The 898,466-nt window shown below is 47.3% G+C and overlaps 1 protein-coding gene across 1 annotated transcript; it reads right to left on the bottom strand.

Moving 5' to 3' along the window:
- Positions 1 to 67,277: 67,277 nt before the first annotated feature.
- Positions 67,278 to 619,005, bottom strand: SDAD1 (SDA1 domain containing 1). Its single transcript, XM_069626295.1, has 22 exons — positions 618,803 to 619,005; positions 581,528 to 581,632; positions 567,731 to 567,829; positions 502,725 to 502,835; positions 477,131 to 477,202; positions 476,937 to 477,037; positions 443,351 to 443,408; positions 426,452 to 426,526; positions 407,876 to 407,977; positions 406,019 to 406,088; positions 353,180 to 353,283; positions 339,182 to 339,239; positions 292,521 to 292,579; positions 261,718 to 261,794; positions 248,810 to 248,907; positions 184,697 to 184,773; positions 151,298 to 151,424; positions 135,142 to 135,242; positions 106,496 to 106,686; positions 106,305 to 106,389; positions 105,377 to 105,538; positions 67,278 to 67,454 (listed from the first exon to the last, which is right to left on the bottom strand). Exons 1-22 carry the CDS (start codon positions 618,890 to 618,892, stop codon positions 67,404 to 67,406), a joined length of 2,073 nt encoding a protein of 690 aa, XP_069482396.1. The 5' UTR covers positions 618,893 to 619,005; the 3' UTR covers positions 67,278 to 67,403.
- Positions 619,006 to 898,466: the final 279,461 nt, after the last annotated feature.

Raw genomic sequence — 898,466 nt, 5'->3', positions numbered from 1 at the left:
GCTTCCTGCACGCCCATTCATTTCAATGGGCCTCTCACCCGCCAAAAATAAAAATCGGGTGTTTTCACCCGCCTTTGCGAAACAAATGGTTGAGAGCTATGGAACCTCCATCCCCCAGTCTTATAAAGAAGCTGGCGTTACGAGTGACAGATGCCGTGCCATCCGAGGCCGTCACCATGGACCCCTTCACCGCCACTACGTCCATCGGCTCCGGCTCCTATGTCAGTGACATCTTCCCGGGTGGGTGCCGGTTCTTTATGAGCACCTCATCCCTGGGAAAAAACTGCTGAGGCTTAAGTGCCCTCCAAAGGTTCTCCTGTTCCATCCTAAGCCTCCGGTCCCATTCCACTTGTTGGTCATCGATCACAGCCGGCTCCTCCTTCCCCATCTCGGGCACCAGCCCTCTCAGGCACCATCTGAATGGAGTTTCCGCAGGTGCCACCCCTGTAGATGTGTGCGGGGTGGCCCTGTACACACGCAGAAACTGGTATAAGCCCTCTGCAAACACTGGCCTTGTCCCTGTGCGATGTGGAACACCTTATTGAGAGTCCTCATCATTCTCTCAGCCTCGCCATTCGCCCTGGGCCATAGCGGAGTGACCTTCCTGTGGTCGATTCCATAGCCCTCCATCATCTTGGCAAAACTCTCCTTTTGGAAGGGCGTCCATTGTCAGAGCACAGTACCCTGGGGAGCCCATGAGCGGCAAAGGTCTTCTCTATCGCCACCACCACATTTTCAAAACCACAGACTCAATGAACTCTACCTCAGGGTACCTGGACCACTCGTCCACCACAACCAGGAAATACGTGCCTCAAGTTGTGGAGCCAAAGTCTGCATGAACCACCTCCCATGATTTTGTGCTGCGAGGCATGGTTTCAATGACAGGCTCCCTCTGGGCTGGTGATGGCGCCTGACACCATACACATGTCGTGACAAACTCTTCCACCCGCCTCTCCAACTCCGGAAACCAGACCTTCTAGCGCAACCAGTCTTGTTTTGGCCGCGCCTTGATGTCCCTGGTGGGCCAACTCAATGACCAGTTGTATTTTCACCTGCGGGACCACGATCCGGTCACCCCTGAGCAGAAGACCAGCTTCAGAGAACGTCAGCTCATCTCTCACTTTCCACAGTTGCTCGAGGGTAACTCTGGCCTCCTGCGTCCGCAGTGCAAGAGTGTCCAGCACAGCCTTCCACGATCCTTGCTGAATTACTGAATTCAGGATGAGGAAGCTTTCGTCCTGGGCCACTGCCAGCTCTAGGTCATCCACCGGTACCGAGTTGGGAGTCGCTGCCTCCACCACCAGTTGAATGTGCGCATCCCCCTCCTCTGCACAGGTGTCCGGCCGATCTTCCGGGATCCCTCTTGGGTGGCAAGACAGATAATCAGCCGCATTGTTGCTCCCAGGCCGGTAGTCAAGCGAGACCCCATACTCCAGTAACGCCAACATCCACTGCTCAATCCTTGCAGAGGGCTTTGAGGACGAGCCTGCCAAGATGGGCAGCAGGGGCTTGTGGTCGGTGACTACTGTTACTGCCGCCCCAGGATGTATAGCCTGAAGTCCCGACAGCCCCACAGGACCGCCATGGCCTCCTGCTCAATCTGGGAGTACCGTTGCTCAGTCTCCGAGAGGGCCTTGTTGGCGTATGCCACCAGTTGGACATCCAGATTGGTGTCCACTTGGGTTAAGACCGCCCCCATGCCAAACGGACTGGCGTCCACCACAATCTCGGTCTGCAGGGCTGGGTCAAAAAATACCATGGTGTCTTCCGCTGTGAGGGCACTTTTGATGTCTTCACTGCCACGTGACGTCCTTTGTGAGGGCTCGCAATGGCTCCGACCGCGTGGCCAAGTTCTTAATAAAGTGGCCACAGTACGTCACCATGCTGAGAAAGCTCTGCACCTCCGACACATTTTCTGGTGGTCGTGCCTCTAAAATGTCTTAGACCTTGTGGGGGTCAGGTGACACGCCCCACTCCTTAAACACAAACCCAAAGAATTTGATGGTTGTTTAGAGGAACTCGCAATTGTCGTGGTGCAGGGTCAGGCCAAGCGCCTGGAGCCGCTGAAACTTCTTGGCCACCTTATGTAGGTGTTCCATTTCTGACTTGGCAAAGACTAGAATATGATCACTTATGTTGAGGACACCATCCAGGTCCGCAAGGGCGCCGCATATGATGTTTTGAAACACTTCTGCTGCCGAGGACACCCCAAAACTCAGTCTTTTATAACGGTACAGCCCCAGATGGGTGGTGAATGTGGTGATGTACCGTGAGTCAGAGTGCAACACCACCTGGTGGTACCCGGCTCTTGGGTCCAGTTTGGTAAAGAAACGGGCACCCTGCAGCTCTGTGATGATGTCATTGATAGTGGGCATCAGATGCCGCTCTCGTGCAGAAGGGATGTGACCTAGCAGTTCGGGCTGGACTACCCCTTTTGGCGTGGGGCCAAGCGTGATTTGCATATGGTCTTTTCCCTTCTGTAATGGCTTGGCACGTGAAGAACGATGGTCTGGAGGGTTGCCCAGAGCAATGCCAGTGGTTAAGATGCATTCTAAACCTTCCAGCCATCACCTCTTTGTTTTTGCTCTCTCCTGCTGGCCTTATTGGGGAGCCGCATGTCGACACAAATCCTCACTGAGTCCGGCTGCTTTGGCTTCCTGGCAATGACGATGGGGGACACCCACAGGGTTAGCCCCCCCATCCTTCTCAATGATATCAAGGCTGACCAAATTGTCCAGCTCTCGATCGACTAAGTCCCGCAAATGGAAAGGCACACATCAATATTTCAGAGCAATGGGTTGGATCGACTGGTCAGGTCAATGTGTAGTCTTACAGGGTCCCCTGCCATCCGCCCAATCCCCCCAAACAGCTGGGAGTACTTGTCCAGTAACATTTGAATGTCCTCTACTTACACAGAGTATGCCAAACGGACAATCCCCAGGGCCTCCTTCAACACGCAGGTTAGCAGGGTGTTGCAGCTCACAGTTTTAACGTAGAAGCGAGTTCTTATCCAAGAGTCCCCATGTCCCACATCAGCCACAAAGGCATTGTCTAGTGGAATCGGTTGCAACCCCCCAAATGTGAATATTCGCACCTTGGAGGTGGTCAACTGCAGGGGACACTCCCTGGCGTCAATGTTCTCTCGCCATGATGTTTACGGAGGCCCCACTGTCTACCAGCACCGGGACAGACGACTCATTCACCGTGACCAGACACCTCGGCTGCTGCTTGTTCGTAGAGCGCAGGAGGCCCACACTGGACACAAAGAAAATGTTCTCCTCCTCTTCCTCTTTGTCCTCTTTGAGCAGAGCACCCTCTTCTCCCTGGTCCACCTGAGCGACATTGGGTGGGCGTGATTGACTAAAATAGCCAGACCGGATGGACCTTCCGGCACTACCACTGGTAGAGGGGCTCTACACATGCAGGCATTGTGATCGGCAAGACCACAGCGGCCGCGTGCTTTCCCCACACCCGGGCACTCCGCAGGGTGGGGCAAATCATAGCCACATTTTAGACACAAATCCCCTGACCTACCACCACGGTCACAGAAGTTGCCCCATGGCTTCCTGGCACCTCTGCCACCTGTGCCACGGCCACGGCACACACCTCTACTGCTTTGTCAGGACGCACCACATCCTGGACATCCTCACCTCAAACTTCCTGACACCGACCCAGCTCAAGAATACAGGGCAAGGTTATGCCAGGCTCCCGCAGCACCTGTCTGCGCAGCTTGCCAGATGCACACCCCTGGATCAGCTGGTCTCTTACCATCGTGTCAGAGTTGTCCCAGGCGCATGACACAGACAGCCTGCGCAGACGGCCATAGAAGTTGTCCAGTGTTTCATCGCCCTTCTGACGGGTAGATCTCACCACAAAGCGCTCATAGTCACATTTTGCCAGGGCCAAGAAGTGATTGTGAATAGCAGTCTTCGCCGCGTCGTATGAGTTGTACGCAGGTTGAAGGGATTCAAAAACTTCCAGTACCGCAGGCTCAGCAGAATACAAAAGAGTTGCCAGCTTACTGTTATCATTTGTTTCCATGGTAGCTCGAAAAAAGTACATATCCAGCCGATCTATCCACCTTTTACAACCGGGCCCCAGGCTGGATGGGGCACTGAGATGTTAAACTCAGGGATTGGTTGTAGCACCCCTGGTGGTCTCATCGGGGACATCATTTGGGGCACAGGGGGCGGAGGAACAAGTACAGGTGCCACTTGCTCAGCCTGATCGTTCATGGCTGTGAGCGCACAGGCACCCCACCTAAATTACAGAGGGGGCTGCAACTCACCCAGCCAGTCTTCTCCAAGATAAAATGGATGAAATGGCAGGCTCCTTTGTTCTTCACCCCCACCAAAACCAGAAAAAACAAGCCCCGGGGGCATGTACAGCATGTCAGTCCAAAAGCACAGGCAGGGTATGGCAGGAGAACCACAGGAGATAATTGAGATACACCAGTGGCTCCAAGAATTGAGCTGGGTGGGCCTAGGGGACCAACAAAGAAACAGCAGGCCTCCCCCAGCACCTCACCTCACCTCACCTCACCGAAATCTTGCACTCCAAAATTCAAAAATGTAACTCTCGATGTGCAGTGCGAGCAGAGACAGCTGCCCGCTGCTGAAATATCCAAAAATTCAGTCTGGATGGCGCACAGGCACCCTTTTACAGGGCCGCGACCATCCCAGGCCTGATCATCAAAATGGCAGTCAAGCTGCTTGTTCCTTCCCCTCTCCGCGGCATGGAAATAGTGAAAAATGACCTCGGATGAGGGAAAACCTTCACTTTTCCATCACCGCCGTGCCCGGGTATGGATGCGACTTCGTCGCCACTGTTGCAGGTTAGTCAATGCCCTGCGTGTTGCCGTGAGGCCCCTCCCAGTACAGACTCACCCGGAGGATGCTGTATGCAGTTCAGGCTCCCCGGTCGCTCTGACGCAGCTGGGAACGCCCCATTTATTTATAGGCACGCAGCGGAGTGCAACGTCACTCCGCCGCATGCTGCACCCTTAAAGGGGCAACACCACACCACGTTCAGTATTTCAGCATCAGCGACATCTGGGGACAGACAACAAACTTCGCACCCGATAAAGTGCAATTTTGCATGGGATTTGTACCAGGGCACAGTTTTGCCATTGGGCAACAACCTATTCTTTCAATGTATTTTTGCACCAGGGCAAAGTTTACCCTAGTTCTAATACTGGTTGGCAATAGCACTAGGACAAGTATTTTGTTTTTGTAATATTGTAATAGGGCAATTTTCGCCGCAAAACATCTGTTTCACCAAATGCAGGTCAAATGGCTATAACGCTTTCTTGAACAAGGATGAGTCGTGAGAAACCTGTTACGCTCACCTGTTTCCCACAGGGGCGTCGATCGGACCCGGACAGCTGCGACCTCCTCCAACATGAAGCGTAGTGCAGAGATGACAGACTAGACTGGACCGCCTAATCTCGTCTGCTTGACCCATAGAAATATTCTCCTGCAAGTGGAGAAAGGGATTCAGCCACCCGTGGATTTTAGTAATGGCACCCCACTGTTCTCCCCACTAATCACCACCGATATTCACTTTCTGTAAGCTCACCTTATGTTTGTAAATGATGAGCTCTCCATCCTGTGTGGAATGCAGGGGCGCATGGATACCAGTTACTTCACTGGTTTGAGGGCGTTGGAAGAGTTCCGGATGAATATTGACTCCGAGGTTGCAGGCGAGAACCCGTAAGTATAAAGCTCAAAGAGTTCAATATGTCCGATGTTTACTCTTGTACATTCCTTTCTTGTGTTGCAGCTGGGTCCAAGGGAAGATGGTCTTGTGGCAGCTGATGGTGTTGAGGTAAGAGTCTGTATTCCCAACACTGTCCGGCAAAAGATGCGTGTGTTTAAATTGCTGGTTTCTCTCTCCTTACAGGTGCGGCGTAAGAAGTTGCGGTTTGTTACAGAATAATGCCTCTGGTTGTTAATCAGGTAAGTCTATGGTGGAGAGGTTGTATTTGTTGGCTCTCTCGGCTCACCTTATGTTTCTTTTGTCCCCTAGATGGTGGAATTCGGCGGAGAAAATGATGGAGGCCGCGCCGGATCGAAAAATGCTGTGAGGACTGGTGAGTATGGCGGAGCGCAGCAGCTGGTGATGCGACGCGTGTAGAATAATGTCCTTTTCAAGTTCGAAGACGTGATGGATCCGGAATTCAGGTAAGGATTGAAATAATATCTGTTTTCTAACCTTTCCTTCTTCTTTCTTCTATTGCTAGGTGCTCTGGATTTGAGACGGGCGTGAACCACACCCGAGTAAAAAATAGTCCCTGTAGAAAAATAGTCCCATCCAGGCCTCACATTGGCTTGGATTCATTTGCAGCATGGTCTGCATGAGGTAAGTAAAGTCTATGAGCCTGGCGCCTATGGCGCCAGGACTGATTTCTATTATGAGCCTGGCGCCTAAGGCGCCAGGACTGAACCCAGACAGCCCCCAGCCGGGGCTGCTGGGGTTTTATTAAATACCTGGATGCCTGCTCCCAGGGCTGATGGGCTTGATCCGGATGCCCGGGGGCAGGCATCATGACAAAACCTATAAAAACATTTCAACAGACGATATGTGAATGCAAAATAACCTGAGATGGTTTGATTTTTGAAAATAAAATGATGCGGATAGCTCTGTCTCTGAAAGTGAGGTCTGCTAATCAGACCCAGTTTCATAATTCTCCATGCTAGATATGTATAGTGCACATGTGACTGACAAGCTGTCTACCGACACTTGTCACAAGCTGCCTTGTGCTTTTGCAACATGGCAGTCATAAAGTGACATGTGCAACTGTTGGAACCAAATGTCGAGCAGTCACAAGATGCCTTTAACTATGGGGAATCCTGAGCCTGAATTAAAGTATGTAATTGTGGGCCCCAGAATCTGTTGGCAGAGGACAAATCTAAATATAAGCAAAGTATGTGCTATGGGGTGGGACCAAGCATGATTTGAATATTGTCTTTCCCCTTTCTGTACTGGCTTCGAGCTGAAGAAAGTTGGTTTGGAGGGTTGCCCAGAGCTATGCAAGAAGTTAAAGTTAAATCTAAACCTACCAGCCATCTCACTCTTTTGTTTTGCTTTAGTCCCCCGACACATGGGTACTGAGCCTGCTTGGCTTAGAGGCCCAAGCTAAATCTAACTAATGACACCCAATGAGGACGAAACATGCCTGGGGTTGCTTGTAGTTTCGTGCAGAAGGGATGTGACCAAGCAGTTTGTGTTGTGAAGTCGGATCAAGCCTGATTTGCAGTGTATTTCCCCCATGTGAGAAACCTGAAGGTGTCTCGCCCGCTAGTCCCCGGGGATCTATCAACCAGGTGGCCAGGACACGGCCATCGCTTTTGGATCCAGTTCCTGGGGGTGGCCCAGTGCGGTAGGATCACCTGAGTGAGGGGTTTTCGGGGGTAAGACACTGGATGACGAGAGGCGGTTTCACCTTCCCTGGAACACCTTTACCCCATCCTACCAGGTTGGATACTTAGGAACTCAACCCCTTACCCCTATCACAACATAAATTTGTTTTCACGGACAGCTCATTATGAGAGAAAACTAACACCCGAGCCGTATACCTGACATGTCCCAATACAATGGTCAGGCAGGGTCAGGCAATTACTGACCATCACGCACACCTGACTCCCATTACAGTTCCCTACGGGATAAAAGGCGGAGCACGAGAGCACATTCTGAGCGAGGCAAAACACACAAAAAAGCAGAAGTTCCAAGATGGCAGTTTAACATGTGGAGAAATAAGGCGAAACAGAAGAGGATCACATGGAGGGTTGCCCTTGACCTTTTTGACATGGAACCGTTACTTTCAAGAAACCTCGAGAATAGAAAGCGCAAGACCAGGAAACCAGGCTGAAGATGTCATGCCTGCGCCATGGGCACATACATTGGCGATCATTATGGACCTTATTTCCCATTTTCGAGACTTTGGTACTTTTCTATTTTTTCCAACAAACTTCACTTACCACAATGCACTTGGCTATAACCATCTATTCCTGGCTATTCCTATTGGTCATCATTGGACCTACAATCCCCAGAAGCCCTAGGGATTTGCTCTGCTTCCACCAGCTCAGGAACAGAGAGGGAGGTGGCCGATTGTCTGCAGGTGTGCTTAGCCAGGTGCAACCAATTAGCCTGCCTCTGTGCTGGGCTGGGTAGTATAAAAGCTGCTGCCTGCAGGGGCTCAGTCTCTTGCATTAAGAGTCCTTCCAGCACATTTTTGCTTCGAGCTACGTATCTTATGCGGTTCCTCTGCATAGCAGCCGATCACGCTCTGCTGCTACCTTCCGTCCTTGCCTTCCAGGATCCAGCCTTGCAACCGATCACGCTCCGCTGCTACCTTCTGTCCTTGCCTTCCAGGCTCCAGCCAAGCAGCCGATCACACTCCGCTGCTACCTTCCGCCATTGCCTTCCAGGCTCCTGCCTTGCAGCCGATCACGCTCCGCTGCTACCTTCCGCCATTGCCTCCCAGGCTCCTCCCTTTCAGCAGATCACGCTCCACTGCCTTCAACCTACTGTCTTCGTCCGCTGGGCTTCCAGTCTAGCAGCCTTCTAAAGTCCTCCTTCACCCTTCTACAGTCAGCGGCCCTACTCCTCTGGGCTCACTCCTTGCTGCCCGGCCCTTCTGGGCTCCTTGCCGTGCAGCCTGCTTCACTCCGCTGCCCTAAGCCCTATTCCCTCGGGGCTTCCTTCATTACAGCCCTGCTCCTTTGGCCTTGCCCATTGCTTCCCTGCTTTTCTGAGCCTTCTACCTTGTACCCTACCGTCCTCTGCAATCCTCATCAGTTTACCTTCATTTTTACTTTCAGTTATTACAGTTCCCCTGTTTCCTGACTGCTGCTCCCTTGCTTTCTTCCTTGTTTTCAACCCTCAGTTCTTTCTTCCTATCCAATCCTGTAATACGGCTTTCCCTTCTTTTCCTTCTGCTAGTTTGCTATTCGACTTCCTTTTCCCTTGATATATTCCGTTAGTGTCTTCTCTTGTACTGTTTGTAGACCCCTTGTACAGAGCTTGTCTGTAGGTTTCCGTCAGGCAACCTCTGCCCCGTCCCTTGTCTAGTTTCTACGTTACAGACACCCATAGCTGTTGTTCCAAACTATGAGCAAACAGCGTGGGCCTCTGTTCTAGCAAACTGTGCAGAAGGTTAGAGTTTTTCTAAGGTTCGTGGAATACTCTTTTCCTACATCTGCATACACCCCAAGAGGGAATTCATCCTGTACTTTTTTTCTTACTACACTTGCCTACTCTTCGTTCTCCTTTCTCTCAGCTGTGTGTACTTATCTGTCTACTTTACTTTGGCACAACCACCCAAACCCTTCCTGGGTGTCCTGTGCCACTCTTAATAGAGTGCCATCCTTGAAAGAAGAATCCTGCATTGTGTGTCGGAGCAACCCGGGGCCCTCCCACTTCGATAATCAAGGTGGGGAGAATCCCCTGCTGCCATGGTACTTTCCTTGGTTCCTACAACAAAGCAGCGCCAGTGAAATCAACACAGCCAGTGAGTTGGGGAGAGCAATACCAGAATGGTCTGTGTTGAAGCCAAGGTTGCAAGCGGCAACATTGTATGATGAGCGCTGAAGCGAACAGTGTATAAAACGCCTGTGATAACCAACGTGAGTAAAGTTGAACAGATGAGTGAACTTTGAAACCAAGATACGATACCTTTGATAGAGGGGACCGGCACCACATGCATGCTCATCCGAAGGTCTCTGTAAGGTATTCAACTGAGAGGTGGCAAAAGCGAAAGAGTGGCAAAGGATTATGAATCGAAGTGGTCCTGCAATGAGTCAAGCAAAATCCTGTGCACAATCAAAAGTCTTCGCTGTTGATACTGCCAAGAAAGTTAATGACAAAGTAGATAAAAGTTGGTAGGAGCCCGAACGTGGGGGATCAATTGAAAGCTTTGGGTTAAAGCAAGTTTGTGTTAAGTGAATTAGCACTGGTTCGAGCGCTGTGGAGGGAGACTGATTGAATATTGTGTTGAAACTGATCCAGCACAGCTGAGGGAGTCCAGGGTGAACCATGAATCACCAGTGACATTGAATACATGGAAATCCTACTAGCATTGTGTTAGGGAGAATTCTCAAGAATGTGCTAATTTCCCTTACCTTTAGAGACCCCCAGCCACTTTGCTGTATTTCTAGGATTTTAATTTTTAACTGGAAATAGTGTTAGCCTTTTTCCCCACTCTTTCATGTATTTTGTTGTGTGTTTTACTTTTGTGTTCTTTGGATATGGAGTTTTTAAACAACTCCATAGGAATCATCTTTTTCTTATGTGTCACACAGCACATTCAGTGCAGTGGCACAGGGGTGTCCTTCAGACTCCCCAAGGTTTAAATACCTTCTCTGGGACTGACTACCGTCTCCCAGAGCATGTGAAGTTAAATTGACTTTGCTAGTCCTTTTAAATTCATCGACCCAGCACACACTATTTTCCTATAGAGTGCTGAATGGGTTGCATAGCATCCCCTGTGTCTAAACACTCATGTAACAGTCAAATGTTAACCCATCCTCTTGAAATGGATGGTGGCAGTGATTTTAGAACAAACTACCATGATTTATCCCGATCGCGAACACCGGTAGCTAAAAATCGGGTCAGCCATGTTTTTCAATATGACGCCCATGACCCCTCTAAAAATAGACTCCGGTCATCTTTTTTCGCTGTTTCTTTTAGGAAAGGTCCTTCTTGTGTTTAACTCTGTGTGCCAAACCAGGTTTGGTCCCTTTGTTTAATGCCCTTTGGCAGGCTTCAGTGCTGAAGCCCTCCTCTGGCGCCTGAGTGTCTGGGGTGGACAGGATGTGAGGGAGGTGCCCGAAACTACCTGTGCTTAGTCTCCTAGGAGATCTGAATGCACTCTGGTGTGATTGGCTGGCTGACTGTCCGGCAAGGACAGCCACCCTACTGGGTGAGTGACAGCTAGGCTGCAATGAATGGGAGAAAACTGTTTAAAAGCAGGTCTCTGGGACTGAAAGGCAGAGTCGACCACTGGAACGAAAGAACCGAAGACAAGCTGAAGGAAGACAACTGCTGCAACTTCTGGACCGTTGGTTTGCCCGGTGAAGCCCTGCTGCAGGTCCGAATTGCCTGAAACTCCATCGACAGAGAAGCTCCTTCAAGGACGACTTCTTCCCTTGCTGTTGAAAACGGATAGCCAGTGAGAAGGATACCAGTTTGTGGAGTTTAAGAAACTCACACCTTAAAACCGACGCTTAGCCAAGCTTATGGCCTCTTCCATGGGCAGTGCAGGAACCTCCCGACGTCCTCCTTCGTGTCCCCACGATTGAAGCTCAGGAAAAACTACCTCAGCTACAGCTTTTCTTCATCATTATGGTACTGTGCAAACGCGGTGTGGAAATCCTTTCTGCCGGGGTCAAAGTTTGTGAAACTTTCCCAACTTTGGGGCCTTGTTCGCTCCTAAACTGACACAACTTTTTCTGGCAAACTACTTCCTCAAACATTGGCAAAGACTTAGCCGTTTACTACCAGAACTGTATTATCCTATCCAAGACTCTGAACCATAGACTTTGGCCCAGGCCTATTGAATTGAATTGCTGGTTGTAGTGAGCTAAAACTAATTTGTCCTGCCTATGAAAGTAATTGTGCTTTAAATTCTATTAACGTTGTCTTTCTACCCCTTTTGAAAGTAACTGAAGTGCCATTTTGCTCCCACTTCAGGGGAGCTTAACTTGTTCAGAAACCTATTGGTTGTATACTATAGTGTATTAGAGTGTGATATTGAGCTGCTTTCTCACTAGTGGAATGTTTTCCAAATGACTGTGTAAATAAATGTATATTCTTTTACCAAGAAACCTTGAATAGTGTGTGTCTCAACTACTGTGATTGCAATTCCTTTGTGTAACATCTTTTACTGCTCACATCCATCCTGAGATAAGTCTGGCTGCTCAGCCACTGCTACTCATAACTGTGTAGTACGGGCTTGTACCAAAGGTGAGATTGTGCTTACACCTGTAGTCTTAATTGTGTGTATTTTTCCCAAAGGGTACAGCATGTAATTCTGCCCAACACATTGTGTTAAAGGGGATCTGAGCCCGGCTGAGGGGGATCCGAGCCCGGCTGAGGGGGATCCGAGGTCAACAGTGAATCACCTGAGAAAATTAAGTACGTGTGAAATCCTAAGAGGAAAATAACTTATTGTTTGTCATATCAGGCCTTCTGAAAGAAGAGGCTTTGAAAGGCAAAGCGACTTGGGCACGGAAGGCCCTCATGCTAATGTTTGAACTGCACCCTCGTGCTAGAGAAGCCAGAGACTGTGCTAAGCTCGAGTGTGCTGTCTTGTCCCGTGCTGAAAACGTGGGGAAGGGAGGCCAACAGCCTTAATATCATGACATATCATTTCTTGAACACTTCTTTCTTTTATATAGCATTGTTTCCCACACTATTTGTATTTAGAGGTAACGAATGGCAATAGGTTTAGTATAGGCCCTTTTGTTTTGACAAGACACCACTAGGACTGCGTTATTTTTTTATGGTCGTAGCTTGCTTCCATCTTTAGATTTATGATTAGATAAGCATTTTTCAAACACCTTTTGAAGTTCAATAAACACCCTTGAACTGTGGTCACTTGTGTTTGTCTTCCTGTTGATACCATGCCTTCCTTACACCCTTCACCTTCCAACCATCACCTTTTTGTTTTGATCTCTGGTACTCCACTTTTATATTGGCGACAACCCATTGATGTCAGGGACTCCTCTGTATGAATTTTTTCTGAAAACAAACCACTTGGATCTGGTCCCAGGAAAAGCCTTTTTTTACCCTGTGAAAGGGTTTTTAGTTCCCAGAAAGGCAGGAACTGCCTCCAGTTGTCTGGGAGAGGTCCAGTGCAAAGAAGAGACTCTGCCAGGCCAAAGGAAGTCACACAAGGGTGTTCATTAATAATTACCCTGTGATGTAGGCAGACAGAGGAATGGGTGGAGCAGAGTAGCCCTTGAGACAACTTTCAAATTAGAGAGGTTCCATGACATTGGCTTTTCTTAAGGCTTCCAAACCTCCTGCTTCCTCCTCATTTCCTGCAAAGAAAGCACTTTGGGTACGACGTCACAGGCAATAAGATTATGAAACAGCGGTTAGTATTGGGCCCCTTAAGGAAATCTAGACTGGATCCAATCTGCTTTGGCCTTTTGTCTAAAAGAGATTTGGGGGTGACCCTCCCTTAGTCGATTAATCGGGCACCTGGTTGGGACTACATCCTGCTACAAAGTCCTGTGCCATAGGGGTGAAAACCAAGATTTACAAGGAAGAGGAACACGTTTCCTGCTAACCAACCCACAGGAACATTTGGGGTGACCAGCTGTTGGACAAGGCCGACTTACAGCCAGAACACTGGTACCCAGAATCCTGCTCATTGGAGGTAGCAAGCCCAGCACATGCTCTCTGGAGCCTTCCTGTTTGGAAATGGCAGCACAAGGACTACACTTAGATCATTGAAGACCCTAAACATAGTCCCTCAGCAACCAAGGAAGTGACCGATGATTCTCCCTGCATATCCGAACAGCTTCATCACCAGCTTGGTCACCTTCGACACCACCCATGCTGCTGCAAGGGTACCACCTCAGTAGTCTTAGACTTCGACACACAACACATTTCTTGCATCAGAGCTCAGCTCTGCTGTCTCCACATCAGAGACCCGTCAAATCTTCTAGACATCCGAGACGCTGACTGCCTGTTACCAGCTTCTTTAAGCCAAAGCCATTGCTATAGTATGTGGCAAAGTCAGTAACCTGACCTTGTCACAAAGGTATAGGGCACCCACACAGCTCAAGGTGGGACGCTTGCCAGTTTGTAAGCCAGAGCCTGTCCTAACCTAGAGGGGGATGGAGGTAGTTGAGAGGGCCCCAATTCCTGTCCCCTCCCCAAGTTCCTGCGTGTATATGTGCAGTACCAACTTGCAACACACTATACCGGCCAAGTTTTCCCTTTCTTTTCTAGAGCCGCAGTTGAGGCAGTAACAGTATCCAGAGGCCACCCATAACGCTGCAACCCAGCAGCACCAAATGTGACCTACCTGCAGCGAGCAGAGCCACACGGAGAGAGAGCAAAAGCAAGAGAACAAGAGATCCTATGCTGTGATCTCCAGCGTTGTACACCGCTTTGACACGCCGGCGCAGCAGCAAAACTGCTGCAGCCAACCTCCACCACTAATGACTTACAACAAAGCGCTGCCTTTTGTGCGCCACGTGAGCCCATGTGGAGACTAGGGGCGGGCTTAGCTGGTTATTTGTAACTTCCAGTGTTTATAACAGGGAGAGTGGGTCGGGGGACAACAGCAGGTTGGTCAGGGCCAGTAATCCAATAGAAGGAGGGAGGATGACAGGCACCAGGAAACAGGATGTTGTGGGTTGTTCGGGTGAGGTCAGAGTAAGAGGATGTGGAAGACAAAGACCGGCAGGAGGAAAGACAGCGGACTGGGGAATGGAGGCAAATTGAAGAAAAGGTGAGGTACTGGTTGGTGAGAGCAAGTGGTATTGTGTGGTGAATGTGTGTGCAAGGTGGGTGACAGTGTAGAGAGGGAGTGTAAAGTGCTTATGAGAGTGAAAGGAGGGTGACTGGGTAGAAGGTGGAGTAGTAGACGTAGTAACGTGGAGGACAAAGTAGTAGTGTAGAGGAGGGAGTTGTAACATCGAAGGGTGGAGGTGGATAGTAGAAAGAGTGAGCGACATCGGACGGACAGAGGAAGATGTAGGGAGAAGGTGGGTAGAGTTGGACGCAGGAGAGTAGAGAGAGGAGAATAGCATTCAGCGAAAAGGGCGAGGACCATCAGAGCCTGAGAGGAAGCCAACCAGCCATGCAGTGTGTCTGGAAAGCATGCTCCAAAAACTACTTCTAGTTAACCAACATAAATAGGATGGGGCTAATTTAGAAAGCCCTGGAGGGAGTCTACATAGAGAAGACATTTGCCTTTAGGTTCTCACTACTATCAATACAGCGAATAGACAGGGGGATCGATATTCTCTATATCCTAACCGGTGCATTAGGGTTGCCTGGGTAGGGGTGGGTAATGCCAACAATAGACAAGATTAAGGGATGGCTCTAGCAAACTGCCAAAGAAATCAATAAAAACCCTTTAACCTTCTCTAGGAGTCGCTGTGTTCTTTAAATCATCTGTGACATGCACCACAATGCCGTTTCGAGCCACTTGAGCCCAAGCTGTGCGAAAATCAACTATTTGCTACTCTGCATCAGAAGATAAGGCTTTCAGAGCCGCCGTCCCGACACTGCCTACTGTTTCTCAAGGTCTTGGACCTGCAGGCTGTCACCGTTGCCAAACTGTACTACATTGTTGGATCCAGTCAGCGCTGCTCCCTGAATCATTCCCAGTTCGGCTCCGAGAATATCCAGACTCACGGTTTGATGCTGAAAAGCCCCCAAAGCAAGTATAAAAAGGTACCGATAGTGGATTCTGTCCCTCTGGACGGCTTTAAAAGACTTTAGTGGCATTTAAGACCCACCCTGTACTATTTTAAAGACCTCTTCAGTGAACTGGCATTGCTGCTGAAAGAACTGCCTGTGCACTACAGACTTTAAACTAAGAGTCTCTTTTATTCGTAAGTCTGCATTTCCTGTGTTTTCCCCTTTTAGGGTTGGTTATGTTGTTTTTAATCAATTTGTTTGTACTGTTAGTTTAATTAAATTAAAAAATGTTTATGGAACTTTGGTTGGACATTTTATTTTGGCAACCCAGTACTATTATCTTTTGATGTTCTGTAAAAGCACACATGCCTCCAGAAGCATATAGCCTGCCCCAACCCCATACCACCTAAAGAGAGAAAAGATGTATATCCATTTCGCCTTTATGATTGGGATCACTGCTGTTTTAGTAGTAGTGTCAGGCTGAACGGGTGGTTTCTACTACTCACCCATGCATTCCTACAGAACAGTAGCCATTTCTTCACAACATTATATTACCTATTTGACAGCAATATGGTTTACCTAAAACCTTTGTTATTCTTTGACACAATTTTACATACTGTGGTAAGTCAGAATCAGGAGAGGCACAAGGTGGCTATTTTGGTTAAGTATTTCATTATTGCAACACCCAAAAACGAAGCTGTCCCTAAGTTTCTCTGTCCTACTTTAAAAAGGAAAAAAAAAAAATCACAGTGCTCGTCCAACCAAATAAGCTATGACCACTGCCCAGAATCATGTTCAAAATGATTTCAGCCGTAACCACTATACACGAAAGGCCTAACCCTAAAAAGGTACAATAAGGAATTTCGCCCAAACAAAACACACTTGGGCCTGGGTTCTGACCCCACCCTTGTATCTCTATCAAGAGTGTCCTCCAAGACCAGTGGCAGAGTTCAGGTAGCATCAGCAAATGTCTCTTCAACATTCCCCTCCTCGGGGTGGTTGTCCCTCTTTGATTAGTCTCGTTCTCCCTGGGCTACCAGGGGTTTGTCTCAGTCTCTGGCCTTCTTCCACACTTGGGAACCCCTCGGTCTGGTTCTCCCTACCTCCTGCGATGCAGTACTCGCCCAGGAAGCCTAGGGGCATGGCAGGACTTCGGTTTCCTGATGAACCCTGCACAGACGTCAACACACACGACACCACATCTGTCAGCTGACGCGTTGGGACCACGGGCAAACAAAGACTCGTCTTCATGCAGAACGACACCACCACACAGTATAAGGGCTCTCGCGTTATCTGTGCCTTGCCTGTATTTTCCATTGCCTCAGTTCATGTGCTTTCTGTCCCTCTTGTCTTTCCTTGTACTGTTCCTCCCTTGTTCTGTCTTATCTTATCCTGCTCCAGTTACTCTTCTGACTTTCTGCTTTGACTTATGATACGATATGGCATTTATAATGCCCCTATACACAAGTGTTTCAAGGCACGACGAGGCAATGGAGGGGGAACAGAGGGAAGACAGACAGCGATCCTACTAGGCCAGGTGTCATTCAGATCGCCCAAGTGCATGGGAAGGGGGATAGTGCGAGGGGGGCAGGGGCAGAGGGGAACTGCAGTACATGGGATAAAGAATAATTATTACATAATTCTGCCTGCTTCATGGAATCCCTTGGGTAACATTTGTCTGCAATCGTTTGCTTCTGTCTCCATGTTATGAAATTGGTCTGCTGTTTGGATTTTGCATTTGGATTATGCCTTGCTTAGGACCTTCCATGAACTTCCTCCTAGTCTTATGTTATGTACTTAGACTTGGCACGGTCTAGATTGGGGAAGATGCCCCCTCTCGGGTAAGAAGCAGACAGGCAGGGAGCGTCTGATGCCCAAAAAAACAGAAGAGTCCAATAATGTGTCAAAGGTACTGTTTTTATTAACAATACTCAAATAAAACAGGGACAGTGATGGACACCAGGGGATCTCCAGTTCTCTCTCGTCCTGGTTCAGGCTTTCCACAGAGTTTTACTTCAAAATGACATCACAAACAATGATACATTGCGCAAACCTAGGTGGGATATGATTGGGTGAGTAGTATGGTAGAGTATTGATCCTATTTGGGATTAATAACCTTATTGGTCAAGCGATATTAGGTAGCTCCGCTTGGGACCACCTACAAAAAGATACATGGGTAACATGACATCAGGGTGTGTTATGAGTGGTGGCTGCAATGCTGTTAAGGTGAGCATGAAAGGTGGACCGTGATTGGTCAGGGAAAGTTTTCTCAGCCTTGGCAGTTTGGACTGGTACCAGCACATGAGCAACAATTGAAGGTGATGAGAATGGCCCTAAGGAGCTGCACGTCCCACTAAAGTTACCATTCCCTGATTCCCTAGGACATGAGCCAGGATATTTGTCTTTCAACATTATACTGGATTATATCTTTCGTCCCAAAGTGATGGATGGAAACGAAGGTCCCCGTCTCCCCATGTCTGGCTCTAATGATTAGGCATTCTCTGCCAGCTGCAAGTCACGTGTGTGAGGGACGTATTTCCGATTATCCTGCTCAGTAATTTGTCAGGAATTTAGCTGTTTTTACCATGGATATCATTGCCCGCTTGGCCTCTGGAGACTTGTTCCAACTACTTTCACCTTGGTGCCAGGTGTGGGTGTGAGCTGATGAGAACCTGACTTTCCTGCAACATTTGTTTCTCTGCTTCTTCAGATAGAGTTATGTCAGTCTTCTGGGATCTTCTTATTGTCTGTACTTTTCCAATGTTGGTTCAAACCCGTCTTTCCCTGCTAACCTTGGCACGCTGTGCATTCGCTATCTGCGCTGTTCAGGCTTGGCTCTTTAGCTGGCTCAGCAAGACAGGGTCGCTCTGCTGTTTTAGGGCTTCTCCATGTTTCCTATTCACCTAATGTGACTGCATCCTCCATCTTGGTTTACATCGCCACTAATTTTAGTTGCGTTCTGCATTAAGCAATCGTTTATATGTATTCTCGTGCAACTTGCATTTCAGCATAGGAAAGAGAGTATGTTTTCTACCCTAGTGATTACAAGCGTGTTTTTCATGTCTAAGTGCAATTTGACCTAGTGTTCATGTTTCTTGGTGCTTGGATGTATTTGTGCTTCATGTCCAATGCACCTCAGCCGTGACTACATTTGTCTCTTTAATGGTTATCACTCATCAAGGGGTTCCATTGCCTGTAGATTTATTGCTTTGGTGATGTCATCCGAGTAGGGTCTGTAAGGTTGTCTCAGGGAGTAACGTCTCTCGCATCAGCGATACAATGGTGGCGAGGGGTTGGATGCTATGAGCGAGGTACACCGTGCATGTCTATACCGTCGGAACAGGGGGAGGGCCGAAGCAATGATGGACGCATTCATTTGTCGCTCTTCAGGACTATCCCCATCGTTCCCAGCAGTACCTCCTCGTGCCATCAGAATTGGTCCTTTCTTTGTTTTTTCTTCTTTTGTTGCTCCTCGTTCCACTCGTGTGTTATTCCTGAACTATGGGCTCAGTGTAATAGTGGGGAAGGAGTCAGTCACACATTAGGTTTCCAGTGGGTCATATTTCAACCCTAGGTAGGTGTCCACCATAGGAGTTTCTTTAAAGTCTTAATCGAAAGACTTTACAAGACCACTCCAATTACAAACTAATTTTGGAATCTAAACATGGGCCAAGCTTTTGAAATGAATGCGAATATTTAACCATTAGGCATGTTTATATCTAATCAATGAATTTGAATTGAATTTTCTGTTATACATAACTCCTGATGAGCCAATAGATTTGGTGGAACATGTGTAGAGGGCACTACTATTTAAGAATAATTTTTGGAGAATCATTTTTGGAATAGAAAAGCCTCATGATACAACAAACATGATTTTTGGAACATCATTTAACCTATAGTTAGCGTTAACTTCAGGTGCGCTAGAAGGTGACGTGCAAATTCTGTTCTTCATAAATTGTGACACACTCGGCAGTCTGAGTGTTACTTGTCACCACCAAGCAGCACCCAAATTACCTTTACCAAAATAAAAACACTGTCAACCAAAGACCAATTCGCTATCAATTGTATTTGAGACTGCAAATGTAAAACAATAGGTGTGCACCATAGGGACATTCAGCTATTTTGTTGGTTCCCTATAAGTACTGATATCTTGCATCTCTTTTTACAGCCTGGGGGTTGGAGGCATCAGAACTGCACTTCCATCCCACCTTTAATCTACCACTCAGGAAAATCTCTTCACATGGAGATTCTGGGGAGATAGGTGTCAAGGTGGGTTGGGTTACCTCCCAGATTTCCTTTGAAGATTCACCGGTAGTGATCAGGTGAAGCATTCCTGACACGCTTGGTTTGTACACCAATCCCACACCAGGCACTCTCCTTGGGTTTCCCACCAAGGAAACTCATGGTGCTCTTTCCAGTTAGCCATCTCCTGGCTTTTATCCCATTTTTGGGTCTCAGTGTTCACACCCCGCTTTGGGGTCAGGTTTCTCTCACCCACCTTGCAATCGGGTGTAGCTCACACCGCCTAGGGTTGGGGTCGCTTTTGGCCTTTCCAACTTCCTCTCGGTTCCTTGTTGAGATCACGTACCTTTTGTTTGTTTGTGGTGCTCCTCCGGCTAGGCATTCAGGTAGGCCGGCATGGCTTCTCCCTTCTGGCCTTTCTCCTGTGTTCCTCGTCTGATGGAGTTTGCACTCCTTTCCTGGCTTCGGTGTCATTTTCTCAACACGCTGCTCATCCGGCCCTCAAGCGATTCCCACTGCTTGGAAGTCTCTTGGCATGGTCTTCTCGGGGTTGGGTGTCTTCAGGAACGCTGAATTCATGATGCTGGGTGTGTGCCCACTTCTTCCTGCCACACCTCCCATGGAGAGGTCTGTCCTCCTCTGCAGCTCTATACTCTTTTAGAGTCCAATACTGATTGGCTCTTATCGTCCACTCAGCTAGAGGGTGGGCCTCTCTTCTGAGGTGAGGATAGTGTCTTAAAAGGGTGAAGAAAAACCTACCAGCCATTAGTATAGAAGGTTGAAATTTATCATACAATTTAACACCCATATACCCAACAAAACTAGTCGTATCTTGAGACAAGGGAGGATAAATTGTATCCCTTTTAAGGGATTGCCTGTCCTCTAAGGGGGTGGGCACACCCCAGTGGGATCTCGCTTGCCCTGTCCTCTAAAGGGGTGCTATGCTAAGCAGGCTTAACTCTGTAGTCCGAAACGGGGTGGCTCCCCCTTGGGGAGAGGGGACAAAAACCCTGGATTAGTCACAATACATAGGAATAAAAATGTTGATCACGTGAAATTCGATAGGCCATGCACCAAGGTCATAATTTTAAAATAAGAACTGTACAAAATCGTTACATCAAGCACATTGGGCCTCATTACAAGTCAGACGGTCCGGAAACAACGGTGGCGGTAAATCCGCTGCCACCGTTGTTTCCGGACCGGCTGATTCAGAGTCCTGCAGGCTGGAGGTGTCACTCCCGCCAGGTCTGACCTGGCAGAAGTAACACCACCCGCCTGCAGGCGGACATGGAAACAACGGCTCTGGCATAGATGGGACCGGTGTTTCCATGGTCCCTATTCCCATGATGGGAATGGGGATTTACTGAATTCCGCCTCCAGAATTACCGGGTCACCGGGGTTGTAATCCTCTAGTGATTCCGGCCATCACAGAGGTGGAATGGTATTACCGCCGGACTCGTAATGAGGCCCATTATCTTTTCCTACAACAATTTCTCTTCCAGTGCTATATTCTCTAGTTCGTAAAATACCAAGTCACCAAATCTATTGATAATGAGATTTATATTCCTATCATCAATCTCCTTCAAAACCCGTCCCCCTCTTAGTGAATCCGGATCATAAATAAAACGTCAAGAACAAAACATTCTTAAATTATGTAAAAACATTATGCTCAATAAACAAGTGTCGAAGAGATTGCAAATGGCGAGAATCTTTACATAATCAGTACAAATGTTTATATTGCAGGATCATTGCTTAGGCCTCCGACACCTTGTTTGTTGACAGTAAATTAAAACAGAATGTCAAAGACTCTCCGATATATTTTTTAGGAAATGTAAGACAATACAATTCAATTTCCTTACTTCTATGGTAATGTGAGACAGGTATGGTATCAACAGAGAAACAGACTCAAAAGTAACAGTTTGAAAACCTTTATCATCAAACTTTGTGGGGTTGGTGTAATGCGTGCATGGTCTTAACTCTAAGGGGATTATTCCCTGAACTGATGCTTCAAAGGAGCGTTGATGTCCGTAAGTCCAAAACCAAAGTTTGTCTGTGTCCTAACCTATGCTTGCCCTCACTCTTAAACAAAAGGTTAGGGGATTTTCCTAAATGAAAAATGGTGACTCAAAAAAAGAAAAGGCATTGTAAACCACAGCTGGTTTCAGGTAGTCTTACCAATAGGTGCAGTTCTGCCAGTTCAAAATATTTAAACTCAAAAGGGTTGCCCTTGGAACTTCCACGCAGGGCTCTTGCTGTAAGTCAGTAGAGTTCACAATAGTCCTCATTGCAAGTTAGCCAGTCCGGATTTAACGGTGCCAGTAAAACCATACCAGCACCATTTTTCAGACCGGCTAACTCAGAGTTATGTGGCCGTGTGGTGTTACACCCACCAGGTCTGACCTGGCGGGCGTAACGCCACTGGCCGCACATGGACGTGGAAACACTGGCACCATTAACACATAGTGCCGGTGTTTCCACTGCCCCCATTCCCATGGAGTCCTATGGAGCTCCACGTGAATGGGGAGTAACGGACTGCCAGCTCTGGAATTACCAGACCAGCGGGGCTGTAATGCCCTGATGATTCTGGCAAGTCCGGAGCTGGTAAATCCCCACGAGTCCGGCGTTAGCCTGCCGGTTTTACTGGCACAGCTACCGCCGGACTCGTAATGAGGCCCAATGTCTCTGGGTTTCCTGGGGTTTCGTTCCCCAAGCTTTGATCCCTCCAGTTCCAAACATAAAAAAGACAGTTCCCGTAGGCCTCTTAGGGTTCCCTTCCCCAAGCCTCTGCCCCTCTTTACAAAGATCAACAAACAACTTAAAAAGTTCCTCTTGTGAGGATACAATGTTCAATTTACAGTTCTTTAGCAGAGGGTTTGGGGGGGCGGGAGTATCAGAGACTTGATTTGCTCATTCCAGGCACAGCCACTCTGACCTCTAACCCCTCTCCTTAGTCTCTGACACCTTTTCCTCTTCTGTGCCATTTTCACTCTGTCATTTTCCACTTTACTGTGCTTCCTGCGCACCTTCTTCGTCTGTCCTGCACACTTGCACCTTCTTTCCACCTTTCTGTGGCCCTTGCGCACTTCTCCTTTCTTTTCACTGTGCTCCTTCATTTGCCCTTTAATGTGACACTTGCACTATCTATTTCCTTACGGTCACTTGCACCCTCATTCTCACTTTCAGTTGCTTGCACCCTCTCTTAGTCCGTTTTCCTTCTGTCTCTTTGCTGTCTCTCTCGGTTTCAGGTCACTTGTACCCCTCTCCTTACTTTTAGGTCTCTCTTGCACCCACTCTTGGCTGTTTCCACGCCACAAGGGCACTTCTCTGTCTTTCATTACTTCTGCCCCTCTAACGTACCTTTTCTGTCATTCAGCTTTGCTTTCGTTCACCGCTTTCCAACTTTCGCTTGCTTTGCTTTTACCTTTCTCGTGCTTTGCTTTTTTAAATTGCTTTCCAGCTTTCACTTGCTTTTGCTCACCGGGCTCTTCTCTCAACAACGCCCCTGCCCCTGCTCCAGCCACCCGCACACTACCGAGTTTCTCTCTGTCTCAAGAGACTCACCAACAGTAGCGTGGCGATGGCGAGGAGGTCAAATGGGTTTGGATCGAGTTTAGGGTCTCATCACCTGCCCCTCAGGCACCCTTGGGACTGGCAAACGTCCCAAGGGGAACAAGCATTTCACAGAACACTGCTAGAGGATACAGGCTGCCCCTCCCCAGCTCCCTGGAGACACGGCTCCCTAGCCACGCTACTGCCCCTCACGAACACACGGGCAAGTGTCTCGGCATGCCCTTCCCCTCCGGATCCTCCAGGCTTCTCTTCCTGTCGCCCTCTGCACCTTGGCTCCTCTGGTCCAGTCAACAACCCCAACTCACTCTCTGATTCTGGCAGAACCACCCTTTTTATACTGCAGGTGAGTCAATTGGAGTCAGATGTGCACAGTTGGTGAAATGTCCATGACCTTGCCTGACTATTAGTGGGACGATTCAAAGGTGGTAGATGGTAAGCCTCACTTTGTATCCCTATGTTGTTTCTATGGGTAATCCTCATTGCTCCCAATTGCCTCTTCCTCCTCCCAGTACTTATTGGAAATGGGGACGGGGAGATGGGACAAGACCAATGTGGGTTCTGGCAGGGTGAAGGGTAATAAGGTGGTTGAAATTGGGAAGAAGGGGAACACCCAGCTGGATTTTTATACAACCGGGACAATTCCCTTTTCCCCATTTCATCTTTCTTTATTGGCGATTTAGAATGATTGAACGGATATGGAGAAGAGGTCCTTTGACATAAGTTAGGGAAGGACGTGTTGATGTTATAGCCAAACAGATTCTGTTCCCTCTGGTTCCCATACTTCCACACCATTGTTATTCTACTATGATTGGACTTCTCTTCCTTAATCAAGAGAGATAGACGTGAATATCCTATGAAGGCTTCGAAGATGTCTTCCTTACCCCCTGTTATCCTAATCATATACCATGTCTCGCCTGAGTGTCTCCCAGATTTATTACCCTGGACTTCCATACCCAAGTCAACTTCTCTCGCTTGTCGACTCCCTGGGTTGGGATCCAAATGCGATGGCCCTCCCCTGGCCACCTGAATAGAGGAATCTCAGGGCCTACCTCGAAGAATACCCTCAGGTTTCTCACAATAAGCTCTCCTGTATTCTTCCAGTCTCGGTTTAACACAAATATAATCATAGTTGCTCATTTGATCTCAGAGATCAATTCTAAAACACAAAGCATTCCTAAACTGTGCAATGCAATCATACTATATAATTCATCAAAATCAATAGATATAAACATTTTTTGACATTCCTTAATAAGAAGTGATAACCTTACACTGGGAGTCAACTGATGCAATTTTTAAAATACTAAAAATAGCACTTTATTCTGCTTATTTGATTTTTGCAAACAATATCTATCTTAGTTTCATTACACAAGAAAACAGAGTGTGAGCCCAGCTCTGTCTTTATTACATGAACCGGGATGGCTGATGGTAGACCCAACAAAAATCTCAACATTCTAATTTATAGCCCCTCCAAATTCGAAAATTGCTAAATTTCAGCTCCATGGGCCACAATCAGAGACGTCTATATGGGAGGGCAAATGAGGCACTTGCCCTGGGCCCCCACCTTGGAGGGGGGCCCCACAAGGCTGGCTGATCTAAAGAAGTCAGTTTCGAATGTTCTCCAAACATAAATCGCACAGGTCAGGATATTTGATTGCATGCTGCTGAGGATAAACCGGATCTATGTGATCACAGCGCCGCCCGTAACTGCGATGGCCGAAAATGCTGACGCCAGTTGCGGCGCAGCGCAGTTATCATATTGATCACTGTGCCCGCTTCCCCCGGCCTGCATTACCTCTCCCAAAAACCCCACTCCACTCACCTTTAGGGCAGAACACTTCTGCGCCCACTCTGCGCCAACACAAGTGTGCCGCTCGCACTCTGCTATCCCAGCGGGGTCAGCTCCTCCCACTAACGTGGGTTGGAACTGACGCTGCAGGGTGCTTTTCATTTTTTTCCTTCTTGCGTGTCCCCCCGCTTTCCAAAATGGTAAGCTGGGGACACCGCCGCAACCCCGACCCCCGTTACTGCGCCCAAGTAGAGCGGGGGCACCCCCGTCACCCTCATTTTGTGCGCATCCAAAGTCGCAGTGACTACAGGGCGCACAAATGAGGGCGACATCTTGGTACAATACCGGATAAACCTATTTACCTGTCTGTTTGACAAGTACATTCTGCTCAAATTAATCCTTTAAGCTTTGTGTTCACTGTGGTATGCATAGTTCGTACATTCACTATGGCACAACTCCTGTAGCATTCTCACCTTTCTGCGTGGCTCATATTTATCTTGTGCAATAGCCAAAGTTGAAATGCATATTGATACATTTGAGTGTTGCGATTGTTCAGAAGATAGTTTAATGTCTTAAGAGTCATGCAGAGATCTGTGTTCATATGCAAGATTACAAATCAAATTCCAGTAAGGCTTACTCAGCATTTCCAATGTCTGAAATTGATAAACCTGCATGTATATGTACTTTTTATTTATTATTATTTACAGTAAACCATACACACGTTAAGAAACTATAAAATACATCTAATGCAGATTTGACAAGAACAAAACAATATAAAAGATTTAAACATACATTCAATCCAAACAATCTAAAACAGCATTTAAAAAATGACATTAAGAAATCGCCAAAGACACATTTTCCCCTCACAGTAATTCCCTGGAACGATCTGTATCAAAACATTCAGAATATTTGTAGAATCTAATTCTCCTCCGACAAACACCTGGACATTCCAATACCCAATGGGCCTCATTATGAGCATGGCGGTAGCCAAGCCTGTATGGTAGGCACGGCTACCGCCATGCTCGCTATCGGCACCCGCGATTGGGCAATAACCGGCCCATTACGAGTTGAATGGCCTGGTAATTGCCCATTCGCGGGTGCCTGTAATGCCGGGTTCCCGATCCCCATTCTTCCCCATTAGGCAGAATGGGGCTGGGGAGCATGGTTGCACCAGCACCGTTGATAACGGTGCCGGTGTAATCACGATTTCTGCTTGCGGGTGCCGCACAGTCCGCCAGGTAAGACCTGGCGGGCGGTCAGGAACCCGCGAGCAGAACTCGTAATGCAGCGGTCCGGTATGAACGGTGCCAGTATCTTACTGGCACCGTTCATACCGTGACCGCCACATTTATGATGAGGCCCAATGTCTCAAGGTTTCAACACAACCTGGGAAATTACAGAAGCTGTGATTGAAGGTAAGACCTGATGTTTCAGTTGTACCCCAATATTTGGTCTGTTCTCTTGTAGGCAGCTGATTCTGAAACACATATAAAGAGAGAATTTTAATACAAGGAATGCAAATCAAATACAGAGGGATGGTCTCTTTTACTCCTCAGAAGTTTAGCATACTCTGTGTAGGAGCAATATGTTTTAATGACATTCAATGTCATGAGCCAATCATACCTGAAGAGTTTTAATTTAACCCCTACAGGTCGATTTAGAAGTTCCTCCTCAGAGGAACTAATGGAGGAAATTAAATCCTACATATATCCATATTTACAGGTTGTGAAGTTCGATTTTCTGCTATTTTCCTTAAATCACAGTAAAGTGAATTTTCAGCTGGCTTAAGAAACTTACAATAATTTAGCAGTAGTCTCCACAAGTAGTGAGCTTGTAGGGATGCAAGAGCCAGCTCATGGTGAATAACTGCATTAGGAATGGACAAGGCAAGGTTCAAAACCACCTTCCACATATGCCCCTGCAGGATATTCAAATAGCTACCTAAATCCAGAAGGGCCAAGTAAAGCCCATAGAGTATAGCAGGCTCTATCTTCATATGGTGGTAACCTAGAGCAGGAATATTAGAGAATGTACATACTCTAGACAGGAGACGTTTCATATGTGAGGTGAGAGGACTGAGCTTGGCCCGAGGGACTCTTTCCACATAACTATGGAGGAGGAATTTGACAAGTTGTCCCCCAAATATCTTAGAGGGAATATGCTCTATCCTCTCGCCTCCCAAAACCCACCTCATTACTTTGGGTTTAGTATTGCTGGAAAAGATAAAACAATTTTTGATTTGGCACCCTTAGCCTGTTGGGTATGTGCTGCATATTGAAGAAATATGTCTAACCTACGCTGCAGGCCAATGTACATACGGTCGAAAAAGATCAAATCATCTGCCAATGGAAGCCAGTGCAGCCTCATCAGACCTATCCTAGCAGGAAAAATGTCATCCATCTGCCACAATTCTTCAATGTCACTCAGGTATAAATTGAAGAGAGTGGGAGCTAGAAAACATTCCTTCTTCAGACCTACTTGGGAAGGGATTGATCTAGAAAGAGCACCTTCTAAAGTCAAACATACCTTGATTGAAGTACCTCTATGAAGAAGGGCAATGAACCGTACCAGTTTTAAAGGACCTCCATAAATTAACAATTTGGACCAGAGATTAGCTCATATAACAGTTTAAAGCAGAGGACATGTCCAATGATGCCATATAGATAGGCCCAGTGCCACAGTGTCTCACAGTAAAGAGTAAATGAGCCAACACAGTCACGTTAAGGACTGTTACCATATTTTGTCTGAACCCCACTTGAAATCTGGACAGAACAGACGATTGCTAAATAACCAAAATTAAGTCTCTCAATAGAAGAATAGAGAAAACCTTGCTGATTGAATTGGTTAGGGCAATAGGTCTGTAATTTTTTTGGTGAACTCTGGTCTCCCTTTTTGAATACCGAAATGACAATAGATTGTGTCCAAGAGGATGCAATATTATAGGTTTCAAAGATGTAGATAAAATGGATCTTCAAATAAGGGACCCAGAGAAATCGATCATTCTTCAAGACAAAGGGTGGTATACCATCTGGGCCGGGGGGTCACAATGTACTTTGTTTTGTAGCACATCCTGTGCTATTATCAGCAATGTACCTGTACCAGGTAGTGATTGCTCTAAAAACAAACATACCATCAGTATGGTGAACATCTCGAAATCGGTTTCTGTAGACTGGTGCATGTAAAATCTAGGCAGGCACGTCTAATGATGAGAATAAAATGTTAGTCTTGAAAGGTGAGAAGGTAACCTAATTCAAGACTGTGGAACCAAAGCATTAATTCTCGTATCCTGAATGATCCTGGGCAAATCATCTTATATCACTGACATTACTGTGCTGCCTTCTGTGAAGAGGTTTGCCTTCTCGCATGCGGATGGCATCGTTTAGCCCATTACCTGATTTGTCTTTTTATAAAGGCCATTTAATGTAGGGGGTTCTAGACAGAAGAAAGAGGCCCAGATATCGCAGCCCTCCGACAAGCATATTGTAAGGTCTGCTCATTTGACACACAAAACGGTTTGCTTTTTTGTACAATTCAAATGTGTATCTGCAAGTTTATAAACAACAATTTCACAAGCCTGCGTTTGAGCATATTTAAAGCTTTAAAACACAAAAGAGAAACCAAGATACACATCTTTTAAGATCATATCGGGTAGAATGTTGGTACTTTCCTTGGTGATGGAGACAATGAAGCTCGGCTCATTGCCATTTTGCATAATATGCTTCCATAACATTTTGTTAATAAAAATTATCATGTTGGGTTATGTGATTAGTGTACTTTCCAAGTCGGTTCTATAAAATTGTATTATTTTAGTTCATTGTTCAAACTGGAAAAAAAAGGGGTAAAGTCCAGAAATTGGAGAGTGGGAGCAAATCCCAGCGTCACCTCTTTACGAATGTGTGATCCTCACTCATTTAATCCCGTATTGCCTAACCTGTCAAAATGACCAGTGCCGGAACATTTCAAAATTGCTCCCCTTTGGAGTGGTTTCGTTCTCAGGGCTTGATCTTAAAAAAAAAAAGCCTCACTCATGGTCTCAATGACTGTAGTGTTGCTTCCTCTATAATAATAGTGAAAATCGATATATTGCACACCACAGCCACTTGTTATCTTTGTTCTCTAATGGGAACACAGCTTGAAAACCACATCCCTCTTCTAATCTCAGTCTGTCTGGATATGGAAACCTTCCTGGTAATGTCTAATCATCATCCGCTACGTATGCTATGGTATGTGTAGTTTTTTCCTAGTTTCCAATTGCTCTCCTGCATCAATGCTTGAGCACTTTTGCATTATATGCATCCTGCATTAATACTATGACCAGTATACCTTGTTTGTGGCTGCTATTGATGGAAAGTGTCATGCACCCATGCTAGAGCACCAGTACCTGGAATGCTAAAGTTGCCCTTGAAATGCTACTTGTTTATCATTTTAATTACAATAAGAATGAAGAGGGTAATGGGACTGAAAGGGAGTACCCATGCTTATTTTGATTGCTGTGGGTGGTGATCGTGATGAGGGGGGCATAACCAGTATACAGATTCTTTAATTTCTTTGGTTGAGAGGAGGGGGCCCCCAAAGGTGTCTGTGCCCCAGGTCCCAGCCCCCAAAAGTGCTTAGGATGGCCCTGGCCACAATTGGCAATGTTTTCTTAATTTGAATGCCAAAAATAAAGATGGCCACGAAAACTCCCCATAATCGGTATCTATTTTTTTCTTTTCCAAGACCAGGCATGTTTTATTCTTCAAGCAAACATAAGGAGCATTATCTAACTGTCTACTAAACATATTAAAACCCAAGTAAATATATTTGTGTACTATTTCAATAGTTGTTCCTCCTACAAACCAAGTAAAATTGTTTACTCCCTTTTCAAATGAAACTGCATGATTTTGGTCTTTTCCAAATGTAATTCAAGAGAACATTCAACAGAGTAGAGGCTCACCACATCTAAAGTTTGTTGAAAGTTGATAGGCGTTCTGTCTTAAAAGATATCAGGATAGGTGATCCGGGAAGGACACTGATCCAAAGTTGGATGATAATTTACAACCTCTTCAAATACACTCCAATACACTCCAAAGGGCGGACATGTACAGATTAAATAGACAAAGAGCCAAAATGTATCATTCAGGGCAACAGACTGGAACCCTATGCGCTTGTCAAGGCAAAAGCCACTTTGTAAACCTGATACAAATTAAGAAAGAGCCAAATGTGTAGCTGCTGTGGATGGTTGTGTACAGGAGGAACTTATGCCCAAGGTGTCCAAGAGATAATGTAGTATAAGAATGGACACAGCCACACTGCGCAATTACAATAATGATTTGTATTCAATTACCTAAGATGAATAAAGCCGACACGTGTTTCGACCATTGGGTCTTCTTCCAGGCTGAAATTGTTCTGATTGTACCCACTCAATTGGGTTATAAGCGTAGTGTGTTTACGTGGCCAGCTGAAAGGCATTCAGACGAGAGACCGCCATTCCGCACTCGCAGGTTTATAATCAGTGCACATTAAGATTTCCTTTACGCTTTGGCGGATATAACATTTTTGACCAGTTTATACCACAATTGAGTGGCTACAATCAAAACATGTTCAGCCTGGAAGAAGACCCAATGGTCGAAACACGTGTCAGTTGTATTCATCTTAGTTAATTGAATACAAATCATTATTGTATTTGCTCAGTGTGGTTATAAAATGTTTCATTGCTTCAAACCTTTTTGTGTCGAAATAAATGCAGAGAATTCCGCCTGCTTATGTACACACACTTGTATTTATGTATCTGCATGTAATAACACAAGGAGCTTTAAGAAACTATGTGGTATATTCCTATTCTTTAATTTCCACCCCAACCAATTAGTCATTCTCCATAAGATCCTCTGCCCAACCCGTGTACCACTGTAGAAGGTATTAAAAAGTTTGGGAGAATCCCCTTGGCAGCCCGCATGACTAGTCGTATCACAACATACCACACAATTCGCACAGATAGTGAGGAGCCAGCAGTTATAATGCTACTATCAACCCAGATGCTGAAGGATACTAGTAGCCAAAAGGTTAGGCAGACCAGAAGCAGTCCACCTCTGATTAGTCATTATCCATAAGATCCTCAGCCGGATTGTTTAACGGTACCTGTGCCTCTATAAACTTCACCGCTTCGTCGGGAACAGTAAAAAAGTATAGTTTCTACCTGAAGGTGAACTTGAGGTGTGCCGGAAACAGAATTGCGTAGGAGATGTTCCATTCCCTTAACATCTTTTTCAGAAGTCAGGGAAGATCCTGATTATTTGGGAGCTAAGGTGCAGTTCCCCCCTTCTCACGTGACAGACGGAGGACGAGATCCCTGTCCCTATAACTCAGAATTTTAGCGATGATGGGCCTGGGAAAGTCTCTGAGCTTGGGTCGTGGAGATAGGGCGCGGTGGGCTGACTCCACAGTAAAGAATCAAGAGAGATAGACCTGAATATCCAAGGCTTCAAAGATGTCTTCCTTACCCCCTGTTATCCTAATCAGATACCACGTCTCGCCTGAGTGTCTCCCAGATTTATTACCCTGGACTTCCATACCCAAGTCAACTTCCCTCGCTTGTCGACCCCCTGGGTTGGGATCCAAAAGCGATGGCCTCCCCTGGCCACCTGAATAGAGGAATCTCGGGGCCTACCTGGGAGAATACCCTCAGGTTTCTCACAATAAGCTCTTCTGTATTCTTCCAGTCTCGGTTTAACACAAATATAATCATAGTTGCTCATTTGATCTCAGAGATCAATTATAAAATACAAAGCATTCCTAAACTGTGCAATGCAATCATACTATAATTCATCAAAATCAATAGATGTAAACATTTTTTGACATTCCTTAATAAGAGAAGTGATAACCTTACACTGGGAGTCAACTGAGTTTTGATTCTCATGTAACAGTTTGGGTTGCTGTTCGTTTTGCTTCTCACAGTGGTTGAAGAGGGGGTTTAGATCCTCATTGCCTTTTCTTGTGATGTCATGGTCTACTTCTGTTTTTTTTTTTTTTTTTAACTGTTGAGACATGCTGCTGTCTCCAGGTTGAGAGTTTCAGAGTCACTGTGCCTGTGGTTAATGTGTGCTGCTACAGAGACACGGTTTGTGACTAACGGTTCAGGTGTGTTGTCACATGGCCGCAGCATCCAACTCAGTTTCCAATGCATTTTGTCTATTGAGTGCTTTCTGTGTCATTTATGGTCGCAGCTGACAGGGCTGTCTTCTGTTTTTTTTCCATGCTTTGGCTTGCCTATGCTACTCAATCAGAGGATCGCCATGGTACGCAACTACCACACATATCCTTGGCCTACGACATCTTTAAATTGCTGCCTGCAGTGCTGTTGTGTTTTGGGGCTTTCCATATCCTGGGGTTACTTGTCATTGTGATTTGTTGATGAACTGACTTTGTGTTTTATTTTTTTGATTTATTGTGGGCTTGGTCAAGATTTTGGCTACTACTCACCAATGCCCTATCCATGCAACTAAAAACTTAGTGCTACAGAAATACCTACATGCTTTACTTCCATGCACGGGGCGGCCTTGATTGGCATGAAAAACTTTCTGCATAACTACATTTTCATGATTGCCCCCTTCATTGCTTTACCTACTACAATAGTCTATATCCGTGTTTTAGTTTCTGCTAAAGAGGTGATGCTGATGGACCTTGTTTTTTTTGGAATTAAGTGTCAAATGTTATTGCTGAGGCAACCCTGAGGCTGCTCCGCTTGTCCATCTTGTGTCCTACTTTACCTCAGGGCCCATATCCTGGGTTCCCGCCACCTAATCTATCTTTTCCTCCAACCGATCTAGGGCCTCCGTCCATAGAAAATGTATTCCAAACCAGGACGAAGGCTTATCGGCGGTGAACACCTCAAATACTGATTTTTTAGCCATCTATAACATTTCCAAACAAATACTTTCTACACAGGAAACGGATATCTTAGAAAAGGGTTTTTCAATTATTCCCATGAAAAATCCCAGCCAGATGGACCTAGAAAAAGAGCTCTGGAACTTTTGCCTGGGAAAGTCCGTCTAAAAGGCTATTTCGGTTCAAGCAATTCTGAGATAGTACAAGAGAACAATACTCTATTCCATTTGAAGTCCACATTTACACCGACTTCCCAAATGGTTTCTCCCGAAACTGTCATTTTTGAACGGTCAGTACTCTCAGATTTCCATTCCATCTTTTCTATTCCTATTGGGCTTTTGAGAAGGTTTCCATCTTTGATTAATCTAATCCTTACCTTCAATCTATTATCTTCTACCGTAGATTTATAGATGACATAATAATAATCTGGGACAGGACTTTGTGGGTAACCATGAAACTTTCCTTACATGGGTGAACTCGCTGAACGACCACCTTCGCTTCACCATGACTGTTGACAATATGTCACTACCCTTTCTGGACCTCCTGTTGAAGGCTGAAGATGGGGTTATTGCAGTGGATTTATATCGCAAGCCTATGGAAATAAATGCCATCCTCCACTTTGAAAGTTTACACCCCCAATCTCTAAGAGTCAGTATTCCGTATGGTCAATTTTTAAGGGCAAGGTGTAATTGTATTGACAAAAAAGACTTTGTCAAACACGCTGACATCATTGAAAGCAGACTTGTGGATCGAGGATATCCACATCATGTATTGCATCAATCTCGCAAGAGGGCATGCCATCAGCATTGCAAGATTCTTTTAGCTAAGAATACTTGTGATAAATCTAACCAGTCTAGAATGGTTTGCACAATGACTTATAACACCCATCATTCGGCTATTAAGAAAGCAATAAGCAAGCATTGGCATCTTTTAAAGTTGAACCATTCAGATCTGGCCCCTCCCATGTTTGCTTTTAGAAAAGGTAAAAACCTTAAGAGCTGGCTTTCTAAGGCCGACAGGTCCTTGCTTCCAACCGGACCCAAAACCATCACAGAGATGTGGGGCATGAACAAAGTTCATGGACATTTTCCATGTGGGTATTGTTGCCATTGCGGGTCAACCAGAGCTACCACCACTGTCAATATTAATAACATGGTATGGAACCTTAGGGACCATACTACATGTAATTCCAAGAATGTCATATATGCGATTACATGCCCCTGCGATAAGAACTACATTGGGAAGACATCTAGACCTGTGAAACACAGAATTTCTGAACACAAGTCTAGGATCCGCAGAGGCAACCTGACATCTCCCCTCGCACTCCACTTTGTAGAACATCATCACGACTGATGATTTATGCTGGTGGGCTGTAGAACAAGTAAGAGGCTTTGATCCTCACACTTCTGCTAACAGACTGTCCACTCGAGAAAACTGGTGGATCTACAACACCCACAGTCATATAGTAGGCCTTAATTCACAGGAAGAGTGGGCTGCCATCAGAAGAATTGCTTCAGCAGTCCAGACCACTCTGACTTCTATCTCCTTTACTATTTTCTTGGCCCAGATACATTCCAATTTGAAATGGTTTCACCTCTTCAGCAGCCTGTAAATGCAATATTTTATATATTGCATTTCATGCAATTTCAGTTTTTCTTTTTCCGAAAGTTTTGAATTACCAGCATTCACAGACATTCTGTGATTTGGCAGGTTTGGGCGCTCATTATTTATTACCTTTGATCACCCCCTTTCCACGCGTCGGGTTCATTCTCTTATTGTTTGTGGTCCCGTGCATGTGTTTTGAGTGGACAGCGCAATTATGGCGTGTCTTGCTTTGGCAAACACGTAATCTTACGAAAACACATGACGTAGCACGCTAAGATCTGCCTATTTCGTTATTAAACTCGTCCATCTGATGTCCTGTGGGAGATCCATACAGGCCCTAATGCAGAGTCTGCGTGCAGGACTACGCACAAACTAACTAACGGTGAGTCGGGATGCTGGGGGTGTTCCTCAAGCATTTGGCAGGCACGTAGCTTATTGCCGTGAATCAGGGCACTGGAGACGCTGGCTCGAGCGCTGACTGGGCATTGTAGCGCCGACACCCTCAGTGGGGCGGCACGGTGGCAGCCATTGTTGCTCCCAATGCCCCCCCCCCGTTTTCATACCGCATTCGTCTCTCACTCCTGCCAAACTACCCCCCTCCTCCAGTAACCCACCCCCATCCACCCAAAGGATAGGCAAAGACCAGTAGGATGAGTGGGAGGAAAAATTGCCACAGCAAGCTTTATTACACATAAAGTCAGGAGTTATCTTACAGGTGTTCCGTTCACGCTCAGGATTTTCTGCGCTGAGAGCAAGCAACTATCCCCCCCCCCCGCCCCTTCGGGTCCCTGGGGGACCTGACGCGGGCGCCCAGTCCCTTCCTCAGCAGTCCCTCTCTACCCTTTGGCCATTTCATTTCTTTATTTTGCAATTTCTTTTCATTTTCTTTCCCCAATGCTATTTCAGTGCAATTGCTATTCCGTGCCTTACTTTCATTACATTTCCCATTTCCGCTTAGGCTCCTTCAAAAGGATGCGTTCCGGTCTCATTTTACTTTTGCTCCCTTTCCCCTGGATTCCCTCTTCCCGTTTCCCCAGGTTGGCTTATTGATCCCAGTTAACTTTCTCTCCCCAAACAGGTCTTCCTCCTTTTTTCTGACATCCTACCAGGGAGCCCCTCTCCCCCCCTCAAACGAGACCCCGATCCGCCCTATCTCTCCCTGCCGCCTTAGTCCCATCCCCCCCGGCCCCCATCGCGCCCTCCTGTTCTAGAGAACCCCCTCCATCAAGCGCTACCTATCCCCCAGAGCCCAGCATCCTTCTTATCCCCATCCTCTTCCCCTGCCTATCGCTAAGGAGGGGTCCACCCCAACTAACCCCCCTGCTCCTCCTGGCCCCTACCCCCGCACTCCAAGGCCCCCCCTCCCCCAAGTTTCTTTTAGATCTCCTTAAGCTGCCAATCACAAAGGGCCCCCTTCTCTGGAGCCCCCCCTATCCTCCCCCAATCTCCCTGGGGCCCCCCTTCCCCTCAGTTACCAACGTACTTGCCGGAGCCCCGTTCACAGTGCCAAGTTTTCAATTCACCCCCCCCCCCCGTTGCTGACTTCGTTGTTCCTTTCCAATTTTCAGTTTCCAACGATGCACTTCACTTTCCAATTTTCAGTTTCCAACGATGCATTTCCCATTTCCCCCACCCACTTTTGGAGTTGGAAAGGTCTTCCAAGCCCCCTAACCCTCCCCATTCACGTGGGCCTCCCCTGAGTCTAATACTCCTGGGCGCCGTTCTTAATAAACTGATGGCTGTGCAGTTCCCCTTGTGGTATCCGCCAGTACTTTCTAACAGGAACACCAGGTAACATCCGCTGGGCTTGTCTGCAAGAGAAAACATCACACATCAGTACAACCTTGTAAAGAGGGAGGGCGGGAGGGCAACGTAGGCGAGAGCCGGCAAAGAGAGACCCTGCGACCTTTCCCAGGGTATTTAAGCCCAATGGGCGCGCGAGGTGATGACGTCACCTGCCCCTCCACCCCCCTCCAGGGGGTACGATGCGTGGCTCACCACCCCCTCCCCCATGACTCCTCGAGCCACCATGCCTCGTGAGGCAGTCGGCACTAAGGGGGGCCCCCGCCGAGGGGCCCTCCTTCGTAGGGCGCGGGAGCCCGTCGTTACATGCGGGTCTCAGACGCGGCTGCGGCGGCAACTGCCATCTGCATTTACCAGCAGCCGCGCCCGCCCTGTATTAGTTTGGGTTGCATTGATCTCGGCCATACGCTGAGACGGCGTTTTCTAACCAACAACCTGCACATGGGTTGCTACTCATTTAAATTATGTTTTTAACATGTCGCAATTCCCGAGGGTGTTGCAGCGACTTTATTGCTTGTTACCACCTTGCAACTTGCACATTGGCTGCTGCTCGTTTAAATTATGTCTTTCACATGTTGTAATTCCCGAGGGTGTTGCAGTGATTTTATTGCTTCAACTAATTCTTGCAAGATCGGGGAATATAACAATTTAATTACTATCTGGCGGGTTGATCTAAGTATTACACGCCTTGCAACTCTTAACATCAGCTATGTACATGGTCTGTTTGTGCTTTTCCAGCTTTTGGCATGTGCATTACATCGCTTTGAATATTATCACACTCTGGTAGGATACATCTTTCCAGACGCCCAATTGCTTTTTGTTGATTGCGAAACATCGTGATTGAACTCTATTGCTCTTTGTTAATCTCTACTCAGGTGAGCATTATTTCTTGATTTTATTGTTACATTGGGAAGGATTGCCGTTCAGTTGTGTACCCCTGCTTTTTGGAGTGGTTATTAGTTACTTGCTATCCATCCTCCATTATAACACGTTCCTGTTTGCGTTTTTCTGCCGTTCTACTTGTTAGAGAACTTGCTCTACTGGTCCACACACATCTCCAAGGATCTATATTCTGGAAGCAGTGACCAGCTTTAAGGTTGAGCTAATGCTAAATGCGATCATTTAATTGTCAAATTCCCTTTTTTTCTCCCTTTTCTAAGTATGGAGGGTGTGTTCAGGACAATTCTAGAGGGCGGCGGGCGTCCTGTTCGTTATTCACAGATCATTTTTAGCACATTTTATTCTTTGTTTATTTGATTCAGTTTTGTAGTTTGATATATAATGCATTCTTAGTTTTGCTTGACTCTTTTTTTCATTGTTTCAGGCAAAATTATGGACTTAGTTTGCATAATTCTCTATACCTGTACGTATCATGGCCCTATATGTATATTATATATACCAAAATCCTCAGTGGCAAATATCCTAATGGGAGTGCGCCGTCCTGAAGATGGCCATCAACCGTGAAACAGCTTAGATGCTCCGCACCATCGAAACTACTTCCATTTATATGTCAGACCTAGTGTATATAGTAGGCCATGACAGCACAGTAGTCGATGTACGGCACCCCTTTTTAGCCTTTGCGTTAGAAGGAACAATTATTGCATTGTTTATATATTTGTGGTTTTTCTTATATTGTTAAATGTGGCCGTATCCCCTTCGACTGGTCTGATGTTCAGATGGCTCGGCAGCATGAAGCTAGTGTTCACTGAATTTGCAGTTGTGTTTTTTTATATAAGCACTTTGTTTGACTATGCACTTTATTTACTAACAAAATGCTGCTATTTAAATATGAGCTCGAAATAAGATTTAATATGTATGTTTTAAACAAATGAAATTTAAATAAAATGTTCATGTTTTCTAATTATTTTCTTTTTTGTATGGTTGGATCTGTGATTCCGAAATTGGGGGCCGCTCTCCCTGACTTTTTGCCATTCACCTCCTTAACTTGAGTTTTGATTCCACTGACACACTCTGCGTTCACTACTACTTTACCTTTATATTCAGCAAACTATCAATTCTTGCTTGCTCCCATCTCTCTTGTGTACCACCTCTCCAGATTGCCTTTACGCTGTCACCACCGGTAAATACCAATTGCTGCAAGGTTGTTTGCACCACCCTCCTTGATCTGCAGTACCTGCGGGCCTACCTTCCTTTGAGTTCCCTGCTCTTGATTTCTAGACTTAGCAATGGGCTCTGAGATTTCCAGAACACCACATACACCTGCAGTAGGGAGCAATGCCTTCATGTTTTCAACATATGGAGCATTCACCTGTAAATATTTCAAAGAGTGGAATTTTGGACGCGAGTACAAAAGGAGTTTCAGTGGCCACTGGAGGGATTGTTTCGTGTGGATCACCTTGTTATCTTGCACGAGGCTTTGGAACAAAGAAAGTCTAGGGTCTCTGATGTTCAATGGTCAGCTCATTTAGCCTGGTACAAAGTGCAGACAGATTGCCTGACAGTCCGACAAGATCGCTTAAGAACTCTCAGGCTAAGCTAGAGAAGGAATTAGAGCAGTATAAGCAACCCTCCAAGGCCGGCCAAACAGTAAGCACACTCGCAAAACAGACCTCTACCCAAGTGTTTCTACAGATACAATCAAAGATTCCCATTCAGAAGCACCTACAGTGCCACCAGTAGACTTTTTAGTGAACCAGACCTCTTCCACCGCGCCACACACACGCGACACACACACGCGACACACACACGCGACACACACACACCCTGCCACCACCATCCCCTGCCTCTCACACCGCAGCCTGCATCCCAAACTCTGTCCACTCTTCGAAGAGACTTAACACCCCCCCCCCCGCCCTGCCTCCACTTCCACCACCAGCGGCCTCTACCTACACACCACCCTGGACTCACTCCCAGCCAAGTCGGTTCCCACCTCAATCTACATCCACTCCCCTGCCTACCCCCCCCCAGTGTTATAGGCGCATGTCTGACTCAATCTGCCAAAAATACATGGATGCCTTACAGACACTGTCCAACTGTTACATTTTTAACTCCAGCCCAGGACAACTTACCAGGCAACATATTCAATTGTCACATTCATCCATATCTGAGCCACCCTCGCTACACACTATGGACGCCTCAACATCCTCCACTGCTTCCACCACCCTTATATGCCTATGCGCACCTTCCCGCAGGCAGATACCGAGGCTGAACCTATGAGAATTCACACTCCCTGGAGCTCCACTGACTTATACCATATGTCACAACAATGCCCCACCTTGCCTCATAACCCCACTGCTTTCATGGAACATTTTAACACAGTGATTGCCTGTCATGATCCCACCATTGGGGACCTTAAACTGCTACGAGCTGTGCTCAGACACATTCTATACCAAAAAATTATGGACAAACTGCAAAGGCCTGGCACACTGACAGAAAGTGAGGCTATTACTGCTAATATTACCACACTTACCGCCCTCATCAAAGAGAAATACCCTGTCAAAGCTGACTGGTCAAAGTTCGCCACTTGCGAACAGAACCAGTCGAAATCTCCCTCTGTCTTCCGGTCTAGATTAACTGAGTGTTTCACTAAATACTCTGGTTTTGCAACTGCTAGTGGAACAAGTTAAACCTGCATTAGTTGCTCATTTTGTGAATGGTCTCCTTCCTGAAATCTCAAACAATATTCAAAATGTTCAGATTGGGTGGCAAGCTGAATCTACTGAAAAAGCACTACAATCAGCTCAACATTTCTTTAACAAGCTCAAACGCAGGAGCAAGATGGTGCTCATGGCGTTGCACATTCAGCATGCTCAACAAAAGGCTGCCTCTGGGGGACAGGGATGCCCGGGTGCTTCACGTCAGCCCTATGACTAACAGAATCCACCTCCACCTTTTCACCAGGGCCACCGTCCACAGCAGACATTTGCACACCCATTTTTGCCTGCCCAGCAAACCCTGCCAGGGCAACCTTTCTGCAGATATTGTAAGCAGACTTGCCATCTCATCCAGCAATGTTCTACCAAACCTGCCAGACCACAGCAATATGGTCCCAATACTCCAAGCATATTCATCCAAAAGATTCTAATTGCTACCTTACAGCCCCACCACCACACCCACCCCTCAGTCTCCTCCTCCTAACTGGGGCTACCCGGCCCTGCCGATCTAATATGGCCCACAATGGCATTGCCAGAGGGGCCATGCCATGCGGTCTGCTGCTTGGCCCCCACTAGACCTGAATGGTCCCCATCTCAAATGTGACATCCAAGGGAGGAGGGTGAATTTTGATTGACACTGGTGCCAGGCTGGCCACACTGCGAGCGGCTGAATTTCCAAATGTGGAGGTCTCAAAGGAAATTGTCAATGCTGTCGGGATATCTGCCACAACTATTCCACACACTGTGTCAAATGTTGGTCCCATCACTAAACACCATGCCTTTGGTAAGCCCCTGCCCACCTACAAATCTGTTGGGTATTGATCTGTTATGCAAAATGTATTTGTTCTCCTGATGGTATTTATCTAGAGCCTCCACAATCTAGGCAAGCTGAAGGTTTGTTTCTCCTCCAACACCCCACTCAGCCGGAGCCTCCTACAGAGCCTCCTGCACTCCTCACGCCCATACAAGCTACACAGGAACAACACCGTATTGACTAGGTGCCAGTGGACCTCTGGGCAGCATGTGCCAATGAGGTAGGCCACATTCTCTCTGCTGAACCTGTTTGCATCACTCTCAATCCGGAGGTCCCTCTCCCACGTGTGCCGCAGCACTGAATATCCCCTTATGCAGAGTAGGGTATCACGCCTGTCATCTGTTCCTTCATTTATCAGGTCATCCTCTACTACACCATTAGCCCTTGCAATACTCCGGTGCTCCCAATTGAGAAAAAGGGCACAGGCAAATTCCTTTTTGCTCATGATATGCGCACCCCTCGCATCTGGTGGTCCCAGACCCCCTTGACCATTCTCTCCTGTATTCAGCCCCAGTTTTTTCACTTGCATTGATCTTGTCTCTGCCTTCTTCTCGGACCCCATCCATCATGATTTTCATGCATCTCAGCTCACCTACAGGTCCCATCCAATGGGCTTTATTGACTCCCCATCTCTCTTCTCCCATATTCTGCAGGAAGACCTCAAGGATTTCCCCCTTGCCTCTACTGTAGCACCTATGCAGAAGATGCTACCCGACTCCCAGCCCGACAAGTTCACATGGTCTCGGGACGCTTCCACAGCCTTTGCCAAGATGAAGACTGCCCTCTCCAATGCTCCGCCCGCACCCTTCACAACCACTCTAAATCATTCACCCTGTTCTGTGATGTGAGAGAGGGGTATGCCTTAGGCGTACACACAGAAGCACAGTGACATACAACGCCCAGTAGCCTATTTGAGCTCACACCTAGACCCTGTTGCTTCCACGTTTCCCAAATATCTCAGCAGTAGCTGCTGCTGCCCTTCTCCTTAGAAAAGCTGACAACATCGCCCTAGCACACCACAAACGTAGCAGTGCCACACTCTGTATTAGCACTCCTTCTAAGGGGTAAAGCACACCACCTCTCTGCTGCATGTCTCACCAAATATGAGAAACTGCTCCTCTCTGCCAGGAACATCATTCATCAGATGCACCCCACTCAACCCTGCCTCCCTCCTGCCTACATCTGATGACGGTCACCCGCATGACTGCTTTGCAGCAGTTGTCGCTGTATCATCACCAAGAACAGACCTCAAGGATATCCCCCCCTCCCTAATGAAGACCTCATTCTCTTTGTTTAATAGTCTTGCCTTAGAGATTCAAAAAGGTAGTATACAGGCAGGTTTTGCCATTTGCACCTCCTTTGAAGTAGTAGAAGCTTTTTAGCTCCCATCAGTATGATCAGCACAAGTTGCATAACTCATTGCCCTCACACAGGGTTGTATAATCGCCACACAATGCACAGCCACTATATACACTGATTCACGTTACACTTTTATCTCACACAACTACGGGACCCCCTGGAAACAGCGAGGTTCCCTAACTGCACAAGGTACTCCCATTCTCAATGCACGATATGTTGAAGCCCTGCTTAATGCGACTCTGCTACCTACCGAGTTGGCCATTGTGAAGTGCAAGCCCACACTAACTTTGACAACACCTCGCAAGATAACATGCTGGCTGAGGGCCATGCGAAAAATGCGTCCCTTCATGGCCCTCAGGCTCCTGGTTATGTGCTGCTGTTTCTCCTATCATTTGAGGACCTCCCATCATCTCTTTCCATCATGGCAGACCTCCAGGATGCAGCCCCCCAGGCCGAGAAATAGGGCTGGGAAAATAACGAATGTGTTTGTTGCTCCAATCACCTATGGTGTGATAACATGGGCCGGTTAGTGGCCCCACTAGCTCTCTTAGCATGTCTTGCATGTGTTGCTCACTCTGTGTCTCATTTCAGCAAGGAAAAGATGACCTCAGAGGTCCAGAGATAATCGTTTGCTTCTAAGTTTCCCTCCATTATTCAGAAATACTGTGTTCACTGTCCAACTTGTTTCATGTTGCACCCTGGAAAGCTAGTGAAAACCACTCCAGGGGCACATGAAGTACCTTATGGCCCCTTCGTGAATCTCCAAACAGACTTCATTAACCTACTGAGGGGCGCCTCCTTTGGGTACTTCCTGGTCATCATTGCCAAATTTTCTGGACGGACTGAGACCTACCCCTTTAAATATGCTGATTCCATTACACTGGCCAAGAAACTGCTCAAAGGAGTTTATCCCACGTTTTGGCTTTCCAGTTTCCATAAACTCTGACAAAGGCCTCTTCCCCCATGAGATATTCATGGGGAGGCCCAGGAGAATGCCAGTTACTCTGCCACCTTCCCCTGAACTCTGTGACTTACAACTGAATGATGATCTGGTAGTGTTATATTGCAAAAGAGTAATGCTCGTCAGTTCTCACTTCCAGCAAATCCAAGAAACTCTGCCTCGACCGCCGGAAACGATGTACCTGGATGGTCCTGGAAGTGCATCAGCGAAAATCATCCCTGCATCATCGCTGGAAAGGTCCTTTCCAGATCCTGCTGACAACCCACACAGCAGTTCACACCAGCCAGTGTGTGAAAACAGCACCTCCTTTCGACAACAAAGTTCCCCTACATGTCCCAAGGTACAACTTGCGGAGTGTGGCCACCATCTTAACCGACATCAGCAGGTGAACCATCGCTCTCAGAGGTTTGCTACCCTTGTCTCCTGTGGGTGGCCCATCGCTCTCTAAAGTTTTTGTCACCAAGCAGCCACAATAACACTGTGCATCTGGAGATAGGAGTCGAAGTCCTCCAGCCAAAGGACTTTAAGGCCAGCTGAACATGCCAAGCGCCGCAGCATATTACTTCCAGCTCTGCGCTTCGGTCATCATCCTGGCAGGGATCCTGAACTTTTGCATCATCATCTTTGCGGTCGACTGGGTCCTGTAACAGCAGACATATGCAACCTTTGGGTATAAGCCCCCAATCTCTGCCGGGTTGGACTGCTACAGCTAGGAATAAGGCTGCAGTACTGAATTTGTATTGTGTACATGTCGCTGTTCCATACCATATTAGCTCTGCCACACCCTACATCCACCATCCTACACCCAGACACAAAAACCTTCCCCAACTTCTCTTGGGCCTACGCTGACCGAATGAATACCTCCGATTGCTATATAGGCTCCCACACTCCCTTGTACGTGGGGGGATTCCCTTCATCCCCATCCGTTGAATCTTGCTGAATGGTGTTATGACCGCCATAGCAATGACTGTTCTTATCCCAATATGACCCATCCCTTTCCCCGGGAATTCTCCTACTGCGGCTACTCCAATACGTTACCTCCCCAAGATACCGACTGCATTTGTTCCACATGCTGTGATCTCTTTCACCGCTTTCCGATCACTGGGCTCTTCCATTCTACATGGTATTTTTATCATAATTGCTGCCTTTGCAATGATAGTGTCTCTTATTCAAGGCCTGAGATGACCAGGAAATTCTAGATGTGTTAGGCCATATGTCCGCACTGAATTGTATTAATTTTTGGAATAGGACCTTTGAAGCGGACGATCTATGTCTCTGAAGCAGCATCCTTTCTGGGAAAATCCCTATGTCACCCTTGTACCTGGGTGTCTTAGATTGATGCTATACCCCAATCCTGCTCCCCGTGGTCTACACCCCGTTTCAGGGACGACCAAACGGGGGGTGGTTGATGTGGCAGGATTGTTATGCAATGCTATTGTATGCTAGGATTGTTAAGCTATGTTATGTGGGATTGTTATGTTATGGCATACTACATTAGGTTTTGTCTCATAAATGTTGGCCTCAGATCTTCCCTCTGCCTCCCCCTGCACGCAGCACCCTCAGACATGCCCAAACTCCTCCTGGGGCAGATGACATGTCAGACCTTCTCTTCCGCATATTCTCTACAATTATAGCATTAGAACTGTATATGGGAGATAACAGTAGGGTTTCTGCGAATGCCGCTTATCCAGAATACAACACGATGTTCCTGCAAGGCTGAGTCACAAGGTCACAAGTGAGATGTCGACAGTTCTTGCCAAATGTCTGCAATATCGTGCCAAACACCCGACATCGTTTAAGTACTATAATATATTAGTAAATATGTATTATATGCTATATAACCGGCGCTCTAGGGGTGGTCCCAAGAGAGCTGTGTGCTGACTGCCTGGACACTTGCCCTTCTGTGTTTTCCTGCTTCTCCGCTGATCATGTCTCTGTATGCTGTGTATTTGCTATCTAATACAGGAAACTTGGTTTACCACCAGTCTGTGTCTGATAGCCTTCTTTGCTGAAAACGGAGGCTGATGCTGAGGGGCCCTTGGGAATGGGCGCGATCTTGGCCAGCACATATTCAATGACTATCAGAACACCATACAGTCCTATAACTGCGGCCTGACATAATGGCAAGGGTCAGAAAAACAAAACAAGCATTGGAAAAGCTAGCAGTTTTGGCTTTTGAGGCGGCATGGGACAGGCCTTTTTCAGGCACTGCCATAATGGTACTCCCTGGCCACACAATGGTACCAGCCGGTAAGTGGTGTTACTATCTGGGCCTTTTATGCTTTCAACTGGTTATCTAATGCCCAGACAAGGGCCAAAACTGTTGTCTTTGCCAACAATTGATTTAAATAAGAATTCACTACAAGGAACCGATTCAAGAACAAATGTATTGCTGATAAATCAAGTGGCTAAAGACTTACTTGGTTAAGACAATTTGTATTACTCCAGGAGCTTATTTACAGTTGCATTAAAGCAATTAGCCTTCAGCAAACTACTACTAAATAACACTGGCATCCCCTTAAAAGCACAGAGCTAAAAATAAATCCGGGGATCAGCGGGAGGGGCAGGTTGTAGATAGGAATGGCAATAGGCTCTAGCATTGTCCTACAAACCATGGGTAAAAAGCCAAACAACTCTCACAGGCTCCATCCTCCTCACATTTCTGTCTGATTTTCCCTTACCATGCCAATAGTTTTGACTTCCAGGCAGCGCTTACAGCACCACCTAAGCTATCAAGGACTGGCTTAGCATATCTCAAGTGCAAAGGGCCATGTTAGCATCTATGTAAAAGAAGGGAAAGCACTACGCCTGACCTTTTGTGCACAATCACATTAAGAACATCTCTGCTGCCCTTGACTGAAAAATCTTCAGCCCCCATCACTTTGGGAGTTTGAGATTGGTCGACTGTGGGCACCTGTGAATATTTACCTCACAGCCTTCCATACCCTTTCCTTTAAAACTTCTCACAAACTTCCACTGACCCTATATCATCCTTCCCTCTCTACTGTTCTTTATGGCATAATGAAATATATCTGAATGTCTGGAACATTGTAAATTACCAATAAAAGAAAATATGCAGGCTTAAAGGCTTTGAAGAGGTCCTTTCATGAAATGGGGCATCATGTCCAAAGAGATCCAGCCCGCACGCCTTTGCCAAATGGCAGCATGCCAGCTATGCCACACCCTCAAACCAATACAAGGGATTTTCTGCATAATGCAACAAAGACCCAGAAAATGTCCCTCCCTATTCATCTTGGAAACCTGCCTGAACGTTTGCCAAAGCCATCCTTGACCCTCGGCCTTGATGAAGGAGATTGGACAGCTGCAGATAATTCCATAAAATACATTGAACTAAAGAACTGTTTTACGTTTTTGTGGCAAATTCCAATTAGTGGATTGACGCTTAATATATACATAATAGTAGATATTTTTGGAAACTATTTTATTCAGCTTTGAGGGATAAGCAGCAGAGTTGTCTTTCTGTGCTTCGAACTTTGACACTGTAGTCCGCAGTATGTGCCTGACGCACTGAGCTACCGTAACATGTCTTCATTGCAAATTGCATATAGACAGATCACAGCTATTCTACCAATTACAGTGAATCAACTTGATCCTTTTTTGTTTGACAATTAGCTACCAATTCATCTGGCATTTTTTCCCCATTTCGATCCTCTTTTGCTTTAAATTCTCCTTTTGTACCTGAATGGAACGGTTTTACGGCATGCAATAGTGAACATTCTCAACAATGCAAATTGGTCATTATGTCCTGCTAATGTACAATAGAATAACCACATGGCTGCATCCCTGACCGCTCCTCTGCTGAAAATGGAGGTGCATGCATGGTATGATATGTAATCTACCTAACAATGTAAATGTACCCAGAAGTGATTCTACCCAAGTGTGAGATTTTCTAAATGTCTGGATATACAAGCCCATTGTCTGGACTACATTTAGCAGAATACATTGTGATGCCAGCTTGAATACCCAGAGCTTTCTTGTTGCTCGGTCAAACGATTGAGTTACAGCTAGCCTAAATCCTTGCTATACCATAAAATGAGAACTGGCTGTTTTACCAATATCTGACATTAGCCTACACATTATCAGATAGGGTAGACTCCACGATAGACCAATGTGTTGAGGGCTAGCTGCAGATATTGTTGTGTCCTTTGCAGGTTTAACTCATCCGGTCATAATGCCAAGGTCGTTTAAATGAATACCAACTTTAACTGGGTAATGGCACTTGTAGAGTACATATACACAATGGGGGGTCATTACGACCCAGGCGGTAACCATAGCGCTATTAGCGGCATGTTTGCAGCTGGTATTTTACCGATTGCGCCATGGTGAATGGCGGAATTACCGCCCCATTCCAAGGTTGGCGGGGCAGTAATTCCCCATTCACCATTGGCCCTTCCCCATTCCCATTTTTGCCCCCATAGGGCTCAATGGAAATGGGGAAGGCGGTAGTTACGGTACCGTAAATACCTCCAAGGTCCCTTTGCGGGTCCAATCCTTAACGGATGGTAAAAACCAGCCGTTAAGGTCGGGACCCGCAAAGGGACCTCGTAATTAGGCGGTAAGGGGCTAACGGCGCCGCCACCTTTTACGGCGCCGTTAACCCATTACCGCCTGGGTCGTAATGAGGCCCAATATATTTGGAAGTCCATTTGCATAAATGAACATGCTTTATAAATGGCTTATTAGAAAAAGGATGAACATTTCTCCATCCCTAGTGTCCACTCTACCAGCTACTACTTTTTGGTATTTGGATCTGCTGTTATGGTACCGGCCAAATCAACTAGTCTCTGAGGGGCTGGATTCCTGGATCTGCCAAAAAGTGTGCATGCTTGAAAGTGGGCAAAGTCAAATAATTTGACGGTTATATTTTAATTGCTGACCAGTATGGTTCCTGAGCTGCCTCCAGGGTGGGGGCTCTGATCAGCCAATCATCTAGGTAAGGGAAGACATGAACCCCCCACCCCCCCTTCCTTAGATTGGCTCCAACAACTCAACAACTTGGTGAAGACCGTTGGGGGCAGAGGTGAGCCCGAAAGGCAGAACTGGAAATTGGTAGTGAATTGCTGATCACAAACCTCAGGTACTTTCTGTGCTGTGGATATATGGGCACATAAAAGGAAGCATCCTGGATGTCAAGTGACAACCAATCCTGAAGGTCTACGGCCTGGAGGGTCTGCAAGAGTGTGACCATCTTGAATGTGTCCTTCCAGAGGAACATTTTCAAGGACCTCAGGTTCAAAATGGGTCACAATCACCAGTCATTCCAGTACCAGGAAGTAAAGGGCACAATCCCTGGTTCCTTATCACTTGAGGCACCAATTCTGTTGCGCCTTTCGCCAGCACCAAAACAATCTTCTGCTGGAGTACTATATCTAAATCTCGAAAAGTATGAGTGGGTGGGGGACAATGTGGAAGCCACTGGAGAAAAGGTAGGCAATAACCTCAGGTGACAAGTTGTCACGCCCAGGCATCTGAAGTAATGTTTCATAATTTTCTGGAATGTTGAGCCAGATGGAGGAGGGTGGGAGAATTCTGCAAAGCGGCTTTAGTGGTATTGCTGCATCCGACAGGACCGAGGAAGGTGTAGGTTGGGAAGACCTTCCACCTCTAACTCTTGTTGGTTTCACACATTTTCTTTCTTCTTGTCTTCTATGAGTTTGACGTTTCCCCCTCGGGTCAACAAAGATGAAATCTGCTTATCCAGCAATGTTCTGCACCGTTGGTTGTTGATGCACTGTTGCCCTTAAGGACTTTGCTGCAGCTATTGATGTTTGCAGTTTTTCTAGGCTATCATTTGCCTTAAGCCGAAAAGATTTGAGCCATTAAAGGGCAAGTCTAGTAACCTTGCCTGGCCATATGGTGCAAAACCAGAGTTTCTTAGCCACTGTTAAGATTTTCTTTATGCTGTTTCCCCTCCATATACATCGATGGGACACCCACATTTCTGCTGGCGTTTTGAACCCATTCTGACTTTTGTAGGCCAGTGAATCCTTTTTACTTCACTCGCCTTGATAAGCTTATCTGTTGTGGGGCACTGACCCATCCATATGAATATCAGTGCAGGAGAAATACGTGTAAAAGTCTGTTTAGTTTTTCTGCACACTGCACCTTCCAGTGAAATACAATAGGGACACCTTGTGCCTCTGTATGTTTGTAACTTTGTTACTAACTCAACGTGTCCAAGATTGGCTGGTGGCAGCGTTTTTTTCTTATCGTTTTTGTTTTATTTCCTCCTGCACCTTTGCATTTTAACACTTAATGCTAAACAGAGTACCATAAACTCTAAAATGGGCGTGCCACAAGATGTTTGCCTGCCCTTTAGCCATTTCTTTGTTTGGACTTCTTCCTTCTGTTTTACTGCCAAAGAGGCAGCGTGTGCGTGTGTGCGTGCGTGCTGATGTGGCAGCTGGGTCTGTCTAGTCCACATCCATGACAACGTATGTTTGTTAGTGCACTTGTTTGTGTTACTTCTTATTGAATTCACGCGCCATAGAAAGAAAAATAAAGTCCACACAATTATTTGTGATAAGTGGTATTTTTGTACAGTTGCCCTCTGTGATAACACGTGTTTCAGCGGTGGTTTCAATAATACCACTTATTACAAATAATTGTGAAATATATGCATAGTTTAGCGAGCAGTGTTAGAAGGTGGTGGGTCGTTAGAAGGAGCAGCGGCAAATAGAGGTTTTAGAATCACTTGTCCCACCTGTGTTATCTGCTTTGGAATGTGTGTCAATGCAGTAGTGCTGAGTGAAAGTGTGTACTGAGCTCCATGTAGCTGCTTTGCAAATGCTGTCTAGGGGGACATTTGCGATAAAAGCCAGAATGGCTCCAGTGCTCCGTGTGGAGTGAGCTCTTGGTGTAAAAGGCAGTGTCTTGTTTGATAATGAATAGCATAATTGTATACATATGATTATACATCTGGAGATGGCATTCTTGGAAATGCAGTCTCCTTCTCTGCCTGGTGCTACGGAGACAAACAGTTTATCTGTTTTCCTAAGCGGCCTGATCTTGTTTACGTAGTAAAGGACCGCCCTCCTCACATCCAGTGTGTGGAGTTTTACTTCAGCTGAGCTAGTTGGATTCTGAAAGAAATCCGGAAGCTCAATAGATTGGTTCACGTGGAATTTGGAAATGATTTTAGGGGAGAACCTAGGATGAGTATGTAAAACCAATTTATCTTTATGGATAATAAAGAAACGGTCCTGCACTGACAATGCTTGCAATTCACTAACTCCTCTTATGGAAGTAATCACCACTAAGAAGGCTGTCTTGTATGTCAGGTGTTTAAGACTTGACTCATGCATAGGCTCGAATGGGGGCCCCATGAGTTTTGCTAGTTGAGATCCAATCCTGGCGGTGGGTTTGAAATTGGATGGTGTAGTCTTTTTACTCCCTCCATGAATGCCTTAATGGCTGGAATTTTATAGGCTAATAAAGCCGCCAGGTAGACCTTTATAGAGTTGAATACTAACCCCGATTCTAACAAGTGGAGCATATAATTTAGAATGTGTGAAGGAGTACATTCTATGGGGTTTATTTGTTTTGACTGGCACCGAATTACAAATCTCCTACACTTGTCGAAATAACAGTGTCTAGTGTTTGATTTTCGTGCCTCCTTGAGGATATGCATATACCGCTGTGGTAGATTAAGGTGTCCGAACTCTATGACTTTAGGAGCCATGCGGCCAAGTACATTGAGTGTGGTTGTGGGTGCACTGTTGCTACCCTGTGTTGGGTTAACAGGTTGGTTTGGCACAGGATTTTAATGGGATCGCACATCGCCTGTTTGCGCAGATGTGGATACCAGTTGTCTCGCCCAAATGGGAGCAACTAATATGAGCGTCACCTGTTCTCTGTGCATCTGCTTCACTATCCTGCTCATTAATGGAGCCGTGGGAAAAGCGTTAGCAAATTTCCCTGACCAGTTCATCCATAGGGCGTTCCCCTTGAGGTCTGGCTGGGGGATCCTGGACGCAAAGTCTGGGCATTGCTTGTTTTCTCATGTAGCAAACAAGTCTAGTGTGGGGCAACCCCACTGAGAGAAGATATGGTCTATGATGCTTGAGTCTAGTTGCCACTCGTGTTCCTCTGGTAGGGGATCTCTGCTCAGAGAGTCTGCTAGAGTGTCGAGTACCCCTGGAATGTGTTGGGAGGATAGGGATATCCCCCGTCTGAGTGCTGATTTCCATATTTTCTGCACCAACTTGGAGAGTGTGTGCCCCCGTTTGTTGATGTAGAACATCGCAGTTGTGCTGTTTTGAACAGACTGGTTCATCAGTTACGCTTCGAATACTTGAAGTGCTTTGAATACTGCTAGTAGTTCCAGCAGGTTGATATGGTTCTGTGCCGTGATGAGAGTCCACAGACCATGTGCTGTGTAGTGAAGGTAATGAGTCCTCCACCCGCAGAGTGATGTCTGTTGTGAGAATCGCTTGTGCTTATGGATCGTTGAAGGGTTTTCCCTTTAACAGATTTTCTCTCGACCACCAACGTAGGTTTTGAACTAGTGTTGGTGAAACGACCACTAGATCGTCCCACTGACCACTTGCCTGAGACCACTGTTTTGCCAACCACTCCTGCATTGGTTGCATGCACAGATGTGCGTGTGGGACTAGATATATGCACAATGCCATCATGCCTAGCAAACACAATGCTTTACATACGCTTATCTGGAGACTGTCTTGATACTGGGGTATTTGCCCAAGCATGTTCTGCACTCTTTACATGGATGGAAATGTGAAGCCTGTTCTTGTATCTAATATAGCTCCTACGGACTGTTCTGTTGTGTTTGGTACAAGACTTGACTTTTTCTCGTTTATTGAGAAGCCCAATTGAAAGAGAAGATTTATGGTACTTTGCATGTTTTGTCTGCAAAGATGGGGTGTTTCTCCTGTGATCAGCCAGTCGTCCAGGTAGGGGTACACTGGGATTGCCTCCCTGCGCAGGTGCAGCACCACCACCACCACCAGTACCAGTACCTTGGTGAATACCCTTGGAGCCAAAGCTATTCCAAAGGGTAGCACCTTGAATTGGTAGTGCTGGTTTGTTACCTTGAACCGCATGAGTTTGCTGTGCGCTGGGAGCATTGAAATATAAAAATCAGAAGCTTTCATATCCAATGGTGCCATGTAATCCCCCCATTTTAGCAGGGGAATTACCTCTTGTAGCGTTGTCATGAGGAACTTTTGTGGCTTTACATAAGTGTTTGCAGGGCGTAAGTCTAATACTGGGCGCATCGTTAGATTTTTTTTGTACAAGGAAGTATGTTGAATAAATACCCTTGTTTACCTCATTGGATGGCACAATCTCGATGGCGTCCTTGAGGAGCAGCACGTTGACTTCTTCTACCAGGATGAGTTACTCTTCCCTTGTCATCTTTCTTTGGCTCGGGGGGTGGTACAGCGGTCTTTCTAGGAGCTCCACACAATACCCTCCAGCTACTGTAGATAACACCCACTTGTCTGCGGTTATTCCCTCCCATGCATGGGTGAAGTGTGAAATCCGTCGCCCTACTGGGGAGGCATGGGAGGAGACCTCTAGCGGGCAGTCCTTGTTTGGGAGGTGTTCCTCCACCTCTAGATGTGGAAGCTCTCCCCCGGCCTCTGCGCTGACCTCTTGGATAACCCTGGTACGCTTGACCCTGGTTGTTCCATGATTTATTCTGATTTTGTCCATACCCGGACCCTCTCTGGGAACCTTGGCCGTAAAAACTGCGAAAATTCTTCCCGCCCCTTTGGCCAGGTTGTTGGTTAGTAAGTTGTCCAAGGGATTTGAGGGTATCATATTCCTCTTTGGCTGATTTGAGAGCGTCCTCTACTGCTTTACCGAATAGCATGGTTGGTTCCGCTGGCATGTTGAGTATGGTTGCCTGGGTCTCAAGCTTAAAGCTAGGGCTAAGCCAAGCGTGGCGCTCGAGAATGGTTCCTTCCGTGAAAATACGGCCTGCATTATGTGCAGCGTTGAGGTTGTTCTTCAGCAAGCTGCTGGCAGTGGCTTTGCCTTCTGCTGCTACTAAGGCAAGTCTAGACTTTAAAGGCTCTGCAGCAGAGTCGATGAGGGGCGTAATCTCATCCCATTTATGGCAGTCATAGCTCACCAACAGTGTAGAATTGTTGGCAATCCCAGTTTGAAACCCTGCCGAAGTTACAACTTTGCTCCCCATGGTATAGAGCTTCTTGCTCTCCTTGACTGAGGGAGCCTCTGAAGAGGCTAGCAGTGTACCTGCCCTCTTCAGAGTAATTGTGACAACTAGCGAATCCAGCTTAAACTGTCCTCTGATATATAGAGGATCCGATGGCACTGGGCGGAAAGGTTTTTCTATCTGCGGGTTTACTGCCCTAGTCTGATTTGGTGTTTCCCGCGACAGTTGGATTCTTCGCTGGACAGACTTTAAGATGGGTATGAACTGGGTGGCAGCTTTTTTGTCTCCCAGGATGTCTTCAACAAAATCTTTGTCTTGCTGAGTCTCCTGTGTTTGGATACCGAAGTGCTCAGCTGCTTTGATTAGTAAGTCATTAAATAAGGGCCAATTATTTATTGGAGAATCAGGCACTGGGGAATCCTGTTGAATTGGGGATGACATATTGTAAACTTCTGCCTCATCATCACCATCATAGTGTTGAGATTGGTCCTGAACCCCTTTAGTCTCAGTATGGATGTCATATAGGTCTGCAGAAATGGGAGACCTTTTGCTGGTGGCTGTGATGAAGACGTTGGTGGCTGATAAGTGAAAGACAGGAGCTGAGAGCCTGAACCTTGAGCAGTAGGAGGTGTATTTTTATTCTCTAGTGCATGAAGGTTTTTTTTCAAACGCCTCATCTGCATTGCAGATGAGGCATTCGAAAGAGGAGTAAGGCTGCGTAGGAATGACAGAGGCAGGAATCCATTCTGGGAACATCAGGGCTACACCCCCTCCCGAGCAGTTGGACCTGGGCACGGAAAGGATCTTGTAGCCGTCAGGGAGGAGAGTGTCAAAGCTTGCGACAGAGTTGGCCGTGAACCAAGTCTCGGTGAGACCGAGGACATCAAGGTAAAGTTCCTCCAGGAACCAGCAGATGTCAGGAGTGTTTGACAGCTGAGCTAGAGTTTAGAGTGCCGATAAGGAGAAAGTTGCCGTCCTTGAAAGACTTCCGGGAGGGGTACAATTCAGAGGTATGCCCTGCGGAGGTGTGATTGAGGAAGGAGGAGAGGGCAAGGTAGCTAACGAGGAGACAGCAGAAGGTCGACTGACACCATTTCCTCAGAATTTCCCTCGCTAATCCAGATCTGCATCATGTCCTGAGAGTCCTCCGAGGAAGTTGCCGGAGTGGCGGTCCATTCTTCAGAACTAAACCACTGGCACACAGAACTGCCAAATAGCCGGACCCAAATTCTGATACAGAAAGTGACCTCTGCCCCTGAGACCTCTGGACGTCCTTCAATTGGAACCAAGGCTCGGGAAAAGGGGGCCTATCTGTTTCAAGCACTTCTACAGTAATCTCTCAGTGAATCCAGCTACAGGCGGGTGGGTCAAGATAAGTGTTCCAAGCCCCCCCCACCTGCATAGCGTGTAACAGACATAAGCCCTTACCCTACAACACCTCTCCCTTACTTCACTAAGCAGTGGAGATCTGGTCAAGAATCTTCCAATAGGCTTACCCTGAGGTGGTTGCATTGGGAGAGGCTCTGCTATACAGACTCACTCATCAACTGATCCACTGGCGAAGCACCCTGCAGGCAGATCCAGACTCCAGAACATAGATCCAGACTGCAGGAAGAACCCATCTCTAGAACCAGACTCCAGAACCCTCAAGCAGAGGCCTGACCCAAAGAGCTGGACACTTCTCAGCTGGCTTTTAAAAATCTTGCAACCTGATATAACCCCTAAACTTCCACGGGGCCTAATCTAACTGATCCAACAGCCTGGCTGAGCTGTTTTGCTGCTTCTGGCCAAAAACCTGTGCTAGAACCCAAGATCCAGATCAGTCCAGCAGAGCTGTAACCAAGAACCCGTCAGATCCAGTCCAAGAGGCCGTGCAGACCAGAGTGCTTTGCTGAGAGCAGAACCCAGCGCCTGAGACCTGTCCGGTGGCGAGCGAAGTCCAAGCCAAACCTTTGACCAGATCTTTGACGGGTCCATTCCATTCCAAAGCCATAGTAGTGAGTATTTAGTATAGAACTGTCCATAGTCATCTCTTCATTTAAAGTAATCCATCCAACCCATTCCAACATATCCAGACTGCATTGTAGAATCTCTTTTGTCCATTCTGAACCCTTTCTCCTCCATTTAATCCTGTGAGAATTGTTAGTGTAAGCCAACCTGTTTGTAATTCAAAGCGCAATTTCATTTGAAATCTTGACTCCTTTTGAGAAAAATCGACCTCTACTAAAACCGTAACTTTGAACCGTACGTCCTAGAAACGAAGCTAACATCCTCAGCTTTCAAACGAACCCAAAACGATATTCCAATTCCTTATAGTTTTTCTGTAATTGCACGCAGAAAAGTTGCAGTGATTTGTATTTGGCTCAATTTCACTCCATATTAAAATAGCTATTTCTTGCTTTCAACTTCTGAATGTCGTTTTTCATCTGCTAATCATTCAACAATCATTGCTAGTGTTGACCTGAACCAATCCAAAGCCACTCTCACTAGTTCTGTATCCCATTTAGCGAATAAAAGTCCATTTTAGCATTTTTCCCCATTTAATCCAAACCACATTTAAAAGCAATTGACCGGTTTTAAAATCATAACTGTTCTCTCTAAGCTTGCTGGGAAGAATCCGGATTGAAATTGCAATTGTTGATAGTTATTCCAGATACCTGTGTTCCCTCATTCCATCTAATTCATATTCATAATATTGCATATTGGAGGGGGTGGGGGATAATAACAACAGGGGGAAAGAGTGATCACCTTGTCTTTGGTTAAATTCATATCAAGTTTATTTCTGTGTTGCATTCTTTCATATCACTGCATTTCATTCAACCCACACAAAGTTATTCTCTGCTACATTATTCTTCCTATTTCTACTCCTAATTGATTAGAAGAGATTGTTGATATTGTAATATTACCCATTGCTGATCATTGTTCATATTCATAAGTGTGATATTCAGATATTATTCATAAAAGTGTAATCGATATATTGTTCAATTCTTCAAATAAATATTTTAATTTGCAAAACAAACCTACTTCTTGGCTCAGTGAGGCCGGGGGGATTCAAAGAGAGGGGCGTTATATAAGGGTACATCATCCAGAATTAAAAGAACTTTTGACATAAAAAGATGTAAATAAGGGTTTTCCATTGGGCATCCCATACTAGGCATTGACTTAGTTGGAGTGCTGGATTCAAATCACTTACAGCTAAGAACTTTTCATCAATTGTTTGCCAACTTTGAGATTCTTACAAATTACCTATTGGCTTTGACAACTCTTGTTCAGACTCTTAAAAAAAAACTTAGGTCCTACTGTGACTATGGTACTAGCCCCCCTCTTTTCTAGTTAAGGAAGGAATTTTCAATTTCCACTAGCTTATACTATAACGTTTTGTCTTGCGTTTCTAACGCCTTTATTTTCAACATGTTCGATCTCTAATTGATGGTTAACTAAATGTATTATAAAACGTGGAAGGGTTGTGTGAGGAGTCCGGAATGATACTCTGACACAAGTTAGACGGTGGTCGGTCATTTTTTCGAAAAAATAATGTTGAATTCCGTTTTTTTAAATTATATATTTATTTTGGGGTTCGGGATAAAAAAATGGGTAAAACAAAAAAAAAATTTAAAAAGGGGGTTTGGGGGGGAACCCCCCATTTAGAAAAAAAATGCATTAAAAAAAATCGACATTATTGGTTTCGAAATTATTACTATAAACCAAGTTAGACATGTTTTTGGCTAAAGACGTTTATTCAAACAAAAGGGGTTGGGAAAAGGCTTTGCTGCCCCTACACTAGCAGAGTTTACCTACCTAAACTCAACACTAAGGATCCGTCAGTGTCAGAATGGCCAAAACAAATCCATGCTGTGTCCAAAGTACTATTGTGATTCTCACATTCTAAACAAAGGAATTCTAAAGTGAAAAGGATAATGTCTTTGGCCTTGTGTGTTTGGTAAATGTTCAAAAGAAACAAAAGATTTGTAATTTCCACAAAAAGAAGTTTCTCAAGGACAGATGTCCTTGCTCCAGAGGGTTCTTCCCTTCTGGATTCTTTGTCGCTCTCTTGTGTTATGAATAACAGCTCTTGATGTTCCTTTGGGTCAACAACAAAAGTTCTCTTTGACCTGATTTTCTTTCTTTTATGTGTGGTCGGAGTACCTGGTGTACTCTCCTGCCAGGATTTATGGTTCTCCAGTCTCCAAACTGTTCCCTCTGTTCCTTTGTGGACTCACCAGTTCTTGATGGTGTTTGCCGTTGTTTCTATGGTCCGTTGACGGTCTCCTGCAGCCCTCCGCGTCGTGACCATTCTTCCACCTATTTCCTGCTTCCGCTGCGCTTGTCTGCTTTGCATGGCATTTTGGTGAGCAAAGTGCTGTTCTCCAACGCCGGCTAATACCCAGGAGCTCTCTGCTTGCTTCTGGCATTCCAACGGCTCTCCAACGCCGGCTAATACCCAGGAGCTCTCTGCTTGTTCCTGGCATTCCAACGGCACACCACCCTCTTCAAGCAGCCGTCTACCCTCAGGATTTCGAGCCGGTTGGCTCCACAGACTACTTCTCGCACTGAGAGGAGCAAGATGCTCCTGCAAGCAGCTTCCCTGTAATTTTTGCTTCAGTGATTTAAAGGTCCCAGGCGCGCTGCCACTAGCGTGCTACCTGTGCTTGTGGATTCCTGTGCTCTACATTACTCCACTCCTATTCTTCGACCCAGTGTTCTAGGGATTGTGGGAATACTAGACCCCTTCTAGAAAAAGTGTATGATTATTTGCAATGGGTTTTAAAGGCAAACTAGGTTTGGAGGAAGAGTATGTAGGACTGGGAAAAGTATCTCACAATTTTACAAGGCCAGTTGGATTCTAAGAGTTTGCGTTTGGAATGTAACAACAAATTCACACTACCCTTCATGGGTGGAAGAGGGGTGGTATTACAAAAGGCTATTAGGGCATGGAAAGTTGGAGATGTATTTTCAAAAAAGGAAGGGGGACACTGTCAACAGATACTACCTCTCCCTCTCCCGGAGGTTCTCTTCCCCATGTGATTCTCCCTCATATAACCACCCCCAAGGTCAGGATCAGGGGATGGCTGCCGTCCCCTGGCCACATCGGAGGAGGTTACTGCCAGGAAAGGAGTTATGATACCAACAGATTTATCACAGTTGTTTATCTCAGCACACCAAATGTTTAAATAATTTTGAATGTTTCAGTTTGATACTAACTAAACCCTTCACCACTTTCACACTTCTAGGTTGAAGCCTTGCTGTTCAGTCAGACTACCCAGATAGAGTTTGGCTCGACATAGTTGTCTTTTCTTCCTGCTCACCATATGAGGGTGGCCTCTCAATCTGCCCACAGGGCTGCTTCTGAAAATCCATCTTAACTGTCACCGCGAAAATCTCTGACTCAGAGCCTGTGCCCCTGGCCCTACCCGCACAATCATCTGCATCTGCACCTGACATATTGCTTCATACAAATCAGTTACAATGTCTTTAAAACAATCCCTAATCTCACCTTCTGGGATGTCCTGCTGCATCTAAAACCATGGCCTATAAGGTGTGGGCATACTTTAAGGCGCATTAACCTTCAAGGACAGGCTCAAAGTCTCAAAGCCAAAGGATGTTGGATCTTCATCATCAAAGATGCTCCGGAAGGAGCTCATGAAGTCTTTTCTCGACAGTGGGGTATACCTTGACGCTGGGTCAGCGATCAACATTGACCAGCCTTTTGAACCCTGCTTCACCGCCTTCGCTTCCCCTCCTGAAACAGCATGCACACATTGGAACTTTCTCCTGGCGTCTGCAAGCAATGTCCTGCCGGGTGCTGATAACATACATAGATGCACTACGGGAAATGTTTCGATATTGATCAAATAGGCCCTTTGGATATGTTCCCGATCCAGGCCAACAAAGTACATCAACGTAAAACACTATGCCCATATCAGCTTTGCAGTGACAGCATGAGTGAACTAGACCACACGGGCTAACCAACAACGGGACGCCCAAATACACGCAGAGTAACCCTGTCGAACTGGACCCAGGGGTATACCTTTCGTTAGGCCAACCATGGCCTGAGCCGCAGCAGCTTTAGTGCCAGTTCAAGCCACGGGTATGCACCGACTCTGCATCATTGGCAATAGCAGCGCAGCGGGCTGTGCGGCCACCTAGCAACGTTACGCAACAGCATGCTAACGCATGCACAGTGTTCTCATAGGCACTGCCCTGCCAACGAAAGGACACGCAAGCGCACTGCAGCGGAACCCAGAACCTCTGTTTTCTGTCAGCTACTGCGAGGACGCATCCAATGAGGAACGCCAAGTATGATGTGATGAACTGCTTGGCTTTTCTTCATTGGAGTCAAGGCAGGTACCACGGTCACGGGAGCTTCCCTCGATCCTGCTTATCGGCGTAGGCTTGCCCCATGTACCGTTGACATCTGCTACAAGACAACGGTGCTATTGTTTGCAGTCTTAGACTCTACCCAATGAAGGTTCTGCAGGTCTGGGACGAAAAGGGCAAGGTCCCTTCTCTCCTCGCCACCTTCAATTCCTGCCGCCTTTCTCCTTCGCTTGAACTGCTGCATCTGCTTAGCTGTCTCGTCGTGCTGTCTGCCGTACTCGCCTTGCTCATTTTGTGCTCTCTGGCTCCACCTTTTATCCCTGTGGGGAAGGGAAAGGGCCGTCAGGTGTGTGATTCTGATCAATTGCCTGACTTTGCCGGCCCCTTGTATTGGGACACGTCAGGTAAACATCTCTGGTGTTAGTCCGTAGTCCTTTGTGTTGTGCGAAAGGGTTTGTGTTGGAAGGGGGGGGGGGGCAGTGGTTTGGAACGTCCTACAGAAAAGGATGGGGAAAAGGTCTTAAAGGAAGGGGCATACCATGTCTCATCCGGTGTCCCACTCCCAGAGGACCCCCCCCATCCAGGTAATCCTCACTGGTCCACTCCCAGGAACTGGATCCAATAGCGATGGGCGTGTCCTGGCCACCTGGATGACATATCCCCAGGGACTAGCTAAGGAGACACCTTCAGGTTTCTCACAGATGTATGCAAATTAGTAATTATTATTGCAGCCCTATTGGTTTCGAAAATAAGAAATACAAGGGGATGCATGGAGAAGGAGAAATTACATACCGTAATATTCTTCTTATGGATTCTTCTCCCGCAGATTCCTCATCTGATAGATCTCGTCATCCAGCTCTGCTGCTCTGAAACATTTCGACAGGGGGCGTAGTTGTCCTCAACTCGGCCGATCTTCGTTGATCAATGCTACTTACAAATAGGTTATTTGTTATTGGGTAACCTTGTACAGTGTATATAAGTCAGACACCCTGTCCAGTATATAGATTCATCTTGGACAGGAGGGCCTCCTTTTATAAGAATGAATACTTTTATAAAAACTTACCTTACTTGGCTTGGACATCCTTCACTTTAGTAATTAACTGTTTTGTACTGACATAGTTTGAACAAAATACTTATACTGATTAGAGATGGTTTTGTATCTATTTCAGATTTAAAGGAACTATTATAAATATGATTGCAGAAGGTTGTTAGACAAATTTAATTGTCATTTCTTTATAGAAATTTTGATACAATTGTTAGAATTCACATAACCTCCTGGTGAGCCAAAAACAAAGTGGTGAAACACATGTTGAGGTTATAAATCACATTAACATTGGATATTGAAAAGAAGTTACGAATTAGGATTACTTTTAAGGACGTCTACGACATTTTATGTATGGATTAAAGAGGTTATCAATGGTTATAGGTCAAAGATTCGAATGCAAAGGATCGAATGACAAAAGGGTTGAATCAAAAGGACCTAAAACAAAAGGGTCAATTTTTTTTTTTTACTTTATTTTTTGGGGGGGTTAATGGGAGAAAGATGTGTGAATAACTTTATAGTTCGAGCAAAAGGCAGACACTAACTGAACAGTGTGGATCAACAGAACTACAGCTTTTGCACAAATGTCATAATATATTGTACTGCACTGAACATATTTATGTACAGCCAAATTCAAGGGAAAAAGATGTTGAATCCCGTCAGGACAGCAACCCGGATCCAAATGGGAGACTGACTCCAAGATACAGTACAAGGGGGTTTATTATCTCAACACAAATGAATGCCCTTGTATTTGTTGGAAACGGGTAAATCACAATTTCTGTATGGGATAGTGCAAAGCTGTTTTGTGAAATGTGGGTTGGAGGGACAATGGGTATCATCTTTCTTTAAAAAAAAATATTTTTATTGATTTCCACAGCAAACACACAATGCACCCCAACATGGTGCAGAAAAACAAAACAGATACCTACTTACCCACCTGTCTCCTCCCTTCCCACCCCCCACAAGTCCCACAATTACAACTCCGTCCCACTAATCTGTGACTGTCACATCTTCTTCGGTATCTGGGGTGCTAGTAACACTTGACTCTTCCAGTACTGAAGCTGTTAATGATGCTACCAAATGTAGCCAAGCTGTCAGCGTCTCGGCTTCCTCCTCGCCACCTCTACATACTGCTTCTCTCCACACCACCGATTCTGCGTCTGCCCATTTCAGTAAATCTCGCCACCCGGCCTCTGCACTAGGTCTCCTGCCTGCCTGCCTTCCATCCCATAATTGCAAATATATAGGCCAGATCTTTAAGTTTACTCACGTTTAAGTTTGCGTGGTCTTGGGAATCCCCCACCATACACGCCCACAGAGAGTCCACCATCAACCCAATCCCCTGGTCTGCTAGTAAGTTCGCCACTTCTGCCCAATACCATGCTATTTCTGGCCATGCCCAGAACATATGTACCATCCCAGCTTCCTCTTCACCGCATTTTGGACAGTATTGTGCAGCCGCATTCGCAAACTTGTCAATTTTCTTGGGGGGTCATGTATGCTTTATTGGTGGTATACAATTGTATCTGTTGTAGTCTGACATTCCTCGATACCTTCTTATGGTATCTCTGCACCCTCGCCCACAATCCATCAATCATAGCCTCCCCGCCTTCCTCGTCCCAATCTTGTCTTAACTGAGCCACTTCTTTCCCCACTTTATACATTATTTCATATATCAGGGAAATCTCATGGCCATCCTCTGACATCTGGCTGCTGAGACATCTCCATCTCTGACCATGTCTTCTTCACCAATACCATTAGCCTCGCATATGTGATATATTGCCCACTGTGTAAACCCGTTTCATCTCTCAATGCATCAAACTCGATCCCTCCAACCCCCCCCCCCTGCCGTATATCCCTTATGGTCGTCACACCTACTGGTTCCCAGTGTTCCCTAATACTTCTCTCTAGTTGTTTGTCCACACCTTTCAGTGTCACTAGGGGGACTTGCGGGGAGCACGGCAACGGTCTCCCCATCATCCTACAGGCCCTTTGGCAAATCTTCCTTCCCAGGACCAACAGCGCCTATCTCCTCTGCCTCGAAGGCTCGGCCACCCACATCCACTTATTAAAAAAAAATAAGGTGCACATTCCGCTCTCAGCAATCTAGACTCCGATGTGGTATCTTCAGATGGCCATCTTGCTACATATTGAAGCTGGTTCGCTTGGTAATATACCTCAAAATTGGGCAGTCTGATCCCTGCTAGATCATGCAGGTTTCTGCAGTTTCCACAGGGCTACCCTGTTCTTGGAATTATGCCAGATGAACCCCCTACATATGCTGTGCACTCTGGTAAAGAACCTTTTTGGAATCATGTATGTGACATTAGCGAAGTTGTGCAATAACCTAGGTAACACTCATCTTCAGCAGTGCCACCCCATGGTTATCTTCAGAGTCTCTTTCCACTCAAAAGTCTAAGTGCCGACTTGCTTGGGGAGGTCCCGTTTCCCCTACTCCGTCCTTCCCCAGAGGTGTACACAAGGTCTAGAAAATACCCATTTCCAGGGAAGGATCAAATTCACCATATAAAATCATCTGTTGCTCGCAGCTGTGATTATTCCAGGATGTAGTCTTTCCTGAGGGTTACTGGGTTTACCCAGAGAGAGGCATTTGGGTCAGCAGTGTGTGGCTGGCGCTCCGGCCCCCCCTAGAGTCCCTTCTGATCCTCACATGAAGAGTGGCCTCTCAGAATCTGTCCAAGCTGATTCTTTGCAGATGGTAACCCCACTTCCAATCATTTTCTCCCTCCAACGTTGCACAACTCTTCTGTTATTCCTTTCTTCAATCCTTCTCTTCCTCCAACCACCAACTTTTCCACCTCCTTCTTCCCCTCTAAGATGTTACCAGCTCTCCCCCAACCTCCTCTGCTCTACTAAATACTGCTCCCTCCTTTCCTTCACAAACTCTACAAATGCAGCCTGTCCTCTTCAACACCAAACACTGACTGAAGCTGCATTTATAGTATCCCTGCCCCTCCCATATGCTGGTTCCCAAAACAATAGGTGGCAGCTGTGACTGTAGGGAAGGACCCTACTGTGATTGGTTGTGGCCATTTGCTTTCTGCAACATCCTATGGGTTGGGCTTAGTGAGGCTGAGGCTGTAAGATGTTGATACCGTAATTTCACCAAATCCAATTTCACCTACTCAGAAATCTTCAAATTTGTTTTTCTTTGAATTGGTTAGGTAAGTAGGTAAATTATAAAACATAGATGGGGTGGGGTAAGGGGTTGGGATAAGGTAGGGGGAAGTGGGAGGGGTGGCGGAATCAAAGAGGTCTCCTTTAGGTGACATGGATTCGGTGAAATCATGGACATTTATAAGATGTGAAACTGCCATCTTGGTTTGCACTGGTCTGCCGCTTTAGCACTCAATCCCGTTAGGATACAGTGAATTCATGTTTTGAAATGTAGTGTTTTGAAATGTAGCTTCTGGGCTTCTCTGACCATAATTCCTCCTCCTGCAGCGTGTGGGGGGCTTCTGGCTGTATTTGTTGGGTCGGCTCTAATATTTTTGGCATTTCATGGATCCGTGGAGCGGCAGTGGCGCTGTAGCTCCTGTAAAATGTAAAACCTTTTTCTTTTTCTCTGAGATCCGCTGACCCGGTAGAGGGTCTGCAGACCCCACAAAACTCAAAATAATGTACTGTACCTACTAGCAGGGTCTCAGTTTATTATTGTCAAGCTGATGACATGTTGTGGTCAATTTAACGTGGACTGTGCAGGATGTATCGTGGGAAGGGGGTTGCTTTCCTATTCACCCGTTTAATTTAGGCACGTCCCTAATTGTACCATCTTTAGCGGGCCATATTGCTAAGTCATTTGTGTAAAAGTTATTGTGTTCAAAGACCAGAGGGATTATAAGAGAAATAGCTGTAGCTGATAGTTATCACGTGGTTTGGTAACAATGCAGTGTGTCAGGGGATCACCATGTATGCTTTCTGAGGGCTTGCATCCTGAGGTGTAGAGGGGTCCATTGCCTCCAAAACCCTGTCAGCCATCAGCAACAAGCAGGTGACCTCACCACGCTGCCGGTTTATATGCTATAGAGGGGGCAGCGTTAAAGGGACTTGTGTCCGTATCATCTCAAAATCACAGACCTTTGGTTTTGTATCATCACTATCTAGATCTAACTGACCCCAAATGTAGCTGGGGACAGAAGCAAGGAAAGAAAGCAAAATGGATCTACTCTTGCTGTGGTAGAAAATACATCTTGGCACCAGTTACAAGCTGAGACAAAAATGTATTTGCACTGGATTGACAATGATTTGTAGTTGTATATAAGAAACCTCTGTTTTAATACCACAATACAAAAACGAACACTATGGATCTGGAACTCGTTTTTATGGTCAGAAAATCAGTACAACTGTTTAAAAGCTATAAATGTGGTTAAAGATTTCTGGCAATGACTGGTTTATGCTAATTAGACTGGTGCTGGGATTGGAAGGGAAGAGCAAGGAACATTGTTATACAGAGGATCCGGATGATAGTAACAAGACCAAGATTTCATTTCTAATGGACTATACAAAAAATTCTAAAAAATAAGCCTGGGGGTAGTTGAGGAAATTAGGGAAACGTGTAGGCATTTCAGCTCGGAGGTTGAACTCATGATGGTGGGCTGGCATTTTGTATCCAGCCTTTGAAATAAGAAGGCATTTAAATGTGGTTCCAGCTTCAGCAGAATGGCACTTTCAATCTGCATTTTAAGTGGAAGGCCTTAAATGTATATAGCTGAATTACTTTGGAAAAGTGTTTGCTAAAATGCTCTTGGACTTCCAGTAGAATGATGGGAAAAGACGGTATTACTGCCGATGACTTAATCAGTTAAAAAAAATGTGCCTGCTTTAGGAAAATGGGTCATTATTCAGTGATTGCTGCCAATGAGAAGATGTTGGCACATATTGATCAGAGGAACAATTTGTCTGGATTTCCTCTGGAGTATTGGGCTTTAGAATTGCCATAGTCAATGGTCTGAACCAACTCTGTGTCCTTGCCTAACCCCTTATTAACTTCATCATTTTATATTCTATTGATTCTGATGGGAGCCCAAACACCATCCAAAGCTGTGGAAAACTATGGTACTTCTGGGCCACACTCCAATAGGACTACAGTGATCTCTTTCGAGCACAGTAACAACTGCCAGGAATATGTATTCTCTGTTAATTATTCAAAATGGCAAATTATGATTTTTAGGGGCACACATTCATACATGGTTCAGCGAGTGATAGTTTATGGTTAGACATGGGGCAGAAGTTTACATATCTGGACCTCATTTTTGAAGACAAACGAATGGCTGTCTTGAGAGATAAGTAAGCGAAGCGCCAGATCACTAATGGCAACCTTAGGGCGTTTTAATAAACGCATAGCAGACTTGACTCCCTTAGATCAATGGTTAGAATAGGATATCTTTGTTTATTTGATTTACAAAACCCCTATATGAGTTTTGGGTAAAAAGAATTCTTAAGGAGAGAGCTGGAGGGGTTTATGGCAGAAGTTGCTCAATTTGAGGAATTCAAATTCAGAAACGTTCATAAGATTGGAGCTGGTGCTACCTTCTTACACTTCACTTGCAACTCAGTCCTTAGTGATAGATCTATCCCTGACAACGGCAAATCCAAGGTCTGCCTTTTAATGTTATGTTATTGTGACTTATACCATGCAACACACGCATTTTCCTCGTATCCTGGCCCTCTTGCGGATCTGAAAAGGAAGGGGTGTTCGGGAGGGGTGGCGGGCGGCTGCGGGCTTAGTGGAATTGAGAGGGAAATGCGCAAGAGAGCTTTAATGTGCTGTTGGTAACTTCAGTTCGGAAAAAAAAACGGTCACACTGTGCTTATTTGTTTTGTTCTTAAGTGGTGTTTAGTGCACAAGTGTGTATAGGGCGATTTGCGTGCAATTGGTTAAGTTTCCTGTGGGGTGTCTGTAGTTTGCAGTGGTTTTTGTTATTCTCTTTGACGGAGGCATGTGTGTATGAATTGTTCCATTGTTTGAGGAGGAGTATGCAGAGTATCAGAGTTTTTAGTAATGTTAGTGGGGAGTCGAGTCCTTTGTGCAATGTTATGTTGATCTGATGAGTTCTTAAGGCAGCAAAACCTACATTTGGGACACTCTGGGGGCAAAATGCAGGTAGTGGCAAAATACAAACAATGGCGGGATTACAAGGCAGCAAAACCTATATTCGGGACACTGGGGACAAAATACAGGTGTGGTGAAACAGCAGTGAGATACAAATTAGGCATCTCTTACCTGAATGCAGTTGTAGTGCATGGCTTCTGGTAGGGCCGGGACGAACATGTAAATAGGGAAATTGTCCTTTTCCACTGCTCTTCGCCAGTTGCCCGGGCACGGCTGCCTTGGGTAACTAGGTCAAAAGCGTTTTCCTCCAGGTCATGTGACCCTTCCTAAATCAATCCGAGGTGGGCCGGACAGGTGGAGGGTGGTGCAGGGAAGGATGGTGGGAGGGAGACTCGGAGAAAACACGGATTGTGCTTTTAAAGAAATGTTTACTTCTTCAAAAGCACAAAACAGAATGGGCCAAAATGGTGGCTCAAGTGCAGAGTGGCCAGGGGTTTGGCAGACGTAGTGCCTTACCTTCCCCTCTTCTTTGTTGCAGCACTTCTGCTGCATCAAAGAAGACATTGTAACCCACCATTGCTCCTAAAAGAAACTGGTACAATTGACTATGTTGCCGTTAGAGAGGCAATAAAGATCTTGTCTACTTTGACAGTATGTTCACAATAAACGTCTCCAAAACAATTTAAGAAATATACTTTTATTGTACAATTGTCTTTTGTTACAGATGTACAAATATGTCCAGGTGTTATCTTGCAAAGCATTTTTTTTTTAAAAACAGCACTTGTGTAATTATCATAACCCCATCAATTATTTCATAAGTCGCTTCTTTTTTTTCAAAAGGGCATCCCGTAATGAGATCTGCAAGACAAAAAAAATGACTACTAGTTAGATAAGCATCCAAACAACAAGCAGCTTCGCAGTTAAGACTAAGGCATCTGCAAATTCTGACCCTTTTAGTTATTTAATCCAATAGAGCAGCAAGTGCCTGGGACATCATTTCAGAAGTTTTAATGAGACTGATAAAGCAAGCGCCTCAAAAATAGAATGGTCCAGGAGTAGGTTACGTCCATATAACTCCCAACAGACATCCCTACTACTAACCTAATTGCACCAGAACCACAAAAGTGTCAACCAATCCGTTTGACATTAAAACCATGCAATGATACAAAATGCTGAGCAGAGATGAAGGGCGATGATCGGTGATAGACACCAGAAGTGTAGTGAGTTTATTAGAACCCCTGGGACCTTCTTTGACTTGCTTTCATCTGTAAACCTTTCCAAATTTCTAGGAAGTGTATACAGGGTGGCCCCAAGCACCAACTTGCCATTGGCCAAGCATTTGAAACCATTTCACCTCTTACCCAAGTAAACCCATTAAATGGCACCAGTGACAGGGTCATGTTGGGCAGGCCCCAAAATGTGTACTGAACACTAGGTATTGAGTCATAACTGACTCTTGGCAAGTAAGAAATAGTGTGCTGTGTGCATGTGGAGAACGGAGGAGACAAGCGAGTTTCTATGCCTGGCTTGTAGCTTTCAACTTGACATTTTTATTTTGCTAGTTTCAGCTAGCATTTTCACCAATGTTCCGAGGTCACTGTATCCAAAGCAGTGAAAGATGTGGCAATGGCCAGGCACATTTCATTAGGATGTAGTCCGACTAAAAATCTCTATTGTTACAGGTGGCCTCAAGAACACCAACTCTCCAAGAAAGTTCAAGGGTGTTTATTAACAGACTTGAGAAAGGGCTCACTAAGGGCCATACCTCTATCATGGGCTGTGTCCTCCCTAGTTCCGGCGTCCCTATATCCCAAGATGGTCACCAGTGATCATGAACCCCTACCTTCTACTAGCTGATCGTGACTGCCTAAAAAGGCAAATGCGTTGTCTATTGGTCTCCATCTGGGATTTTCTAGGTGGATCTTATCCAGGAGTTACCACAAAATAACAATGGCCTTTGCAACTGGAATAGGTGTCTTCCAATTGTTCATACTCCACTCTTCCTTCCCTCAACTGTTGAGCTTTAATCAAGTCTATGGAAAAAGGACGAGCATACTCGTCCTTGGAACTTAAGGGGTTAATGCCCTTGTATTTGTCACCCTGGTCTCCATCTCCCGTCTCTTCCTCGTGCTCTCCCAGTCTTCTGTTCTTACACCCACGACACCCTCCGCCCAGAACTCAGTTAATCTCTCGAATACCACTCCCACCCTCTACATCACACTCCACCCACACCTACGCCCACAGTCCCCCTCCGTTCACTGTTCGTCACCTTTCACAATCATCATCACTGACACCCCTACACTTTCCCTTAGTCTCACCTCATTCCCCTTGCATGCTGTTAAGATGGATTTTCAGAATCAGCCCCGAGGGCAAATTCTGAGATTTCACGCTATTCTGGCTAAAAGGGGAAGACACTAATGTCTAGCCAAACTATAAGGGTAGCGTGATTGTGCAGTAAGGCTTTGCCTTAGGAGAGCGAGTGGAGAAGGGTTCAGTTAAGCACACACAGAGCTCTCTTAACAACACAAGTTAGTCAAAGTATAATAGTTATATTTATTTAGGCGTTGGACAACTTTTAGTTAGAAATCACAGTTAAGCGAAACACTTAACATATACTATTTCTACACATTCACCTTTGGGGTGCTCTGGCTACAGGGCACTAGTATTTTAAACACAGTAAGATCAAAAACAGAACACTGCAGTATAGAAAAGTAAGCGAAGAAAAGACAAGGCAAGTAATAACTCAGCTTGAGAACTAATAGATACAAATAAAGAAGTTAAAACGGAATACACAGCCTTATAAATATAATTATAAGGCTCTACACTTTAAATGTCCTACCCGTTCTAGAAGAGAAGGGACCTAGTGCCCCCCTTAGAGTCACAATTCCCAAGGAAACACTTTGCAGGAGGCTAGGAGTCAGCAAAGCCAACAGTTTGTACCTGTTTTAAAAGAGAAGAACAAGTTACTTACCAACTGGTAACGTTCTTTCAACTGGATGTTCCTCCAACGTATTCCTCATCAATGACATGTAATGTCCACAGCTGCGCTGCTTTGGAATTTTTCAGCAGAGGGTGCCCTGTATTGATGGAGTCGGGTCGATGTCCTTCGAAGGCCTCCGGCGAGGTGACGTCATCGGATGTTACAAGTAGCACGCACGGCACCCGTAGCCTCAGTTCATGTTCCCTCCCCGCCCACCTCGCAACGTGTGGCACAAGTGCCCATTATACAGCCCTGACTGCCCTTGGCCTTGTTGGAACGAAGCTGTAATGGCATAGGACATTCTTGATGGGGGTAGGTTGGGAGGGCGATGAGGACTACGTTGGAGGAACATTCAGTCGAAAGAATGTTACCAGTTGGTAAGTAAACTGTTCTTCGAATGAATTGTGTCCTCCAACGTATTCCTCATCTATGACAGTCTCCCGAAGCAGTATCCATGAATGGAGGAGGGATAAGAATTTAGACATATGCAATGAAACGGTAGAGTAAAGCACTGCCTTACGAAAGGCAGCATCCTGCACATGGGAAGTATCCAGGCAATAATGCTTAACAAACATGTGCCTGGAAGACCACGTTGCAGCATCACAGATGTTCTTTACCGGTACGCCCCTCTGCAGGGCAGTTGATGTAGCGATTCCCCTGGTAGAATGAGCCTGCAAGCCCTCATAAGAGTCCTTGCCAGCCAACCTGTAGCATTCAGTAATAGTGAGGATGATCCACCTAGACAAGGTCTGCTTAGAAACAGCCCGGCCTGTGTCCGGTGTCCAGTATACCCCACAGAGCTTGTTGTCCACTCTGACCCTGGCCATTCGAGAAAGATAAAAGCTCAAAGCTCTCCTAGGATCTAACCTGTGGAGTCTCTCCTCTTCCTTACTAAGATGAGGCACAGGATAGAAGGCAGGGAGCACCACCTTCAGACTCAAATGAAATTCTGACACTACCTTAGGTAGGAAGGACGGACATACGCTCAATACAACCCTGTCCTTGTGGAACAAAATAAAGGGTGGCTTAGAAGACAGTGACTGCAACTCGCTCGCTCTTTGAGCAGGGGTAACTGCAACCAAGAAAACATTCTTAAATGGCAAGAATCTTAATGGACAAGTGTGCAAAGGTTCAAATGGAGCACCCATCAGAAACTTTAAGACCAAAGTAAGGTCCCAGACCAGTACCTGGAAAGGCGCCGCCGGGAACACATTTGTGAGCTCTTTCAGAAATTAAGAAATTAGTGGAATCTTAAAATAGGAACATTCCTCGGACGAGCGCTTAAAGCTAGAAAGTGCTGCCAGGTAACCTTTAATGGTTCCCACCTGAAGACCCCTGTGGGCCAAAGAAAGTAAGAAGGAGAGAACCTCCGGAATTGAGCACTGAAAAGGATCAACATTCTTTCCTCTGCACCAGCCGCATAACTTACACCAACGGCCACGGTACAGGGACTTTGTTGCTGGGCGCCTGGCTGAAAGCAACACCTCCATCACGTCATCCGGGAGGTGCCAATCCTTATATCTCAACCTTTCAGAAACCAAGCGTGAAGGTTGAGAGTTTTGACCTCTGGATGAAGAACTCGACCATCCTCTCGCACCAGAAGATCCTCTCTTTGGGGAAGACTTATTGGAGGACAAATGGACATTTCTAGAAGGTCCGGGTGCAATGCTCTCCTGGCCCAATCCGGAGCAATGAGGAGCATGCGGGTCCCGAACCACCTTAACCTCCTGAGAACTTGAGGAATGACGGGGATTGTAGGAAACGCGTAAAGAAGCGGGAATAACCAATCCACGATGAATGCATCTCCAGGAGCTCCTCTCGGAGGAAATTCCCTCGAGCAGTACCTTTTGCACTTCCGGTTGGAACCGGTCGCGAACAGGTCCACCTGCCAGGTTGCCCAAAGGGCGAAGATCTCCTGTAGGAATGTGCGAGCTAGTTCCCACTCGGAGACGGCACCCTGCCTGCTAAGAGCGTCCGCCGCCAGGTACTCCTGTGGCCAGATGAACAGCCGCTAGGGAGATCCCCCTCTTGAATCGCTCAGAACCAGAGCTGCGTTGTCTCCCTGCACAAAGGGAGTGACCTACACCCCCCTCTCTTGTTGAGGCAATGCATGTCCACCGTGTTATCCCTCATTATCAGGACATTTTTCCCCCATATAGATGGCAGAAAAGCCTTCAGTGCCAACCTGTTAGCCCTCAGCTCCAAAAGGTTGATGTGTAGCTTGGACTCTGATGGAGACCGACTGCTGATGGTCAGATGGTTGGCATGAGCCCCCCACCCTGTGAGGGAAGCGTCCATTACTACCATCATCTCCGGCCACTGTTGCCAAAAGGCTCTCCTTTCATAAGATTTTCCTTGCTGGCCCACCACAGAAGGTCCTGGGAGACCCTGACGGGAACATAAAGGAGATCCGACCATCTTGCCTGAGAACTGGGACCATTGAGTCCCGATGAGCCGACTGAAGTGATCGCATTCTCAGCCGGGGCTCTGACACCAGAAAAATGCAGGATGCCATGAGGCCTACCAACCTTAAGAATTTGAAAACCGGAAGGCACTGGGCTTGTTGAAATTTGGAGTCCATCTGGAGAATGTGTTGAGCCCTCACCTTGGGAGGTGAGCACATCCCCCAAGGACGTGTCCAACACAGCCCTGATGTACTGGAGCTGTTGGGAAGGTGTCATATATGACTTCTTGGAATTGAGGGAGAATCCCAGCTTGTGAAGGGAACGGCAGGTGATGCCGAGATGATCCAAGACTTGCTTGGGAGAACATGCTCTGATCAGCCAATCGCCCAGGTAGGGGTAGACGTGAACCCCCCCCCTCCTGAGATACGCTGCCACCGCCACCACCATGAGCTTAGTGAAGACCCTCAGGTCGGAGGTCAACCCGAATGGCAGGACCTGAAACGGATAGTGCGAGCCGCCAATTAAGAACCGCAGGTATTTCCTGGGCTTGAGATTGATCGGCACATGAAAATAAGCATCCTGCAGGTCCAATGACACCAACCAATCCTGAAGTTTGAGGGCCTGAAGGATCTGTGAAAGAGTGACCATCTTGAACTTGTCCTTCCTGAGGAACTTGTTCAAGCATCTCAAGTCCAAGATGGGTCGCAGTCCTCCGTCTCTACCTTGTCCACCTCAAGTAAACTTACGTTGGCCCCTTTGACTGGCTATCCATCTCCCCCTTCCAAATGATGAGTAGTAACTAAAGGAATACCTCCATTGCTGTCCCCTAGGACGGAAAAAGCAGAGGTTGTCGAACAGCTGCACCGAAAGATTTGGCAGCTGCTTTGGAGGTCAGCCTTGCTACCAAACAAATGCGACCCGTCAAAGGGCATGTTGAGAAGATGGGCCTGCACATTTGGTGCAAACCTGGACTTCTGCAACCACGCAAACCTGCGCATCACGGTGCTGGCAGCCATGGACCTGCTGATGCTATGCGCATTGTCCAACCCAGACTGAATGGATTCATACATGGCATCCTTGCCATCCTTCACAATGGCTAGAAAGCCCTCCCTTTCTTCCCCTTCGGGAATATGCTCAGCTGCTAAAGAGATGCAATTCCAAAGAGTGCGTAAACTTTCCTAAGGCACATGTGGAGTTGGCTGATTTTTAACGCCATACTCCCAGCAGAAAATAACTTGCGTGCCCATCCATCCATGCACTTATTGTCCCTATCAGGAGGAATGGTAGGGTACGCCGCCTGTTTCAAGGTGGCCGCAACCGCCTGGAACACCAAACTCTCCAGAGTGGGGTGTGTGGACAGGTAGCCGGGGGTCGCTTCTGGATGGCCGGTATTTCTTAGTTAACTACTTGTTCACTGCCGGAATAGTCTCTGGGGTGTTCCAAGTAGCAGCCACCCTTTTTTGCAACGCCACATGAAATGGCAACACCAGGTCAGTGGACGGACCCTGATCCAAAATGTCAGTAAGATCATCTTGGTCCAACTGCACCGGAGGCCTGGACCAGCCCAGGCACTCCACAACTCTCGACATCAGCCTCCGATAAGAGGAATCTGCATGCTCCACCGGATCCGGCTTGTCGAATGCCATCTCAGGGGAAGGGTCAAGGCCACTGGCATCATGCAAAGACTAACACACATCCTCAATCCGACTCTTCTGAAATGAGTTATTTCGGAACACCTGGAGTCCCATACAGAATACCAAAAGGCCCATCAACCTGATTAGACCTTTTGTCGTCCTCATAAATGTCATGGAGGGACTTAAAGAAGTCCTTCCTAGCGATAGGGGTAAACCTCTTTTCCAGTGGTCAAAGGGAGCGGGAGCGGTGCTACTCTACTTTTTACAGCTCCTATACTTTTATTTTAAAAAGACACTCTTTCGGAATGGTTTTGTTTTAAAATAAAAGTGTAGGAAGAAATTGAAACTTGAACTTTCAGTGCACTGCACTGAACGTTCCCTTAAACAGCAGGTGCAAGTGTTTGGGTGTGTATTGTGTGTGGGAGGGGACTTTGTGATGGGTTTTGTGGGGAGTGGTTGCAGGCCAGCAGGGAACATAGTTCCACTACTTTTTTCGTACACTTCGACCACTGCTCATTTCAGCTACAGGCTTCACAGACTTATAAGTAGCATTCCTCGGAGGGTCCACAGTCACAGGGAGCCCCCCCCCCCTGTAAATTCAATCCAGATGGCACCAAGGGAGTCGACGGTGTCGACAATGGTGCCGACGGCCTTGAGAGCTTGACCCGAGGCAAAGACCCAACAGCCGCACTCGACAGGCATGGCACTGATGGCGTCGACACCTTTGAGGGCGTTGAGGATTTCACAGTCATTGACGGTTTTGCCCGGAGACGAAGATTGCGACCTGGATGTGGCATGTCTCTGGTGATCACCCGATGCCTTGTCCGTACGGGGCCTTGAAGGCTCCCGACGTTTATCACGCCGTCTACTCGGGCCCGAATGGCGCGCAGGTCTCTGACTCAGAATTTTCCCTGCCGGGTTTCTCAGAATTAACGGACGGAAACAACTGCATCATCTGTACCCGGAAACCATCCCACTTCTCAAGGGTGGAGGATTTGGTGGGGCAGGTCGCCTTTCTCGAGGAGGTGTCGTCCGAAGAGGACGACTAAGGTGAAAGGTGATGCCACTTTCTGGACCGCCACGAAGAAGAGGCAGAGTGATGCTAACCACTGCAGGACCTGGAGTGCTTGGACCTCTTCCGGCGAGGAGAGTCATCCCTCGACTCGTCGGTCGAAAGACCAGTCGACTTGGAAGTACGGGGCTTGGACACCCCTGCCTACCTTCAATTTCCCCTTACGTTCCTGCAAGGCCTTGGCAGTCAACGACTGTCACTTTGAGCAGTCATCCGTGGTGTGGTCCTCACCCAGGCACCACAGCCAAATTTGATGCGGATCCGTTATCGACATCTTGGAGCTGCAGACTACATCATACGTATATTGAACAGTAACCACAAGGCGCACTGATTTTTCAAAGCAAACACGTTTGCAGAAAAATCAGAACCGAGCTACGGGTGCTGTGCATAGTACTTATAACATCCGATGAAGTCACGGGGACATCGACCCGACGCCATCAACGCAGTGTGCCCTCTGCCGAAAAAAAATTCGAAGCAGCTCAGCTGTGGACATTACATGTCAGATGAGGAATACGTTGGGACACAATTCATTCGAAGAACAATAGGGAAAAGGTCTTAAATGAACCTCTCCCAATCCCATTACCTTAGGGGAAGCCCAGGGAGAGGGGGGATCCTTGACCACAACTCCACTGATCACGGTCAGCCAAGGGAGAGATGGGGCAAGGAGTTTGCACTCCATCGAGGTTGTGGTGTAGAAACAGGTATGCTAACCCAATTTGCTCAGCGACCACATCAGAGGCTCCTGAATTCACCCAGCTTCTGTGTCTTGGTTTCATTGGAGGTGTTCTAGGGTACAATGGGGCAGAGGTCACTTTCGCCATCAGAATTGAGGTCCGACTAATCAGCAGTTTCCGTGCTCCTGTGATACGGTTCCCTGCACAGGACAGCTGGACAACGCCCAACACTGAATAAAGGACCACCACGTTGCGAACGACCTCCGAGGATCCAGAGAAGAGGATGCAGGAGGCAATCAGCAATGGCCACTGTGATCAAATGACCGAAGAACAGACTACTTCCATTTTCAGTAATGTTCTATCGGATAGACGTTCCTCCAACAGATTACCAATCTATGATATACATCTCCCAGCACCAGCTTCCCTCTGGAAGCTTTTCTGCCACCAGGGAGCAAAGTGTGGAGCCACCCAAACACTCTACGCCGCACATGGCGTTGCAACTAGTATGTATATATAAAGGCATTGCGCCGTGACCCCAGGTCCAGCCTTTTTCCCTAGCACTCTGACGCTAAGGGACCACAGAACTAAGGTGTACCGGCTATCTCTTTGCTACCTTTTAATATGAAGCTGCTCGAGACCCTGGTCTCCACTCTACTTTCCACTTTCCTTGAATCGTCTGGCTTCTTTGATCCCTTCCAGTCTGGCTTTCTCCCTGGAAGGGGAACAGAGTCTGTTCTTAACTCTGTTATGGATGATCTTTCCTGGTTAGTTGACCAGGGTGGGGTGGGAGCGCTACTATTGTTGGACCTGTCAGCCGCATTTGACACAGTGGACCACTCCATTCTTTTGGCTCGGATATCTGATGCTGGCATTTCAGGTCAGGTCCTTGACTGGTTTCAAGCTTTTCTGTCCAACCGGACCCAGTCAGTGTCCCTGCCCTCTTTTTGCCCCCGGGACTGCTTTTCTGTGGTGCCCCCCAGGGATCAGCGCTCTCTCCCATTCTTTTCAATATGTACATTGGACCCCTCCTACTTACATTGTTGCGGGTTCAGATACTACTCTTACGCCGATGATACGCAGATCCTGGTTCGGCATGACCTTACCAGGGCCGAGACAGCGTCTCGGCTACGGAGCTGCTTGGAAGATCTTGGCGCCTGGATGACGGTAAATTGGTTGAAACTCAATTAATCTAAAACTGAGGTGCTGGTGGTGGGCACCTCCAGCCCCCACTCTTTCTGGACCCTGTAGTTCTGGCCTATTTCATTAGGTACCTGCCCTACACCAGCGACCTCAGTTAAAAACCTGGGTGTCCTGCTTTCATCTTCCCTCTCCATGGCATCTCAAATAGCTTCTGTATGCACGTCTGGGCACTTTAAATTGCGGATCCTACGCAAGGTGCTCCCCTTCATTCCAACTAAATATCGTGCTCCCGTGGTTTCTGCTTTGGTTCTGAGCACCACCGACTATTGTAACTCTCTTTGCCTAGGTCAGCGGAGCTACCTCACTAAGCACCTTCAATTGCTTCAAAACTCTGCTGCCTTGGGCGGTGATTTGGCACGCCCCCCTCACCCCCCCCGTGCCCATATGACCCACTTCTCAGGCAACTAAATTAGCTGCCAATTGAGAAGCGTATTCTTTTCAAATCTTTGTGTTTGGTACACCGCGCCTTCTATAAACAGGGCGCCAAATACATACAGGAAAAATGTTCCCGTTATGTGCCATTCCGGCTTCTGCGCTCTCAGTCAGCTCTACTGATCTCTGTTCCTCGAGTTAGTCTTTCCCAGACTGGCGGCTGCACATTTTCTGCGATGGCCGCAAAAACCTGGAACAGTCTTCCTCTGTATCTCCGCGCTATTGATAATCATCTGGCATTCCGCCATGCTGTAAGGACTTATCTGTTCTAGGCCCTCCTGCTGCTGCACCTTCTGCTCTACTCAGCGCCAAGATACCTTCAGGTGAACGTGCGCTTTAGAAGAACAAGTTACTTACCAACTGCCAACGTTCTTTCGACTGGATGTTCCTCTAACGCATTTCACATCTTTGACATGTAATCTCCACAGCTGTGCACTTCGGAAACTTTGTCGGCAGAGGGCATCCTGCGTCGATGGCGTCAGGTCCATGTCTCTCCTGGACCTTCGCCGAGGACGACGTCACAGGACGTTATAAATAGGACGCATGGCGCCCGTAACCTCAGTTTAATTTGTTTGCCCCAGAACGTGCAACACCATTCTGATGCCTGCTGGACTGCACTTAGCCTTGAAACGGAAGCTGCAATCGCATAGGAAATTCTGCAGAGGGGCAGGCTGGCAGGGCGATGTGGAATGCGTTGGAAGAACATCCAGTCGAAACAATGTTACCAGTCGGTAAGTAACTGGTTCTTCGAATGGATTGTGTCCTCCAACGCATTCCACATCTTTGACAGACTCCCAAAGAAGTACCAGTAAATGGAGGCGCGAAAAGAATTTAGAATACCCAATTAGATTGTGAAATAAAGAACCGCCTTCCTAAAGGCCATATCCTGACCATTGATTGTATCCAGGGAATAATGTTTTACAAATGTATGGATTGAAGCCCAAGTAGCGGCATCACAAATATTCCTAATAGGAACACCCCGCTGGAAGGCGGTGGAACTAGCCACGGCCCTAGTGTAATGACCTTTCAACCCTTCAGGAGGGTCTTTGCCCACCAACCGGTAACACTCTGTAATGGTAAGGGTAATCCACCTGGACAAGTTCTGTTAACAGCCTGGCCCAATCGGTGTCCAGCATATCCTACAAAGAGTGTATTGTCCACTCTGACCCTGGACATCCTAGAAATGTAAAAGCTGAGCGCTCTCCTAGGATCTAACTGGTGGAGACGCTCCTCTTCCTTACCAGAATGAGGAGGAGGGTAGAAAGATGGAAGAACCATCTTTTGACTCAAATGATATTCAGAGACTACCTTAGGTAGAAAAGAAGGACGTACTCGCAATACAACCCTGTCCTTGTGAAACACAGTAAAGGGTGGCTTAGCTGAAAGTGCCTGCAATTCACTCACTCTATGAGCGGAAGTAACCGCAACCATGAACAGTCTTGAAGGACAGTAATCTCAAACGACATGAGTGCAAAGGTTCAAACGGAGCACCCGTGAGAAATCTCAAAACCAAATTCAAATCCCAAACCGGTACCAGGAAAGGGGACAGCGGGAATACATTAGTCAGTCCTTTAAGAAACTGAGAAATCAAAGGAATCTTAAAGTAAGAACAGTCTTCAGATGAGCGCTTAAAGATAGACAGCGCCTCCCGGTAACCTTTAATGGTACCCACTTGAAGGCCCATGTGGGCCAAAGAAAGCAAGAAAGAAAACCATAGGGATGGTGCACTGAAAAGGATCAACCTTGTGATCCCTGCACCAGTCGCAGAACAGGGATTTTGTTGCAGGCCGCCTGGCCGAAAGCAACACCTCCATCACATCATCCGAGAGGTCCCAATCCTTATACCTCAACCTTTCAGATACCAAGTGTGAAAGTTGAGAGTCTTGACCTCTGGATGGAGAACCTGACCACCCCCTCCCCCACAAACTCCCCGTGCACGAGAGCAGATCCTCTCGGTGGGGAAGACAGCTTGGAGGGCAGATGGACATTTCCAGACGGTCCAGGTACCACGCTCTTCTGGCCCAATCCAGAGCAATGAGGATCATGTGGGAACTGAACCTCTGTAACCTCCACAACTCTTGAGGAATGACGAGGACTGGAGGAAACGCGTACAGCAGCTGGAATGACCAATCCATGACGAACGCGTCTCCTAAGGCTCCTCTTAGAGGAAATTCCCTTGAGCAGAATCTCTCGCACTTCTGGTTGACACTGGTGGCGAAGAGATCCACTTGCGGGGTTCCCCAAATAGCAAAGATCTCCTGAAGGACTTCCTGAGCCAACTCCCACTCATGAGAGACTGTGTTCTGCCTCCTAAGAGTGTCCGCCACTGCATTTTCGTCACCGGCCAGATGAACTGCAGAGATCGAAATTTCATGCTGGATGGCCCAGAACCAGAGCTGCATTGCCTCTCTGCACAACAGGAGTGACCCTGCTCCCCCTTTGTTGTTGAGGTAATGCATGGCCACTGTGTTGTCCGTCATGACCGGGACACTCTTCCCCCGTAGCAAGGGCAGAAAAGCCTTCAGAGCAAGCCTGATGGCTCTCAGCTCTAACAGATTGATGTGAAGTCTTGACTCCGACGGAGACCAACGACTGCTGGTGGTCAAGTTGTTGGCATGAGCACCCCATCCTGTGAGGGAAGTGTCCGTCGCTACAGTCACCTTCGACCACGGTTGCCAAAACGGTTACCCCTTCATCAGGTTCCCTTCGTTCACCCACCACAGAAGGTCCTGGGGACAGAGCGTGGGATCTGAACAGGATCCGTCATCTTGCCAGAGAACTGCGACCACTGCATCTTGAGGACCCATTGCAGGGATCTCATCCGTAGCCTGGCCTCTGGCACCAGAAAAATGCAGGAAGCCATGAGGCCGAGCAACCTTAAGAATTCGAAAGCCGGCAGACTCTGGGCATGTTGAAACTTGTCCACCATCTGCACAATGTAATGAGCCCTTACCTTGGGAGGTGAACACTTCCCCAAGGACATATCCAGCACAGCCCCGATATACTGGAGCTGTTGGGAAGGTGTCAGGTGCGACTTCTTGAAATTCAGGGAGAAGGCCAGCCTGTGGATGGTGCAGCAGGTGACAAAGAGATGATCCAAAGCTAGCTCGGGAGAGCGTGCCCAGATCAGCCAGTCGTCCATGTAGGAGTAGACGTGAATCCCCCCTCGCCTGAGGTACGCTGCCACCACCACTATGAGCTTGGTGAAGACCCCCAGGGCGGAGGTGAATTCGAACGGCAGGACCCGAAACTGAAAGTGCGATTAGCCAGCCGCAAACCTCAGATACTTCCTGTGCGCGGGATGGATTGGCATATGGAAGGAAGCATCCTAGAGGCCCAGATACACCAACCAATGCTGAAGTTGAAGGGCCCGGAGGACTTGAGAAAGAGTGACCATCTTGAACTTGTCCATCCGGAGGAGTTCGTTCAACCAACGCAAGTCCATGATGGGTCTCAATTCCCTGTCTTTCTTTGGTATCAAAAAATAAGGGGAATACCATCCCTTGTTCCTCTCCGCTACCAACACCAGTTCTATAGCGCCTTTCTCCAGCAGGGACAAGATTTCCTGCGCAAGGAGCGGATCCGGAAGCTTCAAAGAGTTTCCCTGGTGGATTGTCGTGAGGTCGCTGAAGGGAGGGAAGACAGTAGCTATGGTATCCAACACCCACGCATCTGAAGTAATGGCCCGCCATTCTTCGAGATGCTGAGACAGTCTGCCCCAACCGGCGAACCATGGGACATGGCCTCATGACTGATGAGTCTAATGAAGTTAACACGTTTGTGGAAAAAAATGGAACTGAGGCTACGGGCGCTGTGCATCCTATTTATAGCATCCTGTGACGTCGTCCTCGACGGAGGCCCTCGAGGGACATGAACCCCGACGCCATCGACACAGGACGCCCTTTGCCGAAAAAGTTTCCAAAGTGCACAACTGTGGACATTACATGTCAAAGATGTGGAATGCGTTGGAGGACACAATCCATTCGAAATGTATCGAACATAACATAAAACCATGCAGGGCAGGTAGGGCGGGTGAAGAGAAATCTGTGGGAGAAGCGTCCATCAGAAAGAACATTATTGAAAGGTATGTCATTTGCTCTTCTAATTGACTCCTTCCTCATCTGTGATAGACTCCCAAAGCAGTAAAACAACCAGGAGGAGGGAGGGTAGCATGGACACCACCTAAATCAGAAAACCCAGACAGACAGCTCTGCCAAAAAAAGCATCCTGACCAGACATAGAATACAAGTAGCAATGGTTAGCAAACATGTGGAAGCAAGCCCATGCACCCGCTTGGTGAATATCCAGAACAGGCTCTCCATGTTGCAAAGCCGAGGTGGCAGCCAACTCTCTAGTGAAGTGAGCCCAGAGACGCCCAGGGACTTCCTTGCCAGCCACACAATAGCATTTTGAGAAGCAGAGAATAAGCGATTGAGGCAGGGTCTGTTTGGTAACCGATCGACCAACTCTGGCACACTCAAACCCAATGAAAAGTTGGTCCTCAGTCCTGTTCTCCCTTGTCTGAGAAATGTACAACTTCAGGGCCAGCATCAGATCCAGCCAATGGAAATGCTCCTCTGCCTTTGAAGGATGAGGTGGAGGAAAAGATGGGTATATCTTTTAAAAGAGAGATGAAAATCGGAGACCACCTTTTGAAGGAAGGAGGGTCTAATTCTGAATTTCCTTTTCCTTGGAGAAAACCAAGTAGGGAGATTAACAGGCAGAGCCTAGAATTCACTCACCATCTAGCGATGTGATGGCAACCAGGAAAATCACCTTATGGGTGTGCAGTCTTAAAGAACAAGAACAAAGGGGCTCAAACTGAGTGCCCCCATCAAAAATGTGAACACTAAATTTAAATCCCATGTTGGAACAACAAACTGGCAGGGGGGAACCATATTGGAAAGACCCCTCAGGAATTGAACGACCCTGGGGATAGTGAAAAAGGAGTCCTGCTCCAGGGTCCTCTTGAAGACCGAAATGGCTGCAAGATAACACTTCACTGTACCAATCTGTAGGCCTGTACGTGCCAAAGACAGTAGAAAATCCAACACGCAGGAAGTGGACCAACTAAAGGGTTGGGATCCCTCTCCCTGCACCAAGCTGGAAAGCTTTGTCACCTGCAGGAATAAATTGATTTGGTGGCAGGTGTTCTAGCAGAGAGAAACACGTCTAGAACATCCTTCAACAAATCCCACTCATTATAACTCTTGCTTTCTGCAGCCAGGCATGAAGGTTCAGACTGCGGAGGTTCAGGTATCTTCGCTCAGAGTAGGTTGTCAGTTCTCTGTGGTAGATGCTGAGGAGGGCAGATGGCCTTGTCCAGCAACCCCCGGTACCACGTTGTCCGTGCTGAGTCTGGAGCAATGAAGATCGTGTACCTGAACATAGACAGTCTCCTAAGAACCAGCGGAATGACAGGGAACACAGAGTAGGTTGAAGTTCTATTCGACCCTCAGGGCATCCCCCAGAGCTCCCTGACAAGTAAATTCCCTGGAGCTGAACCAACTGCACTTTCAGTTGAAACTAATGGCGTAAATGCCCACTTTGGGAGTGTTAAGTAAAGATTTGGGGTAGTACCGTTGGGGTGCACTACAACAACCTTAGCCTCCTGGCAATAAGGACCCAACCTTTGTTATAAGGTTGGAACTACACAGGTTGGTAGTGTGGCCTAGCAGCCAGGCTTATCTCAAGAGGTGTCGATGCGAGCAGTAATGCAGTTACAGAGAGATTTCACTGTGACAAGTATTCAAATAAACACTGATACTCAAGGTTTCTTGATAAAACAATTATTAATGTATTTACCAGTTAAGCCTTCTTCAGCAGGAACAATATAAAAGCAACACTCAAATACACTTCAGAAATCCACACAAAGGTTTCTTAAATTTAGTAACTTCCCATTGGGGATGACACACAATTCCTACACACTCAGGTGACATAAATAACTAGGATACTTGTGGTAATTAATATAGAACTGTTACATTTAGAGTAGGCAGAGTGTGTGTAAAAAGAAAGGTTTAGCAGAACAAGAGATCTCAAATATTTCTTTAAGCAGGCAAATACTTTTGTACCCCCCCAATGCACAGTAAATTAACCCCTTCCTGGGAGGACAGGCGCACCACAATGACAGAGGAGAGGAGTTTTTCAAGGAACCAGGCTAAGCCAATATCATTGGGCAAAAGTCTATGCAACTCAGGCACTTCTTGAAGGTAAGTAAAAGTCTTTGCACAATGTTTTTAGAAGTCTTTGATGAAGAATCAATGTAGGGCCACAAGCCGGGAGACTTGTGAAGTAGAAGAGCAAGCAAATCTACAGTGAGAGATAGGTTCTCTCAGACTTTACAGTACCTTTCATTTTGAAGAAAAGATGCAGCTGGTGACCTCTGTTCCTGTGCAGCTCTGCAGATCGTGTTGTTCCTGGGCCTCATTCGTGGGGACAAGAGGGAGGACTTCTGGGGACTCCTGCACCACAACAGGACATCACCGACCGCAACCGGCAAACTTTCAAACAAATGCCACTTCGGTGTTTCAGCTTCTCGCGACTACTGCAAACAGCAACACTGCGGTTCCTGGGAGTCGAAATGGGCCTTCCTTGCTTATGGGGTCCTGCACTCTGTTGAGGGGACTCCAGTACAGTCGGTCCTGCTTCCTGGGAGTCTGGAGGATCTTCCTGGAGCTCTTGGCCAGCTTAAAAGCAACGCACACAAACTGGTGTTCCTTTGCTGGCTATACGGTTTCCAGCACCACTCTGTGGAAATTTCAACCAGCTCCGAGATGGATGTTCAGGTGGCTTACTTTGGAGTTGATTCGTCCCACCAACTCAAGGGGAGAAGTCGCATTTGAAGAGCTTCCCTGTCGAGGTGAACTTGGAACTTCAGCACAGCAGCAGGGCTTCATCGGGCAAACCAACGGTCCAGGAGCTGCAGCAGGCGTCTTCTTCCAGTTCTTCTTCGGATTCCTTTGTCCAGTGGTCGACTGCCTTCCAGCCAAAAAGCCTTGCCTTTTATGCTGGTTTCTCCCATTCATTCCAGCCTAGCTGGCAATCACCCTGCAGTGTGGCTGTCCTTGCCGGACAGCCAGCTAGCTAATCATCACAGAGTGCATTCAGGGCTCACAGGAGGCTAAGCACAGGGAGTTTCGGGCACCTCCCTCATTTCTTGCCCCACCAGACACTCTGGACCAAGAGGTGGGCTTCACTTGTGAATCTAAACAAAGATAAAACGAAAAAAGGGCCAAACCTGGTTTGGCGCATAGAGCAAATCTCAAGAAGGACCAAAACAACGAGAAATGGCGAAAAAAGAAGACCGGGGCCATTTTGACAAAAATGGCACCCATGGATGCTTTACTGTAGCTGCGAACGCAGCCTGCAGTAAAGACACGACACGGTAGTAAAAGGTAAGCACTGCCACCAGCCATTAATTGTGTAAAGGGTAACATACATTTTTTTACATGACAAGCTAGACAAAGGGACTACTAGGTAACCCCTCCTCCAGCACCCTATGGTAAGATAGTGTGTGCTGGGTCTAGAAAGTTACAATGTACAGCAAAGTCAATTTCACTTTACTGCTCTTGGAAACAGTAGGTAATCCAAGAGTAAGGTATTTAAACCTTGGGAAATCTAAAAGGCTAAAGGTGTTGTGTGACAATGCAAAAAGATGCCTATGGAGTTGTCAGACTCCAGAAACCAAAAAGGAACACAGAAAACAAAAAGAATTAAAAGTACAAAGTCTCAAAGTGTAGCAAAAGAGCTGGAAGGCAGAGAGGAATTCGCACAATTCTGAGAATTCTCCCTAACAGGGAGTATCCCATTGGGAGAACATCTCCAGAACCTCCTGGCAGAGATCCAACTTGTGGGAGGCAGAAAACTGTCTGCTCAGTGCATTCACTAGAACGTTCTCCAGATGGGCCACAATCAGACATGCGGTTCTCCAGAGCCCAGAACCACAAATTGCACCGCTTCTCTACACAGAGGCAAAGAGCCCACGTCACCCCTCTTGTGAGGTAATGCATGGCTACAGTATTGTTCATCAGGAGGAGTAGTCTTGCCCTCCACAGCAGGGAGGAGAACAGGGCCAGCCTGATTTCCCCACCTGCCTCCCCCCTCAGCTCTAGCAGACTAATGTGCTCCTGGCACTCTGATGGGGACCACAGTCTTCTCACCGTAAGGTCTTGGAGGTGAGAGCCCCAGTCGTTTAGGCACACATCCGTGACTAGTCACTTTTTCACCAAGTTGATGAAAAAGCAACCCCTTCAGGAGGTTGTCCTTCACAGACCATCATTGCACACTATTCCAGACCAGTAGAAGGTCCAAAGTTCACCCCTGAAACTGTGACCATTGTCAGCTCAGAAGCCACTGTAGCAGCCTCATGCACAGACGGGCCTCTGGCACTACCAAGATGCATGATGCGAGGAGACCTACAAAGCCAGAAAAGCATGCAGGAACTGCCATCTAAGGTTAGAAAACCTGGACCATTTTGAAGAGGTTTGCCATTCGGTCATCGGGTGAGAAACCCCGAACCAGGCGAGTGTCCAAGACCATGACGATACATCAGAGAGAATGAGACAGCGAAACATCAAACCTCTTGAAGTTCAGGCAGAAGCCCAAGCTGTGCAATAGGCTTGATGTCCGGTACAGATGTGTCGACTCTAAATCTGGTGAGAGGGCTCACGTACAAGCCAGTCGTCCAGGTAGAGAAAGACATGAATGCCTTCCCTCCTAAGGTGAGCCGCACAACTGTTAGCAGCTTAGTGAAAACCCTGGGTACAGAAGAAAGACAGGACTTTGAACCTTAGGTGGGCAGATGGCCAAATCCAGGAGTTCCAAGTACCACATTCTCCTCGCCCAATCGGTGGCAATCAAGATCAGGGTTGCTCGGATGCTCCTCAACCTCCTGATAACCCACGGAATGACAGGAATCAGAGGGAATGCATAGTGGAGATCCAAGGTCCACTCCACCAGGAATGCATCCCAGAGTGCACCTCTCGCCAGGAATTCCCTCAAGCAAAACTGTCTGCACTTCCTGCTGGACTCTGTGGCAAACAGATCTACCTCTCGGGCACCTTCATGAGAGAAGACCTCCTCTAGAACCTCTTGGCACACTTCCCACTCACGTGAGACCGTGCTCTGCCTGCGCAGAGTGTCTGCCAATACGTTCTCCGACCCTGCCAGATGTACTGCTGAGACGGAGATCGGAGTCTCTAAAAGCCAGAGCCACAGCTGCATCGCCTCTTTGCAGAGGGGTGATGAGCGCACACCACCTTGCTTTTTCAAGTATTGCGAGGCCTCTGATTTTCTGTCATAATCAGGACGTTCTTTCCTTTCAGAGAGGGCGCAAGCACTTTCAGGGCCCTGTTGATGTGCCATTGAGCTTCCATTGCCGACCAAAGACCCATCACCTGCAATTCCTCGCAGTGAATGCCCCAACCCTCTAGTGACACATCCGTGATCAACCTGGCCTGGGGCAACAGAAGCCAGAAAGGTTCCCCCGCCAACATGTTCTTGCTGCTGGCCAACCAAGAGATTGTTGGCCAATGACTTGGACAATTTTAGAATGTCTTTTAAAGTGCCGAAATACTGGGACCATTGACCCCGCAGGAGCCATTGCAGAGACCACATACAGCACTAGAAAAATGCAGGAGGTCTTGAGACCCAAGAGGCAGAGGAAGGAAGCCGCTGGCAAGGTGTTGTGGCACTGGAACAGCTGAACCATCTGCCTGACGCTGGTGAGACTCCTCTGGGGTGGGAGGGGACGCCTTCCCCACCAGAGTGTCCAGGACCGCCCCAATGAACTGGACCCTCTGTGTTGGTGTCGTGTGGGACTTCTGAAAGTACAGGGAGAAGCCCAGCTTGTGGAGTAGCGAGCAGGTGTCCTCGAGATGGGACAAAAAGTACTCCATCGACTTAACTCGGATCAGCCAGTCGTCAAGGTATGGGAACACATGGACACCGGATCTCCCGAGTTGAGTCGCGACTACCGCGATGAGCTTGTTGAAGAGCCTCGGGCGGAGGTCAACCCAAAGGGGAGCACCTTCAACTGGTAGTGCTTGTCGCCTATGAGGAATCTCAGAATTCCCTTTGCTTTTGGTGGATCGGCACATGGAAATACGTGTCATGGAGATCTAGCGACACCAGCCAGTCCTGAAATCTGAGAATCTCTCTCAACGTCACCATAGTGAACTTATCCTTTCTCAGAAACTTGTTCAAGGCCCTGAGGTCCAAGATGGGACGGAGTCCTCTACCTTTCTTGGGTACCAGGAAATGCTGGGAATACCAGCGCGATCCTCTCTGCTCGGGAGGTACCTTTTCTACATCATCCTTCAAAGGAATGGCATGCAGTTCTTCCTGGAGCTCCTGTTCTGGTTGCTGAGGAGAAGGGGTTGCCTGTCCGGCAGCCTTTTTAAGAAAGGCAGACAATAACCCCACTGGATGAGCTGTAGCTCCTAGGCATCTGAGCCAATCTCCCACCATTGGGGCCAGTGCTGGCCTATCCATCCTACAACAGGGGAAAAGTGGGGGGAGAAATCCACTGGTGCCATCGTCTGCTGTCCTCTGGAGATCCCCCTGCCACTTTTGGAGTGCGGTAAACGCTACTGCCTCCGCCTGAGTTGCAGGATCTGAGCCTTCCTGTCAAAGGGGACTTAAACGCTTGTAACCTCTTCCCCTTGAGGTGAAGGTAAAGGCAGGTATTGCCGGCTGCTGGACAGCTAGGCCCAGAGACTTGGCTGTCCTTACATTTCTCCAAGGACTCGTCGGATTTTGGAACAAACATTTTCATCAAAGGCAATTTCCAGTAATTTGTTCTGAACATTGGGCGAGAAACCAGATGCATGAATGTTAGGGGAGTTTTCCTAAAGTCCTACTGGCAGTAAGAATTTAGTAAGCTATCCCAGTGGTTTGTAGCTCCAACTCTTATCAGTCAGTACTAGCTCAGGACCTTAGTAGAGTGGCAGAGCAGTCAGGCTTATTTTAAGAGGAAGAAGTGAGCTGTAGGTTAGTACACTGAATCTTAGCAAGACATGCACAACAAAGATGCACTTACACTTATAATTATATAGAAGTATATGTTTATATTTACCCAGAATCACTTTCAATACTTCAGACGTTTACGTTAGAACACTTAGGAATACTTGATAATGCACTTCAAAGAGCACTTTCACTTTTGTGTTTGTTTGCGGTTACATTTGTAGCAATGTTAGAAAGGGAAACAACAATGTTACCGTATTATCGGTTATTGAGCACTCATGCAGTTTTCAATGGTTTATACCGTAATACATAGTAAAGTCAAACTTAGTTCAAGGTTTTAGAGACTGTTTCTTCACCTAGTAAGTCTTAAGTCCAAAAACGCAATCCTAGTTAAAGCTATTTCGGAGAGAGCTGAAGTCTTCACAATCAGTGTATTACAAAGAGTTCCTGTTGATTTCCTCTAGTGTCTAGAGTTATTGAAGCTGCTAGTTAACAAAGGAGACCTTAAAACAGACTTGAGAAGGGGGTACAAGCAGCGGCTTGGGTCAGAGGTAGGAGTGGGTTGCCCTAGACACCTCTACATGCAATCCAACACTCTGGAACAAATTCTTGGAATCAGGTAAGCAATACCTTTTTCCCCACAGTACCCTAGGTTATAAGAAAATGTTTGTGCTGGATGCTCTGCGATGTTGCAGCTCTGAACCCGATCTCTGGATTCCTTGGTCTGGTGACTGAAGGTAGGACATCGGATGGGAACTCAGCAGCAGTCTCGAGGGGGGACAAATGGCAAGACTTTCAGCAACTTCTTGGTTCACTGTGCGGTTTTGGTGCATTTTCTGCAGCACCAACAAAGGACATGGATCGCCTGGTCAATCTTCTTCGCTTCCTGCAGTCCCACACTCTTGTGAGGGGTTCTGGGCGAGTTGGATCGGATCTCTGGAGTGTTTTTACAGGTTCAGCAAAGACTTCGACAGATTTGGCCTATACACGACAATGCACTCGAAATGGGCAGCAGGTCTTCTGGTATTGGGGTTCCGCAGTTCTGGAAACTTCTAGGACCTCGGGGGATGGCTCATTTCAAAGTTCGTCTTGGGACTGGTTGTTCCCACCAGCCAAAGGGAAGGCGTTGTCCTCTTCTGAGTTCCTCTGTGACACAGAAAACAGGGTCAGGACAGCAGTGATCGCTTTACGGTGTGGGATACATTTACCCACTCAGCAGTACTTCCCCCACATCACCAAGCTGCATTTCAGCAGAAACCACAAAATGGTTGCGCTGGCTCCTGTGAGCACCATTGCCTCTCAATAAAACTGCGTTTGGCAGCGACAAAAGGATGGCTGGACTGTTTTGCCAAGCGCCATTGGGCAAGATGGAACAGGGAGCACACAGACAAAGGCTAATAGGGTGTGTTCTTGTTTGTCTTAAAGAAATGGAGTGAAAAAGCAGCAATGTTTTGCTGCAAGCCCAAAATTCCCATTGAAAAAGGGAATATTTCACCTTTAAAATGATGCCGCTCTGATGCTATTAGTCCCCGTTCTTCATCACACTACCTTTATCAAAAAGACCCGGTCATACCCAGCCATATTCACATTGTGCTCCATCCAAAAAGAGCCTTATTCCTGAAAGACAGGCTGTGCCAGCCAAACCTGAGAAAATCAACAAAAGCGTACTGTGAAGCTACACGGGAAACGCTTAAATTTTGCTACAAAATGTCAAAACTCACTGCTTTAAAAGAAAATCATAGCTTTCTGTGCACATGGAAATTTCATGAAGACTTTTGCATTGTACAGACTGTTGTGTAAAACAAGCTGACTACAGCTACAAAACCATGTGGGAATCCAGATGGAAGAGCAAAACCGAATTTGAAAGGAATATGCCATCTTTCACCACGTGTCAAAATGGGCTTGTGCAAACAAGAAAAAAAAATGCCTGTTTTAAAAAGTACAATGTTGAATGAAAGCTTGTCCTATGTAAAGGGCTATGTTGCTGGGGAAACATAGATGGGCTTTTTTATTCAACAGGCACGTTTTGATTCAGGACAAAATAAAAGAAAAGAAAACTGAAACTGCATTGGCTGGATTTTCTAAGCTCCCAAAAAAAGGTTATTCCAGTTGGTCAGAGCTAAGGCTTCCCCCAAAAGGGAACCACCATAAACTTCCAGGATACCTGGCTGATAAATGCTAAGTTGGAAAACTGACTGACCAGGACAAAGAAACTTCACATACTTTTTTTTTAATAGAAAAACTACAGTTTAAAACACAAGGTTCAAACTTTTGTTTCAATTTTGTCACAATCAAAAATTCATTCATGTCTTCATTGTCACAAAAATTAAAGTTTCTCATTTCACTACACAACTAAATAGATCGATCGCATTCTCAGATCAACCCAAGTCAGCATAACATCAGTGCCATAAATTTCACTAAGGATCAATTTTCAGAAGCATGTCCATATAATCTATCGCACAAGTGAGCTTGATATTATTCCCAGAGATAATCACCGACCACCACGCAGCCATGTCGTCATCAAGAGGTGCATATTTCCCAAGATGAAAAGAACGTCGATTGCGAGTTTGTTCACAATCAATTATTAGATGTTTTGAAGATTCGATGGTCATACGACAAAAGTGGCAAAGATTATCTTTTATTGTTTTATCAGGTCTTTGCCCAAGAATTTTTGTTTTCAGTGCATTGGTTTGAAAGTCTAAGAAATAGTTCGATGACGACGAGATGGGCAGTGGAGCAAATATCGAGGCTGCACGTTGAATTTTTTCTGATCAACACCCAAAGAAATTGCTGAGTGCAGCATATCTCATTTTTATTGATTTACTATCCATGCCCAGGAATCAAATCTTTTCTTGGCGCATTGTGGCCGTTTTAGCAGTTCATGTTTGTTGATGTCAGCAAAAGTAAAAAATGCCAGTAGTTCGTGAATCCATAGATTTATGTCATGACCCTCGCCCAAAACCCCCTCTGGCAAACCCATTGGCCAGGTGGAGTCAGGACTCAGGCCTCTAGAGCCTGGCATCCTCTTCAAAAGCCCTCATGGGGCCAGTCCTGGCGCCTATGGCGCCAGGCTCATACACCATGAAAAACAATGTGCTTGGGAACTACTTTATTGTATTGTCAGCCAACATGGAGGCATCCACGTAGCTTGGTTCCTAAGAACCAAGCTATGCGGTCTAGTATTTTGGGTGTGGTAGCCTAGGGACTACTTACCTGGACTATTTTGTTGGGGCTATTTAAACCACACCCGAGCAAGACAACACGCTTTGCGTTACTTTGCAGCTTGCAACGTGACGCTCAGCGTGTCCAGCTATTCCCTCGAAACTCGGAGAAGCAGAACCTGCAAGGAGACAAAAGGAACATCATTAGCAGCAGCATCTTACCTGCAGTCTTCATCTTTAAACACTCACGGCTACTGAGAACAGCTTCCTCGAATCTGCACGCCTCCCGGACAGAACGACCTGAAAGAGGAAAATAGAGGCAACATTAAAGAAAGCAGTAGAGACATTTACAAATTACAAACTGCTCAAAAGGCTTACCTGGCTGGTCGCCTCTCGGCCGGCACCACTCCGGACATTCCACTTGTGCTGAAGGACACCGCGACCTACAAGGAAGGAAAACACAGGTTAGCAAAGGCAAGACTTTGCAGCGCTGCGCATAGCGCTTACTTACCGCATCATAGCGCTCTTAATGCGTCATCATTTACCAGCGGGGCTCAACCAAGCCAGTTTGCCGCGCTGAAGCTCTGCATACCTAAGGGAGGAAAAAAAAGACATTTTAAACAAAGGAAGGCATGCAGGATAGCAACAAAACTAAAGAACAGCAATAAGACCTACCTGAACAATATCAAACTGGCCAGCGTCAGTGAAGTAACTGGACCGCACTTGCCCATGAAAGACAACGCGCCCCTGCAAAGAAGGCAGGAGGGAGAGCACGCCTAATTCTACCACAAGGTGAAGAGAGGGCGCCAGAGGGACTGAAATCATACGGGGGTGGAGGGAGGATACTCCCCTCCCCCCCCCCCCAGTCGGTCAGTCTTGAACACAGTCCTCCTGTATTTTCAGGCAGAACCTTTCCTGCAGACCACATTAGGGGAAAGCTGAGAAGCATACCAACGAGTAACCCGGCTGGGTGGCGTGCCTGTGGATACCGGGTGAGCGTAACAATTTAGTAGATTTGGACGCATAGAGTCAAACTCATTAGTGAAGATTTGATAAGCAGGAGTTAGTAAATCAAGAGACATCTTTTGCATTACGGAGATGGATTTCCACAGAACTCTACTATGGAGGGAATTAAATGACAGTTCATGTCTCAAGATCGTCATAGATGTAGATTGAGTCATTTTTAAGACATGACGCCAGAATCGCCCCTCCGGCATGTGCCAAATTTGTTCTTTGTTGTTCCAACCTGCCTCTGCACCAAAGGCAATAACAGGAAACACTTTTTGTAGGTAAAAGGTCAAAACGGGTGCCATGGAAAATTTGCCATAATTTTTGTGGATCTTGGCTCCTTGAAGGGCAAGCTTTGTCATCTTAGATTTTAATTCAATCACCCAGTGATGTTCACAGATAGAATTATTGAATTGTATCCCTAGATACCTTATAGAGGGCACAGAGGTAAGGGTTTCGCCTGCAACTGACCACCTGAAGGATTTCTCCTTGTTACTCGAGCTGCCAATTGTCAGAATTTTAGTTTTCGATGTGTTTATCTTCAATTCGTTAATGGCCAAATACTCATGTAGATTCTTACGCAAACGCTGGAGTCAGATTTGTGTTCGATCCATCAGAACCAGGTTGTCCGCATTGATGATACATTTTACTGGAACGTGATTAATCTTAGGCGAAAAACACTGGACCCGATCCAGATTAGACAGGTCAGCCAAGAACAATTTAAACAAATCAGCGGCAACGGGGCACCCTTGTTTGACACCTTTAGCCATTGGTATAGGGACGGGTAATTTGCCAATATTGTTGAGTCTTACACAAATCGAGGTATTTGCATGAAGGGCCATGATGGGTTCAAGGATGTCGGCCGGGCATTAACAGTTTGACAGTTTTGCCCACAGCAATCCCTGGTTTAGACTGTCGAAGGCCTGCTTTATGTTATGAAGTTTGCCATTGGCTTTCAGTGCTTCGAGTTTTAAGATGGTAAGAATCAGCAGATTGACCTCAACACCGACACCTTTCGTAAAACAAGTTTGACGTACATCCGGAATCAAGGACGCTTGGGCCCAATAGGCGAGCTTCTGTCGCAGGTTTGAGCCAAAGATCTTACCAATAGTATCAAGAAGGGCCATTGGGCGATAGTTGGCAGGATCGTCCTAACTGCCCTTCTTGTAAATAGGAACAACGATTGCCGTGGACCATGACTCAGGAAGCTGTTTTAAAGCTCCAATATTCAAAAACAGCTTTCCAATAAAGAGAGCCCAGTCTCTCGAATGTTTTTTAAGCATCACATTCGTGATCAAGTCAGGCCCCACGGCACGTGAGCTTTTTAATGCCATAATGGCTCGTTCAATGTCATTGTGACACATTTCCACTGCCCAAGGAATATCAGCCAAATTGGTCTTGATCACTGGCTCTATAAGTGGCTTCATAAATCCCACAGAAAAGGGAGTTTCCCAATCAGCGCCAGAGATTGCATTTGCAGGAGCAGAGAAGCGTTTTGTGTGGTCCATATTCAAGATCTGCCAAATGGAATTCGCGAACCTGACACCAAGATTTTGAATCTGGTTTGCATTTATTCTGAGCCGATTGCCCCCAGTATTAATTTCAACAGGCAACTGATATGTTGAGGCAAAAGGAGCCAATCCATCAGGCAACAGAGTTTCAGGAGATTATGGTCGCTATACTTCATTGTTTGAATTTGAAGATTTACGACCTTAGATTCGACATTTCGAGAAACCCAGATATAGTCAAGAATACTATGGCTTGCATCACGATGCCACATAGATTGTGCTGGGACATCACCTTTAACGTTACAATTTAGCATTGTACAGTTTCGCATATTCATGGCACTGGCCCAGATCTGGCCTCTGGCAGCAACTGCATTGTCAGGCATTCACCTATATAACTGGGAATTATGGTCGAACTGGAACCAAGAGTAGTTTACATTTCTGCAACAGATGATTGATAAGTTGTTATAGGCTAGAGTTGCCTGATCAATTCATTGAGTGATGGCATTAACACATTTCTTAGTGCTAATTTTCACGGGATTCCAATACCCATTGCTGATCAAAAGATATTTCCAGCGTTTAATTATTTCATCCTTAGTATGGATGATTGTGCCTTGAACAAACAGGTTGGGATTTACCGAAACTGGAGACCACCATTGGGTAATTCTTACCATTGTTAATAGGCCTGGATGTGGTCAACCTTTGGTGTTTTTTTCCGATGGATTAAGCAAAGATGTAAAGCCATCACGCATTGGGGCATCACGTAGCCATGTTTCCTGGAAACAGATTACAAATATGTTATCCAGAGAGGCCTCAAAATCGTTAAATAAATGTTTGAAACCACGTGTATTCCAAGATAAGATAATGTGTTGGCAATCCTGCACCTCCAATCATGGCTAGTGCTGAGCCCATCGCCTGTTAGAGTTTGCTTTTTTTGATGATGAGATTCCTTGATTTCTCTGTTCTTGAAATGGCTTCTAAGAGCTGCTCAATGATTTCTGCAGAAGCGATGAATTAACCTGAACTGGTTGATTTTGTTTCTCCTCTGCTGAATTATTTAGTGAATGCAGACTCTCACGGTCTGGTTCAACCAAGATCTCAAAGCCAAAAAAAAGTAGATCAGCAGCCGCCCTAATAACGTACTCCGAACTCCAGCAGAGTCGATGTGTAGAAGCACTTGGTCGGATGACTTCTCAGTGGCATAATCGACAATCTTTATGTCATCAGAATTGATGGCACGAAGCGAGGGGACACACTTGAATAACTTCGACATTTGTTTGATTTAAATTAACAACATTGTTATCACCTTGGATGTTTTGCAGGCGTAGTTTACAAGTGTGAAGTAGATCTTTGCTACATTTGTTCTCATGAACCCTCGTTTTAAAGTGTACACGCTGATTGCGTTGATTTGAAGAATATTTCGGATTTAAGCTTGAGCCAACAGGCGGGGTTGAATCGTCGTCAGCTATCACAACTTTGTTTCCAATGGCCCGGTCGGACGACTGCTTCAAAGTTTCTTGTGTGGCATCGTTTGGCATCTGGATATTCAAAGTTGGCAGAGCTGGGTCATGAAAGTTAAGGTCTGCAGATGCATTATTGACACCAGATGGTTCATCATGGAGCGAATAAGGGGATAAAAATCACAAATTGATTGAAGAAGCAGATGTTGAGACAATTGAATCCTCAGAGATTATTAGTCTGCGTTTATGTGAGGGTTTTAGCTTGCCTTTGCAAGTGAGGGACGTTGAGGCGACCTTAGCAGCCTGGACTGAAAGTATAGATTTCGTGCTACTGTCGCGATTAAACAAACTGAGGCTGGGAGGCGTAGATAGGTTCCTAATGAATTTCTTGGCATTTACATGGCCAGCCATTGCACATTTCTTAGTTGATTTTCTTGCACAGTCATTGCCTGTGGTCGATTTGTACCGATACAACAGATTTTGCAGTCACTGTTGCGACAACTGGCTTTGCGGCGCCAGTGAAGATGCCAAATAATGAGAAATGCTTCTCAGGAGTATCAATTGGAACCAGTTTTTGAACTTGAATATCAGAGCAGATGACATCCACAACCAGTCCAGCATCGTTGTTTGATGAAAGCTGGAGAAGTTGTTACATCTCCACTTAACACCTGCGTAGAAGTGGTTGACTTCGGCAGTACACTGGGAGCCAAACTGGCATCGACAGAAAGAGGATGAAAGTTGGTCTGGCCCACGTTAGAAAGCACCTTAGGTACATGCAGATTTGTATTTGAGATTGGAGCAAAGGTGCACAAAGGCGAGACAAACGCCTGAATCCACATTTCTTACAGTCTTGTCTGAAATTGTGCTAGACGACGGTCTGGTGTTGTGGGGCATCCATTTGACTGTGTCTAACAAACCTTCCACTAAACTCTCATTTTGGCAATGATGGCGAGCAGCCAAGTCACACAGCCGTTGCTGCCATTGAAGTGTTAAGTCGGCTTCAGATAGAATTTTTTGTTTGAGAAAGATATCACATTTATCAATTTGATCCAATTTAATAGTCAAATTTGTCAACATGGCTCCTTGATCACGAATCGCTTCATTTAGCGATTCGTAAAGTTTCACAAAGGGGATCATGGCTAAAGAAGAAGTAGCCAAGACATTATTAGGAATTTGTGTGTAGGAAGCAGCAGATAGACTAGACCTTACAGTTGCGTTGTGTGGATTTTTCGCATCCACAGCAGAGAGATTAGAAGCATCTTCATTTGACGGTTGTATCACAGCCCTTTGCGGGCACTAATCATCGGCGTGCTTGTATTGGCCGTTGGAGGTTCAGAATATTTACAAAGCGATAGCAACCGGGACGGACTTATTTGTGTTAGCAAAGGCGTTTTATTGAAATTAGAACAAAAGGGATTTAATTCTGCGGACGAACACGGCGGGACCCAATCTGCTGCATGGTCCGAAAAATTCCTCAGAGGAGCCTTGGCATGCAAGGCATGACGCGTGTGATATTCATCCATGCTTAGCAAAGGGACGCCGATCTGTGTTGTCTGCTTGAGAGGATTTTGAGACAACAGAGGATGGAGGTAACGCGCAGGCAGGAGCACACGCGGACAATTGGTTGCATAGGTAAAAGGTCAGAAGCAGTAGCACCCTCTATAACCAATTAAGTAATTTTTATTAGAGGTACTTCATGTTCACCCCGGATTAAATCACCAGAAATCAAACAATACATGCGTCCTTTGTCGCTGGCCTCCTTCGTTGCTTGCGGTGAAATTCCATGTTGAATATCAGTTGAAACTGGACGAGATTACATTAGAGAAGTGTTACAGTCTAAAGTCGTCAGCCTCCGAGGCGTTTCCGTGGGCACTGTAGGTGGCATCGGCAAGGGGACGAAAACTCTGTCAAGCAGTGTGTGCGGCGAGCTGGTCAATATTGTATTACTCACCGGGAACACAACTTGAAAGAGCCCCTCAAGGACCGGGAGAGTGCATGTTAAAGTATTTATATTGATTAAGTTAAGCAAAGGGTCAATATTCGGGACAGTCATTAAATCCGCGTCAGTAATATCGAATGGAGAAAAGTAGAGCTCTGAAGTGTTGGCACTAGTAATGATCTTTCGTGCTTCATGCATTGGATTGGGAGCCGCTTCAAGATTAGTTAAAGAGAGAAGCGCAGTTGGAGGCTGTAATACAGGAACAGGCTTGTCAGGTTTCAGAGTATCGCTGTGTCGCGCAGACTCACCGACATGGGAATTTAATGCCAGCACACGAGGGGAAAGCAACGCAGCAGCAGCCAGTGAATCCAGGCTTACAGCAACAGCAGCAGAAATGTTCGACGGCAAGGTAACAGTTTACTTACCTTGCCGTGACTTGCTCCTGGCTGTTTAGCGGCCGTCCAAGGATTAATTATATGGCGCTGTTGAAGTGTTTAATGCCATGTTTGGGGGCCAGTCTTAGACGAGTCTGCCATGGCAGTTGCCGTGGTCCGATGCAGACTGGGACACAGTGCTGCGCTCCGCGCGGAAATGAGTTTATGTAGGATTTCAAAATGGAAACAGGACAGGTCCTCGTTGTGTAGCTGCAGCTCCTCAAGGAAAACAGAGTTCTGGGCAGACTGGGACTCTGTGCCGGACTTCACACACTAATCAGACTTGGGTCTGGGCTGAGCTATATGACAATGGAACTTCTAGGACAAGGATGTGCGCAGTGAAAATCACATCTCCCTGTGACTTCTACAAGAAGCTTCAAAGAAAAACTCCATGACAAACCCTGGACTTGGAGGATGGTCTGAAGCTGTGCCCATATATGAGGAACAATACTGAACATTTGTTTCCAAAGACTATTTTATAAATAAAACTTTTGAGACTTTTATCTTTTGCCACAGGACTTTGCAAAAACATGAAAAGTTTAGTTTAAATGGGATTTTATGGGCTTTCATTTAAGGCGTCAGACTTCACTGCCACATGAAGAATAGAAATGGCAGACAATTGGGTATTATAAGGAAAGTATCCATGATGCCATTGCGAATTTTAATACTTACATGCCTATTGATAATCCACACCCATGTATAATGCTATAGAATTTTAAGTAATATAAATCTCACTGAAAAGTGCGAAAAACTGGTAGAAGGGCGAAACAAGGTCCCACAACCGTGAGGATTGGACTGCTATGCTCTACATACAAAGATGTAATATGCCCATGTGATTTGTTAAAGTGCCACAAATGTATATGTGTAGATTAGGTTATCACTGATTTTTGGCAAAAAGGACTGTGGGATGGCTTTTTACCTCATAATATGCAACCTCATAAACTGGGACTCCTCCTCAAGGAGGCAACCAACATTGATTGTCCCATCTGCTTCTTAGAGGTAGGCCTAGCTCAGTTCTGCCCACCAATACTTCTGTGATGCCACCATGCCCTACAAATAATGCTCTAGACACTCTTTCTGAATTTCCTGCGCCGGCGTTCCTGATCTTCCACATTCATCTTGCCTGACTCCAGATCCCACTGAAAAGCCTATACTGTAAAGCGCTTTGGCTTAAAGCGCTATATAAACTCAAACATAAACATAGCTGATCCTATCCCAGCAAGGGCTCAATTCTGAAACCCCACTAAAAAATCCCAGTACCCAAAGGGAGAAGCTGTGTTTTTTTTCTGGGAAGCATCCTGAAACCAGCCTGGCTTTTGCCCACTAACTGCATGCCCGCTGCCACCCTGCCATCCAGTGACCCAAATTGCCCAGTTGTACTTGCCATCCGGTGACCAGAATTTCCCAGCCGTTTGCTGTAAGGCGCGCCCACTGTGTGGTGACCAGACCCAGTTGGCCGTTCCAAAAGGCCAAACCCAAGCGTGCAATGTGAGCATCTCCTCATCCCAGAGAAACACGTAGTCTCCCTTCACCTCTACATTGTCCCTGTGATATAGATCCATACATGCCAACATTCTGTGACCAAAAATCTGTAGGAATCTTAAAGTTTCAAAAATAGTCAGGCGAGGAGGTAATGATAGGAATTGGGCACGTCAGCAGCCCATTGTCATTGAATGAGCCCGCTGCCGCGGGTGCATTCAATGACAATGAGGCGCCTGCCACGCCTTCTGCCATCACGCCAACTCGGGGGAGCCCTTGAAAGACTTGCCGGAGTTGACGTGATGGGGAGCTAAAGGGGCATTTTGTGAAAGGCACTTGCGGCGGAGGGGCGCACTTAGCCCACCGCCGTGGGCGCCTTTTACATCAAAGGCCTGCATGCTGCGCCTTCTCCCGCTACGGCAGCTCGGGGAAGTCCTTGAAAGACTCCCCCGAGCTGGCGTGGCAAGTGGCTAATGGTGCCTTTTGCCAAAGGCACCCGCGGCGGAGGGGCGCTTTTAGCCCACCTCCGTGGGTGCCTTTGACATTAACAGCCTGCATGCCGCGCCTTCTCCCGCTACGCCAGCTCGGGGAAGTCCTTGAAAGACTCCCCCGAGCTGGCGTGGTGGGGGGCTAATGGCGCCTTTTGCCAAAGGCACCCGCGGGAGAGGGGCGCTTTAGCCCACCGCCGTGGGTGCCTTTGACATTAAAAGCCTGCATGCCGCGCATTCTCCCGGTACGCCAGCTCGGGGGAGCCCTTGAAAGACTCCCCCGAGCAGGCGTGGAAAAAAAAAATGTCATTTTTTTTTAACCAAAAAAAATCGGTATTTGGTGTCAAAAAATCGGTAGGCGGTAGGACTGCTTAAAAAGTGGTATCCTACCGCCTAAATCGGTAGGGTTGGCAAGTATGGATCTATCCCCCTGCCCAAAAACCGCATTCCAATTCAGTGTTTTTCACCTGTTTTTAAAAAAAACTTTTTGCATATAAAACTGCTTCTGGGTAAAAATGCAACTTTCCAACGTGTGATTTGACTGCACTGGGTTTTCAATTTTAACTTGCTTTGTGAACTGTATGCTTCGATGATACTTTGCCTGATGGTTGCTAGTGATATAACATCCCAGATACTGTGATAAAACATATCCATAGCATTATTTCAAAACATATAATTAATTATTTATCAAAATCCAAGTGTCATTTCAGGCCTTTGCAAAGGGTTTAAAATTCTAATTATCACACCATTAGTGATTGCTGCCCAATATTAACATTTGTGCGATTTTTGTGAGCTTTAAAAATAAATAAATAAATATTGTATTTCCACCAACCGGCTTGGTTCATGGTCGATTGTGACCTGGGGTATTTGTAAAAGGGGGTGTGAGACGGGTCGGGTATCGGCTCAATTTGAATTCATTGAAATGAAAGAAAAAGCATTCCTATTGAGCGCCACATCACAGGATAAGACCAAGTGTCCTAGTCCGGTGAGTGACGCCCGGATAGTGTTGCAAAGTGTCTGCATGCATCTCTGGTCATCGTCTTCTTCAGTTACTTCAGCTTCCAGTGGTCGATTTGCTTTTCACTTCAGAAGCCTCACCTTTGATACAGTTCCAGCACACACTCCTCTGCAATCTGTATCAGCATTTTACAGAAAGGGGGAAGGGGGGGTTGGCTGTCCAGAAGCCCTGTGAGAGCTGGACGTATTCAGGTACGCTGGCAGACAAAGCACAGGCAAGTGGAAAACTCTTCCCCCATTTCCTGACTGCCCAGACACACTGGAGCCTAGGCGGGGTACGTACAGGTTCCCACCAAAGGCAAAACACACACTGACCTCCCACACCCAGATGGTAGAAGAAGGTCTAACAAAGAACAATCATGCTAGTAATGACAAACAAAGAGAATGCACCAAGTTGGTAGTTGGGTTCCCCTATTGTGCACTACCGAGGCTATGGACATAGCCTGTGGTATAAAAAATACACAATAGTTTGTAGAACACATCCGCTGCCACCAGCCATATGTAGGTGATTGTCTAGGTGACTACAAAGTCACAGGCGCAGAGAGAAAGGGGGTTACTGGGTATCCCTTTGGCACTCCACTGAAGGTGGTGTGTGCCAATCTCTCAGACTACAGAGTTTTGGGAGAGATACTTAAGAACTGTAGTTACTTGAATATATAGAAAAAGAGTCTTAAAGGAGGACCCCAAGGGTCCCCAGCAACACTGCCCATAAGGAGCTGTAAAAACACAGATGCCTTTAAGAGCTATGGAGCAGACAGACTGCATAGTTCAGGTAGGATACAAAGAATAGAGTTCCAAAAGACAGCGCCCACAAGAACAAATGAGTGGTAAAAGGCTCCATTCACTCAGGGTTGAAAGAAAAAAGGTCCAGAAGTCCAGCAAAAAGTGCTGGGGTCTCAGTAGACGAGGGGATGAAGCACAAACATGATAAATATCCCCAACAATGACGATAAGCCTCCCTTCTCAAGACAGTCACTGACCCGATGGATCTTCCAAGGCAGTGTGCAACATCAGCCGGGCCGCCTTCTTACCATCATCCACCAGTCTCTGGAAGCCCTCCCGCATCTCCCCATCGGGAATGTACTGGGCGACTTGCCCGATGATAGACCACAAGCCAAATGTATATTTCGTGAACGCGCAAGACTCGTTAACTGCTTTAAGGGCCATGTTACCCGAAGAGAACACGGTCTTGGTAAGGCATCCACTTTCCTTCCTTATCTGTAGATATCTTATATAGACGTGGATGTAACTGGTCTCGTATTAACAATGGACACCTGTACCACCAACCCCTCTGGCGTTGGGTGAGTGGAGAGATAAGGGGAGTCTTCCCTTTCCGGACTATATTTCTTCGCAAAGTCAGAGTTCACCGGGGGAATGGTGCATGGCCTCTGCCACAAGGTGGTGATGGGGTCAGCAATAGCCACATTAAATGGCATGGCCCTCTCAGTAGAGGGTCCTTCGCCCAGAATGTCAGTGAGCTTGTAGCCGAACAGGACTTGGATGGGGCACTCCAGCCTAGGGTATCCACTACCCTATCGACCAAGGCACAATACTTGGGCATACTAATGCCCATAAGGGTGAGCCTGTTGCGTCTCCAAATCAGGAGAGGTGTCCATTCCTCTTGCCTCGTGAAGACCTTCAGCCAAGGCGGACTAAATCTGCCTGATTAGCAAAGTAATCTTTACCTACAGTACTTGCATAAGCAGGGTTAAGGTCATATGACATTATGTCATCATTGAAAATTGTGGTCATTGTGTCGAAGAACTCGACCCTCGACTTTGGTATATACGACCGCTTGGTGACGGTAACCGACACCAATGGTATCGTGCCAATTGGCGCCTAAGCGCACATCAAAGCCTGTGGCGCACTGGTTGTGATTGACGCAGGAAGTGCACCAGTAAATACCGGCGCCAGTGCCGTATCGACTTTACTCAGAACTGAGCCTTAAGGCTTTGACAGTGATGTAGTGGTCAGCTTGAGGTCGGGGTCACCGGGTGCCACTGGAGCCACAAAGGCCTGCTGCTTCGAGAGTTTACCTGTACCCACAGCTGCTTTTCGGAACATGTCAAACATAAAGGCCTCCCACTCCGCTCTGGATGTAGGCCCTGCCAATGACTTACAGGGCTCATGCAACGAGTCCGACTCACGCTTGCGCCAATGGCATAGTTTCTTCTCAAGGGTGGAAGAGGAGCGAATCCGATATTGCAACCTCTTTTGTTTTCTTTTGATGTCTGTACTCCTTTTTAGGAGTAGGCCCTTCCATCTTCGGTTCAGTCGACCACACAAGAAGCTTCGATGGGGCCGGCCTACCGCGAGTTTCACTACCCTCTGCCACAGTGATTTAGGATTCATTTTCCTAGAGGAACCACAGTCCTTAGGGACATGACCGACACCAAGGTACAGCACGCAGACGTCGTCTGGGTCTGTAATGGATATCTTAGAATTGCAGCGTTTGAAGCCCGACACCTTGGGAATTCGAAATCACGACAGTGATGAATTAGTCTGTTGGAAAGTGATTCTTCTCATGACAGAGTTGTTACTCTAGCAGCATGATGAGAGTGCAGAAAAAAAACTGAGGTAGAGGGGCGTGGTGATGTGGTACATGTACGTCGACCGATGTCGCGTCCGGAGCCGACGACCACCGCATTTAGGCAAGATGGATCGACGGCCAAGTTGAGGTGCACTACGCTACCTGTCGAAATGTTTTTCGAGCAGCTGAAGCTGGAATGGATATCTATCTGATGAGGAATCTGCGGGAGAAAGGCAATCCACTGAAATCTGTGCAGTATAGAGAGTAAATTCCTCACAAATCTATAATACAACATGTATAGCGTATGTTATGATTGATTTGTAGCTATTGTAAGGAAGACATGGTATCAAACAGTGAAGACAGACCCAACTGATCACAGTTCAAGGGTGTTTATTGAACCTTATATGGGTTGGTTGTGAACGCCTATCTAACCCTAAAGCTAAAGATGGGAGCAAGCTACAACCATCAAATAATAATAATGCAGTCCTAGTGGAGTCTGTCAAAATAAAAGAGCCTATACTAATAAACCTATTGCCAATCCTTTCTTCTAAATATGAATGTTGTGGGAAACAATGTTATGCAAAAAGAAAAGTGTTCAAGAAATAAAATGTCAGGATAGTTGAGCAGTTGGCTTCCCTTCCCCACATCAGTACGGGACAAGGCGGCACACTTGAGCTCCGCACACACTCTGGCGTCTCGCACATGAGGATGCAGTTCAAAACATTAGTATCGGGGCCTTCTGCGCCCAAGTCTCTTTACCATTCAAAGTCACTTTTTACAGAGGGCCGGATGCAACACACAAACATCAAAGTTCCTTTCTTCCTAGGATTTTCACATTCATAAATTCTCGGGTGATTCACTGTTCACAACGGGATCCCCTCCATCGGACTCAGACCCTTTTTAACACAAAGTTCACAACTGGTCTCCCTCATCCGGGCTCAGACCACAGATCTCCCTCGTTCAGCTCAGACCACTTTAATTGCAATGTTCATAATTATACACAGGTTTTCTATCAAAAATCTAAGACTTTTTTTGTACGATGGATTTTGCTTAAACTGTTGCAGAACCACTTCTATTTACAGTTCCTTTCTCATCCTTTTCTTTAACTTCTGCCACTTCTTGGATGTATACCACACAAAGACCTTCGACTGAGCACACTTGCGGTGCCGGACCGCTCCGTCAACGGTATCATAGGTTTCCTTCACTCTTCAAACATTCATCGCTTTAGTTGCATCTTTCATCGCACGCATTTAACAAAGTTTGTCCCTGAACTCGTTATATAATGTTGCCACTTGCAACCTTGACTTCAACACATACCATTCTTGCATGGGTCTCCCCAACTCAACTGCTGTGTTGATCTCTTGGGCGTTACTTTGTTCTTTAAGCCAAAGACGGTACCACATCGGCTGCTGCTCCTGCCCAACTGGATTAATTACATGGGTGGGCCCCGGGTATCTCCGACAAACAATGCAGGGTTCTTCAGTCTGATTTCCTGGCCTCATGCTTTCTAATGTGAAGGATTCTTTAGAGGAACTTTTTTTGCCGGAAAGGTCAAGGGTATTTCCCTCCTTGGTATGCCGTTTTGAAACTTCTGTTCCTTCGTGTGCTCTGCCTTTTATCCGTTTGGGGAGCTTAACGGAAGTCAGGTGTGAGTGATTACCAGTAATTGCCTGACCATTGTAGCAGGACATGTCCGCTACACTGCTCGGGTGCGAGTGTTTTCTCCCACAGCGGGCTGTCCGTGTAAAGTGTTTGTGAAGGGAAGAGGGGACGAGGAGGGTGAAGTTTGCACGTATCCGACCTGTTAGGATGGGGTAAATATGTTACAGGGGGGTGGAGAGATACCGCATCTGGTGTCCCACTCCCACAAGACCCCTCACTCAGGACCCCACCCAGGGTCTAGATATGATATAAATATATATATATATATATATATATCTGCGGGGACTAGCGGGTGAGACACCTTCTGGTTTCTCACACTATGCACCAACAGGTGTTATTACCCAAATTAATCTCACTCATTTTATCGTCTGAGCTGCCCAGAATTCGAACGTGTAATCTTGAAAAATACACAGATTCTTTGGTGGATGTATTTGGCAATTGCATGCACCTGTGGCGATCTGTGATGATATATTGCCACAGGTCTCCTCAGTACCTTCATAATCATAGTTGACCACAATTTGCCTCAAGGATACTGCTTTCATCAATTCAGAAAACAGAAAGGCAAAGGCAGAATAAAATGTAATGTCAATGTAACATTAAAATAAAATGTTAGGGAACAGCACATGTTGTTAATTTCATTAAGTTTTAATCGATTAGGTGAGGTCTTCTATTTCAAAGCTAACAGTCTGCACAGCCTCTTATGATGGGTTAATAAAATTGCTTGCCAACAGAACTTACCTGCTTGTCTCTAAAGGAACGTTTGTTTTTTGTCCGGACATTCTGACTGTGCCGCACCATCATAAAGCTTTTGTTCTTTTTCTTTTCCTTGTTAGTGGTGCTGGCATATGGATTTAATTTTGTTCTCTTTTTTACAAATTCTTTCCTGTCTGTCCTCCCAGACTGTTAAGAAAAGAAAAATGAAAAAGGACGAAGAGGGTGTTATTTTTTCATTATCATTCTTATTATTATCATTCGTATTACATCTACACTGAAAATCCAAACCATTCAAAGGCCAAGTATCTTTTTTTTCAAATGTGTACTGTATTGAAATCTTAAACCACATACAACTAGCAACACACACTCCGGTGACCCGGGAACGAACTTGTGCCCCACCAGGCAATCAGAGCATTATACAAGACAATTGAGCAGACTAAAAATCCAGACCATTCAAAGGCCAAACATCTTTAAGCCTTTTGTTTTAAGCAGACTTAGGGAAAATGGTTTGCATATTTTTGCCGCAACCATTTTTCACTGTGGCCATTTTAAACTTGGTGTTTTTTCCTGTTTTTTTTACATAAATGTGTTGTGTGTTTGTGATATGGCATTTGTGGTGGCAGGGTGAGGGTGGGTTGGTGGGAAACCCGCCCCCCTGCCCCCATTCAAAATAAATAATTAAAAACCCCAAAAATGCCCATGGTGAAAACAGTATATATAGCCGCAGTGAAAACAGCCATGGCAAAAACATGCGAAACCCTGGAAAGTAGGTAAAATGATTAACTTTAAAACATATGTATATGGTTTTAATCTTGTGTGCCTAGGCATGTGTATATATCATTTTTTTGTAGTCTTTACTAAAATAAACCTAGAGGTTTGTTTGCTCCTGAGCATTACCATCTTCATACAAAAAATAAAAACAAACCACTGATTGCAACAATACTCTCCTTACCATAGCTGTTGCCAGTCGGGTTTCTTTGTCAGATTTGGGTTTCTTATGAAGACGTTCAATGTCGCGGAGTGAAAGCAATTCCCCTCTGTCAAAAGGGAAACACAAATAAAGCAGAATGTTAGAAATAAGGTACATCAAATAGATTAACGAGAAGGCATCAATTTGTAGGCTTGCCTATTAAATTCTGGTACCTGCTTTCCTCGTCGCTTTCTATGTCAACATTTTTCCTCTTCTCTGCTCTGCCAGGTGCAGAGTTAACCTCCTTACTAATCTGTGCAAGACGTATTTTCTTGAAATCCTCTTGGGTTAAAATTCTGCTGCTGCTAACAGCTGCTGCTTTGGCTTTCCGTTCTTCCGCTGGCATGGCATTGATCTTCTCTGCCTAGAAATATAGACCAATTTGAAGAAATCATGCAAGTATACAGTGACAAATCAATTTGCATTGCTTTTTCAAATCAATATAGTATGCAGTCATTGGACAAAGCAGTTATTACTTTTTTCATAAAGCCCTTACAAACAATTGAGGACTATAAAATAAAACAGATGGAGAAAATACAGGGGAAAATCCAGGCCTTTAGTCTTGTAATCAACGAAGAGGAGACTTACAGGGGAAATAACTAGCAAGGAACTACTTCTTGCTCATAAAAGTGTCATCTTCCCAAAGAGCATTTCAAGGGAATTTCAGAAAAGGCATTAAATGCCAAAAACTAGCAGCTTGTTTTGCGACTAAAATAGTAAAAAGGCTGCACTTCTCCCAACATGTACACTGCACATTTGAGAGATATGGCAAATAAAAAGCTTTTCTTCAATTTTATAATACAACTAAAGGGAAGAACATGAATTAATGTTTAAGGCTCATCTCATAAGGCAAGAACAAACTACACTGATAATGGACTGCTTCAGAAACTTCAAAACTGTAGTCTATTAGGTTAGGGTGGATCGCAAAAAGTGGCAATAGTTCACTACTGTTCCCCTTACACTTTTCATCAAAATGAGTTTGATCCTGCTTAGGTGCAGCCATTCAATTAGGAGGATCTAGAAGAGCGAGATGCCTTGGCTACTAAGTCGAAAGTGTTATGATGCAACCTTCTGAATGTCCCAAGCCTTTTTCCTTGCCCAACTGGTTCAGTGGCCTCCATTCCCCCAAGTGAACAACCATCCCATGCCTGCCTAGTGATATAACTATATGCACACGTAGTACGGGTGAAGTGAGGTTCCTAGTTAGTTGTGCGCTCAGGTCCTTGAGCATAATCAAACTAAATAAGGAAGAAATTTGAAGAAGGGAGTTTGGCAGCAGTGCGGAAGAGAAGGTGGGTACCCCTGCCCACCTAGGGCTTAAAACCGGGGTTGTTCCCTAGACCACACTATGCTCCACTATGGAATAATTGGGTGACAAATATTGGCTCCTGAATAAGGTTTGTTGGTGAACTATGTCAGAATTTGTCAGTATTAATGTGCTGTACAGATGTGATATTGAATCAAAAGAGAATATCACTTTGTAGGTAGACAATTGGTTCCCTACTGACCCAGTGTATGGTGATATAGTCTCACATTTGAAAAATAAAGTAAATGTGTGTACCAATTCCACAAATGGTTCTTATTGAAATGAACAAGAAAATCAAAGCAAAAACAGAGAGATGCCTGTATGAATGAGTGCCTGTTTGATAAATGTGCCAGATGCCGTAACGTGTTTAGACACAGGAACGGGTCCTCTTCAGGGCATGCACTATTCAATTGTACTTTTAATTGTACTATTTGTACACCCACAAAACATATGTTTCATATGTATTTGGGCAGAGAAAGTTGGATGAAGCGGGGTGCCAGGCACCAGAAAGCCTTGTAGATGATGCAGAGGGTCTTGAATTCGATCCTTGGGAGCCAGTGGAAAGGTTTTAGGGCTAGAGAGATACAGTCCCTGGGCTTGAGGCCAAGGATAAGACTCACTTATGATTACTGTTACATACTATTTGATATCTGGAGCTTGTGAATCTACTTAGATTCACATGCTTTACATAGATTAACAAGCGGTATCTGAAGCAGGTGGTGGGCAACTAGGGACAGTTGAAAATAAGGTGTTCAGGTACTGCTTTGTCCACCCTGTGAATCTACTCTACCCTGAGTAGTGTTGTGTCTAAGTGTGGACTGAATTCCAATTTGCAGTTTTGCAAATTTAATGCAATGGAGTATCGGCTATGAATGCAAGAGTGGCTTCCTTGCTGCGTGTGCCCTAGGTTTGAAAGGCAATGTTCTATTTGCGAGTGAAACACAGATTTTAATACAATTGACAATCCATCTAGAGATAGTGGGTTTGGTTACTGGGTCAGTCTACATCACCTGTAGCAAAAGACACAAATAAGTGATTTGTAACTCTTTTGTCTTGTGTAAATAAAACATGACTGATCTTTGTACATCTAGTAAGTGTAAAGCCCTATGCCCTCTATTTTGTGAGTTAGGGACAAATGCTGGGAGTTCGATGAACTGGTGACATTTTTAGATGAATTTTGGAGAGAAACGTGGGTGTGTGTGAAGCACTTCCCCGTGATTGTGTATGGAGATGAAAGGTTCCGACACAGACAGTGGCTGTAGCCACCACTCATCTTATGGATGTAACTGCTACAACATAAGCCACTGTTTGACAGATCCTTTAATGTGGCTTTGTGCAGAAGCTCAAATGGTGATCCTGTGAGTTTTTGTAAGACTGTGTTTAGATCCCACCCTGGAGGCAATAGGATATACTCTCTCGACTCCTATGAAGTTTTCACCACTGGCACTTTCCAACAGGACACCTTCTGTTGGGATGTAGTACAGGCTGCTAGCACTGCTAGATGTACTTCGAGTGAGTTGTATGCCAGGCTGGAGACTAGTAGTTAAGTAACAATGCGTGTGGGTGCACATTTCAATGGGATTAGCATTTTCCCTTTTGCACCAGATCACAAAATGTTTCCATTTATTCTAATGATAAAGTCTTGTGTTTGGTTTTCGTGCCTCATGTATTCCCATAAATCTTTGAGGTAATTTCAGGTGCTCAAATTCTATGATTTCAGGAGCCATACTGCCAAGTTCAAGGTCTGTGCGGCAGGGTTGAGTTTGTTTTCCTTGTTGTTGTGTTAGCAGGTTGTGAAGTGGGCGAAACTTGATTAGCGGCTGACTCTGTACCAATTCTGCCTGGCCCACATTGGTGCAATTAGTATTATTGCTGTACTAATGTAAAGGAGCTTGTGCATCACCTTTCGTTATAGAGGGGTTGGGGGAGCGCAAGCAAATATCCCTGACTAATTCATCCATAGGGCATTACTCAGTAACTATTTCTGTGGGTACCTGGGTGCAAAGGTTTGGATTTTGTTGTTTTGTGCTGCTGCAAATAGGTCAACTGTTGGTAACACACACCTATTGAAAATCTGAGTGTGGATGCGTTTACACCTCACATTCGTGGTTTTCTTGAAAGATTCTGCTTAGACTGTGTACCAGGTGGTTGTTTTCCCCTGGGAAGTGTTGTGCTTGTATTAAAAATCGAGTGTTTGATGCACCACTGCCACATTTCTTCTGCTAGAGTAGACAGTGTTTAAGAGTGTGTTCATCCCCATGTGTTTATGTATGTCAAAGATGTGGTGTTGTCTGTGTTGATGAGCACATTCTTTCCGGCTAATCTTGTTTGCAAGGACAGGATTGCCATCTTTACTGCCGTTTATGTGATGTGCAGTCTGCCTTAGTGTTCAGATGCTTTTGAGCCGTGAGTTGTTGACAATGCCCCACCTACCACCCAAATTAAACATTGAAGCATCTGTTATAGTTTCCTGGATTGTTGGTCGTCTGAAGGGCCTTACATTTAAGATGTTTTCTTTTGTCTAACGCTGCAGAGCATTTACCACCTCCTTTTGAAACCACCACTAGATCGTCTCACTGGCCGGATACTTGGGACCATCATCTTCATAGACCAGTTCTATTTTTCTCATGTTTAGTCGTGTATTTGGCATGACACCATCAAACCTAGCACTTTCATAACCTTTTTTACTGTTACCTGGATGCTGGTTTTGGAACAAGGGATCAGGTGAAGGAAAGTTTGCACCCTTTTTGTTGATGGGTAGGCACTTGGTTGTCCTGAATCGATGATTGCTCTCAGGAACTGTTTTTTCCGTGATGGTACCATACTTGACTTTGCTTAGTTTATTGTGAAACCTAGCTTGAAGAGCAGGTTCACTGTTATTTTGCGTGTTCTTTAGACATTCTGCTCACGATTACCCTGTTATGAGCCAGTCGTTCAGATAAGGCTAGAGGGTTCATTTTCCGTGCAGAGATGAGCTGCTACCGCTGCAGGCATTTTTGTGAAGAATACACAAGGTGTCGATGCGATTCCCAAAGCTAGTGCCTTGAACTGGTAGTGTTCCTTTCCTACCTAAAACCTTAGGAACCTTCTGTGGGTGGGGAACATTGAAATAGAATGGCATGCAATATTTCATGTGTAATGTCATAAATATTCCCATTTCTAGAAGTGGAATGACCTGTAATGTTGTCATGTTGAACTTCTGGGGTTCATTTACTTCTGCCCTTAGGTCTAGTACTGGTCTCTGTTGGTGTCCATCAAAGGTTCGACTACAAAGGGTCGAATGGTCAAAGGATCGACACCAAAGGACTGAACACAAAAGGATCGAATTTTTTTAAATTACATTTTTTTGGGGTTTTCGTTTATGGAAAAAAGTGGTTTTTAACCACAAAAAACAGGGGTTGGGGGGACCCCCCCCATTTTTTTTCTATCCTTTTGTTTCGACCCTTTGACCATTCGACCCTTTGACCATTCGACCCTTTGATCTACAACCGTCTTTGTTTTGTCTTTCTTTCGTACCAATTAGTAAAAGGAGTAAATGCCCCCGTCTACCTGCTTTGGTATAACTTTCTCAATAGCTCCTTTTTATAGACGTGCTTATATTTCCTGCTGTAAAACCTCTTGTTGATCTCGCAGTAATGTTCTGTTGCATGGAGGAAGACTACGAAGAGACCTACAAGCTCTGTACAATACCCCTTGAAACCATGTCCAAACCCCACTGATCTGATGTTATCCCTTCCCATTTGTAGGCAAATTATGTAATGTGACCCTCACTGGGGTGACACGGGAGGGGACTGGGATGCTGGAGTCATTGTTTTGTTGCGGAGGAAGCCCCTCTGGTGGTTTATCCTCTACCCCTATCCCTTGTTAGGCAAGATTGTATGTAGTAACCCTGTCATACTACACCAGCCTTGTCGTCTTGGCAATAGGTAACCCAACCTTTGGTATAGGCCTGTACTACACAAGTTGGTAGAGTGACTGAGCAGCCAAGTTTATCGCAAGAGGGGTCAATGTGAGTTGTAGAGCTGTAACAGGGATTCCCAGTGACAGGTATTCAAATAACACTTATACTCAAGGTTTCTTGATAAAAATCATTTTTTTTATTTAACTGTTATTTTTAAAATAAGCCTTCTTCAGAAGGGGCAATTGGCAACAATAAAATATTTCAATAATACACTCCTTCAGTTCAAATCAGTAAGCAGATACCCTTTTGGGAATGTCACACACACACACACACACACACACACACGCACACACACACACACACACACACACACACACACACTTCCTACACCCTCAGGTGACTTCAATAACTAGGGTGCTGTGGACATTGATATATCACTTTAACACTTAAATGCAATACTCGAGTTATGGAAAAAGGTAAAGGTTAGGGAAGGAAACAAAGGTTAACAAGTTTCTCCATACAGGTAAGTACTTTACAACCCCCCCAATGAAATATAGGTTAACCCTTTCCCAGCTATACATGTAAGGTATGTATGACTTTTTGAGGGACAGATGAACACAAAGTTAGAGGGTAAGAAGAGTCTGCAGGCGCCAGCACAGCCAATGTCAATTGAGCAAAATTTAGGGGAGCGCAGGCTCTTCTTGAAGATGGAACAAAATTCTTGAACATTATAGAGAGTTTATGTAGTAAAAGACTCACTGTTGGGCCACAAGGTGGGAGGCTTGTGAGAAGCAAAGATACAAGCAACTCTGCAGAGGGCAGCAAATGCAAGTCTCCAGTGAGAGCAAGCAGGCTACACACAACAAGAGGTAAGTATGCCTAGTTACACAGTACGTTGAATCTGAAGAAAAGGTTCCAGTTGGCTTCTGTTCCTGTTGCAGCACTGCAGATCCTGTTCCTGGGCCTCAGTCGGGGGGACAAGAGGGAGGACATCTGGGGACTACTGCACTACGGTTTAAAGGTCGGTGGCAGCAATGGGCACACTCCAGATCAGCAGCACTACGCGGTTTAAGCTACTTGCAAATAGCACCACCGTGGTTCTTGGACACCTTGTGGACTTTCCTTGATTCTGGGGTCCAGCACTCTGTTGAGGTGGCTCAGGCTTTGTTAGTCCTGCTTCGAGGGAGTCCGGAGGATCTTCCTGGAGCTTTGAGTCTGGCTTAAACCGGTGCACTCAATTCTGGTGTTCCTGTCCCCTGGCACTCTGTTCCAGCAGCAGTGAAGACGTACAACCAGCAGGGAGAGGGGTTCCAGTCAGGTTTGTCTTGGGGTCGATTGGTCCCAACAACCCAAGGGGAGAAGTCATTCTTTCCGGGCTTCTCTAGTCGATTAGAAAATTGGAGCTTCAGCACTGCAGCAGAGCTTCACCGGGCAAACCAATGGTCCAGGAGGGTGCAGTAAGCTTCTCTTCCAGTTTCTTCTTGGTTTCCTTCGTCCAGTGATCGACTCTGCCTTCTTTGCAAAAGACCTCGCCTTTTATGCAATTCGCTCCCATTCATTTGCAGCCTAGCTGTCACTCACACGGCAGGGTGGCTGTCCTCCAAGGAGACGAAGCACAGGGCGTTTCGGGAACCTCCCTTGCTTACGGCCCTGCCAGACATGCTGGAGCCAGAGCGGGCTTCATCAGTGAATCCCGACAAAGACAAAATGAACAAAGGGGCAAAACTTGGTTTGGCCCGCAAAGCAAATCTCAAGCAGGATCTTTCCAACAAGAAATGGCGAAAAAAGAAGACTGGGCCATTTTGATAAAATAGGCACCCATGGGTTCAATACTGCAGCTGAGGATTCAGCATGCGGTAAAAATGCACAATGGTTGGAAAAATCAACCACTGCCACCAGCCATTTATTGTAGAAAGGGCAACATTAAAATGTTACATGAGAAGGTAGACAAAAGGGGATACTAAGTAACCCCTCCAGCACTCTATGTAAGATCGTGTATGCTGGGGCTACAAAGAGAAAAAGGTAAGTAAAGTCAATTTCACTTTACTACTCTTGGAAACAGTAGTTTATCCAAGAGAAGGTATTTAAACCATCGAGCAATCCAAAGGACTTCTCTGTGACATTGCACTGAGGGTGCTGTGTGTCACAATACAAAAGGATGATGCGTATGGGGTTTGTCAGACTCCAAAAGCAAATGAAACCGAGTCCAAATAAGATAAAAACACGAGAGGATGGGAACAAGGTCTTGGTCTCTCCAGGATCAAAATTAAAAGTCCTAAAGTCCAGCAAACGAGCTCGGGGTCTCTAAGGTAGAGGGGAATTAACACAGAAGTGAGAATTCTCCCCAACACCCCTACAATGTATTTTCAATGGGGATAAGAAGGGCGCCTTTTGCTGATTTGCAGTATGCATCTACTACTCTGTGACTGGGCTGTTAGTTGTGTGTATGTGTTGGTACAAAAAGGAGCACAGGATAGAGACTGTCCTGCTCCTCTAGTCTGGAAAGAACTCCCTGACATCTGGCCTAGTGTCTTTAGGGTTTCATGGTTTTCTAGGCCTTCTCCCACCTCGAAAGGTTTGTTCAGCAGGGTTGCATGAGTTTCTGAATTGAACCCTGTAGCTTTTAGCCATGCGTGACACTTTATGATGGTTGCTCCTGCAACCTGTCTCCCTGCTGTTTCTGCTGCATCAAGTACATTTTTAATAATGACATTGGCTACTATCTTTCCCATCTGCTACAATTCTCCTAAAGTGAGCATGGATTTTGTTAGGGATATGTTTTTCAATTCCCACTGTGCCCTGCTGTATCTGGGTGTCGGGGCTGTGGCATTGGCAATTCTAACATTGTATGCAGCCGAGGTAGCTATTTTTTCCCCTCAAAAGCATATACACGAATGTTCCCCATAGGGAGGGTACTCCATGGTAGACATCAATGCATTGGCACATTTTCTAGCCATACAGAAAACGAAGGAATCCGGTCAGATGCCCTGAGGTCATTGTTTGCAGATTTATATTTTTTCTCCACTCTGGGATTTACTGCCTTGGTGAAGACTGGCTTGGCTAGAGGACGTAATCCTCTTTGTAATTGCTGCTAGTAGGGGTATGCAGTGTTAAACCATTTTCTTTTCTTCTAGAATATCTTCTATGAAGCCTGCATCCTTATTTGGATGTGTAGTAAAAATGCCTAAATGCTCAGCTGGCTTCTGTAAAAGGTCAGAGCATGGGAAATTGTCTTCCGTTGGTGATGGGGTGACTGATGTGTCGACGGTGAAGACATTAGGTAGCCACCAGGATCGATGTACTGGTACTGCGGATGTTGATCCATGTCGCCAGTGTCATCTAAGAGTTCCTCGTCTGTTAATTGGTCCTCCTACATCTGCATATCTGAAGACCTGTACACAATACCTTTGCTGATGTCTTACTATGTGAATGGCTTTTCTTCCTCTTGAGGGACGTTTCATGTTTGTCCATAAAGAAACCATCTTTGTCATTGTTTCTCTGAACTCCTGCATCGACCACTCCTCTGGATGTCTAGGCATTTGTTCAGGAAACGTAGCTCCCTGTTTCATTGTCAATGTTTAAATGCCTGTGTCGACAGCTTGTTCGTTGGCCATGTTGTCTCTCTCCTCCCTCTTCTTATTCGGAGACCTCTGTTAATTTAAGTTTTAATGTGGAAGAAAGCATCTCCTCTTTTGGCATTGATTCGACTACCTGATGTGGAGGGCGAGGAGTTAAACTTAAGTTACGCATACAAAAAAGGTAGCAGGCGCCCCTCTCTCGAAAGAACAAGGCATGATAACCTGTTCAGTGGTTATTAACCACATTGAGAGTTTGCAGCCATTGCTTTTTGCTCACTGTGCCTTCACAGATGGGAAATATCCATTTGCATATCAGTCTTTGTCCCGCCCACAAGGGCAGTCCAGCACCGAAATGCTATGGCAATTCTCCTCTGAACAAGAGTACCATCAGTAACCCCATACACGTGTTTCAGCCTTGTTGGGCCTCATCAGTGGGGTGGAGCTTTGCCTCTCTGAGCACAGTGAGCAGGGATTCCACGTCGGCTTGCCCCCAGGTAACCTAGGGTGACCAACTCCAAGTTCCTTTCAAAAATACAAAAAAGGTAGCAGGCGCCCCAGCTTTTGAAATATCAGCGGGGGAGGGTGCCAAGACTTTTGCAGGAGGCCACAGACATTGGATCAGGACTATTATCCAACCTCACCCAAGGAGGGGTCCCTCAAGTGAGCATGGACCCCAGAGCTGCCAACCTGAACTTTAAAGGTTTTAAATTGCTAACAAAAAGCAGATATCGCAGGTCAGAAGTAAATTGCCTGCAAACGGGAAGGTTTTTAAGGCCCAAATGAAGATTGTTGAATAAATTCAGATAGTTCTCCATGCAACCATTGACTGAGTTTTATAAAGTTAATGTCATACCATCTCTATTGTATGGGTTAGAAATCATTGATACCCAGAATTGGAAATGCCGACTACTTTGGAGGGACGCAAATGGCAGGCAGTTTTGAAACTACCACCCTCCCTACCAATAGAATAAATTAATGTTCTTTCTGATGGACACTCCTCCCACATATTCCTCAACTATGAATTTATGCGCAGCCTCACCTCCGGCACCACAATGATGCAGGAGGCCATGAGGCCCAGAAGGTGCAGGAAAATCTAAAGCTGGGACTTGTTCTTGGGATCAAATGACACTGACCATCCGAAAGATGCTGACCACTCGATCCCCAGGTGGGAAAGCCTTGCCCTGGCGAGTGTCTAAACAATGCTACCATAAATTGTAGGGACTGGGACAGCAAAACCGGACACTTTTTGAAGTTCAGGGAAAAGCCCAGGCTGTGCAATAGCATGCATGTACGAAGTAGATGTTCAGACACTAGAGCCGGGGAGTGAGCTCAGAAAAGGTAGGGAAAGACATTAATGCCCTCCTCTCCTGAAGCAAGCTGCCACCACTGCCAGCAGCCTGGTGAAAATTCTGGGTGAAGAAAAACCTAACGGCAGGACTCCAAACTGGCAGTGATGTTGCCCCACAACAAACCTCTGGTACATCCTGTGCTTCAGGTGAACATGCACGTAAAATTATGCATCGTGAAAGTATGCATCCTGAAGATCCAGTGACACCAGCCAATCCCGCAGATCGGGGCATCGGGGTTCTGGCCTAGAAAAACCATCCTGAATTTATCCTTTCGTATCTACAAATTCAGCAGCCCTAGATCCAGTTTTGGCTCAAGTGTCAGTCCTTTTGCACCGGCAAATAAGTTGAGTACCGCCCCATGCCTTATTCAGAGTGCTGCATGCCTCGAGAGAAGCTGACAAACGTCCTGCAGGAGGAAGTGGTCCGTAGGGCAAGATGGATGTTTGGAATGACAGTAACCCTGTCAAACTAAGGCTCAAGCATCAGACGTAGTCAGAGACCATTCCACGCTGAACTGAGAGATGCCCCCTCCCCACCCCCCTCCCCGACCACTGGGGATTCATGGCAGAAGATCCTTTCACGGTGGTTTTGCAACCTGGATGGAGAAGGAGACAGTGGGTGCTGTGTAGGTCCAACTGTAGGGACACATCTGCCGCTATCACTCAGGAACAGTCTGCCTTGCAGTCTTCCTAGGGCAGTCTAACCTCTCGCTGGGAGCATCAGGACCAAAACCCCAGTCCCTGTGGACAGCATGGAGGGTTGAAGCACAGACAAGACCAGAGACTTAGCCCACAATGCGGAGTATTGAAGCCTCTGCAAGGCATTGTCAGCCTTTGCTTCAAAAAGGTTATGACTGTCAAAGGCCGTGTCCATGAGCTTTGCCTGCACGTCTTTCACAACATTGCACCAATTAGTTGAGAAGCCTCCCTGCCATCATGCAGAATGGCTAGGAATCTATCCTTCAAGTTATCAGGGAAGGTGGTCAGCCGCTTCAGCCACTGCAAATCAGAGGCCAAAAGGAGAACTTCCCTAGGGCACAGGACGCATTCAGAGCCCAGTGAGCAAGGCTGCCCGAGGCGATTTCCCCGACAACTCCCACCCTCTTTCCCCTACCCTTGCACTTAGTACAACTCCTTTTACAAACAAAACAATCAACAATCTTGACAACAAAATAGAAAAACGAAGACTTGTCATCCCACTCCCCATCATTCCCGCCACACTCTTCCCTACCGCCTCTAGCATGTCTTTCTAGAAAAGCTAGCCATTCAGCCCCCAGATCCCTTGGTGGTTCCTGTAACAGGGCTGTGAGATTTTCCATTTTATAGATCTCCTAAGCTTTTCCCACCCATTTCCTGTATGTGGGCAGTCCCATTCCCTTCCAATGTATAGACAGACACGCTATTGGTGCGAGCACGAGATTCCTAGGCACATGCGCTATATTGTGCAGCCGTTCCTCCTCCATCCCAAACAGCATCAATAACGGCTTCATGGGCATCTCTCTCCTATCTATTTCATTATCCAGTCCATCACCTCCTTCCAATATTTCTGTGCCATTAGGCAACTCCACCACATATGCCAGTAGGATCCCACTTCCCCACACCTTCTTCAACAGATCAGGCTCACCTCTGTATACATTCTTGCTAGCTTCGGAGGAGAGTATTGCCACATGTGAAGTGGTCTGTAATTATGCATCTTGTATTGCATCGACAGCAATGCTTTCCCGGCGCCATAGAGCATTTACTCCCATTCTTCCTCATTGAGCTCCCTTTCATGTCCCTTTACCATTGTTTCTTCGGGGTGTCCATCTTCGTGACTTGTGCCCCCATTAGTGCCCTGTATAAGGTGGACACTAGCCTTTTCGAGCCCCTGTTCATCTAAAACCTGTCAGTTAACTGCCTACTCAGGTTCCCCAGCCACCTTGGGTCTGTTACCCCCTTTACCCGCATAAACATGAAAGGGGAATAGAGTAGTCAATCTCCACAATTGGCTATGAATTTCCCCTCCTTCCAATGTTGGCCGGCTCTGACCAGACCACGGTCGCACCACGGTTAAACCCGCACTTTCTTTTCTTTCTTAAGTGTGATACAGTTTGTTTATTTATTTATTTGATAATGCGCACCAAACCTTCAGGTAGCCGGGCGCAGCAATTACAAGAATATTTATAGCTTAGTTACAACAGGTAATTATTACAATACATACATTACAGATATACATATACAGGAGGCAAAAGCAGGGTAAAATATAAGTAATTACATAAATAACAAGGTCATGAGAACAAGAAGTCAGGGGTAGGATGTCGTTCAGTGGTGGAGTTCAGTTAACTTTACGCATTAAAACAGATGTGCATGATTAAAATACACAAGTTACAAGTTTACAAGGTTAGTATAATCTTTCAATATGGTTCAGAGCAAAATTTCAGACCATACTTCGTGCATTAGCCAGAATAAGGGATTTGCTTGACACACAGTAACTTCAAAACTCGTCATGAGTTAAATCATGGATGTTATATGCAAAGCGATTTCATAGAATATACAGAAACTGAAGTACAGTGCATGAAGCGAGAAAATGTCTAGCGGTTTCCAGCTCTGGTAAATATCAGTGTACAATTTATTTCTTGTTTGGGAATAATCTTGCACCAAAAACCATAAGGCTGGGTAGCTGATTAAGTCTCAACAAAGTAATAAAACGGTGCAGTCTCGAATTAGACAGTTTCATCGGGTATGGTTGTGGACCTAAGAAAAGGAAACCTTGTCTAGTAAACTCATGGAGGCTGGGCTTACATGCTAAACGGTCGTAGCTAACTCCAATCAAAAGCTTTTAGTCATTTGTGCTTTTGAACTGTGTTGCAGTTCTCCTGCCTCAAATATAAAATCAATGTCAGTGTGACATCTCGGACATAGTTCAACAAATGGATTGTTTAAGGAATTGTCCAATCAGGCTTCGAAGAGTCTTTTCAGCAGAAAGTAGTAGATTATGGTAAAAAGGATTTTGAACACTGTGTGCAATGAGATCAAACTCAGTTAATTTCTAATAGCCTGAATAGGAGTGCTTTATGGAAGCCCCAGTGCCGTTTTCTACATCTTGCCCTCAAGAATATTCAGCCTATTAAAATTGAGATTTACATACTTATCTAGACCATACAAGATGTACCGGACAGCACCAATTTTATAGATCTTGATAAGACTCTTGATTGAAAACCCATCTTGGGCTTGAGCTTGGGCTTGCATTCTCCAGCTAATAATGACATCAAGATAGATGTAATTCTGTACCTTTTCAACTTGATGTCCTTAGACCAATGGTAAATTGATATGTCAAATTCTTTTTTTCCCAAACATGATCTTCGTCTTAGCCAAATGAATTTGTAATATGTTAATGTTGGTGTAGGGAGATGAGGTGTTTCATGGGTGTTGCAAACCCACTGCTGTCCGATCCATCAGGACAATGAAGTCTGCATATCCCTGTCACCCAATATGGGTATCTCCCAGTTTGGAGGCATAGGTATGCTCAGCAGTCATGCAATCTTGTAAGCCAGTGATGTAGAGATTGAAGAGTAACAGAGCCAAAACACAGTCCTGTTTTAGGTATTTACTTTTTATTGATGAGAGAATACTGTCACCATTCACTCTTATTCTGACATCAGTGTCTGAATATAATTGGTGAATAAGGCACAGTACCCGGTGTGAATATTCCACCTCAAGCGTCACCCACAACAATTCCCAGTCTCCGGAGTCAAAATAGAAGCCATTTGCAAGGTTGTGTTGATACTTATATTGGCCTGATGGATACGTAATTGAAGTACAAAAATGTTAGCTGGTGTACTAGGATTTTGACAGATTCACACATAGCTTGCTAGAAGCAGCTAGCATAGATAGTAAGCGATACTTAGTAGGGTGCGAATGTTCGTGTTTTTTGTGAATCGGAAAGATTATTGCATTTTTCCAAGACTCTACTTAAATCGCTTTTCTGAAAAAGCGTGTTTAGAATGGGGGCTGAACATTCTGGTTCACTTTTATATACAATATTAAGCTCTGGATCGATTACTTTGCTCTGCAAGCGTCTACGTCAGTGAACTCAAATTTGAATGGCTTTATAATGTTAATATCGGAGGAAGTTGCTGTTTTCTTTGTATAATTTTAGACTGTATATTCGCAGCCCTTGATAGATCTGAAATAGGGCGTCTCTCTTTTTTGGAAATGAGATCAAGTTTTTTCATAAAATGGCCGAATTTACTACAATCATTCAGCACAGTATATGTAATAATAATTGCTATTATATTGTACTGTATGTACAGACATTTGACTTTTAGCCAGTTTTTATACTGCATCTTCAGAGGTCTAATATGTTTGAATTTTTTAAGATTCGGTCATTGTTTTGTTTGTTTTAATGCTCCGTGTATTGTAGCACAGGGATCATTTCCATTCTGCGATGATGGTCTCATATTTTAGTATTGTTATTTTAATTGACCCAAACATGCTTGTTCAGAAAACGCCCATGCCTGTCAGCTATTACAGAAAGTAATCCAATACTATTGTCTGTATTTGGATGTGCTAATTCTGTGACTAAACATTTATAGTTATTTATGTGCCCATTGATTTTACAGTTCGTGCACACCATATAATAAGATTTTTATTTGTAGCGGTTCTGTATTTACCAGCTAATAATGGATTCCTCTGGAGAACCTTAAGGTCCAACTCTAGATTTATGATGGCATGATCGCGTCATTTGTTAAAAGTGTACGTGAACCCAATAATGGTGATTTTAGGTTAGGGCTAATGAATATGTAGTTTATTCTGCTTGCTTTAGTACTACTTCGCCATGTTATAACATTTGTTACACAATTGCATAGGATACAATAAAAATGTAACTGATGGTTATCTATAAAGATATTCCACTTGGATCCTTTGACATTTGTATTTGTTATGGCTGCTTCTGTCCAGGTGTCATTTTGTTTGTGTGTCAGCCAAGGGAGTGTGGGTGTTGCAAGATGCATTTAAATCCCATTAAATTATAGTTAATCCTTTTTGATCTTCCCATTTCCATCTTGTTATAAGCTCAGAAACGTGTTGGAGGATTGTATCTGTGCGAGAGCCCCCAGGATTGTTTACGTTAATTATCAGTAGGTTGAAGACTTCAGTTTAGCAGAGAGTATGTAGTCAATGCTTTCTATAGGAGTATGGGATGCATTACTCACCGTAATCGTATTTCTGATGCTTGTATCTGCTTAGATTCACATGCTGTGCATAGGCCGACATCTAGTGGAAGCTGCAGAGTATTACAGTTTGTTTTTCGAAACTCGAAAATGGGCGTCGACACAGGGCGTGCCAGTAATACTATCCCCAGTGTGACGTCCACTGTACCCAAGATCCCTCACGCGTCTAGGATCCTCAGATTGTATTTTTTCTGACATGAGGTAGCATGAGAAGTAGCGCGAGTACAGATAATCCAAGCAGATAGACAGAAAGGTAAGACTACAAGCAATCATGCGCCTTCTCTCGTAGGGGAGGAAGGGTGGGTCGCATGTGAATCTAAGCAGATACAAGCATCAGAAATACGATTACGGTGAGTAATGTATCCCTTCTGAGGCTTGTGGAATCTGCTTAGATCACATGCTGTGCATAGATTAGCGAGCAGTACCAGAAGAAGGAGGTGGGATGTAAGAAGGGTCATGAGCAAATAAGTGTCTTAGAACCGCTTGTCCCACTTGTGTATCTGCCTTCGAATGGGTGTCAATGCAGTAATGCTGAGTAAAAGTGTGAATAGAGCTCCAAGTAGCTGCTTTGCAAATGGTGTCGAGGGGAACATTTGCAATGAAAGCCAGAGTGGCCCCAATGCCTCTAGTAGAGTGGGCCCTTGGTGTAAAAGGCAGAGTCTTTTCAGAGAGTGAGTAACACAGCTGGATACAGTTAATAATCCACTTCGAGATGGCTCCTTTAGAGACGCGATCCCCCTCTCTGCCTGTAGCTACAGAGACAAACAGTTGATCTGTTTTCCTTAGCGGTCTTGTTTTATTTACATAGTAGAGTACCGCCCTACGCACATCTAGGGTGTGTAGTTTCACCTCAGCCGAGCTTTGCGGGTTCTGAAAGAAAGCCGGAAGCTCGATGGACTGGTTTACATGGAATTTTGATATAAATTTAGGTGAGAACCTAGGGTGTGTGCGTAAAACCAGTTTGTCTTTATGGATAGTAAAGAAGGGATCCTGCACTGACAGAGCCTGAATTTCACTGACGCTTCTTATAGAAGTAATAGCTACTAAGAAGGCCGTTTTATAAGTCAGGTGTTTGAGACTGCTTTTATGCATGGGTTCGAAAGGGGGGCCCATGAGCTTGGCTAGCACCACATTAAGGTCCCACCCTGGCGGTGGGTTTGAAATAGGAGGGTGAAGTCTCTTTACTCCTTCCATGAAGGCTTTAACTACTGGTACTTTCCACTACGACACTTTGCTATGGGAAGTGGTGTAAGCCGAGAGAGCTGCCAGGTGTACTTTCAGTGAGTTAAAAACCAATCCTGCATCTAGCAGGTGGAGCATGTATGTAACAATAGTGGAAGGAGTGCAATCAACTGGGTTGATTTGTCTACTCTGGCACCAGATAACGAACCTCTTCCACTTGTCAAAGTAACAGTGCCTTGTGTTTGGCTTCCTAGATTCCTTTAGGATGTCCATACACGTCTGTGGCAATTTGAGGTGTCCAAACTCTATGACCTCAGGAGCCATGCTGCCAGGTTCATTGAATTGGGTTGCTGGTGCACTGTTTGACCTTGGTGCTGGGACAGTAGGTTGTACCAGGCTGGAAGTTTGATGGGCTCGCACACCGCCATCCTGCGTAGGTGTGGGAACCACGGTTGTCTTGCCCACATGGGAGCAACTAGGACGAGCGTCATCGATTCTCTGTTCATCTTGTTCACCACTTTCCTGATGAGGAGTTGGTGGAAAAGCGTACGCAAACATCCCTGACAAGTTCATCCACAGGGCGTTCCCCTGGGAGTCTGGTTGGGGGAACCTGGATACAAATCCTGGGCATTGTTGGTTTTCGCTTGTGGCGAATAAGTCTATAGTGGGGAAACCCCACTGAGAGAAGATATCTTCTACGACCTCTCTGTGAAGAACCCATTCGTGTTCCTCTGGGAGGGAGTCTCTGCTCAGAGCATCCGCTAGGGAATTGAGCTCCCCTGGAACATGTTGTGATGACAGGAAGATGTTCCGTCTGAGTGCCCATATCCAGATTTTCTGGGCAAGCTTGGACAGATTTGGCGAGCGAGTCCCTCCTTGCTTGTTCAGGTAGAACATGGCTGAAGTGTCCGGATTTGCACTGACAGGTTTAGTAGATGGGGCTCGAACGCCTGAAGCGCTCGGAATACTGCCAGAAGCTCTAGCAGGTTGATGGGGTTCTTGGCCACTGAGTGAGACCAGAGACCCTGAGCTGTGTGGTGGAGATGGTGAGCTCCCCACCCTGTCAGACATGCATCTGTAGTGATGGCTACTGCCTGTACTTCGGGATCGTAAAAGGGTTTCCCCTTTGCGAGATTCTCTCTTGTCCACCAGTGAAGGCTTTGTACCAGTGTTAGCGAAACGACCACTATATCATCCCACTGACCACTTGCCTGAGACCACTGTTTCGCCAACCATTCCTGCATGGGACGCATGCGCAGGCGCGCGTGGGGGACCAAGTAAATGCATGACGCCATCATGCCCAGTAAACGCATTGCTTTGCGTACCGTTATTTGTTGACCGGACTGATAATGCGGAATTTGCAGAAGTATATTCCGAATTCTTTCTTCTGAAGGAAAGGTCAACCCCTCCTGGGTATCCAGGATTGCTCCTAGGAATTGTTTTGAGGTGCTTGGCACCAGGCTTGACTTCTTCTCGTTGATTGAGAAGCCTAATTTGTGGAGGAGGTCGATAGTCCTTTGAATGTTTGTCCTGCAAATTCCTGGGGTTTCCCCCGTTATGAGCCAGTCGTCCAGATAAGGGTACACTGGGATTACCTCCCTGCGTAGGTGTGCAGCCGGCAGTACCTTGGTGAATACCCTTGGTGCTGAAGCTATCCCGAAGGGCAGTACCTTGAATTGGTAGTGGCGACTGTCCACCTTGAAGCGCAAGTACTTTCTGTGCGCTGGGAACATGGAAATATGAAAATAAGCATCTTTCATATCCAAGGTTGCCATGTAATCCCCCTTTTTTAGGAGGGGGATTACCTCTTGTAGCGTGGTCATACGAAATTTTTGGGGCTTGACATACTTGTTGGCAGGCCGTAAGTCCACTACTGGGCGCATTGTCAAGTCTTTCTTTGGCACAAGGAAGTAAGTTGAATAAATACCCTTGTTTACCTGGTGTCCCGGGACAAGTTCTTTCGCGTCCTTTTGTAGAAGTATGGCGATCTCCTCGAGGAGAATCTTCTGATGTTCTAAGGAGTGTACTCTTTGTCGTGGAGGATGGTTCCGGGGACGCTGCAGTAGCTCTATACAATATCCCGTGGATACTGTTGACAGCACCCATCTGTCTGATGTGATCCCTTCCCAAGCCTGGGTGAAGTTTGAAATGCGTCCCCCTACTGGGGTTGCGTGAGAAGGGACCCTGAACTGAGCGTCACTGCTTTGGTGGAGGCGTGCGCCGCCTCCCTTGCTGGGGCTGCCTCTGCCTTTACCACAACCTCTCCTATTACCTCTGCCGTAACCCTGGGTAGACTGTTGGTTGTTGTTCCACTGTGTATCCTGCCCCTGGGAATAGTTAGATCCTCTGGGAATTTTGGCCGCGTGGGCGACGAAAATTACTATTCCCTCTCTGGTTAGGGGGTTTATTGGTTAACTGGCCAAGGGATTCGAGTGTCTCGTATTCGTCCTTGGCATTTTTCAGTGCGTCCTCGACCGCCTTACCAAACAACAGATCCGCTTCCTCCGGTTTGTCTAACAATGATGCCTGAGCTTCTGCCTTAAAACCAGACTGCCGTAACCACGCATGTCTCTTGATAACAGTACCTTCTGCTATCAATCTGCCTGCGTTATCCGTGGCGTCGAAGGTTGCTTTCAAAATGCAACCAGACACGGCTCTACCCTCTGCGGAAATCCGAGCTAATTGGCCCTTTAACGGTTCAGGAGCAGAGGCTATGAGAGCCGCGACTTCTTCCCACTGATGGCAGTTGTAGCTGGCCAACAGGGTGGTGGAGTTAGCAATCCTTGCTTGATAGGCGGACGTTGAGGCTACCTTCCTGCCGAAACCGTATAGTTTTTTCCTCTCCTTGTCGGGAGGAGCTTCTGACGAAGACAAGGATGTTCCAGCCCTCTTATGAGTGTTGGTAACTAGGGAGTCTGGCTTCAGATGCCCTCTTATATAGAGAGGGTCAGACTGAGCAGCCCTGAAAAGTTTTTCAACCCTGGGATTGACTGCTCTGGTGAGGTTTGGGTTCACCAGGGACGGATCTATTCTCCGCTGAATGGATTTAAGGATAGGGATGGTCTGGGCAACCGGCCTCCTTTCTCCCACTAACTCTTCCGCAAGTCCCTTTCCTCCTGTACACCGTGGGTGTCAATGTGGAAATGTTCTGCTGCGCGAGCGAGAACCTCATTTAGGAGGGGCTGATTATCGACTGGGGAGTCGGTAACCGGGGCTTCGTTCTCTACCGGGGAATCTACTCTGTATGTTTCCGGGTTATCCTCTTCTTCTTCCTGTTCCTCCTCATCCCCATAGTAGCCCGTCCCGGTTTGCTCTTTTGTCATACCAAATTCTAGGTCTCCACAAAAGGAAGCCTCTTCTTGATACCGGGAGTATGGTGTTGCGTAAGGTTGTACCTCGAAGGGTTCAGACCTCATCGGGGTTTCAAACCAGGCCTTCTTACTCGGGGGGATAGGATCAGTAGAGCCTGAGGGTGTGGCCCCTTGTGGATCATACGAGAGGAAATGTTCTGGATTTTTATCATAAAAATCAGCCAAAGAAGACATTCTTGACATGACCCTATCTATGTCTTCACTGGACCATTTTTTGGAACTGGGAATGACTCTCTCAGCAAGTCTATGGGATTTATCTTGAGTAGCCTTGCTGGTTGTGGACCTATCAGCAGACCTGGGCTTGTCTGTCTGTTTAGGGGGGGTGGAGAGTTTCACAGGTGTGGAAGAATGTACCGGTAGTTTCTTCTGCTGTTTTTCCCCCCTCCCCGTGCGTAGAAAAATGTTTTCCCTGTCCCTTAGTGGCTCTGGAGTTTTTCGACGCCTGGCGTCGAGGATCGGGAGAGGTGTCCCTGTCCTTCGAGCGTGGGGCCTCGCTAGCTTTAATTGCGGTGTCCCTGTCCTCCTGGAGCGCGGCCTGGGGGTGGAAGTCGTCTTCATCTTCCGACGATCGAACTTCTGTTAGCCTAGGGAGCGAGGCACTCTTGGCAAGAGTGGATGATTGCCTGGAGTCATGCAGCGATCTTGATCGAGAGCGCCCAGAGGATACCGAATCGGACCGTTCTGTCTGTGCCTCTTTCCGAGAACTCGACGTCGTCGAGTCTCGGTTGGACTTAGTGTGTTTAGTGTGTGTAGTATGTGAAGCGCTTGCGTCGCCGGGGGTCTTCCCCATAGCCGCCCTGCCGGACGACCTTCCGAGGTCTGGGACCTGCGCTCGGCTGTCTTTCGACGCCGTAATGCCCTCGCCGTCACAAAGTACGGCGTCGCTGCCATCGCTGAAGGCGCCCTCCGCTGCCATGGCCGCCTGCCTGGCGTGGTGGGCCCAACGCTTCGTCGAACGGTCCTTAAGTGTCTTAGGTTTAAACCTACTACACGCTCTGGAGTTCGCTTCGGGGTGGTCCCTCGGCAAGCAGAGATTGCACGTGGCGTGCCTGTCGACCCAAGGGTATTTGCGGTTGCACTTGGGGCAGAATTGAAAAGGGGTACCCTCCATACGCACCTTGAGGCAGCGGGCAGTTAAGTGTAGGAAATGTATAAGGTGTACCTATATACCAAGAGTGTAGAGTATGTACCACCCCCCACTCTCCCTACTTGCAGGGCCGAGGCCAGCGGCCTACCAGGCCCGGGCCGAGGCCAGCGGCCTTCCGAGGCCCAAATCCGTCGTGCAGCAGCCGACGGTCGATTTCTTCTCCAGCCGGCGTCGAGTGTCGAAGTTCGACGTTGGGGTGGGGAAGGATGTCAATAGAGTAATAATTTTAAATTTTAGCAAAAGTATGGCTAAGGCCAGGGGACTCCGCAAGATGCTTCCGACCAGTATGGCGGAAAAAAACAATCTGAGGATCCTAGACGCGTGAGGGATCTTGGGTACAGTGGACGTCACACTAGGGATAGTATTACTGGCACGCCCTGTGTCGACGCCCATTTTCGAGTTTCGAAAAACAAACTGTAATACTCCGCAGCTTCCACTAGATGTCGGCCTATGCACAGCATGTGATCTAAGCAGATTCCACAAGCCTCAGAAACTGTTATACTGTGGTCATTTTAAGTGCCAATTATAAGTCCACCAATAGGATGTCCCTGCTGTCCAAACCCATCAAAACTGGCTTCAGCCTGTAGCCAATTTCTTGTAGTAAGAATAATTCTGAGTGATTTAATAATTTTAATAATTTGGAACAATCTTTCCTAGGTGTAAAGTTTGAATGGCCCCTAGTATTCCAGGTTACAATGCTGAAGTTCGAATGCTCTCCCCATTGGTCCATGTGGATGTTTACACGAAACAGCAATGGTTCATGAATCAAATCACAAACAGGAGGTGCCCAAAAGCAGCTGAGGGGCAATGGCCAGTTCATATTCCCGCCATATCTTTTTACTTCCTTCATTTCATCCAGAGTACTTTCAGGCCCGGATGGTTCTGGATTCTCCCCAATATTCTATTATGAGGTACCTGTGATGCTGGAAATCCGTATCCTTGTCCTTTACTGTCTTTTATCGTGTGTTCTGTTGTGTTTTCCACACAGGAGTTCATGTGGGACTCCTGGCGGTGCGGCTCTCTTTTGGTTTGGTGTACAGAACCATGGGTTACCATTATGGCACCCATGGGTGGGGGTACAACCCTGTGCCCCTAGTGTATGTTTTTGGGCACCTGTGTGTGGCCCACAGAGCACGGTACGGGCTGGTGGCAGCTCTGTGCTAAATTGACAGGTGCCCGGAGCGTCCTCCATTTTGGGATGCCCAGGACCAGTCATTGGAATCAGTAGATTCCTGATGGAAACAAGATTGCCCCCGTGTCCTCTTGCCTTCCATCGACTGTTACCTTGGTTTTCCCGAAGTCCTGGTATGCCCTGATTCTGTCCCTTCCCCCTGACTGGCTGTTGGGCGGAAGTTCCATAAATGGTAGTGTGGAGAAGTGCCGACCAGACTGGCTGGAGCCTTCCCAATGACCATATGTCGTGGGCACGCCTATGGGTGGGACCTGGGTGAATGGAGTGTGTGACGAATACGCATTCTGTGTTGTGGATGTCTAGTAACTGGTGGTTGACACAAGGACTGAGACAGCCCTGCCTGAAACTGGTATGAATGTAGTGTGTAGTGTTGAATGGCGTGGTACTTGTCCGAATCCACATTCTGTGTTGTGAGTGTCTTGATGGAGAAGAATGGCTTGAATGCACTGTGCACCCGATTGGCTGGCTGGCTGACTGCCTGAATGCCCTTCTGAGTGATTGGTTGCCTAAGTCTGACCCAGCAGAATGAATTGGATCTGGGGGACTCTCGCTGCTCGATTTCGTTCAGAAGCTTGAGTTGAAACGGACATTGAAACTGAATCTTAACCTTGAAGCCCTGCTGGAAGAGAAGAATTGCTGCTGCTCTACTTCGTCGATCTGCGACCTGCCCGGTCTTCAAGAAATGATCCAGAGAGGACCTGGTAGGCAACCTCTTCCTGAGCTACAAGGGACCATCGTGCAGTGCTAACCTTCAGCAAAGCTCCCTGGAAGTCAGACTCTCGACAGGCTGCCAACCGGAGACGGGGACCACCGAGGAGAACGAAGAGAAGCAGCAGACATTCCGTCCATCGTCGTTGACCAGGGTTCAAGGTTTGCTATAACCGCTGGAGGCCTGTCGAAGTTAGTTGCCCAGAAGCGGGGACTGCTTGACGCTGTGCAGTCGACGACTTCAGCCACAACGCTCCATTAATTAAGACATTCGATTCCCGGACGCGCTTGTCCGCATCGCCGACCGCCTTATCCCGCCAGAGAAGGCCAGGCCGTCGATGTGTATCCGCCAGTGGGTTTTCTGCCACCCAAAGACCGTAGAGACAGCGGACGACTCAACGCCCTTGCTGGGCCACAGTTCTTTACAAACTCTTTGCAGTCCTGACCCATCGACATCGAGGTGCCCCGCACGGCTCTTGCTTGCAGGACGTCGTTGATGAGCTCCGCCAGGCCCGAAGCTGCTGCCTCGACACCACCAAACTTTTCATCGAGGATCAGATGCCAAGTTCACTTTCTTCTAGGCCCATCGATGATCCATGGCTCCTGCTTTAAAGGGAGTCACTCAAGAAGGATCCATCAACGCCTCCTCGAGGAACTCTGCTATTCCAGGTACATTGGGGTGGTAGAAACACTTTAGAAGGAAATAAGACTAATTGAACAATATATGGACTGGGCTTGTAGTAGATCTTTATTTTGCAGGTTGCCCAGGTGGGGGGAGGCGGGGATCTCCACACAGAACTGTGTCTAGGTGTAGGGGCCAGTATTCTGCCATTTGATCTAACCAACTGCTTTCCTCCTATGTCTATTGCTGGTTACCTTTAATTGATTGATTTGTATGACATTTGACCAGAGTACAGTTGATGCACTTTAATGAAATCTGATAATAATTGTGGTACCACTTAGAACTGTATATATTTGCCATTGTAGATTAACTGAGCACAAAGTGAGTTATTGTGTATATAACTTGAACTATATAACTGTTTTCACTAATACGGTGTGTGGACATTCCTTTGTGGGTACTTGGGGACTACAGTGTATGAAAGAACCAGCTTGCATCACCTGAGAAGCTAGGCCTTGATTGCTCAACTATGTTACCAATAATAGAGAATCTTGGCTGGGGTCCTCTGTGCCTCTCCTCTGCCATATAGAGAGCAGGAGTACAGACACCCCCCTCCAGTCTCTACAGTACCCAAAACCATTCCCCCATGGTGCTATGCCTTTCCATCACCAGTTTCTTGTTTCTGCAGAGTTTTTCTAATGCTGATTTTAGAATTACGGGTGTCCCCCCCAATCCCCTTCCTAGTTTTTTACAACCTATTCCAAACACACCTTACTCCTTATATCCCTTCAGCCACCCCACCCCCATATTTTTGCAATGGGTTTTTTCAGCCCAACAAATTCAGCAAAAAACGGAGTGAAAAAACCCTAGTGATGAAAGAACATCGTACCTCACCAGCAGTCACCGGTGAGTACTTTATTTTCCAGCACCATTCATTATTCATTTATTTGGATTATTTCTACGATGGGCTACCAGAACTCCAAGTTGTGACGCTCTGAAATAGGTTGCCATGTGTAGTAGGTACGGCCATCCCTCCTTCTTCCGTCTGATCAGATTGCCGTGGGCAATCCTCTCTCTCTTTCCCTGCCACCAAAATGTCACTAGTGTCCTCCCGACCTCCACAAAACCGGTTGCAGGACCCTTACCGGGAGCATCTGAAACAGGAACAACAGTCTAAGAAGCAGGTTCATCTTGATTGCAGTCAGCCTGCCTCCCGCCACCCCCCCCACCCCCCAAGGATACCTCTGCTTCCCCTACCGTCTCAAGTCCTCTTTGATCTTCGCCCACAAGGATGGATAATTAGCCTCGTATAGCCCATCCAAGTCTCTCGTAAAGTGGATGACCAGGTAACGAATGCGGTCTTTGGACGTTCGTGTGTGACCTAGCTAGGGTTTCGTAAGCCCCCCCCACCTCTCAGATGCTACCCAAAGGTAGGGCCACAGACTTATTTGGGTGGATTTTAAAACCACCTAGTGATCTGTATGCCCTAAGCAACCCACTTAATTTCAGTAACGACTTCTCTGGTCTACCCATGTATGCCAGTATGTCGTTTGCGGTTAAGGTCAGCTTATATATTGTTCATCTATAAAGCCACAGATTCCTTCACCTGCCCTAAATGCTATCGCCAACAGTTCCAACTTGGGGCAAATAGTAGTGGTGAACGCGAACATCACAGTCTCGTCCCCCTTCCCAGGTGGCACCTCTCCGATATCACCCCATTCACCACACAAATCTCTTTGTAATATCTCCCCATGTACATACGAAAATGAATTTTAAAGGGGGAACCTGTTTCAAGTTCAAGCCACAAGTAGACTAGGGTCGTGAACACAACCTCCACTATGCTTGATGTGTTCATTCAGCTCACTTCTTTTTCTTTAAGACCACAGGGAGGAGAGACACTTGCAACTATCTTTGCTGCAACAGACGTACGTCAGTATAGTACATGTTAGGTAAAGATTTGGAGTAGTACCCTTAGTGGTGCAATACAACAACCTTAGCCTCCTGGCAAGAGGGACCCAACCTTTGGTACAAGTCTGAACTACACTGATTGGTAGTGTGGCCTAGCAGCCATGCTCATCTCAAGAGGGGTCAATGTGAGCAGTAGTGGAGTTACACAGAGATTCACAGTGACAAGTAGTCAAATAAACACTGATACTCAAGGTTTCTTGATGAAACAATTATTAATTTATTTACCAGTCATTGAAACAAGCCTTCAGAAGGAACAATATAAAAGCAGCACTCAAATATACTTCAGAAATGCACACTCTTCGGTTTCTCAGAATTAGTAAAGACCCATTGAGGATGGAACACAGACAGTGCCGACACCTTCGGGTGACTTAAACAGCTAGGACAATGTGGACATTAATATATTACTGTACATTCAGAGTAGACTTTGAGAGTGTCAAAAGAAAAGGGTTATTAGAATAAACAAGAGCTCACAAATATTATTTAATCAGGCAAATACTTTTAGACCCCCCAATGCAGAGAAAGTTAACCCCTTCCTGGAAGGATAGGTGCAACACAATGACAGGAGAGAGGAGTCATTCAGGAAACCAGGCTAAGCCAATGTCAATGCGCAAAAGTCTACGTGGACTGAAGCACTTCTTGAAGGTGAGTATAAGTCTTTGCAAAATGTTTTTTGAAGTCTTTGGTGAAAAAGAAGAATCAAAATGTAAGGCCACAAGCCGGGAGACTTGTGAAGTAGAAGTGCAAGCAAATCTACAGTGAGAGGCAAGTTCTCTCAGACTTTACAGTACCTTTAGGTTGAAGAAAAGATGCAGCAGATTACCTCTGTTCCTGTGCAGCTCTGCAGATCCTGTTGTTCCTGGGCCTCAGTCGTGGGGACAAGAGGGAGGACTTCTGGGGACTCCTGCACCATAACGGGACGGTCATCGACGGCAACCGGCAAACTTCAAACAAGTGGCACTTCAGAGTTTCAGCTCCTCGCGGCTACCGTGAACACTGTGGTTCCTGGCTGTCAAGATGGGCTTTCCTTGTTTCTGGGGTCAAGCACCCTGTTCAGGTGGCTCAGTCTTGCTTCCTGGGAGTCCGGAGGATCTTACTGGAGCTCTTGGCCAACTTAAAAGCAATGCACACAAACTGGTGTTCCTCTCCCTGGCAATTCGGTTCCAGCAGCGACTGCAATGGAAATTCCACCAGCTCCGAGAGAATTTGCAGGTGGCTTACTTTGGAGTTGATTGGTCCCACCAACTCAAAAGGGAGAAGTCTTCTTCGCAGGCTTCTCTGTCAATACAAATTTTGAGTTTCAGCACAGCTTCCCCGGGCAAACCAATGGTCCAGGAGTTGCAGCAGGCGTCCTTTTCAAGTTCTTCGTCAGATTCCTTCATCCAGTGGTCGACTCTGCCTTCCAAGCCAAAAAGCCTTGCCTTTTATGCAGCCTGCTCCCATTCATTCCAGCCTAGCTGTCAGTCACCCAGCAGAGTGGCTGTCCTTGCCGGACAGCCAGCTGGCCAATCACCTAGGAGTGCATTCCTGCCTCCTAGGAGACTAAGCACAGGGAGTTTCGGGCACTTCCCTCACTTCCCGCCCCCACCAGACTCTCGGGAGCCAGAGGCGGGTTTCACTCGGGAAGCCTGCCATGGACAAAACAAACAAAGGGACCAAACCTGGTTTGGCGCGCAGAGTTGGTTTGTTTATTATTTGTAGGGCGCCCGAAACCCTTAGGTAGCTGGGCGCACACCATGTCAAGATTACTTAGAGCATAGTTACAGTTTACAAGTTACAGTTAGTTTAGTTACATACATTATGTACAGTCGTTTGCATGTAGTGTGTGGGCAGGTGCATGGGATCATCAGGGACAGAGACCGTAGCAGGAATTACTTGGTAGTGTGAGGCCATGGCATAGGGATGCAAGATGGGTCTAAAGGTCGTTGCGTTGTAGCCAGGTGCGGGTATTGTGTCTAAAACTGTTATGGCTGGTCCCTTCTTAGTTCAACTGATAGTGCGTTCCAATGCTGAGCTGCTTGTACAGGGAAGCTATTGCCTCCTGTTTTTTTAGGCGGAATCTGGGTATTTGGAGGCAAAAGGAGTTGGCTGTCCTGGTTGGTCGTGCAGAGTAAATCTCAAGGACCAAAACAAGAAATGGCGAAAAAAGAAGACCAGGGCCATTTTGACAAAATTGGCACCTATGGGTGCTTTACTATGGCTGCAAACGAAGCCCGCGATAAAAACTCAACAGGTAGTCAAAAGTAACCACTGCCACCAGCCATTTGTTGTGTAGAGGGTAACATACCATTTTTTACATGAGAAGCTAGACAAAGGGGCTACTAAGTAACTCCTCCAGCACCCCAGTGTAAGATAGTGTGTGTTGGGTCTAGAAAGTTACAATGTAAAGTAAAGTCAATTTCACTTTCCTGCTCTTGGAAACAGTAGTTAATCCAAGAGTAAGGTATTTAAACCTTGGGAAATCTAAAAGAGTTCCCTGTGTCACTGCACTGAAGGTGCAGTGTGACAATGCAAAAAGATGCCTATGGAGTTTGTCAGAATCCAAAAGTACAGTTCAAGTCACAGAAAAATACGAGTGGGGAAAAAGGTCTCTCTCTCCAGGTTCAAAATTAAAAAGTTCTAGAGTCCAGAAAAAGTGCTGGGGGTCTAAGGTACAGAGGAATTAGCACATTTCTGAGAATTCTCCCCACCAGTACGCATTTTGCTGCAGCGATATACAGACACATCCCTAACCCACCCCTTCACCCCTTACTCCCTGCAACATCATATGGTAGCATTGATTTTGAAATGTTACTGTAGAAAGGAGAAAATATTTCCACTTAAAAAAAAAAGATTTTGCCACAATTATGCTTACTGCAACTAGGGCTGTACAGCATTTAATTAAATAGATCCTTATGCGCTCATATTTAAATAAAGTTCTAACAGCAGAAGTTGCTTCACCTAAATCAAGGGTAGACATTTCAAGTAGCAAGTTATTAGCCAGGATTACAAAGTCACTCTCCCTCAATTCTCCACTTGCACACAGCAAACTATATCTTACTCATCAAGACTCAATTATCACTAGCCAAATTCTGTGGTGTTGTGGTGCTAACGTTTCTACAAGTGTGAGTTGACCAAAAATTGTGACTGCTTTACCCTTTAAGTGATTTAAAATGTTAACATTCCAAATCATGCTTTTTTGTTGAGAGTGCAACATTGCTATAAGTAGCATAGTATAAACATATATACGCTTTAAAAATCATCATGCATTCTCCGACACGGAACACAAAGATCAAAATGTTTAAAAACCTACTATTTCCTGCTGTTCTTCATCTGAAGAGTGATGAACATCAATCCATTCTTCATCGTCGTCTTCTTCATCATCCTCACTTAAACTGGCACTTTCCCAGTCCCCTTTAAATTAAATGACAAAAGTAACTCACAAAACCCATAATTTCAGCAAGTCTACCAGACGCTCTGGACAATACAAGTAATTGATGTTTATACACCTTGGCTTTGAGAAATATTATTTTGGTACATTTTTAGTTTCAATTGTGGCAATAGGATAACAAAAATGAAACCGGGATTGCCAATGACGCACATGTGTGGGCACCCTCCATAGTAGATGAACAAATTACTTACCTCTCTATACTGTTCTTTCCGATAGATGCTCTTCCTACAGAGTCCTGATCTTTGATATCGATCTCCCGAGTGCAGCTGCTCTTCAGAAAATGTTCTGGTGCAGTGCCGCTCCACCAGACACTTCTACATGCCTGTGCTGCACAGGACGCTGGGACCAGTATAAATGGAGGCACTGTGCCCCCTAACCTCAGTTCCAACTATTTTCCTGAGCACTCTGATGTTGAGGGAACCCAGAAACAAGGTGTGCTAGCTAGCCGCCAGGAAGGGCAGGTTGGATGGAGGGGTGTTTAGGCATCTGTGGGAGGAACGTCAATAAGAACATTACAGAGAGGCAAGTCAATTGTTCTTCTAATAGAGTCTTCCTCTGCCAGATTCCCCATCTTTGATTGACTCCCAGGCAGTACAGCGACTTGTAGGAGGGAGGATAGCAAGGACCTAATCCAGAACACACTGAAGGACTTCCCAGCCAAAACAAGTGTCCTGACCAGACAGAGAATGCAAGCAGTAATAATTTGCGAACATGTGCCAAGAAGCTCACGCCGCTTCCAGAAAAGGGACTTCATGTTGCAGAGCAAAGGTGGCAGCCAGCCCTCTGGTGGAATGAGCTCTGACCTCTTCAGGCACTTCATTACCAGCCAGATCATAACATTCTGAGATGCAGAGGATGATCCAACTTGACAGGGGCTGTTAGGTCACAGCACTGCGAAGACCATGCACCAGCATAACCAACAAAAAGCTGGTCATCGTTCCTGTCCTCCCTCGTTTGAGAGATAGTAGCCGAGGGCCTGCACCTGGCCCAGACGATGGAAGCCTTCCTCCGCCTTGGAAGGATGAGGCAGAGGAAGAAAAGACAGAAAGATTGATCTTTTGAAAGAAATTAAAAATCGTAGACCATCTTTCGGAAGGATGGCCCCTGATGAATCTGATGCTGTCATCACTCCTTTCTGAGGGGTGTCCTCCCCGATGTGGCCAGGGGACAGCAGCCGCTAGCTGATCCTGGAGTCAGCTATATGAGGGAGGATCACATGGGGGCTGGAGGGGGGTTGTGGACAACCTCTGGGGAAGTGTCATGGAATAATCGGAAGAGACATGGTATCCCCTTTTTCTTCAGATGATATCCCACCGACACCCAATGCCTTGTGTTCACCTCTCACCCACCTAGGTTGAGCGTTGCCCTTAAAAACCACTAACTTCATATGCAAGTCATTAAGAATGGACTTCCATTCCAATAAGCAGGAGAACACTGGGACTAGGAAGAGGGATCGAGTAATACAGATCACCCAAGGCCAAGAGCACAAGCCAAGCTCTAGTTGTTTTAAGCATTTGCCTACAGCGTGGAAATTTAAACAGCAGAGTCAGCTGAAGGAGTGCTGCTGGTGGGAGGAATCTGCATCTCTCGGAATCGACCTAGAGATCGAGGGGCTAGGAGGCATTCCGTGGAGCAAACCGGCTCATCAAGAAGGAGAAGGGAAGAGAATGCTGCAGGGATGCCAGAGCTGAGAAGACGTCTTGGCGTTTGCAGGTGGTAGGAGGCAGCCTCCACCTTACCGGAGCTGGGGAAGACGCTGAAGAGCCCAGCTGGAAACGCAGAGAAGCTGAAAAACAGAATCGGGGCGCAGGACGCAGAACACTTGTTACCGGTTTACAGCAGGAGAAACATACGCCAGCAAGAACCGGTAAATCCACGAAAGGGAAGCAGGGTGTTTGACAGACATGCCAAACACCATTTTTGAATAAGACAGCCCTTGAAAGAAAACATGCAAGTGAGCATTGCTGTAAAAGGGGAAAAGCAACTAGAATAATAGACTTCCAAGAGTGCAAGTGTATGCAATACACATGTGAAAGAAGTCCTGACAGAATAGTATACCAGGCAGATATGATACTAGAAGAACAAGTTACTTTCTTACCTGGTAACGTTCTTTCGATGGGATGGTCCGGCGACGTATTCCATATCTATGACAGGTAATGTCCACAGCTGTGCTGCTTCAGAAAATCTTTGGCGTCTGCGTCAATGACGTCTATGTGCCGTCCCCGAGGACCTCCTCCGACGGCCGACGTCACCAGATGTGATAAGTAGGACGCACGACGCCCATAGCCTCAGTTATAGTTTTTTCCCACAACGTGTGCCACCAGTTTTCTGCCAGTCAGACACACAAGGCCTTGTGGAACGCAAGCTGCAATCGCAAAAGAAATTCTGCAGCGGGGAAGGCAGGGAGGGAGCGATATGGAATACGTCGTCTGACCATCCCATCGGAAAAACGTTACCAGAACTTGTTCTTCGAGGGGATTGGGTCCTCCGACATATTCCATATCTATGACAGACTCCCAAAGCAGTACCAAGCAAGGAGGTGGGAAAGAATTTAGAATACAAATTTAGCATGCCCAATCATATTGCGAAATAGAGAACTGCCTTGCCAAAGGCCAGATCTTACCCTCTGATGGAATCGAGGGAGTAGTGACGTACAAAAGTATGTACTGAAGCCCAGGTGGTTGCATCACAGATGTGACGAATAGGAACTCCCCTTTGCAGAGCAGTAGACGCAGCCACTCCCCTGGTGGAAAGGGCCAGCAAGCCAGCCGGAGGATCCTTACTCGCCAAGCGGTAACACTCGGAGATAGCTAAAATAATCCAACGAGACAAAGTCTGTTTCGTCACAGCTTGTCCCAAACGCTTTCCAGCGTAACCAATGAAAAGTTGATCGTCCACTCTGACCCGGGACATGCGCAAAATATAAAAGTTCAACGCTCTCCTAGGATCAAGCCTAAGGAGCCTCTCTCCTCTTCCTTACCAGGATGTGGAGGAGGATAGAACGCCGGGAGAACAACCTTCTGGCTCAAATGAAATTCCGAAACCACCTCCGGAAGAAAAGAAGGACGAACTCTAAGGACAACCCTGTCCTTATAAAACACAGTGAAGGGTGGCTTAACTGAAGGTGCCTGTAACTCACTCACTCTGGGAGCGGAAGTAACCGCAACCAAAAACACAGTTTTCAGAGTTAACAGCCTCAAAGGGCAAGAATGTAAAGGCTCAAACGGAGCACCCATAAGAAACTTAAGAACAAGGTTCAAATCCCAACCTGGCACCAGAAAAGGTGACGGAGGGAACACATTAGTGAGCCCTTTCAAAAACTGCGAAATTAAAGGAATTTTAAAATAGGAACACTTCAGACGAGCGATTAAATATGGACAGCGCCGCCAGGTAACCTTTAATGGTCCCCACTTGCAAGCCCCTGTGGGCCAAAGAAAGAAAAAAAGACAACCATGGGAACGACACATTCAAAAGGATCCACATTCTGAACTCTGCACCAGTCACAGAACTTTCTCCAACGGCAACGGTACAGAGACTTAGGTGCCGGCCGCCTGGCCGAGAGCAACACCTCCATCACGTCTTCAGGGAGGTCCCAATCCTTATACCTCAACCTTTCAGAAGCCAAGCGTGAAGATTGAGGGATCTGACCTCTGGATGGAGAACCTGACCCCCCCTCCCTTGAGAGCAGATCGTCGTGGAGGGCAGATGGACAAGTCTAGAAGGTCCGGACGCAGGTACCACGTCCTCCGGGCCCACGCCGGAGCAATGAGGATCATCCGGGAACCGAACCTCCGTAACCTCCGCAGCACTTGCGGGATGACGGGGACTGGAGGAAACGCGTACAGCAGTGGGAATGACCACTCCACCACAAACGCGTCTCCTAAGGCTCCTTTTGGAGGAAATTCCCGCGAGCAAAACCTTACGCACTTCTGGTTGACACTGGAGGCGAAGAGATCCACTTGAGGGGTCCCCGAAAGGGCGAAGATCTCCAGGAGAATCTCCTGAGCCAGCTCCCACTCGTGAGAGATCGAGCTCTGCCTGCTCAGAGCGTCCGCCGTCTCGTTGTCGCCTCCGGCCAGATGAACACCGAGATCGAAACTTCCTGCTGGATGGCCCAGAATTCGAGCTGCATTACCTCCCTGCACAGCGGAAGTGACCCTGCCCCCCCTTTTTGTTGAGGTAGTGCATGGCCACCGTGTTGTCCGTTAGAATCAGGACATTCTTTCCGCGCACAGTCGGCAGAAAAGCCTTCAGGGCTAGCCTGACGGCCCTCAGCTCCAACAGATTGATATGGAGTCTGGACTCCGAATGAGACCAACGACCGCTACTGGCAACTCGTTGGCATGAGCTCCCCATCTCGTGAGGGATGCGTCCATCACGATCGTCACCTCCGGCCAGGGCAGCCAAAATGGGGCCCCCTTCATCAGATTGCCCTCGACGGCCCACCACAGAAGGTCCCGGGCCACGGAGGGCGGCACCTGAACAGGGTCCGACAGCCTGCCGGAGGACTGAGACCACTGGAGCTTGAGTGCCCACTGCAAAGATCTCATCCCCAGATGAGCCTCTGGCACCAGAAGAATGCAGGATGCCATGAGGCCGAGCAGTCTCAAGAACTTGGACGCTGGGAGATCCTGGGCAAAATTAAACTTGTGCACCATCTGCTGAATGTGAAGAGCCCTCACCTGAGGAGGAAAACACTGCCCCAGGGACGTGTCGAGCACTGCTCCGATGTACTGGAGCCGCTGCGTTGGTGTCAAATGGGACTTCTTTAAATTGAGGGAGAAGCCCAGCCTGTGAAGGGAGTGGCAGGTGACGGACAGATGATCCAGGACTTGCTCGGGAGAGCTCCCCTGATCAACCAATCGTCCAGGAAGGGGCAGACGTGAATCCCCCCTTTCCTGAGATGCGCTGCCACCACCACCATGAGCTTGGTGAAAACCCTCGGGGCGGAGGTCAATCCGAACAGCAGGACCCGAAACTGAAAGTGCGAGTCGCCAAACGCGAACCTCAGGTACTTCTTGTGCTTGGGATGGATTGGCACATGGAAGTAAGCATCCTTGAGGTCGAGAGACACCAACCAGTCCTGAAGTTGAAGGGCCTGGAGGACATGAGAAAGTCACCATCTTGAACTTGTCCTTCCTGAGGAGTTTGTTCAAACTGCGCAAGTCCATGATGGGTCTCAATCCCCAGTCTTTCTTCGATATCAAAAAATAAGGGGAATACCATCCCTTGTTCCTCTCCGCTACAGGCACCAGTTCTATGGCGCCTTTCTCCAGCAGGGCTTGAATTTCCTGCGCAAGGAGTGGATCCGGACTCTTCAAAGAGAGGCCCCCTGGTGGATTGTCGTGAGGCCTCTGCCGAAAGGGAAGACAGTAGCGTGGGTTATGATCTCCAGAACCCACACATCCGAAGTAATGGCTTACCACTCTACAAGATGCTGCACCAGCCTTCCCCCAACCGGCGAACCATGGGACATGGCCTCATGACTGAGTTGTAGCGGCTGCGCCGTTGCCCGAGGGCAAAGAGGCAACTGCCCGAGCGGCCTTGCCACCTCGAGTACCTTTATTTCCACCTCTGGCACTCTTACGATGGCCTCTGACTGCTAGCTCCCCTCGCTTTACTGAAGGACGAGTAATAGCGAAAGGAACCTCCCCTCCATTGCTGTCCCCTAGGACGAAAAGGCGGAGGTTGGCGAACTGCAGCGCCCAACGACTTCGCTGCAGCTTTGGAGGTCTGCAACCTCTCAAGGCACTCGTCAGCCTTGCTGCCAAAAAGGTGTTCACCGTCAAAGGGCATGTTGAGGAGCCGGGACTGCACATCAGGGGCGAACCCAGACTTCTGCAACCACGCAAACCTGCGCATTACGGTGCTCGCCGCCATGGACTGGCTGACACAATCCGCCAAGTCCAAACCCGACTGAACGGTCTCACACATGGCATCCTTGCCATCCTGAACCATAGCAAGGAAACCATCCCGTTCGTCCCCTTGGGGAATATGTTCAGCCGCTAATGCAACACAGTTCCACAGAGTGTGTGTGAAACGAGACAAGGCAAAAATGGAGTTGGCCGCCTGAAGCGCCATACTCCCCGAAGAAAACACTTCCTTCGCCCAGCCGTCAAAACGTTTGTCGTCCCTATCCGGAGGGATGGTAGGATACAACGCCTGCTTTGCCGGGGTCGTAGCCGCCTGCACCACCAAACTCTCCGGAGTGGGGTGCCTATACAAGTAGCAGGGGTCGCTACTGGCTGGACGGTATTTTCGCAACAAAGACTTGCCCACTGCCGGGAGACTCTCGGGAGCAGTCCAAGCCGCCGCCACACTTCTCTGCAGAGCCATATGAAAAGGCAAAACCGGGTCAGTGGAGGGACCGAGATCAAGGATGTCCGTGAGATCATCCTGAACGAACTCCCCTGGGGGAGCTGACCAACCCAAGTACTCAGTGACACGAGACATACGGCGCCGATATGAAGAATCGGCATGAGTGCCAGGCTACGGCCTACAAAACTCCACCTCCGGAGAGGTGTCCAGACCACTGGCATCATGCAGCGACTGCTGCAGGTCATCAAACTGGCTATGGCCTGAGATAAGTTCATCGGGAACCGGAACCGGAACCAAGCCGCCATCAGAGCCTTCATCACCCTCTGAAATGTACTCCAGGCGGGGAGAGGAAGACCTCTGGGGACCAAAGCAGTGCCGGACCTTAGCCAGAGCCTTTCTAGGGGCAAACCCTGTGCCACGGAGCCCCTCCGACACCACCGCCTCGAAAGGTGTCGAACGAGTCGGCACCGGCGTCGACAGAAAAGGCATCGAGCGAATCGGCGTCGACGTCAGCTGCAACACCGCCAGCATCGGCGGCGTCGACACATGCCTCGAAGCCAGAGCTCCGAGTGTGTCTCTCGACGACCTAGGCGACCCCCTCCGAGGCAGAGCCTCGAGAGAAATCGATGACCTCGGCGCCACAGGCGTCGACATCTTCTTCGAAGACAGCACAGGATCACGCGGTCTCGAGCGAGTCGAGGACTGGGACCTGGAACGGGCATGGCAAGAACGGCTACCCTTGTCTGAGCGGGAACTCTCCTGCGAGCCGCGCTGACCACCCGAGCCCGAAGGCATACGAGCGGTGTCTCTCGACCGACCCCAGGCGGAGGCGCGGACGGACCGGTGCCCTTCAATTCAAGAATTGCTAGCATCTGCTTCCCGAAGGAAGCCCATTCCTCCGGTGTGGCTTGCATGGAGGGATAAGCGACCCGCCGACGGGCGGAGTCCTTGGAAGAGGACGGGGAAGGCGACCTATGCCGGCGCTTCCGGGAATGCCTCGAAGAGGCGGAGGAGTGGCGAGACCGACTCCTGGAAGGAGACCCACTGGACTTCTGACGATGACGCGGAGAGTCGCCCCTCGAGTCATCCGTCGAAAGCCCCGCAGACCTCGACTTCCGGGGCTTAGACACCCGGCCTACCGACAGCTTCTTCTTGCGTTCGCGCAAGGCCTTTGCCGTGAGCGACTGGCAGTCGACACAGTCGTCCGTATCGTGGGCCTCCCCGAGGCACCAGAGGCAGGCGTCGTGCGAGTCCGTGACCGACATCTTGGACCCACAGTCCCCGCATTTCTTGAAGCCCGGATGCGGGGTTGAAGACGAAGAAGACATCGCCACGAACAGGTCTTCACAACAAACCGAACAGGTTCAACGAACCGAGAATTGAAAACAGCAAACTCCAACGAGTCGAGGCGTACCGAGATTCACAAAGTGAACACGTTCGCGGAAAAAACGGAACTGAGGCTATGGCCGTCGTGCGTCCTACTCATCACATTGGGTGACGTCGGAGGAGGTCCTTGGGGACGGCGCATCGTCATCGACGCAGACGCCAAAGATTTTCCGAAGCAGCACAGCTGTGGACATTACCTGTCATAGATATGGAATACGTCGGAGGACCCAATCCCCTCGAAAGAGCTCATGTAAGAGACAATCAATATTGGAATTGTGTGCAAAGCCCCAATAAGAACGCCCTGCAAGAGAGTACACCAGGCGATTTGAGGATGTGTTTGAAGATACAAGAAAGTGTATATGTAGCAAAAGCCCTGGCAAGCGAGTACACCAGGCAGATGCAAGTTGCAAGAGTGATCATAAAAGAAAGTCCCTGTCAGGAGAGTATACCAGGTGGATTCTAACTGTGAACATGTGTCTTTATAAGAAACCATGTTGTGCTGTTCCACCACCATCTATAGCCCATTTGTAGAAAGTGCTAATCATCGCGCTGTCTGTGCTGAACTGGTCTTGCATTTTTATTTTTGTTTTTTTATTTAGAAGAGAGCCAGTGTGTCTTTCTTTTCATCGATTTGTTTTGCAATACACTCAATACATGTTAATTTCACTAATTAATTGAACACCACATTTTTATTTACCGCCGATTTGAATTCTCACGCAAAGCGCAACTGTTGGTACGACTCTGATCTGGCTGCCCTTAAACGCAAGTGTAGGGCAGTTGAGCGGAAATGGAATTAGTCGGGCGGACCCTGTGACAAACTGGCATGCGCCTCCTTGCAAGGCAATATCGACTCTGCATCCACACCAAGAAAAGAGTCAAGCCCGCGTCTTCCCAGCATCAAACAACACAGGCAAACGGTTCAAAGTCTGTAAGGAACTAGCAATTCCTGCAGCAGCCTCCTCTTCTGTCACACCCACCCAGGACCTTTGCTCTGCTCTGGCTGCACATTTCACCGCAAAAACGCAAGACATCCTTGTTAAGACGGATTTCTGAACTCTGTCCTGGTGGCGCAGAAGTTCAGAAGGCCAACCTAATTACTTGGAACAGGGTAACCTCTGGACAAGCCAGACCAATCAAGGTAGCGATCGCGGCGGTCAAGACTAGGTCTCAAGAGGGGTGAGGATGACTGAAAGCCCGCAATGAGCACACAAAGCAAGAGCGCTTACAAACTACTCCAAACAGTTGTTATATCAAAAATAGATACACATTTATTTTAAGGCCTTTAAAATAATGACCGTAGCGAGAAAATCACAATATCACAATATTAAACCAACACATACCATATCAACACAATATATATATACAAATACACAGTCGCAAGCGTTTAAAGCACGAAATATGTAGTCCACCTGAAAGGAAAGGAAAACAGGCAGTGCGATAACGCTTTAGACTCAGTTCGCCTTCAGAGGCACCTAACTAGATGGAAGTCCGAGCCCTGCGAAGAGTGGAGCCTTGTGCTCAAAGTACCTGCCACGCCGGTGCCAACGGGCAAAAGGGGAAGCTCTTCGGAGGAAGTCAGGCAGTTCGGGTTAGTGCACAGCAGAAGGAGAACAGGTTCCGCAACTCAAGCGCAGCCTCCACAGCGGGCAGAAGCAGAGCGCGAGTACGGCCAAAAGGGTGCTGTTTTTACACAGCAGGGAAAAGCAATGGGATACTGCAGGAGGGCGACCAGATCCTAGCTAAACTACTCACCGGTCCCCGAAGCAAGCAGACCCAGGCTTCTCCACGTTAGTTTCAGCAGCTGGCAGGTTCAGAAGAGCAGGGAACGCCTCGTAGTCGTGTAGAGCAAAAAGACGTCCCAATCGACGAAACCAGCACAGTTTGTTGCCGCAGCAGGACAACGGAGCGGCCGTGTGTATTCAAGTCAAATGTACACTCCTCCCTTCAGACTTGGGAACGCCAAGTGTACGAAGCGTGGGAGAGTGACCAGGACTCGAAATACAACACAACCTGGCGGCAGTTACAGAGCAGGACTCCCTTGTAAGCTGGTCAGTCAACTGGATGGCCCAGAGACACTTCCGAAGGCTTACTTGGCAGGAGTTGATGAAGTCGCCGGGAATAGCTGTTCCTGCTATTCCAAAGGTCGAAGCACCAGTACAGGCCTTCTGGTTCGATCCAAGGAGGAAAGGGTTTCAAAGGACGACAGCAGTGCAAAGGAGGATTCCTTCAGCGGGTCACCAGCGATTCCTCGGTCCAGCCTTGTAGTTGCAGGATACTTGGCTCCTGTATTCCTTCGTTCGTGAGAACTCAGGAGATCGACATGGTAGTGGTGTTTCCAGCCCCCTCTTATCCACGGTTCCCTTCGCGCCAAAACGGAGGGGAGCCAATGGGAGATCCGCTCATCAACACACATACCATACATGGACCAATCACGGACCACGGTGGTCCCAGGCATTCACACCACCCTAGACTCTCTGGCACCCAGGATGTGTATTGGGACCAGACATCCCAGCCCACACCCTGGAGGCACACAAACGACATGTAGAAGCCCGCGAAAGCAACCACGTTTCGCGGGAAAGTACATGCCCAAATAAGGAAGGCCCCGGGTCGCTCGACCTGGGGAAGGTGAAGGGAGCAAGACGGTCAGTGGACAAGACAAAGGAGCCTCGTGGTCTGGCCATTTTGGGAGCCAGGCCACCATTTTGGGTTCAGTGCGAAAAACGTGCTCAGAACGCCAAAAGGAGCTCAAAATAAACAAAACGATCGCTGCCACCATTCGAGTCCCTGAATGACTTGCACCGATCAAATACCATCCTAAAAGAGTATCTAGGGTCTGTAGAAGGCTAGAGACCCAAGAGAGCTGTAACTTAGCTTACAGTGCCCTCTTGTGTCATGTTGCACTAAAGCCGCAACATGATAAAAGAAACTACGGGAAACAGCGTTCCCCGGTACTGACTGTCTTAAGGGCATGTCAGTTTCCCCGTAAGAAAAGAGCGAAAGCCCAGAGGAGTGCAGCAGAAGGCTGTACTTCTCTGGCAAAGTCAATAACAAGGTGAAAAACAACAGCAAAAAGTTTAGGGGTTGCCACATGGAAGGAAAATTCCCTACAATTACGAAATCTTTCCTAACAATCCTTTCCTCCCTCTCCTCCACACCACCTCAATTCACCAACACCTCTGGAGCCTCCCTCAGCCCCTCCACCACTTCTCCCCTCTTCTCTCACTTCAGTCACACCTGATGAGGTCACCAGACAAGTCTGGTCTATGAAGGCCTCCTCCAAACAGGTGGACCCCTGCCCCTCCAAAACCATTAAGGACAACATTGACTCTCTCGCTCCAGCCTTGGCTAATCTCTGCAAGCTCTCTTTTGGCACTGGAGTGTCCCCAACTTCTCTTAAGCACTTCCTTGTTTACCCTCTACTTCAGAAACCCTCTGCTGCCCCCTCCATTCCGGCAAACTACCACACCATCTCCATCACCCCTTTCCTGGGCAAACTCCTGGAGAAGCTGACTATCTCTCTGCTCACCCTCCACTCTGAAACTGCTGGTTGCTTCCACGACCATCAGTCTGGCTTTAGAGCAACTTGAGGCACGGAAACTGCTCTTCTGAACACCCGTGAAGACCTGCTCTCAAATCTCTTTACTAACACTCCCTCTGTCCGCATTCTTCTTGACCTCTCCTCTGCCTTTGACACAGTAAACCACAACATCCTGATTGCACGTCTACATGACACCCTGGGAATCACAGGCCAGGCTCTGGCGTGGTTAACCTCCTTCCTTTAAGGTGGAAGTTGGGTCCTTTCTCTTTATTATTTCTTTTTCAACCTGTGGCGTTCCCCAGGGTTCCAACCAATCCCCCTGGTTCTTAAATGTCTACATGGCTGCCCTTGCCACTTTCATCTCGAACTTCCAGTGTTAGGCGGATGACACGCAACTCTCCTTCAGGCTACCCTCAGCCACCTCCTCTACTTTGATCATATCTGACTGACTGTCCACAATTCAGTCATGGTGTGCAGCAAACTACCTCTGCCTCAACGCCAGTAAGACTGAGATCATTTGCATTGGCACTCCTGCTCGCGCTTTCCTATTCTCACTCTGGCTGGACTCGTTGGCCCTGCATCTGCACCCACCAGCGAAGCAAAAAACCTTGGGGTCATCTTCGACTCCAGTCTCTCCTTCTCCACTCATTTTGTACATCTCTAAAAAGTCCAACTATCAACCACACCTCCTCAAAAGGTACTCTTCCTTTTCTCACCTTCCTCTAGAGGCTCACTGTCTCCAGAGCCCTGGTTCTCTCAAGGCTAGACTACTGCAATAGCCTCTTTCTCAATCGCTCTGCTCTGTGCCCTCTGCAACTCATCCAGGACAGAACCGTGAGACTTATCCTTGGCCTCAAGCCCAGAGACTGCATCTCTCCAGCACTGAAAGTCATCCACTGGCTCCCTCTGTGGCTGCAAGGGTCAAGTTCAAGACCCTCTCCATTGTCCACAAGGCTGTCTGGGGCCTGGGACCTACCTACCTGCAACGTTGCCTACCTAAATACTGTCTTTCCCAAGCCCTCTGCTCATCTACCTCCAACCTATTGCGAGCGAGGCGATTTTCCAAGCAGAGATTTGGAGGGAGATCTTTATCCTCTGTATGGGCCTCCCTGCCGCACTCCGTCTTGAGCCTGATCTCCTTAAGTTCCAGAAACTCCTTATGACATTCCTCTTCCTTCTCTCTCCCTCCCTCTACCCTGCTAACCTTTCTCTCTGCTCTATCCCCCTATCTCTACTTTTCCATGCAGCCTGCTGACTGACCGCCTGGTGTACCTCAGTCTCACAGGTGCCTGGCACCCTCGCCTGTCCTCTCACACCTGCCTCCGTGCCTTGCACTTGCCTCCTCGTTACTGCACTTGGTCAATGACCCATGAGAGTGGCATCTCTCAGCACTTACCCCAGCTTCAGACTAACTCAGCGCACTTGGTCAGCCAGTCAATTGAGGAAAGGGTAACAAAAAATGTTACATAAGCATTTAGACAAAGGGGATACGAAGTAACTCCTCCAGCACTCTATTGTGAGATAGGGGGTGCTGGGTCTAGCTAGTACAATACTAAGTAAAGTCAATTTCACTTTAGTGCTCTGGGAAACAGTAGTTGATCCCAGAGAAGGTATTTAAACCTTGGGAAATCTAGAAGAATTCCCTGTGGCACTGCACTGAAGGTGCTTTGTGACAATTGTAAACAATGATGCTATGGAGTTGGTTAGACTTCATAACCAAAAACAAACCGTGTATAAAATCACATTTAAATATATGAGAGTGTGTGAAAGGGTCTCACTCTCCAGGTAAAAAAAAGTCCTCAAAATCCAGCAAAGTTGCTGGGGGTCTCTAAGGTGGAGGGAATTAGCATTTTTTTTGAGAATTCTCCCTAACACCAACACAAGGGGTTCCTAGTTTTGGTCAAAGGGTTTGGGAAATGCCCCTCTATCCCTGCCCTATAGAAGTGTCCCTACCTAAAACCAAAACGAAGGATCGGTCAGCAGTCAGAATGTCCAAAACAAAATGTCCTGTGTTCAAAGTTCTATTCTGACCCTCACATTCTAACAAAACGACTCTAAAGTGAAAAGGGAAAATGTTGTTTGCCTTGAGTGATAAATACATGTTCAAAAAGAAAAGGAGTAACTCCAACATGAAAAGTTCCAAAAGGATAAAGCTCCTTGCTCCGGAGGGTGGTTCCCTTCCTTCCCCAAGATTTCTCTTTACTCTGGTCCGTTCAGAATGATCAGTCTCCTGACCTTCAACATGTCTGGCGCACAAAACAGCTTGACTCTTGGACTTGGTGTGTTAGGGAGGATTCTCAAAATGTACCAATTCCTCCCATCTTAGAGCCCTCCAGCTCTTTTGCTAAACTTTGGACGTTGAACTTTTAAATTCCGTTTGTTTTCTGTATTTATTTGCTTTGGTTATGGAGTTTAAACAACCTTTAAACTTGGAAACCTTTTCAGGCTTTGCCAAGGTTTAAATACCTTCTCTGGGATAAACTACTGTTTCCCAGAGCAAGTAAAGTGAAATTGACTTTACAAGTCTATTCCAGTTCCTAGACCCAGCAAATCCTATCTCACTATAGAGTGCTGGAGGGGCTACCTAGTATCCCCTGTGTCTATCCACTCATGTAGCAGTCAAATGCTAGCCTTTCCTCTCAAAATGGCTGGTGGCAGTGGTTTTACTACAAACTACCATGATTTTTCCCAACCGCGAACACCAGTAGCATTATATCGCGGGAGCCATGTTTTTCAAATTTGGCATCTGAGCCCCCTTTGTTTAAACAGGTCCTGGTCTTTTTTTCGCCATTTCTTTTTGGAAATATTGTAGAGTTTGTCTCTGCGCGCCAAACCAGATTTGGTCCCTTTGTTCCTTTGCTTTTGGCAAGCTTCAGGATTGAAGACTGCCTGTGGCGCCCGGGTGTCTGAGGTGGGCAGGAAGTGAGGGAGGTGCCCGAAACTCCCTGTGCTTAGTCTGCTAGGAGACCCAAATGCACTCTGGCGTGATTGCTTGGCTGAATGTCCGGCAAGGACAGCCACCCTGCTGGGCGAGTGGCAGCTAGACTGGAATAAATGGGAGAGAACTGAATAAAAGGCGAGTCTCTTGGCTTGGAAGGCAGTCGACCACTGGAACGAAAGAACCGAAGACGAGCTTGAAGAGGACGGCTGCTTCAACTCCTGGACCGTTGGTTTGCCCGGTGAAGCCCTGCTGCAGATCCGAATCGCTAAGTTCACCTCGACAGTGAAGCCCTGCAAGGACGACTTTTCCCATTGAGTTGGTGGGACCAATCAACTCGAGACTAAGTCACCTGGATACCATTCTCAGAGCTGGTTGTATTTCCCTCAGAGTGCTGCAGGAAACCGAATAACCAGGGAGAGGGACACCAGTTTACGTGCTTTACTACAGCTACCGGAATCAACAATTTGCCAGTTGCCAGCTTTACTCCCAGTGCAGGAGTCCCCTGACGTCCTCCTTCTTGTCCCCACGACTGAGGCTCAAACAGCGAGATCTGCAGGAACTGCCTGTAACAGAAGTCTTCAGCTGCACCTTTTTCTGCATTTGTAAGGTACTGTGAAACGAGACTGAGTACTTACCTCTCGCGGTGAAAGTACTTGAAACTTTCCCAACTTGCAGCCCTAATCAGCTTGTAACCCAACATATGATTCTTTTACGAACTACTTCTGAGAACTTTGGCAAAGACTTTTCCGTTTAACTACCAGAACTGCTTTATCCTATACAAGACTTTAGCCCATTCACTTTGGCCTGACCGATTGCATTGAATTAACTCCTCTGGTAACTCATTTGCACTGTCTAAGAGTAACTGTAATCTTCTTTTTATTAACCTATGCCTTTTTGCTCCTACTTCAACATACCCTGAATGCCATTTTGCTCCTCCTTCAAAGTAGTTTAAATGCCTCCGAAACGTACACTGTAAAGTACTGAAGTATATTTGTGTGTAATATATATTTCCCCCTTCTAGTGAATGTTTTCTAACTGACTGAAATAAATTAATAAGTGTTTTACCAAGAAACCTTGAGTACAAGAGTTTATTTGAATACTTGCGATTGTAGACCTCTGTGTAACATTACAGCTCACATTCCCCTCTTGAGATAAGCCTGGCTGCTCAGCAAACCTTTAGTGCCCAGTGGCGACAGGGCAACAACATGGATTTGGGGTAAAGGTGGCTGATGCTCAATAGAAAAAATGTCAGCTTTCTTTCTCTGCCTAGAACGGTTTCTGAATTGGAGAACACTGTGGGAGGAAGATATCCAGGAGCACATTAATGCCCCAATTAAGGAAAGCAGTATACAAAAAAATGTCAGAATTCATAGAATTCTTAGGAAACTATGTATATCGATAAGTGGCAGGCTGTTTTGAACTATTATAATGAAAGTACACTGTAGTATTAAAGATTACTATGTACTTCTATGTACTGCCAATCTTGAAAGCTATTTCCATCCTGCCATTCTCAATATTGCTCATTGCATTATAGATTTCAAGTGTGTGATATGGTTTATGAACTGTAAATTGTTCCCATATTTATTTGCTTTTTCTTTATCCTTAAAATGTACTGCCTGCATTCTACACATATCAGAACGACCTCTATGTTGCAGCTGTATAGTGTTAAGTTTATCACATTTCATTGGCCCACAAAGAAGGTGAAGTTTCCGTCATTAGTGATGTATAACACCATTAAAAATAAAACCGCTATTAGTAAAAATGTGTGATAAATTCAGACACCTGTCACTTTCTCATAGAAGCCATAGCCCTTTAAACATTTCAAATGAACTAACCATCATCGTCTGTTTCTTTGTCCTCAGTCTCCACTTCCAACACTTCTGCTCCTGGAATGTAGCTTTTGGCATCCAATTCACCGTACTCATGAATCCTGGCTTCCGTCGAGGCCTCTGTAGGTTTGCCCTACAAGTAAAATACAAACATACAATGTAAGACTTTTATACTACAATTTTGTTGAATTCAAGCCAAGCAATCAATGTTGTTTGCACATCATATACACAATAGAGAATCATATGAAAATATACCTTGTACAAAACACTAAAAGCACTTTTGTACAGGGCCCGATATCCCACGCCTGTATGCATAGTATAAATAATCAACCGCTAATCAGAACATCACAGGACACATGTCTGGCTAGATGTGACCTTGCTACCGTGTCATGTTTGGCCCATTTCTAGTGTTTTAGCACCAAGCAGAACGTAATGCTAGGGTGAAGAAAAGGCCTGGGAGACAGTGGAACCGTACCAAAACACACTGGTGTTCTTTGTATGCTGGTCTGCCCCAGAGACAGTCTCCTTGAACACCGAATTATTGTTGGTTTCCACAAAATATTACCTTCCCAGAGTGGACAGAGTGACTGTCTGCCAAATATTCCACAGCCTGCATAGCACTGTCGATGTATGAGGCCAGTGTGAGTCAATGTATGTGAGAGTTATCATATACATGTCTCTTTAGGAGTGCTTGCCTACATTTTGTGTTGCAAGGGCTGTAAGCTTTGGAAGCAATCTCAACTCTGATAGGATACACGATAAATGTGCTCATCAACAAAATAAAATGGCTATCCGTTCATTTTCCTAGAGGTCTGTTTTCCCAATTCTTTTAAGTGTAAACGCAAGTTGTCATTCTTCAGGTAGCAGTAATGGGAGATGAGGCATCTCACAAAAGCGTAAAGCTGCTTTTCATATTTAAGGGTACTTACATTTTGGTGAACTTTGTTTAAAATGTCCTCTGCGCAATACATTTCTAAGGGTTACTTTTTAATATAGTTCAATCGGAACCCTGCCTCTTCTAAGCATTGTAAAAGTAAGTTACACTATTGATTACAGTAGTCAATTTGTCAACTCCTGAAAGCTAAAGGGCTGACATCTCGAGTTATCCATAAAGACTAGTCAAAGTAAAAAATTAACTTGGTTGCCATCAGTCAACAGAAGGAAAGCTGAACTCTGAATGCCCCTGGTCATGTTCAAGAACGTCATCTACCCTCAATTATCTGTATTCTGGTGTAATTGTGCTGCCCCCCTTTTATAAATGTGAGCCTGCAAGTCCCAGAATACAAAGCCAAAACTAGGTCAGGTTGATCAATTCCATCTGATATCGGACAGCTTTGCAAACTCTCATGGCTGTTAGTGAGTAATGCAATAATGAATGTCTTGGTTGCAATAAACCAAGTTAAGTCCATCTGTCAGTAGGCTTAGGAGAGCTAAGTCGAGGCTTTTTCATTTAGTACCCACTGATGTGCAGAAGGCGTATGCCCCTTCATGAACCCCATGGCATGCCAATGGGATTTGTAGGCAGATAAATGTGTGTACATGTATGCAATAGGAAGTGCTTGGAACCTCCACATTTCCCCTTAATTAAATCTAACGGGCTAAATAGCCCCTTCAGATGGAGTACTTCTACTCCACATGTGCCACTGGAACCAGGCAAGTGCAAAACTGCAACATTCAATTTCCAAAACACCATAAAATCCAACATCGGGAGACTATAAAATGGGGGATATGCTCTGTGCCCCCCTAATTGATGGCAACCAATGAAAAGCATTAATATAATTACTATGACTATCATTAAGAGAAGATATAAACTTAATGGTTATCAATATTATTTTTGCCATTATTTAAATCTGCCATCTACTGCACTGAGGACCATGGGCAGCCTACTGCCATAAAAGACAATATCTAACAAGGCCACTCCAATGTGGCAGCACCCCGGGGAGCTCTGCTGCACACATTGAAGGATCCCATGCAGCACCCAACCCATAAGCCTATCAAGCCCTCCCGATGGAGTCAAACGTTTAACCTATACGCCGCGTCTAAGCACAGATATGTACAATAGTGGCCTTAACCAGCTGAGCCATCATCACTATGCTTCTGGCTATGACCTGTTGCTCTGGCCAGGCATAACACGTGTGCACTAATTAGCTACAGCACTTATAATGTTCATAACATCTCCATCCCCTTTCCTCCATTTTACGGGAGTTCCCGTGGAGCGGGGACTGACCGGAGCAATAGCAAGCCCAAGTGCATTTCCCCTTTAAGAATTTAGAGGGTGGTAGCGGGCCACGTCGGTGCAATGCAACCATGCCCTATGCCACGCCTCCCAAGCTCCTTCTCCTCTGTCCCTTTCAACACTTCAGAAGGGTCCGACGTCAGACAAAGCCTTCATTTTTTGCTGCTTCTGTGGTCACCAATTCTTTTCTTCTCTTTTTTCCATGTTCTTCTCCCCATACTTTCTCCCATTTCTGCGAGGTAAAGTGGGATTCTCTGTGTGCACGAGGAGAGATGGGCCGTTCTCGGCAGAGGACCATCGCACTCTTACTTAGAGGGTTTGGACCTGCTTCACCGATGTGACGCCTGTGGATTCTGTGACACTTTCATACAAGTCCTTAAGGAGTTGGCTGATGCAGTGTCAGAAAGCAACGTTCAATCTTCTACGCCTCCTCAGAAGCTACATAAAGTCCAAGAGGGCAAGTACAGCTCTTTTTACTTTGGTATCCCGCCCAGGCGACACTGTCCCCAGGGTTAGCCGATAGGGCATGGCTCCCTTGGGGCATAATGTAGTTAACCACTACAGTAACAGAACTTCCCCTGAGGTCTCAGACTTGTACTGTCACTGGCCCCAAGGACCCGCAATGGTCTATTACCAGGCTATCGCAGAGGGGGCTTCAGATAGTCAGAAGGCCGATACCGGGGACTTGTCCCTGAGGGTGTTCCACCTTAAACCAAACCACGGTCCGAGGCAGACTCCACTCCACTTACCGGGCAAACACTTGAGGGCCCTTGAAGGCCTGTTGCAGCAGTAGGCCCAGCTCCTTAGATTATGTTGGGGAACACCATGGCATGGCACAGTGACCAGGGCCACACCTCCCCCACAGTAGGTCATGGCTCGCCATCCCAATCACCGGGTGAAATGTCCCAGGCTGCATCGGAGCATTCACAGAGTGACAGATTTATTCCACCTCTGCCCCCCTGTGCTTGCACCTTTTCACAGTGAGTGGAATGGTCACCCAGTATAAGTGCTATTCTATTCCTACTCCTTCTCACCCCCCTAGCAATTGGGCCCCCAAGAGCATCTTTTCCAGGCACTTCCAGCAATGAACTCTCACAAGAGGATGTAGGTGTTTTGAGAGATTCCAAGACTTGATGTACTCCGGTCCTATGAGGCAATATTTGAAGTCCCTCATACAAGAGGTGCTTGCCTCCACTCCTCAACCAGTGGTAACAGAGTCTACCTGTGATTCCTCCTATAGTGGAGACACCACCACCTCCCCCAACGGAAGACACTGGCTCTCAACCCATTGTGCTTTCTCCTCTTCCATTTTCGCAGGTTCCTCCACCACCTCTTCCGCCTCGCCATCCAAATGACAACTAAGTAGATGTCCATGATGACTTTTTAGAAGATGCAGAGGAAGTGCCCACATCCATTAAAGCATTCCACGACAGGGTGCAAGGGCTTATGGAGTATCTGTGGATTTCAGTACCAGAAAGCCCCCAGTCGGACCAGGGAGTCTGAGAAAAGCAACGGAAAGTTCAGGCATCCACCTCCAGCCTGATGTGGGGAGGCCATTAAGATCTAGCAAAAAACATTGACTGTACAACTAGTTACAAAAAGGGGTGGATAAGATGTACAGATCCCTTCTGGCAGAAAAGCTGTGTGTTATGAGCCACCCTCAAGCACACTACTATAGTAGTGGCTTATACCATCTTCAGAAAGAGCCATACATCATTTGCCTCCACTTCTTCCCAGAATCTTCTATGGTGGGAGGACTACTTCCTGGGTAATGCAGACAGAGGGTATGAGTGCATTACTTACCGTAAAAGCATTTCTGATGGTTGTATCTGCTTAGATTCACATGCTGTGCATAGGTCCGACATCCAGTGGTCACTGCGGAGTATTGCATTTTGTTTTTCGTAGTCGAAAAGGGGACGTCGACTAGGCGTGTCTGAAACACTATCCCTATAGTGACGTGCGTTGTACCCACAATCCCTCACGCGTCGAGGTCCCTCTGTTTGTATTTTTTCTGCCCTGAGGGAGCCTTCTAGACGTGAGTGAGTACAGAAAGAGAGAGAGATATATAAAGGAAGTCTATGTTCCTTCCATCCGAGCGGGGAGGAAGGGTGGGCGCATGTGAATCTAAGCAGATACAACCATCAGAAATGCTTTTACGGTAAGTAATGCATTCTCTTCTGATGTTTGTTAATCTGCTTAGAATCACATGCTGTGCATAGACTAGCGAGCAGTACCCGGAGTTGGCGGTGGGTTATGAGAAGGAACAGTAGAGAAAAGGTGTCGTAATACTGCCTGTCCCACCTGGGAGTCAGATCTAGAGTGTGTATCTCGACAGTAGTGTTTTGTAAAGGTGTGCACAGAACTCCAGGTAGCCGCTTTGCAGATGGACTCAAGGGGAACATTTGCAATGAATGCTATGGATGCCCCCGTGCCTCGAGTAGAGTGTGCTCTTGGCTTAAAGGGTAGTTCTCTCTTAGCAAGAGTATAGCAGAGAGTGATGCATTGAACAATCCATCTAGAAATAGTGGATTTTGAAACCGCATCTCCTTCTTTTCCTGCTGCCACCGAGACGAAGAACTGATTAGTCTTCCTCAATGGTCTGGTTCTTTCCATGTAGAACATGACCGCCCTGCGTACATCAAGTGTGTGCAGAGTCCTTTCTCCCAAATTGGAAGGATTTTGAAAGAACGTTGGTAGTTCTATAGACTGGTTTACGTGGAATTTAGAAATAAATTTCGGAGCAAACCTAGGGTGAGTGCGTAGAACCACTTTATCTTTGTGAACTGTAACAAAGGGGTCTAGAATAGAAAGAGCCTGAAGTTCACTTACTCTCCTGATGGAGGTGATAGCTATTAAAAAAGCAGTCTTAAGAGTAAGGTGTTTAAGGGATGCTTTGTGCATGGGTTCGAATGGAGAGCCCATGAGTCTGGTAAGTACCACATTAAGGTCCCATCCGGGAGCAGGGTCAGCTATCGGGGGGTGTATTCTCTTTACTCCCTCCATGAAAGTTTTTATAACTGGGATCCTCCACCACGACACTTTGAGTTGGGAGGTGGTGTATGCAGAAAGTGCCGCTAGGTGGACTTTAATGGAGTTAAACACTAGGCCTGAATCCAAGAGATGGGTCAGGTATAGTACCACATGTGTGGGAGAGCAGTCAATAGGGTTGATGCTTTTACTCCTGCACCAGATGACAAATCTCTTCCACTTGCTAGAATAGCAGTGGCGAGTGTTCGGTTTTCTGGCTTCCCTGAGGATGTCCATGCATCTTTGCGGGAGTTGTAGATGTCCGAACTCTATGATTTCAGGAGCCAAGCTGCTAAATTCATGTTCTGGGGGCATGGGTGCAGAGTCCTGCCCTTGTTCTGAGATAGCATGTTGTACGGGCAGGGGAGTTTTACTGGGGGAGATAGAGACATCTCCATCAAGTGAGCGAACCATGGCTGTCGGGCCCACATTGGGGCCACGAGTATCATGGTCACTTGTTCCTGGTGCATCTTGTGCACCACCTTGTTGAGAAGGGGAGTCGGGGGAAAAGCGTAAACAAATTTCCCTGACCATTGCATCGATAGACCGTTCCCCTTGGATTGGTTCTGGGGGTACCTGGAGGCGTAACTTAGGCATTGAGAGTTCTCCAGGGTTGCGAACAGGTCTATTTCTGGGAATCCCCATTGTGTGAAGACGTCGAAGACGATGTCTTCGTGTAGACGCCATTCGTACTCTTCGGGCAGAGGGAAATCTCTGCTGAGTCTGTCTGCCAGCAGATTGAGTTCCCCGGGTACATGTAGTGACAGTAGGAACATGTCCTGTTTGAGAGCCCACTTCCATATATTCTGGGACAGTTTGGACAAGCCTGGAGAGTGGGTGCCCCCCTGCTTGTTGATGTAGTACATGGCTGTAGTGCTGTCCGTAAGGACCATTACTGTCTTGCCTTGTAGGTGTTTTTGGAAGGCTTTTAGCGCCTTGAATACTGCTAGTAGCTCCAGTAGATTGATGTGTTTGGATGCTACGTTCGGAGTCCACACTCCGTGAGCAGTCTGATGGGATAGGTGAGCACCCCATCCTGTGAGGGATGCGTCTGTGGTTAGAGTGGCTTCCGCCGCGGGTGTGGCAAAGGGTTTTCCTTTTTCCATGTTCCCCTTTGTCCACCACTGTAGCGAGAGAACCAAGGCCTGCGAGACCACCACTAGATCGTCCCATTGTCCGCTGGCCTGACACCACTGGCTGTTGAGCCACTCTTGCATTGGGCGCATGCGCAGGCGCGCGTGAGGTACCAAATAAATACACGACGCCATCATTCCTAGCAAGCGCATTGCTTTGCGTACCGTCACCTCTCGGCCGGTCACATATTGGGGGATCTGAAACAGCATGTTTTGGACCCTCTCTTTGGAGGGGAAGACGAGGCCGTCCCTTGTTTGAATTAGAGCCCCTAGGAATTGTTTGATTTGACTGGGGTCTAGACTGGACTTCTTTTCGTTGATGGAGAAGCCCAGTTGGAACAAAAGGTCTACCGTCTTTTGGGTATTGGAGAAACATGTTTCGTAAGAGTCCCCTGTTATGAGCCAGTCGTCGAGGTAAGGGTAAACTGGGATGGACAACCTGCGCAGGTGGGCCGCAGCCACTGCCAGTACCTTTGTGAATACCCTTGGTGCTGAAGCTATACCGAAGGGTAGCACCTTGAACTGGTAGTGTTTGCCCTCTATCATGAACCTTAGGTATTTTCTGTGCGCTGGCAACATTGAAATATGAAAGTATGCATCTTTCATGTCCAATGTTGTCATGTAATCTCCCTGCGAAAGCAGCGGGATCACCTCCTGTAAGGTCACCATACGAAACTTTTGGGGTTTGATAAACTTGTTCGCTGGGCGCAGATCTAATACAGGGCGCATGGTTAGATCCTTTTTGGGTACAAGGAAGTACACTGAATAAATACCTTCCGTTACCTGAGATAGAGGCACGACCTCTATGGCTCCTTTTTCCAGCAGTTGTTGTACTTCTTGAAGAAGGATGGCAAGATGTTCCGGCGTCAACCGTCGTCCCCTCGGGGGTTTGTAGGATGGGGAACTGTTGAATTCGATACAGTATCCGTGGGCTACGGTGGAAAGTACCCAACGGTCTGACGTTATCTCCTCCCATGCAGGAAGAAAGGATGTTATCCGGCCCCCGACCGGTGTTGCATGGGAGGGGACGCGAATCTTCGCGTCACTTGGAGTTGTTGGGGGCTTGGGAGCCTCTGGGGGTGGATCCCCGACCTCTCCCTTTGCACCGGCGTTGGCCTCTTTGGCTGTACTGTCCACTATTGGCTTGGTAATTGGTGGCAGGGTACTGCTGATGCTGACCTTGTTGTTGTTGCCGTTGGCCACGAAAAAAGCGCTTGTTGCCATAGCCGCGTCTGGTAGTGGGCTTAGAGATCTGGTCAAGAGTCTTGATAGTGTCGAACTCTTTTTTTGGCCATCTCTAGGGCTTCATCTACCGCTTTTCCGAAGAGGTTAGCGTCCTCGACAGGTTTATTTATTAAAGACGCCTGTGTCTCCGGTTTAAAGCCTGAGTTGCGCAGCCATACATGGCGCTTTAGGAGTATTCCTTGTACCAGGGAACGTCCTGCTGTTTCTGCCGCGTCCAGAGAGTTTTTTACAATGCTCTGGTTCACTTGTGTTCCTTCGCCAATAGTCGACAGTAGGCGTGTACGTAAAGGCTCCGGTGCTTCCTCTGCGTCTTTGCGCAGTTTGGTCCACTGCGCGTCTGCGTAGCTCGCAAGCAAGGAATTGTTGTTGGCAATTCTTGCTGAGAAGGCAGCCGAGGAAGTAACTCTTTTTGCAAGGGCATATAGCCTCTTGCCCTCCTTGTCAGGGGGTGCCTCACTGGTGGAAAGTGGTACCCCTGCCCTCTTTCTAGTATTAGATACAACTAGGGAGTCCGGTATGGAATGTCCTCTAATGTAGAGCGGGTCTGAGGGTGAAGGAGCGAAAAGTTTCTCAATCCGTGGATTGACCCCTCTGATCAAAGCGGGAGTGGACAGCGACGGGGTGATCCTCCTTTTAACTGAAGCGAGGAGAGGAATGGTCTGGCTGACCGGGGGTTTTTCTTTAATGACTCTTTCTACAAAGTCTAATTCTGGAGAGAGTTCTCCCGTGTCCAGTTCGAAATGCGCTGCTGCTCTGCGCAACAGTGCATTGAAAGTAGGCTGATCGTCTATTGGAGACGTGTTCCTAACTGGAGAATTATCCGGAGGAGTTAGATTTAGGGCATCAGTGTCGGAACACACTGATGGTGATTGCCAGGGGTGCGAAGGTCCTTCTCCTGGGCTAATCCCGAAGCCTTCTTCTATAATGTCTGTTCTGTCTTCTAGACATTCCTCCTGGTTCTGTCCTTCGTTGTCCATGAAATCATCTTCTTCTTCGACGTATTGTTCCTCCCCAGTGAGGTCATATACGTCTTGGAAGTCTGAGGCTGTGTCCAGCAGGGGATCGACCAGCCTCGGTTTTTTGGCTCTGGGGTCGTCTTGAGGCCCTTCTCTAGTTCTTCTGAGAGTTAGAGGGGCTTGGGTACTCATAAACTTTTCCATCCTCTCCATACAGAGGTGGAGTCTCTCCATAGTTTCATGGGGTACCCCAGAGCGGTCTAGCGGGGGAAAACTCGAGTTGTCTACCTCGAAATGGCTCGACCTCTCCCAAAGCGTCGAGGAAAGTGTCCCGTCGCCCTCCTCAAAACCCTCAGGTGTGTAGGGAGACTCCCTGACTGAAGGGGGTAATCCCTGCTTTCCTTCGGGTGTTTTCGGCGTATCCTTTGATCTATGCGTAACGCTCGACGAAATTTTCGGCGTACGCTTTTGGGCGTCAGCTACAACGATCCTGGCTAAGCTATCGGCGACATTCTTGTCGGCGGAAGCTTGAGTTTTCGACGCTATGGGTATCGAGCGGTGTACGGCGGTATGCGCCTTCTGTTGATGCGCACCGGCCGGTGGTTTGGTGGTGGCGCCCTTGTTTGCCGAAAGCCCAGTCGCAGGTCGCGGCTGCGGTTGCGAGAGGGGCTTCGAACCCGAACGGTCCGAGGAGGCCGCCGGTGGAACCTGCGTCTCCTTGGGCGCCGAAGCTCTCTTCGACTTAGACGAAGAAGAGCCATGGGTTGTGTGCTTATCTTTATGTGAATCTTTGTGTGCGTCAGTGTCGCCGGGGTGTTCATCCCCATAAGCAGGGCGTGAGCCGAGCCCGTCGGGGCCGGGGACAGACGACGAAGCGCGTAAGCGCTCCTTAGAGGGGGTTTCGACTTCCGTGGCGGAGGTCGTGTCATCGCGTTCCTCGTCACTGTCGGTGGTAGCAGCGGCGGGTGAACCTTCGGCCTTCGACATCGCGTAGGCCGCCCACCTTTTAACCCTACGGTCTTTTAGAGTTTTAGGCTTCAAAAGCCGACAAGCCGCGCACCCTTCCTCTTTGTGATCGAGGGGCAAGCAGCGGTTACACCGTGAGTGCTTGTCCTTCCAAGTGAATTTGCCTTTACAAAGTGGGCAAAACCTAAATGGTGTCCTCTCCATAGCAGAGGCAATAAATCGCGATAAACACCCCCAGGGAAAGGAAGGGGAAAGTGAAAGGCATTCTCAGAAAGACCCAGAGATGTCCCACGACCCCACTCTCCCTACTGTAAGTGGCCAGCGAGGCCAGGCCACGTGTTCGGCAGCGCTGAAGATTTCCTCCGCTCGACCCTCCGTCGACGATTTTGCTCGGCGGAGAACAGCTACACTGCGTCGAGGGAGTGCTGTATTAATCTTCGTAGAAGAAACGACCAAAGGTCGAGGGTTGCAATGTCTCTCGAGGAGCTCCGCGTGAAGGCGACCAGAAGCTGGGCGGAAAAAAACAATCTGAGGGACCTCGACGCGTGAGGGATTGTGGGTACAACGCACGTCACTATAGGGATAGTGTTTCAGACACGCCTAGTCGACGTCCCCTTTTCGACTACGAAAAACAAAATGCAATACTCCGCAGTGACCACTGGATGTCGGACCTATGCACAGCATGTGATTCTAAGCAGATTAACAAACATCAGAAACCAAAATTCGGCCTGCAGCTACAAACAGGCCAATGTGGAAAGAGTCATGGCTGCGGACAATTTTTAAGTTGTGTAAAGAACTAGGAGACTACTCTTACATCCCTCTGGAATTTCAAGCAGGATTCCCATCAGGGTTGATGGAAGCCCACCAAGTAGCAGAGGATCTCATGGAGCCATCTTAACACCACCTGGACACAGCTGCTAGTGGTATAGCCAAATGTGTGACTCTTAAGCGGCATGCGCTAGCCACAGTCACTAATTATCAAAAAGAAAGGGCGAATTACAGCTTAAACGTTTTATGGCATGGAACTATGCAGCCCAGATACTGATTAGGAGCTGAACAAAAAGAAAAACAGTGCACAAACAGTGAAACCTTTAGCAGCTCTAACCAAGTCTCCTGAAAATTCAGGGAGTTCAGAGCACCCCATGAAAATAAATCAGGCACGGTCACACTGGGGGTTCTTCTCCCAGCCCTATCCCACTCCAGAAGTCAAGTAGTCCAAGTGACATGAGGGTACAGATCCAGAGCTTGCCGGTGGTGGGAAGAAGAGTTAGACACTGAAGGACCCCAGAACCAAAAAAGTACACCAGCTCTCTGGCAAGTGCAGCAGGGAGAAAGGGTGATGAGGAATCTGTGGGCAGAACATCCGTCAGAAAGAACATTATTGAGAGGTAAATGTGTTCTTCTAATGGAATCCTTCCTCCCACGGATTCCTCATCTATGATAGATTTCCATAGCAATATGTGGATCTGGAGGAGCGAGCGGGGTCGGGGACAGGGGTAGCAAGGGCACCTATACCAGAAAGCTCTGGAGGACTGCCCTACCAGAACGGGCATCCTACCCTGACTAGGAATCCAGGCAGTTATGTTTGGCAAACATGTGTAGAGCGGCCCACGTAGCAACCTGGTAAATGTCCAGAACAGGGACCCCTCTCTGTAGGGGAGAGGTGGCAGCCAGTCCTCTGCTAGAATGGGCTCTGAGACCTTCAGGTACATTCTTTCAAACCAGATGATAGAATTGCAAGTTGCAGAGAATGTTCCACCCATGACAGGGTCTGTTAGGTCACAGCCCTGACAACATGGACACCAGCATAACCTACAAAAATCGGGTCATTTTTCTTGACGTCCTTTGTCTGAGAGACGTAATAGCTGAAGGCCTGCACTGGGTCCAGCCGATGAAATTGCTCCTCGGACTTAGGGCAGGGGAAAAAACCAAAGACAGTGGATTTATTGAGATACTGAGACTACTGGAGAGGAAGGAAGCTCTCAACGTCACCTCTTTGGAGAAAACCAAATAAAGAGTTCGAACAGATAACCTGAGGCCCACTCATCCATCAAGCGGAAGTGATGGCCACCAGAAAGATCCCTTTGCGGGTGAACAGACTAACAGAACGAGAATGCAGTGGTGCAAAAGGAGCCCCCATTAGAAATGTTACCACCAAATTCTTATCCCTCACCAGAACCCCAAACTGGTATGGGGGAAACAGATGGCACAATCCCAGTAAAAACTGCATAACTGTGGGATTGTGAAGAAAGAACATTCAGGCTGCTGAGGTTTGGGTGGAGGACCCACCCCACTGACTGGGAGAGTTAAGTCCACTCACCTTGGGAGGAGCCAAGGAGGGCAGATGGCCATGTGCAGCAACCCCGGATATCATGTCCTTTATGCCCAGGCCAGAGCAATCAACATCAATGCGGTCCCAACAGGCACAGTCTCCAGAGAAGCAGCTTAATGACTGGGATTGGCAGGAACGCATAAAGGTCAAACATTTAATCGATAGTCTATGCGTCCCCCAGAGCTCCCCAATGAGGAAATTACCTGGAGCAGAATAACTAATTTCCTTTTCACATCGGAAGCAAAGAGACCTACTTGAGGAGTCCCCCTACAGACGAAAATCTTCGCTGCCACACAAGGGGGCCGAACTCTGTCTGCACAAGGCATCCCGCTGTGATATTCCCTCTCCCGGCAAGATGGAAAGAAGTTGTCCAGAGCCCAGAACCACAGTCGCATTGCTTTTCTGCAAAGTGGCAAGGACCCCATACCACCTAGTTTGTTGAGGTAGTGCATAGCCACTGTGTTGTCTGTAAGGATCAGCACACATTTCCCTCTGACATAGGGGAGGAAGGTGACCAGGACCAACCAGATCATCCTCAGTTCCAGCAAACTGATGTTCTCCTGAGACTCTGAGGGAGATCACAGTCTTCTCAAAGTCAGGTCCAGCAGGTGAGCACCCCAACCTGTCGGGGACACACCTGTGATTGTTTTTACCAGGGTTAGAGGAAAGACACGCCTTTCAGCAGGTTGTTCCTCAGGCACCACCATGCAAGGTCTCGAGCCACTCGACACATGCAGATGATTTAAAATGTGCCCCTCAGACTGACCACTGGCAATGGAGTAGCCATTGATGCAACCTCATAAGTAACAGAGGTTCTAGGACCACCAGAATGCATGAGGCCCGGCTGAGGCAGGAACTTGTCGCTGGGATTAGAAGACCTGTACCATCTAGGAGATCTTAGCCAATCTGTCCACGGGCGGAAATGCTCTGCCAAGGTGAGAGCCAAAGACCATCCCGATAAATCTGAGGGACTGGGACAGAGAAACATGGGACTTTTTTAAGTATAGGGAAAAGCACAAGCTGTGCAACAGGCGCCACGTGCAGAACAAATGTGCCTATGTCTGGTCTGGGGAGCAAGCACGGACAAGGCAGTCATCCAGGTAGGGAAAGCCATTAACACCTCCCCTCTCGAGGTGAGCTGCTACCACTACCAGCAGTTTGGTGAAAACCCTAGTTGGCGAATAAATTGCAAATGGCAGGACTCTGGACTGGTAGCGATGTTGGCCCACAATGAAACTCTGGTACTTCCTGTGCTTTTGATGAATGGTCACATGTTTAGAGGTTGCAAAGTGCCAGTGACACCAACCAGTCCTGCAGATTGAGGGCTTGGAGCATCTGGGCAAGAGTTATCTTGAATTTGTCCTTTTCGTAGGTACAAATTCAGAAGGCACAGCTCGAGTATTGGACGCAAGCCCCAGTCTTACTTCAGAACCAGAAAAGAAGTTGAGAACCACCCTATGCCTCGCTCCGAGTATCAAACCATTCTATTGTGCTCCGAGAGAAGCTAACAGACCTCCTCCTAGAGCATGGGGCCCGGAGGCAAGGTGGTGGTGTAAGAAAAGTGGTTCAGAGGATGCTGAATGAAAGGCAGACCGTAACCTTCCCGAACTACCTGTAAGGCCCAAGCATCAGATGCGGTTTGAGACCATTCCACACATAACTGGGACATTCTCCCTCCCACAGGGAACTTGTGGCAGAATTCCTCACAGCGGTTTTGCATCATGGGTGGCTATTCCAACTCTAGGGGTACCTCTGCCTCTTGGGAAGTGTCTGCCCTGCAGCTCCGATGGGCTGCTTGATCTCGGCCACAAGTGGTGTAGGTGACAGAGGGTTGAAAGCCCCGACCCATTGCAGATGGCCCAGAGGGTTGCTGTACAGCCAACCCCAAAGACTGTGCCATCACCTTGGAGGACTAGAACTATTGTAGGGATTTTTCAGTCTTGGCCCCAAACAGGATCTGCCCATCAAAGGGCATATCTAGTAGCTTTGCTCGAATATCCTGGCAAAGCACATGTCCTCATCCATGAGTGTCACTGTACCACCATACTAGTGGCCTTGCAGCTTCCGACAGTCAGTAGTGATGAGACCCAATTGCAAGTGCTGCTGGAAAGCCTCACTGCCATCCTGTATTATTGCCTGAAAACCTGCCATAGCCTTTTCAGGGATGTGGCTTGCTGCATTGGCCAAAGACTAAAAGAGAAATTTGCCAGGGCGCAGGAGGCATACACTGCTTGGCGAGCAAGGCTCCTCTAGGCAGACACCTTCTTTCCCCAGACGTCCAGTTTGTACTCTCTCTGGCAGGCGCTAGAGAAGGAAAGGTGGATGTCTACAAGTTTGCAGTCGCAGCCTTTACTACCAAGCTCTCAGTAGAGGCATGGGTCAACAAAAAGGCTGGATGTGATGGTGCTAGATTATGTTCTCATGCCAGATCTCTGTTGACTGCAGGTGTAGGGGTGGGTCTTTCCCACACCTCTACCACCGGAGCTTCCACAGCTATGTTAAATGGTAGCAAGGACTCCTTTTTGGGTCCTTCGTCCAGAATGTCTGTCAATTCAAACTGGACATTTTCGGTCTGGACAGGGTCCTTTACCCAAGGGTATTAGCAACCTTGGATGTCAACCTCTGGAAGGACACCTGAGGTCTACAAGCAGATGGAGCTGAAAGGATATTCAGCTCAGGGGAGGCATCAAGACTGCTGGCCTCCTGAAGCTTCAAGGCCAGTGCTTGGATGTTCTCACCCTGGCATAAAATTCCACTGGGAAGTCCCTCTCCTCCCTTGAGCCAATGGGCTTGATTAAAAAAAAATGGTATGGGTTTGTTTTCTTCGTTGTAGACCCAGCTCTTTTTTTAAAAAACTTTATTTTTGGTTTGCATATCACATCACAGCTGCAGAATCCCCTCTCCTACATCGGGGTACATATAATAATAAATTATCACCTCTCCACCCCCCTCAAACCATACAATGATCGTATATATTTGCACATTTACAACAGGGTTCCAGATTTACGGACTTCGTGGTGAGTTCAATCACTATCAGAGTTCTGTGTCCGGTGGGGTGCTACCCAGGTATGCTCTGAACAGAGTCCAAATGTCTTTCGGGTTACATGCTGTGGGCATCATTCCTATATAAGTTTCCTCGCATTCGTTGACATGTTAGACCTGTAAGGAACTGTTCTGTGCATGGGGCATGGCTGCTCTTCCAGTTTCGAAGAATACACTTCTTGGCTACTGCGCGGGCGACATTGAACAGTCTCCTAATTTTTTCTGAGGTTTTTCCTATGTCGCCGAACAGGTATTTTTGAGGACTGAGCTGCGCAGGGATCTGTGTCATGTCTTCAAAAATATTTGCTACTTCCTGCCGAACCCCGCTATCAGGGTGCATGCCCAGTACATGTGAAATGCATCCGCTTGAGGGCTGCCACGTTTCGGGCAATTTCCAGATATGGAATTAAGAAATTTCGCCATTTTGAATGGGGTGTAGTGGAGCTTGTTCAGTATTTTGAACTGTATCAGTCCTAGGCCCGCATTCAGGGAAACCTTTTCGGAAAGGAGGAAGCATCTGGACCATTTCCCCTCTTCTATTGTTGTATCCATGTCCCTTTCCCATGAAGCCTTAATATTATTCAATGATTTAGTGTGTGTTTGGACTATATTGTATAGCTTGCCCCCCCCCCCGGTACCAGTTTGTGAATAGTAATTGGTAGCATGCGTGTTCGGGCGGTTCTGCTGGGTATGTTGGCCATCGCTTCTTGAATGCTGCTTTCATACAGTGATATTGCAAAGTGACCAGTTGCGTTCTCCCTACTGTGTCCGCAAAATCCTCTCGGGTTACGAATCTACCGTTTGGAAACATGGTTTTCATTTTAAATTCGTATTCCAGGATCCAAGCCTTCTGTATGCCGATGTCGTATGTTGGCTTAAGGCCTGGGAAGTTCCATAGCGGGGCCTGTGAATCGTAGGGCGTGCCTATGTGGAGCCTCTTATTGATCGCGGCCCATGCTGCAATTGTACAGGATGGCGGGTCAAATTTACAATCGTCTTTGTGGGTTTTTGCAAATATTATGGATCGCAGGTCAGTTGGACGAACCGAATGTCGCTCGATGGGGACGTGTGGTGTTCTATCTGTGGGGTCCTGCCAGTATTTAGCGTATTGTGCCTGTGCTACCTGATAGTACAGCTTGAAATCGGGCGTGGCAAAGCCCCCCATTTCATAGGGTTCTGCTAGTTTGTCCCACTTCAGTCTGTTGGCTCCTCCGTTCCATATGAAGGTGGTCGCCATGGAACGTAGGTTGGCAAAGAAAGGTTTACCTGGCCATATTGGAACGTTACTGAAAACATAAAAGGAGCTTGGGAAGCACCACCATTTTGAGTACTGTGACTCGGCCACCGAGTGATATCGGAAGCCTAGCCCAAATTTGGAGTTTAGTATGGATTGTCTGCAATAGGGATTCATAGTTATCCACGTATAGGGACATTTTGTCTCTAGAGACCAGGATTCCCAAGTATCTAATACGATTGGGGGCCCAACCCAGGCCATGCGTGTGTGTAGGGCAAACAGTGGCCTGTGTCAGCGGGAAAATGTCAGACTTTGCGGTGTTTATTTTGTAGCCTGAGTGTGCAGTGAAGTCTCCTATCACTGTCAGTTTGGGGGCTAGGTTCTTCTCTGGTTCTTGTAGATAAAATAATGCATCATCTGCATATAATGAGATGGATTGGAAAACACTGGCCATTCTTATGCCCCTCAGTTCTTGCTCCAGTCTGATTGCAGCTGCCACTGGTTCTATCGTGAGGGTGAAAAGGATGGGAGAGAAGGGGCATCCCTGCCTGGTGCCTCTATGTAAAGTGACATGGTTGGATAGAGTATGGTTCGTTAGGATCCTAGCTTTGGGCGAGGTATAGAGCAATCTGACACATTGTGTAAAATACGTGCTGAACCCGAATTTGTTAAGAACTTCGAACAGGTAGGCCCATGAGGCCGAATCGAACGCTTTCTCAGCATCGAGTGATCTAGTCACCGCTTGTACCTCAGGGTTAATCTGTGCCATGATGCTGAATAGTCTAAGCAAGTTTAAGGCCGTGGACCTTGTTGGAATAAAGCCGCATTGGTCAGGGTGTATTAGGGTGGTCATTTTGGGTAACAATCTAGTGGCACATACTTTTGCGTAGATATTGGCGTCTGTGTTGATCAAGGAGAGGGGGCAATAGGAGGCGCGCTCATGGGCAGGGCGCCTAGGTTTTAACAAAACCGTTATGACTCCGTCAGTCATTGTGTCCGGGAGTGAGCCAGAGCTCTTGGCTTCTTCCCATACTAGAGTTAGTATTGGTGCAAGTATTGTGGAGTATGCTTTATATAGTTCTGAGCTCAGGCCGCCTGGGCCCGGAGTTTTACCAGCTGCCAGTGATTTGGTCGCTTCAGCAATCTCTTCGCTGGTTATTTGCTGCTCGAGGGCCCAGTTATCCTCTAGCGAGAGCCTAGGGAGGGGTATCCTGCTTAGGTATTCCTTTATGTCCTCCTGCGTGCGTGCACCATGATTTGCATATAAATTATTATAGTATTCAGTAAATTCAGCATTAATTTCTTCTTCCCCGTGTACAGCTATCCTAGCACCTGTCAAAATGCTTGTGATTGGGGTATGGTTGTATTCATTCCGTAATAAGCGCGCCAATTGATGTCCTGCCCTATTGCCCTCTCCTATCTGCGTGCCCTGATTGGTGTGGCAATGTTCTTTGGTACTGTTGTTCTTTGGTTGCTAAATTGTTAAATATTTGAAGGTGTGTATTGATATCGGCTAACGTATGCTTATGTGTTGCGCTTTATTCAGTTTCAAGTGGTTTCAGGTATGTTAGCAGTTTTGCTTAATTCAGTTCTGACGGTCTTAAAGAGTCCAGTGGTTTTAGACATTATGCTGCCTCTCACCCATACCTTAAATGTTTCCCATATGGTTGACCATTTGTCTACTGACACTTTATTCAGTTGGAAGAATTCCTCCATTTCAATATATAGTGACTCTACCACTTTGGGTCCCTTAGGATATTTGGGGGCATTCTCCACTGTTGAGTTGGTGATTTAATGTTGTGGAGCGATACCGCTAGCATGACCGGCGAGTGGTCAGAGCATGCGAGGGAGTATATCGCAGCGCTCTATCGAATTAATCAGGGGGGAGGAAATGAACCAGTAGTCGGTTCTGTATCATGTACTGATGAGTAAAATGTGTATTGTCTGTCTGTTGGGTGTATCCCTCTCCAGGCATCAGTCAGGGCCAGCTCCGCTAGGGCTTGGTGTATGGTGGTGGCCGATCTAGTGAAGTTCCTTTGTTTACCAGAAGACCTGCCTAGGGAGACATCAAGGATAGTGTTTAAGTCCCCTCCCCATAACACCCATGTGTCCACTGTCGGGCCAATTTCAGCAAGGAGATGAACATAAAACTTGGAGTCATCAATGTTCAGGCCGTAAGTGTTGATCAGTATCAATTTCTCGCCTGCCACATTGCCCCACACTATGACATACCTACCCTGTGGATCAATTTTACTTTTTTCAGTGGCAAACCCCATCGAGGGATGTATTAGCGTGAGGACATCTCTATTCTGGGATGAGTATTCAGTGTAGTACCTATTATTCCTCCCACTGTCGCAAAACACTTTCGTTGGCTCCTCGTAAAGCATGGTTTCTTGAAGCATGGCAATGTGTGGACGGTGCCTGTTTATATACGCCCCTACTGTACTGGCTTTCGCCCTATTGTTCAGAACACGAATATTCCAGGTAAGCATTTTAAGTTTTAACCCAGCAGGTGACTATTTTCTGCGCCATTTCGATGGACTCCAACAAAGTTTGAGGGGAGTGGTCATTTCTTTGTGGGGATCAGCGTGTGACACAGTGATTGCATTTTTTACGTCAAACAAACCAGTTAACCTCGTCTCCTGGTGCCCAACTGGGGCTTCCACAGGGAGTAACAGTGCTCCTAAACAACAAAACAGACCCATGTTACCTGTACCCGCCCCCACCCACACAATCGGTCCAAACATCATGATGATCCCTTGTTACAAACTTGTGGTTTCTCCCGAGGGGGGACGAGTGCTACAACATCGCTTCCGTAGTCGAGCGCCTCTCATCCGGCTCCATTCAGGGTGTGGAAGCTGTGATGCCCCCTTCTGCCACTTTTAACTGCATAAAGTCAAAAAAAGGATAACAGAGCTGCGATCAGTAATTAGATGTCTTTGGCCCTTATACTGGTTGTTGCAAGCTGTTCTGATCAAGTTCATGTCTCCCAGGAGGGAGGAGGGATTGAGGCTTCCACATAGGCCAGTGCTGCTGCAGGAGATTTGAAGAAGTGTGCCCGCCCGTCGTGTTGTATATGCAATTTTGCAGGGAACAGTAGAGCGTAGGGTACCTGTCTTAGCCGCAGTTGACACTTGATGGACACATAGGATCGCCTTTGAGTTTGGACTCCTGCTGAGAAGTCGGGGTATTTGTGGATGTTGTCATTGCTGTATTGCAGGTGCCCCTTTTCCCTTGCCAGCCTCAGAGCTGTGTCTGTCTCTATAGTTCAATAGTTTGGCGATGATAGTGCGGGGAGGGGCACCTGGCTTGGGTGTTGGAGCAAGAGTGCGGTGTGCCCATTCGACCAAAAATTGTGGGGAGAATGAGTCTTCACCCAGGAGGGATTTCAGCAGGGTTTCGATTTGGGCTTCCATTGGGCTTTTACAAAAGGATTCTGATAGTCCGACTATACGTATGTTGTTCCGTCTCAATCTCGACTCCAAGTCTTCACATTTTTCCCAGAGCTTGTTCATTTCCCCTTTCAGGAGTGTAATGTCACGGGTATTTCGGTGGGTTGAATCTTTGTTCGTACTGATTCTGTTTTCAGTGTCTGTGATCCTGGCATTTTGTGTCTTCTGTAGCCGATGACGTGGTGGCTGTCGATATTTGGGAGTTCGTGAAGGAATCCATCGGCCCAGTCTTCCTGCTTTTATCTACGTTTTTTCAATTTATTACACAGTCAGTTAGAAAACATTCACTAAAAGGAGGCAATCAGTATCACACGAAAATATACTACAGTACTTCACACCATCAGGTTCTGAGGCATTTAAACTACTTTGAAGGAGAAGCAACATGGCATTCAGAGCATATGAAATAGGAGCAAAAAGGCATAATAAAATTAATAATAACGTTACTCTTAAACAGTGCAAATAGTTTTAGTTCAACAGAGGAGTTGATTCAATGCAACAGGTAGGCCAAAGTCAATGGACTAGAGTCTTGTATAGGTAAAAACAGTTCTGGTAGTTAAACGGAAAGGTCTTTGGCACGGTTCTCAGAAGTAATTAATAGAAGAAAGATTCAGATATGTCGGGTCACAAGATAACTAGGCCTGCAGGTTGCCAAAGTTGTACGCACTTTCGCAGTGAGAGGCAAGCTCTCTCAGTCGGGTTTTCACAGTACCTTAGATTGAAGAAAAAGATGCATCTGAAGACTTCTGTTCCTGCAGATCTCGCTGTACCTGAGCCTCGGTCGTGGGGACAAGAGGGAGGACGTCGGGGGACTCCTGCACTGCATGGGGACTGTTCACAAAGCTGGCAAACTGGCAAATCTTCGATTCCGGTAGCTGTCTTCAAGCACACAAACTGGTGTCCTTCTCCCTGGCTATTCAGTTTCCTGCAGCACGCTGAGGAAAATACAACCAGCTCCAAGAATGGTGTCCAGGTGGCTTATGAGTTGATTGGTCCCACCAACTCAAAGGGAGAAGTCGTCCTTGAAGGGCTTCTGCGTCGAGATGAACTTGGCGATTCTGACCTGCAGCAGGGCTTCACCGGGCAAACCAATGTTCCAGGACTTGCAGCAGCTGTCCTCTTCCAGCTCGTCTTCGGTTCTTTCGTTCCAGTAGTCGACTTGGCCTTCCAAGCCAAGAGACTCGCCTTTTAAACAGTTTTCTCCCATTCATTCCAGCCTAGCTGCCACTCACCCAGAAGGGTGTCTGTCCTTGCTGGACAGTCAGCCAGCCAATCACACCAGAGTGCATTTGGGTCGCCTAGGAGACTAAACACAGAGTTTCGGGCACTTTCCTCACTTCCTGCCCACCCAAGACACTCTGGCACCAGAGGCGGTCTTCAGTCCTGAAGCCCGCCAAAGGCGTAGGAGCAAAGGGGCCAAACCTGGTTTGGCGCACAGAGAGACACTCTAGAAGGACCTTTCCAAAAATAAATGGCAAAAAAAAGAAGACAGGGACCGGTTTAAACAAAGGGGGCTCAGACGCCATCTTGAAAAACATGGCTCCTGTGATTATTAGCTAGTGGTGTTCGCAGTCGGGAAAAATCATGGTAGTTTGTTGTAAAACCACTGCCACCAGCAATTTCGATAGGAAAGGGTAGCATTTGACTGCTACATGAGTTTCTAGACATAGGGGATACTAGGTAAAATAGTGTGTGCTGGGTCTAGGACTAGTAAAGTCAATTTAGGTTACACAGCAGGCTCTCTGGTCGCTGAAAATCGCTTCCAACGCTTTTCCTTCCTCATCCTCTTCGGTTTAAGTTCCAGCGGTCTACATCTCTTCAGCTTCCAGGTTCGCAGTATTTATCAGGAATTACAGCACTACCTCTGCATTCGCTCGCACATTTTACAAGAAGGGGCGGTCTGGTTGTCAAATCAGGACAGCCAGTTCCTCACTGGGATTTGTCCCCATTCAAGCAAGGCGTAAGACAAAGGGCTGCGGAGCTTTGGACTCCTCCCTCACTTCCTGCTCTCACAGACAGACTGGATCCTGGGCGGGGAGTGCAGGGGACTCCCACTGAAGTCAAAAATCACACAAAGGAATTTCCCGCCCTGGATGTCAGGGGAAAGAACAAGAAAAAACAAAAAACACAAAAATGGTGAAAAAAGAAGACAAGGGCCATTTTGGTAAAAATTGACACCCTTCGGTCCCTTTACTGCAGCTGTGAACACAGCCCACGGTAAAGGTGCACCAAATTAATACAAGATATCACTGCCACCAGCCATTGAAGGTAATCTTGTCACTAACAGAATTGTTACAATTTGAGTGTGAAAGGGAATACATTGCATCTCCCCAGCACTCCACATAAGGTGGGGTGTGCTGGTTTCACTTTACAAAATGTAAAAGGGATCCAAAGATCCGTTGTACCCTTGGGAACTGCAGTTCACTCAAGGTTAGCACAATAAAGTTAAAACAGGCAACAACAGGCACTTATAGCCAATAAGTTGTTAAAGATGATAACTTTAAAAAGACACTATGTAGAGTCTATGACACACATAAAAAGAGTTGAAGATTATGTGAGTGTGGAAAAAGGTTCCCACTCACTGAGGTATTAAGGAAAAATATCCCACTAGTAAAGCAAAAAGTTCTGGGGTTGAACCAGGAAAGGAAGATTTACCAGTTCTGTGCAAATCTTACCTAACAGTTTTGGAGTCTGACAAACTCCATGGGCATCATCTTTTTACATTGTGGCACACAGCACCTTCAGTGCAGTGGCATAGGGAAGTCTTAGATTTCCCAAAGGTTTAAATACCATCTCTTGGATTAACTACTGTTTCCAAGAGCAGTGAAGTGACACTGACTACTTACATTTGTAAACTTTCTAGACCCAGCACACACCATCTTACAATAGGGTGCTGGAGGGGTGACTTAGTATCCCCTTTGTCTAGTTTCTCGTGTAACATGTTTATGTTAACCTTTCTACAATTAATGGCTGGTAGCAATGCTTTACTTTTAACTACCGTTCTGTGTTTTTACAGCGGGCTGCATTCGCAGCTGCATTAAGGCACCCATGGGTGCCCATTTTGTCGAAATGGCCCGGTGGTCTTTTTTCGCCATTCCTGGCTGCAAAGGTCCTTCTTGAGATTTACTCTGCGCGCCAAACCAGGTTTGGTCCCTTTGTTTGTTTGGTCTTTGGCGGGATTCACGAGTGAAGCCCGCCTCTGGCTCCAGAGTGTCTGGCAGGCGCAGGAAGTGAGGGAGGTGCCCGAAACTCCTGTGCTTAATCCCCTTGGTTACAGGAATGCACCCAAAGGTGATTGGGCAGCTGGCTGTCCAGCAAGGACAGCCACCCTGCTGGGTGATTGACAGCTAGGCTGGAATGAATGGGAGAAACCTGCATAAAAGGCATGGCTTTTTGGCTTGGAAGACAGAGTCGACCACTGGACAAAGGAATCCGAAGAAGAACTTTGAGTAGACGCCTGCTGCAACTACTGGACTGTTGGTTTGCCCGGTGAAGCCCTGCTGCTGTGCTGAAGCTCCGAATTCGCCTCGACTAGAGAAGCCCTGCAAGGACCACTTCCCCCCTTGAGTTGGTAGGACCAATTAACTCCAAAGTGAACTCGTCTGGACATCCTCTCGAAGCTGGCTGTACTTCCACTGCTGCTGGAACCGAAGTGCCAGGGAGAGGAACACCAAATTGAGTGCATCACTTTTTTTTTTTTTTATAACTTGTGTTTATTAGTTTGTACATAAATAAGACAGAAGAAAAAGCAATTGAACATTATAACATTCCCTTCCCTCTCCCCCCTCCCTCCCCTCAGGTCGGATGATATCAAATTGTCCCAGTTCCTCTTATGCGTTAAAAATGTCTGAAACTTTGATATTGTGGGGACACCACTGTTCCATGAAGTCCGACTGGAGATATTGCAGGGTCCTTTCCCATTCTTTTCCGAATTTGTCTCCTGTTCCTTGGATTTTGTGGGTGATTTTTTCCATTGTTACGTGGGTCCATACCTTCTGTAGCCAGGTATAGGTCAGTGGGGTATTCTTATTCTTCCAATGTTGTGCTATAGTGGTCCATGCCGCTATTAGAAGTCCCATGAAGCTTCTCCATTGTGATTTACTGTATAGCCTTGCTGTATCATCTCTGAGTCCGCAGAGCCACACTCCCTCCCCAAGCGACCCTACATCTGGGAAAACTTTTCCCATTTCACTTCTTACTTCTTCCCAAAAGGGTTTGATGCCTTTACAGTCCCACCATATGTGTCTCCATGTTCCCACTTCGTCACATCCTCTCCAGCATTGATTTGGGGTGTTTGGGTACATTGAATGGAGCCTCTCTGGGGTGTAGTGCCATTGTGTCATAATTTTGACCCACATCTCCCTGGTTTGTGCCGATCGGGTCATCTTGGGGATCTGCTTCCATAGGTCCTCCCACTGCCTATTCGTTGGTTCCTCCCCTAGTGTTCTGCCCCACTTTATTCTATACGACCATTTGATATCTTCCCCTTGTGTGTTTATGTATTTGTATAGAGTAGATACCCACTTTTTCTCCCCTGTGTTGGATGATGATGTATGTCTCAAATCCTGTAAGATCCCTAGTTGCTGCCTCTGTGATTGTCGGGGAGTTTAGCCAGTGTTTTAGCTGCTCATATCTGTATCTATCACCTTTGGGGATATTTGAGACTAAAGCAGGATTCTAGTGATCTAATTTCCTTGCCTGTAAACATCTCGCCAATTTTGGTTATGCCCGCCTCCTCCCAGCTGTCATAGGCCCCTTGTTCCATCCCCGGTGGGAATTGCAGATTTCTACAGATGGGTGTGAAGGGTCCCAGCGCTGTGGTCATTATACCTTTTCGTGTTTGGTTATCCCATGCTTTTAATGTGGTCCTCATTATTTCGCTAATGCCTAGGTTCTCATGTCTGTGCTGCCTCTGTTTCCAAAGAAGCTCCACCAGTGGGGTTCTCGCTACTGCTCTGTCATGTTTGACCCATATCTGCTGCGGATTCTCCCCCACCCATTCCCTCAGGACTTTAAGCTGTGCCGCCTGATAGAATTTTTTAAAATGGGGGAGTGCCATCCCCCCCTTCTCTGGTTGGGGCCGTGAGTACCATCGTAGCTATCCTGGGTGATTTCCCTTTCCATACAAAGGATGATACCAATTTTGTTAGGGTTTTAAAGAATGTGTTGGGGACCCCCACCGGGAGAGCCTGGAAGTAGTATAGCACCTTTGGGAGGATAGTCATCTTGACTGATTGTATTCTGCCCCACCAGGATATCTGTAGTAGATTCCATCTGCCTAATTCGCTTCGAATGTTTGTGATTAGCGGCGGGTAGTTTTCCCCATAGAATTGCTCAATTTTTAGGGGTACTCTTATTCCCAGATATTTTATACCTTTTTCTACTATCTTAAGGTCCTGTATCTTTGCTTCCCTTTCTATGTTTGCTCTGTCCCCTGCTAGGATTAGTATCTCTGATTTTTTCCTATTGATTTTTAGGCCTGAGATGGTCCCGTAGTTTTCTAATTCTCTCACCGCGGCAGATAGAGTGGATTCGGGGTCCTCTAGGGTTATTAGCATGTCATCCGCGTACGCTATTACTTTATGTTGCTGTCCGGCCATGTCTATCCCTTTAATGTGTACTGCCTCCCGTATTTTTATTAAGAGAGGCTGCAAAAATATGGCGTACAGCAGTGGTGAGAGGGGGCAACCCTGTTTCGTTCCTCTTGAGATTATTACCTTGTCTGTAACCTCGCCATTAATGGATTTTCTACTGGATGGAGAGTAATAGTTCGCTCTAATGCTCGCAATATACTGATCCCCGAACCCCATGCATTTCAGGACTTTGAATAACAGACCATTCCACCAGATCGAAAGCTTTTTCGGCGTCTACCGACAGTAGTACCGCTGGGGTGTGGGATATGCCTATTTTTTCTACTATATGGGCAAGCCTCCTTGTGTTGTCATGCGTTTGCCTGCCGGGAATGAAGCCCGATTGGTCCTCACTGATAAGTTTTGGGAGTAGCGGGGACAGCCTTGTTGACAGAATTTTCGTATAGGTTTTCGCGTCTAGATTAATCAGGGAAATTGGTCTGTATGATGCAGGGTTAGTTGGGTCTTTACCTGGTTTATGAAAAACCAGAACTTTCGCTTCGTCCATTGTGGGGGTCACATTGCCGCTATCTTTAAATGAGTTTAAGAGCCTGGTTAGGATCGGGGTCAGTATGTCTGAGTATTTTTTATAAAATGGAGCAGTAAACCCATCTGGGCCTGGAGCTTTGTTACTTGGGAGTCCCTTTATTGCTTCACTGACTTCCTCTTCCCTAATGGGGGTCTCCAATGACTGTTTGTCCTCTTCTGATATTTTCGGGATCTGCAGGGCCTCTAAATATGCATCTTGGGCGCTTGTATTAGGGTGTTCAGTGGAGTAGAGATTTTGGTAGTATTGCCTCAGTGCTTCCCCCATGTCGTGTGTGCGCGTTTGGATGTCCCCCTTCGAATCACATATGGCCTTGATCGTTGTTTCTTTCTGTTTTGTCCTGAGTTGTCTCGCCAGAAGTTTATCTGATTTGTTCGCTCTAATGTAATATCTCTGTTTCAGATACAGTAAATTCTTTTCTGCGCCCTTTGTGCGTAACATCTCTAGTTGGCCCTGTGTGTGTTTCAATGATTTTTTCAGAGCTTTAGTGGGGTGTGTCAGTATCTTCTCTTGGATGTCTTCAATAGTTTTTTCCAATTCCTTTTCCCACTGCAACTTTTGTTCATCTCTCGTGATTTTCGGCGCTATCATCCTCCCCGTAACACTGCTTTGAATGCGTCCCATACGGCGCTCATTGCTACCTCCCCAGTGTCATTTTGTATAAAGTATTCCTCTATCATTTCCCTTATGGATTCTCCGGTAGTTGGGTCCTGGAGTAGCTCCTGTGGTAGCTTCCACCTCCAGATCCCATTCTTTCTCCCTGTGAAGGTAATGTCTAACCATAGTGGGGCATGGTCCGAGAGGGCTATTGCACCTTTATCTAGCCCTTGTATCTTTCCCAATAATCCCACTGAAACCCAGAAATAGTCGATCCCAGGCATGGTATTGTGAACATGTGAGAAGTATGTGTATCCCCTCTGTTCGCCCTTCAGTTCCCTCCAAACATCATTCAGGACCATGTGGTCCATTTGTTGTCTCAGACGCTTTGATGGCGCCCCCTGGCCCTGTGCATTCCCGGTGCTCCTATCTAATTGTGGGTTCCACGCCAAATTAAAGTCCCCTCCCATGATCACTTCCCCCTTTGCAAAGACTTCCAGTTTTGACAGGACGTCTCTAAGAAAGCCATCCTGTCCCTGATTGGGTGCGTATATTGAGGCTAGTGTAATGCGAGATCCCTCCAAATCTACATTGGCGAAGGCGCATCGTCCTTCTTTATCCAAGGTGATATCCAGCAGTTTAAAGTCCTTCCCTTCCTTTGCTGCAATTAGCACCCCTGCTTTTTTTTCCGCTGTCGTTGCCTGTGCCCATATTTTGAATCCTCTTATCCTTGTTTTCTGCATATCCCTTGTTCTAATATGGGTTTCTAGGAGAAGCAGTAGATCTGCCTTCTCCCTTTTGAACTGTTTCTCCAGTTTCGCTCTTTTTGTTGGGTGATTCATGCCCCTAATATTGTAGGTCAATATGCGTATCATCCCCATTCTATTATGTTTCTGTGCCATTGCCTCAAGTCCCCTTCTGTGTCCGTTTCTATTCTTTGATTCCTCCGACCCTTTCCCCTCCCTTGATCCTCCCCTCTCCCCCAACATTTAACTTTAAACCAAACAAACTGTCCCCCGAGTAGGGCGAGGGTTCCTATTGATGCTAGGGCGTTGTGCCCTTCACTCCCTGCCCTCCATACCGTCGAGGGGTATGTTATGGGGATTCCTAAACCCCATTGAACCATTTGTTTTTACCGAGTTCCAACCCGTCGGGTCTCGACCCGGCCGCCTTCCGTGCTTTGTTCGTTCAGCTCCGTTCCCATACCCTCCCCCGACTGAGTCTCAGTATCTGCGTTCCCATGTCTGTCCCCCATGTGTATGTTTTTCCTGAGATCCTCACGGTGTTTGTCTCCGGGTCTCCCTCCCTGTATTAGCCTTCTTCTGTTTGCTGGTTTCCCAGCCCATTGGTTTTCTCGTTCTTTCTCTTCTGCTTGTGGCCTCTGCCCGTTCCATCTCTTCATCTTGTAGTCCCATAGTGCTGAGGCCTTCTTCCAGCGTGGTCACCCTTCTCTGCTTTCCTTCCCACGTGAATAGTAGCCCGAAGGGGAAGGTCCATTTGTAGCGGATTTGCTTTTCTATCAACCCTCTCACCACTGGGGCCATTGCTCTTCTTTTTTGGAGGGTTACCAGCGCCAAGTCCTGATACAGTTGGATGTCTTGCCCATTCATTTTTATATGTTCCATTTCCCTGGCCCTTCTTAGGATTTGTTCTTTCTGTGGGTAAGAAGAGAGCCACCAAGACATCGCGTGGCCTTTCCCCTGGGGCCCCTATCTTTTTGGACCCACCCTGTGGACTCTGTCGACTCCGATATCTTCAGTTCCTTGCTTCCCCAGAATGTCTCTAAACACCTCCTTCACCGCCTCTTTCAGATCTTTGCCTAGGACTGATTCCGCCATGTTCTTGATTCGAATGTTAGAGCGCCTGGAGCGGTTCTCCAGATCTCACATTGTATCTCCAAGTTGTGAGTGAGTGTCACTAAATGTTCTTGTGTTTCGCTTGTTTGTCTCGTGTCTTCTTCAAGGCTTTGCACCGTTTTTTCCACCATGTCAGTTCTCTCTTCTAGGTTGTTTATATCTATTCTCATGTCTTGTACCGTTTGTTTCATTTCGTTCTTCATGGTTGTAAATTGTTCTTGGACCATAGTCATGAACTTTTCTTGCAAGTCCAAAAACCAGGTTTGCATGTCTTCCCTAGTCAGTGGTTGTTGATTCTGGGAGAGTGTTTCCGCCTCGCTGGGTTCTCCCTCGCGTTTGCGCTGGGCCCTCAGCTGACCACATTTGTAGTATATCCGCACCTTGTTTCGTCGACTGAGGTGTCTGTTGGGATGGGTTACCCTTCCCTTTTGCTCTTGACATGGTGGGGTGTTCAGTTAGAATGTCTGTGGGGCTTCTGCGCCCTCGTGCAGCCCTCCGGTAGACCTTCGGTTCGGCCGTTATAGTTTTGTGAGTGGGGGTTTCTTGCCTTCGCTAAGCGTAAAGTCTATCCTTCCACTCCTTCCCCCGTCGTCTCGTCGTGTCAAAACGCTTACGGCCGCTCGGGTCTCCTTTTCTGGATTCCCTTCTGCGCTTTCCCCCTCTAGCTTATGGGGGATGAGGCCCCTTTATCGCTTTTCCTCGTTCCTGGGGCGGGTAGCGTGGTGTATACTTGGTGGTATGGGTGCACCCTTTGCCGCTCTGATGGGTGCGTGCTGCGTCTTAGGGCAAGTATCTGTCCTTGTATGCGCTGGTGGGCGCTCTTGTTTGCCTCCCCCCCCGGGTTGGCTCACCTTTTTCGCTTCTAGCCGTGTTTCAGGGCAGCCCCCGCTTCTCTTCTCCAGCGGTCCGCCCTGGTTCCCCGGCGCCTCTCCTCTCCCTGGTCGCGGCGTCTCCGTTCTACGCCTTGGGCCTCGCTCGTCGGAGCTTGCAGGGGAGAAACGGGCCGTCACTGCTTCAATTCGTGCTTTATTTTGGCGGCCCGGGCGGAGCGCTGTTTAGATGCGACTCCTCACCCCGGCGGCCATCTTGGATCCTCCGTGCATCACTTTTAAGTCGGACCCAAGCTCCAGGAAGATCCTCCGGACTCCCAGGAAGGAGGCCTGCCCAAGCCACCTCAACTGAGTGCTGGACCCCAGATGCAAGGAAAGTCTAAAGTGGTAGCCGAGAACCGCGGTGGTGCTATTTGCTGAGATGCAAGGAGCTGAAACTGCGAAGTACCGCTGAATTAAAGTTTGTCCATTGCTGCTGCTGACCGTCCCATTGCCATGCAGGAGTCCTCAGAAGTCCTCCCTCTTGTCCCCACGACTGAGGCTCAGGAACAACGGGATCTGCAGAGCTGCACAGGAACAGAAACCAGCTGGAACCATTTCTTCTAACCAAAGGTACTGTAAAACTAAGGGGACTTACTTCTTGTTGTGTAGCCTTACTTGTTCTCAGTTGAGACTGGTCTGAGTTGCTTCTGTAGAGTTGCTTGCAATTTATACTCCTCACAAGATTCCCAGCTTGTGGCCCTACATTGATTCTACTTTTCCACAAAGACTTCTAAAACATTTTTCAAGACTTTGACTTACCTGCAACAAGTGCTTCAGCTCACCTAGACCTTTGCCCAATTGACATTGGCTGGACTGGCTCCCTGAATGACTCTTCCCTCTGATTGTGTGTTTTACCTTCCTTCCAGGTAAGGGTTAACTAACTTTGCTTGGTGGGAGGGTTCAAAAGTACTTACCTGCTTCCGAATAATTGTGTGATCCTTGTTTTATTCTAGTAACCCTTTCCTTTGACACACATCTCAGTATTGCTCTAAATGTACTAGTGATATATTAATGTCCAGTGTCCTAGCTATTTCAGTCACCTGACGGTGCAGTATCTGTGTGCTATTCCAAATGGGTACTTGCTGATTTGGAGAAACCAAGTGTGTGTAATTGTGTGCAACTATTATGTTGCCCCTTCTGAAGAAGGCTTATTTAAACTGGCTGTTAAATTAATAATTGTTTAATCAAGAAACCTTGAGTGTAAGTGTTTATTTGGATACTTGTCACAGTGAATCTGTGTAACCACCCTACTGCTCACATTGACCCCTCCTGAGATAAGCCTGGCTGCTCAGCCACACTACCAAACTGTGTAGTACAGACTTATACCAAAGGATGGGTTCCAATTGCCAGGAGACCAAGGTTGTTGTAGAGCACCCAAAGGTTACTGCACCAAATCTTGCCTAACAGTGAGGCTAAAACGCAGCAAAGGGAACGTATTTCCAAACAGCCTGGTCTGCTTACCCAGCTATTCACTGCTTATGCAAAACCACCAGTCAACGGTATCCAGTGATCTAATCGCTGAAAATAACATTGAGGTTGACTCGATATATTTTTTTAAGGCACTAACCAACACTTTCCCCAAATATTCTAGGACTGGAGTTTGTTTATATAATTGCACCAGTCCTAAAATAGGTTGGGGAGGGTGTTTAGTGTCTTTAAGAAAAATATCGAGTCACCCTCAATGTTATTTCCAGCGACTATATCACATACAACCCCCATCAACTTACCAAGCTTGCTGAATTCACACCCCTTTCTGCTTACAAGTTTGCCCCCTGCCATTGTATATAGTAAGGTTTCTTTGTTCAAATACTTATTCAAAGCTTTCTTTCTCATACAGATTGTATGTATTGACTAATCTTTACCATTTTCACTCATCCTCAACAATACCTTTACTCTTGATTTTGCATGGTGTGCCACAGTGCACAAGGAACGTAAGTCTTCTTGTTATCTTAAGCAGCAAAACAAAAGCAGCATCTTGAAACACGCACATTTAATGAAATTAAATCTAATAAAAACAAAATCCATTGAAAAATAAAAGGTTCCCCCCATTTGTGGTTGAAACACGAATGCTATAATTTTAAGGGTTCTGCCCATTTTCGGTTGTACTAAAATGTCTTAGCTTAGTGACTGAGTGATAGGCATAATCAGTAGCCATTTTGGATACCACCTTCCATCCAATACCTGTAAAATGCTGTGTGCCTCAACTTGCCAGTGGTTGCTGGCATCACAGACCATGTGCTTGGACAGCTACAAACCAGTAAATGATCATAAGTACAAATACAGAACTGTTACATGGTACAAGATGTGATTTATTGCCTTAAAATTATAAATGAATCGCCAGCATTGTAGTTCTTCAATTTACAAAATCATACACTTAATGCACATTATTTCCTCAGGAAATCGGCTACAGATTGTTGCTGTTTCGATTGATCTTGGAATGCTGCCCGTCATACCATAGGCCCACCGGAGACAGGCCTGTGGGATCTATGTTAACACTTATCCAGTCCTTTCTTAAAGGGCTTGTACTCTCTATTTGACAATTCCCTGCCACCTTCCCCAAGGTATTCTCCCCTACGGCCCCATGTCGCAAATCACATAGCTAGTGGTGGAGCCGAGTCGACCCAACACTAGCACCTAGGGTTACATATTGGACAGTCATAGTTGATTATCCAGGAATGGATAAGCTCACAGTGTTTTAATGGTGCATACTCCCAGATAGGTGTAATGGGGCAATTACCAGCCCATCATTTTATATTGGTGGAGGTTTTGGTGCCATTCGATAGTGGACCACGGGAACGCTTATCCGAAGAAATGACCTTTAAAGGATGCTGGGTTGGCCAAGTCAACTCCTGTAAACCTCTCTCAACCAGGGAAAATCTATAGCAGGTGTCTCCCTTAAACCAGTGGACGCACCTGGTTCTTGGTACCACTCTTCTTTTGACACTCTTGTAGGAACATGCAGATCTGCTCAAATCCAGAAGCTTTGCACACCCTGGGAGCTGGCCCCTCCTGAAGCTGGAAATTAAGCTGCTGTACCTGCTGCTCACTGTGCTGTGTAACATCATTAACAGACATATTCTTTGTGGCTATACTACTACTACTCGTAGCCTCCAGGCTGAGTTAACCCCACTAGAGCTGAAGTCCTTGGTCTTCTCCTTGCTCCATCCAGAACCTTTCTGGATCATCCAGAGACTGCTCACCACAAGGTGCATTGTTAAGGCTCATTCACTGCCACAGAACCAAGTTCTTCCACCGCTAGGAATGCAGACGTTCTGCTTAAGTCATCTATCAGAACCATGATGCAAGAAGTGGACAAAGAAACCAACGCTGGCTGGACCCAACCCTGGCCTGAAAACTAACCTCTGCACGTGACCCCCCAGGGCCTCCTTCCCACCAAACTTTCTCCCTCAACTGGGTTCACTAGCCCTTCTCTTGGGTGGTACTTGGTGTTTTCTTGCATGCCCCTTCATCTTTTCCCTTATGACCATGGAAATGTCCATTGGGTGTAAGAGCTTCCCTCACTCACCCTGCGACTCATCTTAGGTGGTTATCCCTGGAAAGGGAAACTTGTGTAAAGTCCCTTTGACTCCACAGATAGGTGGCTATGCCTGGTTAAGCCCTGTAAGGGTCATTTTGTGTTACCCTAAAACACTCTTAAGAAACAGTGACAATGTAGCTACTTTGCATATTTTAAAAGTGTGTCACACGCTTGTAATGGTTGCACAGGTTCTAGCCACCGTTTTGCCTCACAAACTATCTGAGATTTGTTGGGTAGTACTACTGTGTTGTGTTTAAAGTGCTTTGTTGTTTAGGTATTCATTTGTGTGAAGATTTACCAGATAGTTGCTCTCAACTAAATGCACATTTTTCTTGTTAAATAACATTGTTCTCAGTTTAGAATGTGGGCAATCTTTTACTTGAAATTCCTTGTAAGAGATCTGTACCCTATTACCAGTTGCTACCCCTCCTACGAGCTGAGGCCTTAATGCTTAGTCACATTTTCCCATGAGAGTTTGGCCACATATAGTAGGAACCTTGGAAGTCCACTTACAGGATCGTCTCTCTAAAAAACACCATAGTGGTAGGGGAGACAAAAAGAAATCTCACAAAAGGAAGTTTAAAAGAAAATCCGGAAAGAGGTGCGACGATACAGTAATGAACTGTAGAACATGACAAACAGAAAAGACAAAATAGACAGACAGGGCAGTAGGAACCAGCAGGCATTTATGTGGCATCGGTGAACAATAGTGCCTGACTGACGAGGAACATAACTTCGTTCTTACCCTAAATTTCTTTTGCAACATCTGAGGATCCAATGAGCGAAAAAGATGTATTAAGGTTCTTGCAGACATCATTACATCTGTGAAACAAATAGTTCATAACAGGTATATAAGAAGCTGTGCAGGTACTGTTGTTGCACGAGCAAAAGTCAACAAGCAGACAAGAGAAGTTACCCGTTCATCACATGTGATGACCAAAGTGCTGAGTGTGCCACAGTAAAATGTTGCAGGTATATAAAATAAATACAATAATAAATATTGAAAACAAAACACGCAGACAGCATGAAGTATTCATGGACAACCTGCAGCACTTTAGATGTTCGATTGATTATGCCGATTAGAATTGTGCACCAAATCATCTGGAAATCCACAGGTTGCCTACGCTCATCAGCGAATCATGTAGAAATAGGAGGAATGGCTAAAAAAGACAAAATGACTCACTTCTCTGTAATGTTGTTTCTGATGGATGTTCCTCCAAAAGACTCCTCTCCTATGACATTGTATCATCTCTAGTGCAGCTGATCTTTTGAAACATTTCTGCCACCGGCGTGCACAGTGTGGGTCTGTGTTGGCTCTGCTCGATGTCCAATTTTCCCCATGCCGGAAAGGATGTTAGGGCCAGTATATAGAGGTGCTGTGCCCCATGACCTCTGTTCCGCCCTTTGCCCCTAGGAATCTCTTACTAAGGGACCATAGAACATATGAAGACAGGGATTGAAATTGAGATTTGTTGTCCAGGAGCAAAAAGCAGCTCCTGGTTATCCGGCATAACCAATGGGCAGGAGCTACTTCTGCAGAACCAGGAGCTAGTACACACTGTGCAGCAAATCTAACTTTGCGCAAGATGCAAACTAACTTTTGTCCATTTCATGTGCTCCAAAATGCTCTAAACATCCCATAAATGTGTTCTTTATATAACTCCCCAAACATACATAGTTAACATCACATAGCTTGGTTTGTATGGCACCACTTGCTCCAGGAGTTAAAAGTAGCTCCTGATAGCTGTTGACTTCAAGCTAACAAGGCTCCCTTTGGCTATAACAAGGAGCTAAATGGCTTCCATCTCCTGGCAATTTCGAACCCTGTGAAGGTGTACACTAGCTATTTGTGAAGAGTGGCAGGTTTGGAGACCGCTGAGTAATCTGTGGGACGAACATCCATCAGGAAGAACATTACAAAGAGGTAAGAAATATGCTCTTCTAACGGGAAGAGAGCAAGAGGACACCACATAAGGAACAAGTTACTTACCTGTAACTGTTGTTCTCCAGCATGGGTCTGGCATGGATTCACATGCTCATGAATATTCCCCGTCGTCAGGCTGGGAATCCTCGGTAAAGAAAAAACCAGTATCAGTTTCGTTTCTGATCTGTCTTTCGTAGTAGTAACCAATCACTGGTCTCTGCGTCATACTGACCACAGCCAATGACTGCCCTCTACCTAAGCACCGCCTCTGGCAGCCATCTTCAGATTTGGAAGCACGTGAAGTGGCAGTATGACCAAGTGAAGAGCCGCAGAGGGGTAGGCGGGAGGGTTCGCATGTGAATCCATGCCAGACCCATGCTGGAGAACAACAGTTACAGGTAAGTAACTTGTTCCTTCTCCAGCATGGGGTCTGGCATGGATTCACATGCTCATGAATAAAGAATACATAGCAGTACACACATGCACAACCACGGGAGGTGGCAAAGGCTCAACATTAAGCATCACATCAAACTCAACATTAAGCATCTTACCTCCTCACCAGGCTCACCTTAGGTGAACAGGTTGCGCAGCACTGCTTGGCCGACCCTGGACTCCTCCCTGGAATCCCGATCGACGCAGTAGAATTTCGTGAAGGTGTGCGTCGACCTCCACGTAGCAGCCCTACATATGTCCAGCAGGGGCACACCAGAAAGGAACGCCGTGGTAGCTGCGATCGCTCTGGTGGAATGGGCTCTCGGACGGCCAGGCAGCGGTCGGTTTGCCAACCGATGACAGTACATGATACAGCCGGAGAGCCATCTGGAAATGGAAGCCGTCGAGAGAGCCTTCCCCTGATTGACAGGTCCAAAGTTCACAAAAAGAGTTGTGACGTCTTCCGAAAACACTTCGTGCGGTCCACGTAGAACTTCAGCGCTCTAGCCACATCCAGCGAGTGCAAAGTACTCTCAGCCGGCGACGAAGGCGACGGGAAGAACACAGGCAACACCAAGGGTTCGTTGAGATGGAAGTCCGACGGCACCTTGGGCATGAAGGAGGGGTGCGTCCTGAGCACTACCCTCGTGTCGTGAAAAGTCAAGTACGGGGCCTTGCAGGAAAGGGCCTGGATCTCTCCCACCCGTCGTGCGGAGGTGATGGCCACAAGAAACGCTGTTTTCCACGACAGAAACTTCAACGGGGCCGAGTGCAGAGGCTCGAACGGAGGTCCCATGAGCTTGGTCAGCACCACGTTGAGCTCCCACGCCGGGGCCGGAGCCTTCACCGGCTGGAACGATCTGAACAGTCCCTTCATGAACTCTTTCACCAGACGATGAGACCACAAGGACGTCCGCCCCGTGGTTCTGGTGTATCGGGAGATCGCAGCAAGATGAATCTTGATGGACGCGTGTGCCAGACCAGCGTCAGCAGGTACGGCAGTACCTGAGGAGCCGTAATCCGTAGAGGGTTAATCTTCTGTGCGTGGCACCAGACAGAGAACCTCTTCCATTTGTGTCCGTAGCATTTAAGAGTCGAGGACGTCCTGGCCTTTGCAAGAACCTCTCTGCAGTCGGCCGGTATGTCGTACCCTCCAAACTCTAGCGCTGCAGGAGCCAGGCCTGCAAGTTCAGCGATTTCGGGTCGTGGTGGAGGATGGCGCCTCCTTCCCTGGAGAGTAGATCCGCGTCCACCGGCAGCTTGATTGGCGGGGACGCTGACAAGTCCAGAAGGTCCGGGAACCATATCTGCCTCGGCCACGCAGGTGCGACGAGGATCATCCTGCACCGTGACCTCTTGAGCTGGTTGACGAGCCGGATTAGCAGTGGCAAAGGAGGGAACGCGTAGAGGAACAGGCCCTCCCAGGGGAACGAGAAAGCATCGCCCATGCTCCTCGCCTGGGGAAACCTGCTGGCGAACCTCCGGCACTTGGAGTTCGTCGCCGTCGCGAACAGGTCGATCTGGGGTGTGCCCCACCGTCGGAAGAGGCGATCCACTAGATCCTGCCGTAGTTCCCCACTCGTGGCACGAGTGCAGCTCCCTGCTGAGTGAGTCGGCGATGGTGTTTTTTATCCCTGCCAGATGAAACGGCACCAGAAACATCCTTTGGGCGACGGCCCAATGCCACAGGTCCTGCGCCTCCTTGGACAGTGCTGGGGACCTGGTTCCGCCCTGTTTCCTGATGTAAAACATGGTGGTGGTGTTGTCGGTGAAGATCCTCACCACCTTGCCCTTGAGGGATGGAAGGAAGGACCTGAGGGCCCAGAACACTGCACGGAGCTCCAGGACGTTGATATGGAGGGACTTCTCCGTCGGGAGCCAAAGGCCTCTCGCGTGCAGATTTTCGGTGTGCGCTCCCCACCCTTCCAGGGAGGCATCCGTGGTCACTGTCTCCTGGTGGTCTGGGGTCTGGAAGTCCATGCCCGCCGTCAGATGCGCGCGGGTGCCCCACCACCGGACCGCTCGGCGGAAACTCTCGTAGAGTGTGATCCTCTCCTCGAAGCCGCCCGTCGTTTGGATCCAGCGCGCGTCCAGGAACTCCTGCAACGGGCGCATCCGGAGCCTGCACATGGGAATGAGGTAGATGCAAGAAGACATCATTCCGAGGAGGGACTTGATGGACCTCACCTTGGCCGCGTCGGAAGCCAACATCCGCTGTACCTTGCCCAGGATGGACCTGGTCCTTTCCTCCGACGGGGAGGCCAGAAGGGACACTGTGTCGAGCTTCGCTCCCAGAAACAGTGCGTTTTGCGCGGGTACAAGGTGGGACTTGGCGTAGTTCACGGAGAATCCCAGGTCCGTGAGAAGTTGGACGGTCCTTGCCGTGTGCTCCACGGCGAGCTCCCTCGTCTTGGCTCGGATGAGCCAGTCGTCCAGGTAGGGGTAGACGTGGATCCCCTCGCGGCGCAGCTGCGCCGCCACCGGTGCAAGGCACTTGGTGAATACCCTGGGTGCCGACCGTAGTCCGAAGGGGAGGGCTTTGAACTGGTAGTGACGCCCTTGGACCACAAACCTGAGGAATTTCCGGTGCCCCTTTAGGATGGGGATATGGAAGTAGGCATCCTCCAAATCCAACGACGACAGGAAGTCTCCTTCCTCCAGCTGACCCAGGACGTGCTGGAGGGTGACCATCCGGAACTTCTGCGCCTTGATGAATTTGTTCAGACGTCGCAGGTCTAGGATGGGGCGCCATCCTCCCGTCTTCTTCACGAGGAAGTATCTCGAGTAAACTCCGGAGCCCCGAAGCCTCTTTGGGACGAGTTCGATGGCGCCCTTCCTGAGCATCGCCCTTACCTCCAGGAGAAGCTGAGGGACGTGAAGCTCTTTCCTGGCCACGGGGGGGACGTGCGGGCACCTTCTTTGAAACTCGAGCACGTGGCCCCGGGCTAAGGCGCCAGCACCCAACGGTCGGTGGAGATGGACTCCCACACGCTGACGAAGCTCGCCAGCCGGCCTCCCACCGGGGTGCATCGGTGGGGGCCCGACCCCACGGTCGGTTCAATCCTGTTTTGACGAGGCTTTGCCGCCTTGACCTCCTTGGCGACGACGGCGGGGTCCGCCAGACTTGCCTCGTCCTCTGTAGGCCTCCTGAGACGACAAGCGGGCCGCTTGACGGTAGGTGGAGAAACCGCCGCCGGAACCTTTGGAGGCGCCCTTGCCTCCGCTGCTCCGAAAGGGTGTCCGTCGTTGCTGCAGAACCCCAAGGGCCCGGGCCGTCTCGGTGTCCGCTTTAATGGCCTGAAGGGAATCGTCCACTGTTTTCCCAAACAGGTTGTTCCCATCGAACGGCATGTCCAGGACTCTGGTCTGTAGGTCTTGACGGAAGTCCGTAGCCTTGAGCCATCCACGCCGCCTAAGGCACACGCCGTTGCCCAACTGGCGAAACCCAGTGTCGGCGATGTCCGTTGCAATAGTGATGGCGTGGTCCGACGCCACCTCACCTTCCTGTAGGATCTCCAGGGCATCCGCCCTCTTGTCGTCTGGTAGGAAGTCCAGCAGGGGAGCCAGTTTGTACCATAGCTCCCTGTCGTAGCGGGCCACGATAGCCAAGGCGTTGGCCGCTTTAATCGTCGTCGCTGCAGACGAGATGACCCTGCGTCCCATAGAGTCCAATTTCTTTCCCTCGCCGTCCGGTGGGGAAGTCGATGTGGAGGCCGCACCCCCCCTCCCGCTTTCTTCCTGGCTGCCGCGGAGACGACGGAGTCCGGGGTAGGCTGCGCCCGGAGGCACAGGGGGGCCGCGTCCGGGACCCGGTACTTCTTCTCGTACCGCTCTCTTCTAGCTGGCGTAGTGGAAGGGTTCTTGAAGAGGGCGAGGCCCTCATCCCAAATGTCGTCCAGTAGAGGCACCGCGAGGACCGTCTTCCTCTTGGCCTCACGCCGTTGATAAAGGAATCCTTCCTTTTTCTTCTCCTCAGGGCAGAGTTGGAAAAGCTCGGATGCCCTGGCGATCATGGAGTGGAACGAACCAATCTCGTCGGGCGGAGAAGCCCTGGTGGGAGGTGACGACGGTAGATCCTCGTCGTATACCTCGTCGTCCGTACCCGTCGCTGCCGTGTCAGTCCCCGTATCATCCCCTCGGGTGGACGGGGAGGAGGGCTGGACGGTGCGCGACGGCTGAAAAGGAAGTGGAGGGTGAATCCTTCTTTTCTTGGGCGGGGAACACCAGAAGGTCCCGGTTCAGGATCCCCCGACAGGAGAGGTTCCTCCGTCGGCAACGGTAGTCTCGTCCTTATCTCTGAGCATAAGGACTGTATAGCCAACAAAATGGCCGCCGAGTTGTCTTGCGGCGCTGGCAGAGGGGAATCCGACGGGCGATCAGGGGCCCCGTCGGCACCCTCGACGATGTCGTCATCACCTGCGTCGGGATCCATCCCGACGGGCCGGTCTTCTTCCACGCCAAGGCCGTGGCTTAAGACCTCGATCAGCTCTTCCTCCGAGGTTGAAGCCGAATCTACGACGACGCCCTGCCCCCCCTTTTTCTTCCCCCGCCGGGGATTTCACGGGGGTCCTATCGATGGGCACAAAAGAGGACTCCCTCCGAGGTGGCAGGGAGACTCTGAGCCCCGAGGTCGCCACCACTGGTGTAGCCTCCACAGGCTGAGCCAGGGCCGCCGCAACAGTATCGTTAGAGGGCTTGGCCGGATGGATTAAGGCCTTCACCACCTTAGGTGCGCTCACCGCCTTATCCTTGAGGGGGGGACACTGCCTCGCTCCCCCTCCGATGGGGCCTTCGAGCTCGACCGGGGCCTCTCCAGGAGCTCTGCCGGGTGCTCGCCCTTCCTCTTACCCGACCCAGAGCGTTGGCTCGTGGCTGAAGGTGCCGGGGAGGGTGCGCCCTGCCTGGCGCCCGTAGAGCCCGACCGTTCGGCGCTCCCGGTGCCAGAATACTCGCGGTGCTTGGCCTTGTGTTGGACCCCCGTCGCCGGGGCGTCCTCAAAGGTCTTAGAAGACCGCTCGGATTTCTTCCTCTTCTTCTCGCCTGACGGGCTCTTCCCTTCCAGCCAGTTGGCGAGACGTTGATGGCGGTCCTTCATGGTCCGCTCCGACATATTGCCGCAAAACGCACAGTCCTTCTCCACGTGCGTCTTGTCCTCATGTAAGCAGTAGAGACAAAAGGAGTGTTTGTCCTCCTTAAAGACGTTCTGCAGCTGGCATCCAGGGCAGACCCTGAACAGCTTTCCGGGCGTCGAGCTTCCCTTCTCCTGGGCCATGTCCGGGCCTGAGAAGCTTCTGGAGTCCTCCAAAAGCGTAGCTCGACGAAATCTTCACCCTTGAGGGGCGCAGACGAATCCGACACGGGTCCCCGTTGATCGGATGGAGAGTCGGTGGAGCTTGAGGCTCTTTTGACCGAAAAAACAAAGTTTTTGAGCAGAAAACGTGAAAAAATAGCACTAACGCTCGAGAGCAATAGCACGAGGATCCCAACACATGAACGTGCGGTAAAAATCTGAAGATGGCTGCCAGAGGCGGTGCTTAGGTAGAGGGCAGTCATTGGCTGTGGTCAGTATGACGCAGAGACCAGTGATTGGTTACTACTACGAAAGACAGATCAGAAACGAAACTGATACTGGTTTTTTCTTTACCGAGGATTCCCAGCCTGACGACGGGGAATATTCATGAGCATGTGAATCCATGCCAGACCCCATGCTGGAGAAACAAGAAAACTCTGGAAGACTGCTCTGTTGGAAGACTGCTCTGTTGATGCTAGGGCCTGCCCCTGAACTGGAATCCAAACAATAATATTTAGCAAACAAGTACAGAGCAGACCATTTAGCTGCTTAGCAAATGCCATAGACAGTGAAGCCCCTCTGTAGGGCAGTGGTGGCAGAGGTTCCATGTTCTTTCATCACCTACAATTGTAACGCCAGGCTTTAGAACGTGTACATTCTAATGAAAATGTTCATCAAATTTCTTTTGTTTTATGGGCAGTGGGGGGTTACCCCCAGCCCGCCCTCCCTATACTTACCTATTCCCTACCCCTTATCTGCCCCATCAACCCTAAAAAATTCAATGAACATTTTCAGTACAAGATGGACGTTGAAATGCCTGGCGTTGCAATTGCAGGGGATGAAAGGATGTCATACCGTGGCAGCGAGTCCTCTGGTAGAAGGAGCCAAGAGACCTTCAGGCGCGTCTTACCTAGCCATACCATAGCATTATGAGTTTTAGAGAATAATCCACCAAGACACAGTGTTTGGTCACAGCCCTGCCAGCACAGGCACCCACAAAAAGTAGATAAAATTTCCTGACATCCCTTGTCCGAGAGATAAAGTAACAGAACCCACCACCGGGGTTCAGCTGATGGAACTGCGCCTCTGCCTTTAATGAATGAGGTGCAGAAAAAAAACACTGGAAGATGGATCTTTTCAGAGAGATGGAAGTCTGAGACAACCTTCAGGAGGAATAACGCCTGGAGTTCACTCACTAGTCTCGTGGAACTGACACCAACCAGGATAATCATCTTAAAGGTTAGGAATCTAGGAGAACATGAATTCAAGGGCTCAAACGGCACCCATATGGAATATCAACACTAAATTCAAATCCCACGCTGGAACCACAAACTGGCACGGTCGATAATGCAATCCCCACAAAAGTTGCATAACGGGGAATTGTGAGCCATGCTCAGGGATCCATTTGAAAACCCTTTACATTGCTGATCAGCAGGCACATATGGGCCAATGAAAGCAAAACAATCCAAAACTGAGGCTATGGGACAGATGAAAGGCTCCATATCAATCTCCAGGCATCAAGCCGAGAATGTAAGCTATTTGCAGGCATAAATATGCTTATTAGGCCTCCAAGTTGAGAGAAGCACATCCAGGACACAATCCAAGAAGTCCCACTCTTTATCTCAGCAGACAATCCTGAAGGTTCAGGCTGGTCAGGTCCAGGTTGAGGACCCGCCCAACTGACTGGGAGAGCAGATGCACTCTTCAGCTGGCGGGGAGGGAGGGATGATGGGCATTTCCAGCAGCTCCAGGCAACACTTTCCCCAAGCCCAGACCGGAGCAATCAAAATCAACATGGACCCGAACAGGCATAGTCTCCTGAGAACTAGCGGAGTGGCAGTTATCGGAGGGAATGCATAGTGGAAGTTGAACTTTTAGTAGGCCATCAGTGCGTCACTAAGAACTCCCTACCAAGGACATTCTCTGGAACAGAACTCTCCCTTTCTGTTCACACTGGAAGCAAAGACTTAGTCCACTTGGGGGTGGGGGGAGGGAGAGACCTCCTCGAGAACTTCCTGGCAGAGCATCCCCCCTCGTGGAAGGCCCAAGTTTGTCTGCTCAAGACATCCACTATAGCATTCTCCAAGATGAGCTGCAGCCAGAGATACCTTCTTCTCTAAAACCCAGAACTACAGTCGCATTGCTTCTTTGCACAGAGGTAAGGACTCCACAACACCTGGCTTTTGAGATAGTGCATGTGTACGGTGGTGCCAGTCATAACAAGTACACACTCGCCCTTCGCAGAGGGGTGGAAGGCAACAAAGGCCAGCCTGTTCACCCTAAATTCCAGCAAGTTGATGCACTCCCAAGATTCCAAGAGAGACCACAGTCTGCTTACTGTCACATCAAACAGGTGAGTGCCTCAACCTTTTTAAGGATGCATTGACCACTGTTAGCTCAGACAAAGGTTGCAGAAGGAACACCCCATTCAACAGGTTGTCTCGCAGAGGCCACCATGCAAGGTCTCAAGAAACTCAGACCTGAAAAATGTCCCACATGTTCTCCTGAAACTGAGCCACTGGCAATGGATGAGTCACTGAAGAGCCTCCAGAACCACCAGAACGCAGGAGGCCAGGAGACCCAACAAGCACAGGAAGCTAGATGCAAGAACTTGGATTGGAGGACTTGCACCATCCAGAAAATGGTCACCACTCGATCCTCAGTGGGAAATGTTCTGCCCAGGCAAGTGTCCAAGGCCACACCTTAAAATCAAAAGAGACTGGGACCGAAATTCATGGAGATGCACAAGCAGTGCAGCAACAGGCTGTACATATGGAACAGATTTGCAGACTCCTCCTCTGTGGAGCAAGCTCAGACAAGACAGTCATCCAGGTAGGGAAAACACACGAATGCATGCGCTCCTATGATGAGCTGCAACTTCAGTCAGTAGCTTGGTGAAGACCGTCTGTGTCCAAGACAGAACGAACGGTAGGACTTTGAATCGGTGGTGGCAATGGCCCACAATGAATCTCAGGTACTTCCTGTGCTTGATTTGAATTGGCACATAGATGTAACCATCTGGAAAATTCAGTGAAACCAACTAGTCCTGTCGTTCGAGCTAAGAGGATCTGGTCCAGAGTCCCCCACCTTCAATTTTTCATTTTGTAGGTACAGATTCAAATCCAGGATGGAATGCAAGCCCCTGTCTTCCTTTGGAACCAGAAAGTAATCTGAATACTAGCCTCTGCCTCATTCTGAGCACAGTGCAGTTCGATGGCCCCCTTTGTCAGAAGCCAACAAACCTCCTCTAAAAGGAGATGATCTGGAAGCTAAAGAGTGCTGGAAGGAGGATGGTCTGGCGGGCGTTGAGTGAAGGATACCGTATGCCTGATGAATTAATGGAATTGCAAGGCACACTTTGGAACAAAGTGGACAAAAAAGAAACAGCTCAGAAAAAGAAATAGATTACGCAGAAAGCTGGGTGCAAGGGTACAGAAAGATGAGACTGACACACAGGTGGCATGGTGATTGCTATAGACGTTTGTTAGTCAAGAAAATAAAGACAACACCTACATTTCTCTACTTCTATGAGGGGTTTCCTTGCCTCAACTAAACGACTAAAGGGCTCTGTCAGAATGTCCTTGTAAACTAAAGAGTCCACCGTCCTGTGTCAAAATCTCCAATTCTCAGAGATCCAAGATGGCCGCCGGCGTACTGCGACGCGTTTGAACCGTGCTCCGCCCGGGCCGCCGGATAAATGTATTTAAATCAGCAATACGGACGTCTTGAGAAGACAAATCGCCTTCCAGACCCCCCTGGGGCCCCCGGAGAAATATTTGAGCCCTCGACTCACGGGGAAAGCGAAGTACATCGTTCCCCCACCATCCCCTACCGGAGCGTGACCGAGGCCCCCGCCAACAACGTAGCAGTGCATGCAGGGATCGCCGGACAGAGATCGCCGCCACCCCTGAAGAGGCTGGTAGCTCAGGACAGTAGGCTGGGGGGGATCTGTGCGGACTTTCATGCTTCTGCCTCCCCCTCGAGGAGATCGTACCGCACCGCAGGGGTACGGAGTGGCGCGGCGGCGGCATCAGAGGAGTGGAGACCCCGCCCTCCCCATCAGCGAGCAGCGCGAACGAGCCTGTGGACTCGGGGAGAGGCCCGCGGAGGACTCGGGAGGAAGAAGACCAGAACGGACAACGAGGTGAGGCGCCCCCAGCGCGACTGAGCCTGAGGACACGGGGAGAGGCCCGCAGAGGACCCGGGAGGAAGAGGACCCGAGCGGGCATTGAGGTGAGGCGCCCCCCCCGCCCACGAAAAGATAGAGGAGGGTACATAGCTACTGGAGTAACGGCGCCACCTAGCACCCAGCGTAGGCCTCTTGGGAGAACGCTGGGAGCGGAACAGAGAGAAGAGAGCCTCTAGCCTCCCTTTCTCCGCCCTCCCCCCCCCCCAGCACGCACCACAGCGGCGCTGCAGGACTCCATCAAGAGGGGGACGGGGGGGCAGAGACTGCACAGGAAGAGAGGGCAGAGGGACAACGACCCCTGGAGGGTGAAGAAATACTCAACTTAGCCCCCTCTAAAAAGGAGGAAGCCACCTAGAGGAATGAGGGGGAGCCAAAAGGAAAGGAAAGGCCCTGGGGGAACTTCCCCACATAAGGAGTAAGGAGCGTCTAAAAGGACCACGGGGAAAGACCCCAGCAAGAAATCTAGAAGTGGGACATATCCAGGAGAGACGGAATCCACTTTCCAAGCAGGAAGCCCACCCTCAGAACCGACGTAAGAAGGGCTCCTGCACATTCCCCAGGAAAATATAGAGAACATGTCTAGGGCCAAAGGGAAAGGCAATAGTAGCCAGCAGACCCCACAGACACAAAAACAAGACGCAAACATCTTACAGATGTGGTCAACGGACCCCAACTCGCAGGCTAAAGGGAACCCCCAGGAGGACTAACACGGAGTGGGAACGACATCGGCCCTCCAACAGCAACCCCCCTCTAGAGAGGACATGCACGCATGGTTCCTTGATCTGCAGGAAAAATGTATGTCTACAGTACAGGAGCAGTTTATGACAATGAAAGAGGACCTGAAACAGGTGGTACAAGATCTTAAAACCGATGTAGCTAAAATGGAGGCGAGAACAGATATCTTGGAGAGAACGGTACAAGGCATCGTAGAAGAAATGCAGCAAGTCAGCAAAACGCAGGAACGCCTGGAGAGACTCACCCATAACCTGGAAATACAATGCGAAGACCTGGAGAACCGTTCCAGAAGGTCCAACATACGCATCAAAAACATGGCGGAATCAGTCTTGGACAAAGACCTAAAGACAGCGGTGAAGGAAGTATTTAGGGACATTCTAGAGGCTGCTGAGACGGACATGATTGGGGTGGACCGGGTCCATAGGGTGGGTCCGAAAAGATCAGGAGCACCAGGAGAGAGACCAAGGGATGTCCTGGTTGCTCTCTCCTCATACCCTCAGAAAGAGCAGATCTTGAGAAGAGCCAGAGAAATGGAACAAATTAGAATGAATGGACAAGAAATACAGTTGTATCAAGATCTGGCACTGGTAACTTTGCAAAAAAGAAGAGCGATGGCACCACTGGTCTAGGCACTGGTGGGGAAACAGATTCGAAACAAGTGGACCTTCCCGTTTGGGCTGACCTTCACGTGGGAAGGGAAACAGAAGAGCGACCACATGGGAAAAAGACCTCAACATATTGGGCCTCCAGGAGGAGGAAGAGGAATTGGGTCAAGCAAAATCAAGGGGAGAACAATCAAGTAAACCCAAGGACTGGGAAACCATTAAGCAAAAAAGGCCAACATCGGGAGGGGAAGGCCACGGGAAGCTCCTGTGAGGCATGAATAGAAGAAGTTGCTCACACACAAGGGGAAGCGTTACGACATGGCCCCCCTTTGAGGGGGGGAGAAAGAGATGGAATTGCTACTGAGAAGACTGAGTAGGCGGCCCGGGCGGGACACGCCGGCTTGGATCCCTAAGAACTGTTGGCAATATGGGATTTAGGATCCCCTGCAAAGTTATTCCCCAAGAGTAAGGGGGGCAGGGAGCTTAGGGCGCAATGCTCAAGCAACAATAGGAACCCTCGCCCTACTCGGGGGCACAATGTTTGGTTTATGGTTGTTGGTTGGGGTGAGAGGGGGGAGTTCAAGGGTTGGGGCACGAGGGATGGGGGCAGGCAAATAGTCGCAGCAGCAAAGAAAGGGGAGCCAAGATACAGAGGCCTGATTGATACACAATGAGGACATTGCACATTGTAACTTTTAACATCAGGGGCATGAATCACCCCACAAAGGTCAACATTGGAGAAATACCTTAAAAGGGAAGGAGCAGAACTCTTACTGCTACAGGAAACCCATATCAGACTTAAGGACAGACACAAAGCAAACATAAGGGGATACAAAATATGGGCTCAAGCAAACGCCACAGAAAAAAGAGCGGGGGTACTAATGGCAATAAGAGAAGGATAGGATGCCAAACTGGAGGAAACAACCACAGATAAAGAAGGGAGGTTTGTGTATGCAAATGTAGTGATAGAAGGCCAACGCATAACTTTGGCGTCAGTATATGCGCCGAACTTGGGCCAAGATGGCTTCCTCCGTGATGCCCTGGGAAAACTGGAAGCTTTCGCAAAGGGGGAAGTGCTACTGGGGGGTGATCTTAATATGGCGTGGAACCCACAACTCCATAGAAGCACAGGGAGTGTACATGGCCAAGGGGCACCATCAAAACGCCTAAAACTACAGATGGACCAACCAACCCTACACGATGTGTGGAGGGAACGGAAAGGGGATCAAAGGGGGTATAGGTATTTCTCACATGTTCACAACTGCCTGTCCAGAATAGACTACTTTTTGGCATCAGAGGGGGTATTGGGCAAGATACATGGGCTGGAACTGGGAGCAATTGCCTTGTCCGATCATGCACCCCTGTGGCTCGAATTGAATTTGCCGGGGAAAAAAATGGGCTATGGAGGTGGAGGTTACCAGGGGACATAATACAAGACCTGGTCACGGGGGAATCCATAAGGGAAATGATAGTTGAATACTTTGCACTCAATGCAACGGGGGAAGTCTCCATGAGTACAGTATGGGAGGCTTTTAAGGCGGTAATTCGGGGGAAGATCATAGCGCTGAAGATTACGAAGGATAAACAAAGATATATGTGGGAAAAGGAACTGGAAAAGACGATAACAGATCTGCAAGAGAAAATTACGTCCCACCCCACCAGAGCACTAAAGAAGATGCTAAAACACACACAGGGCCAATTAGAGATGCTTCGCACAAAGGGAGCAGAAAGAAACCTACTATATCTAAGACAAAGGTATTACGTGAAAGCAAATAAAGCAGATAGGTTATTAGCAAGACAACTCCGGGCGAAACAAAATGAAACAATTAAGAGTATCAGACACGACAGGGGAGCAGCTGACGAGCTCAAAAGACATAGGGGAGGCCTTTAGGAAATATTACCAAAAACTCTATTCCACTGACCACCCAGATGAAGAAGCACAGGATAGATATCTTGAATCCCCCCACATCCCACAAATATCTGAAGAAGATAGGCAGGCTCTAGAAGATCCTAAAGTAGAAGAAGAAGTTAGAAAGGCAATAAAAGCTCTCCCGAAAAATAAAGCTCCAGGCCCCAATGGATTCACGGCCCAATTCTATAAAAAATATGAGGACATACTGACCCCAGTTTTAACAAAGCTCCTAAACTCATTTAAAGATAGCGGTAACGTCACACCCACGATGAACGAAGCAAAAGTTCTAGTTTTTCATAAATCAGGAAAAGACCCGACTCTCCCCACATCGAATAGAACAATTTCCCTAATTAATATAGATGCAAAAATTTACACCAAGTTCCTGGCAGCAAGACTTTCCCCACTTCTTCCAAAATTGATCAACCCAGACCAGTCAGGCTTCATCCCGGGAAGACAAACCCATGACAATATTAGAAGGATCATCCATCTAGTGGAGAAAAATCAGTATTACACACACCCCGGCAATTCTACTAGCGGTGGACGCCGAGAAAGCCTTCGACTGGGTAGAATGGTCCATGCTATTTAAAACCTTGGCATATATGGGATTTGGGGAGCAATTTATTGCTAGAATAAAAACGAACTACAACTCCCCGAGCAGTAGTGTGGCTATCAATGGGGAAGTGACAGAAAAGGTACTAATAACAAGAGGAACGAAACAAGGCTGCCCGCTATCCCCACTTCTATACGCAATATTTTTAGAACCCCTGATATTGAACATTAGAGAAGCCACACACATCAAAGGGATAGACATGGCAGGATCACAACATAAGACGATAGCATACGCAGATGACATGCTAATAGCACTGGAAGAACCAGGGAAAACTATGGCGGGTGTGGTGAGGGCGCTGGAGGACTTTGGGGCCATTTCCGGTCTAAAAATAAACAGGAGCAAATCAGAAATATTAATACTGGCGGGAGACCGGGAAGAAATAGGGAAGGAGGCTAAAGCATTGGACATTAGAATTGCAGAAGAAGGTATCAAATACCTGGGAATTACTGACGGGAAGGGTAGGGCTGCTTTATGGGAAGAACTATCCGCACCTACTCGCAAACATCCGCAAAGATATGGAAAGATGGAACCCCCTGAAGATATCGTGGTGGGGCAGAATCCAATCGGTCAAGATGACCACCCTCCCAAAGCTTTTATACTACTTTCAGGCTCTTCCAGTGGGGGTCCCCAAAACCTTTTTCAAGATATTATCGAAGGCAATCTTATCCTTTGTTTGGAAGGGGAAAACCCCAAGACTAGCCAGGACGACCCTTACAGCTCCAATTAAGGAGGGTGGACTGGCACTTCCCCACTTCCAGAGATACTTCCATGCAGCACAAGTTAAGGTACTCAGGGAATGGCTGGGAGAAGATCCGCAACAGATCTAGGCTAAACAAGATAGGGCGGTTGCAAGAACCCCGCTGGTGGAGCTACTCTGGCAGCAGAAACAACACAGACACCCCAATTTAGGGATTAGCGAAATAATGAGGACAACACTGGAAGCCTGGGACTGCCAAACACGGAAAGGTAATAGGACCACCACCCTGGGCCCGTTCACTCCCCTTTGGCGGAATCCGCAGTTCCCTCAGGGAATGGAACAGGGGGCCTACGAAAGATGGGAGGAGGCGGGAATAACTAAAATGGGAGAAATGTTCATAGATAATGAAATCAGACCCTATGCATCCTGCTTCCCACGCTCTGTACACTCCAAGATAAATACCGTTATGAGCAACTTAAACATTGGCTAAAAACCCCGGAAATAACAGGCAGCAACGAGGCCCCTTACTCAGTTTGAGAAATATGTGACCACCAACTCAGGGACAAATGGATGGGTCTCGACATTATACTCCTTCATAAACTTGCAAGAAGAAGTGAAATGGACATACATGATCAAATGGAGTAAAACATTGGGGGGGGAAGACCCAACAAGAGACCAATGGGTGGACCTATGGACACAGATCCCCAAGATGACCAGATCAGCCCAGACAAAAGAAATGTGGGTTAAAATTGTTACACAATGGCACTACACCCCTGAAAAACTCCATTCAATGTTTCCCAAAACGTCCAACAGATGCTGGAGAGACTGTGGGGAGGTGGGAACTTGGAGGCACATATGATTGTTCCGTTCTGGGAGGCAGTGAAGGGAGAAATGGGGAAAATCTTTCGAGATGTGGAACTCCTGGGGGATGGGGTGCGGCTGTGTGGGCTCAGAGATGAAAGGGCGAGGAAATACAATAAAGCACAATGGAGAAGCTTCATGGGACTACTCATAGCGGCCTGGACAACGATAGCCCAAGGTTGGAAAAAGAAAGACACCCCACTGACATTTACATTGCTACAAAAAGTATGGGCACAATTGGCGATGGAAAAAGTCACCCATACAATCCAAGGAACGAAGGACAGGTTTGCAAAGGAATGGGGAGGGGTCTTGGAATATCTCCAATCAGATTTTATGGAACAATGGTGCCCACATAACACACGCAATGAAGAGTTCTGCCCTTTCACCAGTGCTTGAAGCTGGAGTTGCATGTGCAGCTGCGGAGATACGCAGAAAGGGAACGCGAGGGCCGAGTACCTTACATTTGTTACCGCGCCTAGCCCGGGTGTGTGACGGAACACCTTTGTTTGGCTAAAATGCACCAAAGCCTGGATCACTGAGATGAAGCCCGAGCAACAGGACAGAGAAGCATGGAATATAAGGGATTCCACCATCCGCGTCTGCCCTTCGCCCTACAACGAATGCCTCTGGACTCATGAGTGGGTCACGGGGCAACAGCTAAGTGGCAAGCAAATAGGAGTGGTTTAACTGTGAGGTAACATGTGGAGAGGGAGAGACTGACCCTTGTGCTTTTGTTCCCTTTTTATAGATGACGGGTGGATGGTCATGAACGTGTGCATGAGGAGCAATGTGGGTTATTTTATGCAGGAGGGACAAGCTATTAACTGTTACTGTATTGTGTTGTATTCAGTTATTTATATAGTGCTCTTTCCCCATTTGTATGGCCACAAAAGCGTGTTATGCAGGATGTACAAGAGTAATTCATGTTGTGCAGGATGTACATCCTTCTATGTTGCAATGTCTGTGATGGAAGGCTTTGCTGAATGTAAGTAAAGCAAGGAAGTGTGTACGTGGTTTTTTCCCATAAATTCCTCATACCCATCTATTGTACCTTTCATAATCCTCTTTCCAGTGTTTCTACTTTCATGTGCCTATCCACAACCTCTTCCTAACCCTCTTCCCTCCCATTGGTTGCCACAAGGTGGCCTGTGTATCAAAGTAGGTATCTCGTGCCAACCAAGGTGAAGGTGGTGGTGGAGGAGGAGGGGGGGGGGGGGAAGGTGGGGTCGTATGCCTGCGGCTTCTGTGGTTGAGACTGTGGATTGCACCCAAGGCAATGACCTACAAGGTTGAAGCATCGGACATGGTGCAACACCATTCTGAGCTAAATTGGGAATTTCTCCCCCACACTGGGGACTGTTGAAAGAAGTGGCCTTCACATGGGCTTGCCACCTAGGGCCGCAGAGGTGGAGACCCCAACCTATGGGAGCTTCTCTGCCCCTACCTCTGGGGAAATCACTGTGGTTGTATTTCGTCAGATGGTGCTTGACCTCGTCCACTGTGGGCAAAGGAGGTGGAGGGCTGCTAGCGTAAGCCAAAGGTCATCTTACTGCCAGACCCAGACTATGCAATGGCCTGGAAACTTTGCAAGGAGTCATCGCCCTTCAAGCTGTTAGGGAGAATTCTCATGATATGGATAATTTCCCTCTCCTAGTGAGTCCCCCAGCAGCTTTGCTGGACTTCTAGAGTTTATTTTTTTCACTTGGTAAGAGTGTGATCTTTTCCCCCACTCTTACCCATGTTTTACCATGTGTCTTTTACCTGTTTTTGCGACTGTGGACTCTGGAGTACACCACTTCAGTAGTCCCCTTCTTTTGTGTGTTACACCGCACCTTCCATGCAGTGACACAGGGTTTTCCTTTTTAGACTTCCCACCGACTCCATTTCTGAGGCTGACTACAGTCCCCCCCAGAAAAGGGTAAAGTTGCCATTAACTTTACTTAGTTATTTAACCACGGATCCAGTACACCCCATCCTACATGGAGTACTGGAAAGGGTTACTTCGTATCCCTTTCTATCTGTACCTCCTAGAGCATTGTTTCGCCCTTTTAACATTTAGACTTGGCTGGTGGCAGTGGTATCTACCCTAACTCTTCTACTGCGATTATACTATATAAACGTCGTATTGTTTTAGGCTATTATATTAGCCTCAAACTTAAACTCGCTTGACCAAATACTTTTTCTTCTGGCTCCGGTTCGGTTTATTCGCCATTTGTTTTTGTTAAAGTCCTTCTTGTGTTTTTCTTTGTGTGGCAAACCAGATTTGCCTTCTTTGTTCACTGTCTTTTGGCGGGCTTCTGCTAAGAAGCCCTCCTCCAGGCGCATGGGTGTCTAGGTGGGCTGAATGTGAGGGAGGGGTGTAGTCACACCCCTGCACAGGGTATCCTAGGAAACCCAAGTCAGACAATGATGGCAAAGTGTGAGGAGGTTGTCCGGGCTGGACAACCCCCCTGCTGCGCGATTGACAGCCAGGCTTTGTGAATGGGGGATTTTCGCATAAAAGGCAGGTCTCTTGGGCTAGAAGTCAGAGTCGCCACTGGAACTACAAGGAACCGAAGAGAAGAAGACGGCTGCTGCAACTACCCCGTCCCGGTGAAGCCCTGCTGTAGTCCTGAACCATCTACCCTTTGACGACCAGAGAAGATCGAGTCCGGAGTCTTCTTCCCTTGAGCCTGGTGGGGATAATCAGCTCATCTTCCACAGCCAGAGGATCCTCTTCTTGGTCGAAATAGCTACACACTGCTGTAGTGGTCCAGATAGCCATCTGAAGAGCCTCTCCTGTTTTTAAGGAGCGCACATTTTATTCATCATCGTTGCTGCCGGCTTCATCTCTGTGTGGTTGTGTGGTGCAGACCCCTCCAGACGTCCTCCCCACCGAAGCGCCAGGAACCGTGGGTCTGCAGTAAACCAACAGGAACAACCGCCATGGCACCCGCTTCTTCTTTGAATAAGGTACTGTCTTCTGCTTGAGGAATCAGGGTGAACCCCATTTCTTCAACTCCAAGGCTCGCCCTCGTCTTCCCTCCTTCTTATTCTTTTGCTTCCTCTGTTGACAATATCTAAGTACTCCTGGCAACGTTGAATCTCGAACTGTCCGACTGTGTGATCCTCAACAACAGGAACCCGGTTCCAATTGACACTGGCTCCAGCCTATTGACTCTTGAATTTCCGTCAAATAGTGTTCTCTGATTCTGTCTGCCTTGACAAAAGTATTGCCTATGATTTTTGCTCCCAACTCTCTCTGGTTAACTCAGGTGCTAAGTGTGTTTTTGCCCCGGTAACATTTCTTGCCGCGGATACGCATTTCTTTAGTGAGATCGAACTGTCATTACTGTCAAAAAGTGATTGCAAGTGTATTCCCGGTAACGTCTTTTCTTTCATAACACTGGTTCGTTAAAACATAGGGTACTTCCCCTGAGTAAGAGTGTACCAAAGTGAATTGGTTGGTTGTAGTTTATTTTACGTGTGGTTTTGAATAGAAGTGTTGTGTTGATAACAGATGGTTTAAAAATAAATGTACTTATATTTTTTACCTGACACCTTGAGTTAGTGTTTGCTTGAGTCACAGTAATTGTGGTCCCTTTGTGTAATCTCTGCTACTGCTCATATACTCTTGAGATAAGCCTGGCTGCTCCGCTACTGCTACCACTTTAACATAGTAGTACAGGCTTGTACCAAAGGTAAAACTTGTATTGTCACCTGTAGTCTTAATTGTTTGTAGTGGTCCCTAAGGGCACTGCACGGGATTCTGCCTAACACAAGCCAAAAAGGTTTTGCTCATCAAAAGGCATATCCAGTAGCTTCACCTGTAAGTACTGCTCGAACCTTCAGGCCCTACTCAAAGAGTGTCTTTTCACCACTGTGCCATAGCCTGTCCTACACAGTCAGCTGTGTCCAGTCCTGATGACAATTTCCGACAAGATGCTCCTCTGCCATCCTAAACCAAGGCCTCATAGCCCTCACTCACCTCTGGGTGGTGTTTCTTGGTCAACTTCAGAGGCAGGCTTTTCCCTCAGGCATCCAGTAATATAGCCTCAATTTACGGGTTAAAGGGCAATAAGGTCTCCTTCAGAGGACCCATTCAGAAAGTCTTAAGTTCAAACTAAATGTTCGGCAATGAAGGGGCTGATAAGCCCAGGGTCTCTGCCACTTTGACTATCAGCCATTGGAATGAAAACTGTGGCTTCCCCAGAGTTGTGCTGGTAAACTGTCCAACTCTGGGGGTGTATCCAGACCACTGAACCTGCAAGTCAGAAGCCAACTCCAACAGTCCTTCCACTCACCACAGAACTCCTCTAGTAAGTCTCTCACTTCTCCAGGGCATGGGAGTTCATCGTAGGATCAACCACTTCAATCAGAATTGCATACCATTTTCGACATGCATGCCCCATAGGGAGCAGAACATACTCCAGAGCAGTGCTGGGGCAGTCGAACTGCGCCTAGACAGAGTGGGTCAGTGCCAACCTCTCTGTTAACATTTTCATAAATGTGAATAATCTTCCTGACTTATGTCAACCCAGAACCTTTTGCTTGACCTTGGTAATGTTTCCTTGTCCCTCGGTGAAGGGGAATCTTTTTCCTCTCTCACCTAGTCTTTTACTCTTTTAATGGGTGACCTTTTTATGTCTCTCCATAGTGTGCGATTTGAGTTTTAGTTTCCTATAACCTTTGGGCTTGGGCTGGGTATCCCCTTTGAGCTTCCCTTTTTAATGTCTCTTTAATGTACTTGTGAACTACTGTTCCGAAGGGGGTGAACTACTGTTCCCAAGGGGTAAAGTGGGATTTCCATCCCCTTTATAGTGAGCCAGCAGACCCCACCTTATGTGGAGTGCTGGGGAGTTGCACTGCGCTGGTGGCAGTGAAACCACTTTGACTTTTAGTCATTACTTGCAGGCTGTCAAATCAGCTGCTGTAATGCACAGGAGGGCCACCATTCTGCTAGAATGGCGGGCTCCTTTTTTCGCCATTTATCATTTGCTTGTTGTGTTTGGAGGTCTTCTCTTGCCGTTCTGGGTGGGGAAGATCTTAGTGAGAGTTTGTCTTTGGCAGAAATCCCTTGTATTCCCTAACAAGGCTCCAGGGTGTCTGAGAAGGCAGGAAGCAAGGGAGGAGTCCAAAACTCTGAAGCCCTTAGTCTTTCACCTTGACTGAAAGGAACCAGTTCCTACTGGGTGGCTGGCTGTCCTGATTGAACAGCTAGACCGCCCGTTTCTGTAAACTGCAGGAAGAGTTTGCAGAAGTTGTGCTGTAGTTCCTGATAAAGACTCAGATTCTGGAAGCTGCTGACAAGTTAACCACTGGAATCAAATCCAGAGAGGAATATGAAGAAGAAATTACAGAAGTAACCATTTCCAGCAAGCGGAGAGCCTGTGTAATCGGAGCCTAAAGTAACCCTTCCTTCCAAGCAACCTGGGGGTCCCGAACGCGACTCCTACCCAAATGCTTGTGAGCTCCACTAGTCTTGAGAAGACCTGCAAAACGAGCCATCCCTTGACGTGCTGTGACCTTGCTGGGCTGCAAAACACCAATCCCCAGGAATCTCGAGCCAGTGTGCAGTTCTGGCCCACTCCTGGACTTCTGGAAGGCCTCACTCTGCACATAGTCCTTCCCTGGGAATTGTGCCACGCTGTCACGCCCTCCCACTGCATAGATCTGTTGCTCACATTGGGTCTTATAGGGCTTTAGTAGTTTATATCTTCACAGAGCTTTGTGAATGCGTGGTCATCTTGGCTTGCCTCCAAGACACGTGCCCCGGCAGTCCCAATTCTGATGCTGCTACCCCTATGCTCCCCTGTAGCCCATCGGGGGTTCGTGACGTGCATATTTGCTGTTCCATTCAGTTTAAAGGGAAAATCCCAGTCCATTTCCATTTACCTAACCTCTGTTCCTCCTGCTCCATGCTTGGTCTTATCCATTGCACCTAGTGCATTGTGGTAGTTGCTTTGGTTTTCTTTACTTTGTACTGCTTCCGGGGATCCATAAGTCTTGCCAGGTTTCTGAGGAGTCTGGTGCATGCTGGTGGTCACCTTCACAGAAAGGAATAGAGCAACTTGGCCAGGGAGTCCGTGATCAGTATTGGCATAGAGAATGAGGCACCAATTAAATAGCAAACATCCCTGGCACCAGAGGGCGGTGAGGAGCCAGGAATGAGATTCAGACAGAAGGGAGTCAAGGTTTTGGTAAAATACTTTTATTAAAATAAAAGTAGGGGGGCATGGCTCTCTGTCCCCGCTCTATGTTAGGGAGAATTCTCATAAATGTGCTAATTCCCTTCACATTAGAGACCCCCAGCAACTTTGCTGGAATTTGAGGACTTGATTTCTTTACCTGGAGAGGGAGTGAGCCTTTTTTTCCCCCACTCTCTCATGTATTTTGATGTGTGTTTTACTCTTGTGTTCTTTGATTATGGAGTTTTAGACAACTCCATAGGCATCATCTTTTCATAGGTTTGGTCCCTTTGTTGCTATGCCTTTGGCTGACTTCAGCACTGAAGACCGCCTCTGGTACCAGTGTCTGGGGTGGGCAGGAAGGGAGGGAGGTGCCCGAAACTCCCTGTGCTTAGTCTCCTAGAAGACCTAAATACACTCTGGCGTGATTGGCTGCCTGACTGTCCGGCAAGGGCAACCACCCTGCTGGATGAGTGACAGCTAGGCTGGAATGAATGGAAGAAAACTGTTTAAAAGGTCGAGTCTCTTGGCTTGGAAGGCAGAGTCGACCACTGGAACAAATGAACCGAAGACGAGCTGGAAGAGGACGGCTGCTGCAACTCCTGGACCGTTGGTTTGCCCGGTGAAGCCCTGCTGCAGGTCCGAATCGCCATGTTCACCTCGATAGAGAAGCCCTTCAGGGACGACTTCTCCCTTTGGTTTGGTGGGACCAATCAACTCGTAAGCCACCTGGATACCATTCTCGGAGCTGGTTGTATTTTCCTCAGATTGCTGAAGGAAACGAATAGCCAGGAAGAAGGACACCAGTTTGTGTGCTAGACTACAGCTACCGGAATCGAAGTGCACCGATTAGTTCCCCTATTCTAAACTCCCCCTATGGTGTTGCAGTTATTCCCTTATTTACTATAGTTATGCCCTCTTGACTATTTGCTGGACAAATTTCCAATTGTTCTTTAAGCGGATTTACCAAGCAATTGGATTTTCACACGGTCCCTTGCTTCACTGCCTTAGATCGGGATTCATTTGCATATTCAGGTGATTCGATTTCGTAAAGGAGACTGGCTATTTCCTTAATCATAACATTAGCCTCATGAATTGGGCAGATCCCTTTACCAATTTTGCCTTTTGAGGACATTGGGTAGCTCTTCTTTTAGTCATGATTCCTGCCACTTCTCCTGCCCAGACAAGATACTGCCCTGTATGCAACCAACCTGTGATGGACCAATCTATCCCTCCTAGGTGCACAGATAAGAGCTAAATCTCACACAACCGCCAACTATGAGTAAGCTACAAACCTTCTAAAATTATGACAGCCTGCAATGCAACTGTTTGGTAAAGATTTAGGGTAGTACCCTTAGGATGCACAACAACCTTAGCCTCCTGGTTATAGGGTTGGTAGTGTGGCCTAGCAGCCAGGCCTATCTCAAGAGGGGTCAATGTGAGCAGAAATGCAGTTAGAGAGAGATTCACAGTGACAAGTATGAAAAAAAACAATGATACACAAGGTTTTTTGATAAAACAATTAATTTATTGCTTGATAAAACAATTATTAATTTATCAGTCATTTAAACAAGCCTTCTTCAGAAGGGAGCAATATAAAAGCAACACTCAAATACACTTCAAAGATCCACACTCTTGGTTTCTCAGAGTCAGTAACTTCCCATTGGGGTTGACCCACAGGCAATTCCTACACCCTCAGGTGACTTAAATAACTAGGACACGTATGGACATTAATATAGTACTGTTACATCTAGAGTAGGCAGAGAGTGTGTACAAAGAAAAGTTTAGCAGAACAAACAAGAGATGAACAAGTTACTCTCTTACCTGGTAACGTTCTTTCGATGGGATGGTCCGACGACGCATTTCATATCTATGACAGGTAATGTCCACAGCTGTGCTGCTTCGGAAAATTTTCGGCGTCTGCGTCCTGCGTCGATGATGTCGATGCGCCGTCCCAGAGGACCTCCTCCGACGGCGACGTCACCCGATGTGATAAGTAGGACGCACGATGCCCGTAGCCTCAGTTGTAGTTTTTTCCCCCAGAACGTGTGACACCAGTTTTCTGCCAGTCAGACACACAAGGCCTTGCGGAACGCAAGCTGCAATCGCATAAGAAATTCTGCAGCAGGGAAGGTAGGGAGGGAACGATTTGGAATAAGTCGTCGGACCATCCCATCGAAAGAACGTTACCAGGTAAGAGTAACTTGTTCTTCGAGGGGATTGGGTTCTCCGACGTATTCCATATCTATGACAGACTCCCAAAGCAGTACCAAGCAAGCAGGCGGGAAAAGAATTTAGAACACAATTTAGCATGCCCAATCAAAATGCGGAATAAAGGACTGCCTTGCCAAAGGCCAGATCCTGCCCTCGGATTGGAATCGAGGGAGTAGTGACGTACAGAAGTATGTACCGAAGCCCAGGTGGCTGCATCACAGATGTGAAGAATAGGAACACCCCTCTGCAGGGCAGTAGACACGGCCACTCCCTTGGTAGAATGTGCCTGCAAGCCTGCCGGAGGGTCCTTACCCACCAAGCGGTAATACTCGGAGATAGCTAAAATAATACAACGAGACAGTCTGTTTCGTCACAGCTTGTCCCAAACGCTTTCCAGCGTAACCAATGAAAAGTTGATCGTCCACTCTGACCCGGGACATGCGCGAAATATAAAAGCTCAACGCTCCCCTAGGATCAAGCCTATGGAGCCTCTCCTCTTCCTTACCAGGATGTGGAGGAGGATAGAACGCCGGAAGAACAACCTTCTGGCTCAAATGAAATTCCGAAACCACCTTCGGAAGAAAGGAAGGACGAACTCTAAGGACAACCCTGTCCTTATGAAACAGTGAAGGGTGGCTTAACTGAAAGTGCCTGTAACTCGCTCACTCTGGGAGCGGAAGTAACCGCAACCAAAAACACAGTTTTCAGAGTTAACAGTCTCAAAGGGCAAGAATACAAAGGCTTAAACTGAGCACCCATAAGAAACTTAAGAACAAGGTTCAAATCCCAACCGGGCACCAGAAAAGGGGACGGAGGGAACACATTAGTGAGCCCTTTCAAAAACCGAGAAATTAAAGGAATCTTAAAATAGGAACATTCTTCAGACGAGCGCTTAAATATGGAAAGCGCCGCCAGGTAACCTTTAATGGTCCCCACTTGCAAGCACCTGTGGGCCAAGGAAAGCAAAAAAGACAGAACCATGGGAATGTCACATTCAAAAGGATCCACATTCTGAACTCTGCACCAGTCGCAGAACTTTCTCCAACGGCACAGAGACTTTGTTGCCGGCCGCCTGGCTGAGAGCAACACCTCCATCACGTCTTCAGGGAGGTCCCAATCCTTATACCTCAACCTTTCAGAAGCCAAGCGTGAAGGTTGAGGGATCTGACCTCTGGATGGAGAACCTGACCCCCCCCCACCCCCCCCGTGAGAGCAGATCGTCTCGGTAGGGAAGACGACGTGGAGGGCAAATGGACAAGTCGAGAGGGTCCGGGTAACATCCTCCGGGCACATGCGGGAGCAATGAGGGTCATCTGGGAACAGAACCTCCGCAGTACTTGCGGGATGACGGGGACTGGAGGAAACGCGTACAGCAGTGGGAATGACCACTCCCCCACAAACGTGTCTCATAAGGCTCCTTTTGGAGGAAATTCCCACGAGCAGAACCTCTCGCACTTCCGGTTGACACTGGAGGCAAAGTGATCCACTTGAGGGGTCCCCCAAAAGGCGAAGATCTCCAGGAGAATCTCCTGAGGCAGCTCCCACTCGTGAGAGATTGTGCTCGGCCTGCTCAGAGCGTCCGCCGTCTCGTTGTCGTCTCCGGCCAGATGAACAGCCAAGATCGAAACTTCCTGCTGGATGGCCCAGAACTCGAGCTGCATCGCCTCCCTGCACAGAGGAAGTGACCCTGCCCCCCCCCTTTTTGTTGAAGTAGTGCATGGCCACCGCGTTGTACGTTAGAATCAGGACACTCTTTCCTCGCACAGTCGGCAGAAAAGCCTTCAGGGCAAGCCTGATGGCCCTCAGCTCCAACAGATTGATATGGAGTCTGGACTCCGACGGAGACCAACGACCGCTGACTGTCAACTCGTTGGCATGAGCTCCCCATCCCGTGAGGGCTGCGCCCGTCACGATCGTCACCTCCGGCCAGGGCAGCCAAAATGGAATCTGTTCATCAGATTGCCTTCGACGGCCCACCACAGAAGGTCCTGGGCGACCGAGGGCGGAACCTGAACAGGGTCCGACATCCTGCCGGAGGACAGACCACTGGAGCTTGAGTGCCCACTGCAAAGATCTCATCTGCAGACAAGCCTATAGCACCAGAAGAATGCAGGATGCCATGAGGCCGAGCAGTCTCAAGAACTCGGACGCTGGGAGATTCTGTGCAAGTTGATACTTGTGCACCATCTGCTGAGTGTGAAGAGCCCTCACCTGGGGAGGAAAACACTGCCCCAGGGATGTGTCGAACACTGCTCCGATGTACTGGAGCCGTTGTGTTGGCGTCAAATGGGACTTCTTTAAATTGACGGAGAAGCCCAGCTTGTGAAGGGAGTGGCAGGTGACGGACAGATGATCCAGAACTTGCTCGGGAGAGCTCCCCCTGATCAACCAATCGTCCAGGTAGGGGTAGACGGGAATCCCCCCTTTCCTGAGATGCGCTGCCACCACCACCATGAGCTTGGTGAAAACCCTCGGGGCGGAGGTCAATCCGAACGGCAGGACCCGAAACTGAAAGTGCGAGTCGCCAACCGCGAACCTCAGGTACTTCTTGTGCTTGGAATGGATCGGCACTTGGAAGTAAGCGTCCTTGAGGTCAAGAGACACAAACCAGTGCTGAAGTTGAAGGGTCTGGAGGACTCGAGAGAGAGTAACCATCTTGAACTTGTCCTTCCTGAGGCGTTTGTCCAAACCGCGCAAGTCCATGATGGGTCTCAATCCCCCATCTTTCTTCGAAATCAAAAAATAAGGGGAATACCATCCCTTGTTCCTCTCTGCTACAGGAACCAGTTCTATGGCGCCTTTCTCCAGCAGGGCTTGAATTTCCTGCGCAAGGAGCGGATCCGGACTCTTCAAAGAGAGGTTCCCAGGTGGATTGTCGCGAGGCCTCTGCCGAAAGGGAAGACAGTAGCCTTGGGTTATGATCTCCAGAACCCACACATCTGAAGTAATGGCACGCCACTCTACAAGATGCTACACCAGCCTTCCCCACAACCGGCGAACCATGGGACCTGGCCTCATGACTGAGTGGCAGCGGCTGCGGCGTTGCCTGAGGGCAAAGAGGCAACTGCCCAAGCGGCCTTGGCACCTCGAGTACCCTGTTTCCCACCTCTGGCACTCTTACGGTGGCCTCTTTGACTGATAGGTCCTCTCGCTTTACTGAAGGACGAGTAATAGCGAAAGGAACCTCCCCTCCATTGTTGTCCCCTAGGACGAAAAGGTGGAGGTTGTCGAACTGCAGCGCCCAACGACTTCACTGCAGCTTTTGAGGTCCGCAACCTCTCAAGGCTCTCGTCAGCCTTGCCGCCAAAAAGGTGTTCACCGTCAAAGGGCATGTCGAGGAGCCGGGACTGCACATCAGGAGCAAACTCAGACTTCCGCAACCATGCAAACCTGCGTATTACGGTGCTCGCCGCCCTGGACCGGCTGACACAATCTGCCATGGCCAAACCCGACTGAACTGCCTCACACATGGCATCCTTGCCATCCTGAACCATAGCAAGGAAACCATCCTGTTCGTCCCCTTCGGGAATATGTTCAGCCGCTACAGCAACACATTTCCACAGAGTGTGTGTGAAACGAGACAAGACACATACGGAGTTGGCCGCCTGAAGCGCCATACCCCCTGAAGAAAACACTTTCTTCTCCCGGCCGTCAAAACGTTTTTCGTCCCTATCCGGAGGGATGGTAGGGTACGATGCCTGCTTTGCTGGGGCCGTAGCCGCCTGCACCACCAAACTCTCCGGAGTGGGGTGCCTGGACAAGTAGCAGGGGTCGCTACTGGCTGGACGGTATTTTCGCGACAAAGACTTGCCCACTGCCAGGAGACTCTCCGGAGCAGTCCAAGGCCACCCTTCTCTGCAGAGTCATATGAAACGGCAGTACCGGGTCATTGGGGGGGGACCAAGATCAAGGATGTCCATGAGATCATCCTGAACAAACTCCCCTGGGGGAGCCGACCATCCCAAGTACTCGGTGACCCGAGACATAAGGCGCCAGTACGAAGAATCGGCATGAGTGCCAGGCTCCGGCCTACAAAACTCTGGAGAGGTGTCCAGTCCACTGGCATCATGCAGTGACTTCCTCAGGTCATCAAACTGGCTATGGCCCGAGAGAAGCTCATCTGGCACCGTAATCGGAACCAAGCCTTCATCAGAGCCTTCATCACCCTCTGAAATGTACTCCAGGCGGTGAAGGGTGAGGGAGGAGGAAAAAGCACAGAAGAGAGATGGAAATCGGAGACCACTTTCGGCAGAAAGGAGGGTCTCACTTTCAAAGTCACCTTTTATTTGGAGAAACAGGAAGGAACAACAGACAATGCCTGGAGGTTACTCACCCGTCTCGCCGAAATGTGATGGTAACTTGGAAAATCACCTTAAGGGTGAGTAACCGAATAGAATAGGAATGTAGGGGCTCATACGGAGCACCGATAAGAACGTCAAACCCGAATTCAAACCCCACACTAGAACAAACTGGCAGAAGGGAGAATGGTTACAGAAACAGTCGGGATTGTGAAGAGCAAGTCTTGTATCAGAAACTGCTTGAAAAATGAAATGGCAGCAAGATATTCCTCAACATTGCACATGGGCCAAAAAAGAAAAATCCAAAATGGGGGATAACGGACAGGATAAAAGGCCCAGATCCCTCTCCAAACAAGCCAAAAATGTTTGCCATCTTCAGGCGTAAAAATACTGGTTGTGGGCCTCTGCGCAGAGAGGAGCACATTAAGGACGTCATCCGACAAGTCCCACTTCTTGTACTCAAGTCTCTCAGTAGACAAGGTTGAAGGTTCAGTGAAGGATCCACCCCCCATATTTGGGAGAGTCGACTCTCCTCGAACCAGCAACTCTGGATACTATGTTCTCGGGCCCAGTTCCGAGTGATCAGAATCAACATGGTTCCAAACAGGTGCAATCTCCTTAGAACCAGCGGAATTACATAGATTGACAGGAAAGCAAAAAGCAGGTCAAAAGTCCACCTGACCATCAGTGCGTCCCCCCCAGAGCTCCCAGATGAGGACATACCCTGGAGCAGAACAGCTTGCACTTCCTGTTGACATTGAAAGTGAATAGGTCCACTTGAGGAGTTCTCCAAAAAGGAAGTTCTCCTCCACAACTTCCTGACGGAGCACTCACTCGTGGGAGGCCAAAGTGTCTGCACAAGGCATTGCTGTGACATTCTCTCTTCCGGCCGCTGTCAGAGAGACGCTGTTCTCCAGAGCCCAGCACCAGAGTCGTATTGCTTCTAGACACAGTGGCAAGGACTCCACACCAACTCATTTGTTGAGGTAGTACATGGCCACTGTGTTGTCTGTCAGGACCAGCACATTCTTGTGTTTCAGAGGGGAGTAAGGTGACCAGGGCCAGCATTATCGCCCTCAGCTCGAACAAGTTGTGTTCCCAGAGACAGCAGGAAACCACATTCAGATTGGACAGATGAGCACCAAACAGTCAGAGATGTGTCCGTGACCCCCGTCAACGAGGTTGACGAAGCATACCTCAGCAAGTTGTCTTGCACAGCCCACCGTGCCAGATCCTGAGCCATGGGAATCGAGGCCTATAAAAGGTCTGACATGCAGCCCTGAAACTGCAACCATCTCATGCACAGTCTCACCTCCAATCCCAGTAGGATACAGGAGGCTATGAAGCCCAGAAGGCGCAAAAAGGATGAGGCCGGGACTTGGTCCTGGGATCGGAGGACATTGACAATCAGAAAGATGTTCTCCACTCGGTGCTCGAAGGGGAATGCCCAGCCCAGGTGAATGTCAAGACTGCTCTGCTGAATCAGAGAAACTGGGATGGCAAATCTTGAGTTTTTGTGAAGTTCAGGGAAAGGCCCAAGCTGTGCAATAGAGTGCATGTACGTAGTTGGTCGTTCAGGTAGGGAAAGACATGAAAGCCTGCCCCCCGCCCTCCTGAGGTGAGCTACGACCACTACTAGCAGCTTGGTTAAAAACCCTGGGAACCGAAGAAAGACCCAACGTCAGGACTCTGAACTGTTAGTGATGTTGGCCTACTACGAACCTCAGTTAATTCCTGTGTTTCTGATGAATCAGTACGTGGAAGTAGGCCTCCTGAAAGCCCAATGATACCAACCAATCCTGTAGGTCGAGGGCTTGCGGTATCTGGGCTAGAGCAACCATCTTGAACTAGTCCTTGGGAAGGAACAAATTCAGGAGCCGCAGATCCAGAATGGAACGCAAGCCTCCGTCTTTCTTTGGCAGCAGAAAGTAAATGGATACCACACTTCTTCATTCCGAACGGGGTACCACCTCGATTGCGCCGTTTGAAAATATATGGCAGACCACCTCCTCCAAGAGCATGAGGTCCGGAGTCAGGGAAGCAGCCTGGGGGCTTGGAGGGTGCTGTATAAATGGGAGAGAATATCCCTCCTGAATGACCTGCAAGGTCCAAGCATCGTTGTGGTCCTTGGTCATTACATTCTGAACAGGGAAATCCTCCCTCCCCACCGGCTTTGAGTGGCATAGCACATCACTGAGAATTTGCGCTCCGAGGTTCTACGTGGACAGTATACATGGCGGTACCTTTACCTCTCGGGAAACACCTGCCTTACAGTCTTTCTGGTAAAACAAAAGAGGTGATGGCTGGAAGGTTTTGCATTGATCTTAACCTCTGGCATTGCTCTGGGCAACCCTCCAGACCATTGTTCTTCGCCTGCCAAGCCATTGCAAAAGGGGAAAGACCATATGCACATCAAGCTTGGTCCCACCCACAAAAGGGGTACTCCACCCCGAACTGCTTGGTCACATCCCTCAGCACGAAACCACAACCATTCCCAGACATGTTTCAGCCTTGTTGGGCCTCATCGGTGACGAGTAGCTTGGGTCTCCTACAGTCTTCCTGGGGCAGAACTGACCACAAGCCCTTACGACAAAGGCTGGGGAGGGCAGAAAACACCTACCCCCAGACGATGGTGTGGAGGGCTGTTGGATAGCTAGTCCCAGGGACTTCGCTGTCACCTTCAATGACTTGACCTTCTGGAGGGCATAATATGTCTTTGCTCCAAAATGATTCTGCCCATCAAAAGGCATGTCCAATGGTTTCAACAGCATGGGGTGTGTAGGGCTGTCATGCAGAGCAGATGTTGATCCACGCTACGCCCCATGGCAGTGGAAACATTTTCTGAAGAACACATGTGCTCAGGATAGGATATCATGGATGAGGAATCTGTGGGAGGAGTAATCCATTTGAAATGGAGTTGCAGCCAAGTCCTTCTCCAGCATTGTATCTTTCATAGATTCACATGCTTTTAAATGTTTTAAAAGCAGTACAAGCAGGTACACAGAATGTATTGTAAGGGACACAAGAGATACAGGTTTCAAAACCTTTATTCAATTCTTGGGGTTTGGAAACACTCTTACTTTGCCCTATAGCTATGATGGGCGTAGTCTCTACCATCAAATGATAAGGAAAACACAGTCCTAGTAAGTCTATGTCAAATCAAAATGGCCTATAGTAAGAAAGCGTAATGCCTGCTCCATCTCTTATACAAATAATGTGAAATGGGGCAATGAGTATGCAAAGGAAAGTCAGTGTTATAACATAAAAGATCAAGGTGGATGAGTAAGCTCTCCTCCTCACGCTGGACAGCACGGAGTAAGGCGTGGCACGTAAGCAGGATGAAACACTGGCTCAGGTTTTTTTAAAAATGGCAGTTCAAAAACGTGGGTTGAGGCCCGCTCGGCCTTCCACGTTAAATTCACTTATTCCAGTTTCTAATGGTTCTTACACAATTCAACAAAAGTTCACGTAGGTCTCCCTCAGTCGGGCACGGACCTTGCAATCGCAGCACTCGCAGGGGTTCCATTCCCCAAGGTTTATCCACATTCGTTAGGGGTTCCCTTCCCCAATCTTATTTCATATTCCAGGTCTCCCTCGGTTGGTCTCGGACCTTTCACAGATGTCAAAGACTTTCCAATGTGCAAGGCTTTTTTCAAAGACCTCTGCAGTACCACTTCGACTTTCACTTTAGCTTTCCCTTGTGGTCCTTGCCCCAGTGTCTCTTGGTCTTGGTAGTTCCATAACACAATCAACAAAATTCAAAGAGATTTTTTCTCTTAAAGTAATCACCCCTTTAAACTTCCCCTTTTGACAGGATTAATCTTGACCATTGCGCTTTTCAAAGTTCGTTCACTTTGTCGCTTGTTAACAAGCCATTACACTTATCAGTGAGACTTTCGAGTGTGCCGCTTATTTTTGCCAGACCACTGCGCCAATCTATCACTGGCTTCACAGTTATCAGGATCTTTAAAGTTCACAACTGAATGGTCTTCTTTCGCGTCTCATCAGCACGTGCGCAACCTTCAATTGCAGGATACACTGTTGCAACTTCAATATTTCCTTGACACAAACCACCTTTCATGTCTTTCACTAACTCACCAGTTGTGTGCATTCCTCTTTTCTCTGTGGCTTGGATTCACAAATCAAGGTTGATACCACAGGTTTGGCCTCACCTCCCCGGCTCTGCCGTTCACCCGGGAGGGTCGCTGACGTCCTTGAAACACAAAGGAGGTTTCTTCACGTCTGGGATTTGGCTTTCTCTGCGTATCCTTCACGGTTTCCCGGAGGTAACAACCTCCTGCAAGGATCTTCATGGTCTCTCTATGCCTCTCACTAATCTCTCGTTCGGTCATCCTGCTCCAGTGGGTTCGCATTCGCTCCAGAAGATCTGCTCCTTCTCGTGTCTCACCTTGCTCAGAGTGTGTCTCTATGTTCCACCTTTCATCTGTGTGGGGGGAGCTAATGGGTAGCAGATGTATGTGCTTAAGGTCAAGTGCCTGACCTGATTAACGGGACATGTCCAATAAGATATGTAATGGTTAGCCTCTTTACACTCAGTCGTCCTCTTCCTCGGCCCAGTGTTTGTGCGGAAAGGGGGGGTGGTGGGAGTCATGATGTTGGAGAATCCTAAAAAATAGGATGGGGTATGGGCACAGGAAAGTGGGGGGGGAATACCATGTCTCACCATGGGTCGTCTCAACCAGACTCCCTGAAGATCCCTCACGCAGATGATCCTCCCGCACTGGTCCACCCTCAGGGTATGGATTCAAAGACGATGGCCGTGCCCTGGCCACCTGAGAGAGATCTCCCCGGGGACTAACAAGTGAGGCACCCTCTGGTTTCTCACAATATTCTCCATCATACTATGAAAAGGGTACTAGGACAGAAGCTCAACGTTACTGAAAGATTCTGCAGCACTCGCATCTGCTTTGCGCCTTGCCTGCACATCCAAGCAAGAGTGCCTGTTGAGAGTATGCGGCAGCGCATGGACAGATATCATGGAGGGGCACTCTCTGCCACTGCTTTTGTGGAGTATGTATGGACATTTGAGGTAATAGGTCCATTAGTCTACCTGTGCCAGATCTTGATTGTAGTCAATCATGCAATACCCGGTTTACAGATAGGGCCACCGTGGAATGTCACAAATAGCTGTGTAGTCTTTTGTTCCGACAATGTAGAACTTAAAGCACGCTTGACGTCCAAGGAGTGAAGGGCGCCCTCTGCCCTTGAAGTGGCAGTACAATGGGGAGGTTGATGTGGAACTCTGAAGTTACTTTGGGTAGGAGTTGTGTGTTCAGGGAATAACTTTATCCTTGTAGAACTTTGGAAAAGGTTAATTAACAGCCAAATCCTGCATCTTCCCCACCTGGGCTGTTGCAGCAAGAGCCAAAAGGAATGCAACTTTCCAGGAGACTTGTCTGGCGTTGGCATTGTGCATGGGCTTGAAGGGTGGTTTTAGGAGCATTGCAAGGACCATATTTAGGCCCCAACTGGGTGTCATCTTCTGCACTTGGGGGGGGGGGAGGGGAAGCGTGAAGCAAGCCTTTAATAGACTGCTCAATTATCCTTTCTGAGAAGAGAGGACATTTTCCTTGTCTATGGTATAGCGTAATAATGCCAAGCACATCCAAATAGACACATGCGCCAACCCACTTTGAGCCAAGGTTAACAAGTACAGCAAGCGCTGATGTGCTTGCAGTAAGAAAGGTTGCGATCCTTGCCCCATATATAAAAAAGTGCTTCCATTCAAGAGTATGTTTTGGCATCAACTCTGGCTGCCTACAGTACTGTTTGGCACTCCTCAAAAATATTTAAGTGTTTGTATCAGAAGCTATGCTGTTGGGTTGATTGATTTGGGGTTCTGGTGGAATACTAGGCCTGGATCCCTGGAGAAGAGCTCCTCAATTGGTTCAAGGGATATTGGTTTGCACTGCAATGCATGGATGAGGTTTAAGAACCATGGTGGCCTGGCCAAGGCTGGGGCTATGTGAATGAGCCGGCAAGGATATTGTCTCCTGTGGGTCAAGACCCTTCTGACCAGAGGAAGAGCATACACAACGATTCATGTCCATGGTAATGGGAACACTTCCCCTTCCGACCCCTTCTGAGGAAATCTGCTTGCAAACCCATTTGCATTTCTTGTTGAATTATTTGGTGAACCGGTCCACCTGTGGCTCTCCCCATCTCTTGAATGTCTGAGCTAACAGATGATGCTGCAGCTCCCATTTATGGCATGCTTCTGTAACGCTCACCTGGTATCCACAGGGAGGCCACCCGACTTGGTTGGACTGCTCCCGCCCTGGATTTGCCTCCCCCGTTTTCTCGTTCTGCCGAGGATCTAGTCTGGAATACAGGGGTTCTGGTTAGGCCCACAATCTCTCTCTCTTTGGGCCCACCTCCCTTGTGAACCCCAACAACCCCCTTAGAGTTTTCCTCACCTTGGATTTCGATAAGATGAGCTCTCCGTCCTGCAGTTCTGTGCAGGGGTGCGTCGTGAAATGGGCGCTTCTCTGCCAAGTTGCTTCACTGGCTCAGGCCCGAGAGTCCAGACCTGCTGCGACTCAGGTAAGTCTATTGTTCTTCATAATTTGTCCGTAATGGTAGTTGCCCTTGCTTATGTCCTCCTTTTCTCTTATGTGCAGAAGGGATGAAGACGTCGAGCTGGTTGAGAGGGCGGTGCTCGAGACGGTAAGTGAATGCGCAGAGCGCGGCGCTATGTGCACTTTTGCTGTTTGCTAACCTGTGTTATTCTTCTCTTGCAGGCCGCCGATATTCTGGATGGTGAGCAGCCAGGAGGATGCTGAGCGATGAGTGGATGTTGTCTGGGCCGCCGTCGAGTAAGTATGAGAGCTACCCGCCTTGCCTTTCTCTTGCAGGTTGATGGAGGCCGGCGCGGAATAAACCAACAGCGAGTTCCGCTCAGGTAAGCGTGCTTCCGAATGATGCTTGAATGAGGGATGTGAACGCTTACTAATATGGTCTTTCTTTTTCCTCCTCCAGGTTGCTGCTTTCAAGCGAGGACAAGCTTCAGGGTGACACTGGAGCAGTCAACAGGAGCTGGATTGACAAGCAGGTACGGATGGCTAATGGTGGTGTTCTTCTCTTCCTTTGCAGGTGCAGGCCTGGAAAGCTGAGGACAGAGCGCGGTGAATGTCACGCTGCGAGTGCAGAGCAATGCAAAGCGCTTGCTGCAGCTAGGGCGTGGCTTAAATAGTCTGCCGGTATCCGAGGTGCCTCCAGGCCTGACCACACCCTAGATGCTAGACCGCATGGTTCAGTTCTGAAATGAACCATGTGGGGTCAGCCATGTTGGTCCATTCCCATTGAGAGCTCCAGCTCCTCCTTGTGCCATGTGAGCCTGGCGCGTCAAAGGCTCCCGCACTGACTCCAGGAGAGTCTTGGGGGGCATGATTGGGCCCTTGAGACCATGCAGGGACACTGTGATGCGGCCCAGAGGCCCCGAGTACCAGGGACTATGGCCATGACAGCTTCTGCACTCTTCCGAGGACGTTGGACAGAGTTTTGTATTCCTGGTAGGTAGAAATCCTGCAGAACGGCAGGTGTATTGTCTGTTAGAATCCAGACTATTCTCCCTTTTAGGAATAGGAGGAAAGAGCTAAGTAACCACCCGACTGCCCCGAGTTCCAGACCCTTGATATGGAGGCGTTGTTGATCCTTCAATCAGTGCCCTTTTGCATTTTAGTGAGTATGGTGAAACCACCATCCCTGCGTGGGAGAGTCTAATCACTGTTTCCCTTTGTGGCAGCTCCCGTAAGGGAGCGTCTTTTGTGAGGTTGCAATGCTGGCTCCACTATTGTAGATGTTTGCGAAGGTCGCTTTGGATTAAGATCTGATCTTCGCATCTTCTAGGGAGTTTTGACCATCTTCTGCTAAGAAGAACAAGTTACTTTCTTACCTGGTAACGTTCTTTCGATGGGATGGTCCGACGACGTATTCTATATCTATGACATGTAATCACCACAGCTGTGCTGCTTCGGAAACTTTTTTCGGCGTCTGCGTCCTGCGTCGATGAAGTCAATGCACCGTCGTCGAGGACCTCCTCCGACGTCCGACCTCATCCGATGTGATAAGTAGGACGCACGACGCCCGTAGCCTCAGTTGTAGTTTTTTCCCCCAGAACGTGACACATTAGTCAACTGCCAGTCAGACACAAAGCCTTGCGGAACGTAAGCTGCAATCGCAAAAGAAATTCTGCAGCGGGGAAGGCAGGGCGGAAGCGATATGGAATACGTCGTCAGACCATCCCATCGAAAGAACGTTACCAGGTAAGAAAGTAACTTGTTCTTCGAGGGGATTGGGTCCTCCGACGTATTCCATATCTATGACAGACTCCCAAAGCAGTACCAGAGCAAGGAGGAGGGAAAGAATTTAGAATCAAAATTTAGAATAGCCAATTAAATAGCAGAGCAAAGGACCGCCTTGCCAAAGGCCAGATCCTGTCCTCGGATGGAATCGAGGGAATAGTGACGTACAAATGTATGTACTGAAGCCCAGGTGGCTGCATCACAGATGTTGCGAATAGGAACACCCCTCTGCAGGGCAGTAGATGCAGCCATACCCCTGGTAGAATGGGCCCGCAAGCCAGCCAGTGGGTCCTTACCCGCCAAGCGGTAACACTCCGAGATGGCCAAAATAATCCAGTGAGACAAAGTCTGTTTCGTCACAGCTTGCCCCAAACGCTTTCCAGCGTAACCAATAAAGAGTTGATCGTCCACTCTGACCCGGGACATGCGTGAAACATAAAAGCTTAAAGCTCTCCTAGGATCAAGCCTATGGAGCCTCTCCTCTTCCTTACCAGGATGCGGAGGAGGATAGAATGCCGGAAGAACAACCTTCTGGGCCAAATGAAATTCCGTCACTACCTTCGGAAGAAAAGAAGGACGAACTCTAAGGACAACCCTGTCCTTGTGAAATACAGTGAAGGGTGGCTTAACTGAAAGTGCCTGTAACTCACTCTGCGAGCGGAAGTAACCGCAACTAAAAACACAGTTTTCAGAGTTAACAGCCTCAAAGGGCAAGAATGCAAAGGCTCAAACGGAGCACCCATAAGAAACTTAACAACAAGGTTTAAATCCCAACCGGGCACCAGGAAAGGTAACGGAGGGAACACATTAGTGAGCCCTTTCAGAAACTGTGAAATTAAAGGGATTTTAAAGTAAGAACACTCTTCAGACGAGCGCTTAAAGATGGACAGCGCCGCCAGGTAACCTTTAATGGTACTCACTTGCAAGCCCCTGTGGGCCAAAGAAAGTAAAAAGGACAGAACCATGGGGATGTCACATGCAAAAGGATCCACATTGTGAACTCTGCACCAGTCGCAGAACTTATGGCAACGGTACAGAGACTTTGTTGCTGGCCTTCGGGCCAAAAGCAACACCTCCATCACATCTTCAGGGAGGTCCCAATCCTTATACCTCAACCTTTCAGAAGCCAAGCGTGAAGGTTGAGGGATCTGACCTCTGGATGGAGAACCTGACCCCCCTCCCGTGAGAGCAGATCGTCTCGGTAGGGAAGACGACGTGGAGGGCAGATGGACAAGTCGAGAAGGTCCGGGTACCACGTCCTCCGTGCCCACGCCGGGGCAATGAGGATCATCCGGGAACCAAACTTCCGTAACCTCCGCAGCACTTGCGGGATGACGGGGACTGGAGGAAACGCGTACAGCAGCGGGAATGACCACTCCACCACGAACGCGTCTCCTAAGGCTCCTTTTGGAGGAAATTCCCGCAAGCAAAACCTTTCGCACTTCCGGTTGACAATGGAGGCGAAGAGATCCACTTGAGGGGTCCCCCAAAGGGCGAAGATCTCCAGGAGAATCGCCTGAGCCAACTCCCACTCGTGAGAGATCGCGCTCTGCCTGCTCAGAGCGTCCGCCGTCACGTTTTCGTCTCCGGCCAGATGAACTGCCGAGATCGAAACTTCCTGCTGGATGGCCCAGAACTCGAGCTGCATCGCCTCCCTGCACAGAGGAAGTGACCCTGCCCCCCCTTTTTCTTGAGGTAGTGCATGGCCACTGTGTTGTCCGTCAGGATCAGGACACTCTTTCCTCGCACAGTCGGCAGAAAAGCCTTCAGGGCAAGCCTGACGGCCCTCAGCTCCAACAGATTGATATGGAGTCTGGACTCCGACGGAGACCAACGACCGCTGACTGTCAGCCCGTTGGCATGAGCTCCCCATCCCGTGAGGGATGCATCCGTCATGATCGTCACCTCCGGCCAGGGAAGCCAAAATGGAGCCCCCTTCATGAAGTTGCCTTCGACGGCCCACCACAGAAGGTCCCGGGCGACCGAGGGCGGCACCTGAACCGGGTCCGACATCCTGCCGGAGGACTGCGACCATTGCGTCTTGAGTGCCCACTGCAAAGATCTCATCCGCAGGCGAGCCTCTGGCACCAGAAGAATGCAGGATGCCGTGAGGCCGAGCAACCTCAAGAACTCGAACGCTGGGAGCGTCTGGGCATGCTGAAACTTGTGCACCATCTGCTGAATGTGAAGAGCCCTCACCTGGGGAGGAAAACACTGCCCCAGGGAAGTGTCGAGCACTGCTCCGATGTACTGGAGCCGCTGTGTTGGCGTCAAATGGGACTTCTTTAAATCGAGGGAGAAGCCCAGCCTGTGAAGGGAGTGGCAGGTGACGGACAGATGATCCAGGACTTGCTCGGGAGAGCTCCCCCTGTTCAACCAATCGTCCAGGTAGGGGTAGACGTGAATCCACCCTTGCCTGAGATGCGCTGCCACCACCACCATGAGCTTGGTGAAAACCCTTGGGGCGGAGGTCAATCCGAACGGCAGGACCCGAAACTGAAAGTGCGAGTCGCCAACCGCGAACCTCAGGTACTTCTTGTGCTTGGGATGGATCGGCACATGGAAGTAAGCATCCTTGAGGTCGAGTGACACCAACCAGTCCTGAAGCTGAAGGGCCTGGAGGACTTGAGAGTAACCATCTTGAACTTGTCCTTCCTGAGGAGTTTGTTCAAACCGGGCAAGTCCATGATGGGTCTCAATCCCCCGTCTTTCTTCGAAATCAAAAAATAAGGGGAATACCATCCCTTGTTCCTCTCCGCTACAGGCACCAGTTCTATGGCGCCTTTCTCCAGCAGGGCTTGAATTTCCCGCGCAAGGAGCGGATCCGGACTCTGCAAAGAGGTTCCCCGGTGGATTGTCGCGAGGCCTGTGCCAAAAGGGAAGACAGAAGCCGTGGGTTATGATCTCCAGAACCCACACATCTGAAGTAATGGCTTGCCACTCTACAAGATGCTGCGCCAGCCTTCCCCCAACCGGCGAACCATGGGACATGGCCTCATGACTGAGTGGTAGCGGCTGCGGCGTTACCTGAGGGCAAAGAGGCAACTGCCCGAGCGGCCTTGGCACCACAGGTACCCTGTCGTCCACCTCTGGTACCCCTGCGTTGGCCTCTTTGACTGCCAGCTCCTCTCGCTTTACTGAAGGACGAGTAATAGCGAAAGGAACCACCCCTCCACTGCTGTCCCCTAGGACGAAAAGGCGGAGGTTGGCGAACTGCAGCGCCCAACGACTTTGCTGCAGCTTTTGAGGTCTGCAACCTCTCAAGGCTCTCGTCAGCCTTGCTGCCAAAAAGGTGTTCATCGTCAAAGGGCATGTTGAGGAGCCGGGACTGCACATCAGGAGCAAACCCCGACTTCCGCAACCACGCAAACCTGCGTATCACGGTGCTCGCCGCCATGGACCTACCGACGCATTCAGCTAAGTCCAAACCCGACTGAACGGACTCACACATGGCATCCTTACCATCCTGGACCATAGCAAGGAAACCATCCCGTTCGTCCCCTTCGGGAATATGTTCAGCCGCTAACGCAACACAGTTCCACAGAGTGTGTGTGAAATGAGACAAGGCACAAATGGAGTTGGCCGCCTGAAGCGCCATACCACCAGAAGAAAACCCTTTCTTCGCCCAGCCATCAAAACGTTTGTCGTCCCTATCGGGAGGGATGGTAGGGTACGACGCCTGCTTTGCCGGGGCCGTGGCCGTGGCCGCCTGCACCGCCAAACTCTCCGGAGTGGGGTGCCTGGTCAAGTAGCAGGGGTCGCTACTGGCTGGACGGTATTTTCGCGACAAGGATCTGCCCACCGCCGGGAGACTCTCCGGAGCAGTCCAAGCCGCCGCCACCCTTCTCTGTAAAGCCATATGGAACGGCAGTACCGGGTCAGTTGGGGGACCAACATCAAGGATGTCCGTTAGATCATCCTGCACAAACTCCCTTGGGGGAGCAGACCATCCCAAGTACTCAGAAACCCTAGCCATAAGGCGCCGGTACGAGGAATCGGCATGAGAGCCAGGCTCCGGCCTACAAAACTCCACCTCCGGAGAGGTGTCCAGTCCACTGGCATCATGCAGTGACTGCCTCAAATCGTCAAACTGACTAGGGCCCGAGAATTTCATCTGGAACCTGACTAGGAACCAGGCCATCAGAATCCTCATCCGCCTCTGAAATATATTCCAGGTGGCGAAAAGAAGGCACCCGAGAGTGCTTGCTCTTAACCAGAGCCTTCCTAGGGGGTTCCCCCGTGCCACGTGGTTCCTCCGACCGGAAAGGCGTCGATGGCGTCGAGCGAATCGGCGCCGAGAGAACAGGCATCGGCGCCGAGAGGATCGGCGTCTAGGAAATCGGCGTCGACATCAGATGCAGCGCCGCCAGCATCGGCGGCGTCGACACAGCCCTCGAAGCCGTAGCCCCGAGCGTGTCCTTAGACGACCTGAGCGTCGACGGCTTCGACGACTTCCTCGGAGCCGGAGCCTCGAGAAAGCCTGTCGACGCCCTTGACGCCTCAGACGTCGATGTCTTCCTCGAAGACCTCACAGGTGCACACGGTCTCGAAAGCGTCGAGGACCGGGACCTGGAACGGGTACGTCGAGAACGAGTCTCCTTCTCCGAACGGGACCTCTCCCGTCTCTCGACCTCTCACGACCGAGGAGTGGCGAGACCGACTCCTAGAAGGAGACCCACAAGACCTCCGACGATGACGCGGAGAGTCACCCCTCGAATCATCCGTCGAAAGCCCCGCAGATCTCGACTTCCGGGGCTTGGACACCCGACCTACCGACAACTTCTTACATTCGTGTAAGGCTTTGGACGTGAGCGACTGGCAGTCGATACAGTCATCCGTGTCGTGGGCTTCCCCGAGGCACCAGAGGCAGGCGTCTTGCGAATCCGTCATCAACATCTTGGACCGACACTCCCCGCACTTCTTGAAGCCCGGCCGCGGGGTTGAAGACGAAGTAGAAGACATCTTCACACAAAGGATTTTCACAAGAACGAACAGGTTCGAAGAACCGAGAAGAACAGAACTCCAAAGAGTCGAGGCGTTAACCGAGATTCACGAAGCAACACGTTCGCGGAAAAAACGGAACTGAGGCTGCGGGCGTCGTGCGTCCTACTTATCACATCGGATGATGTCGGAGGAGGTCCTCGACAACGGCGCATCAACGTCATCGACGCAGACGCCGAAAAAAGTTTCCGAAGCAGCACAGCTGTGGTGATTACATGTCATAGATATGGAATACGTCGGAGGACCCAATCCCCTCGAAACATAGATCTCATCCAAAATGTACAGTACCAGATTAGCATAATGCAGGATGACTGGGTCCCCAGGAGTGCCAGTAGGTCCTGTCTGACACTGGTGGTGTCTTGTAGAACTAACAGACTGTACACTTTCATAAGAAGGCTTCACTAGCAACTTTGATGTGCAAAAAAGTGCTCTGAGTAACACCCAATTTTGTGCTTGCTGTAGCTGTGACTTGCTAACTTAATGGAAACCCCCAGCTAGTGTAAGGTTTTTAGAGCCTTGGCTACTGGTGCTTTTGACTTATTCAGCATCGCCTTATACATCAGCCAATCGTCTAGATATGGATAGACAGTGATTGCTCCACCCGAGATGACTCGTCACTGCGGCCAGACATTTCATGAAGTTTCTGGCATACAAACTCAGCCCAAATGGCAGTACATTTGCCCGATAGGGTTTTTTGTTGACCTCAAACCAGAAGTTTCGCTGAGCTTTGGTACGTAAAAATATGCATCTTGCAGGTCGAGCTATGCCTAACATTTGTCATACTGTATGGGTGAGTTACCATCTTGAACTTTAGTTTTTTTATAAACCTATTCAGTTTCCTGAAGTCCAATATGGGCCTCCATCTGCAATTTGGTTTTCTTACCAGAAGTACCTGGAATATACTCCCTGCTTTTGTTCCAGCTTTAGTGTCCTCTCGATGACCCCCTTTTCAGCCAGAGCGACACTCGTTTCTGAAGCTTCTTAATGTGTTGTGGAGCGCTTTCGGCTGGCGGATGTTTTGGGGCATTTTTCTGAAGTCCAGCATATGACCGTGTTTTACGATCTAAACTAACTAAACGAACACTTACATGTCTGATGTTACCTGTGCTCACTGGGTGTAGAATAGGAGCATACAACCCTCCCATATCCCTTCTTCTGACCTGAAGCACTGTGGTGAGGAGAGGTAGGGTTTGGAGGACTGACCTTTGGATTGGGAGGATCCCTGGCACCTTGTTGTCTCGCTGTGATCCTTTCCGATGCTCTTGGTATTCACTGCGAAAACCATGGGTATGATAGTACTGGTAATGGTATGACGACATTCTCTTTTGTGCTGGAGTGGATCTTGCAGTTGCGCTTCAAAAGGGCAGATACAATTCTCTGTGCTACAAGGATTCCAAGAACCTAGCAGTGTCCTAGTGATAGGAACTCATTGTTATGCTTCATCCCCTCTCCTAGTTAGACCCCCAGCACTTTTATCTGGACTTCTGGACTTTTTCTTTAAATCCTGAATGAGTTGAGCCTTTTTCCACTCATTCATTCTTGTGGGCTCATTCTTTTAGAACCCTATTCTTTGTATTCTACCTGTACTATGGAGTCTGTCTGCTACATAGCTCTTAAAGGCATGTGTTTTTTGCTACCGCAGCACACAGATCCTTATGGACTGAGTCCACTATTACGATTATATTTCAATATCCTTGAGTAACTAGTGTTTTTCTTTAACTTTGGTTTTAATTGTTTTTTTCATTAGGCAATACAATCGGTTTCATACAACAATATTAACAACCTTATTTATCCCCCCCTCCCCTTGATCCACCCACCGCATGTGCCATCATGACCGCATGTGCCATCATGACCGCCCGTCCATTGGGGCGTTGAGGCAACTAGTTGAGTCCATATGATCAGCTTTTTCTGGCTATGCGGATTCTGTGCATCATGCCTGTGCGCATCGGCTGTCCCCTTCAACAGGAGAGGCCAGAGGAGTATCGAACCCATTCTTACAATCCGCCTTAAGGATTGAGGTTTTCACCACCCACTTTCAACAAGAAAGTTCCCCACTAGGTCAAAAAACGTTCCATCTTGTCGTTTACCATCACGGACCACACATATGCAAATATGTCCCACAATTTGATTGACAGTTCTTTCTTAGTTGGGGCGGTTTTGTCTCCATTTCTGAGCTAGCGCTTCCCTACCCTTCCAGCTCTTAGCATAGCTTCAATAACACCAACAAGATCTTTGATCCAGCTAAGGACTTTGGTCCAGTATACCGGAACAGTAAGACACTCCCACCACATATGGTACCACGTTCCCCGCTGCCCACACTCCCTTGGGCAGAATGGGGAGGATCCCACAAACATTTTGGACAGTCTCACAGGGGGCAGGCGCCAAAAGGTGAGAATTTTAAAATTGTGCTCCATGGCCGACGTGTACAGGTTGCCAGCAAACATTAACGTATAAATTCTCCCCCAGGTGTTGTCTTATCTCCACCCCCGCCCTTGCCTCCCAGCATTGCTTGAAATTCTGCTTTCCCTCACGCTATGCCGTGACCAATACCCTATCAATTCTAGACAGTGCTCCCTTCCTCGTGGTGGATTCGCAGAAGATTTCCTCAAAAGGTGTGAGGGCACAGGAGGTATTAATATCCAACTTGGGGTCAGTCAGTATACCCTTCCGGCAGAGGTATTCGAGGACATTCATATTTGTTCCCAGGGCCTCTGATATAGACTCATACCCGAAGGAGTTACCCCTGAATAATTGGGCTACTCTCTCCAGGCCCTTGTCTGACCACGGCTGCATGTTTTTCCGAAGCCTTTGTTTGCCATATCCAGCGGGGAGCCCCACAGCGAGCTCATGGGCGATGGACAGGAGAGGCGCAAGTTTGCTTTGTTGTTTTTCCACAGGCCCCATATTACTGAGAGGGTGGGATGGAGTCTAATATGTCCAGGTATCTTATTGGCATGGGCCCACAAAAGGTCCCTGACTTTTTTAGGATGAGTGTGTATGTACTCAATGTACATCCAGTAGGTGCCCATATCGTTCCATAAATGCTGTAACAACTTGCAGCTGCGCTGACGTAATTTCGCAAAGAAGGTCTCTGGGAGGGATGAGGGCAAGGACGTGAATCAACATAGGAGGCGGGGAAGAAGGTTCATTTTCACTGATACCATTCGCCCAAACCAGGAGAGGGTGAGCAGTGCCCAGCGCAGGAGGTCCAACCTCATTTATTTTAGCATGGGAGTGTAGTTAAGCTCTACTAGTCGTGTGAGATCTCTAGGGAGGCAAATGCCCAGGTACGGGGAGAACGAGTCCCGAACTCTCATTCCACCCGTCTTACCTCTGGTCGCCAAGTCGTCCGCTTCTATGGGCATCACGCTGGATTTGGGTAGGTTAATTTTCAGGCCCGAGAACCTGCCAAAACAATGTATCTGGCTTAAGAGCTTGGGGAGGGATTCTGATAGATTTGTCAAGGGGCAGAAGATATCGTCAGCAAACAAGGAGAGCGTGAAGTCTACTTCCCCACACTGAATTCCCGTAATCCCTTTGTTCTCCTTAATAGCGATTGCAAAGGGCTCCATGGCCAGGGCATACAGCAGGGGGGAGATGGGGCAGCTTTGAACTTTAGGCGGTGGATATCAGCTTTATATAATGGCCCCACTGCAAACGTTGCAGTGAATGGCACTATCTCTTCCCCCTTCATCTCTCTAGAGGAACAAGGCAGAGTTGCCACATCTCCCCCTGTTCCTCTAGAGAGATGAAGAGGGGAAGAGATAGTGCCTTTCACTGCAACTTTTGCAGTGGGGCCGTTATATAAAGCTGATATCCACCGCCTAAAGTTCATCACGAACCCCATCTTCGGCAAAACTTTACCCATATGCTGCCACTCAACTCGGTCAAAGGCCTTTTCTGAATCTATGGCTATCAGATGTGCTTGTAGGCCCTTAAGTCTTGCCTCGTGTATTAGGTTTATTGACTTTCTAATATTATCCGCTCCATGCAGACCCGGGATAAATTCCACTTGATCTCCATGAACCAGTGAGGACAGTCTGCTGGCCAAAAATTTCGCCATTATTTTGATGTCAGTGTACAGCAGGCAGATGGGTCTATAAGATTAGCACTGGGCAGGGTCTTTCCCTTCCTTTGGAATCACTATCAATGCCACCAGCACAGACTGTGAGGGAGCCCGTCTCCATTGCATTGTTGAACAGTTTGGCCATGAATGGAGTGAAATCTTTTATAGAAGGATACTGTAAAACCATCTTCCGCCGGGGTAGTACCCGCCTTCAAACCACTAATTGTGCCTATCCCTTCCTGGGCGGTAATGGAAGTTTACAGGGGTTCTTCATTTTCTGCTGCAAGACACAGGACCAGGAGCGAGTCTAGGAACTGGTCTACGTCTGACCCGTCCCCACTGTATTTAGGTGTAGAGTTTTTCATAATTTAAATCAAAACACCTCAGCTATCTGGGGGTCATCAAGGAGCTTTTCACCTCCTTTTGGTTGATCGCACCCATCCTTCTACTCTTTCTCTGTTCTCTCAACCTCCATGGCAGTATTTAGTCGGCTTTTCCCCCCTCTTTCCATCCATTTTTATTTTAGAAACAAGAGTTTTCCCTCTGTTTGGCTGACCATGAGGGCTTTCAACTTAGCCTTTTATTCTCACAGTTTGTCCCATTTCCCTGGGAACATTTGGGTTTTCAGTGCCCTATCCCCGGTTGAAGGGACTCAATTTTCCCACTGAGGTTCCCCTCCTCGAGCGCCCTTTCCCTTTCTCCCATCAGGACTCGCATAATCGTGACCTTAAATGCCTCCCGAACCCCTGTGGTCCCCACCTCCCAATTGTCGGTAATTTCAAGAAATTCTCTGATCGTTTTCTGTAATGCCTGGGCTACTTCTTTGTCCCATAGCAACTGGTCGTTGCATGACCACCTAGTGCTGTGCTTCATCCGGCGGAGCACACCAATTCTAACCTTCAGCAAGTCATGACCACGGTATTATCTCTACGGCTGATTCACTCGCACGTCCCAGTAGGCAGGCTTCTACAAGGATATGATCTATCCGTCATGTACCTTTCAGTAGCATGTAAATAGGGGGACCATATCCTGTTCCCTCATGTGGGAGTCTGTCACTCCCAACTCCACGTTGACTTTCTGGAAGTGGGAGAACATCCTGCGTTGTGATTGGGTTGTGGTGTGGGGACATGCTCTCTTTCTGTCACATTCGGGATGCAAGACCATGTTAAAGTCACCTCCTATTATCAGCGTGCCTTAAATAAAGGTTTGAATGTTGCTCCTACCGATTCCCAGTACTGGTCTGGAGCTTCATTTGGGCAGTAAATGGAAACCACTGTAAACATTTAGCTCTTCATCTCTCCCTTCACCATCACAAAGCGGCCCCCAGGGTCTTTTGGCTGTGTCTTCAGGATGAAATGCAGCTTGCTGGATACCAGGAGAACTACTCCTTTTTTTGGACAGGCAGGACGCATGAAATACCTCCCCTATTGACCTGTCTTTCAAGGACGGCTCCCTCCCCCTCTGCCAGTGGGTCTCCTGTAGAAACAAATTCCATCTTTAAATGGTTGAATTCCCGAACAGTTAAGGACCTCTTGTGCAGGGAGTTCAAACCTCTTACTTTTAGCGAACCCAACGCCAGTGTATTGTTTGTGTCAGCCAACAGAGGGGGGCAATATTTTTCTCTTGCATCTCCAAGAATTAGCATCTCCAAGAATTAGCACCACAGTTGATGACCCCCCCCCCCCCCCCCCGTCTGACCCCAGTATAATCCCACTATGGCCGTATCTAGTTATTGGTAGTTTGCAAACTTGAAATTCCCTTCGTTAAACAAAAAACAAACAAAAAAAAAACCCTTTCCCTCCAGCTCCCTCTCCACTTCCTGGGCGCCTGGACTACTTGCACCATTTAACACGTCGCTGGGCCAGCCCACCATTTTCTACCACCATTTGGGCCTGTATGAAGCGAGATAACATCTCTGAGCCTCACCCCCCTCCCAGTTAGCCCGGATTCAATGAACTTACTCCAATCACCCCTAGCCCCCAAGGAGCCCCCAAACCAACATTGCTTCCACAAAAGAGAGGTGGATGGCACACAGGGGTACTGACCCACCACCACGGTCAGTCAGTCATGGGCCCGGATAAACACCCTGGCATCTCGCGAGGCCAGCCTTGTCTGATCTGCCGTACTAGATCGAAAGCGATCTCCTCTACAGGGAGACTCTGGACCCTCCCAAAGTGTTAGGTTTTGTTACCTTCTCAATGAGACATCAAGTACTCAGCCTCGCCCAACAGGGAGTGGCGGGGATAACCGGTTTAGTTTCTTAAATCTTCTAAGGCCACGAACATGGCATCTGTCCACAAACCCATTAGTCTTCTGGGATTCACTCAGTTCTCCCCCTTGGGACTCTGATGCGGTCGTTAGTGCGGCATCGCCTGGCAGTTCCTGAGCCACTCTGTGTAGAGCATCTTCCGCTATGAGGTTGAATTTGTACCCCTCATATTTGAAGGCAAGGGAAAGGGGGAATTCCCACCTGTATCGAACCCATTTGACTTTGAGCCACTTTGATAGAGGCCCGCAGAGCCTACTCCTTGTCAGATTGAAGGCCGAGAGATCCCGATACCCAGTTTATTTATTTATTACATTTGTTAAAAGCCCAAACCCTGGGGTATCACAACGTTGTTACAGACATCATATAATTGGTTAAAATAGCATACAAAGGCACATACATATGGACAGCATTGGTACAGACAATTATCTGTTACAGGTAAACATTGAGAATACATTAGTTAATACATTGCATGATTAGATTGATAGTTTCATATTGTAGAAGTGGCCTGCTTAAGGTGGGTATCAATCTGGACCTAGAGGAACTAGGTCGAAGATGGCTATGCAGACAAGGGAAGAATTGGTTGAATAACCAAGTTTTTAGTAATTTTTTGAAACAGTGGAAGGAGTCCTCATTTTTAATGTTTAACGGGAGGGCATTCCATTGTTATGGGGTCATAACTGGAAAGCTACTGTCCCCTGCTCTGGAACTTTTGAAAGGCGGGACCATGAGGAGTCATTGTTGCATCTGAGCATTTTACTGAGTTCTTTTCTACTTTTTTTTGGTTTTACAACACAAAAAAAATGCATTCCCCAATTCCCCCCGCCCCCCATCTGCCTCCCCCCCTGAAGGCAGCTGCGTTATGTCCGTAGTCCATTAGCCCAAGTTGTCAAGTTTATAACAGAGAAACAAAGCTCCCCAACAAACCCCCCCCCCCCTCTTTCCCCTGGGAGTGGCTCCTCCTTGTCCATGATCCATTACCTCCATGGGTCACAATGCTCACTGCAAGTCCTGTAGTCGCAGGCGCTGAGGGCACCACCCGATCCGGAAGTCATCTTTAAGAAAGGCCAAAGTTTCCTCCCAGTCCCTTGCAAAGGACTGTAGATTGTTATCCTTTGCATATGTTGCCCATTCAAGTGCCACAATTTCCCAAAGTTTCCGCAACAAGTCCTGCAGGAGGGGAACCTCCATACTCTTCCACCTCTGTGCTATTACTGTCATAGCTGCAATCATAAGGATCGCCCCTGCTTTCCCCCAGGACGTAGGCTCCCCCGCCCTGATGTCTCGCCCAACTCCTAAAAGGACCTCGTCTAGGGGTCTGCTATTTCCTGGCCCGTATGCTTGCCCCTGAGCCCTCTGGACCTCCAGGCAATAGGGCCTAATATTTATGCATGTCCACCAGATGTGCTGCGTCGTGCCCTCCATCCCACATCCCAACTCCCAGAGGTAATGGGATATATCTCCAGAAGACAGACTGGTGTATAGTGCCACCCGAACAAGATCTTGTACCACATTTCCTGTAGCTGAGATGCTTTGACCAGTTTTGGAATTTTCCTCCATAACCTTTCCCACTCTTCTCGCTCGATTGCCATTCCCAAGATCTGTTCCCACCTTTGCATATACGACCATTGGCTTCTGACAGTTGCTTCGTCCAAGATCTTATGTAGATTAGATATTAGACCCTTGGATCCATCATTAGCCAGGAGGAACTTCTCAAACCGTGTCTGTTCTCTTGTTGCAGCCTGTTTGTTCACAGGATTCAAGACCCAGTGGCGTAGCTGCGCATATCTGAGCCTTTCCCCCTCCTTCACTCCATACTCCCCATTACACTCCTCGAATGACAGAATCCACTCCCTCCGAAACATATCGCCCAGCCATTTACAGCCCCCCTCTTGCCACTGCTTAAATGCTCCTCCCTCCCTCCCTGTGGTGAAGTCTCCATTGCGAAACAGGGGTGCAAAGGGGGAAGGAAAGGTTGTGATTTCCTTAGTTCTCACCAATTTGTCCCAGTTCTCCGGCATCAGTTTCGTAATGGTGCTTTCATATACATGCTTGGGGAGCCACAGGACCTCCCGCCAGGCTGCGATGTACCACCGATCTGTCCATTGCCACCCATTGTTTATGTTGTGTGGCCTCCCCTTCCCAGAGCCAGTCTCTAATTACTCGTAACTGCGTTGCCTCATAAGACTGTTGAAAATTCGGTAATGCCAATCCCCCCCTCCCGTCTAGGAGCCATCAACAGATGCCTACTAACCTGCGTTTTTTTTCCCTTCCCACAGGAAATCTCTAGTCAAAGATCCCAATTCCTTAAAGAAGCCCGTAGCAATTGCCTGGAAGAGATACAAGCGCGGGAGAGTTACCATTTTAACCGCCGCCTACCCTGCCCATCCACGAGATCCGAAGAGCCCTCCACCTGCGGTAGTCCCGTTTGATATCCTTCAGCAACGGTGGGTAATTAGCTCGGTCCAACCTGCTAAGGTCGGTGTGATTCTCACACCTAGATATCAGATTCCCCCAGGCTCCATATGAATGGGGTAGCCACCCTCAAGGACTCCCGATTCTCCGCCTTTAGAGTCAGATTCAGGAGTTCCGATTTGCCAAAATTAATCTTAAGGCCAGAAGCCTCTCCGAATTCTTCCAGTAATTTCCTGCTTAGTCGAATAGACTATCGGCGCCGTCAGGGTTAATAACATATCATCGGCAAAGGCTGCTACTTTTTGTTCTACTCCCCCAAATGGAATCCCCTCCGCCTCCCTAATATCCTGCAATAGGGGCTCGAGATAGATTGCATAAAGCATAGGAGACAGGGGGCAGCCCGTTGGGGCCGCCTTCTATTCCTTCTCGGTGCCAGCTCTCCCAGCCCTCACTGCTGCCGGTGCGGGGGACACACCGCTGGGCTCCTTCCCAGCTCCCCCAGAGAGGGCTCCCCCGCCTCCTCCGCTGCAGATGGGTCCGTCAACTCCTCATAGTGCACCCCCAGTCTGGATATCGCGGCCGGCTGGTATCCTTCTGAGACCTCTCCGGAAGCCGGCACAGCCGTGCACCGCCCCGTCTCCTCCTGGACCCAGATCAGGTCTCTTCCCCGCGGGCCCTGCAGTCCCACAGCTGGCCGTGACCCGCTCCTCCGCCACACAACCAGGCGCTCCATGGCCTCTGCTGCGACTCCTCCTCCACCACCGGAGCGCAGCAGGTTCACCGCCTGCCAGGACCGCGATAGTTTCCCTGATGCTCGGGCCAGGCTCAGCCGCTCCGACGTCACGACAGTCGCTGGAGACGGACTGCCGCACTGCTCCCCATTAACCTTGCACTGCCGGGTGCACAAAGACTGCGCCCGCTGTCACGATTCCTGTCCCAATCACTGGGTAGTGGGCATTCCCCAGCTTCGGGACACGGGAGCTCCGCCAGCACGTCTGTCCCCTGCAGGCGACCATCTTGAAGTTCCTTTTCTACTTATTGAGTTATTTAAGTAGATGAGTGCATTACTTGTGTGTTACACATAGTGCTTTAAAGATGATTCTTGCCTTTATAGGCAGCCAGTGAGTTTCCCTTCTGATGTTGGAAATGTGGTCAGATTTCCTAATACTCTAGGGCTGCTCGTAGCGCTTTATTTTGCATTAATTGTAGTTTTGCTAGGTTAATATTGGAAGTCTCTAGTAGGAGTATGTTGCAATAATCCAGCTTCAATAGTATTAGCGCTCTCGTTAAAGTAATACAGTTTGTGGGTGAGAGAAACTGGCGACTTAGGGCAATTAGTTTAGATGTATAAGAGGTGGAGGACGATAAGGCGCTTACATGTTTGTCATCGATAGATTTGTGTCTAAGTACACTCTGATGTTTTTTACCCGTTTCGATACTGGAATCAAGGTACCATCAATATTGATTGATGTGTTATCTGGGTGGAGGGTGCCGATTTTGGATTGGGAGCCCAGGATGAGAATCTCTGTTTTCTCATTGTTAAGGCAGAGGCTATTCATGGCCATCCAATTTTGGATTATTGCGTATATCTTATTGATGGTCATAGTATCCTGGTCATAGTTCCTTGTGATCAGTATGAGGATCTCAGTGTCATCAGCGAAGTTTGTGTAGATGACACCCATTGGATGCTGAGAAGAGAAGATTTGTGTATGCGTTATATAGCGTGGCCGAAAGACACGACCCTTGGGGAACCCCAATAGGGACTGGTATAGGATCGGCAGCCTCAATGGTTACTCTCTATGTACGTTCAGCTAGGAAGGATTTCATCCAGAGGGTCGCATTTTCTGAAAAGCTCAAACCATTGGCTAAGGTGGCACAAAGTTCATTATGATCCACTAGGTCAAATGCTGCAGATAAGTCTAACAGCAGCAATATACATAGTTTACACGAGTCCCCGAGTGTGTCCATCTGGATTTTTAAGTCCAGGAGAGCTGATTCTGTACTATGGTTGGGCCTAAATCAGATTGTCTAGCTCCTAGAAGTTGTTTTTGTTCAAGATAGGCTTGAATTTGGTTGTAAGCTATTTTATCAAGGATCTTAAGCAGAAACGGGACAGTGGTAATTGGTTGGTAATTGGTGGGTATAGTCGGATCAAGGGAACTTTTTTTTTTAGCAGACGCGTCACCCTGGTTTCTTTTATACTTGCTGGTATTGTATTAGTGTTGAATGAAGCATTCACAAAGTTGGTGATAATAGGGGTGAGGGTAGGGGCACAAAGTTTAACTAAGCGAGCTGGGAAGTTGTCACCTTTACAATTAGACACCAGCTTCTATCACTAGATCTTCGGTGACTGCTGTAAACTGGAATAGCAGGTTTACATTTTCCTTGGCTTTATTGAGAGTAGTATTGGAACTGTTTTTTTCAGCTAGAATGTTTTTTTGGGTGAATTTTCTTTTGAAGATAAATTTTAGAGGCTAAGGCATTTTGGATTGTGGTACACCAATCTTTACTACTGGGGGGTGGTGACTGGGGTTGGGTTTTCCAATTCTTTGAGGATGGAAAATAGCTTTTTTGAGTTTGAGGCAGCATTGCTAATACGCAAATTGAATGCCGTTGCTTTATGGGTTATGATGGCTGCTTTATATATTTTGTTTGCAGTTCTGAAAGCATTTGCCAAATCTATTGTTGGAGATTTTTTATAGATCTGTTCAAGCAATCTTTTGGTTTGCTTTAATGTCACCAATTCCTCGTTAAACCAGAAGCGTGTGCGTTTGTCGGCGAGCCGTGTTTTGGTTGTAATGCTATTGAATCAATGGTGGTCGTGAGGCAACTATGGTAAGTGTCAGCCAGGAGACAAGGGTTGTCACTTATAAGTATATTTGATGACAGCCCTTCACTTCGTTAATGATGGGGGCTAAGTTCTCAGCTGTTAGCTTGCGGGTATTGCCTGTTTCAAAGGTGTTTGTTACCTTGGTTTTTGAGGGGCATCTCTGATTATGAGAAAGGTTAAAAATAACGCTATGGTGGTCAGTCCAGTCAAGCTATGCGATCGATTCTATAGTTACTTTAGTATTGAGCATAAGTAGTCAGTTCAGGGTGCGACCCGTGATGTGAAAACCTAAATCAATGTTGCCAAGGATAATCCATTTATTATTAGGTTCAATGAATGGAGCTAATAGCAAAGGGATATCTAGGTCTGGGTGTGAATTACTGTTGGGTGACCTGTAGATAACCAAGACATTAATGGTGGTTTTCTGGTCGGGTGCAAATTTTGCTAGGAGTTCATATCCTATTTCAACAAGTGGGCAGGGTCTGATTTGAACATTCGTTTTAGCTATTATAGCCACGCCACCTCCTTGTCCATTAGGCCTATCCGTCCTAATAATGTTATAATCATGTGGGATGGCTAGGGTAAGTAGTGAAAGCAAAACGGAGGCCTGCCCCAGGACAGCCTTGACTCAACGGGTGGCAGCCAGAGCCCCCAGCCATCCACGGAAAGGAGAGCGGGCAAGATTGGTATGCCGCTCCAGACAGCATCCTTTATATTGTATTTGAGCCCTGCTCTCCCCAAATAAAGCACTGCAACAGCCTCTGGCCACCCAGCACGACTGCACCCACAGGCACCCACCCCTAATCCGGCACGGTGCCCCAAGGGCACTTGACAATTCAAGGAGCCCATTTCTCCCCAACATGAGCGCCTGCTAACGCTGCCCTAACACTGGAGGAGGCGGCCGTAGACCCCAGTGTGGCATGTGACCCAGTTTACCCCATCACCTAGCCGAAGGAACCCCCGTGGAGACCTCAGGGAGAAGCCCAGAGACCCATGGTGTAACCTCTCTGCTACACAGTACACATATCTAGCAAGCCCCTCTGGAAAGCGCCCACCTGGGGCTATGTCCCCACACGGCAGTAACAGAGGCCCTCTGCCCCAGCCCTCTGAAAAAGATGCCCCCCCCCCAAAGGAATTGTAAGGGGCTCAAAAGAAGATTCCACTAGCATAGCACAACAGTGACGGACACAGAAAGGGGTTTGAGGACCTCCACCCCCAGCCACCCCCCAGTGCTTGCTCGAGTGGATCCTCCATCCTGGAGCCCAGGAATCTAAACTCCTTGCAATCATCCATGAGCTGGGCAGCCTCGCTCCATAAATTCCGGCACAACCAGAGCCCTACCCAATGCAGGCAATCATGCCCACCACATCTGCGGCCGATGCAGAAGAGACCCAGTTAATGAGCAAAGGCATGGCAGCACTCCTTGAAGAAATAAGGGGCTTTAGGGCGGACATTGGCAAGAGGCTAGATGGTTTGGACAAAAAAGTAAACAGTATGAATGACCGCATGCAAGACTTAGAAGCCAACCGAACATCCGTGGACCTATTGGAAACCCAAATCAACATGAGACTCTTGAGTTGGAGAGGAGAAAGGGACGACTTTGAAAATCATGAACGCCGCAATAACTTAAGGTATTTTGGGTTCCCGGAGCAAGAAGAAGAAACCCAGAGCGACATCATTCAAGCTAGAAATGCAGTGGTCAGTAAGCTCTTTAATGAAGTAAACACCAATTAACCTACCATCGACAGACCCCATAGAGCGGGAGGAAACTGCAGAGGTCCAAGATCAATTTTGGCAAGATTTCTTAACTTTTCAGAGAAATCAAAGATTTTGGAATTGGCAAGGAAGATGGGCCTGATAGATTTGGGGATCTCGCAAATAACTGTTATCTGCTGTTATCACAGACGTCTTGATTTTCTGGCAGCTGACATAGCCTCATCCAAAATGTGCTTTGTTGCTTATAGGAGGTGCCCGATCCAAAATGGCCAGTGCGACGCGGTCCCAGAGTTGAGGCTGCATCGTGTTGCTAAGCAACCCTCCCGCATTTGGGCCAATGCGCAACAAGGGTAGGTGGAAGCCGGCGATGGAAAAAGGCCCTGCTTGTAGAGAGCCCTCATTCATCACCGTCCAGCGAGGTCGAGAGGGCAGGGGCCCTTCTCCCTCCCCCGCTATCCTAGAGGATCAGAGCTGCATTGAGAGCCTGACCCTGCACAACCCAACGCTACTTCGCCAAAGAGATCCCCAATCTAGTCACTTTTATTCCTTCACTTCTTAGTGTCCGTGGGTCACCCCGATATCTGATCTGCTGTTATCACATACCTCCTGATCTTCTGGAGGCCGACATAGCCTCATCCAAGGTGCGCTTTGTTGCTTATCGGCGGTGCCTGACCCAAAATGGCCGGCGCGACGCAGCCCCAGAGGTAGGCTGCATATGGTTGCTAAGCAACCATCCCGCATTTGGGCCAATCTGCAACACCGGTAGGTGGAAGCCAGCGGCGGAATAAGGCCAGGCAAAAGGCCCTGTTAGCACCCCGTTTTCTTTTATCTACGTGTACAATCCCATTAGCCGCCTCCCTACAATGTGCGTTTGTACGATCCCCCTGTTTATGCGAACCGCATCGTCAATCGTATTCAAATTGGCATGGCTGGAAATGGCTAATTACGGACCATTGGTAACTACTATGCTGCCCGTTGACTTCGGAGTCTCCCATGAGGTTGGCTCTGCCCATTCATGGCCGTTAATCTAAAATTGCTATGAGTTAATACAAAAATTGTGCCGGGCTCACAACCCGCTGTTTTCTTGTGGTCGAGGCCATAGCACTGTCTGCTGCTTATTCTGTACTCATTTGACTTTAGCGTTTAACATTACAATGCGGACTTTATGAACATCGAGCAATTTATCTGAAGACTGATTTAATATCAAACTACATCTACTTTCATTATAATTGCTAAATATTGAATGTAATTTGCCTGATGCTATTGGTAGCGTGCCAATTTAACCTATACCGCTATGGATATTACTGTGCCCATTTCGATGCTACAGACTTGTTTTGAATTATGTTAGTTTGTATAATTTAATTTGCATTGTCTCCCTCAGCTGATATGCAAATTATTTGAATAGCATTATGCTAATCTCTACACTGGATAGCTAAGTATTATGCCAATTATTATGTCTGCAACCTTAACTTGCACTATCTCCTTTGGTTAAATATGTAATGTATTGGATAAGGTGCTGTAATCCCACCATACCTCCCCTAGATTGGTATGCTAGGTCTTAGATCAAATGTAATCCTTGTCTTGTTTAAGTATACTTCGTCCCGGACATAGGCAGTTACTTTGACGTCTGTACTGTTGCACTGTTATAATGACCTAACATTGCTATGTATTCCATGTGAGTATAGCTATAAGTTATAGCTATACTCACATGGAATATATAGCAATGTTAGGTCTCTTATTACGCATTTTGTTCCCATTGCATATTGTTATAGACTGCCTACCCTGCATAGGTAGTTTCTTTCACACAGGTTAATGGCCTTTCTAGACATGGCTGATAGTGACATCAGCTATCGTGTCCCACTCCTTTCTTACCCTCCACCCCACCGTTCTCGACCATCCAGAACCACACTAATACTCTAAGCGCTATTTTATGCCCTAAGAATAATGAGTCCAAGACTATCACTTCTATGATGGCTCCAAAATACGTACCTTATAACATAGATGTCCTAACCTCCTACCCCATTCAGGGTACTACTAGACTCCATCGCTTAAGATCACGCACTAAAGCAACCCGAAGTAATGTCAATCCAATGCCACCTACACTTAATCAGATCAAAGCCATCTCGCGCGCCACTAATAAACAATTTAAGACACCTTTATTTATGAAAACATTTATGAAAATTCTCCCTAACATTAGCCCTTCTTGTATCATTCCGGGAGGGGGAGGTCAGTGTGGGGGTTTTACCTTTGGCGGGAACCCTTGGGTATCCCTGCCTAGGCTCCAGAGTGTCTGGGCACGCAGGACGTAGGTAGGAGTCTTCCACCCTGCTGTCCTTTGCCAGAATGCCTGACAAGGACCAGCTCTCAACAAGGGGTCTGTATGTCCTGACTGGACAGCCAAACGCCCCTCTCTGTAAAATGCTGAGAGATTGCAGAGAAGTGTGTGCTGGAACTGTATAAAAGGTGAGGCTTCTGGAGTGAAAAGCAAGTCGACCACTGGAAGCTGAAGTAACAGAAGAAGACGACCAGAGAAGCCTGTAGACCCTTTGCAACACTGAAGCGGTCACTGCTGTCCTGAACCCATATTCTGCACGACAGAGGCGCTGCGAAGAGTACGACTCCTTCTCTTTGGATGGTCAGAACAACCAGTCCCAAGAGGAATGTTAGGTAAGATTTGAACAGAACTGGTAAATCTTCCTGACCTGGGTCAACCCCAGAACCTTTTGCTTTACTAGTGGGGTATTTTTCCTTAATACCTCATTGAGTGGGAAACTTTTTCCACACTCACATAATCTTTTACTCTTTTTATGGGTGCCATTTTTAAGACTCTCCATAGTGTCTTTTTAAAGTTACCCTCTTTAACAACTTATTAGCAATAAGTGCCTTTTGTTGCTGGGTTGCCCTAGGGGCTCCCCTTTTAACTTTCTTTTGCTAACCTAGAGGTAGAAGGGATCTGTGTATCCCTTTTACATTTTGTTAAGTGAAACCAACACATCCCACCTTATGTGGAGTGCTGGGAAGATACAATGTGTTCCCTTTCACACTAAAACTATCAATTCTGTTACAGTGACATGCTTACATTCAATGGCTGGTGGCACAGATACCTTGTATTAATTTGGTGCACCTTTACCGCGGGCTGTGTTCCCAGCTGCAGCAAAGGCACCCAAGGGTGCTCATTTTACCAAAATGGCCCAGTCTTTTTTCACCATTTTTGTGTTTCTTGTTCCATCCCCTGACATGCAGGGTGGGAAATTCCTTTGTGTGATTTTTATCTCCAGAGGGAGTCCCCTGGACTCCCCGCCCAGGCTCCAGTCTGACTGTGTGGGCAGGAGGCGAGGTAGGAGTCCAACACTCCACAGCCCTTTGTCTTACGCCTTGCCTGAATGGAGACAAATCCCAGTGGGGGGCTGGCTGTCCTGATTGGACATCCAGACCGCCCCTTCTGGTAAAATGCAGGGAGAGAATGCAGACGTTGTGTTGTAATTCCTGATAAATACTGCAAACCTGGAAGCTGAAGAGTAGTCGACCAATGGAACTTAAACCGAAGAGGATGACAAAGGAAAAGCGACCGGAGAGCCTGCTGTGTAACCCGAGCCTGCTGCAGCCCTTAATTTCAATCGACCTGGGGACTCTGAAAACGACGACCCCGACCCAGAGCGTGGTGTGACCCACTAGACTGAAGACCTGCATTTTGAGCCATCCCACGCGTTCCTGCGACCTTCCGTTGCTGCAATACCCCAATACCCTGGGACCTCAAGACATTGTGCGGTGCACAGTCTTCTGAATTCAGAATCTCGCTGAAGCTTTGTGAGCATCCTGGTGGATCTCCAGAAACACGAATAGAGTCTAAAAGGTCCCCTCAACAGAGTGGTGAACCTTTGCAACGATGAGAATTCAACCGCAATTTTCTGTCTTCTTCTGTGCTCCTTGAAAAGGCACCAAATCCGCAGACCCGCATTCAGCCGCAAGGGAAACCTTGCCTAGAGCCTTCCACATCGATCCCTGCAGCAAAGTTCCTTCCGAGGTCTTGTTTTCAGTCACCACGGCAATGAATCCACTGACCGGGTATTTGGCTGCAGATCCTGAAGTTCTCATGCTGCAAAATCTTTTTAAATGCGGAGGTACTGTGTTGGCTTTGGTATGTACTTAGTATGTACTTACCTTAAGCCTCTTAGGATTTCTGTGTAGCTGTGGGTTGTTTTCTGTGATGGGGAGGCCTCTCATCCAGTGCACCCAGTCCCACTGCTAGAATCCTGCTAGGGTGTCTTCTGTGAAGCCCCTGGTTCCTCTTCTAACCCTAGAAGTAAAGTACTCACCTGTTTGCCCAGTTTTCCTAAGGAACTCTGGCTTTCGCTACTAAAAAACCTATTCTGACACAGTCTGTTGGTCACTAGTCCTAGAGACCCCCCTTCTGCCACAGAACACTATTGCTCCCAGTACCAGGGAAAGTCTTTTGAAGGGATTGGGACTTTTGCCTAAAATAAAAAAATAATGTTTAAAAGTACTTGTATAAAAAGTTGGTTGGTAACTAACTCTAAGAGTGAACAGTTACAAACATTCTTGCTTATCTTGTATGTGTAATGCACTATTCTCAAAAGTATGGTTAACATCATTCTTTCCTTAGAAACCGTTTGGCCATTTTATAGAAAGTAGATGTGATTTTACGCTCCTGTGATTAGGTTGTGCTTCTTCCCAAAAGTAAAGTGTTGGTTTCACCAGATTATTCCTGCAGGGTAATTGTAGGAGTGCTCTCCAACTGTGGGTATCACCAGATTAGTCCTTTGAGGATAATTGTGAGTGTCCCCCAACAGGGTCTTGCCTCCCCTGACTTGCTGATAGCCTGTCCTGAATAGGTCTGCATTAGGTTGTTAGTCATTCAGTAAAGTGTAACATTGGGTTTTACTGTCCCCTTCAATGTGAGGTTGAAAAAGTATGTGGGTTTTACTTACCTTGTGTTAGCTGTGTGCCATCCAAAAATAAGTTACAATAGTTACTGCTCATCTCGATCTGTGTTTCACTGATCTCAAAAGCACCTGTGATTGAATATTACATCCATACGTTTTACTCACCTAGTACAACCATGTGTGTTATCACAAAACTAGTTCTAGGTTTTTACTGCACCCGGAATAAGTGTTCCACTATTCACAAAAAGTATATTGTCCAGTTTACTGGTTATGTGATTTGTACTGAGAGTCATTGTACAACTGATGGGATCTACTGCCCTTTGCATTACTGAAGGCAATTGTGAAAAGTAACCACTGGTTTTTACTCCCCAAGAATAGGTGTGACCTATACTGAATGTGTATGAAAAGGTTTTGATTTTCCTAAAACTACTTTTAGGTATTTCAAATAAGGTCTATACTTGGGTCTGTGTACCTTCAAGTACAGTGTTGTGTTTATATATTGGGATTTCATATACTGTGTTAAGTACTTCTTTACCCCTAGATTTATCTGGGCCTACCTGCATTTAAATAAATCCTTCTTTGGACCATTTGTATTGCAATTTCATTTTTACTGATTCTACTGCCCTCTCTCCCTCCTAAAATAAGCCTGGCTGCTCTGTTTGCGCTACCATGTACTCAGGTGGTACAGCCTTATACTAAGAGTGGAGTCTTGTACTGCCTCAGTTGAATGGTTTTACTAAGCCCGTAGTTGGACTGCAGAAGAACTGTCCTAACAAGGAACCTTGAATTGAGCCATCTCCTGAGGTTTTAGGAGTTTCCAGAGCTGCGCAAGCATACCACCAGGAGACCTGCTGCCCATTTCGAGTGCATCGTCGTGGAAAGGCTGAATCAGTCCAAATCTTTGCTGAACCTGTAGGGACACTGCAGAGATCTGATCCAACTTGCATAGACCCCCTCATCAGAGTGCGGGACTGCAGGAAGCGAAGAAGATTGGCCAGGCAAATCGCGTCCTTTGTTGGTGCTACAGAAAAGGCGCAGAGTGAACCAAGAAGTTGTTGAAAGTCGTGCCACAGGTGCTCCCTTGAGACTTCTGCTGAGAGATCCTGTCCATTGTCCTGCCTTCAGTCATTAGACCAAGGAATCCAGAGGTCGGGCCTAGATCTTCAACATCGCGGAGCATCCAACACAAACAGTTTCTTCTAACCTAAGGTATTGTGGGGAAAAAGGTATTGCTTACCCAATTCCAGAAAGTTGCTCCAGCGCGTCGGAGTGCACAAAGAGGTGCCAAGGGCAACCCCCACTTACCTCCGACTCAAGCTGCTGCTTGTATCCGTTTAGAGAGTCCTTTCTCAGGGTCTCCAACATTGGTTAAGCCTCCTTGTATCTTTTTCCCTAGAGACTAGAAAGTATCCACATTGACTTTTGATTTCTTCTGCCTGCTTTGCAAGACTTTAAACCTGCTACAAACTAACCTTTAACTAGGGTTGCGTTTTTGACTTTAAAGGACTTACTGTGCTGCCTCTAGAACCTGAAGCTCTACTAGGATAACACAAAACAGGTGTTTCCCTCCCCAAAAATCACTATTTTAGATGTGTATGCAGACTAAATACAATTGCCATATGATTTTGAAAGTGTGCAGTATTATAGATATAACTGTCAAACACCTGTAACAATTGTATGCATTCAGCAACTATCAACTAAGAACTGCTTATTTGCAAGTATTGAAAGGTTTACCTGTGTGTGTTGATCTAAGGTGCTAAGTATTTAACAGTGACTATTGTGTAAATATAATAAATATATATATTATCATACATTTAAGTGCAAGTGTTTCTTTGATGCATTTTATTTAATGGGTTCAGTGTACTTACCTACAGCTCACATCTTCCCTTATGATACGCCCGACTGCTCTGCCACTCTACCAAGGTCCTGAGCCAGTACAGACTGATACTAAGAGTTGGGGGATCTACAGACCACTGCGATAGCTTACTAAAGTCTTACTATCAGTAGGACTTCAGGAAAACTCCACTAACACATATGTAGACTGCGGGCTTAGAGGGTGTTCTACCCCAAGAAGGGAAGGAACCAGTAATTTTCATAAACGTGAAGACTATCCATTCAGTGACAACCTGCCACCTCACAATCTGCACAGAAACAGGACATACCCTGGCTGAAGTATGTATTGGGTCCAGACAGTCCCGAGACCCAGCTTTAGCCAGTTCAAACACTTTGCTCGGAATCCTTCATAAGACTCTGACAAAAGTGCATGCCCTTAACATCACATTTCTCCCCCTGAAGAGGAAAGATGATGTCTGAAAAAGAAGAAGGCACAAAGAACAGGGGGTGTGCCAGGGGGAGAAGTCTTTTTGAGTATATTGTACTCAAAAAGGAATTATTGTAGTATTTAAAAAAAAAACAAGTGCTTGGCTTTGTACTGGGGAAAAGAAAGCAAAACAGCCAACAGCTTTATCAGTGTGGGGTGTAACCTATGGAAAAGAAAGAGGGGCACAAAGTGTCGCGTTAGCACTCCAATCATGCTTAAGTTCTGCATGGATGGCTACTTTTTAAAAATACAAGTAGATTCACACTCTTAAAAGGGCTCTAATCCAGCTCCACAGATGTCAAATGGGGGTCCAAGTGATCTAACTCGCTGTCAGATCTTCCATTGACCCCCAATTCTGCCCTTTTTTTGCCCTGCAGTCTCCCAATTCACTGTTCATGAACCATGCATAACCTATGCATGTGCAATGCCCGAATATTACTCATTTCACAAATGGTGCCCTTCCACCCCACTTCCTAGAAGTCACTCAATTCCTTGATATGCTTCCCTTCCCAGAACTGCTGTCCCAGTAACTTATCCCACAATATGAACAATATAATCACATTCTGATTGTTTATCAGGTTACTTCATGAAGAAAATATGGTTTATACTAGACAATCTTAGAAACCCAAGACAACAAAAATAAGGTTTCAAGAAGATGAAGGTCATGAGATTTTGGTCAGAGTCACGCTGTCAACATCAAACTGTCGATTATACCCCACGTCACAGGAGCTTCCAAGCTCTATCTAAAATAGCATTGGGGCAATTGCCTTGCAAGCATACAGGATCCTTGTAATGATTTCCATAGCATTTAGATATGAAGGAATTCCATTTTCATAGTCCGTACAAGTTGGGTTGTGAATGTTAGATTAATAGAAATACGTTTTTTCACACATTTGTTGACAAACAGGACCGCTGCTTCAAGAAGTAGAATTATTTGACGGAATGAATTATTCCATGTTTGTGTCCAGATGTGGTATTCCTGTTTTCCCCACTGATATTTGGAACATAGTAGGCTATCTAGTTTGACAAAAACTATAATACACACAAAACATGCAAAAATAAATGCCAAGTGTCACACTTACTCTTATCTTTGTGAGTTTTGTACAGTGCAAGGTCCTGTAGGAGATCTTCTGTCATGGCCAGAGGACATCTGGCGGTTATTTCTTTTATGGCATTAATCCTAAGAAATAAAAATATCACAAATTACATCCGATAGAATGTAATATTTCAAAAGTGCATCCAAGACTCTAGCTTGGTTGAGCCAAACTGAAAAATTCTTCATACTTTTATTAGCAAGATAACATGGATATTTTAAAATGGGATATAGGCTGACAAAAAAGCTTTTGCTCAGAAATTGGTATTTTACAACTTATGTATAACTTTTTATTGATAACATTCCTAACATCCATGGCCCATTTAAGTAAGATTTGCTGATCTGCCTTTACATATGAGGGGGAAAAAAAAGATGGTCCAAAAGAACAGGAGTGATTAAGACTTTTGTGAAGTATTTTTCAGTTTGGCACAACTTGTTAGTTACATTTGATGTTGTCTCTGGAGGATAAGGCATGCCACATCTTTTGGAATCACAAGCACAGATTTGTGGAGGAGGATTATTATTATTTTTTTTTTTTTAACAACCACTTTTCACTAACACTATCACGGTCATTGGTGCTTATACATAGGATCAAGGTAATTCCTTCCCTCCTTCAGAGTTCTCATCTTTTGAAACACTCCCATAAAAGTAAAGGAACAGCTAGGGAAGACTACAGGTAGCCAGCCCAACAAAAAAAGGTTTTGCATAACAGAACGCCAAAAGTGTGCATGCTACCGAGCCAATGGACCTACACAGTATAGCTTTGTAAACCTGTAAAAGGAAGTAAACGTTGCCCACTACAGCTGTTAGATCAGAAGTCTTAAATTGAGATTGTGATAAGGAGTTGTTTCCTTCCTGCTAAGATTGTGAAACTCCTTTCTACATGGAAAGAGCTGATGATCTCGCTGTGTCACAGATGGCCTCAAGGACACTAACTCTCAAATGAGGTTCAAGTGTTTTAATTTGTATTTCCAACTGGATAAGGAACTTTGCTCTCCAACCTAGGGATGGGCAATCCCACACTAAGCCAGAATTCCCACAGCCCCAGAATGGTTCTAGAATACAGTAATGCATACCATCTAAAAATCTATCCAGGCAAATGCCTCATCTGCCTAGCCTCCAGCTCGGGAATAATCTAGGGTTCCCATCCAACAATCTCCCCAAGATGTGGTTTAAGGGTTGTGCCTTCCAGACACCCCGCTCACCTCCCACTCTGTTCCTCATGTGCTCTGATGTTCCTCTCCCTATATCTCTCTGTCACTCTCCCTTTCTCTTCTTACTCTTCCCTCCTATTAATCCGGTGTTTCCTCTAACCCTGGTTCATCTCCCTCTAAGGTCTACCTCCACTCTTAGATCTTAAACTACTCTCTCAGTATTACTCTCCCCTCTCGAACATACATCTACCACCAACCCCTCACGCCACCCTACCCCCCACCATTTCTCCCCCAACCACCCCTCCCCCTCCTCTCCCTCCACAACCAGGGACGGCCTTGGGCTTTGGAAAAATCAAATAAAACCCTTGAACCATCTCTCAGACTGTTTCTTGAGAGCCATTTGATACACAGGGGATACTGTGGACCAAAAAGGAAACTAAAAGAAAAAAAAAACTTGACATTGGCTTGTTTTGCCCCTGCCCGATGTTCTGCTCAGAAAGAGTAGGACTGCATGGCCAAAAACCACCTCAAGACTCTGGGGTTGGTTTGCTTCATGGCCATCCACACCAAGGGACAAGATAAGTGATCTGTTTTAACTGGCAATTGGTGAGGTAATAGTTCAGACTCTGGATGGCACACTTGATTGCCAGGCACTATAATGGGGTACTTTCTTGGCTCAGGAAGGGTTTCGGCTGTTGCGCATGATGGGCTTCTCTTCCCTCTTATGCATCTGAGACTGTACTGCACCCAAGCCTATCAAAGAGACATCAGTCTGTAATATGAATCTTGAGAAGCCCGACATGATTAAGATTGGGATTTTGCAGTTAACATTCTTGAGTTTTTCGAAAGAATGTGGAGCTTGAGGGTCCCACTGGACCCAGTCACACTTATCACTTCTGATTCTACTGCATTGCTTAGGCAAAGCCCAGATAAAAGGTTTAGGCATTGGTTTTGCATTCTTTATGTCTAGCTCAATCACTCAAGTAGATGGGGGATGGGAACAACTCCTTTTCACTGCCTCATGTTACTAGGTCAGGGGTTGAAATTTAGATAGGATGAGAAGGAGCTAAAAGCAGCTCCTGGTTATTCAGCATTAACCAGCGAGTAGGCGCTACCACTGGGGAACGAAGAGCTAGTACATAGTGTTCTGAAAAAACTAACTTCCACGTAAGATTCAAACGCACGTGTCTACCCATTATGCATGAACCCCGCCCCTTATGCTTTATATGTCATGTAGATGGCTCCTCATTTTTATTTAAAGATTTTAAAAGCAAACAAAGTTAAGGTCACCTAGGCATGCTGGTTTGGCATCAGTTGGAAGCCAAAAGTAGTTCCTGGTAGCTGTTGGTGTCAAGTTAACCAAGCTCTTCAAGGCTACAAGCAGGAGCTAAATAGCTCCCAGTTCCCCTCAATGTTGAATCCTGTATGCATCTCCCCCACAACTTAGATTAACATTATGCAGTTTGAGAGTTGCACGGTTTCCTTAGATCACCTGTAAATTATTTTAATTTGCATTTTAGGACAAAAGTTTTAAAATAATTACTGGGGCCCAATTTCATTTAAACCCAGTTAGCACAGTGAGGTCTAGGGTCCACAAGGCACAATAATTACAAGTTGGTAATCATGGGTCTCAAACCGCTCAGTCCCCAGAGGCCTCATTTCACCACTCTCAGGATGCCTTGGTCTCATGCAGTGGGCAGCTGTTCATGCTGGGAGTGGAGTCCACCAGAGTCTTGGTTTCTGTGCTGGTTTCCGCTGAAACTCAGCTGCTGTCTGAGCCTTCTCAGCCCTTGGCCTTGAGGGGCAGAAGAAACATGCTTGCATTTCCAGAACATTGATGTGGAGATCCCTCTACTCCGGTAGCCACAGGCCTCTGGCATGGAAACGTCTGGTGTGGGCTCCCCTGCCTTCCAGGGAAGCGTCCATGGTGACCATCCCCTGGTATGTAGGGGCTCTGAAAATCTGTGCCCCCGAAGATGTTGGAGCGCACGCCCCACCACCTTATTGCTCAACGGAAATCCTCATTTAGAACAATCTTGTCTGCGAAGCTTCCGGATCCACCGAGCATCCAGGAATTCCTGAAGGGGTCACCTCCGCAACCTGCATAGTCTGATCAGGTAAATACACAACGACATCATGCTGAGCAGCGACTTGATGGTCCACACTGTGGCGGTCTTCAGTGCCAACAGCTATGGCACCTTGCCCAGTATGGCCGCAATTCTCTTCTCAGAGGGGGCCGCCAGATAGGAGACCGTGTTGAGCCCCCTGGACACCAGGAACAGCACATTCTGTGATGGAATCCAGCAGGACTTTGGAGAGTTCACGGAGAACCCCAAATCCGTCAGCAGCCGGACGATCCTCTCCGTGTGTTCGACTGCAACTTCCCTCGACTTGGCACGGATGAGCCAGTCGCTGAGGTACGGGTACACATGTATCCTTTTAGATGCAGATGGACCGCCACTGGTGCCAGGCACTTCGTAAAACACCCTGGGCGCGGACTTCAGTCTGAAGGGAAGGGCCCTGAAGTGGTAATGCTTTCCCTGTCCGACGAAGCACAGGAACCTCCGATGCTTCTCGTGAATGGGGACGTGGAAGTACGCATCCTCCAGATTCAGCGACATCAGGAAGTCTCCTTCCTCAAAATGGCTGAGCTTATGCTGCAACGTGACCATCCTGAATATATGGGACTTCAGCTACTTGTTGAGATGCTGCAGGTCGAGAATGGGCCTCTTTTTTTTACCAAGAAGTATCTGGAGTAGACTCCGGAACCCCGGAGTCGCTTTGGAACCAGCTCGATTGCCCCTTTCCTTAACATGGCCCGTACTTCCTGCAGCAGCTGAGGGATGTGCTGCTCCTGCTGGGGCACCAGTGGTATCTGCAGACACTTCTGCTGGAATTTCTAGTGTGTGCCCATCAGTCGGTGGAGATCTTGTCCCACTTGCTGATGAAACCAGCCAGCCAGCCTGCCTCCCACCGAGGTGCATGGGTGGGGGCCCGACGTCCTGGCCATTTCAATCCTGCTTCGGGGCCGGCGTGCCGCCTTGAGAGTGAAGACAGTGGGCGAAGACAGTGGCCACCTCCAAATGTCTTGGAACAACCCCTGTAGGCCTCCTGGGTCATGGAACAGGAGGGCTGGCATTAAGCAGATGATGCCCGCCGAAACCCTTAGATGACCTGCGGGATTTCCCTCCCGAGGCATGAAAGGAAGGACGATGTTGCTGAAGCGTGCTGAGGTCTCTTGCTGTCAGTGTTGATCTTGATGGCGTGCAGCGATTAGTCGACGGCCTTCCCAAAGAGATTGTCTCTGTTGAAGGGCATGTCCAAGACCCTTGTCTGAACTTCCTGCCGAAAGTTGGTGGCTTTCAACCAGCCACGATGACGGAGGCAGACACCGTTCACCATCTGTCGGAACCCCCGTTTCCACGATGTCCAGGGCCACTTGATGGCATAGTCCAATGCCACCTCACCCTCCTGGAGGATCTCCAGCGCCTCGACCCGTTCGTCGTCGGGGAGGAATTTCAGCAGTGGGGCCATCTTACACCACAGCTCCTCGCCAGCGCATTCGCAGCCTTGACCGTCGTCAAGTAGGTCACCTTTCTACCCACCGCGTCGAACAGAGGCTTAGGATGAGGGATTGGAAGATTTTTTCCTCGCAGCCGCCGAGACCACCAAGTCTGGCGAGGGCTGTGACCATAGGCATTTGGTGCAGACACCGGCAGCTGGTACTTCATCTCCATCCTGTCTCTTTTTGCCAGGGCTGAGGTGGGGTTCCTCATCAGCACCCGGCCCTCATCCCAAATGCTGTCCAGGAGGGGCATCACCAGAATGGTCTTCCTCTTGGCCTTCCGGCGTTTATAAAGGAAACCTTCCTTCTTGGTCTCTTCTGGCGTCAGCTGGAAGAGCTCAAGATGCACAGGGAACCATGGCGTAAACGATCCCACTTCGCCCAGGAGAGAAACCCTCAGTGGCGAGGAAACGCTGCCATCATCATCTGTGTCACTCGTCGCTGTGTCTGCCCCCGTATCCCTAGGGGGTGGAGGGCATGTGCGGTGTTTGAGGCGGCGTAGGCTGCCACTTCCTCTTCGCCGGTGGAGGACCTGGGGTGTCGGCATCCTCTTCTGAATCTCAGACACCAGCGTGTGGAGCGTAGAAAGAATGTCCAGCGATGTGTCCCTGGGAGGTGTTGGGGTGGGGGCAGGTTGGCTTGCTAGGCCCACGTCTTCGTTGGCATTTCCGCTGCCGTCACCCCCCCCGGCATTTCCACCATCGTTGTCATTCACCACGTCCTCCAGGACATTGTGAACAGACAACAGGTCCACTTCATCAGAAGAATATCTGTGCCCTGCAGGGCGGTACATGCCTCCACCTCCCACCCCCCTTTTTTTGTGTCCTGAGGGGTCAGGGTCGGGCTCAGGACTCGGGACTCAGGCCAGGATCCTCTTCTCCAGCATTTTCTCCACCGTTTGGCCGAAGCCTCCCACCTGGGAGGAAGGGTCACTCTGGGCCCCGTCAGGTCTCCTGGACCAGGTCAGCCCCTTTTGCCTTCGTGAGGGCGGCAGCCACCAGCTCAATCGTCAAGGATGACTACTTCACCTGGACCACCTGGGCCTTCAAGGGCAGGTCAGACACCTTACCATGCGCATTGGTCTTCTCCAGCTTTTTCTGCAGTTTCCCCGGTTAGCCGATTTCTTCTTTGAGGAGCTGGAGCGATGACTTGAGATGGAGGCAGAAGGTGAAGAGGAGCGCACCCTGCTCGTCGCGGGACCCACTTGCACAGCAACCCCCAACAGAAAGAGACTTGCTGTGCTTGGCCTTGTCTTTGGCCCCCACGAATGGAGCGCCCTCAAAGGACTTAAAAGCCTGCTCCATCGACCCGCCGGTCCTAGGTGAGGCATGCCCCTATTTGCCAGACTGGGTAGAGGCCTTGGCGTTGAGCCACGCCGCCAATCCACTGGGCCGATCCTTGATCGTGCGCTTAGTGAAACCAATGCAGATCTCACAATTCCCTTCCTTGTGATCCGGGTGGAGACAGAGGCACTGGGACTTTTTTCCTCCACAAACACATTCCTCAATCTGCAGCTGGAGCAGAGCTTGAAGAGGGAACCTCCGTCCATTTCCTCAACATGGTCTGTGCGCAGTGAAGGACCAATGGCCGTCTGGAATCTTCAATGAAACTCGACAGTTTTTGTCCTTGAGGGGCATTGAAAGATGCCGACAACAGATCCCTTTTTGCCGGTCAAAGAAACAAAAAGCCCACTGGATCCATTTACAAAAATGTAAATCTTTCAAACGTAAAAAACACAAAAACATAGAAAAGCGCTTGTAGCAAAACACAAAGACTCCCAACACTTCAACGTGCGAAAGACCAAGAGCTCAGCGATTGGTTTATAGGAGAAAGACAGTTTGTAAGTAAAAGTGAAACTGTTTTTTCTTTTCTTTTACTGAGGATTCCCAGCCTAACAGGGAATATTCAGGAGCATGTGAATCCATGCAAGACCCCATGTTGGAGAATGTGTATATGATAGTGAATGTTACCTACCTACCTGTGGGTTTTCACTGATAATAGTTTGTCTAAGGCATACATAAATACATGTATTTTTATACATACCGCCTAACTTGAATTATTAAAAGTACTCTGTGCTTAACTGAACCCTTCATCAATATCATGCCTTCCAAAGTTTAAGCCTTGATTTTCCGTCACACTACCCAGCAAGAGTTTGGCTACAAATTTGTGATTGTCCCCGTTCATCAGAATATGGTGATTTTAAGCTGGTTTTCCAAAATCTGGCCAACCTATGATGGTGAAATAGGTTACTCACATAGTGACTAACATACTCCTTATCCATAGTCCAAAGTCCCCTTTCCTCCATACTGTATGGGCGCCTCTCACTAGGGACGGGAGACAGAACCGTTTATCATCAGAAAAATCATCTTCCCCTTTAAATGTAGATGCAAGCGGGCTCACGACCCTGGGAGCATGTGCCCCCCTTGACTTTACCCACTGGCGCCACTCAAGTCTCCTTTGACCCGTCAACAATATTAACATTGCCTAATGACACCAGTCCCATTGGTGGGGGGGTGGGGAGGACGGTGGGACGTATGGAGGAAAGGGGACTATGGACTAGGAGTAAGTTAGTCACTACGGTAATTATTCCTACGTCCCGTCCCCTTTCCTCCATATTGTATGGGCGAGTACTGAATATAGCCCCAGGGTGGAGAGGTGCTTTCTTAAGAAAACAAGTTCCTTAACACAGCCTGACCGAATGCCGCGTCTGACCTGAAACCGGCATCCAAGCAGTAGTGGTTGCAGAAGGCCGAGGGTGTAGCCCATGTAGCCACATTGCTGATAACCTGCCATGGGATGTGCCTCTGGAAAGCAACCGCCATGGCTTTAGCTTGGATTGCGTGGGCATGCATATTTGCCAGAATAGGTTTGTGCTGCTCCTCGTAAGCCTCCTTGATGGCCCCAACTATCCACCTTGCTATGGAAGCCTTGGAGGCTTGACAGCCAGGCCTTGACCCACCAAAGGTGACAAAGAGGGCATCTGATTTGCAGAAGCTCTTGGTCCTGTCCAGGTAGTATCTCAGCGCACACCACACATCCAGACAGTGCAATACCCTCGGAGCATCATATTAGGGTCTGCAAAGAATGTTGGTAGCACCATCTCCTCATTTAGGTGAAAAGAGTAGACAACCTTAGGTAAGGCTGTAGGGTGCACTCTAAGAACCACCTTAGCCCCCTAATGTCTAGGTTAGCCTGATGCAGATGCCTCAGTGTGACCTGTTCAGGAACCATGCTGCAAGGGCTAACTTCTTGGGGGCCGGGTGGATGACTGTACCCGCCTGCTGAGAGTAGGTGTGCAGGGCTCATCGGAAGGTGTACTGGGGGCCGATTCCAAGAACCATGGCCTTGTTGTCCACCACAGAGCTATCAGAATGATACGGAGGTGCTGAGCCTCCCTGATCTTGCAGATTACCCTGTGTACCAGGGAGTGCGTTCATGTTGTTCCAATGGATCTGCATCGCCCAGAGAGCCCCTGCCCTGTCCCTGCCAGGACGCAAATTCTGGTGTTGAAGAGATCACCCTGAGGGTGACCCCACCTGTTTAAAATCCCCTGAAGGACCCGTTAAACTGCCATTTGTAGTGGTCTGCACCCAGCCTGCTGAGCCTGTCGGCCTATAGGTTGGATTCCCCAGGGAGGTGGATTGCTGTCAGGTGCATGTTTTACAGAGCCCACTCCCAAATGTGGACTGCTGGAGTGCAGAGGGGAGGGGACCTGGTGCCACCCTGCTTGTTGACGTAATAGATTCTGGTGGAGCTGTGCCACCTGCTCCAGACGGGACAAAACCCCATGCACAAGGTAGCTCCCCAGCCCTCTAGGGATGAATCCGTGGTGATGGTGACCTGAAGTACTGATTGACAACAGCAGGTTGTTGCCCGTGCTCCACTAGACTAGTTCCTGGCGGAGATGTGGAATACTGACCTGCTCCGCCTGGGAACCCCTCTCCCGACTCCAGGAGGCTGCAAAGTGCAGTTGTAGCTGCCTCATTTTGAGTCTTGTATGCAGCACTGCTACGTGACATGCAGCAGTGATGGCCAAAATGCCCTGTGGCCCTCTTGATGGCTGCGATCTTGTCCGGCGAGGGGAAAATCCTCTTGGAGCTTGTATTCCAGATCAGGCCCAGGAAGGTTAGATTCTGCATGGGCGCCAACTGGGACTTCTTGAGATAGAGGGAAAATCCCAGCTCGTGTAGTTTACCCATGAGGGCAGAGGCCGTGTGTTGTACTGCACACAGGGATCTTGCCCTGACTAGCCAGTCGTCTAGATGTGGTGACCCTGCACCCAGAGTAGGGAGTCACTGCGTTCATCAGTCTTGTAAAGATGCTGGGGGCCGAATTCAGGCCAAAGGGTAGAACCTTGCATTGATATAACCCCATGATCCTGAACCTCAGAAAGGACCGATGGGGGGTGCCTGATCGGGACGTGCAAGTAGAAGAACTTCTGCCAATACCCCCGCCTCTGGTTCAACTTGTGGCTGTGGGATCCCCAAAAACTCAGCCAGGCCAGCCAGCCGTTCGTGAAAGGCTTTGGCTGTTGGAGTGTCTGGGTCTTCCTCCTCATCCATGTCCACCAATATGTCTTGTTGGTCCTGTGCAGCCATAGGAGAGCTGGGTGCAGGAAGCTGGTAGCCCTTTCCCATGGAAAGCGTCAGCCTTCATGGCCAAAGTAGTGTTCTGTGCGTGGCCTGATGTGGGAGGTAGGTCTGCCCACGATTTCAGCCAGATTGTGCCTATTGCTGGGCACATACACTGGCCAGAGGCTGTACAGCAATAGACAGCCCATGCCAAATGTAATGGTGCAGACCATTGCCATTGGTGGGCCGGGGAAGGGGACTACAGCCCAGATTATGGATAGAATGGGGACTCCTGGTCCATTGTTTAGATCTTTGGAACCAAGACCACTACAGAAGGAGATCAGCATGTTAAAAGACCCAGACCCTGTCGTTCGAAGCTTACCAGCAGCACTTTCTTCACTTGCCCAGCAAAGACCTGTCTCTACAGATTTTCTGAAGACCTTTATTGGTGCTTCAACACCTGGACCACTGGGAACAACCAGTCTCGACCTCTGCTCAGAGATCCAGTCATTAGAAGCACTTGTAGAGTCACGAAATCTTTCTGTTGGCTACCCAGACTTCATCCTGGGCTTCTTCGCTGCACCAGTGGCTGGGCTGTTCTGGGTTAAGCCTTGGGACTTTCTAGATCCATCCTCCCCTTATGGAAGGAGCATTATTATCCTGAATTTGCAACTCTTCACTACAAAGAGGGACCTTGCTGGACCAGTTTTTGTTTCTGACCTTGAAGGGTTGGCATCCACCATTTTCCAGTCCATTGGAGCCTGGAACCCCAACCTAGCCGGTTCCATGTCATTTCATCGCAGGATGTTTTTTGCCGGGTTTTTTACTGCTGATCTTTTTAGCCGGAAAAACAAATCAAATTTTTTTTTATTTGGGGGGGGGGTAGAGGGGGGTTACCCCCCAACCCCTTTAATTTTTTTGTTATATTCCCATATACCCACACCCAAATTATATAACATTTTTTAACCCCCCCAAAAAATTCGATTCGTTTTTTCAAAAAGAAATCTGCGGTAAAAAAAACCCACGAAAAAACACCCCGCGATGAAAGGACGTCGTACCACCTAGCCATACCAAAAATCGTGCACCTCAAGTGACTGCTGAACCTGATGCCGCCGGTCTTCCTCCAATGGAACTAAGGTACAGAGGGCCCCGTGGTTATTCATTGATCAGTTTGTTTAAGGCCTAAATAAAGAACTGTATTTTTATACATTCTGCCTAACTTGAAGTATTAAAAGTGCTCCTTGTGTGCTTAACTGAACTCTTCACATCTCTCATTCCAAGCCTTGCTGTTCTGTCACACCACCCAGATAGAGTTTAGCTAGATATTAGTGTTTGTCCTGGTTCATCAGAATAAGTTGGCCTCTCAGAATCTGTCCACAGAGCAGATTCTGAAAATCCATCTCAAAAGTTGGCTTTCCAGAAACCTACGGCAGTAGTAGTTCTTAAAAACGATGTAACAGGGTGTCTGAGCTTGCACTTGGAATAAACATCCCAATCCAATAAAACAGAACTGATGCAAAATACCTCAATCCGCCAGAGCCCCTGATGTCTGGGAAAATGTTCGGGTTTGTGAATCCTTAAGAGTGGAAACACTTTACACCTTCAAATCTGAATATTCCACAAAAGCAAAGGGTCGACACCATAACTTTGTTCAATGCTTTAAAGGACAAGAGCATACTTGACCGAAGACAGGCTGTCAGATTTGCAGTCCATTCAAGGTCAACCCGCATATAAAGCTCTGCGAGGTTGTGCAAGTACTAGAGCCCTGAGTCAGACAAGGACCCTGTGATGGTACATTGGTACTTTTACTCAGAGGGACCAACCAATTCGCCTTCAAATGGCACTGGCACCTGGGAAAGTGACTAACACTTGCATGTTGCCATCGCTGGATCCTCAATGCAGCATCCTGCTACCTCGTTGGTGGGGCCACCACTTTGGGCAAAAGCTGCTCAAGCAGTTGCTCTTGGTAAAGCAGGGACTTTCAGACAGGCTGGAAACTGAAAAGATGTCTGAATATGACAGTTTTCTCACCGTGAGGTTTATATCTTTAGCACTGAACCACGGGCAAACAAAGGAACATCTAGAGCATCAAGACCATGGACCTGTTCCATAAAACAGCTGCAAGCTTTATTCACAGTAATCAATAATATTTATGACTGAAGGGGAAACAGGTCCTGAGACTTGCCCAGCAAACTAATAGAGCACTTTGGGCACTGACTGTTACACAAAACATCTAGGATCGCACATGCTGCTGACAATGTGAATAGCAGAGGCTGATCCTTTGATCTCAAACCACTTGCACAAAAACTACAGTTTACGACTTTCTGACCAACAGAGGGCCGCCCCCCCCCCACTGAACGAGGGGAGCATTACATTGATGAAGTCAGGGAGGATGCGGGTATACTTGAGGACCATTTTAGTGGTTGCAGGGGCAGCCACACTTCAGGTGGTATGCACCTGGTGCAGCATTACATTAAAGGAGCCAACCTATTCGGAAGGACGATTCTGCACATCTGGAAAGTGAAGCGTTGGGAAGGTGTCAAGTCAACTACCGGAATGCGACCCCAAGACCAAATTCTTCACGTCAGGTTTAGTATTGTAAATAAGTAGCACCTTAATGCTCTCTCAACCATCTTCCCATGGGTACTGACAGTTTCATATCATCCTCTGCAAAATTTTGTCCAAGGTGGACCTCAGCCTGCTGTCTACGAACCTTAACTAGGGGCAATGTACCCCCGCCAGCCAGTGTTGGGTGCAGTGCCTCTGAGTTGGCATGGGAGCATGGTTCGGCGTGAGCTGGTACACCAGTTTTGAAGACAGGACAACCTCAAGAGGGGAAAACTCCAGTTTCTGAAGTATCTGGGTTTGCTCTTCCTCTGGCCTGGGGTCCTTTGGACTCAGAAAAATGAATGTTTGGTAGAATAAGCCAGTTCCTATAAATCAAGCTTTATTCATATATTTCTTTGATACCTCAGCACTCAGGACAGGTTCCAGGCCAGAGAGGTGATGGGCTGCACCAAAAAAGTTGGTGCTAGAAAGACTTCCTCTACTCCTGCCCTTATGAGCGTAGTACACACATTTAAAGCCCATCAAATGCATTACTGACAAGGCTCTGCAGGCGTTAATGTTATCGCCCACCTCAAGGAATTAAACACACTGATGACCTGACACCAACATGTGCCTCTTGATTTTTAAACAGTTTCAACCCCAAAGCATTCAGGGTGATGGCAGCATTGTTACACTGTGCATTCGGGAAAAATCGCTTGCACAACCAAGTTCCTGGAACAGCGTCAGTAGTGCATGGAAAACATCAATTACAGTATGGGGGCACAATCAGGGCGGCACACACTCCCTGCAGCCCCTCCTCCTCACTCACACGCTACCCCACACCTCCCTCTAACCCCAATGTCAAAGTCGCCATGAGGGAGCGAGTTATGGGGTTGCACCTATGCCCCAGCGTTTTATTTTCCTGTTTAATGTTTTCTGGAGCTTAACTGCACTTGGAGTTATATCAAAGGTGAGGAATCTTTTAGACTAAAATATCAGTTGGAACGTTTCATTTCTGGAAGGCTTTCATTACATTTGTCAGATACCTCTTCATACTTACCCAACAGTCATAACTTCCCCCGAATTCCTATCTGTGACAAAGTTGTTGGCAATCGTCATCATTACTGACTGGACAACCTGAAGAGAAAAAAATGGAACAATTTGTATGCTTTAGAAACTTTATTCTATCACGCACATTTGTAACAATATGAACCACTTAACAGGGTACAATGTCAGGAGAAAATAACACATGCTCATCATAGTAGTATAGGCTTCAATTGTACGAATGACCCATACTGTTATGTGACAACTTTAAAAGGACAAGAAATGTCAGACTCATGAAGGTTTCAACAATTATCTCAGTGATGGATGAGTGGAGTCGTTGAAGTCCCTTCCTAAATAAAGTGTGAATACCGCCTCTACTGACATCAACATAACACGCCAACATTTAGCTAGGATTGGATTCCTATCCTAATTTTTGGTGGCAAATGTATTTCATTTCCCTTGCATATCTGTTTTGGGATTACGGGCCATTCTGTTAGGAAAAATTCTCATATGTGCCAATTCCTCCCACCTTAGAGCCCTCCAGCTCTTCTGCTAAATTTTGGGACTTTGAGCTTTTTAATTCTGTGCGTTTTACTCTTGTGTTTTCTTTAGTTATGGAGTTTTAGACAACTCCATAGGTATCTTTTCATTTGTGTCACACAGCACCCTCACTGCAGTGGCAGAGGGAAACCTTTACAGGCTTTCCCAAGGTTTATATACCTTCTCTGGGATAACCTACTGTTTCCCAGAGTAAGTAAAGTGAAATTGACTTTACTAGTCTTTTTAAATTCCTAGACCCAGCACCCACTATCTTCCAATAGAGTGCTGGAGGGGTTACCTAGTATCCTGTGTCTAGAAACTCATGTAGCAGTCAAATGCTACCCTTTCATCTCGAAATGGCTGGTGGCAGTGGTTTTACAACGAACTACCGTGATTTTTCTCGAACCGCAAACTCCAGTAGCGTTAAATCGCGGGAGCCATTTTTTTTTTGGAAAGGTCCTTCTAGAGTTTGTTTCTGGGTGCCAAACCAGCCTTTGGCTGGCTTCAGGCCTGAAGACCGCCTCTGGTGCCCGAGTGTCTGGGGTGGCCAGGAAGTGATGGAGGTGCCCGAAACTCCCTGTGCTTAGTCTGCAAGGGGACCCAAATGCACTCTGGCGTGATTGGCTGGCAGACTGTCCAGCAAGGACAGCCACCCAGCTGGGTGAGTGGCATCTAGGCTGGAATGAATGGGAGGAAACTGGATAAAAAGGTGAGTCTCTTGGCTTGGAAGGCAGAGTTGACCACTGGAACAAAAGAACCGAAGGCAAGATTGAAGAGGACGCCTGCTGCAACTCCTGGACTGTTGGTTTTGCCCGGTGAAGCCCTGCCGGAGTGCTGAAACGTCAAGTTCGCATCGACAGAGAAGTCCCTGCAAGGACGACTTCTTCCCTTGAGTTGGTGGGACTAATCAACTCCAAAGTAAGCCACCTGGACATCCATCTCAGAGCTGGTTGAATTTCCATAGAGTTGCTGCCGGAAACCGTATAGCCAGGGAGACGAACACCAGATTGTGTGCGTTGCTTTTAAGCTGTCCAAGAGCTCCAGGGAGATCCTCCAGACTCCCAGGAAGCAGGACCGACTGAACCGGAGTCCCCTCAACAGAGTGCAGGACCCCAGAAGCAAGGAAAGTCTCTCCAGCCAGGAACCGCTGTGTTGCTATTTGCGGTAGACGGGAGGAGCTGAAACACTGAACAGCCACTGAAAGTGAAGTTTGCCGGTTGCAAGTTTTGACTGTCCCAGTGCAGGAGTCCCCCGACGTCCTCCCTCTTGTCCTCACGACAAGAGGGAGGTACTGTACAAAGTGTCAGAACTTACCTCTTGCTGTAGAGTTGCTTGCATCTTCTACTCCTAACAAGTCTAATCAGCTTGTGGCCCTACATTTGATTCTTCTTTTCTTCAAAGACTTCTAAAACATTGTACAAAGACATTTCCATTTACCTACCAGAGGTGCTCCATCCTATATAAGACTTTTGCCCATTGACTTTGGCTTAGCCTTTTGTACTGAATGCCCCTTTCTGGAGGGATCCAACATATTTGCCTGCTTAAGAATATTTGTGGTCTCTTGTATGTTCTAGATAATCTTTTCCTTTTACTTATTACTATATGATCCTAAATGTAACAGTGATATATGAATGTCCCTAGCAATTGAAGTCACCTGAGGGTGTAGGTAGTGTCTGTGGGCCATCCCAAAAGGGTATTTACTGATTTAGAGATAGTAAGAATGTGTATTTCATTAAGTGTATTTGAGTGTTACTATTACATTGCTCCCTTCTGAAGAAGGCTTATTCCAACTGACCGATGGATACATAATTGTTTATTCAAGAAACATTGAGTGTAAGAGTGTATTTGAATACTTCTAACTGTAAATCTCTGTGTAACTCCACTAAAGCTCATTGACCCCAACACGCTACCAAAACTGTGTAGTACAAGCTTATACCAAAGGTTGGGTTTCCTATACATGTAGTCTGTTTGTAGTGTTTCCAGAGGGCACTGCATACAAACCTTGCCTAACACGGGCTTTCTGAAGCAATGTCCATGTGTGGCCCATAGGAGTCTGTCACCACCTGATTGATGTGCTCTTCACTGCTGCACACCTCAGTCGAGTCCCGATGGCCTCCTGTCCTAGTGAGGCCTGCAGTGGTATTTATCCAGAGATGTCTGGGTCATGCAACTACAGGAAATCTGGAACAGTCTTATCGGAGTGCAGAACCGCTGCCTGGCCTGACCCAATCCTGACTGCAAAACCACCACTGCACCTGCTGGCACTGAATTCCCCCCCCCCCCTGCAACAGAACCAAATATCTAAGTACCTGTGCCCGGTGACCCCTAATTGTGTTTTCTAGTGGTATCAGTAAGCGGGTGGGCTAGCTTGCATACCCAGTTTCCACCCACCTAGGTTTGAACTTGTATGGGTATAAAGTCATCACCCTACCGTTCCCTTGCCAAGTCTGGATCGGGGGTTCTGACCAAGTAAATCCCCCAAGCTTCTTGTAGAATGGTGGATTTGGAAGAGGGCCCCTAATCTTCTGAACTTACCTTTGTTTCTTAAACACTGGAAATGTTCTACCGGTACCCAGTGATAAAGTTGCCTGGGAAATGGTCGCCATGGGGTTCCATTGCCCCAAATTTGCACTTCCACGAAAACCAAGCACTTCCCCAAATATTCATTCGACTGGAGGTAGAATAATAATTAATACTCACCTTAGAATATGTGGGGAAAGGATTTTAGAGGTGCAGGAAAAATAAAGGAAAAAGAAAATCACTTAGCTGCCAACTTTTTCCCAGGTTATTTTTCACACAGAACCATTTTACCTACCCGTTGGCTTTGCCTATACTCGTTTACTCACTCTACATACTTCCAACTCCCTGGAACAGGTACTTGCCAGGGACTTGGGAATCTCGGTGGCACTGGGCCCACTTACCTTAGCAGGGTAGAACTTGAGTCAAGTGATAGGATCCTTATTTCATAAGATTTTTCACTTACTTTACTCATTACAGTTTATATGTTTTATCTCTGAATTACTTCCGTTTTAAAAGTAAAGTGTAGGTAACCTCTAGCAAGGCCACCAACTGTGAATGTATGAATGTGTTTGTACTGATTTAGAAAAAATATTTAACTGGGATTTAAATTGCTTAGTGTATGTTAATTTGAGAGTGTCCTGTGTATGTCTCAGTGTAACATTATACCTAAAATAGGTTGGACTCTCAGAACCCTTCACCATGGCTGCCACTAAAAATCCATTTTAAGAGAGCTGATCAGTTAAATACATAGCAGAATGAGGGAAATTTCAAGATTGTGGGAACAAAGCTAATCAGGAATAAACACCAATATTAATATAACAAGGGCATTTTACACAGCAAATTAACATTCCAGAGAAAGGACACTTGACAGTCAGAGGCCCTGAGGTTGTATTAAGTGGTAGGAGAGTGTTAAGATGTTGTGCATGATCAGAGAGTACCGGAAGCATGACACTTAATACACTCCAACCTTACAGCCTATCGTACCTTAGGAAGATCAGTGGTTAAGGTGCCGACTAAGTATCCCTGTGTCAGTAATGTGTCCCAGATGGTTGTACTGGTTCTGGTTGGTTGTTGTGGGTCTTCTAGCAGAGCGGAGCATTTCCAGAACGTCCTCGGACAAATCTCACTCCTTATTTTTAGCTTTTCAGTAGTTAGGCACAAAGGTCCAGGCTGCAAAGGTTTGTGTGTAAGACCGTATTGCATTGAAGTAGAACACCAATATACTTTTTAGACCGAGTTTCAGAAAGGAAGGGTTAAGGAAAAATCATTTTGAAGGACTAAATGACGATGGGATTTTAGCCAGTTCTTCCTCCTCTGTTTACATGTTTGAGCCCTCTGGCAATGTCTTCCTCCGACAGAGAGGAATATTTAAGCCTACGAATTTCCTTTCTTATCACTTGATAAGAAAGTATGCTCTAAACTTTCTATTTTTCATATTTTTAACTGTGATGTCAAATTTTTTCTCTTACATATTTTTTTGTACACTTAGAGAATGTACGCAGCACAGATTTTAAGTATGGGACAAAAGCAGAGGATGAATAGGTGTCCTTTTTTGTATCATAATTGCTGCTCACAAAATCCTTTAGGACAAGCATATTTAACTTGTGTGTCCCTCTTTGCTTTCAATCGAAACACTTAGATTCCCATGCATAAGAATTATTCAGAGTTGAAATCCCCAGCAAAGTTAATTTCCCCACCGGTACAATCATCAGCCCAAGCTTCCATTATAAAGTTTACATCCCTCAGAGTATTAATAAGATTATCTGACGGGCTCCAATATAGGTTGATCAAGAGTATGTGCATTCCTATTTTCCCCAACAGTGATACTGCTCCTACAAGTCTTTCGATACTCTCCAAGTTTCCACTCTTGTCATTCGTGAATCCCGGCAAAGGCAAAGTGAACAATGGGACCAAACCGGGTTTGCCGCACAGAGTAAATCTCAAGAAGGACCTTTCCACAAAGAAATGGTGAAAGAAGACTGGGGCCATTTTGACAAAAATGGCACCCTTGGGTGCTTTACTGCAGCTGCGAACGTAGCCCGCAGTAGATGTACGCCATGGTAGTAAAAACAAAACCACTGCCACCAGCCATTCAGGGAGTAAAGGGTAACAAACAATGTTACATGAGAAGCTAGACAAAGGGGATACTAGGTAACTCCTCCAGCACCCTATTGCAAGAGATGTGTGCTGGGTCTAGAAAGTTACAAATGCTAATAAAGTCAATTTTACTTTACTGCTCTTGGAAACAGTAGTTAATCCAAAAGTAAGGTATTTAAACCTTTGGAAATCTAAAAGACTTCCTGTGTCACTGCACTGACGGTGCTGTGTGACACAATGTAAAAGATGATGCTTATGGAGTTTGTCAGAAACCACAACCAAATGAAACGGTGAACAAAGTCACATTAAAATACTTGAGTGGGAAAAAGTGTCACACTCTCTCCAGGTAAATAAATCAAGTCCTCAAAATCCAGCAAAGTTGCTGGGGGTCTCTAAGGTGGAGGGAATTAGCACATTTCTGAGAATTCTCCCTAACAATCGGTGCCAATATGATATCATATAATGATATGATATTTTATTTATATCGCGCTCATACACAAGTGTTTCAGAGCCCGACCAAGCAAAGGGAGGAGAACAGGGGAGAACAAAAATATGATCTTACTTGGCCCAGTGACATTAAGAACGCGCAAGTGCATGGAAAAGGAAAAAAGGGGGAAGTGCGTGTAGGGTGAGAAACGGAAAGTGCGGACAGTTGAGAACAGAATAAATAAGTGGGGTAAATAAATAAATGCAGTCAAAAAGTAGTGCAGCCAGACACGTGGCAAGTGCACGATTAGTCAGATAGGGTATATCTGATAAGTGCAGAGGAAGAGTGGGGGACTGTATGGGTATAGATACAGATCCCAATGCCAGGGGTGGCCCCGGAGGCAGTGCAGGAAGGAGGCAGGGTGCGTAGTACCTGGGCCCGAAGGACAGAGGGTGGCCAGGTGCCCAGTGCCGAGAGAGAGAAACAGCTCAGCAGGGCATTAGGCAGAATTGCATTGACTACCCTCTGGGGCCACCACATACAATTAGGACTGCAGGTGTAAGGAAAACCAACCTTTGGTATAATTCTGTACTACACAGTTTTTGGTAGCGAGCTGAGCAGCTAGGCTTATCTCAAGAGGGAATGTGAGCAGTAAAATGATGTTACACAGAGGTCTTACAATCACAGTGGTTCAAGTAGACACTTATACTCAAGGTTTCTTGGTAAAATACTTATTTATTACACAGTCATTTAGAAAACATTCACTAGAAGGAGGCAACTTAATATCATACACAAATACACTTTAATACCAAACCAATACATTTCTGAGTAAATTAGGCTCCCCTGAAATAGCAACAAAATGGCATTTCAGTTACTTTAAATGGGAGTAAAAAGGCACAAGTTAATAAAATAGACCACAAATACTTTCTTAGACAGTGCAAATAGCTTCAGTTCACTAGAGGACTAGATTCAGTTCAATATGCCTAGGCCAAAGTCAATGGGCTAGTCTCTTGGATAGGAAAGAGCAGTTCTTGTAGCAAACGGTAAAGTCTTTGCCAAAGTTCTCAGAAGTAGTTTGTATGGGTTATAGGTTATAGTAGCGACTCAAAATGGTATGACAAAAGGGTCAAGTCAATTCGACCGAAAAAGGATCGAAATTTTATTTCATTTTTGGGGGGGGACCCAAAAAAAACCCACCTGTTTTTGGTGTAAAAACACCTATTTTAAGCTAAACGAGCAAAAAAAATATGCATTTAAAAAAAAAATTCGATCCTTTTGTTTTCGGTCGAATGCAATCTCACCTTTGGCATTCAATCCTTTTGTTTTCCAAACTAACTGGGCAACGTTTGTATGAAAAAGAATCATATGTTGGGTCACAAGCTGATTAGGCCTGCAAGTTGGGAAAGTTTCACAAACTTTCACCGCGAGAGGCAAGTTCTCTCAATCGGGTTTTCATAGTGCCTTTAATTAAAGAAAAAGATGCAGCTGAAGTTCCTGGCAGTTCCTGCAGATCTTGCTGTTCCTAGGCAGCCTCAGTCGTGGGGACAAGAGGGAGGACAACGGGGTACTCCTGCACTGCACGGGGACTGGTCAAACAAGCTGGGAAAATGGAAGATCTTCAGTTCGAGTAGCTGTCGTCAAGCACACAAGCTGGTGTCCTTCCCCCTAGTTAATCCTAACCAGCTCCGAGAATGGTATCCAGGTGGCTTACGAGTTGATTGGTCCCACCAACTCAAAAGGGAGAAGTCATCCTTGAAGGGGCTTCTCTGTCGAGATGAACTTGGCGATTTGGACCTGCAGCAGGGCTTCACCGAGCAAACCAACAGTCCAGGAACTGCAGCAGCCGTCCTCTTCCAGCTAGTCTTCGGTTCTTTCGTTCCAGTGGTCGACTCTGCCTTCCAAGCCAAGAGACTCACCTTTTATAGAGTTTCCTCCCATTAATTCCAGCCTAGCTGCCACGCACCTAGCAGGGTGGCTGTCCTTGCCGGACAGTCAGCCAGCCAATCGCATCAGAGTGCATTTGGATCTCCTAGGAGACCAAGCACAGGGAGATTCGGGCACCTCCCTCACTTCCTGCCCACACCGTAGACACACAGACACCAGAGGCCGTCTTCAGTCCTGAAGTCCGCCAAAGGCATAGAAGAAAACGGACCAAACCTGGTTTGGTGCGCAGAGACAAACGCTAGAAGGACCTTTCCAAAAAGAAATGTCGAAAAAAGAAGACCGGGACTTGTTTAAACAAAGGTGCTTAAAGGCGCCATCTTGGAAAACATGGCTCCGGCGATTTCTAGCTACTGGTGTTCGCGGTCGGGAAAAACCATGGTAGTTCGTTGAAAAACCACTGCCACCAGCCATTTCGATAGGAAAGGCTAGCATTTGACTGCTACATGAGTTTCTAGACACAGGGCATACTAGGTACCCCTCCAGCACTCTAAAGGAAGAGTGTGTGCTGGGGCTAGGAATTTAAAAAAACTAGTAAAGTCAATTTAACCTTACATTCTCTGGGAAACAGTAGTTCCTCCCAGAAAAGGTATTTAAACCTTTTGGAAGTCTAAAATACATCCCTGTGTCAATGCACTGAGGGTGCTGTGTAACACACATGAAAGGATGATGCCTATGGAGTTATCTAAAACTCCACAATAAAAGAACACAAGAGTAAAACACACATCAAAACACATGAGAGTAGGGAAAAAGGCTCACACTCTTTCCAGGTAAAAAAATCAAGTCCTCAAAATCCAGCAAAGGTACTGGGGGTCTCTAAGGTGAGGGAATTGGCACATTTATGAGAATTCTCCCCAACACAGGGGAGAAGAGGAGCAAACGCAGAAGGCAGAAGCAAAGAGGAAGGTCTTGAGGTGCTTCCGGAACCAGAGATGGTTCTCCTCAAGTTTCAGGGTGGCCAGGAGGCTGTTCCAAAGGGAGGCCCCAGCCGAAGACAGATCTGCCCCCAGCTCGTTACTTTGAAAAACGCCCACCCCTGAGGGAATCAGATGTAGAGGAGCGAAGGGCTCGAGAAGGGAGGTATTTACGGAGGGATAGTTGAAGGTATATAAATCGGTACCAGGGCACTAGAGAGGTCGGGTACACCGAGCGCCACTCTTGGCTCCGAGCCATGCTGCGACGGGGTGGTAGCCGCGCTGACTGCAGCATGCTGCTTGAACAATTCAAGCATAGAGGATTTTAAATCCTCCCCCTCCTGGTGGGCAGTAGGCCCAGTTGACTACTTACCTTCTTCCGTCGAATCGGAATCCCGATGATGGCAGTTGCGCCTTTTCTTTTTTCGGGATGAAGACGAGTGGCTCCTCAAGTGAGACCTTTTCCTCTTCCATCTGTGTTTTTAGGGGGTAAGCCCCTCGGTTTCGGCATCAGAAGACTGAACCATCATCCGTGTCGGACATTTTGAGGGTGGTCGACCCAGAACAAGTTTTGCAGCTCGGTCGAAAAGTGATTTTGGCTGCATCTTGGCACACGACGGCCACCAGTCAGTCCCATGACTGGTGCCGAGGCACCAGACACAACTCGTGTGGGTCGGTAAGGGACATCCTGTTGCCATAATCCTCCAAACTCCACTGTAACCTTATAAACGCAAGATCCATGCCAAAACACTCAGATCTTCGACCTACTCGTTGACAACGGCATCGACATCCTGTTCATCACAGAAACATGGCTGGACGACAACTAAAAAAAAAAAATCACACTCCAGAGCTGCCTTCCAAACGACTTCAAATGCCTCCAAATAAACATTAAAAAAAAGGAAGAGGAATCGCAATAGCATTCAAAGGACACCTGAAAATAAAAACAGACAAACCGCTCAACATCTTCAACTGTGAAACCATGGTAATACACCTAACAACAAGCCCAAAAACCAATGTCACATTCATCCTGGTGTACAGACCACCGACATATGATGCAACCTTCGTCGACAACTTCATAGAAGCCATCACCAACTTAGCCATGAACCACAAACACCTAATCATCCTGGGGGACTTCAACATCTGGTTTGAAGACAGCCATGCCAACTACCAAAACTCACTGATTGAACAACTCACTACCATGAAACTACGACAACTAGTCAAAGGGGCAACACACTCGGCAGGACACACCCTCGACGCAATTTTCGCCAAGGAAAAATTCATCACCACGGCACCGCCAATACAAATACTCTGGAGCGACCATCTCAACATCCCATTCGTGATCACTCTTCCCACTCAAGTCTACATCCAATCTCCTAAACTCTCAACCATCACAAAAAAACTGGAAACACGTCAAAGAAAGCAACCTATTTGGCGTTAACCAAACCCTCAACTACAGAACTAGAGCTAGCTGACCTAGACGGGAAAGCAGAGCTACTACACAAATGGATTGCAGAAACAATCGACAAGATCGCCCCAGTAAAACCTCCTTTCACCCCATAAAAAAAAGGGCAAGGGCAAAATGGTTCACCCCACTATTAAGCAGCATGAAAAAGGAAAACAAAAAGATGGAACTAGAATGGAGGAAAGAATACAACCCAGACAAAAAAAACATTGTTCCAGAGACAAATCCGTGCATACAAGAAGGAAATTTAAAAGGCAAAGAAAAGGCATTATGATGACAGAATCACCAATGCCACCAACACACAAAAAGAAATATTTAACATAATTAAAGAGATGAGAAACCTACCAGGCTGTGACAACACCCCAACCCCCTCAGAGAAACTATGCAACGACCTGGCAGACCACTTAAAAAAAAAAAAAAAGAAAATCAATGACATCCGCCAAACCATACAAAACATACCAATCGACCATAACTTACTACCAAGCCATCCTATCAGAACCTCAGCATAAACTCAAAAACGTTCCCGAAATATCAGCAGAGGCATTCGCAATGCTGGTAAAACACAGCAAGAAAGCTGGATAACCGATGGATCCCTGTCCCCTGGACATCTACAAATCTATCCTCGCACAAGGAACGCCAGCAGAATACTATAGAAACCTTTTAAATCGATCACTAGCAACAGGAACTGTAGCGAGGACCTTCAAATCAGCATACATCAAACCACTTCTAAAAAAACACAAGTGGCGATGTAGAAGACCTCTCCAACTTCAGGCCGATCGCAAACATTCCGTACCCGGCAAAACTCCTGGAAACCTACGTATATAAATTAACTCAAGAACACGTAGAAAAACACCACCTGCTAGACCAAGCTCAAGTCGGTTTCAGACCTGCAAGAGGAATGGAAAAAGCATTACTATCCATCTGGGACGACCTTAAAACGAACGCAGACTCAAACACAACCTCAGCCCTTATCCTACTCGACCTCTCCGCAGCCTTCGACACAGTTAGTCATGACACCCTAACCAAAAGACTAGAAGACGTAGGCATAACAGACACAGCACTGCTCTGGACTAAATCATTCCTAACAGACAGAACAGAAACCATGTGGATCAAGCCCTTCAAATCCACTCCAAGAGTTAACGACTGTGGAGTGCCACAAGGATCCTCACTATCACCACTTATCTACCAGACACTGGTCATCAGAATCTTCAAAAAGTACAACATTATATGCTACAACTACGCAGAGGATACTCAAATCATCTACAAAATCAAAGACACCCAAGCTGATGTCGCAACCCTAATTGAGTGTCTAAAAGAAGTCTTCAACTGGATAACTGCAAACAACCTGAAAATCAACCCAGGAAAGACAGAAATCATGATCATATCCAAAGACCAAGAGAAGGAAACCGCCATCACATGGCTAACAAATTTCCCTCTCTGGATACATTTCTCAAACATCAAACCAAACACAACCACAAACCTACAGCACAACAAACTGCACAAACTTCACTACATGGCAACAACAAAACAAAACCACACAGACTCACACAACAGTACACAACGACTACCGGCCGCAAACACCCCAGCCAACGGACCGACCGGGATGAGGCCGCCAACAGCACATCACTGCTCTCTTGCACTTTTCCAGCTCCCCCCCACTAACTCCCCCCTCCCTTCCTCTTTCAGAGCTGCCAGAGCGCCAGGGGACCACCCCGGTGGTGATAGTGCGCGGTACAAATGTCCTTTAACATTATCAGTACACCGCTTGAAATCAGACACTCGTGCAACTGACATCTTGCGTCGAGGATTTTGAAATAAGAACAATTTTCTGACGAAAACGTCAAAAAGTCAATGCTCTGCATTCTTAAAGCAGCATATTAGCATGCGGAATAAAGGAACTCAAGTCGGCGTAGTGACACGCTACTTATACAACACCTGACGTCATGTCCGGAGCTGATGACCAGACGCCGCGCAAGACTGATCGATGGTAGATGGCCTGGTCGATGTCCACTACACCACCTATCAAATTTGCAGGAGAAAAGCAATCCACTGAAGTAACCCTATGTTCTTCTTTGCTCATTTGTTTTGGATTATTTATATTTTTATCATTATGCCACCAGAAAGCTCTTTTGTCCATAAAAAACTTAAGAGGAAAATTCAGTAAATTGTTAGCGCATTATCTGGCGTCAACCCTTGGTGATTTTGAGCCCATCAGAATAAGAGTAAGGAATTTTTGTTATTTATAACAGGGCTTTTACCGCTTTACAATAGGATTAGGTGATTTCTGTAATACACAGCAGGGCTTTGTCAAATATGGGGGCTTGTATTGAATCTATGTTATTTTTGCTTTGGCTTGTTTCTCCCTTTGGACATTTATGGCTTTAGCTTTATTAAATAGTGATTGACAAATTATCTAAGACTGAGTGAGAATAAAAATGATTTGATCTCACTTGAATTTACATGTTTCTCCGTTTTGAGATAGGGCTGCTGCTAGTATAATCATATATGATACATTACTCACCGTAATCGTATTTCTGATGCTTGTATCTGCTTAGATTCACATGCTGTGCATAGGCCGACATCTAGTGGAAGCTGCGGAGTATTACAGTTTGTTTTTCGAAACTCGAAAATGGGCGTCGACACAGGCGTGCCAGTAATACTATCCCTAGTGTGACGTCCACTGTACCCAAGATCCCTCACGCGTCTAGGATCCTCAGATTGTATTTTTTCTGACATGAGGAAGCATGAGGAGTAGCGTGAGTACAGATAATCCAAGCAGATAGCCAGAAAGGTAAGACTACAAGCAATCATGCGCCTTCTCTCGGAGGGGAGGAAAGTTGTGGGTCGCATGTGAATCTAAGCAGATACAAGCATCAGAAATACGATTACGGTGAGTAATGTATCCCTTCTGAGGCTTGTGGAATCTGCTTAGATCACATGCTGTGCATAGATTAGCGAGCAGTACCAGAAGAAGGAGGTGGGATGTGAGAAGGGTCATGAGCAAACAGGTGTCTTAGAACCGCTTGTCCCACTTGTGTATCTGTCTTGGAATGAGTGTCAATGCAGTAATGCTGAGTAAAAGTGTGAATAGAGCTCCAAGTAGCTGCTTTGCAAATGGTGTCGAGGGGAACATTTGCAATGAAAGCCAGAGTGGCCCCAATGCCTCTAGTAGAATGGGCTCTTGGCGTAAAAGGCAGAGTTTTTTCAGAAAGAGAGTAACACAGCTGTATACAGTTAATAATCCACTTCGAGATCGCGCCTTTAGAGACTCGATCCCCCTCTCTGCCTGTAGCTACGGAGACAAACAGTTGATCTGTTTTCCTTAGCGGTCTGGTTTTATTTACATAGTAGAGGACCGCCCTACGCACATCAAGGGTGTGTAGTTTCACCTCAGCTGAGCTTTGCGGGTTCTGGAAGAAAGCTCGATGGACTGGTTTACATGGAACTTAGATATAAATTTAGGTGAGAACCTAGGGTGTGTGCGTAAAACCAGTTTATCTTTGTGGATAGTAAAGAAAGGATCCTGCACTGACAGAGCCTGAATTTCACTGACCCTTTTTATAGAGGTAATGGCTACTAAGAAGGCCGTTTTATAAGTCAGGTGTTTGAGACTACTTTTATGCATGGGTTCGAAAGGGGGGCCCATGAGCTTAGCTAGCACCACATTGAGGTCCCATCCTGGCGGTGGGTTCGAAATAGGAGGGAGAAGTCTCTTTACTCCTTCCATGAAGGCTTTAACTACTGGTACTTTCCACCACGATACTTTGTTATGGGATGTGGTGTAAGCCGAGAGGGCTGCCAGGTGTACTTTCAGAGAGTTAAAAACCAAACCTGCGTCCAGTAGGTGGAGCATGTATGTTACAACGTTGGAAGGAGTGCAATCAACTGGGTTGATTTGTTTATTCTGGCACCAAATAACGAATCTTTTCCACTTGTCAAAGTAACAGTGCCTTGTGTTTGGTTTCCTGGATTCTTTTAGGATGTCCATGCACCTCTGTGGTAAATTGAGATGGCCAAACTCTATGACTTCAGGAGCCATGCTGCCAGGTTCATTGAGTTGGGTTCCTGGTGCACTGTTTGACCTTGTTGCTGGGACAGTAGGTTGTACCAGGCTGGGAGTTTGATGGGTTCGCACACCGCCATCCTGCGTAGGTGTGGAAACCATGGTTGTCTCGCCCACATGGGAGCAACTAGGATGAGCGTCATCGATTCCTTGTTCATCTTGTACACCACCTTCCTGATGAGAGGAGTTGGTGGAAAAGCGTACGCAAACATCCCTGACCAGTTCATCCACAGGGCGTTCCCTTGGGAGTCTGGCTGGGGGAACCTGGATGCAAATCCTGGGCATTGTTTGTTTTCGCTTGTGGCGAATAGGTCTATAGTGGGGAAACCCCACTGAGAGAAGAGATCTTCTACGATATCTCTGTGAAGGACCCATTTGTGTTCTTCTGGGAGGGAGTCTCTGCTTAGGGCATCCGCTAGGGAATTGAGCTCCCCTGGAACATGTTGTGATGACAGGAAGATGTTCCGTCTGAGTGCCCATATCCAGATTTTCTGGGCAAGCTTGGACAGATTTGGCGAACGAGTCCCTCCTTGTTTGTTGAGATAGAACATGGCTGTCGTGCTGTCCGTCCGGATCTGCACCGACAAGTTTAGCAGATGGGGCTCGAACGCCCGAAGCGCTCGGAATACTGCCAGAAGCTCTAGCAGGTTGATGTGGTTCTTGGCTACTGAGTGAGACCAGAGACCCTGAGCTGTGTGGTGGAGAAGGTGAGCTCCCCACCCAGTCAGGCATGCATCTGTAGTCACCACTGCCTGTACTTCGGGATCGTAAAAGGGTTTTCCCCTTGCGAGATTCTCTCTTGTCCACCAGTGTAAGCTCTGTACGAGTGTTGGCGAAACGACCACTAGATCGTCCCACGGACCACTTGCCTGAGACCACTGTTTCGCCAACCATTCCTGCATGGGACGCATGCGCAGACGCGCGTGGGGGACCAGGTAAATGCATGACGCCATCATGCCCAGTAACCGCATCGCTTTGCGTACCGTTATTTGTTGACCTGACTGATAATGTGGAATTTGCAGTAGTATATTCCGAATTCTCTCTTCTGAAGGGAAGGTCAACCCTTTCTGAGTATCTAGGATTGCTCCTAGGAACTGTTTTGAGGTGCTTGGCACCAGACTTGACTTCTTCTCGTTGGTAGAGAAGCCTAATTCGTGGAGGAGGTCGATAGTCCTCTGAATGTTTGACCTGCAAATTCCTGGGGTTTCCCCCGTTATGAGCCAGTCGTCCAGATAAGGGTACACTGGGATTGCCTCCCTGCGTAGGTGTGCAGCTGCCACCGCCAGTACCTTGGTGAATACCCTTGGTGCTGAAGCTATCCCGAAGGGCAGTACCTTGAATTGGTAGTGGCGACTGTCCACCTTGAAGCGCAAGTATTTTCTGTGCGCTGGGAGCATGGAAATATGAAAATAAGCATCTTTCATATCCAAGGTTGCCATGTAATCCCCCTTTTTTAGGAGGGGGATTACCTCTTGTAGCGTGGTCATATGGAATTTTTGGGGCTTGACATACTTGTTGGCAGGCCGTAAGTCTAATACTGGGCGCATTGTCAAATCTTTCTTTGGCACAAGGAAGTAAGTTGAATAGATACCCTTGTTTACCTGGTGTCCTGGGACGAGTTCTATCGCGTCCTTTTCTAGCAGAACGGCGATCTCCTCGAGAAGGATCTTCTGATGTTCTAAGGAGTGTATTCTTTGTAGTGGAGGGTGGTTCCGGGGACGCTGCAGTAATTCTATACAATATCCTGTGGACACTGTTGACAGCACCCATCTGTCTGAGGTGATCCCTTCCCAAGCCTGGTTGCGTGAGAAGGGACCCTGAACTGAGCGTCACTGCTTTGGTGGAGGCGTGCCACCTCCCTTGTTGGGGCTGCCTCTGCCTCTTCCACGACCTCTCTTGTTACCCCTGCCGTAACTTTGGGTAGACTGCTGGTTGTTGTTCCATTGTGTACCCTGTCCTTGGGCATAGTTGCCTCTTTGTGAATTTTGGCCGCGTGGGCGACGAAAATTACTGTTCCCCCTCTGGTTAGGGGGTTTGTTGGTAAGCTGGCCAAGGGATTTGAGAGTCTCGTATTCGTCCTTGGCATTCTTAAGTGCGTCTTCGACCGCTTTCCCAAACAATAGCTCGGGTTCCACCGGCTTGTCTATTAATGAAGCCTGGGTTTCTGTTTTGAACCCCGACTGTCGTAACCACGCATGTCTCTTGATAACAGTACCTTCTGCTATCAATCTTCCTGCGTTGTCCGCGGCGTCGAAAGTTGCTTTTAATATGCAACCAGACACGGCTCTCCCTTCTGCCGAGATCCGAGCCAACTGGCCCTTTAACGGTTCAGGAGCAGAGGCTATGAGCGCCGCGACCTCTTCCCATTGATGGCAGTTGTAACTTGCCAACAGGGTGGTGGAGTTTGCAATCCTTGCTTGGTAGGCGGACGTTGAGGCTACCTTCCTGCCAAACCCGTACAGTTTCTTGCTCTCCTTGTCGGGAGGAGCTTCTGACGACGATAAGGGTGTCCCAGCCCTCTTCCGAGTGTTGGTAACCACTAGGGAGTCTGGTTTAAGATGTCCTCTTATATAAAGAGGGTCAGACTGGGCTGCCCGAAAAAGTTTTTCAACTCTGGGGTTGACGGCTCTGGTGAGGTTAGGATTCACCAGGGATGGATCTATTCTACGTTGGATGGATTTAAGGATAGGGATGGTCTGAGCGACCGGCCTCCTCTCTCCCACCAACTCTTCTGCGAAGTCCCTTTCCTCCTGTACACCGTGGGTGTCGATGTGAAAATGTTCTGCTGCGCGAGCGAGAACTTCATTAAGGAGGGGCTGGTTATCAACTGGCGAGTCGGTAACTGGGGCTTCGCTCTCTACCGGGGAATCTACTCTGTAAATTTCCTGCTCATCTTCTACCTCCTCCAGGTCCTCATCATCCGCATAGTATTCAGTCCCGGTTTGTTCCTCCATAATTTCAAACTCCTGGTCCCCTTCAGGGAAAGGCTGTCCTTGGTATCTGGGGTGTGGAGTAGAGTATGGAGTAGAGTAAGGCTGCACCTCTAAGGGTTCAGGTCTTTCGAACCGGGCCTTTTTACTTAGGGGGATAGGATCAGAGGAGCCTGAGGGTGTGGCCCCTTGAGGGTCATACGAAAGGAAATGTTCTGGGTTTTTGTCATAAAAATCAGCTAAGGAAGACATCCTTGACATGACCCTGTCTATGTCTTCACTGGACCATTCTTTGGAACAGGGTATGACTTTAGTAGGCAACTTAGAGGACTTATCAAGGGTACCCTTGCTGGATGTGGATGTCCCAGTAGATTTGTGTTTGTCTGTCTGCTTAGGGTGGAAGGATGGTCTTACAGGAGTGGAAGGCTGTGCTTTCCGCCGTTTCCCCCCCTCCCCGTGCGTGGAAAAATGTTTTCCCTGCCTCTTGGAGGCCCCAGAGACTTTCGACGCCTGGCGTCGAGGGTCGGGAGAGGTATCTGTGTGTTTCGCCTCGCTGGTGTTAACTGCGGCCTCGGTCTCCTGGAGCGCGGCCTGGGGGTGGAAGTCGTCTTCGTCTCCCGACGATCGAACTTCCGTTAATCTAGGGAGCGAGGCACTCTTGGCAAGAGTGGATGATTGCCTTGCGTCATGAGGCGATCTCGATCGAGAGCGCCCAGAGGACACCGAGTCGGACCGTTCTATCTGTGCCTCTTTCCGAGAAGTCGATGTCGTCGAGGTTCGGTTGGACTTAGTGTACTTAGTGTGTGTAGGGTGTGTAGCGCTTGCGTCGCCGGGGGTCTTCCCCATAGCCGCCCTGCCGGACAACCTTCCGAGGTCGGGGACCTGCGCTCGGCAGTCTTTCGACGCCGTAATGCCCTCGCCGTCCGAAAGTACGGCGTCGCTGCCATCGCTGAAGGCGCCCTCCGCTGCCATGGCCGCCTGCCTGGCGTGGTGGGCCCAACGCCTTGTCGAACGGTCCTTAAGTGTCTTAGGCTTAAACCTACTACACGCTCTGCAGTTCGCTTCGGGGTGGTCCCTCGGCAAGCAGAGATTGCACGTGGCGTGCCTGTCGACCCAAGGGTACTTGCGGTTGCACTTGGGGCAGAATTGGAAAGGGGTACCCTCCATACGCACCTTGAGGCAGCGGGCTGGTAAGTGTAGGAAATATATAAGGTGTACCTATATACCAAGAGTGAAGAGTATGTACCACCCCCCACTCTCCCTACTTGCAGGGCCGAGGCCAGCGGCCTTCCGAGGCCCAGATCCGTCGTGCAGCAGCCGACGGTCGATGTCTTCTCCAGCCGTCGTCGAGTGTCGACGTTGGGGTGGGGAAGGATGTCAATAACTAAAGTTAAACTTCAATAATTAGCAAAAGTATGGCTAAGGCCAGGGGACTCCGCAAGATGCTTCCGACCAGTATGGCGGAAAAAAACAATCTGAGGATCCTAGACGCGTGAGGGATCTTGGGTACAGTGGACGTCACACTAGGGATAGTATTACTGGCACGCCTGTGTCGACGCCCATTTTCGAGTTTCGAAAAACAAACTGTAATACTCCGCAGCTTCCACTAGATGTCGGCCTATGCACAGCATGTGATCTAAGCAGATTCCACAAGCCTCAGAAATATATATATATATATGGGATACATTACTCACCGTAATCGTATTTCTGATGCTTGTATCTGCTTAGATTCACATGCTGTGCATAGGCCGACATCTAGTGGAAGCTGCGGAGTATTACAGTTTGTTTTTCGAAAGTCGAAAATGGGCGTCGACACAGGCGTGCCAGTAATACTATCCCTAGTGTGACGTCCACTGTACCCAAGATCCCTCATACTGGTCGGAAGCATCTTGCGGAGTTCCCTGGCCTTAGCCATACTTTTGCTGTTATTATAATTATAATTCTTATTCTTTCCCTTCCCCACCCCAACGTCGACCCTCAACCTCGACGACGGCTGGAGAAGTCATCGACCGTCGACTGCTGCACGACGGATCTGGGCCTCGGAAGGCCGCTGGCCTCGGCCCGGGCCTAGTAGGCCGCTGGCCTCGGCCCTTACAAGCACCCTGAAGGGGACCACAGTTCTTAGTGGGGAGCACCCCAGGCATTCAGGCACACATCCGTCACTAGAGTCACTTGTGGCGCAGGTTGACAATCCAGTGGTCCATTCAGAAGCTTGTTCTTCACAAACCAACAATGCAGGTCTCTATACAATTTCTCTGAGAACAGTAGAAGGTCCGATGTGACCACTGAGCTCAGAAGGCACTGCAGTGACTTCATTCACAGGCGGGCCACCAGGCATCACCAAGATGCAGGAGACCATAAGACACAACAAATCGAAGAAAAGCCACAGCTGGACCCGTTGGCTGTGGTTGAAAAATCTGGACCATCTTTTAGTTATTCACCACTCTCCTCGAGTCGGAAACCCTGGCCTAGGCAAGTGCTTCAAGACCGCACTGATAAATTGGAGAGACTGGGACCGTGAAACCTGAAACTTCTTGAAGTTCAGGGAGAAGCCCAAGCTGTACAATAGGTTGCACGTCCGGTACAGGTGTGTCGACGCTAGATCTGGTGAGCGGGTTCGGACGAGTTAGTCGTCCGGATAGGGAAAGACATTGATGCCCTACCTTCTGAAGTGAGCTGCCACTACTGTTAGTGACAAAGAAAGACTGAAATAAGAGACTTTGGGGACTTTGAACTGGTAGTGACAGTTTTCTCACTGTGAATTTCAGGTACTTGCTGTGGTTCTTGTGGATAGCCACATGGAAGTAAGCACCCTGGAGATCCAGGGAGACTTGACAGCAGTTTACATCCCGGGCATCGAGGATCTGGGCTAGAGTGACTATTTTAAACTTGTCCTTGCACTAGTACAAGTTTAGAAGGCACCAATCTAGGATGGGTCTCAAACCTCAGTCTTTCTTCTGCACCAGAAAGTAGGTTGAGTAGCAATCCCTTCCTCGTTCTGTGCGGGGTACAAGCTCCATGGTCCCACCTTTGCCAGAAGCTGGCAAAGCTCTTCCAGCAGGAGAGGTTCCAGAGGTAAGGTTTGTGGCATGGAGGGGTGGCCAGGAAGGTGAAAGGCAAAAGGGAGGCAGTATCCCTGTTGTAGGACTTCTAAGGCCCAGGAATTTGAGGTGCTAACATTCCATTCTTTGCCAAACAGCGATATTCTGCCACCAATAGGGGACTGATGGCAGAGGTCTTCTTCAGAGAGGCTTCTCGCCGGGGGTTGTAGATAGCTAATTGAAGGTGGAAGCTCCTCCTCTAGGTACACTTCAGGCCGAACCCCTGTAGTGAGGACATTGTCCTTGCCTGTCTGATGGTGCTTGACCTCTACCTCTCTGGGCATAAGTGGCAAAGGGGGAAAAAAGCCTGCCTGCAGCACCCACGGTCGCGGTTGCTGCACTGCTCCAGTTATAAAAGGAGTTAAGACTGCATTGATATTACACCATATACGAAGCCAATGCAGCATCGCTGCAAGACTCCAAGCATCATCAAGGTAGCCAACCCCAAGTGCATTCTGAACTGCAATATTTGGAGCTGAACCTGGGAGGCCCAGAGCCTCTTAAAGAGCTTATTTTCAAGAATTTGCAATTCAGAAGGATCAGCAAATCCTAATGAGGCACCATAAGTTGTAGTGGCCTAACTCTGGGCCTTGTAAACCTTCATGATCATGCAGAGAGGCTGACCTTGGCAGAGGTTTCTAAGCGCAAACCCGGGGATCAAACCAGTGTTGCTCCTAGTCGTCTTGCTCCCAAGGCGAGCATGTTGCTCCAAAGCTATCCCCCCATTCCTCCCCGCCCCCCCGGAGACTGGCCATAAAATGCGACTGGTCCCCCAGGCATTGACTCCTCTTAAATCTTCAGTTTCTGTATGTGGTCTAGGCCTGAAGAAAAACAAACCCCCAAAAGAACTATTCCTGGGCCCTTGGAATTACGACCCCATTACATAACTGGTTCATCTAAACCTCCTTTCTGCCATTCACACATGCTATCACAGTGGATTTAGGAATGTTAATCTTAAGGTCCAGGTTGTTCATAAATTCTGTACAAACCTGGATCAGTTTCTTCAATGCTTTTGGGGTTTGGGTAATAAGCACTGCATCCTCAGTGTAGACCAAAATTGGAAGGCCCTTCCACCCACCCTAGGGTAGTCCGCCTGGGAGTACACCAAGACCTCATACAGTCCGTTAATATGTAGTGCGAATACTTGGGCCAAAACACAGCCCACGCGAACCCACAGGTTCACCTAAAAAAAAATCTGGTTTGGCCCGCAGCAAATACAGGCTCGATTCCCCCTGTGAATACTCTGGAGCATAAACAATAACTCACGTGGACAATTCATGGGCTGAAGCACACCCCCACAATTTCACCCTGTTCACTTTGTCAAAGGACATGCTCAGGTCAATGAAGATAGCTTCACCCTTAATAAAAACCGAACACACAACAATTAAATACAAATTAAATTAAAGGCCTGGTCAGCTGTACCCACCCCCGGTCTAAACCCAAACTGTATATCCAACAGAATGGAGTTGTCGGTGATCCAAGCCTCAAGATGACCCAAGATAACAAAATACAACAAAAAAAAGATCTCACTGACCTACAAAGCTTTAAATAACGCAGCCCCTGGTTACATTATGAATAAACTACAAAAAATAACGTCTATCAGACCAACCAGAGCTGATAACGCAAATTGTCTAGTATTACCTAGGTATAAGTTAACTACGATTGGTGGTAATAGTTTTCCAGTGAAGGCAACTAAACTTTGGAATTCACTAGCATGTAATTTGCGAGTAGCCCAACCTTACCTTCATTTTAGAAGTAACGCCATCCAACACATTATCGCCAAGAACCCCTAGTCTCTTTATCTCCTATGCCATTCTTGCCCTCTGGCCTACACCACCGTCATACCTCTAGTTGAATTATATCATACTACCAATATCATTTTGTCATTTTGTGCATTTTGACCCGATACTTAGTGTTCCATGTACTTTTATTGTAGCCTGTATATTTTGTGTCTTAGGTACCTTTACTGTAACCTGTATATTTTGTAACTTTGTAAGCATTGCATTATCTTATTGCTGCGCCCCGTTACCCATGGGTCTGGTGCGCATTAGAAATAAAAAAACAAGAAAACTCTGCCAAAGAAATTATCAGAGGTGTCCAGCAGTGAAATAGGCCTATAAGACCTTGGGCTACCATGGTCCCGCTTTTGAAAAATGGGGAAGAACTGCATGCTTCCAAGAAAGCAGAATATACCCAGACTCCAAAATCGCATTAAAGAAGATAGTCAACACCGGCGCCCAAAGACCTATGAGATCTTGATAAAGATCAGCTGCAATAGCGGCAGGTCCTGGCGCACGATTATGGGCTTGCTTAACTATAGCACCAACAACCTCTTTCAGACTACAAATCAAACCAGAAGCCAGATAAGTCCTGTCAGGCACCTCTAAGGGACCTCAATACAAGGAAGAAAATGGGTTAACCTAAGCCCTGGTGTCTACATAAGATTCCATGCCCTTCTCATTCTCCGATATGGAGGTCCCTCAGACAAGCTGCCCCCCATGCAACTTCTTTGAACTTTGCTTTCTACCCATCCAAAGCATCCCGATAATAAGCAATGGCCTGACTAATTTCCCATTCGGACCTCGAAGGAGGTGTCAGAGCTTCAAGTAGTCATCTCTAAACCTTTGAGCATGCTTCGCTAAACCAAGCCTTATTAGGGGATTTTCTATCCCTGAAATTGCACTGAAAACAGGCCGAATTAGCTCAGCAACGTTAGAGGCTACATCTGAAGCAGTTTAGCATCTTTCCAAGATGTTCATAACTAATGGTCGCTTCTCCACCAGCACAATGTGGTCCAATTGATCCTCGCCCTTTTTTAATCTGCTCATACAGGCCGATTTGACATGCGCTAAATCGAAATAATCATTGGTCAATCCTCCATGGACACTAAATGGCCCTCTGAGGCTCAAGCTAATTGGGTTATTATCACTGCAGGGATCTCCCAGCACTTCAAACCCCTGAATCCTATCCCAATGTTTAACTTTTAGCAATCAAGGTTCCTCTAACTATTGACAGAAATAGTCAATAAAGGAAGAACCTTTATTCCTAAAAGTGGGGAGGCCAAGAATGGCAGGCAGGACTCGTCCAGTCATAGTGTGCAATTTCCATTCAAGAAGCCAAGAGAAAAATTGCAAACCCTTTGTGCAAACCCAGGAGTACTCCATCTGGGGTTGTGCAATTTCTAGGATTGAATCTTCCTGTAAACCAAACAAATCTCCTGGAAGGCCATTTCCAATTTTCACATTGAAATCAGCTCCGAATATAGTTCGGATTCAACTCCAGTAAAACATGTTCCTCCATAAAAGTTTTAAATGTGGACAATATTTGTGTCAGATTTATGCAGACTTATGAAAATGTTCAATTACCATAGATTCACCATTTTTCATGAACAATTTGATAATTTGTAAGCAATCCAGGTTAGTATCAAACACCACCAATCTTCAATCAATGGAGGCCTTTATCAACACGACCAGCCCCTGCAAAGCATCGTCCCCTGTTCTTACAATCGTGGTCCGCATGAGACATCTGTCCAATAAGGGAGGCTCCACCAGCCATGTTCCTTGCTATAGAATCACCTCAGATCTTTGCAAAAAGAACCAAATAGGCTGATTAAACAATGTAGTCCTGGCAACCGCTATATTCCATGACAAGTTTGTTTGTTTGTTTATTTATTGTGCGCATCGGACCCTGGGGTAGCAGGGCGCAAAAGAACAAGGAAATTTACAGCTTAGTTACAGACGTTACAAGTTACAGGTTCCACGGCAGGCATGATAGACATTTCTTACATTTACAAGGTAGGACAAGTGCAAGTGCAGATAGAGCGCACAATCAACAGCTAAACAGTCAAATCTGTAGTGTCAGACAGTATAGCAAGTCAAAGCGGGCAATATGGCGTGTCATTACGTATCAAGTGAGGTGCAATTGGACAAGCGAGGGGTGGAGAGACATTTATGTCGCATTTTCAGTGAGCCATTTTATAGTGTTCTTTCTGAAATTGCTGAAAGTTTGGTCAGATCTAAGTGCATGAGGTAGGGCGTTCCATAATTGCGCTGCCTTGACTGGGAAGCTGGTACCTCCAATAGTGACTAATTTAAATCTAGGCACTTGGAGGCAGTTAGGGCTGACTGTCCTTGTGAGTCTGGTGGGATATTTCCTGTTGAGGCGTTCTGACAGGTATCGGGGGGCTTTATTATTTAGGCATTTATGGATAAGGGAAGCAGCTTTGAGGTTGATTTTTTCATGGGTGGAGAGCCATTTGTGAGTACGTCTTATTTCTGAAATGTGTGCACTTCTGGGGATACTTAGGGCCGCTCTGAGTGCGTTGTTTTGGAGCACTTGGATTCTATTGATGATTTATTTGGTAGTCCCTATGTAAAGGGCGTTACAATAATCTAATTTTGATAAAATGAGGGCTCTAGCTAGGATAAGACAACTGTCATCTGAAAGGAATTGTTTCCCAGCTCGTAGTAGCTTGCATGTATAGGCTGTGGATGAGGCCAGTGAGTTCACCTGTTTGGTGAACGATAGTGTCGCATCAAGGTAAAAACCTAAGGTTTTTACTTCTCTGGCAACCTTGATCATGTTGCCATCAATGACAAAGGCTGCGTATTTTTGGTTAAGTTTGGAGATGCGGGCTGCCGTGCCCAGGATGATGAGCTCTGTTTTGTCATCGTTCAGGCATAGACCGTGGTTGGCCATCCATGCCTGAACGATGCTGTAGACTCTGTTCACCAAAGCCAGATCCTCAGCATAATCCCCGGTAAGTGGTAAGAGAATCTGGGTATCATCTGCATAGTTGGTATAGGTGATACCCAGATTATCAAGATCGTCGAAGAGCGGCTTTGTGAAGATGTTATAGAGTGTCGGCGAGACACAGGATCCCTGGGGCACTCCACAAGTGATTGGAATAGGGTCTGCTGCGGGGGAGAACACCCTCATGGTCCCGTCACTGAGAAATGACTGGATCCAGGCTATAGCCTCCCCTGAGAAGTGGGCCGCCGAGTCCAAGTGATTACATAAGACTCTGTGGTCCACCAAATCAAAGGCGGCTGAGAGGTCCAGAAGGAGAAGGAGAGCTAATTTGCCCTCGTCTCTGAGTGAGTCTATTTGGGCCTTTAGGTCAGTAAGGGCAGTCTCTGTGCCGTGATGCGGCCGGAAACCGGATTGGCGGGTGCCAAGGAGATGGTTCATCTCAAGGAAGTTCTGGATTTGAGTGTGCGCTACCTTATCTAATATTTTTAGTAAGAAGGGAACTGTGGTGATGGGTCTGTAGTTTGTGGGAATATTGGGATCTAATGTTTGTTTTTTTAGAAGGGGGAGAACCCAAGATTCCTTTAGATTGCGAGGGATGGTGCCCGTAGTGAAGGAGGCATTAATAAGTTTTGTGATGAAGGGGGCTAGATCCCTAGCCGCGTCCTTGATCAGTTGTGCGGGGCATTGGTCACCTTTGCAGTTGGAAGGTTTAAGAGTCAGAATGGTCTTCTCTATCTGAATTACTGAAACCTTGGAGAAGCGGAATTGGGAAGATTCTGTGGGTTTAGGGGTGGAGGTTGCATTTAGCGGGGGCTGGGTAGGTAATGAGGCTTTCTTTAAGGCAATTTTGGTTTGGAGATTGGCCACTTTGTTGGTTAGTGCCAGTTGTATGTCTGTACACCAAGTTTTGTCTTTAATGGAATCATCTTGTACTGCGATGGGATTTTCCAATTCTTTTAGGATGGAGAATAGCTCCTTCATACTAGAGTTAGCTTGGGTGATCCTATTATTATAGGTTTCTTGTTTGGCTAGGATAATGTCTTTTTTGTATTGCGAAGAGATGTTTATTAGGTTTGTTTTATTTTCAGCGGTAGGATGCTGGTTCCAAGCTGTTTCGCATTTTCTCTTCTGTAGTCTTAAGTTTTTTAGGTGGGGTGTAAACCAGGAGTTCAGATGCTTTTTTGGTTTGCTGTTCCTGAGTTTAAGCGGAGCAATTCTGTCAAGAGCAACGGACATGGCCTTATTATATTCGTCCACTAGGGTGTCTGGGTCAGTGTGGTCCAGAAGGGAAATAAGTTTAGGTAGGATGTGGGGCAGAATATTATCTGCTGTAATATTTTTCTTGTTTCTGGTGAGGGTGGGTGTGGCTAGCGTAGGTGTTGAGACTATAGGTCTTTTAGTGTTAAGGGTAAAGGAGATAAGGTGATGGTCAGACCATATTTGGGGGGTAATGGCTGTTATAACAGGGTTACAGTTGTGACTGGCAATCCAGTCGATAATTCTTCCCTTAGAGTGTGTAGGAGTATTCACGATTTGCGTGAAACCTAGTACTGAGAGTATTGGCTACAGTAGTAGCATGGTGGTCGTTGATATCGTTGAAGCCTAAATTGAAGTCTCCCAGCACAAGTAAGATTGAGTTTGGGTATTGCATGATGCCTCCCTGCATCGCTCCAGAGAGGCCCACGATCCACCACCTCTATACCTACGGCGGTCAGGAAATGAGATGGGGGATCATCCCATTTAGTCATTCTCCTCGATTGTAGAGCGAATTTCAAAGCGGTTAGAGATGAGCACCGCCGGCTACCCCACCTGATGAATGACACTCCCTCAGTTGGATATCCCCCCTAGTCTTCAAGACAGGGCAGTTATATGGAAAGGTCAAGACAGAACTGTCTCTGCTGTTGATAATAGACTGGGAGCTACCTAATCTAATATTTCATCCCCACCCCTCCCACCCGCCCCACCCCAAGTGGCCGATAAAAGAAAGCATGGGGAATACATTTGCTGTGTAGGGGTTGGCCATTTGGTTTCAGGCCCCTAGAAAGATTAGAATTAGTCAAATAGTTATGTAAGAACTGATTGGAAAAGGTGACCACAGAACAGTCCATTTAGACCACCTCTTCAGTATGCCTGGCCCCTCTAGCCATAAGTATATCCTGTGGGTTAGTAGTGGGTCCCATCAAATTCGCGTTAACACAAGGGCTTGTTTTATTAATCAAGGAAACCGTACATTCTAACCTGCCTTTGGGCAACATAGGGACGTCTAGCACAAACCCAACAAGGGGTGCTGCAGCTGGTGTTAAATGAAGAACATCTGCATTGTACGCTCCATCTAAAGACTGACGAGGGGGCATGGGTATTTGACTTTGTTGTAGGATTCTTCTTCTGGAAGGCCTAAATCTGTCTCTAAATAGCCAACCTTTTTGCATCTAATGCCCCATTAACTTAATTGAAAACTAAAGCAGAAAGGGTCGGATCCTTCAGACAATACGATATCAACTCTGGCTTTGCAACCTTAATTCTGGAGGAGAGCTCATTAAGGCTTTTCCTAGAGTCATCCATAACCGTCAGTGTATTCATAATCCCTTGTTTAAAAGATTGTAGGAAGGCAAGTATGGGGCCAAACTTCTCATCCAGCACTTCGTTACTCAACCTGGCCAGGCCTTATGAAAGCAAAGTACCTTGCTGAGCCACATCATCAGGAACAGGACCCCAATTTCCCCTCTAGTGCTACTCCTAAAATGTTAGCATCATTATACAGTTGTTCTATAATGTTTGAGGAGAAAGAGGCAGGTAACAGGGCCTGATCAATCTCTTGAACATCTGTGGGATCCCCCTGACCAACCTGTGCATTAACCCTGCACTCTGGGATAGCTCTAACATTTTTAATGTTCTCTGGTGCAAGGGTCACCACAGAGTCCGGACAAGTATCACAAATGCTCTCCCTAACTATTAAACCTTCCTCCCCTGCTCCCGCCCCCTAAATCTCTCAGCCGAGCTCTTGAACCCCTGAGTGCCCTCTTCTACGGCTGTTTTCTGTGACCAAAATCTGTTGCTCAATTATTCCTGCCATATACTTAAGATATTAATCCAGGTGCGATTGGGAATGGTCTTTGGGCTTTCCTGTGCTGTTCTAAAAACATGTTTTAACTTTTGCCTGGGGGATCAACTCTTGCCTTTTGCTTTGTCATGGTGAGACAAGTTTAAAAAACAAAAATATTTGTAAGCCCAATAAAAATATTTCATACAAAACAATATAGAGCTAAGCCATAAGGTGCAATACAATAATACTCAGAATACGATAGAAAAAATATGCAAAACATCCTTAGAGCGCCAAAAGTACCAATAAAAGCAAATCTAAAACAGAAAAGTGCAATCATGTCATACAAAAACTCCACTCTTTAATAAGCTGTCCCTATGTGGTAGGCACAGGAGGAAAAAAGGGGGGACAAAATGTTGAAAATGTACAGGTCCAAGCACCTAAACGTCTTTCACCTCTATGTGCTCCACAGACACAGTAATCTATAGCCACCATCGGACAAAGATGAAATTCCCATGACCTAAGGCCAAGAGTTCAAATGCAGCCCAGGCGGCACTGTAGAAAGGTTCAACAGGGGTCTAGGTCACAGAGGTTAGGGCTAGGTCAAATATGGAAGACGCCCGACTGGCTGAGGGGGGCCTCCCAAGTCTGACTTTCCCACCCCAACGCCTCCCACCCCCACAGCGCTTTCCACCCTCTGCTGAAGAGCGTCAGCTTTAAGTTTCAGAACCACAGCAGACCAAGCACAAAAGGTGCACTAAAATAAGCAATCAACAGCGGTCAGTTAATGGAATCAGGAAGCAGTCCATTAATAGAATCAAGCCGAATCGGGAAGTATCACAGAGTCAAATGGAATCAAATAGTGTCAATGGTCAGTAATTCCAAATCATTCCAAGTAAAAGCAGCCACAGCGAGTAAAACATTTTAAGCAAACATTTTTGCAAAACTACTATGGGCAACTGCAGTTCCTATAACCCAGGTGGCGTAGCAGAGGCAGCCAACTAGATTATCTGGAAGTCTGATGACAACAGCTATAATGAGAACAAATAGTGGCGTTGTGGTGATAGGCTGATGCATCCGAAGCCTGCAAGCCCAGAACAAGGCTCACAGAGGCTCAGACTGAGCCCTCCAACCTGCGGCAGCCGTAAACAGCATAGAACGGCCTGCCCCAAGTCCACTCCCACCTTTAAACACTGTCACCTGCGAGACTGCACCAGCAGCATGGAAAAGCCTGCCCCCTGTCCGTGGGCTGATGAGATTAAATATATATATATATATATATATATATATATACATACATATGTGTGACTAAAAATATATCTTCAGGGGAATTTATTCGAAGAAGAAACTGTAGAAGAGAAGAATATTTATCTAGATAATGCACATTTTCAAAACATATTTATAGATAGAGATAGAGGTTACCATGTAATACAATCTAGATAAGGTATTAGATGAATGACTAAAAGTTCAAAACAAACATATGATACCAAGCAATAAAGCAGTCAGTAAAAGAAAGTGTTCATTACAACCATTTACAGTTGAAACAGCCATATAGTTTATAGAAATGTACAGAAAAACTGGAGTACCTTAATAATGGATAAGGACATAAAATCAGGGGTCGCAAAATCTATTAGCCCACTAGCACTGGTGAATACAATTTGCATGGTACTCGACCTTGAAGGCGAGTATGGGGATGTTTGAAACTTTTACTTGACATTTACTGGAAACCAACTTTGTTTGCAGTAACCTGCAAGTAAAATATTCACTGTGCATGTCTGGCCTTTTGGGTGGCAGCATTGCAACAAATATGAAGTGTGCTTATGGTGACATTTTCAGTTTTACAGAAAACACTGGCAAACATGTCACCAGTCACCATGGGGCAAGTGCATTTATCTTAGGTCAAGTATCTAAACTAAGGAACATGCCCTGCAGGTCTAGTGGGATTTTTACAAATTTGCAAGGACTGAAAATAATTATTTGAATAATAGCCCAAGTGTAGTCCAAGCTAGCTAGCCAAAAAAGAAACGGAGGATTCATGGTTGAATAAATCACTAAGGATTTTACAAATGTGGGCATTGTAAGATTTGGCAACATGCAATGAACAAGACAAAAAAAAAAAAAAACACAGATATCAGTGGGAAACACACTATAAAAAATGTCATGAACTGCTAAAATAATCTAGTCATATGAAATCAAATGCATCTAAGTTGCACGTAGTAAGCACCAAGAGACAACTATGCACCAGGCTATATGAACATATATGTGAGCAGTTAAGCTGGAGAATGAAGAGTCTATTGATACAAAGAACATGAAGATATTAAAGATTTGAAATTCGCTGGAATAGAGAAAATCATTTTCAGGAGAATGTGGTGGAAACATGGACAATTGTTTATCCACTTTATATCAAGCACATCCAGCTTGTCACTAGTGTGAGAGCCCTCTGAGGGTTCAACTTCACCATTAGAGAATTATATTGATTGTGGAGCATTCCATACCGTTCTGCTGAAATGCACTATGTTGGTCAAACCCATGAGGCTCTTGGTAGGTAATCCAGGATCCCCTCTAAGGACCATAGCCATCAGACCTCAGCAGTCTTCCCCTATTCCCTTCACTAGCATATATGAAAAAGGTATTCAAGCGGTCCTTTGACAGCAGAATTACCATTCACCTCTCCTGTAGAAAGATCACAAGCTGTTGTAGAAATCAGGGAAATCTAGATCCGAGATTGCTCCCAAGCTTGCCTTCATGAAATACAGCATACTGTTCATGCTGCCTCCTGCTGCTACTAGTAATGAGATTATCCCTATTCCACCGACATAAGGCACAGCAGTGATGTTGAATTAAAAACAGGTATTAAATGCACAATACTACTGAAGTTTCCAACATGGACTATTGCTAAATGCTTATAAGATACAATTTAAAAATGCACAGAGAATGGTGGCAGCAAAACTGCGGTCTGTAGTGAGCAATTTTTATTACATATTTTCTACAATGTTCTCACCCTTTGGAAGTGTGCATCAATAATATCATACCTCTGGTGGCACCAGCTGATGAGTAGCTTGTGCAGCATGAAGAAGAATCTTGGTCACTTCTGCAATCAAAGAAAATAAAACTTACTTTCAAGGGGAAAAAAAAAACAAGCACAGACATTTTCTAAACCAGTTTGGAACATACACACAGTAAAGAAAAGTATAAGTTTTCTTTTAAAAAGAAAAAAATATATTTAGTCACTCGATGGTTCAGTACAGAAAATACATTTCAACATGAATTTAATTGGAGCATATTATGCATGAATAATACATTGAGTGAAAAGCTACATCAATCAGTTTGTATCGAATGATTGTGCATCTGGTTCTGCTCCTTGCTGCAGTGTTTCTCAGGTACCTTCGTAAGTCGCATCATATGTCCTTGGGGTAGGTAGCAACTCTCTGGGAGGAGTGTATTGACCCAGGTCATTGGCCCAAAGTATACTCATAAACCATGCTCCGACTGTGGGAGGAAAGTAGTGTTTCGAGCTCAGTAGTATTCATCTTTTGGCCAGAAGCAGACCAAAATTTTGAAATCCATCTGTGACAAGACATTTTACCCACAACCCCAAAAGATACAGACACTGCAAGGCAGGCGGTCGGGGGAGCGGGGGAGGTTTGGGGAGGGAACGCCCAGTGATCTTTGATAATATTGTGCATACCTCCAATCAGTAGGTATTTAACTCACAGCATTTGCATCAGAGGAGTAAAATCTGGGGCAGTTGCCTTCATAATCTAGTTTGAACAATTTGATTCTAGCTGGGGTATAGTGCAGCCCGTTAAGGATTTTGAAGTAGATTAGTTGAAATTTGGAATTAAAGGATATCGTCTTAGTTGATATATTTGTAGCCATTGTGTATCTGATTTCCAACTTCCATCAGCAAATCCCTACCCCCACATAAATCTGGTTCTGGACACTGCAAGGGGTGTATTCTGTTGCACTAACCTATACAGAATGGATCTTCCCTTCTTGCTCCCTGCAGAGTTGATAATCTGCAGAAAGTGGTTTGGCGGGAAAGGAAGGCCAGTGTGCTTTAAATGATGCATGTGTTGATAATTCAGGATTTGCAGTAGACTATTCTCTACCTTGGTTTTAATATCATTCCAGTCAAATTCATATCCCCAGTGTGTTCAGCTGAGCAGACTGCCAAGACCGCCCGATTATGTAGTCCATGGTGGGGGGTTTCGTTTTGGAATGCACCTCAGGGGTAGACTTTCATAAAGGGCAATGACTCAAGATATGGAAGAAGAGCCCCCCCCCACCCCAGCTGGACCAAGAGGATTATCTGGCCTATAATAATGGCCTATCAGCAAGGACTTAATGGCAGCCGCAGCTGCCTCACCCCGCTCTAGCTTGACATGAGGAGTGGGGTGCTCGGTTTAATACCAATATGTTGCAAACTGAAACTGCACCACTAGGAAGTATAATAATTCCAATCCAAGTTTGGGGCTGCAAGCCCACCTGACTCGTATGGCAGGGCAACCTCTGCTGGTTTCATCCTAGTTTAGCCAGGCGTCCATACAAATTCAGTGCATAGGCCTACCAGTTATTTGAAAATGTAGCCACATCTGGTTATTTTGGAACGTGTATAACATTTTTGGAAGTATGGAACATCTTCAAGAGCGTGATTCTGCCCATTAACGACATTGGCAGCCTGCCCCAGCATGCCAATTTAGGCCACATTTGAAACATATATACCCTATAGTTCCATTCAAAGATGAGGTTGCCAGAGCAAGGGAATATTATGCCAAGATATTTATGCGAGGTGTCAGACTAACCCGAGACCTCCCAAGTTGCCCGACACAGGCGTCCTCTCAGTCAGCGAGAATCAGATTTCGATCTGTTTAGGCAAAGCCCCGAGAATTTACCAAAGTTAACCACTTCCTGAATGATTGGCTCGATTTCTCACTGGGTCTCTCACAAAATGCAGCACATCTGCATACAGCAATATTGTTTCTGGGATTCCTCCAAGCCTGATGCCCTTGGGCTCTGATGCTGTTATTAGGTCTGCCAGTGGCACCACGACCAGTGTAAAGAGCAGCTGGGAGAGAGGGAACCCCTGAATTTGTGCCCCCAGTTAGGTGGAGTTCTAGCGAAAATGTGTTGCTCGCATGAACGCTGGCAAGTTGCATATAAAGAAGTCTAATCCAAGCAATAACATTAGGGCCAAATCTGCTGTTTTCCAGTACTTTAAAAAGGAACAGTCATGATACTGTGCTGAAGGGTTTCTGCTTGTCCAAAGAGATACAGCCTGCATATCTGGATCTATGCGAGATATTATTTCAAACGCCCTGCGTAGGTTTAGAGAAGTAGAGCGGACTGGGATAAACCCAGACTGGTCCGGAAAAACTAGCTATGGCATAAGTACCGGAAGTTGCATTGCTATTACCTTAGTCATTTTACATCAACAGTTATGAGGCAAAGTGGAAGGAATGAGCTGCAATCCTGGACTGGTTTATCCGGTTTTAGAAGTAGGAGGATCACAGCTTCACATAGTGCATCTGGTAATGCCCCCCTTGCCAGAGGACTATTTCCACAGTTATAGTAAATACAGGTCTAGCCCCTGAAGCCCCTTATACAATTCCACTACCACACCATCGGAGCACTTTGCCTCCAGGTAGGTTGAGGATAGCAGCTTTAAACGTCATCAGGGTCTCAATCATAAGGCTAGCGTACCCAAAAGGATTAGAGATTGGAATGAAGTTTAGATGCTTCTCAATTTCCATCTAAGAAGTACCAGCACCAGACTTGTATAGGTCTGAATCAAACTGGTAAGTAGTATTATTTATGTCTGCATTTGTATGTACCTGTAGTATTGTATACTACAGCTGGCGCTGATCATGGGAGATCGAGTTCGGGAATGGGAACACAGGATGGAATGGAGAAGAGGAGAGGCCCGTTGAGAGCGCAAGATCTCACTGCATCCGCCCGTTCATATCCCCTTTATTTATATTACTGATGTATTTTTCTTGTTAATGTGATAAATACCCAAGTAAATTCTTTCCCTTGTGTCGTGCCATGCTTCAAGTGGCGACGAGGATCTGTTAGCTCTCCCTGCACTGCATGATACCAGGAAGAATCCGGAGAGTGAGAACGCTGTAACGTAGCAATCAATCGTGATATACAGAAGATTGCAGCAATGAAGATTGCGGTGTAGAAGGTGCCGTAAACATATGCACAGAAGTGTATTTGTTAGGGAGAATTCTCTTATAAGGCTAATTTCCCAAACCTAGTGAGTCCCCCAGCAGCTTTGCTGTATTTTTGGGGTTTGTTTTTTTCTCCTGCTAAGAGTGAGACTCTTTTCCTCCCACTCTTAGGCATGTATGTCTTTGACTTTTTGTGCGCTTATGGGCTATGGGGTCTTTTTACTCCATAGGGTATCATTTGTTTTAGTGTATGTTTTACACAGCACCCTCAGTGCAGTAACACAGGGGTGTCATAGTGACCTCCAAACAGACTCCATACCCTGGGACTGACTGTCTCCCAGGGCATGTAAAGTCACCATTGACTTTACTAGTCCAAAATTGTGAACAGAACCTGTACAAACCATCATATTGTGGAAGTACCGGAAGGGGTTAATTCGATTGCCCCTGGGTCTGTTTCCAAGGGGGCACTGTCCAGACCCCCCTTATTGAGTTTCTGGCTGGTGGCACTGGTTACCACGCAAAATATTCCACCAGAATATTTCCTGTGGGATTTTCCCATTGATTTTAAATGCATCACTTTTTGGTGCAATGTTAAAGATACCGGCGGTTTATTTAATATAAAATCACCGGTTGGGTCTTTTTGCCAGAACTCTCTTCTAAAATGGCATTTGTGTCCGTCTCTGTAACGCCAACCAAGGTTGGGCCCTTTGTTCCACTTTTTGGCGGGCTTCTCCACAGAAGCCCTCCAACTGGTGCCACTCTGTCTGGGTTCCACAGGATGTGTGGGTGGGGGAATTGGCACCCTGGACAGCGTTGCCTTAGCAACTCAAGTCGCACTCTGTTCTGATTGGCCCAGTGGTGAGCCGCCCGGCTCACCACTTAGCATGTATGAGTGACAGCTAGGCTGTTGAATGGGGTTTTTTTCTGCATAAAAGCAGGGCTTTTGGGACTGGAACTTCAGATGTCGCCACAGGACCTAAGAAATCCAAAGAGGGGAGAAGCTGAGCCATCTGCAACGACACTACTGGTGGAGCCCTGCTGCAACGACCTCACCACTTTCCCGACAACAAGAGAAGTTCTTCTGCTGAAAGAGTCTTCTTCCTCTGAGCTGGTGGGATCAACCAGTTTGCCATTTCGCCTTCCAGGACGTCCCTTGGTCGAATCACCCTTGCTAAGCACCCCGGCAGCCGGATAGCCAAGCTTCACCACTGTGACCGCGAATAACAGGAATGCACCTTTTTCACCGAACAAACTCCGCGGCTGGTCTCTTCCCTGGGCAGTGCAACAACTCCAAGTTTCCTCCTCGACAAGATCTTCTCTTCCCCTGGTCGAAACCACGCACTGCACCCACTGCCAGGAACAACTGGCACCGCTGGAGCTTCCTCAACTTTAAAAGGTACTGTGTTTCACCTGGCCTCCCTTTCTACGGTTTGCTAAAGGTGACCCTTAAATCCTTGGCTTTCCAACTGGGTTGGCCCCCAGACCTAACTTTACCTTCAGAATCAACCCAACCTCTTTTGAGCATTTTTACAAAGACTTGAATGCATTTCTAAACTGTGATCTTGGGCACATTTCACTTTGCTCCATTTAAAATGGCCCTGGCCTATGAACTTTGGCTCTACAGTAGACACTGCCTTCACTAACTTGTTTTGGTCTTGGAAAAGTATTGGGAACCGTTTTATTTTTATGACCTGCCTTTTTCTCTCCCTTTAACTGAATTATTGGAGTGCCATCTAAGTTACGTGCTCGCATCTGTTTTTACAAATAGTGGTGTTTTGACTTCGACTTGTCTAATAATTCTTAAGAGAGGTGTGTATACTTTTCTGATTGTGTTTGAACTTGCTTTGATTTATAGTGCTAGTGTATTTCCTTAAGTGTGTGTTAAATAATTATATACTTTTGATACCAAGCTCTGGTCAGTGTTTGCTTGCTCTAAATGTGTTTTTAGCTCTATTGTGTATCCTCTGTATACTGCCCTACTCTTCTTGAGAGAAGTCGGACTGCTCCGCCACAGCTACCAGGTAAATCTGGGTGGTGCAGACTGCTACCAATTGGGTTTACTGCTTACTCCTGTAGTCTTAATCTTCTTGCAGTGGTCCCCAAGGGAACAGCACAGGATTCTGCCTAGCAATATTCATACATTAGACACAGTGTATCCGTTTGGAAGACACTTGCATCTTATGAAAACATTACGCGAGCGAATGCGTGAGCAGTTTAAAGTAAAGGACCCTTTGATACGTCAATTATGTTCATTGCGTGCGGCCATTTTAGGCGTGCACAATGAAAAGTCCCCATAGCAACCACAGAGAGATCAACAGAGATTCACAACTCTCGCAGAAGAGAGCAATTGTGTGCGGATCGAGCACATTAGAGCCCACCTGTGGCTGATATAAATTCGTGCAACGTGTGAACAAGACACGTGTGATTTAGCCACCTTTAACTTGTAAATAATAAAAAATAAAAAAAGTGTATTTTCACAATATGAAGAACATCTTACGGTAGTATAACAAAAACAAGGCTATCTATATTCCAAGCAAAGGAAATAATGAGGGAAATAAAGAGGGAAATTGTGAATTACATATGGTGAAATAAAGAGAAAATTGGGAATTGCAGAATAACCATCAAAACAATTACAATAAAGACATCATTGAGTTAAGTGGGGCAGGAGACCACATTTACTTAGCAAACATGTCCATGCATGGTGTTCCACCACCAACCCCGTTCATACCAGAAGCAGGTGAACCAGCCTGACCTTGGAAAAGATGGCTGAAGTCGTTCGAAACATTATGCCACTGTAGTATGTGGCACGAACTACAGTGTAGAGAGAAAGAAAGCACTACCTCCTGCATTGCTTAGGCCCCGCAGGCCAAGACAAATACGAATATCTATAGGATCGGTCAGCAGAGGAAGGAGGGGATATGAATGAATTTGAGAAGTGTATTGCCAAAATGAACAAACATTTCAAAAAGAAATGGAGTACTGTACTAGAAAGATACAGATTCAGTAAAAGATCACAAGAAGCAGGAGAAAGTGTTGAACAGTACATAACCGTTCTGAGAAAACTAGCAAAGAATTGAAAATTCGGACATCAATTGGAGGAAAGATTGAGAGATAAAGTTATGTTGGAGTGTAGTAGTGCCTAGATCGGAGAGAAGTTATGGGCTGAAGATGATCCGCCTCTTGATGAAGTGTTACGCATCGTGAAAGAAGTAGAACATATGGAGAACTGTGTTAAAACATTGGAGGATCGGGTAAGAGACAGTTCGATAAAGGCAGAATCGGCTATCAATGTTCTCCACCCCACACAGTTTCATAATGGAAACAATTACAATAATTATACCACAAGGAAGAAGGAAGAAGGAAGAATTCAAAGCTCAAAACACATCCAGATACAATGGAGATATGACAAGTCGAAGTCATGGACGCGGTTACGGTGGATATAACTGGACGCTTTATGACAAGTCGTAGACCCCAATCTAATCAAAGAGGCAGAAACAGAACTTGTTTCAGATGTGACAGCCCATCACTCTGGGCCAGTAGTCCTGATTGCCCCGCCCTGCATATAATATGCAGAAACTGTAATGGAAAAGGTCATCTGGCCAAATGTTGCAGAATAACAGAGCAATATGAATTGGATTGGCAATGAAGGAAGTGATGAAGGAGAAGAATGTGTCTTTTCTATCAGTGACAATGAAGTTGAATTGCAAAGTCCTAAGACGATTATCATGGTGAATGACAATACGATGAAAATGAGGACAGATTCTGGAGCAAAATATACATTATTGCCAGAAGCAATATGGAGAAAAATAGGACCCAAGTGGCTTAATGAAGTTGATATCAATCCCAGTGCTTATGGAGGGGTGAAAATAGATATTTTAGGATGGTTCAAGGCGACCCTGGGCTTCAAAGACCGGACAGCAATGGGAAAAGTTTATGTATCAAAAAGAGGTGCATCACCATTACTTAGTTGGACACACCAACCTTGGTTGAAGGTACGGCTAGATAATGTTTATTTAAATAAGGAAAAATGCCTCATTCCTTTTCACTATAGGGTTTTCCCTACCTAAATAAATAATAACTTGGGTGCTCTTCTTCAGGGTGGTTGCCAAACTTAAAGCGTCCATCCTCTGTTCAAACTAGCCTACTCTAGCCCTAACACTAACAAAAGACATTAACCAATAGTTCCAGGAGAATGACTCTTCTGGTTCAATGGGATCAACTGTTCCCATAGTGTCCTTGGTTCCTTCTAATATTTTGACAAAGGAGACTGTTCTTGTTGCTCTCTAAAGCCTTAGTGTCCCTCTGGAGGATAGAGTGTTAAGGGAGACTACTCCCATTATGATGTTCTCTTTGATACAACAACTGAGACGAGGAAGAGTACTTGTCATGTAACACTAATCAAGACTTTGGCGACAAGGGAGATTATGCTGGAGGCTTTCTTTCCATTCGATACTCTTGACACAGCTACTGAGTCGGGGGAGATGTCTCCCGATGTCTTCTTCCCATTCAGTACTTCCGGCACAAATACTGAGACAATGGAGATTACTCCTGATGCCTTCTCTACATTCTGCACCCTTTCCCAAACCCCTACCAGGTCTCCTGTGACTCCTGTTAGCTCCTCTCTGGTGGGGGCACATCATTGGTTGTCCCCGGGGGTGTTGGGCTGCTTTGTTCTCGCTAACACTCGCCTTGCTCTTCTTTCCACTCCCCGCTGCCGTGCTTTGGCTATGCAGAGCACCGGGCCAGGCAGTGTTGGTGCAGTTAATGGACCACTCGGTCCACCTCCTCGAGGTCACACCACCGTCGATCGTTTCCCAGCTTCCAGTCAGTCTCGCTCGGCGAAGGCATCCTCCTGACTGGAGGTTTGCTCTTCCGGTAACACTTCTTGCTCCAGGTTTGAACTTCCCGGGTCTGCCAGGCTTCACGCCTGATTAGTTTCTCATCAAGTCCTTTCTCCAAGATTATGTCATACAGCTGGGTCCTACCCAGCGCAGTGTCAGTGCTTTGTGTATTCTTCATCGCTCCTCAGGCCACCTCTTCCCAGTACCTTCTGTACTTGGCAAAGGAGAAGTTTGTAAAACTGCATCAATCTTCTTCACAGTACTCTTGGAAGACGACTGGCGATCAGACTGTCTACTTTAGCCTTCCTTGTCATGGTGGTATCAATTCTTACAGGAAGAAAGGAAGGAGTATTGCAATAACATACAGTTGCTTAAGATTGTTTCTCAGCAGACTTTGCGTTTCATGGTCTCGATGTTTAGGGAGTTCCATCACAGAACAGGAGTCCTTGTCCCCATGAGGGGAGCCTCTGCATGTGAGGAGTCACTTTCCGCCATCCCTAGGGGGTAGCGGGCTCACCTCCCTAGCCTTATAGTGAAGGGCACCCCTCACATTTCTAACCCCTCACATTCCAACTGATAAACATGATGGCTCATGTGTTCTTAGGTGACTGGGCCAAGAAATACAGTTTCACCATGCGCCAACCAGTTATTCGAGTTTGTACCTCACATTAGTACCCGGCACGCGCTGCACACCGCAAATACAACGTGTGGATTGGCTCTTCCGCGAGTTATACCACACTGTATTCCCTTTTATGCCAGTGTGTGCCGCGCATGCCGGGTACTGTTCCCGGCGAGGGGCGTGGCAGCCCCTTAGCCAATGAGGAGGCTCGGAATGGGGCAATCCCCGATCTGAGCCTCCCCATGGGTGGAGGCTGCCTTCGTCCCCCGCTGGGGACTTGGGTAAGTTTTTTTTTCGTCCACCCTCCTGCGCCACAAACTATCCCCTCCCTGCCCTCCCAACCTCACTTACCTTCTTTTTTTCTTCTTTTCTTGGGAGCAAACGCACTGGAAACACTTCTGTTCCCAGCTCGTCCACTCCTGATGGCTACCATGTAAAGGGAAAATAGACTACGTTTTCCCTTTCCCGGCGGCCATTTTCTTTCACCTTTTTTTTTGTTTAGAAATGCGGCAGCGTTTCAAAACAGAAAAAAATGCCATTAGTACCCCGGTCTAACGGCCCGGGGTACTAATGGCTATATGCCCCCCGGCAGCAGGCCATTACTGCCCAAGGTAATGACCCTGGGGCTTCATTAAGGCACTCGCTATGCTCGGTCCTGTAACTACAGCCCCGGGGGCATTACCCGGGGCGGTATTGGCCCGCTGCCTGGGGTCTTATTGCCACAATATTATTTGAGTGCTATTTTCCCTCTGCCATTCCTCACCCTCACTGCGACCCAAATAAATAGCAGTGGGGCACCCACCCCCAAAGATACGATCCCCAAACCCAACAAATGCATTCACACAGGGGCTAATTGCTTGTGTGCTTGGCAACATCTAACCAGATAACCAGAAATAGGATAATCAGTGTGGTAACACTGCGGCCATATTCAATTAAATAAAATTAAGTAGACAAGACTAAATACATGAAGATCTGTACGCACGCCCCAGATGATAGTGGTATCATGGCTTCTATAAATGAGATTGCTGTATTAGGCACTGTGAAGTAGTACGTTTTAGTATCAAATTGGATCCAAGTAATGCAGGGAAAAGCATTGCATATTGTACCTTCCTCTCCCGAAGGAATGAACGTCTCTCCTACTGAACAGCGGTGGCGAAGTCTGGTTACGGATGGACGGAATGAGATTCAAACCAAATCTCTTTTTGATCCCTAGTATATTCGAGAAGCAGCTCCCAGTCTTTGTAATTCAGTATTCGTGCAATTATTGGGCGTGCATAGGCCACAGCTTTAGGTTTAAAGATCATTGAATAATTAATCCTTTCCACAGTAAAGTGCTATGGTAGAGTAGGGTCTCTGAGAATTTTCCAGGGGAAGATCTTCCACTGCCTGTTCTATATTGCCACCTAGTCTGTCTTTGAGGACACCAATAATGTGAAATGTTTCAGCAGGAGTGCGACTCAAGGTTATTGCAATTTCCCTTCACAGACTTCAAATGCTGGACGATGTATTTAAGGCGCTTTGCATGGTTTGTATGGTGGCTTCAGCAGTGACGATTTTCCCCACACCTCATTGATCCTCAAGGTTTCGAGTTTCAGCTGGGTAAAAATGGATGTAGCAATTTTTATTTAGTCCAGTTGATTATTTCTGGAGTCAAACCTCTTCTGCATTGAGGCGAGTACTTGCTATGTATCTGGCAGGCCCACAGTGGGTGGATTGTGTTGAGTGGGCTGATTGGACACTTCTTGTGATGGGGTGCCTCCACATTTAGGGACCAATTTGGTATAGGGGTCCATGCTTTTTCTGCCTGCACCCTTTTGTCATCCTCGGTCCCTGTACACCTGAGATGGTCCCCAAACAAGACAATGCAGGCTGTGTATGTCTCAGAGGATGCCAAACTTCATGTAAGCAGGGGGCTGGGTGAAAACTGCAGCAGAACATTAAAGTCTGCTGGTTCAGCCCATCTACAATAAGTCCGGCTGAAGGCGCATTGCGTTCCCCTTGGGCTGGAGACACCACTCAATCGCCCCAGATAACTTTCTGCTGTAATGGCAGCACAATGGGAGTCTATATACCACAATCATTCCCCAAGGGGTAATTATGGGTAGTCCTTGGCAGGTGGGGAATCTGGCACTTCCTTCAACAATGGCAGCCAGGAGGATCGAGTCAGCAACACCGCTCTGGCACCAGCAGTTGAAAGCTCTGCCATCTCCAACTCAGCCATGAAGCAGTCCGAAGCGGGTGGGCCCGCCCAGGTGCAACAGCCTGCTTCAGGCCACACGAGGGAGGGGGGCACAGCAACACACCCAGCTCCGCCAGATCCCAGCTGATACCCCATCAGTGGTGGTCAACTGGGGGATCCAACAAAGGGAGAGCCACCTGAGAATCTAATTGCATGCTAGACTCGGTTAGTCAGGTATCTACACTTCACAAGCAGATTAAACTGGCTTGTATCCTTCTCAATATGTGCCGATGACAACACAATCAGTCTATAGTTCGGGTCGGAGTTGTGGCACTCCACAAAGAAGGAATATTGCTGCCACAGCAAGGAGCTCAAAAAGAATCCCCCATTTTGCCCGGCTGCACCTCCGTCAGCATGTTCGCATTTGATTCAAATATGTACTACAATAGGCCAGACATGTACAGTTCTCCTCCCAAAGTGTCAGTTTATTGATTTGAATCCAATGACTGCCATTATCCTTTACTGAACTTGCGTCATTTTAAAAAGGGAGAGGAGGCACAGGAGTTTGTTCATCCAAATCACCTACCCACCCTCCCCAAATTTAGCATAATAGCATTTGCAAATACACTGATGATTCTAATGTCTTCTCCTCTGGACTCATCCAGTACCTCAGGCAATGGGAAACATCTCTTTATAGGACATGCGATAGTTACATTCATTAACACTTTCAAACACTTGTGAAGAATGGGGAGCCCAAGGGGCAGAAGAGGAATTTCACCATGATGGCCACGGATTGAATTAGGTCTTCTATGTCATCCAGAAACTGCTAGCATTACTCTGTTGCACTTGCTCTTGTACTAATCTAGTGCTGAATGCTGCTGAGTCCATGATGCCCATTCAGATTTGTGTGCCTCGCTGTGCTCCCCTGGTGCAGAACAAGGCTCTCTTGTCAGGCACTTGAGTCCCACGCGGCTCATCGCCCGATAGACCCAATGTGAAGCAGATTTACTGGAAACTCCCTCGCTCTGTCACGTGGGACCGGAGGTGAGCCTCCCACCTTCTGGTTGCGTGCTCGGACCTGTGCAGGGCTACTGCTGCTGGGCCACAGTGCATCTAGTGGCATCAATGCAATCAACCCTCACTCCACATCTTGGTGGGGTGACCCAGTTTGTAGTCCTACAGCTCACCCTTTCATGCGTTTCGGGCCAAAAGCAGATGTGCTTCAGTACACTTCACAGATCCCAGACAAGATTTATTCAGGGATCCGGCTGTTCGGGCTGGATGTGCTTTAAGAAGCAGTGTGGTAGGTTTTCTGTGGACCAGTTAAGGTGGGTCTCTGCCATTTTTTGGAGCTCGGCCCAGACAGTTGCATTTCCTCCTTCATGACTGCTTTGGATGAGTGCTGATCTCCCACAGCATTTACTTTCTATTAGGGCTGAATTTCAGCCATTATTTCCTGCTATTCTCTGACTTCGCTCTCGCTCTAGCCTTGCCTCCGAAAGCACTGTGTGGATCTATGCCACTCAGAGTGGAGCGGGAAGCTCAAGCCAAAGATGCATGTTTGAAACCCATTTCTCTTACTCTACACAGAGTATGTAAAATTGTCCTTAAAGTATCCGTTATATGGTGCTTAAAGTTAATTTGTAAACCAAAATGCATATAAATACATAAAAAACATTAGTTGACGGGTGAGAATCTCCATGGTCTTGGTTTGTTGCCATCTCCCCTCATCTGTGCCACCTTTCCTTCAACAATATTTTAACACTTGCATTAGCAACGCCTCGTCGAACTCGAAAGCGCTTTACTCCATTCTCAGAGAATTGTAAAATCCAACCCGAGTAGCCACTTCAGCCAACTCCAGTATAGAATGGTGCACCAAAATCGCATTACAAAAGAAAATAGACACAAAAAGAAAAATATTAGCTAAAAGGATGTCCCTAATACTTCTCACAAAATCCAACGACAATGCTACCTGCTATTCCACTTCACCCCAGTGACCCAAGAATTAGTGATAAACACCATATCCAAATTAAAAGCCTCTAATTGTAAAGGGGATAACTTCACAGCCCACTTAGTTAAACTATGTGCTAACACCCTCACCCCTATTGTTACAGATTTTGTTAATGCTTCCTTCAACACAAATATGGTTCTGGCCAGTATTAAAGAAGCTTGGGGGTCACCACTTCTGGAAAAAAAAAAAAACCTTGACCCAACAATGCCCACAAAGTACCGACCAAAAACTATAGTCCCATTCCTACTCAAGAGCATAGATAAAATAGCATACTCACAAATGCAAGCCCATCTCGGACAAAAAAAGCTCCTTGGAGCCAGACAATCTGGATTTAGGTCCAATCATAGCATGGAACGGCACTCCTCGATTTGAAAATACAGATGGACACCATTAGGGACTCAGAGAAACTCTGTATACTATTGCTGTTAGACCTAGCTGCAGCATTTGATCTTGTGGATCATTATAAACTAAGTACTACCCTAGCTAATGAGTTTAGCTTTTCGAAAATGCCACCCTCTGGATTAAATCCTTTCTAGCCGAAGTACTTTCAGAGTCTCCATCGGTAAAGAAGCTGCAGACACCATACCAGTCCCCATCGGGGTACCCCAAGGATCTGGTCTCTCACCGACTCTGTATAATGCATATACGAAGCTTCTCTTCTCAGCATTAGACTATATGGGTGTGATCTACACTCATTTCGCAGATGACACCCAGCCCCTCATACCAATCTGAGGAAACTACGACCAGGACACATTGACTATCAATACAATCTATGCTATAATCCAAAACTGGATGGCTTTTAATAGCCTCTGCCTAAACTATGAGAAAACGGAGATTCTCATTGTGGGCTCCCAAACAAGAATTGGCGCCCTCCACTCAGAATACTCATCAATCAATATTGATGGCACATTGATTGCAGTATCGAAACCGGTAACAACTCTAGGAGTATACCTAGATGCTACCCTTACCATGGCTAACAGACATAAGCACACTCACATCATCCACATCATATACATCCAAACTAATTGCCTTAAGCCATCAGTTCCTCACGCCCACAAATTGCATTACACTTGCCAGGGCCCCGAGTTGGATTATTGCAACGCTCTCTTACTAGAGACAACCAACACTAATCTATGCAAGCTACAACAAATGCAAAAGAAAGCATTACGAGCAGCCCCAGGAAAAAAAAAAGTCCCACCATATCTCTAACATTAGGAGGGAGACACCATGGCTACCCATCAAGGCCAGAATCATCTTTAAAGCACTATGTATCATCCTCAAATGCCTCGCCCAAAAAGACATCATCTACATTAATAATTCCATAAGCAAAAAAGAATCACACAGAATGTTAAGATCCAATAATAACTTGCTTCTGTGGTTCTGCGCTACAAAACCACCAGAGCAGGGGTTAGTAGCTTCCAGGTTATGGACCCCAAACACTGCAACTCGCTCTCTTTAAACATTGAAAATGAGGCATCCCTCCAACTGACACAACGACTATCATTAGTCTGCCCCTCAGGTCCAGAAAATGCCTCCAGAATATGTAAATTTGTATTGTATTGTTTCAACCTATGAATGCCGAAAGCTTATACAACAATGCATCACTGTCCGTTCATATGCTTTTATTTGAATATTCCAAACCAATGCCTAGATGTCTAACTACACTGTGATACCTCCGGATTTGGGCGTTTAACAAATGTAATAAATAAAATAAATAAGTGTCCTTGTTTCTCACTACACCCAACTTCTTTGTTCACATGCCTAATTGTGGGTTCTGATTATCTGACCAAAGGAAGTAAAAAGCAATTCAAGTGGACTTCACTAAAAAAAAAAAAAAAAGAGTAGGCTCCACACACCTACTAATGCACACAGACGGCCAGGTTATTCATGTACTCTCAGCCTTGCAATATCAAGACAGTTTTGTTAGGAAGAATTCTCATAAATGTGCCAATTCCTCTCTACATTACAGACCCCCCCCATCTCTTTTGAGGACCTTTGGGATTTAGAATGTTTTAATCCTGTGGGTTTTACTATTGTGTTCTTTGATTATGGAGTTTTAGATAACTCCATAGGCATCTTTCCGTGTTTGTTACACAGCACCCTCACTGCAGTGACACAGGGATGTCTTTTTACACTTTCAAACGGTTTAAATACCTTCTCTGGGATAAACTACTGTTTCCCAGAGAATGTAAAGTCAAATTGACTTTAGTCTTTTTAAATTCCTAGACCCAGCACACACCATCTTCCTAGAGTGCTGGAGGGGGTACCTAGTATCCCCCGTGTCTAGAAACTCATGTAGCAGTCAAATGCTACCCTTTCCTATCAAAATGGCTGGTGGCAGTGGTTTTACAACGAACTAGCATGATTTTTCCCAACCGTTTTTCAAGATGGCGCCTTAAGCCCCTTTGTTTAAACAGGCTCAGTCTTTTTTTTGCTATTTCTTTCAGGAAAGGTCCTTCTAGTGTTTGTCTCTGCATGTCAAACCAGGTTTGGTCCCTTTGTTTCTATGCCTTTGGCGGGTTTCAGGACTGAAGACTACCTCTGGCATCTGAGTGTCTGGGGTGGGGGCGGGAAGTGAGGGAGATGCCCAAAACTCCCTGTGCTTAGTCTCCTAGCAGACCCAAATGCACTCTGCCGCGATTGGCTGGCTGACTGTCCGGCAAGGACAGCCACCCTGCTGGGTGAGTGGCAGCTAGGCTGGAATGAAAGAAGGGAGAAAACCGTTTATAAGGCGAGTCTCTTGGACTGGAAACCAGAGTCGACCACTGGAGCAAAAGAACCGAAGATTAGCTGGAAGAGGACGGCTGCTGAAACTCCTGGACCGTTGGTTTGCTCGGTGAAGCCTTGCTGCAGGTCCGAATTGCCAAGTTCATCTCGACAGAGAAGCCCCTTCAAGGAGGACTTCTTCCTTTGAGTTGGTGGGACCAATGAACTTGTAAGCCACCTGATACCATTCTCGGAGCTGGTTAGGATTAACCAGGGGGGGGGTGCGGGGGGGGGGACACTTTCACCGATCCCTGCACGAAGCAGGAGCTCCTCTCCCCACTGCTGGAGCAGTGCGCCGCCCTTGTGAAGGTGAAGCAGGAGCTTCCCTTCATCAAGGTAAGCCCCGACCATATTTGCACATAAGATCGCCGTCGACATCTCCTGCAACGCTTTTTACCACCTACAAGCGTGGCTTTGCAGCACGACGTTGTGTGCACGCTCAGCTACCTTATTGTGCTCACGAAATCAGCATTTGAGCTATTTACCGTGCATGCAGTCGATTGCACATGGGCTCAAACCACTCCAAGATGGACACCCAGCCCCCGGTCTACACTTCCTGATGTCCACCCACAGCCTGGCTGCCCACGAACCCCTCTGATTGGCCCTGCTCTACCAGAAATAACCAATCCGGAGCCAGGAGGCGTGAGCCGGCATCAGAACGAAGGCTGAGGAACAAAGGCTACTTCCTGTCCTAGCCTGTCCTTGCCTGAACCCCTGCACAACTGGTCCTGAACTCAGATCAGAAACTTAAGGTACAGTCCATTTACACCCCGTATTTCTACCCCTTCACACAGCCACCTTCAAGTGACTATATTTCCTAGTACTATTCAAGCACATGAACGTTAAGTTACTGCTACATGATTACATTAACTGATTGTATGACAATGCATTACTTACCGTAAAAGCATTTCTGATGGTTGTATCTGCTTAGATTCACATGCTGTGCATAGGTCCGACATCCAGTGGTCACTGCGCAGTATTGCATTTTGTTTTTCGTAGTCGAAAAGGGGACGTCGACAAGGCGTGTCTGTAACACTATCCCTATAGTGACGTGTGTTGTACCCACAATCCCTCACGCGCCGAGGTCCCTCTGTTTGTATTTTACTGCCCTGAGGGAGCCTTCTAGACGTGAGTGAGTACAGAAAAGAGAGAATATAGAAAAAGGATGTCTATGTTCCTTCCATCCGAGCGGGGAGGAAGGGTAGGCGCATGTGAATCTAAGCAGATACAACCATCAGAAATGCTTTTACGGTAAGTAATGCATTGTCTTCTGATGTTTGTTAATCTGCTTAGAATCACATGCTGTGCATAGACTAGCGAGCAGTACCCGGAGTTGGCGGTGGGTTATGAGAAGGAATAGTAGAGAAAAGATGTCTTAATACTGCCTGTCCCACCTGGGAGTCAGATCTAGAGTGTGCATCTAGACAGTAGTGTTTTGTAAAGGTGTGCACAGAACTCCAGGTAGCCGCTTTTCAGATGGACTCAAGGGGAACATTTGCAATGAATGCTATGGACGCCCCCGTGCCTCGAGTAGAATGTGCTCTTGGCCTAAAGGGCAGTTCTCTCTTAGCAAGAGTATAGCAGAGAGTGATGTATTGAACAATCCATCTAGAAATAGTGGACTTTGAAACTGCATCCCCTTCTCTTCCTGCTGCCACCGAGACGAAGAACTGATTAGTCTTCCTCAGTGGTCTGGTTCTTTCCATGTAGAACATGACTGCTCTGCGGACATCTAGTGTGTGCAGAGTCCTTTCTCCCAAGTTGGAAGGATTTTGAAAGAACGCTGGTAGTTCTATAGACTGGTTTACGTGGAATTTTTAGATGAATTTCGGAGCAAACCTTGAGTGAGTGCGTAGAACCACTTTATCTTTGTGAACTGTAACAAAGGGGTCTAGAACAGAAAGAGCCTGTAGTTCACTTACTCTCCTGATGGAGGTGATAGCTATTAGAAAAGCAGTCTTAAGAGTGAGGTCTTTAAGAGATGCTTTGTGCATGGGTTCAAATGGTGAGCCCATGAGTCTGGTAAGTACCACGTTAAGGTCCCATCCGGGAGTTGGGTCAGCTATCGGGGGGTGTATTCTCTTTACTCCCTCCATGAAGGCCTTTATAACAGGGATCTTCCACCACGACACTTTGAGTTGGGCAGTGGTGTAAGCAGAAAGTGCCGCTAGGTGGACTTTAATGGAATTGAACACTAGACCTGAATCCAATAAATGGGTCAGGTATAGAATAATATGTGTGGGAGAGCAGTCAATTGGGTTGATGCTCTTTCCTCTGCACCAAATGACAAATCTCTTCCATTTGCTAGAATAGCAGTGGCGAGTGTTAGGTTTTCTGGCTTCCCTGAGGATGTCCATGCATCTCTGTGGGAGCTGTAGATGTCCAAATTCTATGATCTCAGGAGCCAGGCTGCTAAGTTCATGTTCTGGGGGCATGGATGCAGAGTCCTGCCCCTGTCTTGTGACAGCATGTTGTACGGGCAGGGGAGTTTCACTGGGGGAGATTGAGACATCTACATCAAGTGAGCGAACCATGGCTGTCGGGCCCACATTGGGGCCACCAGTATCATGGTTACTTGCTCCTGGTGCATCTTGTGCACCACCTTGTTGAGAAGGGGAGTCGGGGGGAAAAGTGTAAACAAATCTCCCTGACCATTGAATCGACAGACCGTTCCCCTTGGATTGGTTCTGGGGGTACCTGGTGGCGTAACTTTGGCATTGTGAGTTCTCCAGGGTTGCGAACAGGTCTATTTCTGGGAAACCCCATTGCGTGAAGACGTCGAAGACAATGTCTTCGTGCAGTCGCCATTCGTACTCTTCGGGCAGGGGGAAATCTCTGATGAGTTTGTCTGCCAGCAGATTGAGTTCCCCTGGTACATGTTGTGACAGAAGGAACATATTCTGTTTGAGAGCCCACTTCCATATGTTTTGGGCCAGTCCTGGAGAGTGGGTTCCCCCCTGCTTGTTGATGTAATACATGGCTGTGGTACTGTCTGTAAGGACCATCACTGTCCTGCCTTGTAGGTGTTCCTTGAAGGCTTTTAGCGCCTTGAACACGGCTAGTAGCTCCAGAAGATTGATGTGTTTGGATGCTACGTTCGGAGTCCACTCTCCGTGAGCAGTCTGATGGGATAGGTGAGCCCCCCATCCTGTGAGGGATGCGTCTGTGGTTAGAGTGGCTTCCGCCGCGGGTGTGGCAAAGGGTTTCCCTTTTTCCAGGTTTTCCTTTGTCCACCACCGTAGCGAGAGAACTAAGGCCTGCGAGACCACCACTAGGTCGTCCCATAGTCCGCTGGCCTGACACCACTGGCTGTTGAGCCACTCTTGCATTGGGCGCATGCGCAGGCGCGCGTGAGGTACCAAATAAATACACAACGCCATCATGCCTAGCAAGCGCATTGCTTTGCGTACCGTCACCTCTCGACCGGTCACATATTGAGGGATCTGAAACAACATGTTTTGGACCCTCTCTTTGGAGGGGAAGACGAGGCCGTCCTTTGTTTGAATTAGAGCCCCTAGGAATTGTTTGATTTGGCTGGGGTCTAGGCTGGACTTCTTTTCGTTGATGGAGAAGCCCAACTGGAACAAAAGGTCTACAGTCTTTTGGGTATTGGAGAAGCATGTTTCGTAAGAATCCCCTGTTATGAGCCAGTCGTCGAGGTAAGGGTAAACTGGGATGGACAACCTGCGCAGGTGGGCCGCTGCCACTGCCAGTACCTTCGTGAATACCCTCGGTGCTGATGCTATGCCGAAGGGTAGCACTCTGAACTGGTAGTGTTTGCCCTCTATCATGAACCGGAGGTATTTTCTGTGCGCTGGCAACATTAAAATATGAAAGTATGCATCTTTCATGTCCAATGTTGTCATGTAATCTCCCTGTGATAGCAGTGGGATCACTTCCTGTAAGGTCACCATACGAAACTTTTGGGGTTTGATGAACTTGTTCGCTGGGCGCAGATCTAATACAGGGCGCATTGTTAGATCCTTTTTGGGCACAAGGAAGTACACTGAATAAATACCTTCCGTTACCTGAGATAGAGGCACGACCTCTATGGCTCCTTTTTCCAGCAGTTGTTGTACTTCTTGTAGAAGGATGGCAAGATGTTCCGGTGACATGCGTCGTCCCCTCGGGGGTTTGTATGTTGGGGAACTGTTGAATTCGATGCAGTATCCGTGGGCTACGGTGGAAAGTACCCAGCGGTCTGACGTTATACCCTCCCATGCTGGAAGAAAGGATGTTATCCGGCCCCCGACCGGTGTTGCATGGGAGGGGACGCAAATCTTCGCGTCACTTGGTGTTGTTAGGGGCTTGGGAACCTCTGGGGGTGGACCCTCGCCCTCTTCCTTTGCCCCGGCGCTGTCCTCTTTGGCTGTACTGGCCACTATTGGTCTGGAAATTGGTGGCAGGGTACTGTTGCTGCTGGTTTTGTTGTTGGCGTTGGCCACGAAAAAAGCGTTTGTTGCCATAGCCGCGCCTGGTAGAGGGCTTAGAGATTTGGTCAAGAGTTTTGATAGTATCGAACTCTTTTTTAGCCATCTCCAGAGCCTCATCCAACGCTTTCCCGAAGAGGTTTGAGTCTTCAACAGGTTTATTTATTAAAGACGCCTGTGTCTCCGGTTTGAACCCTGAGTTGCGCAGCCATACGTGGCGTTTTAGGACTATTCCCTGAACTAGGGAACGTCCCGCAGTTTCTGCCGCATCCAGAGAGCTCTTTACAATACTCTGGTTGACCTGGGTTCCTTCGCCAATAGTTGTAAGCAGGCGTGTACGTAATGGTTCCGGCGCTTCTTCTGCGTCTTTTCGCAGTTTGGCCCACTGCGCGTCCGCATAGCTAGCGAGCAAAGAATTGTTGTTGGCAATTCTTGCCGAAAAGGCGGCCGAGGAAGTAACTCTTTTTGCAAGGGCATATAACCGCTTGCCCTCCTTGTCAGGTGGTGCCTCACTGGTAGAAAGTGGTACCCCTGCCCTCTTTCTTGTGTTGGTTACTACCAGGGAATCCGGAATGGAATGTCCCCTGATGTACAGCGGGTCTGAGGGTGAAGGAGTGAAAAGTTTTTCAATTCTAGGATTGACCCCTCTGATTAGTGCGGGTGTGGACAGCGAAGGGATGATTCTTCTCTTCACCGAAGCGAGGAGGGGAATTGTCTGACTGACCGGGGGTTTCTCCTTAATTACCCTTTCTACAAAGTCTAATTCAGGGGAGAGCTCCCCAGTGTCCAGTTCGAAGTGTGCTGCTGCTCTGCGCAACAGGGCATTAAATGTGGGCTGATCGTCAATGGGAGACGTGTTTCTAATAGGTGAATTGTCAGGAGGATTTAGGTTCAGGACATCAGTGTCGGAATATATTGATGGGGATTGCCAGGGGTGAGAAGGTCCTTCTTCTGGATTTTCTCCGAAGCCTTCTCCTACCAAGTCTGGGCTGTCTTCCAGACCTTCCTCCTGGTTCCGTCCCTCTTCCTCGTCCATAAAATCATCCTCTTCCTCAAAATAATGTTCTTCCCCAGTGAGGTCATACACACTATGGAAGTCTGAGGCTGTGTCCTGGTAGGGATTGAGTAGTCTTGGAATTTTGCCCCTGGGGTCCTCCTGGGGCCCTTCTCTTATTCTCTTGGGAGTGGGAGGGTTCTGTGTATTCATAAACCTCTCCATTCTTTCCATGCAGAGATGGAGCCTTTCCATGGTTTCATGGGGTACCCCTGAGCGGTCTAGCGGGGGAAAATTGGTGTCTTGTAGCTGAAAACGGCTCGAACTCTCCCACAACGTCGAGGAAAGTGTCCCGTCGCCCTCCGAAAAGCCTTCAGGTGTGCTGGGAATCCCTTCGACTGAAGGAGATCGTCCCTGTCTTTTCGGCGTGTCTTTCGACCTTTGCGTAGCGCTCGACGAGTCTTTCGGCGTACGCTTGTGGGCGTCGGCTACCACGATCCTCGCCAAGCTCTCAGCGACTCGTTTGTCAGCGGAGGGCTGTGGTTTCGACGTTATGGGAGTCGATCGCTCTACGGCGGCATGCGCTTTCTGCTGATGCGCGCCGGCCGATGATTTGGGGGCGGCGCCCTTATTTGCCGAAAGCCCAGTCGCTGGTCGCGGCTGCGAGAGGGGCTTCGAACCCGAACGGTCCGAGGAGGCCGCCGGTGGAACATGCGTCAACTTGGGCGCTGATGCTCTCTTCGCCTTCGACGAAGAGCCATGGGTTGTGTGCTTATGTGTGGTCTTGTGTGCGTCAATGTCGCCGGGGTGTTCATCCCCATAAGCAGGGCGTGAGCCGAGCCCGTCGGGGCCGGGGACAGACGACGAAGCGCGTGTGCGCTCTCTAGGGGGGTTTTCGACTTCCGTAGCGGAGGTCGTGGTATCACGTTCCTCGTCACTGTCGGAGGTAGCGACGGTGGGTGGAGCGTCGGCCTTCGACATAGCGTAGGCCGCCCACCTCTTGACCCTACGGTCTTTTAGAGTTTTCGGCTTAAGAAGCCGACAAGCCGTGCAACCTTCCTCTTTGTGATTGAGGGGCAAGCAGCGGTTACACCGTGAATGCTTGTCCTTCCAAGTAAACTTGCCCTTGCAAAGCGGGCAAAACCTAAAGGGTGTCCTCTCCATAGCCGAGGCAATAAAACGTGATAACCACCCCAAGGGAAAGGAAGGGGAAAAGGAAAGGCATTCTCAGAAAAGAACTAGAGATGTCCCACGACCCCCACTCTCCCTACTGTATTTGGCCTGCGAGGCCAGGCCACGTGTTCGGCAACGCCGAAGGATCTCCCCCGCTCGTCCCCTCCGTCGAAGATCTTGCTCGGCGGAGACAGCTTCACAACAGCGTCGAGGGGGGGATCGATATGTTCTATATTAATATAGGAAAACGACCAAAGGTCGAGGAGATGAAATCTGCAATGTCTCTCGAGGAGCTCCGCGTAAAGGCGACCAGTAGCTGGGCGGAAAAAAACAATCTGAGGGACCTCGACGCGTGAGGGATTGTGGGTACACCACACGTCACTATAGGGATAGTGTTGCAGACACGCCTTGTCGACGTCCCCTTTTCGACTACGAAAAACAAAATGCAATACTCCGCAGTGACCACTGGATGTCGGACCTATGCACAGCATGTGATTCTAAGCAGATTAACAAACATCAGAAATTGCTGATTATTAATGCAATGTCTGCCAATGTGAGCCTGCCAATCGAAATTGATGCCCATACTGTGACTGAAATCTCCTATAGCCAAACAGTACCAAGTTTTGCCACACTCTGCTAGATATCACCTAGCCTGATAGTTGCATCTAGCTTGCCTGTATTTGGTCATTTCAAACTGCTACTGAAACTGCACCTAGCCTGATAGTTGCATCTAGCCTGCCTGTTTTTGGCCATTTCAAATTGCTTCTGCACCTAGCCCTGTACCTAGCCTGATAGTTGCATCTAGCTTGCCTGTATTTGGTCATTTGAAACCGCTACTGAAACTGAACCTAGCATGATAGTTGCATCTAGCCTGCCTGTTTTTGGCCATTTCAAATTGCTACTGTACCTAGCCCTGTACCTAGCCTGATGGTTGCATCTAGCTTGCCTGTATTTGGTCTTTTCAAACCGCTACTGAAACTGTACCTAGCATGATAGTTGCATCTAGCCTACCTAGTCTTAGCCACTCAACTGCTACTGAAACCACGCCTAACTGACCTTTACTCAGCCACTTAGCATGTACACCCTGGGGCTTGCCTACAGGTCACCCTGGCTACTACTGTACATCGCCCTCCTCATCACACTAGGAACACAACCACCTAAACTGAGCACCAAAGCTAACATTCCAAGTCTTTGTACCATGTCCCATTCCACCCGTCACACCTGCTCTATCTTGCTCAACTCACAACACCCCAATACTGGACTCAAAATGACTCACTATCCAGATAGCACCACTCTACAAAGGCCATGTAATACCGTAGACAGAAACCTAAGACTATGCGCTCGCCTGTCCAAACCACATGAGCTACCAGCCAAGAAAGTTGAATTACTAAAATTCCAAAATAAAAATACAGCCATCCTTGAAGGGTACTGCAGAACCCACCTTGAAACAGGCCAAGCCCAACAGACCCAGAATAAACAACTCTAATCAGACAACCAAAAGTAGTCATAACACCACTTGCCCTAACCTAGCAGACCACAAACCATATCTCAAAGGGGCGCTCAAACGCCAGGTCGCTAGTCGCACATGCCACAGAGATCTCAGATATCATTGCTACAGACAACTTAGACTTTTTGGCCATTTCAGAATCTTGGCTACATGATGCGGCAGGCCCAGCCTTATCACTAGCAGTCCCAGACAACTATACAATTTTACGTGCGGACAGACTTACCTCCCGAGGTGGAGGTTTAGCCATCATAGCTAAAACTAGACTGGGCATGAGGATTATCACCACTACTACGATGCAATCCTGTGAATGCCTCACGGTCAAAATAGCCATCGCCAACTCCCAAACCCTAAACATCATCCTCATCTACAGACCACCAGGTCCTATCGGAACCTTCGCTGAGGACATCTCGACATCCCTGTCCAATAACCTAAAAAATACATTCCAAACAATAGTGCTAGGAGACTTCAATCTAGGTTATAATGACAATAAGGACAACCAATCGACAGCGATTGCTCTGACCTTGAAAGAGCTGGGATTCTCCCAAAAAGTTGAATTACCCACCCACAACAAAGGTTGTATCCTTGACTGGATAGCAGAACATAATTGCGAAGTAAATATTACAGACTCTGTAACGCAGATCTGCACTGACCACCACCTGCTACTATTCACAGTGGCAACCAACAGGGCCACTGCCCTGTCCGCACCCGCCCCTCCTCTGCCAACGAGAAACAAAAAACTAATGACAGCAGAAAATCTGATGCCGTTATAATACCTAAATTGAACTCACTATCTGACAGCATGGACCCTAATCCGTTAGTTGAACATTACAATCTAGCCATGACCTCAGCCCTTGATCACATAGCACCGCTCAAACTAAGAAATAGCTAACATAAAAAACACCTCAATTCATGGTTCACGCCCTACCTAAAAGAGCTCAGGCTGGCCAAAAGAAAACTTGAAACCATTTGGAGACTCTCCCCAACAGTCAAAAATAAACTCAACCTCTCCAAAGCCTCCTCCCAATACAAGAAAGAAATACTATTAGCCAAACAAGAAACCTACAATACTAGAATATCTAATTCCAAATCAAGTGTCAAAGAACTATTTAGCATTCTGAAAGAACTGGAAACACCCATTGTACCCCAAGAAAACTGCACCAAGGATAAAAAATGGTGCTCTAACATACAACTTGCTCTAACAAATAAAGTAGCAAATCTACAAACCAAAATTGCCATCAAGAAGGCATCGCTAACACCTCACATCCCGCAGAGTTCAGCGCCACCACCACAGCCTAAGATGGAAGCCCGATTCTGCTTCTCTAAGGTATCGATCATAAAGGTAGAAAAGGTCATCCTGGATCTTAAACCGTCTAACTGTAAAGGCGACCAATGCCCAGCACAACTCATCAAAGATGCTGCGAGAGAATTATCGCCATTTATAACCAAACTAATCAACTCTTCATTTACCTCAGGCTCAGTACCGAACAACCTAAGAGTCCTGGGTACTGCGACTACTAAAGAAACAAACCCTTGACCCTGCCATTCCGACGAACTTCAGGCCCATCACGACCGTGCCCTTTCTTCTAGAAATTCTAGATAAAGTGGCTTACTTGTAAATTCAAAACTTCCTAGAGTCTAACCACCTACTTGGGACTCGTCAATCAGGATTCCGCCCGCAACATGGGACCGAGACAGCATTAATAGATCTTAAAGGGATGGTCTAGTAAAAAAATTTAAAAAATAGATAGGCCACATAAAAAAAAAAATACTAGCATCCTCCGTTTTAAAACTTCCTATGTAAAATTTTGAGCTATTCAAGCTCAAAATTCGAAAAAGCAAGCACAGGGGCGCAGGAGCCTGAGAAACTTGGAAAGAAAAACCGCAGCGTTTTCCAACACAATAACGTTGTATTTATGTTTGCGGTCGCTTCAAAAGCGACCGCAAACATAAATACAATGTTTTTACAGCTGCGGTTTTATTTCTAAGTTTTCCGGGCTCCTCCAGCCCGGAAAACTTAGAAATAAAAACGCAGCTGGTGCTTATTTTTTGTAAAAAAAATAAATAGCACTTACCGAGATTCAGCTGCAGCTTTCCTGCTCTGGTCTCCGGTCCGCGTCCTCAGAGTCCCGGCACTAATGAAGGGAAAGCCACCCAGCGGTAGACTTTGTTTACTACAGCTGGCTGGCTTTTCCTTCATTAGTGCCGCAAAAGCAAAAGCCAGCACAGGAGGGCCTCCATTTCACAAAATGGCTGCGCCCCTGTGCTTGCTTTTTCGAATTTTGAGCTTGAATAGCTCAAATTTTTACATAGGAAGTTTTAAAACGGAGGATGCTAGTATTTTTTTTTATGTGGCCTATCTATTTTTTAAATAAAAATGTTTACTAGACCATCCCTTTAAGGCCCAAATAGACGAATGTAGAGACAATGGCCAAGCAGCCCTACTTCTCCTGGACCAATCAGCGGCATTCGACTTAGTGGACCACACAGTCCTCTGTAGTCACCTCGACTCGGCAGCCCACTTCTCAAAAAAGGCCATAATCTGGATCAAGTCATTCCTGAGCAATCAGACTATTAGAGTCTTTGCTCCATCAGCCTCAGCAGATCCAATTCCCATAACCTGCGCTGTACCACAAGGTTCGTGTGTGTCACCCACCCTCTACAATGTCTTCACAAAGCCACTCTTTGACGAAATGGACCATCTGGGTATCGCCTACACCAACTACGCAGACGATACCCAGATCCTCTTCCCGCTCTCAGGAGACTACGCCAAGGACCTGGCTTTAGTGAACAGGATATATAGCATCGTTCAGGCATGGATGGCCACACACGGCTTATGCCTGAACGATGATAAAACTGAGCTTATCATCCTAGGCACCACTACCTATATATCCAAACTCAGCCCCGATTATGACAACTTCATTATCGATGGGAACAACATAAAAGTAGCTCACAAACTAAAAACTCTAGGATTTTACCTAGACGCCACCATGAACTTTACCAAACAAGTTAACTCTCTAGCTTCTGCCACAGCATACACATGCAAACTTATCAGAGCGAGCAAACAATTCCTCTCTACAGACAGTTGCATTACACTTGCCAGAGCCCTTATACTATCCAAATTAGACTATTGCAATGGATTATACATTGGAGCAAATAAACAGACCATCCACAAAATTCAAGCTATCCAGAACAATGCCTTGAGAGCAGCACTCAAGATTAATAGAAACTAGCATATATCCTCAATAAGAAGAGAATACAAATGGCTCTCCACCATAGACAAAATTCATCTCAAAATCGCCTCCCTCACCCACAAATGTATTAATAACAAAGCTCCACCCAACCTCATGGACAGGTTACGTAAAAGAACTTCTTCCAGACCCACCAGAATAGCCAACGCTGACTGCCTCCAAGTTCCGCGATTCAAACTCGCTACTATAGGAGGAAATAGCTTCCCGGTTAAGGCTGCGCAGTTATGGAACTCCCTCCCTATGACGTCAGAGAACCTCAGCCCTTCGCTAAATTTAGACAAACCTCACTAGGTGGCTGAGAGCCAACGACAGCTAACCACTCCACATGCCACATTGTACATAACTGTATATAACTATATATTATGAGACTTTGATTATGCAGGAGCATGCTCCTCGCTCCCTTGTTCTTGATCGCTCCCTGTACATATCTGCTTACTGTAGTATTGCTGATATATATGCCCACACTTCTTGCCTTCTTTTTGTACTTGTAATTAGCTGAGCTTATCTGTAACCAAGCTCAGCGTATATCTGCACCTTCATCTGATTTGTTTTTTCTTATGTATCAGTAACTAAGTTGAGCATATCCTTGTCTGTTTGCACCCTGATGCCCCAGGGTATGGCGCGCCATACAAATAATAAACTAAACTAAACAGGACACCAGCTTGTGTGCTTGAATTACAGCTACTCGAACCGAAGTGACTCCATTTTGCCCACGTTTTCCGGCGATCCCGTGCAGTGCAGGTGTCCCCCGACTGAGGCTCAGAAACAGCAAGACCTGCAGGAACTGCCAGGAACCAATGACTTCAGCTTCATCTTTTGCTTCATACTAAGGTACTGTGCCAACCCGATTGAGAGAACGTCTCTCTCGTAGTGAAAGTTCATGAAACTTTCTCAACTTGCAGGCCTATTCAGCTTGTGACCCAACATATGAGTCTTTTTCATACAAACTACGTCTGAGAACTTTTGCAAAGACTTAACAGTTTACTTCAAGAACTGCTTTTTCCTATCCAAGACACTAGTCCATTGACTTTGGCCTAGGCTTATTGAACTAAATTATTTGCACTGCCTAAGAAAAGTATTTGTGATCTATTCTGCTAACTGGTGCCTTTTTTATTCCCATTAAAAGTAACTGAAATGCCATCTTGCTCCTATTTCAGGGGAGCCTAATTTGTTCAGAAACGTATTGGTTTAATATTGAAGTGCGTTTGTGTATAATATTAACTTGCCTCCTTCTAGTGAATGTTTTCTAAATGACTGTATAATAAAGTAATAAGTGTTTTACCAAGAAACCTTGAGTGTAAGTGTCTACTTGAACCACTGTGATTGTAAGACCTCTGTGTAACCTCTTGTACTGCTCACATTCCCTCGTGACATAAGCCTGGCTGCTCAGCTCGCTACCACGAGCTGTGTAGTACAGACTTATACCAAAGCGTGGTTTTTGCTTACACATGTAGTCCTAATTGTATGTGGTGGTCACAGAGGGTACTCCATGCAAAATTCTGCCTAACAATCATGACTAGATAAGAAAGCTAGTGTTAGGGCTTTGCACCTGTGGTCAGAGGTGGTAGAAACATATCTAAAAACTATTTACTCCAGATTCCATCAGAAACCACTGAAGAGGCTTCTGAATCAACTTGGCCCACTTCCTTTATGTACTGGTTCCAGTGAAGGTGGTCTAAGGGTCGCTGGTGCAGAGGTCACTTTCACGTCAGGATTGGGTCTGGCTAGTCAGGGGTTCTGCGCTGTGGCAAGATGATTCCTATGACTGGACAGCCGAGCAACGACAAGATGAAGACCACCATGCTTCGGAAGACCTCAGGAGAAACCCCTCAGGACACGATGCAGGTGAGAGACCGTGATGAACACCATGAGAGGGCGGTGGAAGGTGACACTCATGGCAATGACATAGGAGGTCCTGCAACAGCCCTCTTCATGCAGCATAGCTGCAACTGCAGGGGCAGGCCTCTTGTCTCACTAGCCCGAACTCCGGAAGGAGAGTGATGCAGGGAGGAAGACCAGGAGGAAGCTGGTCAGTCCATAGGGTGGTCCCGGGACACGAGACACTTTCAAAGGACAGCATCCTCAAGCAGGGGACTGTTAGGCAAAGTTTGTATGCAGTATCCACTGGGAACACTACACACAACTAGGATGACGGGTGTAAGCAAACCAACCTTTGGTGTAAGTCTGTACCACACAGTTTTGGTAGCTAGGGGGGCTGAGCAGCCAGGCTTATCTCAAAGAGGGGAATGTGAGCAGTAGAACAAGTTACTTTCTTAGCTGGTAACGTTTTTCGATGGGATGGTCCGACGACGTATTCCATATCTATGACAGGTAATGTCCACAGCTGTGCTGCTTCGGAAAATATTTGGCGTCTGCGTCCATGACGTCGATGCGCCGCCCCCGAGGACCTCCTCCGACGGCCGAAGTCACCCGATGTGATAAGTAGGACGCACAACGCCCATAGCCTCAGTTAAAGTTTTTACCCAGAACGTGTGCCACCAGTTTTCTGCCAGTCAGACACACAACGCCTTGCGGAACGCAAGCTGCAATCGCAAAAGAAATTCTGCAGGGGGGAAGGCAGGGAGGGAACGATATGGAATACGTCAGACCATCCCATCGAAAGAACGTTACCAGGTAAGAAAGTAACTTGCTCTTCGAGGGGATTGGGTCCTCCGACGTATTCCATATCTATGACAGACTTCCAAAGCAGTACCAAGCAAGGAGGTGGGAAAGAATTTAGAATACAAATTTAGCATACCCAATCAAATTGCGGAATAGAGAACTGCCTTGCCAAAGGCCAGATCTTGCCCTCTGATGAAATCGAGGGAGTAGTGACGTACAAAAGTATGTACTGAAGCCCAGGTGGCTGCATCACAGATGTTGCGAATAGGAACACCCCTCTGCAGGGCAGTAGACGCAGCCACTCCCCTGGTAGAATGTGCCCGCAAGCCAGCCGGAGGGTCCTTACCCGCCAAGCGGTAACACTCAGAGATAGCTAAAATAATCCAACGAGACAAAGTCTGTTTCGTCACAGCTTGTCCCAAACTCTTTCCAGCGTAACCAATGAAAAGTTGATCGTCCACTCTGACCCGGGACATGTGCGAAATATAAAAGCTCAGCGCTCTCCTAGGATCAAGCCTATGGAGCCTCTCCTCTTCCTTACCAGGATGTGGAGGAGGATAGAACGCCGGAAGAACAACCTTCTGGTTCAAATGAAACTCCGAAACCACCTTCGGAAGAAAAGGAGGACGAACTCTAAGAACAACCCTGTCCTTCTGAAACACAGTGAAGGGTGGCTTAACTGAAAGTGCCTGTAACTCACTCACTCTGCGAGCGGACGTAACCACAACCAAAAACACAGTTTTCAGAGTCAACAGCCTCAAAGGGCAAGAATGTAAAGGCTCAAACGGAGCACCCATAAGAAACTTAAGAACAAGGTTCAGATCCCAACCGGGCACCAGAAAAGGTGACGGAGGGAACACATTAGTGAGCCCTTTCAAAAACTGCGAAATCAAAGGAATCTTAAAATAGGAACACTTCAGACAAGCGCTTAGTGATGGACAGCGACGCCAGGTAACCTTTAATGGTCCCCACTTGCAAGCCCCTGTGGGCCAAAGAAAGCAAAAAAGACAGAACCATGGGAATGTCACATTCAAAAGGATCCACATTCTCAACTCTGCACCAGTCGCAGAACTTTCTCCAACGGCAACGGTACAGAGACTTTGTTGACGGCTGCCTGGCCGAGAGCAACACCTCCATCACGTCTTCAGGGAGGTCCCAATCCTTATACCACAACCTTTCAGAAGCCAAGCGTGAAGATTGAGGGATCTGACCTCTGGATGGAGAACCTGACCCCCCCACTCCTGTGAGAGCAAATCGTCTCGGTAGGGAAGACAACGTGGAGGGCAGATGGACAAGTCTAGAAGGTACCACGTCCTCCGGGCCGACGCCGGAGCAATGAGGATCATCCGGGAACCGAACCTCTGTAACCTCCGCAGCACTTGCGGGATGACTGGGACTGGAGGAAACGCGTACAGCAGTGGTAACGACCACTCCACCACGAACGCGTCTTCTAAGGCTCCTTTTGGAGGAAATTCCCACGAGCAAAACCTTTCGCACTGCCGGTTGACACTGGAGGCTAAGAGATCCACTTGAGGGGTCCCCCAAAGGGCGAAGATCTCCAGGAGAATCTCCTGAGCCAGCTCCCACTCGTGAGAGATCGAGCTCTGCCTGCCCGGAGCGTCCGCCGTCTTGTTGTCTCCGGCCAGATGAACAGCCGAGATCGAAACTTCCTGCTGGATGGCCCAGAATTCGAGCTGCAGCGCCTCCTTGCACAGCGGAAGTGACCCTGATCCCCCCCCCTTTTTGTTGAGGTAGTGCATGGCCACCGTGTTGTCCGTTAGAATCAGGACACTCTTTCCGCGCACAGTCGGCAGAAAAGCCTTCAGGGCTAGCCTGACGGCCCTCAGCTCCAACAGATTGATATGGAGTCTGGAGACCAACGACCGCTGACTGTCAACTCGTTGGCATGAGCTCCCCATCCCGTGAGAGATGCATCCGTCACGATCGTCACCTCCGGCCAGGGCAGCCAAAATGGGGCCCCCTTCAAAAGATTGCCCTCGACGGCCCACCACAGAAGGTCCCGGGCCACCGAGGGCGGCACCTGAACAGGGTCCGACAGCCTGCCGGAGGATTGAGACCACTGAAGCTTGAGCGCTCACTGCAAATATCTCATCCGCAGACGAGCCTCTGGCACCAGAAGAATGCAGGATGCCATGAGGCCGAGCAGTCTCAAGAACTCGGACGCTGGGAGATTCTGGGCAAACTGAAACTTGTCCACCATCTGCTGAATGTGAAGAGCCCTCACCTGAGGAGGAAAACACTGCCCCAGGGACGTGTCGAGCACTGCTCCGATGTACTGGAGCCGCTGCGTTGGTGTCAAATGGGACTTCTTTAAATTGAGGGAGAAGCCCAGCCTGTGAAGGGAGTGGCAGGTGACGGACAGATGATCCAGGACTTGCTCGGGAGAGCTCCCCCTGATCAACCAATCGTCCAGGTAGGGGTAGACGTGAATCCCCACTTTCCTGAGATGCGCTGCCACCACCACCATGAGCTTGGGAAAACCCTCGGGCGGAGGTCAATCCGAACGGCAGGACCCGAAACTGAAAGTGCGAGTCACCAACCGCGAACCTCAGGTACTTCTTGTGCTTGGGATGGATCGGCACATGGAAGTAAGCATCCTTGAGGTCGAGAGACACCAACCAGTCCTGAAGTTGAAGGGCCTGGAAGACTTGAGAAAGTCACCATCTTGAACTTGTCCTTCCTGAGGAGTTTGTTCAAACCGCGCAAGTCCATGATGGGTCTCAATCCCCAGTCTTTCTTCGATATCAAAAAATAAGGGGAATACCATCCCTTGTTCCTCTCCGCTACAGGCACCAGTTCTATGGTGCCTTTCTCCAGCAGGGCTTGAATTTCCTGCGCAAGGAGCGGATCCGGACTCTTCAAAGAGAGGCTCCCTGGTGGATTGTCGTGAGGCCTCTGCCGAAAAGGAAGACCGTAGCCGTGGGTTATGATCTCCAGAGCACACACATCCGAAGTAATGGCTTGCCACTCTACAAGATGCTGCGCCAGCCTTCCCCCAACCGGCGAACCATGGGACCTGGCCTCATGACTGAGTGGTAGCGGCTGCGGCGTTGCCTGAGGGCAAAGAGGCAACTGCCCGAGCGGCCTTGGCACCTCGAGCACCTTTGTTTCCACCTCTGGCACTCTTACGATGGCCTCTTTGACTGCTAGCTCCCCTCGCTTTACTGAAGGACGAGTAATAGCGAAAGGAACCTCCCCTCCATTGCTGTCCCCTAGGACGAAAAGGCAGAGGTTGGCGAACTGCAGCGCCCAACGACTTCGCTGCAGCTTTGGAGGTCTGCAACCTCAAGTCTTTCGTCAGCGTTGCTGCCAAAAAGGTGTTCACTGTCAAAAGGCATGTTGAGGAGCCCGGACTGCACATCAGGAGCGAACCCAGACTTTCGCAACCACGCAAACCTGCGCATTACAGTGCTCGCCGCCATGGACCGGCTGACACAATCCGCCAAGTCCAAACCCGACTGAACGGCCTCACACATGGCATCCTTGCCATCCTGAACCATAGCAAGGAAACCATCCCGTTCGTCCCCTTCGGGAATATGATCAGCCGCTAATGCAACACAGTTCCACAGAGTGTGTGAAACGAGACAAGGCACATATGGAGTTGGCCGCCTGAAGCGCCATACCCCCGAAGAAAACACTTTCTTTGCCCAGCCGTCAAAACGTTCGTCGTCCCTATCCGGAGGGATGGTAGGATACGACGCCTGCTTTGCCGGGGCCGTAGCCGCCTGCACCACCAAACTCTCTGGGGTGGGGTGCCTAGACAAGTAGCAGGGGTCGCTACTGGCTGGACGGTATTTTCGCGACAGACTTGCCCACTGCCGGGAGACTCTCCGGAGCAGTCCAAGCCGCCGCCACCCTTCTCTGCAGAGCCATATGAAAAGGCAAAACCGGTCAGTGGGTGGACTGAGATCAAGGATGTCCGTGATATCATCCTGAACGAACTCCCCTGGGGGAGCTGACCAACCCAAGTACTCGGTAACCCGAGACATAAGGCGCCGATATGAAGAATCGGCATGAGTGCCAGGCTCCGGCTGACAAAACTCCACCTCTGGAGAGGTGTCCAGTCCAATGGCATCATGCAGCGACTGCCTCAGGTCATCAAACTGGCTATGGCCTGAGATAAGGTCATCTGGAACCGTAACCGGAACCAGGCCGCCATCAGAGCCTTCATCACCCTCTGAAATGTTCTCCAGGCGGGGAGAGGAAGACCTCTGTGGACCAAAGCAGTGCCGGACCTTAGCCACAGCCTTTCTAGGGGCAAACCCCGTGCCACGGGGCCCCTCCGACACCGCCTCGAAAGGCGCCGGCGTCGACAGAAAAGGCGTCGACGTCAGCTGCAGCACCGCCAGCATCGGCGGCGTCGACACAGTCCTCGAAGCCGGAGCTCCGAGCGTGTCTCTCGACAACCTAGGCGCCGACGGCCCCCTCGGAGGCGGAGCCTCAAGAGAAATAGTCGACGACCTCGGCACCACAGGCGTCGACGTCTTCGAAGACGGCACAGGATCACACGGTCTCGAGCACGTCGAAGACCGGGACCTGGCACGGGCCTGGCGAGAACGGCTACCCTTATCCGAGCAGGACCTCGCCTGCGAGCCATGCCGACCACCCGAGTCCGAAGGCGTACGAGCGGTGTCTCTCGACTGGTGCCGACCGACCCCACGCGGAGGCGCGGACAGACCGGTGCCCTTCGATTCAAGAATCGCTAGCATCTACTTCCTGAAGGAAGCCCATTCCTCCGGTGTCGCTTGCATGGAGGGATAAGCGACCCGCCGACGGGCGCAGTCCTCAGAAGAGGACGGGGAAGGCGACCTATGCCAGCGCTTCCGGGAATGCCTCGAAGAGGCGGAGGAGTGGCGAGACAGACTCCTGGAAGGAGACCCACTGGACTTCCGACGATGATACGGAGAGTCGCCCCTCGAGTCATCCGTCGAAAGCCCCGCAGACCTCGACTTCCGGGGCTTAGACACCCGGCCTACCGACAGCTTCTTCTTGCGTTCCCGCAAGACCTTTGCCGTGAGCGACTGGCAGTCGACACAGTCGTCCGTATCGTGGGCCTCCCCGAGGCAGGCGTCGTGCGAGTCCGTGACCGACATCTTGGACCCACAGTCCCCGCAGTTCTTGAAGCCCGTATGCGGGGTTGAAGATGAGAAAGACATCGCCACGAGCAGGTCTTCACAACAAACCGAACAGGTTCAACGAACCGAGAATAGAAAACAGCAAACTCCAACGAGTCGAGGCGTACCGAGATTCACGAAGCAAACACGTTCGCGGGAAAAAACGGAACTGAGGCTATGGGCGTCGTGTGACGTCGGCCGTCGGAGGAGGTCCTCGGGGACGGCGCATCGACGTCATCAACGCAGGACGCAGACGCCAAAGATTTTCCGAAGCAGCACAGCTGTGGACATTACCTGTCATAGATATGGAATACGTCGAAGGACCAAATCCCCTCAAAATGATGTTACACAGAGGTCGACAATCACAGGTGTTCAAATAAACTCTTACACTCAAGGTTTCTTTAATAAATACTTATTAATTTATCTGTTAGTTATAAAACATTCATAAGAAGGAGGCAATTATGTAACACACAAATGTACTTCAATACTATTTCAGAATACTTTTCAAGGAGTAAAAGGCAAAGATTAATAGAACATGAAAGGTTACAATTATTCTTAGACAGTGTAAATACTTTGAGTTCTCCAGAAGAGTCAATTCAATTCAATAGGTAAGCCAAAGTCAATGGGCTAAAGTCTTGGATAGGATAAAGCGGTTCTGGTAAATAAATGCACAAGTTCTCAGAAGTAGTTTGTAAATAGAAGAATCATATTTTGGGTCACGAGCTGATTAGGCCTGCGAGTTGCAAAAGTTTCAAACACTTTCAATGCGAGAGGTAAGTACTCTCAGTCTTGTTTTACAGTACCTTACAATGAAGAAAAAGATGGAACTGATGACTTCTGTTGTGGCAGTTCCTGTAGATCTCGCTGTTCCTGTGCCTCAGTCGTGGGGACAAGAGGGAGGACGTCGGGGTACTCCTGCACTGCACTTGAACAGTCAAAAGCTTGCAGCTGGCAAACTTCAATTCCAGTGGCTGTAAGTAACGCACGCAATTGGTTGTCCCTCTCCCTGGTTATACGGTTTCCTGCAGCACTCTGAGGTAAATGCAAACAGCGCCGAGATAGGTGTCCAGGTGGCTTACTATTGAGTTGATTGGTCCCACCAACTCAAAAAGGGAGAAGTCGTCCTTTGCAGGGCTTCTTGGTCGAGGTGATTCGGACCTGCAGCAGGGCTTCACCAGGCAAACCAACAGACCAGGAGTTGCCGCAGCCGCCCTCTTCGGTTCTTTCGTTGCAGTGGTCGACTCTGCCTTCCAAGCCAAGAGACTCACCTTTTATTCAGTTCTCTCCCATTCATTCCAGCCTAGCTATCACTCGCCCAGCAGGGTGGCTGTCCTTTCCGGACAGTCAGTCAGCCAATCACCACAGATTGCATTTGGGTCTCCTAGGAGACTAAGCACAGGGGGGTTTCGGGCATCTCCCTTACTTCCTGTTCACCCCAGACACTCGGGCGCCAGAGGTGGTCTTCACTCCTGAAGCCCGCGAAAGGCGAATGAACAAAGACCAAACTAGGTTTGGCACGCAGAGACAAACTCTAGAAGGACTTTTCCACAAAGAAATGGCGAAAAAGAAGACCGGGACCTGCTTTTACAGAGGGGGCTCAGACGGCATCTTGAAAAACATGGCTCCTGCGATTTAACATTACCGGATCTACGAATAGTTCGCCGTCGGGAAAAATCATGGTAGTTCGTTGTAAAACCATTGCCACCAGCCATTCTGAGAGGAAAGGGTAGCATTTGATTGCTACAAGAGTATCCACACACACCTATTGTAAGATAGGGTGTGCTGGGTCTAGGAATTTAAAAGACTAGTAAAGTCAATTTCACTTTACTTACTCTGGGAAACCGTAGTTTATCCCAGAGAAGGTATTTAAACCTTGGGAAAGCCTGAAAAGCTTCCCTGTGCCACTGCACTGAGGGTGCTGTGTGACAACAATGAAAAGTTGATGCCTAGGGAGTTGTTTAAACTCCATAACCAAAGAAAACAGATGTAAAACACATATCAAAATACATGAGAGAGAGTGGGGAAACCGGCTCACACTCTCTCCAGGTAAAAAAATGCAAGTCCTCAAAGTTCAACAAAGTTGCTGAGGGTCTCTAAAGTGGAGTTGGGGAGAATTATAAAGAAAAAGCTAACGGGTAAGCCTGGGTGTTCCCACTGGCCAGGAGTTGAAGCACTGATGAAGGCCTTGAGAAGATCAGACAAAGGAGCAGGGCATTGCAGGGACCTGGCTGAAGGCAATGCTAATTGGCTGTAGAGATGATCGCTGGTACTACAGCAGGATGCTCCTCTTCAAATGGGTCTTGGCTCCAATGAATATCTGAAGAATGGCTGAGGAGGGGCAGGGGGGAGTCTTATGCTAAATTCGAATTGAAGAGGCACCTAAGCACACAAATAGAAAAGATCTGTATAATTTAAACTGGTGGGGGTTTTTCAATCACAGACAACCTGCAGCCACTATTTGTGCCCAGCAACAGACACTTTGGACAGGATGTGGACTGAGACTAGACTGTCCCAGCCCCCACATACAGCCACAAACAGAACACTGCTTTGCCTTGGAACAGACTTACCATATATGGCATATCTGGCCAAGAGACAGCTGAAAGAAGGCCAAAAGACCAGACGAAATCTTGCGGAACAGACATTTTAGAGTGTAGGGTAGTCAAATGGCATATGGTCAAATGCAAAGGTGAATGAGAGAAAAGGAACAAGTTACTTACCTGTAACTGTTGTTCTCCAGCATGGGTCTGGCATGGATTCACATGCTCATGAATATTCCCGTCAGGCTGGGAATCCTCGGTAAAGAAGAAAATCAGTATCCGTTTCGTTTCTGATCTGTCTTTCTTAGTAGTAACCAATCACTGATCTCTGGGTTATACTGCCCCAGCCAATGACTGCCCTCTCCCTAAGCCCCGCCCCTGGCAGCCATCCTCAGATTTGGTAGCATGCCAAGAGGCAGTATGACCAAGTGAAGAGCCGCAGAGGGGTAGGTGGGAGGGTAACTTGTTCCTTCTCCAGCATGGGGTCTGGCATGGATTCACATGCTCATGAATAAAAGAATACATCGCAGTATACACATGCACAACCACGGGAGGTGGCAAAGGCTCAACATTAAGCATTACATACAAACTCAACATTAAGCAATTCTTACCTCCTCACCAGACTCACCTTAGGCAAACAGTTTGCGCAGTACTGCTTGGCCGACCCTAGACTCCTCCATGGAGTGCTGATCGACGCAGTAGAATCTTGTGAAGGTGTGCGTCGACCTCCACGTAGCAGCCCTGCAGATGTCCAGCAGGGGCACACCAGACAGGAACGCCGTGGTAGCAGCGATCGCTCTGGTTGAATGGGCTCGGACGGCCGGGCAGCGGTCGGTTTGCCAACCGGTGACAGTGCATGATGCAGCCGGAGAGCCATCTGGAAATGGAAGTCTTCGAGAGAGCCTTCCCTTGATTCACAGACCCAAAGTTCACAAACAGTTGTGACGTCTTCCGAAAACTCTTTGTGCGGTCCACGTAGAACTTCAGCGCTCTAGCTACATCCAGCGAGTGCAAAGTCCTCTCGACCGGAGCCGAAGGCGACGGGAAGAAAACTGGTAACACGAAAGGTTCGAGTCCGACGGCACCTTGGGCATGAAGGAGGTGTGCGTCCTCAGCACCACCCTCGTGTCATGAAAAGTCAAGTATGGAGGCTTGCAAGATAGGGACTGGATCTGTCCCACTCGTCGTGCAGAGGTGATGGCCATGAGGAACGCTGTCTTCCATGACAGGAACTTCAAAGGCGCCGAATGCATAGGCTCGAATGGGGCCCCCATGAGCCTGGTCAGCACCACATTAAGCTCCCACGCCAGGGCAGGAGCCTTCACCGGCGGTAACGATCGGAATAGTCCCTTCATAAATTCCTTTACCAGGCGATGAGACCACAAGGACGCCCGTTCCCATAGTCCTGGTATATTGGAGATGGCAGCCAGATGTATTTTGATGGAGGCGTGAGCCAGTCCAGCTTTGGCCAGCGACAGTAGGTACGGCAGTATTTGAGGGGCCGTAATCCACAGAGGGTTAATCTTCTGTGCACGGCACCAGACAGAAAACCTCTTCCATTTATGACCGTAACATTTGAGAGTTGAGGACGCCCTGGCCTTTGCAAGAACCTCTCTGCAATCAGCCGGTATATCTTACCCTCCAAACTCTAGTGCTGCAGGAGCCAGGCCTGCAAGTTCAGGGACTGTGGGTCGTGATGGAGAATGGCTCCTCCTTCTCTGGAGAGAAGATCCACGTCCGCCGGCAGCTTGACTGATGGGGACGTTGACAAGTCCAGAAGGTCCGGGAACCAGATCTGCCTCAGCCACGCCGGTGCAACGAGGATCATCCTGCACCTGGACTTCTTGAGCTGGTTGATGAGGCGGAGCAGCAACGGCAACAGAGGGAACACGTATAGAAATAGGCCGTCCCAGGGGAACAACAAAGCATCGCCCATGCTCCTCGGCTGTGGGAACCCGCTGGCGAACCTCTGGCACTTGGAGTTCGTCGCCGTCGCGAACAGGTCGATCTGGGGTTTGCCCCATCGTTGGAAGAGCCGATACACTTGATCCTGGCACAGTTCCCACTCGTGGCACGAGCGCAGCTCCCTACTGAGTGAGTCGGCAATGGTGTTTTTTATTCCTGCCAAGTGGAAGGGAACCAGAAACATCCCCTGGGTGACGGCCCAGTGCCACAGATCCTGGGCCTCCTTGGATAGGGCTGGGGATCTGGTGCCCCCTTGCTTCCGTATGTAGAACATTGTGGTGGTGTTGTCGGAGATCCTCACCACCTTGTCCTTGAGGGACGGAAGGAACGACTTGAGAGCCCAGAACACTGGTCGGAACTCCAGAATGTTGATGTGGAGAGACCTCTCCTCCGGGAGCCAAAGGCCTCTTGCGTGGAGATCTCCGGTGTGGGCCCCCCAACCCTCCAGAGAGGTGTCGGTCGTCACCATCTCCTGAAAGGCCGGGGTTTGAAAGTCCGTGCCCGTAGTGAGGTGAGCACGGGTGCCCCACCATAGGATCGCCCGACGGAACTCCTTGTCGAGAGGGATCCTGTCCTCGAAGCAGCCCGTCACCTGAAACCAGCGGGCGTCGAGGAACTCCTGTAGCGGACGCATCCGAAGTCTGCAAAGGGGTACAAGATAGATGCATGAGGACATCATCCCGAGAAGGGACTTGATGGACCTCACCCTGGCCACGTCCGTGGCTAACAGACCCTGCACCTTGCCCAGGATGGGTCTTGGTCCTCACCTCTGAAGGGGAGGCCAATTGCCCCACCGTATCGAGCTTCGCTCCCAGAAACAGTGCTACTTGCGATGGAACCAGGTGGGATTTGGGGTAGTTGATGGAGAACCCCAGCTCCGTGAGCAACCGGACGGTTCTCGCCGTGTGTGCGACGGCGAGTTCCCTTGTCCTTGCCCGGATTAGCCAGTCATCCAGGTAGAGGTAGACGTGGATCCCCTGCAGGCGCAGCCACGCCGCCACCAGTGCCAGGCACTTGGTGAAAACCCTGGGTGGCGACTTTAATCCGAACGGTAGGGCTCTGAATTGGTAGTGGCGTCCCTGAACCACGAACCTGAGGAACTTCCTGTGCCTTTTCAGAATGGGGATGTGGAAGTAAGCATCCTCCAGGTCCAACGACGATAGGAAGTCGCCTTCCTCCAGCTGTCCCAGCACGTGCTGGAGGGTGACCATCCTGAATTTCTGCGCCTTGATGTATTTGTTTAACCGACGCAGGTCCATGATGGGGCACCAACCGCTGGTCATTTTTGACGAGGAAGTACCTTGAGTACACTCCGGAGCCCCGGAGCCTCCTGGGGACGAGCTCGATGGCACCTTTCTTGAGCATCGCCCTTACCTCCAACAGCAGTTGAGGGACATGATTCTCCTTCCTGGCCACGGGAGGAATGCAAGGGCACTTCTTTTGGAATTCCAGCGAGTGCCCGTTGGCCAGGGTGTCCAACACCCAACGGTCAGTGGAGATGGACTCCCACACGCTGATGAACTTCGTCGGTCGGCCTCCCACCGGGGTGCTTCGGTCGGGGCCCGACAACACGGCCGGGTGAGTCTTGCTTGGAGGCGGCCTTGCCGCCTTGGCCTCCTTGGCGACGACGGCGGGATCCCCCTTGCTTGCCGCGACCTCTGTAGGCCTCCTGGGAAGAGTAGCGGGCCGCCTGGCGGTAATTGGAGGAGCCACCGCTGGATCCTTTGGAGGCACCCTGTCTGCCTCCGGAGCTCCGAAAGGGCCGTCGCTGTTGAAGCACCCCTAGGGCCCGGGCCGTCTCCGAGTCGGTCTTGATGGCCTGTAGAGACTCGTCCACCGCCTTATCAAAAAGGTTGTTGCCGTCGAACGGCATGTCCAACACTCTGGTCTGGACGTCCTGGCGAAAGTTAGTCGCCTTGAGCCATCCTCGTCGTCGGAGGCAAACTCTGTTGCCCAGTTGGCGAAATCCGGTATCGGCAATGTCCGTTGCCACCGTTATGGCGTGATCCAACGCCACCTCGCCTTCCTGCAGAATCTCTAGGGCCTCCGTCCTCTTGTCAGGCAGGAAGTCTAGCAGGGGAGCTATCTTGAACCAGAGCTCCCTGTCGTAGCGGGCCGCGATCGTCAAGGCATTGGCCGCCTTAATCGTCGTCCCCACCGACGAGATGACTCGTCGTCCCATGGAGTCCAACTTCTTGCCCTCGCTGTCCGGCGGGGAAGTGGAAGTTGAAGCCGCCGCACCCTCTGCCTTCTTCTTAGCCACTGTCGAGACGACAGTCAGGCGTGGGCTGGGCCCTGAGGCACAAGGGGGCGGCATCGGGGACTCTGTACTTTTTCTCGTACCTGTCCCTCTTGGCGGGTGTCGTGGAAGGGTTCTTGAGGACAGCAAGCCCCTCGTCCCAGATGTCGTCGAGCAAGGCACCGCGAGGAAAGTCTTCCTCTTGGTCTCTCGTTGTTGGTACAGAAACCCTTCCTTTTGTTCTTCAGGGCAGAGCTGGAAGAGCTCGGATGCCCTGGTTATCATGGCGTGGAAAGAGCCAATTTCGTCGGCTGGAGAAGCCCGGGACGGGAGGGGGTGATGATGGGATGTCCGCTGCGTCATCGCCGCCGTCATCGTCCGTCCTCGTCGCTGTATCCGTCGCGTATCCTCTCTAGGGTCCGGCGAGGGGGATGCGGGGTCCACAGCTCTCGCAGGCACGAAGGGTGGAGCGGGGTGGACTCTCCTCCGCTTGTTCGGAGGGCTTCCCGACGGGCCTGGTTCTGGATCCTCCGTCGGGGTCCGTGGTAATATCGTCCTTATCTCGGCACATAAGGATTGGATTGCCAAAAAAATGGGCGAAGAGCTATCCTGGGGCTCGGGTAATGGCTGCGACGGACGGGATGGCCGCTCCACTGGGCTCTCTTCGTCGTCATCGTCGCTATCTTCGATCACGTCAGCATGGACCGCACCCTGGGATAGAACCTTCTCGAACCGCTCGTTGAGGCCTATGGACCTCTCGTTGAGGCCCTTCTCGGTTTCCACCAGCTCCTCCTCAGAGGCTGATTCCGAGTCTGTAATGGCCACCGCCACCTCCCCTCTTTTTCCGCCGGGGATTTCACAGGTGTCTTAACGATGGGCTGGAAAGAGGATTCCCTCCGAGGTGGCAGGGATACTCCAGGCCCAGGGTCCGTTTCCACTGGCGTAGTCTCAGCCGGCTTCGCCAGGGTTGCAGCGACCACTTCGATAGAGGCCTTTGCCCGCTGGATCAAAGCCGTCCCCACCTTAGGTGCGTCCTGGGCCTTTGCCTTGGGGGGAGGGTCAGTGCCTCGTTCCCCCTTCGAGATCGACCGGGTCCGCTCCAGCGGCTTACCCGGGTTCTCGGAGTTCCTCTTCCCCGAACCAGAGCGCTGGCTCGTGGTGGAACGTGCCGGGGAAGTAGCGCCCTGCCTGGCAGCCGAAGAGCCCGAACTTTCAGCGCTCCCAGTGTCCGCGGACTCAAAGTGCTTGTCCTTCTGTTGGGCCCCCGTCGCCGGGGCGCCCTCACAGGACTTAGAAGCCCACTCAGACTTTCTTCGCCTTCTCACCTGCTGTGCCCTGCTCTAGCCAGGCGGCGAGGCGGGAACAACGATCTTGTTTGGTCTGTTACGAAAGGTTCTTGCAGAACGCACAGTCCTTCTCCACGTGCGTCTTGTCCTCATAAAGGCAGTAGAGACATCGCGAATGCTCGTCCTCCTTGAAAACGTTTTGCAATCCGCATCCAGGGCAGCACCTGAACAGCTTGTATCCGGGCATCAAGCTTCCTTTGTCCTGGGCCATGTCCGTTGAGGTAGGCCGCAGATCTTCCGGAATCCTCCAAGCAGTGTAAACTCGACGAAAGCTTCACCCTTGAGGGGCGTAGAAGAATTCCGAAAACGGGTCCCCGTTGTCGGAAGTAGAAACGGTGGAGCTTGAGGCTCGATTAAACCGAAAAAATGAGAAAATCTCCTGAAAAAGCGTGAAAACGCACCAAAAAACTCCAGAGCTAAAGCACGAGGACTCCCAACACTTGAGCATGCGGTAAAAATCTGAGGATGGCTGCCAGGGGCGGGCCTTAGGGAGAGGGCAGTCATTGGCTGGGGGCAGTATGACCCACAGATCAGTGATTGGTTACTACTAAGAAAGACAGATCAGAAACGAAACTGATACTGATTTTTTTCTTTACCGAGGATTCCCAGCCTGACGACGGGGAATATTCATGAGCATGTGAATCCATGCCAGACCCCATGCTGGAGAAATAAAAAACACATTTGAAAAATATCCACTGCCTTCCTGGACACATCATGCTAGTAACAAATGTTACTTAATACAAAATAAAAATGGATACCAAGTACCCCTGCCACACATCATTGTGAAGTGCGCAGCTTAAACAAACATGGAACTTTGTAATAAGTGACAGTCCCCCAGCACTGATAGTCAGAGATCAATCAGTGCTGCTAACATAGATAAGCTAATCACATTAAATATAGCAAAAAAGGCTTTACTTACTTTCAAACGACAGGACAGGTTCAAAACAAAAGCAAATGGCTGGGAGGTTCCATAGATACCTATCGAAGGAAAGATTTTCTTTTTGCAGCTTTCCTCAGGCATTTTTTGATCCAGGACTAGCATCTGCCAGGCTGATGCTAATGCATGACTGGACAAACACGCAGGCTGCGTGATGATGGTGCTGCACCTAGGGTGGTTTGGGATTGTACTTCCCAACCGCCTTTAGTGCTCCAACAGCCAGGGAAGCCTCCAAAGTGTTGTACAGCAGGCTCAAGTGCCTGAAAGCCGGGAAATAAAGGTGCCGGCTTAGGACATACAAACAGCACACAAGCACAGCAATATTCAACATAAAGCAAGTCCATAAACATGGATTTCCAGGTACATATTTCTAGATGTTCAGAAGAGTTGCACACGTTTCATAAATACAGTAATCAATCTTTGGAAAACTTGGATCATTGCCAAATGCTGAAACAAAAAGGTTATTTTGACAAAAATAAAGGAGAAAAAGGGTTGGGTATGATTGGATTGTGGCTTCAATATTAACATTTTAGGTTTTGATGCAAAAACAAAGTAATAAGGCATACAAACCAATGTATGATATTGCAGATATAGTTTGCAACCAAAATCTCAGGTACAGTGATGTAAAAGGGGCCTTTACATTTGTTAGGGAGAATTCTCAGAAATGTACCAATTCCTCTCTACCTTAGAGACCCCCAGCACTTTTGTTGGACTATAGGACTTTAACCTGGAGAGAGTGAGACCTTTTTCCCCACTCATGTATTTTCCTTGTGATTCCAACTGTGTTTCTTTTGGTTTATAGAGCCTCACAAACTCACAGCACCTCCAGGGCAGTGACACAGGGAAGTATTTTAGATTTCCCAAGGTTTAAATACCTCACTCTTGGATTAACTACTGTTTCCAAAAGCAGTAAAGTGAAATTGACTTAACTTGCATTGTAACTTTCTAGACCCAGCACACACTATCTTACAATAGGTTGCTGGAGGGATTATTATTTTTTATGTTACCGTTTACACAATGAATGGCTGGTGGCAGTGGTTACTTTTTACTACTGCGTTGTGTCTTTACCGCAGGCTGCGTTCACAGCCACAGTAAAGCACCCATGGGTGCCATTTTTGTCAAAATGGCCCAGTCTTCTTTTTTCGCCATTTCTTGTTGTTTTGGTCCCTCTTGAGATTTACTCTGCACGCCAAACCAGGTTTGGTCTCTTTGTTCATTTTGTCTTTGGAGGGCTTCACGAGTGAAACCCTGCATCTGGCTCCAGGGTGTCTGGTGGGGGCAGGAACTGAGGGAGGTGCCCGAATCTCCCTGTGCTTAGTCTCCCATGACACCCAAATGCACTCTGTAGTGATTGGCCGGCTGACTGTCCGGCAAGGACAGCCACCCTGCTGGGTGACTGACAGGCTGGAATGAATGGGAGCAAGTTGCATAAAAGGAGGGGCTTTTTGCTTGGAAGGCAGAGTCGACCAATGGACAAAGGCATCCAAAGAAGAACTTGAAGAGGACGCCTGCTGCAACTCCTGGACCGTTGGTTTGCCCGGTGAAGCCCTGCTGCTGTGCAGAAACTCCAAATTCGTATCGGCCGAGAAGCCCTGCGAAGACGGCTTCTCCCCTTGAGTTGGTGGGACCAATCAACTCCAAAGTAAGCCACCTGTACATCCTTCTCAGAGCTGGTTGAATTTCCTTTGAAGTCGCTACAGGAACTAAATAACCAGGGAGAGGAACACCAGTTTGTGTGCGTTGCTTTTAAGTTTGCCAAGAACTCCAGGAAGATCCTCCAGACTCCCAGGAAGCAGGACTAACCGAGTCTGAGCCCCCTCAACAGAGTGCAGGACCCCAGAAGCAAGGAAGGTTAATCTCAACAGCCAGGAACCACAGTGTTGCTGTTTGCGGCAGTCGCGAGAAGCTGAAACACTGAAGTGCCACTTGTTTGAAAGTTTACCGGTTGCGGTCGGTGACTGTCCTGTTGTGGTGCAGGAGTCCTCCCTCTTGTCCCCACGACTGAGACCCAGGAACAAGAGGATCTGCAGATCTGTCCAGGAACAGAGGTCATCAGCGGAATCTTTTTCTTCAAACCAAAGGTACTGTAAAGTCTGAGAGAACTTACCTCCGACTGTAGATTTGCTTGCTCTTCTACTTCACAAGTCTCACGGTTTGTGGCTCTACATTTGATTCTTCTTTTTTCATCAAAAGACTTCTAAAAACCTTGTGCAAAGACTTTCTCACCTTCAAGAATTGCTTCAGTTACATAGACTTTTGCCCATTGAAATTGGCTTAGCCTGATTCCTTGAAAGACTTTTCACTCCTGTTATTGTGTTGCACCTGCCCTTCCAGGAAGGGGTTAACTTACTCTGCATTGGGGGTACAAAATTATTTGCCTAGTTAAAAGAATATTTGAGATCTCTTGTTTGTTCTGCTAACCCTTTCTTTTTACACAAGCTTTGCCTACTCTAAATGTAACAGTACTATATAAATGTCCACAAGAGTCCTAGTTATTTAAGTCACCTTAGGGTGTAGGAATTATCTGTGCGTCATGCTGAATGGGAAGTTACTGAATTTGAAAAACCCAAGAGCATGAATTTTTGAAGTGTATTTGAGTGTTGCTTTTATATTGTTCATTCTGAAGAAGGCTTCTTTAAATGACTGGTAAATAAATTAATAATTGGTTTATCAAGAAACCTTGAATATCAGTGTTATTTGAATACTTGTCACTGTGAATCTCGCTGTAACATCATTACTGCTCACATTGAACCCTCTTGAGATAAGCCTGGCTGCTAGGCAACACTATCAACCTGTGTAGTTCAGGCTTATACCAAAGGATGGGTCACTATTGCCAAGAGGCTATGGTTGTTGTAGTGCACCCTAGGGGTACTACCCCAAATCTTTACCCAACATAAATCAATGCCACACCACTACACAAGTCAGTTATGAGAAAGACAAACTTAAGACAATAAATTGTGTTGCTTCTTACCTCGCTGATGTGGTTGCAGAAAACGCTGGAGAAATGGGTAGAAGTTAAAGAGAAAAAGCTGTGGAGAGAAGATATTTATGATTAAAAACTGCTCAAGAGAATTCTCCTGCTTCTGACGCTACCAAAGTGGTATTCTGTGGGAGGATTTGGGGTTTAAAAAAATCAGTACGTGTGTTGTGTAACAGTCAGAAAAAGAACTTCAATTATAGTACCATATTCGTCAGTCAGCTTTATTTCGGTGAAAAAAAGCCATCAATGGGTACAACGCATACAAAAACATTTCAAATAAAAATAAGTAAATCAACAGTAGTATACAAGAATAGCTGTTCAATCAGAATGTATTCAGGATCACCCATTTTAAAAAGGGACACGTATTCTGGCTTATACACGCATAGATCAGCTTACAAATAAAATGGAAATATTAAATATATTTAATTATTTGAGCCAGTGCTAATATTAGAAACGATTTGACTGCACTGACTACACAAATCGATTCAGCAGTCTTGAGGGACTTACTTAACATTAGGGTGAGGCACGAAGCCTGTAAGCTAACTATTGACTTAATCAATTTTATTCTTATAATCGGAATACAGAGGACAGGTGACTAACATTTGGTAATTCATCAACACAGTTTTTACAATAGGGACAATGTGTGGCTCATTTACAAACACAGTGGCTAGTGTACTGTGCAAAAGGCAGTTTGCCTATACACAACTTCAAAAAAAGTTATTTTTCGGAATTTTCTTACATGGATAATGAATGCACTTCTTGGTCGGGGCCCAGGATGAACTATTGCCAGATAGTTAGAGGCCAAGTGATGGACACACTTATCCAATTGTTGCTCCAGTGGCTAATCTATGAAAAACAATTAACATATCTTTTGATTTGTTCCCATATTTGCTAGGATGGTCCTGTTAGTGAAGATTTTCATAAATGCGAATAATCTTCCTGACCTGTGTCAACCCCAGAACTTTTTGCTTGGACTTGGTAATTATTTGTCCTTGTCCCTAGGTGAAGGGGGTGAACTTTTTATGTCTTTCCATAGTGTATGATTGGAGTTATACTTTTAATTTATCTTTAATGTACTTGGGTGAACTACTGTTCCCAAGGGTTAAATTTGGGATTTCCATCTCCTTTGCATATTATATAGTGGCCAGCACACCCCACCTTATGTGGAGTGCTGTGGCGGTTCAATGTATCCCCCTTCTTACTTACCTAGTAACATTTTTGTTACAATTACAAGTTTACTTGACCGGCTGGTGGCAGTGAAACTACTTTTATGACTTTTGGTCATTATTGATCGCAGGCTGTCAAATCAGCCGCGTTAATGCACAGGAGGGTCACCATTCTGCCAGAATGGCGGGCTCCTTTTTTCAACATTTCTTGTTTGCTTGTTACTTGGTTTCGCCGTCCTAGGCGGGAAATACATTGGTCGAAGTTTGGTCTTTGGCGGGAATCCTTTGGATTCCCTGTGGAGGCTCCAGAGTGTCTGAGAAGGCAGGAAGCAAGGGAGAAGTCCAACACTCTGCAGCCCTTTGTCTTTCACCTTGTCTGAAAGGAACCTGTTTCCACTGGCGGGGCTGGCCTGGCTGGACAGCCAGACCACCCCTTTCTGTGCACTGCAGGGAGAGTTTGCAGAGGTTGTGCTGTAGTTCCCGATAAATACTCTGATTCTGGAAGCTGCTGACAAGTTGACCACTGGAATCAAATTTGAAGAGGAAGATGAAGAAAAGACGGCTGTAACGATTTCTAGTGACCGGAAAGCATGCTGTGTAACCAGCGCCTGATGTCACCCTTTCTTCCAAGTGACCTGGGAGTCCAAAATACGATGACTCCTACCCAGAGGCGGGTGGAATCCACTAGTCTGGAGAAGACATGCAAAAAAAGCCATCCCTCAACGTGCTGTGACCTTGCTGGGCTGCAAACCGCCAACACCCAGGGACCTTGAGCCAGTGTGTGGTGGCACGGTCTTCCGAAGTCAGACTTTGTCCGAAACTTTGGTGGGCACCTGCTGGACCTCCAGAGATATGATTTGAACCCATGAAGTCCCCACACCAGAATGCAGGACAGAGTGAGGAGAATACGACCAGCGATATTCGTTCTCCATCTGGTTCCTGTAAAAGGGCACCAACTCCACAGAGCTACAAAAATCTGAGAAGAATACTTTGTTGGAATCCTCCGCCTTATGACTGCCAACAGTTTTCCTTCAGTGTTGTTAGGTAAAGATGTGGGGTAGTACCCTTTGGGTGCACTACAACAACCTCCGCCTCCTGGCAATAGGGGCCCAACCTTTGGTTTATGTCTGAACTACACAGGTTGGTAATGTGGCCTAGAAGGCACACTACCAACATCAAGGAGGGGTCAATGTGAGCAGTAGTGGAGTTACACAGAGATTCAACTTGACAAGTATTCAAACAAACACTGATACTCAAGGTTTCTTGATAAAACAATTTATTTACCAGTCCTTTAAACAAGCCTTCAGAAGAAGCAATGTAAAAGCAACACTCAAATACACGTCAGAAATACACACTCTTAGGTTTCTCAGAGTCCGTAAAGACCCATTGGGAATGGTACACAGACAGTTCCTACACCCTCAGGTGACTTAAATAGCTAGGACACGGCGGACATTAATATATTACTGCACATTCAGAGTAGGCTTTGAGAGTGTCAAAGAACAGGGTTATTAGAACAAACAAGAGATCACAAATATTATTTAAGAAGGCAAATACTTTGAGTGAGAAGTAACTTCACTCAGACTTTTCAGTACCTATAGGTTGAAGAAAAGATATAGCAGATGACCTCTGTACCGGTGCAACTCTGCAGATCCTGCTGTTCCTGTGCTTCAGTCGTGGAGACAAGAGGGAGGACTTCTGGGGACCCCTGCACCCCAACAGGACGGTCACCGACAGCAACTGGCAAACTTCAAACAAGCAGCACTTCAGTGTTTCAGCTTCTCGTGACTACCACAAACAGCAACACTGCGGTTCCTGGCTGTTGAGATGGACTTTCCTTGCTTCTGGGGTCCAGCACTCTGTTGAGGTGGCTCAGGCTCTGTCAGTCCTGCTTCCTGGGAGTCCAGAGGATCTTCATGGAGCTCTTAGTCAACTTAAAAGCAACGCACACAAACTGGTGTTCCTCTCCCTGGTTATTTGTTCCAGCAGTGACTGCAATGGAATTTCAACCAGCTCTGAGAAGGATGTCCAGGTGGCTTATTTTGGAGTTGATTGGTCCCACCAACTCAAGGGGAGAAGTCGTCTTTGCAGGACTTCTCTGTCGATACCAATGTGGAGTATCAGCACAGCAGCAGGGTTTCACCGGGCAAACCAACGGTCCAGGAGTTGCAGCAGGCGTCCTATTCAAGATCTTTTTCAGATTCCTTCGTCCAGTGGTCGACTGCCTTCCAAGCCAAAAAGCCTCGCCTTTTATGCAGCTCGCTACCATTCATTCCAGCCTAGCCGTCAGTCACCCAGCAGGGTGGCTGTCCTTGCCGGACAGCCAGCCGGCCAATCACTAGGAGTGGATTCCTGTCTCCTTGGAGACTAAGCACAGGGAGTTTCAGGCACCTCCCTCACTTCCTGCCCCTACCAGACACCCTGCCCCCAACAGACACTCTGGAGCAAGAGGCGGCTTTCACTTGTGAAGCCCGCCAAAGACAAAATGAACAAAGGGACCAAAGGGACCAAACCTGGTTTGGTGCACAGTGTAATCACAAGAAGGACCAAAACAACAAGAAAATGGCGAAAAAAGAAGACCGGGCCATTTTGACAAAAATGGCACCCATGGGTGCTTCACTGTGACTGCGAACGCAGCCCGCGGTAAAATCCCAACACGGTAGTAAAAAGTAACCACTGCCACCAGCCATTAATTGTGTAAAGGGTGACAAAAAATGTTTTCATGAGAAGCTAGACAAAGGGGCTACTAAGTAACCCCCACCCCCGCACCCCCAGCATCCTATTGTAAGGTAGTGTGTGCTGGGTCTAGAAAGTTACAATGTACAGTAAAGTCAATTTCACTTTACTGCTCTTGGAAACAGTAGTTAATCCAAGAGTAAGGTATTTAAACCTTGAGAATTCTTCCGAGCAAGCGTCCATTTCTTCAGTCTCCAGACCAAGAACCCAGGGACCAGATCCTGTGCTGCTGCAGCCTGAAGGCATCCACCCAGAAGTTATTTTTTCCAAGGTACTGTGTTGGCTTGGGTAATACTTACCTTAAGTCTTGTGTAAATCCTGTGAGGCTGAGTGGCTAATTTGTGTGGTTGGGAGTTTGCCCAGGCCTAATGAATATAGGGAGCCTTCTTTGAAGTCCCTGAACATTTAACTAACTCTAAAGCTAATACTTGTTGAAGAAGTAATCCTCTGGAACTCTGACTTTCCTGCAATCAAACCTATCCCAACCTGCCTAAAGCTGGCTCCTAGACCACTGGGGTCCCTCTTCTGCCTCTGAGAAAACTCATGCCATAGACTAGTCAAGGACTTTAAAAGATAACGCTTCTATCTGAAAAAACTATAACAAGTGTAAAAGTGCTTACTGTGGTAACTATATCTCTGTAAAAAAAGAAGTTACAAAGTTTCATTAAGTTTATACTTACCTTTAAATTGCAAACTGCCCCTCTAAAAATATACTTACTTTGAATGGTGTCTCCACCTACTTCGGAAAAGTAAAAAGGATTAGTACTGTTATTTCTATAGTGAATGAATGTAAAAGCTTATACCTACCTTGAATAACAGATTGCCATTCTTAAAGTATATCATTGGGTTTTGCTTTCCCCCCCATCTGCTTAGGGCATTTCTAAAACAGTCTTGGAGTGGATACTTGTCTTTGAGTTGCTTCTAGCCCCTCTAAAAAGTATACAAGTTCTTCCTTACCTGGGATTTGCTGACAGCCATTCTGAAAATTATGTATTTGGGCAAGGAAGGCCACTCCATCGGTCCTCCTATCGCTCAAAGCAGAAAAAGCGTTTGACCACGTTGTTAGGGAGCATTTCCTCCACCTTAGAGACTCCCAGCAACTTTGCTGGATTTTGAGGACTTCATCTTTTAACCTGGAGAGTGTGAGACCCTTTTTCCCCCTCGTGTATTTTAATGTGAATTTTACCTCTGTATTTCTTTTGGTTGTGGAGTCTGACAAACTCCATAGGCATCATCTTTTATATCGAGTCACACAGCACCTTCAGTGCATTGTCACAGAGAAGTCTTCCAGATTTCCCAAAGGTTTAACTACCTTCCTTGGGATAAACTACTGTTTCCCATAGCAGTAAAGTGAAACTGACATTACTTACCATTGTAACTTTCTAGACCCAGCACACACGATCTTACAATAGAGTGCTGGAGGGGTTACCCAGTATCCCCTTGGTCTAGTTTCTCATGTGACATTTATTAAGTTACCCTTTTCTCATTGAACGGCTGGTGGCAGTGGTTTCGTTTAAACTACTGTTAGGGAGAATTCTCAAAAATGTGTTCCTTCCCTCCACCTTAAAGACCGCCAGCAACTTTGCTGGATTTTGAGGACTTGATTTTTTAACCTGGAGCGAGTGAGACCCTTTTTCCCCACTTGCTCATGTATTTAAAATGCGATTTTATACACTGTTTCTTTTAACCAACTCCATAAGCATCATCTTTTCCAATTGTGTCCCAAAGCACCTTCAGTGCAGTGGCACAGAGAAGTCTTTCAGACTTCCCAAGGTTTAAATACCTTCTCTGGGATCAACTACTGTTTCCCAGAGCAGTAAAGTGAAATTGACTTCACTTCGCATTGTACTTGCTAGACCCAGCACACTATTTTACAATAGGGTGCTGGGGGGTTCCTTAGTATCCCCTGTGTCTAAATGCTCATGTAAAAAATGTTTAGGTTACCCTTTCCTCATTTGACTGGCTGGTGGCAGTGGATTCGTTTTGAACTGCCTTGGTTTACATTTACTGCGATCGCTCGCGGCTCTGGTAAAGTAACCGCGGAAGCCATCTTTTTTAAAATGGCGTACAGCCATCTTTGCTAAAATGGTGCCCGGTCTTCTTTTTTCGCCAGGTCTTTGTGGGAAGGTCGTTCTAGGGAGTTTCTCTGCGCGCCAAACCAGGTTTGTTCTCTCTGTTCATTTCGCCTTATGCTGGGTTTCTGAGAGAAACCCGCCTCTGGCGACCAAGTGTCTGGGGTAGGCAGGAAGTGAGGGAGGTGCCCAAAACTCCCTGTGCTTAGTATCCTAGGAGACCCAAATGCACTCTGTGGTGATCGGCTGGATGACTGGCAAGGACAGCCATCTTGCTGGGTGAGTGACAGCTAGGCTGGAATGAATGGGAGAGAACTGCATAAAAGGAGAGTCTTTTGGCTTGGAAAGCAGAGTCGACCACTGGACGAAGGAACCGAAGAAGAGCTTGAAGAAGACGCCTGATGCAACTCCTGGACCGTTGGTTTGTCCGGTGAAGCCCTGCTGCAGTGACTACTTGCCAAGTTCGCATCGACGGAGAAGCCCCTGCAAGGACGACTTCTCCCTTTGAGTTAGTGGGACCAATCAACTCCAAAGTAAGCCACCTGGACACCCATCTCAAAGCTGGTTGAATTTCCTCAGAGTTGCTGCAGGAAACCGTATATTTACTTTTAAGCTGCCCTAAAGCTTTTGGAAGATCCTCCAGACTCCCACGAAGCAGGACTGACCAAGGCCGAGCCCCCTCAGCAGAGTGTGGGACCCCAGAAGCAAGGACAGTTCACCTTGACAGCCAGGAACCGCACTTTGTGCTATTTGATGAAATGCGAAACAGCCACTGAAAGTGAAGTTTGCCAGTTGCCAGTTTTGACAGTCCTAGTGCAGGAGCTCCCCCCCGCCTGACATCCTCCCTCTTGTCCCCACGACTGAGGCCCAGGAACAGTGAGATCTGCAGAGCTGCACAGGAACAGAGGTCATCAGCTGCATCCTTTTCTTGTTTACCAAGGTACTGTAAAATAATTCTAAGAGAACTTACCTCTTACTGTAGAAGTACTTGTAACTTCCACAACTCGCAAGCCTAATCAGCTTGTGGCCCTACATTTGATTCTTCTTTTCATCAAAGACTCCCAAGAACTTGTGCAAAGACTTTTCCATTTACTTACCTGAAGTGCTGCATCCTATACAAAGACTTTTGCCTATTGACGTGGGCTTAGCCTATTGAATTGAATGACTTCTAACTGATATCTGAGAGTATTTGCCCTGCTTATGAATATTTGTAATTTCTTATGTTCTAATAACCTTTGCCTTTTACCAACTTTTAAAGAGTGTTCTGAATGCCAACAATAAGATATTAATGTCCTCAGCACCCTTGTCATTGAAGTCACCTGTGGGTGTAGGTTGTGTCTGTGGACCATGCCAAAAGGGTCTTGTCTGATTAAGAAACTCAGGGTGTACAGTATTGAAGTGTATTTGTATGTTACTAGTATATTGCTCCCTTATTAATAATTGTTTATGCAAGAAACCTTGAGTCAGAGTATGTAATACCTGTAACTGAATCTTTGTGTAACTCCACTACAGTTCACATTTCCCCTCTTGAGATAAGCCTGGCTGCTCAACACGCTATCAAAACTGTGTAGTACAAGCCTATACCAAAGGTTGGGTTACCTATACCTGAAGTCATAGTTGGTTGTAGTGTTCCCAGAGGGTACTGCATCCAAACTTTGCCTAACAACTACCATGGTGTGGAATTACAGCGGGCTGCGTTCACAGCTGCTGTAAAGCAACTGCGGGAGCCATCTTTGTCAAAATGGCACCCGGTCTTCTTTTCTCGCCATTTCTTTGTGGAAAGGTCCTTCTTGAGATTTTCTCTGTGCGCCAAACCAGATTTGTTCTCTTTGTTCATTTTGCCTTTGGCAGGACTCAGGAGTGAAGCCCACCTCTGGCTCCAGAATGTCTGGGGTATGCAGGACGTGAGGGAGGTGCCCAAAAAACCCCCTGTGCTTAATCTCCTAGGAGACCCAAATGCACTCTGATGATTGGCCGGCTGACTGTCAGCAAGGACAGCCACCCTTATTTATTTATTTAATTTATTTATTTTACATTTGCATAGCGCGCAGGCAGCCCAAGGGCATTGTGGCGCTGTTACTTGCAGACAACTTAGTTACATTATGCATAAGTTACAGATTGGGTACATAGGCGTAACACATAATATGCATAGATGCGTACACAGGTCAGGTATACATATGGCGGGTGTACATGAGAGACGGTAGAGGATCAAGCAAACGGTGGTTTTCAAGGTTTTGCGGAAGGTGGTCAGAGAAGGTTCAGCTCGCAGGGCAGTGGGGAGGGCATTCCAGTGTAGGGCCGCAAGGTGGGGGAAGCTGGCAGCCCCTGCTCTTGCTTTTTTTACCCTGGGTACAGTGAGTAGGTTGGTGTAGGGGGTCCTGGTTGGTCTTGAGGACATGGCCGGGTGAATCCTTTGTGCCAGGTAGGCTGGTGCTGCAGAGTGGATGCATTTGTGGGTGAGGGTCAAGGTTTTGAAGATGATCCTCTCTTTTATAGGTAGCCAGTGGGAGGCTCTTCTGGCAGTAGATGTATGCTCTCTTTTGGAGATGCCTTGTGCTGCGCGGAGGGCGTTGTTTTGAGTGACTTGCAGTTTCTCAAGGTTTTTTGTGGAGGTCCCTAGGAAGAGGACATTGCAGTAGTCCAGCCGTGATCACGTGATAGCCCCAGCTATGTTTGTGCAGGTGTCGCTGGAGAGGTAGGGTCTAACTGCATTGAGGAGTTTGGCCTGGTAGGCAGCTGAGGAGGCAATGGCGTTCCCCTGTCTGGTCATGGACAGATTGGAGTCCAGGTAGACGCCTAGGGTTTTCACTGACTCAGATACTGGGATTATGATAGAGTCAATGGTGAAGTGGGAGAACTGCGCATCAAGTTTTTTTAGGGTGTCGGGGGAGCCTACAAGTAGGAGTTCAGTTTTGTCAGGGTTGAGAGAGGCTGTTGGCAGCCATCCAGGTTTGGATTGCGTTATAGATGGTGTTGAGGGTCTTGGAGTCAGTCTCAGTCGCCTGTCAGGGTCACGAGGATCTGCGTGTTGTCCGCGTAATTAGTGTATGAGATCCCCATGGCGTCAAGGATGAGTAAGAGGGGGCGAGTGAATATATTGTAGAGGGTGGGAGAGAGGCAGGAGCCTTGTGGGACCCCACACAGCATAATGGTTGGGGATGCAGTAGCTAGATCAGAGAAGACCTGCATGGTCCTTCCATGTAGGAAGGAAGTGATCCAAGCACTAGCATGGGCTGAAAAATGTGCAGTGGAGGTTAGGTGGTGGCATAAAACGTTGTGATCCACAAGGTCAAACGCAGCAGAGAGATCGAGGAGGAGGAGCAGGACAGGTTTGCCCAGGTCTCTGGCATCATCCATCTGGTTTTTTAAATCCAGTAAGGCGGTCTCGGTTCCGGTCTCAGGCCTAGGAGTTGGTTCTCTTCGATGAAGTGTTGGACTTGCAGATAGGCTGCCTTGTCGAGAATTTTAAGGAGGAAGGGGACAGTGGTGACAGGTCTGTAGTTGTTAGGTGAGGTGGGGTCAAGTGTGGGTTTCTTTATGAGAGGCTTGACCCATGCTTCTTTGAGGGAGGAGGATACTATACCTGTAGTGAAGGATGCGTTTACAAAGGCTGTGAGAAATGGGGCGAGGGACTCAGCACAGTCTTTGATAATGGTGGCGGGGCAGTGGTCTCCTTTGCAGTTAGAGGGTTTGATGCCTTTCATTAGAGTAATGTCTTTCTCCTGGATGGTTTTGAAGGAGAAGGTGGGGGAGGGATCTAGAGAGAGAGGGGGGGCGGGGGGGCCGGGAGTAGGGGGGTGGGCAGAGAGAGTCTGGAGTTCAAGATTTTGGCTTGAAGGAGGTCTAGTTTGGATGCCACCGCACCAGTCTGTCTTTAGTGAAGTTCTGGGGTGTAGGGGTAGGGGTTTCAAGTTCCCTGAATATGGTAAACATTTCTTTGGTGTTGGAATTGGCTTTGGTGATTCTGGCTTCGAATGATTTGGATTTTGCTTGAATGATGGCTTTTTTGTATTCCTTTGAGTGGGTTTTGAAGTCAAGTTTGTCTTTGTCATCTCGGGAGGTTTGCCAGCGCGCAAGGGCAGAGCGTTTGTCCGTCCGGAGTTTGAGTAGGTCTGGGGTGAACCAGGTGTTGGTGTGGCTTGTGGGTTTGGACTTCCGAGGTTTGAGAGGAGCAATGGAATTGATTGCTGCCGATATAGCCTTGTTGTAGTTTTGTGCCAGGGTTTCTGGGTCATTGGAGAAGGGAGGTCTGAAGGCAGGACCCTGGAGGAATGGTAGACGTCTTTCTTTGGTGAAGAGGTGGGTGCTTCTGGTGAGGGCAGGAGGCAGAGGGTGGGGGGGGGGGGGGGAGTAGTGGGGGGAAGGAGGTGGGGATGTTGAAGGTGATGATGTGGTGGTCAGACCATGGGGTGGGGGAGTTGCCAGTGATTGTTAGAGGGCAGTTGTGCTGAGCAATCCAGTCAAGTGTCCTGCCCAGTGAGTGGGTAGGGTCTGTGACAGTGTTGGAGAAACCCAGAGTTTCAAGGGCTGAGTTGAGTGCTTTGGAAGCAGGGTCCTTGGGGTCATTAAGACAAAGGTTGACATCACCGAGGATCGCTTTGGTAGATTTCTTTAGGTTGTCTGCCAAAAGGGGAGTGATAGTGGATGGGCGATTGACAGATAGGCTGGAATTAATGGGATTGAACTGAATAAAAAGCGAGTCCCTTGGCTTGGAAGGCAGAGTCTAGCACTGGACAAAGGAACCGAAGAAGAACTTGAAGGACGTCTGCTGCAACTCCTGGACCGTTGGTTTGCCCGGTGAAGACCTGCTGCAGTGCCAAAACGCCAAGTTTGCATCAACAGAGAAGCCCCTGCAAGGACGACTTCTCCCTTTGAGTTGGTGGGACCAATCAACTCTAAGGTAAGCCACATGGACATCCATCTCGGAGCTAGTTGAATTTCCACATAGTTGCTGCGGGAAACCGTATAGCCAGGGAGAGGAACACCAGATTGTGTGTGTTGCTTTTAAGCAGGCCTAAAGCTTTTGGAAAATCCTTCAGACTCCCAAGAAGCAGGACTGACCAAGCCATCAGTTCACATTTACCCCTCTTGAGATAAGCCTGGCTGCTCAACACGCTACCAAAACGGTGTAGTACAAGCTTATACCAAAGGTTGGGTTGCCTATACCTGTAGTCAGAGTTGTGTGTAGTGGTCCCAGAGGGTACTGCATACAAACTTTGCCTAACACGTGAAGTGGGTCCTTCTTGTTCCGCATGATGGAGCGGATGGGGTCAGGGGCGGCATTCCTGCAAAAGGTGCGTGCCAACTATAGCAACCCGACAATTAGGCTATTAATTAATGGACAGCTATCCAAGACATCCTGCTAAAAAGAGGAACCAAGCAGGGCTGCCCCCTATCCCCACTCCTCTATGCCATCCATTTTGAGTCATTCCTGAGTAAAATCAGATCTCTGGGGGATATTCGAGGGATCCCATTTGGGGGAAGAGGACAACAAGGTAATGGTGTTCACAGACATGCTCCTCGCCCTCACCGATGCAGAGTACTCCCTTCGGACCATGGTACGGGAGATAGAAGGGGAGGTGGCAGGACTGAAGGTCAACATTGCAAAAATTGAAATCCTGAACTTGGTGCTCACAGGCGACTCACTGCAGCAGGCCGTTGACGGCACCCCTTTTCGATGGGTGCCGCAGGGTATACGGCTATTGGGGGTAACAATAACTAAGTCCCTGGGGGACTATATGACGCCAACTATAATTCACTATTGGAGACAACCAATTCTTATTCTCCTGATTCTTATCCCCCAAGCACTTCTCCCGGGGCTACAAGATGCTGGTAGCTTTCGTGTGGAACAGGACCCGCGGGTGACCCCTACACACAATGGTGGCCCTGCTACGCAAGGGGGGGGCTGGGTTTACCACATTTTTCTCTATATTATGAAGCTGGCCCAATTGAGGTATATTAAAAGATTGGTTTTCGGGGGAACCCCAAAGAAATATGGCTACGTATGGGTAAGGCGGTGACTGAGGCTCCCCTGGGGAGGTTCTGCAGCTGAGCAGAGGGGACAGACCACCAAATGTACACAAGGGTGCCATCACGGGGTTATTGGCAGACACTTGGGACCAAGCAACAAGGTATTGGGTTGGTTTTTATGATTGTGTTTATAAGATGTTATAGTACTTACTTAACCACCTAAGAATTATCTTGGCCTATTTGTATTTAACAAAAACCTTTATTTTTGCAATACATAGTGTTTCTTTGGACCATATGTATGCTACAATTTCTTTGTACCAAGCTACAGCCCTTTCTCCCTCCTAAGATTAGCCTGGCTGCTCTGTCCATGCTACCACATTCTCAGGTGGTAAATCCTTATACTAAGACTGGAGCTTATGTGCTGCCTCAGATGTATGGTTTTATGAAGCCCTTAGTTAGACTTTAGAAAAACTGTCCTAACACCTCCCTCACCACACACTCACCCCGATGGATAGCGAACCACCCTGCTAAACACCCAAACGGCATATCACTCTCAAACCAACCCCCAAAAGTCCAACACAATCAGTGGACACCACTCATCCGGAAACAAACATCTAGAGCACAAAGCAAAGCACCCCCAGAAAGCACAGACACCAGTTAATCGTGGTTCTACACGCATCAGCCGTTGAGCACACCACCAGTATTACCTCACTCTTTTCCCAACCAACCAAACTCACTTTGCCTTAAAGGGCCACAAGAGCACCTGGAGACCATAGAAATGGCAGCGGTGTGCAGTATAAATCAACTTGACATAATATCTGGCAGTATACACATTTTTTCACACTCTCTGCATCGTTATACACCAGTATTCACATATAAGAACATATTTATGTTTGCTTCGTGCACAATGCGAGTAATGATACCATAATAAAGCATGCCTAAAATGGCTCGGTCAATATATGCCAGTACCTGCACATAAGAACCCACTCCTTTTGGCTTTGCCATTAAAAATATCATGCCAAAATAAGAAAACATGGTCAAACTGGCTTCTCCAATGCAGGCCATCCCAGACAACACTTCTGTTTGCTTCATCACAGATGTCCAGGAAACAATGCCATGCCACAGTAAGATATTATAGCTAGACTTGCTGCACCAAAATGCCAGTCTATCCATGTAATAATACTTCTCATGCTTGCTTTATCACAGATGGCCATTAAAAAGTGCCATGCCACAGTAAGAAGTGGCTAGACTGATTGCATCAAAATACCTGTCTAGCCACGTAATAACACTTCTAATGCTTGTTTTATCATGCCTTTAAAGCAACCATGAAAAGTGTTATTATACGGCTAGAATGCATTTTGATGCAATCAGTCAAACAATTTCTTATAGTGGCATGACATTTTTTACTGGACATCTACGATAGAGTATCACACATGCCCAGTAAAACAAACCTCTCCCCCCAAATGAGCTTCAGAAAACCCTTCCTAATTCTGGCACATGCATGCAGGAGCCTCAGCGCTAATGACAGAGCCCCCGTTCCATTTGTATGTGCAGTGAGACACAGGAGCACCCCCCTCACACATACAAAGGTGCAGTTCCCCAGGCTGCGTGCCTAACGGTCCATGCAAGATTGGGGAAGCAAAACGCCCCAGGCTCGCATGACTCCTTGACCATGTGTGCTGGGGAACTAAAATGTGAAAGGGAAACCGCGTTTCCCATTGACAGTTTAAGCCAGCATATGAGTGTTGCCCCAGCTGCAACAAGCACCTGGGAGAGCGCTCAGGGATTACACTGGGCTGGTGTGGCTTGTCCCTAACGGGCAAGGGTTCAGGTTGGTCGGCACCCCCTCACCCATTATGGACGAGCCGACACTGCAAAATATAAGTAGCTAGAGTAGCAAAATAGCAAATGTCGAATAGCTTCATATTAGCAAGTAAATTAAACAATAACTGGGAACATTCCTGTGAGATTTAAAACATGACAAATGATGATGAAAACAAAAACAAACAAAAAATAAAAATCACTGAATAAACAGTAATACCACATACCTCATGAATTCCAACCAATCTAGAGATCAGGTCCATATGCATCATCTTCACTTCAAATCTCTCTTTGCAGGTTTCTAATTGTTTAAGCAGTTTTTCTGCAAAATCTGAAATTAAAAAGAAGAATCTCTCTAAGCTCCGTAGTGTGGGTGAGTACATTTCCACGTAGTGCTTCAGAGAACGGCTCAGGAGCCAATGCTTTGAGATACAATGACTAATAAGGAATATGGATGGAGGAGGCCTTCATTTCTATAAAGTAAATTTTCAGCAAAAGAAGTTTCGAAATAATATCAAGTTTTGCCTATCTTATTGTATGGTTTGTGTGACAAGGTAAAAACCTTGGCCTTGTCAACAGTGGTTAAGCATCCGTCGCCACGTCCATGGGAGTTGCAGGGGGAAATTCAACAAAGCAGGGCCCAATCCATGATCACCTTTCCCCGTGGCAAAATGCAATACTGCAGTACCTCAACTCATACCATGCTTCCTTTCAAAATTGCTTGCCAGTCGCTCTTTTTGAAGAAATGACAGAAAATACAGAGAAGCACAGACACAGATCACGAAAGACTGAAACCGCTAAATTTTGGGAGCATCTAGACCATGTTTGAGCTAAGTAGACTCAAAATTGAGCAGCATGGAAAACGAAAGGGAGATGGTGCTGCCACTGTATTCAGGGAAAGAGTGCAGTGCTGCCCAGTAGCATCAGCAGACACCCAATGACCAACTAAACCATCAGGGAATGGTGGGACAGACTGGGTCATCCCATCAGAACTTATCTTACTGAAAGAACCCAGAAAAACAAACTTGAACATTGCTCGTAACAGGCCACCATTAGTTTTGTTAAGCAGTGAAGCATATGGGCATAGCTTCAAGCTCATTTTGTAAAGTTTGCACATGCTCAACCCTCAAGATGGAGTTGGCAACCTCGGATTGGTGAGGGAAAGAGTACCAATCACTAGAGAGCAGGCAACTAGTAGGGGCAGCAGGAGCTGGGAAGTGAGGATTTGGATGAGGTCAGAGGAGGAGGACCAATAGTCAAGCAGAGCGACAGAATGAAAGCTGGATTTTGGAGGTGTATTTTGGAGAAGGTCGGTATTGGTCTTGCTGAGCGTGTGTGTGCATGTTTGTGTCTCAACTGGGTACAGAACAAGAGAGAGTAAGGCAGGTCTGTGAAGTTAATGGTACTGAGTAGAAGAGATGGGATTTTTGGCTGTTAGTGTGAGGAGGAGTGTAGTAGTGGGAGAGAGAACATTGAAGCGGTAGGAGTGTAAAGGAGAGTGATTGAAGGGTGAAGTAGTGATGTGGAGTGTGAGGGTTGGTTACAGCAAAGGGTAGAGGCAAGAAGTAGGAGTGAAACATCTGAGGGATGGAGAACTAGTGAGAGGAGTGAGTAAGAAAAAGTGGTTGTAGGAGTAGAAAAAAAAGGGGACATGAGCGAGCATGAGTGAACTAGGTGGAAAAAACACAGAGCAAGTGCACAGCACCCCCTCCCTCCCCCCAAGAACACTGCTCCTTGGCTAAAGTAGGGACAGTTTGAAAGCCTCTAAGGGACTTAAGACAGCCTGTATACAGGGAAACACCAGTAGAAGTTAGATCTTTAGACAGTAGGGATCAACATTTTTATCAAACTAACTAGGCCAGGGGTTCTGGGCGCCTGGGTTAGGGAAGCAGACATGGGCAGACGAGAGGGACTGGGAGAGCCATAGGCCCTACAAAAGAAATACTAATGAAAACCCTGGCACTGTCTCTAAGATTCTGAGTGCTTTTCTGTGCCAATATGACATTACAATTTACAATAAGAGAGCACAGAGATAATGGAATTTGTCGCACAGAATTTCAACAGAAAAATATCCTATGTTTTCATGGACCAAATGTTACAGTGTAAAAGTTGTGTTCGGAAGATTCTTCTCAAACCCTATGTTCAGAGCTTGAGTGGAATTTTCTTTAGACTCTGTTTCCAGGACTCTGGGACATCCACCTGACTAAGAATTCTTTTTGAGTTCACCAGGCTCCCCCCCAGTGTAGTGTCACAGAGTAGTCCAAACCTAGATCATAGGAGGAAAGCAGGGTGATGTAAAGATACAGTAAACACTAATAGATATACAAAATACATGCATGTTGAAACAATACCTCTTTAGACAAATATGATCTTTATAACTGTAGTTACTCTAGGATAAAGAAAAATAATCTCAAAAGGAGGACCTTAAGGGTCACCAGAAACACTGCCCATAAGGAGTGGTGTGCTGCAATAGTAAAATATAGATGCCTTTAAGAGTGTATGGAGTAAAATAGACCCCACAGGTAGGTACACTACAAAGAACAGAGTTCCAAACGACTTAGCCCATAAGAATGAATGAGTGGCCAAGGCTCAACTCATTTAGGATTTCAGAAAAAGGTCCAGAAGTCCAGCAAAACGGGCTGGGGGTCTCACTAGGAGAGGGGATGAAGCATACACACGATACATCTCCCTAACAGGCATGCATTACCAAACTAGGACTTTAGGAGCCAGGCTGCCAAGTGCATATTTTGTGGCTTGGGAGGCGTTATTTGCAGATGTGTGAGGAGTTTGTGAAATGGATGAAACTGAATTCAACGACAAGCACAGGAGATGGGTATACCATGAATGTTGGGCATTTTCTTTTACTGCAAACAGATTTTTAAAGTACCAGTGAAAATCTATTTGTGTTGAGTTTCCATTTGTCCTGTTGGAACTACTACCCGCTTAGGCAGTCTAAAAGGTAATTGTGCACTCCTGGAACGTGCAGTGCCTAATTTAGGATTTATTTGGTAATGCATCAATGCCAAATTTGTTGTGCGAGAATGGAGAGCACCTTGGAGTGTGTCCTGCCCCGTTCATGTAAAACATTGCTGTGGTGTTGTGTGTTGATAAGGACGATCTTGTATGGAAGATGCATTTGGAACGCGTGCATAAGGCTATTTACACCGCCATTAGCTCCAACACTTTTGTGTGCTGTGGCACTTGCTGAGCTGTACACTTGACTAAAAACTACCAATGCACCGCCCCGCCCCAATCTTCTTGCGATGCATCTTTAGAATGAATTACTTGCCTCTTGGTAATGTTCTTTCTGATGGCTGGTCCTCCCACAGATTCCTCATCCATATGATAATCCTAGCCACAGTGCACCTCTTCTTTCGAAACTCTTCCGCCACCAGGGGGTGCAGTGCCAGACAAGATGTCGGGTCAGTATGGGATACATTACTCACCGTAATCGTATTTCTGATGCTTGTATCTGCTTAGACTCACATGCTGTGCATAGGCCGACATCTAGTGGAAGCTGCGGAGTATTACAGTTTGCTTTTCGAAACTCGAAAATGGGCATCGACATAGGGCGTGTCAGTAACACTATCCCTAGTGTGACGTCCACTGTACCCATGATCCCTCACGGGTGTAGGACCCTCAGATTGTATTTTTTCTGACATGAGGTAGCATGAGGAGTAGCGCGAGTACAGATTATCCAAGCAGATAGATAAGACTACAAGCATCCATGCACCTTCTCTCAGAGGGGAGGAAGGGCGGGCGCATGTGAATCTAAGCAGATACAAGCATCAGAAATACGATTACAGTGAGTAACGTATCCCTCTGAGGCTTGTGGAATCTGCTTAGATCACATGCTGTGCATAGATTAGCGAGCAGTGTTAGAAGAAGGAGGTGGGATGTGAGAAGGGTCATGAGCCAACAAATGTCTTAGAACCACTTGTCCCACTTGAGTATCTGTCTTGGAATGAGTGTCAATGCAGTAGTGCTGAGTAAAAGTGTGAATAGAGCTCCATTTAGCTGCTTTGCAAATGGTGTCAAGGGGAACATTTGCAATGAAAGCCAGAGTGGCCCCAGTGCCTCTAGTAGAGTGAGCTCTTGGCGTAAAAGGCAGAGTTTTCTCAGAAAGGGAGTAGCACAGCTGGATACAGTTTACTATCCATTTTGAGATGGCACCTTTAGAGACGCGATCTCCCTCTCTGCCTGTAGCTACGGAGACAAACAGTTGGTTTGTTCTTCACAGCGGTCTGGTCTGGTCTACATAGTAGAGGACTGCTCTTCGCACTTCTAGCGTGTGTAGTTTCATCTCAGCAGAGCTTTTGGGTTCTTGGAAGAAGGCCGGAAGCTCAATGGACTGGTTAACGTGGAATTTATAAATTAATTTAAGTGAGAACCTAGGGTGTGTTCGTAGAACCAGTTTATCCTTATGAACAATAACGAAAGGATCCTGCACTGACAGAGCCTGAATTTCACTGACCCTTCTTATGGATGTAATGGCTACTAAGAAGGCAGTTTTATAGGTCAGGTGTTTGAGACTAGCATTATGCATGGGTTCAAAGGGTGGCCCCATGAGTTTAGCAAGCACCACATTAAGGTCCCATCCTGGTGGTGGGTTTGAAATTGGAGGGTGGGGTCTCTTTACCCCTTCCATGAAGGCTTTAACCACTGGTACTTTCCACCATGACACCTTGTTATGGGAGGTGGTGTAGGCTGACAGCGCCGCCAGGTGTACCTTGAGTGAATTAAATACCAAACCTGCGTCCAGCAGGTGGAGCATGTAGGTGACAATATTGGAAGGAGTGCAATCAACCGGGTTGGTTAGTTTATTCTGGCACCAGATAACACATTTTTTCCATTTATCAAAGTAACATTGTCTTGTGTCTGGTTTCCTGGATTCCTTTAGGATATCCATGCATCCCTGAGGTAGATTGAAATGGCCAAACTCTATGACTTCAGGAGCAATGGGTTGAGGGCGCACTGTTTGTCCTTGGTGCTGGGATAGTAGGTTGTGCCAGCACAGGAACTTGATTGGTTCGCACACTGCCAGTCTGCGCAAGTGCGGGAAACATGGTTGTCTCGCCCACATGGGAGCAACTAGGATGAGCATTGTCGATTCCCTGTGCATCTTGTTGACCAACTTCCTCATCAGAGGAGTGGGTGGAAAAGCATAGGCACACATCCCTGACCAGTTCATCCACAGGGTGTTCGCCTTGGAGCCTGGCTTGGGGAACCTGGATGCGAAGTCTGGGCATTGTCTGTTTTCGCTTGTGGCGAATAGGTCTATAGTGGGGAAACCCCACTGTGAGAAGAGGTCTTCTACGACTTCTCTGTGCAGACCCCATTCGTGTTCTTCTGGAATGGGATCCCTGCTCAAAGTGTCCGCCAGTGAATTGAGATCCCCTGGAACATGTTGAGATGACAGGTAAATGTTCCGTTTGAGTGCCCATATCCAAATTTTCTGGGCAAGCCTGGACAGATTTGGCGAACGAGTCCCTCCCTGTTTGTTTATGTAAAACATGGCTGTGGTGCTGTCTGTTAAGATCTGCGCCGACAGGTTTATCAGGTGGGGTTCGAACGCTTGAAGCGCTCTGAAGAATGCCAGAAGCTCTAGCAGATTGATGTGATTCTTGGACACTGTGTGAGACCAGAGACCCTGAGCTGTGCAGTGAAGGAGGTGTGCTCCCCACCCCAATAGGGATGCACCTGTAGTGGCTACAGCTTGCATCTCCGGATCGAAAAAGGGTTTCCCCTTTGACAGGTTCTCCCTCGTCCACAAGTGAAGACTTTGTACAAGTGTTGGCGAAACAACCACTAGATCGTCCCACTGACCACTTGCCTGAGACCATCGTTTCACCAACCATTCCTGCATGGGTTGCAGGCGCGCATGGGGAACCAGGTAAATACATGACGCCATAATGCTTACCAAATGCATTCCTTTCCACACCCTTATCTGACGACCGGGCTGATATAGGAATTTGCAGCAGTATATTCTGATTTCTTTCCTCTGATGGAAAGGCCAACCCCTCTTGAGTGTTTAGGACAGCTCCTAGGAACTGTTTGGAGGTGCTTGGCACCAGGCTTTATTTTTTCTTGTTGATCGAGAAACCCAATTCGAAGGGGAGGTCAATAGTTCTTTGGATGTTGGATCTGCAAATTACTGAGGTTTCCCCCGTGATGAGCCATTCGTCCAGGTAAGGGTACACTGGGATTGCCTCCCTGTGTAGGTGTGCTGCCGCCACCGCCAGTACCTTGGTGAATACCCTTGGAGCCGAGGCTATACCGAAGGGCAGCACCTTGACTGGTAGTGCTGACTGTCCACCTTGAAGCGCAAGAATCTTCTGTGCGCTGGGAACATGGAAATATGAAAATAGGCATCTTTCATGTCCAATGTTGCCAGGTAATGCCCTCTTTTTAGGAGGGGGATTACCTCTTGGAGAGTAGTCATGCAAAATCTTTGGGGCTTGACAAACTTGTTTGCAGGGCGCAAGTATAATACTGGGCGCATTGTCAAAGTTGAATAAATACCCTTGTTTACCTGGTTGGCCGGGTCGAGTTCCATCGCGTCCTTTGCTAGAAGATTGGCGATTTCCTCGAGGAGGATCTTCTGATGGTCCAGGGAGTGAATTTTTTGACGTAGAGGGTGGTTGCGGGGGCGCTCCAGAAGTTTGATGCAGTATACTGCGGACACTGTGGACAGCACCCATCTGTCCGATGTGATCCCTTCCCATGCTTGGGTGAAGATGGAAATGCGCCCCCCTACTGGGGATGCATGGGAAGGGACCCTGAGTGGAGAGTCACTGTTTCCCGACAGGCGTCCTGCCTCTGGCTGGGCTGCCTCTAGCTCTACCACAGGCCCTTTTATTACCTCTGCCGTAACTCTGGGTAGTCTGTTGGTTGCCACCCCATGATGTACCCTGCCCCTGTGCGTAATTGGAGCCCCTCTAGGAATTTTGGCCGCGTGAGTGACGAAAATTACTATTCCCTCTTTGGTTCGTGGGTTAGTCAATTGTCCCAGGGATTTGTACTGACGATTTGCCAAGAGGGGCGAGTAGGGAGGGTGACCAGGAATGCATGGGAGGTACATCCATCCGAAATATCATTACCAAGAGGTAAGTCATTTGTTCTTCTAATCTATTCCTTCCTCATACAGATTCCTCATCTATGATAGACTCTGTTAGATAAGATGATCATGGTAATGATACATTTTCCTGACCTGTGTCAATCCCAGAAATGTTTGCTTTACTGGTGGGTTATTTTTCCTTATACCTCATTGAGTGGGAACCTTTTACCGCACACACAGTCTTTTACTCTTTTTATGGGTGTCATTTTTTAGACTCTCGATAGTGTCTTTTTAATTCTATCCTCTTTGACAACTTTTGGCACATACTCCCGATTATTGCTGGGTTGCCCTTTGGGCTCCCCTTTTAACTTTCTCTGGCTAACCTTGTGAGAACTACAGTTTCCCAAGGGTCGAAAGGATCTTTACATATTTGGTGAAACCAGCACACCCCACCTTACGTGGAGTGCTGGGGAGACACAATGTATCCCCTTTCACACCAAAACTGTAATGATTCTGTTACAGGGACAAGCCTACCTTTAATGGCTGGTGACAGTGATACCTTTTATTAATTTGGTGCTCCTTTACTGCAGTCAGTGTGCACAGCCCCGGTAAATGCACTCATAGATGCTCATTTTACCAAAATTGACCCAGTCTTGTTTTTTCGCCATTGTAGTGTTCCTGGTCCTTTCTTGTTCCTTCCCCTGACATTCTGGGCGGGATATTCCCTTGTGTGATATGTTATCTTCGGCGGGAGTCCCATGGACTCCCCGCCCAGGCTCCAGTTTGTCTGTGAAGGCAGGAAGCAAGGTAGGACTCCACAACTCCACAGCCCTTTTTCGTCCTCCTTGCCTGAATGGGGACATATCCCAGTGGGGGCTGGCTGTCCTGATTGGACAACCACACCGCCCCTTTTTGTAAAATGCAGGGAGAGAATGCAGAAGTTGTGCTGCAGTTCCTCTTAAATACTCTGAACCTGGAAGCTGAAGACAAGTCGACCACTGGAACCAAAACCGACGAGGATGATGAACGAAAAGCAGCTGAGGCAATTTCCAGTGACCGGAGAGCCTGCTGTGTAACGTGAGCCTCCTGTAGCCCTTGCTTCCACTCGACCTAGGGACTCCAAAAACGACGACCCCGGCCCAGAGTCTGTCGAGACCCACTAGACTCAGGAAGCTCTGCATTTTGAGCCATCCCATACCATGCTGCGACCTTGCGGGCAGGGCTTGACTGCCCCACCGGGACATCCCTGGTAGGCCTCTGGCCTGTAGGGCCTCTTTTTGAGCAGAAGGATACACATGTGTTAGCATAAACACATCGCGTGATTTTGCCTTGGCTCCGCCTGGGTGGTTTGCCTTAAATTGGCTGCCACCACTGACCGAGGCAGAGGCACCATGGTTTTTTTTATTCTTCCCAGCAGCTGGGTTGGGCCCGCGCCTGCGCAGGGCCTCCTGGGCTGGGCACCAGATTGGAACTGCATGTGCCCTGCCTGCAGCCCAGGCTGCGCGCACAGTGCACACATTAGCAAGTAGTGCAGGCAGGCAGCTGGTCTGGGCTGCATGAGGCCTGGCAAGCCACAAGATTGATCGATTGTCAGGTAAGAATCGAGACACACTGCAAGTTGATGATATGTATCTCGAGTCTCAACTCAAGATCGTCCATGTGAGTAAAGTTAACTTGCAGTGGCTGCCTGACCAGCCTTCAAATCATTCCCCAGTGCCCCGTTATTGGGCCGTAGACAAAACCGCTTAGGCCAGACTAGGTAGGACCATCGATGCTCGGCTGGTGTGGGTTCAGCACCTGGGTGAGGGAGAGCCCAGCCGAGCGTCGATGCAGCAGGACCTATCCCGGCCTGGCTCTGCTGGTCCTCTGATCTGTGATGGTCACTCACTGCTACTGCTGATGATATAGTTTATTTCGTTCAGTTAAGTAACTTAACTTAAAGCCTGCAAGTCAAGTTACTTGACTGAACAAAATCATCTATTTCTTGAATTGTGCATTGCAGCGGCAGCCAGTCCCTCAAATCATTCCCCAGGACAGTGCTCTTCAGGACTGTCCGTCCAGGTGCCCTGCCCTGGGGAATGTAGGGCAATAGCAGCGCATACGAGATGTGGGCTACCGCTGGTTTGCTTTTAAAAGTTGTGGCTGCCAGTGACGCACAATCTTCATTGAGCAGTAGCTGGTGCAGTGATTAGAGTGCTTGCATGAATCTAGCATGGCTCTCAATTTCAGGTTGAGAAATATGTTCATTTCTTATTGTGTTCGGTGTTCCCTCCCGGTATGGAACGTATAGGGAGCATCAGCATGCAGTGTTCAGATGTAGCAATCTACGCTTTTGAGTGCAATAGGCGCTTTGCTCAGATGTTTCCCAAGACCAATTTTTTTAACCCATTAGGCACGAAATGTAGATGGTTGTACATTTCCAAAATGAAACCCCTCCCTCCCCCTTCCCAAGTGGGAGATTATGAGACGGAAATAAGGATAATTCAGTTCGCCTATGGACTTGAATGGGGTGAGGGATTTTAGAAGGTAAAACTTTATGGGAAAAACATTTATGTCTGCAAAATCGTGAGTCTCCTTCCCGAATAAGGAGGAGTTGGCGTGTATGCTTGCCCGTCAGCAATGTACATATCATTTTGTTGGTGCGTGCCTGGCACACTCACGTTTTACCTGCTGCAAAGGTTTCGACCCAGTGGCAGTAAAATGGCTCTTAAACTAAAGTAGTCACCTCATTTCCACAGCATATGTCCATATGTCAACATTAACGCAGAACACTACGACAAATGTCACTCTCAATTTGCAAAACACACAGATTGCTACCATGATACTTGCATATTGTAAGTGGTTGCGTGTGCGCTACACAACATGAAAGATATTCCACTGTACTGTGGAATAAATCGTGCCCTCACAATTGAGTAGCATAGGGCCTAGTTGTTAGACCTCCAGCCGAGTCAGGAGCAGCTGCAGATCCAGGCCAGGCCGGATAGGCCCTGCATCGACGATCGGCGGTCTAACAGTGAGGTGCATTATTTGACAGTCTGATCAGTGCTGATGAAATGCAGCACTGTATAATTTTGATCAAAGGATGTGCCACTGTGAGGAAGCGAAACGCAAGGGCATCCACCCGTGCCTAGATGTGAATAACCTTGCCAAGGCGCTATTGCAATGCGCCGATACTGCTAAAATGCTTTCCGAGGTCCCCAATGCCCACGCCTTTGACACTGGCCCAAAGCAAGTACAGTGCAGTAGTGCACACAAGCACGAAACCGGAGCCAGCTACCGACTAGTGGACCCCACCATTCAGCTGGCCCTGTGGCAGAAGAGACATTATGGGCAGTTTATGTGCACATGTCTACCCTTGACGTGCACACATCGCCAGTGCTACCTGCTAGTGTAACGCAATGTGCAGGAAGTCTGAATACTTTTCAACCAATCAAATAGTGCAAAGAAAGTGCAATTCTTAGAAGATTAAAAAGGATTTTAAAATTAGAAACGTCCAGAATTCCTACTTGTTCCCAATACTAGAAAGACCCTTAATATAGCCGTGTATCAATGTTATGTTACCTTATATTTATATAGCACCTCCAGCCATATGTAAAGGCATCGAAGCGCTCTGATCACTGACATATACAGAAGTGTTGTGCCCGTTATGTGCGTAGAGTTTGCTGCAGAATAAAACGTGTGTGCATTTTATCAGATGCATTCACCGAATTGAAGCGATTCGTGGGTTCTAAGTTTTCGTTTACCATTCCTGGCAGCATTCCTAGAATATTTTGGGTAAAATCGTAAAGTGCAGTGTTTCTCCGTGTGTTTGTTTTCTGAATGCTATGCTAATGGGTTACTATCGGGAGGATAGTTTAGGGGCAACATGCTCGCCTTGGAAGCAAGACGACATGGAGCAACACAGGTTCGATCCCCGGGCCCGCGCTTAGAAATCTCTGGGTAATAAGCGCATTATAAATAACTTATATCATAACAGCACTACTTTCCAGACACACTTTGAGTAAGTCATGAATCATGACACACCATTGGTGAGTGATTTATCGTGCCCGTGTCTGTGCATCTATTCTCCTTTTCCGGGCCTTATCTCGGGTACATGTTGTACAGGTGACTTGGCCCCAGTGTTGGTTTTCGACTTTTCGGTGTAAGTGGTACGCCCGTGCTATCGTAAATGATAGCAAAGACATAGCACTTTACTTAAACCAAAAAAAAAAAAAAAAAACACTGAGGGCAGGGGGCCTGCCCCGCTCACCGGTAGGACCGTCATCAGCGCCGTCTGTGCCATGGTATGAAAAAATGCATTTATTATACATCAATTATCGACGTATGTATAATAAATGCATTTTTCACACTGGCATTCCCCCGTTCCTGCACGCTGGACGATCATCTCATTTTAACATTTCGACGCAGTTGCATTGCGCATAGTGATTATCTGGTGCATAAATACTCAGGCACTGAGGAAAACTTGTTCATTGAACTACTTCACGTTCTATAGCCTGCCAATACAACCACCCAGTGGTGGAAATGGAAAAAATGTGGTGGCTGATCCCACAAGGGCAGGGGTGGGTGAGGAGTTTGGGGGGGTGGTGCCAGAGGTGGCGTGGTCTAGAGGGGGCGGAGTTGATAGTGGCCATCCGATCAAATGAATACTTTTAAAAAAAAAAAAAAAAGAAAGAACAAAAAGTGCCCGCGACGGCAGCATTGCCTTTTACCGTCAGTTTTGGTGTAATGCACAATGCTCGCTACATGTGCAACTGATTCCTTTCAGTTGTACATGTAGCGAGCATTGTGGATTACACACCAGTGCCAAAGCCAGCGGTAAACGACAATGCTGCTATCACAGGCACTTTTTAAACTTTTTTTTTTTTTTATAAAGTATGACAGCGCGGTTCATGGGCTTGGGCAGCTGACTCTGGCCGGATCCTGAGATCCGGATACACATCTGGTGCCGGATCTCGGATCCACCGAGAGCCGGCCCAATGACCAGCACTGCAACCACCCAAATAAAGTAAATAAGAAGGCGAAATTCTCCTGGCCTGAACAGTTTACCTACTGGTACTTAAACCAGGCCAGATGGCCGTTCTTTCACAACGAGGATTGACGCATTTGTTTTATTGGATGCTTTACACGGTTTAAGGTGAGGCGTGGTTCACTGCCTCAGTAAGAATACTGGGTGGCCAATTCATACATTGGCTCTGTTGGAACGATCCTGAATATTAGAAAGAGGACACCAAGGCCTTTAAAATGGGAATAGTCACTCCCTCTGACTTAGGAGCCTGCCACCAGGGATTAAACTATTATGATGATGGTACTAAGCAGTTTTAATCCAAAGCCCAGTTTCTTAAGTGGAGCTGTAAAAAGGGTTATTTGGGCTTACTCCCTCCCCTCCCATCCAGAGATCTCTCAGTCGCTGTGCCATCAGCTGCACTGCAGAGCGCTACGAAATTCAGCCTATATACGGTCTGCAGTGTTGGTGGTACAAAGAGGATCAGTGGGTTGAGTGGCTGCTGCAGAGACGGTTGCCACCGATTGCCTGCAGCACACAGCAGCACCATGTAGAGGATTGGTGCATAGTTATGATTAGCACGCTGAATTGCCTTTAGTCACTGATAATAGGTGGTGTGTGTTTTTCCTGCAATCAATAGTACTCTTTGAATTGGGAAGGAAGAGCTGTCAAAATGGACTGTCTGAATTACATATATGCATGCAATTTCGTTTTCTGACATATGAAATGCGGGCGAGCCTCTCAACACAGAATTCTGATATTTTATTTTCTGGCACACAGATGGACTGTGAATCTGTACCGTGACTACATGCCCACCCCATGTTTTCATATTTTGGACGTATGGAACTGAATGAGGCCCCACGCTCTCAATACAGCTTTCGCCATAACAAGAGCAACATGAAACAGTGTCATTGGTGAAGTGGATCAACTGATAAGTGTACAACTATGGTTGAACGCACAGGTGCGGAGTCGCTTTCTCAGGACACTGCGGGGGCTTCATTGGCATGACTCACTCTCTATGTTAGTTTTGGATAAAAATGCTACCTATACGCTGAAACTATTGCAATAGAGTGCAGCTAGGGAGAAATATCATATGAGGTGGGACACCAAACTTGTACGTGTTGTTTGGTTATTTACCTACCCATTGACTGCCCATGGCCATGCTAATCCTTATGGTCATTTCCACCTGCTTTCTGCCCCTCTCCACCCAAAACACATCCTCCTGCGATCTCCTTTTGCTAGCCTTACCATCAAACTTTGTTCTCTTAAGTGCCTGCCAGTGTTTTCTCACACCAGTCTTCTGAGAGTTAACGACTTCATTGGAACTGTAAACGCGTTACTGGTGTAATACAAATGTCAACCAGGTCTGCCTTCAGCCACTCGATTTATAAAAGCCAGTCCTTCACTGAAGTTCTGTTCAAAACAAGCATTGGCAAAGTCAACAGTTTAAACTTGTGCATCAATATGAGGTATTCACCAGGCACTGCTATTTACCCAGGTACTCTCGCCACTTTGCAGCTGCAACAGTCCAATTAATACCACTATGGCAGTGTCTGGTAAATGCCTTGTCCGTGCCTACACAAAAGCCAAAACTGTTGGCACTGCCAATTCAAATTTAAGAATTCCTTTTTATCTGTGTACCCTTCCCAACATGGGAATAGGATTATCATTATAATTTTTCTTTTATTGCGACAAATACGCTGACCTTGAGCTGTCCCCTCTCACCAATGGATGAAATGGATTAGGGATGCATGTTGTCTGGGCACTTTTAATAACGGATTCATTTGTTTTTCTAATCTGTAAATGTGGAACGTCCCCGGTCCCTCTATCATTGAAGATCTACTTTGAGAGATGATTAACTTATTTAAAACATCACTTTTTAATCCATATATGTTTAAATCCCGCTTTAAATGCACTAATTGACACACTTTATTCAACATTTTTTTGGGGGATACTCCCAATCCCCCTCATAGAAAGGTTAGGCTTATGCGCTGTGCTCGCTCGCGAAATATATATGGGTCCGCTTTGAAAAAAATGTCCAGGGCCACTTTTGGTTCTTAGTCCAGCCCTGCTTGCAGGGCGGCAATACCCCAATACCCTAGGACCTCAAGTCATTGTGTGGTGCACGGTCTACCGAATTACGAATCTCACTGAAACTTCGTGGGCATCCTGCTGGAACTCCAGAGAAACGATTCAAGTCCGAAAAGGTCCCCCACCAGAGTGCTGGACCTTTGTAATGACGAGAATACGACAGGCGATATTCTGTCTTCTGTGCTCCTGAAAAAGGCGCCAAATCCACAGAGCTGCATCCAGCTGTGAGGAAAACCTTGCCTAGAGCCTTCCCCGTTGATCCCAGCTGCAAAATCCCTGCCAAGGTCCTGTTTTCAGTCACCACGACAAAGAATCCACCAACCGGTATTTGGCTGCAGATTCTGAAGTCATCCTGCTGCAAAATCGTCATCTTTGCTGAGGTACTGTGCTGGCTTGGGTATTTACTTACCTTAAGTCTCTTGTGATTCCTATGTAGTTTTGGGGTGTGTTCTGTGACAGTTCTCTCACCCAGTTCACCCAGGCCCACTGCTGGAATCCTCCTAGGGTGTCTTCTGTGAAGCCCATGGACCTGCAACTAACTCTAAAGTAAAAACCGGACCTGTTTGAACATTCTTCCTTAGGAACTCTGACTTTTGCTACTTACGAACCTATTCGGACACTGCCTGCTGTAGGCCACTGGACCCTAATGACCACCCCCCCCTTCTGCCACTGAGAACACTCATGCTCCAAGAATAAGGGAAAGGCTTTTAAAGGATTGGCCTTTTGCCTAGAAAAGAGAACAAGTGTTTAAAAGCTACCCACTTATAAAAGAGAGTTAGTTGGTAACTAACTCTGAGATTGAACAATTACAAAAGTCATTACTTACCTTTTAGTAATTTTGAGATGCCATCCTTTTCACACCATGCTTCAGACTCACGGCGTCCATAGCAATGCCTTAGCCCACACCAATATGGCTGACGTTAGTCATGGCTCGCTGCGTACATACACGTGGGAACCATGCCTACCGTGTTAGCATTGCAAGTTCATAGGCAGCCGCGACTAGGCGGCTGGAGTACTCGTGGTCCCTGTGTGCCAGGTAAGACCTGTCTTTGACCACCATCTTTATACGATCTCGGTCTGTTTATTAACCGTACGATACACAGTTCCACTTTCTGGGACTGATTTTATCAAGTGGCCATTTTTCAAGTGACCGTTTGTTTGTTCACCCTATTGAACCTCGATCTAGTACCTCTGTGGCTGTTTACTATGGGACATCACGTGCAATGAATTTCATTACTTTGAGCATTGCTCTTGGCCATCAATAGGCACATCAGTAGGCTAGGTCCTCACTTTATCTATTGCCTCTATGGCAGTTAACAAGGGGAAAACACAGGTAATGCTTGCCATAGCATTGAACGTTGCCTTCATGCAGCATAGATACATAGTATAAGCCGGATTGGGACTAGATGTATAGACTGTGAGGCACATTTCCTCCCCCCCCCCCCCAAGCATACCACCATGGGGTGACTATAAGGGGGCAACCACACTGGACATGCTGGTATAGGTTATGTAAGTGATCTAACGACATGACTCACCACAGCATTCCACTTTTGCCTGTCAGATCCATTAATGATTCCCGACCCTCTGGGTCCTCCCAGTCTCTACCTCTAGTTAAATGTGACTTTCTTTCAATCATATAGATATGACTTGCCTGACTTTGCCACTGCCATTTCTCACTATGTCTCGACTGCACCCAAGTGATGGGGTGAGTAGTCTTTGGTTATGTTTTGGCTTCTGGCCAGCACAACAGCCACTTTTACTTTGAGTAATATGTCCCAAGAAACCATATTCGCACAAACTTTATCTTCAACGTTTAAGGTACCCTGCTTGAGAATTTTGACAAGAATGTGAAGGTTAGTGCTCTTTGTTTTCGATCCTTCAATATGCTAGTTTTTTCTAGCGTTGATCTACATTAACATTCCATAATGAATATGTATCCTTTGTAACCGCAATAGGTCTCACATATGAAAAAGAACATAGCTCCCACCCTGAAGATGGATCTAGAATCCGAAACGCGTTGCTAATTGAGACACCCAAAAGGAGCTATTGTGGAGTTACAGTGAATTTGTTATGACTCTTGCCTATGTCGAAGTGTGAAGACTGTAAACACTGGACTGTGGCCAACTTGCTCAGACCGCCTGTCTGTGCCAATTGTTACAACACGTTCATGCTATTATGTATATTGGTTTGTGCATTGAACAGTGTAAATAAATGTGTTTGTTCTATGTTTGAATTATCGAAAGTAACTTTCTTCTGATGTCAATGTTGGTGATACAGATTTACATGATCTTTGCCATTGAACATCGAAAATAAGAATATATAGCAATATTGCATACCGACCCACCCTAACTGTATTGTCCACATATGGACATTTTTTAATATTAACAGGGACCTTTGTCCCCCTAGGAGTGCCTATTCAGGCCACTGTGTAGTAATACATGGTTTCGTTTTTTTTTGCTGCTCTGTCTACGCTACCATGAACTCAGGGGGGTACAGCCTTATACTAAGAGTGGAGTCTTGTACTGTCTCAGTTGAATGGTTTTAATGAAGGTTGGTAGAACGTCCGAAAAACTGCTCTAACAGACTCCCAAAGCAGTACGAAGATAAGTTAGGTGATCAAGGACACCACCTATGTCAGAAAACTCTGGAGGTCCGCCCTAATAAAGTGGGCATCCTGGACCGAAAGGGAATCCAGCAGTAATATTAAGCAAACGTGTGTAGAGACACCCATGTTGCTGCCGGGCAGGTGTCCAGGACGGTCTCTTGTTTATTTGCAGACAGGTTTTTTTTGTCAAACTAATTTACAACGCTGAAATTACTTTAAAAAAAAAAAACATTGAAATATATGGGGGCGTTAGGAGGGTTAAAATGGGTGGGGAGGAGGTTGTGCTATGGGTAAAATAGGAAAAGGGAGCGCCCCCCAAAATTAAATAGATACAAATAGATGGGGTTTTTTCACAGTAATTTCGGAATTGGAAATTACTTTGGGAAAAAAAAGCCCATCGACCAATGAACATGAAACTGTTCAGGACAGGGACTCCTCTAGAGGGCAGAGGTGGCAGAATAGGCTCCGTGATCCTAGGGCATATCCTTCCCAGCCAGATCATAGCATTCAGAGATTCAGAGAATGATCCACCTGGTCAGGGTCCGTTTAGTCACAGTCGTGCCAGCACGAGCCGCAGCGAAAAAAGCTGGTCGTATTTCATAGGCTCCATCGTCCGAAAGACTTAGCTAAAGGCCCACACCTGGTCCAACCGATGGAATCATTCCTCTGCTTTAGAAGGAGGTGGAGGGAAAACAAAAAAAAAAAACACTGGAAGATGGATCTTTTGAGAGCACCTTTGGATGCAAAGAGGGTCTCCCTCTCAAAGCCACCTTCTCTTTGAAGAAAACCAAATAAGGAGGTTTAACGGATAACAGCTGGAGCTCACTCACCAGTCTCACGAAAGCAACGACAACCACGAAGATGACCTTAAGGGTGAGCAATCTAATCGAACAGGAATGAAGAGGCTCAAATGGCGCTCCCATAAGGAAAGTCAAAACCAAATTAAATCCCATGCCGGAACCACAAACTGGCATGGGTGAAATTTGTTACATAAACACTAAAAACGTCATGACAGTGGGGATTGTGAAGAATGCGATCTGCTCCGGGGACCTCTCGAAAACCGAAATTGCGGCAAGATATCCCTTAACAGTGCCAATTTGCAGTCCAGTTTGGGCCAAGGACAGCAAAACATCCAAAACTGGATAAGGGGTCCAAATCCCTTCTCCTGGCACTAAGATGCAAATTTACACCACCTGCAGGCATAAATGTAGACTTTGTTGCAGGTCTCTGAGCTGAGAGGAGCATATCAAGGATGTTGTCTGACAAGTCCCACACTCCTTGCATCTCAGCCAGTCAGTAGCCAAGCATAAAGGTTCAGGCTGCTGACGTTCGGGTCGAGAAAACTGCCCCTCCGATTGGGTAGAGAAAACTGCACCTCCAATTGGAAGAGCAAGTTCACTCTCCTCGGAAGGCACCAAGGAGGACAATTGGATATGTACAGCAACTCCGGATACCCATGTTATCTGGACCCAGTCCGGAGCAATCAGGATCAACCTGGTACCGAACAGGTGCAATCTTCAGATTGGAGACCCTTGACCATCCAAAAGATGTTCGCCACTCAGTTGGGAATGCCCTGCAGAGGTAAAAGACCAAGACTGCTGCTGAATGGAGCAAAAAAATACTTTGGCCTTAACACACTAAGCAATTAAAATCACAGGTAAGCAGTATTAATAAATTAAAACTATAAAAGATAAATACATCCGCAGTTGATGATCTAAAAGAGATTACTTACACTTTACTTTTCAATACAATTAGAAAAAGTTCAGCCATGAAACTGTAGGCAGTAAAGCGAATGAGAAACAATTCATGAATAAAAGGCAATGTAAAGCAAAGAAAAACAAAGTAAAAGCAATGGAAACATCTTACCCTGCCTTATAAAATAAGGTCCCCATCACTTGAAACTTTCTTGCCTGATTAGGTAACTAGGCATTTTGCTCTAAAGAGTCCCAAGTCCCCAGTAAGGAAGGCTGTAGAAGTGAACAACCAATAGTGGCAAAGCAAACAAGTCTGTAAACTGCTCCAATAGAAAAGAAACAAAGGTCAATTTGAAACATTAGGAGTCACCTCCCAATTCCAACACTCTAGGAGAAGCTCGGGGGCAGGAGGGTGAGGAGGGGGGGGTGGTGTGTGGGAGGGGTGGGGAGAAGACTTTACCAGAACTCCACCGATCAGGACCAGACCTCCTAGGACTCAACTGAAGAACACCCGACCGGAGGGCAGCAGGCCAAATTCATTGTGAGAAGGCACTTCTCGAGAAAAACCTCCACATGATCGAGAATAGCAGGTGCAGGACAATGGGTCTAGGGCCACATGCCAACGACCTGCGAAGTTGCAAGCTACCATTCAGAATTGATAACGTGTACTGGAGATGCCTCTGGATTTGATGAAGCTGGTCAGCCAGTAAGATGATTCTGGGACACTTACGAAGGCTACTTGGGGCATGATCTTCGTACAGGTGTCTGTACTGGTTGGTCCCAGCAGACCAAGGATGGAAACACTGACGAGGGTCTTTAGGAGTTCGATCCAGAGAGACAGGACTGGAGGCAAAGCTGGACAGTCATCCTCTTGTCTTTAGCGGGCTGAAACTGTTCATAGCGGTCTTGGCTCCCAACGACTATCTGAACAACAGCTGCAAGACTCCTCCTTTTATCCCAAATTTGAAAACGGTTCATCTCCACCCTACCCGTTGTTAGGGAAAATTCTCAGAAATGTGCTAATTCCCCTCTACCTTAGAGACCCCCAGCACTTTTGCTGGAGTCTAGGACTTTACATTTTTAACCTAGTGAGTGAGAGAGAGACCTTTTTCCACCACTCCCTGATGTATTTTTTCTTGAGATTCTAACGTTTTCTTTTGGTTTCTGGAGTCTGACAAACTCCATAGGCATATTTTTGCATTGTGTCACATAGCACCTTTAGTGCACTGACACAGGGAAGTCTTTTAGATTTCCCAAGGTTTAAATACCTTACTCTTGGATTAACTACTTTTTCCAAGTGCAGCAAAGTGAAATTGACTTTACTTACATTGTTAACTTTCTAGAACCAGCACACACTATCTTACAATAGGGTGCTGGAGGGGATACTTCGTAGCCCCTTCATCTAACTGCTCATGTAACATTTTTTATGTTACCATTTACACAATTAATGGATGCTGGCAGTGGTTACTTTTTACTACCGTGTCGTGTCTTTTCCGCGGGCTGCATTCCGTTCTTTTTTCACCATTTCTTGTTTTGGTCCTTCTTGAGATTTAATCTGCACGCCAAACCAGGTTTGGTGCCTTTGTTCATTTTGTCTTTGGCGGGCTTCACGAGTGAAACCCGCCTCTGGCTCCAGAGTGTCTGGTGGGGGCAGGAAGTGAGGGATGTGTCCGAAACTCCCTGTGCTTAGTCTCCTAGGAGTCCCAAATGCACTCTGATGATTGGCTGGCTGGCTGTCCGGCAAGGACAGCCACCCTGCTGGGTGATTGATAGCTAGGCTGGAATGAATGAGAGAAACCTGCATAAAAGGCAAGGCTTTTTGGCTGGAAGGCAGAGTCGACCACTGGACGAAGGAATCCGAAGAAGAACTTGAAGAGGACGCCTGCTGCAACTCCTGGACCATTGGTTTTCCCGGTGAAGCCCTGCTGAGGTGCTGAAGCTCCAGGTTCGCCTCGACAGAAGCTCTGCAAAGACGACTTCTCCCCTTGAGTTGGTGGGACCAATCAACTCGAAAGTAAGCCACCTGGACATCCATCTCGGAGCTGGTTGAAATTTCCACAGAGTGCTGCTGGCAAACCGTATAGCCAGGGAAGAGGAACACCAGTTTGCGTGCGTTGCTTTTAAGTTGGCCAAGAGCTCCAGAAAGATCCTCCGAACTCTCAGGAAGCAGGACAGACTGAGCCTGAGCCCCCTCAACAGAGAGCAGGACCCCAGAAGCAAGGAAAGCCCATCTCGACAGCCAAAACCCGCAGTGTTTCTGTTTGCAGTAGTCGCAAGAAGCTGAAACACTGAAGTGCCACTTGTTTGAAAGTTTGCCGGTTGCAGTTGGTGACCGTCCCGTTGTGGTGCAGGAGTCCCCAGAAGTCCCCCTTCTTGTCCCCATGACTGAGACCCAGGAACAACAGGATCTGCAGAGCTGCACAGGAACAGAGGTCACTAGCTAAATATTTTCTTCAAACCAAAAGGTACTGTAAAGTCTGCTGCTCCTCTACAAGTCCCCCGGCATGTGTCCCTACATTTGATTCTTCTTCATCAAAGACTTCTAAAAACATTGTGCAAAGACCTTTACTCACCTTCAAGAAGTGCTTCAGTTACATTGACTTTTGCCCATTGACATTGGTTTAGCCTGGTTTCCTGACTGACCCTTCTCTCCTCTGTGTTGTGTTGCACCTATCCTTCCAGGAAGGGGTTAACTTACTCTGCATTGGGGGTTTCAAAGGTATTTGCCTTATTAAAGAAATATTTGAGATCTTGTTTATTCTGTTTAACCTTTCTTTTTACACTGTTTGCCTACTCTAGATGTAACGGTTCTATATTAATGTCCCCAAGCATCCTAGATATTTATGTCACCTGAGGGTGTAGGAATTCTCTGCGAGTCATCCCAAATGAGGAGTTACTGAATCTAAGAAACCTAACAGTATGGATTTTTGAAGTGTATTTGAGTGTTGCGTTTATATTGTTCCTTCTGAAGAAGGCTTACTGAAATGACTGGTAAATAAATTATTATTATTTTTTTTTTTTTAAATCAAGAAACCTTGTGTGTAAGTGTTTATTTGAATACTTGTCACTGAATCTCTGTGCAAATCCCCTACAGCTCACATTGACCCTTCTTGAGTTAAGCCTGGCTGCTAGGTCACACTACCAACCTGTGTAGTTCAGAGTTATACCAAAGGTTGGGCCCCTATTGCCAGGAGGCTTAGGTTGTTGTAGTGCACCCTAAGGGTACTACCCCAAATCTTTACCCAACACCTGTGTTAAGAATCTGTACCATTCGACTGGCAAGGGCTGTCCAACCATCGGCCCTGCAACAGACATACCCGTGGCCCAAGTGTGGATTGAGACTAGATAATCTAAGCCCGCACATCCAGCCAAACGCTAACAAAACTGCTTTGCCCAGGAAACCCAAGGTTTTGCCAGGTACGAGACTTCCATTATATGGCATTTCCTGACATGAGAGGGCAGGAAAAAGGCTAAAGGACAGGATGGCCAGGGGAACAAGGTGAACAAATGTGTGGCTCAACCATTTTGAGTATATTGTACTTGAAAGGGCATTATGCAGTAAAATACAAAAGGTGCATGTGAAAAAACCCTGAAAAATATGGAAAAATATCCACTGCCAACAACAGGTCTTATACACAAAGTGAAAGAAATGATAGACATTATACTGAAAGAAAAAAAGGGTACCCCTGCACTGTAAGGTGATGTGTGCTGCATAGACGAAAAAAAGCCCCCTCCTCCTCCCCTCCCTCCTGCACTGCTAGCCCTAGGGACTGACCAGTGCCTCCAAAACAGATAAGCTAAGCAAAGGAAGTCAATGTAACAAGGCCAGTGTTTGTGTGGCAATCGGGTTTAAGACTCGAGAGTAAGGTAAGTATAGGAAGTCAATATTACTGAGTGGAAGAAAGTGGTTATGGGGTTGGCATTGTGAGGGAGTGGAGGGCACAGTGGGAGGAGGAGTAAGTTGAAGGCAGAGTAGTAGCAGAGAGGAAGGCGAATGGAGTGGGTGGAGAGTTAACATCTATGGCAGGAGGCAAAACAAAAGGAGTGAAAAATCGGAGGAGCAAGAAAGTTTGGTGGGAGGAGTAAGGAGGGTAGGTAGGCGTGAGCATGAGATGAGCATGGGAGGGAGAGAACAAAATAAATGCTACATAATACATACAGAGCACTAACTAATCCTTGGATAGTGTAGGGAGAGTGAACAGGACCATGGGGGTGCTACAGAGAGATGAGACACTGCATTTAGGCCATTTCTGCAGCTCAGCTGTAGCTTTTAAAATCGAGGGATAAACCATCAGTAGCGCTCACCTGTGATTAAGGACGCCTTGGATAGAAAAGGGTGAAAGAGACGAGAAAGGCGAAAGGCTAAAAATAAAAACCCTTAAACAGTGTCAAAGACACTGCTTTCTGTGCCATTTGTGACAAAGCAAAAGGCTTCACCTACATTCAAAAGTCAACACATGAATCAAATTGCAAAAACGTGGGGAATTCTAGTGATGTCGATGGGGGGGATGCATTAACAAACTATTCCAAAACACTCCAAAACAAAGCCCCTGTTCCAACCTAAAAAAATAAATAAAAGGCTGACTGCGTGGTTGGCGGAGTGTAGCTGTGTCTTTGAACATCTATTAGAATACCACCAGCTCTGCTGGTATGTCTTGCAACCAATCTGGCTCAGCATTTTGAATTGTATACCCCCGCCACCCCCTTTTCTCTAACATCTCATCCACTTCCTTCACAAAGAGAAGTGAATGTTCTAGCGGTTTGTCAAGCAGGGTCACCGCACATGTTTTTAATGTGAAACCTCTGCCCCATAGCCATGCATGACATTTCACTACTGCTGCTTTGGCAATTTGCGAGTTTCCCTTCCTGCAAACTGGTTTGAAAAGCCGCCTGCAAGGAGTGTGGCACTTCCTGGATGAGCGAGTCTAGCTCATCTCACTGAGCTCTATTATAGCATGCCATTAATGCTGTGGCCTCAACAATGCTAATGCTATACACCGCGCAAGTGGCTAATCTGTGACTAAGGGCATAAATCAGCTTGTTTTCACTTCATGGTGTGTGCTCCATTGTCGACAGAGGGGCATTGCCTCTTTTGGGGGAGGTGGTGAACACCACAAAGTTCGTTATAGGATGCTCTTGGATGTGCATGGGATCTGATGTAGAGAGCTATGTTTGTCTCTATGTGCAAGTCAGTGAACTTTGTTTTTGCCGATATACGCGGGGAGGGAATCCAGCGCTTCTTGAGATATTTACATAGGGGTATGGAATACGTTTCTGATGTTCTCTTCTCAACAAAATCCATATCCTTGTCTGACTCTTGGGCCTTGATCTCAAAAGTACCCACTGCTCTCTTAAGTAACTTGGTATACTCAATGACCGTCTGACTGGTAGATTGTAATGAGAGGATGTCTGTCTTCTGGTGAGTACAAGGAGTACTCTCCCTGGTGTTCCAGGACTTCCCCCTCTTGTGGGAATGCCTCTATCTGCTTCAAGATTCTCAGGGATGGGGGGGGGGGGTGATGACGACAACTAAATCAGTTAAGGGATCTACCTTAATCCTTTGTGTGTTGGATAGTGGGGAGTCAGCAGTGTCCATTAACATACTGCATGTTTGCACTAGTTCCCAGTCTCCCATAAAAGTGGTATTTTTTGTCAATGGGTCTGCACATTTTGCTTTGTGAAACACGTGTTTTTATATCTGCATTGGCCTTCCTTTGCATTCCCATCCCTCATTGAGAATTGCAGAAGGTCTTGATGCTGCATTGTAGGAAGGAGGTCTGATCCTGACTCCGTATGTGTCAGGGGGTGGAGGGGGGGGGTACTTATTTTGCGAGGGTGGACATACCTTAAGAACCCACCCCTGTGCCAACGATGCGCGTTTGCCTTTTCCCTGCTGTAGAATGGAAGGGTGTTTGTGCTGCCGTTTTGACATGTTGATGCTTGTTGCGGTCTACGTCTCTGCCTGGTCCGACTACGTTAACTTTCAGAGCGGACCCAGAACTTTCAGCGTTCTCTTCAGGGCAAATTCTTCGAGGCTTTAGCCTGTGTTTGGGTTTCAGGTTTGAGGCAGTCCTATGGCCGCCTATGATCTTCAACGTAGCACAGCTCTATTGCTGGTCCTTTGGAGATGGGGCAGTTTGGCAACCACAAAGCAGGTTCCCAGAGGTCAGCCTTGATCTTGGTCTCAATCGCTCAACCTCAAGGCCAAGACTGTATCCTACGCCGACTCAGCTGGCATTGGCTGCCCGGTGCTAAACTAAGTGCTCCTCAATTGTCTTATGCTTTTGGCAGCACTGTATCCTTCCAAGGGAATTTCGTATTACAGTTAGAGCAAAAGTGAGTTATCCTTGGGTGGTCAGAGAATCAAGTGCAGTTTTAAGAACAGTCAGAACAGGGTTTAGAGGTATTCTCTTCCTATGGTATTTCTCAACAGCAGTAGTGCCCATCGGGCGGCATCTATGATACTCGTTTCCTTACTCTGTTCGTATGTGACCAAGCGATAGTAAAAATGCGCCCGTTGATAACCTATTTTCGAAAAACAAAAAAAGTAAATACTCTGAACCAACCACTAGATGGTAGCCTATGCAAAGCGTGCCTCAAACCAGATTCACAGACAAATATTTACGGTACGCCCTCTTATTTATTTTAAAATTTGTTTATTGGCATTTATAGTTATAATCATACAATATTACTGGTCGGGTTCTTTGTTCAGAATAGCCGACTTGTTTACTGAAATTGTGCCTTTTCAAAATACAAACAACAACATTCATACAACAAATTAACATTAACTGTCTCCTTACTAGGGGTGGGTGATAGTTGACAGGTTTCCGAACAGGGAAGGTGATTGGGCACCAGGGGGTGGGTGGAATCTTTCCAGGTATAATCCGGGGCTGTGGGGGTCTAGTTTCGAGTGTTTTAGCCGGCCGTGTGGATCAGATGGTCGACCGGGTGAATTGTTCATGGGGGTTTATCATCAGAGGAGCGAAACAGTCTAGACATGGTGTCTTTCCATGCTGCTAGGGCCATGCTCGAGTCTTTGGTGGATCTGGCTACGCTGTCCTCCCAGGCTCTTGTTTCAGCGTTCGCCCATATTTCAAGTTCTTTGCGCCATACTTTATAATTTGGTCCTGCGGGCCTTTTTCAGGCCATAGCAATAGTTCTCTTGGCCGTTATACACAGCAAGTCCATCAGTTTAACAGCATATTTGAGTTTGGCCAGTCTGGGGTAACTGCCTAGGAGGCATTCAGCCGGAGTCCATTTATACCCAGTTACTGCTTCTTCACAAGTTTGTTTCACTTTTGACCAGAGGTTCTGTGCCTTGTTACAGTTCCACAACATGTGGATCATGTCTGCCCCATCTGTCCCACACCAGGTGCACTATGCCTGAGCAGTTTTGTTGAACATTGCTATTCTGCTCGGGGTTAAGTGCGGTATAGTACGTTTATCTGTATTAGTCGAAATCTCTGGTTCCTGGAGACCTCTTTTGGGAATGACAGTGCTCTGTCCCATTCTTTTTCTGACATCTCTTGTCCCATGTCCGCTTCCCAGCAGGTCCTTAGTGCAGCACTACGAGGGTTGGGGGTGTCATTTAGAAGACTATAGATTTGAGATACCGCCTTCCCTCCTTCGTTCAGATTATACAGCAGTGTCAAGAAGGGATCTGCCTCCGGTTCCTCTAGCCAGGTGGTCCATTTCGTGCGGGCTATTTTGCGGATATTTTGGTATCACAGGAATTGGCCGGCGTGAAAGTCCTCTTCCGCCTGTAACTCAGTGAACTCCCTGAATATACCTTCAGTGTGCAGGTCACCCCAAGTGTACACCCTTTTATTTTCCCAGAGCCTAATGCTATGTAGGTTGGTGTCAGATTTACCAAGCCCTGAAATTATTGCCACTTCTTGGGAGTATGGCTGCTTCAAGCGCAAGACTGTGTTGGTTCTGTGCCATATTTTCCTGCACAGGGTTGCCAGAAATGGTTGTCTGTGCAGCAGAATTTGAGGGGCCGAGATCAATTCCTTCAGTCGAATTGGGGAGATCATGGCTTGTAGCAGGGGGGTCTCTGAGGTGGTCTCATCTGCTAACCACTTGGACACATAGCTCAACTGTGCTGCAAGGTAGTACTTTTCTAGGCTTGGTCGTTGGATCCCCCCTTGTTTGTATGGTAAGACTAAGGTGGATAGGGCCACCCGGTGTCTGCCTCTTCCCCATAAGAATTCTCTGATTATTGTGTCAAGTTGGAAGAAGGGTTTTGTGATGTAGAAGTGCACATTTTGGAACCCGTACAGGAATCTAGGGAGGATGATCATCTTAACTATCGAGGCCCTACCTAGCATGGATAATGGAAGTTTTGTCCAGAATCTTATGGATTTACGTAGTGTGGGTATTGCAGCTTTCGTGTTGTGCTCGTGCATCAGCTCCGGGGTGTGCATTATCTGGATCCCGAGGTATCGGAAAGAAGTAGTCTGCCACTTTACGCCCACCGAGGGGAGCTCCACAGCGCTCTTGTTTTTCAGGCCTGCCAGGGGGAACAAGCAGGATTTAGTTTTGCTAAATTGTATGCCAGAAACTTTGGCATAGTTGTCAAGGACTTCCAGTATTGTTGGCACATCAAGATGAGGGTTGTTAACATATATCAGAACATCATCCGCATATAGTGAGATAATGTGATCAATTCCTCCTAGCCTTATTCCTGCATCAAAAAACTGCTGCCTAAAAATGAGTTCTAGTCCCAAAATATAGAGCATAGGGGAGAGTGGGCAGTCCTGCCTAGTACCTATATGAATGTCCTATGCATCTGACACATACCTCCCCGATTTCAGCCTAGGCCTCGGTTTATTATAAAGAATCTTGACCCATCTGATGAATCTCTGACCGACTCCAAATCCCTCCAGAACCGCTACCAGCCACTCCCAATATATGGAGTCAAATAGCTTAATGGCATCTAAGGATAGTAGTGCAAGCCGTTCATCACTTGTGTTAGTTTGGGCTATGATGTGCTGAAGCCTGTGCAAATTTAGGGACGTGTTACGACCAGGTATAAAACCATTCTGGTCCGTGTGCACTATGTCTCCTATCACTCTGGATAGCCGCTTTGCTAGGATTGTCGTTAATATTTTAACGTCATCGTTAAGCATGGCAAGCGGGCGATAGGGGTCGCACTTATCAGGTTTATTGGGCTGGAGCATTGGGATCGCTAGGGTTTCCCTCATGCTATCGGGTAGGATACCTCTTTCATAGGTCTCTGAGAAGACTTGGTGTAGTAAGGGCGTCGGGGAGGGTTTGAATGCTTTGTAGAATTCGGGGGGGGGAGCCCGTTGCATCCCGGGGCTTTGCTCGTGGTTAGGGATCTAATAGCTTCTGTTATGTCTTCCGGTGTGATGTCAGAGTCTAAGGTTTCAGACTGTACAGGCGATAATTTGGGCAGACCTATTTCCTCTAGAGTGTTTAATATTTGTTCTTGTGGGACCCTGTCTGTGTGGGAGTATAGTTGTGCATAAAAGCACTTAAAGGTGTCATTGATGCTCTGCTAGGTTCTATGCTCCGTGCCTTGTTCATCTTGCAGTATTGTGGTTATATGCCTGGGGTGTTCCCTTTTGCAGAGCCAGGCCAGCAACCGGCCAGGTTTATCGGCTTCTGCATGTGCTCTATTCATTCTAGAGCTAAAATCAAATTTGGCTAGTTTGTTCCACGCCCCAGAGCAGTCCTCTCTAAGAGTTCTGAGCTCTTCCTCCCTCTTCGGGGTGTCTACCGAGGCGGCCTCTAGTCGTAGGATCCCCCGCTCTTTCTGGTCTAATTCACCCTATAATATTCTCCTGATGCCCCCAGCTTTCGCGATAGCTTCTCCCCGTGTCACCACCTTTAAGGCATCCCATAGCGTGCTAACATGTTCAACACTGCCAGAGGTTTCCGTTATATAATTCTCTATGGACTCTTGTAGCTCCTCCCTGAAGGTCGGGTCTTTCAGGGCCTCCGCAGGCATCCTCCACATGGGGATGGGTGGTCTGGGACTATTGTGGTGCCAGTCTAACAAGAGTGGGGAGTGGTCAGAGATAGTCCTCCCTAGATATTGCATGTCCCCTATTTGAGGAAAACGTTCCTTACTTATGAAGAAATAATCTAGCCTCGTATGGAGTTTATGTGGGGATGAGTAGTACGAATAGCCTCTTTCGCCTGGGTGTAGTTCCCACCATGCATCTATCAAGTCCAGATCCCGGACCATGGCATTCAGGGATGTGGTGGCAGCGGAAGGGTCTTTTGCTGGAGGCCAGGACCTGTCGAATTTGGAGTTGTGGACACAATTGAAATCACCTCCCCATAAAAAGAAGCCATCTTGGCACCTAGTACTTTTAAGTGGGCTGGGATATTGTTGGGGGGGGGGGGGGGGGGAGTATGAATTCACTATGCTAAATTTCTCTTTGTTCGAAGGTCCCCCATATTATCAGGTATCTACCTTCTGGGTCTTTTTCCATCTTATTTAGGTGGAATGGTACTTGGGGGTTGAACCAGGTGTAAACCCCTCTGGCATATTTGGAGTAGGGGCTCCAAAGCCCTGTCCCCCCCAGTGTTCCCTGAGCTTTTCATCCGCTGCGATAGTGCAGCGAGTCTCCTGCAGTAGGGCTATGTCCACTCTTTTCCTGTGTAGGTAGGATTTAATCCTGTTCCTGCGGAGGTAGGTGCCCAGGCCCCTCACATTCCAAGTCATTACCTTAATGTGCATAGCCATCCTGGTTTCGCAGGAAATTCGGGGGACGCCCTCTCCTCCCAGTAGTGTTTGCGGTCATACTGAGGGCCCCAAAGTCTTCTCTAAATTGTGGATTCCGACCCGTCGAGACCTCCGTTCCAGCCCACCAGCCCTCCAGTTGCATTTTTTCACTTGGAGACTTTCCAACTTTTCCAACTTCCAATCCGTGGAATGGATTAACCAAAAAGAACAAGAAACTGCCCCCAGCTGTTGTTTCAAACTCTCAACGCTCGAGGGCTCCCGAGCCTTCCAGGCCTCTCCAGGTCTTTCGGTTTGGGTGGTGTGTAGGTGTTTCGCCTGCACCGTTTCGGCTGGGGCGGGTCATCGGCAATCCTGCACTTGGGCCTCCAAGTCCCTGCCCAATTGCGATGTCCGCTTGATGCGGCATTAAGGTTTATTTAGGAATTATCACCCTATATAGTACGGCATTCAGCTACTCGTGTGGTTCCAGTCTTCAAATTTAGCGTTTGTTGTCTTTCACCATTTCCTCAGTATCTTCCGCAAGGTTATTGTGTTCGAGCCATAAGTTTGCTGCAGCTGGGGTCTCTAGGAAGTTTGCCTTTCCCTTATAAAGTCTTGCTGGGTACAGTAGCATATACTTAAGGTTAAGTTTCCGTAGTCTGGTATTTACCGGTATGAAGGAGTTTCTACAGGAGTGTAGTCAGGGTACATGACTATTGAGGCACCGTCCCTTTTGATCTCTCCTCCTTCTCTCGAAAACCTCAGTATTGTCTCCCGGTCCCTGAAGTTTAAAATTTTCACTATTACTGGTCGCGGGTATGACCCGGGGGGTGGTCGCTTCTGGAGGGATCTGTGGGCTCGCTCCACGGAAAACCCCTGAGTGAGTTTACCTGCTCCGATTTCCTGTAGCAGCAGTGATTCTATGAACTCAGTGGGGTCCGGGCCCTCCATGTCTTCCGGAATCCCAAGTATACGGATGTTATTTCGTCGGGCTCGGCCCTCCGCATCTTCGAAGCGTGTTTCCAATTGGGCCACTGTTGATTCCAGCTCTTTAACTTTCGCTTTTAGCTCCTGTGTAGTCTCTGCAGTTTCCTGTAGGGAGGCTTCCGTGTTGGTCACTCTTTCGGTCAGGTTACGTGCATCTTGCCTCATCAGTTGTATGTCCGATGTAATTTTACCTATCTTATCCTCAATGGATGTTCTTAGTGCTGCGATTGGCTGAAGGATCTGGGTGTCTCGGGGGTCAAACGCCGGGGCCGGTGACTCGTCTATGGCGTTGGCCTCCTGCGGTGGCTGTTGTTTCGGTCGGACTGTGGTGAAAGAGTCCATTGTTACAGTTTTGGATCTGTTGTTGGGAGGTGACATTTCTCCGCACGAGGATTCCAGTTTAATGCAGTGTGGTACCTGCTTTAGCCTTGTGGTCAGTTCGTGGTCTCCTTAGTCTACTGTGGGCAGCCCTCGTTTGGGAGTTTTGCAGCTATGGGTTTGAATCCCCTGCTGGTCTGTCTTCTCCCCAGCCGGTCTTATATAGCGGGCAGGTGGAGCGGAGGTTCAACTCCTTGCCGCGTCTATGCCGATCTAGAGTTCCACCTATTGTCACGATGCCTGCCCCCGGAAAGCCAGACCAGGCCCAGCAACCCCGGAAGCAGGCATCATGCCACTTGAAGCATGTCCAAAAACCCCAGTTAGGGGCTCTTTGGCTACAGTCCTGGCGCCTATGGCGCCAGGCTCATTACAGAGATCTTACCTGTTGCAGACCATGCTGCACGAAGCCACAAGCCAATGAGGCTTAAAGGGACTACTTTACCTCAGGGACTCCTTTCCTCTCGGGTGGGGCTGTGGAAGAATACTTACCTGAGACTTCTTCCAAGGCTATTTAAGCCACACCCGGACAGCCACACGTGCTTCGCGTTATTCTGCTTGCTGCAGCGTAACGCTCACCGTGTCTTCAGCAGCTCCAGTCTTCAGCCACGCCCGCTTCAGCCCTGGAACAGCTGGAACAAGAAAAGGAGAAGGAGAAGAGGTCAGAACAAAACCCTTACCTGAATCCTTGATCCAGCACATCGTCGATCTGGAAGAGAGAAGCCTTCGCAGGTGCATTGCCACGCACCTCGCAGAGCCGCGCTGAACTCACCAACCGGGGCTGCATTCCTTTACTCCATCGCAAATCCAGCATCTCCAGGCCATTCTTCAACACTGTAACGCTCACCTGATTCCCGTAGAGGCGCCGGTCTTGACTGGGCGTATACCGTATCTTCAAAGGTGATGTGTAACACACGGCTGCCTCTTTGGGCTGGACCTCTGTGCACTGTATGTCTGACTCGAAGGGTAAGATGTCTTAGGTAAGTGAACGCCGTGCTCTCCATCTGCCTCGGGGCAGGGTGCTGTAACCAGTTTCTTCACTGGATAAGGGGAGCAGGCCTCTTGACTTCAGAGGTCTGCTGTCCGTCTTTACTGCACGAACGGCAAGTTTCGAGTAATTCTAATGTCTTTAAAGTCTTTAGTAATGAAGTCTCTTGTTTTGCAGGGTTCCGGCGATGGTGGATGACGGGCTGAAGTGAGTTGAAGATGGAGCCCGTGTGATGAATAGAAGCGCCTGGAAGCACGTAAGTAAGCGCTTGTTGCCTGCTTCACGATGTGCTCTAACTGTCTTTTTATTTTGCAGGTACAAGTTCGGAGCGGCTGCAGGGTGCCGGAACACCCACTGGGTTAGATGTGGAAAGGAGTAATGGCACGTGAGTATTAAAGTTCCCCAATGTCTTTAAACGCACCTTGTTTTGTCTTTCAGATGCGGGATGCAGCGCCGAAGGCCTCCGGAGCGTGCAAAGAGTTGGTAAGCTTTTGTCTTTCAGATGCCGGAATGCAGTGTGAAGACCTCCGGAGCGCACGAAGAGTAGGTAAGCCTTTGTCTTTCAGATGTCGGAATGCAGCGCGAGGCGTTGGTGACAGCCGATGGACCAGGTAAGTGAAGAGCTGTCACTGAAGACCGTAATGCTAACCTGTTCTTTGTCTTTATAGGTGTTGCTGAAGACTGGATTCAGGATGGTAAGCCTTTTTCCTTAGGCCCAGGATCAGATGCAGAAGACACGATGAGCGTTCTGCTGCAGAGGATGCAGAATAACGCAAAGCAAGATTCATCCATCGGGTGTGGTTTAAATAGCCTCCTGTAGTGCTTAGGTGTCTCCTTCCACAGCCACGCCTAGGTAAGAAAAGAGTTCCTGCTTTCCAGAAGAGTTCCAGTGTTCTGAACCTAGGGAGTGGCTCCAGCCCCACCCAACAGGAAAAGTAGTTCCAAACAGAAGAGGATCAGAGGCTCAACTGGCAGGCAAGTAGCCAGCATGGTCTGCTGCAGGTAAGTCCACCCAAGCATTATGAGCCCGGCGCTTCCAGCGCTGGGACTGGGCATATTTATGAGCCTGGTGCCACTGGCGCCAGGACTGGGTCCAAAAGGTCCCAATTGGGACTGGTTGGCACTCGGAACCTGGGTTATGGATCTGCTTCCAAGGGAGTTGGGAAAACCCTGACCTTTTGGAAGCAGAGATCATGACAAACACCTGGGGGAGACAAGAACAGATAGGTGAGCAAGGGCAATACAAACCACCCCCAAAGACTGACCTGATTTACCACAGGGGGGTACTCACCTCATCTCGGGTCGGCGTAGTCAATTCTGCATCACTGCCGCACCCCGGCCCCTAAGGGGAAAACAAGGACAATACAACCTACCCCCAAAGACTTACCTGATTACCACAGGGGGGGTACTCACCTCATCTCGGGTCGGCGCAGTTAATTCTGCATCATCGCTGTACCCCGGCCCCAAAGGGGAGAACCACAATAGACTTACCAGGATCTTACCAATTGCCATTTGGAACTCTTCTGGTGGTTTAAATCCGCAACCTGCAAGGAATCTGGCAGAGTGAAGATCAGACTTTTGAACTCTTACGAACAATTGGACTTAGAGTCAGTACTGGAACTCACCAATTCCTCCACGCCAGTGAAGTAACTGGTCGTCTACGCGCCCCTGTGCTCGACGCAGGATGGAGAGCTCATCTTTCCAAATCTTCAGGTGAGATTTAGAGGGAACTTCAGGAGTGTTCGTTGGGCAGATAAGGGAAGTGGGAAGGCGGGTTAACGCTCAGATTACGTGAGGTTAATTCCCTTTCTCCATTGCAGAAAGATATTCGTACGAGTCCAACAAACAAAGCTAAGTGGGTCTGTCCAGTCTGTCATCTCGGCTCTACATGTTACTCTGGTGGAAGCAACAGCGGGCCAGTCCAGATCGACGCCCCCGTGGGAATCAGGTGAGCGTAACACCTATGGTGTGGTGCCCAGTTCACTGTGGGCCATTCAAGGCGGGTAGCCGCCACTTGCCAAAGGATGGTGGAGTGGGGCGGTGAGCGTCAGTGTGGGGGGCAGTCACTTACTTCGTTTTGGCTTCTGGTGAGCCCACGGGTGTTACCTGGGCTGTATTGCCAGATTCTGTGGCCCGATTGGCGTGATGCGTTCCCCATCGGGCCCTGTTCGAGTCTGTGTGCCTCGTGTGCTTCTCAGCAGCTGTCTTGACTGCCTCGTGCACTCCCGGCCGCCCAGAATGGCCCGCATATTCAGGTCCTCTTCTCCAATTTCCAGGCTGATTTCCTACTTGATGTGTGCTGGGAGAGCCTTCTGCGATCGGGTCTCTCTGGGACCCGCAGGTCTCGTTCCCGGTCCCACAGATGTGCGGAGAGCCGGGAAGTGTTATTCCAGGGCGCCGGCGCTCCCTCTGGATGGACCGACGGGGTTGGCGGTAGGTGGCTCGACCGGTTCTGCTCGGCCTCACTGTCCGGGGCCCTCGGGGTCCTGCAGCCCTCCGACGCTCCAGATCGTTCTCAGGGTCCTCACCCCCAAATACGGATCGGGACCGTGTAAACGTAAAGGGAATGTCTCCCTTATTAATGTTGAAGGTGAGTCGCTGCGGCAGCCCGTGGAAGGTCTCCAGTTCGCGTTCCAGCCCTGCAGATCCTCTAGCACCTCCCCGCTACAGGCTGCTTGGTGCGGCCGCCATTTTGGGCGCCACAGGGGGGGTCTCTTCGGACGCTTTGTTTTCAGCATTTCCGTTGCCGATTTTCTCCGCCGACATGGTCGAGGGTGGCAAAAGGGTTCTTCTATGCCTCAGCTTCTTTTCAAATCTGCCTCCTTAATTTAAATGCCGCAATGTCGAATGTTGTAGGATCATGGGCAGGAGCTCTCTAGGAAGTCGACCTCACTCCAAGCTCGCTGGCCACACCCCCCCATGGTACGCCCTGTTATGGCGGGGCCAGTTCAACGCTGGACATTTTGGCACAGGTCCCCATTAGGCACGCCCTGTTGGCTGCTGCCAGCAGGGCTTAGGGACCAATCGGCACCTGAATATATGTTTTCCTTAAATATATTATCTAAAAGAGATGGTAATGAAAGAGGGATGATATCGTTTTGCGCCAACCAGTTTTTAGATAGGTCTTGGTTTAAAGTAACATACTGACTAGTTTCTTTTGCCAAAAAGAAATGTTGATTTTTATTTATATTTCAAATAATTTTCTTTTCTCTCGACACGTGTTGCACCATTTTCGGTTCAATGGCTCATCAGCAGAGATGGAGTGGATTGTTAACAAAAGCAAATTAACATCCCAAAAGTCTGCTATTCTTCGAATGGTAAGTCTTAAAAAACACAATATGTTCACAGTTGCATATATTTGGTAAGTAAATTGACAAACCTAAAATATTCATTCAATCACTTAATACGGTTCATTATTAACACGTGTGTAAATAGAGAGGGTAGTAGTTAGCTAAAAAAAATGTTCAATAATAACTCACCCTAAGTCAAATCTTCACATGGGCCAACTTTGTCCCTGTGAAAGGTAGTATAGGGTTCTGAGGCGACCAGAGCCTGGAATTTGCAGATTCTGCAAGCCAAGGTGAGGCAGACTAGTAAGGCCGTCCTAATGGTGACCAGCCTAATGTCCGCAGATGCCATTGGCTCGAACAATTTGTGTGCGAGGGCAACCAAGACTATGTTCAGGTCCCAAATGGGGTGTGCTTTCCTGATAGGAGGGTAGACCCTTGCGAGTCCCGTCAAATGCTTCTTGACAATTGGATTGGAGTAGAAGGATTCATCCTCCGAGTTCCTGTACGCCCCAATGGCTGCGAGGTAAGTGCGACAGGTGTAAACCTGCACGCCAGAGTGGGCGAGGAGCGCAGAGAAGGAGAGCACGTCATCCAGCATACATGCAAGGGGGTCAATTCTCTTAGAATCTGCCTAATGGCAGAACATGGTCCACTTGCTCTTATACTGGGACCTGGTCGCCTTGCTCCTAGCGCCCTGTATGATCTCTAGATTAGCCTGGGGGAGGCCGAGGTGCCCTAGCGTTACCTGTTCAGGAACCACGCTGTGAGGGCTAACTTCTGTGCCTCCTCCCGGCTGCGCCAGATGATGTGCTGGGCCCGTCGGGAGATGGACCGGAGGTATCTCCGAGAGGCTGAGCAGTTCCGAAAACCATGACCTGGCTGGCTACCATGGAGCTATTAGGATGATGCTGAGGTGGTGCGATTCCTTGACCTTGCATATCGCTCTGAATCACGGTGTGGGAGGAAAGGCGTATGCTGTCATGCCGTTTCACTGAATCTGAAATGAGTCAACCAGGGAGCAAACTGTTGACACTTCTTGTGCCAAGTGGCAAAGAGTTCCACCTGGGGGGAGTCCCCATCTGCTGAAGATCTCCTGAAGGATGAGGTTGTTTAGTTGCCACTCGTAATTGTCCGCTCCCAACCTGCTGAGCCTGTCCGCCTCCAGGTTGGATTCCCCCGGAAGGTGGACTGCCGTGAGGTAGATGTTGCTGTCCAGAGCCCACTCCCAGATGATGATCGCCAGTCGGCACAGTGGAGGGGACCTGGTGCGTCCCTGCTTGTTGACATAGTACATGCTAGTAGATTTGTCTGTCTGGATGAGGACAACCTTGCCCCTGATAAGCGGACGGAAAGCTCTGAGCGCTAGCCAGATGGCGTTGAGCTCCTGCCTATTGATGTGGTAGTCCTGCTCCTGCTGGGTCCATGTGCCATGGACCGAGTGATTGTCCAGGGTGGCTCCCCAACCCTCGAGAGAGGAGTCCATGGTGACGGTAACCTGTGGAGTGGGAGGCCGGAAGGGCTTGCTCGTCCGTAGGTTGCAGACCGAGGACCACCATGTGAGGTCCGAATGGAGAGCTGGAGGAATGTTGATCATCTCCACTTGGGAGCCCCGTTCCCGGTTCCATGATGCCACGAAGTGCAGCTGAATTCCTCATCTTGAGTCTTGTGTGGGGGACGGCTAATAGGACCGCTGCCAAGAGAGCCAGCTGGTGTTGAAACCACGAGGCCGCAGTCACTTCTCGGCTGAGGAAGTGCGTAGTGGCCCTCTTGATGGCTATAATCTTGTCCTCCGAGGGAAAGTCCCTCTCGGAGCACGTGTCCCATATGAGACCCAAGAAGGTCAGTGTCTGCGTAAGCTGTAGCTGCGACTTCTTGAGGTTCCGCGAAAAGCTTAAATCGTGCAGAGTGTTCATGAGTGCATGAGAAGTGTGGTGCACCGCTTCCGGAGAAGCAGCCCTGACGAGCCAGTCATCCAGGTATGGGTAAATGTGGAGGCCCTGAGGAGGGCAGCCTCTGTGTTCACCATCCTGGTAAAGACCCTGGGGGCCGAGTTGAGACCAAACGGAAGCACCTTGTATTGGAAATGTTAGCCCATGATCCTGAATTGTAGAAAAGAATGATGGGGCTGCCAAATCGGGATGTGTAAATACGCGTCCTTCAGATCCAGGGAGCACATCCAGTCTCCCTTGCACAATGTCTCCGCTATAAAAGCTGGCATAACCATCTTGCATTTTTGTAGAGGTAGGGAGAGGTTGAGGGTGGAAAGGTCCAGCACAACTCTCAGGCCAGCCTGGTTCTTTTTCTGAATGGCGAAAATCCTGAAGTAAAAGCCAGATCCTCGCTGGGAGGTCGGGACTTCCTCCACTGCCTGGCTCTCGACGAGCGAGCGGATCTCCGCCAAAGGAGTTGCTGTCCCAACTTGAGAGAGTGGAGGGGAGGAGGGACGAGAGGCAGGGATGGGTAGGCAGTACCCAGTGGATCCTACAGGGAAGATCCAGGGGTCCGTAAAATTCTGGCGCCAGAAATGTGCATGGAGAGCAAGCCTGCCGCCCACTGGAGACAGGTGGACCCAGAGCGGCGTGTCATGCCTTCTTTCCCTCAGAGGCTGCTGCGGAGGAGAGGGACTGGAAAAATCCCCTCCTCCCCCTTTTTCTTGCTTGCACCGATGTAGAGTAGGCGAGCGGTCGGGCTGCCTGGACCTCTGTTCTTGGAAGCCACGGAAACCCTCCGTATATACGCCCCTTGTCGGAGCGCTGCTGTGAGTGGGTGTACTGTTTAGGCGTGGTCTTGGTCAGGATGGATTAAGACTTGGCCGTTTGTGAGCTGTTCTTTTTATCCAGATCCTCGTCCGTGGTGGAATGGAAGAGGTCACTGCCCTCGAATGGCAGGTCTAATATGCGTTCCTGGACGTCCAGATTGAATTTAGTAGCACAGAGCCAGGCTGTTCTTCTCATGTCCGTGGCAATGAGATGGCACGGTCAGAGACCACGGCCAGCAATTCTACCACTGCTAGTAAAGAGTGGTGCACCACCATTCAAGGTGCTCTAGCCGCCAAGATTGACCTCCTCCAAAACAAAATTACAACCAAAAGCCAACTTCTAGCCGACACATCCTCTACCGACAACCACATCCCTGATTCTAATATGAACACCAAACCCCATTTCTTCTTCACCCCAGTCTCCCAAGAAGAAGTGCTTGACACTATCTAAACTCAAAGCATCGAATTGCAAAGGAGACTTGTCCCAGCACAAGTAGTCAAAGCATGCGCCCACACCCTAACACCTATCATTACCGACTTTGTCAATGTTTCCTTTAATGCCAACCTGGTCCCACAGCCAGTATTAAAGAAGCCTGGGTCGCATCCCTTCTAAAAAAAAAAAAAAAAAAAAAAAAAAAAAAAAATACTAAAAATAATACAAAAAAAAGTGAATATAAAACACCCTAGATCCCACTGTGCCCACTAATTACCGGCCAATAACGACAGTTCTATTCTTGCTTAAAATCCTCGACAAAATAGCCTACAATCAAGTCCAAGCTCATCTGGAACATAACCAACTCCTTGGCACCAGACAATCTGGCTTCAGGCCCAATCACAGCACGGAAACGGCCCTTCTGGACCTGAAAATTCAGATGGAAACTATCAGAGATACAGGCAAACTTTTCATTCTCCTATTATTGGACCTATCCGCAGTGTTCAACCTTGTGGATCACAACAAACTGTGCTCCACACTAGTCAAAGATTTCATTTTCTCCACTAATGCCACCATGTGGATCAAATCTTTCCTAGCTGATCGAACCTCCAGAGTCTCCATAGGCAAGAAGCTGCAGACCCCATATCAGTACCCACAGGAGTACCCCAAAGCTCTTGCCTTTCACCCACTCTCTATAAAGCATATACTAAACTCCCTCTTCTCAGCACTAGATGACATCAGTGTCATCTATACAAACTTCGCAGATGACACCCAGATCCTTATACCACTTTCTGGGAATTACGGCCAAGACACTGACTATCAACAAAATATATGCAATAATACAAAATTGGATAGCACTAAACAGTTTCTGCCTCAACGATGAGAAGACAGATTCTCATCGTGGGCTCCCAGCCTAAAATTGCTTCTCTCCACCCAGACTACTCCTCCATTAACATTGATGGCACAATGATACCTGTACTGAAGCAAGTAAAAACTTTAGGAGTATCTGGACGCCAACCTCACAATGACTAAACACATTAGCAATCTCTCATCAACCACCTCTTACATCGCCAAACTCATTGCCCTAAGCCGCCAGTTCTTGACCCCCCCACCAATTGCATCACGCTGGCCAGGGCACTGATCCTATCAAGACTGGACTATTGCAATGTGTTGCTACTCAGTACTTCTATTACTAATCTCAAAATATTACAACTAATCCAAAATAAGGCCTTACGGGCTGCCCTAGGAATAAGAAAATCTGATCATATATCTAAGGTTAGAAGAGATATGCACTGGCTCCCGATCAAAGCTAAAGTAATTTTCAAAACTCTATGCATCACCCAGAAGTGCCACCATAAAAAAGCCCCCATCTATTTGAACAATGCCATAACCAAAAAAGAATCTACAAGAACCCTAAAATCTAATACCCACCTTCTGCTAACGACTCCTCGCTTTAGAAACACCAGAGCTGGGGGCAGCAGCTTCAAATACCTAGCCCTTAAACACTGGAACTCTCTCCCATGCAGCATCAAAAAAAAAAAAGAAGACACATTCATGGGCTTTAAAGAACTGTTAAAAACCTGGCTGTTTAACCAATTCTAAAAACGCCTTTAGCCTAGAAACTGTAAATTATTGTATCTGTGTTTTTCTATTGTCTTACTGTGTTTACTTTTATGATTGCTTTTATTTTTGCACTGTACCTATGAATCATCTAATGTTTTTAACAAGCTGTCTGTAACCTCGCTGTGATACCCAAGGGTCTGGGCGTCTAACAAATGCAAAAAATAAAAATAAATAAAATGGTATCAATGTGGTCCATAGTGGACTCCATGATGTCATGCGCCACCAGCTTGGCCTCAGCCAGTCCCGCCTTGAAACATGATCGGCTCGGCGTGGGAAGTTCTGGGAGGAAGTCCGCGATTTCCCACCATAACCAATGGTTAGCGGCCTCCAGCATGGCATCAGCGTTGGCCTGACGAAGATGCAAGAACACGTTGGCATACAACTTCTTCCCGTAAGCCTCCAAGATCTTCTCCTCCTTGCCAAGCAGCACCGTAGAGGAGGATACTGTGGACTGAGGCTTGGAGTACAATGATGTCGACGCGATCACTTAGGAGTGTGGCTGAGGATGGGCTGATAGCAAGAGTGTATCCCCCCTCCATCTGCCTGTACGTGGCGTCCAGGCGTCTATTGACCGGCTGGGCTGAGTGCGCTTGAGCCAATCCTTCTTGGCCAGGGCGACTATATCGGTCTGCAGTGGAATTCCTGTTTTAGCAGAGGGGCGTCACCTGAGGACTTATGCAAGGACACCCTCTGCTGGTTGCTTGGCCTCGGGTTGAGGAAGGCCCAGATACTCAGTCCCGCAAGAGGTTCATGGAAGGCCTTGGCTGACAAGGGTGTGTCTGGGTCCTCCTCCTCGTCCATGTCCACCTGGGGGTCCAGAGGATCAGGTCTCTGTGGAGGAGTAGCAGGGTCCGGAGGCTGTGGAGGAGGCTGGTACGGAACCACCTTCCCAATCGGTTGGCGGGCCGGACCAGATGGCAAAGGTTGCGCTGGGGCTAGAGGCACCCAAGCAGGGGCCTGCGTGGCCGGAAGCATTGGAGGCAGTACGTCCCGGATGGCCTCCCTGAGTATGTCCCCCATACCCGGAGATTTCATGAGCCCTAGGAACCCCTCGAAGAACCTGTCCTCACAGGCTGGTGGGGCAGTAGGGGATATTGACGGAGTAGCGGGAAGTTGCTGGAACCGCTGCATACCCCACCCATGTGGACGCAGCTGGAACCTGCCCTGCGCCAAAGAAGGATAAGCTGTAGGCCACGTACCTGGTTGAAACCAGTCCCACCTTCACAATCGTTCCTCAACCAGCTCCCTTCCTCTGTGCGGCGGCGGCCGGGTGTTAATGTCTGGCGCGGCAGCCATCTTGTCGAGCTGCCTTCTACGTGTCTGCGTCGTGTTGCTCGGATCACTGGGCGCAGCCTCATCCAGGACTCTTGAATGTAGATGATGAGGCCTACCCTGCTCCTCAGGCCGAGGCCAGGTAGGTGTTGCAGCTCTTCCGGTCGGCAGGTCGAGGGTGTGTTTAGGCGCCCCCTGGGACATATTGCTGGTACTAGGGCATGGCCCCTCAGGTATAGACCCGGTACAAGAACCTTCCGGCCCATCAACACGGTCACCGGGAGGATCCACCGATTCCCTCGACCTGTCGGCCGGTAGCTGAGATAGCCTTGGTGCACGTGTTGATAAAAGAACCTGTACGGACCCTCCCGCGTGGCGAGTCCTTGGGAAGGAGTCTCCCTTACGGTGTGCGATGGAGAAGAGAGGCCCTACACTTAGGCATGTATCGATGGTAAACAAAGTCCTTCAGTTCCTCTGGAGACAATTTCTGGAAGGGCTCCCTCCACTTGGCTAGTTTGTGCTTCAGAGACCTTGAGGAAAGGGCGCCACACGCGGGACAAGCTTGCCACCCATTGCCACCCATGTTCTGGACCAAGGCAACATAGGCAGAGGGCGTGGGGGTCTGAAGTTGGAAAGAGCCAGTCGCAGGAAGGACACCTGCTGAACCCTATGGAAGTCAACATGCACTGGAGAGGAGCGTGACGCCTGAGGACAGAGTACCTCTATAATAAAAAAGACAGCAGTATCTGCGCGTGGAATTACATGGCTGAAGCCAAAGCCAGGAGCGCTGGTGAATTCAGCCCGTTCCTGTCGATGCAGAAAAGGTTGGCCGGAGGTTGGAGTCAGGGCAGCCCATGCTCCCAGGGCTATATGCGCTGAGCGCCTCTAAATTAAAAGGGCAAGAAGGTTTTTTTCTGGGGAAGAAGGTTTTTTCTGGGGAAGAAGGTTTTTTCTGGGGAAGAAGGTTCTGTCTCCCGTCCCTTGGAAGGGACGCCCTTGCAGTATGGAGAAAAGGGCAACGGGACACAAGATTACCTTTTGTGCACAGTTGCTATAAAAGGTGATGTATGTTCATTCCCTCCTGCAAATGTGAGAAATAATATGAACAATGCCAGTGGTTCAGAAAGACAGGGTCTTAAAATTACATCTGAGTATTCTGGCTACTACCCAGCTAAATAAGGCAACCTCATGCACCATTAAAAAGCCATACCTTACCATCACTGAAAAGATAGTGACAGTCGTCCTGCACTCGCTGCCACTTGTGTGCTGGTCAATGCTGTCGCGAATAATAGGTTATATCAGTTAGTGAAGTATAAAATGAACCTGGTCGAGAACACAGAAAACCAGCAGGGAGCTCCCATAGAATGAGGAAAGAAAGCAGTAAAAACCTTTCCTAACCATGGGAAGTGTTGATTCAGCTGTATGCAAGTGGATTCTGAGACATATTTGGTTGCCTGTGTTAGGCAAACTTTGTATGCAGTACCCTCTGGGAACACTACACACAACTATGACCAGAGGTGTAAGCAAACCAACCTTTGGTATAAGTCTGTACTACACAGTTTTGTTAGCGTGTTGAGCAGCCAGGCTTACCTCAAGAAGGGAATGTGAGCAGTAATGTTACACAGGTTTAGAATCACAGGTTTTCAAATAAACTCTTACACGCAAGGTTTCTTGGATAAATATTTATTAATTTATTCATCAGTCAGTTATAAAACATTCATTAGAAGGAGGCAAACATATAGTAACACACAAATATACTTCAAAACTGTACACTCCAAGCTTCTGAATCAGACAAGACCCCCCACAGACACAACCTACATTTACAGGTGACTTTAGTAAAACGGTGCTGGGGACATTAATATCTTACTGTTGGCATTCAGAATACTTTCCAAGAGGAGTAAAAGGCAAAGGTTATCAGAACATAAAAGGCTACAATTATTCTTAGACAGTGCAAATACTTTGAGTTCACCAGAAGAGTCAATTCAATTCAATAGGCTAGGCCAAAGTCAATGGGATAAAGTCTTGGATAGGATAAAACAGTTCTGGTTGGTAAGTAAATAAAAAAGTCTCTGCACAAGTTCTTGGAAGTAGTTTGTAAAATGAAGAATCATATGTTGGGTCACAAGCCGATTAGGCCTGCAAGTTGCAAAAGTTTCAAGCACTTTCACCATGAGCGGTAAATTCTCAGTCTTGTTTTACAGTACCTTACAATGAAGAAAAAGATGCAGCTGCTGACTCCTGGCAATTACTGCAGATCTCGCTGTTCTTGGGCTTCAGTCGTGGGGACAAGAGGGAGGACGTCGGGAGACTCTTGCACTGCACTGGGAGAGTCAAAAGCTCGCAACTGGCAAACTTCAATTTCAGTGGCTGTTTCGCGTTTCAGCTACCGCACTGGTAACAATGCTGGTTCCAGCTGTCAAGGTGGACTGTCCTTGCTTCTGAGGTCCTGCATTCAGCTGAGGGGGTCAGGCTTGGTCGGTCCAATGTCGTGGGAGTCCAGAGGATCTTCCAAACGCTTTAGGCCAGCTTAGGAGTAACGCACACAATCTGGTGTCCCTCTCCCTGGCTATACATTTTCTTGCAGCACTCTGAGGAAATGCAACCAGCACAGAGATGGGTGTCCAGGTGGCTTACTTGGGAGTTGATTGGTCCTACCAACTCAAAGGGAGAAGTCGTCCTTGCAGGGCTCCTCTGTCGATGCAAACTTGGTGATTCGGACCTGCAGCAGGGCTCCACCGGGCAAACCAACGGTCCAGGAGTTGCAGCAGCCGTCCTCTTCCAGCTCGTCTTCGGTTCTTTCGTTCCAGTGGTTGACTCTGCCTTCCAAGCCAAGAGACTCGCCTTTTAAACAGTTTTCTCCCATTCATTCCAGCCTAGCTGCCACTCACCCAGCAGGGTGGCTGTCCTTCCTGGACAGTCAGCCAGCCAATCACGCCAAAGTGCATTTGAATCTCCTAGGAGACTAAGCACAGGGAGTTTTGGGCACCCCTCACTTCCTGCCCACCCCAGACACTCAGAAGCCTGACGCGGTCTTCAGTCCCGAAACCCGCCAAAGGAGTAGGAACAAAAGAACCAAACCTAGTTTGGCGTACAGAGACACACTCTAGAAGGACCTTTCCAAAAAGAAATGGTGAAAAAATAAGACCTGGACCTGTTTAAACAAAGGGGATTAAAGCGGCATCTTGAAAAACATGGCTGGAGCGATTTTGAGCTCCCGGTGTTTGCGGTCGGGAAAAATCATGGTAGTTCGTTGTAAAACCGCTGCCACCAGCCATTTCAAAAGAAAAGGCTAGTATTTGATTGCTACATGAGTTTCTAGGCACAGGGGATACTAGGTAACCCCTCCAGCACTCTATTGCAAGATAGTGTGTGCTGGGTCTAGGAATTTAAAAAGACTAGTAAAGTCAATTTAACTTTACATTCTCTGGGAAACAGTAGTTTATCCCAGAGAAGGCATTTAAACCTTGGGTCAGCCTAAAAAGGCTTCCCTGTGTTAATGCATTGAAGGTGCTGTGTAACACATATGAAAGGATGCCTATGGAGTTGTCTAAAACTCCATAATCAAAGAACACAAGAGTAAAACACACATCAAAATACATGAGAGAGTGGGAAAAAAAGGCTTGCACTCTCTCCAGGTAAAAAAAAATCAAGTCCTCAAAATCCAGAAAAGTTGCTGGGGGTCTCTAAGGTAAAGGGAATTAGCACATTTTTGAGAATTCTCCCTAACACCTTTGGCACTCCACTGACGGCAGCGTGTGTCAGTCTCTCAGACTATACAGACTATACAGTATGGGATAAATACTAAGTATTTAAGACAGGAGATTACGACAAGGATTTGGCCTTGGTGAACAGGGTGTAACTAATCATCCAGGCATGGATGGCTTCTCATGGTCTATGCCTGAATGATGACAAGACGGAGCTCATAATCATCAGTACCACTTTCAACCTTAACAAACTCAGCCCAGACTACTTGAGCTTCATCATAGATGGCAATTCCATCACTGTAGCCAAAGAAGTTAAAACGTTAGGCTTCTACATAAATGCCAACCTCTCATTCAACAAAAATGTCAGTTCCATGGCCTCCGCCACAGCCTATACATGTAAATGAAATCAGAGCCGCTAAACCTTTCCATTCCACCGATAGTTGCACCGCTCTGGCTAGAGCCCTTATCCTCGCAAAACTGAATTATTATAATGTCCTCTACCTCGGAGCTAACAAAAACATTACTAACAAAATCCATATTCTGCAAAACAATACCCTCAGAGCAGCACTGAGCCTGTCCAAAAAAGATCACACACTAGAAGAGCTAACAATTGGCTCACCACAACTGACAAAATCCTACTGAAAGTAGCCTCATTGACTCAAATGCTTGAACAACGCCGCCCCCCGTTATCTCGTAGATAGAATCAATAGACACTTCACCAACAGGCCCAACAGGCCCACCAGAACTGCTAACTCTAACCTCCTCACAGTACCAAGATTCAAACGATCCGAAACAGGCAGCAACAGGTTCCAGGTGAAAGCTGCCCAACATTGGAATTCCCTCCCTCCTTAAGGGCAGACCAAACCTATCCACATTTCAGACGCAACTACATTCATTGGATAAAGGAAAATGATCGGTAAACCTCACACGGCCCACACATTGGCCCACCATTCTATATGACCTCTTCCCCACATACTGCTGCTACTCTGGCCTGTAACGATACCTGTACTTTGTCGCTATATATATCTGTATATTCATTATGTACATTTACCATGTCCTCTGTATATATTTGTACATTTTTGTACAGTACTGTAACCAAGCCTTGAATATTCTTGTTATCTGTTGCGCCCTGATACCCTAGGGTCTGGCGTGCATTACAAATAAATAAAACAAACCTCTCTAGCCTTAAGAACTGTTGTTATTTAAGGAAAACTTTTTTTTTTTTTTAAAAGGAGCCTTAAAGGAAGACCCATAGGGTCCTCAGCAACAATGCCCATAAGGAGCTGTGTGCTGCAGTAGGATCACAGAGATGCATTTAAGAGCAGACCTACTCCATAGTACAGGTAGAATACAAAGAATAGAGTTCCAAAGACAGAGCCCATAAGAATGAATGAAAGGAAAAAGGCTCCACTCATTCAAGGGTAAAAGAAAAAGGTCCAGAAGTCCAGTAAAAAGTGCTGGGGGCCTCACCAGGAGAGGGGATGAAGCACAATAATGATAAATCTCCCTAACACTCTGGAAGGGATTTTGAAACAAGGATGAATGGGGAAGGCTCCAGGCAACCGTTTCTTCGCAGCTGGATGGATGTGGCTCTGGTTTTGGCACCCTTTTTCAGGAGCCAGAAGAAGACTGAATATCGCTGGTTGGATTCTCACTTGGAAAGTCCAGCACTCTGGTGAGGGGACTTATTGGACTAAAATCATGTCTCTGGAATTCCAGCAGGATGCCACCAAGGTTTCAGCTCGATTCGGAATTCGGAACACTGTGCACCGCACAATGGCCAGAGGTCCCAGGGTATTGGGATATTGCAACCTGGCAAGGTGGCGGCACGACGTGGGATGGCTATAAATACAGCTCTCGAGTCTAGTGGATCTCACCATGCTCTGGTTCAGGGTTGCCCATTTCGGGATCCTTAGGTAGATTGGAAGGAAGGGTCACAGCAGGCTCTGGTTACACGGGCTCTGCTTACACAGCAGGCTCTCCGGTCGCTGGACACCGCTAAAGCCATAGTTTTATCATCTTCTTCTATTTCAGCTCCAGTGGTCGACTTGTCAGCAGCTTCCAGGTTCGGAGTATTTATGAGGAACTACAGCACAAGTTCTGTATTCGCTCCCTGCATTTTACAGTAAAGGGTGGTCTGGCTGTACCAATCAGGACAGCCAGCCCACCCACCCCCAAACCCCAACTGGGAGTGTGTTCCCTTATGGCAAGGTGGAAGACAAAAGGGCTGCAGAGTTCTGGACTCCTCCCTCGCTTCCTGCCTTTCCAGACATTCTGGAGCCTGGGCGGGGAATCCACATGATTCCTGCCGAAGACAAAACAGCCACTGAGGTTGTTTGCACTTACAATGGCAGAGGAAGACCTCAAACAGCAAGCACAAGAAATGGCACCCTCCATTTTAGCAAAAATGGTGGCCCTTCTGTGCATTACAGAGGCTGAATTAACAGCCCGAGAGTAATGAAGACTAAAAAGTCATTAAAGTACTTATTACACTGCCAGCAGCCTTTCAAGGAAGCTTGCAATTGTAACAAAACGTTTCAAGGTAATTAAGAAAGGTGATACGTTGCATCCCCTCAGCACTCCACATAAGGTGATGTGTGCTGGCTCACTATATAAAACAAAGGGGGATGAAAATCCCTCTTTAGTACTTGGGAACAGTAGTTCTCCCAAGTACATGAAAGTACCGAGCCAGATACAGAAGGCTACCCAAAAAAACCCTATAAAAAAGGGGCACTACTAAATGCCAGATCGCTTGTCGCCCATGCAACTGAAATCGCGGATGTCATATTAACTAACAATTTTGACTTCCTCGCCGTGACAGAAACCTGGCTGCATGACGTAGCTGGCCCATCTCTCACCCTAGCTATCCCCGACAACTATTCATTCCATCCTTAGAGCTGACAGACCCAATGCTCGAGGAGGAGGAATGGTCATCATCTTCAAATGAACCCTAGACATGAGACTAGCCACCTCTTCTCCTCTGACATCCTGTGAACTCCTATCTACTATCACTATCCACCTGATATACAGGCCTCCATGTCCTCCCGGATGCTTCGAAGAAGACATTATGTCGCTAGTAGCTTGGCCATAATGATCCTAATGACTTACCTGCCAACTCCCTAGCCAATGCGATATCAGAAGAAGGCTGCATACAAATAAGTACCCAACCCACTCACGAGAAAGGCAGGATACTTGACTGGGTAGCAGTTCTCAACTGCAATATTACCCTAAACAACTCCTCACCACTTGTATGGCCTGATCATCACCTCCTATCCCTAGAAATCAAAGTCCACAACCTAGAGCCAAAGAAGCATGCTATTGCACCACCCTGTCTGACCAGAAACAAACACAACATCACAGCTGAGGCCATAGTACCTTTGGTAGTCCCTATACTCAACGCACTACCTGCCACAAACGACCTGAATCTGTTGGTCGACACCTACAATGACTATGACCAAAGCTATAGACACCATTGCCGCGCGAAAACTGTGCAAAGGTAAACCTAGAGCACATCTGAACTCCTGCTTCACCCCTGAACTTAAACTACTACATTTAGAAAAAAGAAAAATTGAGACTCTGGAAAATGGCCCCCTCTCCAGAAAACAAAGCTAACCTAACCAATATCTCTGCCACTTATAAAAGCGAGATAATCCGCACCAAAAAAGAAACTTTCAATGTCAGGATAAACCAGGCAGGATCCAGCACCAGAGAATTATTTAACATCCTAAAGGAATTAGAAAACCCTAATCCTCCTGTAGATACCTGCACTAAGGATAAACCTTGGTGCACTAGCATTCAAAATGCTCCAACAAAATCACAGGGCTCCAGACCAAAATAGCTGACAAATGGCTCCAACTTACCCCTGGCAATCTCACCAGTCCTATCCTGCCCCCGACCGCACACCTTAACTCAGGTTTCAAATTCAACAAAGTATCCATACCTGGAGGTACAAAAAAATCATAGCATCACTGAAACCATCTATCTGTAAAGGTGACAGTTGCCCAGCTCTGATCATAAAAGATGCAGCCAGAGATTTATCTCCTTTTATTACTAAACTAATAAACTTGTCATTCGCCAACAACCAAGTCCCTAGTAACCTGAAACAATCTTGAGTTATCCCAATACTCAAGAAGCAAACATTAGATCCGGCTATACCCACTAATTATAGATCGATCACCGCAGTCCCTTTCTTACTAAAAATCTTGGATAGAGTTGCATACTTGCAAATTCAAGACTATCTAAAGACAACCCAACTATTAGGAACTCGTCAGTCTGGCTTTAGACCCCAACATGGAACAGAAACTGCCCTTGTTGACCTTAAAAGCCAGATCGCCAAACTTGACAAAGGTAAAGTCGCCATCCTACTTCTTTTAGACTTATTGGCAGCCTTTGATCTGGTTGGCCTGTCATCGGCAGCACACTTCTCCAACTATGCCGTCACGTGGATTCAATCCTTCCTCGCTAACAGAACTATGCGTGTCTTCTCACCTACAGCCGCAGCCGATCCGATCCGATCCGATCCCCATCACCTGCGGTGTCCCAAAAGGCTCCTGCGTATCACCCACTTTGTACAATATCTTTACAAAGCCCCTATTCGACTAACTGGACCGTTTGGGTGTCACCTACACTAATTATGCAGATGACACCCAGATACTCCTAACATTATTATCAGGTACCTACGACTCCAATGTCTGCCGGATTAACAAAGTCTACACCATCATTCAGGCATGGATGGCCACACACGGCCTCTGCCTGAATGATGACAAGACTGAGCTACTCCTAGTCGGTTCACCTAACAACCTTCTGAAACTTAGCCCCAACTACAGTAGCATCATCATTGATGGGAACAACCTGCCCCTTGCCAAAAATGTAAAAACCCTTGGCTTCTACCTTGACACTAATACCAATCTAACAAAACAGGTAAATATGACTGCCTTAGCCACTGCCTACTCTGGCAAGCTAATCAGGGCATGCACACCCCTACTATCTTCCAATTGTTGCCTTACATTGGCCAGAGCACTTATACAGTCCAAACTGGATTACTGCAATGGCCTATACCTAGGCGCAAATAAATCCATAATTAAACTACAGGTTCTCCAAAATAATGCGCTTAGAGCTGCATTAAACATACCTAGAAGGGAGCACGTGTCAGCCACCAGAAAGCTTTGCAAACTGCTTTTTATGCAAGAAATAAGGGACTTAAAAACCATCTGCCTCACACACAAAGCTCTGAACCATCAAGCCCGAATCCACGTGATCCGACCGCGGATGAATTGACTGCGGCCCGAATGTTCGCATGAGAAAGGTGCAAACTACCAAAAGTTTGCATCTTTCGCATGCGAACATGCGCACATACCCACACCCCCACAAAACACCCATGACACACCCCCACCCCCAACATAAACAAACCCCACTTAACTTCTCTTCACGCTGGGTCCCTACGGCACCCTCCGTGATCGGGAACTGGTGCTGCAGGGTCCTTTTTATTTTCTTTTACGGGGGGCTGCAGGGGTTTACTCTAGTGAGCGGGGTGTTGCAGGGGACACCCCCCGCAGCCCCCATTTTTCTTTTTTTGCAGGTGTGCTGCGGGGGTGTCCCCCGCAACACATCACTCACTATACCACACAGTATAGTGAGCAGGTGTGCTGCGGGGGAGATCCCCGCGTTTTTTTTTTTTAAACTTACCTGCAATGCTAGCACCAAAAGGTCGAACTTTTGGTTTTCAAACTTTTGGTGCTAGCATTTGTAGAACCTTTTGTACATGCGACCGTTTAGATAGTCTTTTTGTACAAAACCATCAAGCCCCACCACATCTCAGACAAATTCACTCTGATATCAACAGCCAGAATCACAAGATCTACCAACACATCTTGCCTGGTGGTGTCCAGGTACAATTTAAAAAGAGCTGGCAGAACCAGTTTCCTGGTCCTAGCCGCCCAATTATGGAACACACTTCTACAGGAGATCAAATCTATTCAAACCTTTGAAAAATTCAGAAGCCATGTCATCACATGGTTACTAACAAAAACTAACATTACTCACCTTCCATTTGACATCTTTCTGCACTCCCATTACCTTATGTATACATCTGCCCCCCCTGCTTTGCATCTCATACCATGTTATACTCCCCACTCACCCCAGCCGATCCTGTTATTTAAATGAGTCTTCTTGCATCGCTGTTATTGGAATGTATCATCTTCAATCTATCTGTATATATTGTAACCATTATCTTCACCTTAAGCGCCCAGATACCCCTGGGTCAGGCGCGCAATATAAATAAACAAAGTGAAATTAACAGGGGTGCCCAAAGAGGCAACCCAGCCTAAGCCCAAAAGTGAAACTATAACTTCAAACATAGTATGGAGAGACAGACAAATGTCACGCATAAAAAGGGTAAAAGACTAGGTGAGAGAGGGGGCGGGGGGAGGGAGATTCCTCTTCACATAGAAACAAGGTAAAATAGTTACCTGGGCAAAGCAAAAAGCTCTGGGGTTGGCACAGGCCAGGAAGATTATCGTGGATAAGAAAATCTTACCTAACAAGTAGGTGTGCTGAGCATTACAAATTGAAAGTTGGCCAGGCTTAAAAAAAAAAAACAATACATAATAACAGAGAGGGGGTGCAGGCTACCTATGGCCATTCTCTGATGCGTGGAAGTACTCATGTTGAGTGTTCTGATCTTCTGCAAAGCTTTCCTAGCAACAAATCAGTGTATGCGTTTTTAGTCCAGTAAAGGTTTTTCTTCTGTACGAAGGGAGATTATGAGAGAGATAATTTTTCTCTCTCTGCATGGTCTGTTGGCAGAGTCCAAGTGGCCTGGTTTAGCGACATGTACTCTGGTGTTTGTATGGCTCGCTAAGATCAGTTTAGGAATTCCCAATAACCTTCCCCCCACCAAAGTCCATATCCAACAATGCTGGATGTGGCTCAGGTTGAAGGCTTTCCCTCTGACCTAAATGGGAAATTCTAGAGTTAAACTTGACTGTTGGTCCTTTCACGCTCAGCTTAGCCTGGGGATATGGCTTGTCTTGATAATCTGATAAGGTCATTGCAAGATCCATGTGGTGATGACCGTGGAGTCACTGTCATAGGGCACAGGGTCTTTATATGTCAACAAACTAATCGTCCAAGGATTAAAACTTTTTCACTTGAGTTTTTGCATAAGGTAGAACACTCCTTGTAGTTTTCATATGTTTTTCCCCCCCAGAGGTGGCAGATAGCAGTGCTAGATATTGGATGCAGACACAGTTTGTATTTGGCAGGATCCCATCTGCATAATGAAAAGTTTAAGGTGGAGTACATACAAATATCGGAGAAATTATGAGGGAAGTCCTTCTATTTTCCCACGAGCCGAGCCTGTTCAATTTTGCTGATCATCTGCCGAAGTGTTTTAGGCACTTGGGCTCCAGCTGGCGAAAATTAGACTGGCCAGGTCTAGATATCGGGGCTATGTATACTTACTGTGGTCCAATTCTCATGACCTCTAGACAAAACACAACAAATGAATCCTTTCCCGCTACTTTATAATGTGCAAGAGAATTCAATATTGTGCCTAGAATTTGGCATCTGTGAGTGGAACTGAAAAACCAGGGTCTGCTCATTATCCAATATGGTAGTCTGTTTGAGCGGCACCTTTATGCATTTTGACGGGGTTGCTAAGTTTTATCATTCAGAAACTGGACTCTTGTAATTTTCTTTTCTGTGTGAAAGTATGTTGTGGATTGTAGATTTGATTTTTAGTATATTGCAAAAATGTATAATGCTGGGTTTGATACTCATTACTGCTTGTATCATGAATCTGCATAAAATACAAAAAAATGAAGGAGACATTGACACTCCGCTGTGGCCAGATAAGAAGGCTGTAATCCACAGTTCAGAGTAGCACTCTACCTTCCTGTGATCAATGGCAGGTTGTCAAAGTAGAGCATCCACAGGTCATCCTCTGAAATAGGTTGCTTCTTGGTACTTCAGAACTCATCCAAGCACCTGACAGGATTAGGTGCAGAATACCCTATCCTATAGAAATGGTTTAAGCTGAATGCAAACTCAGCCTCCAAGCAAAACCATACATCCTTTCAAACATCTAGCGGCAATGATTATTAAATGCATGAGTGCTTCCTCGGGGCCCTGTCCCAGGCAGCAGGTATTCTCCTTAGACCACCTTATGGGACTACCACTGCTAACAAACCCGTTAAACAAGGGCAGCCCTTTTAGGGCAATGAGAGGCTTAAGGTCAGCAAACCATTCAAGAGAAGTAAAAAGGGAAGCATCCTCATACCAGAGCCACAGTTCAGGACTTTCGACCCAACAACGAGACTTCTCCTCTTACCCAGGTCCGATTCACAAACCATAAAATACACTAAATTAACAATACAAATTGACATATAACACATTATTACTCAATCCTAAGGTAAGTAGCGACGGGTTAAATATAGAATTCCAATTCAGATGAACAGATCTAAAATTGTAAATTGAAAGTTAGGCTAACCTTGTGGATCGTGGACCAAATGGATGGCGGAGAAGTTAAAGATTTCTGGCTTCTTCTTCTTTTTATGTTTCTGTGTGTAATCAAAAAATGAAACTAGATTACCTTAAATGGCAATTCCTTAAGACATTTACAGCACTTCACCATGACATACAGAAATCTGGACAATGGCTGTCAATGTTATCTTGGATCCATTATGTAGCTGTAAAAAACACTCTTTGAATGCCCATCACTAGTTTTCATGGTGAGCACACCTACAGCCAGAAAAGACTGATAACTCAATATTGTGCCATCCTGCAGATTCCTGATCAGTTCCAGCATTTTTGCAGCTTGCCTCAGTTTCAGATTGTCATGCTGTGCATGTGTCGCCGTTAGGGGTGGGAGAGACGGGGAAACCGTATTACTTTGACCAAATGGATGTACAGACAATAGATCTTATGAGCATCATTTTAAAAGCTTGTTAAAAGGGGGTACACAACCTTACTTGGTGCAGGTTACAGCCAAGTAATGAAGCTCAGAAAAGGCTCTAGGATTATTCTGAAAGAACTTGGGTCTACTTTAAGAGCCAACCAAAAAGTCAAATGTCAATCAGAACCTTTAGATACAATGTCTGATACTTTGTACTCCACGGGACTTGTTTAGGCACAAGCATAATTCTCTCTTTCGTAGGAAACAAAAGGAAAGGAGGCCTTGCCTCTCTATGGCTTAGCAGGATACTTCTCCTGAAACTGAGCTGTAGCCAATGGTAGGTACAGGATTAATTACCAGAGACTGTTCCCAATTTTGTAAATGCAACTTTTAATTGAGATAAGAGGGTGCTCGAGTGTGTTCTTCTGAAGGCAATCTGATCATTAGGAGAGTTTAGTGCTTGGTTTGACTTGTCTGAAACATGTGTGAGCCCACAGAGGTTGGCTTCACAGAATCTTACAAGTAGAGGTAAAACCTGCTACCACAATAATAATTTGCTTGACTTTGAAATTGTGTGATGAGTGCATGTGGAGAACTGGCATTCATGCAAGTGGGCGAGTGACTCCTAGCTTGGCCAATTAAGCACTAGTCTAGACACAGACTTCCTCTTTTCTAGGCGTAGCTACTGCATAAAATTTCTTGCTAGTAGGCATTGTATAGAGGCACTAAGCACTTTAATGCAATGGGGATCATTCAAAAAAAGGAGTCCGTTGACCAATTTAATGATGTACAAATTATTTTGACATTTTTTTGGGCAAATCTTCCATAGGTATATATGTAAAATTACCATCTTGTGCTCATATGTATTAAAATACTTAGAGATCTGTGAATAAAAATGTGAAATGGGGATCATAACAAGAATTGAAAGTTCAATTGCCCTGTTCCACTTTTATCTGCACCTTAGCACTTTTTAAACTATATTTCAGTGTACTGTTCCTTGTGTACAGTTTTATAAAATCTGGTGTGAAATGAAGTATGAGTGAGTCAAATATGAGTCAGAAATTATTGTTGGAATGATATACATGTATTGTCTTTTTCCACAAGTCGAATGGAATAAATCTGCCTATTATGACTAGTACTGCAGTTTTCATTAGTTTACGAAGATACAAGTTAGAGCAGTGGACAAGTCACCAAGTCTTCCTGTGTAGGCAATATTGACCTAATTTGAGGCCGAGCTATGAGAATCAGCAGTAATAGGTAAAAGTTCACTATATACCAATTTAGTGTGCGATTCATGAACACACCAGTCTGCTAGTAAATGGCAGGCCATAAAAAAATAAATCAGTCACAAAATTAAGCAGGTAGAAGCTCTTTTCTTTAAACATTGCACAACCCAGACTAATCAAAAGTATTGATTATCAAAGCCCACATAAAAAGCAAAAAATGTCTCACTTTCAGAACTTTCATGGCCTTCTCAAGTTTCTTCTTTGATTTGGTGTTTTTCTTTCCAGTTGCGTATCTTATTATCAAGTCTCTTGCTGTTGGTCCTTCGTCCTTTAAAGATAAAGCATTAACTCAGTCAGAATTCACTTGGAGATAGACAAAGTAGAGAAAACTCCCGAATTAACACAACTCGGGTCAGGAATTCTTTTTAATAGAATTTTCAAAGGACAGGCGGTTGTTCCAAACATTTTTTACAGTTGCCATAATCTCCTTTTAAGTACAAACATCTGATGAGGGCTGTGTAACCATCTAAAGACTTTCAGTTGGTCTAATCAAAAGGAAGGGGCCCTCTCTAAGGTAGTAGAAATTAAAGAAGTCCTGCTTATCCTCAGGAAAAATGAGGGCTTGTAGTGAAGTACAATTAGTCCACACTGTTAACCAAAGAACACACTCACACTGATATATTGTAAATATACAGACTTCTAAATTTAAAAAGATTAGGTCAAAAATAAGTACCACAAGTAAAACATAACCTAGGAACGCACAGTGTATGGAAAAAGAAAACAGTTATTAATATGATATTTTATTTGTATCGCGCTCCTACACGTATTGTGAATTAAGACACCCATGGTCGTGGTTCTTGAAAACACTGTTCAGGAAGAACAACCCCTTGAGTATAGTGGTTTTCAGATACAGTTTACAGGATCTGAACTTGAGCCATGGACATCCGATGACAGCTAAAATGAAGAAGATCCGACGACAGCTAAAATGAAGAAGAGTCCATCTTCACCAGAGTGGGACCCACTAGCCAAAACCCAAAGCAATGGCCAGGATGCCTCCTAGAACACTGAATAAACTGGGAAATCAGATTTTGATGATTAGGAGTGCAGACAAGGGCAGCTAGCTAGCAGAATATGGATGGCCCCACAATTAATATGGTGATGGCAACCCAGGATAGCCCAAAAGAACAGGAGAGGCAGTGTAGCGACAGCAGCTTCTTACACCAAGGACAACTAAGACGGGAGAACAAGGAAGAGGCTGAGACAAGGACTGAGATGGAATACCCAGTCAAAGAAGAGGATAGCCCAGGAAGGGGGTCCAGTACCTGACAACACCGGAAATAGGGTACAGAGACATCAGCTCAGTCAGTGTGGGGCTAAAATGGGTCCCAAAATTCAGCAGAAGCTTTTTCGCACCAAAGTCTTCTCAGCAGGAAAGTAAAATAGCAGGCTTCTCAGAAACTCCAGGAGACAAACACAGCAAGTATATTAAAAGATAAGTGAGTTGAACAAATCTTTCCCGCTACCTCCAAAACTTAGACTAGACAAATCCTAACAGATCAGTCCTACATATACACATTGCAGGTGAAAGTAGGTAAACGTGCACAGACCTTAATAGTAATCCCTATCGGCTAAGTAAAAAAAAAGATAGTGCAGGATTGGATCAATGAAGGACCCAGTTCAGCCACACAACCCAGCAGGAACGAGTATTAACATGGATACATTAGACCTTGATTAGATAATGTTTTAAGAGTGAGAAGCAGTGATTATTCAGATCAAGCAATTACATCTACTTGGAACCAAAATCATACGCCAGGAAAAAACCTGAAACAACCTCCCGAATGAAATAAAATACCAAAGACCACCTAAAATTCAGAAAACTACTAAAAACCTGTCCCTTCAACACCTCGGAACCAGACGAAAGCAACTGAAATAATCCAGCAGAAAATACAAAATAACAGGCTGTCCAAATCAAGGATGGCGCAGACAACACCTAGAACAGACTAAGGGAAACCCTGACAAACGAGAGAGACATTGCAAGGGGGAATCGACTACGAACGACATCTCCACCAGCGCAGAACAATAGCAAACAAGCCTAACACAAAAGGCACAACTACCAACCTTGCCCTCTCAAAACAGGCCATTGGGTACTGGCGTAGGTCGCAAGTAGATTGATCCGAGAGGACTAGTTAGCACCAACCGCAAACTGGGATATAGCGGCCAACCAAAACAAAGATAGAAATGCAAAGACTAGCTAACCTAATATAATGACAGAGAGATGAGATAACCTATCATGCAGAAATAGGTCACCGAAAGGAAGACAACCTTGTCTAAATCCCGAAAGACACAATAGGAGTGTGCATTTCTCGGACAACAATGCTACTAACCAACCCTACAAAAACTTCTAAAAACCTCATCCCTATTCACACACCTCTCACACCCTAACCAAACACAACCACACCTCTTAAACCGCAGCAACCCGCACGCACTTCACCACACTGCAACAACAAACGCAACAGACAGACCCTCACACAACAGCACACAACGGACTCAGACCATATACCGCACCAAAAAGCTCAGCGAATACTGCCAACAGTACATCTCAGCTCCCTTGCTCTTCTCCAAACTTTGCCCTACTAACACGCCCTAACCAACCCCCCCTTTTTCTTTCAGATCCGCCAGAGCGCCAAGGGACCACTCCAGTGGTCATAGTGTGCGGTACAAATATCCTTTATATATACAATTTAGAATGTTAATGTTAATCACTGGTACCTCTAACAAATACACCAACTGTGCAGAACATTCATGGACCTCAAGAGAGTGGGGAAGCGTGAGAGGGGAAAATGTCAGAGTCCTGATAAGTACTTATTTTAGTCACTTTGAATGAATTTTCCAAGACCCAAATGTTCTCCCGTAGGAAAGAACAGGACAAACCCAACAGGCCTCCCACAGTTATGTCAAGTTGTTATGGAGAATTGTCAGAAATGTGCTAATTCCCTCCACCTTAGAGACCCCCGGTAACTTTGCTGGATTTTGAGGAGATTTTATTTACCTGGAGAGAGCGAGACCCTTTTTCCCCACTCTCTCATGTATTTTAATGTGAATTTTACCTCTGTGTTTCTTTTGGTTGTGGAGTCTGACAAGCTCCATAGGCATCGTCTTTTACATTGTGTCACAAAGCACCTTCAGTGCACTGACACAGGGAAGTCTTCCAGATTTAAATACCTTCTCTGGGATACACTACGGTTTCCCAGAGCAGTAAAGTGAAATTGACTTTACTTACCATTGTAACTCTCAGGACCAGCACACACTATCCTACAATAGAGTGATGGAGGGCCTACCTAGTAGCCCCATGCCTAGCTGCTCATGTAACATTTTTATTTTACCCTTTTCTCACTGAATGGCTGGTGGCAGTGGTTTCGTTTTAACTTACATGGTGTGCATTTACCGCAGGCTCCGTTCACAGCTGCTGTAAAGCAACCACGGGTGCCATCTGTCAAAATGGCTCCCGGACGTCTTTTTTGCCATTTCTTTGTGAAAAGGTCCTTCTTGAGATTTACTCAGCGCACCAAACGAGGTTTGGTCTCTTTGTTCGTTTTTTCTTTGGCGGGATTCACGAGTGAAACCCCGCCTCTGGCTCCAGTGTGTCTGGGGTAGGCAGGAAGTGAGGGAGATGCCTGAAACTCCCACTGCTTAGTCTTCTAGGAGGCCCAACTGCACTCTGGTGATAGGCCGGCTGACTGTCCGGGTGCTGCTGGGTGACTGACAGCTAGGCTGCAATGAATGGGAGATAACTGAATAAAAGGTGAGTCATTTGGCTTTGAAGGCAGAGTCGACCACTGAACGAAGGAACCGAGGAAGAGTTTGAAAAGGACGCCTGCTGCAACTCCTGGCCCGTTGGGTTGCCCGCTGAAGCCCTGCTGCAGTGCCAAAACACCAGGTTCACATCGACAGAGAAGCCCCTGCAACGACGACTTCTCCCTTTGAGTTGGTGGGACCAATCGACTCCAAAGTAAGCCACCTGGACATCCATCTTGGAGCTGGTTGAATTTCCACAGAATTGCTGCTGGAAACCGTATAGCCAGGGAAAGTAACACCAGATTGTGTGCATTGATTTTAAGCTGGCCTAGAGCTTTTGGAAGATCCTCTGGACTCCCAGGAAGCAGGGCTGACCAAGCCTGAGCCTCCTCAACAGAGTGTGGGACCCCAAAATCAAGGAAAGTCCATCTCAACAGCCAGGAACCGCAGTGTTGCTATTTGCGGTAGACGCGAGGAGCTTGAACACTGAACAGCCACTGAACGTGAAGTTTGCCGGTTGTACGTTTTGACCATCCCAGTGCATTGCAGGAGTCCCAACGTCCTCACTCTTGTCCCCACGACTGAGGAACAGTGAGATGTGAAGAGCTGCACAGGAACAGAAGTCATCAGCTGCATCTTTTTCTTCATTTCTAAGGTACTGTAAAAAGTCTATGAGAACTTAGAGTTGCTTTGAAACTTCTACAACTCACAAGTCTAATCAGATTGTGGCCCTACATTTGATTCTTCTTTTCATCAAAGACCCATAAGAACTTATGCAAAGACTTTTCCATTTACTTACCAGAAGTGCTGCATCCTATACAAGACTTTTGCCCATTGACTTTGGCTTAGCCTATTTAATTGTACGACTTCTTGGAGGATCCAAAAGTATTTGCCCGTCTAGGAATATTTGGGGTCTCTTGTTCCAATAACCTTTTCCTTTTACCCACTTCGAAAAGTATTCTAAATGCCAACAATAAGATATTAATGTCCCCAGCACCCTAGTTACTGAAGTAACCTGTGGGTGTGGTTGTGTCTGTGGGCCATCCCAAAAGGGTCTTTACTGATTTAGAAACTAAGAGTGTACAGTATTGAAGTGTATTTGTGTGTTACTATTATATTGCTCCCTTCTGAAGAAGGCTTTCTAACTGACCAATTAATTGTTTATGCAAGAAACCTTGAGTGTAAGAGTTTATTTGAATACCTGTAACTGTAAATTTCTGTATAACTCCATTACAGCTCACATTTACTGGCTGCTCAACACGCTACCAAAACTGTGTAGTACAAGCTTATACCAAAGCTTGGGTTGCCTATACCTGTAGTCCGAGTTGTGTGTAGTGGTCCCAGAGGGTACTGTATACAAACTTTACATAACACAAGTAATTACAAATTACTCACCGTAGTGACTAACATACTCTTAGTCCACAGTCCCCTTTCCTCCATACTGTATGGGTGTCCCTTGCAAGGGGCAGGAGACAACCTTTTTCAGCAGGAAAAAAAACCTTCTTCCCTTTTAAATTTAGAGGCGGGATAGGGGCGCGGCCCTGGGAGCATGGGCTCCCCTGACTCCACCCGCCAGCGCCACTCCTCAGTCCCCATTGAGGCGTCGAAAAAATTACAATTGCCTAATTGACACCAGTTTAATTAGGAGGGAGGATGGTGGGACGTATGGAGGAAAGGGGACTATGAACTAAGAGTTCATTAGTCACTACGGCGAGTAACTTGTGATTACTCTTACGTCCCCTCCCCTCTTTGCTCCATACTGTATGGGTGCTTAGAACTGAATATAGCCCAAGGGTGGAGAGGTGACCCTCCTTAAGAAAACAAGTTCCTTAATACTGCCTGCCCGAATACCGCGTCCGACCTAGAGCCGGCATCCCAACAGTAGTGCTTGCAGAAAGCTGAGGGAGGGCTGAAGTGGCAGCCCTGCTGATGACCTGCCACGTTACGAATCTCAGGAAGGCGACAGTGGTGGCCTTGATTCTGACTGCGAGGGCCTACACATTTACCTGAAGTGGTTTGTGTTGCCCTTCCTAGGCCTCCTTGAGGTGGCCATCATCTACCTTGCTATGGAGGCCTTGGAAGCCTGATATCCTGGCCCTGACCTGCCAAAGGTGATTTATAGAGCCTCCGACTTGCGGAAGCTCTTGGTCCTGCCCAGATAGAACGTTAGCACTAGTCTAAAATGAAGACAGTGCAGAACCCTCTGAGCAAGGTTCATAGGGTCTGCGAAGCCAGTAGGGAGTACTATCTCCTCATTTAGATGGAACACAGAGACTACCTTAGGTAAGTACGCAAGAGCGTTATGAGGACCACCCTGCCCCAGTGAAAGGTAGTGCATAGCTCGGATGCGCTCCGAGCTTGGATTTTGCTGACCCAGCATGAAGACAGAAGACCCACCAAGAGGGATGACCTAATGGTAACTAGCCTGATGTCCGTGGATGCCATTGGCCCAGAGGGTTTATGCGCCCAGGCGCCCCATAATATGCAGGGGTTCAACACAAGGTGTGGCCCATTGTTGGGCGGGTAAAGTCTGGTGAGGCCCGCCAATTATCTTTTAACCACCAGATTGGCAGATGAGACAACGTCCTCTGAGTTTTTGTATGCTCCGAGTGGCCACCATAATGGCTTTGAGGGCGAGCCAGATGGCCATCAACTCGAGCTAGTTGACGAGGGCCGCCTGCTCCTGACCGAACCCTCGCCGTGGACACTGTGAAGTCCAAAGTAGCTTCCCATCCAGCTAGGGATGAGCCTGTGGTGATTGCAACCTGCGGAGCTGGATGACGAAAGGGCCTGCCGATCCGTAAGTTACTGTCTGTGCTCCACCCGACTAGGTTGTGACAGAGTGCTGACCGGCTCCGCCTGGAGGCCCCTTCTCCTGACTCCAGGAGGCTATGTAGTGCAACTACTATTTAGGCGTCTGTACCACCGTGCCAAGGTCACTGCTTCTGCTGAGAAAATGCCCCCTGGGCCACTGATGGCTGTGATCTTGACCCTTGAGGGGAAATCTTTGAGCTCATATCGCAGATGAGGCCCAGGAGCGTTACGAGTCTGCCTGGGCTCCAGCTGCGACTCCTTGAGGTTGATGGAAAATCTCAACTTGTGTAGTGGAAGCCTAAGGGAAGGAGGTAGTGTGGGGGGAGTGCCTACGGAGACCTTGTCCTGATGAGTCAGTCTAGGCATGGATAGGCATGGTGACCCTGGGACCCCAGAAGGGCTGCCATGCATTCACCCCACCTGTACAGACCCTGGGGTCCAAATTGAGCCCACAGGGTAGACCTTGTCTAGGAAATGGAAGCCCCATTATCCTGACCATACGAAAGGCCCAATGGGGCTGCAGAGAGGTAAATGAAGGCAAGACTCATTCAGATCCAGGGAGCACATCCAGACTCCCATGCACAATGTCTCTGCAATTGTGCTGGGGTAACCAAGCATGGCGATAATCCCAGAATAGGAGCCCAGACCACGCTGAGAGGCTGGAACTTCCTCCACCGCCTGCCTCTCTTCGTGCAAGCGACCGTCAGTCCACCGAGTTATTTTCCCAAACTATGGGAGGGGAGGAGAGAGGCGAGGGCGGGATCGGTAGGCGGTAGCCCAAGGACACTGCAGGGAGGATCCAAGGGTCTGAGAACTTTGTGCGCCCGCATGGGCATGCATCTGGCTATATGCCTTAGGGGAGCCTTAGCGAGGATGGATAAGGATTCAGCAGTCAGGAGACTGTTCCTCCTTTATCAAGTTCCTAATCCAGGGAGGGGTTTAACATGTTTCCCCTCCTCCCCTTTCCCCACTGACGGGGAGGTCTAGTATTCCTGTGCGTTCGGGTAGAAAGTGGTCGCCCGTAGCCCGGCAGTCTTCCTGCCAATGGCGGTGCAAACAGCACGACCTAAGGTGTCAATGTGCACCACGGTGGATGCCTTCCGTCCTGTGCAACTAATTTTGGCCTCCGCCAGCTCTACCTTGGAGAGTGCCTGCCACTGCTCCGGATGTGGCCGAGGAGTTTGGCTGCGAGAGTGCCGACAGCAAAAGGGGGCCCCTCCAGCTGCCTAAACTTGGCGTGGAGGCACCTGCTGCTAGGCTACGCCGAATGGGGTTTAAGCTGTGCTGACCAGAGCCGGCTGCTGAGAAGGAAACTGTGGGGCTGCCAAGGTCTTTGAAGGCATGGGAGCCGGAGTAGTGGGTACTGGCATGGGCTGGGGCTGCAAAGGAGCCGGAGGTGCTGGAACCAAGGGCGGAGTGGCCGTGGGTGCTAGCAACAGAACCGGAGGGAGTATATGTCCCTGACCACCTCCTTGAGGATGATACCCATCTGCGGAGACCTCATGAGGGTCATGTCTCCTCGAGAAAACCAGTCTTCACAGGCCGGTGGAGCGCTTGGAGGCGCTGGTCCTTGAGGGTGCTGCGGCCTGAACCCACTCTGTCATTTGTCTGAGGGGTATATCGGTCCTACGACGATGAAGGATATTCAGTGGGCTCTGTATTAGTGAAGACCAGTCCCAGCTGGAAACTTGTTCCCCTACCTGAACGTGTCGGATGAGCCGATATTTTATCTGGAATGGTGGCCATTTGGTCAGGCGGCATACCACATGCCTGTGTCGGGGTGCTTTCTGCGTTGGGCCCCGCCTCTTCCAAGACTCCTGGCAGTGGCGGTTGAGGCCTACCCTGCACTTCAGGACAGGGCCTGGTAGGCAGATTGCCCTCAGCGAGGTCGGCGGTAGTGCTGCGTACAGGCGCCCCCTCAGACATCTGTCTGGTACTAGGGCATAGCCCCTCGGGTGTAGAACAGGTAATTTCCCTTTGGGCTCACCTGACCCCAGGCCTGATGGCTGGTAGCTGTGCCGCTTTGGTACCAGGACCTGAAAGGCCCCTCCCGCTCCAACGTTTCCTGGGGAGGGAGACGCTTTCTCGGGGTCAGTGGTGCGTACAGGCGCCCCCCCTCAGACATCTGCCCAGTACTAGGGCATAGCCATTCGGGCACAGACCCGGTAATAGAACCTCATGCCGCCTCAGCACAGTGTCCGGTAGGATCTGGCGACCCATGGGCCTGACGGGCAGCAGCTGTAACATCCTCGGTACCTGCATGGTACCAGGACCTGAAAGGTCCCTCCCGCTCCTACGCTTCCTTCGGATAGAGTTGCCTTTGCTTGGGATACGTGGTGCATACAGGCGCCCCCGTCGGATAACGGTCTGGTATCAGGACGTAGCCCCTCAAGCATAGGCCCGGTAATAGAACCTTGCGCCCCTTGGCCCGACGGCAGGTAGTTGTAGTAGCCCTGGTACCAGGACCTGAAGGGTCCCTCCCACTCCTGCGCTTCCTGGTGAAGGAGCTGCTTTTGCGGGGTGCATGGTGCGTACAGGTGCCCCTTTGGACATCTGTCTGGTACTAGGGCGTAGCCCCTCGGATGAAGACCCAGTAATAGAACCTTGCGGCCCCTACGCACAGTGTCCGGTAGGATCTGGCAACCCCTTGGCCGGACGGCCGGTAGCTGTAGCAACCTCGGTACCTGGACTGGTATTAGGACCTGAAAGGTCCTAATCCCGCCCCTCAGATGAAGACCCAGTAAAATAACCTTCCTGTCCCTCAGCACTGTCACCTGGAGGATCCACTGACCCCTTGGCCTAGCTGACTGACTCGGTACTCGTGCTGGTATGAGAACCTGAGCAGTTCCTCCCGCGTGGGCAAGTCCCTGGAGGGAGTCTCCCTTGCAGGGTGTGCTGGAAAAGAGTGGCCCTACCTTGGCCTGGATTGACAAAGTCCTTCAGGTCCTCTGGTAGCGATCTGGAAGAGCTAGGACAAAAAGAAAGAAGAGAAGTATCCGTGTGTGGAATTACATGGCCGAAGCCAAACCCAGCAGCGCTAGTGAATTTGGTGTGTTCCCGACTACGCAGAAAAGGGGACTGGGGAGTGGCGCCGGCAGGCGGAGTCAGGGGAGCCCATGCTCCCCACGTGCCTCTAAATTTAAAAGGGGAAGAAGGTTTTTTTCTGGTTCTGGTTCTGTCTCCCGTCCCTCGCAAGGGACGCCCACAGAGTATGAAGGAAAGGGGACGGTACGTAAGAGTAAGAGAAGTATAACTTAAAACCAAAGCAACAGCAGGGCGGTCAACCAGCAGGCTGGCGCGTCCGAGGGACTTCCAGAAGATAGACAAAAGCAGCAGGTGGGGGAAGAGCAGCAAGGCACACAGACATATGAAGGAGGTGTTTGGGGGAAGGGAGGAGTAACTCAGTCGTGAAACAGCAGGTGGCATAGTTAAATTTGGGTGCTAGATTGGAATTGGCTGCGCGACAGTCGGGGCCCACGGTCTGAATAACTTAATCCCCAATTGTTGGCAGGACCAAGATGAGGCTTTCCTAGTGAGGAAGACCCCTAAGAAAACAACCCACAAAGTAGAGGACACTACAGCAGTAACAGTAGATAGGGGGGTGTTAGGAAAGATTTTCTTTTGGATGTTTCCCTCCCATAGACTTTTTTTTTTAACTGACAGTGTTGCAAAAGAAAAACAAACTTTTTTGTTAAACCAAACCATGTCTTCATCTACATTCCAGGTTCATCGAACGCTGCAGAAAGGAAGGAAAGCGAAGGAAAATGGCGGAAAAGAAAAGAAAGACAAGAAAGAGAGGGAAAACGAAAACAAGAACCAAGTGCCTCAAGTCAAGTAGGTGTTTGTTAAAATCAAGTCCATGAAATTAATGATTGCAGAGATTGAATATTCGTCCCTGAGATTAGGCAGCTTCACCACTCCAGCATATTTCTGTTTTTTGGGGCAAATCGTGCGGGATGTAGTGAGCATTGCTCAACAATTTCTGATCACTCGGTTATTAGATGTTTGATCGTTTCCACATCTTTTGAACAGAACCGGCAGATGTTACTCTTTATCATCGAGTCTTTCCTTCTCATCAAGACCTCGTGAGTGTTGTGAAGGTTAAGCCGTAATCTTAAGAACTGGTTTTCTATGGTATCGAGATGGAAATTTAGAAAGGTACCTCGGCAGTTCTCCCAGACTATGCGTTGACGTTCCCAGGTCCATTGAAGAAATTAGAGAGCTCTGTTTATCCATATTTGTTATCCAATTCCATTGTCAGAACTTTTTTTCGCTATCTGTGGAATTTGCAGTACCAAAGACATACTAATGTCGGCTCCTCATAGAATTTACTTCAATTTATCTTCCCATTGATTTAATAGGAAGGCTGATGGGTCGTTACTTTTTGCATTCAAAATCTGGTATGGTTTTGCTGCCGGCGTCAAACACATTTTCCAAAGAGCTGATATTGATTTCAACACCACAAGAGAGTGTAGAGAGTCTAGACCCAGTTCGTGTCCGATCGCTACCATTGATACTCAGTGGTAGTTTAAGAACTTTTCACCAGAAAATCCCCTCCAGTTGAGTCCAAAAACCAGCGTCAATGTTCCATCCTGCTTTGCTTCCAAAGCAAACAGCAGGCGGCACTTTTTGTAAATAAAAAGTTATTACAGGCTGCAAAGTGAATTTGCCATATTTTGCGTGTAATTTCGCTCCTTGCTGTGCAAAGATCTTCATTCGGGATAAGACATCATGGGTCCAACTCCACTCTCTTAGTGAGATGTTAGACACTCCTAGGTAGCGGATGACTTCTGTTTTCATTAGGGCTTCATTGTACACTTTCCACTTAAACGCTTCTTTCCTTGTTTGCATCTTTGGACCGAAGGCAATGACTTGATTTTTTTAACATTTACTGCTAGCTGATTTTGAACAAGATAACCTTGTAAAGCTGTCAGCAATCTTTGGAGTCCAAATTCAGTGGAATCAAGTAGGACTACGTTGTCAGCGTAGATTACCCAGCTTAGATGTTTACCATTCACTTTCGGGGGAAATGACCTCATTTGTAACAAGGCTGCTGGTAGATCGGATATAAAATGTTTGAATCGTAAAGATGCTAATGGGCAGCCCCATTTCACACCTTTAGTTGTTTTTATTTCTTCCGTTACGTCGCCTTCAGCATTCAGTCGCACCCGAATGGTGGTATTCGAGTATAGTGCTATCAGGGGAATCAGTAGCTGGTGAGGACAGCCGCAGCCCTTAAGTTTTTTCCATAGGAGTTGGCGATTGATACTGTCAAAAGCCTGTTTTAGGTCAACGAACGCCAGAAACAGCCTTTTCTTGTGTCTTAAGGCATCCAGTTTTGCCAAATTTAGGAGCAACAGATTTAACTCAACTCCTACACCTTTTGTAAACCCAGTTTGCCTTTCGTCGACTAGATTTGCTCCTTCGGCCCACCTTGCAATCTTTTTTTGGAGGAAAATAGCAAATATTTTTTCCGTTGTGTCAAGCAACGCTATGGGCTGATAGTTCGCCGGATCTTCTCGGTTTCCCTTTTTAAACACCGGGATTATCACTGCCCTTGTCCACGAAGCCGGGATTGCCAATGCCGACGCTATATGGTCAAATAGGGCTTTGATGAATTGCGCCCAGTTTTCTTTGTTGGATTTTAGCATTGAGTTTGATATATCATCAGGACCAGCGGCCCTCGAATTCTTTAAGTTTCAGATGGCATTTTCGATATCTTCCACTGTTTCAATGACATCCCATTCACAGTTTTCAACCAATGTTTTAGCGGTGTCATCAGCGTCTTGACTTGTGAAGACTGATGCGTAATGCTTCACCCAGCTTGCAGCATTCACCCCATTTGCTAATGCGAAAACTTGCTTTAAATGTACAGTATTAATAATTTGCCAGATGTTTCTGCTGTCCTTTTGAATTATTAAACGTAGCATTAGTTCTGCTTGTTCTTGATCTCGAATGCGGTTAAATGATTTTAGCTAGTTTCGGTAGCGTAGACGTCTCTTTGCAATCAGGGAACTTGTATTTTCCTCGCCAGATTTCTTTAATCGCTGAAGATCCTTTTTTAGAATGTTCTTAGCTTCGAATAATTCGGCGCTGAAAGGATCTTTATTTTTTGTTACTTTCATTTTGTGCCTGTTAGAACATGAAGTAATTTGCAACAACAAGGGCACGTAGTCTGTTAGGACTCTGGACTTATTTAAACGAATGAAATCAGCTGTCAGTATGTCGATCTGGGTGCAGTTTATCTTCAATCAATTTTGAGCACTGTTAGTGGTTAGAGGCGTTTTATAGGTTGGCTGGATTCTGTTATGATTCCACTCCCAGGATAAAACTAAGGCATCATGGTCACTCTTTGCTGATTTGATAGTTGTCTGCTTGGAGATGTGATAATGTAAATTTTCAGACACCCATATATAATCTAGAGTTTTTCTTAGATCTCCTCTGTGCCAGGTGTCAGCTGCCGGGATGTCGCCCCTAGTACATCCATTCAACACCACACAGTGGCGTAAGTTTAGTTCATAGTCCCATTTAAGGCCGTGATCTGCTGATTCAGTTGGAACTTTAAGCAGATTCGATGTGTTTCGCGTTTTTTCTTTGTTGAACCATGAATAGTTCAGATCACCGCATATCAGCACAAATGGGTTGTCAAACAAAGAAAGGCATGCATCAATTTGGGCTTAAATGATGTTAAATAAACGGACTCAGTAATCATTACAGGGTTCCAATACGTGTTTATTATCAAGTGTTTTTCCTTTTGGTGGATCTTCCTGTATAGATTCAAGAGTTACTGCTTGCACAAACAATTTAGGGTTTGAGATGTTTATCCCTTCCCATCCGAATGAGTTCTTTATCAGCTTGAGTAATCCAGAAAAAGGGCGGCCAATGCGGAATAGCCGTCACAGGAAGGTAATTCACGGAGCCACGTTTCTTGCAGGCAAATTATTGGGCTTCTTATCTCCGCAGCGGAACCTTCTTGAAACAAATGAACGAATCCTCGTGTGTTCCATGAGGTTAACAACTGGGTCAAGCTTCTTGACCCCATGTTGTCCTAGACATTCTTTCCATGGTGGTTCAAGATAAGTGAAAGAGATGACTGCTGTCTGAGTTGTTTCCACAGAACTTCTCTTTTGGCTTTATTAGGGACGGTGTTTTGCTGATCATTTGCCGCTGAAGCTTGGGATGACAGCTGATCTTCACACGACATTAGATCAAAACCGAAAAACAATAGATCTTCTTTGGCATCAAGCGGCGGTTTTGCTACATGTCTTGATTTCATGTGTAAAATGACCCAGTCAGTTCTTAGTTCAGATTTGTATTCTACTATCGCTAGGTCATCAGATGTTATGTTCCGTAACGCTGGGACGTAATGTAACAGCCTCATTACGTTGGCTCGAATTAGATTTACCTCATTTTTTTCCTCTAGGATATTTTCCAGTTCCGATTTCCACCAGCTTGATTTTGAAGACACGGTTGACGAATTTCTTGATGCGGTCTTATGATGTGCTTGCTTCTGCAATTGGACTGAAGTTTGTTTCGGGTTGAACTTTGATGAAGCAGTTCCTTCCGGTTTTGTTGTTTTATTCCTTATATAATGTTGGTCGACGTAAACGGCCAGCGGCCCTTTTTCATTTGATTTTTCCTTATTCCTGATGGGTTCATGCAGCCTGGTGCCGAGTTGCATTGCTTTACGTGATTTGGCTTTAGCTGATTTCTCGGGACGATTCATGGGACGATCTTCACCCAAGCTATCAAAAGTCTGAGACGTCGTCGTTCTCAGTGGAGTATGTTGAAAGGTTGCACAGATCGATGAGCTTGAGGATATTTCATCAGACAAGATTGAAACTTCACGTGATCGCTTTATGGATGAATGTGGTAAGGTTCCTGCCTCCTCGGTAGTATCGCGTTTCTCTTTCAACTTTTCTGGTCTTGTTATCATAGGACGTGTTGTGGCCACTACAAGGCGCGTTGAAGTTGTCAGATTTCTTATAAATTTCTTTGCGCCATTTGAATGTGGCCGTTTCAAAGGGGGTGTTTTCATGAATGTTTTCGATCTATTACTTTTTTCCTCTTCTAATAAAGCCGGCTTTGCACTTGCAGATTGTATTGATTTGGCCGGACCTGAGAAAATGCCAAACAAGACATTTTGTATCACTATTGCTGCGATTCTGTTTTGAGGTCTTTGAGGTTTCATCCCCTTAACTTGTTCAACGTCATCTTTTTGGGGTTTATCCAATTTCGCTACTTCTGGTACTTTTGGTTGAGTCACCTGCCATGGTCTGAGGCGCCATCGGAACATCTAACACAAATGGTTGTGTTTTTTCCGGCAAGGGTTTTTTATTCTTTTTGTTTTTTGTTTCATTCTCTTTTGTTTGCGAATCCTCATTCTGTTGGACAGCCGCTGCCTGAGAGTCCAAACTGGTCAATTGGCTCAGCGGTGCGCAACACGAGTCAGCAGCTAAAAGGTCCATTCTGGTGACCATTGAGTGCCACATCCATTTTATTGCATCAAGTAGCTCATCCATTAAGGTGTTGTTCTGGCAGTGATGTTGAGCGGCTAGGTCACTCAACCGCTCTTGCCATCTTGATGTATATTCGGATTCTTGATTTAACTGCGTCTGTAGAATAGTGGTCACTGCCTCGAATTTTCCATCTTTTCTTTTAAGCTTATTATAAGCTAAGTTTGATCTTTGAAGATCTCATGCAGTGATTCATACATCTTTAAAAACGGGAGTAGGGCTGCAGAAGAGGCCGCCAAAACGTTGTTATAAATTTGCATCGCTGCTGCAGAGGAGACTGGGTTTGGATTTAGACCCAAGATTTTCATCCAAACATGAGCGTGAGTTATTAGGATTCTCTGAATCCTAGTCACTACATGTGGATATATTTTCCATTGAAGCAGCATTATTGTCTCTTAATAATTGTGCTGATTTCAAGCGTGAACCTGCAGTTCTGGGGGTACTAGCTAGGTCCTTTCTGTTTTGGTGCAAATGTGGCTTGAAGATATTAGTTTGCAGGAGTGCGTCTGCAGGACAGCGTATGTTTCTGCCTACATGAGGTGGCACTCCCAGAGTGGTACTCTTTCCTGACAAGAGTTGTAGAATGGCATCCAGCCACACCGCCGGACGCTGCGTGATGGGCTCAATGTTATTATGGTGATGTTCGTCTTGGATTTGCAACCGGGCTGTGTTATCAATACCAGCGAATGAGGGATGTGATAACCCATGTGTCTCGGCAACTGTATGTAGCGTTTGTTTTTGTTCTACTGTTTTGTTTCCAAGCAGCGGAATCACTACACAGATAGGAGGAATTGAAGTCGTGGGGTCAGCATTCCCGGTCAGCCGATGCTCGTCGTCATCAGTTACCAAAGGAGTGCAGACCACCGCTCCAGCTTTTGGAGGTTTGTGCTGGCATTCAGTTTCTTCGTCGCATTGTGAGGCTTCCATTAGCTCTGCATCCGTGAAGTTAAATGGGGAGAAAAACTCATCTACAGTTTCTGTAGTAAGAAGCGACATCTCTGTATGTGTTTTAGTTGTTGGTGGGGAAAGTCTCAATGGAGATGAGGGAATCAAAGGTAGATCTTTTAATGTCAATAAGCGCATGTGGTGAAAGGACTCAGAAATATGGGCGTTCTGCATACTCGGAGCTATTCTCGTGGCATCATCAATAACAATGATTTCAGCGACAGACAATTTCAGTCGGGGGAGCCTCTAATACGACTGTGGCTTGCTCTTGATTATGAAATTGGTCCGAGAGGATGCCAGGATTGCTGTGCTCCAATACGTTCTGACCCATTTTACCGGCTGGCAAGCTCAATACGGATGTTAAAGCTGCTTCGGCTACAGCGTTTGTAACGCCAGCCGTAGATTTGTCCAAGGGCTCTAACGAGGATTTGTGGGGTTCGCAGGAGTCATTAGGCAAGGACGTACACAAGGAAGCGCTTACCTTTGACTTCTTTGGTACCGCGGATGTTGAATCCGGCTTGAGGGCTGTCCAGGAATTTTTCATTCGGCGCTGCTGGATCGTTTTGCGCCTTAATACCGGGCTTCCATGGCCCGATTGCGCAGTCATAGCAGGGGTCGGCAAACAGCCAGACGGCCTGACGCAGACTGATTCTGCGCGCGTTCTCCGCGCGTTGCTTTGAAATAAATAGGCTCTGCCCACAGCCTACAGCTCACAGCCTTAAAGCAACAGCACAGCGCTCGTTAAACAAAATAAATAATCCTCCGTATTCACAGTTTCAGAAGAAAGAAAAAGACATCGCAGCAGCTCCTCTGGCAACCGAAAGACAAGTGGACTGACGCAGACTGAGACTGCGGACGACTCCATAGACGTCTATGGGAGACCCCATCCTGACATGACTTTTTGGGGGCAGGTAAAATCCATAGCTTTACTTCTCTTGCTCTTTGCCAACTTATGGGCAAACTGATCAGTCCTGAAGACGATCAGTACTGGGAGACTCAATCTTCCTTAGTGGAATTCTTATATATTTAAAGCTGCACATACCTGAAAGTGAAGTGCGGTCAGGATACTTTGGGACTCATTCCAAGCCGGGTGGTCTGGTAAAAAAGTGCCAGTATTCGTGGATACCAGCACTTTAGCGGACTGCCCGACTATGGGTTTGCCGGCAGGGCGCCTTGGCTTACCTGCCTGGAGCCCTCATTGCCACAAATCTCCTCATGGAGTCTTATGGGACTCCACGAATGGGGATTTAATCCGTCCCTCTGGCACTCATAATCCAGTGGCAATGCCACCGGACAGAGTCCCGGAAATGGTAACAGCCTTTGCCGGTATCCTGGCGGATTTACCGCCAGGATACCGGCAAGGTGGTAATGAGGCCCTTTATATCCTTATAACTTTCTTTTGCAAGTTTGTGGTTACAAATACAATGTGTCCAGGATGGGCTGGTGGCAGTGGATATTTGTCGACCATGTTTTTAACGTATTACTCATGTACTTTAGTGCTGAAGAGAGGCAGATGAACGTGTCCATCATCGCGTCAGCCCTTCCCCGTTTCAACATTACAGACCTGAACAGTGCGCATCACTCCTGGCATCTACCCTCTCACCACAATTGTACCCCTGGGGTGAGACGCTACTCACTAAAGCAGCCCTACAGACCCTACCCAGACAACATCACTGAGACAATAAACCTGCAGACGATGGAAAAACTGGACGAGCTGTAATCATGAAGGCAAATTACATCAAGGATTGTTCCCAACTAGTTGCGCTCTCAGGGGGTGTTGGGAATAGTTCAGTGCTGGTCCTTCCAGTCCTACTCTGGCGAACCGGGGGCTCGACACAATGCAGGCAATGTCACAGTATGGACTTAATCTTTGCAATACCAAACCAGCCAGGAGTGGAGGAAGAAAGGTTTCTTATTTTGATAGAAAGTGTGGGGGTAAATCACTCTAATCAAGAAGCCCTTAGGGCAGTTGAGCAGGTCACCTCAATTAGCAGCCAAAACAGATGGTTAAAATTCTGGTGAAAAGCCTCCCGACACAGCACTTGGAAGGTTTAGCAGAGCAGCAAGTAGTAGAGGATGGTTTCTTTGTGGAAATCTCCTCAGACATGCAGCCCCATAAAGCAAGACCACTGTGCTGGAATAACCAGATGCAGTGAACAAGCTGCCTCAAGAAGATTTTTGGAGTAACTGCCCCCTTTGGCTGAAGTCCGATCCTGTAGATAGATCGTAAAGTAATTAATTCGCTTCCATCTTTGCATTTGAAAAGCTTGTCTGGCTTTTACTCGTCTTTAGATGGGTAGTAAATGTAAGACAATATTGCAGATCATACATTTTAACTGGTATTTTCCTAGATTTCCAGTCACACAACGATTAAATCAAATACATATATTAACCAAATTGGATTTTAAAAGCAAAATTAATGCTTTTGCACAGCATACAGTGAAGTTTGTGTGTGCATGAAGTCATGGAATCTCAATTACCAGGAGCAAACAGTGCTGTAGAAAAGAGCTAGATTATCTAGGAAATTAAAATGCAAAGAGCACTAGTCAAGTCTCTGCTATCAGAATCAAAGTGATAGTCTTACATAGGAAATTATAGCAAGACACAGCTGCTTATCACTGGAAATATTGTTATATATGTGATTACAACAAACACTGCTTCAATCTACCTTGGGATAGTATTTCAAATGACTCCTTCCGTACAATCTGGATTTCTTTTTTGCCTTCACTCACCTCAGATTCTGAATCACTTTCACGTTTCTCACCATCATCTCGTCCCAAGAAGAATTTCAGAGCAGCCACAATAATCTGAAAAAGAAAGTGATACAGCCTAAAAACATGCACAAATTCATAATCAAAGTGACACTACCACCGCAACGTGCCAAATGTTTTAATGAATAATATTCTGTTTTTTAATGTATTCATATTTGAAACTAGCCAGCACATCATGGCCAGTTTACTTTATGCCTCAGTAACAATTGCTGTCATCAGTTTTCAACTGACAGTATGTTAATTTTTGCTTCAGACATAGTTCATGTCTGCAATTTCACATACAGCAGAGCCGACTTAGCTCTTCCTCCTTTTGAAGTCGATACATAGAGTATAATAATGCCCATTATTACAGAATTTAGAAGAGTGAGGAATATGGCACTATGTGCTAAACGAACACAGGATATTATTGTTATTATGCCCACAATTCAGATTTATTAGACCCTCCATCATGGGCAGATTCCAGTATCCAAAACCAACGTACAAACAGGTCTTCTAAAGCAACAAAAATGCACACCGACCAGAAAACCCAGCCCAATGGGGACTGCTCCCTAAACCCACATAGATCACCACGTGCCACATATCAACGAAGACTGGAACCGCCACACAGCCATATCAACCAACCCTCCCTCCCTGCCCCCCACACCATCCGCAGGAAACTACCGTGAAGAATACAGAGACCAAAAAGAAGCCTCTTAGAAATATTCTGTGAAGTACAAAGCAACCTACCAAGACTCAAGGAGACCACACACCCGGTCCACAGCCTTACTAGAACAGATCAAGTATAGCTACTAGAGCAGGGATAGCCGTTTGGTTGAAAGTCCCGAGCTGGGTCGCGAGCCCTCAGATATTTTTGCTCATCCTTAATTGGCTATCCAACCTTTTCCCCTAGTGAGTAATTAACAAAGCCTCGAGGACATTTATTTGCAAGGTGAGGTGGTGAACCAGAAGGAGAACCCCGACCACAGCGAGTCATGATTCAAGGGTAATGCTGATCTGCAGAGATTCATAGATCCTTCAATGTCTTATGTGGTCAACATTTTGTACCCCAAGGGGCATGCTTGCTGCAAGGCCACGAGGGGCTTGAGAGCTCACTGAGACAAGTCCCACGAGAAGGAGGGCATGAGACTCCGACCTTCCCTGTCCCATTTCTAGTTAATAGCATTCCAAGATACCAACTCGTCCCAGACCACCAACCATAAAACTGTTAGAACCCCAATAGATCAGAAAAGATCTGAAAACAGGGATCAGTTGCCTTCACCACACGTGGCGTGATTTGTGCTGGGATGGATAAAACAACATAGCTAAAACGAGGGTGGGGAACCCTTGATGGGCGCCAACGTGTCTGGAATCAAGCTATGATTTGTTAGAAGCAAAGGCCTCAAAGTATCCTCTTAGACCATGTCTGCAGTACCAGGTGCACATCAGGTTAGAGATAGAGCCTGTATTGTTTTTCCTTCACATAATTGCCAATCAGTGGTACCTTCAGGCCCGATGATGAAAAAGGAGGACCACACGTGGAAGAAGATGAACAGATGGGGCTGGGACCAATGGCCTGGCATCCCTTATGGAGCAGGTAGTCCATGTATAGGGTCTCAACCAACTAGCCACGCTGGTTCGCACTTTATATTTACGTAACTGATGATGCGCTATGCCTTCATAAAGTGGTGTTCGTAATGATTTTGCCAGAACGTTCTGTAACAGCAGAATTCTTTGCTAGAACACTTATATTTTTGTGGAAATAAAACAGCTTTTCTTGCTAAATGTGTGCTGGCCCTTTTTCCCTAGTTGATTGTATTTTTTCTGGTGTGAGCGTTGAGGTGTTTCTTTACACCACACATATAAGCATGGAGTGGACATTCAGTAGGACTCAATAAATTGAGTTGTGGGCAAAGTTGTTGTGAAAGGTTTGATTGTACTAGGTTATGACTGTCCTTCACATTATGGGCTCCCATTGTATTTTGTAATACATGTAACCTACAATTAAAATATATATTTTAAAAACACAAATCCTCTGTATTGTTTTCTCTCCCCCCCTCCTCCCCCCCACCCCCTCTTGGAATAGAGGTATTCTTCTCAGGTTACTTGTCTCAGATTGTACAAGTTTTCAAACCCCTCCAGGATCACTTTTAACACAAGTGTCCGTGTCCTACCTTCGGCCACTGGGACAACCCAAAGTCCTGTGGCTCTTTTGTAGGTGAATGGTTTCTCAATAGCCTTAATAAAAATAAGGCATCTGCCCACTCCAGGCATTAAAAGGGTTCCGTCACCTAATTGGCTTTGCTAGCCTGGTTGCAGTGCATTCATATCTTTCAATCTGTTTTACGTACAACGCATGCTTGTCTAATTTTATCAGTTGTCTTCCCGTCTCCTCTGTCTTCCTGAACACTGTCAGAGCGCCCGCTGTTCAGCCTCCAGCTAGTGTGCATCACTTCTCCCACGCTATAGCTAGTTCCATGGCTTGGAGTGGCCCGCCCCTCCAGGACGTCGTCCCTACTGAAGCTCATCCTCTGCATTGCGGTTACTCTCCTCCCTCTGTAGCAGTCTCCTCCGGATTCACAGTCCACTCTGCTCTTATGCAAGTCATCAGAAACAGAAAGCCAACATCCAGTGTGTAAAGTGTTTTAAATCTGAAGAACAATAGAAGTAAAGCTATCACGAGACCCTCTCCAAATCCAGTCACCTTAGGGGAAATCAAGGGGGGGAATCTTAGACCCTATACCGATCACGGTCAGGCAAGGGAGAGTTAGAGCAAGGAATTTATGGCAGTTAAACCCTATGGGGACCAGGGGCATGGGAACAAGTACGTTGCCTCACTCCCTGTGCTCGGATACACTCAGGGACCACTTCAGAGGCTCCTGAAATCGCTGGACCTTGCGTCTCGGTTCCATTGGAGGTAAGGTTGGGGGAAGAGGGGGTTATGCCGGTAGCAGGTGCACATCACTTTTAGCATTGGAATTTAGGTCCAGCTAGATCATAGTTACATGCTCTGATGAGACGGGTCCTGGCACGTTAGGAAAGATTTATTCTTTAGCAACTTTTCCTCCATATTTCTATGGAACCCCAAACTTGTTTTATTGGTTTTTGACCCTGTCCTAACTTTTTACAGCTAAATAAAGCCCTCAGCTTCACTTCCCCCGCGCCTTTGCTCATTTTGTTATCAGGAAACTGATCAGTCCTTCAGACTATGGAGTATTGGGAATCTAGGTTTCCCCTTTTGTCTTTTTACCTTTAAGGTAACTTTTTACCAGTACAAAAAGCAGTTTACAATGCAGGCAGTGGGGATGTTTTTGTATCACCCTAGTCTTTTACTGTTTGGATTTCTGTTTACTTTTATAGGTGCTGAAAGACAAGTTGGTGGTACAATGTGTTTCATTTCTAGTGTGCACATTCACGTTTACTGCACATGGCTACTAAATATGGCTATTGCCCTAAAATAGCCACGCCATGCGATTTATGCTTGTTCTTTGGCCTTGTTGGTGGCCTTCTTCCTGCCTTCCCAGCTCAGGAAATCCCATAAACGGCTTTGCACTTGTCCAGGAAAACTGCCGCTTTCATGGGCTAATGTTGCCTGTGTGTGCTTGGCCCAGGAAGGGGATGGGATTGTCTGGTCCCCCGTCAGATCCGTGGTGCCTGAAAGTCAAGGTGTGTGTGGCACAAATGAAACCCACAGTAGTCCCTGATTGAACCATTGCTGGCTGTTTGAATGGTGCTGATCCTTACAATTGGTGGGCTTGAACTTGCTTCCAGGCAGAATCTTGGATAAGAAGAGAACTCCTGCAGCCATTTCCTCAGATCAGCATTGGAGTCAAGTATCCTGTGTAGAAGAGCAGCTGACTGAATATCCATTGATGACTCCTAAAGAGGACCAGCATCCCTTCCTGCGTTTGGGCCATTGAAGCTCTGCTTGCCTACCTGATCTACAAAAGGCCCTGTGCAGTAACTCTTGGACTGGTGGGACCTATCAGTCTTGACGCGTTTGAGGATCCAGCTGTCCCGAGCCTTTGGAAGTGTCCCTGGAATGAACAGCTCTCCAGTGGTTACCGCATTAGAACAGTCGCCATTCCGCGTTCTTCGCCGTAAATTTAGTAGTCGCAAGTTTGTGGTGTAAGTCACCTCCCTGACGTATTTCAGCCTTCCAGCTTCGAGGGATCCTGCTCTGGAAGGTCTTCTTCAACCATGACTGTTTGGACGCCAGCCTGAACCAGAGTGTGGTGGCCACTGCTGGGACTCTCCCGTCTGGTGAAGTGTCCTGAAGAGGTTTGTATCTGTGCATTCTGCATTTCTACCTCACCAAGGGTTTCACCCTGATCCTGGAACCGACCAGAAAAAGCATTGCACCCACAGCTCCTGGGCACCTCTCACTGGACCCAATGGCAGTAAACCCCACCTCCAACAACACCCAGTCGACCCATCTAGTCATCTAGAAAAAAATGAAAGTCAGGGGGGGTAAGTCATCGCAACACATTATCTCCCCCTATTCTCCTTAGAATAAACTTAGGTTAGTCCATTTCATTGATTTTATTTTTTTTATTTTTATCTTTTATTGGTTATATAATGCTAGCAACAAAAACAACTGTTACCAGGCCATGGCGTATAAAAACAAAGCATCACCCTCACCCATCCCACTACATCGCTTTTTGATCAATGCATCTAAAAAGTCGCAGTCACGGGAAAGATAGGAACATTATTTTACTTACCAGTAACTTTGTTGAATATCTTTCTGGAACATTTCACCAACACAAGAACTCTTCCTGCATCAGACCATTGCTCTAAGAAAAAGCTTTGCGGCTTTTGGGCACAAGGCCCCACTCAGAGATTGGACTTATAAAGTGACATTATATTTCTTGTGGCTTGGTTCCATTATACTACATCACTACTTAGCTTCCTTTTTGTCGAATAAGTTATTGAATGCATTCCTAAGAAGCAAAAGGTGACACTACACATGTTTATAATTGAGAGTTGTGTAATTTTTGACCTACCCGTCTGAATTGAATTATGAGCTTCACTGTGTGGACTCATTGTGGACCCCCTGAACCCACTCACACTCTGAGAATAGCCTTTACTGTGCTCCACGTTTACCTGGATTGGGTGTGGCTAAACTCTCACAGTGTCCCCCTTGTTCACTATAACTAGGGTGGCCGCCTAAATTCTGTCCACCAAGCCAAGTTCTAGAAATCCATCTCAACAGTACTGTATATATGATATGTCATTTATAACACACCTGTACACAAGTGTTTCTCGGCGCGACAAGACAAACTATCTTACTAGGCCTTGTGTCATTCAGATCGTGCAAGTGCTTTGACAAAGTGCAGGTGGAAGGGAGGAGGGGGAGTGCCAGGGAGAGTGGGGGGGGGGTGAGTGCAATCAGGGAAGCATTGCTCCGAGTAAGTGCAGCCAGGGAAGAGCAGCTCTGGGTAGGTACAGGGAGGCAGGGGACTGTGGGTAAACAGAGCCCCCCCAAGTACGCGGTAGGCCCGGATGCAGTGCGGGGGGCTGATCATGAAGAAAATGGCACCTAGCAGACTCGGAGAAGGAAGGTATTTTGAAAGAGAAAGTTGGATGTAATGCAGGCCCCAGCCCCAGGAAGCCCTGTGGACGATGCAAAGGGTCTTGAACTTGATGCTTGCAGCCACCGGGAGCCAATGGTGATTTCAGGGCTGGAGAGATGCGGTCCTTGGGCTTGAGGTCAGTTGTGTTCTGGATTAGATGCAGAGGGTGGAGAGTAGAGGAAGGCAGATTGAGAAAGAGGCTATTCCAGTAGTACAGCCTAGAGAGAACCAGGGCTCTGGAGACAGTAAGCTTCTGGAAAGTGAGAAAAGGAACAACACCTCTGAGGAGGTGCAGGTGGTAGTGGGCCTTCTTGGCAAGGTCTCTGATGTGAGGAGGGAAGGAGAGTGGACTCGAAAAGGTCACCAAGGTTTTTGCCTCACAGGAAGTGAAAGGAAGAGGGCCCAATGAGGGCAGCCAGAGAGAGAGGGGATAGGAGGAGCCGAGGTCCCAATGAGAAAGATTTCTGTCTTACTGGCATTAAGGCAGAGATCACTGGAGGCGCACCAATTATGAATCGCAGATATTCAGGAATGAGGGAGAGAGAAGAGGAGGCTGAGGGGAGCCTGAAAGAGGAGTGCCATCCGCATACCACTGACAGTTAGTGCAGAAGGTAGAGATCAGGTGGATCAAAGAGGCCAAGTAGTCTTTGAAGAGATATATAACACTAACACACCCCCCCCCCCCACCTGGGAGAATCGGTCCAGGAGGAAGGTGGTCAACCACTCCATGTCCAGTGATTGGCTGTGTCAAAGGCAGAGGAAAGGTCGAGGAGGACAGAAGGGAGGGTGACCATGACACGAAGAAAGGACTTCCACATTGTCTGTCATCAGAGTGCCTCTACGATACGATGCAGGCAGAGATCAGCGTTGGCCACTGTGAACAAAGGGCTGAAGCCAATCCCTCGGTGGAAACAAGGAAGCTAGCCCTGTAAGGTCCCTCCTTGTGTTGGAGAGCTATAACTGCAGGACAAGTCTTCTCGTTTCATAAGTTGAGGGTCTGTGGCGTCCCAAATCCAAACTCTGAATTAAGTCTGATGCAGCAAGGTAGCCCACAAAGAAGCTTGTCAGCCCGCATGATAGTTCCAGGGTGTTTCAGAAGTTTTCCACGTGTCGTTTCTTCAAGCAGAGGTCAATACTGGTTGTTCCCACCGGTTCAGGGGCCGTAGGACACATGATGGTCTTCGAGATCAGCAAAGGGGCAGGGCATTGCAGGACAGTTGAAAACAATGCTGGATGGCTGAAATGACAAGTTTCAGGTCTTCAGTGAGATGCTCCTCTTCAAAGGAATCTTGGCTCCAATGGTGATCACCAGTACAGTGGCAAGAGTCCTTCCATCCAAGAATCTCGCTGGAGTCGCTCCCAAGCCCACCAACGGTAAGGATGTGCACCCTTCAAAGTGGCCGGGGCTGTCCAATCGTGGACATCCTCAAGCCAACATATGCCCAGCAACAGACACCTTGGCTTGGAACTAGACAGTCTCCATCCCGCAAATTCTGCCACAAACTTGAAAATCAACCCAGGAAAGACAGAAATCATGATTATATCCAAAAATCAATAGAACACCTATATTCCATGGCCAACAGAAATGGGAACCGCACCAATTCTATCTAAGGTAGTAAAAAATCTGGGAGTCCTGACGGACAACACCCTAACCTTAGAACCACAAATAAATGCAATAATCAAGAAATGCTTCTCCCTCCTTCACCCAGCAAGAAGAATCCTACTTTTCCTCTCCTTTGCCCACAAAACACTCACAATCGTCGACCTCATCATGTCAAGAATCGACTATGCAAACAGCCTCTATCTCGGGATACCAGAATACCTCCTTAAGAAACTACAACGGATCCAAAATGCAACAGCCAGACTGCTCCTCAAACTATCAAGAAGAGACCCCATCACTCCAGCCCTAAAAACACTGCACTGGCTCGCAGTCAAACATCGCATCACCTTCAAAACAATGTGCATAACACACAGGGCAATCAGCGGACAAGGAACTGAATTCCTGCTAAAGAAATTAACAATCTACAAGCCAACGAGACTTCTCAGCTCAAGCAACGAAATCCGTCTGGAAGAAAAACCATACCTTAAGAAAAAACCTGGGGGTTCCTTGTCCCACTTAGCCAAAAAAACCTGGAACAACATCCAAAAGAAATAAACACCAAAGACCACCTACAATTAAGAAAATTACTAAAAACTTGGCTCTTCAACATCACAGATTCAAACTGAAAAACCAAACCACCAAACGGGAAACACAATGAAAAGGAGGACACATCTAGGACAATGACCACATCTAGAACCGAATAAAGAAACTCTTACTACAACAAGAGAGAGGACACTATGTCTAATAGGACACAAGCGACACCCATGAGGACAGAATCCAGCATCCCTAGCCAACTCCCAGCGAAAAACCTTCACCCATTCGATAAATGCTACTATAGATCATACCATACCTGTATAAAGTTGGGTGAATGTTAGCACTAGCCACACTAACTAAGCTGTGGATCTTGGCACGGGCATGGACCAAAGAGTTGTGACTGAAGGCAGACACTGCCCATGGACATAATTACAAGCATTAGCATTGCTACGTTCCAAAGGGGGTGGGAGCAGTAACATGAATGAGCAACTGAATAGGATGATGAATGCCGAGCAGCCCCAACACATGGAGGGAGTAAACCCGAGGATTACCGATGCCGCCCTCCTACTAGACTGGGAATGCTTTATGGGCTAGACTGCAAGGGACGAACAAACTCCTGTGTGCCCTGCATACAAACAGGGGTCACATAGGAGTCCGGTGCCCAATTTTGGAAAGGTTATGCATGTGAACGAATGCCATATGGGAAAGGGGCCGTGAATGTCGTACAGCCCTGATCTGGACAGACATGGAGACGCCCACACACCCCACCTGATCAGAAATATGGAAATTTAGCGCCTCACTTCAAGACAGCAATGCCAATTAACCATCCCACTAACGACTTCACCCTCTGCATACACCTCTCAAATTCTAACCAAACACAACCACAAACCTACAACACAACAATCTGCACAAACTGCAACAACAAAACTAAGCACACATAGACCCGCACAACGTCTTCCGGCAGCATAACACCCCATGCCCAGCCAACGGAATTCCGGGCTGAGGTCGCCAAAAGCACATCACTGCTCTCTTGCACTTCTCCAGCTCATCCCACTAACTCCCCCCTACCTTTTATTTTATCAGAGCCACCAGAGCACCAGGGGACCACTCAGGTGGTGATAGTGCACTGTACAAATATCCTTTAACATTAACAAATACATTCCTCTGCTTTGCCCAGGAAATGGCCTACCATGCATGCGAATATGGCCATGATCAGGAAGAAGGCCAAAACATCGGTTTTCCAAAGGACAGGGTGAAATCTGGTGGCCTGTCAATTTGTAGGGTATTTGGCACTATAATAGGGATTATGCAGTAAAATGCAAAAGTGCATGTGAGAATATATAAAAATGGTAGGAAAATCTCCATTGACACCGGCCCATCTTGGACCCATGTATGCAACCATAAACTGCAAAAGAACACAAAGTATCACTACAGCACCTCACTTTAAGGTGATGTGCACACTTTAAAATAAACTGGGAATTTCACAATGTAGCACAACGGAGGACAGAGTCCCCCCTGCACTGATAGCCATAGGGACTGATCCCTGCCCCCAAAACAGAGGGGGGTCCAGAAAGGTTTAAGGAGGGAAAGCAGCACAAACGAAATCTTTCCCAACAGGGTAACACAAAAACAGAGCCACACGGGCAGCCTTTGCAGCAAGTCTGGCTTGGAGAAAGAACATTCTTAAAAAAATCCAAGAAACCAAGCGAACAATACAAGGCGCCATCGGTTCAGGTGAAATGTGGGCTTTCTACCTTACAGGGAGGGGGGCAAGGGAGGTTTAAAATCGCCAAACTTGGTTTGCATCGACTGCAGCAGATCACATTTGCGGATTTAGAAGCAGACCTACCCTACCACAAAAATAGAGAGAACATAGTTCTCATTAATTCGGCCTGAATGAAAAGAGGCATAGTAAATAATGGGAAAGGTTTGATACAGTGTCAACTGTAATACATCCCAGCCTTTGCCTTCCTCCAAAATGTAAGAGTGTAAATACTTTGCGACCAGTCGTAGAACGAGGAGATACGTTTTTACTCCATAATAATATTTAGGAACAGGAAGTAAGAGTGTTCTTTCTTTATGGGAACAACATTAGCTAAGAAAGTTTGATGGAGAATGCATTAAAAAAAATCTCAGAGTGCACTGATAACGACTGGAAAAAACCTGAACATGGTGGAGCTAGTGTTACTCCTCAGTTAAAAAAACAAAAAAAGGCATCAATGAGAAAAGTGAACGAAATAGAATTCAAATGAAATCTGAAGTAAAGAAAGTGAGAGAAATTAAACAAAGGGATGGAATGAAAGAAGTAAACGAGAAAGAAAGACACAATGTTAATGTGAAATGTATTTGTACCACGTGCTGTCACCACCCAAGTGGTCCCATGGCGCTCTGGCGGATCTGAAAAGGAGGGTGTGGGAAGAAAAAAAAAGGCCGGGGAGTGGAGGGTTAGTAGGGTGAAGTTGGGTATAGGAAAGTGAGAGTTGTGATGTTGTGTTGGCAGCTTGTTCGGTTTGCACCATTCGCTGAGCTTAAGCGCCGTCAACAGATTTGTGTGAACTCCTATGTGCTGTTGTGCTGGGTTATGTGTTGTTAGTCTGTTTTAGCACTGTGGTGAAGTGTGTGTGGATTGCTGTGCAGAGAGGTGGTGGTCTGGTTTTCTGTATGAGAGTTATATGAGGAAAGCTGAGAGTTGGGTTAGCAGGTTAGTTTTATTTTATTTAATATTTTTAATTTATTTAATTTTTCTGTCTCTCTCTCCGCCTTACCAATTTGTTTTTGCTTTTCTGCGCTCCTTCACCCTGGGTTGGCAAGGTTTAGGTTAGACGACTCTGCTCTCTCCTTACCCGTCCCGTGTGTGGATCTTACCTACCTAGGTTTCTTCTGTGGGTTAGCGTTATGGGGCATGGCTGGTCGAGGCATACCCTCCGCCTTATGCTTCGGTGAGGAATTGATTTAGGGGTTATGGTTTTCTCCCTGGGAATCTTGTTTTCTGATGGGCCAATGTTTCGTAGTCGTTTTCTCCTGTTTGCGGAGCAAAGAGACAGGTTTTTAGTAGTTTTCTGAATTCCAGGTGATCCTTGGTGTTGCGAATGTTTTTTGGTAGGTCATTCCAGGATTTTGCTGCCAGGTGAGAATGATCATCCTCCGAATTTTCGTTTTAATGTATGGTTTTGGTTCTAACCTAATGTCGTTGCTTGATCTGCGTGGTCTTGTCGGATGGTAGACTTATTTTCTCCTTTAGGAACTCTGCTCCTTTGCCGTGGATTGCCCCGTGTGTTATGCACATCGTTTTGAACTTTATTTGCTGTTTTATTGGTAGCTAGTGCAGCAGTTTCAGCGCTGGGGTAATGTGTTCTATTCGCTGTAGTTTGAGCAGCAGTCTGGCTGCAGCGTTTTGGATGCGCTGGACTTTTGAAAAAACCGACCTTAGACCCAGATGACCTGGCCCATTACGCACCTCTCTTATTGGCAAAATCTTGGAAAAAGTAGTGGCTGCAAACCTACTCATTAGAATCTAACTACAACAACTTTCAGATGGTGTTCCTAACCCAAGTAGCATCAAGACAGACACCATCCAGCTGGTGGAGGATACCCTCCAAACCATTGGTAAGGGAGACTGGCGCCTCTCCGCCCCCCCCGCCCCCTTACCTCATGGCTGCATACAACACCATCGACCACTGCATCCTACTCACCAACAGGATGGGGTATTCTGGCACTGTCCTTAATTGGTTTACTTTCTACCTCTCAGGCAGACACCAGGACGTTCAGATGAACACGCTGCGTTCTAAATGACACCCAGTCTCCTGTGGAGTGCCAAAGGATCTATCCTCTCACCGATTCCTTTTTAATCTTTACATGTACCCTTTGGGCACACTAAGAACTTGAAATGGCCATCCACCAATTTGTGGCCGATACTCAGCTGTACTTATTGTACTATTGTCTATGCAATTATCTAACCATCTTCCAACCCTTGATGCAGACTCTCTACCTTAACTCCTCAAAGACCGAATTCCTCCTCATCTGCCCCCCAGACCCTAAAACTACACAACGTGTCTAACAATGGCTCAATGATATGCACCTAGGAGGATTTGATCCACATTTCTCGAATTCAGCAAAATCCGTAGGCTTCACCATTGACAGCAGAAATGAGAGATTGAAAGAAGGAAAGCAATAAGGAAAAAGGAATGAAAATATGGAAAGAAGAAAATATGAAAACGAACAAAGGAAACAAATCTGCAATGAAGGACAAAAGTACACTGAAAGGGAATTCAAGACAAAGTCAGAGAAGATCAACTGCACAAAAAAGAAATGGAGTAAAGATGTACAGAAGAAAATATGGAATGAAGGAAAGCTGAAAAAAGGAACATGTATTGACAATGCCATCAGTATGGGCGTTTGTATAGGCATGGGAAAGGTACTTGACAACCACAGTCTTTGTGGTATTAACTGGCCAAAGATGGAAGCAGGTGCAAAGTGGTACGAGTAACTGGGCGTCTAATAGCAGTGCCTGGCAAATACCCAATACGGTTGGCTTTGCCTGTGCTTGTTTTTAACAGGACAACAGTGAAGGACATGCATAGTGCTTATACATCGAGTGGTTGAAAGCAGACCTGGTTAAGACATGTTTATTACACCAGTAATGTGTTTACACAACACCAATTATCTTGATTCATGGAATTATTTGCACGTAAAATGCACATTTGCGTGCCAGTCTGCCCGAAAATCCCTGTTTAAGGAATGGGGATTTTTGGGAAGAATGGCGCGCAAATGTGTGTTTTACGGGCAAATAATTCCATGAATCAGGGTGCAAGTCTTTAACTCCCAGAGGACTGCTTTGAAAAAACACGGCAAGCACTTCGAGTACAATGTTTGATGGTAAGACTTTAAAGCAAGCTCAAAGAGTATCCCATGAGGAGGTGTTTTGGGCGGGGAGGGGGCATGCATTTGGTGGGATTAGCATGGCCACGGGCAGTCAATGGGTGGGCAAATAACCAAATTACACCTACAAGCTGTATGTCTCCCCCGATGCAATTTCTGCCTTTCTGTCCTCTAATGCAATAGTTGAAGCAACACCTAAACTAAATAGACAATGAGGTAAAAAAAAAAAAAAAGGATTACATTGAATAGAAAGAAAAAAAGGAAAGGTTAACTGCCTTTGTAAACGCAGGAGAGGTGATTTATTAAGTTATCCTTTTCCCTGACTCCCCACATGCTTCTTTAGTCCACACAATATATGTCTCTTCCTCCAATTCATGGATTTCAAAATTTAAAATAGTCAGCAGTCTTCTTTGTGAGATCCTGGAGAATTGTGCCCAATCCGTCAATTTCGCCCATGGAGTGGAATTGTCAGTTTGTGGCCTTTTCCTGGAAGAAATTCTATTTTTGTCAATTTCGTTGCCAGTCGGCAGAACGGAACTGCTGACGAATTTCGCCAAATTTTGTTTCACCAGATGGATTTTCACCCACCTCTAGTGGAAAACCTCCTCTAGTCAGAAGCTTCCTCTTAATGGGATTCTTATCTATGAAGTCCAAAAAAAGAAGACATTTTACCCACGGTCTTCTAACATTTTCTTTACATGAGAAAGGGGATGTTTTTTTTTAAATAATTGGCAGACATCATGAGTTGGGTGGTATTCTGGTGGTAAATCAATGGGAATACCACCCAACAGAATTAACGTTACTGCCACTTGGTCCGGCAGAATTACTGATAGATTACAAGTGGCGGTGGAAGAGTAAATCCCCCCCCTTTTTTTTTTCCCCTAGAGTCCATTGGACTCTATGGGGCTTTTTCAGTGGAATTACCGCAGTGGTAATTCCACTGCAGTAATTCTGCCAAAAATGCCCAGAAAGTCAGCAGATTTAGTTACAGCTCATAGCTGGGGGTGAAACTTCCAACTTTCTACACATCTCTAAGTTGGGCAGTGCGGTAATGCCATGGTATATCTTAATACCGTTGCATTTAACCCGCACTGGCCAACTCTTAATGACCCCGAATGTGTTCCTCCTCCTCGTAATTCCTCAAACTGGTTAGAGACCTTCTTTAAAACCTCAGCGAGAGGTAGAACCATCTGTATGGGTTAATTTATGTAAAGTGTGTGTTTTGTTGGCGCCTGTGAATACTGAAGTATTTTTAGGTGTGGTGGAGACATGCAACGAGTGAGTGAGTGAGTGAGAAAGACTACTCAGCATACATGAATCAAGCGTCAACACTGATTGTCTCTCACCTTGTGTGTGCGACTACTCGGCATACCTGCTTAGTGTGCCAAAACTGAGCAACATTTGTGCAGGTATTTTAAATGTTTGGTCTTTTGGTCACCAGGAGTATGCTCCAACGCTGGGCTTGATGGTAGCCTACTGGACCTAGGGACTGGCTCATGGGGATCCGAGGGTTCCCTTCTGGTCGTCTCCTCAGTTTTTCTTTCGAAAAAGGAGACTATCCTGCTCTGCCTCAGAGTTTTCCGCTAATGCAAAGTGCTTGACGGATAACTCAGCTCGCGTCACGTAGACCGCCTAGCGTTTCGACCGTCCTAGGTTTAAAGAGCTTGCAGGTTCGATATTTACCCTCTTAATGGTCCCAAGGGAGGCAATAATGACACCTCGCAAGTGTCCTTTCAGGGGACACTTTTATTGCAGGAGGGGCAACATTTAAATTGAGTATTCTCCATAATCAAAGCTGGTGGACAGGGAGAGTATTAAAAAAGGGAAATATATAGAGACATTCTCTAAACTATAACTCGTGCATTTTAATGCTTTTCCCTACTGTATAGACTGAAAAGCCAGGAGACTTCGACCATCGAACCTCCTGAAACACTAGGCCTGCTGGTGATAGTTCATCTTGGGAGAGTAGTCTACATCCAGACATCTTCGGTAATAAAAACTATCAGATAATTTTGGTCGATCTCAAGCTTCAATAACAGTACAAACATTGCGTAATGCGAGCCAACCCGATGACAGGGGGGAAAAAAAACAATCTGAGGACCGCGATGCGTTAGGGATCATGGGTAATGCACAAGTCATAGTGGGATAGAATTAAAAAGGAACACCCCGTAGACATCCTATTTTTGAGTTCGAAATAAAACGTTGTAATACTCGCACCAAAGACTAGATGTCGGACTATGCAATTTATGTGTTTCTAAGCAACCCACAAGTCGTGTGTGCTTGTATACATTTCTGCGAAGTCACACATGTCATAATGCCACACAATAGCCCTTACGCGCATACAGAGATTATTATATATAAGTAAGTGGTGTAGGGTATTTATCATTTAACCTGCATGTGTTTTTTTTTTTCAACTTGATTTTTATTTGCATTTCTTATGTTCACATCAACAAAAAAACAAAACATTCAACTAACAAAGGACTCACCCCCTCCCTCACCCTTACCCACCTTCCATCCCTCCCTCCCTCCCTCCCCCCCCGATCCAGGAGAAACAGCACAACTTGTTTCCATCACCAAACCGTTCTCGGGTCGCTCCGCTTACAGTTCCGACTCTTCCTGAGGTTCTACAATTCGCCAGCAGCATCATCGACTGCGGGCACCATGCTCTCTGCCTGCCCCCTCCTCTAGATAGTTTATCAGATCGCCCCAGTCCGACCTAAATTTGATATGGTCTCCTTGTATTGAGTAGGTGAGTCACTCCATAGCTAGCACCGACCACATTTTGGTAACCCATTCATGTTCTTGTGGAGGTTCTTTGGACTTCCATCGACGTGCCAGCACCAGGGCCGCCATCATCATTATAACATAAACCTTGCGACGGGACTTGGTGGGAATGTCTCCCAAAACTCTGCCCAAGCCTATCATATCTAGACCTTGATTCTTACCACCCACATTCCCCAGAGTGTGTACCACAGCCTGCTGAATTTGACCCCAGAACATATCTAATTTTGGGCAATCCCACCATATGTGAGCCCATGTGCCAATTCCCCCACATGCTCTCCAGCAACCCTGCGATGATAGCAGATAGATCCTATTTAGTCTGACTGGGGTTAGACGCCATTGGACCAGCAACTTTAATCAGATCTCCCGAATCTGGAGGGACCTTGTTAATTTCGGAATTTGAACCCACATATGCCGCCATTCTGACTCCTCGATATCTGCCCCCGTGTCCAATTGCCATTTCATGTAGTTTGTGGGCGGAGGATCTTCCCCTTCCTTTATATGTTTATAAATGGATGCTGCTAGCCCCATCCCCCAAATGCGTATCCAAATATTACCTGTATGTGTTTTAAGGCCAAGCAAGTTGTGTATTTTGATACTTGTGCGAAACTATGAAATGACAGTCTCTGAACTTTAGCTACAAAACAACCCAACCCCCCAGAAGCCCCCCCAACCACCCTCCGTTTGCCTAGGTCCATCTTACTGCACTACCTTAAGAGAGTTTGGGAAGACCAAGTGTGAAAAACCCTTATATTGGGCAGAATCCTCCCACAGGGCTAGTTCTGAAAATCCCTCCCAACAGATGCAAAGGGCTTTAAGGGTCCTGTTGGGCTAGCTTTTCTGTGCATGCCTCTTAACAGATATATGCTCATACATAATGAATGCCGTGAATTGCAAGCATATGGTTTTCAACTTTTACTAATGATGCAGTAGGCTACTACATCTGTTGACTAGCTATTGGACATTTCTACTCATCCCCTACTCATGGGCAAGAGAGATAAAATACTAAGAGTTGGGAATTTGCAAAGCAAATATTACTCTCACTTGAAAGCATCAACAGGACCACCCCCTAGCCTGCCAAAAGAGCAGGGTGTTTTTAGATGCCTCGGTACTTTGTGACCACCATGACTTGGGGCCAGTTGCAGATTATTTAATGAGGTTGTCAAATCTAGGCATTCTTCACGAAATGGAGAATGCTAAGTGCGCAGATGCTACTGTAAGGCGGCAGGTTAGTGCTACAACTAAACAAATGGCGGCCAAATGTGGCTTATCCACTATAGTTCCATTTGCTGCCACCTTAAAAGTACAAGGGTAAAATTCTTTTGAAAACATTTATGAGTACTGATGGGCTCCAAGCAAAAAGAAAATGTGACTTGCATTCTGGCTGCCTGTATTTTGGCATCAATTTAATGTCTTTTTCAGCATTCACTCATAAGCATAAGGAAGCAAAGTACACCAAACACCTTTTTTAATATCTGCAACATGTACTTGTTAATAGAAACCCCAAACAAAACTCACCTTTGTGACTTTTGAGAAGCAAGCAGTTGTGATGACGTTCACAGTTTTGGCATCATTCCTGTGGCAAAAACAGATAAATCATGTCTCAATGCACAATAACAGAAAGTGAAAGTGTACATAAGGGCAGTGTCACCCTTCAAAAAGTATCTTACCCACCAGAAGCATGAAAGTCAATAAGGTAGATTAGAGATAGAAATAAATATTTACGGAGTAGAAGCTGAAAGCAGCTGCTTTGACCAAGTATGCAATAGTAAAATCTGTGCACGGAGTACAGCTAGTATAGCATGCTTCTTATCAAACTTCCACACAAGATGGAATCTAACATTTTAGCCACAATTCTTTTAAAGTCTTCTAGAAGTTACTTTCTCCTGGTAATATTCTTTCGACTGGATGTTCCTCTCACATATTCATCATGAATATTCAATATCCAGCTTCAGCTGCTTTGGAAAACAGGGCGCTGTGCATCTATGCAGTCAACTCGATATCCCTCGAGGGCCTCCGTCTAGAAAATTATGTCATCGAAGGTATATATAGCACGTACAGCGCCCGTTGGCATCAGTTCAGTTTTTTCTTTCAGTAGAGCTACCTGCATAACAGGTTTGACCGTACTCCCCTTTGAAGGAGTGAAAGCTGTAATAGCATGGGAAATTCTACTGTGGGGCAGGCTGGGAGGGTGATGAGGAATACATGGGAGGAACATCCAGTCGAATGAAAGTTACCAGGGGTAAGTAACTTGTTCTTCCAATGGATTGTGTCCTCCCACGTATTCCTCATCTTTGATAGACTCCCAAAGCACTTTGTTTTGGTGGAGGGGAAAAATAATGTTATCAATGGTTTCCATGAACCAAATGGAGGACAGCTTTTCCAAAGCTTCCATCCTCACTCAGGGATGAATCAGGGCAGCAATGCTTCGTGAACGTGTGTATAGTAGACCATGTAGCTGCCTCACAAATGTTTTTGATCAGAACACCTCTTTGCAGAGCCGAAGAGGTAGCCATGCCTCTAGTGCGATGGGCCCTCAGGCCTTCTGGAGGATCTTTGCCCGCCAGCCTGTAGCATTCTGAAATTGTTAGAATGGTCCATCTGGATAAGGTCTGCTTTGTCACAGCCTGACAGTTTGTGACCTGTATAGCCTATAATCATCTAGATGAAGTTTAGACAGTCTAGAAATGTAGAATCTTAGAGCTCTAAGTGGATCTAATCTTGACAACCTCACTTCCTCCTTGCCAAGATGAGGTGGAGGATAGAAAGTGGGTAATACCATTTTTTGTCCTACATGAAAATCTAAATGAAGGCTTAACCCTCGGGACGACCATGTCCTTGTGGAAAATTGTAAAGGGTGGTTTAGATAGTGCCTGCAATTCACTCACTCTATGGGCTGAAGTTAGTGCTACCAACAAAATTGTCTTGAATGTTAGTATCCTTAATGGGCATGAATGTAGAGGTTGAAAAGGTACACATAAGAAATGGTAACACAAGCTTAAGGTCCCAAACAGGAACCAGGAAAGGAGATGGTGAGGTGGGGGTCAGGGTGTGTGTGTGTGTGTGTGTGTGTGTGTGTGTGTGTGTGTGTGTGTGTGTGTGTGTGTGTAGGGGGGGAGAATCAGGGAACACATTGGTCAGTCTGTTCAGAAATTGTGTCACCAGTGGGATCTTAAAATATGAAGATTCTTCAGACGAGCACTTAAAGATGGACAGTACCGCCAAAGATCCTTTAATTGTTCCAACCTGGAGCCCCAGATTGGCCAAGTACAGTTAAAAAGACAACACTTCTGGTGTTTTGCATAGTAAAGGGTCTATATTCTTGTCCCTGCACCAGCTGCAGAATTTGTTCTAACGGCAGCGGTACAAGGACTTCGTTTCTGGCCTTCTGGATGAAAGCAAAATCTCACTACGTCATCTGGAAGGTCCCAATCCTTGTATCTCAGCCTTTCAGAAACCGTGCATGAAGGCTGAGAGAGTCTTGACCTCTGGACGAAGAACCAGACCCTCCTTTCGCGAGAGAAGGTCCTCTCTTTGTGTAAGATGTATTGGAGGGCAGATGACATGTCCAGAAGGTCTGGTACCACATCCTCCTGGCCCAATCCAGGGTAATGCGTATCGTGAGTTTCCCAAACTTTCTCAACCTCCTGATCACATGAAGAATGACAGGGACTGGAGAAAAAGTGTACAGGATTGGAAACTCCCAGTCCACCACAAACGGGTCTCCTAGACCTCCTCTTGGAGGAAATTCCCTGGAGCAGTACAGTTCACACTTCCTGGTGACATTGGTTTGCGAACAGATCCACTTGAGGGGTTCCCCAAAGGGTGAAGATCTCTTGAAGGACTTCCTGAGCTACTTGCCACTAGTGGGAGACTGTGCTGTGCCTGCTCAGAGCATCCACCTCTGTGTTCGCCTTTCTGACTAGGTGAACTGCCGTTAGAGATTGCTTCACTTATTGTCCAGAACCAGAGCTGCATTGCGTCTCTGCACAGTGGTAGTGAACGTACACCACCTCTCTTGTTGAGGTAGTACATGGGCACTGTGTTGTCAGTCATTATCATGACATTCTTTCCCATACAGAGGGCAGAACAGCCTTCAGCACAAGTCTGATTGCTCTCAGCTCCAAAAGATTGATGTGTAGTTTGGACTCCGATGGAGACCAACGACCGCCGATTGTCAAATCGTTGGCAAGGGCTCACCGGCCCATGAGTGAGGCATCCGTCACTACTTTGATCTCAGGCCATGGTTGGCAAAAAGGTTCTACTTTCAGAATGTTTTCCTCACAGGCCCACCGCAGGACATACTGTGCAAACCTGCTTGGAACCTGAAGTATGTCTGAGATGTTGCCCAAGAATTGAGACCATCCTGGCTGATACTGAGACTGCACTGGTTACCTGGCCACCCTTCTGTTCTCAGGCCCAAGCCCTGCCTGTTGCACGCCTGCACTGCCTCCCGGGCAACCCCTACACATGGGGACTGTTTTCTGTGTCCCTACAGTGCTCCCCTGTCTGCACTCACCCTGCACTTGCCACCAGCTGGACGTTTTTTTATTTATCTCGTTATTTTATTATCCCATGTAGAGCACCCCCCACACACTCCCCGCACTTTTCCCTTTCCCCCTTCCTTTGCGCGATCTGAATGACAACTGGCCTAGTAAGATCGTTAGCCGTCTTCCCTCTGTTCCCCCTCCGTTGCCTCGTCGCGCCTTGAAACACTTGTTTATAGGCGCGTTATAAATGCCATATCATATGCTATCGTGTTCGAAGAGCCAATTGAAGGGATCTCATTCTCAGGCGAGCCTCTGGTAGCAGAAAAATGAAGGATGCCATGAAGCCAAGCAACCTCAAAAATCGAAGGCTGGAAAATGCTGGGCACTCTGAAACTGGAGATCTGCAGAATGCCTTGAGCCCTCACCTCAGGTGGCAAGCTCTTTCCCAAAGATGTATCCAGTACAGCTCTGATGAACTGGAGCTTTTGAGAAGGTGTCATATGGGACTTCTTGCAATTGAGGGAGAAGCCTAGAAGCCCAGTCTGTGAAGAGTGGAAGGTGACGTGAAGATGATCCAGAACATGTTCGAGAGACCGCACCCTGATCAGCCAATCATCCAGGTAGGGGTAGAAGTGAATCCCCCCTCTCCGGAGACTCGCTGCCACCACTGCCATCAGTTTGGTGAAACCCCTTGGGGAGGAGGTCAGCACGAATGGCAGAACTCGAAACTGACAATGAGAACCGCCAACGGCAAACCTCGGGTAATTTCTGTGCTTGAGATGGATTGGCACATGAAAATAAGCATCCTGAAGGTCCAATGACACCATCCAATCCTGGAGTTGGAGAGCCTGAAGGATCTGAGAAAGTGTGACCATCTTGAACTTGTAATTCCTGAGGAACTTGTTCAAGTATCTCGTCCACAAGGGGTCTCAGTCCTCCATCTTGGGTATTAGGAAATCTGGAGAATTCCATCCTTTGTTCCTCTCTGCTACAGGCACTGGTTCTATAGCATCTTTCTCTAGCAGGGTCAACATTTCCTGCACAAGGAGCGGATCTGTTACCCTCAAAGAAAGGCTCCACGCTGGATGGTTCTGAGGTCTTTGAATTAAGGGAAGGCAGTAACCTTGGGCTATGGTTTCTAATGCCCAAGCATCCAAAGTAATGTCTCGCCATTCTTTCAGATGGGGTTTCGTGTCTCAAGACCTCAGAGAGGTGTTGAGGCGGCTGACAGTGCTGTTGGTAAGGATGCCCCTGCTTGAGCGGGCCTTGCACCTCTCCCTCGTCCACCACAAGGGAATCTTCTTTGACTAGCCATTCCTCGTGTTCTTCCAACTGAGAGTTAATTGCGAAAAGATCCATCCCTCAAAGGCTGTCCACTGGGGCGAAAGGGCTGAGGCTGCCTAATAGCGGCACCTAAAGTTTTGGCTGCCAACTTCAAGGTCTGCAACTTTTCAAAGCTTTCGTCAGCCTTGTTGCCAAAAAGGGGAGACCCGGCAAAAGTCATCTTAAGGAGTCTAGATTGAACATCCAGTGCAAATCCAGACTTCCTCAACCACACAAATCTGCAAATTACGTTGCTCGTTGCCATGGCTCTGCTGACCAGACCAGACTGAAGAGACTCGCACATGGCTTCCTTGCAGTCTCCAACAATAGCCAAGAAACGCTCTTTGCTCCCCTTCAGGAATATGCTCAGCTGCCATAGAAATACAGTCCCATAGAGCGAATGAAAACTTTGCCAAGGCACATGTGGAGTTGGCTGACTTAAGAGCCATGCTCCCCACAGAATATACTTTCCTTGCCCATGCATCTATCCTTGTCATGCCTATCCGGAGGGATGGTTGTGTAAGCTGCCCGTTTTGAAGTTGCAGTAGCTGCCTGCACCACCAGACTTGGGGTGGGGTCTTGACAAGTGTGATGCTGGAAATGCATTGGAGGGACAGGGCCTCCCTGTACTGTAGTCCTTTTTCGTTTGTGTTCTGTATTGTTTTCTGCAAAGCTTGAAAGGTGGGCACCACGTAAGTAAATGTTCTAAGTTTAGTTTATCATTGTTCGTTTCATTTTAGAGGTGCTAGCTGAAAAAAAGAGTCCAGAGACACCCAGACTTGCAAAGACCATGCAATTAAGATGGATATTATATCCAACTATTCAGCTGCTCTCATAATGTCCCAAAACTTGGGTTTCAAAACAACATTGCATATATTCATCCAATGTATTCCTTAAATTCTTGTCAGTAAAAATAGGCCAAAGTCATGAATTCCTTTTTCGTAAAATAATGATATTTAGTTAGATTCACTAAATACTCAGATGAGGCAGACTTCAGCACAAGTGTGAATGTATCTTTAAGGATTATATTGCCAATGCATTTCGGAATTATTCCTTCGTCAGGGCAATCCTTTTCATATATCTACTCAAAACATTACATCAACATAAATATAATCATGCCATTTTACAAACCAAATGAAGCTAATGAATAAAACATATCAGATTCAAACGCTTCATGTAGTTGTCAGCCCATGTAAGAAAGGGAAATACAGAAAGGTATATAAGGTTTGGACAATATCTTCCTAGTTTTAAAAGTGAGTGGGACAATTCTTTCCATGTTACCTTCAGACATTGTGTCTTTAGCAAGTGCTGGATTAGTCCATTCTGTGGCTGAACAGCCATACTGCAAAACTCACAAGCTGTTCAATAAACAGATCCTTGTTTAATATCTCATTCGCATAACTAAGTTTGTGGTAACTAAGTGTCCCCTGCTTACCTCTCCATGTAGACTACTTCGTTTCACACAGGCACATAGCTGCTGTCACTCGTGCATGGCTCAATTCCCTACTTTAGAGTTCATCGTCATAGCAACAGGACTCTTTCATTGTGTTCTGACACGTATACAGGCGACATGCTTAATGGAGTAAATAGTGATCATGTGTTTATTTTACTAGCGTGGGCGTTCTGTGATTAAAAAATAGTAGGAACAAGTTACTTACCTGTAACTGTTGTTCTCCAGCATGGGTCTGGCATGGATTCACATGCATGAATATTCCCCGTCGTCAGGCTGGGAATCCTCGGTAAAGAAAAAACCATCAGTTTCGTTTCTGATCTGTCTTTCGTAGTAGTAACCAATCACTGGTCTCTGCGTCATACTGACCACAGCCAATGACTGCCCTCTACCTAAGCACCGCCTCTGGCAGCCATCTTCAGATTTGGAAGCACATGAAGTGGCAGTATGACCAAGTGAAGAGCCGCAGAGGGGTAGGCGGGAGGGTTCGCATGTGAATCCATGCCAGACCCATGCTGGAGAACAACAGTTACAGGTAAGTAACTTGTTCCTTCTCCAGCATGGGGTCTGGCATGGATTCACATGCTCATGAATAAAGAAAACATAGCAGTACACACATGCACAACCACGGGAGGTGGCAAAGGCTCAACATTAAGCATCTTACCTCCTCACCAGGCTCACCTTAGGCGAACAGGTTGCGCAGCACTGCTTGGCCGACCCTGGACTCCTCCCTGGAATCCCGATCGACGCAGTAGAATTTCGTGAAGGTGTGCGTCGACCTCCACGTAGCAGCCCTACATATGTCCAGCAGGGGCACACCAGAAAGGAACGCCGTGGTAGCTGCGATCGCTCTGGTGGAATGGGATCTCGGACGGCCAGGCAGCGGTCGGTTTGCCAACCGATGACAGTACATGATACAGCCGGAGAGCCATCTGGAAATGGAAGCCTTCGAGAGAGCCTTCCCCTGATTGACAGGTCCAAAGTTCACAAAGAGTTGTGACGTCTTCCGAAAACACTTCGTGCGGTCCACGTAGAACTTCAGCGCTCTAGCCACATCCAGCGAGTGCAAAGTCCTCTCAGCCGGCGACGAAGGCAAGAACACAGGCAACACTAAGGGTTCGTTGAGATGGAAGTCCGACGGCACCTTGGGCATGAAGGAGGGGTGCGTCCTGAGCACTACCCTCGTGTCGTGAAAAGTCAAGTACGGGGCCTTGCAGGAAAGGGCCTGGATCTCTCCCACCCGTTGTGCGGAGGTGATGGCCACAAGAAACGCTGTTTTCCACGACAGAAACTTCAACGGGGCCGAGTGCAGAGGCTCGAACGGAGGTCCCATGAGCTTGGTCAGCACCACGTTGAGCTCCCACGTCGGGGCCGGGGCCGGAGCCTTCACCGGCGGGAACGATCTGAAGAGTCCCTTCATGAACTCTTTCACCAGACGAAGAGACCACAAGGACGTCCGCCCCGTGGTTCTGGTGTATCAGGAGATCGCAGCAAGATGAATCTTGATGGACGCGTGTGCCAGACCAGCTTTGGCCAGCGTCAGCAGGTACGGCAGTACCTGAGGAGCCGTAATCCGTAGAGGGTTAATCTTCTGTGCGTGGACCAGACAGAGAACCTCTTCCATTTGTGTCCGTAGCATTTAAGAGTCGAGGACGCCCTGGCCTTTGCAAGAACCTCTCTGCAGTCGGCCGGTATGTCGTATCCTCCAAACTCTAGCGCTGCAGGAGCCAGGCCTGCAAGTTCAGCGATTTCGGGTCGTGGTGGAGGATGGCGCCTCCTTCCCTGGAGAGTAGATCCGCGTCCACCGGCAGCTTGATTGGCGGGGACGCTGACAAGTCCAGAAGGTCCGGGAACCATATCTGCCTCGGCCACGCAGGTGCGACGAGGATCATCCTGCACCGTGACCTCTTGAGCTGGTTGACGAGCCGGATTAGCAGTGGCAAAGGAGGGAATGCGTAGAGGAACAGGCCCTCCCAGGGGAACGAGAAAGCATCGCCCATGCTCCTCGCCTGGGGAAACCTGCTGGCGAACCTCCGGCACTTGGAGTTCGTCGCGAACAGGTCGATCTGGGGTGTGCCCCACCGTCGGAAGAGGCGATCCACTAGATCCTGCCGTAGTTCCCACTCGTGGCACGAGCGCAGTTCCCTGCTGAGTGAGTCGGCGATGGTGTTTTTTATCCCTGCCAGATGGAACGGCACCAGAAACATCCTTTGGGCGACGGCCCAATGCCACAGGTCCTGCGCCTCCTTGGACAGTGCTGGGGACCTGGTTCCGCCCTGTTTCCTGATGTAAAACATGGTGGTGGTGTTGTCGGTGAAGATCCTCACCACCTTGCCCTTGAGGGACGGAAGGAAGGACCTGAGGGCCCAGAACACTGCACGGAGCTCCAGGACGTTGATATGGAGGGACTTCTCCGTCGGGAGCCAAAGGCCTCTCGCGTGCAGATTTTCGGTGTGCGCTCCCCACCCTTCCAGGGAGGCATCCGTGGTCACTGTCTCCTGGTGGTCTGGAAGTCCATGCCCGCCGTCAGATGCGCGCGGGTGCCCCACCACCGGACCGCTCGGCGGAAACTCTCGTCGAGTGTGATCCTCTCCTCGAAGCCGCCCGTCGTTTGGATCCAGCGCGCGTCCAGGAACTCCTGCAACGGGCGCATCCGGAGCCTGCACATGGGAATGAGGTAGATGCAAGAAGACATCATTCCGAGGAGGGACTTGATGGACCTCACCTTGGCCGCGTCGGAAGCCAACATCCGCTGTACCTTGCCCAGGATGGACCTGGTCCTTTCCTCCGACGGGGAGGCCAGAAGGGACACTGTCGAGCTTTGCTCCCAGAAACAGTGCGTTTTGTGCGGGTACCAGGTGGGACTTGGCGTAGTTCACGGAGAAACCCAGGTCCGTGAGAAGTTGGACGGTCCTTGCCGTGTGCTCCACGGCGAGCTCCCTCGTCTTGGCTCGGATGAGCCAGTCGTCCAGGTAGTGGTAGACGTGGATCCCCTCGCGGCGCAGCTGCGCCGCCACCGGTGCAAGGCACTTGGTGAATACCCTGGGTGCCGACCGTAGTCCGAAGGGGAGGGCTTTGAACTGTAGTGACGCCCTTGGACCACAAACCTGAGGAATTTTCGGTGCCCCTTTAGGATGGGAATATGGAAGTAGGCATCCTCCAAATCCAACAACGACAGGAAGTCTCCTTCCTCCAGCTGACCCAGGACGTGCTGGAGGGTGACCATCCGGAACTTCTGCGCCTTGATGAATTTGTTCAGACGTCGCAGGTCTAGGATGGGGCGCCATCCTCCCGTCTTCTTCTTCACGAGGAAGTATCTCGAGTAAACTCCGGAGCCCCGAAGCCTCTTTGGGACGAGTTTGATGGCGCCCTTCCTGAGCATCGCCCTTACCTCCAGGAGAAGCTGAGGGACATGAAGCTCTTTCCTGGCCACGGGGGGGACGCGCGGGCACCTTCTTTGAAACTCAAGCGCGTGGCCCCGGGCTAAGGCGTCCAGCACCCAACGGTCGGTGGAGATGGACTCCCACACGCTGACGAAGCTCGCCAGCCGGCCTCCCACCGGGGTGCATCGGTGGGGGCCCGACCCCACAGTCGGTTCAATCCTGTTTCGACGAGGCTTTGCCGCCTTGACCTCCTTGGCGACGACGGCGGGGTCCGCCAGACTTGCCTCGTCCTCTGTAGGCCTCCTGAGACGACGAGCGGGCCGCTTGACGGTAGGTGGAGAAACCGCCGCCGGACCCTTTGGAGGCACCCTTGCCTCCGCTGCTCCGAAAGGGCGTCCGTCGTTGCTGCAGGACCCCAAGGGCCCGGGCCGTCTCAGTGTCCGCTTTAATGGCCTGAAGGGAATCGTCCACTGTTTTCCCAAACAGGTTGTTCCCATCGAACGGCATGTCCAGGACTCTGGTCTGTACGTCTTGACGGAAGTCCGTAGCCTTGAGCCATCCACGCCGTCTAAGGCACACGCCGTTGCCCAACTGGCGAAACCCAGTGTCGGCGATGTCCGTCGCAATCGTGATGGCGTGGTCCGACGCCACCTCACCTTCCTGTAGGATCTCCAGGGCCTCCGCCCTCTTGTCGTCCGGTAGGAAGTCCAGCAGGGGGGCCAGTTTGTACCATAGCTCCCTGTCGTAGCGGGCCAAGGCGTTGGCCGCTTTAATAGTCGTCGCTGCAGACGAGATGACCCTGCGTCCCATAGAGTCCAATTTCTTTCCCTCGCCGTCCGGTGGGGAAGTCGATGTGCAGGCCGCACCCCCCCCCGCTTTCTTCCTGGCCGCCGCGGAGACGACAGAGTCCGGGGTAGGCTGCGCCCGGAGGCACAGAGGGGCCGCGTCCGGGACCCGGTACTTCTTCTCGTACCGGTCTCTTCTAGCTGGCGTAGTGGAAGGGTTCTTGAGGAGGGCGAGGCCCTCATCCCAAATGTCATCCAGTAGAGGCACCGCGAGGACCGTCTTCCTCTTGGCCTCGCGCCGTTGATAAAGGAATCCTTCCTTTTTCTTCTCCTCAGGGCAGAGTTGGAAAAGCTCGGATGCCCTGGCGATCATGGAGTGGAACGAACCAATCTCGTCGGGCGGAGAAGCCCTGGTGGGAGGTGACGACGATAGATCCTCGTCGTCCGTACCCGTCGCTGCCGTGTCAGTCCCCGTATCATCCCCTCAGGTGGACGGGGAGGAGGGCTGGACGGTGCGCGATGGCTGAAAAGGAGGTGGAGGGTGAATCCTTCTTTTCTTGGGCGGGGGAACACCAGAAGGTCCCGGCTCAGGATCCCCCGACGGGAGAGGTTCCTCCGTCGGCAACGGCAGTCTCGTCCTTATCTCTGAGCATAAGGACTGTATAGCCAACAAAATGGCCGCCGAGTTGTCTTGCGGCGCTGGCAGAGGGGAATCCGACGGGCGATCAGGGGCCCCGTCGGAACCCTCGTTGGGATCCATCCAGACGGGCCGGTCTTCTTCCACGCTAAGGCCGTGGCTTAAGACCTCGATCAGCTCTTCCTCCGAGGTTGAAGCCGAATCTATGACGACGCCCTGCCCCCCCTTTTTCTTCCCCGCCGGGGATTTCATGGGGGTCCTATCGATGGGCACAAAAGAGGACTCCCTCCGAGGTGGCAGGGAGACTCTGAGCCCCGAGGTCGCCACCACTGGTGTAGCCTCCACAGGTTGATCCAGGGCCGCCGCGACAGTATCGATAGAGGGCTTGGCCGGATGGATTAAGGCCTTCACCACCTTGGGTGCGCTCACCGCCTTATCCTTGAGGGGGGGGGGGGGACACTGCCTCGCTCCCCCTCCGATGGGGCCTTCGAGCTCGACCGGGGCCTCTCCAGGAGCTTCGCCGGGTGCTCGCCCTTCCTCTTACCCGACCCAGAGCGTTGGCTCGTGGCTGAAGGTGCTGGGGAGGGTGCGCCCTGCCTGGCGCCCGTAGAGCCCGACCGTTCGGCGCTCCCGGTGCCAGCGGACTCGCGGTGCTTGGCCTTGTGTTGGACCCCCGTCGCCGGGGCGTCCTCAAAAGGTCTTAGAAGACCGCTCGGATTTCTTCCTCTTCTTCTCGCCTGACGGGCTCTTCCCTTCCAGCCAGTTGGCGAGACGTTGATGGCGGTCCTTCATGGTCCGCTCTGACATATTGCCGCAAAACGCACAGTCCTTCTCCACGTGCGTCTTGTCCTCATGTAAGCAGTAGAGACAAAAGGAGTGTTCGTCCTCAAAGACGTTCTGTAGCTGGCATCCAGGGCAGACCCTGAACAGCTTTCCGGGCGTCGAGCTTCCCTTCTCCTGGGCCATGTCGGGCCTGAGAAGCTTCTGGAGTCCTCCAAAAGCGTAGCTCGACGAAATCTTCACCCTTGAGGGGTGTAGACGAATCCGACACGGGTCCCCGTTGATCGGATAGGAGTCGGTGGAGCTTGAGGCTCTTTTGACCGAAAAAACGAAGTTTTTGAGCAAAAAACGTGAAAAAATAGCACTAACGCTCGAGAGCAATAGCACGAGGATCCCAACACATGAACGTGCGGTAAAAATCTGAAGATGGCTGCCAGAGGCGGTGCTTAGGTAGAGGGCAGTCATTGGCTGTGGTCAGTATGGTGCAGAGACCAGTGATTGGTTACTACTACGAAAGACAGATGAGAAACGAAACTGATACTGGTTTTTTCTTTACCGAGGATTCCCAGCCTGACGACGGGGAATATTCATGAGCATGTGAATCCATGCCAGACCCCATGCTGGAGAAACTGTGTAACTGTAATGTATGTAGTTCTTACTTTCAGTTCCTCACGGGTGCATCGCTGTAAACCTGCATGAGTCCCATTTCCTGTTTACAGTTCGTTGCCCTAGTAACAAGACTCCTTTGTTGTGTTCACCACGTTTCAGAGCAATGTATTCAAAAGAGAAAGTGTATATCTCTGATTCGCATGATCGTTCGGTAATAGGTGTGTTTACAAAATGCAACTAAAATAAACATTGCTATCGCTTACATGCTCAATGTAGGTTCCCATGGTAACTAAGATGTACCAAAGTGTCAAGCATTACAGTTGCTTGTGGAATGTATGTAATCAGGCCAATTGGTGTCACTAAGAGGCACCTCGGGTCCCAAACGTCAAAAGGAAAGTTTGGGATATATGGTCTGGCCCACCAATACAGAGAAGGTTAGATGTGTACAATCAAATAAGTACTCAACAATGCCACATGTTAATAGCACATAACATACTGGTTTGCACTTTTCTATACAAAGAAAGGTTACAGATCTCCAATTCAAATTTAACAGATTATTACAGATGCACAATTCAAATATAACAATGGAAGTTGATCTCCTCATTCATTCCATTCGGGGTAAGAGACCCCAATCGATCAATTCAAAATGTCTCTCTCTGATCAAGTCTCAGATCAATATCTTCATATGGGTTGTTTTTCAAAATTACTTCAAGAATCACAAATCTTATTTGGGATAAATTGTATCCTTTTTTCACCCAGTGGCGTGTTACCGCTGAATTCGTATTGCAGTTCCTAATGCATGAACGGTGTACATTCAAGCGAATTTTACCTGCTCTTGTAGATTTACCTACATAATATTGTCCATACGGTCATTTATCCCATAAATAATATTAGTACTGTCACATGTTCGAAAGGTCTTCAGTTTTATCTTTGCACCTGTGTGTGGATGGTACACTGTATCACCTTTATTCACAAACCCACAGTTGGCACAATGCAAACAGGGATAGGTTCCGTTGCGTTGCTAAATCTCTTTTGGGTGGTTTGGTTTTCACCAGTTCATCTCATAGGTTATTGCTTCTCTGGAATGCAAAAACCAGAGGATCCTTAAAAAGATGTTGTACTCTTATGTCGTCATTAAAGATCTTCCATTAATGTTTCTTGATAGCGTTTTTATCCTACCACTCGGTGTTGAAAATTTTGATACTTATACTGGGGTTATGAGTTCTTTTTTAGTCTTTGCTCAGGTGGTAAGCAGTGTCTCTCGGTCTGTGGTGTTGATCCTTTGTATTGTGGATTCCATTTCTTCTTTTTTATAGCCTTGTGTTAGAAGTTTATTGCACATCATGGTTTGTTGCTGGTTATATTCTTCTGGGTCACTCACTATCCTTTTCACCCGTAATAGTTGACTGAATGGTAAGTTATGAATTAAACTTGGCTGGTGAAAACTGAGTCAGTGTAATAAATTGTTCCTATCTGTTGGTTTCCAGAACAGACCAGTGCTATAGCCTACCTCTGTGATTTTTACTCTGACATCAAGGTAGTGGATCTTTTTCGTGGAGATGTCACTTGTAAATTGTATTCTTTCATCGATGCTTTTGATGTACATGAAGAAATTGCCGAATTCTGTCTCCGTTCCAGCCCATATCCCAAAAATATCGTCTATGTATCGTACCCATAGTCCAATATATCTATTCCATTGGGAGTTCTTCAGCACATGATCTGTCTCATATTTATGCATGAAGCAGTTTGCATAAGGTGGGGCCATGATTGCCCCCATCGATGTACAAGATGTTTGTAGAAAGTAGTGGTTCTTGTATTGGAAGTATGAGTTTTCTGATATGAACTGTAATAGTGACATAATGAATTCCTTTTTCGCTTCTATTTCTGGTGCTTCAAGAGTATCTATTCTACTGCCTCGATGCCTAGTGTGTGTGGTATGGATGTATATAGATTCTTGACATCTATCGTAAATAGAAGATCTGGATGAAAGGTGGTGGCTTGGAGTATCTGTAGGAAGTGTGTTGTGTCCTTAATATATGTTGAAGTACCTTGTATTAATGGTTGCAAAAAATGATCAATGTAGATTACCAAAGGCTGAATTGTTTTCTGCCCAGCAGAGTTCCTCGGAGGCGTTGCAGCGCGTCGTAGTTTTCGAAGTGTATGCTCACTTGGAAAAGCGGAACTGAAGCCAACAGGCGCTGCGCGTGCTATATATACCTTCGATGACATCATCCTCGAGACAGAGGCCATCGAGGGACATCGAGTCGACTGCATCAACGCACAGCGCCCTCTGGCGAAAATAAAATTCTCAAGCTGGATATTGAATATCAAAGGGAGGAATACATGGGAGGACTAAATCCATTCAAATGTCCTACTTGTCACTTGTATACACAATTATGTCACAGCTGTATGTGTGTATGGTCTCGGGTGGGATTGGGGTTCACTATTTGGCAGTGTATGTTAGGGAGTTTTACTAAAATACACCTGTGGCAGGACTGTAGAAGTCTCACTCTTAGGAGTACAGGGCTCCAGCTTTTAGGTTTGTCCCGAGCTACCCAAAAAGATTGACAGCAATGAACGAGCAGCCAGGCTTAGTCTATGAGGGGGATGCGCTGTAGGTAAGTCCAAAGACCTCCGGGCACACTCATAGTCGAGAATATATCTGTACACACACAGTCCTCCACACCCCCTTTTTTTTTCTTTTTCTACACTTATCAGACTTACCCAGTCTATTGTTGTAAACACAGCACTTGCCACTTGCTGGCTGCACTAGCACTGTTTATTGCCTCTATTATCCATTTATTTTTATTTATTATTAATCTGTTCCCCTCTGCTCTGCACTTTCCACTTTCTCCCTTTCCCTTTCCCATGCACTTGCACATTCTCAATGTCACTGGGCCTAGTAAGATCGTTGTTGTGTTCTCCCCTGTTCCCCTGTCTTGCCGCACTCTGAAACACTTGTGTATGAGAGCAATACAAATAAAATATATCATAACAAGAATACACTTACACAGTTTTATAAAAATATTGTTATTTATTATACACACTAAGGCATCTAACAGTATTAGAATTACAGGTAAGTAAACATTCACATGTATATACAGTAAGACTTGTTAAACATTACTCAGTTCAATAGTAAACTCTTAGACGATATACTGGTAAGTAGTTGAGTAGCATTCAAGTTTAGCAAATCATTTCTTATAACCAACATTTGAAGTAAGCAACACAGATACTGGTAAGTACTTTTAGGCAACCTATACTTTAGAAAGTCCAGCCCTATCTGGGAATGAGACTCTCAAAGTCAGTTGGGACAGTGGGTGTACAGGGCCCCTGGGCTGAACAACAAAAAGGCAGACTGTCACAGTTGCCAAAAATAGCAGGGGTCTTCTATGTTGCAGGTAGGTAACATGTTTAGCTAAAAGGTGGTTCAGGGAGGTCAGGCAGACCACCTGGAGGATTGTAGACCAAAAGGACCAGCATCCTTAGGCCTGGGAGAACACAGCTGGGTTGTCTGAGGGAGCTAGCCTCCCAGTCAGAACTGGATTCAAGCAGACATACTGGAGAACAAAGTTGCAGTGGTTCGGTGTACTCCCAGCTTCCTGCCCTCTCAGACATGCTGGCGTCCTCGGGCAGGCTTCACAATGGGAGCCCAGCAAAGACAAAAGAGTGAGCGGTACCCCGACCCCACTCAGGATGGCAGAGGAAGGCTCAAGAAAGGACAAGTCAGAAAGAGTTGTTGAAAATAAAAACTGGGACCGTTTTAGTACAATGGTCACCCATGTGTCCCTTACCGCAACTGCAACAGCAGCCTGCGTGTACGTTTCACTAAAAATATCCACTGCGACCAGATGAACTTGTCACTAACTAGAAAGTTAAAGAGGAAGCGGAGAAAGGGATACACATCGTGTCCCCCTCAGCACTCCACATAAGGTGAGTGTGCCAATTCCACAAAATAAGTTAGGTAAGATAGAAAGTATCCCCCTATCCTTGGAAACAGTAGCTATTGCAAGGAAAATAGAAAGGCCAGTCCAAAGAGCTCACAAGTGGGGTGAATATTGCACAAAAATGAAATTCTTCCAACAGCGCATTTTCCCTGAGTCTTCTCTTCATCTCGTCTCCGCTGCACCTTCCACCCTCTTTTACTGTTCGGATGGGGTCTCTTGTCAGTCCTCCCGCTCTTAGCATGTGGGACAACCAGGGTCTTTTAAAAAAAAAAAAAAAAATATATATATATATATATATATATATATATATATATATATATATATATATATATATATATATATATATATATATATATATATATATATATATATATATATATTATATATATATATAAATTTGAATGAGAAATAATGTCTGCAGTAAATTGACCCGATACCCCTCGGGAGTCCAAAGTACTGTGTAGTAGCTGTTACTGTCAAGCAAACCAGGCACTTCTAAGCAATGAGCAGGAACTCAAAAGTTCCCAGCCATTTCGTTATACATGCGAGTAACTGTTGTGCATCCTCAACTACAAAAAATAAAAAATATTCAGCAATTGTCCAACACCATCTATAGACAGAGTAGTATATGCCAATCTAGTGATTTCTCACTGGGTCGCTATGCGAGTGGGTCGCTATGCGAGTGAGTCACGCTTCCTTCTGCCCCCTACAACAGCTGCACGACCATGGGTTGGGGGGCACTCAAGAGAAAATCTTTGAGGGAATCAGGAGTTGGGCGTTTGAGGAGGGTTGGCTATCAGGAGCATGTTTTACAAAAGTTATTAAAATAAAAAAGGCAGTTCTTCTAAACTGGCTCTTTTTAAAATGTCACAAGGTTCTTTACAATTCCAATCACCTTAAGACTATATTACAGTCTTACTAGAATGCTACATTCGTCCTATTGTGAAAAGGACTGTACCAAAACATAGAATAAACATATACACAATTTTCTGATAGGTCACCATTCCAAGATGGGCAGTCTGGTACATTCCTATTAGACACTTTCAAAAAATATCCTATGAGCAAGAGGAAAGGGGCAAACAAGCAGGCTAGAATCCCCGCTTTCTCTGAATTCAAAGAGCATTTTAGGAGCATAAGGATGTCAAATAAAAAGCTCTGGGTTTAAACATGTCAGTGATAAAGGGATTGTATGCTTCAATCACCAAGTACATTGGGCGCACTGGGCTTGGTGCCGATTTGTCTCTGGAGGATAGCTCAGAGGCAACGCACTCGTCTTGGAAGCAAGACGACATGGATCACCACAGGTTCGATCCCTGGGTCCACGCTTAGAAACCTCTGGGTTTTAAGTGCGTTCTAAATAACGTATCATATTATTGCATTTTCCCAACGCTCACCCTAGCATTACAATGTTTGCACCAAGGAACCATATATACAGATTCGAACAGCTTCAGGATTTGGATGAGAGGACGGATTGTCTGCAACAGTCAATCCACTGCAGTTCAAGGGCTGGTCAGAGATAGTTGCTTTCCCCGTGCAAAATCTTTAGATCATAGTTGGCTGTGCATATGCTTAATTTCCAATGCACAGACATCCTAAGTGAATTTATACATGAAAGGATATTTGTTCCAAGTTAAATGACTTGAACATATATGTGAATTTACACACATTCCTGCTTTACAATATTTTACAAATGTGGAACATGAGCACCTTGTAACTATGCCCAAAACAAAAATAGAACATTTCATAACAAAAGGAAAAATGAAATATACAATTTTGATGACGGCTTGGTGAGCCATGGCTTAGAACACAATTAGCAAATTAATTAGGGAAAGCATATTGCAGTTTTTTTGTTGTTAGATTTCCTCTTTTTATTGCATTGTCAGCAACTCCCACGTAATAAAAAACACATAGACAAATGGGGCAATCGAGCCCCCCCAAAAAAATAAAAAATACATACGGGCCGCCCCCCCTCCAGCCTACTTCTGCAGGAGTCTGTCCTGATACATTCTGGTTTCACCATCACAATCCTGTGGCCAATGCTGGATTTGACTTTTATGGACTTCACTGAATCACGGTGCGTCACCCTCTCTCAACTCTCATGCTGGTCTTCCTTTGCATCTTGTACTCATGGTGGCCCTGGATCATGCTGTTCCCATCTTCATCTTGTATCCTGGTTTGCAACATTATGTGTTACTACTGACTTCTGCAATTGCATTCGCTCTCCCCTCTTGCTTCTCCACTCTTTCACTGCTTACTCTTGGTTCTCTCCTCCTATCTCCTCCCCTTACTTTCTTCTATGCACCTACTCTATCAGAATCATCCCTGGACCTAGTGTGATAGCAACCTCGTCTTCTCCTCCGCCCTCCCCTTACTTGTCCCGCACTATCTGAAATGTCGTCAGGCCTAGTATGATAGTCACTTGTTTTTTTTTTCTTCCTCCCCTCCCTTTCTGCACCCCTCTCCCTCACCTTTTGTTTTTCTTCGGCTCTACCAGAAATGTCGTCAGGCCTAGTATGGTAGTCGCCTGTCCGTTTCAGTTTCCATTTCCTTCCTACTCTCCCCCTCCCTTCCTTATCTATGTCTTAGCTCTTGCACTATCTGAAATGTTGTCAGGCCGAGTAGGATAGTTACTTTCGCATCCGTACTGTTCATGGCCTGTAAGAACGTCATTGTTTTTTCCCTTGTTCCCTCCCTTACCTTGAAGCGCTTTGAAACACATTGTGTATAGGCGCTATATGAATAAACTATCATATGTGTAAATAAAAGTAGTCGATACAATTCAGTGCAAATTTATTGGGTAAAAAATCCAATGATGGGCCCCCCCCACCCCACCACCAAAACAACAACCCATCCCTCCCCCCCAAAGTCCTCCCACTCCAGACCCATTCAACTCGGTAAACGAAAACAAATAGAACTGGGAAAGCAACAATTGTCATCAAGGATCAGTTTTATTATTTTTGTTTTTGCTGGGCAAAACCAACTGCAGTCTCTGGCAATGGCGGGCCCGATGACCTAAATAAACAGGTCTGCCAGTTCCCAAAACCTGTCCACCCATTCGGGGCCCTGCCGTCCGTCGGTAACAGGCTTTCAGCTGGACAGCAGAGTTTGCCATTGTAGTTGAGACAGAGGTTTTGGTTTTTTCCAGTTCAGAACACAGGCCTTATGGGCAGTGAAGAGCGCAATATGAATCAGCTTGCGGGCCAGTGTGGCCTTGTGCCAGCCTTCCACCCCAACCCAAATAGCATCAAGGTTGGGTGCAGTTTGACACTGATCCCCTGTATCTCTCCAAGTCGCTGGGCGATCTTTGCCCAGAACGGCACTATCCTCAGGCAGTGCCACTATCCTCAGGCAGTGCCAGAACATTTGCCCCATATTCCCAATTCCACCGCCTGGGCAATACCCATACTTTTAGAGCCTAGACAGCGTGTAATAGGCCCTCTGAATGATTTCAAATTGCACCTCCCCATGTCTCAAAGTGCAGGACATGAGATTATCATAGTGAAGAAATTGTATATGTCCCCCCACTGTCCTCTCCAGCCCCAAATCTTCTCCCGCATATCTGCCAGGGTATGGTTGCATTTGTAGTTATTGTGCATGATGAGCGTAGGTCGCTTTGACCTTAGCATATTCTGTGGGGTCCCTCCTGAACTCCCTTTCACACATTGAGGGTTCAGCCACTCTGGCCTCCCTGGTCATGTGCAAACAGATAACCAAGTGCAGGGTCCTATATTGCAGCCAGTCGGTGCTCACCAGCCTAGTTCTAATCCCCTCTAAGGGGATGGGTGCATCGTCCTCAAAGAGGTCCATCACTCTTTATCCCCGATTGGATCTGCTGTGGTGCGTGAACCTGTGCGTTGATGCCATATAATAGCGCTCATATTGAGATCCACTGTGGGGCAGTATGTATGTCCATCTCGGTTACTCTGTGCATCCAATGCCATTGCTCTAGTGTAGGGCCCAGTATAGGGGGGTGTTTGCAGGATCTTGGCAGGTATCGCTAGGATCTCCCGAGGGGCAAGTGGAAGAAGCGCTTGTACTTCTATAATGTGCCAGCTCGTGGCATCCTCCATGTTGAGTCACCTTTTGGCCCACCCTTTCTGTGCTACCATATAGCATGTTAACCATGATGGTAGTGCCAGATTCCCCCCCCCCATCCGATTTAGCAGCCTGCAGAATGTACCCATTTAGCCTAGCCCTCTTGCCAGTCCATATAAACCTTGTCACTTGTCGATCAAAATCCATATATTGTGTTCCAAAAGGGGGCATTGGTAGGATGAGAGAGGGAAACACAGAGAGGGAGACACAGAGAGGGAGAGACCCAAGTGGCCATGTCCCGTCGGATCTTCGTTAGCACAGGTGGGTAGTTCAAGATGGCCAAGGTCTAGCTGCAACCTAAATGGTGCAACCCCACCCAGATCCCAAGGGACAGCTAGCCGAAGCGGCAGGACTTCCAACTTGTCTCAGTTGACACTGTAGCCGGCTATGTGACCATAGTCCTGTAGAATTTCTGAGATGCGTGGTAGGGATCTAGTGCAATGCCTGATACACAATAGTATGTCGTCGGCATACAGCGAGATTCTGTGTTCCTCCTGTCCCTTAACTATGCCCGCCCACCCTCCATCATTCCTCAGCTTGACAGCTAGGGGTTCAATTGCTAGAGTGTAAAGGAGGGGGGTGGGGAGCGGCAGCTGGCAACCGTGTCGAGTCCCGGACTGATACAGGAAGGTGCCCAAGGTAATGCCATTTGTAATCACCGAAGCGCAGGGAGCCCTATATAAAAGTGGGACCATCTGCAGGAAATAACCTGAAAAGACAAATGTGCGCAGTACCTCAAACATGTAGTCCCAGCGTACCTTGATGCATGCCTTCTGGCCGTTTAGTGATAGGACCACGTCGCGGGGCTGCACATTCCCCTTCAAGATATGTAGGAAGAGCCAGAGATCATCTGAGGAGTGCCTATTTAAAATGAAATCTGTCTGGTCTTGATGAATTAAGGGAGAAGTCTCTCCAGTCTACCCGCCAGAGACTTCGCCAGCACCTTCGCGACCTCATTTAGGAGGGAAACTGGGCAGTAAGAACCGCGAAGAGTTTGATTGCATCCCTTTTTATGGAAGACTATGTTGGCTTTCAGCAGGGTTATATCGGTAGCTGGCCAGAGTCGAACACCTCTCAGAACCTGTGTCACATGCGTGGGGCAAGCTTACAATGAATTAGCTTGTAGACATCTATGGGCAGGCCGTCCGGGCCTGCTGCCTTAGAGTTCAGTCCCCGTATGGCCCTGAAGACCTCCCCATCTTCTAGAGGGACATTCAGTAGAGCAAGATCAGCTGCTGTAAGGGTAGGGAGCGATACCTCATCAAGAAAAGCCAGGACATGGATGGGGTAGGAGGCCGACTCTGGCTCAACCCCTGTGGAACAACTTATTACTGCCCGAGATAAACAAGGTTGCGGTGGGCCAGAGATGGGCCTCATGCAGCATTTTGACTTTGGGCCCAGTTTTGAACGATGGAGAAGTGGTTCCCTTTTCTACTCTGCAAGCTTTCTACAGACTCCAAAGGATGGAAAGCAACACCCATGTTCAGATTTACCCATGCGTTACATGCCCAGTTTACAAACATACAGGATATCCCGCCCTGCTCCCCGTTGGTGGCCAATGTTGTGTCACAGCAAATTCCTGTGAAATTTACCTCTGTTATGCATCAATATGTCTTCTTTCTCTACACTGGGATTGGTTGGACTACAGCACAAATCGAGGCAGCACAAATGGAGGCAGAAGTGGGGGCCATATACCTGGAGGACTGGGTTCAGCTCCTGATGTCCTCGAGGGAGGTGGCAATTTCCTCATGGTTTCACCTAGTGCAACTTGATTCTGCACAGAGCATATTGTCCTCACACAATGTTTTTAGATGGGGCTGCGACGCTCACGGGCGGTGCCTAAAATGTGACGGGGTAGATGGTACTTTTTTTCGATATTATATGGCAATGCCTGCTTATCCATCGTTTCTGGGGCAGGGTCCTGAATAAACTCACCGATGTGGCAAACCGATACGCACTGATCCCAAGCTGCTGTAGCTGGGCATTTGGGGTATCGACTCCTACAACCGCTGGTACAAGATACTGATATTGAATGCAGCTATTTTGGCAAAAATAAATATAGCCATGGTTTGGGGGGGAGGCGGAGGGGGGAGGGGACCGGAGAGGTGCCCACACGTGGCAAGTGGATATCGATGTGTGTATGTCATGAAAGGAGAATATATAATGCACGAGGGAGCCCAAATACATTTCTGAAATGATGGAGTAAGTGGGAGGAGACTGGCTGATGGGATTCGGCAGTGTGATGTGAGAAATTATTTGCACTATGTAAATGGTGAGTGTCGACTACAGAGACACCTTACCCCGTTTTGCCCTTGGTTGATTCCCTTCTGCTTTGTGATAGGTCAGTGTGTTGCATTTGTTTTTGATTGATTTAGGTTTTGTTTAAGTGCCAATAAATTGTGTTTTAATATAAGAAAAGCCAGACTCATGTTCCCGTCGGGTGGTGCAGCAGAGACCCTGATATTATGCAGCAAATCACTCATTTATGGCTTGATCCTCAGTGAGCATCTCCCATTCCGCCCCCTGATTGAGGTGATCAGCTGGCCCAGTTGTTTGCCCCTTCAGGTGAGTGCAAACATGGGCAATGGCCCATCTCCTGCAGCATAGAGGTCAAGCGCCCATTTGGAGGCGGACTTCTGGGCCCCAATTGTAGTGATGTGAGCGATCTCAGACTGGAGCTTAAGTATGCAGACATACGTCTGTGGTTCCCTATCCACTTTGTGTGTGTATTCAGCAGATCGCAGCTCCGGTGTCAGTTCAGCCTCTCTTTCAGACCACATTCTCTTTTTATGCACCAAACACAAGATAAATTGGCCCTGGAAAAGGCCTTAAAAGGATCCGAGCACCCAAGACTATCAAACCCCACCACCAAGTTCCCTGCCAAAAGCTGCCCACAACCTGTTAAAGGAGGTTTACCATGTCTGGGTATTGCAGTGCCATAAGGTTCATTCTCCATATAGGCACCTTGCGTGATAAGTCTGCGATGAGCTGCATAAGTACTGGAGCATGGTCTGAGATGGTCATAAGAAGAATCGTACAGGCCTCCACCTTGTGAATCATGGTGCAGGACAGCAGGCATTCGTCTATACGAGAGTAGCATTGGTGGTGGTTAGAGTAGAAAGTGTAGTTTTTAGTGTGTTTGTGTAGTTTCCTCCACACATCCACTATTTTAAGGTCTAGCATTAGGGAGTGTAGCGCATGCCCTTTTTTGGGAGGTGTAACAGTCTGTGGTTGCGATTGCGAGGGGTTAAACCTATCCATACTGGGTTCTAGAGCCATGTTCACATCCTAATCCTCAATGTATAAGCATGTAGCGAAAAGGTGTGTGCAAAACCCAGGAGTGTCTGTTGTGGGCTGTATACGTTGATGAGGGATAAGGTGCTGGGAGAGGAGGCCATGTACAAGAACAAACCAACCCTCTTTGTCGTCCTCTGTGGGCAATATTGTGAGGGGGACCCGTTGGTGGACCAGAATCGATACCCTCCTCTTCCCGTGCTGCTACCCCCACCCATCCCCTGCACAATTCTGTAGATTCCCCCGCATCTAGGTGCGTTGCTTGTCCCCACCAGAGATCGCATAGCATATTCAATAGGGGCCGTCTTTTAATAGGATGGCCAGCACCTGGACGTTGATGGCGATACTATTGAGCGCGGTCATCAAGTAGCAAAGAGGAGGCCCAGTATGCTGGGGTCGTCGCCCCCAGGAAGGAGGTGATCCCAATCTCTGCATGTCATATCCATAGGAGCTGGGTCACAGAGAGATAAGACTTGACACATTGACAATACAAACAAATAAACCCCCCCTCCCACCCACATTCCAACCCAACAGAAAAACATTGGAGTCCAAAAACCAGACTCCAATGCAACTTTGAACAAACAGAGCCCATGCGAGGTAATCGCCAGGCAAGCCCTCCCAGCCGATGTCCCCGTCCTCAAATACTGATGCCCTCTTAGGCGCACCAGCAACATTGTCTGGATATCTCATCGATCTTTAATTAAAAAGTGCATCTGAGTAAGAACATGGGGGCCAGTGATGTTCCTCGGGTGACGAGCTCTGCATTGCGGTCCATCCCTGTGATCTAGCACCGGGTCATTCTGTTGGTCAAGAGTGTGTCAATAGAGGGTGCTGGTCTTTGTTTTCAGCAAAACTATAGATGGCCACTACGTCATCAGTGCTTCCAACTAGTATTTTCAGAGCATCCAGGGCATTCAGGCGATCGAGAGTCTAGCATAGTCATGCAGATATTCAAGAGTTCCATGTGAAGGGGGCCACCCCATGCAATCCACTGGGTGGACATGCCCTCACTGAGCTTTCCCGGCGGGGTTCCAACCCACTTTGTTCTTGCCATTTCGAGATCTAGGTTGTCATTGCGGACGGTGCAGCGAGCGAGCTCCCTCCATCAGTGGAGCCAAGTCTTGCTGCATGATCTACTCCACAGTGATCACATCCTGTAACTTTAAGAAGTGCCATGTCTCCTCTGGGTCCTCAAAGGAATGCCACTGACGGTTCAGTTGGATACACCACACTGCTAGGAACCTAAGATGGTACTTATGTTCCGAACACTTCAAAGAGACGATCAGTGGATTAAAGGCCCGCCTGCGTTTGGACACCTTCAAAAGAACAGTCGTTAAATAAGCGTATGACATTGTCCACTCGAATAGTCGACACCGCTCGATGGGCTGTAAAGATCGCAGGTTTGTGCTGGAGGTTTAGCAGGTGCATTGCGATGGTGCGCAGGTAGTGGCCTGGAGAGGATTTGGGAGCAGGGTCCCCATTGGACCCTTTAAATGACATAGGAGTAGGGTTATCAAGCTTTAGTTTATCCTGGAGGAGACCGTATTTGTATCCCTCGAGGTCGGATCCTTCAATGTTCTCGGGCCGGCCGACCACTCAGAGGTTATTACACCGTGATCCGTTTTCTTGGTCTTCCACCACGGCCCCCAGGCACATCCTAGTCTGTATTCACAGTATCATAATTGTCCTCCAGGGTGCTGATGCGCTGTTCATTGTTCCCAATCCTCTCAAGCTGGGCCTTCGTCGCAGTGTTCACATCCTCTAACTCTTTTTTGATGTCCTGCACAGTAGCGCTAGTCTCTTGTGTTCTTTGGCCAATAATTTTTATTTCACTTAGGATCACCTGCAGCTATGTTTGAATGTCCATCTTAAAGTGCTGCTTCGTCAATCTACCGAGTGGAGCACTGATGGGGTTGAAGTCTTCCCCACTGTCAAATTCTAGGTGTTCCAGCGCACGTTGCATGCCACTGGAAAGCAGGCATTAGAGTAGGGTTCTGTTCAGCAGTCGGTTTCAAAGCACCCCAGGTTAGAGGGGCCCTTTTCTCTGTATGCCCTGCTCACCATTCTCAGGAGTCTCAGTGATCGAGTATAACAGCAGCATTGGTCTAAGGGACACCAGGAGGCTGCCTATAGGTTACCTGTGTCACAGGTGTCGGCTCCTACAGCTCAATTGGGTCATCTGGTGGGACATTCTCAAAAGCAGCCAGCGAAAAAGCATTGCATTTGAAAAGCGCGTTGCTAATGGGAGTTATGTTGATATAATGACTGACTGCAGTCCCATGTAGATCCCCAGCGTTGCACACATGTACCACTCCTCAGTGTTGCCTATGCCTGAGAAGACATGACGTAGTCCTGCAGTATTCTGACTTGTGGTTGATCAGAGCTTTGGGCTGACGAGCAGGCAGCGTGTTATAGGCATGTGATCCCCAGCTATGGCATCTGCATATTGTCTGCAATATGCCGCTCTATCTTCTGGGCGGATTGTCTTTATATTGCGCCGGTACAAAGCCCAGCATTATAGCGTGATGGCAGCCAACTCACTGCCATGCATCAAAAGCGTACCATGGAGCTTCTGAAGAAGAGCGGGAACCGCATAGGAAACGGGGAACAGGCGCACTAGTATACTGCCACTCACCGTTACAGCCAGGCCGCGAGAGCGGAGGGCCTTTCCCCAGCCTTCACCATTATGTGAAGGACTTCGGTATGCCCGCACGGCATTGGGATAGTGCCCGCCTGCGCTCCACTTCCCCCGCAAGCTGTTCTGGGGCTTCAGCCGCCTCGAGCAACGTGGATCCTGACAGTAGGCAGCAGTGCTCACCGCTGCAGTATGCGAGAATCTGTCCCACCAAGCACAATGTGCTGCGGCCTCGCCACATTGCTGGCGGCTCGATGACCCGCAGCACCAAGAACATTCAAACTTCACTGAATGCTTCCCCTCATATCCTGTAAAGTCTGCAGTCATCTGGGAGAGAGTACATTAACGGTAATCAGGATATTTAAAACGTTTTTCAGCTCGTCGTCTTGGAGCCCAATCACCCGGCGGCTATCTTTCTCTAGCGCTCGAGCAGCCCCCTCCTTATTGCAGTTTTTAACATGAAGAAGTGAGATCAAAATATATTGGTTTGTGATGTCACAATATGATATTTCAGTTTAATGTTTTTGTCTAATAAAATAGTTATTTGTTAGATGGTTTTTGTCTTCTTGTGCTTCTCAAAAATGAGGACAAGTATAATCATCATTGTGGGACATAAGAGCGGACATTCTAAATTATACCAAACTAAGTATTTAGCTGAATATCTGCTTTTGTTTGGTACAGACAGGACAAAGAAAAGTTTCAAAGTAGAAATCGGGAATTGTATTCTTTTTGTTAAAGTATAGTGCAAACACAGTTTGGGATATTTACTTTTTTAACGCAATCAGAAGGAAGGATGAACAGGATGAAAAATTATTACACGTTTGGATGATTAAGATGATGTGAAGCTTAGTGTGTGATGGATGACTTTTATACTGAACTTAAGTACACAAAAATGATACATGCTTATGCTGGTATCAGAACAAAGGACAAAATGTCTATTTTGATTTTGTATTATTTTATAAGTGCTGCAGCATTTCCGCTTAAATTCAAGCCTTTTATAACAAAAACTTGTAGCAAAATATGGTTCTACGTGATTTCATTGCCGCACTTTTCATCTTGGGTTTTTTGTCGTGAATTTTTTTTTAGAAAAAAACATCACATTTTTTTTTGGGGGGTTACCCACCCCAACCCCCCCTTTCTTTTTTTTACATCCCGAACACCCAAACCCATTTTTTTAAAAATGTACCCCCCGAAAAAAAATCGCGGCAAAAAACCCTGCAATGAAAAGTGCGGCGATGAAATGACGGTATACCGCAAAGGTTCTACGTGATTTCGCAAAATACAGACAACATTAATAAAACTTAGCTATGTTGAACAGGAAAGACAAATTCACTACCGTTTGGTTCAATTAACTTGAGTTTGCTATTTAGAAGACAAATGTTTGAATTTGTATTTGTGAACTGCAAAATGGACTTCTATGCTACTTTTCTTTTATAAACATTCTACTGAGATTTGCTCAAAGCCCCAGTGATAATCCCAAACAGAAGCCAAAACAAGTACCTTATCAAGAAGTGGGTCCTGCATCTACTGTATATTCTATCAGAACTCGGCTAAATCTGTTCTGGGTGCTTGACACGGATGGCTTAAATAAGGTCCAATCTCCGAAAGATGGTTCAAGGGTTTTTATTTAGAAAATGGTACAAAAAGGTCTCCAAAGGCTTGTCTAGCACAGCCTTCCACAGGGCTCCCTGTTCCCTAAACCAGACTAAATTGGATATCGTTAACTATACTATCTAAGTGGTAGCTACAGAAGAGGGCCAAAAGGCTAAAGCCTCATCTATCTGGCACCCTCTGGAGGGGTGTTAGGTGGAAACCTGTGCAGTTCCCTCTGGGACCACTGCAAAAAATTTAAGACTACAGGTGTTTGGCAGTAAACCCACTTGGTAGCAGTCTGTACCACACAGATTCACTTGGTAGTTGTGGCTGAGCAGTCAGACTTCCCTCAAGAAGAGTTAGGCAGTATACAGAGTATTCACAATAGGTCCAGAGCACACAATAGAACAAGTAAACACTGACCAGGGCTTGGTGTAAAAGAGAGATAATTATTTATTTAAAGCCACATCTAGAAAAACACACAGGCACTGATAGTAAGCAATTCAAAAACACGGTCACTAAAAGATATACACTCCCTTAAAAGAATATTAGACAAGTCTTAAGTAAAGCCCCACTTATTTTCAGACAGCGGTGAGCGCTTAACGTAGATGGCACTCTAATAGTTTGTTTTAAAAAGGAGAGAAAAGCAGAGAACAAATTGAAACAGATCCCAACACTTTTACAAGAACATAACAAGAGAGGAAGGGCAAAGTAAAACCGTGAATTCAGAGTCAGTAGGCCGGATCCGCTTTAAGAGGATCGAAACGAAATGTGTCCAAGGTCACACGGTTGCAGTGCACAAAAGTCTTGTAATGGTTCAAAAAGGAGCTGGAGCAAAGAAAGGGACCAGTTAGAGGGTCAAGGCGGCCAGCCCACTCCAGAAGGTTAAGGAGTTATTATTACCTTGTAGCAATCTTTAGAAAGGGAGGCCTGGCGGACACGGTACCTTCAAGTGGTGAGAACACTCCAGCGGGGGCAGTTGTTCCTGGCAGCGGATGCAAGTCGGTGCTTCGTCCGGGGGAAGAGAGGATCTCGTCTTGGAGGAAGACAGGAGTCCGTTGCACTGCCAGGGAAGAAACCAGCCGCGGAGTTTCTCAGGTACAAGGAGCGGTCCGTTGATTCGCGGTTCAGTTGTGAGTGGCTATCCGGCCGCCGGGATGCTTGGCACGGGCAGTTCGACCACAAACCGGTCTGGGGTGCGAAGAAAAGAAGGTAAACTGGTTGTGCCCACCAGTCAGGGGAAGAAGCCTCTCCAGCCGGGAGATCTTTTCTGTCGTCGGGAAGTGGCGAGTCGGTTCTGCAGGGCTCCACCGGTGGTGTCGTCGTGGTAGGTCGGCTCAGCTTCTCCCTCGTCGGATTCTCAGGTCCTGTAGCGACTTCTGAAGTTCCAGTCCCCAAAGCCCTGCTTTTATGCAGCATTCCCCCATTCACTCAGCCTAGCTGTCAATCAAACATGCTAAGTGGTGAGCCGGCCGGCTCACCACTTGGGCCAATCACACAAGAGTGCGACTTGAGTTACCAAGGTAACTCAGTCCAGGGTGCCTAATCCCCCTCCCACACCCCCTGTGGTACCCAGACAGAGTGGCACCACTTTGAGGCTTCTGTGGAGAAGCCCGCCAAAAAGTGGAACAAAGGGCTCGACTTAGGTTGGAGTCACAGAAGAGAACAAACGCCATTTTAGAATCGAGTCTTGGCAAAAAATACCAACCGGAGAATTAATATTAATTAAATAAATCGGCAGTATGTTCGAGGCTATGAGAATTAAATAAAGTTGGTAGCCTCGAACAATGGGAAAATCCCATTGGGAAATATTCTCGGTCGAATATAAAAAGTAGTTTCCACTGCCACCAGCCAAAACTCGATCAGGGGGGACGGAGACGTGCCCCCTCCACTAACAGATCCCGGGGCAATCGAATTGCCCCAACCAGTACGTCCACAATATGATGGTTTGTACTGGTTTCTGTTAACAATTTGGGACTAGTAAAGCCAATGGGGACTTTACATGTCCTGGAAGACAGTAGTCAGTCCCAGGGTATGGAGTCTATGGTCGGGTGTCACTATGACACCCCTGTATTACTGCACGGAGGGTGCGGTGTAACACATAGAAAAAACACATGAGACCCTATGGAGTAAAGGACCCCATAGCCCATAAAACACATTACCAGTCAAAGGAATACCATAAATCATATCCAAGAATGGGAGAAAAAGAGTCTCACTCTTGGCAGGAGGAAAAAAACCAACTCCAGAAATCCAGCAAAGCTTTTGGGGGACTCACTAGGTTAGGAAATTCAGCCTAAAGAGAGAGGTTCTAAGAAATGTCTGATCTAGGACGCACCATGTTGTCTTAAGAATGTTTTGACTGTACCGTTAAGAGTTAGCGCTCACTTGTTCCCTTTGCTCTCTCCCTGATCTTTTTCCTTCTATTCCACTCTCACTCACCCTTCCTAAATCCCGATCCGCTCATCTCCCATACACCTACTGCCTTTCACCCGTCTTATCACCCTCACACACATGCACTCTGCACCAACTTTGCACCCAACTGCTCAGCACTCCGCCATCTTTCCTCCACCTGTTCCCTTGGTCCACCTCCACTTCGTCGGACTGCGCTGCTACAGCCAAATCTCATTCCTGCTCCACTTATACTGGTCTTTTCCGGTTTCTATATCTCCGCCCCTCCATAGGTACCAGCATTGTACAGATTCTGTGGGGCCAATCTATAGCTAATCTTTCTTCAGGGACTGAGTTACACAACTGCCAGGCTTTAAAAACCCCTCTTAGTCCTGGTCCTTTGCCCTGCACAAGTCTGGCTGCAGTTGGTACTGTTGGCATGCTGCAGGTCTGGGGTTTCATTTTTCATTTGCCGCAGTGAGGGGTTTGCTTTGCCATCATGTTGGAAGTTAATTCTTGGTAGAGTTCCGCCAGCAGTGTCGTGGCCAAAGGTTCACTTTTCATACGCCTCAGAAACCATTGTCCTTGTGGACCTGAAACAACCAACCAGTACTAAGAGGCATCACTTGACAAAAGATGGTTATGGTAGTTACACTCATGGCAGGGCAAGGGGTTTCAGGAATGCACCAGGACAGTGGGTGGGGTTTATGCACCCTGTAAAAGCCCAGCACCGTCCCAGCTTAATCCATGACCAACTGATCAACAAATACAAAAAAACAGCTACAAGCAATCAACAATATTTGAAGATCAGATAATACTTATTTAGGATTCCCAATTTGTAGCAGAGAACCATTAAAGGTTACATACAAGCAACTGAACCATGGCTTGCTGCAAAGATAGAGATCAATCATATGCATTTGGAGAATACACTAATTGAGGATACAAGAAACTACACAGTTAACAAGACATTGTTGCACTGTAGGTGAACAAATCACAGAGGGAAAATAAAGTAGCAACTAGGAGGTGGGTGGGAGACCAAGGAGGTTTTAAAGGACAGAAAGAGGAAATGCATTTGTGACAGGATGCCACCTGGTGAGGGCGTAACATTTCTGGCTTTTAAAATTAATCTTTTTAGCATTTTAACTTCTGCACCAATTAACTGAAAAGTAATAATTGATGCCTTACAAGTCCAATGGATGGTAATCTCCAAGAATAAGCTAAACCTGGTTATGGTGTGGTGACTGGAAAAGATATCACACATTTTTAAGTCACCCCAATTTCGATATCAAGCAAGTGTCAACCCTGCGAGCTCAGATCAGTGGTGTCAAGATAATGCATACTCATGGCTAACCTAGCTATCTTCACTGCTACATTTGAGACAATAGCCACGACGCTTCCTTTCTTTGTTTTCTCGGGAGGAAAGGCAACACCTCCACTCAGGGAACGGGTGCTCACACCAGGGTATCTCTTGGGAACCCTGCTTCTAAGGGGCACTCGCATAACACAGGCCAGCTTCATATCGGGATGTTCCACACCAAAGGGTCTTTGACACCAGCAGGCTTGTGAAAGGGCAGAGTAGAGTAGCCACAGAGGGAAGTTGGAGCGGATAAGGTGTTCCACCATCTTGGTTTTCTGTTGAGGCCCTCTTGCTTCCTCTCCCATCCATTACCAGCAGATCAAGGCACACTAGGTATGATGTAAGAAGTCATGGGTCAGTTGTTTGTTCAATAAGGACTGGTCCCCACCACAGCAGGCTTGTTTGGAGCCAATGCCCTGTGACCTTTTGCATTTATAAAGAAGGGGCCTCCCACCCCTTCTTTCATTTCTTTGGACAACAGAAGAAAAATACACTGTTGGACCTCAGCTGGGAGTGCAGTCCATTCTTACGACCTATGGCAGATGTGAAGGCTGAAGGCATCCAAAGCAGAGGAGAGCTCTGTCTCCAACTAACCCCATGGAGCATAGGGGGTGAAATGCTGTGGAACAAGGTCTGCCACTCTACCAGCTGCACCAGGCTTCCCATTGGAGGTGAAGGAAACCCTGAATTGTTCCAAACACACTCCCTGGACTGGGAATGCAGAGCAAGTAGGACTCACCTTGCCCTAGGATCACTTGATTGGGAATCGCACCAATCCGAGAAGTTCAGAGTAGCATAAACTCCTGTTTCATTGCTTCAAAATTCTTTGCTAAAAAGATGTTCAAATGGGGTTTTATATAGATTCTTATAAAACCCTGATGGGACATATTTTATTTTGGAGTATTTGTACTATTGCTGATTGGGTTGCAACTGTTCTCACTTCAAAACCTTCCTGAGTGTATGGCCTGGCCTACGTTACCACAAAAGGAAAAGGTGGTATAGCAGCATCTATTATACCTTTATGATTGGGATCACTGCTGGTTTAGTGGTAGAGTGGGGCCGAATAGGAGGTTTAGCCACTACTCATCCATGTACTTCTGCAGAGCAGTATTAATTTAATCACAGCATTAATACCAACATAGAATGCATTATTATTACAAAGGCAATTGCCAAACTCTAAGAGACAAATGGTTCACACAATGTCCCTAGACTTCTACACTACCCCATCCCCTTCTGTAATTTTTCTGGGATCCCAGATAGACAAAGCTATTCTTCAAAGCATAATCGAGAAGAAATCACAAATGGCCAAGTACCATCTCCTATTTATAATCAAACCCTTTCGCCAGAACATCTTTCGCTCAAGCTCTTGTCACAAATTCATGGTGGCAATGCTCTCCACTTGCTGACTCAATTCACCCTCACAACCATCTCATAGGTATTAGGACTACTGTTCTCACGGCAATGCAAATTCAACCCCATCACTCACAGATCTTCAGGATCCAACTTCAGGCACGTTCACTTTCAAACCATATGCATCATCTTCAAAGTTCTCCATCAATGGTAGAGCTGAGGAGAAGCTCTCACCCCTCCTCTCTCTGGGGGTCAAGAACACAATGCACCCTCTTCCCCCACAAATTAGTTAAATGGTAATGACGTGTTACAGACAAGCAGCTCTTTATTCCCTTCCGACACCAAAGTGTGCCTCCATACCAAAAACCCTACCACTTAAAAAGAAAATGTCACCTCATTGGAAAAACACACCGTTTAAATGCAAGGCTCCTTAAAATCCAGTGCAGCTGGCAGAGTTGCAGGCCTCAGTCCACAGCAGTTGATCCCCAATGTTCCAGAAAAAAGAATTAAGAAATAAGCCTCCTTATGCTCTTCCCCCTAGTTACAAAGATTTATAGACCAACTGAAAACCATTCTGTTACCTCTCAACTACACCTCACCTAGCCTTTGCAATCATTGTCATCCCTCTCAGCAGTATTTGCTCTGTTAATGGCCAACTGTACATCTGATCACAGGAGCTCTAGGCGACACACTACATAGCAGCAGCTGATAAAGGATGATGATGCTCCTTTAGACCGGGTCTGTGCTATAGACCCCCATTAAACATAATTCATAATAACTGAATGGTCCAACGGCAATACCAGTGCTGAAAACTAAAATATGCCCTTCCAAAAAAGCTTTTGATGTGCTAGAATGTTCAACAGATGGTTCCAGAGCACACAAGGTGAGGGTGGGTAGGCTTTTTTTTATATCATCCGTTAACATACACAGCTGCCCGCTTTAAAGCTTTATCTATGATGTAGAGGCAACTTTGTCAAGAACATGGACTTACCATATGTTACGCTTGTACAGCTCGACCATCACATCCAAAGATATCTTGGCTGCAGTGGCGTTGCTGTCACGGAGCATAGTGTACATGAAGTTCTGTAGAGCCTGACCAGAGAAAGCAAGATGGTTTTTACACAAAGTCAAATTTCTAACAGGCTGTTTGAATGCCCGAGGGAAATCCCAAAGCAAAGCACTTACTGTGTTCACTTTATTGTTCTTGTGTTTGGCATTAATGTTCTTGATATCACTCACAATATGAGTATACAGAGTCTAAAAAAGAAAATTAAAAAAATGCTTACTAATACCAATGCAAAAAGTTATGTACATATTTAAAATAACTAACATTTTGATGAAATTAAGGATATTTACAATATTAATCATAGACCGAGTTTTCAGCATTACATCCTTTTAAATTTAAATATATCCATGCCTTTTGAAATCTGTTGTAACAAACTGTACCCCTAAAGAGAAATCCCAGTGCTTTATCCCCGAAAGACGCTTTCCCCCATTGAGTCCTAACTTGAACCCTCATGAGAGATGCAACTGTAATGTGCCCCCACAACCCCCCCAAGAAACCCCAAGACTCTCAGGGTTTGGATGTTTAAGTTATTGGTGCGACTACATTATAAACAGTTATTAAGTTTAGACTGGGAGCTAACATTTGTACTGTATATCAAACAAAGGTCAGGTCAATTCTTATAATTGCTGGATTTCGTGCTCTTTAAATAAAATTAAAAGTATTGAGTTGAGGGCAATGGTAAGCAAGTACTTGAACAACTAATTTAAAAAGGTAAAATTAGTTATTGACTGCATGTTCCTCTGTTAATGGAAGCTCTAAATGCTACTTCCACTTATTTATTTTTTTTAAACACATTTTTTGCTTAGTAACTACTTTTCAGAACTGCCAAGATGCACACTTTTAAAGGTCACATTCACTTAGGTTTCAAAAGTTTGCCCTTAATGAATGACATGACCATTACTATACTGTAAGAGTTACCAGTTTTAGCAAAGAGGTTTACTCATAAATACAACTTTAGAAATTGCTAAGTCCTACAATCCAATTTTGTAGAAATGTTAAAGGGATCAGACAAGAAGCCTGCAAAACAACAAATACAGCATATGGTGTAAAATGAAGTGTGTTGTGCTACTAAAACTTTGCCAACAATTGATGGATCCAAACCCAAACAGTGAAGCAAAGCAGGATAACATCAATCAAGTAAACACATTGAACCATTTCCTTAAACCAAGTTATATAATTGCAATCGAATAAGTACAGTGGAAGGAGGCACTGGCCTTGTACATGGATTCAAACTCCAAAGACCCCGGCTGCCCCTGTGCCAATTCACTGCAAAGACAGGCTCCACCCAACTAAGTTCTTACTGCAGACCCAAACACAGTTACCAAATCAACGCAGTCTAAGAAATTAGGATTCAAGTGACCTGCTGACCAGGTCCTGTGACACTTAAGGGAACGCTTAAGACCTTGGTCAGTTGTTTATGTGATAAAGTTTGATACTCTTACCTCACTTCCTGCAACATCTACCCCCACACCCCCCATTGGTTTTCAGTCTTCTCACTGTTCCAAACTTAATGGAGTATTCCCCCTCAACCCTGGGTTGCCACATGCCAGCATCTGTAGCCAAGGGCTGACAAAGACAAGGAATTAGGGCCGCTCAAGGGCCAATATTTGAACCCTTGCTCCAATACACCCAGGCAAGTATCCCACTGTGCATCGCCACAGTCCCTTGAGCAGCCACAGCCTCTCTTTCCCCTCAGCAAGCAAGCACTGCCCACACGCTGAACAATGACACTGGTGCAGCCTTCACAACCCCATCCACATCACACTCACCACCCCTCATACAATACTGTGCAAACAAATACTTGTGTGAAATATATGCTGGTTAACTGCTTTAGGGAGGAGGTATCCCTGGAGCAATACTAGACAAAGTCATTAAGGCATTTGTTAAGATCATGAACATACACAGCAGTAAAGCATTTAATGCTCATTATGCAGTCAATTCATACATCCTGATGAAAGCCTGCCTGTGCCCCACCTCCAGACATCCTTGAAGTGGTAATTCCCACTGGATGAAGCTCCCACTACACCGAAGTGCAGGTGGCAGCACAGTAACCATGCTGGATGCCTTTCCAAGCAAAATTTTCCCTTTGTAAAAAATCGAACTCTTTGCTTGTCCTGAAACCTCTCTGTGGTATTAGTACCCACATTGCCGATTGCACCGCTCTCTACACTCCTTCACATACTCTGCAATCTTCCTCATCTCAACCTTGCAGTCCTTGTGCCCCCCCGTGTCATCATCCTCTTCTCTGTGCTTGCCCCCCCCCTTCACTGGAATACCCTTCTTTTGACATGACATGACATCAGTAAAGGTTACTGACTATAGGGACTACTGTACTCCGAGTCTGTATTCTCCTTTCTGCCATACTTTCAGGAATTCTAACGGGTCGGGATGGGACAAAAGACATTATACAGCATGAACAAAGATCCCTCAGTCTTATTGGAAAGAGAATCTGCACATGACCATGTACCTCCAGGGGCCACCCCAGTCTCATCCAAGGAGTCATTTTCCATTGCTTAGGCAACACCCAACCAATGTATAATTTAGCTGGGGAAGTGGGAGGCCGAATGGAGGAAGTGAGACTATGGACTAGGTTTACAGTAGTCACTAAGGTGGTAAGTTACAACTCGGACTTCAATCACCATTCAACCATACTTGTGAGAGATTATAAAGCAGCAATGCCCAGAGTACAGAGGAGGAAAGTGGATATAAACTGACTAACCAAATCGGTTCTGCAGTACTGCCCGACTAAACCTGGATTCAGCCTGTGAACCGGAGTTTAAGCAGTAGTGCACGCAAATGGCAAGAAACTCTAGGCTGTCCTAGCAAGGACCTTCCAAGGAAATATGCTTCTGGAAGGCCAGAACCTTACCGGATGCGTGTGGAGGCCCTTTGGAGGGCTCAACGTTTGGCACCTGTAACTTTCACTGATGCAGGAAACTATCTACTTGACTGTAATGGCCTTAGAAGCCAGCTGACTTGGAGAGTGGCTGCAGTAAAGGACTGAACTTGTCTGTCCAGATGGGGGCCTACAGACCTCAAAGTTGTGCAAAGGCATTTCTGCTCCCAAGGCGGGCTAGGAAAGAATAAAGATAAAGGAGCTCCCTGGTAGGTATGACAATCTGACAATCTGGGGCAAGTAGGAAGGGCAGGTATGCAACACCACCTTGTCCCCATAGAAAATGGTGTATGGTTCAGCATCAGACCGGGCCTGAATTTCAGACGCTGCAAACAGAAGTAAACGAACAAAAGGAACAAAGATAACTAGCCTGAATGGGAATATTTGTTAGCCTGTGAATCCATGCCAGACCAATGCTTGAGAACTTAGTTACAGGTAAGTAACTTGTTCCTTATACAAAACGGGTCTGGCAAGGATTCACATGCTCAGAAATACAATTACATAGTAGTACCTATACACAACCATGGGAGGTGGCAAGTTTCAACGAAGCAATACAATTACTCCTGGAAAAGACTCACCTCAAACAAACAGGTTGTGTCGCACCGCTTGGCCGACGTGGGACTCCTCCCTGGATCTCATCACCTCCACGTAGCCTCTGCAATGGCTCTAGTGGAATGGGCTCTCGGCCAGCCTGGAAGAAGCCGGTTGGCCAGCTGATGACAGTACATGATTCAGGAGAGAGCCACCTGGATATGGAAGCCGTAGACCAGGCCTTCACATGATTCACAGGTCCAAAATTCACAAAGAGTTGTCTTCCAAAAGTTCTTTGTGCAGGCTACATAACACTTTAAGGCATAAGCAATTTTTAGCAAATTTAAAGTCCTTTCTGTCAGTGTAGAAGGATTCAGGAAGAAGACTGGCAGAACCAAATGCTTGTTGAGGTGGAACTCTGAAGGAACGTTCAGCATAAAGGAGGGGTGGGTCCGCAGCACCACCCTCATAGCGTGGAAGGACAAGTTTGTTTATTTTACTTATATAGCGCACCTGACCCAGGGATATCTGGGGGCTAGTGAGAAGAAGACGGTTTCATGTTACAGTTGGATACATAGTACATATGATACATGGTAAAGGCAAGAATTCAGGTAATACATAGTACAGGCATGAATACAATCAGACACGAAGTATATATCTTACATAGAAATAATGCTGTAATTCAGATAATACCTATTACAAGCGCGAGTTCAGCCTAGAACACAAAGTAGCCATGGATGGGGGATCAGGGGGGACCTTCGCATACATGGACGGGGGTACCTTTGCAGAGCAGTCAAGGATGCAAAAGTAAGAGACAGAGTAAGGTTAATGCTTATTGAGTAGCCAAGTGGTAACACTACTTCTGAATTTAGCAAATACTTAGATAGCAAATCTATCCAGTGGGAGTGTGTTCCATAGTTGGGAGGCCATGACTGGGAAGCTGGAACCACCTACTCGTTTGAGGTTGTATCTGGGTACTACGAGGCAGGAAGTATTGGTGGATCTAGTGGTGCGAATAGAGGGTCTCAGTATGAATTTGTCAGTGAGATAGGGTGGGGCTAGGTGGTTAAGTGCTTTGTAAGTGACACAGAGGGTCTTCAAGTTGATCTGTTCTTCAATGGAGAGCCATTTGCAGCGTTTTCTGGTTGCTGAGATGTGCTCTCTTCTGGGTATGTTTAGGGCAGCTCTGAGTTTGTGTTTCTGTAATATCTGTAGTTTGTTGAGTATAGCCTTGCTAGCGCCTAGGTAGAGACCATTACAGTAGTCCAGTTTGAACTGAATGAGTGCTCTGGCTAATATAAGACAGCTGTTAGACGACAATAGAGGTCTACATGCCCGGATCAGCTTGACTGCGTAGGCAGAGGCAGTCATGTTCACTTGTTTGGTTAGATTGGAGTTGGCGTTGAAGTAAAAACCTAAAGTTTTTACATCTTTGCCGATGAGAATGTTGTTCCCATCTATGCTAATACTAGTGTAGTTAGGGCTGAGTTTGTTTAAGTTGGTAGGTGAGCCAACCAGTAGGATTTCAGTCTTATCATTCAGGGAGAGGCCGTGGATGGCCATCCATGCCTGAATGATGGTGTAGATTTTGTTTATCCAGGATACATCTGTGTCATAGTTACCTGATAGGGGTAGGAGTATCTGGGTGTCATCTGCATAATTGGTGTAGGTGACACCCAGATGGTCCAGTTTATCAAACAATGGTTTTGTAAAAATATTATACAAAGTAGGTGAGACACAAGAACCTTGGGGCACGCAGCAGGTAATGGGTATAGGGTCTGTTGCTGCTAAGGGTGAGAAGACACGCATGGTCCTGTTGAGGAACGACTGAATCCAGGTGATGGCGGTACTTGAGAAATGAGCTGCCGTGGCGAGATGATCACAGAGTAACTTGTGGTCTACCAGGTCGAACGCCGCCAAGTCTAGAAATAGTATGAGGGCCACTTTTCCTTTGTCTTATAGTTCGTCATCTGGCTTTTGATGTCAACAAGGGCCGTTTCAGTTCCATGTTGATGTCTGAAGCCAGATTGTCGTGTTCCTAATAGGTTTGTCTCTAGATAGTCTTGTATTTGCAAATACGCAACCCGGTCTAGGATTTGTAACAAGAAGGGGACCGTTGCGATTGGTCGGTAATTTGTGGGTATTGATGGGTATAGCGTTTGCTTTTTGAGTAAGGGGAGTACCCATGATTCCTTCAGGATGCAAGGTACGGAGTTACTAGAGAATGAGGAGTTGATTAATTTGGTAATGAACAGAGCCAGGTCTCTGGCCACATCTTTTATGATCTGCGCTGGACAGCTGTCCCCCTGGCAGTTTGATGGTTTCAGTGAAGCTATAATTTTTTGTACCTCTGCTACAGATACATTGGTGAATTTAAAGCCTGAAAGTTGATGAGTGGAGGCGGTGGGTAACTAAGTAGTTGGGCCTCTGACGGTTAGTTGATGCCGTTTGTTGGCAATTTTAGTCTGCAGGCCTACAATTTTGTTGGAGAGCGCGTTTTGGATGCTACTGCACCAGGGTTTATCTTTTAGACAGGTGTCCTCAGGTGGGTTGGGATTTTCCAATTCTCTCAGAATGCTGAACAATTATTTGGCAGGAACATTCGCTAGATTGGTTTTATTCTCGTAAAACAGGGGGTGTTTTTCCAGAGTGTTTCTAGTTTCATCTTTCAGTGCGGAGTAGTTTTAGTTTGGGGGTGAACCAGGAGTTCAAATGTGCTCTTGGCTTCCCACTGCGCATTTTTAGAGGAGCGACTGTGTCTGTGGCTTTGGCCATGGATGCGTTATAGATGTCTACCAGTAAGTTAGTGTCATTAGTAAAGGGTAGAGCATTTAATGTAGGGATTACAAGAGGTAGAATGGCCTCTGCAGTGATGTGTCCGTTTCTCGTGAGACAGGTGGTGCAATTGGGCTTTTCTTCTTCTATAGGTTGTTGACGTTAAGCTCAAAGGAGAGAAGGTGGTAGTCGGTCCATGTTTGAGGTGAAGACTCATTCATTGTGATATTACAATTTAGATCCGCAACCCAGTCGAGTATCCTATCTTTCTCGTGGGTGGGTCATGTTCAGACAGGGCATTGGCTAGAGCTTATGCTGGTAAGTCATTTGGGTCGTTGTAACCGAGGTGAAAATCTCCTAGGATTAAATTTTGTGCGGAATATTTGGTGTTGTCGGCAACAAAAGTAATAATATCTTCCTCAAATGATCCTGTGGGGCCTGGTGGTCTTTATATTATGTGGATTGTAATGGTACTTTTGGGTGATGTTTGGAATTTAACTGAAGATTTCGCATGAAGCGAAGGGGGTAGAGGTGGCTATTCTTATGTCTAGCGTAGTTCTGAAGATGATGGCGGTACCTCCTCCTCTACCGTTCGGTCTATCGGCTCTGAGGATGGAGTAGTTGTCAGGGACTGCTAAGGTGAGTGATGGACCTGCTGCCGCATGCAACCAGGATTCAGTTACTGCGGGGAAGTCAAGATTATTGGACAGACTGGTGTCTGCAATCTCAGTGGCGTGGGCTACAAAGGTCCTGGCGGTTATTAAGGCTCCTTTTATGGGCTGCTTCTGAATGAGGCTGGGGTTTTTGTTTGTTGCGGGCTCATTCAGATTAATGCGAGGTCTTTTATCATCAGTTTGTTTCTGGTATGCAAGTCCTTTGGGGTGTTTATTAGTATTCTTGGGGTTAGGTTTGACCGGTCGGCTGTAATGAGTGAGAAACCTGGTTCTCAGTCTAGTGTTTGACCATGGTGTTAGGGTAGGTAGTGGGTAAACCTGGTGCAAGGTTAGGTATATTTATGGCAGCAATTGGGATGTCGGGTATGCCTTTGCTGTTCCTCGGTAGGACTGGGTGTAAATTGGGGAGTAATTAAGTAGGCCTAGGTATTGTCCCCAGGCTGAGGGTGCTCAGTGCAGGTAGGAAGGGGGAAGCCTTGATCCTAGAGCTGAAGGCTGTAGCGGAGCTCGGGTGCCTCTGAGGCGCCATCTGATTAGGGTGGAGTATGCTAGTGATTGACCGGGTAGTGGTGAGTAACAGGAGGATAGAGCAGAGTAAGCTAATCATGATGTGGCAGCTTGCTAGTGGATACGTCCTGGAGGTAGGCAGAGTGAAATGAAGGATATTTCTTAGGTATAGCAAATGGTACAGAGACAAGTTACAGTGCTCGAGGTACATGCATTTGAAAATACAGTGTAGATGATGGGCTAGCTGATCGGTCTTATGGTATATAGTAAGGGATGTCCAAACTCACAAGGCACTTTTGCAGCAAAACACGTTTACACAAGGGCTAAAATGCCATATCCTAGTAGGGCACAGTTGCACTGTTGTAGGGTGTCTAAAATGCAGTAAACTTGCAAGGCACTTTTGCAGCAAAAGTCCTAAAGTGTAGTATCCTGTTAAGACAGTTGCAGGAGGGCTAGAATGTAATATCTTGCTAAAACAGTGTAATGCAGGGTAACACAGACATAGACAGAGTAGCAACGAGTGTTAAAAGTAATATGCCACCAAGGACCCAGTAGGGCCTGATGGATTACATGCATCAAACTAAACAATTTGATAATCACACATTGGCATAGATAAAGATGGCATAGGCATAGATAAACATGCTGAGAGGAATCCTGATACTGCGTAGACACAATAATACATAGTGGGCTGCATTTTCAAGACAATACGATTTCAAAGAGGGAAAAGTAGGTGCTGTGATATGCACATACAATATACGTCCAGTATGCAGTATAGTAGGCAGGGGAGAGGGATACTGGAAGCTTCGGTTGGCGGGGTAAGTGATCGAGCTCAGTTCGGTAGCTCAGACAGTATTCCGCTGATAAGGGGGTTTGGGGCATCAAGTTATTATCCTTTCTAGGGTTTGTTATGCCGAGGTGCACACAGTAAAGCACTATCGTAGTTGTTAAGAAACCGTGAGATAGTTGGGCTCCTGGACTTTCGTGCGTAGTATGGGGATGGTTTCCTGGCGCTGTTGTGACGACGATGCAAGACCCAGATGCAGTCAGAGTGGGTGCCTCAGGCAACGGGTCGTTGTGAGGGGGTCGGGGGGGATTTACAGGGGCACTTACGAAATAGTGTACTTACTGTTGTTGCAGTGCGGCGGCCATCCGCAGACAGGCCCTTTGGCTCGCCCTTCGGTTTACGCCCGTCAGTGAGGTCGAGGGGCAGGTGTTGGGAGAAGTAGCCAATCCTAGGCCGAGGCTGCTGCAGGAGACTAGATGCAGCTCAAATGTCTGGACGCGCGATTATTGACCATGCTGGTCGTAATGGCGGCTCCGGAAAGGAAGGATCAGTGGGCAGGCTTCTGGGCTCCGTTTTTGCCTGGATCCGATTTTGTAGTGCTGCTGAGCACTATTCCAGAATTGTGGGGGCAAAAGCCAGATAAAAATGAACCCACCTTTCTCGATGCAGGTGTGGGGGCAACGGCAGGCTCCTCTGTGCACACGGGTACTGCTGGAGGGGAGAGAAGTCTCCTGCCCTTTCCTACCGGCGCAACGATAGCTTGCAAGAGGGTCTGGATCTCCCTGACCCATCTGGCTGAGGTTATGGCACTAACAAAAAGCAGTCTTCCACAAGAGAAACCTCAAAGGGCCTGATGTATTGGTTCAAACAGGGCCCCCATGAGCTTAGTCAAAACCATGTTGAGCTCCCAAAGTGGAGCAGGGGCTTTCACTGGCGGAAAAGACCTCAAGAGGCCCTTGAGGAACTCCTTAACAAACCTGTGCAACCACAGGGAGGGCTTACCAAGTGCCATGGTGCACCGAGATCTAGCAGCCAGGTGTACATTAATAGAGCCGTGAGCTAGGCCAGCCTTGGCCAAAGAAAGCGGATCCGGAAGGAGCTGCTGACCTATGATTCGCAGCCGCAAAATCTTCCGAGACCTGCACCACACTGAAGTATTTCCATTTGTGGTTGTAGCAAGACAACGTAGAGGAAACTCTAGCCTTGGCCAGGATCTTCTTGCATTGCAGCGGTAGGGGAATAAGGCCCAAACTTTAGTGCTGCAGGAACCAGGCTGTGCAGTTCAGCAACGCTGGGGCGTGAAGCAGTATGGTTCTGTTTTCTCTGGAGATAAAAGATTGGGAAGTGGAGACATCCTAGTGGACAAAGCCACTGACAGACAGAGCAGGTCCAGGTTCCAGGTACCAGATCTGCCGTTGCAACGACGGAGCAATGAGTATCCCCCTACAATGACACCATTTGAGCGTGTTGATCACACGTAGTAGGAGCGTAATCAGAGGTGCTGGCAACCCTGGCCTCCGCTACCGTAGAACACCGTTTGGGGTGCACTGATTAGCCTCAGAAGTTCTGCCTGCACCTGTAACCCTGTTACTTTTCCACTAGCATTCACCTTTGTATGGCAGCACAAGCAACCTTAACTGGAGTGCTGTCCTCATTTCTTTTCTCCAAGTTACATTTTGTTAACTTTTTAAGTGCATCCTGCCATAGGCTGGTGGCAGTGGAACATGCTTACCCTTTTTACAGGTGCACCACTGTTAACCAGTATTTCTTTACTGCAATAATGCCTTTTGACTGGTGGTTGGAAGCCCTATTTTTTATTTCCCATCGAAGTAAAAGAAATAAGTCTATATATTTTCTAACTTACAAAAGGTCAAATCACAGGCAAACTTTGGAAAGAAAATGGTGCCTATTACATCAGAACATACTGTTTGTACTTTTATGAAGAAAACGTTATTTCATATGCAATGTGAGAGCATCTGATGGATCTGGAATGAGAACAAATATTTGTCTGCTTCTCTAAGGTATCTAAAATTACTAGCCTTAAGAACAGGGATTACATTTTTCTGTGTACAAAAACAAAAATTCAAATGGGCAAAATAATAAAAAAAAAGAAGAATTTCGATCCGCTACAGAGCTAATATCTCACACAAAGGTGGACAACTTACTGGAGGCTACTGTTTGGGAGAATTTAGAGGAATTCCTCTCTACCTTAGAAACCCCGAGCACTTTTGCTGGACTCCAGGACTTATACATTTTTTAACCTGGAGAGAGCGAGACCTTTTTCCCCACTCATGTATTTTTCTGTGATTTGAACTCTGTTTTTGGAGTCTGACAAACTCCATAGGCATCTTTTTGCATTGTATCACACAGCACCTTCAGTGCAGTGACACAGGGAAGGCTTTCAGATTTCCCAAGGTTTAAATACCTTACTCTTGGATTAACTACTGTTTCCAAGAGCAATAAAGTGAAATTGACTAGTGTACATTGTAACTTTCTAGACCCAGCACACACTATCTTACAATAGTGTGATGGAGGGGTTGTAGCCCCTTTGTCTAGCTTCTAATGTAACATTTTTTATGTTACCCTTTACACAATTAATGGCTGGTGGCAGTGGTACTTTTTACTACCGTGTTGTGTTTTTACCGCGGACTGCATTCGCAGCCACAGTAAAGCACCCATGGGTGCCATTTTTGTTAAAATGGCCCCAGTCTTCTTTTTTCGCCATTTCTTATTGTTTTTGTCCTTCTTGAGATTTACTCTGCGTGCCAAACCATGTTTGGTCCCTTTATTTGTTTTGTGTTTGGCGGGCTTCACGAGTGAAACCTGCTCTGTCTCCAGAGTGTCTGGTGGGGGCAGGAAGTGAGACAAGAATGCACTCCTAGGTGATTAGTCAGCTGGCTGTCCGGCAAGGACAGCCGCCCCGCTAGGTGACTGACCGCTAGGCTGGAATGAATGGGAGCAAGCTGCATAAAAGTCGAGGCTTTTGGCTTGGAAGGCAGAGTCGACCACTGGATGAAGGAATCCGAGAGGACTCCTGCTGCAACTCCTGGACCATTGGTTTGCCCGGTGAAGCCCTGCTGCGGTGCTGAAGCTCCAAATTCGTATCGACAGAGAAGCCCTGCAAAGACTACTTCTCTCCCCTTGAGTTGGTGGGACCAATCAACTCCAAAGTAAGCCACCTGGACATACTTCTTGGAGCTGGTTGAATTTCCTTTGCAGTCGCTTCAGGAACCGAATAACCAGGGAGAGGAACACCAGTTTGTGTGCGTTGCTTTTAAGTTAGCCAAGAGCTCCAGGAAGATCCTCCGGACTCCCAGGAAGCGGGACTGACCGAGCCTGAGCTCCTCAGAGTGCGGGACCCAAGAAGAAAGGAAAGTCCATCTAGACAGCCAGGAACCGCTGTGTTGCCGTTTGCCGCGAGAAGCTGAAACACCGAAGTGCCACTTGTTTGAAAGTTTGCCGGTTGTGGTCGGTGACCATCCCGTTGTGGTGCACGAGTCCCCAGAAGTCCTCCCTCTTGTCCCCATGACTGAGTTCCAGGAACAACAGGATCTGCAGAGCTGCACAGGAACACCGGTCATCAGCTGCATCTTTTCTTCAAACCTAAAAGGTACTGTTAAGTCCGAGAGAACTTACCTCTCACTGTAGATTTGCTTGCTCTTCTACTTGACAAGTCTCTCGGCTTGAGGCCCTACATTTGATTTTTCTTGTTCAACAAAGACTTCTAAAAACATTGTGCAAATAATTTTACTGACCTTCAAGAAGTGCTCCAGTCCACATAGACTTTAGCCCATTGACATTGGCTCAGCCTGGTTCCCTGAATGACTTATCTCCTCCATTATTGTGGTGCACCTATCGTTCCAGGAAGGGGTTAACTTACTTTGTATTGGGGGTCCAAAAGTATTTGCCTGCTTAAAGAATATTTGTGATATCTTGTTTGTTCTAATAACCCTTTTCCTTTGACACTTTCAAAGCCTACTCTGAATGTACAGTAATATATTAATGTCCACAGTGTCCTAAGTATTTAAGTCGCCCGAGGGTGTAGGAACTGTCCGTGTGCCATCCCCAATGGGTCTTTACTAATTCTGAGAAACCTAAGAGTGTATTTCTGAAGTGAATTTGATTGTTGCTTTTATATTGTTCCTTCTGAAGAAGGCTTATTAAAATATTTACCAGTCATTTAAATAATTGTTTTATCAAGAAACCTTGAGTATTAGTGTTCGTTTGAATACTTGTCACTGTGAATCGCTGTGTAACTCCACTACTGCTCACATTGACCCCTCTTGAGATGAGCCTGGCCGCTAGGCCACACTATCAACCTGTGTAGTTCAGACTTATACCAAAGGTTGGGTCCCTATTGCCAGGAGACTGAGGTTGTTGTAGCGCACCCAAAGGGTACAACCCCAAATCTTTACCCAACAGCTACTATCACAATTCCTACGTTTTTGTTAGGGAAGGTAATAGAAGCCGATTGGCCATAAGATTAAACAAAACGATTCTCTTTCGTAGATTTGAATAGCAATTAATGTCACTGTCAGAATAATAGCTCAAGTTCAGTTTTAGCTATTGCCAAATAAAAACTCAACTCTTATTCTTTTTTTATCTTTTTTTGTTTTTTTCTACTCTAAATAATTTGAGCTCAATAGTTCTATGTAGATTGGCCCTACAGAAAGAAGAGCTTGCAATATCTGTAGGAGACCCAAAGAAGCAACTACTATTTACCATACTGTAGACAGAGACTACTAAAAACAAAATATGAGGCCAGTGGGCCACCAAATCTCATTAAGTCTGTGGGTAAGGTGTGAATTTCTATTTTTCCAAAGTCTTCCCCACAACTGTATAGGTATGAAAAGTCTGAATGCAGCATAAACCGGACTACACTAAAGATTTGGGTGCACTCCTGGAAACCCTGGTCACACGACGCAGGAACTTATATAATTTTTTTTATTACCCTTGTGTTTACATGCCACCAAACCTCTGCATCATAACTACTAATCCCTTTGATTTTGTGCATTAGAGAGGATTGGATCCATTGGGAGGCCACTCAGGTCCTGCCCACATTTTACTTTAGCACAATTAGTCTGTGCCAATTTAATAACCACGATATTAGCATGTGTCCCCAATCTAGGTTAGTTAGCATGATCCTTAAATATGAAAATGATTTTACCCTGTTTAACTTATTTCCTGTAGCGCATATATTATTCCGCCATAATGAGCCACACACATTAGGATAGAGGTTTCCCAAGTCAAAGATTACAAAGAATGGAACCATTGCCTTGCTCCGTTCTGGGACTCCTGTGTACCGACTCCTGCTATGCTACACGGACTGTCTCTGGTTTTGCTTTGTTTCTTTCTGGATATCCTGTGTACCAACTCCTGCTACGTTGCACAGGCTGCCTCTGAATAAGTCTGGCCTCGTTCTAACCCTCCAGTGTACCGACTCCTGCAACGCTACCTGACTTCCTTGTTTACTCCTTGCTTACTGAATACCCGTATACGGACTCCGGCTACGCTCTTTGAGTCTTCTCACTGGACATTGGCATCGATCACAGTGCACCACAGAATGATCTGCAGCCAGTGCACCCTTTTGACTCCAGTGCGTCCCTCGTGCCGCCTGGGTCAAGTCTCCCTTACTAACATCTTTTTTTTGTTTTATCCCGTCGTCTTTGTCATCGCACACTCTCATCATTATCCTCAAAAACGGATAAGGAACGGTAAGCAACTTTAACCTCTCCATTGGCCTGACAATACAGTGCTGTAGTCTCAACTTGGTATTTAGCCAATTCTATTGTTCTACTCTAGTAGGGATAAGGCCCTGTGATAATTCCTACACAGTCATCTCTAGGAGGGAGAGGAAACAGGTGGTTATACCGCACCTTTATTATAGGCTTATTACCATGCACCTAACAACCACTGACCTTTGTTTTTTCCTTTACAGCTGATATCGTGGTGGTGCACCCCTCACTCTTTTAGGTGATCGTTCCCTTTGTCGGGCATATCACAGAAAAGAGTTTCAGCCCTCCAGAGAGGAGGCCTGGGTTTTTTACAACCTCAGGCTCATCTATCAAATCGGAGGCACACATTCTGAAGTCTTTCCGTCCTGAGCCAACCGTCATCGGCGTGTTGAGTAACAGGCAGAGTGGCGGGAACCCAATAGAGTGTAAGGGGTGTGCAGAACTGGCCAGACCCTGGTGACCACGAAAGGGGTGGAGGCTGGTGCCCCTCCCCCCCCCCCCAGTGCTATGGAGGAGGAAGACGGGAGAGTTACCGGACCAGGCCCAGCAGGAGAGGGCTGTGCACAAAGGAGCAGAAGCCAGCGGTCTGAGCTGGTGCTACGAGGGGGGGGGGGGGAGCATCCTTGCAGCCCCTTTTGGTGCTGGTATTGCTGAGGAACGGCTCCCCAAACTGTGGAGTGAGGGTACGGACGAATCCGCTACCTGCAGCGGCCAATATCATACGCTCCTCAGAGACTAGTGCATGGCGAATGGTGCGTAGAGGAGCTCAATCTGTGCGAGAAGCAGCTGCGGAGAACGCTGGAGCCTCGATTGTGTTGCCTGGCTGGAGGGGTGGTTTCCTCTATTAGCGGGTCTCACCCCTTGGTGGATGGGGCCCACATGACTCACAAGAGCCCACTCACCACCGGATTAACCACAAAACGCAGAGGCGGTGGTGCCCCTCCCGACAGCGGTGTGACAGCGGCATTCGGAGCACTCACAACCAGGCCCTAAGGCAGCAAGCGCAGGAACCACCCTTGTGGACATCTTCCCGGCGCACAGGAAAGCAAACCACTGGACTACGTAAACCAGCCAGGGGTTGGAAGCAACGCATCCGGGCGGAGCCGCGTTGCCAGTGACGGCGACAATATCTAATGATACGGTAAAGCAACAACATTAGGGAAAGTATGGATGAAGTGCAGATAACGGTGGGCCCAGAACTTGTTTGATAGCCAAAGTGGGCTGAGGCCCCGAGGGTGGAGAATAGAGATGTGGGGGCAATGATGCTGGACTGGTGTTAGCCTTGTACTCACAACATCCATGAGCAACCTGGCTGCAGCTTGGGCAACCTCGACTGGTGACGTGGGGCAGCGTGCCAGGGAGGAGAGAGCGAGATGGACACCGTCATGCTAGCAGAATCACAATCTTGTATATCGGGAGGTGAGGAGATCCACACATGGCACCGGCGGGCCCGGATACAGCTCACACAATTTAGGGACTGGGGGAGACATACTCTGCACTGAGGAGAAGGGGAGATTACGACCGGGCAGCTTCCCTGAACAGGGACTATCATAACACCCAGATCAGGCAACTCCCTAAAAATGTTGGAAATTGGCATGAGCTAAAGACTGCAACAAAGGTGGACTTAAACTGCAGTGGGGCCCAGATAAAGGGAGGTGGAGTGAAACAAGCTACTGGAGAGCTGAATATAAAGACAAGGGGACAGTTTGCTCACATGACGCCTTATAGCGCACAGGTAGCCTCAGCACCCACTGCACTGAGCCTGGGGCAGTGCTCTGGAAGGTGGAAAAGGGGATCAGAACCTAGTGCTCCCGAAGGCCCCACAAGACTAGGCAAATTGTGATGAAGTTCTGTCACTGTGAGAAGCACGAACAAGACGAGGGCCGGACTGGACCCGGATTAGTCACGGAAAAGGGTCTGTAAGGAGAACGTTGGAGCGGAAAGAGCTGTCAGACTAGTGGAAATAGTAGATAGATTGCATGTTCACAGGTCAAAATCCCATCAAATACGAGGAGTCTCCGTCCTACTATACATCTCCAGACTGTCCGCTCTGGGCCCGATTGGCAGGGCCACAAGGGCATTAAATGGAGGGTGCTTGACAGAAGCAACAAGGGATCTGCACCAGGAAGTGGACCTACACAGAGTAGGGCCCCCTCAAGCCCATATAGGCTGCTAGGGTAGCAGAGATGTCCAAGTCCAGCAAGGGGAATAAACAACAGTCTAAGTTGCACACCCTCTCATAAGAAACAAGTCAATGGAAGAAATCCAGGAGTCACGGACCCAGGCAAAGATCCGGCTGGGGCTTTTCAGGACATCAAGGAGATGTTTAATCAACTGCAATCCAGCGTAGAAGGGACATCCTTACATGTAAAGTTGACCACATGCAAGTTCGTCTGGACAAGCACAGAGAGAGAGGCTGGATGCGGTGGAGGGAAGGGTGTCCAGTGTGGAGGATGAGTCGGTATCGGTGGCCAGAGATATGTCAACTGTGTAGCGGGCACTGAAAGAACTTGCCGATGAACAGGAGGACTTGGAGTCTAGATCGCAAAGGAACAATCTAAGTATTATTGGAGTCCAGGAATCAGTAGAGCAGAGAAACGTGGAAGAGCTGCTACGGGGGGCGATGGCGCCGGAAGAGTGCTCAGTGGTGTATATAGTGGAAAGGGCACACCGCATACCAAGTGGGAAGAAACCGATCCCAGGTGCACCACCTAGTCCAATTATAGCTCGCATGTTGAACTATCGAGACATGGACACGGTTGTACGCAAAGCTCGAGAAAAAAGGGACAGTGACTTACAAAGGAGACACAATCAAATTCTTTCCCGATTTCTCGGACAAGATACAGCCTCTAGGAGGACATATATGGAAGTGAAGGATAAACTACAAGATAGGGGCATCCGCTACGCCATGCTGTTTCTGGCTAGGCTGCGTATAGAACACGAAGGGCAAGCAATTTCTTTCATACTCCGGAGGAAGCCAATGCCTTTTTGGAACTGCAACCGAGGAACGCCAGGCAATGAGGGAACAATGGGTGACAACATGCTTGGTGGCACATATCCTTTGACGCTGCATGACAGTGGAACTGGAATGTGATTGGATCCCTGAGGGTCGGGTCATAACAAAAAATCTGTATAGGCGTGTGGGGAAGGCTCGACTACTGGCATTCCCTCAAGCGAAAGCTCAGGTTTACGTAAAGTTGGGGTAGGGATACAGCTGATGAGTTGGGGGTGTTTGGGGGAGGCTGGGGGGTGGACATCAGCAGAGGGGGCGGATCAACAATGTGTCATATTGGGTGTGTTGGTGGGGGAATTGGGGGGTGGGGGAGAGGACATGCTGCTTAATGACAATTAGAGTTGTCGGTGGGGGACAAGACCGGTAAGTGTACCATACCACATATACATTGTGTGGAGCTTACATGGTGTGATCGAAAGGAGGAGGGTGGACAACAGGTCTGAGAAATCTGACCCCTGGTGAAACTCATGTTGTAACAGAGGGCAATGGCAACACTTTCTTTTGTTACCTGTAACATCATGGGGTTAAACTTCCCTTCAAAGTGTCGGCAGGTCCTGCTATATATGCAGCGGCACCGGGTTGGGACTGCATTTTTTGCAAGAGACCCACCTAATAATGGAGGCAGAGTCTAAATTTGGGAAGAGCTGGGGTTGTCATAGATATTTTGTTGTCGTATTCCTCGTATGCACGGGGTGTGGGCACCCTTATTCACAGCTCTGGTGGGTTTCGCCAGACCAATGTTGTCAATGACAGGGAGGTTAGGGCACTTGTGGTCCAGGGCACTATTCAGTGGAAGTTATACATGCTAGTTAATTATTATGGTCCCAATCAGGATATGGTAGACACACTGGATTAGATAGATCAGCAGTTGGGGAAGTTGCCATTGGGGGAGATAATTTGGGCTAGGAACTTAAATGCAGTCATGAACCCCGCATATGATCGAACAGGGGATGGCCACCGGGCGGGGGGTAGTGGGACAAGTAAGCTGCAGGGCATGGCTTTCACATGGGAGGTTGAAGAGGTTTGGAGGGTCAGAAACCAGAATGAGCAGGAATAAGTGCCACTCAGCGCCCCATAACTTTGCGTCACGGTTGGACTTCTTTCTGGTTTCACAGTCGCTGTTGGAGCAGGTGTGGGCGGTAGGAATCCTTGCTCGCACCCATGTCAGGCCATGCCCCTGTACTACTGGTCATTGAGTGGTCGGGCCAGCTGATGGGAAAACTCCCCAGGCGATTCAAGAGCAAAGGCCTCACAGATCAGGTGTTTTGGGAAAGCTTAACAACAGCCATAGATAACTTTTTTGAAATTAATGTGGGATCGGTGAGATCTGCAGGGACACTGTGGGAATGTTTCAAGTGTGTGATTAGAGGAGAATGTATATTCAAGGAAGTGAAGATACTAAGGCAAATCAGAAGGGAACTTTCTGCTAAGGAGAGTAGTATACGAGCAATGCAGGTGGCTGCTCCCACCCCAACAAACCAAGAACAAGCGAAGATTTTGCAACAACTGCAGGATTTCCAGACATTAGCACTTAGGGAGGTTAATTATAATCGGGGGCCAGGTGGTGATGCGTCAATATGGGGAGGGACAGGCCCCAGGGAGGACACTGGCGAGGGCGACTAAGATGGACATCCTTAGAGGCAGGATCCCGGCGATAGCGGATGAGCAAGGGGTAGATCGGTTTGAGGACAAAGAGATAGTACAGCAGTTCTATGGGTTTTATGGTCAATTATACTCCTCCCAAACTCGCGCCTCCCACGCGAAGAGACACGTATCCGAACCAGGTAGCACTACATAGGTGCACAGACGACCAAAGGGGAAAACTGAACCACCCATTGACACTGGCCGAAGTATTGAATGCTATTAAACCCTTATCAAAAACAAAGAGGTGATGGCTGGAAGGTTTAGAATTAATCTTAACCACTGGCAATGCTCTGGGCAACCCTCCAGACCACCGTTCTTCGCCTGCCAAGCCATTACAGAAGGGAAAGACCATATGCAAATCAGGCTTGGCCCCACCTTATCAAACAGGACGTCGCTGGGGTCCGACGGGCTCATGGCAGAATTCTACAAACATTATGCTGACAGGCTGGCCCCCCACTTGCTGGAAATATTTCAACAGCCTGGAGGAGGGGCATCTGCCAGAATCTGAGGGAGGCAATGGTTGTGGTGTTACTAAAGCCGGATAAGCCCTGTAAGACTGCTCCTCCTACCGTCCAATATCGCTTATCAACATAAACAATAAGATCTTAGCAAAAATCCTAGCGTCTTGAATTTCGCCCATGATGCAAACGATGGTGAGGGCGGAACAGGCGAGCTTTATCCCGGAACGCTCTACTTCGTATGGGCTCAGAAGGATGTTCAGGCTGATCGCAGCGGTGCAACAGGAGGACTCAATAGTGGCAGCCCTACTTGATGCCACTAAAGTGGCCATATCTGTTCGCTGTATTACGACGCATGGGTATGGAGGAGCAATATATAGCTATGGTCTATTATGCACGCAACCGGTAGCCAAGCTAAGGGTGAATGTTCAGTTAACACCAACCATATCATTGGAAAGTGGGACACGACAGGGGTGCCCCGTTTCACCATTACTGTTCACCCTGGCAATAGAGCCATTGGCGGAAAGAATAAGAGAATTGCACTTACACAGCGGAATTCAATTGCATTCCCACAGGGTAGTGATATCACTATATGCAGATTATATGGTGTTGTTCATGAAGGATCCCAGTGCTAACCTAGACCCAATTATGAGGAATGTGCAGCAATTTGGGGAACTTTCGAAGCTAAAGGTAAATGCTTCTAAATCAGTACTTTTCCCATTAACAGTGGGGGCTGAGCGGTACCAGGATGGGTGGGGATTCCAATGGCATATGGTCCAGACTCGTTACTTGGGGATTAATATAGCCAGGGATAACAAAGTGGTGTATAACAGCAATTATGTGAGGGTTTTGGAGCAGGCAAAGGAGGCCATGTCTGAATAGAACCTTGCTCTTAATCTATATGGCTTGATATCCGTTGTTAAAATGACGTTACTCCCTAGGTTTCTGTATGTCTTTTTGAACGCCCCAATAGTGGTGTCCCGGGAGTATTTCTGAGACCTGAAATCAGCGATACTACAGTTCGTCTGGGCAGGTAAACAAGCCAGGGTGTACTCGGACAAGCTAGTGGCGCCTGTACAGGGGGGTGGGGGGGTTTGGCATTAACCGAATTCGATACTTACTATAATGTGGCACAGGGGGGGTTTCTTCGTTATTGGTATGAAATTCAAGGGGACAGAAGGCATGTGGAGGTACAGAGGTCAATTGCGGCGCCAGACATGCTGCGATCAGTCATCCTTACAGCACCAGATCGAACACAACGGAGACTAAATAAAATAAGTTGGACGTAACCCGCAGAGCCTGGACTCACATAGAACACAAGACTAGGGGTTGGGGATGTCCTCTACTCTCCTAAATTCCCTGTGATGCACATCCCGGGGATTCCCATCACCGGCGAGGTAGGGTTTGTAGCCCTGATGAAGAGATTGGGAGTGATGCACTTTGGGGAAATCTTCCCCAATGGGCCGTTTATAACTGTGAATATTGTTGAAGGAGAAGGGGGAACTATCAGCTCTGGGTACATTCTTGTATTATAATAGATTGAAGGTAACTCTGCACCAACTATTCACAACCTTCCCTAAGCATCCACAGGTTTCCCCGGATACTAGACAGACTGCTTCAGGGAGGTATGGACAGTAGGGTAACATCAGGATCGTACACTATGTGCATAAACTCTGGGGTGGCGGCAAGGACCTCACCACGGAGGAAATGGGAGGGGACCTTGGGACGGAAGATCTCGCAAGAAATGTGCAAATACTGTTGCGAGATGACTAGAAAGGGAGCCATTAACGTGAGGTTTAAACTAATTAACTTCAAATACTTTCAAAAGTTTTACTTCACGCCGGCTAAGCTAAAGGAGTATTTCCCAGAGACTTCAGGGGGTGCGCCAGATGCAATAGTATGTTGGCAGACTTTCTCCACGTAGCTTAGGGTTGCTCAACCAAACAACAATTTTGGGAGCAGGTATTTGAGATGATCTGTGGAATCACGGGCCAGGAGATGTTGTGATTTTTGGCAAACAATGCCAGTTATATGTCCCGGGAGGATAGCTCAGCGGCAACGTGTTTGTCTTAGAAGCATGACGACACGAAGCAACACAGGTTCGATCCCCAGGTCTGCGCTTGGAAACCTCTGGGTATTTAAGCGCGTTATAAATACACACCTAAGACAACAACAAAATTCAGTTATGCAACAAAAAAAAAAAACCCTGTAACAGCGCCTTGATGACCGCGTGTTATGTGAGTGCTTTAATAATGCAAAAAAAGAAAATAAAAAATATATATCTTAAATGCCAATAAAAAGGTTTTTTTTTTTTGTTTTTTTTTTAAATGTGTGCATGCTATTTTAACCGCAAGCAATTTTAGCTTGAAAGCAGTGCCTGCAACTAACTTAACATACACAGAGGAAGTTTGGGGGTTCTGTATGTGGACCACAGCAAAACTGTTGTGCAACATTTGAACAGGGAAAGAGGAAGAGAACTGGTGTTCATTTAATGTATACTTCCACAGAACCCACATTCGACCATTCACATTGAACACAAACAAATATTACCTGAAGTGTACCAAAAATGATCAAGTCTCTCACCACTCCTCTTCAACATCTATATGTCCCCCCTAATTAACCCATTGACGGACAACCTACAACTATCCAGATGACACGCAACTCGCCTTCAAGATGACAATGACTCGGACAACGCCCTCGATAAATGCCTTTCCAACATAAACACCAGGATTGCAAACAACAACCTCAAACTAAACCCAAACCAAACAGAAATATTAAATTGTCCCACAAGAAGACAGTCCAACAAAAACATCCCTCACAAAGGGCCAACCACAGGAACCCAACTGGACACGTCAAGAGAGATAACCAATCTGGGAATAAACATGGACAATGACCTCACCTTGGAACCACATTTCAACGGAGTAGCAAAAAAGATGCTTCTACATCCTCCAATTAATAAGAGGGATCCTCCCTTAACTCAACTTTGCACCCAGAACCATTGCAATCCTTTCCTTTGTATTATCAAGGATAGACTACGCAAATAGTCTATACCTGGGAATACCGGAACGCATAAAAAAAAAACAATGTATCCAAAATACTGTAGAAAGACTATTTCTAAGACCAAATAGAAGAGGCCACATCACACTGGCCCTATTAAGTTTACACTGGCTACCAGTAAAGAAACAACCCATCAATTTCAAAGCCCTCCGCATTGCCCATACATCACTACATGGGCAAGCTGCCAAATTCAACCTAAAAATAAATACATACATAAAAATTCACCTGATACCAGCCGAGGAGAGACTGAAGATTGTACACGGACCTCCAAATAGAAACAATACACGACAAGAAAAGAAAGTTTGGGGGGCACCACCTTCTTCTATCCGATAGCCAAACTATAGAACTTGATCCCTCAGGAAACTAAAACGACAGAAGACCGCCTAACTGTTAGGAAACTTCTAAAAACCGGTCTATTCAAATAGCCGTGATAAACACTGACCAACCACCCCATGAATGGATCGTCCAAACCATACAATCCCTGCTTCTTCAAACCATAAACAAAGGAAACAAGGGATACATTCAGAATGGGAAAACAATAACATAACTACAAATACCCAGAGATCACCCAACAACCCACTAACTACATCTGCTCTCCGGCAACCTCACACTCATCACCTACACATGCCCATGCCCAAAGGGCTAGTGAATGTACCCACCAAACCACACAAACTGCAAATCTCACCAACCAAGCTACAAACACAATCACCATAGACCAAAAAACTGAGACGCCTTAAAATACAATTGTTTGTTATAACACGCTTAATAGCAAAGAGGTTTCTAAGCGCTGACCCGTGATTCAAACCTGTGTTGCTCTGCGTCGTCTTGCCAAGACGGGCATGTTGCCACTGAGCTATTCTAACCGTGCTGACACAGCAGAACATGGACACAACAACAAGCCGTGAGCACAAAACAAAGCATGTCCAGAAAGTTCACTTGCAGTCCCCAGTTACTCCTGGTTCTGCACGCATCAACAGATGACCTCAACTCTATCCTATCCCTCTCTCCCCCCCGCTAACCAACCTTACACCCCACTTTTCCTTCCAGAGCCATGTGAGCGCCTGGGAACCTTGAAAATGACAGCAGTGTGCAATATATAAATCAACTAAACATAATATATACACACAGACGAACATATCCGCAGAGTAATAAAGTCAATGTGTCCAAACAAAATTGCAAAAAATATATACCACTAATTAAAAACATTTACAAATAAATATAAAGTTAATAGGCACAGGTGCGAGTAGCAAACTAACATGATAATCAATATTTGATTGGGTATAGTGAGAATAGCCAGTCTTTTTGGCATCATGCTGAAGCTTTACCCATTTATCTAAACACCACAATGAGTAGACTTAGCATGCTCTAAAGCCTACATTAACGATCCCCCTCATCTTTTGAGATTAGCATTCACCAGGAGATAGAAGCTCTAAGTATCAGGCATTACTTGAGAAGCAGGAATGGTGTCGAGGGAATCAACAGTCCCAGAGGGTAGGTCAACGGCAACGTGCTCGCCTACGAAGCAAGACGACATGAAGCAACACATGTTCGATCCCCGGGTCCGCGCTTAGAAACTTCTGGGTATTTAAGCACGTTATAAATATGCAACTAAGACAAACAACTATGCAACTAAAAACAAACAATTCCTGTAACAGCGCCTAGATGCCCACGGGCTGTGTGAGCGCTTTGAAATGCAAATAAATAAAATAAACAGTATATGGCACTGCAAACGTACCATCCTGTGCTCAAGAAGCAAACATTTTGTGCATTAATCTTTTATATTTCATTACATAGGATACATTATCTATCAGATATGTCCTGTAATCTAATTTTTACACAACAAAACACACAGTTAGTTCTGCATGTCACCAATTTGACATGGGAGTCAAATGTACCTTCTTGTAGCTGGTGTGGTCACGCCAACCAAGGTCCTCCAAGCTACAAGCAGACGCCCAACAGCATTTATTTACAACTCTGGTGTTTAGACAACTGCCACAGTAATACTAATCGGATGTCAGTGGGATTGTTTTCAAAGAAATTTAAAGTGCGTCCGATTCTTGATGCAGTAACAAATGAATTTAACATGGCTAGGAGGGGGGAGGGGAAATATAATTGAAACCAGGTGGTGTGGTACGATTGTTACTATATGATGTTATAACCTAAATGCCAATAAAAATCTGATTTTCCCCAACATTTTTTTAAAAAAATCCACTGCACTCTCCCAATGGCTCTGATTATTTTGGGCAAAGCGGGATCCTTGTATAGCCTTTCCTTATTCCCTCTTCTACAATAATTTTGCCTGGATTCGTTTTCTTACAATTTAAGGTTACTAAGACCTTTACATCCATGTTCTCACTTTTAACTTGCTGGATGAGTGTGATGGGGAACCAGTAGCAGCCACCCTAAGTGAGAACAATGCGGAACAAAGCAGCAGGGAGGGGGACATGCAAAGTGTAAAAGTCCCAGTACAGACTACATATCCCAGAATGCCCCACCAATCAACCTTAAGAGACCCAAGGACACACCAGATGCATAATCAACAGAAAAGCCAGAAAATGGGAAAAGAAAGAAGGCTAGGAAGGCGAAAAACCACGTTTCCCTATAACAATAGGCTTTTGCAATCAGGATGTAAAACCAAGGCCGACTCTGCAAGGTTTCAGCAGGGAGGAGGCAAATTAGCATCAGGTGTAATGGACTCAGGGCTTGGAACGCCCGACGATAATGGCTAGGGAGGAGGGGCACACAGGTTAAAAACAGCAGAAACCAACTCAACTTGTCTCTCATTTTACAGGAGTGGAAGGAGGCGGATGGAGAGGGCTCGAATGGTACGAGGACAGTCATCCATACCGCTGGGCGTATTAGAGTGAAAAGGAAATCTCACAGGAGTGTACCGTACCGGTCTCGCAGTAAAACAGAAGTGCACAGTGGATGAAAGTGCCGAGCGAGGAAGGTGTTTTGTTTTTCCAATGTGAAAGCCGACGCCGGAAGGTTTTTGTTTATTTAAGCGCACTCAAGCCCGAGGCCGGGGAGGAATGACCATCCAGACATGCAGGGAAGAAAGGGCGAGGAGACTGAACTTTTGCTGGATTACACGGGCGGCTGGAGAAACTATTCGTGCCCATTGCGACATCCAGTTGCTTCAAGGAGGAATGTTATCTTTTGGGTTTTCATGGTAAGAACAGCCGTGTGAGGAAATGAAGGCCGTTTTATTTTTGGAGTATTCACTCGTTATGGACTGCATTATATGAAACTGCAATCAGAGGTTACGAAGTGGCTTTTCTTTTTAAAAATCTGCAATGCTTGGTATTATTTTCATGATGAGCAGCAGGGGAAGACCCCTAAATCAATGATTTACTTACGAACTATAATTGAAGCTAAATAAAGGAGGTGAATACTGTTTGCAATCCGACGGCTTAACCGCTGGTGTGCGGTATAAATAATAAAACTATTTGTTATCTTACCTCCTTGTCTCTGGCTCGCTACTTAACAAGGAGACATCACTTACCCTCACTCAATTTGCCAGCCACACCCAATCCACAGAAGTGCATTGTTTAAGAACTTCAGAAAAACTGGGGCCCTGAAACAAAAGCAGCGTGCTTCGTCAAGCATTCCAACATAAAGGCTGTAACAATGGTTTACCTTTCTTAACAATTTATCGTGACATCGCAGCAACTCAAAGAACAGTTCCAGCAAAACCGTGGGGTTGATCAGATTCTTATTCCTCAGCATGATAAGAGCTTTGCAAAAAGTCTAGAAAAAGAAAATTAAGAAAACTAAGTGTGATACCTAAACAACATAAATCCAAAACTTGACACTAGAAACATGACATTATTGGTAGTGGTGACCACAAGCAAAACTAGATAGATCAACAAGTCTCTTTACTCATGTCTGCAACTCAGGAAACTAGATAGGTTTTTGATGCATTGACTGGGATTTTCAACATAACCCACCCAAAGCAGAGTAGCAAGAAGAAGTTTTTTACTTTACCACCCAGAATAAGATACAAGACCTCACCCCCTCTTGGCCCCAAGAGGTACCTGGCCTTTCAGGGTTGTTGGAAAGATATTTCCAAGTAGCTTGATTGATATCCATCAAAATGAAAGGGGTCAATCATGTGGTTATAAAAGCTTCTTGCAAGGGTCTGGGGCATAGGCCATTCATCCGGGGGTAGCATTACTGCAGCCTGTGGTGCCAATAAAAAGTTAGTGGAAATAATAACAGTGTTCTGATGTTGTGGGTGCTCATGTAACCTGCCACTCTTTAGAAGGGTCTCATATTTAACATTTACAGTCAACCATCACTGGGTAGAACAGGGAGGCTCGGAATGCAGCTTCTACATTGTTAGAAGAGCGCTCTTTAGAACACGCTGCCTTGCATATTATTTAAATAGCAGACCTAAATGCTCTCTATCCAGCCATAATAGAAGATGTGGATCATTATGTAGATGATACTAATATTGAAGTACTAGAAGCAAATTTACTTCACAAGGAGGAGAATTGGGGAGGTAAAACGTAGGCTGAATTGTGCAAGCAATGAAATTTGCTCATGCAATAAAGGTGACATTCTGGGGCAATGGACATCGACAAACTGGACACATAAATCGACATTGGTTGAAATATATAATCCTCCCCTAATATTGAAACTGATGAACAAAAAAGCTTGAGCGACAACTCCGCTAACCCAGGAATGTTAACGACCATGGTTCATCATTGTAAATCTGGTGGACATCTTTTGATCGAGTCAAACACATGCATATATCAGTGTAAGACTTTAGTTAAGGGACAGTTAAGGTGAAAAGGTTCAGTGCAACAAAAACCTTGAAATTCAGAGAAAAAAACACTTTAGTTGGAGTGATATTAAGGTGCCGATTTATTTCAATAAAATCAACTAAAATACGGTAGGTACTGGAAACTACACCACCTTAACTAGGAGGCCTGCATTGTGCAGCCCCCAACATCAGTGATGTCATTTGTGATGTTATCAGGGTATCAAACAGGACATCATTTATGGCATCATGAGTGACATCACTGATACAGCAGATCATGCATGCTAGAAATATGCTTCATTTAAAAAGTGTGTTTCTGCATAGAAGGGTGGATTCAAGTGCCCAGCTTGGTTGAAGTTCGCATTTAAAAATACTGTCCATTTCCAACCATGGTATTCTTGCACATCAGCGTTATTCTGTATTGATTGGCAATTCACTGTGATGCAATACACTAATACTTTCATCACTCAGTTCTAAAACCAGTCCCCTATTGGAGTACTCCAATTATGACTAACAATTAAGTTGGAGACTTTTTTGAAGTACAACCAGCAAGTCAACTACATTATCACTTTATATATCTTCATAGCCGGTGTCATCATTCTTCAACTTGATGGTAAAGTACACATTTAAGCAGCAACGATCAAACCCTTCTGCTGAAACTATGCACTCTACTTTTAGGGTTTTACTATTTGGACACTGGCCACCGCAGCTTTCTCTGCCTCAACTTTGAACTGTGGCTTCATTGCAGCTCCCACTGCCTGTGCACTGATGTGGGAGTAATGGATGTAGCCGAACTTGCCTGTCGCCAGTATGCCACCCTCTTCGTGTTGGGGGTTTGAGGGGCTTGGTATGGCGGTTTCTATACTCCATCTACTTTACAATTATGCTTAAAGTAGTTAGACTTTAACAATCTCTAATATTTTCATTAGCATTTCACTCTATACTAATGAAAACACTGGAGCTTTTGGATTGCTGAGAACAAAAAGGTGACAAAAATAATGTTCTGTCCCACCTCCTTTTCTCTGCCATACAAGATATTTAAGTGTAGCGTGATTGGAATGTATTTCAGTCATACTCAAGGCATCACTACTTCTCATTACACCACCCAACACCATGACTTCTCCTTTTCAGCCCCATTGAAGTCTGCGAACAGAGAATGCATCCACAGAGAAAAAAGGAGATTTTAACTTCACTTTACTGTTTGTTTTTTCCTATAATGTTGGCTCTTAAAAAACAAAATTCTTAATATCTATATGTACTAAGAAATGTTTAAATACATACTCTTCTTTCTTTTCCGTTTCTTTCACAAAAAAATGTTTCACTGCATTTGAAAAATTTGAAAGAAAAATGTAATTGCCAACGTTTGTTAGATGTACTCCATCTTTTCGAAAAATGTTCACTCCATTTCATATTTTCTCATTGTGATAATATGCCATTCCTACATATTCTAAAAAAGCACATATTGCACCATGCTTTTTCGATTTGTGGACAAAACCAGTTTGATCTCTTCCACATTTGCCTTTGAGTAATTTGCGAAAAAAAATAACGTTGTGTATGGAAAAACTTCCATTAGCCTTCCGAACGTATCTTTAATGGCTAACTGCAAAGATATTCCAGTTACATATCCTAAACTATTGCCTCCAGAATGTACTATAATAATTTCTGGATGTTTCAAATGCACCTTATTTTCACACATGGGTAATAATTCACTCCATCTAATTCCATGAACTGCATGCCATACAACCTCCACTTCTTCAAATCCATGATTATCAGTATATATCTTCACCCAATGAATCCACAAGTCTCCTAACATCCAAACAGTCTTCTTGTTCATGCCCATGCTTGCAGCAATTCAAGCAAGAAATTAAACACGCTCTACCTTGTGTCCTCCTCTGCAGTTAAACTCCTCCACCAAAGAGAAAGCCTGATTAGTGAAGCCTCCCATGTCCACAGACATCTGCAATGTCCGCAGTCCTCTTTCAATGCAGGGCATGATAAAAGGGCCTGGATGCCACATGCAATACGTTCGCCAACAGTCAGACGTCAAAACGCAAGGCAGCCCCCGTTCTTCCTTTTTTACCTTAATCTCTGTAACACTACCCAATTGATTACATTCAAACAGTCGCACATCCATCCACCAATCGGATCCCAAAACTCTACATGTAACCCTGTGACCTTACTTCAAATCTTTTTAACTCAGAGGCGGCTCTGCATCAGAGGACAAAGTACAGAGCAAACTTTTACATATTTGTACTTGCAGAGTCAACATTTAAGAATACACACCACAGGTATTGTCCAAAATATTTTTTGTACCACCTTTTTAATAATATACCTTAAACAACAAATTGATTGATTGATATTTTATTTCTATCGCGCTCATACAAGTGTTTCAGAGCGCGACCAGGCAGGGAAAGGGAACAGGGGAGAACAAAAACAACGATATTACTAGGCCCAGTGACATTGAGAATGTGCAAGTGCAGGGTAGGGGGAGAAGTGCACGGAAGGAGGAACAAAAGGAGAAGTGCGGAGCGAGAAGGAAAAAACAAAATAATAAAATAATAAATAAAAAGGCAACAAACAATGGGAGTGCAGCCAGCAAGTGGCAAGTGCTGGGTTTATGGTAGCAGGCCGTGTAGGTCCAAAGGTGCAGGAAGAAAAGGGGAGGGCTGTATGGGTACAGATACAGACCCCAGTGCAGGGGGTGGCCCGGAGGCAGTGCGTGAGGGTGGCAAGATGAGCAGGTACCTCTATTGTTGCAAAACATACTTTATTGCAGCACCAATTACTACTTTAAACAAGCATTTGGCCAAGCAATTTCTACTCTGCATAGAAAGGTCACTTCCCAGGCACAGCCATACTGGTATTAACTACCTATTGTTAATAGCAGGTTGGAAAATGTTGCAAGTACCTGGGCATCTAATATCAGAGTCTGGAAAACGCTTAAAGCGTATGCACAAGCCAACAAAAGTGCATTTTATTTGTAGAATAATCTTTTGGTGGAGTGTAGTTAAAAAAATATATATATTGTTGATGCCAGCAGTTTTGGCTTATCTATAGAGTGAATGCTATTTTCTAGACAGTCCCATCAGATAACCATGTACATGCAAAATTTTGCATCTGCTCCTATCAAGTGCCACTTAATAGTGCTATGAAGAGTGTTTGCCAAGCGAGTTTGCCTTCTTTCTTAAAAATGTTTTAAAAAATGGTCACTGCTAACGCACCTATAAGCCAAAACTATTGCATTAGACTACAGACTGCTGCCTTCACTAAACTGTTTTAAGTGTTTTAGATTGCTTCAATCAAGCATTACCATCAAAGTGTGTTAAGTAACAGTGCTTTTTTAGATAGGGAGTTAATGTTTTAATTGGTTGTGTAAACAAGCCTGCCTTCAAAAAGTGCATTTTATTACAACCATGTGTATCTTTTCGTTAGTGCCGTTAGAAAAGGCAATGGTAAAGGCAGCAGTTTTGGCTCATATATAAGAGTATGCCATTTTCTAGGCAGTTTTATCAGGTTGCCATGTATTTGCAACATCCACCTGCTCATATCAAGTGCCATTTAATTGTGCTATGGGAGTGTTTGGCAAGTACATTTTCCTTCTTTGTTAAAAATGTACAAATGTTCACACTGGTCATGCACTTATACGCCAAAACTAATGCATTTGACTACAGACTGCTGGCTTTACCAACCCCTCTTTTACAGACTATGTCCCTCCTGATACGCCATTCCTCTGTGCCCCTCCTCATATTCCATTCCTCCACATCTGTAGTGCAATTCAATAATTTCAGCATATAGGTGCATTAGCAGCGCCAACATTTTTATATTTTTTTTTTTTTTACAAACAAGTAAAACACACTCCCCAAACACTGCAATAGCACTATTAACTGACACTTCATGCCATTTTATAGCATTTCCTAGAATATAACATATCTTTACACATAAACCAAAAATACTGCATCACCAATACCTCTTTTTAAAAGCACTTCACTAAAAGACACAGTTCTAAAGAAAATTTTATGAAGGCAGACCTCTTTACAGCACCAAATAAAACATGATCTCTCTAAAACCTGACCTAAAAATAAACTAACATTTAGTTAAAAAGAACATTTGATTGTAATGCTTCATTAAACCAAGCAAAAACACTTCCAATAACCAGGTGTTCGGCAGGTAAGGGCAAGAACTGTGTGGCAATTCCTATAATAATTATCATAGCCATACACAATCAATGGGTGGACAAATAACCAGTCAACGGATAGTTGCTAAGTATACCTTGCCATATACAATGTATCCATAAGAGTACTCTAATGCAACAGGTCTAAGTTATAGATGGATCAACACAAACTAAAACTAGCCTTCCTTCTCTGAAAGCAAAACTACCCCTTCCTATACATCCTGCCCTTTAACATACTTCACTGCAAGAGCCATCGCAAAACTTTATTTAGTGCTTTTATAAGAACGTCTGCTACCATAATAAATGCCAACCCCTACCACTTAAACCAGTGTACAACTATCCCCATTCATACCCAGCCTGCCAAATATGGCAGCAAATAACCCTAGTAATGCCCAAACTAAATCTATCCAAGCTACAGGCCCAGGAGCCTGTACTACCGGACCATGCACCATCAACGCCAGAAACTCTAAACTCCGTGCAAGACTCTCCAAACTGTACAAACCTCTCACTAGACTACTACCTCCGATAAACAAAAAAACGAACTACCACGCCAGCAGGAAGCTTAATTATACTAATCAACAAATGTCTTCCTCCGCGCCCTGTGCCAATGCTAGGCAGATGACGACCCACATTAGCAAGCTAACTGACTGTAACCTACCTACGCCTCGCAAGGATATAGCCAAAACGTAAGCACATTCCCTTAAAGGAGCACCCCTAAATGCAAGATCTCTCGTTGCCCATGCGACGGTAACCACTGACCTAATAACAGAAGGCAACCTGGACTTCCTTGCCATAACGGAGTCCTGGCTACATAACGCCGCAGGACCCTCACTCATGTTAGCCATCCCTGACACAATATCTAAGCAAGATAGAGATGGAATCCGAGGTGGAGGAATCGCCATTATTTCCAGAGCGAGCCTATCACTGAGACTAGCCCCCCCCCACAAACCTTGCAATCATGTGAAATCCTCACTGCTAAAATTCCCCTAAATAACTCTGTCATTCACCATCTATCCACTTTACAGAACCCCTAGCCCCGTTGGGACATTCGAGGAGGATATGTACACCATACTAGGCAACAACCTCAGAACGACCCCCAACTAGTACTACTAGGTGACTTTAATCTAGGCTTTAATGACCCAGCCGACAAGCATGCCTCTGAAATAGTCCTAATGTAGTAAGAATATTGACTATCACTAAAAGTTAACAAAACCTACCCACATCAAAAGGTAGAACTCTAGACTGGGTAGCTGATCATAATTGTATGGCTACCATTACCGCCATCATGCCACAACTATGGACAGACCATTCACTCGAGTCCTTTACACTAGTCACTACTAGACCTCCTTCGACAGTCCCACAAACAGCGCCACCCTACTTAACTAGAAACAAAAAGAATATCACTGTGGAGAAAGTGATCCCCGGCTATTCTCCCAACCTTAAACTCTTTATCTGACAACTTAGAACCCAGTACTCTGGTCCACGAATACAATAAAATCATGCTTACTACATTGGATCATATTGACCCACTTAAATTGACAGCAAGTAAACCAAAACCCCATTTAAACAAATGGTTCACTCCACAATTAAAAGACCTATGTATCACGAAAAGGAAGTGTCAAACCGCCTGGAGACTTTGCTCCTCCACTGAGAACAAAGGCAAACTATCCACTATCCCTATACACTACAAAAATTAAATTTGCCGGGAAGTGGCTTGAGCAGCCATGGAGTAGGACGTGCTTCCCGTGTAGCTCCGGAGGATCCGACAGATGATCCGAAAAAACTACCTTTGAAAGTGCGCCATTGGTTCCAGAATTGATCACACACGCACGGGAATGTATGCTCTGCCCACTGTGTAAAGATCGAGAGTATCGTAAGCGGGAGTCGGGAGGAATTGCTCGACGAACGACGGCGGCAGTTCGGTCCATTGTCACACAAGATGGCCGACAAAGGAAACGACACTGGGGTACCCGAATAGGACGAATAGAGGCAACGGCCACCGGGAAAGAAAGGCAATGGTGAGGTGAAGACGGAACAAAACCCCTGGGGGCTGTGGGCCTTGGGTCGTGGAGGCTCGGGGGCTGGCCCGGACGGCAGGGGCCCGAGGGCAACAGAGGTGTGAAAATGCAGGCCGCACCACGACAAGCACGAGTGGCGCTTGCTCGGCACTGATCAGCAACTAGCAGCGGTGAGAGGATGTTGCGACTGCCCTGAGATCACCACGACGGTCGATGAAGAGCGGAAATTACGATTGGGAAGACACTCTGACGCTAGGGAGACCCAACAGAGACCGGAATATGGTGGCACGAGGGGCCGTGGGCAAGAATAAGAACAAACAACCCACGATGGATATTTTTGCAAAAACACAACAGTCTCCTGCGGCCAGCGCAACCAAAGGCCCGGTGGCACAGGCTGAGGGCGCCAAAGCGGCCGATAACCATCAGATTTTAGAAGCCATCACGGAGCTGAAGGAATCTTGGGGGTTGCGATGATGGACCTACGCACTTCCCTGGAAGCTAATTTCGAAGCAGTGGGCATCGAAGTCTCCCTGTTGAGACAAATGTCAGGGGACTGGCGGAACGCACAAGCTGCCTGGAGGGTGCGGTGAAATCTAACACGGACACCAGCACCAACAATGTAAAGGAGATCCATGTCCTTAAACAACAAGTGGCCAACTTGGAGTCTCGAGCAGAAGAAGCAGAGGGGAGAGCGAGGAGAAACAATATATGTGTGGTGGGCTTGCCAGAAGGCAAAGGCGGCCAGGACCCGACCCATTACATTGAGAACTTACTCCTACAGGCAATTGGGGCTGGTACACTCTCGCAGGGTTTTGCGGTGGAGCGCGCACATAGGGCCCTTATGAGGAAGCCGAGACCAGGGGCCCCTCCACGAGCGATAATTGCTAAAATACTGAACTACAAAGACCGCAAGAAAATATTGGAATATTTTCGGAAAGGCGGAACAATTGAGAGGGCCTTGTGTACCATCACGGCATACCCGGACTATACTATGCTGGTCCAAAGGCAGCGGTACAGCTATGTAACTATCAAAAGGAGGCTACGGGCTGCTGGGATAAAATATATGCTGCTGTACCCTGAGAAACTGAAGATCGTACATAAGAGCAAATTGCATTTTTTTAACACTCCAGAGGAAGCAACAACCTGGCTGGATATGCAGGGCTGCCCGGATCAAGACACGGAAGAGACACAAAATGGACGCGAAAAGTGACTCAGATACGGTATGCATACTGCCAGGGCGGTGAGCGAACATCCCGAGGGTGCCTAGGCGAAGGCTGAGTACGATGGGCCTGGCTGTGAGAGGCTGATGTTCGATTACATAGTGCTGATTGTGAGAGACTTGATGGACTGGAATATAGTGGCAGTTACATATATTTAAATTGTTTGGCAATGTGTAGTTCACTGATGTGCTATTGGAGCGCAGGGTGGAAGTACCCTACCCCCCGAATTATAGTTGTAGTAGGTTGGCCACTAGGGCGGCCTCACCCTGCGGAGCTTCGAGTACAGGCGAAAGCCGGAAAGAGCTAGATGCGGGGGAGCCTGAGATCCAGGGATGGAGCTGGGCAACAGTTGGGGGGGGGGGGGGGGGAGGGGTGTTGGGGAAGGGATGGGAGGCGGGGGGGAGAGGGAACAGGAAGTTTGGTGTGTTTTTGTTAAAGGGGTTTTAGATTGGGATGCAAGCCTATTTGGATTGGATTGGAACTTGAAGCTAAGCGATACCTGGGGGGAGGGAACGGGACCATACCAGGCCATGGGGGAACCTTAAAATACTCACATGGAATGTGCGGGGGCTTAATAGCCATTTAAAAAGGAACAAGGTTATGCTGTATCTGCGCAGGCAGAAAATAGACATTGCATTGCTGCAGGAAACCCACCTCACACGTGAGAGGATGGAGATGATTGCTGGAAAATGGAAAGGGGTGTTGGTGGGCTAATCTTACTCGGCCTACGCAAGAGGTGTACTTATATGGGTAGCGCAACATGTCCCGTTTCAGCGGTTGCAAGTGGTGGCTGAGACAGACGGGAGGATGGTTATGCTGAGGGGATTGGTAGAGAACAGGGAGATAAGTATTGTTAACACATACGCCCCGAACCAAAACACAGCGGCGTACATTAGGACACTGAGTGCGAATCTGAGCGTGTGTGTGTGTGTGTGTGTGTGTGGGGGTAGCGCGGTGATCTGGGGAGGGGACTTCAACTGCGTACTGAACCAGAGGGTGGATAGATCGGATGGGAAATTACAGACCAGCCCCTGCAGCCAGGGCACTACAGACACTGCTTGATGACTTTGGGCTGGAAGAAGCATGGAGAGTGTGGCACCCTGGGGAAAGGCAATATTCGCATTACTCGGCCCCACAGAAGTTATCAACGAGACTGGACTATGTCTTTGCATCACCTGAGATGATAGCGGAAACGGCATACATAGAGTACAGGGCCAGGGTCCTTTCGGACCACTCGCCCCTGATTCTTGCTTGGCAATATTGCCCCCCCGAGGGCGAGGATCCCGACTTGGCGTCTACGAGCGGAGGCGTTGAGGTACCCCTTCTTTAGAGAGGGCTTGCGGGAGGAGATAGTGAACTATTTTGAAATCAACACCGAGTGTGGACTCGGCGGGGACATTATGGGAGGCCTTCAAGGTTGTCATGAGGGGGGCGGCCATGGCCAAATCCAAGGGCCTACAGGGGGGGGGGGGTTTCGGCTGAACTGAGGGAGACAGAAGCAAAGCTGGAAGAGGCCTTAAAAGCTGGTGATGATACAGCGGAGAAACTAGATTTGATACTTAAGCTACAGCAAAAATGTGCGGAATATTGGGAGAGGTTGTGTAACCTTAATTATAAAAGGTACATAGAGAGACAGCATGCGGGAGGCGATAAACCGGGGAGACTTTTGGCGTGGTTATATAAGAGTGAGACCCCTAGAGCCACAATTAGAACTATAGAAAGGGAAGATGGTAGCGTAGAGGATACCCAGGAGGGAGCTAATCAAGCGTTTGTGGATTATTATAAAGGGTTATACGGGGGAAGACGGGGAAAGCAGCCGTGTAATAAGAGGAAACGCTGAAGGATATGGGGCTGCCCAAGATAAGCGAGGAGGAAAGAGGAATTGGACTCCCCAATTACCCTGGAAGAACTGGGGGAGGTGGTGAGGCAGTTGCCTACTAGTAAGACCCCGGGGACAGATGGGCTCCCAAGCAAATTTTATAAGGTATATATAGAAGAGGTCCTCCCCCCCCACTGCTAGAAATGATAAACGAAGCATTTGAGATGGGCCGCTTACCGGAGTCACTGAGAGAGGCAGTCATAGTACCTCTCCCTAAACCAAATAAACCTGGGCGTAGCTGTGGTTCCTTTAGACCGGTGTTGATGCTGAACCAAGACGCCAAGATATTGACTGCAGTCCTGGCGAAGAGACTGAAAAGGGTCATTAACAAGTTAATACATCCGGATCAAACAGGCTATGTCCCCCATAGAAACATCACCAATAATCATAGGCGACTCCAGAGGATCACTGAGTTTGGCAGTGGAAGGGATGAGGAAATGGCAATCGTGTCCTTGGATGCGATCAAGGCCTTCGACTCCAGTCAGGTGGCCGTGGATGCTGGCGGCCCTGAAACACTATGGGTTAGGGCCTGGTTATGTGAGGTGGGCGAAGATTTTGTACAGTGAACCGCTGGCTAGAGTTAAGACAGGATCTGCGATTTCAGAGAAGTGACAGCTTAGCAGGGGTACTAGACAGGGATGCCCGTGGTCTCCTATGCTCTACATACTGGCCCTGGAACCTCTTGCGATCTATCTGCGGCAACAATATGACACTATAGGCATTGAGGTGAAAGGGGAGTTGCACCCGATTTCCCTATATGCAGATGACATGCTGCTGTACCTACGATTCCCAGAAGAAAATCTCCAGTACATCCTTGAAGTGATGGAGAGATATGCAGTGTTGTCAGGTGTAGCAGTGAACCCCCAAAAGTCCAGCATGTTCCCATTGGGGGGTACAAGGGGATTCCATCGGAGTGATTACCTGTATTGCAAGTGCCATGGGCGGTTCGCACGTTTCTTACTTGGAGATTAATATATACCACACTGTGGAAGGAGCACAAGTGTAACACGGAAGTGGCTATTAGAAACATCGAGAAGTGCATGCGGTTTTGGCCGAAGCTGCCTCTGGCGATGATGGGGCGGGGAGCGATGCTAAAGATGGTGGTCCTGCCGAGGCTCCTACATTACTTCGGGAATATACCGTACTTGATCCCTAGGGGGTTTTTCACCAAGCTGAATAGCATGTGTAGGGACTTTCTGTGGCACGGCACGCGGAACAGGGTGGTGTTGTGGAAGCTTCAGAACTTCCATGACAAAGGGGGAATTAAGCTGCCCAACTACGAGGCGTACTATGTGGCGAGCCAGTTGCAGTATGTTGCCAAATGGCTATCTGACGAAGAGACCTCCGAACACGGTTTTTTGGGCAGGATTGTGCACCCTTTTATCTGAAAGAAGTCATGTGGGCACCCATAGCGGAAATGGGGGCGCCCTAAAATGATGCTACTAGGGTGGAAGGTGGGGCGCAGGGCATGCCAAATGATGGGGGACCCGTCCCCATGCTCATCGCATATGCCATTGGTAGTATTGACAGGGGCGGACGCTCAGCTGCGACTGATACTCCGGACCCACTGGGAACCGGCTGGGTTGGCAACGATGGGGGACATCTGGCAGGAGGGCTCTAGTGTTACTTTTGAGGGGCTACGGGAAGTAGCTGGGTTGCATGAGGGCCAGTACATTACGTACCACAGAATGGTAGAGGATCAAGAGAACGTGGCCTGAAACTGTGCTGGGGGAAGAATTGGATGCCACCATAGACGTGATATATGATATAGCTGAGGGGGGTCATGAGATTTCCAGACTGTATGATATGTTGATGTCTAAAGTGGGGAAGGAGGTCACGCAGTTGAGAATGGAGTGTGAAACGGAGGTTGGGGCCCAAATGGGAGATGGGATGTGGGAAAGGGCACAGGGGGTATCATAAGAAGGTGTCTAGAAACGCGAGGCTCAAACAGATACAGTTGTACATAACACACAGGGCTTACATGACGCCTTGGATGATATCGAGGTTCGAGAATGCAGGTCGGCAAGCATGCCCCAAATGTGACGAAGAGAACGCGGGCATGGAGCATATGTTCTGGTCCTGCCCGATCATAGAGAGGTTCTGGAGGGGTGTAAAGGAGAAACTAGAAGGAAGAGGGGTCAAGATAGTAGTGGATACGGTGTGGGCCTGTCTGCTGGGGGGGGTTCCCAAGACCACAGAAACTCAGGCATGTAAGCAAACTAAGGGACCTGGCTTATGTGCTAGCAAAAAGGATTGCAATGGGATGGAAGTCATGTCATGTGCCGAGGATAGAGGTGTGGTGGAAAGACTTGCAAAAATGGGGAGAAGCCGAAACCACGGCATGGCAACAAGCGTGTGGCAATAGGGGGGAGGAGGAGAATGAGTCCTTGATGGCCTGGAAATCACTGATAGCCGGACTGTTTGGGTCATTGGACGACCCGACTGAGCCTGGGGAGGAGGTGACCGAACCACAGGTTGTGGAAACTGAAGGTTCAATGCAATAGACTCGCAAGGGGGGTGGGGTAGAGGGAGTAGTGGTTAGGAAGTTAAAAAAAGTGTATTGAAACTGTTGGAACATGCACTACTTGTTTGGTTTATTGTTTGTTTGTAAAAATTAATAAAAAACTTTTTTAAAAAAATGAAATTTGCCTGGCAAAAACGAAATTCATATAATGAATGTATTGCCAACTCCAACTCAAGTATGAAAGAACTGTTCACTATACTGAAATAACTAGAATCCCTGATTCCAATACCCGACATTGGTGCTCAGATATTCAACATGCACTAGCCAACAAAATAAACACTCCAGAACAAAATAAATAAAAAAAATATGCTAAACCTGCAGCATCCCTTGAACATACATCCGCCCAGTGATACACCTATTGCCCATACCACCAGATTCCGCTTCACCAAAACTACCACCCTAGAGGTAGAGAAAAATATTTTAGCTCTCAAACCATCCAACTGCAAAGGCGATATCTGCTCAGATCATAAAAGACACTGCTAGAGATTTGTCACCATTTATTTCCAAATTGATCAATGCCTCCTTCGCCTCTGGCAACATCCCTGCCAACTTAAAACAAACATGGGTACTCCCACTCTTGAAAAGAAAAAAAAAAAACTCCAGATCAACTTATTCAAATAATTACCGCCCTATCACAATGGTACCATTCTTACTCAAAATACTTGACAAAGTCGCATACACCCAGATTCAAAAATACCTTGAACTGCATAAACTCCTGGGAGCTAGACAATCGGGTTTTCGCCCACAACATGAGACAGAAACGGCCCTGATCAACATAAAAAACACAGGTTGATGAGCTGAGAGATAACGGAAAGACAGCCCTTCACCTACTACTCGATCTCTCAGCTGCATTTGACCTAGTGGATCACAAGGTCCTATGCAGACACTTGGACTCAGCAGCTCACTTCTCTACAGAGGCTATCAGATGGATAGAGTCTTTCCTGAGCTAGAGAACTATGAAGGTATTATCCCAATGAGCTGAGGCTGACCCCCACCCCCATTCAGTGCAGTGTACCTCAGGGCTCCTGTGTCTCCCCTACTCTATACAATATATTTACCAAACCCTTGTTCGATGATCTGGACCTTCTGGGTATCACCTACACTAACTAAGCGGATGATCCCAGATTCTCCTCCCTCTTTCTGGGGATCATGGTAAGTACCTGGCGGAGGTGAATAGGGTATATCTCATCATTCAGGCATGGATGGCCACCAACGGTCTATGCCTGAATGATAAAACAGAGCTAATAATCCTGGCTACACACTCCAACATAAATCAACTAGGCCATGAATATTCTTCATTCACAATTGATGGCAACATCATTAGGGTATCAAAGGAGGTAACAACCTTGGGATTGTACCTAAACTCAACTATGTCCTTTGACAAACAAGAAAAATCCCTGGCTTCTACCACGGCCTGTAAGCTAATTAGAGCTGGTAAGCCATTCCTCTCCAATGACAACTGCATGTTCTTGGCTAGAGTATTACTACTCTCTAGGCTGGATTATTGTAATGCTCTATACAGTGATGGTAACAAAGCCATCATCAAGAGGTTACAAACTCTTCAAAATAACGCCTTAAGACCTGCACTAGGCATAAATAAAAGAGTACTCATCTCTGCTATCAGATGACAACATAAATGGCTCTCCGCCCACAACAAAATACTGTTAAAGATGGTCTCATTGACCCATAAAGCACTAAATAATGCGGCCCCTATCTATCTAATAGACAGGCTAAACAAAAGAACTTCTACTAGACCGACCAGAACCGGTAATGCAAACTGCCTTGTGGTACCGAGATTCAGGCTCACTAAGATTGGCAGCAACAGCTTTCCCATGAAGGCAGCTAGGCACTGGAACTCCCTAACCCATGAGGAGAGTAGACCAACCATACCCACAGTTCAGAAAGAACTATATCAACCTGCTGAACTCTACTGACCACTAACCATACTAGAGGAACGTGCCTCCTCTGGCCGTCTTAGTCTATCCCTCATAATCCAGCAAATGAGAACTTAACCTTTGTATAACTTGTATATTTGTACTTACATTGTGAAATACTGCCATATTGCCTTGTAATATACTGTGTAGTACTTTGAATTATCTGTAACTTGTATTCATAATATTGCTATTGTAACCTGACCTGTAATATACTGTAATCTTACTTTGAATTACTTGTAACTCTAAGCTTTGCACCATCCTACTGCTGCACCCTGTTACCCTAGGGTTTGGTGTGCATTAGAAATAAACAAACACCACGTTTAGAGGGCTCATCATTTCTAAATGGGCAAGGAAAAAGTGGGAAAGGGGCCTTATAGAAGAGAAGACGGAGAGGGCATAGAAGCACGCACTGAGAGTCTTGGCAGATGTAGAGGCACCCATGCTCTCCATAACAGAAAAGAGACAATAGCTATACATGTTAGACATTGGCGAGGTACATCGAAAGATTAAATACACTGTGGGATGTATTTACCCATGCATCCGAGCCCTACCTCAAAACTGTGCAGTACTGACATGGAAAACATCATGATGGCCAGAGCTTCCCAGAAAATGCACAGGGAAATGCATGAAGAATAGGCTGCCACTCATTTTTGCCGATGTTATGGGCACAGAAGGACACTGCCTAAAACCACCATTGGACTACCCACACAGTAGTCTGAAACCATTGGGAATGGCAATGCTGATTGCCAAAAGCAAACCCATAACTGTGGAGAATTCATTTTCTTAAATCCCAAAAAGGGGGGCAGTACCAGTACTCACCACTATCCAAAAGCCGGCGTTTTAAAACCACCAGATTTTACTTTTTTGTAGAAAACTGAATAAATGAACCCAAAACATGCCAAAGAAAGACTTACTGAGAGGTGGATACAATGTAAAGTCATATTCTGAAGTGACTTGAAGGTTTATAACAAGACTCGCTGAGCTGTGGATTTCAGCAGTTTAAGTAAATTTGGACTGAAGGACATTAAAAAATCTCAAGGTTTAAGAGAAATGAGTAACCTACTTTGAGTGTCACATAGGTTGCAATTGTTTAAATGTCATAGTTTTAAACTTAGAATCAGCCTTCTAGCTGCATATGTGAAAATGTTTAGTGTTATTTGAATGCAGAAACTGGGGAACAGAAATGACAGCTTAAAGAGATTCCAATTTGCCTGGCAACTACCCCCATCAGGAGTGAAACTTGAGTCACAGCTGTGTTCCCAGGCCTAGCTGCCCTTTTGCTGCTCACACCAAAAGGGATATGACACTTCCCTGATTGAATTACCTGGGCTCTGCAGGAAATTGAACAAAGCCCTGTCCTGACTCAGGCAAATGTTTTATTGCAGATGTCGTAAAACAGCTTCCTCTTGGCAGAAGCTGGGAGTGGCAGGGTCTCTGAGCTTGGCAGAAACTGGAAAGACTGGTTTCTGTACCATGTGACCTGAAAAGACACACCTCTATAGCCAGAATATGGTTTTAGAAAAAGATGAATAACTCATAACTCACTTTAGTGAAAATTTTATAAATGACACCATAATTCTTGTGATTTTTCTGCCCACATTTTAAGAGGTTTTTAGAACCGGTGGCATGTTCAGGGGGGTTTTAGCAGAAAAGAGGATATTACTCAAAATGTGCGCATGTGAAAAATCTGACACTTCATCAACTAATGTCCATACTCCTTGCGCACATGTGTGTAAATTTGGGGTAATGTACGGTATTGCAAACCAGTTAAAAAGTGCAAAATATTGCCATTTCTGAATGCAAGCTCCCAGGAAGAGCAGAGTTTGAACAGGAGATACCTCCTGTGATATGTGAGGGGTGCGTGTAATTTTAAAACAATATGTACCTCTGCAAATATGTATTTGGTTCAAATCTAGATTTGTGTGTAAGTTGACAGGAGGAGTGGACTTTCTGCAGGCTGTAAAATGACATCACTCTGACACAACTTAGCTCCCCCAATCAAGTGAGAAATGGAAGTTTGACCAATTAGAAGCTGAGAGAGAGGTAGGGTCAGTGATGCAAGAACACACCCACATTCTAAACACATAAAAGCAGACAGACAGGACAGATAGGGACTTTCAAATCCATTTGCAGCGGGACGCTCTGCCGGAAAAATCCATACTTACCTCCATCAACCTTCAGAGAGCAGACAGAGACTTCAAATCCCTCAATCTTCAGAATCCAGAGAGAGTGCAGAGGCCAGACCAGAGTTCAGTCTAAAACCTGACCAGATCCGTGGCGAGGCCCAATTAACTCAAGAATATAGTGTGAGTACCTAGAAAACTGTGCAGAACCAATCTCTTAGTTAAAATAATATAATTCAATTCTATTTTAATCTAAGTAGAACTGCCTCCTAACTGTCACCTGTCATTTGTAAAGCTGTCACTTGTCATTTTCTAGTTGCAAGCTGCACTTGTCTTTTTGAACTTTAAAATTTAAAATCTGAAAAACGACCTTTATTTAATCGCTCATATCTCCGTGACCGTTTGTGCTAGAGACTTGCAGTAACTTTCATCTGGAAGCTGAGATCCTAGGCTTTCCTAGGACCCCAAAACGATAGTGATAGTCCTTGTAATTCCTCTGTAATCGCGCTCGGCGCATTCGCAAATTTAGCCGCGATTTGACATTTTACCGCGATTTGCAAATTTCTTCACGTGTAAAAATCTGCTGCTGCTTGCCTTCCATTTGCCAGAAATTCGTTTAACCTGCTAGTTACACCCTAGATCCTTGCTAAAGTGAGCCTGGACTAATATTAACTTGATTTCACTCACCCTGAACCTCCTAGAGGGAATTAAAAGCATTTTAACATATTTTCACTCCATTGCCAGCACCTATCAAAGCATTTTGCCTGTGTTTTCAACGTCTGTAGTCTAAGTTGCTGGGTGAACTGAATCACATTTGATTGCATTTCTGAGAACTGTGTGCTTTCCTTCCATTTCCTTGCATTGCATAAAAGGGGGGGTGAATTGTACAAGAAAGTGATTACGTTGTCTTTGCTGAAATTCTATCAAGTTATTTTCTTTACTGCATTTCATTCCACATTGTATCCATTTGAAACCATAAAAGTATTGTTGCTATCTTATCCATTTCATGTCAACTCCTTAGTGATTATAAAGAAGTGTGCTAGTGCCAGATTCTCCGTTGTTAATCTTTATCATATCAGATTAAGTGTGATATTCAATTATTAATTTATTATAAAGTGTGATAGATATATATTGCTTTACTTGTCAAATAAACCTTTTAATTTGCAAAACAGAACTACTTCTTGGCTCAGTGGGGTCAGGAGGATTCCAAGAGAGGGGTGTTATATAGGGGTAGTCATCCAGAACGCATGAACTGGACATAAAGATATATCAATAAGGGTTTTCATTCAGTATACTAGACTAGGCGTTGACTTGGCTGTAGTGCTGAATTGAATCCTCTTACAACACTAAACAAAAGAATGATGAGAAGAGGGATAAGGGGTTATCCTGGCAAATAGACTGTGCAATGAGAGAGGATAGTAGAGAGGGGGCAGATAAAAAAAATAATGGAGGGAAGCCGATTATTACCCAGAAGGAATACTGGGGTGGTTTGCAGAGTTTTATGAAGTTCTGTATAGTAGCAAAGAAGAAGTATCCAGCTCTGAAATCGAGGAGTACTTAGGAAGGCTTACTTTGCCATCTCTTATACAGGAAGAAAGGGGGAGGCTAAATGCGGAAATCACGATGGCTGAGATAAAGGGGGAGATTATGCATATGAAACCAGGTAAGGCCACAAGTGAAAAAGGCTTCAAATATCGCTGCTGAACATACAAGTCAACATTTTCGCACGCATCCTAGATTGGAAGGTGTACTCCCGAAAGTGGTCCATCCTGACCAGCCAGGCTTTGTCTGGAATAGACTGGGCTTAGACAACCTCAAAAAGACGTTGGACCTGTTTGATTCCGGTGTGGTGGATGAGAGGGGGCGTTGGTAGTCTCACTGGATGCTGCAAAGGCATGTGATTGGGTTAGTTGGCTATTTTTGATGGTTGTGCTGAAGAAGACAGGAATGAGGATGGCGTGACGGAAGTAGATTGAGACACTATATTCAGTCCCTGCTGCAAGGGCGCTGGTTAATGGGCAGGAATTTAGCGGATTCCCTCTTCACAAAGGCACCAGGCAGGTGTGCCCAGTATCCATGCTCCTGTATGTGCTGGTAATGGAGCCCTGGGGGTTAGTGTGAGGTGAGATAAAGAGATAAGGGGCATAGTTTTTGGAGGTAAGGAGTATAAAATGACCTAGTTCACAGATGGTTCCCTGCTATCTGAGCTCAGGGAATCCAGCTTGTGCCTCCTGCGAGAGTCAGTAGACTACAGACTAGTGTCCGGATTGAAGATTAATCTTGACAAGTCTAGTCTCTTCGGTGCACCAGCTGCAAACAGACGAGTTGGAATACTTGGTTAGCTTGCTGTGCGTTGCTCAAGAAGCGGCATTCAAATATTTGAGGATCCAGATTCCAAAGAACTTGATTTCCCCATCTGAGGTGAACTATCCCCCTTAATGGGTAAAGATCAGAGAAGATATAGATAGGTGGGGCAGAATGACGCATTGTGGATTGCTAGGCTGAACTGCATAAAAAGAAACTTACTTTCCAAGTTTTTATTTATATTTCAAATGCTACACATAGAAGTCCCCCGGCGTTTCCATTAATGGCTGAGGGCCTTGCTGAAGTTTCTGTGGGGGAAGGAGCCAGACCAAGAAACGTGTAGGACACCCTCATTCTCCCCAGAGAGGAGGGTGACGTGGACTATCCCAATCTCCTGTATTATGGGCCACACAGCTGATGGTGGACCATCTGAACCCACAATCCTCCAAGCAGTGGGTGGAACGAGAGGATGCGGTTTGTTCCCCTGCGTCACTTGGTGACTAGCTTTGAGTAACGCAGAGTAGGATTTACCAGAAGGATTATTGAGCATCTAGCCCTAGCAGTATTGTAGAATATTTGAAAGGAGGGTATTCACACACAATGGCTTACATCCAGGTCCTCTCCTCTAAGCTCCAACAGGCCCCCCCTCTAGTGAAGGACACAGTTTGCTGCAATACAGAATGCAAGCTTTGAAGCCCCCACCCAACCTCCCCAATTCAAACAGACTCTGCAATGCGGGCAGCCATCAATACTGCACAGCTGCCCTGTGTGAAGGATGTGGCAGGGGGGAAATGATTAACCCCTATTTGTAACACTTGGCGGTCACACATCACGGTCAGAATATTGGGTTAGATTGGTCCCGGCCACAAATGCAATGGGAAAAAGAAGGTGGAAGGATAAGTGACAGGAACCAGGAAGTTGTGGGTGAGGTCAAGGGAGTAGAACGTGCCAGACCAAGAGACCAATCCGAAGGCAGGATGGTGGACCGGAGTGTGGAGGTGTTTGGAAGAAAAGGTGAGTTGGCGATTGGTGAGAGGAAGTGGTACTGTGCGTTGAATATTGTGTAAACCAGGTGTTTGAGAGTAATATAGAGTGAAAGCTACTGAAACACGTTGCTCTCTGAAACACTTGTGTATGAGAGCGATATAAATAAAATAATATGTGGTTAATGATTAAAAGGAGGGTGATCGTGGGAGGTAGTGTAGTGCAATGCAGAGAAGGGAGTAGTAGGTCACGGGAGAGAGTAACATATCGAAGGGTGGAGGCAAGAGACAATGGAGGGGATAGACTGAAGAAGTACTAGGAGAGAAGAAGTTGAAAGATGGAGTAGTTGGAGATCAAGAGATGGGGAACTGAAAATCAGGTCTTGCGAGGAAAGAGTCAAAGTGGGACAACATCCATGTGCCAGTAATGCACAACCCTACATTTCCTTTACAACCAATTTAGGTGTTAGCATAGGCCCAGATTAGAAAGTCAAGTCCTGGAGGGCGCTTAGATATATAAAAGTGATTGTCTTTATGACCACTTTAATGTCACAGATGGCTCAATATACTCCAGTGCTCAGAGGCATTTCAAGGTTTTTCTTTTTTTTTAATGTTTGGCAGGCTGAAAGTCTGTCTCTCCTTTATTTTGCTGGTCGGAGGGACTTCTGCTGAGGCATTCAGTTTACCATACTACTTAAGGGGGTTTTGGGGGAAGATAGGCTGATGGCAACTAATATTTCGTGTTGGCTTCACCAGGGGTGCACACCAATTTTCGCATTAGTAGCCCAATGTACAGTTATGCAAAACAGTGGGGGTGGGGGGTCTGGGAATCGCTCTACCAGCACGAACACAGCCCAATGACCTGTTCTTGGGTGAATAACCCCTGGGAGAGACTCTACCAAGTCTTTAGCTCACCGTTCCTTTCACAGAGAAGAAATGTCCCTGCATATCAGTCTTTGTCCTGCCCAGGGGCAGTCCAGCACCAAAATACTAGGCAATTCTCTTCTGAACAAGAGTACCAACAGCAACCCCATACAGGTGTTTCAGCCTTGTTGGGCATCATCAGTGAGGTGAAGCTGTGCCTCTCTAAGAACAGTGAGCAAGGGGTCCACGTCTGGATCGCCCTGGTAACTTAGGGTGAGACCCAAAGTTAATGTGTGCAAAACAAGGGGGTCTGGGAATATCTCTACCAGCACGAACACAGCCCAATGACCTGTTCTTGGGTGAATAACCCCTGGGAGAGACTCTACCAAGTCTTTAGCTCACTGTTCCTTTGACAGAGAAGACATTTCCCTGCATATCAGGACTCCAGACGCGGACCCCTTGCTCACTGCTCTTAGAGAGACACAGCTTCACCTCACTGATAATGCCCAACAAGGTTGAAACAAGTGTATGGGGTTACTGTGGTACTCTTGTTCAGAGGAGAATTGCCTCGAATTTCAGTGTTGGATGCCCCTGGGCAGGACAAAGACCGATATGTGGTGAAATGTCTTCTCTGTGAAAAGAACAGTGAGCTTAAGACTTGGTTGAGACTCTCCCAGGGGTCATCCACCTAAGAACAAGTCAATGGGCCGTGCTGGTAGAGAGTTTCCCAGACCCGCCCCCCCCCCCCTTGTTTTGCAATGTACAGTTATGGTAACCATTGCGGTACAATCGTTTATTTATTTAAAGTCCTACTCTCTGCAGTTTTGTTTTAGGGGCTTACTTTGCTCAGGTAACACAAGGAGGACCTGCAAGGGTGAGCCCGAATGTTTGGCCGTTTTTGGGTCCAAACTGATTTGGCTGGCTGCCAAAACATTTCTTTTAAATCTCCTAATGTATTGGTGGGCCAGCCCCCTAGGAGTTATTATGGTATTTATTGAGCGCGGATCTGGCTTCAAGAAGCAACAGAGCGCTTTACAGAGTTAACCAAACAGATATACAGCAGGGGTAGGATACAGAGGGGCACAGAGGAAGCGTACAGCTGTACTCTGTGGCAGGGAGGAGAGGGGCAGGCGTCTAGCAAGTCAGGTGGTGTGAGGGGAGATACGATGGCCTAGGTGTTGAGGCAGAGTGATTCCTTGAAGAGGTGGTTCTCGAGTTCTATTCTGAATTGTAGGCGCGAGTCTGATGCCGACGGGGAAGAGGTTCCATAGTCTTGGGGCGTAGGCAGAGAAAGCTTGTTTTATGGTACTTTTCTTTTTGCAGTGGTGGATTTCAAGTCTGCATGTGTCCTGGTTTCTGGTGGTGCGCGGTCTGCCAGCGATGCAGAGTTTCTCCGCAAGGAATCTGGGTGATTTGAGGGCTACTGCCTTATAGATGATGCAGCAAAACTTGAAGGCGATTTGTGCGTGCAGTGGGAGCCAGTGAAGACCGATGAGGCTCATGTGATGTGATTGCATTTGTGTAGACCCTTGATGAGGCATGCAGCTGCCTGTAGGACACTTCTCAGGGGCACAAGGGAGGATGACTGGAGGCCTTCGAGGAGTGCACTGCCCCCATCCAGGGGGGAAAGCACCAATACTTCAATGGTGGATTTAAAGCTGTCCTGGAGGGAGGAAGGGTTAGACTTTTCATAGGAGGGAGAGCCGATACCAAGCCGTCAGTTTTCTTAGCTATGTATGTCTTGAAGGACAGGTGTTTGTCGATGTGGAACCTGAGGGACTTATCGCAGGAGGTGAGCTCAGGTGTGAATCCCTCAGTTCATGGTTGATAGCCAGGCCTGTACGTCTGGGTGTTCGGTGTTGTTGGTGAGGAGTAGGAATTCGGTCTTGGAAGTGTGGAGCTTCAAGTATGCACTGGACATCCAAGATTGGATCAGCAAGAGGCAGGTTTTGAGCCTATGGATGTCCTTGATGGGGTTGATCTTGAGGTATAGCGATGTGCCGGTCTACTGGTGGATGTGGCCGTCGTGTGTGTGTGTGTGTGTGTGGCCAGAAAGACTCCCAGCGGCTCAGTGTATAGATTGAAGATCACTGGGGAGAGGGTGGAACCCCTGCGGGGACTTCCCAGGTTACGGGTAGCATTGACAATCTAAAGGAGTACATTTAGCCCTGTGACAAGGTTGGGATCTTGGTCTTGTCCACAAGGCCTAAGCAACCTTCCTTCTTGGAGGTAGATGTATCTCACACCGGCTGGACCCACTAAGGGGTAACCCAACCTTCCTACTGAGTGGGTAGCAACATTTTACAATAAACCAAATGAAGGCATACAGGTAAGTGTCAATTATTATTCCCTCATTGAAAAATCAGAATAGGTCTACAACAAATAATCGACCTAATAGCCCAACAATTTGTTCATGATTTTGCTCAATTTTATTACAAAATAAATTATATTCACATACCATTAAAAAAACATAAAACACTGAAATTCATGCCTAAAATCTGAACAACAAATACTCTAATGTGTACAAAATTACACAGTAGTGCAAACACAATGAACATCATTAAGTCCAGTGTCATCATGAACTGGTTAACCATTCTGCAAGTTTGTTACACCACATTCACATGCTGTGTTTCTAGCCCAACTTGTACAAGTTTCTGTCCTTGTACGACATACAAATGCCAGACATTCATCAGTTGGCACAGGAGTTGTGTCGGAGTACTGGAGGGAGAGGACATCGCTGCCGCTACTCACGTTGGTTTGCACTGTGCTCTGTGCCTTTAACGTGACAAAAAAATTGCAATTAAAATCCCAGCCGGGCACGAAGCGCCAGACGCGAGAGTTGGCAGAGGAGTTGGCCCAAGGATGTGATGCCAAGCACGCTGCCTTGAAGCAGCCTCAGTGCCCATCAATGGCCCCACTCCAGACTCACAGCAAGAGCCCGAGGCAGGAATAATGTTAGATGCGAGTGTTATCAAAGAGCACTGCCGAAACGCATCACCAATCCCTCCCAGCGGGACTGATCTTGCGATATTAACACTGGGGCTACCTCGAACGACTCGTGGGGTCAAGCAAAGAATTTCCACTTAAGGGGGGGGAAGGGGAAAGTAACCCTCACCATGGGAGAGGCAAACATCCTAATGAGTGGTCTGATGAAAAAGGATGCTGATCGACTAGCACGATCATTGCATCCAATTTAAATTTCGATCTAGCCACTTTATGTCTAATGATAGCTACGACTGCAACTAAAACAAGTGTCGCACCTGAAATGCCTGAAGCTCCTATAGATGGACGTGAAAAGGGGGTTGCCGGCCCCCTTAACCAGATCTCAAAGACCAGCGCTCCTCCGGAAGGCCATAACATCCATGGTTACATTGGAGAAAGGTGTCTCTTCCCCGTTGAGTGTTGGCAGCTCTGACATGACCAATATGAGAAAATCCCTGCTGGGCGCAGTGGGGAAACTTGGATCTCATATTTCAAGCCAAGAGTATAAGCCTGCCAAAACGCTGCTTTCAATTGGCGGTGCGATTATCCCAAGATGCAGCGGAAATTCAATCTCTGATAAATAGCCAAAAGAAATGGAACAATGTTTACGGACAACATCCATCCCATGCCGACCAAATACCTCCAGAAGGAGTTGCCTTAGTGTCCGCCAGGAACATGCCGACTCTCACCACGCATGGGAGCACTTTTCTTCATTTAACAACTCTAGTAAATGGAACCAAAGCGCTGCAACAGCTTTGATGCCTCACTTGAAGCGACCTGCTACCCCAGTCACGTTGACTTCCACAAAAAATGTATGCCACATACTATCCCTCAATTGAGGAGGGTAATGAGGTCTCAATGGGAAACCCATTGCCTTTGGAGTTTGCGTCGGTGGAAAGCAGCTCCGACAAGAGCAGCCTGGACGACACCTATAGCGGTGCATCCATTAAACTATTAAAACCCTGAGGTTCGTCCAATTCTCTCACCAGAAAACATGGAGGAACTACAGAACAACATTGTGGCTGGATTATCGATCTCCTTAATCCCTTTTATGTAACTTTAAGAAATAGGGGACGCACTAAAAGATCAGTCCCCGTTGCTAGCAATGATTATTTCTTTTTTTTTTTTTTAATTATTTTTATTTGACAGTACAACAAAAAAACAGAGGGAGCCACATGGTACCACGCTAAGAGCAAGCAATGCGAATGATAAACAGTACATATTGAGTAGAATGAAGACTATTGATAAAAGGCAATATACAAATTATTGATACATACACCAAAACAGGTCACCATCTATGGGGAACAACCTGGGTAAGTAGAAGGAGAAGTTGATGGTGAGGCCATGGCAGAGATATAGTCTCGGAATCTCGGCCAGATATCCCTCGGCCTAGAGTGTGGATGCTGCATCGCGTTCCAGGACTGCTCAGTGTTGTGAGCCCATGTTACCGATCTGAGCCATTGTGTATAGGTAGGCGCTCTAGGGCGGAGCCAACAAAGTAATATACAGCGAACTGCCAGTAGCATGCAGAGACCTGCCAGTTTCTTAGAATCACGGGGTAACTGAGGGAGGCCATGGAATAAGCAGTGCAGTGGGGTGGGGGAGATCGAGTGCTCCAGAATGTCAGACAGTGTAGAGCAAATGTCTAGCCAAAATTGGGACAGCCGGGGACAGAGCCACAACATGTGTATATAGGAGGCTTGATCTGTGCCACACCTGGGACAGGAGGGGGGGGGGGGGGGGGGGGTTGGCGTTAAACATGCGATGGAGTCTCATAGGTGTATGATGATACCTGTGTAAGATTTTGAACTGGAGGAGTTTAAATTTAGTGTTGTAGGAGACCTCGTGGGTACGAGCGCACATCCGAGACCACCTCTCGTCGGTGAGCTCAAAACCAAGGTCTTCTCCCCATCTGCGTCTCAACTTGGTGAAGTGGGGGGCCGCTCTAGTCTGTAATAAGGAGTAGAGCCTCGACACCTTGCCTCTGAAGGAGAGATAGGAGCAGAGCTCCTGCACTATAGGTTCATCAGGGGGCAAGGCGGGGAAGTCTGAATATCTGGACTTGAGATGTTCACGGAGTGAAGAGTACTGTAGCCACACCGAGGGTCGGCGCCTGAGTGAAGGAGGAAGGTCAGACCATTCTATAAGGTTTCCCTGTTCAAAGGCATCGTGCAGCGTCAGGAAGCCAGCATCGGCCCAGCGGGTGACCACTGAAAGTGGAATGTGTGGGACATCGGGGAAGAAGTTCCACAGTGGCAAATCCCCGTGGAATGGGTGGGGTGTGTCGACCATGGACCAGAATTTGGTCAGAGCCAAGGGTGTACTGGCTACAGGATTCGCAGAGTTTGAGTCAGGGTGGATTGGTTGGAGGACTAGGGATCCAATCACTCGGTCACAGTTAGCTTCTCGAGGCGAACATGTGGGTGGGGGGGGGGGGGGGAGATCAATGGTATTGAACCAGTATGCACCAAACTGTGATTGGGCCACCACACAATATCTGATAAAATCGGGTGCGCTGAAACCGCCCAATGCCTTAGGAGCGGTCAGTGTGGATAATTTGAGGCGGACGGCCCCAGAGTGCCAGAGAAAGGCGTTATATATGCTGCGCAGTGTTTGGATAAAAGTATCCCCGGGCCACAGAGGCAGATTGGTGAATCGGTACAGTAATTGAGGTAATACAATCATTTTGAGTATTCCAATTGTGCCTGCTAGCGAGAGGGGGAGTTTAGTCCAGCTGGAGGTTTTAGCCTCCAGGTTAGTTAGGTATTTCTGGTATTTGTCGTCGCGCAACTGTGACATGTGCCGGGAGACCACCCCCCCCCCCCCCCAGGTAGGTAAAACTGGAAGGAGACCAGTTGTACCCATGTAGATCCGGGGGGGGGGAGCTGTGTCGAGTCTGTGTGGAAATAATGTAGACTTGGATCAGTTAACCTTCAAACCGGATACGTCCCCAAATCGAGCCACATCTGTCAGTATAGGGGAAAGATTGATTTCAGGGGATCGAACATACAGCAGGGCATCGTCAGCATAGAGGGAGACCGTCAGTCTGGCCAGATGTGCGCAACCCCCTGTGCGAGTGGGATTGCCGAACCATATCAGTGAAGGGCTCCATGGCTATAGCAAAAATGAGTGTACCTCTAGATATTTGGAAGGGGGAAGAGCATCTGTCTACCGTGCGGACCTTGGCTGACGGGGCAGTAGAAAGGAGCTTTATCCAGGTGCGGAAGTTAGGGCCGAATTTGCATTTCTCAAGGACACACCACAGGTATCTCCAGGAGACTGAATCAAATGCCTTCTGCATGTCCAATGTAGCTGCCACTGCCTGTGTGGCCAGGTCGATTCTGCTGATTACATTGAAGAGTCTCCTTAAATTTAGGGAAGTGGACCTACCGGGGACAAAGCCGGCCTGGTCTGGGTGGATAATGTGGGACATGTACAGGGCTAAGCGGTTGGCAAGTAGTTTGGCAAATATTTTAATATCGCTATTAATCAGTGAGAGGGGTCGGTATGAGCTGCACTGCGTAGGGGGTTTACCAGGGTTAAGGAGCACATGAGGGACGGTGGAAGTATGCCCCTGTTGCACGACTCCTCCCATAGGGTCAGTAGGTGCGGCGCTAGTTGGGCCTTGTATAGTTTGTAGAAGTCCATTGGGAGCCCATCTGGGCCGGCAGCCTTCTCCGATGCCAGTGACTCGATGGCCTCCACAATTTCCTCTAGGGTGAAGGGCCTCTCGAGGGAGGCGCTAGCGTCAGTTGACAGGACTGATAAAGGGAGGTTCTCTAAATAGGAATCGATTTTGGAAATCTGGGATCTGTCAACCTCCGAATACAGGGAGGTGTAGACCCAGAGAATTCATGTCTTGGGGGGGAGGTGGCGAGTGTGCCATCCGGTCTAGCAATGGCCGGTATGTTGTGGGCACTGAATTTGCGGCGCAGCAGTCTAGCTAGCATTCTGCCGGGCCGTTCACCCTCGCCGTATTTCCTCGCCGATCTAGGGGAGTCCAGGAACTTACCCTTGCGCTCGACAAGGCCACGGAACCTGTCCAGCTCAGAGCCCAGCATCGCTAGGGTAGCGGGGGAGTGATCCACAGCGTATTGGGATTCATAGACGGATAGGGCTGATTCGCTGGTAGCGATGTCGGCACAGATGCCCTTCAGGATGCCACTGCTCTTGGAAATGGCGACCCCTCTCGTGTGTGCTTTGAAGGCTTCCCAGAGCACAGCTTGTGTTGAGACAGAATTTATGTTAATCTCAAAATATTCCTCGATGGACGATTCAAGCTCGGAGGCAAAAACCTGGTCGAGAAGCGCGTGAGGACTCATCCTCCACTGTCTTGTTTTGTTGGCGTCTAATCCCCAGTTTAAGACAGTACCGTTGAGTGGTCTGAGTGTTCTGGGGAGAATGGCTAAGTGAGTTACGCATCTAATCAGTACGTCTGTGACAAGCCATCTATCTATTTTAGAGTGGGAATCATGCACTGAGGAGTAAAAGGAGTATGTACGGTCCTCAGAATACATCAGACGCCAAGCATCCACCAATGCCAGGCGGTGGAGCGAGGTCAGGATAGAATATGCTGCCCTAGACAGCTGGCGAGGACGAGAATCCGATCTATCCAGAGTGACATCTAGTATCGTATTGAAGTCCCCGCCCCATAAGATAGGAATCAGGGGGTAGCTCTCAAGTAGAGTGGCCAGGTGAAGGTAGAAGTCAGGGTCATCGACGTTGGGACCATAAATGTTCAGGATGACTATCTCCTGATGCTGTAATATACCAGTGATGAACACAAACCTTCCAAGTGGATCTATGTGGGAGTGCCGACACGTAAACTTCAGACTTTTATGTATTAGGGTGAGGGTGCCTCGGCTCTGAGTGGAATAGTTAGTATAATACCTCTGGGGGCCCCATTGCTTGGCGAACCGTTCACATTGCTCTGAGCGAGCGTGGGTTTACTTTAAACATAGGATCTTTACTCCGTGGCGTTCAGCGTGGAGCTGAATCTGTCGCATCTTTTTATAGTTGCCTAAACCCCTGACATTCCAGCTCATAAAGGTCAGGGTAGTGTCAGCCATATTTGAAGGGGTGATGGTGGAATAAGTAAAAGTGGATTCCAGTGAAATGAAAGGCGTGTACTCTAGGTGTATGCGGTCGCCTGACTGCATATATGAATTGATTGGGCGCGGTGCCTGCGGCGCCTCTGGAGACCGTCAAGACTTTTTTAAACCATAATGTTCCCTTATAACCCTCCACCCACATCCCTCCCCCAATCAGAGGGACGAAACCTGAACAAAACCAAAACAACCATAAACTTTTAGTCATCAACGCCTGGGGGTCTGTTAGCAGCCGGGCGATGGCGCGCCGGACTGGGAAGAGCGCAAGGAGAGTTATGCTACATAGTAGGATAAAGCAGGGCGTTTAGAGTGGGTGCGGGTTACATCGGGACCAGGTCTATAAGCAGAGGACCCATGGAAGAATGGGGTGCGGCCATGTGCCTCGACACGGCATCAAAAGAGTTGGGTGTGGTCCTAGTCCAGGGGAGCCAGGGTCCCGGGGCATAAGCACAGAAGTGGCTGGGTTGAAGTGCCGGGTAGCTCCGAGTCGGGACCAAACAAGAAACGGATATTACAGTCTGCGATGCAACAGCATGGCGCGAAACATCACCTACACAGAGAGGTAATGGAGCAACATTGGCACAATGGACAACAATAAACTACGATGAATAGTGGCCATCGTGAGGGAGGGAGCGCAATGGCGGTCCCGACCCGTGGCCCAGGTATGATAACAAATATTGAAAAACATAAAACTTGTATTAACACTGTTTCGATCAACCAGGAAAGTGTTCGCCTATACATTTCGAAGCCTCTTCTGGGATGGTGAAGAAGTATGTTTGATTGGAGTGTTCGATCCTCAGTTTGGTGGGAAAGAGCATGGAGTACTTGACTCCTAAGTCTCGAAGTCTTTTTCACCGCAAGGAAGGTTTTACGCTCTTGCTGCACAGCCACAGAGTAATCCGGGTACAAGTGTATCCTCGCCGCCCCAATATGCAGTTCCCCTTTGGCCCTGGCCGCCAGAGCAGGGCATCACGGTCACGTAAATTGAGGGTTCTGGCTGTAATGGGGTGGGGTGGGGCACCCGGCCTGGGCCTCACGGTCAAGGAACGGTGTGCTCTCTCCACTGCAAATTGTGCCGAAAGCTTGGGGTTATCCAGGAGTGTTAAAAGGGTACGTTCCACGTAATGCTCCATGGGCTCCCTAATGTTGTCCTATGGAATGCCAACGATGCGGAGGTTATTCCGCCTGGAGCGGGATTTGAGGTCGTCATTTTTCTTTTTGACCATAGAGACCCGGCTGGTCAAGGTGGTCACAGCGACGCATAAGGAAACCAGGTCGTCCTCCGCGGTGCCAACCCTTGTCTCGATCTCAGCAACCCTACTGTCTGTTCTTTCGATATGGGCCTTTATGGACGAGAGGGTCCCGTTCATATCGTCTTAGTGTGGAGCGTAGTGAAGCCCTCTCGCAAATACTCCAGCATTTTCTGCGAGTCATCAGAGGTTGAGGGTGCTGCGGCAGTCGGCGACTCCTCCGGAGGGTCAATTAGCGGCTTGGAGGGCGTTTTAGCAAACATATTTAGGGAACTTTACTTCTTGCTAGACCCGGCTCCCTTAGTCATGGTGACAGGCCGCGTCTGGCGCCCAGGGCCCAGTATGGAATAGCGGGCAGGCCCTCCGATCGCCGCCCCACCGAGTGCCCAGGGGGGGAGGGCAAGGTGTGGAGAGTGGTTGATGAGGCTGGGGGGCGGGGGGTAGACACCTGGGGGTCCCCACCAGAGCACACAGAGCCAGACGGCAAGGCCCCGGAGGGTTAGTCCAGATGTGATGTTGCCACAGGATCGTTGGATCAGTGATGTGACGCAGGTACAGCGGAGCCCAAGATGAGGCACTCCAACCTCTGCGGGAAGGGTGAGGAAGGTAAACCAGGTGCCAACGCGGGTCCCCACCCCTAGGTCATGGGGCGTGGAGCTTATGCGCGGTTAGCTCAGGAGTGGGGTGGCGAGTGGGCCCACGGGTATAGGCCAGTATAGTTGAGGTGGCAGGAGGCTCATGTGAACAGAGCAGCAAGTCGAGGTGTCCTATATTTGAGAGCAATAGGGGCGCAACAGTAGGAGGCTTAGTGTAGCCGTTTCTCTGCAAGGAGGTGAGAAGCCAATGTTCCTGTGGCAGGCGGAAAGGTATTCAACAGGGATTACTGGTAGGCAGCAGGTGCGGGTCCGAGTGCACCGGGAAGCACACCTAGGTGGTGAATGACACTGTGGTCGGTGAGGCCTCCCACATCAGCCCAGGCACGTCCCAGCATAGACAAGAGGGGTGGGGACAGCCAATCGTCCACGGTGAAGGAGTGGAGCCGGGGACAGGGTGTCCTGCGGTGGGTCGCCCAGCAGGGATTAGGGTTCAGTAGTAGTTGAAGTTAGTGACCCGCAGCCAGTAACCCAGGAGAAGACGGGCGCCAGCAGGAGGGAACGATGGCACCGTGTGGGCAAGAGGATATGGAAAGGCGCCCCAAGGGCCACGGGTGGGGGGAGCAGCACCGGCGCCAGCTCCTCAGCCACGCCGGCCCGCGCACCCCAAAGCAGTAGAGTGACCGTGGTTGTAGCGGGAAAGAGGTCGGTAGGCCGTACCTCAGTTCGCAGATGGTGCAGTCAGCGGGGGGGCTGATGGAGCTCAGATTGGGCACGCAGGCCTGTTGACTGTAGCTATTAAGTTTAGGGGGGAGCGTTTAGTGTAACATCCGTGGTGCACTGCCAAGTGCGAAGCAGCAGCGTGTAGCCGAGGGCCCAATCAGAAGTAGGTGACAGAGGACGTGGGCATGCAGAGCCAATGCACGGGGATCAGGCAGCGTAGAAAGGGGCCACGGGCCGTTCCCAGGCTCACCGTGGGGAGGCCCCAATTCAGAGTGGTGCCGGCGGCGCGGGATCAACAGTTCAGGCCGGATGCCAAATCAGGATGCAGGGATGCGAAGGGCAGCCGCTGGTGAGCGCACGGAGCACCAGGAGCCAAGCAAGTGAGGCCGCCCTACACCCCCGCGTGCCCCCCTACCTTGTTGTGGGCTATGACCAGTGGTCCGTAGGAGGGAGGCAGCGGAGGCTGGTAGGATGTGGTGTGGCGTCGCCCAGGTCCCCGGGAGCGTCCACACCCTCCGTGGAGCGAGACAGGCAGCGGGAGGGATCCGGGCTCAGCGCCACCGGAGCTTGTAGGATGGGGGCACCCGCGGGGTGCAGCAGGATCCACGGGGTCCTCTGGAAGGGCAACAGACGCCCGCTGAAGCGACGTAGGGCTGCCCCCAGGCCGGGAGAGCCGGGCCGCCGAGGAGGGCCGCAGCACCCCTCCCCCACAACAGGCCGCAGCGCCGCACACTCTGGTGGAAGGATAGCCGCAGGCGCTGGAGCTGCGACACGGCTCAAGGTGAGCCTCCGCAGTCCTGTCACGGGCACAGGGCAGCCGCGCAGTCCACAGAGGGCGGTGGGAGGTAGAACCTCGCAGGGCTGCAGCGGAGAGTCTTATAGATGGGCACCACCGGTATGGAGCAGAGTAGATGCCGTTAGCCAGTATTTAGCAAGTTTATAGTGCTCTCCCCGTCCGGAGCTCTACTAGCAGGCGGCCATCTTGTTTCAGTGCAACAGCGCCCCCCAGCAAAGATTAATTCTAAACAGATCTTCTTGGAATCATTCACTTCGACAGTTTAAAAGAGACTTGACAAGCGAGTGGAAGCAGCAGCCCACTGGCAATCACAACTGATCGACCTGGCGAGAGGGGAACAGTATGATAAAACAACCATGATGGCTTCAATTCTTGACTTGACGAAACAATCTTTAAGGGAAAGCGGCTCTCCGGGACAAACCAGCCTCAAATCAGATCTATCCACCAGACGAGCGGGGCCTGAAGTCAAAAGCTAAAGAAACTGCAGAAACCACTAGAAAGGAGACAACTCAAGTGATTCCTGATAACAACCCTCAGAATTCATCTACGGATAAAATAGGATCTTCACACAAAGGAGTGTAAGCGGCTTCAAATCAACACTACAGCTAAGTCAATGCCTAGTCTGGGATGCTGATGGAAACCCTTATTGATGTATTTTTATGTCCAGTTCGTTTACTCTGGATGACAACCCTTATATAACACCCCTCTCTTAGAATCCCCCTGACCCCACTGAGCCAAGAAGTAGGTTTGTTTTGCAAATTAAAAGGTTTATTTGAAAAATCACACAATATATATCTATCACACTTTTATAAATAAATTGATAGCACACTTGTGAATAGGAGAAGTAATCAGCAATAGGTAATCCTACTGTAGCACAGTTCTTGGATACTTATGAATAGGAACAGAGGAATAAGGTAGCAGAGAATGCTTTATATGGTTCAAGGAGATGCAAAGATGAATAAAATGCAGTACAGAAATAAACTGATATGGTTTCACAAGAGATATGTTCACTTTTCACCTTGTGGCAATTCACTCTCCCCCCCTATGCAATGTAAGGAGATGGAAGTAACACACAGTCTTCAGGAATACGATCACAATACAATATGAATTTCAGTTCCCCCCCCCTAGCAAGCTTATAGCACCAGGGATGATTTTAAAGCAGGCAAGATCCCTTTAAATGTTGTGGCAATGAAGTAAAAATATGCTAAAACTGCTTTTAATTCCCTATAGGAGGTTCAGGGTAGGTGATAGCTACTTTGAATGAGTTCAGGTCCACACTAACAATGATTAATGAGGGATTATCAGGTTGAAAACGGATTTCAGTAATGGAAGGAAAGGGCAGATATTTTTTACACGGGAGTGAAATGAAGCAAAATGTCAAATCGCGGCACTTTTTCCGAGTGCGATCGCAATTACCGAGGCACTATAAGGAGTAGCAAGTCGGTTTAGAGCTTCTTGGAAAGCTGAGAATCTTAGCTTTAAAAATAAAAGTTTGTTCCTAGGATGCACGGTTACAAAGATACGGGCGATTTTGTGAAGGCAGATTTTCAGAAATGAAATTACAGTTTCAGAATGACGGATGCGCTTTGGAAGGTTTGAATCAACAGGATGGCCACACGAGTCCTTATGATGCAGTTCTAAATAGGTTAAAATAGTTTGAATTAGATTATTTTAAGCCAAGAGATGGGTTCTGCACAGTTCTAGCTGGGTACTCCCACTATAAATTTAAAGGAATGGCCTCATCACGGATCTGGTCAACAAGTTTAGCTGTGGTTCTCTGTCCTCGGCGGGTCAATCAGGCACCGGTTCGGTTCACAGCAGTCTGGTCTGGGTCTCTGGTTCTGCTGGTGTGGATCAAGTGGATTCTGGATACCGCACTGCTTTCTGGGTACTGGTTCTGTCAAAAGTTCTTGGCAAAGAATCCAACAGCTCACCCGGCTGTAGAATAGTTGGTTGGATTGCTGGATTCTGAAGGCCTGCTGAGACGAGTTCTCAGCTTCAGGGTTCTTTGGAGTTTTTGTTCTGGAGTCAGTCTGGATCTCTGGAGTTCTGGATTCTGGAGTTCTCCGTCAGAGTGCTGCGCAGGAATTCAGTTGAAGGTTGGAAAATGAATGTCCCTAGCTGGATTTCAGTGGTCCTTTTTATATGTTTTGAAAATGGGTTTGTGCGTGGGCATAACTAAGCCTGCCGCTCAAACTTATCATTGGCCAAGTTTTCCTCTCCCCCTTGATTGGGGAACTGAGTTGTGCGTCAGAGTGAGTCATCAGGTGTCATCTTTATGGCTTATAGAAAGAACACTCCCCTGCAACTCACCTCGAGCGCCACTTTCCACCTGGACGCCTCGAGGTGAGTGCAACACAGTCAAGACCCTTCTGGGCCCTGATTTTAGCTCCATCCGGCCCCTGCATAGGCCCCCTGCACCTGCGTGCACCGTCGCTTGTCCCGGCCCTCGCGCTCTCTCTTCCCCTTCCCGACCCTCCTCCCGCCTCCCAGCCCGCCCCCTCCCCTGATAGGCCACTTGCATTCCTGTGTAGGAAGTAGGCCCCTGCAACTCACCTCGAGCGCCACTTTCCACCTTGACGCCTCGAGGTGAGTGCAGCACAGTCAAGACCCTTCTGGGCCCTGATTTTAGCTCCATCCGGCCCCTGCATAGGCCCCCTGCACCGTCGCTTGTCCCGGCCCTCGCGCTCTCTCTTCCCCTTCCCGACCCTCCTCCCGCCTCCCAGCCCGCCCCCTCCCCTGATAGGCCACTTGCATTCCTGTGTAGGAAGTAGGCCCCTGCAACTCACCTCGAGCGCCACTTTCCACCTGGACGCCTCGAGGTGAGTGCAGCACAGTCAAGACCCTTATGGGCCCTGATTTTAGCTCCATCCGGCCCCTGCATAGGCCCCCTGCACCTGCGTGCACCGTCGCTTGTCCCGGCCCTCGCGCTCTCTCTTCCCCTTCCCGACCCTCCTCCCGCCTCCCAGCCGGTCTCGTTCCTGTTTCCATCTTGACATCCTGGCTCAAGGTTTTGGCTCCCTTTCCAAACCCTCGGAGCGCGGTGAGTGTGCCCCCAGCAGCACCCTCCTGGTGTTTTTCCCCCCAGCCCTATGACTGGTAGGCCCGTGCCCAGTAGCTGGCCTTTGCATCCCTCCCTCCCCGCACCCGTTCCTGGTTCCCCAGCCCGCCTCCCGACCCGCCCTCCCTCCCTCCCTCCCTCCCTCCCTCCCTCCCATTGGTGCATCCAAGTTCTGTGTGGAGTCTACCGACTCGCGAGGCCCCCACCGGCTCCTTTCCAAACCCTCGGAGCGCGGTGAGTGTGCCCCCAGCAGCACCCTCCTGGTGTTTTTTCCCCCCAGCCCTATGACTGGTAGGCCCGTGCCCAGTAGCTGGCCTTTGCATCCCTCCCTCCCCGCACCCGTTCCTGGTTCCCCAGCCCGCCTCCCGACCCGACCCGACCTCCCTCCCTCCCTCCCTCCCTCCCTCCCATTGGTGCATCCACACTTCATCACCGGTCCTCCCAGGGCAGCCCTCTGCCCGGCAGCCCCCAGCCCCCAGCGGCTAAGGGCCCCGAGGCCAAGGGCGACTCCAACAGAGGCGACTCCAGGAAGTGTCCGCAGGTGTCAGCAGGAGAAGCCAAGGAAGCCAGCAGCCAACAGACACCAACAAAAACCGTGAGTGTGGCATGGGTGGGGAATAGAGCAATCACTCTACTCCAGAAAACCCCTGCCACTCTATCTTACCTATCAATAACATAAAGTGCAATAATACTTGCATGTCCACTCTTTTAGAACTGTGAATGTTAGCATGTCCACTCTTAGATAGAAGCGCCAAATCTAGACAGAAATGTGATTGTTAGCATGTGCCACACTTGCATGGAATTCTCAAGCTTAGCCCGCGTCGCATCTAGATGGAAATATGACGGTTTGCATGTGCCACACCTAAATGAAATCTCTCAAGTTTAGTCTGCGCCTAATCTAGACAGAAATATGACTGTTAGCATGTGCCACGCTTAGATGGAATTGCAGAAATGTGACTGCTAGCATATACCACACTTAGAGGTAACTACAGAAACGTGATTGTTAGCATGTGCCACACTTAATGGAATTTCTCAAGTTTAGTCTGCGCCAAATCTAGACAGAAATATGAATGTTAGCAGATATCACACTTAGATGGAATTTCAGAAATATGATGGTCAGCATATGCCACACTCAGATGGAATTCCCAAGCTTAGTCCGCGTCGCATATAGATAGAAATATGATGGTCAGCATGTGCCACACTCAGATGGAATTCCCAAGCTTAGTCCGCGTCGCATCTAGATAGAAATATGATGGTTAACATATGCCACACTCAGATGGAATTCCAAGCTTAGCCCGCGTCGCATCTAGATAGAAATATGATGGTTAGCATATGCCACACTCGGATGGAATTTCAGGAATGGGACCGTTAGCATATGTGACTCTTAGCATGCACCACACTTAGAATTATGAACCCTAGCTTGCGTCGCATCTAGATAGAAATGTGACTGTTAGCATGTACCGGACCTAGATGGAATCCCACAATTGCAAGGACAGCAATGCCAACTAACCAACCAACTAACAATTCCATCCCTCTGCAGACACCTCTCAAACTATAACCAAACACAACCACAAGCCTTAAACGCAGCAATCCGCACAAACTTCACAACAATGCAACAACAAAACAAACCACACATAGCCTTGCACAACAGCACACGACGACTACGGACCATAAAACACCCCAAGCCCGGCCGACGGAACCACCGGGCTGAGGCTGCCAACAGCACATCACTGCTCTCTTGCACTTTTCCATCTTATTCCTACTAACCCACCCCCTCTCCTCCCCTTTTCAGAGCCGCCAGAGCGCCAGGGGACCACTTCGGTGGTGATAGTGCGCGGTACAAATGACCTTTAACATTAACATTAACATTGTCAATTTGCACGCAAATCTATTTCTGATCCAAATACATATTTCCCAGATACACAATTTGTTGAAATTACATACACACATCATATATATCACATAAGGTAGTCTCTGTTCCAACTAAGATGTTTCTAAGAGCTCGGATTAAGAAATGACAACATTTTGCGCTTTTTGATTGGTTTTCCAATATTGGATTTTTACCAAATATTACACAGATGTACACCATCTCTCTACACATATTCCAGTTATTTACTGTGTCTCTAGCATAAACAGTGTCTGTAGTAATAATTAGCGGGGTTTTGCCTCAGAACATCAGAGCGACCAGCTGAGCCTTGAACCGTGAGTAAAATTGAGTAAAATTGTCATTTTAAGAATCTCAAAGTTGTACATTTCTGTCATCTGGTTACAATTAGTTATCAGTATTTTTATAAAACATATATTTGCCTTCAATTCAATTCACAAAAGTGTCTGGGTCCGCCCCCAGAAGCTTGGGGAGTCAGATGGTCACATAGCCTTCTTTGCTGGCAGGGCACCGTTTACAGCCCACACCCGAAATCAGCATACCCCATTCAATTGAAAGGCTCTATTGTGTTGGGTCCAGCAGGCTGCAGGGAAGTCCCCTCCCTCTCAATCAACAGGGCCATGTGATATCCTGCCTCCTGGTGTGGGTCTCTGAGGTGAGAAGGTTTCCCAGCCTCTTGGACTGTTAATTGTATCAGACTGTCTTCTGGGAAACGCAGGTGTTAAGAATTTCCATTACCCAGCAAGGCTTTGAAGTCCAGGCTGGCTCATTCTCCTTTGTCAGCTACTGAAATACAGTTCTCCTGTCAGAGTTTAGACCGCTAGCGCCGGTTAGTGTCCAATGCCGGTACTGCACCTTTTAGGAGTGGTCTTGAATTAATACATTTCAAAAAGAAAGGATTTTGAACAGCACCATCTTTCTTGCACTGGTTTTAGCTCTGTGTGCAGCCCAAGGTTAGGGCCTGGCAATGGTCTCTTGTATTAATATTTGACAGAGGCAAAATGGATGGCAACCTATTTTTCATGTTTGCCCTGTGCATTTTCTGGTGAGTCCTGGCCATCATGATGTTTTCAATGCCAGTAATGCACAGTTTTGTGGTAGGGCTTGGATGCATGGGTAAAAACATCCCACAAGCCCCCCCTCTTGCGATGGCCATTCTGATCCTTCACTGATGGAACTCGCAAGATCTGGGATTTCCGCCTCATCTTCTTTCGATTCCGCAGATGAGAAAGTTCAGCATCTTTTCCTCCATCAGGGTGGATCGATCGGTTCTCTTCACCGGTCCTGATGGGAGTATTGGGCGGTACCCCGGGCCCCTCGGATCCTTGCTCCCGGTCCCCAGGTCGTCTTCTGTGGTCAGTCTCCAGGTTTTCTTTCTCCTAGGATGACAAAGCAAAGCAGCAATACACATTCCTAGACATTTTTAATGTCCTCCTTCCCAATGTAAATCGGTATCCGTCAGGGGAAAGTTCTCAAGGTCCACAATGTGTTGGTAAAACTTACCAATTATTGGATCCCCTTTCTGAGCTGTAATTAAATCAGCATCTGGGGTCTCCTTACTCCATTGTGCAGTTGAAAGATCATTGTGAGCATTTGTCTGGGACCTAGTGATAGCAGTGACCCGGATTTCCCCCAACAGGGACTCTATTTCAATTAGATTCCCCCGGTTTTGGCCAGCTGATCAGCTAAGTCATTTCCAGTTTTGTCTGGTCCCTCTACTTTGGAATGACCCTTGATCTTTTTCCAATAGATGGTCATCCCATTCAAGGTGACCAGATCATCAATGTTTTGGATCAAATTCCCATGTTTGAAGGGTTTGTTGTTAGCACATAGCATGCCTCTGGTTTTCCAATTAACCAGGTGCTCCACGAACCCGTTCCGTACATAATCCGTGATTATGACCAGTTTTTGGAGTTGATGTTGGACAGCAGTGAGGATGGCTTGATGCACAGCCATCAACTCTGCTACTTGACTACTTCGGTGTCATAAATCACCAAAGTATCAACTGAAAAGGATACAGTAACCAAAAAAGGATACAATTTGGTAGGGCTTTTCCGGATCCTATCTTCACACGACTTGATTGTAGGCAGGTCAAATTAGACCTTCCAAATGATACAACTCTCTGACTGAATAAGACAGGCAGAGAGATGGATCACTGGAAAGGGTGTGGGAATTGTACAGGAAGTATGCCTAGAATAGATAAGTATCATAAGACACTGTTCCAAGTTAAATTCTAAGAAACACAGAATTGGGATTAATTCAGACCCTGACCTTAAGGCTAAACTGAAGAATTCCAGGACAGTTTCTTGAAAAGTCCCAAGAGTTGAACAAACGACAAAGGAAGGGAAGATTAGTAAGGGAGACTTATCCCGAACGGCACGAGGCTCTCGCTAGATACCGGGTTGGTGCACCACAGGATAGCGTCCAATGTACTGTGCACATTCACCTTCCAATAGGTCATGAAATACTTCCTTTCCCACAAAGAACAAAATAAGAATCTCACCTGTTGACTGTCACAGGTACCAAAAGTTCGAAGTAGTTCAGAAAAACACGTGCAGGATTGCACGCGACAGCATACACGCAACCAAGCCAGCCGCGCTTGTAGACAGCGTTTCCGCGTGAAGAATTAGACACGCGAACAGGATTCACGCAGCCCTGGTCAGCCGTGCTTGAAGACAGCGTCCGCGTGGAGATTTGGCACACGAACAGGCTTCACGCAGCTCAGGAAGCCGCGCTTGCAGAGAGCGTCCGCGTGGAGATTTGGCACGCGAACAGGATTCACGCAGCTCAGGACAGCCGCGCTTGCAGACAGCGTCCGCGTGGAGACGCGAACTGGATTCACGCAGCTCAGGACAGCCGCGCTTGCAGGCAGCGTCCGTGTGGAGATTTGGCACGCGAACAGGATTCACGCAGCTCAGGACAGCCGCGCTTGCAGACAGCGTCCGCGTGGAGATTTGGCACGCGAACAGGATACACGCAACCCAGGAATTAGCGTGTGGAGGAAAACAAGCTCAAAATAGGCCAAAGAAATTTGCTGAAAGGAATGCGAGAACGCAGGTCCGGAGTTCAGCTACCAACGCCAAAATTGACTTAATCAGAAGCAGCGAATGGAGTTTCCACGCTGCTTATGTACGCACTGCCGTGATACACGTGACGGACCTAAGTCATGTGAAAATTAACGACGTGAAAAGTGCAGACGTCGTTTTCCGGGCATTGTATCGAACAACCTCCATTTTGAGTAAAAAGGTCTACTGCTTCTATGGGCGTAACTCATCTTGTATGGAGAAGTTGTTCCTGGTCCAGAGGTATGTCCGGCAGGCATGACATTCGGGAACCTATTTTGTACCCAGCGGAGGGTTCTGGAGACTCATTCACCCACGCATTCCCTACGCCGGCCACCAGTTCTTTTTCCCCGTTGTTGTCAACATGGTAAGAGCATCCATCCACAGACAGTGGGCATTCCCTCACACTTGTCTTCTTCAAAGACTTTGTGTGGGGAATTAAGGTAGGCCTCCATGTTGTCCTTGATTTTTAGACTTTCGTCCTCGAAACAGTTTTCCCTGGCACAATCATGCAAGTCAGCCAGACCTTGCGCGAGGGGACTCTTCTTGTTTTGGCCATTTCTGACCTCCATAGGAAAGCCTTGCTTTGACAGAATCCAGGAAGTAATTCGGAAATTACTCACATTTCCGGCCCGGATTCTGTCACTTTGGAGATATTGCAGAGGCTGGTGTAGAGTCTCCACTATGATGTGTTCCCCCTGGATGAACGGGTGGTAATTCTTCAATGCCCACACCGTTGCCAGGAGTGCCTTCTCACAATTGTTGAATTTTTCCTCCACAGAGGATAAAGTTTTGCTTGCATAGGAGATTACTTTATTGACCTCGTCATGCTTTTGGTATAATACTGCCGTCAAGCACGTATTAGAGAACCCTGTCTCCAGGAGAACTCCTCGTTTCTGACAGGGTAAGCTAGGCAAGGCGCTTGTGAGAGGCTTCTTTTGAGTTGTCTTACTGCCTCGGATTGTTCTGGACCCCATTCCCACTTGACCCTCCCTTCAAAAGATGAATCGGGGGTCTGGTGATCTCTGCGTAGCCCTCAATGAACTTTCTGCTGCAATTAGTCAGTCCAAGGAGGCTCGTTAGTTCCCGCAGAGTTGTGGGATCCTTTAGTTTCTGGAGAGCTTCCACCTTTTCCTGGGGACAGATATCCTGAGGAGTAATCTCATGCCCCAAGAAATTTACACATGTTCTACACCACTGTGCTTTTTGGAAGGAAAGTTTTGCTCCGGCGGCCCTCAACTGGGTCAGGACATAACAGATCTCCGCTATGTGTTCCTCAACAGTTGAGCTTTTAATGAGGACATATAAGCCAGGTTACCCCTCGCACCCAGGTCGGGCATGGCCCTGTGCAGGAAAACGTTGAATTCATTGCCGGAGTTGAGGTATCCGAAGGGAGTCCGGGTCCATGTGTACTGCTGGCCCCCAAAAGGTAAAAGTCAGTTTGTATTGGTCCTCCCTACTGACAGGCACGGTCCAGTATCCCTTGGTCAGGTCTATTGCAGTGACTACCTGGGAACCCTGGATCTGGGCCAGCCCTTGGTCAATGTAGCGAAGAGGCCATCAGGAAGTATGGACCCGTTTGTTGAGCTCCCTAAGGTCGGCTTAGTCTCTCCACTGGCCGTTTGGCTTCAATATTCCCAGCACCGGATTATTGAAGGTGCTGTGTACTGGACGGATTATCCCCCGGGACTCAAGGTTCTTAATTATTTCAGTAAGGGACTCCTGGGATGCGAGAGGCAAGCGATATTGCTTCACAAACACTGGAGTCATGCCAGGGTCTGTGGGAATTGTTGTTGTGTGGATGTCAGTGCGACCACAGTCATGAGTCTACCGCAAAGATCTTGGAAATCCAAGAAAACTTGTTTCAACTTTTGCTTCTGTTCCAGAGTCACAAAGGCATCAGCTAGGTTGACTCTCTCTTCCACCATCTGCCTGAAGCCTGGAAAGACTTCTGGTTTGGCCATCTCCGCGGCCTCCTCCAGCTGGGTGGAGAAGTCCCTGGTCAGAGTGCCGATTCGGACTGGTGGCTTGAGGTGGGAAAGGCAGCCCTCATGGACCTGGAAAATCACCTCATCCCCCCTGAAGTCACAAGTCACATCTTCCTTATCATAAGGGCAGGATGTTTACACCAGGAAGTTCCCCCCATGCCGGGTGAAGATCTTGTCTGGTGTGGTATTGTCATCACTGTCAAAACTGTCCTTGGGGATCGGTCCTAACAGTTAATTTCCTAAATCAATGGAAAAATGTCAGTCATCAACCACCATTCCAATAATGGTGCCTGCGGCTAGAGTAATACTCTTTAAGTCGCCGTTATCCACCTCTATTGGAATGGTGTCATGTTCTATATTGACTAATGGTGTTGGGTTTACCCCCAACCCTTGCTGTTGGAGAGAAGCATCTAGATGAATACAAGCATCAGGGTTTTTCAATTTTTGTCCTCTTAACTTTCACTCCCAGGGAGAATTGTCGGGTCCTTTCTGGGATGGTGACTTCCTCTTTGATCTGAATTTTAACTGCATAAGGTAGCAATTGAGCTGACCTAAATGCTTTTTCTGGATCATCAAAGCCCACGGGATTATCCGCTAATCGGGACCAAGCTTTGAAGTTTATTAGGTCCAAACTAATGGCAAAGTGATTGAGAAGGTCACTGCCTAAGTAAAAGGCGGCAGTGACGTCTCGCACGACCCAACAATTATGGACTATGCTCTCGTTGCCAATGGAGATTTTGAGCATACACCTGCTTGGCAGGAGATGTTTGGAATTAGGTGCTTCCAGGTCCATTTCCCATTTGTCTACCAGTTTGAATGTGGGAATGGCTGGATCTTTTGGGAGTTGGCGGAACATGGCTTCACTGATGAAGCTCTTACCGTTGTTCACTCAGGCGAGAACAGAGTCCTTCCCATCATTTAACTGAACAGGGATGAACAAATGCTCTCCAATTGGCTGAATATCAGCCAGGCGCTGAGCTGATTTCACCTCTTTCTGGACTGTAGGAGTGGGAGTTTCTGATTGTGGATTAGTAAAGAATTTCAGAGTATCTCCTTCCAGTGTGGAATACCACCTTAAACTGGAGGGAAGGTTGATTTTCAGAAATAGAGAGGACCCCCCACCACCTCCAGTCTGTTCAGTCTGTTTTCCTACTGCTATTACTGTCACATCTGGAATCTGGCTATTCTGGAAGTGAAATTCTACTTGGTCAGATTTTTGTTCAACCATGTGGCATGTGCCGTTTAAACTAACATGGTTGACACTCTGTTTTAATTTTATTGGTCGGCTTGTCTGGGTCCAGAGGACCCTGTTTATGCAATCTATTAGGGGTGACAACCTTCTCAGGAGGTCATTCCCTAGTAAACAAGGGGTGCCCTCTGGAGTCACTACTATGACTGGGTGTTGCACCTTGTGTCGCCCAATTTTAATGTCCAAATCTACCGTCCCCTCGACAGGAATTTCCTCCCTGTCAAAGTTCTGAAGCTGTCCAGGAAGAGAGGAGAGGAATACGGTAATTCTCCACCCTTCCTGCATTTAGTTCGTCAAAGGCCCTTCTGGACAGAGGGTAGCTTGGAATCCAGTGTCCACCAGTGCCAACATTGTACCCTGCCCCTGTACTGGGGCATAATATCTTCCCTCCTTCTCCTCAAGGGGGCACAGATAATGCACATTTTTGGACAACTGGTGGGCTAACCTTCTGGTTTTGGACATTGAGAGAGAAGAAATTTGGGCAGAATTCTGTGGAGAGCCTTGGGAATCTGAAAGAAAAAGTTGGCAACTGGAAATGGTTTCGGGTTCCCCTGGTTCTGGGCAACCCCCCCCCCCCCCCCTTTTTGGAGGCAGTCATCAGGATGGGTTTGACCCATGGGATTTTGGTATTGTTGGTTCTGGGATAGAATGATGGGCAGCAACAGCTCAATCCCCACATCTACCCAGTCTATTGATGCGGTTTTAGGTTCCCCTGGTTCCGGTTCTGGGCCGCCCCCCCCTTTTGGAGGCAGTCACCAGGATGGGTTTGAACCAGGGTTTTTTGGTCTTGTTGGTTCTGGGATAGAATGATGGGCGGCGACAGCTCAATCCCCACATCTACCCAGTCTGTATTGAAATCCCTTGGGACCCATATTTCCTTGGGAGGAGTTCCCCCATCTCTGAAGGAGAAGATCCTTTTCCTAGGATCCTCTTGGGATCCCTCTCCCTCAAATTGGAAGATCTGTACCTCCTCCTCAAAGTGGGTCTGTTTGGGTACTTTGTTTCTCCTACCCCCCCCCCCCCTGCTCCTTGGGAGGCAGACTTTCAGGGGCAGGAGATTTTGTTTCCGGTCCCTGGGCTTCCAGGGGCTGTTTACAAGTGGGGAAGGCAGCTTCCTCCAAGGCCTTACACCCCCCTTCCCCTTGTGCCTCCTCCCTGGGAACCGGTGGGTTATCGGGGTGCTGCCCCCGTCATTGTTCTGGAGCACCAGGTCCAGAGTTTGGGGCATTCTGTGCCGGCATGCCCATCTGAGGGTTCCGTTGAGCCCTCAGCATGCGGCCACAATCCTGTGCCATGTTCTGAACCTGGCGCTCAAGTTGTGAAACCCGCTCAGGCTGATACGGGGTTCTATTTTCTCCCCTGAGCTGATCCCGGGAAGGGTAGCTATCCCTTCTCTGGTAGTACCCCGGGTTGGGAAGATTTGGGTACCCCCTCCACCCTTTGCCTCCCCTCTCCCGGATTCGGTTGTCTGGGCTCAGGGAATTGGGGAAAGAAGGATGGATGATTTTGGGGCTGGAAGTTGGGTGGATACCTGGGGAACAAGTTCTGCCCAGGATTTGGTGAATTTCTGCCCTCCTGGGGGGAAGTGTGGAGGGAAGTTCCCTGGGTTGGGTGCTTGGTTGGATCCCCCCCTTAGGCCAGAGTAGTCCACACATAACCCAGGATTGGATTGTTTCCCTTATAGCGAGGATTTACATAGTCAGGGGAGCGAGGGACCCCATTTGTGGGACTACCTCCTTGACTCCCTGTGTGACTGGCCCGAGGGCCTTCTGGGCTTAGAATTAGTTTGTGCAGGCGGGTTCTTGGAACCCCCAACACCCCATCTCCAAATCTAAAACGGGGGCAACCTTTACCTCGGCCACCTTGGCAGCAGCAGGAGTGCTGTTGGTTTTGTGGATTTTTGGCCGATTCTTATTTTCCGCCGGTTTCTGCACCTCATAGATGCGGGTGGCTTGCTCAATGACCCAGTCTAAAGATCTTTTCTCGTGAAAATCTCTCACGAGCTGGGTCATTATGTATTTGGGTAAGGCATGGAAAAACGTATTAACAAATTCTTTACTGTCCGTGCGCACCCTTTTTGTAGTCTGCGCAAAAGCACGCTTTAACTCCTGCACAAATTCTTGTGGGGCCTGATCCTCCCCACATTGCAAATTGTAGGCTGCCTTGCGAGCCTCTTGAGGATTTCTATGAACAGAAAAATGTTTCAAGATGGCCGCCCTATGGGTGGACCATCTTGAAGGATTTTGGTCCTCCAGCCCCGCAAAGAAACTGGAGTATTCTGAGGAGAATGTCCATTTGACGTAAAGGATGCAGCTACTGCTGTCCTTCAAATGGAAAGTCTCCATCATTTGCTCAAAGAGCTCCAAGTGTTCCCAAACAGAATACTTGGAGTTCTTGTGATAAGGCGTGATGACAATCCAGATTGCATTAATCTCTTTTAAGGGGTCCTTAAGCAAGGCCCTTTTTGCCTTATTGGCCTTTTTGGTTCGGGTAAGCCTGGTCCACTCATCCTCTGACTCAGAAGCACTGCTCCCAGAGGTGCCCGTCTGATCTTCCAGGTTTTCCCGGATTCTGCGAGCCTGGGAATGGCTGGCAGAATGTGGGGACCTGGTCTCCTGTTTCCTGTGACGCTCAGAGGAGTCTTCAGATCCCTCCTTGCTGCCAGGATTTGATGGGTACCCCCCCCGCCGCCACTGACCTAACTGGGCAGAGGTTTTCAGGATGCCCTTAGTGGGCCTACTCTCCTGGGGTTCCCCACTAAATTGCACGGTGCTGGGGTGCCCATACCCGGATGCCCGCCCCTCCATCCTGGATGATACTGGCCTATGAGCCCCATACTTTTGGCTGGATAGTAATCTGCCATCCCTGTGGCCCTGTGCTCATGTGCGCCAGGGGACATGGGGGTGGCAGAGTCCTTCATCTCTATCAGCCCCTGCTCCCTGTTGCAATGCAAGAGCCTGGGCTTTCAGTTCCTCAACCAAGGCCTTACTAGACCATCAGTCTCTCCTGCATGGCTACCTGTTGCTGGAGCCTATCATTGTGTTGACAGAGAGCCTCATTTTCCCTCTGTGCTTCCCGATTGGTCCTGGAGCACTGGGTCAGTCTTTGCTGCAGGGTGTGGGCACCGTCCCTACTGGCCTGCTCCTTTCTTGTCAGAGCATCTTCCACCCTCCTGGTGTACTCTAACAAGTTCTGATGCTCTTTTTGGAGGTCACCCAGTCCCTGGATGGCCAGGTGATTTTCTTGAATTTTTCTTTTTAAGTGGCAGACTTCCTAGCCTAAGGTGTCCCTTTCCTGAGCAAGAGCCTGCATCTGTGCCGCCAGGTTGTCCCTCTGCCGTTGAAGGGCACCAGCTTTCTGGCACTCTTCATCAAACTCTGCCTGGGTATCCAGGTCTTTCAAAATCAATGTATTGCTTTCCTCTTTCTCTCTGTCTAGTTGGATTTGCAGGGTGGCTACCTGCTCGGTGCATGCCCTGTTGAAATTGATCTGTTGCTCCAGCTTTTTCTGGCACTGCAGTAAGGAGTCCAAACTGTCTTGGTGCTCCTTCTGCAAAGCCAGAATTCTGGTATCCTGGTCAGCCTTTTCCTGTTGCAGGATATCCATATCCTCCTTTATTTTAATGATGTACTGTCTACTATCATTTTCTGACTCCTGGCTCTTGTGCAGCCTCTGCTCAGAAGAGTCCAGATCAGATTGGGCCTTCTCTAATGCCAACAGTTGTCTACTTGCCAGATCTTGCCCTTCAGCACATTTGTCCGACATGGCTCCCATATATAGATACAAATATGCCACTATCCTGACAATCTTGTCGTATTCATCTTTAGCTTTAGGAGCCATATATAGTTCACTCAGGGCCACATGTAAGGGACCCTGATCCCTCCAGATATCTGACCCAGTTGCAGTGACCTGTTGTGTGATCGCCTGCAACCATACATTTTGGTCCTGTTCAGACCATTCACCTCTCACAAACAGTTTATGTAAGAGGTGCTCTCTAGCTATCTTCATATCTACCAAGGTTGTCATTCTGGAAATTGATTTCCTTCCTGACTTACAGACGTTAGTATTTTATTTTGCAAAACAGACCGTCTCCTTAAAGCGTCCCTTTGAGGAGTGCTTTACAGCATACCACAGCATGGTGATCTGATTGGATGTATGTATCCCGTCAGTTAGCACACTGTATTTAAGCTGCACAAATAGTAGATCTGAGCCAGAATCTCCGGCTCGAGCCCCCACTGTGTAAGCGGCTTCAATTCAACACTACAGCTAAGTCAATGCCTAGTCTGTGATGCTGATGGAAACCCTGACTGATGTATTTTTATGTCCAGTTTGTTTACTCTGGACGACAACCCTTATATAACACCCCTCTCTTAGAATCCCCCTGACCCCACTGAGCCAAGAAGTAGGTTTGTTTTGCAAATTAAAAGGTTTATTTGAAAAATCACACTATATATATCTCACACTTGTGAATATGAGCCGCAATCAGCAATAGGTAATCCTACTGTAGCACAGTTCTTGGATACTTATGAATAGGAACAGAGGAATAAGGTAGCAGAGAATGCTTTATATGGTTCAAGGAGATGCAAAGATGAATAAAATGCAGTACAGAAATAAACTGATATGGTTTCACAAGAGATAATATGTTCACTTTTCACCTTGTGGCAATTCACTCCCCCCCTATGCAATGTAAGGAGATGGAAGTAACACAGTCTTCAGGAATACGATCACAATACAATACGAATTTCAGTTCCCCCCCTAGCAAGCATATAGCACCAGGAATGATTTTAAAGCAGGCAAGATCCCTTTAAATGTGGTGGCAATGAAGTAAAAATATGCTAAAACTGCTTTTAATTCCCTATAGGAGGTTCAGGGTAGGCGATAGCTACTTTGAATGAGTTCAGGTCCACACTAACAATGATTAATGAGGGATTATCAGGTTGAAAACGGATTTCAGTAATGGAAGCAAAGGGCAGATATTTTTACACGGGAGTGAAATGAAGCAAAATATCAAAATCGCGGCACTTTTTCCGAGTGCAGCGATCGCAATTACGTTCCTAGGATGCACGGTTACAAAGATACGGGCGATTTTGTGAGGGCAGTTTTTCAGAAATTAAATTACAGTTTCAGAATGACAGATGCGCTTTGGAAGGTTTGAATCAACAGGATGGCCACACGAGTTCTTATGATGCAGTTCTAAATAGCTTAAAATAATCTAATTCAAACTATTTTAACCTAAGAGATGGGTTCTGCACAGTTCTAGCTGGGTACTCACACTATAAATTTGAAAGGAATGGTCTCGTCAAGTTTAGCTGCGGTTCTCTCTGCTCGGCGGGTCAATCAGGCACCGGTTCGGTTCACAGCGGTCTGGTCTGGGTCTCTGGTTCTGCTGGTCTGGATCAAGTGGATTCTGGATACCGCACTGCTTTCTGGGTACTGGTTCTGTCAAATGTTCTTAGCAAAGAATCCAACAGCTCGCCCGGCTGTAGAATAGTTGGTTGGATTGCTGGATTCTGAAGGCCTGCTGAGAAGAGTTCTCAGCTTGTGGGTTCTAGAGTTTTTTGGAGTTTTTGTTCTGGAGTCAGTCTGGATCTCTGGAGTTCTGGATTCTGGCGTTCTCCGTCGGAGTGCTGCGCAGGAATTCAGTTGAAGGTTGGAAAATGAATGTCCCTACCTGGATTTCAGTGGTCCTTTTTATGTGTTTTGAAAATGGGTGTGCGTGGGCATAACTAAGCCTGCCCCTCACAACTTATCATTGGCCAAGTTTTCCTCTCCCCCTTGATTGGGGAACTGAGTTGTGTGTCAGAGTGAGTCATCAGGTGTCATTATGGCTTAAAGAAAGAACACTCCCCTTGTCAATTTGCACACAAATCTATTTCTGATCCAAATACGTATTTCCCAGATACACAATTTGTTGAAATTACATACACACATATATCACATAAGGTAGTCTCTGTTCCAACTCTGATATTTCTAAGAGCTTGGATTAAGAAATGACAACATTTTTAGCTTTTTGGTTGGTTTTCCAATATTGGATTTTTACCAAAAATTACACAGATGTACACCATCTCTCTACACATATTCCAGTAATTTACTGTGTCTCTAGCATAAACACAGTGTCTGTAGTATTAATAATTAGCGGGGTTTTGCCTCAGAACATAACAGAGCGACCAGCTGAGCCTTGAACCGTGAGTAAAATTGTCATTTTAAGAATCTCAAAGTTGTACATTTCTATCATCTGGTTACAATTAGTTATCAGTATTTTTATAAAACATATTTGCCTTCAATTCAATTCATAAAAGTGTCTGGGTCCGCCCCCAGAAGCTTGGGGAGTCAGATGGTCACATGGCCTTTGCTGGTAGGGCACTGTTTACAGCCCACACCTGAAATCAGCATACCCCATTCAATAGAAAGGGTCTATTGTGTTGGGTCCAGAAGGCTGCAGGGAAGTCCCCTCCCTCTCAATCAACAGGGCCATGTGATATCCTGCCTCTTGGTGTGGGTCTCTGAGGTGAGAAGGTTTCCCAGCCTCTTGGACTGTTAATTGAATCAGACTGTCTTCTGGGAACCGCAGGTGTTAAGAATGTCCATTACCCAGCAAGGCTTTGAAGTCCAGGCTGGCTCGTTCTCCTGTCAGAGTTCAGACCGCTAGCGCTGGTTAGTGTCCAATGCCGGTACTGCACCTATTTTATTTGGAGTTGTCTTGAATTAATACATTTCAAAAAGAAAGGATTTTGAACAGCACCATCTTTCTTGCACTGGTTTTAGCTCTGCGTGTAGCCCAAGGTTAGGTCCTGGCAATGGTCTCTTGTATTAATATTGGACAGAGGCAAAATGGATGGCAACCTATTTTTCATGTTTTCCCTGTGCATTTTCAGGTGAGTCCTGGCCATCATGATGTTTTCAATGCCAGTAATGCACAGTTTTGTGGTAGGGCTTGGATGCATGGGTAAAAACATCCCACAGGAGACGCAAGAAATCCTTGCCAGGCTATCATAGTCTCAGGTTTGGCTGGTTCCACAAACCAGAAGGTGACAAATAGAACTATGCCGTCCAATTGTGGAAGATCATCGATCCATCAAGCCGCAGCACACTGTCCAACAAGGGCACGTGAATCCTCCTATTGTAGATCATGGACCCGACCTCTGGAAAGCTAAGAAAAAAAAAAACCTTTCCTCTATTTGACAATCCATCAGCCAGGCATAAAGACCAAGGAACCCATTCAAAGAAATATGAACAAACCACAGGGAGAAAAACCAAAATCAAACGGCTCAAGAGATTTTCTAAGAAACTTGAGAATTCCTCCAGAGCCAAGACAGAATTTGTCAAAAGGAAATGGAAAGGATATCACGTCCTAATCAAACAGGACAACTAGATACGGAACGTAGTTCTCTGAATATCTCTAACTAGAAATGAGGCATACGCTCTAAATCTATCAGTTTATATGTCTGAGGAGGAGATGGACGACATGGCTGTTCAACCAGCCTTAGAAGTTGAAATGATACAGGATACCTCAGAGGGAAAAACAAATGGCGAAGAAGATCTTGCTCCCCAAACACCACAAAAACTTTTACAAAGTTAAACCTCAAAATCTTACCAGAGACCCTTTTTTGATGTTGGAAGAGAAACGCCTTCCAATTTCAACTAACCACCCAAAAGGCTTTGATCAAGAAGTGAATAAAGTGAAATTAAAGAAGTTAAACTTAAAACTATCTCATTCTTAATCTCCCAAAAATGGGCAGAATGATTATACTGTAGTGCTAGAACATATCCTGACAGCAGAGGATGGATTGATTCTAAATCGAGCCAACGTCCCAAAATTTCTCCACTACACACCGAAACTCGGGTATATTGATTTGGATGACAAAGATTGTATAATCTGTTGAAGAAAGAAGGTCAGATTGGACCATTTTACACCCATCATCGCCACTGTTTGAAGCAGTTTTGTTAGAGATGGCAACTCCCTTTCTCCCCTTGGGATTTGACTAATCCAAGGATCTCTCGAGATCGAGACTCCAAAGTGTAAAGGAAAAGTATTCCGTCGGGAATAAAATAACTTCTGAACGGAAACCCTATCATTGAGTCCAGAATGGAAAAGAAAACACCTGCTACACCCCCCAAAACGGAAGGAACAGACCTTGGAGACAGAAGATTTTTCACGGATAACTGTTAGGTTTGACAAAACGAAACCGACCATAGCGAGAAACATCAAGATCCGTAGTAGAACCCTCACAGGGCAGAGCGATGCGGAGAAGGAGCCATGCACTCAAATCCCGTGGAAATTTCAAAAGAAAATGCGCAACAAGTAAAGAAATGGGTGTCATCCCTGAAGCTGTGCACCTGGAATACTAGAGGCTTTATGCATCTACTTGGGGAGTTCAGTCTTGTCGAATTATGACATCCTGTGTTTCCAAAAGACGTGGCTGTGGACACTTCCGCCAGGTGATGGATACATGGCATATTTAAATCTGCCCACAAAGGTCTTTATGGCTGCCGGTGCTCTGGCTTATTGGTATTAAAATCTGCTGAAGGCCTCAATCCTTTCACACAGATAGTTACAGTGGAATGCACAGACCTGGCGCAGTGCACCTCGAAGCTTCTGGCTATCTTCAACCTGTACTTGAATTCGCAATGCAATGGACAACGCCCTTTTTATAGATACAACTATGAACTGGGTGGATAATTGGTTCACTCGCTTCAATGACACAGAAGTAATTTTGTGTGGCGATTTGAATATCCGATACTTTGATGAAAATGGCTCTCATCCTTGAGAGCACTTAATATCGAAAAAGGCCCAAACATGATCTAAGGAACTGCTGATACGCTTCATCTATCTGCTTAACGGCCAATTAACAGGCGATATACCCGCAATTCCAACATGGCGGATAGCCAGTAATCGCAAATTTAGATTACATTTTTGCTTCCCTTAAGATGATTTTGTCTCTTGCGCTCTTGGTGGTAGTTCCCATCAACAATAGTGACCATCAAATGGTCACCCTGACATTGAATAGCCTACAGCAGGGTCGGAAAATGCCACTTTGATGATTTGGATCATCTCAGTATCACCTTACACTAATTACGCGGATGATACCCAGATCCTCCTTCCGCTTTCTGGAGATTATGGAAAGGATTTGGCCTTGGTGAATAGATTGTACATCATCATCCAGGCATGGATGGCCACACATGGACTATGCCTGAATGATAAAACTGAACTCATAATTCTAGGTACTACTACCAGTTTGAAGAAACTGGGCTCTGCCTATTGCTCCTTCACGATTGATGACAATAGCATTAATGTGGGACATGAGGTCAAAACCTTGGGCTTTTACCTGGCCTCCACCTTCTCCTTTCTCAAACGGGCTAAATCTCTAGCCTTCTCCACGGCCTACACCTGTAAATTGATCCGTGCAGCCAAACCTTTCCTGTCTGACACCAGCTGCTTAACCCTTGACAGAGCCCTCATGCTATCCCGCCTGGACTACTGCAACGCTCTTTATCTTGGGTCCTCCAAAGCCATTACCAGCAAACTCCAAACTCTCCAGAACAACGCTCTTAGAGCAGCATGGGCGTCTCTAGAAGAGAGCATATCGTCAACAGAATAATTGGCTTACTATCAAAGACAAAATCCTCCTAAAAACGGCCTCACTTACAAATCGCTCAACAATGCCGCCCCCATCCATCTTATCGACAGATTCCATAGACAGACCTCCCTGGGACCAACAAGTACAGTATACAAAGACTGCCTTTCTGTCCCCAATTTTAAATGTTCTACCATAGGGGGCGACAGTTTCCCAGTCAAACCAGCAAAACTGTGGAACTCTCTACCTCCACCCATCAGAATGGACTTGCACTATCAGAACTTCCGAGGTAAGGTCATTTCATGGTTGAAAATGTAGGCCTCCCATCATAGCCAGCTGCGTAGTTGATCAGACTCATGCTTATCGTACCCATCTATGCCTGCTTGTACATATGTTTATATTCCTCCTATTACTGTATGCTATATATTTGTTCTTGTTGTAACCAAGCAATCGCAATCTTTTGTAAATGCTGTGCACTGTTACCCGAGGGTATGATGGCGCATTACAAATAATAAAACAAACACTTCCCCCTCATTTACATCCAACTATGTGTAAAAACAGACTTTGTATCCACCCAAATGATGTCCAGAGAAGAACATCTAACTTTGTAACAAGGTGTGAGACTGGGAAGCAAGCGCTAGATTATGACTGGGTCTTGCTCCCGTTTAAAGTCCAAGACGGAAAAGGGCCCAAAATCACTTCCATAAATGATCATACGTACAATAATGAACTAGGAGATGTAAAGAAAATCTACCAAGCAGATTTTAAAGAGCATCTTCCACTCCCAAGACAGAATTTCAGGTATGAATAAAAGGAAGCAACAATACAGGAACTGGCTACTGAATTCATGAGCTCAATGTATGCAAAGTAATGCTGAAATTATGCTGAGGGCAATTTGTGATCAAAATACATGCAATTTGTGGGCCATTTTAAAAACTGCCAAACTAGACAGTCTGATCTTCTGGTAACTGCTGTTCCTGGAGAGGCCTGGGTCTCCCACTTCTCCATTCACTTTGTAAGGGTAGAGAAAGGAAGAGAGGGGCCAGAGGTTGCTCAATCAGGGAGATCAGCCATTGAGATAGATTGAGAGGAAATCCTGATGTTGATCAGGAAACTTAACTCCTCTGGAGCTCCTGGACCTGATGGCCTAAGTAATGTTTGAAATCTAATCCTGAAGCTTGGACTGAATTCTATAAGCACTTGTTCACAACCATTGTGGAAACTCAAGCAGTTCCAGCTACATGGAAAAACGCAGTGTTAGTGCCTATATTCAAGAAGGGAGCGCGCTACCTCTCAGGAAATTATCGTCCTACAGGGGAACCGCAAAGGGAAGTTTCAGGTATTTTTAGCGACCAGGAAATTGGATCAAGTTCATTCAATAAAATATCTGGGAGTTATGGTGAACTCTAGCATCAGAGAGCACAAATGGGAGTAGCTTTGAGAACAAGGGTGGAGAGCTTGGCCCAACAAGGGTCAATACTACACAAAATATATGGAAAATGATCAGTGCTGACCTTCTACAAGCAGAAGGTGACACCAATTTTAATATATGGAGTGAAAACAATTTATTTTGGGAAATCCGGGATTTTTTGGAAGCTACTTTTTGGTATAAAGTACTGCGTTTACCCCCTTCTTTTCCAGTGGCCTTGATCAGATACAAACTGGCATTGCAGTCACTCCAATCGCTGGATGTATATCGGAAAGCTGTAATAGATCCATCTTCCACCCATAGATATTTTACAAATGAAAGACTGGGGGCACTACCACCCTTCTGGACCTCTGGAAACTTAAACGGAAAATCCTAAAACATAAGTTAAAAAGGGAAATAGTGATGTTTGATTGGATTGAAACCCAGGAAAAGAGATCTGTTGGCAGGAAAGGTGCTCAATAAATCAGCTGCTGCGCTATTTAACAAAATGTCCCTGTCTGAGGTACAGAGACCCCTTTATGAGACTATGATTAAATCTTCCTACGAGAGAAGTACTAGGCCAACAAAGGCACATGACTGTGCAAGCCCCGACTTGTAGATATTGTGAAGATCCGGATTCAATCAAAACATCTTATGATTGAATGCAGAACATTGAAATCCATTCGAAATAAATTCAAAGATCATTTGATAGCTGCGCTGACAACTGTGGAGGTAGAGGATTGGTGGAACCTAGTGTTATTAGAGGAACATAACGATGTTCACCATGATGAAATATTGGAATGAGATTATCCCATGTACTCCCCTCTCTGATAAAGTCTAACAATTACCCCGTAAACTCCCCTACTCGGATATGCCGGAAAATTGTTCTTGATCCCCACCTGAAGGGAATACTTCTCAAAAATGGAAATGAATTCCGATTCATGAAGGTTTTTAATATAAATGGACCATTCTTTGTATTGAACTGTTTTAGCTAGGAATTGTATTGGATACTTTAATGTTTAATATGGATTGTATGTGAAAGGTTTATAATACACCAAAACACTAATAAAAAAAAACTAAAAAACCTAGCCAAAATCCTAACTTCTAAACTCACTGTACTGCTTAGAAAAAACAACTTAAGGAAAGCAGGAAATGTAGGCTCCCCTCAAATGTTCTTTCATTTGCCATCTCCCAGTGTTTACAGGAATCTCTCCTAGTTCAGTGCACACAATTTTGATGAGCACCCGGTTAGGTAGGGAACTTCCATATTAGCAATAGGGTCAGTAAAGGGTTTTCTTCAATTTAAATAAAACTCCTGTAGTAAAAGTATGTTTTCTGGTCCAAGTCTTTCTTCTGGTATGCCACAATATGCACACACTATACATATGATCACAAACCCCTTGAGGGGCTGCTATGCCAAACACTCGAAAAGGCTATTCCTCAAGGATCCAACTCGTTATTTTGTGCCATTTTGCTTTTTGGTCTTCTTCCTACCCTCAGAGGCTGAAAACTCCTAAATAAGGTAATACACATTTGTGGGATCGAGCCTTTGAATCTGGGTCAATGTTTTGTGTGCCCAGGCGTGGAAGAGGGACAGAGTAGTCCAAAACCACATGTCAACAAGGGGTTGTGTGCTGTTGTGCAGATATGTGGCAGCTAACTGCCCATGATTGGACCACCACTACCTGCTTTAATGATGGTTCATCTTTCCACATTGGTGGACAGGGGGGGTCTAACCAGTCTCGAACCTGCCATTCGTGAACTTTGGAAGGGTCACTAGAGAGACCTGGAGGCCGACTATGTATTGAAGGGGCATCACTGCTGCACCGGACACCATCTCGCCCAAACGTCTGATACTTGGCAGATCCTCAACATGTGGTCCAAGAACCTCATTGTCAGCAGCATCTGCTGTCTACTGTGAAAAGGGCCCTGTCCGCAGGAACTTAAAGATGACTGGTAATGAACACCTACAAACCCGATCCTGCACTGCAACCACAACAATGAGGCTGGTCTTCACCAGCGATTTACTGCAACTTGGGACTATTACTACCTTTCTACGGCATGATTAACCCCCCCCATCCTGTCCCCCGCACCCAGAGATCACCTAGATTTCTTGAACCGCGCTCCATCCACATTGCGTTGGCATTGGGCACAAGTCCTGCTTACCCTCCCAGGACCCTGCTTGTTTTTTGCATAATTTAATTAACTTTGGGTCTCACCCCAGGTTGCAAGGGGAATCCAGACGTGGAGCCCTTGCTCTCTATTCTCAGAGAGGCACAGCTCCACCCTACTGATGAGGTTCAACAAGAATCAAACATGTGTCTGGTATTGCTGTTGGTACTCTTGTTCAGAGGAGAATTGCCCGGCATTTCGGTGCTGGACTTCCACAGGGCAAAGACTTGTTTGTTTTGGATATTTCTCATCTGTGAAAGATAGTGAGCTAAAGAATCTGGGTAAGGCTCTCGTAACCGAGACTAATGGCCGGCAGAGGGATTCCCAGGACCGCCCCTTGTTTTTTGCTGCTTACCCTTAGGCCCTCCGTTGCTGCCACGGAGTGATGGTATCGGGTCAGTACTTCTGTGGGTCATCCACGTCAACCCCACCCGAGTAGGTAGCTGCTACTACTTCACTTCAACTCTACCCGCAAGTCCCCATTTTGCATTTGCCCGTCAGTACTTTTCCTGCACAGGCTGAGTGGGCCCTCCCAAACTACTCACCATTCCCCCTCAGCAACCTTTTGGGACATCTAGAGGACAACCAGAGATATGGTACAGGATAAGGCAACACTTCTGAAGTTTTAGTATGTTGTGCTACATGCCATATCATTAAAAAGGCATATGTATTGATATGTGCATAATCTACCCAGACTTGGGTGAATGCATTTACTGTTCAGATAACAGACTGATCTGAAGTGGTGTGCAACCCATAGTGGTTGTTAGGTAAAGATTTGGGGTAGTACCCTTTGAATGCACTACAACAACCTTAGCCTCCTGGCAATAGGTACCCAACCTTTGGTATTAGTCTGAACTACACAGGTTGGTAGGTTGGCCTAGCAGCCAGGCGTATCGCAAGAGGAGTCATTGTGAGCATTAGGGTAGTTACACAGAAGTTCACAGTGACAAGTATTCAAATAAACACTGATACTCAAGGTTTCTTGATGAAACCATTATTAATTTATTTACCAGTCATTTAAACAAGCCTTCTTCAGAAGGCAGCAATATCAAAAGCAACACTCAAATACACTTCAGAAATACACACTCTTAGGTTTCTCAGAATCAGTAAAGATCCATTGGGGATGGCATACAAGACAGTTCCTACACCCTCCGGTGACTTAAATAGCCAGGGCACTGTGGACATTAATATATTACTGTACATTCAGAGTAGGCTTTGAGAGTGTCAACAGAAAGGGTTATTAGAACAAACAAGAGATCACAAATATTCTTAAACATGCAAATACTTTTGGACTCCCCCCCCCTCCCCAATGCAGAGTAAGTTAACCCCTTCCTGGAAGTATAGGTGGAACACAATAAGCAGAGGAGAGAAGAGTAATTCAGGGAACCAGGATAAGCCAATGTCAATGGGCAAAAGTCTATGTGGACTGAAGCACTTCTTGCAGGTGAGTAAAAGTCTTTGCACAATGTTTTTTAAAAGTCTTTGGTGAAAAAGAAGAATCAAATGTAGGGCCACAAGCCGGGAGACTTGTGAAGTAGAAGAGCAAGCAAATCTACAATGAGAGGTAAGTTCTCTGACACTTTACAGTACATTTAGGTTGAAGACAAGATGCAGCAGATGACCTCCGTTCCTGTGCAGCTCTGCAGATCCTGTTGTTCCTGGGCCTCAGTCGTGGGGACAAGAGGGAGGACTTCTGGGGACTCCTGCATCACAACGGGACGTTCACCAATGGCAACTGGCAAACTTCAAACAAGTGGCACTTTAGTGTTTCAGATTCTCGCGACTGCCGCAAATAGCAACACTGCGGTTCTTGGCTGTCGATTAGGAGTTTTCTTGCTTCTAGGGTCCAGCACTCTTGTCACGCTATCCCCTCATTCTGTCCCTATTTCACAAGCATCTAGGTCAGACAATACTCACAATGCACCAGTTACCCCAGCCAGGTTTCCATTTCCTGTCACTCACAGTGGACGGGTGTCACGTGAGCGGGTTTACCCCAAGGGCCACATATGCAGACTCATGGGTTCCCCGTTCCTTCACTGGTGTCTGCAGGAGGGAGCTCGCAGGCGCCGGCTACAGGATGCTGTGCGCAGAAAGTCATTTCCGCGATCATGGAAACCATTGAGATCTAAACAACGCTCATGTGTCATGTTTGCAGGTCACGTGACGCGTTCATCCATCTCACTCGCGGATCAGGTGATGCGGAAGCATCTACTACTTAAGCGCTGAACTTCCGCACGTCCGCGCTTCACAGCTGTTCTTTGGAGGACTCTGTACGGCGTTTGGATACTTTGTGTTTCACGGCTCTTGACTCTTGGACTGTTTTCGGATTTGCTTTGCACACATCTTTTGGCTCCGTTTGCTGGATCATTTTGAACTCGGAACGCCTTTTGGACTGTCTTGGATTACCCTAAATAGGACTTGGCATTTTCCTCTTCACTGCATTACGTTATCAAGTACTTTGGATTTTGGTCCTTTCGTTTCATCAAGTTACAGGAGGGCAAGTTGGGTTTTAACCCAGCCTACAGTTCTTCTCCCTATTGTCATCAGGGAAACCAGCTCACGTGCCCCTCCACGGAATTATCAACCATCATAGGGTTCTGGGTTTCGTCACCCATCAGCTTAGGTAAGCCCTGCTCTATATTCCGCTTGTTTGCTTGTACTGTACTCATTTGATTGCTAATAAAGGTTTTCCTTTACAGCTGCCTTGGGTTTCAACATTCCGTGGTTCCGGGCTTCAAGAACTACCCACCTGTGGCCTCAATGATCGCATAGGGAGTAATCTTGTATTCTCTCTGTGGTACTTGGGGACAGAGGTTTCATACTCTTCACGACAATCAAGCAACCTGACATCTGTTGAGGTGGCTCAGGCTCGGTCAGTCCTGCTTCCTGGGAGTCGGAGGATCTTCCTGGAGCTCGGGTCCAACTTAAAGACACTCACTCGATTCTGGTGTTCCTCTCCCTGGCAATCGGTTCCTGCAGCAGCAATTGAAGTACAGCCAACACCAAGAGGATATCCAGATGAGCTTGTCTTGGGATCGATTGGTCCTACCAACACAAGGGGAGAAGTCATACCTTGCAGGGCTTCTCTAGTCGAGGCAAATTCGGAACTTCAGCACTGCAGCAGAGCTTCACCGGGCAAACCAGCGGTCCAGGAGTTGCAGCAGGCGTCTCTTCCAAAGTTCTTCTTCAGGTTCCTTCATCCAGTGGTCGAGTCTGCCTTCCAAGCGAAAAAGCCTCGCCTCTTATGCAGGTTTCTCCCATTCATTCCAGCCTAGCTGTCAAGTCACCCAGTAGAATGGTTGTCCTTGCCGGACAGCCAGACGGCCAATCTCCTAAGAGTGCATTTCTGTCTCCTAGGAGACTAAGCACAGGAAGTTGCGGGCACGTCCTTCACTTCCTGCCCCCACCAGACACTCTAGAGCCAGAGGCGAGTTTCACTCATGAAGCCCGCCAAAGACAAAACGAACAAAGGGACCAAACCTGGTTTGGCGCACAGAGTAAATCTCAAGAAGGAACTTAAGAAATGGGGGGGGGGGGACAGGGGCCATTTTTGACAAATATGGCTCCCATGGGTGCTTCCGTGTGGCTGCGAATGCAGCCCGCAGTAAAAACACAACATGGTAGTAAAAATTAACCACTGCCACCAGCCATTAATTGTGAAAAAGGTAACAAAAATTTTACATGAGAAGCTAGACAAAAGGGGTACTGAGTAACCCCTCTAGCACCCTATTGTAAGATCGTGTGTGCTGGCCTAGAAAGTTACAATGCAAGTTAAGTCAATTTCACTTTACTTCTCTTGGAAATAGTAGTTAATCCAAGAGTAAGGTATTTAAACCTTGGGAAATCTAAAAGACTTCCCTGCGTCACTGCACTAAAGGTGCTGTGTGACAATGCAAAAGGATGCCTATGCAGACTCCAAAAACCAAAAGAAACAGAGTTCAAATCACAGAAAAATACATGAGTGTGGAAAAATGTCTCACTCTCTCCAGGGTCAAAATTAAAAAGTCCTAGAATCCAGCAAAAGTGCTAGCGGTCTCCAAGATAGAAGGGAATTAGCACATTTCTGAGAATTCTCCCTAACAGCGGGTTACCCAACTGTGAGTTGCGTAATTAATATAGCTAGATAGATAGATGTACAGCACAAAGTATTTTTTCTTACCACAAAATGTATAAAGTATGCCTTGTGATAGTCATGTAAAAATTAGTGTTCTTTTTATAATTTACCTGTGTGGGTCTTTTCTGCTAAGTGTTAACTGTACTACAACAGCACCCTCTTCCCCATTTGTTCATCCTTGCTGCTGGGTGAACGCTACTTAAGAGAGTGGCTTTGCTCAATTGGTGTTGTGAATATCCTTGCCAACCCCTAGGTTGGCTTTTGTAAGTCCTACCCATAGTAGTGACTTTGGAAAGGAAGAAACAAAAATTAAAAAAAAACAAAAAAACACAGCTTGTATAAGAGGTAGGCAACTTTTTAGGCATAGCATCTTTAGGTTTACCGATTCCTCAGAAGGGATAAGGTATTCAAGGTTATATTCTTGCAACAATTGCAATGTTACATTGTTAGGTAGATTTTCATATTCTATGGGCAATCTCCTCTACATGCGAGACCCCCAACACTTTTTGCTGGATTTATGGATTTTCAGTCTGTTCCCCCTGAATGAGTGGGAACATTTTTCCACACTAAATAATTCTCCCCCCGCCCCCCACATCTTTTGGGATACTTGGTGTTTATTTTTGTAACTCTCTTGGAGAAATGCTTCCCTCCAAGTTCAATGGCATTGGTCATTGACTTTGCTACACAACACATTCTCTGTGCAACGTGGCTGGGAGCACCTTGGGTGTCACTTTTTATTTTCTGTTATTTTTCTTGGGAGAACTACTGTTCCCAAAGGTGGGGGGGGGATATTTAGTATCCTTCCTAACTTTTACACAGTAAACACATTCTCACTGCTCCTGAAACATTTTGGTTACAATGACAGGCTAGTGAAACAGTCAAATTCAGAGCCTCGAGTTTCAGTTTTGGTCTGCTTGTAGACAAACAAGCAGAAAGCCTCGTGGTTACAGCAAATAAATGTAATGATTCAACATGTAAGCAGCCCGAGAACCCTGTCCAAGGTAGAGGACTCAAGGACCCAGGGAGAGTTCATTGGAGTGCTAAGAGAAAAACCTGATCTTGGGGTATAGTGCATCTACTTAGATTGCTGGGGTTGCGATATTAATATCAAAAGCAGTGTAGGGGGTGGCTAGTGGCCTACCCGTTAGAAGTCAAATTGGTGTCTGACAGCGGTAGGCTTGAGATAATACCTAGAGCCAGTACTTTTAAAGAGTTGATGCTCCAGACCACAGTTGAATCCTACAGGGTTCAGCATGTGCTTTTTCACCCAGCTGGCTTGCAGAGTCAGAGGAAGACGTTGCTGGGGTGGTCCCTTTCTGGTATCATGAAGAAGGCTGGGCTGCGCAGCACAGCAGTACTTTGCTATCATTTGAAGGCTCATGGGAACTGTCCCAGTAAAGCTTTCATCATCTTCCACATGTAAAGTCCTCCGTTACTGCTTCAAAACAAGCGCCAGCAACGGGCATGGGCATGTTTCCAGTCAGATCGACAGTAGCATGCAGACATTTGGGGGTCACCCCATAAAGGATAGGCGACACATTTATACCTTCCTTTGCTTTTTCCAAGAAAATACTGAAGGTGTGGACTTTGCAGTGAATGCCAGGTACTGGCTCCTCTGAGTTCCCAAACTGGGAGTCTCAGGAAGGTCATGATTTCAGGCCCCCTCCACCCCCCCCCCCAAAAGCCTGCAAGCGGCTATGTATTCGAACACACACAGACGCTTGCGGTGTGACCCTCAAGGGGCCACTGGAATCGAGCATTGCAATGCACCCATTTCTATCACCCGAAGTCCCGCCCCATCAACATCCCAGCTGCACCTACGCTACACAGCGGCCGCTCCTGGCCGACACCATGGACGCTACGCCAGACATGCTAGGCTGCTGCTCCTTCATACTTTGCACCCACTGGACCTGTGAAACTGGACTGCTACTCCGACACACCCAGTTGTCTTCTCAGGTGTCTGTGCACAGTACCCTCATTTCAACACTTGCCGGTGACCACTTCGGACATACACAACCGCCACTGTGCTACATCTTCAATTCTCACTCTGCTCAATCACTTGCCATGCTTGCCACTCTTTTGGGTGCAAGCTCATTATTTCACAACCGGTTATATCTGGGAGTCCGCCTGCAAGCTTGCAAGATCCGTGTGCTAATGGCTCATTTCTGCTGGCCCTCCACGTCTTGAGCCTGCTCCAGTTCTAGTCCGCCAGTACTCTTCACAGGGGGTCTAGAACCTCAGCCCTTCTCTGGCTAGGGTCTTCCCTGCTGCCTCTTTTCTGTACACCCTGTCCTTTTTCCTTCCAGTGACCTCACTCATGTCCCTAGAAGGAACCATGCCCAGAACCCAAAGAACTATCAGCTTGCAAACCACCTCAACACATTAGTGGTGCCACCTACCGGAACCACCCACCTAGGTAGGTGCTGGGGAATAGGGTAGCTTCTGGGGCCTGGGAAGGAGGGGTTGTTCTCATTATGTTCCCCAACCCTCAGTGTTTCATTGTCTCTACAAGGGTGGGGGGGGTGAGTTGTTCTCAATCCAGGCCCCAACTCCAATAGGGTTTTGTTGCCCCTACAGTCCCAATACCTTGCAAACATCTGCCTGTCCTCCAGAGTATTTCCTTCAGTGGTTAGCTGCCTTGCCTCCTACTCAGAGGACATTCCCATCAGTGGTTACTGCCCTTCGGTAGGCCTACACCATGTTTGATAGGTGTGGCCCTACGTGGGTGTCTAGATTGCCTTAGCACTAATAAGACCTTTGGCGAGTCGGTATGTTAACTGATTTTATAGAGTCATGCATTTCTTTACATTTTTACAGGGTAAGCCCAACCTCATTGTGGAGTCTCCCTGGCCTTCTGAAGCCAGTTTACCATTTTAAGGAGACGCACATGGAACAAGACTTGGTTCCCTAAAAAGGTAAAGGATTGCAGAAGCATGCTTTTTTTTCAAAAAAGCAGCCATCAGACAGTGGGTCACAAACAAGGTTACCCTGCTCTGGGAAATGAGCTACTTGTTACCTTAGAGGCAATGGACCTTGCGCGGACAGTCAAAGAGAAAGTTATAGGCACATTGCACAGTTCCATTGCTAGTAAAGCCCTGGGTGGAGACCCTGCAGAAAAGGAGATTGATGACCGGTAGGACAAGCTCAAAAAGGCTGAGGAGTAACATGAGATTTCAAGATTTGACTTTAAACATACCCCAAAGAATGCCATTTCTATATGTCCCTGTGCTTAGGTGAAATAAGAGATGTCTCACTGGGGTGACATATCGGAACCAGGAATGGGCCGGTCTAGGCATGGAAAACAGGGAAAGAGGCTTGTGTCAAGTTGGAGGACAGGATAAGAAAAGGCATGGTCAGGTGTGGTCATCTTGGATGCTTGAGTTTTACAAAGGAAGACTTGATAATGAACTAGGACAGTAAAACAAAATGGGTGTGCTTTTGGCCCATATCAGGTGTGCCTCGTAGGAGTGTGGGGAAGTGGGCGTATGGAAGCTAGCCTCAGGAAAGAGGGTCTGTGCTGTGCCTGCGTAAAGGGCTAAAGATTAGCAGTCTCTCCACCTACAGCCTACCTTCATCTCCAGGTCACCAAGTAGCCTGTAGCATCAAATAATCTAGAACACCTTTTAAAAAAACGTTCCCATAGGAAACCCTAACATGGCACACAAACCACACACTCGCATTATGTCCAGAGCATGGCATTCCACTCATGAACATAAGAAAAGTGGATGACAAATTTGTATTACTGAAGTGGGAATCATTGTTGAGAAGAAAGGCCGTAACACGAGTATAGGAGAGCTTAAACCTCAATCCATATCCATGGTGCTAAGCAGCATACACAACAGTCATTGTGCAGATCATGAATTTCAAATGCAAATCACTGCTTGGGTCACTTACCATACGAAGATCAACATCCAACAGAGTGTGATTACTGGAAAGGAGATCCCTCAGTTGCTGTGGGAAGTCAGAAAGGTAATCTGGATAACACTGGGCAACCTGTCAAAAAACGACTTTTTAGAAGGCATGCAATCACCTTGAATCAAACCCCATGAAATATTTTTCGGAACACTACCCCAATGCAGGTTGACCACGGACCTATGAGGCGAAAAATGTATATTAAAAAAAGAACTGTGATGGACTACAAGATAAATATTAGCAACTGTTCAAAGTCTAATGGAATGCATACACAAAGCAGGCACATAAACCAAGGTAGAATATACACATGCAGCCGTGATACTCAGAGTACTTAAACACTGCCGCTTCCATAAGGTTTTTTGGCATTAGGAGGATGTGTGACGACAAGTCGAGGAAAGCATGAAATGGAAGGCTAGCATTAATAAAAATCAGTAACATTGCAAATCACTGCCTGTTCTTCAATACCCCTTCAAAAGTACTACAAGGAAAATATAGCTCTGGAAAGATGAATTACCTCAAGTAGCATTTGGCGCACATTCTGCAGTTTGTACCACTGCTCAAGACAAAGCTGGTTGAAGAGAAGCACAGAGTTTGCTACATAATTTCTGTGTGCATAGCCATGATCCCAAGAGCTTTCTCAGTGTGTACTGCATGTCTAATTGAAGGAGAGATTCCATTGGTTTTGTTTCTCAAAGAGGCGGCAATAAATACAGGTCAGAAACCAAGTCATTCACTTTAAAGGGGTGCCCTGTACACGATTATTGGTTATATGGGAACTGAACAGGGCAAACACTTGGAACTGTGCAGTAAAAGAGGGTGGCATGAAATGCTTACTTAGGCAGGTCTTGTTGCAAGAGAGCTGGTCTCTCTCAGTTGGGATGGCTCCCGCTAGGGGAGAAAAAGGGACAAATTCTCTAGATTCGTCACATCCTATTTATACAAGGTGTTCCCTCTTCTGAAAAATAATACACAGGTGCTCATCAGGAAGTCTCACAAAAGGAACTCCGTCCTCAGTCCAAACCTACTCTATCCTACCACTGTGAAAAAGAAAAATGTGCGTTCTCACTCACTCTGAAATGGTTTCTCATAGCCGTTTGGGATATTTCTTTGGATAGTTATCCTGTTCACTCTGGCTTGGGTGGTGGAACTTGCTGTCGACTTGTGGCATACTTTGTATCTTGCCCCGGATTGGGCTCTCTAGCTCTTCAGCCTCTCTGCGATTCACTTCTCACCCCCCTTGTGCAGTACTTGGATGGGCCTCGTGACTTTGCCACGCACTTTGCTTTGGCATGCCCTTGCCCTCTCGTGAGGTACTTGTATTCTGAAACCAGCAGTTGCTATGGGCTTTCCAAACCTGATTGTACTCATCAGTGTCCTCACCCCCTCGTGGGGTAAATTGATTATCAGCCCTGTCTGGGCTATGGACGTTGCCAGCCCCACTTCAATATTCAGCGTTCTCATCCACTTGTGGTGGACCATTTTTGGCCTGGTGCAATTTATGGGATTTATCAGCATGTCTATACTGGTCAGTGTATTCACCCCCTTGTAGGGTACATAGATTCTCAGCCCCGTGTGGGCTATGGGCTTTCACATCCCCTACTTCGATATTTGTCATTCTCACCCCATCTTGGGATTTTCAGACCCTCAGCCCAGTGAAGTTTATAGTGTGGCCTCACCGCCCTCCAACTGCTCTTGGTTGGTGTCCAGTCAACTCGTCGAAAAAAAACTGGTCGACTGCAATTTGGTCGAAAACCATTTCGTCGAAAAAAATTTTTTATTTATATATTTATTTTTTGGGTTTTCGTTTTGTTAAAAAATGGGTTTTTAGAGAAAAAAAAGGGGGTTGGGGGGGGACCCCCCCCAAAAAAAAAAAAAAAGGGTTAAAATAGAAAAAAAAAAAAATTCGACGAAATGGTTTTCGACCAATTTGATTCGACCATTTGTCTGGTCGACCAATTTTTTTCGACGAATTGACTGGCAACCCTCTTGGTTTGCTGCCAGGTGCCTGCTTTCCAGCGGTAGTGCTCTCTTAGGAAGTGGTCTCTCTGGCCAGCACGGCCCAATGCTTTTTGACTTTGCTCCGGCCAGTGAGGGCAGCTTGCTGGAGTTTGTCTTGGGCCAGTTCTCCCTTCTTGCACTAGGGTCTCAAACGTTCCTCCTTAGAATGAGCTCTCTCGATCCATTGGCTCTGCTCTTTTTGTAAAGGTGTCAACAAGTCCTAGTCGGAAACCAAGCCCTTCAATTTTTAAGGGCACTGTACCTTACTGCCTTGTTCAATTCACATAAAACCAATAAAGACTTGGGATTCTGTGTTACCGGGAGATGGAATAAAACTATGGTCTGGGGATTCCTGATCCCCTAAGTGGCCAGGGTGGCACCCGCATTGGTATCGTGCTTGTCCTGTACCCTGGGGGTGTTAAGCTTAGCAGGCTCACCTCCCTGGTCCCAAATAGGGTGGCTCCCCCTGGAGAGAAGGGACGCAATCCCTGGCTTTTTCACAATCTGTTCTGTGCCACTCAACAGCAGGTGTTGCAGTGGTCAGTAGAATGGTGCAGCAAAATGCTTTTGGCAGGGAGCTTTATTAAAAATGGGAGGTGGGGTAATCTGATTAGCAGGCGTAGGCTGCCCTTCAAGAACCAAAATTACCTGCATCATTTTCTTATTTTATAAAAACAAAAAAGCCAGGGCTTTCATACATCTTCTGTGCAAGTCTGGCCACTAAGCCACATCAGTCTCAGAGTCTTGAGGTTCGCTCATGGAACATGGCACTATAATTGATGTACTGTTGGGAGGCCCTTTCAAAAGTCTCTTAGGAGAAACGTGAGGTGGCAATAAGTAATACTTTACAGACAAAAGCTCACAATTAACGTCCATACAGTAGATTGAAAATATATATATTATCAAAAGTTGTTAAAAATAGAATACATTTAAATTACAGGTACAGAACTTGTAAATGACACTAGTACTTTCTGCCGTCACAATGATTCCTTGCCTGCAATGCAAGAATTTATTGTGGTGACCAACCACAGACATTGGTTTCTTTTTCTGTACCCTTATCACGGATAGACCTCAAGACAAATTAACTGTATGTCTCCCCTGCGTGGGACAAGATGCAAATCACACTGTCCCCGCACAAGGTTTTGGACATTATCAAGATATTGCACTATCAATAGTCATGCAGAGCATGCAAAAACACAGAATGCCATCCGCAAATATGGCACCAAGCACATATTGGCGTGGTTAATCTTATGTATACACACAGACACTTGATCTCGGCATTGGTAGTGTAGCGGCTGGTGCAATCTACTTGGAAAGAGGAGCAGCCTAGAAAACCTGGGAGCTAGGTTCTAACCACCCCTTCAATGAGTTCTTGTTTACCATAAACTATTACTGTATAAAATAGCCTACAGGTAAAATACCAATAACAAACTTATCAGTGTACAAGGTAGCAGGGACGGTGAACTACAGACTACATGCAAGGTGTAACACACAAGAGCAGCATCTGAACACAGTACTGCCGGGGAGTCAGAAATCTTTTTTATTTTATTCTGGGAAAGCAATCAGCATCATTAATTGGGTGGCCAAGGGGAATCTGAAATGGCTGTGAGCTGCAAAGCTGGAGGCACTCGGTCCATGGAACAAAGTGCCAAGTCCAGAAGCCAGAAACTACCATTGCCATTTTGATTTACAGAGAGCAGCACACCTTTTGATTACTAAAATGAAAACATTGTTTAATTGAAACGTGAGCGGTTTGTTGAGCAAACCTCAAACCTTGAGGTCAGGGGAGACCACGTTTTTTCTATGCAAACTGAATTTCTAAATGTGTTACACCTCACTTAATGGATTTGGCAGAGAAATTAAAGTCCAAGTTGCCATTACATTTGTGGGATGAGATCAGCATTGGCTAGCCATACCAAAGTCCATGGATGATTGTCCAACAGAAATGGCTGCAGCATGATTGTGCTGCAACCATAAGAGCCATGTTTACTCCAGTGTGTGCCACCCCCCAACCCCCTGTTTAGGACCCCCTGGTCATGTGGGATGGGCCTGTGTTGTCTCTGAGCTTCTTGCATGGTATTCCCATAATGTGAGGGCTACCTAACCGATACAAAATAATGTGCTAAGCTCCTGCAAAATGGTACTGCTTCTGGCCTCTTCAAGTTTTTGATTTGCACATTTTTCAGTTGAGTGATTTCGGTCTACGTGGGGTGTCAAGGTAAATGGACCTGGTTATTAAGGCATCATGCTTTCGCTGCTGAAATTAAGCCAGTACTCTATGCAAGAATGACTTACCCGAATGTGGCTCAAAACACTTTTTTAAATTTCTTTATTACATAAATTTGTGTATTTTGTGATGACATAGCCATGATACCAACTATATAAATTAAAACCCATCAACAGGTTGCAACACACCCTACTATTGAGAGAATGCACATGCCGACATAGCAGAGGGCGATGGACGGTGGGACGAGGACACTTGAGCAAGCAACAAGACTATTTACGAAATTTATTTTGTGAGTATTTCAGGAAACAAAACAATTGGGTTCACATTTGCTAGCTATCCCACATTTATTATCTAACCAGGTGCATGACGTGTCCCCAAAACCCCCTTTCAGCTGGCAGAGGTGAACAAAAATATATAAGGGGCATCGTCAACTCCTTTCAAATGGTGGGTCATGCTCCATCTTCAGCTTTAGGAAGGGCTTTGCAAATAGCAGTCAGCGTAGATTCTGATAAGCGACAACCTCATTCTGCCACTTTAACTGACAGTAGATATTGTAGGCAGAAGAATTATAGTTTTCCATTTATAGAGGTTTTGGGGAGATGGCATAGTGATGGGGATAGGATGGATCTCTGACAGCACCATACTGTATCTTTCGGCCTCTGAACAGTGGTACGGTTTACAGATGTTTAAGGATTAAACTACCAGCCTCCCTCACCAATAATGATACCAAAGTGGGCTGATTTGACTGTTCTGGGCTGTCTAGACTTGCATCTATTTATAGAGTAAATTGTTTAAAGAAAAACTCTCAACTGGAATTTCCAGGATACATGCAGTTTGGATTGTATTAGTCCATTTCTTTTGCTGGGGAAGTGGGTGCAGGCTATAGCAAAACCTTGTCGGGTGGGCTAGAATGGCATGGAGTAAAGGAGGGGACTTCAGTCTACCACAGCCATAGGTTGCCTATCCCAGAGGTTTAGCAATGTCAAGTGAGATGACCTTTTTGGATTACCGCCAGATGTGACCCACAGCATTACTGCTTAGAGACGGAGAACACACGCAGAGTTTCAATTTCATATACGATTGAATACAACACCTGAGCGCATTGGTAGCCATGCATGACATTGCTCTGGCCTGATGAGGTTATTAGCTTTGTCTTGCAGTGCTGAGTGTGCTTCCGCATGAGGCTTTACTGGAGAAAGGAGAGGACTGCATTCCTCAGATTAAGAGGAAGGGATACCCGGTTGACCTACCCATCCAAGTTCTGTACAATCTGTACCACTGTTAATCCATTCATTACGTGGAATAAATATAGCCTCATCCTTCGTTGTGTGCCTAAACAAAGTGGTGTAAGATTGCACAGAAGTGTGGACACAATGGTCGCCCTAAGGATGGATTAGGTCTGAAATGCATCAGCAGACCAGTTTAGTGCACATTGTCCTCCTCCACTTTTGTATTAAATTCTGTCCACTATGACTCATGAATTGTGTCATGGTTTACAAGAAATTGTTCATATGTACTTAGTAGGAACACATTAGCTAGGAATTACATTTGAACAATTGTCAAGATCTAGGAGATGTTTGGTTGAGCGCTCAGCTTCCCAGGATGGTGTCGTCGGATTCATTGTGTTAATGTACTGGTATTTCCCATTCCAAAGAAGACTGAGACACCATACACCCCAGTGGGGCAACAGCAGAGGAACAGAGATTGCGAAGGCAATGCAGGGAACAGAGGAACATGTCCCAAAACCTTTACAAGAAGTAGTCGCCCAGGAGAGGAGACCATTCCAGAACAAACAACCCTTCTGAGCACATGACTTTCCAGATCAAAATGGATAAGACTAGAGAACATTTTGAAGATTGAAAAGGGGAGGTCCCCTCACCCCCTATCCCAGGGTGCAGCTATGCAGCAGGAAAGGCAGGGCAATTAAAAAGTCTGCAGCTGCAGAAAAGGATGAACAGTGTTCAGGCGAGGTCAGGGGGAGGTGGAGGAGGCCCAAGAGACAAGCGAAAAGGGTGTTCTGGCTGGAGAAGGAAGAGTCTGTTTGAGTGCAGGGAGAGAGTGAACAGAAGGCGTTGGGCCCAAGAGGGTGGTAGCAAATGGGGTGTGAATGATTGAGTTACTGATGAGGGAGAGGAGAGATCATACGGCCTAGTACAGGGAGAGGGACAATAGTTGGAGGGCAGAGAAATTAGAAGCAGGAGATGAAAGTAGAGCTGGGGAGAGGAGGGTTGCGGGGAGGGTCGGGGGGGAACAAGGAAGAGGGATTTGTGAGAGATGAGGCGACAGGCAAATGTGGAGAAGCTGAAGAGTCGACCGTCAGGAGAGAAGCAACAGACCAACCAGAATGAAAGGACCCTGTGAGAGCTTACGTGTTACGCGTTGGCGTTCCTGAGCGCAGGGGGTTTCCCTAGTCAGCTAACATTACAGCAAAGCCTCATCCGGTTACAATCACAAGCGTTACCCTGAGATTAGAGGAAAGGCCATACATTTATTTCGTGGGGCATCCAGCATGCTGCAGTCCATGGGGAATAAAGTCACTGAGGCTTGTTCTCTCTAAAAAAAAAAAAGCAGCCTGCAGAGTTCAGGCAAACTAAAGGCACGCAAACACAGAGTAAAGTGAGGACACAGGTCTCCGACCAATATATATATTTTCCTGTGTATTTTTGCAAATGGAGCAAGAAAGCTCAATCACTGCAAACAGTGAGGCAGAGGAGCAGGAAGGACCAGTCTATAGGTTGGTTTTAAGAGAGTCCTGGGGACTCACTAGTTATGGATGTGTCCCAAGGTGTTCAGCCCATTCTGGATAGACTCCAAGCACTGGAGACGCTCATTGCTGCTAAAAGCACAACTCCTAGTAAAAGAAAGAGCTCAGCCCTGGGAAGGGCACATCAGCCAAATACCCCAAGAAAGGAGTGACTTCTAAGGGGGAGGACAAGACCTGGAAGAGAATGCCCTCTTCTACCGCCCCACCCCCGGGTCCTAAAGTTGGGGTTAGCAAGATGCCCCGGGAGGTAGCCGACCCATTTGGCAAATTAAAAAGTACCTTTTGGGGAGGACGGTGGTGCCGAACCTCTTACCCCCTGCAACTGGGGTGAAAAATAAAGGGGACGGCAACGAAGGAGATCTGACCTCCGACGAGGAGAAGATTAGCAGGATGATGTGGTGGACCTAAGCAGTGAAGTTCCTAGCCAGCCTAAACTAATGCCACAGCAGCCCAGAGTTGCACTGGAGGGGGGGGGGCATATAATGGATATGTTTGACCTAGACAGCATAAGGAATCAAAAATCTACAGAGTGGTTTCCATCATCGAGGGTGGCACAGTACATGGCCCAGCTTCAGCTCCACATGGAGGCCCCAGAGACCCAGAGCCCAGTACTGGGTGAGTCACCAACAAGACATTTTTCCCATCCAGAGGAAGAGGTCGGTGCGGACGTAGATGACACAGTGGATATAGACGGCAGATTTCTGCCACCTGTAAGTGCTCGCCACGAACGCTAACCCAGGGTGGGAAGCAAGACGTGACAATATATAGCCAAATGGCGGGAGCCATCATGTGATGCTTGGGTGCTACAGACAGTGGCAGGCTTCAAGCTAGAATTTGTGGGCTGTCTGCATAAGAAGCGCTTCTCAGCGATACTCGAGATGTCCGGGGGCTGGAGGGGGTGGGGGGGCTGACTACTCAATACGGAGCTGAGCAACCTAGTAGAGAATGGTGCAATAGAGGGGTCTGCCAGGGCAAGCAGGTTGAGACAGCAATTTGTTCCTGGTACACAGGAAAGGGAAATCCAGGCCAGTAATCAACTTGAAGGTACTGAACAGCGGGATAGTTTACAGGTACTTCAAGATGGAGGGGATGCACCATCTCGGGGACATTTTGCTCAAAGCAGATTGGCTGGCGAGACTACATTTTTTTTTTTTAACTCTTGTTCAACGGTGGTCTCAACAGTTACAGCAACATACCCCATCAAGAAACACAAGTCGATAGGCAAAGAAAACATTTACGTTCAACATTATATGGACATTTCATCATCTGAGAGAAACTCACACAGATAGGTTCGGAAGGGGCCCCATATGTCTTTTGGTTGGCTTGCCCCCGGCAAAGTCAAAACAAATTGTTCCTCACATTCATTAGTGTATGTAAGTTCGCGGAGGAAAGTGGTCACATTTGGTGGCACAGGCATCTTCCAGGCTTGCAGGATACATTTCTTAGCCACAGCACATGCGATATTAAATAGCCTCCTGGTTTTCTCCGAGCACTTGCCAATGTCTCCAAATAAATATTTCTGGGGGGTCAGCTGTGGGGGTATCTATGTAATTTCGGCCACCTCTCCCCAGAATCTCAGGAGAGCTGGACACTTCCAGTACATGTGAAAGGAGTCCGCATGTAAGGCCCCACACTTGGGGCATTTCGCCGCCGCCCCCCCCCCCCCCCCATGTTCCGAAGCAAATTTTGCCATCTTAGCTGGCGTGTAGTGTAACCTATTTAGGAGTTTAAATTGTATCAAACGTAATCCTGCATTCAATGAAACCTTTTTTGTGAGTGAACAATATCTGCTCCATTTGTCCATGACCCGGTTCACTGAGGGGGTGTGGGCCTGTACTGCCCCATATAGTTTAGAAATGCCTAGCCCAGCCTTCTTTGTGACGAGTTGTGTACAGGGGTGTTGAGGAGGTTCATCTGGGAACATTGGCCATCTTTTCTGAAATGCGGCCCTTACTCTGTAGTATTGTAGTATTTTGAGTGGTCCATCCCACATTACTCTAGTAAAGACCTCTCTGGTTGCAAATTTACCATCTATGAACATATCGCCCACCTTCATTTCCATGTGTGGATCCCAGCCTTCCTGAATACTCGGATCCGACATGGGGGATGCCCAGAAAATTCCACAAGGGGACTTCTGGGTTGTATGGTGTTTCCAGCTTCTGTCATTTAAATAATGCCCCCCAGGCCCTGACCGTGCAGCTAACCGGATCGTAATCACAGGTGTCTTTATGACGTGAATTAAATAGGACCGACTTAATGTCCACCGGGAATATAGTTTGTGCTTCCACCCAGGTGTGTGGTGCAACCCCCAGGTTCCTCGTACCAATATTTTGCAAACTGTGCCTGTGCGACAAGGTGATAGAGCTCAAAGTCTGGAGCCGCTATGCCTCCAGTGTCGTAGGGCTCTGTCATTTTCTCCCACCCGATTCTGGCCGCCTTCCCGTTCCATATAAAGGTTACTACAAGCCACCGTAGTCTCGAGAAAAAGTCTCTACCCGGCCATATGGGTATATTTACAAAAAAATATAGTAGTTTGGGGGAGAGCTATCATTTTAAGTAGGGCTATCCTGCTGTACAGGGATATAGGGAGGTGTTCCCAGATCTGTAGCTTGGTGCCCAATGTTTGCAGCGCCTTCTCATGGGTGTCCGCATAGAGGGTTTGCCTGGTCCTAGACACTAACACCCTGAAATATCTAATATATTGGTCCGACCATTTAAGGGCGCAGGCGTTCGCAGGGCATTTAGTGTGGGGTGTGAGCGGGAATATTTCCGATTTGGTGATGTTGATGACGTATCCTGAGTAATCTGCGAAATCGTGTATGTCAGTCATAATGGGTGCTATGTTTATTTCTGGCTTGCGGACGTAGAGTAAAGTATCGTCCGCGTAAAGAGAGATTAGCTGGATAGAGCCTTTCATGTTAATTCCCTTTCCCTGTGTCTCAGCCGAACCGCAGCTGCCATAGGCTCAATAGTTAGGGCAAACAAGATGGGCGAGAAGGGACAACCCTGCCGAGTTCCTCTACCCAGTTGGAACATCTCAGAAATGGTTCTATTAGTGCAGACTTTGGCGCCCGGAGCAGTATAGAGCAGCCTTACGAATCTGATAAATGCCGACTCCACCCCAAACGCTTCCAAAACCGTGAAAAGGTAGACACATGATACAGAATCTAATGCCTTTTCGGCGTCAAGGGCTACAGCTGCTGCGCTTCTGCCCGGGTCTATCTGTGCTATTATACTAAATAGTCTGCAGAGGTTCAGCGTGGTGGACCACTGGGGAATGAAACCATTCTGATCGGGATGGACTAGAGTGGAGACCAGGGGCAACATTCGATTTGCCAGTACTTTAGCAAAAGTCTTGGCATCAACATTGATGAGCGACAGGGGCCTGTATGATGACATGTCGCTAGGTGGGCGCCGGGGTTTGGGGAGCACAGTGATAATGGCTTCCCTCATCGTCGGGGGTAGTATGCCACCCTCTAGAGCTTCCTCCCAGGTTTCCAACATTATGGGGATCAGTTCCGTGCGGAACTCCTTATAGAATTCAGCCCCCAACCCATCAGAGCCCGGTGTTTTGCCCGACGCTAGCCCCATGATTGCCTCATTAATTTCTTCCGCAGTGACCGGCTGATCTAGTGCCATTTTATTCTCGAGTGAAAGTTGTGGGAGCCCTAGCGACGCCAGATATGTTCTAATCTCAGTAGTCGTCTTCCTATCTTTGTTTCAATACAGCATCTGGTAAAATTTGGCAAATTCTCCATTTATCCCCTCTTCGCTCGTCAGTACCTCGCCAGCAGCGTTTTGTATGCTAGTGATTGGGTATGGCTGCCTCTCATTTTTAATCAAGTTAGCCAATGTTCTGTCCGCCTTATTGCTTTCACCATATCTGCATGCTCTGGCAGGGGCCACTATTTATTGTATTTCTCTAGCAGCCAGCTCATTAAAGGTTTTAATCTCGGCCAGAACGGCCTTATCGTGTGTACGGCTATACGTCCCCTCAAGGCTGTTCAAGGTATTTTCTACTCCCTCTAGCTCCCTCCTCAATCCCTTCAGGAGTCCAGTGGATTTCGAGATAATTGCCCCCCCCAGCCCAGACCTTAAAGGTTTCCCATACAGTGGAGACTCGTGCCACCGACCCAACGTTATTCTTGAAAAACTCCCGTAGGGTCTCCGCTACACCCGGGTCACCAAGTATCCCACCCGGCATGCGCCATCTTCTGGCAGGTCTAGGAGCATCTCTCAGCCTGAGCTCCAGTGTAACAGGGGAATGGTCGGACAGTGTGCAGGACAGGATTTCGCAGCTGTACAGTGTCTCGGAGAGGTTCTGGGATAAAAAGAAATAGTCTATTCGCGATTCACTGTCGTGCACGGATGAGTAGTGGGTGTAATGTCTAACGCCTGTGTCTAAGGTGCGCCATGCATCTATTAACGCCATTTGTGGAAGGAGTTGTCCCAGTGTTAGTGCCATTTTGGTCGGTGTCCTCGTTTTCGTACTGGATCTATTCATTACTGGGTTCAGGGCCATATTGAAGTTCCCCCCCCACCCCATATTATGGAGGAAACATCTAGTTTATTGAGGGTCTCATATGTTTAAATAAAAATCTGGATCATCGATGTTGGGACCATACGTATTAACCAAAGTCATTTGCTTACCCGCTAACTTCCCCCACACAAGAACGAACCTCCCCATCGCATCCACCTTGTGCTCTTCCGCCCGGAACCCCAGTGAGGGATGAATGAGAGTGATGAACCCCCGGGGCTGGGACGAATAGGGTCTTACCCCATTTGGGCATTATATTCATATTTACTGCGCCCATAGCGTGGGTCTCCTGTAACATCACGATCTGAGGGCAATGTCTAGAAACATAGTTATTGACCTTCCTGGCCTTCATCAGGTTATTTAAACCTCTTACATTCCAGGACAGCAGCGGTATTCACAGTCCCCCTGTGGTAACATTCCCATGTGTAATGACACTTGCCATACCATCATCCAATTCCAGTATTCACACGGCGGGGGCAGCAACCGCAACTGCAAGACCACTTAACCTTCAAACCAAACTTAACAACAAAGCAACTTATCCCCCTCCAGCGCAAGGAGTCTTGACTATATTAAAGACACAGAGGCGACCCTTATCCCACCCGGTATACGCAGGGGATGGGGTTATTTGTGTAGCTGCATTGATGTCATTGTATTGCTGTTTGAATATCTGCTCGAGTGGCTGCATATCCCCACCCCAATAGCTTTCTTTTTGGTTGCTTCTCTAGGAGATCATCATAAGAATAACTGAGCAGACAGAGGGGCCGGTGCCGTGGCTCATGTTTACAGTGTGATCTTGTTGGAGTTGGGCCAGGCTTCAGTGCTGGCGTGGATCTCTTGTTATGAATCCAAGTAGAACGTTTGGTAAAAAAGACAAAACTACAGAACACAGAGGACTTCTGGGGATTTGTAGTCCCTTGTGACAAAGTGTTATTGGAGGTTTTACGGTTGAAAAGAAAAGAAAGAAAAGAATAAAAAAAAATTCGATTTAAAAAAAGGCTGCTATGGAGAGTAGACAAGAGAGGAGGAGAGTCAACAGCTACCCCTGGTCAACCGTGTAGAGAAGGTAGATTTAAAAGAGGCAGAGAGCTAGTTTGCATATACTAGTCATTAGTGGTCATAGATGAGTTTAGAATGTAGGAAACTGTTGGATACTGATTAATTGTATTCATAAATTCGGACACACATCTACAAATAGTAGGTTCACAACGAAAAACAGACAAAAAGCAATCTTAAAAAGTCACATTTGGGCCTTGTGTGGCTTATAATGAAAAGTAGAACAGGTGACAAACTGTAGTTGCATCACAGTTGATTTAGTGAGGGTTAGTAACATACAAATACTACTGTTTTAACTAGTAGTATATTATTGCGGTGAAAACAGTAGTATTTGTAATCCACATTTTTGATGTATGCTACTGTGATGCAACAACAGTTTGTCACCTGTTCTACTTTTCATTATAAGCCACACAAGGCCCAAATGTGACTTTTTAAGATTCTTTTTGTCTTCTTTTTCGTTGTGAACCTACTATTTGCAGATGTGTGTCCGAATTTATGAATAAAATTAATCAGTATCCAACAGTTTCCTACATTCTAAACTCATCTATGACCACTAATGACTAGTATATGCAAACTAGCTCTCTGCCTCTTTTAAATCTATCTTCTCTACACGGTTGACCAGGGGTAGCTGTTGACTCTCCTCCTCTCTTGTCTATGCCATATGCCTTCTTGAGTCAAGCCCCCTTAAACAAAAAAGAAGGCATCTCCTGCCCTTATATTTCCCTGCTATGGAGAGTAGCATTAAAGAGTTAAAGCAGAATGGTCACCTCCATGTCCTTCATAGAATCAAGATTCCCTGCGCTATAAGCATGGGTAATCTTCATTGTCACATTTATTGCGATCTAACTGGCTCATCCGCCCCAAAGGAGCATTGCCTGCAAAACCACCAAATTCAGACAGCTGTGAAGCAGTGCCAACTCACAAGACCCGTCTAATGTGCACCAGACCATGACTGACAAAGACAAAAGGAGAGATACTAACCTCAAGCATAAATACCAGGCATTAATTAACAGGCATTGAATCAGATTAAGACACAAGTGGGCAAAGGAGCAGAGCCACACCAAGAAAAAAAAACAATTCCCCTCTCTGCAGTTACCCAAAACCATTCATTCAAATTCCTAAATATGGTTGAAAGGTGGTTTCCTCTGCAAGTAGCTTTTCATTTGTACTTAACGCAAATGAGCATAAAGCGGTCCTTACCTGGGCCATGAACATGACCAGTTCTGCGAGGTCCTTGCTTGATTTATCAGGTTGCAGTTTGAAGATCTCTATGTGGGACTGGAAGTGGTGATATTGTTGTAGAAACTAGAGAAAGCAAAGCATTGAGAACTTGATTATTGCATTAATAAAAGTGGTTTAGCAGACAGACGTAATGCTTTTGCAGACTCTGACAAAGCAGATAGGGCATTTGTGTTTCCAAAGAAAAGAAAATTGCGTACAAAGCTACTGCTTCCGTATTTGCGACGACCACCAGGTGTACTGACTGAGATAAACAGCTAAACACTCCCTTCCCCCTTATTTCCACAGATTGGGGTACAACGTAGATCCATTGGGGGTATGGTGCATGTTCAGCCTCGCAGTTTAAGTCATTCACCGCTTGGATTCATGATCATTCTGTTGGAGGGGCAGGGAGACGCTGGCAGTTAGGCTACAATGGGTTAATCCAAAGGGGCAGTTTATTTTGAGTTGCATTAGAGTAGTTGAGAGGGTTTGAAAACTAAAATAGGGTGTAAAACGTGCACTCGCCATTAGTCACTGGCTAGGGAATCGACTCTTGTCGAGTAAGAGGTGTGTGTGTGTGTGTGTGTGTGTGTGTGTGTGTGTGTGTGTGTGTGTGTGTGTGTGTGTGTGTGTGTGTGTGAACCAGTGAACCAGTGAACCAGTGAACCAGTGAACCAGTGAACCAGTGAACCACTTCTCAGCGACAGCGAGGAACTAAAGGTCAAAGTATTCAAGGAGGTGACGGATGTCGTAGGAGTGTTTAAACAGCAGAGCGAGAGTTGAGGGTAGCTTAGTGAAGCTGGTGGCCACCTTTAAAGGTCTTCCGAGGAGGGGTACATGGACGTGGTACACACAACGGTGGTGGTGAAGGTCACAGGGGGTGGCAAAAAGGGGGTGGGGGGAGAAGGGAGGAAGTTGATGAGATACGGAAGGCGACTATCAAGAAGGAGGAGGAGGAGGTTGGGCCTAGAGCCATGGGCCATGACTGCGCAATTCAGGTAGACATTAATGATGCACCTAGAGGAAAGCGTGCCAAGAGTACTTCCCCATCTGGTTCCACCATTAATGGGCGAAGAAGAGACAAGGGCGAGTACAGACCATATGTTGAGTCCACAGGTCAGGAGAGGGGGGGGCAGCAAAGAGGATGTCTCTGACAGTCTGCGTAGAAGTGTTGACGTAGGTGTCAGGGATGGGCAGGCCTGGTGGAGACCAAGAGATCTTTCTTAAACGTCTTCCTTCCAGGCTTCGAAGGAGAGGTAGGATAGGTGATAGAGTAGCACTAAGAGTAAATATGGGAGATGAGAGCACCATGGAAGGAGAAGGCAAAGAGATGGAAGAGAGGATTTGGGGGAGGTCATGGGGGGGGGGGGGGAGGGAGTGCAGTGAAACTGCACAATGAACTCACCAGCAGCAAAACAGGCGTAGACAAATTAGGTGCACGCTCAGCAGCAGAGGAGGAAGGAAGGAAGGAGACTCAGGTGGGATGAACCACTTCTCCAGAATATGGGGAAAGAGCCTTAAGCACCAGTCACAAGGCACTCCTCAAGGCCGGAGCTGTGACCTCGGGTTCAAGACCGGCGGATGCTCTGCCGGCTCTGTACGCTCATGGCCCTGGGTCGCAGTCAAGGTTCAGGCTGTCCTGGGATGGTCGGGCCCTCGGATGTCTTAGGATGCGCAGTGCCTGGGTGTCCTCTCTAGCCGGGGACCATCACCCATGATAGGAAGAAAAATACAGGTTCATTTGTATTTGGTCACAGAAAAGGACCCCCATCACCCGTCTCTCTTGAGCAAGCTGAATATTGTCTGATCGGTCTAGTTTTGGGCATACCAGGCAGTTGGTGCACTCTACCAGGGTGCCTGTGCAGCATGATCCATGAATTCTGAAACGGGCAGGGTACTGCTAAAATGTTGCTGAGAATAACAAACAGTTGTGGCAGATAGCTGCACAATGCGGTGAAGACTCGACCTGTGGTCACACAGGCCAGCCTGATCAGGGCTGCAGGCACACAGCAGACAACCGAACTGCAGTGATAAAACGGGCTTATTAGGTTGCCTGGGAACCACCCAAACCAGCCCCACACAAGCCGTGAGCACACAGCATTGCGAACGTTAACGAGCCAAAAACAGATAAAATAAGAGTTTGCCTCTGTACATTTATACTCGTCTACTGAGGCACAGTCTGCTACAGCCCCAACAGTATCCCAAGCAGTTAGCATTGTGCACAGGACCAAAGGGCCCTCCAACAATCTATGCTGCAGTAGGGCAGCCAACTCGCCTCCCAGGGCACAGACCCCGATAGGATGCCTGCACTACTGCTCGGGCCACTGCAACAGACCTAGGGACCTTTCTCTCAATTAAGACTGTGCCAGACCGCAGCATGGCACCAGAGAGTTCTGCACGTGTAATCTGCCCGCAATCGCCAATTCAGCGGTCTGCTTGAAGGGCCGATCCACAAACCTCCACACTCCATAATCAGGGCACCAGCTGCGATCCGAGATCAGGGCCAAATCTCCCATTCTGAACGCACAATGCAGCCTGAAGGCTATAACACGTCCTGCAAGACCGGTGGTATGAGGTTGCAAGCAGCGTCGCGGAGGGCGCTAGCTCCCAAGAGACTTTGCTGGCCTCCACCCACTGGTACTTGTAATGGTAAGTAGATGAGGGATAACAGGCAGGGATAGCAGACATGCAAGCAAGAAGGCAGACAGTCAGCCCCCCCCCCCCCCGCTCCCCCTACCTCTAGCCCCTTTGCTCCAAACGCATCCCTCCCCCTGGACTGTGATGCAACGGAACCTACATTATGGATGAAAAGAAGAAAAGAAGAAAAAAAAAAAATAAAGAAAAAAAAAGGTTAATCTAATCCAAGACAATTTGCCAGTATAGGGTCCAACAGCATTGAAGGGGAGATTCTCCATAATGGACGCGGCCAAAGAGTGATCACCTGCTTCAGTTTTTATACCACAGGTGAATGATCTAAAAGTGTTAGGGCAAAATGCTACAACTAAAGATGACATTTGATGATGCAGACGAAATCTATCCTTGATAGGGAATCATGGACCGTCAGATAGTATGTGTATAGTCTGAAAACCGGATGGATGCTTTTCCACACATGAAATAACTGCAATTGGGCCCTTGCTTGCAGTACAGCCAACGCTGCTGCTGGAACGGCATAGGGAGTTCTAGATGAGCGATTTAGGCCTGCTTCCAGAATTGTGTTAAACTATCCTCCCCACACGGAAAGTACATTCGACAACCACAATAAAAGACACCAATCTGGGTCATCCATATTTGAACCGTAGGTATTAGCCAGCACAACTTGTCTACCCACCAAATTGCCCCAAACCACCACATACCTTCCCAAGGGATCAATACTTGGTTTTGTCAAATGAAAGGGAATAGAATGGTAAATGAGGCTTATTACACCACAGGTCTGTGAGGAGTACTCAGTGTAGTACCTCTGATTTCTCAATTTTCTAGAAAATGCCTCATTCACTCCTTTCAATGCTTGAAAGCATAAGCATTTTAGGGGAGTGGCGTTATATGTACCCTAGTAACTTCCTGGCCTTAACAGGGTTGTTAAAACCCTCGACGTTCCACGTGCGGAAACGTAACTGTATCACCTACTACACCAGATACCATTTAAGATACCGAGCCCAATGTGTACATCAATATACCCAGCAACGCAACGGCCACTGATACAAAATGAAAAGAAATTGTTGCCCCACCATTTTAACATTCCCTCAACACCCCCCCGCCCACCATCACCATCCTCCCCAACCTGCCTGACTGTGTAAAGCCCCAATAACCAAACATGAGAATTCAACAGAGGAGATGCGAGGAGCAATATAGCTGCAATGACATCTGCGTACCGGAGGCTCACATACATAGCACTGCTCAGACTCCGTCTGAGGAAGGGAAAAAAAGTTTCTCATCTTCTTCAAGCTTTGAGAAAAAAAAAATCAGAGTAAAACAGGCTAGAATTCAAATTGCGCCCGGATCACCTCAAAAGAATCAATGCTTCTATGTATGACCGTACTTCACTCGGGGACCCAAAAAAATAAGTGCGACCCTGTGTTGTATATGGAATATGGCGTTCCCGCAGCAGGCCCTTCACAGGGTCAAAGGGTTCTTCGAGGCCACCTGGACACTGGCAGATAAGTCAGGATATATGAAAACCTTACTGGAGTGCTATTGTAGCTGTCCCCGCTCCCTTGCCACCCAAGGACCACATCCTATCCCTGTAAGTCAACAGCCTTTTGATGATCGTGCAAGGTAGTACCTTCTGGCTTAGGGCCCGGCTGTAATGCTCGAGGATCCCTTACCACCAAACATTACAGTGAGAATTCCCAAGTAGCTGCTTCATTAATCCCTCTACACACTGTTCCATAGGGCCCTTTGTGGTGTTCTTAGGCATACCAACTATGCGCACGTTATTCTGTTGCGATCTTGACTCAAGATCATCACATTTGAGCCGGACCGACACTAGCTCTTCCTTGATCGCTTGCATATTGGCACCATGATGCTCCATTTTATCCTCAAGATCACTGATCCTAGTCTCAGCTTGTGCTGCATACCCAATTCCTTTATAGAGTTTAGTTTGCAGCGCGTTGATATGGGCCACAATATCATCCAATTTACAGTACACTGATGCAGACCCACTCTGCATAGCCTCCATCAACGGGTCTATCTGACCAAATGGCCACCCCTAGCCACACTGTTTGCCTCAGAGTTACCCTCTTAACCTTACTCTCATCGGCCTGCTAGCTAACATATTTCCCCTTGCCTCCAACATGCCTCTGTCCCCCACTTCCTCTGCCTCCACTCTAGCACTTCACCCATAACAAGCACAGCATGCTGTACCACGTACCTGAACTTAAAAATGTCCAATGTTGGTTCTCCTTCACCAATGTATGTAAAACAAAAGGTGATGGCTAGAAGGTTTAGAATTACAACCTCTGCCATTGCTCTGGGCAACCCTCCACACCATTGTTCTTCGCCATCCAAGCCATTACAAAAGGGATACACCAAAATCAGGCTTGGTCCCACCTAAAAAGAGGTAACCAGACGACATAGCCAGAAGTTAAGATTAATTATAAACCTCCCAGCCATCACCTCTTTTGTTCTGCTGTAGTCACCCAGAGTGGGACGGGTATGCCTAGACGTGGGTCCTGTGCCTTGTTGTAAAGTTCCAAATTCATCACTGCCATGGGGGGCCCACATACCAGTTGCACAAGTAAAATGGAGAAGTCAAGGGCGACATCGGGGGTGGGGGCGTCATTGAACAAGGTGCAGCGCGCAATATGGGATTTAAAAGCCAGCGCAGCGTGAGAAGTCCCATGGGGGGGAACGCAATGACAGGTGGGTTATTTTGGGTGCAGTTTTATACAGCGGGCACCGGATGGGGGTGCAAGCTGCCATAGAGGGGTAGACAGGCTTTTGAGCAATGTATTAACTATAGAGAAGCCCTTTTTGGTTGTAGGCCCGTGTTAAGAAAGCATACAGCTACTAAGAAAAAAGCTGCAGGCCTTTGTGTGACAAGCCGTATGTATTTGAGCATTCAGCAGAAACAGGGTGCTGAAATGTTGCACAGCTGAAGTTTCCCAGGAGAACACAGCTACAGCAAAAATATTCTAAGAAATGCTTTCGATGCCAATGAGCTAGGTACCTGGGTGAACGAGAATTGGCAGTGAAACAAGTGTTTCACGTAATTGAGAGGCAATGTGGGAAGATTTGTGCTGTCACGAGAGGTGTAATGCAAGTGTGACCAAATGTTGTAGCATACAATTAGGATAATTTAAGGTATATTTGAATACAGGGGATTGACAGAGTCTACCAATCAGCTCCTGTGACCAGTCTTAAAAATGTAACTAAAATTTTGTATGGTAATTTGGCAAATTATGTATGAAGTGTTCAGCCACTGTGGGTGGCATGGACAGCTCATTTAATTCAGTTGCACGGGGCTGTCTGAAGCGTGCTTTGCAGCCGTTTGATTACAATAAATCTGCGTTACTTTTTGCTTGGTGCATGCTTCGTCTTTTGGATTACTATTACTCCGTGGAACTACTCTTGGTGGAGGTCCCCTGGTACAGCCTGCTGGGCCTAGAGATCTAAGCTATTCCTCACTGATGAGGCCCAACAAGGCTGACTTGTTTGGATGTTTGTGGTCTCGTGCAGAAGGGATGTGACCAAGCAGTTCGGGTTGGACTGTGGGTCAAAGCCCGATTTGCATATGGTCTTTCCCCTTTTGTAATTTATTTATTTTTATTCATTGTGCATTTGTAAGGCGCTTATACAACAAGTAATTTGTATTTCAAAAGAGCCCACATGGCAACAGGAAGGGAACATTGGAATGGAAATCAATTAAAACAATGAAGGATAGAGATGGACCTACTAGGCCTTGTGAGCATTCAGAACGTGCAAGTGCAGAGAGAGTAGAAGGATGAAGGATGAGGGAATGTGGGGTGGGCTTGGGGGAGGGGGAGTGACAGGAGGGAAGTGCTAGGGAGTGAGCAGCTTTGAGTGCCAAATGGAGGAAGTGCATGCCAGCGTGGCCTAGGCCAATGGGCGCCATGGTAAGTAATGGAGAGAGAGGGAGAGGAACTCTTGAGGGGCTTCTGGAATTTGAGAAAATCCGAAGACTATGAGGAAGGGGAAGGCTGCTCCATAGGAGGAAGACAGCTGAGGAAAGATTGGCTGCTAGCTCTCTGTTTAGCGAAACAATTGACACACAGTCGGTGCCAGAGGAACTTAGATTATTTAGTGGGTTCCATGTCAGAGGGATGTTTTTTCGCAGAGCTTTTTATTTATTTTTTTTTACGAAAAAACCCATATAATTTTTTTTTTAACGGGGGTTTCTCCCCGAACCTCCCCATTTTCTTTAATTTGTATTTTTTCCCAAACACCCACACCCCATATATATATTTACTAACCGCCCCCCCCTAAAAAATGCGATGGGTTTTTTCCCCCCAAAACATTTGTGGCAAAAAAAACCTGCGAAAAAACATCCCGTGATGCAAGGACGTTGTACCAGTTAGTGATAGCGAGTTGTAGGTAGTGTGGTCCCCGGCCCCAGAAAGTCTTATGGATGATGCAGAGGGATTTGAATTTGATTCTTGAAGCAACCAGGAGGCAGTGGAGAGTTGAGGGCTGGAGAGATGCGGTTCCTGGGCTTGAGGCCATGGATAAATCTTGCTGCCCTATTCTGGGTTAGATTGAGGCGTCGTAAAGCAGAGGGTAGAGTGAGAAAAAGGCTATTGCAGTAGGCTAACCTGGAGAGAACCAGAGCCCTAGAGAAATTGAGCTTCTGGGGAAGTGAGGAAAGGGAGAATTCCTTTGAGAAGGTAGAGTTGAAAGTGCGACTTCCTGGCAAGGTCCTGAATGTGAGGGAGGAAGGAAAGAGGAGTCGAACAGGACTACAAGGTTTCTGGCTTCAGATGAAGGAGAAGGGAGAGGAGCACTTAGAGGAAAGCCAGAGTGAGGGGAAGAAAGAGGGAGCAGGGGGGCCAATAGGAAGGGTCTCGGTCTTGCAGGCATTGAGGCAGAGATCAATGGAGGTGCACCAGGTGTGGATGGCGGAAAGGCAGTCAGGAATGATGCAAGTAGTAAGGAGAGGATCACAGTGAAATTTAAAGAATAGTTGTGTGTCATCTGCGTAACAATGGAAGTTAGGGGAGAAGTTGGAAATTAGGTGAGCTAGTAGAGCAAGATGGGTGTTAAAGAGCCAGGGAGAGAGGTTGGAGCCCTGGGGGACAACACAGGTGGAGATGGAGGTGGGGGTGGAGAAAGAGCCCAGAATAACCAGGGATGGACGGTCACTGAGGAAGGTGGTCAGCCAGTCCAGTACCCGCTCCGAGATACCCAGGGTATCATGGAGCCGTTTTATGAGGATGGAGTAGTATTTCAAATGCAGCGGAGAGATCAAATGGAATGAGAACAGCTGGAGAGTTGGAGTCAAGAGATGCAACCACTTCCTCACAGGTGTTCAGAAGAGCGGTTTCCATGCTTCTAGATGCTGGGAATCCAGATTGATGGTCATGGAAGCAACCAACAAGTTCAGTGTGCTGGGTAAGTTGGGGGAATGCCAGCTTCTCCAGGAGTTTCGTAAGGAAGGGGGTGATAGATATGGGGCAGGAGTTGGCTGGTTAAGTGGAGTCTGCTGAAGGTTTTTTCCAGGAGGGTGCACACAAGGGAGTGCTTGAAGGAAGAGGGGAAAGATCCAGTAACAAATCAGTGGTTGCAGAAATCAACGAGTGCAGAGGCCAGAAAGCGAATGTTGTCCTTAATGGCTCTGTAGGAGCAGTGGAGAAACAAGACATTCATGGAGCCTACAACTCTGGTGACCTCATCAAGTATGATGGGGGAGAAGGAGGAGGTAAAGGCAGAAGGAGGGTGGGGACCATAGAAGACAGTGGGGTGGGGAAATGGAGGAACGGGTTACAAGGGTGCTCAGGATGGAGTATTAGGCTGTGTTGGACACTGTGCCTGAAGACTGAGCTGAGCAAGCAGTCTTTCTACGCTTTCTACTGTCCCTGCACCAGGAGTGTTGCGCCGTGTTACTATTGGTTTGCAGGTTTGTTAACACAGTCTTGGCCGCCTGGCAACTAATCTTGGAGAAGGTGCGGCAACCTCCGGATCGCATCTCTAAAGTGGATCGCTAACGAAGGTGAGCCCTACGGAGACATTGTTCAATTCTGAACTGCTGCACTCCCAAGCTATTATTGCACTACATTGTGATACAATTCCCCCTTGCCCCCCGATAGCATGGGCTATTTCACCCTGTCGTCCTTTCTTGCCTCTTCCTGCTCTTTCTACCTTCTCACCTACCATAAAATCTGCTGAGGTGGCAGGCAAAGTGCAGAGCCGTTCATAGGCTTTAGCAAGTCGTATACATTTCTATTTTTTTTTAAACATATAGCATACACTCTGAAAGGCGAGTGAATGTGCAGGGGATGATGAGAGGCCATGCTGCGGTTTCCACTGGGGCCTTGAACAGCTGTAGGAGCACAATGGAGGCATACTTCCAGACAAAAATGAATGCATTACCAGCCCAACAGACAATAGTTGCAGAAGTAATAAGCCTTTCCGAAGGGTGACATGAGCAGCTCTTTGCATGATGTTGATATCGACTCACTTTTGAAAATGTGCTACGCACTAGAGGGTAGCTCCTCGTTGGTCCCAAACGCTGCTGAGATCAGAGTTGTGGTACTACCTGTGGCATCATCTGCAGAAGGTTCTAATGGGGAAAGTTGCCAAGAACCTGTTGTGGAAACTACAGATGGAGTTGGTACACTTTCCCCCTCCCCCTAACCATTCCAGTTTGCCAGCTAATCAGAGACTGTCTGCAAGCCCTAAATTGCACTATGAAACGGGAAACTAACATTGTATCTAATCTTACTGATATTTACAGTACGCACAAGACCTTTGGCAGCTTACAGAGTAAAAGAGTACTCCAATTGCCATGAAGATTTTACTGAAACTTTGTGAGACAATTCAGGAGGACCTAATAAAGCAAGGTACCTCCATCTCCCAATTATACACGCTGATGTCCACTCAAAAACCTACTGCCGCCCTCTGCCTCCCATCCACTGATAGACCTTCGAAACAGCCCATCGTCCTTAATTCCATCACCATCTCGGCAAACCTCTGACGAAGTGCAGATTAACAGGGATCCATTAAACGATAATGTTGCAGATATGAATTCTCTCATACATTACCCTTCAAGGAAACAACTAAGACTGGTTAAAAGACTCCAGGCAAAGGCTAATCAAACAAATGAAGAACAGAGCTCCCCACACCTCCTCAGATAGCATCACCGTATAAACAGCCTCTCAATTCAACTGTACAACCAGACACTAACTTGAAGTCGAGAAGAGCGAAAAAGAGCAGCACTCTGAAAGAGGAGGTCTGCACAGACCATGAGAACTTTAAACAGTTGGCTTGTAGGGGAGGATCTACAAAAATAAATGAACCCTAGTGAGCAGCAAGCTACATCGAGTAGTGGAAACAACAAACCAATTGGGAATAAGAATGTTCCTAACAAAGACGTTACCACCCACACCTTGGTACTCTCCGTGGCTGAGCAGCAACCAAGCCCAAGAAGCGTGTTACCAGTGGTCTTGAACCCTAAAAAACTCACGATCGCCCAGAAACGTGAAGTAAAAGGGTCCCGTCATCTGAACCGCTCTGCTCTCATGGTTCAACAATGAACTATCCCTGAGGATCTTGAAGTCAGGGGACTTCGAACCTCTCCATTTACAACCAAGGAAGGTAAACAGGGATCCACTGCTGTCTCCCGGAGACAGCCTCATTGATCACACAGCACCAGGCCTCACTGGTTCACTTAGAATTTTTTCTGGACATAAAACCAACGAAGCAAGAAAGGACTAGGCAAAGGATAGCAAGCTGACAGCAGAGCACCTAACCTAAGAAACAAGCTTGATATGCAAGAAAAGTTTGATGACGCTTCGGGTGAGAATGGCTTCAGCGAATGATCCCTCAAAAGAGAAATACCCAGTGAAATGCTACTGTTATATGCTGGAATGCAATGGGTTTTAACCATTGGCTCCTCCTGTGTGGATTGCGTGCCCCGATTATAGTCTGTGAAACATTTGTTCAAGAGACCTGGTTAACATTTAACATCGAAGTTGATGGATATGTAATATTCCAAACAGCAGCTATTAAGGGGAACAGCAGCTAATAAGGGAAGTACCAGCCAGCCGGCAGGCGGACTGTTGATCGGTGCAAGAAACTACCTTAACCCTGAACTGATTTACTCAGGCCCCCCTGGTGGCAACACTTTGGCAGTAGAAGTATCGGCCAAAGATGATGGTGGGGAACAGCAGAGTATGCCAATTGTGAACATTTATCACCCCCGACCCCTGGTACCAACAACTCAGAGATTGTATTCGATAACTTAGACCGGATATTTCTATCTTGGGGTAACAATTGCCACCAATCCAATTATCCTCTGTGGTGGCTGGAACACGAGATGTGTAGATAGGGATGGGAGTGGTGTGTACAACAACGTTGTTGAATATTGTAACATGCCGCACCAAACATCCAACACTAGGGGTATGCAGTGGCTAGTTATCTTAAGGAATTGAGTTTGACCATATTAAATGGACGAACAGGGGGACCGTCCTGGCAGATCTACCTGGTACGTAGGTGCAAAATAACGCCACTTTGGACCATCTAGCCAGCAATAACGGCCTGCTGTAACGGGTAGTTACATTACAAATACACCAAGCACACAACGATTTCCTTGTTCCTAAAAACAGTTGGTGGCTATACAGAGGCTCTCGTGTATGGGGACACAACGTCCAACCATGCAGGAAATCATGTCAGTTGGAATCCGAGCAAAATCACTAAACTGTGCGCCCTTGCCTTTGCACAGAGGTGTTTTGACTGGTGAAGTCTTCAAGCAAAAATGCTGAAGCTATTGAAGGTTGGCTCTACCAACTGGCACATTGCAAGCCAGTTGTGCTGGGAAGTCTAGTGGGCTAATGGCCAAGTTTAAAATTAATTTGGCATTAGGTCTTGTGGACCTGATCTATATAAAATTGTATACATGTTTAATAGCAGTGCATAATCAAATTAATTGGCTACTAATGTACAGATTGTGTATTCTGTGTTGTATTCTGTGGTGCAGTCCCGTTTCTACATATAGTTTAAACAAACAGAGGGTGGGTGCGGGGTCTACCAGGCATTTGCAGGTAATATTTGGAAACAAACTTAGCTTCCACCTGAAGGGCAGCCTTCCTCACTTTACATCAACTCCATCAGTAATTGGTACTCAATACGAGGGATTAAGTTATCAAAAAGGAGGACGAACGACATAGCTTACACCTTTTACACACCACTTTCAAAATGCAGATGTTCTGCACAGTTGTCAAATGGTGACATTTACATCTTGGGAAAAAGATGGCAGCACTAAACTTGGAAATCTTTTCAAAAGATGAGCAATTTTTAAGCTTTCTAGCAAGAAAACCAAATTTTGGTTTTAGCGAAAATGCCAGGTATTGGTACTTGCAGATTAGGCCTAATTGCAACATTAGAGAAAGCAAAGATAGTACACAGCTGGGATAGACATGCAAGTAGGTTGTGCCCATTTAAAGGCTGATTTCTAAGCTTTGCACACATCACAAAGTCACAAGACGGGATAAGCGAAACGTTTCAGGAACTTATTTGAGGATTCCTTTTGGGACAGGGTTTGACCACATATCTTTGGTATGATGAGAGTACACATGCATTCCAAGTTCTCACCAGTGGTTTCCACATATTGTTGTAGGGATTGTGGGAACGGTAGTACTGCTGGAGCTGCTCCCCCCGCCCCCTATCTACAGGAATGTTGGTTCTAAGTAAGGTCTACTTATCAAGGAGAGTGATTGGGTACCCTACCCTGAACTAACTTGAATTTTTATTTTTGGGAACTTGGAAAACGAGCACAGGGTTATCCCACATAGAGATGCACCACTTTTATAAAGCACTCATGGCAGCCAGATGGAGCATGGGCTTCATTTTAGGGAGAGAAAAACAAACAAAAAAACAAGATCTACCAAAATCGGGACTGTTTTGACAATGGAAAGAACGACAGGGGTTGGATTAGAACTTCACCTTCAGAGTTTACTAATATTCAGGGTTCAAAATTAAGATTCAATGAGCAGAAAGGGATGGGACTGGGTGATAATGTGATGAGTCAAGGGACCTATCAGGAGCTCACAAGGCTGTCTATTTGTGGGGCTGTACTTTATTTGTTTAGGTTATCCTTTTCTTTAGTTGGGGGTTTATTCATAAAATGAGGAAATGTAATTTCGATGTTGCCTCAAATTTTCTTGCATTGTTATGGCAGCGACATATGATATGTTCATCGAGCTAAAACAAGATCCTGGGTGTCGGGCATCTCCCAGTAAGCAGGAGCCACAGCTGTGGAACCATGAGCAAATACCCAGCACACTGCGATTCCAACTTCCACATCAGATGCCCCTTTAACCGTGTGCCCATTATGTATGATTCATTAGGTTTAAATGTATGCTAGATGAGCCCTAATTCTTCTTAGTGGCATTTTCAAACACATAATTAAGGTAACAAATGCATGCTTGTATGACATGAATTACCTGGGGAGTGTTAGGCAGAATTATATGCAGTACCCTTTGGGAACACCACACACAATTAGGACTACAAGTGGCAGCACAAATTCACCTTTGGTACAAGCCTGTACTACACAGTAAAAGTGGTAGCAATGGCTGAGCAGCCAGACGTATCGCAAGAGCAAGTGAGCAGTATCAATAGTTACACAAAGGAAAGCAATTACTATGATTCAGGCAAACACTGACTCAAGGGTTCTGAGTAAAAGAATATATATTTTAGTTACACATCAGTTATTTAACATTTCACTAAAGTAAAGCAGTTCAACAATCACACTATTAATACACCACACAACTCCCAATAGTTTCCAGACAAGTTAAGCTCACAAAATGAAGTGGGAGCAAAATGGCACTCTAGTAATTCAAAAGGGAGGGAAAGACAAAGTTAGGCAGAAATTGAGCAGCACCAACAGGTAAATAAGCAGGGCAATCTAGAAAGAGGAACTACAGTAATGGGATCAAATCAAATAGGCTTAGGGCCAAAGTCAATAGGACAAAAGTCTTTTGCTCAAGATCACACAGTTCAGGGTAGTTCGCGGTTAAGTCTTTGCCAAGAGTTCCGGACGAAGTTGGTTGTCAGAAAAGTTAGTTTAAAGTGTAGAGAAGGACAAGCCCTCGAATTGGAGAAAGATTTCACACACTTTCACCGCGGATGAACGAAACGAACAACCGGATTTGAACAGTACCTTTCATTGGAGAAGATGCTGTAGCCGAGGCGGACGTTCCTGGTAGTTCCCGCAGGCTCACGGTTCCTGAAGCGACTGTCAGACTGACACAAGTAGGAAGACTGGAGGGTCCTGCACCACCCAGGGGAGAAACCAGTAGCAAAGCAAAACAATAAATAAAAGGTGCGCTCCTTAAAACCCAAACAGGGTCCAACCTTACTGGCTATCCGGCCCACTGTAGCTCTCTACAGCAAATTCGACCAGAGGAGGAAGTCCTGGCTTGCAGTTTGGATGAACTGGTTGGTCCCACCAGCTCAGGGGAAGAAGATTCCTGGAGGATCTTCTGTCGTTGGAGTTTGAGGATTCGGACCTGCAGCAGGGCTTCACCGGGCGGCTCAGTCGAGGTAGGGGTCCTCTTCTGTCAGCTCCTCCTCTGTTCTTTCATTCCAGTGGCGACTCTGCCTTTCCAGACTCAGAGACCTGCATTTTATGCAGTTTTCCCCCATTCACACAGCAGGGTGGCTGTTCCGCGGGGACAGTCACCACAGCCAATCACGTTAGAGTGTGACATGGGTTTCCAAGGAGACCCTGTGCAGGGAGTCCTAAACCCCTCCCTCACATCCTGTCCCCCCAGACATAGAGGTGCGTAAGGAGGGCTTCTGCGTACAAGCCCACAAAAAGACGGTGAACAAAGGAACCAAACCTGGTTTGGCGAGCTGAGACAAACACGAGAAAGACATTTTCAAAAAGAATTGGCGACTAAACCCAGTCAGAATAATAATAAAAACAATATGGTCAAGCAGGTCTAAGTTCGAGGCTACCATGATTAAAACAATTAAGAAAAATAGGATAGTTACCACTGCCACCAGCTAAGTCTTGATGAAAAGGGAGCGAAACAAGGCTTCAAGAGGAACAGACAAAAAGGGATAATTATTAACCCTTTCCAGCACTCCATGGAAGATGGTGTGTACTGGGTCTGTGGTTTTAAAAGACTAATAAAGTCAATGGCAACTTTACATGTTCTGGGAGACAGTAGTCAGTCCCAGAAAATGGAGTCTGAGTTGGGAAGTCTAAAAGACAACCCTGTGTCACTGCACTGAAGGTGCTGTGTAACACAAAATACAAAGATGATGCCTGTGGAGTAGGTGAGGCTCCACAGGCTGTGAACACAAAAATGTTACACAGCAAAACACATGCAAGAGTGGGGAAAAAGGGCTCACGCTACCAGGTGCATAAAATTAATCTTAGAAAGCCAGCAAAGCTGCTGAGGGACTCTGTAGCTAAGGGAAATTAGCCATTCTGGAAAATTCTCCCTAACAGGAAGCCAATGGTAGCTGCTGGTTTCAAGCTAAGCAGGAGATAAATAGCTCCCAGCACCGCTTCATTTCGAACCCCGACTATTGGTTTCCTTTACTACAATTAGCAGCCATGGATGGGACGAGTTCGTCCACACACATGGATATACAAAAGTCTTTGTAAATTATTAATATGCATCTCACCGCTGCATGGGGTGGCCTAAAGTTGTTTGACCTACAACGTTTGAAATGTGGGCTGTTTGTTCGTGACAATTTGATCACAAGAACCAAACCGATCTGTAATTACCTAATTGGTGGGGAATGGAGGGACAAGAGCAGGGGATTGGAGGGCGAAATTGGGGAGTGGGGGGGACAAGCGCATTATCGGAAATGGGGAAACCATTTAATGGCCATGATCAAACAGTTCACTTTAAAAATATTGTAGCTGAAAACACATAGAAACTGAAGGAAATTAGGATCACCGAGCAATTTTACAGTATTGGTTTCAGTAAAAAGCTTGATACATTTGGAAAAATACAATTGGGTTCATCAGTGGCTCCAAGTCAAGGTAGTTGGGCACATGTTATACATTGTATAATGTTTCAGTGGCTCTGGTGGTTTTGGTTGTGCCCCTATTCTACAGTTAATTCCTTATCAAGTCCAGTGTGCACTGAGCGAGATTAATACCATAATGAAACCCTACAGAGGGTAACATTAAGCTTGAATATGCAAGGGTCTATCCTGTGATGAGTCAGGATACGCTAGGGTGCCAATTAGGAACCCATCATTTGTATTAATTGGCTGAGGCCTTGCAGCGGTTCAGTGAAATCTAACAGACACTCACTTCCAACTTGCAAGTGAAAAAGGCAATCACAACGGCAGCATTTACATGCTGGCAGACACCAGTAACGGACAACTCGATGGTATGCTACCAGGTGTATGTGAATGCTGCATAGCAAATAATATCTATGCAACTAATGCCTACCAGTCAGCAATGTGTTACTCAATGGCACTTATGGTGTAAAAAAATATCTCCACAGCCTGCCCGACCATAACCTGCCTGCGCTCCTCCCTCGGTCAACAATTCACTGTGACCCCACTGGCACACTAGTTTGTGATGCTGGGGTACCTATGAGGGCTGGTTTAAAAAAATTCCCATACAACAATGTAACTTAGTGATGGGGTATGTATTTATTTTCCCTCTAAACCTGTGGTAGTCATAGGACGAACGAGTCCATGCACAAACCTGCATTATTTACTCGTCACCCTGGTAAAAAGCAGCACATCGGCAAATTTCCCACATAATGGAAACGGATGCCCACAAGACAACTCTATGCGGGGGGAGGGGGGCAAAGAGGAGCAATCCCCCCCCCGCCCAATTGGTGCCCTAACCCCTTTGCACTATTCAGGAATCTTTAAAGTGTTCCTTCCAACCAGAAACCAACATCGATTTCACAGGCTCCATTTGCTTAGCTTGTTCTTTCTGCTACCCTGAAGCACATGCCAGGGGAATAGAGGAGCCATTAAAATCATTGGGGTGGGAGCTACCATTGCTAAAAGCAAGGTTCATAAAAGCTGGGTGTACTGGTCTTCTAAATGCCAAGAACTATGGATGGGTAGATCCCCTTCTGAATCGCAGGCACTAGGAGAGAACAACTATATAAAACACAAAATGTGGTGTCTCACAACAAAATGTACCTAGAATTTAAAATATATTTATTAATCAAGCCTAATACTAGTGCTAGAACAGGAATCAATGATGGCTATACCCAGGAATGACTCGCAAACTTTTCTAGTAATCAATTAGAAATTCCAAAACCTGGCAATCAATTCAATTTATACTATTGCCGCATATCCATATCAACTATAAAACCAAAAGCACATATTAACACAAACACAAACCTCTACACAAAATGTAATATAAATATTCAATGTCTCGGAAGGATAGCTCAGGGGCAACACGCTCGTCTTGGAAGCAAGACGACACGGAGCAACACATGTTCGATCCCCGTATTAAGTGCATTATAAATAAACAATTACAAAATGCATAAATATTGCAAAAGACCACTCAATACATTAGGTCAATTGAAGTGCATTGAATATATAAACACTAAATAGGCATAATGGCATTGACCCAAGGAGTCTATGCAGAAAGACTTTTCGTGCATACATTGCAAACAAGTAAAGTGCAAGGTTACATTACATACGTACAAAATTGGATCCTAACTGACAATCGTCAGACAATAAAATGGGCTTCTAAATGCACAGTACAGTTTCGTAGAACCATCAAAAAAGGCATTTCCAAAGTGAAACAAGCATGTTCAACTTAAATGGACCAGTTTTATTTCAACTGCGTTTAGCTGTTTAGCTTTTCCCTTGGACTACCCCCGCGCAGATAGCTTTCTGTGCCCCTTTCTTTGAGTTTTAACAGCAGGATACACTTCTAAAGATGGTATTTGTTTATCAAACCGCTATTTTTTTTTAATACGGAATTGAAAGAAAAAAAAAAAAGATTCACTGCCAGCTTTAAACATAAAACCTATAACATCTCAGCAACAGTAACCCAAACTGCTGAGCTACCTCTTTCTTTTTTAAGATACGTCACTATCTTCATAGATTTCAACATCGGACATTGAACCCCCAATTGGGTTCTGCATTGCCCACATTTCAGTTCAAGCCAATAGTGTTTCACCTACAACCACACTAACACTGCTCACAGTCTCAATTAGGACAGCCAGAATCTGAAAACTCGAAACATTTCTAGGGGGCAAAGTGGGGTTTCTGCTCCATTGCAAAAGAACAGTGGCCACCAGTACTCGGCGCTCATCTGTAAGCTTCTCATCTGTTAAAACATACCGTGTTGGACTACACATCATTCGAAACTGAGCTAGGGGTTATCTCGGTTGTTCAACTTACAGTTTTTAACTCACATTTGCTTAAGTGGACCTGGAAGAGATATCAGTTTTAGTTCAAAGTATGCAGTGTATAGCCTAGTGCACACTATTAGGTGGTTGCACTACGTGTGACATCTTCCCATTAAACTTATGTTGCCTCTTTCTTGTATGCACATCTTGCATAACAAGCTGCAGGTCTTCATCAAACAATGGCCAAGAGGAGGTGGCTTTCACATGTATAACCAAGCTGGAAGATTAAAGACACCCCAAACTAGTGCAGGTCAAGTGTGACATGCTAAACCAGTTAGCGTCACATTGCATTCTGTTACTTATAAACCTGGCTTTATAGTCGGGAAATAAAATTACTATAACTGGACAAGACTATCAAATGAAGTGTGCTGAAAGGAGAACGTAAACATCAGAGCCCTTACATGGCAGACCTGAAGAGCTTTCTTTCTGCATATTGTACATCAGGTAAAGAAGCAGAAACGGCCATTGGTTTATACCTGTGCGCCCATAGCCTTTTCTCTAGGCTGTTTAGATATTTACAGGAGAAAAAAAAGGGGCTAGAAAAACGGTGTCTGATTGACATGTGTTTACGTGGTCACTCTAGTTAAGCCCATCTCCACGACGCACTAACATGCAACTACACATAACTATCAACATGCACATGCATATTATTATTTTTTGTTTTCTTTAAAGGGAGCGCCAAAACCTTTAAGGGTTGAAACACAGAGCAAACAAAAAAGGAGATTCATCACTGCATAGGCAGGATTATTCCAAGTACCCTGCTCTCCATCAGAAAACAAATTAGGTGTAATGCAGCACAGGAAGCACGAGTGCATGGGTAATAGAAGTGAAAGCAGAGGCCTGCAGAGTGTTTTTGTGGATACATTTATATCCAGTACCTTGAAGATACTGGACCTCTGGAGAATGTTTGAGGAAACAGGCCCCTGAAAGGGTATGGGGCGACACCAGACAATGGGAAGAACACAAGTGCAGAGGAGACTGGGAAGACGAAAAACAGGATTTATCCACTCGCGACACGACCAGTAGAAGGATACACTAATCCATCCTATGTGTCTGGGGGAACGATGATGGCCGGTCCCAGCATGGCCCACCATATATTGCACCCCCTGAGGTGTCCACCCACACAGGGTTAAGCGTGAGAGACTTTGAAGTGGCATTGGTCACTACACATACAGAATTAGCTAGGTTAAGAGCAGCTTGTAAAACAGCACGGGCGGCAGGAGTTCTGATGTTGCCCGCAGGAACGCCCCCACAGCCGTCTGGGTATGAATGGAAGTCAGGTGAATTCCTGTTCAGAATTAACAGTGCCGCCATAAGGCTGTTCATGTAGAACGTGTGGGGGAAACAGACAGCCTGGGGTATGAAAATGTGGGGTCCGTATTGGAGTGATTTCGTTGACACAGTTAAAGACACAGGGGGAGGGTCCGAGCAAGCACCCGTGACTACACAGAGTAGAAAGCCTATGGGATGGAAGAGAAGAGAAAGGTTTGGTAGAAAAGCATTGGCAAAGAAGAAGGGAAGTGTTGTTAAGGGCGGAAAAGGAAAGGTGAAGCTACAAATACCCTTAATACATAAGGGACATGATGTAGTCGCCCTGCGGCCTTAGGTGCAAATGGACAAAAACAATCTCCTTAAGGCCCTCCCACAATTTACTGCGGGAGCGGGGAAATGATTCGTGCATTTGAGAAAAACACAGCAGGGGTAACCCTAGCCATAGGGGACATTAAGAGCTTGTTGGTAGCGGCAGATCAGGCAGAGACAGTGTGGATTAAAGCGGGGTACCCGGGAATAACGTTAATCAACGACACCCATGATGGGGCATCATTCAATAAGATCAGAGCACAGATCTGCTGAAGATGGTGGTGCTCCCAAGACGCCGTCATTTCCCCAATAATGTCCCGCATGCGATACCGAGATCATTCTTTAATAAACTACACAGCTATGTAGGAACTTCCTGTGGCATAACTGAAGGTGCAGAGTGGCTCTCTGGAAGCTTCAAAACTGTTATGACCTAAGGGAGAAATCAAACTGCACAACTTTGAAGTTTTTGTGGCTAGCCAGTTGCAATTTGTAGCTCAATGGCTATCGGATGAACAAACACATGAGTTGAAATTGTTGCAAGGAGTGGGAACCCGGTTCTTTTTTACCAGTTATATGGGTACCCGACTCTCACATAACCCAAGCGTCCAAGCTGTTGAGATTGGGGTGTGTAATATGGCGCAGGGCCTGCCAACTGATGGGAGACATTACCCATACTCGCCACAAATTCCGCTGGTGGCATTAGGAGGGAGAAATGACCAACTGCGGTTGAATGAGCCGAAACACTGGGAATCCAAGGGGGTGGCCACAATGGGAGATTTGATAGAGGAAGGTTTGCCTAAAGGATTTGAGGCATTGATGAGGGAGACAGGGATGCACTCAGGGCATCACCTTACATATTCCGGCTTACTGAGGAATATAAGGAGCAGATGGCCAGAGATCGATGTACCATTGCGGCCAGATGAGACGATTGAGACATTTTATGATGTGTCGGAAGGTGGACATGAAGTTCCGCAAATATATGAGCTTTTAATGTCCATGGTGGGAAAAGGGGTTGGAACAAACAAGAAAACAATGGGAGGAGGACCTGGGTGAACCAATGTCAGACGCAGGGTGGAACAGAGCCTTGGGGTACCACAAAAAGTTGTCCATGAATGCAAGGTTCCAACAAATCCAATTATACATTACCCATAGAGCAGATTTGACCCCGAACAGAATAGCAACATTTTGTCAAACAGCAGTACAATCCTGTCCGAAATGCAGGGAGGTGGAGGCGGATTTGGTTTATGTGTTCTGGGCCTACCCAGAGATTGGTAGATTTTGGGAGGAAGCGGCTCTGGCACTAGCAAAGGGGGATATCACCCTGGAGATCGGATCCACCATGGCCTGTCTATTGGGGGTTTTACAAGGCCTAAGAGAGCTAAACATATGAGTAAATTGAAGGAATTAGTATACTTATTGGCTAAACATAGGATAGCGATGGGATGGAAGGCGCAGACAAGGCCTCTGGTGGAGGGACCTGCTGAAATGGGCGAATGCAGAAACTGTAGTATGGCTAGAAGCGGTAAAACAGAACTCCGATCCAGGGGGCGAGGGGGTGGAAGCATGGAGACAGTTGATTACTGAACTAGCTACTTCCACACCAGATATCCGGGTATCGGAACCCAGCCCCGCAAAGATAGGTGCTGACAGTAGAGTGGGGGGGTTTAGTACGCAAGAAATTGTAGAATTGTGAGGTGCAAGGTAGGCAGGGGTAAGGGAGGGGAGGGGTTTTGGGGCTAAGGGGTATAAACAGACAACATTTGTGTAGTGACATACGAAATGTATATGGCAATGTCTAAGTTATTGTGGTGTAAAATAAAATAATAAATTGTTTATATAAAAGATCAGAACGCAGATATGGGATGCACTTCGGCGGACGTTCCCAGACACCCCCGATTTACAATCAATAATGCAATGCACAATGGGGGAAGAGGAAGACGCTGCGCAGTAAATTCTTAGGGTTCAAGAGATGTGGCGAGCAGAAACGGGTACAGCTTGGGATCAATCAACGTCTTTGTTTTACCTCATTGTGAAAAGAGGATTGCCTAAGGAGGTGCAGAAAGCAGTCAACAAGATAGCTGGTGTAGCGGGAAAGGGGTGGCCGGAGATTCTAAGCATTATAGTGCATCATTGCAGAAGTATCAAAGAGCTTGAGAAAGAAACTATTCAAAGGAGACAGAGGAAGTGAAAATAGTTATAAATAAACTAGTGAAAGTAGCAGCGGTATCAGCAGTACCGCCCCCAGAACAGATGAGAGAGGAAGGGTGTGCCTCTGTTGCAACACAGGCAAGGATGTCAGCGGTATGGGCAGACAATGGACAAGGACAGTGGGGAGGAAACCAACGGTTTTGGGCCCCAGTGGCAAGGAGGGCCGCAACAGGGATGAGGTGGGTTCTGAGGGCAGAGAGGGGGAGGATTTGGTGGACAAAGACCAAGGGGTGGAGGGTCAGGACAGTGTTGGTCGTGCAGGAGGTGGGGACACTTGAGAGAAACTACACTAACAATCAACAACCCTATGGATACCCCCACCCAGGTAGCCCACCAGGGCACATTAAGGGAACGTCCTTAATCCTGCATGAAATACATCAGGCATAGGTGCAGTTGCCTCCCCAAATCCCTGGCCCTTACCACCCACCACACCAGCAAGAGACCATGCAGCAACACCAACCCCACCCCAACCAACAAGCCGAGGAAAACAGACACCCCTTCACCACTGTGCCCAATGGAGCAGCAGCCCCATACCAGGGAGCCATAGTGGTGGGAGGGAACCCCTTCTCGTTCCTGGGGACAGACACCTACCCCGACTAGGATAGCCCACAAAGAGCACTTGTGTGTCCAGTACCGTCAATGACCTTACATCCAGAAGAGGAACCACTGGCAGGGGGGCAGAGATAGGAAATAAGCAGTTAATCGTTCAGCAATTCATCTTTATGTTGGCCTTGGGAGTGGAGAAGTAGTGCATTAGTGAAGGAAACTTCCCGCTATCAGGAAACACTTCGACACGCAGGAATTATTGGGGGCTATATTAACGGTTCCTTTCACAAAAGATTTAGATGTCTGTCATGGTGCATGCTCCCAAAACCCTGAAACTGGCGAGCCCATCCCTGCCTCAGGCTTCCTTAGGGGCTTCTCAGGCCCCAGCTAGGCGTACCTGGACTCGGTCCTGGCACCGCTGGCGCCAGGCTCATGGTAGGTGTTAAACATATGGTTCATATACTTGGCTCTGAGATGCTAAGCCATTCAGTACAGGGTGTGGCTTGGGACTATTTTACCTGAGAGGCAGGATACAGTTAAGGGGACTATTTTCTTAGAACTACTTGCAAGGCTATTTAAACCGCACTGAACACGCTTCGAGTTATTCTGCACTCCTGCAGCGTAACGCTCACTGTGTCAGTTCAGCTCTTGCTTCCCTTCTGCCACGCCCGTCCAGAGTCTTCTATCCATCGGCACCTGTGAAAAGAGAAGAACAGGAGTTATTCTCGCATTGAAGGCCTTACCTGCAGAACATCCTGACCTCGCCTTCTTACCCACGGACCACCGCATCTGTAGAAGAACCGAACAGAAGGTACCCTCTCGGGTAACTACTCACCTGAATCGGCCACCTCCAGGAACTCCATCGAGCAGTTCTCCATCATTCTGTATCGCGCCGCCACTCGACACCGTCAAACGGTTCTTCCATCTTCTTCCTGGAATTGCACCGCACCTGCTGAACAGAAAGGACAAAGCAGGTTAGTCGCACACAGCAAAGGAAAGCTAAATAAAGCAAACAATTAGCGGTGTCGCACAGCGTTATACTTACCGGCAGGAATCCTGCTCATCATTGTCAGAAGAGTTATCCCATCATCCGAAAGCCGCTAAATGCCGCACCTGAAAGACAAGAACGAACATTAGATACCTAGAGCAGAAAGACAAAGCAGCTTTTCCAAGGAGTTATTAGAATAGAGACTTACCTGCTTACTTCGGTCCTTCTACATCAGCAACCTCCATCAGATCAGTGAAGTAACTTGATCCTGGAACGACAGTGTAACCGCGCCCCTGCCAGAGTGTGCAGGACGGAGAGCTCACCCATTAAAAAACCAAGGTGAGCCAGAGGAAGAGAAGGAAAATCAGAAGGAGGTGAAAACCAAAACCAGCTCCATTCAGTTGGCTAATATCTTGTTTCGACTTGCAGGCGAACTTCTCCTGAGGCAAGAACTAAGGGAAGATGCAAACTAGCACCCTTATTTACGTGGAGCAATACCAGTGCAGACATCATCCTGCGGACACGAGCACGCCCCCGTGGAGACCAGGTGAGCGTGACAATGTCAAGGTGGGAGGAAAGGTTGTACGAGCACCCCTCCTCTACTCTGAGAGTTCCTCCGTAAACTTACTGGGTAGGGACCTACTTAGTAAACTGAATATGACCATATCATTCACAGACAGGGGGATTGTCTGTGCCACCCCAGGGATGTGCTCCCTCCAAGCGATGCTGGGGATACATGCCGGGGCGAATGAGATGGCAGTAAGGGGCATCCTCGTCAACCCAGACATGTTTCTTTATGGTATCAGAGTACTTGCCCAAGCTGTGCCCCAGATCACCCGAAAAGAATGAAGCGTACCTGCACATTTCATTTTGTCAACCTGTGGCGCTTCCCGAAGTGGTTGCTGGCACAATCTTGTCATTAGATCTGGATGGTGTGCTTGTGTCTGCTAGAAGAATAGTACTAGGAACGGACCTCCACAGGTGCCAATCGCGCACTGTGATGTGTATTGACCCCAATGTACCTCTACGGGAAGGGACAGCCGAGGAGCTTTTTGAAGATGACAATAATGATGGGGAAATAATCCTTGAGATTTGTATACCTTGTGACATAATGGTGCAATACAGGCAAGTGCAGAGTCCCCTCTTGGCTACTGTTAGTGCCCCCCCCCCCTTCTGTGAAAGTGACTTGCAGTAGGTCCCACCACATTTGTGGACCACAAACCCCCCCCCCCCCATGATGTGGGCATGCAAAAAGTAGTTACACCTGTAAAAATTACCCTCAAGCCAGGTAGTATAGTCCCACGGGTCAAGCAATACCGCCTATACAGAGAAGCAGAAGAGAGAATACAGGAAACACTGCAGGCCCTGTTGGAGTAAGGGATTATAGTGCCTTCTAGCTCACCATGTAATACGGCCATCTATCCGATCAAAAAAGCAACGAGGCGCAGTTGGAAGATGATTCAGCATTTGAGACCCCCTTAATGACATTGTACAGAAAGAGTTTCTACGTGTTCCTAAACCAGCATCCATTTTGTGCAGCATCTACCAACAAGCCACCCATTTCACAGTAGTAGACCTAAAAAATGAATTTTTCTTAGTGCCCCTCCATCCAGACTCACGGTACCTCATGGCATTCACCGTGGGAGGAAAGCGCTACAACCACTGTCGCTTGCCCCAGGGGTATTGTGAAAGCCCCAGTATTTTCCAATAGGATACTGCATGAAGATCTAGGGAACATTCAGGTGCCCAGCACGATCATTCAATACTTAGATGACCTACTGGTCTGCACCGACAGCAAACAGAGCTATCTGACAGATTCCATTGCACTCCTACAGTTGTTAGTAAAGAAAGGGTACAAGGTGGACAAGAAAAAGCTCCAGTACTGTTTATTGGAAGTGCTCTACTTGGAGCAGCTCATCTCCAAAGATGGAAAGAGAATAATTCCGGACAAAGCAGCTGCAGTGCGTGCCACTCCCAAACCAGTAACAGAGAAAGACATGCAAAAGTTCTTATGGCTCTAACTATTGTAGAGCGTGGATTTTAGACTGACAACAGAGATGATGGCCAGCTTTAATGATCTAAAAGTAGTAATTTCAACAGCTCCTGTTCTAGCCACCCCCGATTACACACAGGAATTTTAAATTTTCTCTCACTCAAACAGCGGTGCCGATGCAAAAACTGTTCTATGGGTCACAAACCTCTCGCTTACTACAGCGGCACTCGATTCTGTCATGCAGGGACAGTTCACTTGCGAACAAGCTCTTGCTGCCGCGCCTTTGCCATTGAAAAAAGTTCCACAATTGTCATGGGATGCTCCGTAACACTATGCGTCGAGCACTCACTCTTTTTTATATTGGATCGATCCAAGTCCGCACTCACCACACAAAGAGCATCAGCATATGAATTAATACTGTCCACCGCCCACATCCATGTAGTGCGGTTTAGGACAGAAACCCCTGCCACATTCCTCACCGAACCATGCACAACTGAGGACATACAACAGCCCGATTCCGCATCATACAAAGAGGACAGTGACGATATACTCAAAGCTAAAGACAGCCCCTTACAGGAAGGAGAAGTACTCTTCGTTGATGGGTCAGCATTTATTGACCAGGACACAGGTGAAACACATGCCGGGCGACAGTGGTGCGCCTGGATGAGGGAGAATACATAACACTGGTCATGAAAAGACTACCCAGACATTATTCCGCACAGGCAGCAGAACTTGTCGCGCTTGCTTCTAAGGGGTGCTTTGTGACCATTTATTCAGACTCTGCCTATGTCACCAGAAATGCACCTGGCCATACAAGGGGCGAAGTATATGGACAATAAGTGGCAAGAGACAACTCTCATGTGTAAGGCCGAAGGACTTGTCGGATATCTGGAAAAGACCTAGCCCTTGTAGAACAAGCATGCGCACAAATATGGACAGAGCATGCTGCAAAACTGACATGGATCCCAGCAATCGAGAAGCCAGTGAAAGTGCACCAAGAAGAAAGCTAGAAACTGTTTTTTACAGCGAGGGAACAGTCTCAGTGGGATCAAACAAACGATGTAACAGAACCATACTAATTCCAGATCTCCGAAAAGGCACCACGGCACTGATGGATTACTACTGGGTCTGCGGCCAGAAGGCGTACCTGCACCTCCCGCCATCTTGGAGGGGCTACTGTTTGCTTGCAACGCTGCACTCGGCCCTGCTAGTAGTACCAGAAGAACACCTAAAGAGGGGCCCTTGCCTGATGAAGAACAGACAGTGCCCTTATAATACCCACCATGCCACCTCCAGACTTCTGCATCTTCCCTGAAAAGGAACGCCACGATCAGCTGAGGAGAAAGAAACATTCTTCAAATTACTTATCTCAAGAATCATCCGACCTGCTCGCACAGATACCAGGCGAATACAAGCTCTACAATTCAGCAGACACATTTTGTGCAGCCTTAATACCCAGTATCCAGACACGAGCAAATGCAAAATGGCTCCAGATAGTTTGGTGGGAACTAATCCAGCTGGCAAACGATACTGAACAGGGTTTCAATGTCATAAAAGTGGAACTAAGGGCCCCAAGACTAAGGACTATGCAAAATGGGTACGTATTGGACCTACTGACGGCTATGCAGGGTGGTTTTTGCAGAAAGATTGGGAGTTCATGTTGCACATTCGTACCTTCTGAAGACACTGAAAATGGGACACTATCACATGTTATTGCAGCAGTACATGAACTCGGGGTGAAAATGAAAAAGGAAGCTGGGGTCCAGGAAGAAGGCTGGTTCATCATGGCCTTTAACCGGGTTCCATCATGGCTTGGAACATTGGTAAAAATGTTGGTCCCCATCTTCGTAGTTATCCTGGTGATCTTTTGCACATGCCAATTGGTTCTCCGGTGTTGTGCCAATGCTGTGCCTAATAGTGCAATGATGATGGTCAGTATTGGAAATAATTAGGTACCTCGTGATACAAAAGAAGTAGAAATCCAAACCGATCAAAATAACGGCCCTGCACACCACATGGTGCCCCTCCCTCTTTGTGACGTAGTTGTCAACTTGTACCGCACAACTATTATACCTCCTACCTCCCCCCGATCCCGAAAACTAAGGAGGTGGGGATGCATATACATGACCTGCACACCCGAACAGTATGCTCAGCAAGGAGAAAGTTTGAGGCATGTGTGCAGACCATGGATGCCCATATAGGGAAGGTCTGCGTGGGACCAAGCAGAGAGGCACGCAAATGAGTGGAAGTAAGGGGGGGGGGGAGAGAGAATTTGTTACTGTAGAAGTAACGAAAGTGGGGAATGTTAGGTTGGAAATTAGCTTATCCCACCCCCCTAGACGCTTCCAAATAAGGCGATCATCATATGAGGTGATATAATATGCAATGTGGGAGCAATCTGCATCATCATGTAACATGTAAGGGCCCTGCAGTGCTTAGAAGTAGATGCATGGTACTAGAAAAGCTCATAGCCCTCAACTCCTTGTATTAGGCCCAGACGGGACAAGCTGCAGGCTCGCGATGTCCACGTTCCTAGTTCACAAGGAACAATTTCTGTATAACACACTGGCTTCGCAAAGAGCTGTGTTCCCGTGGAAGTCTACTTCCCCCTCGTCCCTTCAGTGTTGCAAATATTTAATATCTTCCAATGGAATGCGCCCTGCAAGAGCGTGAGACAACACCAGGCTATGCGCTGCATCCATTAATCTACACTAAACTGCCATTAGGCCTCTAACCTCCCCACACCCCCCAGCCAAGCCAGAGCCTGCCCAACATCACTGACTCGGCCCCCACACCTTTGCATTCCTTGATAAGCAAGCAACCCCCAGGTCCCAGCCCCCATTAAGTGTCCACAGACAATCTAAGCATGCACGGCTGTATTTCTTCCTAACAGCAACACACATCCCTTGTAACACGAGGTACCGGGAGGGATAAATTAAAGATCAAACCCCAGGGTGGAGACCTTGAGTGCAGGAACTACAGTATCAATGAAGCCCTGAATGTGTGGGTCTGCATTCCTGTATATTATCCTCCCTTCCCCCTGGCACCATTTCCTGTGCCGCCCACTACGAGTTAATATTCCGGCATAGCTTGTTTAGCTTAGATAGGAACAACATATAAATGTGTGTCCTGACCTTCACCGTGATGATGAGCCCAGCTAACCCACATGGTTCCAAACTGATGGGGAAGAACCAGCCAATTACTGCTTGGTATCCCCTATGGAGAAGGCGCATGTGTAGGGTGCCTCCAATCAGTGGCACCAAATTGTACTGTATGGCGCGACAGGTTTGGGGCTGTTAAGCCCTTGTTTGTGAATGTACTGCAGAGTCCTTTGCTGAAATGTGCATTCTGTACAAATAAACCTTGTTATCCTTGCAACACTATCTTCTGGCCTATTTCCCTAGTGGGTTGTCTTTACTCTGGAGCGCGCGTACAAAAGGGACTTGCCTTCACTACGTGCATTTTCTTTTCTGAGGATTGTTAGTGCCACACTAAGTTTGCTTCTTCTGCGTAATCTACAATACTGTCATGTATTACACAAGCTGACCACACTGGGAATTCAGGCGCCCTGCACATTTTACTCAATCCCAGACTGTCAGTGAGCGTGGATCCTCCTGTTTGACGAATGTGCTAGCAGCACCCTTGTTAATTGCCGGAGATCAACGGTTTACGCAAAAGGTACATACCTTGCCTGGCCACAAAGTACTTCAGATGGCCAATGGACACATTTTGGATGCTGACAAGTAGGTTGCCATCAACCTTCCCCCTCCCGCAATCGCCCTCAACTATGTTGTCTGATAGTGGTCCATCTTCCCTACCTGTGACAGTGGGCGACCAACAAGGGGGATTACTTTGTCCCGGTCCAGCGAAAGGACTTGTTAAGGGGAACTGCATAGCTCCAAAAAAAGAAGATCACTTCATTCTTTGCCCCAGTTGAGAGGGGACTTGGGAATGATATGGGGGATGGAGAGTGTATCACAACCAATGAAAACTTACCAACGGTGGTACATGCTCAAAAGGAACCCACCACCAAGAAAGTCTTACAACAGGCTGTGCTCACACATCATGAACCTTTGCACAGTATGCATGATAACTATCTAAGTCAACACACTTCGCCACAGCGGTCACCAAAAATTGTTAATGACTTTAGTCTAATGGATACCCCTCCAGACTTGACAGAAAGAAAGCCACCCGATTGTGACTCCCATTTATCATCGCTGGAGTCAACGCCGATTTCCCTACCCCCGAGGAGGTTCTCTTCAGTAATGCATTGTCTGAATCGGGGACCCCCAGGATCAACTCTTGGTATAAATCAACCAAGTCCTGTGCCTTCTAGTGTCCCTCTATGAGGGTATCAAGGCAGAGACGAAGACTCAATCTGCCATGTTTGAAATCTTACTGTTTAAGTTTGATAACATTAATTTGCAAACCACAGTAAAGGAATTTCGCTTCAACTGTGGGACTTGTGTAGGGGGTAATAACAGCCAAATTAAGTGAAATGGAGGGACCTATTGAGATTGAATCCATGGTTGAAGCAGCGGCGCTTGTACCCACGGGTACGCCAGAACAACATGGGAAGCACGCTACTCCAAGCTCTGAACCACAGGGTCTCTTATGGACAGCTCGGTTATTTGTGAAATAACAATACCTGAACCAGTGGGTCATCAGTCCTCATGTGTTATTGAAAGATGAGGAGGTCCTAATGTTACAAAATGAGCTTAGTGGCCCGTGTGGAGGACATAGGACTACAGCATGCTGGTCGCGACATCAGCTTGTCAAAAAGTAAGGATGACCTGCGAAGTTCAACTGGGTAGGAAAAATAGGTGCCTTTAAGGAAAGAAAACAAAGAATTGCACATTACAGCATGTGAACGAACAGGCATCCCGGAATTGTATTCGCTCCCTGCTTACTCAGTCTACTATGAAAGCTGTCCCAGCTTGCCAGGTGAAACTAGTAAGGTAATCACTGTGGAGTCTGCCCAGAGTAACGGTGCTCCTACAGTGTCTTCGGAGGTTTCGGACAGACTCTCTTGCCAGGACACAATGGATTTGTGCCCATTTTGGCGAGTGTTCCTCAGTTCGCAAATCAAACCAACTACATTTCAAACAAAATTGTGTCTCTAAGCAATGCTAGACTGGGAAGCCCTGTTCTTTCGCATGATTCACGGTTGGTTAGCAACTGCTCTTTGGATGCACTTTGCGGTCCTGTGATACCACCTACTGTCTTGAACATGGTGGCCAATCAAGGTATTGGGCGTTCCTCTCAGCCACCTTCTATGACACCTCATGGGGCTTTGCAGTCATGGAGAGGTCTAAACGAAACTAAATTTTAGCACCCAGGAGTACATACCGCTTGGCCCAAGGGCTTTTCAGAAATCACATAACCCTCGGATGGACAAGAGAGCTGATGTTACCCAGGAGGAGCACCCATTTGTGATCCTGATTGAGAGTGTGCGACCAGTTAACAGATTAGACTGCCTGAATCATGCCAACACTGTGTGCCTCCTTTGAGACATCCCAAATCTGTCTGCAATCTCCTCTAGGTATCTTAAAAGGATTGACTTAATCGACTGCTATAGAAAGGATCGCTCTCTGATCTACTTCAATTATAAACTTGTTTTGACATTACTCTAAAGTAGCAAGAGCACCCGGGGGGGGGGCATATGGCTTCGATCTCACAAACTATTCAGAGAAAAGGAGTTGGGGCGTGGAGCAGATTGGAGCTACAAGGTCAGTGCCTACATCTAATACAAACAAAAGAGTTCCTCAAAATGGAGGGTTACTGGGAGAGGCAATTCAAGCTCTTCAGGAAAAAGAGGATGGCTTCGGAACAGAACAGTGGCTGCTCTTGGCTACTGAGCACCACGAGTGCGACAAACCAAGGCTAGCCCCCTGTTAGGGCCTCCTCGAATATGATCTGGCAGCTTCCTCAGATTATCTTGGAACACGCATGGGCATTCCAATCTGTTTCACAATGAAGCTATTGGTAAAAAAAATAAAAACAAACGTATGAATAATGCCATTATCTTCTTACAGGAGACCTGGACGAGGACGTGTCTGTCCTTGGACGGTTTTGTGACTTGTTTCCAGGTAGCCAGGTGTGGGTGATTGACTCTTATTAGATCATGCAAGGAACTTGAAAGTGGTCGAGAGTGTAGATATACACTGGCATTTTGGGTCATGCTGCCCATGTGAAACAAACCATGTACTTTCTCATTTTTAAGGTATACTGGCATTTCGGAATCTGTAAGCTGGAAGACGCCCTAGATGACATCTCGCAGTCTATCAATGATTGGTGTGGTGTGCATTTTGGTGGTCACATTAATTGAACAGCCGATCTAAATTCTGATTCTGTGCATGGGGCACAATTGATCAGGAGTGGAGGTTAGGGGGCGGGGCGTAGGAGGAAACTCAACAATGGGAGCACTTGATTTAAAGGTCTAAATGGCTTGGGATTGTCACAATTGAATGGGACTATGTCTGAATACTTTCTGCCCCACTACACTTGGACTAATGGAGTGGCCCAATCGATACGCTGTTATATATTTGTAGGGAAATGGCCATTTGAGAAATGTGTCTCCCTGAAAATACTACCTACCACATGTGACCATTCTATGCTTGAAGCCCACTTTGAGGTATGCCCGAGTACCTTCCATCCAGAGGAGAGGGATCCATTTGAAGTCATTGTCAACAGAGCAGGCACCCGGATTTCATGGAGCCCTGGCTCAGTTGCCAGGGTGAATGACACTCTGGCTGACTGCTTGTTCTTAAAATCTCAGGAGTGGAAGTTTAACACCTTTATGTTGGATAGCTTTGAGACCGTTATGAGGGATTTGTGATCTTCACTTAAAATCAGGAAATCAGGTGTGGAGACTAGATCCAAGAAACATTAATGTGTATAACGGCGGATCTAGTTGCTAGAAAGAAAGTCCTGAGAGCGACCATTAGAACAGTAAAGAACAGTGCTGATTTAGCCTCTACTAAGAAAGCGGGCTGATTAGATGTGCTCGAGAAACTTACCGAAATCGACTCTGCAACAACCAAGCCAAAAGGATTCAACAGGACACGGAAAGCCATCCTGTTGACTTTGCATAATAAAAACTCGAATACCTTTTGGAAACAAATCAAGAACCTCGACATGGCTCGGTCGACCCGGCAGATTAACTCAGTATGACAAAACGATTGTGTTTCATATTTTTAATCATTGTATGCTCCGACCGAGGGAATTATAGTAAACAAACTATGGAACCCGATCCTGGAGCTGAGGCTAGTGAGCTAAACATCTATTATGAGAACATTTATGAAGTGATAAACATAGTATGCTGTGGTCCAAGCTTAAAATCTGGTGCATCCCGAATGGTCTTATATGGATCATAATTGGGCTTTATGAAAATTCTAACATCCTAGTCCATCTAAACGACACTAGGCAATTGTCTTGCAATTTCCATACCTATCAGGGGGTCAGGCAGGGCTGCGTATTAGCACCCTGCCTGTTCAATCTGTTTATGGCAGACATAGGCGATCATCTTGAGCCTCCCAAATTAGACAATACAAGGCCATTATGGATAGCTTATGCAGACTTCTTAATTTTTGACCAAAGCCCCACTGGTCTTCAACATTTAACTGCGGGCTTTTCCAATTGCGTGAATGTGCACTCCCTCAAGATTAATCCCACTAAAACCGAAGTCATGGAGTGTTCACGTCAGAAAAAACAAACAACCCATCGCTCAGAACTGATTCCGTTGACAATCTTGTGTATTTGGGTTTCTTTATTACCTCGAAGCCATGTAAACCCTGATGGCGGAGCTGGCTAAAATCTCACACCAGCACCTTATCCAATAAACTGTGTGCAGTGGACGCAAGATTTGGTAAATTCTCACCCTTACCCTGTGTAGTGGTACCCAAGATTCTATATGGGATGGAAATATACACCATATTCATCTTGTAAAATCTGGCTAGCCTTGAGTTGTTGATTTGGAAAAAAACGCTTACAATCCCTGCTTCGGACGCCTTCAGGCTAGAGCACACTGGAAATGTCCCTCATTGTTTAGGAAAATCAGGTGTCCAGCGGAAGGATCTTGGTTTGTAGATCTTAAAGTTATTCTGTTGGAGAAAGGCAGTGGGCTACTACAGGAACGTAACAAGTTCTGTTGTGACCTCCTTTGTACAGGTTGCTCCTTGTGTGAGCCGATTGGGAACCCAGGAAGGGTTAAGCATTCTTTATATAGCCATGACTTTCTCACACTAGAAGGTTTGCACAATTATGCCTCACTGAATCATCCGTCTGGTGATCACAAAAAAACTGGGCACGCTAGCTCCATATCTCGCCATATATCCCGAAAAGAGAACCCAAAGGTTATTCTTCCAGTTCCGGTGAAATCTTGTACTGACAAAGAGATCTTGGTTAGATACACTCTTTTGCATGCTGATTTAGCTTACTGTAGATTCTGTGAGAACAAAGTAGAAAGCGAAACATGTGTCCAACTATACAGGGTTTAGTAGAATTCTCTGAAATAATTCTCAGGATTGTTTACATTGGGCAATAAGGAACGGGTATGGAATTGCTGCCTGGCAGGTAGAACGACTTCCACTGTAGTGGCAGTAACTGGCTTTTTTTTTGTTTTGATCACCAACGCTTGAATGTGTTGAGGATGGTTTGCTTCAGCTGTAATTGTTGATCAATATTTTTGTTTCTTTGGATTTATAAGTTTCTCCAATTTAATCAGAGATGAGGGCCATATTTGATGCTGGATGCGATTACTTGCCATCGCCATCTTTCCCATCTCTTAATCCTCTTTATATTTGTGGATTTTAGCAATATGTAAATCTGTTTTATTGTATAAATAACTAGGCATAGATGTTTATGCTTTCTTATTTTAAGGATTTTCAATTGTTATAGGTCACATTTTTTAACAAAATAATTTTAAAAAGAAAGCTTCTCAATAAGTACAGAAATTGCAAGCTAAAGCTACACCTTCCCCTTCTCACCCCATTTTTTTTCCATGCAGCTAACTCACTAACAACCACCAAGGTTTAACCTAATAAACTTTTATGCTTGAATGATTTTTTTTTAAACAGTTTATTAGTTTCATAACAAACAGTGCACCTTAACATGGTGCATGAACTACTCAAACCCCCACGTCCCAACCTTTTCCCACCTCCTCCCTATTAAAGTCTCTGTAAAAATCCAACACGGTCCACTAGTCCACAACTGTCTCTTCTTCACCATAGTCCAGGGAGCTATCCGTGTCTAATTCGTCCGGTCCCAAGCCCGTTAGTGATGCAATCAAATGCTGCCATGCCATCAACGTTTCTGCTTCTTCTTCGCCCCCCTTTACATGCCGCCTCCCTCCAGACCACTGTTTCGGCTTCGGCCCACTGCAGGAGGTCCCTCTACCTTGGGTCTCGCCCGAGCTTTCCATCCCATGGCTATCCTTCTTTCGCTAAAATATAGGCCAGATCTTTGAGCTTACACACGTACTTGAGTTTGCGTGGTCTAGGGAAGCCCCCCACCATACATGCCCACAAGGAGTCTACCACCAGTAAAATCCCTTTGGTAGCCAGTCAGGCTGCTATTTCAGGATAAGCCCAAACCATGTGTACCATCCCAACATTTTCCTCCTCACATTCAGGGCACCGCTGGTTTATGCTTGAATGATGCAGGAATAATTTTTCCTTCCAAGGCGGACCTCAAGAATCCTTGCAAGTTAGTCCATCCCAAAGTTCGAAAAGGTGCCCCTTTGCTCAGGAACCAGTATAGGGATTACAGTGCAGGGGTAGTGTGGACAGATTTTTTTTCAAACCAAAGATGCCCGGGACCATGACTTCAGACTAATTAAGTGTTCACATCCGACGTCTGTGGCCAACCTGAAGCCACATTTCAATTCAGGCTGGGTTGCCCTGGCCCTTAATAATTCATAAATTGATAAACTGAATACCTTGAAGATCTGCTACATCGTTAGTGCCATCACATGTTGTGTTTGGCCAGGAGCTGCCCAGATTTCCCAGCGCTGTCATTTATTAGAGGTCTTTTTCATTATAGATAGAACACATATCCAAGTGCCAATGCCAAAAACCACATAGACCCATACCTGCCACTCACTTATAACTACCTTCTCTTTTGTTTTGACAATACCATCACAAATTTCATAGATACAAGACCACTTCAAATTACATTACCATTAATTTGGTTAATAACACTTATATGGGGGAACAGGGGGGAGTTTATCTGCCATGAATCACTAGATAAAAACGTGACATTATTAGTTGTAAACTTGAAATAATGGAGCAGGTTTAGATGGCTCATGGTTATGGAATATCTGTTTAAAAGTGGTACCTCAAAAGGAAGACAATTGAACTGTTATTACAAGTCAGACATATGTTAGCTCTTGGAAGCTATTGGTTGGACATTGCAGGTACCTGATAAAACACTTCATATCTTGCGTTATTTAATGTTTTTATTGTTTTACAGGTAGAGCAACAAATGATGATAAACTATGTTCAATGAAAAACACCTGTAAGAGTAAATGCCGTTGGAAGTTTTTTTATTATTTGTTTTATGGCCTTTCTCTAAGTGTTGAACAAGAGATAACCTTTAGGGTGTATATTAACTTGAAAAACGTATTGCCATGAGCCTACTCTTATCTTGCATAATGCCACTTATTCAATCATGTTGGTAAAAGATAGTTGTACTTAAACCAGTTGAACCGGTTGACTCTTTGTGGATGTACCACCCCCTATCTCTTTTGTACCACATTGTTCCCCTTCCCTCTTATCCGTCCTGGACTACCCTCCCTCCCCAATTTAATTTCCGAGGCACCAGTACGGCCTGGCTCCATTCACAGAATGTTTACCTGTTAGATTGAAAATGGTATACAATGAACACTTTGTCCACGTAAAAAGTAGCAACTCTGTGGTGTGATATCTAGAACAAACATGACCAAATTTCTGTAGCACCTGCTGCTATAATACCAGCAAGGCCGGGGGAATGAAACGATCACACTCTCTCCAAACAGGTCACTGAAACTTGGTCATTAAAAAATGCCAGTTAGGATTTGCACGTTCTTTAACGTTATCGCCTCTTATTCCAGTTCATCCGCGATTACATTATCATCCATGGAAAATAAGTGCACATTGCATTTCCAAACATCACACACAATTTGAATGTACAAGTTGTCCGAGTAAACAGTGGAAACAATGCACCATCTACCTAAAGATAATAGTCGTCCTTCAATAGTAACGAATACATGCTACCATAGCAAATGTGACCACTTAAACGAGCGAAGAACACGAGCAATATGAAAGGGTAAGTAAGATGTTACAAATAACAAGCGTATGCAGCCCCGGAACAAGAGGATCATCCGAAAACGTTTCTATTGAGGAATCGAAAAGAATTTGAGATGTATTTAGTAGTACACGTTCGTCTTATTTATTTAAACTGGCCAGCCATAAGGACAGAAAATGAAGCGACAACTAGATGAGGCGACAGAAGACTACGGATGGTCCAGCACAAGACACAAACATTGATAACAAATGCAATACGCCGTGCAGCGGTCAATTACTCAAGAAAATATCTAAACAAACATTTGTTTTTCTGGCAAGTTGACTCGAGAGCTGCACAAGCTATAACCTCTGCAACATTCGCCGATATCCTTAACCCGAGACTCTGGTTTGACTCCTTTAGAACAGTGTCCATTACAAACTGTTGGCATGCTGGTTAAAGTGAACTTTTAAGGAGAAACAGGGAAGGAACCCAATTGCCAAAGTTCGTAGCGCTCCCCAATACCCTGTGAGCTGAGCTCTCCACAAACACCACCGCACCCGGTGTGTCGCCCAAAGAGCTATTTCGGGCACCCAAATCTTCTCACGTCTCACTTGCTTTGGCCCTAACACTATTTACTCTACGAATCTCACCTCTTCAGTATAGGAAGGTGGGTCCCTCTTAATCAAGTTCTGCAGCTGGGGCAGGTTGGTGGGGAGCTTGTTGTTGTTCCTTGTTGACATAGTGCTGCTGATGTAGACACTCGCTTTCCCTGCTGCATAGACCCGTCTGCTTGTTATGCATACCCACACGAGTGATCTACAGCTGAGTGGGCGCTGCCATTTTGCTTACGTCAACATTGAGGAATGGAATGGAAGAATGAGTCATGGAATCCACACGCTTATATGGCGGCCATCTTGAAATGGAAACGATATATTTCACATAGATAGTGAACTTTACCAATACACGTTTTGTAAATCAAGATAGCAGAAAGTAATAACCTTTTTGCCTATATTTATACGGACTAAGAAACAAGATGTTCTAAAACAGGAATATTCCGATTTCTAGGTTTATGTCTCTTTGTACGTCACATGACTGGCGATAGACTGCAATTACATCAAGTAAACATAGGCGCCATTTTAGTAGGGCTGATTGTGTTTCTTTAAATGTTAGCACAGCTATCTAAGAACACGTGAGTGCTAGTGTCCCAAATATGTCTGTCATTTGAACCACTATACGTTTAAGGTCTTCAATAAAATAGATGGGACACGAGAACAGCCGATGCTGTGTTTGTTAGTATCTATTTGTAATATTGCCCAGTCGTCTCTCATCATTAAACTCCAATAAAAAGTTTACACACATGTAAGTGATAACATGTCATGACACAGGAAAGTAGGCAACAAGCACCTTTGTTCCTATTCAGGTTCCGTTACACCATGAATAGGAGGCTGGTACCACCAGATGGGAATTTCCCATTCTCTGCTTGGTAGGACTGGAATTCTATGTCAAGACCAGAGGCTCGGATTATGCTTTCTCTTCAACTTTACTGTTCAGCAGCAAAGAAAACAAATACCAATGAACATGAATACAAAACTAATTAAAAAACTACAATAACCATGTTTTTCTGAGTTTTTGTAGTCCATTTCAATTGATCTTCGAACTGACCATGTGATAAGTCTGTAACCAATAAACAAAGTCCTCAATGTATAAAACCTCCTGTCCTCTTTCCATTCCTCCTCTTTCTTTGCTGCTCAGCAGCAAGTTAAGTACTTTTTCATTCTATTATATGTGTGAGTGAGAGTGTTTATACGGGCTTAAAATATTATTTTGGGAACACGACACATGTGCGCTTGATCAGGCGGAGCATATCCGCGTTGCGTTAGTTGGCACTCGGGAGTTGCAGCCGCGACGGGGCTGGTGCACCGGCGGCCGCAGCTCCTCAGACCCGACGCAGAGGGCACTGCAACACGGAAGAGAGAGAGCGACGGGACAGCGTAGTGCCGGCGCTCTCTCTCCCATTTCGGCATTCAGGTTTCTCGAGTACGGAGCGAGTGATACGAACGTTGTGCAGACTGATTCTTACGATCAAAAGATCCATTATTACCAGAACTTTACATTCCGCCTCAGCACGCATCGTTCTTTTAGAGCGTAGCGTCCTGTCAGGAACTCGACAGCACCCCTGCAGGCCATCTCAGGTGCCGCACGATAATACGCACAGTCCCAAGTAAAACCTGTCAATTGGAATTATATATATATATATATATATAATTACGAACCAGGTGATCTATACTACATAGATACAGATTTCATATATATGTATTAAATCTCTTTACAGAGAGGTAATAAAGTACAAAAACCCTGGTATATATATATTATATACAGACACTTGTATTCCCCAAAGGCTGCGAACCATGAGCTCCTCCAGTGATGAGGGGAAGGCTAGTATTAGCCAAAAGAGGAGCCACTCGGAAATGACTGACGTCCTCCATAAAGCCCTGGGGGCTTCACTGGGACATGGACCTCAGCAAATAGCGCTGATGGAGGACTGGCTCAGATTCTAGCAGGGCCTGGAGGAAATCAAGGGACTTAAGGCACAGAAAAAGTCAAAAGGGGGCAGTAAAGCAGCCCGCAGGGCGGAAGAAGCCCACACCCCCCGGGCACACCACCGAAGAAGAAGGGTGGTAAAAGGAAGAGAAAAGGAAAAGCGGGGCCTAGCAGGGGACGAGAAGGGTCCTCAAACACCTCAGATGAGTGGGAGGACGACTGGGAGGAGGAATACTCTGAAGAGGAGGAAGTTCTATCTATATCCTCTTCAGAGGGTGAAGGCCACAAAGCGCCGAAGAAAAGGAAGAATGAGGAAACAGAAGAGGATGGTGCAGAGGACGATGATTTCGATCCAGAAGCACTGATTCATCCCAGATCATCTGAATGGGAACCGCCCAAAAGAATAGCAGCATATTTAAAGAAACGCCTGAGAGCACCACTAGCCAAAGAAGCTAGGAGCAAGATGAGGGCAGAATTCCCCAGACCTCACCTCCCAGAGGGTGCTGCAGATAAACCCACCATAGACGAGAAGATGATAACTTTCATGGGTAAATACACAAAAGATGTGAGGAAGGGTCTGGATAGATCCTGGCGATCATGCCAGGATAAGATGCTATATATGACGGGACCCCTCACAAAGATTCTCCAGATGGGAGAGGAAGCCAAAGTCAGAGGAGAGCCAATAGACCCGTCAATTCTAATCGGGTGGACCCAGAGGGCGATATGCATGTTGGGGAACGCCAATCATGCTATTACCACGGAAAGGAGGAGATCTTTGTTGGTGAAGATCGACCCCAAATTAAGTGAGCTGGCCTCCTCGGAATCTGCCTCATCGGCAAAAGGAAAACTGTTTGGGGACTCCTTTATCAAGGAGCTAACCAAATTTGTCAACTCCTACGCAGCCTTGGACAAGGCTCAGCCCTTGCTCAAGAGAGTGTTCGGGAGGCATATTTTTGGACGGGCCAGCAGAGGCAGGGGTCGTTCGGCTGGCCGGTTCCAATACAATTGATCCTATCAGGACAGAGCTCATTGGAGAGAACAGGTGGAGCGCAGACAGACACCTTTCTTTCCCTCGAGAGGTAGAGGAAGAGGGAGAAACTGGCGAGAGGAACGTCAGCAGAATAACCCAGTTGAGAATAACATCCCCACGTCTAAATACCCCAGTAGTAGGTGGGAGGACGGCTCCATTTTTAAGAAATTGGTTGAACATATCGGGGGATTCCTGGGTGATACAAACCGCTCAAGGCTTTTATATAGATTTTCTAGATACACCACATCTGGAGAAACCACCAAGATGGATAGTAATGAACAGGGAAGATAAGGTTTTACTAGAAAGAGAATTGAGAAGGCTGGAAAGCAAAAGAGCTATACAACCCGCATCAGGTCAGACAGGAGGTTACATAAGCAATATGTTCCTAGTAAAAGGGAAATACAAGACAAGACCAATCATAAATCTGAGAGGCTTAAACGGATACGTGGTGTACAGACACTTCAAAATGGAAGGGATACACCTGTTAATAGATACCCTAATTCAGGGAGACTGGCTAGCCAGGATAGATCTGAAAGATGCATACCTGACTATTCCCATAGCAGAGGAACACTGCAGATTTCTGAGATTCATCGGGGGGGAAGCGACATGGGAGTTTTGATGCCTACCTTTTGGCCTGGCATCGGCACCATGGTATTTCACCAAGATGATGAAACCAGTTGTATCACACCAGTTGGCTCAAGGGATAAGACTTATAATATATATAGACGATATATGTCTGATGTGCCAAGAGAAGGAGACATTGATAGAACAAATACAGATAACAATAGATTTGCTTGAAAGTCTGGGTTTTATAATAAATTGGGAGAAATCCAGTTTAGTACCAATGCAGACAATGGAATTCCTGGGTTTTATAGTGGATTAAATTCAGGGAACGCTCAGTCTACCCATTAACAAGGTGAACGATATCAAGAAACAGCTGAGACACACACTAGCGAAGGGAGAACTCTCGTTGAGGGACATTGCGAGATTAGTGGGGCGCCTAGCGGCATTAATCCAAGCGATTTTCCCAGGACCTCTACATTACAGGGCACTCCAGAGGTTGAAGATCTATCACCCCAGGAAGGGCGCTTCATACGAATCAAAGGTGACTATTTCACAAGAAGTGAGGGAAGAGTTAGAATGGTGGCTCATTCATATGGATGCATGGAACGGGAGAGCGATATTTGGTTCATCCCCGGACCTGATCATCGAATCCGACGCCAGCAGATGGGGCTGGGGAGCCCGATGCGGAAACCTGTCGACAGGGGGCAGGTGGTCGGATCAAGAGACGAGTCTCCACATCAACTGCCTGGAATTACTGGCAGGGTCCTTTGCAGTGAAATGCTGGACCCAGGAGAGGGTTCAATGTTGCGTTCTGCTAAAAATTGACAATGTCTCGGCAGTCAGGTAGAACTGGCAAAGGATTTCTAGGAACTCTGTCTGGAGAGAAGAGTCTCAGTGATGGCGGAATATCTGCCGGGCCAGCAGAACTAAGTGGCCGATTGGAACTCCAGATACCTCAGAGACGCCAGCGATTGGAAGCTGGACGAGGTGGAGTTTCAGAAACTGATGTCTCGATGGGGTCCATGCCAGATCGACCTATTTCCATCGAGACTAAACAGGAAATTACCCCGGTTTTTCAGCTGGAGACCGGACCCAGAAGCAGAGGCGACGGATGCATTCCTGCAATCCTGGGGTCAAGAGAAGAACTATGCGTTTCCTCCGTTCTCCATGATAACGAGGACGCTAGCTCAGGTGAGATGACAGGGAGCATCCCTAATCCTAGTTACGCCGGACTGGAAAGGGCAGGTGTGGTTTCCCAGCCTGCTGGAATTGACTCATCAGAACCCAGTAGCTTTACCCAACACAGAATTCATCATTTGAGATCCAAGAGGCCTCAGTCATCCACTGGTGAGGTCAGGAGGACTCAATCTCTTAGCGTGGGCGATTTAAGGAGATCTTGGGTTAGGCCAGGACTATCGGATGAAGCTGAAAACATCAATAGCGAATCATGGGCCCCAGGGACACACAAAGCTTATAAATCAGCATGGGTCAGATGGAGTAGCTGGTGTTTGGAAAGGAATATCCATCCCGATGGAACGGATGTAGTACATGTAGCTAATTCTTTAGCCCAGATGGCAGCTCAAGGAAAGGCGTACATGAACTATCAACACAGCCAGGTCTGCGATATCTGCAGGGCACCCTAGAGTTGAAGGCTTAGCGATTGGGGAACATTCATTAATCTGTAGACTTCTGAGAGGGGTAAAGATGCTCAGACCCCCTAGCGAGAAATATAATCAGTAATGGGATGTAGACAAGGTTTTGAGACTATTTTTATCATGGCCAGATAATCAGGATTTGACACGTAAAGCAATTTCAGGCAAGTTAGCCATGCTCTTATGTCTTTTAGCATATAAGAGATCTTCTGATGTTAGAGCACTGGAGATTAACAGGAAAAGTATATTTCCGAACGGAGTGACTTTTCTCATAACAAGGAGGACCAAAACAGGGTTGAGATCTATTTCCTATGAGGCTTTTCCAAACCAACCAAAATTATGTCCAGTCAGAAGCTTAACAGCATATGAAAACATGACGAGGGAAGTAAGGCCCCCGGGGGTGTCACAATTATTAATAGCAATTTGTAAACCATTTAAAGCGGTTAGACCGACCACTATAGCCAGATAGTTTAGATGGGTGATGGTACAAGCGGGTATCGATATCGAGAGATATGGCGCTCATACAACTAGAGGAGCGATGGCTACTAAAGCGTATAACATAGGAGCCAGAGTAGAGGACATTATGAGATCTGCAGATTGGTCGAATGAATCGACTTGTAAAACCTTCTATTTTAAACCTATGGAAAGTGCGACATCGTTGGTGGTGAGTAAGCTTTGAACAAACATAATCCGAGCCTCCGGTCTTGACATAGAATTCAGATTTTCAACACATTTGTTACAGAAAGTCATAATTCTACTAAAGACACGGAGGCAAAGGATTATCCCACCCGATCAATCGTAAAATGTAATGTATTGTAATTCATGTAAGGTTGACATTGATTATGTTTAATGAGACATACAGGATGTATATTATATGCAATTTTGTTAATGCTTAATTGGGCATATTATAGACTGTATAGCTGATATACGATTGTCCCACCCTTGTTTTCGGTCTATAGTCACCTTTCTAATTATGTTTTTTCTATAGGGACGGCAACAGACAACAAGCAATCTGGAATTTGATATAGGATGCGAATGGAATGGACCGAATTTCAAAGTTGTACTGGACACAACCTCGCAAGGACAAAGAAAGAGGAGGAATGGAAAGAGGACAGGAGGTTTTATACATTGAGGACTTTGTTTATTGGTTACAGACTTATCACATGGTCAGTTTGAAGACCAATTGAAATGGACTACAAAAACTCAGAAAAACATGGTTATTGTAGTTTTTAATAGTTTTGTATTCATGTTCATTGGTATTTGTTTTCTTTGCTGCTGAACAGTAAAGTTGAAGAGAAAGCATAATCCTTCGCCTCCGTGTCTTTATTCAAATTATGACTTTCTGTAACAAATGTGTTGAAAATATGAATTACTTCCTAGTCCCCTCACTTTTCTCAAGTCCTTGGCTCCATTTGCTTTCTCCAGGTATCTGGTGGGCAAAAACATCCGATTTTGTGTGGTTTAGGAAAACCCAGAGGATTGACATCATCGGGCCCGGCCCGTTTTCCCGAGACCACGCCCACCATTTTGCAAACTAGAGATTGGTAATCTAGTTTTTTAATAAATTAGGCAGAATCTACATGGTTGATTGAAATGATTGTGAAATTGAGACTTTGTTTTTTGTAAATAAAATAGCTGCAGTTTTCTTTTGAGTTGTTTAGCCTTTATTATTCTGCAGAACCGTTCTCCCATTTGCCGCTCTCGCCTTGATTAACACCCTTTTCAGAGCCCAAACATTCCAATGGGGACCCGGGCCGCACCCTGAGAGCTGGGGGTGTGTTCATTAGTTTTGCAATCAAACTGATCTGGCTGAATATTGCTTAATGGCCCACGTACTTGCCCAACAGGGGCCCAGGAGCATACTATTATTCGTGCCCTAACTCCACCCCACTGGAGGTGGGTTGAGAGAGGCCGGCTGCTGTTCTCGACTCCTGCCAGGGCTGTATACCGATCCCTGTCCTAAGTCAAAAATATTCCACCTGCTCCGGCAGAATAGGAGTTCAGTCCAAACCATCCTGTATGGCTATATACACCTACTAGAATCCTCCCAAACGGGTTTGGCCATCCACATACATTAGCCAAAGGGCCAGATGAGCACCAACATGGACTTTCTTCAGAGCCGCATTGACTTTGTATCCACTGAATCCCTCACCCCGGCCTGACTAGACCACTAGACCATCATCAATATCAAATGTGTCCAAAAAAAAAAGGCCTTCCATGGATATCACTTGGCCATAAAGTGGGACATGGTCAGGGTCCTTCCATTCCTGAAGGATGTTAATTTTTAACCCCAGAAACCAACTAGAGACCCTGCTTGGGGTGAGTTGCCTGATTTAGGTTCCAAGCCCAACAGCGGCTATGAAACACCCCCGCGGCCAACACTGCCCCCTAACAGTACATGCCCTCTGCCTCCCCATCAGAGCCCGAGGAACGGTCTAACAAGGAAGAGTAGGATGACGAGCTTCATGTTCCTTAATGCGGATATCTTTAGTGTCACCCTGGGATAAAGAATCTATTTTCTTCTTTTAAAAGTCTTTCATAAACGACACTGTGATAATTTAAGGCTACATAAATGTGACTTATTTTCTCCCAATGGACAGACACACTTTCTTTTTTTTGCAGATGGAGAATTTTCAAATCAATGAGGTTCTCAGTAACTTACCTGTTTTTTCTGATGCCAGAAAGGTTTCAACTTTTGTCAGAGAGTAGCTAATAATCCCTAACTTCAAAGACGACTGGCCCTGGAGGATCGAGACTCCGGAGGTGGAAAAAGCAGGATTGCAGAAAAAAACCTTCACAAGGATGAGAGTGCTTGAACCCTTCAGCAGGGTTTCATAGGTTACCTGTGAAGAGACAGATGTAGTGTGGAAGGATGCTAGGGGTGTGATGAATCCTATGGTTCCCTCACTAAACTCATGCCTAAAGTCTCCTCACAGGTGGTCAGGGAAAGGCAGACACTTCCTGATCCTGACCTTGGGGGTGGTGTTCTGTGGGAGAATGACCTGGGAGGAGAAAAGGCTCTGGGAAGTGAGAGGATTCTGTGGGATGACGCATAGTATTTGTATTCCTCTAGAGAGGATGACGATGTAATGCCAAGGTATTGTGAGACAGGCATGGTATCAAGAGAGACACAGTCTCACAAGTAACCGTTCAAAAACCTTTATTCAAAGTATTTGGGGTTGGTGTAATGCCTAACTTGCCCTATCACTAACTTGGGATTTCCCTTAACTGATGCTTCTAAAGATAGTAGATGTCCTTAAGTCCCAAAAGAAAAACTGTCTGTGCCCAACATATGCTTGCCCTCATTCTGAAAACAAATGTAGTACAGGATTGCTCTAAATGAAAAATGGTCCCCCAAATAAATATATCCAAGATTGGACTCAGATGGTCTTCTTGTCAGGATTGGCACTGCCAGTATGTAATATAGTTCAAATATCACAGGCCTTTGGAATCTCTCTGGTAATGTTCTTGAAATGTCAAAACAATTTAGTTCACAAAACCTTCTTAGGTTCGCTCAGGTTTCCTTCCTCAAGCTTCTTAAAGCACACAGTTCCATTCGGCCTCTCAGGATTCCCTTCCCCAAACGTAGGCCTCTCTTATTTCAAAAGATTCACAATTCCTTTCAGGCCTCTCACGATTCCCTTCCCCAAGCTTAGGCCTCTATTTTTTCAACAGTTCAACTCACAGTCTTTCTCTGGGCTCTCAGTGTTCCCTTCTCCAAAACTAGGCCCCTCTGGTCTCAATGGTTCCCAAAAAGTTCACAAAACACAAAAGTTCGGTTGGTCAGGTTTCACTTTTCAAACCACAATGTCCTTCTCTTTAGGTCAGAACAGCCTTTCAAAACACTTTGGGGATTTTGCTCCCACTTCACTGTCAGTGTAGCTCCCCCTTTTTCCACCTTCTCTCAAGTGATGCCGTTCACCTCCTCTTTTCAACACTGGGTCAGGATCAGAGACTTTAGAGAACTGATGGCTTTCACTCTTCCCTATGCGCGACCACTCTGATTATTGGTCCCATTCTTTGCTTACTTGCTTTCTCTGTATTACTTTGTTGCGGTGCCTCTAACACATCGGCCTGTCCTTCCTCCCTATGCTTTTGGCACACACTGTGTTTCTCTTTCCGTGCCTCTTAGGTTTCCTTTCTTCCGTGCTGTTTGCACCTTTAAACTTTTATTCTTGCTTTCCTCTGGGGTCACTCACACCCTCTTATTTCTGTCTTTCCTTGAAACAATACTGGCTTCCTTTTGGCTAAGGCAATGCTTGTGTTTCAAGTATTTTTTCTTCTTTGTTACATGGGTCCCAGACCCATTTAACTTTCTCATATATGCGGGTCCCAGACCCCTTTGGCTTTTTCATATAACTTGGCTTCTTACTACAAGTCCCACAATACCCCGCTCCCTATGGACAATAGTGGACTTTAAGTTCACAAAAGGAATCACAAGTTTCTTGTCTTTCTTTTCGAATCTCCTGCTTCAGCCTCACACGTGCACCGGCTTTCTTACCTCACAGAAAATCACTGGTTAGCGCAATTCTGTCATAAAGGCTTGCTGGCTTCAGCACTCAAGTCAGGGTCTCACCACCTGTCCCTCAGACAGCCCTGGATCCTGAATACCTCCCATGGGAACGAGAACTTGCTTAGCTGCAAACAGTAGGGTTCAGCATGCCTTGGCCCGGCTCTCTCACCACACTGCAACCCTTCTCACACACTGGGTAAGCATCCAGGCGTCCCGTTCTCTACCGGATACACCAAGATCTTCCTTCTATTGCAGCACTGCAGCTCCCACAGCATCCACAGCTTGCTCTGCTTTTCTTTCAAAAAATCTGGCTTGGGACTGAGAAGGGATTCTTTTCCCACCCCCCATATCCCCTGCTGGTCTCAGCCACACAGCCTCCTTTCTGCTCTCCCAACTGCTTCTCCTGTAGTGTTGAATACCACCGCCTTTTATGCAGCTGAGGCCTGTTAAGGGGCTTCAGGTGTGAGTCCTTGGCCTCCCATGCCTGACCTTCATTGGGCCAATTAATAGGACATGCCTGACCCTTCTCTCTTGGTTAATCCAGAAGTGGTGTTTAATAGAGTGCAGGTGTGTAGGATTGCTGTCAAGTGCCTGACCTCACCTGACTCTATTAATGGCACAGCCTAATGTTGGAGTGTAGTAGCCCTCTCCCTGCACAGTGTTGATCCTATGGGTAATCCGTATAACTCCTGGTTACCTCTTCCTCGTCCCAGTACATTTTGGAAATGGGGAGGGGGTAACGTGATAGGATTGAAAATGCCCCCTAAAGCTGAGGGAGAATGTGATGATGTATAACTGTGAAGGGGAGAATATTGTGTCCCTGTGCCAGTATATGTTACCTGTGGGAAAATGAGGGAAGATGTTTTACCGCAACCTAAAGATGTCATGAGAGGGGTATGGGTAGTTTGTACATCAGTAGGAAAATGGGGATACCGTGTCTCACCCGTGGATATCCCACTCCCAATCCCCAAGGACTCTTCACCCTGGTGATTCTCCCTCGCTTCTCCACCCCCAGGTTCTGGATCCAACAGGGATGGCCGTCCCCTGGCCACCTCAGTGGAGGATTTAGGGGGAAAGGAGTGAAAATACCCTCTGTTTTCTCAGGGATCTCACAGTATGTAATGGTACATTGTAAACACCAGCTTACCATGCCACAGAATCCACATGTAAACAGGGGTAAAAACCCCAAGAAACCCTGGACCGTAGAGAAAATAAAATCCCTTATCATCCCACAGATCTGTGAAACTCAAGACCTCTGTTACACCCAAAGGTACAGTGAAAGGGAATTCATAGAGAAGAACAACCTAGAATAATTGCCTTTTCCTTTTCAATCAGGTTTCCCAACCAATCTTCAAGCTGAGGTGTGGAAGTCAAAACCAAATAAGAAAATCAAATCTAACTTTGTTATTGGGGACTTAAAGTCCCAGAATCCTCTAAGTACTGGGACGAGGAAGATGACTGAAGCAGTGCAGAACTATAGGAGTGGTTAGCTCAATAATATAAATGACCCACACCTGAGGGAGACTGAGAGGCTTAAAAGAACCCCTCAGGTGCAGGCCATCAGTAGTAGCAGTAGTAGCAAGAGAAAACAGTAGCACGAAGTAGAAGCAGCGTGGTTTATGCAGACAGTGCAAACTGCTGGAGGAAAGAGAAGACGCCAGAACCATTGCGTTGAGAAAGCAACTGTCGGTTCTGAGAAGGTCTGTGCCTCTCAAATCATAAATTGCAGAGGTTGCGCAGCAGGAAGCATTAGCGAGAGAAGCCTGCCCTCTGGTGATAAAGTCTGCAGAGGCTGCGCAGCAGGAAGCAAAGACGAGGGAGGTTTTCCCTTCCCGGAGGCCGTGACAGGTGGCTGGCATGCACCTGGGAGCCTTGAGGTTTCTGGTGGCTGGCGTGCACCAAACAACATCAGGAGCAGTGGGGGCTCCATTGCCCAGTTGTGTGGGGAGCGCTAAACAAGAAGGAGAGGTTTTCTGCATCGTGAGAAGCCAAAAGAAGAAGAATCCTGCAAGCAGTGGGAGAACGAGGAGAGCGTCTTACCCAGTGAGTTCACAGCTTGTGTGTTACCCCAGATCACTCCTTCCCCGCCCGCGCATACAAGGGAAGTGTTCAGTGAGTGAGAGACCCGTGCGCGTGACTGGAAAAGCACGTTGAAACTCGCGCTATAAAAACCATGCGAAAGCAGTACTCGCGAGCAAAAAAGTCTTACGAGGTACTTTTGAATACCAAAGTTCTAAAAAGCAGCAAAACCACATCATACAAATGCCAACAGACTGTGATATTATAAATGTGAGTTTATGGAAGCCCTAACACTATAACGGGTCAACCTGGCAAAAAGGGAACACCAACACACCGCGCGCATGAGGCAGGAGCCTCTCCCAGCCATCCGGCCACAGAGGATCCGACACACGCCAAATTGAGGAGAGGTGGAGCCGCAGGTAAGCAACAAATGCTGCTGCAGCCCGCTCCCACTTCCCGAATCACAACGCGATTCCAGCCCTGCTAGATATCCGCCACACACGTGGAGCAATGGCGGCTCTCCCTCTTCTCGTTGCGCCCACTATTGCTAAGCAACCATAGCAGCCGGCGATTGGCTGCACTACGCTACTTCCGGGCACCCGTGTTGCCCGAAGGCGTTAGCCGGGCCATCCACCCCATGTGCCTAGACTAAGGGCAGCGCCTGTCTGTGCCCATTCTATAGCACCCCACTCACGAGGCAGGAGCCTCGTCCAGCCATCCATCTGGCCACCGAGGGATCTCCAGCACCGCGCTCATGAGGCAGAAGCCTCTCTCAGCCATCCGGCCCCAGAGGATCCGACACAGGCCAAATTGAGGAACAGTGGAGCCGCGGGTAAGCAACAAATGCTGCTGCAGCCCGCTCCCACTTCCCGAATCACGACACGATTCCAGCCCTGCTAGATATCCATCACACACACGGAGCAATGGCAGCTCTCCCTCTTCTCGTTGCGCCCACTATTGCTAAGCAACCATAGCAGCCGGCGATTGGCTGCACTACGCTACTTCCGGGCACCCGTGTTGCTGGAAGGCGTTAGCCGGGCCATCCACCCCAAGGGCCTACACTAAGGGCAGCGCCTGTCTGTGCCCATTCTACAGCACCCCGCTCACGAGGCAGGATCCTCGTCCAGCCATCCATCTGGCAACCGAGGGATCTCCAGCACTGCGCTCATGAGGCAGGAGCCTCTCCCAGCCATCCGGCCCCAGAGGATCCGACACACGCCAAATTGAGGAACAGTGGAGCCGCGGGTAAGCAACAAATGCTGCTGCAGCCCGCTCCCACTTCCCGAATCACGACGCGATTCCAGCCCTGCTAGATATCCGCCACACACATGGAGCAATGGCGGCTCTCCCTCTTCTCGTTGCGCCCACTATTGCTAAGCAAACATAGCAGCCGGTGATTGGCTGCACTACGCTACTTCCGGGCACCCGTGTTGCCGGAAGGCGTTAGCCGGGCCATCCACCCCAAGGGCCTACACTAAGGGCGCGCCTGTCTGTGCCCCTTCTACAGCACCCCACTCACGAGGTAGGAGCCTCGTCCAGCCATCCATCTGGCCACCGAGGGATCTCCAGCACCGCGCTCATGAGGCAGGAGCCTCTCCCAGCCATCCGGCCCCAGAGGATCCGACACACGCCAAATTGAGGAACAGTGGAGCCGCGGGTAAGCAACAAATGCTGCTGCAGCCCGCTCCCACTTCCCGAATCACGACACGATTCCAGCCCTGCTAGATATCCGCCACACACATGGAGCAATGGCGGCTCTCCCTCTTCTCGTTGCGCCCACTATTGCTAAGCAACCATAGCAGCCGGCGATTGGCTGCACTATGCTACTTCCGGCCAGCCGTGTTGCCGGAAGGTGTTAGCCGGGCCATCCACCCCAAGGGCCTACACTAAGAGCAGCGCCTGTCTGCCCATTCTACAGCACCCCACTCACGAGGCAGGAGCCTCGTCCAGCCATCCATCTGGCCACCGAGGGATCTCCAGCAACGCGCTCATGAGGCAGGAGCCTCTCCCAGCCATCCGGCCCCAGAGGATCCGACACACGCCAAATTGAGGAACAGTGGAGCCGTGGGTAAGCAACAAATGCTGCTGCAGCCCGCTCCCACTTCCCGAATCACGACGCGATTCCAGCCCTGCTAGATATCCGCCACACACATGGAGCAATGGCGGCTCTCCCTCTTCTCATTGCGCCCACTATTGCTAAGCAACCATAGCAGCCGGCGATTGGCTGCACTACGCTACTTCCGGGCAACCGTGTTGCCGGAAGGCGTTAGCCGGGCCATCCACCCCAAGGGCCTACACTAAGGGCAACGCCTGTCTTTGCCCATTCTACAGCACCCCGCTCACGAGGCAGGAGCCTTGTCCAGCCATCCATCTGGCCACCGAGGGATCTCCAGCACCGCGCTCATGAGGCAGGAGCCTCTCCCAGCCATCCGGCCCCAGAGGATCCGACACACGCCAAATTGAGGAACAGTGGAGCCACGGGTAAGCAACAAATGCAGCTGCAGTCCGCTCCCACTTCCCGAATCACGACGCGATTCCAGCCCTGCTAGATATCCGCCACACACGTGGAGCAATGGCGGCTCTCCCTCTTCTCGTTGCGCCCACTCTTGCTAAGCAACTATAGCAGCCGGCGATTGGCTGCACTACGCTACTTCCGGGCACCCGTGTTGCCGGAAGGCGTTAGCCGGGCCATCCACCCCAAGGGCCTACACTAAGGGCAGCGCCTGTCTGTGCCTGTCTTGGCCTGACACGGCCGCAGGGCCCACCTTAGTGCCTTAAAGCTACTACGCCCTGCCTAATCCGTCTGCCTTTACCGATAAGGCCAGCTGCCGCACGAACGAAGAACACTCAGTAAGCACCCGCACAGAGCAAGCCAACTCTGACCAAGGCAAGGTAACTCCCAGTTCACTTCACACTTCTACTGTTCCACACCGTGCTGCCATCATCACAAACTATCAAAAGGTACAAAATGCATTAGCGGTATGACTCTCGAAACTATATCCGCCCGCCACCCCCAATCCTGCAAAAGTATACCTCCTGCTGCATTTCTAGTGTACAATCTGGTGCATTCTATAGTGGGCTCCTAGCGCTCCCCACAGTCTACTGCAATACTATCTGCCAACCCTTACCAACCCAGTGTGTTTTCAGCTGCCTATCTATTCTCCAATCTAAGTCTTTACTGTAAGTGTATCTAGCCACCGCAAGCCAGTGTTCCTAGCTGCTATCTGATTTTTGCATTTAGGTGATTTTTGACCCAATTTAGCCAATGCACTACCTCAATTGCTGCCCTACTGCATTATTAGCTTAAGTGTCCTGCCCGAACCCAGGTGTTGCCTAACTCCTCTTCACCTTATGTTCTATTCTGTACTTAGATGCTGCCACACTGCATCAGGTGTTATGCCTTATGGTCGCTAACAGACCACATTTGATTTGTGTTGTGCCTTATGGTCGCTAACAGACCACATTTGATTTGTGTTGTGCCTTATTGTCGCTAACAGACCACATTTGATTTGTGTTATGCCTTATGGTCGCTAATAGACCACATTTAACAGACCACATTTGATTTGTGTTGTGCCTTATGGTCGCTAACAGACCACATTTGATTTGTGTTGTGCCTTATGGTCGCTAACAGACCACATTTGATTTGTGTTGTGCCTTACAGTTGCTAGCTAGTCACTACCTGAATCTATATCTGAACTATGCCAGCCTGGCTATTATTCATCATGTTCTCTTTCTGCATTATGCCCGATTGTACGCCATGTAGCAGAAATAGCTATATCCCATTCAGTAATGGACTTGCCAAGCTTGGCTGTCCTAGACACCACCCCATTCCCTGCCCTACACCCTTCCTGCCCTCCCTACCTCCTTTCCCCCATAGTGCACCTACAGACCATAGTACTAAAATTAGCGTTACTTTAGGTAACCTTCCACCTAACCTCACCATAGATGACCACCCTGACAACACCCAGTACTCACGCAATATGCTTGCACATCGCCCTTCAGCCTACCCTAACCTCATGTCGCGTAATGACAGACTAGTTTGTAGACTCCCTGCCTTACTTAGCAAAACGACCAACAATCCTACAACTAAAATTACGAATAAAAACACCATTGCAAACCTTGTGCCACTCAAAGGAGCCTACTCAATGTTAGATCCCTTGTGGCCCACCCTACGCAAATTGCCGATATCATCCGTTCAGCAGACCTGGATTTCCTCGCCACCACTGAAACCTGGCTTCATGCCGCAGCAGGTCCCTCTGTAACCCTCGCGGTTCCAGACAACTACTCCATCCTCAGGGCTGACAGACCCAATGCCCGTGGAGGAGGCGTAGTATTTATATTCAAGTCCTTGCTTGACATTAGATCTGTTACCTCCCTTCCCCTAAATTCCTGTGAACACCTATCCATTAAAATTCAAACCACCCCTAAGAACACTATCACCCTGGAACTAATATACAGACCCCCTGGTCCCATAGGTTCCTTCGAGGAAGATATAACTTGCCTCTTAGCTGAAAAATCTAAACCTCTATCACAGAATATTATTCTAGGTGACTTTAACCTGGGATACAATGACCCCCACGAGACTCCAGCATCTTCCCTTGCTAACGCACTTTGCGAACACAACTACATTCAACTCAACACCTTACCTACACATCAGAAAGGCAGAACCTTAGACTGGCTCGCTTCCCACAACTGTAATATTATCTGCAAAGACCCCCAACCACTTATATGGACCGACCACTTCCTACTCGCATTCGACATTAGCACTAATAACCCACACCACACACAGTGTCCACCTGCACCAGCATGTCTGATGAGAAATAAGCGAAACATCACTGCTGAAGCCCTCATACCACTGGTTCTACCTACCCTAAACATGATCCCCAACACATTGGACCTCAACTTACTAGTAGACACCTACAATAATGCCATGACCAAAGCTATTGACCTTGTTGCCCCTCTAAAACTACGCAAAGGCAAACCCAAAGCACATATTAGCTCCTGGTACACACCAGAACTTAAATACTAAGAAATAAAAAGTCCAAAATGGAAACCCTTTGGGAAATGAATCCATCAGAGGAACACAAAGTCAATCTCACAAATGCACCCTCCCTTTATAAAAAAGAAATAATTCGCACTAAAAAGAAAGCCTATAATATAAGAATAAGCAATGCTAGTTCCAGTACTAAAGAATTATTCACATTCCTGAAGGAGTTAGAAAACCCCAATCCCCAAACCCCAGTTCGTGAAGGACCAACTCTGGTGCACTAGTATCCAAGATGCCCTTGCGAACAAAATCACTGGCCTACAAACTAAAATTGAAAATAAAAAAAAAACTGTCTAATAGTAGTCCCACCCCCAGTCCCCATATCCCCAGCCTATCCACCACCCCTAACACTAACCTTGGCTTCACCTTAAATAAAGTAACCGTACTTGAAGTGCAAAAAATTATAATATCCCTCAAACCATCAAACTGCAAAGGGGACAGCTGCCCAGCACAGATCATAAAAGATGCAGCAAGAGACCTCGCCCCCTTCATTTCTAAGCTCATAAACGCGTCATTCTCCACTAATTCGGTACCCAACAACTTGAAACAGTCATGGGTCCTCCCGCTATTAAAAAAAACAAACCTTGGACCCTATCATCCCCACAAATTACAGGCCTATCACAACCGTTCCCTTCCTGTTAAAAATCCTTGACAGAGTTGCGTACTTGCAAATTCAAGATTACCTAGAGTCCAACCAACTATTAGGATTGCGTCAGTCTGGCTTCCGGCCTCAACATGAAACAGAAACTGCCCTTGTTGATCTTAAAAGTCAGATTGACGAAATCAAAGATAAGGGCAAGGCTGCCATCCTACTCCTCTTAGATCTCTCAGCAGCCTTCGACTTGGTCGACCATACAATACTCTGCAACCACCTCTCCTCTGCCGCCCACTTTTCCCCCCCTGCTGTCACGTGGATACAGTCCTTCCTGGCCAATAGAACCATGAGAGTCTTCTCTCCTATGGCAGCAGCAGACCCTATCCCTATCACCTGTGGTGCCCCACAAGGCTCATCTGTTTCACCCACCCTATAGAATATCTTTACAAAGCCCCTCTTTGATAAACTGGATCGTCTGGGTGTCACCTACACAAACTACGCAGATGACACCCAGATACTCCTCACCATTTCGGGCAATTATAATACTGATGTAGCTAGGATCAATGAAATCTTCTCCGTCATTCAGGCATGGATGGCCACCCACGGTCTCTGCCTGAATGACGAGAAGACTGAACTGCTCATTGTTGGCTCACCGAACAATTTACAAAAACTAAGTCCCAACTATTCCAACATCACAATTGATGGCAACTCCATGCCGGTCGCCAAAAACGTGAAAACACTTGGTTTCTATCTGGATGCTAACATTAACCTCACTAAACAAGTCAACTCGACCGCTTCTGCCACTGCCTAGACTGGAAAACTAATCAGAGCCTGTAGACCTTTTCTTTCCCCTAACAGTTGCCTCACGCTAGCTAGAGCTCTTATACAATCTAAGTTAGACTACTGCAACAGCCTCTACTTAGGCGCCAACCAAGCGATAATTAGTAAGCTCCAAGTCCTTCAAAATAATGCGCTACGGGCAGCGCTAAACATTCCCAGTCGTGAGCACATCTCAGCCACTAGAACCACATGCAAATGGCTCACCATCCAACATAAAATCGATCTAAAAACACTCTGCCTCACTTACATAGCTCTCAACTATCTAGCCCCCCCCTACCTAACAAATTCACCATGAAATCTTCCATCAGAACCACGAGATCCTCCTATACCTTATGTCTCACAGTACCTAGATTTACCGCCAAAAGAGCTGGAGGATCGAGCTTCACCGTCCTTGCCTCCCAACTCTGGAACGCCCTGCCACTGAATATTAAGTCATCCAAATCCTTCCAGTCGTTCAGGAAACTTGCCATCGGGTGGCTTCTGACAAAAGGTCAACCTTGAAGTTAGACTTAGCGATAAACTGTACTTATTGCACTTGCCTCATCTATGTCATGTCTGATTGCTATCACCTCCACTGCCTGTATATCTTGTATATAACTGTTGCTTACCATGTACTATGTCCTGTAACTTGTAATAAGCGCCCTTTTACTCCCGGGTCCGGAGCGCTATAGAAATAAAATAAACAAACAAACAATTCTTTTACTGGGCATCTATAATAGATGTCCAGTAAAAAAAACATGCCTGGCCCCAGGGGGCAGGCATGGCATTTTTTACTGGTTATGCCCAGTAAGGAATGCCAGCTCAGTCCGCTGGGACTACTAGCACGTCACATGCAATGTCAAGCCTGATCCCCCGGCACCTCGCACGCACACAATTAACGTGTGCCCGCAGAGCCGGCCTTAGGGGGGGGCGAGCCGGGCAACCGCCAGGGGCAGCATGCCCCACAGGGCACCATTAGCCCCAATACATCACTCGGGGGAGACTTTAAAGGGCTCCTACGAGCTGGCGTAGTGGGAGAAGGCGCGGCAGCCAGGCTTTTGCTAGTAAATGACCCGCGGGGGCGGGCACGTTTAATGGCAATAGGGTGCTGTTGTCAGCATTTGTTGTCAGCACCCTATTGTCATTAAATGCGCCCCTCCGCCGCGGGCACGGGCGCTTTTAATTATCAAAAGGCACCATTATCCCCCACCACGCCAGCTCGGGGGAGTCTTTCAAGGGCTCCCCAAGCTGGCATAGTGGGGAGAAGGTGCAGCAGGCTCCTCATTGTTATTCAATGCGCCCGCTGCAGCGGAGCGCATCTAATACCAATAGGGTGCTGATGCACCCTATTCATATCATTACCTCCTCGCCGGTGCCACATCCTGGATCCGCCTCGCCCCCTGTTGACCAGGGGCGTGCGAGGGGCACCAATTTGCCCAGGGCGCTGCTGCCCCTAAGGCCGGCCATGTGTGCCTGTGAGGCGCTCGGGGCCTCAGGGGGCAGGCATGGCAGTTTTCCCTTGGCATCTATGCCCAGTAGAAAATGCCATGGCTGTACCCTGGGACCCTAGCTCCCGACACACATCTACCCTCTGAGCCCCCCAGCACCTCGCAATCACACATAATCACATTCATCATTAATGTGATTATGTCTGAGTGCAAAGCACTAGTGCATCATGGAGGAGGCATGGCATTTTTTACTGGGCATTTTTGATAAATCAAGCATGATAAGGTTTTTTTTATGTAACTAGACTTGCATTTTAATGCAGCAAGTATAGCCATTTCTTATTGTGGTATGACATTTTATATTGGGTAGCTTTGAAAATGCATGCGTGATCAGTGGTATTATTCCTTCTGTGGCATGACAGTTTGTAATGCGCATCTTTGATAAAGCAAGCATGATAAGTGTTAATATGTAGCTAGATTGGCATTTCAATTCAGCCGCTGGCCATTTCTTATTGTGATATGACATTTTGTATTGGGCATCTTTGGTAAAGCAAGCATGATGAGTGTTATTACGAAGCAAGACTGGCATTTGTTATGCAACCAGTCTAGCCATTTCTTCCTGAGGCATGACATTTTGTATTGGGCATCTTTGATAAAGTAAGCAGGATCATTCTGACTGTGGCATGACATTTTGTATTAGGCATCTTTGGTAAAACAAGCATAAGTGTTATTATGTAGCTAGACCAGCGTTATTCAAACTGTGGGTCGCGGCCCTCTGGTGGGTCGCAGCCTCATGCCCAGGGGTCCGCGCATCCACAGCTTGAAAGTAAACATTGGCATCCATTACCAAAGGATCAGGCTGTTGCTTCATCAAAGAGCAACAGCCCGATCCACGGCCCCTGCCACACATGCTTAGTGCGACAGGGGCCGGGCTTTGTCAGGTCTCAGGCTCGCATTAGAAGCCTATTTAGGAAGACAAAAAAAAAACACACACACTTTGTTTGCCGTGATGACAAGTCATCGCGGCAAAAGAAGGTGTGCGCTTTTTCTTTTGTCTTCATGAATAGGCTCCTAATGGAGCCTGAGGCCCCACAAAGGCCCGACCCCTGTCACACTGAGGTCAGGGGCCTGGCTTTTGTGAGGCCCTGCAGGCTCCATTAGGAGCCTATTCATGAAACAAGGTAAAGCGCACACCTTGTTTTGCAGGGATGTCCAGCCCCTCCCATATGAATGCAGAGCAGGAAACCACTAATGATGGCACATTAGTGACAAACTGCCCTACTTTCAGATGGGAGGGGTGGTAGGGAGAGTGAGCCAATCCATGACAGCCAGCTTCTCTAAACTTGCATTTGGCAAGGGCCTCAAGCTGTGCTGCTAGCTCAATCTGGCTGACTGACAGCCAATGAGGATGGAAGGCGCCACGTCTTCCAACAATAAATAGTACTCACCTGCAGCTTCAGTGATCCTGCTTCAGATTGCGTCCATCAACTCCGGAGTTACATGCTGTCACGAGGTTCCTGCTTTTCTATTCTTTTTACTTTCAAAAAGGTAAGTGGCATTTACATACATGACCAATAAATAAAGTGACCAGAAACACAAGGAAAATCGAGGCGTGGGGGCCTCTGTTCTAGTTGATAGAACAGAGGTCCCCACAGTCCTTATTTCTCCTGCAGCAGCAGTGTCCAGGGACAGCGCCAGGGCATTATATCCCTTTCGAATTGGAGGCGCTAGGGCATTTCAAACTTTTCACATGAGAGGGGCCTTCACTGAGTCTTGGGGGCAGGAGGAGCAACTGCCCCCATGTTTCCAGTCAGAATTCATTTAGCTCAGTGATATATTCAGTGCTCTGTTTTTTTTGTGTGCTGGTGCTTAAAATGTGCGCTTTGCATTACAAGCTGTATACCGCTGACTGGTTCCACTCTAAGCAGGGGAGAAAAGAGGTCTGTGGGGACTCCGTACAAGTGAATAGAAAAAAGACCCCATGGTCCTCATGTCTCTTGCAGCACCAGTGGCCAGGGAAGGCGCCAGGGCATTTCATCCGTTTCAAATTACAGGCGCCAGGGCATTTCATCCGTTTCAAATTACAGTCGCCAGGGCATGTCATACCACATACCACAGACAATATCACTGCTCAGTTAATCACACAGCTGCAAACGAGTCTCTTTGCATTACAGTTGGATGAGGCAACAGATATATCCAGAGAGGCTCATTTAATAGCCTATGTAAGGTACTGTGGGGCAACTACAATATTGGAAGACTTTTTGTTTTGTAAGGCCATTAAAACCAGGGCAACAGCATCAGAACTGTTTGACATTTTAAATGATTTTATGAGCAGCCACTGTTTGAGATGGGAAGCCTGCGTAGGAATCTGCACAGATGGTGCCCCTTCAATGTGTGGAGATAGATCGGGATTGAAGGCCAAAGTGTTGGCAGTCGCTCCACATGTTGTATGGACACACTGCATAATTCACCGTGAAGCGCTTGCTGCTCGGAATATGGACAATGAACTTTCTGATGTACTCAGTTCAGCTGTAAAAATAGTTAATGCCATCAAAGCACAGCCAACAAGAGCACGTCTCTTTGCAATTCTGTGTGCAGAAATGGGGTCAGAACATGATGGTTTGCTCTTTCACACAGAAGTCAGATGGCTGTCCAGGGGAAGAGTGCTGCAACGTGTGTTTGAACTCCGAAATGAAGTGCGGCAATTCCTTTTGGATGTGGACACTGGCAAAGCAAACCATCTGTGTGATCCCCGCTGGCTTGTGCTCTTGGCATACCTTGCTGATATTTTCGATAAGCTAAATACCCTCAATATGTCTTTGCAAGGAGCCAATGCCAACTCATTTACAATGAATAAAAAAGTATTTGCCTTCAAGAGGAAGCTAGACCTCTGGAAACGAACAATTGGAGCTGGGGTAGCAGTTCAGTTCCCATTGCTTGCAGAAGCAATTGAGGAAACAGAGTACAACCTGCTGCATGTCCTAGAACCAATCACAAGTCACCTAACATTAAGGTCCAGCTTTGATAAATACTTCCCTGAAGAAAATGCTGGCATTAATGACTGGGTGATGCAGCCTTTTCTGGCAGAGGAGGTGGTGCATCTTCCATTTGATGCCCTGGAGGAGCTGATTGAGGTTCAGTCGGACACTATTCTGCAATCTGAATTTAGGAACATTGCAGTGGGTGACTTTTGGCTGAAGGTAATCCTGGAGTATCCTACATTGGCAAGGTCTGCTATACAGTCTCTCTTACCCTTTGGGTCTTCCTACTTGTGCGAAATAGGCTTTTCAGCATTGGCTGTACTGAAAACTAAATACCGCACAAGGCTGGAAGTGGAGGACAACCTCAGAGTGGCGGTCTCAAAAATAAAGCCACACATTGACTCACTTTCTGCAGAGAGACAGGCCCACCCTTCCCATTAGTGCTTGCTCTGTAAAATCAAATTGCCTTCTGCTGAATATACTAATAGGAATGTATTTTGAGAAAATAAAAGCCCTACTGGAGAATTTTGTGTTTACTTGCACGGTTTCTATGTTTGGATTGGATGTGATTGTCCTAGTGTCTTGGAATGTCTCCCCAACAGCATATCCCTTCATAATTATGGCACCACGCATTCTGCAGCCCTCTCTATAAAAAAAAAAAATAACACCAACACAGAGGGGCGGGGCAGGGGGGTCCCGAACAATTTATTTTCTGCTCAGGGGGGCCATGGCATAAAAAGTTTGAAGACCACTGAGCTAGACTGTCATTTCAATGCAGCCAGTAGTCATTTCTTATTGTGGTATATGCCATTTTGTATTGGGCATCTTTTTCTTAAAGCAAGCATGATTAGTGTTATTATGAAGCAAGACCGTCACTTTTATGCAACCAGTCCAGCCATTTCTTATTGCGGTATGACATTTTGTATTGGGCATCTTTGATGAAGCAAGCGGTTTATAGTCATAAAACCGAAAAAAAAATCCTGAAAAAAAAATCTCGAAATGAAAAGGTCGAAAAAAAAGTCGAATTTATTTTAATGACGTTTTTTGTTCGAAATGGGGGGGTTCCCCCCAACCCCCCTTTTTTCATTTTTTTTTATTTTACCCCTTTTTTTTACTTACCTGACCCCAAAAAAGCATATAATTAAATAAATAAAAAATTTGACTTTTTTTTTCGATTTTTTTTTTTCGAGATTATTGTAATTCGAGATTTTTTTTTCGGTCTTTTGACTGACCACCGAAGCAAGCATGAGAAGTGTTATTATGTAGCTTGACTGGCATTTTAGTACAGCCAGTTTGGACATATTTCCATACTTTGGCATGCATTTTTAATGGTAAAGCCAACTGGAGTATGTTCCTGCATGGGGATACTGCCATATATTTTATCATTACTGGTATTATCCGCAAAGCAAACATGAGTTTGTTCTTATATGGGAATACTAGGGTATAATTTTGTCATGAGTTATCTACAAAACTATTTGCAAACTGTTTGGCTTTCTACCCAATTTTTCTAAAGCGTGCTCTGAAATGCACCATTTTAACCCATTATTTAAAAAAGATTCTCGGGGGGAAACCCCCCTGAAATCCCCTTTATTTGTGTGGGCTCCCTCAGTACACTCGATCGCTGTGGCATATCTGGGACATATATTTACGCCCCTCCAGTTAAAAAATTCAACAGCCGCCACTGGCAAAGATCATCCTGATGAAGATCATTATTGTTGCCAGTGATGAAATGAAGGATTGTTCAAAGAAGGAAAGGAACCTTTTATTTTCTGAGTTGGAATTCTCTGTTGACAAATTGAAGTTATACCAAGTGGAGTTGGAACTTTTGTTGACGAAGTGTAACCATACCAAACTGAGTTGGAACATTATATAGGCAAATTGAAGTGGAAACAAACTGTGGTTGAACATTACTGTAAATCAGGATTTCCTCATTTTCTTTTCTTGAACTGTAAAACCAAAACCATGTTTAAACTTGGGGAATGGGATTTCACCCAAGTTACAAAGAGAGACTAATGACATTTCAAATTCAATAATTATTATTTGCTGAGAATTGCTACACATGTCCTTGTTTATTTTCTGTTTGTACAAGTGTGAGGGACAGATATCCTTTGTTAAAGTTGTTCCTTTAGTTTATTTTAGGCAGGCAAATCCTCGGCAGGTGAGGGATAGGGTGGCGTTCATCCAACTGTATCTTCTAATAAAATGGCATTGGTTGAGAAAACTTTACAAAGTTGTTGTCAGGAAGGTCTATAATCTCCTCTTCATCCTGAGATGCTCCAGTCTCCCTTTCCTCCCCTTCCTCCTCACCTTGAAGTCTCCGGCGTTGAGTCAGCTTTGGATTGTCCTTTGTTCGAGTCTTCACTCCTTTTTTTTGAAGATAGGGACAACCAAGGTAGGACGCCACAGTGACACCCTTTGGGTGATCTGTGGCAACCCTCCTCGGTCGCTGGTCAATGGGGAAAAAGCCAGTGGCACAACAAACACCGGAAGATTAGGATCTTCAAACTCAGTGAGGTTGTAGTAAACACACTCCGGAGGCAGCAGCAGAGGGAGAGGAATCTGATGAACACGGTCCAGAAATAGAAGAAATTCCAATAAGAATCGGGTATGAAACCAGATAAATGGAAAAGTTCCAGAACAGATAGATCAGTAGAGGGCTTGGCGAGGCAATCCACAAGACAGGCTGAGGTCAGAACCGGGATATCAACAGGAAGTAGTTCCGATACTGGATAAGCAGGTGAGGGCTGGGCGAGGCAATCCACAAGACAGGCATTGGTCGGTAAACGGAGATGTAAACAGATAGGAACAGAGGAGGGCAAAAGAAGAGGACCAAGAGAGGTAAGTACCATACAGGAAGAAAGCAAGAATAAACAGAATAAGTATAGAGAGAATGGCAGAAGACGGATGGGAGGAAGGATAAGAGACGGGAACGGAACAGACAAGGGAGATGGAGTCAAGAAGGCGAGGAGAAAATACTGGTTAAAGGTACGGAGCGCAAGGAACGGGAAAAGAAAGGAAAAGAAGGACAACGGTGGGAAAAAGGGAAACTCCACGAAAAAACAGCAGCACTGGAACAAGATGAAAACACTGTACGTTGCAACGCACCTGACCCCGGAAGTGAAAGGATTAAATACCGGTGTCAGGAACGTCGCTACGACAACTAGACCTGCACAGCGCGCTTGCCAAAAAACGTGATGGAACTCGCTATGGCGGGCGCAGCTTCCACTTCTTCCAAAGCCGCCAGGTTCCCTGAGGCGTGACCGTATGCCCCCTCCTAAGGTCCACACCACCAGGTTTATTGGGGTTTCTGAAATGGAACCTACGCAACAGGAGGGGGGTATTTAAGTGTGCTCTGGGTTCCCACTTGTCTTCAGACCTCGGGTATCCTTTCCAGTGGACTAAGTACTCTAAACGTCCATTATGATATAAAGAGTCACATATTTGGGATACCTCATAGATGTCTTCAGCGGGATCTGGTGGGACTGGAGTGTTTTTCCTTCTTCGGGACCACTTCTCTTCCATGAAGGCCTTCAATTGAGAGGTGTGAAACACCGGATGTACACGACTTAATCGTGTAGGCAGCTGTAAGCGAAAGGCTACTGGGTTGACTACTTGTGTTATCTTGTATGGTCCAATAAATCTAGGGGACAGCTTAGATGGGCGTACCCAACGTGGTACATTTTTTGTGGACAGTAGTACTTTGGAACCGACTCCCCAATTGGGCACCGGTCTCCTGTGTTTATTAGCTTGGGATCTATTTCTCTCTTGAGCCTCAATGAGTCCCAGCCTAGCCTTGTTTTGGGCCTCTCGGATAGTTGCTAACGAAGCTTCCACAGAGGGCACAGAGGACTCAATGTTGGTCAAGGGAAGAAAGGTACGGAGATGATAACCGTACGTACAAAAAAAAGGGCTAGAACCGAGGGCTGAGTGGCAAGTGTTGTTATAGGAGAATTCGGCCGTCGGGAGTAACTGGACCCAATCATCCTGTTGTTGGTTGACAAAACACCGGAGATACTGCTCTAAGGTACCATTTAGACGTTCAGTTTGTCCATTTGATTGTGGATGGAACCCCGAGGTCAAGGCCCTTTCAATGCCTAATCTTTTGCATAAGGCAGACCAGAAATGAGAGGTGTACTGGCTGCCACGGTCTGAGATGATCTTAGTAGGCATACCATGTAGCTTAAATATGTCTCTCAGGAAAACATCAGCCATGCGAGATGCAGAAGGTACCCCAGATAGAGGTGAAAAATGTGCCATTTTAGTAAATGAATCGATGACCACCATTATACAGGTACAACCCTGAGACTCTGGCAACTCTACGATGAAGTCGGTCGATATAGTGGTCCATGGGCCTGTGGGAATGGCACCGGATTCCAACAATCCCAGAGGTTTTTGTGTGGAATACTTGTTACGAAGACAGGTAACACAGGACTGAACGTATTGTCTGGTCTCTTCCTTCATCTTTGGCCAAAAAAAATACCTTGATAAGAGTTCTTGAGTATTACGAATACCAGGGTGACCCGCAATCTTGGTATCATGGCACCAGGATAATGCTGTTTTCCTTAATGACGGAGTTGGCAGATACAACTTGTCCTTGACCATATATAACCCATCCTTGATAACATAATCGGTCTTGTCGCTATGTTTTTCTGCTTCAAATCTCCCTCCAGAATCGTCCTTGACCTGTTGCAGGAACGTGGACACCACTCCTATTCTCTGAGATCTTGCAAACATCAATTCTGTAGTAGCTTCTTGTTCAGACAGGTAGTCACTGCGTCGGGACAGGGCATCAGCCACTAAGTTTTGTTCACCCGGAATGTAAGTAATATTGAAATCAAATTGGGCGAAAAAATGAGCCCACCTTGCCTGTCTTGTGTTATAACATTCAAATTGACGCAATACCTGCAAATTCTTATGATCCGTTCGGAGGGTAAAAGGGTGTTCTCCGCCTTGGAGGAGGTGTCGCCACTCAGTGCAGGCTAATTTCATAGCCAGCAATTCCCTCTCTATCACAGAGTAGTTACGTTGGCTGGGGTTCAGTATTTTGGAATAATAGGACACCGGATGTTCCTTCCCCTCATACTCTTGCAGTAATACTGCCCCGATAGCAGCAGAAGATGCGTCAGCTTCCACTATAAAGGGACGGAGCTGGTCAGGTTGCCTTAATATGGGAGCTGAACAGAAAGCTTGTTTGAGTTGTTGGAAACTCTCCTCGGCTTGAGTATACCATTGGAAAGGGGAGGAAGATTTCTTAAGAAGCGAGGTCATCGGGAGTACCCGTTGAGAGAAGTTTGTATAAATTTCCGGTAGAAATTCGATAAACCAAGGAATCTCTGGATGTCTTTAACAGACTTGGGAGACGGCCAATCTAGAATGGAATTGACCTTCTGAGGGTCCATGGCAATTCCCTCAGAGGAAAGAATGTATCCTAAATATGAAATGGACGTTGCCGAAAACACACACTTTTCCAATTTGACTGAGAGGTGATTGTCTTTGAGTCTGTGAAAAACCTCCTTGACATGAGTGTTATGCTCAACTTGGGTGTGGGAAAAGACCAATATGTCATCAAGATAAATGATGACAGAGTGTCCCAGGAGATCCCAAAAAAGTCTGTCCATGAAACGTTGGAATATCGATGGAGCATTTACAAGGCCGAAGGGCATCACTTGATACTCATACAAACCAAAAGGGGTCCTAAAGGCAGTCTTCCACTCATCTCCGGTTTGTATCCGAAGCAAATGGTAAGCGTTGCGTAAGTCTAGTTTAGTAAACACAGTGGCCGACTGCACGGCATGAATGATTTCAGAGATGAGGGGCATAGGATATCTGTCCTTAATGGTTACTTTGTTTATTCCTCTGTAATCTATACAGGGGCGTAGCTCTTGAGTGTCTTTCTTGGGAATGAAGAATAAAGAGGCACCAGCAGGAGATTTGGATGGTCTGATCAACTCATTGGCTAGGTTTTTGTCTAGGTAGTCTCTCAGATACTGCCTTTCTTGCATAGTCAAGGGATACTTGCGACCAAATGGGACTAAGGCATCTGGGTGCAATTCAATACAGCAATCTTCGGGTCTGTGAGGAGGAAGCTCCAACGGGATTTTCTCTGTCACCACTTCAGTGTATCCACTCAAATAGGATGGTAAGCAATGTATGGTCTTAGATTCCACCCCACAGGAAGTTTGAATCGTAGAAAAGGTTGGTTTCGGCAAACAGCTTGCCTTGCAGAAGGTTGAATGAAAACTTAACAGGTTTCTGGACCAGTCAATGGTGGGATTATGCCGACGTAACCAACCAATGCCTAGAAGGGAAGTGAGCAGCTCTGATGATATCAAAGGAAAGGCGTTCTGTATGCTGCATGATACGCATGGTGAGAACTTCAGTAGAATGGGTAATGAGGCCGGAGCTCAAAGGCTCGCCATCTACTCCCTCCACCGTCTGGTCCTCGATCTTGGCTATCCGAGTCAGCCCTTGGCTCTCTGCCCAGTGGGTATCAATGAAATTTCCTGCGGCTCCACAATCCAGAAGGGCCTGAGTCTGTATTGAGGTCTGGCCGCTCAAAAGGGTGACTGTCATCACCATAAGTCGATCATCGTCAGAACACTCCAAAGTGGTGACTGAGAGGGTAACAAAGGGACTGGAATCCTTCCCTCGGTAATACGTCCCTAAATTTACCGAGGGTGCTCGTTTCCCGAGCGTCTGGGAGGCACATCAGGTCAATCTCGAAGTAAGTGAGTCGAAGATCCACAGTACATGCATAGATTCCCTTCTCGCCTCCTCCTGCGTTCTTCAGCCGAGAGAGGGGAGTGGGTGATGCCGATCTGCATAGGCTCTTCACGAGAGAGACGAGTAGAGGGAGGTGGTGCAGAAGGAGAAGGAACTGGAGGCATCGGAATACCACTCTTTATCTTATGTCGCTCAGCTCGCCGTTCAGACAGCCGGAAATCAATCCGAAGTGTTGCAGTGATCAGGTCAGCAAAGGTTAAGGGGCGTTCGATACGTGCAAGTTCATCTTTTAACTATTCTCGCAGACCCCTCCGAAAGATGGCATACTGTGCCTGTTCTTGCCAACCTGCTTCCGCTGCGATCTGTTTAAATGAGGTGATATAGGACAGTAAGTCAGAATTTCCTTGTCTGATGTCCAACAGATCCTCGGAGGCCAGATAGGTGCTCTCAGTTCGAAGGAAGGTTTGCTTCATCAAGGTCTTGAAAGCCTCATAATCCTGAAGCACAGGATCAGTTCTATTGACTAAAGGGGTGGCCCAAGCCAAGGCATTGCCTGACATGTGGGTTATCATAAACCCAACCTTGGCATGACCAGAAGTAAAGGCCAGTGGACGAAATGAGAAATGCAAGTGACACGCATCCAAGAACTCCTTTAGCCTCTTGGGCGTCCCATCAAACTTCCCAGAGACTAACGGTAGGGGAGGCAAGTCGGTAGTCGGTGGTTCCCGCTCTGCTATCCTCTGTTGTAGCACTGCGTTCGCGCCCTTAAGATTCTGGACTTCCAGGCTCATGTTTTGGACTGCTGCTACTAGCTCCTGAACCTGCTGCGGAGTGGCCATGTCGAATTCGGGGCGTTGCAAACTGTCAGGAAAGTCTGTAATCTCCTCTTCTTCCTGAGATGCTCCAGTCTCCCTTTCCTCCCCTTCCTCCTCACCTTGAAGTCTCCGGCGTTGAGTCAGCTTTGGATTGTCCTTTGTTCGAGTCTTCACTCCTTTTTTTTGAAGATAGGGACGACCAAGGTAGGACGCCACAGTGACACCCTTTGGGTGATCTGTGGCAACCCTCCTCGGTCGCTGGTCAATGGGGAAAAAGCCAGTGGCGCAAAAAACCCCGGAAGATTAGGATCTTCAAACGCAGTGAGGTTGTAGTAAACACACTCCGGAGGCAGCAGCAGAGGGAGAGGAATCTGATGAACACGGTCCAGAAATAGAAGAAATTCCAATAAGAATCGGGTATGAGACCAGATAAATGGAAAAGTTCCAGAACAGATAGAACAGTAGAGGGCTTGGCGAGGCAATCCACAAGACGGGCTGAGGTCAGAACCGGGATATCAACAGGAAGTAGTTCCGATACTGGATAAGCAGGTGAGGGCTGGGCGAGGCAATCCACAAGACAGGCAATGGTCGGTACACGGAGATGTAAACAGATAGGAACAGAGGAGGGCAAAAGAAGAGGACCAAGAGAGGTAGGTACCATACAGGAAGAAAGCAAGAATAAACAGAATAAGTATAGAGAGAAGGGCACAAGACGGATGGGAGGAAGGATAAGAGACGGGAACGGAACAGACAAGGGAGAAGGAGTCAAGAAGGCGAGGAGAAAATACTGGTTAAAGGTACGGAGCGCAAGGAACGGGAAAAGAAAGGAAAAGAAGGACAACGGAGGGAAAAAGGGAAACTCCGCGAAAAAACTGCAGCGCTGTAACAAGACGAAAACACTGTACGTTGCAACACACCTGACCCCGGAAGTGAAAGGATTAAATACCGGTGTCAGGAACGTTGCTACGACAACTAGACCTGCACAGCGCGCTTCCCAAAAAACGTGATGGAACTCGCTATGGCGGGCGCAGCTTCCACTTCTTCCAAAGCCGCCAGGTTCCCTGAGGCGTGACAGTTGTTTGCCTCACAATTATGACCGACATAGGGATCAGAACAATGTAGAAAAGAATGGACCACGAAGGGAGAAGTGAACACCCAGGACTGGAAATGCAGTAAGGAGCATAGGGACAGGATAAGGGAGGAGGGAACCCAGGCACCAGACAGGACCAGGAGTGGCAAGAAACACAAAACAGGAACAGTGCCCGCTTGAGGAAAAGGAATGGTGAGACACGCCCATGGAACTGCTGCGCCGCAATTAACTTCCTGTGAACAGCAGTGCGGTGGTACGGCAGTATGGTAACTCACACGTATGCTAGAACACTGAGACTGGATCAGCATGTGCCCTGGCAGTGGCCATGATAGATGAAGCAGCGATAAAACCAGGGATAACCCCGGGACCCCAGCACCTGACACACATCTGCCCCCTGGTTCACCAAACACTGAAATGGCTTTTCTACTTCTTTGCACCACAACCTTATACCACATTCACCGTACTTCAAGTTATCTTTTTCCTGGTCCACTCACCTGCCAGGACTAACCACTAATTGTCCCTTTCCTCGTTTACTCTCCTACCAGGATAAAACTCCTACTACTACAACTTCTACTTTGTGGTAAGGCTTGTTAACACAATTGACCTACAGCCTCTTTATAAAACATGCACAAAAGGATACACATTTTCACATTGATGTGTTTGCTATAAACAACGCAAGTTACACTTCTCTCCCCATTGTTTCTTGGTATAAGGATGGTGTTTCTCCTGCTGTATCTGAGTTTCTTTTCTACATCTTCTTGGCTGGGGGTTATGTGGTTTACAACTTCCTCCCTCCAGGTATCTTTTTATGGGACTGTCAAATTCAAATTGCTTTGGCGTCACTCTCAGCTTTCTTTGGTTTTGGCAATGTAAGTTATACTGTCTCCTTTTTCAGATATCCCTCTTCAGGAAAGTTGTATCTTCTTGGATTTAATATTGCCCCTCTTTGGCTTGGGCAATGAGGGTTAAATATTTCCTTATTGGATATTTCCCAATTTGGCTTTGGCAATGCAGGCTACAATACTCTCTTATCCAATATCTCATAATAAGAGAGTTGTGCCCAGTTTGCTTAAATTCAAAAGTTCGGTATTCAAAATCAGTCGGCGGCCTCCTTCGGAGAACCCCAGGGTTACATGTATCAGGCCAACTCACTGGTCTGTCCTGGCATCTCCTTCTGACACAGTGCATCCACTTCTTCTTCGTTCGTCAGGACTCCTGCAACGTTTGGCAGTTCCCGCCAGCCTGCTGTTGCTCGCGCTGACTCTCAACGAAGTCTGCATAACCCAGTGCACTCGCCAGTGAGAACCTTACGCTGGTGCAAGCTGCAGGACCCAGGGCGCCTCTCTCTCCCTCAGGTTTGTAGACCTCAATACTGCTTCCCACTGCGCGTCCTCTGCATACACCAGGGATCCCGAATTCCACCAGCCTCTCCGAATAGCGTCCCGCTGTCAGCAATAAGAGACTGTTATCACAAAAGAGGCTTTGGCAGAAGGCCCTGATGTCTGTGCTTTGAACTGTATCCTCATGGCCGAGAAGCCAGAGTGTGTGCAAAGTTCAAACGTGCTGCCTTGCCCGTGATGAAACGTGGTGAAGGGAAGCCAACTGATCAACCGTGCTGACATATTTTTTCTTGAACACTTTTCTTTGTTGCATACATTATTGTCCCACACCCTTTGTATTTAGAATTAAGAATTGGCAATAGGTTTATTAGCAGAGGCCCTTTTATTTTGCCATTGATTCAACTAGGACAGCATTATTATTATTTGATGGTCATAGCTTGCTCCCATCCTTAGATTTAGGCTAGATAGGCATTCAACCAACCCATTGAAGTTCAATAAACAAACTTGAACTGAGATCACTTGTGTCCATCTTCACTGTTTTGTACCATGCCTTCCTTACATGTTGTGTCGGGAGTAGGATGTGACTCAATTGAGACAAATTGGGGGACCCTAAAATCCCAGAAACATAGTCAGAGAGCCTCAGATCCCTTTACCGCCACGAAAGAATACATAGGCTTTGACATTTGTATTAGAAGAGACACTACTATCCCTCCAGGGAAAATAGGGATGGTTCCCACAGACTTAGTCCTAATACCCCGTGAGGGTTGTTATATAAGACTGGCACCAAAATCTGGCCCAGCCTGGAAGTTCGGTCTGGATGTCCTAGCAGGCGTCATAGATCCCGACTTCCGGGGTGACATAAAGATTCTCCTACAGAATCCTGGCAAAACTCCATTTGAAGTACGTTGTGGGGACAAAATTGTGCTGGGAATTCTTGAGAAGGCTCTATTTCCTCGTTTTCAGGAAGAGAGTGAACCAGAAGAAACTGAGAGAGGTAGCTTAGGCTTTGGGTAGGCTGATGAACCATCCACCATTGAGGCAAAGAGGAAATAAGAAACTACCATCCTTCCCGATTTAGCCTTCGCCCAGCGAAATGATCCAGCACTCGCAGAGGCTTTCATACAGGTAATTCTTGAGGTAGAAGAACAAGAAAAGGAGAGCCCCTTTTTCTTCCTGAAACAGGGATTACTGTATAGAAAGGAAACCTCCAGAGAAGGCCTAAGTAAAGTTCAATTAGTAATCCCCAAAACCCATCGTAAGATCGTGTTAGAGATTGCACATTCTCATTTGACAGGGGGATATTTAGGACAATCTAAGACCGAAGCTCACATCAGTGGGTAATTCTACTTGCCTGGTATCCATGCAGACATAAAAAACTTCATCCAGACATGCGAAAGATGCCAGAAAACCAGTGCACATATTCCCTTATCTGCCCCTCTAACTCCCTTACCAATCAAGTCCCCTTTTCCCAAATTGGGATGGATATCATTGGGCCATTGGAGACCTCTAGATTGGGTAGTAAATATGTCCTCGTAATTGTTGATCACGCTACCCGATACCAAAAGCCCTCCCCATGCGGAACAATACAACCCAACAGATCTTAAAACATATTTTCCCATTCTTTTTTAGGGTTGGTTTCCCCAAGGAAATTCTAACAGATAAGGGATCCAATTTTATGAGCAAATTGACGAGTGAAGTCAAGGAATTACCACATATCACCACCTTAAGAACCTCTCTTTACCACCCCCAAAACAGAAAGATTGGTCGAGAGATTTAATAAAACCCTTAAGATGATTTTGAGACAATTCGTAGATCAGGATGGAAAGGATTGAGATAGCATAATTCCCTGGGCCCTATTTGCAGTAAAAAAGACCCCTCAGGCATCCACTGGTTTCTCTCCTTTTGAACTACTTTACGGTAGAGAACCAAGAGATGACTTAGACATGCTCCCAGAGACCTTCGAAGAAAGTGAAGAGGCCCCCATTCCCTACCTATTACGAGAGCATTTGAACTTTGTCTGAAATCAAGTCTACATTCATATGGAAAAAGCTCAAGCCCAACAAAAGTCTACCTATGACAAGAAAGTAAATTTAAGATCCTTTTCAGTAGGATAAAAGGTATTAGTCACCTTACCTACCTCTGAAAATACACTTGTCTCAAAATGGCACGGGCCACATGAGGTACTAGAGCATACCGGGACCTGTACCTATAAAATAGACCAACCTGATACGAAGCAAAAAACCCACCTTTACCATGTAAATCTCCTAAAGGAGTGGAAAGAAAATCCTTCTGTTGCTTCAACCTCGATATTGTCTTGTTTGATACTGGAGGAGATAGACAATTCAGAACTCATTCCCCAAGAACTATATGGACAAATGAAGAAGATTTAAACGACCTGGTCATGGCATTCCCTGATGTATTCTGCAAAAAACCAGGGATAGTACATGGTACTTATAATTATATCAATTACTCTGAAGGTAAAAGTGGTCCATTTAAAACCCTATAGACTTCCACAAGCTCGAAAACAAATATTGATAGAGGAAGTGAGAAAAATGGTGAAGGCAAACATTATGAAGCCTTCTTCTAGCCCATGGTCCTCCCCTCTTGTATTGGTAACGAAACCTGATAAATCTTGGAGGTTTTGCATAGACTTCAGACAGGTTAACGCCATCTCTGCCTTCGATGCCTATCCTATGCCGTGAATCGATGAGTTTATAAATACACTCGGAAGTGCCATCTTTCTATCAACCCTAGAGTTAACCAAGGGATATTGGCAAGTCCCCATACATGGACCTGATAAAGAAAAGACATCTTCCTCGATGCCCTGGGGCTATTACAGTTTAAAGTCCTCCCTTTTGGCCTGCCTGGGGCCCCAGCCACTTTCCAATGACTTATGGACAGGATATTACAGCCCTACTCCGATTTCTGTGGTGCTTATATTGACGACATAGTCATTTACAGTAAGACTTGGCAAGACCATCTTTTCCATCTCTTTACTATTTTGAGAGCCCTCAGAGAAGCCAACTTAAATGCCAATCCATCCAAATGTAAGCAGGACCAACCAACTGTGAAATACATCGGCTTCTTTGTAGTGAATGGCAGTGTGAAGCCCCAACAAGAAAAAGTGAAAGCCGTCCTAGAGGCCCCAACGCCTAAGACCAAGAGAGACCTCAGGGCGTTCCCAGGATTGATTGGTTATTACGGTAGGCTTATCCCTAATTTCTCAGATAAAACAGCTAGGTTAATCAACAAAGTAAAGAACGCTGAGGGCGATATATGTTCAATGACTTAAAACAAATCTTGTGCCAGAACCCAAACATAAAGGTGGTAGCACATGAAGGAACAGCAGTTTCGAGTCGGCAGCTGAACCAGGGGAGGAAGACGGGAAGCCAAGAAGGGTTTGCAAGGAGGGAAATACACTTGATCTTTTCAGCAAGAAACCGTTACTTTTCAGAAACCTTCAAAGAAAAAAGCATAAGGCCAGGAAACCAGACTGAATTTATTTTGAAATGTTTTTATTGGCATTTAACATTTACAGTTATATTACGGACCATTACACTCCTGGTTTGTATCAATCTTGAGTTGCATATCACTTATGCCATATTAGTTATGAGTAATATTGAACTGTGAACGGAACAAACAAGAGGAAAAAAAGGGAAAAGAAACAAAGAAGTAAAAGTGATAACAGTGACTGTCTCTTGGTCTCCGAGTTATTGTGGACTTTGCTTGTGGAGGTGAACCCCTGTCTCTATTCCGTTGGGCTCTGAATGGTCTTTGAGGTATGCGGAGGGGGGGTGGCTCGTGCAGGCTGGATGCGACAGTGTACAAACTTGGCCATTGCAACATTTGTGGGTGGTTGATTCAGGGAGGTTTATAGGTCGACGAGAAGATCATGTCTCTCAGAAGGATCTTCCAGGCCTCAAGTGTGGAGCTCGAGTCTTCGCCTCCCCGATTGCTTCCCTCCTCCCATGCTCCAGTTTCTGCTATCGTCCATCGTTCCATCTCCCTAATCCAAGGTTCGTACCTGGGGCCTGCTGGGGATTTCCAGGCCATTGCGATCGTTCTTTTTATCAGAACACATGCTATGTCCATTAGTTTCATCAAGTGCTTGATCTTGCTTAGCCTCGGGTAGGTGCCTAAGAGGCATTCTTTCGGTGTCCATTCATATGTCTCCAGGCCAGCTTTCCTGCACGTCTGTTCAGCAGCGAACCATAGTCTCTGAGATTTAGGGCAGGTCCAAAACATGTGGATCATGTCAGCGTGGTCGGAGGGGCACCATGGGCACATCGGGCTGACTTTGTCATTGAAGGCGGATATTCTATGTGGGGTCATGTAGGTCCTATATAAGACATTGAGCTGTATTAGCCTGAACCTGGCGTTCCTGGATATCTCCTTCGGGTATGCTAGGGCTCTAGACCATTCTCCCTCCGTGATTTCGGTCCCCAGGTCAGATTCCCATTTCTCTTTCAAGCATGTACTTCTAGGGTTCGATCGGTCGTTTATTTGGGTATATAGTCTTGATGTTGGTTTCCAACCGTCGCTGACTCCGTGCATCTCTTGGATCAGGGCGTGTGTTTCGGGTTCCTCAGGCCACACATTCCATTTCTTCTTGGCAATAGATTTAACCTTTTGGTACCATAGGTAGTGGCACGGGGCGAGCCCCTCGTTTCCTTGTAGTGATTCAAAGTCTCTGAATTGCCCTTCGTCAAACATGTCCCCCCACGTGTAGACACCACAGTTCTCCCATCTTCTCATTATTGATAGGTCATCGGGGGCTCCACATACGTCAGCAAGAATGGGAATCTCGGGTGAGTATGGGTGCTTCAAGCCCAGCATAGATCTAGTCCTTTTCCACACCTGTCGACCTACCTGCACAATTATGGGCGGGTCAGGGGGCCCTATTTTGTTGTTCCATATTAGCTCTTTAGGATGCAGGGGTGAGGTCAGCTGGCAGAGAAGGTTCGTCTCAGCCATGGGCTCATCGCTCAGCCATTTGGCGACATGTGTTAGTTGTGCCGCCAGATAATATCCCTGGAAATCGGGTAGTTGGATTCCTCCAGCGGAGTAGGGAAGTGTGAGGATGTTCAGAGTAATCCTGTGCCTGGTTCGTCCCCAAAGAAAGTCTCGGATCAGGGATTCTAGCTTCCTGAAGAAGGATGGAGGAATGTAGTATATTATGTTGGTGAAGTAATAAAGGAATCTAGGTAGAATTATCATTTTAGATATTGCAGCTCTGCCCATCATTGATAGTGGTAGTTTTGTCCAGAATTTGATGGAGTTCCGTACCCCCGATAATGCGGCTTCAGTGTTGCATTCGTGAGTGGAGATTGGTGTATGCTTTATGGTGATGCCTAGGTAGCGGAAGGACTCAGATTGCCACTGAATCCCAATCTCAGGTAGCTCCTCTGTACTCTTCCTCCTAAGGCCAGCCAAAGGGAAGGCGGATGATTTCTGTCGACTGAACTTTATGCCTGAGTATCTCGAAAAATTGTCTAAGATGTCTAGGGCTATCGGGGCATTTATCTGGGGGTCTCGAAGGTATAGAAGAACATCGTCTGCGTACAAGGAAATGATGTTGTCCGTACCGCCAATACTTATGCCCGCATCAAACAGCTGTTTCCTGAAATAAATTGCTACTGGTTCCAGGCCTAGTATATATAGCATTGGCGAGAGCGGGCATCCTTGTCTGGTTCCCCTCTGAATAGCCCAGGCTCCCGACACCAAGCCCCCTGTCTTGACTCTTGCCACTGGGTTACTGTAAAGGACCTTGACCCATCGGATGAAGTATTCACCTAGTCCAAACTCCCTCAGGGTTTCGGTTAGCCACTCCCAGTAGATCGAGTCGAAGGCCTTGATGGCATCGAGCGAGAGGACTGCCAGGTCTTCTTTGTATTCCTCTGTCTGTGCCATTATGTGCTGAAGCCTTCTCAAATTGGCTGTAGTGTTGCGTCCAGGGACAAAACCACACTGGTCCTCATGTACCTGGGAGCCTATAACCTTTGAGAGCCTTTTAGCGAGTATGGTCGTGAGAATTTTGCTATCATAATTTAGGAGCGCAAGTGGGCGATATGAGTCACATTTTTCAGGTGGTTTTCCTGGCTTGAGCATCGGTACTATGAGGGTCTCTCTCATGGTGCCTGGCAGCGTGCCTGTCTCGAATGCCTCCGCGTAGACTTCGTGTAGTATGGGAGAGAGAATCTTTTCGTATGTCTTGTAGAACTCGGGGGTAAGGCCATCGGTCCCAGGGGTCTTGCTTGTGGAGAGGGACCTAATCGCGTCGGTGATGTCTTCGATCGTAATGACCTCTCCTAGCATATTTCTTTGCTCGGGGGCCAGTTTAGGTAGGTCTACTTCTTCGAGGGTGTCTCTTATGTCTGACTCGGGTATAAGGTCGCTGTGAGCATATAATTCCGCATAGAAGTCAGTGAAGGCCTTGTTTATTGCTTGTTGTGTTTTGTGGCTTGTGCCGTTACTGTCTCTGATCTCTGTAAGGGCCTGCTTCGGATGTTCCTTCCGGCACAACCAGGCTAGTATCCTGCCTGGCTTATCCGCCTCTTTATGGGCTTTCATGGTGCGGGTAGAGAAGTCAAACTTCGAGAGCCTTTCCCATGCTGTTCTGCATTCCTCCCTAATTTCTCTCAACTTGCTCTCTGTCTCAATTGTGGGGGGGGAGTTGCTTTCGAGGTGCTTGATCTTTTCCTCCTTGGCCTCCAGTTCCCTCCTCAATTGTTTCCTGATTCCACCCGCCTCAGCAATCACCTCTCCCCTCGTCACCACCTTCATTGCCTCCCAGAGAGTACTCCATTTTACTACTGATCCCTTATTGATCTCTATATACTCCTCTAGTTTCTCAGCCAGGTGGTCCTTAAATGCAGGGTCAGATAGTGTCTCCACTGGCATACGCCACGTTGGGATAGGAGGTAGGGGGGGGTCGCAGGCTGAATTGCACTAATAGTGGGGAGTGATCTGAGATTGATCTGCCCAGGTACTCTGCGGACTCGACCTGGGGGGTCAGTTCGTTATTTATGAAGAGGTAGTCTATCCTGGTGTGCAGATTATGGGGGGCAGAGTAGAATGAATATGATCTGTCTGTGGGGTGAAGGTCTCGCCAGGTGTCCACCATGTGCAGGTCTTCAATTGTTCTGTGGAGGGCCAGCGCAGGGAGATTATTGTTTTGGCGTGGTGTGGTGGATCTATCCAATTCCACATTAATGACGCAGTTGAAGTCGCCTCCCCACAGGAGGCTATGGTCTCTGTGGAGCACGATTTTAGCGCACATCTCCTTGAGGAAAGAGGGTATACCATGCTGGGGGAAGTACGAGTTTACTATGCATATACGGGTGCCCTCCAGCATGCCCCATATCAGCAAGTACCTGCCTTCGGTATCCTGCTCCATCCCCAGCTGTTGAAATGGTGTGTCTGGGCTCACCCACGTATACACACCTCTTGCATACTTCGAGTATGATGATCCGTAGCCTTGGCCCCCCCAGTAGTTTGGTAGCTTATTTGCAGAGTCGGCCGAGAGGTGTGTTTCTTGTAGGAGTGCGATTGATACTTTCTTCCTCTTTAGATAGGAGTGAATTCGATTTCTCCTAAGGTAGGACCCCAGCCCCCTGACGTTCCATGTGATTACTCTAAGTTTTGGTGCCATTGCTTGGTTGTGTTAGTTATTGAGGAGGGGTTCACGACCACTTCGGGATTTTTCAGCTTGTTATTGTGAGCCATGATCTGTCCAGAATGAGTGGAGTGATTAGCTCCTGTGGTGAGGTTTGGGTTCGGTTCCATTTGGGCGGATGTTCTCGGAGTAAGGGCAGTCAGAACGATGATAACATGTGTGAAACAATTAAAACTTGTGCACCCAGCGACTGACACAACGGTGGAGTGCTCAGGTGCTCCCGCGCTGCCTGTCCCAATCCGGGTGTCTGGCGCGGGTAGGTGTGTGCTGGCAACTGGCCTGCACTGGTTTTTCGTGGGGTCGAGGTCTTCGTCCATGCATGGGAGAACGGGCGAGCCCCGCAGCCTTTTAGCAGCTCACGTAGTAGTTTTGCTTCTTGAGATTAGAGTTCCCTGCCCTCTCAGGCTGCTGTAGAAGGGTACAAGCATCTGTGTCGGGGCGTGCAGCCCTCATCTTTAGGTACCTTCGTTAAGTTTCCCGTGTGGGGATTCCATAGGGATATCAGCCAGGTTATTGTGCTCCATCCACATGTTAGCCGCAGCTGGAGTCTCGAGAAATATTGATTTTCCTTTGTAGATTACCTTCAACCTGGAGGGATATAGGAGCATATATTTTAGGTCTAGTTTCCTCAGCCTGGCCTTAACCGGGACAAAGGAGTTCCTCGCTCTCTGGACCGCCTGGGTATAATCAGGGTATATCGTGATTCTCGAGTTGCCTCGTATTATCTCTCCTCCCTCCCTTGAAAACTTCAGGATCACCTCCCGGTCTCGGAAATTGAGGACCTTCGCTATGATGGGGCGAGGGTAGGAGCCTGGGGGTGGTTTCTTCTGGAGCGATCTGTGTGCTCTCTCTATGGAGAAGCCCTGCGAGAGGTTCTCCGCTCCGATCTCTTGTTGGATTAAGGATTCCACGAAGGTCGTCGGGTCAGCAGTCTCTGTCCCCTCCGGTATGCCCAGTATCCTAATGTTGCTGCGTCTAGCGCGACCCTCCGCTTCCTCGGACCTCGCCTCCAGCAGGGTCACTTTACGTTTAAGCTCTGCCAGTTCTGATTTCATGGCTGCCGATTCAGTCGCCATATCCTCTTGATGGGACTCCACAGCGGTGACACGTTCAGCTAGGTTGCGAGCGTCTTGCCTTATCAGCTGGATGTCAGCTTTTACTTCCCCTATCTTTGTGTCTATGAATGATTTTAGGGCCTCAATCGCCCCTAGCAGCTGGTCATGCTTGGTGTCCGGGTTGTCTCGTGTTGCCGAGTTATCTGTTGAGGTCTGGGCGATGGGGTGAGATTTCGCCGTGACAAAAGGATCTAGGGTGGCATTTTTGGTTTTGTTTCTTGCTGCCGCCATGATGGGCTGTTACAGTTCTGGTCGGGAGCGCAAGGGGATTCCCGTCGGGGCAGGCGGCCTCTCTGCCTGGTTTAATTTCGGTGGGACATAGAGGTTCGGGGATAATGGACCCCGTGTGGGTCGAGATCCGGGCGCGCCGCGGGTGTGGGCGCCCCGCCTTCAGTGGGACAGGAGAGGACAAAAGAGGTCTGGGTCCCACCGGGAGATAGCGTTGCCCAATGAGGTTAGCTAGGGAGAGTGCAGGAGTCGGGGGTTCGGTGGGAGCCGCCTGGGGTGGGCAGGCAAGGTCCCGCCACCCCGTGAGAGAGTCGCCGGGCCCGGAACGCCGGGAAGGCCTCACCTGTGAACGTAGTTTGGGTGGGTCTGGAACCAGTTCGAGGAGTGTAGGTCTGCGTTGGTGGGGGGGTCCGCTCCCCGGAGAATAGGCGGTCCGAGTCAGGAATGCAGTAGGTGGTGAAGGTCCAGTAGCTCCGACTCGGCGACCCCCTCCACAGTCGCGCTCCGGCTTCGTTGGCGGTGTGTCGGTGGATCGACGGGGTCTTGTAGTGGTCCTCGCCCCGGGACGGTAGGGGCAGTGATAGAGGCGCTTGGAGGGCTGGGATCTGGTCCCCGCAGGGTGTGCGCTCCCTGTCCCGCTCCGGGGTCGCTCCGAGATCGTCAAATCATCATGGCCGCCATCTTGGAAGTCTCTTATGGGAGAGAGGGGGAACCCGACCGGAGCGTCTCAGCGGGTCCCGGCTCTCCGTTTTTTGTCAGGGCAAGAAGTCGGGTGCAGCCAATCGCCTGATTTACGGCTGCACCAAAGGCTGGGCGCCGCAGAGGAGCCGCGACGCTCGAAACGGGAAGCGATCCCGCGCCTCGGTCAGATCCCGTGCACCTCTCTCAGGGGGCCGGGGGAGGTCGGGGCGAAGCGTCGGAGAAGCTCCCCGACCTCCGATTTCTGTCGGAACAAGTCGTAGGGTGCAGCTAATCGCCTGATGTACAGCTGCACCGAAGGATGGTCTGATTTGTTGGGTTTTCGGTACCCAGAACAGGATCGGACTGCGCGGCTCGGCCGGAGCTCACGGGAACCGCGCCCTCACACCATGGACATCAGGCCACGCCCCCAGGAAACCAGACTGAAGACTCCTGCATTGTGTGTCAGAGATACAGAAGGCCCTCCCGCGTAATCAACCAAGGTGGGGAGAAGCGGCAGCCGCCAAGGTATCGTCCTTGGCACCAAGAACAAAGAAGCATTAGAGAGATCAACACAGCCAGTGAGTTGGGGAAACTGATCAAGACTGGTCTGTGTTGAAGTCAAGGATGCAACTGGCAACATTGCATAAAGAGCACTGAAACGAGCATTGTGAAATGCGTGTGATGAAAGACGCGAGTAAAGCTAAACTGCTGATGAATGTTTGAACTTGAGAAGGAAAGATACAATACCGTTGACTGAGTGGTCCGACACCGTTTATGTGCCCAATCGAAGGTCTCTATCAGGTATCCCACCAAAAGAAATGAAAGTAGAAGATTGATGAAAACAATTGTGTGAAGTGAATCAAAGTGGTCCTGAGACGGTTCATGCAAAACCAATCGCACATTCGTAAGTCTTCGATTTTGATACTAAGAGGATCTGAGCCCGAACCAGGGTGATCCCTATCAAGAGGATCCCAGCCCAAATGAGGGAGATCCATATCAAGAGGATCCGAGCTGGAATGAGGAAGATCCATTGTCTGAGCCTGAACGAGGGAGACCAAGTGTGAACATTATGACACATAATGAATCTTGAAAGCAAGAACTTGTGCATGTGAAAATCCTGATAAGAATGGAACTTTGAGATTTGCTTGTTACGACAGACCCTATGCAGTAAAAAACTGTTATCACAAAAGAGGCTTTGGCAGAAGGCCCTGATGTCTGTGCTGTGAACTGTATCCTCGTGGCCGAGTAGTCAGAGTGTGTGCTAAGCTCGAACGTGCCGCCTTGCCCGTGCTGAAAAGGTGGGGAAGCGAAGCCAACTACACAACCGTCCTGACATATTATTTCTTGAACACTGAAATACATTGTTGCCTCACACCCTTTTGTATTTAGAAGTAAGGATTGGCAAAAGGTTTATTAGTATAGGCCCTTTTATTTTGAAAAAGACTTGACTAGGACTGCGTTATTATTATTTAATGGTCGTAGCTTGCTCCCATCCTTAGATTTAGGTTAGATAGGCATTCAACCAACCCATTGAATTTCAATAAAGACCCCTGAAATGTGATCACTTTTGACTGTCTTCACTGTTTGATACCATGCCTTCCTTACAGTGCCAAACACCAAGATGTTGTCACTGTAATTCAGACAGTTTGGTATGTGCTTGATCACATTATGCATTCCTGCTTGAAATATCTCAGCTGCGGATGACACTCCAATACGTAGATGTTTCTATCGACAGAAGCCCAAGTGTGCTACAAAGGTGATGATATATTGGGACTCCGGGATTAGCTTGAAAGCCTTGGTCTAATTTTGAGGACACCTTTGCTCCGTTCAGTGCATGAAGAATGTCTGTGATGCGTAGGGCTTGGTGTCATTCTCTTAGCATAGCTTGGTTGGGCGTCTCATGTCCACACATAGTTGGATGGTATCTGACTCCTTTTTAGGTACTGGTACAATAGGGGATATGCATGGGGTGGGCGCAACACAGGTTCTATAATATTATGTCTGAATGACTTGTGTAGCTCATCTTCGACCTTTCGCTCTACGTTTACTGGTATGCCCTGATAGTGTTGGACCACCGGCCTGACAATTGGGTCAATGTGCAGTCCTTTGAACAGTCAGTCAGTCAGTCAAACAAGCATCACAGACATGCTACATGCACTGAACGGAGCAAAGGTGTCCTCAAAATTAGACCAAGGCTTTCAAGCTAATCCCAGAGTCCCAATATATCATCACCTTTGTAGCACACTTGTGCTTCTGTCAATAGAAACATCTACGTATTGGGGTGTCATCAGCAGCTGAGATATTTCAAGCAGGAATGCACAATGTTATCAAGCACAATGTTATCCACCCTGGGGAGCGTAGCTACCCCTGCCCCTTCCTCTGAGGTTAAGAGTAGGTCAATTCTCGTGTAGGTGTAGTGTGGGGGAGAGAAGAAAGTGTATCCCCCCAGGCCTGGCCACGCCTTGCGCCATACTTCTGCCCAATAGTGTTCCCTTAGGAGGGTCTGTAGAGCTAGATTTTTTGTTTGGTGTAAAAAACTTCAAGTAAGACAATAGTAAAGACGTTCAATCCATGATACAATATATTCATATAAAACTGTAATATACATCATTTAAACATTATCAGGTTTGTAGGATTAATGAATGAAAGCCTTACAGTTCATAATATGGACATTCCCCATCTTTCTCGGGGATAGTTACACTCGCAGCCCCTCTGGGAATGCCTGTCTCTGACATATCAAACTTTTCAACTTCTGTGTAATCAGACTGAATCAAGTCCAGATGATAGGTATAAAGTTAAATGTACAACAATTCAGAGGTTTCCAAACCCCTAATGGTATTATTCAAAACCTTTGATCTGAGTGTTGGGGGACGTAGACGAACGCCTTAAAATGGGGACAAAGGGGGGAGGGAACAAGGGATGGGGAGCGGACAGGACAGGGGAAGAGGGTGGGGGGAGACCAAAGAAAGGGGGGGAGGTGTCACTCACAAGGGTCAAGGGGAAGGGGGTCAGCTATATCGGGCTAGGGCTCTTTGCTTCACAACGGGCCCTACACCAGAAACAAATAAAGGAGCACAAAGAAAAGAAGACCAAGGACGATAATGGTTGAAGGCAGGATAAGCACACTCAATGTCAAGGGCTTAAACTCTCAAAACAAAAGATCATTGACTAGCAACATGTTCCGCAAACAACAGCTGATGGTTCTCTTCCTACAGGAAACCCACTATACACAGGGGAGAGAGTAGCTGATTAAACTAAAGGAAATTGGGAGCAACATCTGAGCCTCCCACAGAAGTTCAAAGAAGGAAGGGGTAGGCATTCATCTTAACAAGACACTCCACCTCACAAGCATAGAAACCAAGAGGGTATTCGGGGGGCGATTCCTGGGGATCAAGGGCACCTGCGAGGGCAAACGCATCACTTTGGCCACCTTATATGTGCCCAACTCAGGTCAGATACGGTTCCTGACCCAGATCTTCAGGGAAATGGACGAATGGGCAGAGGGGGCCATGATACTAGGAGGTGATTTCAACCTCATAATGGACCCCAAACTAGACTGGTGGGCGGCAAGAGGAGCGGGGTCAAGGGGTGTCACCAAAGACAATCTAGCTCTACAGACCCTCCTAAGGGAACACTATTGGGCAGACGTATGGCGCAAGGCATGGCCAGGCCTGGGGGATACACACTTTCTTCTCTCCCCCACACTACACCTACACAAGAATTGACCTACTCTTAACCTCAGAGAAAGGGGCAGGGGTAGCTACGCTCCCCAGGGTGGAAGCAATAACATGGTCTGACCACGAGTTGTTGGTGGCAAACTGGTTGTTGCCCCTGTCCCCGAGATCCTCCCGATGGCGCTGTAATGACACACTCCTGAGAGACCCGGTCTTCAGAGACTTCCCAAGGAATGAGATGTTAGCTTACTTTGAGACAAACGATAAAGGGGAATCCGAAATGGTGGTGGTGTGGGAAGCAGCAAAGACCACCTTCCAGGGTCTCCTGATAGCCGAGGGCTCCAGGCGCAAGCGAGAGAGGGCTTATTGAAAATAAGGTCAGAGAAGAATTAAACGCCCTGCACGCAGGGCTCGGCCTTAATGGGGAAGATAGGGAAACCCTCCTGGCAGAGATGCAAGAGAAGAGACAGGCACTGCATACGGTCCTCATAAGGGAAGTGGTTAAGAAAATGAGATACACGCGACAAAGATATTACGAAAGGGGGGACAGGGTGGGGACTCTCCTGGTGCGCAGAGCCAGGGGATGTACAATGGAAAGATGGGTGGGACCTACCAGAGATAGAGGGGGCAGCGAGTGAAACAAGAAGGAACAAATAGTAGTATGCTTCGCTGACTTCTACAGTGAACTCTACACAAAACAAGAGGGGGGGGAATCAGTGGAGGAGATCCGGGCATACCCAGTGGAACACCCATTACACCGACTGACCGAACTGGAATTACAGGGGCTTGAGGGGGATATATCTGTGGAGGAGGTGAAAGGCACCATTAAGAGACTAAAAGCGGGAAAAGCTCTGGGGGAGGAGATGGGTATGCAGCGGACTTCTACAAACAGTGCCAAACCATCCTAGCGGAGCCCCTAGCTAAGTTGTTCAATCAAATTAGAAATCAAGACACAATCCCACCCACCTTCCTGCAGGCCCTCATCACTGTAATACCCAAACCGGGCAGGGATCTGGCAGACTGCGGATCATACAGGCCAATTTCCCTCCTGAACCTAGATGCTAAGATCTTTGCCAGAATTCTAGCAACCCGACTAGAGAGATGCCTACCCCGTCTGGTCCATCCAGATCAGGCGGGATTCATCCTCAGCAGGCAAGGCTCCGACAGCATGCGTAAAACCCTCCACGTACTAAATTCAAGCACGGTCCGTGATGAAGTGGCTCTGCTGCTGGCACTCGACGCAGAGAAGGCATTCAACAGGGATAGTTGGGGATTCATGGGGGAGGTTTTCTTTTCGGTGGGGATTGGACCGAGGTGGTTGTGATGAATGTCAGCATTATACTCTGCTCCCTCAGCCACGGTGGTCACAAATGGGACAGAATCAAGGGCTTTTCCCATAGGGAGAGGCACAAGACAGGGCTGCCCACTATCCCCCCTAATATATGCATTGGTTTTGGAGCCCTGGGCGATCTCTGTCCGAAATGATGAGGCAATCGACGGAGTACTGATAGGAGACTCCCACTGTAAAATTAGCCTATTTGCTGATGATGCGCTCCTCTACATCACTAAACCATCCCAGACGAATCCCCATGTGCTGCAGGGCATAGCGCATTACGGAGAACTCTCAGGATTCAAGGTTAACCTGGGCAAGTCGGTGGCATTCATAGGGGGACATTTATCGGACACAGAGACAGAGTACGTGGGAGAGCTCCCCTTCTGACTCCAGAGGGACGGGATCCGATACTTGGGAGTCCAGGTCACAGGTGACCCTACAGACCTCTTCCCCAATAACATTACCCCACTCTGGACAGAAGTCAAGAGGGATGTAGAGAGGTGGGCGGGCTCGGGGCTCTCATGGATGGCACGTCTCAACCTGATTAAAATGGTGGTCCTCCCTTAATTCCTATTCCTGTTCCAGATGCTCCCCGTCCAGGTGCCCAAGGACTTCCTAATGGCAACAAAACAAACCCTTTTGAGATTCCTCTGGGCGGGCAAGAAGCACAGGATTTCATACGAGGTCCTAACGAAGCCCAAGGAAGACGGAGGGGTGGGGTTCCCGGACCTTGAAACATACTACAAGGCTGCCCAGTTGAGGGTCCCGACAGATCATTTTAACCCTGGGACGGAAAAGCAGTGGGTGGCGATGGACAACAAGGTACTTGCCCCGGTCACGCTGGATGAATGGTTATGGGTCCCAAGATCACGCATTCCAAGAAGGGTCCTACACCACCCGGTGCTGGGGGTTCTATGGTCGATCTGGAGGGAAGGAGGCTACTATAGATGGCTCACCACCTGGCCCTCCCTGTTGAGCTGCATTTGGGCTCCCCGTTCATAGACAAAATAGCCGAACCAGCCGCATTCCAACAATGGTACAAGGCAGGTCTTACCAGGGCAGGCCAGCTATGGGTAGAGGGATCCTTCATGCCCCTAATAGGTCTGAAGGAGGCCCTGGGCTGGGCAAACTATCACCGTTCAGCTACCTGCAGCTCAAGGGAGTCCTCTCTGAACCTTCATGGAGAGACACTCTTAGGAGAGACCTGAAAGATTTCGAGAAACTCCTAATCTCCACCCGGGGCTCAAGGGGGGGGGTCATATCTCGCCTCTACAAACTCCTCTTGCTCTCGGCCCCTGGGGAACCCTCCACCAGCCTAGACACAATGGGAAAGGGACCTGGGAGTGGCAATTGATGATAAAAGATTGTTCAAAATGTGCATCTGAGCCAACCGATCAACAACTTCGCTTCAATATCGACACCAGGCCCTGAAGATATTGCATAGGTGGCATTATCCCCCCCAGAGGATCGCCAGGATGAGGGCGGGATACAACCCGCACTGTTGGAAATGCCAGAAAGTAATAGGTGACTACATACACATGTGGTGGAAATGCCCCATGGTGCAAACATATTGGGGAGAGGTTCTATCCTGGATTAAAGGGGTTGATGGAGTGAGTAGGTCCCTGTGCCCCAGGCATCTCCTCTTTGGGATTGATGTAGGGGACGACCACGAGGAAACCCAGGGCCACATGCTACAGGTCATGCTGGTGGCAGCCAGGTGCTGTCTAGCCCGAAAGTGGAAGAGCCCACACATGCCTGGAGAAAAAGACTGAGTCACCAAGGTCCGGGCCATTTATGACATGGATCTTCTGACACACCTCATTGATGAATCTAGATCTAACATTGAAGAACTCTGGTTCCCCCTTTTTGGGAAGTATGAGCACCTGGCCTGAAGTGACAATAGCACGCCCAGGGACCTACTTAGACATTAATGACCATCAGGGATAATGCCCCACAGGTACAAGGCACCAGATAAATAACCATCCTACAGAGGCCGCAAAAAGCAGAGCCCAAGACACCAGTGCGCAAAGAACTGACAGATTGTGCCTTGAAACGTTTTCCGTGAGCACGCCGGACGAACTAGATACCAGTGCTTGATCTATGGCTGAGGTTGAGGGCGGGGGGAGGGTTGGGGATAAGGGTTATTGTTAAAATGTTCTTGAGGTGAATATTGACGAAACATAATGTATGATGTGATAACCAAAAAATGCCAATAAAATATGATTTTCAAAAAAAACCTTTGATCTGTAGAGCCACACTCTATGAATGTACCTTGCTGTTGCAAAAACAACATGAGAATGAGATGACTGTCTTAAGAACCTTATGGCCTTGCCTACATGGTGAATCCCCACTTCCCTCAAGACCGGTTTCAAGTAACGGCATCTTAAATTCAAGGTACTGAGGCATGTCAATATATAATGGGTTATGGTTTCGGAAGCTCATTTACACATTGGACATAACCCCAAGCCATTATCAGACCATGTTCTTGTAAAAAAGGCAGTCTGTAAAATTCCTACTCTCAAACGAACATATAGTGAGCGTTTGTACGGAGGCGTTATTAAATATAGACAAATATGACCACCAAGTGGGGAATGCATCACCAGATACTCTGGGCCCAATTTCAGGAGTGCAGCTCCAGATTCCAACCTATCCAAAGCATTTGTTTGTATAGCCTGCTTTGGGCATGGACTACTGGTACTAGGTCTAACTGTTGGGGATTCCCATAAATAAAAAGCTCCCAGCACGCATAGAATAGACTTTATGTGCATTACCCAATCAATGCTGCTACCTCCCTTCAGTGATATTAGGTGTTTAACGAGTCTCGATACATTTTCAAGCCCTCTGTTTTCCATAGGCGCTCCCAACATAAAGCGGGTCTAAAAGCAACTTGATCACCTATCTGGTTGACATTAAATTCAAGTTGCAATAAAGAAGAGGCAGCACTTTTTGGAAGGAGCACTAATTGCTTTGTTTTTTAACTTGCCCAGTCCTTTGAATAGTGATGGGAATAGCTGTTCCAACCTTTCAACAGTTTTTATGTACTTGTGTGCCATCAGTTTGTATAGCTCATGCATTGAGCCCATGTCTAGTGCAGATTTAAAGCTTTGGATGCATCCACTATTGGCCACAGATTCTAAATTATGTATCTGCAGTTTCTTTGACTGTGTTTTGTAGCTGCATGTGGCCTCAAAGAATCCCTTGCATGGCAGTGGTGTTTCGGTTCCATCGGGGTGATGGTCGTAGGGTGGTTTTTCTTGGATGTTCTGGTAGATCTCTTCACTGATCGTGTTGACTATGGCCCCTGTGTCCACCAGACACTCTGCTTGTAGACTGTTGCTTTGTAGTAGTAGTTTTTGACTTTGGTCTATTGCTTGTTGATTCCCTAATGCATATAGATAGTCTTTCCGTCCCTGGTCATCTGGAGAGGAGCTTGACTCACTCACTGATGGTGATCGCTCAACCTGGTATCGTACATGTCTCCTCGCCTTCCTAGGTTGTCTTGTGAACGATGGGTGGGGCGTCTGTCCTTCCTGTGGTCTTCTGTCCTCCGGGGATCTCTCTTTCTTCATCTTTCTTCCTGTATCCCTCTGTGTGATGTTTGGGCATGCTCTTATGCAGATGAGAAGAAACCGAAGATGCCAACAATCTCTCTTTGGTCCTTATGAGAGGTGTTCCTTGCATGACTGTTTTGGTGGGTTCTGGGCTGTCCGGCATACCGCATTGAAATGGTGCTCCCCCCCCACACCCTGAGCATATCTGACTTAAGGCTGGACACGTCCATGAGGGAACTCTTATCTGTATCTAAAGCAGATTGGCTCTTATTGGACTTGCGAAGGTGGAAACGTTGAGATTGTATTCACCAGAGCTGTCGGGTGCAGTTTTAGCTTGCACATCGATTCCACTTCTACACCTCCGCAGGGCGAACCTCTGATTTGTACCCCTCCCCGGAAGTCTTTCAAGGATGGCAACCTTCTCCACATTGCCACTCTAACTTCTCGCTCAGATGTCAAACACACCTCTGACATCTGCCGCCTCCTTGAAGAACTTGACCTCGATGTCCTCGGTCTCACCGAGACATGGTTCACGGCCAGCTCTGTCACAAGCTTTGACAATCTCCTCCCTGACGGCTACAAGATCCTCTCCGCGTCCAGGCCTAATTGTTCTGGTGGGGGTGTAGCCCTGATCTTCCCTGAGTGGATTCCTGCCTCTGTCATTCCTACGCAGGACTACTCCTCGTTTCGACTGCCTCATCTGTAGGCTCTCTCTCTCTCAGCCATTCGCTTACTGTGGCTACCATCTATCGTCCACCAGGTCAGTTCTCATCCCTCCACTCTGAGTGGGCGGACCCCTCCTCTTCCCTCCTGGTCTCGACCACTCATCTCCTCCTTCTCTGAGACTTTAACATCCACCTGGATGTTTCCAGTCCTTCCTCTGGACTCTTTTGTGACCTCTGCAACTCTCTCTCATTCTCTATCCTCTCCTCTGGCTCGAATCACTCTGAAGGGCACACTCTTGATGTTCTGATCTCTACGGACCTTCCCCTCTCTATCCCTCTCACCACTCCTCTCTCCTAAAGTGATCATTATCTCCTTTCCTCCCAGCTCACTCTCTCCACCTCTCAGGCCAAGCCAACTCCAGCACTGCCACCTACCTTCTCAGTTATCCGACCCATGAAGCGTGTGTCAGTTGAGGCTTTCGCCGCCACTTTCTCCCCCCCTGCCCTCTTTGGCCGACTCACACCCTGACACAGTCCTCTCCTTGCTCACCTCTGCTATATCTGATACTCTTGACGCTCTTGCCCCTGTCATGAGGATCCACTTGAAGCCAAAGCCAAGTGCAACTCCTGGTACGACTTAGATCTTGCCACCATTAAAGACAAGTGCAGGGTGGGTGAGAGGAAATTGCGTGCTTCTGGTGCATCCTCTAACAAAGTGGCCTACCGCCTGCTCCAAAGGCAATACCGGCTCTCTGGCTGCACCAAGAAGAGAGCCCACATCCAAGTCCGCGTCTCTGCGGCATCTAACAACTCGTTCGAACTCTTTAAAATCTGCAAGGAGCTGGCCTTTCCTGCTGCAGTCTCTACCTCTCCTGTCCCCTCTCTGGCCCTTTGCACAGCCCTGGCTTCTCATTTCACCTCTAAAACTCAGGCCATCCTGTCCTTTCTCTCTTCCTCTCCCCCTGCACCTTCTATTCCCTGTTCTTCCTCTGGCCCTTCTTCAGCCACCTCTCCTCCCTCCTTCTCTGCCTTTCCCCTGTTCTCCCCAGACAAGGTTTCTAGACAAGTCCGATCTATGAAAGTCTTGACGAAACAGGTTCACCCCTGTTCCTCCAAAACCATCAAAGACTACATCGACACCTTGGCCCCTGCTTTAGCTGACCTCTGTAACCACTACTTGCCACTGGTGTCGTCCCTTCTCCCCTGAAGCACTCCCTTGTGCACCCTTTCCTTGAGCAACCCTCTGCCGACCCGTCCTGCCGGGCTAACTATCACCCAATCTCCATCACTCCTTTCCTGGGCAAACTCCTGTAAAAGCTGGCCATCTCCCAGCTTAATCTTCACACTGAATCTGTTGGTTGTCTCCATGACCACCAGTATGGCTTCAGAGCTGCCAGAAACATGGAAACTGCTCTCCTGAACATCCGTGAAGACCTGCTCTCCAACCTCGACTCCAACACCCCCTGTGTCCTCATCTTACTTGATCTCTCCTCTGCCTTTGACACTGTCAACCATACCATCCTGCTCAACCGTCTCCGTGATAACCTGAGTATCACCGATCAGGCCCTGGTTGGCGGACCTCTTTCCTCTCCGATCGACCCTCCCAGGTCCACCTTGGGTCCTTCCTGTCCTCTATCTCCATCTCTACCTGTGGTGTTCCTCAGGGGTCTAACCTCTCTCCCCAATACCTGGCACATCTTGCCCACCGCATTACCGCTCTCTGCCCCAACTTTCAGTCGTATGGGGATGATACTCAATTCATCCTCATGCTCCCTTCCACCGCTTTTTCTCCTTCTCTCATCTCTGACTGTTATCCTGGCATCCCAGGCACTTGGTGACTGTTTTTTTTAAAAAAAATTTTTATTGATTAAGTTGAGAAAATCAACTTTTCAACACAAATTTATACAAAAATTAAGACACCTCATAATTCATGCAAGAGTAAAATTTGCTGATAAACAAAAATTAAAAATAAAAAATGAAAATACAATTCATATATAGAAATTAAACAATGTGACATTTGTAATTAAAAATCATTTAGCCAAATAAAACCAAAAGTCAATACCCAGGTATTCATAAGATGATATTCTAAGAATCAAATGTAGTCAAGGTAGAGAAATGAAAATCTATATATAAATGATCTAATATATATATTTTCCATCTAAATACTTTGCAGATTAGAGTAGTTGTCATTGACATACTTAACTGAAATATATTTTGGTTATATTATCTCAGCACTAAACAAAGGTTCCTTTAATTTTAACGCTTTCAAAAAATTGACAACAGCTATTCTTATGGTAGTAATCTGGGTATTATACATTCGATACCAGAAATTTTCGACTGAGAGAGCAATATGTCTTTCAAAATGTTTTTTGAAACATTCTATTCTCATAGTCAACAGAATAGGACATTCTGCTACCAGATGATATAAAGTTTCTGCTTTTTCAGTTTTTTTACAGAATCGACAAAAGCTCTCTGTTTTGCTAATGATTTTCCATTTGGCTAAGTTACTTTTTGTGTACCACCAATTCATTCTGAACCTTAAAAAATAATTTCTTGCCTCAGCACCAGGGAACTTTAACAAATAACTTTCTGATGTCCTCATTTTTTTAATGACGATTTTATGATGGAGAGCATGGGCAGTTCTTTGACATTGTTCGCATGTGTTTGTCCAGTCCCAAATCATTATTTTTTCTTTTGCTTTTTCAGGATTCATTATCAATAGTTCTTCTGAGATTTCCGTTTTTATCAAATAGTTCCTAACTTGTTGGCGCCAGATGCTACCTGCTCTATGGTCACTCGTTCTCATATAACTCGACAAAACTTGCAAAATGGAGAAATTATCCTGTTGGACTATAATAGACTTTCTATAGAGACTACATAGTTTCCACATATACATAGCATTTAGTGAAGAAATACCCAGTTCGTAACTCAATAAACACATCTGAGAAGCTTTTGGCACATGCAAAACCGTCTTCCAAAATTTACCTTCCAATCTTTGCCAGACCATCTCGTTTCTCCACATCTTAGATTCCGCACCATAAAGGATAGTCTGTATTACCTTTTGACAGTAAAAAGAGATTATTGGCTTAAGAGAGAATGTACAGAATCTATAATTTATGAAAGATGCTTGCGAGGTTGAAGTACTGATTTTTTTTTTCCAATTCCTCTTGATAAGGAGCATCTACTTTAGACGTGTTTATATTCATACCCAGGTATTTATATTGGGACACGTTCTCCAAGATCTTTCCCCCCAGGGCCAAAGAGAGACGAGATGCTCTTGCATTTTTGTTGGGTACATTCTTTAGAATTTTAGTTTTTGCTACATTGATCACCAAGGCATTTGCTTGCACATATTCCCCCAATTGATCAAGTAAATTTTGTAATCCCTTTGTCGTTTTTGCCAACAGGACTAAATCGTCAGCGTAAAACATCCACGGTATGGGATGCTTACCAAGGCGTGGTGCATCTGAGAGAACTCCCCTAAATTTCTTTACTACATCTGAAATAAAGAAATTAAAAAGTGTTGATGCTAATAAGCACCCCTGTTTCAGGCCCTTGTATGTTTTAATCGAATTGGATAAAGCACCGTCCATGGACAAGCGCACTTGTATCGAAGTGCTCGTATGAAACTGCATTATCCAATGTCTAAAATACTTTGGGCACGAATTTTCCTTTAGCTTTCTATGCAATAAGGATCTTGAAACCGAATCAAAAGCGGTTTCAAACTCGATAAAGGCCATATACAGTAGTGATTCTTTGGTCCATCTATTGAAGTCTCTCAAGAGAAGCCGTGAGAATATTTTTCCTGGCGCATTAACATTACATTAGATAGGCCATCAGGGCCAGGGGCTTTTGATTTACTTAGCTTTTTAATGTACATTTCAATGTCCAGATTGTCAAAGGTCAGCTCATGTTTCCCGTCCAGACTACAATCATATCTTTTCCCTGCATAATGTGTATCCGCATACAAAGAATTATAATATTGTATCCAAATCTCATCGGGAACAGCATTTATTTGTTTTAGGATTGAGTAGTCCCATAGACAGTTTTGATGAGGCCCCATACTAGGGCTGAGTTTTTGGATGCGATCGAACAGAGCATGAAGTGAGCATCATGCAACAGCATTTTCACTTTGCGCTGTTTTATCCAGTTCCTATATTTGTTTTTACATTTAGATATCATAGAACTCTGACTGTCAGGATACTGATATTTTATGTGACAAATCTCTCTTCTCATTTCAGCTTTTTTACTGCTTACCTCATCATCTTAAGAGTGAGAATGTTGTCTCTGAACCGTATTTAACGTTTTGGATGGTTTTTTGAACAGTTGGAGAGTAGCAACATAATCTCCACCTAGATATTGTAGAGCTGGCTTTAAGATGTCTTTAGGATAGGATACAGCAGCTAACAGGTCATTAAGGTTTTGAGAGGACCACTTATAGCTATGTCCCTTAGTAGACACTCTTAGATCGGTTATAAGCTTGTCATTCGAGTAACCAATAGGTTCGCTCGGGCAATTCCAGGTGAGATGTAGAAGATTATGATCGCTTTTAGACTGTTTTAATACTTCAAAAGAAGAAACAGTAGCGAAAAACTCAGAATTTGTGTATATGTAATCTATTGTTCAAGCAGCATTGCCTTGTTGCCAGGTTGTTTTACTAGGGATATCCCCACATATGGCTCCGTTTATCATATGGAGCCCCCTCTCATACATCAAGGATTTCCATTTGTTCTTAGTTTCATTCAGTTTACCCCCTTTGTCATTCATGCAATCCATATTCAGATCACCTGCAATTACAATGAATTGAACCAATTGGTCCCTGTCAATCTTGTCCAAGCATTTGGTTAAATCCTTGAAAAAGCAGTTTTCCGAGATAGCTAGGTGGTTCCAGTATATATTAATACATGCAATGCTATGGCCATTGCAGGAGATGCGGACTAGCTGCATATAACTGTTATAAGCAGCCCACTTCTCAGCTCTCAAACCACTTGTTAACTTTACAGCCGTGAGAAGACCAGCTTTTGGGCGACCTCTAGCTGATTTGATAGCAGGTTCAAAGATTATCACATGATTTTCCCAGACCGGGGGGGTAGAAAGCCATGTCTCTTGTAACATGATAATGTCATATGAGCTTAAAACAGACTCAGATGAAGACGTGAGATGCATATGGCCTCTAGTATTCCAAGACGCAAACTGGAGAGAACTCTCTTTTCCTTTGGGAGCTAGCTATCATTGATTCATTGTTTTGTTTTGAGTAAAGGTCGTTATTATTTTTGTTTGGTTGTCATCAGCTGTAAAATAGTTTATTGTCATTGGGTCAAATTGTTTTTCCGCTAATTGCATCTTCCCATTAGGATGATTCATGGGTGTATTCATAAACTTTAAAGGATATATATTGGCTACCTTAGGTGTCGCAATACTGTTTGTATTTATTGCGGCTCCGGGGTTATCTAGCACAAAGCCTAGTTGGTAAATTTCATTTCTTGCTTGCCATATCGAATACTTAACAATGGCAGATGACATCCAAATTTTTACAACTGACTTATCATGATCATTGATAAATTCTATCTGCGAAAGTCATCAGACTTAATCTCTTGAAGAGCTTGAACACTTTTCATGATGTTTAGAACCGAGGAGCGATTTAGATCATATAGTCCAAAATCGCCTCCTCGACATTGCAAAACGAGACTCACATGAGTAGTATCGTTACACTTGTTGTGTCTATTTTTCTTCTCTTGTTGTTTAAACGGTGCCAATTGTTTTTTTTGCATGATCAGGTCCTACTCTGTCCCCAAGACTGGCATTATTTTGGTATACCCTTGTCTCTTGAAATCTAGGGACAAATTCGCCTGTCTGCTTGGGATTGTTAGTACATGAGCTTGACATCATCATGTTGGTGTTTTGAATGTTATTTGAATGAAAGACACCCATAGACCTCAAGATTTCTTGTCGTCTTTCCTCTAATGTTGGAAATAAGGCGTTTCTATAATCTGTTTCATTGTCACCACACTTTTCCTTAAATTGCACTATTTGTGAGGGTGGAAAGGTTTTTAAGCTGTCCGCTTTCGTTTCATATTTGCAAACTTCGGTAACTAAGTTATCAAGTGGCTCATAACTCAGTTCCTTGGTTGGCACATCCATGTCTCCTCTAGGGGCCAATTGAATAGCCGGTAAATTCGGTTTACTTCTATTGATTGCAATATATTTCCGTACAATTGCTGCACTTTTTTCTTGCGTTCTTTTATCCGGTGTAGTTAGTCGTTTATAAAACTGACTCGAATTCTTGTTTTTTAAATTTTTAGTCAGTTTCTGATTCTTCGTTTTTTTATTTTCACATTGTATATTCGGCATTTGTTTTTGCCCTTTTTTTGTCACACTAAATATATTGTATGTTTCATTATCGCCCATGGAAGAGACAGAGAGGTCCTTTTTCTCCTTGGATGAGTCTTTTTTTTCCTTGCCCCCTGAAATTTGAATTTCAGGTTTTGGATCTTGATGATCAATAATTACAATCGAGCTCTGTTCATAACTGACACAATTAGAACCACCATTCTTGTCAATTATAGGTATCGGATTAACGTCAGTTTGGGTCTGTTTTGTCTCAATAGTAATACCATTATTGATTACTTTTTTAGCTGAGTTACAGGGTTCGCTGAGAGTTTTTTGTGGAATTAACTCTTGACACATAACATTTTTATTTTCCAACAATTCTCTAAGCAAAAAGTTTTGGTCCAGTAGTCTTGCATCGAGAGTTTCATACAATTTGGCTAAAGAAAAAAGAGCTGTGTTCATAGCCTGCAAAGTAAGTTCAGATGACGCTGACATGAAAGGGGATTGCTTACATTCTGATACTTTCTTGCTACGATCAGAGTGTTTAGGAGTGTGCTGAGTAAATGATATAGATAATATAGAGGATTCATCTGAGCATTCTGTAAACATTACGGGAGATTGTGACAAATGATCAGCATTAGCTCCTGCACAGATTTGTTCACCTGGGGCATCTTGATTTAGTAATTCATCATCATTTTGTGGTAATTGCGATTCATTTCCATTTCTATTATAGTCATCACCCGTTTGGTCTCCCTCAACTGGTGTGCCATTGGATTGAACAGGCTCTTCATGTATCATGATTTCTGTCACAATTTTGTTAGCAATGGGAAGGGCAAAATCACCTAGCAAATTCTGTTCAGAAAAGGCTGCAAGAAGTGAGTCCGATGGAGTACACAAATCTATCGGTGCAGGAATCACTGGTTCAACCCCCCCCCCCGAACTTATTATCGCTTCGCCCTCAGCCTCAGTAGCACTTTTGCAACTTACTGCATTTTCCTTGCTCGTTTCGCTAAGCACTTCTGACTATGGTCAGCATAGAATTTCCTTATATCACTGGTGTGTGATAGGGATCGACCTCTCCCTGTCCCACGACTTTGGGGCCATTGTTGAGCCGCTTAGGGGTGGTATGTAAGTCATGAGGTTTAACCGACAGAGATTCGATGTTCAGCGGCATGTTAGTCCGCAGGGAATATGGTTTCGCCATCGGAAACTGATATTAAACTAGAAATAAATATAAGACAGATGTTCCTCAAAATATATATTAAGGGAGAGCCCTCACCGCTCACTGTTCGCAGTGAACAGTCAACAGTACACTTCAGGTCACTTCCGGGTGCGCGCGCGGGTGCCCTATGCACTCGGATTTTGAAAGTGAAAGAGGGCGGCGACAGAGGCGTGGCAGAAGGCTCTCACACCAATCACAGAGGAGCTGCAGTAAAAAGAAAGAAAAACAAAACAGGACAAGGGGCGGGTCAGAGAGCAATGGTTCTCTATCTGCTGAAAGCAGCTGAAAGCTGCAATTAAAGATTAAACTTGAGCCCCTTTAAATAGTTCGTAATAAAATTACTTATAAGTCAGGCAAGATGAGTGTTGCCTGAAATGACGTACTCTCGCCGCCGCGCTGCAGTGGCAGTAATGAAAACCACAGTCCAAACACAAAATTTGCCGGGAGCACAGACGTTGAATATCCAAGTCCAACAGTACACTTCAGGTCACTTCCGGGTGCGTTACGCACTCGGATTTTGAAAGTGAAAGAGGGCAGAGACAGAGGCGTGGCAGAAGGCTCTCACACCAATCACAGAGGAGTTATAAGTCAGGCAAGATGAGTGTTGCCTGAAATGACGTCCTCTCGCCGCTGCGCTGAAGTGGCAGTAATGAAAACCACAGTCCAAACACAAAAATTGCCGGGAGCACAGACGTTGAATATCCAGGTCCAACAGTCAACAGTACACTTCAGGTCACTTCCGGTTGCTATCCCTACAGTCCCCTACCAGCACTAGTCACCTGACGTCTGCACTTATCCTTGCATTTGCCTCCAGCTGGCCACACTTTTACTTTTGCTGTATTTATTCTATTTATTTTTACTGTTGATCCCATGTACTGCACTGCCACCCCCCTCATTCCCCTGCACGTTTCCACTTCCCCCTTACCCTGCACATGCACAATCCCAATGTCACCTGGCCTAGTAAGATCGCTGTCTGTCTTCCCAGGATCCCCCTCCCTTGCACCGTCGCGCCTTGAAACACTTGTGTATAGGCCTGTTATAAATGTCATATCATATCATATCACTTGTAGTTCCACTGCCGTTTCAGAGCGATGCAGGATCAGAATTTCTTCCAACGACCTTGGTTTTGTAGTAGCTTTTTCCTGAAATTTGTGGACTTGCACTATGCTATGATTTGAGTCTGCAAGACCTCCTCATTAGAGTAATTGTGAAATGCAGTGTTTAATTTGTGCCCTTAATCACATCACAAATGCATTCATCGTCTCACCTATGTGTTGCATCATGGTGTGGAACACATGCCTTTCATAGTCAACGTTCGTGTGTGGAGTAAAATAATAGTGAGGGCTGTTTTTAGGCACCTGACTGTGCCAACTGTGTGTTCAGATAGTTCATACATGATGTTTTACGTGGCCGCTTCCACTGCAGGATGAGAAGACGTTTCTTTCCGTGGTCGTCTAGGGACCCAATGGATCCACATACATGTCAAAATCTCTTATCCACCTGGCCCTTCTAGGCCCCATGTTGCTTGTTTCTGTCAGGTCAATTGCTCATGGGAGTTGTAGCGATAATGTGACTTTCAGTCTTGCTTGGAATGGAGTCAGTGGTGTCGCTGCGACTGTAGCCGGTATGTCCTCCTCTGACATGATGTGGCCTGAGCAGGGTTGCATCTTTTTGTATGGACTAGGCGTGTAAGACCTAATGTGAGCGTGGATGCCTTGTCCGCCCATTCTCTGTGTCCCTGAGTGAGGCCCTGCCTGGCTCTTCCTTCACTTTCTGTAGCCTCTGGCACTCTGCCTCTTCTTCTAAGATCCTCCTGGGATATGTTGTGTGCCTTTCCACATTGGATTCCTTTTCTTGTTTTACATACATATATTTAATTAATGTTCTCTGTGTGCACATGCTTTCTCAATGCTACACACACACCTTTTGTCTCGGTGTCGTGTTGTGGTGCACCATGCCCTATCCCTCGGGCTTTCCTGCGTACTGTAATCTGAGGCAGGTGTAATCTGTCCTGCACGGGCAGATCTCTGTTCTTAGCCAGTGTGACTGTAGAGATATTGCGGGACCCGTAGTCTCGCGAGATCTCGTGAAACTGGAAATGAAAGCTCCCCTGAGCGCGAAGCGCCAGAAGCCGGAGCAGAGGGCACAGAGCAGGTTCAGCTCCAGGTGCTCCTCTTTATGACTGACTAATAATTCATTTTATGGACATTACCCCTTAACTTTATCAAGCATTGTTGCAGGGCCTGTTGCCCCACTGTTTGGGATTAATTGTAATATCTGCATTAAGGAAGCTGATGTTGGAGCCACAATAAAGTAGTTCAACCAGCAACTCAGAAGCCTACTGTGCATCATTATACTACAGTGACGTTCAGTGGGACCTCCGATGACGTGTATTTCTGGGTGCAGTGGTACTTCCACTGCCCCATACCTATATGGCACCTCACTCCAAATGAACACACGGACACCTGATGAGTATCACCATCCTTATTTGTGTCCTCTGTCTAATTATTTCCGCTTCTCTACCCCACGTCACTTCCCGTTCCTCCCTTTACCACCTCCCTCCACATAACAATGTGAAGAGGCTCGCAACATTATATTATATACCTCCAGATGAGAAAAAAAGATGGTTTCTATGAGGGTGGCGGGGCACAGGTATATATGAAATTATATATATATATACTTCTACAAACATACAGAAAAGTCCACTTAAAAAATTGCAAAGGAACTGTAAATCGGCTGGGATATAGTTCACGTTGGCTGAATGCAATCAAAATGGCCAATTGACTGTAAAGCAATTACCAGAGAATCGACATACACCAAAGCTGCCTTAAGGCCTTACTTTTCGTGGCTGCTCACAATGCAAATATTGGTGTCAAGGCGCTCAATCTACAGAGTGAAATGCGCTAAACGGTTTGACTGTGAATGGTGATGGGGTGGGGAGAGGAGGTAGCAGGGGGAGTGCTGTGTTAGTCAGGTGAAGAGGTCAGTATGTGTGTTGCATTTTTAATGCAAACACACAGAAACTAACCACAAAAGGGCCCACCTTCATTAGACATTCATGGCGATATGATAGCTTCATATGCCTAACGAAATGACATTGGGGCTCATTACAAGTATGGCGGTGCAGGAAAACATTGGCGGTAAAGGAATTGCTGCCACTTTTCCCACACCATCATACTAGGCCCTCGAGTGGGGGATTTACCTCCAGCTTCATGCTGGTAAATTTCCACTTTCTGGCGAAAATCAACACAATCCCACAGAAAAGAAGGAATAACATTTATAAAACATACACACCAATATATATACACATATAAAAAGAGGTTTTGATCACACGAAAGAAACTTAATAAGGAGTTCATAAAAATCTAGAGTTAGTGGGGTTTTATGAGTTTATTCAGACTTTGCAGTTAGCTGCTGCGCAATTAATTTTAGATAGCTGGGGCATTCTGGTTCCGGGCTTGGGGGCTGACAGAGGACGAATGAGTCACCCAGTAGAAGGTCAGCTTGCCAAAGGGACAAAGGTTTATGGTTTAACAGTTCCAGTGGGTGAGGTCGCAATCAGTAGTTCAAAGAGGAACCCGTTTGTTCAGCCCTTCCTCGTATTGCTAAAATATTCAAGCGAACCATGTGCAATCACACTTAAGGTTACAGGCTCAAGGCCAGTTGTTACTGAGGGATGAATTATGTTATATGTGAATGTTTCTTTGTACCATGATTTCACGACCTACCACAGACCAATTCCCAGCAAAGGCGGACTTGGAATATGATCTGAAGAGTGTCGTAAAGATTGTCGATGACCAATGAGAGAGAATGAATTTGTTAAAGATGGAAGTTCTTTGTAAATGTTTTGTCCAATGATGTTTGAGAGGTGGATGGTAATAAAATATCTGGCAGTGTTTTAACTGTTGCTAAAATGTATACAAATATATCAATTGATGTAATTTGTTGAGAATTGGGTTGGTTTGGTTCCATGGGACTATCCATCTGCTCCCCGGATTTGTGTACAATAAACCTTGCCTTGCATACAAAACATGCACACGTTCCTCAGGTGGTGGACCCGGTTTGGAATGAGGTAATTAGAGGTCTGCCCCTACACTCTCCGTCAGCAGAGAGGGCTTACAAACATTGCATCACACTGGCCACGCTTTTTTTAAAGTTCTTAACAAAATCAAAAATTAAATATGTGCCCCCAGACACACAGAACTCCTCCAGCCGTTACACTTCAAAAGGCACACAGACAGGAGTTATGAGCCCAGTAAAATCTATTTAGACTTCAGGGAGAGGTACAGCAGGGTCGCAATCCATGTAACAACCTATTTGCATTCCCCAACAATAGTGAAAACAAGTGTGTAATGGAAGATGCAGGCCTGTTTCCGAAATGTTATGAAGTCGATTTCCACTTCTGCCGTACTTAGCAGCTTGGGCTGCATTAGAAAACAGATAGGGAGAAATGGCATATGAGGCGGCATACACAGCTTGTAGGGGTTTGGCTATTAGCCAAACCCACGGACTGCCCATAGCCATGCTAATCCTTATGTCCATTTCAACCCAGTTCCCGCCCAAAACAGCTCCTCACAGGAACTCTTTGAGCTTGCTTAATTCAAGCGGTACCATCAAACGTTGTGCTTGAAGTGCCTGACAGTGTTTTTTCAAAGCAGACTTCTCAGAGTAAATGACTTAATTGGAACAGTAAGCCTGCTACTGGTGGAATACAAACGTCTTAACCAGGTCTGCTTTCAGCCACTCGATTTTTGAGAACAATGGGTCTCCTTCACTGAAATCCTGTTAAAAAGCAGCCTTGGCAAAGCAAACTGTTTTGGCTTGTGTGTAAGTATTAGGCATTTGCCAGGCACTGCTATTAGATGTCCAGGTACTCACACCATTTTGCGCCTGCTGCCATAAATGGCCAGTTAATACCACAACAGCAGTGCCTAGCAATTGCCTTTCCCATTCCCACACCAAAGCCCAAACTGTTGGCACTGCCAATGCTTGTTTCAGAAGCTATTTACCTGGGTCCAAAACATCACTATTGCCGTCAGTGACGCTATACATCTGTCACCTTTATTTTCCAGCGTTCTCCTGCAAATTTAGGAAAGCTCAAATGCAAAGCAGTGTACAACCTCATTACCAAAATCTCAATCTCATATATGCGTTCAGTATATAAATCAGTAGTAACGCATAATGTTGCAAGCCAGGATACAAGATGAAGATGGGAGCAGCATGATTCAGGGCCACCATGAGTACAAGATGCAAAGGAAGTCCAGCATGAGTTGAGAAAGTGTGACGCACCGTGAATGAATGAAGTCCATAAAAGTCAAATCCAGCATTGGCCATAAGACAGTGATGGTGAAACCAGAATGTATCAGTACAGACTCCTGCAGAAGTAGGCTGGTTGGGGAGGTGGGAGGGGGTTGCAGCAGGGTAGAAGAATCAAGCAAAACAGGCAACACCTGTTGATTAGAGAAACTCCTGCATGCGTCCACGCCGCCTCTCCAGTCGCTGGCGGGATCCCACAGTTAATAATGTCCATTTCCAGCCCTGTTCTAACTTGTCATTTCGGTTTAGGGAGCTCAAATGCAGGAACTATGCTGGCTTGCTCTTCATTGGCTGGGCCTTGCCTTTTGGCCTTAAATCTCTGATACTGCAGCATTTCTGTTCACAGCCATGTGCTAGAAACAAAATTGGTTGTAGAGGTGCACACTTGTTTGATTAGAGTAAAGTAAGAAAGTAATGTCAATATGTATAATGTTACTTCGTAGTGCTCCCTGTTGGGATCTATGCTACTAGACCCAAGCTATAAAGAAAAAGGGGATGGTATCGCAAAGAGCAACTCGCGATATAAACAGGGGCACAACAGTAGCAGCCAGATAGCTGCTAAAACACTTTTGTTCAAACTCTTAATAACTTTAAATAAGACAATTCAAAAGAACTTTTTTATATAAGGTTTCAAAAATAAGGTAAGTATTAATCAAAACACATGACCAACAGTAAACTCTTGTTGGTAATATTTCAACAATTTCAAAACACAAATTTCATATAAAAAAATCTCCGCACAAATGATCGTTCCATAAGCTTTTCGAAAACACATCAGGGTTACAAATTCAATTGTTGACAAACTGTTTCATTCGAAAATATACACTGATATCTAGACAGAGAAGTGCTGTTGTTGTTGTGTCTTCTGTCCTATACTACGCGTTTCAGGTTTACTTTAACCCTTCTTCAGGTAATGATATCAGATAATTCTTTCTGTAAAATTAATAGGAGGTAATTATTATAATATCAAGTTGCTACACTTCTTAAAAGAGCAAGAAAAAGAAACAAGACTAGGGGCTGTGATAACCAATCACTTAACTAACCTGTACTTAAGATCAAAGATCTGGGACAATATTCGCAAAAAGTTCACTCTGTGGGCTTCCTGAACCTATAAATGACAGAAAATTACAACTTACTGTCAAGCTAAAGGTAGATGTTAATAGTGAGTGTAATGACGATCTGGAATGGGACCAGAGGCGCAATGAAGCGCTGGGTCCCACTCTCAGATCGCTGGGCTGAAAAAACTTTCATTGCTCATCTATCGGGGTAGTCGATGCTAGGTATGGAGATTGTAGGGTACTTCAACTGTTCCAAAGCCCCATCTTGAGAAAAACTGCAAGCGGCTGTAGTAAATAGACAAAGGTATTGTTGTTTTAAATCTATGCTAAAAGTACATGACCTGGATAAACTCTTTAACTTTGGCTATGAGGCGTTACCTGGAGCTGAGTCTAGTGTGACTTCCTTGGTTGAATGAAGTGTTACCGTTCCACGTCGTTAATTTCCAATTCCCATAGAGAACAAGACGGATAAGGTCACAAGACAACCTTTAAATGTACGTGCGTGGAGCTTCGCGTTGGTAACTGGTGCCATATACAGCGCGGCGGTAAAACCGCTGTAGAACTGTGAATGTGCTCTCATGCACCTGCCTTCTGCTGGTGACACTGTCGCTGTGACCCGGATCACAGAGCAGTGGCAGAGGCAGCTTTTGGTGCCACCTGAGGAGGCACTAGCATTCATTTGAGAATGGTGAATTCTTTCATTGGACGGCGATTCATATTTCTCCCAAATGTTTGCAAGCGACAGAGCGTAGTGAGGGTGCCCCAAACAATGTGCGGGTGTTCAAGGGGATTCTCTCCCCTAGACATTTTTTGAAATAATCAGTTCAAATTGTGCCTTTTACAGCACACTGTACCATCCAGAAGGACAAATCTACATACCTACATCACACTAAAAAATGACAATTATCATTAAAAGGAATAAACAGAAAGGAAGCCTGTAGGCTAATTAGTGAGACCAATCTGCATATTACAAAGAAAAAGGAATCTTAAAGAATAATTGGTGGCAATCTGCATATTTCGGCATTAGGATGGTGTAACGGACGTTACCGGCTCCTTGTTAATGGAAATTAGGGGGGAGGGGTTTAAAATGTAGGTTAAAAAACAAGGAAAGGGGGTATTTTCAAAAAATGAGGACGAGCATGGGTACAACTTTTGCAGGAAATGGGGAACGAAATCCATGAGGGCAGAAAGGCAGTGAAAAGCTATGACATAATGCGAGGGGATTGGGTGAAGGTACGGATGCCCCACTAGGACCGTCAAACAATATCTTTTTTCTTGACCTCTTTATTTACAGATTTTATATTTTGTCACATAAAGAAACTAAACCAAATGATGTGCATGAAGTAGAACAGAAGAGGAATAAAACCCCACCAACAATAGCAGTGTCCTGCCAATCAATACAACATTCATCAAAGCATTGAAAATTCAGTTCAACAGCAAAAGAATAAATAAATAAAACCAATAAAGAACACAATGTTGCCATTCCTAAACATAGCCTCTATAGACCTGACTACAACCAAACACATGAAAGATGGAAACACACCACAAACAGACAACCACACCCACAAACACACTCATGCTACACACCCAGGTCTCCCACCAACCACTAGAACACAGTACAACACAAAGCAATTAATACTCACGATACAGATTGTGAAAGGGTGCCCAAAGATCCAAATAAAAGTCCCCCCGACCTTGCCCACGGAACAAAACCCTCTCGAAGTCTCACAACATCAGCAAATCCTTCAATCAATTCCCCACCAGTGGCTTTTTCCTAGTTTTTCACACCTTTAGAACCTGCTTTGCCGTCGCCACCACCAATGCTTTGTCTATCCACTGCGAACACCGCCTAGCAATCTCGCATCTTTCTCTGCCAGACAATAAAAGAACTTGCAAAGGCATCCTGGGATAACTCATAGATCAAACTGTGTCCATTCTGTCCAGCACACCCTCCCACAATTCACACACTTTCGGACAAATCCATAACATATATAACAAAGTACCCCACCCCTTATCACAGCGCCAGCACACGTCATTATCCATCAGACCCAAACTATGCATCCGTACAAGTGTCCAATAGAGGCGACCAAAACCTTCTGTTGGGTAAGTCGAAAATTCAGGTCCAATTTACTCCTAAATCCAGCCTTCTGCATCCACCCGACTCCTTATCCGAGATGTTACACCCCAATTCGTCCTCCCAAGTTCGTTATAACCTGTCCCAGGAATCAACATAAAACAGATACATCGGCACTGTATTAAGGATCATGCATACCATACAAGGTGATGACGCAAATTTAGTACATGCACCCAGTTCAGCTTCCACTGGAACAGACAACATACCCAGCAAACAATCCCTTGATTCAGCATACCAATGCAAGTGCAAAGAGCACAAGAACTCTATGTACACACTACAGACGGAAGTAAATGGAATGCTGAGAGAGTGGCTTTCTACAGCAAGAAAGAGTGCAGAAAGGACACAGAAAGAGACAGAAAAAAGAGAAGAGCAATCAGGGCGACACAAGAGCCAATGGACGAAGAAGCACAGATAAGGGAAGATCAGGGCGGTGAACAAGAGGCATGGGAACACCCACTTGAAGAAGAGGGAAACACCACACAAGAGCCTACAGCTGAAAGCATAGGAGATAAAGAAGACATGGAGCAACAAGAAGACGCGATTGACACAGTTACAAAACCTAACAGGAGCGAGAAACGACCTGAAAGGTACAACCAACGACTTTGCCATGGACTGATTCACGTCTTTTTTTTATACAGAAGGGGATAATGTAGTTAAGCAAATGTCATGGGTGCATCACACCAAGGACAGCAAATAAAGAGTTCAGAAGAGGAGGACTGGGGTGGGCAAGCCTGCAGAAAGGAGGGAGCGCAAAAGACAGACCAGCATTCCCAGCTGCCATGTGGTTGCAACCACATAACTTCATAAGTAAAACATAAATATCAGTGTGTTCATAAGATGAGTCACTCTTTATTAGAATACATTTCCACAGAGGGGCAGACATGTTTGAAGCACCTGCTCTGGGTAATGTGGTGGGATTGCTGTTCAGCTCTGCAACAACAGCTACAATCTTCACAATGAGGGTCTTCCAGTTGATGGAGCTCGCTGCTCCACCTTCATGCGCTGGGACGGCAGCTTGTGGCGGGTTGGGTGGTGTCTTTAGGACATCAGCATAACTCATCCCAGAAGCGGTGGGTGTCCTCTGGGTATTTGGTGGGCTTTGACGTGGTGTCTGGCAAAGTGGGTTGTTCTGCCGTTTGGTACATTGTCTGTTCGGAGTCCTGGTGATGTGCAGTGCCTTGGTGTGGCAGGTGGGTTCAGTTGCTCCTCTGCATGACAGTTTTTTCTGGGAGTATGTGCAGTGGATGCTGGGTTCCATGGTGTCTGCAGTGGTCTTGGGGCTCTTCTCTGCTGCTGGTCTTGTTTGACGCTGGTTAGGGCCTGCCATCTGCGGGAGCGGTCCCCTGGAGTTGGCGCAGGTTGCCCGCTCACTTCGATCTCTGGGGCAGTGCTGCGATGTGTGGTCCTCCTCACATCACACTCTGCGTGGCTCCTGATGGCAGAACACAGATGTGCGGCTGATGCCCTGGCAGTTGAAGCAGATGATCGGTCATTGTCTGCCCTTCAGTGCGTCCATGCTGACTGCACAGCTGCATAGCCGTGTGACCGTTGTAAGGTCAGCAGGTCTTCCATCACCAGCTGATGCCAGTGTAGCACCAAACATGTCTGCCAGTGAGGTCAGCTTTATGACACTCGATGCCATGTTCCTCAAGTTCCTCTGGGATGTCTCCAAAGTTGGTGATTGTCAGGAGGCAATGAATCACGGGCCTCTGAGACCTCACTTGCTCTAATGGGAAGATGTAGTGCTGTAGACGCTGCTTGGTGAGGGAGTCCATCATGCTCATGTAGTCCTCCACTCTGGTAAGTGATATCTTCACATGCTCAGCATGGGGCTTGATGTGGCGCATAGCTCACAGAGCAAGTCAACCAGGTCCTTTTGAGTCTTCAGGCTTTTCACAAAGACTAGGTCTTCAGGCATTTCACAAAGACTAGCAGGCCACAGATGCTCTTCGGTGGGAGGCGCATCTGCTTGTGCGTCAACTGATTCCGTGCTGGGTTCTTACAGCTCCAGAGCAGCATGCCATTGCTGGTGCTCAGGTCCACAGCCGATGGTCCAGCCAACTTCTGTTTTTGTGGTGATGCAGCTGGTGATATATTGGCAGAAGTCTTCCACGCTCTCTTCTTGCATCAGTCTGTGTCCATATCTTCTTCAGCGTCCTGGAGGTGGAGCAGCTCAGTCATTTCTGCAGCCATGTGGGCTCTAAGGAAAGAGAGAGGAGTGGAGAGAAGGGATATAAAAGTGGGAGAGAAAGGAGTGGAAAGCAAGCAAGAGAGAAGTGGGGTAGAAAATGGGGAACAGAGGGAGGAGGGACATAAGGTGGGAGACCAAGGGAGGAGGGTAAAGCAGGAACTCTTTCGCCACTCTTTGTACTTGCTCTTATAAGAACAGTTTGTCAGAAGTTAGCTCTTGGTTACCCTGAAAATGGCAATTGCAAAGTGGAGAACAGCTCAGGTTTGCCCTAAAAAGGGCAGTTGGGAGGTGTGTACACGCTGTGCAGCAAGCTCTTTGCGGGGGTGTAAAGCAGACTCCAGAAGCTCTGCTGTGCCAGGTGCTCATAATCAAGCACCGAGAACAGCAAGCAATAAAGTTCATGGAAGCAGATTTTGACGAGCGCCACATACTACCACTAGATGGAGACAGAAGCCGCCAAAAAGACCCCTCTCGTTTTCAATGCTAACTCTGCCGAGTGGAAGAAGTCACGGGCTGCAGCCTGGGGGAAAGAACTTCTTGTGCAGCAGAGCGCACGGGCTCCTCCTCTCCCCTCTCACCTCACTCCAAATGAACACACGGACACCTGATGAGTATCACCATCCTTATTTGTGTCCTCTGTCTAATTATTTCCGCTTCTCTACCCCACGTCACTTCCCGTTCCTCCCTTTACCACCTCCCTCCACATAACAATGTGAAGAGGCTCGCAACATTATATTATATACCTCCAGATGAGAAAAAAAGATGGTTTCTATGAGGGTGGCGGGGCACAGGTATATATGAAATTATATATATATATACTTCTACAAACATACAGAAAAGTCCACTTAAAAAATTGCAAAGGAACTGTAAATCGGCTGGGATATAGTTCACGTTGGCTGAATGCAATCAAAATGGCCAATTGACTGTAAAGCAATTACCAGAGAATCGACATACACCAAAGCTGCCTTAAGGCCTTACTTTTCGTGGCTGCTCACAATGCAAATATTGGTGTCAAGGCGCTCAATCTACAGAGTGAAATGCGCTAAACGGTTTGACTGTGAATGGTGATGGGGTGGGGAGAGGAGGTAGCAGGGGGAGTGCTGTGTTAGTCAGGTGAAGAGGTCAGTATGTGTGTTGCATTTTTAATGCAAACACACAGAAACTAACCACAAAAGGGCCCACCTTCATTAGACATTCATGGCGATATGATAGCTTCATATGCCTAACGAAATGACATTGGGGCTCATTACAAGTATGGCGGTGCAGGAAAACATTGGCGGTAAAGGAATTGCTGCCACTTTTCCCACACCATCATACTAGGCCCTCGAGTGGGGGATTTACCTCCAGCTTCATGCTGGTAAATTTCCACTTTCTGGCGAAAATCAACACAATCCCACAGAAAAGAAGGAATAACATTTATAAAACATACACACCAATATATATACACATATAAAAAGAGGTTTTGATCACACGAAAGAAACTTAATAAGGAGTTCATAAAAATCTAGAGTTAGTGGGGTTTTATGAGTTTATTCAGACTTTGCAGTTAGCTGCTGCGCAATTAATTTTAGATAGCTGGGGCATTCTGGTTCCGGGCTTGGGGGCTGACAGAGGACGAATGAGTCACCCAGTAGAAGGTCAGCTTGCCAAAGGGACAAAGGTTTATGGTTTAACAGTTCCAGTGGGTGAGGTCGCAATCAGTAGTTCAAAGAGGAACCCGTTTGTTCAGCCCTTCCTCGTATTGCTAAAATATTCAAGCGAACCATGTGCAATCACACTTAAGGTTACAGGCTCAAGGCCAGTTGTTACTGAGGGATGAATTATGTTATATGTGAATGTTTCTTTGTACCATGATTTCACGACCTACCACAGACCAATTCCCAGCAAAGGCGGACTTGGAATATGATCTGAAGAGTGTCGTAAAGATTGTCGATGACCAATGAGAGAGAATGAATTTGTTAAAGATGGAAGTTCTTTGTAAATGTTTTGTCCAATGATGTTTGAGAGGTGGATGGTAATAAAATATCTGGCAGTGTTTTAACTGTTGCTAAAATGTATACAAATATATCAATTGATGTAATTTGTTGAGAATTGGGTTGGTTTGGTTCCATGGGACTATCCATCTGCTCCCCGGATTTGTGTACAATAAACCTTGCCTTGCATACAAAACATGCACACGTTCCTCAGGTGGTGGACCCGGTTTGGAATGAGGTAATTAGAGGTCTGCCCCTACACTCTCCGTCAGCAGAGAGGGCTTACAAACATTGCATCACACTGGCCACGCTTTTTTTAAAGTTCTTAACAAAATCAAAAATTAAATATGTGCCCCCAGACACACAGAACTCCTCCAGCCGTTACACTTCAAAAGGCACACAGACAGGAGTTATGAGCCCAGTAAAATCTATTTAGACTTCAGGGAGAGGTACAGCAGGGTCGCAATCCATGTAACAACCTATTTGCATTCCCCAACAATAGTGAAAACAAGTGTGTAATGGAAGATGCAGGCCTGTTTCCGAAATGTTATGAAGTCGATTTCCACTTCTGCCGTACTTAGCAGCTTGGGCTGCATTAGAAAACAGATAGGGAGAAATGGCATATGAGGCGGCATACACAGCTTGTAGGGGTTTGGCTATTAGCCAAACCCACGGACTGCCCATAGCCATGCTAATCCTTATGTCCATTTCAACCCAGTTCCCGCCCAAAACAGCTCCTCACAGGAACTCTTTGAGCTTGCTTAATTCAAGCGGTACCATCAAACGTTGTGCTTGAAGTGCCTGACAGTGTTTTTTCAAAGCAGACTTCTCAGAGTAAATGACTTAATTGGAACAGTAAGCCTGCTACTGGTGGAATACAAACGTCTTAACCAGGTCTGCTTTCAGCCACTCGATTTTTGAGAACAATGGGTCTCCTTCACTGAAATCCTGTTAAAAAGCAGCCTTGGCAAAGCAAACTGTTTTGGCTTGTGTGTAAGTATTAGGCATTTGCCAGGCACTGCTATTAGATGTCCAGGTACTCACACCATTTTGCGCCTGCTGCCATAAATGGCCAGTTAATACCACAACAGCAGTGCCTAGCAATTGCCTTTCCCATTCCCACACCAAAGCCCAAACTGTTGGCACTGCCAATGCTTGTTTCAGAAGCTATTTACCTGGGTCCAAAACATCACTATTGCCGTCAGTGACGCTATACATCTGTCACCTTTATTTTCCAGCGTTCTCCTGCAAATTTAGGAAAGCTCAAATGCAAAGCAGTGTACAACCTCATTACCAAAATCTCAATCTCATATATGCGTTCAGTATATAAATCAGTAGTAACGCATAATGTTGCAAGCCAGGATACAAGATGAAGATGGGAGCAGCATGATTCAGGGCCACCATGAGTACAAGATGCAAAGGAAGTCCAGCATGAGTTGAGAAAGTGTGACGCACCGTGAATGAATGAAGTCCATAAAAGTCAAATCCAGCATTGGCCATAAAACAGTGATGGTGAAACCAGAATGTATCAGTACAGACTCCTGCAGAAGTAGGCTGGTTGGGGAGGTGGGAGGGGGTTGCAGCAGGGTAGAAGAATCAAGCAAAACAGGCAACACCTGTTGATTAGAGAAACTCCTGCATGCGTCCACGCCGCCTCTCCAGTCGCTGGCGGGATCCCACAGTTAATAATGTCCATTTCCAGCCCTGTTCTAACTTGTCATTTCGGTTTAGGGAGCTCAAATGCAGGAACTATGCTGGCTTGCTCTTCATTGGCTGGGCCTTGCCTTTTGGCCTTAAATCTCTGATACTGCAGCATTTCTGTTCACAGCCATGTGCTAGAAACAAAATTGGTTGTAGAGGTGCACACTTGTTTGATTAGAGTAAAGTAAGAAAGTAATGTCAATATGTATAATGTTACTTCGTAGTGCTCCCTGTTGGGATCTATGCTACTAGACCCAAGCTATAAAGAAAAAGGGGATGGTATCGCAAAGAGCAACTCGCGATATAAACAGGGGCACAACAGTAGCAGCCAGATAGCTGCTAAAACACTTTTGTTCAAACTCTTAATAACTTTAAATAAGACAATTCAAAAGAACTTTTTTATATAAGGTTTCAAAAATAAGGTAAGTATTAATCAAAACACATGACCAACAGTAAACTCTTGTTGGTAATATTTCAACAATTTCAAAACACAAATTTCATATAAAAAAATCTCCGCACAAATGATCGTTCCATAAGCTTTTCGAAAACACATCAGGGTTACAAATTCAATTGTTGACAAACTGTTTCATTCGAAAATATACACTGATATCTAGACAGAGAAGTGCTGTTGTTGTTGTGTCTTCTGTCCTATACTACGCGTTTCAGGTTTACTTTAACCCTTCTTCAGGTAATGATATCAGATAATTCTTTCTGTAAAATTAATAGGAGGTAATTATTATAATATCAAGTTGCTACACTTCTTAAAAGAGCAAGAAAAAGAAACAAGACTAGGGGCTGTGATAACCAATCACTTAACTAACCTGTACTTAAGATCAAAGATCTGGGACAATATTCGCAAAAAGTTCACTCTGTGGGCTTCCTGAACCTATAAATGACAGAAAATTACAACTTACTGTCAAGCTAAAGGTAGATGTTAATAGTGAGTGTAATGACGATCTGGAATGGGACCAGAGGCGCAATGAAGCGCTGGGTCCCACTCTCAGATCGCTGGGCTGAAAAAACTTTCATTGCTCATCTATCGGGGTAGTCGATGCTAGGTATGGAGATTGTAGGGTACTTCAACTGTTCCAAAGCCCCATCTTGAGAAAAACTGCAAGCGGCTGTAGTAAATAGACAAAGGTATTGTTGTTTTAAATCTATGCTAAAAGTACATGACCTGGATAAACTCTTTAACTTTGGCTATGAGGCGTTACCTGGAGCTGAGTCTAGTGTGACTTCCTTGGTTGAATGAAGTGTTACCGTTCCACGTCGTTAATTTCCAATTCCCATAGAGAACAAGACGGATAAGGTCACAAGACAACCTTTAAATGTACGTGCGTGGAGCTTCGCGTTGGTAACTGGTGCCATATACAGCGCGGCGGTAAAACCGCTGTAGAACTGTGAATGTGCTCTCATGCACCTGCCTTCTGCTGGTGACACTGTCGCTGTGACCCGGATCACAGAGCAGTGGCAGAGGCAGCTTTTGGTGCCACCTGAGGAGGCACTAGCATTCATTTGAGAATGGTGAATTCTTTCATTGGACGGCGATTCATATTTCTCCCAAATGTTTGCAAGCGACAGAGCGTAGTGAGGGTGCCCCAAACAATGTGCGGGTGTTCAAGGGGATTCTCTCCCCTAGACATTTTTTGAAATAATCAGTTCAAATTGTGCCTTTTACAGCACACGGTACCATCCAGAAGGACAAATCTACATACCTACATCACACTAAAAAATGACAATTATCATTAAAAGGAATAAACAGAAAGGAAGCCTGTAGGCTAATTAGTGAGACCAATCTGCATATTACAAAGAAAAAGGAATCTTAAAGAATAATTGGTGGCAATCTGCATATTTCGGCATTAGGATGGTGTAACGGACGTTACCGGCTCCTTGTTAATGGAAATTAGGGGGGAGGGGTTTAAAATGTAGGTTAAAAAACAAGGAAAGGGGGTATTTTCAAAAAATGAGGACGAGCATGGGTACAACTTTTGCAGGAAATGGGGAACGAAATCCATGAGGGCAGAAAGGCAGTGAAAAGCTATGACATAATGCGAGGGGATTGGGTGAAGGTACGGATGCCCCACTAGGACCGTCAAACAATATCTTTTTTCTTGACCTCTTTATTTACAGATTTTATATTTTGTCACATAAAGAAACTAAACCAAATGATGTGCATGAAGTAGAACAGAAGAGGAATAAAACCCCACCAACAATAGCAGTGTCCTGCCAATCAATACAACATTCATCAAAGCATTGAAAATTCAGTTCAACAGCAAAAGAATAAATAAATAAAACCAATAAAGAACACAAAGTTGCCATTCCTAAACATAGCCTCTATAGACCTGACTACAACCAAACACATGAAAGATGGAAACACACCACAAACAGACAACCACACCCACAAACACACTCATGCTACACACCCAGGTCTCCCACCAACCACTAGAACACAGTACAACACAAAGCAATTAATACTCACGATACAGATTGTGAAAGGGTGCCCAAAGATCCAAATAAAAGTCCCCCCGACCTTGCCCACGGAACAAAACCCTCTCGAAGTCTCACAACATCAGCAAATCCTTCAGTCAATTCCCCACCAGTGGCTTTTTCCTAGTTTTTCACACCTTTAGAACCTGCTTTGCCGTCGCCACCACCAATGCTTTGTCTATCCACTGCGAACACCGCCTAGCAATCTCGCATCTTTCTCTGCCAGACAATAAAAGAACTTGCAAAGGCATCCTGGGATAACTCATAGATCAAACTGTGTCCATTCTGTCCAGCACACCCTCCCACAATTCACACACTTTCGGACAAATCCATAACATATATAACAAAGTACCCCACCCCTTATCACAGCGCCAGCACACGTCATTATCCATCAGACCCAAACTATGCATCCGTACAAGTGTCCAATAGAGGCGACCAAAACCTTCTGTTGGGTAAGTCGAAAATTCAGGTCCAATTTACTCCTAAATCCAGCCTTCTGCATCCACCCGACTCCTTATCCGAGATGTTACACCCCAATTCGTCCTCCCAAGTTCGTTATAACCTGACCCAGGAATCAACATAAAACAGATACATCGGCACTGTATTAAGGATCATGCATACCATACAAGGTGATGACGCAAATTTAGTACATGCACCCAGTTCAGCTTCCACTGGAACAGACAACATACCCAGCAAACAATCCCTTGATTCAGCATACCAATGCAAGTGCAAAGAGCACAAGAACTCTATGTACACACTACAGACGGAAGTAAATGGAATGCTGAGAGAGTGGCTTTCTACAGCAAGAAAGAGTGCAGAAAGGACACAGAAAGAGACAGAAAAAAGAGAAGAGCAATCAGGGCGACACAAGAGCCAATGGACGAAGAAGCACAGATAAGGGAAGATCAGGGCGGTGAACAAGAGGCATGGGAACACCCACTTGAAGAAGAGGGAAACACCACACAAGAGCCTACAGCTGAAAGCATAGGAGGAGATAAAGAAGACATGGAGCAACAAGAAGACGCGATTGACACAGTTACAAAACCTAACAGGAGCGAGAAACGACCTGAAAGGTACAACCAACGACTTTGCCATGGACTGATTCACGTCTTTTTTTTATACAGAAGGGGATAATGTAGTTAAGCAAATGTCATGGGTGCATCACACCAAGGACAGCAAATAAAGAGTTCAGAAGAGGAGGACTGGGGTGGGCAAGCCTGCAGAAAGGAGGGAGCGCAAAAGACAGACCAGCATTCCCAGCTGCCATGTGGTTGCAACCACATAACTTCATAAGTAAAACATAAATATCAGTGTGTTCATAAGATGAGTCACTCTTTATTAGAATACATTTCCACAGAGGGGCAGACATGTTTGAAGCACCTGCTCTGGGTAATGTGGTGGGATTGCTGTTCAGCTCTGCAACAACAGCTACAATCTTCACAATGAGGGTCTTCCAGTTGATGGAGCTCGCTGCTCCACCTTCATGCGCTGGGACGGCAGCTTGTGGCGGGTTGGGTGGTGTCTTTAGGACATCAGCATAACTCATCCCAGAAGCGGTGGGTGTCCTCTGGGTATTTGGTGGGCTTTGACGTGGTGTCTGGCAAAGTGGGTTGTTCTGCCGTTTGGTACATTGTCTGTTCGGAGTCCTGGTGATGTGCAGTGCCTTGGTGTGGCAGGTGGGTTCAGTTGCTCCTCTGCATGACAGTTTTTTCTGGGAGTATGTGCAGTGGATGCTGGGTTCCATGGTGTCTGCAGTGGTCTTGGGGCTCTTCTCTGCTGCTGGTCTTGTTTGACGCTGGTTAGGGCCTGCCATCTGCGGGAGCGGTCCCCTGGAGTTGGCGCAGGTTGCCCGCTCACTTCGATCTCTGGGGCAGTGCTGCGATGTGTGGTCCTCCTCACATCACACTCTGCGTGGCTCCTGATGGCAGAACACAGATGTGCGGCTGATGCCCTGGCAGTTGAAGCAGATGATCGGTCATTGTCTGCCCTTCAGTGCGTCCATGCTGACTGCACAGCTGCATAGCCGTGTGACCGTTGTAAGGTCAGCAGGTCTTCCATCACCAGCTGATGCCAGTGTAGCACCAAACATGTCTGCCAGTGAGGTCAGCTTTATGACACTCGATGCCATGTTCCTCAAGTTCCTCTGGGATGTCTCCAAAGTTGGTGATTGTCAGGAGGCAATGAATCACGGGCCTCTGAGACCTCACTTGCTCTAATGGGAAGATGTAGTGCTGTAGACGCTGCTTGGTGAGGGAGTCCATCATGCTCATGTAGTCCTCCACTCTGGTAAGTGATATCTTCACATGCTCAGCATGGGGCTTGATGTGGCGCATAGCTCACAGAGCAAGTCAACCAGGTCCTTTTGAGTCTTCAGGCTTTTCACAAAGACTAGGTCTTCAGGCATTTCACAAAGACTAGCAGGCCACAGATGCTCTTCGGTGGGAGGCGCATCTGCTTGTGCGTCAACTGATTCCGTGCTGGGTTCTTACAGCTCCAGAGCAGCATGCCATTGCTGGTGCTCAGGTCCACAGCCGATGGTCCAGCCAACTTCTGTTTTTGTGGTGATGCAGCTGGTGATATATTGGCAGAAGTCTTCCACGCTCTCTTCTTGCATCAGTCTGTGTCCATATCTTCTTCAGCGTCCTGGAGGTGGAGCAGCTCAGTCATTTCTGCAGCCATGTGGGCTCTAAGGAAAGAGAGAGGAGTGGAGAGAAGGGATATAAAAGTGGGAGAGAAAGGAGTGGAAAGCAAGCAAGAGAGAAGTGGGGTAGAAAATGGGGAACAGAGGGAGGAGGGACATAAGGTGGGAGACCAAGGGAGGAGGGTAAAGCAGGAACTCTTTCGCCACTCTTTGTACTTGCTCTTATAAGAACAGTTTGTCAGAAGTTAGCTCTTGGTTACCCTGAAAATGGCAATTGCAAAGTGGAGAACAGCTCAGGTTTGCCCTAAAAAGGGCAGTTGGGAGGTGTGTACACGCTGTGCAGCAAGCTCTTTGCGGGGGTGTAAAGCAGACTCCAGAAGCTCTGCTGTGCCAGGTGCTCATAATCAAGCACCGAGAACAGCAAGCAATAAAGTTCATGGAAGCAGATTTTGACGAGCGCCACATACTACCACTAGATGGAGACAGAAGCCGCCAAAAAGACCCCTCTCGTTTTCAATGCTAACTCTGCCGAGTGGAAGAAGTCACGGGCTGCAGCCTGGGGGAAAGAACTTCTTGTGCAGCAGAGCGCACGGGCTCCTCCTCTCCCCTTCACTCCCGAGTCCAAACTGACGAGTCTATTCCACAACCAGCTCCTTTTATTGGCAGTGAGTCATGACGAAGTCATGACGCGTATTCTTAAAAGACCAACACCACAGAGCTGATGCCAAATGATCTCAATAACACACTTGAAGTGGGTTCTGTAATATATTGGAATGGTAGTTCTATTCATGGCGAAGGGGTCACTTTGGAAGATCTGTTGTTTAAACAGGCTAACAGTTTTGCTGACAGTTTTGAGCATACACCTCTGACTGGATTAAAGAAGCAGCGTTACCAAGGAAATGATGTTGGCGTTTCTTGCAACCACGCTACTTGCAGTGATTGGTCAGTGAGCAGCCTGAGAAGGCAGCTGTCCAATCAAAAAGGATACGGTCACGTGCAGCAGCAGGTCTAAGCTACCGTTGATAGGTTTCTCTGGCGTGTGGACCTGCAGTAGGGAAAGGAGCCGAATATGGCTTGAGGCATATGCAGTGACGTCACCACAAGTGACACGTGCCACTGGCAGTGTCACATACCTTGCCCCAAAAAAGGTTTCACCTGCCATGGTAAAACAAATATCAGATGTGGCGTCTGTCTCTTCGTTTTTCAAATTATAATCCTCCTTTTTAAAAATAAAAATGGGAAGCGCCAATTATAATCCTTTTTTTATAAAAATAAAAATGAAAGGTTCCACGTGAATTAAATCTCAAGACTTTGTGCTATCAGGCCTAGCTCGTTAACCACTACACAACTACGTTGCAATGTATGAAATTGTTTAAATTCTATCGCTAATGTGAACTATAACATGGTTCAATGATGGTCCCTTTTTTATTTTAAGTTATATCTTAAAACAAACTGCACGTGCGTTTCTGAAAGTTTGCAGGATAGAAACAATTTACCGTAAGTATTTGCATCTTGTGCTTTTCTTGCATAATACTAAATTTAAAAAACAGTTCAATCCAAAATCTGTTACTGTGTAAGGCTTTAAATGTCAAACATGTATTTCTGTACATGTTTTCCAAAACAGTATGGTCGCAATATTAAAGTGTGTGTGTGTGTTTGTACATTAATTAATGCATTTCACCCTGGACTGTACGAACTGTGATAAATACAGTACAACCATAACCTACTGATAATATTTATAACTTATATATCAGAGTATATGCACGATTATGAAATCATCATTTACAAATGTTGCTAAATCTTCAGATTTAGGGCCCAATTCATAGAATCCAGCACAGAAGCAGTGCAAGTGCCGTGCGCCGAGAAGGAGAGTACGCCACATGTGCACCAGCTGTGGCGCAAACCAGCAATTGCAAAGCACACGTATTCATGGATTTTCCACGGCATCAGTTGCGGTGCCACAATAAACACCAAGCAGTGCCAGTAACGCCCCCAATGCGCAGGAAAAAGCCAGGGAAAAGCCCAATACGGTGCAAAGCCCGGCGCCCTCCGTGGCCCAGCACACAGCCCCCCACCCATCGTAGTCATGTGAAAAATCAGAGCATACCCTGCTTGCACCAGCCAAATTGCGTGGCAAGGCCCATGCGTACCCCGTCCGCACCCCAGTGAAATCTCGTACCCCACTCACACCAGCCGAATCGCATGGGAAGGGCAGTGCGTACCGCTCTGCGCCCCAGCAAAATCTCATACCCCGTTCGCACCAGCCAAATCACGTGGGAAGGCCCGTGGATACACCACGATACATGCACAACTCCCCTGGAAGCAGACACCTCCTCACGGGACAGACAGACCCCACCACTGGACCATACCCGCAGGCAGCCCACACCACATGGCCCCCCCATCACCTGTGAACATACCCCGCAGGCAGCCCACACCACATGTGACCCCCACCATCACCCGTGAACATACCCCGTAGGCAGCCAACACCACATGGCCACCCCATCACCCGTGACCACACCCCGCAGGCAGCCCACGCCACATGGGACACCCACCATCCCATGTGAACATACCCCGCAGGCAGGCCACACCACATAGCCACCCCATCACCCTTGCCCATACCCAGCAGGCAGGCCCCGCCTCATGTCCCCACCTGTGATGGCAACCTGCAGGCAGGCCCACCACATGTACCCACCTGTGACGGCAACCTACAGGCAGCCCCCGCCTCATGTCCCCACCCCCACCAGTGATGACAACCTGCAGGTAGGCCCCACCTCATGTCCCCTGTTAGGGAGAATTCTCTGTTTAGGCTAAATTTCCTAACCTAGTGAGTCCCCCAGCAGCTTTGCTGGATTTCTGGAGTTTTTTTTTCATCCTGCCAAGAGTGAGACTCTTTTTCTCCCAATCTTGGACATGATTTGTGGTATTTCTTTGAATGTTAATGTGTTCTATGGGCTATGGGGTCTTTTACTCCACAGGGTCTCATGTGTTTTGCTATGTGTGTTACACAGCACCCTCCGTGCCGTAACATTGGGGTGTCCTAGGTGACCCCCACCATAGACTCCATACCCTGGGACTGACTACTGTCTCCCAGGGCATGTAAAGTCGCCAATGGCTTAACTAGACCTAAATTTACTAACAGAACCAGTACAAACCATCCTATTGTGGACGTACTGGTAGGGGTAATTTGATTACCCCTGGGTCTGTTGTTCGAGGGGGCACTGTCCCGTCCCCCCTCGTCGAGTTTTGGCTGGTGGCAGTGGATACTACTTTTTATATTCGACCGCGAATATATTCCTATGGGATTTTCCCATTGTTCGAGGCTAATACTTTTTCTATATGGCCTTGGTCATAACGCCGGTTTATTAAATTAAAATAAATTCACCGGTTGGTATTTTCTGCCAGAACTCGGTTTGTAAATGGCGTATGTGTTCGCCTCTGTAACTCCAAACCAAAGGTTGAGCCCTTTGTTCCACTTTTGGCGGGCTTCTGCACAGAAGCCCTCCAGAGTGGTGCCATTCTGTCTGGGTACCACAGGGGGTGCGGGAGGGGGTTTAGGCACCCTGGACTGAGTTGCCTTGCCAACTCAAGTCGCACTCTGGTGTGATTGGCACAAGTGGTGAGCCGCCCCACTCACCACTTAGCATGTTTGATTGACAGCTAGGCTGAATGAATGGGGGTTTTCTGCATAAAAGCAGGGCTTTGGGGACTGGAACTTCAGAAGTCGCCACAGGACCTAAGAATCCGACGAGGGAGAAGCTGAGCTGACCTGCAACAACGACACCACCGGTGGAGCCCTGCTGAACCGACTCACTGCTTCCCAACGACAGAGGAGATCTCCCTGCTGGAGAGTCTTCTTCCCTTTGACTGGTGGGAACAATCAGTCCCTTGCTTTTTCTTTGCTTCCAGGATGTCTAGTGGTTGAATTGCCCGGGCTGAGCACCCTGGCAACCGGATAGCCACTAACCACTGTACCGCGACCAAAAGGTGGTGCCTTGTGACTGAGCACTCCGCGGCTGGTCTCTTCCCTGGTGGTGCAACGATCTCCAACTTTCCTCTACGACGAGATCATCTCTTCTTCTGGCAAAACCCTGACTTGCATCCACCACCAGGAACAACTGCCCCCGCCGGAGCTGTCTCTCCACTTTCAAGGTACTGTGTCCGCCTGGCTTCCCTTGTCACGGTTAGCGTGAGTTGTCTGAAATCCTTACCTTTCCACTGGGTCGCATCCAGACCTTCTTAACTTTTGTTCTAAAACTGGTCCAACCTTTCTGTGACATTTTCCTACAAAGACTTGAAGTGCATTTCCACTGTGGTATTTTTGGGACATACCGCCTTGCCTCTCTCCGAGTGGGCCTGGCCTCTGAACTTTGTGATCTACGGTAGACCCTGCCTTGCTTGCCTTGCATTTGCTTCGTAAAAGAGTTGGTACTGAGTTGGTTTCATACCCTGCCTTTTTCTCTCCCTTCCTAGCGAATACTAGAGTGCCATCTAGGTTAAGCACTCACCTCTGTCTGCAAATAAGTGGTGTCTTTGAACCTAGACTTGTCGAAATATTGTTATGGGATTGATATATACTTATAGTAACTGTGATTGAAGTTGTTTGCCATATTAGTGCCAGTGTGTTTTTCATAGATGTGTTTTTAAATAAATAATTATATATCTTTACACCCAAGCTCTGATCAGTGTCTGCTTGTTCTACTGTGTAAATTGCCCTATCTTGTATACTCTATATACTGCCTAACTCGTCTTGAGAGAAGTCTGACTGCTCAGCCACAGCTACCAGGTAAATCTGGGTGGTGCAGACTGCTACCAATTGGGTTTACTGCCAACTCCTCTAGTCTTAAACTTTTTGCAGTGGTCCCAGAGGGAACTGCACAGGTTTCTGCCTAACACTGGTGTACAGCAGTGGGATTTGAATCGAGTATACAGTTTAGAGTGCTTTTCAACACTTTAGGATAACTAACCACAAAGCTTAGCACTAAAAAGCAACTTTCTAAAAACATGTCTACTATGGAAGTTTACAGTCAAGAGTCCTTGTCAGGTGAAAATACTGAGAGTTTGAGAGCTCTCTGTAGACAAGAGAATCTTTCTGTAAAAGGCAAGAAAATAGAACTGATAGCAAGATTGCTGGAAAACCAAAGTCTGGGTACTGGTTCAGAGGAACCAACTTCTCCAGCAAATGCAGATGACAGTAATGGTGTTGATCTAAATCAAAGTTCTGATGATAGTGATGAAGAGGCTGAAGAGGAAGGAGAGGGTAATGAAACTATCTCCCCTACCCCTCTGTCTGCCTTACCAGCTGTACCTACTGGGCCTATAGCAGGTCCCACACTAAGTCCTCAAGTCCTTGAACTAGAAAAAATGAAAATAGACTTGGAATTCAGAAGGATCACTGCTCAAACTGAACAGAAACACCAAGAAATGCAACAAATTCTTAGGCTCAGAGAAATGGAGCTCAAGCATGAGTTAGAAATGAAAAAGTTGTCTGTTGAAACTGCTTCTGTCTCTGGCTCCTCTAGAAGTTCCAGTCCCAAAAGACCCCGGATGCCTAAGGAATAAATTGGTATGTATGAACCAAAGTTGGATGTGTTGGATTGGCTGAGTTTGTTTGAGTATAATCATGGGCGTCAGAACATCGCAGGTAATGAGTTACTTACCTGGTTGTTCTATAGGCTCCCCCCTGTTGCAACTGATGCGGTAATGGAGTTCGGGGAGGAGGAAAGGAAAGAGTATGAAAGTGTGAAACTAGCTCTGATAGCTAGATTTGGGAAGACCCCTTCCCAGTATCTTAAGAGGTTTAGATCCCTCAAAAAGCATGATGGTACCCCTTGGGCTACCTGGGTGAGTGAAGGGTTGAAAAACTTAGAGGGATGGATTAAGGGTTACAAGGTGAACACTTATGAGGGTATGAAGAATCTTTTTATGTTGGGGTCAATTTATGATGCCTGTTCTCCTGAGCTCAGACAGCACTTGGCGGAGTCAAAGGAATTGGATTCCAGGAAGCTAGCTAAGGCTGCTTACTTGTGGGTTGCCAACAGGGCTACTCATAAGGATTCTGGGGCAACTCAGAAAAAAGATGAGGGAAGACAGTCTAAAAAAGACTCAAAAGAGAATTCTAATAACTCAAATTCCAAAGAGGGCCCCAAACAAAACCATAAGGGTACGCCACAAGGAAAACCACAGCAGGCTAGTGTACCTTCTGGTCAACAACCAGAAGGAGGTCAGAACAAGCCACCCTTTCAGAGAGCATTTGGACAATGCTATATCTAGAGCATTTGGACAATGCTATATCTGTAAGGCTACTGACCATATCAAAGGGGATCCCAGATGCAAGGGTAAACCTGCAGGGATCAGCACAGTCTCCTTAGCCTTCACTCCTGAGGATGAAGTACAGATGGCTATTGCTCACTTTGAAGCTTTTGCTGAAGAACCCTTGGGTCTTCAAGCAACCGTGTCTATAGAGTCCATGGATCTGGGTAAGTCACAGAATAGGGTTGTGTATAACTCCCTACCTGCAAACTCTAAAGTGTATTATATGGACAGTGTTCTTGTCAATGGCCAGGATACTCCTGCCAGGAGAGACACTGGGGCCAGCAGAACAGTAGTGGATGAAAGCTTCTTTCAACCTGAGGATGTGGCAAAAGCACCCAAAGGTCCCACTAAGATGTCTGGAGGCCCTGTCCAAATGGTTCCTATTCTACCAGCCCTCATTCAGTGTAACAACATGACAGTGAGGATCCCTGTCAGTGTGCAGACTGAGGTGCCTGGGGAAGTCCTGTTGGGGAATGACCTGAGAACTCTAGGAGTAGTGTTTCATACCCCCAGGCCTCCCAGTATGGAGAACCAGAACCTAACCAAATTGGCTAGAGAGGCCACCTTAAGGCACCACTCTAAGCCTGTGGAACCTCTACTGAGACCCCCACTACAAGCCCTGGTGTTAGTAAGTTGACCTCTAACCCAGGCACATTTCAGGCTAGTACATTAGGGAAATGGGAGCCCCAACCAAGCTCCATCATGGTTCCCCCAGTTTCAGAGTCTGTGACCCCCCCTGCTTCTGAGGAAGAGGAGGATAGACCTACTGAACCCTTACCTAGGCCTGAGAGGACTGGTAATTCTCAATACTGGTGGAAAACCAGGAACGAAAAGTCTAAGGCCAAAAACCTTCAGACTGTTGGACCTTCTACTGAAGACCCCAACTCAAATCCTAATATTAGGGGGGAAACTCCTAAAGTAGGTAAGGTTAGATCTAAGAGGAAGGGGAAGCAGGTACATTGCCTAACCCTAACCCCTCCAACCAAGAAGCCTAAAACCCCACCTGCTCCCACAAGAGAGGTGGTGAGGAACCTTGGAGGCCCCTCTAGATCTAAGGGAATCCTTCATAAGGACCCCTTGAAAAAGCCTAACACAGGTTCAGATGTTGTACCAAGTTCTGAGGGACTGGTCAACCAGATCCCCTATAATTTCAAAAAGACTGATGTTCCTCAAAGGATTTGTAGGTCATATAGCTTGCAAAGGAAAACCTTTGATCTGACCATAGGACATAGGTCAAGGTGTCACCACCAAAATGCTGATGGTCTCTCTAGGATGTATGTCATCGACTAGAGGTATGAGATTCATCCAGGAGTGGATTAAATCCTCCTGTCCCTTAGTCTGGGGGGGGGGGGACGAGTGTTAGGGAGAATTCTCTGTATAGGCTGAATTTCCTAACCTAGGGAGTCCCCCGGCAGCTTTTCTGGATTTCTGGAGTTTGTTTTTTTTCATCCTGCCAAGAGTGAGACTCTTTTTCTCCCACTCTTGGACATGATTTGTGGTATTTCTTTGAATGTTAATGTGTTCTATGGGCTATGGGGTCTTTTACTCCATAGGGTCTCATGTGTTTTGCTATGTGTGTTACACAGCACCCTCCGTGCCGTAACACTGGGGTGTCCTAGGTGACCCCACCATAGACTCCATACCCTGGGACTGACTACTGTCTCCCAGGCATGTAAAGTCGCCATTGGCTTTACTAGACCTAAACTTACTAACAGAATCAGTACAAATCATCCTATTGTGGACATACTGGTAGGGGTAATTCGATTACCCCTGGGTCTGTTGTTCGAGGGGGCACTGTCCCGTCCCCCCTTGTCGAGTTTTGCCTGGTGGCAGTGGATACTACTTTTTATATTCGACCGCAAATATATTCCTATAGGATTTTCCCATTGTTCGAGGCTAATACTTTTTCTATATAGCCTTGGTCATACCGCCGGTTCATTAAATTAAAATAAATTCACTGGTTGGTATTTTCTGCCAGAACTTGGTTTGTAAATGGCGTATGTGTTCGCCTCTGTAACTCCAAACCAAAGGTTGAGCCCTTTGTTCCACTTTTGGCGGGCTTCTGCACAGAAGCCCTCCAGAGTGGTGCCCTTCTGTCTGGGTACCACAGGGGGCGTGGGAGGGGGTTTAGGCACCCTGGACTGAGTTGCCTTGCCAACTCAAGTCGCCCTCTGGTGTGATTGGCCCAAGTGGTGAGACGCCCCGCTCACCACTTAGCATGTTTGATCGACAGCTAGGCTGAAAGAATGGGGGTTTTCTGCATAAAAGCAGGGCTTTGGAGACTGGAACTTCAGAAGTTGCCACAGGACCTAAGAATCCGACGAGGGAGAAGCTGAGCCGACATGCAGCGACGACACCACCGGTGGAGCCCTGCTGAACCAACTCACCACTTCCCAACAACAGAGGAGATCTCCCCGCTGGCGAGTCTTCTTCCCTTTGACTGGTGGGAACAACCAGTCACGTTGCTTTTTCTTTGCTTCCAGGACGTCTAGTGGTCGAAATGCCCATGCTGAGCACCCCGGCAACCGGATAGCCACTAACCACTGTATCGCGACCAAAAGGTGGTGCCTTGTGACTGAGCATTCCGGGGCTGGTCTCTTCCCTGGTGGTGCAACGATCTTCAACTTTCCTCTACGACGAGATCATCTCTTCTTCTGGCAAAGCCCCGACTTGCATCCACCACCAGGAACAACTGCCCCCGCCGGAGCTGTCTCTCCACTTTCAAGGTAGTGTGTCCGCCTGGCTTCCCTTGTCACGGTTAGCGTGAGGTGTCTTAAATCCTTACCTTTCCACTGGGTCACCTCCAGACCTTCTTAACGTTTGTTCTAAAACTGGTCCAACCTTTCTGTGACATTTTGCTACAAAGACTTGAAGTGCATTTCCACTAACACATCGGCCTGTCCTTCCTCCCTATGCTTTTGGCACACACTGTGTTTCTCTTTCCGTGCCTCTTAGGTTTCCTTTCTTCCGTGCTGTTTGCACCTTTAAACTTTTATTCTTGCTTTCCTCTGGGGTCGCTCACACCCTCTTATTTCTGTCTTTCCTTGAAACAATACTGGCTTCCTTTTGGCTAAGGCAATGCTTGTGTTTCAAGTATTTTTTCTTCTTTGTTACATGGGTCCCAGACCCATTTAACTTTCTCATATATGCGGGTCCCAGACCCCTTTGGCTTTTTCATATAACTTGGCTTCTTACTACAATTCCCACAATACCCCGCTCCCTATGGGCAATAGTGGACTTTAAGTTCACAAAAGGAATCACAAGTTTCTTGTCTTTCTTTTCGAATCTCCTGCTTCAGCCTCACACGTGCACCGGCATTCTTACCTCACAGAAACTCACTGGTTAGCGCAATTCTGTCATAAAGGCTTGCTGGCTTCAGCACTCAAGTCAGGGTCTCACCACCTGCCCCTCAGACAGCCCTGGATCCTGAATACCTCCCATGGGAACGAGAACTTGCTTAGCTGCAAACAGTAGGGTTCAGCATGCCTTGGCCCGGCTCTCTCACCACACTGCAACCCTTCTCACACACTGGGTAAGCATCCAGGCGTCCCGTTCTCCACCGGATACACCAAGATCTTCCTTCTATTGCAGCACTGCAGCTCCCACAGCATCCACAGTTTGCTCTGCTTTTCTTTCAAAAAATGTGGCTTGGGACTGAGAAGGGATTCTTTTCCCACCCCCCCTATCCCCTGCTGGTCTCAGCCACGCAGCCTCCTTTCTGCTCTCCCAACTGCTTCTCCTGTAGGGTTGATTACCACCCCCTTTTATGCAGCTGAGGCCTGTTAAGGGGCTTCAGGTGTGAGTCCTTGGCCTCCCAAGCCTGACCTTCATTGGGCCAATTAATAGGACATGCCTGACCCTTCTCTCTTGGTTAATCCAGAAGTGGTGTTTAATAGAGTGCAGGTGTGTAGGATTGCTGTCAAGTGCCTGACCTCACCTGACTCTATTAATGGCACAGCCTAATGTTGGAGTGTAGTAGCCTTCTCCCTGCACAGTGTTGATCCTATGGGTAATCCGTATAACTCCCGGTCACCTCTTCCTCGTCCCAGTACATTTTGGAAATGGGGAGGGGGTAACGTGATAGGATTGAAAATGCCCCCTAAAGCTGAGGGAGAATGTGATGATGTATAACTGGGAAGGGGAGAATATTGTGTCCCTGTGCCAGTATATGTTACCTGTGGGAAAATGAGGGAAGATGTTTTACCGCAACCTAAAGATGTCATGAGAGGGGTATGGGTAGATTGTACATCAGTAGGAAAAGGGGAATACCGTGTCTCACCCGTAGATATCCCACTCCCAATCCCCAAGGACTCTTCACCCTGGTGATTCTCCCTCGCTTCTCCACCCCCAGGTTCTGGATCCAACAGGGATGGCCGTCCCCTGGCCACCTCAGTGGAGGATTTAGGGGGAAAGGAGTGAAAATACCCTCTCTTTTCTCAGGGATCTCACAGTATGTAATGGTACATTGTAAACACAAGCTTACCATGCCACAGAATCCACATGTAAACAGGGGTAAAAGCCCCAAGAAACCCTGGACCGTAGAGAAAATAAAATCCCTTATCATCCCAAAGATTTGTGAAACTCAAGACCTCTGTTACACCCAAAGGTACAGTGAAAGGGAATTCATAGAGAATAACAACCTAGAATAATTGCCTTTTCCTTTTCAATCAGGTTTCCCAACCAATCTTCAAGCTGAGGTGTGGAAGTCAAAACCAAATAACGGAGCAAAGGTGTCCTCAAAATTAGACCAAGGCTTTCAAGCTAATCCCAGAGTCCCAATATATCATCACCTTTGTAGCACACTTGTGCTTCTGTCAATAGAAACATCTACGTATTGGGGTGTCATCAGCAGCTGAGATATTTCAAGCAGGAATGCACAATGTTATCAAGCACAATGTTATCCACCCTGGGGAGCGTAGCTACCCCTGCCCCTTCCTCTGAGGTTAAGAGTAGGTCAATTCTCGTGTAGGTGTAGTGTGGGGGAGAGAAGAAAGTGTATCCCCCCAGGCCTGGCCACGCCTTGCGCCATACTTCTGCCCAATAGTGTTCCCTTAGGAGGGTCTGTAGAGCTAGATTTTTTGTTTGGTGTAAAAAACTTCAAGTAAGACAATAGTAAAGACGTTCAATCCATGATACAATATATTCATATAAAACTGTAATATACATCATTTAAACATTATCAGGTATGTAGGATTAATGAATGAAAGCCTTACAGTTCATAATATGGACATTCCCCATCTTTCTCGGGGATAGTTACACTCGCAGCCCCTCTGGGAATGCCTGTCTCTGACATATCAAACTTTTCAACTTCTGTGTAATCAGACTGAATCAAGTCCAGATGATAGGTATAAAGTTAAATGTACAACAATTCAGAGGTTTCCAAACCCCTAATGGTATTATTCAAAACCTTTGATCTGAGTGTTGGGGGACGTAGACGAACGCCTTAAAATGGGGACAAAGGGGGGGGAGGGAACAAGGGATGGGGAGCGGACAGGACAGGGGAAGAGGGTGGGGGGAGACCAAAGAAAGGGGGGGAGGTGTCACTCACAAGGGTCAAGGGGAAGGGGGTCAGCTATATCGGGCCAGGGCTCTTTGCTTCACAACGGGCCCTACACCAGAAACAAATAAAGGAGCACAAAGAAAAGAAGACCAAGGACGATAATGGTTGAAGGCAGGATAAGCGCACTCAATGTCAAGGGCTTAAACTCTCAAAACAAAAGATCATTGACTAGCAACATGTTCCGCAAACAACAGCTGATGGTTCTCTTCCTACAGGAAACCCACTATACACAGGGGAGAGAGTAGCTGATTAAACTAAAGGAAATTGGGAGCAACATCTGAGCCTCCCACAGAAGTTCAAAGAAGGAAGGGGTAGGCATTCATCTTAACAAGACACTCCACCTCACAAGCATAGAAACCAAGAGGGTATTCGGGGGGCGATTCCTGGGGATCAAGGGCACCTGCGAGGGCAAACGCATCACTTTGGCCACCTTATATGTGCCCAACTCAGGTCAGATACGGTTCCTGACCCAGGTCTTCAGGGAAATGGACGAATGGGCAGAGGGGGCCATGATACTAGGAGGTGATTTCAACCTCATAATGGACCCCAAACTAGACTGGTGGGCGGCAAGAGGAGAGGGGTCAAGGGGTGTCACCAAAGACAATCTAGCTCTACAGACCCTCCTAAGGGAACACTATTGGGCAGACGTATGGCGCAAGGCATGGCCAGGCCTGGGGGGATACACTTTCTTCTCTCCCCCACACTACACCTACACAAGAATTGACCTACTCTTAACCTCAGAGAAAGGGGCAGGGGTAGCTACGCTCCCCAGGGTGGAAGCAATAACATGGTCTGACCACGAGTTGTTGGTGGCAAACTGGTTGTTGCCCCTGTCCCCGAGATCCTCCCGATGGCGCTGTAATGACACACTCCTGAGAGACCCGGTCTTCAGAGACTTCCCAAGGAATGAGATGTTAGCTTACTTTGAGACAAACGATAAAGGGGAATCCGAAATGGTGGTGGTGTGGGAAGCAGCAAAGACCACCTTCCAGGGTCTCCTGATAGCCGAGGGCTCCAGGCGCAAGCGAGAGAGGGCTTATTGAAAATAAGGTCAGAGAAGAATTAAACGCCCTGCACGCAAGGCTCGGCCTTAATGGGGAAGATAGGGAAACCCTCCTGGCAGAGATGCAAGAGAAGAGACAGGCACTGCATACGGTCCTCATAAGGGAAGTGGTTAAGAAAATGAGATACACGCGACAAAGATATTATGAAAGGGGGGACAGGGTGGGGACTCTCCTGGTGCGCAGAGCCAGGGGATGTACAATGGAAAGGAGGGTGGGACCTACCAGAGATAGAGGGGGCAGCGAGTGCAACAAGAAGGAACAAATAGTAGTATGCTTCGCTGACTTCTACAGTGAACTCTACACAAAACAAGAGGGGGGGAATCAGTGGAGGAGATCCGGGCATACCCAGTGGAACACCCATTACACCGACTGACCGAACTGGAATTACAGGGGCTTGAGGGGGATATATCTGTGGAGGAGGTGAAAGGCACCATTAAGAGACTAAAAGCGGGAAAAGCTCTGGGGGTGGGGGGAGATGGGTATGCAGCGGATTTCTACAAACAGTGCCAAACCATCCTAGCGGAGCCCCTAGCCACCCACCTTCCTGCAGGCCCTCATCACTGTAATACCCAAACCGGGCAGGGATCTGGCAGACTGCGGATCATACAGGCCCATTTCCCTCCTGAACCTAGATGCTAAGATCTTTGCCAGAATTCTAGCAACCCGACTAGAGAGATGCCTACCCCGTCTGGTCCATCCAGATCAGGCGGGATTCATCCTCAGCAGGCAAGGCTCCGACAGCATGCGTAAAACCCTCCACGTACTAAATTCAAGCACGGTCCGTGATGAAGTGGCTCTGCTGCTGGCACTCGACGCAGAGAAGGCATTCAACAGGGATAGTTGGGGATTCATGGGGGAGGTTTTCTTTTCGGTGGGGATTGGACCGAGGTGGTTGTGATGAATGTCAGCATTATACTCTGCTCCCTCAGCCACGGTGGTCACAAATGGGACAGAATCAAGGGCTTTTCCCATAGGGAGAGGCACAAGACAGGGCTGCCCACTATCCTCCCTAATATATGCATTGGTTTTGGAGCCCTGGGCGATCTCTGTCCGAAATGATGAGGCAATCGACGGAGTACTGATAGGAGACTCCCACTGTAAAATTAGCCTATTTGCTGATGATGCGCTCCTCTACATCACTAAACCATCCCAGACGGTTCCCCATGTGCTGCAGGGCATAGCGCATTACGGAGAACTCTCAGGATTCAAGGTTAACCTGGGCAAGTCGGTGGCATTCATAGGGGGACATTTATCGGACACAGAGACAGAGTACGTGGGAGAGCTCCCCTTCTGACTCCAGAGGGACGGGATCCGATACTTGGGAGTCCAGGTCACAGGTGACCCTACAGACCTCTTCCCCAATAACATTACCCCAATCTGGACAGAAGTCAAGAGGGATGTAGAGAGGTGGGCGGGCTCGGGGCTCTCATGGATGGCACATCTCAACCTGATTAAAATGGTGGTCCTCCCTTAATTCCTATTCCTGTTCCAGATGCTCCCCGTCCAGGTGCCCAAGGACTTCCTAATGGCAACAAAACAAACCCTTTTGAGATTCCTCTGGGCGGGCAAGAAGCACAGGATTTCATACGAGGTCCTAACGAAGCCCAAGGAAGACGGAGGGGTGGGGTTCCCGGACCTTGAAACATAATACAAGGCTGCCCAGTTGAGGGTCCCGACAGATCATTTTTAACCCTGGGACGGAAAAGCAGTGGGTGGCGATGGACAACAAGGTACTTGCCCCGGTCACGCTGGGTGAATGGTTATGGGTCCCAAGATCACGCATTCCAAGAAGAGTCCTACACCACCCGGTGCTGGGGGTTCTATGGTCGATCTGGAGGGAAGGAGGCTACTATAGATGGCTCACCACCTGGCCCTCCCTGTTGAGCTGCATTTGGGCTCCCCGTTCATAGACAAAATAGCCGAACCAGCCGCATTCCAACAATGGTACAAGGCAGGTCTTACCAGGGCAGGCCAGCTATGGGTAGAGGGATCCTTCATGCCCCTAATAGGTCTGGAGGAGGCCCTGGGATGGGCAAACTATCACCGTTCAGCTACCTGCAGCTCAAGGGAGTCCTCTCTGAACCTTCATGGAGAGACACTCTTAGGAGAGACCTGAAACATTTCGAGAAACTCCTAATCTCCACCCGGGGCTCAAGGTCATATCCCGCCTCTACAAACTCCTCTTGCTCTCGGCCCCTGGGGAACCCTCCACCAGCCTAGACACAATGGGAAAGGGACCTGGGAGTGGCAATTGATGATAAAAGATTGTTCAAAATGTGCATCCGAGCCAACCGATCAACAACTTTGCTTCAATATCGACACCAGGCCCTGAAGATATTGCATAGGTGGCATTATCCCCCCCAGAGGATCGCCAGGATGAGGGCGGGATACGACCCGCACTGTTGGAAATGCCAGAAAGTAATAGGTGACTACATACACATGTGGTGGAAATGCCCCATGGTGCAAACATATTGGGGAGAGGTTCTATCCTGGATTAAAGGGGTTGATGGAGTGAGTAGGTCCCTGTGCCCCAGGCATCTCCTCTTTGGGATTGATGTAGGGGACGACCACGAGGAAACCCAGGGCCACATGCTACAGGTCATGCTGGTGGCAGCCAGGTGCTGTCTAGCCCGAAAGTGGAAGAGCCCACACATGCCTGGAGAAAAAGACTGAGTCACCAAGGTCCGGGCCACTTATGACATGGATCTTCTGACACACCTCATTGATGAATCTAGATCTAACATTGAAGAACTCTGGTTCCCCCTTTTTGGGAAGTATGAGCACCTGGCCTGAAGTGACAATAGCAGGCCCACGGACCTACTTAGACATTAATGACCATCAGGGATAATGCCCCACAGGTACAAGGCACCAGATAAATAACCATCCTACAGAGGCCGCAAAAAGCAGAGCCCAAGACACCAGTGTGCAAAGAACTGACAGATTGTGCCTTGAAACGTTTTCCGTGAGCACGCCGGACGAACTAGATACCAGTGCTTGATCTATGGCTGAGGTTGAGGGCGGGGGGAGGGTTGGGGATAAGGGTTATTGTTAAAATGTTCTTGAGGTGAATATTGACGAAACATAATGTATGATGTGATAACCAAAAAATGCCAATAAAATATGATTTTCAAAAAAAACCTTTGATCTGTAGAGCCACACTCTATGAATGTACCTTGCTGTTGCAAAAACAACATGAGAATGAGATGACTGTCTTAAGAACCTTATGGCCTTGCCTACATGGTGAATCCCCACTTCCCTCAAGACCGGTTTCAAGTAACGGCATCTTAAATTCAAGGTACTGAGGCATGTCAATATATAATGGGTTATGGTTTCGGAAGCTCATTTACACATTGGACATAACCCCAAGCCATTATCAGACCATGTTCTTGTAAAAAAGGCAGTCTGTAAAATTCCTACTCTCAAATGAACATATAGTGAGCGTTTGTACGGAGGCGTTATTAAATATAGACAAATATGACCACCAAGTGGGGAATGCATCACCAGATACTCTGGGCCCAATTTCAGGAGTGCAGCTCCAGATTCCAACCTATCCAAAGCATTTGTTTGTATAGCCTGCTTTGGGCATGGAGTGCTGGTACTAGGTCTAACTGTTGGGGATTCCCATAAATAAAAAGCTCCCAGCACGCATAGAATAGACTTTATGTGCATTACCCAATCAATGCTGCTACCTCCCTTCAGTGATATTAGGTGTTTAACGAGTCTCGATACATTTTCAAGCCCTCTGTTTTCCATAGGCGCTCCCAACATAAAGCGGGTCTAAAAGCAACTTGATCACCTATCTGGTTGACATTAAATTCAAGTTTCAATAAAGAAGAGGCAGCACTTTTTGGAAGGAGCACTAATTGCTTTGTTTTTTAACTTGCCCAGTCCTTTAAATAGTGATGGGAATAGCTGTTCCAACCTTTCAACAGTGTTTATGTACTTGTGTGCCATCAGTTTGTATAGCTCATGCATTGAGCCCATGTCTAGTGCAGATTTAAAGCTTTGGATGCATCCACTATTGGCCACAGATTCTAAATTATGTATCTGCAGTTTCTTTGACTGTGTTTTGTAGCTGCATGTGGCCTCAAAGAATCCCTTGCATGGCAGTGGTGTTTCGGTTCCATCGGGGTGATGGTCGTAGGGTGGTTTTTCTTGGATGTTCTGGTAGATCTCTTCACTGATCGTGTTGACTATGGCCCCTGTGTCCACCAGACACTCTGCTTGTAGACTGTTGCTTTGTAGTAGTAGTTTTTGACTTTGGTCTATTGCTTGTTGATTCCCTAATGCATATAGATAGTCTTTCCGTCCCTGGTCATCTGGAGAGGAGCTTGACTCACTCACTGATGGTGATCGCTCAACCTGGTATCGTACATGTCTCCTCGCCTTCCTAGGTTGTCTCGTGAACGATGGGTGGGGCGTCTGTCCTTCCTGTGGTCTTCTGTCCTCCGGGGATCTCTCTTTCTTCATCTTTCTTCCTGTATCTCTCTGTGTGATGTTTGGGCATGCTCTTATGCAGATGAGAAGAAACCGAAGATGCCAACAATCTCTCTTTGGTCCTTATGAGAGGTGTTCCTTGCATGACTGTTTTGGTGGGTTCTGGGCTGTCCGGCATACCGCATTGAAATGGTGCCCCCCCCACACCCTGAGCATATCTGACTTAAGGCTGGACACGTCCATGAGGGAACTCTTATCTGTATCTAAAGCAGATTGGCTCTTATTGGACTTGCGAAGGTGGAAACGTTGAGATTGTATTCACCAGAGCTGTCGGGTGCAGTTTTAGCTTGCACATCGATTCCACTTCTACACCTCAGCAGGGCGAACCTCTGATTTGTACCCCTCCCCGGAAGTCTTTCAATGATGGCAACCTTCTCCACATTGCCACTCTAACTTCTCGCTCAGATGTCAAACACACCTCTGACATCTGCCGCCTCCTTGAAGAACTTGACCTCGATGTCCTCGGTCTCACCGAGACATGGTTCACGGCCAGCTCTGTCACAAGCTTTGACAATCTCCTCCCTGACGGCTACAAGATCCTCTCCATGTCCAGGCCTAATTGTTCTGGTGGGGGTGTAGCCCTGATCTTCCCTGAGTGGATTCCTGCCTCTGTCATTCCTACGCAGGACTACTCCTCTTTCGACTGCCTCATCTGTAGGCTCTCTCTCTCTCTCAGCCATTCCCTTCCTGTGGCTACCATCTATCGGCCACCAGGTCAGTTCTCATCCCTCCCCTCTGAGTGGGCGGACCTCTCCTCTTCCCTCCTGGTCTCGACCACTCATCTCCTCCTTCTCTGCGACTTTAACATCCACCTGGATGTTTCCAGTCCTTCCTCTGGACTCTTTTGTGACCTCTGCAACTCTCTCTCATTCTCTATCCTCCCCTCTGGCTCGAATCACTCTGCAGGGCACACTCTTGATGTTCTGATCTCTACGGACCTTCCCCTCTCTATCCCTCTCACCACTCCTCTCTCCTAAAGTGATCATTATCTCCTTTCCTCCCAGCTCACTCTCTCCACCTCTCAGGCCAAGCCAACTCCAGCACTGCCACCTACCTTCTCAGTTATCCGACCCATGAAGCGTGTGTCAGTTGAGGCTTTCGCCGCCACTTTCTCCCCCCCTGCCCTCTTTGGCCGACTCACACCCTGACACAGTCCTCTCCTTGCTCAACTCTGCTATATCTGATACTCTTGACACTCTTGCCCCTGTCATGAGGATCCACTTGAAGCCAAAGCCAAGTGCAACTCCTGGTACGACTTAGACCTTGCCACCCTTAAAGACAAGTGCAGGGTGGGTGAGAGGAAATTGCGTGCTTCTGGTGCATCCTCTGACAAAGTGGCCTACCGCCTGCTCCAAAGGCAATACCGGCTCTCTGGCTGCACCAAGAAGAGAGCCCACATCCAAGTCCGCGTCTCTGCGGCATCTAACAACTCGTTCGAACTCTTTAAAATCTGCAAGGAGCTGGCCTTTCCTGCTGCAGTCTCTACCTCTCCTGTCCCCTCTCTGGCCCTTTGCACAGCCCTGGCTTCTCATTTCACCTCTAAAACTCAGGCCATCCTGTCCTTTCTCTCTTCCTCTCCCCCTGCACCTTCTATTCCCTGTTCTTCCTCTGGCCCTTCTTCAGCCACCTCTCCTCCCTCCTTCTCTGCCTTTCCCCTGTTCTCCCCAGACAAGGTTTCTAGACAAGTCCGATCTATGAAAGTCTTGACGAAACAGGTTCACCCCTGTTCCTCCAAAACCATCAAAGACTACATCGACACCTTGGCCCCTGCTTTAGCTGACCTCTGTAACCACTACTTCGCCACTGGTATCTTCCCTTCTCCCCTGAAGCACTCCCTTGTGCACCCTTTTCTTGAGCCACCCTCTGCCGACCCGTCCTGCCGGGCTAACTATCACCCAATCTCCATCACTCCTTTCCTGGGCAAACTCCTGTAAAAGCTGGCCATCTCCCAGCTTAATCTTCACACTGAATCTGTTGGTTGTCTCCATGACCACCAGTATGGCTTCAGAGCTGCCAGAAACATGGAAACTGCTCTCCTGAACATCCGTGAAGACCTGCTCTCCAACCTCGACTCCAACACCCCCTGTGTCCTCATTTTACTTGATCTCTCCTCTGCCTTTGACACTGTCAACCATACCATCCTGCTCAACCGTCTCCGTGATAACCTGAGTATCACCGATCAGGCCCTGGTTGGCGGACCTCTTTCCTATCCGATCGACCCTCACAGGTCCACCTTGGGTCCTTCCTGTCCTCTATCTCCATCTCTACCTGTGGTGTTCCTCAGGGGTCTAACCTCTCTCCCCAATACCTGGCACATCTTGCCCACCGCATTACTGCTCTCTGCCCCAACTTTCAGTCGTATGGGGATGATACTCAATTCATCCTCATGCTCCCTTCCACCGCTTTTTCTCCTTCTCTCATCTCTGACTGTCTGTCTGCTATCCGGGAGTGGTGGTGTGCCGCCAATGATCTCTGCCTTAATGTCAGTAAAACTGAGATTCTCCTCATCGGCACACCTGCTGCCTCCTTTCCTGTCACTCTCAGGCCAGCCTCTCTTGGCCCTCTTCCTGCTCCCACCTGTGCGGCTAAAAACCTCTGGGTCATCTTCGACTCCACACTCTCCTTCGCTCCTCACATCTCTGACGCCTCTAAGAAGTCACAATACCAGCAGCACCTCCTCCTAGGTATTCTTCCTTTCCTCTCTTTCCCCCAGAAGCTCACTGTCTCCAGAGCACTGGTTCTCTCTAGGCTGGACTACTGCAACAGCCTCTTTCTAAATCTGCCTGCTTCTACTCTCCGCCCTCTGCAACTCATCCAGAACAGGACTGCAAGACTTGTCCCTGGCCTCAAGCCCAGGGATGTTATCTCCCCAGGTCTGAAATCTCTGCATTGGCTCGCAATGGCTGTGAGGATTAATTTCAAAACCCTCTGCATTGTCCACAAGGCATTCTGGGGCCTGGGGCCTCAATACCTTCAACTCCATCTTCCTAAATATCTTCCTTCTCGAGCCCTTCGCTTATCCGCCTCCAACTCCCTCAGGGTCACCCGCTTCTCCAAGCAACGAGTTGGCAGTAGATCTCTTTCTTCTGCTGGGACCTCCCTTTGGGTCAGCCTCCCTGAAACTTGAAACTTGAGGTAAACCATCTCTGGTTCCGGAAGCACCTCAAAACCTTGCTCTTTGCTTCTGCTTTCTCTCCTCCTCTCCCCTGCTGAACTCCTGGCTGAAACTGCACTTGTTACCTGGCTACCCTCTGATCTCGGGCCGATAAACAAAAATTAAAAATAAAAAATGAAAATACAATTCATATATAGAAATTAAACAATGTGACATTTGTAATTAAAAATCATTTAGCCAAATAAAACCAAAAGTCAATACCCAGGTATTCATAAGATGATATTCTAAGAATCAAATGTAGTCAAGGTAGAGAAACGAAAATCTATATATAAATGATCTAATATATATATTTTCCATCTAAATACTTTGCAGATTAGAGTAGTTGTCGTTGACAGACTTAACTGAAATATATTTCGGTTATATTATCTCAGCACTAAACAAAGGTTCCTTTAATTTTAACGCTTTAAAAAAATTGACAACAGCTATTCTTATGGTAGTAATCTGGGTATTATACATTCGATGCCAGAAATTTTCGACTGAGAGAGCAATATGTGTTTCAAAATGTTTTTTGAAACATTCTATTCTCATAGTCAACAGAATAGGACATTCTGCTACAAGATGATATAAAGTTTCTGCTTTTTCATTTTTTTTACAGAATCGACAAAAGCTCTCTGTTTTGCTAATGATTTTCCATTTGGCTAAGTTACTTTTTGTGTACCACCAATTCATTCTGAACCTTAAAAAATAATTTCTTGCCTCAGCACCAGGGAACTTTAACAAATAACTTTCTGATGTCCTCATTTTTTTTATGACGATTTTATGATGGAGAGCATGGGCAGTTCTTTGACATTGTTCGCATGTGTTTGTCCAGTCCCAAATCATTATTTTTTCTTTTGCTTTTTCAGGATTCATTATCAATAGTTCTTCTGAGATTTCCGTTTTTATCAAATAGTTCCTAACTTGTTGGCGCCAGATGCTAACTGCTCTATGGTCACTCGTTCTCATATAACTCGACAAAACTTGCAAAATGGAGAAATTATCCTGTTGGACTATAATAGACTTTCTATAGAGACTACATAGTTTCCACATATACATAGCATTTAGTGAAGAAATACCCAGTTCGTAACTCAATAAACACATCTGAGAAGCTTTTGGCACATGCAAAACCGTCTTCCAAAATTTACCTTCCAATCTTTGCCAGACCATCTCGTTTCTCCACATCTTAAATTCCGCACCATAAAGGATAGTCTGTATTACCTTTTGACAGTAAAAAGAGATTATTGGCTTAAGAGAGAATGTACAGAATCTATAATTTATGATAGATGCTTGCGAGGTTGAAGTACTGATTTTTTTTTTCCAATTCCTCTAGATAAGGAGCATCTACTTTAGACGTGTTTATATTCATACCCAGGTATTTATATTGGGACACGTTCTCCAAGATCTTTCCCCCCAGGGCCAAAGAGAGACGAGATGCTCTTGCATTTTTGTTGGGTACATTCTTTAGAATTTTAGTTTTTGCTACATTGATCACCAAGGCATTTGCTTGCACATATTCCCCCAATTGATCAAGTAAATTTTGTAATCCCTTTGTCGTTTTTGCCAACAGGACTAAATCGTCAGCGTAAAACATCCACGGTATGGGATGCTTACCAAGGCCTGGTGCATCTGAGAGAACTCCCCTAAATTTCTTTACTACATCTGAAATAAAGAAATTAAAAAGTGTTGATGCTAATAAGCACCCCTGTTTCAGGCCCTTGTATGTTTTAATCGAATTGGATAAAGCACCGTCCATGGACAAGCGCACTTGTATCGAAGTGTTCGTATGAAACTGCATTATCCAATGTCTAAAATACTTTGGGCACGAATTTTCCTTTAGCTTTCTATGCAATAAGGATCTTGAAACCGAATCAAAAGCGGTTTCAAACTCGATAAAGGCCATATACAGTAGTGATTCTTTGGTCCATCTATTGAAGTCTCTCAAGAGAAGCCGTGAGAATATTTTTCCTGGCGCATCTAACAGCGCGATGGGCCTATAATTTTTTGGGTTCAATCTGTCCCCTTTTTTGTAAATTGGGACAATGATTGACTTTTGTCATGAGACCGGGATACTTTTACTAGCAATGATTTGATTGAAAATTACTCCTAGAATGGCAGCCCAGATCTCGGGATTAGATCTTAACATTACATTAGATAGGCCATCAGGGCCAGGGTCTTTTGATTTACTTAGCTTTTTAATGTACATTTCAATGTCCAGATTGTCAAAGGTCAGCTTATGTTTCCCGTCCAGACTACAATCATATCTTTTCCCTGCATAATGTGTATCCGCATACAAAGAATTATAATATTGTATCCAAATCTCATCGGGAACAGCATTTATTTGTTTTAGGATTGAGTAGTCCCATAGACAGTTTTGATGAGGCCCCATACTAGGGCTGAGTTTTTGGATGCGATCGAACAGAGCATGAAGTGAGCATCATGCAACAGCATTTTCACTTTGCGCTTTTTTATCCAGTTCCTATATTTGTTTTTACATTTAGATATCATAGAACTCTGACTGTCAGGATACTGATATTTTATGTGACAAATCTCTCTTCTCATTTCAGCTTTTTTACTGCTTACCTCATCATCTTAAGAGTGAGAATGTTGTCTCTGAACCGTATTTAACGTTTTGGATGGTTTTTTGAACAGTTGGAGAGTAGCAACATAATCTCCACCTAGATATTGTAGAGCTGGCTTTAAGATGTCTTTAGGATAGGATACAGCAGCTAACAGGTCATTAAGGTTTTGAGAGGACCACTTATAGCTATGTCCCTTAGTAGACACTCTTAGATCGGTTATAAGCTTGTCATTCGAGTAACCAATAGGTTCGCTCGGGCAATTCCAGGTGAGATGTAGAAGATTATGATCGCTTTTAGACTGTTTTAATACTTCAAAAGAAGAAACAGTAGCGAAAAACTCAGAATTTGTGTATATGTAATCTATTGTTCAAGCAGCATTGCCTTGTTGCCAGGTTGTTTTACTAGGGATATCCCCACATATGGCTCCATTTATCATATGGAGCCCCCTCTCATACATCAAGGATTTCCATTTGTTCTTAGTTTCATTCAGTTTACCCCCTTTGTCATTCATGCAATCCATATTCAGATCACCTGCAATTACAATGAATTGAACCAATTGGTCCCTGTCAATCTTGTCCAAGCATTTGGTTAAATCCTTGAAAAAGCTGTTTTCCGAGATAGCTAGGTGGTTCCAGTATATATTAATACATGCAATGCTATGGCCATTGCAGGAGATGCGGACTAGCTGCATATAACTGTTATAAGCAGCCCACTTTTCAGCTCTCAAACCACTTGTTAACTTTACAGCCGTGAGAAGACCAGCTTTTGGGCGACCTCTAGCTGATTTGATAGCAGGTTCAAAGATTATCACATGATTTTCCCAGACCGGGGGGGTAGAAAGCCATGTCTCTTGTAACATGATAATGTCATATGAGCTTAAAACAGACTCAGATGAAGACGTGAGATGCATATGGCCTCTAGTATTCCAAGACGCAAACTGGAGAGAACTCTCTTTTCCTTTGGGAGCTAGCTATCATTGATTCATTGTTTTGTTTTGAGTAAAGGTCGTTATTATTTTTGTTTGGTTGTCATCAGCTGTAAAATAGTTTATTGTCATTGGGTCAAATTGTTTTTCCGCTAATTGCATCTTCCCATTAGGATGATTCATGGGTGTATTCATAAACTTTAAAGGATATATATTGGCTACCTTAGGTGTCGCAATACTGTTTGTATTTATTGCGGCTCCGGGGTTATCTAGCACAAAGCCTAGTTGGTAAATTTCATTTCTTGCTTGCCATATCGAATACTTAACAATGGCAGATGACATCCACATTTTTACAACTGACTTATCATGATCATTGATAAATTCTATCTGCGAAAGTCATCAGACTTAATCTCTTGAAGAGCTTGAACACTTTTCATGATGTTTAGAACCGAGGAGCGATTTAGATCATATAGTCCAAAATCGCCTCCTCGACATTGCAAAACGAGACTCACATGAGTAGTATCGTTACACTTGTTGTGTCTATTTTTCTTCTCTTGTTGTTTAAACGGTGCCAATTGTTTTTTTTGCATGATCAGGTCCTACTTTGTCCCCAAGACTGGCATTATTTTGGTATACCCTTGTCTCTTGAAATCTAGGGACAAATTCGCCTGTCTGCTTGGGATTGTTAGTACATGAGCTTGACATCATCATGTTGGTGTTTTGAATGTTATTTGAATGAAAGACACCCATAGACCTCAAGATTTCTTGTCGTCTTTCCTCTAATGTTGGAAATAAGGCGTTTCTATAATCTGTTTCATTGTCACCACACTTTTCCTTAAATTGCACTATTTGTGAGGGTGGAAAGGTTTTTAAGCTGTCCGCTTTCGTTTCATATTTGCAAACTTCGGTAACTAAGTTATCAAGTGGCTCATAACTCAGTTCCTTGGTTGGCACATCCATGTCTCCTCTAGGGGCCAATTGAATAGCCGGTAAATTCGGTTTACTTCTATTGATTGCAATATATTTCCGTACAATTGCTGCACTTTTTTCTTGCGTTCTTTTATCCGGTGTAGTTAGTCGTTTATAAAACTGACTCGAATTCTTGTTTTTTAAATTTTTAGTCAGTTTCTGATTCTTTGTTTTTTTATTTTCACATTGTATATTCGGCATTTGTTTTTGCCCTTTTTTTGTCACACTAAATATATTGTATGTTTCATTATCGCCCATGGAAGAGACAGAGAGGTCCTTTTTCTCCTTGGATGAGTCTTTTTTTTCCTTGCCCCCTGAAATTTGAATTTCAGGTTTTGGATCTTGATGATCAATAATTACAATCGAGCTCTGTTCATAACTGACACAATTAGAACCACCATTCTTGTCAATTATAGGTATCGGATTAACGTCAGTTTGGGTCTGTTTTGTCTCAATAGTAATACCATTATTGATTACTTTTTTAGCTGAGTTACAGGGTTCGCTGAGAGTTTTTTGTGGAATTAACTCTTGACACATAACATTTTTATTTTCCAACAATTCTCTAAGCAAAAAGTTTTGGTCCAGTAGTCTTGCATCGAGAGTTTCATACAATTTGGCTAAAGAAAAAAGAGCTGTGTTCATAGCCTGCAAAGTAAGTTCAGATGACGCTGACATGAAAGGGGATTGCTTACATTCTGATACTTTCTTGCTACGATCAGAGTGTTTAGGAGTGTGCTGAGTAAATGATATAGATAATATAGAGGATTCATCTGAGCATTCTGTAAACATTACGGGAGATTGTGACAAATGATCAGCATTAGCTCCTGCACAGATTTGTTCACCTGGGGCATCTTGATTTAGTAATTCATCATCATTTTGTGGTAATTGCGATTCATTTCCATTTCTATTATAGTCATCACCCGTTTGGTCTCCCTCAACTGGTGTGCCATTGGATTGAACAGGCTCTTCATGTATCATGATTTCTGTCACAATTTTGTTAGCAATGGGAAGGGCAAAATCACCTAGCAAATTCTGTTCGGAAAAGGCTGCAAGAAGTGAGTCCGATGGAGTACACAAATCTATCGGTGCAGGAATCACTGGTTCAACCCCCCCCCCCGAACTTATTATCGCTTCGCCCTCAGCCTCAGTAGCACTTTTGCAACTTACTGCATTTTCCTTGCTCGTTTCGCTAAGCACTTCTGACTATGGTCAGCATAGAATTTCCTTATATCACTGGTGTGTGATAGGGATCGACCTCTCCCTGTCCCACGACTTTGGGGGCCATTGTTGAGCCGCTTAGGGGTGGTATGTAAGTCATGAGGTTTAACCGACAGAGATTCGATGTTCAGCGGCATGTTAGTCCGCAGGGAATATGGTTTCGCCATCGGAAACTGATATTAAACTAGAAATAAATATAAGACAGATGTTCCTCAAAATATATATTAAGGGAGAGCCCTCACCGCTCACTGTTCGCAGTGAACAGTCAACAGTACACTTCAGGTCACTTCCGGGTGCGCGCGCGGGTGCCCTATGCACTCGGATTTTGAAAGTGAAAGAGGGCGGCGACAGAGGCGTGGCAGAAGGCTCTCACACCAATCACAGAGGAGCTGCAGTAAAAAGAAAGAAAAACAAAACAGGACAAGGGGCGGGTCAGAGAGCAATGGTTCTCTATCTGCTGAAAGCAGCTGAAAGCTGCAATTAAAGATTAAACTTGAGCCCCTTTAAATAGTTCGTAATAAAATTACTTATAAGTCAGGCAAGATGAGTGTTGCCTGAAATGACGTACTCTCGCCGCCGCGCTGCAGTGGCAGTAATGAAAACCACAGTCCAAACACAAAATTTGCCGGGAGCACAGACGTTGAATATCCAAGTCCAACAGTACACTTCAGGTCACTTCCGGGTGCGTTACGCACTCGGATTTTGAAAGTGAAAGAGGGCAGAGACAGAGGCGTGGCAGAAGGCTCTCACACCAATCACAGAGGAGTTATAAGTCAGGCAAGATGAGTGTTGCCTGAAATGACGTCCTCTCGCCGCTGCGCTGAAGTGGCAGTAATGAAAACCACAGTCCAAACACAAAAATTGCCGGGAGCACAGACGTTGAATATCCAGGTCCAACAGTCAACAGTACACTTCAGGTCACTTCCGGTTGCTATCCCTACAGTCCCCTACCAGCACTAGTCACCTGACGTCTGCACTTATCCTTGCATTTGCCTCCAGCTGGCCACACTTTTACTTTTGCTGTATTTATTCTATTTATTTTTACTGTTGATCCCATGTACTGCACTGCCACCCCCCTCATTCCCCTGCACGTTTCCACTTCCCCCTTACCCTGCACATGCACAATCCCAATGTCACCTGGCCTAGTAAGATCGCTGTCTGTCTTCCCAGGATCCCCCTCCCTTGCACCGTCGCGCCTTGAAACACTTGTGTATAGGCCTGTTATAAATGTCATATCATATCATATCACTTGTAGTTCCACTGCCGTTTCAGAGCGATGCAGCATCAGAATTTCTTCCAACGACCTTGGTTTTGTAGTAGCTTTTTCCTGAAATTTGTGGACTTGCACTATGCTATGATTTGAGTCTGCAAGACCTCCTCATTAGAGTAATTGTGAAATGCAGTGTTTAATTTGTGCCCTTAATCACATCACAAATGCATTCATCGTCTCACCTATGTGTTGCATCATGGTGTGGAACACATGCCTTTCATAGTCAACGTTCGTGTGTGGAGTAAAATAATAGTGAGGGCTGTTTTTAGGCACCTGACTGTGCCAACTGTGTGTTCAGATAGTTCATACATGATGTTTTACGTGGCCGCTTCCACTGCAGGATGAGAAGACGTTTCTTTCCGTGGTCGTCTAGGGACCCAATGGATCCACATACATGTCAAAATCTCTTATCCACCTGGCCCTTCTAGGCCCCATGTTGCTTGTTTCTGTCAGGTCAATTGCTCATGGGAGTTGTAGCGATAATGTGACTTTCAGTCTTGCTTGGAATGGAGTCAGTGGTGTCGCTGCGACTGTAGCCGGTATGTCCTCCTCTGACATGATGTGGCCTGAGCAGGGTTGCATCTTTTTGTATGGACTAGGCGTGTAAGACCTAATGTGAGCGTGGATGCCTTGTCCGCCCATTCTCTGTGTCCCTGAGTGAGGCCCTGCCTGGCTCTTCCTTCACTTTCTGTAGCCTCTGGCACTCTGCCTCTTCTTCTAAGATCCTCCTGGGATATGTTGTGTGCCTTTCCACATTGGATTCCTTTTCTTGTTTTACATACATATATTTAATTAATGTTCTCTGTGTGCACATGCTTTCTCAATGCTACACACACACCTTTTGTCTCGGTGTCGTGTTGTGGTGCACCATGCCCTATCCCTCGGGCTTTCCTGCGTACTGTAATCTGAGGCAGGTGTAATCTGTCCTGCACGGGCAGATCTCTGTTCTTAGCCAGTGTGACTGTAGAGATATTGCGGGACCCGTAGTCTCGCGAGATCTCGTGAAACTGGAAATGAAAGCTCCCCTGAGCGCGAAGCGCCAGAAGCCGGAGCAGAGGGCACAGAGCAGGTTCAGCTCCAGGTGCTCCTCTTTATGACTGACTAATAATTCATTTTATGGACATTACCCCTTAACTTTATCAAGCATTGTTGCAGGGCCTGTTGCCCCACTGTTTGGGATTAATTGTAATATCTGCATTAAGGAAGCTGATGTTGGAGCCACAATAAAGTAGTTCAACCAGCAACTCAGAAGCCTACTGTGCATCATTATACTACAGTGACGTTCAGTGGGACCTCCGATGACGTGTATTTCTGGGTGCAGTGGTACTTCCACTGCCCCATACCTATATGGCACCTCACTCCAAATGAACACACGGACACCTGATGAGTATCACCATCCTTATTTGTGTCCTCTGTCTAATTATTTCCGCTTCTCTACCCCACGTCACTTCCCGTTCCTCCCTTTACCACCTCCCTCCACATAACAATGTGAAGAGGCTCGCAACATTATATTATATACCTCCAGATGAGAAAAAAAGATGGTTTCTATGAGGGTGGCGGGGCACAGGTATATATGAAATTATATATATATATACTTCTACAAACATACAGAAAAGTCCACTTAAAAAATTGCAAAGGAACTGTAAATCGGCTGGGATATAGTTCACGTTGGCTGAATGCAATCAAAATGGCCAATTGACTGTAAAGCAATTACCAGAGAATCGACATACACCAAAGCTGCCTTAAGGCCTTACTTTTCGTGGCTGCTCACAATGCAAATATTGGTGTCAAGGCGCTCAATCTACAGAGTGAAATGCGCTAAACGGTTTGACTGTGAATGGTGATGGGGTGGGGAGAGGAGGTAGCAGGGGGAGTGCTGTGTTAGTCAGGTGAAGAGGTCAGTATGTGTGTTGCATTTTTAATGCAAACACACAGAAACTAACCACAAAAGGGCCCACCTTCATTAGACATTCATGGCGATATGATAGCTTCATATGCCTAACGAAATGACATTGGGGCTCATTACAAGTATGGCGGTGCAGGAAAACATTGGCGGTAAAGGAATTGCTGCCACTTTTCCCACACCATCATACTAGGCCCTCGAGTGGGGGATTTACCTCCAGCTTCATGCTGGTAAATTTCCACTTTCTGGCGAAAATCAACACAATCCCACAGAAAAGAAGGAATAACATTTATAAAACATACACACCAATATATATACACATATAAAAAGGAGTTCATAAAAATCTAGAGTTAGTGGGGTTTTATGAGTTTATTCAGACTTTGCAGTTAGCTGCTGCGCAATTAATTTTAGATAGCTGGGGCATTCTGGTTCCGGGCTTGGGGGCTGACAGAGGACGAATGAGTCACCCAGTAGAAGGTCAGCTTGCCAAAGGGACAAAGGTTTATGGTTTAACAGTTCCAGTGGGTGAGGTCGCAATCAGTAGTTCAAAGAGGAACCCGTTTGTTCAGCCCTTCCTCGTATTGCTAAAATATTCAAGCGAACCATGTGCAATCACACTTAAGGTTACAGGCTCAAGGCCAGTTGTTACTGAGGGATGAATTATGTTATATGTGAATGTTTCTTTGTACCATGATTTCACGACCTACCACAGACCAATTCCCAGCAAAGGCGGACTTGGAATATGATCTGAAGAGTGTCGTAAAGATTGTCGATGACCAATGAGAGAGAATGAATTTGTTAAAGATGGAAGTTCTTTGTAAATGTTTTGTCCAATGATGTTTGAGAGGTGGATGGTAATAAAATATCTGGCAGTGTTTTAACTGTTGCTAAAATGTATACAAATATATCAATTGATGTAATTTGTTGAGAATTGGGTTGGTTTGGTTCCATGGGACTATCCATCTGCTCCCCGGATTTGTGTACAATAAACCTTGCCTTGCATACAAAACATGCACACGTTCCTCAGGTGGTGGACCCGGTTTGGAATGAGGTAATTAGAGGTCTGCCCCTACACTCTCCGTCAGCAGAGAGGGCTTACAAACATTGCATCACACTGGCCACGCTTTTTTTAAAGTTCTTAACAAAATCAAAAATTAAATATGTGCCCCCAGACACACAGAACTCCTCCAGCCGTTACACTTCAAAAGGCACACAGACAGGAGTTATGAGCCCAGTAAAATCTATTTAGACTTCAGGGAGAGGTACAGCAGGGTCGCAATCCATGTAACAACCTATTTGCATTCCCCAACAATAGTGAAAACAAGTGTGTAATGGAAGATGCAGGCCTGTTTCCGAAATGTTATGAAGTCGATTTCCACTTCTGCCGTACTTAGCAGCTTGGGCTGCATTAGAAAACAGATAGGGAGAAATGGCATATGAGGCGGCATACGCAGCTTGTAGGGGTTTGGCTATTAGCCAAACCCACGGACTGCCCATAGCCATGCTAATCCTTATGTCCATTTCAACCCAGTTCCCGCCCAAAACAGCTCCTCACAGGAACTCTTTGAGCTTGCTTAATTCAAGCGGTACCATCAAACGTTGTGCTTGAAGTGCCTGACAGTGTTTTTTCAAAGCAGACTTCTCAGAGTAAATGACTTAATTGGAACAGTAAGCCTGCTACTGGTGGAATACAAACGTCTTAACCAGGTCTGCTTTCAGCCACTCGATTTTTGAGAACAATGGGTCTCCTTCACTGAAATCCTGTTAAAAAGCAGCCTTGGCAAAGCAAACTGTTTTGGCTTGTGTGTAAGTATTAGGTATTTGCCAGGCACTGCTATTAGATGTCCAGGTACTCACACCATTTTGCGCCTGCTGCCATAAATGGCCAGTTAATACCACAACAGCAGTGCCTAGCAATTGCCTTTCCCATTCCCACACCAAAGCCCAAACTGTTGGCACTGCCAATGCTTGTTTCAGAAGCTATTTACCTGGGTCCAAAACATCACTATTGCCGTCAGTGACGCTATACATCTGTCACCTTTATTTTCCAGCGTTCTCCTGCAAATTTAGGAAAGCTCAAATGCAAAGCAGTGTACAACCTCATTACCAAAATCTCAATCTCATATATGCGTTCAGTATATAAATCAGTAGTAACGCATAATGTTGCAAGCCAGGATACAAGATGAAGATGGGAGCAGCATGATTCAGGGCCACCATGAGTACAAGATGCAAAGGAAGTCCAGCATGAGTTGAGAAAGTGTGACGCACCGTGAATGAATGAAGTCCATAAAAGTCAAATCCAGCATTGGCCATAAGACAGTGATGGTGAAACCAGAATGTATCAGTACAGACTCCTGCAGAAGTAGGCTGGTTGGGGAGGTGGGAGGGGGTTGCAGCAGGGTAGAAGAATCAAGCAAAACAGGCAACACCTGTTGATTAGAGAAACTCCTGCATGCGTCCACGCCACCTCTCCAGTCGCTGGCGGGATCCCACAGTTAATAATGTCCATTTCCAGCCCTGTTCTAACTTGTCATTTCGGTTTAGGGAGCTCAAATGCAGGAACTATGCTGGCTTGCTCTTCATTGGCTGGGCCTTGCCTTTTGGCCTTAAATCTCTGATACTGCAGCATTTCTGTTCACAGCCATGTGCTAGAAACAAAATTGGTTGTAGAGGTGCACACTTGGTTGATTATAGTAAAGTAAGAAAGTAATGTCAATATGTATAATGTTACTTCGTAGTGCTCCCTGTTGGGATCTATGCTACTAGACCCAAGCTATAAAGAAAAAGGGGATGGTATCGCAAAGAGCAACTCGCGATATAAACAGGGGCACAACAGTAGCAGCCAGATAGCTGCTAAAACACTTTCATTCAAACTCTTAATAACTTTAAATAAGACAATTCAAAAAAACTTTTTTATATAAGGTTTCAAAAATAAGGTAAGTATTAATCAAAACACATGACCAACAGTAAACTCTTGTTGGTAATATTTCAACAATTTCAAAACGCAAATTTCATATAAAAAAAATCTCCGCACAAATGATAGTTCCAAAAGCTTTTCGAAAACACATCAGGGTTACAAATTCAATTGTTGACAAACTGTTTCATTCGAAAATATACACTGATATCTAGACAGAGAAGTGCTGTTGTTGTTGTGTCTTCTGTCCTATACTACGCGTTTCAGGTTTACTTTAACCCTTCTTCAGGTAATGATATCAGATAATTCTTTCTGTAAAATTAATAGGAGGTAATTATTATAATATCAAGTTGCTACACTTCTTAAAAGAACAAGAAAAAGAAACAAGACTAGGGGCTGTGATAACCAATCACTTAACTAACCTGTACTTAAGATCAAAGATCTGGGTCAATATTCGCAAAAAGTTCACTCTGTGGGCTTCCTGAACCTATAAATGACAGACAATTACAACTTACTGTCAAGCTAAAGGTAGATGTTAATAGTGAGTGTAATGACGATCTGGAATGGGACCAGAGGCGCAATGAAGCGCTGGCTCCCACTCTCAGATCGCTGGGCAGAAAAAACTTTCATTGCTCATCTATCGGGGTAGTCGATGCTAGGTATGGAGATTGTAGGGTACTTCAACTGTTCCAAAGCCCCATCTTGAGAAAAACTGCAAGCGGCTGTAGTAAATAGACAAAGCTATTGTTGTTTTAAATCTATGCTAAAAGTACATGACCTGGATAAACTCTTTAACTTTGGCTATGAGGCGTTACCTGGAGCCGAGTCTAGTGTGACTTCCTTGGTTGAATGAAGTGTTACCGTTCCACGTCGTTAATTTCCAATTCCCATAGAGAACAAGACGGATAAGGTCACAAGACAACCTTTAAATGTACGTGCGTGGAGCTTCGCGTTGGTAACTGGTGCCATATACAGCGCGGCGGTAAAACCGCTGTAGAACTGTGAATGTGCTCTCATGCACCTGCCTTCTGCTGGTGACACTGTCGCTGTGACCCGGATCACAGAGCAGTGGCAGAGGCAGCTTTTGGTGCCACCTGAGGAGGCACTAGCATTCATTTGAGAATGGTGAATTCTTTCATTGGACGGCGATTCATATTTCTCCCAAATGTTTGCAAGCGACAGAGCGTAGTGAGGGTGCCCCAAACAATGTGCGGGTGTTCAAGGGGATTCTCTCCCCTAGAAATTTTTTGAAATAATCAGTTCAAATTGTGCCTTTTACAGCACACTGTACCATCCAGAAGGACAAATCTACATACCTACATCACACTAAAAAATGACAAATTATCATTAAAAGGAATAAACAGAAAGGAAGCCTGTAGGCTAATTAGTGAGACCAATCTGCATATTACAAAGAAAAAGGAATCTTAAAGAATAATTGGTGGCAATCTGCATATTTCGGCATTAGGGTGGTGTAACGGACGTTACCGGCTCCTTGTTAATGGAAATTAGGGGGGAGGGGTTTAAAATGTAGGTTAAAAAACAAGGAAAGAGGGTATTTTCAAAAAATGAGGACGAGCATGGGTACAACTTTTGCAGGAAATGGGGAACGAAAACCATGAGGGCAGAAAGGCAGTGAAAAGCTATGACATAATGCGAGGGGATTGGGTGAAGGTACGGATGCCCCACTAGGACCGTCAAACAAAATCTTTTTTCTTGACCTCTTTATTTACAGATTTTATATTTTGTCACATAAAGAAAGCTAAACCAAATGATGTGCATGAAGTAGAACAGAAGAGGAATAAAACCCCACCAACAATAGCAGTGTCCTGCCAATCAATACAACATTCATCAAAGCATTGAAAATTCAGTTCAACAGCAAAAGAATAAATAAATAAAACCAATAAAGAACACAATGTTGCCATTCCTAAACATAGCCTCTATAGACCTGACTACAACCAAACACATGAAAGATGGAAACACACCACAAACAGACAACCACACCCACAAACACACTCATGCTACACACCCAGGTCTCCCACCAACCACTAGAACACAGTACAACACAAAGCAATTAATACTCACGATACAGATTGTGAAAGGGTGCCCAAAGATCCAAATAAAAGTCCCCCCGACCTTGCCCACGGAACAAAACCCTCTCGAAGTCTCACAACATCAGCAAATCCTTCAATCAATTCCCCACCAGTGGCTTTTTCCTAGTTTTCCACACCTCTAGAACCTGCTTTGTCAATCCACTGCGAACACCGCCTAGCAATCTTGCATCTTTCTCTGGCAGACAATAAAAGAACTTGCAAAGGCATCCTAGGATAACTCATAGTTCAAACTGTGTCCATTCTGTCCAGCACACCCTCCCACAATTCACACACTTTCGGACAAATCCATAACATATGTAACAAAGTACCCCACACCTTATCACAGCGCCAGCACACGTCATTATCCATCAGACCCAAACTATGCATCCGTACCGGTGTCCAATAGAGGCGACCAAAACCTTCTGTTGGGTAAGTCGAAAATTCAGGTCCAATTTACTCCTAAATCCAGCCTTCTGCATCCACCCCACTCCTTATCCGAGATGTTACACCCCAATTCGTCCTCCCAAGTTCGTTATAACCTGTCCCAGGAATCAACATAAAACGGATACATTGGCACTGTATTAAGGATCATGCATACCATACAAGGTGATGACGCAAATTTAGTACATGCACCCAGTTCAACTTCCATTGGAACAGACAACATACCCAGCAAACAATCCCTTGATTCAGCATACCAATGCAATTGCAAAGAGCACAAGAACATTATGTACACACTACAGACGGAAGTAATTGGAATGCTGAGAGAGTGGCTTTCTACAGCAAGAAAGAGTGCAGAAAGGACACAGAAAGAGACAGAAAAAAGAGAAGAGCAATCAGGGCGACACAAGAGCCAATGGACGAAGAAGCACAGATAAGGGAAGATCAGGGCGGTGAACAAGAGGCATGGGAACACCCACTTGAAGAAGAGGGAAACACCATACAAGAGCCTACAGCTGAAAGCGTAGGAGGAGATAAAGAAGACATTGAGCAACAAGAAGACGCGATTGACACAGTTACAAAACCTAACAGGAGCGAGAAACGACCTGAAAGGTACAACCAACGACTTTGCCATGGACTGATTCACGTCTTTTTTTATACAGAAGGGGATAATGTAGTTAAGCAAATGTCATTGGTGATCACACCAAGGACAGCAAATAAAGAGATCAGAAGAGGAGGACTGGGGTGGGCAAGCCTGCAGAAAGGAGGGAGCGCAAAAGACAGACCAGCATTCCCAGCTGCCATGTGGTTGCAACCACATAACTTCATAAGTAAAACATAAATATCAGTGTGTTCATAAGATGAGTCACTCTTTATTAGAATACATTTCCACAAAGGGGCAGACATGTTTGAAGCACCTGCTCTGGGTAATGTGGTGGGGTTGCTGTTCAGCTCTGCAACAACAGCTACAATCTTCACAATGAGGGTCTTCCAGTTGATGGAGCTCGCTGCTCCACCTTCATGCGCTGGGACGGCAGCTTGTGGCGGGTTGGGTGGTGTCTTTAGGACATCAGCATAACTCATCCCAGAAGCGGTGGGTGTCCTCTGGGTATTTGGTGGGCTTTGACCTGGTGTCTGGCAAAGTGGGTTGTTCTGCCGTTTGGTACATTGTCTGTCCGGAGTCCTGGTGATGTGCAGTGCCTTGGTGTGGCAGGTGGGTTCCGTTGCTCCTCTGCATGACAGTTTTTTCTGGGAGTATGTGCAGTGGATGCTGGGTTCCATGGTGTCTGCAGTGGTCCTGGGGCTCTCCTCTGCTGCTGGTCTTGTTTGACGCTGGTTAGGGCCTGCCATCTGCGGGAGCGGTCCCCTGGAGTTGGCGCAGGTTGCCCGCTCACTTCGATCTCTGGGGCAGTGCTGCGATGTGTGGTCCTCCCCACATCACACTCTGCGTGGCTCCTGATGGCAGAACACAGATGTGCGGCTGATGCCCTGGCAGTTGAAGCAGATGATCGGTCATTGTCTGCCCTTCCGTGCGTCCATGCTGACTGCACAGCTGCATAGCCGTGTGACCGTTGTAAGGTCAGCAGGTCTTCCATCACCAGCTGATGCCAGTGTAGCACCAAACAGAAGGAATTTTCTGCTCATGTCTGCCAGTGAGGTCAGCTTTATGACACTCTTCACTGCGATGCCATGTTCCTCAAGTTCCTCTGGGATGTCTCCAAAGTTGGTGATTGTCAGGAGGCAATGAATCACGGGCCTCTGAGACCTCACTCGCTCTAATGGGAAGATGTAGTGCTGTAGACGCTGCTTGGTGAGGGAGTCCATCATGCTCATGTAGTCCTCCACTCTGGTAAGTGATATCTTCACATGCTCAGCATGGGGCTTGATGTGGCGCATAGCTCACAGAGCAAGTCGACCAGGTCCTTTTGAGTCTTCAGGCTTTTCACAAAGACTAGGTCTTTAGGCTTTTCACAAAGACTAGCAGGCTACAGATGCTCTTCGGTGGGAGGCGCATCTGCTTGTGCGTCAACTGATTCCGTGCTGGGTTCTTACAGCTCCAGAGCAGCATGCCATTGCTGGTGCTCAGGTCCACAGCTGATGGTCCAGCCAACTTCTGCTTTTGTGGTGATGCAGCTGGTGATATATTGGCAGAAGTCTTCCACGCTCTCTTCTTGCATCAGTCTGTGTCCATATCTTCTTCAGCGTCCTGGAGGTGGAGCAGCTCAGTCATTTCTGCAGCCATGTGGGCTCTAAGGAAAGAGAGAGGAGTGGAGAGAAGGGATATAAAAGTGGGAGAGAAAGGAGCAGCTCAGTCATTTCTGCAGCCATGTGGGCTCTAAGGAAAGAGAGAGGAGTGGAGAGAAGGGATATAAAAGTGGGAGAGAAAGGAGTGGAAAGCAAGCAAGAGAGAAGTGGGGTAGAAAATGGGGGACAGAGGGAGGAGGGACATAAGGTGGGAGACCAAGGGAGGAGGGTAAAGCAGGAACTCTTTCGCCACTCTTTGTACTTGCTCTTATAAGAACAGTTTGTCAGAAGTTAGCTCTTGGTTCCCCTGAAAAGGGCAATTGCAAAGTGGAGAACAGCTCAGGTTTGCCCTAAAAAGGGCAGTTGGGAGGTGTGTACACGCTGTGCAGCAAGCTCTTTGCGGGACTGTAAAGCAGACTCCAGAAGCTCTGTTTTGCCAGGTGCCTAAAATCAAGTGCAGAGAACAACGATGCCCTGAAAAGGGCAATTGCAAAGCGGAGAACAGCTCAGGTTTGCCCTAAAAAGGGCAGTTGGGAGGTGTGTACACGCTGTGCAGCAAGCTCTTTGCGGGGGTGTAAAGCAGACTCCAGAAGCTCTGCTGTGCCAGGTGCTCATAATCAAGCACCGAGAACAGCAAGCAATAAAGTTCATGGAAGCAGATTTTGACGAGCGCCACATACTACCACTAGATGGAGACAGAGGCCGCCAAAAGACCCCTCTCGTGTTCACTGCTAGCTCCGCCGAGTGGAAGGAGTCACGGGCTGCCTGGGGGGAAAGAACCTCTTGTGCAGTAGAGCGCACGGGCTCCTCCTCTCCCCTTCACTCCCGAGTCCAAACTGACGAGTCTATTCCACAACCAGCTCCTTTTATTGGCAGTGAGTCATCATGACGCGTATTCTTAAAAGACCAACACCACAGAGCTGATGCCAAATGATCTCAATAACACACTTGAGGTGGGTTCTGTAATACATTGGAATGGTAGTTCTATTCATGGCGAAGGGGTCACTTTGGAAGATCTGTTGTTTAAACAGGCTAACAGTTTTGCGGACAGTTTTGGGCATACACCTCTGACTGGATTAAAGAAGCAGCGTTACCAAGGAAATGATGTTGGCGTTTCTTGTGACCACGCTACTTACAGTGATTGGTCAGTGAGCAGCCTGGGAAGGCAGCTGTCCAATCAAAAATGATACGGTCACATGCAGCAGCAGGTCTAAGCTACCGTTGATAGGTTTCTCTGGCGCGTGGACCTGCAGTAGGGGCAGGAGCCGAATATGGCATGTGTCATGTGCCAGTGACATCACCACAAGTGACACGTGCCACTGGTAGGTGTCACATACCTTGACCCAAAAAAAGGTTTCACCTGCCATGGTAAAACAAATATCAGATGTGGCGTCTGTCTCTTCGTTTTTCAAATTATAATCCTCCTTTTTAAAAATAAAAATGGGAAGCACCAATTATAATCCTTTTTTTGTAAAAATAAAAATGAAAGGTTCCACGTGAATTAGATCTCAAGACTTTGTGCTATCAGGCCTAGCTCGTTAACCACTACACAACTACGTCACAATTTATGAAATTGTTTAAATTATATCGCTAATGTGAACTATAACATGGTTCAATGATGGTCCCTTTTTTATTTTAAGTTATATCTTAAAACAAACTGCACGTGCGTTTCTGAAAGTTTGCAGGATAGAAACAATTTACCGTAAGTATTTGCATCTTGTGCTTTTCTTGCATAATACTAAATTTAAAAAACAGTTCAATCCAAAATCTGTTACTGTGTAAGGCTTTAAATGTCAAACATGTATTTCTGTACATGTTTTCCAAAACAGTATGGTCGCAATATTAAAGTGTGTGTGTTTGTACATTAATTCATGCGTTTCACACTTGACTGTACGAACTGTGATTAATACAGTACAACCATAACCTACTGATAATATTTATAACTTATATATCAGAGTATATGCACGATTATGAAATCATCATTTACAAATGTTGCTAAATCTTCAGATTTAGCGCCCAATTCATAGAATCCAGCACAGAAGCAGTGCAAGTGCCGTGCGCCGAGAAGGAGCGTACGCCACATGTGCACCAGCTGTGGCGCAAACCAGCAATTGCACAGCACACGTATTCATGGATTTTCCACGGCATCAGTTGCGGTGGCACAATAAACACCAAGCAGTGCCAGTAACGCCCCCAATGCGCAGGAAAAAGCCAGGGAAAAGCCCAATACGGTGCAAAGCCCGGCGCCCTCCGTGGCCCAGCACACAGCCCCCCACCCATCGTAGTCGTGTGAAAAATCAGAGCATACACTGCTTGCACCAGCCAAATTGCGTGGCAAGGCCCATGCGTACCGCTCTGCACCCCAGGAAAATCGTGTACCCCGCTCGTACCAGCCAAATCGCGTGGGAAGGCCTGCGCATACCCCATCCGCGCCCCAGCAAAATCACATACCCCGTTCGCACCAGCCAAATCACGTGGGAAGGCCCGTGGATACACCACGATACATGCACAACTCCCCTGGAAGCAGACACCTCCTCACGGGACAGACAGACCCCACCACTGGACCATACCCGCAGGCAGCCCACACCACATGGCCCCCCCATCACCTGTGAACATACCCCGCAGGCAGCCCACACCACATGTGACCCCCACCATCACCCGTGAACATACCCCGTAGGCAGCCGACACCACATGGCCACCCCATCACCCGTGACCACACCCCGCAGGCAGCCCACGCCACATGGGACACCCACCATCCCATGTGAACATACCCCGCAGACAGGCCACACCACATAGCCACCCCATCACCCTTGCCCATACCCCGCAGGCAGGCCCCGCCTCATGTCCCCACCTGTGATGGCAACCTGCAGGCAGGCCCACCACATGTACCCATCTGTGACGGCAACCTACAGGCAGCCCCAGCCTCATGTCCCCACCCCCCACCAGTGATGACAACCTGCAGGTAGGCCCCGCCTCATGTCCCCTGTTAGGGAGAATTCTCTGTTTAGGCTGAAATTCCTAACCTAGTGAGTCCCCCAGCAGCTTTGCTGGATTTCTGGAGTTTTTTTTTTCATCCTGCCAAGAGTGAGACTCTTTTTCTCCCAATCTTGGACATGATTTGTGGTATTTCTTTGAATGTTAATGTGTTCTATGGGCTATGGGGTCTTTTACTCCACAGGGTCTCATGTGTTTTGCTATGTGTGTTACACAGCACCCTCCGTGCCGTAACACTGGGGTGCCCTAGGTGACCCCCACCATAGACTCCATACCCTGGGACTGACTACTGTCTCCCAGGGCATGTAAAGTCGCCAATGGCTTAACTAGACCTACATTTACTAACAGAACCAGTACAAACCATCCTATTGTGGACATACTGGTAGGGGTAATTCGATTACCCCTGGGTCTGTTGTTCGAGGGGGCACTGACCCGTCCACCCTCGTCGAGTTTTGGCTGGTGGCAGTGGATACTACTTTTTATATTCGACCGCGAATATATTCCTATGGGATTTTCCCATTGTTCGAGGCTAATACTTTTTCTATATAGCCTTGGTCATACCGCCGGTTTATTAAATTAAAATAAATTCACCGGTTGGTATTTTCTGCCAGAACTCGGTTTGTAAATGGCGTATGTTTTCGCCTCTGTAACTCCAAACCAAAGGTTGAGCCCTTTGTTCCACTTTTGGCGGGCTTCTGCACAGAAGCCCTCCAGAGTGGTGCCATTCTGTCTAGGTACCACAGGGGGTGAGGGAGGGGGTTTAGGCACCCTGGACTGAGTTGCCTTGCCAACTCAAGTCGCACTCTGGTGTGATTGGCCCAAGTGGTGAGCCGCCTCACTCACCACTTAGCATGTTTGATTGACAGCTAGGCTGAATGAATGGGGGTTTTCTGCATAAAAGCAGGGCTTTGGGGACTGGAACTTCAGAAGTCGCCACAGGACCTAAGAATCCGACGAGGGAGAAGCTGAGCCGACCTGCAACGACGACACCACCGGTGGAGCCCTGCTGAACCGACTCACCGCTTCCCAACGACAGAGGAGATCTCCCTGCTGGAGAGTCTTCTTCCCTTTGACTGGTGGGAACAATCAGTCCCTTGCTTTTTCTTTGCTTCCAGGATGTCTAGTGGTCGAATTGCCCGGGCTGAGCACCCTGGCAACCGGATAGCCACTAACCACTGTACCGCGACCAAAAGGTGGTGCCTTGTGACTGAACACTCCGCTGCTGGTCTCTTCCCTGGTGGTGCAACGATCTTCAATTTTCCTCTACGACGAGATCATCTCTTCTTCTGGCAAAGCCCCGACTTGCATCCACCACCAGGAATAACTGCCCCCGCCGGAGCTGTCTCTCCACTTTCAAGGTACTGTGTCCGCCTGGCTTCCCTTGTCACGGTTAGCGTGAGGTGTCTGAAATCCTTACCTTTCCACTGGGTCGCATCCAGACCTTCTTAACTTTTGTTCTAAAACTGGTCCAACCTTTCTGTGACATTTTCCTACAAAGACTTGAAGTGCATTTCCACTGTGGTATTTTTGGGACATACCGCCTTGCCTCTCTCCGAGTGGGCCTGGCCTCTGAACTTTGTGATCTACGGTAGACCCTGCCTTGCTTGCCTTGCATTTGCTTCGTAAAAGAGTTGGTACTGAGTTGGTTTCATACCCTGCCTTTTTCTTTCCCTTCCTAGCGAATACTAGAGTGCCATCTAGGTTAAGCACTCACCTCTGTCTGCAAATAAGTGGCGTCTTTGAACCTAGACTTGTCGAAATATTGTTATGGGATTGATATATACTTATAGTAACTGTGATTGAAGTTGTTTGCCATATTAGTGCCAGTGTGTTTTTCATAGATGTGTTTTTAAATAAATAATTATATATCTTTACACCCAAGCTCTGATCAGTCTCTGCTTGTTCTACTGTGTAAATTGCCCTATCTTGTATACTCTATATACTGCCTAACTCGTCTTCAGAGAAGTCTGACTGCTCACCCACAGCTACCAGGTAAATCTGGGTGGTGCAGACTGCTACCAATTGGGTTTACTGCCAACTCCTGTAGTCTTAAACTTTTTGCAGTGGTCCCAGAGGGAACTGCACAGCTTTCTGCCTAACATCCCCACACCCCACCTGTGACGGCAACCTGCCGGCAGGTCCCGCCTCATGTCCCCACCCCCCTCCAGTGGTGGCAACCTGCAGGCAGGACCCGCCTCATGCCCCTAACCCCCACCAGAGACGGTAACCTGCAGGCAGGCCCTGCCACATGTCCCCACCTGTGACGGCAACCTGCAGGTGGGCCCCGCCTAATGTCCCCACCTCTCTCCAGTGACGGCAACCTGCAGGCAGGCCCCACCTCGTGCCCCCACCCCGTACTCCAAAACACATCTGACCAACATACAATCATGCAGCACATGCCAACTAAAAGGCCACCACACGCTGCACCGCCCCTGGTGCACCTCAACACCCATCCATTGGTCATGCTCCCTAATACATGCCCCATGTCATGTAAATCCTAACATCACACATGCATGCATGTGTGCACACACATGAACAACATTGGTGAACAGCAGGAACATGCAAATGAGTCATGGAGGAGTGAAACATGCACTAAACCGCTGAGACCAGACACCACTTCGATTTCAATGTTAAAAAATTATATCAAAAATATGTATCTAAGTCACACACAGTAATAACATCAAATTAAACATGCATGAACCAAATCAAAAACCAAAAGAAAGTGAAAACCAAAATCAATGTGATGTAAAAAATGAAAGAGTCAAATATGTGGTCCTTGTCCATTAACGTATGTGCAAATGAAATCACATATCATGTGAAAACCATTCCTTCATGGTTAAAAAACTGTTCAAATTAAAATCCAAATATTTACAAAGATCCAAGGTCCAGGGTCCCAAAACATGTAGAAAAATCCTAAAAATAAAATACAAAAATAACTATATATAGGATGCGGAGCAAAGTCCAGGAACTCCAAATAAAAAGAAAAAACTAATGAAACCTACTCCTAAAGAACTGTATACAAGGGCAGCGGGCTAGTCCATCTTCTCACCATGCTCTTTCATAGTCTCCGCATCATCGAACACTGTGTCTACTTCCAGTAGGCGTGCCTCGGCTTCCCCCTCGAGGGCTTGCAGGGACTCCTCCATGATCCTCTCGAACTCCCTGCTAGTCTCCTCGAGGACCTCCGCCCGCCTCTCTGCCCGACGCAGTGAATTCTCCGCCCTGGCCATGGTGAGGTGCGCCTCCTGTGCCCGCTGCCGCTCTGCCCCGATTTACTGGCCCAAACACTCCAACACGGAAGACATCCTTGTTGTAAGGTCCACGTTTGCCCCCTGCCTGATGGCCCATACCTGCCCCTCTGATGATAAACGCCCGAGTCCTGTTGCATCCTACCCTGAGCCTGCTGCTGCCAAAATGCCTGGTGCCTGCGCCACAAGGACAGCCTCCGGGATGATGACACCACCTGGGGCCGTCGTGCACGTGCCCTGCTGCTTGGTGCCTGCACTTCCTATATTGCCATAACTCCTGTTGCTGCGGTGACACACTCTGCTGATCCTCCTTCGACTCCCGACTGTGGCAGGGATGTGATCTCCACCAGACGGGCTGTCGGGGTTGGGACAGGAACACAGGGGGCCCTGGTGGTATCTGGGGTGGAAGATGGCAGGGAGGACGACTGACGCACAGAGGAGGAAAAGGAGGAGGTGGGTTGCAGCAGTAGCCAGCACACATACCAGATTCGTGATCAGGAACTGAGCTAGCCAGTTAATGAGGCGTCAGACCTCATCTTGATGATGTGCAAGCCCCCTATTTGAAGCCTGCACATCATCACAAAATCTGGCTGTACGCCTCGCAATACCGGCTAGCAACGGTTCCACCCTGTCACGAATTGCTTCATCCGCAGGCAGTGGAAGATCCATTTGCGTGGATACATCCACCACATGCCGATGGGTCCGGCATGAGGCATGCCCGCAGGTGCATACTGGTGCAGTTGCAGTTCCGGGGATAAGATCAGTCACGGGCCCCTCCACGGTGACCTGCACTGCCTCCAGCCCCTGATCCTGGACTGCACCAGTCAGACCTACCTCATCACCCCTGCCGAGCCCCATGTGCTGGGCTGATGTGGCCTCCTCCTCCTCCACCACCAACAACCTGGATGACTCCCCACCGTCTTCCGCATCGGATTGCCCCTGCGTCCCTCCCACTGCCGAAGTGCCCACAACCAACTTCACCCTCTTGGGCCTCCCCTCAACAGCTGCGGCTGTTGTCGTGGACGCAGCACCAGTCTCCTCGCTCCCGGAAGATACCGGTACCTGGGAGGAGGACTTGGCCCTGCATCTGTGCCTGGTGGAGGCATCCCTGCTGCGCTGCTCCACAGCGCCTTCTCCGCCCTCTTCTTCCACCGTCGCTGTGGATAGGGAAACATAGAACACAAACATCAGGCTACTGAACATATGTGGGTATGTGTGTTTGTCACAATGCAAATGTACATCAGTGGCACTGTCAAAGGTCACAACCATCATCACCCTCCAATACACACAGGGAAGTGCCATTCACACACATTCACAAACATGTCTGTCATTCCCAACAGACATTCACATCCATGGACAAGGCACTGACACAAGATCATAATTGTGTATTCAGATCACACACATCCTGGGACATATACATCTCATTCACACACATCACCTGACAGTCATGAGGCAGGCCATGGAGCTATCACGTCACAGTGCACTCGAGGGCAAATTGGCAGCGGGAGACAATCACAAATCAAGAACTCAAGTAACATACATGCGGAGTGTTGGGCAGTCACACACTCACTACTCAGACACATGCACATGTACAACATGCATGTCCATGATGGTGACACAAGCACCGATGTGTCACACCTCTCGCATACCCCAGACCAGAAACAGGTATGCAAATATGTGCGCATCGTTACATGCCGGTGCGCTTGAATGGACTCACATGCAGCACTGTCAGGGACATGCACACAGACATCTGTACAGGAAGGAAGCATGCCAGACATAAGGCCAAGGTGCATACTCCAGCCGCACTTCAACATTCACATGCACTATGGTGGACAAGAACAAATGAACACTTACCAGTCGCCTCCAGATGGAGCACCAATTCCAAGACCTGGGGTACAGCACTGGGTAGAAGCGCTCCAGGACCCTCATCGTGTCGGTGGTCAACCGGCCCCGGCACCTCGCTCGATCATCACCAGCCTTGATGAGGAACCGGGCCTTGTTGTGGGTCCTGGACTTGAAGTATTCCCAGAGCTTCAGGACATGATGGTAGTCACGGGGTGCCACCCCCTCTGTATTGATGGCACCCACAATGTCCCACCAGATCCTCTTCCGCCCTTCATTGCCGACTTGCGATGAGCCGTGGAAGAGGGCATCATGATACCCCAGGACTTGCTCCACCAGGATGCCAACTTCCCTGGGTGAGAAGCTGACAGCCCTCTGCCTCTTTGCTGGGGGGTTGCCACTTGCCTCAGATGGTGTGGTGTCAGACATGGCAACACCTGAGGCAGGTATGGGCGGGCAAGGTGGTCCTGGGGCTGGGCTGTGGAGCAGTGGTATGGAAGCCAGGAGTCTTTAGGATCAGCAGAGGTGGTCACAACAACAGGATCACTGGCAATGGCTGAAGAGCAGGCACCAAAATGCAGGGCATGTGGGCAGAAGGCACACAGAGTGGGCTGGCAGTAGCAGATGGCTCATAGGAGACAGCTCGGGCAGTCGGAGGCAGGTAAATGGCCTTGTAGGCAGGAGCATGGGTTTTCTGTGTTCTTTTGCGTGGCTGGCTGGAATCAGAGTGACTCCGCACGTGCAGAAACAGTGCGTTAGCATGTAATCAGAGGAAAGGCCCTAAGCACATAAGTTACGTGACACTCGCTGGACGTTTGGCATTGCCGTTCAGTATCGGGTTAAAGGTCTGCATAGGACAACAGTGCACTGTATGTGCTTTTTGTGGAGATGGACGCGTGAACTTCATATATTTGTGGGTTCACACGTGAATAGTTCATTACTGTGGCAGTGCATACTTCTTGTTTTGGGAGGGGAGTTGCCTACGAGCACACACACGTGTGATTTTTTTTATTCTACGAGACAGACGGTGGCAGATGCATTTTTCCCACTGTGGTTTCCCCTTTGTGTCACATACCCCATTTTCGAGGTCATAGTAGCCTAAGTGTACCACGCGTACACATTTTTTGTGTTGCTGGCTGACACAGTGTACTGCAGGATGTTTTTTACTCACACGTGGGCTACCGAGGGGTCGCGTACACATTGATTTTAGTTTTTCGGGTGCCTGAGCGTTGCGCGACCTGTTATTTTTTCACCAGGGGTCACATTGAGCCTTTCTGGAGCACAGTGGTACGTTTTCCATCACGTACCCTGCCCCCTCACTCCAATTGCCCAGGACAATTGTTGGCTGCACCTCCCATTGCGCTAGTCCATCAGTGCCATGACTGGGAGGGCAACAAGTGGGAAGGGAGGCAAAGGTGGCCGACTTGCCAGAGGTGGCCAAGGTGGGCGACGTCGCCAGGGTGGCCAAGCTGGCCAAGGTGGGTGACGTGGCCAGGGTGGCCAAGGTGGCCCACGTGGGCAATGTGTCCTGGGCCATGCAGGGAGAACTATGCCCCACACCCAACCGGGGCAGGGAGATGCAGCAGCTGCTGACATACCCAGCACCTGTGGTCCCGGACAAGCAGTGCCATCTGCTGTCCAGAGCAGCCAGGGCTACCACTACCCAGGCTCAGGGTCAGCAAGCCCAGACGGTAGCAGTCCAGGCGCAGGGATAGGGTGACTCAATGGCCGATTTCCATGTCCCGAATGCCAAGACACGTGTGGTGCAAGTTCCAGGCACCGGCACCCGGGGATCTGGAGCAGCAGTGTCATCTGCTGTTCACACCGGCCAGGGTCTGGAAGCTGCAGGGGCATCTGTAGCAACCAGCGCCCTGGCTCTGGGTCACCCAGCCAGAACTGGATTGGTCCCGGCCCAGTGTGACTCAGGGGCCAAGTCCCTTGTCACTAAGGCCAAGACACGTGTGGCGCAGAGTCCTGGCAACAGCACCCAGCTACTAATACCTGCAAGCTGACCTTCTGTAGTTACATTGGTGGCTGATTCCATAGGCCAGTCCACCTGTACTCTAACCCCTACTGACCAGAGCGGTGCAAGCCACTCAGGGTCTGCACCACCTCACAAGAAGCAGAAGCATGCTCCAGCGGTACAGGCTAAGACCCCAGACACGGCACAGGAGTCCCACACGTCGAGAAAGAGGAGTTTCTGCGATGAGGAACTGGACATGCTGGTGGACTACATGTTGGAACACGGCCATGACATGCTGGTGCAGGCAGGAAGCACACATACACCTCAGCGCATTACCCACTGGCAGTGCCTCGCGGACCGTATTAGCGCCTTGGACTATGAGAGGTGCACAGCTAGTGATATTGTGAAGCATGGGAATGACTTCCGATACCGAGCAAAAGACAAGCTGGCTACAAAGTTCGCCTCTACTCTGGTGACTGGCATTGGGACGATGAACTCACTGGACATGAGGAGATCGCTAGTGATTTCATTGCAGTGGAGCAGATCCAAGGCATGGGAGACCTGCCAATGTATGTGGAAATCTCCCGTGAGTGGTGATGCATGTGTGTACAGGCTGTGTATGTTGCTTGGGTGATGTGTTATGATTGTCTGCCAGTTCAGTCTACATTGTCATGACTGCCATGTATGACCCATGTGATTTTGGACTGATACGTGCTTGTTGTCAAGCAGACTGCATATAAACCATGTGCTGCACACCAAGGCAATCCTCATCATCACACCTGCTCCCTCCTTCCATGACACTCTCTGTCCAGCCTCTCTTGGCCCTATTTTTGCTCAAACCTGTCGTCGCGGATAGCCTGTGATGATCTTCCACTCAACAGTCGCCTTCTATCATCACATGACTGACGTCTCTGTGAGGTCACCCTGCAAGTTGCTCCTCCTCAGAGGCATTCTTCCTTTCCTCTCCATCCCCCAGCAGCTTACTGTCTCCAGGGGACTGGTAATTCCTATGGTGGACTACTGCAACAGGCTTTACCAGGATTTCTGTGATTCTACACTCTTCCCTCTGCAACTCTGCCAGTCCTGGACTGTGTGAAAAGTTCTTTAGGCTTGGTGCAAGGTATCACCTAGGACTGTGATGATGGCACAGGCTCACAGTGGCTATGAATGTTCATTCCTGAACCCTGTGCATTCTTAGCAAGTCCCTATGGGTCCTGGGCCAGCAATTCCTTCAACTCCACCTCCAGTATTTACTTCATTCTCATGGTCTTTGATCATCCCTTTCTTACTCCCTCAGGGTCAGTTACTCCTTTTGGAAATTAGTTTGTGTTTCACATCTGTGTTGAACTGGTGCCTCCCTCTGGTACAGCCTCCCTGCCTCTATATAACTGGAGGTGTAGCTTCGCCAGGTCTGCAGGCACTTCTGATGCTTCCTCATGTGTTGTGCTTTCTGTCCTCCCCTCCCCTGCTGTAGTCCCAGATGACTGAGAGAATGCACTTGCCACCTGCCCACACTGTCTGCTACGACACGGTCCTCTAAGCAACCATTTTAACCCATGCACTGCCTCCCAGCCACCCCCGCCCTTAGGGGTGGGGTTTACTGTATCCCTACAACCCACTACCAGCACTTTACACATGATGACGGCACTTACCCCTATACTGCCATCAGGCCACGATATTGACATTACTGGATCTGTGTTTTTATTCATAGTTGAGGCCGTACCCATGTACTGCACTGCACCCACACACTTCTAAACCCTGCTATCCCCTTCAATATGCCTATTCACTTGCATGATGTCAATGTGACCTAGCATTATTGAATCTGTATGCCTGCCTTCACTGTATTACAAAACCCTAGCGTTGTTGCACCCTGTGACACATGTGTGTTTTCTAATAGTGAATTCCATGAAATGTCATCTGACATGCATTGTACATGGCTTATGGTCAGTAGTATTCAACTTCCATCTGAGGCTGGTTGACAATTCTGGCATGGCTATGATACGTGCCATCTGTGTATTGGCATCAGTCATGTTTGGGGAAGGACTATGCCAGTCACATGCTTGTGTTTGATGCAGGTGCTCTGCAGTATATGTGTTATTTTGCCATTTGACACACATCCATGTCTGCTTTCAGGCTCCCTTTCTCTTTCATTGACACTGCATGCATGCCTGACTTTGTGTCATGTGTGACATGGCAGGTTCATATGTTGGCTGACAACATTGCAATACCTATGTGTGTGGCCTATGCTATTAACATTTGTATTCAAGTTTTTTTTATTTGTGCAGGTGATGAGGCATTGGATGCAGTGGTGCAGGACGTGGTGTGGTAGCCCATGAGAATCCACTGGTGCTACAGACCATCCTGGCCAGGGGTGTCTGTGAGTACACCTCTGAGGAAGCCTAAGCCTCTGGTGCTGAAATGGCCATGAAACCCTCATTGCTGTCGCAGGTGAGTGATTCTGCTGTGGATGCTCTTCAGAGGTCGTTTACAGCACACCACGACTGAATTGCGGCCAGACAGTCAGGTATTAGTGAGGAAGAGGCCGAGGGTAGCTTGAAGGAGAGCTGTGTGTCATCCGTGTAATACTGAACGTTGGAGGTGAAGGTGGCTATCATACGGGGCAGGAGGGCCATGTAGCCATTGAAAATCCATGGGGGTAGGTCAGATTCCTGGGGAAAAACGCAAGTAGAGGGAGTGATAGGGGAGAGAAAAGACCCCAGTTCCACCCGGGATGGGCTGTCGGAGTGAAGGAGGTTAGCCATGCCAGGGCCTGACCAGTGATGAACAGGGTATCACAGAGACGTGCGATTAGTGTGTTGTGGTTCACCGTATCGAAGGCAGAGGAGAGGTCAAGTAGAATGAGGACAGAGGGAGAGTTAGAACCAAGATTTGAGAGCATATCTTCACGGGTGTTCAGAAGAGCAGTTTCCATGCCTTTGGATGGTCTAAAACCAGACTGGTGGTCTTGGAAGGAGCCAACAGTTTCAGTGCGGAGGGTAAGCTGGGAAATGGCAAACTTCTCCAGGAGTTTGCCCAGGAAAGCAGTGATATAGATCGGGCGATAGTTTTCCAGGAGATGGTGCACAAGGGAGTGCTTAAGAGCAGTAGTGGGGAAAACTCCAGTGGCAAAGGAGATGTTGCAGAAGTCATCCAAGGCTGGTGTGAGAGAGTCAATGTTGTCCTTGATGATTTTGGAGGGACAGGGGTCCACCTGTTTGGAGGAGGCTTTCATAGAGCAGACTTGTCTAGTAACCTCCTCAGGTATGACAGGGGAGACAGAAGGGAAAAGAAGGGGAGGGGTGGAGGTGGCCAAGGGTGGTACAAGAGATGTTACTACATGAGGTGGTGAGGAAGAGAGAGAGGATATGATATCCACTGTATTTGAGGTGAATGTGCAGCCAGCGCCGAGCAAAATGCCTGGGTGGGTGCAATGGTGGAGGAGGCTGCGGTAGGGTTGGCTAATTCCTTGCAGACTTTGAAAAGTGTGTCCGTGTTATTGCATACCGCAGAGATGCAGGCTTGTATAAAGTCTCTTTTCTGAGAGCAGATGCAGAATCTATACTGCCTTTGGAGGAGGCGGGAGGCCAGTTTGACAGAGGGTGCACCAGAGGAATCCCATTTCCATTTGGCTGCCTTGCACTTGTGTTTAAGGGAAGCTGATTTGGAGTCATACTAAGAGTTGTACTTTTTGGTAGGCTTCAGTCGTACCCTCATGACAGAGGCAAGACTATAAAGAGTATTGGAAACAGACAGGTTTAAGTTTGAGAGGGCTGTGGCAGGGTGGGAGTCAGTCGCAGGAGCGAAAGGAGCATAATAGGTGGAGGGAAAAGCAGCTACTGAGACTCTTTTCATGGGTCAGATGACCTTATAGACAGGAGGCAGTGCCGGGCTTACATATGCAAGGGGAGAAGAGGGCTTCAAGTGAGAAGAGGGGAGAAACTGATCACTCCAGGAGGGAGAAGTAGTAAGAAGGATAGATAGCGGAATGTCAGTTGAGAAGAGAGCATCCAAGGTGTGGCCAGCGCTGTGCGTTGGGCCAGATGGTAAAATGGAAAGAAACAGAGAGCCACAAAGGTTGCATAAAGGTCTTAAGGAATCAGGTGAGTCGTGATGGATTTTGGGATCACCCAGTGGGAGGAGATGAGAAGAGGAGGAAAGGAGAGAGTAGGCCAGGTCAGCCCAATACGAAAGGAAGAGGGAGGGCTGACCAGGTGGCCGATAGAAGGTGGACAGCAGCAGTGAAGAGCTTGGAGAGAGGGAAAGCCTACAGATCAGGCACTCAAAGGATGAGTAGGTCTGAGTGGGAATGACAGACACAGGGATACACTCAGGGCAATGCTACCGCCCACCTGGTCTGTTTGGTCTAGGAAGAGAGAGTATTGTGTAGTATTCTGGGAGAAGTGTGTCAAAACTTGTGACAGAGCAATCCTTGAACCAGGTTTCAGTGATGGCAAGAACATCACAATCCAGGAGTTCAAGGAGGTTGCAGATGTCAGAGGAGTGTTTGACAGCTGAGCAAGTGCCTACCATGGCAATGTGGAGCAGATTGCAATCAGTGAAAGACTTACGGGGGATCAGGGGACAGTGGGCACCCCTAAGTGACGATAGTGCCTGAGGGACAGAGGTAGGAGGGGGTAGAGGAGCCAAGCCGGGAAGGGAGCCGGGACCATAATGGGTGAGGAGGGAACCAGTGCGGGAGGCACCAGAAGGGGCAAGGGAGCCCCAGATACAGTGTTAGTGGGTGACTGGTTCACCCAAGAGGAGAAGGCAGACAGGGTTGTCAATGTGTGGGGTGGTGGCAAGAATGCCATGGCGAGGGTAGAAGGGTGGTAAGGAGGTGGCAAGGGAGCCAAGGTGGGCACAGCTGGCATGGGAGCCAGGGCAGCTGAAGGAGCTGGTGCAAAAGGCGGAGGGAGGTTGATAAGGCGGGGGAGGAGCCTATCAAAGAGTAGAAGGTTGGGTTGAGGACCGTGGACCATGATGGTACCATTGCAGTAGACATTGATGATGACCCTGGAGGTGGAGAGGGCAAGAAAGATCTCCCAGCGGGTGCCACCATTGATGGGCGAAGAAGAGAAAGGAGAGAGAAGAGCAATCAAATGGAGAGTCCATAGGACGGGTGAGGGAAAGACATTGAGTATGTCTGTGAGAGTCTCTCTGGCAGAGGCAATGACGTAGGTGCCTGCAATTGGAAGGCCTGGGTTAGAGCTCAGTATGTCCTTCTTGAGGTTCTTCCTGACAGACTTAGTAAGGGGTGAAGGATAAGAGATAGAGAAGCAGCTTGAGAAGATAGGAGAGATAGATAGCGCCATAGCAAACTGCAGAGAGTGAGGTACACTTTACCAGGCTGAGGCCGCAGAGGAGCAGCAAGAGCAGAAGGTAAAGGGGGGAGACAGGGAACCAGACTGGGAGAAAAACAATGGGAGCTGGGGGAGGTAAAATGCACAGAAAAACAGTGAACACGCAGAGGAAGGGGAGGTAGCGAGTGTATGGCTGAGGGGAATACCAGTACAGAGGGACAATGGGACTGAGGAAGGGTGAGGGAACTGGTAGTAGACTAGCCAGAGTACAGAGGGGTGGCTTGTTAACATTGTTAACACATTCTCATGAAAAACAGGTTATGCACACAGATAAAAATAAATGTAAACAGGAGCAGGACAATCAAGATGTGCACACAGCTGAAAACGAATTTAAACAGCAGCAGGACAATCAAGATGTGCACACAGCTGAAAATGAATTTAAACACCAGCTCGACAATCACGATGTGCACACAGCTGAAAACTAATTTAAATATCAGCAGGACAATCAAAGTGATATATATTTTAGAGGAGTCATCGATCTGACCATGCTAACCAGAGCTTTCGCCTCAACTTCCACTGCCTCGGATGTCGATACCCGAAGACCTGGATAACCCAGCAGGTAGTCGACGGGGTTGCCAGCCACTGCATCGAAACGGACAGTGACCTTGTAATCTGACAGTTGCAATCAAGTGCTCTAATGGGAGTGGTGTGCGAAGAAATGACCCTTGAAAAATTAGCAGTAGGGGTTTTGGGTCCATCACGATAATGATAGGATGATGAAAAATGTAAAGGTGGACATGACGACACCACAAAAGACCAAGGAACACCTCACACTCTATTTGTGAATGTCACATTTCTGTTCATATCAATGGTTTGGGAGCCCCCACTCTCTACAACCGCTATTCCAGGGTAAAGGGCCTTCCGTCTTTCCTTATGTGGCTCCTGAAATGCCAGGCCTGTTTAATATACCAGGGGACCCCAGGCTCCATCTAGCCCATGTGTCTCTGGAAATATTGTTGTTAACTAAACCCTGTCATGCTTTTCTTCTATTCTTCGACCCACTGCTGAGATCCCACACAGTAACATGTAAAATGTGACTCGGAAGCAATGGGCCTCACAAAATGAACGACTTATCAAAATGCAACACATCACACACATCTATGACTCAAAGAAATCAACAGCCTACAGAAGGACAAACATATGATACATAGATCCTAAGACAAAGCTATATTTCACATGGGCCTGCAGTATAAGAATATTGTTACTCTCTTGCCAACATGGATAGGGGAAAAGCCATATAATTGCTGCCATTTCTTCCATAAAGCTGTGGCCCTGAGGGCAGTTGTCCATTTCATGCATGCCTTTGAAAGACAATAGAGGTCGGGCAGAGTGTGAGACATATGAGCCACAGCGACATTCAGCGGGACCAGTCTGTTGGGAAGTGTCTGGATTTTCCTCGGGCTGAGGCTTAAGGAAAGTAGACATTAAGGTGAAGTAGTCCCTCCGTGAAGCCTATCCATTGACGTTGATTGGGGTCCACAACACCGACCTGGTAGTGATGAACTTGCACATGAAATCAATAAGAGAATTGCAAGGTCCTCTCCTTTCCTGATGTAACTTTAAAAAATGAAAGGTATGGCTTAGGAACCCTAAACTGTGCTTCATATGAGACTGCAGGATGTGGTTTCTAATCAAATTTAGAAGCAAAGCAAGAATATGTCCTGTCAGACACTACAGTCATGTTTGTGTGCCAGAATATGCATGTCAGACCATCACATGGGCCGTGTAGCCTCTCTCACACCACCTGTGCTGAAATTACACACGATCATCTTATCTATCCCATTTATCCCTCTTTATCCAAAGTTGCCACTGGGATCAGCTGGAAATTCAGCAGTCGAGGTGTATAGGACACAGCTTAACCCCAGTCAGACCAGCATGTGCTGTTGAGTGCTGTGTTCAGCAGTGCAGTGTGTTACTTACTTCAATCCAGTGTTGCCACAAACAAAGGGACTGTCTGAGGCACAGCTGAAGATCTTTGCAGATGTAGAAAGAAAATCCTGCTCAAATATGAGAGTGCAGGTGTCTGTCTCCTTTTGCTAGAGACTCCCACGATTTTAGGGAGACTTGGCCGCTCTGTTGACAGAAAAATGTAAGGGGCACTCCATGACACGATATGGAATACATTGCCAGAAAAAAGGGCTAGCCAGAAATGCTGTCTGATGGTAAACTCCATTGAGGCAGTTAGTACTGTGGTAGAGTCCATATTGTCCATACTTTCTTTCAGGAAAGTCATGATTCTATTAAAGACACAGAGGCTTGTATTATGCAAACTATTCTTTATTAAAACTCAAGCAGCAATATTAAAAAGAAAAAAAACATTAAACACAAATCAAAGAAACAAAACATTTTCTGTGTCAATGTAGTCTTTGCAGTTTGAAACTCGATTGCCCTCAGGCATGACACTTGTCCTAGTCTATGAATCACGACATTATGGTCCTATCACCTCACAATTCCTCATCCCCAATTCCTCTTTCTTTCACGGTCTCGCTGTAGCTTCCTAATGAATGACTCCATCTCGAACAGGGTACAGCGAGGAACAAAACCTGTAATGAAACGCCTTCAAATCCAGCAGGGATCAGCCCTGTGTTGTCTGCCTGTTTAGTGTCCGCACCTGCTGTCAGGTTCCCTTGGAGGTTCAGCAGATTCCTTCTTAGATAAGTGACTGTAAAATTACTGACAAATGCAACTTGTTATGACATATGATTGGTGGAAAATTGATCAGTTAGTTAAAAGAACTTTTAAACAGAAGAGGTGATTGAGCAAACATGAGACTGTCAAGTAAAGTTTAGTCTTTAATGGAAAGTCAATACTGTGATGTTTCAAAGGGTCGTTCATTTTCTACAGGGGCAGAGACAGTGCCCCAGCTTTGAGTCTGTGATAAACCGCAGGAACTCCATTCTCTGCTGTGGCCTGGTCTCGGATTTCTCCCAATTGATGAGAAACCCCAGCTTCTCAAGGAGCTTCTCAAGGAGGTCTCATTGGGACCATTTGCTGTGGCAGCCGCATCGGATCCTCTGCCATGAGACAAATATCCTCGATGTATAAAATCAGTCTCACTCCTGAGTAGCTTTGTGAAGCACCACAGTGCTGAAGTTAGTCCGAAAAGGGAGACACAAAAACTCCCACCTTTGCCATCACCAGAGGAATTCTAAAAATTGCTGGTGCATCTCAGAAATGGGTACTGCTAGAAAGGCATCCCTCAAATCTATGCAGGTTAGCCAGTGCCCTTTCTGCAAAATGTCCCTGAAGAGATGGATTCCCTCCATCTTGCAGTGTCGGTACACAAGAAAGGCGTTAAATTGTCTGAGATTTATCACCGGCCTGACCTTTTGCTTCTGTTTCACCAGTAAGACATTGCTTAGGAAGCGTTGCGCCACCTGCTGCGTTGGCCTTATCACCATTTTCTTTAGCAACTCTCCTACTTCCTTGTCCATGAGGCTTTGCTCCTCCTGTGTAAAGGAGGATTCTCAAAATGTGCTAATTTTCCTTACCTTTTGAGACCCCCAGCAACTTTGCTGGATTTCTAGGATTTGATTTTTCTACCTGGGAAGAGTGTGAGCCTTTTTTCCCACTCTTCCGTGTATTTTGATATCTGTTTTATTTTTGTGTTCTTTGGTTATGGTGTTTTAAAACAACTCCATAAGCATCATCTTTTTCTTTGTGTCACACAACACCTTCAGTGCAGTGGCACAGGGGTGTCTTTCAGACTCCCCAAGGTTTAAACACTTTCTCTGGGACTGACTACCATCTTCCAGAGCATGTAAAGTTAAATTGACTTTACTAGTCTCTTTATATTTACTGACCCAGCACACACTATCTTCCTATAGAGTGCTGGAGGGGTTGCCTAGCATCCCCTGAGTCAAAACACTCATGTAACAGTCAAATGTTACCCTTTCCTACTTTAAATGGCTGGTGGCAGTGATTTAGATCAAACTACCATGATTTTACCAACCGCGAACAATGGTAGCAAAAAATCGGGTCAGCCATGTTTTTCAAGATGGCGCCCAAGACCTATCTGTAAAAACAGACTCCGGTCGACTTTTTTCACCGTTTCTTTTAGGAAAGGTCCTCCTTGTGTTTAACTCTGCGCGACAAACCAGTTTTGGTCCCTTTGTTCGTTGGCCTTTGGCGGGTTTCACTGCTGAAGTGGGGTGGACATGTTGTGAAGGAGGTGCCCGAAACTCCCTGTGCTTAGTCTCCTAGGAGACTTGAATGCACTCTGGCGTGATTGGCTGGCTGGCTGTCCGGCAAGGACAGCCACCCTGCTTTGTGAGTGACAGCCAGGCTGGAATCAATGGGGGAAAACTGTTTCAAAGCAGGTCTCTGGGACTTGGAAAGCAGAGAGGACCACTGGAACGAAAGAACCGAAGACGAGCTGAAGGAAGAGGACTGCTGCAACTCCTGGACGACTGTTGAAGCTCTGCTGCAGGTCTAAATTGCCTGAAACTCCATCGACAGAGAAGCCCTTCAAGGTTAACTTCTTCCCTTGAGTTTGGTGGGACCAACCAACTCACAAGCCGCCTGAAAACCGTCCCCTCCTGGTCGAATTTTCTTAAGAGTGCTGTGGAAAACCAGATAGCCAGTGGGAAGGATACCAGTTTGTAGTCTTTAAGGCACTCACACCTTAAACCGATGTTTATCCAAGCTTGGTGCCTCTTCCCTGGGCAGTGCAGGAACCTCCCGACGGCCTCCTTGTCCCCACGACTGAAGCACAGGAACAGCAAGGTCTGCTCGAACTGCCAGGAACAACTGCCTCAGCTACAGCTCTTCTTCACTTTAAAGGTACTGTGCAAACACGGTCCGGAACTTTTTTCGACCACAGAGAACTGTGCTATCCTATACAAAGACTCTGAACCATTGACTTTGGCCCAGGTCTATCAAATTGAATTGCTGGTTGTAGTTAACTGAAACCCTTTACACTACCTATGAATGTATTTGGGCTGCATTTCTTGTAACCTTGTCTTTTTAAAGTAACTGAAGTGCCATTTTGCTCCCACTTCAGGGGAGCTGAATTTGTTCAGTAACCTATTGGTTGTGTATTGTGGTGTATTAGTGTATGATATTAAGCTGCTTTTGCTAGTGTAATGTTTTCTAATTGACTATGTAAATAAATGTATATTCTTTTACCAAGAAACCTTGAGTAAGTGTTTGTTTGAACCACTGTATTTGTTGGTCCCTTTGTGTAACTTGTTCCACTGATCACTTAAACTCTTGAGATAACTCTGGCTGCTCAGCCAATGCTACCACATAACCAGGGGCGTTGCTAGGGGGGGCTAAGGGGGCTATAGCCCCTGATCTTTTGGCTGTAGCCCCGGATAGAATCTCAGGAGCTACAGCCAAAAGACTAGCTAGCCCCCAGTCCCAACAGTTCTACATCAGCTTAGCCCCGGGTCTTTTCCAGGCCTAGCAACTCCCCTGCACATAACTGTGTAGTACAGACTTGTACCAAAGGTGAAATTGTACTGACACTTGTAGTCTTAATTGCATGTAGTGTTCCCAAAGGGTACTGAATGTGATTCTGCCTAACACTCTGAAATTGCAAAAGGTTGCTGCAGTTTCGTTTGTCTGTGTGCTTTAAAAATTACAGACAACACCCCTGCACAGTCTCTGCGACCCAAGAGTCCACCGTAAGCTCCTCCCAAGCGCTTAGGTGCATCGTTAGCCTACCACCGATCGCAGGAATCGCATTGTTTGCTGCTGCGCTGTGTGCATACGACTGTGCTCTCACCTGTTGCTGCAGTACCAGCCCCAATGCCTGCCTCTTCCACGGGAGGGGAAGGAAGGATTCAGCTTTCTGTCTTCCTGCTGTCACCATTTGTTTCCTCTATATGGCCTCTGGCCGCCTCAGCGGCTGGCGGAGACACCTCTGCTTCTGCCGTCCTGGCAGATCCACAGGGCACAAACACTCTTTAACGATGTCTGACCTTTGTCCAGAGCAGCAAAGGTGCTAACAAATCTGGACATGTCTTTGACAAAAGCTTCTCCAAACAAAAGCATTTTAGCTGCTGCAGCGGCCTCAGAGGATGCCAACTTCCTGAGTTTCAGTTCGATCTTTACTAAAATCGATCGTCTGCACTCCGCTGCTATCGTACAGTTGGTATTCATTGTTAAACAAACCACTCTTTGTGCCCAATTAACCAGAATATGCACATCCATAGGCAGGGCCTCTTTGGTCTCTTCCACCATTTTAATGATCTTGGCCAATGGACCTATGGATTCGGGGAGCGTGTCCTGGCATGCTATCCATGAGCGATCAATGCCCTTTTCTGGTCCTTGGTGTGCTTCACCCTGAATGAGTCCACCTCCAGAGTGTCTGCTCCTTTATCCGGCAGAGAAGGTCAGGGATATTGTGCCTTCAATTAGACTCTCACCTCCTTATTTATAGGCGTGTGCAGTCGCTTGCTCAAGTACCTTTTGGCTTTAAGTGGGGCTTCCCATCCAAGGATCTCAGGTGGAGTAGCAGGTCTGGATGAAAGGGGTGAACCAGGGAACTATCTCTGCATTTCTAAACACTCTTATTGTGTCTTTTGCATGGTTCTGAGGAGTGGCCAAGCTCACAGAAAGGTGAGAACTCTCAGTGCTGCTGGAATCCCATTCAGTGCCCTCTTGGTCTTCCTGTGGGCTACGGGGTATGCATATCTCTCAACCATTTGTTTTGCAAAGGCGGGTGAAATCACCAGATTTTTTTTTTGGTGGGCGAGATGCCCATTGGAAAGAATGGCCGTGCAGGAGGCTTGGCGGGTGAGTCAGCCCTTTACAAGGCAGGTGACACCCGCCAAAAGCATGTGAGTTGAGAGCTATGGGTATGTCACCTTGTCTCTTCCATCACGCCTTTCCCTTAGCATGCCACTATTTTGTGTGTCCTTTGCATGATTCGGACAGTGCTTTGCCACTGGCCTTATGTTCCACCTGCCATTGTCTCTTGCAGGCTCTGGGCCTCACAGTTGTCAGCCCTTGCGAAAAGGCGACCCAGCCCAGGAGAAAGTCCAGTTTATGGGATAACGGCCCTAGGCCTGCCCATGCTGCTTTCTCCACCAGCTGTCCCAGAGAGGGGTTCTGCAGAATGTTTGAAAGCCCTTCTCTGCTTTACTTGCTATCAGAGGATTCTACTTCTACCCAGGCCATATTGTGTAATGCACAGGAGAGAGACAGCTAGCAGCCACACGGTGACACACAGGCAATTTCTTCACTTGTTTAATGTCTTTCAATTTATTTAAACAGCACATTTTACATCAGCTAGTCCCGAAATTGGCGGCATGCTGTTGCATGCTGGAGTTACAAGTGCTTTCAACCATTCAATTGCTGCAAGTTATGAAATATTGAAATATAATGCAAGAGCCTAAGAGGTGAGATGCCTGAAGTAATATTGAAGCAATGAAAAAATTGATTTGAAGCAGATATAAAGAAATATCTAGGTGGCATGCCATGTTAGAATTGACACTGAAAAGTGTCTTGCAGGCCCTGCTTTCTGATTAGGTCATAATAACTAGCACCAGACATTTCCCATTGGAAGCATTGGTGCAATGGTAGAACTTCTGGCGGCAGTGAATGAGGTTGTGAGCTCAAGAGAGCTGTGGGAATTTAATTAATTTATTTTTTTTAAATTTGATTTATAACATCTCACAATGGTTGTGAGGCTTTATATACACTTGTTTAATGTCTTTGAAGTCATTTAAACAGTACATTTGACATCAGCTAGTCCCGAGACGGTGACATGCTGTGGCATGCTGGAGTTCCAAGTGCTTTCAACCATTCAAATTGCTGTAAATTATGAAATATAAGACAAGAGCCTCAGAGGTGAGATGCCTGAAGTAATTTTGAAGCAATGAAAAAACAGATTTGAAGCAGATATAAAGAAATATCTAGGTGGCATACCACATTAGAATTGACACTGAAAAGCGACTTGCAGGCCCTACTGTCTGATTAGTTCATAATAACTAGCACCAGAAACCTTCCTGTCTAAAGCATTGGTGCAATGGTAGAACTTCTGACTACAGTCCATTAGGTTGTGAGCTCGGAATTTAATTAATTTGTAATTTTTTTAAAATTTGATTTATAACATCTCACAATGGTTGTGAGGCTTTATATCACTTGTTTACTGTCTTTTAAGTCATTTAAACAGTACATGTGACATCTGCTAGTCCTGAGATTGTTGACATGCTAGGGCATGATAAGTGCTTAAACTATGCATTTGCTGAAAGTGTTTTAATATAAAACAATCCCACAATGATTGAGAGGGTATTGTTCACTTGTTGAATGTGTTTGAAATCCCATAAACTGTACATTTTACATCAGCCAGTCCAGAGATTGGTGGCATGCTCTGGCACGCTGTGGCATGTGCCTCATGTCACATTCGGTTCCTACCCCTTCTCTGGACCTGTGAGCTCTTCGGCCTTCACCAGTGTCTGCTTCTGGGTTCCACAGCTGCTGCATCTGTACCAGCTGCCCTCCCTAACCTCATACTCCCTTGGTGGCTGCTTCCGGTGCATACATGGTTGCCATTGTCATATTCCCTTCCCATGTTTGTTCGCCTTGTGCCCTTTTTTGTTCCTCACAGCACACGGTGGTCCCGTTCTTAGTGGCAGCTTCTCCTCTCATATGTGGCTGTCTTTATTTGGGGCACTCCTGCCTTGATCCTGCTGCTTCTTGCCGATGTCTGAGTCTGGCTGTTAGGATTAGGTATTTTTTATATTCAGTTCACAATGTTTTTGTTCAATACTGCAATCGGTAGTTCACAATGTGATTAGTGTTTACTAATGCATGTATTAATTATTTCTATTCAAGTTAGATTAATGTTTGAATGTACTTGTTCTATATGGTTTATATGCAGCTAGGTGGCTGTGATGTCAGCAGCTTCTAGTGGGGAATGTTATGGTACGAAGGGGGTTCTGGAATGGGTTGATGGTCTGTTTAAGCCTGGCTGTCAGAGGTTGTGCCTGCTGTCGCGTTAGCTGATTCTTAAATAAAAGATATAAACCCTTCTCAGCCTTGGCTCTGATTTAACACTGGCCTGTGCAGGCACTGCGCAGCCCACACACCTTCCTTCTGTTCTTCCTGACCCCCCACTCACTGGCAGCCGCTCCTGATTCTCTAGCACCGGTTCTATTTTTGTTTTTGTTTTTAGTTTAATGGTGTGCACTTTTGCTCGTCATGCTTTTCCCCCGATCTTATTTTAAAGGGGGGTCCCACTCAACTGCCCCTATAGTCAACACCCCCACTCCTTGACATCCTCCACTCCCAAGCTCCCCCCCCACACTCATAACATATATTTCTTTTTAAATGAGGCGAAAAATGTATTGAGCAAACACGATTAGACTTGAATGACCAGCGAGGCCATGTACGCCTTGCTTTCCTATTTTCTATTTGACCTACTTACCCTAGTCCAAAGTAGGGCTTTCTGTTTCTCAGTTGCTCCCTTCCATCTTCTCTGCCATAGTAGACAAAGCCCCTTTCCAAGAAAGAACAGGTGAACTGGGCTTAGGGCAATAGCTGGTCTGTTGGACGACTCTTGATGCTTGAAAATAGGTGGAACAAATTCTCGTTTTCCCAGAAAAATCAGTATTGTTGTCGTAGATCACTGGACTGACGGTAAGCCACAGGTAAAACCGTCTAATATATGAACAAATAACATGCAACCGCATGAAGAAGAGTCCAGGAAATTGCGCATTATTTCAAATACTTGAATTTATTTATATTGATTTGCTATCACACTCGCCCTTGCTTTACACGTTTTTCGGCCCAAGAACCCCACCAAAGAGCCCATCAGCTTGGAAGCGCACTCAGCCTTCTTGTTAGTGGTGCCGCCTGCCTGGACTGCCTTCTTTGGCAAGTGCTGTTGTATACAGGCTCCTCGGGTTCTAAGGGGGCTTTCGCTCACTGCCTGGCTATTTTCTTAATATGTTCTTTCTTGTTCTCACAGCCCTGCTGACCATGCTTCATTCAGTGGTCGAAGTGTACGGAAAGAGGTAGTGGAACTATGTTCCCTACTGGCCTGCCCCCCAGTGGCGCCACCAGGAATCAAATTTAGGAAGGGCACACAGGGGGCCACAGACAACAGTAGGGGGGGCCATAGACAAAAGTGGGGGGGCCGCCTATGAAAGGTAATGTGTGACATCACAAGCATTCCTGCAGAGAGGCTTTTGTGCACCCCAACTACCCACACCCCACTGAACCTCCCCTCCCATCAGAATGCAGGCACGAAACCATTCAGTGACTAATGACCCATCATTAGCAGTTTCGTGTGCTGCATTCCGCTGGGGGGTGGTGGGTGGCTGTAAGATGCTCTGTACACTATGGAGGTCACTGTGTAGAAGCCGGTCAGGAACACCTGAGAAGTGGCTCGTGCTCATGTTCATACCGATGCCAGAATGCATACCAAGATCACTGCTACCTTTGAGACAAAAGGAGAGTATTTGCCGTGTGATATGCAGACATTTGCCATAGTGTCACAAATTAAACCACAAACAGAGAACACAGTCACTGTTCGTCTTAGGGGGGTGCAGAAGTTCAGAGGGGCCCCCTCGTAGAAACGCCACTGCTGCCCAGCACCCTACAAACCCCATCACCACACCCCCTCCCACTCACAATACAAACTCAAACACATGTGCCTCTGTTTAAGGGAATGGTCAGTGCAGTGCACTGAAGGTTCAAGTTTCAACTTCTTCCTACACTTATAGTTTAAAACGAAACCATTCCAGCACGGTTTCTTTTTTAAATAAAAGTATAGGGGGGGCCTAAGCAATTACACCAAGGGTCGCACGATTATGGCATATGCCGGCAGGCACGGCTGCAAAATATTGCTTTTGCAGGAGACACACTCCGCGGGCCCGCTGGCTAGGAGTATGGCGCCTACTTGGGGACCGCACAGATATTTCACCTCATATTCCACTCGTTCAAGGGGAATGCTGACATTGATCCATAAGTCACTTAAGTTTGTTCTCCACAAGAGTTACATAGATACTGAGGGGAGGTATACTGTGTCGCATTGTGCCATTGCCAACAGGGACTATTTGCTGGTAAATACCAATGGCCCTAATGTTGATTCTCCCAAATTTATTGACCAGGTGGTATCCATACTGATGGGGTATGTGGGGGTGCAGATCATCCTGGGGGGGATACGAACTTCATTCTTGATACCATGTTGGATAGGACTGGCACAGCCTCCATACCCTTGCCAGCTGTAGCGCGTAGCCTCCTGACCCACTGTGCGACACTCGACATACATGACGCATGGAGGATATTGCATCCACAAACGCAGGAATTCACTTACTATTCATCAGTGCATGACAGTTCTTCCAGGATCGACCTGTTCCTGCTATCCGGCTCCATGCTGGGCAGGGTGGTTGAAACATGCATACATGCACGCACATTGTCTGACTACTCGCCGATTTCAATATCCCTGGAACTGGGAATACCGCCTTCCACCATTAACACATGGCGCTTCAAATCGGCCACTCTGCGGGACATTGTGTTCAGGGTGGACATCCTCGCTGATATTCAGTCTTACTTTGAGCACAACTTGCTGCAGTCCACCACCCTGGGGGTCCACTGGGATGCCTTCAAATTCTTCATTAGGGGGGCGTCGGGAGTCGGGAGTCGTCAAATCCATAAGATCTGCCCTGTCCCGCACTGAAACTAAACTACGGGACCTGGAGCGAGCTCACCCGTCCTCTGTTGACCCAGGTGTCCTCTCCCAGATCAGTGAGGAGCTCAAGACCTTCAATGAGCTGGCCAATAGGGAAGTCCAGTACCACAGCCGCCGACAGGCTGCACGGAAATATGGCGAGGGTGACAGACCTGGCAAAACGCTGGCCGCCTTGGCGAGGGGGGAGTGGGGCCAATCCCAAATTACCTGTGTTAAGGACAGTCAGGGGACGACACAGTGGTCCGATCATTATATCCTGGAGGTCTTCACAGGCTTCTACTCTGAGCTATACTCCCAGCCCCCGAACACAGCGACTCTCAGATGCGAGAGCTCCTGGAACATATTCCCACCACTATCGTCTCCCCAGCGACAAGAGACCAATTAGACTCCCCCGTTACATTGGAGGAAATAGTGGAGGCTATCTCTAGTCTCCCAAAGGGAAAGGCACCGGGCCCTGACAGACTAACGGCAGAATTCTATCAGGAGCATGTTGCTATACTAGCTCCCAAGTTGCTCGGAGTGTGGAATAAGTCCCTCCGGTTGGGATCCCTCCCCCCGACATTACGCGAGGCCGTTATCACGGTCCTGCTCAAGCCTGGTAAGCCTAGCGATGAATGTGGATCATACCGGCCCCTTTCACTCATGAACTTGGATACAAAAATCTTTGCCAAGGTGATTGCTAACTGCTTCCTACCTGTTATGCCATACATGGTGCACGATGACCAGTCAGGGTTCGTGCCCGGGAGATCCACGTCACATAATATCAGGAGGCTTCTTAACGTTACGGCACGAATCAATCAAGATGTGAGTGCAGTCGCGGTCACCCTAGATGCCCAGAAGGCCTTTGATATGGTGTCCTGGAAATACATGTGGTTGGTCCTAGAGAGCATGGGTATTGGGCCTAGAATGATTGCATACATCGGACTGCTGTACACTTCCCCGGTCGCCAGAGTCTGTGTCAACTCTCAAACGTCCGCCTTGTTCCCTTTCTTCAGAGGCACCCGCCAGGGATGCCCGTTCTCCCCAATCCTGTTCGCACCAGCCATAGAGCCTATGGCAGACTTTGTCAGGGAACGCCACTTACGCAAAGGGATACGGCTGCAGGGTACCCCCGAAATGATCTCACTCTACGCAGATGACATGCTGCTGTTCGTTAGAGACCCAGACCTCCACCTTGACCCTATTCTGCGTGACATTACATGTATTGGTACATACTCTGGCTTCACCATCAATTATACAAAATCCAAACTCTTCCCCCTCACGAGCTCCACGAGCCAACCTGCCACGGAGTACCCGCTCCGCTGGTCCCCTGACGGGATTAAATATCTGGGAATTCAGGTGTCTCTGACCAAAGAAGCTCTTTTAGCTAACAATTACCTGGCCGTGGCAGAATTGGTGGAGACCGTTGTCATTGGCGGGGAGATTATCTCTGGTTAAAATGATACTGCTCCCCAAACTGTTGTACACATTCACGAATGTCCCCATATGGCCCGGCAAGAAGTACTTCGCAGACCTACACAAGCTGTGCACGCAGTTCCTGTGGCACTCTGGAGCAGTGCAGAAAAAATGGATTGCCATGACTCTTCCTTACGAGAAAGGCGGGTTCACTGCTCCTGATCTGATGCGGTAATGGACCGCAGCGCAGGCACAGTTTGCCACCTACTGGTAACCTGGGCCCCCCCGCCCGAATGTCACGCTAGGAACCCTTGCTATCTGGCACCAACATAATGACAATTATCTTACACCCACGATATGAGCCAGACTCTCCCATAGACCCAGTCCGAACCACCTTACTGGCCTGGAAGCAAATATTTACTGTAGGCAATGAGGAACACCCGTACTGCAAGTGGCTCCCCGCCTGGCAATTCCCCAGGTTGGAACCCACGAATGACACAGCCCTGGCATGACACTGGCGGTATCTGAGACACCTAGTCCTAACTGACTTCTACCCGGATGGGCTCTTCATAACACCACGGACTTGGAAACCCGGGCCACTCGGGATCATCGATGGAACTGCTAAACTACTACAGACTCCGTGCTGCATTCCGTGACGCATGGCCCGAGTTCCCCAACGAACCCCCCGACTCCCCTGGGATCTCCTACATCGTCAACTCGGGTGGGGCCCGCGGGGTGGAATCATCATTGTACAAACTTCTTCTCACGACTGACACGCCGCAGCTCTCTAGGGCGCGGGACGACTGGGCTTCCGAACTGGAGGTAGAACTCACGGACCAACTATGGGGGGAAATGTGCTCTCACACTAATAGGGTCTCCCTGACTTTTAAATACTGCACTATACAGTACAAACTACTGAACAGGCTATAATACACCCCGCGCAGGCTCTCCAGGTTCGCCCGCTTTGACCCATAGCTCTGCCCTCGCTGTGGTGCGGGGAATGCGGGCCATCTACACATGTTCTGGAACTGCCTGCGGCTACCCCCATTTTGGGATGAGATCCTGAAAACTTTGTCAGAAATCTGCGATACTGCTATTGGGCCCGATCCTCTGGGTGTACTATTTGGAGTATGGGGGGACGAGGAGGCCAGAGGGGCAGCTAAGCTCTTAAATGTGTGCTGTATAATTGCCAAAAAGTGTGTTCTACAGAGCTGGAAGATCTCTGCTCCTCCTATTTTCCGGAAAGGGCTAAACTTATTGACTTGGTCTCGGAACTGTGAGGAGGAATACATCAGTACCCTCCTGGCCTGATCCCGGCCTAAAAACATTTGGACTGCCTTTAATAGTTATCTTAATGGTCTGGACGCCCACTCCTCGGTTAATAATTCACCGCATTTATTGTTGCTATGTGCCCTGACACTATATGCTCTGTAGTGCTGTATTCTCCACGCGACTATCGTTCACTGCTCATATGTGCCGTTGCTTTCTGTTGATTGTTCAGATTGTCATCTCATAGCTGCTCTGTTGCATGTGTATGTCAATTGCCTCTGCCAACAAAAATAAAAGTTTAAAAAATTAAAATTAAAATTAAAAAAAAGTATAGCGACAGTAAAACTTTTTTTTTTTTTTTTTTTTTTTAATAGATTTTTATTGATTTTCCAACTCAAACAACAATACAAACCAAACAGCAGTGCAATGAACAATATTCCAATAAACATTTAACCATTAGTGCGCACTACTCCCCTGATCCCTCCCCCCGCGAGCCATTTTCCATGTCTTGTTCCGCTTCTGTTGCACATGAGCGAGCATCGTCATCATCTGGATCTCCCGAAACCCCTGTCCCGAATATGCGGGATATCAATGTCTTCCATGCCATCAAAGAGCCCAATTCCTCCTCCCAGGACATACAACTCGCCTCCTGCCACACCGCTGTCTCAGCCTCCGCCCATTTCTGTAGGTCATTCCACCACACCTCAACCCGTGGCTTGCTACATTTTTTCCAGCCCATGGCTATTCGTCGTTTGGCCAGCACATACGCTAAGTCTTTCAGTTTGCTTACATGTTTCTGCTGCCGAGGTCTGGGAAACCCACCCAGAAGGCATGCCCAGGCGGTGTCTATGGCAAGCGTGACCCCTCTCTCTCTCAGCTTGCGCGCCACCTCCCTCCAGAACCCCTCCATCACTGGGCACGCCCAAAACATATGCGTCATGTCCGCATTTTCTTCGTCGCATTTGGGGCACGCCTGTCTGCCTGCATTCCGAAATTTGGATATCCTCAGAGGGGTCATGTACGCTCTGTGCGTGACGTACAGTTGTATTTGCTGCAGTCTGGCATTTCGAGACACTTTCCTGTGGTACCCCAAGGCCCGTTCCCACGTCCCATCTCCCATTTCGATCCCCACCTCGCTCTCCCATTCCAATCGTAGGCTTGTCAGTTCCTTCCCAACTTTCGACATCACCATCTCATACAGCCTAGAAATTTCATGTCCCCCTTCCGTTGTATCGTATATCCCTGCCATCGTAACCTCCGAATCATCTGCCATGGTATTCTCAGGCCACAGTTCCCGAATTTTCTTCCCCAATCTGTGGTATGTAACATATTGGCCTTCGTGCAATCCAGTCTCCTCGCTAAGTTCTACAAACCCCTTAATGGCACCCTCCTGCCACACATCGCCCAATGTCACCAACCCCACCGATTCCCAGTAGGTCCTAATAATACCCCTCAGCTGTCCATCCACCCCCGCCAGGGCAACCAGTGGAATTTGCGGAGAACACGGAAGTGGGTCACCCATCATTGTACATGCCCGTCTCCACACCTTCCACCCCAGCTTCACCATCGCCGGGTACCTTCTCGTGACAGCCTCGGGCAACCAAATGACCTCCTTTAGGAATAATGGGGCACAATCTTGCCCGAATAGTCTGAGTTCTGGGGTCTCTTCATCGGACAGCCATTTAGACACAAACTGTAGTTGGCTCGCTATGTAATACGCCTCAAAGTTTGGGAGTTTGACTCCCCCCTTTTCATGAAAGTTCTGTAACTTCCAGAGCGCTACTCTGTTACGAGTACCATGCCACAGAAACTCTCTGCAAACCCCATTTATTTTAGTGAAAAAGCCCTTAGGGATCATGTATGGGATGTTGCTAAAGTAATGTAGCAGCCTAGGCAGAACTACCATCTTAATCATCGCCCCACGCCCCATCATCGCTAGGGGCAACTTCTGCCAAAAGCTCATACATGCGCGTATCTTCTCAACAGCCATCTCCGTGTTGCACTTGTGTTCTTCCTCCACCGTGTGGTAGATATCTATTCCCAGGTAACGGAATGTATTGACTGACCAGGGCACCTGGAGCACCGGCAGCCGCTCCGTGGGAACACCCCTATAGCAGCCCAACGGGAAAATGTACGATTTCTGGGGGTTGACCGCTATGCCCGACAACCTCGCATATCTCCCCATCACGTCCAGGATACATTGTAAATTCTCTTCCGGATGACTCAAGTACAATAACAAGTCATCCGCATACAGGGATATCAGATGGTTTTCTCCCCCCACCTCAATGCCCACGATATCATACTGCTGCCGCAGGTACAGTGCCAAAGGCTCCAGGGCCAAGATATACAACATCGGGGACCAAGGACACCCCTGTCTAGTGCCTCTACTAAGCTGCCATCTCTCGGATATAATCATGCCCGTCCGAACTCTAGCCAGCGGAGCGCTGTACAGCAGCTCCGCCCATCTAATGTATCCTGGTCCCAGTCCGTATTCTCTCAAGGCCGCCAGCAGCCACTTCCAATTAACCGAGTCGAAGGCTTTAACAGCGTCCAACGACACTATCGCCATTTCCCCATCACTGTTAGATCCCATTTCAATCACCCGGTGGAGTCGTCTATGGTTTTGGGCAATGTTCCTCCCCGGGACATATCCCGTTTGGTCCGGGTGTACCAGTTTGCCTATCACCCTCCGCAGTCTGTTGGCCAGGACAGCCGTTAGTATTTTGCTGTCCTGATTCAGCATAGATATTGGTCTGTACGACCCACAACTATGCCCGGGTTTATTAGGCTTAGGGAGCGGTATAATAATCGCTTCCCTGAGCGATTCCGGCAGCCTCCCCTTCTCGAACGCCTCATTAAGCATATCAAGCATCGGGGGGAGTACTTCCGCTCCAAAAGTTTTATAAAATTCACTGGGCAGGCCGTCCGTTCCTGGGGTCTTGCTAGTGGGTAGCTGCCGGACGACTGCCTCCAACTCCCCTAGTGTTATTGGGGCATCTAGTTCCTCTCTCTCCTCCGTGCTTATCCTGGGCAGCCCGATATCTTGCAGGGTCTCCAACATTTCCTCCCGGTCGCCGCCGCCCGGATCCCCATACAATGCTTTATAGTAATTTACGAATTCCTCATTGACACCCTCCTGGGTATCTATCTGCTCCCCATCTTCTCTAATTATTGTCCTAATCGGGGGACTTGGGGTTTCTCTTTTATATAACCATGCCAAAAGACGACCCGTTTTATCTCCTCCCGCATGTTGCCTCTCAGTATACTTTTTGTAATTTAGATTACAGAGCCTCCCCCAATGTTCTGTACACTGCTGCTGTAGTTTAAGCACCAGCTCGTTATCTATATGCTCGCTCTTCAGCGCCTTTTCCAGCTCTCTCTCCGCCTTCTGTAAATCGACCAGGGCCCCGTTCTGCAAACCTTTCGATTTAGCAATCGCCACCCCTCGTACCACAACCTTAAAGGCCTCCCACAGAGTTCCCGCCGAGTCAACGCTGCCAGTGTTGGTATCGAAATAGCTAACTATTTCCTCCCGCATGTCTTCCCTAAAAGCCTGGTCTTTAAGCGCCTCTGCGCGCAGGCGCCACGTCGGGATCCGCGCTCTGGGGCGGCCATATTGCCATCCCACCACCATAGGCGAGTGGTCCGAGAGGACCCTCGCTCTATATTCCGCACTAGACACATCCACCAAGACGTCCGACGTGGCAAAAATATAGTCTAGCCTAGTGTGCAACCGCTGCGGGGCCGAGTAATGCGAGTACTGTCTCTCATTGGGGTGCTTGGTCCTCCACACGTCATCGAGCTCAAAGTCCCGCAGCAGCGTCGGCAGCGCCCGGGCTGCCGGGGCGGGCCTAATCACCTTATCGTCGGATCTGTCCATCCCCGGGTTCAACACACAGTTAAAATCCCCTCCCCAGAACACCGCACTCCCCACACACCAGCTCAAGTTGGTACTCATGGTCCGGAAGTACTCTGCCGTGCCCTGGTTCGGGGCATACGTGTTCACTACACACATCTCTCTGTTCTCGACTACCCCTCTCACCATAGCCAGACGCCCATCAGTATCCACAAGTTCCTGCTGCAGTTGAAACGGGACATGCGGCGCCACCCAGATCAGCACGCCTCTAGCATAAGCTGAGTACGCGGATCCTACCACCGTTCCACCCCACTTTTTCTTCACCAGCTCTAGTTTGTCTCGGGTCAAATGCGTCTCTTGCAGTAATGCGACGTCTATCTTTTGTCGCCTCAAGTACAACATAACTTTGTTCCGTTTAAGATAGCTATTGAGGCCCCTGACATTCCATGTCAACAATTTTAGCTCCCCCATGATGTACTGATATCTTGCACTCTCCCCCCCGACCATCCCCGCTCGTTCATGCTATCCAGAAGTCTCATCCAAAATCTTCCCTCAGGGCTCGCGATCCCATTCAAACCTCCCAACACTATGTACACCCCAACTACCCCCACACCCCCCATTCCCCCTGCCCGTCCCCTCCCCCCCAACTCCCTCCCCAACTGTTGCCCAGCTCCTTCCCGGGAACTCAGGCCCCCCCACATCTAGTTCCGGCTGTTACACACAGAGCCCAGTAGGGTAAAGTCGCCCTAGCGGCCACTTAACTAAGAAATACTAAACGGGGGTGAATGGACCAGCCCCGAAAGGCTCCCATGTATGACAACAATTACAGTGCAAACAGTGCATTTAACATCCAGTTCCAAGCCCAGCCTCCCCAGGCCACAGCAATAACTATAGTCAAATCCCATAGTCTCCGGCAACCCCCTCTCTCGTCGTAGAGCACTTATCTCTCATTGCCACCTTCATCCGCCTGGACCTCCGACTCCTGGGGGCTGCCCTGCATGTCCAGCCAACCCATGGCTTCCTCCGGTGACTCAAAAAACAGGGATCTATTATTGTGGATCACCTTTAATTTGGCCGGGTAGAGGAGCATATATTTCTTCCCTGCCTCTCTCAGTCTTCTCTTGACCGCCCCGAAGTTCATCCGACTCCTCTGCACCATCATGGTGTAGTCTGGGTAGGCCGTTATAGTGGCCTCCCCCCTTTTGATGGTTCCTCCTTTACGAAAATGCTCTAAAATCCTTTCCCGGTCACGGTAGTTAAGGATTTTGGCTATCATTGGCCTGGGCGGACCGCCCGGTGGAGGCCTCCTAGCCAATGCTCTATGTGCTCGCTCCACCGCAAAACCCTGCGACAGCGCACCCCCGGTGATCTCTTGGAGCAACATATTTTCAATGAAGTCCGTGGGGTTATGACCCTCCAATCCTTCCGGGATGCCCACAACACGGATATTGTTCCTTCGGGCGCGCCCCTCCGCTTCTTCGGCCCTGTTCTCCAAGTTGCGTACTTTCTGTTCCAAAATATGCAGGTCGGCCTTGTGTGAGGCACAATCTGCCGTGTTGGCGCTGCCCTCCTTTTCCAGACTCTCTGTGCGCTCCGATAGGGCCTTCACATCCTGTCGAAGCAGGTTCACCTCCTCCCGAACTTCTCCGACTTTGAGGTCGAGCGCTGTTTTCAGGTCCGCCACCACCATTTCAAGCTTGGCCTCCCAAGCGCTTTTCAAGTCCGCTTTCAGTTCAGCGAGAGCAGCTAGCACGTCCTGATTTGGGCTAGCCGCGGCCATGGGTGGCTTCTCCTTGGTCCGAACACTCTCTGGGCCCGTCGGTGTCTTGGTAAACTCGTCCAATGTGGGCTGTTTTACTCTCTGTCTGACGGCCTTATTCGCCATTCCACAGCCACTGTATGCCGTGGGCCCGTACACACGACCCCGTCGTAGGATCAGCCACTATCCGAGTGTCCCCCAAAGGTCAGGGCCAAAGCACGTGGTCCGTTACACCGGTCAGCTCAGGCGGGTCCTAGTGCCGACCGCCGACCGTCGCCGACCGTTTCCCAGGCCCACGTTGGGTCATCGGTGCCCACAGAGACGCGCCGATGCTCTCCCAAAGGCTTATCTTTATCTCCACGGCCTGCACCGCCCACGTCGCCGCCGATCACCGCGAGGGTGTACCTTTCAACGCGTTTGTGTCCCCTCCATTGTCCGGTGTGGCCGCCATTTTCTCTCCGTCCGGTCCGCGACTCCAGGAACTTTGATGGTATTTATCTACCGTTGCCGGGCTTGTGGAGGTTTCAGCTCTTCAATAGTTGTGCAGCTCACGTTCATGGACGGGTACTCTCGTTTCTGGCCTGCGGGAGTTAGTGCCAATGCACTATTGCACAGGATGAATGTAGGATCTCCGGGAGCTCTCCCAAGAGCGCGTCCTCTCACATGGCTTCCAAGCCACGCCCCCAGGACAGTAAAACTTAATTAAAAAAACTAGAGGAGAACCAGTCCCAAGCGCTCCCGCCCACTTGGACCACTGGCTCCATTCAATCCATGCATTCCAGCCAGCTGACGAAGTGGTCCCCTCCAGCTACAGGGATGATCCTGTCTGCCATTCTGGACCTTGGTTAGACTTCACTTCTCTGTGTTTGAGGAGTCCTATCTTCACAACTGTGTACCAGTCGTCCAAGCAAAGGGATGAAGGGACACGTTTTTTTTTTGTTCAGATCCCAGAGCTTATGAGAAAGGAAGGGAGAGTGGTATGGAGGCCTGAATCAGTGACTGATCCAGATGTCAGATACGAGCAGGTTTAGCATGTCTTTTGAGGTCTAGGCAAAGGGTGCGGGCAGAGTGTTGCTATGTCTGGAAAATATCCAGGGCTACGCTAATGTCAGGGCAGTCGGGATTCGGGGCTAGCTAGCCTTATGATTGTAGTCCACAAGCTTCTTTTGGGGGCTACTACCAAAAGACCCGGTGCTATAGCCCCCTCTGCCCCCGACTAGCAATGCCCCTACATCTGGCCCTCCAGGTTTTTATCCCATCGATGCTCTAGGGAAGCCGTTCGTCTGCGATTCTGACGGCATGAGGTGGCTCTCAAGGAACTAACCAGAATGGGGAGATATTTAAGAGAAGAACATACCCAAGAACACATTCTATTTGGGAAGAATCTTGATGTGATCAACAACTTGCCAAGCTGCCTTTATCAGATCATGGACAATGTATGGCAAAAAGCACAGCAATGCAGTCTTTTAATGGCATAGATACAAATGCCATTGCTATGCCTCATGGTGGTGATCTGGCTGGTCACTATGGGGTCATATTGATGGAGGATCAGGCGGCCAATCATCATGGGCCATCAAGACCATCGCAGGAAGAAGAGAAGAAAAAGTGGCCAGCTCAAGAATCACCTTGTAGTGATATGTCTCGTGATCCCATTAACCCTACACCGGAGGAAAATCCTGCCAGCAAGATTGCTGGAGACAAAATGATGCAACTGTAACAAGGTTTTGCCTACCACCCCTATTGGGTTAAACCATATAATGAAAGAGTGAAAGGTCAAAGTCAAAGGAGGAACTGCTGTGAGGCAAAACATTGAAGTTTGTGTTAAGACACCAGTGACAGACAGTGAAACTAATCAGATGCAGCAGAGCCACATGCAGTGGCTGATGAGAAGACAATGTAACCATGACGACTTCTAAATGGGTGGAGGAGAACACATCTGATATGCATGTCTAAGGGTCTGTTCCATGAACACAAAAATACCTGCAGGAGACTCTTAGACAACAATGTACCTAAAGCTATGGACCTCCAGGGTGTCACTTTCAAAGCGGTGTAGTGTTTGGGTATGCTTCACAGATCCAAATGTTAGGGCTTGTACCTAGGGAATGTGAGAAACCTGAGGGTGTCTCACTGTTTCGACCCCCGGGATCTCTTGCTCAGGTGGCCAGGGCACAGCCATCGCCTTTGGAGCCAGACCCTGGGGGTGGACCAATGCGGGAAGATCACCTGTGTGAGGGGTCCTTGGGAAGCGGAGGTGGGGCATCTGAGGTGAGATATGGTATCGCCCCCTTTCCGGAGCATCCCTACCTGACATCCCCAGCCTTCATGGGATATTCCAAACTAAGTCCTATCCTAACCCCGGGGCTTTCCCTTGAAGAGAAGAAGGCGAAAGCCTCATAGGAAACCAAGATCCATTTATCCACAATGACACATGTATTCCCCTCTTTCTAACAATAACATGCCCTCCCCTTCTGAGGGACACTACAAACCCCATAATCACAATTTTCTTATGGACGTATCCCTGACAATTATTCAACTGGCCTCTTTTCGAAGTCTGCTAAACACTACATTTCCCAGAATCCCCTTCATTCATTCTATCCTTTAAGTAATAGTATGAAGAAGAGTCAAACAGAAGTGATGAAGATTACCCAAGGGAAGGTATACACATCAACTATACCAACTCTATGTCAATGTCCCAATAATGAGGCCAGGCAAGGTCAGGCCTCCCTCTACAATCTTTCCCAACAGAAACCTGTTAAGCGTCCGAGTCAGTATAAAAGGTAGAGCACACAGGCACACTCTGAGCGAGCTGGGGATACTGGAAGAAGCACAGAAGCCAGGAGAGAAGCACTGCAGCTGGAGAGACCCTGGAAGACCTGGACTAAGGAGGACTGCCAAACTACCGACTCTGTGAGTACAGGAGAGGCTGCAGTATGGCAAGGGAGCTCTGACTCCAGGGAGCCAAACCAGGGGCAGCTGGGGTTATCTGGCAGTGCCCAAACCAGAGCTCCTCCATTGGGTGAGACAGAAAATCCCAGACCTTTGAGGGATGCGGTGGAAAGACCCTGATCTCAGGAAAACATCTGATTAAGACAGTCTTCCATGTTGGGGAGCTAGCAAAGTTTTGGGCATTCTGGGACTTGTGAGAAACCTGAGGGAATTCTCCCAGTTAGACCTCGAGAATCCCTTATTCAGGTGGCCAGGGACAGGCTGGTGCTTTCAGATCCCAACTCTGGGGGTGGACAAGCGAGGGAGGATCACCTGGGTAAGGTAACCCGGGGTTATGCTTGCGAGAATAGCCCAGGTGAGACGTGGTATCATACTGGGGAAGTAGGAGAGGAGGGTGAGATTCCTGAGATCTTTGTGGGCTGTACCACATCTACTCCCTTTCATCCAATGAATCTCTCCTACTCAAATATATCATCACCTCCGTATATAACCAATCTCCTAGGATCCCACGCCCCGTTTCATTTACAAACTATCTCTCTCAGAATCCCTGCTTTCCGGGTCCCTGTCTGAATACTTCCAATCATTCTTCCTCATGTACCTCTGGTCATTCTGTTCCGAACACCTCGGTCTACTTGGACTAAACACTACTGTTCCCACAATCCCCTGGTTCCTTTCACAGGAACAATCCCGGTCACTTCTATCAACCTCCCTCTTCTAAGGTCATCAACCCTCCTGATACGAAGGTTGTAATTCTGTATAACATCTTTGCCCCATAGGGAGGATAGCTCAGGGGCAAGATGCTCACCTTGGAAGCAAGATGACACGGAGCAATGCAGGTTCGATTCCCAGGCCCGTGCTTAGAAACCCCTGGGTATAGAGTTCTTTATAAATAACCTATCACATCATTCTACCCCCTTAGGCTACTCTACTCTGACACTCCAACTCTTCCCTTTCCTGACCTAAACACTTATGCACACCATAGGAAACACTGGCCTAACACTAAAGCTGTTTATCTGACATGTCCCGACACGAGGGTCAGGCAAAGTCAGGCAGTTAACCTGAATCACACACACCTGGCGGCCCTTTCCTTTCCCCACAGGGATAAAAAGTGGAGCAAGAGAGCACAGTACGAGCAAGGCAGACTGCACGACGAGACAGCTATCCAGACCAAGCAGTTCAAGAGGAGGAGAAAGGCGGCAAATACCGAAAGGCTGACAAGGAGCGATACAACCATGCCCTTTTGACAAAACTGAGACAGAAAATCCAAGGCCTTTGTGGGGGCGGTGGAAAGACCCTGATCTCAGGAAAACATCTGATTAAGACAGTCTTCCATGTTGGGAAGCTAGCAAAGTTTTGGGCATTCTGGGACTTGTGAGAAACCTGAGGGAATTCTCCCAGTTAGACCTCGAGAATCCCTTATTCAGGTGGCCAGGGACAGGCTGGTGCTTTCAGATCCCAACTCTGGGGGTGGACAAGCGAGGGAGGATCACCTGGGTAAGGGAACCCGGGGTTATGCTTGGGAGAATAGCCCAGCTGAGACGTGGTATCATATTGGGGAAGTAGGAGAGGAGGGTGAGATTCCTGAGATCTTTGTGGGCTGTACCACATCTACCCCCTTTCATCCAATGAATCTCTCCTACTCAAATATATCATCACCTCCGTATATAACCAATCTCCTAGGATCCCACACCCCGTTTCATTTACAAACTATCTATCTCAGAATCCCTGCTTTCCGGTTCCCTGTCTGAATACTTCCAATCATTCTTCCTCATGTCCCTCTGGTCATTCTGTTCCGAACACCCAGTCTACTTGGACTAAACACTACTGTTCCCACAATCCCCTGGTTCCTTTCACAGGAACAATCCCGGTCACTTCTATCAGCCTCCCTCTTCTAAGGTCATCAACCCTCCTGATTCAAAGGTTGTAATTCCGTATAACATCTTTGCCCCATAGGGAGGATAGCTCAGGGGCAACATGCTCACCTTGGAAGCAACGTGCTCGCCTTGGAAGCAAGACGACACGGAGCAACGCAGGTTCGATTCCCAGGCCCGTGCTTAGAAACCCCTGGGTATTGAGTTCTTTATAAATAACCTATCACATCATCATACCCCTGTAGGCTACTCTGACACTCCAACTCTTCCCTTTCCTGACCTAAACACTTATGCACACCATAGGAAACACTGGACTAACCCTAAAGCTGTTTATCTGACATGTCCCGACACGAGGGTCAGGCAAAGTCAGGCAGTTAACCTGAATCACACACACCTGGCGGCCCTTTCCTTTCCCCACAGGGATAAAAAGTGGAGCAAGAGAGCACAGTACCAGCAAGGCAGACTGCACGACGAGACAGCTATCCAGACCTAGCAGTTCAAGAGGAGGAGAAAGGCGGCAAATACCGAAAGGCTGACAAGGAGCAATACAACCATGCCCTTTTGACAAAACCCAGTGAAACCTCCGCAGAAGGAATCGTAAGACCGAGGACAATAGCCAAAGTGTTTTGCAGCGTATGCCAATGGTAAACGCAGTGTATCAACGCTGATAAGCGGGAGCGATGGGGGCCTCCTGCTACCGTGGTACTGGCCTTGACTCCGGCCACAAGGAAAGCCAAGTGGTTCATCACAGCCTGTGAGTCGAAGGAGAACCAATAAGAACCGGGCTGTGGTGAATGAAAGTCGCAAAATGGCAAAGTGAGAGAAGTTCAAAGAACTATACGATTGTAAAGGGGAGTCCAGCTGCAGAAGGGGACCGGCACCATGTGGGTGCTGCTCCGAGAAACCCTGGTCCATCCCCATCAGCGTAAAACTACAGATACCAGAAGGCCGTAGGAGAGCCACCAAGATAGGTCAAGCAAAATCCCTGTACAGTCGAAAACCTTTGACCTAAGAACTATAAAGAAAGAGGGAAGTGAATCCCATCACATGAGAGAGCAAGGGAAGTGAATCCTGTAAACATTGAAAGTAAATGTGAATGCGAAGTTGGCAAGAGTGAACCCGGAAGCGGGATGCTGACAAGGAAGTGGCAAAGTCTAAAGTCCCAAGAAACAGTGTGTTGACAAAGGTGAATCGGACAATGGATGGCCACTGAAACAGTTTAAAAGACATTATGATTTGTGAATGAAGGAAAAGCCATAGTGAGCCTGGTGGAGGGAGGATGAAAGTATAGAGGGGTCTGCGCACGGAACAGGGGGACTCATGGGTGACGCTATCACCCGAGATATACGTAGAACAGAACTCTGTGTTTGTTAGTTGTTTTTTTGTAAACCTATCAGGCCCTCAAAACCAGGAGACTCAACCACTGAAGGCCTTGATATCGATAAGAACTGTTTATCGGATCGTTGACCAGAAGAGGGCAATCCAGGGGGTGAAAAGCTATCACCCAACACCACGAGGAGCATGGGTCAATGCCCGGAAGAGGGGGAACCAGGGGTGAAGAACCCTCACCCTAAGAAAAACCAGGAAGCAAACTTACATTTTGTTGAAGGAACTGTTTTTTTGTTATTTGAACATGTCAGGTCCTCGAAGGCAAGAGACTTTCAAGGAAAACAAGACTTGGCCACTGAGGCTCCTGATAGACTGGAACAGAACTGTCAATTTGTGCTGGGAAAGCTCGGGTGTGTTCTGTGCTCCAAGATCCCACTTTACCCCGTGCTCAAGCGAGACCCAGGTTACTGCATCCTTACATATTATTTGTCAACAGTTCTTTCTTTTCTTGAAAACCATCCGACACCCTTTTTGTATTAGTTGTAAGGTTTGCCAATATGTTTCTTAGTATAGGCCCTTTTTATTTTTGCACAACACCACTAAGACTGCCTTATTTTCATTTGATGGTCGACGTTTCCCCTCATCTTAGATTTAGGTTTAGATTAGGTGTTTTTCCACCCTGCATTCAGTTTACCCTTGAACTGTGATCACTTGTGTCTGTCTTGACTGATACCACCATGGGTTTCTTACAGACTTGAAGTCCAGAGACAATTTTTTTTCAAAATCCAGAAGAGTCTGATCCTGGCTGAAGGAGACCCGCGTGAGAGGTTAAGCATTATTGAACTTTAAACTAAAAGATATAGAGTAGCGGAGTGGTCTGGCGAAAGGAAGTAGCCCACTCGAAAGTCTTCGTGAAATGTGAAAGATTTTGTTATAAAGCAGCAAAGTGAACAAACTCTGAAAGGCGCAATCGTCAAGATGAATCCCGGCAAAAGGGAAGTTAAAAGGTGATTTCTTTAAGTGAAAGATTGGTATGAACATTTGTGCTTATGGTACTGAACTACCAAGACCAAGAGACACTGAGGCAAATAACACAAGATTGTGAGTTGAAGAGAAAGTCAAAGTGGTCCTCCAAAGGTCTATAGTAAAAGCCTTGCAAATTCGAAAGTCTTTGACATCAGTGAATGGTCAGAGCCCGACTGAGGAAGTGTGATAAGTTAGGGGAAGGGAAAGCCTAGCGAATGTGACTAAAGCTTGGGGAAGGGAACCCCTGCAAGTATTGTGATTACGATGTCCGAACCAGGCTGAGGGAGATCTGCATTGAATTAGGTATTTGTTAATTGAGAGGTCCAAGCCCGGATGAGGGAGACCTATGTAAACTGTTAAAGCTTTGAGAGGTCCGAGCTCAACAGATGGAGATCTGCGTGAACTTTTTGTAGAACTGTGAAAGAACTTTTGGAATGCTGGAATAAGTGACTTTAACGTGGAAGGCCAGGAGGGCCTCAATCCATGTTTTGAACTGCCTTTGTTTTAAGAACCCGATCCAAATTGTGTCATTCTGTCCATAGGGGCCACCTTTCTCTGTGCTGTCCAACGTGGGGAGTAGGGCTGACTCAGCCACATTGATCCTTTATCTTATAACACTGATTTTCCTTTGCATACATATTCCCCCTTTACATACTTTTTGTATGAGAGATAGTGTAGGCATTTGGTTTTGGTATTTGACATAGACTGACTGGGACTGTGTTTTCTTTATTATTTGATGGTCGAGAATACTCCCATCTTAGTTGTAAGGCAAAATAGGAGTTTTCCAACCCCATTGAAAACTTTAAAAAAGGTTTTGAACTTGCAGCTCTTGTGTCTGTCATCATTTTGATATCATGCCTCCCTTCCAGGAAGCAGACATGTAATGTTAGAATAGGTTAAGTAGATTGGTAAAACATTTCCACCTTCATGAACTTGGTTACGCAGGAGGTGACACAACCATTATACTTATCATACAGATTGTGAAAGGGCAATCAAAGATTCAAATAAAAGTCCTCCTGACCTTGCCCGCGGAACAAAACCCTCTCGAAGTCTGACAACATCAGCAAATCCTTCAGTCAATTCCCCACCAGTGGCTTTTTCCTAGTTTTCCACACCTTTAGAACCTGCTTTGCCGTCGCCACCAACAATGCTTTGTCTATCCACTGGGAAAACCGCCTAGCAATCTCGCATCTTTCTCTGCCAAAAGAACTTGCAAAGGCATCCTAGGATAACTCATAGATAAAACTGTGTCCATTCTGTCCAGCACACCCTCCCACAATTCACACACTTTCGGACAAATCCATAACATATGTAACAAAGTACCCCACCCCTTATCACAGTGCAGCACACGTCATTATCCATCAGACCCAGACTATGCATCCGTACCGGTGTCCAATACAGGCGGCCAAAACCTTCTGTTGGGTAAGTCGAAAATTCAGGTTCAATTTATTCCTAAATCCAGCCTTCTGCATCCACCCCACTCCTTATCCGAGATGTTACACTCCAATTTGTTCTCCCAAGTTCGTCATAACCTGTCCCAGGAATCAACATAAAACGGATCCATCGGCACTGTATTAAGGATCGTACATACCATACAAGGTGATGACGCAAATTTAGTACATGCACCCAGTTCAGCTTCCACTGGAACAGACAACATACCCAGCAAACAATCCCTTGATTCAGCATACCAATGCAAGTGCAAAGAGCACAAGAACTCTATGTACACACTACAGACGGAAGTACATATAATGCTGAGAGAGTGGCTTTCTACAGCAAGAAAGAGTGCAGGAAGGACACAGAAAGAGACAGAAAAAAGAGAAGAGCAATCAGGGCGACACACAAGAGCCAATGGACGAAGAAGCACAGATAAGGGAAGATCAGGGCGGTGAACAAGAGGCATGGGAACACCCACTTGAAGAAGAGGGAAACACCACACAAGAGCCTACAGCTGAAAGCATAGGAGGAGATAAAGAAGACATGGAGCAACAAGAAGACGCGATTGACACAGTTACAAAACCTAACAGGAGCGAGAAACGACCTGAAAGGTACAACCAACGACTTTGCCATGGACTGATTCACGTCTTTTTTTATACAGAAGGGGATAATGTAGTTAAGCAAATGTCATGGGTGCATCACACCAAGGACAGCAAATAAGGCAAATGGAGAGATCAGAAGAGGAGGACTGGGGTGGGCAAGCCTGCAGAAAGGAGGGAGCGCAAAAGACAGACCAGCATTCCCAGCTGCCATGTGGTTGCAACCACATAACTTCATATGTAAAATATAAATATCAGTGTGTTCATAAGTAATACATAAATATCAGTGTGTTCATAAAATGAGTCACTCTTTATTAGAATACATTTCCACAGAGGGGCAGACATGTTTGAAGCACCTGCTCTGGGTAATGTGGTGGGGTTGCTGTTCAGCTCTGCAACAACAGCTACAATCTTCATAATGGTCTTCCAGTTGATGGAGCTCGCTGCTCCACCTTCATGCACTGGGACGGCAGCTTGTGGCGGGTTGGTGGTGTCTTTAGGACATAAGCATAACTCAGCCCAAAAGCGGTGGGTGTCCTCTGGGTAATTGGTGGGCTTTGACCCGGTGTCTGGCAAAGTAGGTTTTTCCGACGTTTGGTACATTGTCTGTTCAGAGTCCTGGTGATGTGCAGTGCCTTGGTGTGGCAGGTGGGTTCTGTTGCTCATCTGCATGACAGTTTTTTCTGGGAGTATGTGCAGTGGATTCTGGGTTCCATGCTGTCTGCAGTGGTCCTGGGGCTCTCCTCTGCTGCTTGTCTTGTTTGACACTGGTTAGGGCCTGCCATCTGCGGCAGCTGGCAGGGTGAGGTCCCCTGGAGTTGGCGCAGGTTGCCCGCTCACTTCGATCTCTGGGGCAGTGCTGTGATGTGTGGTCCACCCCACATCACACTCTGCGTGGCTCCTGGTGGCAGAACACAGATGTGCGGCTGATGCCCTGGCAGTTGAAGCAGATGATCGGTCCTTGTCTGCCCTTCAGTGCGTCCATGCCGACTGCACAGCTGCATAGCCGTGTGACCGTTGTAAAGTCAGCAGGTCTTCCATCGCCAGCTGATGCCAGTATAGCACCAAACAGAAGGAATTTTCTGCTCATGTCTGCCAGTGAGGTCAGCTTCATGACACTCTTCACTGCGATGCCATGTTCCTCAACCTCCTCTGGGATGTCTCCAAAGTTGGTGATTGTCAGGAGGCAACGAATCATGGGCCTCTGAGACCTCACTCGCTCTAATCGGAAGATGTAGTGCTGTAGACGCTGCTTGGTGAGGGCGTCCATCATGCTCATGTAGTCCTCCACTCTGGTAAGTGATATCTTCACATGCTCAGCATGAGGCTTGATGTGGCGCACAGCTCACAGAGCAAGTCGACCAGGTCCTTTTGAGTCTTCAGGCTTTTCACAAAGACTAGCAGGCTACAGATGCTCTTGGGTGGGAGGCGCATCTGCTTGTGCGCCACCTGATTCTGTGCTGGGTTCTTACAGCTCCAGAGCAGCATGCCATTGCTGGTGCTCAAGTCCACAGCTGATGGTCCAGCCAACTTCTGCTTTTGTGGTGATGCAGCTGGTGATATATTGGCAGAAGTCTTCCACGCTCTCTTCTTGCAGACGACTGTGTCCATATCTTCTTCAGCGTCCTGGAGGTGGGGCGCCTCAGTCATTTCTGCAGCCATCTGGGCTCTAAGGAAAGAGAGGAGTGGAGAGAAGGGATATAAAAGTGGGAGAGAAAGGAGTGGAAAGCAAGCAAGAGAGAAGTGGGGTAGAAAATGGGGGACAGAGGGAGGAGGGGCATAAGTTGGGAGACCAAGGGAGGAGGGTAAAGCAGGAGCTCTTTCGCCACTCTTTTTACTTGCTCTTATAAGAACAGTTTGTCAGAAGTTAGCTCTTGGTTACCCTGAAAAGGGCAATTGCAAAGTGGAGAACAGCTCAGGTTTGCCCTAAAAAGGGCAGTTGGAAAGTGTGTACATTGTGCAAAAAGCTCTTTGCTGGCGTGTAAAGCAGACACCAGAAGCTCAGCTGTGCCAGGTGCCCACAATCAAGCGCAGAGAACAGCAATGCCCTGAAAAGGGCAATTGCAAAGCGGAGAACAGCTCAGGTTTGCCCTAAAAAGGGCAGTTGGAAAGGGTGTACACAGTGTGCAAAAAGCTATTTGCTGGGGTGTAAAGCAGACTCCAGAAGCTCTGCTGTGCCAGGTGCCCACAATCAAGCACAGAGAACAGCGATGCCCTGAAAAGGGCAATTGCAAAGTGGAGAACAGCTCAGGTTTGCCCTAAAAAGGGCAGTGTGTACACGCTGTGCAGCAAGCTCTTTGCGGGAGTGTAAAGTAGACTCCAGAAGCTCTGCTGTGCCAGGTGCCCAAAATCAAGCGCAGAGAACAGCAATGCCCTGAAAAGGGCAATTGTAAAGCGGAGAACAGCTCAGGTTTGCCCTAAAAAGGGCAGTTGGAAAGTGTGTACACAGTGTGCAAAAAGCTCTTTGCTGGGGTGTAAAGCAGACTCCAGAAGCTCTGCTGTGCCAGGTGCCCACAATCAAGCACAGAGAACAGCGATGCCCTGAAAAGGGCAATTGCAAAGCGGAGAACAGCTCAGGTTTGCCCTAAAAAGGGCACTTGGAAAGTGTGTACATTGTGCAAAAAGCTCTTTGCTGGGGTGTAAAACAGACACCAGAAGCTCAGCTGTGCCAGGTGCCCACAATCAAGCGCAGAGAACAGCAATGCCCTGAAAAGGGCAATTACAAAGCGGAGAACAGCTCAGGTTTGCCCTAAAAAGGGCAGTTGGAAAGTGTGTACATTGTGCAAAAAGCTCTTTGCTGGGGTGTAAAACAGACACCAGAAGCTCAGCTGGGCCAGGTGCCCACAATCAAGCAGAGAGAACAGCAAGCAATTAAGTTCATGGAAGCAGATTTTGACGAGCGCCACATACTACCACTTGATGGAGACAGAGACCGCCAAAAGAACCCTCTAGGGTTCACTGCTAGCTCCGCCGAGTGGAAGAAGTCACGGGCTGCCTGGGGGAAAGAACTTCTTGTGCAGCAGAGCGCACGGGCTCCTCCCCCCTTCACTCCCGCGTCCAAACTGACGAGTCTATTCCACAACCAGCTCCTTTTATTGGCAGTGAGTCATGACGAAGTCATGACGCGTATTCTTAAAAGACCAACACCACAGAGCTGATGCCAAATGATCTCAATAACACACTTGAGGTGGGTTCTGTAATACATTGGAATGGTAGTTCTATTCATGGCGAAGGGGTCACTTTGGAAGATCTGTTGTTTAAACAGGCTAACAGTTTTGCTGACAGTTTTGGGCACACACCTGTGACTCGATTAAAGAAGCAGCGTTACCAAGGAAATGATGTTGCCGTTTCTTGCGACCACGCTACTTGCAGTGATTGGTCAGTGAGCAGCCTGGGAAGGCAGCTGTCCAATCAAAAAGGATACGGTCACGTGCAGCAGCAGGTCTAAGCTACCTTTAATAGGTTTCTCTGGCGCAGGGGCCTGCAGTAGGGGCAGGGGCCGAATATGGCTTGTGGCATATGCCAGTGACGTCACCACAAGTGACACGTGCCACTGGCAGGTGTCACATGCCTCGCCAAAAAAAGGTTTCACCTGCCATGGTAAAACAAATATCAGATGTGGCGTCTGTCTCTTCGTTTTTCAAATTATAATCCTCCTTTTTAAAAATAAAAATGGGAAGCGCCAATTATAATCCTTTTTTTGTAAAAATAAAAATGAAAGGTTCCACGCGAATTAGATCTCAAGACTTAGTGCTATCAGGCCTAGCTCGTTAACCACTACACAACTACATCGCAATTTATGAAACTGTTTAAATTCTATCTCTAATGTGAACTATAACATCGTTCAATGATGGTCCCTTTTTTATTTTAAGTTACATCTTAAAACAAACTGCACGCCGTAAGTATTTGCATCTTGTGCTTTTCTTGCATAATACTAAATTTAAAAAACAGTTAAATCCAAAATCTGTTACTGTGTATAAGGCTTTAATTGTCAAACATGTATTTCTGTGCATGTTTTCCAAAACAGTATGGTCGCAATATTAAAGTGTGTGTGTTTGTACATTAATTCATGCGTTTCACACTGGACTGTACGAACTGTGATAAATACAGTACAACCATAACCTACTGATAATATTTATAACTTATATATCAGAGTATATGCACGATTATGAAAACATCATATACAAATGTTGCTAAATCTTCAGATTTAGGGCCCAATTCATAGAATCCAGCACAGAAGCAGTGCAAGTGCCGTGCGCCGAGAAGGAGCGTACGCCACATGTGCACCAGCTGTGGCGCAAACCAGCAATTGCACAGCACACGTATTCATGGATTTTCCAAGGCATCAGTTGCCGTGGTGCAATAAACACCAAGCAGTGCCAGTAATGCCCCCAATGCGCAGGAAAAAGCCAGGGAAAAGCTTAATACGGCGCAAGGCCCGGGGCCGTCCATGGCCCAGCACACAGCCCCCCCATCGTGGTTGTGTGAAAAATCAGAGCATACCCTGCTTGCACCAGCCAAATCACGTGGGAAGGCGTACCCCGTCCGGACCCCAGTGAAATCGCGTACCCCACTCACACCAGCCGAATCGCATGGGAAGGGCAGCGCGTACCCCGTCCGCACCCCAGCAAAATCGTGTACCCCGCTCGTACCAGCCAAATCGCGTGGGAAGGCCTGCGCATACCCCGTCCGCGCCCCAGCAAAATCACATATCCCGTTCGCACCAGCCAAATCACGTTTGAAGGCCCGTGGATACACCACAATACATGCACAACTCCCCTGGAAGCAGACACCTCCTCACGGGACAGACAGACCCCACCACTGGACCATACCCGCAGGCAGCCCACACCACATGGCCCCCCATCACCTGTGAACATACCCCGCAGGCAGCCCATGCCACATGTGACCCCCACCATCACCCGTGAACATACCCCGTAGGCAGCCGACACCACATGGCCACCCCATCACCCGTGACCACACCGCACAGGCAGTCCATGCCACATGGGACACCCACCATCCCCTGTGAACACACCCCGCAGGCAGGCCACACCACATAGCCACCCCATCACCCTTGCCCATACCCCGCAGGCAGGCCCCGCCTCATGTCCTCACCTATGATGGCAGCCTGCAGGCAGGCCCACCACATGTACCCACCTATGACGGCAACCTGCAGGCAGGCACCGCCTCATGCCCCTAACTCCCACCAGAGACAGTAACCTGCAGGCAGGCCCTGCCACATGTCCCCACCTGTGACGGCAACCTGCAGGTGGGCCCCGCCTAATGTCCCCACCTCTCTCCAGTGACGACAACCTGCAGGCAGGCCCCACCTCATGTCCGCACCCCCTACTCCAAAACACATTTGACCAACATACAATCATGCAGCACATGCCAACAAAAAGGCCACCACACGCTGCATCCCCCTGGTGCACCTCAACACCCATCCATTGGTCATGCTCCCTAATACATGCCCCATGTCATGTAAATCCTAACATCACACATGCATGCATGTGTGCACACACATGAACAACATTGGTGAACAGCAGGAACATGCAAATGAGTCATGGAGGAGTGAAACATGCACTAAACCGCTGAGACCAGACACCACTTCGATTTTAAAGTTAAAAAATTATATAAAAAAATATGTATCTAAGTCACACACAGTAATAACATCAAATTAAACATGCATGAACCAAATCAAAAACCAAAAGAAAGTGAAAACCAAAATCAATGTGATGTAAAAAATGAAAGAGTCAAATATGTGGTCCTTGTCCATTAACGTGTGTGCAAATGAAATCACATATCATGTGAATACCATTCCTTCATGGTTAAAAAACTGTTCAAATTAAAATCCAAATATTTACAAAGATCCAAAATCCATGGTCCCAAAACATGTAGAAAAATCCTAAAAATAAAATACAAAAATAAATATATATAAGATGCGGAGCAAAGTCCAGGAACTCCAAATAAAAAGAAAAAAACAAATGAAACCTACTCCTAAAGAACTGTATACAAGGTCAGCGGGCTAGTCCATCTCCTCACCATGCTCTTTCATAGTCTCCGCCAGGGCATCATCAAACACTGTGTCTACTTCCAGTAGGCGTGCCTCTGCTTCCCCCTCGAGGGCTTGCAGGGACTCCTCCATGATCCTCTCGAACTCCCCGCTAGTCTCCTCGAGGACCTTCGCCCGCCTCTCTGCCCGACGCAGTGAATTCTCCGCCCTGGCCATGGTGAGGTGCGCCTCCTGTGCCCGCTGCCGCTCTGCCCCGATTTACTGGCCCAAACACTCCAACACGGAAGACATCCTTGTTGTAAGGTCCACGTTTGCCACATGTCTGATGGCCCATACCTCTCCCTCTGATGATAAACGCCCGAGTCCTGTTGCATCCTACCCTGAGCCTGCTGCTGCCAAAATGCCTGGTGCCTGCGCCACACGGACAGCCTCCGGGATGATGACACCACCTGGGGCCGTCGTGCACGTGCCCTGCTGCTTGGTGCCTGCACTTCCTCCATTGCCATAGCTCCTGTCGCTGCGGTGACACCCTCTGCTGATCCTCCTTCGACTCCCGACTGTGGCAGGGATGTGATGGGCTGTCGGGGTTGGGACAGGAACACAGGGGGCCCTGGTGGTATCTGGGGTGGAAGATGGCAGGGAGGACGACTGACGCACAGAGGAGGAAAAGGAGGAGGTCGGTTGCAGCAGTAGCCAGCACACATACCAGATTTGTGATCAGGAACTGAGCTAGCCAGTTAATGAGGCGACAGACCTCATCTTGATGATGTGCAAGCCCCCTATTTGAAGCCTGCACATCATCACGAAATCTGGCTGTACGCCTCGCAATACCGGCTAGCAACGGTTCCACCCTGTCACGAATTGCTTCATCCGCAGGCAGTGGAAGATCCATTTGCATGGATACATCCGCCACATGCGGATGGGTCCGGCATGAGGCAGGCCCGCAGGTGCATGCTGGTGCAGTTGCAGTTCCGGGGACAAGATCAGTCACAGGCCCCTCCACGGTGACCTGCACTGCCTCCAGCCCCTGATCCTGGACTGCACCAGTCAGACCTACCTCATCACCCCTGCCAAGCCCCATGTGCTGGGCTGATGTGGCCTCCTCCTCCACCACCAACAACCTGGATGACTCCCCACTGTCTTCCGCATCGGATTGCCCCTGCGTGGGCTCAACTGTCCCTCCCACTGCCGAAGTGCCCACAACCAACTTCACCCTCTTGGGCCTCCCCTCACCAGCTGCGGCCGTTGTCGTGGATGCAGCACCAGTCTCCTCACTCCCAGAAGATACCGGTACCTGGGAGGAGGACTGGGCCCTGCATCTGTGCCTGGTGGAGGCATCCCTGCTGCGCTGCTCCACAGCGCCTTCTCCGCCCTCTTCTTCCACCGTCGCTGTGGATAGGGAAACATAGAACACAAACATCAGGCTACTGAACATATGTGGGTATGTGTGTTTGTCACAATGCAAATGTACATCAGTGGCACTGTCAAAGGTCACAACCATCATCACCATCTAATACACACAGGGAAGTGCCATTCACACACATACACAAACATGTCTGTCATTCCCAACAGACATTCACATCCATGGACAAGGCACTGACACAAGATCATAATTGTGTATTCAGACAACACACATCCTGGGACATATACATCTCATTCACACACATCACCTGACAGTCATGAGGCAGGCCATGGCGCTATCACGTCACAGTGCACTCGAGGGCAAATTGGCAGCGGCAGGCAATCACAAATCAAGAACTCAAGTAACATACGTGCGGAGTGTTGGGCAGTCACACACTCACTACTCAGACACACGCACATGTACAACATGCATGTCCATGATGGTGATGTTAGGAAAGATTTCGTAATTGTAGGGAATTTTCCTTCCATGTGGCAACCCCTAAACTTTTTGCTATTGTTTTTAACCTTGTTCTTGACTTTGCCAGAGAAGTACAGCCTTCTGCCGCACTTCTCTGGGCTTTCGCTCCTTTCTTACGGGGAAACTGACATGCCCTTAAGACAGTCAGTACCGGGGAACGTGGTTTCCCGTAGTTTCTTTTATCGTGTCGCAGCTTTAGTGCAACACGACACAAGAGGGCACTGTAAGCTAAGTTACAGCTCTCTTGGGTCTCTAGCCTTCTACAGGCCCTAGATACTCTTTTAGGATGGTATTTGATCGGTGCAAGTCATTCAGGGACTGGAATGGTGGCAGCGATCGTATTGTTTATTTTGAGCTCCTTTTGGCGTTCTGAGCACGTTTTTGCACTGAACCCAAAATGGTGGCCTGGCTCCCAAAATGGCCAGGCCGCGAGGCTCCTTTGTCCTGTCCACTGTCCGTCTTGCTCCCTTCACCTTCCCCAGGTCCGGCGACCCGGGGCCTTCCTTATTTGGGCATGTACTTTCCCGCGAAACGTGGTTGCTTTCGCGGGCTTCTACATGTCGTTTGTGTGCCTCCAGGGTGTGGGCTGGGATGTCTGGTCCCAATACACATCCTGGGTGCCAGAGAGTCTAGGGTGGTGTGAATGCCTGGGACCACCGTGGTCCGTGATTGGTCCACGTATGGTATGTGTTTTGATGAGCGGATCTCCCATTGGCTCCCCTCCGTTTTGGCGCGAAGGGAACCGTGGATAAGAGGGGGCTGGAAACACCACTACCATGTCGATCTCCTGAGTTCTCACGAACGAAGGAATACAGGAGCCAAGTATCCTGCAACCAAGAGGCTGGACCGAGGAATCGCTGGTGACCCGCTGAAGGAATCCTCCTTTGCACTGCTGTCGTCCTGTGAAACCCTTTCCTCCTTGGATCGAACCAGAAGGCCTGTACTGGTGCTTCGACCTTTGGAATAGCAGGAACAGCTATTCCCGGCATCTTCAACCATCTCCTGCCAAGTAAGCCTTCGGAAGCGTCTCTGGGCCATCCAGTTGACTGACCAGCTTACAAAGGAGTTTGGCTCTGCAACCGCCGCCAGGTTGTGTTGTATTGCGAGTCCTTGTCCCTCTCCCACGCTTTGTACGCTTGGCGTCCCCAGGTCTGAAGGGAGGAGGGTTCATTTGGCTCGAATACACACGGCCGCTCCGTTGTCCTGTGCGGCAACAAAACTGTGCTGGTTTCGTCGATTGGGACGTCTTTTTGCTCTACACGACTACGAGGTGTTCCCTGCTCTTCTGAACCTGCCAGCTGCTGAAACTATCGTGGAGAAGCCTGGGTCTGCTTGCTTCGGGGACCGGTGAGTAGTATATCTAGGATCTGGTCGCCCTCCTGCAGTATCCCATTGCTTTTCCCTGCTGTGTAAAAACAGCACCCTTTTGCCGCGCTCGCGCTCTGCTTCTGCCCGCTGTGAAGGCTGCGCTTGAGTTGCGGAACCTGTTCTTCTTCTGCTGTGCACTAACGTGAACCGCCTGACTTCCTCCGAAGAGCTTCCCCTTGTGCCCGTCGGCACCGGCGTGGCAGGTACTTTGAGCACAAGGCTCCACTCTTCGCAGGGCTCGGACTTCCATCTAGTTAGGTGCCTATGAAGGCGAACTGAGTCGAAAGCATTATCGCACTGCCTGTTTTCCTTCCCTGGCAGGTGGACTACATATTTCGTGCTTTAAACGCTTGCGACTGTGTATTTGTATATATATTGTGTTGATATGGTATGTGTTGGTTTAATATTGTGATATTGTGATTTTCTCGCTACGGTCATTATTTTAAAGGACTTAAAATAAATGTGTATCTATTTTTGATATAACAACTGTTTGGAGTAGTTTGTAAGCGCTCTTGCTTTGTGTGCTCATTGCGGGCTTTCAGTCACCCTCACCCCTCTTGAGACCTAGTCTTGACCGCCGCGATCGCTACCTTGATTGGTCTGGCTTGTCCAGAGGTTACCCTGTTCCAAGTAATTAGGTTGGCCTTCTGAACTTCTGCGCCACCAGGACAGAGTTCAGAAATCCGTCTTAACAGGTGACATAAGCAGCCATGTGTCACACCTCTCGCATGCCCCAGACCAGAAACAGGTATGCAAATATGTGCGCATCGTTACATGCCGGTGCGCTTCACGCATTGCAACACAGACACCATCGATGTGGGACACGCTTGAATGGACTCACATGCAGCACTGTCAGGGACATGCACACAGACATCTGTACAGGAAAGAAGCATGCCAGACATAAGGCCAAGGTGCATACTCCAGCCACACGTCAACATTCACATGCACTATGGTGGACAAGAACAAATGAACACTTACCAGTCGCCTCCAGATGGAGCAGCAACTCCAAGACCTGGGGGTACAGTGCTGGGTAGAAGCGCTCCAGGACCCTCATCTCATCGGTGGTCAACCGGCCCCGGCACCTTGCTCGATCATCACCAGCCTTGATGAGGAACCGGGCCTTGTTGTGGGTCCTGGACCTGAAGTCTTCCCAGAGCTTGAGGACATGATGGTAGTCACGGGGTGCCACCCCCTCCGTATTGATGGCACCCACGATGTCCCCCCAGATCCTCTTCCGTCCTTCATTGCCGACTTGCGATGGGCCGTGGAAGAGGGCATCATGATGCCCCAGGACTTGCTCCACCAGGATGCCAACTTCCCTGGGTGAGAAGCTGACAGCCCTCTGCCTCTTTGCCGGGGGGTTGCCACTTGCCTCAGATGGTGTGGCGTCAGACATGGCAACACCTGAGGCAGGTATGGGTGGGCAAGGTGGTCCTGGGGCTGGGCTGTGGAGCAGTGGTATGGCAGTCAGGAGTCTTCAGGATCAGCAGAGGTGGTCACAACAACAGGATCACTGGCAATGGCTGAAGAGCAGGCACCAAAATGCAGGGCATGTGGGCAGAAGGCACACAGAGTGGGCTGGCAGTAGCAGATGGCTCGTAGGAGGCAGCTCGGGCAGTTGGAGGCAGGTAAATGGCCTTGTAGGCAGGAGCGTGGGTTTTCTGTGTTCTTTTGCATGTCTGGCTGGAAACAGAGTGACTCCGCACGTGCGGAAACAGTGCGCTAGCATGTAATCAGAGGAAAGGCCCTAATCGCATAAGTTATGTGAAACTCGCTGGACGTTGGGCATTGCCGTTCAGTATCGGGTTAAAGGTCTGCATAGGACAACAGTGCACTGTATGTGCTTTTCGTGGCGATGGACGATGGACGCGTGAACTTCATATATTTGTGGGTTCACACGTGAATAGTTCATTACTGTGGCAGTGCATACTTCTTGTTTTGGGAGGGGAGTTGCACACACACGTGTGATTTTTTTCGTTCTACGAGACAGACGGTGACAGATGCATTTTTCCCACTGTGGTTGCCCCTTTGTGTCACATACCCCATTTTCGAGGTCATAGTAGCCTAAGTGTACCACGCGTATGCATTTTTTGTGTTGCTGGGTGACACAGTGTACTGCAGGATGTCTTTTACTCACACGTGGGCTACTGAGGGGTCGCGTACACATTGATTTTTGTTTTTCGGGTGCCTGAGCGTTGCGCGACCTGTTATTTTTTCACCAGGGGTCACATTGAGCCTTTCTGGAGCACAGTGGTACGTTTTCCATCACGTATCCTGCCCCCTCACTCCAATTGCCCAGGACAATTGTTGGCTGCACCTCCCATTGCGCTACTCCATCAGTGCCATGAGTGGGAGGGCAACAAGTGGGAAGGGAGGCAAAGGTGGCCGACTTGCCAGAGGTGGCCAAGGTGGGCGACGTGGCCAGGGTGGCCAAGCTGACCAAGGTGGGTGACGTGGCCAGGGTGGCCAAGGTGGCCCACGTGGACAATGTGTCCAGGGCCATGCAGGGAGAACTATGCCCCACACCCAACCGGGGCAGGGAGATGCAGCAGCTGCTGACATACCCAGCACCTGTGGTCCCGGACAAGCAGTGCCATCTGCTGTCCAGAGCAGCCAGGGCTACCACTACCCAGACTCAGGGTCAGCCAGCCCAGATGGTAGCAGTCCCGGCACAGGGACAGGGTGACTCAATGGCCGATTTCCATGTCCCGAAGGCCAAGACACGTGTGGTGCAAGTTCCAGGCACCGGCACCCGGGGATCTGGAGCAGCAGTGTCATCTGCTGTTCACACAGACCAGGGTCTGGAAGCTGCAGGGGCATCTGTAGCAACCAGCGCTCTGGCTCTGGGTTACCCAGCCAGGACTGGATTGGTCCCGGCCCAGTGTGGCTCAGGGCCAAGTCCCTTGTCACTAAGGCCAAGACACGTGTGGCGCAGAGTCCTGGCAACAGCACCCAGCTACTAATACCTGCAAGCTGACCTTCTGTAGTTACATTGGTGGCTGATTCCATAGGCCAGTCCACCTGTACTCCAACCCCTACTGACCAGAGCGGTACAAGCCACTCAGGGTCTGCACCACCTCACAAGAAGCAGAAGCATGCTCCAGCGGTACAGGATAAGACCCCAGACACGGCACAGAAGTCCCACACGTCGAGAAAGAGGAGTTTCTGCGATGAGGAACTGGACATGCTGGTGGACTACATGTTGGAACATGGCCGTGACATGCTGGTGCAGGCAGGGAGCACACATACACCTGCTCAGCGCATTACCCACTGGCAGTGCCTCGCGGACCGTATTAGCGCCTTGGACTATGAGAGGTGCACAGCTGGTGATATTGTGAAGCATTGGAATGACTTTCGACACCGAGCAAAAGACAAGCTGGCTACAAAGTTCGCCTCTACTCTGGTGACTGACAGTGGGTCACCATCAGAGGACGATATACTCACTGGACATGAGGAGATCGCTAGTGATTTCATTGCAGTGGAGCAGATCCAAGGCGTGGGAGACCTGCCAATGTATGTGGGAATGTCCGGTGAGTGGTGATGCGTGTGTGTACAGGCCATGTGTATGTTGCTTGGGTGATGTTTTATGATTGTCTGCCAGTTCAGACCACATTGTCATGACTGCCATGTGTGACCCATGTGATGTTGGACTGATACGTGCTTGTTGTCATGCAGACTGCATATAAACCATGTGCTGCACACCGAGGCAATCCTCCTCATCACACCTGCTCCCTCCTTCCATGACACTCTCTGTCCAGCCTCTCTTGGCCCTATTCTTTCTCCAACCTGTGGTCGCGGATAGCCTGTGATGATCTTCCACTCAACAGTCGTTTTCTATCGTCACATGACTGACGTCTCTGTGAGGTCACCCTGCAAGTTGCTCCTCCTCAGAGGCATTCTTCCTTTCCTCTCCATCCCCAGCAGCTCACTGTCTCCAGAGGACTGGTAATTCCTATGGTGGACTACTGCAACAGGCTTTACCAGGATTTCTGTGATTCTACACTCTTCCCTCTGCAACTCTGCCAGTCCTGGACTGTGTGAAAAGTTCTTTAGGCTTGGTGCAAGGTATCCCCTAGGACTGTGATGATGGCACAGGCTCACAGTGGCTATGAATGTTCATTCCTGAACCCTGTGCATTCTTAGCAAGTCCCTATGGGTCCTGGGCCAGCAATTCCTTCAACTCCACCTCCAGTATTTACTTCATTCTCATGGTCTTTGATCATCCCTTTCTTACTCCCTCAGGGCCAGAAACTCCTCATGGAAATTAGTTTGTGTTTCACAACTGTGTTGAACTGGGGCCTCCCTCTGGTACAGCCTCCCTGCCTCTATGTAACTGCAGGTATAGCTTCTCCAGGTCTGCAGGCACATCTGATGCTTCCTCATGTGTTGTGCTTTCTCTCCTCCCCTCCCCTGCTGTAGTCCCAGATGACTGAGAGAATGCACTTGCCACCTGCCCACACTGTCTGCTACAACACGGTCCTCTGAGCAACCATTTTAACCCATGCACTGCCTCGCAGCCACCCCCCGCCCTTAGGGGTGGGGTTTACTGTATCCCTACAACCCACTACCAACACTTTACACATTATGACGGCACTTACCCCTACACTGTCATCAGGCCACCACATTGACATTACTGGATCTATGTTTTTATTCATAGTTGAGGCCGTACCCATGTACTGCACTGCACCCACACACTTCTAAACCGTGCTATCCCCTTCAATATGCCTATTCACTTGCGTGATGTCAATGTGACCTAGCATTATTGAATCTGTATGCCTGCCTTCACTGTATTACAAAACCCTAGCGTTGTTGCACCCTGTGACACATGTGTGTTTTCTAATAGTGAATTCCATGAAATGTCATCTGACATGCATTGTACATGGCTTATGGTCAGTAGTATTCAACTTCCATCTGAGGCTGGTTGACAATCTGGCATGGCTATGCTACGTGCCATCTGTGTATTGGCATCGGTCATGTTTGTGGAAGGACTATGCCAGTCACATGCTTGTGTGTGATGCAGGTGCTCTGCAGTATATGTGTTATTTTGCCATTTGACACGCATCCATATCTGCTTTCAGGCTCCCCTTCCCTTTCATTGACACTGCGTGCATGCCTGACTTTGTGTCATGTGTGACATGGCAGGTTCATGTGTTGGCTGACAACATTGCAATACCTATGTGTGTGGCCTATGCTATTAACATTTGTATTCAAGTTTTTTTTATTTGTGCAGGTGATGAGGCATTGGATGCAGTGGTGGAGGACGTGGTGTGGTAGCCCATGAGAATCCACTGGTGCTACAGACCATCCTGGCCAGGGGTGTCTGTGAGTACACCTCTGAGGAAGCCTAAGCCTCTGGTGCTGAAATGGCCATGAAACCCTCATTGCTGTGGCAGGTGAGTGATTCTGCTGTGGATGCTGTTCAGAGGTCGTTTACAGCACACCACGAATGAATTGCGGCCAGACAGTCAGGTATTAGTGAGGAAGAGGAAGAGGCCGAAGGTAGCTTGAAGGAGAGCTGTGTGTCATCCGTGTAACACTGAACGTTGGAGGTGAAGGTGGCTATCATACGGGGCAGGAGGGCCATGTAGCCATTGAAAATCCATGGGGGTAGGTCAGATCCCTGGGGAAAAACGCAAGTAGAGGGAGTGATAGGGGAGAGGAAAGACCCCAGTTCCACCTGGGATGGGCTGTCGGAGTGAAAGGAGGTTAGCCATGCCAGGGCCTGACCAGTGATGAACAGGGTATCTCAGAGACATGCGATTAGTGTGTTGTGGTTCACCGTATCGAAGGCAGAGGAGAGGTCAAGTAGAATGAGGACAGAGGGAGAGTTAGAACCAAGATTTGAGAGCATTTCTTCACGGGTGTTCAGAAGACCAGTTCCCATTCCTTTGGATGTTCTAAAACCAGACTGGTAGTCTTGGAAGGAGCCAACAGATTCAGTGCGGAGGGTAAGCTGGGAAATAGCAAACTTCTCCAGGTGTTTGCCCAGGAAAGGAGTGGTAGAGATCGGGCGATAGTTTTCCAAGAGAGGGTGCACAAGGGAGTGCTTAAGAGCAGTGGTGGGGAAATCTCCAGTGGCAAAGGAGATGTTGCAGAGGTCAGCCAAGGCTGGTGGGAGAGAGTCAATGTTATCCTTGATGATTTTGGAGGGACAGGGGTCCACCTGTTTGGAGGAGGCTTTCATAGACCAGACTTGTCTAGTAACCTCCTCAGTTGTGACAGGGGAGACAGAAGGGAGAAGAAGGGGAGAGGTGGAGCTAGCCAAGGGTGGTACAAGAGATGTTGCTACATGAGGTGGTGAGGAAGAGAGAAAGGATATGATATCCACTGTATTTGAGGTGAGTGTGCAGCCAGGACCGAGCAAAATGCCTGGGTGGGTGCAATGGTGGAGGAGGTTGCGGTAGGGTTGGCTAATTCCTTGCAGACTTTGAAAAGTGTGTCCGTGTTATTGGATACCGCAGAGATGCGGGCTTGTATAAAGACTCTTTTCTGGGAGCAGATGCAGAATCTATACTGCCTTTGGATGAGGCGGCAGGCCAGTTTGTCAGAGGGTGCGCCAGAGGAATCCCATTTCCATTTGGCTGCCTTGCACTTGTGTTTAAGGGAAGCTGATTTGGAGTCATACTAAGAGTTGTACTTTTTGGTAGGCTTCAGTCGTACCCTCATTTCAGAGGCAAGGCTATAAAGGGTATTGGAAACAGACAGGTTTAAGTTTGGGAGGGCTGTGGCAGGGTGGGAGTCAGTCGCAGGAGCGAAAGGAGCATAATAGGTGGAGGCAAAAGCAGCTACTGAGACTCTTTTCATGGGTCAGATGACCTTGTAGACAGGAGGCAGTGCCGGGCTTACATATGCAAGGGGAGAAGAGAGCTTCAAGTGAGAAGAGGGGAGAAACTGATCACTCCAGGAGAGAGAAGTAGTAAGAAGGATAGATAGCGGAATTTCAGTTGAGAAGAGAGCATCCAAAGTGTGGCCAGCGCTGTTCGTTGCGCCAGATGGTAAGATGGAAAGAAACAGAGAGACACAAAGGTTGCATAAAGGTCTTAAGGAATCAGGTGAGTCGTGATGGATGTTGGGATCACGCAGTAGGAGATGAGAAGAGGAGGAAAGGAGAGAGGAGGCCAGGTCAGCTCATTACAAAAGGAAGAGGGAGGGCTGACCAGGTAGCCGATAGAAGGTGGACAGCAGCAGTGAAGAGCTTGGAGAGAGGGAAAGCCTACAGATCAGGCACTAAAAGGATGAGTAGGCTTGAGTGGGAATGACAGACACAGGGATACACTCAGGGAAGATCAATGCTACTCCCCCACCTGGTCTGTTTGGTCTAGGAAGAGAGAGTATTGTGTAGCCTTCTGGGAGAAGTGTGTCAAAACTTGTGACAGAGCAATCCTTGGACCAGGTTTCAGTGATGGCAAGAACATCACAATCCAGGAGTTCAAGGAGGTTGCAGATGTCAGAGGAGTGTTTGACAGCTGAGCAAGTGCCTACCATGGCAATGTGGATGTCATGATGCCTACCCCCAGGCATCCGGACCAAGCCCATCAGCCCCGGGAGCAGGCATCTAGACATTTAGTAAAACCTCAGCAGCCCTGGCTAGGGGCTATCTGGGTTCAGTCCTGGCGCCTTAGGCCAGCAGCGTAACACTCACCGTGCCTGCAGCCAGCATCCAGTCTTCTGCCACGCCCGCCTCGAATCCGGAGCTCCTAAAACAAACATTAAAGAAAGGGACAAGGTTAGAAAACAAACTTATTTCTATTCCACACCTGATTCTGGATCCATCTTGTCTCCGGACCTGTAAAGAACATCATTTCTGCACGCGCCGCACCTCCAGCTGCAGCGCAGCGCCATACTCACCAGTCTTCACAGCATCCTTCAGGTCGACGCTGCCTCCATCATTTCTTCGCCGAACTTCGGCACCTAGGAGACAAAAGAAAACCACAAGGTGAGCCGAGGGAACCAACAAATATAAGTCTTACAACCATAGACTTACCTGATTTACCACCAGAGGCATCCTTTTGTGACTCTCCATATTTTCACGTGGCGCATCTGTAAAGAGAGACAAAACAACACGTTTTCCTCGTGCAACATTTACCGGACAGCGCCGGGTAATACAGACACTTACCTGAGCGCCACCAGCTGCCACAAGAGCATCTTTTCACAAGCCAGCTGCAAGACAAGAAAGGAAGGGGGGAACAAGAGTGAACATTGGACATATTGAACTCTATGAGCTTAATACTTACTGGTCCTCACCAGGAACCTCAGAGTCAATACTCTCCGGAACTCTCCCGAGCCTTCAAACCAGTGAAGTAACTGGAATCGACGCACCCCTGCAAATCCACGCAGGATGGAGAGCTCATCTTTCAAGAATATAAGGTGAGATTGCTGTGAGGGCATTTTGGAGGTGATTAGTTGGGGAGGACTGTGAGGGTGCCATCACTTGAATCCACAAGTGGCTAAATCCATCTCTCCACTCGCAGGAGAATATTTCTACGGGTTAAGCAGACAAGATTAGGAGGGCAGATCCAGTCAGTCATCGCTGCACTACGCATCACGTGGGTGGAGACCGCAGCTGTCCGGGTCCGATTGACGCCCCTGTGGGAGCCAGGTGAGTGTAACAGTGGAGCAGATTGCAATCAGTGAAAGACTTACGGGGGGAGCAGGGGACAGTGGGCAACCCTAAGTGACGATAGTGCCTGAGGGACAGAGGTAGAAGGGGGCAGAGGAGCCAAGCCGGGAAGGGAGCCGGGACCATAATGGGTGAGGAGGGAACCAGTGCGAGAGGCACCACAGGGGGCAAGGGAGCCCCAGATACAGTGTTAGTGGGTGACTGGTTCACCCAAGAGGAGAAGGCAGACAGGGTTGTCAATGTGTGGGGTGGTGGCAAGAAAGCCATGGCGAGGGTAGAGGGGTGGGAAGGAGGTGGCAAGGGAGCCAACGTGGGCACAGCTGGCATGGGAGCCAGGGCAGCTGAAGGAGCTGGTGCAAAAGGCGGAGGGAGGTTGATAAGGTGGGGGAGGAGCCTATCAAAGAGTAGAAGGTTGGGTTGAGTACCGTGGACCATGATGGTACCATTGCAGTAGACATTGATGATGACCCTGGAGGTGGAGAGGGCAAGAAAGATCTCCCAACGGGTGCCACCATTGATGGGCGAAGAAGAGAAAGGAGAGAGAAGAGCAATCATATGGAGAGTCCATAGGACAGGTGAGGGAAAGACATTGAGTATGTCTGTGAGAGTCTCTCTGGCAGAGGCAATGACGTAGGTGCCTGCAATTGGAAGGCCTGGGTTAGAGCTCAGTATGTCCTTCTTGAGGTTCTTCCTGACAGACTTAGTAAGGGGTGAAGGATAAGAGATAGAGAAGCAGCTTGAGAAGATAGGAGAGATAGATAGCGCCATAGCAAACTGCAGAGAGTGAGGTACACTTTACCAGGCTGAGGCCGCAGAGGAGCAGCAAGAGCAGAAGGTAAAGGGGGGAGACAGGGAACCAGACTGGGAGAAAAACAATGGGAGCTGGGGGAGGTAATATGCACAGAAAGAAAACAGTGAACACGCAGAGGAAGGGGAGGTAGCGGGTGTATGGCTGAGGGGAATTCCAGCACAGAGGGACAATGGGACTGAGGAAGGGGGAGGGAACGGGTAGCAGACTAGACAGAGTACAGAGGGGTGGCTTGTTAACAAATTCTCATGAAAAACAGGTTATGCACACAGCTAAAAATAAATGTAAACAGGAGCAGGACAATCAAGATGGGCACACAGCTGAAAACGAATTAAAACAGCAGCAGGACAATCAAGATGTGCACACAACTGAAAATGAATTTAAACACCAGCTCGACAATCACGAAGTGAACACAGCTGAAAACTAATTTAAATACCAGCAGGACAATCAAAGTGATATATATTTTAGAGGAGTCATCGATCTGACCATGCTGACCAGAGCTTTCGCCTCAACTTCCACTGCCTCGGATGTCGATGCCCGAAGACCTGGATAACCCAGCAGGTAGTCCATGGGGTTGCCAGCCACTGCATCGAAACGGACAGTGACAATGTAATCTGACAGTTGCAATCAAGTGCTCTAATAGGAGTGATGTGCGAAGAAATGACCCTTGGAAAATTGGCAGTAGGGGGTTTGGGCCCATCACGATCATGACAGGATGATGAAAAATGTAAAGGTGGACATGACGACACCACAACAGACCAAGGAACACCTCACACTCTATTCGTGAATGTCGCATTTCTGTTCATATCAATGCTCTGGGAGCCCCCACTCTCTGCAACCCCTATTCCAGGGTAAAGGGCCGTCCTTCTTTCCTTATGTGGCTCCTGAAATGCCTGGCCTGTTTAATATACCAGGGGACCCCAGGCTCCATCTAGCTCATGTGTCTCTGGAAATATTGTTTTTAACTAAACCCTGTCATGCTTTTCTTCTATTCTTCGACCCACTGCTGAGATCCCACACAGTAACATGTAAAATGTGACTCGGAAGCAATGGGCCTCACAAAATGAACGACTTATCAAAATGCAACAATTCACACACATCTATGACTCAAAGAAATCAACAGCCTACAGAAGGACAAACATATGATACATAGATTCTAAGACAAAGCTATATTTCACATGGGCCTGCAGTATAAGAATATTGTTACTCTCTTGCCAACATGGACTAGGGGAAAAGCCATATAATTGCTGCCATTTCTTCCATAAAGCTGTGGCCCTGAGGGCAGTTGTCCATTTCATGCATGCCTTTGAAAGACAATAGAGGTCGGGCATAGTGTGAGACATATGAGCCACAGCGACATTCAGCGGGACCAGTCTGTTGGGAAGTGTCTGGATTTTCCTTGGGCTGAGGCTTAAGGAAAGTAGACATTAAGGTGAAGTAGTCCCTCCATGAAACCTATCCATTGACGTTGATTGGGGTCCGCAACACCGACCTGGTAGTGATGAACCCACACATGAAATCAATAAGAGAATTGCAAGGTCCTCTCCTTTCCTGATGTAACTTTAAAAAATGAAAGGTATGGCTTAGGAACCCTAAACTGTGCTTCATATGAGAGTGCAGGATGTGGTTTCTAATCAAATTTAGAAGCAAAGCAAGAATACATCCTGTCGAACACTACAGTCATGTTTGTGTGCCAGAATATGCATGTCAGACCATCACATGGGCCGTGTAGCCTCTCTCACACCACCTGTGCTGAAATTACACACGATCATCTTATCTATCCCATGTATCCCTCTTTATCCAAAGTTGCCACTGAGATCAGCTGGAAATTCAGCAGTCGAGGTGTATAGGACACAGCTTAACCCCAGTCAGACGAGCATGTGCTGTTGAGTGCTATGTTCAGCAGTGTGTTACTTACTTCAATCCAGTGTTGCCACAAACAAAGGGACTGTCTGAGGCACAGCTGAAGATCTTTGCAGATGTAGAAAGAAAATCCTGCTCAAATATGAGAGTGCAGGTGTCTGTCTCCTTTTGCTAGAGACTCCCACGATTTTAGGGAGACTTGGCCGCTCTGTTGACAGAAAAATGTAAGGGGCACTCCATGACACGATATGGAATACATTGCCAGAAAAAAGGGCTAGCCAGAAATGCTGTCTGATGGTAAACTCCATTGAGGCAGTTAGTACTGTGGTAGAGTCCATATTGCCCATACTTTCTTTCAGGAAAGTCATGATTCTATTAAAGACACAGAGGTTGTATTATGCAAACTATTCTTTATTAAAATTCAAGCAGCAATATTAAAAAGAAAAAAAAAACATTAGACACAAATCAAAGAAACAAAACATGTTCTGTGTCAATGTAGTCTTTGCAGTTTGAAACTCGATTGCCCTCAGGCACGACACTTGTCCTAGTCCATGAATCACAACGTTATGGTCCTATCACCTCACAATTCCTCATCCCCAATTCCTCTTTCTTTCACTGTCTCGCTGTAGCTTCCTAATGAATGACTCCATCTCGAACAGGGTACAGCAAAGAACAAAACCTGTAATGAAACGCCTTCAAATCCAGCAGGGATCAGCCCTGTGTTGTCTGCCTGTTTAGTGTCCGCACCTGCTGTCAGGTTCCCTTGGAGGTTCAGCAGATTCCTTCTTAGATAAGTGACTGTAAATTTACTGACGAATGCAACTTGTTATGACATATGATTGATGGAAAATTGATCACTTAGTTAAAAGAACTTTTAAACAGAAGAGGTGATTGAGCAAACATGAGACTGTAAAGTTTAGTCTTTAATGGAAAGTCAATACTGTGATGTTTCAAAGGGTCGTTCATTTTCTACAGGGGCAGAGACAGTGCCCCAGCTTTGAGTCTGTGATAAACCGCAGGAACTCCATATTCTGCTGTGGCCTGGTCTCGGATTTCTCCCAATTGATGAGAAGCCCCAGCTTCTCTAGGAGACCCGTCATTCGGACCATTTGCTCTGGCAGCCGCATCGGATCCTGTGCCATGAGACAAATATCCTCGATGTATAAAATCAGTCTCACTCCTGAGTAGCTTTGTGAAGCACCACAGTGCTGAATTTAGTCCGAAAAGGGAGACACATAAACTCCCACCTTTGCCATCACCAGAGGAATTCTAAAAATTGCTGGTGCATCTCAGGAATGGGCACTGCTAGAAAGGCATCCCTCTAATCTATGCAGGTTAGCCAGTGCCCTTTCTGCAAAATGTCCCTGAAGAGATGGATTTCCTCCATCTTGCAGTGTCGGTACACAAGAAAGGCGTTAAATTGTCTGAGATTTAACACCGGCCTGACCTTTTGCTTCTGTTTCACCAGTAAGACATTGCTTAGGAAGCGTTGCGCCACCTGCTGCGCTGGCCTTAACGCCATTTTCTTTAGAAACTCTCCTACTTCCTTGTCCATGAGGCTTTGCTCCTCCTGTGTTAGGGAGGATTCTCAAAATGTGCTAATTTCCCTTACCTTTTGAGACCCCCAGCAACTTTGCTGGATTTCTAGGATTTGCTTTTTTTACCTGGGAAGAGTGTGAGCCTTTTTTCCCACTCTTACGTGTATTTTGATGTCTGTTTTACTTTTGTGTTCTTTGGTTATGGTGTTTTAAAACAACTCCATAGGCATCATCTTTTTCTTTGTGTCTCACAGCACCTTCAGTGCAGTGGCACAGGGGTGTCTTTCAGACTCCCCAAGGTTTAAACACTTTCTCTGGGACTGACTACCATCTTTCAGAGCATGTAAAGTTAAATTGACTTTACTAGTCTCTTTATATTTACTGACTCAGCACACACTATCTTCCTATAGAGTGCTGGAGGGGTTGCCTAGCATCCCCTGAGTCAAAACACTCATCTAACAGTCAAATGTTACCCTTTCCTACTTTAAATGGCTGGTGGCAGTGGTTTAGATCAAACTACCATGATTTTACCAACCGCGAACAATGGTAGCAAAAAATCGGGTCAGCCATGTTTTTCAAGATGGCGCCCAAGACCTATCTGTAAAAACAGACTCTGGTCGACTTTTTTCACCGTTTCTTTTAGGAAACGTCCTCCTTGTCTTTAACTCTGCGCGGCAAACCAGGTTTGGTCCCTTTGTTCGTTGGCCTTTGGCGGGTTTCAGTGCTGAAGTGGGGTGGCAGGATGTGAAGGAGGTGCCCGAAACTCCCTGTGCTTAGTCTCCTAGGAGACCTGAATGCACTCTGGCGTGATTGGCTGGCTGGCTGTCCGGCAAGGACAGCCACCCTGCTTTGTGAGTGACAGCCAGGCTGGAATGAATGGGGGAAAACTGTTTAAAAGCAGGTCTCTGGGACTTGGAAAGCAGAGTGGACCACTGGAACGAAAGAACCGAAGACGAGCTGAAGGAAGAGGACTGCTGCAACTCCTGGATGACCGCTGAAGCTCTGCTGCAGGTCCAAATTGCCTGAAACTCCATCGACAGAGAAGCCCTTCAAGTTTAACTTCTTCCCTTGAGTTTGGTGGGACCAACCAACTCACAAGCCGCCTGAAAACCGTCCCCTCCTGGTCAAATTTTCTACAGAGTGCTGTGGAAAACCGGATAGCCAGTGGGAAGGATACCAGTTTGTAGTCTTTAAGGCACTCACACCTTAAACCGACGTTTATCCAAGCTTGTGGCCTCTTCTCTGGGCAGTGCAGGAACCTCCCGATGTCCTCCTTCTTGTCCCCACGACTGAAGCACAGGAACAGCAAGGTCTGCTCGAAATGCCAGGAACAACTGCCTCCGCTACAGCTCTTCTTCACTTTAAAGGCACTGTGCAAACACGGTCCGGAAATCTTTTCGACCACAGAGAATGTTTTTGAAACTTTCCCCTCTTAGAAGGCTGGTCCTTCCCTAAACATTCATCTAACTTTTTGCCTAGCCACATTCTTCTAAAAACCGTGGCAAAGACTTAACCGTTATCTACAAGAACTGTGCAATCCTATACAAAGACTCTGAACCATTGACTTTGGCCCAGGCCTATCAAATTGAATTGCTGGTTGTAGTTAACTGAAACCCATTACCCTACCTATGAATGTATTTGGGCTGCATTTCTTATAACCTTGTCTTTTTACCCCTTTTTAAAGTAACTGAAGTGCCATTTTGCTCCCACTTCAGGGGAGCTGAATTTGTTCAGTAACTTATTGGTTGTGTATTGTGGTGTATTAGTGTATGATATTAAGCTGCTTTTGCTAGTGTAATGTTTTCTAATTGACAGTGTAAATAAATGTATATTCTTTTACCAATAAACCTTGAGTAAGTGTTTGTTTGAACCAAGGTATTTGTTGGTCCCTTTGTGTAACTTGTTCTACTGCTCACTGAAACTCTTGAGCTACGTCTGGGTGCTCAGCCAATGCTACCACATAACTGTGTAGTACAGACTTGTACCAAAGGTGAAATTGTACTGACACTTGTAGTCTTAATTGCATGTAGTGTTCCCAAAGGGTACTGAATGTCATTCTGCCTAACACTCTAAAATTGCAAAAGGTTGCTGCAGTTTCGTTTGTCAGTGTGCTTTAAAAATTACAGACAACACCCCTGCACAGTCTCTGCGACCAAAGAGTCCACGGTAAGCCCCTCCCAAGCGCTTAGGTGCATCGTTAGCCTACCACCTATCGCAGGAATCGCATTGCTTGCTGCTGCGCTGTGTGCATACGACTGTACTCTCACCTGTTGCTGCAGTGCCAGCCCCAACGCCTGCCTCTTCCATGGGAGGGGAAGGAAGGATTCAGCCTTCTGTCTTCCTGCTGTCACCAGTTGTTCGCTATATAGGGCCTCTGGCCGCCTCAGCGGCTGGCAGAGACACCTCTGCTTCTGCCGCCCTGGCAGACCACAGGGCACAAACACTCTTTTTAACGATGTCTGACCTTTGTCCAGAGCAGCAAAGGTGCTAACAAATCTGGACATGTCTTTGACAAAAGCTTCTCCAAACAAAAGCCCTTTAGCTGCTGCAGCGGCCTCAGAGGATGCCAACTTCCTGAGTTTCAGTTCAATCTTTACTAAAATCGATCATCTGCACTCCGCTGCTATCGTACAGTTGGTATTCATTGTTAAACAAACCACTCTTTGTGCCCAATTAACCAGAATATGCACATCCATAGGCAGGGCCTCTTTGGTCTCGTCAACCATTTTAATGATCTTGGCCAATGGACCTATGGAATCGGGGAGCGTGTCCTGGCATTCTATCCATGAGCGATCAATGCCCTTTTCTGGTCCTTGGTGTGCTTCACCATGAATGAGTCCACCTCCAGAGTGTCTGCTACTTTATCCGGCAGAGAAGGTTTGGGATATTGTGCCTTCAATTAGACTCTCACCTCCTTATTTATAGGCGTGCGCAGTCACTTGCTCAAGTACCTTTTGGCCTTAAGTGGGGCTTCCCATCCAAGGATCTCGGGTGGAGTAGCAGGTCTGGATGAAAGGGGTGAACCAGGGAACTATCTCTGCATTTCTAAACGCTCTTATTGTGTCTTTTGCATGGTTCTCCTTCCTGAGGAGTGGCCAAGCTCACAGAAAGGTGAGAACTCTCAGTGCTGCTGGAATCCCATTCAGTGCCCTCTTGGTCTTCCTGTGGGCTAAGGGGTATGCATAGCTCTCAACCATTTGTTTTGCAAAGGCGGTTGAAATCACCTGATTTCTTTTTTGGCGGGTGAGATGCCCATTGGAAAGAATGGGTGTGCAGGAGGCTTGGCGGGTGAGTCAGCCCTTTACAAGGAGGGTGACATCCACCAAAAGCGTGTGAGTTGAGAGCTATGGGTATGTCACCTTGTCCCTTCCATCACGCCTTTCCCTTAGCATGCCACTATTTTGTGTGTCCTTTGCATGATTCGGACAGTGGTTTGCCACTGGCCTTATGTTCCACCTGCCACTGTCTCTTGCAGGCTCTGGGCCTCACAGTTATCAGCCCTTGTGAAAAGGCGACCCAGCCCAGGAGAAAGTCCAGTTTATGGGATAACGGCCTTAGACCTGCCCATGCTGCTTTCTCCACCAGCTCTCCCAGAAAGGGGTCCTGCAGAATGTTTGAAAGCCCTTCTCTGCTTTACTTGCTATCAGAGGATTCTACTTCTACCCAGGCCATATTGTGTAATGCACAGGAGAGAGACAGCTAGCAGCCACAAGGTGACACACAGGCTATTTCTTCACTTGTTTAATGTCTTTGAATGTATTTAAACAGCACATTTTATATCAGCTAGTCCCGAGATTGGTGGCATGCTGTGGCATGCTGGAGTTCCAAGTGCTTTCAACCATTCAATTGGTGTAAGTTATGAAATATAATGCAGGAGCCTAAGAGGTGAGATGCCTGAAGTAATTTTGAAGCAATGAAAAAACTGATTTGAAGCAGATATAAAGAAATATCTAGGTGGCATGCCACATTAGAATTGACACTGAAAAGGGTCTTGCAGGCCCTGCTTTCTGATTAGATCATAAGAACTAGTACAAGAAATATCCCATCAGACGCATTGGTGCAATGGTAGAACATCTGACTGCAGTGCATGAGGTTGTGAGCTCAAGAGAGCTGTTGGAATTTAATTAATTTCTTTTTTTTTTAATTTGATTTATAACATCTCACAAATGGTTGTGAGGCTTTTTATTCACTTGTTTAAAGTCTTTGAAGTCATTTAAACAGCACATTTTACATCAGCTAGTCCCGAGAGGGGTGACATGCTGTGGCATGCTGGAGTTCCAAGTGCTTTCAACCATTCAATTGCTTTAAGTTATGAAATATATGACAAGAGCCTAAGAGGTGAAGTGCATGAAGTAATTTTGAAGCAATGAAAAAACGGATTTGAAGCAGATATAAAGAAATATCTAGGTGGCATACCACATTAGAATTGACACTGAAAAGGGTCTTGCCGGCCCTGCTCTCTGTGTCATAAGAACTAGCACCAGAAATTTCCATCTCAAGGGTTGGTGCATTGGTAGAACTCCTGACTACAGTGCATGAGGTTCTGAGCTCAAGGGAACTATTGGAGTTTTTTTTTTTTTTATTTGATTTATAACATCTCACAAATGGTTGTGAGGCTTTATATACACTTGTTTAATGTCTTTGAAGTCATTTAAACAGTACATTTGACATCAGCTAGTCCCGAGAGTGGTGACAGGCTCTGGCATGCTGGAGTTCCAAGTGCTTTCAACCATTCAAATTGCTGTAAGTTATGAAATATAAGACAAGAGTCTAAGAGGTGAGATGCCTGAAGTAATTTTGAAGCAATGAAAAAACGGATTTGAAGCGGATATAAAGAAATATCTAGGTGGCATGCCACGTTAGAATTGACACTGAAAAGGGACATGCAGGCCCTGCTTTCTGATTAAGTCATAAGAACTAGCACCTAGTATTTTACGTTTAAAGCATTGGTGCAATGGTAGAACTTCCTGATTACAATCCCTGAGGGTGTGAGCTCAAGGGAACTATCTGAATTTAATTAATTTCATTTTTTTATATTTGATTTATAACATCTCACAATGGTTCTGAGGCTTTATATACACTTGTTTAATGTATTTGAAGTAATTTAAACAGTACATTTGACATCAGCTAGTCCCAAGAGCGGTGACATGCTGTGGCATGCTGGAGTTCCAAGTGCTTTCAACCATTCAATTGCTGAAAATTATGAAATATAAGACAAGAGCCTAAGAGGTGAGATGCCTGACGTAATGTTGAAGCAATGAAAAAACAGATTTGAAGCAGATATAAAGAAATATCTAGGTGGCATACCACATTAGAATTGACACTGAAAAGCGACTTGCAGGCCCTACCGTCTGATTAGGTCATAATAACTAGCACCAGAAAACTTCCTGTCTAAAGCATTGGTGCACTGGTAGAACTTCTGACTACAGTCCATTAGGTTGTGAGCTTGGAATTTATTTAATTTGTTATTTTTTAAAATTTGATTTATAACATCTCACAATGATTGTGAGGCTTTATATTCACTTGTTTACTGTCTTTTAAGTCATTTAAACAGTACATTTGACATCAGCTAGTCCCGAGATTGTTGACATGCTAGGGCATGGTAAGTGCTTAAACTATGCATTTGCTGAAAGTGTTTTAATATAAAACAATCCCACAATGATTGAGAGGGTATTTTTCACTTGTTGAATGTGTTTGAAATCCCATAAACTGTACATTTTACATCAGCCAGTCCAGAGATTGGTGGCATGCTCTGGCACGCTGTGGCATGTGCCACATGTCACATTCGGCTCCTACCCCTTCTCTGGACCTGTGAGCTCCTCGGCCTTCACCAGCGTCCGCTTCTGGGTTCCACAGCCGCTGCATCTGTAGCAGCTGCCCTCCCTAACCTCATACTCCCTAGGTGGCTGCTTCCGGTGCATACATGGTTGCCATTGTCATATTCCCTTCCTATGTTTGTTCCGCTTGTGCCCTTTTTTGTTGCTCACAGCACACGGTGGTCCCGTTCTTAGTGGCAGCTTCTCCTCTCATATGTGGCGGTCTTTATTTGGGGTACTCCTGCCTTGATCCTGCTGCTTCTTGCCGATGTCCGTGTCTGGCTGTTAGGATTAGGTATTTTTTATATTCAGTTCACAATATTTTTGTTCAATACTGCAATCGGTAGTTCACAATGTGATAAGTGTTTACTAATGCATGTATTAATTATTTCTATTCAAGTTAGATTAATGTTTAAATGTACTTGTTCTATATGGTTTATATGCAGCTAGGTGGCTGTGATGTCAACAGCTTCTAGTGGGGAATGTTACGTTACGAAGGGGGTTCTGGAATGGGTTGATGGTCAGTTTAAGCCTGGCTGTCAGAGGTTGTGCCTGCTGTCGTGTTAGCTTATTCTTAAATAGAAGATATAAGCCCTTCTCAGCCTTGGCTCTGATCTAACAGTGGCGACAAGGATACTACGTTCCTGTGAGTTTCTGCTCTGCAACGTTTGGCTTCCCTACGGAAGTGGACCTGACTCCCCACCACGATCCGAGTCAGGGACAGCAGGTGCAGGAAGGGGTCAGGTCAGGAGGTGTGAAAGGGGGAGCAGGATCCCAATGACAAGCGTTTAGCCTTCCGAGGAGTTGCCGACACACATTAACAGTGAGGATTGATCACCCTGCCCTGCTCACCGTTGGTCTCGCGGTGGGCCCGTGCGTGCACCCCTGTACATGCGCTGCTGCACGTGAACAGAATCCTTTCTTCAAGTCTGGCGTTGTTTTCGCTTGCGCGTTAATGGGGGCATGGCCTAATTGAAGCACTGCTGCGAGGCATCTACAGCTGTGCCTCGTTATAGAGGGGGCGTGGTGTCGGCTTGGCAACACTCCTCGAGCAGTAGCATGTCATAGAAGGGGCGTGGCTTCAGCCCAGCAGAATTCCACCGGCTCAATCAAGTGTTTATGATGCTGGCTGCCTACAGACGACTGGCAGCATTCTACTCTCTGCAACTCAAAGCCTTTATGACGCTGGTTGCCTGGAGGCAATAATCGTAATAGAGACTACAACCTCAGCGGTTAGTTAATGAGTCAAAAAGGACACTTGCCCTCATCTTCTTCAACAATGTGAATAATCACACACTGGTAATACTGTGTATCAAAGTGCCACTCTTGTCTCAATTCTTTCAACACTTCAAATAGCTCAGACTTTACAGTCTTTGCTTGGTGGACCATAACACTTCTCTGAACACTGTAAAAAGGATCTAAGGCAGTGTGGGTGATTTGTAAGTTTGGCCATGGCTGCAGCAATATCTCCCCCAGCACCTTTTCTAGCTGAACTAGGTTGCCCTGTGATAAGGTGGTACAGATGGAAGGGCATTTTTGAAAATTACCTGGTGGCTATTGGAGGAGACGGATTCAGCTTGGCTAGGAAGAAGGCGTTGTTGTTACATAATTTGGGGCCTGAAGGGTGCAGTATTTTTGACGGTTTGTCGAGAAGCCAGGGTGAAGAAGCTGGTGATGCTGATGAATATGCCATAGCATAAAAAAGAATTGAAGAGCACTTTGAACCCATGAAGAACATAACATTTATACGACATAAGTTTTTTCAGCGAGTGCAAGAATCTTCAGAGTCAGTTGAGTCTTATATAGCCTCTTTAAGAACGCTGAGCCACACATGTGACTTCAAAACACTAACAGATTCGCTAATTAGGGACCAACTGGTGAGGTGCACCAACAATTTGAAAATACAAGAAAAACTACTAGCGAAGGATGTTACTCTGTATCAAGCTGTTGATCTAGCCAGAAGCATTGAACAGACCACCAAGTACATTAAAGAAATGAAGACAGACAAACAGGCATCACAGACTGTATGTGCAGTTGGGCAGAGAAGGAAGCCTAGTTATGGTGGTAATAAAAGAGATGGATGGAACACAAGGTGCACTAAATGTGGCAGTCCTAAACATGGTCCGAATTTCCCCAATTGCCCAGCTAGATTCGCTGAATGTTTTAAGTGCAAGCGCAGAGGACATTTTGCGAACGTTTGCAGAGACTCATCAATCAACATGGTGGAGTCAAGAGAATCCAGTGGCAAAGCGAGCAGAATAACTTTGAATGCGTCAACGGTGACTCCTACTCAAGAAGTAGCTGCCAGGCACATCTTCCAAATTTCTGCAGTCTCTGGTGAGCAAGGTGGGCCCCTGGATGAATTTGAAGTTGATGACTGAAAAATGGTGATGAAATTTGACACGGCTTCACCGTGGACCATCATATCAGAGGAGACCTTAAAGAAAGTGTTGAGGAAAGACCCAAGATCACTTGAATTGGCAAATGTGCAGCCCTGTGGCTATGGTGAATCACTGATTGACATTTTAGGACAGTTTCAAGCATAAATTCTGTGCAAGGGCAGAATGTGTGCAGCCAACATTCTGGTATCGAAGAAGAGTGCTTCGTTACTTGGCTGGGAGGAAGAAAGGAAACTTGGTGTAAGAGTACAAGGTAGTGCATCGGAACTAGTAACTATAGCTGAAATGGAGGACAAATGGTCTAAAGAATTTCCTGAAGTATTCACAGAGAGTTTGGGCAAGCTCAGACATTTTGAACAGGATATCAGGCTCAAAAGAAATCCTCAACCGACTGTTCATAAAGTTAGACATGAGCCCTTAAATTTGAGAGAACAGTTATGTGAAGAGTTGGCAGATCTTATGAACAAGGGAGTGATTGAACCTGTGGGTGATACTGAATGGTTATCGCCAGTTGTGTTAGTTACTAAAAACAATGGGAAATTAAGGATATGTGTGGACTTCAGGAGCTTGAACCAAAACATTTTAGTAGAGAGACATCCTCTACCAATAATAACTGAGACTTTAGCCACATTGGGGGAACCCAAGTGGTTCTCTGTAATTGATTTGTCGGCAGCACACCATCAGGTGCCACTCTCTAAACAGTGTCAACATCTCACAGCATTTATTACTCCTGAGGGAACATACAATTTCTCTGAATGCCTTTTGGTCTGGCTTCAGCTGCCCCTGTCTTCCAGAAAGTGATGGAGGAAGTATTGAATGGGTAGATCATGTGATTGTATTTCAAGATGATATACTCGTATATGCTGAGGATGAGAGTGAACATGAGAGGGTGTTAAGGTGTGTTTTGACAAGACTGAAAGAGGCTGGTTTAACGGTTCAGAGAAGTAAATGTAAAAATGCAGTTAAAGAAGTGGAGTATTTAGGTCACAGAATATCAGACGCAGGTACATCACCTAAAAGATTATTGGTAGACAGTTTCAGTAAAACTCCTTCGCCCAAGGATAAGGACAATTGTGGTCATTCATGGGTTTGGCCAAATATTAACATAAATTTGTGAATGGTTTTGCATCCATTTCTTCCCCATTAAGGGATATGTTAAAAAAGGGAGTACATTTCAAGTGGTCTGAGGAATTCCAAGTAGCATTTAAATCCATAAAGGAAGCAATTGCTCAAGCGCCATCTCTTTGTGGATTTGTTTCAGGTAGAAAAACCACGTTGTCAGTTGATGCTAGCATTTTAGGTCTAGTGCCATGTTATCCCCATATGATTCTGGTAAAACAGAACACCTGATAGCTGTCGCCTCAAGGACGTTGAGGGGAGCAGAGAGGAATTACTCTGTAATAGAGAGAGAAGCGTTGGCGATGTGATGGGCCATTGCCCACTTAAAGTTTTTCTTATGGGGTCAGCCTTTTCAAGTTAGAACTGATCACAAACCGTTGCTACAACTCATGAGTGGTGTGGATTGGGCCAACGGCTCACTGAGGATTTCCAGATGGATGGTGGAATTGTTAGGCTACAATTTCAAAGTATGTTACATACCAGGTAGGGAAAATGTGGTTGCAGACTGTTTATCCAGACTACCTGTAGAAGCTTTGGTGGACAATGGTGGGAACACAGAAACAGTCAGGGAACAAGACTTTAGTATTTCTGAGATAAGGTGTAATGCCATAAACAAGGGAGATTGGTTGCAAGCGGATAAAGAGGATAAAGAGTTGAACCAAGTGAAAGTTTGCACAAGGGAAGGTTGGCCAGACGAAAACAATGTGGACAGATGTTATAACAGATTTTTTGAAGTGAGGGAGGAACTAAATTTGTCTGAGGATAGGTGCATACCCAGAAGAGGGAATAAAGTAGTACCCCCCAGTAGCATTAGAGCACAATTAGTGAATGTGGCTCATCAAGGGCTTTTAGGTAAGGGAGGAACCAAGAGGTATTTGAGGCAATCATTTTGGTGGCCAGGTGTGGATAGTGAAGTAGAGAAGAAGGTCAGATATTGTAAGGAATGTGAGAGGAGCGATAAGAGTAAGGTTGTCAGGGAAGTACCACTTGCTCCTGTGAGTGTACCTGGAGAACCATGGGAGAAAGTAGCAATTGACTTGATTGGCCCCATACAAGAACTGAGCGAGGGCTAGAAATATTTAGTTGTGATGGTGGACTATCATTCTAAATGGTTAGAATGGAAGGCACTCTGTGAAGCTACCACATCTGAGTTGATATCATTTCTGGAAGATGTGTTCTACATAGAGGGTTTCCCCAAGGTTATAGTAACAGACAACGGGGTGCAATTCTGTTCAGAGAGGATGTTAAATTTTCTCAAAAGGTTTAGTATCAAACATGTATGTGCAGCATTGTACCATCCAAGGGCAAATGGGTTGGTTGAAAGAGCAAGCAGGTTTGTTAAGGGGGGCATACAATTGGCATTGGCATCTGGTCTAGAGTAGTCCGAAGTACTAAAGGAATTGGTTTGGAACTACTGCACTACACCTCATTCAACTACTAAGGTATCCTCATTTGTGTCTTTGAAAGGATGACAACCTGGAACCAAATTGTGTCCAGGTTGGTTGAAGATGGCAGGGAGTGTAGAAATAGATCACCAGGAAATAATGAGGTTAATCAACGAAGCACAAACAAGCAAAGATTTGACGATGTCAATAAGGCCAGAGAAACTAAGATGGAGAAGGGTGATATGGTCCTGATAAAGAATCCACATATGGGTTCCAAATGTGCCGAGAGCAGATTCATAGGTCCAACAAAAGTTGCAACTGTCAGAGGGAATGTGGTGATTTTAGAAGGTGGGGAGTGTTGGTCTGGCTCAAGATTGGTTAAGTGTGAATCCAACATGGATGAGGACAGTATGATAAAAAACAAAAATGAAGTGGTTGAGGAGATGATGGTTGACAACAAGGGGGTTGTGGAACATAAGGTAGAGCTCAAGAGGGCAAGAAGTGAGAATGGTGAAGGTACCAGTGGTATGGAGAATGCAGGTATGTGCAGTGGGAGAGCAAGGAAAAGACTGACATGGCTCAGAGACTATTGTGTAGAATGAACCTCAGCTTCAATAAAGGCAAAGGGGACGAGATGTGTTAGGATTAGAAATTTTTTATATTCAGTTGACAATGTTTCTGTTCAATACTGCAATCGGTAGTTCACAATGTGATAAGGGTTTACTAATGCATGTATTAATTATTTCTATTCAAGTTAGATTCATGTTTTAATGTACTTGTTTATATGGTTTATATGCAGCTAGGTGGCTGTGATGTCAGCAGCTTCTAGTGTGAAATGTTATGGTACGAAGGGGGTTCTGGAATCGGATGATGGTCAGTTTAAGCCTGGCTGTTAGAGGTTGTGCCTGCTGTCGCGTTAGCTTATTCTTAAATAAAAATATAAGCCCTTCTCAGCCTTGCTCTGATTTAACACTGGCCTGTGCAGGCACTGTGCAGCCCACACGCCTTCCTTCTGTTCTTCCTGACCCCCCACTCACTGGCAGCCGCTCCTGATTCTCTAGCACCGGTTCTATTTTTGTTTTTAGTTTAATGGTGTGCAATTTTGCTCATCATGTTTTTCCCCCAATCTTATTTTAAATGGGGGTCCCACTCAACCGCCCCTATAGTCAACACCCCCACTCCTTGACATCCTCCACTCCCAAGCCCCCCCCAACTCATAACATATATTTGTTTTTAAATGAGGCGAAAAACCTATTGAGCAAACACGATTAGACTTGAATGACCAGCGAGGCCATGTACGCCTTACTTTCCTCTTTTCTATTTGACCTACTTACCCTATTCTAAAGCAGGGCTTTCTGTTTCTCAGTTGCTCCCTTCCATCTTCTCTGCCGTAGTAGACAAAGCCCCTTTCCAAGAACCCCACCAAAGAGCCCATCAGCTTGGAAGCGAACTCGGCCTTCTTGTTAGTGGTGCCGCCTGCCTGGACTGCCTTCTTTGGCAGGTGCTGTTGTATACAGGCTCCTCGGGTTCTAAGGAGGGGTTCGCTCACTGCCTGGCTATTTTCTTAATAGTTTCTTTCTTGTTCTCACAGCCCTGCTGACCATGCTTCATTCAGTGGTCGAAGTGTACGGAAAGAGGTAGTGGAACTATGTTCCCTACTGGCCTGCCCCCCAGTGGCGCCACCAGGAATAAAATTTAGGAGGGGAACACAGGGGCCAAAGACAAAAGTAGGGGGGGGGGCCATAGACAAAAGTGGGGGGGGGGCGCCTATGAAAGGTAATGTGTGACGTCACAAGCATTCCTGCAGAGAGGCTTTTGTGCACCCCAACTACCCACACCCCACCAAACCTCCCCTCCCATCAGAATGCAGGCACGAAACCATTCAGTGACTAATGACCCATCATTAGCAGTTTCGTGTGCTGCATTCCGCTGGGTGGGTGGGTGGCTGCAAGCTGCTCTGTACACTATGGAGGTCACTGTGCAGAAGCCGGGCAGGAACACCTGAGAAGTGGCTCGTGCTCATGTTCATACCAATGCCATAATGCATACCAAGATCACTGCTACCTTTGAGACAAAAGGAGAGTATTTGCCGTGTGATATGCAGACATTTGCCATAGTGTCACAAATTAAACCACAAATAGAGAACACAGTCATGCTCGCCTTGGGTGGGGAGTTAAGGGGGGTGCAGAAGTTCAGAGGGGCCCCCTCCTAGAAACGCCACTGCTGCCCAGCACCCTACAAACCCCATCACCACACCCCCTCCCACTCACAATACAAACTCAAACACATGTGCCTGCTGTTTAAGGGAATGGTCAGTGTAGTGCACTCAAAGTACAAGTTTCAACTTCTTCCTACACTTATAGATTAAAACAAAACCATTCCAGCACGGTTTCTTTTTTAAACAAAAGTATAGGGGGGGCCTAAGCAATTACACCAAGGGTCGCAAGATTATGGCATATGCCGGCAGGCACAGCTGCAAAATATTGCTTTTGCAGGAGACACACTCCGTGGGCCCACTGGCTAGGAGTATAGCGCCTACTTGGGGACCGCACAGATATTTCACCTCATATTCCACTCGTTCAAGGGGAATGCTGACATTGATCCATAAGTCACTTAAGTTTGTTCTCCACAAGAGTTACATAGGACTGTGGGGAGGTATACTGTGTTGCATTGTGCCATTGCCAACAGGGACTATTTGCTGATAAATACCTATGGCCCTAATGTTGATTCTCCCGAATGTATTGACCAGGTGGTATCCATACTGGTGGGGTATGTGGGGGTGCAGATCATCTGGGGGGGATATGAACTTCATTCTTGATACCATGTTGGATATTACTGGCACAGCCTCCAGACCCTTGCCAGGCGCAGCGCGTAGCCTCCTGACCCACTGTGCGACACTCGACATACATGAAGCATGGAGGACATTGCATCCGCAAACGCGGGAATTCACTTACTATTCATCAGTGCATGACAGTTCTTCCAGGATCGACTTGTTCCTGCTATCCGGCTCCATGCTGGGCAGGGTGGTTGAAACATGCATACATGCACGCACATTGTCTGACCACTCGTCGATTTCAATATCCCTGGAACTGGGAATACCGCCTCTCACCATCAACACATGGCGCTTCAAATCGGCCGCTCTGCGGGACATTGTGTTGAGGGCGGACATCCTCGCCGATATTCAGTCTTACTTTGAGCACAACTTGCTGCAGTCCACCACCCTGAGGGTCCGCTGGGATGCCTTCAAAGCCTTAATTAGGGGGGCGTACATCTCCAGGGAGTCGGGAGTCCTCAAATCCATAAGAGCCGCCCTGTCCCGCACTGAAACTAAACTACGGGACCTGGAGCGAACTCACCTGTCCTCTTTTGACCCAGGTGTCCTCTCCCAGATCAATGAGGAGCTCAAGACCTTCAATGAGATGGCCAATAGGGAAGTCCAGTACTACAGCCGCCCACAGGCTGCACGGAAATACGTCGAGGGTGACAGACCTGGCAAAACGCTGGCCGCTTCGGCGAGGGGGGAGTGGGGCCAATCCCAAATTACCTGTGCTAAGGACAGTCAGGGGACGACACAGTGGTCCCATCAGCATATCCTCGAGGTCTTCACAGGCTTCTACTCTGAGCTATACTCCCAGCCCCCCGAACACAGCGACTCTCAGATGCGGGAGCTCCTGGAACAGATTCCCACCACTATCGTCTCTCCAGCGACAAGAGACCAATTAGACTCCCCCGTTACATTGGACGAAATAGTGGAGGCTATCTCTAGTCTCCCAAAGGGAAAAGCACCGGGCCCGACGGACTAACGGCAGAATTCTATCAGGAGCATGTTGCTATACTAGCTCCCGAGTTGCTCGGAGTGTGGAATTATTCCCTCCGGTTGGGATCCCCCCCCCGAGATTATGCGAGGCCGTTATCACGGTCCTGCTCAAGCCTGGTAAGCCTAGCGATGAATGTGGATCATACCGGCCCCTTTCACTCATGAACTTGGATATAAAAATCTTCGCCAAGGTGATTGCTAACCGCTTCCTACCTGTTATGCCATACATGGTGCACGACGACCAGGCAGGGTTTGTGCCCGGGAGATCCACGTCACATAATATCAGGAAGCTTCTTAACGTTACGGCACGAATCAATCAAGATGTGAGTGCAGTCGCGGTCACCCTAGATGCCCAGAAGGCCTTTGATATGGTGTCCTGGAAATACATGTGGTTGGTCCTAGAGACCATGGGTATTGGGCCTAGAATGATTTCATACATCAGACTGCTGTACACTTCCCCGGTCGCCAGGGTCCGAGTCAACTCTCAAAAGACCGCCTTGTTCCCTCTATTCAGAGGCACCCGCCAGGGATGCCCGTTCTCCCCGATCCTGTTCGCACTGGCCATAGAGCCTATGGCAGACTTTGTCAGGGAGCGCCACTTACGCAAAGGGATACGGCTGCAGGGTACCCGCGAAATTACCTCACTCTACGCAGACGACGTGCTGCTGTTCGTTAGAGAGCCAGACCTCCACCTTGACCCTATTCTGCGTGACATTACCCGTATTGGTACATACTCTGGCTTCACCATCAATTGTACAAAATCCGAACTCTTGCTCCCCAAACTGTCGTACACATTCATGAATGTCCCCATATGGCCCGGCAAGAAGTACTTCGCAGACCTACACAAGCTGTGCACGCAGTGCCTGTGGCACGATGGAGCAGTGCAGAAAAAATGGATTGCCATGACTCTTCCTTATGAGAAAGGCGAGTTCCCTGCTCCTGATCTGATGCGGTACTGGACCGCAGCGCTGGTACAGTTTGCCACCTACTGGTACCCTGGCCCCCCCCACCCCCACCCGCCTGCATGTCAAGCTAGAAACCCTTGCTTCCTCTGGCACCAACATAATGGCCTTAATCTTACACCCACGATATGAGCCAGACTCTCCCATAGACCCAGTCCGAACCACCTTACTGGCCTGGAAGCGGATATTTACTGCAGGCAATGAGGAACACCCGTACTACAAGTGGCTCCCCGCCTGGCACTTCCCCGGGTTGGAATCCACGAATGACACAGCCCTGGCACGACACTGGCGGTCTCCTGGATACCTAGCCCTAACTGACTTCTACCCGGATGGGCTCTTCATAACAACACAGACTTGGAAACCGGGCCACTCGGGATCACCGATGGAACTGCTACAATACTACAGACTCCGTGCTGCATTCCGTGACGCATGGCCTGAGTTCCCCAACGAACCCCCCGACTCCCCTGGGATCTCCTACATCACCAACTCGGGTGGGGCCCATGGGGTGGTATCATCATTGTACAAACTTCTTCTCACGACTGACACGCCGCAGCTCTATAGGGCGCGGGACGACTGGGCTTCCGAACTGGAGGTAGAACTCACGGACCAACTATGGGGGGAAATGTGCTCTCACACTAATAGGGTCTCCCTGAATTTTAGATACAGCACTATACAGTACAAACTACTGAACAGGCTATATTACACCCCGCGCAGGCTCTCCAGGTTCGCCCGCTCTGATCCACGGCTCTGCCCTCGCTGTGGTGCGGGGGATGCGGGCCATCTACACATGTTCTGGAACCTCCCGCGGCTAACCCCATTTTGGGATGAGATCCTGAAAACTTTGTCAGAAATCTGCGATACTGCTATTGGGCCCGATCCGCTGGGTGTACTGTTTGGGGTATGGGGGGACGAGGAGGCCAGAGGGGCAGCTAAGCTCTTAAATATGTGCTGTATAATTGCCAAAAAGTGTGTTCTACAGAGCTGGAAGAGCTCTGCTCCTCCTACCTTCAGGAAAGGACTAAACCTATTGACTTGGTCTCGGAACTGTGAGGAGGAATACATCAGTACCCTCCCGGCCCGAGCCAGGCCTAAAAACATTTGCACTGCCTTTAATAGTTATCTTAATGGTCTGGACGCCCACTCCTCGGTTAATAATTCACCGTAATTATTGTTGCTATGTGCCCTGACACTATATGCTCTGTAAAGCTGTATTCTCCACGCGACTATTGCTCACTGCTCATATGTGCCGTTGCTTTCTGTTGATTGTTCAGATTGTCACCTCATAGCTGCTCTGTTGCATGTGTATGTCAATTGCCTCTGCCAACAAAAATAAAAGTTTAAAAAATAAAAATAAAAATAAAAGAAAAGTATAGGGACAGTAAAACTTAATTAAAAAAACTAGAGGAGAACCAGTCCCAACCGCTCCCGCCCACTTGCACCACTGGCTCCATTCAATCCGTGCATTCCAACCAGCTAACGAAGTGGTCCCCTCCAGCTCCAGGGATGATCATGTCTGCCATCCTGGCCCTTGGTTAGACTTCACTTCTCTGTGTTTGAGGAGTCCTATCCTCACGACTGTGTACCAGTCGTCCAAGCAAAGGGATGAAGGGACACGTTTTTTTCTGTCAGATCCCAGAGCTTATGAGAAAGGAAGGGAGAGTGGTATGGAGGCCTGAATCAGTGACTGATCCAGATGTCAGATACGAGCAAGTTTAGCATGTCTTTTGAGGTCTAGGCAAAGGGTGCGGGCAGAGTGTTGCTATGTCTAGAAAATATCCAGGGCTACGCTAATGTCAGGACAGTCGGGATTCGGGGCTAGCTAGCCTTATGATTGTAGTCCACAAGCTTCTATCGGGGCTACTACCAAAAGACCCGGTGCTATAGCCCCCTCTGCCGCCGCCTAGCAATGCCTCTGCATCTAGCCCTCCAGGTTTTTATCCATGCTCTAGGGAAGCCGTTCGTCTGCGATTCTGACGGCATGAGGTGGCTCTCAAGGAACTAACCAGAATGGGGAGATATTTAAGAGAAGAACATACCCAAGAACACATTCTGTTTGTGAAGAATCTTGATGTGATCAACAATTTGCCAAGCTGTCTTTATCAGATCATGTTTTTTAAATAATGGGTAATTCCTATTTTTTGTTAACGGGGGGTCTAATCTGATGGAAGGGACAATCTATGGAGAATAAATTGAAAGACAGATAGACTATCCCTCTCTTTTAGTCTTATATGGATCTCAAGTGAGAGTTAAGGGCAACCTATCTGCATCATTGTTTAGGTTGTCGCCTTGTTGAGAAAAATTACGTCAAACACTGCAACTTATTACACAAAATCTATCTCTTTAATGGTTAAAAAAATCTTAAAAAACATTTCAAAATTGATTATCAATCATACCATTCAGTCATCAATTATCACATCTAACATGGGAGTTCTATCGTTAAGAAAAAACTTATTGCATTACATTTAATCAGAGTATGCATTTTTGACATGGAAAAAAACATTAGATTTTCCTTAGACAGTCAACATATGTTTCGGCCCATTATAATATACCACTTTTGTCAATGGTGGTCACTAAAATGAGTATGGGGCCATCTTCAGGACAGCAATTGCTTTGTGGTAGATCAATCTTGTTCCCCGTTAATACACAAACACATATTTGCACGTTCTTCTGTTTGTGTGTCTAAGATTCCATCTTGATTTAACTGTAGCTGGCTTGCTATCTTGGAGTGTTGTACTCAATCGTCCTCCCTGGAGTGGCACGAATCAACAACCCTGATGTTTATAAAATTTAGCAACTGCTATTTTTGTGTTGAAGGCTGTTCTTGCTTTAGCTGAATGCAGCCAGAATCCTTTTCGAGGATTAGAATGGACAAAAGTTCCAGAAGTTTATGAATTTCCTTAATATGCGCTGTGCATGTGCCAGGAAAAAAGGCTTGAGATCCATATAAGACTAAAAGAGAGGGGTAGTCTATCTGTCTTTCAATTTTTTCTTTATCAGATCATGGACAATGTATGGCAAAAAGCACAGCAATGCAGTCTTTTAATGGCATAGATACAAATGCTATTGCTATGCCTCATGGTGGTGATCTGGCTGGTCACTATGGGGTCATATTGATGGAGGATCAAGCGGCCAATCATCATGGGCCAACAAGACCATCGCAGGAAGAAGAGAAGAAAAAGTGGCCAGCCCAAGAATCACCTTGTAGTGATATGTCTCGTGATCCCATTAACCCTACACCGGAGGAAAATCCTGCCAGCAAGATTGCTGGAGACAAAATGATGCAACTGTAACAAGGTTTTGCCTACAGCCCCTATTGGGTTAACCCATATAATGAAAGCGTGAAAGGTCAAAGTCAAGGAGGAACTGCTGTGAGGCAAACCATTTAAGTTTGTGTTAAGACACCAGTGACAGACAGTGAAACTAATCAGATGCAGCAGAGCCACACTCAGTGGTTGATGAGAAGACGATGTAACCATGACGACTTCTAAATGGGTGGAGGAGAACACATCTGATATGCATGTCTAAGGGTCTGTTCCATGAACACAAAAATACCTGCAGGAGACTCTTAGACAACAATGTACCTAAAGCTATGGACCTCCAGGGTGTCACTTTCAAAGCGGTGTAGTGTTTGGGTATGCTTCACAGATCCAAATGTTAGGGATTGTACCTAGGGAATGTGAGAAACCTGAGGGTGTCTCACTGTTTCGACCCCGGGGATCTCTTGCTCAGGTGGCCAGGGCACAGCCATTGCCTTTGGAGCCAGACCCTGGGGGTGGACCAATGCGGGAAGATCACCTGTGTGAGGGGTCCTTGGGAAGCGGAGGTGGGGCATCTGAGGTGAGACATGGTAACGCCCCCTTTCCGGAGCATCCCTACCTGACATCCCCAGCCTTCATGGGATATTCCAAACTAAGTCCTATCCTAACCCCGGGGCTTTCCTTTGAAGAGAAGAAGGCGAAAGCCTCATAGGAAACCAAGATCCATTTATCCACAATGACACATGTATTCCCCTCTTTCTAACAATAACATGCCCTCCCCTTCTGAGGGACACTACAAACCCCATAATCACAATTTTCCTATGGACGTATCCCTGACAATTATTCAACTGGCCTCTTTTCAAAGTCTGCTAAACACTACATTTCCCAGAATCCCCTTCATTCATTCTATCCTTTAAGTACTAGTATGAAGAAGAGTCAAACAGAAGTGATGAAGATTACCCAAGGGAAGGTATACACATCAACTATACCAACTCTATGTCAATGTCCCAATAATGAGGCCAGGCAAGGTCAGGGCTCCCTCTACAATCATTCCCACCAGAAACCTGTTAAGCGTCCCAGTCAGTATAAAAGGTAGAGCACACAGGCACACTCTGAGCGAGCTGGGGATACTGGAAGAAGCACAGAAGCCAGGAGAGAAGCACTGCAGCTGGAGAGACCTTGGAAGGCCTGGACTAAGGAGGACTGCCAAACTACCGGCCCTGTGAGTACAGGAGAGGCTGCAGTATGGCAAGGGAGCTCTGACTCCAGGGAGCCAAACCAGGGGCAGCTGGGGTTATCTGGCAGTGCCCAAACCAGAGCTCCTCCATTGGGTGAGACAGAAAATCCAAGGCCTTTGAGGGATGCGGTGGAAAGACCCTGATCTCAGGAAAACATCTGATTAAGACAGTCTTCCATGTTGGGGAGCTAGCAAAGTTTTGGGCATTCTGGGACTTGTGAGAAACCTGAGGGAATTCTCCCAGTTAGACCTCGAGAATCCCTTATTCAGGTGGCCAGGGACAGGCTGGTGCTTTCAGATCCCAACTCTGGGGGTGGATAAGCGAGGGAGGATCACCTGGGTAAGGGAACCCGGGGTTATGCTTGCGAGAATAGCCCAGGTGAGACGTGGTATCATACTGGGGAAGTAGGAGAGGAGGGTGAGATTCCTGAGATCTTTGTGGGCTGTACCACATCTACCCCCTTTCATCCAATGAATCTCTCCTACTCAAATATATCATCACCTCCGTATATAACCAATCTCCTAGGATCCCACACCCCGTTTCATTTACAAACTATCTCTCTCAGAATCCCTGCTTTCCGGGTCCCTGTCTGAATACTTCCAATCATTCTTCCTCATGTACCTCTGGTCATTCTGTTCCGAACACCTCAGTCTACTTGGACTAAACACTACTGTTCCCACAATCCCCTGGTTCCTTTCACAGGAACAATCCCGGTCACTTCTATCAACCTCCCTCTTCTAAGGTCATCAACCCTCCTGATACGAAGGTTGTAATTCCGTATAACATCTTTGCCCCATAGGGAGGATAGCTCAGGGGCAACATGCTCACCTTGGAAGCAACATGCTCGCCTTGGAAGCAAGACGACACGGAGCAACGCAGGTTCGATTCCCAGGCCCGTGCTTAGAAACCCCTGGGTATAGAGTTCTTTATAAATAACCTATCACATCATCCTACCCCCATAGGCTACTCTACTCTGACACTCCAACTCTTCCCTTTCCTGACCTAAACACTTATGCACACCATAGGAAACACTGGACTAACACTAAAGCTGTTTATCTGACATGTCCCGACACGAGGGTCAGGCAAAGTCAGGCAGTTAACCTGAATCACACACACCTGGTGGCCCTTTCCTTTCCCCACAGGGATAAAAAGTGGAGCAAGGCAGACTGCACGACGAGACAGCTATCCAGACCAAGCAGTTCAAGAGGAGGAGAAAGGCGGCAAATACCGAAAGGCTGACAAGGAGCGATACAACCATGCCCTTTTGACAAAACTGAGACAGAAAATCCAAGGCCTTTGTGGGGGCGGTGGAAAGACCCTGATCTCAGGAAAACATCTGATTAAGACAGTCTTCCATGTTGGGAAGCTAGCAAAGTTTTGGGCATTCTGGGACTTGTGAGAAACCTGAGGGAATTCTCCCAGTTAGACCTCGAGAATCCCTTATTCAGGTGGCCAGGGACAGGCTGGTGCTTTCAGATCCCAACTCTGGGGTGGACAAGCGAGGGAGGATCACCTGGGTAAGGGAACCCGGGGTTATGCTTGGGAGAATAGCCCAGCTGAGACGTGGTATCATACTGGGGAAGTAGGAGAGGAGGGTGAGATTCCTGAGATCTTTGTGGGCTGTACCACATCTACCCCCTTTCATCCAATGAATCTCTCCTACTCAAATATATCATCACCTCCGTATATAACCAATCTCCTAGGATCCCACACCCGTTTCATTTACAAACTATCTCTCTCAGAATCCCTGCTTTCCGGTTCCCTGTCTGAATACTTCCAATCATTCTTCCTCATGTCCCTCTGGTCATTCTGTTCCGAACACCTCAGTCTACTTGGACTAAACACTACTGTTCCCACAATCCCCTGGTTCCTTTCACAGGAACAATCCCGGTCACTTCTATCAGCCTCCCTCTTCTAAGGTCATCAACCCTCCTGATTCGAAGGTTGTAATTCCGTATAACATCTTTGCCCCATAGGGAGGATAGCTCAGGGGCAACATGCTCACCTTGGAAGCAACGTGCTCGCCTTGGAAGCAAGACGACACGGAGCAACGCAGGTTCGGTTCCCAGGCCCGTGCTTAGAAACCCCTGGGTATTGAGTTCTTTATAAATAACCTATCACATCATCCTACCCCTGTAGGCTACTCTGACACTCCAACTCTTCCCTTTCCTGACCTAAACACTTATGCACACCATAGGAAACACTGGACTAACCCTAAAGCTGTTTATCTGACATGTCCCGACACGAGGGTCAGGCAAAGTCAGGCAGTTAACCTGAATCACACACACCTGGCGGCCCTTTCCTTTCCCCACAGGGATAAAAAGTGGAGCAAGAGAGCACAGTACCAGCAAGGCAGACTGCACGACGAGACAGCTATCCAGACCAAGCAGTTCAAGAGGAGGAGAAAGGCGGCAAATACCGAAAGGCTGACAAGGAGCAATACAACCATGCCCTTTTGACAAAACCCAGTGAAACCTCCGCAGAAGGAATCGTAAGACCGAGGACAATAGCCCAAGTGTGTTGCAGCGTATGTCAATGGTAAACGCAGTGTATCAACGCTGATAAGCGGGAGCGATGGGGGCCTCCTGCTACCGTGGTACTGGCCTTGACTCCGGCCAAAAGGAAAGCCAAGTGGTTCATCACAGCCTGTGAGTCGAAGGAGAAACAATAAGAACCGGGCTGTGGTGAATGAAAGTCGTAAAATGGCAAAGTGAGAGAAGTTCAAAGAACTATAAGATTGTAAAGGGGAGTCCAGCTGCAGAAGGGGACCGGCACCATGTGGGTGCTGCTCCGAGAAACCCTGGTCCATCCCCATCAGCGTAAAACTACAGATACCAGAAGGCCGTAGGAGAGCCACCAAGATAGGTCAATGTGGTCACACAGGAGGTCAAGCAAAATCCCTGTACAGTCGAAAACCTTTGACCTAAGAACTATAAAGAAAGAGGGAAGTGAATCCCATCACATGAGAGAGCAAGGGAAGTGAATCCTGTAAACATTGAAAGTAAATGTGAATGTGAAGTTGGCAAGAGTGAACCCGGAAGCGGGATGCTGACAGGGAAGTGGCAAAGTCTAAAGTCCCAAGAAACAGTGTGTTGACAAAGGTGAATCGGACAATGGATGGCCACTGAAACAGTTTAAAAAGACATTATGATTTGTGAATGAAGGAAAAGCCATAGTGAGCCTGGTGGAGGGAGGATGAAAGTATAGAGGGGTCTGCGCACGGAACAGGGGGACTCATGGGTGACGCTATCACCCGAGATATACGTAGAACAGAACTCTGTGTTTGTTAGTTGTTTTTTTGTAAACCTATCAGGCCCTCAGAACCAGGAGACTCAACCACTGAAGGCCTTGATATCGATAAGAACTGTTTTAGGATCGGAGGCCAGAAGAGGGCAATCCAGGGGGTGAAAAGCTATCACCCAACACCACGAGGAGCATGGGTCGATGCCCGGAAGAGGGGGAACCAGGGGTGAAGAACCCTCACCCTAAGAAAAACCAGGAAGCAAACTTACATTTTGTTGAAGGAACTGTTTTTTTGTTATTTGAACATGTCAGGTCCTCGAAGGCAAGAGACTTTCAAGGAAAACAAGACTTGGCCACTGAGGCTCCTGATAGACTGGAACAGAACTGTCAATTTGTGCTGGGAAAGCTCGGGTGTGTACTGTGCTCCAAGATCCCACTTTACCCCGTGCTCAAGCGAGACCCAGGTTACTGCATCCTTACATATTATTTGTCAACAGTTCTTTCTTTTCTTGAAAACCATCCAACACCCTTTTTGTATTAGTTGTAAGGTTTGCCAATATGTTTCTTAGTATAGGCCCTTTTTATTTTTGCACAACACCACTAAGACTGCCTTATTTTCATTTGATGGTCGACGTTTCCCCTCATCTTAGATTTAGGTTTAGATTAGGTGTTTTTCCACCCTGCATTCAGTTTACCCTTGAACTGTGATCACTTGTGTCTGTCTTGACTGATGTCACCATGAGTTTCTTACAGACTTGAAGTCCAGAGACAATTTTTTTTCAAAATCCAGAAGAGTCTGATCCTGGCTGAAGGAGACCCGCGTGAGAGGTTAAGCATTATTGAACTTTAAACTAAAAGATATAGAGTAGCGGAGTGGTCTGGCGAAAGGAAGTAGCCCACTCGAAAGTCTTCGTGAAATGTGAAAGATTTTGTTATAAATCAGCAAAGTGAACAAACTCTGAAAGGCGCAATCGTCAAGATGAATCCCGGCAAAAGGGACGTTAAAAGGTGATTTCTTTAAGTGAAAGATTGGTATGAACATTTGTGCTTATGGTACTGAACTACCAAGACCAAGAGACACTGAGGCAAATAACACAAGAGTGTGAGTTGAAGAGAAAGTCGAAGTGGTCCTCCAAAGGTCTATAGTAAAAGCCTTGCAAATTCGAAAGTCTTTGACATCAGTGAACGGTCAGAGGCCGACTGAGGAAGTGTGATAAGTTAGGGGAAGGGAAAGCCTAGCGAATGTGAATAAAGCTTGGGGAAGGGAACCCCTGCAAGTATTGTGATTACGATGTCCGAACCAGGCTGAGGGAGATCTGCATTGAATTAGGTATTTGTTAATTGAGAGGTCCAAGCCCGGATGAGGGAGACCTATGTAAACTGTTAAAGCTTTGAGAGGTCCGAGCTCATCAGATGGAGATCTGCGTGAACTTTTTGTAGAACTGTGAAAGAACTTTTGGAATGCTGGAATAAGTGACTTTAACGTGGAAGGCCAGGAGGGCCTCGATCCATGTTTTGAACTGCCTTTGTTTTAAGAACCCGATCCAAATTGTGTCATTCTGTCCATAGGGGCCACCTTTCTCTGTGCTGTCCAACGTGGGGAGTAGGGCTGACTCAGCCACATTGATCCTTTATCTTATAACACTGATTTTCCTTTGCATACATATTCCCCCTTTACATACTTTTTGTATGAGAGATAGTGTAGGCATTAGGTTTTGGTATTTGACATAGACTGACTGGGACTGTGTTTTCTTTATTATTTGATGGTCGAGAATACTCCCATCTTAGTTGTAAGGCAAAATAGGAGTTTTCCAACCCCATTGAAAACTTTAAAAAAGGTTTTCAACTTGCAGCTCTTGTTTCTGTCATCATTTTGATATCATGCCTCCCTTACAGGAAGCAGACATGTAATGTTAGAATAGGTTAAGTAGATTGGTAAAACATTTCCACCTTCATGAACTTGGTTACGCAGGAGGTGACACAACCATTATACTTACCATACAGATTGTGAAAGGGCAACCAAAGATTCAAATAAAAGTCCTCCCGACCTTGCCCGCGGAACAAAACCCTCTCGAAGTCTGAAAACATCGGCAAATCCTTCAGTCAATTCCCCACCAGTGGCTTTTTCCTAGTTTTCCACACCTTTAGAACCTGCTTTGCCGTCACCACCACCAATGCCTTGTCTATCCACTGGGAATACCGCCTAGCAATCTCGCATCTTTCTCTGCCAGACAATAAAAGAACTTGCAAAGGCATCCTAGGATAACTCATAGATAAAACTGTGTCCATTCTGTCCAGCACACCCTCCCACAATTCACACACTTTCTGACAAATCCATAACATATGTAACAAAGTACCCCACCCCTTATCACAGCGCCAGCACACGTCATTATCCATCAGACCCAAACTATGCATCCGTACCGGTGTCCAATACAGGCGGCCAAAACCTTCTGTTGGGTAAGTCGAAAATTCAGGTTCAATTTATTCCTAAATCCAGCCTTCTGCATCCACCCCACTCCTTATCCGAGATGTTGCACTCCAATTTGTCCTCCCAAGTTCGTCTCAACCTGTCCCAGGAATCAACATAAAACGGATCCATCGGCACTGTATTAAGGATCGTGCATACCATACAAGGTGATGACGCAAATTTAGTACATGCACCCAGTTCAGCTTCCACTGGAACAGACAACATACCCAGCAAACAATCCCTTGATTCAGCATACCAATTCAAGTGCAAAGAGCACAAGAACTCTATGTACACACTACAGACGGAAGTACATGTAATGCTGAGAGAGTGGCTTTCTAGAGCAAGAAAGAGTGCAGGAACGACACAGAAAGAGACAGAAAGAAAGAGAAGAGCAATCAGGGCGACACACAAGAGCCAATGGACGAAGAAGCACAGATAAGGGAAGATCAGGGCGGTGAACAAGAGGCATGGGAACATCCACTTGAAGAAGAGGGAAACACCACACAAGAGCCTACAGCTGAAAGCATAGGAGGAGATAAAGAAGACATGGAGCAACAAGAAGACGCGATTGACACAGTTCCAAAACCTAAAAGGAGCGGGAAACGACCTGAAAGGTACAACCAACGACTTTGCCATGGACTGATTCACGTCTTTTTTTTATACAGAAGGGGATAATGTAGTTAAGCAAATGTCATGGGTGCATCACACCAAGGACAGCAAATAAGGCAAATGGAGAGATCAGAAGAGGAGGACTGGGGTGGGCAACCCTGCAGAAAGGAGGGAGAGCGAAAGACAGACCACCGTTCCCAGCTGCCATGTGGTTGCAACCACATAACTTCATATGTAAAATATAAATATCAGTGTGTTCATAAGTAATACATGAATATCAGTGTGTTCATAAAATGAGTCACTCTTTATTAGAATACATTTCCACAGAGGGGCAGACATGTTTGAAGCACCTGCTCTGGGTAATGTGGTGGGGTTGCTGTTCAGCTCTGCAACAACAGCTACAATCTTCATAATGGTCTTCCAGTTGATGGAGCTCGCTGCTCCACCTTCATGCGCTGGGACGGCAGCTTGTGGCGGGTTGGGTGGTGTCTTTAGGACATAAGCATAACTCAGCCCAAAAGCGGTGGGTGTCCTCTGGGTAATTGGTGGGCTTTGACCCGGTGTCTGGCAAAGTGGGTTTTTCCGACGTTTGGTACATTGTCTGTTCAGAGTCCTGGTGATGTGCAGTGCCTTGGTGTGGCAGGTGGGTTCTGTTGCTCCTCTGCATGACAGTTTTTTCTGGGAGTATGTGCAGTGGATTCTGGGTTCCATGCTGTCTGCAGTGGTCCTGGGGCTCTCCTCTGCTGCTTGTCTTGTTTGACACTGGTTAGGGTCTGCCATCTGCGGCAGCTGGCAGGGTGAGGTCCCCTGGAGTTGGCGCAGGTTGCCCGCTCACTTCGATCTCTGGGGCAGTGCTGTGATGTGTGGTCCTCCCCACATCACACTCTGCGTGGCTCCTGGTGGCAGAACACAGATGTGCGGCTGATGCCCTGGCATTTGAAGCAGATGATCGGTCATTGTCTGCCCTTCAGTGCGTCCATGCTGACTGCACAGCTGCATAGCCGTGTGACCGTTATAAGGTCAGCAGGTCTTCCATCGCCAGCTGATGCCAGTATAGCACCAAACAGAAGGAATTTTCTGCTCATGTCTGCCAGTGAGGTCAGCTTTATGACACTCTTCACTGCGATGCCATGTTCCTCAACCTCCTCTGGGATGTCTCCAAAGTTGGTGATTGTCAGTAGGCAACGAATCATGGGCCTCTGAGACCTCACTCGCTCTAATGGGAAGATGTAGTACTGTAGACGCTGCTTGCTGAGGGTGTCCATCATGCTCATGTAGTCCTCCACTCTGGTAAGTGATATCTTCATGTGGTCAGCATGAGGCTTGATGTGGCGCACAGCTCACAGAGCAAGGCGACCAGGTCCTTTTGAGTCTTCAGGCTTTTCACAAAGACTAGCAGGCTACAGATGCTCTTGGGTGGGAGGGGCATCTGCTTGTGCGCCACCTGATTCTGTGCTGGGTTCTTACAGCTCCAGAGCAGCATGCCATTGCTGGTGCTCAAGTCCACAGCTGATGGTCCAGCCAACTTCTGCTTTTGTGGTGATGCAGCTGGTGATATATTGGCAGAAGTCTTCCACGCTCTCTTCTTGCAGACGACTGTGTCCATATCTTCTTCAGCGTCCTGGAGGTGGAGCAGCTCAGTCATTTCTGCAGCCATCTGGGCTCTAAGGAAAGAGAGAGGAGTGGAGAGAAGGGATATAAAAGTGGGAGAGAAAGGAGTGGAAAGCAAGCAAGAGAGAAGTGGGGTAGAAAATGGGGGACAGAGGGAGGAGGGGCATAAGGTGGGAGACCAAGGGAGGAGGGTAAAGCAGGAACTCTTTCGCCACTCTTTGTACTTGCTCTTATAAGAACAGTTTGTCAGAAGTGAGCTCTTGGTTACCCTGAAAAGGGCAATTGCAAAGTGGAGAACAGCTCAGGTTTGCCCTAAAAAGGGCAGTTGGAAAGTGTGTACATTGTGCAAAAAGCTCTTTGCTGGGCTGTAAAGCAGACACCAGAAGCTCAGCTTTGCCAGGTGCCCACAATCAAGCGCAGAGAACAGCAATGCCCTGAAAAGGGCAATTGCAAAGCGGAGAACAGCTCAGGTTTGCCCTAAAAAGGGCAGTTGGAAAGGGTTTACACAGTGTGCAAAAAGCTCTTTGCTGGGGTGTAAAGCAGACTCCAGAAGCTCTGCTGTGCCAGGTGCCCACAATCAAGCACAGAGAACAGCGATGCCCTGAAAAGGGCAATTGCAAAGTGGAGAACAGCTCAGGTTTGCCCTAAAAAAAGGCAGTGTGTACACGCTGTGCAGCAAGCTCTTTGCGGGAGTGTAAAGCAGACTCCAGAAGCTCTGCTATGCCAGGTGCCCAAAATCAAGCGCAGAGAACAGCAATGCCCTGAAAAGGGCAATTGCAAAGCGGAGAATTGCTCAGGTTTGCCCTAAAAAGGGCAGTTGGAAAGTGTGTACATTGTGCAAAAAGCTCTTTGCTGGGGTGTAAAACAGACACCAGAAGCTCAGCTGTGCCAGGTGCCCACAATCAAATGCAGAGAACAGCAATGCCCTGAAAAGGGCAATTGCAAAGCGGAGAATTGCTCAGGTTTGCCCTAAAAAGGGCAGTTGGAAAGTCTGTACATTGTGCAAAAAGCTCTTTGCTGGGGTGTAAAACAGACACCAGAAGCTCAGCTGTGCCAGGTGCCCACAATCAAGCACAGAGAACAGCAAGCAATAAAGTTCATGGAAGCAGATTTTGACGAGCGCCACATACTGCCACTTGATGGAGACAGAGACCGCCAAAAGACCCCTCTCGGGTTCACTGCTAGCTCCGCCGAGTGGAAGAAGTCACGGGCTGCCTGGGGGGGGGAAGAACCTCTTGTGCAGCAGAGCGCACGGGCTCCTCCTCTCCCCTTCACTCCCGAGTCCAAACTGACGAGTCTATTCCACAACCAGCACCTTTTATTGGCAGTGAGTCATGACGAAGTCATGACGCGTATTCTTAAAAGACCAACACCACAGAGCTGGTGCCAAATGATCTCAACACACTTGAGGTGGGTTCTGTAATATATTGGAATGGTAGTTCTATTCATGGCGAAGGGGTCACTTTGGAAGATCTGTTGTTTAAACAGGCTAACAGTTTTGCTGACAGTTTTGGGCATACACCTCTGACTGGATTAAAGAAGCAGCGTTACCAATGAAATGATGTTGGCGTTTCTTGTGACCACGCTACTTACAGTGATTGGTCAGTGAGCAGCCTGGGAAGGCAGCTGTCCAATCAAAAAGGATACGGTCACGTGCAGCAGCAGGTCTAAGCTACCGTTGATAGATTTCTCTGGCGTGTGGACCTGCAGTAGGGGCAGGAGCCGAATATGGCTTGAGGCATATGCCAGTGACGTCACCACAAGTGACACGTGCCACTGGCAGGTGTCACATGCCTTGCCCCAAAAAAAGGTTTCACCTGCCATGGTAAAACAAATATCAGATGTGGCGTCTGTCTCTTCGTTTTTCAAATTATAATCCTCCTTTTTAAAAATAAAAATGGGAAGCGCCAATTATAGTCCTTTTTTTGTAAAAATAAAAATGAAAGGTTCCACGCGAATTAGATCTCAAGACTTCGTGCTCTGAGGCCTAGCTCGTTAACCACTACACCACTACATCGCAATTTATGAAACTGTTTAAATTCTATCTCTAATGTGAACTATAACATGGTTCAATGATGGTCCCTTTTTTATTTTAAGTTACATCTTAAAACAAACTGCACGTGCGTTTCTGAAAGTTTGCAGGATAGAAACAATTTACCGTAAGTATTTGCATCTTGTGCTTTTCTTGCATAATACTAAATTTAAAAAACAGTTAAATCCAAAATCTGTTACTGTGTATAAGGCTTTAATTGTCAAACATGTATTTCTGTACATGTTTTCCAAAACAGTATGGTCGCAATATTAAAGTGTGTGTGTTTGTACATTAATTCATGTGTTTCACACTGGACTGTACGAACTGTGATAAATACAGTACAACCTTAACCTACTGATAATATTTATAACTTATATATCAGAGTATATGCACGATTATGAAAACATCATATACAAATGTTGCTAAATCTTCAGATTTAGGGCCCAATTCATAGAATCCAGCACAGAAGCAGTGCAAGTGCCGTGCGCCGAGAAGGAGCGTACGCCACATGTGCACCAGCTGTGGCGCAAACCAGCAATTGCACAGCACACGTATTCATGGATTTTCCAAGGCATCAGTTGCCGTGGTGCAATAAACACCAAGCAGTGCCAGTAATGCCCCCAATGCGCAGGAAAAAGCCAGGGAAAAGCTCAATACGGCGCAAGGCCCGGGGCCGTCCGTGGCCCAGCACACAGCCCCCCCATCGTGGTTGTGTGAAAATATCAGAGCATACCCTGCTTGCACCAGCCAAATCACGTGGGAAGGCGTACCCCGTCTGGACCCCAGTGAAATCGCGTACCCCACTCACACCAGCCGAATCGCATGGGAAGGGCAGCGCGTACCCCGTCCGCACCCCAGCAAAATCGTGTACCCCGCTCGTACCAGCCAAATTCGCGTGGGAAGGCCTGCGCATACCCCGTCTGCTCCCCAGCAAAATCACATATCCCGTTCGCACCAGCCAAATCACGTGGGAAGGCCCGTGGATACACCACAATACATGCACAACTCCCCTGGAAGCAGACACCTCCTCACGGGACAGACAGACCCCACCACTGGACCATACCCGCAGGCAGCCCACACCACATGGCCCCCCATCACCTGTGAACATACCCCGCAGGCAGCCCACGCCACATGTGACCCCCACCATCACCCGTGAACATACCCCGTAGGCAGCCGACACCACATGGCCACCCCATCACCCGTGACCACACCCCACAGGCAGTCCATGCCACATGGGACACCCACCATCCCCTGTGAACATACCCTGCAGGCAGGCCACACCACATAGCCACCCCATCACCCTTGCCCATACCCCGCAGGCAGGCCCCGCCTCATGTCCCCACCTATGATGGCAACCTGCAGGCAGGCCCACCACATGTACCCACCTATGACGGCAACCTGCAGGCAGGCCCCGCCTCATGTCCCCACCCCCCACCAGTGATGACAACCTGCAGGTAGGCCCCGCCTCATGTCCCCACACCCCACCTGTGACGGCAACCTGCCGACAGGTCCCGCCTTATGTCCCCACCCCCCTCCAGTGGTGGCAACCTGCAGCAAGGCCCGCCTCATTTCCCCACCCTCCCAGCAGTGACGGCAACCTGCAGGCAGGACCCGCCTCATGCCCCTAACCCCCACCATAGACGGTAACCTGCAGGCAGGCCCTGCCACATGTCCCCACCTGTGACGGCAACCTGTAGGTGGGCCCCGCCTAATGTCCCCACCTCTCTCCAGTGACGGCAACCTGCAGGCAGGCCCCACCCCATGTCCCCATCCCCTACTCCAAAACACATTTGACCAACATACAATCATGCAGCACATGCCAACTAAAAGGCCACCACACGCTGCACCCCCTGGTGCACCTCAACACCCATCCATTGGTCATGCTCCCTAATACATGCCCCATGTCATGTGAATCCTAACATCACACATGCATGCATGTGTGCACACACATGAACAACATTGGTGAACAGCAGGAACATGCAAATGAGTCATGGAGGAGTGAAACATGCACTAAACCGCTGAGACCAGACACCACTTCGATTTTAAAGTTAAAAAATTATATTAAAAAATATGTATCTAAGTCACACACAGTAATAACATCAAATTAAACATGCATGAACCAAATCAAAAACCAAAAGAAAGTGAAAACCAAAATCAATGTGATGTAAAAAATGAAAGAGTCAAATATGTGGTCCTTGTCCATTAACGTGTGTGCAAATGAAATCACATATCATGTGAAAACCATTCCTTCATGGTTAAAAAACTGTTCAAATTAAAATCCAAATATTTACAAAGATCCAAGGTCCATGGTCCCAAAACATGTAGAAAAATCCTAAAAATAAAATACAAAAATAACTATATATAAGATGCGGAGCAAACTCCAGGAACTCCAAATAAAAAGAAAAAAACAAATGAAACCTACTCCTAAAGAACTGTATACAAGGGCAGCGGGCTAGTCCATCTCCTCACCATGCTCTTTCATAGTCTCTGCCAGGGCATCATCGAACACTGTGTCTACTTCCAGTAGGCGTGCCTCGGCTTCCCCCTCGAGGGCTTGCAGGGACTCCTCCATGATCCTCTCGAACTCCCTGCTAATCTCCTCGAGGACCTCCGCCCGCCTCTCTGCCCGATGCAGTGAATTCTCCGCCCTGGCCATGGTGAGGTGCGCCTCCTGTGCCCGCTGCCGCTCTGCCCCGATTTACTGGCCCAAACACTCCAACACGGAAGACATCCTTGTTGTAAGGTCCACGTTTGCCCTCTGCCTGATGGCCCATACCTGCCCCTCTGATGATAAACGCCCCGAGTCCTGTTGCATCCTACCCTGAGCCTGCTGCTGCCAAAATGCCTGGTGCCTGCGCCACAAGGACAGCCTCCGGGATGATGACACCACCTGGGGCCATCATGCAGGTGCCCTGCTGCTTGGTGCCTGCACTTCCTCCATTGCCATAGCTCCTGTCGCTGCGGTGACACCCTCGGCTGATCCTCCTTCGACTCCCGACTGTGGCAGGGATGTGATCTCCACCAGACGGGCTGTCGGGGTTGGGACAGGAACACAGGGGGCCCTGGTGGTATCTGGGGTGGAAGATGGCAGGGAGGACGACTGACGCACAGAGGAGGAAAAGGAGGAGGTGGGTTGCAGCAGTGGCCAGCACACATACCAGATTTGTGATCAGGAACTGAGCTAGCCAGTTAATGAGGTGACAGACCTCATCTTGATGATGTGCAAGCCCCCTATTTGAAGCCTGCACATCATCACGAAATCTGGCTGTACGCCTCGCAATACCGGCTAGCAACGGTTCCACCTTGTCACGAATTGCTTCATCCGCAGGCAGTGGAAGATCCATTTGCATGGATACATCCGCCACATGCGGATGGGTCCGGCATGAGGCATGCCCGCAGGTGCATGCTGGTGCAGTTGCAGTTCCGGGGACAAGATCAGTCACAGGCCCCTCCACGGTGACCTGCTCTGCCTCCAGCCCCTGATCCTGGACTGCACCAGTCAGACCTACCTCATCACCCCTGCCGAGCCCCATGTGCTGGGCTGATGTGGCCTCCTCCTCCTCCACCACCAACAACCTGGATGACTCCCCACTGTCTTCCGCATCGGATTGCCCCTGCGTGGGCTCAACTGTCCCTCCCACTGCCGAAGTGCCCACAACCAACTTCACCCTCTTGGGCCTCCCCTCAACAGCTGCGGCTGTTGATGTAGATGCAGCACCAGTCTCCTCGCTCCCGGAAGATACCGGTACCTGGGAGGAGGACTGGGCCCTGCATCTGTGTCTGGTGGAGGCATCCCTGCTGCGCTGCTCCACAGCGCCTTCTCCGCCCTCTTCTTCCACCGTCGCTGTGGATAGGGAAACATATAACACAAACATCAGGCTACTGAACATATGTGGGTATGTGTGTTTGTCACAATGCAAATGTACATCAGTGGCACTGTCAAAGGTCACAACCAGCATCACCATCTAATACACACAGGGAAGTGCCATTCACACACATTCACAAACATGTCTGTCATTCCCAACAGACATTCACATCCATGGACAAGGCACTGACACAAGATCATAATTGTGTATTCAGATCACACACATCCTGGGACATATACATCTCATTCACACACATCACCTGACAGTCATGAGGCAGGCCATGGTGCTATCACGTCACAGTGCACTCGAGGGCAAATTGGCAGCGGCAGGCAATCACAAATCAAGAACTCAAGTAACATACGTGCGGAGTGTTGGGCAGTCACACACTCACTACTCAGACACACGCACATGTACAACATGCATGTCCATGATGGTGACATAAGCAGCCATGTGTCACACCTCTCGCATGCCCCAGACCAGAAACAGGTATGCAAATATGTGCGCATCGTTACATGCCGGTGCGCTTCACGCATTGCAACACAGACACCATCGATGTGGGACACGCTTAAATGGACTCACATGCAGCACTGTCAGGGACATGCACACAGACATCTGTACAGGAAGGGAGCATGCCAGACATAAGGCCAAGGTGCATACTCCAGCCACACGTCAACATTCACATGCACTATGGTGGACAAGAACAAATGAACACTTACCAGTCGCCTCCAGATGGAGCAGCAACTCCAAGATCTGGGGGTACAGTGCTGGGTAGAAGAGCTCCAGGACCCTCATCTCATCGGTGGTCAACCGGCCCCGGCACCTTGCTCGATCATCACCAGCCTTGATGAGGAACCGGGCCTTGTTGTGGGTCCTGGACCTGAAGTCTTCCCAGAGCTTGAGGACATGATGGTAGTCACGGGGTGCCACCCCCTCTGTATTGATGGCACCCACGATGTACCCCCAGATCCTCTTCCGTCCTTCATTGCCGACTTGCGATGGGCCGTGGAAGAGGGCATCATGATGCCCCAGGACTTGCTCCACCAGGATGCCAACTTCTCTGGGTGAGAAGCTGACAGCCCTCTGCCTCTTTGCCGGGGGGTTGCCACTTGCCTCAGATGGTGTGGTGTCAGGCATGGCAACACCTGAGGCAGGTATGGGTGGGCAAGGTGGTCCTGGGGCTGGGCTGTGGAGCAGTGGTATGGCAGTCAGGAGTCTTCAGGCTCAGCAGAGGTGGTCACAACAACAGGATCACTGGCAATGGCTGAAGAGCAGGCACCAAAATGCAGGGCATGTGGGCAGAAGGCACACAGAGTGGGCTGGCAGTAGCAGATGGCTCGTAGGAGGCAGCTCGGGCAGTTGGAGGCAGGTAAATGGCCTTGTAGGCAGGAGCGTGGGTTTTCTGTGTTCTTTTGCATGGCTGGCTGGAAACAGAGTGACTCCGCACGTGCGGAAACAGTGCGCTAGCATGTAATCAGAGGAAAGGCCCTAAGCGCATAAGTTATGTGAAACTCGCTGGACGTTGGCCATTGCCGTTCAGTATCGGGTTAAAGGTCTGCATAGGACAACAGTGCACTGTATGTGCTTTTCGTGGGGATGGACGATGGACGCGTGAACTTCATATATTTGTGGGTTCACACGTGAATAGTTCATTACTGTGGCAGTGCATACTTCTTGTTTTGGGAGGGGAGTTGCACACACACGTGTGATTTTTTTCATTCTACGAGACAGACGGTGACAGATGCATTTTTCCCACTGTGGTTGCACCATTGTGTCACATACCCCATTTTCGAGGTCATAGTAGCCTAAGTGTACCACGCGTACGCATTTTTTGTTTTGCTGGGTGAGACAGTGTACTGCAGGATGTTTTTTACTCACACGTGGGCTACTGAGGGGTCGCGTACACATTGATTTTTGTTTTTCTGGTGCCTGAGCGTTGCGCGACCTGTTATTTTTTCACCAGGGGTCACATTGAGCCTTTCTGGAGCACAGTGGTACGTTTTCCATCACGTACCCTGCCCCCTCACTCCAATTGCCCAGGACAATTGTTGGCTGCACCTCCCATTGCGCTACTCCATCAGTGCCATGAGTGGGAGGGCAACAGGTGGGAAGGGAGGCAAAGGTGGCCGACTTGCCAGAGGTGGCCAAGGTGGGCAACGTGGCCAGGGTGGCCAAGCTGCCCAAGGTGGGTGACGTGGCCAGGGTGGCCAAGGTGGCCCACGTGGGCAATGTGTCCAGGGCCATGCAGGGAGAACTATGCCGCACACCCAACCGGGGCAGGGAGATGCAGCAGCTGCTGACATACCCAGCACCTGTGGTCCCGGACAAGCAGTGCCATCTGCTGTCTAGAGCAGCCAGGGCTACCACTACCCAGGCTCAGGGTCAGCCAGCCCAGACGGTAGCAGTCCCGGCACAGGGACAGGGTGACTCAATGGCCGATTTCCATGTCCCGAAGGCCAAGACACGTGTGGTGCAAGTTCCAGGCACCGGCACCCGGGGATCTGGAGCAGTAGTGTCATCTGCTGTTCACACAGACCAGGGTCTGGAAGCTGCAGGGGCATCTGTAGCAACCAGCGCACTGGCTCTGGGTCACCCAGCCAGGACTGGATTGGTCCCGGCCCAGTGTGACTCAGGGGCCAAGTCCCTTGTCACTAAGGCCAAGACACATGTGGCGCAGAGTCCTGGCAACAGCACCCAGCTACTAATACCTGCAAGCTGACCTTCTGTAGTTACATTGGTGGCTGATTCCATAGGCCAGTCCACCTGTACTCCAACCCCTACTGACCAGAGCGGTACAAGCCACTCAGGGTCTGCACCACCTCACAAGAAGCAGAAGCATGCTCCAGCGGTACAGGATAAGACCCCAGACACGGCACAGGAGTCCCACACGTCGAGAAAGAGGAGTTTCTGCGATGAGGAACTGGACATGCTGGTGGACTACATGTTGGAACACGGCCGTGACATGCTGGTACAGGCAGGGAGCACACATACACCTGCTCAGCGCATTACCCACTGGCAGTGCCTCGCGGACCGTATTAGCGCCTTGGACTATGAGAGGTGCACAGCTGGTGATATTGTGAAGCATTGGAATGACTTCCGACACCGAGCAAACGACAAGCTGGCTACAAAGTTCGCCTCTACTCTGGTGACTGGCAGTGGGTCACCATCAGAGGACGATGAACTCACTGGACATGAGGAGATCGCTAGTGATTTCATTGCAGTGGAGCAGATCAAAGGCGTGGGAGACCTGCCAATGTATGTGGGAATGTCTGGTGAGTGGTGATGCGTGTGTGTACAGGCCATGTGTATGTTGCTTGGGTGATGTTTTATGATTGTCTGCCAGTTCAGACCACATTGTCATGACTGCCATGTGTGACCCATGTGATTTTGGACTGATACGTGCTTGTTGTCATGCATACTGCATATAAACCATGTGCTGCACACCGAGGTAATCCTCATCATCACACCTGCTCCCTCCTTCCATGACACTCTCTGTCCAGCCTCTCTTGGCCCTATTCTTGCTCAAACCTGTGGTCGCGGATAGCCTGTGATGATCTTCCACTCAACAGTCGCCTTCTATCATCACATGACTGACGTCTCTGTGAGGTCACCCTGCAAGTTGCTCCTCCTCAGAGGCATTCTTCCTTTCCTCTCCATCCCCCAGCAGCTTACTGTCTCCAGGGGACTGGTAATTCCTATGGTGGACTACTGCAACAGGCGTTTACCAGGATTTCTGTGATTCTACACTCTTCCCTCTGCAACTCTGCCAGTCCTGGACTGTGTGAAAAGTTATTTAGGCTTGGTGCAAGGTACCCCCTAGGACTGTGATGATGGCACAGGCTCACAGTGGCTATGAATGTTCATTCCTGAACCGTGTGCATTCTTAGCAAGTCCCTATGGGTCCTGGGCCAGCAATTCCTTCAACTCCACCTCCAGTATTTACTTCATTCTCATGGTCTTTGATCATCCCTTTCTTACTCCCTCAGGGTCAGTTACTCCTTTTGGAAATTAGTTTGTGTTTCACATCTGTGTTGAACTGGTGCTTCCCTCTGGTACAGCCTCCCTGCCTCTATATAACTGGAGGTGTAGCTTCTCCAGGTCTGCAGGCATTTCTGATGCTTCCTCATGTGTTGTGCTTTCTGTCCTCCCCTCCCCTGCTGTAGTCCCAGATGACTGAGAGAATACACTTGCCACCTGCCCACACTGTCTGCTACGACACGGTCCTCTAAGCAACCATTTGAACCCATGCACTGCCTCCCAGCCACCCCCGCCCTTAGGAGTGGGGTTTACTGTATCCCTACAACCCACTACCAGCACTTTACACATGATGACGGCACTTACCTCTATACTGCCATCAGGCCACGATATTGACATTACTGGATCTGTGTTTTTATTCATAGTTGAGGCCGTGCCCATGTACTGCACTGCACCCACACACTTCTAAACCCTGCTATCCCCTTCAATATGCCTATTCACTTGTATGATGTCAATGTGACCTAGCATTATTGAATCTGTATGCCTGCCTTCACTGTATTACAAAACCCTAGCGTTGTTGCACCCTGTGATACATGTGTGTTTTCTAATAGTGAATTCCATGAAATGTCATCTGACATGCATTGTACATGGCTTATGGTCAGTAGTATTCAACTTCCATCTGAGGCTGGTTGACAATTCTGGCATGGCTATGATAATACGTGCCATCTGTGTATTGGCATCAGTCATATTTGGGGAAGGACTATGCCAGTCACATGCTTGTGTTTGATGCAGGTGCTCTGCAGTATATGTGTTATTTTGCCATTTGACACGCATCCATGTCTGCTTTCAGGCTCCCTTTCTCTTTCATTGACACTGCATGCATGCCTGACTTTGTGTCATGTGTGACATGGCAGGTTCATATGTTGGCTGACAACATTGCAATACCTATGTGTGTGGCCTATGCTATTAACATTTGTATTCAAGTTTTTTTTATTTGTGCAGGTGATGAGGCATTGGATGCAGTGGTGGAGGACGTGGTGTGGTAGCCCATGAGAATCCACTGGTGCTACAGACCATCCTGGCCAGGGGTGTCTGTGAGTACACCTCTGAGGAAGCCTAAGCCTCTGGTGCTGAAATGGCCATGAAACCCTCATTGCTGTCGCAGGTGAGTGATTCTGCTGTGGATGCTGTTCAGAGGTCGTTTACAGCACACCACGACTGAATTGCGGCCAGACAGTCAGGTATTAGTGAGGAAGAGGCCGAGGGTAGCTTGAAGGAGAGCTGTGTGTCATCCGTGTAATACTGAACATTGGAGGTGAAGGTGGCTATCATACGGGGCAGGAGGGCCATGCAGCCATTGAAAATCCATGGGGGTAGGTCAGATTCCTGGGGAAAAACGCAAGTAGAGGGAGTGATAGGGGAGAGAAAAGACCTCAGTTCCACCTGGGATGGGCTGTCGGAGTGAAGGAGGTTAGCCATGCCAGGGCCTGACCAGTGATGAACAGGGTATCACAGAGACATGCGATTAGTGTGTTGTGGTTCACCGTATCGAAGGCAGAGGAGAGGTCAAGTAGAATGAGGACAGAGGGAGAGTTAGAACCAAGATTTGAGAGCATATCTTCACGGGTGTTCAGAAGAGCAGTTTCCATGCCTTTGGATGGTCTAAAACCAGACTGGTGGTCTTAGAAGGAGCCAACAGTTTCAGTGCGGAGGGTAAGCTGGGAAATAGCAAACTTCTCCAGGAGTTTGCCCAGGAAAGCAGTGATATAGATCGGGCGATAGTTTTCCAGGAGATGGTGCACAAGGGAGTGCTTAAGAGCAGTGGTGGGGAAAACTCCAGTGGCAAAGGAGATGTTGCAGAGGTCAGCCAAGGCTGGTGTGAGAGAGTCAATGTTGTCCTTGATGATTTTGGAGGGTCAGGGGTCCACCTGTTTGGAGGAGGCTTTCATAGAGCAGACTTGTCTAGTAACCTCCTCAGGTATGACAGGGGAGACAGAAGGGAAAAGTAGGGGAGGGGTGGAGGTGGCCAAGGGTGGTACAAGAGATGTTACTACATGAGGTGGTGAGGAAGAGAGAGAGGATATGATATCCACTGTATTTGAGGTGAGTGTGCAGCCAGGGCCGAGCAAAATGCCTGGGTGGGTGCAATGGTGGAGGAGGCTGCAGTAGGGTTGGCTAATTCCTTGCAGACTTTGAAAAGTGTGTCCGTGTTAATGCATACCGCAGAGATGCAGGCTTGTATAAAGTCTCTTTTCTGAGAGCAGACGCAGAATCTATACTGCCTTTGGAGGAGGCGGCAGGCCAGTTTGACAGAGGGTGCACCAGAGGAATCCCATTTCCATTTGGCTGCCTTGCACTTGTGTTTAAGGGAAGCTGATTTGGAGTCATACTAAGAGTTGTACTTTTTGGTAGGCTTCAGTCGTACCCTCATGACAGAGGCAAGACTATAAAGAGTATTGGAAACAGACAGGTTTAAGTTTGAGAGGGCTGTGGCAGGGTGGGAGTCAGTCGCAGGAGCGAAAGGAGCATAATAGGTGGACGGAAAAGCAGCTACTGAGACTCTTTTCATGGGTCAGATGACCTTGTAGACAGGAGGCAGTGCCGGGCTTACATATGCAAGGGGAGAAGAGAGTTTCAAGTGAATAGAGAGGAGAAACTGATCACTCCAGGAGAGAGAAGTAGTAAGAAGGATAGATAGCGGAATGTCAGTTGAGAAGAGAGCATCCAAGGTGTGGCCAGCGCTGTGCGTTGGGCCAGATGGTAAAATGGAAAGAAACACAGAGACACAAAGGTTGCATAAAGGTCTTAAGGAATCAGGTGAGTCGTGATGGATTTTGGGATCACCCAGTAGGAGGAGATGAGAAGAGGAGGAAAGGAGAGAGCAGGCCAGGTCAGCCCAATACGAAAGGAAGAGGGAGGGCTGACCAGGTAGCCGATAGAAGGTGGACAGCAGCAGTGAAGAGCTTGGAGAGAGGGAAAGCCTACAGATCAGGCACTCAAAGGATGAGTAGGTCTGAGTGGGAATGACAGACACAGGGATACACTCAGGGCAATGCTACCGCCCACCTGGTCTGTTTGGTCTAGGAAGAGAGAGTATTGTGTAGTATTCTGGGAGAAGTGTGTCAAAACTTGTGACAGAGCAATCCTTGAACCAGGTTTCAGTGATGGCAAGAACATCACAATCCAGGAGTTCAAGGAAGTTGCAGATGTCAGAGGAGTGTTTGACAGCTGAGCAAGTGCCTACCGTGGCAATGTGGAGCAGATTGCAATCAGTGAAAGACTTACGGGGGATCAGGGGACAGTGGGCACCCCTAAGTGACGATAGTGCCTGAGGGACAGAGGTAGAAGGGGGTAGAGGAGCCAAGCCGGGAAGGGAGCCGGGACCATAATGGGTGAGGAGGGAACCAGTGCGGGAGGCACCAGAAGGGGCAAGGGAGCCCCAGATACAGTGTTAGTGGGTGACTGGTTCACCCAAGAGGAGAAGGCAGACAGGGTTGTCAATGTGTGGGGTGGTGGCAAGAATGCCATGGCGAGGGTGGAAGGGTGGTAAGGAGGTGGCAAGGGAGCCAAGGTGGGCACAGCTGGCATGGGAGCCAGGGCAGCTGAAGGAGCTGGTGCAAAAGGCGGAGGGAGGTTGATAACGCGGGGGAGGAGCCTATCAAAGAGTAGAAGGTTGGGTTGAGGACCGTGGACCATGATGGTACCATTGCAGTAGACATTGATGATGACCCTGGAGGTGGAGAGGGCAAGAAAGATCTCCCAGCGGGTGCCACCATTGATAGGCGAAGAAGAGAAAGGAGAGAGAAGAGCAATCAAATGGAGAGTCCATAGGACGGGTGAGGGAAAGACATTGAGTATGTCTGTGAGAGTCTCTCTGGCAGAGGCAATGACGTAGGTGCCTGCAATTGGAAGGCCTGGGTTAGAGCTCAGTATGTCCTTCTTGAGGTTCTTCCTGACAGACTTAGTAAGGGGTGAAGGATAAGAGATAGAGAAGCAGCTTGAGAAGATAGGAGAGATAGATAGCGCCATAGCAAACTGCAGATAGTGAGGTACACTTTACCAGGCTGAGGCCGCAGAAGCACAGCAAGAGCAGAAGGTAAAGGGGGGAGACAGGGAACCAGACTGGGAGAAAAACAATGGGAGCTGGGGGAGGTAAAATGCACAGAAAAACAGTGAACACGCAGAGGAAGGGGAGGTAGCGGGTGTATGGCTGAGGGGAATACCAGTACAGAGGGACAATGGGACTGAGGAAGGGTGAGGGAACTGGTAGTAGACTAGCCAGAGTACAGAGGGGTGGCTTGTTAACATTGTTAACACATTCTCATGAAAAACAGGTTATGCACACAGCTAAAAATAAATGTAAACAGGGGCAGGACAATCAAGATGGGCACACAGCTGAAAACGAATTTAAACAGCAGCAGGACAATCAAGATGTGCACACAGCTGAAAATGAATTTAAACACCAGCTCGACAATCACGATGTGCACACAGCCGAAAACTAATTTAAATATCAGCAGGACAATCAAAGTGATATATATTTTAGAGGAGTCATCGATCTGACCATGCTAACCAGAGCTTTCGTCTCAACTTCCACTGCCTCGGATGTCGATGCCCGAAGACCTGGATAACCCAGCAGGTAGTCCATGGGGTTGCCAGCCACTGCATCGAAACGGACAGTGACCATGTAATCTGACAGTTGCAATCAAGTGCTCTAATGGGAGTGGCGTGCGAAGAAATGACCTGTAACGCTCACCTGGTTCCCACGGAGGCGCGGCGTTGAAGGCGCAGAACTCTGAAGATGGACAGGAAGGGCCCCTCTATTCTGGCTTCCCTGGCTCGTTGGATACCCTCCTGTGTGTGAAAAGGGAGTATTACCAACTGTGGAACAATGCTCAAGCCTCCCACTCCCTTCCAACCCTCCACGATACCTCCTCCACGATTCCCCGTGAAGCCTCACCTTAGGGTTTGGAAGGATGAGCTCTCCATCCTGCTTCTGATGCAGGGGCGCGTTGAAACCCAGTTACTTCACTGGATTGAGGATTGATGGGAGTTCAGGTAAGCTTGACTGCTCAGGTAAGGCGCTGTAAAAGTTCTGTTCAAAAGTTCAAGCTTAATAATAATGTTCGTTGTCTAATTGCAGCAAGCGCTAATGCTTATGTCTTTTTCCCCTTAGGGGCCGGGGTTCGGAGTGCCGGAGATATGGCGCCGACCCGAAGTGAAACAGTTCTGGATGAGCGCTCAGGTAATGTCTTTGCATTCGCTCATTCAATGTCTTTGTCTTTTTTCCCCATAGGGGCCGGGGTCCGGAGATGCCAGGAAGCGGCAGGACCCGAAATGCAGTGGGAATAATCCAACAGGTAAGACTTAAAAGGAAACTGAGCTTTCCTTATTCCTTTTCTCCCTCTCACCTTTGTTCTTGCCTTTTTTCCTCTAGGCGCCGGGGCGTAGCTGAATCCGGAAGATCGGTGCTGAAGATGGAAGCGCCTTGCAAAGGTGAGTAAAATGCAGCGCTGCAGCGATCGAAACGAAATGCCTTTAAAATGATGTCTTCCTTTTCAGGGCCGTTGGAGAAATGACTCCGGGATGCAGATTTCGCAGGTAAGGGCTTTTCTTCCCCTATTCTCTTCCTTTCTCCCCTTGCAGGTGTTCCAGGGTGCTGGCAGGCGTGGCTGAAGTCAGGATGCAGGAGCTGACACGGTTATAGTCCAGCTGCTAGGTGCAGAACAACGCGAAGCATGTGTGGCTGTTCGGGTGGGGTTTAAATAGCCTTGGAAGAAGTTCCTGGTATGTATCCTTCCACCAATCAGGTATGTATCCTTCCCCGACCACACCCGGGTGGTGAAGTAGTCCTACAGGTTAAGTAGTCCCATTCAGGCCTCAAGAGGGCCTGGATGAAGCAGCAAGGTCAGCATCAGGTAAGTGTGCACCCAAGCACTTAAACACATATCCTCTTCTATGAGCCTGGCGCCTAAGGCGCCAGGACTGGGGTCCGCTATGAGCCTGGCGCCTAAGGCGCCAGGACTGAGTCCAAAGGGCCCCGACTTGGGCCCGCTGAGACTTCCCTGGGGAAAATGATGTCTGCCTCTGGGGTTGCTGGGCCCGGCCTGGCTCCTTAGAGGTAGGCATCATGACATGACCCTTGAAAAATTAGCAGTAGGGGTTTTGGGTCCATCACGATAATGATAGGATGATGAAAAATGTAAAGGTGGACATGACGACACCACAAAAGACCAAGGAACACCTCACACTCTATTTGTGAATGTCACATTTCTGTTCATATCAATGCTTTGGGAGCCCCCACTCCCTGCAACCGCTATTCCAGGGTAAAGGGCCTTCCGTCTTTCCTTATGTGGCTCCTGAAATGCCAGGCCTGTTTAATATACCAGGGGACCCCAGGCTCCATCTAGCCCATGTGTCTCTGGAAATATTGTTGTTAACTAAACCCTGTCATGCTTTTCTTCTATTCTTCAACCCACTGCTGAGATCCCACACAGTAACATGTAAAATGTGACTCGGAAGCAATGGGCCTCACAAAATGAACGACTTATCAAAATGCAACACATCACACACATCTATGACTCAAAGAAATCAACAGCCTACAGAAGGACAAACATATGATACATAGATCCTAAGACAAAGCTATACTTCACATGGGCCTGCAGTATAAGAATAGTGGTACTCTCTTGCCAACATGGACTAGGGGAAAAGCCATATAATTGCTGCCATTTCTTCCATAAAGCTGTGGCCCTGAGGGCAGTTGTCCATTTCATGCATGCCTTTGAAAGACAATAGAGGTCGGGCAGAGTGTGAGACATATGAGCCACAGCGACATTCAGCGGGACCAGTCTGTTGGGAAGTGTCTGGATTTTTCTCGGGCTGAGGCTTAAGGAAAGTAGACATTAAGGTGAAGTAGTCCCTCTGTGAAGCCTATCCATTGACGCTGATTGGGGTCCGCAACACCGACCTGGTAGTGATGAACTTGCACATGAAATCAATAAGAGAATTGCAAGGTCCTCGCCTTTCCTGATGTAACTTTAAAAAATGAAAGGTATGGCTTAGGAACCCTAAACTGTGCTTCATATGAGACTGCAGGATGTGGTTTCTAATCAAATTTAGAAGCAAAGCAAGAATATGTCCTGTCAGACACTACAGTCATGTTTGTGTGCCAGAATATGCATGTCAGACCATCACATGGGCCGTGTAGCCTCTCTCACACCACCTGTGCTGAAATTACACACGATCATCTTATCTATCCCATTTATCCCTCTTTATCCAAAGTTGCCACTGGGATCAGCTGGAAATTCAGCAGTCGAGGTGTATAGGACACAGCTCAACCCCAGTCAGACCAGCATGTGCTGTTGAGTGCTGTGTTCAGCAGTGCAGTGTGTTACTTACTTCAATCCAGTGTTGCCACAAACAAAGGGACTGTCTGAGGCACAGCTGAAGATCTTTGCAGATGTAGAAAGAAAATCCTGCTCAAATATGAGAGTGCAGGTGTCTGTCTCCTTTTGCTAGAGACTCCCACGATTTTAGGGAGACTTGGCCGCTCTGTTGACAGAAAAATGTAAGGGGCACTCCATGACACGATATGGAATACATTGCCAGAAAAAAGGGCTAGCCAGAAATGCTGTCTGATGGTAAACTCCATTGAGGCAGTTAGTACTGTGGTAGAGTCCATATTGTCCATACTTTCTTTAAGGAAAGTCATGATTCTATTAAAGACACAGAGGCTTGTATTATGCAAACTATTCTTTATTAAAACTCAAGCAGCAATATTAAAAAGAAAAAAAACATTAAACACAAATCAAAGAAACAAAACATTTTCTGTGTCAATGTAGTCTTTGCAGTTTGAAACTCGATTGCCCTCAGGCATGACACTTGTCCTAGTCCATGAATCACGACATTATGGTCCTATCAACTCACAATTCCTCATCCCCAATTCCTCTTTCTTTCACGGTCTCGCTGTAGCTTCCTAATGAATGACTCCATCTCGAACAGGGTACAGCGAAGAACAAAACCTGTAATGAAACGCCTTCAAATCCAGCAGGGATCAGCCCTGTGTTGTCTGTCTGTTTAGTGTCCGCACCTGCTGTCAGGTTCCCTTGGAGGTTCAGCAGATTCCTTCTTAGATAAGTGACTGTAAAATTACTGACAAATGCAACTTGTTATGACATATGATTGATGGAAAATTGATCAGTTAGTTAAAAGAACTTTTAAACAGAAGAGGTGATTGAGCAAACATGAGACTGTCAAGTAAAGTTTAGTCTTTAATGGAAAGTCAATACTGTGATGTTTCAAAGGGTCGTTCATTTTCTACAGGGGCAGAGACAGTGCCCCAGCTTTGAGTCTGTGATAAACCGCAGGAACTCCATTCTCTGCTGTGGCCTGGTCTCGGATTTCTCCCAATTGATGAGAAACCCCAGCTTCTCAAGGAGACCCGTAATTGGGACCATTTGCTGTGGCAGCCGCATCGGACCCTGTGCCATGAGACAAATATCCTCGATGTATAAAATCAGTCTCACTCCTGAGTAGCTTTGTGAAGCACCACAGTGCTGAAGTTAGTCCGAAAAGGGAGACACAAACACTCCCAACTTTGCCATCACCAGAGGAATTCTAAAAATTGCTGGTGCATCTCAGAAATGGGTACTGCTAGAAAGGCATCCCTCAAATCTATGCAGGTTAGCCAGTGCCCTTTCTGCAAAATGTCCCTGAAGAGATGGATTCCCTCCATCTTGCAGTGTCGGTACACAAGAAAGGCGTTAAATTGTCTGAGATTTATCACCGGCCTGACCTTTTGCTTCTGTTTCACCAGTAAGACATTGCTTAGGAAGCGTTGCGCCACCTGCTGCGTTGGCCTTATCGCCATTTTCTTTAGCAACTCTCCTACTTCCTTGTCCATGAGGCTTTGCTCCTCCTGTGTAAAGGAGGATTCTCAAAATGTGCTAATTTTCCTTACCTTTTGAGACCCCCAGCAACTTTGCTGGATTTCTAGGATTTGATTTTTCTACCTGGGAAGAGTGTGAGACTTTTTTCCCACTCTTCCGTGTATTTTGATATCTGTTTTATTTTTGTGTTCTTTGGTTATGGTGTTTTAAAACAACTCCATAAGCATCATCTTTTTCTTTGTGTCACACAACACCTTCAGTGCAGTGGCACAGGGGTGTCTTTCAGACTCCCCAAGGTTTAAACACTTTCTCTGGGACTGACTACCATCTTCCAGAGCATGTAAAGTTAAATTGACTTTACTAGTCTCTTTATATTTACTGACCCAGCACACACTATCTTCCTATAGAGTGCTGGAGGGGTTGCCTAGCATCCCCTGAGTCAAAACACTCATGTAACAGTCAAATGTTACCCTTTCCTACTTTAAATGACTGGTTGCAGTGATTTAGATCAAACTACCATGATTTTACCAACCGCGAACAATGGTAGCAAAAAATCGGGTCAGCCATGTTTTTCAAGATGGCGCCAAGACCTATCTGTAAAAACAGACTCCGGTCGACTTTTTTCACCGTTTCTTTTAGGAAAGGTCCTCCTTGTGTTTAACTCTGCGCGGCAAACCAGTTTTGGTCCCTTTGTTCGTTGGCCTTTGGCGGGTTTCACTGCTGAAGTGGGGTGGACATGTTGTGAAGGAGGTGCCCAAAACTCCCTGTGCTTAGTCTCCTAGGAGACTTGAATGCACTCTGGCGTGATTGGCTGGCTGGCTGTCCGGCAAGGACAGCCACCCTGCTTTGTGAGTGACAGCCAGGCTGGAATTAATGGGGGAAAACTGTTTCAAAGCAGGTCTCTGGGACTTGGAAAGCAGAGAGGACCACTGGAACGAAAGAACTGAAGACGAGCTGAAGGAAGAGGACTGCTGCAACTCCTGGACACCGGTGAAGCTCTGCTGCAGGTCCAAATTGACTGAAACTCCATCGACAGAGAAGCCCTTCAAGGTTAACTTCTTCCCTTGAGTTTGGTGGGACCAACCAACTCACAAGCCGCCTGAAAACCGTCCCCTCCTGGTCGAATTTTCTTAAGAGTGCTGTGGAAAACCAGATAGCCAGTGGGAAGGATACCAGTTTGTAGTCTTTAAGGCACTCACACCTTAAACCGATGTTTATCCAAGCTTGGTGCCTCTTCCCTGGGCAGTGCAGGAACCTCCCGACGGCCTCCTTGTCCCCACGACTGAAGCACAGGAACAGCAAGGTCTGCTCGAACTGCCAGGAACAACTGCCTCAGCTACAGCTCTTCTTCACTTTAAAGGTACTGTGCAAACACGGCCGGAACTTTTTTCGACCACAGAGAACTGTGCTATCCTATACAAAGACTCTGAACCATTGACTGTGGCCCAGGTCTATCAAATTGAATTGCTGGTTGTAGTTAACTGAAACCCTTTACACTACCTATGAATGTATTTGGGCTGCATTTCTTGTAACCTTGTCTTTTTACCCCTTTTTAAAGTAACTGAAGTGCCATTTTGCTCCCACTTCAGGGGAGCTGAATTTGTTCAGTAACCTATTGGTTGTGTATTGTGGTGTATTAGTGTATGATATTAAGCTGCTTTTGCTAGTGTAATGTTTTCTAATTGACTGTGTAAATAAATGTATATTCTTTTACCAAGAAACCTTGAGTAAGTGTTTGTTTGAACCACTGTATTTGTTGGTCCCTTTGTGTAACTTGTTCTACTGCTCACTTAAACTCTTGAGATAACTCTGGCTGCTCAGCCAATGCTACCACATAACTGTGTAGTACAGACTTGTACCAAAGGTGAAATTGTACTGACACTTGTAGTCTTAATTGCATGTAGTGTTCCCAAAGGGTACTGAATGTGATTCTGCCTAACACTCTGAAATTGCAAAAGGTTGCTGCAGTTTCGTTTGTCTGTGTGCTTTAAAAATTACAGACAACACCCCTGCACAGTCTCTGCGACCCAAGAGTCCACGGTAAGCTCCTCCCAAGCGCTTAGGTGCATTGTTAGCCTACCACCTATCGCAGGAATCGCATTGTTTGCTGCTGCGCTGTGTGCATACGACTGTGCTCTCACCTGTTGCTGCAGTGCCAGCCCTGACGCCTGCCTCTTCCACGGGAGCGGAAGGAAGGATTCAGCCGTCTGTCTTCCTATTGTCACCAGTTGTTTCCTCTATAGGGCCTCTGGCCACCTCAGCGGCTGGCGGAGACACCTCTGCTTCTGCCGCCCTGGCGGATCCACAGGGCACAAACACTCTTTTTAACGATGTCTGACCTTTGTCCAGAGCAGCAAAGGTGCTAACAAATCTGGACATGTCTTTGACAAAAGCTTCTCCAAACAAAAGCCCTTTAGCTGCTGCAGCGGCCTCAGAGGATGCCAACTTCCTGAGTTTCAGTTCGATCTTTACTAAAATCGATCGTCTGCACTCCGCTGCTATCGTACAGTTGGTATTCATTGTTAAACAAACCACTCTTTGTGCCCAATTAACCAGAATATGCACATCCATAGGCAGGGCCTCTTTGGTCTCTTCCACCATTTTAATGATCTTGGCCAATGGACCTATGGAATCAGGGAGCGTGTCCTGGCATGCTATCCATGAGCGATCAATGCCCTTTTCTGGTCCTTGGTGTGCTTCACCATGAATGAGTCCACCTCCAGAGTGTCTGCTACTTTATCCGGCAGAGAAGGTTTGGGATATTGTGCCTTCAATTAGACTCTCACCTCCTTATTTATAGGCGTGTGCAGTCGCTTGCTCAAGTACCTTTTGGCTTTAAGTGGGGCTTCCCATCCAAGGATCTCAGGTGGAGTAGCAGGTCTGGATGAAAGGGGTGAACCAGGGAACTATCTCTGCATTTCTAAACGCTCTTATTGTGTCTTTTGCATGGTTCTGAGGAGTGGCCAAGCTCACAGAAAGGTGAGAACTCTCAGTGCTGCTGGAATCCCATTCAGTGCCCTCTTGGTCTTCCTGTGGGCTACGGGGTATGCATAGCTCTCAACCATTTGTTTTGCAAAGGCGGGTGAAATCACCAGATTTTTTTTTTGGTGGGCGAGATGCCCATTGGAAAGAATGGCCGTGCAGGAGGCTTGACGGGTGAGTCAGCCCTTTACAAGGCAGGTGACACCCGCCAAAAGCGTGTGAGTTGAGAGCTATGGGTATGTCACTTTGTCTCTTCCATCACGCCTTTCCCTTAGCATGCCACTATTTTGTGTGTCCTTTGCATGATTCGGACAGTGGTTTGCCACTGGTCTTATGTTCCACCTGCCATTGTCTCTTGCAGGCTCTGGGCCTCACAGTTGTCAGCCCTTGCGAAAAGGCGACCCAGCCCAGGAGAAAGTCCAGTTTATGGGATAACGGCCCTAGGCCTGCCCATGCTGCTTTCTCCACCAGCTGTCCCAGAGAGGGGTTCTGCAGAATGTTTGAAAGCCCTTCTCTGCTTTACTTGCTATCAGAGGATTCTACTTCTACCCAGGCCATATTGTGTAATGCACAGGAGAGAGACAGCTAGCAGCCACAAGATGACACACAGGCTATTACTTCACTTGTTTAATGTCTTTCAATTTATTTAAACAGCACATTTTACATCAGCTAGTCCCGAAATTGGCGGCATGCTGTGGCATGCTGGAGGTACAAGTGCTTTCAACCATTCAATTGCTGCAAGTTATGAAATATTGAAATATAAGACAAGAGTCTAAGAGGTGAAGTGCATGAAGTAATTTTGAAGCAATGAAAAAACGGATTTGAAGCGGATATAAAGAAATATCTAGGTGGCATGCCACGTTAGAATTGACACTGAAAAGGGACATGCAGGCCCTGCTTTCTGATTAAGTCATAAGAACTAGCACCTAGCATTTCCCCTCTAAAGCATTGCTGCAATGGTAGAACTTCCTGATTACAGTCCATGAGGTTGTGAGCTCAAGGGAAATATCCGAATATAATTAATTTCATTTTTTTTTATATTTGATTTACAACATCTCACAATGGTTGTGAGGCTTTATATTCACTTGTTTAATGTCTTGGAAGTCATTTAAACAGTACATTTGACATCAGCTAGTCCCGAGACGGTGACATGCTGTGGCATGCTGGAGTTCCAAGTGCTTTCAACCATTCAAATTGCTGTAAATTATGAAATATAAGACAAGAGCCTCAGAGGTGAGATGCCTGAAGTAATTTTGAAGCAATGAAAAAACAGATTTGAAGCAGATATAAAGAAATATCTAGGTGGCATGCCACATTAGAATTGACACTGAAAAGCGACTTGCAGGCCCTACTGTCTGATTAGGTCATAATAACTAGCACCAGACACCTTCCCATCTAAAGCATTGGTGCAATGGTAGAACTTCTGACTACAGTCCATTAGGTTGTGAGCTCGGAATTTAATTAATTTGTAATTTTTTTAAAATTTGATTTATAACATCTCACAATGGTTGTGAGGCTTTATATTCACTTGTTTACTGTCTTTTAAGTCATTTAAACAGTACATGTGACATCTGCTAGTCCTGAGATTGTTGACATGCTAGGGCATGATAAGTGCTTAAACTGCATTTGCTGAAAGTGTTTTAATATAAAACAATCCCACAATGATTGAGAGGGTATTTTTCACTTGTTGAATGTGTTTGAAATCCCATAAACTGTACATTTTACATCAGCCAGTCCAGAGATTAGTGGCATGCTCTGGCACGCTGTGGCATGTGCCACATGTCACATTCGGCTCCTACCCCTTCTCTGGACCTGTGAGCTCTTCGGCCTTCACCAGCGTCCGCTTCTGGGTTCCACAGCCGCTGCATCTGTACCAGCTGCCCTCCCTAACCTCATACTCCCTTGGCGGCTGCTTCCGGTGCATGTCATATTCCCTTCCCATGTTTGTTCCCCTTGTGCCATTTTTTGTCCTCACAGCACACAGTGGTCCCGGTCTTAGTGGCAGCTTCTCCTCTCATATGTGGCTGCCTTTATTTGGGGTACTCCTGCCTTGATCCTGCTGCTTCTTGCCGATGCCTGCGTCTGGCTGTTAGGATTAGGTATTTTTTATATTCAGTTCACAATCTTTTTGTTCAATACTGCAATCGGTAGTTCACAATGTGATAAGTGTTTACTAATGCATGTATTGATTATTTCTATTCAAGTTAGATTAATGTTTTAATGTACTTGTTCTATATGGTTTATATGCAGCCAGGTGGCTGTGATGTCAGCAGCTTCTAGTGGGGAATGTTATGGTACGAAGGGGGTTCTGGAATGGGTTGATGGTCAGTTTAAGCCTGGCTGTCAGAGGTTGTGCCTGCTGTCGTGTTAGCTTATTCTTAAATAAAAGATATAAGCCCTTCTCAGCCTTGGCTCTGATCTAACAGTGGCGACGAGGATACTACATTCCTGTGAGTTTCTGCTCTGCAACGTTTGGCTTCCCTACGGAAGTGGACCTGCCTCCCCACCGCAATCCGAGTCAGCGACAGCAGGTGCAGGAAGAGGTCAGGTCAGGAGGTGTGAAAGGCGGAGCGGGATCCCAATGACAAGCGTTTAGCCTTCCGAGGAGTTGCCGACACACATTAACTGGTGTTGTTTTCGCTTGCGTGTTAATGGGGGCGTGGCCTAATTGAAGCACTGCTGCGAGGCATCTACAGCTGTGCCTCGTCATAGAGGGGGCGTGGTGTCGGCTTGGCAACACTCCTCAAGCAGTAGCACGTCATAGAAGGGGCGTGGCTTCAGCCCAGCAGAATTCCACCGGCTCAATCAAGTGTTTATGACGCTGGCTGCCTAGAGACGACTGGCAGCATTCTAGTCTCTGCAACTCAAAGCCTTTATGACGCTGGTTGCCTGGAGGCAATAATCATAATAGAGACTACAACCTCAGCGCTTAGTTAATGAGTCAAAAAGGACACTTGCCCTCATCTTCTTCAACAATGTGAATAATCACACACTGGTAATACTGTGTATCAAAGTGCCACTCTTGTCTCAATTCTTTCAACACTTGAAATAGCTCAGACTTTACAGTCTTTGCTTGGTGGATCAGAACACTTCTCTGAACACTGTAAAAAGGATCTAAGGCAGTGTGGGTTATTTGTAAGTTTGGCCATGGCTGCAGCAATATCTCCCCCAGCACCTTTTCTAGCTGAACCAGGTTGCCCTGTGATAAGGTGGGACAGATGCAAGGGCATTTTTGAAAATTACCTGGTGGCTATTGGAGGAGACAGATTCAGCTTGGCTAGGAAGAAGGCGTTGTTGTTACACAATTTGGGGCCTAAAGGGCGCAGTATTTTTGACGGTTTGTCGAGAAGCCAGGGTGAAGAAGCTGGTGATGCTGATGAATATGCCATAGCATAAAAAATAATTGAAGAGCACTTTGAACCCATGAAGAACATAACATTTGAACGACATACGTTTTTTCAGCGAGTGCAAGAATCTTCAGAGTCAGTTGAGTCTTATATAGCCTCTTTAAGAACGCTGAGCCACACATGTGACTTCGAAACAGTAACAGATTCGCTAATCAGGGACCAACTGGTGAGGTGCACCAACAATTTGAAAATACAAGAAAAACTACTAGCGAAGGATGTTACTAAGTATCAAGCTGTTGAACTAGCCAGAAGCATTGAACAGACCACCAAGTACATTAAAGAAATGAAGACAGACAAACAGGCATCACAGACTGTATATGCAGTTGGGCAGAGAAGGAAGCCTAGTTATGGTGGTAATAAAAGAGATGGATGGAACACAAGGTGCACTAAATGTGGCAGTCCTAAATATGGTCCAAATTATCCCACTTGCCCAGCTAGATTTGCTGAATGTTTTAAGTGCAAGCGCAGAGGACATTTTGCGAACGTTTGCAGAGACTCATCAATCAACATGGTGGAGACAAGAGAATCCAGTGGCGAAGCAAGCAGAATGACATTGAATGCGTCAACGGTGACTCCTACTCAAGAAGTAGCTGCCAGGCACATCTTCTAAATTTCTGCAGTCTCTGGTGAGAAAGGTGGGCCCCTGGATGAATTTGAAGTAGATGACTGAAAAATGGTGATGAAAGTTGAAACGGCTTCACCGTGGACCATCATATCGGAGGAGACCTTAAAGAAAGTGTTGAGGAAAGGCCCAAGATCACTTGAATTGGCAAATGTGCAGCCCTGTGGCTATGGTGAATCACTGATTGACATTTTAGGACATTTTCAAGCACAAGTTCTGTACAAGGGCAGAAAGTGTGCAGCCAACATTCTGGTATCGAAGAAGGGTGCTTCGTTACTTGGCTGGGAGGAACAAAGGAAACTTAGTGAAAGAGTACAAGATAGTCCATCAGAGCTGGTAACTATAGCTGAAATGGAGGACAAATGGTCTAAAGAATTTCATGAAGTATTCACAGAGAGTTTGGGCAAGCTCAGACATTTTGAACACGATATCAGGCTCAAAAGAAATCCTCAACCGGCTGTTCATAAAGTTAGACATGTGCCCTTAAATATGAGAGAACAGTTATGTGAAGAGTTGGCAGATCTTATGAAGAAGGGAGTGATTGAACCTGTTGGTGGTACTGAATGGTTATCGCCAGTTGTGTTAGTTAGTAAAAGCAATGGGAAATTAAGGATTTGTGTGGACTTCAGGAACTTGAACCAAAACATTTTAGTAGGGAGACATCCTCTACCCATAATAGCTGAGACTTTAGCCACATTGGGGGAACCCAAGTGGTTTTCTGTAATTGATTTGTCGGCAGCGCACCATCAGGTGCCACTCTCTAAACAGTGTCAACATCTCACAGCATTTATTACTCCTGAGGGAACATACAATTTCTCCGAATGCCTTTTGGTCTGGCTTCAGCTGCCTCTGTCTTCCAGAAAGTGATGGAGGAAGTATTTAATGGGTAGATCATGTGACTGTATTTCAAGATGATATACTAGTATATGCTGAGGATGAGAGTGAACACGAGAGTGTTAAGGTGTGTTTTGACAACACTGAAAGAGGCTGGTTTAACGGTTCAGAGAAGTAAATGTAAAATTGCAGTTAAAGAAGTGGAGTATTTAGGTCACAGAATATCAGACGCAGGTACATCGCCTAAAAGATCATTGGTAGACAGTATCAGTACATCCATAAAGGAAGCAATTGCTCAAGCGCCATCTCTTAGTGGATTTGTTTCAGTAGAAAAACCACATTGTCAGTTGATGCTAGCATTTTAGGTCTAGGTGCCATGTCATCCCCCTATGATTCTGGTAAAACAGAACACCTGATAGCTTTCGCCTCAAGGACGTTGAGGGGTGTAGAGAGGAATTACTCTGTAATAGAGAGAGAAGCGTTGGCGATGTGATGGGCCATTGCACACTTCAAGTTTTTCTTATGGGGTCAGCCTTTTCAAGTTAGAACTGATCACAAACCGTTGCTACAACTCATGAGTGGTGTGAATTGGGCCAACGGCTCACCGAGGATTTCCAGATGGATGGTGGAATTGTTAGGCTACAATTTCAAAGTATGTTACATACCAGGTAGGGGAAATGTGGTTGCAGACTGTTTATCCAGACTACCTGTAGAAGCTTTGGTGGACAATGGTGGGAACACAGAAACAGTCAGGGAACACAACTTTAGTATTGCTGAGATAAGGTGTAATGCCATAAACAAGGGAGATTGGTTGCAAGCGGATAAAGAGGATAAAGAGTTGAACCAAGTGAAAGTTTGGACAAGGGAAGGTTGGCCAGACGAAAACAATGTGGACAGGTGTTATAACAGATTTTTTGAAGTGAGGGAGGAACTAAATTTGTTTGAGGATGGGTGCATACTCAGAAGAGGGAATAAAGTAGTACCCCCCAGTAGCATTAGAGCACAATTAGTGAATGTGGCTCATTAAGGGCATTTAGGTAAGGGAGGAACCAAGAGGTATTTGAGGCAATCATTTTGGTGGCCAGGTGTGGATAGTGAAGTAGAGAAGAAGGTCAGATATTGTAAGGAATGTGAGAGGAGCGATAAGAGTAAGGTTGTCAGGGAAGTACCACTTGCTCCTGTGAGTGTACCTGGAGAACCATGGGAAAAAGTAGCAATTGACTTGATTGGTTCCATACAAGAACTGAGTGAGGGCTACAAATATTTAGTTGTGATGGTGGACTATCATTCTAAATGGTTAGAATGGAAGGCACTTCGTGAAGCTACCACATCTGAGTGGATATCATTTCTGGAAGATGTGTTCTACAGAGAGGGTTTCCCCACGGTTATAGTAACAGACAACGGGGTGCAATTCTGTTTAGAGAGGATGTTGAATTTTCTCAAAAAGTTTAGTATCAAACATGTACGTACAGCATTGTACCATCCAAGGGCAAATGGGCTAGTTGAAAGAGCAAGCAGGTTTGTTAAGGGTGGCATACAATTGGCGCTGGCATCTGGTCTAGACTGGACCGAAGTACTAAAGGAATCGGTGTGGAACTACTGCACTACACCTCATTCAACTACTAAGGTATCCTCATTTGTGTCTTTGAAAGGAAGACAACCTGGAACCAAATTGTGTCCAGGTTGGTTGAAGATGGCAGGGAGTGTAGAAATAGATCACCAGGAAATAATGAGGTTGATCAAAAAAGCACAAACAAGCAAAGATTTGACAATGTCAATAAGGCCAGAGAAACTAAGTTGGAGAAGGGTGATATGGTCCTGATAAAGAATCCACATTTGGGTTCCAAATGTGTCGAGAGCAGATTCATAGGTCCAAAAAAAGTTGCAGCTGTCAGAGGGAATGTGGTGATTTTAGAAGGTGGGGAGTGTTGGTCTGGCTCAAGATTGGTTAAGTGTGAATCCAACATGGATGAGGGCAGTATGATAAAAAACAAAAATGAAGTGGTTCAGATGATAGTTGACAACATGGGGGTTGTGGAACATAAGGTAGAGCTCAAGAGGGCAAGAGGTGAGAATGGTGAAGGTACCAGTGGTATGGAGAATGCAGGTATGTGCAAAGGGAGAGCAAGGAAAAGGCTGACATGGCTCAGAGACTATTGTGTAGAATGAACCTCAGCTTCAATAAAGGCAAAGGGGAGGAGATGTGTTAGGATTAGGTATTTTTTATACTCAGTTCACAATGTTTTTGTTCAAAACTGCAATCGGTAGTTCACAATGTGATATGTGTTTACTAATGCATGTATTAATTATTTCTATTCAAGTTAGATTAATGTTTTAATGTACTTGTTTATATGGTTTATATGCAGCTAGGTGGCTGTGATGTCAGCAGCTTCTAGTGTGGAATGTTATGGTACGAAGGGGGTTCTGGAATCGGTTGATGGTCAGTTTAAGCCTGGCTGTCAGAGGTTGTGCCTGCTGTCGCGTTAGCTGATTCTTAAATAAAAGATATAAACCCTTCTCAGCCTTGGCTCTGATTTAACACTGGCCTGTGCAGGCACTGCGCAGCCCACACGCCTTCCTTCTGTTCTTCCTGAGCCCCCACTCACTGGCAGCCGCTCCTGATTCTCTAGCACCGGTTCTATTTTTGTTTTTGTTTCTAGTTTAATGGTGTGCACGTTTGCTCGTCATGCTTTTCCCCCGATCTTATTTTAAAGGGGGGTCCCACTCAACGGCCCCTATAGTCAACACCCCCACTCCTTGACATCCTCCACTCCCAAGCCTCCCCCCCCACACTCATAACATATATTTCTTTTTAAATGAGGCGAAAAATGTATTGAGCAAACACGATTAGACTTGAATGACCAGCGAGGCCATGTACGCATTGCTTTCCTATTTTCTATTTGACCTACTTACCCTAGTCCAAAGCAGGGCTTTCTGTTTCTCAGTTGCTCCCTTCCATCTTCTCTGCCATAGTAGACAAAGCCCCTTTCCAAGAAAGAACAGGTGAACTGGGCTTAGGGCTACAGCTGGTCTGTTGGACGACTCTTGATGCTTGAAAATAGGTGCAACAAATTCTTGCTTTCCCAGAAAAATCAGTATTGTTGTCATAGATCACTGGACTGACGGTAAGCCACAGGTAAAACCGTCTAATATATGAACAAATAACATGCAACCGCATGAAGAAGAGTCCAGGAAATTGCGCATTATTTCAAATACTTGAATTTATTTATATTGATTTGCTATCACACTCGCCCTTGCTTTACACGTGTTTCGGCCCAAGAACCCCACCAAAGAGCCCATCAGCTTGGAAGCGCACTCGGCCTTCTTGTTAGTGGTGCCGCCTGCCTGGACTGCCTTCTTTGGCAAGTGCTGTTGTATACAGGCTCCTCGGGTTCTAAGGGGGGTTTCGCTCACTGCCTGGCTATTTTCTTAATATGTTCTTTCTTGTTCTCACAGCCCTGCTGACCATGCTTCATTCAGTGGTCGAAGTGTACGGAAAGAGGTAGTGGAACTATGTTCCCTACTGGCCTGCCCCCCAGTGGCGCCACCAGGAATCAAATTTAGGAAGGGCACACAGGGGGCCACAGACAACAGTAGGGGGGCCATAGACAAAAGTGGGGGGGCCGCCTATGAAAGGTAATGTGTGACATCACAAGCATTCCTGCAGAGAGGCTTTTGTGCACCCCAACTACCCATACCCCACTGAACCTCCCCTCCCATCAGAATGCAGGCACGAAACCATTCAGTGACTAATGACCCATCATTATCAGTTTCGTGTGCTGCATTCCGCTGGGGGTGGGTGGGTGGCTGTAAGCGGCTCTGTACACTATGGAGGTCACTGTGTAGAAGCCGGTCAGGAACACCTGAGAAGTGGCTCGTGCTCATGTTCATACCGATGCCAGAATGCATACCAAGATCACTGCTACCTTTGAGACAAAAGGAGAGTATTTGCCGTGTGATATGCAGACATTTGCCATAGTGTCACAAATTAAACCACAAACAGAGAACACAGTCACTGTTCGTCTTAGGGGGGTGCAGAAGTTCAGAGGGGCCCCCTCGTAGAAACGCCACTGCTGCCCAGCACCCTACAAACCCCATCACCACACCCCCTCCCAATCACAATACAAACTCAAACACATGTGCCTGCTTTTTAAGGGAATGGTCAGTGTAGTGCACTCAAAGTACAAGTTTCAACTTCTTCCTACACTTATAGTTTAAAACGAAACCATTCCAGCACGGTTTCTTTTTTAAACAAATGTATAAGGGGGGGCCTAAGCAATTACACCAAGGGTCGCAAGATTATGGCATATGCCGGCAGGCACAGCTGCAAAATATTGCTTTTGCAGGAGACACACTCCGTGGGCCCGCTGGCTAGGAGTATAGCGCCTACTTGGGGACCGCACAGATATTTCACCTCATATTCCACTCGTTCAAGGGGAATGCTGACATTGATCCATAAGTCACTTAAGTTTGTTCTCCACAAGAGTTACATAGATTCTGTGGGGAGGTATACTGTGTTGCATTGTGCCATTGCCAACAGGGACTATTTGCTGACAAATACCTATGGCCCTAATGTTGATTCTCCCGAATGTATTGACCAGGTGGTATCCATACTGATGGGGTATGTGGGGGTGCAGATCATCCTGGGGGGGATACAAACTTCATTCTTGATACCATGTTGGATAGGACTGGCACAGCCTCCATACCCTTGCCAGCTGTAGCGCGTAGCCTCCTGACCCACTGTGCGACACTCGACATACATGACGCATGCAGGACATTGCATCCGCAAACGCAGGAATTCACTTACTATTCATCAGTGCATGACAGTTCTTCCAGGATCGACCTGTTCCTGCTATCCGGCTCCATGCTGGGCAGGGTGGTTGAAACATGCATACATGCACGCACATTGTCTGACCACTCGCCGATTTCAATATCCCTGGAACTGGGAATACCGCCTCCTACCATTAACACATGGCGCTTCAAATCGGCCGCTCTGCGGGACATTGTGTTCAGGGTGGACATCCTCGCTGATATTCAGTCTTACTTTGAGCACAACTTGCTGCAGTCCACCACCCTGGGGGTCCACTGGGATGCCTTCAAAGTCTTCATTAGGGGGGTGTCGGGAGTCGGGAGTCGTCAAATCCATAAGATCTGCCCTGTCCCGCACTGAAACTAAACTACGGGACCTGGAGCGAGCTCACCCGTCCTCTGTTGACCCAGGTGTCCTCTCCCAGATCAGTGAGGAGCTCAAGACCTTCAATGAGCTGGCCAATAGGGAAGTCCAGTACCACAGCCGCCGACAGGCTGCACGGAAATATGGCGAAGGTGACAGACCTGGCAAAACGCTGGCCGCCTAGGCGAGGGGGGAGTGGGGCCAATCCCAAATTACCTGTGTTAAGGACAGTCAGGGGACGACACAGTGGTCCGATCATTATATCCTCGAGGTCTTCACAGGCTTCTACTCTGAGCTATACTCCCAGCCCCCGAACACAGCGACTCTCAGATGAGGGAGCTCCTGGAACATATTCCCACCACTATCGTCTCCCCAGGGACAAGAGACCAATTAGACTCCCCCGTTACATTAGACGAAATAGTGGAGGCTATCTCTAGTCTCCCAAAGGGAAAGGCACCGGGCCCTAACAGACTAACGGCAGAATTCTATCAGGAGCATGTTGCTATACTAGCTCCCAAGTTGCTCGGAGTGTGGAATGAGTCCCTCCGGTTGGGATCCCTCCCCCCGACATTACGCGAGGCCGTTATCACGGTCCTGCTCAAGCCTGGTAAGCCTAGCGATGAATGTGGATCATACCGGCCCCTTTCACTCATGAACTTGGATACAAAAATCTTCGCCAAGGTGATTGCTAACTGCTTCCTACCTGTTATGCCATACATGGTGCACGATGACCAGTCATGGTTCGTGCCCGGGAGATCCACGTCACATAATATCAGGAGGCTTCTTAACGTTACGGCACAAATCAATCAAGATGTGAGTGCAGTCGCCGTCACCCTAGATGCCCAGAAGGCCTTTGATATGGTGTCCTGGAAATACATGTGGTTGGTCCTAGAGACCATGGGTATTGGGCCTAGAATGATTGCATACATCGGACTGCTGTACACTTCCCCGGTCGCCAGAGTCTGAGTCAACTCTCAAACGTCCGCCTTGTTCCCTTTCTTCAGAGGCACCCGCCAGGGATGCCCGTTCTCCCCAATCCTGTTCGCACCAGCCATAGAGCCTATGGCAGACTTTGTCAGGGAACGCCACTTACGCAAAGAGATACGGCTGCAGGGTACCCCCGAAATGATCTCACTCTACACAGATGACATGCTGCTGTTCGTTAGAGACCCAGACCTCCACCTTGACCCTATTCTGCGTGACATTACATGTATTGGTACATACTCTGGCTTCACCATCAATTATACAAAATCCGAACTCTTCCCCCTCACGAGCTCCACGAGCCAACCTGCCACGGAGTACCCGCTCCGCTGGTCCCCTGACGGGATTAAATATCTGGGAATTCAGGTGTCTCTGACCAAAGAAGCTCTTTTAGCTAACAATTACCTGGCCGTGGCAGAATTGGTGGAGACCGTTGTCATTGGCGGGGAGATTATCTCTGGTTAAAATGATACTGCTCCCCAAACTGTTGTACACATTCACGAATGTCCCCATATGGCCCGGCAAGAAGTACTTCGCAGACCTACACAAGCTGTGCGCGCAGTTCCTGTGGCACTCTGGAGCAGTGCAGAAAAAATGGATTGCCATGACTCTTCCTTGCGAGAAAGGCGGGTTCACTGCTCCTGATCTGATGCGGTAATGGACCGCAGCGCAGGCACAGTTTCCACCTACTGGTACCCTGGGCCCCCCCCGCCCGCATGTCAAGCTAGAAACCCTTGCTATCTGGCACCAACATAATGACAATTATCTTACACCAACGATATGAGCCAGACTCTCACATAGACCCAGTCCGAACCACCTTACTGGCCTGGAAGCGGATATTTACTGTAGGCAATGAGGAACACCCGTACTGCAAGTGGCTCCCCGCCTGGCAATTCCCCAGGTTGGAACCCACGAATGACACAGCCCTGGCATGACACTGGCGGTATCTGAGACACCTAGTCCTAACTGACTTCTACCCGGATGGGCTCTTCATAACACCACAGACTTGGAAACCCGGGCCACTCGGGATCATCGATGGAACTGCTACACTACTACAGACTCTGTGCTGCATTCCATGTCGCATGGCCCGAGTTCCCCAACGAACCCCCCGACTCCCCTGGGATCTCCTACATCGTCAACTTGGGTGGGGCCCGCGGGGTGGAATCATCATTGTACAAACTTCTTCTCACGACTGACACGCCGCAGCTCTCTAGGGCGCGGGACGACTGGGCTTCCGAACTGGAGGTAGAACTCACGGACCAACTATGGGGGAAATGTGCTCTCACATTAATAGGGTCTCCCTGAATTTTAAATACTGCACTATACAGTACAAACTACTGAAAAGGCTATAATACACCCCGCACAGGCTCTCCAGGTTCGCCCGCTTTGACCCACAGCTCTGCCCTCGCTGTGGTGCGGGGGATGCGGGCCATCTACACATGTTCTGGGACTGCCTGCGGCTACCCCCATTTTGGGATGAGATCCTGAAAACTTTGTCAGAAATCTGCGATACTGCTATTGGGCCCGATCCGCTGGGTGTACTGTTTGGAGTATGGGGGGACGAGGAGGCCAGAGGGGCAGCTAAGCTCTTAAATGTGTGCTGAATAATTGCCAAAAAGTGTGTTCTACAGAGCTGGAAGAGCTCTGCTCCTCCTACCTTCCGGAAAGGGCTAAACTTATTGACTTGGTCTCGGAACTGTGAGGAGGGATACATCAGTACCCTCCTGGCCTAAAAACATTTGGACTGCCTTTAATAGTTATCTTAATGGTCTGGACGCCCACTCCTCGGTTAATAATTCACCGCGTTTATTGTTGCTATGTGCCCTGACACTATATGCTCTGTAGTGCTGTATTCTCCACGCGACTATCGTTCACTGCTCATATGTGCCGTTGCTTTCTGTTGATTGTTCAGATTGTCACCTCATAGCTGCTCTGTTGCATGTGTATGTCAATTGCCTCTGCCAACAAAAATAAAAGTTTAAAAAATAAAAATAAAAATTAAAAAAAAGTATAGGGACAGTAAAACTTAATTAAAAAAACTAGAGGAGAACCAGTCCCAAGCGCTCCCGCCCACTTGGACCACTGGCTCCATTCAATCCGTGCATTCCAGCCAGCTGACGAAGTGGTCCCCTCCAGCTCCAGGGATGATCCTGTCTGCCGTCCTGGACCTTGGTTAGACTTCACTTCTCTGTGTTTGAGGAGTCCTATCTTCACAACTGTGTACCAGTCGTCCAAGCAAAGGGATGAAGGGACACGTTTTTTTTTGTTCAGATCCCAGAGCTTATGAGAAAGGAAGGGAGAGTGGTATGGAGGCCTGAATCAGTGACTGATCCAGATGTCAGATACGAGCAGGTTTAGCATGTCTTTTGAGGTCTAGGCAAAGGGTGCGGGCAGAGTGTTGCTATGTCTGGAAAATATCCAGGGCTACGCTAATGTCAGGGCAGTCGGGATTCGGGGCTAGCTAGCCTTATGATTGTAGTCCACAAGCTTCTATTGGGGGCTACTACCAAAAGACCCGGTGCTATAGCCCCCTCTGCGCCCGACTAGCAATGCCCCTACATCTGGCCCTCCAGGTTTTTATCCTATCCATGCTCTAGGGAAGTCGTTCGTCTGCGATTCTGACGGCATGAGGTGGCTCTCAAGGAACTAACCAGAATGGGGAGATATTTAAGAGAAGAACATACCCAAGAACACATTCTATTTGGGAAGAATCTTGATGTGATCAACAACTTGCCAAGCTGTCTTTATCAGATCATGGACAATGTATGGCAAAAAGCACAGCAATGCAGTCTTTTAATGGCATAGATACAAATGCTATTGCTATGCCTCATGGTGGTGATCTGGCTGGTCACTATGGGGTCATATTGATGGAGGATCAAGCGGCCAATCATCATGGGCCAACAAGACCATCACAGGAAGAAGAGAAGAAAAAGTGGCCAGCCCAAGAATCACCTTGTAGTGATATGTCTCGTGATCCCATTAACCCTACACCGGAGGAAAATCCTGCCAGCAAGATTGCTGGAGACAAAATGATGCAACTGTAACAAGGTTTTGCCTACCACCCCTATTGGGTTAAACCATATAATGAAAAAGTGAAAGGTCAAAGTCAAAGGAGGAACTGCTGTGAGGCAAAACATTGAAGTTTGTGTTAAGACACCAGTGACAGACAGTGAAACTAATCAGATGCAGCAGAGCCACATGCAGTGGTTGATGAGAAGACGATGTAACCATGACGACTTCTAAATGGGTGGAGGAGAACACATCTGATATGCATGTCTAAGGGTCTGTTCCATGAACACAAAAATACCTGCAGGAGACTCTTAGACAACAATGTACCTAAAGCTATGGACCTCCAGGGTGTCACTTTCAAAGTGGTGTAGTGTTTGGGTATCCTTCACAGATCCAAATGTTAGAGCTTGTACCTAGGGAATGTGAGAAACCTGAGGGTGTCTCACTGTTTCGACCCCAGGGATCTCTTGCTCAGGTGGCCAGGGCACAGCCATCGCCTTTGGGCCTGTGTGAGGGGTCCTCGGGAAGCGGGGGTGGGTAATCTGAGGTGAGACATGGTATCGCCCCCTTTCCGGAACATCCCTACCTGACATCCCCCCAGCCTTCATGGGATATTCCAAACTAAGTCCTATCCTACCCCAGTGCTTTCCCTTGAAGAGAAGAAGGCGAAAGCCTCATAGGAAACCAAGATCCATTTATCCATAATGACACATGTATTCCCCTCTTTCTAACAATAACATGCCCTCCCCTTCTGAGGGACACTACAAACCCCATAATCACAATTTCCTTATGGACGTATCCCTGACAATTATTCAACTGGCCTCTTTTCAAAGTCTGCTAAACTCTACATTTCCCAGAATCCCTTCATTCATTCTATCCTTTAAGTACTAGTATGAAGAAGAGTCAAACAGAAGTGATGAAGATTACCCAAGGGAAGGTATACACATCAACTATACCAACTCTATGTCAATGTCCCAATAATGAGGCCAGGCAAGGTCAGGCCTCCCTCTACAATCATTCCCACCAGAAACCTGTTAAGCGTCCCAGTCAGTATAAAAGGTAGAGCACACAGGCACACTCTGAGCGAGCTGGGGATACTGGAAGAAGCACAGAAGCCAGGAGAGAAGGACTGCAGCTGGAGAGACCCTGGAAGGCCTGCACTAAAGAGGACTGCCAAACTACCGAGCCTGTGAGTACAGGAGAGGCTGCAGTATGGCGAGGGAGCTCTGACTCCAGGGAGCCAAACCAGGGGCAGCTGGGGTTATCTGGCAGTGCCCAAACCAGAGCTCCTCCATTGGGTGAGACAGAAAATCCCAGGCCTTTGAGGGGGCAGTGGAAAGACCCTGATCTCAGGAAAACATCTGATTAAGACAGTCTTCCATGTTGGGGAGCTAGCAAAGTTTTGGGCATCCTGGGACTTGTGAGAAACCTGAGGGTATTCTCCCAGTAAGACCTTGAGAATCCCTTATTCAGGTGGCCAGGGACAGGCTGGTGCTTTCAGATCCCAACTCTGGGGGTGGACAAGCGAGGGAGGATAACCTGGGTAAGGGAACCCAGGGTTATGCTTGGGAGAATAGCCCAGGTGAGACGTGGTATCATACTGGGGAAGTAGGAGAGGATGGTGAGATTCCTGAGATCTTTGTGGGCTATACCACATCTACCCCCTTTCAGCCATTGAATCTCTCCTACTCAAATATATCATCACCTCCGTATATAACCAATCTCCTAGGATCCCATACCCTGTTTCATTTACAAACTATCTCTCTCAGAATCTCTGCTTTCCGGTTCCCTGTCTGAATACTTCCAATCATTCTTCCTCATGTCCCTCTGGCCATTCTGTTCCGAACACCCAGTCTACTTGCACTAAACACTACTGTTCCCACAATCCCCTGGTTCCTTTCACAAGAACAACCCCGGTCACTTCTATCAACCTCCCTCTTCTAAGGTCATCAACCCTCCTGATACGAAGGTTGTAATTCCGTATAACATCTTTGCCCCATAGAGAGGATAGCTCGGGGGCAACATGCTCGCCTTGGAAGCAAGACGACACAGAGCAACGCAGGTTCGATTCCCAGGCCCATGCTTAGAAACCCCTGGGTATTGAGTTCTTTATAAATAACCTATCACTTCATCCTACCCCCGTAGGCTACTCTGACACTCCAACTCTTCCCTTTCCTGACCTAAACACTTATGCACACCATAGAAAACACTGGACTAACCCTAAAGCTGTTTATCTGACATGTCCCGACACGAGGGTCAGGCAAAGTCAAGCAGTTAACCTGAATCACACACACCTGGCGGCCCTTTCCTTTCCCCACAGGGATAAAAAGTGGAGCAAGAGAGCACAGTACGAGCAAGGCAGACTGCACGAGACATCTATCCAGACCAAGCAGTTCAAGAGGAGGAGAAAGGCGGAAAATACTGAAAGGCTGACGAGGAGCGATACAACCATGCGTATGCCAATGGTAAACGCAGTGTATCAACGCTGATAAGCGGGAGCGATGGGGGCCTCCTGCTACCGTGGTACTGGCCTTGACTCCGGCCACAAGGAAAGCCAAGTGGTTCATCACAGCCTGTGAGTCGAAGGAGAACCAATAAGAACCGGGCTGTGGTGAATGAAAGTCGCAAAATGGCAAAGTGAAAGAAGTTGAAAGAACTATAAGATTGTAAAGGGGAGTCCAGCTGCAGAAGGGGACCGGCACCATGTGGGTGCTGCTCCGAGAAACCCTGGTCCATCCCCATCAGCGTAAAACTACAGATACCAGAAGGCCGTAGGAGAGCCACCAAGATAGGTCAATGTGGTCACACAGGAGGTCAAGCAAAATCCCTGTACAGTCGAAAACCTTTGACCTAAGAACTATAAAGAAAGAGGGAAGTGAATCCCATCACATGAGAGAGCAAGGGAAGTGAATCCCGTAAAACATTGAAAGTAAATGTGAATGTGAAGTTGGCAAGAGTGAACCCGGAAGCGGGATGCTGACAAGGAAGTGGCAAAGTCTAAAGTCCCAAGAAACAGTGTGTTGACAAAGGTGAATCGGACAAGGGATGGCCACTGAAACAGTTTAAAAAAGACATTAAGATTTGTGAATGAAGGAAAAGCCATAGTGAGCCTGGTGGAGGGAGGCTGAAAGTATAGAGGGGTCTGCGCACGGACAGGGGGACTCATGGGTGACGCTATCACCCGAGAAATACGTAGAACAGAACTCTGTGTTTGTTAGTTGTTTTTTTGTAAACCTATCAGGCCCTCAGAACCAGGAGACTCAACCACTGAAGGCCTTGATATCGATAAGAACTGTTTTAGGATCGGAGGCCAGAAGAGGGCAATCCAGGGGGTGAAAAGCTATCACCCAACACCACGAGGAGCATGGGTCAATGCCCGGAAGAGGGGGAACCAGGGGTGAAGAACCCTCACCCTCAGGAAAACCAGGAAGCAAACTTAAATTTTGTTGAAGGAACTTTTTTTGTTGTTATTTGAACATGTCAGGTCCTCGAAGGCAAGAGACTTTCAAGGAAAACAAGACTTGGCCACTGACGCTCCTGATAGACTGGAACAGAACTGTCAATTTGTGCTGGGAAAGCTCGGGTGTGTACTCTGCTCCAAGATCCCACTTTACCCCGTGCTCAAACGAGACCCAGGTTACTGCATCCTGACATATTATTTGTCAACAGTTCTTTCTTTTCTTGAAAACCATCCGACACCCTTTTTGTATTAGTTGTAAGGTTTGCCAATATGTTACTTAGTATAGGCCCTTTTTATTTTTGCACAACACCACTAAGACTGCCTTATTTTCATTTGATGGTCGACGTTTCCCCCCATCTTAGATTTAGGTTTCGATTAGGTGTTTTTCCACCCCGCATTCAGTTTAATAAACACCCTTGAACTGTAATCACTTGTGTCTGTCTTGACTGATGCCACCATGAGTTTCTTACAGACTTGAAGTCCAGAGACAATTTTTTTTGAAAATCCAGAAGAGTCTGATCCTGGCTGAGGGAGACCTGCGTGAGAGATTAAGCATTATTGAACTTTAAACTAAAAGATGTAGAGTAGCGGAGTGGTCTGGCGAAAGGAAGTAGCCCACTCAAAAGTCTTCGTGAAATGTGAAAGATTTTGTTATAAAGCAGCAAAGTGAACAAACTCTGAAAGGCGCAAACATCAAGATTAATCCCGGCAAAAGGGAAGTTAAAAGGTGATTTCTTTAAGTGAAAGATTGGTATGAACGTTTGTGCTTATGGTAGTAAACTACCAAGACCAAGAGACACTGAGGCAAATAACACAAGAGTGTTAGTTGAAGAGAAAGTCGAAGTGGTCCTCCAAAGGTCTATAGTAAAAGCCTTGCAAATTCGAAAGTCTTCGACATCAGTGAACGGTCAGAGCCCGACTGAGGAAGTGTGATAAATTAGGGGAAGGGAAAGCCTAGCGGATGTGAATAAAGCTTGGGGAAGGGAACCCCTGCAAGTATTGTGATTACGATGTCCGAACCAGGCTGAGGGAGATCTGCATTGAATTAGGTATTTGTTAATTGAGAGGTCCAAGCCTGGATGAGGGAGACCTATGTAAACTGTTAAAGCTTTGAGAGGTCCGAGCTCAACAGATGGAGATCTGCGTGAACTTTTTGTAGAACTGTGAAAGAACTTTTGGAATGCTGGAATAAGTGACTTTAACGTGGAAGGCTAGGAGGACCTCGATCCATGTTTTGAACTGCCTTTGTTTTAAGAACCCGATCCAGATTGTGTCATTCTGTCTATAGGGGCCACCTTTCTCTGTGCTGTCCAACGTGGGGAGTAGGGCTGACTCAGCCACATTGATCCTTTATCTTATAACACTGATTTTCCTTTGCATACATATTCCCCCTTTACATACTTTTTGTATGAGAGATAATGTAGGCATTAGGTTTTGGTATTTGACATAGACTGACTGGGACTGTGTTTTCTTTATTATTTGATGGTCGAGAATACTCCCATCTTAGTTGTAAGGCAAAATAGGAGTTTTCCAACCCCATTGAAAACTTTAATAAAGGTTTTGAACTTGCAGCTCTTGTGTCTGTCATCATTTTGATATCATGCCTCCCTTACAGGAAGCAGACATGTAATGTTAAAATAGGTTACGTAGATTGGTAAAACATTGCCACCTGCATGAACTTGGTTACGCAGGAGGTGACAAAACCATTATACTTACCATATGATTGTGAAAGGGCACCCAAAGATTCAAATAAAAGCCTTCCCGACCTTGCCCATGGAACAAAACCCTCTCCAAGTCTGACAACATCAGAAAATCCTTCAGTCAATTCCCCACCAGTGGCTTTTTCCTAGTTTTCCACACCTTTAGAACTTGCTTTGCCATCGCCACCACCAATCGTTTGTCTATCAACTGCAAATACCACCTAGCAATCTCGCATCTTTCTCTGCCAGACAATAAAAGAACTTGCGAAGGCATCCTAGGATAACTCATAGATAAAACTGCGTCCATTCTGTCCAGCACACCTCCCCACAATTCACACACTTTCGGACAAATCCATAACATATGTAACAATGTACCCGACCCCTTATCACAGCACCAGCACACGTCATTATCCATCAGACCCAAACTATGCATCCGTACCGGTGTCCAATACAGGCGACCAAAACCTTCTGTTGAGTAAGTCGAAAATGCAGGTCCAATTTACTCCTAAATCCAGCCTTCTGCATCCACCCTACTCCTTATCCGAGATGTTACACCCCAATTCGTCCTCCGAAGTTCGTCATAACCTGTCCCAGGAATCAACATAAAACGGATCCATCGGCACTGTATTAAGGATCGTGCATACCATACAAGGTGATGACGCAAATTTAGTACATGCACCCAGTTCAGCTTCAATTGGAACAGACAACATACCCAGCAAACAATCCCTTGATTCAGCATACCAATTCAAGTGCACAGAGCACAAGAACACTATGTACACACTACAGACGGAAGTAAATGTAATGCTGAGAGAGTGGCTTTCTACAGCAAGAAAGAGTGCAGGAAGGACACAGAAAGAGACAGAAAAAAGAGAAGAGCAATCAGGGCGACACACAAGAGCCAATGGACGAAGAAGCACAGATAAGGGAAGATCAGGGCGGTGAACAAGAGGCATGGGAACAACCACTTGAAGAAGAGGGAAAGACCACACAAGAGCCTACAGCTGAAAGCATAGGAGGAGATAAAGAAGACATGGAGCAACAAGAAGACGCGATTGACACAGTTCCAAAACCTAACATGAGCGAGAAACGACCTGAAAGGTACAACCAATGACTTTGCCATGGACTGATTCACGTCTTTTTTTATACAGAAGGGGATAATGTAGTTAAGCAAATGTCATGGGTGCATCACACCAAGGACAGCAAATAAGGCAAATGGAGAGATCAGAAGAGGAGGACTGGGGTGGGCAAGCCTGCAGAAAGGAGGGAGCGCGAAAGCCAGACAACCGTTCCCAGCTGCCATGTGGTTGCAACCACATAACTTCATATGTAAAACATAAATATCAGTGTGTTCATAAGTAATACATAAATATCAGTGTGTTCATAAAATGAGTCACTCTTTATTAAAATACATTTCCACAAAGGGGCAGATATGTTTGAAGCACCTGCTCTGGGTAATGTGGTGGGGTTGCTGTTCAGCTCTGCAACAACAGCTACAATCTTCACAATGAAGGTCTTCCAGTTGATGGAGCTCGCTGCTCCACCTTCATGCGCTGGGACGGCAGCTTGTGGCGGGTTGGGTGGTGTCTTTAGGACATCAGCATAACTCAGCCCCGAAGCGGTGTGTGTGCTCTGGGTATTTGGTGGGCTTTGACCTGGTGTCTGGCAAAGTGGGTTGTTCCGCCGTTTGGTACATTGTCTGTTCAGAGTCCTGGTGATGTGCAGTGCCTTGGTGTGGCAGGTGGGTTCCGTTGCTCCTCTGCATGACAGTTTTTTCTGGGAGTATGTGCACTGGATGCTGGGTTCCATGCTGTCTGCAGTGGTCCTGGGGCTCTCCTCTGCTGCTTGTCTTGTTTGACGCTGGTTAGGGCCTGCCATCTGCGGTAGCTGGCAGGGTGAGGTCCCCTGGAGTTGGCGCAGGTTGCCCGCTCACTTCGATCTCTGGGGCAGTGCTGTGATGTGTGGTCCTCCCCACATCACACTCTGCGTGGCTCCTGGTGGCAGAACACAGATGTGCAGCTGATGCCCTGGCAGTTGAAGCAGATGATCGGTCATTGTCTGCCCTTCAGTGCGTCCATGCTGACTGCACAGCTGCATAGCTGTGTGACTGTTGTGGGGTCAGCAGGTCTTCCATCGCCAGCTGATGCCAGTGTAGCACCAAACAGAAGGAATTTTCTGCTCATGTCTGCCAGTGAGGTCAGCTTTATGACACTCTTCACTGCGATGCCATGTTCCTCAACCTCCTCTGGGATGTCTCCAAAGTTGGTGATTGTCAGGAGGCAACGAATCATGGGCCTCTGAGACCTCACTCGCTCTAATGGGAAGATGTAGTACTGCAGACGCTGCTTGCTGAGGGTGTCCATCATGCTCATGTAGTCCTCCACTCTGGTAAGTGATATCTTCATGTGGTCAGCATGAGGCTTGGTGTGGTGCACAGCTCACAGAGCAAGGCGACCAGGTCCTTTTGAGTCTTCAGGCTTTTCACAAAGACTAGCAGGCTACAGATGCTCTTGGGTGGGAGGCGCATCTGCTTGTGCGCCACCTGATTCCGTGCTGGGTTCTTACAGCTCCAGAGCAGCATGCCATTGCTGGTGCTCAAGTCCACAGCTGATGGTCCAGCCAACTTCTGCTTTTGTGGTGATGCAGCTGGTGATATATTGGCAGAAGTCTTCCACGCTCTCTTCTTGCAGAAGACTGTGTCCATATCTTCTTCAGCGTCCTGGAGGTGGGGCAGCTCAGTCATTTCTGCAGCCATGCGGGCTCTAAGGAAAGAGAGAGGAGTGGAGAGAAGGGATATAAAAGTGGGAGAGAAAGGAGTGGAAAGCAAGCAAGAGAGAAGTGGGGTAGAAAATGGAGGACAGAGGGAGGAGGGACATAAGGTGGGAGACCAAGGGAGGAGGGTAAAGCAGGAACTCTTTCGCCACTCTTTGTACTTGCTCTTATAAGAACAGTTTGTCAGAAGTTAGCTCTTGGTTACCCTGAAAAGGGCAATTGCAAAGTGGAGAACAACTCAGGTTTGCTCTAAAAAGGGCAGTTGGAAAGTGTGTACACAGTGTGCAAAAAGCTCTTTGCGGGAGTGTAAAGCAGACTCCAGAAGCTCTGCTGTGCCAGGTGCCCAAAATCAAGTGCAGATAACAGCAATGCCCTGAAAAGGGCAATTGCAAAGCGGAGAACAGCTCAGGTTTGCCCTAAAAAGGGCAGTTGGAAAGTGTGTACACAGCGTGCAAAAAGCTCTTAGCTGGGGTGTAAAGCAGACTCCAGAAGCTCTGCTGTGCCAGGTGCCCACAATCAAGCACAGAGAACAGCGATGCCCTGAAAAGGGCAATTGCAAAGTGGAGAACAGCTCAGGCCTGCCCTTAAAAGGGTAGTTGGGAGGTGTGTAGACGCTGTGCAGCAAGCTCTTTGCGGGGGTGTAAAGCAAACTCCAGAAGCTCTGCTGTGCCGGGTGCTCATAATCAAGCACCGAGAACAGCAAGCAATAAAGTTCATGGAAGCAGATTTTGACGAGCGCCACATACTACCACTAGATGGAGGAAGAGGCCGCCAAAAGACCCCTCTCGGGTTCACTGCTAACTCCGTCGAGTCGAAGAAGTCACGGGCTGCCTGGGGGAAAGAACTTCTTGTGCAGCAGAGCGCACGGGCTCCTCCCCCCTTTACTCCTGCGTCCAGACTGACAAGTCTATTCCACAACCAGCTCCTTTTATTGGCAGTGAGTCATGACGAAGTCATGAGGCGTTATCTTAAAAGACCAACACCACAGAGCTGATGTCCAAATGATCTCAATAACACACTTGAGGTGGGTTCTGTAATACATTGGAATGGTAGTTCTATTCATGGCGAAGGGGTCACTTTGGGAGATCTGTTGTTTAAACAGGCTAACAGTTTTGTGGACAGTTTTGAGCATACACCTCTGACTCGATAAAGAAGCAGCGTTACCAAGGAAATGATGTTGGCGTTTCTTGCGACCACGCTACTTGCAGTGATTGGTCAGTGAGCAGCCTGAGAAGGCAGCTGTCCAATCAAAAAGGATACGGTCACGTGCAGCAGCAGGTCAAAGCTACCGTTGATAGGTTTCTCTGGCACGGGGCCTGCAGTAGGGGTAGGAGCCGAATATGGCATGTGTCATATGCAGTGATGTCACCATTACAAGTGACACGTGCCACTGGCAGGTGTCACATGCCTCCCCAAAAAAAGGTTTCACCTGCCATGGTAAAGCAAATATCAGATGTGGCGTCTGTCTCTTCGTTTTTCAAATTATAATCCTCCTTTTTAAAAATAAAAATGGGAAGCGCCAATTATAATCCTTTTTTTGTAAAAATAAAAATGAAAGGTTCCACGCGAATTAGATCTCAAGACTTCGTGCTATCAGGCCTAGCTCGTTAACCACTACACCACTATGTCGCAATTTATGAAAATGTTTAAATTCTATCTCTAATGTGAACTATAACATGGTTCAATGATGGTCCCTTTTTTATTTTAAGTTACATCTTAAAACACACTGCACGTGCGTTTCTGAAAGTTTGCAGGATAGAAACAATTTACTGTAAGTATTTGCATCCTGTGCTTTTCTTGCATAATACTAAATTTAAAAAACAGTTCAATCCAAAATCTGTTACTGTGTGAGGCTTTAGATGTCAAACATGTATTTCTGTACATGTTTTCCAAAACAGTATGGTCGCAATATTAAAGTGTGTGTGTTTGTACATTAATTCATGCGTTTCACACTGGACTGTACGAACTGTGATAAATACAGTACAACCATAACCTACTGATAATATTTATAACTTATATATCAGAGTATATGCACGATTATGAAAACATCATTTACAAATGTTGCTAAATCTTCAGATTTAGGGCCCAATTCATAGAATCCAGCACAGAAGCAGTGCAAGTGCCGTGCGCCGAGAAGGAGCGTACGCCACATGTGCACCAGCTGTGGCGCAAACCAGCAATTGCACAGCACACGTATTCATGGATTTTCCAAGGCATCAGTTGCCGTGGCGCAATAAACACAGAGCAGTGCCAGTAACGCCCCCAATGCGCAGGAAAAAGCGAGGGAAAAGCCCAATACGGCACAAGGCCCGGCGCCCTCCGTGGCCCAGCACACAGCCCCCCCCATCGTAGTCGTGTGAAAAATCAGAGCATACCCTGCTTGCACCAGCCAAATAGCGTGGGAAGGCCCATGCGTATCCTGTCCGAACCCCAGTGAAATCGCGTACCCCACTCACACCAGCCGAATCGCATGGGAAGGGCAGTGCGTACCTCGTCCGCACCCCAGCAAAATCATGTACCCCGCTCGTACCAGCCAAATTGCGTGGGAAGGCCTGCGCATACCCCGTCCCCGCCCCATCAAAATCACATACCCCGTTCGCACCAGCCAAATCACGTGGCAAGGCCCGTGGATACACCGTGATACATGCACAACTCCCCTGGAAGCAGACACCTCCTCACGGGACAGACAGACCCCACTACTGGACCATACCCCGCAGGCAGCCCACACCACATGGCCCCCCCATCACCTGTGAACATACCCCGCAGGCAGCCCACACCACATGTGACCCCCACCATCACCCGTGAACATACCCCGCAGGCAGCCCACACCACATGGCCACCCCATCACCCGTGACCACACCCCGCAGGCAGCCTACGCCACATGGGACACCCACCATCCCCTATGAACATACCGCGCAGGCAGGCCACACCACATAGCCACCCCATCACCCTTGCCCATACCCCGCAGGCAGGCCCCGCCTCATGTCCCCACCTGTGACAGCAACCTGCAGGCACGCCCCGCCTCATGTCCCCACCCCCCACCAGTGATGACAACCTGCAGGTAGGCCCCGCCTCATATCCCCACACCCCACAAGTGATGTCAACCTGCAGGCAGGCCCACCACATGTCGCCACCGGTGACGGCAACCTGCCGGCAGGTCCCGCCTCATGTCCCCACCCCCCTCCAGTGGTGGCAACCTGCAGGCAGGCCCGCCTCATTTCCCCACCCTCCCAGCAGTGACGGCAACCTGCAGGCAGGCCCCGCCTCATGTCCCCAGCCCCCACCAGAGACGGTAACCTGCAGGCAGGCCCTGCCACATGTCCCCATCTGTGACGGCAACCTGCAGACGGGCCCCGCCTAATGTCCCCACCTCTCTCCAGTGACAGCAACCTGCAAACAGGCCCCACCTCATGTCCCCACCCCCTACCCCAAAACACATTTTACCAACATACAATCATGCAGCACATGCCAACTAAAAGGCCACCACACGCTGCAATCCCCTGGTGCACCTCAACACCCATCCATTGGTCATGCTCCTTAATACATGCCCCATGTCATGTAAATCCTAACATCACACATGCATGCATGTGTGCACACACATGAACAACATTGGTGAACAGCAGGAACATGCAAATGAGTCATGGGGGAGTGAAACATGCACTAAACCGTTGAAACCAGACACCACTTCGATTTCAATGTTAAAAAATTATATAAAAAAATATGTATCTAAGTCACACACAGTAATAACATCAAATTAAACATGCATGAACCAAATCAAAAACCAAAAGAAAGTGAAAAAAATGAAAGAGTCAAACATGTGGTCCTTGTCCATTAACGTATGTTCAAATGAAATCACATATCATGTGAAAACCATTCCTTCATGGTTAAAAAACTGTTCAAATTAAAATCCAAATATTTACAAAGATCCAAGGTCCATGGTCCCAAAACATGTGAAAAATCCTAAAAATAAAATACAAAAATAACTATATACAAGATGCGGAGCAAAGTCCAGGAACTCCAAATAAAAAGGAAAAAAACAAATGAAACCTACTCCTAAAGAACTGTATACAAAGACAGCGGGCTAGTCCATCTCCTCACCATGCTCTCTCATAGTCTCCGCCAGGGCATCATCGAACACTGTGTCTACTTCCAGTAGGCGTGCCTCGGCTTCCCCCTCGAGGGCTTGCAGGGACTCCTCCATGATCCCCTCGAACTCACTTCTAGTCTCCTCGAGGTCCTCCGCCCGCCTCTCTGCCCGACGCAGTGAATTCTCCGCCCTGGCTATGGTGAGGTGTGCCTCCTGTGCCCGCTGCTGCTCTGCCCCGATTTGCTGGCCCAAACACTCCAACACGGAAGACATCCTTGTCGTAAGGTCCACGTTTGCCTCCTGCCCAATGGCCCATACCTGCCCCTCTGATGATGAACGCCGCGAGTCCTGTTGCATCCTACCCTGAGCCTGCTGCTGCCAAAATTCCTGGTGCCTATGCCACAAGGACAGCCTCCGGGATGATGACACCACCTGGGGCCGTCGTGCACGTGACCTACTGCTTGGTGCCTGCACTTCCTCCATTGCCATAGCTCCTGTCGCTGCGGTGACAACCTCTGCTGATCCTCCTTCGACTCCCGACTGTGTCAGGGATGTGATCTCCACCAGACGGGCTGTCGGGGTTGGGACAGGAACACAGAGGGCCCTGGTGGTATCTGGGGTGGAAGATGGCAGGTAGGATGACTGACGCACAGAGGAGGAAAAGGAGGAGGTGGGTTGCAGCAGAAGCCAGCACACATATCAGATTCGTGATCAGGAACTGAGCTAGCCAGTTAATGAGGCGACAGACCTCATCTTGATGATGTGCAAGCCCCCTATTTGAAGCAAGCACATCATCACGAATGCTGGCTGTACGCCTCGCAATACCGGCTAGCAACGGTTCCACCCTGTCACGAATTGCTTCACCCGCAGGTAGTGGAAGATCCATTTGCGTGGATACATCTGCCACATGCGGATGGGTCCGGCATGAGGCATGCCCGCAGGTGCATACTGGTGCAGTTGCAGTTCCGGGGACAAGATCAGTCACAGGCCCCCCCACGGTGACCTGCACTGCCTCCAGCCCCTGATCCTGGACTGCACCAGTCAGACCTACCTCATCACCCCTGCTGAGCCCCATGTGCTGGGCTGATGTGGCCTCCTCCTCCTCCACCACCAACAACCTGGATGACTCCCCACTGTCTTCCGCATCGGATTGCCCCTGCGCGGGCTCACCTGACCCTCCCACTGCCGAAGTGCCCACAACCAACTTCACCCTCTTGGGCCTCCCCTCAACAGCTGCAGCCATTGTCGTGGGCGCAGCAGCAGTCTCCCCATTCCCGGAAGATACCGGTACCTGGGAGGAAGACTGGGCCCTGCATCTGTGCCTGGTGGAGGCATCCCTGCTGCGCTGCTCCAGAGCACCTTCTCCACCCTCTTCTTCCACCGTCGCTGTGGATAGGGAAACATAGAACACAAACATCAGGCTACTGAACATATGTGGGTATGTGTGTTTGTCACAATGCAAATGTACATGAGTGGCACTGTCAAAGGTCACAACCATCATCACCCTCCAATACCCACAGGGAAGTGCCATTCACACACATTCACAAACATGTCTGTCATTCACAATAGACATTCACATCCATGGACAAGGCACTGACACAATATCATAATTGTGTATTCAGATCACACACATCCTGGGACATACACATCTCATTCAAACACATCACCTGACAGTCATGAGGCAGGCCATGGAGCTATCACATCACAGTGCACTCGAGGGCAAATTGGCAGCGGGAGGCCATCACAAATCAAGAACTCAAGTAACATACATGCGGAGTGTTGGGCAGTCACACACTCACTACTCAGACACACGCACATGTACAACATGCATGTCCATGATGGTGACATAAGCACCCATGTGTCACACGCATGCCCCAGACCAGAAACAGGCATGCAAATATGTGCGCATCGTTACATGCCGGTGCGCTTCACGCATTCCAACAAAGACACCATCGATGTGGGACACGCTTGAATGGACTCACATGCAGCACTGTCAGGGACATGCACACAGACATCTGTACAGGAAGGAAGCATGCCAGACATAAGGCCAAGGCGTATACTCCAGCCACACGTCAACATTCACATGCACTATGGTGGACAAGAACAAATGAGCACTTACCAGTCGCATCCAGATGGAGCACCGACTCCAAGACCTGGGGGTACAGCGCTGGGTAGAAGCGCTCCAGGAGCCTCATCTCGTCGGTGGTCAACCGGCCCCGGCACCTCGCTCGATCATCACCAGCCTTGATGAGGAACCAGGCCTTGTTGTGGGCCCTGGACTTGAAGTCTTCCCAGATCTTGAGGACATGATGGTAGTCACGGGGTGCCACCCCCTCCGTATTGATGGCACCCACAATGTCCCCCCAGATCCTCTTCCGTCCTTCATTGCCGACTTGCGATGGGCCGTGGAAGAGGGCATCATGATGCCCCTGGACTTGCTCCACCAGGATGCCAACTTCCGTGGGTGAGAAGCTGACAGCCCTCTGCCTCTTTGCTGGGGGGTTGCCACTTGCGTCAGATGGTGTGGTGTCAGACATGGCAACACCTGAGGCAGGTATGGGTGGGCAAGGTGGTCCTGGGGCTGGGCTGTGGAGCAGTGGTATGGCAGTCAGGAGTCTTCAGGATCAGCAGAGGTGGTCACAACAACAGGATCACTGGCAATGGCTGAAGAGCAGGCACCAAAATGCAGGGCATGTGGGCAGAAGGCACAAAGACTGGGCTGGCAGTAGCAGATGGCTCGTAGGAGGCAGCTCGGGCAGTTGGAGGCAGGTAAATGGCCTTGTAGGCAGGAGTGTTGGTTTTCTGTGTTCTTTTGCGTGGCTGGCTGGAAACAGAGTGACTCCACACTTGCGGAAACAGCGCGTTAGCATGTAATCAGAGGAAAGGCCCTAAGCGCATAAGTTATGTGACACTCGCTGGACGTTGGGCATTGCCGTTCAGTATCGGGTTAAAGGTCTGCATAGGACAACAGTGCACAATATGTGCTTTTCGTGGGAATGGGCGCGTGAACTTCATATATTTGTGGGTTCACAGGTGAAAAGTTCATTTCTGTGGCAGTGCATACTTCTTGTTTTGGGAGGGGAGTTGCCTACGTGCACACACACACGTGTGATTTTTTTCATTCTACGAGACAGACGGTGACAGATGCATTTTTCCCACTGTGGTTGCCCCTTTGTGTCACATACCCCATTTTCGAGATCATACTAGCCTAAGTGTACCACGCGTATGCATTTTTTGTGTTGCTGGGTGACACAGTGTACTGCAGGATGTTTTTTACTCACACGTGGGCTACCGAGGGGTCGCATACACATTGGTTTTTGTTTTTCGGGTGCCTGAGCATTGCGCGACCTGTTATTTTTTCACCAGGGGTCACATTGAGCCTTTCTGGAGCACAGTGGTACGTTTTCCATCACGTACCCTGCCCCCTCACTCCAATTGCCCAGGACAATTGTTGGCTGCACCTCCCATTGCGCTAGTCCATCAGTGCGTTGACTGGGAGGGCAACAAGTGGGAAGGGAGGCAAAGGTGGCTGACTTGCAAGAGGTGGCCAAGGTGGGCGACATGGCCAGGGTGGCCAAGCTGGCCAAGGTGGGTGACGTGGCCAGGGTGGCCAAGGTGGCCCACGTGGGCAATGTGTCCAGGGCCATGCAGGGAGAACTATGCCCCACACCCAACCGGGGCAGGGAGATGCAGCAGCTGCTGACCTACCCAGCACCTGTGGTCCCGGACAAGCAGTGCCATCTGCTGTCCAGAGCAGCCAGGGCTACCACTACCCAGGCTCAAGGTCAGCCAGCCCAGACGGTAGCAGTCCCGGCACAGGGACAGGGTGACTCAATGGCCGATTTCCATGTCCCGAAGGCCAAGATACGTGTGGTGCAAGTTCCAGGCACCGGCACCCGGGGATCTGGAGCAGCAGTGTCATCTGCTGTTCACACCGGCCAGGGTCTGGAAGCTGCAGGGGCGTCTGTAGCAACCGGCACCCTGGTTCAGGGTGACCCAGCCAGGACTGGATTGGTCCCGGCCCAGTGTGACTCAGGGGCCAAGTCCCTTGTCACTAAGGCCAAGACACGTGTGGCACAGAGTCCTGGTAACAGCACCCAGCTACTAATACCTGCAAGCTGACCTTCTGTAGTTACATTGGTGGCTGATTCCATAGGCCAGTCCCACACGTCGAGAAAGAGGAGTTTCTGTGATGAGGAACTGGACATGCTCGTGGACTACATGTTGGAACACGGCCGTGACATGCTGGTGCAGGCAGGGAGCACACATACACCTGCTCAGCGCATTACCCACTGGCATTGCCTCGCGGACCGTATTAGCACCTTGGACTATGAGAGGTGCACAGCTGGTGATATTGTGAAGCATTGGAATGACTTCCGACACCAAGCAAAAGACAAGCTGGCTACAAAGTTCACCTCTACTCTGGTGACTGGCAGTGGGTCACCATCAGAGTACGATGAACTCACTGGACATGAGGATGTCGCTAGTGATTTCATTGCAGTGGAGCAGATCCAAGGCGTGGGAGACCTGCCAATGTCTGTGGGAATGTCCAGTGAGTGGTTATGCGTGTGTGTACAGGCCATGTGTATGTTACTTGGGTGATGTGTTATGATTGTCTGCCATTTCAGGCTACATTGTCATGACTGCCATGTGTGACCCATGTGAGTTTGGACTGAAACGTGCTTGTTGTCATGCAGACTGCATATAAATCATGTGCTGCACACCGAGGCAATCCTCATCATCACACCTGCTCCCTCCTTCCATGACACTCTCTGTCCAGCCTCTCTTGGCCCTATTCTTGCTCCAACCTGTGGTCGCGCATAGCCTGTGATGATCTTCCACTCAACAGTCGCCTTCTATCGTCACATGACTAATGTCTCTGTGAGGTCACCCTGCAAGTTGTTCCTCCTCAGAGGCATTCTTACTTTCCTCTCCATCCCCCAGCAGCTCACTGTCTCCAGAGGACTGGTAATTCCTATGGTGGACTACTGCAACATGCTTTACCAGGATTTCTGTGATTCTACACTCTCCCCTCTGCAACTCTGCCAGTTCTGGACTGTGTGAAAAGTTCTTTAGGCTTGGTGCAAGGTATCCCCCTAGGACTGTGATGATGGCACAGGCTCACAGTAGCTATGAATGTTCATTCCTGAACCCTGTGCATTCTTAGCAAGTCCCTATGGGTCCTGGGCCAGCAATTCCTTCAACTCCACCTCCAGTATTTACTTCATTCTCATGGTCTTTGATCATCCCTTTCTTACTCCCTCAGGGTCAGTTACTCCTCATGGAAATTAGTTTGTGTTTCACATCTGTGTTGAATTGGAGCCTCCCTCTGGTACAGCCTCCCTGCCTCTATGTAACTGGAGGTGTAGCTTCTCCAGGTCTGCAGGCACTTCTGATGCTTCCTCATGTGTTGTGCTTTCTGTCCTCCCCTCCTGTAGTCCCAGATGACTGAGAGAATGCACTTGCCACCTGCCCACACTGTCTGCTACGACACGGTCCTCTGAACAACCATTTTAACCCATGCACTGCCTCCCAGCCACCCCCCGCCCTTAGGGGTGGGGTTTACTGTATCCCTACAACCCACTACCAGCACTTTACACTTGATGACGGCACTTACCCCTACACTGCCATCAGGCCACGACATTGACATTACTGGATCTGTGTTTTTATTCATAGTTGAGGCCGTACCCATGTACTGGACTGCACCCACACACTTCTAAACCCTGCTATCCCCTTCAATATGCCTATTCACTTGCGTGATGTCAATGTGACCTAGCAATATTGAATCTGTATGCCTGCCTTCACTGTATTACAAAACCCTAGCGTTGTTGCACCCTGTGACACATGTGTGTTTTCTAATAGTGAATTCCATGAAATGTCATCTGACATGCATTGTACATGGCCTATGGTCAGTAGTATTCAACTTCCATCTGAGGCTGGTTGACAATTCTGGCATGGCTATGCTACGTGCCATCTGTGTATTGACATCAGTCATGTTTGTGGAAGGACTATGCCAGTCACATGCTTGTGTGTGATGCAGGTGCTCTGCAGTATATGTGTTATTTTACCATTTGACACGCATCCATGTCTGCTTTCAGGCTCCCCTTCCCTTTCATTGACACTGCGTGCATGCCTGACTTTGTGTCATGTGTGACAGGCAGGTTCATGTGTTGGCTGACAACATTGCAATACCTATGTGTGTGGCCTATTTGTGCAGGTGATGAGGCACTGGATGCAGTGGTGGAGTACGTGGTGTGGTAGCCCATGAGAATCCACTGGTGCTACAGACCATCCTATTACCTTGTCTGTAAGTACACCTCTGAGGAAGCCTAAGCCTCTGGTGCTGAAATGGCCAAGAAACCCTCATTGCTGTGGCAGGTGAGTGATTGTGCTGTGGATGCTGTTCAGAGGTCTTTTACAGCACACCACGACTGAATTGCGGCCAGACAGTCAGGTATTAGTGAGGAAGAGGAAGAGGCCGAGGGTAGCTTGAAGGAGAGCTGTGTGTCATCCGTGTAACACTGAACGTTGGAGGTGAAGGTGGCTATCATACGGGGCAGGAGGGCAATGTAGCCATTGAAAATACATGGGGGTAGGTCATATCCCTGGGGAAAATCGCAAGTAGAGGGAGTGATAGGGGAGAGGAAAGACCCCAGTTCCACCTGGGATGGGCTGTCGGAGTGAAAGGAGGTTAGCCATGCCAGGGCCTGATCAGTGATGAACAGGGTATCACAGAGACGTGCGATTAGTGTGTTGTGGTTCACCGTATCGAAGACAGAGGAGAGGTCAAGTAGAATGAGGACAGAGGGAGAGTTAGAAGCAAGATTTGAGAGCATACCTTCACGGGTGTTCAGAAGAGCAGTTTCCATGCCTTTGGATGGTCTAAAACCAGACTGGTGGTCTTGGAAGGAGCCAACAGATTCAGTGTGGAGGGTAAGCTGGGAAATAGTAAACTTCTCCAGGAGTTTGCCCAGGAAAGGAGTGATAGAGATCGGGCGTTAGTTTTCCAGGAGAGGGTGCACAAGGGAATGCTTAAGAGCAGTGGTGGGGAAAACTCCAGTGGCAAAGGAGATGTTGCAGAGGTCAGCCAAGGATGGTGTGAGATAATCAATGTTGTCCTTGATGATTTTGGAGGAACAGGGGTCCACCTGTTTGGAGGAGGCTTTCATAGACCAGACTTGTATAGTAACCTCCTCAGGTGTGACAGGGGAGACAGAAGGGAGAAGAAGGGGAGGGGTGGAGGTGGCCAAAGGTGGTACAAGAGATGTTGCTACATGAGGTGGTGAGGAAGAGAGAGAGGATATGATATCCACTGTATTTGAGGTGAGTGTGCAGCCAGGGCCGAGCAAAATGCCTGGGTGGGTGCAATGGTGGAGGAGGCTGCGGTAGGGTTGGCTAATTCTTTGCAGACTTTGAAAAGTGTGTCCGTGTTATTGGATACCGCTGAGATGCGGGCTTGTATAAAGACTCTTTTCTGGGAGCAGATGCAGAATCTATACTGCCTTTGGAGGAGGCGGCAGGCCAGTTTGTCAGAGGGTGCGCCAGAGGAATCCCATTTCCATATGGCTGCCCTGCACTTGTGTTTAAGGGAAGCTGATTTGGAGTCATACAAAGAGTTGTACTTTTTGGTAGGCTTCAGTCGTACCCTCATGACAGAGGCAAGACTATAAAGAGTATCGGAAACAGACAGGTTTAAGTTTGAGAGGGCTGTGGCAGGTTGGGGGTCAGTCGCAGAAGCGAAAGGAGCATAATAGGTGGAGGCAAAAGCAGCTACTGAGACTCTTTTCATGGGTCGGATGACCTTGTAGACAGGAGGCAGTGCCGGGCTTACATATGCAAGGGGAGAAGAGAGCTTCAAGTGAGAAGAGAGGAGAAACTGATCACTCCAGGAGGGAGAAGTAGTAAGAAGGATAGATAGCGGAATGTCAGTTGAGAAGAGAGCATCCAAGGTATGGCCAGCGCTGTGCGTTGGGCCAGATGGTAAGATGGAAAGAAACAGAGAGTCACAAAGGTTGCATAAAGGTCTTAAGGAATCAGGTGAGTCGTGATGGATGTTGGGATCACCCAGTAGGAGGAGATGAGAAGAGGAGGAAAGGAGAGAGTAGGCCAGGTCAGCCCATTACGAAAGGAAGAGGGAGGGCTGACCAGGTGGCCGATAGAAGGTGGACAGCAGCAGTGAAGAGCTTGGAGAGAGGGAAAGCCTACAGATCAGGCACTCAAAGGATGAGTAGGCCTGAGTGGGAATGACAGACACAGGGATACACTCAGGGAAGATCAATGCTACCCCCCACCTGGTCTGTTTGTTCTAGGAAGAGAGAGTATTGTGTAGCCTTCTTGGAGAAGTGTGTCAAAACTTGTGACAGAGAAATCCTTGAACCAGGTTTCAGTGATGACAAGAACATCACAATCCAGGAGTTCAAGGAGGTTGCAGATGTCAGAGGAGTGTTTGACAGCTGAGCAAGTGCCTACCATGGCAATGTGGAGCAGATTGCAATCAGTGAAAGACTTACGGGGGAGCAGGGGACAGTGGGCACCCCTAAGTGACGATAGTGCCTGAGGGACAGCGGTAGAAGGGGGCAGAGGAGCCAAGCCGGGAAGGGAGCCGGGACCATAATGGGTGAGGAGGGAACCAGTGCAGGAGGCACCACAGGGGGCAAGGGAGCCCCAGATACAGTGTTATTGGGTGACTGGTTCACCCAAGGGGAGAAGGCAGACGGGGTTGTCAATGTGTGGGTGGTGGCAAGAAAGCCATGGCGAGGGTACAAGGGTGGTAAGGAGGTGGCAAGGGAGCCAACGTGGGCACAGCTGGCATGGGAGCCAGGGTAGCTGAAGGAGCTGGTGCCAAAGGCAGAGGGAGGTTGATAAGGCGGGGGAGGAGCCTATCAAAGAGTAGAAGGTTGGGTTGAGGACCGTGGACCATGATGGTACCATTGCAGTAGACATTGATGATGACCCTGGAGGTGGAGAGGGCAAGAAAGATCTCCAAGCGGGTGCCACCATTGATGGGCGAAGAAGAGAAAGGAGAGAGAAGAGCAATCATATGGAGAGTCCATAGGACGGGTGAGGGAAAGACATTGAGTATGTCTGTGAGAGTCTCTCTGGCAGAGGCAATGACGTAGGTGCCTGCAATTGGAAATCCTGGGTTAGAGCTCAGTATGTCCTTCTTGAGGTTCTTCCTGACAGACTTAGTAACGGGTGAAGGATAAGAGATAGAGAAGCAGCTTGAGAAGATAGGAGAGATAGATAGCGCCATAGCAAACTGCAGAGAGTGAGGTACACTTTACCAGGCTGAGGCCGCAGAGGCGCAGCAAGAACAGACGGTAAAGGGGGGAGACAGGGAACCAGACTGGGAGAAAACAATGGGAGCTGGGGGAGTTAAAATGCACAGAAAAACAGTGAACACGCAGAGGAAGGGGAGGTAGCGGGTGTATGGCTGAGGGGAATACCAGCACAGAGGGACAATGGGACTGAGGAAGGGTGAGGGAACTGGTAGCAGACTAGACAGAGTACAGAGGGGTGGCTTGTTAACAAATTCTCATGAAAAACAGGTTATGCACACAGCTAAAAATAAATGTAAACAGGAGCAGGACAATCAAGATGGGCACACAGCTGAAAACTAATTTAAATAGCAGCAGGACAATCGAAGTGATATATATTTTAGAGGAGTCATTGATCTGACCATGCTAACCAGAGCTTTCGCCTCAACTTCCACTGCCTCGGATGTCGACGCCCGAAGACCTGGATAACCCAGCAGGTAGTCCATGTGTTGCCAGCCACTGCATCGAAACGGACAGTGACCATGTAATCTGACAGTTGCAATCAAGTGCTCTAATGGGAGTGGTGTGCAAAGAAATGACCCTTGGAAAATTGGCAGTAGGGGTTTTGGGTCCATCATGATCATGATAGGATGATGAAAAATGTAAAGGTGGACATGACGACACCACAACAGACCAAGGAACACCTCACACTCTATTTGTGAATGTCGCATTTCTGTTCATATCGATGCTTTGGGAGCCCTCACTCTCTGCAACCCCTTTTCCAGGGTAAAGGGCCTCCCTTCTTTCCTTAGGTGGCTTCTGAAATGCCTGGCCTGTTTAATATACCAGGGGACCCCAGGCTCCATCTAGCCCATGTGTCTCTGGAAATATTGTTTTTAACTAAACCCTGTCATGCTTTTCTTCTATTCTTCGACCCACTGCTGAGATCCCACACAGTAACATGTAAAATGTGACTCGGAAGCAATGGGCCTCACAAAATGAACGACTTATCAAAATGCAACACATCACACACATATATGACTCAAAGAAATCAACATCCTACAGAAGGACAAACATATGATACATAGATTCTAAGACAAAGCTATACTTCACATGGGCCTGCAGTATAAGAATATTGTTACTCTCTTGCCAACATGAACTAGGGGAAAAGCCATATAATTGCTGCCATTTCTTCCATAAAGCAGTGGCCCTGAGGGCAGTTGTCCATTTCATGCATGCCTTTGAAAGACAATAGAGGTTGGGCAGAGTGTGAGACATATGAGCCACAGCGACATTCAGCGGGACCAGTCTGTTGGGAAGTGTCTGGATTTTCCTTGGGCTGAGGCTTAAGGAAAGTAGACATTAAGGTGAAGTAGTCCCTCCGTGAAGCCTATCCATTGACGTTGATTGGGGTCTGCAACACCGACCTGGTAGTGATGAACCCACACATGAAATCAATAAGAGAATTGCAAGGTCCTCTCCTTTCCTGTTGTAACTTTAAAAAATGAAAGGTATGGCTTAGGAACCCTAAACTGTGCTTCATATGAGACTGCAGGATGTGGTTTCTAATCAAATTTAGAAGCAAAGCAAGAATATGTCTTGTCAGACACTACAGTCATGTTTGTGTGCCAGAATATGCATGTCAGACCATCACATGGGCCGTGTAGCCTCTCTCACACCACCTGTGCTGAAATTACACACGATCATCTTATCTATCCCCTTTATCCCTCTTTATCCAAAGTTGCCACTGAGATCAGCTGGAAATTCAGCAGTCGAAGTGTATAGGACACAGCTTAACCCCAGTCAGACCAGCATGTGCTGTTGAGTGCTGTGTTCAGCAGTGTGTTACGTACTTCAATCCAGTGTTGCCACAAACAAAGGGACTGTCTGAGGCACAGCTGAAGATCTTTGCAGATGTAGAAAGAAAATCCTGCTCAAATATGAGAGTGCAGGTGTCTGTCTCCTTTTGCTAGAGACTCCCACGATTTTAGGGAGACTTGGCAGCTCTGTTGACAGAAAAATGTAAGGGGCACTCCATGACACGATATGGAATACATTGCCAGAAAAAAGGGCTAGCCAGAAATGCTGTCTGATGGTAAACTCCATTAAGGCAGTTAGTACTGTGGTAGAGTCCATATTGTCCATACTTTCTTTCAGGAAAGTCATGATTCTATTAAAGACACAGAGGCTTGTATTATGCAAACTATTCTTTATTAAAACTCAAGCAGCAATATTAAAAAGAAAAAAAATATTAAACACAAATCAAAGAAACAAAGCATTTTCTGTGTCAATGTAGTCTTTGCAGTTTGAAACTCGATTGCCCTCAGGCACGACACTTGTCCTAGTCCATGAATCACAACGTTATGGTCCTATCACCTCACAATTCCTCATCCCCAATTCCTCTTTCTTTCACTGTCTCGCTGTAGCTTCCTAATGAATGACTCCATCTCGAACAGGGTACAGCAAAGAACAAAACCTGTAATGAAACGCCTTCAAATCCAGCAGGGATCAGCCCTGTGTTGTCTGCCTGTTTAGTGTCCGCACCTGCTGTCAGGTTCCCTTGGAGGTTCAGCAGATTCCTTCTTAGATAAGTGACTGTAAATTTACTGACGAATGCAACTTGTTATGACATATGATTGATGGAAAATTGATCACTTAGTTAAAAGAACTTTTAAACAGAAGAGGTGATTGAGCAAACATGAGACTGTAAAGTAAAGTTTAGTCTTTAATGGAAAGTCAATACTGTGATGTTTCAAAGGGTTGTTCATTTTCTACAGGGGCAGAGACAGTGCCCCAGCTTTGAGTCTGTGATAAACCGAAGGAACTTCATTCTCTGCTGTGGCCTTGGCTCGGATTTCTCCCATTTGATGAGAAACCCCAGCTTCTCTAGGAGACCCGTCATTGAGACCATTTGCTCTGGCAGCCGCATCTGATCCTGCACCATGAGACAAATATCCTCGATGTATAAAATCTGTGTCACTCCTGAGTAGCTTTGTGAAGCACCACAGTGCTGAATTTAGTCCGAAAAGGGAGACACATAAACTCCCACCTTTGCCATCCCCAGAGGAATTCTAAAAATTGCTGGTGCATCTCAGGAATGGGTACTGCTAGAAAGATATCCCTCAAATCTATGCAGGTTAGCCAGTGCCCTTTCTGCAAAATGTCCCTGAAGAGATGGATTTCCTCCATCTTGCAGTGTCGGTACACAAGAAAGGCGTTAAATTGTCTGAGATTTAACACCGGCCTGACCTTTTGCTTCTGTTTCACCAGTAAGACATTGCTTAGGAAGCGTTGCGCCACCTGCTGCGCTCGCCTTATTGCCATTTTCTTTAGAAACTCTCCTACTTCCTTGTCCATGAGGCTTTGCTCCTCCTGTGTTAGGGAGGATTCTCAAAATGTGCTAATTTCCCTTACCTTTTGAGACCCCCAGCAACTTTGCTGGATTTCTAGGATTTGCTTTTTCTACCTGGGAAGTGTGTGAGCCTTTTTTCCCACTCTTCCGTGTATTTTGATGTCTGTTTTACTTTTGTGTTCTTTGGTTATGGTGTTTTAAAACAACTCCATAGGCATCATCTTTTTCTTTGTGTCTCACAGCACCTTCAGTGCAGTGGCACAGGGGTGTTTTTCAGACTCCCCAAGGTTTAAACACTTTCTCTGGGACTGACTACCATCTTCCAGAGCATGTAAAGTTAAATTGACTTTACTAGTCTCTTTATATTTACTGACCCAGCACACACTATCTTCTTATAGAGTGCTGGAGGGGTTGCCTAGCATCCCCTGAGTCAAAACACTCATGTAACAGTCAAATGTTACCCTTTCCTACTTTAAATGGCTGGTGGCAGTGGTTTAGATCAAACTACCATGATTTTACCGACCGCGAACAATGGTAGCAAAAAATCGGGACAGCCATGTTTTTCAAGATGGCGCCCAAGACCTATCTGTAAAAAAAGACTCCGGTCGACTTTTTTCACCATTTCTTTTAGGAAAGGTCCTCCTTGTGTTTAACTCTGCGTGGCAAACCAGGTTTGGTCCCTTTGTTCGTTGGCCTTAGGCAGGTTTCAGTGCTGAAGTGGGGTGGACATTATGTGAAGGAGGTGCCCGAAACTCCCTGTGCTTAGTCTCATAGGAGACCTGAATGCACTCTGGCGTGATTGGCTGGCTGGCTGTCCGGCAAAGACAGCCACCCTGCTTTGTGAGTGACAGCCAGGCTGGAATGAATGGGGGAAAACTGTTTAAAAGCAGGTCTCTGGGACTTGGAAAGCAGAGAGGACCACTGGAACGAAAGAACCGAAGACGAGCTGAAGGAAGAGGACTGCTGCAACTCCTGGACGACCGGTGAAGCTCTGCTGCAGGTCCAAACTGCCTGAAACTCCATCGACAGAGAAGCCCTTCAAGGTTAACTTCTTCCCTTGAGTTTGATGGGACCAACCAACTCACAAGCCGCGTGAAAACCGTCCCCTCCTGGTCGAATTTTCTACAGAGTGCTGTGGAAAACCAGATAGCCAGTGGGAAGTATACCATTTTGCAGTTTTTAAGGCACTCACACCTTAAACCGACGTTTATCCAAGCTTGTGGCCTCTTCCCTGGGCAGTGCAGGAACCTCCCGACGTCCTCCTTCTTTCCCCACGAATGAAGCACAGGAACAGCAAGGTTTGCTGAACTGCCAGGAACAACTGCCTCAGCTACAGCTCTTCTTCACTTTAAAGGTACTGTGCAAACACGCTCCGGAAATCTTTTTGACCACAGAGAATGTTTTTGAAACTTTCCCCTCTTTGAAGGCTGGACCTTCCCTAAACATTCATCTAACTTTTTGCCTAGCCAAATTCTTCTAAAAACCGTGGCAAAGACTTAACCGTTATCTACAAGAACTGTGCTATCTTATACAAAGGCTCTGAACCAATGACTTTGGCCCAGGCCTATCAAATTGAATTGCTGGTTGTAGTTAACTGAAACCCTTTACCCTACCTATGAATGTATTTGGGCTGCATTTCTTATAACCTTGTCTTTTTACCCCTTTTTAAATTAACTGAAGTGCCATTTTGCTCCCACTTCAGGTGAGCTGGATTTGTTCAGTAACTTATTGGTTGTGTATTGTGGTGTATTAGTGTATGATATTAAGCTGCTTTTGCTAGTGTAATGTTTTCTAATTGACTGTGTAAATAAATGTATATTCTTTTACCAAGAAACCTTGAGTAAGTGTTTGTTTGAACCACTGTATTTGTTGGTCCCTTTGTGTAACTTGTTCTACTGCTCACTTAAACTCTTGAGATAAGTCTGGCTGCTCAGCCAATGCTACCACATAACTGTGTAGTACAGACTTGTACCAAAGGTGAAATTGTACTGACACTTGTAGTCTTAATTGCATGTAGTGTTCCCAAAGGGTACTGAATGTGATTGTGCCTAACACTCTGAAATTGCAAAAGGTTGCTGCAGTTTCGTTTGTCTGTGTGCTTTAAAGATTACAGACAACACCCCTGCACAGTCTCTGCGACCCAAGAGTCCACGGTAAGCTCCTCCCAAGCGCTTAGGTGCATCGTTAGCCTACCACCTATCGCAGGAATCGCAGTGCTTGCTGCTGCGCTGTGTGCATACGACTGTACTCTCACCTGTTGCTGCAGTGCAAGCCCTGACGCCTGCCTCTTCCACGGGAGGGGAAGGAAGGATTCAGCCTTCTGTCTTCCTGTTGTCACCAGTTGATTCCTCTATAGGGCCTCTGGCCACCTCAGCGGCTGGCAGAGACACCTCTGCTTCTGCCGCCCTGGCGGATCCACAGGGCACAAACACTCTTTTTAACGATGTCTGACCTTTGTCCAGAGCAGCAAAGGTGCTAACAAATCTGGACATGTCTTTGACAAAAGCTTCTCCAAACAAAAGCCCTTTAGCTGCTGCAGCGGCCTCAGAGGATGCCAACTTCCTGAGTTTCAGTTCGATCTTTACTAAAATCGATCGTCTGCACTCCGCTGCTATCGTACAGTTGGTATTAATTGTTAAACAAACCACTCTTTGTGCCCAATTAACCAGAATATGCACATCCATAGGCAGGGCCTCTTTGGTCTCTTCCACCATTTTAATGATCTTGGCCAATGGACCTATTGAATCGGGGAGCGTGTTCTGGCATGCTATCCATGAGCAATCAATGCCCTTTTCTCGTCCTTGTTGTGCTTCACCCTGAATGAGTCCACCTCCAGAGTGTCTGCTCCTTTATCCGGCAGAGAAGGTTTGGGATATTGTGCCTTCAATTAGACTCTCACCTCCTTATTCATAGGCGTGCGCAGTCGCTTGCTCAAGTACATTTTGGCCTTAAGTGGGGCTTCCCATCCAAGGATCTCGGGTGGAGTAGCAGGTCTGGATGAAAGGGGTCGACTAGGGAACTATCTCTGCATTTCTAAACGCTCTTATTGTGTCTTTTGCATGGTTCTCCTTCCTGAGGAGTGGCCAAGCTCACAGAAAGGTGAGAACTCTCAGTGCTGCTGGAATCCCATTCAGTGCCCTCTTGGTCTTCCTGTGGGCTAAGGGGTATGCATAGCTCTCAACCATTTGTTTTGCAAAGACGGGTAAAATCACCTGATTTTTATTTTGGCCGGTGAGATGCCCATTGGAAAGAATGGGCGTGCGGGAGGCTTGGCGGGTGAGTCAGCCCTTTACAAGGCGGGTGACACCCGCCAAAAGCGTGTGAGTTGAGAGCTATGGGTATGTCACCTTGTCCCTTCCATCACGCCTTTCCCTTAGCATGCCACTATTTTATGTGTCCTTTGCATGATTAAGACAGTGGTTTGCTACTGGCCTTATGTTCCACCTGCCACTGTCTCTTGCAGGCTCTGGGCCTCACAGTTGTCAGCCCTTGCGAAAAGGCGACCCAGCCCAGGAGAAAGTCCAGTTTATGGAATAATGGCCCTAGACCTGCCCATGCTGCTTTCTCCACCAACTGTCCCGTAGAGGGGTCCTGCAGAATGTTTGAAAGCCCTTCTCTGCTTTACTTGCTACCAGAAGATTCTACTTCTACCCAGGCCATATTGTGTAATGCACAGGAGAGAGATAGCTAGCAGCCACAAGGTGACACACAGGCTATTTCTTCACTTGTTTAATGTCTTTGAATTTATTTAAACAGCACATTTGACATCAGCTAGTCCCGAGATTGGTGGCATGCTGTGGCATGCTGCAGTTCCAAGTGCTTTCAACCATTCAATTGCTGTAAGTTATGAAATATAATGCAAGAACCTAAGAGGTGAGATGCCTGAAGTAATTTTGAAGCAATGAAAAAACTGATTTGAAGCAGATATAAAGAAAAATCTAGGTGGCATGCTACGTTAGAATTGACACTGAAAAGGGTCTTGCAGGCCCTGCTTTCTGATTAGGTCATAATAACTAGCACCAGAAATTTTCAATTGGAAGCATTGGTGCAATGGTAGAACTTCTCACTGCAGTGCATGAGGTTGTGAGCTCAAGAGAGCTGTTGGAATTTAATTAATTTCTTTTTTTTAAAATTTGATTTATAACATCTCACAAATGGTTGTGAGGCTTTTTATTCACTTGTTTAAAGTCTTTGAAGTCATTTAAACAGTAAATTTGCCATCAGCTAGTCCCGAGAGCGGTGACATGCTGTGGCATGCTGGAGTTCCAAGTGCTTTCAACCATTCAATTGCTGTAAGTTATGAAATATAAGACAAGAGTCTAAGAGGTGAAATGCCTGAAGTAATTTTGAAGCAATGAAAAAACAGATTTGAAGCGGATATAAAGAAATATCTAGGTGGCATGCCACATTAGAATTGACACTGAAAAGGGACATGCAGGCCCTGCTTTCTGATTAAGTCATAAGAACTAGCACCTACCATTTCCCATCTAAAGCATTGGTGCAATGGTAGAACTTCCTGAGTACAGTCCATGAGGTTGTGAGCTCAAGGTAACTATCTGAATTTAATTAATTTTTTTTTTTAATATTTGATTTGTAACATCTCACAATGGTTCTGAGGCTTTATATTCACTTGTTTAATGTCCTTGAAGTAATTTAAACAGTACATTTGACATCAGCTAGTCCCGAGAGCGGTAACATGCTTTGGCATGCTGGAGTTGCAAGTGCTTTCAACCATTCACTTGCTGTAAATTATGAAATATAAGACAAGAGCCTCATAGGTGAGATGCCTGAAGTAATTTTGAAGCAATGAAAAAACGGATTTGAAGCAGATATAAAGAAATATCTAGGTGGCATACCACATTAGAATTGACACTGAAAAGCGACTTGCAGGCCCTACTGTCTGTTAGGTCATAATAACTAGCACCAGAAACCTTCCCATCTAAAGCATTGGTGCAATGGTAGAACTTCTGACTACAGTCCATTAGGTTGTGAGCTTGGAATTTAATTAATTTGTTATTTTTAAAAACATTTGATTTATCACATCTCACAATGGTTGTGAGGCTTTATATTCACTTGTTCACTGTCTTTTAAGTCATTTAAACAGTACATTTGACATCATCTAGTCCCGAGATTGTTGACATGCTAGGGCATGATAAGTGCTTAAACTATGCATTTGCTGAAAGTGTTTTAATATAAAACAATCCCACAATGATTGAGAGGGTATTTTTCACTTGTTGAATGTGTTTGAAATCCCATAAACTGTACATTTTACATGAGCCAGTCCAGAGATTGGTGGCATGCTCTGGCACGCTGTGGCATGTGCCACATGTCACATTCGGCTCCTATCCCTTCTCTGGACCTGTGAGCTCTTCGGCCTTCACCAGCGTCCGCTTCTGGGTTCCACAGCCGCTGCATCTGTAGCAGCTGCCCTCCCTAACCTCATACTCCCTTGGTGGCTGCTTCCGGTGCATACATGGTTGCCATTGTCATATTCCCTTCCCATGTTTGTTCCCCTTGTGCCCTTTTTTGTTCCTCACAGCACACGGTGGTCCCGTTCTTGGTGGCAGCTTCTCCTCTCATACGTGGCTGCCTTTATTTGGGGTACTCCTGTCTTGATCCTGCTGCTTCTTGCCGATGTCTGCGTCTGGCTGTTAGGATTAGGTATTTTTATATTCATTTCACAGTGTTTTTGTTCAATACTGTAATCGGTAGTTCACAATGTTATAAGTGTTTACTAATGCATGTACTAATTATTTCTATTCAAGTTAGATTAATGTTTTAATGTACTTGTTCTATATGGTTTATATGCAGCTTGGTGGCTGTGATGTCAGCAGCTTCCAGTGGGGAATGTTATGGTATGAAGGGGGTTCTGGAATGGGTTGATGGTCAGTTTAAGCCTGGCTGTCAGAGGTTGTGCCTGCTGTCGTGTTAGCTTATTCTTCAATAAAAGATATGCGCCCTTCTCAGCCTTGGCTCTGATCTAACAGTGGCGACGAGGATACTATGTTCCTGTGAGTTTCTGCTCTGCAACGTTTGGCTTTCCTACGGAAGTGGACCTGCCTCGCCACCGCGATCCGAGTCAGCGACAGCAGGTGCAGGAAGACGTCAGGTCAGGAGGTGTGAAAGGGGGAGCGGGATCCCAATGACAAGCGTTTAGCCTTCCGAAGAGTTGCCGACACACATTAACTGGCGTTGTTTTCGCTTGCGCGTTAATGGGGGCGTGGCCTAATTGAAGCGCTGCTGCGAGGTACCTACAGCGGCGCCTCGTCATAGAGGGGGCATGGTGTCGCCTTGGCAACACTCCTCAAGCAGTAGCACGTCATAGAAGGGGCGTGGCTTCAGCCCGGCAGAATTTCACTGGCTCAATCAAGTGTTTATGATGCTGGCTGCTTAGAGACGACTGGCAGCATTCTACTCTCTGCAACTCAAAGCCTTTTTGACGCTGGTTGCCTGGAGGCAATAATCGTAATAGAGACTACAACCTCAGCGGTTAGTTAATGAGTCAAAAAGGACACATGCCCTCATATTCTTCAACAATGTGAATAATCACACACTGGTAATACTGTGTATCAATGTGCCACTCTTGTCTCAATTCTTTCAACACTTCAAATAGCTCAGACTTTACAGTCTTTGCTTGGTGGACCATAACACTTCTCTGAACACTGTAAAAAGGATCTAAGGCAGTGTGGGTGATTTGTAAGTTTGGCCATGGCTGCAGCAATATCTCCCCCAGCACCTTTTCTAGCTGAACCAGGCTCCCCTGTGATAAGGTGGGACAGATGGAAGGGCATTTTTGAAAATTACCTGATGGCTATTGGAGGAGACAGATTCAGCTTGGCTAGGAAGAAGGCGTAGTTGTTACATAATTTGGGGCCTAAAGGGCGCAGTATTTTTGACGGTTTGTCGAGAAGCCAGGGTGAAGAAGCTGGTGATGCTGATGAATATGCCATAGCATAAAAAATAATTGAAGAGCACTTTGAACCCATGAAGAACATAACATTTGAACGACATACTTTTTTTCAGCGAGTGCAAGAATCTTCGGAGTCAGTTGAGTCTTATATAGCCTCTTTAAGAACGCTGAGCCACACATGTGACTTCGAAACACTAACAGATTCGCTAACCAGGGACCAACTGGTGAGGTGCACCAACAATTTGAAAATACAAGAAAAACTACTAGCGAAGGATGTTACTCTGTATCAAGCTGTTCAACTAGCCAGAAGCATTGAACAGACCACCAAGTACATTAAAGAAATGAAGACAGACTAACAGGCATCACAGACCGTATGTGCAGTTGGGCAGAGAAGGAAGCCTAGTTATGGTGGTAATAAAAGAGATGGATGGAACACAAGGTGCACTAAATGTGGCAGTCCTAAACATGGTCCGAATTTCCCCACTTGCCCAGCTAGATTCGCTGAATGTTTCAAGTGCAAGCGCAGAGGACATTTTGCAAACGTTTGCAGAGACTCATCAATCAACATGGTGGAGTCAAGAGAATACAGTGGCGAAGCAAGCAGAATGACTTTGAATGCGTCAACAGTGACTCCTACTCAAGAAGTAGCTGCCAGGCACATCTTCCAAATTTCTGCAGTCTTTGGTGAGCAAGGTGGGCCCCTGGATGAATTTGAAGTTGATGACTGAAACATGGTGATGAAAGTTGACACGGCTTCACCGTGGACCATCATATCGGAGGAGACCTTAAAGAAAGTGTTGAGGAAAGACCCAAGATCACTTGAATTGGCAAATGTTCGTCCCTGTGGCTATGGTGAATCACTGATTGACATTTTAGGACATTTTCAAGCACAAGTTCTGTACAAGGGCAGAAAGTGTGCAGCCAACATTCTGGTATCGAAGAAGGGTGCTTCGTAACTTGGCTGGGAGGAACAAAGGAAACTTGGTGTAAGAGTACAAGATAGTGCATTGGAACTAGTAACTATAGCTGAAATGGAGGACAAATGGTTTAAAAAATTTCCTGAAGTATTCACCGAGAGTTTGGGCAAGCTCAGACATTTTGAACACGATATCAGGCTCAAAAGAAATCCTCAGTCAGCCGGAAGTCATTGCGGGCGACGTCGTTTTTGTCGAGTTTTTGTCGAGTCCTGCGAGGAAACTACCACGCGTATAGAACAGGAACGGTCACATGAAGGGGACATGACCCGCGGTTTGCCGTTTCCTTAACTGCGTGTATAAAAGACAGCTTTAAGAGCTGTATTCGTGAGAGAAAGAGCGTGTCTATGGACTGAGGTTCATGAAAATGATGAGAAAACCTCTGACTGCAATAGAGACAGATTGTGCTTACAATATGCGCAAATAAAGCCAAAGAAACTTACATATTTGGCATTGAGAAGTGTTGTTAGGTTCATCCCTATCCTGATGAAGACATAGATTACCAATCAAGTCGAAACTATTTACTAAGAAGCCTGTCTGATTAAGAAGACTCATTTGGGCAATAATAGTCTGGGCACTAATAGTTGATACTTTTTGTCTGGAATGAACCACTAAATATTGACATTTATTTTGTATTCTCTTTTAGATGGGAATTGTATTTGTAAAAATACAAATTGAATGCTTTAGATACAATTAATTGTCTTTTTGAATGAACAACAAAAAACTTTTTATCTGAACAATGGAACTGTTTTTGCATTTGTCTCACATTTCCATAAGAAAATCTAAATGCATTATTTTTAGAGTTGCATTAGTTGAATGAATGTATGAATGTCTGTGATTTAGGATTTTTTTTATAAAAATGAATTAATGAAAGATGTGTAAAATGAACTTTTTACTTCAATTTATAATTAAAAGAAATTGATGATTTGATGTAATACCTGTTGCCTTGTCCTTCAGTTGCTCTCTTAATTCTGGCACCACCACCTGTTTCATATATCAAAAGAAATCCTCAACCGGCTGTTCATAAAGTTAGACATGTGCCCTTAAATATGAGAGAACAGTTATGTGAAGAGTTGGCAGATCTTATGAACAAGGGAGTGATTGAACCTGTGGGTGGTACTGAATGGTTATCGCCAGTTGTGTTAGTTACTAAAAGCAATGGGAAATGAAGGATGTGTGTGGACTTCAGGAGCTTGAACCAAAACATTTTAGTAGAG

This window comes from Ambystoma mexicanum, chromosome 6p (genome assembly GCF_040938575.1).
Source record: "Ambystoma mexicanum isolate Mex_15411 chromosome 6p, UKY_AmexF1_1, whole genome shotgun sequence".
NCBI classification, from domain to species: Eukaryota; Metazoa; Chordata; class Amphibia; order Caudata; family Ambystomatidae; genus Ambystoma; species Ambystoma mexicanum.
Note: the sequence above shows the minus strand (reverse complement) of the source record. Positions and strands in the feature narration are given on the sequence as shown.

Excerpts from the sequence above, each read along its gene's own strand:
- SDAD1 (XM_069626295.1), bottom strand. The coding sequence starts at position 618,892 with ATGTCAACAAGGAACAACAACAAGCTCCCCACCAACCTGCCCCAGCTG. Across the intron at positions 406,089-407,875 it reads AGGCCATGAAAGTTCTGAAA|AAACATAAAAAGAAGAAGAA; the intron begins GTGAGACATTTT and ends GATTACACACAG. Across the intron at positions 292,580-339,181 it reads TCTGCAACCACATCAGCGAG|AAGTGACCAAGATTCTTCTT; the intron begins GTAAGAAGCAAC and ends CTTTGATTGCAG.